The 950382-nt window shown below is 45.4% G+C and overlaps 13 protein-coding genes, 2 long non-coding RNA genes and 17 pseudogenes across 15 annotated transcripts; 27 read left to right on the top strand and 5 right to left on the bottom strand.

Moving 5' to 3' along the window:
- Positions 1-143218: 143218 nt before the first annotated feature.
- On the bottom strand, positions 143219-356467 carry LOC135320962 (IQ domain-containing protein M-like). The gene is given in 8 exon segments (XM_064484195.1): positions 143219-143362; positions 162849-162955; positions 228420-228581; positions 300258-300392; positions 309598-309742; positions 317512-317707; positions 337052-337110; positions 356259-356467. Coding segments are annotated over 7 exon segments (939 nt in total). The 5' UTR covers positions 337102-337110; positions 356259-356467.
- Positions 356468-414891: 58424 nt separating this feature from the next.
- On the top strand, positions 414892-424694 carry LOC135320963 (mitogen-activated protein kinase kinase kinase kinase 1-like; the record flags this gene model as incomplete). The annotated part of the gene is made up of 12 exons (XM_064484196.1): positions 414892-414905; positions 419823-419957; positions 420219-420261; positions 420702-420864; positions 420959-421053; positions 421422-421506; positions 422392-422468; positions 422566-422631; positions 423438-423541; positions 423637-423695; positions 423882-423996; positions 424535-424694. Coding segments are annotated over exons 1-12 (1116 nt in total), but the record flags the coding sequence as incomplete, so codon positions are not given.
- A 281-nt stretch (positions 424695-424975) lies between these two features.
- On the top strand, positions 424976-436873 carry LOC116152157 (mitogen-activated protein kinase kinase kinase kinase 1-like; annotated as a pseudogene).
- Positions 436874-437169: 296 nt separating this feature from the next.
- Positions 437170-448313, top strand: LOC135320964 (mitogen-activated protein kinase kinase kinase kinase 1-like; annotated as a pseudogene).
- Positions 448314-448397: 84 nt separating this feature from the next.
- Positions 448398-461765, top strand: LOC135320965 (mitogen-activated protein kinase kinase kinase kinase 1-like; annotated as a pseudogene).
- Positions 461766-463538: 1773 nt separating this feature from the next.
- On the top strand, positions 463539-478768 carry LOC135320966 (mitogen-activated protein kinase kinase kinase kinase 1-like; annotated as a pseudogene).
- A 524-nt stretch (positions 478769-479292) lies between these two features.
- On the top strand, positions 479293-501136 carry LOC135320967 (uncharacterized; annotated as a pseudogene).
- A 607-nt stretch (positions 501137-501743) lies between these two features.
- Positions 501744-511276, top strand: LOC135320968 (mitogen-activated protein kinase kinase kinase kinase 1-like). The gene is given in 17 exon segments (XM_064484197.1): positions 501744-501750; positions 502160-502215; positions 502337-502384; positions 502549-502591; positions 502685-502757; positions 503295-503426; positions 503833-503895; positions 504128-504209; positions 504712-504828; positions 505056-505138; positions 505892-505946; positions 508697-508781; positions 509669-509745; positions 509821-509902; positions 510709-510817; positions 510913-511030; positions 511160-511276. Coding segments are annotated over 17 exon segments (1347 nt in total).
- A 1967-nt stretch (positions 511277-513243) lies between these two features.
- On the top strand, positions 513244-522469 carry LOC135320969 (mitogen-activated protein kinase kinase kinase kinase 1-like). The gene is given in 17 exon segments (XM_064484198.1): positions 513244-513271; positions 513350-513405; positions 513527-513574; positions 513740-513782; positions 513876-513948; positions 514486-514617; positions 515026-515088; positions 515321-515402; positions 515905-516021; positions 516249-516331; positions 517085-517139; positions 519890-519974; positions 520862-520938; positions 521014-521095; positions 521902-522010; positions 522106-522223; positions 522353-522469. Coding segments are annotated over 17 exon segments (1368 nt in total).
- A 1967-nt stretch (positions 522470-524436) lies between these two features.
- LOC135320970 (mitogen-activated protein kinase kinase kinase kinase 1-like) lies at positions 524437-538176 on the top strand (annotated as a pseudogene).
- Positions 538177-539587: 1411 nt separating this feature from the next.
- LOC135320971 (mitogen-activated protein kinase kinase kinase kinase 1-like) lies at positions 539588-557874 on the top strand (annotated as a pseudogene).
- A 142-nt stretch (positions 557875-558016) lies between these two features.
- Positions 558017-568513, bottom strand: LOC116151488 (ryanodine receptor 1). The gene is made up of 12 exons (XM_064484191.1): positions 568333-568513; positions 567402-567500; positions 563600-563642; positions 562199-562329; positions 562037-562097; positions 561483-561629; positions 561092-561226; positions 559305-559461; positions 558840-558904; positions 558643-558749; positions 558402-558453; positions 558017-558255 (listed from the first exon to the last, which is right to left on the bottom strand). The coding sequence occupies exons 1-12, from the start codon at positions 568383-568385 to the stop codon at positions 558160-558162; spliced, it is 1146 nt and encodes a 381-aa protein (XP_064340261.1). The 5' UTR covers positions 568386-568513; the 3' UTR covers positions 558017-558159.
- Positions 568514-569575: 1062 nt separating this feature from the next.
- Positions 569576-582620, top strand: LOC105106679 (mitogen-activated protein kinase kinase kinase kinase 1-like; the record flags this gene model as incomplete). Its single annotated transcript, XM_064484192.1, is given in 27 exon segments — positions 569576-569793; positions 569962-570019; positions 570132-570222; positions 570954-571018; positions 572457-572512; positions 572634-572681; positions 572846-572888; positions 572982-573054; positions 573593-573724; positions 574132-574194; positions 574423-574504; positions 575007-575123; positions 575351-575429; positions 575934-575992; positions 576066-576109; positions 576187-576231; positions 578234-578372; positions 578375-578435; positions 578531-578613; positions 578994-579078; positions 579964-580040; positions 580138-580198; positions 581005-581113; positions 581209-581267; positions 581455-581569; positions 582092-582276; positions 582574-582620. Coding segments are annotated over 27 exon segments (2175 nt in total), but the record flags the coding sequence as incomplete, so codon positions are not given.
- A 524-nt stretch (positions 582621-583144) lies between these two features.
- On the top strand, positions 583145-597131 carry LOC116152161 (mitogen-activated protein kinase kinase kinase kinase 1-like; annotated as a pseudogene).
- Positions 597132-597640: 509 nt separating this feature from the next.
- LOC135320972 (mitogen-activated protein kinase kinase kinase kinase 1-like) lies at positions 597641-601300 on the top strand (annotated as a pseudogene).
- A 1097-nt stretch (positions 601301-602397) lies between these two features.
- Positions 602398-625921, top strand: LOC105104487 (mitogen-activated protein kinase kinase kinase kinase 1-like; annotated as a pseudogene).
- On the top strand, positions 614045-617012 carry LOC135320960 (uncharacterized). The gene is made up of 3 exons (XR_010380326.1): positions 614045-614207; positions 615024-615079; positions 616870-617012. It is a non-coding gene; the product is annotated as an uncharacterized LOC135320960 (long non-coding RNA).
- Positions 625922-626063: 142 nt separating the features above from the next.
- Positions 626064-637590, bottom strand: LOC135318494 (ryanodine receptor 1-like). The gene is made up of 12 exons (XM_064484193.1): positions 637410-637590; positions 636479-636577; positions 631647-631689; positions 630246-630376; positions 630084-630144; positions 629530-629676; positions 629139-629273; positions 627352-627508; positions 626887-626951; positions 626690-626796; positions 626449-626500; positions 626064-626302 (listed from the first exon to the last, which is right to left on the bottom strand). The coding sequence occupies exons 1-12, from the start codon at positions 637460-637462 to the stop codon at positions 626207-626209; spliced, it is 1146 nt and encodes a 381-aa protein (XP_064340263.1). The 5' UTR covers positions 637463-637590; the 3' UTR covers positions 626064-626206.
- Positions 637591-638652: 1062 nt separating this feature from the next.
- LOC135320982 (mitogen-activated protein kinase kinase kinase kinase 1-like) lies at positions 638653-664334 on the top strand. Its single transcript, XM_064484204.1, is given in 31 exon segments — positions 638653-638870; positions 639039-639096; positions 639209-639299; positions 640031-640095; positions 641533-641588; positions 641710-641757; positions 641922-641964; positions 642058-642130; positions 642669-642800; positions 643208-643270; positions 643499-643580; positions 644083-644199; positions 644427-644505; positions 645010-645068; positions 645142-645185; positions 645263-645305; positions 646868-646924; positions 647354-647450; positions 647453-647512; positions 647608-647690; positions 648071-648155; positions 649041-649117; positions 649215-649275; positions 650082-650190; positions 650286-650344; positions 661692-661795; positions 662355-662529; positions 662827-662888; positions 663087-663177; positions 663262-663328; positions 663990-664334. Coding segments are annotated over 31 exon segments (2454 nt in total). The 5' UTR covers positions 638653-638771; the 3' UTR covers positions 664105-664334.
- On the top strand, positions 652222-661592 carry LOC135320959 (mitogen-activated protein kinase kinase kinase kinase 1-like; annotated as a pseudogene).
- A 2343-nt stretch (positions 664335-666677) lies between the features above and the next one.
- On the top strand, positions 666678-671429 carry LOC135320973 (mitogen-activated protein kinase kinase kinase kinase 1-like; the record flags this gene model as incomplete). The annotated part of the gene is given in 11 exon segments (XM_064484199.1): positions 666678-666691; positions 666902-666995; positions 667437-667599; positions 667694-667788; positions 668157-668241; positions 669127-669203; positions 669301-669366; positions 670173-670276; positions 670372-670430; positions 670617-670731; positions 671273-671429. Coding segments are annotated over 11 exon segments (1029 nt in total), but the record flags the coding sequence as incomplete, so codon positions are not given.
- A 281-nt stretch (positions 671430-671710) lies between these two features.
- Positions 671711-697478, top strand: LOC135320974 (mitogen-activated protein kinase kinase kinase kinase 1-like; annotated as a pseudogene).
- Positions 697479-699041: 1563 nt separating this feature from the next.
- LOC135320975 (mitogen-activated protein kinase kinase kinase kinase 1-like) lies at positions 699042-714231 on the top strand (annotated as a pseudogene).
- A 607-nt stretch (positions 714232-714838) lies between these two features.
- LOC135320976 (mitogen-activated protein kinase kinase kinase kinase 1-like) lies at positions 714839-719071 on the top strand (annotated as a pseudogene).
- A 1236-nt stretch (positions 719072-720307) lies between these two features.
- On the top strand, positions 720308-750865 carry LOC135320977 (uncharacterized; annotated as a pseudogene).
- A 142-nt stretch (positions 750866-751007) lies between these two features.
- On the bottom strand, positions 751008-761504 carry LOC135320961 (ryanodine receptor 1-like). The gene is made up of 12 exons (XM_064484194.1): positions 761324-761504; positions 760393-760491; positions 756591-756633; positions 755190-755320; positions 755028-755088; positions 754474-754620; positions 754083-754217; positions 752296-752452; positions 751831-751895; positions 751634-751740; positions 751393-751444; positions 751008-751246 (listed from the first exon to the last, which is right to left on the bottom strand). Exons 1-12 carry the CDS (start codon positions 761374-761376, stop codon positions 751151-751153), a joined length of 1146 nt encoding a protein of 381 aa, XP_064340264.1. The 5' UTR covers positions 761377-761504; the 3' UTR covers positions 751008-751150.
- Positions 761505-762566: 1062 nt separating this feature from the next.
- On the top strand, positions 762567-775620 carry LOC135320981 (mitogen-activated protein kinase kinase kinase kinase 1-like; the record flags this gene model as incomplete). The annotated part of the gene is given in 27 exon segments (XM_064484203.1): positions 762567-762784; positions 762953-763010; positions 763123-763213; positions 763945-764009; positions 765448-765503; positions 765625-765672; positions 765837-765879; positions 765973-766045; positions 766584-766715; positions 767123-767185; positions 767414-767495; positions 767998-768114; positions 768342-768420; positions 768925-768983; positions 769057-769100; positions 769178-769222; positions 771234-771372; positions 771375-771435; positions 771531-771613; positions 771994-772078; positions 772964-773040; positions 773138-773198; positions 774005-774113; positions 774209-774267; positions 774455-774569; positions 775092-775276; positions 775574-775620. Coding segments are annotated over 27 exon segments (2175 nt in total), but the record flags the coding sequence as incomplete, so codon positions are not given.
- Positions 775621-776554: 934 nt separating this feature from the next.
- Positions 776555-801442, top strand: LOC135320978 (mitogen-activated protein kinase kinase kinase kinase 1-like; annotated as a pseudogene).
- A 1411-nt stretch (positions 801443-802853) lies between these two features.
- Positions 802854-822880, top strand: LOC135320979 (mitogen-activated protein kinase kinase kinase kinase 1-like). Its single transcript, XM_064484201.1, is given in 36 exon segments — positions 802854-802877; positions 803280-803343; positions 804405-804464; positions 805272-805380; positions 805476-805534; positions 807912-807967; positions 808059-808106; positions 808271-808313; positions 808407-808479; positions 809017-809148; positions 809555-809617; positions 809846-809927; positions 810431-810547; positions 810775-810853; positions 811358-811416; positions 811490-811533; positions 811611-811655; positions 813212-813254; positions 813695-813791; positions 813794-813856; positions 813951-814033; positions 814414-814498; positions 815384-815460; positions 815558-815618; positions 816424-816532; positions 816629-816687; positions 816875-816989; positions 817512-817696; positions 817994-818040; positions 819453-819495; positions 819589-819661; positions 820199-820330; positions 820737-820799; positions 821570-821729; positions 822672-822715; positions 822793-822880. Coding segments are annotated over 36 exon segments (2784 nt in total).
- A 5993-nt stretch (positions 822881-828873) lies between these two features.
- LOC135320980 (uncharacterized) lies at positions 828874-888194 on the top strand (annotated as a pseudogene).
- A 199-nt stretch (positions 888195-888393) lies between these two features.
- LOC135320983 (uncharacterized) lies at positions 888394-888830 on the bottom strand. The gene is made up of 2 exons (XR_010380327.1): positions 888776-888830; positions 888394-888629 (listed from the first exon to the last, which is right to left on the bottom strand). It is a non-coding gene; the product is annotated as an uncharacterized LOC135320983 (long non-coding RNA).
- Positions 888831-897526: 8696 nt separating this feature from the next.
- Positions 897527-949780, top strand: LOC116147464 (probable ATP-dependent RNA helicase DDX60). Its single transcript, XM_064484202.1, is given in 31 exon segments — positions 897527-897730; positions 897961-898119; positions 902103-902244; positions 903268-903423; positions 906876-906902; positions 906905-906980; positions 907438-907553; positions 908840-909000; positions 912593-912845; positions 913838-913840; positions 914398-914564; positions 915410-915568; positions 916918-917067; positions 919261-919380; positions 920437-920532; positions 923452-923567; positions 924382-924524; positions 924621-924730; positions 929019-929123; positions 929626-929754; positions 930758-930882; positions 932770-932897; positions 932900-932927; positions 938249-938396; positions 939734-939886; positions 941934-942038; positions 943553-943753; positions 945575-945679; positions 945947-946088; positions 947636-947757; positions 949509-949780. Coding segments are annotated over 31 exon segments (4074 nt in total). The 3' UTR covers positions 949734-949780.
- Positions 949781-950382: the final 602 nt, after the last annotated feature.

The raw sequence follows: 950382 nt of genomic DNA on the forward strand, positions 1-950382 counted from the left end.
CAGGACATGTCCTAAGATAGATTGTACTTTCCAAAGATGAACCCCACAGAAGAATCTGTTCCCCATGCTCCATTTGCAATGACAATGACAACCCTTCGATCAACGGGTAGGATCCCTGTCTCCTCCCCATGGACCCAGGCAGAGCATCGTGAGTGCCTTGCTCAGCAGAACACAGCAGAAGTAAGGCTGTGTGGCTTACCAGGCTAGGGGCCACAACTCCCTTGTTCTTCTGCCGTATTCTCTCGGGACACTTGCTCTGTAAACCCAGACATCTTGACATGAGGAGGCCAAAAAGAAGCCTCTGGAAAGGCCCACAGAGAGGATGCAAACAGAGAGGAGCCGAAGCCTTCGGCCACCAGCCCCCATTGAGCTCCGGTTAACGGCCAGTGTCAAGTCGCCAGCCGTGTGAGTGTCATTCTGATTGAACCATCCCATGTCCAGTTGAGCTAATGCCACATGGAACGGAGATGAGCCTTTTCCCACCAAATTCTGCCCAGATTGCAGACTCTGTGCTAAATAAGTGGTGGTTGTTTTAAGCCACTAAGTTTTGGGGTCTGGGGGCAGGAGTTATACAGCAATGGATAATCAGAGTAGAATCAGAAAAGTACTATTTACCTAACCAGAGCCAGCTGAATTTCTGTAGTTCCTTTGGGAAGAGGAATTGAGAGGTTTTTTTTTATCAGTACTCAATTTTGTATTATTTATGGTTTTCTGTATTTTATTACCTCTTTAATGAAGCATGTGTAGAGAATTCTCACTTCATTGTATAGGTTTAGGTGTTCCCAGTAATTCTCTTGGCAGCCCTTACTCAATTTTGAATTAAAAGATACTTCAAGTATGAGCATAGTTCTTGTTCACTCTATGGTATGTTCAACTTTAAATAACAAACATATTTAAGAATCTGTTGCCCCAAAAGGGGTACAGCCCATATAGACAACAATTTCCTTACAAAACTCTGATTCGCCTGGGCTTCCTGCTATAGTTACAAGGATCAGCATGTGGGAAAAAGACTTCTGCCTGAAACTTTGTCCCCAGAGCAGAGTGGTATGTTTGCAAGAAAAAATCCAGGGACTTTATGTAACAATACAGTTGACCCTTGAATAGCACGGGCTTGAACTGTGCATATTCACGAACTTTTTCCAATAAACACGCTCTCCAGCACTGCACGTTTGGGGCTTGGTTGACTGCACAGATGTGCAGCAGCAAGATACGGAGGTGGACTCAAAAGTTACAGGGGATTTTCGACTGCTCAGGTAGTCAGCGCCCCTGCCTCCTGCACGGTTCGACGGTCAACTGCTGTTAGTGGAATATACATAGTACATAGTTTATTCATTTAACAGTACTTCAGCCATGATTTCCTGAGTGCCACTATGTGCCAGTATCAGACTAGACGGGATGTGGAGGTGGACAAACACATCGGTCTCTGATGAGACAGTAAGGAAATATATCTTTCTCAGATTTTGAGCAGAATAGGAAAAAAGTGAAGTAGATTGGGGGATACCATGCCAAAGTAGGGTGAGGGTGGGCAGGCAAGCTTGCTGTTTGTTCCACAAGGAGGCTCAGGGAGACCTCTCTGATCTGGTAACATTTGAGCAGAGGTTTTCAAGAAGTGGAGGTGAATCAGGCAACTTCCTGGGAGACGAGTTCAAGTTGGGAGAAGAGCCAAGTGTAAGCACCGTGAGATGAAAACAATCTAAGTGTGTTCAGAGGCTCCCAGACATCGTTGTGGCTGAGACAGAGCAGGCCAGGTGTTGAATGGAAGGACAAGAAGTATCGGGAATAGAAGCAGGTAGTGGAGAAATGTAGGGCATTATAGAACCATTGAAAGAGCTTTTGCTTTTATTGGGTGATTTTACATATGCATATACATTATGGACCGAACATCTGCATCCCCCCAAAGTTAATATGTTAAACACCTGACCGCCAATGTGATGTTTGGTGACGGAGGCTCTGAGAGGTAATTAGGGTTAGAGTCGGTCATGGGGTAGGATCTTCACAATGGAATTTCTGTTCTTAGAAGAAAAGGAAGAAAGAGGATCTTTCTCCCTCTGCACTCACACACCAAGGAAAGGCCACGTCAGGACACAGGAAGAAAGCAGCTGTCTATAAGTCAAAAGGAGAGCCCTCAGCAAAACCCGACCATATCCCAGCGCCCTGAGCATGAACGTTTAGCCTGCAGAGCTGTGATAAAGCAGATCTCTGTCGTTTAAGCAGCTCGGGATGTGGTAGGGTGTTCTGGCAATCTGGGCGAAAACAGTATCACCACAGTCACGGTGATATACAATGTCAATCAGTTTTAATTCAGCATTGAAATACATTTCTTTCTAAGTATCCTATTTTTATTCTCCTTAGTCCACTCCTACTAGCTTTCTGGTAACAAAGGTGCTGATTGCACAGTTCATTGCCTGACATTGTTTAATGATCGGTTTCAGCTATGACTTATCCATTTGTATTTTTAACGTTCTATTTTTTGTGAGATATGAGCAAACACAGGAGCTTTGGGAAATGTCTCTTCCCTAATTGGAATGTCTTCTCTTAATGTCTTTTGCAAACCACGTCGCAAGAATTAAAACAAAAAGTCTTCTGTAATACGCATATTATAATTTTATCAGTAGAGACTATAGATTGCTCTGGCTTTAAGAGGAAAAGATTATTTTCTTGATTGAATAAGAGATTCCTGCCCATTATGTAGTGCTCCTTCCATCAATAGTTAATTATTTGTTTCCTTCTTGATTAATTATTTCTCTTATATCACGTTTCCTTTGGTTAAAACAAATGCGGTTTCTGACTGTTCTCTTTTCAGGGTTTAGTGATTTAATTTCAACATAAATGATTATAAGGCAGACTTAAATTTTGCCTGTCAAATCAGGCACACAGGAGCGGATGACTGTGTATAGCCTCTCCTGGCTACAGTTCGTGTTCAGCTAGTTTCTCCTGAGCTCCTCAGGAGTCCCCTGCCACCTTTGTGACACCTGTGGCGCTCACTTCCCTCTATGTTTCTGTCTTTGTTTTTTGCAGGAGTGCTCAGGCATCACGCAACAGCAGATCTTTTAAGGCTACCAAGACTCACTTCCCTTCCCGAAGCACCTCGTAGTCTCATTTTCTTCATCCTTTCCCCTTTGTCTTGTGCCACTTCTTCCTCTCTGAGGGCTCCCTCCTCCTGACCCTCCCCCTCCTCCTTCCTCTGCTTTTTTTCATGTTCAGCATTTGCATTTAGATTCCTCAGCTCAAGGTTTTTTTCTAAATCCCTACAGGATTTTTACCATCTTTCTGCACAATGGAAGAGGCTATTTATCCTGTCCTCATCAAGACTGTTTTTGGGAAGGGAAATAATTGACTTCTTGGCATTTAGTCTCCAGTAAACAAACACACAGGAAGCGAGCACACCAACAAGCCAGAGGTCTGGGGCCTTCCCTCTTCCAGTCTGTAAGACTCATCTTAACGTGGTGATGGGCAGGATCTCACCAGCGTGAAGTCAGGGCAGACTCGGTGCTTTGGAACTCTGCTCTTTAAATCTTAACTAACAACATAAGCTCTGCAAGAAATATGTAATGTCTTCAAACTCAAAGAGCAATGAGATTATGACTTATCATCTGGGCCCTCCTCAGAATTCTAAGAATGAGATAATTTGTCATTTTGGGGGAAAAATGAACTTCTTTTATAAAGAACATGACTCACCTTCTGCAATACCACCCACACAGACATAAATGGGATGTTTATGTTTTAGGGAAATCAAGGTCACAAGAAAAAAGTGAATTGATAGTTCTGTTGAGACTCAAAAAAAGTAATTTTTTTCCTAACTTGTTTAGATTCCCCATCTTTCATGGCAGCTTTGGTTTTTGTGCTTATAAGTCACAGAAAGAAAATTTCAAAACAGAGCTGACAAGATTTATGGAAATTTCATTCCATTATTTTTAAAAGAAACACTTTTATTGGAAGAAGGTAGGCATTCATCTCTCTCAGATGTCATTGTCTCAATTGCTTTGGGCACCATAACAAAAATGTTCATCTGGTTGTTTACAGAGAAGCAAATAATCTTGTCCAGTTTATACAAGACAGTTTTAAAGAGCCACAGAATTCTGAGCTTTGGAGTCAGAGAGATCTGGTTTTATCACTTGTTTCCTGTGCGGCCTCACACTACTGAGTTAACCTCAGTTTTCTCTGTCTGAAAAACCAAAATAACATTAGTGCCTACCTCTTAGGTTTACTGTAAGAATTAAATAAGGAGGTTATACAGAAGGCATATTTAGCAGCACAACTGGCCCAGACTAAACGCTCAGTAAATATTAATGCTAATCCTTGTGCATTTCCATGTTTTGTGACGGCCGAGTATCATAAGTAGATCAACATGCTTTCCTCAGTTACTAACTGGAAATCCGAGTCAAGTGACTTAGCCTTCCTTACCCTCCATCTGTGTCCTTACATATGAGATTTCTTACATACAGTGGTTTATAATACATAACCGTCAATAAGCGATGGTCAGGTAAGTATTTTGTTGCACAAGTGGTAATATTCAATAACAGGTTGTACAGTCAGGAGTCTGAATTCGTAAAGGAACTCCAGAGTGCCATGTTCTTGCTCCTTTTCTCTTCTCCTCACGTAACCACATTCTCCGTTATTACTGTGGATGATATCTGGCATCTATTGTAAATTAAAACGTAATGACGGTGACTAGTTAGAATGTATGCCCTATCCTGGAGTCACATAGTTTTGATCTTAGTAATTATCAAGTAAAAATAACCTCCTTTCCATTCCTGTCCTTTCTATCAAATAATTAAGACCTTCATACATGTTAAGTAATCATGGAATCCGGTTATCAGTGCTCTGCCAACTGAAAATTAATTACGGTAAATAGGTATCACTTTCCTTATTCTTCAGATAATAAAACTGAGACTTAGTTTAACTGAGATTAAAATGCCTTCACCAAAATTTTAAAAAGCAGTAAATAGTAGAAGGTGATACTAGCATTAATCTCTCGATCTGTCAAGCACAAAGGAAGTGACCTTAACCATCACACATGACCACACAGCGTGCAGACCACTGCTAAGGAAGAATTTTCAGGCGGCCATTATAGGAAAAGTTATTTCCCAGAAGGAACAATACCAAACTGGTTTCTATGGCATTGCTTTCCTGTCCCCATGCATAATTCAGCTGGTTGTTGACCCACAGGGGCTACACCTGTTACTTTACAGACAGACTACAAATCTTACAGTATAAATAATAGAGGAGCTTGATGGAGTCTTGTGAATTTACATCCCATGCCAAGTTTCCAGCAACCCAGCTCTACCAGTTTCTGTGTTAGTTGACACAGGGTGGAATATTTACACTGCTGATTTCTAGGAGAGGTGATAAGAGCTGGGTGGCAATAAAGGGTCATTTAGCTCCTCTACTGGTTAAACCTTATATCTAAAAAAAGTGGGCTAGATGCATTCTTAACAAATAGTCCTTCAATCACCTGAGCTGCACTGGATCTATGGAGAAGCCATGGGAGGTGGTATATATTCAAGCGACTGCAGACATTCTGGTCATGTTTTTCGCATGAGTGTACAAAGGTCTAGAGCAAATTCAGTTTGTCTTCCAAAATTGACCTTATACAGCTTTATAAAAGTTGGTCCTTAGCAAGAAAAGACATATTTTGTGCTTCATATTTAGTACTTAGTTAGAGAAATTAATCATGGAGAATACAATGCATTTATTTATAAATGACTGTTTCACTAAAATAGTTTTGGCTGCACCCAGGAAACACTGTCTTTTCTAAATTGTGTCCGGTTTTCACTGTCTTCAGATTATACTTGCAGAGTATGGTTTCAGTGACTTATCCACACACACACACACACACACACCCTTCGGAGTCCTTGACTAAGAAGTAGAGGCTGGTGGCTTGGCTCTTCTGCAGTAGAGCTTCTCTGCTGAACATCTCAGATCCTAGTCCTTGGGTGTGCCGTTCTTGGAATTCCTTCCCAGAGCAGTTCAACCTTCTTGACCTGGTGCTAACTGGCATGACTTGCAGGGGAATATGCCTCACTTGGTGAGATGACTAAAATGAGACAGTCCAAATCTGCTATTGCTGGTTACTGATAGCACCATCAAGGCTAGTCTTTGCCTTGAACTTTGGAACTGTTATTTGATGAATCAAGATGACTTCACAGAATTGTGATAAACTTTTCTCGACTACTTAATTAAATAATAGTCATGTGCTATCTTCGTATTTTGATGATTTGTTCCTGAACTTTAAATGAATGTATTTATTTACATCAGAAAAGCGTGTCACATGGTATTTCCCACTTAATTTGTCAATGAAAAGCTCTATCCAAAATCATTCCTTTCCATTACTTTCTAATTCGTTTCCTTTTTTGGTTTCTTCATAGAACTGACTCACCATAATTTGTAATTACTTTGTTTCATATCAACTGCATGGGACTCAGACCTTGTCTATTTTATTCACCATTGGATCAAGCACTCTTATATGTGCGTGTTTTTAAGGGGGAGCTACTTAGGTTTCCTTACTTATTTATTTATTTTTGGAGGAGGTTATGGGGATTCAACCCAGGACCTTGCGTATGCTAAGCATGCACTCTACCACTTGAGCTATGCCCTCCCCTCCAGATCAAGCACACTTAATGACAAAGTGAACGTCCTTAATAAATACTTGTTGAATGAATGAGTGAAGGAATGAACTAAAAGACAGATATTAACAAACGAAGTAAATAAGCTTTAGCTCTACAAACACTGTTCAAGAAGGCAAACAAGGGGGGAGGGTGTAGCTCAAGTGGCAGAGCGAATGCTTAGCATGCATGAGGTCCTGGGTTCAATCTCCAGTACCTGCATTAAAAACAAATAAATATATAAACCTAATTACCTCCCTCCACAAAAAAAAAAAAAAAAAAAAAAAAGAATTAAAAAAAAGAAGAAGACAAACAAGAGGAAGTCTCTAGAACATTTAAAGACATTTTTTCCAGACAAGCCAGCTGAAAATGGTTGACTCTGGGCAGGAATATTGGAGAAAGAGAGGAAAGGAGTTTGAATAAATACAGGAATTACAATTGCTTCAATATAACGCTGCTGTTTGAAGTTCGGGTTTTATACACTGAGTTGGGAACAGAATAGTCTTGGTATTTGTTTTAAAGCAATTTTACCATCTTTAGGCCCGACTCTAGAGCAAGTGTGGGCAATAGCAAAACCACTGATCTGGAGACTGACCTCAGGGGGGTTTCTCCTCTGTGAGTCTGGTCCTCTCATGACAAAACTTTTGAGATTCCAAGCAGGTCTCAGTTGTTTATGTAAAGGCTGATATTTGAATCAAAATGGCACCTGCTAATTGTCAAGTCAACACTACTGACTTCAGAGGCAACATTAATGAAAAGTGGGCAAATTGAACCACACTCATCTTCCTGAGGGCAAATGTAAGCTTGCTTATTGAGCGAGTAAATATCCATCTTACAGATATTTCGGTGAAATGATGTTTAGTTTTGTTTTTATTTTGTTTTTTGTATTTTTGTAAGCAAAATAGATCTGTAGATAATAGATAGATAGATATATAGATACATAGATAGATAATAGAGAAACAGGTATCAAATGCTTTAATTTTACCAATATACCACAGTATTATTTATGCTAAAAACTAGGCACACATTGATTTTCCAAGAATCTGAATGTGGCTTAATGACTTATGATACATCCTTATTATTGAATATTATCGTAGAGAGGAGCCCGTTTCCCCCAGTCGCCTTGCTCCCACTCTCACCTCTACAGAAGACAACTGTCCATCATTTCCACCCTTTGGCTTACAAGGGAACCTCTGCCCTCCTCTCTGTGCATTATTCCTCAAGGATGGAAGCGTTGCTAAACTTACTGTCAAGAGGCTGATCTTCATCCGTTCACATTTTCGCTGGTATGGAATTACTTTACCTTACAACTGTGGTCACAGTTTGGGGCCTTTATTTTATTCTTTTCTTTTCCTTGGGCTGTCTTTGTTAGGGGCCTGGAAGAAGGTTTGTGGAATCCTTACTCAGGTCTTTTTTTTTCATGTGAAGCACACCTAGCTCGGGACCCAGGGCCTGCCTTTTAGAACATGTCTTAAACTCTGGTAGGGAAAGTTATCCTTGTTTATTCTTCATGGTGAAGGTGGTTGTTATTTGTAGACCTCTATTTTCCAAATAACTTCTTAAGTAACTATCTTGAGTTCCTCAAATATCTAAATAGATCTTGAGTTTGCATTAAATTTGTAGAAGAATATATGCAATATATCGTCTGTGTAATATAAAGAACTTCTGTCTATGACTATGGGATGTTTCTCATTTGTCTTTTATTAAAGAATTAACGTTTTCCCCAAGAAGTATAGTAAACTGGTAGAAATGTAGCAAGACCTGTTTGTTAGCAGTCTTCTTGGAATCCCTTTGTCTTTGGAGCTAAGGATGCTCCTTTAGTTTGGGTAGAGGGAGGACATCTCTCACATGAGGATTTTATGACCTGTTTCAAAGGAGAAGGGTGGGGTAAAGGTCAGGGTGACCCTCCTACTTCTGCCATTTTCTCAAACCCCTTCAGCTTAAAATATTCAATATGTTAAGGTGCCATGTTTTGGGTTAGTGTGTCCTCAACCCCATCAGATACAAAGGGAAATTCTCAAATATTAACTAAACATAAGTTTCAAGAATGCTACAGGTCACTTTTTTTCATTAAGGTATAGTCAGTTTACAATGTTGTGTTAGTTTCTGATGTACACCATAGGGATTCAGTTTATACACACACACACACACACACACACACATATTCCTTTTCATATTCTTTTTTATTATAGACCACTACAAGGTATTAAATATAATTCTCTGTGCTATACAGTAGGACCTTGTTGTTTATCTGTTTTATATATGATAGTGTGTATCTTCAAATCCAAAACTCCCAATTTATCCCTCCACCAACTCCCTTTTCCCCTCTGGTAACCATAAGCTTGTTTTCTGTCTGTGAGTCTGTCTCTGTTTGGTAAATTTCATTTGTGTCTTTTTTTTTTTTTTTTTAGATTCTGCCCATAAATGATATTATATGGTATTTTTCTTTCTCTTTCTGGCTTACTTCACTTAATATGGCAATTTCCAGGTCCATTGATGTTGCTGCAAATGGCATTATTTCATTCTTCTTTATGGCTGAGTAGTATTCCATGCTAGAAGTCACTTTTGAAAGCTTTTTGAAATGAAGAGAAATACAATAATCTCTGCAAATAATTTCTATTTTCTGATTCATATCTAATGATTCTTTAAAGTAAATCTTGTACTTAGAGTTGCAGCAGTAGAAAATTGAATAAAGCATTGGTAATGACAAAAATTTATTAATATAATTTAATTTACCTGGAAAGTGACTATTTCTAAGGAAAAGAAAGCAATCTACTTCAGACTGATAGCAAAGAGTAAATCTCTGTATGTTTCACATTTCAAGCTTAATTCTTTAGGACCTAAATTTTATTATGGAAGAAACTTACTGAAGTGTTATTTGATTAGAGAGAGAGAGACTTTCTGTTTTACCATCTTCCCAAACACTACGTGATAGCTGAGTCTTTCCAAAATAATTCTACTTAATCATTTTTATGAGAATTAAGCTGCCAAACTTTTCATCAAATAGCAACTAAAAATTGGAAAAATGCAGACTTTGTGGTCACATTTAATTTAGTGTTCTACAAAAAAAAAAAAGAAGAAGAAGAATATTATGTAAAGGCTACATTTACACATGCAAAGCAAACAAAGGAAATGGGGCTATTTTCCTGGTAGTCTGTACTGACATCAAATTTAACCTTGAGATACCTGGAATGAAATGTATTATGGTGGAAAGTAGTTGAGAAATTAGCCCCAATTCCTTGCTTTATTCAAAGGAAATAATACCTGTTTCACTTACACTTCAACCAGAATTACTTGTTTTGGTCTTATGCTAAGGGAAAAGAAAAGAAAAGAAAAGAAAAAAAACTACAGAAGGAATAGCTAAACACCTCAGGAATTAAGAAACCTATTAATTGCTGTTTTTAGAGAGAGTTTGTTGGAAATCACAAATTTGAGTCACAGTCAACGTTGAGAAACATTTCTGCAGAAAGATTACATTTCTCTATGAATCTAATCTGGAATAACCTGACGGTTTAACTGTGGCTAAGAGCTCTCTTCTGTTGAATGGCGTTTTGCTAACCAGCTGCCTTTTTTGAGGTAGAAAACTGAAACTTTGAATAACACACTGGGAAGATATAAACAGTCAAAACATCTTAAAAGGCCTCAATCTAATTTTTATTTTCCTGTCATCCTGGGTGGGTTCCCTGAGAGACAAGAGTGAAGACTGCAGAGGGAAAACTCTCACAGGATGTTTTACTCTTACCTTTTACACTAAATTGTTTTCTGACAGCTAGCATAGGGCTTTGTCCCTCCTCTTCTGAGGAATCATGTTCTTAAAGAATGTGTGAGCCTAGAAGTATAAGGCAGGATTTTTCTTTAAGCAGATAATGAACACAGAGCCACACGGAAGCCCACGGTCACAGATAATGGAAAATACACCATAGGCATTTTCATTGCCTTTATGTTTTTAATGACATCTTCATTGCCTCTCATTGGGTTTTTGTTTTGTTTTCTTTGTACAGTTGCTTGTGTTTCCTGTTCTTTGCCATTTGCTTTCAGGCTGGCAGGAGAATGTCCATAAAATATCTTAATGGCCCCCTGCAGGGCTTCTGTCATGAAGGATCTGCTAATGTTTCTATTATGACCCTGGTCTCAAAGATCTTTATATCACAGTCATCTTAATTTGCATTAGACCATGGGGAACATGTCACATAGGTCAGTCCTGGGAGCAATATTTTTTGGTACATTTGAAAAAAATTACAGTTTGAATTCCTTGGCAGCTCTGTAGATGTAGAGTGCTGAATCTACTTACGGTAGCATTTGCTGGGGTTTTAGTTGAGTAACTGCCATAAAGCTTAATTGAAATTACCTGAATGGAGCCTCAGGTGATGCTTTGGAAACAGAGACTAACATTGCAATTGTCTCGTTCTCTTTTCACCTCTTCTTTCATCTTCAACTCTTGTGCTGCCACCGATTAGCTGGAACGGCATCTTATAGATGAGGTGGGATGACATAATAATTAAAAACAAGTTTTACCTTGGTTTGATAAAGAATCCCAATATAAACACAAGGCAAAGCAGCTGTTTTGAAATGGCAGGGTGACGGAGGGCAGTGACGATAACAGACGCAAGCGTCCATGAAGACAGACACTGTCGCAGCATGGCGGGCTCACAATGGACTCGGAGCCGAAGGAAGGGCAAGCACCACACGGGAACTACTTGCAGCCCATCTCCTTGCTGTAAAGCTCCATCTCAGGATGTCGGGATCAAAGGGGCAAGAGGGGACTAGAGAAACGGGAGGGAAAGATTCCAGCAATGTCAAAATATACAGTTTGCTTAAAATTCTAAAAATATTTAGCATTCAATTATTTTTTCAGCCTTCCCAACCATCTTCTGAATCATGGAAAAGATTATTATATATAAAGTGGATTTAAACAACCAAATTTCGTCTGTACAGCACAGGGAACTATATTCAGTATCTTATAGTAACCTATAATGAAAGAGAATATGAAAATGAATGTATGTATGCATATGGATGACTGAAACACTATGCTGTACACTAGAAACTGACACATTGTAACTGACTATACTTCAATTTAAAAAAAAGAAAAGATTTCTATATTCAAGATAAGTAAATGAATGATTGCCTGGCGGCAGGGACTTTGCAGATAGACCTGGACTTGAATCTAGTTGTACTTTTCTCTAGAGGAGGGTTTGGGGCAAGTTACTCAATTTTGTGGAGCCTCGGTTATGACCCTGCATAAAGGGAATACAGCGAGATCTTTACAGGACCATTGTACAGGCTCAATGAGGTTTTTATACAGCTTCACTCAATCCTAGCACAAAGAAGACATGTAGGATGGTCCTTCCTCTATTTTATTTCTCTGAGAATATGGGACTTAATAGCAAAGATAAAATTAAAATATAAGTGTTTTGACCTTTGACCTGAATTTGTGACACTCCAGACCTTGCTCCTTACAATTAAATGCACCAAGTATTCTCACATAATTTTACTTTAACTTATTTACTCTCTAATCCAGTTAGAAAGGATTCTAGTTGAAGAAACATGATCTAATTAGGTTAGTGATCTCGCACAGAGATCATCCTAGATTATCCAGGTGGGCCTTAAATCCAATGGCAGGAGTCCTTATCCAAGACAGAAGAGTTGACACAGACACAGAGAAGAAGCCCAGGTGAAGACTCAAGACAGAGGTTGGAGTTATGCAGCCACGAACCAAGGAATGTCTGGAATGAGCACAAACTGGAGGAGGCAAGGAACGATTCTTCCCTAGAGCTTCAGAAGGGGCACAACCCTCCCAACATCTGGATTTCAGACTTCCAGTCTAAAGAAATGTAACAGAATAAATTTCTATCATTTTAAACTAAAAAAGATAGAAAGAAAGAAACATGATCTAGAACAAAGTATTACCTGGATAACACAACAATATATGATGTCAGGAAAGGAAACTTCTTTCCTTCCAAATGAACTTGGAAAATACTAGGAGAATTAGAAACATTAGTACTGTCTGCCAGAAGTCATGGAACAAAACGTGTAGAATCTATTTGCAAAGTCTCACAGAAAGCAGAGGTCTAGACTGTGATAATTGAAGGAGACTGAGTTAACCTACATGGTTAATAACACACTATGACCTTTCCTTCTTGATATGGAACTCCTGTTCTTGTGAGTTAGTTATTTGACCTTATTAGCCTTTTTATACTCAGAACATCTAACAGATGTGTTCTTAGGACACGCTCAAATTATAGTGTAACTATATGTCTCTGTTTGCCTGAGACAGTCTCTGTTTAGGTTTGTTATCCTAGCGTAATTATTAATAGTTCACCTTTTCACTCTCAAAAGGTCCATATTCAGGAGATAAATTATATTGTTATTGGAGAACAGGTTCTTGTCTCGTTGCAGAAAGAATTCAGAAATAAAACATGGAGGTCAAGAAAGCAAAGCAAGGATTTATTCAAAACTACCAGTCATACCAGTCAGAATGGCCATCAATAAAAAGTCCACAAATGATAAATGCTGGAGAGGGTGTGCAGAAAAGGGAACCCTCCTACACTGCTGGTGGGAATGCAGTTTGGTGCAGCCACTGTGGAAAACAGTACAGAGATTCCTCAAAAGACTAAAAATAGACTTAGCCTATGATCCAGCAATCCCACTCCTGGGCATATATCCAGAGGGAACTCTAATTCAAAAAGACACCTGCACCCCAGTGTTCACAGCAACACTATTTACAATAGCCAAGACATGACGCAACCTAAATGTCCATCAACAGATGACTGGATAAAGAAGTTATGGTGTATACAATGGAATACTATTCACTGATAAAAAATAATGCAATAATGTCATTTGCAGCAACATGGATGGATCTGAAGACTGTCATTTTAAGTGAAGTAAGCCAGAAAGAGAAAGAAAAGCACCATATGACATCACTCATATGTAGAATCTTTAAAAAAAAAAAAAAAGCAAAGATTTATTAAGGGATAGATAGTACACTCTCAAGGGGATAGTGGGGCAGACCCAGGTGGGTAGTCCGAATTTCTTTGGTAAGCTGGTTATATGAGCTATAAAAATGAATGGGCAGAATATTCATTGGTGGGGAGGGGGTTGGGAGTCATCTTTCCCAATCTTCATCCCAGCTCCACCTTCCCAAGTAGAGGAGGGATTTTTTTCATCCTGATTTAGTCTTGATCAGGAAGTTTGATGATGGCATAATGACCAAAAGACCAAAAGGTTATGTTCCAATGGTGGAGATTCCTGCCTTGTCCCACCTTTCTTTATCTGCCCTCCAGGACACTTGTGAACCCAAAATGTGTGGTTTCTTTTCAGTCCAGAGGCTCCTGCTTTTCTTTCTTTCATTTTTTTTTTAATTGAAGTATAGTCAGTTTGCAATGTGTTAATTTATGGTGTACAGCATAGTGATTCAGTTTTACATATATATATATATATATATATATATATATATATATATATATATATATTACCCTTTCATATTCTTTTTCATTATAAGCCCTTACAAGGTATTGAGTATATAGTTCCCTGTTCTCTACAGTATGACCTTGATGTTTATCTAGTTCCTGCTTTTCTTGGTCTGCCCAGGGACCCCTGTTGTTCACAAGATGTATGGTTTCCTCCCATTTGGCCCGTGTTCCCCTTTCTCTGCTTAAATCCAGCTACCTGCCTGCCCTAACAATATGGTCACTCTACTTGTTAAGGACAGGATCTCCTGTCATGAGACTAGGTCGGGTTCTGCCATAACCCTTAACCCCACAGCAGGCTCTCTAAGTTCATTACTCCTGGTTGCAATTCAACTCCCAGAGAAACTAGGGCTCTTTGTGAAATGGAGTGTGAAACTGAGAATGACTACCAATTGGTACCCAAAAAAGAGTGGTGTGTAGGAGCAGAAGGAGGAGAACCACAGTGGGATACATACACTAAACCAAAACTAAAGCATTTACATTTTTAAGCTATTTCCACTCCTCAGTGGAACGATAATAAACAGTGGGAAGCAGAGCATCCAGACTTAGCATCCAGATGCTGGAAGTCCATTTCTGGTGTTGGACCCAGCTCCATACTCAAAGCCCCAGCTCTGCAGTGTATTTGCAATTGTTGACAAAGTTGTCACTGCTGTTACCTTCACAGCTACATCACTTAGTATTTTGGGCCATTTAAATTAAAGTTCTGGGAAGACTTTCTTTAGACTGATCCTGAGATAATTTATCATATGTTGCATTATTTCAGTGTAATTGGTTGTTTGTCTTAACTTCTTGGAGCAAATAGTTTAACTCCTGTACACCAGTCGAAGGGTTAGGTTGACCTGTATGGAATTGTTGCTCAAAGCACTTTGACTTCAAAGCTTAATTCCATCTAGTTGAGCCTAATGTAATTGTAATAACTTAGGAAAAGGGGGAGAGAGTGCTTAATTTAGCATGGGAACAACCTTGAAGCATGACAGAGAGAGAGAGGAGGAAACAGGTGAAAGTCACTCAGCAAACATTTTCTCTCTCTTTCTCTCTTTTTCTTTCTCTCTTTCTTTCTCCCTTTCTTTCTTTCCTTTCTTTTCTTTCTATCTTTCTTCCATGTACAGTTGATTTACAATGTTCCAACAAACATTTTTTGAGCACCTACTTTCACATGCCAAGGAACTGTCCCAGGTGCTTGAGATCAAACTGGGACTAAAAATCGACATTTCTCCCTCCCCTTGTCTATGGCACGGTCTATGGAGAACATAAGTTAAGAGCTCATTATCTAGGTATCAGTCTTGTTTTTAAAGGTAAATTCTGATCAAGCAGCTTATCTTCTTCCTTTTGTTTTGTATTTTCCACCTTGTTTCCTTTCTAGCTTATGTTTACTTCTCATTCCAGAACATTTTCATGTTGATTTGTGACCATCTTCCTTCCCCCATCTGAAAGCCTGACTTCCTATTGCTCTAAAGCACCTGTTTTACTATCTCATGTCTGATTCCTGTTTGAGGTCTGTGCCTTTTTCTCCCCAAAGCACCAATATGTAAGCTTCTTAAGGACACAGCATGTGAATTATTCATCTTAATTAATCTGTCCGGGACTTAGTATATTCCTGCCCTTATACATTGCTCTGTAAATTCTCTTTAAAGGGACTCACGTGCATTGCATACTGGTCATGATCCCTGGACGGTGTCAAAGCCTCCCAATGTGGTCCCACTGCTAACAGAGGTCTGGCCATTGCTACTCACTTCCAGAAACTCAATACCGTCACTGGACATCCCATTTTGTGATCAACTAAAATGCTTTGCTTTTCTCATGTATGTGTGGCCTCAGTCTTTTTTTTTTTTTAATGGTAATATTAGTGTGGATGATTTTTTATGGTTTAGAAGAGGGAGAAGGAAAACAGTTTTGCAATTTGACTCAGTGTTTGCCCCTTTTTTATACAATCATCCAAGAGATAGAAAATTATACCAAATGATATTAAACGTGATGAAATCTTTCTGTAAAAAGCTCCTGGGACCCTAAACTATTTTTCTCCTTCCTCTTTTCCTGAGAGGAGACCTTGAATCTGGAGCCTGAAGGTCACTCTTGGTTGCCCTAAGATGTCAGGGGAAGATGAGGATAGCCAAGCTGGAAGGTCACCAAGATACTTGCTAATGTACAATTTGTCTTGTTTCCTGCATTTCACAATTTCTAAAACATCACACCCACTTAAATAACATAATAAAATACACAGCAATTCACTCCTTAATACAAATGGGAATCCACCTATACATATATATATATATGGAGGGGGAACTCTGTACACACAAAATACAAATTTCATTGCATTTTGCTTTGAATTTGAGAAAACATATAAATATTGATATATTCAATTACAGCTGTGTTCCATATTTATGCATGTACATTACTTAATATAGATTATATATGTATATAATATATATGGCCAGTGTATTCAAACAGCTTATTGCTTGAACTAATTCTATTAATAAATGTACATATTGTCCTCTAAAGACACTATTCCTAATGAAGCTTTTAAAACACACATAAGTAGTGGTTTTTGAAGGGGCTTAATGTGTTTCATGTAGAATCTTCCCAAAAGAATCATCACAGAGCTACTCCAAAATGGAAGGAAACCAAAATCTACAGTTCTGGGTTGAGGAATGGAAGACTTTTCACAAAATTAGTGTCTGTCCTCAGCACAGAACCGTCCCTAGTTCCCCTGGTAGAATCGAAGGCTAGTGGGTGCCATCAAGCAAAGGCACCGTATCCTGGGGTTTTGCTCTGTTCTTGGCTGGCATTTGGGTGAAAGGCATTAACGTGACTCACAAAGCCATCACTCAGTGGTCTAAGAATAACCAGCTGAGGTCTAGTAGTAAATTCTATTGTGGTGCCTGGAGAATGTATTTTAAATGGTTCTATACTCAGAGCACCAATAGTGTGGGGGTTTTCTTGGCAAATACATTTTTTTTCACATTTTTTATTGAGTTATAGTCATTTTACAATGTTGTGTCAAATTCCAGTGTACAGCACAATTTTTCAGTTATACGTGAACATCCATATATCCATTGTCACATTTTTTTTCACTGTGAGCTGCCACAAGATCTTGTGTATATTTCCCTGTGCTATACAGTATAATCTTGTTAATCTGTTCTACATTTTGAAATCCCAGTCTGTCCCTTCCCACCCCCCGCCCCCTTGGCAACCACAAGTTTGTATTCTATGTCTATGAGTCTGTCTCTGTTTTGTATTTCTGTTCTTTTTTTTTTAAGATTCCTCATATAAGCGATCTCATATGAAATTTTTCTTTCTGTTTCTGGCTTACTTCACTTAGAATGACATTCTCCAGGAACATTCATGTTGCTGCAAATGGTGTTATGTTGTTGTTTTTTATGGCTGAATAGTATTCCATTGTATAAATATACCACATCTTCTTTATCCAGTCATACCAATAGTGTGATTTGAAAGGTGTTTCTCTCCTCCTATACCGTGAGCTCAGAGAGGTCCCAGAACCTGTGCACATCCTGACTGCTTGGTGTCTCTTGGCACCAGGACAGTACTCAGCCCAGAGTATGTTACTAATCAATGTTTGTAAGCTTCATTTAACTCCATGTGGAAAACGAGTCTATCTTAATTTTCATTATAATCTTAAATTAGCTTTCCCTCTCCCTGAAGGAGAGAAAGATTATACATGGAGGGAAATGAGAGTAACATGGGAGGAAATAAGATAATCAGATTTATAATTATTTCAGTCTGAGCTGGTAACTACTAAGTGCTTATTAATAGTCCAGGCAATTTCCTAGATAGGTAGGCACTCATTTATCCCATCTGACAGATGAGAAAACTGAGGCATGGGAAGTGGTAGAGCCAGGATTTGACCCAGGTAATCTAATTACAGAGCCTGAACTTGTAAGAGTCAGTTTCATCCAGAATATTATGATATCAAGCTAAGTTATAAAAGACACTAAGTGAAAGGGAAAAGGTTTAAAAGAATATTTGCAAATTTTGCAAATGAGTGTAATACTGAAAATAAAAAAGCGAAGTCTAGGATTTGATGATAGTAACTGGGTTTAAATGTTTTTACTGGGGTTAATCAAGTATAACCAACTCAGCACTGCAGGTGGACTATGTACCCGTTAGCACTTGACGTGAGCACACGTGTCTACTCATTCGACAGATATCGGAGTCACCGTGCGCAAGGCAACCTGCTGGTGGTGTGGGGGGGACGTACTACGGCAATCAAGCCACTCTCAGACCTGTTGGGCAGGGAGAGGTGATGCCAAAGACCAGTGCAGACAGCAGGATGTGTTTTGGGAAAAGGACAGAGTTGTTCCTTGGTGGGACCTGGATGTGTGGAGATTGAGGGACAACTTGCAGCAAGAAAGCAAGGACATTTGAGGGAAACAGAGAATAATATGCTTCAACTGGTACGCTCAGTGCATGAAGCAGATGACGGATTTGTGAGATACTATCCCTATTGGTGAAAGCCTTGAATGACAAGACAGGGCAAAGAAGTGATGTGTGTGTGTGTGTGTGTGCGTGCGTGTGTGTGTGTGTGTATGTGTGTGTGTGTTAGACACCACCATATCTTCTACGCATTATCCTTCCATCATCCAGCCTCCTATCAACCTTCTATTTATTGTGATATGTGTGTAAAGACAAATGCATCCAGTTGTGATGAAAAGAGCAAACGATTTGGCTTGAGATGGCTCTCTCTTTAGCTCTGAGAGCTCAGAAAAATCATTTGATATCTCTGGATCCTGATTTCTTTAGCTGTGAAATTAGGATGATACTAACCTGCAGAATTATGATGAGGACTACATAAGGTCAAGCAGCAGTGCCTTGATTCATAAATATTACTCAATCTATATTATTTCTCTAAGAGTATCAATATCATCCTTCAAGCAATGCAAAGCTACTCCAGATTTCTAGGCAAGGCAGGAGCACAGTTGATACTGTATCTTGGTTTTGATTTCTTTATAGAGCAGAATAGAGACGATTTTTTTTTTTACTTAACTAAAAAATTCATCAGTAGCTAGTGATATATATTATTCAGTGCTCTCTTTCTATGCTGTTGTTCAGATTTGAGGAACACGGGTCACTATGCAGTCACAGCCTAAGCATTGAGGCTTTAAGATCTGGTTTGGTGCCCTCGCCCTAGACACAGGGACAGCTAGCCTTCTGAGAGTCTCAGAGGAATGAGTCCGGACTAGGAAACATTGCCCTGTTATTCAAATACTCTCCTCTACTTTTTTTTTTAACTGCTTCTTATTAACAAAAATGCCCATGGAAACTATGAAAAATAATAAGAGCAAAATACCCTTGGCCCACTTTGGTGGAGCCTTTTTTGGTTAACTGTTCCAGGCACATGTCTCTAGTCAGGATGCATGGATGGTGACCGTCTATCCTGACTAAGAGTCCCCAGAATATCTAAGGGGAAAAAAAGGAGCAAGAGTCTCAGCATTATAAACCGATTGCATGTTTGGGGGTCAAAGGAGAAAAAATCATGGCAGGGATGAAAAATTAGGACACATGAATATTACGGGAGAGGTAGACCTTTCTGTGACACTGATAAAATTTCCATATTCTGAATGCCTACTTTTCGATTTCCTCCCTGTATTTTGACTTCTAAGCATGCCTCAAAAGATTTGCCTCAATGTACTTCTTTTAGAGCCCAGTCCTCTGGGAATTTTAGGAGTTTATATTTCTCTTTCTTTCTTTTTCTTTTCTTTTTTTTTTTTTTTTTTATGATTATGGCTTTAAGTTTTTAAGTTCCTGGAATTTTTTCTTCAGAATTGAATCAAGTAAGCCACTTGCCAGTCCATGCTTTTAGCCTGTCCAAGTCAGTCCAAGCACTCTTTTGTGACTGTCCCTTCCGCACCTAACTATCCCTATGTCAGCAGATTTCATCCTCTTAATGCAGGTGCCCTCTTCCAGGTCACTGATGAAGAAAGTGAACAAAACGGTCTCCTAATATTTATCTCTGCAGCTCTCCATTAGTTAGCCCTGACCAGTCACCACTCCCAATTACCTTCAGTCTTAGTTATTCAAGCCATTTCTTCCCCTCATTCAAATATCTCATTACCTCACACCATAATTACTGACCTTGTGAATCAGTTTGTCTGTACTCACTTATACTAAGAAATGTCTTAAATTCTAGGGAAGGTATATGTTCATGGCTCCTAGTTCTTCTAAAGAAAGGCTTTATGCCCCTTGTTCACGATAATTATAGCAGTTTTATAATGCATGGTCTCTTTTACTCAATCCACATAATCTCTCCATTTTAATTCACTAATTTTTGTATATACACTTAGTCTCTCCTGTTTCCCTTTTAGAAAAAAATTCTGATTTGGAGATTTGACTGTATCTGATTTTCTGTACATAAGCTTTATAATTTAAAACCTAAGCATATATTTACAATATTTTCAATATATATTGATTTCATATTTCAAATGAAAATGTATTTTATAAATTAATTATATTTGCCTGAATTGGCTACCAGGTTATGAAAAAAAAAACACTGCTTTCTGAGAATCAAAATGCATGGACCATGTGAAAGCTGTTGTCAGTGAGAGGTTTCCAAAGGTCAGGTTATAACTGAACAGCTACAAATTGCTTGAGTAGCTAAAAAACAATTTCTAAATTCTTAGTGACAAGTTCAGAATGTTAACTTCTTTTTAAGAGATTACACTTTACCAGGTGACTAATCCAAGCCTAGGAATTGATAGTAAAAAAATTTGATTTGAAAACCCTTTTTGTCTTTTTATGTCTGAATAGAGCAGACTGCCATCTGTTGGTGGTTCTCTTGAATTGCAGGATCCACTCTAAGGGTTTCCTGACTTCTTGAGTATCAAAATAACAAATCTATGTCATGACACTGATTTTTGGCCATCTTAATTTCTATTAATAAAAACTCTGCAAAGATTGCTTGGTTGCATTATTTAAGCTACGATGCCATTATTATATACAGTTACCACAGATGACTTAAGTTGAGTTTAATCACACTGATTCTAATTGTAAAGGAATATAAATTGCAGCCATTGCTAGAAAAAAATTACTTTTAAATTTTAGGTCACATTCAGCGAATATCTACAGCTGGAAACACATAATAATATTGAGAGTGGAGAATTTTTTAATTCTGATTGGATTTTAAAAAATAACTAGAATAAGTTAATCCATTTTCAGTGTGCAGTTGTCACTTTATAACTTTAGGATTAGACCTAAAGCCTGAAACTTAGGGCTGCTTGGGATAGTGTGTTTGGGGAATGGCCTTTGAGTCATTGAGTCACTCGTCACACAGTACATAGTTGGCAACATGCCATTGCTGTCAGTTGCTTATTTCTCATGGAAAGACAGGCCCACAAGTGAGATTTCCCAGCATGGGTGAAAGGGCCTAGCAATGTATAAATAAAAAATCCAAGAAGCATCTTGAAGGACTGAATGGGGTCCTCACCCTGATCAGGGAGGGTTTTTAGTCTGAAGAATTAGATGCCAGAGAATCATGAACCTTTGTCAAAAGCACTGCTGGGTTCCTTGCATTGTGGGGTAACTTCAATGCAGTTGAGTTTCTGTATCTTTATGGACAGTAAAGTAAATGAGACACATCGATTTCCCTTGGCTTCTTTCTGTCAATCACATTGCTATCTCCCTTGAGAGAAACCTGCAAGTAGCTTTCATCCTTTTAAGCAAAAAAGTCCTGGATGCATGGATATCTTTGGCATCATATTGAAACCCAAATCATCTATGGCCAGTGATGACAGGTAGCCATTCTCCCTGCCATGTCTAGGGGAATATCTTAACCTAAATCTTCCTATACAGTACGCTTGATCTAGAACCTTACCCCTACCAAATCCTGGAAGTAAGTACATACTACATGGCTAAATCTGGCTCCAATACTAGAGCAGTATCCAATCTCTTTCCCTTCAATAGCTCCATATCCTATTCATTTACCACCCATGCCTTTCCCTCCTGTTAGTCACCATCCCTAATGTAGAAACTCAAAAATGTCACAACAATGGATGCTTAACAGTGGCTAATTCTCCTTTTGCTATAATGTTAAATTGTTATGATATGAATTTGTATATCTTTGATGCTAAAGAATTCAATCTTTTCACATGTAATCTTTGTGACGCAGCGCTCGACTGTATTGGTCCAGATTATATTTTTTATAAGTTTCCATTTTGTTTTTATATGGTACCCTTGGGAATACCCACTACACCAAATTAAGTAATTTTCTTTCTTCTTTCCTAATGTACCACATACTGTAATTTCTCCTATTACTGACTTATAATGAGAATTTAATTAGCAAAGAAGAGAATTTAATTAACAAAGAAAAGAATTTAACATGTTCTACCTCACTAATAATAAATAAATTAAAATTAAAACTACATATTTTTAAACTATCAAACTGACAAGGATTAAAAAAAATATTAGTATCTGATGTTGGAAAGTTTGTAAAGAGAAACTCTCATTTGCTGAAGGTAGTTTTTTTAAGTTGCTGCACATTTTGTGGAGTGATTCCTAACAATGTTTATCAATACTTTTAAAATGTTTATACCACATATATCCAGAAAAGATGAAAGCTCTAATTCAAAAAGATACATACACCCCAATGTTTATAACAGCACTATTTACAAGAGCCAAAACATGGAAGCAATGTCCATTCACAGATGAATGGATAAAGAAGATGTTGAGGTGTTGGAATATTACTCAGCCATAAAAAAGAATGAAATAATGTCATTTGCAGCAACTTGAATTGTCCTAGAGATTACCATACTAAGTGAAGTAAGTCAGACAGAGAAAGATATATATCACTTATACATAGAATCTAAAAAATAATACAAATGAACTTATTTTCAAGACAGAAATAGACTCACAGACAGAAAAAATAAATTAATGGTTACCAAAGGAGAAAGTGGAAGCAGAGAGAAAGATAAATTAGGAGTCTGGGATTTTTCAGATACATACTGCTATATATAAGATAGATAAACAACAAGGTCCTACCCTATAGCACAGGGAACTATATTAATAAAATTAAAAATACTTCAATAAAAATTAAAAAATAAAAAAGATATAAAAATGGATACAAAAAATAAAAATAAGTAAAAATAAACGTTTATCTCATAAACTTATTGATAAATGTTCTAGGAAATTATGTTTTCAATTATGGAGAGCTATATAGAGATTTACATATACTTTCATTATAATGAAATTTTATACTATTTCATATACTTTGTACATGTAGTATGCAATTATAATTATATTAGTAACAGAAACAATCAAGGTTTCTCAAGAATGGGTGGTGAATAACTAAACCACGCCACATCGTTAAGATGGAATGTTATATAGATACATCATTCAGATATATGTAAATAGCTGTTGATAGAGATATATAAGTAGAAACTAATAGAATAAAAATATGAAACACCAAAATGTTACCAGGGACTATTTCTACATAATAGGATTTTGGGTCATTCTCATTTTTTTAAATATTTTATTTCCTGCATTAAAAAAAAAAAAACTTACAATGACTATCAACTATTTAATAGTTTAAGAAAATGTTATAATGATCTGAAAGAAAAATATGGAAAATTATAAAAGTGAGCCAAATATTAAGTCAAATATTTTCTCATTTGATGTGATGTCAATTCACAATGTTCTTGAGTCTTTCAGTTTGCTTGCCATGGTTGAAAAGATGGGAAGGTTTTTTGTTTGGGCCCTTTGGCCTCAGTACTGAGTCCCAGCTTCTCACACTTCTGTTGTTCCCATCTTCAAGGCACTATTTGGGGAATTCCGTAGAGCTCAGTACCTAGCATTGTCTCTGCTGGCCACCTCCATTTATTGTGAGACAGGAGGGTTACCTGTTGCCCTCTTCTCCTTCAGGACTTCTTTCTTCCTGTCTCTGGCTTTGTGCTGAGAAAAGAGTTAATCTGTGCCTCACTAGGAAATTCCCTTGCTTGCAAATCTTCATCCTCCATCACTATAATACTTCCTGTGTTGGTTCCTAGTCCTGACTGGACCCTAGTCACAATTCTTATGGATAAACTCCCAGATTTCTGTGCCACGGTTACTCAGGGGACCATTGCACAAGTTTGTTGCAACTCTACTACTGATATTTTGATACTAGTTCTTTTGCTATGACAGATAGTAAACCCTTACCAGTTTCAGTACAAAGATCTCCAACACCTGTTTTCTTTTTATGTTAATTTTATTTTTATTGCATAAGAATTTTTAACAGATAAGAGTTTTTCAGTTTCCTTCTATGATTTATCTTGTGTCAATTATAAAAATTGTCTTTCATCTGTAGATTTTTAAAGAAAATTCTGTACTAGTTTCAGGTAGAGATTTATATTTTGGTTGGTATGAGGGAGAAAGCCATGTTCTCTAGGGTTGGCTCTAGAAGAAGATGCATATTTCTGGGGTTGAGATTTTTCATATTAAATGATTTGGGGCATTCACTGGTAGGGTCTCTACAACTGGTGCTAGTGTTGGAATTTATGGGGGGGCTCTTAACTTGGGGACAAGTCAGGGAAGGGAATGCTCACCTGAGGGAGATAAGCTGTCCCAGAAATATGGCCGCTGACTGCACACTATGGAGAAGGGCCGCCTGTAAGAGAATCCTATGCGAATTGGCACATATGACCAACGGATACTGGGAGCTAAAATGTTTTATATTTAGTTTTAATTTAAAAAATATTCCAAGGTGTCATTTCATTATTTTAGCCCCAAGTCTAAGTATTATCTAGACAACTACAATCTGAGGAATAAAGAAATTGTTCCTGTTTTGGAGGTGAAATTGCTGAAATAGTAGACTATTTGACTCCTAAAATCTGTGCAAGGAAGCCCTAAAAGATACTCAGAAATACTTGGACAGGAGGTTGGTTTTCCTGAAGCCATACAGGATGAGGTTCAGTTTATTGTCACTTAAATTAAAGGAGAAGGTAATTCCAGAAGGATAGGTATAAATTCAGTGTAACTCCACATGGGCTATATTTATTTTATTGTTAATTGCTATGCAGTTCTAGCCACACAATTTTTTTTAAATAGACATCCCTTCTGCTTTATTTATACATTTTACTTTGCATTAAAAATCCTTACATAGCTGAGTTTAATTTCTTTCTTTCTTTTCTATGACCCTAGTTTCTTAACACTAGTACCACACTACTTTAAGTAATGCTTTTTGAATTTTTCTTTTCCTTTTTTTTTTTTAAGTATTAGTTCCCCATGGCTGTTGCAACAAAGTACCACAAATTTGGTGGCTAAGAACAACAGAAATGTATTCTCTCACCGTTCTGAAGGCTAAAAGTCTGCAATCAATTTGCGAGAAGGGCCACATTCTCTCTGAAGTCTTCAGGGGCTGACCCTTCCCCACTTCTTCCTAGCTTGTCCTGCTCACGGGCACCTTTTGCATTCTTTGGCTTCTGGACACGTGACTCCCATGTTCGCCTCTGTCCTGGCATGGTGGTTTCCTCGTGTGTGTCTGTCTCTGTCCAAGTTCCCTCTTTTTCATGGGGATACCAGTCATATTGGATTTAGCGTTATTCTCATCCAGAATAAACTCATGCTAACTTGATCCCATCTGCAAAGACTTTATTTCCAGATAAGATCACAGTCACAGGTTCTAGGTGGACATAACATTTTGGAGAACAGTATTCAACACAGTACAAGTATATTCTAATATCTCCCATTGTCATATTGGTCTTTTTATCACACAGACCTATGGAATCATAGAACTTACATAATATTGTCACTGGGACTAAAGATCTGGTTTTTTAAAAAAATCTTAATTTTTTTCATCAATTAAGCAAATATTGACTAATGAATATGGATTATGTGTCTGGTACTGTTTTTGATACAAGGATTCAATAAATGAGGTGCCTGACCTCATGGGGCTTAGACTCCAGTGTGAGAGAGTAAGGATACAGACAACAAATGAGTAAATAATTGTATGCTGTCATTTCATATTCAAGAGAAAATAATACAGGCTGAAGGGGGAGAGATTCACTGGTGGTAGGATCACTGCAGAGATGACATTTGAGCAGAGACTTAAAGGATTAGAAACAGCCAGACCTGTGAATTTTCAGAAAAGAAATTTGAGGGTGAAGCCACAGCCAATGCAAAGACCTTGAGTGATGACACTTGTGCAGCGTATTCAAGGGGTTTCAGATAGATGAATTGATGGGGCAAGTAGTGAGCAAAGGGGAGATACAGACCATGAAGCAGACAGGGGACAGGGGTCAGGCTTTGTAAGGTCTTCTAGGCTACGCCAGGAGTTCTAATTATAAGAGGAAGCCACTGGATGGTTGTAAGTATGAAAGGGTTATGATCTGATGTATGCTTTCAAAAATGTCATTCCACAAGTAATGTTTGCAGCCATTTTCCACGACTCTTGGAGAGTTAACCCTCTCCCTAAATAAGTCCGGGTCTGGTCTGGGCTATGTTGAAATAACAGATATAAACTCTGAAATTTCAGTGGTGGAAGACCGGATTAATTTCTCCCTCAAATAAAGTCACATACGTCAGGACTCTTTTCTTCTTGTAGCTACTTGGCTTAGAACATATACCCCTGAGGATGCTGTGGCAAAAGAAGGAAGAAGACTGCAGGACCCTGTCAGATGTTTCTAAGAGCCAGACCTAAGAGTGGCTTATGTGGCATCTGCCCACATACTGTGGACCTGAACGCAATCATATGGCACAAAGAGATCAGCAAGGGAGATTAGGAATTTCATCTTCTTTTATGTCTGAGAAAAGAAGACAAATGTTACTGCCAAACTTCTTGAGTCATGATGACTCTGACTCATTGTTTTTTAGAACCATAAGGAGGTTCTAGACATTCTCTCTTCTTCTTTAGGAAGAGTAAAGCCTGACCTCCAGGGTTTTGGCATCAACTAGCAACAAGGAACTTCATCAGTCTGATATAGTTCCCAAACCCCCACAGACCCCCAGACCTCCTAACAGATCTGGGCTCTTGATACAGTGATGACTGTTTCCTGGCCATTCTGGATTACCTTTGGCTTACTGCCCCAAACTGGAGTCGCCTAGGTCAAAGAACCTTCTCCAGGACTAGAACTCAGAATGATATGCATTTCACACAACTCTGAACCCAAAGGATGGAATGGACCATGAGCGGCTGAATCTTTACCTTTTTTAAGGGAGAGGACTGGTAGAGTGAGTTAAATTTTGGTCACCTCCCTGACTTTGCTTTATGGTCAACAAAATTGATTTCTCTGCCAAATTTTCTTTACACCACTTCTTTTTCTCCATGAGAAAGGAAAACTTATTTCAGGACCACAAAGGAAAAATTTTACAGTTGTTTGACTTGTGAAAGACTTGTCTCTAAGCCAGTAATAATACCAATACTGGTGATACTGGGAGTATTTACCAGTTATTCTTTTTTGGTCAGGCACTGTGATAAATTCTTTCAAATAATCTTTTTTTCTTTTAACTGTTACCGCAAATGTATGCAGTTGGAACTACCAAAAAGTTGTTGAAACTGAGTGGTAGAAAGATTACATCCTCTTTCTGGTCACATGGCTAATACACTGTGAGCCAGGATTCAAACTCATGGGTTTCTAACTCCTAATTCCATGCTCTTAATCACAAAAGAACAATACAATAGATCCTCTGCTTATTTTGATTCATCAAAATGCAAATATTTGGGTTAAAAATTTCGGGGCCAAGTACTAATTTCCCTAATACTTAGAATTCTGTAGAGTCTATAGTTTGCCTTTTTATGACAAGCAAATCAAACACATATTAACCTTTTTTCACCACGAAGATAATTAAACCAAAATGTTCGCAAACGTTGTAAGTGCTGTAGACGCGAAAGGATATTCACGCCTTCTTCCATGGCATCCACCCCCCAGCCCAGCCCAGACGGCCACCGCCTGGTGATCAGCCCCCCGGGTCATGCTTATTTGTGTTAAAATCTCTCATATTGCTTTGCAAATAGTGTGCTTTCAACAAATGTCTGTTAAATTAATTAATTCATATTTCCCTAAGTGCCTACCTGGTTGAAAATATATGGAGGAACACCAAGTATTAATATCTTTTGAAATTATAATGTGATGTGTGCTTTTTGTTTATGTTAAGAGCACTTTTTTTTTTGTTATCTATAAAATGGAAGATCACTGTGTTACCGAATTAGTCGACTGGACTTGCAGGGGGCCCTCGTCCTGGGCTTGAGACCTTTTGTCTCTGCCAGGGAGATTCTTTTGCCAACTGGATTCAAGAAACAGATAACGAAACTAATGCTGAGACTGAAATAGCACAGCTTTACTCGATGGCCAAAGAATGGAGAAGGGGAAACTTAGTTCGCAAATCAACTTCTCAACCCAGTGTGGGTGAAGACACAAAATATATAGGAGAGTGGGGGTAAAAGGGAGGTTATTGAAAAGGGTAGGAGGAATATCCATCCATGACTGACCCAAGAATAGGGGTGTGGTTTGGACCCAGAACCTATGCAAATCTCCTTTTCAGTCTTTGTATGGGCTTTTCTAGTTGTCATGGCAACGGTCAACTTTCAGAGTGCCTGTGATGTGTTGTCTAGCATGTTAAATGACAATGAGCACGTAACGAGGCTCAAGGTCTACTGGAAGTCAAATCTTCCACCATCTTGGGCCTGGCTGGTTCTACCCAGTTCTTTTTTTTTTTTTTTTTTTTTATCTTTTTACAGCTTCTTTCTGAAACTTAGGTAAGACTAATTGGTTTCTGCTCCAGGGAGGGGCAGGCATATGATTCTGGGGCAACAGCCTTGGTAACAATTACAGAAAACATTAATATGTTTCATATAGAATACATATGCATATACACATAAAATGGGATTATGCTGGTGCACTGTTCTTAATTTTTTAATTTTTCATTTGATTACATATCAGCTACTATTCAACTGAAAAAAAAACACCTTTCTAACAAATGATGAATAATATATGGCTAATCTGTAAACTTTTCATAGTCCATTTCTGCTGCAGTTTTCTGGAAAGCAACATGTGAAACTAGATCTAAACCTCCCTGAGAAATAGCTTCATAAGTTTTACTGTTGAGCCAGTAAAATATTCTTGCCTCAAATTCAACAAGGCAGCTCAAATGTGAGATTGTTTTTCACATATAATATGTACATAGTAGATTTATGCAAAAATGTTACTGGTAAGTAGCCAAACAAAACAAGGTCCCTTCATTACAAATACAGGCAAAACCAAGAAAAATAATTAAACAATCATTTAAAAACCCATAAACACAGTGCTGGTGCATGCGCGCGCACGCACACACACACAGAACGGTCTCATTAACTTCAAACCATAAGAAATTAATTACAGATTCATTGCTAATGAACATATGGGATAACTGCTGACACTCAACTGGTTTCAGTTCAGTGATCACAGAAACAAAGCAGTGCTCACAGACAGATGGTGGGGGAAGCGTCAGTGAGTGGGGCCAGGAAGCAAGACTCCTTCATAACTATGGAAAACAGTTCCAACATATTCAGAACGAGAGAAAAAGGGCTCCAAAATCCATCCCATTCTGAATCTGAACAGACCTTCTCCACCATTACCACCTGCTCTCTACCTCCAGAGAAGCTGAAAGGTCTGAGGAGGGAGAAGATTGAGCACAGGGGAGACGCAAGGCAGGGAGGCATTGGCAAAGAAAGAGATACCTACCCCCTAAAAATAAATAAAATGGAAAAAAGAGAAAAGAAGAGATGACTGTGTCTGAAAAAAAGAGTCACAAGCCAGAATCAGACAGCTATCTATTCCAAGAGGTCATGAACTAAAGCAGAGGCTAAGTCACGAAGTGATGGCAGAGAAGATGGTGATCTTTTTCCACTTAAATATGCAGACAGTTTGAAACAACCCCCCTCGAAGATACAGATCACGGAGACACTTGCCTTTAATATGCTGAATTACAATATCAAACTCAAAAGAATTCACTGCAGCAGGACCATCACTTTACCTTCAGGATTCTTACCTCCCTGGGCTTCATGTCCATCAGCAGGATGTAAAAGCAAGCAGTACCACCTGGAGCTGTAAGACAGCGAAAGCCACCTCCTGGGTTACTTGGGATGAACAAATTCCCTCTCCTGTTTCTGTTCATGTCCAGACTCATCAATTCATTATTCATCACCTGAGATGTACGCATTATTCACTAAATATTTTTCAGTTCATATTGTTGGTTCTTCCTCTTGAATCACTCTCCTATTCTTACTCATCTGTGTTTAGATCCATTGTAAATGTCTTAATCTGTCTATGAGGTGCAGCACTCCTAAACACTTTGTGTCTTCATACATTACCTATCTTCTTGAAGTATTTTAAGAAATTATTCCCCAGATGTTTTAACTTCTTTGGGAATCTGTTCCCTTTAATATTCGTCTTCTTAGTTCTAGAATCAATTCCCATCAGTTTATATGATCTCTAACTCTATACTGATGAAAGTTTTCAGCGTAATGTGGGTCCTAATGAATTCATTTAGCTTCTGGTTATGATTTTGATCTTCCCATCTGTCAGAGATGTACCAATCTTGAAAAACAAATCAAACACTATCAATTATAAATAAATTTAGGCAATGATAATAATTAGAGAATATGATTCATTATACAAATCTATCATTTTTGCCAGATTTTACATAAGAGCCTGCCTAGCAAAGCATAATTTAAATAATGTAAAAGGATGCTAAATAAGAAAGCATGAGGATTTCCATACTACTCTTTAATTGGCAGTTGGAACCTTTTGTTTGTTCTTCTGGCTGTAGAAAAGAAATAGGGCTCTAGCTAATGCACTTTCCAAGTAAATCTTCCAGTCCATGAAAGAGTATAATTCTATATAGATCATTTTGTACTAAACAGATACATCTTTTACAAATTTCAGTGACTAGTTCTGGTTGGAGGGGTGTTTAATCATTACTTTGGTTATATTGAGAAAGTACAGTGTGATGGTTAAGGGTATGGCCTTTATTATTTTTTTAAGTGGAGATATGGGACTTGAACCCAGGACCTTGTGCATCCTAAGCATGGGCTCCACCCCTGAGCTAGACACCCTGTTCCAGGGTAAGACCTTTAAACTTGAACTGCTTACATTCAAATCCCAGCTTCGCCACTTGTGGACTAAGTAATTGTGCTTTGGTTTCCTTTTATGTAAAATGGGGGAAAAAACTAGTTATTTGGGGAAAATATTTTCAAGACGAAGAGATGTAATGACATGTATAAGGGTTTCAGAGACTGTAATGTGGCAAGGACTGAAGGAATGCTGGTATCATTATTTTGATAAATGACTTTTTTTACATATATATCTATTCTTTTTCATATTCTTTTCCATTATAGGTTATTATAAGATATTGAGTATTGTATCCTGTGATATACAGTAGGTCCTTGTTAGTTATCTATTTTATATATAGCAGTGTGTATTTGTTAATCCCAAACTCCAAATTTATGCCCCTCTCCCACTTTGGTAACCATAAGTTTGCTTATTATCTGTGAGTCTGTTTCTGTTTTGTAAATAAGTTCATTTGTCTCATTTTTTTAGAATCCACATATAAGCAATATCATTTCATATCTTTCTCTGTCTGACTTATTTCACTTAATATGTCATCTCTAGGTCCATCCATGTTGCTGCAAATGGCGTTATTTCATTATTTTTATGACCGAGTAATATTCATATATATATAAACCACATATTCTTTATCCATTCATATGTCAATGGACACTTAGGTTGCTTCCATGTCTTGGCTATTGTAAATAGTGCTGCTATGAACATTGGGATGCATATGTCATTGTGAATTAGAGTATGCCCAGGAATGGGATTGCTGGTCATTCTATTTTTGCTTTTAAGGGACCTCCACATTGCTCTCCATAGTGACTGCAACAATTTACATTCCCACCAACAGTATAGGAGGGTTCCCTTTTCTCCACACCCTCTCCAGCATTTATTGTTTGTAGACTTTTTGATGATAGACATTCTGACTAATGTGAGGTGATACCTCTTTGTAGTTTTGATTTGTTTTTTTCTAATAATTATCTATGTTGAGCATCTTTTCATGTGCCTGTTGGCCATCTGTATGTCTTCTTTGGAGAAATGCTTATTTAGATCTTCTGCCCATTTTTGATTTTTTTTAATATTGAGCTATATGAGCTATTTATATATTTTGGAAATTAATCCCTTGTCAGTTGTATAGTTTGCAAATATTTCCTCTCATTCTCTAGGTTATCTTTTTGCTTTGTTTATGGTTTTCTTTTCTGTGTAAAAGCTTTTAAGTTTAATTAGGTCCCATTTGTTTATTTTTGCTTTTATTTCCATTACTCTAGGAGCTGGTTCCAAAAAATAGTCCTGCATTTTATGTCAGAGAGTGTTATGCCTATGTTTTACTCCAGAGTTTTATATTATCTGCCCTTACATTTAGGTCTTTAATCCACTTGAGTTTATTTTTGTATAGGGTGTTAGAGAATGCTTTAGTTTCATTCTTTTACATGTAGCTGTCCAGTTTTCCCAGCACCACTTGTCGAAGAGACTATCTTTTCTCCATTGTATGTTCTTGCTTCCTTTGTCATAGATTAATTGACCAAAAGTGTGTGGGTTTATTTCTGGACTTTCTATCCTATTTCATTGATCTATGTGTCTGTTTTTGTGGGAGTACCATACTGTTTTGATGACTGTAGCTTTGTAGTATAGTCTGAAGTCAAGGAGTGTGATTCCTCCAGCTCTGTTCTTCTTTCTCAAGATTACTTTGGCTAATCAGGGTCTTCTGTGTTTCCATACAAATTTCAAAATTTTTATTCTAGTTCTGTGAAAAATGAGATTGGTCATTTGATAGGGATTTCATTGATTTTAAAGCAAGAGAAACAACCTGTTCTTCAAAAGGAAGTGTGTGCATGTGGGAAGGGGGCAGGGTCTAGGTAGGAGAATTGGATCTTATAGCCCGTAAGATAGGGATGCTGTTGTCTCCCTGTTACACACAGTTCATGGATTTTGTCATCATTCTCTTTGTGCATATTAGAGGGACTTGGAACTAAAAAGAACTCTTGAATTAAAGATAAGAGAATATCCATGTTGGATTACTTTTTCATTGTCTGTTTAGATACGTCATCTAATCTAGGACCCTTTAAGTCACCAAAGAAAGGAGGGTCCCAATTATTTATTTGATTTTTTTGCTTTATTCGTCTTCATGTCTTTATGCTGTATTTTATACATTTTTTCAACTTGTTGTGGATAGTAGAAATTGACCTGCTTTCTTCTTCAGCTCCAGTGTCCCTACACTCTCCTGGTTCTCCTCCCACTACCCGGAGGGTTTCTTCTGTCTACTACATGAAGTCCTCTTCCTCTCACTTCAGGTTCTGTGTTTAATCATTTTTTTTTAAAAAATCATTCTTTACTCAGAAATATTTATCTGAGCTTCATCTACCACCTAAAATTCAGATTTCCCAATATTACATATTAAGCTGCTTTCTTAACATCCTCTGGGTGGCTCACCAAGAGTCCAAAATCAACATGGCTGGGGTAAAATTGTATTTTCACAGCCTCCAACTCTTTCTCCTCCTAAATTTCCTCTCCGAGGGATAGCCTGCCACTGGTTCATTAGCCCAAGCTGGAAACCTGGGAGTTGTCCTGATTTCCTGTCACTCCCAAACCCCAGTCACCTCATTGTCAGTCAAATTCTAAGAGTAATATCTTAAGTCTCCCAACCTTTCAGTCCTCAGATTTCATAATTCAACTTTTTATCATTCTGTCTCCAAATCACTACATTAACTTGCTGATCATCTCCAACATGTTTCTAGTCAGTAGTCCGAGAGATGGCTTCCTTATTGCTTAAAATCTATTTATTCAACCATTCAATCAACAACTGTTTATTGAACATCCACTGTGTGCCAGGTTCTGCTCTAGGGATCAGGACACCACGATGACCATGCCCTTTAAATGTATGTACACTTCCATGCACACACACATATCCGTACATACGTGTCTGTGTTCATCCTTAGGCAGAGATAAACTTCGGCTACATCTATCAATGATAGCATATCTACACCTATGGTGAAATGTCTGCAGCTGTGATGCACAAGGACCCCTGACTCCCCAGGTTCACTTCACACCACTTGACTCTTATGAGAGACTTATCATACTTCGTGCCTGGTTTTGCAGCACAAAAGGAACCCCAATCGGAGTTTTGCTCTTACAAAAAAAGGTGAAAATCGAAAATAGCATTTTGTGTATTTTCACAAGGAGTCATGATAGAGGCAACTTACACCTTAAGCAGTGAGAGCGACCCCGCCAAGCTTCCTTTCCAGGAGCTACACTCGGCATTTCAGCTTCAAAGCTTCGAACTGTCTGTGACCATCTTCACTGTATCTCAGTTGATAATGTTCATCTGTCAGCAAGACAGTCCTAAGGTAATTACCTCATAGCTTTATAGTAGTTCACCTTAGGAAATGTGTCAGAGGAAGCATTTACTTTTGGATACTGGGGGAAACCTGTATCTACAGATATATCTGTCTTATGATAAAGATATTTATCTATGTATACGCTGCATATACAGGGACAAATATGTACATATACAGATATATTATAGACACGCAATCGAATCAAAGATGCTAAAGATTTCAATTCCAACTTGGGAAAGTATTAGAAGTATTCCTGTCTCATTTGCATATTCATTTGCTCATCCATTCAGCACCTTTTCTTTGGTGTCTTTTCAATGCCTTCATGATAAAGTTCACACTCATTAGTATTACATACAAGTGCCTTCCTGATCTTATCTCTGCCTCTCTCTATAGCTCTATTTCTGCTTTTCGTTCATACATCTTCTGTATTCCAATCACAAGTTTCACGTACATTATAATCCTGTCTCTTGCCTGAAACTTGGCATTTCTATCCCTTCTACCAGGAATATCCTTTTCTGCCTTACCCATGGAAACTGAAACCCACTTATTCAGAGTAACTTGTCTTGACCTACCTGACTTTTCAGACTGTTAGAGACCGCCCATCGTACATAAATCTATTCCGCCAGATGTCCAGTTGTATAATTGTTTATTTTCTGATCTCCACTGTGAACTCCTTGACACGTTGCCATCATGGTCACTTTCTTACACAATGGCTGGTACAGAGTAACAATTCATCAATGTCTTTTGAGTGAATAAATGGCAGAATGAATGAGTAAATTACCCTACAAGCACTTGGGTCATATGCTGCAGAAATATTCAGGGCTTTGTTGAACAAAATTCTTTTATTTCTTCTTTCTTCTGGGGAGTTCTGGAGTGATGGCATAAAGATACTATGAAATTTTACCTAAGTTGAGATTCAATTTAGCAGCAAAGCCAACTAAATTCCAACCAAATTCCTACCTTTAGAGGTATCTAAAGATGTATTCAACAAAAAAACACAACAGGAGATAATCAAACTTTTTTTTCTTAGACCTGATGTGCACAACTTTTTCTTGTAAATGCTGAGGTCCACACCTTTTGAAGTCTCTTCAGTTTACTCAAAGGGCGGCATGCCTCGAGATATTCATTGCTGAAATTCATCTTCACTTCATCTGCCTGCATAAAAGCTGGCAGTTCTGAGAGACAATAAAATTTCCATATGCCTACTTTCCTTCGTTTCTTTCTCAAAAATAAGAGCTTGCTGAAAGCACCAAATGTTGAAAACAAGTATAGCTGATGAGACTAATCTCTGTCCATACAATGTGAAAACAGTGAGTGATACAATCAGTTTACAAGCGATGGAACAGTAGCCCTGACTGCTTTGTGTGTTGGAGTCACAGGTTACACCAGCGTCAGAGTCGAAACCTTCCCAAAGTTCTTTCTACAAAGAGAATGCACCTCACTTGCTTTCTTTGACCATTTCCCCCAAATTCTGACTTAAAATTGAGATTCTTCAAATAGAGTCATTTAGCCTCACTAGCTTCCAGAAGGCTGAGTCTATTGCAAGTTACACATAATGTCTAGCAGAGTGAGCGTGCTTGAAAAATGCTTTGTTGTGAGTCAATAAATATACAAATCCTAGAATAAAAATGATTACCTCATGCAGGAAATGGATGATTTTATATACACATTCATATATAATTTTATGTATAAGACATTATATGTGTATCTATTTAAAGCCAGACAACCAAATAGCATAAATAATGTATGGATTAAAATTCAATTTGACTTTAAACAATTATGTAATGTTCTGAAATCTTCTAAAGCTATAGGGAAGTTAAATTTCCATTAGTAAGGCTATTCTACAGCACTGCATTGTTCATTAATTGTTGCTTGAAGATTGAGTATGAAGTAATGGATTCTATGGCACTTACATAATATTTTATATTTGCAAAGTGCTTTGCAATTGTGTGCCAGTTAAATGTTAACTGGCCTTCTATCCATTATGAATAAGAATAAGAAATTCCTATATGCAAAAGGACAGATGACTGGAACTTTTTTAAAATGAGACCAGCAACATTTTCATTAACTACATATGTCCTGTAAATTATTGACCTGTCTACATCTTCCATTTTATGAAGAGTCTTTGAAGTTAAAAGTTTAAAATACAACCAGTCATTCCTCAATATTCATTCAGATCTTGAAACAGAAACTACACCAATTCCAACAATCACATTTTTCTCTCTAATCAATATTCATCCCAGGTTGTCAATCTGTCCTGTATTTTAGTGCATTTTAGCACGAATATCTCTTTTCTTCAATTCTCTGTACTGTTGAAAACTTTTGTCGGTCAGTAGAAACTTAACAATTCCTCCTGTTCTATTGATCTTTGTATTTTTTATGTCAAAGTCTTTCAGACTCTGCTTATTATTTAAATGTGTTCATCCTTCAATAGGACTAATCAATATTTTAAAACATATATATTATCTCTTCTCAGTTCCTATCATATCAGACTTAGAAACATGGAGTCTTTTTCCTAAATAATATTATTTATTCTTATTAGAGGTAATTTTCATTAAAATCTTACATCAGAAAGATGAGAGGTTTTTTTGTTTGGTTTAGTTTTGTTTAAAATAAAATTGGGTAACCTGCATTAGGGCCTGCAAAACCTACCAAAAAGAAGACTCTCTCAGAACCCACACAAAGCACACCTTGCAAATTCCTAGCTCAGAGTAGGTATTTGTTGAGAAATAATTGTAAATAGTGTTTATGCTGATATCTGCTTTAAAGGTAGTGACTATAAAATGCCCATACAGTTTAATTACATAGTAATGTGCCTGATTTTTTAATCAAACAATCCAGAACGTTCACATCCCTGGCTGGAGTCAGGAGGATGGAGTAGAAGGCACAGGGCTAGTTCAAGGGACAGACACCCCATAAGGATACACGGTGGAGCGAGGAGGGTGGTGGAGATGTGAAGGGGAGGGTGGGTAGGGGAGAGGTTGCTGCAGAACCATCACCGTGAGACAATGCACAGAAGGGAAGTAGCAGGTGGAGGGGGAAAGCTGTGCCGGAAAATCAGGCAACAGAGCAAAGACATGAGTTTAATTTGAGACATTTCAGGATTAGGGGAGAGATGTCTGACAGGTATATGGAAGAACAGAACTGGACCCTGGGAGAGGGAGGGAGGCAGGGATGGGGTGGGGAGTGATAGATTTACCGGTCATCTGCACTATTATTTCTGTGGGTCAATTTTAAACAGAGATTTGGGTTTGCAAATTCAAGATGTAAATTCTGCATATTTCTTTTAGGATGCTTTGCTGAGCTTAAGTAAAGGTATCATATCAACTATATTATATAAAATCATATAAAAGTAGAGAAAGATGTAAAGAAATAAAATCATTCAAGTACAACAGGACTGTTTTCATTCATCCTAAGCTGTCATCACCTACTCCTTATCTAACTTTGGCTTTTTCACACAACACTCCTCAAATATAATGTTTTAGATGTTCCAAAAATTAGGGGAAAATTAAGGTTGAGTTTAGCCGCAGAGTCTAGAATGTCCTGGCTCTGGAACAGTGAGTTTTTAAAATTCTTTTTTTCTCATTAACCCCTGCCGGTAAGGTTCTCCTAACTACCCACTTACACTCACTGTGGAAGAAGCATTGTTTTGGTTTTTATCAGCATTTTCTCTGCTCTAAGAGTTGTGTCCTGGGCCCACTTCCGATCTTAGAGCTTCTTGCTTTCTTTAGACTTGGGGTGAAGAAGAACTATAAAAACAAAAGTGAAAAAGTTAAAACTCAATACATGAGCTACATTTTTGTGACCCTGAAACCATAAAATTCTTCCTAATCAGACAAAATTGTCTCTTTCCTGCCTCAGCTCTTTACCCTCTGTGCCCCTATCTGACCGTTGCTCCTGCGCGTTAGACAGTGCCCCCTCAGTCAGCTCTGACACATAACTCATTTCAGATATAAAATAGCTTTCTGAAATATTCATATTTATCGATTTTACTAAAGCATTTCACAATTTTTAAGTATATTTGAACAGAGCCTTAAATTTAAATTTTCAATTATAAAAACCAAGATGAACAAAGAAATTTAACACAGGCAATAGATAGCCTATGCTCAATGTACATTTGTAGCATAAATATTTTCTAAGTAAAATACTTAGAAATGGGACATTTCAAAGTGAAAAACTTGGTCCTTTTCTGTTAGCAGTCAAGTGAAAGCGGTTTGAATTTAAGTTGTAGGGAAAACCTCTAAAGAGAAATGACAGTCTTAGGTTAAAGATCTGGGGGGGAAAAGTAATTGCTAACGTATTTGGGATAGCCTGAGAAATAAGAAAAGCATCAATTCACATCAAATCAAAAGATTACTTAAAATTAGGTAGAATTGAATTTGAATATTAAAGGGATCCATGAAGGCTGTATTCCAAGCCTCAATAAACAGGCAAATATATAAGCATTACTCAATATGAGGTAATTAGTCTCCCTTTGCATATTTAGAAAGTTTATTGGCAGATTTATTAGTGTATTTATGGTATATTTGTCTCACTGCTTGGAAGGCAGTGCTTCCAGCCTACAAAGGAATGCTTCTCATTTTTCAGGGATGTGCGTTCTTGGTGCCTTCCACGTTCCATATATGGAGTCAAGAAGAATCTGTGTCGTAACACTTGATGTCTGAGCAAGAAATTTTGTACATCATGCAAGTTATTTATATAATTTACAGAGACTACAGCAGATATAATACGTTGCCAATTTAAATCTTTACATAAGAAAGAAAATATGTGCAGTGTGTAAGATAGTGCTTGAAAGCTGTTCAATTTGACTCATTTCCATGATTTGCATCAATCAATCATGGATTCTTTGGTGCAAGAGTTTTCATTTTTACACTCCCTCAATGAGTACACAGCAATACATAAGGCTTAATATCCTTTTTCTTCTTATAGTTCTCTCATTAAACTAGTCTAAGGCAATGCATATTTGAAAACATTTTTTTTCCACAGTGACTATGTGAGAGTGGCAACGCAGCAATGTTTTCATCTTTCTCTTGAGATTCTACTTAATATCCCAAGCATAGCTGTGCAAAACTTAGTGAGCCAAATCTAGTGGGTGATTTAACAGGGGTGTTTATCAAAGATTCTGCTGAAGAACAATAATGAAGCACAAACACCTGGAGGCTGAACCTAGCCACCTTTCCCACCAAGGATGTGTGCCCCCCAAAGATGGAGTAGGGTGATACGCCTGGGTCAGTTCTCCCGGGGACAGGTTTCCCACTTTGTCTAGTACTTTACCCAGAACATTAACTTGAGGGGAGAGCGGGAGGCCAGGGTAGGAATGTGAGGACTGAGCAGAAAGGCCCGTGGCAAACAACAATTTCATCAGTGGAACAGAGCCTATAAATAGCCAGACGTATCAAGGCCAACCGGTTCCATTTGCCTATGTTTTCCTTGGCCCTGCTGTTAATTACAATCCTTTTCTGTCTGCTGTGCAGCTCCCATGGGATGGAATGGGTGAGATATAGGTAGGGTTGCCAGATTTAGCAAGTAAAACACAGGGTGCTCACCCCTAAATTTGAATTTCAGACAATGTATATATTTTTCAACAAGCGATGAATAAAATTATTTCTCATGTATCCAAAATACAAATTTAATTGGCCATGCTGTACTTTATCAGGGAACCTTAGATATGAGGAGAAAACATGGAAGAAGATGAGCTTGTGAAAAAGAAGGGAAAAGGGGATGCAGGGTAGCTGCGGTCATATGGGAACAGCCTCTCAGCATCCCTGTCCTCCGTGGTCCTTCCTCTCCATCTCTATTATTGGCGCATGCTGAGTGTTCCTCTTGATCTTCTGCTTTGTTAGAAATTTGAAAGTCTACTTGGACATAAGAGCCACAAATATATTTTACTACATTTGTTTTCCAAACTATTTCTTTGTTGACCAAACTACCTCCTGGTGTTGACCACACACTGAATTCTTCCTTTGACGCTTGTAGGCATACAATCTGTCTCCTCAAAAACTAGAAATAATTGGGACTAATGAGAAAGGAAGCTTCCTAAGCACCTTTAGCTCAATGCTCTTACATTTGCCAAATGCTTATTTTTTTTTAAAAAAAAAAGCATTTTAAGAGAATTCTAACTCTCCTCCTAAACCAACACTTTCATTTAACTTCTCATCTAAAAATTTCCTGTCACCATCACATACATCAAACATTTTTTGGACAACTCACTAAAGATGGATGCTACGGATAAAGCAGAATCTTGTGATTCTAAGACATTCTTCAACTCATGAAGGGCAGCCAAACTTTATGAACCTGGAGAGCTTCAGCCATCATGGCTGATAAAGTAGGTGATGGTGCTATAAAGAAAAAAACATTGCCTACTGCTCCAGTTCCACAAGGATCAAGCCATGAGCTACTGCACTGCACCCTGAGGGGAACTTAGGGTGGGGAAAAACAGGAGGCATTCTGTGCTTTGGGTATACTGACTCGACAGATAGTTAAGATATATATCTAAAGAAAATTTTTAATGACCCTAGATTCTTGCATCTTTCCATTCATAGAAAGGCACTAAAATCATTAACTTGAGATATCTATTCTTTGTGATTAGTATTAATCTTTTAATGTTCAACTTACATGGGTTTTTCCCCCTAGAAAAAATATATATCCTGACTCCTCCCGTACTGCTTCAAAGCAGTTCCTCAGAGCTATCCGAAGGCTGTTTCCCATTATATAGTCCTTAGTAAGTTCCCCAAATAAAACTTAATGCACAACTTTTACATTGTGCATTTCTCTTTCATTCCACGGGGTACTTGGGAATTTCAATCCATTCAATAATCTAAAGTTGATTTGCACTTTGTTTTCTATGCATCTGGTTTACTGTTTTTTGTTTCTGTGTGGAGTGCAGTGCTATGCCCATGGGTATCTGATGTGGGATCTAGCGCCATGTTGGATATGATTGAACTCTTGGAAGTTAAGGGTTAAGGAGAAGCACTTCACCATTCCTTCAATGAACTCATGCTTTGGCTCTCCCCCATGCATATAGAATGCGACTTGCACAGAGAATGAGCGCATGATGTTGTGATCTCATCCCGTAGTGGGACATTACTTTGTTGGCTCCCACACTTGAAGCAATTTGAATTTCTCAGCAGCCATACATCACCCACTTTGACAGAATTTGCAGGTTTGCTCTTTATGCCAGGCCTAATGGATGAAATGAAACTTGGTGAGCTCCCAGAGTTGGACAGCCTTCAGAATGCTGAGACAGGCCAAGGAAGGAAGAAAAGTCCTTGCGTGTGTTCTCCCAAACTCAGCCCTCCCCATGCGTGTGGCAGGGTCCTGTTGATTCAGTGAGAAGCCATTGAACTTTGTGTCAGCAAGTGGTCTCTAGAATGACAAAAGCTTCTGAGATTCCGGAATCTTTGGTTCAAACCTCCGGTCCCTCCAGCCAAAGAAGATGGCACTCAGAATGTGAACAATACCTGATCCTCACCATCTAGCAAAATGACTTGCACAAGCAAAGCATAAACATCTGCCCATGCCCAATTATCTCCAAGAGAAAAAAACACATTATAAAGCCAGTTCAAATTGCTAGAGTTAAGTTTCTTTGTTTGGGGTTTTGCCTTTTATTTGTTTGTTTATTTTAGAAGTCAGCTCAATTTTTTTTGATTAAGATTGATCTTAAGATTAATAGCCCTAAATCAATTCCTGTTGTACTTGTTTGTTTAGAATGACATCAAATTAACACAGTTTTCAATGAATGAATCTTCAGATGCATTTGCTGATGTACTATTTCAGGTGCATTTTTTTTCTAAATCTGTCTGAAATATATAAATTTCTTCTGTACAAATCATTAGTATAGTTTATTTCTTAGCAAGCTATACATAGGATGAAAGTATCTCTTACATTTATCTTTTTCTTATATACTACAATTTTGGCATTGCTTCCAATAATGATTGATATGCAAAAATAGGTAAAAGTCATCGACTCACATAAACAACTTTTTTAAATGCTGAAAGTATAGTTGGATTTAAAATCAGATCCTATCTTTTGTTTTCTCAAATAAAAATCTTATTCAATAGGAAATCTGATAAACATCTGAACGGGGTGAAAACATTGTTTCTCATAACTGAACTTTGCTTAATTTACTTGTTAGTTAAGCTCAGCATGGATGGAGGGCAGGACTGGTGTGGAGTTGATGTGTCTTGATGTATTATGAAATGTTACAGCCCCTGGGCTGAGGTCAAGTGAAAGTGGAAGAGATGACTTCATGCAGGTTCCTGCCAGAACCTTGATATCCGATGTCGACCGCTGACAACAAGCCAAGTGAATTCACTAACATTTGGACACTGTACAGTAAGTTTGGTGCCCCATGTGACTGCATAATAGGTCTCTAAACCCCAGATTAAACTACTTACAGAAGCTGAAGAGTTGTCAGGGCAACTCAAACTTTACGACAAAGGAAAAAAGGTACTTGGTTATATTCACAGACAACCCCATTGACCTGACTCTGAGGTGTACTTGTGAATACTAATGAATGTAACTGACTGTGCACCTTGTGTGAGGATGAATTTTAGAGCTAAATCTCTTTGAGACAAAATTATCGGTTCTGTCCATATAATTTGCTTGTTTATTTTCATGTTACCCATCCCCTCCCACATTAGAATATTGGGTCTATGAGAATGAGAATGGTTGGTTTGTTCACTGCTGCATGTATTCCCCACATGTAGAAGAGTCCCAGGCCCATAAGGGGCACTTGATAAATATTTATTAAATGAATGATAAATGATGAAAGGAAGAAACATTACACTTAGGTTATTGGGTACCATTGGGTAGAAGGATAGGAATAAACTGTGAAGGGTCACAGAGCAGTATCACCTGTATCTGGAATATCACCTTCACAAAAGACCTGATATATTTATGGTTACCGGGGAAAGGTGATGGAAGGGATAAATCTGGGAATTTGAAATTTACTTATTTTAAAAATAAAAATAGATTTTTAAAAAGCTTCTTCTGTGTAGCACAGGGAACCATGTTCAATATCTTATAATAACCTCTAATGGAAAAATATGTAAATGAATATACAAACGTATATGCATTGCTGGGACATTGTACTGTACACCAGAGATTAACACATTGTAACTGACTGTACTTCAATAAATAAATAAATAAATGATTTAAAGGGGAAAAAAAAAAAAGACCTGATACAAATATGTCAAAGTGTTGCGTTCTTAAAAAAAAAAAAACCTTCAGCCACAGTTAAACAGTTGAGGGGTATGACATTATAAACAGTTTCCACAATTGGTTAGAACACATATCATGTGATGAAAAATTATAAATGGTTTTGATTCACAAAGAGAAAAATATAAAGCTGTTTTTCTTCTGTTTTCACTTTTAAGGTTGGTTCTCGTAAGATTAACTCTTTGCTTTCTTATCAACTTTGTCTATGTCTCAGTGTAGTCAGAAATGGTCTTAAGACCCACTTTTGTTGTTGTTGTTGAATTTATATCATGTCTTTCAGACAGAAAACTATAATTGACAGTTTCAGATTATACAATACAGTTAGCCAGAGGTTTCATATTTAGCAGAATGTTTAACTAATTTAAATTATTCAAGCCCATCATGATTTTAGAAAGAGTCCAAACTATTTAGATGAAAACACTTTATTGATTAAACTGAACAAATTATCTTAATTCTCTATTTTTTATTTAGCTTCTTTCATAGGCAATGTCCTTTGAAGACTCCATAGAAAGCTTCCTGACACATAGTGTATTCTAAAGCTTATTCATTTACAAAAATATATTTTCTGTCTCTTGGACTATAAATCAGAGTTTCAAAAGTTGAACAAATTTCCATTGATTTTCTGAATAAATAAATGGCAATGCCAAACAAATGACAAGCAGAGAAAATATTAGTCCTTAATCTCACACATTGACACTGTCACATTTTAAGCTAAATTATTTCATCAGCAACTGTTTGGCAGGTGGAGATGTTTCTTTGCTCTCTGTTTGGACTCTCCATAGTTCAAGTGAAACCATGGCTTCTACAGGAAGTAGTGTAACAGATTTGTGAGTCCCCAAAAGCATCTTTGAAGAGATTTCACAGTATAAGAATCTGGAACATTTTATAACCCATTTCTTAAAATGTTCCCCTCAGCATCCCCACTAGACCATAAACAAGGGTCTGCTGGTCTCCCCTCCATTCACTCATTCATTCATTCATACATGGATCATTACGTGGGCATAGTCTTTGGGCAGAAACGTTCTTCTCTCTATGTAAAGTCATATGGCAATTCCAATAATACCTTTTTGGAGCTTTGGGTGCTCTGTTTCCCTCCAGTGGGATGAAAAGTGAGGAGGAAGGGATCCCCCAAAAATCATGCAGGAAAAGAACATCAAGATTCTTAGAAGACTGTCCAACTCAGGTGTTATTTGAAACCTCTAGGGAATTTGTAGAAGATCCTATCTTAGGCTTTTCTTGAAAGTTTGTGGATAAAGCCATTCTTTCCCAAACAGACTTGGTGTGCTTTCTCGTTCCGTGCTTTGTTCCTTGTGCACCCTTTGTCTAGAAGGCCTTTGCATCGTCTGCCATATGGAATGTGGTCTCTCATCCTCCAGGGCTCAGTGTGAATGGAGCCCAATCCCCCCTTCCAAACCTTCTCTAATCCTTCTGGCAAGAGTCATTTCTTCTCCCTCTGAATTTCCTCAGCATCTTTATTTAGAGATCTAATGACCTTTAAACATTTTCAACATATTTAACAGCTATCTGTGTACCTTAGATAAACTTTTGGAAAGTTGTGAGTGTTACTTACCTTTGCATCCTCCACCTCAACCAGATGAGTGATTCGCATGCAATAGGCTGTCAACACATGCAGGGTGAATACTAACTGAATGGTATCTCTCTTTTCCGTAGGAGGAATAGCTCAAAAATTACACAGTTTGACAGCATAGCTTTTTCCATTTCTAGCCAATTTGTCTTCTTTATAAAATAAAAGGCTGAAGATTAACCTACTTAAACTTAAAAAAGAAAAAAAAGTGAAAAAAAAAAAAAAACCCTCCTGATAATGGCGGCTATAAACCAGCTGCTATACATTTTAAGCTCCAGGAATTCAGCATAATCTGACTTCCCAGGAATCTCAGAGCTGTCGAATGTTTGATTCCACACTAAAATTCCAAACATCAACATTAAGAGGCTGGTTAATTAACTGATCATTCAGGTTTCTACTTCTCTCAGTATTCTGCTTGGCTCTTAGATAAAAGAAGGCAATGGAAAAAAAATTAAACTAAAACTCTGGCCAAATAATATACAGGGAAGGGAGGTTGAGTATCCAAAATTGAGATTCTCACTTTGAATTCTTTGTGTATTTTGATTATAAATTTAAATAAAATGACAAATATCCCAATCAGACCTTTCCCTTAAATCACCTGAATTTATCTAAGCTTTGTTATTTTGTCAGTTTTTCTGGTCACCCTTGGACTTCACTAGTGGGTACACACTGTATTAGATAATTTTTCTTAAAAGAAAGTTCCTTTTTTCTTAAAAGTTAATAGTCATGTCCAGGTCACATAGTGAGTTAATGTTAAAGGTCAGCTTTAGAATCCAGGTTTTCTGTTCCCTAATTCAAAGCTTTTACGTAAGTGTTAAAAATCCAGATGCCATTAAATATCAAGCTCCCTTTGAGCACATAAAACATGATCCCATTAATAAATAATTCAACCTGAATGAAATTTTTCCAAGAAACCTCTTTTACCCAAAGCAAGACACAGAAGCCATAAGACAAATGTAATAAAATTTAAAATAAAGGTAAGGGAAATAGTTTGGCTGTTCATTAAAGATTAAAAATAGAGTTACCATGTGACAATTCTAGATATATACTTAAGAGAGAAGAAAACAAAGAAACATATCCACACAAAATTCTGAACAGATATTCATAGCGGTATTATTCACAACAGCCAAACAAGTCAGTGGAAATAACCCAAATGTTCATCATTGATGTATGGATACGTAAAATGTGGTATATCCATTCAATTGAATACTACTTAGCTATAAAAAGAAATAAAGTCCTGATACCTGCTACCTCATGGGTGAACATTGAAAACATTATACTAGGAAAGAAGTCAGTCACAAAAGAACAATATTGTGTGACTCCAGTTATATAAGGTGTCAAAAAATAGGCAAATCTATATATTCAGAAAACAATTACTGCTTGCCTGGTGGAGGTTGAAGAGACAAGTTATAGGGAAACGTGTGTGACTGCTAATGGGTATGCATTTATTTTGGGGGTGTTGAAAGTGTTCCAGATTTGATTGTAATAATGCTTGTCCAACGCTAAGATTATACTGAAAGCCATTAAATTGTGCACTTTAAGTAGGTGAGTTGTATGGTATGCAAATTATATATCAGTAAAGCCATTACATATTTGTTTCAAAAAGGTAAGCCTTAAGGGCTTAAGGTCCAATTTATTCATTTATCATTTACTCTTTTTTCATTCACGTATATATTTGCTTCCCCAGATTAACCTTCCATGAACTTACTACCTCTCTACCTCCATCTCCATCTCTAGACTGACATTATCTTCATAGCACCCCTCAATTTTCCTTCAGAGCACAATTCACATTTGTAATCACACTGCAGTCTTCATGACAAAGTCATCACGCCTGTTCTGGTCACGATTTACCTGTACTACATAGTGCACTGTGCATGGCACATAATCATTGCTTTAATGACTGAAATATGAAATTTTGCACATTAAATAAGAACTTGAAACCTGCTAACACAGCATATAAATATATACATATAATTGTATGAAGATATACATGGAAATAATACAAATGAAGAATAGATAAGTTTGACTTTCAGTTGAAGTTTTGATCCCAAATCTTCATAATTTAAACCATGCTTCAAACCAAAAGAGATCATAGACTGATTTCAGGAAGACCATGATGTTCCTAATATATGCCAACTTTCTTTGTGTCCTATACTTTTTCTAGGAAACTATGTATAGTTGTCATCATATTTTAATGCAGTCCATGAGCCTCTGCATGACCATTACTAGACTTTGATCAAAAAGCCCCCAAATGCTAGTAGTATTCAACATAAGAATTATCCACTTGTTCACTCTCCCCGTCTAATCTGACATCAGCTTGTGTTGATAATAACACTTATAGATGAACTGAATGTGCCCTCGTGTCTCTATTTCAATTTCTACTGCTTTGGTGCAGGCACTTGTAATTTCCTGCCTGGACCAACGTCATAGCAGCCAAACTACTCTCCCCACCACCAGCAGAGAGGTGCTTACGTTCCTCCTCAGTGAATTAGTCATTCGCAGATGCTTTGCAAACAAACAACCCTGGGGTGAAGATAGAGTGCACATCTGCAATTATTATTGTTTTACTTTCTTCCTTTTCAGTTAGTACACATAAAAGGAATAATCAGATTCCTCTGAGCAAAATCCGTGATTAATCATATCTATACCCAGGTCTAGAACATTTTAGATGTTGAATAGTTATTTGTTTAATTGAGTGAAGCTGTACCCTTCAAATGCTGAGTATGTGCTTTGCAAGTGGAAGAGGTTTAATAATGTTAAACAAACAAATAATATTTCTATATGCTATGCATTCATGTGTATGCATATTCTATGTGTTCATTATTTAGGCTTTCCTCAAAGCTCTCCTAAGGGGTAAAAAGGCAAAAACCTTGAAAACAGCAGGAATTTAGGTCTACAATATGTTGCTTTAAGAAACTGATGTGTCTTAAAACCAAAGCCAATCCCCTTAGCAGAATAAAACTCCCACATACATACAAACAGTGCAGAGTGGATGAATTTTAGCATAGTCCTGGAAGTTGCTACCCCGAAATTGCCATCTTGTTCCAAGGAGATTTCTAGATTATTTTAGTATTTTATGTAAATTTATAATAACTTGAATTCTGAAAGCTGTTTTATCAAGGATTCTTCAATTGTGTAGAATTAGTCCACAGGGCTTATTCCATTTTGCTGTTTCTTGAAAACCTTAATACATATTTAGTTATGACCTAACGGAGACCTTGTTCCATAAAACCACAGAAGCTCAAGTAGCTGCTCTACTGTGATGCCACAAGCAGCATGAAGGGCTTATCTTGTTCTTGCTTCTGGCTTCTTGTTGGGCAATTCTCAGAGGTGTTTAGCTCAGACAGCTGGATTTATTATGTATCTTTTGGGAGACAATACATTTTCAAACAAGAAGGTCCATGCTTGGATTTGAAAAAGTCCAATACATAATTATAACTAAAGTATGGGAATAAAAGGCACTTAACCTCTTTAAAGAGCAAACCAGGGTTAGATGATCAGTGTCCACTCCCCTTACATTATGTGATACACAATAAACCATTGTTCAGCTCCAACTTCCTAAACTACATTTTGCAAAATGAATCCCAAGCCATCCATCATCCCTGGAAATGTGTTCACCGTGTTTTCCAGGTGGCACTCTCCTTCCTGACACCCTGTACTTCCCATTCAGCCATTAACTAGCTATTGGTTTTGGGCAAGTCTTTGAGGTTTGATTATATCATCTGTAAAGAGTCTAATTAATGTCTCAACTTGCATTAAGTCATGGGGGCCAAAGTAGATGTAGTATTGAGGCTGTTTCCAGTTCCAAGGTCTGTTCATCCAGAATTTACTCAGTGCTCTCAGGCTGAGTACAATCAAGCTAATTTTACTAAGATGAAAATAAAATGGGAAAACCAATGGAGGGCACTGGTGATCATTTGGAAACACTGAACATCTTCAAAACTCTTAAAGTTCTAAACTCTGTCCCCTTCCTTCCAATTCAGCTGCCATTGCTTTAGTTATCCTAATGTTGCTAGGGGAAAAAAGTCATTAAACTTCTGATTGATATCTGCCCAAAAGATTAGCTAGATTCTCAGCTTGTCCCTGGTAATCATTTCAATATATTTCACTCACCTGCCATTTCTCACCTTCAGTACATCCCAAGACCTCTAAATAACTCCTAAATTTCCCAGAAATAATTATTCCCTCTTACAGATCATTGCGGGGAACTCCCTCCACTCCCCACCTGCCATGATCATCAACACACATTTTCTGAAAATTCAACCACTTTCACGGTGTTTCCTCAAAGCTTGGAGGAAGAGAGCTTTTTGTCTCATTTCAAGTCTTGTAAACACCACTTGGTTGTGAACCCACCTTGACCTTCCTCCTTTAAAAATATGCTTCTCTATCTTTCTCTTTCTCTTATCTATTTCTGTATTATTCCTTGTGTTCTATAAATATGGTCAAATCTCTTATACCTTAAACCTAACCAAAACAAAACAAAAGCCCCCTCCAATTTACCTTCCTTTTTGGCTGCTACGCTAGTGCACCCATCTGTCTTAGTGAGGTCTTGGGAAGAAGAGCCCGCGTGTGCTCGCTCCACTCTCTTATTTTGCCCTCGTGCTCAAGACTGACCACTACAATTTCACCATAGCAGTTTGGGGGAAGGTCACCAGTAGTCTCATTTCTCAGTCTAGTAGAAATTACCCATATTTAACAGACACCACTTATTTTTGAATTTCTGAATATAGGAGTTTGTTTTACATTTCTTCCTTCTCAAGTTTGTGGGATATTTCCCACCCCTGGTTTTCTTCCTTTATTTCAGCCTTTCATTCTTAGCCTTGAAGAGTCTCCTCTCCCTCCCTCGGCTACCTGCACAGTAATACCCTTTCCATCCCCAACCAGGACTTTTCCCAGGCCTTTCTCTCTCCTCATTTCAGATATTATGATATTCCTTCCATAGATGGCTTGAACTATCCCAAATCGACATTACATAGGCATTTCCAAGTCAACATGTTTAAAATCAGATGAGCCCCTTCCCCCAAACATGGACCTATTAAGAGGAAAAATACTTCAAATAAGTTAAGAGAAAAGGTCTTTTGTGTATGCCGTACTTAAAAAGTAGCATAGCCAAATAATTTTGAAAAAAAAATTGGGAGGAATTTACAAATGAAGGGGCTAAAAATGGCTACATTCAGAAATTTGAGTGTACCTAAGCTGACACTGAGGGAAATTGCATCCCTGTTCGCCAGTGGAACATTGCTTAAAACTTCTGTTCCCAGAACACTGGATGGATGGATCTTCAGTCTGACTTAAAAAGATGGATATTCCTGGACTCACAAAAATGTGAAGAAAGACATTTTATATAGTATGGAGCAGTGAATTTTCAACCCAGAATCCTGGGGATGATACCATTTTGAGGGACTATATAAAAGAATCATGTAGCTGGGATAGAAGTAAGAGGGAGACACTAGAAGGTCTAGCTCTAGTTTGGAAAAAATGCTTCAAATATTACGATTATCTATTATCGGTGAAAAACAAATGTATTTATTGAGAGATTTCAAGTAACATTAAATGAAGGCTTGGATTTTGATGTTTAACAAGGTGGGCATGGATTTCAAAGACTTGAATAATATCTATGTTTTCTAACAAGTAGACCCTTAAAAAAAAAACCTCATTGTTAAACCAATTGCTAAATAAATATGGGATTTTTGAAAACAGTGTTAATCCCAAGAATTTGAGATTAAAAACAGTTTCATATAGAACTGACTTTCATAAACTCATTTGTGAAAACAAAATTCCCCATGCAAAGGATGCTTTCCAGAGGCAAAAATTAGTCAAAGAGAGTTCCAGCCACCCCGAACATGGACCCTGAAGAATCTGTTATAATCCCCAAACTAGGATACTTGTGGTGCTGTCGTGATGTGACGTCATTTCCCAGGAAGCTCTGCAATTGGATCTAATCTTATGTTTTCATACCCTCTGTCCACAGGTTATGACACATTTTAGTTCTGATTACAGGATTATTGTAATTAAAAGTGTTATACTTTTTAGCAGCTCTAATGTGACCTTAATTCAGATAACTTTTTAAAGCAATTATGACAAAAGCATTCCAACAAAATATTCTGGTGAGAAGATAAAGGAGGTTAACGTAGAGGACACAAGCAGTAGGAAAATGTAGGCATATATGGAAGTTATTTATGATGTGCTTTTTAATTGGGTCAAGAATTGATAATGGCTAACAATGTAACTCAGACCCCATATGTTACAATATTATCCCAAGATGACTCAGAATTAAAATCTTTATGCATCAAAGTACACGATCAAGAAGGTGAAAAGACAACCCATGAAATGAGAGAAAATCTTTGCAAATCACTCATATGACAAAAGAAAAAAAAAAAAGAACCAGTATTTGGAGTATATAAATAATTCTTACAACTCAACAATAAAAAGACAAACAACCCAATTTAAAAATGGGCAAAATATTTGAATAGACATTTCTCCAAAGAGGATATACAAATGGCCAATAAGGACATAAAATATGCTCAACATTTTTAGTCATTAGGGAGATTCAAATTGAAGCCACAATGAGATAGCATTTAACATGTGCTAAGATGCCTACATATTTTTTTTTTATAGGAAAATAGCAAGTGTTGGTGAGGATGTGGAGAAATTGGAACCCTCCCACATTGCTGGTGGGGATGTATAATGGTGCAACTGGTGTGGAAAACAATTTGACAGTTCCCTTGAAGAGTGAAGTGTAAATTTACCATATGACCCCATAATTTCACTCCTAGATCTAAACCCAAGAGAACTAAAAACATATGTACACGCAAAAGCTTGTACACAAATATTCACAGCACTATTATTCATAGTAGCCAAAATGTGGAAACAATCCAAATGTCCATCAAATGCTACATGGATAAACAAAATGTGTTATAGCCACAGGGTGGAATATGATTCAGCCATAAAAGGAACAAAGCATTGATACATGCTCCAATATGGATGAATCTTGAAAACATTATGCTAAGGGAAAGAAGCCAGTCACAAAAGGCCACATATGGTATGATTCCATTTATATGAACTGTCCAGAATAGGCAAATCCATAGAGACACAGATGAGATTAGTGACTGCCAAGAGATAATGGGGAGTGGGATATATGTGGTTTCTTTGGGGGATGATGAAAATATTCTGGAATTGGATAGTGATGATGCTTGTACAATATTGTGAATGTACTGAGAATCACTGAATCGTATGCTTTAAAAGGGTTAGATTGGTGAATTTATGTTCTGTGAGCTTTGTATCTATAAGATTTTTTTTAAGTAATTAGAATGTTGTCTTGATTCAGCTTCAGAAGGCACAAATGAGCATACATCTAAATAATCATTTCTTTGTGATTAGTCCTCTGATATTTCTAGTTGGGCCTCTGGTAAAATGATTCATCAAAAGAAGTCATTGTTGATAAAACAGTGTACATAAGTACCCTTTTCTAGACAAGCATTCCATCAGGAAACTAGACACAGTATAGATATTAGAAGTAGAGAAGGAATTGATGCAAGGAGTTTCATGTGTTAAAAATAATTGAGCATTGAAAAGTTGAGTGAAAATACAGGAAAACCAATATTCTCTCTCTAGAATACCACCGATTTCCACTGAATCAGGAAGTTACTCTGGACACCCCGGTTGGGAACTGTGGCAAACTTCTACCAAATGCCCCAGTTGTCTGAAGTACTCAGACCAGTGATGCCTGAGGGCTGCTGCAAAATCTCCTGCTTCCCAAGGGCCCATGCTTCTGCCCAGCCTTGAGCAACTTTCTTTGGCAGAATGTAAATTGCAACTAGAATCTTGGAGGTAAGAGGATCTGGGAGCTGTAGTTGATAACTTTCAGGTCTGATAAAGAGGGGAAAGCATAGAAAGGAGTAGAGTTCTATTGTAATTGCCAAAAGATATATCTAGTACGTTTTCCAAGAGTTAACTGTAGATAAAATAGTTTAAATCCTCACAAAGATTGTCAGATGTTAACCCCAATGTGCATGGATGTTAATTCTCATAAGAGCTATGGAAATTAATATAATTATTTAGGTTTATTTGGGACAGGTTTTTCCTTTCACCAGTTCTCATTCTTTCACAGGAAATTCCACTTTCTCCAAAACAATGGACCACCGAGTCACCTGGCAGGTAGGTCTTTCTAGAAGACAAAAGTTGAAATGAAATCTATATGTCCTTAGTTAATTTCAAGCTTACTATGCAAAGTTTTTGTCTTGTTTTATTTTGTTTTTGTTTGTTTGTCTTGATGATGATTGTTTTCAGTCTAAATTTCTGGGACAACCTAACTAACCTGGATTATGTTGAAACCTGGTATCTGAAAGTAAAACAAATGTGTGTGGGAGAGATAGGGTTTGAATCACTATTCAGAAGTAGTAATTTTTAGCTGAATTCCCGAAGATGAATTTAGGTTTGGGAAGATTGTCAGTTTTGCTAAAGAGTTTATATTTGCATGATTTTCTTGAAGTATATTTCACATGAAGTCAATTTACAATATATGAAATTAAAAACTAACAAAATCATCTCTTTGCAACAGATATTGGAAGGCAGGAACATTTCATTTGTAGATTTTAGACAAAACGGGGCATGATCTTTTTAAGTTACAAACTGTAAAGCTAGTATAATTTCTGCATGGGTACTTTTGACATTATAACCTAATTATATTTATACTAGACCCCTTATGTTTGGAACAGAATGTTTCCAGATTAATTTTGGACAAATTTTTGAAAGAAGAGTAGGTTTCAGTTTACTTAGACCATAAATAATAGAATCAAGAGAACGTAATCTGCTTTGAACTACAGATCTCTAAATCAGCATGAGTGCTAGCTAATACTTAGAATTTTACTGAAGTCTCTTTGAAGAATCTAGGATAATATTTTGGCCTTTTTCCTCTGCAGAATGACCTCATCATTGGCTCGTGAAGTAGGTGAAATAATGCTAATAATTTATGGAAGCTATTTTAATACAAATTTATTTGAGTTGGAAAACATTGCAGGTAGGTATATTTCTTGTCTCTAAACATGTAAGAGAAACCTTGTGACATAGCAGTAGTAGTAATGATGTAATATTTGCTTTTATTTTATACCCTCTTGATTTCCAACCTCAGACTAAAATTTTCAAAAGCAAAAAGTAAAAGAACAATTTTTTAAAAGGTAAAATGAGAGAGATACCTCAGAATGGATTATAAATTAATTAGGACACTTCACAAGTAATTATCCACCTCTAAAATAAAATAAAAATTTGAAAACATTAGTGTCAAATTTCAAAACAGAGAGAGCTATTTATTTCTATAACTGAAGAATGTCAGATGACTATCATAGGGGCTAAGATCGTAAATATTTGTTCATTGTATTGTTACGGAAATGACAGGCCAGTCAAGAAACAAGCACCACTCGGAGGGTTGGAGTACTCAGATATATTATGCCGGCGGGCTCAGAGGGGCTTCTGCTCCGAAGGTCTGAGCACCTCCAAGATGTGCACATGAGGTTTTATAGGGTAAAGTACAAACTTGGGGTATTCGGCCAATAGGCATGGAACAGCTTTAGCAGCATTATCATCACAAAAGTGGAGGTGGGGAGGCAGCAAACCAACATTCCAAAGCCAGATATGTATCTTTGAAAATCCAGCTGGCTAGCAAAAAAACATAAACAGCAAACCAACACTGATTAACTTAGATTTACAAGTTGGTCCAGCAGAACTCAGATCAGTATTCCAATACTTAGATTTGTGAGTTATCTTGTTAGCCCAGCCCAGCCTCTCCTTCACATTCCTAGACCTGTGAGTTATCTTGTTAGACCAGCCCAGCTTTCCCTTCACAGTATCCCAGCACTAGGCTGGAATGCTCAATTTAAAAATGTGTTGAATGATTGTAAGACATAAATATTGTTAATAGGTTACAGTGTCAATGAAGATTTATCACTCAAGATCAAAACAATGTTTCTTATTAAGTATAGTAGATTAGCACACGTTGGCCTTGCAGCAAACGATAATCTAGCGTACTTTTACTTTACATTGAACATAACATTTCTTTCTAAAACAAAGACTCTGTCTTAATAAAGATTATGGGTTATTACCTCTTTGGATAATATGCAATATTTTCTCCTCCACCACATTTCTTATTATTTCTGTATGTAGTCTTTATTATGGGGAAAAACAGGTTTGATACACAAGCAAACAAGAAACATTTAATAAATGTGAAACAGAAGGGAAAATTCTGTATCCTTTTGCAGTATGAATGAGTCACTAAGGTCCATCCTTTCTACCAATTCCTTTCAAAGTTCTTGCTCAATAGCTGAGTGATTAGCTCCTGAGGCCTCTGTGAGCCTCTCCCCTGCTAGTGAGGAATCTGGTCCAGGAAAATTCCTATCTTCTGTCAACCCCTACTGTTAGAAGAGTATCATTTTTAAAGCAAAAGACCTTAGAATTCAATCAAAAGCATCCATGAGAATTTAGAAACTATCATTAAATTTGACTACCTAGCTAGCACACAAACAAAAATAATTTGACAGATGAGAATAGACAATGGATTTGTTAAATATCAGCCTGTCTTTTAAAAGATGACTTGAAAATAATGTTTTGTCAGGTTTTAGAGTTAAATAAAATAAAACTGTTTTTTTAACTTGGATTTCTCATTGATGTCCCTAGACTTTAACTAGCCTCACTCATGAACGAGGCTCAAAATTGAGAAGAAGATCATGACCCTTTATCCAGAAACGAATAGAGAGAAAATCAAGAGAGCCTGAGAGTCACAGAAATGGTGGGGAGAGGTTTTTTCCTAAGAAAAAGCAAATTCAACGATGTCTGTGGCTGCTGAGATGCCAAAGAATGAAAGAACTGAAAAATGCCCTTTTGATTTGGTGACATGGGGATTGCTGATGACCAAGGTAAAGTGAATTTTCAGTGTGGCTGAGGATTAAGGGAAGCCAATGACTGACTTAAAGAGTAAGGGAGGGAGAAATGAACAAGTGGAGAAAGCAAAGATCAAAACTGTTTGTGAATGTCTATCAATGAAAAGAAGACAAATGGGAAAGTAATTATGGCCCCAATTTCCTTTGACTCTTCTCCACTGAGGGCTGGGGTCTATGTCCCACCCCAAGAATTCTTCACTCTGTCAGTGTTTGACAATAGTACATGCTGTGCCAGTTTCCAGAACTGGGTCTTAAGAAAATGGCAGCTTCTACTTCTTGTTTCTTGGAAAAATAGGCACCATTCTGTGGAAAAAACCCAAAGTCATACTGCAGAGAGATGGAAATGGAAAAGAACCAACCGAGAGCACCAAGCTTTCGGCCATTCAGGGAGCCATCTTGGAAGTGCATCTTCCAGCTTTGGTTGAGCTGCTCCGATTGATACGATGAGAGGTGATCTGCCCTCACCCAGCCCTGCCCAAACTGTAGACCTGTGAACAAGAGAAAAGATTATTGTTTGAGCCATTAAGTTTTGAGATGGTTTGAGCACTGATGCAGATGTTTGTGCTGGAAGTGATATGCTGCTGTTACAAAAACCTAAACATCATTGACTTTAGAATTGGACAGTTATCAGAAGCTGGAAGGACATTGAGAAGTCTGCTTGTGGAAGCCTGGAAAATTCAAGCAGAGTGTTATTTAAAGCCTCCAGGGATGAGGAGAGTGTTAGTCTAAAGGGCTTCATAATGCTGTTGGTGAGGTCTGAAAATAAGAAAAATACCATTGAAAGCTGGTAGAAGAGGGACTCCTTATATATGGAAGAAATTTGGTAACACTGTCACCTGCAGAAATGTGGAAATAGGAACCCACTTACTGAATTCAATTACATCTCGAGCTAAGGAGATTTTCCAGGCAAAATGTTGGAGGTCCTGCTGACTTCCTCTAGCTATTTATTATCAAATTAAAGAGGAGAAGGATGAGCTAAAAAGGGAACTATTGAGTTTTTGAGCAAAATTTAGAGGAAATATAAATTATTCAGGATCTGTGAGGCTCAAAAATAAAAGTGTCTTACTCCCAGGCTCACTAGATGACAAAATATTCTCAAATTAAAATATGGCTTACACAAAAAGGTCAAATCCGCGGTGGGCCTTTAAGCCCCTTCATTAAGACATGATGAAAATTTAAGACAATGTCTCACAGAGCCTTTCAAAAGAACAAAAGACTTTCTAAAAATGTTAAAGGCATGCCTCATAGACCCTCCCTGTTAACTAATAGGGCTTCTAAGAAAATTAAGGGTATGGCCCCTCAGTGGTCCACCATAGAGCAGGGTTTATCTCTGACAAATTTTTGGTTGTAGCTTTTCTTCTGGTGGTGTGAACCCCAATAAGGTTTATAGAAAATCTGCACAGGTTTAAGGATCATGGTTCTGGAAGACATACTACAAGCTTGAACTAAAAGAAACAGAGACATTACAAAATGAAAAGAAGCGTTTAGACCCTCAACCTATGCCTTCTAATGGGCAAGAAGCAGCTGAGGAGGAAACTCAGGGGCAAAATCTGTTTACTTTGTAAAAGGAAGAATGATTCAGTGGTCAGGACCAAACGCTCAGAGGGTAGAGCTAAGTGCAACAGAGAATCGTTCACAGGACTAGGAGCAAGACTGGACTCTAACCAAGGAACTTAAGGAACCATTATGGACCAGTCAAAGTTGCATCCATTTTCTCCTATTTTGAATGCATGCTCACTTTTAATGGGCATATTGACTGCGACTATCCTATGCCCACTCCAGCACTGCACACTGATTGTATGGGCGGCAGGGGAAAATCACCTGTTTCTTTAGTTCACAGGCTTCAATTCAGGAGCAGCTGCGCCCCCGAAGCTTATTTATACCTGGACCTGACATCCATGACCTGATCCGGAAACTCTGACTTGAGCCCGATCCCTTAATGAAATGAGATGTTTTGGTATGAAGGGGTGCTGGGAGGACGTGAGTGCATTTTGCACCTGGGTTGAATACAAATTAACTTGTGGCCATGGATGGACTACAGAAGTTTTAAATAATGGCTCCAACATACTTTGACATATAGAGGTAGAGTCTATTGTATCTTTTTGCCTTCATCGGGGTTATTACTGTTTGATCAATATATGATGCCACTGTCTCAGCTTCTGGGCTTAGCCCTTAAGAAACTAGCAGCTTCACTCCCCTAAAACTCGATCTTGGAACCCTGCACCATGCTGAGAGGAAACTCAGACAGCAGGTGGAGAAGCCCAAGAGGAAAACGCTGAAGCCCCAGGCCCACAGAAGCCAGAAAACTTGAAAGTCAATGCACACTTCTCCCTTACCACACACAACCAGCCACATATCATTAGTGTACTTTCATAAAAATTACTAATTTTATCTCACACATAAGAATGAATGTAATACACATGTACCATAAAGAATATGTGTAAGTACCCACACCCGAATTTAGAAAAAGATCAGAAGCATAGAGTGCCTTGTTTGCTCCCCACAATACACTCTTACTCCCTCACTCCAAAGGTCACTAAGAATCCTGAAGTATGTGTTAGATAATTACCTTCTTTTCATCCAAGTTTTGATTTTCTTTTATATATCCCTCTAGAATATATATTTATTATTCTCTGATTTCTCTTTATATAAGTATAATAGTATATTATTCATCCTCTGTAACATATTTTGTTCAAAGTATTCGAGATCTCTCAATGTTACTCTGTGCAGCTGTATTTTATTTGCATTACAGTTTTGTAATAGAAATTTTTTTAGACTCTGTTAACATTTGTTGATAGCCTTTAGTTCTGGACTTGGGTCCCTAAGAGAACAGATTGGTGGTTGCCAGAGACAGGGAGTGGGGATGTGAGAATTGGGTGACAGTGGTCAAAAGGTCCAAATTTCCAATTATAAGATAAATAAGTTTGAGGGATGTAATGTACAGTATGATGACTACATTTTTACAATACCGTATTGTATTATAAGTTGATAAGAGAATAGATCTTGAAAATTCTTGTCACAAGGAAAAATTGTAATTATGTGAGGTGATGAATGTTAAGTAAAAGTACTCTGGTAATCATTTAACAATATATACATACATCAGGTCATTATTTTGTATACCTTAAACTTACATGATATTATATGCCAGTTATATCTCAATAAAACTTGAAAAAAGAGAAAAAAGGAAAAAAAATCTCCTGCTAGTGTTTAGATTTTTGAGTTTCTTTTTGTATTATTGTCATTGTTTGTTTTACATTTTAAGATAAGTGATTATGGTTTTCATTTTATTTTTAGTAAATAATATTAATATTACATATGTATGCATATTAATTTGTTTAGCATATGTAAAATATATCTTTAACTCTTCTCATTGTTTCATATGTGCCTCCTTTAAAAACATTATGGATGAATTTTTTATAAATTTAATATTCCCTGGATTATAATTGATTTATTTCTGTATAGTTATTGAAAATATTAATATATTTATCATCATTTCTTCAAAAAGTAGTTCATATGATGTTACACTATATAACTATGTCAAAATTTATTTATTCTATTATTTATGGATTTTTGAGTTATTTCCTGTTTTTACAATTGCAAAATATTATCATGTTCTTATACATGTTTTCTTGTTGATATGTGCCTGTGGGAGTACAAACACCAGGTGATAGGATTTGTGCATGTTTAATTTTACAGAGTAATTCTCATCTCTTTGCAAAATGGTATCAAATTATGCTTTCATTTAATAGTATATTAGAGTGTTTGTTTCTCCTCCTTACTAATGCATGTAATGTCAGACTTTTTAACTTTTGATAATCCAAAAGAGTGAAATAACATTTTAAGAAATATTTTGTGGTTTTAATGTACATTTCTTTATAACTAAGGAGCCTGGGCAGCTTCTGGACCATGGTGGGCTCTCCTTAAGGGAAATGGCTTCTCACATCTTCATTTCTTTTTCTATTTGCTTATTGGTCTTTTTTTAATTCATGGGAATTCTTTATATATTTTTGCTAATTTGTTTTTAGTTATATATGTTTTTCTATTTTCTCTCTGTTGTTGTCTTGTACTTTTATGCACGTATATTGTCTTATAATGATCTAAAATACTTACATTAATGTATTTGGATATAGTGTTATTTTTATGTTTTAATACCTTTCATATCAGCTTATGAAATCTTACACCACTCTAAAAGTACAAATAAATTCTTCTCTATCTTCTTTTAACACTTTTACAGATTAACTTTCTATATAACAGCATTAATTCTTTTGGAATTTATTTTTGTATAGCATGATATAGGAATCAAAATTCACATTTTCCAATGGGCATAATCAATTTTCCATCACCATTTACTTAGTACTCCAAACTTTCTACATAGATACTCAATTCATCCCTTCACTCAAAAATATTTATGCCAATTTATCACAAATTAAATTTTCACAAATGCATGAATATGGTCCTGGATTTTCAGTTTTGTTCCATTGTTCAGTTGACTGTGCACTAATATTAAATTGCCTTAATTAATAAAACTTTATGATATCTTGCTATTTCATAGGAAAAGCCTCACCCCCTCCTTTATCTTGTTCAGAAATGCTTGGTTATTATTGGCCCATTGTTCATCCATTCATTTTGGAAATATACAGAATATGTAAAATAATCTTATTGAAATTTTTATTGAAAGTTTAATTAATACATAGAAAATTTTGGTAGAATTTATATATTCCTATGTATATAAATGCCATATCTCTTCATCTGTTTAGATAATCTCTCTCATCTTTTAATAATGCGTTATAATATTCTCTACAAAGAGCTTGCCCTTTTGTATATGAAAGTATTGTATGTATTGATTGATAATGTAAACATTAACTTTCTTATGTTAAAATTTCAACTGCAGAATAACATAAATACATAAAAGTTCACATTCATATGTGTAGAACTCAATGAATTACAACATTGCTAAAACATCCATGTAACTAAAAAACAGACACGAAAGTTGAACATTATCAGAGACCCAGAAAACTCCTGCAGGATGCTTCTGGTTCAACACTTTCCTTCCCTAGCAAGTTCCACTAGCCTGTCTAATTCATACATTTATTTGTTTTTTAACATTATTTCAATAAAATCATACAATATATAGTGGCTTTTTTTAGCTCAGCATTTTATTTGTGAGATCCACCCCTGTATAATGTAGTATTGGTTTATTCATCTTCTTTGCCATGTAACATTATATTCTGGTAATGTTCCACAGTTTAATTTTCTATTCTATTGTTGATGTGTAGTTTTGAGTTTTGGGCTATTGGTATCAGCATGGTTATGACCAGTTTTGTATACCTTTTGGTGCACATATGTTTACATTTCTAATTGGTATATACTTGTTAGACCTAGAATTTTATTTTACCCTATTTAAAAGCTAGTAACTAGTCTATGACTCTTTAATGGATGCTGGCAGAAGACACAAGACTCCTGGGTCAGAGACAAATAATTTATTTCTCATGGCACAGCAAGCAGCATGAGTATTAATATCTTTGTGTCACTTTCCCTTTCTCTCCCATAACACCTCCCCAAATTTCACGGGAATGAAGAAGACGCAGATGCATGCCAGTGCACATGAGTACAACGTTAAAGAGAACTGGTAGCAGCAAGTATCTTTTTCTTTATCTAAATTAGAGAGCAAGCTTTCAAAATCTTATCATTAAATACAATGCTTACTCTATATCATTACTGTTTCTATTATTGTTACTGTTATGATTGAACTATGTTTTAAACATAATATAGATAAGTTTTAATAAATGTATACAGACCCCAGTAAGTCCCTGTGGTAGAGAACAATTCTCAGACAGACCCCAAGTTTTCCAGTCTCTAAGACACACGCCCTCTATAATCCCCTCCCCCTGAGAGAGGGCAAGACCTGTGAATATGATAGGATAGCATTCCCTTGATTACACTATGTTCTACAGCAAAGGAGATTTTGCAGACTTAATTAATGTGCCTTAATGGTTTACTTCCATCACAAGGGAGGTTACCCTGGGAAGGATTAACCTAGTCAAATAGCTGTAAAAGAAAGAAGCAGCAACTGCAGACACCCTTGTTTTGGTCCATAAGTTGAGCACACTGTGAACTGCCTATGGGAGGGGGCCACAAGGCTAGAACCTGAGACTGACCTTCGGGTATTAATGATGACTCCTGGATGAAAGTCAGTGAGACACAGGAACTCTAGTTCTACAGGTGCGAGGAACTGAGCTCTTCCAACATCCCAGGAACTTAGAAAGGGGCTCAGGACCTCAGATAAGATCTCAGCTCCAGCAGACATCCTGACCCAGGGCAGAGGATCCAATTATGTGATGTCCAGACCTCTGACCTACAGAAACTGCGAGATAACAAACGGATGTTAAGTCACTAAGTGTATGGTAACTTGTTACGCAGTGATAAAAAAATATTACATTCCCACCTGCTTTTTTCCAGTTAATTTTCATACACTAGAGGGTGTTCTGGTTCAATCACTATAGCTTAGTTTTGCCTTTCCTAGAATTTGACAAAAATTGTAACATATATATAAATTAAATAAATAAAATATTTTGTATCTGGCATTTTGCTTTATGTTTTTCTGTATATCAGTAGTTTGTTCTCTTTATTGCTAAGTATATTATTATGTGAATATACTGCAATTTGATTATTTATTTACCTGATTTTGATATTAGGGTTGTTTTCAGCTTGGGGATAATATGAATAAAGTGGTTATTTTGAACATTCTTGCCCACAATATTTTGGGGACGTATGTTTCATTTCTTTGGAGTAAGTACCTAGAATATAATTGTTGAGTCATAGGGCAGGTGGATGTGTATAAGATGTTGCCAAATTGTTTTCCAAGGGATTATATTATTTTTCACTCCCACCAGCAACGTGTGATCATGCCAATCTCTCTATATCTTGCCAACACTTATTATTGCCAGTCTTTTTAATAGACTCTGGAGTAACGCTGCCAGAATTTGATTCCTGGCATTGACACTTTGTGTATGACCTTGAATGAGCTATTTTCTGTCCCTCAGTCTTCTTATTTGTAAATTGAGAGAAATATTAGTACCTGACCCATAGGGTTGTTTTAATGACTGAGTTTATGTATGGAACATCCTAAAAAATGTGCTTGACATCTAATATCATATAAATTTAAATTGTTATTTATAATTTTGCATTCGTATGCATGATAAAGATTGCTCTATAATTTTCCTTTCTTGTACTCATCTTTTAAGAACTTTGTTGACCTACAGGGAAATATATACAAGATCTTATGGTAGCTCACAGAGAAAAAAATGTGACAATGAATATATATATGTTCATGTATAACTGAAAAATTGTGCTCTACACTGGAATTTGACACATTGTAAAATGATTATAAATCATTAAAATTGTTAAAAAAAAAAAAAGAAAGTTGCTGGCTTAATATATTAGCACTATTGTATGTTCTTAGTTTTTCTATTCTCTGGTAAATTTTATAGAATATTAGAGCTATCTAAACCTTAAATATTTGGTAAAATTAAGTCATAAAGCTGTGTGGGACTGGTGTTTTCTTTGGGGAAGATTTTTAACTCCTGATTCTATTTCTTTAACTATTGTGTGAAAATTCTAATTTTTGTTTCTTTTGGTGTAAGATTGGTAAATTATTTTCTCCCATAAATTTATCAATTTTATTTATTCATATGCATTGGCTAGTTTTTCCAAGGGTCCTTTAAATTTTTGTTGCATCTGTAAGTATGAACTCAATTATTTTCTAATATTATTTGTTTCCTTTTTTAAAAATAATTAGTTTTGCCATCATTTTGTCTGTTGTTATGTTTTCAAAGACTCAGCTCTTAACTTTGCTGATCTGCCACATTGGGTATTTATTTTCCTTGTCATTTATTTATACTTTTATCGCTTGCTTTTTTTCTATTTTTGACAGGGTCATTATTCTCTTAACTTCATAATTTGGATGATTTATTCTTTAATTCTCAGGCTTTCTTTTAAAAATTTCAACACTTAAGTCTAAGTTCACATTCCCTCTATGCACACTACTAGCTGCATACCAAAAGTTTTGATATGAATTGTTTTCATTAAAACTTAGTTCCAAATATTTACCAACTTTCATTATTATTTATTCCTTAATATGTACTATAGCCACATGTGTTTTTCTAAACTCCAATATAGGCATCTTTTCTGGTCATCTTTGTGTTATTGAATGTTATCATATAATTTTTTGAGAAAATAGTATTACTTATCTCTTTACTCTGATAATATGGTGAATTTCATTGTTGGTTGTCACATTCTGGTATATTTATTGAGACTGATTTACTACCTAGGTTATGGCCAATTTTCCTAAATATAACATATGTGTTTGGGGAAAAAAAGTGCATTATTTATTTGCTGAGTACCATATTTTATATGTTCATTGGTTGAGTTTGCTAGTCAAACTCTTCAAAGTCATGTTCTTACTTTATTTTTCTTGTCTGTTTGATCTATCAGTTATGGAACATTAACTCTTTTATTCACCTGTGATCAATTATAATTTGGATTTGGTGATAAAACAATTATTATGGATGTTGATATCCTTGTCAAATTCAGCTTCTTATTTGGGAATTTTTGGTATATTTTGAGACTACATCACTAGTTTCACACAATTATATCTCTCTGGCATTGAACCCATCATCAATATATATATTCTTTTTGTCATTGGTAAAATTTTTATATTTGTTTCTTTTTTCTGTTATTTATATAACTACATCATGTTTTTTGGTTAGTATTTGTCTCTTGTAACTTCTTTATATTTTGCCTTCAACAATTGTATATTTTTATATTTCAAGAGCACTTAACTCAGCTGAAACAACTTCTAATCTGACAATCTTCATCCTTAAAAATGGAGAGCTTAGTCCATTTGTGTTACTGCTATCACTTTTTTAATTTAAGTTTAGTTCTACCCTTTTATTTTGTGCTCTTCGTTTTGTCTTTCCATAACTGAGGAAGATTCTCTTTGAATTGTATCATTTTCCTATTCTTTCTATTGTCTCTTTGTAGACAATGAATACATCTTTTTTTAATTTTATTTTTTAACTGAAGTATAGTTGATTTATAATACTGTGTTAGTTTCCATTTTGTCTTTCCTTTTGTTAATGTCATGCATTATATTGATTGATTTGTGCATATCGAACCCTCTTTGGGACCCTGGAATTAATCTAACTTTGTCATGTTGTGTGGTCCTTTTTATGTGTTGTTGGATTCAGTTTGCTGTTATTTTGTTGAGGATTTCTGCATCTATATTCATCAAAGATGTTGGCCTATAATTTTCTTTTTTGGTGTAAGACAATGAATACATATTTTTATGCTACCTTTTAAATAATTTCTTTTAACTTCTCATCCAACTCTTTAATTCCCTCTGTAATTGAGCTGAATATGTAACTTAACTTACCTATTAAGTTTAAAATTGTGATTTTTTTTTAATGCATAGGAGCTCTTTCTGATTACTGTTTTTCAAATTTCCTTGGTAAGTTTCATATGCTGTTTTTCTTTGTTCATATACTTAATCTTCTCTTTTATTCATTCAAATCTATTAATGATATTTCATTTTTACTCTGTCTTACAGTTTAAATATCATGGATTTGATGTTGCCTCCTGTTGCTTTTGCTGACCCTTATATGGAGTCATGTTTCTTTTTTTTTATGGATTTTAACTCTAAACTTTTGTTCCTTGGAATATTTTGTATATAGAATTCTTTGAGGTCTGGTCTGAGGTGCACTCTCTAGAGGGGAATTGACTGTGACTAATCTGGATTCACTTTACATGAGTTGATGTGAATTTGTGCTACAGCCTTACATGATGGGAGAATTGTGTTGGGACATGTCAAGGGAGAATTTTTCATATTCTTCCAGTAACATGATCAAGAGAGGCAAGATCCCTTCCTAGGAGCTTCTGCTGAACAACCTGACACTGTCCATATAAACTTTGGGGCCCAGCTTTCTGTAGGAGAGCTATATTAGACTCCATATTTGTGTCTGGCTGTAGGCTGTATGTTGAGTCTTCACACATGCTGTAGCCATCAAATCTAAAACTCAAGGTCACTAGGGTTTGGCAGATATCATCAGAGTGTCTTAGGCACTGGCTTACCTCCCAGAGTTCCAGCTTTCACTTCATTTTTTGGCCTCTGCTGATTCTAACCCTTTTTTTTTTTTTTTTTTTTTGCCACCTCAGTTCTATACTAAAATTTGATCTTAAGTTTTTTTTTTTTTTTTTTAATTTTGCTCATCTTCTGCAGTATGGTTTTTCAGAGTATCCAGTCTACCATTTTGGTAGAAATAGAAAGCAGTTATATTTTTTAATATTTATGGAATCTTTCTCTTTTCTCTGTTCCACCTTCAGCACCCTAAGTTTCGTTCTCAACTGGGTTCTCACCTGGATCCTAGTTTCACTCTCTTCCACACTGGGGCTGCTTTTGGGCTGCTTTTGAGCTTGGCATATAATCCATATTCCTTGGAGGAAACAGAGAAGGAATGGACCTTAAGATATGACTAAAACTGAAGAATGTGCTAAAAGAATGTAGAGTCAATGAATAAATGGATTAATCAATAGTGTATCTCGCAGGATATAAGGTCCCAAAGTTATTTCATTGTTCTTTTTAGTCTAAAAGCATAAATTTCTACTTTGCATCTGATTAAATAGAGTTCCCAAGTTCATTACTTGTATTTCAAAGAACATCAAATTATTTGCTTAAGCTAAAAAGATCTTTGACAGCAAGTTTCAAGTACTTAAGAATGCATAGGGCTTCTCTTCCATGAATAGTATGTACAGAGAGATGCATATATGCCACATTATGGAAGTCTCTCTGAATGATAATTCTACTGCAGATGGATAATGATATACTGTCTCTCCTTGCCATTATTGAGCATTATATTGTTATTAACACTTTGTTTCATTTTCTATTACCTACAAAGTAGAGATGGAGAGAGAAGTAGGTTCTTTTCACAATGAATTTTCAAAGCTTATTTTTATCAGTGTCTAACATACTGTGATTTTAAAAGCATGTGATCAGTTCCTTCACTCAATTAATTTAATAGTAATTTTAAAACATACAATCTTTAATAATAAGTAGGAGTTCAAGGAAATAATGAATCAGATAATGTACTACTTCATTTTTCATTCTCCTGTACCATATGCAAGACACAGTCTCACACTGACACACATCTTTATCAGTAATCCAATTGAAAGACTTCTTGGCACTTCAAGTTCTTGGACAGAAGGGGGAAGTTTTGTTGATAATATATCAATACATCTAATATATTGGCAAAATTTCATTTAGCAAAAATCTTTAGATAGTGAAGAGCAAATTTCATGAAGAATATTACCATGGTTATAAACAGATTAAGAAACACAGCTGTTAAAGTAATAGTGTTGATGTAGATGTTTCAGAGAAACGATATGCAATCAATACTTCCTTGCCAAGGGCCTGGAATGGATAGCACACACGTAGCTACGTAGGCACTAAACTTAGGATGAAAACTATTTTCGAGATATGGAGTCCGCTAAGATTAGATGTCTGACTTCATAAAACCTGCCTCTGTAGTTCGTTGCCTTCGTATCTTTGCCTCTACTCTCCTATAATTAGTGCACAGTTAAAACTGGGCCACTCTGACTCAAAACGCTGGGGTTTTGCTGACTTCATTGTCTTCCTAATAATTGTTGCCTGTGTCACAATCATCAGATGCAGCAGAAATCTTACAGGGCTGTCTCCTTCTCACCCAGCACTGTCTGACAGACAACATGCAAGCCACATATGTAATTGAAAATTTTTTAGGAGCGTATTTTTTAAAAAGGAGAAGAAACAGAGGAAACAAATTTTAATAATGTATTTGATTTAATCCAATATCCAAAATATTAGCATTTAAAATATAACCAATGTTTAAATTATTAATCCAATATTTCACATTCCTTTTTCATACTAAGCCACCAAAATCCTTTGTGTCTGTTACACTTCCAGCATATTTCCATTTAACTGGGCGCATTTCGAGTATCCAATAACTACATGTGGCTAGTGATGACTACCTTAGCAACACAGTTCCAGACAAAATTTTTAAGAAGCACAAAAAACAGGCTCTATAAACTTGAGCTCAGCGGCCTTTATGCCATCTCCGTGATCATGGAAGGTGGAGAATACATTTCACTTTCACTTTTAATTCCCCAAAGATGAAATACTCACCTGTTTATTTAGTAAATACTTGTTCTTTGCTGACTCTGTGCTTCATGATGCGCTTGGCATTGGGTTAGTGTCACAAATAGTCCCCATTCCCACGGAGCTTGTAATATCATTGCAAGGACTCACAAACATTTATTGAATATGCATTTTGTGCTAGTAACTCCCCTCAGTGGTCTTTGTACATTGTCTCCGGCAGGTACCAGTCAGATGTTCGTCTTCTCACCAATTTACAGGTGAGAAAACCATAGTCATTTAGTTCCCTGTCATAATGCCGTCTTCATAACCCTAACCTTCCCCAAACTGAACTTACTGATTCTCACCTAGAGAGTCCTAAGACAGTAGTTTTCAACCCTGGCAGAACATTAGAACCACTCGGCGAGCTTCTTAAAGTTGCCAAAGCCTGGGACCCTCCCTCAGAAATTCTAATGTAGTTGGCTTGGGTTTCTTAAAAAAAAAATGACCCAAGTGATTCTAATATGCTGCCAAGATTGTTTAGGGGAGATTCAAGGAGGTTTAATCCCATGGTCATGGGAAATGCCTGCAAGTAGTCCCTTCCTAACCTTTGTTCATCACAGAAGAATTAAGTGTTGGCTTTGTCACTGATACCAAGTCTCAAAACTTTTACCCAAGTTCTTTTTTACCATCTTCTGCTCACCTCAAGACCACAAATCACTTAGCTCTTGCTGAACTTTCTGCTGAGCCTAGAGTCCTTCTCAAAACCCCTACCCTAAGGCTGAACTAAGTTTGCGTTTCAGACAATATCTGAGAGCCGCTGATGTTGTTTGTCCAGGAGCCAAACTTTGACAACTACTGCTCTATGGAATGCTGGACTGGATTCCTCAAATCACTTTTAACTGAATCTGCTTCTTTCTGCACACGATGTGGTACTTGCCCCCACTCTAGTGAATATGCCCACTGATTTCCAGCATCTGCTGGTCTACCTTGTCTTACATACTTTGTATTTCTATATCTAGCTCTAGGACAAGATAGCCGTACACCTTTGCAAACAGAATGCAGTCTCAGCGTTTCAGTAGCTGGATCAATGATGCTGTTGTAGATTTCTAGACAAACCTCACTTGTCAATGAGCACTCTATGCAAAGCATGTCCAAATAAAAATGCAAAACTACACGAGAAGGAGACTTTCCCCCTTTGTCTGTTGCCCTTTGTCTAGCCTCCTTCTTCCTACTGGAACGAACACATGATGTCTTCTAAGTTCAATAACCACCTTGCAACCAAAAAGATACAAGGAAGTTAGAAGGAGCCCAGGTTTTGACAGGATCTTGGAACAATCAAACCAGCCCTGAAATGCCTACCACTGAACTTCCTGTTACATGAGATGGATAATCTCCAATTTTATTCATCTCATTGTTCATCAAGTTTTTATAACAGCCAAATTCAGTCCAACTTGACACGTATGCTGAATTCTTAAACTACCCTTTGAACTATTAAACCACTGCTTCTTTGAACATCAACTTGTCAATAATGACTTAGGGCTCTCGCTTGATGATATTACCAACTATCTCTGCTCACCAGGCTACAGGAATATTTGCATGTAGAAGCTGAGGGAAAATATTTTTCCCTACTCTCCATTGTCCCAACCATCGACATCTGCCACTTGAAGAAGCAGTCCTGGAAGCTCGGCAAACCTGGGAGTTGTTACCTGAAAATAGGTTCTTGTCTCGCACAGGAAAGAATTCAACAGCGAGACATAGTAAAGTGAAAGCAAATTTATGTAAGGAGATGCACACTCCGTACACAGAGTGCAGTCTTTCTCACTCAGAAGGGAAAACGGCTTAGGAGATACATATTCTATAGGCAGAACGCGGGCCATCTCAAAAGGAGACGGGTGGGGAGCGAAGGAGCGAGAGAGTCCATGAGGAGTGAGGAAGTTTAGTTTAAAGTAAAAGCAGGGACACACTCCATGGACAGAGTGGAAGTCATCTCAGAAAGCAAAAGAGAGCAGCCATGAGGTGAGAGGTTGTCGGTTTTAATGGGCTCGGTAAATTCATATGCTAATGAGGAGGAGGGTTATTTCAATTACTTTGAGGAGGAGATGGGATTTCCAGGAATTGGACCCCACCCACTTTTTGACCTTTTACGGTCAGCCTGGGAACTGTCGTGGCGCCTGTGGGTGCACCATGAGGCTCAAGGTCTACTGGAGGTCGAATCTTCTGCCGTCATGGTTCTAACCAGTTTGTCCTCCATTGCTGTGTTATTCCTTCAGTGATTATGCCCTGCCCCCTTCCCTCCTTTCTCAGTAGTTTAGAGTTTGCTTGCTCATGATAGACGACATTCTTTTAGCCAATTCTGCCTTCTCTCTCTCTCCTCACCTATATGCAGCCCCGTTTTGGATGTGTGGGACAGGATTCTGCTGCATTTCTAGCGGGTAGCTAGAGGTGGGTGTTTCATCCCATCGGTCACCCGTGTACATGGGTGGAAGCTGCTCCTTGACTTCTGTGGTAAAAAAGATATACTTCCGACTCTCCCCTTGGTTCAGGAGCTAGTATGGTCTCGTTCAGATTTTTTGAGCCTGAGCGCTGCCCAGTACTCTACTCTGGTCCTTCCAGAGGGCTCTGGGAAAAGAGACAGTCACTTCGGAGAGGTCGCCAGGATGAAAGGAAGGTAACACCCCCTCTGGCCCAGGGCTCTCTGATTGTCCTTTTAAAGCCTTCTTTGAGTCACAAAGGAACAAATATCGCCCACGGCCACTGAATATGCAGCAACTAGATCTATCCAAACCAACTAGCATAACAAAAGACAAGGATGGAAGCACATAGCCTTGCTGGTTAGGCTACTAACCAAGAAGGGCTTAGTGTAGCAAGGGCGGGAAGTACTAGTGCTTTAGTTTGAGAGGAGTTGCTCATAAACTTGCCAAGATAAAGATCCTTCGTCCAAGGCCTGTTTGCTTCCTAGCTGCTTTCTGATTCATAATACAACATGCATGGAACCGCGTCTTGTGCTCTCCTACCTGCTAAGCCCAGAAATTTACATTAAATGAAAATGTCTGTTAAAATGCATTTTAGTTTATGGTGGCTGAGCTTTTGCAGTCTCCTGCACCAAGTAATTCTGAAATACTGGATGACTTTACTCTTTTCATAATTTTGTGGCTGCATTTAGCATTCTGAGCTTTAAAAAACACAGGTTAATTCTAGTGTTTGTATCACCCATTTCTTAACAAAAAGCAGCACATTTCTTCCAAAAAAAAAAAAAAGTATTACACAATTCCCTAAATCCAAACTTATTTCTAGTGCTTGTCCAGGCCAGATACAAAAACATTCCAATGGAAGCCAATCACTTTTGGTGGCATTCTCTACATTTTGAATTCCTTGCTTTATCCCTGTAACTTCAATAGTTTCATTATTAAGTCAAAATGAAGGCCTTGGCAGCAAAGTCCTTTGAATGATGAACAAAGCAGGTTAATTGGACCCGTGCTAGCTTTTCTTAAGTCACAAATTATCATGAGTAAAAGAAATGGAAGTCTCATAATGCAAGAAGGAGAATGACATTGTTTTTATGTTCCCAGATGAATAAGCTAGGCTAAGAAAAAGTATCGTTCACGGAAAATCTCTAACAATAGCGAGACTTTTTTCCAAGAAGATTGGCTCCATTTCTGAGCGTCTACCCCCGATGGCCACCACAGCGTCATCGGCATTTTTATGCAACATTCTGTCCTCCCCTCTTTTCCCCTGTAGTGGTGGACTCTTGTCCTCTGGTCCTTCTTGCCCTGCTTTTGGAAAGGAAGAGGATTTTTCCGTGATCCCAGTGAGCTAAGGCTGTCTTTCAATGATCATCACAGACATTTTCCTTCCACTTCCCAGATTACCTCTGGCACTTCCTGAGCCAGCTTCTCCCACTGTGCAGCCTGCTCGCAGGATAAATTTCCTGCCATCAGTTGCTGTGTGGGCAGGAAATGCAAACTAATTTTAACCTTAGCTTAGCCAAACCATTATTAGAATCCTTCAACCCCAGAAAATAAATCATGCAGTAGAGGCAAAAAGGCAAGTAGGAAAGACGCTCGGGGGAAGCATGGGGCTCTCTGGTGTTGGGGCTTATTCTAATCTCTGACTCTCTCCATGAACACCAGTCACTGAGAGCAGTCGATAGCGTTGCATATGTATTATTCTAAAGCACATGTCAGACAGACAATATTTATCTGGGTCAGTGAGCTCAATTGGTGTGGAGCTAATAAGGCCAAAAGCATGGGTTCTTTCCCCATAGAAACCAGGAAAAGGAACTCAGAGAGAAAAACTAACCTATTCTACATTCACAAGTTGCACCCCCAAACCTGGCCAGACATCTCACAAGCGCATGCTGTGGGTAACAAGTGGGGTGGGGGTGGGTGAGGGAAAACTGTGCTAACTGGAAACAAGTCCTATGCAAGTGTTTTAGAGTTGATTCAAAGCTGAGGTCCTTCAGGAAGCAGATCAGGATTGTGATTAATTAGAAGGGTTGGAATTCATATGCCAGACAATACAGGCGTATAGATGCGTGTCACTGCCACTTACTACAGAAAACTGTAAAATACTGTTACAAATGTACACATTGTTCTAAAGAATTGATCATGAGTTTTTGATGGTTTTCACTATTCTCAGGGTTTATCTGTTACATGTGAATCTGCTTCTTGGCCGTGTAGGAAGACACTGTGCAGAAAAATCATCTACTTTGGAGTCAGAGACCTGACAGCAAGTCCTGCCTGCATAATTTACTTCTTGCATAGCCTTGGACAAGATAGACTCTCTGAACCGTTTCCTTATAGTGCCTCTCTCGGTCCCTCATCACGGGAGACAGCCCGCACTCTGTCTATGGAGTGTGTATCCACTTTTACTTGAAGCTGAGTGCCCAACCCCCACACCTCGTGGCCTTTCTCTCACCTTCTGAAACAGCCTACATTCTATGCAGTATTTATCTCTCTAAATAAATCTACCTTTACTCAAAAAAAAAAAAAAAAAACTTCCTTATTTGCAAGAGAGCTGTTGGGAGGATTCAGAGTGATGAAGTCTGTAAAACTATGAACTTTGTGCCTGGGACATCATGAACTCCGCACCAACGGGGATGTGTGCTTCTCATACATTACAGGATAGCATTTGAAAGATGAGCTGAGTGGTGTCGGGTTCATGATAGGAAATCACTAAAGGTTAGTCCACGTCCTTCTTCCCTTGTTTGCCCAGTGTCTGCTGGTTTTCTGCAGGTGTCTCCCTTTCTTCGTTGTGCTGTGTTTCTTTCTCTTTGTGGGTCAGTTTCTGTCCCTGTCCAGGGCCTTCCTACTCCATGATTTCACAGAACAGGTGCTTACATGTCCCACTGTCACCTTCTCCTCTGCTCTGCACCCCACATGCCTTCATTCCTGCAGTGATTGTATCTCAAGGTCCTCTTTTCAGAGCAGCCCCCTTGCTATTTAACATTCTCCGGGGCTCACTCATTCGAAGATTTATTTATCCATCCAAACAATATATATTAGTGGTCTTGTTCAGGTCTTGCCAGGTGTGAAGCATTTATTTGGAAAGTATAGGCTGCTTCATTTCCAGAAGGTTAAAAACTTGCCTCTCAGTAGACCTTTTATTTGTCCAAGAGCTGGATTCTATATTGGCACCACATTCAACTTAGGTGAGTTAATTTTTCCTCCCTTTTCTCCCCTCTAAATGACATTGACAGTGAGCTTAATGAAAATAAATTGGTGGGCATGGAAGAAATTTATAATGAGCCTTAACTCTAGTCTCACATGTCCTGTTTCTCAAAGTTCAGTGTTGGTGCAGGGCGCTGATGCTGCTACGGATGTGACAGAAGCAGCCGAAATACCCGGACTGAATTCTCCCGTGTGCTTCTAAGGCAGTGCTTTGGTTCACCTTCCAAGGTACTAAGGAAGAAAAATCTCATCTGCCTTCATTTGATATTTGAAATAGAAGGTGTCAGAGATCATGTCAACTCTGCTGTGGGAAACAGGTTCCTTTTTAATATTCAAGAAAATGCATCTGTGCGTAGAGTCAAAGGCCTTCCAAAACAATCCCACAAGAGCAGCCCACAATTCAAGTAACTTTGCCTGATTTCTCCTTGTTCACTCCCAGCTGGCTCTGAGGACAGAGCCATTATCACTCTTTTTTTTCTTCCCCCTTTTTGCATGATGCACCGTAGTCAGATTTGCCATCTTCCGCTTTTGATTCGAGTATTGATCTGTTTGTCCCCAACTGTGATTTTTCTGTACATTGTGAACTTTGATGACCCACTCACACCCTTGTAGATATATCTGACCTGCATTTGTATTTCGTGTTAGTTTTGAAACCTATTGGTGAGAGTCACAAAGAGACAAGATGTTGGCTGCAAGGATCTCTGTATGGAAGGCCCAGTCACAAGAACAGAGATCAATAACCTTCATTCTTCTACAGCGAAATCCCTGCAGAAGTATATATTTCTTTGAAGTCACTCTTGAATATGTTCTCCATTAGGGTCTAAGACAGATTACTCCTCACCCATTTCTTCATAATGTCCTCCAATGCAAGCATCACTCTCAAGGAATTTTTTCTCAGTTGTCTTCCAAAGAATTCTTCTGAAAACTGAGAGCTGAAACATGGGGAGGAGGCTGTCTTTAGTATGGGCTGTGAGGCCAGGGGGTGGTTTACAGCTGAGGAGGGCATGTTGCACTGTTTTCTCACCGCTCTGCACTAAGGGTGGAAGACAAATGGTCAAGTTTATTCATTCCTTAAACTAACATATTGAGCACTTGTAGATATAACTAAACACTCAAGACACAGAGATGAAGAAGACATTGTCCCTGCCCATCATCTATCACAGAGACACAGACAGATACATAAACATGTCATAAGACAGAAAGGTTAATTTACAGATAATTGACATTTTTAACACTTCATTTCCTTATTATGTGCTTTTCAATACTATTGAAATATTATACCTTTTGGGGTAGAGTTAGCATCACAAGTCTCCTACTTCTCATTATATCTTCTACCCACACTAGCTTCCCCTACCCACTTTCTGTTTTTAATTTCCTGTCTCTCCCCTAAGCCTCGGGCCCTCAATCAATCAGTTTCATCTAGTGTCCCTTTGATAAGCTGCAGGGGCAGCTTTATAATTTTCAGTTTGCCGCTGGCCCCCAGGTCTCTGACTAAATATACTAAGATGTAAAGATCACTTGCAATGCTGTTGGTTGAATCTCCAATAAAATGATGCACTGGGATATACTTGAATTGATGGCAAACATGGAAGTTTTTTATTGATACAGTCCCTTGAGTCAAGGACTCAAATTTTAAAACCAAATACACTTACAAGGAGGGTTATTAATAGTATATTTATTCATTAATTCAAGCTGCCTTTGCAATTTCTTTCAAAAACCCATAAGAGCCAGAATACCAAGTATATTCCTTAAAAGGATTGTTTTTTATTTTTTTAACCACTACAGAATGTAAAGGATCTCAATGAGTCAAACTAAACCCATGAATTTTCATAAAGTTGGATATGTGTTTTCTCCCATAGAATATCAAGACCTGGCAAGTCATTTTTCTCTTCCCTTTCTCTGTACAAAATGAACTTATTAACAGTGATTACAATGATCAGAAGTGAGGTGTTTAACAGAGCTGACATTTAGACACTCGTAATTAGGCTTGAAAGTTACCATATCATTGAGATGGATAGAAGTGACTGTCATTTTCCTCTTGTTCCAGTGGGCGCAGATCTGTGGGCAATCGTGTATTACCAGAGGGAAGCTAAGAAGTCCATAAAGTTTAAAATAGGACCTGGTAGGAATTGCACAAAGGGCCAACCATTTTCAAAATCAAAGAGCCCCCTCTGGAGCCCTCTCTGATCTGTGCTGTCTCTGTGCAAGGTGGAAATTATTCTTTGCCTGTAAACCAACTACATGTGTTTGTGTGTCTGTATTTTTCCCTTTACTCCCTTTAGTTATATCAGTATCTATATTTGCATCTATTTTTGTCTTTCCTTCAGCCTCTAGAAGAGACTGATTCTTGCTAAGGTGCTACTATGTAAGGAGTATTTCTGTGTGTTCCTTCTGTGTACCAAAATCCTAAGAGTAATTTTCAGCTGTAGCCCATGGTTTAAGCACCTATCTGTAAAAATAATAGAATGAGTCTTTACTAAATCTTCAACCACAGAGAGATAGCTGTGGAATGAGAACTCCATACACCTTACTTAGGTTTAATTACAAATGAAGCCTGGTTCTAATTTCAACAGCCAATCCAACCCTTCCTTCAGTTGGTGACATTCTTAGGTAAATTTGTCTAAAGAGATTGACTTTATTCTCTTTAAGGTTGAATCCTCTTCTTTGATTTTTCTGGCATTGCTTTGCCCCTGCATTAAAACATAAGTTCTATAAGGCAGGACTTCTATTTTGTTTACTTTGGAACTTCCTGTTCCTGGATGGTGCTAAATCTTGCTACTATTATGTGAACTGTCCCTCTGTGTCTACAATGGTAGTAACTCTGGACTATTCTGTGTAATTGTTGCTTGTGTCTTTTTATGTAGCCAACAAAGGAATTTATAAATATGAATTAAAAATATATATATAGGCACATATGTGCCTAGCATATCACTCTTTCCTTTTTACTAACATTCCAACACTGTGTTTATTCTAACTTTAAGAAGGAATTCAGAGGGGTGGAGGGTATAGCTCAGTGGTAGAGTATATGCTTAGCACACACAAGGTCCTGGGTTCAATCCCCAATACCTACAAAAAAGAAGGAATTTATTTAGCATAGTAGGGAAATTTTTGACCTAAAAATAATTCCTACAATTTAGCAGCTGATAGTATGGGGCAAGATAATTTACTTTTCCGAGGTTACATTTTCTCACTTGTTAAAATATAATGCCTATCCCACAAGTTGTGTAAGTTAAACATGATAATATACATGAAATGTATAGCACAGCGTTCGGCATCTAGTATACGCTCAATAAACGTTATCAGAATGATGAAGTTCATCTCATTCTGTCTTTGAGATTGAGTTGCATGGCCCATGACAATTACAAGGTTATGGAATTGCTTGGAGACAAATAGAGAAAGCCTGGCCAGGGTGACTGACTGTGAGATCTTGTGTGAATGACAAAGCCTAATCAGCCAGAGCATAATTGAATTGCTTATTTTGGCTTTATTTAACAATCAGTTCTGCACAATTAGTCACTATCAATCTATTCAAAATTAATGGAGCGCCTGCTGGTGAAAGAGTATTATGCAAGCTACGCCTTTATTATTTAAAATGCTACAGTGTGGTTTAAGGTAAATTCTAAATCAAGATGCCTTCTCCAAAACCCAACTTAAAATATTGGTTAAAAAAAATTGATCGCATCAAAGCAAGAAAAGTGGCTTTGCAGACAATACCTTGGTCCCTGAGTTCTAGGATTTATTTAAATGCCACTTACTCCTAAGTCATTTTCTCAGGAATATAGGACTACGTGGGCGTATGGAAAACAGGACTGGAATTATCTTTGCATATTTATTCATTGTATTTATTTATTTATTTTTTATTGAGGTATAGTCAGTTTACAAGGTTGTGTCAATTTCTGATGTATGGCATAATGTTTCAGTCATATATGTACACCCATATATTTGTTTTCATATTCTTTTTCATTATAGGTTACTACAAGATATTGAATATAGTTCCCTGTGCTATCCAGTATGAACTCGTTTATCTATTATATATATAGTGGTTAGTATCTGCAAATCTCCAACTCCTAATTTATCCTTTTCCACCCCCTTTTCCCCCTGGTAACCGTAAGTTTGTTTTCTCTGTCTGTCAGTCTTTTTTTGGTTTTGTAAATAAGTTCATTTGTCTTTTTTTAAGATTCCACATAAAAGTGATATCATATGGTATTTTTCTTTCTCTTTCTGGCTTACTTTGCTTAGAATGACAACTTCCAGGTCCAGCCATGTTGCTGCAAATGGCATTATTACTTTTGATGGCTGGGTAGTGTTCCATTGTATAAATATCCCAGAGCTTCTTTATCCAGTCATCTGTCAATGGACATTTAGGTTACTTCCATGTATTGGCTATTGTAAACAGTGCTGCTATGAACAGTGGGGTGTGTATAGCTTTTTGAGTTAAGGCTCCCGCCAGATATATGCCCAGGAGTGTGATTGCAGGATCATATGGTAAGTCTATTTTTAGTCTTTTGAGGAATCTCCATACTGTCTTTCATAATGGCTGCAATTTCTCCAGCATTTATCGTTAGTGGACTTTTTAATGATGATGATGTGAAGTCTACAAACCTCTGAAAATTAAATGAAAAAAAAATGCTGGAAAGTTGCAGCTCCTCACATGATGCACTACTGAGTCATGTCCTACAACTTTGTGAGGTTCTAGGGAGACTACTTGGATTTGGCAGAAAGGGGTCCACATTTCCAAAGCTACCAGGCTGCTGGAGCTCACTGATGGTCCTTTCCGACGAGCATGCCTTTTCAGTTCACTGTGGTCCACCCTGGACCTATGTCTGCCTTTCTGGTGATATTCTTTGCCTCAAAGGCACTAGATTTGGGGATTCTATATCTACTCCCTGAGAGTGGAACAAAGTGACTCTACCCATAATTCTTCTGAATTGCTTCTAAATAAATCATGTCTCTATGATTTGTTAAGGATTGAATGCATGAACTGGGGAAGACCAACACCTTATTTTGTTCTACCTGTTGCTTGTATCTGGCCCTTTTAGTTGCCTTATTTCTATCACTTACTTTTGCAATGTTGCTATCAGTTTATTAGCAGTTTTACTTGACAAATATTTGTATGGCACTGACTGTATGCTGAGCACTACCCTGAGAGTTTTACAACTGGTAACTCAGTGGTTCTCAATCAAGGGCAACATCTGCAAATAATTTTGGTTGTCACGATTTGAGAGGGGGTGTTGCTACTCCATCTAGTGGGTGAAAGAGAGGATGCTAAATATTCTGTAATGCACAGGACGGCCCCTCTCCCCAAACCAAAAAGTATCTGGCCAGAAATATCAATAGCATCAGGGTTGAAAAACCCTCTAGTAATTTCTTACCTCTGTCACAGTCCTATAGAGCAGCTCCCATTCTTATCCTCACTTTACAGATGAGGAAAGTGAGACACAGGTTTACTAAGTGGCTCAAGCCCACACGGTTGATGAATGGCAAGCTGGTATGTAAGACCAAGTAGTCTGTGTATAAAATCCATGCTCTACCACCATCCCAGGTGACCTCTCTCTATAGTTTTTATACAAATTATTTTTACTATTTTGAAATCTCACCAGGAAAGACCACATTTCATTTCATCTCATTTCTTGACCTCCAGACCACAGAGCTTGGGTGATAACTGGCTTCGTTCGTGCTGTGCATCCTATCAATGGATGTCCTGTTATCCTACTGGAGTGGGTGTGTCAGATGCAAGGAAGTCACTCCTCCCCTAAACTGGCCTCAGTCACAGAGCATCCTTAACACTACCCTGAAATCATTCAACCTTGTGGTCTCTTTGTCCTACTTTTCATGACTCGTAGCCTTTTGACTACTTTAGAGTTAATTTATGTATGTTTCAGAAGGTAGCTAATGGATAATGAAATTCAAGTGAATCTCTTCTATGACAAGCTGGCATCCCTGAAGAAGGTGTGACTACACAGGTTGCAAACATAGGAATAAAAGTAAAATCAGCCCACTATCTGCCCATTCTTTATAATAAGATTTCTTAGGTCTTCGTGTTTCTTTTGATACTCTAAGTTAAATATGAGTGTATCCTTCGATCATTGCAAAAAACTGAATTGAAATTGCACAATAAATCCACCCTTATCTGAAAAAGTAAAGCAGAACTGGGTGTTCATGTCATCTCCTTGAGGTACTGTGTGGACACTCACTGAGAAAACACAGGATTTCCAAGCATGCATGAATCCTGCCAGAAAAGATCTGAAGGAAAATATATCTAAGTGTATGTTTCATAAAAGCTACTCCTCAGTTTGCAAAACACTTGCTGTCCATCAAACAAAATGTGGGTGGACAGCCTTGATCTCAGTAAATAAAAAACAGGAGTGACACTTAGGGTTCCTTCTAACTTTCCTCCACAGTGTTGGTTCCATATGATACTTTATATCTGCCTGGGTCTTCTGATACCATGTCGTGGATGGCCTGTGCTGTAGAATTTCCCAATGTGACAGCTGGACCTGAATACAAGTCTCTTTTCTTTACAGCTCCCATTTCCACGCAAATGTCATTACCAACCTGGGCTTTGTGCATGGATGCTGAAGGACTATGTACACAGAGGAACAGAAAAGAGGAAAGGAAGGAAACCACTGAGAGGAAATGGGCCAAGGCTTGAGTCCTCCAGCACTCAGAAGGCAAAAGGAACCAGTAAAGAAGTAACAGAAGTCAATAGGATAAAAGAAAAACTAAGAGAATTCTATCTTCCAAAGGCCACCGGGAGAAGTATGCCAAAGTAGAGAGAGTAAACAATTGTCAAATATTGTGGGAGAGACTGAGTAAGATAGACTGGGGGTTGACAATTGGATTTGGCCATGTGGAAACCACCAAGAACACTGACAAAAGAACCTGAGGGCCTTCTCTGTTGTAGGAAAGATATTTCAGAACGAAATAGAGACTCAGGAGCTGAGTTTAGGCATCCTGGCCAGGAAGGACCATCCTGTATCTGAGATCAGCCCCTGCTCCTGGTGTCAGAGGTGATGCCAAGATAAGTGGGTCACAGGACTGGGCAGGACCAGGAGAGTTGTTTACCTGAGGTGGCCAGAAGCAAAGTAATTCATGAGGAGAACTAACTCCATGACTGGGAAACCAGACCTGAGCACCAGTTAGAAGTGCATCTGTGTGTAGATCTTCTCACCTCTGGTTCAAAGTGGTAAACTGCTTCTTGTCTTTGATTGCATCTGACATCACCTGCTCCAAGCTGTGCTGGATGCCATTCCTTCTTATCTTCTCAAGACTTCTGCTCCTTCCTGTACTCATCACCCATCTCTCTTTAATCTCTCTTTCTAATCTCTCTCATCTCTTCCAAGCTAATTTTATCAGCATACAAACAAGCTTCGTTATCTCCAATCACATGACAAAATAAAACAAGCAAACTTTACTCCACTCCAGGGATCCTTCAGCTCTTGCCCATTCATTCGTGCAAAAAATTTCAGCAAATTTTTCAGCAAGCAAAACCCTCTAGTAATTTCTTATCTCTGTCACAGTCCTATAGAGTAGCTCCTAGTCTTACCCTCACTTTACAGATAAGGAAAAAATTTTCAGCAAAAAATTCTCCAAAGAGCTGTTTATACTCACTGTCTCCTCTTCCTCATCTCCTCACATCTGCTTGGGATGTGGAAAGAGTTTGTTCACAAGACTCCACAGAATAACTTTTGTTAAGTATTTTTTTTTTGGTCAATAATTTTGTATTCAAGTATAGCTGATTTACAATATTATATTAGCAAGCTGAATTCAGCAATGCATAAAAAGGATCATACACCATGATCAAGTGGGATTTATTCCAGGGATGCAAGGATAGTTGAATAGCCACAAATCAATCAGTGTGATACACCACATTAACAAAAGGGAAGATAAACATCATATGATCATCTCAATAGATGCAGAAAAAGCATTTAACAAAATTCAACATCCATTCATGATAAAAACGCTCATCAAAGTTGGTATAGAGGAAACATATCTCAACATAATAAAGGCCTTATATGACAAGCCCACAGCTAACATCATACTTTTTTAATGACCTCTGGCCAGAGGAGCAGGAGCTGACGTTAGATTCAGGATGTCAAAGAGTGTGGGAACCAGAGAGCACCTCCCACCCAGGATACTCAGACTCTGTTCCTGAATCTTGTTTTGCCCCATTGCACAAAATATGCCCATGCTATTTCAGTGTTTTCTTGTTAGTCTAAGCTGATAATTTGGGAAAATAAATTTCATCTTTACTTCCCTTTGAGAATTAGTACCTTGGAACCAGTCACTGCTGGTCTCTGTTCACATTTGCTGCAGAAGATAAAACAGAAAACATTGAATGTGGTCTTTGCCCTTTAACCACTGAAACTTGCTACCTACAGACCATCATTCTTCAGTTAAGCCAGACTGGTGACAAATAGCAAACTTACTAAGTCTTTATCAACCATGATTCTGAGGCCAAAATTCTAATTCTTTTTTGTGCTGTGTATCTTTGCTAACAGACATGCCTGTGCAGAAGCACCATGACCCTCATGTGGGTAAAGAAGATTCCAGAAAGCCAGGACACTGGCCTGCTTCTCAGTTGGCTGGAGGAAATTTGTCTATCACAATTTTCCTCCAAATATAGTTATCATGTACCTTACATCATTTTGAGTTGACAGTCTCCATACATTAATTAGAAGTAGTCTAAAAAAATCCACTGCAAATGTAATTTGGTGCAGTCACTATGGAAAACAGTATGGCGATTCCTTAAAAAACTAAAAATAGACTTAACATATGATCTAACAACCCTACTCCTGGGCATATATCTGGAGAAAACTCTAATTCAAAAAGATACATGCACCCCAGTGTTCATAGCAACACTAACTATAGCTAAGACATGGAAGCAACACAAGTGTTCATCAACAGATGACTGGATAAAGACGATGCGGTACACACACACGTATATACACACACACACACAAACTGGATAAAGAAGCTGTGTGCACACACACAATGGAATATTACTCAGCCATATAAAAGAATGAAATAATGCTATTTGCAACAACATAGATGGACCCTGAGATTATTATACCAAGTGAAGTAAGTCAGACAAAGAAAGACAAAAATCATATAATATCACTTGTATGTAGAATCTAGAAAATGACACAAACGAATTTATTTACAAAGCAGAAATAGACTCACAGACATAGAAATAAACTTATGGTTACCAAAAAAGGAGGGGTGGGAAGGAAAAATTAGGAGTTTAGGATTTGCAGATACTAACTACTATATATAAAATAGATAAACAACAAGGTCCTACTGTATAGCACAGGGAAATATATTCAATATCTCATAGTGACCTATAATGAAAAGAATATGGGAAAGAATATATGTATATATGCATAACTGTATCATATGCTGTACATCAGAAACTAACATACAGACATACACAAATTCTATTGTATAACTGAGAAATGTGCAGAGAAGGAAAGAGCTTCCAACCTCCCTTCAAACCAAACTCAAACTGTCTTAGAAAACAGCCTTTTGAATCTCAGTGGGGAATCCTATGCAGTAGATGTTCCCATTGCTGCATTTATTTGGAAATTTTTTAAAAAATCGCTTTTGAATGGAAATATTAATGAACAGTTTGCTGGGCATTTTTTTTTTTAATTTTTGATTTATTTTTAGGAAGTGATAATCATTTCTGGTTCCCAGGCAACATCAAATTGAGCTGAAGATATGGATAGTGCCAAATGAGACAGGCTTTGCGATCCTAGCATTGGACTTATTCTAATGTCATTGAAAAGATCTAGGAATGCTGTTCTGCAGGAGTCTGAGAACAGCTCTGGCATCTGAGAAAATCAGCATTAGCCACACAGAATCCCAATCCAATGTATTGGACTTGAGCTTAATGGGAATCCCAAGTTAAAGCACCCAAAACAAAACAAAACAAAACAAAATAAAAAAATAGGTGACTCATAGATGAACAAAGAGAGAAAAGCAGAAATAATACAGTGGAAAGAATACAAAGCTAGAATCAGGTGACCTGGTTGAGTTCCAGCTGGCCAGCTTCCAGCTGCATGACTGAGAAAATCTAAACTGGGGGTAATCATGTTGTGCCAGCTCACCATCTTCCTGCGTTTCTTCACAAGTGCAACAAAGTTTCTTGTTCCACCACAGGGACCACGTCTAGCATGGTGACGTGTAGTGGCAAAGAGCTGAAGCTGTAGAACTGCACTACATCACACTGCATGACTCTGGAAAATGACTGAGCCCCGTTTCACCTTGCTTTCCTTAAACAATAGGATCTACCTCTTAGGATGGCTTTGAGGATTAAATGAGCTGATTCTTACAAATGGTTGTGGCAGTACCTGGCACACAGTGTTGGGTGTTTTCTGCAGCACCATTCCTGCCCTCCACTAGATGTGGTGAGGAAGACAGAATTGCCCTTGCACTTGCAGAATCTGCCGTGCAGTTGTCATCTGCACAGGCGACTTCATATACTTGTTTTAAGGATCAAACGACAGAAGAAAGGGGGAAAGCTTTATAAGTTAAGTTCATTTCAAATAAAAGACATTATTTATAATTTGAATTCACCACACCCCCAAGGAAGAAAAACGACTTTAATGATGTGCCTTAAACTAAATAATGCAGAATTTAATTAGTTTAAACTGTGGGATTCTGTATGAAAGACTTTTTCAGTGGGCTGTAGCATTGCTTTTAGAAAATAATGAGTCCATCTGAGGCTATTAAATGAGCTCCTGTGCCTTAGAGAATGAACACACCCCCTAAAGAGCCGTCCTCAGGACAGGCTTGGCACAAAGGCAGAGACAACTCCTTGTTATTCAGACAACTATTCGTCCTTCCAATAAATTACCTTGGGCTGTGTAGGAACAGCTGGGCATTGGGTGAACTCTTCTTGTTATATTAGTTTCCATTTTATTTTTTAATAGGTTTAGCCTTTTCAACACTTTATTTATGTAAAACCTTTGAGTGCTGTCCAGTGTACTTTTTCTATAAGGTTTAAGCTATCTAGACTGGCACAAGAAATTGTTTCTTAAAAATGTAAATTGATTCAAACATTGATGCACTCAGTGTCAATTATTGGCCTGACAGCTGGACTCTTAGATCTCTTGACAATTTAAATATTAATGTAGACTTTCAATAGCATCTCATGTGTTACATCCAATACAATGGAAAGGTAAACAGATGCCCTTCAAATAGCTGCATTCGATAATGTGCACTTTCTGAAAGGCCCCACTGAGATGTTCCCGAGGGAAAGGGACATCTGAAATGTTTGCCGTCACTTTTTGTCAGCCACGTGACTTCTCCATTCCTAGAAAAGGTGAGTCTAATTTCATGGAAGTTCCTTGCCATCTATCCAGCGGCTCCAAGAAGCAGACAGTTTGTGGATTCACGGGTGGAGCTTGAATTAAGCAGTATTTTCTTTGAAATAAAATCTCTAATATTCAAGAATGATCCACTTTCAGAAAATAATGGGCTCCAAGTTTCATCCTGTTATCATGAAAGGTAATCTTTCGAGGGGAGTTGTTAAATCAATATTACGTTTTTTGAGAGACTTTAAACTCCCAGATAAAAATGAAATCTATCAGAAAATACAAACACAAGCTAAGCATTGTCCATGTTTAAAATAACAAGCATTGGGTAATGATCATTCAATTTTATATTATACATTCTTCAATGAAGGAGAAGTACTAATAGGATAAGCCCCAAGAATTTGCAAATACGATGAATTGATACAACGTGAAACTGGGATAGCTATGAAGAATCAATTCAGACTAGAAAACTCAGAAATTATTTAGTAATATCGAGTCTGTCATAGCTTCTCTGTGTACAAAATAGCAGATCAAGAAAGTTTTTCCAAGAGAAAATTTCAGGACTAAATTAGCAATGTCATGGTTTGGAGTTAGTTGGACCCGGGATTGAATCCTGTGTCTACTACTTGTTAAAGTCAACCAGGGACAAATGACTTAAACAAAGCTCTGTGTTTTCTCTGGAAATGGTGTATACGAATGCCTACCTTTTAGAACTGAGAAGAAAGAGTGTGATAGTGTAATTTATGAGAAGTACCTGGTTCATAGAAAATACATATAGCGTATACTTACATATGCGTTTGCATTTTGTATGTATGAGTGTTTGCGTGCATGTGTATATGTACTTTTCCCCATTACATATATAGAAATTGAGACCTTGACTCATGAATTCACTTTCCTAGAACCACACATCTCTTCAATAGCATAATTAGGTTTGAATCTAAGACAAATCCTTTCAGTTTAAGTCCGTTCTAGTTAATGTGATCTTCATAAACATCAGTAAGTCAGCAGAGCCCTCTAATTCTCAATTCTCAGAACAATCCAGTTGTTCTAATTGATTACTTCTATATCTGATTAAGTACTCTAATGAAGACAAAAAATATATATGTATTTGTGTTAGCATTCAAGTGAAGAAAACCACAAATGAGCGTGCTAGAAATCTGAGGAAGTATTCAAGACACTAAAACTGGAAGAAAACCAATTAACTTGGGGAACAGGTTAAATGTAAACACAGCAGACAACCTGCTGAGTCTTCATTTAGTTTTGGTGAGTGGGAGAGAACTGTCTATTCCATTCACAATGTAATACACATCAACACATTAGCATATCGAAAACTTGGATTCATCACCCTAGATTCTACTTTCCTGTCACCCATCTTTTGCTAGGCTTACATGTTTTGCTAGGCAGGTATAGTGATAGTTAATAATGCCGCTTCCAGAAATTCTCCCGAGGTTTATTTGAAATCAGCCATCTCTGCTATACACCAATTCCCTTATGGATTGGTAGAAATGCAAATATAGTGCCACTAAGAATAACACAAGCTCACAGTGCATGTGTGCTTTCTCCTCTAGTCCATATGAGCCATGCAAATAATTAGAAGATGCAATATTTGATTTCAAGATGTTCAGAATGCAGTTTGGGAAAATGTTTAGGATTAGGTTACTTTAGGAATGACAGAAAACTCAAAATACAGCAGCTTAAACAAGTGTATGTGTTTCCCAAGACTGCTGTACAGAATTATCACAAACTTCATGACTCTAAACCACAGAATTGTATTCTCTCAGAGTTCTGAGGGACAGAAGTCCAAAACCAAGGTGTCGTTAGAGCCCTACTCCCCCTAGAGTCCCCCACAGACATTCCTTTCCTACCTCATCTGCCTTCTGGTGGCCTCCTGTTCCTTGCAGCTGGGTCACTGCAGTTTCTGCCTCTGTCTTCATATCCCCTCTCTTCCGTGCTCCTGAGATGTCTCTTCTTCTGTCTGTGTTTCTCCTCATGTGTCTGCAATGAGAACACTTATAATTGAATTTAGGGCCCACCTGGATCATTCAAGATGATCGCATCATGAGATCTTTATCTTAATTAAACTTGCAAAAACTTTTTCTCCAAATAAGTTCACATTTGTGGGTTCCAGGGATTAGGATGTGGACATATCTTTGGGGAGGCCGTAATTCAACCCCCTACAAGATAGAAGTTTATTTCTCTCTTATAAAATCTAGGCAAAGAGCCAGAGGCTGATGTGATTCTCTGCAGTGTGTCAGCAATCCAGGCTCCTGCTGTTTGGTTTGGTTTCCCTGCTAGAAGCAGCTTCCTTTCTGAAGGCCACCTTAGAATCCAAGATGGTGGCCCAAGCCACCACATCTGATTTTGAGCCAGTAGAAGGAGAATAGGGTTTATGCATTTCCAAATGAATTGCTGAGCTGCTGCCCCTGATAACCTTATTGTATAAGAAATATAAATTCTGCATTGTAGTACTTGATAAATTAAACTAGCCTTTCTGTTATTTGCAGCCAACAAGTGCTTATGAGAAACCAGACCAGAAGAAGCATGGGCATATTAAAGGATTTTGAGCCATGTAAAGCCACATGTCACAAGGGACTGTGGTCGAGTCCAGAACAGGCAAGATCTCTGCTGTGTAGGTGGTCCAGGAAGAGCTGGTTCCTGATCACTGTAAGGGCTGATGAGATTTGGCAGTGTGGACTTCCAGATGACTTCAAGACAATTGATTTTTTTTTTAATTGAAGTATAGTCAATTTTCTATGTTGTTATGTTGTGTTAGTCTCTGGTATACACATAGTGATTTAGTTACACATACATATATATATATATTCATATATATATTGTTCATATTCTTTTTCATTATGGGTCACTGCAAGATACTGATTACAGTTCCCTGTGCTATAAAGTAGGACCTTGTTGTTTATCTATTTTATATATAGTAGTCAGTATCTGCAAATCCCAAACTATCAATTTATCCAAACCCCCCATTTCTCCCCTGGTAACCAAAAGTTTGTTTTCTATGTCTGTGAGTCTGTTTTTGTTTTGTAAATAAGTTCATTTGTGTCATTTTTTTAGATTCCACCTATAAGTGGTATCATATGGATAAAGAAGTTATGATACACACACACACACACACACACACATACACACAATGGAATACTACTCAACTATAAAAAAGAATGAAATAATGCCATTTGCAGCAACATGGTTGGACCTAGAGATTATCATACTAAGTGAAGTCAAAAGGAGAAAGACAAACACAATATTAATTGATCTTTCTTGATCATAAAATTCAACATATTGGATTTTTGTAATTACTTGTTAACTGTAACTACTTAGACTGTTCATTAGGGACAAAAAAGAAAAACCATTCTAAGAAGAAGCTAATATTGCACCACTCACTTCTTAAGTTCTGCAGGGCTGATGGAATTCAGCTAGGAAAGAAGAACCAGAACTAATCTAATAATTACCTAAGAAATAAGGCATAATCCGAGGAACAACAACAACAAAAAATAAAAATGGATGTGGAAGGTAAGAAAGAGGTAAGAGGGTCAAAATTTTGAAGGGGACAGAAAAGAGTTTAAGGCCGCTGTTGCTAAAAAAAGAAATGCTCTCCACCTTTTGTTGGTACTGCATTTGCTGCCACTTCAAGAGAATTCAAAACAGACATAATATTAATGAAGGCTTTGCAGTCGCACTGCAAACAGAGAGGCTTACAGCGGGACAAGAAGACACAGGGCGGAATATTTGCACCTCCAAGATGAAAACAACGGCAAAACTCAACGAACTCTACATAGGACAGATCGTTTTGATTATGATCACTCCAGATTAATCATGAACACTCAAGATGAGCAGAAATAACTACTTTTACTCATGGCAGAGATGCTTGAGAAGCTGGCCACTGAGCTAACCACAGAAATACTTGCTCCCTCAAAATTACAGAAAAATGGATAAGACACAGAAGACGCATATGGCATTAGTTATTGGGTCTTTAAATGTTAGTTTCAGTAGCGTTCTACCTTTATGGTTCTTTAAAAAATATTGTGTACAGTAGGCAAATAACCATCAGGAGTATTTTTCCATGAATGATTTTTCCCTGTGTTGAAAGGAGCACCGGCAAGTCCCTACCAGAGACGCAGGCATTAGGTGTTTACTTGCAACACAGCGCCATCTGGTGGCAAATGCTGCAAATTTCAGACACAGGGTCCCTGGGTTCCATAGAGACGCCCAAACTTACATACCTTGAGGTGTCGACCCAATGGAAAATAAGTAAATACTATCTTTAGGAACATTTGCCAAAGTTGAAGGTCAAGTTGTTTGTTAATTATTCTCATTAAGATTACTAATATCTATACTTAGTATATTTCCAATAAAAATGAACTGCTTTATGTAAAAATGAATTCTTAATAGTAACAATTCTCAGTCTGCATAACACTGTAGTTTTCAAAGTCCTGTTCTTACTCAATACACAAGATAAGTGCGGATATTATGCATTTCTCACAAATATTAACTGAAGGTCATGTAAGTTAAAGACGTTGCTCAAGCTCAAAAAGTCAAAAAAAAAAAAAAGTTGTTGAAACACGAAGACCCTCTCTGTTACTAATCTGTGTGTTGTCTTCACAATGATGCTGTTTCCCTCTGCTTAGAATGAAATGAATCAGTTTCAGTTGAAGCTAGATTGAAACTTTAGCTTTAGCAGGAAATGGTCTTTTGAACTTGGTGGCATTTGATAAAGTAGTAGTCTCAAGCCTCTTCTGGTGGAATCTGGAGGAGGGCCTGGGCAACCTTGGTGGAAATGGCTGTGCATTCCAAAAGCTTGGTACATGATTTCTTTTTCTTGCTTATGCCCCAGACCTTGTGTTTATATATATACAAGACCGTGTCTTAGCCTGCTGCCCTGTTTGGGAATTGCCTCTTAATCACTTGCTTTTCACCAAAAGCAACACCTACTTGTCAATGGAACTTCAGGTGGCCCTTCACTGCCTCCTAGTAGAGGTAATTCTTTCTGAGTTAATCAAGGGACGATATTTAAGGTGGCATCTCTTATTGGGCATCTAGATGACTTATGCCATTCATATCAATGAGACCTTTTCAACCCTAATACCCGTTGCAGTGATCTATGGAGTACAGCCTTGAAATTTAATTACAGTGACGTTTCAGAGGCTGATGGACAGCTTTAAAGCATCTTGCTTTAATGTCATTAGACAGTCCCAAGTTTCAGTGCTATAAAAGATTGAAGACCAGTCTACTGTGTGTCTTACCTTCATTATGATCTGTAGGTATAAGCCTACGTCTCTCAGACCCTGTCAGGAGGTATTTTATCTTGTGGCTGTGATATTTCACCTTGTGAGAAACTATTGAAATTTAAGGCTATTTTTTAAGAAGCCTATTGAAGCCTATTGAAGCCTATGGATAGGACTTTGGTCATAGCTGTACAGTTGCTTACATTCTTAGACTTGGGCAATGAATCCTGAAACCATTCCAGGAGCAAAACTGAAACTTACCAATGTTGTGTTCATCTAAAATAACCTCCTGGGGAAAATGGTAAAAATGCATTTTTATAATGCCTAATCTTTATTGGTTCATCAAAACCGTTTTGAAATATGTTTCAAAATATGTTTCAAAATGCAGAAACTTTTCTTTCCTACAGTTACCGGATCACTGGAAACCTCAAATCTCCTTCTTCTTTTCAGCCATCTATCATCAGCAGCAGTAAAGATTTTGGAATTACAACTTAGGTAGCAATTCGGGGATGATTTATTGGCCAGTCTTCAACTATGTTTGCTCTAGAGAGCTGATTAATATAAATGTCAGTTTACTTGTAAACTAGGAATATGTAGCACAGAAAATAACCAATACTGTCATTTCCAGAGCCTCCATTTAGACCCTCAGTGAACTTTAGTGGGGTAATGGCCACAGCCAAGAAACACTAGAAGCAATATTGCCTGAAATGACAGAGAATACAGCGGCATGCATCTCTTTTCAAGGTTAAGGAGTTGCTGATTCTGTTTCAAGAGCTCAGCATATAAATACAGTTTACAAGGAATTTTAAACTGATCACCAAAACCCGTGTATATTCAACTGTTTAATCAAAAGGAAGCCTGCGGTGCTGATGGAGCCCAGTAATCACTCTTTAATGTCACTGGGGAGATAGCAGTGATGGAGAGGATAAGGACGGGATAAATCAACTGAAGAAATTCTGAGCCAAAGACCTTCATTTTTAAAAGGCAGAGATTAAAATCACCCAGCTAATAAGATCTGTTCAGGGACCTAGAAATGTCAGCCAAAAATATGGAAAATGTATCCCCCAAGAGTAAGCTTTACTCAGGTCAGTTTGTAAATGATAGTTATCTGCTGAAAATAGACCATTAGGCTTGCTGTTTAGCTTAAAGGTAGTATTTAGTTAGAATTCTATACAAGGGATATCTTATTCGTATATTAACGTTCACATCCGATGGATAGGAAAAGAAATGAACATTGCAAATAGATTTTGCATGAGTTTCCTAGCTCCTTCCTAACATTTGGCAATCGCTTCTCAGCTCTCAATAATACCACTTTGCAAACATCTCCCCAGACCCAAGACCCTGAAAGGGTCTTCTCTGTCAGTGGGGGTAGCCCCCTCTTACTGCTTCGACTACCTAAGATCTTAATCTTATTTATTGATTTGGCAGTCATTCCCAACAAATTGGAAGTTAAGGAACAGAATAGTATACTGGTAATTTTTAAATATCCAGGCCCTTGCACTGTTCTTGAAAAAAAAACACCAAGTGCCCGATACACATTGTTGATTTTTATTTAATTATCTCATTATGTCTCAGCATAAACCTATCTTCAACCCAGCTGATAGAATGACTGGTCCCCACACACTGGAAATGCCCTCCTTTGTGCTTTGGCTTGTATTCTGTCTCTTTCCAGAAGGTTCTGATTCTTCTTTCCTTTTTCATTCTTTCCTTTTTGTTTTTAAATGAGATAAAGTTTCTGAGACCTTGTTTCTCAGGAAACACGAGCTTTTCTTCCCCTTCCTGGGCATTTGCTGTTTCCCCAGCTCTCCTACTTCTTATTGGTACATGCGATCTGAAGGCATCACTTAAGTTTTTAATTCACAGTCACGATTTCTAAATAAGGTTGAGTCTCTTCTACACCAGAAATCGACACATTGTGATTGACTGTACTTCAATTAAAGAAAAAAAAAAAAAAGAACAGGAGTCATAGCTCGGATTTGGTCACACAGCAGCTACCCAGAGCACTGCATTAGCACACTCAGGTGCTCTGTGAACCTCAGATGAAGGCTTGCTGGCTCAGTGCTGGTCTGATGACGAGACAGCGTGATAAAAATGAAGCTTAGTGCCGACAACACAAGTGTAAACTATGAACGGTGTCAGGGAGAAGCTGTGTGGAAGTTCAGGCTGAAACATGTCCCGCACCATGATTTGATAAAATTAATTTTTGAAGATGATTTGGATCATTAGAGTGAAAAATTTGGGTAAAAATCCTACTCATCATTCAAGATGCCACTTTCTCTGGAAATATTTCCCTTATCGCATCCGCTCTCCTCCCCAGCCAAACTAGAAGCAATGGCTTCTGGAGATAAATACCCAAATCAGAGTACTCATTTTTCAAGTGTTTTTTGTCTTTTTTTTCCTCTCAACCACACTTGGGGTACTTACCATCTCTACTTTGGAACTGAACATAATATATTTTGTTCTTTTCAAAGCTATAAGGTATTTGAAAGAAGGGGATCAAGTTTAATTTATTTTTTAAACACTGCCAACATTTACAACATGGTTTACGTGTAGAAAGTAGTCAGCGTGTGCCCGCAGGCCTACATGAGTGAGTAAGTGTCCCTGTTATTAAGACAGGGGCATTCAAGTTAAAATTCTGTATCTGGAGACCAAAGACTGATTCTTGATTCTTAGAAGCACACTTTTTAATGGTAGCATTTCTGAAATCAGAACACGTCTTACATTTGATGCACACATTCGGTATTGTCACTGTTGATTGTGTTGAGGGGAAATGGTAATTCATCAATGGCACATCTTAAAATGAATAGCTGGTTTGAATTGAGAAACTGGAATGTAGGTCAAAAGATCTGACTCAAAATCAGCTACTGGGTTTACGTGTGTCCGTGAGAGAGCGCGTGGTTCGATGTGAGGGAAAGGACCTTCCAACCTCTCAGAGAGGCGTGCAGTTCTTTGCTCGATGCTTGCATTCCCGGAGTGAAAGTAACATTTGTCATGACTAGGCAGCACACTGATCTCCGAGAAACTCCAAGTAAGTGTTTAAAAGAGAGTTGGCCGCTTGCCCACCTTCCTTCCTGCACTGCTGGGTTCTCAGAGGCCAGCTGCTTAAACTCCCAGGCCCCTCCATCCCTGAGATTCATGCCCATCTGTAAATACAGTTGCATCACTTCGTACGCCCTACCATTCCCTTCTGACTCCTTTTGTGGTTTGCCTGAACCTTCTCATTCATGATGAAGATTAGTTACTCTGGATGTGTCAAATCTTGGGTCCAGAGCCAAACAGCAGTTGGCCGGTTTGCAAATTAAATCCTTGGTTATGAAGAGACCCAGGAAAGGAGAGAAAACTTGCATCCCATAGTGTACCTAGAAGTCTACTTCTAGAAGCACGTTCCCTGGCTCTAGATGTGATGACCACATGATGTGAGCGTGACTTTAATCACAAGGATGGGGGCTAAGCTGCCCACCTTGCAGGACAGGAAACCATCAAGACTGGAGAACCCTCTCCTACTCCCTGCCACCTCCTTTGGGATTATCCATAAGGTTTATAAAAGTGAATAAAAGAGAGCCATCCCACACTGCATTACTTGTGAATAATGGCCAGGACAGCCACTTAAGTCTATATATTCAGGAAGTCGCTGGTAGAACAAGAAGGCATTCTTATTTCATATACGTGGAATATGCTGTTCATTTTTTTTTTTTTATAGCAGAGCCGTCTAACTGCTACATCTGCACGTTTGTGCCTCTGGGCAGGGATGAGTGGGCAAATGATAAAGAATATGTATTCAGTCAAATTACATTTGAAATGTGATCATCGCTACAAAAGACTGTAATTGTCCTTGTGAGTCTGAAGAGTTAATTTTTTTCCTAGCATGATTTCATTTTACAGCCCAAAGAACCAGATTTCTCCCAGAAAAATGCCACTTATACGGGAAAAAAATAAAAGGAGGCAAGAAAGGGGATTGACAAAAAAGCAGGCTTGAATGCATAATGAATGCTCTGAGACTCATTGATGGACAACCCTTAAAACAAAGCATTGTTGTGGGAAATGTTCTTGAGAAGAGACCTCAAGAGTTAATCAAATGAGTTATTGGAAAAGAATTTTTTTTTTCAAATCTGCCAGAAATGTACCAGGCCATTATTGCATCTTATAAATTATGTATTATTCTTAGATATGTCATAAAGTCCAACACAAATAAAGGGGAAATGCTGACAAGACAGAAACCTCATTGCAAATATAGAGATAGCCTCCGGAAGTCGTGGAAAATATCTTCCAAGAATCCCCATGCCCTGCCCGCCACATTGCACCGCTTGGCATATTTCGCTTCTTTGTATTTGAGGATGTCAGCATTTTCGTTCCCCAGCAAGATCATCCAATCCCATTTTTCTTCACATGACTCGGCTAACAGACCACTAACCCCTTTTGCTGTGTGTATGTGTGTGTGTGTGTGTGTGTGTGTGACAGAGAGAATTAACTATGAAGGAGTTCAGGTTTTGGGGGCATGAGCCACACATTCTCCTTGTTAGACCTTGTGATAAATCTTTCTCTGTTCAAAAAAAAAAAAAAAAAAAAACAGAAAAGTAAAATGTGATACTGAAAAGAAATCCAATTTTAAAACATCTATTAATACGGTCACCTCATTTATAGTCATCTCTGCAAGACAGCTCAGGACTGCCTTAGCTACTCCAGAGTGTCACTTCATGAAACAGCCAGGTGTCCCCAGGCTCTCAGCCTTACGAAGCAGGCCAATGAAATAGGATGGAAATACTTTTGTTTTAACGCTGGGAAGACATTGAGTATCTGACCGTAAAATATTTTTCTCCTTAGTCACCTGTCAGGGTCTTACGAGAATGAGTAAGGTTTTAGGAAAAAGCAGAAATGCCAAAGTTGCCTGGTCCCATGAAGACACACCATTGTCTGCCTCTTGTTTTATTCTTTGCCCATTACTTATTTCAGATTCTGGAAGCACATTTTGCTCCACTGTGGACTTTCCAATGAGTTGCTGAAACTATCTCCCAGATTCCTTCAGGACAGGCAGACCCTCTGTCTTGTATATCTTAGTGTCCACAGAACTGCACCAAACGTTTCCCAGGTCACAAGGGTTCCATAAACACTCACTGATTTTAATGAGTATGTGTGGGGAGTGGGGTGCATGGACTCCTCCACATCCTGCTGCTGTGTGCTTGGAGAACTCACTCTAGGACACCAAGTGTCACACTCCATCTGACCTTTTCTCTGTCGCTGGTGTATGGGAGGTCACAGCTTTATTCTTTATGTCTGAGAATCAAACTATATAACGTGAGTGTTTGCTACACAACACACCTAAGAAGACAACTTAAGCCTACTGCTAACTCCCAGCCAAGTGGCTCAAAATTTTCATGCTTTCATTTTCTTAATCTTACATCTCAATTAAATGCATATTTAATCTCTTTTTTTTCCAGGAACATTCCAATGTACTTTGTAAAGGATTGCACTGGCAATATTCAGATGGTATAAACTAGACTGTTGAATATTTAGGAAAAAGCTGAAAATGTGAGGCACTGTAGTAAAGACTACTGAGTGAATTAAGGTACAGTGAGAAGAGTGGAAAAAAGGTCGAGTTGTCTGTGAAAGATGTGGGAAAAAACAGAATTATTTCAATTTTATACTCTTCTTTTCACCATATTCAAGATCTTAGAAAAACTAGGATTTGGGGTCATTGATTGGGCCAATGATCATACAGTTCATAGACCCATAGACTTTAACTTAAATGTGATGCTGACACAAATGTGGGAAGAGTCATGGGCTGGTGGGGAGGAGGCCTTCCTACTAACAGGCTGGGAGACTCCAGGTATCTGCCTTCTCAACTACAGCTTTTGCTAATGTAAGTGAGGGCATTGGACAGGAGTATTTAGTTTCTCTATCATTCCTTGTATTCTATGGAGTCAATCTTGGATTCTTCTGCCCTCCAGGGCCCCCATAATCAATCACTCCTCAAGGACTCCTGATAATGTCTCCCCATATCTTCTGACCACTTCTCATGGTTCAGACGTTCAGACCCTTTTCAATGCAAAGGCTCCTAGTATGTTTTCCTTCCTTTCATCTTTCATGACTAATTCATCCTGTACAATTAGTCTCCTCTAACCATGACTTAAATTGCATCAGCTCCAGCTCCAGGACCTTCCAAGAGTCCCCATGAGCAGAGAACGCGATTCACCTACCTGAGCCCAGGTCCCTCCTCAGCCTGAGTTGCATCTGGTTTTCATTTGTTCTTTTTTGAGAAGTTAGCTCTTAGCTGACTTCCTATCCCTCCTTTCTAATTAATAGGTCCAAACACGTCTCACTTCTTGATTCCAAACATAACCTTTTTTGATGCACTTTTAGGCCCACTTTCTTTCCTTACATCACTACTACACCACAAGCTCCTTCCCTATGAGGTCTCTATGGCACTGCCATTCCCATTCAATGGTTTCTTGCCATTTATTGCTTCAATTACTTGCATCTTCCTGTTAGCATCTCTGTGGCTTTGGGCTAATGACATCATCTCCTAAATCATCAGCTGTTGTCTGTTAAATATGAACAACAGATATATGCACTCATAGTGAGTTTGGGTTCCCCCAGATAACGTGCACGAAACACTTTGCACTGTTCCTAATAGTGACAGCCATTACTACATAGAAAATATATATATTGCCCTTTTTCTGTTATAATTACAATAAGGTACAAGATGAGGAAAAATAAAAGTAACTTAGATGTCTGGATAGAATGCCTGTGTACACAAATATATTGTCCAGTAATGAAGGAATTGACCAAGAGTTTGCGAAATCAGGGAGTGTGAAGAATCTGTGGGCACAGAAAAAGAAAAACAAAACTTGTGAATGCTATCATCCTCATTATGGAATTGTGAATACTTTTTAGATAGGAATAACGACAATAAAACCATATTGAGAAGAGATGCTCCAAGACATATGGCAACACATTTCCCCATGAGGTAAGGGCGGCTGATGGGATCCAAGAGCTCAGGGACCCCACCAACACCACCGACTTTGGAGAGAGGAGGACTGGAAGTGAAGGTGAGCTCTAGGGGAAAGGGGGGTTCCTTTGGCAGCTGTGGGTTGGGTGTATCTGAGGGACACAACAGGGGTATGCCCAGGGTCATGGGCATTTACACATATGAGGAAGCACATGGTGGGCTTTTCCTCCAAGCAGCAGGTGTGCTCTTGAAGAGGTGGTGGACGAGCAATGAGAGTCCACTCCCAGGCCCTGCTGGTGCCATTAGCTGAGACCATGCTTCTCTTTAGGAGATTGCCTCTTACTCATACAGGAAAACACAGAAAGTAAACGACCATCGGGCCAAGATTTAAACTCAGCCCTGGTTGGCTAAAAAATGCTAAACAACAGATTGAAAGAACAGAAAAGTCATACGGGATTGAGTCAAGTTGTGCATCGAATCCATTTTTTAAAGTTTGAATAATTGCTATACCTGTGGTTGCAAAAGTGGCAATTTTAATTTTGAAAATAAAATGTTTGACATTGTGAGAATTTAAGAATAGAAACTAAAAACTGATTATATGAAAAATAATAAAACCAGGAAGTGGATGGGAAGGTAAGGTGTGGTAATGTTTTTATCTTGCATCCCAGGAAGTCAGTGAATACTGTTTTGTTCTTAATATTGATGAAACATTTGGAAATTAAATATGCTTCCAGATAAACTGTGGGTTATTAAATACACAGAAACTGAATTTATCAAATGCATGAGGAATAATAATGACAACAATGCATAATAAAAACCATGGAACCTGGCCAAGGCCGAAATTAAAAGCAAATTTACATTGTGAAATACTATGATTAAAACAAGGGGTAATGAAGATGTGCAATAAAGAAAATAAAATCTTTCAAAAGAAAGGAGAAATAGAAGGGATCACTAGAATTATATACAGAAGTGAGTAAGTAAAAGCAAAAAATGGTAAGAATCTATAAATAGTAGAAAATACTTCTGTCATGTGTCTCAGAACTCTCTTACAGATCTTAATAATATATGGAATTATGTTTGAGATTGCCTGGTTTAAAATATTGGCTCTGTGGACATCTCAAAATTAATTTAAGAGATCCTGTGGGGCAACTAAAAGCAGTAAGTTTCCATATTTCAATATAGTGAAAACTGAAGACGAAATTTCATCTAAGCTTGAGAAGAGATTAAGATGGTCTGCTGTCAAATACAGGCGATGAGGAATACATGAACTTCACTTCGGGAGCCCACGGGAGTAACTAAAAGAGAAGGTCATAATCCTACAAATGTCTGGAGCGGCGGCATGGTGAGTAACTCACAGCCTACAAAATAGGAGAGATGATGTGTGTCTTAACATATAAGAGAAAGAAACTGGCATTTCAGTATAAATATGCAATCAACAATCAGCATCAAGGACTACGAAGGATGTGAGACTTTATCCTGCTTTCAAACTAACAATTTTGCCTACTGCAAATACACTGATGCTGGCAGAAGACACAAAGCCCACGAGTCAGAGACAAAAGACTCTATGACCGTCATGTTTGTATCAGTTCTTTCACCCCAAGTCATGGAGGGTGCCGTGGGGTAGCCCAGGTAGACACTGTGTACACAGTGGATTTGCATCACAGCTGAGGAACCTGTGGAACCCTAAGCAAGAACCCAAATCTTTATAATGCACAGCATGCAAATCTGTCCGACCTTCGTGCCAGAGCGAGATACTATCTTCATTATGCTAGGCAGTAAACACATCTGACCTCTGCTCCAGAGAAGGACGTTATCTCTATCTTTTAAGGCTATTTGCTCTCCAACATCCTTGAAATGATAGTCCAAGACAAAGACCATCCATGCCTCTAGTCCCAACATGTACAGAAACGAGGGAGACCCAAGGGCAATTGTCTCTGAACACACACGCATGCTCTAAATTGCAGGTGTTGACTTATAACTGCTCTGCTTCTTAGACTTACACTGTGTGTAGCAGGCGACAAAGTAAATAGGAGCCAGGATTTATCTAACAACGTTGAATGGTTCTTCCAAGCAACTCAGGAGAGTCCAGCCAAAAAATCCAAGGGTCAATTATTTGAAATCATTTTTAAGGAAAAAACAATAGCTGGACAACCTGTATGAAAAATTCTGAAATACAGAAAATTAGAAATTAGGAAAGGTAGAAAACAGATAAAATGTTCACAAAAGACGAAAAGAAAAACGATGTTGATGCAATAGATGATTTTCTAAGAAAACACAAGTGATCTAATTTTTTGGCACTTAACTCCTTAATCATTCTGGAATAACCTTTTATATAAAATATGATAGAGATATTGATGTTTTAAAAACTATTGCTTTATCAAATGTCTGTAATAGCTGATATCTCAAATATCACCTATTATATAATTCATCTTTAATTTATTGATTTAAATAGAGAAAACCCTAAAGTAAGAAAATAGTGTATCATTAGAGATGGTAAAAAAAAATGGTCAGTAGATTTGATTTGCTATTTTATTACCATTCACTCTGTGGTAGGAGGTAGTGTGGGGCGCCTATTAAAAGTCCAGACCTCGCTGCTGGGTAAGAAATCTGGTCACCAGGATTTGAATGACTTGGATCATGTTACTTTACTTCTGAACATTTTTGTACCCGAGTTTCACCCACTATAAAATGAAGATAATAACTGTATGCACTTCTTACTAGCATTAAATGAGTTAATAATTAGATTTAAATGAGTTAATAAAAGGATTTAAAGGATTAAAATAGTGTCTGGGACAAAGCAAACACTCAATAGTGTTAACTATTACTTTTTTTTTTTTTACCTTTTTTTATTTAGCACACCAAAACATAGCAAATAAATATAGATGACGAAAAGGGTAACATATCCAAGAGGCAGAGTATATGGCTTTAATTTATGAGAAGCTTACAAATCTTTAAGAAAAAACAAAGACCCTAATGGAAAAATTGCTTACAGACATAAGCAGATAATACACATATACAACTATTCAGCAGAAGATAAAGTATTAAAATATTTAATATGACTAATGCTAAAAAATGAAAATAGAAACAACCAGGTTTTTTTCCCTATCATATTGCCAAGATTAAAATAGGTACCAAAAACGTGTATGAAAACCCTCAAATACACCTTACCAAAAGAATAAGCATAGAGCATGTTAACTTCCTGGAGGAAATATGTCAATATGGATCAAATCCTAAACCTTTAAAGAAGGAATCCAACCACTCTGAATTTATTCCCATGATAAAATCAAATATGTCTGTGTTACATGTACGTGTTTATCAGAGTGTTATTTATAACAGGAAAACATTAAAAATGACCTGAATGTCCAACAGTAGAGCACTGAGTATTATAGCACATCTACAGGGTACCAGGTGCTGGGCGGGGACTGGGGGGAGGTGAAAATGTGCTCAGGGTACATGATTTAAGGAACCACTGACTGTCAGGGTTGTGCCAGTGCCGACAGTGCTCTCGCAGGTCTCCAAGAGTGAGAACCTCCTTAAATTCTGCTACCAAGGCATATCTTCTGCCTTGACCTAAGCCGGAGTCTAAAAATGGGGGTCATTTAAAGTTATGCTATTAAAAATCATCTAATAATTTAAGTTCATATTTTTATATAGTCCTAATTCAAAATCCAGGCTAGATAATACTTGCAGAAATATCATACTAGGATAACCATAGTCTAACCCTCATCCTATTAGTTATTTTACATTTAATTTCTTAATTTTTTTTTTTTTTTGCTATTTTGAATAGTGTTTGGATGATCCTTCTCCTTATAGCTAACTTTCTGTATGTTGGAGGTTATTTATTTTTGTTTGTTATTTAGGATTGGGATTATTGGACAAAGAATGTGAATATTTTTAAGGCCTTTGAAAAAGTTGATTACTTTCCAGAAAGACTCCCACATCCTTACACCCTCAAGTGGGCAAAGCAATTCTCTAAGACATCCAGACATGTCATATCTTCTACTGAAGCTCAAAGACATGATAAATTTGAATTATTTCCCCAACTCACCAATTACAGAACCTTTCACGAAGGCGAAGACTTGGCCGTACACATTTTTGGTTTTCCTTATGTACTTTGCATGTGTACCCCAGTTCTGAAGCCTGCTAGGCATTCACTGGTTGAGAATTCCTCAGATATATTTTTTCCACCACAATTTTATAGACTTCTCAAACCTATGAGTTCTTTTTTCTTTCTTTCTTTTTGACTCTCCTGCTAGCAGCAGTATAAATGGAGGCTGGCCAGAAGTTAAGGGAAGACTAAGGATCCAGCTGGTTCCAGCAGCTCCTGTGATTCCACACAAGTCACAGTGAGGGGGTTGCTGAGAAACAGCAAGTTAACATAGAAGGGCTCCTGGAAGAACTCCTCCTCCCTCCACAGAATGCTGTTCTTTTTTTTTTTTTTTTTTCTCTATTTTATTTCTCATTTTTTTTTAATTGAAATACCATCAGTTACAATGTGTCAATTTCTGGTGTAGAGCACAGTGTCCCAATCATGTACATAAATGCATATATTCGTTTTCATATTCTTTTTCATTAAAGGTTATTTCAAGATATTGAACATGGTTCCCTGTGCTATACAGCAGGAATTTTTTTAAATCTATTTTTATACATAGTGGCTAACATTTGTCAATCTCAAACTCCCAAATGTATCCTTTCCCTCCCCTTTCCCCTAGTAACCACAAGATTGTTTACTGTGTCTGAGGGTCTGTTTCTGTTTTGTAGATGAGTTCATAGTGTCCTTTTTTTTTCTTGCCATGATGGTGGGACTGCATGCAAAGTTGACTGCACAGGTGGCTGTTGAGAATTTACTAAATTACAATTAGAGCAACAGGATATTAAAACCCACTTGCAGAATGACAGAAAAGAAATAGTTCCAACTCATGTCAATTGTCAAGGTGTATTAGAAAAGGGGGCATCTCTCTGAAATGTTTTCATGAGATCGACCTCTGTGTCCAAGCCACCATGTTTGCACCCTCAAGTCACACCTAAATGGACCAGGAGATCCTCTCTTACTCATTTTATTTTCTTGCCTAGTTTACTGGGAATTTCCGCCTAGCTGGTCACATCAGTGATTCAAGTCTGCTGTTTCGGGCAAGTGAGAACACAGAATCCATAGTGTCACAGCCAAAGTTTCCTTAGTCACAAGGACACGGCTGAGAACCCACATGAAGTACCTTGGAGGTTTCTGTGGGTGATGACTTGGCAGCAGATGGCAATAAGCCCTGCAAGAATGTGCAGTCAGGGGCAAAATGACACCCAAAAGAAATGGGATCGTATTGTCTTCTCAAATTCCTAGAGAGGAGAATTTGGTTTTGGGTTTTTATTTTCTTTATTGAAGTATAGTTCATTTATAATGTTCTTGGTGTACAGCAAAGTGATTCAGTTTTTATATATATATATAATATTATACATAATATTTTACATGTATAAATTATATATATCTATATATTCTTTTTCTTACTTTTTTCCATTATGGCTTTTTACAGGATATTGAATATAACTTCCCTATGCTATTTGGTAGGACCTCGTTGCTCATCTAGAGAATTTGTTACTGAGGTTTTGACATTTGTTTTATTTCTCTTTTCCTTTCTCTACCTTTTTTTCTATCTCACTCTTACATGTATGTGTTCAGAAGGGAACTTGCAATTAATCCAAGAAATCTGCTTGTGCTTTAAAAAACAGGAGGGCACCAACCTTATTCTATAAGGAATGCTAATTATTGGGCATATTTGTAATGAGACTAAGGTTTTATTGGTGAACACTATGAAATTAAAAAAAAAAAAAAACCCCGAACTCTCTTTGAGCAATTGACCCCAAGATAGTTCTCCCTGTCAAGTAACATGAAATTATATTTATGGTTATCAGTTTTGAAATTTAAGCTACCAGCTATGAACATTTTAGAAGGTTCATTCCTTCTGTCAGCAAATATGATAATGAAATTAATGATACAGACTTTTTTAATTAAAAAAAATCTTTATTTCAAACACAATTATGATACAGACTTTAAAAATCTAAAAACGATTACTGACAACAGAAAGAAAAGGAAGCAATCTTAAGCATTTGGGTTCCTGAACATCTGAGAGGTCAGGCTTTCGCGGCACCTGCTGTCCCAGCCGTGGTGACCACAGTCTGACTATGTGATGACAGACTCATCGGAACTGTACACCGCCAGCCATTCTGTGCTTTGGTCTCCTGTCCTCAGGGGCCCGTCCCGGGTACAGTTGACCCTCGTGGCTGTAGTGTGGGCTCTGAGCCTGTGTTATGAACGGCACGCCTGGCCCATCTATCGGCTGGATGCTGGAGGCCACCTCTACTTGTCAGAAGTCAGCAGGTAGCTACGTGTAGAAAATGACTGAACCCATCCATGAAAAGGTGGGTATTCTCCGCATTTACTTTGTTCAGCGCAGTTCTGAGCCTCCCATTTCCTGCATTGTGTCAACTGCAGCTTTCCCTTCCTTCCAGCCAGGGAGAAAGTCTGGTAGTCAGAGATCTCCTGACAAACAAAAAATGCAATGAGAGGAAACAGTCCGAAGTCTTGATTCTGAGTTCTCCTTGAGGATGTGAGCACATTTATGCAATCTGGACCTGCATATTCATCTAATGAATTCAGTTTGGAAATTTGGCTTCCATCGCTACTACCTAAAAGAGACGGAGTGCCAAGAGGGTGGCAGCTGAGAGGGGAGGGACAGAAGGCTAGGGAGTGGGCGAGACTAATTGGTCTTGTCACATAACACAGATTAGATTAAGTCTGCCGAAAACGGGGAGGGGGCAGGAGGCCCTGAATCACTGTTTATACCAGGAAGACAGAAAACCAAGCAACCTCGTGGAACCAGATGCAAAGATAGAAGCACAAGCCTCTTGACAAGAAAACAGGAAAAACTAAATGTAAGACAATTTAAAAAAGAAAGAGACAACATTTTGCTCTGCAGCCAGATAAGGGAATTGAGCACCAGAACAGCAAAGTACAATCTGATCAGAGTTACGATCATTTCTGAGCATTCACTAAGGCCAGAGCAGGATCTTACCTTGCTAAGCAAGTCCATAGATTTCTTTTTAAATGGGCAAAGGATGGGTGGCATTGTGGGGAGTGTTCTAACTACAAAGAAAAAGTCAACTTTTCAAGAAATCAGGAGTAAAATGTTTATTACAAACAAGTAACATGATTAACTGTTAATAATTCTTATCTGTCAAAGAGGAGAGCATCTTAGAATTGCTGAGATAGAATTACTATTACAAGTTACCACATGCTCTACACTGTAAAACTGCGTTTTAAAACAATACTCTGCAAACCAAACTTCCGGAGCCCAGGCTGATCGTCCTCTCATTTATTCGTATTACTGAGCTGGCTACTGCGTGTTGGCTTAGTGAACAAGACTCTGAAAAGAAGAAAACCAATGTATTCCTCCTCTTCCCTTTCTTCCTACCTAATTGTCCTCCTGCTCCATTCCTTCCCCTGGGTCCTTCTGTCTGTCTTCTTTTCCTGAGGTACTTGGTCCCCTTCTAGCAAATTCCAATAATTTTCCTAAGAAAACACAAGGAAGGCATAGAAAGCGCTGATGTGTGACTCAGATTCCTGTAGAGCGGGGTCGGTTCTCTAACATTACCTTTTCCCTAGACTCTGGAATGCGAATGAAACAGAAATTTCCCACAGGTCTTTCTCTGTTGCCTCTGGCTGTGGAACAGCGTTAAATCAGCCTCCTTGGGTTTGTCTTCCACACGACATCGGATATCACAAACACCCTCCTTATGAAACCCAGCTGTGAGCTAACTAATGGTACCAAAATAGATTTTTCTCTCCTTTATACTGTTATAACTTCCTGTAAATAACGGAGCCCGCTCGGCCCATTAAGCAAATAATCTGAGGATTTTTGCAGCAGGAACTTTTTATTTAATGGTGGACCTGGTGTGGCATTTGCATTGTGTCAAATAACTTAAGGCTTTTCCTTTATTTTTTTTTTTTAAGACTTCTAAGGGTTTTCTCTACTTAGTAATTCTTTTCAATCTTTTCTTTTTCTTTTTTTCCATTCTCGGTTGGTAGATACTCATTTGCTGTGAAATTGTAATTAGTGATATTCATAGAAAGAATAACATTGAGTTTGGGACTGTAGTTGTCACACTTAAGTTCTCCACAGATGTTTCTAGAAGGATGAACGCCAAGGTTGCACAACTCCTGTGAAAGGAAAGTAGCACCAACTATTGAATAGCACCAACTATTATTTTTAACAACAACAACAACAAAAAAAATTTATTTTCAGAAATGGCCTACCTGTGAGCCCAAACTAGAACATTTCTTTCTGAAGGGATGTTGGCCAGGGATCCCTAGCAAGGAAGATTATTACGCTTGGTTTTAGAAATGTTAGAAGGTGACTCAAGCCCCTAACTTTCCATTTGCAGGATCAGAGATGCCGAAAGGAAGGAACAGGAGAGAGCGTGCAGAGGAAGAGACCTGGAGGGTGACAGAGAAAGGTCTTTGGGTGGCTATAAAATCATGATGAAGGGAGTCAGTTACAAGAACCAGATCATTTTGAAATAAAAAACGTGTTTCTGGGCTTCCAGTTACAGAAAAGTCCTGGGTGTGTTAATTCAAAAATAGTCCTCTTGATTTTTTTTTTTTTTTTTTTTTGGTGGTAAATTATTGGAATTATTTTTTTGCAGACACTGTTGTGGGACATTGTTTGATTTTAAAGGCATCAGAGTTTTCTCAGAGATCTGAGCTCAGGAGATGTTAATCTTCCCTTCCTTGTGGCCTGTTTGGTATCTACTAAATTGGGGGCAGTATTGTAATCCATTGCTCTGATAGTCCCAGCTGACTGCAGCATGAACAAAACTGCCCGCCTATGATCTGTGTGGCCCCTTGGTCTACAGAACTAACCAGAAGTCATCCTGGCCAGGAATCACGTGGCATTGTTTGTTTTATTTTCCCTTCTATTTCATACTCTAAAATGACATCTTTAGATTCCATTAAAACAAAAAAAAACAGGCTGCGTCTTTGGGATTTACCTACAGTGATGATTGCTACTGATATTATTGATCACTTATAGTTATGATAGTGAGGTTATCTATCCATCTATCTGTCTATCAATTCATTTAATTCTCATAACAACTTTTATGAAGGCAGGAAATATTATCATCTCTATATCACAGTGAGAAAACTTACATTCAAGGGTTGAAAAATTCCCAGGGTCATAAAACAAGTAAGAGACAGAACCAAGATTTGAGCCCTTGTCATTTTGACTGTAAAGTCATACAACTCCCTTGGCCATCCTGCTATTTTAATTGATTTCATGCTATTACATTGTCATCACTTATGTCTAACAAGGAAAAGAGGCAGAAATTATAAAAAATGTTGGGATGGAATGAGTTATTCTTCATTTTACTAGCATTCAATGGCCATGTTCCCATTTCTGGTCACTTGTTGATGAATGGATTCTGATCCAGGTAATGAAATCAGATGAGGTACCAATGGGGTCATAGGATTTTGCTTCGGTGCTTTTGTGCTAGCATTTACGTGATTCTCAGAGAAAATGTTATCAGTGCTCTGAGGTCATACTTCACAGCTGCATTTTGGACCACTCAGTTCCTGTTGTTATTTGTCTGAAGAGAGAGAACTTTAGTCTTGGTAAAACTCAAAGCTACGAATGTTTCTCAAAGCAACAACCTAAATGTTAAATCTCACAGTTTCCAAATCATCCTGTGGTGAGGCTACGTTGTATATATTTTTTCACACTGAATTTGTCTGTCTCATTCCTTACCAGATGAGTTAAGGCAACTTATAGAAAAGACAGAATAGCAAGCATTATACTATGAAGGAAAAAGAGCAAATAAGATATAAGGAAAAGAGGAAAAAGGAAAAGAGAAGTTGCCTAGATGACAGGATTAACTCAAAATTTTCTAATATTTTTTGGGGGGTAGGAAAAATGTTAGATATGGCTCCTGCTTTTATAATCCCTTATACCACTGGAATTCACATTAACAGGGGACTTTTTATAAAATAAATATTCATTGTAAGAATAAAAATAAGTCAATTTAAAATATGAAGGTACATATTTTTGATTAATTCTCTTGGAGTATCAATAATAAAACCCACTAGATAAATGGCTGAACATTATGAAAGGAGAAATATAGTCGTCTGTATAATAGTGCCAATGAGATGATGAGTATAATTTGACAAACTAAAAAATAGAAGCAATTTATATCATTCTCATGTCTCAAAATCTGCCAATGTTTAGCTCTGTCTCTGGAAACATAGGGTACAAACAGAACGTATAATGATGCTGGGAATTCTTGAGGAAGTCATGGGATGAAAACATTGAAGAAATGTCATATCACTTGTTTTCTTTACAATATTGACCAAAGTTTTGTTTCCTCTTGGAGCAATAGACCACACAATCAAACTGCACAGTTATCCAGAAAAGGACTGAAGTCTGAAAATGTCTTTGTCTAGAACCAGAGACCTCAGCTGGCCATAACAGACAACACCAAATTCATTTAGAGAGAGCGTCCTTCAGCTCTCTGTGTTTCCTACAGCTTTTTTTCTTTTTAACAGAATATTACTCAACATTGAATTTTCATCAGTCCGGATTCTAGTTGGCATTTTTGTAAACTTTGAACCATTAAATAAATCATAGTCCCACCACATCTAGACCCCAACAGTACAACAAAATGGTTTCTAGACTTCCTATGCATTATTTTTTACATTTAACCACAAAAAAACAAAATTCAAGACAATTTTCTGTTTATATTACTTTGTAACATTTCTGAAACTAAAATGTGCATTAACTTGTTTCTGATTTGGACTATGGATATTTTCTACAAGGAAATGCTATTATCTTATGGTTGAGAAGATACGACAGTCCAGGAAAAATCCAGGACACATAGATTTACTAGAGTCTGTGGGATTAGATAAATCAATTAGTTGAAAAAATTTAACTCAGTGATTTTGCTGCTTGATGGATCTGATAAACCCATCTCCTGATTTTGAAAAGACTGATTTCAAATTGTGTGTAATTTTACTTCATGTCCACTTCTCTTTAAGAACTGTCATATTTGTTCCCTATAAAGTAAGTGGAAATGCAACATGTCTATTGGGAAATATCCTTCAAGTTCTGAAACAAAGAGTTTTTTATTCATGATGTGGGCTAATGCTATGTCTGTTCTAGGCAAATATATCAGCGAACTAGATGTCCTTTCTGGACAGCATCTGCAGATAATGCAAAAATGCTAGAGCAGGCATACATATCTGTGACCTGACTTGCATTTATAGCATCATTTCTTGGTCACAAATAAATAAAGGGAATGTTTAACTGGAATAAAGACTCTAAGAAAGCATTAAAAATGTTTTCTGATGAGGTAGGCTTTCATGCAGAAGAAATGCTAGATTTGATCTGTTTCCCAATAAATAAATTCAGGATCAACAAGAGGCTCTTAGGGAGAGACTTCATCAACTTTCCACAAAACCTGCTGTACATTCACAGCTTCATGAGGGTCGGACCAACACCTGTTCTTTTTTAGCACGTACCCAAGCATCTAGCAGGAAGCCTGGAAAAGTAATATTTATCCTATCAGTAATAGTTCCACGAATGGAATGAGGAGTTTGGAAGGAGAAGGGAAGGACTTCCCATTTCTCTGGAGGATTTCTCTCAGAAAGTATGCTCCATTCAGAGATGGGAGGTCCGGCAGAAAGCTGCCTCGTGGGGAATCTCAAGATGACCATAAAGATCTATACCTCGAAGTTTAGCTCATCTAGTTCAAAGGCTGTCAAACTTTTTCTGCACGGGTCAGATAATAAATATTTTCGGTACTGAAGGCCAGTCTTCCTCACAACTATTCCACTTGCCTATTATAATATAAAAGCAACCACAGATAATAAAAGACCAAATTGGTACGGCTGGATTTGGCTTATGGGCAGACTGTAGTTTGCTAACTCATGATTTGGTTACATATTACTTTCTCCCTACTTTCTTTATTTACCAGTGCACTTTTTTAAAATTAATTTATTTTGCATCTAATTTTGTGGCAAAGTATATATAACAAAAATTTGCTCTTTAAAACCATTTTTAAGGGTACAGTTCAGCAACATTAAATATATTATTATTTTTGTGTAACCATCATCACCATTCATCTCCAGAACTTTTTCATCATCCCATACGGAAGCACTATACAAATTCAACAATAACTCCCCATTCTCTCCTCCCTCCAGCCCCTGGTAACCACTGTTTTACTTTCTGTCTTTATGGATTTGACCACTAAGTGTACTTCCTATAAGTGGAATCATATAATATGTGTCTTTTTGTGTCTAGCTTATTTCACTAAGTATGTCTTCAAATTTCATTCATGTTGTAGCCTACATGAGCATTTCGTCTTCTTCATAGGATTAATTTTTTAGAGTTTTAGCTTCACAGCAAAACTGAGAGGAAATACAAAGATTTCCCATATCCCCCCACCCCCATTATCAACATCCCCAAAGTGGTCCATTTGCTCCAATCGATGTACCTAGATTTATGCATCCAAATTCCACAGTTACATTAGGCTTCCTCTTCATGTTATACGTCCTATGATGATTTAGGGACATGCAATGAGGAATTAGAAGCTTCCTTACAAACTGGAAGAGATGAGGCCCCAAGAGAGTGGCGCAAGCACCTGTTGCCTTTTCCCTCTTTCTCTTTTCCTACTGCATCTAGGCTCAGGAAGTGATCACAAGTGCAAGTAGTGCACGACGAACCGGTAAAATAAAGCCCCAGCTTTCTGGCTCTACTGAAAAAAGGAGCCTCAGGGAAACCAAAAGAGCTCTAGGGATGTCACAAAGAGGAAAAAGTTGGGAGAATAACTGGAAAAAATAGTTTATTAACTGCTGGGAACTCTCTCAATGTGCACATGCATAGCTTTGACACAAAATAGCATATGATAGACTTTGGGAACTGAACTATAAGATCACCACCCAGAACTAAGAATGGCCACAGTGTGGAACACATGCATGAAACAGATCTGAATAATATTGCAAAGGTATTGACAAAGGAAGTGACATTGAGACCATAACTCCCATAAGGCTTGTTAGAACTTGCAACCTGAAACAAACAAGGTCAATTGTCTGCTAAAACTAAAATATCACCATTCTTCAGAAGAGTTAAGTAAGACTCAGAGGAATCTAGCATAATGTTCAAAGTGCCCAAGATACAATCCAAAATAGCATGACCTACGGTAAACAAGGAAGATGTCAATTTGTGAGAAAAGGCAACAAAGAGTTACTAAGACTGAGATGACGTAGATGTTGGGATTGCCTAGCAAAGACTTTAAAGCAACTATTAAAAAAATTCTCTAACAAGTAAGGTCAAACATTATTAAAATGAATGGAAGGGGATAAGCCTCACCAAAGACATAAAAGAAGCAAATAACAACCAGAGAATTTTAGAACTGGAAAATAAATAATCAAGTTTGAAGCATACTATAGGACTCAGTAACAGAATGGAAATGACAAAACAAGGAGTGAATTTGAAGATAGAGTAATAAAAGTTACCTGATCTGAATGATAAAGAAGAAAAATATTTTAAAAATTAATGACCAGAATCTCAGGTATTTGTGGTACAATACCAAAAGCTTTAAAATCCATATCATTGGAGACACAAAAGGAGAGGGAAAAGAACATTATTCTGGGAAATAGTTGAAGAAATAATACCTGAAAAATCCCCAAATTTGGAAAAAGACATATACCTACAGATTTAAGAAGTGTGGCAAACCCTAAACAAAATAAACTCAAAGAAATCCACACACAGACATATCATAATTAAGCTCTTCAAAACTAAATGCAAAGAAAAAAATCTTGAAAGAAACCAGAAAAAAAACTGCAGTATTTATAAGGCAAATAAGATTTGAATGACCATATTTCTGATAAGAAAAAAATGGAGACTGAAAGGAAGTAGAACAAGAATTTTAAAGTGCTGGCAGAAAAAAAAAAAAAAAAACAGAATTCTATACCAAGCAAAAATAGCATCCATAAATGAAAGAAATACAGACATTAACAGATGAAGGAAAACTAAAATAATTCACTGTCAACAGGCCAGGACTAAAGGAATTGTTAAAGGAAGTTCATCAGAGAGAAGAAAGGAAATGAGAGGGAAACTTGGATGGTAAGGAGTGAAGGAATCACAATAAAATGTAAATAATTGGGTAGGTAGATTGTTCTTCTCTTGAGTTCTTTAAACTATGCTTGAGAGCAGAAAGCAAAAATTACAACATTATCTGATATGTCTTTCAGTGTATGCAGATATAATACATAAGACTTTTATATCTTAAGGTGGGGGGGTAGAGTAAAGGGCCCTAAGGGTGGTAAGTTTCTACACTCTACCTGAAGTGGTAAACTACTGATTTTAAGTTGACAGAGAAAACTTAAGTGTGTACATTATAATCTCTAGAGCAACCACTAAAATCCCATACCAAAAAAAAAAATAAAAGATTAAAAAATGCAATAGATAAAGTAAAATAGAATACTAAAAATATTGGTTAAAGAACTCAAAAGAAGGCAGAAATGGAGACAAAGAAGAACAAATAATAGAGGAAACAAATATAAATCAGATAATAAAATGGTAGACCCAATTCCAAACATATCAAGAATTACATCCAATAAAAATGGCCTTAAAAAGCCAACTAAAAGAGATTAGAATTTATTTTAAAAAAAAAAGAAAAGAAAAAAGTGGTCCAACTTTATTCTTTATATCCTTATCCAAGTTTATAAAACTTATACAAATTGGCTAAAAGTAAAAGGATAGGAAAAGATATCCCACACGTGTATTAATGTAAAGAGAGTTGGAATGGCTTCAGTGATACCACACAAAATAGTCTTCAGAGCAAATCAAATTATCAAGAACAAAAAGAAAAATTACACAATGGTGAAGTAAATTTACCGAGACCACGTAACAATTCTTAATATTTATGCATCAAAACAGAGCTTCAAAACTCATGAAACAAGTGACAGAACTGAAAGGAGGACCAGATAAAGTAAAAATTATAGTTTGAGATTTTTAACACTCTTGTCTCAGTAACTGTTAGAACCAGGTGACAGACAATCAGCCAAGATGCAGAAAAACTGAAAAGTACAATCAACCAACTGGATCTATTTGATTTTTACTAAACCTACAGACAACATCAGAATACACATTTTTTTCAAGTGAACTTGGAACACTGACCAAGACAGACCATATGTCCTGGGTGATAAAACAAATATTAACAAATAGAAAATAATTAAAACCATTTAGAGTTTGTTCTCTGACCAAAATGGAATTAGATTGGAAATAGGTAACAGAAAGCTAATAGAAAAACCTAAAAAACTTGGATATTCAATATTTTCCTAAATAATTCATGAGTCAAAGGGGAATTCTCAAGGGAAAAAAAGAAAATATTTGAAGATATAAAAATTTGTGAGAGACAGCCTAAATAGTGCTTAGCTGTACGATTTTAGCATTCAGTGCTTACACTTAAAAAGAAGAAAGATGTAAAGTTAATAACAGACTTCTACCTTAAGGAAAAGAGCAAAAGAAACTCATATCAAGCAAAAAGAATAAAATAAAAAGGAGGAAAAAAAATCAATAAAATTGAAAACAAAAAGCAGGGAGAAAAATCAATGAACTATCAAGAAGTTTCTTGGGAAAAAAATCAGCAAAGTTGATACACCTCTAGCAAGACTAGCAAAGAAAGTGCGAAAACCCAAGTTACTAATAAAGTAGTAAAAGATGTTATGCCACCAAAGACTGTGAAGACATTAAGAGAAGACTGTAACAAGCGCATGCACTTAACTTTGAGAACTTAGATGAAATGATACAAATCCTTGAAAACTACTAACTCCTAAAACTTACCCAAGTGCAAACTGATAGGCTGAATCACACTGTAACTACTGAAGGAATTAAATTCATATTTTAAAACCCTTCAGAAAGGAAATCTCTGGGCCAAGCTGACTTCTCTGGAGAATTCTACCAAACATCTAAAGAAAAAGTAGAACCAATTCTGCACAATTTCTAAAAGAAACTAGAGGAGGATAGAACAGTCCACAACTCATCTGGGGAAGCCAGCACCTCCCTGATGAAATTAGATGAAGAACAGCAAGAAAAAGCAAATTACAGACCAATACCCCTCATTAAAATAGATTTTAAAATCCTCAACAAGATCTAAGCAAGTTGAAACCAGCAATAGATAAAAGGAATAAGCACCACAATCTAGTGGAATTTATCCTAGGAGATCAGGACTGTTTTCTATAGTCAAAAAGGGATTGGTGTGATCCATAGATTTAACATGATTCCAGTCAAAACCCAAGCAAGAGTTTCGGTAGATAAAGATGAGCTAATTCTAATGTGTACGTGGAAAGGCAAAGGAACTAGAGTAACCAAGTGGTTTTGAAAAAGAAGAAAGTTGTGGGAAATCATGATACTCAATTTTAAGACTTACTATAAAGGGACAGTAGTCAAGATAATATGTTATTAATGAAAGGATAAGCATATGGATCAATTGGACAGAGTACAGAAATAGACTAAAGGAGAATAAAATAAAATAAAAAGTATTGTATAAAATTTATGTTCAACTAGATGTTATAATATAATGATTTTATATTCAACACTGAGAATTTTTTCCATGTAACAAGATTTAATGGTTTTTTCCCCTAGAAAATATAAAATGTTTTATTTTTCTTTAAAAAAAATAGACTAACCCAAGCAAAGTCAATTACCAAGGCAATTTGTGAGGAAATAATAGTATTTTAAACAAAAGGTGTTAGAATAATTGTATATCAAATAAAGATAAATCAATACCCTTCAATCTAAAGTTTATACAAAAATTAACACATAGTAGATCATGGATCTAAATGTCAAACATAAAACTATAAGTTGGAGGGGGGTGAAATATAGGAGAAGATCGTGTGAGGCAAAATCATGTTAGGCTGAGTTCTTAGACCTGACACCCAAAGCATGAACCATCAAAGAAAAAATTAATAAGTAGGACTTTATCAAAATTTAAAATTTTCATATGATGAGAGACACTGTTGAGAGAAGCAGGTATAGACCGGGAGAAAATACCTGTAAATCAAATATCTGGAATATGATTTGAGTTCAGAATATGTAAAGAACACTCAAAGCTCAACAGTTAGAAGAAAGTCCAGGGGACCAAGGACTTGAAGCAACACTTCCCCAAAGAAAACATACAGATGAAATATAAGCACATTAAAATATGTTCACCATCCTCAACATCCTCAGTTACAGCTATGTTGAGATGTCACCACACACCTAATAGAATGGCTAAAGTATAAAATCCCAGTAACTCCAAAGCTAGTGAGAATGCAGAGCAACTGGAAGTTCATCAATTGCTAGAGAGGATGCGAAACATTACAGTCACTCTTCTTATAAGTTTGACAGCTTCTTACAAGGTTAAACACACACTTCAGAAACCTCACTCCTGAGCATTTGTCCTAGAGAACTAAAAACTTGCATTTACGCAGAAACTTATACACAGATGTTTACAGTTCTTCTATTCATAATGGGTCCAAACAGGAAACAACCAAGATGTCCTTCAACAAGTGAGTAGATTAAAAAATGATGGAACATTGAGAATTTACTATTCCCAATAAAGAGGAATGAACTCTCAGTACACACAATTTAGATGTGTTTTTGAGGCATTATACAGAGGAAAAGGAGCAGGAAATTTTTATATAGTATAATTCCATTTATATGACATTCTCAAGAAAACGAACTACAGTCCTGGGAGGGCTTTGACTACAGACAGACAGCGTGATAAGACGTTTTGAAGGTATAGAAATGTTTAGTATCCTAATAATGGTATAGAGAGGAAAAAAATCTTTTCCTCTACCCATCTGAGGGTCTCCAGACAGGCCCATAAGTTAGACTGGCCAAAGACAGATTAACAAGAGAAAAACAAACAGACGTTTATTAACATGTACATAGTGCGTGTACACATGGGACCATCCAGTGATGAGTAACACAAAGAGGTGGTTAGAACTTGGGCTAACACACCGTCATAGGCTAAATAATGGAACAGGGGTTTTGTGATCCGGGTGGGGTGGGGAAGACAAGCTCTGAAAAGGTGGTCAGGAAAAGTATGGGAAACAGTGGTTATTCAGTACAGCTTATTACACAGATTCAAGTCAGTGCCTTTTCCACTGGTAAGAGTTGTTGAGTCCTCCTCTCCCTGCTGTGGGAGGAGGCACATTTTGTAAAGGAGAATTTCCTTTGAGAAAGGAAAACCTCTGCTCTGCTTTTAGAGTTTTTCCTGCATCTGCTGCTTCTCAATGACCTTTAGCTCAAAATAATTCATATGTCAAAGAAGTATATTATGGGACGGCATGTTCTGATAGCCTTCAGTAATGATGATTTATATCAATGCGTACCTGTTCTAACATTGAGAGAATGATACACTTTAAAACGTGTATTTTTATTGTATTTTAATTTGAGCAATAAAACTTTTATAAATATGAAAACTCATTGGGGAAAAAGTAAACTTAAAATGTGAAAAGAAGTTTGAGTTAGAAGTTGTTCATACTGGGTTATCTAATAAATCACTTTATCAAGAGAATTCATTAACTCTTCTCTATCTGTTAAATTGGTATAATAATATCTGATTCAACTTTCTGAACAGCAGTGGTTCTCAATGCTTTTTGTCTCCATTTCCATTTAAGTTCTTAAAAATTATTAAAATGTAAAAGAATTTTCATTTATGTGGGTTATACATATCACCATTTACAATATTAGAAATTGAATCAGAAGAAATATATTTACTAACTCATTTTAAAATAACAATACCAAACTCATTACATTAACACAAATAGCATTTTTAATTAAAACTATTTTCCAAATTAAATAAAATAGAATAGCAAAATTGTTTAAAATATTTTCAAATGTTTTCATGTCTAGCTTAATGGAAGTCAGCTGGATTTTTTATAGTTGTTCTGGTCTTTTGGGCCCCTGGGATCTCAGATCAGGCTTTAAGAATAGGAGAATGCCTATAGAATTTTTATAGAGTAAGAGAGTGAGAGAAAGAAATACTCAATATGAAATTGTCTCTATCAATGAATCTTCATATATCATTAATATGTATTAAAATGGTGTGTGTTATAGATTTAAAAACAGAACTGAAATATTGTTTGTTTCTGTATGTAGGAGAATACAAGAAAATTCTTGTCTTAGCCAAAACTAGAATCTACTTCTCTCAATCCCAGAACCTGTATTCTTCCACTATGTAATTTTCCCTCCCAAATGCCTTGCTAGGGACATTCCAATCCTGCTTTCCCTGTCTCACCAATTCCCAGCTATAGTGGAAAGTATATTAAACAATTCCAGAATCATTAGATATTTTTAAAGTCTAAAAATGCTATTCTGATTTAGTTTGCTTTTTTCCCAATTTTTCCCTGTAATTTTTTTCCCTGAATTATGTCTTCCCAAATATTGTCTGAATTTTTCTGAATAAGAACAGCTGTTCATTCCCAGGTTGGCTATGACCCCAAAGCAGCAGTGGCACCAAGCCAACGTCCTCTCCTTGACAGCATCAAGACAATTAACACTTTTTGGATTCTGTCCACTACAAGATCCTCTTCATATTTGAATTCACAGGAGATGTTAGGAAGAACGTAGTGAAATAAAAATAGTACACTTTCCTGATTTTTTACTTTGTCATATTTAAGAATATTGGGATGTTCCATGTCACTGATAAAGAGGAAACTGACACATTGTAACTGACTATACTTCAATAAAAAAAGAATATATCTGAATGTTACACTATTATGAAATTAAAGTTTGATATGTCCTGGAGAGACTTTTATTTCCCAACCTTTATTCAGTAATACACTGTTGTACAAATTGCATCAAACTGCTACAAATATTTCCCATAGTCACCCATTTTAATAGTTAGCTTTTGCTGTGTAAGAAACCACTTCAAAATGTATTTATTTAGCTTGTGATTCTGCAGGCCAGCAATTTGGCCAAGCTCAACTGGCTGGGTCTTCTGGGCTTAGCTGCCTTATGTGCCTACAGTCTGCTGGGAGGACTCATTTCTGCAACACAAAGTCTTATCCTCTAGCAAGCCAGCCCACACATTGGCTGGTCAGAATTTTGCAACAGAGCAGAGAATCAAGACTCTCTTGAGGCCTGGACTTGGAATTTGCAGACTGTCACTTCTGCCACATTCTATTGGCCAAAGCAAGTCACATGGCCAACCCAGACTGAAAGTTTAGGAGAGTAGAGCCCATCTCTCTTTTTTCTTAACAAGATTAAAAAAAAAAAACAAAAACTGAAGTGTAGTCAGTTTACAATGTTGTGTCAATTTCTGGCATATGGCATAATGTTTCAGTCATACATGAACATACACATATTCATTTTCATAGTCTTTTTCATTATAGAGTCCATCTCTTGATAGAAGAACTGCCAAGTAACCTGGGGACAGTACGTTTATAGAAAGGAGAATAATATAGCCAATTTGATAATCGATTTCCACTTTATGAGATCCAGAAATCTACTCCATGTCAGTTTTCAGTTCAAGAAAGAGATGATAAAGGTATGGAAGAAGAAAAAAGAAGATGTTTGGAAAATACCTAAATATACAAGAAAGGAGACTTCTGTGGGTGGTGACAGGGAGAAATGGAAAAAGCTGAGTGCTAAAACTTATAAAGAGCACTTCGATCTCCATTGTGTGGTTATATAGGATATAACTAGGAGAAATGGAGAGTGAAATTGAGAAAAAGAAAACTTGGGCAGAATTCCATGAAAGTTCTAAGAGTAAAGATTATTATTCTATAGAACAATCTTGCAGACAAAGTGATTTATTATGCATTGCATAAGCATTTGAAAAAACAAGCTTGTAAAAACACACTTTTTAATTCTGTTAGGAAGAAACTTGCCTTCGACACTGCAAGACTGGCCAGTTTGTTTAACTTTCTTCCTTTCTGTACTTATCTGCTGATGTCACCGATTTTCAGAATATGTCATCATTTCCCCCTCCGTGCTCACAATATTTGGACTGGCGCTATTTGGAGCACGTTTTCACTTCTCCTTCCTATAGAACACTGAAAACTGAATTCCAAAAGTATCATCTTGGAATTGCATTCTCCTTAAAAATTTAGTGTTTTGTTTAGACTAACATTTTCAGTTAACAGACAATTTATTCAGCTCCTATTGTATGCATGATGTTAGATTAAAAACTAGTATGTTACAGAATATTACTTTCCAACTGGATGGTTTCTTTTTAACTATTTCAAAGAACTTTCTCTGTTATTTCATTGGCTCTCTATGAATCATCTAAGCAGATGTTTTCGCCCTTCTATGCATGTGAAAACTTAGCACAGTGAACTGTGTGGGAGGGACTAGGCCATGGAGCAGCTACTTCATTATCCAGTTTTCCAAAGTAACAAAAACAAAAAACAAAAAAAATTAAGACTGCAAGGTCTGAGGAAGAGATAGTGTACCTTTCACTCTGTGCTCTGAGCTGTCCAATCCAAATAACCAGGTCTCCTAACTGTCCCTGACTCAGAAAACATTTGCCTTCTATACATGGACCACCCTTCCAGGGAAAATGTGTTCTTTCTTCTGCTATCTTTCTCCTCTCTTCAAAATGCTCATCAACACTCACCTCCACCAACGAATTTCTTCAGAGACACCCTGGTTAGAAAAAAGCTTTACATTTATAGATTTCATCAAAAACAAACCAACCAAAAACACCCCTATAGATTTTATTTCATCCTTGCATGATGGCTCAGTGGCCAATTTTATCCTGCTTCACAGAGAAGGGTCTGGTCTGACTCCAAGCAGATTCCCAGGATCATAGTTAGCAGAAGAGCCAATATTAAGATGGAAAAAACCAAGGAGTTTCCTTGTACGAGTCACCAGCTCTAATCAGTCATTAGTGTCTCTTTAGTGCCTGTGAGCATTGCTGTACCTCACCGTGAATTCCTTCTATTTATGTATATACATATAATTTTGTGGAACACATCCTCTCCCCCAGTGATGGGCTGAATTGTTCCCTTCCCCTCAATTCATATGTTGAAGTCTCAATGCTCAGCACCTCAACGTAACCATATTTGGAGATACGGTCTCTAAAGGGTTGATTAAGTTAAAATAACTTTCCTCTCGGGTGAAGCCCTAATCCAATATGACAGCTGTCCTTATAAGAAAAGGAGGCAACTCCAGGGAAGTCCTTGAACAGAGGGAAGAGTATGTGAAGATGCAGCAAGAAGACAGCCGTCTAGAAGCCAAGGAGAGCAGCCTCGACACAAACCAAACCTCCTGACGCCTTGTCCTTGGACTCTGGCCTCCAGAACTGTGAGATAATAAATTTCATTGTTTAAGCAATTTTGTACTGGCAGCCCAAGCAGACAAATACATCCCTTTGGAAACCTTGTGGTCATGCTTCTTAATCTTTTACTACTATTTCTCTCCTCTTAGAACAGGACTGTTGCTTCCTGGTAGTTTTTGTCTCAGCATAAACATTCCCCAGTTTGAGGGTTTTCCAGGATCTTCAGAAATCAGAAAGAAAACTTACAAGCCTTTGCCACGTGATTCTTTCTTCAAGAGAAATCCATCGAATGATCTCTGCACTAAAACAAACTGTTAAGGGTTTCGGGTAAGAAAATGGAGGAAAAAAGGGAAATTTGATCAGGAAGATGTTTCCTGCTAGCTCCCTACAGCTTCCAGCTCTCAGGAACCAAATGACAAAATCTCAAGCATCCTTGCAATATTTAAAAGCTTATCAGGAGCTAGAAAAGTGTTGATGTAGAGCCGGGCATCCGTTGTGCGACCACAATAACAAAGTGTGGGGCTAAAATAGAATTTGTTCCTTCGTGCCTGTGTGTCTTTCCTCTTTCATCCTGGAAGCACACAATTCCACCAGTGGGTTAGTTTCCAAAACTAAAAACAGGCAGAATATGCGAGGCAAAATGCTAAGCCGTGCTTGGTAAAGTCTCTTCAGTTCTCCTGCTTTCTGCCAGTGTCTTTATTGTTTCCTGATCATGTTCAAAGTACAGTCTTGACTGTTTTTTTTTCCCCAGCCTTGGAAGGACTTGGTCACTCTAGAAGAATGATTTTTTGAAATACAGGGAACATGTGAGATATAGTGTAATGATTCTTACAGGATCCAAGCTCCAGCAAAGGATTAGAGGGGAAATAAATCAAACCAATGCCATTCACACCTGCCAGATTTTCGGTCAACTCGTGTGCCAAACATTTGACAGGATCGTGATGAATGAACAATGAGAATCTTTAGAAAACATTAAAAACTGCTTTATTCTGAGAGTCTCTCAGCACACAGACAAAACAAGCCTGGGACATTAGAGCCACATTTCTATTTCTGGAAAATAGTGAATCACAGAGCTACCGGTCCTCAGGCTGGTACGGTTAAGCACAGTGGATACAAGTAGAGGGACCCTCGTTTGCAGGGCGCTCAGAGACTCTGGGCCTGGCCTGGCTGCACTGCTGGTCTGGGGTGCTGCTTGAGAGTCAGGGGAGCAGCAGGGAAGCTAGAATCACTTTATGCGACTGGATTCGTACGAACCCATGGGCGTGAACTCCGTGGGAACCGGCCAGAATCAATCCTGTATTCCTTTCTTGCAACAAACCCGTTTCTTGGTTTACACTAGACACGAAATGGACTTCAAGACCTAGTAGGAACCAGGACCAGACACGTTCCTCTTAAGGACTTAGAATCAAATCCCTGATTTCCCCAAGGACCAAACCAACTTACCAGGTGGGTGGGGAGAGATGGGTTGGAGGTGAAGTGTATCCTTGGACCCAGGCCAAATTTGTAATCGCGAATCCATCCTACCAATATCTGTAAATGTGCTTTTCTAGGCTCCGTCGCTGTGAAGTCTTGGAGTGGCTAAACGGTTGTCAGCGGAATTCAGTTCCGCTGCTCTTCGTGATGACCATGTGGAAGGTGACAGATAAGAGGGCAGGGCACACCCTCCACCTGAAATCAAACATTCTTTTTGCTCTCTGCACCTCATCAATATGGAGAAGGCCGTGGTGGCAGAGCAAGGATTATGATCTAAAGGGGAGGAAAATACGGAGCTGCCCTCTCTGCCTTAGAGCTTCAAAGTGCATATAAATAATTCAAAACTTAGATTATTAACTTGCTCCTAAAGTTAACTTTGGCTAGAAATCCAGCATGCCAGTATAAATAAAAGAACTTTTTCTCAAAGAGAATCAGAAAACATGGAAAACACAGAGAGCTATTTTCAGATTTATTTTGAGCAAAGAACTCTAAATTCTTATAGATTATAAAAGTAATGCATGCTCCCCAGGTAAAAGAAATTTAAGGCAATACATGAGGATGTAATATGCCGCCCTCCTTTTCCCACTCTGCTCTCTTCTTCTGAATCCAATTCTCTAGAGATAAGAACTGTTAACAATCTGATGGACAGCCTTTTGTAAATGTCTCTGTGAATTTACAAATAAACATCCCCTATCAAACTGAATTACAGTAGCTAGATTATACAATAGAGGATATCCTAAGGACTTTTCATTTAGCAATTTACCATGGACCTTTTCCAAAATGGAATATGTAAATCTACTTCACTATTTTTAACCACTGCATAATATTCTAGTATGTGTGTTGTAGCAAAATTTATTTAACCAATCCCTAAAGATGAAAATTTAGGTTGCTCCAAATTTCTGCATTTCTTCTTAAAAAAAGAACACAAACACTGTGCCTACACGCCCAATGTGCATTATATACTGTTTTCCCTTACACACTTATTCTTAAAATTGTAATTTATATTTAAAGGGGCGCTGGCAATTAAAATATTAACATACGTTGACAAATCGCTCCCAAAAAGGTTATACTGAACTCATTTATAATCCAATCCAAGCAGTACTCTGAGTGTCCAGTTCCTTTACTCTTCCAGACTACAGAGTGCCAACCATTCTGTCTTTTACCAACCAGACAGATACACAGTCACGTCTCCTTGTTGTTTTAACTCTTATTTGTTCAGTGAAATTGAACATATTGGATGTTGGGTATTTGTATCTCTTGCTCCATGAGTTGCCTGTACATACAGCCTTTCCTCACTTAAGAAAAGTTTTCTTTATCGTATCGATACGCAACAGCTCCTTTTATTTGAAGGATATTATGCTCACTTCATGTGCTATATGCTGTGAGTACCTTTTGTTATTAATATTTCTGGAGTTTCTTGATTCATGCAGAAGTTTTAAATTGGGATGTAGTAAAAATAAATCTGTTCTCTTCTTTATGATTTCTAGATTTTTTTTTCTCAGGCTTGGGAGATTCTTCCCTAATTCAAGAGTATCATAATAATCAGTTGCATCTCATCTCAATATTTCTACTAATTTTTAAAGAACCCTTAAACCTTTAACTCATCCAGAATTCATCCTGATGTTAATTTTGAAGTAGGGCTCCAATTGTATTATTATTTTTTTTAAATGGCTTTGTCACTGTACAAAACATCAGCAACTGAATAATTATTTTCCTGGGGATTTGCAATGTCACCTTTATCACACAGCGAATGCCAGTAAAGGTTTTAATCAGTTTGTTGATTACTCTGCAACATGGGATTATCTGTTCTCTTTCTGTTACTACACGATTTTAAATGTGGTAGCTTTATGAAAACAATTTAAAATCCAGCATGGATATTTCTTCCCGATTATTCTTCCTCTCCAGCATTTTCCATCCACGTCTCAGATACTTATACTTTTAGATGAAATTCATGAAGTTTAAAAAAAGCTGAGTTGTGATTCACATTGGGATTTTATTTACTTTATAGATTAATTTAAGAAGAATTTGTATCATTACAGTATTGAATCTTCCTATACGAAAACAAGAGTTGTCTCTGCTTTTAAAAAACATTATTTCTCACACTTGTGGCTTATCATGTGCTTACAAGAGGTGCTATGCAGTTTTTTCTATATCCGTAGATAATTTTGTTGTATCTTAACTGGAATAAACAACTGGAATATTTTTATTTAATCCTCTTTGCTGACTGCTTGTAGGCATTTGTGTGGTAATTTTTAACTAGTATCCAACTAAATTTTAAAAATGCACAGTATTTTTGCCTGATAGTATTTTTAATCCCTTCCATGCATGCAGTCATAATACAATCTGCAAATAATCTGCCCTACTTGAATATAAGCTTCAAGGGTACAACCAGCCCATAGTTGCTCAGTATCCACAGATGACTGATTGATCCCAGGATGCCCACAGATACCAAAACCCACAGATGCTCAAGTTCTTTATGTAAAACGACATAGTGTTTGCATATAATTGATGCACATCCTCCCAGATACTTAAAATCACCTCCAGGTTACTTATAATACCGAATACAATGTAAATGCTATATAAGTAGTTGTAAATACAATGTAAATGCTATATGAATAGTTGCTGGCATGCTACAAATTCAAGTTTTGCTTTGGGGAACTTCCAGAAACTGTTCTCCCTAATATTTTCCCTTGGAGCTTGGTTGAATCTGTGGTGCGGATCTCGTGGACACGGAGGGCTGACTGTGAATTCTAACATTATTCTATGGCTGACAGTGGGCTCTCAATCAATACTTGTGGAATAAATGGAAGAAATCTGCACCATTTCACATGTTTCTTCACTAGTTTTAAACACTCACAATAATAGTGGGCACCCCTGTTACACTTCTGACTTCAACTGTAATACTTCAAGTGCTTCCCTCTTCTTGACTCTCTAGTTGGCATACACATTTTCTCACGTGAGGGAAATTTCTATTCCTATTTCTCTAAGACCTTTTCTTCTTGAATCAGGAGTGGGTAATGAAATTTTTCAAATGTCATATCAGCATATGTTGAAACCCTCATTTGTTTTTTCCTCCTTTAACTCATTAATATGTTGAATATTATTAATGCCTCTTAAAACGTTGAATCAGTTTGGATTTCTGGGTTGAATCCCAATTGGCCATGGTGAATTATTCTTTTAATGAGCTGCTGAATTCTATTTGCTGATATTTTATTTAGAATTTGCATCAATATTTCTGAGTGAGATTGGTCCTTAGTTTTCTTTTTGGTATTTTTTGGACATCAGCAGTATGGGCCTCAGACAGGGACGTGGGAAATTTACTTTCTTTCTTTGTGTTTCAGAACAGTTTAAATAGCAGCCAACCATTTCTGACTTGGAGCACTCCTCCCAACTCTGCTAGTCTGAAGAAAAGTTAATCTCGATCCTTTTAGGGCAAATCCTCTTTTTTCCCAGATTTGAGCTATTGTCCTGGTATCTGACCCTTTCAGCTTTGGCAGGGTTTTGTGGCTTGTCAAAAAATCTTTTAAAATTGCTATGTGTGTGTCCTAGATACACATGTTCTTGCATGCTTGAGAACCTTTTCCTTTCTTGTGCATATTAAATTTGAGTTTCATCCTGTGATTCTCTTTTCTGTGTGCCACATGTTTATTTTTACAGCTCTAGTTGGTATAAACATGTGGCCTTTTATTAAAGATCTTGATTAAACAAGATCTCTTTTTTTTTGCTATAATTAAACATTTCAAGAGATATCCACGAAGAAGGTCGTGTGTCATTCAACTTCAATACATTTATTGCAATAATCTTGAAACACTACTGTTTATCCTTTGAGAGCTATAAGGTAAAATCAGAGTGGGGTGACCAAAAACACACTGGTAAATGATGTTTCATATTCTGACATTGTGACAGTACGTACAGACATTGTTAAACAGACCAGACTATTTAAATCTGTTTGGGGATAAATTCTCCTCTACTGTCCAGGTATGGGACAGTAACAAGTGAGGTGATGCTCTCTTCTGGCATTCCATTACACTAGAATACTGAGGTCTTATTGAATATCAAAATAACAGCATTTTGTTATTGTAATATTGTTATTCTGGTATTTTTAAAAACCTGAAATCTGGATCTTTTCTTCCTTAAAATCTCTCCATAGTATTATACACCACATTAAGTTTTCAACTGGAATTAAAGTATTTTCCTTCCAAAGCATCCCTCATTGTTTAAAACCCACCCAAAGCATCTTACTTTTTTATTCCAAGGACTTATGTTACCAATGAGGTTGAGCAAATTATATTTATTGTCTATTTCTATTTTTTATGGAGTCAGTTTGGATTTCTTCTGCATCTGAAGGATCCCAAAGGGATTTAAGGAAGATGGGGGAAGCCCATGGGAAGAACTGGGAAGGACAGTGTAGACAGGAGTGGATAGAAGGTCCCCAGGCCCCAATTTAAGCCCTTGCCCTGTTGCTTGACTGCACCTTGCCTCCAAGACTGGATTCCTGCTGCTCTCATGTCTTCCCACACAACCAGGACTAATGTCTAAGTCTTTCCCTTGATTTGATAATTGATTTTAACCAAGGACTTCTTTCTAATTACCTGACTAAGACTCAGGCATGAAGGACAGAAGGAATTCATCCCTGGATCTCAAGCTTTTCTTAGAGGGAATAACTTATGGGAACAAAGTAAAGAAGACTGTGGCAATGGGATCTCACTTTTAAAAGTAAGTATCAAAAGCATACATCACAGTATACATTTTGTTCTCATATTGAAATCACTAAGTACTTTGATGGACAAGATCAAATACTAAGTTTTTGGGCTTCTCTTTCCTGTATCTTCCAAGTAGTCTGTATCAATGGGTAAAATCCTATAGTGTTGACAGTGAGTTTGAGAGTAACTCAGGAGGGTCTAAGATATTGTGGGCAAATGTAAGCACGCAGACACACACACACACACACAAAATCAAAAGCCAAAGTATTAACATCAGACAAATGTCTTTGGCAAAAGGAACCTATAGCTCTCCTGCAACTGTTGCATACATGATGTGATCGAAAAGGGAGATGTAACCGTTACCTGACTTCAATAAATTCTCAAACGTAAGAAAACTAAGTAAGAAGAACAGGGCATTAAAGTTATAAGGAAATGTTATCAGACCCAGGGACCATAGCAGGAAGAGAGAGAAGGGAAGAAGGACAGATGACATGACTGAATGAAGGTCAGTGGACTGGAAGTTTCAGTAGGTTGACAACCAGTCTTGGTGGACGTTGGAACCTCACAGGAATTTTATTTGGAGAAGAGAGCAACTGGTTGCCCCCGTGCACAATGAATGAGGATGAGTTGATCTGAGTAAGAAAGGCAACAGCTAGAAGAGAAAAGCATCTTATACAAATGTTAAATAGAGTGGAAGGTTAGTGGTTTGAAAGAGGCCCACCACCTGTGACCAAAGTGTATGAGAAGCGAGGGGATAAACTGCTGCTACTTGAGATTCCACCCACAGATGCTGGTCCTCGGGGCTGAGGTGGGTTTTATTGAAGCAGACAGAGAAGAAAGCAGGTGGAGAAATATTTGAGGTACGAAGAAAAGCTGATAACTATGGAAAGATAGTTCCAGGGGACACGGAAGAGGCCTTTGGGAGTTGGAGAAAATTGAAGACGTGAACATAAAGCCTTGTGGCAAAAAAGAGGGTGGTAGCTAATATCAGAGGTGTCAACTGACCAAATGACACATAGGCAATGTGTTCATTTAGTCTCATTTTGAGGGGGTAGAAAACGTGTCTGATGCGCAGAGGCCTTGGCATTAAAGATGCTCTGTTGTCTGCCATATATAAAATCAGTATTCAATATTAGTGATGTAAAACCAGCAATCATACAGAAAACAACGTAATTTCAATGAACTCTCTTTTATCTATGACTTATCCATTCTAAGTGGGTATCTATGACATCATAGAAATTTATGTGGTTTATATCTCTGGTTCCTTTGTTCCCAGCTGCTAAAACCCTTGGGATTTCCTGAGTGATAAGGGTGATAGGATTGTCTGATGTTCTAATGAGGTTACCCTTGTTGGGTCCCCAAACAGCTTCAAGATGAGGGCTAGTTATCAGAAAGACCAATCCTTGATTAGAAACTTGGAACTGGAAATCCAGCTCCCCAACCTCTGGGTAGGGGAGAGGCTGGAGATGGACTTAATCATCAATGGCTAATGATGGAATCAATCATGTCCACTTAATGACAGCTCCATGAAACTCACCCCACCCCCTCACGGCAGGGTTTGGAGGGCTCTGTGTGCTGGGAGGGTGGCACACCTGAGTTCCAGAAGATCCTATGCTGGGAACCCTTCTGAATGTCATCCTATGTACTTCTTCCCCTGGCTCATTTATATTCTTTATAACAAATTGCTAAATATAAGGACCATCTTCCTGAGTTCTGTAGTCACTTTGGCAGATTATTGAACCTGAATAAGGGGTCATGGGAGCCCCTCATTTATAGCCAGCTGGTCAGAAGCACAAGTGGCCCAAGACTTCCAACTGACGTCTGAAGTGGGGACAGACTTATAGGACTGAGCCCTTCAGCCATGGAGTCTGCACCAATTCCAGGGAGTTAGTGTCTGAATTGAACTGAATTGTTGGACACCTAGTTAATGTCAGAAGTTGAGAGAAGTCGTATCAGGAAAACACCATATATGTGGCATCAGGAGGAAAACAATCCTCTCTCAGGTACTACATTAGTCTTAGCCTGAACAATATAGAATGAAGTAAAATGGAATAAATTACCAGTTATACTGAGAGAGCTCTCTGGTTCCCCCTACATGGAAATTCAGCGATGGACTAATTCCAAAGTCAAATAGCAGCAGTTGTGAGCACAACGTAAACCAGACTGTGTGCCTAGTATTCTCTAAGAAACTGTAGTCTTCGTTCCTCTGTCTCATCCCTATAGTTTTGGTACTATTTCCAGGATTAGAGTATAATAATTTTATTTAGCTTGTAAATTTCAGGATCATTCTGAGGTCAAGCTTGTTAGCAGGCTTCTACTGAAATGGGTACCATTCTTAGACTGCGCTGTAATATTCCAGAATACGGCCTGAGGGGAGGGGCTCAGGGTGCTGTCCAGCCGTATAAGCCCCACGTGAAATGCATGTATCATTGGTTTCTATTGCAGTTATGGTGTGAATTTCAACTGATCAACAAAGATAGCTGCCTGAGCCCTTGAACGTCTTTCTGAGATGAAATGTAAAGGAATGAATCACCTCCTCAGAGTCAAAAAGTGTGACAATGCAGAAACTGAGGGACTTCCTCCTACAGAAGTCGTCTTTGTAGATGATGCTGTAGGTTTTCATTGAAACATACATGCGCTGTAGCAGTCAGTAAGCACTGACCACAACTTTGTCCTTTCTCAATTCAAATAAATATCCTGAAGCAAATCTTATTCTCAGATATTTTATAAGTAAAAAGTTCCTGGAATATTCCTGGGTTTGTCTATGTCTTTTGAAAGAAAAAGGAGCATGACAGTTTCAGTCTACAGTGCTGTGAGAGCGCATTTTCCTCAATAATTTTCCTATGCAGCAAATTTGAAATAAAGAGGAAAATTTTAACCTGAGTATTTTCTACTTGACAGTGAATTATTAAACAGAACACATAAATGCCAATGTGAATCTCCTATGTTCATTAGAAGATTTTGGAGGACATTTTAAAAAGTTAAAATTAAATCTATTGCAATTCTACCCAGTCAACATGCTGACAAAAATTTTCCATATGGCAGGTTAATTATATATTTAAAGATAGAAATCCTTAGCACATAGACCTTGAAATTATCAAGAATATTTCTACTCATGTTATTAGCCAATAATATACTGAATTGTCTAAGCATTGTTCAGAATTAGTAGGTATACCTTAGGAAAAAAAATATGATCATTAGCCATGGTTTTACATTGAAAAAAGAAAGCTGAGGTGCTGGTATAACTTTCTTAATAAATGATAAGATACCTCTCCAATTTCTGTCACTTAACTATTTCTCCTCTATTCTATACTGAATTTCAATCTGTAACATATGCACTTTAAATGGGATGCCAGAGATCTGTGAATATGTGAACAGGTGTTGCTGTTAAAATTAGAACAAGAAAATGAAAAAAGAAAGAAGGGTTTATCACATTTCAGTCCACGTTAGCATAAAATCACAATGGAATTTATTTTTTGTTTGAGGTGGGTCATAGGGCAATCTGACTGATGACTACATTGCTCACACCTACGTAAATCAGTAGACTTTAACACTTCAGTGTGCGTCAGTGGGCAAGTATCAACTTCACTATGAAAAAAGAAAAGGGACTGGTGTTTTGAAAGGCACTAAACACACACACACAAAACAAAACCAACAACACAACAAAAAAGAACAAGAAAGCTAATACCAAAACACTGCTTAAAACAGTGATTATCTCTCATTAGCACTTTGTATTGTATTATACTAAGAGGTGAATTAGAATCTCTGAAACACTCTGAAAATATTCACTTACCAGGTATAAGGTAATCCACAAGCCATGGGATACACATGCCCAGGTGCTTTTGGAGGGCTAAATATAAGAAATAACAGTGATCAAGGTAATATAAAACTCTGCAGGATATAAGAACTTAAATTCAAATACAAATTTAAAATCAAACTAAAACATTCCTAAAAAACACATAATATAAAGCCTTTTTTTTTTTTGCCCGCATATTAACACTCTTTTTTTTTTCATGTAAAATCGTTATCTCTGTGTAGTATGCATGCTACCCTAAGCCGCTGTAAATAAGGGGTATCTCACTTTTAAGTGCCCTACGAGGACCCTAGAGAAATTCCACACTCTCATTGGTTTTCAGGAAGAAAACTAATACAATAATTTCAATATACAAAAGGATGTTGTTTTGTTTTTCTCAGAGCATCTGATGCAACTGGACCAAATAAAAAAATCAAAGTATTAGGGACGGTCCCACCTCAATGGAAGAGAGTTGGTTGTGTTTTCCTTTAATACACAGTACTTCCATTGATACCAGACCTGGCAGCTTCTCAGAAATGCATGGAAAACGCAACAAATGTGAATCAGGTTTTCTTGTATATCTCCATCAAGCTTGGACCACTTCCAGAATTCCATCTACTGTTAATGAAAGGACTCTACTGTCTCTCACAGCAGATACTCTTGCTCAGCCAAGCTTGCTGAAGTTTTGCCTTATGCAAGATGGCAGAAACATATTTTTCCAATATGTGCCCACCTCAATAAGGGACTAGCTTAGCAGCATAGACTCTAACTTTTCCAATCATCCAATAATTCGAGTCTTAAGGCTTTGCCAGTCATGTTGAAATGTGTTTGCTTATTACTATTTTAGAACATTTCCAAAGAGACATTTGTTTTTCTCTTTTGGAGGAGAGAGAGATTGGGGTGACTGCAGCATGGTGAAGAATAGAAAACCACATCTGCATTACCATTTTCTCTTTCTCTTATCAAGTGTTATGAGTATCTCCATGACAAGATAGTGAATAATAGATATTGGCAAAAAGTGGCATTTCCCACCAGATAACCCCAATTTAAAACAGGATATCCTGGTCTCTCAATTGCCTGATGAAAACTCCCTTTGGATGAAATAGACCATATGTTTTCCAGGATGAAAAACAAAGATGTGAAGGATTTGGTGGGAAGTTATTAGACATTTCTTCTAGGGATGAAGGAAAACAGCAGAAGCATCTTTGAACTGTCCTCTGAAGGAGTGTGTCATAACAGATTTAGGGAATGATAATCCAAGCCACAGAGAAATATTTAGCTAATGGAAGAGAGAATACATTTTCTAACCATGAAGCTATTTAACATTTAGTTCCGTGGAGCGAAAATTTATAGGGGAAATTCTTTAGCTTCCCTGCTAGGCTAATTCCCTGAGGGTGGCTCTTCAGTGCTTATCTTAAAACACACCACTGAATCTTGGAATGGTAATGATTTTCATTGCTTTTATGGGGATTTGTCAATTTTTTTTTTCAAGTTTGAGTATGTGAATTATTTATTTCCTTAAAATAACTAGGGAAATAGTCACAGATACTCTTCAACAAGTATTCTCTCGTTCTGAATTCATTTAGAAATAATATTTGCCTAGTACCATGGCATATACAATTATAAAAGGAAAAGTCATTAATAAACTGAAAATGACTTGTATACCCTGAGCACAAACATGATCATACCAGTAATTCTCATTAGGAATTGTCATCTAATATTGGAAATGTGCAGTGTGCCTGCTGTCACTACTAATCGATATTATAAGATGTTTATTTCTTAAGTTAACTAACATGTATCAGGTGTTTTCTACACACTCAGCACTGTACTAGGCACTGAAGAACCAGAGATGATCAAGAAAAAATAATCTACAAAGTACAGTATATTGTAATGACTAATTTTGTTAAAGAGCTAAAGGTAATAAATCATCTTCTGATAAGCAGACATTTATTAAGTACCTAATATGTTCCAGAAACTGTGACTAGTTCCTGCAGATTTTACAGTGACTAAAAAAGACATGATTGCTACCCCCACAGATCACACAGTGTAGCATAAGAGGAAGTCAGTTTAAAATAATTGTGATGAAATGTGACAAATGCCGACAAGGAAGTGAAGATTACTAATAGGCGTGCACAACTGCCCACCAAATCATTTGAGGTAATCAAGCAGTGAAGACTTCTGGGAGGTAATGTCTATGTTGGGACCTAGAGAATTATTAGCAGTTACAAGGTCAAGGCAGGGTGCAGAGTGGAAAGGGAGCATTACAGGCAGAGAAAAATGTGAAGATGCTGGAGACCAGTCTTGAAGAGTGGGAGTAAGGAGAGCTGAGGATCAGGAGAAGCAGGGGCTGGATTGTAAAGGACCTTGATCACTACCTTAATTGGATTGGTCTTTATTTTAAGATCAATGAGCACTTGTTTCAGGTTGTAAGTATAGGAACAATTTATCAAACTTACCCTTGGGAATATTACAGTGGCTGCTCTGGGGAAAATGGATTGAGCAGAAAGCAGGGAGATCAATTAGGCTTTTGTAACAGAAATTCAGGTAAGAATAATGACGGTCCACACTAGGGCAGTGTGGGTGCAAAAAAAAATGATGCATTTTAAAAATATTTAGAAAACACAATGGTGGATCTAAGAAACTGGTAAATGTGGAAAGAAAGTGAAAGAGACAAAGCTAGAATAACTCTGGTTTTCTGATTTAAGCAACTAGTATGAAGGTGCCAATCGTATATCCAGGCAATCCAGAAGGAGGAATGATTTTAGAAGGTGGGAAGGTGGGAGTTGAGTTTGGGATAGGCTGGATTTCAGAGGCAGGTGAGCTCACTCTCTAAGTCCTAATATCTAATAGGCAAATGGTCTAAGGAGGATGAAAGAGGATTGAATTAGAAGAATAAGTACGGGAGTCGGTACTCTTACACCAGTAGGATGTGCTATCATGGGAGCCAAGGGAAGAGAGTGCTCAGTAACAGTCATTATTAGAGACCCTCAACTCTCCACCTGCGAGCTTTCTCCCCCGCTGGCTATGAGTGTGCACTGGACCTAAAGGCAGAGCAGTTCTAAAAGTATCAAGGAAGTAACAGCCACAAAAATAAAAAATCCATTACCCAGTGATATGTAGGAAACTAGTGGATAAATTCCAGAGCTTGCTTGTGCTTTTTAATTTCCTTTTCTTCTCTTTTTCTTTTTTTTTGCACTCTGAGATGTGTTCTACACAGTGTTCAAGAGTTTCCCAGCAGAATTAAGGCCGGGGTGTCTATGGTGAAGATATACTTGCTGTTCACCCTTTATTGCTTCTTTCTCTGCCTCATTTCACCACTCCTCCCCTTGTGTGTTCTGAAATCACCTGTGAAATTAGCTACTTCACTCAAGCCCTTTTCTCAGGCTCTGCTTCTGAAAAAACTAAACCTAGGAAAGCTGGGATGAGCATTTGTCTCAGGAAGCAACCTCTTGACATGATATTCTAGAATGCAGTCATTCCATCCATCAGAAGGCAATTAAGGACACCACTGCTGGCTGTGAGACAGTTGTAACTCCTGATCTTGCTGTGGCACTGCAGTTACTCAGGCTCTCCTGTATGGTGAAGTGGGATGGATGCGGAGAGAAGGAGATGTGCTGGCTCATGCAAAAACCTCTGACTTTAAAGGATATGCAGCCTATGGCAATTATTAGAATTTTAAGGTAGGTTGACTGTTTCTAACTGGAATATATTGAGACTCCAGCCCCTACAAGTTTCCCAGGCTAGAGTGGAGTTCTTGATAGAATTCTTAACATCAGAATATTTGCATGAATATGTTTGAGAAGCATGAACCTGCAGATTCCCCTGAAATCACCAAGCTAGCAGAAAAGAGCTCCCTCCCTTTGACTACAGTCTCCTTTTATTAGAGGCCATATAAATGTCTCATCTGATGGACAGGCCTCCTAAGACAATGGCTGCCCCCTGAAAATCCACCCACTTCCCCTCTGTGCTCCTGGACCACTAGAGTTAAGGCTCAGCATAACCACATGGGGGAAAATATTCCTGCTACTGAAGGAAAAGGATTATCACCAAAATAGCTTTGGGTTCTAGCCAGAATGCACTGGAAAGAACCAGAAGAACATGCCTAAGACATTGTGAGTGCTGGCCCAGTCGGTACAGAATAAAAGGCTGAATAAGGGAGAGCTCACCTAGGTGGGATATTCTCATGACTTAAGATTTAATGTCCAAGCAAGGTCACATATAGCCAGTTCTAACAGACAAATGGGTTGATTGTTTCAAGCACAGAACAAGTGATGGTCATTGAGGTGAAGTTATGAGAACTTTCCTGCCAGAATATTGAGAGAGGAGTCAAAAGGCTCAGGGAGGAGGGAATGCTAGAGTGGATTTAGCCCATAAGACAGTGATGACTGTCTTCTGTAGGAGGCCGAGGGATATTCCCTTTATGTAAATGATAAGGATTGGGCTAGCGAGGGGTACTGATGTCACTGAGAAATTCAGTGGTGGCTGTCCTTTGTAGGCAGTGTTAGTGACAGTTAAGTAACTGGTCCCCATGGTGTCAATGAGGATGATAGGATTCTGTTCTGGGACAGTGGAGGCCAAGTGATAGCATTTAATCATTGGAGGCAAAGTGGACATCATTACCGTAATGGGCAGGCGATATCTGTAGTTACCGCAAACAGACCCCGGTGTTTTGAGAGGTGAGATAGGTCTCTAACAAAGGTGTGGCTGAACCTAGGTACCCAAAAATATTAAGAGCAGGTGAGCAAAGGCTGTTGCCAACCAACAGAATAGAAAACTGTGATTCTTTGCCATGTTACCAGACATGAATCAACCATTGGCTGAAGGGGAGGCCAGGTCTCCTAGAGGAGTGGTCCTGCAATGCCAGAATAAATATACACAGTATCTATTCCCCAGTCCTCCGCCAAAGAGACATTCAACCATTTACCAGAGGAACTGTGGTATGTGTTTCAAGGGTTGTTGGAGAAAGGGTATGAATTGACACTGATAGCTAGAGGGCCCCAAAGCCCCTCGTGATTCTATGTCGGAAGCCTGGTGGTAAGCAGACCCCACGAGCGCTCACTGGTTGTTTGCCTGGTCTGCGAGTGCGCAACCAGGGTGGACGTGATCTGCAGCTTGTGGAATCCTCACATTGTTGCCTAATCTCAAAACTAAGAGCCATAGTGTGAAGTAGAAAAAGCCAAGTAAAAGCCCTGAAACAGCCCCAGGCCCAGCCAAAATCGTAAATCAGAAGTAAAAACCTATCCTCAGTGGAATGTCAGAGATCAGTGCCTCCATAAAATATTTTAAATAATGCAGAAGTAGTGGTCCTGTCATATCGCCATTGAATTCACTGGTGTGGTGCCTTGAAAAACCCGATGGGTCATGGCAGATAGTTGACTACTGCAAATTTAACTAGATAGTAGTAATAACTGTAGTTGCCATGCAAGATGTGATATATATTTACTGGAACATCTCAACACAGCCTCTGGAAATATGTGACTACTGATCTGGTAAATGCATTTTTTAAATACCCATCATGAAGGAGATTCTGAAGCAATCTGCATTCAGCCCAGATGGACAGCAGTATACATTCCTGGTTTTGCCTGAGGGTTGAGATAAAGAACAAAGTGTTGCATCTTGTATCTCCTACAACTCAGAAAGAGGCCTAGTACTTACTAACTTGCTATGGATCTTGGAGACAGTACATGCAACACTTGGGAATGTTCCCCTGATCCATTTATCAAGTGATTTGGAAGCCTGATAATCTATGTCAAGCTCAGAGCAAAAGAAGGTTCTGCAGCAGATACAGACTGAAATACAAATGATCTTTCTGCTTAGCCAATGACATGGAAAAGTCCATGTTAGTAGAGGAAGCATCCATGGTGGATAAGGATGTTACATGGATTTTCTAGTAAGTTCGGCTAGCAAAACCACAATGCACTTCCCCAGATTTCTGGAGCAAAGCCATATTGTCTATACAGAAGAGCTATTCAATCTTCAAAAAGTGACCTCACTATGCTATTATGCTTCAGGAGAGCCCTATGTAATTAGAGTTTCCATCATGAGGTGGGTATTACCAGACCTACCAAGTCATCATAAGGTTGATGAGCACAGCAGTAATCCATCATGCAACAGAAATGGAACATTTGGAGTTGGATTTAAGCAAGACGGAAGGCAAAATCAGTTATGTGAACAGGCAGTCCATACTATTAAGTCGCCTACCCTTGGTGCACCTAACTCTCAGCTCACATCTATGGCTCTGTTGAAGAGTCTCTATGACTAGTTGATGGAAGGGAAGAGGGAAAAATCCCCTTCGTTTCACAGATGCATTGGCTTGATATACCTGTGGGAATCGAAGTTGGACAACAAATGCATCATGGCCGTCTAGCCCTGCTCCATGGTGGTCCCGAGTAACAGCGGTGAGAGGCAGTACTCCAGTCAGGATGGATGCACTTACACAGAATTGAATGATTTGAGTGTTTCATGGTCAGAGGGACTGTCAGGAGAAAGATTGGAAAATCAGAGACAACAAAGTCTAAGGAAGAAAAATGTGGAGGGACCAATGGGAACGCACTCAGAGGCTGCACTTCTCTGTGGGTTTTTTTTTTTTCTTCCTTCTCTAAATTGTAGGGGTTCTGAGGCAGCAAGGATTGGACATGGCTAGAGCTCGCCTGTGGCCCTGACTCATAAAGACTGGAAGCTGGCCTGGAGGCATTCAGTAAAGGGAATCAGGGACAATGTGGGCCACTGCACTCTGACCACAGCGACATCCAGTAACGACATGGAATAATACGCTAAAATTATACTTATTCTTTTTACTCTAAATCTGAGTGAATGGCTTACATATTATGGTCTCATTTAATTTCCCTGTGGGATTTAAGTAAAGATCATGGACCACCTGTGCAATGAATGGAAGGAGAGAGGTGAGGCAAGTGTCCATCACAGCCCAATCCATCAGGCCAGAGTGTGGGTGGGGTGAACCACTGGGCTGGCCCCTGCAGAGGACCCGTGGTCACACTGGGGCAGCAGGGCAAGGGGTGGAGGTCTATGCAGGGGGCCAGAGAAGTGGAAAAATGGGGGTTCTTTTTGGAGCACATGTGGGACAACACACTAAGAAATTGTGTGAGACAAAGGCTGGGCAACTTGAGAAGGCAAAATTCTGCCACAGGTAAAGGGAGGCTTAAGAGCATCATTTTTTTGATATTTGTAGAAATCTAACTACTTTGTAGTCACTGGCCACTGAGGTCAGGGCCATTTGCATTTTTAAATTAAAAGGAAGTATACAAAATGTGGGAGTTACAATGAAGAGAATAAAAGTATTCAACTTGCATCAGAAAAAAGTTAATTTTAGATATTTTGAGAAAATTATTGACTATAACTCACGATTTATCAAAGACTTAGAATAGTTCACTATAAAGATTTTTTGGAGGCAATAGAGAATTAGGGTTATATCTATAGTCAAAAATAGGCTAATTGGTATTTTCATTGGTGTTACAGCTGCCTTATTTAAATATGTGAGCACAGATTTCAATACATTACTCACACATATAAACTCTGCTCACATACATGTAAATTTTTACAGAATGTGTTTAATGATAATATATAATAAACATATTCATTTCCACACTGATGAAAAATCATATTAGATTTTCAGCTTAGACAAAATAAGAACCTATCATTGATATAAATCACATACTTTAAAATTTTTAATATGCCAGTTGAAAGATTAACTTGGCATATAGATACAAATCAGCTTTCACAGATAGATGAAAGATGACATGAGATGTTTTTATATTTTAGTACAGAGACACATACAAGAAATAAAAAAGTTATCCACTATTGTGAATACTCTTTTTGAAAAATTGAAATCACTTATTGAAATAAAATATCAAAAAACTGAATTACATTTTACTTTACTGGTAAGTTTAAACATTTGAAATATCAGAAAGATTTTCCTCAGCAAAATGGTATATATGTTGTGCTACATATACACATATGCATACACATGTACATACACACAAGAGTGCATATACAATATTGACACATATGCTATTCAAGGTAATAACTAATTCTTGTACGTTTTTCTTGGACAGACTTTATTGAAGTGATGCTGATGAAAATGGCTATAACATACTATTAAATTACTGGTTAGGCTAAACACCTTTTCTTTGGTGTGTGCCCAATTATAGGATCTCTAGAACTTGAGAGTCTACAAATTCTAATTTCACACATTAGAAAATTTCTAATACACACATTAGGAAATTTATCAGTTGCATCAATTATCTCACAAAAGATGTTAATATTATCCATATTAATTAGGAACAATTTTGCACACACAAATAAAGCATTTATGGTTTTTTTGAGCACCAACTCTGAAGAGTATCAGGAAATCACAAAAATTCGGGAGTTTTCTACAAGCAGTTACAATTGACAAGAAGTGTGGTAAATCTAATTTTGGAAATAGAAAGAATAAAGAAATTCTGACTATCTCATGAAGTTGTAAGCATACAAATGTCTTGAGTTCTTACGTAAAAGAGCCTCAGGAGGTCTGTTTGTGAGAGGAGAACCAGGAATTGTTAACGATGTTATTATTACATATTATAACATCATACTTTAACAGAAATGGACCTGAAAATTTGGATATGCTCACATGTGAAACAGGTAAACATCCTCCATTATTATTATTAAATATTTTTCCACTTGATACATATTTTATTTAGCATATTTGGAAAAATAATACTATGTGGTATTTAGTTTCAAAATAATGCAAAACACTTTACCACATGTTACATGTTAAATCTGGAGGCAATAGGTAATGAATACATACTTTTCACAAAGGTAAGTTGGGAAAACAACTTTAAATTTAAAAATTTCCATGCAGTTTCCATGGGTTAGTGCATAGTATGCATATCTTCATGAAAGAATCAAGTTAGTAATATATTTTGAGATCAACATACAACCTAATTTCAACAAAAGTTTCATGATTTTCATATGTCTACAAAACCAAATGTGAAATCTGTGCATGCAGGACTCTTTGGAACCATACCAAAGTTAATTACACTGACATCATATATGATATTGGAAAAATACCAAAACTCTATACAACTCTAAGATGTTATTTTTATGTAACCATATAATTATAATAATCTGAAGAGTTGCTGGAAGTCCTTAGCTCACTTCTGCATGAAAATGTCCTTTTTAGTGTTCTTGTTTTTGAAATTTCCATTATACATTTATAGATTTTTAATAAAAATCATAATCTCTGTATTCTACTCAGAGATCATGATCAACAAGTATCCATTAAGTTCTTCTCCCTATTTCTTAATCAGGTTATTTGGGGTTTATTTTTGTTATTGAGTTGCCTGTATCCTGTACATATTTTGAATATTAAGCCCTTATCTAATAATAAGCCATAGAGATCTAATGTACAATAGAATGAATATAGACAATAAAATTGTACTATAATTATGTAAGGCAACAAATATCACTACCTTGGCAATCATATCAAAATATACAAATATATCAAAGTAACGTGCTGTACCTTAAACTTACACAATGTTACATGCCAAAGTTATTCATTAGTAACTACTATATGAATTCATTTGGGATGTATTATAAAACATTTAAAGTAGTAGGCATTTTAGAGACCAACTGATTTAAACCTAATATTTTACAAATCAACTGATCTAAACTCAAATTTTACATTAAGAGAAACTGAAGCCCAGAAAGGTTAAACAATTTGCCCCCAAACACTCCATTAATTAATGACAGACCTGAGACTGGAACCCAGTGGACATTACATGTCTGTTCATCTACCTCCCAACCCATCACCCGTACATATCCCCCCAAAACTAGTGCTATTTTGTATTTTATTGTTATTTATATGGTATTTTAAAAAGTTATTTCGTATGTATCTCTCTTATTTTCACAAAATCCCAAACCTCCTGTTATATTGTCCCTCACAGGGCAGCACAATGCTCATTAATACGTCTGTTAGAATCTGATGCCTTGGACCACTCCATGTCACTGTTGGGGCCTCTCACCCGAGTGCCATGGTGGCCTCCTGACTTGTCTTGCTGCCTCTGCCCTTGGATCCCCGTGGTCCGTGTCTGCTCTGTACCCACAGTGATGCTCTTGAACTGTGAGTCAGGTTATGCCACTCTTCTGCTCAGTATCCTTTAATGGCTCCCATTTCCCTAGGGGTAAAGGGTCAGATTCTCCCAACACACACTTCTCCAGCCCCCTCACTTACTGTCTCTTCCACTCCAGCCCTGTAGGCTTCCTCACCGTACCCACCTGTGCCAGCATGCTTCTGCCTTCGGGTCTTGGAACTACCTGTTCCCTCCACCCAGAATGCTCTCACTCAGCTGTCTGCAGAAATATCTCACCTTTTAAAAGCATGCTGAATGTCACCTTCCAAATGAGGTGTCTCTGATCACACAGGTGAGTACTGTCCTCCCACCAAAATTCACTTCAAGTTTGTCTATAGCATGTATTATTTTTTGAGTCCTCTAAAGTTCACTTTTTTGCGTGTATTTTTTTTAATTGACTGTCTCCTTCTACCGTAATGTAAGCTCCACAACAATAGCAACATTGTCTTTTGCTCTCTTGCAAATTCCAGGTGCCTAGAACTGTGGACAACATGTAGCAGATTCTTAATAAACATATGTCAAACTGAAGTTAATTGACCACTCTTTTCAATAAAAGATTACTCAGTTCATTACAACATCTTAAGTTTTCAAAACATCTCAAATCTTTGTATTTATATTAATTACTATGGCAAAGCTAAAGTAGTAATTTCAGATTGGGCAAAGTAGCTATAGAAAAATAAGAAATCAGGTAGTCTATGCAGATTTTATATTTTATGTAATTCTGAAGTTTACATTTTCAGTGTGTAGACTTTTCCTGAATGCAAGTTAATCATCATTGAAAGATACAGCAATACTTTCAGATGACTAAGGAGCTATTTAAAATCCAACAAAAAATGGTAGTTTACAAAATATTCAGCAATCTGCCTTAATCTATCATGTTTGTACCTTAAAAATCAGATAAGCCCCTTTTTGTTTTATCAGTAATTCTTACTGTGTCCTTATCTAAAAACCTCATTCATAAGATTTGATTTCTTCTTGCCACTTAAAGTCAAATGGAAACAGATTTAACCAAATACAAACTGAAACATATATATGGTGATGATAATGTCATTTCATTCTAGTTGAATTTTCTTTAGTCCAACTATAAATGCATTTTTTTCTTTTATATTTCACTATGATGCCTTCTGGTAATTTAGCTCTTTCCGTGGGGAAAAAATTACATTAGAAAATATTTACTGAGTAAAAAGCATTGCTTAGAGAATTCTCCCAATGGCTTTATGTCCTCTCAGCAAGAGTTAATTGTAAGATGAAATTTTTCAAACATTTTCTTTTTTATAAAAATAAAATTTGCTAATTGAAGCAGAGAATCTGTTGAGCTTTTGTTTTCCCCAGTAGAGAAGCTGAAAATGCATGAGTTAATATACTGTGACTATGGAGCTTAGATACTATTAACAAGGGGAAAAATGAATATGATTCTAGGCCACCATCCATTTTTAGCAACTGTATTTCTAGCTATTATTTTCCCTATTGAAAAGGTACATTAGGATTCGATGTGCTTGGCATGGTGTACAGAATGCTAATACTTTCTAATTATAGACTGTCTTCTAAAGATCAGGTAGATGCTACAAACAATGTCCAAGTCACTGCACCTGCAGGGAAGCACTGTGAACTCAATATTGCTGAGAAGGTAAGTGGCCAGTGGAAGATACCATGCAACATGGCAGTTTTTTCTTAGCTTTGATTCTCTTTTCTGTATATTCCTCTGACTGAACTTTTTCAGCTATCTTTCTCTCAAATTTCTTCAGATTGAGGTTTAAAGACTATTTGAAAATTTGAAGTATTAGAATAGTAGACTATATCTCCTTGAATGTAAAAATCTTCATGGATATTCACAAGAAGCAAGAGTAAGGAATTGGAGGGGGTATAGCTCAAGTGGTAGAGCGCATGCTCAGCATACAGGAGGTCTTGGGTTCAATCCCCAGCATCTCCTCCAAAAAATAAAGAAACAAATAAACCTAATTACCCCCCCAAAAGATTATTCTCAAAAAAAAAAAAAAAGAGTAAAGAAGTAAAATCAGATTAGATGAAGCTGTGGATGGGCAAATGACTATGGTAGGAAGGCAATGTGCATAGTGGAATAAGCAAAGGCTTTGGGGGCTAGCCCAACCTCAATTCAAATCCTGCCCTGGGTACTTTAAGCTACAGTTGCCTTATTTCTTATAATATGATAATAATGTCCTGACCCATAGGATTTTTGTGAGGAATAATGAGATATCATAAAGCTTCCAGTGCAATCTTTGCACTTGGTAAATTCTCAATGAATAGTAGCAATTATGTGAATTATTTTGTTGTGCTTACATAGGTTTTTCTTTTAGATGCCTAGATCATCCTAAAATCAATAATCTGGTAAGACAAGAACATTTAATTGCATGAAGTAAACTTACGATGGTACTGATAGAGGTTTTTCTTGGTTAATAAAATAGGGAGGTCTATGTTTAAATTTTTGCTACAAAAAGATTCAAGTAAGGTTTTGCAAGATGTTGCAAGTGCTTTATGGCTATGGTGCCTCATAACTTTTAGCCTAAAGGTAAATCTAGACTGGCACTGCCAAAGGAAACGAAGCAGATTGGCTTACAAGAGACTTCACGAGGAGACATTCATTACCCCTGATTCTTCATGGTGCAAGGATGACCATCTAATTTTCATGCTCATATGTACGTTTCTTATGGCTAAAATGTTTGAGAGGCACAATTATTGAAATGTATTATGGTACGTAGTAGCTTTTTTTTTTTTCCTTGAAAATTTGTTTTTACAAGATTGCAGAAAAAGTAGACTGACTCTAATGTTATATAATGTATGTAACTGATTGTCCTTTGACAGTTCAACACAGTTCTGGGTGAACTCTGAAAGATTGGACATAGCCCCTCCTCATCGCCAAACTGTGTGTGGCAGAAGCATTTCATCCATCTCTCAAGAACAGAATCATATCAACCAGTTCATGTATAAAATTGAAATACCAATTCATTAATTTACAGTGAATAATCTCTGCAATGAAACAGAAGTGTTCAAATCCTTGAAAGGAGATCTACATGCAAGCCAAATGCAAATTAGACATTTTCTTGGAAAGCAGAAGTTGGACTAAGAGTAGTTTAGTGGAAATAGAAAAGTGGAAATACACTGTTTCGATCCAGTCTTTAACAATACGCTTCCTTGACTACGTATCTCCCTCGTATTGCCCCTTGGCTCTGCTCTCTATCCACAACAAACTTTTCAGAGGAGTCTTCTGCAATCTCTGTCTCTGCTCTCTCTCTCCCCATCCTTCCACTCTTCCTTGAACTGATTCCATCTAGGCCTCCATGTTGCCAAATCCAGTGGTCAGTTCTCAGTCCACACTAACGTGACCTTTCAGCAGCGTGAAGCTGTGTAAAACATCGGTGATGACTTCCTCCTCCTTGAAGCGTTCCTTCACTTGTTCTCTAGCTATAATGCATCCGGTACCATATTCCCTTAGTTTTCCACACTGGCTCTTAAGGATTTTTAAAACTTTTATTTTGAAATAACTTTATCCTTAAAGAAAAGTTGCAGTAACAGTACAAGGAACCTCCATATACCCTTCACCAAGATTCACCAACTGCTAGCATTTTGCCACAATTTATCATTTTTTGTCTTAGCCATTAATTTTTCCCCCTGAATTTGCAGTAGATTAGAGTCCTTCTTTACTTCTCTGTGTGTTTCTTCAGAAGTAGGACATCACGTAACATAACTATAGTACAATAATCAAAATCAGAAAATGTAACATCAATACAATACTATCATGTTTTTTACATTATAAGAATTAATAAAATTTGGCCAATTGTTCCAATAATATCCTTTACAGTAAATTTCTTTTTTCTAGTCTGGTATCCAATCCAGGATCATGACTGTATTTACCAACTATGTCACTTTTTTTTTAATTGAGTTATAGTCAGTTTACAATGCTGTGTCAATTTCTGGTGTACAGTACAATTTTTCAGTCATACATGAATAAACCAACTACGTCACTTTTAATTGGAGTTTCTCAATGTCTTCCATGACATTGACTTTTGGAAGAATACTGTACAGTTATTTTGTAGACTGAATCTTCCTTGTGAATAGGTTTAGGTTTGCATGTTTGGTTGGAACACCACATAAAATTGACTCTGTGTCCTCTTCAGTGTATCCCATCAGGAGGAACACAGTGTTGGATTGTCCTCTTATTGGTAACATTATCTCTGATCATTTGGTTAGAGTGATGTCCTCCAAGTTTCTCGTAAAGTTATTACCTTTCTATTTACAATTAATATGTAGCTAATGAGGAGACTTTGAGGCTCTGAACATATTTTGCTTCTCATTAACTTTCAACCTCTAATCTAATCATCTGCTGATGATTCTTGCCTTAATCAGTTCTTATGATCATGGTTGCAAAATAGTGACTTTGTAGCTTCAGCTATATTTGTTAGCATTCTACTTACTGTAAGGCAAAGTTTCCTCTTATCCCCACTTATTTGGGGAATCATTTTTTCATGTTAGTATGAAGTCATGGATTCATATTGTATTCAATACTTTGATTCAATGGGTTTATTCAATCCATTGCTTTCATAATTTATTTGATGCTCAGATTGTTTCATTTTTTTAGTCTTTTCACCCAGGTCTTTTTCTACTTTTTCTAATTTCTTGGTCTGTGAACACTGGAATAATCTAGGGCTTGTCTGCAATTCTGGTTTCTTTTCTATGCACTCATTCTGGGTAATCTCATCCAATCCAATAGTTTAACTATCATTTTTATACTGCAGACTGTAAATTTATCTTTATCTCAACTTTTCCCCATGAACTCTAGGTTTGCATTTCCAACAGCTGGTTTTACCCTCTAAAGTCTACGAGGCATCTTGCATTTAAACTACTGTCTATACTTGTGTACCCCTTCAGAATATCCTATCTCAATTAAATAATTCTTTTGGCTGGTGATCAAGCAAAAATTCTTGAGTCCTCTCTTTTTCTCACACCCCACACCTAATCTGTCAGTGAGTCCTGTAGCCTCCAACTTCATAAATTATCCAGTGTCCCGCTGCTTCCCATCACTTTTACTGTGACTCTCCATCCACCTTAGTGAATACTTTTGGTGCTAAGTAGCAAGTGCCGATGGACCTTCACTAGGAATAACTGAAGCATTTTACATTCTAAGCCAAGCAATGTGTATAATATATGTATGTATATATATATATATATATATATATATATATATATATATATATATATATATATGCCTCAAACCTACCCATAATTCTAGGCAGGTGTAATTTTTACTTACTTCTGCTCTTGCTTGTGATGAATTGATTCTCATCTCCCATATACTGAGGTTGAGAAACCTTGATCTGGGGCAACCATGATTAACTCAGAAAGCCCAGATGTTAATGATAGACAGGATTTGAAGTCCAAACTCTTTTATTTACTAGCTTCCCTAAATATCAATTATAGATCCACAAAATGGGCGTAATAATATGTAGCTCACACAGAGTATTGTGAGGTTTAAATGAGATGTTACAGAAATAGCACCCACCCTCCGGGTAGATGGTGGAGTTCACTGCTGTTCCAATGGGCTCTAAATGAGGCTTAGGATTAAAGGATTAAAGGACATTGAGCCTTTGGGTCTCACCATTCCTTCTGGATTTTCTTTTTGTTTGCTTTTCATGAAACTCTCAATATCCTTAGAACACTGCTTGACACATGACAAACGCTTCATACATACTGGCCGTTGCTATTATTGGCATTGTTGTATTTCTCTTACCTCTAATCCAGACAAGTGAGCATTTCTCAGTTTTTCCTTGAGGGAAACACCCTAAGCTTGCCTCCCCAAGAGAACTGTTTCCTCAGTCCAGGGGAATACTGAATTTTGGTGGTTAGTTTGAGTACTTCTTCCTTTTACACCACACTCTGTCTGTTCTGAAAACTGAGCATCTGTGATCACTTTACACTTTTTCTGATCCTTTCTGTGAACTAGCAGATTGATTTTTAAGCTTATCCTGTTGACATTTTCAGTTCCTAGGAAGTAAGACGTTTGTTTTGCTTGAAGCTTTGTCCCCGTGGATAACTCTACCCTGATGGCACCCATCTTTTAGGGATTTCAACAACCCTCCAAATAAACCTAAGCCCATCTGCTAAAAAACCTAAAAAGAGTCAGAAGTGTGATGAAAGGAAATTGAGCCTTTTGGGCTCACCATCCCCTCAGGATTTTCCTTTTTGTTTGGTTTTCATGAAACTTTAAATTTGCTGGGGAACAAATACTGCTTCCTGCAGATTAATGCATGTGTTCTCAGTAATATGAGAAATAAGGGGGGAAGGGTGTTGGATAGAGAAAGTTATGACCGGAGAATGTGGGAGGATTAGCTACAGTGAAGGAGAAAAGCTATTTTAGCTTAATGGATTTTAAAAACATTTTTTCCACTATTATGCTTTAATGTGTGGGGAATCACATTTTCCATGCAGGAAGGCCATTTGGTAGAAATTTAAGCACAAGTTAGGTTCAGATTCAGGCACTCCTAAATTTCTCCACTGGTTCAGCCTGACTAACTGCATGGTCTGAGCCTCGCTAGTTTCTTCATCCATATCCTGAAAATAATAATATATTCATAGCATAATGCTAAGAATTAAGACCATCTGTCTGCAAGGACCTGATGCATAGTAAGCACTCAACATTATTAGTATTTTACTTTTCCAAACCCTTTCTTTATGTTTCAGACTCTCTAACCCTCTTTGGGAAAAAGGAATACCTGACCTGCTCCATTACAGAGATTTTATCAAAACTTCTAATCACCTAAAATCTAATTTCACGTCTTTCTTTTTTTTTTCACTTGCTGGTTTTCCTTCCTTCTTTTCTCACAGTTCTCTGATAAAGAGCAAGATAAAAGATTTCACTTGTTACTTTTTAAACTAACTCTTCTTATATGTAAATATTTTTAAATAGAAACTTGTCATCCTATGGTCTACTCGAGAAACAAATCTTAAGCATCCATGTGTGTGTTGGAGTCCAGATAAGACTGCATGTTCGTACTGTAAACTACCCTGTCTAGTCGAAGCACACAGAAACGATAGACTCTGTGTGTCTGTTTGTATGGTTTGTATATACATGCATTTCTTAGTCATGCTTCAAAAAACATGTCTCTGTGCACCACAAACTGAACAGAAACTCAGAAAAGTCAAGGGCTGAAGCTACTGGCCTGCTGGTTTCCAAGCCAGGAAATATTCAGAGGTGGCTAAGAGATGACTTTCAAAGGGTAACAGGAGCTAGAGTAGGGTCATCTATAATAAGAGGTTGAAAACTTCAGGAGACTCCTGAGGATACAGGTTACAAACCTGCACAGCCTGTGCAGACTGGAGCTAAGCTCCATTTAGGTAAGTGACCGGATCTGTAATGTCTCCAAGACCACTTACGTTCTGCTGCCGTGATCAGTTCAGATTCTGCACTGGATGAATTTGCGGTGGAGGTAGGCAACCACAAAGCCAACCAATAAGTAGGGATGGGTAAAAAAGAGGGAGAAAAGGAGACAGGAAAAATAAGCAATTTGAAACAATCCCTACTAAGAAGGGCCTACAGTCAACAGGAATGTGCAGAAAATTAAAACTTCAGAACAAATCAACAAGAGCAGTAATTAAGACATGGATTTATTAATAAAATTTTTCAAATGATTGTAAATGAGATAAAGGGAAGAAAAGCAAACATATTTTTAAAAACATACAATGAAGCAAAATTAAGCAGGTATGAATCAAGAATAAATGAATACATAAAAGAACCAATTGGAGAAATTTTGCAAAGAAAAGATGTTAATTAACTTTTTAAACTACCATGAACAAAATAATGCTCTAGAATAAAAAGACAATCAAAAAGAGAATTACTGAATTAGAAAATAGCCCTGAGGAATTCTTTCAGAACACAACTTTGAGAGATGAAGAGAGGAAAAGCACAACAGGAAATTAAGAAACCTGAAGGGTAGAATGAGGCACCAATAAACTTGGGTCTAATAAGTTTCCCCCGATTGAGAACAGAGGTAATGAAAGACGATATTTATTCAACATGGCTGAGAATTTTCCACATTTCAAGAAAATTGAAAGTGTATATATAAAGCCAAGCTAGATAAATGAAAACAAGTTGCTCCATGGACACATTCTAGTGAAATTTCAGAATACAAAGAAGAAATAAAGACTTTGAGAAGAATGTTTTTAAAGTACCTGTAAAGAAATGACAGTTATACTTACAGCATTGAGATCATCAGCAAAAATGGCAGATGATGATGGAATAAAATCTTCTAAGTACTGGAGCTAAATGACATGCAACTTCAAATTCCTGATTCAGCTAAACAAAGTATCATTCTAAAGACAGAGGAGCAAAGATATTTTCAGATATTTAACAAGTAAGAGAATTTACTACCCACAGAACCTCATTGGATGAACTACAAAAGCATGCAACTTAACGAGAATAAGAGTTAACTCAGAAATTAAAATACCACAAACATTAATAAAACATTTACCATGAGAGTTACTATTCTGTGGTCAAAATATGTGCAAATCTAAAATTCTAAAAGTAAATTCTGTACAATGAAGAGTTAACTTGCTAAATTTCGTTTTTTATTCAAGAGAATAGAAAAAATGAAAATTTTAGACTGATAGAAAAACACATTTGAGTATGTATGTTAATATTTGTAAAGGTAATAAACCAGTAGAGGGGGAAAGTGAACAAAACAAATTTATCAATCCAACAGAAGGCAGATAAAAAGGAAAATAAGCAATGGAAAAGCATAGTAAATAGAAAACACACAGTGTTAAAGATAATTCCAAATTTAACAGTCTAATAGGTGATGAAGTGAGAAATTTAAAAAATTTTTTTAATTAAATTGTACATTCGAAAACTAAAAGAATCCAAATAACATAAGTTAAAGATTAAATAAAATTAAGATTACAAAATATTTACAATGAAAAATATAAAAGTATTACATAAAAACCTAATAGAATGCAGCTAAAGCATTGTTTAGATAGAAATTTTAAACCAATGCAACTATTTTAGAGATATTAAAAACAGATTAGCTATGGAAGCTATTAAAAGAAAAAGATTATATGTAAAAAAGGCAGAAATGAGGAAATAAAAACAAGAGCAGACAATAGTGAAATAGAAAAATATATATAATCACAAAAGCAATAGAATGTTTCTTAAAAAGACTAATAAAACAAGCAAACCTCTAGCAAGGTGCTGATGTGGGTGCTTTATATTACATTACAGTAATTTGTTTAATCCTCACAGGAACCCAAATGGTAGATATTATTAAGAGTTGGTACAAATGAGCATTAATAAGGAAAGAAAAAGGAGAACATGGCTATAAACAGAGATTTTACAAATAGTAGCGAATCCTGAAGACAATTTTTGCCACTACACTGAAAATGTGTCTTTGTCAATTACCAAAAGTAACTTAAGAAAAGAGCTAAATAGCCACATACCTGTTTTTAAAAATGGAAATGGCAGTCTAAAGTCTCTCCCTCTAAAAAGCTATTAGTAAACAGGGTGTTTTATAGAATCATTTTATTAATTTCAAATCCTATCTTACATAAAAAGTTTTATATAATTCAATTAGGAAGTAGGTTAACAAATTAATATTAGGAAGCTAATATAACTTTGCAAATAAGACCTGACAGAGAATTCAAGAAAATCCAAAATTATAGGTAATCTCATGTGGTAACATAGATGAAAAAGTCCTAAACGTAATTTTTGTAAATCAACTCCAGCAGTGTTAACTCATACCTTGTAACCAGGGAAGATTTATCACAGGAACTTAAGAATGATTCAATATCAGAAAATATTGCAATGTAATTTGCTCATTGGTAAATGAAAACTATCTAAGACAAAAATATATATACAGCAAAACTTTAAAAATATTTCCATTCCACATGAATAAGGCAGTGTTGCCAATTATCACTCCTCATTCATCATTATTCATTGTTGTACCAAAGTTTCTAACCACGGCAGGTCTACCAGAAAAATAAATAAAGCATAAGGATTGGTAAAGAGTAAATAAAGCAATAATTATTTATAAAGCCCATTTATCAATAAGCAGGATATATGATAATTTCCAAATAAACAATTAGAACACATAATAAAGTTTAGCAAGATGATTAGGTATAAGATTAATATATAGAAAATCAAAAGGAATGTTTATATTTTAATATATTAAGTATATAAAACAAAAATAACCAATTAAATTAAAATAGAAAAGGATACTTATTTTAATAGCAACAAAAATTATAATGTACCTAGGAAAATACCCACAAAAATATGGAAGCCCTGTATTCATTTCCTAGGATGGCCTTAACAAAGTAGCATAAACTGAATGGCTTAAACAAACAGAAATGTATCGTCTCACAGAGCTGGAGACTAGAGGTCTGAAATTAAAGTGTTAGCAGGGCCATATTGTCTTTAAACCTTCTAAGGAAAGACCTTCCTTGCCTCTTCTAGCTTCTGATAGCCCCAGGGGCTCCTTGGTTAGTAGACGAATAAATCCAATCTCTGCCTCCATCTTCATGGGGTGCTTTCCCTGTGTGTCTGTGTCTTCACGTGGTTGTCTTCTTATAAGGGCAACAGTCAGATTAGATTAGGGCCCCACTCAATTCCAGTATGACCTCACCTTATCTAATTACATCTGTAATGACCCAATTTCCAAGTAAGATCACATTCTGGGTACTGGGGTGAGGGGATGAAGACTTCAATGTATTTTGGGGGTCACAATTCAACTCATAACAATCCAAAAATTCAACCTGGTATCTAAGGACATAGAAGACCTGTATCACTGCCCAAAAGACAAAGACCATCAGGAACACCTGTCTTCAAATTGACCTGTGGTCAATTCTACAGACTACTGGGCTCAGCAGGGAGGACTGCATGAGATGGGGAACAATGGGGCATCTCAGTAAGAAGAACTTGTGCAGGGAGGGTTCTGATAGGATTTAGGCATGTGTGGAGGATTTGGGGAGGGCTTAAGGAAGTGAGGGATTATTCTGGACTGGATGATGTGAGAAAACAAAGGTAACTGCTTAAGGGTTGCAGGTTATTGGAGATCTTAACATCACTAAGAGGTGTGAGGAAGCAAGTGGAGCTAATTCTGTAACTGGCAAAGAAGCAACACTCACTCTCATTAGCTGGGAAGGGCAGGGTGTAGTTTGCGTGGTGCACTGGTCTTTGTCTGTGCCTTTAGGTAATGACTTTGTTTTAGTCTTACTCCATCACAGTCTCAATGACCTTATCTTATGGGTTCTGTGACATTGTACACTGTTACAGACTCATGAGGTTTCTGTTTTTATTTTCGTTTGGGGGCTAAAATCCAGCAGTATTATTAGAGTTGATTCTAGCACTCAGGATATTTTATTCTAAAAAATTACACTTTGATGATCTGTAACTTCTCAGAAAGTGAGAATCTTAGGTCTCATTATCTGAAACATTTTTACTTCTTTGTCCAAGCCTAGTACATGTGTAAAATAGTTTCAGAATTGTTAACTCATATCTTGTATGGTAATATTTCATTTTTGCAACAAACACCTTTTAGTAGCCATGAACTGAAGAAAATGTCTACATTCAATTAAAAAATAATAACTAAATTTATTTCTTGAAAAAAATAATAAAAATTTCCAATAGTTATCTTAAGAAGATTATGCCCAAAGATACTGACCTAAAATGTATAGACTCAGAAGATGCCTTTAAGTATAACTTTGTGACAACTTAGCAAGTATGACATTGGTTTAATTACTACATGGAATTTTGTTTATTTTCAATTCCAAGTTTTCTTTTAACAATCTCCAAGTTAAGTGATAGCTGTTACTGTATTAACTCTATTAGCAGAAGAAGATAATTACACAAAGCATATTATATGAATATCATCAGATCCTGCAAAAAGAAATATCAGTTAAGTCTGATAATGATATGGTTTTTTCATATACTTCATGGCACTGATGTAAGTTTATAGAATTTCATTCTTTGAAAGATGAGAAATCCTACATTTTTTATAAATGCTTTTGTAAATTCAGTTAGAAAGTTCAACATAGAAGATACAATTTTTGTTTTTGCAATGGTCATATCAATACAAATTTTGTGAGGAGTAGGATTATTCTTCAGGGTGTGAGAGCTCCCCCTCTGATCTCCTGATTCTGCTTAATTGAGATTTCTGTTTATTAATTTTTAACACTGTGAAAATACTTTGGTTGAAATATTCGTATGTATCAATACAAAAATTTACATTTGAGAATATTCTCCATTTAGCAGAATTTGCCCTGAGCTTATGTCAGCACATACAAAAAGAATGTTTTGTTAATTCCAAATAATGTAATCCATGGAGAACATTCAATGGAATACGTCAATTTTAAATTTGTTAATCATAAAGTGCAATTTAGAAGATATTGTGGGCAATTTTATGAAAAAAATAAAAATGAGATCTGATTTGAGAAAAATACCAGTGGCATTGTATTAAAGAATTACAGCTATGTAATTCATTAACATGTGTGATTTTAAAATGTAAATTAATAACAAGAACAAATATTCTGCTTATCTTATTTTTAATGTTCAAATAATCAATAAAAAAGATTTTGGTATTTTACATTAAGGCATATAGATGTATGCTATTTTTTTAAAGAATTTTGTGTTTAAAAATAGTTTTCAATAGAATTATTTTATAGAACCACCAATCTAATAAAATTAGTTAATTGAAAAATAACGAATTTTAGCCATTTTGGGTACTGCCTTTACTCTCACAATTGTTTAGTTTAGATGATTTGTTTTTTTCATTAGCTTTTTTTGTGACCTGCTACTGTCTTTATATTTTCCAGTACTTGTAGAATCCAAGACTGATGCCTTTCATTTTTGGTAAAACCCTTGCTAGCCTCTTCTGCCTGGTTGAGCAGTCTAGTTTAAAAGCCTCTGAATAAAAAGAGCATTTCTCAAAAATGTGTGGTAGGTTTAGGCACATAGCATAATCTTTGCTCTCAGGAATCTTTTTTGTTGTTGTTGTTTTTCTCATCAGTTAAAGTTATGCACATGAAACAACTGATTGGGGTCAATGTAAACTGGTGCCAAATAGCATCATCAAACACACGAATAAATGATGTACATTCACTCTGGCAGAAGAAAAAAGCACTAAGGATGGTTTTTCTGGGAAAGGTTATAAGGTAACCCTATGACTGGTTGCTGAGAAAACTAGCTAAACTTTGAGTGGACAAGGAGAAAATGGGAGGGGTGCCATGAATTAGGGCAGAAGGATGGCTTTCTTTGGTGGTCAGTAGATAGGATGGTAAGGTAGAGGTATTTTGCAAGCAGCGTAGAATGCAAGGGTAAAGATTTGAACTTCAGCTGAGGGTCTAGAAATTCACGGATGAGGGACTTGGGTGGGAGGGTTATACGTTGCTAGATGGATTAGAGAATAGGACATTCATATTTAAGAAAATTCTGAGACATAGTAAGAAGTCTAGATTAGAACTGATGAGGTTCTGGACTAGCAGAATGAATAGACAGTGAAAAGAAAAGAAAGGGAAATACAAGAAGCATTTTGAAAAAAAGGAGAATTGGTAAACAACCTTACATAAGACACTTTAAAAAATGGAATTCTTTGGTTTTTTACTTCAAAGACTTCGCATTGGCTAGCCTGGGAGTCAGGATCCAATAAGAACTTTTTCTATATGTTGTACAGCACAGGAATATAGCCAATATTTTATAATAACTTCAAATGGAGTATAAACTATAAAAATTTGAATCACTATGTTGTACATCTGAAACTAATATGATATTGTAAATCAACTAGACCTCAATAACAAGGAACACATTTGATAATTCAACATATGTAACTATGAACACTACTGATTTTTCTTTTTTTATGAGAAATACATGAGATTGTATTGATCAGAATTTGTAGGTCACAATCCACTAGAAGTACCACAAACAATCAAGATGACAGTGTACATGTATGTATCTCAGTTATCAATGATAAAATACAAATTCTGATCAATCATGCTAGGAGAAAAAAATGACTTAACTTTCTATATTCTCTACAAAAATGATATTGCAAAATCATTAATAAATAAAGAGGCAATTAAAGTATGGGAGCCAAAATGGAGAAAAAAAACACAGAAATACCTCAAATAGTTACTTAATAAAAACATTATGCTTTTTCTGGGGAACAAAACCCTGAAATTATATACGTGTTGATATGATCATCTAGTTATAACATGTATCCTAGGAGGCTCACTTAATAATTAAGTCGTAACAAACACACAAAATAAAATTTCTAGGAAAGGATGTTTTTGTGGTTCAGTAAAATGAGTCGTCAGTGGTGATGGAAATGTTGCCAGGATGCCACTCAACTGACTTGCGCAGATCTAATGCTCCGAGGATTAGTCACTCACAAAAAGTTGATAGGCATTGTTAAAATGTAAACTAGGTAACACACGAAGCCATTAGGATCCATTAACACCTTGAACCAATTCAACTGACCAAATTAGCTAACCTATTCTAAAAGGTGAGGAAAAGGGGGAGGGAGCAAGAACAGCAGGGGAATTTTTTTGTATGGGAAGAGAGGTCATTAGAGAAGTCCAAGCCGGTAAGTGTAGTTTCCTTGATGTTGCCTCGTTTGGGCCTCCATTGTGAATCCTTCTTCTTTTTAGATTTTTAACATCCACCCATTTTGTCTTCCAGGGAGGTAATACGGAGTACGATAAAGAAGAAGGGACTGAGAATCAGAAGATCCTATGACAAATTTTTGTAAAATGAAGGCCTTAGACTACAAATGTAATGCCTCATCCAGCTGCTCAATTCTATAAAACAGCCACCCACATTTTAATTTTCATAGGGTTGTGGATTTTTTTTCTTTTTTGGTGGGTGGTATTTTTCTTTTAGCACAAGGGATTTTATAAATAAACTACATTTTTATCAAGAAAATCACCTATATGAAATTCTGACACATTGATGATTCTTCAAAGACATATATCTTCCGACTCTGAAGATTAGCCAGGTATCTTGGTTTATGATGAAGATCTATAGGACCTACATTTGCAAAGGCCATATCAGTTTTTTTTTATAACCATATTTCACTTATTACACTGTCCCAATATATATGTTCCATTAGTCATCTAACTATGTGAGAGATTATACTTCCAGACTAACCATTACATCATCATTGAAACAACCAAATTTACAAAGAGTTTAGTCTTTATTATATATGTTGTCAAAATGCAGAAAGATTACATTGATATATCTCTTCCTGTTACATCCTTTTCATTTTTGTGGATTATAAGCAACTGTCAAGCCTCTGGAGTTTCATAAAATTATCATCCTGCTATCAAAAATAAAGTTACTTTTCTGACACCCTTGGCTTTTCTTCTGTACAGACTTACTTCTAGGAATACTGTTTAAGATACCTAATATGCCTTCAACTAAGATGAAACCGCAGTTATATGCAAGGGAAAGTGAAACTGGGATTATCTGCGACAATATGACATGCCAGGAGATCTGTTATCTGGGATTTATGCTTATGAAGAAAATCAAAATCTTCGTTTTGGAAAATGCATCTTAAATTTGAATACCTTTATATTGGTAGAGTCTTTATTGAGGAGAATTATTTAGTCAAGATGGAGGGAAGAAGAGAAGGAAGTGTGGAGTCCACAGACACCTGGCAGATTCCCACTCCAAGGCCCCGCAAGCTTCCAGTTGCTGCCCTTCAAAGACAACAAAGAACAATCTTTTCTTAATACCTACACCTTGGCTGAACTAACTACTCTAGACAATGATCAACCTCACAATGCCTGGAAGCCTAGCCACCAGGACCGGTCACAATCCTCTATCAAAATCCCCAGCCCTACTCTTTCTGGACCTCCTCCCTTCCCTGTCACCTCAACATCAATCAACCAGAGAAGTGTGCATGAGCTGATTAGGCACCTCGCAACCCCTTTTGTGCCCACTGTCACCAAGCACAAGAAGTGAAAGGTTACCCTCCCTTATAAAAGACCTCAGCAACCGACCCTCGGGGCACACAGACCCCTCTCGTCTGTGGCCCGCTGTTGCCTATAGCAGCATATCTAACAAACTCCTTTCCTATCTTCCTCCTTTGTCTTTGATAAATTATTTTACCAGCTGTGCACCAACCCTCTGGATCCTACAGCAGGAAGGCCTGAAAGAGGAGGAGGAAGGAAGGAAAACGTATGGGTCAGTTTTCTCAATTGAAGAAGATAGGGCAACACCAATTACATTAATCAGAAAGTGTTTTATTAAGAAATATACACTAAAAAAACCATTGGGATGGCAGAAAAAAACAGGGTGCAGGAGGAATTTCATGAATCACTCCTTGTATCACCCCAGGAACTGGATTGCCAAAACTGGAAAACTATGAATCAGAAAGCTACCCCATAGCCACTGGCCTCAGAACCACGAGGCCAGGTCACTGTACTCCAGTAGTGCAAATGCTTTGTGCTCTCCCCTTATCCCTACAGAACATTTCCAAAGCAAAATTTTGTATGGAAGGGATAGAAAGTATAGTTTGTATTATTATTATTTATTATTATATTGTAAATGTATGTTTTACAATGTGGAAAACTAGCAAAATGTGTAGAGACTTCTAAAAATAATTGGAGGAAACACAAATAGGAGAAGTCCAAAGTGGAATTTGTTTAATAACCCCCAAACTTGAAAGTTGTAAGCATTTATTCCAGAAAGAGATAGTAGTCTTGAAGGGAATGTACCTAAGCTAGCACATTTGTTCAAAACTTTCGGCAAACCTATTTAGAATTTTGTTTAAGTTTTTTCTTTTTCTTTCCCCCTTAGTTGCTTAAAAATACTTTAAAAATGAGAATTTTTGATCCCTCAATATTCCTGCCATTGGAATAACAGGAATTACTTCTGAGGAGGTCAGTCAGTCTGAGTATCATTTTATTATCCTTTCTTTTCTTGATTATTTATATAGAAAAGTCTCCGTCCATTGATCTACAAGTATTAATTTTTAACAGCCTGCTTCTTAAATTGTAAATAGGTTTTTTTAATATAAAAAGAATGAGTCTTATCAACATATTACTGATATTTATTTGAATAAGAAAGCTAAAACAAAAATAAAACCCAAAGTTCTTCAATTTCTAGAAACAAAAGTACATATATAAGGGATAAAAAAGAAAAATGGCTTCCCTTTCGGTTGATGCTACATGGTTCAAGAGTCTTGGTAACTAGTTCAAGAGAGTTAGCAGCAAAATGCTAAAAAAAAACCAAAAAAGACTGGATTATTTGACTTTTTATAATAAATTATTTTTGCTGGTATTTTTAGTTGAAGTATAGCTGACCTACAATATTTTATTTGTTTCAGGTATACCACACAGTGGTTTGACATTTGTATACATTACAAAATGATCAACACGGTAAGTCTAGTAACTACCTGCGACCATACAAAGTTACTGCAAAATTGTTGACTCTGTTCCCTGTGCTGTACATTGCATCCCCACGACCTTAGCTACTTATTACAGATAGAGATTTTGTAGACATACAATTTTATTACTTTGGTTATTTAACATTTCTACTAGTTTTATAAGTGGTTGACCCATTACTTTGACTATTCATTTGCCTTTACCAGTGAGATTGTTTTTTTCTTTTGTAATTTTCTCATTTCTAGTTGGGGCCTTTTCTTTTCCACTTCGAGAAGTCCCTTGAACACTTCTTGCAGGGCCAGTTTAGGGCTGATGAGCTCTTAATTTTTGCTTGTCTGGGAAACTCCATCTCTCCTTCAATTCTGAATGATAACCTTGCTAGGTAGGGCATTCTTGGTTGTAGGTTTTTCCCCTTTCAGCTCTTGCAATATATCATGGCACTCCCTTCTGGCCTGAAAAGTTTCTGCTGAAAAGTCAGCTGATAGTCTTAATGAGAGTTCCCTTGTGTGTAACTAGCTGGGTTTTTTCTTTCTTAATGCTTAAAAAAAAAATCCTTTTTTTTTTTTCCTTTTTAATTATAATGTTTCTTGGTGTGAACCTCTTTTGTGTTCATCTTGTTTGGGGCTCTCTGTAATTCCAAGACCTAGATGTCTGTTTCTTTACCCAGGTTAGGACAGTTTTCAGCCATTATCTTTTCAAATAAGTTCTCTCCCCCTTTCTTTCTCTTTTCCTTCCGGGGGGCCTATTATGCAAATGTTATTCTGCTTGATGTTGTCCCAGAGGTCTCTTATTCAACTATCCTCACATTAAAAAAATCTTTTTTTACTGTTCAGCTTGGGTGACTTCTACTGCTCTCAGTTAGCTGACCCATTCCTCTGTATCATCTAATTTACTATTGACTCTTCCTAGCGTATTTGTTATCTCAGTTATTGTATTCTTTAGCTCTGATTGGTTCTTTTGTATATTTTCTAACTCTTTGTTAAAGTTCTCATTGTGTTTATCTATTCCTCTCCCAAGTTCAGTGAGCATCTTTATGATCAATATCTTAAGCTCTTTATTGGGTAGACTGCTTGTCTCTGTTTTATTTAGTTGTTTTTCTGAGGTTTTGTCTTGTTCTTTTGTTTGGAACATCTTTCTCTGTCTCATCATTTTGCCTATTTCTGTGAGTTTATTTTTAAATATTAGGTAGGTGTGTTACATCTCCTGAGTGGAGAAGTATTCTTATATAGGAGATATTGTATGGGGCCCAGAAGCTCATTCTCCTCTGGCCACCAGAACCATATGCTCCAGGAGTGTTCCTAGGTGGGCTGCATGCACCTTTTAGTTGCGGTGGGGCCAACTGCTGTAGGTGTACTCATAGAGAGGCTGGCCCCTGGCCCAACTAGTTGCAAGACTCTGCCTCATGTGGTTGTTGTTGGTGCCCTCGTGGGTGGGGCAGACCCCCAGAATGCCTGGTTCAGTGTAACTGTCTGGTGGTATGGAATTGCCACAGACATGACAGTGGGCAAGGCAGGCCCCTAATATTAATAGGGAAGGTTTCAAAATGGCACCCACCAGCCCTGGTGTCAACATGGTAAAATAAGATCACAAAAATGGGTGCCACCAGCTTCTCAGCCCCTAGGGGGAGTCCTAGCTGCCTCGTGCTTCTCCAGGAGACTCTCCAAGATCAGTAAGTGGGTCTGATCCAGATGCCTTTCAAACTGCTTCCTCTGCACTGGGACTTGGAGCAAGTGAGGTTTTGTGTGTACCCCTTAAGACTGGAGTCTCAGTTTCCTAAAGTCCTCTGGCTCTCCTGACCCTAAACTGTCCTGGTTTTCAAAGCCAGACTTTTGAAGGCTTATCTTCCCAGTGCAGGACCCTGGGATGGGGAGACTGATGTGCGCTTTGGGTCCTTTGCTCTTTGGGAGGACCTCCGTGTGTTAACCCTTCAACAGTGAGTCACCATGCTGAGGGTCTGGCCCTAGGTAGACCATGTCTACACCCCTCCCACCCATTTCAGTGTAGCCCCTTCTTTATATCTTTAGTGGTGGAAAATAGTTTCTGCTAGTCTTCTGATCATTCTCAGAGATAGTTGCTCTGTAACTGGAAGTAATTTTGGTGGACTGTGGGAGGAGGTAAGTTCAAGACCTACTTACGCTTCCCTCTTGATCCAGACTCCTTACAATAATATTTTAAGCCAGAATTATGCCATTCAAGTGAAGTCATTTGAAATTTTTCCTGTTCCCTAAAATAATGAGGAATGCAATTTACTCCCTATGCCTGAAAGTGGCATACTCTCTTTTTTGATGTAAAACTAGACTATACTTCCTAGTCCCCTTGCATTTAGGTGGAACCACGTGACAAATTCACTCCAGCAAAATGTGAGTAGAAGTGATATGTTCCAAGTTCAGACTGAAGGAGTCAAGAAGTGGGGATGCTTTCTCCACACTCTCTTTTTTTGTCCACTGCTTGGATGTGAAGACTGCAGTAGAGGCCCTAAAGAATGTCAAAGCTATTAAGATGGGAAAAGCCTGAATGTCTGGAAGAGTATGTGGAGCAGTATCTGCTGGCTCACACTGGACTGTGAAATGAGCAAAAATGAAGTTATTTTTTTAAACTAATGATGTTTTTGGGGATTGTTTTTCAAAGCTATTAACCTACCCAGAATGATATATTTCTTTGAACATAATATTCGTTGGAAGAAAGCAGTTACTATAAAAGGTTGGTCTACCTATTGTTGAAATAAACTTCCAGGCCCAAGGTAGAACAGCTCCTCCCCAGGGTGCCCTGTCAGCAAACCAACATTTAGATACATTCATTGCTCCTGCAGATGTTCCATGTGACCAGAAACATCGTATATCCCATCAGTCAATCCCCAAATGCCAAGCCAGCTCTGGGCTCTATACTTACTTCCTTGTTCCTTCTCACCCAAATAAAGTTGACTATGTGGCCCCAGCCAATCAGATATCATCTATTTTCTCTACTTTGTTCTTTATTTTTTATCCTGTGAATGTTTCCTGCCTTCTGTACCATTTTGGAGTTCTCTGAAACAAGACCGTCCACTTCATGAAGTGTTAAAGTTTGTTTGTGTCACCTGGATTGTCTTCTTTAGTCAATTTTTAGCACAATTAAAGTTTTCATAATTCAGATTTGTATAAAAGTATACTGCATATTCTTAAGCACTATGCAAATCTACTATCTTTTTGTTATCAACAATATCAATAGAAATATTAATAATTACACAGAATTCAGTATTTCAATTGTGTGTTTTAGACTGGAAGTTAGGAAAAGGAGTGTGGAAAAATTTCCTTAAATCTGAATTTTCTGAAAAGTAGTCGATGTTGCAGGATCATGGAAGTTTGGCTTTCAACTACTCTAATAGCTGCATTTATTTAGAAAAATATAGATTTATGTTTTTAAACATAAGACATAGATAATTTAAAAGATGTAACAAACCTGAATCTTTTGTTATTTCCATTTTTTTTCTTAATGCACTTTTATTTAATTTGGCTTAGCTGTTTTAAAGATTGGATAACTCTAGTCAGGAGTGTTTAAGAACTCAGCTGGGTCACAGGAACTTTCTGACCACTCCACTCTAATTTGCAGTTTTGCTATAATAAAAGCCCTAAATATATTGCTACTGTCTAGACGTTTTATCTGAAACAAGTGTCCTTTGTAGTCTCAGAGGACTTTTCCATTTTATTTCCAGTAAATCAAAGTCTGTGAAGAGCTTCGGTTCTTATTAAGACATACCCTTCACAGTCCAGTGATTGCCAACAGTGGCAAGCCATTGACAGTTCATTTACATATAAGTGATGACTTCCATCAGGTAGTTGGCTCAAAAATACAATGGACATTTAGAGCATATCCAATATTTCTTGTTCTTTGATGAGCACCAAGTGCCAATTTTTATATAGAAACTGACTATTGAGAACCGAAGGCTTCTTTTCACTGACCTTACCCTGTCTTCTAAAGCTCCAGAGTGACATGTTGCCACTGCTTAATGTAGGCTTACACTTCGAAAAGACATTCAATAGCCCTAGTTCAGTCTAAAAATCAAGAATAGTCAAATGTAGAAAATATGAAATAAGAAAAGACATACATTTTTAAAGGAGGAATAAATGTCTTCTGTGTCTTGGCCCCAACTGTCATAACCATAATTTAATTTTTATATTTTATTTTTATAAGGTTATTTGATATTATTTTAATACTAATTGTTTTTCCCTTATTAATATTTTTACCATTTGAAATAGTGACACTCAATACACAATACTCATTAAAAAATCTTATATTTTGGTTTGTAAGTGCTTTTCATCATATCCTATGTTTTGCTCCCAATTTTCTGGAACAGTGATGGCAGAAATCTAGCCAAATTTTTATCCTAATAATGCTATAAAAAGCAGCAGGCTGATGATCTGTTACCATGCTGGGACTCAACTTACATGTGATTTTTTTTTCCCTTTTAATTTTGTGTTTTCTAGCTTTTTTTCAATATTGAAATAAAGACAAATTTTTCTCTTTAAAATGAGACGTCCTCAACTAGCAACAGGGACAATATGGATCATTAAATTTCACAGATAAGCCAACCTCTACATTTTAGCTATTAATCACTTTTTCCCCTTATCAAATATTTCACTGCTAATGTTTTGTGATTAGAGTGTCAGCATGTTTTTTAGTTCAGCGAGGTTCTGGTTTTGGTGAGGCCCTGACTTAACATGATTCTTGTAATTGGCTTTTTAAAATATTTCATTCTGATAATTTCCACATTTATAGTGAAATCATTGCATGAAGTACACCGAGAGATTTCCTTTTAAACCAAAGTGTCTATTTCAGAAGTAATAGATCAGGGTAAGAATTGAAAAAAAAAATGGGACACCTGTCAGGTAATTCCTGCTTCTCTATTCATATCTAGTCACTATGCTGTTCCCTCAACTATACTGCTCCTTAACTTATTTCTCCAATCCCATTCACAGGTGGAGGCAGGCAGGGATGAATAATGAATAGATGGATGGATGGATGGATGGATGGATGGACTGATAGATCAAATTAAATTTAAGATTCTTACAGGACTGGTGTTAGTCACTGTGCTTCAGATCTTTCCTAAACTAAGACAGGTAACTCAGGAATACTGTATATTGACTCTCAGTTTTTCACTTAAGAGTGAACAATAAGAATAAGAAAAATATAATATGATGACTAAACTAATAAAAAAAATATTTTAAAACATATTTTGAGAAACCATTTCCAAAAAAATGTGAGTTTTTACAAATAGGAATCTTGAAGTTTCTTTATGGCATTTATTGGCACTGGAACAAACCAAATTTAAATCCAATAAAAGGGATACTTGATACTATGTGATTTCAACTTCACTATGATAAAACAGGTTGTCTCTTATAAAAAAACAAATCCAATGAATGGTTCATCCGAAGATATTTAGTAATTATAGACTGACTTGTTGAAATTCTTCTTTGGATATGTAAAAAGATGACTGTCCTTTTCCCTTTTGATACAGAATTATTCCATGGCCAATATTAATCTATGTTTTTGGGTAGACAGGTTCAACTTTTAAGGTAATGACATTGTATTGAAAACATTACTTCTCACGATAAATAATGTTGTCTCATTTTCCTTTCTCTCATAGATCTGGCCACTAACTTTCTGACAATCTGGATGTTAGCTCTTTTGAGTACTGGATGTCCACTCACTGTAAGACAAAATATATAATTACATTAATAAATTTTCAATTATATGAGAGAATGTATCATGCTTCTGAAATCATAAAATACTGTAGGAAATCAGTTATGGTTATGCTAGAACAAAGATTTGACTTGGACACATTTCCTTCAGTTGTTTTGTGTTACAGTATGTATTATGCCAAGAGATTCAGCAAGAATTAATGTTGGACCAAAGAGTTGAATGAAAGGATAGCAGAATCTAGATTCCACCAATATACGGCATTCATAAAATAAATTAGATGCAACCATAAGAACCATGTTGAGCAACAGTATTTACCATAGGAACAACAGTACTGAAAATTTTTGCATTACAACAGAATCAGTTCTGATACTGATATTCAAATCAATACAAAGCACTATTTGTATAGATGGCTTGTACTTCATTCATCTTTATGTATAAAATGACTTCAAATAAGAAACAGAGCTGTAGATTTACTGCAGATATCATTTTACACAGCACTAATTTATAGATACAGTAGTATATTTTGCCCTTTAAGACCTATCATTGTTATTAAACAAAAACACAGCCAACTACCAAAAATCAATTAAAGTTATGAGAAGAACACTCCTCATAACCAAAAGAAAATGACTTGATGTGTTGTAAAAGAAGAAGTTGGGCATTGTTGTTTTTACATTTATCTATATTGTCATTAGATAAAGAACAAGGCTTATAATAACAAACCAAAATTAGACTATATTCAGAATATTTATAAAATAATTAGCATTAGTAATTATCATTGAAGGTTTGACTATAGGGAAAGGCAATCACCAATTGGTGTTTTAATACAGTAGTTATACAAGATAAATGTGTTAGTTCTAAAGATGAGATCTTAGAATAACATTATTTCCTTTTGCAGCTTTTTCTGGTAATATGCAATATCAACCAAACATTTCATCAGACAGAAGATAGCTGAAATATAGGATTACTCAATGCGGTAAAATAGAAGAAAAAGTGCATATAATGGTCCAAGCTCTTGTTCTTATACATTTGTGAATAAATCCAAATTTAAAACTCAATCTTAATTTCCTTATTTTTGAAATGGGGATAATATCTATCTTGTCCTGTAGTTGAAATGATCCAAAGACATATATTAAGAGAAATATGTGTAATAATAATGTATTAATATTGACTCATCAATTATAACAAATAGTGATAGGGAACAGGAGGAGGGGGTTGCAGGTAGGAGTGTATATGACAACACTCTGTACTTTCCACCAATATTTCTGTAAACCTAAAGCTCCTCAAAACCATAAATAAATAAATAAAGTCTATTAGCTAAAAATAAAGATATTGGGGGTATAGCTCAGTGGTAGAGTGTGTGCCTAGCAAGCACAAGGTCCTGGATTCAATCCCCAGTACCTCTGTTAAATAAACAAACAAACAAATAAATAAATCCTAATTACCCCCACCATACCCCCCCAAAACACACAGTGTTATATGTCAACTATGTCTCAATAAAACTGGAAGGAAAAAACAAGAATGATTAAAACATCTACAAATAGATAAAGTAAAAGATTGTGTGAGATACCAGAAAATGTATATATTTTGGTCTGTGCCCCCAGTTCCTGACACAGGGCTCCTAAAATGCTTGTAAAAATGCTAGTGAGAAAAGCACTAGGAGCATCCTTTGTTTTAATGACGTGACTCTGGGTGGGCTCCCGGATAGCTACTGGATAGGGGCTGATCACCAGGAAGACCAAGCCATGATTAGAAGCTTGGAACTTTTAGCCCTCTCCCCTCCACACTCCTCTAGGGAAGGTCAGGGGCTAGAAATGGACTTAATGGTCCATCATGCCTATGGGATAAAGCCTCTATAAAAATCCCAGTAGTATGGAGTTCAGAAAGCTTCCAGGTAAATGAAAACATCCTGTACTAGGAGGGTGATGCCAGAGGCACAGAAGTCCAGGACTCTCCATGATCTCACACTACATATCTCTTCAACTGGCTGTTCATCTTACCCTTTATCGTATCCTTTAATAAACTGGTAAATGTAAGTAAGTGTTTCACTGAGTTCTGTGAGCTGCTCTAGCAAATTAATAAAACCTGGGGAGGGGTCATGAGAACCTCTGATTTGTAGCCAAGTTGGACAGTTGTGGGTAACTTGATGACCTGCTACTTTCAATTTGCACCTGAAGTGGGGGATAGTCTCCTGGGATGGAACACTTAACCTGTGGGATCTGATGCTATCTCCACGTAGATTGTGTCAGAATTGAATTAAATTGTAGGACACCCAGCTTGAGTCAGAGAATTGCTTGTTGGTGTGGAAAAAAAATCCCACATATTGGAACTGGTGACCAGAATCTTAGCTGGTGATCAGAAGTGAGACTGATAGGGTCAGGGGGAGGGATAAATTAGGAGTTTGGGATTCACAGATACACACCACTACATATAAAATAGATAAACAACAAGGATCTATTGTATAACACAGGAAAATATATTCAATATCCTATAATAACCTATAAAGGAAAAGAATCTGAAAAAGAATATATATCTGTATCTATATATGTATATATAGATATGTATAATTGAATCACTTTGCTATATACCTGAAACTAATACAACATTGTAAATCAACTATACTTCAATTAAATTAAAAAAAAAAAAAGAAATGAGACTGGGAGCAGAATCCAAAATTGTATAATTTGTTATTTCATAAATATTTCAATTAAATAAAGGATAATTTAATTTCAGGAAGGATAAAAATACAAGTATACATGATATATTTTTAATCTTTCAAAGTAAACATTCTTGACCTTCATTTCTGTCATATGGTGGAACAGATTCAGAGAACAATCTTTTTGATTAAAACAAGTCAAATCCTGAATAAAATATTAAATGTGTTTTAATTGTATTGCTAAACTGGCAGAGAAGGAAGAAAATGCAGGGGCTGATTTTTTTTTTTTAAAGTGAGGAGCCCAGCATGAGACCACAATGCAGGGCTGAGGCCCCAGAGGGCTACACTAGGACAGTAGGTGGGATAATACTGAAAAATACAAAAAGAGCGAGAGGAGAAAAGGGAAAGGAAGGGAAGGGAAGGAGAATCAAAGAGAAAACCTCAAAGAAGGGTACAGCAAGGAAACTTTCCCATTTCTATGAGGCTGCGTGGATGAACCAGAGGCTCAAAGCTGCCATTGGCTTGTTCTTCCAGTTCATACCACCTGTGTGTTCCAAAATACCTTAAATAAATTTATAATTTGTTGAGCACCAATAATCAATGAAAAACCTCTCTAGAAGAAAGCAACTTCAACCAAGGTCTTTAGTATATATTATAGAAACGTATTTTATTAAATCCCTATATGTTACAATTAGTTTTAAATGGAAAAGCAGGTTACAAAGCAGTATCTACAATATGATCCCAGTTTTATAAAAATTACATGCATAGGAAAACATGTATAGTATTAAATACCAAGATATTAACAAGGATGAAATTATAATTTAGCTTTAGTTCTTTTCACTTATCCATATTTTCAACAGATGTTATTTATGTAAAATAACATTAAATATTTTCAAGTATCTAGATTAGAATAATAGCAAAAAGGTTTTTTGTAGATAATGTATAAATTTTTATATTTTTATTGTAGACAATGAATAAATAATCAGAAGTTAGATCTTTGTTTATACTTCAGGAAATTTGAAGAAATGATTTCAAATTGGGAAAATGTTCAAATAAAAATAGATAGTATGCTTAATATTCATGTAAGAGTCTGTATTTTCAGAAAAAGGACGCTAAATTTTTCTCAAAGGCTCAAAGTATGCTTCGGCCCTCTGTTTTCTTTTAAATCATCTCCATGGTTTTATGTTCACAATTCTATTTTATGATTTTTCATGCCATTTCCCTGACCTACTCACGGTTATTCTACACTATTGGTTGCTTCCTGTGGGTGTTTCAAAATGAGTCTTTGTAGAGCAAGTTGGAAAGAAAACAAACGCAGATTATGTTAGAAAATAAAATACACATTTATGTCATTGAGTGTATACTGGATCCTATTTGTTCAGGTTCGTGCAAAGTGCTATGAGGTGATGTAAAGAGCACTAGCAGAGAACCTTCTGGGTCTCTATTTCTTAATCCAGCAATAAACCTCAAAAAAGCAAAAAAAAAAAAATGCAATTTTATGCTACTCATAGAGATTTATTAGTTTTTAAAAAATGAAAGTATCTACTTAACAGGGCCCTGCCCACCAGAAAATTAGCACAGACAATACAGAGCAAAAATATGTCCTGGATGATGCACTTCATATTTAAGTGGTTACATCTGATGGTCATATATGGCAAGGGTACAAGTTTGAACCTAAGTTTTGTGCACCTTAGGATTTCAAACAGAGGTATGTCTAAGAAAACTGGGAGAGTAAATCCTCTAGTGATCTCTCTGCAAAGAAAGACCAAGAAAACTTCTCGGGGAAAAATTCTTAATATGGGAAGAATGAGTTGAATATTTTCACCTTGGTTCAACAGGACACTGGCAGTTGGCAGGAATGAGTGGGTTGAGGTTCTCTGGGGTGCTCTTGCTAAGATGATTTTGCCTAGACTCTCCACTCCATTCTCCCCACCCTCCCACCTCTCCTTCCCTCAAGGAGATTCTGGCCTGTAATCTCATGAGAGGAAGACCCAAGTGAGAAGATGACAGAGTTGAAAGAGCTATTTTCCTACACCATGATATTTGAATACTGAGAGCACAGGGCATCAGTGCTCTAAGACTGAGGGAACTGGGGTACAAAGGCTTCTCCCTTTAGCAGGTTGGCTTAGGCCCATGTGGAATTAGCTCAGCGTGGTCTGGACAGATGCTTGTGGCAATAGCAACAGCAATACTTTCACCAGGCTTCCTGAGCTTCAGAGTGACAGCAACAAACAGCACCGGAACGGGCTGGGGGGCAATTTTATGTTGCAGCCTAGAGTGGTGTATTTATGAGCACATGTGCAATATCCTAGTAGAATTACTAGAAGTAACTACAGTTACGGGGGTTGCTTTCAAAGTGACAAGAGGTTGCAAAAAGCAGGTAGAAAACTCTGTGTGCCATTATTTTTTGTGAGTATGTATGTATCCACATATATATATGTGTGTATGTATATAGTTTTGAAATATTAAAGGTTTTCTCCCCATTCCTCACTATTCCTAGCTCCTGACTCTGCCATTTAGGCACCAGTAATGACTTCCTTGAGGGTGACTGAAAATAATCACCTCTAAAGGGAAGAAGATGTAACAATTGTAAAATTATATGCAACCAACACAGGAGCACCTCAATATATAAGGCAACTGTTGACAGACATAAAAGGAGAAATTGACAGTAACACAATAATAACGGGGGACATTAACACCCACTTACATCAATGGACAGATCATCCAAACAGAAAATCAATAAGGAAACACAGGTCTTAAATGACACATGAAGCCAGATGGACTTAATTGATATTTAAAGAGCATTCCATCTGAAAGCAGCAGAATACACATTCTTCTCAAGTGCACATGGAACATTCTCCAGAATAGATCACATGCTGGCCCACAAAGCAAGCCTTGGTAAATTTAAAAAAAGTGAAATCATAAGAAGCATCTTTTCTGACCACAACGCTATGAGATTAGAAATCAACTACATGAAAATAATCACCTAATTTCTGATGCGTATCAATTTTGAAACAAGGGGAAATTATAAATAGCTAGTAAATATTCTATTCTAGAGTTTTTTTAAATGATCAGCTCTCTCTTTTGCAATCTGTAAAAAAAAAAGGAAAATATATAGTTACTTAATAAACATAGCTATTTAAAAAGAAGCAAAGAATTTTGTGACATTCCATATATGCACTGCCCTCAAGCAGAAAAATCTTAGAACAAAGAGACAACTGTATTTCAAGAAAGAGGTTTTAAAATGCAAAACTATAGCAATATTTTCTAAAGGAAAACTTCTACTTGAAAGAGTATGGTTTTGCTTAGAATGTGCAACATTTGGGGGATTCAAGAAACCAGAATCTGAAGAACTTAGCACATGGAGCCATATGGCAAGGAAAATTGTGTGATGACGGGAGAACCCTTTCCAACTTACAGAATTTGACTAACAGACTGATGGAGGAATGAAAGAGGAAATAGTGATGAACTCTTGAAAAAGGGCCAGTCACTCTATGCCCTGGTATTTTGCCCTGGGGGAGCAGAAAATGGGAAGCCTCAACGATAAAAAGCACATATAGTTTGCAGAACAATCTGGGAGTTTGTTGAAGGGAGCTGTAAACTGCTTAGAAATCACCTTGTGACCAAAATGGTGCTTTAGCAATAGCTGTGGGTGGTCCTCAGTGGTGGCTCTGCAGCCTTTCAGAACAAACTGCAGCCCAGTGTGATGCGAAGAGCGCAACTGAGATTCAGAGTATCCCAGGGGAGCATGAGAATTCTGAGAAGGCTCTCTCACCTAACAACGCCTAAGGTCAGGATAGGGAGCAAACTAAGTTTATGACCTTCACGACTAGGGCTACAGCAGACATTAAGACTAGAGGCTAGTGAATGGCTCCCAAGGCCCAGGTGGCATGATTTACACCACAGGTGGTCAGCAAGGAGAAGAGATCACATTGAGGATGACTCTCATGAGATGAAAGAAAATTAGAGAGCAGGCCTGTTATAAATGGGCTCCTGGCACAAAGTAAGTAACAATAAAGGACAAAATTAGGTGGCATATATAAACAATAGAGTAGCATAAAAACACAAAGATAGAAAAGTAGCTTATAGAATACTGATATGAAAGAAGTCCATCTAGTTACTAATAGGTAAATATTTTTTTCCATGTGAAAGACTTGACTAAATACTGTACAATCAGGAAATACAAGTTTCGTCAAAAATCAGTGAAAGGGATCGAGGGAAAAAAGGAGCTTATCTAAGTAACTTTGGAAAACAGTGTTTTGACTGAAAACTGGAGGCTAAAGACAAAATGCAAGTAGATAGAAACAGAAGGATAGATATGGTAGTAATTATAACTATGTGTACAAACAGGAGTTTGTATTCATATATATATTTCCTAGATATGTCCACTGAGAGAAACTGGAAACACTGATACCTCAGGAGCAAAGAGCACATCTAGTGTCCAGATTTTTGTTTCTAAAGACTATTCTCCAACAAAAGGAACCAAGACTCCTCAGAGAAATGGACTAGGACCAACAGTTTTAGGACTAGGGCAGATAATACAAGACGAGTCTGCAGAATACTGTAGTGACAAAAGAAGCATTCAAAAAACAAAAGGATAGAGAAACATCAGTTAAAGAGACAGGAGCCACCATGAAAAAGCTCCCAACGTCTACTGCTGGAACAATCTGAGTAACAACAACAACAAAATAATGTAGTATTAGATTATAACACATAGTATGAAAGAAATAGACATGAGTACATACTGATATAAACAAATGACTGATAAACAAAAAGGGGGGAAATATCTAAGAGTTCTTAATAATTTATGTCACTGCTTCCACCTCCAGGAAAAAAAGTCTAATTCTTCCATTCCTCCCAACCCTCTTTCCCATACAGGATTTAGTTATGTGCTTTCAAAAAAGTAGACTGCAGAAGGCGGGTGGGAGGAAAGTTACTTTACGGCGAGTGGAGAAACCTGACAAACACTACCTTGGTCAGGTAATTAATGTTACTGTCACAGAGGATAAATCATATTGATAGCATGTTCCTGCTGATATGATGTGACAAGAAGGGCACTTCACCTTTGTGACATTCTTTCAAAAGTGTATACCTTCAGCATTATAATATAATATAACCTCAGCAATAATAGCAACAATGTGAGTAACAGCTGCCACTTAACCCACACTTGCTCTGTGTTGGGCACTGTGCTGAGTGCTTTATTTATCTCACTTTCTCTTTCTACCAATACCTGATGCTACCATTATTATTATTATAAGAAATTAAGGCTCATTTCAGTGACATGTTTCATTGGGCTGTAAGTACTTGTTGATCCACAGATGGATTACAGAACCTTTTATAATAACTCATTGGAAACCACAGCACTATTTATATCACTGATTTTTAAAGCAGGTCTAAATTACATTATATTATTGTTTGTCTTTTTGTATGTTTGTCCTATATCTTCAAAATATCAGTTAATTCACTTCTTTGTCTCACTGCACTGTCTCTATGAGAGTGTCTTACAGATAAATGAGAATTCAATAAATAATTTTGATGATGCTTATTTTTGTTTTATAAAAATTATATCATATTATGCATATTTTTCTTTCCTCACTCAAGAATTATTCATGGAAATTACTTCAAGCTAACTAGCATAACTCTAATTCATTATTTTAAGTGGTACATAGTATTTTGTGGCATGAATAGACCATAATATTCCACTACTGATTAACATTTACTTTGTTCCTCAGCTTTTCCAAATAAGAATAATGCTAAAATAAGCGTTTTGTGTTTATTAGGTAGTGCTTTTATTTCCATGTGACAGATTCCCAAGATGGAGTACAGAGTCAAATGTATAGACATCTTAATGTTAATTGATATTATCAAGGTGTTTTCTAAAACACTATACAATTCATATTTTTACCAACAATGTGTAACAGTACTTCTTTGTTCATATTCCAGCCAGCAACTGAAGTTATTGTTTTGGTTTGGTTTGGTTTGAGCCAATCTAAAAGCTGTTAGTCCATTGAGTTTTCTCACCTGTTAGTGACTTTGAGCATCACTGCATGTATTCAACTGCTGCTGGATTTTTGTTTTGCCAGTGGTTACTCACATCTCTTGTCTATTTTGCTATGATTGTCCCCTTGTTCTCAATTTTAAATAGCTCATTGTCTTAAACCTCTGTCTTCTAAAATACAATTCCACACCAAATCAAATTTTTAAATAAATTTTCTTATGGTCTTTTTCCATAGAAAAGTTTTGAAATTTTTATATAAAGCCAGGGTCATTTTTCTCTTTTTTTTGTATTCTTTATTGAATACTATCTTTCCTGCTCCTACCTTAAATATGTTGTTTTCTAGATTTCCTCTCAGATTTATGTATTTATTTACTTACTTATATATTTATTTACTGAGATGTTGTTCAAGTTTTTTCATTGCCTCTTTTAGTATCTATTGATATTATATTTTTTTCTCCTTAAAAGTGTTGATGTAATAAACTTGGGAATAGAATTCTTAATCGTTAATACAGTATCATCCTTTGTTGGGAACAGAATGTGTCTTGACCTTAGTGTAGTGTCCTTTAATACATGGCTGGGACAACTTACTTGTCACCAAGTACTCCATACTCATGACTACTAAGACAAAGAATGGCAACCACTTCCACCTTGTCAGAAACCTTTCTGGATCTTTCAGACCCAATCACAAGAAACTGACTCTCAGTAAGAGCCTTTCAGCCAGGTTTATATAAAAGTGGCTGGGACTGCTTCCATGACCTGGCTCTCATTCTCTGCCCAGTGTTTAAACAATGAGGCTTTGAAGCAAAGACATTAGAGATGAAAATAAAAGAGCAATTTTAGAGTTCTCAAATGGAGATTCTTCATCATATTTCTTTAAGGAGGTGATAGAAAATGACAAAGTAATACAAGCAGAAGACTTTGGAATCTGTAAAACGCACAAATAAGAAATTTTTCTGAGCTGATGTACATCCTAATATTCCAAACAAATATATGAGATTAACATAAGGAGGAGGACCATTTAGGTTAGGAAACACATTTCAATTTTGAGAAAAAATGTGTACGAATGCTTTTTACCCCAGATGTTCTCGATAACTTAGCACATCCCTTGGCCTCCCTTGGCTTCTGTCTTCTTGCGTAAAGTGAAAGCAGTACAGTATTACTGCAATAATCCACTAGGAAATGCTCAAGCAAGTGCTGCATTATTCGTTTTCGTCTGTGTTAGGACAACAGCAGGGTGAAGATTCAGATGGCCAAACTGCCTTTGAGAAGAAACAGTCACAAGAAAAAGTGTTCCGATGTATGTGCACAACAGAAAAGAGCAAAGACGTGTCAAACCATCTGTGCTATAACCTATTGAGCTCTAACTGAAATCTGATTGATCTTAATAGGATTTAGATAAGGACACTTAACAGACAAAATTTTCAAAGCAGGATGGTCAATATCTCACCAGGAAGCGATAAAAATTCTTGTGACAAGTTTGGCACAAAGCTAACTTTGGAATCAGAAATACCAGCACTTCTAACGTAGCATCTCTGTGATTTTAGGAAAGATGAGCTTGCATTTCTTCAACTGTAAAATGAAGATAATAACAGTACATACCTAAAAGGATTAGTATAGAAATTTAATGAGAAAAAACAGATAAACCACTTGCCTTAGATTTGAATGCATCATAATTTCTTAATAAATTTTAGCTGTTATTATTGCCCCCCTCTTCTTTTATGTCATCCTCCACTGAGATGGGGATTAGTTTATGACCATCTGCCCCATTACATACTTATTTATTTATTAGGTATATTGAATTTTTTAAAAAATACTGTCCTTGTTACATAAGTGCAACTTCCAGATAAGCAAACCACCTCTTCCATAGACTGCCAGATGGTTCCCTCTAACCTTTTCATATGTAGAGATTCTCTAGGTACCACTGACATGCCTACATTCTGATGTGAAGAACACTGGAATGTATAATTCTTCCTCCATCCTGATTGATTTTCAACACATAATACTAGCTCCTCTGCCCATACCCCCAGTTAAACTCTGAGGAATATAAATTCTTCATTCTGTTCAATCTTCTTAGATAAAACTATCTGATATATCCCAGAGATCTACCAACACACAGCCCAGTCTTCCTGCCCTTCTACCTTTTCCTTCTTTTATGACCATGACTCTAGAAATATTGTAAGACTCAGGCTGGTAAAATCCTACTAGTTTCCTTCTCCCAGACCTTGAATCAAGGCAATGATAAATTCTGAGTAAGCATATTTATTAAGGTATTTAATGCCTTTCCATACAGGATCCACAACTGTGGAAAGGCTTAGAACAGGATATGGCCATAGTGTAAATATTCTCAGTTATACTTTACGACTAGTTGTCACTCTTTGTCATATCAAAGCAAATTCGGGGCAACTTCCTACTACCAAAACGCAATGCAGTAGGCACTTGTCCTGTGTCTGAGAGGCATCTAACAATAACATCGACTTTGTCACACTAGAAGCAAATAACAAAGATTAATCTCTAATGTAAGACTGAGTCTGGCTCTGACAGGGACAGGAAAACCTGTTTATCTCCACCAAAAGGACTTCATTTAATAGGTACCCACCTCCAATGGGCTGAAGCATACCTGCAGTGTTTTTGTCTCCAAGAGTATCCAGCTTTCCAAGCTCCATCATTCTAGAGTCTGATGGAATCACGTTTTACCCCCTCAGACTGTGTTGGCACTATGGTGGCAGACTGTGGTGTCACTAGCAAGAACTCAGAAGGGTTTCCGATTTTGTGATGAAAACCAGGGTTAGTCAGTACATCTTTACCATGTAAAGCTCCTATGCAAACATGATCCAGTTTTTCCTGATTCTCCAAGATTCTTTCTACTATTGCTGACAGGTCACGGAAGTTAATTTTCAGCCTGAAAATCCAGCATTTTTCTTCTTGTCAGAGATGCCCAGGAACTGCACAGATAAACTCCAGCAACCATTTCTCAGTAAGTCCACCCCAGAAACATTTTTGTGGAGCTGAGTCCATGGAAAAACCCCTGTTCTTAAGCATTCTAGAGCACACTTAGCATTTCCTGCTTACAAAGAAGCCAATCCCTCAGAGATTTAGTGGCATGTTCTTAACATGACCAAGTCCTTTTTCTCCATTTGATGCTTCTTATGAATTTCTCAAGTGTTAAAAAAATTATTGTAATTAGTCTGAACCAAGGAAAAATTTTACTCAGTTTCAAGTTCCACAGCAGTGGACACAGTCTCACATTCTCAAAGGTCCAAGTTTACCTTACATGAACATCCTCTGAACAGAATTTCAAACTCTTCAGAACGTTAGTCTCCATTAAGACTTGATTAAAACTCATGTCCAACTGGAAATTTAATAAAGTACTTCTTTAGACTTCCTTAATTTAGTAAATTTATATGGTACTGCATAGGTCTGCATCTCCTTCTGGCATATCTTGCTTTAAGCAGGGCATTCTAAACACAACTGTCATTATTTAGCACAAGTTCAGTTTTGTTGATGCCTCTCTCCTTCACAGCATCCTTTGACCAGAAAAAAAAAAATGGTGAAATGTACTCCTGGCTCCAGTACAGAATAAATTTAATGCTGAATACAGTAAATTGGGTTTAAAATTCTTGGTTGTAGATCCCATAATGCTACCCAAATGTAATTCAGGGGTTTATGTGACCCCATTTATGGTATAATCTAAGGTAAGGATAAAGAATTCTAACTTTTACTCACTATAAGAAAATGCCTAAAATGTAGCTTCCCAAAAATTCTTTTAAAGTAATCCTTAGACAGCTTTTCAATAGTCAATATTTTTACATATCCATCCAAGCTCCCTTTAAAACTATTAGCTGTTTCTCTACTCATCATTGTTCTTCAACATCAATCCTATGAATTGTTTTGGTCACTATCCTCAAAATTTAACCACTCATGGCAGCTGTCAAAAAAAATTCTATTTTTTTACTCTCTCTTTCATCCAAATATCAAGAAGTAGCCCCAGCCTTCCCTAATCCCTTCGTCTGTTCCTACACTGTTAATACGCATAGTCTCCTGAAATGCTGCCCTCACCTTGCATGTCTACCTCTATAAGGCATCTCTGGAAAGACGTTTTTCTTCTACTGTGACTGGTTTTTAGGTGAGACTCAGTCTATTCCCACACCCACCCACCTACCCCCCTGCCTCCTTGAATTCTGGAGCATGAAATTCTCTAACATTCTAACTACTAATGTTGTAACGGTTGTATAGGTAAGGAAACTCAGTATTGGAGGGGCTAAGTAACTTGTCTAAGGAAGTGGGGGACTATGAATGAAAACCCAAGTCAGCATTACCCCAGAGTTTGAGTCAGGCAGGCAGCATGGCATGGTGGTTACAAAGACCAACTCCAGGCCATACTGTCTGGGTTTAAATCACCACAGTGCTGCTTACCATCTGTGTGCCTTAAACAATTCCTCTATGCTTCAGTTTCTACATTTGTAAAATAGGGGATTATGACTGCATTGCTCCCTATTCCTGTGAGGATTAAATGAGTTAATACATTAGCAAAATACACACAGTAAAACTGCTTAATCAATCATTAATTGTTACACTGTATTATCTTTCAAATTCAAAAAATATTTTTTAAAAATAAATTTAAATTTATCAAAGTAATATAGATTACTAATCTCCAACTCAAGTTATAAATATGGAAATAACTTGGCTTATTTAACAAAGGAATAATTCACTGACCTATCTATGTCAGATGCTTTATTAGTCGAACCCTCAATCAGAGTTTAAAATATGTAGCAGGAACTTGATGAGGAAGAGGAGGATAATGACAATAATTGCTCAAATTTATTGAGACCTATGTGTACGAGGTACTTATTTGATGCAGTGATAAGTACTTTAGTCACCCCTGTTTACAAATGGGTAAACTGAAGCTAACAGGTTAAGTAACTTGCTCAAGATTAAGGAGGCATTAAATGCCAAAGCTTAGGTTTCAACACACTGGGGTGCTTACAAAGCCTACAGAGCCTACAGCTGACAAGACATAACTGGACATATTTTCAGATAAATATGTTTCAATTATTTATGAGTCTAGTTGTTACTTCTTCAGTTTATTTTTCATTGCATTTACATTTGACTGTGTAATCTAAAGTTGTGCTTTGGTCATAGACTCATAGTAGCTGCTACTGATAATAAGTTTTAGGTACAAAAAATAATCATTTAATATAAAATGTTCACTGAATCTTAGAATAAAAAGAACTCCAGGGCTGTGCTATGGACATGCAGACAAATAAACTAAAATATAATTTTCCCAAGAACCCTGTAAGATAGCCTCATATTGAAATGGAGAAGCCTATAGCCCAAAAAGGTTAGGAGCAAGTCTAGAGTCAGTAAGTAAGTGGCAGAATGAGGATTTGTAGCAGGTTACTTTTCCTGATCTCAAAGCAATTCCCACAAAACTGATCAGTCTTCAAAAGTGAGCATTATTCCTTAAGTTTGCCAGTTATAACTTTAAATTTTTTTCTTATTAAAACCTAATTTAATAAAATAGATATGTAATCATACTCTCAAATGCATCTTTTAATTCTAGTGGCATTATTTCCTGGTTTTGAAAGACGAAATTAGTGGTGTTCCTAGAATTTGTATCATTTGGCATCTACTGTATTAGTAGTAAAGATTTTACATATAATATCCATCATATCATATCTAGATAGCACAAGAGCATTGTGTACCAGTCTAGACATTTTCATGCCTGAGAATTTATAATGCAATCTGTGTGTCTGTAAGATATAATACACTATAATCTCAATTTTACACATGAGGAAACTGAGGCACAGGTATTTTGAACAAATTTCCTATAGTCACAACATTAGTAAATTCGTAACTGGACTTCAAACCCAAGTGGAGTTGGTGAAGTGCCTGACTCCAGTATAAAACACCAATAGCAGCAGCAGTAACAGCGATGAATCAGACTCAAGGCAAGCACTTTCATGCAATATTGTTGATACCAATGCTATGGGATGTTACTATTGTAACTCTCGTTTTATAGATGACAAAACCATGGTTCACAGAAGTTAAATAACTTGTACAATGTCACATACTTAATGAATGGCAAGATCAGGATTAGAATATAGTCAACAGACTTCTTTCTTTTGCCTTTTGCCTTTTGCCTGAATATTAATTACCTGCATGCACATTTAATTGAGATTTTATATATATATGTATATATATATTTATGCACATGGTGATCTTAGTTCCAGGAATTTAAATTTAAAATAATTATATGAGCAATTTATAAACATTTCTAGTCTCACATATTGACTCTGCAGTGGATATTGTGGATTGACTCCTCCCTTCAACCTGACTTCTAGATCTGGAGCCACTGGAAATACAAAACCTGTATTTGTGAGATGACCTTGAAGCTGACTCTGGATGTTAATTAGCTTCTACCAATTAGCTGCACTTTCTTGAGATTTGGAAGGCAAAAATGATGTGGAGATCATTTTTCTACTCATTTTTTTTTCCTTTCTGCTAGCAAATAAGGTCAAGGAAAGGCAAGTGTGTCCTGCTCCAGTGTTCCAAGGAGTCTCACCTGGACTCCTGGGTGATAGAAGTTTTTGCAGCAGTAGCAACAATAACATCTTCCTGACTTCACATTCTGATTTCTGGATCAGTTACTGGAGTGTATTCTTGCATTCATAGCTGCAGTGGCAGCCACCAAGTTGGCAGCTTCCCTGGGGGGTCAGGCCTTCATTGCTCTGAGAGTCATTCCTGGAAGCCCAAACTAGAAACCACCCCTTCACCATCCAACTTTTTTTTTTACAGTATTAATGTAATGTATCAAATCCATTTCTTCATAACATTTCTAGTGCTCTTTTTCATTTCCAGTGCTGAGCCTTGACTGATAAAGTATCCATTGTTTGAATTGTATTACTGCTGTCTGGTAGTTCTTGGAGCTGCTGCATTTAGAGACTGTGCTCCTGCTGCATCCTCCAGCTTCATCTCTTCAGGCATCCCAGCCCATCTTCTTTGCCTCGTCCCCCTTTCCTTAGTAACCTTGTCCATTCACTACTTCAAAACCATTTATGAAAACCATTTTGTCAATCAAGCCTGATTTATCCTTTGGTTCTGGTTTAGGAATGTTAGTATCATTTTGAAAGGAAAAGAAAATTCAGGAAATAGAACGTTCAGATTTTGATTTGTTTTAAGGCTTAATGACAGTGTTCCTAAAGAAGGGAAGTCTTGTTTGTTCGTTTCCCTTTTCTCTGACGTATCTGAACTAGGAAATATGTCCTGATACCTAGCCCCCAAGTCCTGCCACTTCACCACTGATGCTGCATCCTTCGATGCTGCTACTGGTAGTGCTTCCCCCTTGCCCTGAAAATTCTGTTTCAAAAGGAGTGTAAGTACTGTACTTGGTACTTTGCATTTGCCACAAAATATAAATGTTTTCATGACATGTGTGTAAAAGTTAGAAGTCAAGATCATGCCAAGTCCCTTGCCTTTAGCAGTTTTGCACCAAAATCTTTGTGCAGAAAACCTAAGTTTTGAGAATCGCGCCTTTTTCTTTTTTTAGAATATTCTTTATTAGCAAAGTTTAGCCTCTGCATAGCCATTAAGGAAGTTCCAAATCCATTCAGTTAAAAAGCTCAATAACTTCATATCAAACAATAAATATTGGTCCCAGAGCACCTTGCTGAATTTGTACTCAGCTGCACACTAAAATAAATACCACACATATTTATATGTGATGGTTGTTGGGAAGAATATCAGAAGGGTAAACAACATTTGGGGAAACCAGCCGCCATTTGTTTCTTTTGTACCTGACCAAAAATACGTTCAGCTGGTATTTGTGCTGCTACATAGATGGGCGCCTACAGCCCATCTGATACTTCTGCTTTCATCCTCTTTCTCTGCAGAAGGGAAGGAAGAGACAGAGAGATCAAAAACTGTGCCCAAGTCCCAAAATACCACAGCCAAACCAGAGAAGTACCCTAACAAAGGAGAAACTCCATGTTGTCAGGAGCTGAGTTATCTCCTAATTTTTGGTTTCTGGATGGTAACTGGAAAGGATTTTGTAGAAAAAAATTTAAGTAAAATACAATTTCCACTCTCAAACTTTTTCAAGCATTAGTTTGAAAGTTCATCAGGTTACTGCACTTCTGTGGAAAGAACTGGAACTTTTTGCACTCTGGTTTCTCTCCAGATCTTTAACAAAAACAAAAACATAAATATAATTCCCATTTCTATTTTAGTTGCTATTCCATTGTGTTGTCCCTAAATATTGTAATTCATTGATTCTTCCTCCCAGTTTACGTTTCTTTATATTCAGATTGGATGTATGGAATTTCCTTTGCAAACAGTATTAGATGCTGCAAGATTATTTTACTTTAAATGTACTATAAATAGTCATTTGATGAAACAAAGAAATGTCTACTCTGTTTTCACTGACAGGGTCTGAGGGGTATATTTGAGTATTTTGTTTCCAACAATTTATTAGGAACACTTTCAAACGTACTAAAACTGTGAATGACTTATACAATGAAAATTTCCATTTCTTAGATTTCTCCAATCAGTATTTTACTGTATTTTCTTTATCACATGTCTCTCCATCTATCTGTTCTATTTAAGGATTTTGTAATCAAACATCAGGAAGAATCAGCTGAAAAACATTAAAAAGGGCATGACTGAATAGAAATATCCTGACTTTAATAATGTGTTCAACAGTTTGACTTTGCTTTTTCCTATCTAAACATTACTATAAAAATATGGAAGATGTTTGAAATGAACACTGGGGTTCAATTCCCACTACCTCCATTTAAATAAATAAATAGATTAAATAAATAAATAAATAACAAATAAATGAAATGAACACTGGGATTATGACTCTTATCGATGTTTTCACCAGGTTTTCCCGTTTTTCAATAAAGTAGTGTTTGTTGAGCAGTAGAGGAGAAAGGGTTATCACTGAATATCAGACTAATATATAAAGCTCCTTACATGCTATCACTCTGCCCTCGATTTTTAAATAATGGAGTTTTATAAAAAAGATTGAGTGAAGGACTCTAAAGCGATAAACTACAGAGAGATACAAGATGCTATTGCCAAAAACAGATAGCACTCAATTAGTTTTTTTAAAGGCATTCTTATCACATCTCCCCCTAATATTAGCTTTCTCAATAAACAATAGCCTGCTGCAATATTGCCAGGGTTGCCCAGCTGAGATGACAATGTGCAATGACAGATGATCGGGACCATCCGAAATTGTTGATGTTATTCACAAATGGTACTCACTGGCCCTTCAGTTTTTAAGATTATCTTATGACTCTAACAAGAAACCAGATTAATATTTATGTGGTAAGGGAGATAAGAAGTGCATTTTTCTGCAATAGAAAAGGAACTAAAAATATGTTGTGGGTCTGTTTTCACGTACTAACTTTAATCTAATTGAGTCTAATGTGTACATAAAAAGCAAAAAAAAGCAATAAGCACACATCTTTCTGCTTTTTAAAAATGTTTTAAATATTGTATGTCTATTCAAGACCTTAGTTAAGATTTTCAGATTGCATTTGCTATAAATGAAGGCAAAAGAGGTAGGGAAAAATATCTCTACAATTTAATGTAATAATGCCACCATTCACACTCATTTATGTCAGTCTCTGTTTTTGAAACATATGAATTAGTATATTAAACTACAAGGTCAAATTAAAGTTTAGGATAATATTTTATAATCTGTTCTTTTTCTCCAGAACATAGAAAATGTCTAGTTTTAAAACAAACAAACAAAATCATTATTTTAAATCATCTAGCTAAAATGTTATATTTTCAAGGTATTTTTGCACACTGCCCAGTTTGATAGGATTGAAACATCTGACATTTTGAAAGGAAATGAAATATTATTTACATGCTAGAACTAAAGTAAGATACATTGAAATCTTTGTAATATTATAATATTTCTAAATAAGACATAAAGCAATTGCTAGCTTATGATAAACAAAAAATTTCTTAATATTATCTGTGAGGCTCTGAAAGGTCTGGCTCCTTCCTGTCTTTCCAGTATCATCTAGAATTATGCTCACAGGGTTTCCAAGTAAGTCAACTCCTTAGTTTTCTCCTCCCTTAATGAGATGCTGTTTCTGTCTTTTAAGGATTCTTCCTCCTTCTCTCTGACTTGGTATCAAATTCTATGCCTTGAATACTTCTCTGTCTCCACTCTCTTCTGTCCTTATCCAATCCCATGCCCTTAAATATCATAAATTTGTTAACGATGATCAAATTTAAATCTTCAGCTTCAAGAGTCTCTAAGCTTCAGATCTGATGTGAAAGGGGTGCTAAGATCCCCTGCATATCAAGGGTGAAAGATGAACCCTTTCAGTGATGTGCTGGAATGGCCAGAGCAAGAGTGACAGATCTCTTCCTAATTCTGTGTTCAGTGACATCGTATCGGCAGCTTGAAATGGGCTATATTGGGAATATTTAGTCCATGAGAATCAGCAAGTTCTACAAATCCCCACCCACCTCAGAGCTAGTCTAGCAGCATGTAACTGCCTATAACATCTTGAAGTGGCCCAAGAAAACCAGGGACAGGAAGATCCTGAGTAATTAAAATGCTCTTTTTGCCTGTGGGAAATGATTATTGTTTGCGTTATTCCTTGAAGATCATTTTCAAAATCTATTGTTTCAGTTTATTTAAAGTATCTCTGTAGAAACAAAGTTCCAAATCCTGATCAGCAGCTAGATTTGGTGGCCTTGGGATATTTAACCTCTGCATTCAGATGAAATAACAAGGTTAGGGTAATACGTGAGGTCAGAGGAAGCAAATTTAATGACTTGAAGAAATTTTTGCTAATAATTATTATCTAGATCAGGATCCTATGATATTGACATCTCTAACCCCTTCCCACTCCAAATATCCGGGAGGAGATACTTAACACAAACTGGCCAATCAGAATTTTTCTTCTGGAAGTTGTAGATCAGTTAGCTGTTGACGGCCAAGTTGGAGAGTCATGGGTGTATATTCTGCCTGGCTTTGCTGCTATGAAAAGCAACGTGTTACAGAGCAGAGGAAATGAAAGAACAAATATGCAAAGAGAAACAGTGCTAAGAGGTCCTGTGGTTCAGGAAAGAGCGGGAGAGAGGGCCAGTTGGCATTCCATAACCCATGATCCCATGTAGCGTGGCTCTACTGCCTGCAGCTGGCTTTCACGGGCTTCCATTCTGTTCTTTAAATAAAGAACTCTTTTTGCTTAAAAGCTCTTCTCATTAAAAACTGCCTTTAAAGATTTTGTTGAGAAAAAAATTCCATTAACATCAGATATGATACCAAACTGACTGTTTGCAATCACCACCTAGATGTTCACATCTCAAAATTCACATCTAAAACTGAACTGAATTTCACCCAAAGCTGCTTCCTTCACGTTTCATCGTCTTCTTCAGCTCAGAAAATCCATTTTTTTTCAGTTGTTCAGGCTAAAACCACTAGACTTTGACCACTTTTCTCTCACGTAACGGCATCCATTCCCATAGCATGTCCTGCTGGCTCTACCTTGTGAATATATTCAGAATCTCAATACTTCTCATCATCGCCATTGTCCCCAGCCTCCTCCAAGTCATTATTCTCTGCTGCCTGGATTATTGCAATAGCTCTTAACAGTCCCTGCTTCTGCCTCTCTCCACCTCCCCATGCCCCCACGTCTATTTTTACACAGCAGCCGAAGTAAATCATGTCACTCTTCTGACCAACACTCCATTAAGCTTCCCATTTCTCTCAGGCTAAAAGCCAAAAACCTTATAATGACCCCTCCTCTTTAGCTCTGTAACCTCACCTCCAACTATTCACCTCCTCATTTATTTCCTTCCAGCTACACAGGCTCCCCTGCTGTCCTGAAACACTCCAGACACTCTCCTTTCAGGCTTTCTGCCTTTGCTGTTCCTTTTACATCTTAGAATTTCTCCTCAGTTATCCCTTAGGCTCAATTCCCCACCACTTTCAGGTGTTTGCTCAGATGGCACCTTCTAAATGCAGATTTTTCCTGGGCATTCCATTCAAATTGAAAAACCACCTACCCCCAAGACATCCTACCTACTTCTAGACCCTTTCTGCCATAGAGTTTACAAGCATATAACATAGTGTGTATTTCATTCATTTTGTTTATCTTGTTTCTCTCCGCTAGAATGTAAACTCTTTGCTGGCAGAAATGTTTGACTGTTTAGATCACAGCTGCAACCCCGTGTGCCTAGAATGGTGTCTACTATATAGAAGATATTCAATAAACTCCTGAATAAATGGATTAGTGAATTCAGATAATAAATAAAAATACTTGTCAGGGTGAAGTTGGGAAAATGGCTGAATTACACAAACTATTTGCCTCTACTGCCCTAATTCAATGGAATATTGCCAACTCTTTGTTTTGTTCTATTTTGATTCTACATCTGTGTAGAGTTTGTTTCCAAAATTTGGGGATGTACAGTAATTTAGTCAGGGAAAAAGTTGTTTCCATGGGTGCCTGGTAAACTGATTACAATGAAATTGGCAGTGGGTCCTAGTTTTAATATGACACTGTGGCATATTATAATTCTAATTTCCACTATGAAGTTTTTCTAGTGGCAGGATGGGTACTTCCCTAGGTCCATTTTTTTTTTTTAACAGAACTTAGATAAAAAAGCTCATGTTGTATTTGGCATCTGATCATTCATAGCAATCTTCTCAGATAAAAACACAATGTCAGTGAGAAGAAAGGAAAAATCTCCTGCAGTCTAGAAGGGAATAATCTCTTGCAAAACTGTCTCTGGATGCTAATGAACCAACAATAAGGGACCTATTATAGGATTGTTTTGAATGATATCGTTCACATTAAGTTCCAGTGATGCCAAAGGCAGAATCACCCTGAGGCTTGGACTCATCAGTTAGGACTATGACACATACTTAAGCTCATCAATATTAATAATGGTTGGTGCATCTAGTTTAGATCAGAATGTAAAAATGGAAATTTGAGTTTTATTTTTAGTCTTATTTTGACATTATTGACCATAAAAAAGGGGGAAATTACCTTGAGGCATCACTACCCTGAAATACACACAAACGTGTATATTAAAGGGACGACATCAGCATTAAAACATATGTGGAGTCCTCTCCTCCCCATCCCCAGGCTGAAACAGTAACACTAATTGTGCTTATTTGAATGTCTTGTGTCCTCATATTCAAAGTTAAGTCTGGTTAGATTAGTAATTACCTCCATTGCCATACGTTGACACTTTAAATAATGATGGAGGTGATACGAACTGGAGACAAAATGCATTGTCAATATTTCTTGACTTTCTCATAGATTTAGGAAATTTAGAGTATCTCTAGTCATTAAGTTATGTTTGAAATCACTATGTGGATAACGGATACCTCTGTGGTCCCTCCAAGGATAATACAGATTCCAGATTAGACACTTTAATTTTTTATGAGATGAATGTGATACTGAGATCAGATGGTCAGCATTTTGGCATATTCAGTAAAACGCTTTTGACACAATTCTGTTTAAGTATACAATTAAACTTATGTCACAAACTGAGTAGCTGACTTCAGAAATTTTTAAACCTTCACCTATAAAATTGCTTAATTTGAAGAGCTAGATCTTTTTGGCCAACTGTCTACCAAAGAGATGGGCTAAACTCCTCCATCGTTAGCCCTCACATTCTCTACAGAATATTCTGGAGTAAGTCATATATTAGAATTTCTTATGACGTTACAGTTTCTATGAATGTGAAAATCACGTATGTCAGATGATGGGAAGTATGCAGTCTAATGAAATTTGAGAACTGAGAACACTGCAGGTCACCTTAACTCATTTTTTTTTTTCATTTTACAAATGAGCAGCTTTGATCCAGTAAAACAAAGCAATATGGAGTCATATTAATAGTTTTAATTCCATTATGTTACTGAAGGGGATCCTAAAATATGTCACTTTAGCAAAAGAATTATATTGAGTTGAAGGCAATTGAGAAGCAGCAGATGCAGGAAGAACTCTCTGCTCTTCCACTTTCTGCCTGGGCATAAATTTTCCTTCGTGAAAGTGTTCCCTTCCCCTCTCCTGTAACAGGAAGAAGAGAATGACTTTTAATCTCACTGCAGAGTCACTGACCTGAGCCTGCAAAACAAACCTTACTAAACAACCCACAAGCTTTACCAGTTTCCCATATATTTATTTTCCCACAATTTACTACACCTAGAAGGCCAACCTCCTTTTCTTTTGTACAGTTACTTCTCCACAATCTATTGCCTTTTGTTAAAATGGTACATGAGCCCCCAGGTTTAACTGCCTCTTTGGGGTTTTCACTTCTTTTCTGTGAACCCCCTCACACACTGCATAAAAATGTTAAAATCAATAAAATATGCATGTCTTTTCTTTGGTTAGTCTGTCTTTTGCCAGCTTAATTTGCAAGTCCCATTCATAAACCTAAAGAGGGTAGAGGAAGAGTTTTTCCTCCTCTACGTGACAAATTTGATTATTTGCCACTCGGTTAAACAGCTAGCATTAAGAATTTCCTCAGAAACATATTTCTATAGTGTGTTTGTAATTCAGCTGTTGGTTATTTAGGCTTATTACTTAAAAATTTATACATCTCACATTATCCACTTCAGAACACCATCCCTTTACGTTCTATATGTGTTGCAGGGCTGGGGGAGATGAGGGGTGTTTGCTATTGCCATTCATCCTTTTAGTATGTTTTAGAAAGATAGAGGGAGAAGGATCCTACTGTTTTAAAGTTGTGAATCTAGCTATATTCCAGGATTTAATTTTTAAATGGTCTTAATTTGCCTTGAACACAATTAAGCGTCTACCAAATGTCAGACATTTGTTAACAAAGGGTAGGCCATGATGCCTATCCTTAAAAGTCTTAAAATCAAACATGAGGAGACAGTTAAAAAACAAGGAGCAGAAGGAAGAGACTATGGACACCGTGATAGTAGCCCATGCGAGATACAGAAGGACAAAGACAAGAGCAGATCATTATAACGCAGTGTGGACTGACAAAATGAGCAGAGAAGTTGCTTGTTAAGAGGAAGGTGATAAGATATGCCGCATTCCTACTGAAGAGTCAATCACAAATGCATCTCAAAGATTCCTAGAAGCCAAGACATTTCCCCCAAAATACAGACCCAAATATCCAAATGACCTGACAAATCCATCAAGTTCAACATGTTTAACTCAGAACTTATCTTTCCTCACAAACTTGGTCTCCTTCACTATAGATATTCCATCTGTTTCTCAAGTGAGAAATCTAAGACTTGACTCCTTCCATTATCAAACCATTGTCAAGTTCTTTCCTGTTGATTTTGCCTCCAGGATATTTTTCATTAGTAAGTCCAAGTTTTTTCCATTTTCTCCATTAATACTGTAATCCAAACTATGATCATCAACTACTTCTACTATTATATTATTTGAGGACTTAGAAGCATACCTAGTACATACTAAATGCTCAATAAATATATCTGAATGAATAAATGATTGACTGGACTGGCTTTCTTGCACCCCCTTTGCTTACTTACCCTTTAATTCATTTTCCAAGGGGCAGAGTAATCTTTTCAGTTCTCTAATATTATCATGCCATTTTCCTATTTTAAAACTCACACTGGCTTTCCATTGCTTTAAAAAAAAAATAAGCCTTAAAAGGTCCTGCATGAATGGGTTGGTTAATGCTCTCTTTTGTACAAAACAAGATGAGAAATGTGAGTCTGTGCACTTGTAATTTATCACCACTGTATAGGATTTGTACTGTGATGTCAACCTCCACATTGAATAACTGGGAACTCTAAGGTGCCATACTTCAATGGATGCAAGAGGAGAGAAAAGATTGGGGGAAAGGTGGTGACCCTACATGGCACATATTTTTTAAAAACAAAATCTTTGATTATAAATATTTTCAAGCACAAAGTAGAGAGGATATATAACAAACTCCATACACTCATCACATACATTTAACAATTATCAATATTTTTAATTCTATCTTTTTGTAGATGAAGTATTTTAGAAGTGCTAAACCTCATATCACTTCAGTTCAGCATGTTTTAATGAGCATCTTTAATAATGTGCACACTTTCTTGCAAACTACAATGTCATTATCATACCTAACAAAAACAGAATTCCTAGGTATTACCTGATTCAAAGCTGTATTTTAAAATTTTCCATTTTCTCAAAAATGTCTTTTTCACATATGAGTTATTAGAATCAGGATCCAAAAAAGGACCATACATTATGTTTGGTGATCTCCTAAATCTTAATCTGAAGTAGTCCTCTTTCCCATCTTTTCAAATTTTTATCCCAATGACTTGAAGAAATTGAGTTAGTTGTCTTACAGGATGTCCTATATTCTAGATGTCTCAGTGTGATTCCTTTGTGGTCTCATTTAACTTTTTTTTTAATCAGGAAACTTTCTGTAAATTGAAAGTTAGCTCAAAAGATTTAAATAAATTCAGATTTAATGTCTTCCCATATCTCCTGCCACCAAGAACACTTAAGTGATGCTGTGTGTTTCACATAGAATCACAGAGGAGGCACATAATATCTAATTGTATCCTCCTTAGTGAAACTAACATAGCTGTGGGTTCAGCTGGTGACAGACTGAACTCTCCATTATAAAATTACCAATAGTTTCATTGACATGTTTTATGTGCCAGTGGTTTTTTTTAATTGAAGCATAGTTGATTTACAATTTTGTGTTAGCTTTAAGTGTACAGCAAAGTGATTCAGTTATATATATATAACTTTTTTCAGATTATTTTTCATTATAATTGATTATAAGATATTGAATATAGTTCCCTGTGCTATACAGTAGGTCCTTCTTATTTATCTATTTAATATATAGTAGTGTGTATATGTTAACCACAAACTTGTAATTTATCCTTCCTCCACCTTTCCCCTTTGATAACCATAAGTTTGTTTTCTATATCTGTGAGTCTATTTATGGTTTGTAAATAAGTGAATATGTATCACTTTTTAGATTCCACATGTAAGTGATATATGATATTCGTCTTTCTTTGTCTGGCTTACTTCACTTAGTATGATCATCTCTAGGCCCATCCATGTTGCTGCAAATGGCATTATTTCATTCTTTTTCATGGCTGAGTAGTATCCTATATATATATATATATATATATACACACACACACACACATATATTTATATATAATATATATACACCACATCTTCTTTATCCTTTCATCTGTGGATGGACATTTAGATTGCTTCCATGTCCTAATTATTATAAATAGTGCTGCTATGAACACTGCGGTTCATGTATCTTTTTGAATTAGAGTTTTCTCCCAATATATGCCCAGGGGTGGAAATACTGACATATGGTAACTCTATTTTTAGTTTTTTAAGAAACCTCCATACTTTTCTTCATAGTTGCTGCACCAATTTACATTCCCACCAACAGTATAGGAGGGTTCCTTTTTCTCCACACCCTCTCCAGCATTTACTATTTGTAGACTTTATAATGATGGCCATACTGACTGGTGTGAGGTGTGATATCTCACTGTAGTTTTGATTTGCATTCTGTAATAATTAGTGATATTGAGAATCTTTTCAAGTGCCTGTTGGCCATCTGTATGTCTTCTTTGGAGAAATGTCTACTTAAGTCTTTTTCCCATTTTTTTGATTGGATTTTTTTTTTTTTACATTAAGCTGTATGAGCTGTTTATATATTTTTGAAATTAATACCTTATAGGTCACATTTTTGCAAATATTTTCTCCCATTCCATAGATTCTCTTTTCATTTTTTGTATGGTTTCCTTTGCTTTGCAAAAGCCTTTAAGTTTAGTTAGGTCCCATTTATTTATTTTTGTTTTTATTCCCACTGCTCTAGGAGGTGAATCCAAAAAAAATATTGCTCCGATTTAAGTCAAAGAGTGTTCTGCCTATGTTTTCCCCTAGGAGTTTCAGTCTTATATTTAGGTCTTTAATCCACTCTGAGTTTATTTTTTATACAGTGTTAGACAATGTTCTAATTTCAGTCTTTAATGTGCAGCTGTCCAGTTTTCCCAGCACTGCTTATTGAAGAGACTGTCTTTTCTTCATTGCATATTCTTGCCTCCTTTGTCAAAGACTAATTGACAATAGGTGCACGGATTTTTCAGGGGAGGCTCTCTAGTCTGTTTCATTTAACTATGTGTTTGTTTTTTTCTTCCAGTCCAAGAACACGGTATATCTTTCCACTTGTTTGTGTCATCTTCAATTCCTTTCATCAGCATCTTAAACTCTTTAGAGTATAGGTTTTTTGCTTCCTTAGGTAGGTTTATTCCTAGCTATTTTATTCTTTTTGATGTCATGGTAAATGGGATTATTTCCTTAATTTCTCTTTCTGATATTTCATTGTTAGTGTACAGAAATGCAACAGGTTTCTGTATATTAATTTTATATCCTGCAACTTTACCAAATTCATTAATGAGCTCTAGTAGTTTTCTGGTAATGTCTTAAGAATTTTCTATGTATAGTATCATGCCATCTGCAACCAGTGGCAGTTTTACTTCTTTTCCAATTTAGATTCCTTTTATTTTTTATTTCTTCTCTGATTGCTGTGGCTAGGACTTTGAAAATTATGTTGAATAGAAGTGGCAATAGTGGGCATCCTTGTCTTGTTCCTGGTCTTAGAGGAAATGCTTTCAGCTTTTCACCATTGAGTATGATGTTAGCTGTTGTGCTTGTCAGATACGGCCTTTATTAAGTTGAGGTAACTCCCCTCCATGCCCACTTTTTGGAGAGTTTTTTTTTTTTTAATCATAAATGGATGTTGCATTTTATCAAAAGCTTTTTCTGCATCTATTGAGATGATCACGTGATTTTTATTCTTCAGTGTGTTAATGTAGTGTATCACATTGATTGATTTGCAAATATTGAAAAATCCTTGCATCCCTGGGATAAATCCCACTTGATCATGGTGTATTATCCTTCTAATGTATTGGTGGATTTGGTTTGCTAATATTTTATTGAGGATTTTTGCATCAATGTTCATCAGTGATATTGGCCTGTAATTTTCTTTCTTTGTGGTATCTTTGTGGGTGATGGTGGACTCACAGAATGAGTTCAGAAGTACTCCATCTTATGCAGTTTTTTGAAATAGTTTTAGAAGGATAGGTGTTAACTTTTCTCTAAATGTTTGGTAGAATACATCAGATCCCATCTGGTTCTAAACTTTTGTTTGTTGGGATTCAATTTGAATACTGATAATTAGTCTGTTCATATGATCTACTTCTTACTGGTTCAGTCTTGGGACATTGTTTGTGTCTTCTTTTGAGAAAGTTTATTCCAACTTTTTGCCTATCTTTTATTTTGCCATAGTCCTGTGGGATTGTGGCCCACTGTTACGACCTTACAACCTTAATTACTATTAAAGAGCTTATTTCCAGATATAGTCACATTGGGGGTTAGGGCTTTGACATATGAATTTGGGAGGAATACAGTTCAATCCATAGAAATCATACTGTTTTGATTACTATTGCTTTGTAGTTAAATTTTTAAATCATGAATCCTCCAAATCAAGTGAGTACTCTATTCTTTTTCTATTCTTATTTCATAATTTCTTCTCTACACTTTATTTTATTTATTTACTTTGCCTTTCTTTTCTAGATTCTTGGGGTGGAAAGTTTAGTTGCTGATTAGACATCTTTCTTCTTTTTTTAATATAGGCATTTAGAAGTATACATTTCCCTCTAAACACTACTTTAGTTGTATCCCATAAGTTCCAGTATGCTGCATTTTTTATTTGCACTGATCTCAAAGTACTTTCTTAAATTTCAATCGAGATTTCTTCTTTGGTCTATTGGCTACTGAGGCAGTGTTGTTTATTTTACACATATTGAGAATTTCCCAAATGTTATTGATGTTGATTTCTAACTTGATTATATTGTGGTCAAAGAACATATTTTGTATAAATTTAATACTTGTAAAATGTGTTGAGGCTTATTTTACAATGTAGGATACTCTTTATCCTGGAGAATGTTCTAAAGGTGCTTGAGAAGAATGTGTATTTTGCTGCTGTTGACTAGTGTACTCTGCAGATATCCATAAGTGTAGCTGATTTTCAGTCTTGTTTAAATTTCTCTTTCCTTGTTGATCTTCTGCCTATTTGTTCTCTATCCATTATCAAAAGTAGGAAATTGAAGGCTACAACGATTATTATTGAATTTTCTATTTTTCCTTTCAATTCTGTCAATTTTTGTCTTGGGTAGCTTGGGGCTCTGTTAGTAGGTGAATATGTCTTATTGATGTTTGGTAGGCATTCTTGGCAATATTTTATTATCTAGTAATTTGTTTAACTAACTTAAAAGCAATGCCCCTGAAGTTCCTAAAAAATTTTATTAATATGTCTTGTTGACACTAACCATTTTCTTCTCAATTAATAAAAATTAGTGAGGTTTTGTTATACATCTAAAATTTCTATACCTAGATGAAATAAACTTCATTAGAAAATGTGTGAAATAAACTAATTCTGACAAAAATTATAGCATAGTTTAATTCTACCTTTCTTTTTCAAAATAGATTCTTTGAAATAATCAAACTAACATGTAAATACAAAATGCCACCCTGATATAAGTTTTTAAGGATAAAGAAGTGGAATGAGTAGTTAAAATTTATCAAATAAAACATAAATCTGGAAGAAATCATGAAAAATTAAGTGCAGTCAACAAGTGATCACAAAATAAAGGATGAACCACCTTAAAAAAAGTTCATGCCTGATAATTGATGCAAGCATGGCTCTAAGAACACTTTCCAAGTGTGCTATATTAAAACACTGGAATGACAGAGAATGGGAGAGGGGAGGTAGAAAGCTCAGGTCCCTTACAACCTGTAGATTCTATGATCCCCTATTAAATAAGTGAAAATGCAAAATTAATACGAAATTAAAAGGCTGAAGATAAAGCTTAGCTTCTCATGGGTCCTTTGTTAATCTCTGTCATCTATAACTAATATCCACAGCTGGGGACAGAAGGCAGGAATTAAGCCTCGAGCCTACATAAAGTGAAGAGCTGGAGTTATTATCTCCGTACATTGTTCTATATATTATCTCCACATATAGTTTAAGCTCAGTGAAAGAAGGGACTAGACAAAAATCTGTCCCTGGAGAAAAGAAACATGTCTGGAGTAACCTGAATACTAAGCAGGAAAAAAAGAAAGAAAAAATGAAAAAACAAAAAACAAAAAAAAACCTACCTCTATTGAGAATTTATAACTACAATTAACCTCTCCTGGGTTTAGGATTTAAATTTACAATAACTATATTGTTCCCAAAGCTCCAAACTCAGAAATTAATTTATAGTTGTTCCATGATAGGGGTGTCCCAGAAACCTGGAGAGAAGCCACAACAAACCTTTTCTAAGAGATTTATAGACTCATAATCCAAAATACACACAATGCCCCAGGAAACAGGCAGCCATTAGTGAAAGCAGGACAACATACTGCAGATTTTGACTCCTGAGAAGTTCAAATTTTAAAAATATAATGAAAATTAATGAGTTTAAAGTAATAAGACTGGATCAAAAACATGAGCAATTAATAAAATTGTTTTAAAATATCTAGTGATGTAGAAAAGAACTAAATAGGTGAGAAATATAATTATTAAAATTATAAACTTCTTTATCAGTTAAAAAGTGAAATAGTGTGAAGAAGAATGAGTAATCCAAAAGAAGTATTTGCTAAGTAAAAAACTTAGCAAAAATGCACAGTAGATAGAAAACATGAAAGATACATCATGAGATACGAAGAAAAGAATGACAGATTCCGTTATAAACCCAATGGGAGTTTTAAGAGAACAAAGTATAATGAAAAGGTGACATGTTCTAAAGAATAGTGGGTGAGAATTTACAGAACATAATGAAATGTAGAAATTTAAGATTCTGGAATCCCAAAGAAGAAAAAACTTAAATTTAAAAAATTTGTTTTTTTAATTTTACATGTCTAAACACCTCTCAGTGAAGCTGTATGGAATCAAAGACCAAGAGGTGGACAACATAGCTACATAAAAATGAGTGACAATAAAAGTGGCAACCACAATAGATCTAAATTAATATCACTAAAGTATTGGAGAAAATGACTGCAGATCAAGAATTAAATGCCCAACTTACCTATGATTCATGACCAAAATGGAAATAAAGATAATTTCAGAGAAATAAAAATGAGAATGTGATAAACATGATGATAAATCAACTAAAATTTTTCTAAAGGGCATATATCTAGAAAAAGATGGATCCCAGAAAGAAGCTGGAAATGTAAGAAAAATTGATAAGCTAAGAAACTGGTAAAAACACAAAAAATTCTAAACAAATGTTGAATGTATAAAACAGTGAGTAGGTGGACCTAAAAATACTAAATAATAATTCCAAGTCAGGAGGCTCGATTTCAGATGCATTTCTCCATTGTCTTCTCATAGTCAGTGTTGTTCTTAGCATGCTCTATGCCATTTTTGTTCAAACTGATTTGAAGATAACCTCTTTTTATTTATTTCATTTTCTCTTTGTAAGCTTTTGAATAATGTAATGTAACAAATTGGTGGGTGTCTTATTGCATTTATTTTGATGGTTACATTGAGGGCTTTTATCTTAAATGTTTGGAAAGTTTTCTTCCATTATTTCTGTGATAATCTCCCTTCATTTTCTTTCTATCTTTACTTTTGGAAATTCTTATAATTCAGAGTTGTACTTTACAGATTAATGTTCTCATTTCTTACATTTTGTTCCTGTTTTTTTCATTTGTTTTGTATTTATTACTTACTTCATCTTTTTCTTTGGGGATATTGCTTTATCTTGCAACAGTTCTTTTTTTAATGTTGATTCTATTATTGGTTTCTAAGCAATATTTTGGTCCTGTTTGTTGTTCTGGGCTTAATTCACGTACCTCTTTAAGTTTGCTCAGCCACATCTCCCTCTAGGGCGCTGACTACTTACTTGACCTGATGGGTCATCTCACTTTCTTTCTAGCACAACCAGTTGTCTTGGCCTCCCATGGAGTGCAGTCAGATTCTGTGGCCTCCAGAGTGCATGCCACCCTACAAGTTAGACACCTAGGTCTTGCTCAACTAAATTTAATCCCACTACTTGCAAAGTAACCTGAAGCTCATAGGATCTGGCTTCTGCAGCAGCAATCATGTTACACACTTGGAAGACTTAATCTGAAAGACCACTCTAAATACTTTTGTACATCTAATCTCTTTATCTTGAGAAAGGGCTAATTTGAATATTTTTACCTAGTTGCTCATTAAAAAACTTAAATCAGAGGAAGGGACTTAAACCAAATGCTTCTAGAGAATTTGCTTGATTAAGCCATTACACTGCCTTGAGGTCCACATCACTGCCTCCGAACAAGCTTATTTTGTTTTTTATTGGCCTATAATTTATCTGACATAGAAAACATCTTAGAAGAAAACCCCACCAAATAAAAATAAGGTAAGGAATAGGAAGAGCACAGGTCCACAAATAGGTATCTAAAACTGCCCCAGCGAAATCTAAGAATTTAAAAGAGGCCAATTCAAATGGGAAAGATGTCGCAAAGCAAAACATATAAACGTATCTATAGCTAACATTTGTTTTGATCACACATTCCTCTGGGAAACACATGGCAACTAGGAAGAAAATCCTATTTTCATTGCCAGCAGTTAAAGGGCTAACCTGCCATGGAATCCAAAGTATTAGGGGTGTTGTATGTGTTTTAAAACTCAGCAATTACCACTTTACACAAATGGTAGATTCACTTTTGCAGTAATGATAACTGTTTCTATTATAGAAATATCATTTGCTGAATATAGCTTTCAGGCAAAAAAAAAAGCATGTGAATAATAGACCCCAGGTCTAATTAAATGCTGCTCTTGGGACACTGGTTTACATAGATTACCTTGGATTTAATGTTTTATTTGAGCATAGTTTGTTTTGTATAACAAAGGATGGGAAATGTAAAAGCATAAACTGAAAGGGATCCCAAGGGGTTACACATTGCTTCTCTTTAACCACTGGAGAATTGTACAACCCACCTGTCATGGGCTTGTCTGTTCTCTGCTAAAGAATGAGGGTGAATCATAAATTATTCTTAGTAGCTTACTTAGGTTTCCTACAACCATATCTGTCAGGAGACAGAAAAGCATTTTGGGAACTAAAGTGCTATGCAAATGAAAGTTTTTATAATTTCTATTAAGACCTGTTCTTCATTCCCAGAAGGGGAAAATGACTAGACGTTTTGCATCTTAGAAAAACTCTTATAACCCTGAAAACACTGTTATTCTTCAGATTTCTTTATACAAATAAAACTCACATTTTACTTTTTTCTCATTTGCCTTCTCAGTCTAATTTCATTCTCTTTATTGGACAGTTGCCAAACTTACAATGCCATGAATTTAAAACAAGTTGTAAATTAGCAAAAACTGGTGTGGCTTTTGTTAAATTTTTGATATTTTTGAATAAAGGTCAACATATAGTTCAAGTCAACTATGTATAATATTTATATTTTACTTTTTACATCTTTTAATTATAAATATTTCTAACATGAAAATTCAAAGAATACTACAAGGTATTACCACGTGATCAACTTGACTTCACATTATCAGCTTTCTCTCATAGTTGATTATTTATCACACACCCACATGCACACATACATCATTTACCAAGCTGACCGAAAGTTGCAGATGCTACATAACAATACCATTATCCCACAAGGAATAATAATATCTTAATGTCATGCAATGTCCAGTCCATGATCAAATTGCCATAGTTGTTCCCCAAATGTCTTGCACTATCTGTAGGTAATTATTTTAATTAATTTCTGATTTAGCTCTCCAATTCTTTAACTGAAAAAAAAATTTATGTGAAAGGAAGCATGCTGTACGCAGTCATGCTCACTTAAGTTGTACCGTTGTGAGCTCTGTATATCAGTATTCACTGGTCATCTCCATTTCTCTTCATGGCTTACTCTGAGTATGAGTGAATATAAGCAAAGTGCTTATAAGTGCAATTGCCTATAAAACAGAAAGCTCTCCATAAATGCTAATTGCTGCCCTTTTAGAGAGATTATATAAAAAGCCTGGGATTAATGGAGAAAAACACACTTGTTTTTAGGGAAAGGTATATATAAATAAACACACATATGTGTACATTTCTCCAAGATATTTACTAATTTGATGAAATATGATTGCAGACTCTGGACTGGCTACCAAAACATAGTAGCGACACTTTTATTGCTTATCTCTTTAACTTTACAGTCTGAATACCTCTGCTACTCAACTCTCTGGCCTCCAATGTAGCTCATGATGCTATGAAATGTTATTATGATCCGTGAGAGTTGGTGAGAGTCCCAGAGCTTCTCATCCCATAAAGAGGCAAAGTGTCACTGGGACACAAGGGATAGGGTTTTGTTTGTTTGTTTTTAGGGTTTTTTTTTTTTTCTTTACTCCTTCCTCCCTCTTTCTGCCTAGAACTCAGATCTGTGGTCTAATGATACATGAGCTATTAAGGCCTAAGGGAAGAAGCTTGAAGACAGTCTTAGAGTTTAAAGACAGAAGAATGGGAAATAGAGAAAAATCCCCAAATCTCTTATGGTACCACGGAGCTGCTGTACTCTCTAGATTGTTACATGTGAAAAAGAATTTTTTGAAAGCTACTTCTTGTCTGTTTTCTGCTCTTTTCAACCACATGCATTCCTGATGGAGCTAGAAATCAAAATCTTACAAGAATTTTTCTGAAAACATGATGCTTTCATTTTAAATTCCATTTTTGATAATTTGTTGTGGAGAATGTCGAAGAATATTTAAAAAAAAAATGAGGAGGAATACATGCTACCAGCCCTTCTCTATACTAAAATACATTTGAAGCAAAAATAGCTAAATTAGTATATCATTGGGTGACAAATAAATGGTAGATCAAGGGAGAAATATTGAAGTCTAATAAATATCTAAAAGTACAATATTTAATAAATCAGGCATGACCAAATGATGGAGAAGGAAAAAGAACTCAATAATTTTTAAAAAATTCATCAGTTTGGAAACAATGAGACTTGTCCACATATTTTCCCAGGTAAAGCCTTAAGACGAATCATGCGGTGGACCAAGTCCGCTGAGGGGAACACACACATCCTGTTCTGTGCTGTTTGCTGCACACTTTGCTCTGGCACTTTTCACATACATTAGAAGTGTTGACTTGCTTGGCTTATAACACCAACTCCTAAAATAGTAGCTGTGGGCTCAATAAATGTACAATAAATAATGAATATCTCTTTAGATGATTCTAGATGTCCAAAATTTATGTGAATACCCCCTCAGAAACCTCATAACCAGTACTGAGCATACGAGGATGTAACTTCTGAAAAAGATAATACGAGGAGAGTGTTGTGAATATCTTAAGGTGGATGAAAATAAAATATTCGGTGAATTCACAGTATTCAGATAAAATCAAGGAAGACAGAGGGAAACTTTTATGTTTTCGTCAAATACGTGAATGAATACAATTTTAAAATTTGTATATATTACTTAGAATAGTGTTTTTATCTTTCAGTGGGTGATGGCCCACTTTGGGTATCCAAACCCTATCAATAAATACTCCTATATCGATAGATAACAATTTTGTACACAATTTCAGGAGATTAAAGGATTCCCCTGAAGTTTGGCCATGAATATATAGTTAAGGACCTTTGATCCAGATATTTGTAGCTAAGCTTCTATCAATGTTTATGTAATAAATAATCTGACTGTGTCTACATATAGGCTAGCAAACATCTTATAGAAATATTTTTTAAATAGGACAGGAACAATGTTGCAGATCATGATATAGTGAATTTATGTTTTAAAATTCAGATGTTAAATATGACATTTCAATGGTAACTTGAGAGGAATGAAACTATTTCTAAATGATTACTTTACAACACTGTTAAAATGACAACTTTCCAACGATTATGTCATAAAAACTTAGCATAATTTAGAGGTTTCTTCTGTAAGAGTTGATAGTTTCCAGGATATTGAAAGCATTTTGTTCACACAATTTTGATTGAACATTAATTATGCTTTAATGTAAAACTATAAATGTTCAATTAGATTTTGTAGAAATGGACTTAACAAAACACTTCTAAGGAAGGGGAGGTTGATGTATTGAAAAAATTTTTAATTTTTCGTGAGGACTGTATAGACAGCTTGGGCTGAATGATAATCTGTTCTTTTGTTGCTACTGTTATTATTATTGACAAACACACATATCCAGGTGCAGAAAGTATTTTAAAAATCTTTGAAATTCAGGACTCACTTGGGGAATGTTATTATGGCACAAACCAATATTCAGGTCCTTGGGTTCTTCTCCCGAGAGCTTTCACTTTTCTGTATTCCCTAGCTGAAAAACACTAGCTCCTATTGTGGGGTTCTAGGAAAACAATTATTCCTCATGATCTTCTACCCACACTTGTAGAAATTCAAGGCAGAAGAAGCAGAGGAGGGCAAAAAATATATGAGGGAGTTTATGGCCAGGTGTTCAACTGAAAATAAGTGTGTCTCCAAAATTAGGATGTATAGGTTACAGATAATTTTGGTGGATATGTTAGTTCTGAAAATGCTTTTAAAAATATATAACCAGTATTAAACTCTAGGCCATCATTGATTCCTTTTTCCATGAAGGCAAAGAGAAGAGAAGCTTGGCTTACAGAAGATTGAGGCAGAATGAGGAAGGAAAAAACCACGGACTCAATGACACTTCTTCATGTTCAATAAGCAAAGGTCCTCTTTTTCATGAAATAACTGTATGGCGATCAGCACACCATAAATAAAATTTAGAAATTGTCTAATAATGCTTTAATCAACATGTAGAACTATGTGGTTATGGCATATTTCTTAGGTACTTATTAGGAACTTTGTATACTTGGAGTATCCCAGGTCATGCAGTTCTTTTAAATAATCATGTCTTCATTTGCATGTTGCTTCACAATGTACGACACATTTTAGCAAACATGGTTCTATTAAAAGGTTTTAACTTTTGAGTAGTTCACTCCATTTATAAATGAGGAAACCTAGCCTTTTCAATGACCTATACCTAAAATGGCCAAGCCACGATGCTAATCAAGGTCTTTCAGCCTTATCTCATGTTATTTCCATTTTGACACACTTACTTGCATTTCATTATACATAAAATGCATTGGTTTTTACATTTTTCATTATGAAATAATTTAGCATGATCCTCTGATGCCATTCTTATTTGAAACTTCATCCAAAAATGTATCCTGTATAAGCATTTTTAAGTGAATGGAATATTTTGATTATCTTTTGATTTTTGAGACTGAATTTAGTTGGTGTTCAATTCTCCTAAAGAGAGATATTTATAGATCAAAACTACCTTTCCAGACTGCTGGTTTCTTTCCAAACAAAATTTCTTTTTACGTTTTTTCCCTCTGGCACCAGTTTCTGCATGTAACAGCAGGAATACAAATTATGTCCACAGTACTTACATAGTTGGCAGAAGCATTTTCTCTTCTGCTATAAATTTATCAAACACTTTTCAAAACAGTAAATCCCTAAAAACAAGGGCTGAATTCCAAATAGGATCATCACAGTTATGCCATTTACAATGTTTTAGTTAAGAGGATCTTATCATCTATTGTAAAGATCCTAAGTTTGAGAGCAGTAACAATTTGCTATGGGTCTGAACTGGCAGACTAATTTTCAGCTTCAGCAACTCTATTTTTCCTCCTGGAACTTTAGGCCAGTTTTGCACTATGGGAAATGCACTGCTAATTAGTGATGAGTTCCTGCTTGAGTCTTTTCATTCAACCTACAAATGTGCATGCCACCGCAGACAGTAGCATCATCCTCAAATCGGGAGCATAATGGGGCAGATGGAGGAGAAAGGAAGAGCTTCCTGGAGTCAGAGACAAAATTGAGCACGTACGACATCATTTATAATGTCCTTCATGTGCACATTCAATTAGAGGTAAAATATTGATTAGGTAGTTGATGTCACAGATAATAGATTATGGAAAAGTAATTAAACACTTTCAATTTTTCATTTTTTAAATATTCACAACACTAGAGCAGAATTAAAGATGAGTTAGTTAGGAAGCAAATGGTGCTGATGAAGAAGAGAAAGGAGTTGAGTATGGACAAACAACCAAATGAGTATTTGTTTAATCATCAAGGATTCAGCAATCATTTTATTAAGTTTTAAGCAAAACAGATATAAAGGTGAACACAGAGAGTGAGATAAAGTTCCTTCCCCCAAAGGGCTCTCATCCCTTAAGAGCAGTCAACAGACGTGCATCCTGTGAATCAACTTGCATCACTGCTTAAATTAACTCATGTATTTATCTGGAGTTATGGAGATATAACTGAGTATGCTGGGGCAACACCAGCTGCCAAATCTCTATTGATCAATCTACACAAAAAACTTATTAGTACAGTAGTGCAAATGACCACCATCAAAGCATGGATTTATTAAGGTCTTTCCAGATTCTGAGTAGTTGACATTTGTCCTCTGTTTCTAAACTGTGCTTGGAAATATCAACCAGATGGAAACTCAGAGAAGACTTTCTGAGCTCTTGACTGTTTAGCAAATGAAAAGATACCCTGAAAGCTCAAACACAAGTTTGAATAACCATTTCTAAAAACACTGAAATACACAAGAGGTGGAGATGTGATGAAAAGTTCCAATTTCTGAATACAGAGGTAGACGAGAATATAAGAATGCACAGAGAGAAGGTGGTGTTTATTTCTTAGGGTACAAAATCAAGTCTGGCAGCTGGTGAAAGCTCAAGGAAAAAAAAATCAAATCAGATTTGGAAAAAAACCAGTACAGCTAGCAACAATACATAGGAAAGTGTTTGAAACACATAAGAGAAATAAAAGAATATAGTCGCCAAGGGTGAGGAGAAAGAACAGTACAGAAAATATGTACACAAATATAGAGCTTTTCAGATTTTTATGGGAAAACATGAATTAACCAGGAAACAGCAGCATGTGCGTCTGTAGGGAAAGTGGAGAAGTGTATTTAACAGAGAGATACAGATATCACTCTGTATTTTAGTAGCAGAATAATCGGAATAATCTAACAAATTCAAATTCTTTGCTAATGTTCCCATTATGTAGAAGAAATCATTCGGGTTACATAAATATAATCCACCCTGAGACAGAAAAGTATGTTTGGGAATAAAATGATACTTCATTCATTTAGGGATCTCTGTCTGACAAATCTGCATGTTCAGAAGAGAAAGAACACTGGGCTGTAACAGAAAAGGAGGAGGAGGCGTGGGAGGAGAAGGTGGCTTCTATGCAGCCAAGATATACCGCAAGATTGCGTGAAGTCATTGCATACGCAACAGGTTCCAGCACAGTGCCTGACCTATTCATAGATTAGTGAATTAGTCAGAAAGGAACTTCCAGGGCCCTCAGTTCTACAGCCACTTAGCTTTATGTTAAATACTCTTCTAGCTTTGCCATCTGACTTCTCAGCCCATGAGAGATTAGAGATGCAGATAAATAACCTGAGAAGAAGAATAGCTGACCTTCAGACACTGAAGGAGGGGATAGGAAATAAAACTCGAAAAAGCCTCAGGAAAACTCAAAATCAGCCACTTAATGGTGGAATATGCCCCTGAAACAACTGGAGAAAATGGCGAGCAAGACAGAAATCATCACCTTACAACCACAGACTTATTTTTAGTCATCCATTCTTTCAATAGAATATTCATTTTGAATAAAGAAAATATTTGCTTACTCACTTTCAGTGTTTCTCAACCCTTCCTTTTTTTTTGTTCCTTAAAAAAATCTTTTTAGACATTTATTTTTTCTGAACCACCACCGCCAACCTTTGCCATGGAAATGTAATATCACCGATATATTATTTATATTTTTACGTACTGTGGACTTTAGGAGGATCTCAAATCACTGTAATATCTAAAATTTTTTCACCCCTCAAGAACCAAGCTTTGCCCACTTGAAGGCGATATCAGACCCACCGAAAATGTATGCTCTACCCTAAGCCATGCACTGTACAATCACTGAAGTGTTTAATGGTGAGCAAAACAGACTAGGTCTCTGCCCCTGTGGAACTTCCTATCTAGAGAAGGAGACAATTAATACAAGCTTAGTGTAGTGACACATGCTAGTGGACAATTCTCAGCCTGTATTAGTGGTCAAGGAAGTAAGAAAGGGCTTCTTTGAGAAAGTGATACTTAAATTGAGATCTGAAGGATGGGTAGGATGATTTAGGAAAGAAGAGAAGGGGAAACAGTCAAAGTAGCAATAAAAGCATGTACAAAGGTCCTGTGGCAGAAGAAGACCAACATGGGTAGAGCAATGAGAACATCAGAGAGCGCAATGTACAACGAGTCTCCATTCTGAGACCAAGGTGAAAAAAATGAATGGCTTTATTTAAGCAGAAGCAGAGTCTGTGACATGATCAGATTCACAATAAACACACACACATACACATACAAACTGAATTATGTTCAAAGTATCCTGTTTACGAATGCTTGGAATTATGGAAGCTGTAAAATTTTTCCATATTTTCCATTAAGATGACTAGGTTTTAAAAATGGATGCTTCTGTGGTAGATTTCAGTTATTTAAAAAATTAGATTCCGTGAAACAGTTAATTTTCAACTATGCCAGAAAAAGCAGGTATTTTTCTGTTTAGAATTGGACCAACTCATTGTGACATACGGAGTAATAAAGAAAATGAATAATGAATGTATGCAACAGATGATTATTATCTTCAAAGTATGACAAGTAGATGGGTTACAAAATAATTGATGAAGAAAAAATGCTTATAAGACATGCCATCCTAAAACTCTAAGAGCCTCTCGAGAACGGACACACTATGCTGTCCGTACTCAAATAAACAACAGAACTGCTTCTTTTGCCTTTGAATGAAATTGTTTCCTATCATTTAAGAAATACCCGTTAGAAACCAGCGATTTTAACAAATGACCTCAGCAGTCACTCAGCTCCTGTTCATTGGTACTATAACAACAGAAAGTAAGTCTCAAAGAACTTTGTTTAAATTGTTTTAGGTTTAAGGTTCTGTTTAGTTCCAAATACATCTTTGATTACTATCTGGTAAGGCAGTGTGTTTGTGTTTGTGCAATAGTGTGTGCATATAATATTGTTATAAAATAAAAACATAGCCTTTGAGTCTTTTACTATATTTTAATATTATTTTTCATATAAAACCGTAGTTTAAGGGGGGAGGGTATAGCTCAAGTGGTAGAGCGCATGTTTAGCATGCATGAGGTCCTGGGTTCAATCCTCAGTACTTCCTCTATACATACATACACACATACATAAATAAATAAACAAAACTAGTTATCTCCCCCCAAAATAATAAAAATAAATAAATTAAAAAAAAATAGCTTAAAACACAACTGTTGTTCTTTAAGAGCAGCTTGTGATCCAAATTGATGCTCTCAAGCCAACCAGGAGGAACATAACATGAAAGAGAGGCAGGGAGGTGTAGAAATTTAATTTTCATGCCATTCCAGAAAAACCTCACCTTGTTCCAACCTAGCTGCTCAACACTTTGGTAAGATATGTACATACAACATGACCTTTGACAAAATTACTTCCTGCAGCTACTTTTATTTTCCAAATGAGGTAGAGCTGCATAAAGCGATCAACGACTTTTCCCAACCCTCCTGAAGATGGCAGGAATACTGCTCTCTGCCATTCTGGACAACAAGGATGGGCTGTCACACCAACAGAGGCCCTGAGCCCGTTCCAGGGCCCTTGGCCACTATCCAGTGGGTGAGAAGCCAGATCAGAAAATATTTACCGAGAAAATTCACAAAAGGTCAGTCAAGGTAGGGCCTCTGAGGACACTACAAATGACTCTAGGATGGGTCCAAGGAGGCATGTGTGAACTGAAATATTGAAAGACCTGGCAGGGGTCACACTGTCATCCCTGCCAGTCAACCCCAAGCCCAGAAACTCATGGCCCACACCAGAATGGTCTCCACTCAGACATTCTGGCACTCCTGATGGCTGCACACTGAGTCATAGGATGTGGCAAATAGTCCAGCAATTATCATCCTGGCATTGCACAAAGTAAAACTCACGGGGTCGCTTTTGTTCCGCTTTGTGAGGGCCAAACTGACAAACAACAGAACAAGAGATGGCAGGAAACTATTTTCAAGTTTCTTCACCAAATCTCTTTTTGAAGTCAATTAGAAATGTGTGTGGTGGCATAGAGTGTAACTGTTTTTTATAAGAAATAATAATAAAGGGTAGTGTGTTAAAGAGCTTGTGAACAGGTCTAGTGCTGTTTAATGATCTGGGATCCTGAAAATGTCCCTGTTCTTTCCTAGGGAATGGCTCTTTTCTAGGGAAAGACCCTCGGCTCTTTTCCTACAGAAGTAAGCATCTCTTGCAGTGGAGCAGGAACACAAAGAAGGTCCGTGGGAGTAGCAAGAGCCTTTAATTGGGCTGAACTGCTGGCTGACCCGACCCACACTGCATCCTATATCAGGCTCTCCGAAAGAACCAGTTCTACAGGAAAAGGCACCCAAATGCTCACATTTGCAGCCTAGCACCCCTTGAAATCACAATTTTAACTATCACGGTTTATAGCACTCTATTTACATAGCATATTTATATAGCATAAAATGTAGCCCTAAATTATTAAAATAAGCTTTCCCTCCTGTGGGGAAGTTGTTCTACAAATACATAGCTAGCTGCTACATATAATAGTTCCATATTATGTATGATATATGATATACAATATATAAAAATAAAATTTATATATGTAATATTTTCATTTTGTAATTTATAAACAACTGGTTGGTGATGGGAAATTTGCATTTTTGTGGACTGGAATTCAAGACCAAGAATATTGACAGAAGCATTTACTTTGTCTATACTGTTTTTTTTAAGCAAGCAAATTGCTCATGTATCTGCCTTGAAAAGAGCTATTTTCAATTACATTTAGGCTAAGATTAGCAAAAGTGAGATTTCTATCTTAATCTAGTTATATCTGCTGAAGAGGAAATTGTGTGGCTTTAATTGAAGGTCTCAAGGAAGATAATCTTAAAGCTGGCCAGTAATTTCTTGGCCAATGGACCAAGGACATATTCCCATCCCTCAACAGAGTAGACTTTATAAATTTACTTCACTCACTAGATTTTAATTTTTATACTGGAACTATGCATAACATCCTGGCAAACAAATGAGCAAAACTCTCCTTTATTGTTGTTTTAAAATTATGGAGGAAAAAGAAATAAAGAAAACTTAATTAATTATCTTAGAATGCTTTGAAAAGCTAAGAGGCATCCTCCCTGTTACCATGGATATGAGCGTCCTATTTATAATAACAGCCTTTTCAAAGAAACTGAAGCTCATTAAAATCACCAATTACAAAGTAGCACTTCTATTGAAATGTCCCATTAAAATTACACAATTTATGCATCCTCAATAGTTCACTCTTAATAGTCTTTAGCAGCAGTTTTTCCCACAATATATATTTCATGTGTCATTTTTAAACGATTAATATTTTAGTATATTTTTAAACAAAATACAGATTTTGTTCATTACAGTTCTGTTGGAGAAAACATAATTGCTTAACTGTTCAAAATGTGTTTGTATTTTTACACATACTGTGGTCATGGAAAATAGGTGAAAAATCTGTCATTAAAAAGTTACTTGTAGCTAACATTTTTTGAGTGCGCACTAGGTTTCTTTTTGGTGATTTGCATGTATTAACTAATTTGTATTTTGGAATGGAAATTTACTTGGCAGCTTCAACTGAGACTGAAATAAGCCAACCACATTTTGCCTCTATAGAAACATAGAATTTATTGTTTAAATATTCCATCCAGAAAAAGAGAGAAAAAGTAAAGGGAAGTCCTGAGATGGTTTTCACTAGGTTAATATGTTTCTGGTTCACCTTAAGATTCACTTTGTCAGGTTAAAAAAAGTAGTTTACCAGGAAGTAGAATAATGAAGGTGGCTAAAAATTATTAGTTTTTTTTTTTTTTATATCAGGCAGTATGCTATGTTACCTAAATACCTTACATTATTCAACCCACCAAATATCCTTTTCAAAATTTTTATTTTGCTGATATGAAAACTGTAAGATATGCTGAGAAAAGTAAATAACTTGTCCCAACACACGTAACCGATAGTGATGGAGGTGAGATTGAGCCCAGACTGCTCTATTGTTCTACTCCAGAAGCCAAGATTTCAACTGAATTATTTTAATTTTTATTATTTTTATTTATATTTATTATTTTTATTACTGTAAATATGATTAAACTATATACCTTCTTTTATAGATAACCTCGTATATATGTATCTTCATACATATCACATATATCTTAATACATACAAAATTTAGTTAGCACACATATATTTTTGTTTGTTCTTTAGCCTCTCTGTAATGAGTCTTGGGGAATAGCACAGGAACACAATGAAGACATGATAGTCCATGATAGTCTAAAAGTTACGTCTTTAGGCTCCATGGCAAAAAATGTAAGCCCAGATCACTCTAAGACCAAGAAATTCCTCAAGACTTAAAAATGACAAGTCTTCTGAGGTTTCCTCCTCTAGAGTGCATAAATTATGGTTTTATTTTTGACCATTGAAAATACAACAGTGGATACCTAGAGCTTTCCCAAAGAAACCTCCCACACTAGCATTCCAACATCTTCTTTAGGTGGGTGTACACTGACTAAATTTACAGCCATATATTGATCTGCCTTGGTGTTGGTGATAAGCAATAGTATCTCTGTAATACAGGCCCACGTCTCTATACACTTAGAAGTATTTACTGAGCACCTGTGATGTGCCAGACAGTGTGCAAGGGACTATAGATGCAAAGATGAGTAAGAAATGGCTCCCACTTTAGGTATAGTTCAAAGCAGAATTTGGGAGGCAGATAAGCATAGATCTAAATTATATTGTGCTAGGTGTTTTCAACATATCTGAACAAAGAGTCATGGGCACTCAAGGGATAGAGTGATTACAGAAACATTAATGTTTCATGCCATGGTGCCACTGGATTTAGTTAAGGTGTGTGAAGGGGATTTTCTGCATGAGGGAACCTGTGCTGAGGCAGGCCCAGGCAAAGTTAAGAAGTTCAAAGTGCCAGGGAAGTAGGTAAGCAGCGGGTGATGGGGTGGAAAGAAAGGTGTTGGGGCCAGACTATGAAGGAGCTTGAATTTCATTCTCAAAGCCACTGCTTTCTAAAATCTTTTACTGTGCACCTATACTAAGCATGAATCCCCCAGTATACACACATTTATCTATGTACAGGCAAATTTATGTATTTCATAAAACACACATGAAGTACAAATCTCAAAAGTACTGCATGAAAATAACATCAAATAGGGCTCCTGAGATTTTCTTCTCCCACCCCATGGATCCTTCTTTGCCTCTGCACTCCATTTTAGAAGCAACTTCTTTAGGCAATGAAAGTTCAAGAGACTGGAAAAACCCATCAGCTTTGCTTTTTTAAGAGACTAACTTAGGGAGATGTGTGGATAAAGGACTGAAGGAGATCAGATGGAGCCAACAGCAATGGTGCAAGGGAGCTGGTAGGAACCTGGGTTAAACCTGAAGCAGGAACAGAGGCTGTGACTGATCAGATCCCTGCGGGGGTGTGGGAGGGGTGTGGGAGGGGACGTGGCAGTGACAGGACCAGGCTGAGGTTCCAATGATCCACCTGCCAGGGCTACTCAGAACTGTATACACACAGTTTCTAGGGGGATTCTTTTCCTGAATGCTTTATATCAACGCCATGTTAAAGAAAGAAAAAGAAATGAAATAGAATTAAAAAATAAAGAGAAGTACATAAACAATTCTATGAGCTCTATGTGGGTAGTGAATAGGTGGGTGCTTACTGCATTAGTTATTTTATTTTTCTATGTTTGGAAAACATTTTAAAACAAAAATAAAAATTTAGCTTATTTACATGCTTACATTTTTAAGTCAACTTCATTATCTAACAGAGAATTTTGATAACTATCCTATGATTATTAAACATTAAATTCTCCTTACAGAAATGAAGCAGTTTTTTTGAATTCAGTGAAGTGTTGACATGTGAGAATTTCTTACCTTAAAATGACTAAACATTTCATACATCTGCAGATAGGTGCAAAATTGCTATCAACTTCCCTCTTCTGATACAAAATTAATGAGTGTTCAGTGAAGCCATAACAAAGAATTTTCCTCTAGGCATGTTATAAAAACATTTCTAGTCCTGGTATGAGTGCAAAGTCTTGCCTGAAATCCAATGATTTAAAGTATGCACATTTTTTTGAAGCTGATGAATGTCACACAAAGTATTTCTTTTGATGTTTCTCATATTTTAAATCCCTATCCTTCCTTATCAAGTCCTATTTTATAATGAATGTTTTCCTAAGGGAGGTTTGAGGAACAATTAATGATTAAATTCAGAACATTCTCATTTCATCTGACTACTTAAGGATAGGAGCTCCAATAAATCCTGCATATCACTAAAGCATTCAATCAATACTACTGTGTCTTCTTCATAAAGGATGATTTTGTCCAAAAAGAATACCTACAATTATCTCAGGAGTAAGGGAATTGCTTTCACGATGATCGTTTTTCTACGTTATATAATAATGCTGGGGTCTGAGTTGCAGTCTCTGATTCATGGTGTATGCATTTTAGTCTCAATATAAGGGAAAAGCAGTGTTGGAAAGTGAGGTGTGAGCCTATTAAAAGTGCACAGACAGAGTCACAGATTCATGAAATAAATAATCATTGATGCACTTCGAGTTGATTCATTATGCTCCTTATGATAAAAATTTAATATTTTCATGTTATCTTTTGTCTCTTCTGTTTTAAAAGACCCCATGAGAGCTTTCTATATTTGGAGATACTTCTAAATTATGTAATTAACTCTTGTCACTAATCTTTATAAATGAAAAAATAACAATCCAAAAATACCAATAAACTGAGGGCTGCTAACATCAATAGTTCTAAGAATTTTACTTTCACATTTATGGAATAACAATCAGAGGTTCAGATGTAAAATTTAACAAAATAGATAGAAAATGTTAATGGACTCCTATAGGACAACAAGTCACAGGGTAAAACTGCAAATATCAGAAATATTAAAACAGATCTTCTGTTTTGAAAATTCATGGAGGAAATTATTTGCATCAAATCTAATAAAATAAATTTTATAATATGGATTCAACCAAATGTATGTTTTCTTTTATAATTCTTATTTTCCACTTATATTCCATAGTATTTGTATCTGATTGAATATAAATTCATTTGATACAATTTCTAAAAATGTCAGTTATGTTGGAAAAAGAAATGGATACTTTGATTAAAATGCCATATGCCACATTTTCATCTTATTTACAAATGCATGTGGAAAAGGACAGCCTTGAACACTTGAAGTTTTGAGATCACCTAGAAAAATTATATTGCAGGCATTGGTTTGTGAAGGAAGCTCAATCACTGTTTCTTGCTCATCATTCTTTGTAATTGATGATACCACCATATGAAAGGGAGTCTACCATAAACTGTGGAATCTTGGCCAAGACATAATTTCCTTAAATCTCAGTTCTCTACTCTGCAAAGTGAAAAAAAAAAAAAAAGTCTATCTATATCTATCTCTCTGTCTATTACTTGACTCAGTATTATTGGAATGGTCACAGTGCTCAGGCAGTTTTATAATGCTTTGTGTACAACCATGTAACACCTGCAAATATTCACAAGGAAGACGGCAGGGGCTTGAGGTCTGTCCTTGCTAGAACACTACGTGGCTGTTACTCTGCTTTGTGGATCCTCAGTTTTCAGAACAGCCAGAGTACTTTTCTAGCTCTCCCAATCTAACAGCAATGTTCATCCTACACCTATTAGCATACTGTAAATGAGCCAGGGGGAAAAAAGTCAGGAAAGGGACTAATGCTAGCATTTCCATTCTGGGATGTGTAGAATTATAGGTAAAGCAGTGGTAAGTTGTGAAAGGATAGCTTCTCACAGACTCATCTATTCCTGAGTCAGAGAGCTGGGCAGCAAGATTGCTGGACTGGGTAAAAGCCTGCTAGTAGAGTTAGTTTAGAAGCCTACTAATCAGATGGTTTGGTGGGTATGACCCATGAAGCAGCGGTTAACACTAGCACAAGGCAGATTTTTCTTCATTCAGGGACGAAAACACAGGAAATACAATCAGTCTCTTTCTCTCCCCTTAGCCCTCTTCCCTCTCCCTCTTTCACACTTCCTCAACTCCCTCTTTCTCTCTCTCTACCAATATGGACTTAAAAATAAATAGTGCAGAGCCGAAGTGACCCTGAAAACTCAGGAATAACATGTTCCTGACAAATTACTGTGGCATTGTTCAAAATAAAATTGAAGCAGGAGCCAAGCCCTCATCCATTTGTTATTAAATAAGTTTCCTGAGTACCTTGTATGTGCCTGGCATTTTCATAAGGCATTGTTTCTCAATCCCTGGTATGCACTAGACTGACCTGGGGGTCTGAAAAAATTAATGGTGCCTGGGCTCCACCCCAGACTGCATGTGAATGTGCTGCCTGGGTGATTCTAAGGTGCTACTGAAGCTGAGAATCACTCGGCTACAGGTGGGGGAGAAAACTGTGAACATGTGGACAAGATTCCAGCCATCACGGAGCCAGAGTTCTCAAGGTAAGAGCTGGGTCATAAGCAGGGAGAAACATAATTTTAGATAGTGATGAAAACCTTGATGAAAGCAAAACAGCTTGTTGTTCTTGAGAGAGAGACTGGAGGGACTGGGGCAGGACATTTTTGATTGGGTAGTTAGGGAGACAAAAAAAAAAAGGTGACATCCAAACTGAGACAGATCAGAAAGCTCTCCAGGCCATGATAAGTATTCAGGATTTTAAAAATTTATTCAGAAGGTATGACAGATTTAGGCATGGGAGTGGGAAGATCTGATTACAGTTATAGACCGTGTCGACTTTGTGTGGAAAACAGACTGTCAGGTGAGCAAGGGAAGATTATTAAGGGACTTTAACTGGTCCAGACTAGAAATTACGTGACTTGAACCAGAATGGGGAAAATGGAGAGAGATCAAGGAATGTCTCAACACTGCAGAAATGCTGATAACTGGGGAAGGCGGGTAGTGAGGTTCACTGGGCTACTCCCTCTATTTTTGTGTATGTTGAAAATTTCCAGGAATAAAAAGTAGCCTAAATACATAAGATAAATGAAGTATTGCTATACGCTTTTGAGGGACAAGAGTCTGACCCAAGAATTCCATATGCTTTCTAGCTTTATGATGGGAACAGACTTTCACAGGTTTGTGAGGACTTAAATCATTTTCAAAATCTTTTAGACAGACTTTAACAGATGGAGTAATCAAAACCTAAACTTAATCATGGAACGTTGTGCAGATTAGGTTTTTCCTTAACCAGCTTGGAGCCCAAACTCAAGAGTCCTGTTGGATTATGTGTTGTCAGAGCATCTATGTGGCCTGCTTGAACTTTGTCCTTAGCAGTGTTCTTGCTTTTGTTGCTTTCTCTGTCTCAGGAAATGTGTTTCTTGTGCCATATCACTGAACTCACAGTTTAGATGGGATTTCTTGCCAGGGTGATGACTGCTAAGAGCTTCTCAGACTCTCCCTAACACTTGGGTCTCAGTGCTTCTTTCCATGCCCGTAGGTTCTTACCACAGTCAGATTAGAACCGCTGTGGCACACTCACATTCCAGTGGGACTGGGCACACTGCAGCTCCTTGTTCTGGGACATGTTGGTTCCACTGGAATTGATCTAACTTGAAGATATTTCTGGGTGTTGCCTCAATCTGTTAGCTTAAGTCCACTGGAAATTAATTTAGCAATTTTCAAATGTGACTAATAGGAAATGTAATTCACTCTCTCACGGCGAACACCTTTGATGGATGTATCTTTGTTTTTGGTTCATAAAACCTTCTAGACTCAGAGTCCACAATCTAATATTAAAGTTTTACAGTTGAGTCATCCCCTCTCTGCTACAGGAGAGAGACACATTTTACTATCTCCTCTCTAGTGATGCACCCATTAGGCTGTTCCAAGCTGCTGGATGTATATATGTTCAGATGCCAAATGCTACAAAAAGCATTCCCTATTCCCCTTTTCACTTTGTTTTTCATTGAAGACGCTTTGAATTTGCAAAAGTAGAAACTTGAAGACTGTGGGAGTATATGAATGGTAATTTGGGTTTGCGGGATGAGTGAGGGTTGTTACCTACCTACACACTCACACTCGAGTCTAGCAAAAGCAATTGATGGGTTGTTATCTTCTAGAACTTCTTTAAATGGCTGAACTACTTACATAGTTGGATGCTCTATTAGGAGAATTACTAATTTTTTTTTTCCTTGACCATAAGCAGAGGAACACAGAAAAACAGACTGGCTAGTCTTTATAGAGAATTGTGATTGATGCTCTTCTACATCCGTTAGATTCATGTTGAATGACCCAAGTCCCTCAATTGTTCAATCAAGAAAGATTACTAAACTGCCCCAAGCTAACAGTATTTTCCCATCATTTTCTCATTATCATTTTTGATTTAGACATGTGAATATTCCGAAGTTAACCATGACAAAAAATCAGTACATATAGATGTGTTTAATTTTATCTATACAGTAAGTGAAATGTCTTATAATTCACTATACAATTAGTGAAATATATAAAAATATTAACAGAGATTATTTTGGAAAGTGGATATTCTACATACTTTTTAAAAATGTACTTTTTGTTTGTAATTTCTCAATTTTTCCTAATGAGCATGTATTATTTTTATAATCAGAAAAACTTATTTTAAAGTTCATATGTATATGTATAATTTTTATATACCCTGTCATTACAATTATGTATTTTAAGAAGCAAAACATTAGAAAATACAGCAAAAAGTAAGTGGTAGTTATCTCTTGGTGGCCTAATTTATAGATGATCTTAATTAAGCACACTATACATACTTGTTGAGTAAATGAATAATGAATAAAATTTTTCTTTATCCTTTCTAATTGTTAACAGTTTTTGGTAATAAGCAAATGCTGCATTCTTTTTAAGGAAAAAAGCAATAAAAATGCAACATTGGTCATTGGTGTTGGCCCATAAGAACTAATTGTGCATGCTCCTCCCCAAAAAAGATTTTATTGATTACTACCACCTAAAATTGCCAATAAAACATTATATCTATTTACAGTATTCAATAATTACCATCCAAATAATTGTGTCTGAGTGTTGGCCTTGTTTTTGAATTATTATTTGAAGCTTTTATTCTGATCTACTTCTTTTACAGGTTGTATGTTTAATATCCTATATTACTTTAAATATTTTTAAACCATGGCTGAAAAGTCAAAACACTCTAGTTTCATGTCACAACTCTACCACTGTCTAGCTATGCATTTCAGATATGCTGCCTCTCTGTGATTCAGTGTTTTTATGGCACATGGCCCATCGGGTTTCTTATGAGAATTAAATAAGATTACTTAAATAAATTCAGGTAAATCATTTAGAACAATTCTTTGCACATAGCAAGCATTCAATACATGTGAAATGTAATTATTTTGCTTTATGTTTCCAGATAATATAGTAACTGAAGCACAGTGCTGGTTCACTAAATAGATGTTGATTTGCTTTAACTTTAAAGAATTCCGATTAATCTAAAATGTAAAGCCAGAAACCAAAATCACAATACCAGGTTATTCTTAAACAGTGAGCATATATTAAAGAACACACCTGGGTGCATTCTACAGTGTGGAAGAATTATTTTACTACTGACATACATAGGTTGTACATTATGTAAGCAATTCTTTAAAAAGACAGAAATAGTTCTTGACTTCTGCCCATACCTATGACAGTGTGTAGTGATGTTTTGCAAATAATTAGGCACCAGCGTCTACTATAAAATTCCTTTCCCACCCATCTCTTCTATATTTTTTCCTCTTCTGCTTTTAAATTTTACTCTTAAAATCTCTAACAGGAGCCCAGTAGACAGTCAGCTGGAGAGTAATACACATAATCATGAAAAACACAAATGTTTGATGGCACCAAAACACCAAATTTAATTTAGCAATTTTTTAGTTCAGAGGTCCTCAGAGTCCACGTGTATACTGACTAGGAAGAAATCTACTCAATATTCAACCTGCTCTGTGATTCTTTTGTTTCTCTGTGCTGCAGGTTCTTGCTACATAGTACCACAGCATGAACTTCAGAATACTTTTTGAATAAAGGAATATATAAATAAAGTTTTGAACATTTCTTTTAAATAAAATCAGTTAGAATCATTCACTTTTTGCATAGATATCTGTCAGACTTACTCTGAAAAAATGAGAGCAAGCCATATCACCAATAAAATGGACAGTATGAAGGATGATGTGAATGTTTAAAAACATATGTGTGGTAGTCATGGTCACTGAGTCCTTCCCATGTGTGAATAAAGGAATTCCAGTTAAAATTGTTGAAGGACCTCTATTATTTGCAACATGACACAAAGATCATTTTTCAAAACTAAAGTTACATGTTTTGTATGAACAACTGTCAATGTATTTATTAAATAACTCCAGTATCCTGGTGTTTGCACAACAGATGAAATCTGGGAGCCTCTACATTTAAAAAAATTCATCACTCACTATTTTCCCACAATAGGCAAACAATTAAAAGCTAAATAATCTTATTCATTGGTTGACTTTAAGTCTAAAGTATCTCTATTTATATAGAAATATCTATGCTACAAATTGTAAAGGCTTTAAGGAGGAAAGACAGCTATAGTTTTAGCAGTCCACTATTTATATACTTGTTTAAACTAAGGTTAACTTCAAAGGCATTTAAAATGTTCTATGCCCTCCAGGGTAATCTAATTTAACAGGTTATTTTATTCTAATATTATATAATCAAAATAGGATTCGGGCAGACTATATTTGAACCGAGATTAACATAATGACATACCTTTAATAGAAAGTCTTATCAGCTCCCTACAATTATCAAATGTTCTAATTTAACTGACAGTCGAACAATACAGAGGACAATTATAAAAATTCCAAAGTATTGTGAAAACATTTTTACTTCATTATACTGCAAGCTTGGGGAGAAAAGTCATCATTCTCTCCTGGGGATATTAACTGATTTTCAGGTTTAAATAAAATTTACATGTGATAAGGATCAGTTTTTATCTTATATGAAGTTTCATGATGAAGTACTATTTCCTACCATTTAACATACGTAGTTGGAAAAGGAAAGGAATTAAGCTTAAAACAGTCACACAAAGCAGCATTTGAAGGACCAAAAATGCGTGGTCCGAGCTAAAAAGGTTGGAGCCCAGTGTGTCTGCCGGCCATGAGAGCCGGGGCTCTTTTGCAGGGTCCGGCTGCCTCAGCTCCAGGCCTTTGCCTCACCTCCACTCCCAAGATAGAGCAAAAAGGAGAGTGAATAGTATTTCTTTGTTTTTGCTTCGGAAAATATTCAAAGGACAAAATGAGAAGCGAATTTTAAAGACTGAAAAAAACAAAGAGAAAAAAAAAAGACTAGTACAAAGACAGGGATAGTGGTGCTTACTTTGTTCAGAAAAACTAATTTTCACAAAAAGCCAGTATGGCTTAGGAAGCATGTGTGTTTGTGGTGGGCAGGCAGTGGCAGGGGAGGTAATGGGCCTGAGGAGACTCTGAACTTGAATCGTCGTCATCACAATTGATAGCTAAGATTACGACCTTGAGCAAGCTACTTAGCCTCTGTGTCCTGAGATCCTCAATTCAAATGATTCTTTTTTAATACCTCCTGACTCCCCATAATGTAAGGGAATTGCGCAGAATGACACGGTAGCATCCCTTCCAGAGCTTCCATATTCTAGTTACAGGTAGTTTTACAAATTACTGGAAGAAAATGTGGTAAAATAATAAAAAGTGGTTATATGAAAGAAAGTGAACTCTTAGTCATATCTTCCTTTTTTTTACAATTTTACAAAATTTCTAAAAACCATCTTTATATTAAGTTTATACATTAAAAATATCAATGTATAAGTACACTATAGCTGATCACTACCTTAGTAAGCAGGTGTACTGTTTTTAATTATTGTTACTTTAGAAGGGCTGGTTACACATATTATGCATGTTTTAGTTGAGGGGACTTTCTTCCTGTGAGCAGGAAATGACTTTAGAAGCATGTTCACAGTTCTCCAAAGATGTTCAAAGTGTCTGCATCACAGCCCAGGCTCCTGTCTCCTGCAAAGCCCTTTCTCTGCCCTGCCTCTCAGGACTGCTTAGCAGAGCAACTGACAACTCAGTATGAGCTTGTTTTACATCAGTCACCACTTCACATCGTCTATGGTAGTTAATTATGTACGTGTATCATCTCCCTCAGCCTAAATCATAAGCACACAAGAGGGAAGCTGTTTTATTTACTTTTGAATCTTCATCATATTTATCACAGAGCATTGAACACAAGACACTCTATAAAGATTGTGGAGTGACTGAATATGTTCTTATTACCTTGGATTTTTGCCTCCATTATGGTTAAATTATATTTTATTAAATTAAAAATGTTAAATACTAAAGAACCATGTCATACTATATTACTGCCATATCACATTACAATAATCTTTGAAGGAATCTGTAGAATAAACACAAGTAATTTTAATATATAAAAGTTGAAAAAATGGCTTAAATGTTGTAGTAATGCTTCACATATACATTCATAAAACAATAGTGCATAAATGCTTACTATGTGCTAAAGACTTTTGGTGTGGAAATAAGAAATACGTTCTCAAAAGCTTATAGAACTACCAAAGAAAGAGATAGTCCAAATATATATTTTCACATTTCTGAAGGTCTATAGTTTTAAATACAAAATTATTTTAGACGGTTTTGAAAAATAAATTATAAAATGGTTTCATTCGTTTCTACCGTTTTTAGAAATGCTATATTTTATCTTGATGTGACAAATATTCTTTTCACTATAGTTAACACAGCAAAACAAAAATAAATGATATAAAGATAAACATATGAGGAGCAATGTAAAAATAGACAAAACTTTTGATTTTTAAATTAAAGAATATGTCATATACATGGAAGTTTAAGATGACAATTTTCAAGTCCCTAAATCTCTTTTATTACTATTAAACAAGAAACGTATAGTAAAATGTGTAGAATATGTAGAAAAATTAGAAAATTCAGCCACACCAAAATATTTGAAGTCCACTGGATTCACACAATGTAGAGATTAAAATTTATATATTCTTACATTAATTTCATGCAACTATGTGAATATAGTAAATGTCATGCTATTCTGCAACATTTTTTCACTAAAGATATATTGTCAGTATATCTCACCCAACGTTCACAGCAGCACTATTTACAACAGCCAAGACATGGAAGCAACCTAAATGTCCATTGACAGATGACTGGATAAAGATGTGGTATATATATATATACATAGACAATGTAACACTACTCAGCCATAAAAAAGAACAAAATAATGCCATTTGCAGCAACATGGATGGACCTAGAGATTATCATTCTAAGTGAAGTAAGCCAGAAAGAAAAAGAAAAATACCATATGATATCACCTATACGTAGAATCTAAAAAAAAAAATGACACAAGTGAACTTATATACAAAATAGAAACAGATTCACAGATATAGAAAACAAACAATATTACCATGGGGGAAGGGGAAGGTGGAGGGATAAATTGGGAGTTTGGGATTTGCAGATACTAACTACTATACTTAAAATAGATAAACAGCAAGGTCCTACTATATAGCACAGAGAACTATATTCAATACCTTTTAATAGCATATAATAAAAAAGAATATGAAAAGGAATATATATATATATGTATGTATAACTGAATCATTATGCTGTACATCAGAAATTAACACAACATTGTAAACCGACTATATTTCAATTAAAAAATTTTTAAATCTTCATATTTCCCTTAAGTAAATACTTAATAAAATAATTTTAATGTTCATATTGAATTCCATATTATTAATGAATCATAATTTATTTAACCATTTCCCTATTGTGGATTTACATTGTTTAAACATTTGCAGTAATTACAATGCTGTAATTGCTATCATATATAAATCTATAAGTATTACTTCTTTAAGATGAATTATACACATTCCACTGAATTCTAAAAGGATAAACTAATCATAATTTAATATTCTCTTGATGAATCAAAATAAATCATCTTTATAATACATTTATTATATGAAGTTGTAAGTGCTTGCTCTAGGTTCAGAATATTTGAGCTGAAATCCTGGTTGTACCATCTAATAGCTGGATGACCACACAAGTTACTTAGCCTTTCAAGGGCATAATATTTCTTCTAGTAAAATGTGTTCAATAATCGCATCTATCATACAGATTATGAAGATAAAATGAGAAAATCACATAAAATGTATAGCCCTTAGTCTTATGAGTTTGAAATTTATAAATATTAACTTTACATTAACTATGGCATTTTACCATCATAACAATCATGGCAGATACCAGGGGCTGCTATATAGTATTTATAAATCTATGTAAATATAATTTTTATAAAATTAGAGATTTTTAATATATGTATATAATTAGAAATTAGAATAATTCATACATTAGAAAGTTTTATATAAATATGTATATTATATTTTCAAATATATATATTATATATACATATATATATGAATGTGTGTATAATATAATCATAATTTATATTAACAAAATCTGAGTAAAGAAGGATATATATTGCCAAATGATTTTTTTTTATCCTTGTCATTGTATACTATGTTCACCAATAATCAGGCTTTACAAAACCACTGTCTTAAAAAGAGTCTCCCTAAAGGTCTCAAATAGCCAAAGCAATCTTCAGAAAGAACCACAAAGCTGGGGGCATCATGCTTTCTGATTTCAAACTATGTTACAAACATAGTCATCAAAATAGTATGATATTAACATAAAAACAGACACAAAAATCAATGGAACAGAATAGAAAGCCCAGAAATAAGACCACATGTAACTTATAACAAAAGAGACAAGAATATACAATGAAGAAAGGATAGACTCTTGAATAAATGGTGTTGGGAAAACTGGAAAGCCATATGCAAAAGAATGAAACTGGATCACTCTCTTACACCATACACACAAATTAACTCACAACAGATTAGAGACTTGAATGTAAGACCTAAAACCAAAACTCCTAGAAGACAACATAGGTGGTAAGTTACTTGATATGGATCTTGGTGATAATTTTTTGATTTGACATTAAAAGCAAAGGCTACAAAAGCTAAAGTAAACAGGTGGTACTATATCAAACTAAAAAGTTTCTGCACAGCAAAGAAAACCATCAATGAAATAAAGACAAACTACTGAATAGGAAAGAGTATTTATAATTCTTATACCTGATAAGAGGTTAATATCCAAAAAATGTAAAGAATGCATACAACTCAATAACAAAGACAAAAAAAAACTTCATTTAAAAATGGGCAGAAGATCTGAATATTTTTTATAAAGAAGACATACAGATGACCTACAGGTACATGAAAATGTGCTCAATGTCACTAATAAGAGAAATACAAATCAAAACCACAATGAAATATCACCTCACACCCATTAGAATGGCTACTATAGAAAAGATAAGAAATAACAAGTGTTAGTGAGGATGTGGAGAAAAGGGAAGCCTGTACACTCTTGGTGGAAATGTAAATTGGTGCAACCACTATGGAAAACAGTATGAAGTTTCCTTAAAAAGTTAAAAGTAGAACTACCACATGATCCAGCAGTTCCACTTCTGGACTTCTGGGTAGTTATCTGAAGGAAACTAAAACACTAACTCAAAAATACATGTACCCCCATGCTCAATGCAGTGTTGTTATTTACAACAGTCAAGACATGAAAACAACCTAAGTGTCCATCAATGGACATATGGATAAAGAAAATGTGGAGCATATATACACAATGGAATATTATTCAGCCACAAAAAGAAGTAAATCTTACCACTTGCAAAAACATGGATGGACCATGAATTCCTTATGTTGAGTGAGTGACATAAATCAGAGGGGGAAAGACAAATACCATATAATTTCACTTATGTATGGAATCTAAAAACAAAACAGACAAACAAACAAACAAAAAACCAACTGAATTCATAGATACAGAGACAAGATTAATGGCTGTCAGAGGCAGGGGAGTGGGAAAATAGGAAATGGTGGTCAAAAGGTACAAATTTCCAGTTATAAAATAAATGAGTCATGGGGAGGTATAGCTGGATGATTATAGTTAATAATACTATAATGTATTTGAAAGTTACTAAGAGTATATCTTAAAAGTTCTTGTCACAAGAAAAAAATTATAATTATGTATCATGACAGATGTTAACTAGACTTCTTGTGTTGATCATTTCACAATATATACAGATATCATTATGTTGTACATCTGAAATTAACATGATGTTATATTCCAATTATAACACAATAAGAAAAAAAGAGTCCTGTGCTAAGTGGAGCAGGAGAATTTTTTAAAAATTTCTTAAAACAAAGTTAGTTTCCACATCTGGACTCTCCCATGCTCTTCCTTTTGCCTATTCAACTTTCTTCTATTCCCTACTTAGTAATTCTAATCTGTTCTGTAAGAATAAACTCATAAATCATTATCTTTATAAAATCATCTCTCATACTGCCAAATACAGTCATTCTCCTTACCTAGGCTTACAGTTATGCTTAATTGTTTCTATTAAGTCAACTACCATGTAATTTCTATTTTGTTTCTTTCTGCACCTATTTATTGAGAATAACTTTCCCCCTGACAGTCTTAAGAAAAGCCTAACAGTTCTACAGCTATGTAACAAGTTAGTATCAGAACTTGTTTTTATATCTCTTTAACCAATGAATTGTAGTTCTATAGCCACACTGACAAGCAACCCCAAAACCAATATTAAACCTATTTTATCAGCTGGTGAAAACGCACCTCAGTAAATATACCTCTGAAAGCCAACCAATCAATTAGTGAGAAATCCTACTTTTAAAAGTTAACTAATGAACAAAAGTTCCACTCTAGTAACATGTTTTCTGAAGGCCAGTCAACTAGCAACTCATTTCTGAGGGGTCACACTCAATCCTACGTCATTTCACTCCCACTAGTAAAAACCACCAATCACTGACTTGTATGCTGTGTAACAAATTACCCCAAAACTAGAGTTATAAAACAACAAACATTTGTCTCACATAGTTTCTGAGGGTTAGAAATCTGCAGTGGATTTTCTGGGTGGGTCAGTTGTAGTCCAGCTGTCACTGGAGCTGGAGTTATCTTTGCAGGAGTATTATGGTGCTGGCTCCACCACCATGTTGCATTACCCACATAGACCTCAGCTCCTTACTGCCTGTAGGCATATGCCCTCAGCTCCTCAGCACACCAATCTCTCAGCAGGGCTGCTGGAGTGCCTTCATGACATGATCACTAGCTTTCCTGAGTAGTTTATCTAAAGGAGAGCAAGGGAGAAGCCACAAAGTCTTTTATGACCTAGCCTCAGAAATAACATACCATCACTTTTGCTGTATTCTCTTGGTAAGAAAGACCAACCCTGATACAATGTGTGTACCTCCACATGGGCATGAATACCAAGAGGCATAGATCATTGGGGCATCTTGGGAGCTGGCTACCACTCTTCTCAAAAACCCTTATTAGTATCAACAGTCTTCTTTACCTAGGGAGACTATTTAACCAACACGACTCTCCCTTACTTAGAAGGACAATGAACTCAGCTTTGAGTTTTTATTTCAGATATTGAGTGTTACTGTTATCCTTTGTCATTTAGAGGTGTTCTGTCAAGATTTTTTTTGAAGGTCATCATTTGGTATCATTCTATTTGACTCATGGACTAATAAGAGTGCTCAGTAGGACTGACTGAGCCAAAATCTGACAGGGTTTTGGATCTGCTAGAATGTAAACACTTCTAGGGCAGGGATTAAGCATAAGCTTTAGTTATTTCTCAATCTTTGTTGCCAAGCATATAGGAGACACTCAATTAATGCTTGTTAAATAAATAGATGAAGAAATAAAATAATGAAACAATAATCCTACAATTTTTATTTTACAAAGATAAGCAGTAATGTAGTGAGTGGTAGGTTGTTGTATTTGTGCAACTCACATTTCCTTTAAATACAGACCTGATGCCATATCTTAATGTCTTCTTCCTCAGTGCTTCCAACTTGCTTAGTGAAATGGGTTGAGGAAATGAGAACCACATCTCTGATTTTATCACTGACATCCAAGAAAAAAAAAAAGGAATTCACACACTCATCCCATCAAATGAGGAAGACCTAATTCATCATCCTAAAGAATTTTTAATAATTTGACCATAGTTAAAAAATGCTAGCCAGACATAATATAGCATTCCTGTTATCTTTATGTTGGATTATTCTTGTGAATGTACTAATGCTGAAATTTTAATCAACTGAACCATCTAAAATAAAATAACATTTTTTCCACCAGCAATTACATTTATCATGAAAACACATTCACATGATTTGCCCTTAACAACGAAAATCAAAGGAACATTAAAGAACATAAAAGAGGAGGCTGCAAGGTGTTTGTAGTTGGTAAAATGGAGATCAATGGGTATATATCCAAACAATTTTTCAAGTTCAGTTGAACTTAAAATATAATTTTCAGTGACTACATTATTCTCCTCAAGCAAACAGGTACTCTACAGGCAAAGCACAATATTGAACTAGCCATAGTACATTTAAACCTATCCAAATAATAACAGACCACTTCCTATGCTTGAGCAGATATAAGTGATATAAAATATATGGAGCTCCTTTCAAATCAGGATTTATTTGGGTTTTTCATTTTGTAATAATTAATGTTATAGACCACCTCGAAGAATGGGCTCAACACTCAACTTAGTTTTAACAAGAGTAATAAATGTCCATATTTTAAATAAGTTAAGGAAAATCAGTCAAGTCACGGTAGGGACTTTAGAAGGCAAATTAAATTACACATATATCATATAGCTACAAGAAAATATGCTCCCAAAAAGGAGATAAAAATGATGGATAGAAATCCAAGTAAATGCTGAGATGTGTATTTAAGAAGTCTAAAAAAGTGCAAAAGATATAAGCAGAACATGTAGTAGCTAGGATTATATTCACAATAAATCAGACTTATTGGATTATTACATCTTAGTCTGAGTTCCACTACTTTTAAACAAATGAGAAAATGTGGAAATTGTTTATAGAGAGAAGTGCCAAAAGACATTAAGGATTAGACAGAGGGCTTCTGAGGAACTATATTTTAAAAGGAATATTTTTAGCAGAAAGAAAGAGTCTTAAGCATCTATGCAGAGCTTTTATTTTGTGGAGAGTGAAATAGTTACAACTGCAACAAAGAGTGTGTAAGAAAAGAAACTCTTAACGTTGCAAAGTAGAAAATTCTGACAGAGGAGATCATAAAAATCAGACTTGACTGTCAAGGACAATTGAGTAATTTCCATAGTCTTTAAAGATGGGATAGATTCTCATTTGGCTAATGTACATCAGGTCTTGCCCGAAGGCAGTGGTATAAACTGAAGGGCATAAAAAAGATACCTTGTACTCATAATAGGTAACAAAACAGTGATTAGACCAGGAAATCTGCTTCCAGTATTAATTACATAACTTAATTAACCACATATTATAAAGGTAAGTAAAATTTACTATATGAAGGGCTCAAAATGATGTATGACAAAGAAGTAGCAGAACTAGAGCTCATTACTCAGAATCTGAACTAATTAGAAACCTTACTGTAATACAATAATATGATTTCAGTTAAGAATGGACCAATGCTTTGAGAAAGTAATTTAATCATTCATTTGTATTCCCTAAATTATTTCCTTAAAAGATAATGACTAACCTACCCCTTTTAAGGTATTATCATTAGAATTCCAAGAGTTCATTAATAAAATCTACAGCTTCCAGGCTGGAAATCCACCAAAGTCACAAAAGTACATGAAGGAGAAGAACAAGTCCAGCCTATCCGTGACAGGCCAGAGGGGCAGGGGTGCTTAGGGATAGACAGCTCATAGGGAAAGACAACCAAAGACATGTTAAAAGACTAGCCTTCCAGTCAAAACAGGGAGGAGAGCTGCTGCCACGAAGAATCTATATCTTCAAAGAGACAGAGTTTAAAACTCAGAGATGCTAATCAGTTACTCAATATTGTCATCTTTTCTTCTGTGGAGTGAATAAAAGAATGGCTCGTTCATGTGAAAAAAAAAAAAAAAAAAAAGACTAGCCTTCCAAAATAACTTTCCTGAAAATAAGTTTGACAAGACATGTGCTCTTAGGAAAAAAAAAAAATATATACAGATTTTTAAAATTCATATTCTAAGATTATAAAATTATAATTCAGAAGAAATACTTTGTTCATATTCAAGCCCAGGAATTCTGGGATATAAAATATGGATATACTAAATATTTTTAGAGTGTGTATGGTCTTTATAATTTGTTAGCAACCCATGCCATTTGTAGAACATTCAGTAACTCTATTAACTACTTTTCAGCTCTTACTGATGATCTGTCTCTAAATCTACAGAGTGAAATCAATAAACAGGAGTGCCTACATTGTGGAGTATTAATGTTGGACACATAATAAATTCCCAGAGCTATCTTCCTTAAAATGTTTATAGCCAAGGAGTTACTGAGTTTCAGAAAGCACTTCTGTAATAGACTAATCTTTTTCAAGGCAAATACTGCAAACTCTTGTCAATCAATTTAATAACAACTGTAATTTAAAAAGATTCAAGGCCCAGTCACTTACTAAAAAGGGAAAAGAAAGCATAAAACTTCAGGAGATGAGCCCTCAACTTATAACATAAGGCCACTTGTGTATTTCCTTTCGATTTGTTTTATTTGAACCAAATGTTTACAAATGGCTCTAAACAATGAACACAAATCTTTTAAAATGTAATAGGTCACATTCTGTTAATTTTCAGGGGGAAGTTGCAAAGAGTAAATAAATTGCAATCAGGGTCCTGATTCACCTTATAGAACCTAAAACCTTCAGCTTTCTTTTTCATAATTTTCTTTCTCTTTCTTTCCCTCTTCTTCCTCTAGGCTACCTATCAGAACTGAGCAATTAAATATACCTTTACACGTGCAAGTGAAATGAGATTGCATTAAATTTGTGACTCTCTATAGATAAGTTCTAATATGCTAGTTTTAAAATGTAAAGATAAAAGTCATCTTTTAAAAATATTAGCAAATTAAATTTTAATATCTTGGTCCTTTAAATTTATGTTTTCAACTACTTCTATAGCTTTACTGAAGCATAAATGAAAAACTACACATATTTAAAATGTGTAATTTGACGAATTTTGACATACGTTTGCATCCGTGGAACCATCACGCATCACCACAATCGAGTTAATAAACATTTCCATCACCCCCCAAAATTTTGTAACCCATCACATCTCACTTCTATTTCTCATCCCCAGCCCAGGTAACCACAGATCTGCTCCTGTCATAGGCCTAGTTTGTTTGCAACTTCTAGACTTCTATACAGATAGAATCATACTCTTGTACTCTTTTGTTGTCTGACCTCTTTCAGTGTAATTCTTTTGAGATTTAGCCATATTGTTTGTTACATGCATCGTATATATTCAATAGTCTGTTCTTTTATATTGATGAATATTATTCTGCATGGATATATCACAGTTTGTTTATCCTTCCATCTGTATATGGGCAATTGAGTTGTTTCTACTTTGAGTCTTTTACAAAAAAGGGTCTATGAATATTTATGTACAAGTATTTGTATAGACATATACTTTCTTTTCTCTTAGGCAAATAGCTAGGAGTGGTATGGCTGGGTTGTATAGCAAGTGTACATTTAATTTTCTAAGAAAGGGTCAAAGTATTTTGCACAGTGTTTTTACCCTTTTACTTTTGTATCAGCAGAATATTGGTGTTCTAGTTGCAGCACTTGGAGTGTTTAGTCTTTTTAATTTTGGCCCCTACGGTAGATGTGTAGTAGTATCCCACTGTGTTTAGTTTACATTTCCCTAATGCCAAAAATGGTGCACATCATTTTTGGGTTTGTTGGTCATTCTTAAATTCTTCTCTCTTCTTATGTTGTATTTATTTTTAAAATGTATTTACAGTAAAATTCATTCTTTTTGTTATACAGTTAGTTTTAGTAATTTTTAGAGTCATGTAACCACACTATGATCAAAATACAGAACAGTTTCATCACCTTAAGAACTCCCTCACAGGACCTCTTTGTAGTCAAACCCTCCCAGCAGCAGTAAACCCTGGCAATCACAAGACTGATTCTCTCCTATTAGTTTTGTTTTCCAACATGTCATTTAAATGGAATCAAAATATAGCCTTTGAGTTTGGCTTCTTACACTTAACATTGAAATTCATCCATGTTATTGTAGCAATAGTTCTTTCTTTTTTATTGCTGAATAGTACTTCATTGTACAGATGTTAACAGATTTTAATTATTCATTCACCAGTTGACAAACATTTGTGTTGTTCCAGCTTTTGGCATTTATGATTAAAGCTGCTATATACATTCATATACAGGTTCTGTGTAAGCAAACACTTTCATTTCTTTTGGGTAATTTTCAAGGGGTAGGATGGCTGGGTTTCATGGTTAGATTATATTAACTATAAGAAAAAATCAACATTTTTAAGTATTGGTTGTGCAATTTTGCATTTCCACCATCAATATATGAGTGTTCCAGTTACTCTACATTCTTGCTAGACTTGAATTATCAGATTTTTAAATTTTATTTTAGTCATTCTAATAGATGAGTAGTGGTAGGACTCGATGGGTTTTATTTGTATTTTCCTAAGGACTAGTAAATTGGTCATTATTTCATGTGTTTCTTTGTCGTCTATATATTTTCTTTGTCTTATTTGGTTTTTTTTACCAAAATACAAAGTTAATTAATAGAGAGATAATACTATTAAAGATTAGTACTATTTCAACAAATAGTGCTAACACATTTGGATATCAATATGTTAAAAAAGAAAGAACTTCAACCTATACTTTGAGCTATGTAAAAAATATAACTCAAAATAAATCATTCACTGAAATGTAAAACCTAAAACTATAAAATTTCTAGAAGAAAATCTTCAAACCAGAGGTCTAACCAGTGTTTCTTGGATATAACAGTAAAAGCATGAATCATAAAAGAATACAGTGGTAGATCTGACTTCATCAACATTTAAAAACTCCTGCTTTTCAGAAGATATCATTAAAAGAAAGAAAGGACAGCCACAGACTGGGAGAAAATATTTGCAAAGTATATATATGTTAAGAATTTATATTCAGAATATCTAAAGGACTCTCAACACTTAATAACAACAAAAAACAATATAAAAGTGGCCAAAACTTTGAAGAGACACCTCACCAAGGAAGATAAGCAAATGACAAATACATGACAAGTTGCTACATATCATTATCTACTAGATAAATGCAAATTAAAACCACAATGGCACACCAATACATAGCTATCAGAACAGCTGAAGTTAGAAAAATTGATTACACCAAGTACTGATAAAGCTATGGAACAAAAGCAACGCTTATATTTCTGTTGATGGTGGATATGAAATGGTATCACTTTGGAAAACAGTTTAGTCAAGAGAAATGCAAACACGTGTCTATGCACAGTCTTGCACGTGATGTTCACAGCAGCTTTCCTTATAGTATCACTTTTTTAAAAAACAACCCAAATGTCCATTATTAGGTGAACAGATAAACACAGTGTGTCTTCACTATTCTAGTGGGGACACCAAAGTGAAAAACAGCCACATTTTAAATTGCAAGCATAATACTTAAGAACTAAAGGTAATACTCTATAGGGCCAATGTAATACTCCACATCATCTAAGTGATGGATAAGTGTACTTACATAAAGCACAAGGTCATTTCTTCTTTATTATAAAAGAAAATAATACGGTTTAGTATCTTACCTATATACTTATATCCTTCTTCCCCATTTACTATGGGTCTCAGCCAAGTTGACCTAAGCCAATTTTTATTACACACATGGGCACCTTGAGGAGGGTAGAGTGTAAATAACATTTCAATTGCATTGGATTTCTTGGTGATTTCAGAGTATTTTTCACAGTCTTCTGTTAAAAAAAATTATTTAAAAAAAATTTTAGACATTGTTGAAAAATTTCTAAATGTGATTCTTTAAGGGATGCAAATTGAATCCTAATGATTATGTTGATAACATAGTTTTCTTTAGCCAAAGATACTTCACCCAAAATAATTCCTAGCAAAAATTAAGACTTAAGGGCTTTAGTAGTAGAATTGTCAAACTATCAGTTTAAAGCAGTGTTGTTAATAGCTTTAGAGAAAAGTAAGATAACCAATTAACAGCATTCACATTATACACACTATAACATAACCATATTTTATAACATGACCATGTATTTCTTTAATTGCCATTAAACAATGAAATCAGAGTAATCTGACAAAAATGTTGAGTAAATGTAGAGTTCCATAAACAGGAACTACTGAAATAATCAATATTCTTAGGCTTTGGTCTTTAACAAAATACAATAACACAAACATAAATATTTATATAGCACCTACTATATGCAAGGAATTGTTCCAATTGGTCTAAACCATTAACATATTTAACTTTCATAACACTTCTATAAGGCAGACACTGTTATTTTTTCCATTTTATATGAGGAATTTAAGGTCCAAAGAAATTAAATAACTTGCTTAAATCTTGCAATCTGTAAATGATTCAATTAAAATTTGGATTGTGTGAGGAAATTCTTATTTGCAAACAAATGCTTGTCAAGAGAACATGACCTGTGTTAACTAGTAGATAAGAAAGCTGGAATTAAAAAATAATTTGAATTGTAGAGTAAAAAATCTTCAGTAATGGCTCTTGGGCCTCCAGTTTGTGTTTTCAGTTTTTGGTTGACAAGCCAATGTCCTAAAATTTAATAAGGCAGTCTCTTGAGCAGTTCATTCAAAGTGACTTTACCTAGAAATATTTCAAAGAAAAGAGAGATACTGATGTAAATCTTTATTTAGAATCCCATTATATTGTCTTTCTTTCTCTTCCTATTACCTACCTTCCTTTCTTTCTTCCCCTTTATTTTATTAAATATCGTGTTTTGTGGTGCAGTGAGTATAAGGCAGTTTGACATAATGATTAAATGATTAAGAAAGTAGGTTTGTTGGTGGATAGTCAGCCAGGTATCAATCTAGCAATCAGAGTTTCTTTCTTTGAAACTGCAAAGAAAAAAATAAAGTAGGAAAAGCTAGCAATAACAGCAGCCTATTTGGTGTGAAATTTCACTTAAGCTTTCTCTCTTACTCAAGATTTACATCTTTCTAATTCCTTTAGCTTAAACAAGATGTTTAGTAACATTACTTAATAGGGTTATACTTACTTGTTTTTACAAAGCATTTTATTTCCCATAAAGGCAAATGTTTCCATTTTGGGCACAATAAAATGTCTACGCTAAAATCTAAGCAGTGGCGAATACAGAACTGGCACTTTCTCTTACTGGCTTATCCTGACTGAAGACTAAGTAGAAATAAGTGAAGTCTGTGTAATGTTGAACTTGCCACCAGGATAACGGGATACAGTGATAGCTGTAGTTTCAGACACACACTGAAGTTTTCTAGCTCACAGTCTTGCTAATGCCACCATTTGCCATCAGGAAATACAAATGGAGCCTTGCAGATTAAATCAACAAGGCATAATGATTTTTGAATTACTGTACGTTCCTTTGTAATATCAAAGTTGATTACAATAAGCATTTTTTATTTTAGAAAACATACAGCCTGTAAAACATGTCCTCTTCTTTTTGCTTTATTATGCATGTCATCCCAAGATAAAAACAGGAATTTAATTTTCACTGCTGATATTGATAACTTGTTATTTATGGAGCACCTTTCTTTTAATATACTGCTAAGTCAGTATTGCTACGTTGGATTTAGATGTAATAATGCTGTTCTCAGAATGCGAAAGTATAAGAGCTCTTCCTTATCCCTTCTTATCAAGCATTATATGTAGTAAAACTCTGAGGAGCTCAGATTCTTGTGTCTAGGTCTGGTGTGTAGCAAAAGCCCACACAATATTTACATGACTCTCTATTACTCCCAGGTCACCAAGCAGTGACTTATCTTCATTAGAGGTAGCAGCAGCAGTGGCTGAGAGCAGAGGCTCTCAACTGCTTGGTCAACAACCTGGATCTGCCAGTTATGAGCTGTGTGACCCGAAGCAAGTTAGCTAACATCTCTCAGGCTTAGTATCTTAGTAAAAATGTTCACATGATAGTGTTGTAATGAAGACTATAAATGAGTTGACATAAAGTCCTTAGAAGAACACCTGGTCTATGGTCAGCATTACTTAAGTGCTATTGTTGTTATTATCATGCTCTCCATTTAACAGATGATGGTACAGCCTCTATTCTATTTAGACAATGATGGCAGCTTCCTGCTCCTCCCCCATCTTGCTTGTGCTCTGGATGGGTGAGTGGAAAAATGGTCAGTCATCCTGAAGTCACTGCCATTTCCAGTCACTCCTGCACTATTTTGGATGTTCTTGTTGGATACTGATCAGGAATTTTTGGTTAATCAGTACTCGTGGGCTACTAATCAATGTAAGGGTGGTCTTCCTTGTTCTTAGTATCAGCAATAATAATAAGCAACATATTTTGTTGAATCTAAGACATTACAGCTGTTGATGACTCCATTAGTTTACATACTACTAAGAAATATAAATTGGCTGGAAATTTAACTATGGCATACCATTGATTATAATATGTAGCTCAATTTTAGGGACATTAAAATATGAAAATACACATCTTACAGTTAGCAAAATCAAGATATACATTGACTAACTGACAACTCTACTTGACTAGCAAATGGGCATCTTAATGTCTGTCTTGTGCCAGGTTCTGTCTCAGTAAACAGCCCCTACCTAATGACACAACCTAGAAAACAAGACCTCCTTGACACTCACCTCACCACCCACTGCCACCCTCCCAGAAAAACTATCATCTAGTTTTATACAAACACTTTAGCCTCCTAAATAGTTTTCTTGGCCCTTTTGATCTTGTCCCTAAACTGCAGCCAGAATATTTTTAAAGTATTTGTAATACATTTTCTTATTTAATGGTTTCCTATTACATATATTTTCTCATCAATGGTTTCCTGATGCTCTTAAAATAATATTGGGTCCTTACTATGTCCTAAAATATTCTGAACATTCGGGCCCTGCCTCCTCCTCCATCTTTTCTCTGGCAACCTTGGCTTTCTTTTAGTTTCATAAATACAGCTTGCATCCTCCTATTTCAGAACCTTAGCATAAGATGCTCTGTCTACCTGGCACATTCTCCTCCCACACCCTTTCCTCCATTGTCTCATTAACATCTACATCACCTGCATGTCTCTTCTCAGTCTCCTCTGACTCCCACCAAACTAGCTTAAGCCTTCACATTAAATCATCTCAGAGTTATTGTCTGCTATACTTTTCCTCCATTACACTTACTGAAGTTTGTAATTATATTATTTCTATTATTACTTAAGATCTGTCTCCCTCAGAAGATTATCAGTTAAAACAGTAACTAGTCTCAGGCACAGGGCAGGCAAAGTCCATTCAATGTTTGCTGACCATAGAATCTCCTAATACCTAGCCCTGTGCCTGATAGAAAGGGTCAATAAAAGACTTTTTAATTAACAAATACAATAATAATTAATAGTATTCATTGGGAGCTTAGTATATAGCAGGCAGGGTGCTAAGCAGGTTACATACATTCATTAATTTAATCCTAAAACAACATGTTTGCCTTGCTGACAATCCTTTGAGTTCAATATTATCATACTCATATCATAGCTCAAGAGACGGAGGCGTATAGAGGTTACAGAGCATGTCCACGGCCTCAGAGCCAGTAAGTGGTGAAGCCAGGATCTAATCTCAATTCTAACTTCAAAGCCTGTCCTTTGGACCAGGATGCCACATTATTTTAAACACAAAGCTCCTGGTATCTTGGGACTGTTAGCACCTCAGTTGGTTGCTAGTCATCGGGTAGCCTCTCCCTTTGAAGTCTTCTTCCAATCTTTCTAAATCCTTCAGCTGTCCCTGCATAGTCTGCTAGTCAGCACTATGGTTTCTCTCACTATAGCAGCAGCTCATCGCTCTTTCCAGGCAGTTTTCAGATGTTAAGCTTCTCTGCAAGAACTTGTTTTACAGAGGCTACTGATGAGCCCTCAGGTCAAAACCACTGTTCATCAACTGGTCATAACTCTCTTTGTTTGCTAAGGATGGAAGTCAAAATAAAAACCCAGTGGGACCTCCTTAGACACCTCTAGTTTCCCCTTGCCTCTCAGAAAAGTGAGGCTCATTATGCTTAATACTCAGAGTAGATCATGAGTGCTCAGAGAACCCAAAGATGCCCTTGCCTTCATCTCCAACACAGGGAGCTGTATTATTGAGAACTCATTGCTTCCCTCCCGCAGAGCCTGAATTTGAACATTTAAGGCAGTGTTCCCCAAACTTGTACTTCAAGAATCACAGTGATTTAAAAAATATGTTATAAATGGAATCATACTAATGACTTATTTTTGTTTGGCAAATATTATGGTTCATGGTTTTCTTAATATTATTTCATGATTTTAAAAGTATTATGTGTTCATGATAGAAAATTCTGGAAACACAAAAATGTATAAAGAATATATATTACTCTTAATATTTGCCAACTATAATCCCATATGCATGATTTTTATTCTCCCACAACCCCCAAGGAACTATAACAGAGCATAGGTAGCTAATAGGATACTTGGTGGCAGATCACTCTTAGATCAAATAAAATATAAAATCTTTACTATTAAAAATAATACACTGATCAGCTACTTAAAAAAATAAAAATAATTTATTAAAAATTTAGAATTAGGAAACAGATAAAAAATTACCAGCTTTACATTATAAGTAGGGATGATAAAAAGAAAGACTACTATCACAATTGTTCCTTTCTAAAATTATTATTAAAGGATATTTTAACACTAAAAATACATGAGCAGCACAATCTCAGTTGTGTACACAGTACACAAAGGAAATGTACTTTACATTGAGTGAGAAGAACCTTGGGTTCCCAGGATTTTTGAAAGTGTCAATTTCTTGCTAACGGCCTGTCTGCAATACAAATCCCAGTACAGACTCAATACTTAAAAAGGGCTCATACGTAAATTGTTAAGTTCAGGACCAGCCTAAGTGTATCAGGGACAGTTAGATGGCTAACAAAGCTTTACTAATGTCCCTGGGTTATTAAACCAGAATGGAAGACCTAGTTATTGATGTCAATTCTTAAGAAATATTTACAAGTATGGGCAGAAATAGCCTAAGAACTTGCACTATTATGCAACTAAATTTATCACCAGGTAAAAACACACTTTATTGTCATCACATGAACAAACAAAGTTCACAGGCTAAAAACAACAGTGACAGATAATGGAGATTTTCTTCCACTGTGAATATTTTGCATTTATTAAAATGCTGATTTATCTCTCATGGGCCACTGATCAGTCATATGAGGTTTTTAGCATGGGTTATCAAATGGGAGTTCAAACTGGTGGTCAAATAGTCTATAATCCAGTGTAAATGACCAATTTATAAATGTTGTACTTTTAATATCTTATCACTGTTAGAGCACTTTGTTTTCATGTTGCATTCATTTTCTTTGATTTGAATTAGATGAATGTCATAATTTTTGTCATGTGATTTTAATCCAAGCTTTCTCTATTCATTAGTAAATTTAAAAGAAGAATGTCAATGTATCAGTATAAAAAACTGCATATGTCTTGAACAAGGGAACATGAATCTAAAGCGTCTCCATTCCTAAATTAATGAAACTTTCTTACATTTAATTTCTCTGAGCTGAACTATAAGATCTTACACATCATTGGTAAAGGAGCAAAACACTAAGCAGAAAAACCAAGGGGCAAAACAGTTAAGGAGGCCGTTAAACAATATGCCACTGGATGATAAAACCAGGAAAAATAAATACAAGGAACAATGGTCTCTTATATTACACTTAAATATTAACATTGCTTAATTTAAGGAAGAGCAAAAATGTTCATTAACATTTGACTTAGAGTAAAGAATATAAAATAAGGACATGAATTAATTAAAATTTTGTTAAAGTATAGCAGCCTTAATTTTAAAATTGTTAAAATACAGCAAATATTACTAGTTTTAAATTCCCTCAGTTCATGAAAACTGTAAATTTCACCAGAATGTTCTTTACCATATAATTCAACGGTTAAATGTGGAAATATTGTGTCATTAATACATACACACCTCTATAAATCCAATCAGATTTCTACTGTGAAATAGAAAATTAGGAGATTTCAGTCATTTGATTGCTGAATATTCAAAGTACAGATATTTCAAAAGATTCACTTCTTCAGTGGAATAAGTACATAGATTAGTAAAGAATTATGCTAATATGTATTTTCATTCCCATGTTGTTTTTTTTTTTGTCTTTTAGACTCATAAGCAAATTAAATACATTTTCAAGTATCAGATAAAGAAAGCTAAAAGACTTTTCACTTTTTCTCTCTTCATAGAATTTAGACAAAAACACAGAGCACATTACTGTACATAAACAAGTCACATAGCTACATAAAACAAAATAATTTTGGTTAATGATTCTGAAAAAAATTATAAGGATTTCTTATGAGGGGCATTTTCTTTTTTTCTAACATCCTATGTAAAGTATGTTAAAACCTATAATAAACTGCTAAAGAAAAGCTCAATGGTAAATTTATTTTTTAAAATCTTTGTTATTAAACAACAAAGATTAAAATGACTTTACATCTAAAAATCCTAAATAAAATAATAGTATGAAAAATCCAAGAGCATACTTAAATAATTAGCGAGGAACAAAGATTTAAGTTGGGAATGCAATTTGTCAAATAAAATGTGAACAGTCTCAATAGATATCAAAAGATATTTAATAAAATTGAAAAAAAAAACCCACCTCTTCATAAAGACATGTAGTAAACTAGGGAGAGAAGGATACAAACTTAAAATATATATCAATGGTAGATAATAACATTAAAATAGTGAGAAAATAACAATATGCATCATTATTATTATCTAATGTCTTAGAAGTTCTACTAGTTAGTGAAAAAAAATCAAGGAAAAGGTATCTTAAATCACATCTTAAATGACAGATGTATAATTACGAAAAACATCACATCATTTTCAGGTGAAACGATTCCACACATATAAAACTCAAGATAAGCTAAAAATTATTACAATTTGGGAGAGTAAAATATGGCTACTGATTATAAAATAAACATATAAAAATTGACAATCCTTATATATGCAAGAAAAACTAGCTAGAATACATACTAGAAAAAGAATATGATTCAAAAAATTTTTAATTGCTAACAAAACAGCTAGAAAAAAATAAAAGCCTTTGTGTGTGTGTTTTTATGTGAGTAAGTCTGTGTACTGGAAGTAAGGCAAACATTGTCTCATAAATGATTGGAGTATTAAGATGAATTTTAAGTAATCCATTTTAAAAATATGCCCTTCACTTTTCTCTGAAGGTCTGAGTCTCAGGATAGCCAGATTAAATCCATTAGCATGACTTTACTCTGACAGACTGAAGACAAATGTTCCTCTCACCTTAGTTAAAATGTTCTCACTTTGAGAGAAACACAATAGCACAAAAAAATTCTCAAAACTTAAGAGCACAGTGACAGTTTTTTGGTGGCTTATTATACATAATTCAAAATATATTTCTTTTCTCTTGATTTGGAAGAATATTTTAATAAAGTTACCTCCTAGGTTGGAAGTATAGCAATTCCAAATAAAGAGTTATTCTAAATTGTTAAATTAAATTTGAATTACCCAATCTCCTTGTCTTTCTTGCCACATATTTCTATCTGTTTGGTTATTTTCCTTTGTGTATACATATTCTTAAGGGTTGAGTGAAATTCAACTAATCCTTAGGCTATTCCATACTGAAATAAGTTTCAAAAGGTATACTGTGGGGAAATTTGGAGTTAATTACACAATTCAATATTGTAAGTATTATTGTCCCATATTATATCAATCCCTTAGGAAAAATTGCAATAATTGGCAGTTGACTACAACAGCTTACCTCTATACATTTACTCAACAATTATGTCTGCTTGCAGGCAAAAAATATTCTCAAAAAACCCAAAGATTTACCTTCTCCTTTATGTGCTTAGGATTTTCTCCAAATTCTGGAGACAAAATTAACACCATGCTATTTCATATAGCAAAAAATGAACTCCAAATAAATGAGAATCTTTCTTGATGGATTTTCCAAGGGAATACCGAATATCAAGTGGTATTCCCTTGGAAAATTACTTGGTATTAATTTTTTTAAATAGTCTTTTAGAACTAAACCATTCTTTCAGTTTTGGGAGTTCATTTGGTAGTTTAATTTAGATTTCTCAATAACAGTAAAGAGGTCTATAATTCGAGGTCTGTTTACTTATTACAGAAAAGTTAACATTAATCTGAATTCTTACAAAACAGGTTGGGCACAAGCTAATTAATGAATGGAAGAATTTACTTATTTAACAAATGTCCAATTTAGTGGCTTGATTTATTTATAAGTATCAATAGGTAATAATATCCCCAGTTAAAGCTGGTATAGTAAAAGTAATTTTTCTCTCCTTCTCTCCCATGATACTCCAAAGAAACATTTTTTAATCTACCAAAAATACAAATGTATTTACATCTTTAATGAAACATGAGAATTACCATAACTTCCAATGACTGAAGAATATTTGGCAGAAACAATAAAATTCAGACCTAAATGAGAGAGAATGCCTGAAGCTGACACAGACTTCCTCAGCTCTCAAACAAGATATGTCTGAAAGGAAGAATCACTATTCTGAAAGACCCCTCCAGGGACATTTTAAGGGAGTGACAAGACTTATATGTGTGGATGGAACAAAGGAACTCAGTGCACACCACACCTCAGAGTGGCAGTTGAGGTGGCACTGAAGGAAGAAAGAATCACGTCTGTCTCACAAGCTTATTACATCCACCCAGTCCCAATGTCCCCTATAGTCTCTATCACTGATAGCATCAAGTCCAAACATTTCATCAGCTCACAAGTCCCTAAATCATCTAAATGTCATTCGTTATGGGTGAACCGCCCTATATAATCCATTTAGCTCGTTCTTTCATTTGGAGCATATTCCTCTGTTTCCTCATTTTGTCTGACTCTTTGTTTCTGTATATCAGGTAAAACAGATACCTGTCCCAGTCTTGAAGGACTGATCTAGGAAGACTTGAGGGGGTGGCGGGAGGGTGTTTCAGTCAGCTGTCTGCGCAGTGCTCTGAGGTGGTAGCCTGCCAAAAACTGTCTCCAATTTTTTCAGTCCCATGGAGCCCAGAGCTAGGCATTCAAGGGGCATCCCCTGTGTGGACTAGGCACACCCACCAGCTTTGGCAGGGCCATGGGGCAGTGCTAGGCCAGGATAAGCCTGCTCACCTGCTTCAGTGGGGCCATGGGGCAGGGCACACCTGTCCAGGGTTGACCCACCTGCTGGCTTTGGCAGGACTGTAACGGGGCACTGGGAAAGGGTACGCCTGCTGACACTAGCAAAATGAAGGGGGAGTGAAAAATGTCACCCACTAGAGCCCCTGTCCCTGGAGAGAGTTCCAAGAGACCCCTGCCCCTCTGGCAGGTGCTTTAAGATTATCAAATAAATCTCCACATATGTCTAGGCACTTTAAAAACTGCTGCTTTTGCACTGGATCTCAGAGCAAGTGAACCTGAGTGCAAGTCTTTTAACAGCAGAATCTCCATTTCTGACAGCGCTTTTGGCCTTCAGGATGTAAGCCTCACTGGTTTTCAAAGCCAGACATCCTGAGGGCTTGTCTCTCTGATAGAGGTCTGGGGTGTGTGACGTGGGGCTTGAACCCCTCAGTCCTCGGCTGGAAGCTCCGTATTTGTGAGGTCCCTCCCAATTGTGGTTTGCTACGCCAGGGGTAGGGTTTTTAGGGACACTGCATTTCTGCCTCTCCTGCCCATCTTGATGTGGCTGTGGCCTTTTTATCCTTTGTTGTGGAAGGGGATTTTCAGCTAGTTTTCAAGTCTTTTTCAGAGGGAATTGTTTAATATGTAGCTGCAGATTTGGTATGTCCATGGGAGAAAGTGAGTTCAGGATCCTCCTACTATCTTGAACTGTCCCCACTAAATTTCTTAAAGTATTCTTTTAAAAGACACAGAACAATGCAGAATAATTCCTGATGAAGCTAAACTCCCATTTAGTAACATACATAGTATTTTAGCCAGACATACTGCTGCCTCTAACAATTTAGACGTTTGGTTACCAATGAAAAGGGGCAAGACCACACATGTACATATTTACAGTGTCTTTCCTTCATTCATTCTCCAAATGAATTAATGGCATTTGGAAAGAAGCTCTCATGAAATATTTTTTCTATAAATATATCACTATCCTGTTTCCTAGTTCTAAGTAAACATTTATCAATCAGGTTATCTAATAATTGTATTTAGGGAAAAAGTGATGTTTAGTGAAATATTTCTCACATTTGAGATTGGGTAAAGAGCAAAATCCCAGTGTTTTGTGGATGTTGCTTCTTGGAAATACAAGACAAGTTGGGTTATTTCCCCTTGGGTTTTTTGCAAAAGAGCAAGATTAATTGCTGGAATAAAGATAGGCTTACATAATTTATAACTGTGTATAACTGTCCACTGTGATGTATTTAATTTCTTTCATGAGATAACAAGCTTAAAGGATAAAGTAAATTAGAGACCTGCTATCTCTCTATTTTAATGGGGCTTTAAAGAAGATTGTGTAAAAAAAAATTAAATGGAAATTAAAGAAAAACAGATTAGCAAGGACTAAGATCAAATGGATTGGCAGAAATAATAAACAGATTGTTTTTAGTGTTCCATGGCAAATTGACAGCAGATATTAGTTAAATTGATAACAAATATGAGCCTAACATATTGTATTATCTTGAGGAAAAGGAGGAAACGTTAACATAATGTAGCTCAGAAAATGCACTGAGATTATCTTCAGAAATAGTACAAAGCAGAAGAAAAAACAGATAAATTTGACTACATTAAAATTAAGAGCTACTGTTTATTAAAAGACCACTTCCCCCCTAACCTCCACTTCCTTTTAGGTTGAAATACCCTTTATAAGCACAACCTGATAACAGGATAAGTAATACACTGTGATTTTATCAGAGTCACAACGTTTTTTACCTTTAACCCTGAAGCACAGTCGAGATTTTGTTGACAACCAGCTCTTCCTAGTGAACAATATAACCTGTAGATAGGCCCTCGGGGGCAATTCTTTTCTGCAATTCAGTGCAGCCTTCTTCTTGGCTCAAAAATTAACTAGATACAAGTGACTGAGAGAATGGTGGCTAAATGGTCAACATGGCTGTCAAGGTAAGGTCAATCTGTATTCCTGCAAAAGCTCATGTAATTGTGTGTATGTCTGTGTTTAGATATGTGTATCTATAATAAATACCTGAGTTTTAACTATTTAACAGAAGACACAGACTATGTATATAGTTATTTCTAACATATATTATCAAGTTTTTAAGTTTTACACATTTGATACTCCAGGTATCTAATTTCAAAATTAGAACTGAAATCAATAAATTAAACCAGCCAACTGATGGTTTAAAATATGATTGTAAAAAAGGAAAATGAGATAAGTTATACAGCCTAACTTTTGAGTGAAAATGGTGAGTAAAGGGACTTGATTTAATAGTTCTGTTAAATGTTGCCAGTGCTTAAGGTAACTGTTATCATCAATGGACGGTAACATAAAGTTTCATGAGTTCAGAATTTGTATCTGTACTGTTGTTACTCTCTGTATTCCTTCATAAGAGGCTAACAGCTGCTTTCCTGATGATTTACCCCCAAATCTGGGATCTTGATTCAAATTTTTAAGGGAAGGTTTATGTTTCAAGCAGCATGTTTTACCTAGGATATCACTTGGAAATAAAAAGGGAATATCTTTTTTTTTTTTTTTTCCTGAGAAATACAGCTGCCTATTCATTTGAGTTGTCATATTACCCACTACTGCTCTGGTTTAATCTCCCATGAGATTTACATTATTGTTCCAAACCAAAGATTATTTCCTATTTATTCCTCCACAGTGTTAGCATCAGGTGCATTTCCCATCTTCACCCCTCCAAAAAAAATTTGACATTATTTTATCTAACTTTCAGAGGAATCACTAAGGACTAAAAAAAAAAAAGTGAGAATTATTATATTCTGACATACAATATTTTGGATAAAATTATTATGTTACTGAATTAAATACTAAAAATACAGTTTAGAGATCTTTTTTTCTTTTCATTAGTTGTCATGAGAAATTTCAGATGAGCCATTCATGCTCTCTTACTTGGTGACTCTTATGATCCCTGAGATGCATTTATAAGAATGCTGCCTTTAAAGAGGACTTCATTCTTGTGCAGTAGAACACAATGGATTCTTTATGTCAAGACAATTGGCCCATGAAATAATTGAATCCATATTGTTAGGTCTTTCTAATATGCTCCACTCAAAGAAGATAGTTTTGGCTCAAATATAAATAATACTATAAATAATACTTAAACTTTTGAACAATAATAAAAATATGTTTCAAGATTTATTTGCTTTTTAAAAAAGTGTTTATGATGCTAGGTGTCATTTTAGTGGACAGTAAATTACATAGTCATGGGGGAAAACTTGAGATATTATTATAGCAAACTGAAACACAGGATTTTTTACATGGCACTAAGACCTTAATTTTAATAATCTCTGGAAGTAGTTGAAGAAAATCATGGGTTGTACACTTACTTATTAACTTTATAGTTACGGCTTTCATGTTAAAAATACAAATTAAAGACATTATGTATTCTTCTAAATTGCACATATAAATGTATTTCCATGAAGCATTAATTTCAGTAGAACATTTCATTTGAGAAATTCAGGGCAAAATATACTATTTTAAATTCTCTAAAAGTCAAGTCAGGATAATCAGTAACAATAATTTCTTAGAAACAGAATTATGAAGCCTGAGGATGGTTTATACTTTACATTCAGTAAATGAAATTCAAATGTTGTCAAAATGTTAAGTCCCCAACCAAAATGTTATTCCATGGCATTAACATAGCAGAAATCTAAAATCACTCATTTATTTATTGAGCAATTATGTGCTATATGCTGTTAAATATCACAGATAAAAAGTGAGCAAAGTGGTACTTGCCTTCATGAACCTAATGGTTTATTTGGAAATGAGATAGATAATAAGAAAATGAACAAATATATACAAATTATTAGCCATGTAAAAAAGGAAAATGGCATAGTTATACAAAAGTAAGTAATATGGTGAGTGGTAGAAGTAGAATGAATCACTTTAGCTAAGTTTTAAAGAAATTGCTTTTACAGAAATTGAAAGTACATTAATATTTATAGAAATTGAATTATCAGATACCAATAAGATAAAATTCAAAATGTCTGGCATCCAATGAAAATTACCAGGCATACAAAGAAGCAACCCATACTGAGGAGAAAAATCAATCAATCTAAACAGACTCACAAATAACACAGATGACAGAATTAATAGACAGTGATGTGAACATGATTATAACCATATTCCATATGTTCAAGAAGTTAGAGGAAAGATTAAACATGTTAAACAGGAACATGAATGATATAATCAAAACTAAAATCAAACGTCTAGAGATGAAAAATATAATGTCTGAGGTGAAAAGTATATTTGATGTAATTAATGGCAGATTATGCACTACATATAAATAGTGATTGAAATTAAAGACATTGCAATAAAAGCTATGCAAAATGAAACAGGGAAAGAAGATTTAAAAAATATAAAGCATGTCATTGAACTGTAGGATCAACTTCAAGCAGCCTAGCATGTATGTAACTCAAAGCTCCTAAGCTGAAGAGCATAATAGGGAGAAAACAGAATATTTGAAGAAATAGGGTCAATTTTCTAAATTTAACAAAAACTGTAAACTCACAGGTCCAAGAAACTCAAAGAACCCAAGCAGAAGAAATATGAAGGAAACTACAGCAATATACATCACAGTCAAATATAATAAAATTGGTAATAAATAAATAATCTTTAAAGCATCCAGAGAAAAAAGACACATTATCTGCAGAGGAACAAATATAAGTTCTAGAAACAATGAGATTTCAACACTCCTCTCTAAATAATTGATACAACACATAGAAAACCATTAAGGAAAAAGAGAAGTTGAATAATAATAACTTAATTGATATTGAAAAAACACTTCAACCAACAGCATCATAATACACATTCTCTTCAAATACACACAGAACATATTCCACAATAGATTAAATCCTGGGTCAAAAAAAGTCTCAGTAAATTTCAAAAGATTCAAGTCATACACAATACGTTCTAAGACTACAATGGAATAATGTGAAAAGTAAGTAACAGATCTCTGGAAAATCCTCAAATCTTTGGAAACTCCATAACATACATCTAAATAACTCCATAGTTAAAGGGCAAATTTTAAAACACTTTGAACTGAATGAGAATGAAAATATAAAATACTAAAATTTGTGGGCTTTCACTAAGGTAGTACTTTAAAATTTATAGTACTAAATGCCTATATTAGAAAAGAAATACTTCAGATACTAACCCCTTGTGGGTTTTGTCATTTTCAAATATTTTCTCCCATTCCATAGGCTGTCTTTTCAATTTGTCAATGGTTTCCTTTGCTGTGAAAAGCTTTTAAGTTTAATTAGGTCCTATTTGTTTATTTTTGCTTTTTTTTTTTTTTAACTTAGGATACAGATCCAGGAAAATATTGCTATGATTTATGTCAAAGAGTGTTCTGCTTACTATGTATAAAATTGATAAGCAACAAGGATATATTGTACAGCATAGGGAATTATAGCCATTAATTTACAGTAACTTTTAATGTACTGTAATCTGTAATAATACCAAATCATTATACTGTATACTTAAAGCTAATATAATATTATACATCAACTTCAATGAAAAATATTACAAAATTTGAAAAAAAATACTTCTCACACCAAAGAATCAATTTTCTGCTTTAACACTCTAGAAAAAAGAAACTTAAAATGAAACCCTAAAAATAGAGCAGAAAGGAAAAATTACAGGACAGAGCAGAAAACAGTGAAATACAAAACAGAAACTCAATAGAGAAAAGTCAGTGAAACAAATTTGATTCTTTGAGATCAGTAGAACTGATAAAAATTTTAGCCAAAAAAATGAGAAGATAAAAAAATTTCCAGTATCAAGAATGAGAAAAGTGACACCACTACATCATCTACAGATGTTAAAATAGGGAAATGTTATGAATAACATTATGTCAATAAATTTAACAACGTTGATGAAATCAATGAATTCCTTGAAAGACACAAATTAGTAAAGCTCACTCAAGAAGAAATAGTCTGTACCTATGAAAGAAACTGAATTTGTGATTAAACACCATCACAAAATAAAACAAAAAACTCCACAGCCAGATGGTTTCACTGGAGAATTCTACAAAATATTTAAAGGAGAAATGATAGCAGTTCTATGAAACATCCTCCAGATATTTGAATAAGAAAGATGCTTTCCAATTCATTCTATGAGTCAAAACTATTCCAATATAAAAATAAGGAAAAACTTTACAAGAAAACTACAGAACAATATTTCTCAGGAACATAGATTCAAAAGTTCTTAACAAAATTTCAGCAAACTGAATTCCATAATATACAAAAAAGATAATATACCATGAATTTATTTTAGAGATTTTGGCTTGAGAATGGATCAATCATATTCACCACATTATATAACCACATGTCATCTCAATAGATGCAGAAAAAGTATTTAACAAAATCTAGTATTTTTTCCTGGTAAAACTTCTGAACAAGGTAGGAACAGAAAGGAACTTCCTCAACCTGATAAGGTCATCTATGAAAAGCAAACAGCTAACATCATATTTAATGGTGAAAAACTGCATACAATAGGCCCTCTGTATCCACAGGTTCCACATCTGTGGAATCAACTAACCATAGATCGAAAATATACCCCCAACCAAATTCCATAAAGTTACAAAAAGCAAAACTTGAGTTTGTCATGCACTAGCAACTATTTATATAGCATTTACATTGTACTTACAACTATTTACACAGCATTTACATTATAGTAGGTATTATAAGCAGTCTAGAGACAATTTCAAGTATACAGGAGGATATGTGTAGGTCATTTGCAAACACTATGCCATTTTATATAAGGGACTTGAGCATCCCTGGATTTTGGTATCTGCAGAGGGTTCTGGAATCAATTTCCCACAGATATCAAGGAACAACTTTACTTTCCCCTTAAGGTCAGGAAGAATGCACAGATAAACATTCTCATCACTTTTTTTTAATACGGTTGTGGCTCTAGTTAGTGTCATAAGACCAGAAAAATAAATAAATAAAAAGCATGTATCTTTGTTTTTTTGTTTTTGTTTTTGTTTTAAACATTTTTATTGATTTATAATCATTTTACAATGTTGTGTCAAATTCCAGTGTAGAGCACAATTTTTCAGTTATACATGAACATATATATATTCATTGTCACATTTTTTTCTCTGTGAGCTACCATAAGATCTTGTGTATATTTCCCTGTGCTATACAGTATAATCTTGTTTATCTATTCTACAATTTTGAAATCCTGTCTATCCCTTCCCTTCCTCCACCCCTTGGCAACCACAAGTTTGTATTCTATGTCTATGAGTCTATTTCTGTTCTGTATTTATGTAAACAGCATGTATCTTTGGAAGGAAGCAGTAAAACCATCTTTATTCACAGACTACATGTTTGTCTATGTAAAAAATTCTATGGAATCTATGAAAAGCTACTAGAACTAATAAATGAGGTTAGCAAGCTTGCTGATTAGAAGACCAATATAAAAAATCAGTTGTGTTTTCATATGCATACAACAAAAAATCTGATTTGCTATTAAAAATTATCATAAAATAAGAAATACATAAAGACAAATTAGATAAAATACACGTAAAACTCAAACATTGAAAGCTACAAACACTGCTGAGGGAAATCAAAGAAATCCTAAATAAATGGAGAGCTGTATCATACCTATGGATCAGAAGATTCAATATTGTTAACATATCAGTTCTGCCCAAACTGATCTATTGGTCAATGCAATCCCAATCAATGTCCTAATAGGTATTTTTATAGAAATTAATGAGATGATTTTAAAATTCATATGGAAATGCAAAGTACCTAGAATAGCCAGAACAATTTTTTAAAAAGAATATAGTTGGAAGTTTTATACTACCAAAGTTTAAGGCTTATTACAAAATTACAGTAATCAATACAGTATGGTATTCACATAAAAATACACAAGTAGATCAACAGAACAGAATAGAAAGTCCAGAAATAGATCCAGACATATACGGTTGAATTGATGTTTGATAAAGATACAAAGGCAGTTTAGGAAAGACGGTCTTCTTAACAAATGTCAAAACATCTTTAAGTAAGTACACTTAAATATGTGCAGTTAACTGTATGTCAATTAGGTTTCAATAAAACTGTTAAACAGCTTAAATGAAATAGGTTATTTTCTAGAAAAGTTTGATTTGAAGGAAAACATTAGAAACTAAGTTTTAAAAGAGAAAGGGTGGGTAGAAAAGCTTTAAACAAACAGGAAATGGGATGTGATGAACTGGAAGTAAAAGAGCCAGGTGGCTGCATCATAGAGATTGTGAAAGGAGACTAGCGATGAGAAAAACATCAGGCCTTGCAGACAATAGTTAATAATTGTTATATATATAATGGAAGGCCATAATAGAGTTTTAAGATTCTGGGTAATCTATGATTGATGTTACATATTTAATAGACCCCTCTGATTCCTCTATGCTGAAAAGCAATATTGGAAGGATAGAGATTGGCTAAGAGGTTATTTGCAGTAGTCCAGGCACAAAGCAATGGGCTTTGTAAAAAGGGAGAATAGAGGGACAATCCAAAAATGACATTTAAGAAAACAATTCCATTTACAATAGTATAAAAAAGAAGAAAATAATTAAAAATAAAGTTAATGAAGAAATGCAAGACTTACATACTAAGCACCACAAAAGAATGAATTTGGATGCCTACCTCACACCATATATAAAAATTAACTCAAAATGGATCACAGACATAAATATAAGCATTAAACTGTGAAACTCCTAGAGGGAAACACTGGAATTTATAAATTTGGAGCAGGCAATGGTTTCTGAGAAACAATATTAGAAACACAGGACCAAAAAAAAAAAAAAAAAAGATAAATTGGACTTCAAAAAATTAAAAATTTTAGCTTCCAAGGACACTATCAAGGAAATGAAAAGACAACCCACTGACTGGGAGGAAATATCTGCAAATCTTATTTGAGATAATGCACTTGTATACAGAACACATAAGGAACAACTCAATGGAAAAAGAAAAATTACTCAATCTTAAAGTGGGCAAATTACTTGAATAGACTTTTCTCTGAAGAAGATATACAAAGGGCCAACAGCGCATGAATAGATGTTCAACATCATTAGTCATCAGGGAAATGTAAATCAAAATTATAGTGAGATACCACCTCACACCTACTAGAATGACAATAACAAAAAAGACAGACAGTAACAGGTGTCACCAAGGATTATAGAGAAGTTAGAACCCTCATGTATTATTGATGAAATTGTAAAATGATGCAACCACCTTGGAAAAGAGTTTATCAGTTCCTCAGAATGCTAAAGTAGAACTATCATATGACTCAGCAATTTTACTCTTAGGTATCCATCCATGAAAAATAAAAACATGTCTATACAAAAACTTGTACATATATGTTTGTCACAGCATTATTAAGAATAGCCCCAAAGTGGAAACTACTAAAATGTCCATCAACTGATTAAGAATAAGCAAAATGTTGCTTATCCATACGGTGGAATACTATTTGGTAATAAAAAAGAGTAAAGTACTGATACATGCTACAACATGGATGAACTCCTAAATCCTTAAGGAAAGGAAGTCAGTTATGAAAGACCACATACTGTATGATTCCATTTATGTAAAATATCTAATATAGGTAAATCCATAAAGGCAGACAGTAGATCAGTGGTTGCCTATGGCTGGGGATTGGAGATGGACAGCAGCCAGGTAGGGTATGGGGAGGGAAAGCTATTGGTACAAGTTATAATTCTGAATACATAAACAAAATAAGTTCAGGAAAAAATAATGGTGAAACCTCTGATCTAAAATTTATAAGAATATATATATTCAGTAAGTAAATTTAAGGGTCAAGATTAATGAAAAGCAATAACAAAATGAATGAAAATAAAATACTGAGAACATTTAAATTCTAAAGCATAAGATTAGTCTATAATTCCTCTTAGTGTTTTGGGGGTTTTCTGTTTGTTTACTTTTCTTAATTTCCAGTTTTGGTAATCCTGCTGTGTGGTGGGTTTTAATTTGTTAATATCTAGTTTGACAGAAAAGACAGAAAAACAACTTAGGAGTTAATTTTCTTATAGAAAAGATTAGAAAAGAGAGATAAGCTATTTTAGCCAAATGTTCTTATAGACAAATTAGTTTGGAGTCAAATATTTTGAAAGTTAATTCAGAATTTAATATTTTAGGTGCAAAAGCTTTTCTCTCAGTGGCAAGAAACACAGAAATTTAGTAACTGAGTTATAGATTGCAAACAAACCAATCCAACCTATAAACACTTTTTAACTTCCATGATCCTCTGCAAAGTACTAGGTTTGGGGATTATGCTCTACCACAGATTAGTTTATCATTTGGGTGCTGTAGGCAGCCATCCAGTCTAGTAAATGGCTAACATAAGTCATAACAATAAAGCTAGATGGAGGGTTTCTGTTACTGTTATTTTACTTTCAGCACCACTAGATTATAGTGCAGTGGGACTGTGAATCCCTGAACGATGCCTTGAAAATGTTCCCATATGTTTCATAGAGTGGCTTTCACTACACTGAAACCAAAAAAAAAAAAAAAGTTTAAATAGCTCAAGAAACACACCTCTTATTCTAATAGGCTGCGACATGATAATATACACAAGATGAATGTTAAACAATTGTTGCATCTCTGCTTTCAGCGGGATAAAACAGACTATAGGATGAAAGCAAAGGATGCTCTGCGTTAAGGTATTTATTTATCACATTTTCTCTCCTTATGGTCAGATACAGCCTTCTCAGCCATTCACCTCTGTCTTGCCAATGCATGGTACTTAGTAGGTACTTAATAAACATTGTTGGATTAACTAAAAAGAACAATGAAGATGTAACTGCAAAAACAAAGCAAGAAATAGTTTACCTTTTTTTTTTCTTCACTTGGTTTCAAAGTTTTAGAAATGGATGGGTACATGTATAATATTATTTTTTTAGCTGTATAAAAAATCCACTCTAGAGTTACCAAAATAACTGAATTACTGTTTGAGTAACATAATTATATTGCCACAGGTTAAAAAAACTCTCTGGGATCAAGGATGGAATTTTTTTGGTACTAGACAGAGTGTCTAAGTACCAACTGATACTAAGAGGATCAATATTAACATACTGAAAAGAGGGAAAAAAGGGAGAAAAAGGAAGGCAGGGAAGAAGAAAGGATCAAATGACAGTATAAACTAACCAATGGACCCAGAAAGCTGTAATGCTTTTTAATACTCACCACTGCTATTTAGGACAAAAGGTGCTGAAAATCATTGGAAAATCTTTATTTCTAATGGACTAAACATGTCTACTTCAAAAAATAATCAAGTATTGATTTTCAAAATTCCTTCTGGACCCCTTAACATACTACTATAATACTACTTAACATTTTCTCTGTTAAAAAAAAAAAAAACAATGCCAATATATGTCATTAAAGCAAGGTGAAGGGTCATGTGGAATGCTATTGTTTATGGTAAGGTACATTAATAACCATTTTTACCATAACATCAAGAATCCTTGAAAAAAATACCCATTTTGCTTATGAACATCTATTTTTATATCAGACTAGATTATAAAACAGCAAAGGAAAGAAACATAAGGAAAACGTATCATCTTTGGTTTTACTTTCAATTTTAAAATTGACTGTAAAAAAAGGAAGAAAAATTCTAATGAGGCAAGTTTCTTGTTAATGGTAACAGGAAGCCAATAAAACTGAAGGAATGACTTACATATATCCATCCTGAGGCTGTATGTGACACTGCAGATAATTTTCAAGAGAAGAAATTTCCATAAAAAAGACTGAATTTTAACAAAATTTGGATTAGTCCCAATAGAAATGTCTTGTGTCATCCTATGAAGTTGCTTATTACACTGTCTAGGAAAAGAAGTGATAAATGACTAAAGATTGAAGAGATTTGGGGGAAACCATATGCCCAGAATATAAATGGTCAAAATGGCTGTGGCTTGGGTAGAAGATAAATATGAGTTCCCTATACGTGAAGAAACCCAAATCTGTTAGAAGGAAGATACAGCAGCCTGAGAACTGACGCAAACTTCCATTCCAAAAGAGCTTTCTTTTTAAATAAAATATTAGAAAATGAGAAAGTAGAGATCCTTCCTACAAAAATCAGTTGCTTTTACAGACTTTATTGCATGTATCTTATGCATATATATATTGCATATGTATTATATACCTCTCTGTATACATTGACCTATACCTCTCTGTATACATTGTACCTAAAAGACATTATTTGTAATATCTATTAAGTCACCTATGAATTCTTTGGAGATTTTATCACTATACTGTTCTATATCAGCACTGCTCAAATGCACACTATGATTTGGCAGGTCTGAGGCGGAGCATGAAATTGTGCATTTAATGGGCATTTCTACCCTGAGTGCAAATGACATCAGTGTTGCTGATATCAACGAACATTGAATGCAAAGATTCTTACGGGCTGACTAGCCAATGCAGGCGAAGGGTCTTTTTCAGAGTTAGATCAAAATTAGAATGACACTTCTTCAGAAAATGACTCGATCAGAATAATGACAAATACCAGTAGAGAATGGCAGGCCGGACCGGCTCTCTCAGTGTTCATGTGTTTCCTTGAGTATTTTAAGGACAAGGAGGGAGAAGAAGGAGTGTTAGAGGAATGGATGTAAAGGAAAAATTACTCATCTTTCCGCATCTCCACAACAGCACCTACCACCTACATACAGTACACTGAAGTTAATTTTCCATAAAGCAGTAAGACTGTTTCCTACAGTTTGAATTTCTGTCTTTGCTTGTTTATCTTGCATGTGTCTTTTTCTCCATTTTCCACTCAGAGCCCATTAGTTATCATGGAAACAACAACTCGGGTGTGCATGAGGAATAGAGGCATAAGTATTTTCAACTGAGGCAAAGTGCCACAAATTACATTCAATTCTCAGAGCTGGGTTTATACCACAGTTGGACAGCAGCAAAATTAAATCAGAAATTAGACTGCTGAATTATTCTGGATTCAACTTTAGAAGGCAGACTGCTAGTCTCTGCAGGAGAACATATGAATCTGAGCTACAGAGAATGATTAGGCAATGAACAACACACTGGGAGAAAATGGATTTGTAGGAGGAAGGGATAAATAAAAGTTCTCCATTTCTTTTCTACAAATTTCAAAATATCCCTTTGGTGTGAGGTGTTGGAATTACTGCATCAAAAAAAAAAAAACTGTTAGAAAGAACTTAGGAAAAATAGCATGATTTCCATGATTTGGGGAACAGCCTCTGGTTAGGAAATATAAAAGACAATCCCATTATATAAAAATTCAGTTTATATACACAGGCAAGGTGAAGATTACTAAGCTGGAGGTGTCCAATGAAAATCTGAACCTGATTCATTAAGTCATGAAGACAAATGATGATCAAACAGAGCACTTTAAAATGAACTGCCATAAACAACAGGAGCACAGCTTACCGCTGCTATTAGCCATAATTGGGTTTTGGAAGGAAACAGAAGCCGAATGCAATATAGGTAATTAAAGAACAAGCTTTTGTTAACACTGGCAATCAAGGGGTTATGATTTTACAGACTTGGAACCTATTATGGTACACTGAAACTAGTCTATTTTTAAACAGGGAGTGTATTTCTCCTTCTTACAACACTAAAGTATAATCCTGGCTAACAGACAGGTCGTTTTCTACTCAAACTATTTACTATCCATATAGGGGAAAGATGAGCATTTTTAGAATCCAGAATTACCATGGAAACCATATTCTTAATCCCTGAGGAATGGGGAACAATTGGTTGTGAAATCACAATGGCTAAATTACGAGTCCCTAAATAGTGCATTATTGTAACTACTACCTCAATACTAAGCATATGGGGTTTTATTTTGTTTCCCTTTAAAATGAACTTGTTTTTTTTTATAAGATACCTATAACATTTTGATTAGGTAACTTAAAGTAAATACGGTACTTCAAAACATGATGTCTGAGAATCAAAATTAAAATCATAATGAATATAAAGGAATGATTACAATAGTCATATCAGATGTTCAGCATTTCTGGAGAAGTAACACAGACTTAGCTTTAAAAAAAAGCTCAAAAGTAAAACATAAAAATAACACCAGTAGACTTGATAAATAGGAATCTTTTTAGAAAGTTTCCAATCATACTACTTGGAAAAAAACCCTGAATCTCAAAGTAGCTCATCAGAAAGAAAATTAGAGTAAACTGCATATTTCTTTCCAGGTTGGGTACAAAGGTAAAATTATAACGCTTTGTGGCATTCATTTTTTTCCTCTTTTATTGTGTTTGTAATATTGCCACTCAGATAATTTAAATGAACTGCTGATCTCAGACTGTCCATACCTACCATCCCTCATTTGTACATTTATCCAGCTCCCTCCCACTAGGCTGGAAGCCCCTCCAGTGAAGGAAGTCTGCTGCATGTATCATAGAGATCGAGAGCCTTTCTTCATGGTTGGCGCATAACTGAAGTATGATAATGATAACATTCAATTAAGGAGTGCTTGCTTAGTTTGCACTAAGACAAATGCAATAATCTGATCAAGGGAGATGCCTATTCTGCCTTTTCTGTACAAGTCAGGCCTGCATCCGAAACAATTATTCAATTCTATGCATAACATAGAATTTCTTTCTGTGGACTTTTATCAAGAGGAACATGACTGAAAGATGGTTCCAAGGATTACTGTGGACTGTTTACCATAAAAGAGTTGGGCTGCTTACCTTCATGAAGACTGAAAGTGCAGAGCGCCACAGCAGCTGTGTACTAATGTTAGGAAGAATGCCAGAGGGAAGACAAGTAAGATGTGTCCCTATAACTCCAGAAGGTAGAATTAGGAGAAAAGAATGTGCAGTTCAGAGACAGAAGTGAATCATTTTAATGACATATTATTAAATAATTAGTGGTTTGAAAATGAAAATATTCTGTTGTAGGCAACAGTGTTCTGTCACTGACTATGTGGCCAGATTACTTTTCAGGAATGTTGATTAGGAGAATAGATGTCCACGAAAAAACCCTTTCCAACGCTGATATACAATGATCTTAAATTTGGTAGAATATCTGAATAAGGATATTGAGAACCACATTATTAGAGGAGAGAGAAAAGATACGATGAGAATCCTTAATTCATTTTCTTATTCATACTGACAACAAATATGTATTGAGTGAATACCACATGCCAGGAACTGTTCTAAGTTTTGGGGATGCATCAGTGAACAAAACAGACAAAGGTCACTGTTAGGGAATACAGACAATAATTAAGTACATTTCAATTAGGATCTCAGTGGGAAAGAGATGACATACTTAATAAAAACATTACTTCAAAAAGGTAAGGGTGAGGTTTAGGGAAACCAACAAGGGCTGGTGCAAAATTCCAAGGCTACCAATTTCAGGGAACTGTTATATGGTAGGCTTGATGGAACAAGAAAAGAGTATAGTTATTAAAACTCAGAAAGGGTCATGTGGCTTTCAGTAGAGCAAAACAGCCAAGTGGCAGAGACACAGCAGGGAAGGAGCTGAGGAAATAAATACCCCAGCCTCACTGCCCTTCTGCCCTCTGATCTAGCGCTGCTGCCCACTAGGCTACACTCAGCTGGAACCCGAAGGACCACAGACTGTTGATGCTGAGGGCACAGAGCAGGGTGGAAGAATGGCTCTGAAGGGGTAAATGAAAAATAGCCAGTATGGTATGTTAGAAGGTAATAAGTAAATAATAAAAACAATGATGGAGTAGGGAAAGGAGATAGGTAGTTTGGGAATCAGGAGAAGGTGTTACAAAATAAGAGTGGTCAGAGTAGACATAACTGAGAAGGTATCAAATGAACTAAGACTTGAAGGAGACAGGGAGTTTAGCCAGTTGAAAATTTGGGTAAGGAATATTCCAAGAAGAAGGAATGGTCTGTGTGTGGCTGTTGTCTTTAAGAAAAAATAAGGCAGCCAGTATGATATGAGCAGAGTGGATAAAGAGGAAAATAGTAAGAGATGAAGACAGAATGTTTCAGGGGGCCAGATAATACAAGATTTTAAAGGCTATTGAAATGAATTTGGTCCTAGCAAGCTGAGTGGGATACTGATGAAGGGTTTTGATCCGAGTAAAGACACAACCTTACATATGTTTGAATGATCATTCTGGCTGCTGTTCTGGAAATAGGTGGTGGCAGGGAGAGGCAAGGATAGCATCAGGGCAGCATGCTAGGATGCTACTGCCATAACCCAAGCAAGAGGATGCTCAGACTAGGGTGGCAGCAGAGATGATTAGTAGTCAAATATAACTGAAGGTACAGCCAGTAGGATTTCATGACGGATTAGATGTAGAAGTAAGAGAAAGAAAGGAGTCAAAGATGCTCCTAGATCGCCTTGGAGAGTGGGAAGAATGGAATTGGTATTTACTAAGATGGTAAGAATGTAAGTGGGGTCAATTTGAACCAGAAAATCAGGAATTTTGGATATATTGAATATGGAGTATCTGTTGAATCTAAAGTGGATATATTGGCTAAGCAGGTATATAAATGAACCTGGACTTGGGAGCAAGGTCTGGGCTGGAAATGGAAGATTGCGAGTGATCAGCATATATATGATATTTAAAGCCGTGAGATAGAGGAGATCACAAAGAGAGTGAATATGAACAGAGAAGGGAGGAGGGCCAAGGACTGGGGCTTGGGGAACTGCAATATTAAGGTGGTAGGGAGGTGAGAATCAATAGAGGAGATTGATAGAGAAAAAAGTCAGAGAGTGAGGAGGAAAACCAGAAGATGTCTCTGAACAACAACAACAATAACAAAAATAAGTCTATCAAGAAGGGAATAACCAACCATGGGAAATGCTTCTAGACCAAGTAAGATAACAGTTGGATTTAGCAAAATGAAGGTTATTGGTAAATTTGACAAGAGCAGTATTGGTGGAGTGATGGGGAGGGAGGGATGTGACAATAGTGGATTTGAGATACAGTAAGAGGAGAGGAATCAAAGACAATGAATGCAGACAACTCTTTCAAGACAGTTTACTGCAAAAAAAAAGTTGTAATTGATAGGAAGAAATTTTTCTGTTTTTTTTTTTAATGTGGCATAAATAGCATGTTTGTATACTGATAGAAAACATTCAGTAAAAAAGGAAAATTGATGATTTGGAGAGAAAGGTGAGAGCTGCTGGAGCAATGGTCTTAAGAAGGTAAGTGCTGGAGCTCAGGCACAACTAAATGGACCAACTTAAGACTGGACATGAATCAGATGGAGCATCTATGGTATCACGAGAAGACAGGATAACTGACAGTAGTACCAAAGAATGCACATTTTTTGTAAGGAACGATGCATTAGCCTGTGCTTGATAGTAGGAAAAAATATTCAAAATAAATCTGAGTTTCCTTACTGAAGTTCCCCCAGAGTGGCAGGTAGAGCACTGGTTCTCTACTATGAATGAGGACTTATATTACAATATGAAATTAAATTAATTTATAAATAAATTGACTTTATCCTAAAGGCAGAAAGTGATCAAAACACCACTAAGTCTTAAGTCTTTTTTTTTTTTTTTTTTTGCTTTTAACCAGTTATAGGAAATATTATGAGCCAGATACAGAAAAAAGCAAACTGAGAGGGTGTGCCTTCCTGCCCATCAGATCCAGGAACTCATCTCAGATCAGAGGCATTGAGTTCTCTTGATCTTTCATTCTATTTCTATTAGTACAATAACAGCAATCTTTTATTTGAATAGCATTTTACAACTTACAAAGCTTTGTACTACATTAAATGGAAATTAAATTGAAAGTAGTCTCACAGAAGACAGACAGAAATCTGGTCTCTGGGAAGACAGCTGGCTTCTTAAAAGTTTATATGCCACCAGCACTGCCCCCAATTCACTTCATTTTTATTTAATCACATATCAAAGATAAGATTTCAGGGGAAAATAAGCAGCAATAGGTCATAAACCTATCAAAAGACATCATTTTGTGAAATATGGCTGTGTTCATAAAGTTAAAACTAAGGGTCTGAGAGCCCTCCCAGTCATCTTCAAAAAATCAGCTGATGATGTTCATCGGGGCTTATCTTAGACTACTTTCTATTAAAGCTATTTTTTTTTCCTGTCTCAGCTAAACCTAAACCAGGACTGACCTTTAGCCATTTTCTGATGAACTAGCAGGCTGTGATCTCCCAGGGGCCTGTTAACAAGAGCTGATAAGCACAAGGGTCAAGGAGCCTGTAAAGAAGAAATTCCTCTCTGCTGAGAAGAGGAAGAAACAGGAATAACCAGGAGGTAGATATTTATTGAGCATTTACTTTGTACCATACACTGTGCTGGGAAACTGGGATATAGAAGGAAGCAAAAATAGACATGGCTCTTGCCTTCAAAGGGCTTCTTTTCAGTGGGGGCTGGAAGGAGACACACATCAAATCAAACAGTCTCACAGATAAATGCAAACAGAAATGGAACAGTTATGATAGAAGGTAAAAGTTGAGACTGGGGGGATATAATGGCAAAAAAAAAAAGTTCTGTGTGTTGGGGAGTTCTGGATGGTGTGGGTAGTATGGTCAAATGGCACAGACCTTTTAAAATCTTTCACAAGAAGGATATATGGTCTGTAAGCAAAAGTGGGATATCAGAAACATCTCAATCCTAGATCTTGCTCTGGGGTTTCTGGATCTTAAGAAATCAAAAGGCCAATACTTGAAAGGGCTACAAGAGAACTGGCATCTTCAGGAGACAGCCACATTTATATTAAGGCCAGGAGCTGAAGAAACCACATACGAGAGTGAGGACATTGCAGAGCTGGATGACTGGGGACCAGCAGTTCTAGGGGCACAGTGGAATAACAGGCTATCAAAAGTGAGGGGAGACAAAATCAAGGAAAGAAAAGTAAAATGTTATTGGGATGAGGGCTTATGCTTTGGGTGTTGACTGATGAAAAGATGGATTAATTCATTTACTTAACAGTTTAACAAATATTAAGCACCTCCATGGGTTCCAGGGCCAATGACCCAGGTGAGACCTCAAAGCAGCAGGTCCCTCCCTTCACTGGGAAGCAGGAGGAGCTGAGCGGTTAGTGGCACTGACTCTGGAGCCAGGCTGCATGGGTTCAAATTCCGGCTAAACTAGTAATTAGCTGTGTGACCTTGGGCAAGTTACTTTACATTTCTAAGCTTTGACTGTCTCATCTCTAAAGTATAATACACCTTCCTAATTAGCTCGAGGATTATATGAATTAGCCTGTGTAAAGCATTTAGAACATTCTCTGGCACACAGTTAGTTATTAGGTGGCCATAAAAGAAATGACAAAAATGATTAATAAGATCATTCCAGACAGCAGTGTTGCTTTGCAGGAAGTAGAGAGTCAGTCATGCAGAAAGCCATGGGCAGCTTAGTGTATCAAAGAGTATGAGGCTCTGGCATCTCATGCCTGGGTTCAGATCCTGACTCAGTGCACCTTCAAATGTGTGGCCTTGGGCAAATTTCTTAAGCTATGTGTTTCTGTGTGTTCACCTCTAAATGATTAGTAACACTTATCTCATAAAGTTGTTTTAGGGAATTAGACAAGTAAACACATGTAAGTTACTTAGAGTAGTGCCAGGAATAGAGTTCATGTACAATAACTGCTGGCTGAAACTGATTGTTTTAGAGTGGAGACGCACGTGCAAAGCCTCCAAGGCTCATTCAAATAACAAGAAGAAGGGCACTATGACTGGAAGCTAGTGAACAAGAGTTTCAGCAGTCTTTGACAGGAGGTGGGCAGTGGTCCTAGTGGTGTAGGACTTGTCTTTCTTGCCTGGGTAACGGCAGGTGCAAGACGGAACTCACCTGAGATGATGCAGATGTCGCAGACACCTATGTTCTGAGAGTCTGGATCTGTCCCCTGTCCTGGAGCAAGAGTTGGTGGACCTCTATATAGCAAAGAGCTGCAGGGCATTCTGATACATGGGGTAGAGACTGCAGCCTAGGTACCAAGTCACAAGACTGTCATGATATAGATTTATCCCAGAGGGACAGTCTTCCCATTAAGTCACCAAACAGAGGTCTGGCTCAATAAGGCTTAGAAGAAACATGGCATGGTTTGCCCCTTCTAGGGTTCTGCAGCTTTGGACCACCAGCAGACACGCTCACGAGCAGTTTCATGGACAGCACAGCAGCAGGGAATAGCACAATGGCCTGAGCCTTCCTCAAGGGATCTGAGGACAAAAGGAATGCACAAGTGCTCTTGTGTATTAGAATCCATCAGAGTCCTTCAAGGATCTTCCAGGAATGCATGGGGTGAGATTTCCTAATAGGTATAGAATTCCTTGCAATTAGCTCAGGTTATCATTAGGTGAAATTTGGGTGTTAGCATTAATGTGATTTCATTTGTACCTACAGGTTGAGGATATCTGGAATATATACACTTGTTATTTTTCCAAGTAAAATGCAATCTTGTAGACTGCACACTCTGTCTCCTAAAATCCTAATAAAACCACCATTTAATAAATATCAATCAATGATGGGAAAGGTGAGTCTTAGTTTAAACAGATTCAAAGGAAGCAAGAGTTACAGCTCTTAGAGGTAAAGAATCATTTCATTTCTCTCTGCTTCAAAATATGGACAAATGTTGCTGGAGAGAAAATATCAAAGCAGGAATAGAAAACTTTTTAGAGTTTAATAGGAGTACTTCATATTTGAGTCACTTAATGCCAATGACTGATCATATTGACAATATTAGCTTAAGTATTAAATATAAATTCAATAAGATACACTATGTATTTTTCAAAAGTATTCATCCCAAAAAGCATGGTGTACAGAGGGAAAAACACTGTTTCAGGAGTAGGTGTCATAGGTCCCAATTCTGCCATGCGACCTAGGTTATGATATTTTGGTTATGTCACTTAAATTTTAAAATAATGATGATCATATTTATAAACCTCTATCATTTAGAGGTATTTACTGTTCTAAGAGCTTGACATCTATCCATGCATTTGATCTAAGAGCAACTCTAAGAGAAAGGCACTCATTATTTCCATTAAGAGGAACATAGAGTAACGTTCACAGGTCACACCAATTTTAAGTAGCAGAGCCAGGTTAAGAATCCAGGGAGTCCCCTCTTCTTTTTCTTCCTTCCCTTTCCTGAACAAGGCAGTCCTAAAGTCACTAGAGGAGACTCAGCAAGGTGGGCACCCACACCGGGCAGGGGGGTGCATATTCCTCTGGCCTCACACAGGGTGATGGAGTGAAGATCTGGGCAGAAGAAGGAGGGTATTCCTGCAGAGGGACAGCCTGGCACAATGAACCAGACCCCCAAGTGAGGTGAGGAAGACAGCCATGTGCAAAGAGCCCAAGATGAGGTCCAAGAGAGTGCGCCAAAGCTTGACAACGAATAGTGTGTTGCATGCCTAGACCTTTTGGAATGACGATTGCCACAGAGGAAACAAGATGATACCCAGAAAAATAAAGTATTCAGAAACATTAGGTAATGTACAAAGGACAAAGAGCAACAAACAGATCTTCAATTAAAGGCCACTGTCAGATATTAAAGGATGGTCTTTATGTGACTACTGACATGTAAAAGTCTTCTTTTCAAAGAGCATAGCATTGTTAATATGCCATTAGTAGACCCGCTCCTAATCACTGTGGTTTAAAAACAGTGTTTTTAAAAGATAATTAGATATATAGATAGGTAGATAGATAGACAGGTATAAATATATTTTTATAGTTTTTTTTTTCTTGATAGTTAATTCTTTTAACATATAAAACTCTTTGTATAAGTTTATTGGTATTGCTATACTATTAGGTATTTCAATGCCTGTACCAGCATGTAAAAAAAAATATATGGTTACCATGCACTATTTATTTACTCAAAAAAGGCACTCACAAATAAATGTATTAATGTGCCTTACAATTGTTTACCAGTAATCCAGCACCATGAAGCATATCCTGGTTGTAAAACAGGCATAAAAACCAGTTATGCTAAAATGAGCAAACTAATTCCAAGATGATAAAAATGCTCCCTAAGAAAATACCATTCACTTTTCAAAAATATATTTGGGATGTCCTAGGAATTGGAAACAATCAAATTTTGAAAACTTCTAAATTCATTTTCATATCACTTTCATTTCAAGTCCAGAACATAAATACATTATGAAAAGTTGTTAATAGAATCTTTCCAGATACATCATTGCCATGATTACAGACTTCACGCTGCTGTTTTTGAGGTTGTCCCTCAACACACAGATTCCAGATTGCATTAAGAATTGTAAAGAGAAAAGCGATAATTCTCTTCTTTGTTACTGAAAAGAAGCAAATATGACCCCAAAGGACTCCATTTTATACTTTAATTTGCAGTGTTTTATGAACTAAGCAAACTCTAGGAAAAAAAAAATTGAGGAGGCAGAGTAGGTAGACTAATTCCCAAGAAGAAAAAAGGTAATAGTGACACTTATCTCAGAAGGTAACACCATCTGATCATGAATCTGAAAACACGGGTAGTCTTTTCTATTGTACAGTAAGAAGGTGGATCTTTTGATGGCATGAATGGCTATGTAAAAAGCAGAGCCTTGATTTAAAATATTTTTACTAAAACTGTAGATCAAACAAAGTCTAGTGATTTATAATGAATGGCTCAGGATCTCATCCAGCTAAAAGACTTCAATGATCTAGCCCTTTCCAAATACTTTTGGAATGGAGATCTAATTGGATGTTCTATTTAGAGTCTGTGCTATTGAAAAAGGCTTTTATCAACATCAAATGGGCATAGTAACATAATTCAACAAGCAAGCAAGCAAGTAATGGAATGGAATTAAACAAAGGAAAACATACACCCACAAAGGTGAACTTAGCATTGGAGGGCTTCAACTGCATTATTTTTAAAATTCTGAATAAAACACAAAATGTCCAACATAGTCTTCCCAGCAAGTACATTATTTGTTGGAAGCCAGAATGCTGCTTCAGTGCATTCTGATTCCTTATTTTGTTACATAATAATATGCTTAAAAAGCAACACATTGTGAGCTTGGGAGCTGTTAGGCATTTATTTACCATGGTGGGTTAATCTCATTCAGTGAGGTATAGAAACTCAATAATGAGTGCTACAGTATATAAGCTAATTGCTAGGATAAAACCAAATGAATAATTACTTAACTCCAGAATGAGGCCTGCGGGAATTTTTCTTTAATAAAGGTTTAATTCACCAGTGATAATGAATGCAATCTCATATACTACTGAATAACACCATTAGCATAATGGCTGTGATACAAAAACTATAATTAGAACTAAACAGAAACGTTACTTACAACCACCAAGGTACTCAATGAAATACTGTTGTTTAAGAAATTGACCTGCTTTGCTGTCATGCTTTATGGGCTCAAGGATATCTCTGTAATTAAATATACATGCATATAAATATATATGCATATATATAAACAGAATAGGATTTCTTAATCAATCTACTGGAATCCTCTTAAGTATAATAAATCTGTTAATGAGAAATTGTCTAGAATTTGAAATACAAGATAAACATAACAATGATTAAAACTTCTTTTTTTTATCTTAGTTAAATGCAAACATCAATATTTGCGTTAAAAAACTACAATATTAGAGTGTTTCCAATTTTGCATCTTACTGGTGTTAGCTCTATGAACACTAGAAAAGAAGTTACTAAAAATGAACAGATTAATAAAGTGTGAAATATTACTATAATAAGTTGGAAAAATAAGTTGCACAATCAATTAAAAAAAGTCAAAGTACTAAATTAATGGTTCTAAAAAGACTCAGCTATGATTCTTAAAATTCTTTTGAGTTTTGCTTCCCAGATACATAAATACGCATACAATATTTAACTGCACACTTAACAGATTTATATATCCAGATAGATATATGTAGATGAGCATTTTGAAGCCAAGTGTCACAGTCTGTTAAATATCAAAAATAATAACAATAACCATAACAACCTTCTATTATACAGATGCTTTCAACTTAGAAATATAATCAGAAAGATATGAGATGCACTTCAAATATGTTTTATTGCCAACTCTAATGCTATTGAGTTTTCATAATAAAAGAATCTTTATTTTTAAGATAGAACTCAATAAAAAATAAAAACATCCTATGAACCAAATCAGTAAGACTGGCTTACTAATCAGTATATCCCTGGTTACTCTTTATCATTTACTTCAATATTCAGTTTTAATGGAATAAATATATTTCCAATCATTTTCTATCAATCCCTTCCCTCTATTATAATGCATTTTCAATAGTCCAACACAATTTTTGAGGTCTTATATTTGTAGCTTCTCCAGTAATACACCTGGAAAGTGCCTCTCTTCCCACTAGCAGTCCTCCCATGAAAACTCCATTCTTTAATGAAAGATTACCTGGTAATAATGCATCCAACAGCTGTATTTATCCTTCATAGTACAATTTTCTGTGACCTGGATGATTGCTCACCACAAGCAGATTGCTCACCATAGCATTCACCCTGACAATAGCCCATGAGGGAACAGGAGGGAGGAAGCATTAGCTTAGATGCATCCACCTCCATGTTGCTCTCATGTCCTCTTCCGCTAATAAACTGTGTGGGTAGAACTTGATTGCTTGCAAGTTTCTCTTTTGCCATCCACTACCTGGTGGAATGTGCCCAAACAATTAAACCTAAATGGCCAGCTTTGATTTCTGAATTTCAGACTCATGTTGGAGGCTCTAATAGGTGACTGACTATAACTCCCAAATAGGTCTTTGACCAAAATGAACTTCTCTTATTTTAGGAAATGTCATCCTCTTACACAACTCTGGATAGATTATAGAATGTACGATGGCAAGGAAGGAAAAGACTGTGTACAACCTAGTAAATTAGATGAGTAAAACCAATTCTGGTACCAATGGGATAAGTGGCCACTCTCATTACACAGACACTTACGTAACTGCCTGGTGGGCATCTACAACTCAATGATCTACAAACTAGCCCCTGCTTAGAATTACTCTGTGCAAGTCGTCTTTCTTTTATATTCCCTACCTCATTTAATGGTAACACTGTCAGCTCAACCACCCCAGCAGGAAATCAGAAAATGTTGTCTACATCCTTGTACTAACAAGGTTATCTACAACCTTGTACTAACAACCCTTAAAATACCTTAAAATTTTTTATTTTTCTTGTCATTCTCAGTAATTCTCTTTTTTTTTTTCAGTGAGAAAGAGGGGGCATAGAAAATAATTTTCCTACAACAAAACTTGAATGATCTTTAATATACTTTGAATCAAAAAAAAAAAAAAAAAACAACTCTTTTTAGACCCATTAAAAGCCAATACTAGAATTTAACCTGGACAGCATAATGTTACCATTTTTAGAAAAGGTATTGCCAACTGATGATCATAAATGTGGACTGAATATTATTAGTCTATCCAAACAGGTTTAGAATTGCCTGTTATCACCTATTAACTCCCTAAAACATACATGTTGAAATTGCCTCTAACTAGATGGTTAGAGAAAGATCTTATGTTTCAGGCCTTAAGCAACTCTTTTTCTACAGGAAGAAAAGGAGGGGGTTCCTAATGGTTCCCAGCAATCAGTACTTTTACCCTTGGGTGAGCTCTGCAGTTAAAGAGTGTGTGCATAGCCTGAGAAAAATTCACCTTGCTATGGACCTTGAACCATTCTGCAAACACACAGAAAAATAAATTAAGTTAATTCAAGTGCTGTTGCTGCTGCTAACACTGTCCTTCACTAAGGAGAAAAAAAAAAATAGGTGGGTGCAGGTAGTGGGGAGAACTAAGGAGAAAGAAATTTGGAAATGGCACAAAAATCTACATTCTGCCTAGTGCTGGCCGGAATATAAATTTCTGAAAAGGAGAATCATAATCAAACACAAACTATCTATTCTGTTGTATAAAAATTAGCAACTGTGGTTCAGGCATGTGGGTCTACCCAGATACAATGCTTTTCTTCTTTTTTTATTTTTTGCATTTTCTACTTCATAATATCTAAAAACTCCTGTCCAAACAGAGCCATATACTACACCCACAAAAAGACTCAGCCTCCTTTGTTTAATTAACTCAGGCCCAGCAGTCATTTTTAATAGCTTACATTTTGGTTGAGTTACAGTATGCACACTGCTGAGACATAAATGCAAAGTAATCACTCTAATAAGTAGATATAAACATTTACAACAATTGCAACAAGTCTCTGCAACAAATAAGGGGATATAAAGAAAAATAACCAGCAGCAAGCCAGGAAAAAAGTCTCAATACAATCGCATGACTGTGAATGTCATTCAAAGCTCTGATCTTTTGTTGCCTTTAGTAATTTCAATACCCTAAAGTCACTAATGAGCTTGTATTTTCAATGCCAAAAAAATGAGAACCATGATTAAGAAACAAAAACAAAAACTAAGACTTCAATTTTCATGTTTGTGTCAAAGACACCAGCAGAGAACTCAAGGCACTTGGGTGACTGCATCATTTCTAAACAGAAAGAAATGATAATGCCTCAGTCCAGAACCAAACAGGGCAAGCCTTCAGCACTCCACCCACAAAGAACAATATGCCTCAAGGTTGGGAAAAAGCCGGACAGGTATGGAGAGCAGAGAGAATGCCATACGACCAAGATGAGGTTGGAAAAGCAGGCTGTGATCAGGCTGTGGCAAGCTTGGCAGGTCAGGGTAAGGGGAATAGACATTATTCTAAGTACAGTGAAGACTTGAAAGGGTTTTTAAGCAAGGTGGCACCATGATTTGACTTACGTGTCTTAAAGGTCATTGGTTGGTCTTTAGAAAATAGATTGTATAGGGCCAAGAATAAAACCAAAGAAACCATCTATAGGCTATTGTAGTGGCTGTTCGTTATTCAGGGGTCAGACTACAGATGGAGGCAGAAGGACCAGACAGATCAAGGACAGGTATTAGAGGAGAAAGGAGAAGGAAGAGATAAAGAATGAGTCCCCAGGATGGGACTTCAGCACAGGGGAGAAAGATGATGCCCATCACAGAGACAGAGAACACAGGGAAAGGGGAAAACTTCTACAGGATTTAAGTCCACAGCTTTTATGTTTCTGATCTGCATCAAGCAGTGTCTACAATACACCATGAATACTGTCATTGCCATTGCCTTTTAATAGCTTATAACCTACTATGACACAGAGAGACAAATGTATAAGTAATCACTAGAAAGGAATAGCTAACACATAAAATGTGAGCTCAGCACTAGTCTAAGAGCTTTCCTTGTTTAAATCTCCCACAAACTCATGTTACTGGTGGGAAGACTGGGGTTCAGAGCAGTAAGGTGACAACCCAGCTGATATACATTAGAGCTAGGATTTAAAACTGAATCGATCTGCCTCCAAAGTGTATGCCTTTAACTTTTATGCCAACAACTTTTTTGAACTCTATCAAACATTAAAAGAAGAATTAATAGCAATCATTCTCAAGCTCTTCCAAAAGTCTGAAGAGGAAGAAACACTTTCAAGTTCATTTTATGGGGCCAGCATTACCCTGATACAAAAGCCAGGCAAGGACACTACAAGAAAAAGAAATTACAGGGCAATATCCCTGGTGATCATTCACTCCTTTATTCATCAAATGTTTATCAAGCTTCAAAGCCTACTAAGGCCTCCTAAAGTGCCCAAAATATAATGGCAAATAAGATATTTGCTCCCAAAATGCTCACTGTCTAGTAGAAGAAATGGAAACAAACATTGCAATAAAAATCCTTTAAGTAATACTGGGGAGCCAAAGAAAGGAAACAAGTTCTGCAAGTTCTGAAGGGGTGGAGTGAGAAGTGTTCAGAAAGCCTTGGTAGAGTCTTTCCCCTTTGTCTCCTTTTTTTTTTTTTTTTTTTGGTTAGAATAACTAAAAATTTTAAGTTAGAAAGAACTATGACATTATCCTAGTAAGTTGTAAAAAGAGGGGCAAGAAAGTATATCCCATTCTCCAGTCAGTCTTTCAGAGAATGAAATGCCAAGTGATAAAACTGTAAGTGATGGCAGCTTCTACCTTCTAAACTGGGTCCTGAGCTTCCTGGGAGGAGGAACTGGAGGAACTCAGAGGGGGCCTGGGCTTGAAAGGCTTCTCAGGATGGACAAGAGAAAAGCCATAAGGCTTTTTGGCACAGGTTATCTTTGGCAAAATGAATCCTCCATTTCCACCCCAGAAGGCCAGATATTATGAGAGACATGTCATATTTTCCTGAAACGTTACTAGAGGGAAAAATAATGTTGAAGTTTTATTTCCCTTTTGAAAAGAATACAACTACCAAAAAGTCCTATATATCACTATCAATTGCAAGTTTGTTTGTATACTCTGATTTGCAATTTCTCTCAATTTTTTTTTTCTTTTTGGTTCACAAATCTACTTGTTATTCCCACATGGTATTGAATGGTTTTTTTATTCTACTATTACCAAATTGTGATTAATGATCTAAAGTTGAATATCATAGGTGCAATAAAATACCACATTTTTAAACACAATCCCTGACATACCCTTGAGTTACTTCCTAAAAGAAGTTAGAACTGGCCCATATCCCATCTTCCCTCAAGGCCCACCCTGTTTAAACAGAACACTATTGGAGCAGAAGACTAGGAATGTAAAGTAGAGTATGTGGAGCAAAGAACCAGCGCTCTAGAGGAATTGGTTTGTCCTCTCCTCCCTCCATAAGGGAAGAAATAGGCTCTTACCTGCCAAAGCCAAGTGATGACCCATAAAAAGACAGGTTGCAAGAAAGACAGACCAACATTCTGTCTCTGTTCATGCAGCACATTTTCTCTGTGACTACTGGACCAAAGGGAAAGGAATTGGGGAACTAGCAGAAGAAGCAGGGGTCAGAGTTGGGAGCTGCCACCACTTCCATTATTTGGTGTGGCAAGGGTTTCATGTTCTGGCAGATCACCTTTACCACGGAAGGTAGCCAGGCAATGGGCTGCTTGCAATTATTTTAACCTAGAGGGCAGCCTCCTGAGCAAGGTGGTCCCAGCAACCAGGGGCTCTGAACTGTACAGTGGAGCAGGGCAGAAACTAAGAGGAGGCCATGCTGGAATCATCTCCTCTATCAGGAAACTCGACTAGGGATGGTCTCACAGGGTGCTGTGAAGGGTACACACAACTCATGAGAGAACAAGCGACTAGAAGACAGTTAAGTAACAAAAAAAATCTTCATGCCTTTTCTTTAGTCCTCCCACCACCAGTTCTCTCCCTCTCTGCTCCCTGCTCCAACTCTGATGGCTTTAGAAGAGAAAGAGAAAGAGAAGAGGGCCCAGCTGAGAGGATGAAGGAAGGCACAGGTCATGCTCCCTTCCCACCCATGTTTCCAGCCAACACCTGTCCAGCTGGGTTGGAAAGGGGTGGGATACATGGAAGAAACAAAACTGAATTTTTGCACTGGGATAGATGGTATTGAATTTTTTTTTTTTTTATGTGAAAGAACAAGAAAACTATGGCTCTGCCTGAGAAATTGTTAAAGACAGAAAAGGAGCATGTTTGAAGGTGGTGAATGAAGAAAGAAACAAAAATAAATGTTCCCCACAAAGTGCAATCTGTTCAATAGCTGGGATTTACCAGCAGAGTTAGGTATTTAGAGAACAGCTTTTACAAGTGGTATCTAGCCAGAAATAGCTTGACACTTTATTTATCCCTTTCAAATGAGTGGAGAAAAACATATATTCAACTCTCTCAAAGTCCCTAAAAGTCAAACACAATTCTGGCTCCTGAGAAATAGAACAGGGGAAGGGAGGATGCTATACAGAGAATGGGAAATGTTAGGTGAAAGTACTCATCTATCATATATTACTCTGTAAATTAAAATATACATGTGCATATACCTGTGACTTTTTCTAGAAATAACATAGTACAATCTCCAGTGTTGTTTGATTTTTCTCAAGGAAACAGTATTTTTTCATCAAAATATTAGGAAAAAATAATTTGCCTTAGTAAAGAAGAATGCAAACACAGTAACTCTAATTTGGAAAGATACTAAACCTATATTTATTGGCTAATCAAATATATTGTAAAACCAGAAAGACACAGCAATACTTAAAATCTAGCTGATTACTCTTTGGAGGCAGATGACTAACAGCTTACCTCAGCAAAGCAAAAATTGCTACCTGAGTTTTTGGTTTTTTTTTTTTTGTTTTATAGAAATAGTCCTTATTTATTATCTAAGTAACAGCTGTATACCCTGCAGGCAAGAAATAAAAGCTCTTAAAGGCATGATTTTTAAAAATCCAACTTCATGTCACAGTAATGTGATACTAATTAAAGTGGTAGCTTGGAAATAAATTCAAGATGTCTACTCCATCATCCACGATACTGAAGAAAGGAAATGTAGGTTGACCAAAACATTGGATAGAGAGTCAATAGAATTTACTTCAGAATGTAATTTTTGTTTGCATATTTGAACCAGGGGAATAAAAAAGTGTTTCAGAAATCACCCTAAGACTATGTAAGTTCTTCTGTCTAAAACTTCCTTGCTCAACAACTTCCTGAAACTCACTCCATCCTGAGAACATGGTGCTCTCTTTTCAGCTGACCTAAGGTAACAGCCTCAATGCAGCAGACCTTCCAAACCCTCTCTGGGAAAAAGCAGTTTAAATGAACAACCAATTAATAAACTCCTATTTTGTCCAAATCCAATTGTACAAATATAAGCCGGTTAAGAAATTTTGTTTCAATGACCTTTGTTTCAGTTTGAAAGGTAAAGAATCCTAGATAACAATAAAGAATGATTAAATGAGAACAGTCTCAACTATCAATAAAGGGAGATATCCCTCCAGAGGAAACACTTTTCATTTTGCCCTTGTAGAGGTCTGCATGATTATTTATGACTTAAGCCAGCAAAGTGCCACATGCAGGTTTAAGTTAGTATCTTTTAGATAATATAAACCCTCTCTCTATATTCATCTAGGAAGGAATGAAAATAATCTTCTGTTAGATGTAGTGAATTGAAGCTTAGGATAACTGAGAAGGCATTAAAAGAACATTTAAGTATATAAAAAGAGTTAAAATATTCAGATCCAATGACGAATCAGAAATGGCTAAAAGCATCATCAGATATGAACACATACTCTCTTGAATTAACTTTCAGAAGCCATACAAACTTGAAAAGGCACCAAAAGACTAAGATAGGCAAAAGGTGTCTTCTCTCTTTTATTTTAAGGATAGATTCCAGAAACCATAGAAACATTGACATTAATCTCAAGATAAAATTATGAGACAGGTTTTTGAGCAGATGGCTTGTATATATTTAGGGGGAAAAGGTTGGAAATCAAAGAAGTCTAACTAGGGTCAGTAAGAAAATTCAAATCAAATCAATTTTGTTTGATACTATTTCTCTATTAGAAGAGTAGAAGAATGTCTCAGACATTCATGGACCTGATTTCATTAAAATATTCAACAAAATCACATGATAGGATGGAACATGATGTAGAAAGGTACAGAACAATGAAATAACAACCCATATGGCCACTCTGTTCTATGCCACTGGGTTCGTTCCATTAGCAGTTTTGTTTCTCAGTGACTTGAAAGAAGACATGGAGTCATGGTTATCCACTTTTAGAAGACAAAAATCTACTTAGATTTATTTAGCATAAGATACTTGAAGTTCATTACTTTCATACTTTGGGCTTCTGCACTGGTTATTACTTGTGTTGGCAATGACTTTCCCCTGCCCTCCCTGGATTGGCCAACAGAAAAGCCTCTACATTTCCATCAAATCTCAGTTTTACTTAACAATGATATCCTCTAGCATGCCTTCCACAAGGAGCTGCTGAAATATTTTTCCCATTACCTGAGTGATTGAACTAATCACACAGCATTATAAACTAGTTGTTTACTTGCTGTTCAGACATCCAGACTGCGACTATCTTGAAGAAAGGATATTTGTATTTAAATTCATGTCAATATCCTGGGCATTGGAAACACAAAAAATATTCAGTGTTTGATGAATAAAACCAATCTGCATGATTCTAGAAGTTAATCAGAATGGTAAGAAACTCTTATCAGAAATTGCAAAAGAAACTGCAACTATCTAGATATTAAAAAAGAAAATTCCTGGTAAAATGAAAGGCATTTACCCATTCATTACTCCAGATTCCTACTGAAATGACCCAAAGACTGCAAAAAAAACTAAAGATAGCAGGAAATTTGATCAACAATGTGAAAGTCCACCAACAAGATAACATATTTTAGCAAACTACATAAACTATAGTACAGATGGATCATACTGAAGATGGGACTGAGAGATGATTTCCAAATTCTCCTTTTGGGAAAGCTCAGAATCAGCCAGGAGGAAGAAAATGCATGCAGAAACCCACCAACACCAGTTAACTTTGAAGAGGAGATACCGGACTCACAGTTGGTGCATGGCCAATATGGAGCACCCGTTTAGAGTCCAGTCTGCTGCTAGGAGATCAATGGCCCAGGTAGGCTGCACTTGGGCTGCAGTCATCAGCAGATGAGTGGAGCAGCAGCAGGACCAGGAAGGCTGATCTGCGTATAAGGCTGAGAGCCCCAAGAAAACACATCATCCTGAAGCCAATTCCCAATACAGCAGATTCATTAATAAAGAAGAAACTGCTCTATAAGGAAGTTCCCTTGTTAGCTATAGGGGAAGGTTCTTATAATAAATTTATAGAACTTCCTGTAACTTTAGTTCCCTCAATTCACCTTAGGCTGTTAGATCACTGGTTAAGTAAATGTTGTCCACTGATCAAAAATCTCAAGATATTATAAAGGATTTTAATGGTACAGTTTAGACAATAAGAACCTATCAAGCTATTTATGGGCAATTACTATCCCTGAATAGTCTTCTGTTAAATGAACAATTTTTAAAAGTATATACATGCTTAAAGAAATAGATATACAGAATAAGACAGAGAGAGACTTTTGTCAAAATAACTTATTATTAAAAAAACAAAAGTCAAGTTTGTAAATATACCAACTTTGTGACCACAATAAAATTCAAGGAAAAAATGGATTCTGAGCCCAGAGATAAAAAATAAAATAACAAAACAACAGGCTGAGAAATAGAAGAAAAAAGATCACAATGAAGTAAGAGAAACTGAAGAAATGCAATTGCAGAATTGAAATATGCATCAGGAGCAACGAATAGTAAAATCGGCACTACAGAAAATTTGAATTCATCATGTAGGGGACAGAAGTGAGAAAATTTCCAAGCAAGCAAAAAGGCTCTAAAATCAGTGTCCAATAGACATCTATATGTTCCTAAAGATACCAGGAAAAATCTGAATACAAATAAAAATAAATAATTGAATTAAAAATAACTTTCCTAATCTATAGGAATGCCTGCATGTGCATATCTAAAGGGGTTACTAAAAACAAAACAAGAAAACTAATGCAGAAAAAAAAAAATACATGGCTATTAGGCAACAATATTTTTAAATTTCAGAGACAAAAACTCCCTAATAACCCAGATTGAGGTAGTTTGAGGAGAGAGGGGAATTAAGGTGGCTTCAGAATTTCTCTACCAATTATTAAGTGCTAGAAGAAAATGAAATGACACCTGCAGAGTTTTTAGAGAAAACAACTGTAACCCAAGATTTTGATGTGCAGCCAAATTACAGGTCGTATGTAAATACAAAGGAGAGATTCTCTCAGCACTAGAGCTCAAAATCTTGACTATTAGATATTTTCTCTATAAATATTACTTGAAGGCTTACACCAGCCAACCAAGAGGTGAGCCACAGGAAAAAATAAATAAAAAACTGAAATGACCAACAAAATACCAAAAAAAAAAAAAAAAAAATTCTGTAGCAGGCCAGAAACACTGAGGAACTACAAAATATTATAGACTGGAAAGAACTGAGAGAGCTTATTTCAAAACACCTACACCATCTAAATTAAAAAATAAACATCTAGTTGGGGGGAAAAAAGCATCTGGACTTGTGACAGAAAAAGAGCTGTCTTAATATATAAAAACATATCCAAATTATTAAGAAAAAGATTACCACACCAATTAAACAAATTAGCAAATGACTCAAATGGATCATTAAAAAGGGAGAATTTCAGATAGTATGAAGCTTATGAGAAAAGATGCACTAGCAACTGAATAAGACAACTTAACTCAATTTTGTGAAATCATTTTTCATCTATCAAATGAGAAATAATGAGAAAGCATGATACTACCCCCAAGATGGCCGGGATAAGAAGAAATAGATATTCTCATACATAGCTGGTGGTAACATATGAATTGTTAGTCTTTCTGGAGAGGTATCTGACAGCAAGAATCAAAAGCCTAAAAATGGTTCACTCAGCAATTCAATAATTCCAAATAAGCACAAAACAACCTAAGAATGATATAGAAAAATCATCAATTTGTTCATCAAACAGACATTTACTGATTACCTATTGTGCATCAGGTACGATTCTAAATGAGGACCTATAGTAATAAACATGGCCGCTCAGATTCCTAATCTCATGGAGTTTATATTGTAATGGGGGAAAGGGAATAACAGGCACATCACTGATATTTCTGAAAATATTACTAACAAAAATTCCCAAAGTCACAGAACACCAATGACTTATATATAATTTTAAAATAATCTTTCTTTGAAACATCTAATGAAGCAGCATTTCTTAAAGATGTGCCCCACTAAAGAAGGGGAATTCTATAGTCACATCATCTTGAAAAATACTCTTGGACATTCCCAATTAATATAGTATCAGGCTTTGAAAAGTTCTGAAAGTAAGATATCTGTTTCATTTTAAGTTTTCTAAAGTTTGTATTTTTTAAAAATACAGCTCTGTAATTTTTACTAGATCATATAAAAACATATTTGAAATACTATTATAAAGAACAGTATAAAGAAGCAAATATAAGTCATCTGAAATCACACCATCCAAGATCACCACCATAAAGTCTGCTACTGACCTTCCTCTCTTTCATCTCTCCACAACTATATGGGCTCTTGTTCTAAAATACTGTCCTTATTGTGTATGTACTTGTTCTCTCTCACATCTCCATTTTCCATCCTGAAAATCAATATTAAGGATCTGGTTGTTACTTTTTTCCATGTTCATACTATCATGTACAATTTTTTGTATAAGAGGATGCTTAATGGGATTGTCCCTGTACTCAGAGTGGACTGAAACCCTGAACAGAAGGTGGGTAAGTGATAAGTACCGAAGCTTTCAAAAGATTTTTAAAGAGATGTCCTGGACACGTTTTCGCATGACTTATTAAAAGGGGAACAAAATTGGGCCTGTGAATCTTAGTCATCCCCCAACTTGAGCCTACGTGTGAATATTTATTTATATGAAGAATGTTGGCCTGAGAGTGAACCAGCATTTCCTCTTCCTAATCGAGGAGGGGATGCTATCTTCCCACTTACCAAGTGCAAGAGTAGGGAGTGAGGAATAAAAACAATAAAATCCTTAGGAAGATTAAAGGAGGCTTGCAAAAGAAGATTCAGCCTTGTCATTTTCTGACTGGATGCTTGTTGACCTAAGGAAACTCATCAGCCCAACCAATATTATGTCTACTTCTATTACAAAAATTTCTGAGAATACAAGATAGTCCTACAAGAGTTTAGGGGGGAATACACCATAAAAACAGAGGCTGCTAAAGTTCTCCTGACAGAATAAGGAAAGAAGACTGCAACAGGAGTAAAGTATATTTCCATGGAGGTGGGGCCAGAGGGTAAGTTTTCTGTAAGTCAAGTGGTGCCATAAAGGGTGTCTGGCAGAAGGAGAGGATCCAAAGTGTAAATCCTTTTGGAAAGGAACTAAGAGAAAATAATAAAAGGATAGACCAAAAGTGAATCACTCAAATTAGGAAAAGGTGGAGTATAAAAGGCCACAATAGCACCAGGGTGCCTGGGGCAGGGGGCCACTAAAGAATCTACAAATGCATTCTCAAGAGGAGCGAGCAGCAGCTGGACATCTGTCACAACAGACAGCAGGCAAAAAGGAGCCAAAAAAGAACTCCAGAGAGCATCAGCTTTTGCCGGGTTGCTTCTCATCTCTCCTGCCTGCTCTGGCACTGGAAGAATCAGAAGCAGCAAGGGAACAAGATAGAACAGGGAAAGAATATATAACATTGCATCACTTCTCATCTCCCTACCACTGCTTTGCAGAAGCAAGGGTCCAGCTTGAGCTGGGGCAAGGGAGAAGATTTGAATTGGTTGAGAGATTGAAGTTTTGATATTAGGTTAGACTGGGTTTTTTAAATTATCTAAACAAAAAAAAAAAAAAAATGCTGGAACAGCCAAGAGATCTGAATCAAGATGTAATCCAGAGAGAAGGAACATCCAAGAAAGTCTATTTGGTCATCGTTGAAGAAAAGTAAAACTTATTTCCTTATTGCATTCCCTTGACACTATCACATTTAATAAATAATATATATATATAGGTAGATCGATATAGAAATGTATATATATCTTATGTATATCACTACTAAATTTACAAAATGCAATCATTTTACAAATTTTGTATATTTCTTCATATATGCCTCTTGTTATTTAATAATGCACTCTGGAAAACCTCCTATGCTTAGTTCTAATTCATTGATAATGGTCATTTTTGAGATCTTGGTATTAATGTACCTCAGTTTTTTTCATCATTCCTGTCTTATAGATTTTGATTTCATTTCAGTATTTTTTTTGCTACAAAAACCCCTGCAATATGCATTCTTATTTTACGCTGACTTCTATTATTATGGAATAATTTTACAAGAGTCTGCTTGCTAGGATAATGTATGCATATTATATTCTAACATATTGCCAAAATGAATTCCACAAAGAATAGAACAAAATTGCCACCAGCAATATATAAGAATGCCATGTTCTTGGAATCCCCAGTTGCACCAGATATTACCACTTTTTAATTTTTAACAACCTAATAGGTGAAAGAGATATCTCATCATCATATTAATTTGCATGGCCCTGACTACCAGTAAGGTTGAGCATGTTTAATTGGTCATGTGAACTTGCTCCTCTAGGAAATTCCTTATACATAATATCATTTGCCTATGTTTCTACTCAGTTATTTGTCTTTTTCCTATCAATTTAAAAGATTTTTTGTATAGTATAGAATTTAAATTTATTTCCCAGGTTTTACAAGTATTATTTCCAAATCAATCATATCTTAGCATATATTATTTTTTCATTCTTTTAAAACAAATTTTTAATAACTTTTTTATTTTGGAATAATTTTAGATTTATAGAAGAGTTACAAAGAAAGTACAGAGAGTTCCTGAATGCCCCTCACTTAGTTTCAGTTTCCCCTGCTGTTATCATCTTCCATTATCAGGATGTATTTGTCAGCTCTGAGAGACCAATATTGGTATATTACCAAAAACAAAATTTTAGACTTCATTTAAATTTCACCAGTTCTTTTCATTAATATTATCTTTCTGCTCCTGGATCCAATTCAGGATAACATATTGCATTTATTTGTTATCTCTTTAGTATCATCTGGTTTGTTTGTGATTGTTTCTTAACCTTTTAATTTTCATGATCTTGAGAGCTTTGAGTAGCACTGGTCAAGTATTTTACAGCAGGTCCCTCAGTTTGGATCTGTCTGATGTTTTTCTCATGATTAGACTGGGGTGATGGTGAGACAAGAAGTGGGCAAGGCACAGCCATTCAAAGAATGAAGCAGCAATTAACACCAAAATGGTGGAAGATTCAACTCCCAGTAAGCCTTGAGGCTCAAGATGGTGGGAGATTTGACTTCTGGAAGACCTTGAGCTTCATTATATGCCCATTGTATTATATTAACATGGTTCATAACACGCATGCAGGCACCATGACAGTCCCAGGGCTAGCCACAAAAGGTCAAAGAGTGAGAAATGGCCAACTTCCTGGGAATCCCAGCCCTTTCCCCAGGCTAGTTAGACTGGTCCTTCCACTTATTAGCATATGAAGCCACCAAGCCCAGAAAAACTGGCAACAAGGTACCTAGCGGCCACTGCCCTCTCTCTCTTCCTCTTGGGAGACAGCCACACTAGAGTGTGTACGTACTTTTAATCTGAGCACCCAATCCCCACATCTCTTGGCCTCTCTCTTGCCTTTCAATGTATCTCTCTGAATAAATCTAGCTTTACAAAACTATGGCTCGCTCTTGAATTCTTTCCTGTGCAAAGCCAAGGACCCACATTTGGCGGGGCACGTCCCTGGGGCTCAACTGAAGCCTGAGACATGGCCCTCCTCACGCCCCACATACATTTTTCCTGCATCAGTTTCACTGAGTTAAATCCCATTCTTTCTTCAGATAGCAGCTTATATATCACTTTTTCCACAAATATATCTCGTGAGACTTCCAGTTTGGGTCTGGTGACACATCTCTGTGCTCCCATGGCACGCTGTCATCCCCTGTTATTATGTGCTATAATCCTCTGTATCTTGCACTGGATTATGCATTACAATAGGGTAGTGATGGTGTCTTTCCTCTTCCCTTTGTGTCCCCAGGAGCTAACATAGTGCCTGACACCTAGTGAGTACTCAATATTTGATGAAATAAATAAATACTAGTTCTGAATACTATGGTCTTGACTTCAGTAGCCCTCTTAATAATTGTTTACTGCTTTTTACTTTCATTCATTCATCCATGCATGCATTCATTCACTTACTCGACCAGTAATTAGTACACACCTCCTTTGTGCCAGATACATGCTAGGTGCTGGATGCCTAGTGCACAAGACAGACGTCACCTCTGCTCTTATGACTTTATAATCATACACCACAAGAAGTCATAAAACTATTTAAAAAGCTAAGACCATTCCAAAAATGTCACTTACACATACTGTGGTTGTCAACACTGACTGATCAACCTTTTAGTTTCATGGGAATCTGAGCTCTACTTAACAGAAAATATAAATCAAGTCCTCTTATTCTAATTGATCAACTTCCCTTAGAAATCACAAGTAAATAGTTTATAGTGGTTGGGAGGGTGGGGTGGGCTGGTGCATAGAAATGTGAAAGAAAGGAGAGGAAATGGTTTAGAAATAGGAGGTTTCCACAGTGTTTTGCAGTGATTATCATGCAAAACCCAGACCTGCAAATTTTGTTTCAAATGCTAGGCTAAGAAATTTGGCAATAGAAACAGCAGTGGCATTTTCAAACCCTTTATTATAGGTATTTATTTAGCTTAACTTGAGAGATTTCACAAATATGAATTTTAATGGAGAGCTTTTGACCTTTCCTATTAGGTTTAAATTATTTCTCTTTTAAATTGTTTGAGTATTTTCATTTGATTCTGTGTTGTCAGTTGAATTTTTCTACTAAGTCAGAGGTAAAGCTTACAATTATGAAATCCAAGCATACTTGTGACTTATGACCCAACCACTTCATTATTACTGCTGACTGGCTGAACCCCAGACCTCCTAAAATATTAATTGTGTAATTTCTGCTGAGGCCTTTGCTACTTCTTATAAATATGATTTTTTAGAAAAATGAATTCACTACATTCATCCAGTTTTCTGAGTAACTTTTATCTCATAAAGCTGAACTAAAGTGTTTTTAATAAAGATACCCTTAGCTTCCTACAGTAAGATTGCTTGGATTGTTATATGAATATAATAAGAGAGATTTAATCTGTTTAAAATACCCTGTTTAAGTATTTATTTCCTCATCTATAAAATATGTCCAATTTTTGTACTACATAAATAACCCAGCCATGTCCTAGGTGCCATGCTCAACTACAGAGCCAATGCAGACCAATGAACTACAAGTATGCCAAACCCACTTGAGCTGACCAGTTGACCATATGTCTAAAGTTAGTAGAGAAAATAAATATAGTCTCTTTATTCCAAAGAGAATCTTTGAAAGATCTACAAGGTTCCATCTTATACTTTGCTTCTAAAGGGTATAGAATAATTTAAAATGTGGACAACATACTCAGTCAGGAGAGGGAGTTGGGTATTTATTAGCACAAGGAGCCAATTTCTGAAGGTGAGTAAGACTTCTGTAGTTAGTGCACTCACCTTATTTATAGTGCCCAAGTCATCCTTATGTTCTTGTCAACAATGCTTTAAGAGCTATTACCCATTCTCTTAAAATAATAGAAATATAGAAAACAAATATTCTCTCCTAAAGAATACATGTAAAATGAAAAGAAAGAAAAGAGGGGCCACGTTTATCTATTTAGTTGTAATAAATAATGCAAGCTTTCCAAATGGAAGTATTGGAATAATGAAACTAATTTTCCAAAATTATTCTAGTGTATTCAATTATGGATTTTAATTATTTTAGAGAAGAAACTCACAGTGTTAATGAAAGAGACAGTAGTAAAAATCATGATGGGGTTAGGTTTCATGTTTCTGCATTCTATAAGCTTTATTAGATGATGTAAATCAAATATTTGATGAATACTAAGAGCCTTTTGGGATAGTAAAATGCATATTACCATCATGACTCTGAGAGCTAGGTTGAAGTATAACCACAGCCAGTTAAGGTAAGTGGGTTTCACAGCCAAAGGGAACACTGCTTGTTGAAAAGAGGCCTCCAGAGAGCTGTTTGGTATCAATTATAAATAATAGTAAGATAAAAATTAAAGCATACTGAACTTATGGTGTAAACTACAGGAGGCCAAAAATATCAGGATAATGCTGCTCTTCAGCCTTCAACTCATAATGGATAAAAAAACTCAGTAGGTTATAAGAGAGTAGAATAGACCCCTTATCATTTTATTTTCTATCTTCCATTTGTTTCATGTGTCACCAAGTACAGCTTATACTTTTCCCTCTAGGGAATCTTAAGAAAGGAAAAGAAGAAAAGAATGAAAGAAAACAAAAATGAAATCAATGTTTCCTGGACTACTCAGGAGTGGTAAAGATACAGAATCCTGGTAGCCACCCCAAACTAATGACTTAACTGCTAGTCTTAGAGCCAGGGATTTATTCTTTAAATAATCTGTCCAAGTGATTCTTCATCACATTAAGGTTTAAAATCCACTGAATTAGAATGTTTAGTGAAAGGACATGCTGAATATCTGATTATAAGGATTCCTCTCTTTTCCTCTAATATTATTGCTAGGCAGTTAGATAGAAATGAGCACCGGGCAAGGGGAGAGGATGGGGGAGGGAGCAACCCAGAAAATAACAGTATCCCTGCACTCAGGACAAGGAGCTCCAAAAACTTTTACTTTCTCTAAATGACGGCCAGCAAAGAGGCCAGCTAGAATCGAACCCTGCAGCTGCACAGCAGAGAGAAGGACCTAGCTTCACTTGGCCCAATGCTCATTATAATGTAATTAACATTGCAGTTTGAGCCCCACCCTCCCCCCCCCCCGCGTAGGTTTCTCTGTGTGCATCATGGGTAACAACACGCATATAAGAGATAGGCGTGCCTGAGCACAAGGAGAATGAGCTGTCAATCAGCCTGAGCATAATGAACGTGAATCATCAATCAAATCAATCAGCCACAAAAACGCCCCCTAAGCCGCAATATAAGAACAGGAAAAACAGAGGAGCAGCACCATTTCTCCTCTCTTGGGTTGGCCCGCCCCCAATTCTCGGGGGTGTACTATACTTTACTACCTTTTTACTTTACTAATAAAATCTTCTGTTTATATCACACTTTCTGTCTCTCATTAAAAATTCATTTTTTTCATTAAGAACTGAGGTGACTTTTCCCCTCCTCCCAGTAACATTATCATGACAACTTTTATAAAGTACATGAATTTATTTTCTCTCTCTTAATGAGTATTACACACTGAAATACTTTGCTTATTTGAAGCTAAAAAAAACTTTCCTGGAAACTTGTGTCAGGGAACTATTGCTGTGAAACAAACAGCATAGAATATGAGGGGCATACAAGGGCAAGTGTTTATTTAGCTCATTATCAGTGATAAACATTTAGTTAGCTCATGTGAGTCAGCTGGGATTCAGTGGAACTGAGCGAGGCTTATCTAGGCAGCTATAAGCTACAAGTGGTTTATTCAGTCTGCTCCATGTCTCTTATCCTCCCTAGACCAGAGGGCTAGTTGGGAAATGTCATTCTCATGCAATGACACAGGCACAAGAAGACTAGCCCAACCACACAAGCACATGTCAAGCCTCTGCTGGTGTCACATTCACTGATAGCCAACTGGCCAAATCATATGGCTAAAGCTGGTTACGTGGCCAAGTCCAACACCAGGAGTACAGGAAAGTATGTACACTCCTACCATGGGGGTGGTGGGCAGGAAATGACTATTTAAAAAACCTAAAAGTCATGATTTACCTCAACAAAATTAGAGTAGATCACTGCTAACCTAGTACTAACTGGGTAGATGAGGAAGACCTGGGAAGGGGTTTTATCCTACTCAACATCACCTACCTAAAATGCCACTCTTAATTTTATTCCTTTGAGTAAAGTCTCTGTAAGACTCCTTTAGTATATCTCAAACTTTCCATAAAGGAGGCAATACATTCTAAACAAAGCAGTACATTTTTATGTCTTTCTTCCAAATAAGAGAACACTTATGGGACAGTAGCATATTCATAATTTACGAGCGTCAGATATAAAGTAGCAGCCAAGAAAATAGAAAGGAAGGGGAAAGTCAGTCAGAGCTACCAGGAAAAGAGAATCAAGAAAAGTTGATTAGATGGTATGAAACAAGTGGAAAGAAGCACAATGGATTTTAGCTTCCAGTGGATACTGAGTTGGAAATGACCCACAATTCTGTATTGAAAGTGTGAGAAGAGAATTCAGTCAAGAAGCCAGGCATGCGCATGTGAGAGAAAGAATGCGAAAGAGAGACATAGGAGGAGAGAGAGAGAAAGAGATGTGGAAGTCTTGGACATAGAAATGACAATGGAGGTTGAGAAAGGTGATGAGGTCACCTAAGGAAAGCTCTGAGGAAAAGTACAGAAAGCAATTAAAGAGACATTCTTGGGGAGTTCCTGCATTTAGGGAGAAGCTAGGAAAGGAAACGAAAGGAAAGAACACCTGAATTAAGCTTCCTGGTCCAGGACAAGTCAACCATACCATAAATACAGATAACAGATCCCATCATTTGATCTAGACAAGACAGCAGAGAGATAGGTCTAAATCCCTATGTTGTGATTTCTTGTCAAACAGCGAAAGAGACCATTTATCAGACAATACTGCTGTTTTGCTAGATAGAAATCATCTACCAGAATCCAGTAAAAATAAATAAGAGCAACTTTATACTATTTATAACACAGAGAAAGTATTATGCAAGCTTGTGATTAGTTTTCTACTAGTATTTAATGACTATTTGATTCTGTCCCATTTTGGAAAATTGAAAAATAAATTCTAATTATTTTGTAGGCAAAGAGAGTGATATTTACTCTTCCTTGAAACAGACCATACCCTTGATTTGCTTTCTTAAATATGTGCTATTGAATATATGTGTCTTGCTCTTAAAATGCTGTCATGTTTGATATCTGTTAAACAACGTGTGATAGACTTGGTTAAGACACTCCCATGAAATGGCAGTGTCATGGTAATAATGGTTAACCTTTCTAAAGCACACATCTATCCTCCAGGCACTGCTCAGAATTCCTTCTGTATATTACCTTATATTTATTCCACACAACAACATAATAAGGTGGGTATCATTATCTCTTTTTTTGCAAGTGAGAAAATCAGAGCAAAAAGAGTTAGAGTAATGTACGCAGGCTCTCACAAACAGCAGATGCAGAACTCAAACCCACACAGTTGAGTTCCAAAGCTCAGCTGACAATGTGTCCCTCTTTACTCAAAAGATTCATGATTTTTCCTATTGTCCCAGTGTAATTATTAATGGCATGTCCTTTAATTCTCAAAGTGTCCCATTTGGGATGATAAATTATATGGTTAGCCCACCCAGATCCCAAACCCTTATCAACTACACAATGCTGCCTCTCTGGCAGAAAGCTAGCAATGCTGAGGAATTAAAAAAGGAAAATAAAGAAAGGGCTTCTAAGAGCAGTAGGCAGATTAGTTAAAATGAACCATCACAAAGGGCTACAGAATATATGAAGTATTCTTTTCCTTGTTATAGAAATGTAATCTGAATGCCCCAGGTATCGCCAACCTGTCAGCATAAATGTAGTTCCATCAGCTTTAGTGCACAAATTTTAACTGCTCTTAATCCCACCTGAATGATCCTAAGACATCATGCTTTCCTCAAAGTCTTCCTCAGTTATATTAGAGTCTCCAAAATACATACCACATACCTGTGGACACAACTCATTCATGCTCTGCCACTTTGTCTCCTCAGTGGAAGTCTGCCCCACTTATATTTAGCCTGGACATCATTCCTACCCCATGTGCCCCAAGAGAACACCACTCTCTCAAGTGCCCCAAACTCACTTGTTGCTCTACTGCGCACAGCAACTCTCTGTCACTATGATGCTGTGGGGTCCCAGGCTGCCCTGAGCTCTGTGATGAAGCAGGGCTAAGGATGGAATGGCTCACTAACCCACTCCAGGCTGGTGCTTTTTCACCTGGGCCCAGAACAGTCAGCTTTGATCCAAATCTTCCACATTATTCATGAACAGTTATTTCTGTTCTTGGGCATAAACCTTCTATACTCAACATCTCAAATCCATCTATTAGTTGGACAATAAGAGGTGAGAGAGGATAGTCTGTTACCTTCATTTTGCTCTCTGTCATCTTTCTTAGTATCTATGCATTAAAAAGAAGAAGAGAAGGAAAAGCAGGAGAACCAGAAAAAGAAGGAAAGAAGGAAGGACGAGGGAAAGAGGGTAGCTGGGTAGATGGAGGGATGGAGGGATGGTGGGAGGGAGGGAAGAAGAATTTTTAAAAAATCTCCCCTCATTTTTCTCACCATGAAAATAATTACTGTACAATGCTCACAATTCCAATAATGAGTAACTCAGTTTCAATTCTGGAGACAAAAAGAAAAATTATCCTACTTTTTGTAATTGTTTAATTCTATTAAAATATAAGGTTTTAGTTTAAAATGCATTCACATATCTGAATTGTAGAGTCTCTAAGTCAGTTGACACTTTAAACCATTACTTGACTAAGTTTGTTCCAAAAATAAGCTATTACTTAAATATCTTTAACAACAACAACATAAGTGGCTTCACTGGATTACCTGGGTGCGGCTGAGACAAACACCCAATTTAACTGCCTCCATTTTCCAATTAGGAGACAAAAATAACAGTTCCCAAACACATCAGTCAGGTTACACTGCTGCCCTCCTCTGCCACTACAGAGTCCTCACTTTGTTCTCCAGACTGATGGGCCTGGAGAGTCTGAGAGACTGGGGTACTGCCAGGAATCAGTACACATGAACTCTCTAGGCTGTAAAAAATGTTGGAGGCTGAGGTGGAGGGTCACTGGGCAAGGATCAGACCACCACCCCTTATTCTGAGAGAGTTGAGACCAAGAGTGATAAGAACCTTGGAAACAAAGAGCTGACTATTTCAAAGAACGAATGTTGATATTGATATTGTTTTTGTCAATTGAACATATTTGTAAAGCACTGGAAATAGGAAATTCCATGACAAACTATCTTATGGCAGTATTATAAATATATAAACTGAATATGAAGGATTAATGACCAGAACCATTAAAGGATCATCCTGGCATACATTTTATTTTCATTATTTCCTACACATTTTGCTTATTGCTAAATGTTATATTCTATTTTAAAGAAATCATGTATTATAAAGATTTATAAGTAATCAATTCTACTATTTTTTATTTACTTACTTTTTGTGGGGGGAGGTAATTAGGTTTACATATTCATTAATTTAGAGAAGGTACTGAGGATTGAACCCAGGACCTTACGGATGCTAAGCAACCACTCTACCACTTGAGCTATACTCTCCCCTAATTCTACTATTTTTTATAACCTCCCATAAAAGTAATGACACATATGTTAAGCTATGGGACATTTACAGATCAGCACAGCAAGGGGAATTCTAGTTACATGCCAAAGTACTTTCCTATCTGACTCCTGGAATTACGATCTCAGCAAGAACTAGATTATAGCAGTGATACCAGACTGAGAAAGGAATCACTAGATCAGCTTACTATAAACAGACCATGATTATCACTCCCATCAAGTAGGCACTAAACTAAGCATGATTTGGCCACACCAATCAAAGCAGATATAATAGTTCAGTCCTTCCCCCCAGAATAAGAAGAAAAAAGGACATGAAGTGACTAAAATTTAAGATGTGTTGCTTTGTATAAAACATGCATTCTTCTGTTGTTATGGACCGAATGTTTCTGTCTCCCCTCAAGCTCGTATGTTGAAGCCCTAATCCCCAGTGTTATGGTTTTAGGAGGTGGGGCCTTTGGGAGGCAACTGGATTGAGATGATGTCATGGAGGTGAAGCTCCCATGATGGAATTAGTCTTCTTATTAGAAGCTGAGATGAGAGCATCCTCTCACACCAAGTGAGGATACAGTAAGAAGGTGGCTGTCACTAGGAACCAAATCTACTGTACTTTGATCTTTGGCTCCCCAGCCTCTAGAATTGTGAGGAATAAATGTCTGTTTTTTAAACGTCCAGTATATGGTATTTTATTATGGCAGCCCAAGCTGACAAAGAAACTAGATTTATTGGTGAAATAAATCTGTATTTTTAATTTCAATGCATTTGTCTTCAGAAACGATTACAAACAATAATTTCTTGGATGTAAGCTGGCAGCTACCAGTTTTTAAAATTCATTACATGCAGCACTAACAGAATGAGGCCCCACAGAGGATTCTGCACACTATTCTGTTTTATTTTTATTTTAACAATAAGAATAATGCTTCTTTTTAATATTAAACATTTGTTCTGATTAAACAGTCCATTTCTGCTGACTCATAACAGACCCTGGCCTGGTACTGTTTATTAACTTTCCTATGAACATATTGTTTACAGCAGGAGTCTGATTAACATAACTGGTCACTGAAGGTTCATTGTTGGCCACGGAGGAGAGTAGCTTTCCCTGGCAGCAGGGCCAGCTCCTTTATCACCTCATGTATTTGTATCCTGATCAGATTTAACCCTCTCCTAACTTTCCCTTTTGTTGGGCGACTCATACTTGGCTGGCTATGCAAGTGTGTCCTAAGTTCACCGGGTCAGAGCAGAAAGCCACTTGAATATGCCAAACAGATGTGGCCTCAGGATACGTTACAGCTGTTTTCACCTTGAAAATCTGAGAAAAACACCATACAAACTAAATAAATGTAAGAACAACAAAATGTCCTTTTCGAGTCTGGTAAACAAAGGTGATGTTGGTATGAGGCCAGGGCCAGACCATCTTCAATATCTATGAAGCGACACATTCACAGTAAATCTACAAGAGATGTCCATGTTTAGAATTATATCTCCAAACAAATCAAACAGAATACTCATGAATAAGAAAGTATAACCTGGGTATTACTCGAGGATCTCCACAGGCTTGCCTGGAAAAGGGTTTTGGAAAGTTCTGAGAAAAGCAGACTTTTTCTGAAGGATAGCTTCCCTTCTCGGCCCCAAGACAAGACATAAGGCAACTGAATTGTCAACTTTTTATCACCTCTAGGACTAAAAAGGTGTATGTTATCTTTTGCAATTTTTCCTACTCCACCAATTTTAGAGGAAAGTAGGAAAGATTTTCATTTCATGTCTCTCACCTTAGTACTGTCATCTGTCCTTCACTCTGCTGTGGCTGGTGACACCATCTCTTCTCTCCTTTCTGTATACAAGGTTCTAGTCTATGACCTGGATCACCGCAGGGAATAGGGAAGAAAAGAACCCTGCCATATTGGCATCAACGGCCATGGGAAGAGATGAACGATAAACAAACCAGTATTTGTGTAATATAACATCACATAATGATAAATGAAGGAAAATAAATATTAAAGAGATGGAGGAGGATAGAGAGCAGAGGACGTTTCAGGGAGGAAAGTCAGGAAAAGCTTTTCTGAGCAAATGATATTTCAGCAGAGATGTGAGTCAAACTCTTGCAAAGTGACCCATGAGGAAAGAAAATTCTACATAGAAGAAACAGCAAGTGTGAAGAATTTAGTGTCTTCAAAAGAGTAAAAGTCATCAGCCTGATTGGAGTAGAGTAAGCAGGAGGCAGGTGGTAGGACCTGAGGTCAGAAAGGTAGAAAATGTATTTCTTGGGTGTTTGAAGTTTATTCTACATGTGATAGGAAGGAACTGGAGAACTTTTAAATTTTACTTTAAAGTATTTCAGACATACACGAAAGAAATAAAGGAGAAAATGAGCACTGCATACGCAGCATCTAATTTAAGAAACATTACAGAAATTGAACCTCCTTCATACCCCCACAGCAACAACAAAAAAATAAATAAAAAATAAGAAATAAGTCTATCAAGCAAGATGAATAGAAATAGAAATGTCTATTAAGCAAGATGAGTAAGTTCTAGAATCTGCTGAGACATGCTGTGCCTATATTCAACAATACTGTATTGTACATTTAAAATTTTGTTAACAGGACAGATTTCTTGGGAAGTGTTCCTACTACAATATAAAATGAAATAAAAAGGAAATAATTCTAATAAGAATTTACATGATCTTTATGAAGAAAAATTAAGAAAGTCACTAAAAAACAAAGTATGTAAATATAAAATATATGATGTAAAAATACATCTTCTAATTTTTATGAAATATAAAAATATAAAGATTAAATAGATAACCTATTGACAGACAGAAAGATTTAACATCAAAAAGAAGTCAATTCTCTATAAACTATTTCAATATTAACTGCATTTTTAATGGAGCTAAAAAAAAATTAATTCTCAGATTTATATGAAAGTGAAAATATTCAAGAAGATCCAAAGGGAAAAAAAAGTAGTGGAACTTTCCCTGCCAGACATGGGTCTTATAAAGCTATACCAACTGGGGTATTGGTGTGGGGAAACACTAAGAGATAAAAGAAATAGAAATGAATATCCAGAAACAGACCCAGAGGTAGGTGGAAATTTGATATATGGTGGAAACAGCATATCATCCCCCTTATCTTTTCCTCTTTTTCTTCCACTCCAGACCCATAACTTTATATGGAGCTCAGATTTAACTGTGCTGGAGAGCTCTCTCTTTATGCAAATATCTCATTATTTCATCAGGAGCTTCCAGAAGTTTCATTTGGGATAAATTCAGCAGCATTTCTGACCGTTGGATTATTAAGATGGAAGTTTTAGTCTCATACTCATTTTTTTGAATGCTAGATTCTTACCTGTATCAATAGCTCCTCTTCTCTGTAACTGACTGGGGTTCCCTTACATGCCTAAACAAGCAGTTTCTTCCTTAGTGGAAAAAAAGGAAGTAATCATTATTCTGAACTTAGCTGTTTTCCTTTACCACTCATGTCTTTATATGTATTCTTAAATAATTAAAATACCATTTTGAATACCCAGAATTTTTACATAAAGTATGTGTCCTTTTGAAACTTTTCCTCATAATTTCTTCAAAAAATATTTACCCATGTTGATACAAATAGCATTAGTTCACTTCCTGAGTGTTTTTTTATCATATATTTACTGATTCTTTTTATAGGTCTGAAGTATTTCATAATAGGTCTTAAAAAGAAAAAAAGTATAGAAAGTAAAGAAGCAGACATGCTAAGAAGATTTAATATTTTGAGGAGTTGTTTATAAAGGAGAGCAAAGAAATGGAACGGCAATTGAAGAAGTAAGAAACAAAAGATTACATGGCATCTATGGAGGGTGTTTATAAGATGGGAAATTTCTCAGTATATTGTATGCTCTTGAGATACAGTCCAGAAGAGAAGAAATAAATAATGGAGGTGAGATAGGAAATAATCTGGAGTAAAGAAAGTGAACAGAGGAGTAAAATCCTTGAGTAAGTCCCAGACAATGTGATACTGTCAACAAGAAGGGATGAACAGGGAGATGTTCATCCATTGCAAGAGGAAGAGAAGCAGGCTCTGAAGCTGAAGATGCTGGAAGGTTGACAGATTGAGAGGTAGGAAGATAAGATCATCTTTTCTAATATTGTCTGCTATACCCATTTCATTAGAAATAAAAGTCATCAGCAGAAAGGAGGAAGACGAGATGTTTAAAGTCTGAGGAAGGCCAAGATCATGTGTAATGTTAATCAGAGAGAGAAGACTGAATTAACTTGAAATGTGGACTAAAACTGCTTGTCAATTCTGAGGGTCCACTTGACATCTGTGATCAGAAAGTGAAAGTGAAATAAATCAGCCTAGTTACGTTTTTCTCCAGCCATGCCATGTTTATCTGCACGAATTAGGCAGAAAGTTGGTTTTACTGTTGTTTTTATTAGATTCAGCCTGTTGGAAAATAAATCAGAAGAGGGTAAGGAAGTAAAAATGTATGCAGGGATACCATGGAATGAATCTAAGTTCAGTAAGGAGAATGGTAAAAAAAAAAATCTCAGGGGTTACTAATATCATAAATATATGAAGTTAATGGGTTGAATGTCCCCAGGGGGGTGCAAGTTTATTGAAGGGGGAGAAGAGCTAGAAAAATATGAGGAGGTGACCAGAAAGTAAGAGGCTTAAAAGAAAAATGAAAGATGTTACTGCTAATGACAAAATCTAGTTACAACCAAGGAAGTAATGAAGCAGCTATTGGAATACAATTGTTAGAAATGAATACTCTAAAAATGAGAGCTCGAGAAGCACTGAAAACAAGCATCTCCAGAAGACTGAGAACACAAGACAGCTGGAAGTAAACAGAAAAATAGTTTCTCAAGGTACTTTAAATGCTGTGTCCTGCAAATGCTGTGTTAGGGAGCTAGTTATCCCCTGCAGACTAACTGTTCAAAATACAGTAATGGGTAATAGCCCTCCTTGTCTTTCACTGTAACCAAAACACAATGGAGAACATGGTATTAGAAGTCTTTCAAACAATGATTTGCTTTCGGTACCTACAGAAAATACTAAAGTTTGGCATTAGCAAGAGCTATGTAGTAGTTACACTAGTAATCATCTTATCCCTGAAAAGGAGAACTACTCCTTATTCTATGCAATAATCAGATTTTTTTCCAAGGGCAGAGTAAGAGTTATTGCTAGAAATTAGTTAGCTGACATGGGGCATTAATGCAAAATGGGTTTCTCATTCTGTTCCTGGCTACAGCCACCCAGAACTGAGGTTTACCTGCATGGCACATGCACAAAGGCTGTACTTGGATGGAGTTTCCAACACTCAAGCCACAGTTCCCTCCTCTCTCTCCTTAACAAATACTATGGAATTCCAGCAAATGAAAGTTACGTTAGAGGGATTGTCTTGTAATCCATTCAAATTCATTTCTTACTTTAAAAATCCGGGGACATTAACTTTCTTAGAATCAAAAGATTTGGAACTCACTTTATAACTTATTTAGATACATGAATATGTTATGAGATCTTGGGTAAGAGCCACTAATTTAAGTGATTGTTTATATTAAATGTGAATCTCAATGCTAGAAAATATGCATAATAGGTGTACAGTCGATTTTGTGTCTTCTCTGATTGGTACTATGAATTAAACTCCACAGAATAATAAAGAAAAAGAGAATGTTATGGTATCTGCCTTTCTTCTAGGCAGTTATTAGTGCTGATGAGAGCTACTAACTATAATATACATGCTATACAAATACGTTTATGGGGCAAGGGTATATAGCTCAAGTGGTAGAGTGCATGCTTAACATGCACAAGGTCCTGGGTTCAATCCCCAATACCTCTATTAAAAAACTAATTAAATAGAACTAATTACCTCCCCCCTCAAAAAACTAAAAAAAAAAAAAAAAGTGCTTATATGTGTGTTCTTGTGTCTGCCTCAAAGCATTATAAGTACATACAAGGATGTATATGTAAATCAAGTCCTCTATATTTAAATTGCTAAACAAATCAGTTAAAAGGATGTTTGGCGCCTCATCATGCTAAAAATATATATATATATATATATATATATATATATATATATATATAGGCATTGGTAGATAAAGAATCATTGGCAGGAATACTTCTAAAGAATAGAAATTCAAGAATTTTATGGTAGGATCATGAGATATTTACCTTAAAATTCCTCAAAAACTATGCCTTAAAAGAAGCTTACTCTGTAAACACTTTGCATAACAGGCCAATATGGCTCTGATTAAAACAAACAAACAAACAAACAAAAAAACCCCTGCATCTACATAACAGTATTGCCATGCTGATTTCAATGTGGTAACAGTCACAGAATTTTAAATTCTGGAAACAGAAATGCCCAAATGAAGCTCTCGTGGGCTTGTGACAGCAGAGGAAAACTTTTAGTAAACAATTCGTTAGCATTAACTTTTGGCATCTAATTTGGCAGCATCCCTAAAGAGGCTTGGTTTCAGGAATCTGAACCATAAGCTTTCATTTCAACACCACTTATAACATATCAGCACAATAGACTTCACAGCACTGGAGCATCATGGTGCCTTACCAAGCAGAGCATAATTCCTTTTAAAAGCTTGATTCAGAAATGCTAGAAGATGTTCATTCCTAAAGGTGACTTAAGAAGTGAACTGAGTAAGAACTGCAAGACTTATTTGACTGTAAATGGATGAAAACTACTTTAAGTCCTTTGTAAGTTTTTACTTCACTATGGGAATTAACAGGACTCTGGATAAAATGAAATGCCAGAAAAAAATAGAGCTCTTTAATTCTGTTTACAATGTTGGAATAGCTATACTATATCATAAAGTTTTGCATTTCATAAGCACTTCTGATGAAATATTTTATATCAATAATTCTTTCATTTATCAGAGACTTGCATAGCAAAGTTGTTCTCACCAGGGAGTTTATATTCCTGATATTATAGTAATTCAATCATATAAAACAAAGACCTGCTGGTGGATCTCTGCATGTTAGGAGTGCTGGGTGTGTAATCTTAATAAACAGTGATCTAACAAAAGAAGCCAAAAGCCTTGCTCTCTAACAGACTTATGAAAGTAATTATACCTTTATTGAACTTAACACCACTCTCAGGCCCCTGCTGTTCCTGCTGTTTCTTAAAGATGGTTATTTTCTACTTAAAGAAAACAGACAGGCTTTAGAAGAATGGCTGGTGTTAAGTAATATTACACAATTTAATCAGATTCTCTGTGCAGCTTATATAACAATGATACAACTATTTCAACCCAAGTAATAAAGACCCAAAGATTTAAAAAAACCCAGTATGGCTAATTAGAGGAACTTAATAACTGCAGTAACAACTCATGTGACTGCAGGATAGGAAAGAGGAGAAAGGGGAACGTCTTCCACTGGCAACAACCATTCCCAGGGCGTATCATTAACATAGGCTTTCACAGGCTTTGCACAACCATGGCTAGAGTGAAAGAGGGCATTAACGGTGTTAAATAATGTAAGATGAGACAAAATGTCAAGAACTATCTTTAAAAAGTGTTAGGGAGAAAGCAGGTGGAATTTTAGGAGCAGCTGCTTGTATTAGGTAGCTGAAGCAAGGTGATGATAGACAGATCTTTTGGGGTCGCTCTTTGTCCCTAGGGTTTGGTATCTAGTTTATTCAGGGGTATTCAAGCTCTAGGGAGAAGTGTTTAAATAGCTCCTACTGTTACAAAACTGATTTATATCCAAAATCTAATTTGCATTGTACATTTGGGAGCATCCATTTCCGGTAGGCAGATGACAGGTGAACAAGAAACCCAAAATAAGAAGAATCCTATATGGAAAGGCAACCACAGTCAACTAGATCTCAATGAATGATCTGGTATCTTTTAGTCAGCAGTTTTAGTAACATCATGCCCCTCCCCAGTTACCCACCCAGCAGACACATACTCTCCTCTTTTCAGTGTTACCAGCATCCCTGAAAATTCTAATTTGCTTTGCACACAATCCTTTATGCATTAAACTCTTGTCTTTTTTGTTATTAATCTAGTTAGCACAATGACTGATTCAAGTCTTAAATACTCTCTGTAACTTTCCCTGATTTCCAAACTTAAGACATAATTAGTATCTGTATCATCTCTGTACTTGATACATATTTGAATGTATAAGCATTTACAACATTGTATTTATCTAGTTATACATGTGCCTGTCCCCGCAGTTATTGTGGGGACTCTAAGACTTTTGAACCACATTAAATTTCACAGAGCATACTAAATGCTCGAAAGATGTTTGTTGAATATATTTGCAAGAACACTTTTATAAAAAATATTCTGGATTGTCTCAGTCAGGGAAGGCATCCATACAATATGCTCTAATGTATTTCCTTTCACTTCATGACATACCAGAAATTATCAACCAGAGAAAAGAATGCTCTTTTACTTCTCACATGGATGAAAGTAGTAGACAATATCTATCAAAACACCAGAAAAAAGGTGGCATACTGCTACACAAGGGTTATAGACATCACTAACAAACCTTTATATCTTTGCAATGCATAGTAAGAGTCTATAGATTCATAAGACCTGAATAGTAAACCCATCAGAGTAGGTGGGACAAACATCAAACTCTCTCAAGTTACCCAGCGTTGCATAACCCAAAAACTTTAAATGCTGCTTTAAAAAAAAAAAAAAAAAAAACTTCATGACAGTACAATTTAGGGGACTCCTTTCATTAATGAAGTGGAGGTGATACTAGAAGGACTATTATCATTATTCAGTCATCAGCAGAAGTATCAGATATTCCTAATACTGGCCACCTGCCTAAATCATCTTTATTGCTTCATTTCTGATAATCTGATTTTGTTCCAAGAGTTATACTCATATAACTACATTTTTGAGCATTTCGTCTTCCTCTAGTGAACGAATGTATACCTATAGGTCATAGGCTCTACTGAACTGGATCCTGACAAGGGTCAGAAGACTTGACCAATGTCAATATGCCTAAAATGAGAATTATTTTCTCCACATATAAAGCCATCAAAGGAAGCTAAACTGATTTGAAGAGGTGAGAAAAAATCAAAACCAACTGGCATTAACAGTATAAATAACACACTTGATAAGAAATAAATGGACAGAAGCTGCAGCTCTGCAAGCCTGAGTTTCAGTCTCAGTTGGGGGCAACCACAGGACAACTGCAAATTTAATAGGTTCTGAAAATAAGAAGGCAATAGAAAGATTTGATAATCTCTACACACATCCCAAGCTAACCAGGAAACAATGGTAATGAACAGAAAAAACCCAAGAGTGCCAGCGGAAAGTAAAATATGAGGCAGACATAAAATTGAACATTGAATGTGCTCCCAAATCCACACACAGATGGTGGAGACCTCAGGGGCTCAAGGTGCTTTGAGTAAAACATCTGGCCAATCATTGGCTGAGAACTAAGTTATACAGATACAAAGATGATCTGTTTGAACCCCCCCCCCCAAAGAATTAAAACAATAACTGAGCAGAAAAATGAATAGCCAAACATCATGGAGAGGAGATCAGATTCCACATATTAAGTCCAGACAATTACTAATAAATAAACCCTTGGAGTGGGGAAGGTCAGAATCCATAGTTGCAAAGACATATTAACTAAAATGTCCAGTATTCAACAATTATAAAAAAAAAAAAAAGAAAAGAAAGAAACACTCAAAAAACAGGAAAGTGTGACCTATCCTCAGGGAAGAAAAAGTCAATGAAAATTGAATGGACTCAAATTCTAGATTTAGCAGACAAAAAGACCTCAAAATTCTATTATAAATATGCTTAAATATTTAAAATAAATTATACTTAAAGAATTAAAGGAAAATATGACAATTACTCAAAAATAAGAATTATCAAGAGAAATAAAATCTATAAAAAGTAACTAAAAGATTCCAGAGATGAAAAATACAATAATGGAATGAAAAATCCACAAAATAGTCTAGGTAATGTACTTGAGAAGAGAGAAGGGAGAAATAGTGAGGTTGAAAGTAGATCAATAACTATTATCTACTCCTAAGAATGGAACAAATGAATTAAAAAAAAATTAAACATAGCCTCAGAAACCTCTGGGATAATATTAAACAGACTAATATAAATATAATGAGGGTCCTAGACGAAAAGAAGAGAGAGAAAAAAACACAAAACAATTTGGCTGAAAAATTGCCAAATTTGATTTAAAAAACACATTTAAAGATCCAAGAGGTTCAATGAGCCCCAAGTATAATAAAAATTGATTCACACCTAGACACACCATACCCAAAGTGCTGAAAGACAAAGACAAAGAGTTAACCTTGAAACCATAAAATGACAAACACCTTATCATATATAGGAGAACAAAAATAAGATTTATGACTGATGTTCCATCAGAACCAATGGTGACCAGGAGCCAGTGGAAGAATATATTCAAAGTATTGAAAAATAAAATTGTCAATCAAGAAATCTCTATCCAGAAAAACTATCCTTCAAAAAAAATTAAAGTGGTAAAGACATTTCCAGATTTAAAAAGATTATGAGAAATTACTGTTAGAAGACCTGCTCAAAGGAAAAGACACCAGATGTTAATTCCTATCCAAAGATGTAATGAAAAGCAAAGGAGGTGGTAAATGTATTCAAATATACACACACACACACACACACACACATATATATATATATATATATACACAAGTGTATATATATAATATAAAAAAACTATAAAATATTTTTCACATTCCTTTTTAACCCCCTTAAAACCACCTGATTATATAAAATCATAATTTTAAAACTGCATTGCTAGGTTTATAAACTTTATATATGCAATACATATGATGATAAGAGCACAGAGGAGGAGAGATGACATGGAACTATACTGAAACAAAGTTGGTGTACTTAACTGGAAATTATTTAGTATTAATCTGAACAATACTGTGATAAGTTAGGAAGTATACTGCAATCCATAGAGCAGCCACTAAGAAAATAATTTTTAAAATACAGTTTAAAAATTCACAGTGTATTTACAATAGTACAGTAAAAATATTTGTAAAAAATACAAAAGAAGGCAGTAAAGGAGGAACAAAGGAACAACAGAGACACATAAACCATACAATAAACAAATAGCAAAATGGCAAACGTAACTCCAACCACATCAATCATAGCATCAAATGTGAATGGACTACAGACTCCAATCAAATGATAGGCTTGTCAAACTATATTATAAAAAAGCAAGATCAAACTCCATGCTGCCTATAGAAGAAACACTGTATATTAAAACATGCAAACAGATTAAACTAAAATTGACTATAGACCTAAAAGAGCTAAATCATAAAACTTCTAGGGAAAAAATAGAAGAAAATATTTATCTTTTAAGAGGCAAAAATTTCTAAACTATGACAGCAAGAGCCTACTCTAGAAAAGAAAAAAATTGATGAATTAAACTTTATAAACATTTGAAACTATTGTGCTTCAGATATCATTTTAAAAATGAAAATATATTCCATTGACAGGGAGAAAATATTTGCAAATTGCATATCTGATAAAGAGTTTGAATCCAGAATATATAAAGAACTCCAATAATTCAGTAATAAGAAAACAAAGCTTTGAAGTAAAACAATACACAAAAGTTTTGAATAGACAGTTTTCAAAAGATAGTATATGAATATCTAATAAGAACATGAAAAAATGCTCAATATTATTAGTTTTGTAGGGAAGTGAAAATTAAAACAACAAAGAGATGTTTATGGCAGCATTATTCATAACCAAATGGTAGAAACAACCCAAATATCTACCAACTGATGAATAAACAAAATGTGATATATGCATAATGGAATATTATTCAGCAATATAAGAAGGAATGAAGTACTGATACATGCCACATCACTAATGAACCTGAAAAACATGTTATGTGAAAGAAGTCAGCCACAATATACACATATTGTATCATCCTATTTATGTGAAATTTCTAGAAATGGCAATTCTATAGACATATATAGCAGATCAGTAGTTATCTGGGACTGGGGGTAACAGTAGGGGCTGACTGAAAATGGACTTAACAGAACTTTTCAGGTTATAGAAATCTTTAAAACCTGTTGTGCTTATGGTTTCACAAAAATATAAATTTGCCAAAAGTCATTTAACTGTACACACAATGAGTGAATTTTTTAATATGTAGACTAACCTAAAAGAGACCTTTAAAAAATCTCCATAGCAACCCGCTGGGACTGACTAAATGTGAGTAGTAAGTTATCCAACAAGTCAAATGGATCTCTCAGGTGTTACGGATTTAAGTGTGTCCCCTCCAAATTCATATGTTGAGGTCTTAAACTCAAATATGACTCTTTTTAGATGTAGGACCTTTAAACGTTAAATGAGGTGATAAGGATGGGGCCCTAATCCAGTAAGATTAGTGGCCTTATAAGAAGAGGGAGAGACATCTGAGACAGGCACACAGAAAAAAGACCATGTAAGGACATAGCAAGAAGGCCAGTGGTCTGCAAGTCAAGGACAGAGGCTTCAAGAGAAGCCAGCTCTGTCAGCACCATGATGTTGAACTTCCATCCTCCAAAGCTGTGAGAAAATAAATTTCTATTGTTCAACCACCCAGCCTGTGGTAGTTGTCATGGCAGAACTGGCAGACCAATACACCAGGAAATGCCTGTGTCCACATACGATACTGCAGATCAGGTGGACAGGACACTCCACATGCTGTGTCACTACACAGCCTTCCCTCCTTATTTAGCCACGACCTCATAAAAAGAAAATGAAAAGCCAAATTCACTGAGATTAAAGTTTGATGGAGGTTTGAAATAAAAATTAACTCTTTGTAGAGAAACAGTAAGTTCATGGACTGAGATCTGTACCAGCAACATAAATGCACAGTGTGATCACATTTTTATTATATAAAAAAGAAGACAAATTGCCAGACACCTTCCCCTCATGTTTATGATGGCCCTAGGAGATCTTTACAAGACCTGGCTACCTATTCTAGTTGACCTCTAGTCAGTAGCCTCATGTCACTCTGAAACAAAATGGCCAGTATTTTTATCTTCATCTCTTGGTTTTAGTATATATTTTCAAAATGTTTATAATAAGAATGTGCTAAATTTCTCTTTTAGAAGTTATTTAAAATAAAGCTTTTTAACATGTTATCTCCTATACTTCTGCATTCTTTTACCATCAGAATTTCTTATGCCCTAGTATCCTCTATTATCTACTACCTTTTATTAATCCTCCTTAATCTCTTTTCTGCATAATCAAAATCTTATTGTTAGAGTGCTTGTTCATATGAAAAAAAATTTTAGGAGAAAATCGTTATATGCTTCCCATTTAATAACACAAAGCTGTATCTTGAGAAAATAGCAGAAAATCCAGTGTTGTCTGCTTGTGGGGGACAAAGCTGTGCCTTGAGGAGGAGGCGGCCCAGGATATAGTTACAGTTTGCCACCAATTAGTCAGGGAGCCTGAAATAATTCATATCCTATCTCAGACCATAGTTTCTTCAGATGCATAGACTATTTCAGGTTTTAAGGTTTTTATCTAGGGCTCCACAGTGAAAATGGACTTGTCTTCATTGTTGAGTTTTCTATTATTTTAGTTGCAAAAAATAAACTAAAAAGTTCTATTTACATGTTGAGAAAACACTGGAAAACCTTCAAAGTTCAAAAATCTAAGAAGATTTGGGAATAGATAACATAGAACCAAATGTATTATCTTTCTTGAGATATGCCACTCCATTGCTATTAGTTAGCTTCCTTTTGAGATTTAAATAAATATCAAGTAAAGGTTTTCATGTTTACATGGTCCTCAGCCTTTAAGATCAGTCTATACAGGCAGTCTGAAGTTGCTTCATTCTCCCAAAGGAAGATTTTCAGACAAAAAATCATGTCCTCAGTCACAATTTCTTTGTTACCATAGTGATAAGAAGAAAAAAATGAAAAAAAAAAAAAAGCTAAAAATACCTGAACACATACAGTTTTAGAAATTTGACCTACCTGGTATCATACACTGAAAAAGTTAATCAATTGTATTAAGTATATATGCGTTAGATGAAATATTCTACTGGATGAAAAAATGTGTAGGTTGCACATCTGGAGCTATTATCCACAATCAAGGAAGTCAGTATGAATGAAGATGACTGACAATCAAAAATGTGTAAAATCAGAGTCTCTTAAAAAATGGTATATACCAACAGCAAGCAGAAAACATTAATTTAGCTCCATTTCCCATAAATTTTCTGGTTTCTTTCAACTACTTTAGAATATTTCCATTTTAAATGAAAGCTTCTTATGAACCACTAGAATTTTTTAACTGGATTGAGCAACATAATTGGATATATATTTTAAATTATGTTAGAGTGACTTCTTTCTATAAAGGAAAGCTTCTCAATTTTAGGCATTATAATAAAAATAGTATGTTTTTAAACTAGGTTTTCTTTTGAAAATTCTAGTTTTAATAAGAAATTCAATAGAGTGAATTATTTACATAAAAACCTACTATATTGCACGGCATTATCTAGTATGTGAAAGATCAATAAATGGCAGTACTTGCTGTCAAGAATATTTTAATCATCCACCTAATTATGTTTTTGTAGCACTGAACTTTTAAAGTGTCTCCACATAGTAAAATGGAAACAGCACTGAACTTGAAGAGACCAAGGATAAAGTTCCAGCTCTCGTAATGAGCTTAAAAAAGTCTCTTTCTAAGTCTCAGTTCTCTCAGCTGTAAAATGAACATAAATAAGCATATCATCTCCTCTAGCACACAGGTTATTATTATGATAATCAAAAGAGATGATATGGGTGGAAACCAATGGATAACATTCAATACAAAAATCTCTATAAAAATAAATCATTCTATAATTAGGTTCAACATTTAAACATTTTCAAAATAAAAATTATGAAAATCAACTTTCATAATTACTTAAGTATACTTAAGAATTTAAAGAATAATAATAGCAAACACTTACTGAGCACTAACTATGGGCCACATATTTTACACAAGTTATTTCATTTAAATCTCATAACAGTGCAATGACTTAGACAGTATTACCTTCCTTTTATAGATGAGTGAAATAAGGCATAGCAGAGATAAATATCTTGTCCAAAGACACAGCTAATTAAGTGAAGGAGCCAGGAATTAAACCCAGGCAAGCTAATTCTAGAGCCATGCTCTAAACCTAAGCCTTTATGATATATTCCAGAATAATCAGTGGAGGAAAATATTACTATGAACTATTAATTTGAACAAAAAATTATATTTTAAATTAATAACACTAATCAGTATAAGTTTCTGAAATCTCAGGTGATTTCTATTTTGTCACATTCAATTTTTAAAATTTTATTATTAATTATAAAGAAAAATAAAGAATTTAAATGTACAACAGTAAACACTTTGTAGAACACCCTTATGATAGATTATTACTAAGTCATAAATAATGTTGTAAAAGATATTTATGCCTTGGAAATTTATGAGTACTGTTAAGCAAAAAAAAAAAAGTAGATTTTCAAACTACAGAAAACCTCAATTTTCATAAAATTGTTACATGCACAGAAAAAAACTGGGAACAATAAACATTAAATATTAATAATTGCTATTTATTAGTAATTTTATATATTTCTATATTCCCAAATTTTATATAATAAATATTAAATGTTTTTTCATCAAAAAAAGTTGCTTAAACAAACAACCTAGTCATGACCACTGAAGCACAAAGTGATTTGAATGCTTCTCTAGTCTGTGAACAAATATTTATCGAGAGTCTGGAAAACCTGTCTAAGTACTAGTGATTTGGCAGTGGCAAAGCAAAGTCCATATACAGGCAAAGAATTAGGTCAGTTTACATTAAGAACTAACAAAGGATGAGAATGTCAACCTATAATGAAGCCTCAACCTTGTCACCCTGACATTAATCATACCTTCCTATCGGCATGTGGGCCATTTTCCTCTATTAAAAAAAAGTCCTGAAATCTTTTGTTTTGTTTGTTTACCTTTTCTTCTCAATTAAATTGTGGATACATCATCCACCATCTCTAAACACAGCAGCAAGCCACAGCACCAGTGTGGACATAAAAAGAAATGCTGAGAAGAATCTTAACGGGTTAAGGAAAATTCATTGAGATTTCCCATAACTTTGGTGACAATTTCCACCCACTTAGTAGTTTTTAGAGAAGAGAGAAACGTTGCTCCATTTAATTTATTACATATTCCCATACACTACAATATTATCCTTTCACTTATTGTTCAGAAAATAATCAATTTTCAAACTGAATATCTATTGTATTGAAATAATTTATGTTTACACATTTAAACTTAACTATGTTCTTCAGTACCAAATCTAACCATTCAGGAGAAATCATTTTAGTACCAGTATTTCAAATATGATGATTTAAAATATATTCAGGCTAAACTTAGTGTATGAAAAATACATCAAGAATTTAAAACTTAAAAATCATCTCTGCCACCCCTCTTAAAATAACTTTATTGTATTCACTTCTTTTAACCTGTTCTTTAAGTCTCTTCTTTCATATATATTAAAATCGGGTTTTAAAAATTTGAAAAAAGGGATTTATAAGACAAGCTTACTGAAAGTAAAAGGAAGGAAGGAAAGAACAAGGGAGGAAAACAGGGAGGAAATAAAGAAGGAAGGCAAAAGCAAAAGAAGAAAAGAAATGAGAAAACACTCGCCTCTGTGGACCAGGTCCCAAACCTCATCAATTTGCTGCTGGGTTGGGAAATGACCACAGTCATTGAAGAATTTAAGGAGCTCACTTCTTCCTAATCCTCGCCAGTCTTCCCTTTTAGCAAACATTGTTTCAGAGACTACAAGGAGAAAAAAGATAAAATAAAATATTTTCTTTGTAAGTAATACATCAAGTACACACCCCACCTGAAATTGTCATCTCAATTTGGAGAAGATTTAACTCTAGTTTTATTTTGATGTCTGGTGGTAAGCCTCACGATGAAAGCAGCACTATCTCAGCCTCCTGGGGAAGGTTAGAAGGAAGTGGGCATGCTCCTCCCTCCCACATTCCACAGGAGTGAAATTTGGACTTGCTTCCCTAAAGAGAACACTGGCATCCTCTGGCCTGGTTTACATGACAGTTGTCCATAGACTCTGCACCCATCAATGCTCCAACCACATCATAAGCCATGGCTTCAGTGTCAGGGTTTCTGGGGGCCTGAGTTCTGTTGACCCATTTCAGCATTCATTTTTTTAGTTTCCCTAATTTTTCCATCTCTTTTTGACTTCTACTCACATTCTAACTAATTGAATTGGTGATTCCATTTTGGATCACTTATTCTTCTCCTGATTTCGCCCTTACTATATCTGCATTTTGCTCATTGACTTCATGTATTCCTAGTTCAAGGTCCTTTGCCACTCCTGGCTCAAGGTTTCCCCAGAAAACCATTCAGGTGGGCCTTCCCTCACCTATCTCCCATACTTGGCATTAAACAGTGGTTAGATAATGACCAAAAGAATTGACATATATGTTTTGAGTGTAGCTATCCATAAACATTTTTTTTCCCAAAAGATGGTATTTACTCGCCATTCTGAAGTATATGGATAAGCCCCATGAAGCTGATTGTTAATCAGCATTGGCAAAAGGGCAGGGTCTGCCTCAGTACAGGGTTAGTTCTGAAATATGGGCTCCCAATGACAAAGGGCATCAGAGTGGTTTCGAACAGAAGTTAAAGTATCATCCCGGCAATCAACCAATGGACTTCAATTTTCTATCCATTCATTCACTCATTCAGTGGAAGTGGACAGTCATGAGACATCAACAAGTTCAAGAAATATTTAGTGATGGCCTGAATATGAGTAGCTATTCAAGATTCTGAAGCACAGTAGAAAATAAACATAAATTTTTATTTAGCATACCTATGACTTTTTCTCTTTTCAAATAAGCAAATTAGAGCAGTTGCTATTGATGTCCCCTTCCATATTGCCTTACATTTCTGTGCATGCTGACCTGACTTTCAAGTGCCCGCACCTGCATTTCATTGCCTAAAGGCTCCCTCTGGCTGCAGGACTCCACTCTGTCCACCAGCACAGCCAGAAGTGCCAGGAATTTAAGGCTCCCAGTGGAGCAGCCCTTAACAACTGACTGGGGAAGCTGGTGGCTAAAGACCCAGCACTTGAGGCAAGATGGCCACACTACTCCCTACAGGGATAAAGCTCAGGTTGCCCACGTGGTAATCTGCTTTTCCCCCCCATCCCTTCCCTGTCTCACTTCTCCATTCTACTAACAGTATTTCCTGGGACTAACTCCTAAATAAGATAGTTGTACTCTCCCTCACTTTTCAATGGATTTTTAAGTAAAAGGAGTCCCAGCAGCTTCCTAATGAAAGAAGGGTTTTCTCTTTCTCTGCCTCTCTCATTTGTTTTCTCTTTCTCCCTTCTTCTTCCAGTCTTTTCATCTCCCAAACACTTTGCTCCTTCTTCTTTTTCCTCTGGAAATCAGGCTATTGGATGGGGTGAACTGATTGAGTTCCATGACTTATATAGAATCTCTCTCTCTCTGACTTCTTCCTTCCTCAAGCACTAGCTACAGAAAAAGAGGCATTCTAACTCAAAGAATTCTGGTTATTTGTTGTATATACTCTGCAACATATTTTAGAATAACTAATAAACTTAATAAAAACTGTCCTTTCAAAAAATACTTTTGAGCCCTTCTGATAGACCAGGCATTTGCTAATAGCAGGTGCATATTAATGATCATAACAGACACAGTTCTTGACTTCATGGAACCTACAGTCCACTGCAAAGTAAACATTTTATAGCTAGCTGAAACTACCAAAAAATGTAGCACTTTGGTATTACAAGGCAATAAATGACTGATTTCAATCAAATTAATTTATTTGCATCATTTTGTTGTTGTTGCTTTAAAGAAAATTTATGAATAGTTTTAAATTTAAAATGAAATTGAGAAGGAGGTACCAGAAATTTCCCATATATCTCCTCACCACACTCAAGCATAGCCACCCCACAACCCCATTATCAGTATCACTCTCCAGGGTAATGCATTTGCTACCAAGGATAAACCTATATTGACACATCATAATCACTAAAGGCAATAGTTCACCTTACAGTTCACTCTTGGTGTTGTACATTCTATGAGTCTAGACAAATACATAATAACATTTATCCATCATTGCAGTATTGTATGAAATAGTTTTGCTGTCCTAAAACTCCTCTCTGTGCATGCCAATTCATCCTTCCCACCCACCTCATCCCACCCCTGGCAATCACTGAATTTTTATTTTCTCCACAGTTTTGCCTTTTCCAGAATGTTAGATAGATGGAATCATAAAGTATAAAGCCTTTTCAGATTGGCTTTTTCCACTTAATAATATGCATTTAAGTTTCCTCCATGTCTTTTTATGGCTTCAAATCTCATTTATTCTTAGAGTTAAATAATATTTCATTGTCTGGATTTACCACAGTTTATTTATCAATTCATCTATTAAAGGATATTTTGATTGCATTCAAGCCTTGGTAATTAACTAAAAGCTGCTATAGATATCATATGCAGGTTTTGTTTGGGTATAAATCTCATGTGGGTAAATACCAACAAGCATGATTGGTGGATTGTATAGTAAGAGTATGTTTAGTTTTGTAAGAATCCACCAAACTGTGTTTCAAAATGGCCATCATTTGGCATTCCCTCAACAATGAATGATAGTTCGTATGGCTCCACATTGTCTTCAGTGTTTGGTGTTGTTGGTGCTCTGGATTTTGGCCATCCAAATAGGTGTGTAGCAGTATCTCTTTGTTGTTTTAATTTGCATTTCCCTGACAACAAATGACATGGAGCATCATTCCCTACACTTACTTGTGATCTATCATCTTTGGTGAGTGTCGAGATCTTTGGCCCATATTTTAATCAAGTTGTTTGTTTTCTTACTGTTGAGTGTTAAGAATTCCTTGTATATTTTGGATAATAGTCCTTTATCGGATATGTCTTCTGAAAATATTTTCTCTCATTATGTGGCTTGTCTTCTTATTCTCTTGATATTGTCTTTCACAGATTAAAAGCTTTAAAATTTTACTGTAGTCTAGGTTATTAATTATTTCTTTAATGAATCCTGTCTTTGGTGTTGTATCTAAAAAGGCATCATCTAGGTTTTCTCCTACGTTACCTTCTAGGAGTTTGATAGTTTTGCGTTTACACTTATTCTGTGATTCATGTTGAGTTAATTTTTGTGAAATGTATAAAGTCTGTGTTTAAGTTAATTGTTTTACATGTGAATGCCCAACTGTTCTAGCACCATTTGTTAAAAAGACTATCTTTGCTCTATTGCATTGCCTTGGCTCCTTTGTCAAAGACCGGTTGACTATATCTACAGGGGTCTGTTTCTGAACTCCCTATTTTGTTCCACGACATATTTGTATATTCTTTTGCCAATACTACACTGTCTTAATAATTGTAGCTTTATAGTAAGTCTTGAAGTCAGGTAGCATCAGTACTCCAACTCTGTTGTTCTTTTTCAGTATTGTGTTGGCTATTCTGGTCTTTTGCCTCTTCATATAAACTTTAGAATCATTTTGTTGATATCCACAAAATAACTTGCTAAATTTTGAAGGGATTGCATTAAATCTATACATCAAGTAGGAAGAACTGACATCTTTACAATAATGAGTCTTCCTGTCCATCAACACATAATATCTATCCATTTATTTAGTTCTTTGATTTTGCTAATCAAGGTCTCATAATTTTTCACATAGAGATCATGTACATATTCTGATACCTTCATACATGAGTATTTTATATTGGGGGGGCTAATGTAAATGTTAGTGTGTTTTTAATTTCAAAGTCCACTTGTTCATCCTTGGTATATAGGAAATCAATTAACATTTATATATTATCTTTGTATCCTGCAACCTTGATATAAATAGCTTATTATGTCCCAACAGTTTTTTGTCCATTCTTTCAGATTTTCTACATGGACAATCATGTAATCTGCAAACAAAGATAATTTTATTTCTTCCTTCCCAATCTGTATGCCTTTATTTCCTCTTCTTCCTTTACTGTGTTAGCAAGAATTTCCAGCATGATGTTGAAAAGGAGTGGTGACAGGATATCCTTGCCTTGTATCTGATCTTAGAGGAAAAGCTTCAGGTTACTCACAATTAAGTATGATGCTAGCGGCAGGTTTTTTAAGATAATCTTCCTCGAGTTGTGGAAGTACCTCTCTATTTCTTGTTTACTGAGAGTTTTATTATGAATGGGTGTTGGAGTTTGTCAATTGCTTTTTCTGCACTTAGTGATATGAACATGTGATTTTTCATTTTTAGCCTATTGATGTGATAGCTTATATTAATTGATTTTTGAAAACTGAAACAGCCTTGCAAACCTGGGATAAATCCCACTTGGTTATGGCATACAACTCTTTTTATGTTTTTTAGGATTCAATTTGCTACTATTTTATAGAGTATTTTTGTTTTGATATTCATGAGAGATACTGGTTTGTAGTTTTCCTATATTGTCTTCACTTAATTTTGGTATTAAGGTAATGATAGCCACATAGAATGAGTTAAGAAGTATTCCCTCTGTATCTATACATTGGAAAAAGATGGTAGAAAATTTGTATAATTTCTTCCTTAATGTTTGATAGAATTCACCAGTGAACCCATCTGGGCCCGGTGCTTTCTATTTTGGAAGGTTATTAATTTTGGATTCAATTTTATTAATAGATATAGACCGATTCACATTGTCTATTTCTTCTTGAGAGAGTTTTAGAAGATTCTGTCTTTCAAGGAATTGGTCCATTGTATCTAAGTTAACAAATATGTGAGCATAAAAAGTTGTGCATAGATGTGTTTATCATCATTTTAATATCCATAGGATCTTTAGCAATGTCCCCTTTTTCATTTCTGATATTAATAATTTGTGCCCTCTCTCTTTTCTTCTTAGTCAGTTTGGCTAAGGCTTATCAATTTTATTGATCTTTTCAAAAGACCACATGTTGGACTCATTGATTTTTCTCTATTGATTTCCTGTTTTCAATTTCATCGATTTCTGCTCTAATTCTTATTCTTTCTTTTCACTTATTTTGGATTAACTTTTTCTTCTTTATCAAGTTTCTTCAAGTGAAAACTTAGATTATTGATTTTAGATCTATCTTTCTTCCTTTCTAATATATACATTCAGTGCTATAAATTTCCCTCTAAACACTGCTTTTTCTGCATCCCACAAATTTTGATAAGTTGTATATTCATTTTCATTTAGTTCAAAATGTTTTCAGTTTCTTTTTAGATGTCTTCTGTGACTCACGTGTTATTTAGAAATCTGTTGTTTAACCCCTATGTATTTTGGGATTTTCCAGTTATCTTTCTGTTACTGATTTCCTGTTTAACTTCACTGTGGTTTTAGAGTAGACATTGTATGGTGTCCAATATTTTAAATTTGTTAAGGTGTATTTATGGCTCAGAGTATGGCCTATCTTGGTAAATGTTGCTTGTGACATTAAGAAAAATATGTATTCTACTGCTGTTGGATAAAGAAATTTAGAGAGGTCAGTTATATCCAGTTGACTGATGATACTGTTGAGGTCAACTGTGTGTACTACTCTGCTTCCTTGACCTGTCTATTTCTTATAATGGAGCATTGAAGTCTCCAACTGTGATAGTGGATTCATCTGTTTCTCCTTGCAGGTCCATCAGTTTTTGCTTCACATAGTTTGATGCTATGTTAGGCACATACACAACTAGAACTGCTAATGTCTTCTTGGAGAACTGACCCCTTTATCATTATGTAATGCACTTCTTCATCCTTGATAATTTTCCTTAATTTGAAGTCTGCTCTGTCTGAAATTAATACAGATACTCTTGCTTTCATTTGATTAGTATTAACATGATGCATTTTTCTCCATCCATTTAATTTTAATCTACGTATGTCTTTATATTTAAAATGGTTTTCATGTAGACAACATATAATTGGATTGTGTCTTTTGATCTACTCTGACAATGTCTATCTTTTAATTGGTGCCTTTATATCATTTAACATTCAAACTGATTACTGATACAGCTGGATTCATATCTACTATATCCAATAGTGTTTTTGGTTGTTACCCTTGTTCTTTGTTTTTGTTTTTATCTTCTATTTATTTTCTGCTTTTTGTAGTTTTACTTGAGCATTTTATATGATTTAATTTTCACTTATTTCATAGCATATCTATTATAATTTTTTTTTAAATACTTGCCTTAGAGTTCACAGTACATGTTTACAGCTAATCTAAATCCACTTTCAAATAACACTATCTTACTTCATGGGTAATGCAAATACTTTACAATAACAAAATAATCCTAATTTCTGCCTCTCATCCCTTGTGTAATTGTTGTCATTACTTCACTTATTTATAAGCATACATATATTAGCATATATAATTATACATAAGCTATATATGTATATTATAATTGAGCATATTGTTGGTATTATTTTGAATAAATTGTTATCTGTAAATCACTTAGCAATAAGAAAAATAAATATTTTATTTATTCTTATTTCTTCTCTTATATTTTATGTCTTCTGTGCTTTTCTTTACTTCATATAGTCTGAGTTTCTGACCTATATTATTTACTCTAAAATACTCTCTCTAAAAAACTTCCTTTAGCAGTTTTTTGCAAGGCAGATCTACCGGCAACAAATTGCTTCAATTTCTATTTGTCTGAGAAAGCCTTCACTTTTGAAGGATAATTTTTGCAAGGTACAGAATTACAGGTTGGTGGTCTGTTTCTCAATACTTTAACTATTTCATGCCATTCTTCATTCCTGTACAGCTTTGGATAAGTCAAATGTAATTCTTATTTTTTTTTCTCTACGAGCAAGGTGTTTTTTTCAGAATTTTTTTATCTTTAATTTTCTGTAATTTGATGATATGCCTAGGTGTAGTTTTTTGGAATTTATTCTGCTTGGTGTTCTCTGGACTTCCTAGATCTTTGGTTTGGTGTCTGACGTTAATTTGGGGGAAATTCTCAGTCATTATTGTTATAAATATTTCTTCTGCTCCTTTCTTTCTTCTCCCTCTGGTATTCCCATTATACATAAGTTACTCTTTCTGTAATTGCCCTACCATCCTTGGACGTTTTGTTCTTTTTTTTCTTTTTTTTTTTTTTAGTCTTTGATCTCTTTGATTTTCAGTGTTCAAGGATTCCATTGATATATTTTCTAACTCAGAGAATCTTTCCTCAGCCATGTCCAATCTACTAATAAGCCCATCAAAGGCATTCTTCATTTCTGTTACAGTGTTTTTATATCATTAGCATTTCTTTTTGGTTCTTTCTTAGGGTTTCCATCTCTCTGCCTACATTATTTGTTCTTGTATGCTGTCTATTTTATCCACAATTAGCATAGCAATCATAGTTGTTTTAAATCCTCAGTCTGATAATTCCAACATCACTGCCATGTCTGTTCTGATGTTTGCTTTGTCTTTATAAACTGTGTTTTTGAATACATTGTAATTTTTCCTTGACAGCCAGACATGATATACTAGGTAAAAGGAACTGGTATAAAAAAGCCTTTAGTAATATGGTGATAAGGTGTTGGGGGAGAGAGTGTTCTAAAGCCTTATGATTAAGTCTTAGTCTCTAAGTGAGCTTATGTCTCTGAACTGTGAACTTCACAAGCATTTTTGGTTTTTTCTCTCCTCAGGTGGGAGAAGTTGGTCAGAGTGGACTGGAGTTGAGTTTTTCTCTTTCCCAGGTTCATTAGGCTCTGATAATACCTAGCAGGTTAAGCTCTGGTTAATCATTTTCTCCTGAAGGCAAGCCTTGTTAAGAATGGAGTGCTCTGGCATATTTCAAAATGGTTCATTTTCTCATATTTATTGTGGGAATCTGGTTGAGCTCCTGGTTGTCAATATCACAGTATTATGGAGGCCCCACTATGACCTGGTCCCCTTTGAATGTTTAACTCTCAGAGTTGTCCACATTGAGCCTCCAGCAATTCATCATTTACAGTTCATTTTTCCTACCCCAGGACCGTTCTCCCATCAGTTCCTGCTCCTGAGTCTCTGCTCTGGTAACCTGTATTTCCCTGTATTTGCATGCCTATGTCTCCAATCTTGACAGCAGCATTTTGTCCTGTGTTCTTCCCTCTCTTATAGAGTCAAGAAGAGCTGCTGATTTTTTAGTCTGTTTAGCTTTTCTACTGTTAAGATGGAGTAGTGACTTCCAAGCTCCTTACATGTGGAAGCAGAAACCAGAATCCTTTACTTATTTTTTCATAAAATAACTGGCTGTAATAGCCATCCTAATCTTAAGCAATACTAAATTCATTGAATATAATAAAAATCAAGATCTCTGAAAGTTAAGATACAAATTAGGAAACTTGTTCTGTGCATAGAATTTCAACACTAATAAGCAACATGTAATGGATATCTGTTGTTTAGTTGGTTGAGTGTCCATTAATATTCTTTTATTATCAATATGCAGTTTTCCTTCAGGAAGCTACCCATCCCCTTAATGGATATAGCTTCTCTGCAACTCTCAAGCAAATTCTGTCCTCCCATGGCAAAGTGCTGGACACATATCTCAACCTAAACCAATCAGGTGCTCTCTCAGAATTTGAATTTAAAGCTTAATAACAAAGTGATATATATAGTGATATCAGTTTATCTAGCACTCAGAAGTAAACAGAGATTGCCCCTTTTTTTTTTGCTCTCTAGATCTCTGGAGCAGCTCTGGTTCATGTTCTAATGGAAATCTGATTCTTTAGCTATCTTTCTTCTATCTTTCCTTTAAATTTCTTTCTTTTTTTTTTTTTTTTTTTTTTTTTTTTTTTTTTTTTTTTTTTTTTTTGCTTTGGTCAGCCAGAATGATTTTTCTGTTGCTTATAAGCACAAGATCTTTTATAAATTAATCAAAATAAAAAATATGTCAGCTTAAGATGCAACGAGATTCAGCAAGAAAAATCTGGTCTACTTTTGGTGTCCATAGGTAATTATTTGTAAATTATATATAAATTTCCAGCGGTTAAATTAATTCCAAACCTAAAATCAAACCAGAAATGACAGCATCACTTACATTTTTTTCTGTCCATCCATTCCTCTAGCTCTGCAAGGTTTATAATTTGTCTTGTCCTCCAAAGACCAAGTCGATATTTAACACAGTAGATTAGTCTGCAATACTTGTTTATAACTGCTCTCAAATCTGGTCCATGATACAAAGCCTATAAAACAGTAGTATGGTCAGCTGAACTCCATATATAATTCTCCTATGTAAATTTAATCTAATTTTGCACCTTTCATTTCATCAATCTCACCCAGTTTCTTAGATTACGGATGTATTTATTTATGTTTCTAAGCTAGGCTGGTTAAATACATGCATTATAGAGTGGGATAATCTCCCTAAAGTTCAGAGAGTTTCAATGTTGAGTTGCTCTGTCATCACATACTCATACTTCCTGTAGAGTAGAGGTTTCAATAATAAACTTTTATAGAAGCTTCCTAAGTTGGTATCCAGATTTCTATAATATGTAGCCCACTTAGCCAGAAAAAAAAAAATCTGGTAAGGCATTATTCTGTAATGGATGATTCTTGCCTAAGCTATCCACTCTGAGAGCTCAAATACTTGTGTTTTCTTTTGAAAATAGTATATGTATGTCTTTTACCTATTTTCAACTGAATTTTTTTCACATTTTACTTCCTGATTTCTAGAACCTGAATATTAAAGAAATTAACCCTTTTCAGCATATGCGCAAATTTTATCAGTTTACTTTTCATCTGTGACTATATTTTTTCTGTGTATGCATTTTCTACATTCTACTACAGTAGACTTTTAAAAATTAAAGTATAAAAAATTCATCTATTGCAGGCTTGTTTTCTTTTCTAAATAGCCAGTTCCATTTTATTTATCAATTTAATTATTTTTACATTTTACATTTTCTAGCTCATTAATTTCTCTACTCATCTTTTTTAATTCCTTTAGATTTATTTTCCCTCCTTGACTTCTTAAAGATTTAAATTATCTACTTTCATTTTGCTAGGAATGTAGTTAAGTTTATGAATTTTCCTCTGAGTCAGCTTTCCTTTCATGTGTTTTACATACCATTATACAAGTAAGAAAAAAAAAAAAACTGAAGCATAAAATCTTTAAATAACTTTCCCAAGGTCCTATAGTTAGTAAGTTGCAGAATTGGTTGTGAAATCAAAACAAGGACACTCCAGAACCCACACTTTTAACTACACACTATATTCCTCTTAATTTACTTGCATTTTATATTTTTCACACATTCTGTAAATTTTTGTTTTGGTTTATTCCCTAGTATATTTATTTTTTATAACACTTACGAGTGTTCTTGCTCTTGACATTTATTTTCTGTTTTGTATGATTCTTTAAAGGTTGTTTCTGTCATTTTATTTTTCTTTGTCTTTGCTTAATTTCATGGTTCTTCTCTGAAATTTTAAAATGTAATGTTTCAGTCTATATTTCTTAATTTATTGATATTATCAATGAAATAATATTTCTTATTTTGCCTGAATGAAAAAATAAATTAGCACAATTTCACTACTTCCCTCTTCTCCTTTATCCCTCCATCTGAATTCCATCAGAATCAGGCAGATTCTGAATGTTTGCTAATGTCTTTCAATATTCAATAAAAGTTTATAATGTGTATTTTTAATCTGCCTTTTGTCCAGTAGACTCTTGTTATTTTGTTTTTTTTTTAAATAATGGATTGTTCACACTTTTGGAGCATTCCCCACTGTATGAAACTTAGTAGGAGGCAGAACTCACCTCCTACAATTTGAAGCCACAAATCAGATGCTTATGACCCAAGCCTCCTCTGTTGCTAGGATGCAGACATGTGACAAAGCTTCATCCATTATCCACACCAGCATCAGGCTTTGACTTGAAACTAATAATGCTTTTAAAAGTGAAACAGTGGGAAATCTATTTGTGTGGCAGAGTAACCATGGAGCAAGAATCCACTTTTCAAGGGTAGCATTTGTGAAGGCAGTAATATCCAGGATTCAGCATCTGCATCAGACTCTGTGCAGGATTTGGTTAGAGTCCTGGGCACTATCTAGGCTAGCCTTCATCATTCCCTTCATGCTTCTGAGCTTAGTTCTTCAGACCTCTGCCCAATATTCTACTCAGTGCCTTTCTGCTTAAATCTGTCAGTAGGTTTCTTTTGCTTATAACTAAGAATCAAACACTGTTTTAATTGTATCCTTAGAATATGAGCCAAAAGATTCCACCTTAGAATGCTGCTTAGTGGAATGATGACATTTGCTAAGAGAGCAAGGACACTAGGCAGCGACCAAACCCAATTTGAGTGTTTTCCCAACAAATTTACTAAATCCTTTTTTGTGGACACACCTTATGAAGAACACTTCTCAGATCCGAGGCATTCGGAAAGTGACCTAGGAGTTTTCCATGGTTAAGAAGTTGGGTGAGAGAAAATTGCAATGGTCCCTCTTTGTGGTTACTACAGCATGCCTCTCCACCAGTCTTCCATATGGAAATATGCCTCAGTTGTGATGGTATGTACATCTCTGTATGTAAGTTTTCCCCCATATTTCTAAATGTTTCTCAAGATAGAATTAAATCCAAAAAAAATGTACAGATTGATATTTACAACAGCAATATTAGAATAAAAGACTCATAAATTACTGATTATAATTTTCCAATTCATGTTGACTTAAAGGAAAAATGTATCATACTTACACATCAGGATTTAAACTTTTTTTTCCAATATGCATTTCAAGTTTGCTTTTTATTTGGTATGGTCATATCTTTCTTTTTTAAATAATGAATGATTGCTTGTTTGGAGAAGTCCACTACTATATGATACTTAGTGGGACTTAATTTCTTTGATTACTAGCAAGAGTAGCCTCTTTTCATGTTTACTAGCCATTTATGTTTCTCCTACTGTGAAGTACTGGTTCATATCTTTTACCTATTTTTGCTTAGGACTTCATTCCTATCAGCACTGGAAATCATGGACCCAACTCTCTTCTTGTACTGTGTCTGAACTTCCTTGATCTAGCGTATTCTGGTTTTCTTCATATCTCTCTAGCTTTTGCTTCATTGTTTGTGGAATCCTCACCTCTGCCTGCCCTCTGAGATTGGTCTTTCCCACTCTTACCTTTCCATGCTTCTCTCCTTACTCTATAGACTCTATCTGGACAATGACATCAATTCCAGTGGCTCCAGACAGTATCACTAATAATGATTCTCAAATCTATGGATGAGGGTAGAGTACAGGAGGGCATCTTTGGTCAGGGAGCCGAATCATAATGTCCAGAAGAAGATTTCCCAAATTTCACATCCTCTCTTCCCAATATGTTATTTATTACACATCCTCCATCATGTTGAAAATAATTTATTCAAAAACATGTGCCAGAAATGTTCTAGTCTTTGTGGACAGATTAGTGAAGAGGAGAGACAAAATCCCTGTCTCAGTGTGTTGCATTCTGATGGAAGGAATAACACAGCCAACAAACAGGTGAGCACTTGGCAGTAAGAGGTGTGAAGAGCAGCAAAGTGTTTTGAATGGAATAGGGAGTGACTGGGGTAGGTATTGTTTTTTATAGGGTAGCACGGGGCCGGCTCTTTCATAGTGGGACAACGAACAGACACGTGAATGAAGTAAGGAGCCATTCAGTCACCTGGGGAAAGAGATAGCTCAGAGATAAAATAAGGACTATTGCCAAATAGAACTATTTTTATGAGTGAGAGAGTTTTACATTCTTTTTCAGGTGTGTTAAGGTGAAAAGAGTTTAAGAACTATTACTGGATCCCAAATGTTTCCTTTTGGCCCCATCTTCCTTCTAAACGTTAGACTCACATGTTCAATTGCATCCCAGACATTTCAAGGATGTTCCACAGGCGCATTAAACTCAGGTTTAAAACCTAAACTCTATCTCCTTTTCTTTCCTCCCCCCTTCTCTTATGCACTCTTCCTCTGAAGTTCTGTATTTCACAACCATCCATCAGGTTGCCCAAGGCAAAAATCTAGGAACCATTCTTGATTCCTCCCTCTCCTTTATCTCCAAATCCAATTAAATCCAATGTCCTATCTACTGTCCATTTCTCCAATCCTACCCCAAGCCAATACTATTATGCACTGAACTACTGAAAAAGCATACTAGTTGTTCTTTCTCTAATTTTGTCACACTCTTCCCCCAATTCACTGTCCTGAGTCAGTAATTTTTAGAAGCATAACATTGAGGTAAACACTGTTTTTGTGTCTATGTTTTTTTCTGGATCATATTAACTTAAAGCAGAACATATGCAAACAAACAACATAAAAACTTTAAAAGGAAAAGAATATTTCGAATGGTGGAAATAAATAATGCTGATAGTTAAATGGAGCAATCTCTGCAGTCTCCTTATGACTGATATAACTCAATGTTACTTAATTATTTCTAAATAAACCCAAACTGGAGCATTCCACAGGAAATGGTGGAAACTGTATAGTCTCTTGAGTTTTCTTAGAGTGACTGACATTCTAGCAGATGCCATCTACAGCCACAAGCCCTCAAGTGCCAACCAAACAGTAGGACTATGAAAGTGTCCCAGTGGAGGGATGGCTACAGTGCTGACAACTACCCAGTGGTTTGTTGTGCAGCCTCTAGAGCAGAAAGTCTATCAAGAATTCCTCCAACAGCAACTCTGCACACAGGCTCAGTCTGAAACCGGACCACACGTGCATCACAGGCCTGCCCCACCAGCATTTTGACAACAAGCACAACATTAACTGTATCAACAGAGCAGCTGTCCAACATACAAAGCAGCATGCTGATGGCGGAATAAAAATGAAAATCCATGATCATAACACGTTTTTTAACCAAATCAAAGGCAACAATCCACATTTGCTCTGACTCTTTAATAATGCTTCTTATTCTTTTCATCTCAAATTCTACTCTGCCTAGAAAGTCAACATTTTCCTTGTTGAGCTCACCTTTTCACTGTCATCTTGGACCCACTCTTACTTTCCAAGTTTTCTAGACCCGTTTTTGTCCCAGAAGTTATGGATGATGTTACAATTCTCTCCAATATCAGAAAATACTATAATTAAGTTAAATTATATTATATATACGGTATGTATATATGACATATATTATATGTCTCTACATATTTATATATATGATATGTGTGAATCATTAGAGTGATCTGATAAAATTCTATAACTATATTTTGCTGAATTAATTCAAAAGACATTTGTTGAATTAACTATCACATGCCAAGCTCTATTCTAGGCATTTGAACACAGTAGCAAACAAGACAGAAAACAATATAAACATACATAGGCAAGTAAATAAACAAGAAAAACAGCAGATAATGAGTGAATATAGTTAAAATGAGAGAGAGTGTATGTGACAAAACAGTATGTGGTACTATAAATATAAAAATAAAGAGCAGGTACTCCCAAATAGGTCACATAAATTGTATTGCTCATGACAAACATGTAAACAAAAGGTCAAAATGCAAAGGACTGGGCAAATTATTGACCAAAAATGGAGAGATCAACTCTGCTTGATGGACCAGAGATCATATCTGGGTGTGTATACTTAAGGAAGAGCTTAAAGAATGAGTTGGAGTTTGTCAGAAAATTAGGGAGGAAGAGTATACCAGACTAAGAGAACAGCATAAAGATTCATAAAGTAATAGGAAACAGTCAGGGAATATAAGGATTTGGGCTTTGCTAGAGCCCAGGGTATTAGTGAAGAAGTGCCATGTGACGAAGCTGGACAGTGGGCAAGAGCCAGGCCAAGGAGGCCACATGTACTATGTTAGAGAATTCATATTTTATCCAATTAGCAACACGGGACCATCAAAAGGTTATAAGGCATGAAATAAGGAAGTCAGAGTGGAGCTTCCTCTGCATATGACAGATCAGATGGGAGGAGGCCTACACGCAGGTAGACAACTAGGAGACCACCGCAGTTCTCCATGTGAGGGGTGATGGATAGAAGCTCTGGCAAGAAGAACAGAGGGGAAGAGTGGCACAAGAAATGTTATGGAAGTGGTAACCAATTGAACAGGGGGGTGAGAAAGCTGAAGGGGTCTAAGAAAATTCCAGGTGCACAGCTTGGACGATGGGTGGTGGCACAGTTCAACAATATAAGTAGTGCAGGAAAGGAAGAGCTCTGTAGAATAAGAAAATGGTTCACGTAAGGCTATGTGGAGTTTGATTTAACTATGGACCTTTCCAATGGGCAACTTAATGCTTGGATCTAGAACTAGAGAGACAGGTCTGGGACATGGCTTTAGATTAGATTAGGGAGCAATTAGTCATCAAATAGTTTAAGTCAATGATATAATATGTAGACTAAGCATGGGCTTTGAAGTCAGAGAGACATGGGTTTGAATTCTATCTCAGTCCCTTACCAGCAGTGCAGCCCTGGGCAAATGACCTAGTTTCTCTGAGCTTTAGTTTCTTCATCTATAAAATGAACACAGCAGCTCCACACAGAATTCCTGATCTATTCTTCAATTTCTAGTTTTTTTTTCCAAATTCCTATATTAGTAGTACAACTTTAGCCCTCAAGGTGAGGAAATTTTTTTAATTTCCTCAAAGGTTTGCCAAAATCCATCCCCTCAGGTTCTTCTGTATTTGCCCAACCAGAACAGGTCCTTGTGATTTATTCTGAAAGTCAGGATTGCTATATATAAAAGTTGCTCAGGTGGATGTGTGGAAATGTGTGTAATTTCTTTTTAAGGTGAACATTTAAACTGCGAGAATACCCAGGAGTGTGGGAAGTGGAGGAAAGTTGCTTTAAACAGAGGATAAGCCAATAGCACAGAAGAAACAAAATCAGTGCAAAGATAGGTGGCCCCAGCCTTAGAGTAAAAGTAGACCCAAAACTGTTGGGTTAAGGATAAGCCAGGCATTTGTTCAGTCTCTAATCTGACACAATCTGAAATTGTCACAAGAATAGATTATTCATAATGTTTTCTTAAACCAAAAAGTGGAGACAGAACTTTATTGAGAAAAATTATAGATATATTGACCAGGTGACTATCCAAATTCAGCTTAACTGAATTAAAGTCCATTGATGGATGAATGGGTAAGAAGGTGTGATATATATACACACAACAAGATATTACTCAACCACTAAAAAAAAAAAAAAAGAATGAAATCTTGCCATTTTTGACAACTTTGGATGGACTTGAAGGGTATCATGCTAAGTGAAATCAGACAGACAGAGAAAGACAAATGCTGTATGATTTCACCTACATGTGGAATATACAAAGCAAAACAAATGAACAGACATAATGAAACAGAAACAGAGCCATGAATGCAAACAGGTTTTTGCCAGAGGAGTGGGTGGGAAAGACAGAAACAGGTGACAAAGATTAAGAAGAACAAACTTCCAGTTGTAAAATATGAGAGTCATGGGTATGAAATGTACAGTGTGTGGAATATAGTCAATGATTAGGCATGTATCATTGTATGGTGACAAATGCTAACTAGATTTGTTGTGATCATTTTGAAATGTACATAAAATCAGACCCCAATGTTGTGTAACAGAAACTATACTTGTGGATCAAGTATACTTCAAAAACAAACAGACTCAATAAGATCAGATTTGCAGCTACCAAAGACAAGTAGGAGAAGGGGAAATTGGATGAAAGCAGTCAAAAAGTACAAACTTCCAGTTACAAGATAAGTAAGTACTAGGGATCTAATGTACAACATGATAAATATAGTTAACACTGCTGTACATTATACATGCAAGTTGTAAGGAGAGTAAAACCTAAGAGTTTGCATCACAAGGAAATTTTTTTTTCCATTTCTTACTTTTCTATGTATAGGAGATGATGGATATTCACTAAACTTACTGTGGTCATCATTCCATGACGTATGTAAGTCAAATCATTACGCTGTACACTTTAAACTTATACAGTGCTGCACGTCAATTACACTTCAATAAAACTGGAAGGAAAAACAAGTTTTAAACACATTATAACATTCCAGATATGCTTTACCTTGGTCATTATTCTTTGGAATCTTCTGCGTTCAAGCCACCCTCTGATAAGCGCCTGTATGACGGTGATCATTTTAACTATGTTTTTGGTTATTAATTTTTTCCTTCCCCAGAACACTTGGAAGATTTCTATGTGTGGTCCAATTCTTTTAACTTTATTGCCAAATTTATCACTTTTACTTGGAATCGGTTTTACACTAAAAATAAAACATAAAACTTCATTGTTAATAAGGAAAATAAACATTCCTGAAGTCTTAAATTCGTTTTGATAATGAATATATTGAAGTAGGAAATACACTGTAATTAGCACATATAATTCATATACATATATAACCTGAACATGTCAGTAGGATTCTCCAAAGAAGGTTGAATATGCCAGAATCTGTATAATATGTATCAAATTAACCTTCTGAAGAAAGGAAATCCAAAAGTAGGTAAAGTTGTCAAAATTCACCCACAGCTATACAAATGAGAGATACAGTATCTAAGGAACAAAATAATTTTCATATGACAGGGCACATTAGTAAACATAACTTTCTCGTCCCAGAAGCTATTTTAAACTAAAGACTGCTTCAGAATTATTTGGCACTGATACTCTGCTTACCAAATATCATCTGAAAAGTAATTTTATTTTCCAAATGCTCTCAGTTGCGAGGCATGGTGGTGTATTGATAGGGTCGTGGACTACTAGACAGCAGGAAGGAGGCATCATACCGGAAATCATGACTAGTCCTACAATACTGATATGGATGCCCTCGCAGTGATGAGAACCACGTGAGAAAACTGCAGACTTCCTAATGTGAACAGACTGTCTGTAACCTTGGTACTCTTGTGCCTGCTTTTTTCCTTTATATATCTGTTGTATATTTTATATGGTAGTCAAAGTTTTCCAGTCTTCCAAAGTTCAAAGTGTAGTTTTCTTACAATTAGCATCCAAACATGCTTTTTTCTTCTTAATTGCTTTTGTTTCTGCATCTTTCACATCTAAAGTTCCACTGAGATGCTTAGGTCATTTCACACACTGGAGCTGAGTCTTACCCTAAAAAGACCTCTGAATCCCAGACCCAACTTTCTTGATTTCAAGTGAATATCACTGACGCTGCTTCTGCATTTTTTTCTCCTCTGAGTCTGTTTTGATATTTGCACTAAACTGGTTCTTGTCGAGTCCTATTCTGTTTTGTACGTAGCCGTTATTTTTCTTCCATGTCGGAAGCCTGATTTTGACTACTGGACCCAGCCATCTAGTCTCTGTTGGCTGGTAGATGGTAGATGACAGGGGACCTTTTTCATTTGTCTTTTCTGTTAGTTTGTCTTGAAGCTTGTGATACTTCTGATATGCTCTGTATCATATGTCATTTGAATACCAGTAATAGCTAAAATCATTTAAGAGATAATTTTGTACCCACTACAATGAAGATCAGCTTCAGATCAACAGACTTTCATAACAAGTATTCCTTGGAGATCCTTTTTGACTTCCAGACCCTCCTACTCCCAAGAAGCCACTACTGGCTAGTGAGATTTACTCAGACACAGAAAACTGTCCTCCATATTTACCTTTGCCCTCTAGCTGAAGAGGTAGAATTGAGGCTATTATTTTTCTTTGTGTTTGTGTATATAAATGAAAAATGTCCTTTCCATGCTTGTGAAATAAAGGAAGTTAGCTTTGTATGATGTTCTTGTAACTATAGTTCTTTTGCATCTTTGGTTGGTTCTTTCCCTCATTCTCTCTCTTGAGAAAACTTTTGTAGATTAATGAGTCAAAAATATAACATTTTGTTCTGTGAAGAAATATTTAGATAGACAAAGCTACCAGAAGAGGCAAAGAAAACAAAGCAAAGTTTTCTTTTCGTTTGTTTAAATTAAGATTTATTTTGAATAGCTTAGAAAAGAAGGAGCTGTGCCTTCTAAAAGTATTTTTTGCTCAGTTAATATAACAATTTTATAAACAGGTCTTCATGTATGAGATTAACTGGGAATGCGGATGAAATAGAAATGATTCATTCTGGCCTGTCCTGAGTTTCAAGACCTACTGTGAAATAGAAAGGATTCTGAGTTCATGACTTTTCCTCCTTTCTCTCAGAAAAGTAAGAGAAGTCTTCTAGAAATACCTAAATGAGCCAACTTTATAGGTAAAGTGCCATGTTCTAAAAATAAGGAGTGAGTAAGTTTTAAAGGAATACGTGTGACTGACTGTAAGGTGATGTGTGATGTACACTGTAGAAGCACCAGCAGTGGTCAGTGGAGCTCTGCTGGTCTCCTAAGTTGCCTTGAATGGCACAGAGTTCTTATTCATGTACTCAAAAGTGCACATGACCCCTTACCAGTTCTTAGCATGTACCCCAAGAGGCCTCATACAGTTCCATGCTCATGGAATCCTCCATCTCTGAGAACAATCCAGCAAGCCTCTACAGGATGAGAGACCACATGAGAAGAGACAAGACGAATCCACCTGAGTGAGCCCAGGTTGTTATCAGCTGAGTCTGGACTAGATCATCAAAACTGGCTCATGAAAAATAAAGGTTGTTGTTTTCAACCTCTAAACTTTGTGATGTTACTGTAGCAATAAATTACTGATATACATATTTATGTTTATACCCAAAGGGTAACACAGTAATTGTCTAATTGATTTTTAAAAGATTTTATTTCAGAGGTAAATTATTGCTGTCAAGTAGTGACACTCGTGACAAATGCTTTATGGGGTAAAGGTTTTAAAAACCTGAGGTTTGCCTCAAGTTTTGCCAGTTTTGCTAACCATGCAACATAGACATCTTCTTGTTTTAACCAACACCTCTTAGGTCATCTATGTTATTGAAATTGGCCCCAATAAAGCACCAAGTTAATGATATTAAACCAAAAGTTGCTAAACAAACTTATTTGGACACAACCATGCCTTATGAGTGCAACTTGACCACGAGGTAAGGCTGAGAAAGCAAACTGGCAACTTGTCTTTTCTCCATCATGAGCAAGTATGCACATTAACATCTCAGTCAGGGGAAGAAAGGCATCTTTTATTCCATGATAAACAAACACAAGTAATTTCTCTCTGGAACTTATCTCCAAAAGAACTGAAATCTTTAAAAAAAAAACTGTATGTGTAAGGATATCCATCAAAGTTTCATTTTATGATGGGAGAAATTCAGAAACAAGTATCTAAGGAAATTGTACTATATCCAATCAATAAATTATTATGAGGTCATAAAAGTGATGTTTATGAAGATTATACAATAACCTGAGAAAATATGATTTCAAAAACTTGTATCAAGAGAATAAGAGAAATTATATCAAGAGATATTAAATTATATGCATTATAGGATTGCAACATTATTTTCTTAATGATGTATGTAAATAGGAACAGAAAGATAGAAATCAAAACTTTATTGGTGACTATCACTACAGTGGCTGTGAATCAAGGGTGGCATGAGAACCCTCTGAGAAATATTTTCAAAGAACTCTTATTCAGGAACTGCCCTATAGATTCTGATTCATTAAGTCCTCCAATAAAACCCATGCAAATCCCTGATTAAATATTAGGTTGTAAAGAAACAACACTAGTTATAAAGCAAAATGTTTACTTCTTGGTTTCCATTTTGTTTAAATTTGAAATAGACAAATATACATTGCATAATATAAATGAAAATTATAATAACTAAACCCATTAATACCAGTAATAGTGGCAATCTTTTATTAAGCATTTACTCCCAACACACTTTCTGCTTTAATCTGCAAAATAATTTTATTGGATAAATGTTTCTAGTCTGATTTAATAAATTAATGCTGAGAGAAATTAGGTGATGTCCCAAGATCACGAAGTTGTGATTAACACAGAATTCAAAGCCCATCTTGAACTATGTATGATAAAATCAAGACAGGACAAAATTATGTCATGACTTTAGAGAGGTTGGCACTGGCAAACCCCAATCCTCAATGGTTAGATTGATTTGAGTGAATGGCTTCAGGTTTTCTTTTTCTTTTGTTTGTTTCAGAGATATTAAAGACAGTCATACCACATATACTGACTCTATTACATAAATGGTCAACTTCATGCAGGGTACAAGAATCAGCAGCATGTAGGTGTGATGCAGGAAATATATTGTGACTGTCTGATACATGGAGGCAGAGTAACCTCCTCTGAATTAAAGAATCAGTAGAAACTATCTTTTGCTTACTTCTCCAAATGTAATTTTTACATTTACCTTCCTTCATAATGTCTTAATACCATTCTGATATGGAGATAATTATCATTTTTTATAGATTTTACAGTTCTGATATGGAGATAATTATTAATTTTATGGATTCTCAGCCACTAAAGAGTCTCTGTAAAACTCTTTTAGGCTAAAAGTTACATATTACAGATATAAAATAAATAAGTCCTGGGGATGCAGTGTACAGCATGGTGACTATAGTTAATAACACTGTATTGCATATTTAAAAGTTGCTAAGAAAGTAGATCTTAAAAGTTCTCATCACAAGAAAAAAAATTTGTAGCTGTGTAGTGATGGATGTTAATAGGACTTTCTGTGATCATTTCACAATATATACAAATATCTAATCATTATGTTGTACACTTGAAATAAATGTGATGTTATATGTCAATTATATCTCAATTTTAAAAAAACTCATTTAGAAAGTCTTTATAAAGATAAAAATGTCAGTCATTAAAGGCTAGATATGAAACCAGTTTTCACCATAAAGAGACCACCCTCTTTTTCCCCAAACCACCTTTTACTAAAGTCACTCTAAAAAGTTTAAGAGAAAGACCAGAACTGAAGAGCTGAATTTGCCTCTTTCACTTGAGATCTGACAAATCTATGATCAAGGTATCAGACCAAATAGTTTTCAGTGAGAGGAGAAATCATTAAGCAAGATTACATGTGAGAAAAGAGACAATAAGTTAATTAGTAAGTTCATCATGTCTGAACATTAGACACTGAGCTTGGCAAACATTTGAAGAGGGAATTTCCTTTCAACTGCTAATGCTTATATGATAATATGTATTAAACACTAAGTCAGTTTTAGAGTTTGGTTCAGATATTGCTACTAATTAGCTTTGGCTGATATTGAAGTATTTTGTATGCTCCATTTATAAAAGCACTCTTTGCCCATCTGTTCACAGGTTGAAAGTGATTAAGGGATACTTATTTTGGCTGTTGTAAAAGCCAAATACTTTTTAAGCTGCAAATATGTGGCAAAACCAGTTCAGGCTGCCAAGTTCAGAAATACATTAGAAGAGATTTGTGATGCTGCCTCCCTTCCCTTATTCCTCTTCCAACCTGCACTATCGAAAAGTAAATACTGTCGCTTGCCTGATTAGACTAGCATGCCTGCTTTGTCCAAATGCTTTGCAGTTTGGTTATAATTTACACAATTTACTCTGATTTGGATCCTCTGCTACCAAACTGTGTCGAGGGCTTTCGTTTCCTGTACGGGCAGCCTTGAAGTGGAGACATGTGATGCCCTTCTGCTTTGAATGCTGGATCTGAAAGCAGCTTGGCTAACGAGTGAAACAAGTTTGTGGCCTACTTTAATGCCCTATATGAGGTCTGTTCAGTTTAAAAACAATGCATTAAATTCAGCATGGGTGGTAGAGGTTTTTTATGAACAGGGATATAATACATTTCCATGATTAATACTGTCTCAATGTTATTTATTTGCAAATCTTGCCAAGGGTTTAGTACTTCATGCTAGCAAAACCTGTTCACTTAAAAAATCAGAGCAGGGTTCTTGAAACTTTAAAAAATCAAATGCAATCCTCCTGAAATGTAAGATAGAATCACTTTAATTTAGACAAAATTTTAAATAGTTTAAATATCTGAATGTGTTTTCTTCTGGGCTTTCTCTATGCTTCTTTTGTGTTCTGATCATTCCTCACAATGCTAGCCTGCCTTGACCCAAAACAGCCAAGAGACCTCTTATTTTTGGAGGCCTCCAGTTCCACAGCAATCTCTTTAACCAGATCATATTAAAGGGCGGAGGCTAATATTCTATTTGAAGCCTCTGAGGGTACTTGCCTTAAACAATCACCTAAAGTGCTCTAACTAGTACCCATCCAGAAATGCAAATGCTACACTGGGCTGGGAGTATGTCTGCTCCCTGCCCCACCTGATTTTCCTAGGAAGACATCTCTCAGCCCATTATGTCAGATTTCTGGAAAGATGGATTTTGTTTTTGCTGCTGCTGCTTGGTTTGAATTTTCCAACAGCTCTTCTTCAAAATAAGAAAGAAATTTTTAAATTCCAAATTCAGTTTAAAAAAACACAATTATTCTTTCTCTTATGTATAAACATTCTGGAGGAGAACTATTTATTATGAATTAAACTGAAATTATCGTTTCACACAAGAGAAAAGCAAAAGCAGAAAGGAAATACACGTTTTGTTCAAACTTAATGGACTCTGACTTTATGGGCAAGGTAATTATGGTGCACTTCCAGGGAATTCTCTTTAATACAAACAGTTAAAACTCCTTTTTATTGTGCCTACGTGTTTCATCTGTAGGACATTGAAGAAAACTACTCCTGAAGATGTCTGTAATGACCTGGGCATTTATGCCACAGGTGTAATGGGAGCTGATTTTACTGTGGCACAGTGACCACAGTTCTCCATTTTCACAAGCTTGTCTATGGAATAGGGAACACAGTGAGTTGTCTGCTCTTTCTCCCAAAACATCAATTTATGTCTCTTGGGATAGCCCTTTGCTCCCAGCCCAAACTTGAGGCAGTTATGGAGGAAAGCTGGCTCTACCCACTGCCATCCATCTCTCTCATGTCTACTCAAAAAGAGCAGACAATGAAGACCGGTGCACAGGTTCCTTCTCCCTAGAAGAGGGCTTTAGGTTAGGAGAGAAACCCCCACAAAAGTTCAGGTGACTGTAAAAACAATTCCTGATATTATACTCAGTATTTCATCCCCAACCACACATGTGTTTTAGGGACTGTCATTCCCTGGAGTCCAGGAGACCCTCAAGCAAGCACACACACAGAGTGATGGTCAGGAAGCAAGCTGAACTCTATTAGAAAAGCAGGAAATGTGGACAGTCTTCACAGCAACCTAGAGAGGAATGGTACTTTGTATCCCTACCTCCCCTGGGTTCTGCCTCTCTACTTTCCCTCTGTATGAGTACTTCCATGAAAAAGTGATAGAAAATCTGATTTTCCCTGCCTGAGACATTCATGCATCCTCATTTTACTTCTGTGTGCAGGGTTACTGTGTGTTCTCCCTCCTGTTATTCTGCTTGCTGCTCCTCAGACATTTTCCTTCTGCTTCCACACAGGAATTGGTACCAATACGTTAGCTGCCTTCCCTCCTCAGTTATTGTTCATATCAATAAGGTGAAATTACTTTTTGCAGCAGCAGACAGAAATTTTATTCATTGGCCAACAAATGGAGGAGGAGGAGCTCTTGCTCTAAAAGCACCTTCTCCCCGAGTGTAGGCGAGGACAAGCTTCTTATAGGAAAAGGGGCTAAAAGGGTGGAGACCAGTGTCACTTAGGCTCATGGAAGTGGGAGATGATTTCCTGGAATGGGATCCAGGACTCTTTTCTGCCCCTTTATGGTCCTTTAGGGTTTGGGTCACAAGTGGATGGAACCAAGATGGTGCCCTCTGGTGGGGATTTTAGTGTTAAAATGAGATGACAATGAGCTGTAGATAGATCTTTGTCCCAGTTTTCAAGTTCAGCCAGCTTATACCAGTTTCTTGTGGATAAGTCCTCTGGTTCTTGTCATGTAAACACAGCTAGAAGATATAGTCAGTTTGGTTTTCTGCAAGCTTTCCCAGAGCTTGTTATTAGAAACAGGATAGAGGGCTTCCTTGCTCCTTTGCCTAAGACAGGGGTGCCTGTGTTTACTAGAGACAGTTTATGTACAGATTAGGGACCCTCAGGTGCTCCCCTGGGTGACAGAATCACAGCTACACAGGACCTTCCCCTTGAATCAGGCCAAGCCATTCTTTTTCCCAGTTGCTGATTCCACGTGGTCAGTTTTTTCCCTGCTGCTGCATCCTTCGGCAGACATGGGTGGAGTTAGATACATCCCAGGCACAGAGAGGAAGTAACTCTCTCCAAGTCACCGCTATTCCAGGGAAGGGAGTGCAAGTCCCCAGTTCTGCCAGGAACCTAAGCCAATATGCACTAACTCAGTTTTACCAGAGAGCCTGTCTCTGGGTGCTTGGCTACTCTTGTGTCCTCTTTGCTGCTGCAGTGCTTTGTCCCACCCAGTCAGGTAAGATTAGGACAACCCGAGGGTGCTGACATGCTGGGCTCTGGACACATTCAGAGCTCCAGGCTGCTAGCCGTCTATTGTGCAACCTGCTCCTGCTTGAGTACAAAGCCCTCTTGAGAAGGTCCCCGGCATGAGAGGATAAGTAATGGAAGGAAGACACCAAAATTCCACAATTAACAACTAAGAGGAAGTTTCAAAGTTCTTGGCGGTGGTCAAGCAAGAGACCAGTAGTTTCTGAAGATTCAGAGTAAAGTAGACATTTTAAGGGCCAGGGAAATAGTCATGAGCGAGGAAAGTTGGGGAAGATGGAGGATCAGCACAAAGGACACACCAAGCAACATAAAATGATATTAGGAAAAAAGTTGATGACTGAGGCACTCACTTATTTGACCTAGACTTAGCTATCTTTATTCTCTACTGACAGCACTGAGAAACAATCCTGAGGATGGTGGGATGGGAAGACTGAAGGTGCAGCTAAATAATAACACCTGACTTGGAGGTAACCGTGTGTTTTGAAATGGTAGCATTTCCCAGGAAATGCAGTTCTCTGGTAGCTATTTTCCCAGATAGTTTGCTATCACAAGATTATAGTGCTAGGATATCATTAAGGTGATTTACCACAGCTTTCTCTATTAGCTAGACAACCCTAGGAAAAAGCAACTACGTCATCCTAGAAATTGACAGAGCTGAGAATAGAGGGAAATACTGGACATAGTCCAGTGTATCCTCCAGCATGAAACTCAAAGTGTGGTCTGGAGACCAGCAGCATCAGCACCACCTGGACTTTAATGGAAATACAATACCTCAAGCTCAACTGTTTCTATTTTGCTCAAGAGGCAAAAAAAAAAAAAATCAGACTAAAAAGGACAGAACAAGTACTAATAAGAAAGAACTGAAGCTCAAACCAAGGAAAAATGTCATAAACAAAATTAAAGCTGCTCTTAGTTAAATTTTCTAGGCTCAGGCAAATAATTTTCCAGATTCATCTGTTGATCTGCTGTCTTGGAGAAACTGGAGGATGAATGTCATGTAAGAATTCTGGAGAATAGCAAATGTCTTCATTTTCTTAAAAGGAAAGAGTAAAAAAATTGCAAAGTATGAGCCAGTAAATTTAACTTCAGATTGTATCAGTTTATCAGTTGGATGGTATGTGAGGAACTAAAGAAAAGTAGCAGTGGTGCCAAGAGCCAGAATGTATACAAAAAGAACGTCGTGCCATCCTGAATTCATTTCCTTTATTTTAATTTAGTTTTATTATTGTTTTTGTTTTGTTTTCACTAGATTGCTATACCAGGGAATGATTTATGATGTTTCTGAATTTCAGGAAGGCAAATTTCAAGGTTCTTATAAAATCTTTGTAAACAAGGTAGAGAATAAAGGCTGACTGAGTAGTTTTGGGTGATAGAGTGGATAGTATCATTACTGGTAAGAGAGGGAATACAGGAGAAAAGACACAGGAGAGAGAACACATAATTATTTCAATTTTGAGACATGGTTATGGGATATTCCAGTGAAGAGACATAGGAAGCAGTAGAAAGTCTGAAATAGAAACTATAGATGCCTGGAAAGGGAAAAAGAAGTTCATTAGAAGGCAGAGAAAAGATCCAAACATTTAATTCATGCATTAAATGTATATTCATTTATTCATTCATTCATTCATTCACCTAGTATATGATTCTCTTCTAGGACTGAGGAGTCACTGGTAAATAAAACATAGAAAACTCCCTGTCCTCATTAAGCTTATATTCTATTGGGAGAAACACAATAATCAAACAAGCTAATTATAGAGTATCTTAGAAGACAATGTGTGCTATGATAAAAAAATAAAGCGGGGTAATGCAGTTGGGGTATGCTAGCAGGTATGGAAGATACAATTTTAAATAGTGTCAGGGCAAGTGCAGGATTATTGAAAAGGTAACATGTTAGCTAATTATTTGAGGCAAATATGGTAAGGAGCTAACTTTAATGCTGAAATGTGATAGTTTCACTGGTAGCTCTGCAATTGGTTAATACACATGTTATACAATTAGTTCCTCTCAGACCCATGAGGATGGTTAGGTACCTTTCTTCCAGCATTGCAGTTACTACATAACTTAATTCTCTGGGTCTACCACCCTTCAACACTGTGAATTCCATGAGAGCAACTAATTTTCTTTGTGTGCTTGGCAATATATAATAGATGAAGGGAAGAAAAAGGAGGGAGAGAAATAAAGAGAAAGGAGGGACCGAAAAAGAACAGAATGGGGATGCATTAGAATATCTGAGAAAGCCTCAAGGTTTGCGTGTTTGACGTTTTATTTGTTTTCCACAATTTAAAGCAACATGAGTATTGCCCTTAAGGAACTGACCCCCAAAGGCTTCCTGTTAATCTAGAGTGTCTACAGTTTGGTCTCATTGTAAACTGTATTCATATAATTATATCTGAAATACTGTGTTCTTTCTAAAGCATCATACTTTAAGAAAGATACTTTTGAGTATGGTGGGCACTGGGTCTTTTCCTCTGTTTTCACCTCCTTTTTCCTTGTGGAATTGCACTTCTCCCTCTCCACTCATGTGACTTCTCCACGATGGGGCTGCTCATGCTATCCAAGCTGGAAGGTTAGCCAGAATATCTGTGTGTGTGTGTGTGTGTGTGTGTGTGTGTGTGTGTGTGAAGAGACTCCTTTTGGTAACAGCAGGAAGTAAGTCAATTACAGATAGCTGGAAGGCAGCCATTTTCCTTACCACATGGAGAAAAAAGTCTATAGTAAGAGGTTTTAAAGCCAAGCAGGGGCAAGCAGAGATTTAAAATGAATGAAAGGAGCACACATCCTGAAGACATTACTTGAGTCTGTTCAATCAGTTGAGCCTGAGGTGTTAATAGATACCAAGAAAGACGCCCACCAATACTCCAGACTCTTGGAATCTCCACTTACGTGAGCAAACAGATTTAAGCACAATTTTGCTTGAGCTGATTTGAATTAGCATTCTAACAAAAATGTTGCAAACACACACACACACACACACACACACACACACACAAACACACACACACACACACACACACACACACGGGGTGGGAGGAGCATCTAAAAAAAAGAAAATTGGTAAAGAGTGGCTTCAAGAAGACAGAATTAGGACCAATGTGGATCAGTTCAAGGGGATAGAGAACTGTCTAAAAATCTGAGCATTCTCTAGAATGAAGTGGGATTCCACTTCAACAGACGCATTACTAATCTCTGGAGTTTTCAAATAGAGGTTATGTGGAGATTCATCCTTTGGATAGAGGGTTTCAGTAGAAAATTTCCAAGGTTCCTTCAACTCTGAGATTCTATAATTCCCCAAAGACAAAAGACACAAGGGGAAGTATCACTGGAAAAATATTATCTACTATAACTCTATTTTCAGAAAATGCTTAGGCTGGGTACTGACTCAGAAAAAACTGTTCACAGAAGGTATCTAACCATAAACAAGCTAATATTACACTAGAAGGTAACAAATTTTAGAAAAGGTTAAAAGAAAGGTATTAGGTAGCAAACTATAAAATTGTTTTGAGATTAAAATAAGAGTACTTAATCCATGACAGGAAAAAAATGATAGACAAATGCAGTAATTCTAGAGAGATAAAGGAAACATTAGAGTACCTAGATAAACCTCCAGACTCTGAAATGTGAATTTCATACTTAGATATACCAGGAAATGCACTATATTCCATTATATCAAAAAAGAGAAAATTTAAAATTGATAGTACAATTTTGCCTTTTAGTAACATGTTAGTGAGTCATTTCCAGTTACTACTACCCTTTTAGCTCTAGTATGCTACAAACTAGGAAGGAGGAAGTATACAATGATTCCTCATCTATATATTTCCATGAACTATCTGGATGCTTGGAATTCTAAAGAATGAAAAAAAGAGGAACTTAAGGTTTCCAAAATGGTACACTTCGTAGAAGCTATATTTAAATAATGTTTTTAACATCCAGAATTGAAACAAATTAAATACTAAAAAGGTGAAAGGCTGATGACCAGCCTCCGAACTTCTTACAAGTACAAATTTAATATTATGAATCAAAAATAGAATGTTTTTCCTCTATGAATTCTATGAATTAAAGACCCATCGATTGTTCTTATCGGAAATCAATTAGTCATTTTTAAAAACAATTACGTACTTTAGAAATTCAACAAAAGGTAAATTTATCACTAAAGTCATGTGACTCTGCAAGGGATGAACAGCTCTCTGCAGAAAGACATCAAAGGAGGATAAGTGTTTTATTCATGGAATACAATAGATTACCTGAAGGGAAAAGGAGATACTATTTGCAATACAGTTAGAGACACCAAACAAATTGAAGTGGTCCTCAAGGAAGACATAAAGAAAATCTTTCTCACAGAAAATAAAAGCACAATGTCATCCTAATAGTATAACAGACTACAATCAATATAGCTTCTGGCTCACAAGTTTTGCTTAGATACTGAGAAAGAACTCTGCATGCTGATGCATTATTTCCTTTTAGTTAATAATATAAACTGCTCTTGATAGTTTTATACTAATGATACTAGACAAATAAGAGAAAATGTGTTAAGCATGAAGAAGTTAATGAAGAGATTAAAAAGATGATGCTAGGAAAAGACAAAATCCCACTTCACTGCAAAGTATCATCCACTTTTACCTTTATCAGGGTAAAAAATATACATACATACTATAACTCCTGTATGTATTACTTTTTTTAAAAAAAACTAAAAATTAAGAGTTACATCTAACTGGCTTTAATTCTTTCTGGTTTAGAAATCTTAAATAAAGCACTTTACTTTAAAAAAAAAACAGTAAAACTCATAAAAATGTCCCTTTGGCAATTCTAATGGAAATGAAATTGCTTGGCACTCTTTGAAAAGTTTAACATAACCTTCCTTTCCCTTAAAAAATGGTTTTAGGCTTTGTCAACCTTATTTTCACCTGAAAGATTTCTAACAGTCCTCTGACACAAGAGTTCTAACAATTTCAAAATTTATCATTTAAGTTGAAATATTGAGGAAGGAGAAACTTTCATTCAGATATCAAATAATTTAGTTTTATAATGTTCATCTATGAAAATTAGATTCTCTAAATGTTGGGCAAGGTTGTACATGAAATGAATATCTATAGCAGAATTGAAAAATCAAGACAATAAGATTATCTCTCTCATAAAAATACACAAATTTATATTTAAGAACCCCAAAATAAAACCAATTGTGTGGAATCTGCAATCCTGTAAATTTATCCTAAATGTGCTGGATTTGAGCATTATAGCTCTCTGGTTAATAATGTTGCTAACAAAAAATCTTAGGTACTTCGGTATACATATTTGCACAGCAAATAGACCTAAGCAATACTATCTCATCTGTTTTTCTCCTTCTAAATTTTGAGAACTTCACAGTTGGAAAACAAAACAAAACAAAACAACAACAACAACAAAAAAAAAACAGGAAGATGGACCAAAAAAACATAGAAATGTGAAAATTTGCCTTTTAGGCTCATAATCATTGAAGATTAGGACAACAATAATTCTCTCTCCCTTATCTACCACTTTTTCTCCATATAAGGCAACAGGTTCCATTCCCTCCCAAGAATAGGAGTAGGTGCTCAGATTTGCAGTAATTCCAAATCAAGTGCAGCAACAGCATTTTTAGTTTGCTTAATTTCCCATCCCCACCTTCTAACAGCCAAGTGACTGCCTCCTTAAAAAATACTGCTGAGTGGGTGCATAAACCAGTTCTATTTGCCAACTGTAGAGGGTTCCCACAAAGCTTGTGGGTTTGTGTAAATGAATTACTTCATTTTTTTCTATAACTAAGAAGGGTAAAAATAAAACAAACTTTCTTCTATTTACTGTACCCAGGCAATGGTAATATATACGTGACACATTTTCACCTTTTAAATGCAAAAATACTTCAGAAATTAGCCAGTACCTTACAGAAGTTGACTGATGACTGATAGAAGGTTATAATATACTTTGTCTCATGCAGACTCTAAGGGAACTTCTAGTTGAAAATACATGGGAAATTTCTAACAAAAAAAAATGCTTTAAGACAAGATTTGAAGGGTCCCACATTTGGATTCTAAAGTTCATGGAATTTTTATGATAGAAATGGTACCAGATTTCAAATAAACAAGAAAATCTTAATATTGTTTCACTTCAATATTTTCAATGAAACGTGTCTGTATGTGAAATATTTATAGTTTTATATAGCTCACTGCATCACTTTACTTTCACTTTGTTTCACTTTCTCTCTTTCTTCAGAATTCTATCTAGTAACATGTTTTAATCATTAGAGCCACTCCTGAATTTACTAAATGATTAGTTTCAGTCTACTTCTCTTAAGTAATCATCAGAAAGGTTGTAAATTTTTAGATAGAAATGGCATAAAAGCAGCATGATTGAGTAAGAATACTGTAATTGAGGGTTGTATTCTAGTAACAGTTATTTTTTGTGTGATGTTGAAACCTTGAAGAAGTCACTTACTCTTTTTAAATCTTTCATTTTCTCAACTGGAAATTAAAAGAATTAAATCAAGTGCTCTCTGAACTTCCCTTCAGCCATCATCCTCTAAAATGCTTAAGATAATCCCTGCAGAAGTTAGCTAGATATCCCTGCAAAACTTTGCTACAGCTCTTTATGCCTGCAACAGATCGTAGACTGTACAGGAAAATATTTAGCATTCAGATTAGCTGGTTGGCTCCAGGAAAATAACTATAATAAACACTCATCTTTCAGACTGTACAATTTTTTTTTATCATTGAAAGGGCTGGAATAAATTTTAATTTTAGTAACACCTATTAGGAAAAAAAAAAAACTTCCTAATCAAATTAACCCGGTAAAGAATGTTTACAGGAAAAGGACCTACTCAAAAAGATAAGCTAACACTATCAAATAGTGTGTGTGTGTATATATATATATATATATACACACACACACATACACACACACACACACACACACGTATTTTTTTCTTTAAAGCAAGTATTTTTGTGGGAAGGTCTTTGATGACAAGTTCAATTTCTTTAATAGACATAGGTTATTCAGCTTTTCTATTTGTTCTGTGTCAGTTTTGGTATACTGTCTTTTTTCAAGAATTTGTCCACCAATGCAGTAGGCATTAAGTTATTCATATATTCTCATCCTTTTAATGTCTATAGAATATATAGTGATTCCACTTCTTTCAATTTAAACATTAATAATTTTCACTTTATCTCTTCTTTTTCTTAGTTTTGATAGGAGCTTACAAATTCTTTTAATCTTTTCAAAGAACCAGCTTTTGTCTTTGTTAATTTGCTTAATTGTCTCTGTTTTCTATTTCATTGCTTTCTGTTCTTATCTCTATAATGAGTGTTACATGTGCACTTAAAAGGAATGTATATTCTACAGTTCTTAGATGTAGTCTTCTATAAATGTTAATTAGGTCAAATTAGTTGATAGTTTGTTCAAATCTGCTATATTGTTATTTATTCTTTTTACTACTTTGCTTATTAATTACTAAAAAAAGCATGTAAAAAGTTTCCACTCATAATTATGGAGTTGTCCATTTTATTCTTTAATCCTGTCAATTTGTTTTATTTATATTAAAGCTCTATTATTAAGGCATACATATTTAGGATTATTATCTAGTTCTGATTAATTCACCCTTTTACAATTATGAAGTGTCCTTTTGATCTCTGGCAATAGTCTGTCAAGTCTACTTTGATGTTAACATAGCCACTCTAGCATTCTTAGGCTACCTTTTTTAATTGTTTATCTTTTCCTAACCTTTTATTTCTAATTAATGTCTTTTTATATCCATCTCTTATAAACAGTATAGAGTTGGTTCTTGCTTTCTTATCCAGCCTGACAAGCTCTTACTTTATCTGTATGTTTATTCTGAATATGTAACACAAATATTTGTACAGTTGGGTTTAAGTCTACAGTTTCCCTATTTATTTTTATTCACTCTACATGTTCCCCTTTTCTTTTGAGTTAACCATATAGTTTTTGATATTCCATTTTACTTTTTGTATTATCTTTTAGGGTTATCTTTTTGTAGTAGTGGCTGCTCTAGGAATTACACTTTGCATTCTTAACTTCTCACACTACTTAGAATTAATGCCACTACTCATGACATGAAAGAAACTTGCAAAAGTAGAAGTCCATTACTTTTGCTATTATTGTCATATATATTTTTGCATATACCTAACTTATAAATACCATAATAATGCTGTGATTTTGCCTTAAATGTTTAATTTTAAAATAATTAGAAAAATATTCATTTTCATATTTTTTTTTATTTTCAAACTTCTTTATTTCGTCTCATAGATTCAAATATCTAGCAGATGCCACTTCTTTCAGCATGAAGAGCTTCTTATAACATTTGTGAAGTGCTGATCAGCTGGCAATATATTCTCATTTCTTTAATTTAGCTGAAAAATTATTTTTTCAACCCCAATATTATGAGATATTTTCACTAGATATAGAATTATCAGTTGATAATTTTTTTAGCACTTTAAAAATATAATTTCATTGCTTCCTGGTATGCATCACTTCCAATAAGAAGACATCCATAATTCTTAGAATTGTAACCCTCTGTACAATGTATATTTTTCCCCCGTGGCTATTTTGAAAGTTTTTCTTTGCCTTTGATTCTCAGCTCTTTGACTATGATATTTCTACATGCAGGTTTTCTTGTATTTATCTTGCTTAGATGTGATGATCTTTTTAGATACATAAAGCTGTTTTTCATTAAATTAGGAAATTTTCAGCCATTATTTCTTCAACTACTTTTTCTGCCTTTTTCTATTTCTCTTCTGCTGAGACTCCAATTCACATATGGTAAGCCACTTGATATTAATTTATAAGTCAATCAGTCTTTGCTCATTTTTCTCTCAATCATTGTTTTCTCTCCTTCAGATTAGTCTCTACAGATCTATGCATTTACTGACCTTCTATATTGCCTTCTCCAATATGCTGTTCAACTATCCAATGAAATTTTCATAACAGATACTGTATTTCTCAGTTCCATAATTTTCATTTGATTATTTTCTTTATAGTTTCCATTTATGCACTGGGATCCTCTGTTATTATAAACACATTTTTCCTTAAGTTCTTGAAAATTTATAATAACTGCTTTAGAGCCCTTGTCAGCTAATTCCAACATTTGGGATGTCTTTTTCTTTGCTGTAACCCAAATTTTCCTGTTTCTTAACCTGTTTAATATTTTATTTGTTGTGTACTAGCTAAGCATTGTACACTGTAGAGACTGGATTGTGTTACTGTCCTTGAAAGAATGTTGATTTTTTTTTTCTAAGTGGTAGCAAGGTTACTGGTTTATCATCTTAAACTGGTCAAGGCTTAGCTTACGCCTTTGTTAGGGTGAATCTGTTTGTTTTGTCCTTTGTACTAAGGTAAATCTCTTAGTCCTGGGATATAATCTCCACTCCTTAGGTGTTGGCCTTCTAAGATTTCCAGGGAGAGACTGAGGTATTTACTAAATCCCTATTAATTTGGCAGGACTTAAACTCCAGTTTCTGTCTCACTCCATGGTGAACAGCAACTAACGACTCTGCCTAGGCTTTAAATTCCATAAATTTAAGGAGTCTATCTTGGCACCTAAAATAGGAGGTGCTTAATGTTTGTTGTTAAATGCATAAACTACGAAAGACCAAAGGAAATTTTTCTCAACTAGACAATACAAATTTGTTTTTCCTTTTCCTCTAGAAATTGTTGATTTATTCAATTATATTTTCTGAGTATCTACCACATGCCAGGGATGGTGCCAAGAGCTCTAAATAGAAGTATTCACAGAATCAACACTCCTTGCTCTCATAGAACTTGACATTTTAGCCAGAGATCCTTCCGGTACAATTTAGTTTATAAAGTATAGCAATGACTTTGCAATTAAATGACCTACATTTGAATCCAGCTCTGACATCAACTAGCTGAATGACCCTAAGTGAGATATTCAACCTGAGTTCTTCCATCAGTAAAATGGTGATAATAAAAATATATCATTGTGTTGTTGCAGGAGTTAAATGAAAGTACCTGGTACAAGATAAGCACAGAATGAATGCTATTATGCTATTACTAAATTTATTATGAGATTAGCTCTCAGAAAATACTTAATCTTAAGTTGGATATTTATTTATTGGATATTTAAGTAATTGCATTGCATTATTTCATAGTCATATTGGTCTAGATTCATCATATAGTGAAATTCCACAGTACTTGAACCTTATAGTCAGATGTATTTTGGAATTCAGATTTTCTTTTTTGAAGTCTAGGAAATTAATATAGCATGTATACTATATAGTATGTAATACTCAAGCAGAGTCTGGGCAGTGTCCTGTCATTAAACATATTGATATTAATTAGCTAATATAATTAATGTTAGTATGCGTGCAAACATGAATAGTCATATGAAGTGGAAAAAGTAAAGACTATGAGTAATCATAATCACCTGTCATTTTAAGTCAGGTTTGACACTTAGAGTTTTGGTGCCACCTTAGGTAACATTAACTTACAGTTTCTGGAGCTTTCCAGATTTTGGAAGTGTGAATGAGGGATTATAGTACTTTTATCACCAGAATTTTTGAGTAATTGAGAGAAGAAATGAAGAGGATGTCAGGTAAGAAAAGGTACCCTATAATATATTTAAATAAATCTGTATTTACTAGAGGATTAGATTTCCAAACTGATTGCTTCTGATCAGATTCAGTCTCCAAGGCTTTTTGCTATTTGCATCTATATAACTTGGCACGGTGTATTGCACTGAGTGAGTACTAAAACAATATCTGGTGAAGTCATAAATGAATGTATCACCAGTGAATTAGAAATTACAGGTTTGAAATCTCTCCTTTCCAGAAACGTCACTGTTAACTTTCTACAATCCCTTCTTTCCATCTCATTCTCTAATTTATCTCACAAAATCAGTTGTTTTTCCACAAAAGTTTGTCAATAAATTTGCTACACAAAGAAGCAAAGTAATCTTAAGAATCCCTCATAGAGTCACTGAAAGGCATGCTGTACCATAGTGAATTGTAGTTCACAGTTTCTAATAAATAAAATTGCTGAAACATCTTGCAGTACTGTTTACATTGCTTTTACTAGCTGTTGCAAAGTAAACTTACAGCCTGGCCTACTGAATGAGCATTAATACACTCAAAAAATAAGAATTTTTTTCCCCTTGCCCTAGTAGAATGGAATGGGAAACTTTGAAAAAGATATGTTAAAAACATGAGCTTTCAAAAAACTACACTTCTTTAAACCAGATACTTAAGAAGTCACGATAAAACCGAAAGCAAGCACATTAGTTTAAACTTTTGTGCTATTATATAAAAGATATACCTGGGTTGTGGCTTTGATTCGGGCTTGACAGACTGTTGTTCTTTTTTCATGAAGGTTTTCTAGAAAAAGAGAAAGAAGAGTTGACATAGTAGGAAAACAGCTTCATCATCTGTAAAATTTTAATTCCATTGATGTTCTGTTACATTATCAAAGGGAGAACTGTTCCATTATAATATATATTATAAGCCTAAACATTTAATAAGTAAGTATATTCAAAGTTTGATAACGGACACTCCTCCACCATCTTTTGGCCCCCAGGAATATAATTCCTACTGATCATTTCAGTGAGCAAATATCCATACAAATCTATTATAGATAAGAACTTATTTATTTACTTACTTTTTTGTCCTTTGTCTTACAAAAAGATTTAAGGTAGCTTACAAAAAGTAGAGTATGTATAAAAAAGGAAGAAAAAGAATATCAGGTTAAAGGGAAAATGTGGACAGAAAAATAATGTCAAGTGTTTTCTGATGTTGCTTAATGTGTTACACAGATTTGGCTCTCAAACTCCTTTGTATCAAAGTGTTATAGACTGAACTGTATTCCTATAAAATTCATGTGCTAAAGCCTTCATCCCCAAATGTGACTACATTTGGAGATAAGGCCTTTCAGGAGGTAATTAATGTTAAATGAGGTCAGAAGTGGGTCATAAGGGTGAGGCCCTAATCCAAGAGGACTGGTGGCCTTATAAGAAGATGAAGAGATGCCAGGGGCCCATGTTTACAGAAAAGGCCAAGTGAGGACACAGCAAGAAGCAGCCATCTATAAAACAAGGAGAGAAGCCTCAAGAAAACCAACTCTGCCCCAGAGCTGTAAAAAAATTAATTTCCATCGTGTAAGCCACCCAGTCTACAGTATTTTATTGTGGCAGGCCTGGCAAACTAAAACATAAAGTAACAGAGAAAACACAGTCCTAACATTCACAATATCTATAAGGGAAGCAAACTTATTTTCTGTGAAACATTTCTTCCATGAGTCCTTGAAAAGAAGCCTGGTATAATGTCACAGTCACCTTCAAAAGCATTTCTTAAACAATTACATGAGAATGTTTAATATGAACTTTTTACATGATCCTTCAATATCAGTCAACAGTAGAAAGAACAACACATGAAGATAATGCTACAAGACTTCAGAATAAGTGGGCCATTGCCCTTCTCGTCATTTGGCGAGATCCAAAGGTTAAACTGATACCTAGAGGCACTGATGGATTGCATATTCAGTTTATAATCTGCTATGACAATTATTTTGCACAAAATAGCTGTTGAAAAAATGGTCTCAGATAGGAGGAATTTGAGGTAATCTTGATAATGAGTAAAGGTTAGCAGATTTTGGATTGTTGGTGTTGTCTTCACCTTCAGACTCTAAGTCAGTATCAGAAAGTGACTTAGCTATTGATGTGCTCCTGATACCACAAGGAAAATGCTTACTTCAGTTTTGCTTTTTAAATTTTAAATATGTATTTAGCCTATTTGACAAATGAAACTAAGGATGTCTCTTCTATACAATCTCAGGATATATAAAGGGTCAGTGTAAAGACGAAAGGTAGAAGAAATTTGTATTTGTATTGCCAAAATACTGTTTTAAGACACAGAGACAATGTTTTTAAATGTTTTAAACAAATCATATATCTCTCCTTTAGAGTTAAGCTTCATTCTGTCTTATAGTGCTGTCTTACATGAAGCCTGACTTGTATATGTAAATTTGTATTTCATGCCATTTATTTTTTAAGATCAAAGATTAACTTTTTTCTACAATTCTGCTAGAATGCAATAATAACCTCGAGAATTGGTTTGCTTCATCTCTCAAGTGTTTTTTTACTTTGAGAACTCCCTGATCATGTTTTCTTTTTAAAAACAATCATCCTTACGAATAATACTGTACTTACTAAAACTTACATGCAGCATGTAGGTGATAATAAAACAGGAAGCAGTAGCAATATTTTAAACAATTCCTTCAATGCTGTGTTCCTTGACACACACTTGTGGCTACAAAATTACTCGTGGCTACAAAAATTATTTTTAACCTATATACTCCATACTTTTGCACAAAACAAAGTGCTTGGCTTGGAACAAATTGTCTTTATGTGATACTAATATTTACACTTACCAACTTAATTTTTTTTAACTGCTTCCTTCTCGGCCAGACTAACTGAGACTGGCATGTTCTCCAGGATGAAGGGTATCAAATGTGAAGGCCACTAAGTAAAAGAGTCTCAAAGAAACATTCTTGAGGATTTGTTTTTACTTAATGTTCTCTGATTTTTTTCCAGTTATTCTCTTGTGACCTCATGCCTTCACAACCTCCACTGTGTCTTTTTCTTCTTATCTAACATAATTAGAAATTGGGAGTTTTGAGGTCATCTTTTTGCAAAGTGAACGGCAGTCATTTTTAAGGGGTCCTGAGTTTTTTGGTTTTTTTTTCCCTCAGTCTCAGTTTTCTCCATACTTTCATATTAAAATCTCAAGTCCATTCTGCCTTAATGTTTCAATGCCTTTCTCTCTTAAAATTTTTCTTCTTTCCATAGCTGCTACCTACTCCTTTAGACTTCTTCAAGCTCCCAGTCTCTCCATGACAATGCATTTGAAGTGACACATTCAAAATACTTGGCTGAAGATGTAAGTCATCTATTAAATCCTCACATCAAAATTTTCAAAAATTTTTAACAACCTGTGTGGATTTATTTCAAACCTCTTCTCAGACTCCTTTACCCCATATATTTTCTCAAATCCCACAATTTAACTGGTACCAAGCTTACTTCTGATAATCTGCACAATATTATTACACCTCAAGGTTCTCTTTAGAAGCAGTTGTCTAATATATCAATTCCCTTCTACTTAACAAATCTCATCTGGAATTTTCTTTTTCCTTTGGACAATGCTGCTAATTCGTCTTATAGTTTAATGATTAAATTCTTGCATTGATTAACCATAGATGAAATATGGAAGAAAGTCTTTGATTTTGCATCGTAATGCTAGACATATTTCTATATTACTATTATTAGTGTGAAATTTTGCAATATGTTTGCAATAAATATGTAGTCTATAGTTGGCATATTACACCTCCAATACTTAACCCAAAAGGTGTTTAAAGGTATTTTCTAAGTAGCAAGAAATTTTCATAGCTATAAATAGCTTCATGACCCTACCAGAAGCATATATAAACACATTATTCACAGTAAATGAAAGGTTTGTTTAAAAGTAGGTAACTGTGAAGAGAAAAATCACTAACAGCATACACATATACAATTACAAATTACACATCAAAACATGTGAAATAAACTGGAAAGATTTTTCTGCCAGGCTTGAGTATTAACACTTGTGTTTCCCCAGCAAAGATCAGTCACGTCACTAGCACATTCTGTGAAATAGCAGTGAGCGTCCTCCTTGTATTGCTCCTGCTTCTTGTCTAAGAAATGGTTTAAAAAGAAAAATATCAATAACTTGCACGCATGCAGAACCAGAAGACACCCAACACATCATTTTGGAATTTTTCACAAGTAAGTATCTTTACATTGTTGCTTTTGAGAGCTTCTAAGAACACACACAGACCAAAGGAGGGTTTTCAAGCCATAGAACCGCCCCCAGGAAGCTGCAGTAAGCCCAGGAAACCTGTAGTTTTTCAAAACCTTTCCATGGAGCCACAGAAACACCCATTTTGGAGGTGTTCTCAAGTGCTGTGTTTCTTCTACATTTCTTAGGAGGAGTGGAGGGGATCCCACAGGTAACGCTGGTCACTTTATAATGGCCATGGCCTCAAAAAGCCATTCAACTTTCAGATTGGGAGAGACCAAAGATGGTGGCCCAACAAAACATGGGTTATTCACTTAACAGCCCCTAGACAAAATTTCTTTAACCTCCAAGGGAAATCAAAACTCTTTGATATGTAGGGATTTAAGGATAACATAGGAGATAATACAAAGACTGAGAGAAGGGGCTGGATAGAGAAGTTTACATCTCAAGGTAAGTCCCTCTGAGGGTTGAAACCTATTTGTAAAAGACATAATAGGGCTGTTATTTCCAGGAGCACGTTCATAGCAACAAATCACAGCATAATACTATAATAAATTCTAAAGACAAAAATAAAAGATATTTTGAATGCATAGCTGAGTTGAAGAGAAAGTAATGGCATTCCTTTCTGATCAAAAACAAGAAATGTTGAATTTACTGTTGTATGATTTCTGGAGCTTGTCTTTGCTTTGGGAATTGCATGGAAATTTCTGACAACCTGGAGCCTCAGTTTTAATGAGCTCTGTGCCCTGCATCTGGGAGACTAATACTGGAACCCAGAGCATGAAGGAATGTTAGAGTTGAGACCATGCCTCATAAAACCTGGGTACTGGAAGTGCAATATCTTTAGAGTATAAATCAGGATTTTGAAATTTCCCTGGAGGAAGAAAGAAATAGAAACAGGAAGAGAAAGAGATACCATGAGACTACTTATCTGTCATGACTTTGGCTCTGGGTAGAAAGAGAAAAAAAAGACCTTCTGAGGAATTTTTCATGACAAGACCTCATTCATATGGATTTGCGGCCTCAGTTAGCACTACCTGCAATATCCCAGACCTCCTCTGCAAAATAAAGGCAAAACACTCAGAATAAAGTGGCCCCAGATTGGTGGTGCTCTAAAGCACCTGGAAAAAGCAAACATCAATCATTTTTAGAAGAATGCAGTTTAAGTTCTGGTTTTCAAGAATTCTCACAATAAAATACCAAGAAAAATGAGCTCACAATCAGAAAAGTCATTAAACATAAGAAAATAAACAATCAAGGTACCACAAGAAACAACAAACTACGTTTTCAGAAACTCAAAGACTGTAATACTGTAATTAAGATATACAGAATATAAAATAAGAATGAGCTTCCATTATTTGTTTAGAGGAATATATTAAAAGAACCAAAAAATTATCAAATTGACCAAGCTGATTTGGAAAATAACAACTAGATGTTGTAAAAACTGAAAAATATAATAAGTGAAATAACTAGAAACTCCATTGATAGTAAAAGAAAAGAACAGACACACAAAAAGAGAACCAATAAACTAAAGGAGAAATCAGGAGAAAAAAAAGACCCAGGATGCAGCAATGAGACACAAAGAGATAGCAAATATGAAAAAGAATAAAAGAGTAACAGAAAGATAATTGAATGTGTGAACAAAAAATACTGCAAACCATATCAGTAAACAAAGAATGCTGAAGCCATCAAGTCATCAGTAGCTGCCGCCACCCCCCAGTGAGGACAGGCCTGCAGCCCAGCCTCTGCAGCCATTCACAATGGTGCACTCTGAGGGGACTCAGAATAAGAAAGGACAGGATACTGGCTTTAGATAGCTAGGTGCTTGTCAAAGGAATGAATTCAGTGAGTCCAAACGTTTGCTTCCTCCCATACATAGAAAAGCGCCGAATGTTTTAACTCGAGATACCTGGTTTTTCTTTAGTTAACTAGTAATCTTTTATTCTTCCAACTCTGGTCTTTGTTTTAAAGCTCCTATATATCCTGGCTCCTCCCCTACCTCTCTAGAGCAGTCCCTCAGAGACATCTGAGAGGCTTCATCAGAGACTCGAAGGGGTTCGAGTCCTCAGAAATGTCCCCCAAACAAAACATAACTCTCAACTTTTAGGCTGTGCATTTATTTCAGTCGACAAATGGAAGACTCAGCATATGTCTAAGTAGAGTTTTATAAAAAGTTTTAATTATAGAGTTGATAAAACATGGAAGAAAGACAGCATTTGAAGAGAGAATTGCAGAAATATTTTTTTCTCAGAATGCTCTTAAGACATTGATTTTCATACGTAGGAAGCCCAACAAAAACAAAGCAGAATGAACAAAAAGAAAACCACACTTGGACATCTCATAATAAAATAGTAGAACAACAATGAAAAGAAGTCCTTAAAAGTAGACATAGAACAGAGACAGATTACTCACAAAGGAAAGACAACTGGACAAACACTTGACTTTTCAACAGCAACAGTTGCAGCCAGATAAACAAGGGAGTGAAAACGTCAAGATTCTGAGAAGGTATTACCAAGGAGGAAAACATAAACACACTATAAATTGAAGTTTTCAGCCAACTGACCCTTACTGAAGATACTTCTAAAGATGTAGTTCAAGAAGGAATATCATCCTATAGATCTGTGGTGCTGCATATAAGAGCAGGTAAAAAAAAAAATTAGTAAGCATGTAGATAAAACTAAACAAACAAGGAAGTATAAACAAAATAATTATTTCAATTTGGGAAGTTAAAAATGGTAAAAATAATAAAAGAGAACTAAACTCCAGTAGTTAAGGCAATTTAAGATTTCTATATATGGCAGGGAAAAGATAAAGATAGTTTAAGTTAAAGGTATATATTAAAATCAATAGGTTAGCCACTTATAAAGACTATACATAAATGCCAAACAAGAACATTAATGCCAAATGAGTACAAGGAAAACTAGTACAACGCCAAACTATCACAAGGAAAAATGGAACAAGAGGGGAAAATGTATCAAACAATTTCCAAAAAAGACAAAGAAGCAAAAGAAAACAAGGACAAAATGGAAAGAACAAATAGCACAAAATAGAAGGGGTATGTGAACCAAAATACTGCAATGTGAATGAAAATACTGCAACCGTATCAGTAAACAAAGAATGCTGAAGCCATCAAGTCATCAGCAGCTGCCGCCACCCCCTAGTGAGGACAGGCCTGCAGCCTGGCCTCTGCAGCCACTCACAAAGGTGCCCTTTGAGGGGACTCAGAATAAGAAAGGACAGGATACTGGCCCTAGATTGCTGGGTGCTTGTCAAAGGAATGAATTCAGTGAGCCCAAATGTTTGTTTCCTCCCATACAAAGAAAAGTGCTAAATTCTTTAACTTGAGATGCCTGTTTTTCTTTAGATAACAAGCAATCTTTTATTGTTCCAACTACCTGGTCTTTGTTGTAAAGCTCCTATATATTCTAGCTCCTCCCCTGCCTCTCTGAAGCAGTCCCTCAGAGCAATCTGAGAGGCTGTCATCCCGGCTCAAGTCCTCCCGCCAAATAAAATATAACTCTTAACTTTTAGGCTGTGCATTTTTTCAGTCGACAGGTATAAAGGCATCCAAACACATTTTTAAAAACACAACAATATGGTGTTCACAAAGAAGAAATAATAGTGGCTTAGAAATATGTTAAAAAAAATTATCACCCTTATTTGTTACTAGGAAAATGTAAATTTAAAGCACAAAGAACTATTTCATACCTTACAAATTGGCAAATGTTAAAATTTTGACATAATAAGTGTTGCCAAGCACATGAAGCAATGGGGACTTGTAAACAGCTGTGGGGAGTGGAAAACTGTGAACATACACTCAACTGCCCAGCACAGCTATTCTACTCCAGGCCACTTGTGGTTCGAGGCAATCAATTATTCAGATAGTTAATAATCAGTTACTGAGTTCCTCCTGCCCAGGCAGGTCCTGCCCACCTGCCTTCCAGGCTGAAGGGATCGATATTCTGCCATCTATATAACCCATTCTCGACGCAATAGGATGCAGGTTCATATTGACGTTGAGAGTTCTTACCCTAGAGAAACTCTTGCACCTAAAACTTGCAAAGGAATGTAGCAGAATTGTTCATGATAGGAAATAACTTTTTAAAAGGCCAAGTATCTCTCAGCAATAGACAGGATAATTAAACTATAGTGTAATTATTCAACGAGATGTTATGCATCCATGAAAATGAATGAACCATGGGGCATACATCAACATTTTGAAGACTGATGGATCTCCCAAAAATACATCATTGGGCAAAAAGAGAGAAAAGACATTATAATTCTATACACATAAAGTTAAAAACAAGTAAAAGTAAGCAAAATACTAATTAGAGATATATGTAGTACTAAAGTGGTAAAGAAAAGTAAAGGAACAATTAACATAAAATTAAGGAGACTGGTTTCTTCAGGATATGAAGGGAAGGAAAAGACACAGAGTTCTGCTCCCTAAGTTTTGTATTTGTTTCAGTATTATTCTTTAAGATATACAGAGATATAAATAGATATGTATGTGAATAATTATACTGTTTTGTATAATTGATGTATAAAACAACAGAAATTTTAAAAATAATATGGTAGAAAAATTTCTTAAGCTTAGGATGAATGTCTGTCTCTCAAGAAAGAAAAGAATGAAAAGATCTTGGGAATCATAGGTTTCCCAGGTGTATCTAAACTTCCTAGGAGGTTACATGGCTCCAAATCTCTCCTATGGCTTGTGTGTGTTCCTGGAAACTAAAATTCAAGAATGCCAAGCAGTGGAACAGCTGCTGCCAGGAGTGAGTTGTTTCATTCTCAAGTTTTAAACTGTATGAATCTATAAATACATATGATTGATTTTTTTATCAGCTGGAGTTAAAAGGAAATGAGTTTCTGTTTTATAATTTGGGGGCATTTTAATGTGCTTGTGTTCTTATTGATGTTGAAATTGATGCTTAAATAAATAAAGATGCTTATTTGATTTTGAATATGTTTCCCCCTTTGGATTTAAAGTACTCTGCCAAATAGTTAATTTATTACTAAACAATTCAGTTGTAAACTGAGTAGTATTTTAAAATTTTGAATTCAACCCTTTTGTGTATTTGAGAATTATTTAACTGTAAAACACTGTGAATGGTGAGTTTGGTTATCATGATGAGATTTATGTACTGTGTGGTAGATCTGGAACTGCATCACAGAACGAATAAATTGTTATAACTAATAATTAGAACCTACTATGTGCTTTATGTACATTTTCTTCAATCTTCACCAAGACTTTGCAAAATAGATACTTTAATTACCACTTTTCCTTAGGAAGTTGAGAAGTTTAATATCTTTACCTTGATTACACAATAGGAGGTGACTGGGATTCAGACTCACTACACTATTCAGAAGGTGAAATTAGTGATACAGGGAAAAGAAATTTATGAAATTTATGAAAATAGTCAGAATACAATAAACAAAGACAGCATTAGAGTATACATGAGATTTTTAGTGCTTGGCACTCAGCAATTGTGTTTTCCACTTTTAGAAAACAGCCAGTGATTTTGTAGGGAGTCACTAGGACTTAATCATAATGGGATATAGAACTGCCAATCAAATGCATGTGGTCAAAGGCTGCCCCAGCCCCCTAGCTGCAACTTCATTGACTACCTCCTCTTATTTGGAGGACTTTTATGGGGAATTACATAAACCAGTGCTTCTCAAACTACATGTGCTTATAAATCACTAAAATCAGATTTCTAGAGATTCATGATATACTTGGATGATATATCAGCTTATTGAAATTGTCTGGATTAATTTATCTGGCTGAAAGCTCTATTATAAAAATATCTGGCATATTTTCCCAGGCCAATTTTGACATTCACTGTAGTTCTGTTTCATTATTTGAGAATGTGTTTCTGGTATCTTTGATTGGTTATAATCTCACTCTTCAACTTTTACAAGAAAATGCATTCCTATCCCACCACATTACTCTAAATTCAACATAAAATATCTGCATTTTAGGTACTTGTCAAGAAAAAGATTACTTCATATAGTCAATACTTATCAAAAGCTCACCTAAAAGGCAAAATACTATGGGGAATTATCTAAAACAGTGTTTCTCAAACTTTAATATGATTATAAATCACTGCTGCCCTTATTCAAATACAGATTCAGGTTCCATAGGTTTGTGGTGGGGTCCTGAGATCCTACATTTTTAACAAGTTCCTGGAATGATAACAATGCTGGTGATCTGAGGAGTAGGAAGGGCCTAAGGCACATTCCCCCACTCCACAAGATACCCTAAAATCTACCTCTGATTTAAATTAAACCTGCAGATAATTATCTAACTTTAGCTAGTTGTTGATTTGTTTTTACTATGTGTACTTTTGTTTATGAGGTAGGAGAAGTAGTGAAAATCTATGTGAAAATTCCAAACCAACACTTCGTTGACAGACAATTTAACAATATATATTAAAATACAAAGCAAAAGGAGGAGGAGTGCACACCAACAATTCCATTACCAGGAATATGTCACAAGGAAATTAAAATTATGCACAAACATTCGAACATAAATATAGTGCACTGCATCCCATTAAAGCATTATTCAATGCCAAAATAACCAAAAATGCATTATACCCATATACTGCTAACATTGATTTAATATTAAAGAAAATAAATGAATGAATAAGAAAAGATGTTCAGAATGTACTTTTGAATGAAAAAATAAGGTAATCAAGCATTGTTGTTATAATAAGTATGGTTAATTTTCTTATTTTGGGCTTTTTATATAAAGCATAATTTATAAAAATTATTTTAACACATGGTAAAAGACAACTGTTAAAAGGCTTTACAGGATGCTCATAAATATGTAGTAACAGCATAGAGAGAATAGAGAAAGAAGAATACAAAGATCTAAAATAATTTGAGGTTAAAGGCTGTCCTATGTGTTTGGTTCAAGAATAAACCTAGAATCAGATTAGGAATCAATCACTGAAGACAGCATCCTAAAATAGCCTTTTGTGACTGACAGTATCTTCACCATCTGTTAATTTCCTAATGCAACAACTGAATGGGGGTGTGTGGCCTCCTGATTACTACCAACCAGGTGTCACCATCTGTGACCTAGTCTTCAATACCAGGATCTCCTACAAGTCAGAGTTTTGCATTTGTGCCCCTGGGATGGATTTAGTCCCTTCCAACTAGCCAATGAAGCCAGCCCTGCCTGTAGTCTCAAAGGAGTCTTCTAATGAGGGATGTTGGAGGAGGTTAGAAAAAAGAAAAGGAGAACCCACAGGAAAATGACTTGATAAAATGAGAATGGCCCAGGTTCCAGAGAAGAGGAATGGGCCAAGTCCATTTCAAGACAAAGAATTAAGGCCTGTACAACAATTTTGATCAATATAGGAAAAAAAAACACTTACAGCATGACTTTTCTTTTTTTCTTTTGCTTCTTTCTAGTAATATTATCATGGTGGTATTTTTCACTGCTTTGGGACCTTGGGCCTCTCATGTGTTCCATTTAGAGGAAATGTCTTGCAGCCCATTATAAATGTATTCAGCAAATATTTTCTAAACTTCTAGTTTATCATAGAAACCATTCTAGGGACTGGGGTCGCATTGGTGGTCTAAAATGTCTTCAGCCTTGTGGAGTCTACGTTTTAGTGAGGAAGACCAGGAATAAACCAATAAAGAGATTCATGATGTACTGTCAGGTTGGAATACATTGTGAGTTGAAAAACAAAAGAAGTGGTGCTCTTCTAGAGGTGTGGTTCAGGGAAGAACTCTCACAGGAGTTAGCATCTGTCAGAGATATACAATTACATCTGCCTGATTCTGCCACTGGGAATCATATAAACGTGGACATTCTGCAATTAATTCCAGGAAATCTTGCACCAAGTATCAAGAAATATGAATATATGATCAAGATATTTTCCTTATGGAACTAGTAATATTCATTGTTGTCAACCTTAAAAATAAAGCAGCCAGTTATTTTTACCAGCAAAATGGGTTTATTCAGGAATAGCAGAGAATTGCCAAGACAGATAAGCTATGGTGAATCACAGGCAAGTCTGGAGAACAAAGGAAAGCGCTTGTGCTTTGAGTAGGTTTTAGAAGGAAATTGGCAAGGGTTGTTTTGAACAAAAGCTCACTGGAGCAGAGCAAGAGTTGGAGGTTTTAGAGTTTCTCACCTAAAGGGGTGATTAGAGCTTTGTTGCTGGGGTAGGGAGAGATCTTCCTTCTTTTCCTGAAAAGCAGGTGATATAATTCCCATATGACTAATGTCCTCCTTCATCAAAATAATTCTTATCTTCCGTCTTCCTGCTGGTTATGCAAGTGCAAAGAGTGGTATGTATGTGAGAGCTCTCCCCTTGGGCTTCCCGGTTCCATTTTAAATAAGGTTTCCTTTATTAGCACACAATGTGTCTGTACTGTGTGTGTTTGTGTCTGTTTCTGTCCTTATCTCTTTATCTTCTCCATCGCCTTTACCTCTACAGCGACCACTACTATTATTATTGCTATTACTATCACTACTACAGGTCTTTGAGTCCTTACTTGTAACTCAGAAATCCAAAAATCTTTACCAAAAAAAACAACAAACCTTTCATAACACATACGGAGGCAAATTTAACTCATCTGACCTTTGGTTGCAAAACCTGACCAGATCCAACCAACAAAAGGCCTATATAACGGCCTTGATCTCCCACTTAATGAGAATATCCTTATGCTTTACTGTAAAATGTTTCAATGGTTTGATTATAGGCTTGACTGTAGATCCACTTATCTTCTTACCTTTCTAAAGTTTGAAATATTCTGATTCCCAAATAAGCCTGGTCCCAAGAGTTTCTAATAAAGATCATGCTTCTGCACAACTAGCACAAGATACAACCATCACCATGGCTGTCACTTATACTAAAATCTTTTGTCTTCAAGTATCTATATTTGTTATGCCAATTCCTTCTAACATCTCATTAGCCTAACGGTGTACAGCTGAAGAGAAAATTTTGCACCTAATCCATCTATTATTTAATGAACACACTTGACTTTTCAGAAATTTTTTCTGATCATTTAAAAACACAATATAGCAAGACTGAAGTCAATGCAATATTAACAGCCATAGCAATATCCAGAGCCTGTGGACATAACCCCGGATACCAGCGCTTTCTGCATCTACTGGTACTCTCTTTGTCTACTTATCATTACTGCTGAAGTCTTCATTCATATTCAACACCCATGTCTGGTGCATGTTGTTTGATGAAAACAAGCTAATTAGTGCTGAACCTTTCCTAGTTCATAAATTTATTCCTAGGAACATTAAAAGGAAGTCAAGTGAGACATGTTCAGTAACAGATGTTTGCCTTTTTTGGCTGCCTTTTTACAGTTTGTTCCCTTTCATTACTTTTTAAGAAATTTAGTTAATGTTCCCTTTCATAGAGAACAAGTGTACCTAGCTTCCCAGGAGGGTGGGGGTGGGGGGGTTCCCCAAGGCAGGCACAGTCTGTTCACTCCCTTAACCTAATATCTGCTCCAATGTTCTCTCCATCCAGCTTTTCATTCTTTCATCCAGGTTTCGGTAACAATCACACTCCAGCTCATCTCAGAAAGAATGCACATGTTGACTGGAGACTGTAAAACTACAACTATGGTGGGCACTATTAGTAAAGCACGTGGGCCTAATGCCCCTCAAACACCTTTCCCACACAACTATATCTCAGAATAAAGGGTCAATATGATTTAGAGAATTTGACTGAATCGTTTGGCTTCTGCAGTAAAGAAAGATTTTGAAGTGGCTTCCCAAACTAAAAATCCAATGGCCTTTTATAATAAAAGAAATGAGAAGTGTAGATCATGATTTTTCTCTATATAATCAAATTGATTCAAAAATACACATTTAAAATTATCCTATTTACTTATCTAACTTTTCATTTTGAATACTACTTAGTGTGAGGGCTATTATGATGTGGTTTAAATGGTGGTACACTGGTAAATCTAAGTAACATTACAATCCAAATCTTGCATTCACCAAGAGTGCTTCCTTTTAAAACTTTGTAAGAATATATATATATATATATATATACACACACATACAGAAGTCTTGAGCAGTTTATTGTGACCATAGATCTTAGCCTATTTATTGCTAAAGGAATTTTGCATGGAGTAAAAAGTACTTAACTAGGACAACACTAGAAATTTCTATCTAGAAGGAAAAATTCAATAAAATGAAATAAGTAATTATTATGAAAATACTAGGGACCATATAAAATATATGATATAAAACTATCAGGCCCAGATAATACTGTTGCAAGGTAATAAATCACTGAAATGTGGCATTTTGACTACAACTATATACATTAAAAATAATTACTAAATATATCAAAATAAATATCTATGTCATTCAAAATTTTATATTTCATAGGAAAACAAATATGCATTTCACAATTAAAATGTGAAAGCTGAAGATAATGTGCAGTATTAGACATCACATTTCTTGTAATAGGATCAAAACAATAAATAAAAAAACTAGATAAGAGTAACTTCTGGAATGCTGCTCAAAATGTCAAAAAATCATAGTCACTTAGTTAACTCAAGGCTTAAACTAATTCCCAGACTACTATAGGATTTTCAAAATGTAATTTCATTGGTATCCAAAATGATCTTTAAAAATTTAGGAAATCATTTGAATAAACAGAAATTTTCTAATTGATAGCCACAATGATTTGTGTTAATGCTTAGAAATATCAGAAAATCAAATCAGATAACATTTTTTTTTATCAAATGCAGCCCACAAGAGGAGAAAATCGTGAGTATGAAAACAATTACAACACCTTCTCAAATATTGTGCAGGAGGGAAGGAAAAGAGCAGAGAGAAGAAATTGTGATGTGGGAGAAAAATGAGCAAAGATGCTCTATGAATTAAAAGTTAATTTACTATTTTTTATTATGTAATAAAATATTTCAAGTGAATGCTCACAGTCTTCTGACAGTACAATAAAGCATTACAAAAAAGTGTCTAAATTTCCAAGTTAAAAGAAGAATATCCCCTTAGACTCATACAGCTTTCTTTTACCAAAATGGCTCAAGAAAATTCTCCAGAAAAAAGTGATAAGAAGTTTCATTAAAATCTAGTCAACCCATTCTATGGTCAAAATTAAGCTTCTATAAAGAATGTTATATACAAAATTTCTTTTTCATCTCTAAAAAATATGTTTCTACAAAACTAATTTTTTTTTTGTTTTGTTTATCAGATGAATCTGTAAGTATGTTAAAAAAAAAATGACCACTGACTCTTGGTTTCTCCTCTCATATGGGACTTGTTCTCCTTGGGAGGAGGGAGGTCTAAATGCCCAGAGGACTCACAGTGTGTTCTTTGAAACATAAAACAATTTATAATGCAATCAGTTATTACACCAAATTCTGCTTGCTTGTAATCCCTTACTTCCTAGTGTCAAGGTTAGGCAAATTCTTTTCATCCAGAATTAAGAAAATAAAGTGATCAATGTCTTCCTACAAGGCACTTCGTGATGATGGGGCTTTGTTAAAATCTTGTTTCTGCTCTTGCCACTTTCCTCTTGAATGCCACACTTCTGCCACACTGAACTTCCCTCACTTCCTTGAAATGCGCCTGCCCTCCCACGGGGACAAACCCAGCTAGGTTCTTTCTCCTCTGCTCCTCTCTCCCTGAATTCTGTCACCACCTTGATGAGTATGGGAGCACACATGCTTGGGCATTCCCTTGCTTGTCATCTCACCCTCAACCTAGGGTGTCACCAGATGGCAGAGGTCCTGTCAAGGAACTTCCTGACCCCCAGAGCCACTGCAACATAGCCATGAATGAGCCACTAGCTTAGAAGAGTTTTGCCTTACTGATAACTAATGTGTAAAAGTTACTTCACCCTCTCCTGTGTTTCCAAATATTAGCTAGAAATTAACTTCTTACACACATTTCTGTTAATATTTGTTTTTATCCTAGCTTTTTAAAGAGCACTATTGATAAATACATTTATTTTTGCATCTCACAATTTTGATAAATACCAGAGTTGTTTTCCACACCTACAGTCCATCAGGTTGAGGATTTCAAGATTGCTTCATACATTGTCATAAAGTTAGTGAACCTTGTAAAGAGGAGTTACGAAGTGAAATTGCAGCAACAAATTTGGAGATGGTGGTCTTTCCTATATATGCCATTGCAATGCAATATCACATTTTTATGTTACACAAGAGATTACATTCACAGGTGCTCACTTACTTTGGATAAATAATATCTTTCAAGATAATTAAGGCTATAAATATCTCAGTACTTCAGAGACCACAAAAAGTAGCATTAGTAACTTATTCTTCAGGATGCGGTTTCTTTAACTTCATGTAAAGAAGTTTTAAGGGGCCATATGCCATTGTTTACAATAACTGGGAATTCTAATACAATAAGTCTGCAGTTGCAGAAATGAAACATTAAAATTAAAGACATACAGCATTATTGTATTGTCATTTAATTAGAACTAAAAACATATAAGGATACAAAATACTTTAAAAAGAAAACAAACACTTCAGGCTTAAAAGGGATAGTGTTCTTTTAGCTTAAAGAAAGCAATCCACAATGACTTTCTTATTTGAGTGAATTAAAATTTTGATGTGTAGCTAAGCTATACAGAGTGTTTTGAAAGTAGAATGTGTTATAGTTTTCTCTCCTCCTACAAAATCAAAGACAAGGTTATCTGTGCCCTGTCTTCTCTTCTTTCAACAATGCAAGCTTCTTTCTACATCCTCAGTTTTCCTAGTCCCTTTTAGTCTTTTGGACCTGATTGAACAAACTCACATCAAGATTACTTAACACTTCACACCCACTAGGATGGCTATTATCAAGAAAACAGAAAATGTAGTAAGTGTTGATGAAAATGTGGAGAAACTGGAACACTTGTGCATTGCTAGTGGGAATGTAAAATGGTGCAGCCACTGTGCAAAATAATACAGCGATTCCTCAAAATATTAAACGTAGGAATCAATATAGATCAGCAATTCCACTTCTGGGTATATACCCAAAAGAAGTGACAGAATGGACTCAAACAATACTTGCACACTCATGTTTACAGTGGCATTATTCACAATAATCCAAATGGTGAAAGCAGTCTAAACGTTCCCCAACAGATGAATAGATAAATAAAGTATGATATATATATGTATGTATATATATACAAGAGGATATTATCCAGCCGTTTTTAAAAAAGGAAATTCTGACACATGCTACAACATGGATGAACCTTGAAGACATTATGCAAAATGAGATGAGCCAGTCACAAAAGAGAAAGCAGAATACCTGTTGCCAAGGGATAAGGGGAGGCAAGAACAGGGAACTAGTATTTAATGGGCACAGAGTTTTAGTTTGGAAAGATGAAAAGATTCTGGAGATGGATGGTGGTAATGGTTACACAGCAATGTGGGTGTACTTAATGCCACCAAACAGTACACTTAAAAATGTTAAAATGTGTGGTAAGTGTATTTTTAGTCTTTTAAGGAATTTCCATACACCAGAAATTGACACAACACTGCAAACTAACTATACTTCAATAAATATATATATATATAGGAAAAAAGTTAAAATGGTAAATTTTGTTATGTATATTTTACCACGATTAAAAAATGGGAAAAAAAAAAGATTACTTAAAACTTTGTGATCCTTTTTAGGACTGTTATTATTTTAAAGAATAAACAAAAGCAGAATCCTTACTAAAAAAAAAAAAAAAATCAGACTTTCAATGGTAAAAATTAAAGGTGCAGTGAGCTGCAGGAAAGGAATTTGAAGGTCTGACCTTACCCCCTCTTATCCATTTACCTCCCCCAACATAGTTGGCTTGCAAGAATAAGATAAAAGCCTTAACTGGACTGATGCAAAAGGCCTATTAATGCTTAACTAGTCTCCACTCTAGTCCACCCCAAGTTCTTTAGACAAGTACACATACCCAAAATACCATCTACTATGTCAACCACGTTTAGAAATCTTTTGTACTAATTCCCCAGTCGGCAATGAATAAACACTCCTAGTCTTGTATTTAGAGCTATCCACAGTCATGTCTACTCTTGCCAGATTAATCCCAAAAGAACTATGTTTAAATGTACTTCACATAGCTAGAAGCAACGTCTACATTATTAGTGTAAAACAGGGTAGAGCTGGAAGGCTTAGAAGCAGTAGTTCATTTATTCACTTTTACTGGAAGATAATGAAAACAGCCTTCTATGGGTATCACTTGTTATAGACATGTATGAATTAGAAATATACATCCCATTAGCTGGAAGTAACTATCTATTCTGTGATTAACTAATATGTTCTGAAAATAACAGATTACAAAGACTGTTCAAATTTCAAAAAACATTAACATAATTTCCTAGTCTAAATCCATCTAAATTTCCTTAATAATATTCACATAATGTCCTTATCTAAACAGGGTGGTAATGATTTAGTAGGTTCATTCAGAAAGAATTAAGCAGCATAAGTCAAATAAGACATAATTCAGAAGTTTTCATTTACAGGAAAAATATAAAAACTCAGTGTTTTTTAAAATAGTAGATAACAAACTATTCAATAGGAAAAATTATTATCAGCTGTCTAATAGTGCTATGGACTGAACTGTGTCTCCCCATAATTCATATGTTGAATCTTTAAGCCTCAATGTGACTATATTTGGAGATATGACCTTTAAAGAGGTAATCAGGTTAAATGAGGCCATAAGGGTAGGGCACTAATCCAGTATGATTAGTGTCCTTGTAAGAAGAGAGAGACACTAGAAACACATACACAGGAAAGGCCATGTGAGGGCAGAGCAAGAAGGCAGCCATCTGACAGTAAGGAAAGAGAGGTTCCAGGAGAAACCAGTCCTGCAGGCACTGTGGTCTTGGACTTCCAGCCTTCATGACTTTGAGAAAGAAATTTCTGTTGTTTAAGCCACTCAGTCTGTGGTATTTTGTTATGGCAGCCAAAGCACACTAATACAAATGACAAGTCAAAAAGAAAAATAATCAACAATAGGAAAAGAGGAAAAAAGACACAGGATGAGACGGACACATTCACACACAGAGCATAACATATGGGAGGTGTAAGAAACCCAGACATATATAAAGACACTGTGAGACCTAATGTTGTAAAACAGCATTTTGAAGCCTTTTAAAAATCGCTGCTAAAGATTTCAGAATCACATGGGTTTCTTCTACTATTCACATAGTGACATCTTAGGACTTGCCCTGATGAGTTGGTGAACTTAAAGTGAAGTTCCAATTCTATTTTCAAGTCACAGATTCCCATGTCCAAGATTACTCTCACTCAAAAAACCATTAGTATGTGGTTATAAAATTGTGCTTGGAGTTTTAAGTCCTCCAAGTGCCACACCCTAACGAACCTCTTGGTTCTCCCTTGGTCTCCACTATCTTTTCTTGATAGTCTATAGGTACCATTACAAAAATAGGTGCGATCACATTTGGCACAAACCATTGGGATGATCACTTTGACTATTACTGCTCTTCAAACAAAAATCAATACGTGTATTTAGGAGTTAAGGTGATTAGCAAAATTTACACAAAATAAGATAACAGAACTAAAGCACTGCTTCAGAAAAAAGGTGAATTTCAACGGGGAGTCATTTTAGGAATGAAATATGTCCAGAGCAGAATCTTACATGTTATATCAAAATTAACTCAATAATATGACAGAAAAATGGTAATGCAAGTCTATGTTCAGTTTTACAAATACTTACAGTATAATAATCCTGAAACACTGATGATTCAGAGAAAGTAGGCCAACTGGAGTCACGAGCCAAACAGGAAAACCTTTTTGACACAACTCCTCTCCAATCATACAATGCTCTGTCTGTTAGAAATATCAATGTAGGTTAAAAGAATATTTATCCAGGAAAAGTACACACTGATCACACTGCTTAGTGTTACAAAGAGGAAAGTAAGTCATCTTTATGGCCCCACTATTCCGTATTAAAATTGCATCTTGTCATCTAATCAGAGAGATGAAGAAGTGATAGCACTGCATTGAGAGGCTTCAATTAACGGGCTTCCTCTTACAGTAAAGCTCTCGTGTTTTTATTGCATACAGTGTGCCCATCAGAAAACTAATAGGTTCATTCTTTTGACTCTTCTCTTCAAGAACACTGACTTTGTTTTAAAGGAAAGCTTAAAGCAAAATCATATTTGCGAATAGCACTTACAAAAACAAAAGAAACCTCCTTTCCCAGTCACATAAACAGCTTAACAGAAAATTCAGAATCATTATGAAGGCACAAGTTTTGACATTGCAAAGTAAATTAAATTATTGAAAGTACTTAAGGTAAATAGGTTGAAAGAGCAAAAGGTTAGCCAGCATATGCCCACGTATTTCTTCTGTCTCACGGTAGTTGTTAAGTGGGATTTCTGCACAATTTTTTTTTAATGAAGAAAAGATTTTATATTGATTTGTCCACTTATTTCTCAGAAATATTAAGCATTTTAAATTACAAAAATTCAGTTTAATCCTACCATCCAAATGAATCAAACTATTTTTACATTTCCAATTTTCTTTCTAACCCTTATTCATATACATATATTCTTTCCTGAAACCTTCAATTTAATAGAGCCCTCCATGGGCCAGTTAATTTCATACAAATTTAGAGAAAAGAATATATTCTCTCATTTCATTGCTTCAATTTACTTACAGGACCATAAGTTAAATGTCTTCTATATAGGGAGGTAGAGTAGTCACATGAAATAACAAAAAAGTGATATTATCTCAGGGACATCCTAATCAATACACGCACACACGCCCTGCCCCATTTTAATTTTATGTATATTTCTTCAATTTCAGTCAAAGAGTCTCTGCCCTCTATCAAAAAGGAAGTCTCTAGAAGAGGCAACATTATAAGTCACACATTTCAATCACAATGCATTGTGAATAAGTGAATGTATTTAATGGAACAAATGCCACTAAGGGGAGATCACAGAGAATCTGAAAATATTAGTATCTGAGAAGAGGACAGCAAAGGAGAGGACACACACATCATACTTTATTTGCAGACTTTTATAAACCTAGGGGGATATAAAAGGATAGCATAAGAGTTATTAAAGATGTGGAAGCCCCCACAAATTTATTAGGAAGCTTTTTTGACTAATTTGAAGCATTTCCCAACTCATCGGCACCATCCCTGTCCCACCCACTTCCCTGAATGAACTTCTACAATAAGCATTCTCACTATTTTAGATAACTGAGCATCTCTTTCCAATCTCCTTTTTTAAATTTATAAATTTTTCAGGGACAAGGAAAATATTTTACTTGGAATTTCTCTGTGATTCTGGCTTATTAGCAATATGATTAAAGCTGCTATGTAAACACTAATGAACAAGAATTAGCCTCACAAGGTTAAATCTCACAGGCGAAAGGGAATCTTTGTGATCACTGAAGAGCCCAACCCAAAATGAAACTAAATACAATATGACTTATTTTTCCAAGAGATTCCAGAGCATTCCAAATATTTTATCTTGTTTACTCACAAAACAGACTCATGTAATTGAGAAGGACATACATTGTTTTCTCTAGTATATAGGTATCATACTAGAAAATACAGCTATAACTTTTCCACATCAGGAAGCAGTAAAGCCTCCACTAAAATTCTCAAGGTAATCATTCACACCCTGATCTATGCTAACGACTCCTCCTCGGAAGCCACGCACAGAAGGTGACATGCAACAAATTTCGGTTTATCCCACAAAGTCAGTAGAAAGTTATAAGCTGATAGTTTGAAGAAGACCAAAGTCATATATCAGACTAAATCATCACAAACCCTTCCTGGAGCCAACATCCTCACAGATAATGCCAGAGAGAAATGAAAATTCTGAATACTAGGGTATGTGTGTGTGTGAGAGACAGAGAGAGACAGAGAGAGACAGAGCACAAGAGAAGGCTGTACATTGATAGGTGAAAAAGTAAGAAATCTTGTCAGTACTCCCAGTTTATTAGCCAACAGAACAGAACAAAATACTCAGAGATTAAACAAATCTGGGGAAAATGAAACATCAAAATTTGGAAAGAAACCAAAATATTCCCATCACATTAACAAGGAGGGACTGGCTAACTTTGAACATAGAAAAATTGGAAACCTGTTAAAATCTACACTAATGTCTTCCTGCACTGGAATTTCCTGAGTACTTACTTAGACTCTTTTTGAAAAACTTTATTATGCCACTAGTTCATGTTATGTTGTTGTCTTCTTCATACCTCATCTCCCTACCTAGGCTTGAAAGTTTTTCTCTTGCTTTGTATTCTCCATAATATTCAATACAATGCTGTACCCCAAGCACAAGTTCAATATATGCTCCTGGATTGATTTAGCATCAAGTAAAAGGCCAGTCAGCATGCTGTTAAGAGTAAAAGGCCCCATACAATGCAGCTGACATAAACACCTGAAAAACTGGGAGAATCTTTAGAAAGGTATTGTTTTAATTTTAAGATTTTTCAAGACCGAATATTTTTCACCAAACCATCTTCCCTCTCTTGATGTTTATCTTGATGTATAAAATGATAATTGTTTTTAAATACATATCAGTTTTTATTTCATTTTCCATTTTCATTCAGATTTCTGTAGTTAACAGTGACCCTACTATTTACACAGGTGAGAGATATTTCTAAAATCAAATAAGCGTAGTTATTTTAGAAAGTTAAATGACTTAGATGACTCACAGAAAACTGGTAAGATTGTATCTGGTGATACTGCCAGGAGAATGAGGAAAGAAAGAAGGGAAAGAAGGAGGAAGGAAGGAAAAATCTCTAGCTAGTTAAAACATTCACCACTTTTCTATAGTCTTTGTAGCGACACATTTCCCCCATATTGCAAACCGATAGATTTGTCCAAGTTGTCTGAATATCAGCAAAAAGCCCAAAGACGATAGGAATTCAAACTCTTCAGACATACTGTTTTAGTCTACCAAGAAATCAAATGTTCATAAGAAATAATGTATGCAACTGTCTCCAACAGAGCCAAAGAAGTCCAGATGCAAGCACAGTGTCTTTATGAGGACGTGACAGAGCCCAGGACATCACTGGGCCCCGTGGTCCTGTGTCCCTAAGCCTCTTTTATGCCAAGTTCATTCTGTTTCCTTTTTATCAATTCCCTTGTATCAATTAATTCTTTGAGTTAATTGCACATGCAGTTTTAATCTGTAGGTAATTACAATCAACTAATAGTTAGGAGACAGAATTAGCAGTTCTTAGTTTGATTATCTATATAATTAAAAGGGGTGGTAAACAAGAGTTGACAAAGAGCATCTTAATCACTTGAATAATCAAACCCCAAAAGCTTGCTTGGGCAGCTGAATTCCACCTCTTACATTAGTTTAAATTTTAGAATCAATGACTGAAATGTCCATTTAAATCAATTTATATTGTTAATTTATAGTCAAAAATGAACAATGTGTATTCTAAAATTACTTAAACTATTTACCTTCTTTCGTTTGTTTATAACAAACCACTTCCAAAAGGAGTCAATAAAAATAGATTCAACAAACTAACTTATGTATATCAACTAAATATCAGCAATAGAGATGACTCCCAAATCTTATGTTATAAAACATCTAAGAAATACGAAGTCCTTTTGTACTAGGTTCTATTTAACACTTTTATTGAAGTGTGTACTGAGAGACAGCAAAAAAGCCACAGTTTTAATCTTTCATTTTTGGCTGTCTAATGGAAACAGTTGTTTGAAGATACAGAGCAAATACCAAGAAGCAGGATAAGTTTAACGTGAGTTAGAAAAATTTATGAGGACTTCATTATGGTTAGGATACAATATAATAGAACAGTGGCATCACTGTTGCATAATATCCTTGTGAATTGCCAAGTATTTGAACAAAGTTTGGCAGATACTTCCAAGCTTATAGTAAATAAAAAATGTCCAAAAAGAATCATGATTTCTGGCTCAATATGGCTTGTTACCTTCAGCTGTAGGAAGCCTTTTATAGCCCCACTGAAATACTCTCATGATTTTAAAAAACAGTTGAAAATCTCAAGGTCACAAAAAATTAAATTTAACCATTTATCAATCTGCAGATGAGAAAACATTTTTCATTGATTAGGATGATGAAAGTGAACAGAGGAAAGCAATCAGTGATCTTTACATGACAATTCACCCCTAGCCCATCTGAAAGCTGTTAGAAAGAGATTTAATAAATACTAAGAAAAAATAAACAAAGAAAACAGAACAAAAACCATTTCTCTAAAATGTGGGTGCTGCTTTTGAAGGATCATTTGCCTCTCCATGACCCCCCTCCATCGATCACAATCCATTTGGACACCACAACTCCACAAAAACAACTAGAAAGGAAGTAATCCTGATGGTAATTACCAGGATTTGATACAGTCCTATTTTAAGGGAAGAGTACAGTGCAGAGCAGGGGACAGGCAGGTCTTGATAACAATGTATAATGGGGATTGTAATTTTCTTGTGCTGAAATAGCTAAAAATAGTAACGAATGAAGGAGTGGAATAGAAAAGGCTCCACCTTGGCAGAGCCAAACTGTTTCAGATGGATGTCTGCAATTACCGGGGAATTAGAGAGAAGTGGTCATTGACACCTTCTCATCAACTACAGAACTAGAAAAGACCACAGACACACCCAAGTGAATATGGAGCAGAGACGAGAAAAATCTACCATGTTCTCCATCTGTAATCATTCACTTTGCATAGACCTATTTCTCATTCAAGGAAGAGCAAACACACTAGGGCCTACTTTAGCATGACAATGCTAGTTAACATTCAGTTAGGACCTAGATTGCTAAATACTTAAAATACATTACCTGATCTATTCTGCAAAATAACCCTGTGAGGTGGGTGCTGAGTTTATCCCAGTTTAACAGAGGAGAAGACAAATTAAGTCACTTTTCTAAGTTTGGACAACTGGTCAGTAGTCATTCTGAATTTGAAGCCCACATGACTGTGACACAAAGAGGAAAGGTCCCTGCAGTAGACTTAACAATGGCCCCAAAGATAGCATGTCCTAATCTCCAGAACCTGTACATGTTAGTTCATATGACAAGAGGGACTTTGCAGGTGTGATTAAATTAAGAATCCCCAGAGGGGAAGATTATCCTGGATTATCTCAGTGGACCCCACATGCAAGTGCCCTTACAAGAGGGAAACAGAGGGAGATTTGACTGAAAGAAGAGAAAGAAATGTGATGAGAGAAGCAAGAGACTAGAATGATTGGAGGAAGAGGTCATGAGCCAAGAAATGCAAGCAGACTTTGGAAGCCAGAAAAGGCAAAGAAACAGGTACTTCCCTAGAATCCCAAGAAGGAATTAGTTCTGTGAACATCCTGACTTAGTCTAGTGGAATTAATTTTGGATTTCTTGTCTCTATAACCATAAGATAATAAATTTGTATTGGTTTAAGGGAGTAAATTTTGGCAAATTGTAAGAGGAGCCATGGGAAACTCATGCAGTCTACAATTCTGAAAATCTAGTAAAATATTCTACTTGAAGCAGAAGAAAATTTTAGAAAAGTGTTGGCATTCTCAATATATTGTAAAAAGCCAACTCTTCAAAATACAGGCCAAAACATGGGAGTGCAAGTATTTTCTCAAATTAGGTTTTCAATGAATATATGTATGTATATACATGACTGGGACATTGTGCTATATCCTAGAAATAGACACATTGTAATTGACTGTACTTCAATTAAAAAAAATAGCATTTTCATTTTCTTGGGATATAACACCAAGGAGTGGAACTGCTGGGTCACATGGTAGTTATATGTTTAGTTTTCTGAAGAACTTTCGTACTGTTCCCATAGTGGCTGCCCCAATTTACACTCTCATCAACAGTATACAGAGTTCCCTTTTCTCAACATCCTCACCAACACTCTTTATTTGTAGACTTTCTGATGGCAGCTGTTCCAACAGGTGTGAGGTGATATCTCATTGATTTCATCGTGATTTTGATTTGCATGTGTCTCTGTTGATTGGCAATGTTGAATATCTATTCACAGGTCTGCTAGCCATCTGTATATCTTCTTTGGAAAAATGTTTATGAAGATCCTCTGCCCATTTTTTAATCTGGTTGTTCAGTTTTTTTGGTATTGAGTTGTATGAGTTGTTTATATATTTTGTATATTAACCAGTTATCAGTCATATAATTTGCAAAATGTTTTCTCCCTCTTGGTTGGCTTTTCCATTTGTCCATGGTTTCCTTTGCTGTGCAAAAGTTTTTTTAAGTTTAATTAGGTCCCATTTGTTTATTTTGCTTTAGTTTCCTTTACCTTAAAAGACAGGTCCAAAAAAGTGTTTTGAAAATTTATATCAAAGAGTGGTCTGCCTATGTTTTCTTCTAGGAGTTTTATGGTTTCTAGTCTTATATTTAGATCTTTAGTACATTTTGAGTTTATTTTTGTATATTGTGAGAAAATATATCTGAAGAAAAAGAAAACACTAATTTGGAAAAATACATGCACTTCAGGGTTCATAGTAGCATTATTTACAATAGCCAAGATATAGAACCAACCTAAGTGTCCAACAATAGATGAATGGATATATATATTCCACATATATACAGAATACTACTCAGCCATATTGAAGAATGAAATGCTGCCATTTGCAACAATGTGGATGGACCTAGAGGGTATTATGCTTAATGAAATACGTCAGATCAAGAAATACAAATACTGTACATTATTTCTTATATGTGGAAACTAACTTTTTTTTAAATGAATGAATATATCAAAACAGAAACAGATTCACAGACATAGAGATCAAACTTGTGGTTACCAGTGGGAAGAGGGAAAAGGAGGGCAGGATAGGGGTAGGGGATTAAGAGACACAACTATTATATATATATATATAATAAATAGGCTACAAGGATATATTGTACAGCACAGAGAATACAGCCAATATTTTACAGTAACTTTAAATGTAGTATAATCTATAAAAATATTGAACCACTATGTTGTATACCTGAAACTACTATAATATTGCAAATCAACTATACCTCAATTAAACAAGAGGTCAAAAGCAATAACAAAAAATAAACTTAAGACCTTAAAAAAAATAGCAATAGTTGTAAGGTAAATGAAAATGGAATAAGTGTTTTTACAAACACAAGTAATATAAAAAAATCAAACAAGTAATGGCAGAATTAAAATGCACTTCAGAGTTAGTGGGGGTGTAAAAGACAGCACAGAATATCAAATGACTAGGTTTGGCAAGGATTCCTAGAATAGGAAGAAAAGTATCCAAAGATGACAATTATGAGACAGAAGATTATAGATTAAAGAGGACAAAAAATAAATAGCCATAGAAGGAATCATACACTTTACTGAAGATGAAAACAGAACAATCAGAAATGATAAAAAAAAAAAAACACACTACTGAATAATAATTTCCTGAGCTGAAAAAAAGATTTGACTCTTCTGAGTATTGGGGCTCATTGCATTTCAGAGAAAGTTAGTTAAAAGGGATCTGTATGCAAGTACATCCTGCAAAATTAAAGGAATAAAGAAAATTTAAATTGTAAGAATAGAGAAAAGTTGATATATATTTAGAAAGAAAAAAATCAAATGTGCAAAACATAGGTTGTTTGCCAAATTTCTTCTGTGAAACAGCAAAAGAACCTATACATCATAGAATACTACCAACAGAGTTTCCAGGAAGAAAGAAAAGTTGTGAAACAGAAATTTTATAACCAAATTTTCTCAATGTATAAAGGACAGGAAAAAAAAAGTCATTCTCAAATATACCAATGTCCTAAAAATCTGCATAGAAACATATGCATTTTTGTTTAAGTAAAGAAACAAACACACACTTATCTGAAGACCAAGACATGAATCCAAGTCAAGGATAAAAGAATTTAGAAATCATGGTATAAGAGTACCAGTAGTTCTTCCCATAGCCAGTAGGTTCAGTTCCAGTAGATCACTTGGAGTACCTGGATGTTGTAGCTCTGACGTAAAGCTTGATCCTGCCAGGCTTTGCCTCATAGATTCTTTTCTGTTTATTCTACTTTCCCAGGAACCAAACAATTTGTTTCCTAGGATATAAAGTTGAACTCACAGTTCAAATGAAATGTTCTTTCTTTCAAATGGAATCTTGCTCTCTAACCAATAACCAATGTTGTTCTCTTACGCACTTACAATGGCTAAACGTTTGGAACATGTACCCAGAGCCCTAGTTAACAAGAAATAACAAAGAACAATACAATGGCTATTTTCAGCTTTACAGAACTTAATGATTTCTCTCCTTTTAAAAGTTCAAGTTGAATCACCTGAGTCATGACATTGCCCCTCACAAAGTTCCTCTTTATATCACAGGAAAACACTCAGTGTTCTTACAGTGCTCCATTGTTTAACTATGGGGGAAAATATACCTGGAAAACAGATTATAGGAAATATACCAGTATTTAACAGTAGTATCTCTGGGTGGTGGAATACTAAAGGATTGTTGTTTTTTGTGATAATGTTCTGTATTTTTCAAATTTTCTACAATTTGTTATAACTAATGGCAATTTTACGGAAAAAAAAAGCATTCAAAATAAGGCCTAAAATTTGAGGTAAAAATAAGCAAAAATTATGTAAAAAACTATGAAAAAAAGCAAAGTCCAGAGAGAGCGTCATAGAATTTTAGAGATGGTTTACCTTTCGGTAGGCATTAGATTGAGACTAAATTTTACTTCTTTTTTCCTAGCAAGGACATTTTGTACTTATAAAAGAGAAAATACAACTTGTTTTAAAACTTCTTTTAATGAACATACAACAAAAATAAATCTTTCCTTCAAATTTGCCCTCAACGATCACAATATATTTTGGGAGCAGCATGACATGAGGTGGGGGAACGATGACATCTTTATAGTCAAAACTCTTATTCTCCTCCCACAAGTAAGAGACAATCCGCTGTGTCCTAGTAGCTTTGGAAAACTTTGGTCTCAGGCTTAGGAATGAAAGACTCTTGATTTACTAAAGCAGGGGCCCAGGTACCAGGTATGTCAGATTTACTTCTACAAAGCAGGGGCAGCTATCTGAATAGGTGATCTGAAAGCACCTGTTGATGGCAGCTCACCTTTCATCTTTGCCAAAAAGCACTCTGACATGTACAGCTCATGCTGGCATCACACTGCAAATGCCAGGAGGGCAGGAACTGTGCCCAGTGCACTGTTTTATCTTCCATACAACCATAATGCCTGGTACAGAATATGTGCTAATAGTTTAAAAGGAATTAATGTTAAAATGAACTAGATGATGTGTGTTTTACAGACGACAGTGATGTCATAGGTTTCTAGGCAAAAAAAAAAAAAAAAAAAAAGACAGAGGTGCAGGATAAAAGTGCATATTGGATGATAATGTAATGGGAGTGTTCTTAGTGTCCCCGCTCCTCTGCAAATGGAAGCAATGGTTAACTAGTCTTTTGTTCGACTCACATAACTCAAAAATTTTTTAAATTAATTTTTCCAGATTTCTTATGTATTGATGTTTGGACCATATGGTTACTTATTTCAGTCAAGATTTTGGCGGCCACACTCATACATGCTTGGTGAAAATGAAAATTTGAAAAGACTTCTGGGAAAGTAGTTTATCAGTAAGAGAATTCTTTTAAAGCTAGTATTTTTGATGTAATATCAATTTCTAGAAATCTTTCATAAGGAAATAATCTGAAATATGCCAAAAGATTTATTAATAAACGTGTGTATTATAGCATTATTTATAATAATTGTGCAGAAGAGTTAGCATAGCAAACTTGAGAGTGCTATTCTTAGAAAAACATGCTTGCAAGGTTGACCCTCAGTTGGCATCTGAGTACTTGGAAGGTAAACAGTTCCCTACCTTGACGTAAAACTTTGCCTAAAAGATAAGGATATCTCACTGTGTCTAAACTGTGCAAACAATATGGTTTATGCAGAATGTCTGCTTTCCTTTTGGAAATCTGGAATGTTGGTACATGCTGGGCAGAGGGTGCCTATGTAACCATGTTCCAGCAAGAACCCTGCGTGCTGAGTCTCTAATGGGTTTCCCTGGTGGCCAACCCTTCACACCTGTCATGTCTCATTGCCGGTGGAATTAAGTGCATTCATGTGAGTCCACAGGAATAGGACTCTTGGAAGCTTGCTTGCTCCTGGTTTCCTCTGGACTTCACTCACTACAATGAAACTTAGCTGTGGATATGACTATATGCTGAGTCCCATGAGTCCTCCTAGAAGATCATTTTAATTGGGGGTGATTTTGGGACCCCCAACACAATAATAAAATTGGAAATAACATAAACATCCAGTGATGGGAGATTAGTTAAGTAAATTATAGAATATACAAACTTGGATTGTTTTTGATAACAAAAATTTTGCCTGTGAAGTTGTTTACATTATACAGAAAACTGAAAATATTACATATATATATACCTTATTGCTTTTCATTATGAACAGAAAATCCGTAAACAAAAGGACTAAGCAAAAATGTGCCAAAATGCTGAAAGTGATAGCTTCTGGCTTGATTTGACCAGATTTTTGTCTGTATTCTCCTCTTTTCTTTTGTTATTGAGTGTGGGGTTCATAAATTCCTAGTATTTGACTCACATCCAGCCACCCTTTGAGGAAAACTATCCTAATTGTATTTTCCTCATACAGGCTGCCCCAGGACCTAACCCATAGTTTATTAATGAAACCACCAGACTTGCTGCCTGAGCTCTAGAAGGACTGCATTAGAAAGTAGTCCTTGAGCCTGAGACAAACACGTAAGTTGGACAAAAGAGGGTAAGTACACTGAACATGTTTGTCTCTAACTCTGCCTACTTTGGTCTCTATAATGTTACATGGAAACAATCTTACACAATCAAGTCTTTAACAGTTTAATGTTAAGTGAATGAACAGAAGCAGGTTATTAGCTGAGAGATTAAGCAACTTCTCTACTTCTCTTTGAAACAGGTTGATAGTCCCAGTGTCTGGAAATATGGAACCTAGAATAACCATGGGGCTAAGGGGATGATTTTCCACAATGCCTTCAGATATATGTTCCATCACTAAAGGAAATATGCACATGCCTCTTCCTTCCAGTTATAAGGAATGTGACCTGAATATCTGACTTTCCAGAAGTTCTATAATGAAAACATATTTTTCTGTAATATGAAAGGATGATTAAGCTTTAGAAAACAAAAACTATCTACAAAGTATTTCATCACAAATCTTCAGTATTTTATTTATTCACAGGTTATGCATGAGCTAGAATTATTTTTCAAATTCTGGAATGCGCTAGTCTTTTTAGAAAATAAAAACAAGAATCTAATCCCCTAAGAAAGATTGTAATTTTTAGTTTTTTCCATCTGTCTCTGATGATTGGCTTGTCAGAAGACTGAAGTTCATCAATATATCATCTTTACTAAAAACTGATTAAAGCAACACATTCAATAGAAGAAAAAAGATTCTGGTGACAGAAAACAAGACAATCAGAACAGCATTTTAGCCTTGCTTATGTTGTATGTTTATTTCAAATGTTTCACTCTACTCTTTCCTACTCTCCTAGTCATAGCTAGTATCGAGCTTGTGTGTCACCTCACAAGGTCCATACCATATATAATTAGTGAAAACTTAAAACTAAATTGCAGGCAGAGTATTGTAGAAAATTAAATTAAAAATTTATGTAAATACAGAGTGATTCACAAAGCCCAACTCTATAAAGCTACAGCAAATATCATACATAAATATAACAAACAAGACTAGTGAAATAAGCTAATGACAAGGACTTTCTATTTCTTATGATCAACATTTACAATTATTAGTTTTAAGGATTAGTCAGTTTCTACCTGTCCTTTTCAGTATCACCAGAAAGGAAGCAAAGATAAAACATAAACCAATGTTTCTGCTTGTTATAACCACAAGTGAAAGTCTTAAGTTCTGAGTGGATGATGAAAATTCTGAATATCAACGTGTTAAATATCTATGAAGCTCAGTAGCCATGTGGACTCCATTTCCTTTATTACTAATAAATGAAAATTGATTGTACTAATAAAATATTTCACAGATGCTCTGTCTTCTTACTCCTACACATCAAAAGATCAAATTCAACAAAATTTGGTTCTTTTGAGAAACATAATATGCATCACTTCAGCAGAAACTTTAAGAATAAGTGAGGACAAAATTAGGTTCATTTCTTAATTTATCTTAGAGGTTTTACTAACTAGTATGTCCATGTATGAATTTTGCTCCTAGTTAAAGTGCTGTACTTGCCTTAAGCTAGAAGTGTTGAAGTCCATCTCCCCTCATTTGCCTATGCCATGGTGCCCACCTGTTGATTTTAATGTGTTGACTTGTCTAGGACACACTGCCCATATATTTAGTCAAACATACCTGGATGTTACTGAAAAAGGTATTTTTAGAAGATATTAACATTTAAATCTACTTTGAGTAAAGCAGACTGCCCTCTATAATGTGGGTAAGCCTCATCCAATCAGTTGAAGTTCTTAAGAAAAAGACTAATCTCCCCTGAAGAAGAGAGAATTCTGCCAGCAAACTGTCTTCAGACTTGAAATGTAACACCAACTCTTCCCTGGGTCTCCAACCTGCCAGCCTACACTACAGATTTTGGACTTGCTAGCCTCTACAATTGCATAAACTAATTCCTTAAAATAAATCTCTTCATGTATGAGGCATAGGAGTGGGAGAGAGACTCATTTTTTTAAAAATTACATACAGAGAAAGAGAGAGAAATATATCTATCTCTCAGCTTTATTTATAACAATTAAAACTGGAAACAATTCAGATTAGCAGGAGAACAGATAGATACCCTGTGGTACTGTCAAACAATTGACTACTACTCAGCAGTAAAAAGAGTACACTACTGATATATGCAACAACATGGATAAATCTCAAAAACATTTTGCTAAATGAAACAAGTAAGACAAGAACACATACATAATATATGATTTCACTTATATGAAATTCCTAAATTGCCAAAACTAAACTATGATGATAGAAATCAGATCAGTGTTTACTTCTAGAGGTGGAGAGCAGGGAAGAGGTAGATTGACTGGGAAGTGGTAGACAGGAAATTCCTGAACTGATAGTAATGCTGTGTCTTGATATCTGTTTCTCAAAACTGGATGAATGGTACATTTGAGATATGAGCATTTCACTACTGTAAATTATATTTCAATAAAAAATAATTTAAATATTTTATGTATCTTCTATTATTATCTCCACACAAGTGACATATTATTGTTATGGTGTCAAATCAAATTTAAATTATAGTCCTAAAAGGTTAAAAATCTCCTCATACTAAGTGAAGTAAGCCAGAAAGAGAAAGAAAAATACCATCTATTATTCATTGTGTAACCTAAAAAAAAAGAAAGAAAAAGGACACTAATGAATTCATCTACAAAACAGAAATAGACTTGCAGACATAGTAAACAATCTTATGGTTACCAGGGGAAAGAGGGTGGGAAGGGATAAATTTGGGAGTTTGAGATTTGCAAATGTTGGCCACTATATATAAAAATAGATGTAAAAAAAACCCCCAAGTTTCTTCTGTATAGCACAGGGAACTATATTCAGTATCTTGTAATAACCTTTAATGAAAAAGAATATAAAAATGAATATATGTATGTATATGTATGACTGGGACATTGTGCTGTACACCAGAAGTTGATACATTGTAACTGACTATACTTTAATTAAAAAAAAAAAACTCCTCACAAATATCTTAAAGGTACTTTCTATTTGAAGATGAGAACAAATAATTCACAAAACAATTGAGAGCATTTCAAAATCTAAATTGCCAAGTAGTTTTCCTGGGACCAAGCTCCTGTTCTCTCATGCAAAATGAACTAAATTTAAAAATAATTTTCCAAATGTTGCATTCAGGTGGTTTTCTGTTGAGGACGATCAGAATTCTTGTAGATATTTCAAATTTATTAGTATGAGACTTTTTTAACTTTAGAACTTATGCAGTATTTACTGATTTGAGCATTAATTCTCCATTCTAAAATTAGTAATCAAAGTTTAATACTTCACAATTTACAGTTAACTTTTACATAAACAAGCCTCATCTGATTCTCATATCCAACATGAAAAATAGAGGGATTCCCTCCCTCATTAAAAATAAGACAAAATTATGGTTTTCTCTTCTTATACTCTTCTTCTTTATCATGCTTGAAATTCCTGTTTAACTATTTTCCTCTTTGATTCCTTAAATTCTAACCACATTTTCCACCTCTATACATCTCCATTTAAGTTTTTTCTTTGGTTGAGATCCTCACTGTTTCTGAATAAATTATCCTTTTTATCCAACTTTGTTTTTTCATTTTGAGGCCAATCTTGAGATACAAAAACAATTTTAATGGAGCCAAGAATACAGTAAAAGTTTTTTAACAACCAGATTAACATCTTTGATGGAACCTTCAGAAAATATTTGTTCTCATTTTCACTGATGCTTAAAATCCCAACTCTGACAAAACAAAATAATACCAAAATAAGAATTATAACTAAAAAGAATAACATAAAAAACTAATTTTATTTAGCCATTTTACTTATTCTCCTCTGCATCAATTTATTAACTCTAACAAAATTATTTTGAGACTCATGTTACTATAATCACACACAAAATTCCATCTATTTTTAATTATTCATTATTTCAGAAACACTAAAAATTATAAAATTATAAACGCCATTTTAAAAATTCATGTTCTACAGATTAATTGTGGAAAAACAATTTCACTCACATACAATTAGATGAAAATGATTGGGGGCAATTAAGATCATGAAAAGCTTAAGAATCCTTTTAAAAGTCTGTTTTCTTTTTTTGTAAAGTGGTAAATAAATGGTATCTTTTTTAAACACAACAACAGAAAATGCATCAGTCAATTAAATATTTTTTCACTACATTTCCAAAACAATTTTGTCCCACAGAGGAATTTAAGCCAAAAATTAGAAACCCAGAAAAAGAAAACTTTCTAACATTCAATTGTCCTTATTTCCATGCATTAGCCTTCTATTCCAAGTCAGATAAGCTTGCAAAATATACTATGACATACATGTAATTTACTATGGTCATGAATTATTAATTTCAATTTTTAAAACTTATGCCAGAGAAACTACCTTAGGCATAAAATGGGGGATATAAATCTAGTTGGAAAATTGCCTTTTAAAAAAGGCAAGTTAAAAGAATAAAATCTAGCTTTTTGTATTCTAAAATTAGTTCCAAAGTCACTGTAAGTAAATGAATCAACATCATGATTTTGGTTGTCTGTGGACAAAGTTAAATGTTCAGTGTGTATATTCAACAAGAAATATCCCAAACAGATAATGAAGGGGGTGGGGGAAACAACTTTCAGAAAATGCTCTGACAGAGATTTGCTTTATGGAACTGATGATACAAGTAATTATTATGACATTTAATAAGTAGCACTTTGAAGAACTGCTAAGCCCCAGTAAACCTTCAGGTCAAACCACCTTGGCTTTTATTTGTTTTTAAGAATAGTATATTTTAAGCATATTTTGCCAGCATAGTTTCACTACCTCATGTTTAAAAGATTCATATGCATGAAATGCTTGAAAGAAACATCCCTTATATACACTGTATTTCCCAGTGGACATATCTTAGCACAAACTGATAAAAATAAAGGGCCATAAAATATGAAAGCCATTTTCATATCCATTGGTGTGTAATCGAATAGATTCTTTGAATACTTGCTATAAATTAGTTTCAAGTTAAAAACACTGAAATATTTTACCTTTTGCAAAGCAGTCAGGAATGACAAAAAGCATTCTTTTACCCCTTTAGCAAAGAAGGGATACTCTGTGACCTCAACAGTTACTGCCTTCATCTATCTAAACTATAAACCCATCTCAAGGACTGCACAAGAAAATTTGGGGCTCCTTCAAAGTGCAATCATCCAAATACAACAGAGATCTCATTGGTTTAAAGTACATTTTAGAACACTAGAATATTGTTCCAGGATATTAAATTTAAAGAATGACTGACTTTGGCTTCCCTGTGAGTTAGGACACAATAATGAATAGCTCTCCTCAGACTTAGAGATTCAAAACTATATTGAGGGACCCAAACATGTCTTCTGGTCCATAAAATTTTTATCACCCTTTGCCATATGTATTAGAGAAAACATAGCAAGTATTTTTTAATTAGGAATAATAAATATGCTAGTTATATAGCAGAATTCATACATAATACAGTACCTGCTCGAGAGGGGTGTATGTCCTAAGACAGATATATTCAATATGAATCGGTAGCCTATAGAATAATGCTTACCTTTTTTTCAAACTTTTTTTTTCTTTTTTAAAACTTTTTTTCCAAATCAAAAGTGTTATTTAGCACAGCTACACTCTATCAGGCCAGCAATACTCACTACTCGTAGGATGATAACATAGCATGATTTTCATCAGAGCCAAACTAATTGTTACACCTAATATTTCAGTTCAATACATTGCTTTGTCGCCTTCAACCTCAGCAGGTATTTCTTTCATAGTTACTAGATGCAGCTAAACAATGGATGCTTACTGTGTGCCAGGCATGTGCTAAGAACAAGATGAACAAGATAGCCTCAGGCTTTGAGAAATACATAGTCTAGTAGGGAAAAGTAAACAAAGACAAGTCACCATCACTTTGTGTTAAGTATTTACTAGATTTATCTATAAAGGCTCAGTCAGAGGCAAAGCAACTCTACCAGAGGAAGTCCAGGGTCATTTTCACAGGTGACAGGACACTCAAGGATGCAAGAGTGGGTCTAGCATGGGCTGGAAGAGTTTCTGTCCCTCAGAGGAGTGAGGGCTCTGAGTCCCACATTATCAGGACACTCAAATCGTCTTTGGAGATCCCTGAGACTAAACTCCAGAGCACTGTTTTGCCAGACAGTAAAGTGTAGGTGAGAAAACCCAGTCAAAATCCAGAAGTTGCCCATGATACCCACAGAGGCTGGTCAGGCAGAGCAAGACTGGGCAGTCAGGAACCTCTCAAGAAACCTAACAAATTGTTTAAACTGTGGCGTTTTCCTAGCTGCTGTAACTAGGAAATCCAAATAAACCTCTCCATTGGATCAGCCCATCAATTATTGCTTTAAACAGCAGTTTAAAGATTCTGCCTTCTTACTGCTATTTCACAGCATAATTTTACAATAAGTGATGAGGTGTTCAGAACTTATCCTCTGTACCTAATGGCTTCTGCAGTGGTAAAGTGGTCCAGGTGTACAGTGAGCAACCATCCCAGTTTGCCCAAGACGGCTTCTACTTTAGCACTGAAAATCTCAAATCCTTGCAACATCCACAGTCCAGGGCAAACTGAGCCAATTGGTTACCCTAAGATGTCCCTCTCCTGAGCTTCTAACAGAATAGGTGCTCAGCCTTGCTTTCCCTGGTGAATTTGTTCTTTTAAAAATCTATTATCATAAAATGTAACGTAAAGTACATAAAATTCTATGTGCACAGATATTAACAAATAGTGGGTTACTTAGTACCAGAAACAATATATTTGCCACCTCTTGAGAGGACTTCGTTCCCAAAGTACTTTCCCTCTCCCAAGAGCTAGCTACTTCCCTGACTTCCCTTTATAAACATTTGTCTTTTTTAAAATAAATTTACCAATAAAATTAAACTATTAACCTTAGTTTTACCTTCTTATTTGAACTTGATCTACCAAAATATGCCTGTGTTTTGCTTTCAGTACTTAATATCATGTTTATAAAATTCCACGTTGCTGCATGTAGATACAAGTTGTCCACTTTCTTGAAATACACTGTTTCCTTGGATGCATTTACCACTATTTGTTCCAATAATGAACAAATAATTGCTATTGATGATATCTGAATTGTTCCCAGTTTGGGGTTATTACACAGTACACTGCTATGAACATTCTTGTAGACGAATCCTATGGACACATGCTAGATGTTTTCTAGCGCAAGTCTGTGGATTAACAGAATCCTCAACATCTGGGAGCTTGACAGAAATGCAGATGCTCAGGTCCCAACTCAGACCTACTAAATCAGAATATTCATTTTTAACAAGATTCCTCTGCACATTAGAGTCTGTGCAAATACTATGCAGTCCAGGGTGAGAAGCACTGCTCTAGATTGAGAGCTAAGGAGTGGAATCACTACAATTAAGCTTTACTTGACACCAGTGAGAGTCCCCAGCCTTCCACATCCTCACCAACACTTCGTACTGTCGGTCTTTTAGATCTGTAACTATCTGGTGGGTGTGGCCTGGACTCTCCTAGATTTCCTTTGTATAGATGTTATCTTGCAGCCAAGGAAATGTGGCCACAGCTCCTCAGGGAATTTCTTTTTTCACAGTTTCATAAAGTCCTGCACTGGCTGCAGAAGGAATGGGATACATTCTAGATTGCTCTTACCTTGGGTTAACATGGGGAAGCTCTTTTACAAAAATCTTCAATATTGCCAGGCCTTAAGCCTTGACTCTGTCCTCCTTCCCCACATGCTTGCTTTTCCCAGGTGTGCAGTATAACAATGCCTTCATGACATAAACAGGTTAACTACTCCAATATTCTGCTTCTCACTCTGGCTATAGGTAGTTGATCAAAAATTGACATGTGGAGGACCCCACTGTCTTTTTAGTTCTTCAGTGATTTTTAAGATTTTTTTTTTGAAAAACATTACTTATTTTTAATTTTTTTATTATTTCAAAAGTGATGATTCACCCAAATAACACTTCTCTCCATTAACTAAATAAATACCTCATTAGAATTATCAAATTATTTAAGCCAGAGTTGGATAGATTTTGTTACTCACAAACTAAAACAAGAGACTATTCCAATGTTTACATTTCCTTGGCTAAAAGATAACAATTTTTATAGTCTTACATAAGTATTTACCTGTCCATAAGTAAATAACTAAGCAATGCTGGACTATATTTCTATATCCTGAGATAATAATCACTGGCAGGTCTCCAAACACCTTTTTCCCAATTTAAAAAAAGATACAAATTTAAACATAGTATTAAAATAAGGAAATCAGTATGTCTCAATGGTTCAATACAGCTGTTATAAAAAGCACAATGTGTTTCTAAAAAACTTTAGAGATGTTTCACAAAAATATTATTTATCTGTTAAAAAATGAATTGTGAGTTAGAATAATCAGCTAATCCAGTCTCTACCAAAAGATACTACACTATATGTTATGGGTTAAATTATTTCCTCCTAAAAAGAGATGTTGAAGTCAACCTCCAGTACCTCAGAATATCATCTCTTTGGAAACACAGTCATTGCAGATATAATTAGTTAAATGAAGATGATGTCATACTATAGTAGGGTGAGCCCTTAATCCAATGATGCATGTCCCTGTAAGAGGAGAGACAGATAAACAAGAGGGCTATGTAAAGTCAGAAGCACAGATTGGAGGTACACTGCCATAAGCCAAGTAATGCCTGGCACTATTAGAAGCTGGAACAGACAAGAAAGGATCCCCCGAAGGGGCTTCAGAGGGACCATGGCCCTGACAATGCTTGGGTTTTGGACTTTTAGCCTCCAGAACTGTAAGAGAATACATTTCTGTTGTTTTAAACCACTCAGTTTGTGGCAATTTGTTACAGTAGCTGTAACAAACTAATGCACCCTATTAAAATGTTATTTTTCACTTTACATCTTAGCAACTTTTGAAGAAACTACACGATTATCATTTAACATAAAAGTACAGATAGGTAAGAATAAGCTTTGTGTTAAACATTGATGTATGAACTGTAAATCTTTCAAGGAAGCTTTCTTCTCAGTATTTGCTTCAGTTACTCAAAATATTATCATGCCTCCTCATTGGTAAATTTTGGAGGGAAAATATAGTCTTTGCCCCTTCTTCTCTTGTAAATAGTCCAAAAATAATGGTAAAAATGAAAAGATCAGAAAAGCAAATTCCTTGGATGAAATGAGAAGACTGCCATAACTCTGAAGCATAGTATATGAGAAAGAGCTTACAAATATAAATGAAAGTTAAATGCGAGTTAAAAAAAGAGAAGGTAGAGATGCCTACAGTTGTCAATCTGGGACAATGCGGAGAACAACTCTCTAAAATAAGTAGCTACAACCTGAGGAGCAAATCCTTTTGGAAAAATGGAACTTATCCTGACAGCAGAAGCACCGTGGACCAGATTTTCACAAGGTCTCAAGAAGTCCTTGACAAGCAGGGCTGAATGAGGAATCACACAGACGAGGCATATTTTCAGAACTCAACCACCTTTTGTGAGGCAGGAGAGAGAGTCAGCAATGTGAGTTATGCTTCAGAGGGAAGACACACGGCTGGAGGGAAGACAAGTCTAAAGGAACTCATGCACAAACAAGGACCTGTGTCATTAAAGGTGTCTCCCATTAACCCAAAACACTATTCTGGCCACTGAGATACACCAACCTCCAAGCCTCCTACAAGTGGCTGGTCGAGGAAGAGCTCACCACAAAGTGAGTAATGAAAAAAGAAAAAAAAAAACTAGCATAAAAGGTATACAAAAATACTGTAGAAACAAATAAAATGGAAAAGGTGCTTTAAAAAATACAACAGATGAATGCCATGAGAAAAAGTATTTCCAGAATAAGAAACTATGAAAAATATTGCCACAAACAGTGTAAACATTTTGACAAAACATATTGCCTAAGGTTTTTGGAGGAAAAAAAGGTAACTGTTTCTATTAAAATACTCCCCCCCTAAAAAAAAAAGGAATATAAAAGCTGAAGAAAGATACAATGAGATAATAGAAATAACCACTTGAGCTGGTGCAAAAAAGTAAAATCATTTGCAGAAATGAAGACATATGTCCTCCAGGGCATTACGCTAAGTGAAATAAGTCAGACAGAGAAAGAGAAATACCATATGATCTCTCATCTGTGGAACATATGAATACACACATGCACACACACAGTTCATAGATACAGAGAACAGACTGGTGGTTACCAGAGGCAGGTGGTGGGGAATGGGAGAAATGGGTGAACTGTTTTTGTTTTTTGCTTGTTTAAGTAAATTGAATTTTTTTAAAAAAAGAAATGAAGACTGACTATGGGACATTGAAAATAGGACTGAGAGAAGTGGACAACATGAAAAATAATAAGGAAAGAGTTTAAAAGGAATACAAGAAAAAAGACAGACATAGGAAACAGGCAAAAGAAGAATAAAAACAAAATAACTGAATAAAAATTTATTAAAATAGTTTCAGGAGCAATTACCAAAATAAAACAAACTTAGGATCTTCAAATTGAATGACATACTTTATATCAAGAAAAAAACTATCTGTTTGATGCTCATCAAAACATATCTCAGAAATATTATTAGAATTCAGAAATAAAGAATCCTTTGAATAGTTAGGCAAAAAGAACAATATGCCTATAAGAAGCAAAGCCCCAAACTAGAACATAGTAGGGAAATGTCTACAACATACTCAGTAAAAATCAGTGACATAATAAGGCTTTTATCCTAGCCTAGATGACACAACCAATAAATAACAAAACTATCTGAAATTTTGAGAGGGAAAAGAAGTTGGTAAATGATGTAAGTAGCTGATTTCAACATCATTTATAGTCAAGGGGAAAAAATTATCATTTGGAATTAGTAATAATTGCATGATCAAAACTAGGTGCATTTAAAGTATGAAGGTGTACAGTAAGAGAAAAAACATATCTAACAAAATATGGTGGTAGATGAAGGAGAGGGGAGGGAAGAATAAATAGATACATATAAATTCCATTTCTGTTCATGGGAGTGGTCATAGTTATGTATAAAGAAAATATGTCTCCTGCTTATGAAATATTAACTGCTATAGCAATTGGACTCCTGTCACAAACAACTAGAAAACTGGATAAAAGATTTATTATAAACATATGGTAATTAAGAGAGTGCAGTATTCTTCTATGAATGAATTGATGGAACAGAAAAAGAACTCACAAAAAACCCTACCTATGCATAAGTGGACACTTAGTATATGACAGAGGTGACCCTGAAGACTACTAGGTAAAAAGGGACTTTTCAGAAAATATTTCTAGGACACCTGAATGTCTCTATGACACAGGAGTGGCGGAGAAGCGGGAGGGAATAAAACTGGACCCTTCTCTCACACCTTGAACAAAAATCAATTCCTTTATGCTTAAAAACCTAAATACATAAATTAAAACTATAACTAGTTAGAAGATAATAATGGACATTAATTTAATGACCTTTAGGTAGCAAAGAATTTCATGTTTTAAAACCAAGATACAAAAAGAAATAGTCATAAAGGAAACTGATACATTCAATTTCTATTTATCAAAAGACATCGTAAAATAGTATATAAAGACAAGTCATGGAGTTGGAGACATTTTTTCAACTTATACAGTCAGCAAAGGTGCAGTTTATGAAATTTTATAAAGAATTTTTACAACTTAGTAAGAAAAAGAAAACAACTCAAAAGAAAATTGGGAAAAAAGCAAGTGAATAAGATTTTTAAAAAGAAGAAATCCAAAATGGCCAAGAAGCATATTATAAGAATACTCAATCTCATCAAAAATTTGCAAAATGCAAATTAAAATAAACAACTTTTAAAATACTGAATCCCAGTTCATTGGCAGAAATGCATGCATTTAATAATTCCAAGCACCGAAGAGGATGTAAACAATGGGAATGCTCGTTCTCTGCAAGTGTAAATGTGAATTAGAGCTAATCTTGTAATACAGTTTGGCATTATTGAGAAGTTGGAGGTATACATAACCCATAAACCAGAAAATTATCTCCTTGGTATAAACCCTAGAGAAATTCTTATTCATGAGCACTAAGGGATATACACAGTATGGTTCGTAATAGTTCTAAAGTGAAAACAATATAATGTGCATCAAGAATATACTAGGGAGGAGGCAGAGCGTATGCTTTGCACATGCAATGTGCTGGGTTCAATCCCCAGTACTGCTTCCAAAAATAAATAAATAAACCTAATTACTTCCCCCCCACAAAAAAAAAGCTAAAAAAATAAGTAAATAAAGTCACCTAGATTATGTAAAGAAAACCAAATTAAAAAAAAAAAAAGAATGCATAAAAACTTAGTGATATATTCCTAAAATGGTATATTGTACAGCTGTGGGGATTACAACCTACAGCAGTATGCAGCAGCATGGACAAATTTTACAAGCAATGTTGAGGAAAACAGGTAATGCACAGGAAATACATGCAGCACAATTTAATTTATATAAAAATTTTAAATATGTACAAATAATTCACCATCACTCCTGATGGCAGAACTAGAGAGATAAGCACAGTGTTAACCCCAAGGGAACCCTCCTACACTGTTGGTGGAAATATAGTTTGGTGCAGCCATTATGCTTAACAATATGGAGATTCCTCAAAAAACTAAAAATAGATAACATATGATCCAGCAATCCCACTTCAAGGCATATATCCAAAGGCAACCTTAATTCAAAGAGATACATGAACCCCAATGTTCACAGCAGCACTATTTACAATAGCCAAGACATGAAAATAACCTAAACGTCCATCGACAGATGACTAGATAAAGAAGTTGTGGTATATTTATACAATGGAATACTACTCAGCCATAAAAAAGAATAAAATAATGCCATCTGCAACAACATGGATGGACCTGGAGATTGTCATTCTAAGTGAAGTAGGCAAGAAAGAGAAAAAAAATACCATATGATACCACTCATATGTGGAATATAAGAAGAAAAAAAAAGACAAATGAACTTATTTATAAAACAGAAACAGACTCACAGACATAGAAAACAAACTTATAGTTACTGGGAGGGAAGAGGCTGGGAAGGGATAAATTGGGTGTTAGAGATTTGCAGATACTAACTGCTATATATAAAATAGATAAACAAGTTTATACAGTATAGCACAGGGAACTACCTTCAATATCTTGTAGTAATCTATAGTGAAAAAAGAATATGAAAATGAATATAAGTATGTTCATATATGACTAAAGCATTGTGCTGTATACCAGAAATTGACACAATATTATAAACTTACTGTACTTCAACAACAACAACAACAAAAAACTAAAGCTAGTGGTTAACTATGATGGGTGAATAAGGTTGTCCTAAGTGGGAAGAGAAAAGGTGGGGTGGGGGTAACTACTGGGTATTGACAGTGTCCTATTATAGTACTTACACAGGTTAACTTTATAGTTCTTCATCACATCATACCAGGTTTTCAGTCTGTGTTTTACTTGCTGTTTAACGTCGTGCTCCCTTGAGCATGAGGACACTGGCTGGTCAAGTGCAGACCCATGTAGGTATGTGGACTGTGTGCACCCACCCAATCTTCCTTGCTCCTGCATCGGGACCCACACCCAGGGCAGAGAGTGATTGCAGTCACTGGGCTGTGGGTGGTCAAGATCCCATCCTGACGGACAGAGAAAGGGACAGGAGGTGGAACCAATTGGAAAACCAAGGCTCCAAGCCTCCAGTGCATGTTCCATTATCTGATCAGATTCATTTACAAACCACAAATTTAAAGATAAAATTATCAAGAATTCAAGATGGCAAACACAGAGCACTAAACCCCAAGCACTGATCCCCTTCTGAGGGTCGAGTCCTATGTAACCCATGAAGTCAACCCCACAACAAACACATTTTCTGCTTATTTCTGCATGTATGTTATATTGTGTATGCATATACGTGAGTGTAGGAAAAAAGAGATCATGCTTCTAACTCCTTCTGCAAGCGTCTAAGCCCTGAGTCAGGCTTGTGCTGAAGAGAAGTGAGAAGATCTGAACTGATTGTACTATTAACGTTTTACATTGGCTATCAGTCTGAATGTATTTACCGAAATTGTAATATATCTAAATATAGACCTGTGTGTTTAAAGATTGTTTTATAAATTAAGTATTTATAATTAAGATCATAGGCAGTTAATTCCACAGCATGCTAAGCAATTTAATGTAATTGTCCTTGGCTACTCTTCTGATGCCAAAAACCTACTTTCTGATGCTAGCTCCTTCCTTTCCACTCACACGTAACTGAAAAAACGTACTATGTTTGATGGGGTAATTTAAAAGATCTAATAAAATTGGATACAAATAGATAAGATCATTTAATATATGACTGAATTCAGATTTCAGAAAGGAAATGGGATGGAAGGAAACCTGGCAGGTGCTCTGGTTGTGTTACCCTCACTTAATTCTTTCACAGTAATTCTGAAAGGTAGGTACAAATATCTCAATCTTACAAAAGGACACTGAGGTTAAGAAAAGTAAATATCCCAAACAAGGGCATCCATCTAGTAAGCGGTTATATACATAGTTCTATCTGACTACAAACTTCTCCTATTACCTTTCTTTGCTTCCTTTTTTTCTTCCTTTCTTTAAACATCTACTGTCCATTTACTGTGTGCCAAGCATTATCACAGAAACGAGTGGCCAAGTTCCGGTGCAGTCCCAAATCTAAGACTGTGCCGTAGGTATGGTAATATGTGGCCATGAGCAGGTGGAATGTGGCTAGTAGGAACAGTATGAATTGAGATGTGCTGTACATTAAATTACACATCAGATTTCAAAGAAAAAAAGGATGTAAAATATGTCAATATTTCATATTGATTATATACTGAAATGTAAATTTTGTATATATGTTTTAGGTTCAATAAAAAGTTGTTTAAAATTTATTTTATCTGCTTCTCTTGTTTAATGTGGCTGCTAGAAAATTTTAAATTATAAGTGTTTCATAGTTTATTTCTACTGTGCATCACTGGCCTAAAGATGTCCTCTCAATCTTAGACTTCGGGATATATAAATGAATTACCTATCTGTAATTTTTAAATTACAGGTTATATTTCAAGAGTATTTTGAATAAGAAATTTCACATTTGAATAAGTTATATGTCAAGATCAAGTTTGAATAAGAAATAGCTATAATTCACTGTGGAATTAATCTTCCTCCCACCATCAATATTTATTGACTATATATTCAATCTCCCTTGAAATTTTAAAATTTTGTTTAACTAAAATTAGCTAAAGCTTGTTGGTTTCCTTTTCCTGACAGAATGTACAGTGAACAGATAAATACCTGGATTAATGACACAGGTAATTCTTATAATGTATTGAAACAGTTTTTTTAACATCCCACAAATATCTCTTGGAGATTTGTTGAACATTTTTAATATCATGGCACACATTTCTCTCAGCTTGAAACAATTTGATTCTTTAGAATTTGGTACATTAAAAATATTTTTCACGTTTTCCTAAAGAAGATGAGGCAAGATGGGTTTGTAGACAATAAAACACTGTGTTTTCATGAAATGTCTATTGACGTGAGCAGTGGGGAATCATACAAGAAAGCTATCTTTCCTATTATATTGTTACATACTGAAAAAGCAATACAAACTAATTTATAATTCAACATAAATGCTAACACTCTAAAATTGTATCGTATGCAATAATATCACTGATAAACTTATGACTCGCTGAAAATGTAATTTTAAAAAAAGTACAGCAGTAAGAAATACCAAATTTAGACTGCATAGGATAAGCTGGACCAAAACTTTCAAAAATCATACAAATTTACATAAGCTTGTAGTTCATAACATTATACATAGCACAAAATACTCATTTTATATGCCCATCCTATATTGAGTCACTCTTTTGCCTTGAAATATAGCCTTAAAATATCCCAAATTTATACTTACAGAGCAAAATACTCATTGATACATATAAGACAGTATGAACATAAAGCAAAACAATAAAATGGAACAAGAACTGAGAATCAGAAGTCTTATACTTCTGAGACTTGAGCTAGCTGCAAGTGTCTTGATAGATGGGAAAAGTTAGACTGGCCATTCCTGAAAATCCCATTAGAATTAAGGAGACAACATATAAAAAGAAACTTATTACTAGTATATTATTATATTAAAAATAAATTTATTCTATTATTTTAGTATAAACATCTACCCTTCAATTAATGTTTTGAGTAAGCTATTGTGACAAAAAGTAATAAAAATATTTTAAGTATCCTAATTTAGCTTTTTCAAGTCATTTTTTAATCACCTTGATATAAAATAATAACTGAAATTACACCAATAAATGAAAGTATTTATGAGGAGGTATTTAATGATTACAGTAGACTATTAAGAAATAAGTAACCACAGAGTTAAAAGGGTAAATATTATCAGTCTAAATGTACAACTACCTCCCACTCCACCTGCTGTGATATAGTAGAATTCCACATAAAATAATATATTTAGAGATTTTAATATTTTAGATTTTGTTATTCTGAAAAATCTATTTTCCTCTTCTACAATAAGTTGAGACTTCCTCCCTCCCTCCCTCCCACCCTGTCTTCCTTCAGCTGCCTTCATACAGTGTCGGAAGGCAAGAACAAAGAACATGTTTTTCCTCCTCCTCCTCCTCTGATACAGAGTGCTATGACCTGAACTGTGCCCATCCCTCCAAATACAAATGATGAAGCCCTGCCCACCAATGTGATGGTATTTAGAGATGGTGCCTTCTGGAGATAATTAAGTTTAGATGAGATCATGAGGGTGGAGACCTCATGATGGGATTAACATACTTACAGAAAGAGACCAGAGACCTCTCTCTCTCTTTGAATGTATGGTCTGAGAATAGGGCATGTGAGAAAACAGCTAGAAGGCTGCTGTCTATAAGCCAGAAAGAGACCTTCCCTCATATCCCACTCATGCTGTCACCCTGATTTTAGACTTCCAGCCTCCAGAACTGTGAGAAAATATGTCTGTTGTTTAAGTCACCCAGTCCATAGTAATTCATTATGACAACCCAAGCAGATCAATACATTGAATAAGCCCTGGTGGGGCAGGCAAATGAAGAAACTAGAGAGTCTACCCCATGATACATGGGGGAGAGTTTTCTTACAGTCACTGGGGAAAAACTGAAGTAGACATTTATGTCCAATTGATGAAAGGAAACTATTACATTAGACTTAACTAGAAAAAATGTTAAAATTTGTATAGCCACTAGGTTTTAAAAAAGAAGCAGAGGGAACAAAATTTGGAAGGAAATAAACCAAGCTGTTAATCACGGAGTGGATGGTGGCATTAATGGACAAGCTTTTTCTTTTCTCCATATGTTCTTTAATATGATATGTTCTTTAACATGATTACATATATTTAATATGTATTATATGCATATGAAAGAAATGAAAACTAAAACTTTGCTATTGATTTTAATATAGTATGAGTCTAGTGGTAAGGGTTTTATTTATTTTAAGCTATCTTCACAGGGAACAAAAACAATTTATTAAGTATTTTTTGAAATCCCATATGTCTACCACTTGAATGGCTAGTTTTAAAGGAGGACTGATGTCCTCAAAAAACTCATCCATTTTATTGAAAGAAGATTACATCACACTAATTAGATAATAATACCATATATAACAGAATTTAGAAAATGCTCATTGTTTTGAGTAAATACTGAATCAATAACAAATATTAGAGTCCCAAATAAGGTGCTCAGTCAGAGCTGACCAAAATGAAGATCAGGAAAATATAGCAATTCATGGAGTAGAAAGCAATATGCTATAGAGAAAATTGATAAAGCTAAAAGCTGGTTTAAAAAAAAAGAAAACAATAAAGTTGACTGGCTTTTAGCAAAACTGACCAAATAGAAAGAAGGAGAAAGGGAAGGAAAGAGAGAGAGAGACCTAAATAATTAATATCAAATATTAAAAAGAAGACATCAGTACAAGTGTTACTATAGGCATCTTCATGGCAGTACTTTTGACAATCTAGATGTATCCCTATAAACATAACTTACTAAAACTGAAAGATGATAAAAATAGTTTCATCACTCTTACTTTAAAGACATTTAATCTATGATTTTAAAATTCCATATAAAGAAATGTCCAGGCCAGGTGGCTTCGCTAGTGATTTACCACAACATTTTAGAAAAATATAGCACAACCTTACACAAATTCTTCCAGACAACACAAACGAGGAAACAGTTTCCAACTTACTGTATAATGTCATCCATCACCTCAATACCAAATCCTGACAAGAGCATTATAAACAGGGAAAATCACAGACCATCCCTCATCAATATAAATGGGAAAACCCTCAACAGAATATTAATAAGTTGAATCCATGTTAGGTTTATTTCATAGTTTAAGATTAGTATAACATCTGAAAATCAGTAAGTACAATTCACTACATTAAAAGAACAAATGAAAATATAAACTCAAAATGGATCAAAGACTTAAACATAAGACAAGATATAATAAACCCCCTAGAAGAAAATATAGGCAAAACATTATCTAACATACATCTCAAAAATGTTCTCCTAGGGCAGTCTACCTAAGTAATAGAAATAAAAGCAATAATAAACAAGTGGGACCTAATTAAACTTACAAGCTTCTGCACAGCAAAGGAAACCATAAGTAAAACAAAACGACAATCTATGGAATGGGAGAAAATTTTTGCAAATGATGAAACCGACAAACGCTTGATCTCCAGAATATATAAACGCTTGATCTCCAGAACTTACAAGCTTCTGCACAGCAAAGGAAACCATAAGTAAAACAAAACGACAATCTATGGAATGGGAGAAAATTTTTGCAAATGATGAAACCGACAAACGCTTGATCTCCAGCAGCTCATATGACTTAAGAAGAAAAAAAACAAACAACCCAGTCCAAAAATGGGCAGAAGACCTAAACAAGCAATTCTCCAAGGAAGACATACAAATGACCAAAAGGCACATGAAAAAGTGCTCAATATCACTAATTATCAGAGAAATGCAAACCAAAAGTACAATGAGGTATCACCTCACACCAGTCAGAATGCCCATCATTCAAAAGTCCACAAATACCAAATGCTGGAGAGGCTGTAGAGAAAAGGGAACCCTCCTACACTGCTGGTGGGAATGCAGTTTGATGCAGCCACTGTGGAAAACAGTATGGAGATTCCTCAAAAGACTAGGAATAAACTTACCATATGACCCAGGAATCCCTCTCCTGGGCATATATCCAGAAGGAACCCTACTTCAAAATGACACCTGCACCCCAATGTTCATCGCAGTACTATTTACAATAGCCAAGACATGGAAACAGCCTAAATGTCCATCAACAGCTGACTGGATAAAGAAGGTGTGGTATATTTATACAATGGAATACTATTCAGCCATTAAAACCAACAACATAATGCCATTTGCAGCAACACAGTTGTCCCTAGAGAATGTCATTCTGAGTGAAGTAAGCCAGAAAGAGAAAGAAAAATACCATATGAGATCGCTCATATGTGAAATCTTAGAAAAAAAAAAAAGAACATAAACACAAAACAGAAACAGACTTACAGACATAGAATACAAACTTGTGGTTGCCTAGGGGGAGGGAGGTGGGAAGGGATAGGCTGGAAGTTCAAAATTTGTAGATACTGACAGGCATATGTAGAATAGGTAAACAAGATTATATTGTATAGCACAGGAAAATATATACAAGATCTTGTGGTAGCTCACAGAGAAGAAAAAATGTGACAATGAAAACATATATGTTCATGTATAACTGAAAAATTGTGCACTACACTGGAATTTGGCACAACATTGTAAAATGACTATGACTCAATAAAAAATGTTTTAAAAAAAAACCAAGCAAACAAAAAAAGGAACAAATGAGATTGCTTTGGGTAGTACGGCCATTTGATAATGTTGATTCTTCCAATCCAAGAGCACAAGATATCTTTCCATTTCTTTGTATCATCTTCAATTTCCTTCATCAATGTTTTACAGTTTTCACAGCATAGGTAACCTTGGTTAAGCTTATTCCTAGGTATTTTGTTGTTTTTGATGCAGTGGAAATGTTTATGCCAGTTATAAAATTCTGGTTTCTGAAGTGGAAAAAAAAGTGAATGAAGGGCCACAAATGGCAAAATATCCTTCTTTCTTATGAGTGAGTTGTATTCCATTACATATATATGCTGTATCTTCTTTATCCATTCATCTATTATGTGCACTTAAGATGCTTCCATATCTTGGCACTTATAAATAATGTTGCTGTTAATAGTGGGGTATATGTATCTTTTAGAATTAATTCTTATTTTGTGGTTAGCTTTACTCCTTTGATAACTATGTAAGTTTAAAAAGCTAAAGCTCTATCTGTTCTTAGAAACAATGAACAGTACATATATGTAAATTTAAAAAATATGTGCAGTATATTGTGTATATGTATTTACGTGAATATATTGTATATGTGCAGTCAAACTGTAACAATTCTACCTAATAAAACTGAAAAATGAAAAAAAAAGAACACATGCGAAAAATCATATAAACACCTTAAGATGTAAAAAGACAACCATTTAATAAAATTCAACACTGATTCATGATTAAAAAAACTTAGCAATCTAGGAACTTTTTAGTATAATGAGGAAATTTTATAACAAATACTAAAATATGTAACAATTTCTTCTGAGATAAGAAATGAGACAATAAAGCTCCCCAACACTTCTATTTTACATTGTGTTAGGTAGTTTTAACTTATACAATAAGGTAAGAAAAAAATAAATAAAAAATTTATAATCAGAAGGAAAAAACAAAAAATGTCATCACTCATGGAGAACAAGATCGTGTATGCAGAAGGTCTAAAATGATCAACAGATAAACCAGATAAACTACTAGAATTAATAAGTTAATTTATAAAGGCCATAAAGATATAAGGTCCATGCAAAAATTTCAACTGTATTTTTATATTCCAGAAAAGGGAGTGGGGGGGGTGAAATAAAATTTTAAATACCATTTAAAATAGTATCAAAAACATTAAATGCATAGAAAGAAATCTTTTAAAAAATGCAGAAAACTAAAGTATTATTGAGACAACTCTAAAAAGGCCTAAATAAAAGGAAGGATATTTCATGTCCACCTATATTTCATTTTAAAAAATTTCTAAGTTTTTCTCAACTCTTAACCTACCAGGAGGTAGGTAAATCCAAGTAAATACTATCTTTATAAAATAATGATAATTATAGCATGGCTTGTGAGATTAAAGTTTAAAAAAAAGACAAAATTGAAATAATGGACAATGATAGTATGAAAGTCAAAACAGAGGAAGAGAAAACCTAAAGTTCTTCATAGTCTTTTATTTATCCCAGAGAGGGTAACATTTTTAATACAATTTACTGTATTTAAATCAATACTATTTGTTTACCAAAGACACTTTAAAGAAAGTGAAATGACTAGCCACAACAGAAGTAACAAAGGATTAGTAGTGAAAATTTACTACAACTCTTCCAAATCTGGGGTGGAAGCAAAGGGATAGGATTTGTAAGAGGCACAGTAGAAGATGATAGTTGCTGTCAATATTACAGTCTTTTGTCTGGGGGATGATTTTCTTTGTGTTCATTATAACACAGAAAGGAAGAAAGGAAGAAAGGGAGGGAAGGAAGGAAGGAAAGAAGGAAGGAAGGAAGGAAGGAAGGAAGGAAGGAAGGAAGGAAGGAAGGAAGGAAGGAAGGAAGGAAGGAAGGAAGGAAGGAAGGAAGGAAAAGAAAAAAGAAAAAAGAAAAGAAAGAAAGAAAGAAAAAGAGAAAGAAAAAGAAAAAGAAAGAAAGAAAGAAAGAAAGAAAGAAAGAAAGAAAGAAAGAAAGAAAGAAAGAAAGAAAGAAAGAAAGAAAGAAAGAAAGAAAGAAAGAAAGAAACAATTCAGGCAAAAATGAAGATAATGCATCATGAAACAAGGATTTCTATCAATCTAATTCTAGATACCTGAGGCTGGACAACAAATAATGCATATATTAAAAAATGCAGATAGACAGACAAACAGATAGCTAGGAATGAAGGGGGAGAGAAGTGATGCTAGTTTTTTGTGGGGTTTTTTTTTTAAGCTAGGAACGTCTAGGCCACCAGGAATAAACAACCCTAAAAACAAACTGCTATAAAGAGTATTAAACCTCTTTGGGATCAGGCTTGCTTATATTTTCTGGTTTTATTATTTTTCTGCTTTCCTGGCAGATCAGCTGGGTTTTTTAAGTTACCTTTTTAATATTTAACTAGTATTTTTAGGTGTTTTGCACCCAGAAATCTTTCCTTACATAATTGTTCACCATATCCTCAGAAATACACACACAGAGCTATATTTTTCCCAGCTGTAAATTTTTATTCAAAATGAAGACAGTATATTTGAATTCCACTGATAAAAGTATTTATTCTAATAAACCAGATAACTTTCCTCATAGTATAGAAAAAAATAAATATGAAAATTGGTAGCACTCTTTCTGCAAATAAAATAGCAGTATCTTCATTCATCCAACAAAATACAATGAGCACATCCAGGAATGATTCTGTGTCTAAGGGATTTAGTAATGAATTAATCACTATCTGCATTCATGAAGATTACATTCTAGCAGAAGGTGCAGACAAAACCAGAGAACTCAAATAGGCAATATGTCCTCAGGTCCTAAGTGTTAGAGATCAAAATAAAGCAGGATTGGTAAGTGGGACTGGGAGATATACTTGTTACTATAACAGGCTGGTCAGTGATGCCCTCACTGATTAGAAGGCATTCGGACAAAGCCTAGAACTGGTAAAGAAGTGATGCTGTGATGTCTAAGATAAAGAGCTTTCCTTACAGTGTACAGGGTTCCTGAGCTGGACATGCTAAGTTTGAAATGCCTATTAAAAACCCAGGCAGAAATGCTGATTAAGCATTTGAATGTTACCTGGACTTGAGGAGAACGATCAGGCTGGACATAAATTTGGAGTCATCTGCATATAAATGGCAGTTAAAGCTATGGATTGGATAAAATTATCAAGAGAATTAGTATAGCTAGAGAAAAATTCAAAAATTGATCACCAGGCCCATGAACACTAAGGACCCCCAGACTCCCAGTGGGAGTTTGAAAAAATGTTAAGAGTTTAGAAGGTAGCCTGGTTGAGTTGTGGTACCCTTCAAAGTGAGATTTTGGAAATATTTCAAAGGTTCCTAGGCTATAACTATCAGAGTATATATATATATATATATATATATATATATATATATATATATAAAGTATTACAGATGACAAAATCATTGGAGGAAAAGAGCTCAAGGAATCAAGAAGCCAGTGAGTTAGAGAGCTTATTTATCTGGACACCAAAATCAGAGTTATTACAAGACTAGTGCTAGAGAAAGTTGCAAGAACTCAGGGGCTAAATTCTTTAAGATATGAAAGAATGGATACAAATCAACAGGTTACTGTAGGCAGGAGAGGTAATAAAGGATATCATTTGATAACATGAGAAGGGGGAGGGTATAGCTCAAGTAGCAGAGTGCATGCTTAGCATGCACAAAGTCCTGGGTTCAATCCCCAGCATCTCCTCTAAAAGTAAATAAATAAGTAAATAAACCTAATTACACCCCCCTCCCAAAAAAAAAATAATTAAATTCGATGACATGAGATTCAAAGCTTGGAATTTTAGGAAAGAGGAAGGTGAATGATCTGGAAACAGCCTGAGAAATAAGGAAGTCAACCCCCACCTCCACTCCCAGAGATACAAGGCAAGAGAAAGAGAAGACCATCACCACTTGAGAGAGGAGCAGAGGACGAAATGTCCTCAGGGTTGGAGACAGAGCACAGATTTCAACTAGACGAAGAAAGTGAAGGTGACACTTAGATGACGTTAAGGATTCAGGGTTTTTGCTAGTTACTGGCTAGCAGTTCAAGGAGAACAGTAAATGGGTTTCAGGGGTGGGAAGGGTTAGGGATTAAAGTCAGAAAAAAAGGCAAACAGAATTATGCAGAAAGTGGGGTTTTGATGATAAGAGGTGACTGGGAAGTCCTAGGTGTCTTGTGGAGACTGATGTAGACAGAATTAAAGGACATACTTAGTTTATTCATTCCAAGAGTCTCAAGTCTGTGAACTTGGCAAGCAGAGAAAGCTTTAAAATCACCAGTGAAAGGGGTGCTTGAAGAATATCAGTTTAAGAATGACTTTCCAAAGTTATTGAAATAGGAGGGTAAACAGGCAGATTCAAGGTGTAGAACAGGATGCTAACAATGACAATGGTAAAAATAGGTGAATCCAGGAAAGGCCACCATGATTGTGTTTGCACAATAACAATAAAACTCATTTCTGCTTGGTGCATTGATATGGTAAGTCAGTGTTATAATGAGATGTGTCTTGTGTTTCAAGTGACAAATCTTTTAGGACAGGGTCAAAGTTGGACAAAAACATCAGACTCTCAAGTATATTATGCTTTACTACCTATACCTAGGGAATTATAGCTAATAATTACAGTTCAATTTTAGTAAGCACTAGGATGTATGTTATACAATTTACAAGCATTATCTAAAAATTCTTGGATAAGTATTGTTATTATCCCCCATTTAACCAATGAAGAAACTGAGTCAAGAGTGATGAAGTAACTTGGATGAGGTCTCCCAGCTAGAAACTGACAGAGCCAGAATTCTAACCTCATTAGAGTAGGTATAATAACTGCAGTGTCTTCACTCTTAATCACTGTGCTATACTGCTTTTAAAGGCAAGGCTTCAAGCAGTATAAGATACATGCATTTATATATAATATTGTATATTATATTATTATTATATATTGTAATATATGTCAAATGGATAGAAATCATGACTCTTCTTAATTCTTATGTTCTAATTTCCTTTCCTTTTTCCTTTAATAATAATTTATTTACCCTAAAACAAAATCAGAAACTTTTAGAGCCCAGTAAATTACAATATACCCCAGAGAATACCATAAGATCTATGTTCTCTCACAATTTAAGCAACATTCTGTTATTAAAGAGATCTCAGTGACTGTTTCAGATATTCAGTGAAGCTGTAACTTTAAACTAGAGTTACAACAATACGTGGAGAAAAATCTTTTTTGTGCAAATCTTTATAGACTATAGTCCTAAACTAAAAAAAATGACAAGCTTAAAAAAATATTATTTTTCACCCAAGACACAAAGCAAGGACCACATCTAGGTTTTTCAAAGAGAAAATCAACATTTTTCACATTTTACTAATAGTTTACATAAAATAAGTTTCTGGACACAAGCCTTCAGATATTTTTGCCCTTATGAAAAAATATATTGCAATTATAAAAGAGCAGTTTAGCTTAAACTAAAAAAATAAAACCACAACAGAACAGTGATGGAATCTCATTCTTATTTGATTAAATATACTTTCATTTTAAGGAAAAAAAGAATAGCTGCTCTAGAGCATTTGGAAATAATTATTTTTGTTGCAATTTTTTACACTTTTAGCATGTTCAGCCTTTCAACTCCCCATGTTTATGAATACTGAAAGACATATCATAAAATGAATAATCTGCCCAATAATTTGGTTTTAAAACATATAAGGTAAACTGCATAAAATTTTACTTATTTTTGTGGTATCTGTGCAGTCTACATATAATCAGTATAAACAAGAACTGTAAAAGTGTCCAGTGATATTTTTTACATGTTTGTATTCATTGCTGTTATTGTATTGGATTGTACTTTCCCAAATTCTTTTTTTCTTTTAGCAGTTATCAAGTTTTAGCCTACTATGCAGAAGCAGACACACATATATATACAGAAATACATTCCATTTGAGTGGCTTCTCCTTTTAATTCATCTTCATTTATGCATTTCATTCATTTAACAATTTTTTATTAATGCCCAATACATGCCAGTAACTGTGATAAGTATAGGGATTCTTTAGCTTCCGTGAAGTTATGGTTCCTAGTAAATATTCCAGATTTTTTTGGCACAGATAGAACCTTTAGAAAATCTCAAAACACATCACATAGGTGATTGCTCATTCTGCCAGCCTTTCACTCACAATTTCACAATAATCTATAGCTAGTAATGGGGATTCTCTCGACAAACATTTTAGAAGAAAGGTCCTCCATCTTTTCTTTAGCACTAAACAAACAGCGGTCAAACCCCTGTAGAGTAGACTCTATGTATATAGGAAAAGAAGAGTTACATTTCTATTTTCAGACTAAAGCCTTGAGAATGACTGACCCCTTCAAAGGGCTGATATGTTCCTCCATAAGGGGAAGACACGTGATTTATCTCAGGTGGATGGCATTCAAAATAGAGGCTTTTATCAGCCCTTACGATGATCTTGAAACTCTAAATATCACACAATTAGCAGAATTTTCACTATGTGGCAGTTAAGGGCTGTAAATCTCAGCTTTCAGTGTTATCAGATTTCAAGATTGTTATCTATTAAAACTATTTTACCCACTGGACCCTATACATTATGAGGAATTTTAGACAGCATTTACCTCTTCACATAAATATTTAATTCTAGAGTCAGTTGAGGCCCATACATCATTCCACTACCCTGGGGCCTCAAATTATCTGATTAAGCATCAAAAGAATTTAAGGGATGGATCAATACAATAACCAAAGACTTTAAACAGACCTATTGCACATGTATGAGATTTTGACATTATATTCACAAATATTAATACCTTGAGTGAATACTGGTTAGATAAATATGTGTTTGATGATCCTCCAGTTGATGCTTGAATTCCTTCTATAATAATCCACACAAATAAAGGCTGGTAAAATTGTAGTTGGATACAGAAAATTTTTAAGCAAGAGTGCCCTGAGAACCCAAGGAGGTGTTTATTCTGCAAATTTTCAAAAATTTATTTCAAAATCAACTGAAGCCTCACTCTGCAAGTAGAGTTTTCTCTTAATGACAGCCTGAAGCTCAAGAACATGAGTAACAAGTTGAAAAGAAGGAAAACTACAAAAATAGTTTCTTTGAATCAATAGCCCCCTAAGTCTTCAAGTAGCTCACCAAGTTCCAGAGAGTTCCTCAATCTCACTTAAGGCATTTTAAAGGGTCATCTATATTTTCTTTTGAAGAATTACATATTTTTTAAAAAATAACTCAACTGTAGAGAAACTTTTAAAATTGTAAGAATGTATCCTTATAATTTCCTAAAACCATCAATATTTACACACATTAAAAAAATCCAATCCCTCAAGTTCAAATAAAGGAGCTGAAAATCAGTTAGTAGTAGTTGTTTCTGAAATCTCTAGCTTATGACACAGTATTTGAAATGAAATATAAAGGAAATGACTGTTCAATACTAGCTGTTTGACTTTGCATTCGAAATGAATACAAAACAATGAAAATCACAGTGTTGCTACCTACCACACCTGAGCAGTGAGACTCACCATGTTCTTTCAGAAGCCCCACGGGAGAGGTCATGGGGCTTAAGTGCAAACCATGGTTGACAACGGGGAAGGGGCAAAATGAGTCCAACGTCCTGTTTCCAAAACACAAAGTCAGAGCTTTGAGTGACTTAATAGTACCTCTTTTGTAATTCAAACTTTCAAGACTAATGTTATAGGGTTACACAATAATCATGGAGAGAAAACCACCTGTCTCCTCTCCACAGAGGCTGCAACCATTGTATCTCAGTCCTTTCACTGCAGAGTAACAGGCACATGGTGGGCCCTTTATAAATACTTATTATTGAATGAAGACAAAAATAATACCAAATTTTGCTGGCCCTGAGCATGGATAACATAGGAACATTTGCTTTCTGAAAGGAAAACTCTAACAAAAATCAGAGAAATGAACACGCATCACATCTATTTCTGTTTTGCAAGAGCTTTTAAGTAATTTGTTTTCCTATCACAGCTTGGAAAGCTTTAATCAAGTCAGCTGAATCAAAAAACAAGTACCATGTAGAAACTTTAGCAAATGTAAGTAAGCAAAAGTGAGAAGGTAAAAATTACCCCTAATTCACTACCCTAGTATTTGAGTGATAATTGCACAGTCTTGATTCTTCCTATGAGCTGAGCACTATTCATTATGTGTCTTACCACATTTAACCCTCACAACAAGTGCCTGGGTATTTACCATTATTAAACCCATTTTATAAATGAAGAAACTAAGCAGTTTAGGGGTTAAGAGTATATAGTTCACATTACTCCAGCTAGAAATGGGTAGAGCCAGGATTTAAATCCAGGCAGGGGGACTTCAGGAACTAAGTAAGCCCCTTTTTACTACTTTATACTGACTCTCTTTGTCATGATTAACAGATGTAATATACTCCATACTTTCTCTATGTTTAGATGTGCATAAACATCCATGAACTTTTTAGCTTATTTCTTATACTTAATAATACATCATGAATACATTTCTGTGTAAATGGTACAAAGATGCACATTGTTATTTTGGCCTAGAAATGAAATTGCTAGTTCAAATGTTATAGAAATGTTATATAAATTTTTAGGATTTTAAAAAATTCTGCCCATCAAAAAACTAAAGTCTGTAAGAGAAATCTGACTCTCCTGTTTAGAGTTTTGTATTTAACATATAATAGGCACTCAATAAATAGTAAACAAATTAGTGACTTATAAGATCCATTAATCTAGCTGTCACTCATGTGGTCACACTTACACAGTTGGCCAAAGAACTGGCATATGCCTTATATGACAAAATAATACTGTCAAGAGAAAATATGAGAGGCTTGAGTATGCAGGCAGCTTTGCAAAATTCCACTTGAAATTTTAGAATTTTATTTACAGGCCACTAAGAATGGTGCCAAGATACACAGTTGTAGTTTGCTTTGCTTCCTTATAACTAGTTCCTGGTTAAATATTACTTAAATCCCCAATCCTTATTAATGAAAGATTCTAAAAGAAGTAGACCACAGTCCATCCACTTAAGCAAAATATTTTACAAACATTAAGGTGAAATGCCATGAGGGATTGTATCATTATTTTATAATATCCTCATTCTGTGATTAAATTGATTAGAATAACCTAAATACAAATTGTCACATAACACATAAGAAATGCCCACTGATCACAAAACTAGGGGAAGAAGTTCAGGCTCACTTGCCTAAATTACACAGTGCATATAGAAATACAGTTGTCATAGACCAAATATTATCAAGTAAAAAATTAGCTCTAATAAATAAGTGCATAAAAAATGGATTTCCTTGATGGAAAATTAACATTTAGAATGCACTTACATTAATCATTATTGTCGTAAAAAGAGCATTTAATATAATAATTAATCTCTGAAGTCAGAATTCGAAGGCATATTGAAGAACTTCACTTCCTTAAATTTGAAAATGCAAAAGTATTCAATTTTATTTTCCTCTGCAAGTCAAACAGAGAAATTTGGAAAAAGGAAGGAAGAAATCATACGTTTATATTTTTAAGGTCCACCTAAAAATATTATGTCACCTTAAAACTTAGTGTTTTCCAAGGCATCTTTAGGAGAAATTTAAGTAGTTAATGTACAACTCCTTTCACAGAGGTCTGTTTGTCTTGAACAGAAACCTTTCCAGAGTCCCACAATAAGTAGGGCAATTCATGTTGTTTAGTCCTAGAGCCTTCCCTTCACTGTTAACAATTCCCTACCCAATTTCCTGACTGATTCTGTTTTCCTTTCTGTCGCTTGTATCCTCATGGCTAAGTTTCCCTATCTTCATTATGGTGTGAACCAGACTTCAATAAAAATTTCAGTCTAATGACATTTTCTTTGTCTAGTTAAGCACAGGTTTTCTAAAACTCTAAGTCACCACGTCCAAAAACATATTTGTCTTTCCTTCTCCATTCCTATCACACTTCTAACAATAATGAAACGAAGCTAACTGCTAGGGTAGGTAACCAGTTAATGCCATAAGCTACCTATAAATAAAAACAAGGCAGCCTTGGTGGCTTGAAGTTCAGGCTTTATGTGCTCCAGGCTGTCACTGGAATTACAAGTAGTTGCTCTTAATTTCAAAGGGTGTTGATCTCCCTCAATAAGCAGGACGTGTTTTCATTAAAAGCAGAATGTTAGGGTGTCAAGAGACCTTAATCTTTTATCAGTTGCAGAAGAAACAGTTCTTTGGGAAATACTCAACTCTCTTGAGAAAGACATACTGAAAGATACCTGGTCAGATTTCACGTTTTCTTTTTTCCTTCTTAAATTTTTTTATTGATATATAGTTGATTTACAATGCTATGTTAATGTCTGGTGTGTAGCATAGTTATTCAGTTATATATAGATACATATATATTCATTTTTATATTCTTTTTCAAAATAGGCTATTAAAGATATTGAAAATAGTTCCCTGTGCCATACAATAGGACCTTGTTGGTTATCTATTTTATATAATAGTAGTTAATATCTGAAAATGTCAAACTCTCAATTTATCCCTCCATCACCCTCCTTTTCTCCCTGGTAACCATAAGTTTGTTTTCTATGCCTGGGAGTCTGTTTCTGTTTTATAAATAAGTTCACTTGTGTCATTTTTTCAGATTCCACATACAAGTGATATCATATGATATTTTTCTTTCTCTTTCTGGCTTACTTCACTTAGTATGACGTTCTCCAGATCCATTCATGTTGCTGCAAATGGCATTATTTTATTTGTTTTTATGGCTAAGTAACATTCCATTGTATATATACACACTACATCTTCTTTATCCAATTATCTGTTGATGGATATTTAGGTTACTTCCATGTCTTGGCTATTGTAAACAGTGCTTTCATGAACATTTGGGTGCATGTATCTTTTCGAATTAGAGTTTCCTACGAATATATGCCCAGGAATGGGATTGCTGGATCATAGGGTATGTCTATTTTTAGTTTTTTAAGGAATCTCCATACTGTTTTCCATAATGGCTGCACCAAACTACATTCCCACCAACAGTTAGAGGGGGTTCTCTTTTCTCCAAACCTCTCCAGAATTTGTTTGTGGACTTTTTAATGGTGGCCATTCTGACTCGTATGAGGTTACACCTCATTGTAGCTTTGATTTGCATTTCTCTGATAATTAGTGATATTGAGCCTTTTTCATGCACCTAGCAGCCATTTGCATATCTTCACTAGATAAATGTTTCTTTAGGTCTTCTGCCCATTTTTTGACTGGGTTTTTTTTCTTTTGTTATTGAGTTGTATGAGCTGTTTGTATATTCTGGAAATTAAGCCCTCATCACTTGCAAATATTTTCTTTCATTCCATAAGTTGTCTTTTCATTTTGTTTATAGTTTCCTTTGTTGTGCAAAAGCTTATGAGTTTAATTGGATCCCACTTGTTTATTTTTGCTTTTATTTCTATTGCCTTGGTAGACTGCCCTAGGAGAACATTGCTAAGATTTATATCAGAAAATGTTTTACCTATGTTTTCTTTTAGGAGGTTTATATAAGTGTCTTGTCTCACATTTAAGTCTTTAAGCCATTTTGAGTTTATTTTTGTGTATGGTGAGGGAGTGTTCTAACTGTCTGGCTGGCTGTCCAGCTTTCCCAACACCAATCACAAAGAGGCTCTCTTTTCTTCATTGTATATTCCTGTCTCCTTTGTCAAAGATTAATTGACTGTAGGTGTCTGGGTTTATTTCTAGGCTCTCTATTCTGTTCCATTGATTCATAAATGTCTGGTTTTGTGCCAATATCACACTGTTTTGATTACTATAGATCTGGAGGATTGTCTGAAGTCTGGGAGGGTTATTCCTCCATCTTTGTTCTTTTCCTTCAGTATTGCTTTGGCAATTCTGGGTTTTTTGTGATTCTATATAAATTTTATAATTATTTATTCTAGTTCTGTGAAAATGTCCTGGGTAATTTGACAGGGATTGCATTAAATCTGTAGATTGCTTTGGGTAGTATGGCCATTTTACCAATATTAATTCTTCCAATCCAAGAGTATGGGATATCTTTCCATTTCTTTAAATCATCTTTAATTTCCTTAATCAACATTTTATAGCTCTCTGCATATAAGTCTTTCACTTCCTTGATCAGCTTTATTCCTAAGTATTTTTTGACGCAATTTTAAAAGGGATTTTATTTTTTTAATTTCCTTTTCTGATTATTTCATTGTTATTGTAAAGAAATGCAACAGATTTCTGTGTGTTAATCTTGTATCCTGCCACCTTACTGAATTCATTTATCAGCTCTGGTAGTTTCTACGTGGAGTTTTTAGGATTTTCTATATATAGTATATGTTATCTGCATACAGTGACAATTTTACCTCTTCTCTTCCAATTTAGATCCCTTTTATTTCCTTTTCTTGTCTGACTTGCTATGGATGGGACTTCCAATACTACACTGAATAGAAGTGGTGAGAGTGGCATGATTGTCTTGATCCAGATTTTAACGGGAAGGCTTTCGACTTTTCACCACTGAGTATTATGTTGGCTGTGGGTCTGTCATAAATAGCTTTTATTATGCTGAGGTATATCCCCTCTATACCCATTTTGGTCAGAATTTTTATCATGAATGGATGTTGAGTTTTATCAAATGCTTTTTCTGCATCTATTGAGATGATCATGTGATTTTGTTGATGTGGTGTATCATGTTGACTGATCTGCATATGTTGAACCATTCTTGTGTCCCTGGGATGAATCCAACTTGATCGTAGTGTATGATCTTTTTTATGTGTTGTTGGATTCAATTTGCTAACATTGTGTTGAGAACTTCTGCACCTATGTTCATCAAAGATATTGGCCTGTAATTTTCTTTTTGGGTAGTGTCTTTGTCTGGTTTTGCTATCAGGGTAATGGTGGCTTCGTACAATGAGTTTGGGAGTCTTCTCTCCTCTTCAATCTTTTGAAAGCATTTGAGGACTGGTTTAAGTTCTTTGTATGTTTGGTAGAACTCCCCAGTGAAGCCATCTGATCTTGGACTTTTGTTTGCAAGGAGGTTTTTAAATTACTGATTCTTTTCCACTTCTAGTGATCGGTCTGTTCAAATTATCTATTTCTTCTTGATTCACTTTTGGTGGGCTGTATGTTTCTAGAAACTTGTCCATTTCTTCTAGGTTGATCAATTTTTAGGCATATAATTGGTCATAGCATTCGCATGGTTTTTTGTATTTCTGTGGTGTTTGGTTGTAATTTCTCCATTTTCATTTCTTATTTTGATTGTTTTCAAGTTTTGTTTGTTCTTTTCCTAATTCTTTTAAGTGGTAGGTTAGGTTGTTTTTTTGAGGTTGTTCCTGTTTTTTGAGAAAGGCCTGTTTCACTATGAACTTCCCTCTTAGTACTGCTTTTGCTGCATCCCATAGATTTTGTGTGGTTGTGTTTTCATTGTCATTTATCTCAAGTTATTATTTAATTTCTTCTTTGATTTCATCATTGATCCTTTTTTTTTTAGTAGCATGTTGTTTAGTCTCCATGCAGCTGTTTTTTTTTTCTCCTCATTTCTCTTTCTGTTGTTGATTTCTAGTTTCATAGCATTGTAGTCAGAATAGATGCTTAAAATAATTTCTATGCTCTTAAATTTGTTGAGGCTTCTTTTGTGTCCAAGTATGTGGTCCATCCTAGAGAATGTCCCATGTGTACTTGAAAAGAATGTATATTCGGCTTTTTTTTGGATATAATATCCTGAAAATATAAATTAAGCCTAATTGTCCTATTGTGTCATTTAGTATCTCCATTGCCTTATTGATTTTCTGTCTAGACTATTGTCCAGATGTTAGTAGGATGTTAAAGTCTCCTACTATTATTGTATTCACATCAATTTCTCCCTTTATGTCTGTTAAGTATTTGTTTTACATAATTAAGTGCTCCTACATTGGGTGCATATGAGTGCTTCAATTGTCCCAATTTAGAGACCTAAGACTAAATTATTCTTCTTCCTTGGATTACCACCCCACCGAAATATACCAAAAGTGATAGTTTTTCAAATTAGTTCAGTAAACTATCTAGTACCTGTAAAATTCTAAACTAAATTTACTTAAAATTCTAAACTGTTCCTAAAATGCTAAACTGTTCAGTTAAATTACTGTATTAACTATTCTTTTTAACAGCTAACACTCTGCTAGACTAACCTGGGTCTTTGGTAAACTTAATAAAGGCAAAAAGAATATTTCTTTAAACTGGTAAATTTCCAATAAATCATTTCTTTTCCCTCACAATTAAATGACCCAGATTTCTGACCATGTTAAATAATGAATTAATGTAAAACAAGTCACTGAAAAATACATTTTAACAGAGCAGTATTCACATTCTAGAAGTATTAATATCCCTAGACAATAAAAGGCTTCTAGAGATTCTATCTGTAGCTTTCAGGCCAACAGTAACATAGTCCATTGTAAATTTACCTCAAATATGATGTTGCTATTTAGTGCAATAATTCAGAAAAGTAACTGACCCATCTCCAGACACCTTTGAAAAGCAGAAGCAATGCTCAAAATTCATGCCTTCAAACTATGCTCTGTAGGATCAGCTTTACCTTCTGCTAGAAAAGACTAACTATAAATTATTACATTAAAAAACAAAAATTATAACTCTACTCTGTTCCATAATTGCTGCAGATGAGCTATTAAAATTCTAAACTTATGTAATATTATCATAAAATATGGCATTTTTCTCAAGAAAGCCACAAATTGGATTTGAGCTTATGCACTGTAAAACCCAGATGGTTTGCTTAACTACTCAGACATCCTCAAGTTCAAAAGTTAATTGAACTGAAAACTAAAATTCTGATAATTGATATGCTTTGAGGTACTTAAGCAGAAGGCTAAATTAGCCTCATACATGGGTTGTTAACAGAATTGAGAAACCATAACAATTGGTCAGGAAATACTGGCAAAGTATAAGAAAAGTTTATCTTTTCTATAGGTTAGCTGATTACATGTTACCTGGGCTTTCCATGGTGCTGCTGCTTTTCTTTCTCCATTTTTTAACTTACTGATTCAATATTAGTCACTATTTTACCCAGTTTAACTTGCTCTGGAATTTGAAGAAAAAAAAAAAAAGCTTTAATTGTATACTATTTGTTTTCAAGTTCTTAGTGCATTTTTTGAATTAAATTGCAAATCACAGATTTTTTAATAACAAGAGGTACAACATTGTTCAAAAAAATTACTAACACACAGATACTCCATAAACACATTTGAGTGCTTTTTTCCAACCCATGCTCCTCAGATGTTTTGCAATTACTAAAATTTAGGAGTAGAAGTATAGAGTAAATGAATATCAGATATCAGAAAGAAGACAGCTTCCAGAGAAATGTCTGCAAGAGTATATAGCACATACTAGTGAATGCAAGCACCCTCGTTTATACATATCAGCATTATTATCATCTTTATCTTCATAAGACTTAGTTTTTATAGGAGAGCTTGCTATTTTAAAATAATGTAGAAATCATTAATTAATATAAATAGGGGCACTGAGCTCTCCAGAAGTCTCTTCCATTTGATAGAAAGACTAACTCCAGAAAAGGCAAAGCTTTGTTTTTAAAAAAAATTGAGTTTGAGTCTAAAACAAACTTAGATAAATATTTTTTAAGTATCTGTTACTTTCTATTTTGTACAGATAATGGGGCCAACACATAGTTTGAAACACTGCAATAATATATTGTCATATATCTATTAAGGACCTGCTAGCTACCAGCTCAAGTATAATAAAAAGATAGTAAAGATACAGACAACATATGAGATAAAACACTCTGTTTCAGAAATATTTACAAACTTGTTGGTGTGTCAGTGCTAACAAAAGAGCACAGTCGACAGAATTATGTAATTTAGACTTAAAATGAATAACAAAGAATATAAAAAATTTGTAGACATGGAAAGCAGAATGCTTTACTGACTTTTTTTTATTGAAGTATAGTCAGTTTACAATGTTGTGTCAATTTCTGGTGTACAGCATAATGTTTCAGTCATACATGTACATTCATAAATTTTCATATTCTTTTTCATTATAGATTACTACAAGATATTGAATGTAGTTCCCTGTGCTATACAGTAGAAACCTGTTGTTTATTTTGTTTTTTTAATGGGAGAGGTAATTAGATTTCTTTCTTTGTTTATTTAATGGAAGTACTGGGAATTGAACCCAAGACCTCATGCATGCTAGGCATGCACTCTACCACTAAGCTATGCCTTCACCCCTATCTATTTATGTATAGTTATATAGTAGTTAGTATCTGCAAATCTGCAATTTATCCCTTCCTACCACCTTTCTCCTCTGGTAACCATAAATTTGTTTTCTATGTCTGGGAATCTGTTTCTGTTTTATAAATAAGTTCATTTGTGTCATTTTTTTAGATTCCACATATAAGTGATATATGCTATTTTTCTTTCACTTTCTGGCTTACTTCACTTAGTATAATCATCTCCCAGTCCATCCATGTTGCTTCACATGGCATTATTTTATTCCTTTTTATGGCTGAGTAGTATTCCATTATATACATACCACAACTTCTTTATCTAGTCATCTGTCAATGGCAATAGGATCTAATTGAATTTATAAGCTTTTGCACAACAAAAGAAACTGTAAACAAAATGAAAAAACAACCTACAGAATGAGAGAAAATATCTACAAATGATGTGACTGACAAGGGCTTAATTTCCATAATTTATAAACAGTTCATACAACTTAGTAACAAAAAAACAAATAACCCAATCCAAAAAATGACAGAAGACCTAAACAAGATTTTCCCCAATGAAGATAGACACATGGTTAATAGGCACATGAAAAAATGCTCAATATCACTAATTATCAGAGAAATGAAAATCAAAGCTACAATGAGGTATCACCTCATACCAGTCAGAATGGCCACCATTAAAAAGTCCACAAACAATAAATGTTGGAGAGGGTGTGGAGAAAAGGGAACCCTCCTACACTATTGGTGGGAAGGTAGTTTGGTGCAGCCAGTATGCAAAACAGTATGGAGATTCCTTAAAAAACTAAAAATAGTGTTACTCTATGATCCAACATTATCACTCCTGGGCATATATTCAGAGGAAATTCCAATTTGAAAAGATGCATGCACCCCAATGTTCATAGCAGCACTCTTTACAATGGCCAAGACATGGAAGCAACCTAAGTGTACATCAACAGATGACTGGATAAAGAAGTTGTGGTATATTGACTATAATATACCAGGGTACTAGTTAGCATTCCCTATGAATAATCTCACACTTAAGCCTCAAAACCTTTTTTCTTTTTTTTTGTGTATTTTTTGAAGTACTGTGATTATTCCCTTTTATACATTGGGGAAGCAGTTTACCCAAGATCTTGTCAGTTAAATGGTACAGAGCCAAGGCTCAAACCTGTATCCTTCTAACTGTAAGTTCACCCTTTTTCATTCTGCTCTACCATCCCCTGCAGACCTCATGGGGCCTCAGGTGCCTAATTATGGAAAGAGGATAATTTCTGCCTTGCTTATTTTGGAGGGTGATTATAGAGCTCAAAAGACACACTTTATATAAAAGTTGAGAAATATCATACTAAGGTGAAGAAGTAGAGAAAGAATTTATAAGTTTGGGTCTTAAAAATATCAACATTTAAAAATATTTGCCATATGCTAAGTGTGCTAATTGCTATATATGGATTATCATATTTCATTCTCCCAACCACCCCATAAATTAGGTACCATTATTATCCCCATTTTACAGATGAGGAAACTGAAGTGAAGTAGAGATTAATTTTCCCAAGGTTATACAGCTAACAGTAAGTGGAGGCAATATTCAAAGCCAGGCAGGTAGTCCCTATAGCCTGCATTCTTAATCACTATGATACCCAATATGCTTATTTGTTTATTTTACTTATTTAAGGACTATCCACTTAGTGAAAATTGTTATGCTAACTCCTAGGTAGGGGAGATATACGATATAGTGATTAATAAAACAGGATTGCCACTCTCCATGGACAGTATGGCTAATAGTGAAAATCACTGCAGAAAAGGGAAGAAAAAGGATGAGGGGAAAGGTCATGAGATGTGCAACTAAGAGATCTAGAGAGCAAATTTTACACTGATGCTAAAGGAACTAAGCTTGTGTTACTATAATAATTAATAAAGCAAAAGATATGCCCATTTTGAGGCAAAAATGTTTGTTAAAAACTTTAGGCATAATCCATTTAAATGATAAACTGAAATCTCTCTACAGTACCATTTAATTAAATCATCTTAGTACTTCATCTGAAACAGAAAATAAGCGCAGTTATACCCTTTAAAAAATAGGATAGAGTTAAAGGAGATTTCTAGAAAGGCAATTAAAGCGTATGGAAACCCTATATTACTTCTAATTAGTGTAGATAAGCCTTTGGATGGGGAACAAGACTCACTGTATGATTTTAGGCAAACTGTAACATATCTGAGTTCATAATTATTCCCTTTATGTAAAATCTAGTCTTTAAACTAATACACCAAACTCTAGAATTTCAGTTCTGGGACATAAATTATAAATCACTTCTGGTTAAAATAATTAGTAAGTCGTAGACAAGGAGACTAGGAAAAGAAAATACAGGTAAAGCAGTGAGTATCTGGCAGCTTTTGTAATGAAATCAAACAAATGGAACATAAGGCATTAGAACTTTCAACCAAAGGACTCTAGTCCTGAATACAATTTTCCATGCTTTCCCAAGAGTTCAGCTAGAATCAGTTATTCTTTCACCTGGAATCAATTATCCATTCAAATTCCTCCACTTCCAACTATTACCCTGTTTCCTTCATGGGTTCATTTTGCTTTGACCACTTCCCACTGTTGTGTATGACCCCAAGCTCTTTCGTTGGCTGCTTTCTAACCCTCTACTTGAATGATTTGGTCCACTCCCACAGCTATATTTGTCACTTAAATGTGGATGCCTCACAAAATGTATATATCTTGCTCAGAGCACCCTCAAGTGCTAAATTTGAATAACCAACAATCTCTATATGTACATCCCAAAGACATCCCAATCAACATGTCCCTCTCACAATTAATGACACTATCATCCATCCATAAACTCAGAAATCCTTTCTACTATTCACTCTCCCTCAGCCTCCTCATACAATCAGTCATCTAATCCCTTCCACCCTTTCCCACTCAGAATACCTCAACACAGACCTTGATTATCTCTCCTCTGGAATACTAATGGCTTCCTCACTTGGATTCCTGCCTCCAACCGTGAGACTCTTCAATCCATCATCCTCCATACTTTCCATAAATAATCTTTGATTTCCAAATTATGGGATTTTAAATTATCATTGTTATTATTTTTAATTTAATTTATCTGTCATCAGAGAACATGAGTTATATATATTCAAATTCTTTGAAATTAATTGACTCCTACTATACAGATCAATGTATAGTTAATTTTCATAATGTTCCATACTTGTCTGAAAATGTATATCCTCTAACATTGTTGTTCTGTATTCAGCTAATAAATTAAGCTTCTTAATTTAGTTGTTTAAATCAAATACTTTGTAGCCTTACTGATATATGTATATGCATACACCTTTAAAAATATATGTGTATACACAATTTTTTTGGCTGGACAATTTGAAAGTAAGTTGCAAACAGTATGACATTTCACCCCTAAATAACACATCTAAAGCTCCTAAAAACAAGCACATCTCCTATATATTCATAATACCTACTGAAGAAATTAACATTGACACAGTAAGATTATCTAAGGCATATCTGTATACAAGTTCCCCTAATTGTCCCCAAAACATCCTTTGTAGTTGTTTGATTTTTTTTTTCATTCCAGGCTCTAATCAAAGATCATATATATCTCTCTTAGATCTATTTTAACCTAGAAATGCCATGTCGAATACAGTGACCACCAGCATATGAATACTGAGTGCTTAAAATATGACTACTCTGAATTAAGATGTAAGTATAGGATACAGTCTAATTTTCTAAGATTTACTACATGTAAATGTAGTACATGTAAATAATTTTATAGTAATTAAATGTTTAAATAATATTTTCATATATTAAATTAAATAAGATATATCATTGAAATTAATTTCATGTTTCTCTTTACCTTTTTAATAAGACCACAAGAAAATTTTAAATTGTATTTGTAGCTTGCATTGTCTTTCAACTAGGTAACAGTGACCTCCTACCCTTTTTCATCTTTTTTGACATAGATATTCTTGAAAGCAATCTGAACTCTTCTCACTGTTTCTTTATGACTAGATTGAAATTAAATACTTTTGACAGGAATAGTACATATGTGATATGGTATCCTTCCTATTACATCTCACCAAAAGATGTTGCTAAATTTTAGCATTTTATTCAGGTGGTAACTGCCAATTATTTCTATTATAAAGATGTATTTCTCCCTTAGTCATTAAGAAATAATTTCTGGTTGATACTTTAGCTGTTCCCCAATCACCTTTTCTAAAAAAAGATTTCAACATCCAGTAATTACTCTCGCCTAAGTCAGTCATTACACTGGAAATTACAAAATGCTGTTTTTTGTAATTCTATCATGACTTCTACATTTATAAACTGGCATTAATCTGTAAAGGATTTTCTTCTTTTCCCTTTTTCCTCCTTTTGGGGACACATTAATTCATTTTTTAACTCAGTGTGTTATAATCTACTTCCACCATTATTCTGTTTGGTGCTCATAATGCCAAAATTGGCCAGTCAGTTCCTCTACCATTTTCACCTATCTCCATTAGTCTTTAGCCATTTCTTCCTTTTTGCCACAGTGAGAGTTTTAGGCTCACTTTGTCCTTTCTCTGTCCCAGACCTGGAATCAGATCTCCAAGAAGCAACTGTCATTATATCTTCTAAAATTACTTTTTCCTCATTCTCTAGTGTTTCCTAATTGAAAAATCCTGGTTAGATTTATGTTAAAAAGTTTTCCATATACTCTCCAGAGCTCTTAGTCTTTCATATTTTCCCTTTCTTTGTGCTTCATTTTGTAAATTTCTCAAGATACCTTTTCTACTTTACTGATTCTATGTTCAGGTCTACTAAATCTGTACTTAAGAACTTACATTTCTTATTTAAATTATTATATATTTATTTCTAGAAGTTCTTTTAGTTTTTATCGAATCTTCCTGAACATTTTAATAGTCTCTAGCTCATTCGTACTTTTATACTTTTAATTTTTAAACATATTAAGCATACTTATTTTCTATTTTATACCAGACAATTCTAGTATCTACGGTCTTTGAAAGTCTAATTTCATTTTGGGGGAGCTGAAGGGCTAAGTTTCTCACTCACAGCAACTAATTTCTTCATGCAGTTTGTGATATTTTTAAATTGTAAACTTATATTATGTAGGAATGAGAATTGTTTCCAAACTGAGGTTAAGATCCATTCCTTAAGAAATAATTTGTTTTTCCTTCAGGCAGTTGAAGGAACTTTCAACTCATACTAACATTAAACTAATTTCTCACTTAAGATTTTTGAAATACTGCTAATATGGATTCTGATTCAATCCGAGGTAAGCTTATGTGTGGTTATGAATTACAAAATTTCTTTTTTTCTCTTCTTTCAGTACCAAAGCTGAGACAGTCAGGTTTGTTTCATTTTTCCTTCTTACAAAGCAAGGCTTTTTTATTTTCCTGGTTTAGTCTTTCATTGATGGCCCCACCTTTTGGGGAAGTCTTAGATTTGGCGGAGTCTCTGACCTGTCTTCCCATCTTGCATGTGTCACAAGTATTTTCTCTGAGACTTGCACGTGGAAGGTGCAATGAAAACGAAAGCTCAGGGCCACCAGAGACATGCAGGAACTACCAGGAAAAGAAGCTAGGCTCTGCCCTAAATACCTCTTTAGATTTGTTCTTCTGTTTTTTTTTTTTTTTTTTTTTTTCCATTCTGGATTCTCAGATGCTCTATAAAAATGTGTTGAATGAAGGAATGCCTGTTCTGCTAGTCATTTAGGATTCAAGATGCAACTTGGGGAACACTATTTGGCCTACCTCCCCCTTATTAATTTGTAAACTCTGTGATGATGTCCCTGGGACTTATTCCCCTTGAATCTTCAGCCTCTCATTGTAATATCTAACACATTCATCATATATTTGTTATACAAATCAATCAATAAAATATTTAATGATTCTTATTCAGTTACATAGAATTTTTAATATTATTGCTTTTTGTTTGCCAGTGACATGGATTAATTTCTTTCAATTTTTTTCAGATATGATTGATACTATATATATATTCCTCTTTCAACTGATTCCCATTTCTAACCCAACTTTTATAAACCTTCTCTCACTTTCACAAAAAAAAAAAAAAAAAAAAAAGGAGCTCTAGTTCAGGTAGCTAGAAGTAGCCTATCTTAAATCTTAAATAATAAACTGCAACAATGTAAGTTACTAGAAACTAGTTTTCTAGAATTTAGTTTTAATAATTCAGAAATTGAATATCATAAAAAGAAGTGTGTTCCCCATCACAGGTGTCTCCTGCAGAGATTGGACAGGAACTTTCCAGAAAATATTATAAAAGGGATTTTATATCATGAAAATAGTTGAGCTAGAATAGTGTTAAGGTCTCTTCTATGCAGAGACGTAATGATACTACGAAAGTGATTCACACAGGTTAGTTAAAATCAGATCCTTTTCATTCAAAAAAATGAGATTTTAGATTTTTTTTATTGAGTGATTATAAAATACTTATCTTACCTTTCTTTTTAAGAGCTACTATTTAAATCCTATTCAATTTTATATGAAGTAATTATAATAAAATTTAAAACATTAAGTTTTAAATTTATAGACAGATTCATTAGTCAAGATTAACAGATTGCAATTTACTGAAATTTCACATTCTAGTGTGTGGGCTGGGTGGATGTCATATAACTTTCTACTGTTGGAATTTCCAGCACATGTGTGTTATATAGAATGCCAATTCCTCAGTAAATTGTAAACTCTTTCATGGTCTCTTGAGGACAAGGACTTTATTTTTATCCATCATCCACTTATTCAATCATTCATTCAACAAATATTCACCAAATTCCTATAATGAGACAGGCAGTCTGCTGGGCATCAGGGATGCAAAAAATAATCAGGGGATTATGAAGGCTACATTCTAGGGAATTATATTAACTAAATAATTAAACAGTTATACAAATAATTGAGTAATTCCAATTGCAGTGCTATGACTATTTCTATTATCTCATAAATTTAAGACAAAGAATAAAACATATCCCTTAGCTTTTGTAACTGGGAGGTTATTGCTGGACAGTTTAATGGAAAGATGGGAGTGGAAGCAAGATTTCACTGCTTTGAAGGAATAGTTATTGGAGATTACAAAGTAGACTCTCTTCAAGACATGTGGTTTGAAGAGAAGAAGAGTGATGAAATCATCACCATAGGGAAATAAGTTTGAGAACAGAATGTTTTCATGTCATTATATTCTTAAGATAAGAGAGACTTTAAGATGCTTATATATTATAGGAAAGGAGAAAGTGGAGATATAGAAGAAAGTAAATAATGTGTAACAGATGAGGTAGGTTCCACAGAGAAGAGAAAGGATGGGATAGAATTTAGCTAGAGAAAATAGGCATCTTCTGAAAGAAAAAGGTAGATAAGATTTTAGGTGGCTATTAATAAATTCTCAGCAAGTTCATCAAGATATTTATTTCCTCCATGAAGTAGGAGGCAAGGCTATTTACTGAGAGGAGAGGACAGAAATTTAATAAGGGTCTCCAGGACAGTGTAAAGACTTGAAATAAATAGTAAACGGGGTGGGTAAAAGAACTAACCAAGGTCAAATAAAAGGTTTTAACTGTGATTACCACTTAATGCAGTCACCATCACAGCTCACACTCCAAAACAAAACATAACAAAAACCTCTCTAGCTACTGTTCAATTTTTCTTTGCTTTACAGCAAACTTTAAACTGGCTGTCTACACACAAACTGTGTGCCCTTCCTCACCCTGTTCAGTCTTCAGTCCACCGGGAATCCAGCTCGCACAGTCGTCACTTACCAAGGATGCAGTAACACCACGGTAGCACACACACTGGACATATCTCTGCATTTTACTGGGCCTTCAGCAGTACACAATGGCAACAGTGGTTCTCTTGTGCAGGGATTATATGACAACAATTTCTCCTGGTTTTGGTCTTGTGAAAACCCAGCTGCTCATTTTCAGTCTCCTCTGCTGACCCTCCTTCTATCAGACCTCTAAAAGATGGAGAGCCGTGGGCCTCTACCAGAAGCCCTTTTGTTTGTATTAACCTCACTTGTTCCCTAGGAGATTTCAAACAGTTCCTTGGGTAAATGTGTCCACACACCAGTGACTCTAAAACTTTATCCTCCAGGCCATACTGTGTTCAAAACTTCAGACTCATGTATACAATCGTCTTACATGTGAAGCTGAATGTTAATAAGTATTTCAAATATAACATATTTAATAAAACTCTTGATTTTCCCCTTCAAAAACTGTTCTTTCTTGTCTTTCTTGTGTCAGTAAATGACACCACCATACGCCCACCAACTCAAACAAGAAATCCGTAACTAAAATATATCTCAAATTTTCCCATTTCTCTCCAATTTCACCACCACCACAATAATTGCCACAATCATGCTGCATAACAAACCAAACCAAAACTCGGTGGATTACAAGTTTAGATTTTTTTGCTCAGAGTTCTCTGACTTGGCCAGAGCTGCTCTGCTTCAGGCTGTGAGGCAGCTGGCATAGAGGGGCCACGCTGGAGGGGTGCAGCTACTTGGGACATGGTCTTTTTGTGACAGACCAAGAAGTATAAGAGACAAGTTAAACCACTAACATATTTAAAACTACTGCTTGCAACACATCTTCTCACCTCCTGTTGGCCGAAGCAAGCACATGGCCCATCTCAAAGTCAGCGGGGCAGGAGAGCATATTCCAACCCAGGGTGGAGGAGGAAGAGAGTGGATATGTGTTGAACAATAACCCAATCTAAGCCAACATTATCTTTTGCCAGAACTGAAAACTAGCTTCCTAATTAGTCTCCTGTTTTCTCTCTGGCCTCCATTTACCCCATTCTATACATACAGGTCAACTTATCTTTTTTAAAATGGAAATCTGATCACATTTGCCTCAAAACTATTCAATGACTTTCCACTGCTCTTAAAATAAAAAGCAGTTCCTTGCCATTACCTCAGGGCCATACATCGTTTGATTCTTACCCATCTCTCTCACATGGTTTCACATGGCTTATTTTCTCAGCCACTATATGACAGCCACAATGGTTTATTTTCAAGACCCTGAATAAGTCAATTCCTGCCCCTTCTTGGGGCTTCTTCACTGCCTGGATTTCTCTTCATACTGCTGCCAGTGATGTGCTGCAGCTGACTTGTACCAGCTTTCAAGAGTCAACTGTTAAATTTTTTTAAATTTTGCCATCCAGAGGTTAAGCCCTGGGTAGCCCGAAATCACTCACAGTGGAAATATTTACACCATGAAAGTTAAGATGTGTTATATCAGGCTTCCTCCCACCCCTAGACAGCTAGTTTACCAGCACACTACTGGTCTTCCTTTCCTTCAGATCTCAGATCAAATATAAGTTTCTCAGAGACACTTCTATGACATCTGCATCTAAAGTATGTCCCCACAGTCTATTGTATCACTCTGTTTTCTTCACTGTGATCTTTACATTTTGTGATTATCTTGCTTTATCTGTTTGTTTGCTTTTTGCCTATCCTCTCCCAGCAGAATATAAGCTCCATTTTCACAATGATAACATTACTGTCAGGAAGAGTGACTGGCATATAATAGATGCTTAGTAAATACTTATTAAATAAATGAATGAATTTTTTCACTGGTATGTTATAAGCTGGTTAAGAATGGAAAATTTTTGATCCCTAACTCACACATAGCATTATAAATCAGCAGCCAAATAAATATTAATTGAATAAATAAAATAACGTGTTTATTAGGTACAGATGTAATGAATTTCAGATGTCATGTCAGAGAGGGAAGAAAAGATATTTGCGCTAGACAGGTTGTCTGAATACTTCAGATTTCTCTTAAGTTCCTCTTCTCCATCCTGATGTAGTTATTATTGTCTAATATAATATCCTTCAATTAACAAATTGTTATCGACTACCTTCCTCAATCATGTGTCAGAGACCATGGAGGTTAGAAGACAAGGGGAAAACACCATCACCACTTTCTGAAAGCTTATATCCTATTAATCCCACAGTAATTGTACTCATTCATTTATCTATTGAACAAATATCTCAGTACCTAGCCTAGTACATATTAGGTACTCAATAAATGCTGAATGAACAAACAGATCTCAGCCAGGAACTAAAAGTAGAGTTGAATTAAATCCAGAGAATATGTAGTTCTCTGTGATGTCAGCAGAACTGGAAGTTAATCCGTGTTTTTTCAGTACAATTTAACTCCACTATTTTAGGCCTCAATAAAACAACAGTGTGAAATGTTTTTAAAACCATTTTTAAATGTTTTAAAAAACAATGAACAAATAACTATTTTCAGGAATACAAAATATAATGTAATAGCAATGAAAAGGAAGACAAAAATTATACAATTCCAATAAGCTTTAAGACATTTTACTCAAGTATAATCAATCAATTCAATATCTACCAGGTACAAATTATTACATTAATTAATATATTTCAGGTATGGGAATCTCATCCTCCAGGTGGGTAAATTATATTATTTACAAGGGGTAACACAGAAGAAGTGGTTGAGAAAGCAGATAGACTTGAGGGGGCATAAATTTGAACTTTTTCACCAGTATGACACTCAGCAAGTTACGTTATGTCTGTGTTGAGCTGCTTCATTTGTAAATGTGTATGATGATAATAGGTTGCCGTGAAGACTGGGTGAATAATACATGCAAAATACTTAGCACAATGCCTGGTACATAGTAAGTGCTCAGTAAAATTAGTGAAGGTAATGGTCATAATGATGAGAATTATAACATGACATTGATTATATCTATACAGGAAATGAAGCAGACATAACATGTTACAAAGTGGAGTATGGAAGTGCCATAAGATAAAGTGCTACCAAAATATTGTACCAAGTATGTAAACTTTTAGTAACAGCACAACAGATTAAAAACAAAACAGAAAGTCGTATCATGCTAAATAAATATTCCTATGCCTAAAATTTCTCCATCAAGCATTCACTTCTCTTATCCAGTCATAAAATACAACAGTACTCATCAAGCCTTTGGCAAATTAAGCAGCATACATTATTCCCCAAAAGGAAGAAAATGCCAGTCACCACCCTCTAGTGAAATAGCTGAATCTCTACCAAGTAAATATAGCCAAAGGCTTAACAAAATTGCCCAAAAGACATGTATGTATATTCACCTTTTGGGGTCATGCTCTCCAACAAAAAAAACTAAAAACAAAGAAGCAACAACAAAAACCCAAAGATGTGGCTGTAATTCAATGACTCTCACAAATCGACCTGATGAAGAAATACCAGTGTATATCCCTAGTCAGTATATCCCTTGATTTCACTAACACAAAATGAAACAGGTGTCAAGAAATAATTCTCCATGAATATTTTCACATTTCTGCACTGCCATGGCTTTCTGAGCAACGAATTCTGGTACCTGGGTTAAAAGATGCTTGAATAGCAAACAAACCAGGGAAGGTAAAGACCCTGGAGAGATTTTGAGGCACCTGCTCTGGAGCCACTTATTTATATTCAAAAGCATGAAAGACGCAGGGACTGTCACTTCACCTCCTCTTCCCAGAATGGATTTGCTTACATTTATGAAGCACTTGCTCTCCCTCCTTCCCCCCTCTCTCTTTCTCTGTCTCTACAGGGGAGGAGATGCAAATGTGCCAAATGCCCTACATAAGCACTTAAAATCAGAATTTCAGAGTTCCTCTTCTGTAGTGCTCACTCCAGTCTACATGAGGCATGAGGAACCTGAGGTAGGATGCCCTCTGAGCAATTAAGTCTGTCTGTGACCCAGAAAACTCATGCTTCTTATCAGGATAGACAGATGTGGATGGATGAATAGATGGAAGGAAGAAAAGTAGGAAGCTAGGTAGGCAGACAGACAGATAGGTGCAACTTAACATAAACAGGGCTGACACATTCCTAGGGACACATGTTTCCTTCCCATTATGTCTGATCTAGGAAATATAGAAGACTTGGTAATAACTCCAAACCCCTTTGAACATGCTTCCCAAAAGTGAGACACACAAATGAACAAACTGAGTCTCAGAAGCAAGTAAAACCTAAGGACACTCTAACATAGGCCCTGAATGAGGTTTTGAGAACTCAAAGAACTCATTTGACCCTAGCTGAAAGACTGTCCGAAGAAACTTGGGAAGAGAACAATCATTACGGCAGTGACAGCTGCAAGGCAAACCAGTATAAAACTAATGATCTTCACACGTCAGGTGGGAAAAATACAAGCACTCATGGAGAAGCATAAAATACCACAGTCCTTTATCGTAACTATTTAGTAACCTTGACATAGCAAGGAGGATATTCATTTATAAATTGTACTCCTCTCCACAGATATTCATGGGGTGAGAGGGGTGTCATCACTAGGGCAGGGCTGCTAAACATAGAAGGTGGTAACTTGAAAGTATTAGGGACTGTTTGCAAATGGAAACTGTTTTTATGTATTAATTTTTGGTAGCATTAATCATGTTGTATCCTACAGTGGTGTTGGCATTTCTCTTGCATGCACACACTGAATTACTGAGCAGCACTATGCAATGTGTCTCACACGCTCTGGCACTTCCATTTCATACTTCACAGTTTTAGTGTCACTTTGAGGTTTGAAATGTTTCACAGTTATTTGCTATATGTGGGTGCCAAAAAAAAAAAAAAGTCAGCCTATATCACTGCAAAAGATACTGCAAGAATAGAAAATGGTTAGAGTCAGATGAGAATTTCTGTCCCATTAGCATTCAGAACTCTATCAAGAATCAATTTACTTTTTATCAAAATCTAATTTATGTTCTACAGATGCATGAGTGCATGCAATTATTTTGCTCACTGCATACAGTTATTATAAAGTTAAATATAAACTTTTATTGCTGTAGATAAGATTCTATAATTAAAAGGAAACTGAAAATACCATACATCTTTTCTAGGCTACAACTTGCCCATATGCTCTCACATAACAAAGCTGAAAGCTCAATTCAGTCACCTGATCTAATCCAGTATAAATATTGAGTGAATTTCTATGTATATATCTTGATGGGTGTCTCAATGTGTTAAAGCAAATCTATTTAAACAAGGATAGAATAACATATCTGTCACAAATATAAATGCATTAAGACTCATCGGACACTGAACAATATACTGATCGACATCTACAAATAACGACAGGCATTTTACCTTCAATTTTTCTAAATAGACACTTGATGACCTATTTCTGCCTGTAGATTATTACTTGGCATGACTCCCCCACTTCACATGCCACCCACACGCAGTTTGGCATTTCACCACCCAAATACTGCATGTATTTTTTATTAGCATAATCTGTCCAGTAGTGAAATAAAAATAAATAAATAAATGAATAAATATAATGATAAGCACAGTAGGACACAAGAAAGGATGCTTCTCATACAAGAGAAGCACTTGTCAAAAATCAAGCACTAAGTCAAGGTTTATCCTCCCCCTCCTCTTGTCTTTCCAACTGCACAAGATGCCTCCTCAAGTTTAAATGTCTGGTTTGTTTCATTACAAATGGAAACTGAGAGCCATTAGTAAGCATGAAAAAGCAAAAAGAGAAGTAAGCAAATACAGACAGACACTCAAGTAGTGACATGCTTAAGCATGCTCTGAATAAGTTTTAATATCTGAAATTATTTCTTTCTGACACTTTAAAAGAATATTTCCTTTGTAGGAAGAGGAAATTTATGCTTAAAATGTGGCTATCTGAGATTACAAAAGTTACCCTAAAAGAGGGTAACTTTTCCATCTAGTGCTTAACGAAGAAACAAATAATGAGTAATACTGCTGAACATATTAAGAAAACTACTAAAAGTTCAAAGGGGCTACTCTAGTTTCAAATATTCCAACAGGAATCCAGGTAATCCTGAAAGTGGGTGTGTGGAGACAGGGCCAACCTCCACAGAATGGACCATGGGCATACAGAAAGCTGATTGAGATAGAATGCTAGCATGGTCTCGATTGAGTTTCCAACTTAACCTAAACTCTAACTTGACAAGATCACACTAAAGATGCAAAACTATTGGTGTATTTTACATTTGCAAATTTCTCTTTAAATGATACACAATTAAACACTTAGCAGCTACATCACTTAAAACATACAACTTCTTTGTTGGGAGGATAAATGTAGGCTACTTAAAAAGCAATAATGTTACACTATTAAAAAGGTTTTGATTTAATGTGGTTACTTATATTAGCCACTTGTATTGGACATTCTGACTCTAGATTTACGGTAGCCCCAAAGTACTGAAATTGCATAACAGACTCATGAAATTGACAAAAAGTTCTCAAAATCAATTAATTGTAATTCATATTAAAATTAAAAATTAACACTTCCCAGTGGCAGGTTTAGAACTAGGTAGGGGGAGGAAGTGGAAGAAATCGATCACAAAACACACGCAAAACTTCAGAACTATCACTACTTCCTCTTAAAGGGTAGGCAAGCATTGGTTTAGACAGCACACCAAGGCCTCTAACTGTGGTCTCTAGAGAGACTAAAGGGCCTTCATTTATTTAGGAACATGCTGCTCTTTGTGTATCAATCGTTCTGTCAGACGCCAGGGGGTTAACAAATGCTAGAAAATGTATGATCTGCACCATCCATAGAATTAGAGAATAACACTTTACGTAGAAAAAGAAGTCGAATATAGGTACGTATATGCATTACTGGGACATTGTGCTGTACACCAGAAATTGACATATTGAAACTGACTTTACTTCAATTAAAAAAGGCAAAAGAATCATATTTAAAAGTAACAATTCAGAATATTCTTGATACTACCAAAGGGAAAATGACTACTATTAAAGGGAAAGTTAGACTAATGGTCAATTGTTGACTACCTGAGATGGTTCCAATAAAAATGAGAGAGAATGCATAAGATTCTAAGTCTCTAGGACCCTTTCCCTATTTTACAACTCCACAGTCACAACTCCTTACACTAACAGTGCCTTTCTTGTGTATAAGCATAAGATGTCAGTTTGTCCCTTTACAGGCAACGTTACCTTGGTTATTTGGACAAGGTGGAGTCAGCCAAGTTCCCCATTAGAAATTTACACTTTTTTCCTTTGTATTAATACGTATCTTTTCTGATGATTTGTTGAGATCTTTATAAATTTGCTATTCCTCATCAGACTTCCACGCACTAGTTTTACCATTGATGATTCTTGCCTGAATCTACTATTAGGAAGGTTACTAAATGGTGATTTTCTATTTTTATCACTCCTACTACATGTATTAGTTAGCATTCTACTGCAAGGAAGAGCTGTCCCTTCTCTACCATGTATGTTTGCATACATGTGCTGGTGTATTCTTCCAGCATAGTCTCAATAGTTTCCATTTTATTCTATGGGTTGTAATGTATTAGTATCATTATTTAGAGGCACAAATTCTCCCAGTTATAGCCATCGAGAGCCCCTTCAAGGACTTCTTTGAACTTTTGACATGGCACAGGGGTCTTTTGAAATCCAGATCTGACTGTGTCACCCTCCACCTGTTCAACACCCAATCCTGGCCACAGCCCACACAACCATGACTTCTGCTGTCAAGCCCCCTCCCACCTCAAGGCCTTTGTGCAGGCTGTTCTCTCTGCTCAGAACACTCTTCCCTGCCCTTTCACCAAGTTCCCTCCTGAACGTCTTTCAGGCTCCAGCATCCATTCTTGGGGGTGCACGTTGGCCGACCCGTTGGGCTAGGGTTCCTGGGTGTGTGCCTCACGCTGCTTTGCACTCACGTCATTCACTGATTCATGTTGGGCTGCTGCTCCAGACTGAGCTCCCCGAGAGCAGGAGCCGTGCCTGCTCACGCACTGCTGAAGCCCAGCATTGTGCTGGCACACCCTCTGTAGACTCCTTAGTGAATGAATGAATGAATGAATGAATGAATGAATGAACAAATGAATGAGTAAACTGATTTTTCTCTTCCTTCCCGAGGCCTGTGGTAGTGGAGACACGCCCAGCAGATGATCCTACTGCCCCCAGCAACCTATATATCCAGGAATGAGTCCCTGGGGTTGGGGGTGTGTGTTAGGAATCAGTCTCTGCACCCCCTCCCCTCCCCAGTGGACACAGTATAGTGGTCATGACATGCCTGTGTCTACAAATAAACGTGATTTTACCCTCTGCTGTCATCTTGGATTTCTGGGGGAAGGGGAGGAGTGCCGAATTCCTGGATGCCTACTGACGCCCCCCAAATTTCAACGATCCAGTACAACATCAGGGAAGTAGCACAGACTTTATTTCTACAGCACATGGCCACCTCTCCCCCAGCAGCCTTGGGAGGAGGGATTTGGGGACTAAGGGGCTTGCTGTAAGAATAAGGCACTTGAAGTGGGAGTGAAGGGCCAGCTGTGGGTGTCTCAGCTAAGCTGGTCCTCATACAGCTTGTGGAAACAATCACCAGCAGGGAAGAAATCCCAACATCTCTCTTGGTAGAGACCAGCCACCACGTTCCTCCCCACCAACCCTTGACCCCTAACCTCACCGCAAATCAACCCTGGACCCCCTGCCACATCCAAGTCCCCAGCTCCTCCTAGATGTTGCTCCAACACCCAGACCTCAACTGCAGCCATAACCCCCAACCCCTAAACTCATCTTTATTTATCTTCTCACCCAAACTCAGACTGAATCTCAGCCCCTGGGAATTCTTCCCCCTCCAGACCCTCAGGCCCAGAACTCAACCTCAACCCCAGGAATCAACCTAGGTCCCCATCTCCCTCAGCCACAGGCCTGCGGGAGATCCATTCCACACATCTCGTCTGTAGTAGGCTCCCATGCGGCGTGCCCGGCACCAAGTGAGAACCCGACCCCCAGGAGCTCATAGGACCTGTGTTACTAAGTGGCTGTGATGATGCAGAGACCTAATGCACTGTCAACACTGATATCCAAGTGTTGCTGTTACTATGATCGTCATGGTTATTAGTCCTTTCACCCTCAGCTCCAGCCCAGACAGAGTAAAATCCTGGCCCTCATGAGCTCAGACTTCCAGCCCTAACCCACCCCAGTTCTTGCTCCCAAAACCCTCTTCCCCCACTTAACCCATCTGTGTGGTTCAGCCCCACCCTCGCAGAAGACAGACCTCCTCCTCCACCCCCAAAAGTTAGGTCCTGGGCCACAGCTGCGGGGCTGGGGTCAGGAGGCAAGGGTCCACAGATGCTGGGATACCGAGCTCTCCAGGGCTGGAGTCTAGGACACTAGGTCTCTTGAAGTCCTAGACGACCGTCATGATGATCCCACTGGGATCTGGAACTGGCATCCCTGAACCTAGGTGTGGGACTCAAAATATTTAGCCTGATGAACACTCATCAGTAGCTTTTCCTTGGAAACTCCTGCTGTACCCAGGATTCACCCTTTAGTTGCCAGAATATGTTGATGTTGTTGGGGGGGCGGTTAGATGGGAAGGCTGGAGTGGTGGTCGGATATTGTGGGGAGGGTCAGACCCAGGATGCAGCATCAGTTCTGGCAGGGGCAGACTGCAGGGTACCCTCTCTCGAAGATCATCTCAAGTATTTCCCCACTCTCCCTCTCTGTTTCCAAAGCCCGAGTTCCGTTCTCCATCTGTCGAGGGTCCTTGGGGGACTGTGGATGAGGGGCAGCTGAGACCAACGGTACTGGTCCGCTGTGCCAGTGGGCCTCCCCCCCGCAGACCCCAACTTGAGCCTCCCGCAGCCACCCGAAGCCCCCACCTAACCGCTCACGCAGGTAACACGGCAGGCTGGGATAGGAGGTGGGCAGAGGTGGGGGTTGGGCAGGGCAGGGGGTGCTTTGGGGGCTGATTTTCCCCACCCCATCTCAGAAACTTCCCTCTGGAACCCAGCCCTCCGGGAGCATGACCAGCCCCCGCTGTTGCCCCCCAAAGAGGAATACATGAAGAGAAAGGTGAGGCCAGCTGTGCTGAGGACTCACACCTCTGATCGGGGCTGGGGATGCCTGGTTGGGGTTGCGGGGCTGAAGACTAATAATGATGACAGGTGACATTTGTTGAGCAACTCCTCTGTGCCAGACACTGACCTCATGTCTTTACATGATATATGCCTTCACAGATGGAGATAGATAGCACAGAGTTAGACATTGTCCCCCATTTCAAAATGGGGAAACTGAGGCACAGCGGGGTAAGTAGCTTTCAAAGGTCATAAACCTTTGAGGAGGCAGAGGCAGGATATGAACCTTGGCTCTCCAGAGTCTTAACCAGGGCACCTTCCTGTCCCCTCCTCTCTTCTGCTGGATGGGCTGCTGCTCTGCCCCTATGGCCCCCCCAGGGTTGTGCCCTTCTTGTAAAGTTGTTCAATGGCTGCCCTCTCCGGATCCACAGCACGGCGGCTTCGACACACCCCTCCAACAAATGTGAGCATTCAGGAGTGTCTCAGAGTATGTGATGGGGATGGGGAGGGTCCTTAATGGAGGTGCAGATGCAGGGACAAGGGGAGGGTCATAATGGGGTTGGAGTGGCCGAGCTGTGTTGGGGGCAGAGCCAGGGGTGACAGTTGGGGTTTAAGGATCAAAGATGGGTAGAGTGAATATGAGTTTGAGAGTGAAAACCAGAAAAATTAGAGTTTGGAGGCCAGGAGTGTCAGATAAGGAAGAAAGGCCAGCGTTTGGAGTACAAGCCTAGGGACAGATGGACCCCATTTACCTCAGTTGGAGGTTAGTGTTAGAGAGGCTAAGATCAGCATATTGGGGTCAGGAGACTTAGGGATTAGAATGTAGCCGAAAGGGAAAGTATTTGGGGATCAAAGATGTGGAGACAAGGTCAGTGAAGGGTAAATGTTAAGGAAACAGTATTAGAATTTAATTTCTGTCACACTGGACAGAAAAAGCTATACGTCAGGGCATCTGAATTTGAGGATCAGTGTTGAGATAGGAGTAGCATTTAGGGATCAGACTGGTGAGAAGGGGGGATAGAATTTAGAGGGCTATTATGGGAGGCATGTTTAGTGTTGAGGTCAGAATTGAGGAGACAGAGGGTCAGGATTTGTGGGTCAGAGATGGAAGAACCAGCAGAACGGGGGAGGTCAGAGGCTGGGGAGAATGAGACCGGCTCCAGGGAACAGGTCAGGGTTTGAGTTCAGATTTGGGAAAACAGGGACTGGAAATGTCAGTGTTGGAGGCAAGAAGAGAATTGAGGGTCAGGGCTGGGAACAGAGTACCCGTGTTTGGGGTCAGATGAGGGGGCCTGGGAGGTCCTCGATGATGAGGCAGGTCCCAGCATCTTCATAGCTGTTCCCCAAGACCAGCACTTACTCCTGGGAGCTGAGGAAGGCATTTTCATTCGGAACCGAAATGATCTGGAGGCCACGCTGGAGATGGTGACGGCCAGGCGGCACCGCGGGTGAGCCAAGGGTGGGAGGCTGGAATTGGGAGGTGCTGGAGTCTTACAGGAGCTGTTTCCTCCATCGTCTGCAGCTCTCTTCTAGCCCGACTACCTGGGTGTTCTCCATCAACCATGTCCTCATGTCTCTCTCAGGTCTGGCTGTGGGTTGGTAGGGATGGGTTGGGTTGGGGGGGTCAGAACTTAAGGAGTCAATGGTCAGGGTGTGGGAGCTAGCTGGGCACAGCTGAAAAAAACACTTAGGATCCCCTTCCACAGAGCCCACAATTCAAATCCCAGCCACGTTTTCAATGTAGGACTTGGGGCAAGAGACTTTGGCTTCCCAAGCCTCTGTTTCCCCATCTGTACAATGGGGCTCACAATACTGCCACGTCTCAAGTCAGCTTTGAGGTCATTCCTACAGTGAGTTAGTCTTTACATTTCTTTGATGGTCATATGACAGACCTTATCCCACATTTTATTAACTAGAGTGAGTGAGCTGTACGTTAAAATTTTGTGTCATTGTTTTAGAAACGCTTTGTGTAAAGAATTTCTCATTTGTGAGGAAACACCAAGCCAGATAGGATTTGTGAGCTCATTAATATCACATGTGGGATGAGAAACTTTTACAGAATCTCTAGGTATGTTTCTTCTTAAACTTTTGTAATATGTGTAACTTCAGCTGACTGGTTAAGTGTCCATAGTTTCTCATCTGACTACAGGCAACACTAGGGTTAGGAACATACTTATTTTAGGCACCATTGTTCACCAGAGCCAAGCACACTGCCTGGCCTCCCGTGGGCATTTAAAATATGTTAAGTGAGAAGCGAAGAAATACAGGTGCTTGAGATTTATAGCGTTGGGCATTTCAAAGGGATGGGGCCCAGGGAAGGGATGGGGAAAGCTGGGAGTGTGCATTGCCCTATAAATTCCTGCTTCCCCTAAATACACACACCCTGCACGAAAGTCCCCCCACCTGTCTTCTCATAGCATCCTGGGCCTGCTGGAATGGAAAGAGGCCACAGCAGGAGGCCCCACTCCTCACATCAGTCCCCACCGGCTCCTAGCAAGGTAGGAGACCCAGTGGAACCACAGAACCCTCTAATATCTGATTCCTGCCCCCAACCCCCACCCCCACCCCGACTCACGCCTACCTTGTTCTGCAGGAAGAACATGGTCTCCACTAAGTTCCAGGATACCAAAGGTTGCCAGGCGTGCTGGGTGGGTGAGAGAGAATCTCCTGGATATGCAGAGGGGAGTGGGGCCAGGGGCATGACTTGGACTTTAGCCACTGAAGAGGGTTGCGATTTAAGGCAGGGTGTCCAGAGCCCGGGGAAAGATGTGTGGCCTTTGGGGGCGCGGGGCAGGGGAGACAGGATTGACCCTAACCCATCCTTCCCCACCTCCACAGCGGAGGGCGCTAGCTCCGGGGGCCCGTTCCTGTGTGGGGCATTGGAGACATCCGTGGTCCTGCTTCAGTGGAAGCAGCCCGTGAACAAGTTCCTGCTGGTCCGGATAGGGGGCCTGTAAGCACTGGGGACTTTGTCAGGTTCTGTGGCGGGGGCCTTCCACTCTTCTGCTGAGAGCTCTTTGAAGTCGGGCTTCCACCCGAGGTCTCTTCCCAATCTCCCCAAGAGCCTGCTCACCTGGAGGCTCCTCCTTCTGAGGCCCTCCGGTTCTTTAAGCCCCGCCCTTCGCCCCGGGCCTAATTCTTCTTCAGGCCCTGTGCCCCGCCAGGTCTCTTAGGAGACCCTATTCAGGTTCTTGGAGCCTCTAAGACTTTGGTGCCTCGGAGGCCACGCCCCCTGGGGGGCCCGGCCTTGCTGTCACCAAGGCGGCACGCCCCCTAGTGGAAGCCACGCCCACTCTGAGACCACACCCCTCAACTTCTAAGCCCTCTGAAGCCTCAGCCCCTCAAGTTTCTAGGTGGCACCTCCCAAGACTGAGGGCCCCGGAACTCGTTCGGGAGCCCCAGGCCGACTCTCTTCCAAGGCCCCGCCCCTCCCAGGCCCCGCCCCTCACAGGCCCCGCCCCAAACCTCCTCTGAGTCCGCCCCTTCCCGAGCGGCCCGCAGCAGGTGCTCTTCCCGCTACCCACGCCTCTGCCCGTGTTCTCACTGCTGACCGGGCCAGGCTCCGAGCTGCCCGCCGTGTGCATCGGCGTGAGCCCCGGGCAGCCGGCGAAGTCGGTGTTCTTCCACGCCGTGCGCTTCGGCGCGCTCTCCTGCTGGCGGGGCGAGATGAGCGCAGGTGAGTGGGACAGGTCCTGGGAAGGGTGCGGCTTATCAGGTTAGCGGCGTTGGGTCTGGGTAGCTGGGCGGTGCTTAACCAGAAGCGTAACTGGGAAGCGGGCTGAACTAAGAGGGGACTGGAGAACGTTGGGTATATATAACTGGTGAGATGGATGACGGGGAGGGGGAGAAGGAGGGTGTGAGGAACTCTGTGATGGGTGGGGTTTAGCCTGCTTGCCTGGGGATACAGAGGATGCCTAGCAGAGTATAGGGGAATGAGGTGGAATTGGACCTTGCACTTCCGCCTCTCCACCAGAGCCCAAGGGACCAGTACAAGTGACTCAGGTCGAGGTAGACAAGGTGACAGTCACTTCTGGATTTCTGATGTGCACCTCTGTCTCTGACCATCTCCCTGTCTCCACAAAGCTCAGGAAAGGAAGGACTTCATTAGGAAGTCCTAGGCGGGGAATCTGAGGCCCACAGAGGGGAAGTGACTCACATCACCAGCTGTCAGACCTGCTCTGTGCCCTCTCTGTCTGTGTCTATATTGTCCCCTCTGAATCTCTGTTTCTCAATGTGTCTGTTTTCCCACTTCTTGGTCTCTGCCCAGCTCGCTCTTTGTCTGCCTCAGTTTGGATCTGTTTCTGATTTTCTGTCCCTGTCTCTGTCTCCCTCTGACTTTCCTCATTTTAACAAAGTCACATCACCTCCTGCTCAGAGCCCTCCCAAGCCTTCCATTTCCCTCCAACAATAAGCCCAAATTTCACATCACAGCACTCGAGTCTACGCCCACAACCACCCCAGGCTGACCCACCTTCTCTCCACTCCACCCACTTTGCCACTTTCCAGGCCCACCAGGCACTTTCCTACCTCCGGGCCTTTGCACTTGCTCATCTTGTTCACGTTGAGTGAGAATGCTCCCATCCTCAACCCCCTCACCTTCTCAGAGTTGCCTTCGCTGATCACCCAGTATGAAACGTCATACCCCTTGCTACACGTATTTCCTGTTGTCTTTTCTTGCTTTTGTTTTTTCTATTTATTCGCATCTCACATACTGTTTCTTCTCCTATTTCTCTTGTCTACTGTCCGTATCCCCCACTGGAATATTCTCTCCACGAGGGTGGGGATCTCTGTCTCTATGTCCACAGCTGTGTCCCCATTGCCTACCACGGCACCTGGCACACAGTAAATGTGTAGTCAGTTGAATGAATCTATCTCCCTCTGGCCTCTGGTTCCCTGTATCGCTGCCTCTCTTTTGCTGACCATTCCTTGTCACCTCATGTTACCCCCTCCCCATGTGGTACGTGGTGTGGGTGGCAGCCAGGGGCTCCTGGGGCCAGGTTTCCTGGTCCCCATCTGACACCATGCCGGGGTGACCTTTGCAGTCACAGGCCCCCTGTCAGAGCTCCAGATCAGCTATGTCTGCCGGGAGGTGCTCCAGGTGAGGCGATGCTTGGTGGGTTTGGGTGGGGGAGGCGATGCTTGGTGGGTTTGTGTGGGGGCAGGGCCCTGCTCACACCCCCAGAACACTCACTGCCCCCCTCTCCACCCTCCTCCCCAGGGACTGGCCTATCTAAACTCACAGAAGAAGATACACCGGGACATCAAAGTGATCTGGGGGCAGAAAATTAGCCTTGGTGGGTGGGGGCCTCTGGGAGATGGCAGTGGTATTTGGAGGGCTCAGGCGTTGTATTACCAGGGAGCAGAGGCAGAGTTGGGCTGGCAGTAGGGAGGGGTGTCTCTGACAGCCTCTGATCCCCCCTCTCTTCCCCAGGGAGCCAACATCCCCATCAACGACCCTGGGGAGGTCAGACTGGGTGAGTGTGGCTGGTGGGGGTGGGGAGGGGGACTGGCTGAGAGCCAGAGGGGACAGGGACCCTAGGTCAGTATGTCTCTCGCTCTGCCTCCAGCCGACTTTGGTATATCGGCCCAGATCGGGGCCACACTGTCTCGACGAATCTGATTCATTGGGACACCCTACTGGCGAGGGGTGCCTGGCTGGCAGCCAGGGGTGGTGCGGGGTTGGTGGTGGTGGACAGCGGCTTTCCCCACCATGGATCTCTGGCAATCTCCATCCTGCATTTTTGTCCTGCCTCTGCCTTTCTCTGTTGAGCGATCTGTGTACTCTGTGGCTCTCCCTTGAGTTTTCCATTTCCCTAGGTCTTTCTGTGCATGTCTCCCCTCCACGTGCTTTTCCCAGTGTTTCTGTTGATTTTGATCCTGATCTCTGTCTCTCCATATCTGTCCATGGCTGTCTTTTCTGTCTGTTTCAGTCTGTGGCTCTCCCTGTCTCTTTGCCTCTCTCTGTCTATGTTTTCTAGTCTATCTCTGACTCTCTGTCTTTACCTCTCTCCGTATTTATTTCTGTCTCTCTGCCTCTTTATGTGTCTGCATCCAACTCTCTCTGTGTCCCATTCTCCGGCTCGCTCCCTGTCTCTCTCCTGTCCCCCCACCCCCAACCTAGGAGTCTCCCCTCCCCTTCATCATGTCACCCCTGGCTCTCTGAGGGTCTCTGCCCCTAGGATGGCTCCGGAAGTGGTGGCCGTGACCCTGAAGGGGGGATACAACGAGCTGTGTGACATCTGGTCACTGGGCATCACAGCCATTGAATTAACCGAGCTACAGCCAACCCTCTTTGACGTTCACCCTCTCTGGTAGGCAGATGTGGCAGGTCCACCTGGTCCCAGAGATCCCACTCGACTCTGACCCTGAACACCACCCCCCGCCTGCTTCCCCACATCAAGACCCCCCTACAGGGGATCCATCTCCCTTCGAGCCCAACCCGAGAACCTCAACCCAGAAAGCATTTTCTCCAGTCCACACCAGGAGCCCCCAATGCAGGGAGTCCTGTCTTGAGGCTCCCATGAGACTTCTGGAACTCTGTAACATGATGAGCAGCATCCCCTGGAAGTGGCGTCCTATGCATCGTAAAACCTACCCCTCATTCTCCTCCTGTCCCTCACTGCACTCTGCTGACCTCAGTGCCTTCGGGGGTCCCTCACATCGTGAGATCTGACCTCCACTGGGAAGTCTGAATCCCTTGTTCTGTCCTTCCTTTCTAGAGTTCTCTTCCTCATGACCAAGAGAGGCTATCAGCCTCCTCGGCTAAAGGAAAAAGGCAAATGGTAGGAGAGAGTCATGGGAAGGCGGGAGAGAGAGGGCAGAGTCAGGGCTGATGGTCTGATGGGAGGTTCTCTGGTCCCCTCATCCCAGATCTTGCCTTTTGGGGGGGTTATTTATTTATTTATTTATTTACTTTTAGAGGAGGGGGTTGAACCTAGGGCCTCCTGCACGCTAAGCATGCGCTCTAACACTTGAACTGTACCCTCCCCCAGTACTTGCCTTTTTCTTCCCAAGGTCGGCTGCCTTCCAAATCTTCGTCAAAGTCACCCTCACCAAGAGCACCAAGAAACGACCTGGCGCCACCAAGATGCTCAGTGTGAACCTCCCCTCCCTGAGCAGCCTTCCCAAACTCACCCCCTGTGAGAACCCCCCAGGGCCTCCCTCGGCTCCCTAGAAAACTGATGATTTTATTCCACAGAACGCTTATGGCCCTTTCAAAGTCCCTGCTCCCTCTGAAATCCCCAGGGCTCCGCCTTCCAAGACCCTCCAAATTGTACCCCAGAACTTTCCCCCAAGATATGCTGAGTTCTAAAACCTCACAAGTTGCCAACGGCTTCAGGACCCATTCCTGGGGCTTCTCTGGAATTCCAGGGGACACCTGAGACACCTCTGGAATTCTCCAACTTCTCTAAATTCGTCTGATCCCTTCAGACACCTCAGAATCCCCCAGGTGGCAGCTGCCCAGACTTCCCCGCCTTCTTCCTCTATTGGCACCTTCACCGCCAGATTCCCTTAGATGGGTTCTCAAGCCCCTGTGCCAGCCCTCTCCCTGCAGCCCAGCCCTCTGTCTGCTGACCGCCTCCTCCTCCCACCCCCAGCACCGACTGTTGTCCCAGCCCGGGCTAAACAGAGGCCTGATCCTAGAGCTTCTTGACAAACTGCGGAACCCAGGGAAGGGGGCAGCTGTTGGCGAGATTGAAGATGAGGAGCCTGAGGTGAGTGGGCCTTGCTTGGATGACAAAAGCACTGGACGGTCCCCACCTTTGCTCAGGCTGCTCCCCTGCCTGGGGTGTCCCCTTGTTGCCTCTCTTAGAAGGAGAACAGCCAGGGAGCATGGGGGGCTTGGCACAGAGCTGGGGGCACAGAGTTTACGGGAGAGCCGAGGGCTCCAGACTGGGCTGCTGGAGGCCGGTGGGCCTGATGCGGCTGCCGCTCTGCCCAGCTACCCCCCGCCATCCCTCGGCGGATCCGATCCACCCATCGATCCAGCTCTGTGGGGATCCCAGATGCGGACTGCTGTCGTCAGTAGAGCATCCTTAAGCTTTGGAGACCCTTGTAACCCCCTCATCAGATTGCCAGAGACCCCAGAGACCCTCCTCGCTTCTAAACAGACCCTCAGAGGCCCCCCATTACCATCTGATCCCACAAGAGGCCCCAGAGAACCTCATCTACAAAATGATTCTAGAGACCCCTACCTCTCCGCTCTGCACACGGACCCCATAAGATTTCCTATAACCACCAGGACTCCCAGAGACCTCAGAAAACTTGTTCTGATCCCAGATACCCAAGTGGAATCTAAAAACAAACACTCTATAACCATGTTGAGCCGCCATCTCCCTGCTCACAAATCTTGACCCCAAAATGAGACCCCTGTAAACCAAGATCCCTCCCCTGAAGGGACAGCTCCAGTCCTAAGATCCTGGCTGCAGACCACACCCACACCCCAGTTCTATTCTTTCTATTCCCGAATCCATGTCCCCAGCTAACTGTGTGTCACCTGCATACCACCCCACCCCGACACCCATGGCGGCACATGGAGTTCAGGAAGCTCAGAGGCATGTAGTCCAGACCCACAGCTGACACGGTGAGACGCCTCCCCACTGCCCCGCCGCCCTCCTCTCCCCCGGGGCCACTGCTGACTCTTTCCTATCCCACAGGCTCGCTTACAACCCCCTGGAGGCTTCAAGAGCAGCAGTCCTAGGTCAGGGACCCTCAGCGTGGGAGGGGGGCTGGGATATGTGTGGGGACCGCCCGAGGCTCATGCCTGTCCCTCCTCAGGAGGAACCTGTCAGAGTCCGAAGATGACTACGACAACGTGGACATGTGAGAGAGCGCCTCAGACCCCACGCAGCCCCACCATCCATGACCCCAACCTCAGCCCCTGCTTTCCTTCCACCACTCAGCCGTGACCCCTGGCTGGACACTCAGTACCCACACCTACCTTCACCCTAACCCTGACCCTCCCACACCAGCCCCCACTCTCCTCCCCACCAACCCTTCACCCCTAACCTCACCCCAACTCAACCCTGGAGCCCCTGCCACATCCTAGTACCCAGCATTCACGTCATTCACTGATTCATGTCGGGCTGCTGCTCGAGACTGAGCTCCTCGACAGCAGGAGCCCTGCCTGCTCTCGCACTGCTGAAGCCCAGCATTGTGCTGGCACACCCTCTGTAGACTCTTTGTGAATGTATGTATGAATGAAGGAATGAATGAATGAACAAATGAATGAGTAAACAGATTTTTCTCTTCCTTCTCCAGGCCTGTGGTAGTGGAGACACGCCCAGCAGATGATCTACTGCCCCCAGCAACCTCTATATCCAGGAATGAGTCCCCTGGTGTTAGGAGTGGGTGTTAGGAATCAGTCTTGCACCCTCTCCCCTCCCCAGTGAACACAATATAGTGGTCATCACATGCCTGTGTCTCCCAATAAACGTGATTTTAGCCTCTGTGGTCATCTTGGATTTCTGTGGTGAGGGGAGGAGGGCCGAATTCCTGGATGCCTACTGACCCCCTCCAAATTCAACGATCCAGTACAACGTCAGGGATGCAGCACAGACATTATTTCTACAGCACATGGTCACCTCTCCCCCAGCGGCCTTGGGAGGAGGGATTTGGGGACTAAGGGGCTTGCTCTAAGCATAAGGCATTTGAAGTGGGAGTGAAGGGCCAGCTGTGGGTGTCTCAGCTAAGCTGGTCCTCATACTGCGTGCGGAAACAATCACCAGCAGGGAAGAAATCCCAACATCTCTCTTGGTAGAGACCACCCACCACGTTCCTCCCCACCAACCCTTGACCCCTAACCTCACCGCAACTCAACCCTGGAGCCCCTGCCACATCCCAGTCCCCAGCTCCTCCTAGATGTTGCTCCAACACCCAGACCTCAACTGCAGCCATAAACCTCAACCACTGGCCCTCATCTTTCTTCATCTTCTCACCCAAACTCACACTGAACCTCAGCCCCTGGGAATTCTGCCCCCTCCAGACCCTCAGGCCCAGAACTCAACCTCAACCCCAGGAGTCAACCCAGGCCCCCATCTCCCTCAGACTCAGGCCTGGGGGAGATCCATTCCACACATCTCATCTGTAATAGGCTCCCATGCAGCATGCCCGACACCAAGTGAGAACCCGACCCCCAGGAGCTCATAGGACCTGTGTTACTAGGTGGCTGTGATGATGCAGAGACCTAATGCACTGTCAACACTGATACCCAAGTGTGTCTGTTACTAAGATCTTCATGGTTATTAGTCCTTTAACCCTCAGCTCCAGCCCAGACAGAGTCACATCCTGGCCCTCCTGAGCTGACATCCAGCCCTAACCCACCCGATTCCTTGCTCCCAACACCCTCCTCCCCCACTTAACCCATCTGTGTGTTTCAGCCCCACCCTCGCAGAAGACATACCTCCTCCTCTACTCCCCAAGGTAAGGTTCTGGGCAAAAGCTGGTGGGCTGGGGGCCAGGAGGCCAGGGTCCACAGATGGTGGGATACCAAGCTCTCCAGGGCTGGAGTCTAGGACACTAGTTCCCTTGAAGTGTGGGATGACCAGGATGATGATCCCACTGGGATGTGGAAGGGGCATCCCTGAACCTAGGGGTGGGACTCAAAATATTTAGCCTGATGAACACTCATCAGTAGCTGGTCCTCGGAAACTCCTTCTGTACCCAGCATTCACCCTTTAGTTGCCGGAGTTTGTTGATGTTGTTGGGGGGTCGGTTAGAGGGGAAGTCTGGAGTGGTGGTCGGATATTGTGGGGAGGGTCAGACCCAAGATGCAGCATCAGATCTGGCAGAGGCAGACTGCAGGGTGCCCTCTCTCAGAGATCATCTCATGTATTTCACCACCCTCCCTCTCTGTTTCCAAAAACCAAGATCAGTTCACCATCTGACTAGGGTCCTCGGGGGACTGCGGATGAGGGGCAGCTGAGCCCAGGGGTATTGGTCCTCTGTGCCAGTGGGCCTCCCCCCTGCACCCCCCAACTTTGGCCTCCCCCAGCCTCCCGAAGCCCCTACCTAACCGCTCACTCAGGTAACAAAGCAGGCTGGGGTAAGAGGTGGTCAGAGGTGGAGGTTGGGCAGGGTGGGGGGTGTTTTGGGGGCTGATTTTCCCCACCCCATCTCAGAAACTTCACAGTGGAACCCAGCCCTCGGGAACATGACCAGCCCGGGCTGTTGTCCCCCAAGGAGGAATAGATGAAGAGAAAGGTGAGGCCAGCTGTGCTGAGGACTCACACCTCTGATCGGGGCTGGGGATGCCTGGTTGGGGTTGTGGGGCCGAAGACTAATAATGATGACAGGTGACATTTGTTGAGCAACTCCTCTGTGCCAGACACTGACCTCATGTCTTTACATGATATATGCCTTCACAGATGGAGATAGATAGCACAGAGTTAGACATTGTCCCCCATTTCAAAATGGGGAAACTGAGGCACAGTGGGGTAAGTAGCTTTCGAAGGTCATAAACCTTTGAGGAGGCAGAGGCAGGATATGAACCTTGGCTCTCCAGAGTCTTAACCAGGGCACCTTCCTGTCCCCTCCTCTCTTCTGTTGGATGGGCTGCTGCTCTGCCCCTATGGCCCCCCCAGGGTTGTGCCCTTCTTGTAAAGTTGTTCAATGGCTGCCCTCTCCGGATCCACAGCACGGCGGCTTCGACACACCCCTCCAACAAATGTGAGCATTCAGGAGAGTCTCAGAGTATGTGATGGGGATGGGGAGGGTCCTTAATGGAGGTGCAGATGCAGGGACAAGGGGAGGGTCTTAATGGGGTTGCAGTGGACGAGCTGTGTTGTGGGCAGAGCCAGGGGTGACAGTTGGGGTTTAAGGATCAAAGATGGGTAGAGTGAAGATGAGTTTGAGGGTGAAAACAAGAAAAATTAGAGTTTGGAGGCCAGGAGTGTCAGATAAGGAAGAAAGGCCAGCGTTTGGAGTACAAGCCTAGGGACAGATGGACCCCATTTACCTCAGTTGGAGGTTAGTGGCAGAGAGGCGAAGATCAGCATTATGGGGTCAGGAGTTTTAGGGATTAGAATGTAGCCGAAAGGGAAAGTATTTGGGGATCAAAGATGTGGAGACAAGGTCAGTGAAGGGTAAACGTTAAGGAAACAGTATTAGAATTTACTTTCTGTCACACTGGACAGAAAAAGCTATACGTCAGGGCATCTGAATTTGAGGATCAGTGTTGAGATAGGAGTAGCATTTAGGGAGCAGACTGGTGAGAAGGGGGGATAGAATTTAGAGGGCTATTACAGGAGGCATGTTTAGTGTTGAGGTCAGAATTGAGGAGACAGAGGGTCAGGATTTGTGGGTCAGAGATGGAAGAACCAGCAGAACGGGGGAGGTCAGAGGCTGGGGAGAATGAGACCGGCTCCAGGGAACAGGTCAGGGTTTGAGTTCAGATTTGGGAAAACAGGGACTGGAAATGTCAGTGTTGGAGGCAAGTAGAGAATTGAGGGTCAGGGCTGGGAACAGAGTACCCGTGTTTGGGGTCAGATGAGGGGGCCTGGGAGGTCCTCGATGATGAGGCAGGTCCCAGTATCTTCATATCTGTTCCCCAAGACCAGCACTTACTCCTGGGAGCTGAGGAAGGCATTTTCATTCTGAACCGAAATGATAAGGAGGCCACAATGGAGATGGTGGGGGCCAGGCAGCACCGCGGGTGAGCCAAGGGTGGGAGGCTGGAATTGGGAGGTGCTGGAGTCTTACAGGAGCTGTCTCCTCCATCGTCTGCAGCTCTCTTCTAGCCCGACTACCTGGGTGTTCTCCATCAACCATGTCCTCATGTCTCTCTCAGGTCTGGCTCTGGATTGGTAGGGATGGGTTGGGGTGGGGGGGTCAGAACTTAAGGAGTCAATGGTCAGGGTGTGGGAGCTAGCTGGGCACAGCTGAAAAAAACACTTAGGATCCCCTTCCACAGAGCCCACAATTCAAATCCCAGCCACGTTTTCAATGTAGGACTTGGGGCAAGAGACTTTGGCTTCCCAAGCCTCTGTTTCCCCATCTGTACAATGGGGCTCACAATACTGCCACGTCTCAAGTCAGTTTTGAGGTCATTCCTACAGTGAGTTAGTCTTTACATTTCTTTGATGGTCATATGACAGACCTTATCCCACATTTTATTAACTAGAGTGAGTGAGCTGTACGTTAAAATTTTGTGTCATTGTTTTAGAAATGCTTTGTGTAAAGAATTTCTCATTTGTGAGGAAACACCAAGCCAGATAGGATTTGTGAGCTCATTAATATCACATGTGGGATGAGAAACTTTTACAGAATCTCTAGGTATGTTTCTTCTTAAACTTTTGTAATATGTGTAACTTCAGCTGACTGGTTAAGTGTCCATAGTTTCTCATGTGACTACAGGCACCACTAGGGTTAGGAACATACTTATTTTAGGCACCATTGTTCACCAGAGCCAAGCACACTGCCTGGCCTCCCGTGGGCATTTAAAATATGTTAAGTGAGAAGCGAAGAAATACAGGTGCTTGAGATTTAAAGCGTTGGGCATTTCAAAGGGATGTGGCCCAGGGAAGGGATGGGGAAAGCTGGGAGTGTGCATTGCCCTATAAATTACTGCTTCCCCTAAATACACACACCCTGCAGGAAAGACCCCCCTCCTATATTCTCATAGCATCCTGGGCTTGCTGGAACGGAAAGAGGCCAGAGCAGGAAGCCCCAGTGCTCACATCAGTCCCCACCGGCTCCTAGCAAGATACGAGACTCCAGTGGAACCACAGACCCCGCTAATATCTGATTCCTGCCCCCAACACCCACCCCCACCCCGAATCACGCCTACCTTGTTCTGCAGGAAGAACATGGTCTCCACTAAGATCCAGGATACCAAAGGTTGCCAGGCGTGCTGTGTGAGTGAGAGAGAATCTCGTGGATATTCAGAGGGGAGCGGAGCCAGGGGCATGACTTGGACTTTAGCCACTGAATAGGGTTGCGATTTAAGGCAGGGTGTCCAGAGCCCGGGGAAAGATGTGTGGCCTTTGGGGGCGCGGGGCAGGGGAGACAGGATTGACCCTAACCCATCCTTCCCCACCTCCACAGCGGAGGGCGCTAGCTCCGGGGGCCCGTTCCTGTGTGGGGCATTGGAGACATCCGTGGTCCTGCTTCAGTGGTAGCAGCCCGTGAACAAGTTCCTGCTGGTCCGGATAGGGGGCCTGTAAGCACTGGGGACTTTGTCAGGTTCTGTGGCGGGGGCCTTCCACTCTTCTGCTGAGAGCTCTTTGAAGTCGGGCTTCCACCCGAGGTCTCTTCCCAATCTCCCCAAGAGCCTGCTCTCCTGGAGGCTCCTCCTTCTGAGGCCCTCCGGTTCTTTAAGCCCCGCCCTTCGCCCGGGGCCTAATTCTTCTTCAGGCCCTGTGCCCTGCCAGGTCTCTTAGGAGACCCTGTTCAGGTTTTGGAGCCTCTAAGACCTTAGTGCGTTGGAGGCCACGCCCCCTGGGAGCCCGGCCTTTCCGTCACTAAGGCGGCACGCCCCCTAGTGGAAGCCACGCCCACTCTGAGACCACACCCCTCAACTTCTAAGCCCTCTGAAGCCTCAGCCCCTCAAGTTTCTAGGTGGCACCTCCCAAGACTGAGGGCTCCGGAAATCCTTCGGGAGCCCCAGGCCGACTCTCTTCCAAGGCCCCGCCCCTCACAGGCCCCGCCCCAAACCTCCTCTGAGTCCGCCCCTTCCCGAGCGGCCCGCAGCAGGTGCTCTTCCCGCTACCCACGCCTCTGCCGGTGTTCTCACTGCTGACCGGGCCAGGCTCCGAGCTGCCCGCCGTGTGCATCGGCGTGAGCCCCGGGCAGCCGGCGAAGTCGGTGTTCTTCCACGCCGTGCGCTTCGGCGCGCTCTCCTGCTGGCGGGGCGAGATGAGCTCAGGTGAGTGGGACAGGTCCTGGGAGGGGTGCGGCTTATCAGGTTAGCGGCGTTGGGTCTGGGTAGCTGGGCGGTGCTTAGCCTGAAGCATAACTGGGAAGCGGGCTGAACTAAGAGGGGACTGGAGAACGTTGGGTATATATAACTGGTGAGATGGATGACGGGGAGGGGGAGAAGGAGGGTGTGAGGAACTCTGTGATGGGTGGGGTTTAGCCTGCTTGCCTGGGGATACAGAGGATGCCTAGCAGAGTTTAGGAGAATGAGGTGGAATTGGTCCTTGCACTTCCGCCTCTCAAGCACAGCACAAGGGACCAGTACAAGTGACTCAGGTCTAGGAAGACAAGGTGATGGTCACTTCTGGATTTCTGATGTGCACCTCTGTCTCTGACCATCTCCCTGTCTCCACGAAGCTCAGGAAAGGAAGGACTTCATTAGGAAGTCCTAGGCGGGGAATCTGAGGCCCACAGAGGGGAAGTGACTCACATCACCAGCTGTCAGACCTGCTCTGTGCCCTCTCTGTCTGTGTCTATATTGTCCCCTCTGAATCTCTGTTTCTCAATGTGTCTGTTTTCCCACTTCTTGGTCTCTGCCCAGCTCGCTCTTTGTCTGCCTCAGTTTGGATCTGTTTCTGATTTTCTGTCCCTGTCTCTGTCTCCCTCTGACTTTCCTCATTTTAACAAAGTCACATCACCTCCTGCTCAGAGCCCTCCCAAGCCTTCCATTTCCCTCCAACAATAAGCCCAAATTTCACATCACAGCACTGGAGTCTGACGCCCACAACCACCCCAGGATGACCCACCTTCTCTCCACTCCAACCACTTTGCCACTTTCCAGGCCCACCAGGCACTTTCCTACCTCCGGGCCTTTGCACTTGCTCATCTTGTTCACGTTGAGTGGGAATGCTCCCATCCTCAACCCCGTCACCTTCTCAGAGTTGCCTTCGCTGATCACCCAGTATGAAACCTCATAGCCCTTCCCACACATATTTCCTGTTGTCTTTTTTTGCTTTTGTTTTTTCTATTTATTCGCATCTCACATACTGTTTCTTCTCCTATTTCTCTTGTCTACTGTCCGTATCCCCCACTGGAATATTCTCTCCACGAGGGTGGGGATCTCTGTCTCTATGTCCACAGCTGTGTCCCCATTGCCTACCACGGCACCTGGCACACAGTAAATGTGTAGTCGGTTGAATGAATCTATCTCCCTCTGGCCTCTGGTTCCCTGTATCGCTGCCTCTCTCTTTTGCTGACCATTCCTTGTCACCTCATGTTACCCCCTCCCCATGTGGTACGTGGTGTGGGTGGCAGCCAGGGGCTCCTGGGGCCAGGTTTCCTGGTCCCCATCTGACACCCTGCCGGTGTGAACCTTGCAGTCACAGGCCGCCTGTCAGAGCTCCAGATCAGCTATGTCTGCCGGGAAGTGCTCCAGGTGAGGCGATGCTTGGTGGGTTTGGGTGGGGGGAGGAGATGGTTGGTGGGTTTGTGTGGGGGCAGGGCCCTGCTCACACCCCCAGAACACTCACAGCCCCCTCTCCACCCTCCTCCCCAGGGACTGGCATATCTACACTCACAGAAGAAGATACACCAGGACATCAAGGTGATCTGGGGGCAGAAAAGTAGCCTTGGTGGTTGGGGGCCTCTGGGAGATGGTAGTGGTATTTGGAGGGCTCAGGCGGTGTGTGACCAGGGAGCAGAGGCAGAGTTGGGCTGGCAGTAGGGAGGGGTGTCTCTGACAGCCTCTGATCCCCCCTCTCTTCCCCAGGGAGCCAACATCCCCATCAACGACCCTGGGGAGGTCAGACTGGGTGAGTGTGGCTGGTGGGGGTGGGGAGGGGGACTGGCTGGGAGCCAGAGGTGACAGGGACCGTAGGTCAGTATGTCTCTCCCTCTGCCTCCAGCTGACTTTGGTATATCGGCCCAGATCGGGGCCACACTGGCTCGACTCCTCTCTTTCATTCGGACACCCTACTGGTGAGGGGTGCCTGGCTGGCAGCCAGGGGTGGTGCGGGGTTGGTGGTGGTGGGCAGCGGCTTTCCCCACCATGGATCTCTGGCAATCTCCATCCTGCATTTTTGTCCTGCCTCTGCAATTCTCTGTTGAGCGATCTGTGTACTCTGTGGCTCTCCCTTGAGTTTTCCATTTCCCTAGGTCTATCTGTGCATGTCTCCCCTCCATGTTCTTTTCCCAGTGTTTTTGTTGATTTTGATCCTGATCTCTGTCTCTTCATATCTGTCCATGGCTGTCTTTTCTGTCTGTTTCAGTCTGTGGCTCTCCCTGTCTCTTCGCCTCTCTCTGTCTATGTTTTCTAGTCTATCTCTGACACTCTGTCTTTACCTATCTCCGTCGTTATTTCTGTCTCTCTGCCTCTTTATGTGTCCGCATCCAACTCTCTCTGTGTCCCATTCTCCGGCTCGCTCCCTGTCTCTCTCCTGTCCCCCCACCCCCAACCTAGGAGTCTCCCCTCCCCTTCATCATGTCACCCCTGGCTCTCTGAGGGTCTCTGCCCCTAGGATGGCTCCGGAAGTGGCGGCCATGGCCCTGAAGGGGGGATACAACGAGCTGTGACATCTGGGCACTGGGCATCACAGCCATTGAATTAGCCGAGCTATAGACACCCCTCTTGGTCGTTCACCCTCTCTGGTAGGCAGATGTGGCAGGTCCACCTGGTCCCAGAGATCCCACTCGACTCTGACCCTGAACACCACCCCCCGCCTGCTTCCCCACATCAAGACCCACCTACAGGGGATCCCTCTCCCTTCGAGCCCAACCCGAGGACCTCAACCCAGAAAGCATTTTCTCCAGTCCACACCAGGAGCCCCCAGTGCAGGGAGTCCTGTCTTGAGGCTCCCCCGAGCCCTCTGGAACTCTGTAACATGATGAGCAGCATCCCCTGGAAGTGGCGTCCTGTGCATCGTAAAACCTACCCCTCATTCTCCTCCTGTCCCTCACTGCTCTCTGCTGACCTCAGTGCCATCGGGGGTCCCTCACATCGTGAGATCTGACCTCCACAGAGAAGTCTGAATCCCATGTTCTGTCCTTGCTTTCTACAGTTCTCTTCCTCATGACCAAGAGTGGCTATCAGCCTCCTCGGCTAAAGGAAAAAGGCAAATGATAGGAGAGAGTCATGGGAAGGCGGGAGAGAGAGGGCAGAGTCAGGGCTGATGGTCTGATGGGAGGGTCTCTGGTCCCCTCAGCCCAGAACTTGCCTTTTGGGGGGGTTATTTATTTATTTATTTACTTTTAGAGGAGGGGGTTGAACCTAGGGCTTCCTGCATGCTAAGCATGCGCTCTAACACTTGAACTGTACCCTCCCCCAGTACTTGCCTTTTTCTTCCCAAGGTCGGCTGCCTTCCACATCTTCGTCAAAGTCACCCTCACCAAGAGTGCCAAGAAACGACCTGGCGCCACCAAGATGCTCAGTGTAAACCTCCCCTCCCTGAGCAGCCTTCCCAAACTCACCCCCTGTGAGAACCCCCCAGGGCCTCCCTCGGCTCCCTAGAACACTGATGATTTTATTCCACAGAACGACTATGGCCCTTTCAAAGTCCCTGCTCCCTCTGAAATCCCCAGGGCTCCGCCTTCCAAGACCCTCCAAATTGTACCCCAGAACTTTCCCCCAAGATATGCTGAGTTCTAAAACCTCACAAGTTGCCAACGGCTTCAGGACCCATTCCTGGGGGTTCTCTGGAATTCCAGGGGACACCCGAGACACCTCTGGAATTCTCCAACTTCTCTAAATTCGTCTGATCCCTACAGACACCTCAGAATCCCCCAGGTGGCAGCTGCCCAGACTTCCCTGCCTTCTTCCTCTATTGGCACCTTCACCGCCAGATTCCCTTAGATGGGTTCTCAAGCCCCTGTGCCAGCCCTCTCCCTGCAGCCCAGCCCTCTGTCTGCTGACCGCCTCCTCCTCCCACCCGCAGCACTGACTGGTGTCCCAGCCCGGGCTAAACAGAGCCCTGATCCTAGAGCTTCTTGACAAACTGAGGAACCCAGGGAAGAGGGCAGCTGTTGGCGAGATTGAAGATGAGGAGCCTGAGGTGAGTGGGCCTTGTTTGGATGACAAAAGTACTGGATGGTCCCCACCTTTGCTCAGGCTGCTCCCCTGCCTGGCTTGTCCTTTGTTGCCTCTCTTAGAAGGAGAAAAGCCAGGGACCATGGGGGGCTTTTCACAGAGCTGGGGGCACAGAGGTTACGGGAGAGCCCAGGGCTCCAGACTGGGCTGCTTGAGGACGGTGGGCCAGACGCGGCTGCTGCTCTGCCCAGCTACTCCCGCCATCGCTCGGCGGATACGATCCACCCAACGATCCAGCTCTGTGGGGATCCCAGTTGCAGACTGCTGTCATCAGTAGAGAATCCTTAAGATTTGGAGACCCTTGTAACCCCCTCATCAGATTGCCAGAGGCCCCAGAGACACTCCTCGCTTCTAAACAGACCCTCAGAGGCCCCCCATTACCATCTGATCACACAAGAGGCCCCAGAGAACCTCATCTACAAAATGATTCTAGAGACCCCTACCTCTCCGCTCTGCACACGGACCCCATAAGATTTCCTATAACCACCAGGACTCCCAGAGACCTCAGAAACCTTGTTCTGATCCCAGATACCCAAGTGGAATCTAAAAACAAACACTCTATAACCATGTTGAGCCCCCATCGCCTGATCACAAATCTTGACCCCAAAATGAGACCCCTGTAAAACAAGATCCCTCCCCTGACGGGAAAGCTTCAGTCCTAATATCCTGGCTGCAGACCACACCCCACCCCATTCTATTCTTTCTATTTACGAATCCATGTTCCCAGCTCACTGTGTGTCACCTGCATACCACCCCACCCCAACCCCCATGGCGGGACATAGAGTTCATGATGCTCAGAGGCATGTAGTCCAGACACACAGCTGACAAGATGAGATGCCTAACCACTGCCCCGCCGCCCTCCCCTCCCCCTGGGCTACTGCTGACTCTTTCCTATCCCACAGGCTCGCTTACAACCCCCTGGAGGCTTCAAGAGCAGCAGTCCTAGGTCAGGGACCCTCAGCGTGGGAGGGGGGATGGGATATGTGTGGGGACCGCCCGAGGCTCATGCCTGTCCCTCCTCAGGAGGAACCTGTCAGAGTCCGAAGATGACTACGACAACGTGGACATGTGAGAGAGCGCCTCAGACCCCACCCAGCCCCACCATCCATGACCCCAACCTCAGCCCCTGCTTTCCTTCCACCACTCAGCCGTGACCCCTGGCTGGACACTCAGTACCCACTCCTAAGTTCACCCTAACCCTGACCCTCCCACACCAGCCCCCACTCTCCTCCCCACCAACCCTTCACCCCTAACCTCACCCCAACTCAACCCTGGAGCCCCTGCCACATCCTAGTACCCAGCACTCACGTCATTCACTGATTCATGTCGTGCTGCTGCTCCAGACTGAGCTCCTCGACAGCAGGAGCCCTGCTGCTGCTCCAGACTGACCTCCTCGACAGCAGGAGCCCTGCCTGCTCTCGCACTGCTGAAGCCCAGCATTGTGCTGGCACACCCTCTGTAGACTCTTTGTGAATGTATGTATGAATGAATGAATGAATGAATGAACAAATGAATGAGTAAACAGATTTTTCTCTTCCTTCCCCAGGCCTGTGGTAGTGGAGACACGCCCAGCAGATGATCTACTGCCCCCAGCAACCTCTCTATCCAGGAATGGGTCCCTGGGTTTCGGAGTGGGTGTTAGGAATCAGTCTCTGCACCCCCTCCCCTCCCCAGTGGACACAATATAGTGGTCATCACATGCCTGTGTCTCCCAATAAACGTGATTTTAGCCTCTGTGGTCATCTTGGATTTCTGTGGTGAGGGGAGGAGGGCCGAATTCCTGGATGCCTACTGACCCCCTCCAAATTCAACGATCCAGTACAACGTCAGGGATGCAGCACAGACATTATTTCTACAGCACATGGTCACCTCTCCCCCAGCGGCCTTGGGAGGAGGGATTTGGGGACTAAGGGGCTTGCTCTAAGCATAAGGCATTTGAAGTGGGAGTGAAGGGCCAGCTGTGGGTGTCTCAGCTAAGCTGGTCCTCATACTGCGTGCGGGAAAAAGTCACCAGCAGGGAAGAAATCCCAACATCTCTCTTGGTAGAGACCAGCCACCACGTTCCTCCCCACCAACCCTTGACCCCTAACCTCACCGCAACTCAACCCTGGAGCCCCTGCCACATCCCAGTCCCCAGCTCCTCCTAGATGTTGCTCCAACACCCAGACCTCAACTGCAGCCATAACCCCCAACCCCTGACCTCATCTTTCTTTATCTTCTCACCCAAACTCACACTGAACCTCAGCCCCTGGGAATTCTGCCCCCTCCAGACCCTCAGTCCCAGAACTCAACCTCAAACCTAGGAGTCAACCCAGGCCCCCATCTCCCTCAGACCCAGGCCTGGGGGAGATCCATTCCACACATCTCATCTGTAATAGGCTCCCATGCGGCGTGCCCAGCACCAAGTGAGAATCCGACCCCCAGGAGCTCATAGGACCTGTGTTACTAGGTGGCTGTGATGATGCAGAGACCTAATGCACTGTCAACACTGATACCCAAGTGTTTCTGTTACTAACTTCGTCATGGTTATTAGTCCTTTAACCCTCAGCTCCAGCCCAGAAAGAGTCACATCCTGGCCCTCCTGAGCTGACTTCCAGCCCTAACCCACCCGAGTCCTTGCTCCCAACACCCTCCTCCCCCACTTAACCCATCTGTGTGTTTCAGCCCCACCCTCGCAGAAGACATACCTCCTCCTCTACTCCCCAAGGTAAGGTTCTGGGCAAAAGCTGGTGGGCTGGGGGCCAGGAGGCCAGGGTCCACAGATGGTGGGATACCAAGCTCTCCAGGGCTGGAGTCTAGGACACTAGTTCCCTTGAAGTGTGGGATGACCAGGATGATGATCCCACTGGGATGTGGAAGGGGCATCCCTGAACCTAGGGGTGGGACTCAAAATATTTAGCCTGATGAACACTCATCAGTAGCTGGTCCTCGGAAACTCCTTCTGTACCCAGCATTCACCCTTTAGTTGCCGGAGTTTGTTGATGTTCTTGGGGGGGGCGGTTAGAGGGGAAGTCTGGAGTGGTGGTCGGATATTGTGGGGAGGGTCAGACCCAAGATGCAGCATCAGATCTGGCAGAGGCAGACAGCAGGGTTCCCTCTCTCAGAGATCATCTCATGTATTTCCCCACCCTCCCTCTCTGTTTCCAAAACCAAGATCCGTTCTCCATCTGACGAGGGTCCTGGGGGGACTGCGGATGAGGGGCAGCTGAGCCCAGGGGTAGTGGTCCGCTGTGCCAGTGGGCCTCACCCTCGCACCCCCCTAATTTGGCCACTCCCAGCCACCTGAAGCCCCTACCTAACCGCTCACTCAGGTACCAAGGCAGGCTGGGGTAAGAGGTGGGCATAGGTGGGGGTAGGGCAGGTCGGGAGGGTGATTTCGGGGCTGATTTTCCCCACCCCATCTCAGAAACTTCACTGTGGAACCCAGCCCTCGGGAACATGACCAGCCCCCTCTGTTGCCCCCCAAAGAGGAATACATGAAGAGAAAGGTGAGGCCAGCTGTGCTGAGGACTCACACCTCTGATCGGGGCTGGGGATGCCTGGTTGGGGTTGCGGGGCCGAAGACTAATAATGATGACAGGTGACATTTCTTGAGCAACTCCTCTGTGCCAGACACTGACCTCATGTCTTTACATGGTGTATACCTTCACAGATGGAGATAGATAGCACAGAGATAGATATTGTCCCCCATTTAAAATGGGGGAAACTGAGGCACAGTGGGGTAAGTAGATTTCAAAGGTCATAAACCTTTGAAGAGGCAGAGGCAGGATTTGAACCTTGCACTCCAGAGTCTTAACCACGGCAACTTCCTATCCCCTCCTCTCTTCTGCTGGATGGGCTGCTGCCCTGCCCCTATGGCCCACCCAGGGATGTGCCCTTCTCGTAAAGTTGTTCAATGGCTGCCCTCTCTGGATCCACAGCACGGCGGCCTCGACACACCCCTCCACCCAAGGTGAGCATTCAGGAGATTCTCAGAGAATGTGATGGGGATGGGGAGGGTCCTTAATGGAGGTGGAGATGCAGGGACAAGGGGAGGGTCTTAATGGGGTTGGAGTGGCCGAGCTGTGTTGGGGGCAGAGCCAGGGGTGACAGTTGGGGTTTAAGGATCAAAGATGGGTAGAGTGAAGGTGAGTTTGAGAGTGAAAACCAGAAAAATTAGAGTTTGGAGGCCAGGAGTGTCAGATAAGGCAGAAAGGCCAGCGTTTGGAGTACAAGCCTAGGAACAGATGGACCCCATTTACCTCAGTTGGACGTTAGTGGCAGAGAGGCGAAGATCAGCATTTTGGGGTCAGGAGTTTTAGGGATTAGAATGTAGCCGAAAGGGAAAGTATTTGGGGATCAAAGATGTGGAGACAAGGTCAGTGAAAGGTAAACGTTAAGGAAACAGTATAAGAATTTACTTTCTGTCACACTGGAAAGAAAAAGCTATACGTCAGGGCATCTGAATTTGAGGATCAGTGTTGAGATAGGAGTAGCATTTAGGGAGCAAACTGGTGAGAAGGGGGGATAGAATTTAGAGGGCTATTACGGGAGGCATGTTTAGTGTTGAGGTCAGAATTGAGGAGACAGAGGGTCAGGATTTGTGGGTCAGAGATGGAAGAACCAGCAGAACGTGGGAGGTCAGAGGCTGGGGAGAATGAGACCGGCTCCAGGGAACAGGTCAGGGTTTGAGGTCAGAATTGGGAAAACAGGGACTGGAAATGTCAGTGTTGGAGGCAAGTAGAGAATTGAGGGTCAGGGCTGGGAACAGAGTACCCGTGTTTGGGGTCAGATGAGGGGGCCTGGGAGGTCCTCGATGATGAGGCAGGTCCCAGCATCTTCATATCTGTTCCCCAAGACCAGCACTTACTCCTGGGAGCTGAGGAAGGCATTTTCATTCGGAACCGAAATGATCTGGAGGCCACGCTGGAGATGGTGACGGCCAGGCGGCACCGCGGGTGAGCCTAGGGTGGGAGGCTGGAATTGGGAGGTGCTGGAGTCTTACAGGAGCTGTCTCCTCCATCGTCTGCAGCTCTCTTCTAGCTCGACTACCTGGGTGTTCTCCATCAACCATGTCCTCATGTCTCTCTCAGGTCTGGCTGTGGGTTGGTAGGGATGGGTTGGGTTGGGGGGGTCAGAACTTAAGGAGTCAATGGTCAGGGTGTGGGAGCTAGCTGGGCACAGCTGAAAAAAACACTTAGGATCCCCTTCCACAGAGCCCACAATTCAAATCCCAGCCACGTTTTCAATGTAGGACTTGGGGCAAGAGACTTTGGCTTCCCAAGCCTCTGTTTCCCCATCTGTAAAATGGGGCTCACAATACTGCCACGTCTCAAGTCAGTTTTGAGGTCATTCCTACAGTGAGTTAGTCTTTACATTTCTTTGATGGTCATATGACAAACCTTATCCCACATTTTATTAACTAGAGTGAGTGAGCTGTAGGTTAAAATATTGTGTCATTGTTTTAGAAACGCTTTGTGTAAAGAATTTCTCATTTGTGAGGAAACACCAAGCCAGATAGGATTTGTGAGCTCATTAATATCACATGTGGGATGAGAAACTTTTACAGAATCTCTAGGTATGTTTCTTCTTAAACTTTTGTAATATGTGTAACTTCAGCTGACTGGTTAAGTGTCCATAGTTTCTCATGTGACTACAGGCACCACTAGGGTTAGGAACATACTTATTTTAGGCACCATTGTTCACCAGAGCCAAGCACAATGCCTGGCCTCCCGTGGGCATTTAAAATATGATAAGTGAGAAGCGAAGAAATACAGGTGCTTGAGATTTAAGGCGTTGGGCATTTCAAAGGGATGGGGCCCAGGGAAGGGATGGGGAAAGCTGGGAGTGTGCATTGCCCTATAAATTCCTGCTTCCCCTAAATACACACACCCTGCACGAAAGTCCCTCCACCTGTCTTCTCATAGCATCCTGGGCCTGCTGGAACGGAAAGAGGCCAGAGCAGGAAGCCCCACTCCTCACATCAGTCCCCACCGGCTCCTAGGAAGGTACGAGACCCCAGTGGAACCACAGAACCCTCTAATACCTGATTCCTGCCCCCAACCCCAACCCCCACCCCCACCCCGACTCACGCCTACCTTGCTCTGCAGGAAGAACATGGTCTCCACTAAGTTCCAGGATACCAAATGTTGCCAGGCGTGCTGGGTGGGTGAGAGAGAATCTCCTGGATATGCAGAGGGGAGCGGGGCCAGGGGAATGACTTGGACTTTAGCCACTAAAGAGGGTTGCGATTTAAGGCAGGGTGTCCAGAGCCCAGGAAAAGATGTGTGGCCTTTGGGGGCGCGGGGCAGGGGAGACAGGATTGACCCTAACCCATCCTTCCCCACCTCCACAGCGGAGGGCGCTAGCTCCCGGGGCCCGTTCCTGTGTGGGGCATTGGAGACATCCGTGGTCCTGCTTCAGTGGTAGCAGCCCGTGAACAAGTTCCTGCTGGTCCGGGTGGGGGGCCTGTAAGCACTGGGGACTTTGTCAGGTTCTGTGGCGGGGGCCTTCCACTCTTCTGCTGAGAGCTCTTTGAAGTCGGGCTTCCACCCGAGGTCTCTTCCCAATCTCCCCAAGAGCCTGCTCTCCTGGAGGCTCCTCCTTCTGAGGCCCTCCGGTTCTTTAAGCCCCGCCCTTCGCCCCGGGCCTAATTCTTCTTCAGGCCCTGTGCCCCGCCAGGTCTCTTAGGAGACCCTATTCAGGTTCTTGGAGCCTCTAAGACTTTGGTGCCTCGGAGGCCACGCCCCCTGGGGGGCCCGGCCTTGCTGTCACCAAGGCGGCACGCCCCCTAGTGGAAGCCACGCCCACTCTGAGACCACACCCCTCAACTTCTAAGCCCTCTGAAGCCTCAGCCCCTCAAGTTTCTAGGTGGCACCTCCCAAGACTGAGGGCTCCGGAAATCCTTCGGGAGCCCCAGGCCGACTCTCTTCCAAGGCCCCGCCCCTCACAGGCCCCGCCCCAAACCTCCTCTGAGTCCGCCCCTTCCCGAGCGGCCCGCAGCAGGTGCTCTTCCCGCTACCCACGCCTCTGCCGGTGTTCTCACTGCTGACCGGGCCAGGCTCCGAGCTGCCCGCCGTGTGCATCGGCGTGAGCCCCGGGCAGCCGGCGAAGTCGGTGTTCTTCCACGCCGTGCGCTTCGGCGCGCTCTCCTGCTGGCGGGGCGAGATGAGCGCAGGTGAGTGGGACAGGTCCTGGGAGGGGTGCGGCTTATCAGGTTAGCGGCGTTGGGTCTGGGTAGCTGGGCGGTGCTTAGCCTGAAGCGTAACTGGGAAGCGGGCTGAACTAAGAGGGGACTGGAGAACGTTGGGTATATATAACTGGTGAGATGGATGACGGGGAGGGGGAGAAGGAGGGTGTGAGGAACTCTGTGATGGGTGGGGTTTAGCCTGCTTGCCTGGGGATACAGAGGATGCCTAGCAGAGTATAGGGGAATGAGGTGGAATTGGACCTTGCACTTCCGCCTCTCCACCAGAGCCCAAGGGACCAGTACAAGTGACTCAGGTCGAGGAAGACAAGGTGATGGTCACTTCTGGATTTCTGATGTGCACCTCTGTCTCTGACCATCTCCCTGTCTCCACAAAGCTCAGGAAAGGAAGGAATTCATTAGGAAGTCCTAGGCGGGGAATCTGAGGCCCACAGAGGGGAACTGACTCTCATCACCAGCTGTTAGACCTGCTCTGTGCCCTCTCTTTCTGTGTCTATATTGTCCCCTCTGAATCTCTGTTTCTCAATGTGTCTGTTTTGCCACTTCTTGGTCTCTGCCCAGCTCGCTCTTTGTCTGCTTCAGTTTGGATCTGTTTCTGATTATCTCTCCCTGTCTCTGTCTCCCTCTGACTTTCCTCATTTTAACAAAGTCACATCACCTCCTGCTCAGAGCCCTCCCAAGCCTTCCATTTCCCTCCAACAATAAGCCCAAATTTCACATCACAGCACTCGAGTCTGACGCACACAACCACCCCAGGCTGACCCACCTTCTCTCCACTCCACCCACTTTGCCACTTTCCAGGCCCACCAGGCACTTTCCTACCTCCGGGCCTTTGCACTTGCTCATCTTGTTCACGTTGAGTGGGAATGCTCCCATCCTCAACCCCGTCACCTTCTCAGAGTTGCCTTCGCTGATCACCCAGTATGAAACGTCATACCACTTCCTACACGTAATTCCTGTTGTCTTTTCTTGCTTTTGTTTTTTCTATTTATTCGCATCTCACATACTGTTTCTTTGTCCTATTTCTCTTGTCTACTGTCCGTATCCCCCACTGGAATATTCTCTCCACGAGGGTGGGGATCTCTGTCTCTATGTCCACAGCTGTGTCCCCATTGCCTACCACGGCACCTGGCACAAAGTAAATGTGTAGTCGGTTGAATGAATCTATCTCCCTCTGGCTTCTGGTTCCCTGTATCGCTGCCTCTCTCTTTTGCTGACCATTCCTTGTCCCCTCATGTTACCCCCTCCCCATGTGGTACGTGGTGTGAGTGGCAGCCAGGGGCTCCTGGGGCCAGGTTTCCTGGTCCCCATCTGACACCATGCCGGGGTGACCTTTGCAGTCACAGGCCCCCTGTCAGAGCTCCAGATCAGCTATGTCTGCCGGGAGGTGCTCCAGGTGAGGCGATGCTTGGTGGGTTTGGGTGGGGGAGGCGATGCTTGGTGGCTTTGGGTGGGGGCAGGGCCCTGCTCACACTCCCAGAACACTCACAGCCCCCCTCTCCAGCCTCCTCCCCATGGACTGGCCTATCTACACTCACAGAAGAAGATACACTGGGACATCAAGGTGATCTGGGGGCAGAAAAGTAGCCTTGGTGGGTTGGGGCCTCTGGTAGATGGCAGTGGTATTTGGAGGGCTCAGGCGGTGTGTGACCAGGGAGCAGAGGCAGAGTTGGGCTGGCAGTAGGGAGGGGTGTCTCTGACAGCCTCTGATCCCCCCTCTCTTCCCCAGGGAGCCAACATCCCCATCAACGACCCTGGGGAGGTCAGACTGGGTGAGTGTGGCTGGTGGGGGTGGGGAGGGGGACTGGCTGGGAGCCAGAGGGGACAGGGACCCTAGGTCAGTATGTCTCTCCCTCTGCCTCCAGCTGACTTTTGTATATCGGCCCAGATCTGGGCCACACTGGCTCGACGCCTCTGATCCATTGGGACACCCTACTGGTGAGGGGTGCCTGGCTGGCAGCCAGGGGTGGTGCGGGGTTGGTGGTGGTGGGCAGCGGCTTTCCCCACCATGGATCTCTGGCAATCTCCATCCTGCCTTTTGCCCTGCCTCTGCCTTTCTCTGTTGAGCGTTCTGTGTACTCTGTGGCTCTCCCTTGAGTTTTCCATTTCCCTAGGTCTTTCTGTGCATGTCTCCCCTCCACGTGTTTTTCTCAGTGTTTGTGTTGATTTTGATCCTGATCTCTGTCTCTCCATACCTATCCGTGGCTGTCTTTTCTGTCTGTTTCAGTCTGTGGCTCTCCCTGTCTCTTTGCCTCTCTCTGTCTATGTTTTCTAGTCTATCTCTGACTCTCTGTCTTTACCTCTCTCCGTATTTATTTCTGTCTCTCTGCCTCTTTGTGTCTGCATCCAACTCTCTCTGTGTCCCATTCTCCGGCTCGCTCCCTGTCTCTCTCCTGTCCCCCCACCCCCTACCTAGGAGTCTCCCCTCCCCTTCATCATGTCACCCCTGGCTCTCTGAGGGTCTCTGCCCCTAGGATGGCTCCGGAAGTGGCGGCCATGGCCCTGAAGGGGGGATACAACGAGCTGTGACATCTGGTCACTGGGCATCACAGCCATTGAATTAGCCGAGCTACAGACACCCCTCTTGGACGTTCACCCTCTCTGGTAGGCACATGTGGCAGGTCCACCTGGTCCCAGAGATCCCACTCGACTCTGACCCTGAACACCACCCCCCGCCTGCTTCCCCACATCAAGACCCCCCTACAGGGGATCCCTCTCCCTTCGAGGCCAACACGAGGACCTCAACCCAGAAAGCATTTTCTCCAGTCCACACCAGGAGCCCCCAGTGCAGGGAGTCCTGTCTTGAGGCTCCCCCGAGCCTTCTGGAACTCTGTAACATGATGAGCAGCATCCCCTGGAAGTGGCGTCCTGTGCATCTTAAAACCTACCCCTCATTCTCCTCCTGTCCCTCACTGCTCTCTGCTGACCTCAGTGCCATCAGGGGTCCCTCACATCGTGAGATCTGACCTCCACTGGGAAGTCTGAATCCCATGTTCTGTCCTTGCTTTCTAGAGTTCTCTTCCTCATGACCAAGAGTGGCTATCAGCCTCCTCGGCTAAAGGAAAAAGGCAAATATTAGGAGAGAGTCATGGGAAGGCGGGAGAGAGAGGGCAGAGTCAGGGCTGATGGTCTGATGGGAGGTTCTCTGGTCCCCTCATCCCAGATCTTGCCTTTTGGGGGGGTTATTTATTTATTTATTTATTTACTTTTAGAGGAGGGGGTTGAACCTAGGGCCTCCTGCATGCTAAGCATGCGCTCTAACACTTGAACTGTACCCTCCCCCAGTACTTGCCTTTTTCTTCCCAAGGTCGGCTGCCTTCCACATCTTCGTCAAAGTCACCCTCACCAAGAGCACCAAGAAACGACCTGGCGCCACCTAGATGCTCAGTGTAAACCTCCCCTCCCTGAGCAGCCTTCCCAAACTCACCCCCTGTGAGAACCCCCCAGGGACACCCTCGGCTCCCTAGAACACTGATGATTTTATTCCACAGAACGCCTATGGCCCTTTCAAAGTCCCTGCTCCCTCTGAAATCCCCAGGGCTCCGCCTTCCAAGACCCTCCAAATTGTACCCCAGAACTTTCCCCCAAGATATGCTGAGTTCTAAAACCTCACAAGTTGCCAACGGCTTCAGGACCCATTCCTGGGGGTTCTCTGGAATTCCAGGGGACACCCGAGACACCTCTGGAATTCTCCAACTTCTCTAAATTCGTCTGATCCCTTCAGACACCTCAGAATCCCCCAGGTGGCAGCTGCCCAGACTTCCCCGCCTTCTTCCTCTATTGGCACCTTCACCGCCAGATTCCCTTAGATGGGTTCTCAAGCCCCTGTGCCAGCCCTCTTCCTGCAGCCCAGCCCTCTGTCTGCTGACCGCCTCCTCCTCCCACCCCCAGCACTGACTGGTGTCCCAGCCCGGGCTAAACAGAGGCCTGATCCTAGAGCTTCTTGACAAACTGAGGAACCCAGGGAAGGGGGCAGCTGTTGGCGAGATTGAAGATGAGGAGCCTGAGGTGAGTGGGCCTTGCTTGGATGACAAAAGTACTGGACGGTCCCCACCTTTGCTCAGGCTGCTCCCCTGCCTGGGGTGTCCCCTTGTTGCCTCTCTTAGAAGGAGAAAATCCAGGGAGCATGGGGGGCTTGGCACAGAGCTGGGGGCACAGAGGTTACGGGAGAGCCGAGGGCTCCAGACTGGGCTGCTGGAGGACGGTGGGCCAGACGCGGCTGCTGCTCTGCCCAGCTACCCCCCGCCATCGCTCGGCGGATACGATCCACCCAACGATCCAGCTCTGTGGGGATCCCAGTTGCAGACTGCTGTCTTCAGTAGAGAATCCTTAAGATTTGGAGACCCTTGTAACCCCCTCATCAGATTGCCAGAGGCCCCAGAGACCCTCCTCGCTTCTAAACAGACTCTCAGAGGCCCCCCATTACCATCTGATCCCACAAGAGGCCCCAGAGAACCTCATCTACAAAATGATTCTAGAGACCCCTACCTCTCCGCTCTGCACACGGACCCCATAAGACTTCCTATAACCACCAGGACTCCCAGAGACCTCAGAAACCTTGTTCTGATCCCAGATACCCAAGTGGAATCTAAAAACAAACACTGTATAACCATGTTGAGCCCCCATCGCCTGATAACAAATCTTGACCCCAAAATGAGACCCCTGTAAACCAAGATCCCTCCCCTGACGGGAAAGCTCCAGTCCTAAGATCCTGGCTGCAGACCACACCCCACCCCATTCTATTTTTTCTATTCCCGAATCCATGATCCCAGCTCACTGTGTGTCACCTGCATACCACCCCACCCCAACCCCCATGGCGGCACATAGAGTTCATGATGCTCAGAGGCATGTAGTCCAGACACACAGCTGACAAGGTGAGATGCCTCCCCACTGCCCCGCCGCCCTCCCCTACCCCTGGGCCACTGCTGACCCTTTCCTATCCCACAGGCTCGCTTACAACCCCCTGGAGGCTTCAAGAGCAGCAGTCCTAGGTCAGGGACCCTCAGCGTGGGAGGGGGGCTGGGATAGGTGTGGGGACCGCCCGAGGCTCATGCCTGTCCCTCCTCAGGAGGAACCTGTCAGAGTCCGAAGATGACTACGACAACGTGGACATGTGAGAGAGCGCCTCAGACCCCACCCAGCCCCACCATCCATGACCCCAACCTCAGCCCCTGCTTTCCTTCCACCACTCAGCCGTGACCCCTGGCTGGACACTCAGTACCCACACCTACCTTCACCCTAACCCTGACCCTCCCAGACCAGCCCCCACTCTCCTCCCCACCAGCCCTTAACCCCTAACCTCACCCCAACTCAACCCTGGAGCCCCTGCCACATCCTAGTACCCAGCACTCATGTCATTCACTGATTCATGTCGGGCTGCTGCTCCAGACTGAGCTCCTCGACAGCAGGAGCCCTGCCTGCTCTCGCACTGCTGAAGCCCAGCATTGTGCTGGCACACCATCTGAAGACTCTTTGTGAATGTATGTATGAATGAATGAATGAATGAATTAACAAATGAATGAGTAAACAGATTTTTCTCTTCCTTCCCCAGGCCTGTGGTAGTGGAGACACGCCCAGCAGATGATCTACTGCCCCCAGCAGCCTCTATATCCAGGAATGAGTCACTGGGTTTCGGAGTGGGTGTTAGGAATCAGTCTCTGCACCCCCTCCCCTCCCCAGTGGACACAATATAGTGGTCATGACATGCCTGTGTCTCCCAATAAACGTGATTTTAGCCTCTGCTGTCATCTTGGTTTTCTGTGGTGAGGGGAGGAGTGCCGAATTCCTGGATGCCTACTGACCCCGCCTCCAAATTCAATGATCCAGTACAACATCAGGGATGCAGCACAGACATTATTTCTACAGCACATGGTCACCTCTCCCCCAGCGGCCTTGGGAGGAGGGATTTGGGGACTAAGGGGCTTGCTCTAAGCATAAGGCATTTGAAGTGGGAGTGAAGGGCCAGCTGTGGGTGTCTCAGCTAAGCTGGTCCTCATACTGCGTGCGGAAACAATCACCAGCAGGGAAGAAATCCCAACATCTCTCTTGGTAGAGACCAGCCACCACGTTCCTCCCCACCAACCCTTGACCCCTAACCTCACCGCAACTCAACCCTGGCGCCCCTGCCACATCCCAGTCCCCAGCTCCTCCTAGATGTTGCTCCAACACCCAGACCTCAACTTCAGCCATAACCCCCAACCCCTGACCTCATCTTTCTTTATCTTCTCACCCAAACTCACACTGAACCTCAGCCCCTGGGAATTCTGCCCCCTCCAGACCCTCAGTCCCAGAACTCAACCTCAAACCTAGGAGTCAACCCAGGCCCCCATCTCCCTCAGACCCAGGCCTGGGGGAGATCCATTCCACACATCTCATCTGTAATAGGCTCCCATGCGGCGTGCCCAGCACCAAGTGAGAATCCGACCCCCAGGAGCTCATAGGACCTGTGTTACTAGGTGGCTGTGATGATGCAGAGACCTAATGCACTGTCAACACTGATACCCAAGTGTTTCTGTTACTAACTTCGTCATGGTTATTAGTCCTTTAACCCTCAGCTCCAGCCCAGAAAGAGTCACATCCTGGCCCTCCTGAGCTGACTTCCAGCCCTAACCCACCCGAGTCCTTGCTCCCAACACCCTCCTCCCCCACTTAACCCATCTGTGTGTTTCAGCCCCACCCTCGCAGAAGACATACCTCCTCCTCTACTCCCCAAGGTAAGGTTCTGGGCAAAAGCTGGTGGGCTGGGGGCCAGGAGGCCAGGGTCCACAGATGGTGGGATACCAAGCTCTCCAGGACTGGAGTCTAGGACACTAGTTCCCTTGAAGTGTGGGACGACCAGGATGATGATCCCACTGGGATGTGGAAGGGGCATCCCTGAACCTAGGGGTGGGACTCAAAATATTTAGCCTGATGAACACTCATCAGTAGCTGGTCCTCGGAAACTCCTTCTGTACCCAGCATTCACCCTTTAGTTGCCGGAGTTTGTTGATGTTCTTGGGGGGGGCGGTTAGAGGGGAAGTCTGGAGTGGTGGTCGGATATTGTGGGGAGGGTCAGACCCAAGATGCAGCATCAGATCTGGCAGAGGCAGACTGCAGGGTGCCCTCTCTCAGAGATCATCTCATGTATTTCCCCACCCTCCCTCTCTGTTTCCAAAACCAAGATCCGTTCTCCATCTGACGAGGGTCCTGGGGGGACTGCGGATGAGGGGCAGCTGAGCCCAGGGGTAGTGGTCCGCTGTGCCAGTGGGCCTCACCCACGCACCCCCCTACTTTGGCCACTCCCAGCCACCTGAAGCCCCTACCTAACCGCTCACTCAGGTACCAAGGCAGGCTGGGGTAAGAGGTGGGCATAGGTGGGGGTAGGGCAGGTCGGGAGGGTGATTTCGGGGCTGATTTTCCCCACCCCATCTCAGAAACTTCACTGTGGAACCCAGCCCTCGGGAACATGACCAGCCCGGGCTGTTGTCCCCCAAGGAGGAAAAGATGAAGAGAAAGGTGAGGCCAGCTGTGCTGAGGACTCACACCGCTGATCGGGGCTGGGAATGCCTGGTTGGGGTTGCGGGGCCGAAGACTAATAATGATGACAGGTGACATTTGTTGAGCAACTCCTCTGTGCCAGACACTGACCTCATGTCTTTACATGATATATGCCTTCAGAGATGGAGATAGATAGCACAGAGTTAGACACTGTCCCCCATTTCAAAATGGGGAAACTGAGGCACAGCGGGGTAAGTAGCTTTCGAAGGTCATAAACCTTTGAGGAGGCAGAGGCAGGATATGAACCTTGGCTCTCCAGAGTCTTAACCAGGGCACCTTCCTGTCCCCTCCTCTCTTCTGCTGGATGGGCTGCTGCTCTGCCCCTATGGCCCCCCCAGGGTTGTGCCCTTCTTGTAAAGTTGTTCAATGGCTGCCCTCTCCGGATCCACAACACGGCGGCTTCGACACACCCCTCCAACAAATGTGAGCATTCAGGAGAGTCTCAGAGAATGTGATGGGGATGGGGAGGGTCCTTAATGGAGGTGCAGATGCAGGGACAAGGGGAGGGTCTTAATGGGGTTGGAGTGGCCGAGCTGTGTTGTGGGCAGAGCCAGGGGTGACAGTTGGGGTTTAAGGATCAAAGATGGGTAGAGTGAAGATGAATTTGAGAGTGAAAACCAGAAAAATTAGAGTTTGGAGGCCAGGAGTGTCAGATAAGGAAGAAAGGCCAGCGTTTGGAGTACAAGCCTAGGGACAGATGGACCCCATTTACCTCAGTTGGAGGTTAGTGGCAGAGAGGCGAAGATCAGCATTTTGGGGTCAGGAGTTTTAGGGATTAGAATGTAGCCGAAAGGGAAAGTATTTGGGGATCAAAGATGTGGAGACAAAGTCAGTGAAGGGTAAATGTTAAGGAAACAGTATTAGAATTTACTTTCTGTCACACTGGACAGAAAAAGCTATACGTCAGGGCATCTGAATTTGAGGATCAGTGTTGAGATAGGAGTAGCATTTAGGGAGCAGACTGGTGAGAAGGGGGGATAGAATTTAGAGGGCTATTACAGGAGGCATGTTTAGTGTTGAGGTCAGAATTGAGGAGACAGAGGGTCAGGATTTGTGAGTCAGAGATGGAAGAACCAGCAGAAAGGGGGAGGTCAGAGGCTGGGGAGAATGAGACCGGCTCCAGGGGACAGGTCAGGGTTTGAGTTCAGATTTGGGAAAACAGGGACTGGAAATGTCAGTGTTGGAGGCAAGTAGAGAATTGAGGGTCAGGGCTGGGAACAGAGTACCCGTGTTTGGGGTCAGATGAGGGGGCCTGGGAGGTCCTCGATGATGAGGCAGGTCCCAGCTTCTTCATATCTGTTCCCCAAGACCAGCACTTACTCCTGGGAGCTGAGGAAGGCATTTTCATTCTGAACCGAAATGATCAGGAGGCCACGCTGGAGATGGTGAGGGCCAGGCAGCTCCGCGGGTGAGCCAAGGGTCGGAGGCTGGAATTGGGATTTGCTGGGGTCTTACAGGAGCTGTCTCCTCCTTGCTCTGCAGCTCTTTCTAGCCGGACTACCTGGGTGTACTCCATCAACAATGTCCTCATGTCTCTCTCAGGTCTGGCTGTGGGTTGGTAGGGATGGGTTGGAGTGGGGGGTTCAGAACTTAAGGAGTCAAGTGTCAGGGGGTGGGAGCTAGCTGGGCACAGCTGGAAAAAAACACTTAGGATCCCCTTCCACAGAGCCCACAATTCAAATCCTAGCCACGTTTTAGATTTAGGACTTTGGGCAAGAGACTTTTGATTCCCAAACCTCTGTTTCCCCATCTGTAAAATGGGGCTCACAATACTGCCACCTCTCAAGTCAGTTTTGAGGTATTCCTACAATGAGTTAGTCTTTACATTTCTTTGATGGTCATATGACAGAACTTATCCCAGATTTTATTAACTAGAGTGAGTGAGCTGTAGGTTAAAATTTTGTGTCATTGTTTTACAAACGCTTTGTGTAAAGAATTTCTCATTTGTGAGGAAACACCAAGCCAGATAGGATTTGTGAGCTCATTAATATCACATGTGGGATGAGAAACTTTTACAGAATCTCTAGGTATGTTTCTTCTTAAAATTTTGTAATATGTGTAACTTCAGCTGACTGGTTAAGTGTCCATAGTTTCTCATGTGACGACAGGCACCACTAGGGTTAGGAACATACTTATTTTAGGCACCATTGTTCACCAGAGCCAAGCAAACTGCCTGGCCTCCCGTGGGCATTTAATATATGTTAAGTGGGAAGCGAAGAAATACACGTGCTTGAGATTTAAAGACTTGGGCATTTCAAAGGGATGGGGCCCAGGGAAGGGATGGGGAAAGCTGGGAGTGTGCATTGCCCTATAAATTCCTGCTTCCCCTAAATACACACACCCTGCACGAAAGTCCCCCCACCTGTCTTCTCATAGCATCCTGGTCCTCCTGGAAAGGAAAGAGGCCAGAGCAGGAAGCCCCAGTGCTCACATCAGTCCCGACCGGCTCCTAGCAAGGCAGGAGACCCCAGTGGAACCACAGAACCCTCTACTATCTGATTCCTGCCCCTACCCCCACCCCCACCCCGACTCACGCCTACCTTGTTCTGCAGGAAGAACATGGTCTCCACTAAGATCCAGGATACCAAAGGTTGCCAGGCGTGCTATGTGGGTGAGAGAGAATCTCCTGGATATTCAGAGGGGAGCGGGGCCAGGGGCATGACTTGGACTTTAGCCACTGAAGAGGGTTGCGATTTAAGGCAGGGTGTCCAGAGCCCGGGGAAAGATGTGTGGCCTTTGGGGGCGCGGGGCAGGGGAGACAGGATTGACCCTAACCCATCCTTCCCCACCTCCACAGCGGAGGGCGCTAGCTCCGGGGGCCCGTTCCTGTGTGGGGCATTGGAGACATCCGTGGTCCTGCTTCAGTGGTAGCAGCCCGTGAACAAGTTCCTGCTGGTCCGGATAGGGGGCCTGTAAGCACTGGGGACTTTGTCAGGTTCTGTGGCGGGGGCCTTCCACTCTTCTGCTGAGAGCTCTTTGAAGTCGGGCTTCCACCCGAGGTCTCTTCCCAATCTCCCCAAGAGCCTGCTCTCCTGGAGGCTCCTCCTTCTGAGGCCCTCCGGTTCTTTAAGCCCCGCCCTTCGCCCCGGGCCTAATTCTTCTTCAGGCCCTGTGCCCCGCCAGGTCTCTTAGGAGACCCTGTTCAGGTTTTGGAGCCTCTAAGACCTTAGGGCCTTGGAGGCCACGCCCACTGGGAGCCCGGCCTTGCTGTCACCAAGGCGGCACGCCCCCTAGTGGAAGCCACGCCCACTCTGAGACCACACCCCTCAACTTCTAAGCCCTCTGAAGCCTCAGCCCCTCAAGTTTCTAGGTGGCACCTCCCAAGACTGAGGGCTCCGGAAATCCTTCGGGAGCCCCAGGCCGACTCTCTTCCAAGGCCCCGCCCCTCACAGGCCCCGCCCCAAACCTCCTCTGAGTCCGCCCCTTCCCGAGCGGCCCGCAGCAGGTGCTCTTCCCGCTACCCACGCCTCTGCCGGTGTTCTCACTGCTGACCGGGCCAGGCTCCGAGCTGCCCGCCGTGTGCATCGGCGTGAGCCCCGGGCAGCCGGCGAAGTCGGTGTTCTTCCACGCCGTGCGCTTCGGCGCGCTCTCCTGCTGGCGGGGCGAGATGAGCGCAGGTGAGTGGGACAGGTCCTGGGAGGGGTGCGGCTTATCAGGTTAGCGGCGTTGGGTCTGGGTAGCTGGGCGGTGCTTAACCAGAAGCGTAACTGGGAAGCGGGCTGAACTAAGAGGGGACTGGAGAACGTTGGGTATATATAACTGGTGAGATGGATGACGGGGAGGGGGAGAAGGAGGGTGTGAGGAACTCTGTGATGGGTGGGGTTTAGCCTGCTTGCCTGGGGATACAGAGGATGCCTAGCAGAGTATAGGGGAATGAGGTGGAATTGGACCTTGCACTTCCGCCTCTCCACCAGAGCCCAAGGGACCAGTACAAGTGACTCAGGTCGAGGAAGACAAGGTGATGGTGTTGATGGACGCTAAGGACCCTTCTGGCTCTCCCTCACGATTCCTAGATCTCGGATTTCCGACCCCCACATCATGTAACTCTCAGAAACTCTAACTCCGGTCCTTGCCCGTCTCTCTTTGCTTTTCACACTGAACTTATTGTCTGGTCCCTCGGTAACCTTCTAAGCCTCACTTACTGCTCTTAAAGCTCCCTCTCTATCTCCTTCGAGGGTCTCTGAAGCTGGTGACTCCAGAGGGGGCCCCAGTCCGGGGGCTTCGAACTCCAGAGATCCCCATGACTGAAGCAGTGGAGGCCGCAGGTACGTGCAAGGACGGTAGGGCCCGGGGTCCTGGTTGGAGGGTTAAGTGAAATCCAAGGGTAACAGGCACTGATTTCCTCCCAGCTATGGTCAGGGGTTGGCTCCAACCCTGCTGGAAGCATGGAGTGTAGGTGTGGGCTCTAGGCTCAGACAAGGGAAGCTCCTGCATCCCAGCACCCACAACCCAGTCCCTCCTTCAAACATCTCATTCATCAGAAGGATGGGGAGAACTGAGTCAGGGTGTGAAGTCCTGGAGAAGCTTCCTCCAGTCTCAGTTCAGACAGGTCTCCCTTCTCTACCCCCAGTGTCTCTTAGGTCCAGGGCTCATGCAGGACCAGTGTGTGACCTTGGGTAATGGACTTTGCTTCTCTCTGAGCCTCAGTCTCCCAACTATAAAATGGGATCACTATAGAGATATGTGGGTTAAGAGCATGCACCAGACTGCCTGGGTTGGAATCCAGCTCAATGACCTTAGGCATATGACCTAATCTTCCTGTGCCTCACTTTCCTCCTCTGGAAAATGGAATGAAAAATGGTGCTTGGCTCACAGAACACTATGTGTCAGACATTGCCCTTATGCTTTTGTATTTTACTTAATCCTTTTGGTCGCCTATCAGGTAGGTATTATGTTGTCAAAGGTTGGTATTCTGAGGTGCAGAAAGATTAAGTCACTTGCTTGAGGTCACACAGCGGATACGTGTTGTAAGCAAGACTGATTATTTCTGGACCTGAGGATTTCAGAGACTACCTCCCTGCTCTCTTTGAGGGAGAGGGGAGGAGTCTTCTAGACACTGACACATGCAACTTTTCCCCCAGCTGCTGCAGGAACTCAGAGACCCCACCCTCACCTTCCGTCTGCTTGGCTCCCATAGGTATGAGCTTGGGGTAGGGGAGAGAGGACTGGAAAGGGGGAGGCTTCGGATGTAGAGAAGGCATCCTGACATGTCCCCAGCCGCCTGGATCTTTGGCCTGAACATTCACTCACTTGGTCTCCCTGCTAGCATCTCTGCCCCCTATAGTCCAATCCCCAACACAGCAGCTGAGGGGGAATTTTCATTTTGTATTTTTAATTTAGCTTTTTATTTTGACATGACATTTATTCTCTCAGAGAAGTTACAAAAATAAAACTAAAAATTCTGTATCCCCTTCACCCAGATTCGTCATATTTTATTTTTTAACCACATTTGCTTTTTTTTCTCTTTCATATACGTTTAGTTATTTTTCTACTTGCATATGAATTATAGACATGATGACTGATTCCCATTTATCCCTATATACTTCAATACATGTTACCTATACCAACGCAAGGACATACTCTTACAAACCACCATACAGCTGTCAAAATCAAGAAACTAACACTGAGCTCTCACTGCCTTCTAATTCACACACCCATTCAAGTCTGACCAGTTGTCCCAGTGATGCTCTTTATAACCAAAAATCATACTTTTTTTTTTTTTCTGGTCCAGGACATTACCTAGGACAATGGGTTGCATTTGGGAGTCATGTTTATTTATTCTTTAACACGAATCAATTCTTCACACTTTTCTTTGTATTTCATGACCTTGATACTTGTGAAGCATACAGGAAATTTGTTTCACCAAACGTCCCTCAGTTTTGTTTGAGGTTTCCAGGTTAGGCGTTTTGGGCAAGAACACCACAGAAATGATGGTGTGTCCTCCTCAGTGCATCATATCAGGAAGCAGATGTCAGTTTGTCCCATTACAGGCAACGTTACCTTGGTTATTTGGACAAGGTGGAGTCAACCAAGTTCCCTGTTATAAATTTACTCTTTTTCCCTTTATATTAATAAGTATCTTTTCTGATGATTTGTTGAGATCTTTATAAATTTGCTATTCCTCATCAGACTTCCACCCACTAGTTTTACCATTGATGATTTTTGCCTGAGTCTACTATTAGGATGGTTAATAAATGGTGATTTTCTATTTTTATCACTCCTTCTAAATGTATTAGTTAGCATTCTACTGCAAGGAAGAGCTGTCCCTTCTCCACCATGTATGTTTGCATACATGTGCTGGTGTGTTCTTCCAGCATAGTCTCAATAGTTTCCATTTTATTCTATGGGTTGTAATGTATTAGTATCATTATTTTGAGGCACAAATTCTCCCAGTTATAGCCATCGAGAGCCCCTTCAAAGACTTCTTTGAACTTTTGACATGGCACAGGGGTCTTTTGAAATCCAGATCTGACTGTGTCACCCTCCACCTGTTCAACACCCAATCCTGGCCACAGCCCACACAACCATGATTTCTGCTGTCAAGCCCCCTCCCACCTCAAGGCCTTTGTGCAGGCTGTTCTCTCTGCTCACAACACTCTTCCCTGCCCTTTCACCAAGTTCCCTCCTGAACGTCTTTCAGGCTCCAGCATCCATTCTTCGGGGTGCACGTTGGCCGACCCGTTGGGCTAGGTTTCCTGGGTGTGTGCCTCACGCTGCTTTGCACTCACGTCATTCACTGATTCATGTTGGGCTGCTGCTCCAGACTGAGCTCCCCTAGAGCAGGAGCCGTGCCTGCTCACGCACTGCTGAAGCCCAGCATTGTGCTGGCACACCCTCTGTAGTCTCCTTTGTGAATGTATGAATGAATGAATGAATGAATGAACAAATGAATGAGTAAATTGATTTTTCTCTTCCTTCCCAAGGCCTGTGGTAGTGGAGACACGCCCAGCAGATGATCCTACTGCCCCCAGCAACCTATATATCCAGGAATGAGTCCCTGGGGTTGGGGGTGTGTGTTAGGAATCAGTCTCTGCACCCCCTCCCCTCCCCAGTGGACACAGTATAGTGGTCATGACATGCCTGTGTCTACAAATAAACGTGATTTTACCCTCTGCTGTCATCTTGGATTTCTGGGGGAAGGGGAGGAATGCCGAATTCCTGGATGCCTATTGACGCCCCCCAAATTTCAACGATCCAGTACAACATCAGGGAAGTAGCACAGACTTTATTTCTACAGCACATGGCCACCTCTCCCCCAGCAGCCTTGGGAGGAGGGATTTGGGGACTAAGGGGCTTGCTGTAAGAATAAGGCACTTGAAGTGGGAGTGAAGGGCCAGCTGTGGGTGTCTCAGCTAAGCTGGTCCTCATACAGCTTGTGGAAACAATCACCAGCAGGGAAGAAATCCCAACATCTCTCTTGGTACAGAAGAGCCTCCACTTTCTTCCCCACCAACCCTTGACCCCTAACCTCACCGCAACTCAACCCTGGACCCCCTGCCACATCCAAGTCCCCAGCTCCTCCTAGATGTTGCTCCAACACCCAGACCTCAACTGCAGCCATAACCCCCAACACCTGACCTCATCTTTCTTTATCTTCTCACCCAAACTCAGACTGAATCTCAGCCCCTGGGAATTCTTCCCCCTCCAGACCCTCAGGCCCAGAACTCAACCTCAACCCCAGGAATCAACCCAGGTCCCCATCTCCCTCAGCCACAGGCCTGCGGGAGATCCATTCCACACATCTCATCTGTAATAGGCTCCCATGCGGCGTGCCCTGCACCAAGTGAGAACCCGACCCCCAGGAGCTCATAGGACCTGTGTGACTAGGTGGCTGTGATGATGCAGAGACCTAATGCACTGTCAACACTGATACCCAAGTGTTTCTGTTACTAAGATCGTCATGGTTATTAGTCCTTTAACCCTCAGCTCCAGCCCAGACAGAGTCACATCCTGGCCCTCCTGAGCTCAGACTTCCAGCCCTAACCCACCCCAGTTCTTGCTCCCAAAACCCTCTTTCCCCACTTAACCCATCTGTGTGTTTCAGCCCCACCCTCGCAGAAGACATACCTCCTCCTCTACCCCCCATAGTTAGGTCCTGGGCCACAGCTGGGGGGCTGGGGCCAGGAGGCAAGGGTCCACAGATGCTGGGATACCGAGCTCTCCAGGGCTGGAGTCTAGGACACTAGGTCTCTTGAAGTCCTGGAGGACCATCATGATGATCCCACAGGGATCTGGAAGTGGCATCCCTGAACCTAGGTGTGGGACTCAAAATAATTAGCCTGATGAACTCTCATGAGTAGCTTTTCCTTGGAAACTCCTGCTGTACCCAGGATTCACCCTTTAGTTGCCAGAGTATGTTGATGATGTTGGGGGGGCGGTTAGATGGGAAGGCTGGAGTGGTGGTCGGATATTGTGGGGAGGATCAGACCCAGGATGCAGCATCAGTTCTGGCAGGGGCAGACAGCAGGGTGCCCTCTCTCGGAGATCATCTCATGTATTTCCCCACTCTCCCTCTCTGTTTCCAAAGCCCAAGTTCCGTTCTCCATCTGACGAGGGTCTTTGGGGGACTGCGGATGAGGGGCAGCTGAGCCCAGGGGTACTGGTCCGCTGTGCCAGTGGGCCACCCCTCCCGCACACCCCAGCCTCCCGCAGCCACCCGAAGCCCCCACCTAACCACTCATGCAGGTAACAAGGCAGGCTGGGGAACTTGGTGGGCATAGGTGGGGGTAGGGCAGGTCGGGGGGGTGATTTGGGGGCTGATTTTCCCCACCCCATCTCAGAAATTTCAAATGTGAAACCCAGCCCTCGGGAACATGACCAGCCCCCAATGTTGCCCCCCATGAAGGAAAAGATGAAGAGAAAGGTGAGGCCAGCTGTGCTGAGGACTCACACCGCTGATCGTGGCTGGGGATGCCTGGTCGGGGTTGCAGGGCTGAAGACTAATAATGATGACAGGTGACATTTGTTGAGCAACTCCTCTGTGCCAGACCCTGACCTCATGTCTTTACATGGTGTATACCTTCACAGATGGAGATAGATAGCACAGAAATAGATATTGTCCCCCATTTAAAAATGGGGGAAACTGAGGCACAGCGGGGTAAGTAGATTTCGAAGGTCATAAACCTTTGAGGAGGCAGAGGCAGGATATGAACCTTGGCACTCCAGAGTCTTAACCAGGGCACCTTCCTGTCCCCTCCTCTCTTCTGCTGGATGGGCAGCTGCCCTGCCCCTATGGCCCACCCACGGATGTGCCCTTCTCCTAAAGTTCTTCAATGGCTGCCCTCTCTGGATCCACAGCACGGCGGCCTTGACACACCACTCCACCAAAGGTGAGCATTCAGGAGATTCTGAGAGAATATGATGGGGATGGGGAGGGTCCTTAATGGAGGTGCAGATGCAGGGACAAGGGGAGGGTTTTAATGGGAGGGGGAGTTGAGGAGCACTGGCGGGGGCAGAGCTAGGGGTGACAGTTGGGTTTTAAGGATCAAAGATGGGTAGAGTGAAGATGAGTTTGAGAGTGAAAACCAGAAAAATTAGAGTTTGGAGGCCAGGAGTGTCAGATAAGGCAGAAAGGCCAGCGTTTGGGGTACAAGCCTAGGGACAGATGGACCCCATTTACCTCAGTTGGAGGTTAGTGGTAGAGAGGCTAAGATCAGCATATTGGGGTCAGGAGACTTAGGGATGGGAATGTAGCCAAAAGGGAAAGTATTTGGGGATCAAAGATGTGGAGACAAGGTCAGTGAAGGGTAAATGTTAAGGAAACAGTAATAGAATTTACTTTCTGTCACACTGGACAGAAAAAGCTATACGTCAGGGCATCTGAATTTGAGGATCAGTGTTGAGATAGGAGTATAATTTAGGGAGCAGACTGGTGAGAAGGGGGGATAGAATTTAGAGGGCTATTACGGGAGGCATGTTTAGTGTTGAGGTCAGAATTGAGGAGACAGAGGGTCAGGATTTGTGGGTTCAGAGATGGAAGAATAAGCAGAACGGGGGAGGTCAGAGGCTGGGGAAAATGAGACCGGCTCCAGGGGAAAGGTCAGGGTTTGAGTTCAGATTTGGGAAAACAGGGACTGGAAATGTCAGTGTTGGAGGCAAGTAGAGAATTGAGGGTCAGGGCTGGGAACAGAGTACCCGTGTTTGGGGTCAGATGAGGGGGCCTGGGAGGTCCTCGATGATGAGGCAGGTCCCAGCATCTTCATATCTGTTCCTCAAGGCCAGCACTTACTCCTGGGAGCTGAGGAAGGCATTTTCATTCTGAACCGAAATGATCAGGGGGCCACGCTGGAGATGGTGAGGGCCAGGCAGCTCCGCGGGTGAGCCAAGGGTCGGAGGCTGGAATTGGGATTTTCTGGGGTCTTACAGGAGCTGTCTCCTCCTTGCTCTGCAGTTCTTTCTAGCCGGACTACCTGGGTGTACTCCATCAACAATGTCCTCATGTCTCTCTCAGGTCTGGCTGTGGGTTGGTTGGTATGGGTTGGAGTGGGGAGGTCAGATCTTAAGGAGTCAATGGTCAGGGTGTGGGAGCTATCTGGGCACAGCTGAAAAAACACTTAGGATCCCCTTCCACAGAGCCCACAATTCAAATCCCAGCCACGTTTTCAATGTAGGACTTGGGGCAAGAGACTTTGGCTTCCCAAGCCTCTGTTTCCCCATCTGTAAAATGGGGCTCACAATACTGCCACCTCTCAAGTCAGTTTTGAGGTCATTCCTACAATGAGTTTGTCTTTACATTTCTTTGATGGTCATATGACAGTCCTTATCCCACACTTCACTAAACTAGATTGAGCGAGCTGTAGGTTAAAATTTTGTGTCATTGTTTTACAAAAGCTTTGTGTAAAAGAATTTCTCATTTGTGAGGAAACACCAAGCCAAATAGGATTTTTGAGCTCATTAATATCACATCCAGGATGAGAAACTTTTACAAAATCTCTAGGTATGTTTCTTCTTAAACTTTTGTAATATGTGTAACTTCACCTGACTGGTTAAGTGTCCATAGTTTCTCATGTGACTACAGGCGCCACTAGGTTTAGGAACGTACTTATTTTACTCACCATTGTTCACCAGAGCCAAGCACACTGCCTGGCCTCTCGTGGGCATTTAAAATATGATAAGTGAGAAGCAAAGAAATACAGGTGCTTGAGATTTAAAGGCTTGGGCGTTTCAAAGGGATGGGGCCCAGGGAATGTTTGGGAAAAGCTGGGAGTGTGCAGTTCCCTATAACTTCCTGCTTCCCCTACCTACCCACACCCTGCAGGAAAGACCCTCCACCTGTATTCTCATAGCATCCTGGGCCTGCTGGAACGGAAAGAGGCCAGAGCAGGAATCCCCATTGCTCACATCAGTCCCCACCGGCTACTAGTAAGGTACGAGACCCCAGTGGTTCCACAGACCCCTCTAATATCTGATTCCTGCCCCTATCACCCACCCACCACACACTGATGCCTACCTTCTTCTGCAGGAAGAACATGGTCTCCACTAAGATCCAGGATACCAAAGGCTGCCAGGTGTGCTGTGTTGGTGAGCGAGAATCTCGTGGATATTCAGAGGGGAGCGGGGCCAGGGGCATGACTTGGACTTTAGCCACTGAAGAGGGTTGCAGAATTAAGGCAGGGTGTCCAGAGCCCGGGGAAAGATGTGTGGCCTTTGGGGGCGCGGGGCAGGGGAGACAGGATTGACCCTAACCCATCCTTCCCCACCTCCACAGCGGAGGGCGCTAGCTCCCGGGGCCCGTTCCTGTGTGGGGCATTGGAGACATCCGTGGTCCTGCTTCAGTGGTAGCAGCCCGTGAACAAGTTCCTGCTGGTCCGGATAGGGGGCCTGTAAGCACTGGGGACTTTGTCAGGTTCTGTGGCGGGGGCCTTCCACTCTTCTGCTGAGAGCTCTTTGAAGTCGGGCTTCCACCCGAGGTCTCTTCCCAATCTCCCCAAGAGCCTGCTCTCCTGGAGGCTCCTCCTTCTGAGGCCCTCCGGTTCTTTAAGCCCCGCCCTTCGCCCCGGGCCTAATTCTTCTTCAGGCCCTGTGCCCCGCCAGGTCTCTTAGGAGACCCTATTCAGGTTCTTGGAGCCTCTAAGGCTTTGGTGCCTCGGAGGCCACGCCCCCTGGGGGGCCCGGCATTTCTGTCACCAAGGCGGCACGCCCCCTAGTGGAAGCCACGCCCACTCTGAGACCACACCCCTCAACTTCTAAGCCCTCTGAAGCCTCAGCCCCTCAAGTTTCTAGGTGGCACCTCCCAAGACTGAGGGCTCCGGAAATCCTTCGGGAGCCCCAGGCCGACTCTCTTCCAAGGCCCCGCCCCTCACAGGCCCCGCCCCAAACCTCCTCTGAGTCCGCCCCTTCCCGAGCGGCCCGCAGCAGGTGCTCTTCCCGCTACCCACGCCTCTGCCGGTGTTCTCACTGCTGACCGGGCCAGGCTCCGAGCTGCCCGCCGTGTGCATCGGCGTGAGCCCCGGGCAGCCGGCGAAGTCGGTGTTCTTCCACGCCGTGCGCTTCGGCGCGCTCTCCTGCTGGCGGGGCGAGATGAGCGCAGGTGAGTGGGACAGGTCCTGGGAGGGGTGCGGCTTATCAGGTTAGCGGCTTTGGGTCTGGGTAGCTGGGCGGTGCTTAACCAGAAGCGTAACTGGGAAGCGGGCTGAACTAAGAGGGGACTGGAGAACGTTGGGTATATATAACTGGTGAGATGGATGACGGGGAGGTGGAGAAGGAGGGTGTGAGGAACTCTGTGATGGGTGGGGTTTAGCCTGCTTGCCTGGGGATACAGAGGATGCCTAGCAGAGTATAGGGGAATGAGGTGGAATTGGACCTTGCACTTCCGCCTCTCCACCAGAGCCCAAGGGACCAGTACAAGTGACTCAGGTCGAGGTAGACAAGGTGACAGTCACTTCTGGATTTCTGATGTGCACCTCTGTCTCTGACCATCTCCCAGTCTCCACAAAGCTCAGGAAAGGAAGGAATTCATTAGGAAGTCCTAGGCGGGGAATCTGAGGCCCACAGAGGGGAAGTGACTCACATCACCAGCTGTCAGACCTGCTCTGTGCCCTCTCTGTCTGTGTCTATATTGTCCCCTCTGAATCTCTCTTTCTCAATGTGTCTGTTTTGCCACTTCTTGGTCTCTGCCCAGCTCGCTCTATGTCTGCCTCAGTTTGGATCTGTTTCTGATTTTCTGTCCCTGTCTCTGTCTCCCTCTGACTTTCCTCATTTTAACAAAGTCACATCACCTCCTGCTCAGAGCCCTCCCAAGCCTTCCATTTCCCTCCAACAATAAGCCCAAATTTCGCATCACAGCACTGGAGTCTGACGCCCACAACCACCCCAGGCTGACCCACCTTCTCTCCACTCCACCCACTTTGCCACTTTCCAGGCCCACCAGGCACTTTCCTACCTCCGGGCCTTTGCACTTGCTCATCTTGTTCACGTTGAGTGGGAATGCTCCCATCCTCAACCCCGTCACCTTCTCAGAGTTGCCTTCGCTGATCACGCAGTATGAAACGTCATACCCCTTGCTACACGTATTTCCTGTTGTCTTTTCTTGCTTTTGTTTTTTCTATTTATTCGCATCTCACATACTGTTTCTTTCTCCTATTTCTCTTGTCTACTGTCCGTATCCCCCACTGGAATATTCTCTCCACGAGGGTGGGGATCTCTGTCTCTATGTCCACAGCTGTGTCCCCATTGCCTACCTCGGCACCTGGCACACAGTAAATGTGTAGTCGGTTGAATGAATCTATCTCCCTCTGGCCTCTGGTTCCCTGTATCGCTGCCTCTCTCTTTTGCTGACCATTCCTTGTCCCCTCATGTTACCCCCTCCCCATGTGGTACTTGGTGTGGGTGGCAGCCAGGGGCTCCTGGGGCCAGGCTTCCTGGTCCCCATCTGACACCATGCCGGGGTGACCTTTGCAGTCACAGGCCCCCTGTCAGAGCTCCAGATCAGCTAAGTCTGCCGGGAAGTGCTCCAGGTGAGGCGATGTTTGGTGGGTTTGGGTGGGGGGAGGCGATGCTTGGTGGGTTTGGGTGGGGGCAGGGCCCTGCTCCCACCACCAGAACACTCACAGCCCCCCTCTCCACCCTCCTCCCCAGGGACTGGCCTATCTACACTCACAGAAAAAGATACACCGGGACATCAAGGTGATCTGGGGGCAGAAAAGTAGCCTTGGTGGGTGGGGGCCTCTGGGAGATGGCAGTGGTATTTGGAGGGCTCAGGCAGTGTGTCACCAGGGAGCAGAGGCAGAGTTGGGCTGGCAGTAGGGAGGGGTGTCTCTCACAGCCTCTGATCCCCCCTCTCTTCCCCAGGGAGCCAACATCCCCATCAACGACCCTGGGGAGTTCAGACTGGGTGAGTGTGGCTGGTGGGGGTGGGGTGCGGGACTGGCTGGGAGCCAGAGGGGACAGGGACCTGAGGTCAGTATGTCTCTCCCTCTGCCTCCAGCTGACTTTGGTATATCGGCCCAGATCGGGGCCACACTGGCTCGATGCCTCTCTTTCATTGGGACACACTACTGGCGAGGGGTGCCTGGCTGGCATCCAGGGGTTGTGCGGGGTTGGAGGTGGTGGGCTGCGGCTTTCCCCACCATGGATCTCTGGCAATCTCCATCCTGCCTTTTGCCCTGCCTCTGCCTTTCTCTGTTGAGCGATCTGTGTACTCTGTGGCTCTCCCTTGAGTTTTCCATTTCCCTAGGTCTTTCTGTGCATGTCTCCCCTCCACGTGTTTTTCTCAGTGTTTCTGTTGATTTTGATCCTGATCTCTGTCTCTCCATATTTGTCCATGGCTGTCTTTTCTGTCTGTTTCAGTCTGTGGCTCTCCCTGTCTCTTTGCCTCTCTCTGTCTATGTTTTCTAGTCTATCTCTGACTCTGTCTTTACCTCTCTCCGTCTTTATTTCTGTCTCTCTGCCTCTTTATGTGTCTGCATCCAACTCTCTCTGTGTCCCATTCTCCGGCTCGCTCCCTGTCTCTCTCCTGTCACCCCACCCCCTACCTAGGAGTCTCCAATCCCCTTCATCATGTCACCCCTGGCTCTCTGAGTGTCTCTGCCCTTAGGATGGCTAAGGAAGTGGCGGCCATGGCCCTGAAGGGGGGATACAACGAGCTGTGTGACATCTGGTCACTGGGCATCACAGCCATGGAATTAGCCAAGCTACAGCCTTCCCTCTTTGACGTTCACCCTCTCAGGTAGGCAGATGTGACAGGTCCACCTGGTCCCAGAGATCCCACTCGACTCTGACCCTGAACACCACCCCCTGCCTGCATCCCCACATCTAGACCCCCCTACAGGGGATCCCTCTCCCTTCGAGCCCAACCCGAGAACCTCAACCCAGAAAGCATTTTCTCCACTCCACATCAGGAGCCCCCAATGCAGGGAGTCATGTCTTGAGGCTCCCATGAGACTTCTGGAACTCTGTAACATGATGAGCAGCATCCCCTGGAAGTGGCGTCCTATGCATCGTAAAACCAACCCCTCATTCTCCTCCTGTCCCTCACTGCTCTCTGCTGACCTCAGTGCCTTCGGGGGTCCCTCACATCGTGAGATCTGACCTCCACTGGGAAGTCTGAATCCCATGTTCTGTCCTTGCTTTCTAGAGTTCTCTTCCTCATGACCAAGAGTGGCTATCAGCCTCCTCGGCTAAAGGAAGAAGGCAAATGGTAGGAGAGAGTCATGGGAAGGTGGGAGAGAGAGGGCAGAATCAGGGCTGATGATCTGATGGAATGCTCTCTGGTCTCCTCATCCCAGAACTTGCCTTTTGGGGGGGTTATTTATTTATTTATTTATTTACTTTTAGAGGAGTGGGTTGAACCTAGGGCCTCCTGCATGCTAGGCATGCGCTCTAACACTTGAACTGTACCCTCCCCCAGTACTTGCCTTTTTCTTCCCAAGGTCGGCTGCCTTCCACATCTTCGTCAAAGTCACCCTCACCAAGAGTGCCAAGAAACGACCTGGCGCCACCAAGATGCTCAGTGTAAACCTCCCCTCCCTGAGCAGCCTTCCCAAACTCACCCCCTGTGAGAACCCCCCAGGGCCTCCCTCGGCTCCCTAGAACACTGATGATTTTATTCCACAGAACGCCTATGGCCCTTTCAAAGTCCCTGCTCCCTCTGAAATCCCCAGGGCTCCGCCTTCCAAGACCCTCCAAATTGTACCCCAGACCTTTCCCCCAAGATATGCTGAGTTCTAAAACCTCACAAGTTGCCAACGGCTTCAGGACCCATTCCTGGGGGTTCTCTGGAATTCCAGGGGACACCCGAGACACCTCTGGAATTCTCCAACTTCTCTAAATTCGTCTGATCCCTTCAGACACCTCAGAATCCCCCAGGTGGCAGCTGCCCAGACTTCCCCGCCTTCTTCCTCTATTGGCACCTTCACCGCCAGATTCCCTTAGATGGGTTCTCAAGCCCCTGTGCCAGCCCTCTCCCTGCAGCCCAGCCCTCTGTCTGCTGACCGCCTCCTCCTCCCACCCCCAGCACCGACTGTTGTCCCAGCCCGGGCTAAACAGAGGCCTGATCCTAGAGCTTCTTGACAAACTGAGGAACCCAGGGAAGGGGGCAGCTGTTGGCGAGATTGAAGATGAGGAGCCTGAGGTGAGTGGGCCTTGCTTGGATGACAAAAGCACTGGACGGTCCCCACCTTTGCTCAGGCTGCTCCCCTGCCTGGGGTGTCCCCTTGTTGCCTCTCTTAGAAGGAGAAAAGCCAGGGAGCATGGGGGGCTTGGCACAGAGCTGGGGGCACAGAGGTTACGGGAGAGCCGAGGGCTCCAGACTGGGCTGCTGGAGGCCGGTGGGCCTGACGCGGCTGCCGCTCTGCCCAGCTACCCCCCGCCATCCCTCGGCGGATCTGATCCACCCATCGATCCAGCTCTGTGGGGATCCCAGTTGCGAACTGCTGTCGTCAGTAGAGAATCCTTAAGCTTTGGAGACCCTTGTAATCCCCTCATCAGATTGCCAGAGACCCCAGAGATCCTCCTCACTTCTAAACAGACCCTCAGAGGCCCCCCATTACCATCTGATCCCACAAGAGGCCCCAGAGAACCTCATCTACAAAATGATTCTAGAGACCCCTACCTCTCCGCTCTGCACACGGAACCCATAAAATTTCCTATAACCACCAGGACTCCCAGAGACCTCAGAAACCTTGTTCTGATCCCAGATACCCCAGTGGAATCTAAAAACAAACACTCTAAAACCATGTTGAGCCCCCATCGCCCTGATCACAAATCTTGACCCCAAAATGAGACCCCTGTAAACCAAGATCCCTCCCCTGAAGGGACAGCTCCAGTCCTAAGATCCTGGCTGCAGACAACACCCACACCCCAGTTCTATTCTTTCTATTCCCGAATCCATGTCCCCAGCTCACTGTGTGTCACCTGCATACCACCCCACCCCAAACCCCATGGCGGCACATAGAGTTCATGATGCTCAGAGGCATGTAGTCCAGACCCACAGCTGACAAGGTGAGATGCCTCCCCACTGCCCCGCCGCCCTCCCCTACCCCTGGGCCACTGCTGACCCTTTCCTATCCCACAGGCTCGCTTACAACCCCCTGGAGGCTTCAAGAGCAGCAGTCCTAGGTCAGGGACCCTCAGCGTGGGAGGGGGGCTGGGATAGGTGTGGGGACTGCCCGAGGCTCATGCCTGTCCCTCCTCAGGAGGAACCTGTCAGAGTCCGAAGATGACTACGACAACGTGGACATGTTAGAGAGCGCCACAGACCCCACCAAGCCCCACCATCCATGACCCCAACCTCAGCCCCTGCTTTCCTTCCACCACTCAGCCGTGACCCCTGGCTGGACACTCAGTACCCACACCTACCTTCACCCTAACCCTGACCCTCCCAGACCAGCCCCCACTCTCCTCCCCACCAACCCTTCACCCCTAACCTCACCCCAACTCAACCCTGGAGCCCCTGCCACATCCTAGTACCCAGCACTCACGTCATTCACTGATTCATGTTGGGCTGCTGCTCCAGACTGAGCTCCTCGACAGCAGGAGCCCTGCCTGCTCTCCCACTGCTGAAGCCCAGCATTGTGCTGGCACACCCTCTGTAGACACTTTGTGAATATATGTATGAATGAATGAATGAATGAATTAACAAATGAATGAGTAAACAGATTTTTCTCTTCCTTCCCCAGGCCTGTGGTAGTGGAGACACGCCCAGCAGATGATCTACTGCCCCCAGCAGCCTCTATATCCAGGAATGAGTCACTGGGTTTCGGAGTGGGTGTTAGGAATCAGTCTCTGCACCCCCTCCCCTCCCCAGTGGACACAATATAGTGGTCATGACATGCCTGTGTCTCCCAATAAACGTGATTTTAGCCTCTGCTGTCATCTTGGTTTTCTGTGGTGAGGGGAGGAGGGCCGAATTCCTGGATGCCTACTGACCCCGCCTCCAAATTCAACGATCCATTACAACATCAGGGATGCAGCACAGACATTATTTCTACAGCACATGGTCACCTCTCCCCCAGCGGCCTTGGGAGGAGGGATTTGGGGACTAAGGGGCTTGCTCTAAGCATAAGGCATTTGAAGTGGGAGTGAAGGGCCAGCTGTGGGTGTCTCAGCTAAGCTGGTCCTCATACTGTGTGCGGAAACAATCACCAGCAGGGAAGAAATCCCAACATCTCTCTTGGTAGAGACCAGCCACCACGTTCCTCCCCACCAACCCTTCACCCCTAACCTCACCGCAACTCAACCCTGGAGCCCCTGCCACATCCCAGTCCCCAGCTCCTCCTAGATGTTGCTCCAACACCCAGACCTCAACTGCAGCCATAAACCTCAACCACTGGCCCTCATCTTTCTTCATCTTCTCACCCAAACTCACACTGAACCTCAGCCCCTGGGAATTCTGCCCCCTCCAGACCCTCAGGCCCAGAACTCAACCTCAACCCCAGGAGTCAACCCAGGCCCCCATCTCCCTCAGACCCAGGCCTGGGGGAGATCCATTCCACACATCTCATCTGTAATAGGCTCCCATGCGGCATGCCCGGCACCAAGTGAGAACCCGACCCCCAGGAGCTCATAGGACCTGTGTTACTAGGTGGCTGTGATGATGCAGAGACCTAATGCACTGTCAACACTGATATCCAAGTGTTGCTGTTACTATGATCGTCATGGTTATTAGTCCTTTCACCCTCAGCTCCAGCCCAGAAAGAGTCAAATCCTGGCCCTCGTGAGCTCAGACTTCCAGCCCTAACCCACCCCAGTTCTTGCTCCCAAAACCCTCTTCCCCCACTTAACCCATCTGTGTGTTACAGCCCCACCCTCGCAGAAGACATACATCCTCCTCTACCCCCCAAAGTTAGGTCCTGGGCCACAGCTGGGGGACTGGGGCCAGGAGGCAAGGGTCCACAGATGCTGGGATACCGAGCTCTCCAGGGCTGGAGTCTAGGACACTAGTTCCCTTGAAGTCTGGGACGACCAGGATGATGATCCCACTGGGATGTGGAAGGGGCATCCCTGAACCTAGGGGTGGGACTCAAAATATTTAGCCTGATGAACACTCATCAGTAGCTGGTCATCGGAAACTCCTGCTGTACTCAGCATTCACCCTTTAGTTGCCGGTGTTTGTTGATGTTTTTGGGGGGGGCGGTTAGAGGGGAAGTCTGGAGTGGTGGTCGGATATTGTGGGGAGGGTCAGACCCAAGATGCAGCATCAGATCTGGCAGAGGCAGACAGCAGGGTGCCCTCTCTCGGAGATCATCTCATGTATTTCCCCACCCTCCCTCTCTGTTTCCAAAACCAAGATCCGTTCTCCATCTGACGAGGGTCCTGGGGGGACTGCGGATGAGGGGCAGCTGAGCCCAGTGGTAGTGGTCCGCTGTGCCAGTGGGCCTCACCCCCGCACCCCCAACTTTGGCCACCCCCAGCCTCCCGAAGCCCCTACCTAACCGCTCACTCAGGTACCAAGTCCGGCTGGAGTAAGAGGAGGGCAGAGGTGGGGTTAGGGCAGGTCGGGAGGGTGATTTGGGGGCTGAATTTCCCCACCCCATCTCAGAAACTTCACTGTGGAACCCAGCCCTCGGGAACATGACCAGCCCCCTCTGTTGCCCCCCAAAGAGGAATACATGAAGAGAAAGGTGAGGCCAGCTGTGCTGAGGACTCACACCTCTGATCGGGGCTGGGGATGCCTGGTTGGGGTTGCGGGGCCGAAGACTAATAATGATGACAGGTGACATTTGTTGAGCAACTCCTCTGTGCCAGACACTGACCTCATGTCTTTACATGGTGTATACCTTCACAGATGGAGATAGATAGCACAGAGATAGATATTGTCCCACATTTAAAAATGGGGGAAACGTAGGCACAGCGGGGTAAGTAGATTTCGAAGGTCATAAAACTTTGAGGAGGCAGAGGCAGGATTTGAACCTTGGCACTCCAGAGTCTTAACCAAGGCACCTTCCTGTCCCCTCCTATCTTCTGCTGGATGGGCTGCTGCCGTGCCCCTATGGCCCACCCAGGGATGTGCCCTTCTCGTAAAGTTGTTCAATGGCTGCCATCTCTGGATCCACAGCACGGCGGCCGCGACACACCCCTCCAACAAATTTGAGCATTCAGGAGAGTCTCAGAGAATGTGATGGGGATGGGGAGTTTCCTTAATGGAGGTACAGATGCTGGGACAAGGGGAGGGTCTTAATGGGGGGGGTAGTGGTGGATCTGTGTTGGGGGCAGAGCCAGGGGTGACAGTTGGGGTTGAAGGATCAAAGATGGGTAGAGTGAAGATGAGTTTGAGAGTGAAAACCAGAAAAATTAGAGTTTGGAGGCCAGGAGTGTCAGATAAGGCAGAAAGGCCAGCGTTTGGGGTACAAGCCTAGGGACAGATGGACCCCATTTACCTCAGTTGGAGGTTAGTGTTAGAGAGGCTAAGATCAGCATATTGGGGTCAGGAGACTTAGGGATTAGAATGTAGCCGAAAGGGAAAGTATTTGGGGATCAAAGATGTGGAGACAAGGTCAGTGAAAGGTAAATGTTAAGGAAACAGTAATAGAATTTACTTTCTGTCACACTGGACAGAAAAAGCTATACGTCAGGGCATCTGAATTTGAGGATCAGTGTTGAGATAGGAGTATAATTTAGGGAACAGACTGGTGAGAAGGGGGGATAGAATTTAGAGGGCTATTACGGGAAGCATGTTTAGTGTTGAGGTCAGAATTGAGGAGACAGAGGGTCAGGATTTGTGGGTCAGAGCTGGAAGAACCAGCAGAACGTGGGAGGTCAGAGGCTGGGGAGAATGAGACCGGCTCCAGGGAACAGGTCAGGGTTTGAGTTCAGATTTGGGAAAACAGGGACTGGAAATGTCAGTGTTGGAGGCAAGTAGAGAATTGAGGGTCAGGGCTGGGAACAGAGTACCCGTGTTTGGGGTCAGATGAGGGGGCCTGGGAGGTCCTCGATGATGAGGCAGGTTCCAGCATCTTCTTATCTGTTCCCCAAGACGAGCACTTGCTCCTGGGAGCTGAGGAAGGCATTTTCATTCTGAACCGAAATGATCAGGAGGCCACGCTGGAGATGGTGAGGGCCAGGCAGCACCGCGGGTGAGCCAAGGCTGGGAGGCTGGAATTGGGAGGTGCTGGGGTCTTACAGGAGCTGTCTCCTCCATGCTCTGCATCTCTCTTCTAGCCGGACTACCTGGGTGTTCTCCATCAACAATGTCCTCATGTCTCTCTCAGGTCTGGCTGTCTGTTGGTAGTGATGGGTTGGGGTGGGGGGTCAGAGCTTAAGGAGTCAATGCTCAGGGTGTGGGAGCTAGCTGGGCACAGCTGAAAAAAACACTTAGGATCCCCTTCCACAGAGCCCACAATTCAAATCCCAGCCACCTTTTCAATTTAGGACTTGGGGCAAGATACTTTGGCTTCCCAAGCCTCTGTTTCCCCATCTGTACAATGGGGCTCACAATACTACCACGTCTCAAGTCAGTTTTGAGGTCATACCTACAGTGAGTTAGTCTTTACATTTCTTTGATGGTCATATGACAGTCCTTATCCCACACTGTACTAAACTAGAGTGACCGAGCTGTATGTTAAAATTTTGTGTCATTGTTTTACAAACTCTTTGTGTAAAGAATTTCTCATTTGTGAGGAAACACCAAGCCAGATAGGATTTGTGAGCTCATTAATATCACATGTGTTATGAGAAACTTTTACAGAATCTCTAGGTATGTTTCTTCTTAAACTTTTGTAATATGTGTAACTTCAGCAGACTGGTTAAGTGTCCATAGTTTCTCATGTGACTACAGGCACCACTAGGGTTAGGAACGTACTTATTTTAGGCACCATTGTTCACCAGAAACAAGCACACTGCCTGGCCTCCTGTGGGCATTTAAAATATGTTAAGTGAGAAATGAACATATACAGGTGCTTGAGATTTAAAGGCTTGGACGTTTCAAAGGGATGGGGCCTAGGGAAGGGATGGGGAAAGCTGGGATTGTGCAGTACCCTATAAATTCCTGCTTCCTCTAAATACACACACCCTGCAGGAAAGACCCCACACCTGTATTCTCATAAGATCCTGGGCCTGCTGGAACAGAAAGAGACCAGAGCAGGAAGCCCCATTGCTCACATCAGTCCCCACCGGCTACTAGCAAGGTACGAGACCCCTGTGGAACCACAGACCCCGCTAATATCTGATTCCTGCCCCTACCCCCCACCCACCACACACTCATGCCTACCTTCTTCTGCAGAAAGAACATGGTCTCCACTAAGATCCAGGATACCAAAGGCTGCCAGGCGTGCTGTGTGGGTGAGCGAGAATCTCGTGGATATTCAGAGGGGAGCGGGGCCAGGGGCATGACTTGGACTGTAGCCACTGAAGAGGGTTGCAGAATTAAGGCAGGGTGTCCAGAGCCCGGGGAAAGATGTGTGGCCTTTGGGGGCGCGGGGCAGGGGAGACAGGATTGACCCTAACCCATCCTTCCCCACCTCCACAGCGGAGGGCGCTAGCTCCGGGGGCCCGTTCCTGTGTGGGGCATTGGAGACATCCGTGGTCCTGCTTCAGTGGTAGCAGCCCGTGAAGAAGTTCCTGCTGGTCCGGATAGGGGGCCTGTAAGCACTGGGGACTTTGTCAGGTTCTGTGGCGGGGGCCTTCCACTCTTCTGCTGAGAGCTCTTTGAAGTCCGGCTTCCACCCGAGGTCTCTTCCCAATCTCCCCAAGAGCCTGCTCTCCTGGAGGCTCCTCCTTCTGAGGCCCTCCGGTTCTTTAAGCCCCGCCCTTCGCCCCGGGCCTAATTCTTCTTCAGGCCCTGTGCCCCGCCAGGTCTCTTAGGAGACCCTATTCAGGTTCTTGGAGCCTCTAAGACTTTGGTGCCTCGGAGGCCACGCCCCCTGGGGGGCCCGGCCTTGCTGTCACCAAGGCGGCACGCCCCCTAGTGGAAGCCACGCCCACTCTGAGACCACACCCCTCAACTTCTAAGCCCTCTGAAGCCTCAGCCCCTCAAGTTTCTAGGTGGCACCTCCCAAGACTGAGGGCTCCGGAAATCCTTCGGGAGCCCCAGGCCGACTCTCTTCCAAGGCCCCGCCCCTCACAGGCCCCGCCCCAAACCTCCTCTGAGTCCGCCCCTTCCCGAGCGGCCCGCAGCAGGTGCTCTTCCCGCTACCCACGCCTCTGCCGGTGTTCTCACTGCTGACCGGGCCAGGCTCCGAGCTGCCCGCCGTGTGCATCGGCGTGAGCCCCGGGCAGCCGGCGAAGTCGGTGTTCTTCCACGCCGTGCGCTTCGGCGCGCTCTCCTGCTGGCGGGGCGAGATGAGCGCAGGTGAGTGGGACAGGTCCTGGGAGGGGTGCGGCTTATCAGGTTAGCGGCGTTGGGTCTGGGTAGCTGGGCGGTGCTTAACCAGAAGCGTAACTGGGAAGCGGGCTGAACTAAGAGGGGACTGGAGAACGTTGGGTATATATAACTGGTGAGATGGATGACGGGGAGGGGGAGAAGGAGGGTGTGAGGAACTCTGTGATGGGTGGGGTTTAGCCTGCTTGCCTGGGGATACAGAGGATGCCTAGCAGAGTATAGGGGAATGAGGTGGAATTGGACCTTGCACTTCCGCCTCTCCACCAGAGCCCAAGGGACCAGTACAAGTGACTCAGGTCGAGGAAGACAAGGTGATGGTCACTTCTGGATTTCTGATGTGCACCTCTGTCTCTGACCATCTCCCTGTCTCCACAAAGCTCAGGAAAGGAAGGAATTCATTAGGAAGTCCTAGGCGGGGAATCTGAGGCCCACAGAGGGGAAGTGACTCACATCACCAGCTGTCAGAACTGCTCTGTGCACTCTCTGTCTGTGTCTTTATTGACCCCTCTGAATCTCTGTTTCTCAATGTGTCTGTTTTGCCACTTCTTGGTCTCTGCCCAGCTCGCTCTATGTCTGCCTCAGTTTGGATCTGTTTCTGATTTTCTGTCCCTGTCTCTGTCTCCCTCTGACTTTCCTCATTTTAACAAAGTCACATCACCTCCTGCTCAGAGCCCTCCCAAGCCTTCCATTTCCCTCCAACAATAAGCCCAAATTTCGCATCACAGCACTGGAGTCTGACGCCCACAACCACCCCAGGCTGACACACCTTCTCTCCACTCCACCCACTTTGCCAATTTCCAGGCCCACCAGGCACTTTCCTACCTCCGGGCCTTTGCACATGCTCATCTTGTTCACGTTGAGTGGGAATGCTCCCATCCTCAACCCCGTCACCTTCTCAGAGTTGCTTTGCTGATCACCCAGTATAAAACGTCATACCCCTTCCCACACATATTTCCTGTTGTCTTTTCTTGCTTTTGTTTTTTTCTATTTCTTCGCATCTCACATACTGTTTCTTTCACATAGTTCTCTTGTCTACTGTCCGTTTCGCCCACTGGAACATTCTCTCCACGAGGGTGGGGATCTCTGTCTCTGTGTCCACAGCTGTGTCCGCATTGCCTACCACGGCGCCTGGCACACAGTAAATGTGTAGTCTGTTGAATAAATCTATCTCCCTCTGGCCTCTGGTTCCCTGCATTGCTGCCTCTCTTTTGCTGACCGTTCCTTGTCCCCTCCTGTTACCCCATCCCCATGTGGTACGTGGTGTGGGTGGCAGCCAGGGGCTCCTGGGGCCAGGTTTCCTAGTCCCCATCTGACACCATGCCGGGGTGACCTTTGCAGTCACAAGGCCCCTGTCAGAGCTCCAGATCAGCTATGTCTGCCGGGAAGTGCTCCAGGTAAGGCGATGCTTGGTGGGTTTGGGTGGGGGGAGGCGATGCTTGGTGGGTTTGGGTGGGGGCAGGTCTCTGCTCACACCCCCAGAACACTCACAGCCCCCCTCTCCATCCTCCTTACCAGGGACTGGCCTAACTACACTCACAGAAGAAGATACACCGGGACATCAAGGTGATCTAGGGGCAGAAAAGTAGCCTTGGTGGGTGGGGCCTCTGGGAGATGGTAGTGGTATTTGGAGGGCTCAGGCAGTGTGTGACCAGGGAGCAGAGGCAGAGTTGGGCTGGCAGGAGGGAGGGGTGTCTGTGACAGCCTCTGATCCCCCCTCTCTTCCCCAGGGATCCAACATCCCCATCATCGACCCTGGGGAGTTCAGACTGGGTGAGTGTGGCTGGTGGGGGTGGGGAGGGGGACTGGCTGGGAGCCAGAGGGGACAGGGACCCTAGGTAAGTATGTCTCTCCCTCTGCCTCCAGCTGACTTTGGTATATTGGCCCAGATCAAGGCCACACTGGCTCAACGCCTCTCTTTCATTGGGACACCTTACTGGTGAGGGGTGCCTGGCTGGCAGCCAGGGGTGGTGCGGGGTTGGTGGTGGTGGGCAGCGGCTTTCCCCACCATGGATCTCTGTGTATCTCCATCCTGCCTTTTGCCCTGCCTCTGCCTTTCTCTGTTGAGCGTTCTGTGTACTCTGTGGCTCTCCCTTGAGTTTTCCTTTTCCCTAGGTCTTTCTGTGCATGTCTCCCCTCCACGTGTTCTTCTCAGTGTTTGTGTTGATTTTTATCCAGATCTCTGTCTCTCCATATCTATCCGTGGTTGTCTTTTCTGTCTGTTTCAGTCTGTGGCTCTCCCTGTCTCTTTGCCTCTCTCTGTCTATGTTTTCTAGTCTATCTCTGACTCTCTGTCTTTACCTCTCTCCGTGTTTACTTCTGTCTCTCTGCCTCTTTGTGTCTGCGTCCAAATCTCTCTGTGTCCCATTCTCCGGCTCGCTCCCTGTCTCTCTCCTGTCCCCCCACCCCCTACCTAGGAGTCTCCCCTCCCCTTCATCATGTCACCCCTGGCTCTCTGAGGGTCTCTGCCCCTAGGATGGCACCGGAAGTGGCGGCCGTGGCCCTGAAGGCTGGATAAAACGAGCTGTGTGACATCTGGTCTCTGGGCATCACAGCCATGGAATTAGCCAAGCTACAGCCACCACTCTTTCACGTTCACCCTCTCAGGTAGGCAGATGTGGCAGGTCCCCCTGGTCCCAGAGATCCCACTCGACTCTGACCCTGAACACCACCCCCGCCTGCTTCCCCACATCAAGACCCCCCTACAGGGGATCCCTCTCCCTTCAAGCCCAACCCGAGAACCTCAACCCAGAAAGCATTTTCTCCAGTCCACACCAGGAGCCCCCAGTGCAGGGAGTCCTGCCTTGAGGCTCCCCCGAACCCTCTGCAACTCTGTAACATGATGCGCAGCATCCCCTGGAAGTGGCGTCCTATGCATCGTAAAACTTACCCCTCATTCTCCTCCTGACCCTCACTGCTCTCTGCTGACCTCAGTGCCATCGGGGGTCCCTCACATCGTGAGATCTGACCTCCACAGAGAAGTCTGAATCCCATGTTCTGTCCTTGCTTTCTAGAATTCTCTTCCTCATGACCAAGAGTGGCTATCAGCCTCCTTGGCTAAAGGAAAAAGGCAAATGGTAGGAGAGAATCATGGGAAGGCTGGAGAGAGAGGGCAGAGTCAGGGCTGATGGTCTGATGGGTGGGTCTCTGGTCCCCTCATCCCAGATCTTGCCTTTTGGGGGGGTTATTTATTTATTTATTTATTTACTTTTAGAGGAGGGGGTTGAACCTAGGGCCTCCTGCATGCTAAGCATGCGCTCTAACACTTGAACTGTACCCTCCCCCAGTACTTGACTTTTTCTTCCCAAGGTCGGCTGCCTTCCACATCTTCGTCAAAGTCACCCTCACCAAGAGCGCCAAGAAACGACCTGGCGCCACCAAGATGCTCAGTGTAAACCTCCCCTCCCTGAGCAGCCTTCCCAAACTCACCCCCTGTGAGAACCCCCCAGGGCCTCCCTCGGCTCCCTAGAACACTGATGATTTTATTCCACAGAACGCCTATTGCCCTTTCAAAGTCCCTGCTCCCTCTGAAATCCCCAGGGCTCCGCCTTCCAAGACCCTCCAAATTGTACCCCAGAACTTTCCCCCAAGATATGCTGAGTTCTAAAACCTCACAAGTTGCCAACGGCTTCAGGACCCATTCCTGGGGCTTGTCCGGAATTTCAGGGGACACCCGAGACACCTCTGGAATTCTCCAACTTCTCTAAATTCGTCTGATCCCTTCAGACACCTCAGAATCCCCCAGGTGGCAGCTGCCCAGACTTCCCCGCCTTCTTCCTCTATTGGCACCTTCACCGCCAGATTCCCTTAGATGGGTTCTCAAGCCCCTGTGCCAGCCCTCTCCCTGCAGCCCAGCCCTCTGTCTGCTGACCGCCTCCTCCTCCCACCCCCAGCACCGACTGGTGTCCCAGCCCGGGCTAAACAGAGGCCTGATCCTAGAGCTTCTTGACAAACTGCGGAACCCAGGGAAGGGGGCAGCTGTTGGCGAGATTGAAGATGAGGAGCCTGAGGTGAGTGGGACTTGCTTGGATGACAAAAGCACTGGACGGTCCCCACCTTTGCTCAGGCTGCTCCCCTGCCTGGGGTGTCCCCTTGTTGCCTCTCTTAGAAGGAGAAAAGCCAGGGAGCATGGGGGGCTTGGCACAGAGCTGGGGGCACAGAGGTTACGGGAGAGCTGAGGGCTCCAGACTGGGCTGCTGGAGGCCGGTGGGCCTGACGCGGCTGCCGCTCTGCCCAGCTACCCCCCGCCATCGCTCGGTGGATCCGATCCACCCAAGGATCCAGCTCTGTGGGGATCCCAGTTGCAGACTGCTGTCGTCATTAGAGAATCCTTAAGAATTGGAGACCCTTGTAACCCCCTCATCAGATTGCCAGAGGCCCCAGAGACCCTCCTCGCTTCTAAACAGACCCTCAGAGGCCCCCCATTACCATCTGATCCCACAAGAGGCCCCAGAGAACCTCATCTACAAAATGATTCTAGAGACCCCTACCTCTCCGCTCTGCACACGGACCCCATAAGATTTCCTATAACCACCAGGACTCCCAGAGACCTCAGAAACCTTGTTCTGTTCCCAGATACCCAAGTGGAATCTAAAAACAAACACTCTATAACCATGTTGAGCCCCCATCGCCTGATCACAAATCTTGACCCCAAAATGAGACCCCTGTAAACCAAGATCCCTCCCCTGACGGGAAAGCTCCAGTCCTAAGATCCTGGCTGCAGACCACACCCCACCCCATTCTATTCTTTCTATTCCCGAATCCATGTTCCCAGCTCACTGTGTGTCACCTGCATACCACCCCACCCCAACCCCCATGGCGGGACATAGAGTTCATGATGCTCAGAGGCATGTAGTCCAGACACACAGCTGACAAGGTGAGATGCCTAACCACTGCCCCGCCGCCCTCCCCTCCCCCTGGGCCACTGCTGACTCTTTCCTATCCCACAGGCTCGCTTACAACCCCCTGGAGGCTTCAAGAGCAGCAGTCCTAGGTCAGGGACCCTCAGCGTGGGAGGGGGGCTGGGATATGTGTGGGGACCGCCCGAGGCTCATGCCTGTCCCTCCTCAGGAGGAACCTGTCAGAGTCCGAAGATGACTACGACAACGTGGACATGTGAGAGAGCGCCTCAGACCCCACCCAGCCCCACCATCCATGACCCCAACCTCAGCCCCTGCTTTCCTTCCACCACTCAGCCGTGACCCCTGGCTGGACACTCAGTACCCACACCTACCTTCACCCTAACCCTGACCCTCCCAGACCAGCCCCCACTCTCCTCCCCACCAACCCTTCACCCCTAACCTCACCCCAACTCAACCCTGGAGCCCCTGCCGCATCCTAGTACCCAGCACTCACGTCATTCACTGATTCATGTTGGGCTGCTGCTCCAGACTGACCTCCGCGACAGCAGGAGCCCTGCCTGCTCTCGCACTGCTGAAGCCCAGCATTGTGCAGGCACACCCTCTGTAGACTCTTTGTGAATGTATGTATGAATGAATGAATGAATGAATGAATGAATGAATGAACAAATGAATGAGTAAACAGATTTTTCTCTTCCTTCCCCAGGCCTGTGGTAGTGGAGACACGCCCAGCAGATGATCTACTGCCCCCATCAACCTCTCTATCCAGGAATGGGTCCCTGGGTTTCGGAGTGGGTGTTAGGAATCAGTCTCTGCACCCCCTCCCCTCCCCAGTGGACACAATATAGTGGTCATCACATGCCTGTGTCTCCCAATAAACGTGATTTTAGCCTCTGTGGTCATCTTGGATTTCTGTGGTGAGGGGAGGAGGGCCGAATTCCTGGATGCCTACTGACCCCCTCCAAATTCAACGATCCAGTACAACGTCAGGGATGCAGCACAGACATTATTTCTACAGCACATGGTCACCTCTCCCCCAGCGGCCTTGGGAGGAGGGATTTGGGGACTAAGGGGCTTGCTCTAAGCATAAGGCATTTGAAGTGGGAGTGAAGGGCCAGCTGTGGGTGTCTCAGCTAAGCTGGTCCTCATACTGCGTGCGGGAAAAAGTCACCAGCAGGGAAGAAATCCCAACATCTCTCTTGGTAGAGACCAGCCACCACGTTCCTCCCCACCAACCCTTGACCCCTAACCTCACCGCAACTCAACCCTGGAGCCCCTGCCACATCCCAGTCCCCAGCTCCTCCTAGATGTTGCTCCAACACCCAGACCTCAACTGCAGCCATAACCCCCAAACCCTGACCTCATCTTTCTTTATCTTCTCACCCAAACTCACACTGAACCTCAGCCCCTGGGAATTCTGCCCCCTCCAGACCCTCAGTCCCAGAACTCAACCTCAAACCTAGGAGTCAACCCAGGCCCCCATCTCCCTCAGACCCAGGCCTGGGGGAGATCCATTCCACACATCTCATCTGTAATAGGCTCCCATGCGGCGTGCCCAGCACCAAGTGAGAATCCGACCCCCAGGAGCTCATAGGACCTGTGTTACTAGGTGGCTGTGATGATGCAGAGACCTAATGCACTGTCAACACTGATACCCAAGTGTTTCTGTTACTAACTTCGTCATGGTTATTAGTCCTTTAACCCTCAGCTCCAGCCCAGAAAGAGTCACATCCTGGCCCTCCTGAGCTGACTTCCAGCCCTAACCCACCCGAGTCCTTGCTCCCAACACCCTCCTCCCCCACTTAACCCATCTGTGTGTTTCAGCCCCACCCTCGCAGAAGACATACCTCCTCCTCTACTCCCCAAGGTAAGGTTCTGGGCAAAAGCTGGTGGGCTGGGGGCCAGGAGGCCAGGGTCCACAGATGGTGGGATACCAAGCTCTCCAGGGCTGGAGTCTAGGACACTAGTTCCCTTGAAGTGTGGGACGACCAGGATGATGATCCCACTGGGATGTGGAAGGGGACATCCCTGAAACTAGGGGTGGGACTCAAAATATTTAGCCTGATGAACACTCATCAGTAGCTGGTCCTCGGAAACTCCTTCTGTACCCAGCATTCACCCTTTAGTTGCCGGAGTTTGTTGATGTTCTTGGGGGGGGCGGTTAGAGGGGAAGTCTGGAGTGGTGGTCGGATATTGTGGGGAGGGTCAGACCCAAAATGCAGCATCAGATCTGGCAGAGGCAGACTGCAGGGTGCCCTCTCTCAGAGATCATCTCATGTATTTCCCCACCCTCCCTCTCTGTTTCCAAAACCAAGATCCGTTCTCCATCTGACGAGGGTCCTGGGGGGACTGCGGATGAGGGGCAGCTGAGCCCAGGGATAGTGGTCTGCTGTGCCAGTGGGTCTCACCCTCGCACCCCCCTACTTTGGCCACTCCCAGCCACCTGAAGCCCCTACCTAACCGCTCACTCAGGTACCAAGGCAGGCTGGGATAAGAGGTGGGCATAGGTTGGGGTAGGGCAGGTCGGGAGGGTGATTTGGGGGCTGATTTTCCCCACCCCATCTCAGAAACTTCACTGTGGAACCCAGCCCTCGGGAACATGACCAGCCCCCACTGTTGCCCCCCAAGGAGGAATAGATGAAGAGAAAGGTAAGGCCAGCTGTGCTGAGGACTCACAACGCTGATCAGGGCTGGGGATGCCTGGTTGGGGTTGCGGGGCCGAAGACTAATAATGATGACAGGTGACATTTCTTGAGCAACTCCTCTGTGCCAGACACTGACCTCATGTCTTTACATGGTGTATACCTTCACAGATGGAGATAGATAGCACAGAGATAGATATTGTCCCCCATTTAAAATGGGGGAAACTGAGGCACAGTGGGGTAAGTAGATTTCAAAGGTCATAAACCTTTGAGGAGGCAGAGGCAGGATATGAACCTTGGCTCTCCAGAGTCTTAACCAGGGCACCTTCCTGTCCCCTCCTCTCTTCTGTTGGATGGGCTGCTGCCCTGACCCTATGGCCCACCCAGGGATGTGCCCTTCTCGTAAAGTTGTTCAATGGCTGCCCTCTCTGGATCCACAGCACGGCGGCCTCGACACACCCCTCCACCCAAGGTGAGCATTCAGGAGATTCTCAGAGAATGTGATGGGGATGGGGAGGGTCCTTAATGGAGGTGGAGATCCAGGGACAAAGGGAGGGTCTTAATGGGGTTGGAGTGGCCGAGCTGTGTTGGGGGCAGAGCCAGGGGTGACAGTTGGGGTTTAAGGATCAAAGATGGGTAGAGTGAAGGTGAGTTTGAGAGTGAAAACCAGAAAAATTAGAGTTTGGAGGCCAGGAGTGTCAGATAAGGCAGAAAGGCCAGCGTTTGGAGTACAAGCCTAGGAACAGATGGACCCCATTTACCTCAGTTGGAGGTTAGTGGCAGAGAGGCGAAGATCAGCATTTTGGGGTCAGGAGTTTTAGGGATTAAAATGTAGCCGAAAGGGAAAGTATTTGGGGATCAAAGATGTGGAGACAAGGTCAGTGAAAGGTAAACGTTAAGGAAAGAGTATAAAAATTTACTTTCTGTCACACTGGAAAGAAAAAGCTATACGTCAGGGCATCTGAATTTGAGGATCAGTGTTGAGATAGGAGTAGCATTTAGGGAGCAGACTGGTGAGAAGGGGGGATAGAATTTAGAGGGCTATTACGGGAGGCATGTTTAGTGTTGAGGTCAGAATTGAGGAGACAGAGGGTCAGGATTTGTGGGTCAGAGATGGAAGAACCAGCAGAAAGGGGGAGGTCAGAGGCTGGGGAGAATGAGACCGGCTCCAGGGAACAGGTCAGGGTTTGAGTTCAGATTTGGGAAAACAGGGACTGGAAATGTCAGTGTTGGAGGCAAGTAGAGAATTGAGGGTCAGGGCTGGGAACAGAGTACCCGTGTTTGGGGTCAGATGAGGGGGCCTGGGAGGTCCTCGATGATGAGGCAGGTCCCAGCATCTTCATAGCTGTTCCCCAAGACCAGCACTTACTCCTGGGAGCTGAGGAAGGCATTTTCATTCTGAACCGAAATGATAAGGAGGCCACAATGGAGATGGTGGGGGCCAGGCGGCACCGCGGGTGAGCCAAGGGTGGGAGGCTGGAATTGGGTGGTGCTGGAGTCTTACATGACCTGTCTCCTCCATCGTCTGCAGCTCTCTTCTAGCCAGACTACCTGGGTGTACTCCATCAACAATGTCCTCATGTCTCTCTCAGGTCTGGCTGTGGTTTGGTAGGGATGGGTTGGGGTGGGGGGGTCAGAACTTAAGGAGTCAATGGTCAGGGTGTGGGAGCTAGCTGGGCACAGCTGAAAAAATCACTTAGGATCCCATTCCACAGAGCCCACAATTCAAATCCCAGCCACGTTTTCAATGTAGGACTTGGGGCAAGAGACTTTGGCTTCCCAAGCCTCTGTTTCCCCATCTGTACAATGGGGCTCACAATACTGCCACGTCTCAAGTCAGTTTTGAGGTCATTCCTACAGTGAGTTAGTCTTTACATTTCTTTGATGGTCATATGACAGAACTTATCACAGATTTTATTAACTAGAGTGAGTGAGCTGTAGGTTAAAATTTTGTGTCATTGTTTTACAAACGCTTTGTGTAAAGAATTTCTCATTTGTGAGGAAACACCAAGCCAGATAAGATTTGTGAGCTCATTAATATCACATGTGGGATGAGAAACTTTTACAGAATCTCTATGTATGTTTCTTCTTAAAATTTTGTAATATGTGTAACTTCAGCTGACTGGTTAAGTGTCCATAGTTTCTAATGTGACGACAGGCACCACTAGGGTTAGGAACATACTTATTTTAGGCACCATTGTTCACCAGAGCCAAGCAAACTGCCTGGCCTCCCGTGGGCATTTAATATATGTTAAGTGGGAAGCGAAGAAATACACGTGCTTGAGATTTAAAGACTTGGGCATTTCAAAGGGATGGGGCCCAGGGAAGGGATGGGGTAAGCTGGGAGTGTGCATTGCCCTATAAATTCCTGCTTCCCCTAAATACACACACCCTGCACGAAAGTCCCCCCACATGTCTTCTCATAGCATCCTGGTCCTCCTGGAAAGGAAAGAGGCCAGAGCATGAAGCCCCACTGCTCACATCAGTCCCCACCGGGTCCTAGCAAGGCACGAGACCCCAGTGGAACCACAGAACCCTCTACTATCTGATTCCTGCCCCTACCCCCACCCCCACCCCGACTCACGCCTACCTTGTTATGCAGGAAGAACATGGTCTCCACTAAGATCCAGGATACCAAAGGTTGCCAGGCGTGCTATGTGGGTGAGAGAGAATCTCGTGGATATTCAGAGGGGAGCGGGGCCAGGGGCATGACTTGGACTTTAGCCACTGAAGAGGGTTGCGATTTAAGGCAGGGTGTCCAGAGCCCGGGGAAAGATGTGTGGCCTTTGGGGGCGCGGGGCAGGGGAGACAGGATTGACCCTAACCCATCCTTCCCCACCTCCACAGCGGAGGGCGCTAGCTCCGGGGGCCCGTTCCTGTGTGGGGCATTGGAGACATCCGTGGTCCTGCTTCAGTGGTAGCAGCCCGTGAACAAGTTCCTGCTGGTCCGGATAGGGGGCCTGTAAGCACTGGGGACTTTGTCAGGTTCTGTGGCGGGGGCCTTCCACTCTTCTGCTGAGAGCTCTTTGAAGTCGGGCTTCCACCCGAGGTCTCTTCCCAATCTCCCCAAGAGCCTGCTCACCTGGAGGCTCCTCCTTCTGAGGCCCTCCGGTTCTTTAAGCCCCGCCCTTCGCCCCGGGCCTAATTCTTCTTCAGGCCCTGTGCCCCGCCAGGTCTCTTAGGAGACCCTATTCAGGTTCTTGGAGCCTCTAAGACTTTGGTGCCTCGGAGGCCACGCCCCCTGGGGGGCCCGGCCTTGCTGTCACCAAGGCGGCACGCCCCCTAGTGGAAGCCACGCCCACTCTGAGACCACACCCCTCAACTTCTAAGCCCTCTGAAGCCTCAGCCCCTCAATTTTCTAGGTGGCACCTCCCAAGACTGAGGGCCCCGGAACTCCTTCGGGAGCCCCAGGCCGACTCTCTTCCAAGGCCCCGCCCCTCCCAGGCCCCGCCCCTCCCAGGCCCCGCCCCAAACCTCCTCTGAGTCCGCCCCTTCCCGTGCAGAACGCAGCAGGTGCTCTTCCCGCTACCCACGCCTCTGCCGGTGTTCTCACTGCTGACCGGGCCAGGCTCCGAGCTGCCCGCCGTGTGCATCGGCGTGAGCCCCGGGCAGCCGGCGAAGTCGGTGTTCTTCCACGCCGTGCGCTTCGGCGCGCTCTCCTGCTGGCGGGGCGAGATGAGCGCAGGTGAGTGGGACAGGTCCTGGGAGGGGTGCGGCTTATCAGGTTAGCGGCGTTGGGTCTGGGTAGCTGGGCGGTGCTTAACCAGAAGCGTAACTGGGAAGCGGGCTGAACTAAGAGGGGACTGGAGAACGTTGGGTATATATAACTGGTGAGATGGATGACGGGGAGGGGGAGAAGGAGGGTGTGAGGAACTCTGTGATGGGTGGGGTTTAGCCTGCTTGCCTGGGGATACAGAGGATGCCTAGCAGAGTATAGGGGAATGAGGTGGAATTGGACCTTGCACTTCCGCCTCTCCACCAGAGCCCAAGGGACCAGTACAAGTGACTCAGGTCGAGGTAGACAAGGTGACAGTCACTTCTGGATTTCTGATGTGCACCTCTGTCTCTGACCATCTCCCAGTCTCCACAAAGCTCAGGAAAGGAAGGAATTCATTAGGAAGTCCTAGGCGGGGAATCTGAGGCCCACAGAGGGGAAGTGACTCACATCACCAGCTGTCAGACCTGCTCTGTGCCCTCTCTGTCTGTGTCTATATTGTCCCCTCTGAATCTCTCTTTCTCAATGTGTCTGTTTTGCCACTTCTTGGTCTCTGCCCAGCTCGCTCCATGTCTGCCTCAGTTTGGATCTGTTTCTGATTTTCTGTCCCTGTCTCTGTCTCCCTCTGACTTTCCTCATTTTAACAAAGTCACATCACCTCCTGCTCAGAGCCCTCCCAAGCCTTCCATTTCCCTCCAACAATGAGCCCAAATTTCGCATCACAGCACTCGAGTCTGATGCCCACAACCACCCCAGGCTGACCCACCTTCTCTCCACTCCGCCCACTTTGCCACTTTTCAGGCCCACCAGGCACTTTCCTACCTCCGGGCCTTTGCACTTGCTCATCTTGTTCACGTTGAGTGGGAATGCTCCCATCCTCAACCCCGTCACCTTCTCAGAGTTGCCTTCGCTGATCACCCAGTATGAAACGTCATACCCCTTCCTACACGTATTTCCTGTTGTCTTTTCTTGCTTTTGTTTTTTCTATTTATTCGCATCTCACATACTGTTTCTTTCTCCTTTTCTCTTGTCTACTGTCCGTATCCCCCACTGGAATATTCTCTCCACGAGGGTGGGGATCTCTGTCTCTATGTCCACAGCTGTGTCCCCATTGCCTACCTCGGCACCTGGCACACAGTAAATGTGTAGTCGGTTGAATGAATCTATCTCCCTCTGGCCTCTGGTTCCCTGTATCGCTGCCTCTCTCTTTTGCTGACCATTCCTTGTCCCCTCATGTTACCCCCTCCCCATGTGGTACGTGGTGTGGGTGGCAGCCAGGGGCTCCTGGGGCCAGGTTTCCTGGTCCCCATCTGACACCATGCCGGGGTGACCTTTGCAGTCACAGGCCGCCTGTCAGAGCTCCAGATCAGCTATGTCTGCCGGGAAGTGCTCCATGTGAGGGGATGCTTGGTGGGTCTGGGTGGGGGCAGGGCTCTGCTCACACCCCCAGAACACTCACAGCCCCACTCTCCATCCTCCTCCCCAGGGACTGGCCTATCTACACTCACAGAAGAAGATACACCGGGACATCAAGGTGATCTAGGGGCAGAAAAGTAGCCTTGGTGGGTGGGGCCTCTGGGAGATGGTAGTGGTATTTGGAGGGCTCAGGCAGTGTGTGACCAGGGAGCAGAGGCAGAGTTGGGCTGGCAGGAGGGAGGGGTGTCTGTGACAGCCTCTGATCCCCCAACTCTTCCCCAGGGAACCAACATCCCCATCAACGACCCTGGGGAGGTCAGACTGGGTGAGTGTGGCTGGTGGGGGTGGGGAGGGGGACTGGCTGGGAGCCAGAGGGGACAGGGACCCTAGGTCAGTATGTCTCTCCATCTGCCTCCAGCTGACTTTGGTATATCGGCCCAGATCGGGGCCAAACTGGCTCGACGCCTCTCTTTCATTGGGACACCCTACTGTTGAGGGGTGCCTGGCTGGCAGCCAGGGGTGGTGCGGGGTTGGTGGTGATGGGCAGCGGCTTTCCCCACCATGGATCTCTGGCAATCTCCATCCTGCCTTTTTGCCCTTCCTCTGCCTTTCTCTGTTGAGCGTTCTGTGTACTCTGTGGCTCTCCCTTGAGTTTTCCATTTCCCTAGGTCTTTCTGTGCATGTCTCCCCTCCACGTGTTTTTCTCAGTGTTTGTGTTGATTTTGATCCTGATCTCTGTCTCTCCATACCTATCCGTGGCTGTCTTTTCTGTCTGTTTCAGTCTGTGGCTCTCCCTGTCTCTTTGCCTCTCTCTGTCTATGTTTTCTAGTCTATCTCTGACTCTCTGTCTTTACCTCTCTCCGTGTTTACTTCTGTCTCTCTGCCTCTTTGTGTCTGCATCCAACTCTCTCTGTGTCCCATTCTCCGGCTCGCTCCCTGTCTCTCTCCTGTCCCCCCACCCCCTACCTAGGAGTCTCCCCTCCCCTTCATCATGTCACCCCTGGCTCTCTGAGGGTCTCTGCCCCTAGGATGGCTCCGGAAGTGGCGGCCGTGGCCCTGAAGGGGGGATACAACTAGCTGTGTGACATCTGGTCTCTGGGCATCACAGACATGGAATTAGCCGAGCTACAGCCACCACTCTTTCACGTTCACCCTCTCAGGTAGGCAGATGTGGCAGGTCCCCTGGTCCCAGAGATCCCACTCGACTCTGACCCTGAACACCACCCCCGCCTGCTTCCCCACATCAAGACCCCCCTACAGGGGATCCCTCTCCCTTCGAGCCCAACCCGAGAACCTCAACCCAGAAAGCATTTTCTCCAGTCCACACCAGGAGCCCCCAGTGCAGGGAGTCCTGCCTTGAGGCTCCCCCGAACCCTCTGCAACTCTGTAACATGATGAGCAGCATCCCCTGGAAGTGGCGTCCTATGCATCGTAAAACATACCCCTCATTCTCCTCCTGACCCTCACTGCTCTCTCCTGACCACAGTGCCATCGGGGGTCCCTCACATCGTGAGATCTGACCTCCACAGAGAAGTCTGAATCCCATGTTCTGTCCTTGCTTTCTAGAATTCTCTTCCGCATGACCAAGAGTGGCTATCAGCCTCCTCGGCTAAAGGAAAAAGGCAAATGGTAGGAGAGAGTCATGGGAAGGCGGGGGAGAGAGGGCAGAGTCAGGGCTGATGGTCTGATGGGAGGGTCTCTGGTCCCCTCAGCCAAGAACTTGCCTTTTGGGGGGGTTATTTATTTATTTATTTACTTTTAGAGGAGGGGGTTGAACCTAGGGCTTCCTGCATGCTAAGCATGCGCTCTAACACTTGAACTGTACCCTCCCCCAGTACTTGCCTTTTTCTTCCCAAGGTCGGCTGCCTTCCACATCTTCGTCAAAGTCACCCTCACCAAGAGCGCCAAGAAATGACCTGGCGCCACCAAGATGCTCAGTGTAAACCTCCCCTCCCTGAGCCGCCTTCCCAAACTCACCCCCTGTGAGAACCCCCCCAGGGCCTCCCTCGGCTCCCTAGAACACTGATGATTTTATTCCACAGAACGCCTATGGCCCTTTCAAATTCCCTGCTCCCTCTGAAATCCCCAGGGCTCCGCCTTCCAAGACCCTCCAAATTGTACCCCAGACCTTTCCCCCAAGATATGCTGAGTTCTAAAACCTCACAAGTTGCCAACGGCTTCAGGACCCATTCCTGGGGGTTCTCTGGAATTCCAGGGGACACCCGAGACACCTCTGGAATTCTCCAACTTCTCTAAATTCGTCTGATCCCTTCAGACACCTCAGAATCCCCCAGGTGGCAGCTGCCCAGACTTCCCCGCCTTCTTCCTCTATTGGCACCTTCACCGCCAGATTCCCTTAGATGGGTTCTCAAGCCCCTGTGCCAGCCCTCTCCCTGCAGCCCAGCCCTCTGTCTGCTGACCGCCTCCTCCTCCCACCCCCAGCACCGACTGTTGTCCCAGCCTGGGCTAAACAGAGGCCTGATCCTAGAGCTTCTTGACAAACTGAGGAACCCAGGGAAGGGGGCAGCTGTTGGCGAGATTGAAGATGAGGAGCCTGAGGTGAGTGGGCCTTGCTTGGATGACAAAAGCACTGGACGGTCCCCACCTTTGCTCAGGCTGCTCCCCTGCCTGGGGTGTCCCCTTGTTGCCTCTCTTAGAAGGAGAAAAGCCAGGGAGCATGGGGGGCTTGGCACAGAGCTGGGGGCACAGAGGTTACGGGAGAGCCGAGGGCTCCAGACTGGGCTGCTGGAGGCCGGTGGGCCTGACGCGGCTGCCGCTCTGCCCAGCTACCCCCCGCCATCCCTCGGCGGATCTGATCCACCCATCGATCCAGCTCTGTGGGGATCCCAGTTGCGAACTGCTGTCGTCAGTAGAGAATCCTTAAGCTTTGGAGACCCTTGTAATCCCCTCATCAGATTGCCAGAGACCCCAGAGATCCTCCTCACTTCTAAACAGACCCTCAGAGGCCCCCCATTACCATCTGATCCCACAAGAGGCCCCAGAGAACCTCATCTACAAAATGATTCTAGAGACCCCTACCTCTCCACTCTGCACACGGAACCCATAAAATTTCCTATAACCACCAGGACTCCCAGAGACCTCAGAAACCTTGTTCTGATCCCAGATACCCAAGTGGAATCTAAAAACAAACACTCTATAACCATGTTGAGCCCCCATCGCCCTGATCACAAATCTTGACCCCAAAATGAGACCCCTGTAAACCAAGATCCCTCGCCTGAAGGGACAGCTCCAGTCCTAAGATCCTGGCTGCAGACCACACCCACACCCCAGTTCTATTCTTTCTATTCCCGAATCCATGTCCCCAGCTCACTGTGTGTCACCTGCATACCACCCCACCCCAAACCCCATGGCGGCACATAGAGTTCATGATGCTCAGAGGCATGTAGTCGAGACCCACAGCTGACAAGGTGAGATGCCTCCCCACTGCCCCGCCGCCCTCCCCTACCCCTGGGCCACTGCTGACCCTTTCCTATCCCACAGGCTCGCTTACAACCCCCTGGAGGCTTCAAGAGCAGCAGTCCTAGGTCAGGGACCCTCAGCGTGGGAGGGGGGCTGGGATATGTGTGGGGACCGCCCGAGGCTCATGCCTGTCCCTCCTCAGGAGGAACCTGTCAGAGTCCGAAGATGACTACGACAACGTGGACATGTGAGAGAGTGCCACAGACCCCACCAAGCCCCACCATCCATGACCCCAACCTCAGCCCCTGCTTTCCTTCCACCACTCAGCCGTGACCCCTGGCTGGACACTCAGTACCCACACCTACCTTCACCCTAACCCTGACCCTCCCACACCAGCCCCCACTCTCCTCCCCACCAACCCTTCACCCCTAACCTCACCCCAACTCAACCCTGGAGCCCCTGCCACATCCTAGTACCCAGCACTCACGTCATTCACTGATTCATGTCTGGCTGCTTCTCCAGACTGAGCTCCTCGACAGCAGGAGCCCTGCCTGCTCTCGCACTGTTGAAGCCTAGCATTGTGCTGGCACACACTCTGTAGACTTCTTTGTGAATGTATGAATGAATGAATGAATGAATGAACAAATGAATGGGTAAACTGATTTTTCTCTTCCTTCCCCAGGCCTGTGGTAGTGGAGACACGCCCAGCAGATGATCCTACTGCCCCCAGCAACCTCTATATCCAGGAATGAGTCCCTGGGGTTGGGGGTGTGTGTTAGGAATCAGTCTCTGTACACCCTCCCCTCCACAGTGGACACAATATTGTGGTCATGATATGCCTGTGTCTCCCAATAAACGTGATTTTACCCTCTGCTGTCATCTTGGATTTCTGGGGGAAGGGGAGGAGTGCCGAATTCCTGGATGCCTACTGACGCCCCCCAAATTTCAATGATCCAGTACAACATCAGGGAAGTAGCACAGACTTTATTTCTACAGCACATGGTCACCTCTCCCCAAGCAGACTTGGGAGGAGGGATTTGGGGACTAAGTGGCTTGCTGTAAGAATAAGGCACTTGAAGTGGGTGTGAAGGGCCACCTGTGGGTGTCTCAGCTAAGCTGGTCCTCATACAGCTTGTGGAAACAATCACCAGCAGGGAAGAAATCCCAACATCTCTCTTGGTACAGACCAGCCCCCACTCTCCTCCCCACCAACCCTTGACCCCTAACCTCACCCCAACTCAACCTTGGACCCCCTGCCACATCCAAGTCCCCAGCTCCTCCTAGATGTTGCTCCAACACCCAGACCTCAACTGCAGCCATAACCCCCAACCCCTGACCTCATCTTTCTTTATCTTCTCACCCAAACTCAGACTGAATCTCAGCCCCTGGGAATTCTGCCCCCTCCAGACCCTCAGTCCCAGAACTCAACCTCAACCCCAGGAATCAACCCAGGTCCCCATCTCTCTCAGCCACAGGCCTGCGGGAGATCCATTCCACACATCTCGTCTGTAGTAGGCTCCCATGCGTCATGACCGGCACCAAGGGAGAACCCGACCACCAGGAGCTCATAGGACCTGTGTTACTAGGTGGTTGTGATGATGCAGAGACCTAATGCAATATAAACACTGATATCCAAGTGTTGCTGTTACTATGATTGTCATGGTTATTAGTCCTTTCACCCTCAGCTCCAGCCCAGACACAGTCAAATCCTGGCCATCATGAGCTCAGACTTCCAGCCCTACCCCAACCCAGTTCTTGCTCCCAAAACCCTCTTTCCCCACTTAACCCATCTGTGTGTTTCAGCCCCACCCTCGCAGAAGACATACCTCCTCCTCTACCCCCCATAGTTAGGTCCTGGGCCACAGCTGGGGGGCTAGGTCCAGGAGGCAAGGGTCCACAGATGCTGGGATACCGAGCTCTCCAGGGCTGGAGTCTAGGACACTAGGTCACTTGAAGTCCTGGAGGACCATCATGATGATCCCACAGGGATCTGGAAGTGGGATCCCTGAACCTAGGTGTGGGACTCAAAATAATTAGCCTGATATACACTCATCAGTAGTTTTTCCTTGGAAACTCCTGCTGTACCCAGGTTTCACCCTTTATTTGCCAGAATATGTTGATGTTGTTGGGGGGGCGGTTAGATGGGAAGGCTGGAGTGGTGGTCGGATATTGTGGGGAGGGTCAGACCCAGGATGAAGCATCAGTTCTGGCAGGGGCATACTGCAGGGTGCCCTCTCTCAGAGATCATCTCATGTATTTTCCCACACTCCCTCTCTGTTTCCAAAGCCCAAGTTCCGTTCTCCATCTGTCGAGGGTCCTGGGGAGACTGCGGATGAGGGGCAGCTGAGCCCAGGAGTACTGGTCCACTGTGCCAGTGGGCCTCCCGCCACACACCCCAACTTAAGCCTCCCGCAGTCACCCGAAGCCCCCACCTAACCGCTCATGCAGGTAACAGGGCAGGCGGGGGTAGGAGGTGGGCAGATGTGGGGGTTGCGCAGAGCAGGGTGTGCTTTGGGGGCTGACTTTCCCCACCCCATCTCAGAACCTTCACTCTGGAACCCAGCCCTCCGGGAGCCTGACCAGCCCCCGCTGTTGCCCCCCATGAAGGAAAAGATGAAGAGAAAGGTGAGGCCAGCTGTGCTGAGGACTCACACCTCTGATCGGGGCTGGGGATGCCTGGTTGGGGTTGCGGGGCTGAAGACTAATAATGATGACAGGTGACATTTGTTGAGCAACTCCTCTGTGCCAGACACTGACCTGATGTCTTTACATGATATATGCCTTCACAGATGGAGTTAGATAGCACAGAGTTAGACATTGTCTCCCATTTCAAAATGGGGAAACTGAGGCACAGCGGGGTAAGTAGATTTCGAAGGTCATAAACCTTTGAGGAGGCAGAGGCAGGATATGAACCTTGGCTCTCCAGAGTCTTAACCAGGGCACCTTCCTGTCCCCTCCTCTCTTCTGCTGGATGGGCTGCTGCTCTGCCCCTATGGCCCCCCCAGGGTTGTGCCCTTCTCCTAAAGTTGTTCAATGGCTGCCCTCTCCGGATCCACAGCACGGCGGCTTCGACACACCCCTCCAACAAATGTGAGCATTCAGGAGAGTCTCAGAGTATGTGATGGGGATGGGGAGGGTCCTTAATGGAGGTACAGATGCAGAGACAAGGGGAGGGTCTTAATGGGGTTGGAGTGGACGAGCTGTGTTGGGGGCAGAGCCAGGGGTGACAGTTGGGGTTTAAGGATCAAAGATGGGTAGAGTGAAGATGAGTTTGAGGGTGAAAACAAGAAAAATTAGAGTTTGGAGGCCAGGAGTGTCAGATAAGGCAGAAAGGCCAGCGTTTGGAGTACAAGCCTAGGGACAGATGGACCCCATTTACCTCAGTTGGAGGTTAGTGGCAGAGAGGCGAAGATCAGCATTATGGGGTCAGGAGTTTTAGGGATTAGAATGTAGCCGAAAGGGAAAGTATTTGGGGATCAAAGATGTGGAGACAAGGTCAGTGAAGGGTAAACGTTAAGGAAACAGTATTAGAATTTACTTTCTGTCACACTGGACAGAAAAAGCTATACGTCAGGGCATCTGAATTTGAGGATCAGTGTTGAGATAGGAGTAGCATTTAGGGAGCAAACTGGTGAGAAGGGGGGATAGAATTTAGAGGGCTATTACGGGAGGCATGTTTAGTGTTGAGGTCAGAATTGAGGAGACAGAGGGTCAGGATTTGTGGGTCAGAGATGGAAGAACCAGCAGAACGGGGGAGGTCAGAGGCTGGGGAGAATGAGACCGGCTCCAGGGAACAGGTCAGGGTTTGAGTTCAGATTTGGGAAAACAGGGACTGGAAATGTCAGTGTTGGAGGCAAGTAGAGAATTGAGGGTCAGGGCTGGGAACAGAGTACCCGTGTTTGGGGTCAGATGAGGGGGCCTGGGAGGTCCTCGATGATGAGGCAGGTCCCAGCATCTTCATAGCTGTTCCCCAAGACCAGCACTTACTCCTGGGAGCTGAGGAAGGCATTTTCATTCTGAACCGAAATGATCTGGAGGCCACGCTGGAGATGGTGAGGGCCAGGCGGCACCGCGGGTGAGCCAAGGGTGGGAGGCTGGAACTGGGAGGTGCTGGTGTCTTACAGGAGCTGTCTCCTCCATCGTCTGCAGCTCTCTTCTAGCCCGACTACCTTGGTGTTCTCCATCAACAATGTCCTCATGTCTCTCTCAGGTCTGGCTGTGGATTGGTAGGGATGGGTTGGGGTGGGGGGGTCAGAACTTAAGGAGTCAATGGTCAGGGTGTGGGAGCTAGCTGGGCACAGCTGAAAAAAACACTTAGGATCCCCTACCACAGAGCCCACAATTCAAATCCCAGCCACGTTTTCAATGTAGGACTTGGGGCAAGAGACTTTGGCTTCCCAAGCCTCTGTTTCCCCATCTGTACAATGGGGCTCACAATACTGCCACGTCTCAAGTCAGTTTTGAGGTCATTCCTACAGTGAGTTAGTCTTTACATTTCTTTGATGGTCATATGACAGACCTTATCCCACATTTTATTAACTAGAGTGAGTGAGCTGTACGTTAAAATTTTGTGTCATTGTTTTAGAAACGCTTTGTGTAAAGAATTTCTCATTTGTGAGGAAACACCAAGCCAGATAGGATTTGTGAGCTCATTAATATCACATGTGGGATGAGAAACTTTTACAGAATCTCTAGGTATGTTTCTTCTTAAACTTTTGTAATATGTGTAACTTCAGCTGACTGGTTAAGTGTCCATAGTTTCTCATGTGACTACAGGCACCACTAGGGTTAGGAACATACTTATTTTAGGCACCATTGTTCACCAGAGCCAAGCACACTGCCTGGCCTCCCGTGGGCATTTAAAATATGTTAAGTGAGAAGCGAAGAAATACAGGTGCTTGAGACTTAAAGCGTTGGGCATTTCAAAGGAATGTGGCCCAGGGAAGGGATGGGGAAAGCTGGGAGTGTGCATTGCCCTATAAATTACTGCTTCCCCTAAATACACACACCCTGCAGGAAAGACCCCCCTCCTATATTCTCATAGCATCCTGGGCTTGCTGGAACGGAAAGAGGCCAGAGCAGGAAGCCCCAGTGCTCACATCAGTCCCCACCGGCTCCTAGCAAGGTACGAGACCCCAGTGGAACCACAGAACCCTCTAATATCTGATTCCTGCCCCCAAACCCCACCCCCACCCCGACTCACGCCTACCTTGTTCTGCAGGAAGAACATGGTCTCCACTAAGATCCAGGATACCAAAGGCTGCCAGGCGTGCTGTGTGGGTGAGCGAGAATCTCGTGGATATTCAGAGGGGAGCGGGGCCAGGGGCATGACTTGGACTGTAGCCACTGAAGAGGGTTGCAGAATTAAGGCAGGGTGTCCAGAGCCCGGGGAAAGATGTGTGGCCTTTGGGGGCGCGGGGCAGGGGAGACAGGATTGACCCTAACCCATCCTTCCCCACCTCCACAGCGGAGGGCGCTAGCTCCGGGGGCCCGTTCCTGTGTGGGGCATTGGAGACATCCGTGGTCCTGCTTCAGTGGTAGCAGCCCGTGAACAAGTTCCTGCTGGTCCGGATAGGGGGCCTGTAAGCACTGGGGACTTTGTCAGGTTCTGTGGCGGGGGCCTTCCACTCTTCTGCTGAGAGCTCTTTGAAGTCGGGCTTCCACCCGAGGTCTCTTCCCAATCTCCCCAAGAGCCCGCTCACCTGGAGGCTCCTCCTTCTGAGGCCCTCCGGTTCTTTAAGCCCCGCCTTTCGCCCCGGGCCTTATTCTTCTTCAGGCCCAGTGCCCCGCCAGGTCTCTTAGGAGACCCTATTCAGGTTCTTGGAGCCTCTAAGACTTTGGTGCCTCGGAGGCCACGCCCCCTGGGGGGCCCGGCCTTGCTGTCACCAAGGCGGCACGCCCCCTAGTGGAAGCCACGCCCACTCTGAGACCACACCCCTCAACTTCTAAGCCCTCTGAAGCCTCAGCCCCTCAAGTTTCTAGGTGGCACCTCCCAAGACTGAGGGCTCCGGAAATCCTTCGGGAGCCCCAGGCCGACTCTCTTCCAAGGCCCCGCCCCTCACAGGCCCCGCCCCAAACCTCCTCTGAGTCCGCCCCTTCCCGAGCGGCCCGCAGCAGGTGCTCTTCCCGCTACCCACGCCTCTGCCGGTGTTCTCACTGCTGACCGGGCCAGGCTCCGAGCTGCCCGCCGTGTGCATCGGCGTGAGCCCCGGGCAGCCGGCGAAGTCGGTGTTCTTCCACGCCGTGCGCTTCGGCGCGCTCTCCTGCTGGCGGGGCGAGATGAGCGCAGGTGAGTGGGACAGGTGCTGGGAGGGGTGCGGCTTATCAGGTTAGCGGCGTTGGGTCTGGGTAGCTGGGCGGTGCTTAACCAGAAGCGTAACTGGGAAGCGGGCTGAACTAAGAGGGGACTGGAGAACGTTGGGTATATATAACTGGTGAGATGGATGACGGGGAGGGGGAGAAGGAGGGTGTGAGGAACTCTGTGATGGGTGGGGTTTAGCCTGCTTGCCTGGGGATACAGAGGATGCCTAGCAGAGTATAGGGGAATGAGGTGGAATTGGACCTTGCACTTCCGCCTCTCCACCAGAGCCCAAGGGACCAGTACAAGTGACTCAGGTCGAGGAAGACAAGGTGATGGTCACTTCTGGATTTCTGATGTGCACCTCTGTCTCTGACCATCTCCCAGTCTCCACAAAGCTCAGGAAAGGAAGGAATTCATTAGGAAGTCCTAGGCGGGGAATCTGAGGCCCACAGAGGGGAAGTGACTCACATCACCAGCTGTCAGACCTGCTCTGTGCCCTCTCTGTCTGTGTCTATATTGTCCCCTCTGAATCTCTCTTTCTCAATGTGTCTGTTTTGCCACTTCTTGGTCTCTGCCCAGCTCACTCTTTGTCTGCCTCAGTTTGGATCTGTGTCTTATTTTCTGTCCCTGACTCTGTCTCCCTCTGACTTTCCTCATTTTAACAAAGTCACATCACCTCCTGCTCAGAGCCCTCCAAGCCTTCCATTTCCCTCCAACAATAAGCCCAAATTTCGCATCACAGCACTCGAGTCTGATGCCCACAACCACCCCAGGCTGACCCACCTTCTCTCCACTCCACCCACTTTGCCACTTTCCAGGCCCACCAGGCACTTTCCTACCTCCGGGCCTTTGCACTTGCTCATCTTGTTCACGTTGAGTGGGAATGCTCCCATCCTCAACCCCGTCACCTTCTCAGAGTTGCTTAGCTGTTCACCCAGTATGAAACGTCATACCCCTTCCCACACGTATTTCCTGTTGTCTTTTCTTCCTTTTGTTTTTTTCTATTTATTCGCATCTCACATACTGTTTCTTTCACCTATATCTCTTGTCTACTGTCCGTATCCCCCACTGGAATATTCTCTCCACGAGGGTGGGGATCTCTGTCACTGTGTCCACAGCTGTGTCCGCATTGCCTACCACGGCGCCTGGCACACAGTAAATGTGTAGTCTGTTGAATAAATCTATCTCCTTCTGGCCTCTGGTTCCCTGCATTGCTGCCTCTCTTTTCCTGACCATTCCTTGTCACCTCCTGTTACTCCCTCCCCATGTGGTACGTAGTGTGGGTGGCAGTCAGGGGCTCCTGGGGCCAGGTTTCCTGGTCCCCATCTGACACCCTGCCGGTGTGACCTTTGCAGTCACAAGCCCCCAGTCAGAGATCCAGATCAGCTATATCTGCTGGGAAGTGCTCCAGGTGAAGCGATGCTTGGTGGGTTAGGGAGGGGGGAGGCGATGCTTGGTGGGTTTGTGTGGGGGCAGGTCTCTGCTCAGACCCGCAGAACACTCACAGCCCCCCTCTCCATCCTCCTCCCCAGGGACTGGCCTATCTACACTCACAGAAGAAGATACACTGGGACATCAAGGTGATCTAGGGGCAGAAAAGTAGCCTTGGTGGGTGGGGCCTCTGGGAGATGGCAGTGGTATTTGGAGGGCTCAGACGGTGTGTGACCAGGGAGCAGAGGCAGAGTTGGGCTGGCAGGAGTGAGGGGTGTCTGTGACAGCCTCTGATCCCCCAACTCTTCCCCAGGGAGCCAACATCCCCATCAATGACCCTGGGGAGGTCAGACTGGGTGAGTGTGGCTGGTGGGGGTGGGGAGGGGGACTGGCTGGGAGCCAGAGGGGACAGGGACCGTAGGTCAGTATGTCTCTCCTTCTGCCTCCAGCTGACTTTGGTATATCGGCCCAGATCGGGGCCACACTGGCTCGACGCCTCTCTTTCATTCGGACACCCTACAGGTGAGGGGTGCCTGGCTGGCAGCCAGGGGTGGTGCGGGGTTGGTGGTGGTGGACAGCGGCTTTCCCCACCATGGATCTCTGGCAATCTCCATCCTGCCTTTTTGCCCTTCCTCTGCCTTTCTCTGTTGAGCGTTCTGTGTACTCTGTGGCTCTCCCTTGAGTTTTCCTTTTCCCTAGGTCTTTCTGTGCATGTCTCCCCTCCACGTGTTTTTCTCAGTGTTTGTGTTGATTTTGATCCTGATCTCTGTCTCTCCATACCTATCCGTGGCTGTCTTTTCTGTCTGTTTCAGTCTGTGGCTCTCCCTGTCTCTTTGCCTCTCTCTGTCTATGTTTTCTAGTCTATCTCTGACTCTCTGTCTTTACCTCTCTCTGTATTTATTTCTGTCTCTCTGCCTCTTTGTGTCTGCATCCAACTCTCTCTGTGTCCCATTCTCCGGCTCGCTCCCTGTCTCTCTCCTGTCCCCCCACCCCCTACCTAGGAGTCTCCCCTCCCCTTCATCATGTCACCCCTGGCTCTCTGAGGGTCTCTGCCCCTAGGATGGCTCCGGAAGTGGCGGCCGTGGCCCTGAAGGGGGGATACAACGAGCTGTGTGACATCTGGTCTCTGGGCATCACAGCCATGGAATTAGCCGAGCTACAGCCACCACTCTTTCACGTTCACCCTCTCAGGTAGGCAGATGTGGCAGGTCCCCTGGTCCCAGAGATCCCACTCGACTCTGACCCTGAACACCACCCCCGCCTGCTTCCCCACATCAAGACCCCCCTACAGGGGATCCCTCTCCCTTCGAGCCCAACCCGAGAACCTCAACCCAGAAAGCATTTTCTCCAGTCCACACCAGGAGCCCCCAGTGCAGGGAGTCCTGCCTTGAGGCTCCCCCGAACCCTCTGCAACTCTGTAACATGATGAGCAGCATCCCCTGGAAGTGGCGTCCTGTGCATTGTAAAACCTACCCCTCATTCTCCTCCTGACCCTCACTGCTCTCTGCTGACCTCAGTGCCCTCGGGGGTCCCTCACATCGTGAGATCTGACCTCCACTGGGAAGTCTGAATCCCATGTTCTGTCCTTGCTTTCTAGAATTCTCTTCCTCATGACCAAGAGTGGCTATCAGCCTCCTCGGCTAAAGGAAGAAGGCAAATGGTAGGAGAGAGTCATGGGAAGGTGGGAGAGAGAGGGCAGAATCAGGGCTGATGATCTGATGGAATGGTCTCTGGTCTCCTCATCCCAGAACTTGCCTTTTGGGGGGGTTATTTATTTATTTATTTATTTACTTTTAGAGGAGGGGGTTGAACCTAGGGCCTCCTGCATGCTAGACATGCGCTCTAACACTTGAACTGTACCCTCCCCCAGTACTTGCCTTTTTCTTCCCAAGGTCGGCTGCCTTCCACATCTTCGTCAAAGTCACCCTCACCAAGAGTGCCAAGAAACGACCTGGCGCCACCAAGATGCTCAGTGTAAACCTCCCCTCCCTGAGCAGCCTTCCCAAACTCACCCCCTGTGAGAACCCCCCAGGGCCTCCCTCGGCTCCCTAGAACACTGATGATTTTATTCCACAGAACGCCTATGGCCCTTTCAAAGTCCCTGCTCCCTCTGAAATCCCCAGGGCTCCGCCTTCCAAGACCCTCCAAATTGTACCCCAGACCTTTCCCCCAAGATATGCTGAGTTCTAAAACCTCACAAGTTGCCAACGGCTTCAGGACCCATTCCTGGGGGTTCTCTGGAATTCCAGGGGACACCCGAGACACCTCTGGAATTCTCCAACTTCTCTAAATTCGTCTGATCCCTTCAGACACCTCAGAATCCCCCAGGTGGCAGCTGCCCAGACTTCCCCGCCTTCTTCCTCTATTGGCACCTTCACCGCCAGATTCCCTTAGATGGGTTCTCAAGCCCCTGTGCCAGCCCTCTCCCTGCAGCCCAGCCCTCTGTCTGCTGACCGCCTCCTCCTCCCACCCCCAGCACCGACTGTTGTCCCAGCCCGGGCTAAACAGAGGCCTGATCCTAGAGCTTCTTGACAAACTGAGGAACCCAGGGAAGGGGGCAGCTGTTGGCGAGATTGAAGATGAGGAGCCTGAGGTGAGTGGGCCTTGCTTGGATGACAAAAGCACTGGACGGTCCCCACCTTTGCTCAGGCTGCTCCCCTGCCTGGGGTGTCCCCTTGTTGCCTCTCTTAGAAGGAGAAAAGCCAGGGAGCATGGGGAGCTTGGCACAGAGCTGGGGGCACAGAGGTTACGGGAGAGCCGAGGGCTCCAGACTGGGCTGCTGGAGGCCGGTGGGCCTGACGCGGCTGCCGCTCTGCCCAGCTACCCCCCGCCATCCCTCGGCGGATCTGATCCACCCATCGATCCAGCTCTGTGGGGATCCCAGTTGCGAACTGCTGTCGTCAGTAGAGAATCCTTAAGCTTTGGAGACCCTTGTAATCCCCTCATCAGATTGCCAGAGACCCCAGAGATCCTCCTCACTTCTAAACAGACCCTCAGAGGCCCCCCATTACCATCTGATCCCACAAGAGGCCCCAGAGAACCTCATCTACAAAATGATTCTAGAGACCCCTACCTCTCCGCTCTGCACACGGAACCCATAAAATTTCCTATAACCACCAGGACTCCCAGAGACCTCAGAAACCTTGTTCTGATCCCAGATACCCAAGTGGAATCTAAAAACAAACTCTCTAAAACCATGTTGAGCCCCCATCGCCCTGATCACAAATCTTGACCCCAAAATGAGACCCCTGTAAACCAAGATCCCTCCCCTGAAGGGACAGCTCCAGTCCTAAGATCCTGGCTGCAGACCACACCCACACCCCAGTTCTATTCTTTCTATTCCCGAATCCATGTCCCCAGCTCACTGTGTGTCACCTGCATACCACCCCACCCCAAACCCCATGGCGGCACATAGAGTTCATGATGCTCAGAGGCATGTAGTCCAGACCCACAGCTGACAAGGTGAGATGCCTCCCCACTGCCCCGCCGCCCTCCCCTACCCCTGGGCCACTGCTGACCCTTTCCTATCCCACAGGCTCGCTTACAACCCCCTGGAGGCTTCAAGAGCAGCAGTCCTAGGTCAGGGACCCTCAGCGTGGGAGGGGGGCTGGGATAGGTGTGGGGACCGCCCGAGGCTCATGCCTGTCCCTCCTCAGGAGGAACCTGTCAGAGTCCGAAGATGACTACGACAACGTGGACATGTTAGAGAGCGCCACAGACCCCACCAAGCCCCACCATCCATGACCCCAACCTCAGCCCCTGCTTTCCTTCCACCACTCAGCCGTGACCCCTGGCTGGACACTCAGTACCCACACCTACCTTCACCCTAACCCTGACCCTCCCACACCAGCCCCCACTCTCCTCCCCACCAACCTTTCACCGCTAACCTCACCCCAACTCAACCCTGGAGCCCCTGCCACATCCTAGTACCCAGCACTCACGTCATTCACTGATTCATGTTGGGCTGCTGCTCCAGACTGACCTCCTCGACAGCAGGAGCCCTGCCTGCTCTCGCACTGCTGAAGCCCAGCATTGTGCTGGCACACCCTCTGTAGACTCTTTGTGAATATATGTATGAATGAAGGAATGAATGAATTAACAAATGAATGAGTAAACAGATTTTTCTCTTCCTTCCCCAGGCCTGTGGTAGTGGAGACACGCCCAGCAGATGATCTACTGCCCCCAGCAACCTCTATATCCAGGAATGAGTCACTGGGTTTCGGAGTGGGTGTTAGGAATCAGTCTCTGCACCCCCTCCCCTCCCCAGTGGACACAATATAGTGGTCATGACATGCCTGTGTCTCCCAATAAACGTGATTTTAGCCTCTGCTGTCATCTTGGTTTTCTGTGGTGAGGGGAGGAGGGCCGAATTCCTGGATGCCTACTGACCCCGCCTCCAAATTCAAAGATCCAGTACAACATCAGGGATGCAGCACAGACATTATTTCTACAGCACATGGTCACCTCTCCCCCAGCGGCCTTGGGAGGAGGGATTTGGGGACTAAGGGGCTTGCTCTAAGCATAAGGCATTTGAAGTGGGAGTGAAGGGCCAGCTGTGGGTGTCTCAGCTAAGCTGGTCCTCATACTGCGTGCGGAAACAATCACCAGCAGGGAAGAAATCCCAACATCTCTCTTGGTAGAGACCAGCCACCACGTTCCTCCCCACCAACCCTTCACCCCTAACCTCACCGCAACTCAACCCTGGAGCCCCTGCCACATCCCAGTCCCCAGCTCCTCCTAGATGTTGCTCCAACACCCAGACCTCAACTGCAGCCATAAACCTCAACCACTGGCCCTCATCTTTCTTCATCTTCTCACCCAAACTCACACTGAACCTCAGCCCCTGGGAATTCTGCCCCCTCCAGACCCTCAGGCCCAGAACTCAACCTCAACCCCAGGAGTCAACCCAGGCCCCCATCTCCCTCAGACCCAGGCCTGGGGGAGATCCATTCCACACATCTCATCTGTAATAGGCTCCCATGCGGCATGCCCGGCACCAAGTGAGAACCCGACCCCCAGGAGCTCATAGGACCTGTGTTACTAGGTGGCTGTGATGATGCAGAGACCTAATGCACTGTCAACACTGATATCCAAGTGTTGCTGTTACTATGATCGTCATGGTTATTAGTCCTTTCACCCTCAGCTCCAGCCCAGACAGAGTCAAATCCTGGCCCTCGTGAGCTCAGACTTCCAGCCCTAACCCACCCCAGTTCTTGCTCCCAAAACCCTCTTCCCCCACTTAACCCATCTGTGTGTTACAGCCCCACCCTCGCAGAAGACATACATCCTCCTCTACCCCCCAAAGTTAGGTCCTGGGCCACAGCTGGGGGACTGGGGCCAGGAGGCAAGGGTCCACAGATGCTGGGATACCGAGCTCTCCAGGGCTGGAGTCTAGGACACTAGGTCTCTTGAAGTCCTGGACGACCATCATGATGATCCCACTGGGATCTGGAAGTGGCATCCCTGAACCTAGGTGTGGGACTCAAAATATTGAGCCTGATGAACTCTCATGAGTAGCTTTTCCTTGGAAACTCCTGCTGTACCCAGGATTCACCCTTTAGTTGCCAGAGTATGTTGATGATGATGTGCGGGGGGCGGTTAGATGGGAAGGCTGGAGTGGTGGTCGGATATTGTGGGGAGGATCAGACCCAGGATGCAGCATCAGTTCTGGCAGGGGCAGACAGCAGGGTGCCCTCTCTCGGAGATCATCTCATGTATTTCCCCACTCTCCCTCTCTGTTTCCAAAGCCCAAGTTCCGTTCTCCATCTGACGAGGGTCCTTGGGGGACTGCGGATGAGGGGCAGCTGAGCCCAGGGGTACTGGTCCGCTGTGCCAGTGGGCCAACCCCCCCGCACACCCCAGCCTCCCGCAGCCACCCGAAGCCCCCACCTAACCGCTCACTCAGGTAACAAGGCAGGCTGGGGTAAGAGGTGGACAGAGGTGGGGTTAGGGCAGGTCGGGAGGGTGATTTGGGGGCTGAATTTCCCCACCCCATCTCAGAAACTTCACTGTGGAAACCAGCACTCGGGAACATGACCAGCCCCCAATGTAGCCCCCAATGAATTAAAAGATAAAGAGAAAAGTGAGGCCAGCTGTGCTGAGGACTCACACCGCTGATCGTGGCTGGGGATGCCTGGTTGGGGTTGCAGGGCTGAAGACTAATAATGATGACAGGTGACATTTGTTGAGCAACTCCTCTGTGCCAGACCCTGACCTCATGTCTTTACATGGTGTATACCTTCACAGATGGAGATAGATAGCACAGACATAGATATTGCCCCCATTTAAAAATGGGGGAAACTGAGGCACAGCGGGGTAAGTAGATTTCGAAGGTCATAAACTTTCAGGAGGCAGAGGCAGGATTTTAACCTTGGCACTCCAGAGTCTTAACCAGGGCACCTTCCTATCCCCTCCTCTCTTCTGCTGGATGGGCTGCTGCCCTGCCACTATGGCCCACCCAGGGATGTGCCCTTCTCCTAAAGTTCTTCAATGGCTGCCCTCTCTGGATCCACAGCACGGCGGCCTTGACACACCACTCCACCAAAGGTGAGCATTCAGGAGATTCTGAGAGAATATGATGGGGATGGGGAGGGTCCTTAATGGAGGTGCAGATGCAGGGACAAGGGGAGGGTTTTAATGGGAGGGGGAGTTGAGGAGCACTGGCGGGGGCAGAGCTAGGGGTGACAGTTGGGTTTTAAGGATCAAAGATGGGTAGAGTGAAGATGAGTTTGAGAGTGAAAACCAGAAAAATTAGAGTTTGGAGGCCAGGAGTGTCAGATAAGGCAGAAAGGCCAGCGTTTGGGGTACAAGCCTAGGGACAGATGGACCCCATTTACCTCAGTTGGAGGTTAGTGGTAGAGAGGCTAAGATCAGCATATTGGGGTCAGGAGAATTAGGGATGGGAATGTAGCCAAAAGGGAAAGTATTTGGGGATCAAAGATGTGGAGACAAGGTCAGTGAAGGGTAAATGTTAAGGAAACAGTAATAGAATTTACTTTCTGTCACACTGGACAGAAAAAGCTATACGTCAGGGCATCTGAATTTGAGGATCAGTGTTGAGATAGGAGTAGCATTTAGGGAGCAGACTGGTGAGAAGGGGGGATAGAATTTAGAGGGCTATTACGGGAGGCATGTTTAGTGTTGAGGTCAGAATTGAGGAGACAGAGGGTCAGGATTTGTTGGTTCAGAGATGGAAGAATAAGCAGAACGGGGGAGGTCAGAGGCTGGGGAGAATGAGACCGGCTCCAGGGAACAGGTCAGGGTTTGAGTTCAGATTTGGGAAAACAGGGACTGGAAATGTCAGCGTTGGAGGCAAGTAGAGAATTGAGGGTCAGGGCTGGGAACAGAGTACCCGTGTTTGGGGTCAGATGAGGGGGCCTGGGAGGTCCTCGATGATGAGGCAGGTCCCAGCATCTTCATATCTGTTCCTCAAGACCAGCACTTACACCTGGGAGCTGAGGAAGGCATTTTCTTTCTGAACCGAAATGATCAGGAGGCCACGCTGGAGATGGTGAGGGCCAGGCAGCACCGCGGGTGAGCCAAGGCTGGGAGGCTGGAATTGGGAGGTGCTGGGGTCTTACAGGAGCTGTTTCCTCAATGCTCTGCAGCTCTTTCTAGCCGGACTACCTTGGTGTACTCCATCAACAATGTCCTCATGTCTCTCTCAGGTCTGGCTGTAAGTTGGTTGGTATGGGTTGGAGTGGGTGGGTCAGATCTTAAGGAGTCAATGGTCAGGGTGTGGGAGCTATCTGGGCACAGCTGAAAGAACACTTAGGATCCCATTCCACAGAGCCCACAATTCAAATCCCAGCCACGTTTTCAATGTAGGACTTGGGGCAAGAGACTTTGGCTCCCAAGCCTCTGTTTCCTCATCTGTAAAATGGGGCTCACAATACTGCCACCTCTCAAGTCAGTTTTGAGGTCATTCCTACAATGAGTTTGTCTTTACATTTCTTTGATGGTCATATGACAGTCCTTATCCCACACTTCACTAAACTAGATTGAGCGAGCTGTAGGTTAAAATTTTGTGTCATTGTTTTAAAAACGCTTTGTGTAAAAGAATTTCTCATTTGTGAGGAAACACCAAGCCAAATAGGATTTTTGAGCTCATTAATATCACATCCGGGATGAGAAACTTTTACAGAATCTCTAGGTATGTTTCTTCTTAAACTTTTGTATTATGTGTAACTTCACCTGACTGGTTAAGTGTCCATAGTTTCTCATGTGACTACAGGCGCCACTAGGGTTAGGAACGTACTTATTTTACTCACCATTGTTCACCAGAGCCAAGCACACTGCCTGGCCTCTCGTGGGCATTTAAAATATGATAAGTGAGAAGCAAAGAAATACAGGTGCTTGAGATTTAAAGGCTTGGGCATTTCAAAGGGATGGGGCCCAGGGAAGGTTTGGGAAAAGCTGGGAGTGTGCAGTTCCCTATAACTTCCTGCTTCCCCTACCTACCCACACCCTGCAGGAAAGACCCTCCACCTGTATTCTCATAGCATCCTGGGCCTGCTGGAACGGAAAGAGGCCAGAGCAGGAATCCCCATTGCTCACATCAGTCCCCACCGGCTACTAGTAAGGTACGAGACCCCAGTGGTTCCACAGACCCCTCTAATATCTGATTCCTGCCCCTACCCCCCACCCACCACACACTCATGCCTACCTTCTTCTGCAGGAAGAACATGGTCTCCACTAAGATCCAGGATACCAAAGGCTGCCAGGCGTGCTGTGTGGGTGAGCGAGAATCTCCTGGATATTCAGAGGGGAGCGGGGCCAGGGGCATGACTTGGACTGTAGCCACTGAAGAGGGTTGCAGAATTAAGGCAGGGTGTCCAGAGCCCGGGGAAAGATGTGTGGCCTTTGGGGGCGCGGGGCAGGGGAGACAGGATTGACCCTAACCCATCCTCCCCACCTCCACACAGGAGGGCGCTAGCTCCCGGGGCCCGTTCCTGTGTGGGGCATTGGAGACATCCGTGGTCCTGCTTCAGTGGAAGCAGCCCGTGAACAAGTTCCTGCTGGTCCGGATAGGGGGCCTGTAAGCACTGGGGACTTTGTCAGGTTCTGTGGCGGGGGCCTTCCACTCTTCTGCTGAGAGCTCTTTGAAGTCGGGCTTCCACCCGAGGTCTCTTCCCAATCTCCCCAAGAGCCTGCTCTCCTGGAGGCTCCTCCTTCTGAGGCCCTCCGGTTCTTTAAGCCCCGCCCTTCGCCCCGGGCCTAATTCTTCTTCAGGCCCTGTGCCCCGCCAGGTCTCTTAGGAGACCCTATTCAGGTTCTTGGAGCCTCTAAGACTTTGGTGCCTCGGAGGCCACGCCCCCTGGGGGGCCCGGCCTTGCTGTCACCAAGGCGGCACGCCCCCTAGTGGAAGCCACGCCCACTCTGAGACCACACCCCTCAACTTCTAAGCCCTCTGAAGCCTCAGCCCCTCAAGTTTCTAGGTGGCACCTCCCAAGACTGAGGGCTCCGGAAATCCTTCGGGAGCCCCAGGCCGACTCTCTTCCAAGGCCCCGCCCCTCACAGGCCCCGCCCCAAACCTCCTCTGAGTCCGCCCCTTCCCGAGCGGCCCGCAGCAGGTGCTCTTCCCGCTACCCAAGCCTCTGCCCGTGTTCTCACTGCTGACCGGGCCAGGCTCCGAGCTGCCCGCCGTGTGCATCGGCGTGAGCCCCGGGCAGCCGGCGAAGTCGGTGTTCTTCCACGCCGTGCGCTTCGGCGCGCTCTCCTGCTGGCGGGGCGAGATGAGCGCAGGTGAGTGGGACAGGTCCTGGGAGGGGTGCGGCTTATCAGGTTAGCGGCGTTGGGTCTGGGTAGCTGGGCGGTGCTTAACCAGAAGCGTAACTGGGAAGCGGGCTGAACTAAGAGGGGACTGGAGAACGTTGGGTATATATAACTGGTGAGATGGATGACGGGGAGGGGGAGAAGGAGGGTGTGAGGAACTCTGTGATGGGTGGGGTTTAGCCTGCTTGCCTGGGGATACAGAGGATGCCTAGCAGAGTATAGGGGAATGAGGTGGAATTGGACCTTGCACTTCCGCCTCTCCACCAGAGCCCAAGGGACCAGTACAAGTGACTCAGGTCGAGGAAGACAAGGTGATGGTCACTTCTGGATTTCTGATGTGCACCTCTGTCTCTGACCATCTCCCAGTCTCCACAAAGCTCAGAAAAGGAAGGAATTCATTAGGAAGTCCTAGGCGGGGAATCTGAGGCCCACAGAGGGGAAGTGACTCACATCACCAGCTGTCAGACCTGCTCTGTGCCCTCTCTGTCTGTGTCTATATTGTCCCCTCTGAATCTCTCTTTCTCAATGTGTCTGTTTTGCCACTTCTTGGTCTCTGCCCAGCTCGCTCTATGTCTGCCTCAGTTTGGATCTGTTTCTGATTTTCTGTCCCTGTCTCTGTCTCCCTCTGACTTTCCTCATTTTAACAAAGTCACATCACCTCCTGCTCAGAGCCCTCCCAAGCCTTCCATTTCCCTCCAACAATAAGCCCAAATTTCGCATCACAGCACTGGAGTCTGACGCCCACAACCACCCCAGGCTGACACACCTTCTCTCCACTCCACCCACTTTGCCACTTTTCAGGCCCACCAGGCACTTTCCTACCTCCGGGCCTTTGCACTTGCTCATCTTGTTCACGTTGAGTGGGAATGCTCCCATCCTCAACCCCGTCACCTTCTCAGAGTTGCCTTCGCTGATCACGCAGTATGAAACGTCATACCCCTTGCTACACGTATTTCCTGTTGTCTTTTCTTGCTTTTGTTTTTTCTATTTATTCGCATCTCACATACTGTTTCTTTCTCCTATTTCTCTTGTCTACTGTCCGTATCCCCCACTGGAATATTCTCTCCACGAGGGTGGGGATCTCTGTCTCTATGTCCACAGCTGTGACCCCATTGCCTACCTCGGCACCTGGCACACAGTAAATGTGTAGTCGGTTGAATGAATCTATCTCCCTCTGGCCTCTGGTTCCCTGTATCGCTGCCTCTCTCTTTTGCTGACCATTCCTTGTCCCCTCATGTTACCCCCTCCCCATGTGGTACTTGGTGTGGGTGGCAGCCAGGGGCTCCTGGGGCCAGGCTTCCTGGTCCCCATCTGACACCATGCCGGGGTGACCTTTGCAGTCACAGGCCCCCTGTCAGAGCTCCAGATCAGCTAAGTCTGCCGGGAAGTGCTCCAGGTGAGGCGATGTTTGGTGGGTTTGGGTGGGGGGAGTCGATGCTTGGTGGGTTTGGGTGGGGGCAGGGCCCTGCTCCCACCACCAGAACACTCACAGCCCCCCTCTCCACCCTCCTCCCCAGGGACTGGCCTATCTACACTCACAGAAAAAGATACACCGGGACATCAAGGTGATCTGGGGGCAGAAAAGTAGCCTTGGTGGGTGGGGGCCTCTGGGAGATGGCAGTGGTATTTGGAGGGCTCAGGCAGTGTGTCACCAGGGAGCAGAGGCAGAGTTGGGCTGGCAGTAGGGAGGGGTGTCTCTCACAGCCTCTGATCCCCCCTCTCTTCCCCAGGGAGCCAACATCCCCATCAACGACCCTGGGGAGTTCAGACTGGGTGAGTGTGGCTGGTGGGGGTGGGGTGCGGGACTGGCTGGGAGCCAGAGGGGACAGGGACCTGAGGTCAGTATATCTCTCCCTCTGCCTCCAGCTGACTTTGGTATATCGGCCCAGATCGGGGCCACACTGGCTCGATGCCTCTCTTTCATTGGGACACACTACTGGCGAGGGGTGCCTGGCTGGCAGCCAGGGGTTGTGCGGGGTTGGAGGTGGTGGGCTGCGGCTTTCCCCACCATGGATCTCTGGCAATCTCCATCCTGCCTTTTTGCCCTTCCTCTGCCTTTCTCTGTTGAGCGATCTGTGTACTCTGTGGCTCTCCCTTGAGTTTTCCATTTCCCTAGGTCTTTCTGTGCATGTCTCCCCTCCACGTGTTTTTCTCAGTGTTTCTGTTGATTTTGATCCTGATCTCTGTCTCTCCATATTTGTCCATGGCTGTCTTTTCTGTCTGTTTCAGTCTGTGGCTCTCCCTGTCTCTTTGCCTCTCTCTGTCTATGTTTTCTAGTCTATCTCTGACTCTGTCTTTACCTCTCTCCGTCTTTATTTCTGTCTCTCTGCCTCTTTATGTGTCTGCATCCAACTCTCTCTGTGTCCCATTCTCCGGCTCGCTCCCTGTCTCTCTCCTGTCACCCCACCCCCTACCTAGGAGTCTCCAATCCCCTTCATCATGTCACCCCTGGCTCTCTGAGTGTCTCTGCCCTTAGGATGGCTAAGGAAGTGGCGGCCGTGGCCCTGAAGGGGGGATACAACGAGCTGTGTGACATCTGGTCACTGGGCATCACAGCCATGGAATTAGCCAAGCTACAGCCTTCCCTCTTTGACGTTCACCCTCTCAGGTAGGCAGATGTGACAGGTCCACCTGGTCCCAGAGATCCCACTCGACTCTGACCCTGAACACCACCCCCTGCCTGCATCCCCACATCTAGACCCCCCTACAGGGGATCCCTCTCCCTTCGAGCCCAACCCGAGAACCTCAACCCAGAAAGCATTTTCTCCACTCCACATCAGGAGCCCCCAATGCAGGGAGTCATGTCTTGAGGCTCCCATGAGACTTCTGGAACTCTGTAACATGATGAGCAGCATCCCCTGGAAGTGGCGTCCTATGCATCGTAAAACCAACCCCTCATTCTCCTCCTGTCCCTCACTGCTCTCTGCTGACCTCAGTGCCCTCGGGGGTCCCTCACATCGTGAGATCTGACCTCCACTGGGAAGTCTGAATCCCATGTTCTGTCCTTGCTTTCTAGAGTTCTCTTCCTCATGACCAAGAGTGGCTATCAGCCTCCTCGGCTAAAGGAAGAAGGCAAATGGTAGGAGAGAGTCATGGGAAGGTGGGAGAGAGAGGGCAGAATCAGGGCTGATGATCTGATGGAATGGTCTCTGGTCTCCTCATCCCAGAACTTGCCTTTTGGGGGGGTTATTTATTTATTTATTTATTTACTTTTAGAGGAGGGGGTTGAACCTAGGGCCTCCTGCATGCTAGACATGCGCTCTAACACTTGAACTGTACCCTCCCCCAGTACTTGCCTTTTTCTTCCCAAGGTCGGCTGCCTTCCACATCTTCGTCAAAGTCACCCTCACCAAGAGTGCCAAGAAACGACCTGGCGCCACCAAGATGCTCAGTGTAAACCTCCCCTCCCTGAGCAGCCTTCCCAAACTCACCCCCTGTGAGAACCCCCCAGGGCCTCCCTCGGCTCCCTAGAACACTGATGATTTTATTCCACAGAACGCCTATGGCCCTTTCAAAGTCCCTGCTCCCTCTGAAATCCCCAGGGCTCCGCCTTCCAAGACCCTCCAAATTGTACCCCAGACCTTTCCCCCAAGATATGCTGAGTTCTAAAACCTCACAAGTTGCCAACGGCTTCAGGACCCATTCCTGGGGGTTCTCTGGAATTCCAGGGGACACCCGAGACACCTCTGGAATTCTCCAACTTCTCTAAATTCGTCTGATCCCTTCAGACACCTCAGAATCCCCCAGGTGGCAGCTGCCCAGACTTCCCCGCCTTCTTCCTCTATTGGCACCTTCACCGCCAGATTCCCTTAGATGGGTTCTCAAGCCCCTGTGCCAGCCCTCTCCCTGCAGCCCAGCCCTCTGTCTGCTGACCGCCTCCTCCTCCCACCCCCAGCACCGACTGTTGTCCCAGCCCGGGCTAAACAGAGGCCTGATCCTAGAGCTTCTTGACAAACTGAGGAACCCAGGGAAGGGGGCAGCTGTTGGCGAGATTGAAGATGAGGAGCCTGAGGTGAGTGGGCCTTGCTTGGATGACAAAAGCACTGGACGGTCCCCACCTTTGCTCAGGCTGCTCCCCTGCCTGGGGTGTCCCCTTGTTGCCTCTCTTAGAAGGAGAAAAGCCAGGGAGCATGGGGAGCTTGGCACAGAGCTGGGGGCACAGAGGTTACGGGAGAGCCGAGGGCTCCAGACTGGGCTGCTGGAGGCCGGTGGGCCTGACGCGGCTGCCGCTCTGCCCAGCTACCCCCCGCCATCCCTCGGCGGATCTGATCCACCCATCGATCCAGCTCTGTGGGGATCCCAGTTGCGAACTGCTGTCGTCAGTAGAGAATCCTTAAGCTTTGGAGACCCTTGTAATCCCCTCATCAGATTGCCAGAGACCCCAGAGATCCTCCTCACTTCTAAACAGACCCTCAGAGGCCCCCCATTACCATCTGATCCCACAAGAGGCCCCAGAGAACCTCATCTACAAAATGATTCTAGAGACCCCTACCTCTCCGCTCTGCACACGGAACCCATAAAATTTCCTATAACCACCAGGACTCCCAGAGACCTCAGAAACCTTGTTCTGATCCCAGATACCCAAGTGGAATCTAAAAACAAACTCTCTAAAACCATGTTGAGCCCCCATCGCCCTGATCACAAATCTTGACCCCAAAATGAGACCCCTGTAAACCAAGATCCCTCCCCTGAAGGGACAGCTCCAGTCCTAAGATCCTGGCTGCAGACCACACCCACACCCCAGTTCTATTCTTTCTATTCCCGAATCCATGTCCCCAGCTCACTGTGTGTCACCTGCATACCACCCCACCCCAAACCCCATGGCGGCACATAGAGTTCATGATGCTCAGAGGCATGTAGTCCAGACCCACAGCTGACAAGGTGAGATGCCTCCCCACTGCCCCGCCGCCCTCCCCTACCCCTGGGCCACTGCTGACCCTTTCCTATCCCACAGGCTCGCTTACAACCCCCTGGAGGCTTCAAGAGCAGCAGTCCTAGGTCAGGGACCCTCAGCGTGGGAGGGGGGCTGGGATAGGTGTGGGGACCGCCCGAGGCTCATGCCTGTCCCTCCTCAGGAGGAACCTGTCAGAGTCCGAAGATGACTACGACAACGTGGACATGTTAGAGAGCGCCACAGACCCCACCAAGCCCCACCATCCATGACCCCAACCTCAGCCCCTGCTTTCCTTCCACCACTCAGCCGTGACCCCTGGCTGGACACTCAGTACCCACACCTACCTTCACCCTAACCCTGACCCTCCCACACCAGCCCCCACTCTCCTCCCCACCAACCTTTCACCGCTAACCTCACCCCAACTCAACCCTGGAGCCCCTGCCACATCCTAGTACCCAGCACTCACGTCATTCACTGATTCATGTTGGGCTGCTGCTCCAGACTGACCTCCTCGACAGCAGGAGCCCTGCCTGCTCTCCCACTGCTGAAGCCCAGCATTGTGCTGGCACACCCTCTGTAGACTCTTTGTGAATATATGTATGAATGAAGGAATGAATGAATTAACAAATGAATGAGTAAACAGATTTTTCTCTTCCTTCCCCAGGCCTGTGGTAGTGGAGACACGCCCAGCAGATGATCTACTGCCCCCAGCAACCTCTATATCCAGGAATGAGTCACTGGGTTTCGGAGTGGGTGTTAGGAATCAGTCTCTGCACCCCCTCCCCTCCCCAGTGGACACAATATAGTGGTCATGACATGCCTGTGTCTCCCAATAAACGTGATTTTAGCCTCTGCTGTCATCTTGGTTTTCTGTGGTGAGGGGAGGAGGGCCGAATTCCTGGATGCCTACTGACCCCGCCTCCAAATTCAAAGATCCAGTACAACATCAGGGATGCAGCACAGACATTATTTCTACAGCACATGGTCACCTCTCCCCCAGCGGCCTTGGGAGGAGGGATTTGGGGACTAAGGGGCTTGCTCTAAGCATAAGGCATTTGAAGTGGGAGTGAAGGGCCAGCTGTGGGTGTCTCAGCTAAGCTGGTCCTCATACTGCGTGCGGAAACAATCACCAGCAGGGAAGAAATCCCAACATCTCTCTTGGTAGAGACCAGCCACCACGTTCCTCCCCACCAACCCTTCACCCCTAACCTCACCGCAACTCAACCCTGGAGCCCCTGCCACATCCCAGTCCCCAGCTCCTCCTAGATGTTGCTCCAACACCCAGACCTCAACTGCAGCCATAAACCTCAACCACTGGCCCTCATCTTTCTTCATCTTCTCACCCAAACTCACACTGAACCTCAGCCCCTGGGAATTCTGCCCCCTCCAGACCCTCAGGCCCAGAACTCAACCTCAACCCCAGGAGTCAACCCAGGCCCCCATCTCCCTCAGACCCAGGCCTGGGGGAGATCCATTCCACACATCTCATCTGTAATAGGCTCCCATGCGGCATGCCCGGCACCAAGTGAGAACCCGACCCCCAGGAGCTCATAGGACCTGTGTTACTAGGTGGCTGTGATGATGCAGAGACCTAATGCACTGTCAACACTGATATCCAAGTGTTGCTGTTACTATGATCGTCATGGTTATTAGTCCTTTCACCCTCAGCTCCAGCCCAGACAGAGTCAAATCCTGGCCCTCGTGAGCTCAGACTTCCAGCCCTAACCCACCCCAGTTCTTGCTCCCAAAACCCTCTTCCCCCACTTAACCCATCTGTGTGTTACAGCCCCACCCTCGCAGAAGACATACATCCTCCTCTACCCCCCAAAGTTAGGTCCTGGGCCACAGCTGGGGGACTGGGGCCAGGAGGCAAGGGTCCACAGATGCTGGGATACCGAGCTCTCCAGGGCTGGAGTCTAGGACACTAGGTCTCTTGAAGTCCTGGACGACCATCATGATGATCCCACTGGGATCTGGAAGTGGCATCCCTGAACCTAGGTGTGGGACTCAAAATATTTAGCCTGATGAACTCTCATGAGTAGCTTTTCCTTGGAAACTCCTGCTGTACCCAGGATTCACCCTTTAGTTGCCAGAGTATGTTGATGATGATGTGCGGGGGGCGGTTAGATGGGAAGGCTGGAGTGGTGGTCGGATATTGTGGGGAGGATCAGACCCAGGATGCAGCATCAGTTCTGGCAGGGGCAGACAGCAGGGTGCCCTCTCTCGGAGATCATCTCATGTATTTCCCCACTCTCCCTCTCTGTTTCCAAAGCCCAAGTTCCGTTCTCCATCTGACGAGGGTCCTTGGGGGACTGCGGATGAGGGGCAGCTGAGCCCAGGGGTACTGGTCCGCTGTGCCAGTGGGCCAACCCCCCCGCACACCCCAGCCTCCCGCAGCCACCCGAAGCCCCCACCTAACCGCTCACTCAGGTAACAAGGCAGGCTGGGGTAAGAGGTGGACAGAGGTGGGGTTAGGGCAGGTCGGGAGGGTGATTTGGGGGCTGAATTTCCCCACCCCATCTCAGAAACTTCACTGTGGAAACCAGCACTCGGGAACATGACCAGCCCCCAATGTAGCCCCCAATGAATTAAAAGATAAAGAGAAAAGTGAGGCCAGCTGTGCTGAGGACTCACACCGCTGATCGTGGCTGGGGATGCCTGGTTGGGGTTGCAGGGCTGAAGACTAATAATGATGACAGGTGACATTTGTTGAGCAACTCCTCTGTGCCAGACCCTGACCTCATGTCTTTACATGGTGTATACCTTCACAGATGGAGATAGATAGCACAGACATAGATATTGCCCCCATTTAAAAATGGGGGAAACTGAGGCACAGCGGGGTAAGTAGATTTCGAAGGTCATAAACTTTCAGGAGGCAGAGGCAGGATTTTAACCTTGGCACTCCAGAGTCTTAACCAGGGCACCTTCCTATCCCCTCCTCTCTTCTGCTGGATGGGCTGCTGCCCTGCCACTATGGCCCACCCAGGGATGTGCCCTTCTCCTAAAGTTCTTCAATGGCTGCCCTCTCTGGATCCACAGCACGGCGGCCTTGACACACCACTCCACCAAAGGTGAGCATTCAGGAGATTCTGAGAGAATATGATGGGGATGGGGAGGGTCCTTAATGGAGGTGCAGATGCAGGGACAAGGGGAGGGTTTTAATGGGAGGGGGAGTTGAGGAGCACTGGCGGGGGCAGAGCTAGGGGTGACAGTTGGGTTTTAAGGATCAAAGATGGGTAGAGTGAAGATGAGTTTGAGAGTGAAAACCAGAAAAATTAGAGTTTGGAGGCCAGGAGTGTCAGATAAGGCAGAAAGGCCAGCGTTTGGGGTACAAGCCTAGGGACAGATGGACCCCATTTACCTCAGTTGGAGGTTAGTGGTAGAGAGGCTAAGATCAGCATATTGGGGTCAGGAGAATTAGGGATGGGAATGTAGCCAAAAGGGAAAGTATTTGGGGATCAAAGATGTGGAGACAAGGTCAGTGAAGGGTAAATGTTAAGGAAACAGTAATAGAATTTACTTTCTGTCACACTGGACAGAAAAAGCTATACGTCAGGGCATCTGAATTTGAGGATCAGTGTTGAGATAGGAGTAGCATTTAGGGAGCAGACTGGTGAGAAGGGGGGATAGAATTTAGAGGGCTATTACGGGAGGCATGTTTAGTGTTGAGGTCAGAATTGAGGAGACAGAGGGTCAGGATTTGTTGGTTCAGAGATGGAAGAATAAGCAGAACGGGGGAGGTCAGAGGCTGGGGAGAATGAGACCGGCTCCAGGGAACAGGTCAGGGTTTGAGTTCAGATTTGGGAAAACAGGGACTGGAAATGTCAGCGTTGGAGGCAAGTAGAGAATTGAGGGTCAGGGCTGGGAACAGAGTACCCGTGTTTGGGGTCAGATGAGGGGGCCTGGGAGGTCCTCGATGATGAGGCAGGTCCCAGCATCTTCATATCTGTTCCTCAAGACCAGCACTTACACCTGGGAGCTGAGGAAGGCATTTTCTTTCTGAACCGAAATGATCAGGAGGCCACGCTGGAGATGGTGAGGGCCAGGCAGCACCGCGGGTGAGCCAAGGCTGGGAGGCTGGAATTGGGAGGTGCTGGGGTCTTACAGGAGCTGTTTCCTCAATGCTCTGCAGCTCTTTCTAGCCGGACTACCTTGGTGTACTCCATCAACAATGTCCTCATGTCTCTCTCAGGTCTGGCTGTAAGTTGGTTGGTATGGGTTGGAGTGGGTGGGTCAGATCTTAAGGAGTCAATGGTCAGGGTGTGGGAGCTATCTGGGCACAGCTGAAAGAACACTTAGGATCCCATTCCACAGAGCCCACAATTCAAATCCCAGCCACGTTTTCAATGTAGGACTTGGGGCAAGAGACTTTGGCTCCCAAGCCTCTGTTTCCTCATCTGTAAAATGGGGCTCACAATACTGCCACCTCTCAAGTCAGTTTTGAGGTCATTCCTACAATGAGTTTGTCTTTACATTTCTTTGATGGTCATATGACAGTCCTTATCCCACACTTCACTAAACTAGATTGAGCGAGCTGTAGGTTAAAATTTTGTGTCATTGTTTTAAAAACGCTTTGTGTAAAAGAATTTCTCATTTGTGAGGAAACACCAAGCCAAATAGGATTTTTGAGCTCATTAATATCACATCCGGGATGAGAAACTTTTACAGAATCTCTAGGTATGTTTCTTCTTAAACTTTTGTATTATGTGTAACTTCACCTGACTGGTTAAGTGTCCATAGTTTCTCATGTGACTACAGGCGCCACTAGGGTTAGGAACGTACTTATTTTACTCACCATTGTTCACCAGAGCCAAGCACACTGCCTGGCCTCTCGTGGGCATTTAAAATATGATAAGTGAGAAGCAAAGAAATACAGGTGCTTGAGATTTAAAGGCTTGGGCATTTCAAAGGGATGGGGCCCAGGGAAGGTTTGGGAAAAGCTGGGAGTGTGCAGTTCCCTATAACTTCCTGCTTCCCCTACCTACCCACACCCTGCAGGAAAGACCCTCCACCTGTATTCTCATAGCATCCTGGGCCTGCTGGAACGGAAAGAGGCCAGAGCAGGAATCCCCATTGCTCACATCAGTCCCCACCGGCTACTAGTAAGGTACGAGACCCCAGTGGTTCCACAGACCCCTCTAATATCTGATTCCTGCCCCTACCCCCCACCCACCACACACTCATGCCTACCTTCTTCTGCAGGAAGAACATGGTCTCCACTAAGATCCAGGATACCAAAGGCTGCCAGGCGTGCTGTGTGGGTGAGCGAGAATCTCCTGGATATTCAGAGGGGAGCGGGGCCAGGGGCATGACTTGGACTGTAGCCACTGAAGAGGGTTGCAGAATTAAGGCAGGGTGTCCAGAGCCCGGGGAAAGATGTGTGGCCTTTGGGGGCGCGGGGCAGGGGAGACAGGATTGACCCTAACCCATCCTCCCCACCTCCACACAGGAGGGCGCTAGCTCCCGGGGCCCGTTCCTGTGTGGGGCATTGGAGACATCCGTGGTCCTGCTTCAGTGGAAGCAGCCCGTGAACAAGTTCCTGCTGGTCCGGATAGGGGGCCTGTAAGCACTGGGGACTTTGTCAGGTTCTGTGGCGGGGGCCTTCCACTCTTCTGCTGAGAGCTCTTTGAAGTCGGGCTTCCACCCGAGGTCTCTTCCCAATCTCCCCAAGAGCCTGCTCTCCTGGAGGCTCCTCCTTCTGAGGCCCTCCGGTTCTTTAAGCCCCGCCCTTCGCCCCGGGCCTAATTCTTCTTCAGGCCCTGTGCCCCGCCAGGTCTCTTAGGAGACCCTATTCAGGTTCTTGGAGCCTCTAAGACTTTGGTGCCTCGGAGGCCACGCCCCCTGGGGGGCCCGGCCTTGCTGTCACCAAGGCGGCACGCCCCCTAGTGGAAGCCACGCCCACTCTGAGACCACACCCCTCAACTTCTAAGCCCTCTGAAGCCTCAGCCCCTCAAGTTTCTAGGTGGCACCTCCCAAGACTGAGGGCTCCGGAAATCCTTCGGGAGCCCCAGGCCGACTCTCTTCCAAGGCCCCGCCCCTCACAGGCCCCGCCCCAAACCTCCTCTGAGTCCGCCCCTTCCCGAGCGGCCCGCAGCAGGTGCTCTTCCCGCTACCCAAGCCTCTGCCCGTGTTCTCACTGCTGACCGGGCCAGGCTCCGAGCTGCCCGCCGTGTGCATCGGCGTGAGCCCCGGGCAGCCGGCGAAGTCGGTGTTCTTCCACGCCGTGCGCTTCGGCGCGCTCTCCTGCTGGCGGGGCGAGATGAGCGCAGGTGAGTGGGACAGGTCCTGGGAGGGGTGCGGCTTATCAGGTTAGCGGCGTTGGGTCTGGGTAGCTGGGCGGTGCTTAACCAGAAGCGTAACTGGGAAGCGGGCTGAACTAAGAGGGGACTGGAGAACGTTGGGTATATATAACTGGTGAGATGGATGACGGGGAGGGGGAGAAGGAGGGTGTGAGGAACTCTGTGATGGGTGGGGTTTAGCCTGCTTGCCTGGGGATACAGAGGATGCCTAGCAGAGTATAGGGGAATGAGGTGGAATTGGACCTTGCACTTCCGCCTCTCCACCAGAGCCCAAGGGACCAGTACAAGTGACTCAGGTCGAGGAAGACAAGGTGATGGTCACTTCTGGATTTCTGATGTGCACCTCTGTCTCTGACCATCTCCCAGTCTCCACAAAGCTCAGAAAAGGAAGGAATTCATTAGGAAGTCCTAGGCGGGGAATCTGAGGCCCACAGAGGGGAAGTGACTCACATCACCAGCTGTCAGACCTGCTCTGTGCCCTCTCTGTCTGTGTCTATATTGTCCCCTCTGAATCTCTCTTTCTCAATGTGTCTGTTTTGCCACTTCTTGGTCTCTGCCCAGCTCGCTCTATGTCTGCCTCAGTTTGGATCTGTTTCTGATTTTCTGTCCCTGTCTCTGTCTCCCTCTGACTTTCCTCATTTTAACAAAGTCACATCACCTCCTGCTCAGAGCCCTCCCAAGCCTTCCATTTCCCTCCAACAATAAGCCCAAATTTCGCATCACAGCACTGGAGTCTGACGCCCACAACCACCCCAGGCTGACACACCTTCTCTCCACTCCACCCACTTTGCCACTTTTCAGGCCCACCAGGCACTTTCCTACCTCCGGGCCTTTGCACTTGCTCATCTTGTTCACGTTGAGTGGGAATGCTCCCATCCTCAACCCCGTCACCTTCTCAGAGTTGCCTTCGCTGATCACGCAGTATGAAACGTCATACCCCTTGCTACACGTATTTCCTGTTGTCTTTTCTTGCTTTTGTTTTTTCTATTTATTCGCATCTCACATACTGTTTCTTTCTCCTATTTCTCTTGTCTACTGTCCGTATCCCCCACTGGAATATTCTCTCCACGAGGGTGGGGATCTCTGTCTCTATGTCCACAGCTGTGACCCCATTGCCTACCTCGGCACCTGGCACACAGTAAATGTGTAGTCGGTTGAATGAATCTATCTCCCTCTGGCCTCTGGTTCCCTGTATCGCTGCCTCTCTCTTTTGCTGACCATTCCTTGTCCCCTCATGTTACCCCCTCCCCATGTGGTACTTGGTGTGGGTGGCAGCCAGGGGCTCCTGGGGCCAGGCTTCCTGGTCCCCATCTGACACCATGCCGGGGTGACCTTTGCAGTCACAGGCCCCCTGTCAGAGCTCCAGATCAGCTAAGTCTGCCGGGAAGTGCTCCAGGTGAGGCGATGTTTGGTGGGTTTGGGTGGGGGGAGTCGATGCTTGGTGGGTTTGGGTGGGGGCAGGGCCCTGCTCCCACCACCAGAACACTCACAGCCCCCCTCTCCACCCTCCTCCCCAGGGACTGGCCTATCTACACTCACAGAAAAAGATACACCGGGACATCAAGGTGATCTGGGGGCAGAAAAGTAGCCTTGGTGGGTGGGGGCCTCTGGGAGATGGCAGTGGTATTTGGAGGGCTCAGGCAGTGTGTCACCAGGGAGCAGAGGCAGAGTTGGGCTGGCAGTAGGGAGGGGTGTCTCTCACAGCCTCTGATCCCCCCTCTCTTCCCCAGGGAGCCAACATCCCCATCAACGACCCTGGGGAGTTCAGACTGGGTGAGTGTGGCTGGTGGGGGTGGGGTGCGGGACTGGCTGGGAGCCAGAGGGGACAGGGACCTGAGGTCAGTATATCTCTCCCTCTGCCTCCAGCTGACTTTGGTATATCGGCCCAGATCGGGGCCACACTGGCTCGATGCCTCTCTTTCATTGGGACACACTACTGGCGAGGGGTGCCTGGCTGGCAGCCAGGGGTTGTGCGGGGTTGGAGGTGGTGGGCTGCGGCTTTCCCCACCATGGATCTCTGGCAATCTCCATCCTGCCTTTTGCCCTGCCTCTGCCTTTCTCTGTTGAGCGATCTGTGTACTCTGTGGCTCTCCCTTGAGTTTTCCATTTCCCTAGGTCTTTCTGTGCATGTCTCCCCTCCACGTGTTTTTCTCAGTGTTTCTGTTGATTTTGATCCTGATCTCTGTCTCTCCATATTTGTCCATGGCTGTCTTTTCTGTCTGTTTCAGTCTGTGGCTCTCCCTGTCTCTTTGCCTCTCTCTGTCTATGTTTTCTAGTCTATCTCTGACTCTGTCTTTACCTCTCTCCGTCTTTATTTCTGTCTCTCTGCCTCTTTATGTGTCTGCATCCAACTCTCTCTGTGTCCCATTCTCCGGCTCGCTCCCTGTCTCTCTCCTGTCACCCCACCCCCTACCTAGGAGTCTCCAATCCCCTTCATCATGTCACCCCTGGCTCTCTGAGTGTCTCTGCCCTTAGGATGGCTAAGGAAGTGGCGGCCGTGGCCCTGAAGGGGGGATACAACGAGCTGTGTGACATCTGGTCACTGGGCATCACAGCCATGGAATTAGCCAAGCTACAGCCTTCCCTCTTTGACGTTCACCCTCTCAGGTAGGCAGATGTGACAGGTCCACCTGGTCCCAGAGATCCCACTCGACTCTGACCCTGAACACCACCCCCTGCCTGCATCCCCACATCTAGACCCCCCTACAGGGGATCCCTCTCCCTTCGAGCCCAACCCGAGAACCTCAACCCAGAAAGCATTTTCTCCACTCCACATCAGGAGCCCCCAATGCAGGGAGTCATGTCTTGAGGCTCCCATGAGACTTCTGGAACTCTGTAACATGATGAGCAGCATCCCCTGGAAGTGGCGTCCTATGCATCGTAAAACCAACCCCTCATTCTCCTCCTGTCCCTCACTGCTCTCTGCTGACCTCAGTGCCCTCGGGGGTCCCTCACATCGTGAGATCTGACCTCCACTGGGAAGTCTGAATCCCATGTTCTGTCCTTGCTTTCTAGAGTTCTCTTCCTCATGACCAAGAGTGGCTATCAGCCTCCTCGGCTAAAGGAAGAAGGCAAATGGTAGGAGAGAGTCATGGGAAGGTGGGAGAGAGAGGGCAGAATCAGGGCTGATGATCTGATGGAATGGTCTCTGGTCTCCTCATCCCAGAACTTGCCTTTTGGGGGGGTTATTTATTTATTTATTTATTTACTTTTAGAGGAGGGGGTTGAACCTAGGGCCTCCTGCATGCTAGACATGCGCTCTAACACTTGAACTGTACCCTCCCCCAGTACTTGCCTTTTTCTTCCCAAGGTCGGCTGCCTTCCACATCTTCGTCAAAGTCACCCTCACCAAGAGTGCCAAGAAACGACCTGGCGCCACCAAGATGCTCAGTGTAAACCTCCCCTCCCTGAGCAGCCTTCCCAAACTCACCCCCTGTGAGAACCCCCCAGGGCCTCCCTCGGCTCCCTAGAACACTGATGATTTTATTCCACAGAACGCCTATGGCCCTTTCAAAGTCCCTGCTCCCTCTGAAATCCCCAGGGCTCCGCCTTCCAAGACCCTCCAAATTGTACCCCAGACCTTTCCCCCAAGATATGCTGAGTTCTAAAACCTCACAAGTTGCCAACGGCTTCAGGACCCATTCCTGGGGGTTCTCTGGAATTCCAGGGGACACCCGAGACACCTCTGGAATTCTCCAACTTCTCTAAATTCGTCTGATCCCTTCAGACACCTCAGAATCCCCCAGGTGGCAGCTGCCCAGACTTCCCCGCCTTCTTCCTCTATTGGCACCTTCACCGCCAGATTCCCTTAGATGGGTTCTCAAGCCCCTGTGCCAGCCCTCTCCCTGCAGCCCAGCCCTCTGTCTGCTGACCGCCTCCTCCTCCCACCCCCAGCACCGACTGTTGTCCCAGCCCGGGCTAAACAGAGGCCTGATCCTAGAGCTTCTTGACAAACTGAGGAACCCAGGTAAGGGGGCAGCTGTTGGCGAGATTGAAGATGAGGAGCCTGAGGTGAGTGGGCCTTGCTTGGATGACAAAAGCACTGGATGGTCCCCACCTTTGCTCAGGCTGCTCCCCTGCCTGGGGTGTCCCCTTGTTGCCTCTCTTAGAAGGAGAAAAGCCAGGGAGCATGGGGGGCTTGGCACAGAGCTGGGGGCACAGAGGTTACGGGAGAGCCGAGGGCTCCAGACTGGGCTGCTGGAGGCCGGTGGGCCTGACGCGGCTGCCGCTCTGCCCAGCTACCCCCCGCCATCCCTCGGCGGATCTGATCCACCCATCGATCCAGCTCTGTGGGGATCCCAGTTGCGAACTGCTGTCATCAGTAGAGAATCCTTAAGCTTTGGAGACCCTTGTAATCCCCTCATCAGATTGCCAGAGACCCCAGAGATCCTCCTCACTTCTAAACAGACCCTCAGAGGCCCCCCATTACCATCTGATCCCACAAGAGGCCCCAGAGAACCTCATCTACAAAATGATTCTAGAGACCCCTACCTCTCCGCTCTGCACACGGAACCCATAAAATTTCCTATAACCACCAGGACTCCCAGAGACCTCAGAAACCTTGTTCTGATCCCAGATACCCAAGTGGAATCTAAAAACAAACACTCTAAAACCATGTTGAGCCCCCATCGCCCTGATCACAAATCTTGACCCCAAAATGAGACCCCTGTAAACCAAGATCCCTCCCCTGAAGGGACAGCTCCAGTCCTAAGATCCTGGCTGCAGACAACACCCACACCCCAGTTCTATTCTTTCTATTCCCGAATCCATGTCCCCAGCTCACTGTGTGTCACCTGCATACCACCCCACCCCAAACCCCATGGCGGCACATAGAGTTCATGATGCTCAGAGGCATGTAGTCCAGACCCACAGCTGACAAGGTGAGATGCCTCCCCACTGCCCCGCCGCCCTCCCCTACCCCTGGGCCACTGCTGACCCTTTCCTATCCCACAGGCTCGCTTACAACCCCCTGGAGGCTTCAAGAGCAGCAGTCCTAGGTCAGGGACCCTCAGCGTGGGAGGGGGGCTGGGATAGGTGTGGGGACCGCCCGAGGCTCATGCCTGTCCCTACTCAGGAGGAACCTGTCAGAGTCCGAAGATGACTACGACAACGTGGACATGTTAGAGAGCGCCACAGACCCCACCAAGCCCCACCATCCATGACCCCAACCTCAGCCCCTGCTTTCCTTCCACCACTCAGCCGTGACCCCTGGCTGGACACTCAGTACCCACACCTACCTTCACCCTAACCCTGACCCTCCCAGACCAGCCCCCACTCTCCTCCCCACCAACCCTTCACCCCTAACCTCACCCCAACTCAACCCTGGAGCCCCTGCCACATCCTAGTACCCAGCACTCACGTCATTCACTGATTCATGTTGGGCTGCTGCTCCAGACTGAGCTCCTCGACAGCAGGAGCCCTGCCTGCTCTCCCACTGCTGAAGCCCAGCATTGTGATGGCACACCCTCTGTAGACTCTTTGTGAATATATGTATGAATGAAGGAATGAATGAATTAACAAATGAATGAGTAAACAGATTTTTCTCTTCCTTCCCCAGGCCTGTGGTAGTGGAGACACGCCCAGCAGATGATCTACTGCCCCCAGCAACCTCTATATCCAGGAATGAGTCACTGGGTTTCGGAGTGGGTGTTAGGAATCAGTCTCTGCACCCCCTCCCCTCCCCAGTGGACACAATATAGTGGTCATCACATGCCTGTGTCTCCCAATAAACGTGATTTTAGCCTCTGCTGTCATCTTGGTTTTCTGTGGTGAGGGGAGGAGGGCCGAATTCCTGGATGCCTACTGACCCCGCCTCCAAATTCAACGATCCAGTACAACATCAGGGATGCAGCACAGACATTATTTCTACAGCACATGGTCACCTCTCCCCCAGCGGCCTTGGGAGGAGGGATTTGGGGACTAAGGGGCTTGCTCTAAGCATAAGGCATTTGAAGTGGGAGTGAAGGGCCAGCTGTGGGTGTCTCAGCTAAGCTGGTCCTCATACTGTGTGCGGAAACAATCACCAGCAGGGAAGAAATCCCAACATCTCTCTTGGTAGAGACCAGCCACCACGTTCCTCCCCACCAACCCTTCACCCCTAACCTCACCGCAACTCAACCCTGGAGCCCCTGCCACATCCCAGTCCCCAGCTCCTCCTAGATGTTGCTCCAACACCCAGACCTCAACTGCAGCCATAAACCTCAACCACTGGCCCTCATCTTTCTTCATCTTCTCACCCAAACTCACACTGAACCTCAGCCCCTGGGAATTCTGCCCCCTCCAGACCCTCAGGCCCAGAACTCAACCTCAACCCCAGGAGTCAACCCAGGCCCCCATCTCCCTCAGACCCAGGCCTGGGGGAGATCCATTCCACACATCTCATCTGTAATAGGCTCCCATGCGGCATGCCCGGCACCAAGTGAGAACCCGACCCCCAGGAGCTCATAGGACCTGTGTTACTAGGTGGCTGTGATGATGCAGAGACCTAATGCACTGTCAACACTGATATCCAAGTGTTGCTGTTACTATGATCGTCATGGTTATTAGTCCTTTCACCCTCAGCTCCAGCCCAGACAGAGTCAAATCCTGGCCCTCGTGAGCTCAGACTTCCAGCCCTAACCCACCCCAGTTCTTGCTCCCAAAACCCTCTTCCCCCACTTAACCCATCTGTGTGTTACAGCCCCACCCTCGCAGAAGACATACATCCTCCTCTACCCCCCAAAGTTAGGTCCTGGGCCACAGCTGGGGGACTGGGGCCAGGAGGCAAGGGTCCACAGATGCTGGGATACCGAGCTCTCCAGGGCTGGAGTCTAGGACACTAGTTCCCTTGAAGTCTGGGACGACCAGGATGATGATCCCACTGGGATGTGGAAGGGGCATCCCTGAACCTAGGGGTGGGACTCAAAATATTTAGCCTGATGAACACTCATCAGTAGCTGGTCATCGGAAACTCCTGCTGTACTCAGCATTCACCCTTTAGTTGACGGTGTTTGTTGATGTTTTTGGGGGGGGCGGTTAGAGGGGAAGTCTGGAGTGGTGGTCGGATATTGTGGGGAGGGTCAGACCCAAGATGCAGCATCAGATCTGGCAGAGGCAGACAGCAGGGTGCCCTCTCTCGGAGATCATCTCATGTATTTCCCCACCCTCCCTCTCTGTTTCCAAAACCAAGATCCGTTCTCCATCTGACGAGGGTCCTGGGGGGACTGCGGATGAGGGGCAGCTGAGCCCAGTGGTAGTGGTCCGCTGTGCCAGTGGGCCTCACCCCCGCACCCCCAACTTTGGCCACCCCCAGCCTCCCGAAGCCCCTACCTAACCGCTCACTCAGGTACCAAGTCCGGCTGGAGTAAGAGGAGGGCAGAGGTGGGGTTAGGGCAGGTCGGGAGGGTGATTTGGGGGCTGAATTTCCCCACCCCATCTCAGAAACTTCACTGTGGAACCCAGCCCTCGGGAACATGACCAGCCCCCTCTGTTGCCCCCCAAAGAGGAATACATGAAGAGAAAGGTGAGGCCAGCTGTGCTGAGGACTCACACCTCTGATCGGGGCTGGGGATGCCTGGTTGGGGTTGCGGGGCCGAAGACTAATAATGATGACAGGTGACATTTGTTGAGCAACTCCTCTGTGCCAGACACTGACCTCATGTCTTTACATGGTGTATACCTTCACAGATGGAGATAGATAGCACAGAGATAGATATTGTCCCACATTTAAAAATGGGGGAAACGTAGGCACAGCGGGGTAAGTAGATTTCGAAGGTCATAAAACTTTGAGGAGGCAGAGGCAGGATTTGAACCTTGGCACTCCAGAGTCTTAACCAAGGCACCTTCCTGTCCCCTCCTATCTTCTGCTGGATGGGCTGCTGCCGTGCCCCTATGGCCCACCCAGGGATGTGCCCTTCTCGTAAAGTTGTTCAATGGCTGCCATCTCTGGATCCACAGCACGGCGGCCGCGACACACCCCTCCAACAAATTTGAGCATTCAGGAGAGTCTCAGAGAATGTGATGGGGATGGGGAGTTTCCTTAATGGAGGTACAGATGCTGGGACAAGGGGAGGGTCTTAATGGGGGGGGGGTAGTGGTGGATCTGTGTTGGGGGCAGAGCCAGGGGTGACAGTTGGGGTTGAAGGATCAAAGATGGGTAGAGTGAAGATGAGTTTGAGAGTGAAAACCAGAAAAATTAGAGTTTGGAGGCCAGGAGTGTCAGATAAGGCAGAAAGGCCAGCGTTTGGGGTACAAGCCTAGGGACAGATGGACCCCATTTACCTCAGTTGGAGGTTAGTGTTAGAGAGGCTAAGATCAGCATATTGGGGTCAGGAGACTTAGGGATTAGAATGTAGCCGAAAGGGAAAGTATTTGGGGATCAAAGATGTGGAGACAAGGTCAGTGAAAGGTAAATGTTAAGGAAACAGTAATAGAATTTACTTTCTGTCACACTGGACAGAAAAAGCTATACGTCAGGGCATCTGAATTTGAGGATCAGTGTTGAGATAGGAGTATAATTTAGGGAACAGACTGGTGAGAAGGGGGGATAGAATTTAGAGGGCTATTACGGGAAGCATGTTTAGTGTTGAGGTCAGAATTGAGGAGACAGAGGGTCAGGATTTGTGGGTCAGAGCTGGAAGAACCAGCAGAACGTGGGAGGTCAGAGGCTGGGGAGAATGAGACCGGCTCCAGGGAACAGGTCAGGGTTTGAGTTCAGATTTGGGAAAACAGGGACTGGAAATGTCAGTGTTGGAGGCAAGTAGAGAATTGAGGGTCAGGGCTGGGAACAGAGTACCCGTGTTTGGGGTCAGATGAGGGGGCCTGGGAGGTCCTCGATGATGAGGCAGGTTCCAGCATCTTCTTATCTGTTCCCCAAGACGAGCACTTGCTCCTGGGAGCTGAGGAAGGCATTTTCATTCTGAACCGAAATGATCAGGAGGCCACGCTGGAGATGGTGAGGGCCAGGCAGCACCGCGGGTGAGCCAAGGCTGGGAGGCTGGAATTGGGAGGTGCTGGGGTCTTACAGGAGCTGTCTCCTCCATGCTCTGCATCTCTCTTCTAGCCGGACTACCTGGGTGTTCTCCATCAAAAATGTCCTCATGTCTTTCTCAGGTCTGGCTGTGGGTTTGTTGGGATGGGTTGCGGTGGGGGGGTCAATACTTAAGGAGTCAAGGGTCAGGGGGTGGGAGCTAGCTGGGCACAGCTGAAAAAAACACTTAGGATCCCTTTCCACAGAGCCCACAATTCAAATCCCAGCCACGTTTTCAATGTAGGACTTGCGGCAAGAGACTTTGTCTTCCCAAGCCTCTGTTTCCCCATCTGTAAAATGGGGCTCACAATACTGCCACGTCTCAAGTCAGTTTTGAGGTCATTCCTATAGTGATTTAGTCTTTACATTTCTTTGATGGTCATATGTCACTCCTTATTCCACACTTTAGTAAACTAGTGTGAGTCAGCTGTAGGTTAAAATTTTGTGTCATTGTTTTACAAACTCTTTGTGTAAAGAATTTCTCATTTGTGAGGAAACACCAAGCCAGATAGGTTTTGTGAGCTCATTAATATCACATCCGGGATGAGAAACTTTTACAGAATCTCTAGGTATATTTCTTCTTAAACTTTTTTAATATGTGTAACTTCAGCTAACTGGTTAAGTGTCCATAGTTTCTAATGTGACGACAGGCACCACTAGGGTTAGGAACATACTTATTTTAGGCACCATTGTTCACCAGAGCCAAGCAAACTGCCTGGCCTCCCGTGGGCATTTAATATATGTTAAGTGGGAAGCGAAGAAATACACGTGCTTGAGATTTAAAGACTTGGGCATTTCAAAGGGATGGGGCCCAGGGAAGGGATGGGGAAAGCTGGGAGTGTGCATTGCCCTATAAATTCCTGCTTCCCCTAAATACACACACCCTGCACGAAAGTCCCCCCACCTGTCTTCTCATAGCATCCTGGTCCTCCTGGAAAGGAAAGAGGCCAGAGCAGGAAGCCCCACTGCTCACATCAGTCCCCACCGGCTCCTAGCAAGGCACGAGACCCCAGTGGAACCACAGAACCCTCTACTATCTGATTCCTGCCCCTACCCCCACCCCCACCCCGACTCACGCCTACCTTGTTCTGCAGGAAGAACATGGTCTCCACTAAGATCCAGGATACCAAAGGTTGCCAGGCGTGCTATGTGGGTGAGAGAGAATCTCGTGGATATTCAGAGGGGAGCGGGGCCAGGGGCATGACTTGGACTTTAGCCACTGAAGAGGGTTGCGATTTAAGGCAGGGTGTCCAGAGCCCGGGGAAAGATGTGTGGCCTTTGGGGGCGCGGGGCAGGGGAGACAGGATTGACCCTAACCCATCCTTCCCCACCTCCACAGCGGAGGGCGCTAGCTCCGGGGGCCCGTTCCTGTGTGGGGCATTGGAGACATCCGTGGTCCTGCTTCAGTGGTAGCAGCCCGTGAACAAGTTCCTGCTGGTCCGGATAGGGGGCCTGTAAGCACTGGGGACTTTGTCAGGTTCTGTGGCGGGGGCCTTCCACTCTTCTGCTGAGAGCTCTTTGAAGTCGGGCTTCCACCCGAGGTCTCTTCCCAATCTCCCCAAGAGCCTGCTCTCCTGGAGGCTCCTCCTTCTGAGGCCCTCCGGTTCTTTAAGCCCCGCCCTTCGCCCGGGGCCTAATTCTTCTTCAGGCCCTGTGCCCCGCCAGGTCTCTTAGGAGACCCTGTTCAGGTTTTGGAGCCTCTAAGACCTTAGGGCCTTGGAGGCCACGCCCACTGGGAGCCCGGCCTTGCTGTCACCAAGGCGGCACGCCCCCTAGTGGAAGCCACGCCCACTCTGAGACCACACCCCTCAACTTCTAAGCCCTCTGAAGCCTCAGCCCCTCAAGTTTCTAGGTGGCACCTCCCAAGACTGAGGGCTCCGGAAATCCTTCGGGAGCCCCAGGCCGACTCTCTTCCAAGGCCCCGCCCCTCACAGGCCCCGCCCCAAACCTCCTCTGAGTCCGCCCCTTCCCGAGCGGCCCGCAGCAGGTGCTCTTCCCGCTACCCACGCCTCTGCCGGTGTTCTCACTGCTGACCGGGCCAGGCTCCGAGCTGCCCGCCGTGTGCATCGGCGTGAGCCCCGGGCAGCCGGCGAAGTCGGTGTTCTTCCACGCCGTGCGCTTCGGCGCGCTCTCCTGCTGGCGGGGCGAGATGAGCGCAGGTGAGTGGGACAGGTCCTGGGAGGGGTGCGGCTTATCAGGTTAGCGGCGTTGGGTCTGGGTAGCTGGGCGGTGCTTAACCAGAAGCGTAACTGGGAAGCGGGCTGAACTAAGAGGGGACTGGAGAACGTTGGGTATATATAACTGGTGAGATGGATGACGGGGAGGGGGAGAAGGAGGGTGTGAGGAACTCTGTGATGGGTGGGGTTTAGCCTGCTTGCCTGGGGATACAGAGGATGCCTAGCAGAGTATAGGGGAATGAGGTGGAATTGGACCTTGCACTTCCGCCTCTCCACCAGAGCCCAAGGGACCAGTACAAGTGACTCAGGTCGAGGAAGACAAGGTGATGGTGTTGATGGACGCTAAGGACCCTTCTGGCTCTCCCTCACTATTCCTAGATCTCGGATTTCCGACCCCCACATCATGTAACTCTCAGAAACTCTAACTCCGGTCCTTGCCCGTCTCTCTTTGCTTTTCACACTGAACTTATTGTCTGGTCCCTCAGTAACCTTCTAAGCCTCACTTACTGCTCTTAAAGCTCCCTCTCTATCTCCTTCGAGGGTCTCTGAAGCTGGTGACTCCAGAGGGGGCCCCAGTCCGGGGGCTTCGAACTCCAGAGATCCCCATGACTGAAGCAGTGGAGGCCGCAGGTACGTGCAAGGACGGTAGGGCCCGGGGTCCTGGTTGGAGGGTTAAGTGAAATCCAAGGGTAACAGGCACTGATTTCCTCCCAGCTATGGTCAGGGGTTGGCTCCAACCCTGCTGGAAGCATGGAGTGTAGGTGTGGGCTCTAGGCTCAGACAAGGGAAGCTCCTGCATCCCAGCACCCACAACCCAGTCCCTCCTTCAAACATCTCATTCATCAGAAGGATGGGGAGAACTGAGTCAGGGTGTGAAGTCCTGGAGAAGCTTCCTCCAGTCTCAGTTCAGACAGGTCTCCCTTCTCTACCCCCAGTGTCTCTTAGGTCCAGGGCTCATGCAGGACCAGTGTGTGACCTTGGGTAATGGACTTTGCTTCTCTCTGAGCCTCAGTCTCCCAACTATAAAATGGGATCACTATAGAGATATGTGGGTTAAGAGCATGGACCAGACTGCCTGGGTTGGAATCCAGCTCAATGACCTTAGGCATATGACCTAATCTTCCTGTGCCTCACTTTCCTCCTCTGGAAAATGGAATGAAAAATGGTGCTTGGCTCACAGAACACTATGTGTCAGACATTGCCCTTATGCTTTTGTATTTTACTTAATCCTTTTGGTCGCCTATCAGGTAGGTATTATGTTGTCAAAGGTTGGTATTCTGAGGTGCAGAAAGATTAAGTCACTTGCTTGAGGTCACACAGTGGATACGTGTTGTTAGCAAGACTGATTATTTCTGGACCTGAGGATTTCAGAGTCTACCTCCCTGCTCTCTTTGAGGGAGAGGGGAGGAGTCTTCTAGACACTGACACATGCAACTTTTCCCCCAGCTGCAGCAGGAACTCAGAGACCCCACCCTCACCTTCCGTCTGCTTGGCTCCCATAGGTATGAGCTTGGGGTAGGGGAGAGAGGACTGGAAAGGGGGAGGCTTCGGATGTAGAGAAGGCATCCTGACATGTCCCCAGCCGCCTGGATCTTTGGCCTGAACATTCACTCACTTGGTCTCCCTGCTAGCATCTCTGCCCCCTATAGTCCAATCCCCAACACAGCAGCTGAGGGGGAATTTTCATTTTGTATTTTTAATTTAGCTTTTTATTTTGACATGACATTTATTCTCTCAGAGAAGTTACAAAAATAAAACTAAAAATTCTGTATCCCCTTCACCCAGATTCGTCATATTTTATTTTTTAACCACATTTGCTTTTTTTTCTCTTTCATATACGTTTAGTTATTTTTCTACTTGCATATGAATTATAGACATGATGACTGATTCCCATTTATCCCTATATACTTCAATACATGTTACCTATACCAACGCAAGGACATACTCTTACAAACCACCATACAGCTGTCAAAATCAAGAAACTAACACTGAGCTCTCACTGCCTTCTAATTCACACACCCATTCAAGTCTGACCAGTTGTCCCAGTGATGCTCTTTATAACCAAAAATCATACTTTTTTTTTTTTTTTCTGGTCCAGGACATTACCTAGGACAATGGGTTGCATTTGGGAGTCATGTTTATTTATTCTTTAACACGAATCAATTCTTCACACTTTTCTTTGTATTTCATGACCTTGATACTTGTGAAGCATACAGGAAATTTGTTTCACCAAACGTCCCTCAGTTTTGTTTGAGGTTTCCAGGTTAGGCGTTTTGGGCAAGAACACCACAGAAATGATGGTGTGTCCTCCTCAGTGCATCAGATCAGGAAGCAGATGTCAGTTTGTCCCATTACAGGCAACGTTACCTTGGTTATTTGGACAAGGTGGAGTCAACCAAGTTCCCTGTTATAAATTTACTCTTTTTCCCTTTATATTAATAAGTATCTTTTCTGATGATTTGTTGAGATCTTTATAAATTTGCTATTCCTCATCAGACTTCCACCCACTAGTTTTACCATTGATGATTTTTGCCTGAGTCTACTATTAGGATGGTTAATAAATGGTGATTTTCTATTTTTATCACTCCTTCTAAATGTATTAGTTAGCATTCTACTGCAAGGAAGAGCTGTCCCTTCTCCACCATGTATGTTTGCATACATGTGCTGGTGTGTTCTTCCAGCATAGTCTCAATAGTTTCCATTTTATTCTATGGGTTGTAATGTATTAGTATCATTATTTTGAGGCACAAATTCTCCCAGTTATAGCCATCGAGAGCCCCTTCAAAGACTTCTTTGAACTTTTGACATGGCACAGGGGTCTTTTGAAATCCAGATCTGACTGTGTCACCCTCCACCTGTTCAACACCCAATCCTGGCCACAGCCCACACAACCATGACTTCTGCTGTCAAGCCCCCTCCCACCTCAAGGCCTTGTGCAGGCTGTTCTCTCTGCTCAGAACACTCTTCCCTGCCCTTTCACCAAGTTCCCTCCTGAACGTCTTTCAGGCTCCAGCATCCATTCTTCGGGGTGCACGTTGGCCGACCCGTTGGGCTAGGTTTCCTGGGTGTGTGCCTCACGCTGCTTTGCACTCACGTCATTCACTGATTCATGTTGGGCTGCTGCTCCAGACTGAGCTCCCCTAGAGCAGGAGCCGTGCCTGCTCACGCACTGCTGAAGCCCAGCATTGTGCTGGCACACCCTCTTTAGACTCCTTAGTGAATGAATGAATGAATGAATGAATGAACAAATGAATGAGTAAACTGATTTTTCTCTTCCTTCCCAAGGCCTGTGGTAGTGGAGACACGCCCAGCAGATGATCCTACTGCCCCCAGCAACCTATATATCCAGGAATGAGTCCCTGGGGTTGGGGGTGTGTGTTAGGAATCAGTCTCTGCACCCCCTCCCCTCCCCAGTGGACACAGTATAGTGGTCATGACATGCCTGTGTCTACAAATAAACGTGATTTTACCCTCTGCTGTCATCTTGGATTTCTGGGGGAAGGGGAGGAGTGCCGAATTCCTGGATGCCTACTGACGCCCCCCAAATTTCAACGATCCAGTACAACATCAGGGAAGTAGCACAGACTTTATTTCTACAGCACATGGCCACCTCTCCCCCAGCAGCCTTGGGAGGAGGGATTTGGGGACTAAGGGGCTTGCTGTAAGAATAAGGCACTTGAAGTGGGAGTGAAGGGCCAGCTGTGGGTGTCTCAGCTAAGCTGGTCCTCATACAGCTTGTGGAAACAATCACCAGCAGGGAAGAAATCCCAACATCTCTCTTGGTACAGAAGAGCCCCCACTTTCCTCCCCACCAACCCTTGACCCCTAACCTCACCGCAACTCAACCCTGGACCCCCTGCCACATCCAAGTCCCCAGCTCCTCCTAGATGTTGCTCCAACACCCAGACCTCAACTGCAGCCATAACCCCCAACCCCTGACCTCATCTTTCTTTATCTTCTCACCCAAACTCAGACTGAATCTCAGCCCCTGGGAATTCTTCCCCCTCCAGACCCTCAGGCCCAGAACTCAACCTCAACCCCAGGAATCAACCCAGGTCCCCATCTCCCTCAGCCACAGGCCTGCGGGAGATCCATTCCACACATCTCATCTGTAATAGGCTCCCATGCGGCGTGCCCTGCACCAAGTGAGAACCCGACCACCAGGAGCTCATAGGACCTGTGTTACTAGGTGGCTGTGATGATGCAGAGACCTAATGCACTGTCAACACTGATACCCAAGTGTTTCTGTTACTAAGATCGTCATGGTTATTAGTCCTTTAACCCTCAGCTCCAGCCCAGACAGAGTCACATCCTGGCCCTCCTGAGCTCAGACTTCCAGCCCTAACCCACCCCAGTTCTTGCTCCCAAAACCCTCTTTCCCCACTTAACCCATCTGTGTGTTTCAGCCCCACCCTCGCAGAAGACATACCTCCTCCTCTACCCCCCATAGTTAGGTCCTGGGCCACAGCTGGGGGGCTGGGGCCAGGAGGCAAGGGTCCACAGATGCTGGGATACCGAGCTCTCCAGGGCTGGAGTCTAGGACACTAGGTCTCTTGAAGTCCTGGAGGACCATCATGATGATCCCACAGGGATCTGGAAGTGGCATCCCTGAACCTAGGTGTGGGACTCAAAATAATTAGCCTGATGAACTCTCATGAGTAGCTTTTCCTTGGAAACTCCTGCTGTACCCAGGATTCACCCTTTAGTTGCCAGAGTATGTTGATGATGTTGGGGGGGCGGTTAGATGGGAAGGCTGGAGTGGTGGTCGGATATTGTGGGGAGGATCAGACCCAGGATGCAGCATCAGTTCTGGCAGGGGCAGACAGCAGGGTGCCCTCTCTCGGAGATCATCTCATGTATTTCCCCACTCTCCCTCTCTGTTTCCAAAGCCCAAGTTCCGTTCTCCATCTGACGAGGGTCTTTGGGGGACTGCGGATGAGGGGCAGCTGAGCCCAGGGGTACTGGTCCGCTGTGCCAGTGGGCCACCCCTCCCGCACACCCCAGCCTCCCGCAGCCACCCGAAGCCCCCACCTAACCGCTCATGCAGGTAACAAGGCAGGCTGGGGAACTTGGTGGGCATAGGTGGGGGTAGGGCAGGTCGGGGGGGTGATTTGGGGGCTGATTTTCCCCACCCCATCTCAGAAATTTCAAATGTGGAACCCAGCCCTCGGGAACATGACCAGCCCCCAATGTTGCCCCCCATGAAGGAAAAGATGAAGAGAAAGGTGAGGCCAGCTGTGCTGAGGACTCACACCGCTGATCGTGGCTGGGGATGCCTGGTCGGGGTTGCAGGGCTGAAGACTAATAATGATGACAGGTGACATTTGTTGAGCAACTCCTCTGTGCCAGACCCTGACCTCATGTCTTTACATGGTGTATACCTTCACAGATGGAGATAGATAGCACAGAAATAGATATTGTCCCCCATTTAAAAATGGGGGAAACTAAGGCACAGCGGGGTAAGTAGATTTCGAAGGTCATAAACCTTTGAGGAGGCAGAGGCAGGATATGAACCTTGGCACTCCAGAGTCTTAACCAGGGCACCTTCCTGTCCCCTCCTCTCTTCTGCTGGATGGGCAGCTGCCCTGCCCCTATGGCCCACCCAGGGATGTGCCCTTCTCCTAAAGTTCTTCAATGGCTGCCCTCTCTGGATCCACAGCACGGCGGCCTTGACACACCACTCCACCAAAGGTGAGCATTCAGGAGATTCTGAGAGAATATGATGGGGATGGGGAGGGTCCTTAATGGAGGTGCAGATGCAGGGACAAGGGGAGGGTTTTAATGGGAGGGGGAGTTGAGGAGCACTGGCGGGGGCAGAGCTAGGGGTGACAGTTGGGTTTTAAGGATCAAAGATGGGTAGAGTGAAGATGAGTTTGAGAGTGAAAACCAGAAAAATTAGAGTTTGGAGGCCAGGAGTGTCAGATAAGGCAGAAAGGCCAGCGTTTTGGGTACAAGCCTAGGGACAGATGGACCCCATTTACCTCAGTTGGAGGTTAGTGGTAGAGAGGCTAAGATCAGCATATTGGGGTCAGGAGACTTAGGGATGGGAATGTAGCCAAAAGGGAAAGTATTTGGGGATCAAAGATGTGGAGACAAGGTCAGTGAAAGGTAAATGTTAAGGAAACAGTAATAGAATTTACTTTCTGTCACACTGGACAGAAAAAGCTATACGTCAGGGCATCTGAATTTGAGGATCAGTGTTGAGATAGGAGTATAATTTAGGGAGCAGACTGGTGAGAAGGGGGGATAGAATTTAGAGGGCTATTACGGGAGGCATGTTTAGTGTTGAGGTCAGAATTGAGGAGACAGAGGGTCAGGATTTGTGGGTTCAGAGATGGAAGAATAAGCAGAACGGGGGAGGTCAGAGGCTGGGGAAAATGAGACCGGCTCCAGGGGAAAGGTCAGGGTTTGAGTTCAGATTTGGGAAAACAGGGACTGGAAATGTCAGTGTTGGAGGCAAGTAGAGAATTGAGGGTCAGGGCTGGGAACAGAGTACCCGTGTTTGGGGTCAGATGAGGGGGCCTGGGAGGTCCTCGATGATGAGGCAGGTCCCAGCATCTTCATATCTGTTCCTCAAGACCAGCACTTACTCCTGGGAGCTGAGGAAGGCATTTTCATTCTGAACCGAAATGATCAGGGGGCCACGCTGGAGATGGTGAGGGCCAGGCAGCTCCGCGGGTGAGCCAAGGGTCGGAGGCTGGAATTGGGATTTTCTGGGGTCTTACAGGAGCTGTCTCCTCCTTGCTCTGCAGTTCTTTCTAGCCGGACTACCTGGGTGTACTCCATCAACAATGTCCTCATGTCTCTCTCAGGTCTGGCTGTGGGTTGGTTGGTATGGGTTGGAGTGGGGGGGTCAGATCTTAAGGAGTCAATGGTCAGGGTGTGGGACCTATCTGGGCACAGCTGAAAAAACACTTAGGATCCCCTTCCACAGAGCCCACAATTCAAATCCCAGCCACGTTTTCAATGTAGGACTTGGGGCAAGAGACTTTGGCTTCCCAAGCCTCTGTTTCCCCATCTGTAAAATGGGGCTCACAATACTGCCACCTCTCAAGTCAGTTTTGAGGTCATTCCTACAATGAGTTTGTCTTTACATTTCTTTGATGGTCATATGACAGTCCTTATCCCACACTTCACTAAACTAGATTGAGCGAGCTGTAGGTTAAAATTTTGTGTCATTGTTTTACAAAAGCTTTGTGTAAAAGAATTTCTCATTTGTGAGGAAACACCAAGCCAAATAGGATTTTTGAGCTCATTAATATCACATCCGGGATGAGAAACTTTTACAAAATCTCTAGGTATGTTTCTTCTTAAACTTTTGTAATATGTGTAACTTCAGCTGACTGGTTAAGTGTCCATAGTTTCTCATGTGACGACAGGCACCACTAGGGTTAGGAACATACTTATTTTAGGCACCATTGTTCACCAGAGCCAAGCAAACTGCCTGGCCTCCCGTGGGCATTTAATATATGTTAAGTGGGAAGCGAAGAAATACACGTGCTTGAGATTTAAAGACTTGGGCATTTCAAAGGGATGGGGCCCAGGGAAGGGATGGGGAAAGCTGGGAGTGTGCATTGCCCTATAAATTCCTGCTTCCCCTAAATACACACACCCTGCACGAAAGTCCCCCCACCTGTCTTCTCATAGCATCCTGGTCCTCCTGGAAAGGAAAGAGGCCAGAGCAGGAAGCCCCACTGCTCACATCAGTCCCCACCGGCTCCTAGCAAGGCACGAGACCCCAGTGGAACCACAGAACCCTCTACTATCTGATTCCTGCCCCTACCCCCACCCCCACCCCGACTCACGCCTACCTTGTTCTGCAGGAAGAACATGGTCTCCACTAAGATCCAGGATACCAAAGGTTGCCAGGCGTGCTATGTGGGTGAGAGAGAATCTCGTGGATATTCAGAGGGGAGCGGGGCCAGGGGCATGACTTGGACTTTAGCCACTGAAGAGGGTTGCGATTTAAGGCAGGGTGTCCAGAGCCCGGGGAAAGATGTGTGGCCTTTGGGGGCGCGGGGCAGGGGAGACAGGATTGACCCTAACCCATCCTTCCCCACCTCCACAGCGGAGGGCGCTAGCTCCGGGGGCCCGTTCCTGTGTGGGGCATTGGAGACATCCGTGGTCCTGCTTCAGTGGTAGCAGCCCGTGAACAAGTTCCTGCTGGTCCGGATAGGGGGCCTGTAAGCACTGGGGACTTTGTCAGGTTCTGTGGCGGGGGCCTTCCACTCTTCTGCTGAGAGCTCTTTGAAGTCGGGCTTCCACCCGAGGTCTCTTCCCAATCTCCCCAAGAGCCTGCTCTCCTGGAGGCTCCTCCTTCTGAGGCCCTCCGGTTCTTTAAGCCCCGCCCTTCGCCCGGGGCCTAATTCTTCTTCAGGCCCTGTGCCCCGCCAGGTCTCTTAGGAGACCCTGTTCAGGTTTTGGAGCCTCTAAGACCTTAGGGCCTTGGAGGCCACGCCCACTGGGAGCCCGGCCTTGCTGTCACCAAGGCGGCACGCCCCCTAGTGGAAGCCACGCCCACTCTGAGACCACACCCCTCAACTTCTAAGCCCTCTGAAGCCTCAGCCCCTCAAGTTTCTAGGTGGCACCTCCCAAGACTGAGGGCTCCGGAAATCCTTCGGGAGCCCCAGGCCGACTCTCTTCCAAGGCCCCGCCCCTCACAGGCCCCGCCCCAAACCTCCTCTGAGTCCGCCCCTTCCCGAGCGGCCCGCAGCAGGTGCTCTTCCCGCTACCCACGCCTCTGCCGGTGTTCTCACTGCTGACCGGGCCAGGCTCCGAGCTGCCCGCCGTGTGCATCGGCGTGAGCCCCGGGCAGCCGGCGAAGTCGGTGTTCTTCCACGCCGTGCGCTTCGGCGCGCTCTCCTGCTGGCGGGGCGAGATGAGCGCAGGTGAGTGGGACAGGTCCTGGGAGGGGTGCGGCTTATCAGGTTAGCGGCGTTGGGTCTGGGTAGCTGGGCGGTGCTTAACCAGAAGCGTAACTGGGAAGCGGGCTGAACTAAGAGGGGACTGGAGAACGTTGGGTATATATAACTGGTGAGATGGATGACGGGGAGGGGGAGAAGGAGGGTGTGAGGAACTCTGTGATGGGTGGGGTTTAGCCTGCTTGCCTGGGGATACAGAGGATGCCTAGCAGAGTATAGGGGAATGAGGTGGAATTGGACCTTGCACTTCCGCCTCTCCACCAGAGCCCAAGGGACCAGTACAAGTGACTCAGGTCGAGGTAGACAAGGTGACAGTCACTTCTGGATTTCTGATGTGCACCTCTGTCTCTGACCATCTCCCAGTCTCCACAAAGCTCAGGAAAGGAAGGAATTCATTAGGAAGTCCTAGGCGGGGAATCTGAGGCCCACAGAGGGGAAGTGACTCACATCACCAGCTGTCAGACCTGCTCTGTGCCCTCTCTGTCTGTGTCTATATTGTCCCCTCTGAATCTCTCTTTCTCAATGTGTCTGTTTTGCCACTTCTTGGTCTCTGCCCAGCTCGCTCCATGTCTGCCTCAGTTTGGATCTGTTTCTGATTTTCTGTCCCTGTCTCTGTCTCCCTCTGACTTTCCTCATTTTAACAAAGTCACATCACCTCCTGCTCAGAGCCCTCCCAAGCCTTCCATTTCCCTCCAACAATGAGCCCAAATTTCGCATCACAGCACTCGAGTCTGATGCCCACAACCACCCCAGGCTGACACACCTTCTCTCCACTCCGCCCACTTTGCCACTTTTCAGGCCCACCAGGCACTTTCCTACCTCCGGGCCTTTGCACTTGCTCATCTTGTTCACGTTGAGTGGGAATGCTCCCATCCTCAACCCCGTCACCTTCTCAGAGTTGCCTTCGCTGATCACCCAGTATGAAACGTCATACCCCTTCCTACACGTATTTCCTGTTGTCTTTTCTTGCTTTTGTTTTTTCTATTTATTCGCATCTCACATACTGTTTCTTTCTCCTTTTCTCTTGTCTACTGTCCGTATCCCCCACTGGAATATTCTCTCCACGAGGGTGGGGATCTCTGTCTCTATGTCCACAGCTGTGTCCCCATTGCCTACCTCGGCACCTGGCACACAGTAAATGTGTAGTCGGTTGAATGAATCTATCTCCCTCTGGCCTCTGGTTCCCTGTATCGCTGCCTCTCTCTTTTGCTGACCATTCCTTGTCCCCTCATGTTACCCCCTCCCCATGTGGTACGTGGTGTGGGTGGCAGCCAGGGGCTCCTGGGGCCAGGTTTCCTGGTCCCCATCTGACACCATGCCGGGGTGACCTTTGCAGTCACAGGCCGCCTGTCAGAGCTCCAGATCAGCTATGTCTGCCGGGAAGTGCTCCATGTGAGGGGATGCTTGGTGGGTCTGGGTGGGGGCAGGGCTCTGCTCACACCCCCAGAACACTCACAGCCCCACTCTCCATCCTCCTCCCCAGGGACTGGCCTATCTACACTCACAGAAGAAGATACACCGGGACATCAAGGTGATCTAGGGGCAGAAAAGTAGCCTTGGTGGGTGGGGCCTCTGGGAGATGGTAGTGGTATTTGGAGGGCTCAGGCAGTGTGTGACCAGGGAGCAGAGGCAGAGTTGGGCTGGCAGGAGGGAGGGGTGTCTGTGACAGCCTCTGATCCCCCAACTCTTCCCCAGGGAACCAACATCCCCATCAACGACCCTGGGGAGGTCAGACTGGGTGAGTGTGGCTGGTGGGGGTGGGGAGGGGGACTGGCTGGGAGCCAGAGGGGACAGGGACCCTAGGTCAGTATGTCTCTCCATCTGCCTCCAGCTGACTTTGGTATATCGGCCCAGATCGGGGCCAAACTGGCTCGACGCCTCTCTTTCATTGGGACACCCTACAGGTGAGGGGTGCCTGGCTGGCAGCCAGGGGTGGTGCGGGGTTGGTGGTGATGGGCAGCGTCTTTCCCCACCATGGATCTCTGGCAATCTCCATCCTGCCTTTTTGCCCTTCCTCTGCCTTTCTCTGTTGAGCGTTCTGTGTACTCTGTGGCTCTCCCTTGAGTTTTCCATTTCCCTAGGTCTTTCTGTGCATGTCTCCCCTCCACGTGTTTTTCTCAGTGTTTGTGTTGATTTTGATCCTGATCTCTGTCTCTCCATACCTATCCGTGGCTGTCTTTTCTGTCTGTTTCAGTCTGTGGCTCTCCCTGTCTCTTTGCCTCTCTCTGTCTATGTTTTCTAGTCTATCTCTGACTCTCTGTCTTTACCTCTCTCCGTGTTTACTTCTGTCTCTCTGCCTCTTTGTGTCTGCGTCCAACTCTCTCTGTGTCCCATTCTCCGGCTCGCTCCCTGTCTCTCTCCTGTCCCCCCACCCCCTACCTAGGAGTCTCCCCTCCCCTTCATCATGTCACCCCTGGCTCTCTGAGGGTCTCTGCCCCTAGGATGGCTCCGGAAGTGGCGGCCGTGGCCCTGAAGGGGGGATACAACTAGCTGTGTGACATCTGGTCTCTGGGCATCACAGACATGGAATTAGCCGAGCTACAGCCACCACTCTTTCACGTTCACCCTCTCAGGTAGGCAGATGTGGCAGGTCCCCTGGTCCCAGAGATCCCACTCGACTCTGACCCTGAACACCACCCCCGCCTGCTTCCCCACATCAAGACCCCCCTACAGGGGATCCCTCTCCCTTCGAGCCCAACCCGAGAACCTCAACCCAGAAAGCATTTTCTCCAGTCCACACCAGGAGCCCCCAGTGCAGGGAGTCCTGCCTTGAGGCTCCCCCGAACCCTCTGCAACTCTGTAACATGATGAGCAGCATCCCCTGGAAGTGGCGTCCTATGCATCGTAAAACATACCCCTCATTCTCCTCCTGACCCTCACTGCTCTCTCCTGACCACAGTGCCATCGGGGGTCCCTCACATCGTGAGATCTGACCTCCACAGAGAAGTCTGAATCCCATGTTCTGTCCTTGCTTTCTAGAATTCTCTTCCGCATGACCAAGAGTGGCTATCAGCCTCCTCGGCTAAAGGAAAAAGGCAAATGGTAGGAGAGAGTCATGGGAAGGCGGGGGAGAGAGGGCAGAGTCAGGGCTGATGGTCTGATGGGAGGGTCTCTGGTCCCCTCAGCCCAGAACTTGCCTTTTGGGGGGGTTATTTATTTATTTATTTACTTTTAGAGGAGGGGGTTGAACCTAGGGCTTCCTGCATGCTAAGCATGCGCTCTAACACTTGAACTGTACCCTCCCCCAGTACTTGCCTTTTTCTTCCCAAGGTCGGCTGCCTTCCACATCTTCGTCAAAGTCACCCTCACCAAGAGCGCCAAGAAATGACCTGGCGCCACCAAGATGCTCAGTGTAAACCTCCCCTCCCTGAGCCGCCTTCCCAAACTCACCCCCTGTGAGAACCCCCCCAGGGCCTCCCTCGGCTCCCTAGAACACTGATGATTTTATTCCACAGAACGCCTATGGCCCTTTCAAAGTCCCTGCTCCCTCTGAAATCCCCAGGGCTCCGCCTTCCAAGACCCTCCAAATTGTACCCCAGACCTTTCCCCCAAGATATGCTGAGTTCTAAAACCTCACAAGTTGCCAACGGCTTCAGGACCCATTCCTGGGGGTTCTCTGGAATTCCAGGGGACACCCGAGACACCTCTGGAATTCTCCAACTTCTCTAAATTCGTCTGATCCCTTCAGACACCTCAGAATCCCCCAGGTGGCAGCTGCCCAGACTTCCCCGCCTTCTTCCTCTATTGGCACCTTCACCGCCAGATTCCCTTAGATGGGTTCTCAAGCCCCTGTGCCAGCCCTCTCCCTGCAGCCCAGCCCTCTGTCTGCTGACCGCCTCCTCCTCCCACCCCCAGCACCGACTGTTGTCCCAGCCTGGGCTAAACAGAGGCCTGATCCTAGAGCTTCTTGACAAACTGAGGAACCCAGGGAAGGGGGCAGCTGTTGGCGAGATTGAAGATGAGGAGCCTGAGGTGAGTGGGCCTTGCTTGGATGACAAAAGCACTGGACGGTCCCCACCTTTGCTCAGGCTGCTCCCCTGCCTGGGGTGTCCCCTTGTTGCCTCTCTTAGAAGGAGAAAAGCCAGGGAGCATGGGGGGCTTGGCACAGAGCTGGGGGCACAGAGGTTACGGGAGAGCCGAGGGCTCCAGACTGGGCTGCTGGAGGCCGGTGGGCCTGACGCGGCTGCCGCTCTGCCCAGCTACCCCCCGCCATCCCTCGGCGGATCTGATCCACCCATCGATCCAGCTCTGTGGGGATCCCAGTTGCGAACTGCTGTCGTCAGTAGAGAATCCTTAAGCTTTGGAGACCCTTGTAATCCCCTCATCAGATTGCCAGAGACCCCAGAGATCCTCCTCACTTCTAAACAGACCCTCAGAGGCCCCCCATTACCATCTGATCCCACAAGAGGCCCCAGAGAACCTCATCTACAAAATGATTCTAGAGACCCCTACCTCTCCACTCTGCACACGGAACCCATAAAATTTCCTATAACCACCAGGACTCCCAGAGACCTCAGAAACCTTGTTCTGATCCCAGATACCCAAGTGGAATCTAAAAACAAACACTCTATAACCATGTTGAGCCCCCATCGCCCTGATCACAAATCTTGACCCCAAAATGAGACCCCTGTAAACCAAGATCCCTCCCCTGAAGGGACAGCTCCAGTCCTAAGATCCTGGCTGCAGACCACACCCACACCCCAGTTCTATTCTTTCTATTCCCGAATCCATGTCCCCAGCTCACTGTGTGTCACCTGCATACCACCCCACCCCAAACCCCATGGCGGCACATAGAGTTCATGATGCTCAGAGGCATGTAGTCGAGACCCACAGCTGACAAGGTGAGATGCCTCCCCACTGCCCTGCCGCCCTCCCCTACCCCTGGGCCACTGCTGACCCTTTCCTATCCCACAGGCTCGCTTACAACCCCCTGGAGGCTTCAAGAGCAGCAGTCCTAGGTCAGGGACCCTCAGCGTGGGAGGGGGGCTGGGATATGTGTGGGGACCGCCCGAGGCTCATGCCTGTCCCTCCTCAGGAGGAACCTGTCAGAGTCCGAAGATGACTACGACAACGTGGACATGTGAGAGAGTGCCACAGACCCCACCAAGCCCCACCATCCATGACCCCAACCTCAGCCCCTGCTTTCCTTCCACCACTCAGCCGTGACCCCTGGCTGGACACTCAGTACCCACACCTACCTTCACCCTAACCCTGACCCTCCCACACCAGCCCCCACTCTCCTCCCCACCAACCCTTCACCCCTAACCTCACCCCAACTCAACCCTGGAGCCCCTGCCACATCCTAGTACCCAGCACTCACGTCATTCACTGATTCATGTCTGGCTGCTTCTCCAGACTGAGCTCCTCGACAGCAGGAGCCCTGCCTGCTCTCGCACTGTTGAAGCCTAGCATTGTGCTGGCACACACTCTGTAGACTTCTTTGTGAATGTATGAATGAATGAATGAATGAATGAACAAATAAATGGGTAAACTGATTTTTCTCTTCCTTCCCCAGGCCTGTGGTAGTGGAGACACGCCCAGCAGATGATCCTACTGCCCCCAGCAACCTCTATATCCAGGAATGAGTCCCTGGGGTTGGGGGTGTGTGTTAGGAATCAGTCTCTGTACACCCTCCCCTCCACAGTGGACACAATATTGTGGTCATGATATGCCTGTGTCTCCCAATAAACGTGATTTTACCCTCTGCTGTCATCTTGGATTTCTGGGGGAAGGGGAGGAGTGCCGAATTCCTGGATGCCTACTGACGCCCCCCAAATTTCAATGATCCAGTACAACATCAGGGAAGTAGCACAGACTTTATTTCTACAGCACATGGTCACCTCTCCCCAAGCAGACTTGGGAGGAGGGATTTGGGGACTAAGTGGCTTGCTGTAAGAATAAGGCACTTGAAGTGGGAGTGAAGGGCCACCTGTGGGTGTCTCAGCTAAGCTGGTCCTCATACAGCTTGTGGAAACAATCACCAGCAGGGAAGAAATCCCAACATCTCTCTTGGTACAGACCAGCCCCCACTCTCCTCCCCACCAACCCTTGACCCCTAACCTCACCCCAACTCAACCTTGGACCCCCTGCCACATCCAAGTCCCCAGCTCCTCCTAGATGTTGCTCCAACACCCAGACCTCAACTGCAGCCATAACCCCCAACCCCTGACCTCATCTTTCTTTATCTTCTCACCCAAACTCAGACTGAATCTCAGCCCCTGGGAATTCTGCCCCCTCCAGACCCTCAGTCCCAGAACTCAACCTCAACCCCAGGAATCAACCCAGGTCCCCATCTCTCTCAGCCACAGGCCTGCGGGAGATCCATTCCACACATCTCGTCTGTAGTAGGCTCCCATGCGTCATGACCGGCACCAAGGGAGAACCCGACCACCAGGAGCTCATAGGACCTGTGTTACTAGGTGGTTGTGATGATGCAGAGACCTAATGCAATATAAACACTGATATCCAAGTGTTGCTGTTACTATGATTGTCATGGTTATTAGTCCTTTCACCCTCAGCTCCAGCCCAGACACAGTCAAATCCTGGCCATCATGAGCTCAGACTTCCAGCCCTACCCCAACCCAGTTCTTGCTCCCAAAACCCTCTTTCCCCACTTAACCCATCTGTGTGTTTCAGCCCCACCCTCGCAGAAGACATACCTCCTCCTCTACCCCCCATAGTTAGGTCCTGGGCCACAGCTGGGGGGCTAGGTCCAGGAGGCAAGGGTCCACAGATGCTGGGATACCGAGCTCTCCAGGGCTGGAGTCTAGGACACTAGGTCACTTGAAGTCCTGGAGGACCATCATGATGATCCCACAGGGATCTGGAAGTGGGATCCCTGAACCTAGGTGTGGGACTCAAAATAATTAGCCTGATATACACTCATCAGTAGTTTTTCCTTGGAAACTCCTGCTGTACCCAGGTTTCACCCTTTATTTGCCAGAATATGTTGATGTTGTTGGGGGGGCGGTTAGATGGGAAGGCTGGAGTGGTGGTCGGATATTGTGGGGAGGATCAGACCCAGGATGAAGCATCAGTTCTGGCAGGGGCATACTGCAGGGTGCCCTCTCTCAGAGATCATCTCATGTATTTTCCCACACTCCCTCTCTGTTTCCAAAGCCCAAGTTCCGTTCTCCATCTGTCGAGGGTCCTGGGGAGACTGCGGATGAGGGGCAGCTGAGCCCAGGAGTACTGGTCCACTGTGCCAGTGGGCCTCCCGCCACACACCCCAACTTAAGCCTCCCGCAGTCACCCGAAGCCCCCACCTAACCGCTCATGCAGGTAACAGGGCAGGCGGGGGTAGGAGGTGGGCAGATGTGGGGGTTGCGCAGAGCAGGGTGTGCTTTGGGGGCTGACTTTCCCCACCCCATCTCAGAACCTTCACTCTGGAACCCAGCCCTCCGGGAGCCTGACCAGCCCCCGCTGTTGCCCCCCATGAAGGAAAAGATGAAGAGAAAGGTGAGGCCAGCTGTGCTGAGGACTCACACCTCTGATCGGGGCTGGGGATGCCTGGTTGGGGTTGCGGGGCTGAAGACTAATAATGATGACAGGTGACATTTGTTGAGCAACTCCTCTGTGCCAGACACTGACCTGATGTCTTTACATGATATATGCCTTCACAGATGGAGTTAGATAGCACAGAGTTAGACATTGTCTCCCATTTCAAAATGGGGAAACTGAGGCACAGCGGGGTAAGTAGATTTCGAAGGTCATAAACCTTTGAGGAGGCAGAGGCAGGATATGAACCTTGGCTCTCCAGAGTCTTAACCAGGGCACCTTCCTGTCCCCTCCTCTCTTCTGCTGGATGGGCTGCTGCTCTGCCCCTATGGCCCCCCCAGGGTTGTGCCCTTCTCCTAAAGTTGTTCAATGGCTGCCCTCTCCGGATCCACAGCACGGCGGCTTCGACACACCCCTCCAACAAATGTGAGCATTCAGGAGAGTCTCAGAGTATGTGATGGGGATGGGGAGGGTCCTTAATGGAGGTACAGATGCAGAGACAAGGGGAGGGTCTTAATGGGGTTGGAGTGGACGAGCTGTGTTGGGGGCAGAGCCAGGGGTGACAGTTGGGGTTTAAGGATCAAAGATGGGTAGAGTGAAGATGAGTTTGAGGGTGAAAACAAGAAAAATTAGAGTTTGGAGGCCAGGAGTGTCAGATAAGGCAGAAAGGCCAGCGTTTGGAGTACAAGCCTAGGGACAGATGGACCCCATTTACCTCAGTTGGAGGTTAGTGGCAGAGAGGCGAAGATCAGCATTATGGGGTCAGGAGTTTTAGGGATTAGAATGTAGCCGAAAGGGAAAGTATTTGGGGATCAAAGATGTGGAGACAAGGTCAGTGAAGGGTAAACGTTAAGGAAACAGTATTAGAATTTACTTTCTGTCACACTGGACAGAAAAAGCTATACGTCAGGGCATCTGAATTTGAGGATCAGTGTTGAGATAGGAGTAGCATTTAGGGAGCAAACTGGTGAGAAGGGGGGATAGAATTTAGAGGGCTATTACGGGAGGCATGTTTAGTGTTGAGGTCAGAATTGAGGAGACAGAGGGTCAGGATTTGTGGGTCAGAGATGGAAGAACCAGCAGAACGGGGGAGGTCAGAGGCTGGGGAGAATGAGACCGGCTCCAGGGAACAGGTCAGGGTTTGAGTTCAGATTTGGGAAAACAGGGACTGGAAATGTCAGTGTTGGAGGCAAGTAGAGAATTGAGGGTCAGGGCTGGGAACAGAGTACCCGTGTTTGGGGTCAGATGAGGGGGCCTGGGAGGTCCTCGATGATGAGGCAGGTCCCAGCATCTTCATAGCTGTTCCCCAAGACCAGCACTTACTCCTGGGAGCTGAGGAAGGCATTTTCATTCTGAATCGAAATGATCTGGAGGCCACGCTGGAGATGGTGAGGGCCAGGCGGCACCGCGGGTGAGCCAAGGGTGGGAGGCTGGAACTGGGAGGTGCTGGTGTCTTACAGGAGCTGTCTCCTCCATCGTCTGCAGCTCTCTTCTAGCCCGACTACCTTGGTGTTCTCCATCAACAATGTCCTCATGTCTCTCTCAGGTCTGGCTGTGGATTGGTAGGGATGGGTTGGGGTGGGGGGGTCAGAACTTAAGGAGTCAATGGTCAGGGTGTGGGAGCTAGCTGGGCACAGCTGAAAAAAACACTTAGGATCCCCTACCACAGAGCCCACAATTCAAATCCCAGCCACGTTTTCAATGTAGGACTTGGGGCAAGAGACTTTGGCTTCCCAAGCCTCTGTTTCCCCATCTGTACAATGGGGCTCACAATACTGCCACGTCTCAAGTCAGTTTTGAGGTCATTCCTACAGTGAGTTAGTCTTTACATTTCTTTGATGGTCATATGACAGACCTTATCCCACATTTTATTAACTAGAGTGAGTGAGCTGTACGTTAAAATTTTGTGTCATTGTTTTAGAAACGCTTTGTGTAAAGAATTTCTCATTTGTGAGGAAACACCAAGCCAGATAGGATTTGTGAGCTCATTAATATCACATGTGGGATGAGAAACTTTTACAGAATCTCTAGGTATGTTTCTTCTTAAACTTTTGTAATATGTGTAACTTCAGCTGACTGGTTAAGTGTCCATAGTTTCTCATGTGACTACAGGCACCACTAGGGTTAGGAACATACTTATTTTAGGCACCATTGTTCACCAGAGCCAAGCACACTGCCTGGCCTCCCGTGGGCATTTAAAATATGTTAAGTGAGAAGCGAAGAAATACAGGTGCTTGAGATTTAAAGCGTTGGGCATTTCAAAGGAATGTGGCCCAGGGAAGGGATGGGGAAAGCTGGGAGTGTGCATTGCCCTATAAATTACTGCTTCCCCTAAATACACACACCCTGCAGGAAAGACCCCCCTCCTATATTCTCATAGCATCCTGGGCTTGCTGGAACGGAAAGAGGCCAGAGCAGGAAGCCCCAGTGCTCACATCAGTCCCCACCGGCTCCTAGCAAGGTACGAGACCCCAGTGGAACCACAGAACCCTCTAATATCTGATTCCTGCCCCCAACCCCCACCCCCACCCCGACTCACGCCTACCTTGTTCTGCAGGAAGAACATGGTCTCCACTAAGATCCAGGATACCAAAGGCTGCCAGGCGTGCTGTGTGGGTGAGCGAGAATCTCGTGGATATTCAGAGGGGAGCGGGGCCAGGGGCATGACTTGGACTGTAGCCACTGAAGAGGGTTGCAGAATTAAGGCAGGGTGTCCAGAGCCCGGGGAAAGATGTGTGGCCTTTGGGGGCGCGGGGCAGGGGAGACAGGATTGACCCTAACCCATCCTTCCCCACCTCCACAGCGGAGGGCGCTAGCTCCGGGGGCCCGTTCCTGTGTGGGGCATTGGAGACATCCGTGGTCCTGCTTCAGTGGTAGCAGCCCGTGAACAAGTTCCTGCTGGTCCGGATAGGGGGCCTGTAAGCACTGGGGACTTTGTCAGGTTCTGTGGCGGGGGCCTTCCACTCTTCTGCTGAGAGCTCTTTGAAGTCGGGCTTCCACCCGAGGTCTCTTCCCAATCTCCCCAAGAGCCCGCTCACCTGGAGGCTCCTCCTTCTGAGGCCCTCCGGTTCTTTAAGCCCCGCCTTTCGCCCCGGGCCTTATTCTTCTTCAGGCCCAGTGCCCCGCCAGGTCTCTTAGGAGACCCTATTCAGGTTCTTGGAGCCTCTAAGACTTTGGTGCCTCGGAGGCCACGCCCCCTGGGGGGCCCGGCCTTGCTGTCACCAAGGCGGCACGCCCCCTAGTGGAAGCCACGCCCACTCTGAGACCACACCCGTCAACTTCTAAGCCCTCTGAGGCCTCAGCCCCTCGAGTTTCTAGGTGGCACCTCCCAAGACTGAGGGCTCCGGAACTCCTTCGGGAGCCCCAGGCCGACTCTCTTCCAAGGCCCCGCCCCTCCCAGGCCCCGCCCCAAACCTCCTCTGAGTCCGCCCCTTCCCGAGCGGCCCGCAGCAGGTGCTCTTCCCGCTACCCACGCCTCTGCCCGTGTTCTCACTGCTGACCGGGCCAGGCTCCGAGCTGCCCGCCGTGTGCATCGGCGTGAGCCCCGGGCAGCCGGCGAAGTCGGTGTTCTTCCACGCCGTGCGCTTCGGCGCGCTCTCCTGCTGGCGGGGCGAGATGAGCGCAGGTGAGTGGGACAGGTCCTGGGAGGGGTGCGGCTTATCAGGTTAGCGGCGTTGGGTCTGGGTAGCTGGGCGGTGCTTAACCAGAAGCGTAACTGGGAAGCGGGCTGAACTAAGAGGGGACTGGAGAAAGTTGGGTATATATAACTGGTGAGATTGGTGACAGGGAGTGGGAGAAGGAGGTTGTGAGGATCTCTGTGATGGGTGGGGTTTAGCCTGCTTGCCTGGGGATACAGAGGATGCCTAGCAGAGTTTAGGGCAATGAGGTGGAATTGGTCCTTGCACTTCCGCCTCTCAAGCAGAGCACAAGGGACCTGTACAAGTGACTCAGGTCGAGGAAGACAAGGTGATGGTGTTGATGAACGCTAAGGACCCTTCTGCCTCTCCCTCACTATTCCTAGATCTCGGATTTCCGACCCCCTCTTCATGTAACTGTCAGAAACACTAACTCCGTTCTTTGCCCGTCTTGCTTTGCTTTTCACACTGAACTTATTGTCTGGTCCCTCAGTAAATTTCTAAGCCTCACTTACTGCTCTTAAAGCTCCCTCTCTTTCTCCTTCTAGGGTCTCTGAATCTGGTGACCCCAGAGGGGGCCCCAGTCCGGGGGCTTCAAACTCCAGAGATCAAAATGTCTGAAGCAGTGGAGGCCATAGGTATGTGCAAGGACGGTAGGGCCCGGGGTCCTGGTTGGAGGGTTAAGTGAATTCCAAGGGTAACAGGCACTGGTTTCCTCCCAGCTTTGGTCAGGGGTCGGCTCCAAGCCTTCTGGAAGCATGGAGTGCAGGTGTGGGCTCTAGGCTCAGACAGGGGAAGCTCCTGCATCCCAGCACCCACAACCCAGTCCATCCTTCAAACATCTCATTCATCAGAAGGATGGGGAGAACTGAGTCAGGGTGTGACGTCCTGGAGAAGCTTCCTCCAGTGTCAGTTCAGACAGGTCTCCCTTCTCTACCCCAGTTTCTCTTAGGTCCAGTGCTCATCCAGGGCCACCGTGTGACCTTGGGTAAGGGACTTTGCTTCTCTCTGAGCCTCAGTCTCCCAACTATAAAATGGGATCACTATAGAGATATGTGGGTTAAGAGCATGGACCAGACTGCCTGGGTTGGAATCCAGCTCAATGACCTTAGGCATATGACCTAATCTTCCTGTGCCTCACTTTCCTCCTCTGGAAAATGGAATGAAAAATGGTGCTTGGCTCACAGAAATCTATGTGTCAGACTTTGCCCTTACGCTTTTGTATTTTCCTTAATCCTTTTGGTCGCCTATCAGGTAGGTATTATGATGTCAAAGGTTGTTATTCTGAGGTGCAGAGAGATTAAGTCACTTGCTTGAGGTCACACAGTGGATAAGTGGTGTTAGCAAGACTGATTATTTCTGGACCTGAGGATTTCAGAGACTACCTCCCTGCTCTCTTTGAGGGAGAGGGGAGGAGTCTTCTAGACACTGACACATGCACCTTTTCCCCCAGCTGCTGCAGGAGCTGAGAGACCCCACCCTCACCTTCCATCTGCTTGGCTCCCCCAGGTATGAGCTTGGGGTAGGGGAGAGAGGACTGGGAAGGGGGAGGCTTCTGATGGAGAGAGGGCATCCTGACATGTCCCCAGCCACCTGGATCTTTGGCCTGAACATTCTCTAACTTGGTCTCCCTGCTAGCATCTCTGCCCCCTATAGTCCATTCACCAACACAGCAGCTGAGGGGGAATTTTCATTTTGTATTTTTATTTTAGCTTTTTATTTTGACATGACTTTTAGACTCTCAGAGAAGTTACAAAAATAAAACTAAAAATTCTGTATCCCCTTCACCCAGATTCCTCATATTTTATTTTTTAACCACATTTGCTTTTTTCTTCTCTTTCATATACTTTTAGTATTTTTTCTATTTGCATGTGAATTATAGACATGATGACATGATGCCCATTTATCCCTAAATACTTCAATATATGTGACCTATACCAACGCAAGGACATACTCTTACAAACCACAATACAGCTGTCAAAATCAAGGAACTAACACTGAGCTCTCACTGCCTTCTAATTCACACACCCATTCAAGTCTGACCAGTTGTCCCAGTGATGCTCTTTATAACCAAAAATCATACTTTTTTTTTTTCTGGTCCAGGACATGACCTAGGACAATGGGTTGCATTTGGGAGTCATGTTTATTTTTTCTTGAACTCGAAACAATTCTTCAGACTTTTCTTTGCATTTCATGACCTTGACACTTTTGAAGCATATGGGATATTTGTTTTACCAAACGTCCCTCAAGTTTGATTGAGGTTTCCAGGTTAGGCGTTTTGGGCAGGAACACCACAGTAATGATGGTGTGTCCTCCTCATTGTATCAGATCAGGAAGCAGATGTCAGTTTGTCCCATTACAGGCAACGTTACCTTGGTTATTTGGACAAGGTGGAGTCAGCCAAGTTCCCCATTAGAAATTTACACTTTTTTCCTTTGTATTAATACGTATCTTTTCTGATGATTTGTTGAGATGTTTGTAAATTTGCTATTCCTCATCAGACTTCCACACACTAGTTTTACCTTTGATGATTTTTGCCTGAGTCTACTATTAGGATGGTTACTAAATGGTGGTTTTCTACTTTTATCACTCCTTCTGCATTTATTGGTTAGCATTCTACTGCAAGGAAGAGCTGTCCCTTCTCCACCATGTATGTTTGCATACATGTGCTGGTGTGTTCTTCCAGCATAGTCTCAATAGTTTCCATTTTATTCTACGGGTTGTAATCTATTAGTATCATTATTTGGAAGCACAAATACTCCCAGATTTAGCCATGAGAGCCCCTTCAAGGACTTCTTTGATCTTTTGACATGACACAGGCGGACTTTTCAAATCCAGATCTGACTGTGTCAGCCTCCACCTGTTCAACACCCAATCCTGGCCACAGCCCACACAACCATGACTTCTGCTGTCAAGCCCCCTCCCACCTCAAGGCCTTTGTGCAGGCTGTTCTCTCTGCTCAGAACACTCTTCCCTGCCCTTTCACCAAGTTCCCTCCTGAACGTCTTTCAGGCTCCAGCATCCATTCTTGGAGGTGCACGTTGGCCGACCCGTTGGGCTAGGTTTCCTGGGTGTGTGCCTCACGCTGCTTTGCACTCACGTCATTCACTGATTCATGTTGGGCTGCTGCTCCAGACTGAGCTCCCCTAGAGCAGGAGCCGTGCCTGCTCACGCACTGCTGAAGCCCAGCATTGTGCTGGGCACACGCTCTGTAGAGTCCTTTGTGACTGTATGTATGAATGAATGAATGAATGAACAAATGAATGAGTAAACAGATTTTTCTCTTCCTTCCCCAGGCCTGTGGTAGTGGAGACACGCCCAGCAGATGATCCTACTGCCCCCAGCAACCTCTATATCCAGGAATGAGTCCCTGGGGTTGGGGGTGGGTGTTTGGAATCAGTCTCTGCACCCCCTCCCCTCCCCAGTGGACACAATATAGTGGACATGACATGCCTGTGTCTCCCAATAAACGTGATTTTAACCTCTGCTGTCATCTTGGTTTTCTGTGGTGAGGGGAGGAGGGCCGAATTCCTGGATGCCTACTGACCCCCCCCCCCAAATTGAACAATCCAGTACATCAGGGATATAGCACAGACTTTATTTCTACAGCACATGGTCACCTCTCCCCCAGCAGCCTTGGGAGGAGGGATTTGGGGACTAAGGGGCTTGCTCTAAGCATAAGGCATTTGAAGTGTGAGTGAAGGGCCAGCTGTGGTTGTCTCAGCTAAGCTGGTCCTCATACTGCTTGCGGGAACAATCACCAGCAGGGGAGACATCCCAACATCTCTCTTGGTACATCTTCCAGACATAAGACTCCTAGGGGTTGGGGTTGGGGAAGAGTTGGTTGGTCACATCTTCAAATGCTTGATAAGATCTGAGCTTTTTACTGCCACCTGCTGATTGAACTTTTATTAAAATTCTCCATGTCCTTGCCCATTTTTCTCCCATTAACACCCCCTTACCTGACCCGTGTGTTCTGTCTCATCCTTGTTTATCAGACACTTCAGGAAAAACCTGGGGTTGGAAGGGCTGTGGGAGATAAGTCAGAACCAGCCTTACTTACCTTCTCCTGATTGGCTGGCTGAGAACCCACCCACATGGAAGCCACAGCCCTTTCCTAACTGACCAAAGCCCGGTATCCCCTCCCCGGATGTTGCCGGCCACGGGCCCACCCTCCTGATTAGCCAGCGGGCCCACACTCACATGTAATTGGCCAGGTTGTGCTCCTCTAGCGTGTGGGTCTCGAAACCATGCAATGTCGTATCAAAGTCATCGCTGCCGATGTTGATGCCGCAGATGAAGCACTTGGTCTGTGGGTGGCAGGAAGCATCAGAGTCGAGGCCCACTTGACCCCCCCAGGGTCCTGTAATCCCTCTGGATCGCCCCCTGATATGGCCTACCTCCATATCGTCCCTCACTTGCTGTTGTTGGTCTCGGAGCTCACCAAGAGCGTCAGTGATCAGACCTGGGGAGGCAGGGTGCAAGTCAGTGCCTAATCTCTGACCAAATTCAGACTGCTCCTTCTTCTGGCTACCCCCTTCTGAGCCTTGCCTCCCATTCCCTAATCTCTCATCTCCCTAATCTCACCCTGCTGCTTGAAAATAATACCTAGCATTTATTGAGCACTTAGCACGAGACCCTTACTACCTATGAATTGACTTATTTCTCACCACGACCCTATAAGACTAGTATAATTAATATCCCCATTTTACAGATGGAGAAACTGAGGTTCAGAGAGGTAACTTGCCCAAAGTCTCACAGTAGGGAGAAACAGAGCCAGGTCAACCAGATCCCGGGCCTGCACTCTCAGAGGAGCTAGTCTGCCTCTGGGCATCCCCACTCCCACAACCCCGACCAGCACTGACCCTGGATGATGGCCAGCAGGATGACGATGACAAAGAAGAAGAAGGTGATTTCGAAGACCACCCGGTACAGCTCATATTCATCACCTGCTGGGTCCTCAATCTCGTCCCCAATGCCCCCACCTGCTCGGACACCCACGTACATGTGAAACAGGTAACACTGTGGGGGCAAGGTGAGAAGCATATTAGTCATGCATTCAATCATTCGGTATTCACAAAGTACCTACAGGACCCTGGGCTAGTGGGGCAGGAGACTCACAGTAATGGCTGAGACAGCCCTGGGCTCCGCCCTCACATGGCATCAGACAGTGACAGCCCAGAAATGATCAGGGTTGTGACAGGGACAGCTCAGGCAGAGGGCTGAGGGCTGGGACGGGGAAAGCACAGTGTAATTGGGGGCGAGATGGGGGGAGTATAGGAAGCGCTGAAGCTCTGAAAGCCTCACAAAGCCTGGGTGATCAGGCAAGGCTTCCTAGAAGCAGGGACATGTGTGAACTGGAACTTGAAGGAAATGTTAGGTGGAAGAGAGTGTTCCAGGCAGGGAAAACCACACATGCAACGTCACCACTGGGGAGGAAAGAAGACATCTCGTTCCTGTGAGGAAGTGAAAGAGGGTCAGTGAAGCTGGAAAGTAGAGCTCCCGTGAGCAAGAAGAGCAAGAGGAATGAGGTCCAGCCGATGGTCAAGGAGGGCTTCCTGTAGGAGGCAGCACTTAAGTTGAAAGGTGAGGCATCAAGGGAAGGGGTATTTGTACTCAGGGTCTGAGGTGGAGGTGGGGCAGAGAGACCGTCAGATGCAAAGGGCTTGGGTTGGGAGGAAATACATGATCTTAGGGGAACTGAGGGGCACCAGGCAGCCAGAGAGCAAAAGGCTAGAAGGACTGTGGTTAGACTCAGGCCAGGCTAGCTATTCCCTGGCTATTCATAAGCCATGCTGAAGGCACTGGGGAACCAAGAGGAAGTTCTGAGAAGAGAGAGGAACATGGTCTGCCTGGCATGTGGGAAAGATTTTACACTATCCTTTTTGTGTCCCTGGGAAGTGGGAGAACCTAGTTGTCTTAGGTAAGGGCTAAGACCAGTGACTGGAGGGAACAAGGCTGAGTGGCAAGGCCAGGTCTGGGTGGTGGGGCTCAAACGTCAGGCTGAGGAGCTGGATAGGTCCCAGGAGCACGGTGCCTGATTACAGGCCATCTTCTGAGATAAAGCCCTGGGACAATTCATTTAAATGTGGCCCATGCCTCTAGTAGGAGAAACTCAATTTGGTTATGATCATCTCTAGTAGACTAGAAGAGAAAAAAATGAAACCTGCATGGCATTCTTTGGGTGAAACTTTTAATTACAGATAATGATGACAATAGCTCACCTCTATGGAATCCTTGATCCCTACCAGGCAGTGTTCTACAACTATTTATTCTTAGATGATCAGGGAGCATCACTACGTCCTAAAAGCCACCCTAGGATGTAGGCACTGTTATTATACACTCATTTCACAGGTGAGGACACCAGAGCATAGGGAAGCTGAGTAGCTAAACCCCAAAACATGTAGCTTGTAAGTCAGGCACTGTGCCTGAGCACCTTTCCAATAATAACAGCTTTAAAAGCTCAAATAATACGACAACAGTGGCTAACGTTTATTGAGCACTGTTCGAAGTACCTCACAAGTATCAGCTCACTGAACCCTCACGATAAGCCTACAAGGTAGGCACTGTTCCTAAGCCCCTTGGCAGATGGGAAACCTGAGGGTCAGGGGTGGTCGGAAGTTGCCCAAGAGCGTTGGGGGGAAGGGCTCACCGTCATCATGTCGTCACACTTCATGTCAGGCTCGTCCTCGTCCTCGCTCTTGTTGTAGAGCTTGCGGAAGAAGTCGAAGGCCACCACGGTGTACAGGTAGAGCACCACCGCCAGGAGGCCCACGGTCATCACCAGCTGGGGGCAGGCAGGGGGTGGGTCAGCGCCATGCTCAGCCGGCCCCTCCACCTTGCCCAGCCTTCGGGCTTCTGACCCTGCTGCTACCCAGGTGGCTCTCCCTGCTGGGGCCTCACGACCCACACCCACCCTGGCTCGGCCTGCCCTCCTGGCCCCTCCTCACCCTGGCCGCCCAGCCCTCACCCCTCCACCCTTGCTCAGACTGCCATGCTTGGCCCTGCCCGGCTCACATCCCTCAGGCAGTTCCTCTCCACACCTGTTTCCCATCGTGGGTGACGGAGGAGAGGATGGTGCGCAGTGTCTTGACCCCCATGGCAATGTCCAGGAGGTGAGCAGCGAAAAAGAAGTTGTTGTAGTGCCCCAGGAGGGACATCACCATGTACCAGCCCAGGTTCAGGAAAGACTGTGGGCACACAGAGTCAGGGTCAGAGAGCATTCCTGAGGGTCAAGGAGAGCTCGGGGAGCCCCCGGAACATTCAAGAGGGTCAGGTGCGCTCTGGGGGGTCAGGGTGCCATCGCTGGCTTGGGATTACTTGAGGAATCAGGAACACTCTAGAACAATGGAGCACTCTGGGTGAGAAGCCATCCTGGGTGGGGTTGAGGAGCCCTCTGCAGGACGTAGTCTGGAAATCCAAGAGCATTCTAGGGGACAAGGAGCCTTGGGCGGGTGTTCAGAGGGTGCCCGAGGAACAGAGGTGCACAGAGGCTCAGGACTCAGTCCCTGGTCAGGGCTCCCTGGTGCTGGAGCCCCCAACCCTCCCAGGGCCCTTCTCCTGCAGGTCCCTCCCCCACCTACAAGTCCCTCCTCACATTGTCGGTGAAGATGACCCCGAACTTCCAGATCTGGTACTTGACGCCGATGGACATGAGCCTGTCAGGTGGAGGGAAGAGGGATGGCCAGATGCCGGAGGGTCAGACCCTGGCCACCTCCCCTGCCTGCCCCTGGCCTGGGCAGGATCACCCCTGGCTCACCAGGTAAGCAGCCCCGGCGGTGGCTCAGGCTTGCGTTCACTGTGCGCTGTGATCTCCAGCATGGACAGATCCATGCCCAGCAGCTCGGCGATCCGCTCCCGCCCACAGATGTCCCCGTGCTTGTCCAGGACCTGCGCAGGAGAGCAGAGGGCAAGCAGACACCACTGGAGTGGGGCGAGTCATGGCCTGGGTTGGAGAGGCATCTGGGAACACTCTGAATTTTCTGTGAAAAATTGGGAATGCATTTTTCTGGGAAGAAGGGCCAGAGCTTTTTTCAGATCCTCAGGGGGAGGGTCCAAACGTGATAAAGGTCCAGTTAATTCATTAGCCAAATTATTTGGGATAACATTATTATTAGGCAGGTGGGCAAAGAATCCTATACAACTGGGCCGCCTGTCATCTATGGACTTATCTCCTCCCCCTCACCCCCTTACTCACTCTGCTCCAGCCACACTGGCCCCCCTCACGGCTCCTCAAATACGCCAGGCACGTTCCTCCCCCAGGACCTTTGCACTGGCTGTTCCCCCTGCCCAGGGCGGTCTTCCCCCAGATTTCCACCTGGCTCACTCCCTTACCACCCTGCACAAGAAAGAGCAAACCTCTCTGGGCCAGCACCCACACACTCCCCAACCCTCTTACTGGATTATTTTTTTCCTTCTGCAGTACTTACCACCGCCTGAACACCATAAACGTGTTCCTCATCTGTCTGTCCAACTCGAGCATCAAAATGTGTTTACTGCTTGAAACGTACCTACTGCTTGGACTCCACGCCCTCCAAAATTGTTCTTGGCACGTAGTAGGTGCTCAGCAAACATCTGCTGAGTGAATGAACGTATCAGCCAACATGTATCTTTTTTTTTTTAGGTGCAGGTACTGGGGATTGGACCCAGGACCTCATGCATGGTGGGCATGTGCTCTGCCACTGAGCATACCGCAGCCCGGATGTTTTCCTATGGGCCAGATACTGTGCACCTAGTAGGTCATATAAACTTTACAACAACCCTGTGGGGGCGGCCCTCTTATTACCTCACTTTGAACGTGAGGGAAACTGAGACACCGAAAGGCTCACACAGCTAGGAGGAGAAAAACAAGACAGTCCAGCTCCCCAGTCAATGTGCTTAAAACAGAATGCTTTACTTCCTCCCCTAAAATTAGTATTTATTGAGTACTTACTCTGTGCCAGGCACTGCGTCATGCTTGTTATGCACATCGTCGCTTTCCAGAGAGGGGTGTGTGGTTCTCATGCCTATTTCCAGATGGGCAAACTGAGGTGCTCCCTCAGCAAATCCCCTCGCCCAAGGTCACACACACAGCGAGTGCCTGATGGGGCTTAGATGGCCAGGTGGCAGGAAGGGACCCAGCCCAGGAGGCCCATCTACTGCCCCATTCACATTCTCTCACCTTCCGCTTGACGAACTTGTCCCAGTAGTTGCTGGGGAAAGACCTGCCGAGAGAAAGAGGCCACAAGATGTCAGGGCAGGAGGGAAGAGAAGCCACCAGCCAGGCCAGGGGGCTTTGAAATTCCAGTCCTTCTCTCACAGGGGACTCCACACAGTGGGGTCGCATCTCACTCGGGGTCAGGCTCTAAAGACCCCCGTGCCAGGTGAAGTTTGTCCTTCCCCCCTACTGCCATCTTTTGGGGAGCTTAGGGGAGGTAGGTGGCTTGCATTTGGAGCCGGGATGTGCAAAAACAAAAAACAAAAGACAAACAACATAGACCTGAATTCAGGTGGGGAGGCAGGGCCAGCGGTCTGGCCTTGCTCTGGCTCTGGGGAACGGTGTGCTTCTCACTGTTTCATTTAATTTTGTCTGATGAATCAGGCTCTTTCGTTACCAGTTTTATAAATGACGAGTCGATGCTCTAACATCCTGCCAAGGTGGCCAATGGGTTTTGTTTGCAGGGGGTGGGATGGGGAGTGGAACAGAGATTTACTATGAATCCATGGATTTAGATCTATTTGCTGTTTCAATTCATAGCCCTTCCTGTCCTTCCTGATGCTCAGGTTGTCCCTGATTTGCCCAGTGGGGGCCCCTTCTAGCTGGTGGCTGGGTCCTTTCAGCCTGTCACCATTTTTCATTGAGCACATCCTTGCTTTCTGATAAGGTAATCCACTCTCATCTTGCATTTCCCTGCCCCAGCCCTGAAATCTGCCACTTCTCCAAGCTGCTTGGTTCCTCGTTGAGGAAAATGGTATTTAGAAGTCAAGGTCTTAGGTGGGTAGGTATAGATTAGTGGTAGAGCACATGCTTAGCATGCACGAGGTCCTGGGTTCAATCCCCAGTACCTCCATTAAAAAAAAAGAGAAATAAATAACCTAATACCCCCCCTGTCTTGTTGTCCTAAATGCCCAAGTTAATGTCGCCCCCTTTGAACACTCAAGCCACCTCAGAATTCAGACTCATAAGAGTTAATTAAGCACATCTTCCTCCTTCCCCTCCCTCCCATCCCTCCTTCCTTCTTTTCTCTCTCCCTCCCTCTCTCCTTTGTCATTCATTCACTTAGCTTATAAGGCCACTTCATCTGGCCTCAAGGACCGAGTGATAATTTCTCTCTCCAAATCCAAGTCCATACTGGACACACTGAGTAGGCCACGTCTTGTCCAGCCGGCTGTCCCTGTCTTAGGTTGTCCTCCTCTGAGGATCGTACCTGTCGTTGGCTATCCAGACGTCCATGCTGGACACACTGAGTAGGCCATCTGTGGTCCAGCCACCTGTGCCTGTCTTAGGTTGTCCTCCTCTGAGGATCGTACCCGTCGTTGGCTATCCAGCCGTCCATGCTGGACACAAAGAGTAGGCCATCTGTGGTCCAGCCAGCTGTGCCTGTCTTAGGTTGTCCTCCTCTGAGGATCTTACCCGTCGTTGGCTATCCAGCCATCCATGCTGGACACATTCAGCAGGTCATCTCTTGTCCAGCCGGCTGTGCCTGTCTTAGGTTGTCCTCCTCTGAGGATCTTACCCGTCGTTGGCTATCCAGCCGTCCATGCTGGACACAAAGAGTAGGCCATCTGTGGTCCAAACAGCTGTGCCTGTCTTAGGTTGTCCTCCTCTGAGGATCGTACCCGTCGTTGGCTATCCAGCCATCCATGCTGGACACAAAGAGTAGGCCATCTGTGGTCCAACCAGCTGTGCCTGTCTTAGGTTGTCCTCCTCTGAGGATCTTACCCGTCGTTGGCTAGTCAGCCGTTCATCATGGACACACTGAGTAGGCCATCTGTGGTCCAGCCGCCTGTGCCTGTCTTAGGTTGTCCTCTTCTGAGGATCTTACCCGTCATTGGCTATCCAGACGTCCATGCTGGACACATTCAGCAGGTCATCTCTTGGCCAGCCGGCTGTGCCTGCTGAGTGCCCTTGGACTACTTATCTTAAACACTCTGTGCATCAGTTTCCCCCCTTGCACGATGGGACAGTAACAACCAGACCTACCTCACAAGGGCCATACAGCACCTAAGAGAGTTCATGCACCAAAGCTTACAGCACAGAAGCTACCATGTGGGGAGCACTCTCTCAGCAGTGTCATCACCAGTAACAACCTCACAAACACAAGCACCGTTATCTCCATTTTACAGGTCAAAACCGAGCCCTTGCAACCTGTAAAAATCAACAAAGCACTGAGGCGGAAGACATCAAACGTCCGCCAGCAGGAGAACAGTCCCACGTGGAACACTATACAGCCATGACAACAAACAAATCGCATCCACACAGAGAGGGGATGGATCTCACAAACCCAGGGCTGAGTGGAAGATGCCAGGAGAGCTCCCAGTTCAGAGCAGGCAAACCTCAGCTAAGCTAACCGGGATGCACACGTGTGCGGTAAACCCACATAAAGCTGGGCCGTGAGAGCATAAAGGTGGTGAGCAGGGTGGGGGCGGTTGGCACAAAGCATATGAGACAAAGGACGAGGGGCGCCAGCAACACAAAGCTTTGCAATTTGGATGGTGATCACGCGGGTGTTCATTTACAATTACTTGCTGAACTCTGTATTTATGTACTAGCTTTTATGCTTTATAACCAATTTTGAAAACGCCATCCCTCCTCCTGCCCCAACTTCCTTGGCTTCCTAATCCTGCACATCAAAGGAAGCCACATCTTATCCAAAATATACAAAGAGTTCATACAACTCAATGTCAAAAACCAAAATAAACCAAACCAAACCAAACAAACAAAAACAAACCACCCTGTTAAAAAAAGGGCAGAAGACCTGAACAGACATTTTCCCAAAGATGTACAGATGGCCAACAGACACAAGAAAAGATGTTCGACGCTGCTAATCACCAGGGAAATTCAAATCAAAACCACCATAAGATATTACTTCACAGCTGTCAGAATGGCTATCGTCAAAAAGGCAACAAACAACAAAATGTTGGTGAAGGTGTGGAGAAGAGAGAACTCTTGTTGGTGGAAATGTAAACTGGTGCAGCCACTTTGGAAAACAGGATGGAAGTTCCCCACAAAATTAAAAACAGAACTACCAAGTGACCCAGCAATTCCACTCACGACTATATATCCAAAGAAAACAAAAATACCAATTCCACAAGATACATGCACATTTTCATGGCAGCACTATTTACAACAGCCAAAATATGGAAACAACCTAAGTGTCCATCAACAAATGAATGGATAAAGAAAATGTGACACCTAAACACACACAAAATGGAGTATCACTCAGCCATAAAAGAATGAAATTTTGCCATTTGCAACAACATGAATGGACCTCGAGGCTATTGTGCTTAGTGAAATGAATCAAAAGAAGACAAATACTGTATGTTTTGACTTACATGTGGAATCTAAAAAATAATAAATAAAACAAATGAATGTAACAAAACAGAAAGAGACTCACAGATACAGAGAACAAACTAGTGGTTACCAGAGGGGAGTGGGGTTGAGGAGAGGCAAAGACAGGGGAAGGGGATTAAGAGGTACGAAATACTAGGCATAAAATTAGTAAGATACAAGGATAATGTACAGCACACGAATATAACTGATATTTTATAACTTTACGTAAAATATGGTCTATAAAAATACGTAACCACTATGTTTCACGTCTGAGGCTAATGTAATATTGTAAATCAACCATACTTCAATTAGAAAAAAAAAAAAAGATAGCCACACCCTGCAGGCTACCCCCAACTCCCACCCACCCAGTGTTGTGAGTGGCACCATGCTGGCTACTGGCATGGGGGTGGGAATGGAGGTAGAAACTCACAGCTTTAGGACAGCCAGGTTGGCTTCCAGGTCATAGGCATTCTCCTTGGCCTGTGTCTCCACATAGCGCTCCAGGGTGGCCAGATTCTCAGGATTATACCTAGAGGAGAATAAAGATGGATGAACAGAGAGGGGACAGGAGTTGAGCTCAGTTACTCTATGGGGCCAGGGAGGAGGGTCACTGTAGCCTGCGCCTCTCTCTCTTCCTTTCTTCCCTTTCTTTAGCTCTGTCACTGGCCACTTAGGCTCTACCCAAATACTGAATCAGCTCTATAATTTCTAATAAAACTTATCCACACCCCAGACCTAAGCCAAAGCTCTAAACTGCATCAGAGCCTTGGGTCTTTTCTAGCTTGCCTCCTCAACCTTTCAGACAGCCAGTCATTGCAGACTGTATACCTAGCCTCCTAGACATCTTTGCTACCCACCCTTACCTTCCCTCCCCAGATCTCATTCTGGTCTAGCCCCGTCCTCTCCTGCCTAGCTCCCCTCATCACACCCTGACCACTACTGGTTCTAACTAGCTACTTGGTTTGTTTGGATTCTGAACTGGGAACCCTATGAAAGCATGGCCTGCGGCTGTCTTGGTCAACTCTGGTCTGCAGCATTGCCCAGCACTCACAGACTAGATTTTAGTAAACATGTGTTAAATGAATAATGAGAGGTGAAGGAAGGGAGAGATAAAGAGGCACTAAGAGACACGAAGAGACTGAGGAGCAGACACAGAGAGACATTAAGGCAATTAAAGGGGAGAGTGGCGGTAGGAAACGCTATCTTCTGCCTTTAGGTCTTCGCAGTGCTATTTCCTTAAACATCTCCAGGATGATAGGTGAGAACCCCAGGGCAAGCCCAGGACTGACCACGCCTTACTCCAGAAAATTCTCTCCTCCACCCCGCTTGGCCAGAAGCGCTCCCTACCACTGAACTCAGACCTGTCGATACCCTTGAGCGTCTTGCCCACGTTTGCTCTCACCTGCTCAAACATCGCCAGGACTCCGTCGCCTCCCACACCCGGGGCGAAGCCGCAGACCCGGCCGCCGCAGACCCGGCCGCCGCGGACTCCTCGAGGACCGGAAAAGGAAAGATTGGTGGAAACGGAAACTACGTCATTGTTTTCGCTCCGGCGCAGTTAGCGCATGCGTGTATGCTCCACCCGAGCAGAATCAACGGCGTGAGAAAAAGCCTGGTCTAGCCAAGTGCGCAGGCGCCTTCTCGAGGCACGCTGGCGAGGAGGCGGGGCTGAGGTTTTCCCCGGCCTCGCGTACCCTGTTCTAGTGCCTGCAGTGTGCGCGCGAGCTGCCAGGGAAGGAGACGGATCCCTGACGGCGTGCACGCACGTCGCGTTGCTCGCGACCCTGAACTCAAAAGCTGTGCTGGAATGCACGTATTAGTCTCCCTTTGGGCCATGGCCAAGTCCCGAGGAAGGTGCTTTTTGAGGTCCCCTTTGCCTCACGCCATGATCCCTAAAGCAAGATCCGAGCTCCACAATTTCAAGTCCCGAACCCGGTCCCACGCTGCACCCTGACGCCAGGGCTAGGGGCCTGCAAAGCTGTTGTGCTCTGCCTGTCAGGGACAGGGGTGAGGGGCTCCTGGACCCCGCCAGATCACGCCCAGTCCCCATAGGCTCCTGTCTTGTGGGTGAGAGCGAGCACCGCATGTGTGTACAGGTTCTGCACACTGCAGGCATGAAAGCACATGCATGTGTCGTATATGTGGAGGTATATGCTCTGGGTACATCCACATGTACGCACACGGGTATCCAGACACGTGCACGTTGACTGGTCTTCACACTGCACAGGGGGTTACCACTAAGTGCCTTATGAGCCCCACCCCCCACCACCCCGGAACAGTAATGGACACTGCATGGTCATCCCCGTGCAGACCTGCCATCTACCGGTTGTGGCCAAAGTCTCAAGCACTCAGCAGAGGTTCAGCTACAGTTTTTAGCTGCCACCCAGAACGAGGGAGGGAGTGTTAGGGCACCCCCCCACCCCAGGTCATAATTAAGATAGTTTGCATCTGGTTTACATTCAGCCCACGGCCCTGGAGGTGGAGGGGGGTCCCCTGGGTCCCAAGGCAAGCTGCCTCTCACAGGCTTTCAGGGCCCAGGGGACAGGGGGCGGAGCCGGCCACACAAGCCTGCTGGGGCAGGAAGCCAGAGTGGGGAGGGGGAAGGCCACAGCCAGTGGAGGCAAGACGGGTGCAGGGCCTGTGGGGAGGGAGGGAGGTGCCAGCACTCCGAGCCCTGAGGCCCTGCTGGCCCCTGGGCACAGGCCCAGCTCCGGCCCCCAGGAATGGACCTTGCGGACCCCGACATCTTTAATAGGGATCCCCGGGACCACTATGACCTGCTGCAACGGCTGGGCGGCGGCACCTATGGGGAAGTCTTCAAGGTGAGGAATCCCCTCCTTCTCCATCACCCTCAGACCAGAGATCTTTGGGGTGAGGCCCAAGAAGGGAAGGGGATGCAATAGGGTCCCAGTCCTTGGCTTTGGTTCAAGGATGCTGAGGAGAGCTCAGGCGAATGGAGCCTGCCTGACTGCCAACTTCCCCTTTATAAGGCTCGAGACAAGGTGACGGGGGACCTGGTGGCACTGAAGATGGTGAAGATGCAGCCTGGTGAGGAGAGAACCCAGGAGTGCCTTCCCCACACCCCCACCTCCTGGGACACTGGGATCTCTCCCAGACCCCTTCCCTGCAGCGGCCTTTTCTCTCCGGCCCCTCCTTGCAGATGATGATGTTTCTACACTTCAGAAGGAAATCCTCATCTTGAAAACTTGTCGGCATGCCAACGTCGTGGCCTACCATGGGAGTTATCTCTGGTGATGAGCTTAAGACCTGCCCTGGGACCCAGCCCAGCCCCTACCCCCGAACTCCCATTCCTGACGAGGGTACCCCCTACCCTGACCTCAATCATGGATCCTCATTTTTAACTGGGGCACCCCTAACTTGATCTCCAAGTCAAAGGCCCACTTCTCTGACCAAAGGATCCCCAAATCTAATCTCCAATCCAGAACTCCCATTTCTTACAAGGGGTCCCCAAAATGGATCCCTTGTAGTAACCAAACCTGAACCAAGTCCCCTAAAACCAATCTTTCATACTCCTACTCATCGGGTCCCCCGGTTTCACTATCTGTTCCTTTAATATGAACCCCTAAATTCCCTGACCCTCAAACTAATATCCCAGATACCTCAATAATGACTTCTGTTCCCTATACCTGGCACCCTGGCCTCCTCTGTCGCCTCCGAACTTTCACAGCCTGTGAAGTCTCTACCCTGTCTTCTAGATTAGAGTGGAACAGCAGAGGTGCTCTGGCTTAGGAGCCCAAAGACCTGGGTTTGATTCCAGTTGACCTTGAACATATTATTTCCTCTCTGAGCCTCAACTTCCCCATCGGTAAAATGGAAATGGGACTGTCTCACTCTGGTGGGCGAGAGAGAGATGGCAGCTCTTACACTGAAGTTCTTGTTGAACTAGAACAAGGCAGTGGGCTAGGAGCTGTCCTACAAATGATTTATTACTGCTATTGTGATTGCTCTCGAACTGTTGTAGGCTGCAGAGGCTCTGGATCTGCATGGAATTCTGTGGGGCGGGTTCTCTCCAGGGTATCTACCAAGGTGAGAGGAGCCCCTGCTCCTCCAATCCACCCCTTCTGTCCCTCTGCCATTGTGTCTCCTGGGACTGCCTTTCTGGTCCATATTTCACACAATGAGCCCCTTCTCTGGGACTGACCTGACCTGGATGATGCTGGGGATGTGACAGAGCAGGCCCTGAGCCCTGTCCTCCAGGACCTGAGAGTCCAGCCCTAGTCTTTCTGCAGGCAGTGACCACTTCTCCTTCCCCCGCCCCATCTTCCTCTGTGTCTGCTTTTCCTCGCCAAGGTCTACTCACAAATTTCAGTATTTCTGCATTTCTGGCTAATTGTCATTTCATGCCCACATGTTCATTTAAGCAGTGAATGCATTTCTGATTCTCTCAGCCTGCTTTTCGCTCTCTTGGAGCATTTGAGGGTGGGGGCGGGGTAGGTCTCTGATCACTTCTGGATTACTGATGTGCACCTCTGTCTCTGACCATCTCCCTGTCTCCACAAAGCTCAGGAAAGGAAGGAATTCATTAGGAAGTCCTAGGCGGGGAATCTGAGGCCCACAGAGGGGAAGAGACTCACATCACCAGCTGTCAGACCTGCTCTGTGCCCTCTCTGTCTGTGTCTATATTGTCCCCTCTGAATCTCTGTTTCTCAATGTGTCTGTTTTCCCACTTCTTGGTCTCTGCCCAGCTCGCTCTATGTCTGCCTCAGTTTGGATCTGTTTCTGATTTTCTGTCCCTGTCTCTGTCTCCCTCTGACTTTCCTCATTTTAACAAAGTCACATCACCTCCTGCTCAGAGCCCTCCCAAGCCTTCCATTTCCCTCCAACAATAAGCCCAAATTTCACATCACAGCACTCGAGTCTGATGCCCACAACCACCCCAGGCTGACCCACCTTCTCTCCACTCCGCCCACTTTGCCACTTTTCAGGCCCACCAGGCACTTTCCTACCTCCGGGCCTTTGCACTTGCTCATCTTGTTCACGTTGAGTGGGAATGCTCCCATCCTCAACCCCGTCACCTTCTCAGAGTTGCCTTCGCTGATCACCCAGTATGAAACGTCATACCCCTTCCTACACGTATTTCCTGTTGTCTTTTCTTGCTTTTGTTTTTTCTACTTATTCGCATCTCACATACTGTTTCTTTCTCCTATTTCTCTTGTCTACTGTCCGTATCCCCCACTGGAATATTCTCTCCACGAGGGTGGGGATCTCTGTCTCTATGTCCACAGCTGTGTCCCCATTGCCTACCTCGGCACCTGGCACACAGTAAATGTGTAGTCGGTTGAATGAATCTATCTCCCTCTGGCCTCTGGTTCCCTGTATCGCTGCCTCTCTCTTTTGCTGACCATTCCTTGTCCCCTCATGTTACCCCCTCCCCATGTGGTAAGTGGTGTGGGTGGCAGCCAGGGGCTCCTGGGGCCAGGTTTCCTGGTCCCCATCTGACACCATGCCGGGGTGACCTTTGCAGTCACAGGCCCCCTGTCAGAGCTCCAGATCAGCTATGTCTGCTGGGAAGTGCTCCAGGTGAGGCGATGCTTGGTGGGTTTGGGTGGGGGGAGGCGATGCTTGGTGGGTTTGGGTGGGGGCAGGTCTCAGCTCACACCCCCAGAACACTCACAGCCCCCCTCTCCATCCTCCTTCCCAGGGACTGGCCTATCTACACTCACAGAAGAAGATACACCGGGACATCAAGGTGATCTAGGGGCAGAAAAGTAGCCTTGGAGGGTGGGGCCTATGGGAGATTGTAGTGGTATTTGGAGGGCTCAGGCAGTGTGTGACCAGGGAGCAGAGGCAGAGTTGGGCTGGCAGGAGGGAGGGGTGTCTCTCACAGCCTCTGATCCCCCCTCTCTTCCCCAGGGATCCAACATCCCCATCAACGACCCTGGGGAGGTCAGACTGGGTGAGTGTGGCTGGTGGGGGTGGGGAGGGGGACTGGCTGGGAGCCAGAGTGGACAGGGACCCTAGGTCAGTATGTCTCTCCCTCTGCCTCCAGCTGACTTTGGTATATCGGCCCAGATCGGGGCCACACTGGCTCGACGCCTCTCTTTCATTGGGACACACTACTGGTGAGGGCTGCCTGGCTGGCAGCCAGGGGTGGTGCGGGGTTGGTGGTGGTGGGCAGCGGCTTTCCCCACCATGGATCTCTGGCAATCTGCATCCTGCCTTTTTGCCCTGCCTCTGCCTTTCTCTGTTGAGCGTTCTGTGTACTCTGTGGCTCTCCATTGAGTTTTCCATTTCCCTAGGTCTTTCTGTGCATGTCTCCCCTCCACGTGTTTTTCTCAGTGTTTGTGTTGATTTTGGTCCTGATCTCTGTCTCTCCATACATATCCGTGGCTGTCTTTTCTGTCTGTTTCAGTCTGTGGCTCTCCCTGTCTCCTTGCCTCTCTCTGTCTATGTTTTCTAGTCTATCTCTGACTCTCTGTCTTTACCTCTCTCCGTCTTTATTTCTGTCTCCCTGCCTCTTTATGTGTCTGCATCCAACTCTCTCTGTGTCCCATTCTCCTGTTCAGTACCTGTCTCACTCCTTTCCCCCACCCCCTACCTAGAAGTCTCCTATCCCATTCCTAATGTCACGCCTGGCTCTCTGAGGGTCTCTGCCCCTAGGATGGCTCCGGAAGTGGCAGCCGTGGCCCTGAAGGGGGGATACAACGAGCCCTGTGACATCTGGTCCCTGCACATCACAGCCATGGAATTAGCCGAGCTACGGCCACCCCTCTTTGACGTTCAAACTCTCAGGTAGGCAGATGTGGCAGGTCCACCTGGTCCAAGAGATCCCACGCGACTCTGACACTGAACACCACCCCTCGCCTGCTTCCCCACATCAAGAACCCCTACAGGGGATCCCTCTCCCTTCGAGCCCAACCCGAGAACCTCAGCGAAGAATGCAATTTCTCCACGCCACACCAGGAGCCCCCAGTGCAGGGAGTCCTGTCTTGAGGCTCCCCTGAGACCTCTGCAACTCTGTAACTTGATGAGCAGCATCCCCTGGAAGTGGAGACCTATGCATCGTAAAACCAACCACTCATTCTCCTCCTGTCCCTCACTGCTCTCTGCTGACCTCAGTGCCATCGGGAGTCCGTCACATCGTGAGATCTGACCTCCACTGAGAAGTCTGAATCCCATGTTCTGTCCTTGCTTTCTAGAGTTGTCTTGCTCATGACCAAGAGTGGCTATCAGCCTCCTCGGCTAAAGGAAAAAGACAAATGGTAGGAGAGAGTCATGGGAAGGCGGGGGAGAGAGGGCAGAGTAAGGGCTGATGGTCTGAAGGGAGGGTCTCTGGTCCCCTCATCCCAGAACTTGCCTTTTGGGGGGGTTATTTATTTATTTATTTACTCTTAGAGGAGGGGGTTGAACCTAGGGCCTCCTGCATGCTAAGCATGCGCTCTAACACTTGAACTGTACCCTCCCCCAGTACTTGCCTTTTTCTTCCCAAGGTCGGCTGCCTTCCACATCTTCGTCAAAGTCACCCTCACCAAGAGCGCCAAGAAACGACCTGGTGCCACCAAGATACTCAGTGTAAACCTCCCCTCCCTGAGCAGCCTTCCCAAACTCACCCCCTGTGAGAACCCCCCAGGGCCTCCCTAGGCTCCCTAGAACACTGATGATTTTATTCCACAGAACTCCTATGGCCCTTTCAAAGTCCCTGCTCCCTCTGAAATCCCCAGGGCTCTGCCTTCCAAGACCCTCCAAATTGTACCCCAGACCTTTCCCCCAAGATATGCTGAGTTCTAAAACCTCACAAGTTGCCAACGGCTTCAGGACCCATTCCTGGGGCTTGTCCGGAATTCCAGGGGACACCCGAGACACCTCTGGAATTCTCCAACTTCTCTAAATTCGTCTGATCCCTTCAGACACCTCAGAATCCCCCAGGTGGCAGCTGCCCAGACTTCCCCGCCTTCTTCCTCTATTGGCACCTTCACCGCCAGATTCCCTTAGATGGGTTCTCAAGCCCCTGTGCCAGCCCTCTCCCTGCAGCCCAGCCCTCTGTCTGCTGACCGCCTCCTCCTCCCACCCCCAGCACCGACTGTTGTCCCAGCCTGGGCTAAACAGAGGCCTGATCCTAGAGCTTCTTTACAAACTGAGGAACCCAGGGAAGGGGGCAGCTGTTGGCGAGATTGAAGATGAGGAGCCTGAGGTGAGTGGGCCTTGCTTGGATGACAAAAGCACTGGACGGTCCCCACCTTTGCTCAGGCTGCTCCCCTGCCTGGGGTGTCCCCTTGTTGACTCTCTTAGAAGGAGAAAAGCCAGGGACCATGGGGGGCTTGGTACAGAGCTGGGGGCACAGAGGTTACGGGAGAGCCGAGGGCTCCAGACTGGGCTGCTGGAGGCCGGTGGGCCTGATGCGGCTGCCGCTCTGCCCAGCTACCCCCCGCCATCCCTCGGCGGATCTGATCCACCCATCGATCCAGCTCTGTGGGGATCACACATGCGGACTGCTGTCGTCAGCAGAGAATCCTTAAGCTTTGGAGACACTTGTAACCCCCTCATCAGATTGCCAGAGACCCCAGAGACCCTCCTCGCTTCTAAACAGACCCTCAGAGGCCCCCCATTACCATCTGATCCCACAAGAGGCCCCAGAGAACCTCATCTACAAAATGATTCTAGGGACCCCTACCTCTCCGCTCTGCACACGGACCCCATAAGATTTCCTATAACCACCAGGACTCCCAGAGACCTCAGAAAACTTGTTCTGATCCCAGATACCCAAGTGGAATCTAAAAACAAACACTCTATAACCATGTTGAGCCCCCATCTCCCTGATCACAAATCTTGACCCCAAAATGAGACCCCTGTAAACCAAGATCCCTCCCCTGAAGGGACAGCTCCAGTCCTAAGTTCCTGGCTGCAGACCACTCCCCCACCCCAGTTCTATTCTTTCTATTCCCGAATCCATGTTCCCACCTCACTGTGTGTCACCTGCATACCACCCCACCCCGACCCCCATGGCGGCACATAGAGTTCATGATGCTCAGAGGCATGTAGTCCAGACCCACAGCTGACAGGGTGAGATGCCTCCCCACTGCCCCGCCGCCCTCCCCTACCCCTGGGCCACTGCTGACTCTTTCCTATCCCACAGGCTCGCTTACAACCCCCTGGAGGCTTCAAGAGCAGCAGTCCTAGGTCAGGGACCCTCAGCGTGGGAGGGGGACTGGGATATGTGTGGAGACCGCCCGAGGCTCATGCCTGTCCCTCCTCAGGAGGAACCTGTCAGAGTCCGAAGATGACTACGACAACGTGGACATGTGAGAGAGCGCCTCAGACCCCACCCAGCCCCACCATCCATGACCCCAACCTCAGCCCCTGCTTTCCTTCCACCACTCAGCCGTGACCCCTGGCTGGACACTCAGTACCCACACCTACCTTCACCCTAACCCTGACCCTCCCACACCAGCCCCCACTCTCCTCCCCACCAACCCTTCACACCTAACCTCACCCCAACCCAACCCTGGAGCCCCTGCCACGTCCTAGTACCCAGCACTCACGTCATTCACTGATTCATGTTGGGCTGCTGCTCCAGACTGACCTCCTCGACAGCAGGAGCCCTGCCTGCTCTCGCACTGCTGAAGCCCAGCATTGTGCTGGCACACCCTCTGTAGACTCTTTGTGAATATATGTATGAATGAAGGAATGAATGAATTAACAAATGAATGAGTAAACAGATTTTTCTCTTCCTTCCCCAGGCCTGTGGTAGTGGAGACACGCCCAGCAGATGATCTACTGCCCCAAGCAACCTGTATATCCAGGAATGAGTCACTGGGTTTCGGAGTGGGTGTTAGGAATCAGTCTCTGCACCCCCTCCCCTCCCCAGTGGACACAATATAGTGGTCATGACATGCCTGTGTCTCCCAATAAACGTGATTTTAGCCTCTGCTGTCATCTTGGTTTTCTGTGGTGAGGGGAGGAGGGCCGAATTCCTGGATGCCTACTGACCACCCCCCCCAAATTCAATGATCCAGTACAACGTCAGGGATACAGCACAGACATTATTTCTACAGCACATGGTCACCTCTCCCCCAGCGGCCTTAGGAGGAGGGATTTGGGGACTAAGGGGCTTGTTCTAAGCATAAGGCATTTGAAGTGGGAGTGAAGGGCCAGCTGTGGGTGTCTCAGCTAAGCTGGTCCTCATACTGCGTGAGGAAACAATCACCAGCAGGGAAGAAATCTCAACATCTCTCTTGGTAGAGACCAGCCACCACGTTCCTCCCCACCAACCCTTCACCCCTAACCTCACCGCAACTCAACCCTGGAGCCCCTGCCACATCCCAGTCCCCAGCTCCTCCTAGATGTTGCTCCAACAACCAGACCTCAACTGCAGCCATAAACCTCAACCACTGGCCCTCATCTTTCTTCATCTTCTCACCCAAACTCACACTGAACCTCAGCCCCTGGGAATTCTGCCCCCTCCAGACCCTCAGGCCCAGAACTCAACTTCAACCCCAGGAGTCAACCCAGGCCCCCATCTCCCTCAGACCCAGGCCTGGGGGAGATCCATTCCACACATCTCATCTGTAATAGGCTCCCATGCGGCGTGCCCGGCACCAAGTGAGAACCCGACCCCCAGGAGCTCATAGGACCTGTGTTACTAGGTGGCTGTGATGATGCAGAGACCTAATGCACTGTCAACACTGATATCCAAGTGTTGCTGTTACTATGATCGTCATGGTTATTAGTCCTTTCACCCTCAGCTCCAGCCCAGACAGAGTCAAATCCTGGCCCTCGTGAGCTCAGACTTCCAGCCCTAACCCACCCCAGTTCTTGCTCCCAAAACCCTCTTCCCCCACTTAACCCATCTGTGTGTTACATCCCGACCCTCGCAGAAGACATACCTCCTCCTCTACACCCCAAATTTAAGTCCTGGGCCACAGCTGGTGGACTGGGGCCAGGAGGCCAGGGTCCACAGATGCTGGGATACCGAGCTCTCCAGGGCTGGAGTCTAGGACACTAGGTCTCTTGAAGTCCTGGACGACCATCATGATGATCCCACTGGGATCTGGAAGTGGCATCCCTGAACCTAGGTGTGGGACTCAAAATATTTAGCCTGATGAACTCTCATGAGTAGCTTTTCCTTGGAAACTCCTGCTGTACCCAGGATTCACCCTTTAGTTGCCAGAGTATGTTGATGATGTTGGGGGGGGCGGTTAGATGGGAAGGCTGGAGTGGTGGTCGGATATTTTGGGGAGGGTCAGACCCAGGATGCAGCATCAGTTCTGGCAGGGGCAGTCTGCAGGGTGCCCTCTCTCGGAGATCATCTGATGTATTTCCCCACTCTCCCTCTCTGTTTCCAAAGCCCAAGTTCCGTTCTCCATCTGACGAGGGTCCTTGGGGGACTGCGGATGAGGGGCAGCTGAGCCCAGGGGTACTGGTCCGCTGTGCCAGTGGGCCACCCCTCCCCGCACACCCCAGCCTCCCGCAGCCACCCGAAGCCCCCACCTAACCGCTCATGCAGGTAACAATGCAGGCTGGGGGTAGGAGGTGGGCAGAGGTGGGGGTTGGGCAGGGCACGGGGTGCTTTGGGGGCTGATTTTCCCCACCCCATCTCAGAACCTTCACTCTGGAACCCAACCCTCCGGGAGCCTGACCAGCCCCCGCTCTTGCCCCCCATGAAGGAAAAGATGAAGAGAAAGGTGAGGCCAGCTGTGCTGAGGACTCACACCTCTGATCGGGGCTGGGGATGCCTGGTTGGGGTTGTGGGGCTGAAGACTAATAATGATGACAGGTGACATTTGTTGAGCAACTACTCTGTGCCAGACACTGACCTCATGTCTTTACATGATATATGCCTTCACAGATGGAGATAGATAGCACAGAGATAGATATTGTCCTCCATTTCAAAATGGGGAAACTGAGGCACAGCGGGGTAAGTAGCTTTCGAAGGTCATAAACCTTTGAGGAGGCAGAGGCAGGATATGAACCTTGGCACTCCAGAGTCTTAACCAGGGCACCTTCCTGTCCCCTCCTCTCTTCTGCTGGATGGGCTGCTGCTCTGCCCCTATGGCCCCCCCAGGGTTGTGCCCTTCTCCTAAAGTTGTTCAATGGCTGCCCTCTCCGGATCCACAGCACGGCGGCTTCGACACACCCCTCCAACATATGTGAGCATTCAGGAGTGTCTCAGAGTATGTGATGGGGATGGGGAGGGTCCTTAATGGAGGTGCAGATGCAGGGACAAGGGGAGGGTCTTAATGGGGTTGGAGTGGCCGAGCTGTGTTGGGGGCAGAGCCAGGGGTGACAGTTGGGGTTTAAGGATCAAAGATGGGTAGAGTGAAGGTGAGTTTGAGAGTGAAAACCAGAAAAATTAGAGTTTGGAGGCCAGGAGTGTCAGATAAGGCAGAAAGGCCAGCGTTTGGGGTACAAGCCTAGGGACAGATGGACCCCATTTACCTCAGTTGGAGGTTAGTGGCAGAGAGGCGAAGATCAGCATTTTGGGGTCAGGAGTTTTAGGGATTAGAATGTAGCCGAAAGGGAAAGTATTTGGGGATCAAAGATGTGGAGACAAGGTCAGTGAAGGGTAAACGTTAAGGAAACAGTATAAGAATTTACTTTCTGTCACACTGGACAGAAAAAGCTATACGTCAGGGCATCTGAATTTGAGGATCAGTGTTGAGATAGGAGTAGCATTTAGGGAGCAGACTGGTGAGAAGGGGGGATAGAATTTAGAGGGCTATTATGGGAGGCATGTTTAGTGTTGAGGTCAGAATTGAGGAGACAGAGGGTCAGGATTTGTGGGTCAGAGATGGAAGAACCAGCAGAACGGGGGAGGTCAGAGGCTGGGGAGAATGAGACCGGCTCCAGGGAACAGGTCAGGGTTTGAGTTCAGATTTGGGAAAACAGGGACTGGAAATGTCAGTGTTGGAGGCAAGTAGAGAATTGAGGGTCAGGGCTGGGAACAGAGTACCCGTGTTTGGGGTCAGATGAGGGGGCCTGGGAGGTCCTCGATGATGAGGCAGGTCCCAGCATCTTCTTATCTGTTCCCCAAGACCAGCACTTACACCTGGGAGCTGAGGAAGGCATTTTCATTCTGAACCGAAATGATCAGGGGGCCACGCTGGAGATGGTGAGGGCCAGGCAGCACCGCGGGTGAGCCAAGGGTGGGAGGCTGGAATTGGGAGGTGCTGGAGTCTTACAGGAGCTGTCTCCTCCATCGTCTGCAGCTCTCTTCTAGCCGGACTACCTGGGTGTTCTCCATCAACAATGTCCTCATGTCTCTCTCAGGTCTGGCTGTCTGTTGGTAGGGATGGGTTGGGGTGGGGGGTCAGAGCTTAAGGAGTCAATGCTCAGGGTGTGGGAGCTAGCTGGGCACAGCTGAAAAAAACACTTAGGATCCCCTTCCACAGAGCCCACAATTCAAATCCCAGCCACCTTTTCAATTTAGGACTTGGGGCAAGATACTTTGGCTTCCCAAGCCCCTGTTTCCCCATCTGTACAATGGGGCTCACAATACTGCCACGTCTCAAGTCAGTTTTGAGGTCATACCTACAGTGAGTTAGTCTTTACATTTCTTTGATGGTCATATGACAGACCTTATCCCACACTGTACTAAACTAGAGTGACCGAGCTGTATGTTAAAATTTTGTGTCATTGTTTTACAAACTCTTTGTGTAAAGAATTTCTCATTTGTGAGGAAACACCAAGCCAGATAGGATTTGTGAGCTCATTAATATCACATGTGTTATGAGAAACTTTTACAGAATCTCTAGGTATGTTTCTTCTTAAACTTTTGTAATATGTGTAACTTCAGCAGACTGGTTAAGTGTCCATAGTTTCTCATGTGACTACAGGCACCACTAGGGTTAGGAACGTACTTATTTTAGGCACCATTGTTCACCAGAAACAAGCACACTGCCTGGCCTCCTGTGGGCATTTAAAATATGTTAAGTGAGAAATGAACATATACAGGTGCTTGAGATTTAAAGGCTTGGACGTTTCAAAGGGATGGGGCCTAGGGAAGGGATGGGGAAAGCTGGGATTGTGCAGTACCCTATAAATTCCTGCTTCCTCTAAATACACACACCCTGCAGGAAAGACCCCACACCTGTATTCTCATAAGATCCTGGGCCTGCTGGAACGGAAAGAGACCAGAGCAGGAAGCCCCATTGCTCACATCAGTCCCCACCGGCTACTAGCAAGGTACGAGACCCCTGTGGAACCACAGACCCCGCTAATATCTGATTCCTGCCCCTACCCCCCACCCACCACACACTCATGCCTACCTTCTTCTGCAGAAAGAACATGGTCTCCACTAAGATCCAGGATACCAAAGGCTGCCAGGCGTGCTGTGTGGGTGAGCGAGAATCTCGTGGATATTCAGAGGGGAGCGGGGCCAGGGGCATGACTTGGACTGTAGCCACTGAAGAGGGTTGCAGAATTAAGGCAGGGTGTCCAGAGCCCGGGGAAAGATGTGTGGCCTTTGGGGGCGCGGGGCAGGGGAGACAGGATTGACCCTAACCCATCCTTCCCCACCTCCACAGCGGAGGGCGCTAGCTCCGGGGGCCCGTTCCTGTGTGGGGCATTGGAGACATCCGTGGTCCTGCTTCAGTGGTAGCAGCCCGTGAAGAAGTTCCTGCTGGTCCGGATAGGGGGCCTGTAAGCACTGGGGACTTTGTCAGGTTCTGTGGCGGGGGCCTTCCACTCTTCTGCTGAGAGCTCTTTGAAGTCGGGCTTCCACCCGAGGTCTCTTCCCAATCTCCCCAAGAGCCTGCTCTCCTGGAGGCTCCTCCTTCTGAGGCCCTCCGGTTCTTTAAGCCCCGCCCTTCGCCCCGGGCCTAATTCTTCTTCAGGCCCTGTGCCCCGCCAGGTCTCTTAGGAGACCCTATTCAGGTTCTTGGAGCCTCTAAGACTTTGGTGCCTCGGAGGCCACGCCCCCTGGGGGGCCCGGCCTTGCTGTCACCAAGGCGGCACGCCCCCTAGTGGAAGCCACGCCCACTCTGAGACCACACCCCTCAACTTCTAAGCCCTCTGAAGCCTCAGCCCCTCAAGTTTCTAGGTGGCACCTCCCAAGACTGAGGGCTCCGGAAATCCTTCGGGAGCCCCAGGCCGACTCTCTTCCAAGGCCCCGCCCCTCACAGGCCCCGCCCCAAACCTCCTCTGAGTCCGCCCCTTCCCGAGCGGCCCGCAGCAGGTGCTCTTCCCGCTACCCACGCCTCTGCCGGTGTTCTCACTGCTGACCGGGCCAGGCTCCGAGCTGCCCGCCGTGTGCATCGGCGTGAGCCCCGGGCAGCCGGCGAAGTCGGTGTTCTTCCACGCCGTGCGCTTCGGCGCGCTCTCCTGCTGGCGGGGCGAGATGAGCGCAGGTGAGTGGGACAGGTCCTGGGAGGGGTGCGGCTTATCAGGTTAGCGGCGTTGGGTCTGGGTAGCTGGGCGGTGCTTAACCAGAAGCGTAACTGGGAAGCGGGCTGAACTAAGAGGGGACTGGAGAACGTTGGGTATATATAACTGGTGAGATGGATGACGGGGAGGGGGAGAAGGAGGGTGTGAGGAACTCTGTGATGGGTGGGGTTTAGCCTGCTTGCCTGGGGATACAGAGGATGCCTAGCAGAGTATAGGGGAATGAGGTGGAATTGGACCTTGCACTTCCGCCTCTCCACCAGAGCCCAAGGGACCAGTACAAGTGACTCAGGTCGAGGAAGACAAGGTGATGGTCACTTCTGGATTTCTGATGTGCACCTCTGTCTCTGACCATCTCCCTGTCTCCACAAAGCTCAGGAAAGGAAGGAATTCATTAGGAAGTCCTAGGCGGGGAATCTGAGGCCCACAGAGGGGAAGTGACTCACATCACCAGCTGTCAGAACTGCTCTGTGCACTCTCTGTCTGTGTCTTTATTGACCCCTCTGAATCTCTGTTTCTCAATGTGTCTGTTTTGCCACTTCTTGGTCTCTGCCCAGCTCGCTCTATGTCTGCCTCAGTTTGGATCTGTTTCTGATTTTCTGTCCCTGTCTCTGTCTCCCTCTGACTTTCCTCATTTTAACAAAGTCACATCACCTCCTGCTCAGAGCCCTCCCAAGCCTTCCATTTCCCTCCAACAATAAGCCCAAATTTCGCATCACAGCACTGGAGTCTGACGCCCACAACCACCCCAGGCTGACACACCTTCTCTCCACTCCACCCACTTTGCCAATTTCCAGGCCCACCAGGCACTTTCCTACCTCCGGGCCTTTGCACATGCTCATCTTGTTCACGTTGAGTGGGAATGCTCCCATCCTCAACCCCGTCACCTTCTCAGAGTTGCTTTGCTGATCACCCAGTATAAAACGTCATACCCCTTCCCACACATATTTCCTGTTGTCTTTTCTTGCTTTTGTTTTTTTCTATTTCTTCGCATCTCACATACTGTTTCTTTCACATAGTTCTCTTGTCTACTGTCCGTTTCGCCCACTGGAACATTCTCTCCACGAGGGTGGGGATCTCTGTCTCTGTGTCCACAGCTGTGTCCGCATTGCCTACCACGGCGCCTGGCACACAGTAAATGTGTAGTCTGTTGAATAAATCTATCTCCCTCTGGCCTCTGGTTCCCTGCATTGCTGCCTCTCTTTTGCTGACCGTTCCTTGTCCCCTCCTGTTACCCCATCCCCATGTGGTACGTGGTGTGGGTGGCAGCCAGGGGCTCCTGGGGCCAGGTTTCCTAGTCCCCATCTGACACCATGCCGGGGTGACCTTTGCAGTCACAAGGCCCCTGTCAGAGCTCCAGATCAGCTATGTCTGCCGGGAAGTGCTCCAGGTAAGGCGATGCTTGGTGGGTTTGGGTGGGGGGAGGCGATGCTTGGTGGGTTTGGGTGGGGGCAGGTCTCTGCTCACACCCCCAGAACACTCACAGCCCCCCTCTCCATCCTCCTTACCAGGGACTGGCCTAACTACACTCACAGAAGAAGATACACCGGGACATCAAGGTGATCTAGGGGCAGAAAAGTAGCCTTGGTGGGTGGGGCCTCTGGGAGATGGTAGTGGTATTTGGAGGGCTCAGGCAGTGTGTGACCAGGGAGCAGAGGCAGAGTTGGGCTGGCAGGAGGGAGGGGTGTCTGTGACAGCCTCTGATCCCCCCTCTCTTCCCCAGGGATCCAACATCCCCATCATCGACCCTGGGGAGTTCAGACTGGGTGAGTGTGGCTGGTGGGGGTGGGGAGGGGGACTGGCTGGGAGCCAGAGGGGACAGGGACCCTAGGTAAGTATGTCTCTCCCTCTGACTCCAGCTGACTTTGGTATATTGGCCCAGATCAAGGCCACACTGGCTCAACGCCTCTCTTTCATTGGGACACCTTACTGGTGAGGGGTGCCTGGCTGGCAGCCAGGGGTGGTGCGGGGTTGGTGGTGGTGGGCAGCGGCTTTCCCCACCATGGATCTCTGTGTATCTCCATCCTGCCTTTTGCCCTGCCTCTGCCTTTCTCTGTTGAGCGTTCTGTGTACTCTGTGGCTCTCCCTTGAGTTTTCCTTTTCCCTAGGTCTTTCTGTGCATGTCTCCCCTCCACGTGTTCTTCTCAGTGTTTGTGTTGATTTTTATCCAGATCTCTGTCTCTCCATATCTATCCGTGGTTGTCTTTTCTGTCTGTTTCAGTCTGTGGCTCTCCCTGTCTCTTTGCCTCTCTCTGTCTATGTTTTCTAGTCTATCTCTGACTCTCTGTCTTTACCTCTCTCCGTGTTTACTTCTGTCTCTCTGCCTCTTTGTGTCTGCGTCCAAATCTCTCTGTGTCCCATTCTCCGGCTCGCTCCCTGTCTCTCTCCTGTCCCCCCACCCCCTACCTAGGAGTCTCCCCTCCCCTTCATCATGTCACCCCTGGCTCTCTGAGGGTCTCTGCCCCTAGGATGGCTCCGGAAGTGGCGGCCGTGGCCCTGAAGGCTGGATAAAACGAGCTGTGTGACATCTGGTCTCTGGGCATCACAGCCATGGAATTAGCCAAGCTACAGCCACCACTCTTTCACGTTCACCCTCTCAGGTAGGCAGATGTGGCAGGTCCCCCTGGTCCCAGAGATCCCACTCGACTCTGACCCTGAACACCACCCCCGCCTGCTTCCCCACATCAAGACCCCCCTACAGGGGATCCCTCTCCCTTCAAGCCCAACCCGAGAACCTCAACCCAGAAAGCATTTTCTCCAGTCCACACCAGGAGCCCCCAGTGCAGGGAGTCCTGCCTTGAGGCTCCCCCGAACCCTCTGCAACTCTGTAACATGATGCGCAGCATCCCCTGGAAGTGGCGTCCTATGCATCGTAAAACTTACCCCTCATTCTCCTCCTGACCCTCACTGCTCTCTGCTGACCTCAGTGCCATCGGGGGTCCCTCACATCGTGAGATCTGACCTCCACAGAGAAGTCTGAATCCCATGTTCTGTCCTTGCTTTCTAGAATTCTCTTCCTCATGACCAAGAGTGGCTATCAGCCTCCTTGGCTAAAGGAAAAAGGCAAATGGTAGGAGAGAATCATGGGAAGGCTGGAGAGAGAGGGCAGAGTCAGGGCTGATGGTCTGATGGGTGGGTCTCTGGTCCCCTCATCCCAGATCTTGCCTTTTGGGGGGGTTATTTATTTATTTATTTATTTACTTTTAGAGGAGGGGGTTGAACCTAGGGCCTCCTGCATGCTAAGCATGCGCTCTAACACTTGAACTGTACCCTCCCCCAGTACTTGACTTTTTCTTCCCAAGGTCGGCTGCCTTCCACATCTTCGTCAAAGTCACCCTCACCAAGAGCGCCAAGAAACGACCTGGCGCCACCAAGATGCTCAGTGTAAACCTCCCCTCCCTGAGCAGCCTTCCCAAACTCACCCCCTGTGAGAACCCCCCAGGGCCTCCCTCGGCTCCCTAGAACACTGATGATTTTATTCCACAGAACGCCTATTGCCCTTTCAAAGTCCCTGCTCCCTCTGAAATCCCCAGGGCTCCGCCTTCCAAGACCCTCCAAATTGTACCCCAGAACTTTCCCCCAAGATATGCTGAGTTCTAAAACCTCACAAGTTGCCAACGGCTTCAGGACCCATTCCTGGGGCTTGTCCGGAATTTCAGGGGACACCCGAGACACCTCTGGAATTCTCCAACTTCTCTAAATTCGTCTGATCCCTTCAGACACCTCAGAATCCCCCAGGTGGCAGCTGCCCAGACTTCCCCGCCTTCTTCCTCTATTGGCACCTTCACCGCCAGATTCCCTTAGATGGGTTCTCAAGCCCCTGTGCCAGCCCTCTCCCTGCAGCCCAGCCCTCTGTCTGCTGACCGCCTCCTCCTCCCACCCCCAGCACCGACTGGTGTCCCAGCCCGGGCTAAACAGAGGCCTGATCCTAGAGCTTCTTGACAAACTGCGGAACCCAGGGAAGGGGGCAGCTGTTGGCGAGATTGAAGATGAGGAGCCTGAGGTGAGTGGGACTTGCTTGGATGACAAAAGCACTGGACGGTCCCCACCTTTGCTCAGGCTGCTCCCCTGCCTGGGGTGTCCCCTTGTTGCCTCTCTTAGAAGGAGAAAAGCCAGGGAGCATGGGGGGCTTGGCACAGAGCTGGGGGCACAGAGGTTACGGGAGAGCTGAGGGCTCCAGACTGGGCTGCTGGAGGCCGGTGGGCCTGACGCGGCTGCCGCTCTGCCCAGCTACCCCCCGCCATCGCTCGGTGGATCCGATCCACCCAAGGATCCAGCTCTGTGGGGATCCCAGTTGCAGACTGCTGTCGTCATTAGAGAATCCTTAAGAATTGGAGACCCTTGTAACCCCCTCATCAGATTGCCAGAGGCCCCAGAGACCCTCCTCGCTTCTAAACAGACCCTCAGAGGCCCCCCATTACCATCTGATCCCACAAGAGGCCCCAGAGAACCTCATCTACAAAATGATTCTAGAGACCCCTACCTCTCCGCTCTGCACACGGACCCCATAAGATTTCCTATAACCACCAGGACTCCCAGAGACCTCAGAAACCTTGTTCTGTTCCCAGATACCCAAGTGGAATCTAAAAACAAACACTCTATAACCATGTTGAGCCCCCATCGCCTGATCACAAATCTTGACCCCAAAATGAGACCCCTGTAAACCAAGATCCCTCCCCTGACGGGAAAGCTCCAGTCCTAAGATCCTGGCTGCAGACCACACCCCACCCCATTCTATTCTTTCTATTCCCGAATCCATGTTCCCAGCTCACTGTGTGTCACCTGCATACCACCCCACCCCAACCCCCATGGCGGGACATAGAGTTCATGATGCTCAGAGGCATGTAGTCCAGACACACAGCTGACAAGGTGAGATGCCTAACCACTGCCCCGCCGCCCTCCCCTCCCCCTGGGCCACTGCTGACTCTTTCCTATCCCACAGGCTCGCTTACAACCCCCTGGAGGCTTCAAGAGCAGCAGTCCTAGGTCAGGGACCCTCAGCGTGGGAGGGGGGCTGGGATATGTGTGGGGACCGCCCGAGGCTCATGCCTGTCCCTCCTCAGGAGGAACCTGTCAGAGTCCGAAGATGACTACGACAACGTGGACATGTGAGAGAGCGCCTCAGACCCCACCCAGCCCCACCATCCATGACCCCAACCTCAGCCCCTGCTTTCCTTCCACCACTCAGCCGTGACCCCTGGCTGGACACTCAGTACCCACACCTACCTTCACCCTAACCCTGACCCTCCCAGACCAGCCCCCACTCTCCTCCCCACCAACCCTTCACCCCTAACCTCACCCCAACTCAACCCTGGAGCCCCTGCCGCATCCTAGTACCCAGCACTCACGTCATTCACTGATTCATGTTGGGCTGCTGCTCCAGACTGACCTCCGCGACAGCAGGAGCCCTGCCTGCTCTCGCACTGCTGAAGCCCAGCATTGTGCAGGCACACCCTCTGTAGACTCTTTGTGAATGTATGTATGAATGAATGAATGAATGAATGAATGAATGAATGAACAAATGAATGAGTAAACAGATTTTTCTCTTCCTTCCCCAGGCCTGTGGTAGTGGAGACACGCCCAGCAGATGATCTACTGCCCCCATCAACCTCTCTATCCAGGAATGGGTCCCTGGGTTTCGGAGTGGGTGTTAGGAATCAGTCTCTGCACCCCCTCCCCTCCCCAGTGGACACAATATAGTGGTCATCACATGCCTGTGTCTCCCAATAAACGTGATTTTAGCCTCTGTGGTCATCTTGGATTTCTGTGGTGAGGGGAGGAGGGCCGAATTCCTGGATGCCTACTGACCCCCTCCAAATTCAACGATCCAGTACAACGTCAGGGATGCAGCACAGACATTATTTCTACAGCACATGGTCACCTCTCCCCCAGCGGCCTTGGGAGGAGGGATTTGGGGACTAAGGGGCTTGCTCTAAGCATAAGGCATTTGAAGTGGGAGTGAAGGGCCAGCTGTGGGTGTCTCAGCTAAGCTGGTCCTCATACTGCGTGCGGGAAAAAGTCACCAGCAGGGAAGAAATCCCAACATCTCTCTTGGTAGAGACCAGCCACCACGTTCCTCCCCACCAACCCTTGACCCCTAACCTCACCGCAACTCAACCCTGGAGCCCCTGCCACATCCCAGTCCCCAGCTCCTCCTAGATGTTGCTCCAACACCCAGACCTCAACTGCAGCCATAACCCCCAAACCCTGACCTCATCTTTCTTTATCTTCTCACCCAAACTCACACTGAACCTCAGCCCCTGGGAATTCTGCCCCCTCCAGACCCTCAGTCCCAGAACTCAACCTCAAACCTAGGAGTCAACCCAGGCCCCCATCTCCCTCAGACCCAGGCCTGGGGGAGATCCATTCCACACATCTCATCTGTAATAGGCTCCCATGCGGCGTGCCCAGCACCAAGTGAGAATCCGACCCCCAGGAGCTCATAGGACCTGTGTTACTAGGTGGCTGTGATGATGCAGAGACCTAATGCACTGTCAACACTGATACCCAAGTGTTTCTGTTACTAACTTCGTCATGGTTATTAGTCCTTTAACCCTCAGCTCCAGCCCAGAAAGAGTCACATCCTGGCCCTCCTGAGCTGACTTCCAGCCCTAACCCACCCGAGTCCTTGCTCCCAACACCCTCCTCCCCCACTTAACCCATCTGTGTGTTTCAGCCCCACCCTCGCAGAAGACATACCTCCTCCTCTACTCCCCAAGGTAAGGTTCTGGGCAAAAGCTGGTGGGCTGGGGGCCAGGAGGCCAGGGTCCACAGATGGTGGGATACCAAGCTCTCCAGGGCTGGAGTCTAGGACACTAGTTCCCTTGAAGTGTGGGACGACCAGGATGATGATCCCACTGGGATGTGGAAGGGGACATCCCTGAAACTAGGGGTGGGACTCAAAATATTTAGCCTGATGAACACTCATCAGTAGCTGGTCCTCGGAAACTCCTTCTGTACCCAGCATTCACCCTTTAGTTGCCGGAGTTTGTTGATGTTCTTGGGGGGGGCGGTTAGAGGGGAAGTCTGGAGTGGTGGTCGGATATTGTGGGGAGGGTCAGACCCAAAATGCAGCATCAGATCTGGCAGAGGCAGACTGCAGGGTGCCCTCTCTCAGAGATCATCTCATGTATTTCCCCACCCTCCCTCTCTGTTTCCAAAACCAAGATCCGTTCTCCATCTGACGAGGGTCCTGGGGGGACTGCGGATGAGGGGCAGCTGAGCCCAGGGATAGTGGTCTGCTGTGCCAGTGGGTCTCACCCTCGCACCCCCCTACTTTGGCCACTCCCAGCCACCTGAAGCCCCTACCTAACCGCTCACTCAGGTACCAAGGCAGGCTGGGATAAGAGGTGGGCATAGGTTGGGGTAGGGCAGGTCGGGAGGGTGATTTGGGGGCTGATTTTCCCCACCCCATCTCAGAAACTTCACTGTGGAACCCAGCCCTCGGGAACATGACCAGCCCCCACTGTTGCCCCCCAAGGAGGAATAGATGAAGAGAAAGGTAAGGCCAGCTGTGCTGAGGACTCACAACGCTGATCAGGGCTGGGGATGCCTGGTTGGGGTTGCGGGGCCGAAGACTAATAATGATGACAGGTGACATTTCTTGAGCAACTCCTCTGTGCCAGACCCTGACCTCATGTCTTTACATGGTGTATACCTTCACAGATGGAGATAGATAGCACAGAGATAGATATTGTCCCCCATTTAAAATGGGGGAAACTGAGGCACAGTGGGGTAAGTAGATTTCAAAGGTCATAAACCTTTGAGGAGGCAGAGGCAGGATATGAACCTTGGCTCTCCAGAGTCTTAACCAGGGCACCTTCCTGTCCCCTCCTCTCTTCTGTTGGATGGGCTGCTGCCCTGACCCTATGGCCCACCCAGGGATGTGCCCTTCTCGTAAAGTTGTTCAATGGCTGCCCTCTCTGGATCCACAGCACGGCGGCCTCGACACACCCCTCCACCCAAGGTGAGCATTCAGGAGATTCTCAGAGAATGTGATGGGGATGGGGAGGGTCCTTAATGGAGGTGGAGATCCAGGGACAAAGGGAGGGTCTTAATGGGGTTGGAGTGGCCGAGCTGTGTTGGGGGCAGAGCCAGGGGTGACAGTTGGGGTTTAAGGATCAAAGATGGGTAGAGTGAAGGTGAGTTTGAGAGTGAAAACCAGAAAAATTAGAGTTTGGAGGCCAGGAGTGTCAGATAAGGCAGAAAGGCCAGCGTTTGGAGTACAAGCCTAGGAACAGATGGACCCCATTTACCTCAGTTGGAGGTTAGTGGCAGAGAGGCGAAGATCAGCATTTTGGGGTCAGGAGTTTTAGGGATTAAAATGTAGCCGAAAGGGAAAGTATTTGGGGATCAAAGATGTGGAGACAAGGTCAGTGAAAGGTAAACGTTAAGGAAAGAGTATAAAAATTTACTTTCTGTCACACTGGAAAGAAAAAGCTATACGTCAGGGCATCTGAATTTGAGGATCAGTGTTGAGATAGGAGTAGCATTTAGGGAGCAGACTGGTGAGAAGGGGGGATAGAATTTAGAGGGCTATTACGGGAGGCATGTTTAGTGTTGAGGTCAGAATTGAGGAGACAGAGGGTCAGGATTTGTGGGTCAGAGATGGAAGAACCAGCAGAAAGGGGGAGGTCAGAGGCTGGGGAGAATGAGACCGGCTCCAGGGAACAGGTCAGGGTTTGAGTTCAGATTTGGGAAAACAGGGACTGGAAATGTCAGTGTTGGAGGCAAGTAGAGAATTGAGGGTCAGGGCTGGGAACAGAGTACCCGTGTTTGGGGTCAGATGAGGGGGCCTGGGAGGTCCTCGATGATGAGGCAGGTCCCAGCATCTTCATAGCTGTTCCCCAAGACCAGCACTTACTCCTGGGAGCTGAGGAAGGCATTTTCATTCTGAACCGAAATGATAAGGAGGCCACAATGGAGATGGTGGGGGCCAGGCGGCACCGCGGGTGAGCCAAGGGTGGGAGGCTGGAATTGGGTGGTGCTGGAGTCTTACATGACCTGTCTCCTCCATCGTCTGCAGCTCTCTTCTAGCCAGACTACCTGGGTGTACTCCATCAACAATGTCCTCATGTCTCTCTCAGGTCTGGCTGTGGTTTGGTAGGGATGGGTTGGGGTGGGGGGGTCAGAACTTAAGGAGTCAATGGTCAGGGTGTGGGAGCTAGCTGGGCACAGCTGAAAAAATCACTTAGGATCCCATTCCACAGAGCCCACAATTCAAATCCCAGCCACGTTTTCAATGTAGGACTTGGGGCAAGAGACTTTGGCTTCCCAAGCCTCTGTTTCCCCATCTGTACAATGGGGCTCACAATACTGCCACGTCTCAAGTCAGTTTTGAGGTCATTCCTACAGTGAGTTAGTCTTTACATTTCTTTGATGGTCATATGACAGTCCTTATCCCACACTTAACTAAACTAGAATGAGCGAGCTGTAGGTTAAAATTTTGTTTCATTGTTTTACAAACGCTTTGTGTTAAAGAATTTCTCATTTGTGAGGAAACACCAAGCCAGATAGGATTTGTGAGCTCATTAATATCACATGTGGGATGAGAAACTTTTACAGAATCTCTAGGTATGTTTCTTCTTAAACTTTTGTAATATGTGTAACTTCAGCAGACTGGTTAAGTGTCCATAGTTTCTCATGTGACTACAGGCAACACTAGGGTTAGGAACGTACTTATTTTAGGCACCATTGTTCACCAGAGCCAAGCACACTGCCTGGCCTCCTGTGGGCATTTAAAATATATTAAGTGGAAATGAACATATACAGGTGCTTGAGATTTCAAGGCTTGGGCGTTTCAAAGGGATGGGGCCCAGGGAAGGGATGGGGAAATCTGGGAGTGTGCTGTGCCCTATAACTTCCTGCTTCCCCTACCTACCCACACCCTGCAGGAAAGACCCTCCACCTGTATTCTCATAGCATCGTGGGCCTGCTGGAACGGAAAGATGCCAGAGCAGGAAGCCCCATTGCTCACATCAGTCCCCACCGGCTACTAGTAAGGTACGAGACTCCAGTGGTTCCACAGACCCCTCTAATATCTGATTCCTGCCCCCACCCACCACCCACCACACACTCACGCCTACCTTCTTCTGCAGGAAGAACATGGTCTCCACTAAGTTCCAGGACACAAAAGGCTGCCAGTCGTGCTGTGTGGGTGAGCGAGAATCTCGTGGATATTCAGAGGGGAGCGGGGCCAGGGGCATGACTTGGACTGTAGCCACTGAAGAGGGTTGCAGAATTAAGGCAGGGTGTCCAGAGCCCGGGGAAAGATGTGTGGCCTTTGGGGGCGCGGGGCAGGGGAGACAGGATTGACCCTAACCCATCCTTCCCCACCTCCACAGCGGAGGGCGCTAGCTATGGGGGCCCGTTCCTGTGTGGGGCATTGGAGACATCCGTGGTCCTGCTTCAGTGGTAGCAGCCCGTGGACAAGTTCCTGCTGGTCCGGGTGGGGGGCCTGTAAGCACTGCGGATTTTGTCAGGTTCTGTGGCGGGGGCCTTCCACTCTTCTGCTGAGAGCTCTTTGAAGTCGGGCTTCCACCCAAGGTCTGTTCCCAATCTCCCCAAGTGCCTGCTCTCCTGGAGGCTCCTCCTTCTGAGGCCCTCCGGTTCTCTAAGCCCCGCCCTTCGCCCCGGGCCTAATTCTTCTTCAGGCCCTGTGCCCCGCCAGGTCTCTTAGGAGACCCTATTCAGGTTCTTGGAGCCTCTAAGACTTTGGTGCCTCGGAGGCCACGCCCCCTGGGGGGCCCGGCCTTGCTGTCACCAAGGCGGCACGCCCCCTAGTGGAAGCCACGCCCACTCTGAGACCACACCCCTCAACTTCTAAGCCCTCTGAAGCCTCAGCCCCTCAAGTTTCTAGGTGGCACCTCCCAAGACTGAGGGCTCCGGAACTCCTTCGGGAGCCCCAGGCCGACTCTCTTCCAAGGCCCCGCCCCTCCCAGGCCCCGCCCCTCCCAATCCCCGCCCCAAACCTCCTCTGAGTCCGCCCCTTCCCGAGCGGCCCGCAGCAGGTGCTCTTCCCGCTACCCACGCCTCTGCCGGTGTTCTCACTGCTGACCGGGCCAGGCTCCGAGCTGCCCGCCGTGTGCATCGGCGTGAGCCCCGGGCAGCCGGCGAAGTCGGTGTTCTTCCACGCCGTGCGCTTCGGCGCGCTCTCCTGCTGGCGGGGCGAGATGAGCGCAGGTGAGTGGGACAGGTCCTGGGAGGGGTGCGGCTTATCAGGTTAGCGGCGTTGGGTCTGGGTAGCTGGGCAGTGCTTAGCCTGAAGCGTAACTGGGAAGCGGGCTGAACTAAGAGGGGACTGGAGAACGTTGGGTATATATAACTGGTGAGATGGATGACGGGGAGGGGGAGAAGGAGGGTGTGAGGAACTCTGTGATGGGTGGGGTTTAGCCTGCTTGCCTGGGGATACAGAGGATGCCTAGCAGAGTATAGGGGAATGAGGTGGAATTGGACCTTGCACTTCCGCCTCTCCACCAGAGCCCAAGGGACCAGTACAAGTGACTCAGGTCGAGGAAGACAAGGTGATGGTGTTGATGGACGCTAAGGACCCTTCTGGCTCTCCCTCACTATTCCTAGATCTCGGATTTCCGACCCCCACATCATGTAACTCTCAGAAACTCTAACTCCGGTCCTTGCCCGTCTCTCTTTGCTTTTCACACTGAACTTATTGTCTGGTCCCTCAGTAACCTTCTAAGCCTCACTTACTGCTCTTAAAGCTCCCTCTCTATCTCCTTCGAGGGTCTCTGAAGCTGGTGACTCCAGAGGGGGCCCCAGTCCGGGGGCTTCGAACTCCAGAGATCCCCATGACTGAAGCAGTGGAGGCCGCAGGTACGTGCAAGGACGGTAGGGCCCGGGGTCCTGGTTGGAGGGTTAAGTGAAATCCAAGGGTAACAGGCACTGATTTCCTCCCAGCTATGGTCAGGGGTTGGCTCCAACCCTGCTGGAAGCATGGAGTGTAGGTGTGGGCTCTAGGCTCAGACAAGGGAAGCTCCTGCATCCCAGCACCCACAACCCAGTCCCTCCTTCAAACATCTCATTCATCAGAAGGATGGGGAGAACTGAGTCAGGGTGTGAAGTCCTGGAGAAGCTTCCTCCAGTCTCAGTTCAGACAGGTCTCCCTTCTCTACCCCCAGTGTCTCTTAGGTCCAGGGCTCATGCAGGACCAGTGTGTGACCTTGGGTAATGGACTTTGCTTCTCTCTGAGCCTCAGTCTCCCAACTATAAAATGGGATCACTATAGAGATATGTGGGTTAAGAGCATGGACCAGACTGCCTGGGTTGGAATCCAGCTCAATGACCTTAGGCATATGACCTAATCTTCCTGTGCCTCACTTTCCTCCTCTGGAAAATGGAATGAAAAATGGTGCTTGGCTCACAGAACACTATGTGTCAGACATTGCCCTTATGCTTTTGTATTTTACTTAATCCTTTTGGTCGCCTATCAGGTAGGTATTATGTTGTCAAAGGTTGGTATTCTGAGGTGCAGAAAGATTAAGTCACTTGCTTGAGGTCACACAGTGGATACGTGTTGTTAGCAAGACTGATTATTTCTGGACCTGAGGATTTCAGAGTCTACCTCCCTGCTCTCTTTGAGGGAGAGGGGAGGAGTCTTCTAGACACTGACACATGCAACTTTTCCCCCAGCTGCTGCAGGAACTCAGAGACCCCACCCTCACCTTCCGTCTGCTTGGCTCCCATAGGTATGAGCTTGGGGTAGGGGAGAGAGGACTGGAAAGGGGGAGGCTTCGGATGTAGAGAAGGCATCCTGACATGTCCCCAGCCGCCTGGATCTTTGGCCTGAACATTCACTCACTTGGTCTCCCTGCTAGCATCTCTGCCCCCTATAGTCCAATCCCCAACACAGCAGCTGAGGGGGAATTTTCATTTTGTATTTTTAATTTAGCTTTTTATTTTGACATGACATTTATTCTCTCAGAGAAGTTACAAAAATAAAACTAAAAATTCTGTATCCCCTTCACCCAGATTCGTCATATTTTATTTTTTAACCACATTTGCTTTTTTTTCTCTTTCATATACGTTTAGTTATTTTTCTACTTGCATATGAATTATAGACATGATGACTGATTCCCATTTATCCCTATATACTTCAATACATGTTACCTATACCAACGCAAGGACATACTCTTACAAACCACCATACAGCTGTCAAAATCAAGAAACTAACACTGAGCTCTCACTGCCTTCTAATTCACACACCCATTCAAGTCTGACCAGTTGTCCCAGTGATGCTCTTTATAACCAAAAATCATACTTTTTTTTTTTTTCTGGTCCAGGACATTACCTAGGACAATGGGTTGCATTTGGGAGTCATGTTTATTTATTCTTTAACACGAATCAATTCTTCACACTTTTCTTTGTATTTCATGACCTTGATACTTGTGAAGCATACAGGAAATTTGTTTCACCAAACGTCCCTCAGTTTTGTTTGAGGTTTCCAGGTTAGGCGTTTTGGGCAAGAACACCACAGAAATGATGGTGTGTCCTCCTCAGTGCATCAGATCAGGAAGCAGATGTCAGTTTGTCCCATTACAGGCAACGTTACCTTGGTTATTTGGACAAGGTGGAGTCAACCAAGTTCCCTGTTATAAATTTACTCTTTTTCCCTTTATATTAATAAGTATCTTTTCTGATGATTTGTTGAGATCTTTATAAATTTGCTATTCCTCATCAGACTTCCACCCACTAGTTTTACCATTGATGATTTTTGCCTGAGTCTACTATTAGGATGGTTAATAAATGGTGATTTTCTATTTTTATCACTCCTTCTAAATGTATTAGTTAGCATTCTACTGCAAGGAAGAGCTGTCCCTTCTCCACCATGTATGTTTGCATACATGTGCTGGTGTGTTCTTCCAGCATAGTCTCAATAGTTTCCATTTTATTCTATGGGTTGTAATGTATTAGTATCATTATTTTGAGGCACAAATTCTCCCAGTTATAGCCATCGAGAGCCCCTTCAAAGACTTCTTTGAACTTTTGACATGGCACAGGGGTCTTTTGAAATCCAGATCTGACTGTGTCACCCTCCACCTGTTCAACACCCAATCCTGGCCACAGCCCACACAACCATGACTTCTGCTGTCAAGCCCCCTCCCACCTCAAGGCCTTTGTGCAGGCTGTTCTCTCTGCTCAGAACACTCTTCCCTGCCCTTTCACCAAGTTCCCTCCTGAACGTCTTTCAGGCTCCAGCATCCATTCTTCGGGGTGCACGTTGGCCGACCCGTTGGGCTAGGTTTCCTGGGTGTGTGCCTCACGCTGCTTTGCACTCACGTCATTCACTGATTCATGTTGGGCTGCTGCTCCAGACTGAGCTCCCCTAGAGCAGGAGCCGTGCCTGCTCACGCACTGCTGAAGCCCAGCATTGTGCTGGCACACCTTCTGTAGACTCCTTTGTGAATGTATGAATGAATGAATGAATGAATGAATGAACAAATGAATGAGTAAACTGATTTTTCTCTTCCTTCCCAAGGCCTGTGGTAGTGGAGACACGCCCAGCAGATGATCCTACTGCCCCCAGCAACCTATATATCCAGGAATGAGTCCCTGGGGTTGGGGGTGTGTGTTAGGAATCAGTCTCTGCACCCCCTCCCCTCCCCAGTGGACACAGTATAGTGGTCATGACATGCCTGTGTCTACAAATAAACGTGATTTTACCCTCTGCTGTCATCTTGGATTTCTGGGGGAAGGGGAGGAGTGCCGAATTCCTGGATGCCTACTGACGCCCCCCAAATTTCAACGATCCAGTACAACATCAGGGAAGTAGCACAGACTTTATTTCTACAGCACATGGCCACCTCTCCCCCAGCAGCCTTGGGAGGAGGGATCTGGGGACTAAGGGGCTTGCTGTAAGAATAAGGCACTTGAAGTGGGAGTGAAGGGCCAGCTGTGGGTGTCTCAGCTAAGCTGGTCCTCATACAGCTTGTGGAAACAATCACCAGCAGGGAAGAAATCCCAACATCTCTCTTGGTACAGAAGAGCCCCCACTTTCCTCCCCACCAACCCTTGACCCCTAACCTCACCGCAACTCAACCCTGGACCCCCTGCCACATCCAAGTCCCCAGCTCCTCCTAGATGTTGCTCCAACACCCAGACCTCAACTGCAGCCATAACCCCCAACACCTGACCTCATCTTTCTTTATCTTCTCACCCAAACTCAGACTGAATCTCAGCCCCTGGGAATTCTTCCCCCTCCAGACCCTCAGGCCCAGAACTCAACCTCAACCCCAGGAATCAACCCAGGTCCCCATCTCCCTCAGCCACAGGCCTGCGGGAGATCCATTCCACACATCTCATCTGTAATAGGCTCCCATGCGGCGTGCCCTGCACCAAGTGAGAACCCGACCCCCAGGAGCTCATAGGACCTGTGTTACTAGGTGGCTGTGATGATGCAGAGACCTAATGCACTGTCAACACTGATACCCAAGTGTTTCTGTTACTAAGATCGTCATGGTTATTAGTCCTTTAACCCTCAGCTCCAGCCCAGACAGAGTCACATCCTGGCCCTCCTGAGCTCAGACTTCCAGCCCTAACCCACCCCAGTTCTTGCTCCCAAAACCCTCTTTCCCCACTTAACCCATCTGTGTGTTTCAGCCCCACCCTCGCAGAAGACATACCTCCTCCTCTACCCCCCATAGTTAGGTCCTGGGCCACAGCTGGGGGGCTGGGGCCAGGAGGCAAGGGTCCACAGATGCTGGGATACCGAGCTCTCCAGGGCTGGAGTCTAGGACACTAGGTCTCTTGAAGTCCTGGAGGACCATCATGATGATCCCACAGGGATCTGGAAGTGGCATCCCTGAACCTAGGTGTGGGACTCAAAATAATTAGCCTGATGAACTCTCATGAGTAGCTTTTCCTTGGAAACTCCTGCTGTACCCAGGATTCACCCTTTAGTTGCCAGAGTATGTTGATGATGTTGGGGGGGCGGTTAGATGGGAAGGCTGGAGTGGTGGTCGGATATTGTGGGGAGGATCAGACCCAGGATGCAGCATCAGTTCTGGCAGGGGCAGACAGCAGGGTGCCCTCTCTCGGAGATCATCTCATGTATTTCCCCACTCTCCCTCTCTGTTTCCAAAGCCCAAGTTCCGTTCTCCATCTGACGAGGGTCTTTGGGGTACTGCGGATGAGGGGCATCTGAGCCCAGGGGTACTGGTCCGCTGTGCCAGTGGGCCACCCCTCCCGCACACCCCAGCCTCCCGCAGCCACCCGAAGCCCCCACCTAACCGCTCATGCAGGTAACAAGGCAGGCTGGGGAACTTGGTGGGCATAGGTGGGGGTAGGGCAGGTCGGGGGGGTGATTTGGGGGCTGATTTTCCCCACCCCATCTCAGAAATTTCAAATGTGGAACCCAGCCCTCGGGAACATGACCAGCCCCCAATGTTGCCCCCCATGAAGGAAAAGATGAAGAGAAAGGTGAGGCCAGCTGTGCTGAGGACTCACACCGCTGATCGTGGCTGGGGATGCCTGGTCGGGGTTGCAGGGCTGAAGACTAATAATGATGACAGGTGACATTTGTTGAGCAACTCCTCTGTGCCAGACCCTGACCTCATGTCTTTACATGGTGTATACCTTCACAGATGGAGATAGATAGCACAGAAATAGATATTGTCCCCCATTTAAAAATGGGGGAAACTGAGGCACAGCGGGGTAAGTAGATTTCGAAGGTCATAAACCTTTGAGGAGGCAGAGGCAGGATATGAACCTTGGCACTCCAGAGTCTTAACAAGGGCACCTTCCTGTCCCCTCCTCTCTTCTGCTGGATGGGCAGCTGCCCTGCCCCTATGGCCCACCCAGGGATGTGCCCTTCTCCTAAAGTTCTTCAATGGCTGCCCTCTCTGGATCCACAGCACGGCGGCCTTGACACACCACTCCACCAAAGGTGAGCATTCAGGAGATTCTGAGAGAATATGATGGGGATGGGGAGGGTCCTTAATGGAGGTGCAGATGCAGGGACAAGGGGAGGGTTTTAATGGGAGGGGGAGTTGAGGAGCACTGGCGGGGGCAGAGCTAGGGGTGACAGTTGGGTTTTAAGGATCAAAGATGGGTAGAGTGAAGATGAGTTTGAGAGTGAAAACCAGAAAAATTAGAGTTTGGAGGCCAGGAGTGTCAGATAAGGCAGAAAGGCCAGCGTTTTGGGTACAAGCCTAGGGACAGATGGACCCCATTTACCTCAGTTGGAGGTTAGTGGTAGAGAGGCTAAGATCAGCATATTGGGGTCAGGAGACTTAGGGATGGGAATGTAGCCAAAAGGGAAAGTATTTGGGGATCAAAGATGTGGAGACAAGGTCAGTGAAAGGTAAATGTTAAGGAAACAGTAATAGAATTTACTTTCTGTCACACTGGACAGAAAAAGCTATACATCAGGGCATCTGAATTTGAGGATCAGTGTTGAGATAGGAGTATAATTTAGGGAGCAGACTGGTGAGAAGGGGGGATAGAATTTAGAGGGCTATTACGGGAGGCATGTTTAGTGTTGAGGTCAGAATTGAGGAGACAGAGGGTCAGGATTTGTGGGTTCAGAGATGGAAGAATAAGCAGAACGGGGGAGGTCAGAGGCTGGGGAAAATGAGACCGGCTCCAGGGGAAAGGTCAGGGTTTGAGTTCAGATTTGGGAAAACAGGGACTGGAAATGTCAGTGTTGGAGGCAAGTAGAGAATTGAGGGTCAGGGCTGGGAACAGAGTACCCGTGTTTGGGGTCAGATGAGGGGGCCTGGGAGGTCCTCGATGATGAGGCAGGTCCCAGCATCTTCATATCTGTTCCTCAAGACCAGCACTTACTCCTGGGAGCTGAGGAAGGCATTTTCATTCTGAACCGAAATGATCAGGGGGCCACGCTGGAGATGGTGAGGGCCAGGCAGCTCCGCGGGTGAGCCAAGGGTCGGAGGCTGGAATTGGGATTTTCTGGGGTCTTACAGGAGCTGTCTCCTCCTTGCTCTGCAGTTCTTTCTAGCCGGACTACCTGGGTGTACTCCATCAACAATGTCCTCATGTCTCTCTCAGGTCTGGCTGTGGGTTGGTTGGTATGGGTTGGAGTGGGGGGGTCAGATCTTAAGGAGTCAATTGTCAGGGTGTGGGAGCTATCTGGGCACAGCTGAAAAAACACTTAGGATCCCCTTCCACAGAGCCCACAATTCAAATCCCAGCCACGTTTTCAATGTAGGACTTGGGGCAAGAGACTTTGGCTTCCCAAGCCTCTGTTTCCCCATCTGTAAAATGGGGCTCACAATACTGCCACCTCTCAAGTCAGTTTTGAGGTCATTCCTACAATGAGTTTGTCTTTACATTTCTTTGATGGTCATATGACAGTCCTTATCCCACACTTCACTAAACTAGATTGAGCGAGCTGTAGGTTAAAATTTTGTGTCATTGTTTTACAAAAGCTTTGTGTAAAAGAATTTCTCATTTGTGAGGAAACACCAAGCCAAATAGGATTTTTGAGCTCATTAATATCACATCCGGGATGAGAAACTTTTACAAAATCTCTAGGTATGTTTCTTCTTAAACTTTTGTAATATGTGTAACTTCACCTGACTGGTTAAGTGTCCATAGTTTCTCATGTGACTACAGGCGCCACTAGGTTTAGGAACGTACTTATTTTACTCACCATTGTTCACCAGAGCCAAGCACACTGCCTGGCCTCTCGTGGGCATTTAAAATATGATAAGTGAGAAGCAAAGAAATACAGGTGCTTGAGATTTAAAGGCTTGGGCGTTTGAAAGGGATGGGGCCCAGGGAATGTTTGGGAAAAGCTGGGAGTGTGCAGTTCCCTATAACTTCCTGCTTCCCCTACCTACCCACACCCTGCAGGAAAGACCCTCCACCTGTATTCTCATAGCATCCTGGGCCTGCTGGAACGGAAAGAGGCCAGAGCAGGAATCCCCATTGCTCACATCAGTCCCCACCGGCTACTAGTAAGGTACGAGACCCCAGTGGTTCCACAGACCCCTCTAATATCTGATTCCTGCCCCTATCACCCACCCACCACACACTCATGCCTACCTTCTTCTGCAGGAAGAACATGGTCTCCACTAAGATCCAGGATACCAAAGGCTGCCAGGTGTGCTGTGTTGGTGAGCGAGAATCTCGTGGATATTCAGAGGGGAGCGGGGCCAGGGGCATGACTTGGACTGTAGCCACTGAAGAGGGTTGCAGAATTAAGGCAGGGTGTCCAGAGCCCGGGGAAAGATGTGTGGCCTTTGGGGGCGCGGGGCAGGGGAGACAGGATTGACCCTAACCCATCCTTCCCCACCTCCACAGCGGAGGGCGCTAGCTCCCGGGGCCCGTTCCTGTGTGGGGCATTGGAGACATCCGTGGTCCTGCTTCAGTGGTAGCAGCCCGTGAACAAGTTCCTGCTGGTCCGGATAGGGGGCCTGTAAGCACTGGGGACTTTGTCAGGTTCTGTGGCGGGGGCCTTCCACTCTTCTGCTGAGAGCTCTTTGAAGTCGGGCTTCCACCCGAGGTCTCTTCCCAATCTCCCCAAGAGCCTGCTCTCCTGGAGGCTCCTCCTTCTGAGGCCCTCCGGTTCTTTAAGCCCCGCCCTTCGCCCCGGGCCTAATTCTTCTTCAGGCCCTGTGCCCCGCCAGGTCTCTTAGGAGACCCTGTTCAGGTTCTTGGAGCCTCTAAGGCTTTGGTGCCTCGGAGGCCACGCCCCCTGGGGGGCCCGGCATTTCTGTCACCAAGGCGGCACGCCCCCTAGTGGAAGCCACGCCCACTCTGAGACCACACCCCTCAACTTCTAAGCCCTCTGAAGCCTCAGCCCCTCAAGTTTCTAGGTGGCACCTCCCAAGACTGAGGGCTCCGGAAATCCTTCGGGAGCCCCAGGCCGACTCTCTTCCAAGGCCCCGCCCCTCACAGGCCCCGCCCCAAACCTCCTCTGAGTCCGCCCCTTCCCGAGCGGCCCGCAGCAGGTGCTCTTCCCGCTACCCACGCCTCTGCCGGTGTTCTCACTGCTGACCGGGCCAGGCTCCGAGCTGCCCGCCGTGTGCATCGGCGTGAGCCCCGGGCAGCCGGCGAAGTCGGTGTTCTTCCACGCCGTGCGCTTCGGCGCGCTCTCCTGCTGGCGGGGCGAGATGAGCGCAGGTGAGTGGGACAGGTCCTGGGAGGGGTGCGGCTTATCAGGTTAGCGGCGTTGGGTCTGGGTAGCTGGGCGGTGCTTAGCCTGAAGCGTAACTGGGAAGCGGGCTGAACTAAGAGGGGACTGGAGAACGTTGGGTATATATAACTGGTGAGATGGATGACGGGGAGGGGGAGAAGGAGGGTGTGAGGAACTCTGTGATGGGTGGGGTTTAGCCTGCTTGCCTGGGGATACAGAGGATGCCTAGCAGAGTATAGGGGAATGAGGTGGAATTGGACCTTGCACTTCCGCCTCTCCACCAGAGCCCAAGGGACCAGTACAAGTGACTCAGGTCGAGGTAGACAAGGTGACAGTCACTTCTGGATTTCTGATGTGCACCTCTGTCTCTGACCATCTCCCAGTCTCCACAAAGCTCAGGAAAGGAAGGAATTCATTAGGAAGTCCTAGGCGGGGAATCTGAGGCCCACAGAGGGGAAGTGACTCACATCACCAGCTGTCAGACCTGCTCTGTGCCCTCTCTGTCTGTGTCTATATTGTCCCCTCTGAATCTCTCTTTCTCAATGTGTCTGTTTTGCCACTTCTTGGTCTCTGCCCAGCTCGCTCCATGTCTGCCTCAGTTTGGATCTGTTTCTGATTTTCTGTCCCTGTCTCTGTCTCCCTCTGACTTTCCTCATTTTAACAAAGTCACATCACCTCCTGCTCAGAGCCCTCCCAAGCCTTCCATTTCCCTCCAACAATGAGCCCAAATTTCGCATCACAGCACTCGAGTCTGATGCCCACAACCACCCCAGGCTGACCCACCTTCTCTCCACTCCGCCCACTTTGCCACTTTTCAGGCCCACCAGGCACTTTCCTACCTCCGGGCCTTTGCACTTGCTCATCTTGTTCACGTTGAGTGGGAATGCTCCCATCCTCAACCCCGTCACCTTCTCAGAGTTGCCTTCGCTGATCACCCAGTATGAAACGTCATACCCCTTCCTACACGTATTTCCTGTTGTCTTTTCTTGCTTTTGTTTTTTCTATTTATTCGCATCTCACATACTGTTTCTTTCTCCTTTTCTCTTGTCTACTGTCCGTATCCCCCACTGGAATATTCTCTCCACGAGGGTGGGGATCTCTGTCTCTATGTCCACAGCTGTGTCCCCATTGCCTACCTCGGCACCTGGCACACAGTAAATGTGTAGTCGGTTGAATGAATCTATCTCCCTCTGGCCTCTGGTTCCCTGTATCGCTGCCTCTCTCTTTTGCTGACCATTCCTTGTCCCCTCATGTTACCCCCTCCCCATGTGGTACGTGGTGTGGGTGGCAGCCAGGGGCTCCTGGGGCCAGGTTTCCTGGTCCCCATCTGACACCATGCCGGGGTGACCTTTGCAGTCACAGGCCGCCTGTCAGAGCTCCAGATCAGCTATGTCTGCCGGGAAGTGCTCCATGTGAGGGGATGCTTGGTGGGTCTGGGTGGGGGCAGGGCTCTGCTCACACCCCCAGAACACTCACAGCCCCACTCTCCATCCTCCTCCCCAGGGACTGGCCTATCTACACTCACAGAAGAAGATACACCGGGACATCAAGGTGATCTAGGGGCAGAAAAGTAGCCTTGGTGGGTGGGGCCTCTGGGAGATGGTAGTGGTATTTGGAGGGCTCAGGCAGTGTGTGACCAGGGAGCAGAGGCAGAGTTGGGCTGGCAGGAGGGAGGGGTGTCTGTGACAGCCTCTGATCCCCCAACTCTTCCCCAGGGAACCAACATCCCCATCAACGACCCTGGGGAGGTCAGACTGGGTGAGTGTGGCTGGTGGGGGTGGGGAGGGGGACTGGCTGGGAGCCAGAGGGGACAGGGACCCTAGGTCAGTATGTCTCTCCATCTGCCTCCAGCTGACTTTGGTATATCGGCCCAGATCGGGGCCAAACTGGCTCGACGCCTCTCTTTCATTGGGACACCCTACTGGTGAGGGGTGCCTGGCTGGCAGCCAGGGGTGGTGCGGGGTTGGTGGTGATGGGCAGCGGCTTTCCCCACCATGGATCTCTGGCAATCTCCATCCTGCCTTTTTGCCCTTCCTCTGCCTTTCTCTGTTGAGCGTTCTGTGTACTCTGTGGCTCTCCCTTGAGTTTTCCATTTCCCTAGGTCTTTCTGTGCATGTCTCCCCTCCACGTGTTTTTCTCAGTGTTTGTGTTGATTTTGATCCTGATCTCTGTCTCTCCATACCTATCCGTGGCTGTCTTTTCTGTCTGTTTCAGTCTGTGGCTCTCCCTGTCTCTTTGCCTCTCTCTGTCTATGTTTTCTAGTCTATCTCTGACTCTCTGTCTTTACCTCTCTCCGTGTTTACTTCTGTCTCTCTGCCTCTTTGTGTCTGCATCCAACTCTCTCTGTGTCCCATTCTCCGGCTCGCTCCCTGTCTCTCTCCTGTCCCCCCACCCCCTACCTAGGAGTCTCCCCTCCCCTTCATCATGTCACCCCTGGCTCTCTGAGGGTCTCTGCCCCTAGGATGGCTCCGGAAGTGGCGGCCGTGGCCCTGAAGGGGGGATACAACTAGCTGTGTGACATCTGGTCTCTGGGCATCACAGACATGGAATTAGCCGAGCTACAGCCACCACTCTTTCACGTTCACCCTCTCAGGTAGGCAGATGTGGCAGGTCCCCTGGTCCCAGAGATCCCACTCGACTCTGACCCTGAACACCACCCCCGCCTGCTTCCCCACATCAAGACCCCCCTACAGGGGATCCCTCTCCCTTCGAGCCCAACCCGAGAACCTCAACCCAGAAAGCATTTTCTCCAGTCCACACCAGGAGCCCCCAGTGCAGGGAGTCCTGCCTTGAGGCTCCCCCGAACCCTCTGCAACTCTGTAACATGATGAGCAGCATCCCCTGGAAGTGGCGTCCTATGCATCGTAAAACATACCCCTCATTCTCCTCCTGACCCTCACTGCTCTCTCCTGACCACAGTGCCATCGGGGGTCCCTCACATCGTGAGATCTGACCTCCACAGAGAAGTCTGAATCCCATGTTCTGTCCTTGCTTTCTAGAATTCTCTTCCGCATGACCAAGAGTGGCTATCAGCCTCCTCGGCTAAAGGAAAAAGGCAAATGGTAGGAGAGAGTCATGGGAAGGCGGGGGAGAGAGGGCAGAGTCAGGGCTGATGGTCTGATGGGAGGGTCTCTGGTCCCCTCAGCCCAGAACTTGCCTTTTGGGGGGGTTATTTATTTATTTATTTACTTTTAGAGGAGGGGGTTGAACCTAGGGCTTCCTGCATGCTAAGCATGCGCTCTAACACTTGAACTGTACCCTCCCCCAGTACTTGCCTTTTTCTTCCCAAGGTCGGCTGCCTTCCACATCTTCGTCAAAGTCACCCTCACCAAGAGCGCCAAGAAATGACCTGGCGCCACCAAGATGCTCAGTGTAAACCTCCCCTCCCTGAGCCGCCTTCCCAAACTCACCCCCTGTGAGAACCCCCCCAGGGCCTCCCTCGGCTCCCTAGAACACTGATGATTTTATTCCACAGAACGCCTATGGCCCTTTCAAAGTCCCTGCTCCCTCTGAAATCCCCAGGGCTCCGCCTTCCAAGACCCTCCAAATTGTACCCCAGACCTTTCCCCCAAGATATGCTGAGTTCTAAAACCTCACAAGTTGCCAACGGCTTCAGGACCCATTCCTGGGGGTTCTCTGGAATTCCAGGGGACACCCGAGACACCTCTGGAATTCTCCAACTTCTCTAAATTCGTCTGATCCCTTCAGACACCTCAGAATCCCCCAGGTGGCAGCTGCCCAGACTTCCCCGCCTTCTTCCTCTATTGGCACCTTCACCGCCAGATTCCCTTAGATGGGTTCTCAAGCCCCTGTGCCAGCCCTCTCCCTGCAGCCCAGCCCTCTGTCTGCTGACCGCCTCCTCCTCCCACCCCCAGCACCGACTGTTGTCCCAGCCTGGGCTAAACAGAGGCCTGATCCTAGAGCTTCTTGACAAACTGAGGAACCCAGGGAAGGGGGCAGCTGTTGGCGAGATTGAAGATGAGGAGCCTGAGGTGAGTGGGCCTTGCTTGGATGACAAAAGCACTGGACGGTCCCCACCTTTGCTCAGGCTGCTCCCCTGCCTGGGGTGTCCCCTTGTTGCCTCTCTTAGAAGGAGAAAAGCCAGGGAGCATGGGGGGCTTGGCACAGAGCTGGGGGCACAGAGGTTACGGGAGAGCCGAGGGCTCCAGACTGGGCTGCTGGAGGCCGGTGGGCCTGACGCGGCTGCCGCTCTGCCCAGCTACCCCCCGCCATCCCTCGGCGGATCTGATCCACCCATCGATCCAGCTCTGTGGGGATCCCAGTTGCGAACTGCTGTCGTCAGTAGAGAATCCTTAAGCTTTGGAGACCCTTGTAATCCCCTCATCAGATTGCCAGAGACCCCAGAGATCCTCCTCACTTCTAAACAGACCCTCAGAGGCCCCCCATTACCATCTGATCCCACAAGAGGCCCCAGAGAACCTCATCTACAAAATGATTCTAGAGACCCCTACCTCTCCACTCTGCACACGGAACCCATAAAATTTCCTATAACCACCAGGACTCCCAGAGACCTCAGAAACCTTATTCTGATCCCAGATACCCAAGTGGAATCTAAAAACAAACACTCTATAACCATGTTGAGCCCCCATCGCCCTGATCACAAATCTTGACCCCAAAATGAGACCCCTGTAAACCAAGATCCCTCCCCTGAAGGGACAGCTCCAGTCCTAAGATCCTGGCTGCAGACCACACCCACACCCCAGTTCTATTCTTTCTATTCCCGAATCCATGTCCCCAGCTCACTGTGTGTCACCTGCATACCACCCCACCCCAAACCCCATGGCGGCACATAGAGTTCATGATGCTCAGAGGCATGTAGTCCAGACCCACAGCTGACAAGGTGAGATGCCTCCCCACTGCCCCGCCGCCCTCCCCTACCCCTGGGCCACTGCTGACCCTTTCCTATCCCACAGGCTCGCTTACAACCCCCTGGAAGCTTCAAGAGCAGCAGTCCTAGGTCAGGGACCCTCAGCGTGGGAGGGGGGCTGGGATATGTGTGGGGACCGCCCGAGGCTCATGCCTGTCCCTCCTCAGGAGGAACCTGTCAGAGTCCGAAGATGACTACGACAACGTGGACATGTGAGAGAGTGCCACAGACCCCACCAAGCCCCACCATCCATGACCCCAACCTCAGCCCCTGCTTTCCTTCCACCACTCAGCCGTGACCCCTGGCTGGACACTCAGTACCCACACCTACCTTCACCCTAACCCTGACCCTCCCACACCAGCCCCCACTCTCCTCCCCACCAACCCTTCACCCCTAACCTCACCCCAACTCAACCCTGGAGCCCCTGCCACATCCTAGTACCCAGCACTCACGTCATTCACTGATTCATGTCTGGCTGCTTCTCCAGACTGAGCTCCTCGACAGCAGGAGCCCTGCCTGCTCTCGCACTGTTGAAGCCTAGCATTGTGCTGGCACACACTCTGTAGACTTCTTTGTGAATGTATGAATGAATGAATGAATGAATGAACAAATAAATGGGTAAACTGATTTTTCTCTTCCTTCCCCAGGCCTGTGGTAGTGGAGACACGCCCAGCAGATGATCCTACTGCCCCCAGCAACCTCTATATCCAGGAATGAGTCCCTGGGGTTGGGGGTGTGTGTTAGGAATCAGTCTCTGTACACCCTCCCCTCCACAGTGGACACAATATTGTGGTCATGATATGCCTGTGTCTCCCAATAAACGTGATTTTACCCTCTGCTGTCATCTTGGATTTCTGGGGGAAGGGGAGGAGTGCCGAATTCCTGGATGCCTACTGACGCCCCCCAAATTTCAATGATCCAGTACAACATCAGGGAAGTAGCACAGACTTTATTTCTACAGCACATGGTCACCTCTCCCCAAGCAGACTTGGGAGGAGGGATTTGGGGACTAAGTGGCTTGCTGTAAGAATAAGGCACTTGAAGTGGGAGTGAAGGGCCACCTGTGGGTGTCTCAGCTAAGCTGGTCCTCATACAGCTTGTGGAAACAATCACCAGCAGGGAAGAAATCCCAACATCTCTCTTGGTACAGACCAGCCCCCACTCTCCTCCCCACCAACCCTTGACCCCTAACCTCACCCCAACTCAACCTTGGACCCCCTGCCACATCCAAGTCCCCAGCTCCTCCTAGATGTTGCTCCAACACCCAGACCTCAACTGCAGCCATAACCCCCAACCCCTGACCTCATCTTTCTTTATCTTCTCACCCAAACTCAGACTGAATCTCAGCCCCTGGGAATTCTGCCCCCTCCAGACCCTCAGTCCCAGAACTCAACCTCAACCCCAGGAATCAACCCAGGTCCCCATCTCTCTCAGCCACAGGCCTGCGGGAGATCCATTCCACACATCTCGTCTGTAGTAGGCTCCCATGCGTCATGACCGGCACCAAGGGAGAACCCGACCACCAGGAGCTCATAGGACCTGTGTTACTAGGTGGTTGTGATGATGCAGAGACCTAATGCAATATAAACACTGATATCCAAGTGTTGCTGTTACTATGATTGTCATGGTTATTAGTCCTTTCACCCTCAGCTCCAGCCCAGACACAGTCAAATCCTGGCCATCATGAGCTCAGACTTCCAGCCCTACCCCAACCCAGTTCTTGCTCCCAAAACCCTCTTTCCCCACTTAACCCATCTGTGTGTTTCAGCCCCACCCTCGCAGAAGACATACCTCCTCCTCTACCCCCCATAGTTAGGTCCTGGGCCACAGCTGGGGGGCTAGGTCCAGGAGGCAAGGGTCCACAGATGCTGGGATACCGAGCTCTCCAGGGCTGGAGTCTAGGACACTAGGTCACTTGAAGTCCTGGAGGACCATCATGATGATCCCACAGGGATCTGGAAGTGGGATCCCTGAACCTAGGTGTGGGACTCAAAATAATTAGCCTGATATACACTCATCAGTAGTTTTTCCTTGGAAACTCCTGCTGTACCCAGGTTTCACCCTTTATTTGCCAGAATATGTTGATGTTGTTGGGGGGGCGGTTAGATGGGAAGGCTGGAGTGGTGGTCGGATATTGTGGGGAGGGTCAGACCCAGGATGAAGCATCAGTTCTGGCAGGGGCATACTGCAGGGTGCCCTCTCTCAGAGATCATCTCATGTATTTTCCCACACTCCCTCTCTGTTTCCAAAGCCCAAGTTCCGTTCTCCATCTGTCGAGGGTCCTGGGGAGACTGCGGATGAGGGGCAGCTGAGCCCAGGAGTACTGGTCCACTGTGCCAGTGGGCCTCCCGCCACACACCCCAACTTAAGCCTCCCGCAGTCACCCGAAGCCCCCACCTAACCGCTCATGCAGGTAACAGGGCAGGCGGGGGTAGGAGGTGGGCAGATGTGGGGGTTGCGCAGAGCAGGGTGTGCTTTGGGGGCTGACTTTCCCCACCCCATCTCAGAACCTTCACTCTGGAACCCAGCCCTCCGGGAGCCTGACCAGCCCCCGCTGTTGCCCCCCATGAAGGAAAAGATGAAGAGAAAGGTGAGGCCAGCTGTGCTGAGGACTCACACCTCTGATCGGGGCTGGGGATGCCTGGTTGGGGTTGCGGGGCTGAAGACTAATAATGATGACAGGTGACATTTGTTGAGCAACTCCTCTGTGCCAGACACTGACCTGATGTCTTTACATGATATATGCCTTCACAGATGGAGTTAGATAGCACAGAGTTAGACATTGTCTCCCATTTCAAAATGGGGAAACTGAGGCACAGCGGGGTAAGTAGATTTCGAAGGTCATAAACCTTTGAGGAGGCAGAGGCAGGATATGAACCTTGGCTCTCCAGAGTCTTAACCAGGGCACCTTCCTGTCCCCTCCTCTCTTCTGCTGGATGGGCTGCTGCTCTGCCCCTATGGCCCCCCCAGGGTTGTGCCCTTCTCCTAAAGTTGTTCAATGGCTGCCCTCTCCGGATCCACAGCACGGCGGCTTCGACACACCCCTCCAACAAATGTGAGCATTCAGGAGAGTCTCAGAGTATGTGATGGGGATGGGGAGGGTCCTTAATGGAGGTACAGATGCAGAGACAAGGGGAGGGTCTTAATGGGGTTGGAGTGGACGAGCTGTGTTGGGGGCAGAGCCAGGGGTGACAGTTGGGGTTTAAGGATCAAAGATGGGTAGAGTGAAGATGAGTTTGAGGGTGAAAACCAGAAAAATTAGAGTTTGGAGGCCAGGAGTGTCAGATAAGGCAGAAAGGCCAGCGTTTGGAGTACAAGCCTAGGGACAGATGGACCCCATTTACCTCAGTTGGAGGTTAGTGGCAGAGAGGCGAAGATCAGCATTATGGGGTCAGGAGTTTTAGGGATTAGAATGTAGCCGAAAGGGAAAGTATTTGGGGATCAAAGATGTGGAGACAAGGTCAGTGAAGGGTAAACGTTAAGGAAACAGTATTAGAATTTACTTTCTGTCACACTGGACAGAAAAAGCTATACGTCAGGGCATCTGAATTTGAGGATCAGTGTTGAGATAGGAGTAGCATTTAGGGAGCAAACTGGTGAGAAGGGGGGATAGAATTTAGAGGGCTATTACGGGAGGCATGTTTAGTGTTGAGGTCAGAATTGAGGAGACAGAGGGTCAGGATTTGTGGGTCAGAGATGGAAGAACCAGCAGAACGGGGGAGGTCAGAGGCTGGGGAGAATGAGACCGGCTCCAGGGAACAGGTCAGGGTTTGAGTTCAGATTTGGGAAAACAGGGACTGGAAATGTCAGTGTTGGAGGCAAGTAGAGAATTGAGGGTCAGGGCTGGGAACAGAGTACCCGTGTTTGGGGTCAGATGAGGGGGCCTGGGAGGTCCTCGATGATGAGGCAGGTCCCAGCTTCTTCATATCTGTTCCCCAAGACCAGCACTTACTCCTGGGAGCTGAGGAAGGCATTTTCATTCTGAACCGAAATGATCAGGAGGCCACGCTGGAGATGGTGAGGGCCAGGCAGCTCCGCGGGTGAGCCAAGGGTCGGAGGCTGGAATTGGGATTTGCTGGGGTCTTACAGGAGCTGTCTCCTCCTTGCTCTGCAGCTCTTTCTAGCCGGACTACCTGGGTGTACTCCATCAACAATGTCCTCATGTCTCTCTCAGGTCTGGCTGTGGGTTGGTAGGGATGGGTTGGAGTGGGGGGTTCAGAACTTAAGGAGTCAAGTGTCAGGGGGTGGGAGCTAGCTGGGCACAGCTGGAAAAAATCACTTAGGATCCCCTTCCACAGAGCCCACAATTCAAATCCTAGCCACGTTTTAGATTTAGGACTTTGGGCAAGAGACTTTCGATTCCCAAACCTCTGTTTCCCCATCTGTAAAATGGGGCTCACAATACTGCCACCTCTCAAGTCAGTTTTGAGGTATTCCTACAATGAGTTAGTCTTTACATTTCTTTGATGGTCATATGACAGAACTTATCCCAGATTTTATTAACTAGAGTGAGTGAGCTGTAGGTTAAAATTTTGTGTCATTGTTTTACAAACGCTTTGTGTAAAGAATTTCTCATTTGTGAGGAAACACCAAGCCAGATAGGATTTGTGAGCTCATTAATATCACATGTGGGATGAGAAACTTTTACAGAATCTCTAGGTATGTTTCTTCTTAAAATTTTGTAATATGTGTAACTTCAGCTGACTGGTTAAGTGTCCATAGTTTCTCATGTGACGACAGGCACCACTAGGGTTAGGAACATACTTATTTTAGGCACCATTGTTCACCAGAGCCAAGCAAACTGCCTGGCTTCCCGTGGGCATTTAATATATGTTAAGTGGGAAGCGAAGAAATACACGTGCTTGAGATTTAAAGACTTGGGCATTTCAAAGGGATGGGGCCCAGGGAAGGGATGGGGAAAGCTGGGAGTGTGCATTGCCCTATAAATTCCTGCTTCCCCTAAATACACACACCCTGCACGAAAGTCCCCCCACCTGTCTTCTCATAGCATCCTGGTCCTCCTGGAAAGGAAAGAGGCCAGAGCAGGAAGCCCCACTGCTCACATCAGTCCCGATCGGCTCCTAGCAAGGCAGGAGACCCCAGTGGAACCACAGAACCCTCTACTATCTGATTCCTGCCCCTACCCCCACCCCCACCCCGACTCACGCCTACCTTGTTCTGCAGGAAGAACATGGTCTCCACTAAGATCCAGGATACCAAAGGTTGCCAGGCGTGCTATGTGGGTGAGAGAGAATCTCGTGGATATTCAGAGGGGAGCGGGGCCAGGGGCATGACTTGGACTTTAGCCACTGAAGAGGGTTGCGATTTAAGGCAGGGTGTCCAGAGCCCGGGGAAAGATGTGTGGCCTTTGGGGGCGCGGGGCAGGGGAGACAGGATTGACCCTAACCCATCCTTCCCCACCTCCACAGCGGAGGGCGCTAGCTCCGGGGGCCCGTTCCTGTGTGGGGCATTGGAGACATCCGTGGTCCTGCTTCAGTGGTAGCAGCCCGTGAACAAGTTCCTGCTGGTCCGGATAGGGGGCCTGTAAGCACTGGGGACTTTGTCAGGTTCTGTGGCGGGGGCCTTCCACTCTTCTGCTGAGAGCTCTTTGAAGTCGGGCTTCCACCCGAGGTCTCTTCCCAATCTCCCCAAGAGCCTGCTCTCCTGGAGGCTCCTCCTTCTGAGGCCCTCCGGTTCTCTAAGCCCCGCCCTTCGCCCCGGGCCTAATTCTTCTTCAGGCCCTGTGCCCCGCCAGGTCTCTTAGGAGACCCTATTCAGGTTCTTGGAGCCTCTAAGACTTTGGTGCCTCGGAGGCCACGCCCCCTGGGGGGCCCGGCCTTGCTGTCACCAAGGCGGCACGCCCCCTAGTGGAAGCCACGCCCACTCTGAGACCACACCCCTCAACTTCTAAGCCCTCTGAAGCCTCAGCCCCTCAAGTTTCTAGGTGGCACCTCCCAAGACTGAGGGCTCCGGAAATCCTTCGGGAGCCCCAGGCCGACTCTCTTCCAAGGCCCCGCCCCTCACAGGCCCCGCCCCAAACCTCCTCTGAGTCCGCCCCTTCCCGAGCGGCCCGCAGCAGGTGCTCTTCCCGCTACCCACGCCTCTGCCGGTGTTCTCACTGCTGACCGGGCCAGGCTCCGAGCTGCCCGCCGTGTGCATCGGCGTGAGCCCCGGGCAGCCGGCGAAGTCGGTGTTCTTCCACGCCGTGCGCTTCGGCGCGCTCTCCTGCTGGCGGGGCGAGATGAGCGCAGGTGAGTGGGACAGGTCCTGGGAGGTGTGCGGCTTATCAGGTTAGCGGCGTTGGGTCTGGGTAGCTGGGCGGTGCTTAACCAGAAGCGTAACTGGGAAGCGGGCTGAACTAAGAGGGGACTGGAGAACGTTGGGTATATATAACTGGTGAGATGGATGACGGGGAGGGGGAGAAGGAGGGTGTGAGGAACTCTGTGATGGGTGGGGTTTAGCCTGCTTGCCTGGGGATACAGAGGATGCCTAGCAGAGTATAGGGGAATGAGGTGGAATTGGACCTTGCACTTCCGCCTCTCCACCAGAGCCCAAGGGACCAGTACAAGTGACTCAGGTCGAGGAAGACAAGGTGATGGTGTTGATGGACGCTAAGGACCCTTCTGGCTCTCCCTCACTATTCCTAGATCTCGGATTTCCGACCCCCACATCATGTAACTCTCAGAAACTCTAACTCCGGTCCTTGCCCGTCTCTCTTTGCTTTTCACACTGAACTTATTGTCTGGTCCCTCGGTAACCTTCTAAGCCTCACTTACTGCTCTTAAAGCTCCCTCTCTATCTCCTTCGAGGGTCTCTGAAGCTGGTGACTCCAGAGGGGGCCCCAGTCCGGGGGCTTCGAACTCCAGAGATCCCCATGACTGAAGCAGTGGAGGCCGCAGGTACGTGCAAGGATGGTAGGGCCCGGGGTCCTGGTTGGAGGGTTAAGTGAAATCCAAGGGTAACAGGCACTGATTTCCTCCCAGCTATGGTCAGGGGTTGGCTCCAACCCTGCTGGAAGCATGGAGTGTAGGTGTGGGCTCTAGGCTCAGACAAGGGAAGCTCCTGCATCCCAGCACCCACAACCCAGTCCCTCCTTCAAACATCTCATTCATCAGAAGGATGGGGAGAACTGAGTCAGGGTGTGAAGTCCTGGAGAAGCTTCCTCCAGTCTCAGTTCAGACAGGTCTCCCTTCTCTACCCCCAGTGTCTCTTAGGTCCAGGGCTCATGCAGGACCAGTGTGTGACCTTGGGTAATGGACTTTGCTTCTCTCTGAGCCTCAGTCTCCCAACTATAAAATGGGATCACTATAGAGATATGTGGGTTAAGAGCATGGACCAGACTGCCTGGGTTGGAATCCAGCTCAATGACCTTAGGCATATGACCTAATCTTCCTGTGCCTCACTTTCCTCCTCTGGAAAATGGAATGAAAAATGGTGCTTGGCTCACAGAACACTATGTGTCAGACATTGCCCTTATGCTTTTGTATTTTACTTAATCCTTTTGGTCGCCTATCAGGTAGGTATTATGATGTCAAAGGTTGGTATTCTGAGGTGCAGAAAGATTAAGTCACTTGCTTGAGGTCACACAGTGGATACGTGTTGTTAGCAAGACTGATTATTTCTGGACCTGAGGATTTCAGAGTCTACCTCCCTGCTCTCTTTGAGGGAGAGGGGAGGAGTCTTCTAGACACTGACACATGCAACTTTTCCCCCAGCTGCTGCAGGAACTCAGAGACCCCACCCTCACCTTCCGTCTGCTTGGCTCCCATAGGTATGAGCTTGGGGTAGGGGAGAGAGGACTGGAAAGGGGGAGGCTTCGGATGTAGAGAAGGCATCCTGACATGTCCCCAGCCGCCTGGATCTTTGGCCTGAACATTCACTCACTTGGTCTCCCTGCTAGCATCTCTGCCCCCTATAGTCCAATCCCCAACACAGCAGCTGAGGGGGAATTTTCATTTTGTATTTTTAATTTAGCTTTTTATTTTGACATGACATTTATTCTCTCAGAGAAGTTACAAAAATAAAACTAAAAATTCTGTATCCCCTTCACCCAGATTCCTCATATTTTATTTTTTAACCACATTTGCTTTTTTTTCTCTTTCATATACGTTTAGTTATTTTTCTACTTGCATATGAATTATAGACATGATGACTGATTCCCATTTATCCCTATATACTTCAATACATGTTACCTATACCAACGCAAGGACATACTCTTACAAACCACCATACAGCTGTCAAAATCAAGAAACTAACACTGAGCTCTCACTGCCTTCTAATTCACACACCCATTCAAGTCTGACCAGTTGTCCCAGTGATGCTCTTTATAACCAAAAATCATACTTTTTTTTTTTTTCTGGTCCAGGACATTACCTAGGACAATGGGTTGCATTTGGGAGTCATGTTTATTTATTCTTTAACACGAATCAATTCTTCACACTTTTCTTTGTATTTCATGACCTTGATACTTGTGAAGCATACAGGAAATTTGTTTCACCAAACGTCCCTCAGTTTTGTTTGAGGTTTCCAGGTTAGGCGTTTTGGGCAAGAACACCACAGAAATGATGGTGTGTCCTCCTCAGTGCATCAGATCAGGAAGCAGATGTCAGTTTGTCCCATTACAGGCAACGTTACCTTGGTTATTTGGACAAGGTGGAGTCAACCAAGTTCCCTGTTATAAATTTACTCTTTTTCCCTTTATATTAATAAGTATCTTTTCTGATGATTTGTTGAGATCTTTATAAATTTGCTATTCCTCATCAGACTTCCACCCACTAGTTTTACCATTGATGATTTTTGCCTGAGTCTACTATTAGGATGGTTAATAAATGGTGATTTTCTATTTTTATCACTCCTTCTAAATGTATTAGTTAGCATTCTACTGCAAGGAAGAGCTGTCCCTTCTCCACCATGTATGTTTGCATACATGTGCTGGTGTGTTCTTCCAGCATAGTCTCAATAGTTTCCATTTTATTCTATGGGTTGTAATGTATTAGTATCATTATTTTGAGGCACAAATTCTCCCAGTTATAGCCATCGAGAGCCCCTTCAAAGACTTCTTTGAACTTTTGACATGGCACAGGGGTCTTTTGAAATCCAGATCTGACTGTGTCACCCTCCACCTGTTCAACACCCAATCCTGGCCACAGCCCACACAACCATGATTTCTGCTGTCAAGCCCCCTCCCACCTCAAGGCCTTTGTGCAGGCTGTTCTCTCTGCTCAGAACACTCTTCCCTGCCCTTTCACCAAGTTCCCTCCTGAACGTCTTTCAGGCTCCAGCATCCATTCTTCGGGGTGCACGTTGGCCGACCCGTTGGGCTAGGTTTCCTGGGTGTGTGCCTCACGCTGCTTTGCACTCACGTCATTCACTGATTCATGTTGGGCTGCTGCTCCAGACTGAGCTCCCCTAGAGCAGGAGCCGTGCCTGCTCACGCACTGCTGAAGCCCAGCATTGTGCTGGCACACCCTCTGTAGACTCCTTTGTGAATGTATGAATGAATGAATGAATGAATGAATGAACAAATGAATGAGTAAATTGATTTTTCTCTTCCTTCCCAAGGCCTGTGGTAGTGGAGACACGCCCAGCAGATGATCCTACTGCCCCCAGCAACCTATATATCCAGGAATGAGTCCCTGGGGTTGGGGGTGTGTGTTAGGAATCAGTCTCTGCACCCCCTCCCCTCCCCAGTGGACACAGTATAGTGGTCATGACATGCCTGTGTCTACAAATAAACGTGATTTTACCCTCTGCTGTCATCTTGGATTTCTGGGGGAAGGGGAGGAATGCCGAATTCCTGGATGCCTACTGACGCCCCCCAAATTTCAACGATCCAGTACAACATCAGGGAAGTAGCACAGACTTTATTTCTACAGCACATGGCCACCTCTCCCCCAGCAGCCTTGGGAGGAGGGATTTGGGGACTAAGGGGCTTGCTGTAAGAATAAGGCACTTGAAGTGGGAGTGAAGGGCCAGCTGTGGGTGTCTCAGCTAAGCTGGTCCTCATACAGCTTGTGGAAACAATCACCAGCAGGGAAGAAATCCCAACATCTCTCTTGGTACAGAAGAGCCCCCACTTTCCTCCCCACCAACCCTTGACCCCTAACCTCACCGCAACTCAACCCTGGACCCCCTGCCACATCCAAGTCCCCAGCTCCTCCTAGATGTTGCTCCAACACCCAGACCTCAAATGCAGCCATAACCCCCAACACCTGACCTCATCTTTCTTTATCTTCTCACCCAAACTCAGACTGAATCTCAGCCCCTGGGAATTCTTCCCCCTCCAGACCCTCAGGCCCAGAACTCAACCTCAACCCCAGGAATCAACCCAGGTCCCCATCTCCCTCAGCCACAGGCCTGCGGGAGATCCATTCCACACATCTCATCTGTAATAGGCTCCCATGCGGCGTGCCCTGCACCAAGTGAGAACCCGACCCCCAGGAGCTCATAGGACCTGTGTGACTAGGTGGCTTTGATGATGCAGAGACCTAATGCACTGTCAACACTGATACCCAAGTGTTTCTGTTACTAAGATCGTCATGGTTATTAGTCCTTTAACCCTCAGCTCCAGCCCAGACAGAGTCACATCCTGGCCCTCCTGAGCTCAGACTTCCAGCCCTAACCCACCCCAGTTCTTGCTCCCAAAACCCTCTTTCCCCACTTAACCCATCTGTGTGTTTCAGCCCCACCCTCGCAGAAGACATACCTCCTCCTCTACCCCCCATAGTTAGGTCCTGGGCCACAGCTGGGGGGCTGGGGCCAGGAGGCAAGGGTCCACAGATGCTGGGATACCGAGCTCTCCAGGGCTGGAGTCTAGGACACTAGGTCTCTTGAAGTCCTGGAGGACCATCATGATGATCCCACAGGGATCTGGAAGTGGCATCCCTGAACCTAGGTGTGGGACTCAAAATATTTAGCCTGATGAACTCTCATGAGTAGCTTTTCCTTGGAAACTCCTGCTGTACCCAGGATTCACCCTTTAGTTGCCAGAGTATGTTGATGATGTTGGGGGGGCGGTTAGATGGGAAGGCTGGAGTGGTGGTCGGATATTGTGGGGAGGATCAGACCCAGGATGCAGCATCAGTTCTGGCAGGGGCAGACAGCAGGGTGCCCTCTCTCGGAGATCATCTCATGTATTTCCCCACTCTCCCTCTCTGTTTCCAAAGCCCAAGTTCCGTTCTCCATCTGACGAGGGTCTTTGGGGGACTGCGGATGAGGGGCAGCTGAGCCCAGGGGTACTGGTCCGCTGTGCCAGTGGGCCACCCCTCCCGCACACCCCAGCCTCCCGCAGCCACCCGAAGCCCCCACCTAACCGCTCATGCAGGTAACAAGGCAGGCTGGGGAACTTGGTGGGCATAGGTGGGGGTAGGGCAGGTCGGGGGGGTGATTTGGGGGCTGATTTTCCCCACCCCATCTCAGAAATTTCAAATGTGGAACCCAGCCCTCGGGAACATGACCAGCCCCCAATGTTGCCCCCCATGAAGGAAAAGATGAAGAGAAAGGTGAGGCCAGCTGTGCTGAGGACTCACACCGCTGATCGTGGCTGGGGATGCCTGGTCGGGGTTGCAGGGCTGAAGACTAATAATGATGACAGGTGACATTTGTTGAGCAACTCCTCTGTGCCAGACCCTGACCTCATGTCTTTACATGGTGTATACCTTCACAGATGGAGATAGATAGCACAGAAATAGATATTGTCCCCCATTTAAAAATGGGGGAAACTGAGGCACAGCGGGGTAAGTAGATTTCGAAGGTCATAAACCTTTGAGGAGGCAGAGGCAGGATATGAACCTTGGCACTCCAGAGTCTTAACCAGGGCACCTTCCTGTCCCCTCCTCTCTTCTGCTGGATGGGCAGCTGCCCTGCCCCTATGGCCCACCCAGGGATGTGCCCTTCTCCTAAAGTTCTTCAATGGCTGCCCTCTCTGGATCCACAGCACGGCGGCCTTGACACACCACTCCACCAAAGGTGAGCATTCAGGAGATTCTGAGAGAATATGATGGGGATGGGGAGGGTCCTTAATGGAGGTGCAGATGCAGGGACAAGGGGAGGGTTTTAATGGGAGGGGGAGTTGAGGAGCACTGGCGGGGGCAGAGCTAGGGGTGACAGTTGGGTTTTAAGGATCAAAGATGGGTAGAGTGAAGATGAGTTTGAGAGTGAAAACCAGAAAAATTAGAGTTTGGAGGCCAGGAGTGTCAGATAAGGCAGAAAGGCCAGCGTTTGGGGTACAAGCCTAGGGACAGATGGACCCCATTTACCTCAGTTGGAGGTTAGTGGTAGAGAGGCTAAGATCAGCATATTGGGGTCAGGAGACTTAGGGATGGGAATGTAGCCAAAAGGGAAAGTATTTGGGGATCAAAGATGTGGAGACAAGGTCAGTGAAGGGTAAATGTTAAGGAAACAGTAATAGAATTTACTTTCTGTCACACTGGACAGAAAAAGCTATACGTCAGGGCATCTGAATTTGAGGATCAGTGTTGAGATAGGAGTATAATTTAGGGAGCAGACTGGTGAGAAGGGGGGATAGAATTTAGAGGGCTATTACGGGAGGCATGTTTAGTGTTGAGGTCAGAATTGAGGAGACAGAGGGTCAGGATTTGTGGGTTCAGAGATGGAAGAATAAGCAGAACGGGGGAGGTCAGAGGCTGGGGAAAATGAGACCGGCTCCAGGGGAAAGGTCAGGGTTTGAGTTCAGATTTGGGAAAACAGGGACTGGAAATGTCAGTGTTGGAGGCAAGTAGAGAATTGAGGGTCAGGGCTGGGAACAGAGTACCCGTGTTTGGGGTCAGATGAGGGGGCCTGGGAGGTCCTCGATGATGAGGCAGGTCCCAGCATCTTCATATCTGTTCCTCAAGGCCAGCACTTACTCCTGGGAGCTGAGGAAGGCATTTTCATTCTGAACCGAAATGATCAGGGGGCCACGCTGGAGATGGTGAGGGCCAGGCAGCACCGCGGGTGAGCCAAGGCTGGGAGGCTGGAATTGGGAGGTGCTGGGGTCTTACAGGAGCTGTCTCCTCCATGCTCTGCATCTCTCTTCTAGCCGGACTACCTGGGTGTTCTCCATCAAAAATGTCCTCATGTCTTTCTCAGGTCTGGCTGTGGGTTTGTTGGGATGGGTTGCGGTGGGGGGGTCAATACTTAAGGAGTCAAGGGTCAGGGGGTGGGAGCTAGCTGGGCACAGCTGAAAAAAACACTTAGGATCCCTTTCCACAGAGCCCACAATTCAAATCCCAGCCACGTTTTCAATGTAGGACTTGCGGCAACAGACTTTGTCTTCCCAAGCCTCTGTTTCCCCATCTGTAAAATTGGGCTCACAATACTGCCACCTCTCAAGTCAGTTTTGAGGTCATTCCTATAGTGATTTAGTCTTTACATTTCTTTGATGGTCATATGTCACTCCTTATCCCACACTTTAGTAAACTAGTGTGAGTCAGCTGTAGGTTAAAATTTTGTGTCATTGTTTTACAAACGCTTTGTGTAAAGAATTTCTCATTTGTGAGGAAACACCAAGCCAGATAGGTTTTGTGAGCTCATTAATATCACATCCGGGATGAGAAACTTTTACAGAATCTCTAGGTATATTTCTTCTTAAACTTTTTTAATATGTGTAACTTCAGCTGACTGGTTAAGTGTCCATAGTTTCTCAAGTGACTACAGGCACCACTAGGGTAAGGAACGTACTTATAATCCACACCATTGTTAACCAGAGCCAAGCATACTGCCTGGCCTCTCGTGGGCATTTAAAATATGTTAAGTGAGAAGCAAAAAAATACAGGTGCTTGAGATTTAAAGGCTTGGGCATTTCAAAGGGATGGGGCCCAGGAAAGGGATGGGGAAACCTGGGAGTGTGCAGTGCCCTATAAATTCCTGCTTCCCCTAAATACACACACCCTGCAGGAAAGACCCTCCACCTGTATTCTCATAGCATCCTGGGCCTGCTGGAACGGAAAGAGGCCAGAGCAGGAAGCCCCATTGCTCACATCAGTCCCCACCGGCTACTTGTAAGGTACGAGACCCCAGTGGATCCACAGACCCCTCTAATATCTGATTCCTGCCCCCACCTCCCACCCACCACCCACTCACGTCTACCTTGTTCTGTAGGAAGGACATGGTCTCCACTAAGTTCCGGGATACCAAAGGTTGCCGGGCGTGCTATGTGGGTGAGAGAGAATCTCGTGGATATGCAGAGGGGAGCGGGGCCAGGGGCATGACTTGGACTCTAGCCACTGAAGAAGTTTGCGATTTAAGGCAGGGTGTCCAGAGCCCGGGGAAAGATGTGTGGCCTTTGGGGGCGCGGGGCAGGGGAGACAGGATTGACCCTAACCCATCCTTCCCCACCTCCACAGCGGAGGGCGCCAGCTCCGGGGGCCCGTTCCTGTGTGGGGCATTGGAGACATCCGTGGTCCTGCTTCAGTGGTAGCAGCCCGTGAACAAGTTCCTGCTGGTCCGGGTGGGGGGCCTGTAAGCACTGGGGACTTTGTCAGGTTCTGTGGCGGGGGCCTTCCACTCTTCTGCTGAGAGCTCTTTGAAGTCGGGCTTCCACCCGAGGTCTCTTCCCAATCTCCCCAAGAGCCCGCTCACCTGGAGGCTCCTCCTTCTGAGGCCCTCCGGTTCTTTAAGCCCCGCCTTTCGCCCCGGGCCTTATTCTTCTTCAGGCCCAGTGCCCCGCCAGGTCTCTTAGGAGACCCTATTCAGGTTCTTGGAGCCTCTAAGACTTTGGTGCCTCGGAGGCCACGCACCCTGGGGGGCCGGGCCTTGCTGTCACCAAGGCGGCACGCCCCCTAGTGGAAGCCACGCCCACTCTGAGACCACACCCGTCAACTTCTAAGCCCTCTGAGGCCTCAGCCCCTCGAGTTTCTAGGTGGCACCTCCCAAGACTGAGGGCCCCGGAACTCCTTCGGGAGCCCCAGGCCGACTCTCTTCCAAGGCCCCGCCCCTCACAGGCCCCGCCCCAAACCTCCTCTGAGTCCGCCCCTTCCCGAGCGGCCCGCAGCAGGTGCTCTTCCCGCTACCCACGCCTCTGCCCGTGTTCTCACTGCTGACCGGGCCAGGCTCCGAGCTGCCCGCCGTGTGCATCGGCGTGAGCCCCGGGCAGCCGGCGAAGTCGGTGTTCTTCCACGCCGTGCGCTTCGGCGCGCTCTCCTGCTGGCGGGGCGAGATGAGCGCAGGTGAGTGGGACAGGTCCTGGGAGGGGTGCGGCTTATCAGGTTAGCGGCGTTGGGTCTGGGTAGCTGGGCGGTGCTTAACCAGAAGCGTAACTGGGAAGCGGGCTGAACTAAGAGGGGACTGGAGAAAGTTGGGTATATATAACTGGTGAGATTGGTGACAGGGAGTGGGAGAAGGAGGTTGTGAGGATCTCTGTGATGGGTGGGGTTTAGCCTGCTTGCCTGGGGATACAGAGGATGCCTAGCAGAGTTTAGGGCAATGAGGTGGAATTGGTCCTTGCACTTCCGCCTCTCAAGCAGAGCACAAGGGACCTGTACAAGTGACTCAGGTCGAGGAAGACAAGGTGATGGTGTTGATGAACGCTAAGGACCCTTCTGCCTCTCCCTCACTATTCCTAGATCTCGGATTTCCGACCCCCTCTTCATGTAACTGTCAGAAACACTAACTCCGTTCTTTGCCCGTCTTGCTTTGCTTTTCACACTGAACTTATTGTCTGGTCCCTCAGTAAATTTCTAAGCCTCACTTACTGCTCTTAAAGCTCCCTCTCTTTCTCCTTCGAGGGTCTCTGAATCTGGTGACCCCAGAGGGGGCCCCAGTCCGGGGGCTTCAAACTCCAGAGATCAAAATGTCTGAAGCAGTGGAGGCCATAGGTATGTGCAAGGACGGTAGGGCCCGGGGTCCTGGTTGGAGGGTTAAGTGAATTCCAAGGGTAACAGGCACTGGTTTCCTCCCAGCTTTGGTCAGGGGTCGGCTCCAAGCCTTCTGGAAGCATGGAGTGCAGGTGTGGGCTCTAGGCTCAGACAGGGGAAGCTCCTGCATCCCAGCACCCACAACCCAGTCCATCCTTCAAACATCTCATTCATCAGAAGGATGGGGAGAACTGAGTCAGGGTGTGACGTCCTGGAGAAGCTTCCTCCAGTGTCAGTTCAGACAGGTCTCCCTTCTCTACCCCAGTTTCTCTTAGGTCCAGTGCTCATCCAGGGCCACCGTGTGACCTTGGGTAAGGGACTTTGCTTCTCTCTGAGCCTCAGTCTCCCAACTATAAAATGGGATCACTATAGAGATATGTGGGTTAAGAGCATGGACCAGACTGCCTGGGTTGGAATCCAGCTCAATGACCTTAGGCATATGACCTAATCTTCCTGTGCCTCACTTTCCTCCTCTGGAAAATGGAATGAAAAATGGTGCTTGGCTCACAGAAATCTATGTGTCAGACTTTGCCCTTACGCTTTTGTATTTTCCTTAATCCTTTTGGTCGCCTATCAGGTAGGTATTATGATGTCAAAGGTTGTTATTCTGAGGTGCAGAGAGATTAAGTCACTTGCTTGAGGTCACACAGTGGATAAGTGGTGTTAGCAAGACTGATTATTTCTGGACCTGAGGATTTCAGAGACTACCTCCCTGCTCTCTTTGAGGGAGAGGGGAGGAGTCTTCTAGACACTGACACATGCACCTTTTCCCCCAGCTGCTGCAGGAGCTGAGAGACCCCACCCTCACCTTCCATCTGCTTGGCTCCCCCAGGTATGAGCTTGGGGTAGGGGAGAGAGGACTGGGAAGGGGGAGGCTTCTGATGGAGAGAGGGCATCCTGACATGTCCCCAGCCACCTGGATCTTTGGCCTGAACATTCTCTAACTTGGTCTCCCTGCTAGCATCTCTGCCCCCTATAGTCCATTCACCAACACAGCAGCTGAGGGGGAATTTTCATTTTGTATTTTTATTTTAGCTTTTTATTTTGACATGACTTTTAGACTCTCAGAGAAGTTACAAAAATAAAACTAAAAATTCTGTATCCCCTTCACCCAGATTCCTCATATTTTATTTTTTAACCACATTTGCTTTTTTCTTCTCTTTCATATACTTTTAGTATTTTTTCTATTTGCATGTGAATTATAGACATGATGACATGATGCCCATTTATCCCTAAATACTTCAATATATGTGACCTATACCAACGCAAGGACATACTCTTACAAACCACAATACAGCTGTCAAAATCAAGGAACTAACACTGAGCTCTCACTGCCTTCTAATTCACACACCCATTCAAGTCTGACCAGTTGTCCCAGTGATGCTCTTTATAACCAAAAATCATACTTTTTTTTTTTTCTGGTCCAGGACATGACCTAGGACAATGGGTTGCATTTGGGAGTCATGTTTATTTTTTCTTGAACTCGAAACAATTCTTCAGACTTTTCTTTGCATTTCATGACCTTGACACTTTTGAAGCATATGGGATATTTGTTTTACCAAACGTCCCTCAAGTTTGATTGAGGTTTCCAGGTTAGGCGTTTTGGGCAGGAACACCACAGTAATGATGGTGTGTCCTCCTCATTGTATCAGATCAGGAAGCAGATGTCAGTTTGTCCCATTACAGGCAACGTTACCTTGGTTATTTGGACAAGGTGGAGTCAGCCAAGTTCCCCATTAGAAATTTACACTTTTTTCCTTTGTATTAATACGTATCTTTTCTGATGATTTGTTGAGATGTTTGTAAATTTGCTATTCCTCATCAGACTTCCACACACTAGTTTTACCTTTGATGATTTTTGCCTGAGTCTACTATTAGGATGGTTACTAAATGGTGGTTTTCTACTTTTATCACTCCTTCTGCATTTATTGGTTAGCATTCTACTGCAAGGAAGAGCTGTCCCTTCTCCACCATGTATGTTTGCATACATGTGCTGGTGTGTTCTTCCAGCATAGTCTCAATAGTTTCCATTTTATTCTACGGGTTGTAATCTATTAGTATCATTATTTGGAAGCACAAATACTCCCAGATTTAGCCATGAGAGCCCCTTCAAGGACTTCTTTGATCTTTTGACATGACACAGGCGGACTTTTCAAATCCAGATCTGACTGTGTCAGCCTCCACCTGTTCAACACCCAATCCTGGCCACAGCCCACACAACCATGACTTCTGCTGTCAAGCCCCCTCCCACCTCAAGGCCTTTGTGCAGGCTGTTCTCTCTGCTCAGAACACTCTTCCCTGCCCTTTCACCAAGTTCCCTCCTGAACGTCTTTCAGGCTCCAGCATCCATTCTTGGAGGTGCACGTTGGCCGACCCGTTGGGCTAGGTTTCCTGGGTGTGTGCCTCACGCTGCTTTGCACTCACGTCATTCACTGATTCATGTTGGGCTGCTGCTCCAGACTGAGCTCCCCTAGAGCAGGAGCCGTGCCTGCTCACGCACTGCTGAAGCCCAGCATTGTGCTGGGCACACGCTCTGTAGAGTCCTTTGTGACTGTATGTATGAATGAATGAATGAATGAACAAATGAATGAGTAAACAGATTTTTCTCTTCCTTCCCCAGGCCTGTGGTAGTGGAGACACGCCCAGCAGATGATCCTACTGCCCCCAGCAACCTCTATATCCAGGAATGAGTCCCTGGGGTTGGGGGTGGGTGTTTGGAATCAGTCTCTGCACCCCCTCCCCTCCCCAGTGGACACAATATAGTGGACATGACATGCCTGTGTCTCCCAATAAACGTGATTTTAACCTCTGCTGTCATCTTGGTTTTCTGTGGTGAGGGGAGGAGGGCCGAATTCCTGGATGCCTACTGACCCCCCCCCCCAAATTGAACAATCCAGTACATCAGGGATATAGCACAGACTTTATTTCTACAGCACATGGTCACCTCTCCCCCAGCAGCCTTGGGAGGAGGGATTTGGGGACTAAGGGGCTTGCTCTAAGCATAAGGCATTTGAAGTGTGAGTGAAGGGCCAGCTGTGGTTGTCTCAGCTAAGCTGGTCCTCATACTGCTTGCGGGAACAATCACCAGCAGGGGAGACATCCCAACATCTCTCTTGGTACATCTTCCAGACATAAGACTCCTAGGGGTTGGGGTTGGGGAAGAGTTGGTTGGTCACATCTTCAAATGCTTGATAAGATCTGAGCTTTTTACTGCCACCTGCTGATTGAACTTTTATTAAAATTCTCCATGTCCTTGCCCATTTTTCTCCCATTAACACCCCCTTACCTGACCCGTGTGTTCTGTCTCATCCTTGTTTATCAGACACTTCAGGAAAAACCTGGGGTTGGAAGGGCTGTGGGAGATAAGTCAGAACCAGCCTTACTTACCTTCTCCTGATTGGCTGGCTGAGAACCCACCCACATGGAAGCCACAGCCCTTTCCTAACTGACCAAAGCCCGGTATCCCCTCCCCGGATGTTGCCGGCCACGGGCCCACCCTCCTGATTAGCCAGCGGGCCCACACTCACATGTAATTGGCCAGGTTGTGCTCCTCTAGCGTGTGGGTCTCGAAACCATGCAATGTCGTATCAAAGTCATCGCTGCCGATGTTGATGCCGCAGATGAAGCACTTGGTCTGTGGGTGGCAGGAAGCATCAGAGTCGAGGCCCACTTGACCCCCCCAGGGTCCTGTAATCCCTCTGGATCGCCCCCTGATATGGCCTACCTCCATATCGTCCCTCACTTGCTGTTGTTGGTCTCGGAGCTCACCAAGAGCGTCAGTGATCAGACCTGGGGAGGCAGGGTGCAAGTCAGTGCCTAATCTCTGACCAAATTCAGACTGCTCCTTCTTCTGGCTACCCCCTTCTGAGCCTTGCCTCCCATTCCCTAATCTCTCATCTCCCTAATCTCACCCTGCTGCTTGAAAATAATACCTAGCATTTATTGAGCACTTAGCACGAGACCCTTACTACCTATGAATTGACTTATTTCTCACCACGACCCTATAAGACTAGTATAATTAATATCCCCATTTTACAGATGGAGAAACTGAGGTTCAGAGAGGTAACTTGCCCAAAGTCTCACAGTAGGGAGAAACAGAGCCAGGTCAACCAGATCCCGGGCCTGCACTCTCAGAGGAGCTAGTCTGCCTCTGGGCATCCCCACTCCCACAACCCCGACCAGCACTGACCCTGGATGATGGCCAGCAGGATGACGATGACAAAGAAGAAGAAGGTGATTTCGAAGACCACCCGGTACAGCTCATATTCATCACCTGCTGGGTCCTCAATCTCGTCCCCAATGCCCCCACCTGCTCGGACACCCACGTACATGTGAAACAGGTAACACTGTGGGGGCAAGGTGAGAAGCATATTAGTCATGCATTCAATCATTCGGTATTCACAAAGTACCTACAGGACCCTGGGCTAGTGGGGCAGGAGACTCACAGTAATGGCTGAGACAGCCCTGGGCTCCGCCCTCACATGGCATCAGACAGTGACAGCCCAGAAATGATCAGGGTTGTGACAGGGACAGCTCAGGCAGAGGGCTGAGGGCTGGGACGGGGAAAGCACAGTGTAATTGGGGGCGAGATGGGGGGAGTATAGGAAGCGCTGAAGCTCTGAAAGCCTCACAAAGCCTGGGTGATCAGGCAAGGCTTCCTAGAAGCAGGGACATGTGTGAACTGGAACTTGAAGGAAATGTTAGGTGGAAGAGAGTGTTCCAGGCAGGGAAAACCACACATGCAACGTCACCACTGGGGAGGAAAGAAGACATCTCGTTCCTGTGAGGAAGTGAAAGAGGGTCAGTGAAGCTGGAAAGTAGAGCTCCCGTGAGCAAGAAGAGCAAGAGGAATGAGGTCCAGCCGATGGTCAAGGAGGGCTTCCTGTAGGAGGCAGCACTTAAGTTGAAAGGTGAGGCATCAAGGGAAGGGGTATTTGTACTCAGGGTCTGAGGTGGAGGTGGGGCAGAGAGACCGTCAGATGCAAAGGGCTTGGGTTGGGAGGAAATACATGATCTTAGGGGAACTGAGGGGCACCAGGCAGCCAGAGAGCAAAAGGCTAGAAGGACTGTGGTTAGACTCAGGCCAGGCTAGCTATTCCCTGGCTATTCATAAGCCATGCTGAAGGCACTGGGGAACCAAGAGGAAGTTCTGAGAAGAGAGAGGAACATGGTCTGCCTGGCATGTGGGAAAGATTTTACACTATCCTTTTTGTGTCCCTGGGAAGTGGGAGAACCTAGTTGTCTTAGGTAAGGGCTAAGACCAGTGACTGGAGGGAACAAGGCTGAGTGGCAAGGCCAGGTCTGGGTGGTGGGGCTCAAACGTCAGGCTGAGGAGCTGGATAGGTCCCAGGAGCACGGTGCCTGATTACAGGCCATCTTCTGAGATAAAGCCCTGGGACAATTCATTTAAATGTGGCCCATGCCTCTAGTAGGAGAAACTCAATTTGGTTATGATCATCTCTAGTAGACTAGAAGAGAAAAAAATGAAACCTGCATGGCATTCTTTGGGTGAAACTTTTAATTACAGATAATGATGACAATAGCTCACCTCTATGGAATCCTTGATCCCTACCAGGCAGTGTTCTACAACTATTTATTCTTAGATGATCAGGGAGCATCACTACGTCCTAAAAGCCACCCTAGGATGTAGGCACTGTTATTATACACTCATTTCACAGGTGAGGACACCAGAGCATAGGGAAGCTGAGTAGCTAAACCCCAAAACATGTAGCTTGTAAGTCAGGCACTGTGCCTGAGCACCTTTCCAATAATAACAGCTTTAAAAGCTCAAATAATACGACAACAGTGGCTAACGTTTATTGAGCACTGTTCGAAGTACCTCACAAGTATCAGCTCACTGAACCCTCACGATAAGCCTACAAGGTAGGCACTGTTCCTAAGCCCCTTGGCAGATGGGAAACCTGAGGGTCAGGGGTGGTCGGAAGTTGCCCAAGAGCGTTGGGGGGAAGGGCTCACCGTCATCATGTCGTCACACTTCATGTCAGGCTCGTCCTCGTCCTCGCTCTTGTTGTAGAGCTTGCGGAAGAAGTCGAAGGCCACCACGGTGTACAGGTAGAGCACCACCGCCAGGAGGCCCACGGTCATCACCAGCTGGGGGCAGGCAGGGGGTGGGTCAGCGCCATGCTCAGCCGGCCCCTCCACCTTGCCCAGCCTTCGGGCTTCTGACCCTGCTGCTACCCAGGTGGCTCTCCCTGCTGGGGCCTCACGACCCACACCCACCCTGGCTCGGCCTGCCCTCCTGGCCCCTCCTCACCCTGGCCGCCCAGCCCTCACCCCTCCACCCTTGCTCAGACTGCCATGCTTGGCCCTGCCCGGCTCACATCCCTCAGGCAGTTCCTCTCCACACCTGTTTCCCATCGTGGGTGACGGAGGAGAGGATGGTGCGCAGTGTCTTGACCCCCATGGCAATGTCCAGGAGGTGAGCAGCGAAAAAGAAGTTGTTGTAGTGCCCCAGGAGGGACATCACCATGTACCAGCCCAGGTTCAGGAAAGACTGTGGGCACACAGAGTCAGGGTCAGAGAGCATTCCTGAGGGTCAAGGAGAGCTCGGGGAGCCCCCGGAACATTCAAGAGGGTCAGGTGCGCTCTGGGGGGTCAGGGTGCCATCGCTGGCTTGGGATTACTTGAGGAATCAGGAACACTCTAGAACAATGGAGCACTCTGGGTGAGAAGCCATCCTGGGTGGGGTTGAGGAGCCCTCTGCAGGACGTAGTCTGGAAATCCAAGAGCATTCTAGGGGACAAGGAGCCTTGGGCGGGTGTTCAGAGGGTGCCCGAGGAACAGAGGTGCACAGAGGCTCAGGACTCAGTCCCTGGTCAGGGCTCCCTGGTGCTGGAGCCCCCAACCCTCCCAGGGCCCTTCTCCTGCAGGTCCCTCCCCCACCTACAAGTCCCTCCTCACATTGTCGGTGAAGATGACCCCGAACTTCCAGATCTGGTACTTGACGCCGATGGACATGAGCCTGTCAGGTGGAGGGAAGAGGGATGGCCAGATGCCGGAGGGTCAGACCCTGGCCACCTCCCCTGCCTGCCCCTGGCCTGGGCAGGATCACCCCTGGCTCACCAGGTAAGCAGCCCCGGCGGTGGCTCAGGCTTGCGTTCACTGTGCGCTGTGATCTCCAGCATGGACAGATCCATGCCCAGCAGCTCGGCGATCCGCTCCCGCCCACAGATGTCCCCGTGCTTGTCCAGGACCTGCGCAGGAGAGCAGAGGGCAAGCAGACACCACTGGAGTGGGGCGAGTCATGGCCTGGGTTGGAGAGGCATCTGGGAACACTCTGAATTTTCTGTGAAAAATTGGGAATGCATTTTTCTGGGAAGAAGGGCCAGAGCTTTTTTCAGATCCTCAGGGGGAGGGTCCAAACGTGATAAAGGTCCAGTTAATTCATTAGCCAAATTATTTGGGATAACATTATTATTAGGCAGGTGGGCAAAGAATCCTATACAACTGGGCCGCCTGTCATCTATGGACTTATCTCCTCCCCCTCACCCCCTTACTCACTCTGCTCCAGCCACACTGGCCCCCCTCACGGCTCCTCAAATACGCCAGGCACGTTCCTCCCCCAGGACCTTTGCACTGGCTGTTCCCCCTGCCCAGGGCGGTCTTCCCCCAGATTTCCACCTGGCTCACTCCCTTACCACCCTGCACAAGAAAGAGCAAACCTCTCTGGGCCAGCACCCACACACTCCCCAACCCTCTTACTGGATTATTTTTTTCCTTCTGCAGTACTTACCACCGCCTGAACACCATAAACGTGTTCCTCATCTGTCTGTCCAACTCGAGCATCAAAATGTGTTTACTGCTTGAAACGTACCTACTGCTTGGACTCCACGCCCTCCAAAATTGTTCTTGGCACGTAGTAGGTGCTCAGCAAACATCTGCTGAGTGAATGAACGTATCAGCCAACATGTATCTTTTTTTTTTTAGGTGCAGGTACTGGGGATTGGACCCAGGACCTCATGCATGGTGGGCATGTGCTCTGCCACTGAGCATACCGCAGCCCGGATGTTTTCCTATGGGCCAGATACTGTGCACCTAGTAGGTCATATAAACTTTACAACAACCCTGTGGGGGCGGCCCTCTTATTACCTCACTTTGAACGTGAGGGAAACTGAGACACCGAAAGGCTCACACAGCTAGGAGGAGAAAAACAAGACAGTCCAGCTCCCCAGTCAATGTGCTTAAAACAGAATGCTTTACTTCCTCCCCTAAAATTAGTATTTATTGAGTACTTACTCTGTGCCAGGCACTGCGTCATGCTTGTTATGCACATCGTCGCTTTCCAGAGAGGGGTGTGTGGTTCTCATGCCTATTTCCAGATGGGCAAACTGAGGTGCTCCCTCAGCAAATCCCCTCGCCCAAGGTCACACACACAGCGAGTGCCTGATGGGGCTTAGATGGCCAGGTGGCAGGAAGGGACCCAGCCCAGGAGGCCCATCTACTGCCCCATTCACATTCTCTCACCTTCCGCTTGACGAACTTGTCCCAGTAGTTGCTGGGGAAAGACCTGCCGAGAGAAAGAGGCCACAAGATGTCAGGGCAGGAGGGAAGAGAAGCCACCAGCCAGGCCAGGGGGCTTTGAAATTCCAGTCCTTCTCTCACAGGGGACTCCACACAGTGGGGTCGCATCTCACTCGGGGTCAGGCTCTAAAGACCCCCGTGCCAGGTGAAGTTTGTCCTTCCCCCCTACTGCCATCTTTTGGGGAGCTTAGGGGAGGTAGGTGGCTTGCATTTGGAGCCGGGATGTGCAAAAACAAAAAACAAAAGACAAACAACATAGACCTGAATTCAGGTGGGGAGGCAGGGCCAGCGGTCTGGCCTTGCTCTGGCTCTGGGGAACGGTGTGCTTCTCACTGTTTCATTTAATTTTGTCTGATGAATCAGGCTCTTTCGTTACCAGTTTTATAAATGACGAGTCGATGCTCTAACATCCTGCCAAGGTGGCCAATGGGTTTTGTTTGCAGGGGGTGGGATGGGGAGTGGAACAGAGATTTACTATGAATCCATGGATTTAGATCTATTTGCTGTTTCAATTCATAGCCCTTCCTGTCCTTCCTGATGCTCAGGTTGTCCCTGATTTGCCCAGTGGGGGCCCCTTCTAGCTGGTGGCTGGGTCCTTTCAGCCTGTCACCATTTTTCATTGAGCACATCCTTGCTTTCTGATAAGGTAATCCACTCTCATCTTGCATTTCCCTGCCCCAGCCCTGAAATCTGCCACTTCTCCAAGCTGCTTGGTTCCTCGTTGAGGAAAATGGTATTTAGAAGTCAAGGTCTTAGGTGGGTAGGTATAGATTAGTGGTAGAGCACATGCTTAGCATGCACGAGGTCCTGGGTTCAATCCCCAGTACCTCCATTAAAAAAAAAGAGAAATAAATAACCTAATACCCCCCCTGTCTTGTTGTCCTAAATGCCCAAGTTAATGTCGCCCCCTTTGAACACTCAAGCCACCTCAGAATTCAGACTCATAAGAGTTAATTAAGCACATCTTCCTCCTTCCCCTCCCTCCCATCCCTCCTTCCTTCTTTTCTCTCTCCCTCCCTCTCTCCTTTGTCATTCATTCACTTAGCTTATAAGGCCACTTCATCTGGCCTCAAGGACCGAGTGATAATTTCTCTCTCCAAATCCAAGTCCATACTGGACACACTGAGTAGGCCACGTCTTGTCCAGCCGGCTGTCCCTGTCTTAGGTTGTCCTCCTCTGAGGATCGTACCTGTCGTTGGCTATCCAGACGTCCATGCTGGACACATTCAGCAGGTCATCTCTTGTCCAGCCGGCTGTGCCTGTCTTAGGTTGTCCTCCTCTGAGGATCTTACCCGTCGTTGGCTATCCAGCCGTCCATGCTGGACACAAAGAGTAGGCCATCTGTGGTCCAGCCAGCTGTGCCTGTCTTAGGTTGTCCTCCTCTGAGGATCTTACCCGTCGTTGGCTATCCAGCCATCCATGCTGGACACATTCAGCAGGTCATCTCTTGTCCAGCCGGCTGTGCCTGTCTTAGGTTGTCCTCCTCTGAGGATCTTACCCGTCGTTGGCTATCCAGCCGTCCATGCTGGACACAAAGAGTAGGCCATCTGTGGTCCAACCAGCTGTGCCTGTCTTAGGTTGTCCTCCTCTGAGGATCTTACCCGTCGTTGGCTATCCAGCCGTCCATGCTGGACACAAAGAGTAGGCCATCTGTGGTCCAGCCAGCTGTGCCTGTCTTAGGTTGTCCTCCTCTGAGGATCTTACCCGTCATTGGCTAGTCAGCTGTCCATGCTGGACACAAAGAGTAGGCCATCTGTGGTCCAGCCAGCTGTGCCTGTCTTAGGTTGTCCTCCTCTGAGGATCGTACCCGTCGTTGGCTAGTCAGCCGTCCATGATGGACACATTCAGCAGGTCATCTCTTGTCCAGCTGGCTGTGCCTGTCTTAGGTTGTCCTCCTCTGAGGATCTTACCCGTCGTTGGCTATCCAGCCGTCCATGCTGGACACAAAGAGTAGGCCATCTGTGGTCCAAACAGCTGTGCCTGTCTTAGGTTGTCCTCCTCTGAGGATCGTACCCGTCGTTGGCTATCCAGCCATCCATGCTGGACACAAAGAGTAGGCCATCTGTGGTCCAACCAGCTGTGCCTGTCTTAGGTTGTCCTCCTCTGAGGATCTTACCCGTCGTTGGCTATCCAGCCGTCCATGCTGGACACAAAGAGTAGGCCATCTGTGGTCCAGCCAGCTGTGCCTGTCTTAGGTTGTCCTCCTCTGAGGATCTTACCCGTCATTGGCTAGTCAGCTGTCCATGCTGGACACAAAGAGTAGGCCATCTGTGGTCCAGCCAGCTGTGCCTGTCTTAGGTTGTCCTCCTCTGAGGATCGTACCCGTCGTTGGCTAGTCAGCCGTCCATGATGGACACATTCAGCAGGTCATCTCTTCTCCAGCCGGCTGTGCCTGTCTTAGGTTGTCCTCCTCTGAGGATCTTACCCGTCATTGGCTATCCAGCCATCCATGCTGGACACAGTCAGCAGGTCATCTCTTGTCCAGCCGGCTGTGCCTGTCTTAGGTTGTCCTCCTCTGAGGATCTTACCCGTCGTTGGCTATCCAGACGTCCATGCTGGACACATTCAGCAGGTCATCTCTTGTCCAGCCGGCTGTGCCTGTCTTAGGTTGTCCTCCTCTGAGGATCTTACCCGTCGTTGGCTATCCAGCCGTCCATGCTGGACACAAAGAGTAGGCCATCTGTGGTCCAACCAGCTGTGCCTGTCTTAGGTTGTCCTCCTCTGAGGATCTTACCCGTCGTTGGCTAGTCAGCCGTTCATCATGGACACACTGAGTAGGCCATCTGTGGTCCAGCCGCCTGTGCCTGTCTTAGGTTGTCCTCTTCTGAGGATCTTACCCGTCATTGGCTATCCAGACGTCCATGCTGGACACATTCAGCAGGTCATCTCTTGGCCAGCCGGCTGTGCCTGCTGAGTGCCCTTGGACTACTTATCTTAAACACTCTGTGCATCAGTTTCCCCCCTTGCACGATGGGACAGTAACAACCAGACCTACCTCACAAGGGCCATACAGCACCTAAGAGAGTTCATGCACCAAAGCTTACAGCACAGAAGCTACCATGTGGGGAGCACTCTCTCAGCAGTGTCATCACCAGTAACAACCTCACAAACACAAGCACCGTTATCTCCATTTTACAGGTCAAAACCGAGCCCTTGCAACCTGTAAAAATCAACAAAGCACTGAGGCGGAAGACATCAAACGTCCGCCAGCAGGAGAACAGTCCCACGTGGAACACTATACAGCCATGACAACAAACAAATCGCATCCACACAGAGAGGGGATGGATCTCACAAACCCAGGGCTGAGTGGAAGATGCCAGGAGAGCTCCCAGTTCAGAGCAGGCAAACCTCAGCTAAGCTAACCGGGATGCACACGTGTGCGGTAAACCCACATAAAGCTGGGCCGTGAGAGCATAAAGGTGGTGAGCAGGGTGGGGGCGGTTGGCACAAAGCATATGAGACAAAGGACGAGGGGCGCCAGCAACACAAAGCTTTGCAATTTGGATGGTGATCACGCGGGTGTTCATTTACAATTACTTGCTGAACTCTGTATTTATGTACTAGCTTTTATGCTTTATAACCAATTTTGAAAACGCCATCCCTCCTCCTGCCCCAACTTCCTTGGCTTCCTAATCCTGCACATCAAAGGAAGCCACATCTTATCCAAAATATACAAAGAGTTCATACAACTCAATGTCAAAAACCAAAATAAACCAAACCAAACCAAACAAACAAAAACAAACCACCCTGTTAAAAAAAGGGCAGAAGACCTGAACAGACATTTTCCCAAAGATGTACAGATGGCCAACAGACACAAGAAAAGATGTTCGACGCTGCTAATCACCAGGGAAATTCAAATCAAAACCACCATAAGATATTACTTCACAGCTGTCAGAATGGCTATCGTCAAAAAGGCAACAAACAACAAAATGTTGGTGAAGGTGTGGAGAAGAGAGAACTCTTGTTGGTGGAAATGTAAACTGGTGCAGCCACTTTGGAAAACAGGATGGAAGTTCCCCACAAAATTAAAAACAGAACTACCAAGTGACCCAGCAATTCCACTCACGACTATATATCCAAAGAAAACAAAAATACCAATTCCACAAGATACATGCACATTTTCATGGCAGCACTATTTACAACAGCCAAAATATGGAAACAACCTAAGTGTCCATCAACAAATGAATGGATAAAGAAAATGTGACACCTAAACACACACAAAATGGAGTATCACTCAGCCATAAAAGAATGAAATTTTGCCATTTGCAACAACATGAATGGACCTCGAGGCTATTGTGCTTAGTGAAATGAATCAAAAGAAGACAAATACTGTATGTTTTGACTTACATGTGGAATCTAAAAAATAATAAATAAAACAAATGAATGTAACAAAACAGAAAGAGACTCACAGATACAGAGAACAAACTAGTGGTTACCAGAGGGGAGTGGGGTTGAGGAGAGGCAAAGACAGGGGAAGGGGATTAAGAGGTACGAAATACTAGGCATAAAATTAGTAAGATACAAGGATAATGTACAGCACACGAATATAACTGATATTTTATAACTTTACGTAAAATATGGTCTATAAAAATACGTAACCACTATGTTTCACGTCTGAGGCTAATGTAATATTGTAAATCAACCATACTTCAATTAGAAAAAAAAAAAAAGATAGCCACACCCTGCAGGCTACCCCCAACTCCCACCCACCCAGTGTTGTGAGTGGCACCATGCTGGCTACTGGCATGGGGGTGGGAATGGAGGTAGAAACTCACAGCTTTAGGACAGCCAGGTTGGCTTCCAGGTCATAGGCATTCTCCTTGGCCTGTGTCTCCACATAGCGCTCCAGGGTGGCCAGATTCTCAGGATTATACCTAGAGGAGAATAAAGATGGATGAACAGAGAGGGGACAGGAGTTGAGCTCAGTTACTCTATGGGGCCAGGGAGGAGGGTCACTGTAGCCTGCGCCTCTCTCTCTTCCTTTCTTCCCTTTCTTTAGCTCTGTCACTGGCCACTTAGGCTCTACCCAAATACTGAATCAGCTCTATAATTTCTAATAAAACTTATCCACACCCCAGACCTAAGCCAAAGCTCTAAACTGCATCAGAGCCTTGGGTCTTTTCTAGCTTGCCTCCTCAACCTTTCAGACAGCCAGTCATTGCAGACTGTATACCTAGCCTCCTAGACATCTTTGCTACCCACCCTTACCTTCCCTCCCCAGATCTCATTCTGGTCTAGCCCCGTCCTCTCCTGCCTAGCTCCCCTCATCACACCCTGACCACTACTGGTTCTAACTAGCTACTTGGTTTGTTTGGATTCTGAACTGGGAACCCTATGAAAGCATGGCCTGCGGCTGTCTTGGTCAACTCTGGTCTGCAGCATTGCCCAGCACTCACAGACTAGATTTTAGTAAACATGTGTTAAATGAATAATGAGAGGTGAAGGAAGGGAGAGATAAAGAGGCACTAAGAGACACGAAGAGACTGAGGAGCAGACACAGAGAGACATTAAGGCAATTAAAGGGGAGAGTGGCGGTAGGAAACGCTATCTTCTGCCTTTAGGTCTTCGCAGTGCTATTTCCTTAAACATCTCCAGGATGATAGGTGAGAACCCCAGGGCAAGCCCAGGACTGACCACGCCTTACTCCAGAAAGTTCTCTCCTCCACCCCGCTTGGCCAGAAGCGCTCCCTACCACCGAACTCAGACCTGTCGATACCCTTGAGCGTCTTGCCCACGTTTGCTCTCACCTGCTCAAACATCGCCAGGACTCCGTCGCCTCCCACACCCGGGGCGAAGCCGCAGACCCGGCCGCCGCAGACCCGGCCGCCGCGGACTCCTCGAGGACCGGAAAAGGAAAGATTGGTGGAAACGGAAACTACGTCATTGTTTTCGCTCCGGCGCAGTTAGCGCATGCGTGTATGCTCCACCCGAGCAGAATCAACGGCGTGAGAAAAAGCCTGGTCTAGCCAAGTGCGCAGGCGCCTTCTCGAGGCACGCTGGCGAGGAGGCGGGGCTGAGGTTTTCCCCGGCCTCGCGTACCCTGTTCTAGTGCCTGCAGTGTGCGCGCGAGCTGCCAGGGAAGGAGACGGATCCCTGACGGCGTGCACGCACGTCGCGTTGCTCGCGACCCTGAACTCAAAAGCTGTGCTGGAATGCACGTATTAGTCTCCCTTTGGGCCATGGCCAAGTCCCGAGGAAGGTGCTTTTTGAGGTCCCCTTTGCCTCACGCCATGATCCCTAAAGCAAGATCCGAGCTCCACAATTTCAAGTCCCGAACCCGGTCCCACGCTGCACCCTGACGCCAGGGTTAGGGGCCTGCAAAGCTGTTGTGCTCTGCCTGTCAGGGACAGGGGTGAGGGGCTCCTGGACCCCGCCAGATCACGCCCAGTCCCCATAGGCTCCTGTCTTGTGGGTGAGAGCGAGCACCGCATGTGTGTACAGGTTCTGCACACTGCAGGCATGAAAGCACATGCATGTGTCGTATATGTGGAGGTATATGCTCTGGGTACATCCACATGTACGCACACGGGTATCCAGACACGTGCACGTTGACTGGTCTTCACACTGCACAGGGGGTTACCACTAAGTGCCTTATGAGCCCCACCCCCCACCACCCCGGAACAGTAATGGACACTGCATGGTCATCCCCGTGCAGACCTGCCATCTACCGGTTGTGGCCAAAGTCTCAAGCACTCAGCAGAGGTTCAGCTACAGTTTTTAGCTGCCACCCAGAACGAGGGAGGGAGTGTTAGGGCACCCCCCCACCCCAGGTCATAATTAAGATAGTTTGCATCTGGTTTACATTCAGCCCACGGCCCTGGAGGTGGAGGGGGGTCCCCTGGGTCCCAAGGCAAGCTGCCTCTCACAGGCTTTCAGGGCCCAGGGGACAGGGGGCGGAGCCGGCCACACAAGCCTGCTGGGGCAGGAAGCCAGAGTGGGGAGGGGGAAGGCCACAGCCAGTGGAGGCAAGACGGGTGCAGGGCCTGTGGGGAGGGAGGGAGGTGCCAGCACTCCGAGCCCTGAGGCCCTGCTGGCCCCTGGGCACAGGCCCAGCTCCGGCCCCCAGGAATGGACCTTGCGGACCCCGACATCTTTAATAGGGATCCCCGGGACCACTATGACCTGCTGCAACGGCTGGGCGGCGGCACCTATGGGGAAGTCTTCAAGGTGAGGAATCCCCTCCTTCTCCATCACCCTCAGACCAGAGATCTTTGGGGTGAGGCCCAAGAAGGGAAGGGGATGCAATAGGGTCCCAGTCCTTGGCTTTGGTTCAAGGATGCTGAGGAGAGCTCAGGCGAATGGAGCCTGCCTGACTGCCAACTTCCCCTTTATAAGGCTCGAGACAAGGTGACGGGGGACCTGGTGGCACTGAAGATGGTGAAGATGCAGCCTGGTGAGGAGAGAACCCAGGAGTGCCTTCCCCACACCCCCACCTCCTGGGACACTGGGATCTCTCCCAGACCCCTTCCCTGCAGCGGCCTTTTCTCTCCGGCCCCTCCTTGCAGATGATGATGTTTCTACACTTCAGAAGGAAATCCTCATCTTGAAAACTTGTCGGCATGCCAACGTCGTGGCCTACCATGGGAGTTATCTCTGGTGATGAGCTTAAGACCTGCCCTGGGACCCAGCCCAGCCCCTACCCCCGAACTCCCATTCCTGACGAGGGTACCCCCTACCCTGACCTCAATCATGGATCCTCATTTTTAACTGGGGCACCCCTAACTTGATCTCCAAGTCAAAGGCCCACTTCTCTGACCAAAGGATCCCCAAATCTAATCTCCAATCCAGAACTCCCATTTCTTACAAGGGGTCCCCAAAATGGATCCCTTGTAGTAACCAAACCTGAACCAAGTCCCCTAAAACCAATCTTTCATACTCCTACTCATCGGGTCCCCCGGTTTCACTATCTGTTCCTTTAATATGAACCCCTAAATTCCCTGACCCTCAAACTAATATCCCAGATACCTCAATAATGACTTCTGTTCCCTATACCTGGCACCCTGGCCTCCTCTGTCGCCTCCGAACTTTCACAGCCTGTGAAGTCTCTACCCTGTCTTCTAGATTAGAGTGGAACAGCAGAGGTGCTCTGGCTTAGGAGCCCAAAGACCTGGGTTTGATTCCAGTTGACCTTGAACATATTATTTCCTCTCTGAGCCTCAACTTCCCCATCGGTAAAATGGAAATGGGACTGTCTCACTCTGGTGGGCGAGAGAGAGATGGCAGCTCTTACACTGAAGTTCTTGTTGAACTAGAACAAGGCAGTGGGCTAGGAGCTGTCCTACAAATGATTTATTACTGCTATTGTGATTGCTCTCGAACTGTTGTAGGCTGCAGAGGCTCTGGATCTGCATGGAATTCTGTGGGGCGGGTTCTCTCCAGGGTATCTACCAAGGTGAGAGGAGCCCCTGCTCCTCCAATCCACCCCTTCTGTCCCTCTGCCATTGTGTCTCCTGGGACTGCCTTTCTGGTCCATATTTCACACAATGAGCCCCTTCTCTGGGACTGACCTGACCTGGATGATGCTGGGGATGTGACAGAGCAGGCCCTGAGCCCTGTCCTCCAGGACCTGAGAGTCCAGCCCTAGTCTTTCTGCAGGCAGTGACCACTTCTCCTTCCCCCGCCCCATCTTCCTCTGTGTCTGCTTTTCCTCGCCAAGGTCTACTCACAAATTTCAGTATTTCTGCATTTCTGGCTAATTGTCATTTCATGCCCACATGTTCATTTAAGCAGTGAATGCATTTCTGATTCTCTCAGCCTGCTTTTCGCTCTCTTGGAGCATTTGAGGGTGGGGGCGGGGTAGGTCTCTGATCACTTCTGGATTACTGATGTGCACCTCTGTCTCTGACCATCTCCCTGTCTCCACAAAGCTCAGGAAAGGAAGGACTTCATTAGGAAGTCCTAGGCGGGGAATCTGAGGCCCACAGAGAGGAAGTAACTCACATCACCAGCTGTCAGACCTGCTCTGTGCCCTCTCTGTCTGTGTCTATATTGTCCCCTCTGAATCTCTGTTTCTCAATGTGTCTGTTTTCCCACTTCTTGGTCTCTGCCCAGCTCGCTCTATGTCTGCCTCAGTTTGGATCTGTTTCTGATTTTCTGTCCCTGTCTCTGTCTCCCTCTGACTTTCCTCATTTTAACAAAGTCACATCACCTCCTGCTCAGAGCCCTCCCAAGCCTTCCATTTCCCTCCAACAATAAGCCCAAATTTCACATCACAGCCCACGAGTCTGACGCCCACAACCACCCCAGGCTGACCCACCTTCTCTCCACTCCGCCCACTTTGCCACTTTTCAGGCCCACCAGGCACTTTCCTACCTCCGGGCCTTTGCACTTGCTCATCTTGTTCACGTTGAGTGGGAATGCTCCCATCCTCAACCCCGTCACCTTCTCAGAGTTGCCTTCGCTGATCACCCAGTATGAAACGTCATACCCCTTCCTACACGTATTTCCTGTTGTCTTTTCTTGCTTTTGTTTTTTCTACTTATTCGCATCTCACATACTGTTTCTTTCTCCTTTTCTCTTGTCTACTGTCCGTATCCCCCACTGGAATATTCTCTCCACGAGGGTGGGGATCTCTGTCTCTATGTCCACAGCTGTGTCCCCATTGCCTACCTCGGCACCTGGCACACAGTAAATGTGTAGTCGGTTGAATGAATCTATCTCCCTCTGGCCTCTGGTTCCCTGTATCGCTGCCTCTCTCTTTTGCTGACCGTTCCTTGTCCCCTCATGTTACCCCCTCCCCATGTGGTAAGTGGTGTGGGTGGCAGCCAGGGGCTCCTGGGGCCAGGTTTCCTGGTCCCCATCTGACACCATGCCGGGGTGACCTTTGCAGTCACAGGCCCCCTGTCAGAGCTCCAGATCAGCTATGTCTGCTGGGAAGTGCTCCAGGTGAGGCGATGCTTGGTGGGTTTGGGTGGGGGGAGGCGATGCTTGGTGGGTTTGGGTGGGGGCAGGTCTCAGCTCACACCCCCAGAACACTCACAGCCCCCCTCTCCATCCTCCTTCCCAGGGACTGGCCTATCTACACTCACAGAAGAAGATACACCGGGACATCAAGGTGATCTAGGGGCAGAAAAGTAGCCTTGGAGGGTGGGGCCTATGGGAGATTGTAGTGGTATTTGGAGGGCTCAGGCAGTGTGTGACCAGGGAGCAGAGGCAGAGTTGGGCTGGCAGGAGGGAGGGGTGTCTCTCACAGCCTCTGATCCCCCCTCTCTTCCCCAGGGATCCAACATCCCCATCAACGACCCTGGGGAGGTCAGACTGGGTGAGTGTGGCTGGTGGGGGTGGGGAGGGGGACTGGCTGGGAGCCAGAGTGGACAGGGACCCTAGGTCAGTATGTCTCTCCCTCTGCCTCCAGCTGACTTTGGTATATCGGCCCAGATCGGGGCCACACTGGCTCGACGCCTCTCTTTCATTGGGACACACTACTGGTGAGGGGTGCCTGGCTGGCAGCCAGGGGTGGTGCGGGGTTCGTGGTGGTGGGCAGCGGCTTTCCCCACCATGGATCTCTGGCAATCTGCATCCTGCCTTTTTGCCCTGCCTCTGCCTTTCTCTGTTGAGCGTTCTGTGTACTCTGTGGCTCTCCATTGAGTTTTCCATTTCCCTAGGTCTTTCTGTGCATGTCTCCCCTCCACGTGTTTTTCTCAGTGTTTGTGTTGATTTTGGTCCTGATCTCTGTCTCTCCATACATATCCGTGGCTGTCTTTTCTGTCTGTTTCAGTCTGTGGCTCTCCCTGTCTCCTTGCCTCTCTCTGTCTATGTTTTCTAGTCTATCTCTGACTCTCTGTCTTTACCTCTCTCCGTCTTTATTTCTGTCTCCCTGCCTCTTTATGTGTCTGCATCCAACTCTCTCTGTGTCCCATTCTCCTGTTCAGTACCTGTCTCACTCCTTTCCCCCACCCCCTACCTAGAAGTCTCCTATCCCATTCCTAATGTCACGCCTGGCTCTCTGAGGGTCTCTGCCCCTAGGATGGCTCCGGAAGTGGCAGCCGTGGCCCTGAAGGGGGGATACAACGAGCCCTGTGACATCTGGTCCCTGCACATCACAGCCATGGAATTAGCCGAGCTACGGCCACCCCTCTTTGACGTTCAAACTCTCAGGTAGGCAGATGTGGCAGGTCCACCTGGTCCAAGAGATCCCACGCGACTCTGACACTGAACACCACCCCTCGCCTGCTTCCCCACATCAAGAACCCCTACAGGGGATCCCTCTCCCTTCGAGCCCAACCCGAGAACCTCAGCGAAGAATGCAATTTCTCCACGCCACACCAGGAGCCCCCAGTGCAGGGAGTCCTGTCTTGAGGCTCCCCTGAGACCTCTGCAACTCTGTAACTTGATGAGCAGCATCCCCTGGAAGTGGAGACCTATGCATCGTAAAACCAACCACTCATTCTCCTCCTGTCCCTCACTGCTCTCTGCTGACCTCAGTGCCATCGGGGGTCCGTCACATCGTGAGATCTGACCTCCACTGAGAAGTCTGAATCCCATGTTCTGTCCTTGCTTTCTAGAGTTGTCTTGCTCATGACCAAGAGTGGCTATCAGCCTCCTCGGCTAAAGGAAAAAGACAAATGGTAGGAGAGAGTCATGGGAAGGCGGGGGAGAGAGGGCAGAGTAAGGGCTGATGGTCTGAAGGGAGGGTCTCTGGTCCCCTCATCCCAGAACTTGCCTTTTGGGGGGGTTATTTATTTATTTATTTACTCTTAGAGGAGGGGGTTGAACCTAGGGCCTCCTGCATGCTAAGCATGCGCTCTAACACTTGAACTGTACCCTCCCCCAGTACTTGCCTTTTTCTTCCCAAGGTCGGCTGCCTTCCACATCTTCGTCAAAGTCACCCTCACCAAGAGCGCCAAGAAACGACCTGGTGCCACCAAGATACTCAGTGTAAACCTCCCCTCCCTGAGCAGCCTTCCCAAACTCACCCCCTGTGAGAACCCCCCAGGGCCTCCCTAGGCTCCCTAGAACACTGATGATTTTATTCCACAGAACTCCTATGGCCCTTTCAAAGTCCCTGCTCCCTCTGAAATCCCCAGGGCTCTGCCTTCCAAGACCCTCCAAATTGTACCCCAGACCTTTCCCCCAAGATATGCTGAGTTCTAAAACCTCACAAGTTGCCAACGGCTTCAGGACCCATTCCTGGGGCTTGTCCGGAATTCCAGGGGACACCCGAGACACCTCTGGAATTCTCCAACTTCTCTAAATTCGTCTGATCCCTTCAGACACCTCAGAATCCCCCAGGTGGCAGCTGCCCAGACTTCCCCGCCTTCTTCCTCTATTGGCACCTTCACCGCCAGATTCCCTTAGATGGGTTCTCAAGCCCCTGTGCCAGCCCTCTCCCTGCAGCCCAGCCCTCTGTCTGCTGACCGCCTCCTCCTCCCACCCCCAGCACCGACTGTTGTCCCAGCCTGGGCTAAACAGAGGCCTGATCCTAGAGCTTCTTTACAAACTGAGGAACCCAGGGAAGGGGGCAGCTGCTGGCGAGATTGAAGATGAGGAGCCTGAGGTGAGTGGGCCTTGCTTGGATGACAAAAGCACTGGACGGTCCCCACCTTTGCTCAGGCTGCTCCCCTGCCTGGGGTGTCCCCTTGTTGACTCTCTTAGAAGGAGAAAAGCCAGGGACCATGGGGGGCTTGGTACAGAGCTGGGGGCACAGAGGTTACGGGAGAGCCGAGGGCTCCAGACTGGGCTGCTGGAGGCCGGTGGGCCTGATGCGGCTGCCGCTCTGCCCAGCTACCCCCCGCCATCCCTCGGCGGATCTGATCCACCCATCGATCCAGCTCTGTGGGGATCACACATGCGGACTGCTGTCGTCAGCAGAGAATCCTTAAGCTTTGGAGACACTTGTAACCCCCTCATCAGATTGCCAGAGACCCCAGAGACCCTCCTCGCTTCTAAACAGACCCTCAGAGGCCCCCCATTACCATCTGATCCCACAAGAGGCCCCAGAGAACCTCATCTACAAAATGATTCTAGGGACCCCTACCTCTCCGCTCTGCACACGGACCCCATAAGATTTCCTATAACCACCAGGACTCCCAGAGACCTCAGAAAACTTGTTCTGATCCCAGATACCCAAGTGGAATCTAAAAACAAACACTCTATAACCATGTTGAGCCCCCATCTCCCTGATCACAAATCTTGACCCCAAAATGAGACCCCTGTAAACCAAGATCCCTCCCCTGAAGGGACAGCTCCAGTCCTAAGTTCCTGGCTGCAGACCACTCCCCCACCCCAGTTCTATTCTTTCTATTCCCGAATCCATGTTCCCACCTCACTGTGTGTCACCTGCATACCACCCCACCCCGACCCCCATGGCGGCACATAGAGTTCATGATGCTCAGAGGCATGTAGTCCAGACCCACAGCTGACAGGGTGAGATGCCTCCCCACAGCCCCGCCGCCCTCCCCTACCCCTGGGCCACTGCTGACTCTTTCCTATCCCACAGGCTCGCTTACAACCCCCTGGAGGCTTCAAGAGCAGCAGTCCTAGGTCAGGGACCCTCAGCGTGGGAGGGGGACTGGGATATGTGTGGAGACCGCCAGAGGCTCATGCCTGTCCCTCCTCAGGAGGAACCTGTCAGAGTCCGAAGATGACTACGACAACGTGGACATGTGAGAGAGCGCCTCAGACCCCACCCAGCCCCACCATCCATGACCCCAACCTCAGCCCCTGCTTTCCTTCCACCACTCAGCCGTGACCCCTGGCTGGACACTCAGTACCCACACCTACCTTCACCCTAACCCTGACCCTCCCACACCAGCCCCCACTCTCCTCCCCACCAACCCTTCACACCTAACCTCACCCCAACCCAACCCTGGAGCCCCTGCCACATCCTAGTACCCAGCACTCACGTCATTCACTGATTCATGTTGGGCTGCTGCTCCAGACTGACCTCCTCGACAGCAGGAGCCCTGCCTGCTCTCGCACTGCTGAAGCCCAGCATTGTGCTGGCACACCCTCTGTAGACTCTTTGTGAATATATGTATGAATGAAGGAATGAATGAATGAACAAATGAATGAGTAAACAGATTTTTCTCTTCCTTCCCCAGGCCTGTGGTAGTGGAGACACGCCCAGCAGATGATCTACTGCCCCCAGCAACCTGTATATCCAGGAATGAGTCACTGGGTTTCGGTGTGGGTGTTAGGAATCAGTCTCTGCACCGCCTCCCCTCCCCAGTGGACACAATATAGTGGTCATGACATGCCTGTGTCTCCCAATAAACGTGATTTTAGCCTCTGCTGTCATCTTGGTTTTCTGTGGTGAGGGGAGGAGGGCCGAATTCCTGGATGCCTACTGACCACCCCCCCCCAAATTCAATGATCCAGTACAACGTCAGGGATACAGCACAGACATTATTTCTACAGCACATGGTCACCTCTCCCCCAGCGGCCTTGGGAGGAGGGATTTGGGGACTAAGGGGCTTGCTCTAAGCATAAGGCATTTGAAGTGGGAGTGAAGGGCCAGCTGTGGGTGTCTCAGCTAAGCTGGTCCTCATACTGCGTGCGGAAACAATCACCAGCAGGGAAGAAATCCCAACATCTCTCTAGGTAGAGACCAGCCACCACGTTCCTCCCCACCAACCCTTCACCCCTAACCTCACCGCAACTCAACCCTGGAGCCCCTGCCACATCCCAGTCCCCAGCTCCTCCTAGATGTTGCTCCAACAACCAGACCTCAACTGCAGCCATAAACCTCAACCCCTGGCCCTCATCTTTCTTCATCTTCTCACCCAAACTCACACTGAACCTCAGCCCCTGGGAATTCTGCCCCCTCCAGACCCTCAGGCCCAGAACTCAACTTCAACCCCAGGAGTCAACCCAGGCCCCCATCTCCCTCAGACCCAGGCCTGGGGGAGATCCATTCCACACATCTCATCTGTAATAGGCTCCCATGCGGCGTGCCCGGCACCAAGTGAGAACCCGACCCCCAGGAGCTCATAGGACCTGTGTTACTAGGTGGCTGTGATGATGCAGAGACCTAATGCACTGTCAACACTGATATCCAAGTGTTGCTGTTACTATGATCGTCATGGTTATTAGTCCTTTCACCCTCAGCTCCAGCCCAGACAGAGTCAAATCCTGGCCCTCGTGAGCTCAGACTTCCAGCCCTAACCCACCCCAGTTCTTGCTCCCAAAACCCTCTTCCCCCACTTAACCCATCTGTGTGTTACATCCCGACCCTCGCAGAAGACATACCTCCTCCTCTACACCCCAAATTTAGGTCCTGGGCCACAGCTGGTGGACTGGGGCCAGGAGGCCAGGGTCCACAGATGCTGGGATACCGAGCTCTCCAGGGCTGGAGTCTAGGACACTAGGTCTCTTGAAGTGCTGGACGACCATCATGATGATCCCACTGGGATCTGGAAGTGGCATCCCTGAACCTAGGTGTGGGACTCAAAATATTTAGCCTGATGAACTCTCATGAGTAGCTTTTCCTTGGAAACTCCTGCTGTACCCAGGATTCACCCTTTAGTTGCCAGAGTATGTTGATGATGTTGGGGGGGGCGGTTAGATGGGAAGGCTGGAGTGGTGGTCGGATATTTTGTGGAGGGTCAGACCCAGGATGCAGCATCAGTTCTGGCAGGGGCAGTCTGCAGGGTGCCCTCTCTCGGAGATCATCTGATGTATTTCCCCACTCTCCCTCTCTGTTTCCAAAGCCCAAGTTCCGTTCTCCATCTGACGAGGGTCCTTGGGGGACTGCGGATGAGGGGCAGATGAGCCCAGGGGTACTGGTCCGCTGTGCCAGTGGGCCACCCCTCCCCGCACACCCCAGCCTCCCGCAGCCACCCGAAGCCCCCACCTAACCGCTCATGCAGGTAACAATGCAGGCTGGGGGTAGGAGGTGGGCAGAGGTGGGGGTTGGGCAGGGCACGGGGTGCTTTGGGGGCTGATTTTCCCCACCCCATCTCAGAACCTTCACTCTGGAACCCAACCCTCCGGGAGCCTGACCAGCCCCCGCTCTTGCCCCCCATGAAGGAAAAGATGAAGAGAAAGGTGAGGCCAGCTGTGCTGAGGACTCACACCTCTGATCGGGGCTGGGGATGCCTGGTTGGGGTTGTGGGGCTGAAGACTAATAATGATGACAGGTGACATTTGTTGAGCAACTACTCTGTGCCAGACACTGACCTCATGTCTTTACATGATATATGCCTTCACAGATGGAGATAGATAGCACAGAGATAGATATTGTCCTCCATTTCAAAATGGGGAAACTGAGGCACAGCGGGGTAAGTAGCTTTCGAAGGTCATAAACCTTTGAGGAGGCAGAGGCAGGATATGAACCTTGGCTCTCCAGAGTCTTAACCAGGGCACCTTCCTGTCCCCTCCTCTCTTCTGCTGGATGGGCTGCTGCTCTGCCCCTATGGCCCCCCCAGGGTTGTGCCCTTCTCCTAAAGTTGTTCAATGGCTGCCCTCTCCGGATCCACAGCACGGCGGCTTCGACACACCCCTCCAACATATGTGAGCATTCAGGAGTGTCTCAGAGTATGTGATGGGGATGGGGAGGGTCCTTAATGGAGGTGCAGATGCAGGGACAAGGGGAGGGTCTTAATGGGGTTGGAGTGGCCGAGCTGTGTTGGGGGCAGAGCCAGGGGTGACAGTTGGGGTTTAAGGATCAAAGATGGGTAGAGTGAAGGTGAGTTTGAGAGTGAAAACCAGAAAACTTAGAGTTTGGAGGCCAGGAGTGTCAGATAAGGCAGAAAGGCCAGCGTTTGGGGTACAAGCCTAGGGACAGATGGACCCCATTTACCTCAGTTGGACGTTAGTGGCAGAGAGGCGAAGATCAGCATTTTGGGGTCAGGAGTTTTAGGGATTAGAATGTAGCCGAAAGGGAAAGTATTTGGGGATCAAAGATGTGGAGACAAGGTCAGTGAAGGGTAAACGTTAAGGAAACAGTATAAGAATTTACTTTCTGTCACACTGGACAGAAAAAGCTATACGTCAGGGCATCTGAATTTGAGGATCAGTGTTGAGATAGGAGTAGCATTTAGGGAGCAGACTGGTGAGAAGGGGGGATAGAATTTAGAGGGCTATTATGGGAGGCATGTTTAGTGTTGAGGTCAGAATTGAGGAGACAGAGGGTCAGGATTTGTGGGTCAGAGATGGAAGAACCAGCAGAAAGGGGGAGGTCAGAGGCTGGGGAGAAAGAGACCGGCTCCAGGGAACAGGTCAGGGTTTGAGTTCAGATTTGGGAAAACAGGGACTGGAAATGTCAGTGTTGGAGGCAAGTAGAGAATTGAGGGTCAGGGCTGGGAACAGAGTACCCGTGTTTGGGGTCAGATGAGGGGGCCTGGGAGGTCCTCGATGATGAGGCAGGTCCCAGCATCTTCTTATCTGTTCCCCAAGACCAGCACTTACACCTGGGAGCTGAGGAAGGCATTTTCATTCTGAACCGAAATGATCAGGGGGCCACGCTGGAGATGGTGAGGGCCAGGCAGCACCGCGGGTGAGCCAAGGGTGGGAGGCTGGAATTGGGAGGTGCTGGAGTCTTACAGGAGCTGTCTCCTCCATCGTCTGCAGCTCTCTTCTAGCCGGACTACCTGGGTGTTCTCCATCAACAATGTCCTCATGTCTCTCTCAGGTCTGGCTGTCTGTTGGTAGGGATGGGTTGGGGTGGGGGGTCAGAGCTTAAGGAGTCAATGCTCAGGGTGTGGGAGCTAGCTGGGCACAGCTGAAAAAAACACTTAGGATCCCCTTCCACAGAGCCCACAATTCAAATCCCAGCCACCTTTTCAATTTAGGACTTGGGGCAAGATACTTTGGCTTCCCAAGCCTCTGTTTCCCCATCTGTACAATGGGGCTCACAATACTGCCACGTCTCAAGTCAGTTTTGAGGTCATACCTACAGTGAGTTAGTCTTTACATTTCTTTGATGGTCATATGACAGTCCTTATCCCACACTGTACTAAACTAGAGTGACCGAGCTGTATGTTAAAATTTTGTGTCATTGTTTTACAAACGCTTTGTGTAAAGAATTTCTCATTTGTGAGGAAACACCAAGCCAGATAGGATTTGTGAGCTCATTAATATCACATGTGTTATGAGAAACTTTTACAGAATCTCTAGGTATGTTTCTTCTTAAACTTTTGTAATATGTGTAACTTCAGCAGACTGGTTAAGTGTCCATAGTTTCTCATGTGACTACAGGCACCACTAGGGTTAGGAACGTACTTATTTTAGGCACCATTGTTCACCAGAAACAAGCACACTGCCTGGCCTCCTGTGGGCATTTAAAATATGTTAAGTGAGAAATGAACATATACAGGTGCTTGAGATTTAAAGGCTTGGACGTTTCAAAGGGATGGGGCCTAGGGAAGGGATGGGGAAAGCTGGGATTGTGCAGTACCCTATAAATTCCTGCTTCCTCTAAATACACACACCCTGCAGGAAAGACCCCACACCTGTATTCTCATAAGATCCTGGGCCTGCTGGAACGGAAAGAGACCAGAGCAGGAAGCCCCATTGCTCACATCAGTCCCCACCGGCTACTAGCAAGGTACGAGACCCCTGTGGAACCACAGACCCCGCTAATATCTGATTCCTGCCCCTACCCCCCACCCACCACACACTCATGCCTACCTTCTTCTGCAGAAAGAACATGGTCTCCACTAAGATCCAGGATACCAAAGGCTGCCAGGCGTGCTGTGTGGGTGAGCGAGAATCTCGTGGATATTCAGAGGGGAGCGGGGCCAGGGGCATGACTTGGACTGTAGCCACTGAAGAGGGTTGCAGAATTAAGGCAGGGTGTCCAGAGCCCGGGGAAAGATGTGTGGCCTTTGGGGGCGCGGGGCAGGGGAGACAGGATTGACCCTAACCCATCCTTCCCCACCTCCACAGCGGAGGGCGCTAGCTCCGGGGGCCCGTTCCTGTGTGGGGCATTGGAGACATCCGTGGTCCTGCTTCAGTGGTAGCAGCCCGTGAAGAAGTTCCTGCTGGTCCGGATAGGGGGCCTGTAAGCACTGGGGACTTTGTCAGGTTCTGTGGCGGGGGCCTTCCACTCTTCTGCTGAGAGCTCTTTGAAGTCGGGCTTCCACCCGAGGTCTCTTCCCAATCTCCCCAAGAGCCTGCTCTCCTGGAGGCTCCTCCTTCTGAGGCCCTCCGGTTCTTTAAGCCCCGCCCTTCGCCCCGGGCCTAATTCTTCTTCAGGCCCTGTGCCCCGCCAGGTCTCTTAGGAGACCCTATTCAGGTTCTTGGAGCCTCTAAGACTTTGGTGCCTCGGAGGCCACGCCCCCTGGGGGGCCCGGCCTTGCTGTCACCAAGGCGGCACGCCCCCTAGTGGAAGCCACGCCCACTCTGAGACCACACCCCTCAACTTCTAAGCCCTCTGAAGCCTCAGCCCCTCAAGTTTCTAGGTGGCACCTCCCAAGACTGAGGGCTCCGGAAATCCTTCGGGAGCCCCAGGCCGACTCTCTTCCAAGGCCCCGCCCCTCACAGGCCCCGCCCCAAACCTCCTCTGAGTCCGCCCCTTCCCGAGCGGCCCGCAGCAGGTGCTCTTCCCGCTACCCAAGCCTCTGCCCGTGTTCTCACTGCTGACCGGGCCAGGCTCCGAGCTGCCCGCCGTGTGCATCGGCGTGAGCCCCGGGCAGCCGGCGAAGTCGGTGTTCTTCCACGCCGTGCGCTTCGGCGCGCTCTCCTGCTGGCGGGGCGAGATGAGCGCAGGTGAGTGGGACAGGTGCTGGGAGGGGTGCGGCTTATCAGGTTAGCGGCTTTGGGTCTGGGTAGCTGGGCGGTGCTTAACCAGAAGCGTAACTGGGAAGCGGGCTGAACTAAGAGGGGACTGGAGAACGTTGGGTATATATAACTGGTGAGATGGATGACGGGGAGGGGGAGAAGGAGGGTGTGAGGAACTCTGTGATGGGTGGGGTTTAGCCTGCTTGCCTGGGGATACAGAGGATGCCTAGCAGAGTATAGGGGAATGAGGTGGAATTGGACCTTGCACTTCCGCCTCTCCACCAGAGCCCAAGGGACCAGTACAAGTGACTCAGGTCGAGGAAGACAAGGTGATGGTCACTTCTGGATTTCTGATGTGCACCTCTGTCTCTGACCATCTCCCAGTCTCCACAAAGCTCAGGAAAGGAAGGAATTCATTAGGAAGTCCTAGGCGGGGAATCTGAGGCCCACAGAGGGGAAGTGACTCACATCACCAGCTGTCAGAACTGCTCTGTGCACTCTCTGTCTGTGTCTTTATTGACCCCTCTGAATCTCTGTTTCTCAATGTGTCTGTTTTGCCACTTCTTGGTCTCTGCCCAGCTCGCTCTATGTCTGCCTCAGTTTGGATCTGTTTCTGATTTTCTGTCCCTGTCTCTGTCTCCCTCTGACTTTCCTCATTTTAACAAAGTCACATCACCTCCTGCTCAGAGCCCTCCCAAGCCTTCCATTTCCCTCCAACAATAAGCCCAAATTTCGCATCACAGCACTGGAGTCTGACGCCCACAACCACCCCAGGCTGACACACCTTCTCTCCACTCCACCCACTTTGCCAATTTCCAGGCCCACCAGGCACTTTCCTACCTCCGGGCCTTTGCACATGCTCATCTTGTTCACGTTGAGTGGGAATGCTCCCATCCTCAACCCCGTCACCTTCTCAGAGTTGCTTTGCTGATCACCCAGTATAAAACGTCATACCCCTTCCCACACATATTTCCTGTTGTCTTTTCTTGCTTTTGTTTTTTTCTATTTCTTCGCATCTCACATACTGTTTCTTTCACATAGTTCTCTTGTCTACTGTCCGTTTCGCCCACTGGAACATTCTCTCCACGAGGGTGGGGATCTCTGTCTCTGTGTCCACAGCTGTGTCCGCATTGCCTACCACGGCGCCTGGCACACAGTAAATGTGTAGTCTGTTGAATAAATCTATCTCCCTCTGGCCTCTGGTTCCCTGCATTGCTGCCTCTCTTTTGCTGACCGTTCCTTGTCCCCTCCTGTTACCCCATCCCCATGTGGTACGTGGTGTGGGTGGCAGCCAGGGGCTCCTGGGGCCAGGTTTCCTGGTCCCCATCTGACACCATGCCGGGGTGACCTTTGCAGTCACAGGCCGCCTGTCAGAGCTCCAGATCAGCTATGTCTGCCGGGAAGTGCTCCATGTGAGGGGATGCTTGGTGGGTCTGGGTGGGGGCAGGGCTCTGCTCACACCCCCAGAACACTCACAGCCCCACTCTCCATCCTCCTCCCCAGGGACTGGCCTATCTACACTCACAGAAGAAGATACACCGGGACATCAAGGTGATCTAGGGGCAGAAAAGTAGCCTTGGTGGGTGGGGCCTCTGGGAGATGGTAGTGGTATTTGGAGGGCTCAGGCAGTGTGTGACCAGGGAGCAGAGGCAGAGTTGGGCTGGCAGGAGGGAGGGGTGTCTGTGACAGCCTCTGATCCCCCAACTCTTCCCCAGGGAACCAACATCCCCATCAACGACCCTGGGGAGGTCAGACTGGGTGAGTGTGGCTGGTGGGGGTGGGGAGGGGGACTGGCTGGGAGCCAGAGGGGACAGGGACCCTAGGTCAGTATGTCTCTCCATCTGCCTCCAGCTGACTTTGGTATATCGGCCCAGATCGGGGCCAAACTGGCTCGACGCCTCTCTTTCATTGGGACACCCTACTGGTGAGGGGTGCCTGGCTGGCAGCCAGGGGTGGTGCGGGGTTGGTGGTGATGGGCAGCGGCTTCCCCCACCATGGATCTCTGGCAATCTCCATCCTGCCTTTTTGCCCTTCCTCTGCCTTTCTCTGTTGAGCGTTCTGTGTACTCTGTGGCTCTCCCTTGAGTTTTCCATTTCCCTAGGTCTTTCTGTGCATGTCTCCCCTCCACGTGTTTTTCTCAGTGTTTGTGTTGATTTTGATCCTGATCTCTGTCTCTCCATACCTATCCGTGGCTGTCTTTTCTGTCTGTTTCAGTCTGTGGCTCTCCCTGTCTCTTTGCCTCTCTCTGTCTATGTTTTCTAGTCTATCTCTGACTCTCTGTCTTTACCTCTCTCCGTGTTTACTTCTGTCTCTCTGCCTCTTTGTGTCTGCATCCAACTCTCTCTGTGTCCCATTCTCCGGCTCGCTCCCTGTCTCTCTCCTGTCCCCCCACCCCCTACCTAGGAGTCTCCCCTCCCCTTCATCATGTCACCCCTGGCTCTCTGAGGGTCTCTGCCCCTAGGATGGCTCCGGAAGTGGCGGCCGTGGCCCTGAAGGGGGGATACAACTAGCTGTGTGACATCTGGTCTCTGGGCATCACAGACATGGAATTAGCCGAGCTACAGCCACCACTCTTTCACGTTCACCCTCTCAGGTAGGCAGATGTGGCAGGTCCCCTGGTCCCAGAGATCCCACTCGACTCTGACCCTGAACACCACCCCCGCCTGCTTCCCCACATCAAGACCCCCCTACAGGGGATCCCTCTCCCTTCGAGCCCAACCCGAGAACCTCAACCCAGAAAGCATTTTCTCCAGTCCACACCAGGAGCCCCCAGTGCAGGGAGTCCTGTCTTGAGGCTCCCCCGAGCCTTCTGGAACTCTGTAACATGATGAGCAGCATCCCCTGGAAGTGGCGTCCTGTGCATCTTAAAACCTACCCCTCATTCTCCTCCTGTCCCTCACTGCTCTCTGCTGACCTCAGTGCCAACAGGGGTCCCTCACATCGTGAGATCTGACCTCCACAGAGAATCTGAATCCCATGTTCTGTCCTTGCTTTCTAGAGTTCTCTTCCTCATGACCAAGAGTGGCTATGAGCCTCCTCGGCTAAAGGAAAAAGGCAAATATTAGGAGAGAGTCATGGGAAGGCGGGAGAGAGAGGGCAGAGTCAGGACTGATGGTCTGATGGGAGGTTCTCTGGTCCCCTCATCCCAGATCTTGCCTTTTGGGGGGGTTATTTATTTATTTATTTATTTACTTTTAGAGGAGGGGGTTGAACCTAGGGCCTCCTGCATGCTAAGCATGCGCTCTAACACTTGAACTGTACCCTCCCCCAGTACTTGCCTTTTTCTTCCCAAGGTCGGCTGCCTTCCACATCTTCGTCAAAGTCACCCTCACCAAGAGCGCCAAGAAATGACCTGGCGCCACCAAGATGCTCAGTGTAAACCTCCCCTCCCTGAGCAGCCTTCCCAAACTCACCCCCTGTGAGAACCCCCCAGGGACACCCTCGGCTCCCTAGAACACTGATGATTTTATTCCACAGAACGCCTATGGCCCTTTCAAAGTCCCTGCTCCCTCTGAAATCCCCAGGGCTCCGCCTTCCAAGACCCTCCAAATTGTACCCCAGAACTTTCCCCCAAGATATGCTGAGTTCTAAAACCTCACAAGTTGCCAACGGCTTCAGGACCCATTCCTGGGGGTTCTCTGGAATTCCAGGGGACACCCGAGACACCTCTGGAATTCTCCAACTTCTCTAAATTCGTCTGATCCCTTCAGACACCTCAGAATCCCCCAGGTGGCAGCTGCCCAGACTTCCCCGCCTTCTTCCTCTATTGGCACCTTCACCGCCAGATTCCCTTAGATGGGTTCTCAAGCCCCTGTGCCAGCCCTCTTCCTGCAGCCCAGCCCTCTGTCTGCTGACCGCCTCCTCCTCCCACCCCCAGCACTGACTGGTGTCCCAGCCCGGGCTAAACAGAGGCCTGATCCTAGAGCTTCTTGACAAACTGAGGAACCCAGGGAAGGGGGCAGCTGTTGGCGAGATTGAAGATGAGGAGCCTGAGGTGAGTGGGCCTTGCTTGGATGACAAAAGTACTGGACGGTCCCCACCTTTGCTCAGGCTGCTCCCCTGCCTGGGGTGTCCCCTTTTTGCCTCTCTTAGAAGGAGAAAAGCCAGGGAGCATGGGGGGCTTGGCACAGAGCTGGGGGCACAGAGGTTACGGGAGAGCCGAGGGCTCCAGACTGGGCTGCTGGAGGACGGTGGGCCAGACGCGGCTGCTGCTCTGCCCAGCTACCCCCCGCCATCGCTCGGCGGATACGATCCACCCAACGATCCAGCTCTGTGGGGATCCCAGTTGCAGACTGCTGTCTTCAGTAGAGAATCCTTAAGATTTGGAGACCCTTGTAACCCCCTCATCAGATTGCCAGAGGCCCCAGAGACCCTCCACGCTTCTAAACAGACTCTCAGATTCCCCCCATTACCATCTGATCCCACAAGAGGCCCCAGAGAACCTCATCTACAAAATGATTCTAGAGACCCCTACCTCTCCGCTCTGCACACGGACCCCATAAGACTTCCTATAACCACCAGGACTCCCAGAGACCTCAGAAACCTTGTTCTGATCCCAGATACCCAAGTGGAATCTAAAAACAAACACTGTATAACCATGTTGAGCCCCCATCGCCTGATAACAAATCTTGACCCCAAAATGAGACCCCTGTAAACCAAGATCCCTCCCCTGACGGGAAAGCTCCAGTCCTAAGATCCTGGCTGCAGACCACACCCCACCCCATTCTATTTTTTCTATTCCCGAATCCATGATCCCAGCTCACTGTGTGTCACCTGCATACCACCCCACCCCAACCCCCATGGCGGCACATAGAGTTCATGATGCTCAGAGGCATGTAGTCCAGACACACAGCTGACAAGGTGAGATGCCTAACCACTGCCCCGCCGCCCTCCCCTCCCCCTGGGCCACTGCTGACTCTTTCCTATCCCACAGGCTCGCTTACAACCCCCTGGAGGCTTCAAGAGCAGCAGTCCTAGGTCAGGGACCCTCAGCGTGGGAGGGGGGCTGGGATATGTGTGGGGACCGCCCGAGGCTCATGCCTGTCCCTCCTCAGGAGGAACCTGTCAGAGTCCGAAGATGACTACGACAACGTGGACATGTGAGAGAGCGCCTCAGACCCCACCCAGCCCCACCATCCATGACCCCAACCTCAGCCCCTGCTTTCCTTCCACCACTCAGCCGTGACCCCTGGCTGGACACTCAGTACCCACACCTACCTTCACCCTAACCCTGACCCTCCCAGACCAGCCCCCACTCTCCTCCCCACCAACCCTTCACCCCTAACCTCACCCCAACTCAACCCTGGAGCCCCTGCCGCATCCTAGTACCCAGCACTCACGTCATTCACTGATTCATGTTGGGCTGCTGCTCCAGACTGACCTCCGCGACAGCAGGAGCCCTGCCTGCTCTCGCACTGCTGAAGCCCAGCATTGTGCAGGCACACCCTCTGTAGACTCTTTGTGAATGTATGTATGAATGAATGAATGAATGAATGAATGAACAAATGAATGAGTAAACAGATTTTTCTCTTCCTTCCCCAGGCCTGTGGTAGTGGAGACACGCCCAGCAGATGATCTACTGCCCCCATCAACCTCTCTATCCAGGAATGGGTCCCTGGGTTTCGGAGTGGGTGTTAGGAATCAGTCTCTGCACCCCCTCCCCTCCCCAGTGGACACAATATAGTGGTCATCACATGCCTGTGTCTCCCAATAAACGTGATTTTAGCCTCTGTGGTCATCTTGGATTTCTGTGGTGAGGGGAGGAGGGCCGAATTCCTGGATGCCTACTGACCCCCTCCAAATTCAACGATCCAGTACAACGTCAGGGATGCAGCACAGACATTATTTCTACAGCACATGGTCACCTCTCCCCCAGCGGCCTTGGGAGGAGGGATTTGGGGACTAAGGGGCTTGCTCTAAGCATAAGGCATTTGAAGTGGGAGTGAAGGGCCAGCTGTGGGTGTCTCAGCTAAGCTGGTCCTCATACTGCGTGCGGGAAAAAGTCACCAGCAGGGAAGAAATCCCAACATCTCTCTTGGTAGAGACCAGCCACCACGTTCCTCCCCACCAACCCTTGACCCCTAACCTCACCGCAACTCAACCCTGGAGCCCCTGCCACATCCCAGTCCCCAGCTCCTCCTAGATGTTGCTCCAACACCCAGACCTCAACTGCAGCCATAACCCCCAAACCCTGACCTCATCTTTCTTTATCTTCTCACCCAAACTCACACTGAACCTCAGCCCCTGGGAATTCTGCCCCCTCCAGACCCTCAGTCCCAGAACTCAACCTCAAACCTAGGAGTCAACCCAGGCCCCCATCTCCCTCAGACCCAGGCCTGGGGGAGATCCATTCCACACATCTCATCTGTAATAGGCTCCCATGCGGCGTGCCCAGCACCAAGTGAGAATCCGACCCCCAGGAGCTCATAGGACCTGTGTTACTAGGTGGCTGTGATGATGCAGAGACCTAATGCACTGTCAACACTGATACCCAAGTGTTTCTGTTACTAACTTCGTCATGGTTATTAGTCCTTTAACCCTCAGCTCCAGCCCAGAAAGAGTCACATCCTGGCCCTCCTGAGCTGACTTCCAGCCCTAACCCACCCGAGTCCTTGCTCCCAACACCCTCCTCCCCCACTTAACCCATCTGTGTGTTTCAGCCCCACCCTCGCAGAAGACATACCTCCTCCTCTACTCCCCAAGGTAAGGTTCTGGGCAAAAGCTGGTGGGCTGGGGGCCAGGAGGCCAGGGTCCACAGATGGTGGGATACCAAGCTCTCCAGGGCTGGAGTCTAGGACACTAGTTCCCTTGAAGTGTGGGACGACCAGGATGATGATCCCACTGGGATGTGGAAGGGGACATCCCTGAAACTAGGGGTGGGACTCAAAATATTTAGCCTGATGAACACTCATCAGTAGCTGGTCCTCGGAAACTCCTTCTGTACCCAGCATTCACCCTTTAGTTGCCGGAGTTTGTTGATGTTCTTGGGGGGGGCGGTTAGAGGGGAAGTCTGGAGTGGTGGTCGGATATTGTGGGGAGGGTCAGACCCAAAATGCAGCATCAGATCTGGCAGAGGCAGACTGCAGGGTGCCCTCTCTCAGAGATCATCTCATGTATTTCCCCACCCTCCCTCTCTGTTTCCAAAACCAAGATCCGTTCTCCATCTGACGAGGGTCCTGGGGGGACTGCGGATGAGGGGCAGCTGAGCCCAGGGATAGTGGTCTGCTGTGCCAGTGGGTCTCACCCTCGCACCCCCCTACTTTGGCCACTCCCAGCCACCTGAAGCCCCTACCTAACCGCTCACTCAGGTACCAAGGCAGGCTGGGATAAGAGGTGGGCATAGGTGGGGGTAGGGCAGGTCGGGAGGGTGATTTGGGGGCTGATTTTCCCCACCCCATCTCAGAAACTTCACTGTGGAACCCAGCCCTCGGGAACATGACCAGCCCCCACTGTTGCCCCCCAAGGAGGAATAGATGAAGAGAAAGGTGAGGCCAGCTGTGCTGAGGACTCACAACGCTGATCGGGGCTGGGGATGCCTGGTTGGGGTTGCGGGGCCGAAGACTAATAATGATGACAGGTGACATTTCTTGAGCAACTCCTCTGTGCCAGACACTGACCTCATGTCTTTACATGGTGTATACCTTCACAGATGGAGATAGATAGCACAGAGATAGATATTGTCCCCCATTTAAAATGGGGGAAACTGAGGCACAGTGGGGTAAGTAGATTTCAAAGGTCATAAACCTTTGAGGAGGCAGAGGCAGGATATGAACCTTGGCTCTCCAGAGTCTTAACCAGGGCACCTTCCTGTCCCCTCCTCTCTTCTGTTGGATGGGCTGCTGCCCTGACCCTATGGCCCACCCAGGGATGTGCCCTTCTCGTAAAGTTGTTCAATGGCTGCCCTCTCTGGATCCACAGCACGGCGGCCTCGACACACCCCTCCACCCAAGGTGAGCATTCAGGAGATTCTCAGAGAATGTGATGGGGATGGGGAGGGTCCTTAATGGAGGTGGAGATCCAGGGACAAAGGGAGGGTCTTAATGGGGTTGGAGTGGCCGAGCTGTGTTGGGGGCAGAGCCAGGGGTGACAGTTGGGGTTTAAGGATCAAAGATGGGTAGAGTGAAGGTGAGTTTGAGAGTGAAAACCAGAAAAATTAGAGTTTGGAGGCCAGGAGTGTCAGATAAGGCAGAAAGGCCAGCGTTTGGAGTACAAGCCTAGGAACAGATGGACCCCATTTACCTCAGTTGGAGGTTAGTGGCAGAGAGGCGAAGATCAGCATTTTGGGGTCAGGAGTTTTAGGGATTAAAATGTAGCCGAAAGGGAAAGTATTTGGGGATCAAAGATGTGGAGACAAGGTCAGTGAAAGGTAAACGTTAAGGAAAGAGTATAAAAATTTACTTTCTGTCACACTGGAAAGAAAAAGCTATACGTCAGGGCATCTGAATTTGAGGATCAGTGTTGAGATAGGAGTAGCATTTAGGGAGCAGACTGGTGAGAAGGGGGGATAGAATTTAGAGGGCTATTACGGGAGGCATGTTTAGTGTTGAGGTCAGAATTGAGGAGACAGAGGGTCAGGATTTGTGGGTCAGAGATGGAAGAACCAGCAGAAAGGGGGAGGTCAGAGGCTGGGGAGAATGAGACCGGCTCCAGGGAACAGGTCAGGGTTTGAGTTCAGATTTGGGAAAACAGGGACTGGAAATGTCAGTGTTGGAGGCAAGTAGAGAATTGAGGGTCAGGGCTGGGAACAGAGTACCCGTGTTTGGGGTCAGATGAGGGGGCCTGGGAGGTCCTCGATGATGAGGCAGGTCCCAGCATCTTCATAGCTGTTCCCCAAGACCAGCACTTACTCCTGGGAGCTGAGGAAGGCATTTTCATTCTGAACCGAAATGATAAGGAGGCCACAATGGAGATGGTGGGGGCCAGGCGGCACCGCGGGTGAGCCAAGGGTGGGAGGCTGGAATTGGGTGGTGCTGGAGTCTTACATGACCTGTCTCCTCCATCGTCTGCAGCTCTCTTCTAGCCAGACTACCTGGGTGTACTCCATCAACAATGTCCTCATGTCTCTCTCAGGTCTGGCTGTGGTTTGGTAGGGATGGGTTGGGGTGGGGGGGTCAGAACTTAAGGAGTCAATGGTCAGGGTGTGGGAGCTAGCTGGGCACAGCTGAAAAAATCACTTAGGATCCCATTCCACAGAGCCCACAATTCAAATCCCAGCCACGTTTTCAATGTAGGACTTGGGGCAAGAGACTTTGGCTTCCCAAGCCTCTGTTTCCCCATCTGTACAATGGGGCTCACAATACTGCCACGTCTCAAGTCAGTTTTGAGGTCATTCCTACAGTGAGTTAGTCTTTACATTTCTTTGATGGTCATATGACAGTCCTTATCCCACACTTAACTAAACTAGAATGAGCGAGCTGTAGGTTAAAATTTTGTTTCATTGTTTTACAAACGCTTTGTGTTAAAGAATTTCTCATTTGTGAGGAAACACCAAGCCAGATAGGATTTGTGAGCTCATTAATATCACATGTGGGATGAGAAACTTTTACAGAATCTCTAGGTATGTTTCTTCTTAAACTTTTGTAATATGTGTAACTTCAGCAGACTGGTTAAGTGTCCATAGTTTCTCATGTGACTACAGGCAACACTAGGGTTAGGAACGTACTTATTTTAGGCACCATTGTTCACCAGAGCCAAGCACACTGCCTGGCCTCCTGTGGGCATTTAAAATATATTAAGTGGAAATCAACATATACAGGTGCTTGAGATTTAAAGGCTTGGGCGTTTCAAAGGGATGGGGCCCAGGGAAGGGATGGGGAAAGCTGGGAGTGTGCTGTGCCCTATAACTTCCTGCTTCCCCTACCTACCCATACCCTGCAGGAAAGACCCTCCACCTGTATTCTCATAGCATCGTGGGCCTGCTGGAACGGAAAGATGCCAGAGCAGGAAGCCCCATTGCTCACATCAGTCCCCACCGGCTACTAGTAAGGTACGAGACTCCAGTGGTTCCACAGACCCCTCTAATATCTGATTCCTGCCCCCACCCACCACCCACCACACACTCACGCCTACCTTCTTCTGCAGGAAGAACATGGTCTCCACTAAGTTCCAGGACACAAAAGGCTGCCAGTCGTGCTGTGTGGGTGAGCGAGAATCTCGTGGATATTCAGAGGGGAGCGGGGCCAGGGGCATGACTTGGACTGTAGCCACTGAAGAGGGTTGCAGAATTAAGGCAGGGTGTCCAGAGCCCGGGGAAAGATGTGTGGCCTTTGGGGGCGCGGGGCAGGGGAGACAGGATTGACCCTAACCCATCCTTCCCCACCTCCACAGCGGAGGGCGCTAGCTATGGGGGCCCGTTCCTGTGTGGGGCATTGGAGACATCCGTGGTCCTGCTTCAGTGGTAGCAGCCCGTGGACAAGTTCCTGCTGGTCCGGGTGGGGGGCCTGTAAGCACTGCGGATTTTGTCAGGTTCTGTGGCGGGGGCCTTCCACTCTTCTGCTGAGAGCTCTTTGAAGTCGGGCTTCCACCCAAGGTCTGTTCCCAATCTCCCCAAGTGCCTGCTCTCCTGGAGGCTCCCCCTTCTGAGGCCCTCCGGTTCTCTAAGCCCCGCCCTTCGCCCCGGGCCTAATTCTTCTTCAGGCCCTGTGCCCCGCCAGGTCTCTTAGGAGACCCTGTTCAGGTTCTTGGAGCCTCTAAGACTTTGGTGCCTCGGAGGCCACGCCCCCTGGGGGGCCCGGCCTTGCTGTCACCAAGGCGGCACGCCCCCTAGTGGAAGCCACGCCCACTCTGAGACCACACCCCTCAACTTCTAAGCCCTCTGAAGCCTCAGCCCCTCAAGTTTCTAGGTGGCACCTCCCAAGACTGAGGGCTCCGGAACTCCTTCGGGAGCCCCAGGCCGACTCTCTTCCAAGGCCCCGCCCCTCCCAGGCCCCGCCCCTCCCAATCCCCGCCCCAAACCTCCTCTGAGTCCGCCCCTTCCCGAGCGGCCCGCAGCAGGTGCTCTTCCCGCTACCCACGCCTCTGCCGGTGTTCTCACTGCTGACCGGGCCAGGCTCCGAGCTGCCCGCCGTGTGCATCGGCGTGAGCCCCGGGCAGCCGGCGAAGTCGGTGTTCTTCCACGCCGTGCGCTTCGGCGCGCTCTCCTGCTGGCGGGGCGAGATGAGCGCAGGTGAGTGGGACAGGTCCTGGGAGGGGTGCGGCTTATCAGGTTAGCGGCGTTGGGTCTGGGTAGCTGGGCGGTGCTTAGCCTGAAGCGTAACTGGGAAGCGGGCTGAACTAAGAGGGGACTGGAGAACGTTGGGTATATATAACTGGTGAGATGGATGACGGGGAGGGGGAGAAGGAGGGTGTGAGGAACTCTGTGATGGGTGGGGTTTAGCCCGCTTGCCTGGGGATACAGAGGATGCCTAGCAGAGTATAGGGGAATGAGGTGGAATTGGACCTTGCACTTCCGCCTCTCCACCAGAGCCCAAGGGACCAGTACAAGTGACTCAGGTCGAGGAAGACAAGGTGATGGTGTTGATGGACGCTAAGGACCCTTCTGGCTCTCCCTCACTATTCCTAGATCTCGGATTTCCGACCCCCACATCATGTAACTCTCAGAAACTCTAACTCCGGTCCTTGCCCGTCTCTCTTTGCTTTTCACACTGAACTTATTGTCTGGTCCCTCAGTAACCTTCTAAGCCTTACTTACTGCTCTTAAAGCTCCCTCTCTATCTCCTTCGAGGGTCTCTGAAGCTGGTGACTCCAGAGGGGGCCCCAGTCCGGGGGCTTCGAACTCCAGAGATCCCCATGACTGAAGCAGTGGAGGCCGTAAGTACGTGCAAGGACGGTAGGGCCCGGGGTCCTGGTTGGAGGGTTAAGTGAAATCCAAGGGTAACAGGCACTGATTTCCTCCCAGCTATGGTCAGGGGTTGGCTCCAACCCTGCTGGAAGCATGGAGTGTAGGTGTGGGCTCTAGGCTCAGACAAGGGAAGCTCCTGCATCCCAGCACCCACAACCCAGTCCCTCCTTCAAACATCTCATTCATCAGAAGGATGGGGAGAACTGAGTCAGGGTGTGAAGTCCTGGAGAAGCTTCCTCCAGTCTCAGTTCAGACAGGTCTCCCTTCTCTACCCCCAGTGTCTCTTAGGTCCAGGGCTCATGCAGGACCAGTGTGTGACCTTGGGTAATGGACTTTGCTTCTCTCTGAGCCTCAGTCTCCCAACTATAAAATGGGATCACTATAGAGATATGTGGGTTAAGAGCATGCACCAGACTGCCTGGGTTGGAATCCAGCTCAATAACCTTAGGCATATGACCTAATCTTCCTGTGCCTCACTTTCCTCCTCTGGAAAATGGAATGAAAAATGGTGCTTGGCTCACAGAACACTATGTGTCAGACATTGCCCTTATGCTTTTGTATTTTACTTAATCCTTTTGGTCGCCTATCAGGTAGGTATTATGATGTCAAAGGTTGGTATTCTGAGGTGCAGAAAGATTAAGTCACTTGCTTGAGGTCACACAGCGGATACGTGTTGTAAGCAAGACTGATTATTTCTGGACCTGAGGATTTCAGAGACTACCTCCCTGCTCTCTTTGAGGGAGAGGGGAGGAGTCTTCTAGACACTGACACATGCAACTTTTCCCCCAGCTGCTGCAGGAACTCAGAGACCCCACCCTCACCTTCCGTCTGCTTGGCTCCCATAGTTATGAGCTTGGGGTAGGGGACAGAGGACTGGGAAGGGGGAGGCTTCGGATGTAGAGAAGGCATCCTGACATGTCCCCAGCCGCCTGGATCTTTGGCCTGAACATTCACTCACTTGGTCTCCCTGCTAGCATCTCTGCCCCCTATAGTCCAATCCCCAACACAGCAGCTGAGGGGGAATTTTCATTTTGTATTTTTAATTTAGCTTTTTATTTTGACATGACATTTATTCTCTCAGAGAAGTTACAAAAATAAAACTAAAAATTCTGTATCCCCTTCACCCAGATTCCTCATAATTTATTTTTTAACCATATTTGCTTTTTTTTCTCTTTCATATACGTTTAGTTATTTTTCTACTTGCATATGAATTATAGACATGATGACTGATTCCCATTTATCCCTGTATACTTCAATACATGTTACCTATACCAACGCAAAGACATACTCTTACAAACCACCATACAGCTGTCAAAATCAAGAAACTAACACTGAGCTCTCACTGCCTTCTAATTCACACACCCATTCAAGTCTGACCAGTTGTCCCAGTGATGCTCTTTATAACCAAAAATCATACTTTTTTTTTTTTTCTGGTCCAGGACATGACCTAGGACAATGGGTTGCATTTGGGAGTCATGTTTATTTATTCTTTAACACGAATCAATTCTTCACACTTTTATTTGTATTTCATGACCTTGATACTTGTGAAGCATACAGGAAATTTGTTTCACCAAACGTCCCTCAGTTTTGTTTGAGGTTTCCAGGTTAGGCGTTTTGGGCAAGAACACCACAGAAATGATGGTGTGTCCTCCTCAGTGCATCAGATCAGGAAGCAGATGTCAGTTTGTCCCATTACAGGCAACGTTACCTTGCTTATTTGGACAAGGTGGAGTCAACCAAGTTCCCTGTTATAAATTTACTCTTTTTCCCTTTATATTAATAAGTATCTTTTCTGATGATTTGTTGAGATCTTTATAAATTTGCTATTCCTCATCAGACTTCCACCCACTAGTTTTACCATTGATGATTTTTGCCTGAGTCTACTATTAGGATGATTAATAAATGGTGATTTTCTATTTTTATCACTCCTTCTACATGTATTAGTTAGCATTCTACTGCAAGGAAGAGCTGTCCCTTCTCCACCATGTATGTTTGCATACATGTGCTGGTGTATTCTTCCAGCATAGTCTCAATAGTTTCCATTTTATTCTATGGGTTGTAATGTATTAGTATCATTATTTAGAGGCACAAATTCTCCCAGTTATAGCCATCGAGAGCCCCTTCAAGGACTTCTTTGAACTTTTGACATGGCACAGGGGTCTTTTGAAATCCAGATCTGACTGTGTCACCCTCCACCTGTTCAACACCCAATCCTGGCCATAGCCCACACAACCATGACTTCTGCTGTCAAGCCCCCTCCCACCTCAAGGCCTTTGTGCAGGCTGTTCTCTCTGCTCAGAACACTCTTCCCTGCCCTTTCACCAAGTTCCCTCCTGAACGTCTTTCAGGCTCCAGCATCCATTCTTCGGGGTGCACGTTGGCCGACCCGTTGGGCTAGGTTTCCTGGGTGTGTGCCTCACGCTGCTTTGCACTCACGTCATTCACTGATTCATGTTGGGCTGCTGCTCCAGACTGAGCTCCCCGAGAGCAGGAGCCGTGCCTGCTCACGCACTGCTGAAGCCCAGCATTGTGCTGGCACACCCTCTGTAGACTCCTTAGTGAATGAATGAATGAATGAATGAATGAACAAATGAATGAGTAAACTGATTTTTCTCTTCCTTCCCGAGGCCTGTGGTAGTGGAGACACGCCCAGCAGATGATCCTACTGCCCCCAGCAACCTATATATCCAGGAATGAGTCCCTGGGGTTGGGGGTGTGTGTTAGGAATCAGTCTCTGCACCCCCTCCCCTCCCCAGTGGACACAGTATAGTGGTCATGACATGCCTGTGTCTACAAATAAACGTGATTTTACCCTCTGCTGTCATCTTGGATTTCTGGGGGAAGGGGAGGAGTGCCGAATTCCTGGATGCCTACTGACGCCCCCCAAATTTCAACGATCCAGTACAACATCAGGGAAGTAGCACAGACTTTATTTCTACAGCACATGGCCACCTCTCCCCCAGCAGCCTTGGGAGGAGGGATTTGGGGACTAAGTGGCTTGCTGTAAGAATAAGGCACTTGAAGTGGGAGTGAAGGGCCAGCTGTGGGTGTCTCAGCTAAGCTGGTCCTCATACAGCTTGTGGAAACAATCACCAGCAGGGAAGAAATCCCAACATCTCTCTTGGTAGAGACCAGCCACCAAGTTCCTCCCCACCAACCCTTGACCCCTAACCTCACCGCAAATCAACCCTGGACCCCCTGCCACATCCAAGTCCCCAGCTCCTCCTAGATGTTGCTCCAACACCCAGACCTCAACTGCAGCCATAACCCCCAACCCCTAAACTCATCTTTATTTATCTTCTCACCCAAACTCAGACTGAATCTCAGCCCCTGGGAATTCTTCCCCCTCCAGACCCTCAGGCCCAGAACTCAACCTCAACCCCAGGAATCAACCTAGGTCCCCATCTCCCTCAGCCACAGGCCTGCGGGAGATCCATTCCACACATCTCGTCTGTAGTAGGCTCCCATGCGGCATGCCCGGCACCAAGTGAGAACCCGACCCCCAGGAGCTCATAGGACCTGTGTTACTAAGTGGCTGTGATGATGCAGAGACCTAATGCACTGTCAACACTGATATCCAAGTGTTGCTGTTACTATGATCGTCATGGTTATTAGTCCTTTCACCCTCAGCTCCAGCCCAGACAGAGTCAAATCCTGGCCCTCATGAGCTCAGACTTCCAGCCCTAACCCACCCCAGTTCTTGCTCCCAAAACCCTCTTCCCCCACTTAACCCATCTGTGTGGTTCCGCCCCACCCTCGCAGAAGACAGACCTCCTCCTCCACCCCCAAAAGTTAGGTCCTGGGCCACAGCTGGGGGGCTGGGGTCAGGAGGCAAGGGTCCACAGATGCTGGGATACCGAGCTCTCCAGGGCTGGAGTCTAGGACACTAGGTCTCTTGAAGTTCTAGACGACCGTCATGATGATCCCACTGGGATCTGGAACTGGCATCCCTGAACCTAGGTGTGGGAATCAAAATATTTAGCCTGATGAACACTCATCAGTAGCTTTTCCTTGGAAACTCCTGCTGTACCCAGGATTCACCCTTTAGTTGCCAGAATATGTTGATGTTGTTGGGGGGGGCGGTTAGATGGGAAGGCTGGAGTGGTGGTCGTATATTGTGGGGAGGGTCAGACCCAGGATGCAGCATCAGTTCTGGCAGGGGCAGACTGCAGGGTACCCTCTCTCGAAGATCATCTCAAGTATTTCCCCACTCTCCCTCTCTGTTTCCAAAGCCCGAGTTCCGTTCTCCATCTGTCGAGGGTCCTTGGGGGACTGTGGATGAGGGGCAGCTGAGACCAACGGTACAGGTCCGCTGTGCCAGTGGGCCTCCCCCCCGCAGACCCCAACTTGAGCCTCCCGCAGCCACCCGAAGCCCCCACCTAACCGCTCACGCAGGTAACACGGCAGGCTGGGATAGGAGGTGGGCAGAGGTGGGGGTTGGGCAGGGCAGGGGGTGCTTTGGGGGCTGATTTTCCCCACCCCATCTCAGAAACTTCCCTCTGGAACCCAGCCCTCCGGGAGCATGACCAGCCCCCGCTGTTGCCCCCCAAAGAGGAATACATGAAGAGAAAGGTGAGGCCAGCTGTGCTGAGGACTCACACCTCTGATCGGGGCTGGGGATGTCTGGTTGGGGTTGCGGGGCTGAAGACTAATAGTGATGACAGGTGACATTTGTTGAGCAACTCCTCTGTGCCAGACACTGACCTCATGTCTTTACATGATATATGCCTTCACAGATGGAGATAGATAGCACAGAGTTAGACATTGTCCCCCATTTCAAAATGGGGAAACTGAGGCACAGCGGGGTAAGTAGCTTTCAAAGGTCATAAACCTTTGAGGAGGCAGAGGCAGGATATGAACCTTGGCTCTCCAGAGTCTTAACCAGGGCACCTTCCTGTCCCCTCCTCTCTTCTGCTGGATGGGCTGCTGCTCTGCCCCTATGGCCCCCCCAGGGTTGTGCCCTTCTTGTAAAGTTGTTCAATGGCTGCCCTCTCCGGATCCACAGCACGGCGGCTTCGACACACCCCTCCAACAAATGTGAGCATTCAGGAGTGTCTCAGAGTATGTGATGGGGATGGGGAGGGTCCTTAATGGAGGTGCAGATGCAGGGACAAGGGGAGGGTCTTAATGGGGTTGGAGTGGCCGAGCTGTGTTGGGGGCAGAGCCAGGGGTGACAGTTGGGGTTTAAGGATCAAAGATGGGTAGAGTGAAGATGAGTTTGAGAGTGAAAACCAGAAAAATTAGAGTTTGGAGGCCAGGAGTGTCAGATAAGGAAGAAAGGCCAGCGTTTGGAGTACAAGCCTAGGGACAGATGGACCCCATTTACCTCAGTTGGAGGTTAGTGTTAGAGAGGCTAAGATCAGCATATTGGGGTCAGGAGACTTAGGGATTAGAATGTAGCCGAAAGGGAAAGTATTTGGGGATCAAAGATGTGGAGACAAGGTCAGTGAAGGGTAAATGTTAAGGAAACAGTATTAGAATTTAATTTCTGTCACACTGGACAGAAAAAGCTATACGTCAGGGCATCTGAATTTGAGGATCAGTGTTGAGATAGGAGTAGCATTTAGGGATCAGACTGGTGAGAAGGGGGGATAGAATTTAGAGGGCTATTATGGGAGGCATGTTTAGTGTTGAGGTCAGAATTGAGGAGACAGAGGGTCAGGATTTGTGGGTCAGAGATGGAAGAACCAGCAGAACGGGGGAGGTCAGAGGCTGGGGAGAATGAGACCGGCTCCAGGGAACAGGTCAGGGTTTGAGTTCAGATTTGGGAAAACAGGGACTGGAAATGTCAGTGTTGGAGGCAAGTAGAGAATTGAGGGTCAGGGCTGGGAACAGAGTACCCGTGTTTGGGGTCAGATGAGGGGGCCTGGGAGGTCCTCGATGATGAGGCAGGTCCCAGCATCTTCATAGCTGTTCCCCAAGACCAGCACTTACTCCTGGGAGCTGAGGAAGGCATTTTCATTCGGAACCGAAATGATCTGGAGGCCACGCTGGAGATGGTGACGGCCAGGCGGCACCGCGGGTGAGCCAAGGGTGGGAGGCTGGAATTGGGAGGTGCTGGAGTCTTACAGGAGCTGTTTCCTCCATCGTCTGCAGCTCTCTTCTAGCCCGACTACCTGGGTGTTCTCCATCAACCATGTCCTCATGTCTCTCTCAGGTCTGGCTGTGGGTTGGTAGGGATGGGTTGGGGTGGGGGGGTCAGAACTTAAGGAGTCAATGGTCAGGGTGTGGGAGCTAGCTGGGCACAGCTGAAAATAACACTTAGGATCCCCTTCCACAGAGCCCACAATTCAAATCCCAGCCACGTTTTCAATGTAGGACTTGGGGCAAGAGACTTTGGCTTCCCAAGCCTCTGTTTCCCCATCTGTACAATGGGGCTCACAATACTGCCACGTCTCAAGTCAGCTTTGAGGTCATTCCTACAGTGAGTTAGTCTTTACATTTCTTTGATGGTCATATGACAGACCTTATCCCACATTTTATTAACTAGAGTGAGTGAGCTGTACGTTAAAATTTTGTGTCATTGTTTTAGAAACGCTTTGTGTAAAGAATTTCTCATTTGTGAGGAAACACCAAGCCAGATAGGATTTGTGAGCTCATTAATATCACATGTGGGATGAGAAACTTTTACAGAATCTCTAGGTATGTTTCTTCTTAAACTTTTGTAATATGTGTAACTTCAGCTGACTGGTTAAGTGTCCATAGTTTCTCATGTGACTACAGGCAACACTAGGGTTAGGAACATACTTATTTTAGGCACCATTGTTCACCAGAGCCAAGCACACTGCCTGGCCTCCCGTGGGCATTTAAAATATGTTAAGTGAGAAGCGAAGAAATACAGGTGCTTGAGATTTAAAGCGTTGGGCATTTCAAAGGGATGGGGCCCAGGGAAGGGATGGGGAAAGCTGGGAGTGTGCATTGCCCTATAAATTCCTGCTTCCCCTAAATACACACACCCTGCACAAAAGTCCCCCCACCTGTCTTCTCATAGCATCCTGGGCCTGCTGGAATGGAAAGAGGCCAGAGCAGGAGGCCCCACTCCTCACATCAGTCCCCACCGGCTCCTAGCAAGGTACGAGACCCAGTGGAACCACAGAACCCTCTAATATCGGATTCCTGCCCCCAACCCCCACCCCCACCCCGACTCACGCCTACCTTGTTCTGCAGGAAGAACATGGTCTCCACTAAGTTCCAGGATACCAAAGGTTGCCAGGCGTGCTGGGTGGGTGAGAGAGAATCTCCTGGATATGCAGAGGGGAGTGGGGCCAGGGGCATGACTTGGACTTTAGCCACTGAAGAGGGTTGCGATTTAAGGCAGGGTGTCCAGAGCCCGGGGAAAGATGTGTGGCCTTTGGGGGCGCGGGGCAGGGGAGACAGGATTGACCCTAACCCATCCTTCCCCACCTCCACAGCGGAGGGCGCTAGCTCCGGGGGCCCGTTCCTGTGTGGGGCATTGGAGACATCCGTGGTCCTGCTTCAGTGGTAGCAGCCCGTGAACAAGTTCCTGCTGGTCCGGATAGGGGGCCTGTAAGCACTGGGGACTTTGTCAGGTTCTGTGGCGGGGGCCTTCCACTCTTCTGCTGAGAGCTCTTTGAAGTCGGGCTTCCACCCGAGGTCTCTTCCCAATCTCCCCAAGAGCCTGCTCACCTGGAGGCTCCTCCTTCTGAGGCCCTCCGGTTCTTTAAGCCCCGCCCTTCGCCCCGGGCCTAATTCTTCTTCAGGCCCTGTGCCCCGCCAGGTCTCTTAGGAGACCCTATTCAGGTTCTTGGAGCCTCTAAGACTTTGGTGCCTCGGAGGCCACGCCCCCTGGGGGGCCCGGCCTTGCTGTCACCAAGGCGGCACGCCCCCTAGTGGAAGCCACGCCCACTCTGAGACCACACCCCTCAACTTCTAAGCCCTCTGAAGCCTCAGCCCCTCAAGTTTCTAGGTGGCACCTCCCAAGACTGAGGGCCCCGGAACTCCTTCGGGAGCCCCAGGCCGACTCTCTTCCAAGGCCCCGCCCCTCCCAGGCCCCGCCCCTCCCAGGCCCCGCCCCAAACCTCCTCTGAGTCCGCCCCTTCCCGTGCAGAACGCAGCAGGTGCTCTTCCCGCTACCCACGCCTCTGCCGGTGTTCTCACTGCTGACCGGGCCAGGCTCCGAGCTGCCCGCCGTGTGCATCGGCGTGAGCCCCGGGCAGCCGGCGAAGTCGGTGTTCTTCCACGCCGTGCGCTTCGGCGCGCTCTCCTGCTGGCGGGGCGAGATGAGCGCAGGTGAGTGGGACAGGTCCTGGGAGGGGTGCGGCTTATCAGGTTAGCGGCGTTGGGTCTGGGTAGCTGGGCGGTGCTTAACCAGAAGCGTAACTGGGAAGCGGGCTGAACTAAGAGGGGACTGGAGAACGTTGGGTATATATAACTGGTGAGATGGATGACGGGGAGGGGGAGAAGGAGGGTGTGAGGAACTCTGTGATGGGTGGGGTTTAGCCTGCTTGCCTGGGGATACAGAGGATGCCTAGCAGAGTATAGGGGAATGAGGTGGAATTGGACCTTGCACTTCCGCCTCTCCACCAGAGCCCAAGGGACCAGTACAAGTGACTCAGGTCGAGGTAGACAAGGTGACAGTCACTTCTGGATTTCTGATGTGCACCTCTGTCTCTGACCATCTCCCAGTCTCCACAAAGCTCAGGAAAGGAAGGAATTCATTAGGAAGTCCTAGGCGGGGAATCTGAGGCCCACAGAGGGGAAGTGACTCACATCACCAGCTGTCAGACCTGCTCTGTGCCCTCTCTGTCTGTGTCTATATTGTCCCCTCTGAATCTCTCTTTCTCAATGTGTCTGTTTTGCCACTTCTTGGTCTCTGCCCAGCTCGCTCCATGTCTGCCTCAGTTTGGATCTGTTTCTGATTTTCTGTCCCTGTCTCTGTCTCCCTCTGACTTTCCTCATTTTAACAAAGTCACATCACCTCCTGCTCAGAGCCCTCCCAAGCCTTCCATTTCCCTCCAACAATGAGCCCAAATTTCGCATCACAGCACTCGAGTCTGATGCCCACAACCACCCCAGGCTGACCCACCTTCTCTCCACTCCGCCCACTTTGCCACTTTTCAGGCCCACCAGGCACTTTCCTACCTCCGGGCCTTTGCACTTGCTCATCTTGTTCACGTTGAGTGGGAATGCTCCCATCCTCAACCCCGTCACCTTCTCAGAGTTGCCTTCGCTGATCACCCAGTATGAAACGTCATACCCCTTCCTACACGTATTTCCTGTTGTCTTTTCTTGCTTTTGTTTTTTCTATTTATTCGCATCTCACATACTGTTTCTTTCTCCTTTTCTCTTGTCTACTGTCCGTATCCCCCACTGGAATATTCTCTCCACGAGGGTGGGGATCTCTGTCTCTATGTCCACAGCTGTGTCCCCATTGCCTACCTCGGCACCTGGCACACAGTAAATGTGTAGTCGGTTGAATGAATCTATCTCCCTCTGGCCTCTGGTTCCCTGTATCGCTGCCTCTCTCTTTTGCTGACCATTCCTTGTCCCCTCATGTTACCCCCTCCCCATGTGGTACGTGGTGTGGGTGGCAGCCAGGGGCTCCTGGGGCCAGGTTTCCTGGTCCCCATCTGACACCATGCCGGGGTGACCTTTGCAGTCACAGGCCGCCTGTCAGAGCTCCAGATCAGCTATGTCTGCCGGGAAGTGCTCCATGTGAGGGGATGCTTGGTGGGTCTGGGTGGGGGCAGGGCTCTGCTCACACCCCCAGAACACTCACAGCCCCACTCTCCATCCTCCTCCCCAGGGACTGGCCTATCTACACTCACAGAAGAAGATACACCGGGACATCAAGGTGATCTAGGGGCAGAAAAGTAGCCTTGGTGGGTGGGGCCTCTGGGAGATGGTAGTGGTATTTGGAGGGCTCAGGCAGTGTGTGACCAGGGAGCAGAGGCAGAGTTGGGCTGGCAGGAGGGAGGGGTGTCTGTGACAGCCTCTGATCCCCCAACTCTTCCCCAGGGAACCAACATCCCCATCAACGACCCTGGGGAGGTCAGACTGGGTGAGTGTGGCTGGTGGGGGTGGGGAGGGGGACTGGCTGGGAGCCAGAGGGGACAGGGACCCTAGGTCAGTATGTCTCTCCATCTGCCTCCAGCTGACTTTGGTATATCGGCCCAGATCGGGGCCAAACTGGCTCGACGCCTCTCTTTCATTGGGACACCCTACTGGTGAGGGGTGCCTGGCTGGCAGCCAGGGGTGGTGCGGGGTTGGTGGTGATGGGCAGCGGCTTCCCCCACCATGGATCTCTGGCAATCTCCATCCTGCCTTTTTGCCCTTCCTCTGCCTTTCTCTGTTGAGCGTTCTGTGTACTCTGTGGCTCTCCCTTGAGTTTTCCATTTCCCTAGGTCTTTCTGTGCATGTCTCCCCTCCACGTGTTTTTCTCAGTGTTTGTGTTGATTTTGATCCTGATCTCTGTCTCTCCATACCTATCCGTGGCTGTCTTTTCTGTCTGTTTCAGTCTGTGGCTCTCCCTGTCTCTTTGCCTCTCTCTGTCTATGTTTTCTAGTCTATCTCTGACTCTCTGTCTTTACCTCTCTCCGTGTTTACTTCTGTCTCTCTGCCTCTTTGTGTCTGCATCCAACTCTCTCTGTGTCCCATTCTCCGGCTCGCTCCCTGTCTCTCTCCTGTCCCCCCACCCCCTACCTAGGAGTCTCCCCTCCCCTTCATCATGTCACCCCTGGCTCTCTGAGGGTCTCTGCCCCTAGGATGGCTCCGGAAGTGGCGGCCGTGGCCCTGAAGGCTGGATAAAACGAGCTGTGTGACATCTGGTCTCTGGGCATCACAGCCATGGAATTAGCCAAGCTACAGCCACCACTCTTTCACGTTCACCCTCTCAGGTAGGCAGATGTGGCAGGTCCCCCTGGTCCCAGAGATCCCACTCGACTCTGACCCTGAACACCACCCCCGCCTGCTTCCCCACATCAAGACCCCCCTACAGGGGATCCCTCTCCCTTCAAGCCCAACCCGAGAACCTCAACCCAGAAAGCATTTTCTCCAGTCCACACCAGGAGCCCCCAGTGCAGGGAGTCCTGCCTTGAGGCTCCCCCGAACCCTCTGCAACTCTGTAACATGATGCGCAGCATCCCCTGGAAGTGGCGTCCTATGCATCGTAAAACTTACCCCTCATTCTCCTCCTGACCCTCACTGCTCTCTGCTGACCTCAGTGCCATCGGGGGTCCCTCACATCGTGAGATCTGACCTCCACAGAGAAGTCTGAATCCCATGTTCTGTCCTTGCTTTCTAGAATTCTCTTCCTCATGACCAAGAGTGGCTATCAGCCTCCTTGGCTAAAGGAAAAAGGCAAATGGTAGGAGAGAATCATGGGAAGGCTGGAGAGAGAGGGCAGAGTCAGGGCTGATGGTCTGATGGGAGGGTCTCTGGTCCCCTCATCCCAGATCTTGCCTTTTGGGGGGGTTATTTATTTATTTATTTATTTATTTATTTACTTTTAGAGGAGGGGGTTGAACCTAGGGCCTCCTGCATGCTAAGCATGCGCTCTAACACTTGAACTGTACCCTCCCCCAGTACTTGACTTTTTCTTCCCAAGGTCGGCTGCCTTCCACATCTTCGTCAAAGTCACCCTCACCAAGAGCGCCAAGAAACGACCTGGCGCCACCAAGATGCTCAGTGTAAACCTCCCCTCCCTGAGCAGCCTTCCCAAACTCACCCCCTGTGAGAACCCCCCAGGGCATCCTTCGGCTCCCTAGAACACTGATGATTTTATTCCACAGAACGCCTATTGCCCTTTCAAAGTCCCTGCTCCCTCTGAAATCCCCAGGGCTCCGCCTTCCAAGACCCTCCAAATTGTACCCCAGAACTTTCCCCCAAGATATGCTGAGTTCTAAAACCTCACAAGTTGCCAACGGCTTCAGGACCCATTCCTGGGGCTTGTCCGGAATTCCAGGGGACACCCGAGACACCTCTGGAATTCTCCAACTTCTCTAAATTCGTCTGATCCCTTCAGACACCTCAGAATCCCCCAGGTGGCAGCTGCCCAGACTTCCCCGCCTTCTTCCTCTATTGGCACCTTCACCGCCAGATTCCCTTAGATGGGTTCTCAAGCCCCTGTGCCAGCCCTCTCCCTGCAGCCCAGCCCTCTGTCTGCTGACCGCCTCCTCCTCCCACCCCCAGCACCGACTGGTGTCCCAGCCCGGGCTAAACAGAGGCCTGATCCTAGAGCTTCTTGACAAACTGCGGAACCCAGGGAAGGGGGCAGCTGTTGGCGAGATTGAAGATGAGGAGCCTGAGGTGAGTGGGACTTGCTTGGATGACAAAAGCACTGGACGGTCCCCACCTTTGCTCAGGCTGCTCCCCTGCCTGGGGTGTCCCCTTGTTGCCTCTCTTAGAAGGAGAAAAGCCAGGGAGCATGGGGGGCTTGGCACAGAGCTGGGGGCACAGAGGTTACGGGAGAGCCGAGGGCTCCAGACTGGGCTGCTGGAGGCCGGTGGGCCTGACGCGGCTGCCGCTCTGCCCAGCTACCCCCCGCCATCGCTCGGTGGATCCGATCCACCCAACGATCCAGCTCTGTGGGGATCCCAGTTGCAGACTGCTGTCGTCAGTAGAGAATCCTTAAGATTTGGAGACCCTTGTAACCCCCTCATCAGATTGCCAGAGGCCCCAGAGACCCTCCTCGCTTCTAAACAGACCCTCAGAGGCCCCCCATTACCATCTGATCCCACAAGAGGCCCCAGAGAACCTCATCTACAAAATGATTCTAGAGACCCCTACCTCTCCGCTCTGCACACGGACCCCATAAGATTTCCTATAACCACCAGGACTCCCAGAGACCTCAGAAACCTTGTTCTGATCCCAGATACCCAAGTGGAATCTAAAAACAAACACTCTATAACCATGTTGAGCCCCCATCGCCTGATCACAAATCTTGACCCCAAAATGAGACCCCTGTAAACCAAGATCCCTCCCCTGACGGGAAAGCTCCAGTCCTAAGATCCTGGCTGCAGACCACACCCCACCCCATTCTATTCTTTCTATTCCCAAATCCATGTTCCCAGCTCACTGTGTGTCACCTGCATACCACCCCACCCCAACCCCCATGGCGGGACATAGAGTTCATGATGCTCAGAGGCATGTAGTCCAGACACACAGCTGACAAGGTGAGATGCCTAACCACTGCCCCGCCGCCCTCCCCTCCCCCTGGGCCACTGCTGACTCTTTCCTATCCCACAGGCTCGCTTACAACCCCCTGGAGGCTTCAAGAGCAGCAGTCCTAGGTCAGGGACCCTCAGCGTGGGAGGGGGGCTGGGATATGTGTGGGGACCGCCCGAGGCTCATGCCTGTCCCTCCTCAGGAGGAACCTGTCAGAGTCCGAAGATGACTACGACAACGTGGACATGTGAGAGAGCGCCTCAGACCCCACCCAGCCCCACCATCCATGACCCCAACCTCAGCCCCTGCTTTCCTTCCACCACTCAGCCGTGACCCCTGGCTGGACACTCAGTACCCACACCTACCTTCACCCTAACCCTGACCCTCCCAGACCAGCCCCCACTCTCCTCCCCACCAACCCTTCACCCCTAACCTCACCCCAACTCAACCCTGGAGCCCCTGCCGCATCCTAGTACCCAGCACTCACGTCATTCACTGATTCATGTTGGGCTGCTGCTCCAGACTGACCTCCGCGACAGCAGGAGCCCTGCCTGCTCTCGCACTGCTGAAGCCCAGCATTGTGCAGGCACACCCTCTGTAGACTCTTTGTGAATGTATGTATGAATGAATGAATGAATGAATGAATGAATGAATGAACAAATGAATGAGTAAACAGATTTTTCTCTTCCTTCCCCAGGCCTGTGGTAGTGGAGACACGCCCAGCAGATGATCTACTGCCCCCATCAACCTCTCTATCCAGGAATGGGTCCCTGGGTTTCGGAGTGGGTGTTAGGAATCAGTCTCTGCACCCCCTCCCCTCCCCAGTGGACACAATATAGTGGTCATCACATGCCTGTGTCTCCCAATAAACGTGATTTTAGCCTCTGTGGTCATCTTGGATTTCTGTGGTGAGGGGAGGAGGGCCGAATTCCTGGATGCCTACTGACCCCCTCCAAATTCAACGATCCAGTACAACGTCAGGGATGCAGCACAGACATTATTTCTACAGCACATGGTCACCTCTCCCCCAGCGGCCTTGGGAGGAGGGATTTGGGGACTAAGGGGCTTGCTCTAAGCATAAGGCATTTGAAGTGGGAGTGAAGGGCCAGCTGTGGGTGTCTCAGCTAAGCTGGTCCTCATACTGCGTGCGGGAAAAAGTCACCAGCAGGGAAGAAATCCCAACATCTCTCTTGGTAGAGACCAGCCACCACGTTCCTCCCCACCAACCCTTGACCCCTAACCTCACCGCAACTCAACCCTGGAGCCCCTGCCACATCCCAGTCCCCAGCTCCTCCTAGATGTTGCTCCAACACCCAGACCTCAACTGCAGCCATAACCCCCAAACCCTGACCTCATCTTTCTTTATCTTCTCACCCAAACTCACACTGAACCTCAGCCCCTGGGAATTCTGCCCCCTCCAGACCCTCAGTCCCAGAACTCAACCTCAAACCTAGGAGTCAACCCAGGCCCCCATCTCCCTCAGACCCAGGCCTGGGGGAGATCCATTCCACACATCTCATCTGTAATAGGCTCCCATGCGGCGTGCCCAGCACCAAGTGAGAATCCGACCCCCAGGAGCTCATAGGACCTGTGTTACTAGGTGGCTGTGATGATGCAGAGACCTAATGCACTGTCAACACTGATACCCAAGTGTTTCTGTTACTAACTTCGTCATGGTTATTAGTCCTTTAACCCTCAGCTCCAGCCCAGAAAGAGTCACATCCTGGCCCTCCTGAGCTGACTTCCAGCCCTAACCCACCCGAGTCCTTGCTCCCAACACCCTCCTCCCCCACTTAACCCATCTGTGTGTTTCAGCCCCACCCTCGCAGAAGACATACCTCCTCCTCTACTCCCCAAGGTAAGGTTCTGGGCAAAAGCTGGTGGGCTGGGGGCCAGGAGGCCAGGGTCCACAGATGGTGGGATACCAAGCTCTCCAGGACTGGAGTCTAGGACACTAGTTCCCTTGAAGTGTGGGACGACCAGGATGATGATCCCACTGGGATGTGGAAGGGGCATCCCTGAACCTAGGGGTGGGACTCAAAATATTTAGCCTGATGAACACTCATCAGTAGCTGGTCCTCGGAAACTCCTTCTGTACCCAGCATTCACCCTTTAGTTGCCGGAGTTTGTTGATGTTCTTGGGGGGGGCGGTTAGAGGGGAAGTCTGGAGTGGTGGTCGGATATTGTGGGGAGGGTCAGACCCAAGATGCAGCATCAGATCTGGCAGAGGCAGACAGCAGGGTTCCCTCTCTCAGAGATCATCTCATGTATTTCCCCACCCTCCCTCTCTGTTTCCAAAACCAAGATCCGTTCTCCATCTGACGAGGGTCCTGGGGGGACTGCGGATGAGGGGCAGCTGAGCCCAGGGGTAGTTGTCCGCTGTGCCAGTGGGCCTCACCCACGCACCCCCCTACTTTGGCCACTCCCAGCCACCTGAAGCCCCTACCTAACCGCTCACTCAGGTACCAAGGCAGGCTGGGGTAAGAGGTGGGCATAGGTGGGGGTAGGGCAGGTCGGGAGGGTGATTTCGGGGCTGATTTTCCCCACCCCATCTCAGAAACTTCACTGTGGAACCCAGCCCTCGGGAACATGACCAGCCCGGGCTGTTGTCCCCCAAGGAGGAATAGATGAAGAGAAAGGTGAGGCCAGCTGTGCTGAGGACTCACACCTCTGATCGGGGCTGGGGATGCCTGGTTGGGGTTGCGGGGCCGAAGACTAATAATGATGACAGGTGACATTTGTTGAGCAACTCCTCTGTGCCAGACACTGACCTCATGTCTTTACATGATATATGCCTTCACAGATGGAGATAGATAGCACAGAGTTAGACACTGTCCCCCATTTCAAAATGGGGAAACTGAGGCACAGCGGGGTAAGTAGCTTTCGAAGGTCATAAACCTTTGAGGAGGCAGAGGCAGGATATGAACCTTGGCTCTCCAGAGTCTTAACCAGGGCACCTTCCTGTCCCCTCCTCTCTTCTGCTGGATGGGCTGCTGCTCTGCCCCTATGGCCCCCCCAGGGTTGTGCCCTTCTTGTAAAGTTGTTCAATGGCTGCCCTCTCCGGATCCACAACATGGCGGCTTCGAAACACCCCTCCAACAAATGTGAGCATTCAGGAGAGTCTCAGAGTATGTGATGGGGATGGGGAGGGTCCTTAATGGAGGTGCAGATGCAGGGACAAGGGGAGGGTCTTAATGGGGTTGGAGTGGCCGAGCTGTGTTGTGGGCAGAGCCAGGGGTGACAGTTGGGGTTTAAGGATCAAAGATGGGTAGAGTGAAGATGAGTTTGAGAGTGAAAACCAGAAAAATTAGAGTTTGGAGGCCAGGAGTGTCAGATAAGGAAGAAAGGCCAGCGTTTGGAGTACAAGCCTAGGGACAGATGGACCCCATTTACCTCAGTTGGAGGTTAGTGGCAGAGAGGCGAAGATCAGCATTTTGGGGTCAGGAGTTTTAGGGATTAGAATGTAGCCGAAAGGGAAAGTATTTGGGGATCAAAGATGTGGAGACAAAGTCAGTGAAGGGTAAATGTTAAGGAAACAGTATTAGAATTTACTTTCTGTCACACTGGACAGAAAAAGCTATACGTCAGGGCATCTGAATTTGAGGATCAGTGTTGAGATAGGAGTAGCATTTAGGGAGCAGACTGGTGAGAAGGGGGGATAGAATTTAGAGGGCTATTATGGGAGGCATGTTTAGTGTTGAGGTCAGAATTGAGGAGACAGAGGGTCAGGATTTGTGGGTCAGAGATGGAAGAACCAGCAGAACGGGGGAGGTCAGAGGCTGGGGAGAATGAGACCGGCTCCAGGGAACAGGTCAGGGTTTGAGTTCAGATTTGGGAAAACAGGGACTGGAAATGTCAGTGTTGGAGGCAAGTAGAGAATTGAGGGTCAGGGCTGGGAACAGAGTACCCGTGTTTGGGGTCAGATGAGGGGGCCTGGGAGGTCCTCGATGATGAGGCAGGTCCCAGCATCTTCATAGCTGTTCCCCAAGACCAGCACTTACTCCTGGGAGCTGAGGAAGGCATTTTCATTCGGAACCGAAATGATCTGGAGGCCACGCTGGAGATGGTGACGGCCAGGCGGCACCGCGGGTGAGCCAAGGGTGGGAGGCTGGAATTGGGAGGTGCTGGAGTCTTACAGGAGCTGTTTCCTCCATCGTCTGCAGCTCTCTTCTAGCCCGACTACCTGGGTGTTCTCCATCAACCATGTCCTCATGTCTCTCTCAGGTCTGGCTGTGGGTTGGTAGGGATGGGTTGGGGTGGGGGGGTCAGAACTTAAGGAGTCAATGGTCAGGGTGTGGGAGCTAGCTGGGCACAGCTGAAAATAACACTTAGGATCCCCTTCCACAGAGCCCACAATTCAAATCCCAGCCACGTTTTCAATGTAGGACTTGGGGCAAGAGACTTTGGCTTCCCAAGCCTCTGTTTCCCCATCTGTACAATGGGGCTCACAATACTGCCACGTCTCAAGTCAGCTTTGAGGTCATTCCTACAGTGAGTTAGTCTTTACATTTCTTTGATGGTCATATGACAGACCTTATCCCACATTTTATTAACTAGAGTGAGTGAGCTGTACGTTAAAATTTTGTGTCATTGTTTTAGAAACGCTTTGTGTAAAGAATTTCTCATTTGTGAGGAAACACCAAGCCAGATAGGATTTGTGAGCTCATTAATATCACATGTGGGATGAGAAACTTTTACAGAATCTCTAGGTATGTTTCTTCTTAAACTTTTGTAATATGTGTAACTTCAGCTGACTGGTTAAGTGTCCATAGTTTCTCATGTGACTACAGGCAACACTAGGGTTAGGAACATACTTATTTTAGGCACCATTGTTCACCAGAGCCAAGCACACTGCCTGGCCTCCCGTGGGCATTTAAAATATGTTAAGTGAGAAGCGAAGAAATACAGGTGCTTGAGATTTAAAGCGTTGGGCATTTCAAAGGGATGGGGCCCAGGGAAGGGATGGGGAAAGCTGGGAGTGTGCATTGCCCTATAAATTCCTGCTTCCCCTAAATACACACACCCTGCACAAAAGTCCCCCCACCTGTCTTCTCATAGCATCCTGGGCCTGCTGGAATGGAAAGAGGCCAGAGCAGGAGGCCCCACTCCTCACATCAGTCCCCACCGGCTCCTAGCAAGGTACGAGACCCAGTGGAACCACAGAACCCTCTAATATCGGATTCCTGCCCCCAACCCCCACCCCCACCCCGACTCACGCCTACCTTGTTCTGCAGGAAGAACATGGTCTCCACTAAGATCCAGGATACCAAAGGTTGCCAGGCGTGCTATGTGGGTGAGAGAGAATCTCGTGGATATTCAGAGGGGAGCGGGGCCAGGGGCATGACTTGGACTTTAGCCACTGAAGAGGGTTGCGATTTAAGGCAGGGTGTCCAGAGCCCGGGGAAAGATGTGTGGCCTTTGGGGGCGCGGGGCAGGGGAGACAGGATTGACCCTAACCCATCCTTCCCCACCTCCACAGCGGAGGGCGCTAGCTCCGGGGGCCCGTTCCTGTGTGGGGCATTGGAGACATCCGTGGTCCTGCTTCAGTGGTAGCAGCCCGTGAACAAGTTCCTGCTGGTCCGGATAGGGGGCCTGTAAGCACTGGGGACTTTGTCAGGTTCTGTGGCGGGGGCCTTCCACTCTTCTGCTGAGAGCTCTTTGAAGTCGGGCTTCCACCCGAGGTCTCTTCCCAATCTCCCCAAGAGCCTGCTCTCCTGGAGGCTCCTCCTTCTGAGGCCCTCCGGTTCTTTAAGCCCCGCCCTTCGCCCGGGGCCTAATTCTTCTTCAGGCCCTGTGCCCCGCCAGGTCTCTTAGGAGACCCTATTCAGGTTCTTGGAGCCTCTAAGACTTTGGTGCCTCGGAGGCCACGCCCCCTGGGGGGCCCGGCCTTGCTGTCACCAAGGCGGCACGCCCCCTAGTGGAAGCCACGCCCACTCTGAGACCACACCCCTCAACTTCTAAGCCCTCTGAAGCCTCAGCCCCTCAAGTTTCTAGGTGGCACCTCCCAAGACTGAGGGCCCCGGAACTCCTTCGGGAGCCCCAGGCCGACTCTCTTCCAAGGCCCCGCCCCTCCCAGGCCCCGCCCCTCCCAGGCCCCGCCCCAAACCTCCTCTGAGTCCGCCCCTTCCCGTGCAGAACGCAGCAGGTGCTCTTCCCGCTACCCACGCCTCTGCCGGTGTTCTCACTGCTGACCGGGCCAGGCTCCGAGCTGCCCGCCGTGTGCATCGGCGTGAGCCCCGGGCAGCCGGCGAAGTCGGTGTTCTTCTACGCCGTGCGCTTCGGCGCGCTCTCCTGCTGGCGGGGCGAGATGAGCGCAGGTGAGTGGGACAGGTCCTGGGAGGGGTGCGGCTTATCAGGTTAGCGGCGTTGGGTCTGGGTAGCTGGGCGGTGCTTAACCAGAAGCGTAACTGGGAAGCGGGCTGAACTAAGAGGGGACTGGAGAACGTTGGGTATATATAACTGGTGAGATGGATGACGGGGAGGGGGAGAAGGAGGGTGTGAGGAACTCTGTGATGGGTGGGGTTTAGCCTGCTTGCCTGGGGATACAGAGGATGCCTAGCAGAGTATAGGGGAATGAGGTGGAATTGGACCTTGCACTTCCGCCTCTCCACCAGAGCCCAAGGGACCAGTACAAGTGACTCAGGTCGAGGTAGACAAGGTGACAGTCACTTCTGGATTTCTGATGTGCACCTCTGTCTCTGACCATCTCCCAGTCTCCACAAAGCTCAGGAAAGGAAGGAATTCATTAGGAAGTCCTAGGCGGGGAATCTGAGGCCCACAGAGGGGAAGTGACTCACATCACCAGCTGTCAGACCTGCTCTGTGCCCTCTCTGTCTGTGTCTATATTGTCCCCTCTGAATCTCTCTTTCTCAATGTGTCTGTTTTGCCACTTCTTGGTCTCTGCCCAGCTCGCTCCATGTCTGCCTCAGTTTGGATCTGTTTCTGATTTTCTGTCCCTGTCTCTGTCTCCCTCTGACTTTCCTCATTTTAACAAAGTCACATCACCTCCTGCTCAGAGCCCTCCCAAGCCTTCCATTTCCCTCCAACAATGAGCCCAAATTTCGCATCACAGCACTCGAGTCTGATGCCCACAACCACCCCAGGCTGACCCACCTTCTCTCCACTCCGCCCACTTTGCCACTTTTCAGGCCCACCAGGCACTTTCCTACCTCCGGGCCTTTGCACTTGCTCATCTTGTTCACGTTGAGTGGGAATGCTCCCATCCTCAACCCCGTCACCTTCTCAGAGTTGCCTTCGCTGATCACCCAGTATGAAACGTCATACCCCTTCCTACACGTATTTCCTGTTGTCTTTTCTTGCTTTTGTTTTTTCTATTTATTCGCATCTCACATACTGTTTCTTTCTCCTTTTCTCTTGTCTACTGTCCGTATCCCCCACTGGAATATTCTCTCCACGAGGGTGGGGATCTCTGTCTCTATGTCCACAGCTGTGTCCCCATTGCCTACCTCGGCACCTGGCACACAGTAAATGTGTAGTCGGTTGAATGAATCTATCTCCCTCTGGCCTCTGGTTCCCTGTATCGCTGCCTCTCTCTTTTGCTGACCATTCCTTGTCCCCTCATGTTACCCCCTCCCCATGTGGTACGTGGTGTGGGTGGCAGCCAGGGGCTCCTGGGGCCAGGTTTCCTGGTCCCCATCTGACACCATGCCGGGGTGACCTTTGCAGTCACAGGCCGCCTGTCAGAGCTCCAGATCAGCTATGTCTGCCGGGAAGTGCTCCATGTGAGGGGATGCTTGGTGGGTCTGGGTGGGGGCAGGGCTCTGCTCACACCCCCAGAACACTCACAGCCCCACTCTCCATCCTCCTCCCCAGGGACTGGCCTATCTACACTCACAGAAGAAGATACACCGGGACATCAAGGTGATCTAGGGGCAGAAAAGTAGCCTTGGTGGGTGGGGCCTCTGGGAGATGGTAGTGGTATTTGGAGGGCTCAGGCAGTGTGTGACCAGGGAGCAGAGGCAGAGTTGGGCTGGCAGGAGGGAGGGGTGTCTGTGACAGCCTCTGATCCCCCAACTCTTCCCCAGGGAACCAACATCCCCATCAACGACCCTGGGGAGGTCAGACTGGGTGAGTGTGGCTGGTGGGGGTGGGGAGGGGGACTGGCTGGGAGCCAGAGGGGACAGGGACCCTAGGTCAGTATGTCTCTCCATCTGCCTCCAGCTGACTTTGGTATATCGGCCCAGATCGGGGCCAAACTGGCTCGACGCCTCTCTTTCATTGGGACACCCTACTGGTGAGGGGTGCCTGGCTGGCAGCCAGGGGTGGTGCGGGGTTGGTGGTGATGGGCAGCGGCTTCCCCCACCATGGATCTCTGGCAATCTCCATCCTGCCTTTTTGCCCTTCCTCTGCCTTTCTCTGTTGAGCGTTCTGTGTACTCTGTGGCTCTCCCTTGAGTTTTCCATTTCCCTAGGTCTTTCTGTGCATGTCTCCCCTCCACGTGTTTTTCTCAGTGTTTGTGTTGATTTTGATCCTGATCTCTGTCTCTCCATACCTATCCGTGGCTGTCTTTTCTGTCTGTTTCAGTCTGTGGCTCTCCCTGTCTCTTTGCCTCTCTCTGTCTATGTTTTCTAGTCTATCTCTGACTCTCTGTCTTTACCTCTCTCCGTGTTTACTTCTGTCTCTCTGCCTCTTTGTGTCTGCATCCAACTCTCTCTGTGTCCCATTCTCCGGCTCGCTCCCTGTCTCTCTCCTGTCCCCCCACCCCCTACCTAGGAGTCTCCCCTCCCCTTCATCATGTCACCCCTGGCTCTCTGAGGGTCTCTGCCCCTAGGATGGCTCCGGAAGTGGCGGCCGTGGCCCTGAAGGCTGGATAAAACGAGCTGTGTGACATCTGGTCTCTGGGCATCACAGCCATGGAATTAGCCAAGCTACAGCCACCACTCTTTCACGTTCACCCTCTCAGGTAGGCAGATGTGGCAGGTCCCCCTGGTCCCAGAGATCCCACTCGACTCTGACCCTGAACACCACCCCCGCCTGCTTCCCCACATCAAGACCCCCCTACAGGGGATCCCTCTCCCTTCAAGCCCAACCCGAGAACCTCAACCCAGAAAGCATTTTCTCCAGTCCACACCAGGAGCCCCCAGTGCAGGGAGTCCTGCCTTGAGGCTCCCCCGAACCCTCTGCAACTCTGTAACATGATGCGCAGCATCCCCTGGAAGTGGCGTCCTATGCATCGTAAAACTTACCCCTCATTCTCCTCCTGACCCTCACTGCTCTCTGCTGACCTCAGTGCCATCGGGGGTCCCTCACATCGTGAGATCTGACCTCCACAGAGAAGTCTGAATCCCATGTTCTGTCCTTGCTTTCTAGAATTCTCTTCCTCATGACCAAGAGTGGCTATCAGCCTCCTTGGCTAAAGGAAAAAGGCAAATGGTAGGAGAGAATCATGGGAAGGCTGGAGAGAGAGGGCAGAGTCAGGGCTGATGGTCTGATGGGAGGGTCTCTGGTCCCCTCATCCCAGATCTTGCCTTTTGGGGGGGTTATTTATTTATTTATTTATTTATTTATTTACTTTTAGAGGAGGGGGTTGAACCTAGGGCCTCCTGCATGCTAAGCATGCACTCTAACACTTGAACTGTACCCTCCCCCAGTACTTGACTTTTTCTTCCCAAGGTCGGCTGCCTTCCACATCTTCGTCAAAGTCACCCTCACCAAGAGCGCCAAGAAACGACCTGGCGCCACCAAGATGCTCAGTGTAAACCTCCCCTCCCTGAGCAGCCTTCCCAAACTCACCCCCTGTGAGAACCCCCCAGGGCATCCCTCGGCTCCCTAGAACACTGATGATTTTATTCCACAGAACGCCTATTGCCCTTTCAAAGTCCCTGCTCCCTCTGAAATCCCCAGGGCTCCGCCTTCCAAGACCCTCCAAATTGTACCCCAGAACTTTCCCCCAAGATATGCTGAGTTCTAAAACCTCACAAGTTGCCAACGGCTTCAGGACCCATTCCTGGGGCTTGTCCGGAATTCCAGGGGACACCCGAGACACCTCTGGAATTCTCCAACTTCTCTAAATTCGTCTGATCCCTTCAGACACCTCAGAATCCCCCAGGTGGCAGCTGCCCAGACTTCCCCGCCTTCTTCCTCTATTGGCACCTTCACCGCCAGATTCCCTTAGATGGGTTCTCAAGCCCCTGTGCCAGCCCTCTCCCTGCAGCCCAGCCCTCTGTCTGCTGACCGCCTCCTCCTCCCACCCCCAGCACCGACTGGTGTCCCAGCCCGGGCTAAACAGAGGCCTGATCCTAGAGCTTCTTGACAAACTGCGGAACCCAGGGAAGGGGGCAGCTGTTGGCGAGATTGAAGATGAGGAGCCTGAGGTGAGTGGGACTTGCTTGGATGACAAAAGCACTGGACGGTCCCCACCTTTGCTCAGGCTGCTCCCCTGCCTGGGGTGTCCCCTTGTTGCCTCTCTTAGAAGGAGAAAAGCCAGGGAGCATGGGGGGCTTGGCACAGAGCTGGGGGCACAGAGGTTACGGGAGAGCCGAGGGCTCCAGACTGGGCTGCTGGAGGCCGGTGGGCCTGACGCGGCTGCCGCTCTGCCCAGCTACCCCCCGCCATCGCTCGGTGGATCCGATCCACCCAACGATCCAGCTCTGTGGGGATCCCAGTTGCAGACTGCTGTCGTCAGTAGAGAATCCTTAAGATTTGGAGACCCTTGTAACCCCCTCATCAGATTGCCAGAGGCCCCAGAGACCCTCCTCGCTTCTAAACAGACCCTCAGAGGCCCCCCATTACCATCTGATCCCACAAGAGGCCCCAGAGAACCTCATCTACAAAATGATTCTAGAGACCCCTACCTCTCCGCTCTGCACACGGACCCCATAAGATTTCCTATAACCACCAGGACTCCCAGAGACCTCAGAAACCTTGTTCTGATCCCAGATACCCAAGTGGAATCTAAAAACAAACACTCTATAACCATGTTGAGCCCCCATCGCCTGATCACAAATCTTGACCCCAAAATGAGACCCCTGTAAACCAAGATCCCTCCCCTGACGGGAAAGCTCCAGTCCTAAGATCCTGGCTGCAGACCACACCCCACCCCATTCTATTCTTTCTATTCCCAAATCCATGTTCCCAGCTCACTGTGTGTCACCTGCATACCACCCCACCCCAACCCCCATGGCGGGACATAGAGTTCATGATGCTCAGAGGCATGTAGTCCAGACACACAGCTGACAAGGTGAGATGCCTAACCACTGCCCCGCCGCCCTCCCCTCCCCCTGGGCCACTGCTGACTCTTTCCTATCCCACAGGCTCGCTTACAACCCCCTGGAGGCTTCAAGAGCAGCAGTCCTAGGTCAGGGACCCTCAGCGTGGGAGGGGGGCTGGGATATGTGTGGGGACCGCCCGAGGCTCATGCCTGTCCCTCCTCAGGAGGAACCTGTCAGAGTCCGAAGATGACTACGACAACGTGGACATGTGAGAGAGCGCCTCAGACCCCACCCAGCCCCACCATCCATGACCCCAACCTCAGCCCCTGCTTTCCTTCCACCACTCAGCCGTGACCCCTGGCTGGACACTCAGTACCCACACCTACCTTCACCCTAACCCTGACCCTCCCAGACCAGCCCCCACTCTCCTCCCCACCAACCCTTCACCCCTAACCTCACCCCAACTCAACCCTGGAGCCCCTGCCGCATCCTAGTACCCAGCACTCACGTCATTCACTGATTCATGTTGGGCTGCTGCTCCAGACTGACCTCCGCGACAGCAGGAGCCCTGCCTGCTCTCGCACTGCTGAAGCCCAGCATTGTGCAGGCACACCCTCTGTAGACTCTTTGTGAATGTATGTATGAATGAATGAATGAATGAATGAATGAATGAACAAATGAATGAGTAAACAGATTTTTCTCTTCCTTCCCCAGGCCTGTGGTAGTGGAGACACGCCCAGCAGATGATCTACTGCCCCCAGCAACCTCTCTATCCAGGAATGGGTCCCTGGGTTTCGGAGTGGGTGTTAGGAATCAGTCTCTGCACCCCCTCCCCTCCCCAGTGGACACAATATAGTGGTCATCACATGCCTGTGTCTCCCAATAAACGTGATTTTAGCCTCTGTGGTCATCTTGGATTTCTGTGGTGAGGGGAGGAGGGCCGAATTCCTGGATGCCTACTGACCCCCTCCAAATTCAACGATCCAGTACAACGTCAGGGATGCAGCACAGACATTATTTCTACAGCACATGGTCACCTCTCCCCCAGCGGCCTTGGGAGGAGGGATTTGGGGACTAAGGGGCTTGCTCTAAGCATAAGGCATTTGAAGTGGGAGTGAAGGGCCAGCTGTGGGTGTCTCAGCTAAGCTGGTCCTCATACTGCGTGCGGGAAAAAGTCACCAGCAGGGAAGAAATCCCAACATCTCTCTTGGTAGAGACCAGCCACCACGTTCCTCCCCACCAACCCTTGACCCCTAACCTCACCGCAACTCAACCCTGGAGCCCCTGCCACATCCCAGTCCCCAGCTCCTCCTAGATGTTGCTCCAACACCCAGACCTCAACTGCAGCCATAACCCCCAAACCCTGACCTCATCTTTCTTTATCTTCTCACCCAAACTCACACTGAACCTCAGCCCCTGGGAATTCTGCCCCCTCCAGACCCTCAGTCCCAGAACTCAACCTCAAACCTAGGAGTCAACCCAGGCCCCCATCTCCCTCAGACCCAGGCCTGGGGGAGATCCATTCCACACATCTCATCTGTAATAGGCTCCCATGCGGCGTGCCCAGCACCAAGTGAGAATCCGACCCCCAGGAGCTCATAGGACCTGTGTTACTAGGTGGCTGTGATGATGCAGAGACCTAATGCACTGTCAACACTGATACCCAAGTGTTTCTGTTACTAACTTCGTCATGGTTATTAGTCCTTTAACCCTCAGCTCCAGCCCAGAAAGAGTCACATCCTGGCCCTCCTGAGCTGACTTCCAGCCCTAACCCACCCGAGTCCTTGCTCCCAACACCCTCCTCCCCCACTTAACCCATCTGTGTGTTTCAGCCCCACCCTCGCAGAAGACATACCTCCTCCTCTACTCCCCAAGGTAAGGTTCTGGGCAAAAGCTGGTGGGCTGGGGGCCAGGAGGCCAGGGTCCACAGATGGTGGGATACCAAGCTCTCCAGGACTGGAGTCTAGGACACTAGTTCCCTTGAAGTGTGGGACGACCAGGATGATGATCCCACTGGGATGTGGAAGGGGCATCCCTGAACCTAGGGGTGGGACTCAAAATATTTAGCCTGATGAACACTCATCAGTAGCTGGTCCTCGGAAACTCCTTCTGTACCCAGCATTCACCCTTTAGTTGCCGGAGTTTGTTGATGTTCTTGGGGGGGGCGGTTAGAGGGGAAGTCTGGAGTGGTGGTCGGATATTGTGGGGAGGGTCAGACCCAAGATGCAGCATCAGATCTGGCAGAGGCAGACAGCAGGGTTCCCTCTCTCAGAGATCATCTCATGTATTTCCCCACCCTCCCTCTCTGTTTCCAAAACCAAGATCCGTTCTCCATCTGACGAGGGTCCTGGGGGGACTGCGGATGAGGGGCAGCTGAGCCCAGGGGTAGTTGTCCGCTGTGCCAGTGGGCCTCACCCACGCACCCCCCTACTTTGGCCACTCCCAGCCACCTGAAGCCCCTACCTAACCGCTCACTCAGGTACCAAGGCAGGCTGGGGTAAGAGGTGGGCATAGGTGGGGGTAGGGCAGGTCGGGAGGGTGATTTCGGGGCTGATTTTCCCCACCCCATCTCAGAAACTTCACTGTGGAACCCAGCCCTCGGGAACATGACCAGCCCGGGCTGTTGTCCCCCAAGGAGGAATAGATGAAGAGAAAGGTGAGGCCAGCTGTGCTGAGGACTCACACCTCTGATCGGGGCTGGGGATGCCTGGTTGGGGTTGCGGGGCCGAAGACTAATAATGATGACAGGTGACATTTGTTGAGCAACTCCTCTGTGCCAGACACTGACCTCATGTCTTTACATGATATATGCCTTCACAGATGGAGATAGATAGCACAGAGTTAGACACTGTCCCCCATTTCAAAATGGGGAAACTGAGGCACAGCGGGGTAAGTAGATTTCGAAGGTCATAAACCTTTGAGGAGACAGAGGCAGGATATGAACCTTGGCTCTCCAGAGTCTTAACCAGGGCACCTTCCTGTCCCCTCCTCTCTTCTGCTGGATGGGCTGCTGCTCTGCCCCTATGGCCCCCCCAGGGTTGTGCCCTTCTTGTAAAGTTGTTCAATGGCTGCCCTCTCCGGATCCACAACATGGCGGCTTCGAAACACCCCTCCAACAAATGTGAGCATTCAGGAGAGTCTCAGAGTATGTGATGGGGATGGGGAGGGTCCTTAATGGAGGTGCAGATGCAGGGACAAGGGGAGGGTCTTAATGGGGTTGGAGTGGCCGAGCTGTGTTGTGGGCAGAGCCAGGGGTGACAGTTGGGGTTTAAGGATCAAAGATGGGTAGAGTGAAGATGAGTTTGAGAGTGAAAACCAGAAAAATTAGAGTTTGGAGGCCAGGAGTGTCAGATAAGGAAGAAAGGCCAGCGTTTGGAGTACAAGCCTAGGGACAGATGGACCCCATTTACCTCAGTTGGAGGTTAGTGGCAGAGAGGCGAAGATCAGCATTTTGGGGTCAGGAGTTTTAGGGATTAGAATGTAGCCGAAAGGGAAAGTATTTGGGGATCAAAGATGTGGAGACAAAGTCAGTGAAGGGTAAATGTTAAGGAAACAGTATTAGAATTTACTTTCTGTCACACTGGACAGAAAAAGCTATACGTCAGGGCATCTGAATTTGAGGATCAGTGTTGAGATAGGAGTAGCATTTAGGGAGCAGACTGGTGAGAAGGGGGGATAGAATTTAGAGGGCTATTACGGGAGGCATGTTTAGTGTTGAGGTCAGAATTGAGGAGACAGAGGGTCAGGATTTGTGGGTCAGAGATGGAAGAACCAGCAGAAAGGGGGAGGTCAGAGGCTGGGGAGAATGAGACCGGCTCCAGGGGACAGGTCAGGGTTTGAGTTCAGATTTGGGAAAACAGGGACTGGAAATGTCAGTGTTGGAGGCAAGTAGAGAATTGAGGGTCAGGGCTGGGAACAGAGTACCCGTGTTTGGGGTCAGATGAGGGGGCCTGGGAGGTCCTCGATGATGAGGCAGGTCCCAGCTTCTTCATATCTGTTCCCCAAGACCAGCACTTACTCCTGGGAGCTGAGGAAGGCATTTTCATTCTGAACCGAAATGATCAGGGGGCCACGCTGGAGATGGTGAGGGCCAGGCAGCTCCGCGGGTGAGCCAAGGGTCGGAGGCTGGAATTGGGATTTTCTGGGGTCTTACAGGAGCTGTCTCCTCCTTGCTCTGCAGTTCTTTCTAGCCGGACTACCTGGGTGTACTCCATCAACAATGTCCTCATGTCTCTCTCAGGTCTGGCTGTGTGTTGGTAGGGATGGGTTGGAGTGGGGGGTTCAGAACTTAAGGAGTCAAGTGTCAGGGGGTGGGAGCTAGCTGGGCACAGCTGGAAAAAAACACTTAGGATCCCCTTCCACAGAGCCCACAATTCAAATCCTAGCCACGTTTTAGATTTAGGACTTTGGGCAAGAGACTTTCGCTTCCCAAACCTCTGTTTCCCCATCTGTAAAATGGGGCTCACAATACTGCCACCTCTCAAGTCATTGTTGAGGTATTCCTACAATGAGTTAGTCTTTACATTTCTTTGATGGTCATATGACAGACCTTATCACAGATTTTATTAACTAGAGTGAGTGAGCTGTAGGTTAAAATTTTGTGTCATTGTTTTACAAACGCTTTGTGTAAAGAATTTCTCATTTGTGAGGAAACACCAAGCCAGATAAGATTTGTGAGCTCATTAATATCACATGTGGGATGAGAAACTTTTACAGAATCTCTAGGTATATTTCTTCTTAAACTTTTTTAATATGTGTAACTTCAGCTGACTGGTTAAGTGTCCATAGTTTCTCATGTGACGACAGGCACCACTAGGGTTAGGAACATACTTATTTTAGGCACCATTGTTCACCAGAGCCAAGCAAACTGCCTGGCCTCCCGTGGGCATTTAATATATGTTAAGTGGGAAGCGAAGAAATACACGTGCTTGAGATTTAAAGACTTGGGCATTTCAAAGGGATGGGGCCCAGGGAAGGGATGGGGAAAGCTGGGAGTGTGCATTGCCCTATAAATTCCTGCTTCCCCTAAATACACACACCCTGCACGAAAGTCCCCCCACCTGTCTTCTCATAGCATCCTGGTCCTCCTGGAAAGGAAAGAGGCCAGAGCAGGAAGCCCCACTGCTCACATCAGTCCCCACCGGCTCCTAGCAAGGCACGAGACCCCAGTGGAACCACAGAACCCTCTACTATCTGATTCCTGCCCCTACCCCCACCCCCACCCCGACTCACGCCTACCTTGTTCTGCAGGAAGAACATGGTCTCCACTAAGATCCAGGATACCAAAGGTTGCCAGGCGTGCTATGTGGGTGAGAGAGAATCTCGTGGATATTCAGAGGGGAGCGGGGCCAGGGGCATGACTTGGACTTTAGCCACTGAAGAGGGTTGCGATTTAAGGCAGGGTGTCCAGAGCCCGGGGAAAGATGTGTGGCCTTTGGGGGCGCGGGGCAGGGGAGACAGGATTGACCCTAACCCATCCTTCCCCACCTCCACAGCGGAGGGCGCTAGCTCCGGGGGCCCGTTCCTGTGTGGGGCATTGGAGACATCCGTGGTCCTGCTTCAGTGGTAGCAGCCCGTGAACAAGTTCCTGCTGGTCCGGATAGGGGGCCTGTAAGCACTGGGGACTTTGTCAGGTTCTGTGGCGGGGGCCTTCCACTCTTCTGCTGAGAGCTCTTTGAAGTCGGGCTTCCACCCGAGGTCTCTTCCCAATCTCCCCAAGAGCCTGCTCTCCTGGAGGCTCCTCCTTCTGAGGCCCTCCGGTTCTTTAAGCCCCGCCCTTCGCCCGGGGCCTAATTCTTCTTCAGGCCCTGTGCCCCGCCAGGTCTCTTAGGAGACCCTGTTCAGGTTTTGGAGCCTCTAAGACCTTAGGGCCTTGGAGGCCACGCCCACTGGGAGCCCGGCCTTGCTGTCACCAAGGCGGCACGCCCCCTAGTGGAAGCCACGCCCACTCTGAGACCACACCCCTCAACTTCTAAGCCCTCTGAAGCCTCAGCCCCTCAAGTTTCTAGGTGGCACCTCCCAAGACTGAGGGCTCCGGAAATCCTTCGGGAGCCCCAGGCCGACTCTCTTCCAAGGCCCCGCCCCTCACAGGCCCCGCCCCAAACCTCCTCTGAGTCCGCCCCTTCCCGAGCGGCCCGCAGCAGGTGCTCTTCCCGCTACCCACGCCTCTGCCGGTGTTCTCACTGCTGACCGGGCCAGGCTCCGAGCTGCCCGCCGTGTGCATCGGCGTGAGCCCCGGGCAGCCGGCGAAGTCGGTGTTCTTCCACGCCGTGCGCTTCGGCGCGCTCTCCTGCTGGCGGGGCGAGATGAGCGCAGGTGAGTGGGACAGGTCCTGGGAGGGGTGCGGCTTATCAGGTTAGCGGCGTTGGGTCTGGGTAGCTGGGCGGTGCTTAACCAGAAGCGTAACTGGGAAGCGGGCTGAACTAAGAGGGGACTGGAGAACGTTGGGTATATATAACTGGTGAGATGGATGACGGGGAGGGGGAGAAGGAGGGTGTGAGGAACTCTGTGATGGGTGGGGTTTAGCCTGCTTGCCTGGGGATACAGAGGATGCCTAGCAGAGTATAGGGGAATGAGGTGGAATTGGACCTTGCACTTCCGCCTCTCCACCAGAGCCCAAGGGACCAGTACAAGTGACTCAGGTCGAGGAAGACAAGGTGATGGTGTTGATGGACGCTAAGGACCCTTCTGGCTCTCCCTCACTATTCCTAGATCTCGGATTTCCGACCCCCACATCATGTAACTCTCAGAAACTCTAACTCCGGTCCTTGCCCGTCTCTCTTTGCTTTTCACACTGAACTTATTGTCTGGTCCCTCAGTAACCTTCTAAGCCTCACTTACTGCTCTTAAAGCTCCCTCTCTATCTCCTTCGAGGGTCTCTGAAGCTGGTGACTCCAGAGGGGGCCCCAGTCCGGGGGCTTCGAACTCCAGAGATCCCCATGACTGAAGCAGTGGAGGCCGCAGGTACGTGCAAGGACGGTAGGGCCCGGGGTCCTGGTTGGAGGGTTAAGTGAAATCCAAGGGTAACAGGCACTGATTTCCTCCCAGCTATGGTCAGGGGTTGGCTCCAACCCTGCTGGAAGCATGGAGTGTAGGTGTGGGCTCTAGGCTCAGACAAGGGAAGCTCCTGCATCCCAGCACCCACAACCCAGTCCCTCCTTCAAACATCTCATTCATCAGAAGGATGGGGAGAACTGAGTCAGGGTGTGAAGTCCTGGAGAAGCTTCCTCCAGTCTCAGTTCAGACAGGTCTCCCTTCTCTACCCCCAGTGTCTCTTAGGTCCAGGGCTCATGCAGGACCAGTGTGTGACCTTGGGTAATGGACTTTGCTTCTCTCTGAGCCTCAGTCTCCCAACTATAAAATGGGATCACTATAGAGATATGTGGGTTAAGAGCATGGACCAGACTGCCTGGGTTGGAATCCAGCTCAATGACCTTAGGCATATGACCTAATCTTCCTGTGCCTCACTTTCCTCCTCTGGAAAATGGAATGAAAAATGGTGCTTGGCTCACAGAACACTATGTGTCAGACATTGCCCTTATGCTTTTGTATTTTACTTAATCCTTTTGGTCGCCTATCAGGTAGGTATTATGTTGTCAAAGGTTGGTATTCTGAGGTGCAGAAAGATTAAGTCACTTGCTTGAGGTCACACAGTGGATACGTGTTGTTAGCAAGACTGATTATTTCTGGACCTGAGGATTTCAGAGTCTACCTCCCTGCTCTCTTTGAGGGAGAGGGGAGGAGTCTTCTAGACACTGACACATGCAACTTTTCCCCCAGCTGCTGCAGGAACTCAGAGACCCCACCCTCACCTTCCGTCTGCTTGGCTCCCATAGGTATGAGCTTGGGGTAGGGGAGAGAGGACTGGAAAGGGGGAGGCTTCGGATGTAGAGAAGGCATCCTGACATGTCCCCAGCCGCCTGGATCTTTGGCCTGAACATTCACTCACTTGGTCTCCCTGCTAGCATCTCTGCCCCCTATAGTCCAATCCCCAACACAGCAGCTGAGGGGGAATTTTCATTTTGTATTTTTAATTTAGCTTTTTATTTTGACATGACATTTATTCTCTCAGAGAAGTTACAAAAATAAAACTAAAAATTCTGTATCCCCTTCACCCAGATTCGTCATATTTTATTTTTTAACCACATTTGCTTTTTTTTCTCTTTCATATACGTTTAGTTATTTTTCTACTTGCATATGAATTATAGACATGATGACTGATTCCCATTTATCCCTATATACTTCAATACATGTTACCTATACCAACGCAAGGACATACTCTTACAAACCACCATACAGCTGTCAAAATCAAGAAACTAACACTGAGCTCTCACTGCCTTCTAATTCACACACCCATTCAAGTCTGACCAGTTGTCCCAGTGATGCTCTTTATAACCAAAAATCATACTTTTTTTTTTTTTCTGGTCCAGGACATTACCTAGGACAATGGGTTGCATTTGGGAGTCATGTTTATTTATTCTTTAACACGAATCAATTCTTCACACTTTTCTTTGTATTTCATGACCTTGATACTTGTGAAGCATACAGGAAATTTGTTTCACCAAACGTCCCTCAGTTTTGTTTGAGGTTTCCAGGTTAGGCGTTTTGGGCAAGAACACCACAGAAATGATGGTGTGTCCTCCTCAGTGCATCAGATCAGGAAGCAGATGTCAGTTTGTCCCATTACAGGCAACGTTACCTTGGTTATTTGGACAAGGTGGAGTCAACCAAGTTCCCTGTTATAAATTTACTCTTTTTCCCTTTATATTAATAAGTATCTTTTCTGATGATTTGTTGAGATCTTTATAAATTTGCTATTCCTCATCAGACTTCCACCCACTAGTTTTACCATTGATCATTTTTGCCTGAGTCTACTATTAGGATGGTTAATAAATGGTGATTTTCTATTTTTATCACTCCTTCTAAATGTATTAGTTAGCATTCTACTGCAAGGAAGAGCTGTCCCTTCTCCACCATGTATGTTTGCATACATGTGCTGGTGTGTTCTTCCAGCATAGTCTCAATAGTTTCCATTTTATTCTATGGGTTGTAATGTATTAGTATCATTATTTTGAGGCACAAATTCTCCCAGTTATAGCCATCGAGAGCCCCTTCAAAGACTTCTTTGAACTTTTGACATGGCACAGGGGTCTTTTGAAATCCAGATCTGACTGTGTCACCCTCCACCTGTTCAACACCCAATCCTGGCCACAGCCCACACAACCATGACTTCTGCTGTCAAGCCCCCTCCCACCTCAAGGCCTTTGTGCAGGCTGTTCTCTCTGCTCAGAACACTCTTCCCTGCCCTTTCACCAAGTTCCCTCCTGAACGTCTTTCAGGCTCCAGCATCCATTCTTCGGGGTGCACGTTGGCCGACCCGTTGGGCTAGGTTTCCTGGGTGTGTGCCTCACGCTGCTTTGCACTCACGTCATTCACTGATTCATGTTGGGCTGCTGCTCCAGACTGAGCTCCCCTAGAGCAGGAGCCGTGCCTGCTCACGCACTGCTGAAGCCCAGCATTGTGCTGGCACACCCTCTGTAGACTCCTTTGTGAATGTATGAATGAATGAATGAATGAATGAATGAACAAATGAATGAGTAAACTGATTTTTCTCTTCCTTCCCAAGGCCTGTGGTAGTGGAGACACGCCCAGCAGATGATCCTACTGCCCCCAGCAACCTATATATCCAGGAATGAGTCCCTGGGGTTGGGGGTGTGTGTTAGGAATCAGTCTCTGCACCCCCTCCCCTCCCCAGTGGACACAGTATAGTGGTCATGACATGCCTGTGTCTACAAATAAACGTGATTTTACCCTCTGCTGTCATCTTGGATTTCTGGGGGAAGGGGAGGAGTGCCGAATTCCTGGATGCCTACTGACGCCCCCCAAATTTCAACGATCCAGTACAACATCAGGGAAGTAGCACAGACTTTATTTCTACAGCACATGGCCACCTCTCCCCCAGCAGCCTTGGGAGGAGGGATTTGGGGACTAAGTGGCTTGCTGTAAGAATAAGGCACTTGAAGTGGGAGTGAAGGGCCAGCTGTGGGTGTCTCAGCTAAGCTGGTCCTCATACAGCTTGTGGAAACAATCACCAGCAGGGAAGAAATCCCAACATCTCTCTTGGTACAGAAGAGCCCCCACTTTCCTCCCCACCAACCCTTGACCCCTAACCTCACCGCAACTCAACCCTGGACCCCCTGCCACATCCAAGTCCCCAGCTCCTCCTAGATGTTGCTCCAACACCCAGACCTCAACTGCAGCCATAACCCCCAACACATGACCTCATCTTTCTTTATCTTCTCACCCAAACTCAGACTGAATCTCAGCCCCTGGGAATTCTTCCCCCTCCAGACCCTCAGGCCCAGAACTCAACCTCAACCCCAGGAATCAACCCAGGTCCCCATCTCCCTCAGCCACAGGCCTGCGGGAGATCCATTCCACACATCTCATCTGTAATAGGCTCCCATGCGGCGTGCCCTGCACCAAGTGAGAACCCGACCCCCAGGAGCTCATAGGACCTGTGTTACTAGGTGGCTGTGATGATGCAGAGACCTAATGCACTGTCAACACTGATACCCAAGTGTTTCTGTTACTAAGATCGTCATGGTTATTAGTCCTTTAACCCTCAGCTCCAGCCCAGACAGAGTCACATCCTGGCCCTCCTGAGCTCAGACTTCCAGCCCTAACCCACCCCAGTTCTTGCTCCCAAAACCCTCTTTCCCCACTTAACCCATCTGTGTGTTTCAGCCCCACCCTCGCAGAAGACATACCTCCTCCTCTACCCCCCATAGTTAGGTCCTGGGCCACAGCTGGGGGGCTGGGGCCAGGAGGCAAGGGTCCACAGATGCTGGGATACCGAGCTCTCCAGGGCTGGAGTCTAGGACACTAGGTCTCTTGAAGTCCTGGAGGACCATCATGATGATCCCACAGGGATCTGGAAGTGGCATCCCTGAACCTAGGTGTGGGACTCAAAATAATTAGCCTGATGAACTCTCATGAGTAGCTTTTCCTTGGAAACTCCTGCTGTACCCAGGATTCACCCTTTAGTTGCCAGAGTATGTTGATGATGTTGGGGGGGCGGTTAGATGGGAAGGCTGGAGTGGTGGTCGGATATTGTGGGGAGGATCAGACCCAGGAAGCAGCATCAGTTCTGGCAGGGGCAGACAGCAGGGTGCCCTCTCTCGGAGATCATCTCATGTATTTCCCCACTCTCCCTCTCTGTTTCCAAAGCCCAAGTTCCGTTCTCCATCTGACGAGGGTCTTTGGGGGACTGCGGATGAGGGGCAGCTGAGCCCAGGGGTACTGGTCCGCTGTGCCAGTGGGCCACCCCTCCCGCACACCCCAGCCTCCCGCAGCCACCCGAAGCCCCCACCTAACCGCTCATGCAGGTAACAAGGCAGGCTGGGGAACTTGGTGGGCATAGGTGGGGGTAGGGCAGGTCGGGGGGGTGATTTGGGGGCTGATTTTCCCCACCCCATCTCAGAAATTTCAAATGTGGAACCCAGCCCTCGGGAACATGACCAGCCCCCAATGTTGCCCCCCATGAAGGAAAAGATGAAGAGAAAGGTGAGGCCAGCTGTGCTGAGGACTCACACCGCTGATCGTGGCTGGGGATGCCTGGTCGGGGTTGCAGGGCTGAAGACTAATAATGATGACAGGTGACATTTGTTGAGCAACTCCTCTGTGCCAGACCCTGACCTCATGTCTTTACATGGTGTATACCTTCACAGATGGAGATAGATAGCACAGAAATAGATATTGTCCCCCATTTAAAAATGGGGGAAACTGAGGCACAGCGGGGTAAGTAGATTTCGAAGGTCATAAACCTTTGAGGAGGCAGAGGCAGGATATGAACCTTGGCACTCCAGAGTCTTAACCAGGGCACCTTCCTGTCCCCTCCTCTCTTCTGCTGGATGGGCAGCTGCCCTGCCCCTATGGCCCACCCAGGGATGTGCCCTTCTCCTAAAGTTCTTCAATGGCTGCCCTCTCTGGATCCACAGCACGGCGGCCTTGACACACCACTCCACCAAAGGTGAGCATTCAGGAGATTCTGAGAGAATATGATGGGGATGGGGAGGGTCCTTAATGGAGGTGCAGATGCAGGGACAAGGGGAGGGTTTTAATGGGAGGGGGAGTTGAGGAGCACTGGCGGGGGCAGAGCTGGGGGTGACAGTTGGGTTTTAAGGATCAAAGATGGGTAGAGTGAAGATGAGTTTGAGAGTGAAAACCAGAAAAATTAGAGTTTGGAGGCCAGGAGTGTCAGATAAGGCAGAAAGGCCAGCGTTTGGGGTACAAGCCTAGGGACAGATGGACCCCATTTACCTCAGTTGGAGGTTAGTGGTAGAGAGGCTAAGATCAGCATATTGGGGTCAGGAGACTTAGGGATGGGAATGTAGCCAAAAGGGAAAGTATTTGGGGATCAAAGATGTGGAGACAAGGTCAGTGAAAGGTAAATGTTAAGGAAACAGTAATAGAATTTACTTTCTCTCACACTGGACAGAAAAAGCTATACGTCAGGGCATCTGAATTTGAGGATCAGTGTTGAGATAGGAGTATAATTTAGGGAGCAGACTGGTGAGAAGGGGGGATAGAATTTAGAGGGCTATTACGGGAGGCATGTTTAGTGTTGAGGTCAGAATTGAGGAGACAGAGGGTCAGGATTTGTGGGTTCAGAGATGGAAGAATAAGCAGAACGGGGGAGGTCAGAGGCTGGGGAAAATGAGACCGGCTCCAGGGGAAAGGTCAGGGTTTGAGTTCAGATTTGGGAAAACAGGGACTGGAAATGTCAGTGTTGGAGGCAAGTAGAGAATTGAGGGTCAGGGCTGGGAACAGAGTACCCGTGTTTGGGGTCAGATGAGGGGGCCTGGGAGGTCCTCGATGATGAGGCAGGTCCCAGCATCTTCATATCTGTTCCTCAAGACCAGCACTTACTCCTGGGAGCTGAGGAAGGCATTTTCATTCTGAACCGAAATGATCAGGGGGCCACGCTGGAGATGGTGAGGGCCAGGCAGCTCCGCGGGTGAGCCAAGGGTCAGAGGCTGGAATTGGGATTTTCTGGGGTCTTACAGGAGCTGTCTCCTCCTTGCTCTGCAGTTCTTTCTAGCCGGACTACCTGGGTGTACTCCATCAACAATGTCCTCATGTCTCTCTCAGGTCTGGCTGTGGGTTGGTTGGTATGGGTTGGAGTGGGGGGGTCAGATCTTAAGGAGTCAATGGTCAGGGTGTGGGACCTATCTGGGCACAGCTGAAAAAACACTTAGGATCCCCTTCCACAGAGCCCACAATTCAAATCCCAGCCACGTTTTCAATGTAGGACTTGGGGCAAGAGACTTTGGCTTCCCAAGCCTCTGTTTCCCCATCTGTAAAATGGGGCTCACAATACTGCCACCTCTCAAGTCAGTTTTGAGGTCATTCCTACAATGAGTTTGTCTTTACATTTCTTTGATGGTCATATGACAGTCCTTATCCCACACTTCACTAAACTAGATTGAGCGAGCTGTAGGTTAAAATTTTGTGTCATTGTTTTACAAAAGCTTTGTGTAAAAGAATTTCTCATTTGTGAGGAAACACCAAGCCAAATAGGATTTTTGAGCTCATTAATATCACATCCAGGATGAGAAACTTTTACAAAATCTCTAGGTATGTTTCTTCTTAAACTTTTGTAATATGTGTAACTTCACCTGACTGGTTAAGTGTCCATAGTTTCTCATGTGACTACAGGCGCCACTAGGTTTAGGAACGTACTTATTTTACTCACCATTGTTCACCAGAGCCAAGCACACTGCCTGGCCTCTCGTGGGCATTTAAAATATGATAAGTGAGAAGCAAAGAAATACAGGTGCTTGAGATTTAAAGGCTTGGGCGTTTGAAAGGGATGGGGCCCAGGGAATGTTTGGGAAAAGCTGGGAGTGTGCAGTTCCCTATAACTTCCTGCTTCCCCTACCTACCCACACCCTGCAGGAAAGACCCTCCACCTGTATTCTCATAGCATCCTGGGCCTGCTGGAACGGAAAGAGGCCAGAGCAGGAATCCCCATTGCTCACATCAGTCCCCACCGGCTACTAGTAAGGTACGAGACCCCAGTGGTTCCACAGACCCCTCTAATATCTGATTCCTGCCCCTATCACCCACCCACCACACACTCATGCCTACCTTCTTCTGCAGGAAGAACATGGTCTCCACTAAGATCCAGGATACCAAAGGCTGCCAGGTGTGCTGTGTTGGTGAGCGAGAATCTCGTGGATATTCAGAGGGGAGCGGGGCCAGGGGCATGACTTGGACTGTAGCCACTGAAGAGGGTTGCAGAATTAAGGCAGGGTGTCCAGAGCCCGGGGAAAGATGTGTGGCCTTTGGGGGCGCGGGGCAGGGGAGACAGGATTGACCCTAACCCATCCTTCCCCACCTCCACAGCGGAGGGCGCTAGCTCCCGGGGCCCGTTCCTGTGTGGGGCATTGGAGACATCCGTGGTCCTGCTTCAGTGGTAGCAGCCCGTGAACAAGTTCCTGCTGGTCCGGATAGGGGGCCTGTAAGCACTGGGGACTTTGTCAGGTTCTGTGGCGGGGGCCTTCCACTCTTCTGCTGAGAGCTCTTTGAAGTCGGGCTTCCACCCGAGGTCTCTTCCCAATCTCCCCAAGAGCCTGCTCTCCTGGAGGCTCCTCCTTCTGAGGCCCTCCGGTTCTTTAAGCCCCGCCCTTCGCCCCGGGCCTAATTCTTCTTCAGGCCCTGTGCCCCGCCAGGTCTCTTAGGAGACCCTATTCAGGTTCTTGGAGCCTCTAAGGCTTTGGTGCCTCGGAGGCCACGCCCCCTGGGGGGCCCGGCATTTCTGTCACCAAGGCGGCACGCCCCCTAGTGGAAGCCACGCCCACTCTGAGACCACACCCCTCAACTTCTAAGCCCTCTGAAGCCTCAGCCCCTCAAGTTTCTAGGTGGCACCTCCCAAGACTGAGGGCTCCGGAAATCCTTCGGGAGCCCCAGGCCGACTCTCTTCCAAGGCCCCGCCCCTCACAGGCCCCGCCCCAAACCTCCTCTGAGTCCGCCCCTTCCCGAGCGGCCCGCAGCAGGTGCTCTTCCCGCTACCCACGCCTCTGCCGGTGTTCTCACTGCTGACCGGGCCAGGCTCCGAGCTGCCCGCCGTGTGCATCGGCGTGAGCCCCGGGCAGCCGGCGAAGTCGGTGTTCTTCCACGCCGTGCGCTTCGGCGCGCTCTCCTGCTGGCGGGGCGAGATGAGCGCAGGTGAGTGGGACAGGTCCTGGGAGGGGTGCGGCTTATCAGGTTAGCGGCGTTGGGTCTGGGTAGCTGGGCGGTGCTTAGCCTGAAGCGTAACTGGGAAGCGGGCTGAACTAAGAGGGGACTGGAGAACGTTGGGTATATATAACTGGTGAGATGGATGACGGGGAGGTGGAGAAGGAGGGTGTGAGGAACTCTGTGATGGGTGGGGTTTAGCCTGCTTGCCTGGGGATACAGAGGATGCCTAGCAGAGTATAGGGGAATGAGGTGGAATTGGACCTTGCACTTCCGCCTCTCCACCAGAGCCCAAGGGACCAGTACAAGTGACTCAGGTCGAGGTAGACAAGGTGACAGTCACTTCTGGATTTCTGATGTGCACCTCTGTCTCTGACCATCTCCCAGTCTCCACAAAGCTCAGGAAAGGAAGGAATTCATTAGGAAGTCCTAGGCGGGGAATCTGAGGCCCACAGAGGGGAAGTGACTCACATCACCAGCTGTCAGACCTGCTCTGTGCCCTCTCTGTCTGTGTCTATATTGTCCCCTCTGAATCTCTCTTTCTCAATGTGTCTGTTTTGCCACTTCTTGGTCTCTGCCCAGCTCGCTCCATGTCTGCCTCAGTTTGGATCTGTTTCTGATTTTCTGTCCCTGTCTCTGTCTCCCTCTGACTTTCCTCATTTTAACAAAGTCACATCACCTCCTGCTCAGAGCCCTCCCAAGCCTTCCATTTCCCTCCAACAATGAGCCCAAATTTCGCATCACAGCACTCGAGTCTGATGCCCACAACCACCCCAGGCTGACCCACCTTCTCTCCACTCCGCCCACTTTGCCACTTTTCAGGCCCACCAGGCACTTTCCTACCTCCGGGCCTTTGCACTTGCTCATCTTGTTCACGTTGAGTGGGAATGCTCCCATCCTCAACCCCGTCACCTTCTCAGAGTTGCCTTCGCTGATCACCCAGTATGAAACGTCATACCCCTTCCTACACGTATTTCCTGTTGTCTTTTCTTGCTTTTGTTTTTTCTATTTATTCGCATCTCACATACTGTTTCTTTCTCCTTTTTCTCTTGTCTACTGTCCGTATCCCCCACTGGAATATTCTCTCCACGAGGGTGGGGATCTCTGTCTCTATGTCCACAGCTGTGTCCCCATTGCCTACCTCGGCACCTGGCACACAGTAAATGTGTAGTCGGTTGAATGAATCTATCTCCCTCTGGCCTCTGGTTCCCTGTATCGCTGCCTCTCTCTTTTGCTGACCATTCCTTGTCCCCTCATGTTACCCCCTCCCCATGTGGTACGTGGTGTGGGTGGCAGCCAGGGGCTCCTGGGGCCAGGTTTCCTGGTCCCCATCTGACACCATGCCGGGGTGACCTTTGCAGTCACAGGCCGCCTGTCAGAGCTCCAGATCAGCTATGTCTGCCGGGAAGTGCTCCATGTGAGGGGATGCTTGGTGGGTCTGGGTGGGGGCAGGGCTCTGCTCACACCCCCAGAACACTCACAGCCCCACTCTCCATCCTCCTCCCCAGGGACTGGCCTATCTACACTCACAGAAGAAGATACACCGGGACATCAAGGTGATCTAGGGGCAGAAAAGTAGCCTTGGTGGGTGGGGCCTCTGGGAGATGGTAGTGGTATTTGGAGGGCTCAGGCAGTGTGTGACCAGGGAGCAGAGGCAGAGTTGGGCTGGCAGGAGGGAGGGGTGTCTGTGACAGCCTCTGATCCCCCAACTCTTCCCCAGGGAACCAACATCCCCATCAACGACCCTGGGGAGGTCAGACTGGGTGAGTGTGGCTGGTGGGGGTGGGGAGGGGGACTGGCTGGGAGCCAGAGGGGACAGGGACCCTAGGTCAGTATGTCTCTCCATCTGCCTCCAGCTGACTTTGGTATATCGGCCCAGATCGGGGCCAAACTGGCTCGACGCCTCTCTTTCATTGGGACACCCTACTGGTGAGGGGTGCCTGGCTGGCAGCCAGGGGTGGTGCGGGGTTGGTGGTGATGGGCAGCGGCTTTCCCCACCATGGATCTCTGGCAATCTCCATCCTGCCTTTTTGCCCTTCCTCTGCCTTTCTCTGTTGAGCGTTCTGTGTACTCTGTGGCTCTCCCTTGAGTTTTCCATTTCCCTAGGTCTTTCTGTGCATGTCTCCCCTCCACGTGTTTTTCTCAGTGTTTGTGTTGATTTTGATCCTGATCTCTGTCTCTCCATACCTATCCGTGGCTGTCTTTTCTGTCTGTTTCAGTCTGTGGCTCTCCCTGTCTCTTTGCCTCTCTCTGTCTATGTTTTCTAGTCTATCTCTGACTCTCTGTCTTTACCTCTCTCCGTGTTTACTTCTGTCTCTCTGCCTCTTTGTGTCTGCATCCAACTCTCTCTGTGTCCCATTCTCCGGCTCGCTCCCTGTCTCTCTCCTGTCCCCCCACCCCCTACCTAGGAGTCTCCCCTCCCCTTCATCATGTCACCCCTGGCTCTCTGAGGGTCTCTGCCCCTAGGATGGCTCCGGAAGTGGCGGCCGTGGCCCTGAAGGGGGGATACAACTAGCTGTGTGACATCTGGTCTCTGGGCATCACAGACATGGAATTAGCCGAGCTACAGCCACCACTCTTTCACGTTCACCCTCTCAGGTAGGCAGATGTGGCAGGTCCCCTGGTCCCAGAGATCCCACTCGACTCTGACCCTGAACACCACCCCCGCCTGCTTCCCCACATCAAGACCCCCCTACAGGGGATCCCTCTCCCTTCGAGCCCAACCCGAGAACCTCAACCCAGAAAGCATTTTCTCCAGTCCACACCAGGAGCCCCCAGTGCAGGGAGTCCTGCCTTGAGGCTCCCCCGAACCCTCTGCAACTCTGTAACATGATGAGCAGCATCCCCTGGAAGTGGCGTCCTATGCATCGTAAAACATACCCCTCATTCTCCTCCTGACCCTCACTGCTCTCTCCTGACCACAGTGCCATCGGGGGTCCCTCACATCGTGAGATCTGACCTCCACAGAGAAGTCTGAATCCCATGTTCTGTCCTTGCTTTCTAGAATTCTCTTCCGCATGACCAAGAGTGGCTATCAGCCTCCTCGGCTAAAGGAAAAAGGCAAATGGTAGGAGAGAGTCATGGGAAGGCGGGGGAGAGAGGGCAGAGTCAGGGCTGATGGTCTGATGGGAGGGTCTCTGGTCCCCTCAGCCAAGAACTTGCCTTTTGGGGGGGTTATTTATTTATTTATTTACTTTTAGAGGAGGGGGTTGAACCTAGGGCTTCCTGCATGCTAAGCATGCGCTCTAACACTTGAACTGTACCCTCCCCCAGTACTTGCCTTTTTCTTCCCAAGGTCGGCTGCCTTCCACATCTTCGTCAAAGTCACCCTCACCAAGAGCGCCAAGAAATGACCTGGCGCCACCAAGATGCTCAGTGTAAACCTCCCCTCCCTGAGCCGCCTTCCCAAACTCACCCACTGTGAGAACCCCCCCAGGGCCTCCCTCGGCTCCCTAGAACACTGATGATTTTATTCCACAGAACGCCTATGGCCCTTTCAAAGTCCCTGCTCCCTCTGAAATCCCCAGGGCTCCGCCTTCCAAGACCCTCCAAATTGTACCCCAGACCTTTCCCCCAAGATATGCTGAGTTCTAAAACCTCACAAGTTGCCAACGGCTTCAGGACCCATTCCTGGGGGTTCTCTGGAATTCCAGGGGACACCCGAGACACCTCTGGAATTCTCCAACTTCTCTAAATTCGTCTGATCCCTTCAGACACCTCAGAATCCCCCAGGTGGCAGCTGCCCAGACTTCCCCGCCTTCTTCCTCTATTGGCACCTTCACCGCCAGATTCCCTTAGATGGGTTCTCAAGCCCCTGTGCCAGCCCTCTCCCTGCAGCCCAGCCCTCTGTCTGCTGACCGCCTCCTCCTCCCACCCCCAGCACCGACTGTTGTCCCAGCCTGGGCTAAACAGAGGCCTGATCCTAGAGCTTCTTGACAAACTGAGGAACCCAGGGAAGGGGGCAGCTGTTGGCGAGATTGAAGATGAGGAGCCTGAGGTGAGTGGGCCTTGCTTGGATGACAAAAGCACTGGACGGTCCCCACCTTTGCTCAGGCTGCTCCCCTGCCTGGGGTGTCCCCTTGTTGCCTCTCTTAGAAGGAGAAAAGCCAGGGAGCATGGGGGGCTTGGCACAGAGCTGGGGGCACAGAGGTTACGGGAGAGCCGAGGGCTCCAGACTGGGCTGCTGGAGGCCGGTGGGCCTGACGCGGCTGCCGCTCTGCCCAGCTACCCCCCGCCATCCCTCGGCGGATCTGATCCACCCATCTATCCAGCTCTGTGGGGATCCCAGTTGCGAACTGCTGTCGTCAGTAGAGAATCCTTAAGCTTTGGAGACCCTTGTAATCCCCTCATCAGATTGCCAGAGACCCCAGAGATCCTCCTCACTTCTAAACAGACCCTCAGAGGCCCCCCATTACCATCTGATCCCACAAGAGGCCCCAGAGAACCTCATCTACAAAATGATTCTAGAGACCCCTACCTCTCCACTCTGCACACGGAACCCATAAAATTTCCTATAACCACCAGGACTCCCAGAGACCTCAGAAACCTTGTTCTGATCCCAGATACCCAAGTGGAATCTAAAAACAAACACTCTATAACCATGTTGAGCCCCCATCGCCCTGATCACAAATCTTGACCCCAAAATGAGACCCCTGTAAACCAAGATCCCTCGCCTGAAGGGACAGCTCCAGTCCTAAGATCCTGGCTGCAGACCACACCCACACCCCAGTTCTATTCTTTCTATTCCCGAATCCATGTCCCCAGCTCACTGTGTGTCACCTGCATACCACCCCACCCCAAACCCCATGGCGGCACATAGAGTTCATGATGCTCAGAGGCATGTAGTCGAGACCCACAGCTGACAAGGTGAGATGCCTCCCCACTGCCCTGCCGCCCTCCCCTACCCCTGGGCCACTGCTGACCCTTTCCTATCCCACAGGCTCGCTTACAACCCCCTGGAGGCTTCAAGAGCAGCAGTCCTAGGTCAGGGACCCTCAGCGTGGGAGGGGGGCTGGGATATGTGTGGGGACCGCCCGAGGCTCATGCCTGTCCCTCCTCAGGAGGAACCTGTCAGAGTCCGAAGATGACTACGACAACGTGGACATGTGAGAGAGTGCCACAGACCCCACCAAGCCCCACCATCCATGACCCCAACCTCAGCCCCTGCTTTCCTTCCACCACTCAGCCGTGACCCCTGGCTGGACACTCAGTACCCACACCTACCTTCACCCTAACCCTGACCCTCCCAGACCAGCCCCCACTCTCCTCCCCACCAACCCTTCACCCCTAACCTCACCCCAACTCAACCCTGGAGCCCCTGCCACATCCTAGTACCCAGCACTCACGTCATTCACTGATTCATGTCTGGCTGCTTCTCCAGACTGAGCTCCTCGACAGCAGGAGCCCTGCCTGCTCTCGCACTGTTGAAGCCTAGCATTGTGCTGGCACACACTCTGTAGACTTCTTTGTGAATGTATGAATGAATGAATGAATGAATGAACAAATGAATGGGTAAACTGATTTTTCTCTTCCTTCCCCAGGCCTGTGGTAGTGGAGACACGCCCAGCAGATGATCCTACTGCCCCCAGCAACCTCTATATCCAGGAATGAGTCCCTGGGGTTGGGGGTGTGTGTTAGGAATCAGTCTCTGTACACCTTCCCCTCCACAGTGGACACAATATTGTGGTCATGATATGCCTGTGTCTCCCAATAAACGTGATTTTACCCTCTGCTGTCATCTTGGATTTCTGGGGGAAGGGGAGGAGTGCCGAATTCCTGGATGCCTACTGACGCCCCCCAAATTTCAATGATCCAGTACAACATCAGGGAAGTAGCACAGACATTATTTCTACAGCACATGGTCACCTCTCCCCAAGCAGACTTGGGAGGAGGGATTTGGGGACTAAGTGGCTTGCTGTAAGAATAAGGCACTTGAAGTGGGAGTGAAGGGCCACCTGTGGGTGTCTCAGCTAAGCTGGTCCTCATACAGCTTGTGGAAACAATCACCAGCAGGGAAGAAATCCCAACATCTCTCTTGGTACAGACCAGCCCCCACTCTCCTCCCCACCAACCCTTGACCCCTAACCTCACCCCAACTCAACCTTGGACCCCCTGCCACATCCAAGTCCCCAGCTCCTCCTAGATGTTGCTCCAACACCCAGACCTCAACTGCAGCCATAACCCCCAACCCCTGACCTCATCTTTCTTTATCTTCTCACCCAAACTCAGACTGAATCTCAGCCCCTGGGAATTCTGCCCCCTCCAGACCCTCAGTCCCAGAACTCAACCTCAACCCCAGGAATCAACCCAGGTCCCCATCTCTCTCAGCCACAGGCCTGCGGGAGATCCATTCCACACATCTCGTCTGTAGTAGGCTCCCATGCGTCATGACCGGCACCAAGGGAGAACCCGACCACCAGGAGCTCATAGGACCTGTGTTACTAGGTGGTTGTGATGATGCAGAGACCTAATGCAATATAAACACTGATATCCAAGTGTTGCTGTTACTATGATTGTCATGGTTATTAGTCCTTTCACCCTCAGCTCCAGCCCAGACACAGTCAAATCCTGGCCATCATGAGCTCAGACTTCCAGCCCTACCCCAACCCAGTTCTTGCTCCCAAAACCCTCTTTCCCCACTTAACCCATCTGTGTGTTTCAGCCCCACCCTCGCAGAAGACATACCTCCTCCTCTACCCCCCATAGTTAGGTCCTGGGCCACAGCTGGGGGGCTAGGTCCAGGAGGCAAGGGTCCACAGATGCTGGGATACCGAGCTCTCCAGGGCTGGAGTCTAGGACACTAGGTCACTTGAAGTCCTGGAGGACCATCATGATGATCCCACAGGGATCTGGAAGTGGGATCCCTGAACCTAGGTGTGGGACTCAAAATAATTAGCCTGATATACACTCATCAGTAGTTTTTCCTTGGAAACTCCTGCTGTACCCAGGTTTCACCCTTTATTTGCCAGAATATGTTGATGTTGTTGGGGGGGCGGTTAGATGGGAAGGCTGGAGTGGTGGTCGGATATTGTGGGGAGGGTCAGACCCAGGATGAAGCATCAGTTCTGGCAGGGGCATACTGCAGGGTGCCCTCTCTCAGAGATCATCTCATGTATTTTCCCACACTCCCTCTCTGTTTCCAAAGCCCAAGTTCCGTTCTCCATCTGTCGAGGGTCCTGGGGAGACTGCGGATGAGGGGCAGCTGAGCCCAGGAGTACTGGTCCACTGTGCCAGTGGGCCTCCCGCCACACACCCCAACTTAAGCCTCCCGCAGTCACCCGAAGCCCCCACCTAACCGCTCATGCAGGTAACAGGGCAGGCGGGGGTAGGAGGTGGGCAGATGTGGGGGTTGCGCAGAGCAGGGTGTGCTTTGGGGGCTGACTTTCCCCACCCCATCTCAGAACCTTCACTCTGGAACCCAGCCCTCCGGGAGCCTGACCAGCCCCCGCTGTTGCCCCCCATGAAGGAAAAGATGAAGAGAAAGGTGAGGCCAGCTGTGCTGAGGACTCACACCTCTGATCGGGGCTGGGGATGCCTGGTTGGGGTTGCGGGGCTGAAGACTAATAATGATGACAGGTGACATTTGTTGAGCAACTCCTCTGTGCCAGACACTGACCTCATGTCTTTACATGATATATGCCTTCACAGATGGAGTTAGATAGCACAGAGTTAGACATTGTCTCCCATTTCAAAATGGGGAAACTGAGGCACAGCGGGGTAAGTAGATTTCGAAGGTCATAAACCTTTGAGGAGGCAGAGGCAGGATATGAACCTTGGCTCTCCAGAGTCTTAACCAGGGCACCTTCCTGTCCCCTCCTCTCTTCTGCTGGATGGGCTGCTGCTCTGCCCCTATGGCCCCCCCAGGGTTGTGCCCTTCTCCTAAAGTTGTTCAATGGCTGCCCTCTCCGGATCCACAGCACGGCGGCTTCGACACACCCCTCCAACAAATGTGAGCATTCAGGAGAGTCTCAGAGTATGTGATGGGGATGGGGAGGGTCCTTAATGGAGGTACAGATGCAGAGACAAGGGGAGGGTCTTAATGGGGTTGGAGTGGACGAGCTGTGTTGGGGGCAGAGCCAGGGGTGACAGTTGGGGTTTAAGGATCAAAGATGGGTAGAGTGAAGATGAGTTTCAGGGTGAAAACCAGAAAAATTAGAGTTTGGAGGCCAGGAGTGTCAGATAAGGCAGAAAGGCCAGCGTTTGGAGTACAAGCCTAGGGACAGATGGACCCCATTTACCTCAGTTGGAGGTTAGTGGCAGAGAGGCGAAGATCAGCATTATGGGGTCAGGAGTTTTAGGGATTAGAATGTAGCCGAAAGGGAAAGTATTTGGGGATCAAAGATGTGGAGACAAGGTCAGTGAAGGGTAAACGTTAAGGAAACAGTATTAGAATTTACTTTCTGTCACACTGGACAGAAAAAGCTATACGTCAGGGCATCTGAATTTGAGGATCAGTGTTGAGATAGGAGTAGCATTTAGGGAGCAAACTGGTGAGAAGGGGGGATAGAATTTAGAGGGCTATTACGGGAGGCATGTTTAGTGTTGAGGTCAGAATTGAGGAGACAGAGGGTCAGGATTTGTGGGTCAGAGATGGAAGAACCAGCAGAACGGGGGAGGTCAGAGGCTGGGGAGAATGAGACCGGCTCCAGGGAACAGGTCAGGGTTTGAGTTCAGATTTGGGAAAACAGGGACTGGAAATGTCAGTGTTGGAGGCAAGTAGAGAATTGAGGGTCAGGGCTGGGAACAGAGTACCCGTGTTTGGGGTCAGATGAGGGGGCCTGGGAGGTCCTCGATGATGAGGCAGGTCCCAGCATCTTCATAGCTGTTCCCCAAGACCAGCACTTACTCCTGGGAGCTGAGGAAGGCATTTTCATTCTGAACCGAAATGATCTGGAGGCCACGCTGGAGATGGTGAGGGCCAGGCGGCACCGCGGGTGAGCCAAGGGTGGGAGGCTGGAACTGGGAGGTGCTGGTGTCTTACAGGAGCTGTCTCCTCCATCGTCTGCAGCTCTCTTCTAGCCCGACTACCTTGGTGTTCTCCATCAACAATGTCCTCATGTCTCTCTCAGGTCTGGCTGTGGATTGGTAGGGATGGGTTGGGGTGGGGGGGTCAGAACTTAAGGAGTCAATGGTCAGGGTGTGGGAGCTAGCTGGGCACAGCTGAAAAAAACACTTAGGATCCCCTACCACAGAGCCCACAATTCAAATCCCAGCCACGTTTTCAATGTAGGACTTGGGGCAAGAGACTTTGGCTTCCCAAGCCTCTGTTTCCCCATCTGTACAATGGGGCTCACAATACTGCCACGTCTCAAGTCAGTTTTGAGGTCATTCCTACAGTGAGTTAGTCTTTACATTTCTTTGATGGTCATATGACAGACCTTATCCCACATTTTATTAACTAGAGTGAGTGAGCTGTACGTTAAAATTTTGTGTCATTGTTTTAGAAACGCTTTGTGTAAAGAATTTCTCATTTGTGAGGAAACACCAAGCCAGATAGGATTTGTGAGCTCATTAATATCACATGTGGGATGAGAAACTTTTACAGAATCTCTAGGTATGTTTCTTCTTAAACTTTTGTAATATGTGTAACTTCAGCTGACTGGTTAAGTGTCCATAGTTTCTCATGTGACTACAGGCACCACTAGGGTTAGGAACATACTTATTTTAGGCACCATTGTTCACCAGAGCCAAGCACACTGCCTGGCCTCCCGTGGGCATTTAAAATATGTTAAGTGAGAAGCGAAGAAATACAGGTGCTTGAGACTTAAAGCGTTGGGCATTTCAAAGGAATGTGGCCCAGGGAAGGGATGGGGAAAGCTGGGAGTGTGCATTGCCCTATAAATTACTGCTTCCCCTAAATACACACACCCTGCAGGAAAGACCCCCCTCCTATATTCTCATAGCATCCTGGGCTTGCTGGAACGGAAAGAGGCCAGAGCAGGAAGCCCCAGTGCTCACATCAGTCCCCACCGGCTCCTAGCAAGGTACGAGACCCCAGTGGAACCACAGAACCCTCTAATATCTGATTCCTGCCCCCAAACCCCACCCCCACCCCGACTCACGCCTACCTTGTTCTGCAGGAAGAACATGGTCTCCACTAAGATCCAGGATACCAAAGGCTGCCAGGCGTGCTGTGTGGGTGAGCGAGAATCTCGTGGATATTCAGAGGGGAGCGGGGCCAGGGGCATGACTTGGACTGTAGCCACTGAAGAGGGTTGCAGAATTAAGGCAGGGTGTCCAGAGCCCGGGGAAAGATGTGTGGCCTTTGGGGGCGCGGGGCAGGGGAGACAGGATTGACCCTAACCCATCCTTCCCCACCTCCACAGCGGAGGGCGCTAGCTCCGGGGGCCCGTTCCTGTGTGGGGCATTGGAGACATCCGTGGTCCTGCTTCAGTGGTAGCAGCCCGTGAACAAGTTCCTGCTGGTCCGGATAGGGGGCCTGTAAGCACTGGGGACTTTGTCAGGTTCTGTGGCGGGGGCCTTCCACTCTTCTGCTGAGAGCTCTTTGAAGTCGGGCTTCCACCCGAGGTCTCTTCCCAATCTCCCCAAGAGCCCGCTCACCTGGAGGCTCCTCCTTCTGAGGCCCTCCGGTTCTTTAAGCCCCGCCTTTCGCCCCGGGCCTTATTCTTCTTCAGGCCCAGTGCCCCGCCAGGTCTCTTAGGAGACCCTATTCAGGTTCTTGGAGCCTCTAAGACTTTGGTGCCTCGGAGGCCACGCCCCCTGGGGGGCCCGGCCTTGCTGACACCAAGGCGGCACGCCCCCTAGTGGAAGCCACGCCCACTCTGAGACCACACCCCTCAACTTCTAAGCCCTCTGAAGCCTCAGCCCCTCAAGTTTCTAGGTGGCACCTCCCAAGACTGAGGGCTCCGGAAATCCTTCGGGAGCCCCAGGCCGACTCTCTTCCAAGGCCCCGCCCCTCACAGGCCCCGCCCCAAACCTCCTCTGAGTCCGCCCCTTCCCGAGCGGCCCGCAGCAGGTGCTCTTCCCGCTACCCACGCCTCTGCCGGTGTTCTCACTGCTGACCGGGCCAGGCTCCGAGCTGCCCGCCGTGTGCATCGGCGTGAGCCCCGGGCAGCCGGCGAAGTCGGTGTTCTTCCACGCCGTGCGCTTCGGCGCGCTCTCCTGCTGGCGGGGCGAGATGAGCGCAGGTGAGTGGGACAGGTGCTGGGAGGGGTGCGGCTTATCAGGTTAGCGGCGTTGGGTCTGGGTAGCTGGGCGGTGCTTAACCAGAAGCGTAACTGGGAAGCGGGCTGAACTAAGAGGGGACTGGAGAACGTTGGGTATATATAACTGGTGAGATGGATGACGGGGAGGGGGAGAAGGAGGGTGTGAGGAACTCTGTGATGGGTGGGGTTTAGCCTGCTTGCCTGGGGATACAGAGGATGCCTAGCAGAGTATAGGGGAATGAGGTGGAATTGGACCTTGCACTTCCGCCTCTCCACCAGAGCCCAAGGGACCAGTACAAGTGACTCAGGTCGAGGAAGACAAGGTGATGGTCACTTCTGGATTTCTGATGTGCACCTCTGTCTCTGACCATCTCCCAGTCTCCACAAAGCTCAGGAAAGGAAGGAATTCATTAGGAAGTCCTAGGCGGGGAATCTGAGGCCCACAGAGGGGAAGTGACTCACATCACCAGCTGTCAGACCTGCTCTGTGCCCTCTCTGTCTGTGTCTATATTGTCCCCTCTGAATCTCTCTTTCTCAATGTGTCTGTTTTGCCACTTCTTGGTCTCTGCCCAGCTCACTCTTTGTCTGCCTCAGTTTGGATCTGTGTCTTATTTTCTGTCCCTGACTCTGTCTCCCTCTGACTTTCCTCATTTTAACAAAGTCACATCACCTCCTGCTCAGAGCCCTCCAAGCCTTCCATTTCCCTCCAACAATAAGCCCAAATTTCGCATCACAGCACTCGAGTCTGATGCCCACAACCACCCCAGGCTGACCCACCTTCTCTCCACTCCACCCACTTTGCCACTTTCCAGGCCCACCAGGCACTTTCCTACCTCCGGGCCTTTGCACTTGCTCATCTTGTTCACGTTGAGTGGGAATGCTCCCATCCTCAACCCCGTCACCTTCTCAGAGTTGCTTAGCTGTTCACCCAGTATGAAACGTCATACCCCTTCCCACACGTATTTCCTGTTGTCTTTTCTTCCTTTTGTTTTTTTCTATTTATTCGCATCTCACATACTGTTTCTTTCACCTATATCTCTTGTCTACTGTCCGTATCCCCCACTGGAATATTCTCTCCACGAGGGTGGGGATCTCTGTCACTGTGTCCACAGCTGTGTCCGCATTGCCTACCACGGCGCCTGGCACACAGTAAATGTGTAGTCTGTTGAATAAATCTATCTCCTTTTGGCCTCTGGTTCCCTGCATTGCTGCCTCTCTTTTCCTGACCATTCCTTGTCACCTCCTGTTACTCCCTCCCCATGTGGTACGTAGTTTGGGTGGCAGTCAGGGGCTCCTGGGGCCAGGTTTCCTGGTCCCCATCTGACACCCTGCCGGTGTGACCTTTGCAGTCACAAGCCCCCAGTCAGAGATCCAGATCAGCTATATCTGCTGGGAAGTGCTCCAGGTGAGGCGATGCTTGGTGGGTTAGGGAGGGGGGAGGCGATGCTTGGTGGGTTTGTGTGGGGGCAGATCTCTGCTCAGACCCGCAGAACACTCACAGCCCCCCTCTCCATCCTCCTCCCCAGGGACTGGCCTATCTACACTCACAGAATAAGATACACCGGGACATCAAGGTGATCTAGGGGCAGAAAAGTAGCCTTGGTGGGTGGGGCCTCTGGGAGATGGCAGTGGTATTTGGAGGGCTCAGACGGTGTGTGACCAGGGAGCAGAGGCAGAGTTGGGCTGGCAGGAGGGAGGGGTGTCTGTGACAGCCTCTGATCCCCCAACTCTTCCCCAGGGAACCAACATCCCCATCAACGACCCTGGGGAGGTCAGACTGGGTGAGTGTGGCTGGTGGGGGTGGGGAGGGGGACTGGCTGGGAGCCAGAGGGGACAGGGACCGTAGGTCAGTATGTCTCTCCTTCTGCCTCCAGCTGACTTTGGTATATCGGCCCAGATCGGGGCCACACTGGCTCGACGCCTCTCTTTCATTCGGACACCCTACAGGTGAGGGGTGCCTGGCTGGCAGCCAGGGGTGGTGCGGGGTTGGTGGTGGTGGACAGCGGCTTTCCCCACCATGGATCTCTGGCAATCTCCATCCTGCCTTTTTGCCCTTCCTCTGCCTTTCTCTGTTGAGCGTTCTGTGTACTCTGTGGCTCTCCCTTGAGTTTTCCTTTTCCCTAGGTCTTTCTGTGCATGTCTCCCCTCCACGTGTTTTTCTCAGTGTTTGTGTTGATTTTGATCCTGATCTCTGTCTCTCCATACCTATCCGTGGCTGTCTTTTCTGTCTGTTTCAGTCTGTGGCTCTCCCTGTCTCTTTGCCTCTCTCTGTCTATGTTTTCTAGTCTATCTCTGACTCTCTGTCTTTACCTCTCTCCGTATTTATTTCTGTCTCTCTGCCTCTTTGTGTCTGCATCCAACTCTCTCTGTGTCCCATTCTCCGGCTCGCTCCCTGTCTCTCTCCTGTCCCCCCACCCCCTACCTAGGAGTCTCCCCTCCCCTTCATCATGTCACCCCTGGCTCTCTGAGGGTCTCTGCCCCTAGGATGGCTCCGGAAGTGGCGGCCGTGGCCCTGAAGGGGGGATACAACGAGCTGTGTGACATCTGGTCTCTGGGCATCACAGCCATGGAATTAGCCGAGCTACAGCCACCACTCTTTCACGTTCACCCTCTCAGGTAGGCAGATGTGGCAGGTCCCCTGGTCCCAGAGATCCCACTCGACTCTGACCCTGAACACCACCCCCGCCTGCTTCCCCACATCAAGACCCCCCTACAGGGGATCCCTCTCCCTTCGAGCCCAACCCGAGAACCTCAACCCAGAAAGCATTTTCTCCAGTCCACACCAGGAGCCCCCAGTGCAGGGAGTCCTGCCTTGAGGCTCCCCCGAACCCTCTGCAACTCTGTAACATGATGAGCAGCATCCCCTGGAAGTGGCGTCCTGTGCATCGTAAAACCTACCCCTCATTCTCCTCCTGACCCTCACTGCTCTCTGCTGACCTCAGTGCCATCGGGGGTACCTCACATCGTGAGATCTGACCTCCACTGAGAAGTCTGAATCCCATGTTCTGTCCTTGCTTTCTAGAATTCTCTTCCTCATGACCAAGAGTGGCTATCAGCCTCCTCGGCTAAAGGAAAAAGGCAAATGGTAGGAGAGAGTCATTGGAAGGCGGGGGAGAGAGGGCAGAGTCAGGGCTGATGGTCTGATGGGAGGGTCTCTGGTCCCCTCAGCCAAGAACTTGCCTTTTGGGGGGGTTATTTATTTATTTATTTACTTTTAGAGGAGGGGGTTGAACCTAGGGCTTCCTGCATGCTAAGCATGCGCTCTGATACTTGAACTGTACCCTCCCCCAGTACTTGCCTTTTTCTTCCCAAGGTCGGCTGCCTTCCACATCTTCGTCAAAGTCACCCTCACCAAGAGCGCCAAGAAATGACCTGGCGCCACCAAGATGCTCAGTGTAAACCTCCCCTCCCTGAGCAGCCTTCCCAGACTCACCCCCTGTGAGAACCCCCCCAGGGCCTCCCTCGGCTCCCTAGAACACTGATGATTTTATTCCACAGAACGCCTATTGCCCTTTCAAAGTCCCTGCTCCCTCTGAAATCCCCAGGGCTCCGCCTTCCAAGACCCTCCAAATTGTACCCCAGACCCTTCCCCCAAGATATGCTGAGTTCTAAAACCTCACAAGTTGCCAACGGCTTCAGGACCCATTCCTGGGGGTTCTCTGGAATTCCAGGGGACACCCGAGACACCTCTGGAATTCTCCAACTTCTCTAAATTCGTGTGATCCCTTCAGACACCTCAGAATCCCCCAGGTGGCAGCTGCCCAGACTTCCCCGCCTTCTTCCTCTATTGGCACCTTCACCGCCAGATTCCCTTAGATGGGTTCTCAAGCCCCTGTGCCAGCCCTCTCCCTGCAGCCCAGCCCTCTGTCTGCTGACCGCCTCCTCCTCCCACCCCCAGCACCGACTGTTGTCCCAGCCCGGGCTAAACAGAGGCCTGATCCTAGAGCTTCTTGACAAACTGAGGAACCCAGGGAAGGGGGCAGCTGTTGGCGAGATTGAAGATGAGGAGCCTGAGGTGAGTGGGCCTTGCTTGGATGACAAAAGCACTGGACGGTCCCCACCTTTGCTCAGGCTGCTCCCCTGCCTGGGGTGTCCCCTTGTTGCCTCTCTTAGAAGGAGAAAAGCCAGGGAGCATGGGGAGCTTGGCACAGAGCTGGGGGCACAGAGGTTACGGGAGAGCCGAGGGCTCCAGACTGGGCTGCTGGAGGCCGGTGGGCCTGACGCGGCTGCCGCTCTGCCCAGCTACCCCCCGCCATCCCTCGGCGGATCTGATCCACCCATCGATCCAGCTCTGTGGGGATCCCAGTTGCGAACTGCTGTCGTCAGTAGAGAATCCTTAAGCTTTGGAGACCCTTGTAATCCCCTCATCAGATTGCCAGAGACCCCAGAGATCCTCCTCACTTCTAAACAGACCCTCAGAGGCCCCCCATTACCATCTGATCCCACAAGAGGCCCCAGAGAACCTCATCTACAAAATGATTCTAGAGACCCCTACCTCTCCGCTCTGCACACGGAACCCATAAAATTTCCTATAACCACCAGGACTCCCAGAGACCTCAGAAACCTTGTTCTGATCCCAGATACCCAAGTGGAATCTAAAAACAAACTCTCTAAAACCATGTTGAGCCCCCATCGCCCTGATCACAAATCTTGACCCCAAAATGAGACCCCTGTAAACCAAGATCCCTCCCCTGAAGGGACAGCTCCAGTCCTAAGATCCTGGCTGCAGACCACACCCACACCCCAGTTCTATTCTTTCTATTCCCGAATCCATGTCCCCAGCTCACTGTGTGTCACCTGCATACCACCCCACCCCAAACCCCATGGCGGCACATAGAGTTCATGATGCTCAGAGGCATGTAGTCCAGACCCACAGCTGACAAGGTGAGATGCCTCCCCACTGCCCCGCCGCCCTCCCCTACCCCTGGGCCACTGCTGACCCTTTCCTATCCCACAGGCTCGCTTACAACCCCCTGGAGGCTTCAAGAGCAGCAGTCCTAGGTCAGGGACCCTCAGCGTGGGAGGGGGGCTGGGATAGGTGTGGGGACCGCCCGAGGCTCATGCCTGTCCCTCCTCAGGAGGAACCTGTCAGAGTCCGAAGATGACTACGACAACGTGGACATGTTAGAGAGCGCCACAGACCCCACCAAGCCCCACCATCCATGACCCCAACCTCAGCCCCTGCTTTCCTTCCACCACTCAGCCGTGACCCCTGGCTGGACACTCAGTACCCACACCTACCTTCACCCTAACCCTGACCCTCCCACACCAGCCCCCACTCTCCTCCCCACCAACCTTTCACCGCTAACCTCACCCCAACTCAACCCTGGAGCCCCTGCCACATCCTAGTACCCAGCACTCACGTCATTCACTGATTCATGTTGGGCTGCTGCTCCAGACTGACCTCCTCGACAGCAGGAGCCCTGCCTGCTCTCGCACTGCTGAAGCCCAGCATTGTGCTGGCACACCCTCTGTAGACTCTTTGTGAATATATGTATGAATGAAGGAATGAATGAATTAACAAATGAATGAGTAAACAGATTTTTCTCTTCCTTCCCCAGGCCTGTGGTAGTGGAGACACGCCCAGCAGATGATCTACTGCCCCCAGCAACCTCTATATCCAGGAATGAGTCACTGGGTTTCGGAGTGGGTGTTAGGAATCAGTCTCTGCACCCCCTCCCAATCCCCAGTGGACACAATATAGTGGTCATGACATGCCTGTGTCTCCCAATAAACGTGATTTTAGCCTCTGCTGTCATCTTGGTTTTCTGTGGTGAGGGGAGGAGGGCCGAATTCCTGGATGCCTACTGACCCCGCCTCCAAATTCAACGATCCAGTACAACATCAGGGATGCAGCACAGACATTATTTCTACAGCACATGGTCACCTCTCCCCCAGCGGCCTTGGGAGGAGGGATTTGGGGACTAAGGGGCTTGCTCTAAGCATAAGGCATTTGAAGTGGGAGTGAAGGGCCAGCTGTGGGTGTCTCAGCTAAGCTGGTCCTCATACTGCGTGCGGAAACAATCACCAGCAGGGAAGAAATCCCAACATCTCTCTTGGTAGAGACCAGCCACCACGTTCCTCCCCACCAACCCTTCACCCCTAACCTCACCGCAACTCAACCCTGGAGCCCCTGCCACATCCCAGTCCCCAGCTCCTCCTAGATGTTGCTCCAACACCCAGACCTCAACTGCAGCCATAAACCTCAACCACTGGCCCTCATCTTTCTTCATCTTCTCACCCAAACTCACACTGAACCTCAGCCCCTGGGAATTCTGCCCCCTCCAGACCCTCAGGCCCAGAACTCAACCTCAACCCCAGGAGTCAACCCAGGCCCCCATCTCCCTCAGACCCAGGCCTGGGGGAGATCCATTCCACACATCTCATCTGTAATAGGCTCCCATGCGGCATGCCCGGCACCAAGTGAGAACCCGACCCCCAGGAGCTCATAGGACCTGTGTTACTAGGTGGCTGTGATGATGCAGAGACCTAATGCACTGTCAACACTGATATCCAAGTGTTGCTGTTACTATGATCGTCATGGTTATTAGTCCTTTCACCCTCAGCTCCAGCCCAGACAGAGTCAAATCCTGGCCCTCGTGAGCTCAGACTTCCAGCCCTAACCCACCCCAGTTCTTGCTCCCAAAACCCTCTTCCCCCACTTAACCCATCTGTGTGTTACAGCCCCACCCTCGCAGAAGACATACATCCTCCTCTACCCCCCAAAGTTAGGTCCTGGGCCACAGCTGGGGGACTGGGGCCAGGAGGCAAGGGTCCACAGATGCTGGGATACCGAGCTCTCCAGGGCTGGAGTCTAGGACACTAGGTCTCTTGAAGTCCTGGACGACCATCATGATGATCCCACTGGGATCTGGAAGTGGCATCCCTGAACCTAGGTGTGGGACTCAAAATATTTAGCCTGATGAACTCTCATGAGTAGCTTTTCCTTGGAAACTCCTGCTGTACCCAGGATTCACCCTTTAGTTGCCAGAGTATGTTGATGATGATGTGCGGGGGTCGGTTAGATGGGAAGGCTGGAGTGGTGGTCGGATATTGTGGGGAGGATCAGACCCAGGATGCAGCATCAGTTCTGGCAGGGGCAGACAGCAGGGTGCCCTCTCTCGGAGATCATCTCATGTATTTCCCCACTCTCCCTCTCTGTTTCCAAAGCCCAAGTTCCGTTCTCCATCTGACGAGGGTCCTTGGGGGACTGCGGATGAGGGGCAGCTGAGCCCAGGGGTACTGGTCCGCTGTGCCAGTGGGCCAACCCCCCCGCACACCCCAGCCTCCCGCAGCCACCCGAAGCCCCCACCTAACCGCTCACTCAGGTAACAAGGCAGGCTGGGGTAAGAGGTGGACAGAGGTGGGGTTAGGGCAGGTCGGGAGGGTGATTTGGGGGCTGAATTTCCCCACCCCATCTCAGAAACTTCACTGTGGAAACCAGCACTCGGGAACATGACCAGCCCCCAATGTAGCCCCCAATGAATTAAAAGATAAAGAGAAAAGTGAGGCCAGCTGTGCTGAGGACTCACACCGCTGATCGTGGCTGGGGATGCCTGGTTGGGGTTGCAGGGCTGAAGACTAATAATGATGACAGGTGACATTTGTTGAGCAACTCCTCTGTGCCAGACCCTGACCTCATGTCTTTACATGGTGTATACCTTCACAGATGGAGATAGATAGCACAGACATAGATATTGCCCCCATTTAAAAATGGGGGAAACTGAGGCACAGCGGGGTAAGTAGATTTCGAAGGTCATAAACTTTCAGGAGGCAGAGGCAGGATTTTAACCTTGGCACTCCAGAGTCTTAACCAGGGCACCTTCCTATCCCCTCCTCTCTTCTGCTGGATGGGCTGCTGCCCTGCCACTATGGCCCACCCAGGGATGTGCCCTTCTCCTAAAGTTCTTCAATGGCTGCCCTCTCTGGATCCACAGCACGGCGGCCTTGACACACCACTCCACCAAAGGTGAGCATTCAGGAGATTCTGAGAGAATATGATGGGGATGGGGAGGGTCCTTAATGGAGGTGCAGATGCAGGGACAAGGGGAGGGTTTTAATGGGAGGGGGAGTTGAGGAGCACTGGCGGGGGCAGAGCTAGGGGTGACAGTTGGGTTTTAAGGATCAAAGATGGGTAGAGTGAAGATGAGTTTGAGAGTGAAAACCAGAAAAATTAGAGTTTGGAGGCCAGGAGTGTCAGATAAGGCAGAAAGGCCAGCGTTTGGGGTACAAGCCTAGGGACAGATGGACCCCATTTACCTCAGTTGGAGGTTAGTGGTAGAGAGGCTAAGATCAGCATATTGGGGTCAGGAGAATTAGGGATGGGAATGTAGCCAAAAGGGAAAGTATTTGGGGATCAAAGATGTGGAGACAAGGTCAGTGAAGGGTAAATGTTAAGGAAACAGTAATAGAATTTACTTTCTGTCACACTGGACAGAAAAAGCTATACGTCAGGGCATCTGAATTTGAGGATCAGTGTTGAGATAGGAGTAGCATTTAGGGAGCAGACTGGTGAGAAGGGGGGATAGAATTTAGAGGGCTATTACGGGAGGCATGTTTAGTGTTGAGGTCAGAATTGAGGAGACAGAGGGTCAGGATTTGTTGGTTCAGAGATGGAAGAATAAGCAGAACGGGGGAGGTCAGAGGCTGGGGAGAATGAGACCGGCTCCAGGGAACAGGTCAGGGTTTGAGTTCAGATTTGGGAAAACTGGGACTGGAAATGTCAGCGTTGGAGGCAAGTAGAGAATTGAGGGTCAGGGCTGGGAACAGAGTACCCGTGTTTGGGGTCAGATGAGGGGGCCTGGGAGGTCCTCGATGATGAGGCAGGTCCCAGCATCTTCATATCTGTTCCTCAAGACCAGCACTTACACCTGGGAGCTGAGGAAGGCATTTTCTTTCTGAACCGAAATGATCAGGAGGCCACGCTGGAGATGGTGAGGGCCAGGCAGCACCGCGGGTGAGCCAAGGCTGGGAGGCTGGAATTGGGAGGTGCTGGGGTCTTACAGGAGCTGTTTCCTCAATGCTCTGCAGCTCTTTCTAGCCGGACTACCTTGGTGTACTCCATCAACAATGTCCTCATGTCTCTCTCAGGTCTGGCTGTAGGTTGGTTGGTATGGGTTGGAGTGGGTGGGTCAGATCTTAAGGAGTCAATGGTCAGGGTGTGGGAGCTATCTGGGCACAGCTGAAAGAACACTTAGGATCCCATTCCACAGAGCCCACAATTCAAATCCCAGCCACGTTTTCAATGTAGGACTTGGGGCAAGAGACTTTGGCTCCCAAGCCTCTGTTTCCTCATCTGTAAAATGGGGCTCACAATACTGCCACCTCTCAAGTCAGTTTTGAGGTCATTCCTACAATGAGTTTGTCTTTACATTTCTTTGATGGTCATATGACAGTCCTTATCCCACACTTCACTAAACTAGATTGAGCGAGCTGTAGGTTAAAATTTTGTGTCATTGTTTTAAAAACGCTTTGTGTAAAAGAATTTCTCATTTGTGAGGAAACACCAAGCCAAATAGGATTTTTGAGCTCATTAATATCACATCCGGGATGAGAAACTTTTACAGAATCTCTAGGTATGTTTCTTCTTAAACTTTTGTATTATGTGTAACTTCACCTGACTGGTTAAGTGTCCATAGTTTCTCATGTGACTACAGGCGCCACTAGGGTTAGGAACGTACTTATTTTACTCACCATTGTTCACCAGAGCCAAGCACACTGCCTGGCCTCTCGTGGGCATTTAAAATATGATAAGTGAGAAGCAAAGAAATACAGGTGCTTGAGATTTAAAGGCTTGGGCATTTCAAAGGGATGGGGCCCAGGGAAGGTTTGGGAAAAGCTGGGAGTGTGCAGTTCCCTATAACTTCCTGCTTCCCCTACCTACCCACACCCTGCAGGAAAGACCCTCCACCTGTATTCTCATAGCATCCTGGGCCTGCTGGAACGGAAAGAGGCCAGAGCAGGAATCCCCATTGCTCACATCAGTCCCCACCGGCTACTAGTAAGGTACGAGACCCCAGTGGTTCCACAGACCCCTCTAATATCTGATTCCTGCCCCTACCCCCCACCCACCACACACTCATGCCTACCTTCTTCTGCAGGAAGAACATGGTCTCCACTAAGATCCAGGATACCAAAGGCTGCCAGGCGTGCTGTGTGGGTGAGCGAGAATCTCCTGGATATTCAGAGGGGAGCGGGGCCAGGGGCATGACTTGGACTGTAGCCACTGAAGAGGGTTGCAGAATTAAGGCAGGGTGTCCAGAGCCCGGGGAAAGATGTGTGGCCTTTGGGGGCGCGGGGCAGGGGAGACAGGATTGACCCTAACCCATCCTCCCCACCTCCACACAGGAGGGCGCTAGCTCCCGGGGCCCGTTCCTGTGTGGGGCATTGGAGACATCCGTGGTCCTGCTTCAGTGGAAGCAGCCCGTGAACAAGTTCCTGCTGGTCCGGATAGGGGGCCTGTAAGCACTGGGGACTTTGTCAGGTTCTGTGGCGGGGGCCTTCCACTCTTCTGCTGAGAGCTCTTTGAAGTCGGGCTTCCACCCGAGGTCTCTTCCCAATCTCCCCAAGAGCCTGCTCTCCTGGAGGCTCCTCCTTCTGAGGCCCTCCGGTTCTTTAAGCCCCGCCCTTCGCCCCGGGCCTAATTCTTCTTCAGGCCCTGTGCCCCGCCAGGTCTCTTAGGAGACCCTATTCAGGTTCTTGGAGCCTCTAAGACTTTGGTGCCTCGGAGGCCACGCCCCCTGGGGGGCCCGGCCTTGCTGTCACCAAGGCGGCACGCCCCCTAGTGGAAGCCACGCCCACTCTGAGACCACACCCCTCAACTTCTAAGCCCTCTGAAGCCTCAGCCCCTCAAGTTTCTAGGTGGCACCTCCCAAGACTGAGGGCTCCGGAAATCCTTCGGGAGCCCCAGGCCGACTCTCTTCCAAGGCCCCGCCCCTCACAGGCCCCGCCCCAAACCTCCTCTGAGTCCGCCCCTTCCCGAGCGGCCCGCAGCAGGTGCTCTTCCCGCTACCCAAGCCTCTGCCCGTGTTCTCACTGCTGACCGGGCCAGGCTCCGAGCTGCCCGCCGTGTGCATCGGCGTGAGCCCCGGGCAGCCGGCGAAGTCGGTGTTCTTCCACGCCGTGCGCTTCGGCGCGCTCTCCTGCTGGCGGGGCGAGATGAGCGCAGGTGAGTGGGACAGGTCCTGGGAGGGGTGCGGCTTATCAGGTTAGCGGCGTTGGGTCTGGGTAGCTGGGCGGTGCTTAACCAGAAGCGTAACTGGGAAGCGGGCTGAACTAAGAGGGGACTGGAGAACGTTGGGTATATATAACTGGTGAGATGGATGACGGGGAGGGGGAGAAGGAGGGTGTGAGGAACTCTGTGATGGGTGGGGTTTAGCCTGCTTGCCTGGGGATACAGAGGATGCCTAGCAGAGTATAGGGGAATGAGGTGGAATTGGACCTTGCACTTCCGCCTCTCCACCAGAGCCCAAGGGACCAGTACAAGTGACTCAGGTCGAGGAAGACAAGGTGATGGTCACTTCTGGATTTCTGATGTGCACCTCTGTCTCTGACCATCTCCCAGTCTCCACAAAGCTCAGAAAAGGAAGGAATTCATTAGGAAGTCCTAGGCGGGGAATCTGAGGCCCACAGAGGGGAAGTGACTCACATCACCAGCTGTCAGACCTGCTCTGTGCCCTCTCTGTCTGTGTCTATATTGTCCCCTCTGAATCTCTCTTTCTCAATGTGTCTGTTTTGCCACTTCTTGGTCTCTGCCCAGCTCGCTCTATGTCTGCCTCAGTTTGGATCTGTTTCTGATTTTCTGTCCCTGTCTCTGTCTCCCTCTGACTTTCCTCATTTTAACAAAGTCACATCACCTCCTGCTCAGAGCCCTCCCAAGCCTTCCATTTCCCTCCAACAATAAGCCCAAATTTCGCATCACAGCACTGGAGTCTGACGCCCACAACCACCCCAGGCTGACACACCTTCTCTCCACTCCACCCACTTTGCCACTTTTCAGGCCCACCAGGCACTTTCCTACCTCCGGGCCTTTGCACTTGCTCATCTTGTTCACGTTGAGTGGGAATGCTCCCATCCTCAACCCCGTCACCTTCTCAGAGTTGCCTTCGCTGATCACGCAGTATGAAACGTCATACCCCTTGCTACACGTATTTCCTGTTGTCTTTTCTTGCTTTTGTTTTTTCTATTTATTCGCATCTCACATACTGTTTCTTTCTCCTATTTCTCTTGTCTACTGTCCGTATCCCCCACTGGAATATTCTCTCCACGAGGGTGGGGATCTCTGTCTCTATGTCCACAGCTGTGACCCCATTGCCTACCTCGGCACCTGGCACACAGTAAATGTGTAGTCGGTTGAATGAATCTATCTCCCTCTGGCCTCTGGTTCCCTGTATCGCTGCCTCTCTCTTTTGCTGACCATTCCTTGTCCCCTCATGTTACCCCCTCCCCATGTGGTACTTGGTGTGGGTGGCAGCCAGGGGCTCCTGGGGCCAGGCTTCCTGGTCCCCATCTGACACCATGCCGGGGTGACCTTTGCAGTCACAGGCCCCCTGTCAGAGCTCCAGATCAGCTAAGTCTGCCGGGAAGTGCTCCAGGTGAGGCGATGTTTGGTGGGTTTGGGTGGGGGGAGTCTATGCTTGGTGGGTTTGGGTGGGGGCAGGGCCCTGCTCCCACCACCAGAACACTCACAGCCCCCCTCTCCACCCTCCTCCCCAGGGACTGGCCTATCTACACTCACAGAAAAAGATACACCGGGACATCAAGGTGATCTGGGGGCAGAAAAGTAGCCTTGGTGGGTGGGGGCCTCTGGGAGATGGCAGTGGTATTTGGAGGGCTCAGGCAGTGTGTCACCAGGGAGCAGAGGCAGAGTTGGGCTGGCAGTAGGGAGGGGTGTCTCTCACAGCCTCTGATCCCCCCTCTCTTCCCCAGGGAGCCAACATCCCCATCAACGACCCTGGGGAGTTCAGACTGGGTGAGTGTGGCTGGTGGGGGTGGGGTGCGGGACTGGCTGGGAGCCAGAGGGGACAGGGACCTGAGGTCAGTATATCTCTCCCTCTGCCTCCAGCTGACTTTGGTATATCGGCCCAGATCGGGGCCACACTGGCTCGATGCCTCTCTTTCATTGGGACACACTACTGGCGAGGGGTGCCTGGCTGGCAGCCAGGGGTTGTGCGGGGTTGGAGGTGGTGGGCTGCGGCTTTCCCCACCATGGATCTCTGGCAATCTCCATCCTGCCTTTTGCCCTGCCTCTGCCTTTCTCTGTTGAGCGATCTGTGTACTCTGTGGCTCTCCCTTGAGTTTTCCATTTCCCTAGGTCTTTCTGTGCATGTCTCCCCTCCACGTGTTTTTCTCAGTGTTTCTGTTGATTTTGATCCTGATCTCTGTCTCTCCATATTTGTCCATGGCTGTCTTTTCTGTCTGTTTCAGTCTGTGGCTCTCCCTGTCTCTTTGCCTCTCTCTGTCTATGTTTTCTAGTCTATCTCTGACTCTGTCTTTACCTCTCTCCGTCTTTATTTCTGTCTCTCTGCCTCTTTATGTGTCTGCATCCAACTCTCTCTGTGTCCCATTCTCCGGCTCGCTCCCTGTCTCTCTCCTGTCACCCCACCCCCTACCTAGGAGTCTCCAATCCCCTTCATCATGTCACCCCTGGCTCTCTGAGTGTCTCTGCCCTTAGGATGGCTAAGGAAGTGGCGGCCGTGGCCCTGAAGGGGGGATACAACGAGCTGTGTGACATCTGGTCACTGGGCATCACAGCCATGGAATTAGCCAAGCTACAGCCTTCCCTCTTTGACGTTCACCCTCTCAGGTAGGCAGATGTGACAGGTCCACCTGGTCCCAGAGATCCCACTCGACTCTGACCCTGAACACCACCCCCTGCCTGCATCCCCACATCTAGACCCCCCTACAGGGGATCCCTCTCCCTTCGAGCCCAACCCGAGAACCTCAACCCAGAAAGCATTTTCTCCACTCCACATCAGGAGCCCCCAATGCAGGGAGTCATGTCTTGAGGCTCCCATGAGACTTCTGGAACTCTGTAACATGATGAGCAGCATCCCCTGGAAGTGGCGTCCTATGCATCGTAAAACCAACCCCTCATTCTCCTCCTGTCCCTCACTGCTCTCTGCTGACCTCAGTGCCCTCGGGGGTCCCTCACATCGTGAGATCTGACCTCCACTGGGAAGTCTGAATCCCATGTTCTGTCCTTGCTTTCTAGAGTTCTCTTCCTCATGACCAAGAGTGGCTATCAGCCTCCTCGGCTAAAGGAAGAAGGCAAATGGTAGGAGAGAGTCATGGGAAGGTGGGAGAGAGAGGGCAGAATCAGGGCTGATGATCTGATGGAATGGTCTCTGGTCTCCTCATCCCAGAACTTGCCTTTTGGGGGGGTTATTTATTTATTTATTTATTTACTTTTAGAGGAGTGGGTTGAACCTAGGGCCTCCTGCATGCTAGGCATGCGCTCTAACACTTGAACTGTACCCTCCCCCAGTACTTGCCTTTTTCTTCCCAAGGTCGGCTGCCTTCCACATCTTCGTCAAAGTCACCCTCACCAAGAGTGCCAAGAAACGACCTGGCGCCACCAAGATGCTCAGTGTAAACCTCCCCTCCCTGAGCAGCCTTCCCAAACTCACCCCCTGTGAGAACCCCCCAGGGCCTCCCTCGGCTCCCTAGAACACTGATGATTTTATTCCACAGAACGCCTATGGCCCTTTCAAAGTCCCTGCTCCCTCTGAAATCCCCAGGGCTCCGCCTTCCAAGACCCTCCAAATTTTACCCCAGACCTTTCCCCCAAGATATGCTGAGTTCTAAAACCTCACAAGTTGCCAACGGCTTCAGGACCCATTCCTGGGGGTTCTCTGGAATTCCAGGGGACACCCGAGACACCTCTGGAATTCTCCAACTTCTCTAAATTCGTCTGATCCCTTCAGACACCTCAGAATCCCCCAGGTGGCAGCTGCCCAGACTTCCCCGCCTTCTTCCTCTATTGGCACCTTCACCGCCAGATTCCCTTAGATGGGTTCTCAAGCCCCTGTGCCAGCCCTCTCCCTGCAGCCCAGCCCTCTGTCTGCTGACCGCCTCCTCCTCCCACCCCCAGCACCGACTGTTGTCCCAGCCCGGGCTAAACAGAGGCCTGATCCTAGAGCTTCTTGACAAACTGAGGAACCCAGGGAAGGGGGCAGCTGTTGGCGAGATTGAAGATGAGGAGCCTGAGGTGAGTGGGCCTTGCTTGGATGACAAAAGCACTGGATGGTCCCCACCTTTGCTCAGGCTGCTCCCCTGCCTGGGGTGTCCCCTTGTTGCCTCTCTTAGAAGGAGAAAAGCCAGGGAGCATGGGGGGCTTGGCACAGAGCTGGGGGCACAGAGGTTACGGGAGAGCCGAGGGCTCCAGACTGGGCTGCTGGAGGCCGGTGGGCCTGACGCGGCTGCCGCTCTGCCCAGCTACCCCCCGCCATCCCTCGGCGGATCTGATCCACCCATCGATCCAGCTCTGTGGGGATCCCAGTTGCGAACTGCTGTCGTCAGTAGAGAATCCTTAAGCTTTGGAGACCCTTGTAATCCCCTCATCAGATTGCCAGAGACCCCAGAGATCCTCCTCACTTCTAAACAGACCCTCAGAGGCCCCCCATTACCATCTGATCCCACAAGAGGCCCCAGAGAACCTCATCTACAAAATGATTCTAGAGACCCCTACCTCTCCGCTCTGCACACGGAACCCATAAAATTTCCTATAACCACCAGGACTCCCAGAGACCTCAGAAACCTTGTTCTGATCCCAGATACCCAAGTGGAATCTAAAAACAAACACTCTAAAACCATGTTGAGCCCCCATCGCCCTGATCACAAATCTTGACCCCAAAATGAGACCCCTGTAAACCAAGATCCCTCCCCTGAAGGGACAGCTCCAGTCCTAAGATCCTGGCTGCAGACAACACCCACACCCCAGTTCTATTCTTTCTATTCCCGAATCCATGTCCCCAGCTCACTGTGTGTCACCTGCATACCACCCCACCCCAAACCCCATGGCGGCACATAGAGTTCATGATGCTCAGAGGCATGTAGTCCAGACCCACAGCTGACAAGGTGAGATGCCTCCCCACTGCCCCGCCGCCCTCCCCTACCCCTGGGCCACTGCTGACCCTTTCCTATCCCACAGGCTCGCTTACAACCCCCTGGAGGCTTCAAGAGCAGCAGTCCTAGGTCAGGGACCCTCAGCGTGGGAGGGGGGCTGGGATAGGTGTGGGGACCGCCCGAGGCTCATGCCTGTCCCTCCTCAGGAGGAACCTGTCAGAGTCCGAAGATGACTACGACAACGTGGACATGTTAGAGAGCGCCACAGACCCCACCAAGCCCCACCATCCATGACCCCAACCTCAGCCCCTGCTTTCCTTCCACCACTCAGCCGTGACCCCTGGCTGGACACTCAGTACCCACACCTACCTTCACCCTAACCCTGACCCTCCCAGACCAGCCCCCACTCTCCTCCCCACCAACCCTTCACCCCTAACCTCACCCCAACTCAACCCTGGAGCCCCTGCCACATCCTAGTACCCAGCACTCACGTCATTCACTGATTCATGTTGGGCTGCTGCTCCAGACTGAGCTCCTCGACAGCAGGAGCCCTGCCTGCTCTCCCACTGCTGAAGCCCAGCATTGTGCTGGCACACCCTCTGTAGACTCTTTGTGAATATATGTATGAATGAAGGAATGAATGAATTAACAAATGAATGAGTAAACAGATTTTTCTCTTCCTTCCCCAGGCCTGTGGTAGTGGAGACACGCCCAGCAGATGATCTACTGCCCCCAGCAACCTCTATATCCAGGAATGAGTCACTGGGTTTCGGAGTGGGTGTTAGGAATCAGTCTCTGCACCCCCTCCCCTCCCCAGTGGACACAATATAGTGGTCATGACATGCCTGTGTCTCCCAATAAACGTGATTTTAGCCTCTGCTGTCATCTTGGTTTTCTGTGGTGAGGGGAGGAGGGCCGAATTCCTGGATGCCTACTGACCCCCTCCAAATTCAACGATCCATTACAACATCAGGGATGCAGCACAGACATTATTTCTACAGCACATGGTCACCTCTCCCCCAGCGGCCTTGGGAGGAGGGATTTGGGGACTAAGGGGCTTGCTCTAAGCATAAGGCATTTGAAGTGGGAGTGAAGGGCCAGCTGTGGGTGTCTCAGCTAAGCTGGTCCTCATACTGCGTGCGGAAACAATCACCAGCAGGGAAGAAATCCCAACATCTCTCTTGGTAGAGACCAGCCACCACGTTCCTCCCCACCAACCCTTCACCCCTAACCTCACCGCAACTCAACCCTGGAGCCCCTGCCACATCCCAGTCCCCAGCTCCTCCTAGATGTTGCTCCAACACCCAGACCTCAACTGCAGCCATAAACCTCAACCACTGGCCCTCATCTTTCTTCATCTTCTCACCCAAACTCACACTGAACCTCAGCCCCTGGGAATTCTGCCCCCTCCAGACCCTCAGGCCCAGAACTCAACCTCAACCCCAGGAGTCAACCCAGGCCCCCATCTCCCTCAGACCCAGGCCTGGGGGAGATCCATTCCACACATCTCATCTGTAATAGGCTCCCATGCGGCATGCCCGGCACCAAGTGAGAACCCGACCCCCAGGAGCTCATAGGACCTGTGTTACTAGGTGGCTGTGATGATGCAGAGACCTAATGCACTGTCAACACTGATATCCAAGTGTTGCTGTTACTATGATCGTCATGGTTATTAGTCCTTTCACCCTCAGCTCCAGCCCAGACAGAGTCAAATCCTGGCCCTCGTGAGCTCAGACTTCCAGCCCTAACCCACCCCAGTTCTTGCTCCCAAAACCCTCTTCCCCCACTTAACCCATCTGTGTGTTACAGCCCCACCCTCGCAGAAGACATACATCCTCCTCTACCCCCCAAAGTTAGGTCCTGGGCCACAGCTGGGGGACTGGGGCCAGGAGGCAAGGGTCCACAGATGCTGGGATACCGAGCTCTCCAGGGCTGGAGTCTAGGACACTAGTTCCCTTGAAGTCTGGGACGACCAGGATGATGATCCCACTGGGATGTGGAAGGGGCATCCCTGAACCTAGGGGTGGGACTCAAAATATTTAGCCTGATGAACACTCATCAGTAGCTGGTCATCGGAAACTCCTGCTGTACTCAGCATTCACCCTTTAGTTGCCGGTGTTTGTTGATGTTTTTGGGGGGGGCGGTTAGAGGGGAAGTCTGGAGTGGTGGTCGGATATTGTGGGGAGGGTCAGACCCAAGATGCAGCATCAGATCTGGCAGAGGCAGACAGCAGGGTGCCCTCTCTCGGAGATCATCTCATGTATTTCCCCACCCTCCCTCTCTGTTTCCAAAACCAAGATCCGTTCTCCATCTGACGAGGGTCCTGGGGGGACTGCGGATGAGGGGCAGCTGAGCCCAGTGGTAGTGGTCCGCTGTGCCAGTGGGCCTCACCCCCGCACCCCCAACTTTGGCCACCCCCAGCCTCCCGAAGCCCCTACCTAACCGCTCACTCAGGTACCAAGTCCGGCTGGAGTAAGAGGAGGGCAGAGGTGGGGTTAGGGCAGGTCGGGAGGGTGATTTGGGGGCTGAATTTCCCCACCCCATCTCAGAAACTTCACTGTGGAACCCAGCCCTCGGGAACATGACCAGCCCCCTCTGTTGCCCCCCAAAGAGGAATACATGAAGAGAAAGGTGAGGCCAGCTGTGCTGAGGACTCACACCTCTGATCGGGGCTGGGGATGCCTGGTTGGGGTTGCGGGGCCGAAGACTAATAATGATGACAGGTGACATTTGTTGAGCAACTCCTCTGTGCCAGACACTGACCTCATGTCTTTACATGGTGTATACCTTCACAGATGGAGATAGATAGCACAGAGATAGATATTGTCCCACATTTAAAAATGGGGGAAACGTAGGCACAGCGGGGTAAGTAGATTTCGAAGGTCATAAAACTTTGAGGAGGCAGAGGCAGGATTTGAACCTTGGCACTCCAGAGTCTTAACCAAGGCACCTTCCTGTCCCCTCCTATCTTCTGCTGGATGGGCTGCTGCCGTGCCCCTATGGCCCACCCAGGGATGTGCCCTTCTCGTAAAGTTGTTCAATGGCTGCCATCTCTGGATCCACAGCACGGCGGCCGCGACACACCCCTCCAACAAATTTGAGCATTCAGGAGAGTCTCAGAGAATGTGATGGGGATGGGGAGTTTCCTTAATGGAGGTACAGATGCTGGGACAAGGGGAGGGTCTTAATGGGGGGGGTAGTGTTGGATCTGTGTTGGGGGCAGAGCCAGGGGTGACAGTTGGGGTTGAAGGATCAAAGATGGGTAGAGTGAAGATGAGTTTGAGAGTGAAAACCAGAAAAATTAGAGTTTGGAGGCCAGGAGTGTCAGATAAGGCAGAAAGGCCAGCGTTTGGGGTACAAGCCTAGGGACAGATGGACCCCATTTACCTCAGTTGGAGGTTAGTGTTAGAGAGGCTAAGATCAGCATATTGGGGTCAGGAGACTTAGGGATTAGAATGTAGCCGAAAGGGAAAGTATTTGGGGATCAAAGATGTGGAGACAAGGTCAGTGAAAGGTAAATGTTAAGGAAACAGTAATAGAATTTACTTTCTGTCACACTGGACAGAAAAAGCTATACGTCAGGGCATCTGAATTTGAGGATCAGTGTTGAGATAGGAGTATAATTTAGGGAACAGACTGGTGAGAAGGGGGGATAGAATTTAGAGGGCTATTACGGGAAGCATGTTTAGTGTTGAGGTCAGAATTGAGGAGACAGAGGGTCAGGATTTGTGGGTCAGAGCTGGAAGAACCAGCAGAACGTGGGAGGTCAGAGGCTGGGGAGAATGAGACCGGCTCCAGGGAACAGGTCAGGGTTTGAGTTCAGATTTGGGAAAACAGGGACTGGAAATGTCAGTGTTGGAGGCAAGTAGAGAATTGAGGGTCAGGGCTGGGAACAGAGTACCCGTGTTTGGGGTCAGATGAGGGGGCCTGGGAGGTCCTCGATGATGAGGCAGGTTCCAGCATCTTCTTATCTGTTCCCCAAGACGAGCACTTGCTCCTGGGAGCTGAGGAAGGCATTTTCATTCTGAACCGAAATGATCAGGAGGCCACGCTGGAGATGGTGAGGGCCAGGCAGCACCGCGGGTGAGCCAAGGCTGGGAGGCTGGAATTGGGAGGTGCTGGGGTCTTACAGGAGCTGTCTCCTCCATGCTCTGCATCTCTCTTCTAGCCGGACTACCTGGGTGTTCTCCATCAACAATGTCCTCATGTCTCTCTCAGGTCTGGCTGTGGGTTGGTTGGTATGGGTTGGAGTGGGGGGGTCAGATCTTAAGGAGTCAATGGTCAGGGTGTGGGACCTATCTGGGCACAGCTGAAAAAACACTTAGGATCCCCTTCCACAGAGCCCACAATTCAAATCCCAGCCACGTTTTCAATGTAGGACTTGGGGCAAGAGACTTTGGCTTCCCAAGCCTCTGTTTCCCCATCTGTAAAATGGGGCTCACAATACTGCCACCTCTCAAGTCAGTTTTGAGGTCATTCCTACAATGAGTTTGTCTTTACATTTCTTTGATGGTCATATGACAGTCCTTATCCCACACTTCACTAAACTAGATTGAGCGAGCTGTAGGTTAAAATTTTGTGTCATTGTTTTACAAAAGCTTTGTGTAAAAGAATTTCTCATTTGTGAGGAAACACCAAGCCAAATAGGATTTTTGAGCTCATTAATATCACATCCGGGATGAGAAACTTTTACAAAATCTCTAGGTATGTTTCTTCTTAAACTTTTGTAATATGTGTAACTTCAGCTGACTGGTTAAGTGTCCATAGTTTCTCATGTGACGACAGGCACCACTAGGGTTAGGAACATACTTATTTTAGGCACCATTGTTCACCAGAGCCAAGCAAACTGCCTGGCCTCCCGTGGGCATTTAATATATGTTAAGTGGGAAGCGAAGAAATACACGTGCTTGAGATTTAAAGACTTGGGCATTTCAAAGGGATGGGGCCCAGGGAAGGGATGGGGAAAGCTGGGAGTGTGCATTGCCCTATAAATTCCTGCTTCCCCTAAATACACACACCCTGCACGAAAGTCCCCCCACCTGTCTTCTCATAGCATCCTGGTCCTCCTGGAAAGGAAAGAGGCCAGAGCAGGAAGCCCCACTGCTCACATCAGTCCCCACCGGCTCCTAGCAAGGCACGAGACCCCAGTGGAACCACAGAACCCTCTACTATCTGATTCCTGCCCCTACCCCCACCCCCACCCCGACTCACGCCTACCTTGTTCTGCAGGAAGAACATGGTCTCCACTAAGATCCAGGATACCAAAGGTTGCCAGGCGTGCTATGTGGGTGAGAGAGAATCTCGTGGATATTCAGAGGGGAGCGGGGCCAGGGGCATGACTTGGACTTTAGCCACTGAAGAGGGTTGCGATTTAAGGCAGGGTGTCCAGAGCCCGGGGAAAGATGTGTGGCCTTTGGGGGCGCGGGGCAGGGGAGACAGGATTGACCCTAACCCATCCTTCCCCACCTCCACAGCGGAGGGCGCTAGCTCCGGGGGCCCGTTCCTGTGTGGGGCATTGGAGACATCCGTGGTCCTGCTTCAGTGGTAGCAGCCCGTGAACAAGTTCCTGCTGGTCCGGATAGGGGGCCTGTAAGCACTGGGGACTTTGTCAGGTTCTGTGGCGGGGGCCTTCCACTCTTCTGCTGAGAGCTCTTTGAAGTCGGGCTTCCACCCGAGGTCTCTTCCCAATCTCCCCAAGAGCCTGCTCTCCTGGAGGCTCCTCCTTCTGAGGCCCTCCGGTTCTTTAAGCCCCGCCCTTCGCCCGGGGCCTAATTCTTCTTCAGGCCCTGTGCCCCGCCAGGTCTCTTAGGAGACCCTGTTCAGGTTTTGGAGCCTCTAAGACCTTAGGGCCTTGGAGGCCACGCCCACTGGGAGCCCGGCCTTGCTGTCACCAAGGCGGCACGCCCCCTAGTGGAAGCCACGCCCACTCTGAGACCACACCCCTCAACTTCTAAGCCCTCTGAAGCCTCAGCCCCTCAAGTTTCTAGGTGGCACCTCCCAAGACTGAGGGCTCCGGAAATCCTTCGGGAGCCCCAGGCCGACTCTCTTCCAAGGCCCCGCCCCTCACAGGCCCCGCCCCAAACCTCCTCTGAGTCCGCCCCTTCCCGAGCGGCCCGCAGCAGGTGCTCTTCCCGCTACCCACGCCTCTGCCGGTGTTCTCACTGCTGACCGGGCCAGGCTCCGAGCTGCCCGCCGTGTGCATCGGCGTGAGCCCCGGGCAGCCGGCGAAGTCGGTGTTCTTCCACGCCGTGCGCTTCGGCGCGCTCTCCTGCTGGCGGGGCGAGATGAGCGCAGGTGAGTGGGACAGGTCCTGGGAGGGGTGCGGCTTATCAGGTTAGCGGCGTTGGGTCTGGGTAGCTGGGCGGTGCTTAACCAGAAGCGTAACTGGGAAGCGGGCTGAACTAAGAGGGGACTGGAGAACGTTGGGTATATATAACTGGTGAGATGGATGACGGGGAGGGGGAGAAGGAGGGTGTGAGGAACTCTGTGATGGGTGGGGTTTAGCCTGCTTGCCTGGGGATACAGAGGATGCCTAGCAGAGTATAGGGGAATGAGGTGGAATTGGACCTTGCACTTCCGCCTCTCCACCAGAGCCCAAGGGACCAGTACAAGTGACTCAGGTCGAGGTAGACAAGGTGACAGTCACTTCTGGATTTCTGATGTGCACCTCTGTCTCTGACCATCTCCCAGTCTCCACAAAGCTCAGGAAAGGAAGGAATTCATTAGGAAGTCCTAGGCGGGGAATCTGAGGCCCACAGAGGGGAAGTGACTCACATCACCAGCTGTCAGACCTGCTCTGTGCCCTCTCTGTCTGTGTCTATATTGTCCCCTCTGAATCTCTCTTTCTCAATGTGTCTGTTTTGCCACTTCTTGGTCTCTGCCCAGCTCGCTCCATGTCTGCCTCAGTTTGGATCTGTTTCTGATTTTCTGTCCCTGTCTCTGTCTCCCTCTGACTTTCCTCATTTTAACAAAGTCACATCACCTCCTGCTCAGAGCCCTCCCAAGCCTTCCATTTCCCTCCAACAATGAGCCCAAATTTCGCATCACAGCACTGGAGTCTGATGCCCACAACCACCCCAGGCTGACCCACCTTCTCTCCACTCCGCCCACTTTGCCACTTTTCAGGCCCACCAGGCACTTTCCTACCTCCGGGCCTTTGCACTTGCTCATCTTGTTCACGTTGAGTGGGAATGCTCCCATCCTCAACCCCGTCACCTTCTCAGAGTTGCCTTCGCTGATCACCCAGTATGAAACGTCATACCCCTTCCTACACGTATTTCCTGTTGTCTTTTCTTGCTTTTGTTTTTTCTATTTATTCGCATCTCACATACTGTTTCTTTCTCCTTTTCTCTTGTCTACTGTCCGTATCCCCCACTGGAATATTCTCTCCACGAGGGTGGGGATCTCTGTCTCTATGTCCACAGCTGTGTCCCCATTGCCTACCTCGGCACCTGGCACACAGTAAATGTGTAGTCGGTTGAATGAATCTATCTCCCTCTGGCCTCTGGTTCCCTGTATCGCTGCCTCTCTCTTTTGCTGACCATTCCTTGTCCCCTCATGTTACCCCCTCCCCATGTGGTACGTGGTGTGGGTGGCAGCCAGGGGCTCCTGGGGCCAGGTTTCCTGGTCCCCATCTGACACCATGCCGGGGTGACCTTTGCAGTCACAGGCCGCCTGTCAGAGCTCCAGATCAGCTATGTCTGCCGGGAAGTGCTCCATGTGAGGGGATGCTTGGTGGGTCTGGGTGGGGGCAGGGCTCTGCTCACACCCCCAGAACACTCACAGCCCCACTCTCCATCCTCCTCCCCAGGGACTGGCCTATCTACACTCACAGAAGAAGATACACCGGGACATCAAGGTGATCTAGGGGCAGAAAAGTAGCCTTGGTGGGTGGGGCCTCTGGGAGATGGTAGTGGTATTTGGAGGGCTCAGGCAGTGTGTGACCAGGGAGCAGAGGCAGAGTTGGGCTGGCAGGAGGGAGGGGTGTCTGTGACAGCCTCTGATCCCCCAACTCTTCCCCAGGGAACCAACATCCCCATCAACGACCCTGGGGAGGTCAGACTGGGTGAGTGTGGCTGGTGGGGGTGGGGAGGGGGACTGGCTGGGAGCCAGAGGGGACAGGGACCCTAGGTCAGTATGTCTCTCCATCTGCCTCCAGCTGACTTTGGTATATCGGCCCAGATCGGGGCCAAACTGGCTCGACGCCTCTCTTTCATTGGGACACCCTACAGGTGAGGGGTGCCTGGCTGGCAGCCAGGGGTGGTGCGGGGTTGGTGGTGATGGGCAGCGGCTTTCCCCACCATGGATCTCTGGCAATCTCCATCCTGCCTTTTTGCCCTTCCTCTGCCTTTCTCTGTTGAGCGTTCTGTGTACTCTGTGGCTCTCCCTTGAGTTTTCCATTTCCCTAGGTCTTTCTGTGCATGTCTCCCCTCCACGTGTTTTTCTCAGTGTTTGTGTTGATTTTGATCCTGATCTCTGTCTCTCCATACCTATCCGTGGCTGTCTTTTCTGTCTGTTTCAGTCTGTGGCTCTCCCTGTCTCTTTGCCTCTCTCTGTCTATGTTTTCTAGTCTATCTCTGACTCTCTGTCTTTACCTCTCTCCGTGTTTACTTCAGTCTCTCTGCCTCTTTGTGTCTGCATCCAACTCTCTCTGTGTCCCATTCTCCGGCTCGCTCCCTGTCTCTCTCCTGTCCCCCCACCCCCTACCTAGGAGTCTCCCCTCCCCTTCATCATGTCACCCCTGGCTCTCTGAGGGTCTCTGCCCCTAGGATGGCTCCGGAAGTGGCGGCCGTGGCACTGAAGGGGGGATACAACTAGCTGTGTGACATCTGGTCTCTGGGCATCACAGACATGGAATTAGCCGAGCTACAGCCACCACTCTTTCACGTTCACCCTCTCAGGTAGGCAGATGTGGCAGGTCCCCTGGTCCCAGAGATCCCACTCGACTCTGACCCTGAACACCACCCCCGCCTGCTTCCCCACATCAAGACCCCCCTACAGGGGATCCCTCTCCCTTCGAGCCCAACCCGAGAACCTCAACCCAGAAAGCATTTTCTCCAGTCCACACCAGGAGCCCCCAGTGCAGGGAGTCCTGCCTTGAGGCTCCCCCGAACCCTCTGCAACTCTGTAACATGATGAGCAGCATCCCCTGGAAGTGGAGACCTATGCATCGTAAAACATACCCCTCATTCTCCTCCTGACCCTCACTGCTCTCTCCTGACCACAGTGCCATCGGGGGTCCCTCACATCGTGAGATCTGACCTCCACAGAGAAGTCTGAATCCCATGTTCTGTCCTTGCTTTCTAGAATTCTCTTCCGCATGACCAAGAGTGGCTATCAGCCTCCTCGGCTAAAGGAAAAAGGCAAATGGTAGGAGAGAGTCATGGGAAGGCGGGGGAGAGAGGGCAGAGTCAGGGCTGATGGTCTGATGGGAGGGTCTCTGGTCCCCTCAGCCCAGAACTTGCCTTTTGGGGGGGTTATTTATTTATTTATTTACTTTTAGAGGAGGGGGTTGAACCTAGGGCTTCCTGCATGCTAAGCATGCGCTCTAACACTTGAACTGTACCCTCCCCCAGTACTTGCCTTTTTCTTCCCAAGGTCGGCTGCCTTCCACATCTTCGTCAAAGTCACCCTCACCAAGAGCGCCAAGAAATGACCTGGCGCCACCAAGATGCTCAGTGTAAACCTCCCCTCCCTGAGCCGCCTTCCCAAACTCACCCCCTGTGAGAACCCCCCCAGGGCCTCCCTCGGCTCCCTAGAACACTGATGATTTTATTCCACAGAACGCCTATGGCCCTTTCAAAGTCCCTGCTCCCTCTGAAATCCCCAGGGCTCCGCCTTCCAAGACCCTCCAAATTGTACCCCAGACCTTTCCCCCAAGATATGCTGAGTTCTAAAACCTCACAAGTTGCCAACGGCTTCAGGACCCATTCCTGGGGGTTCTCTGGAATTCCAGGGGACACCCGAGACACCTCTGGAATTCTCCAACTTCTCTAAATTCCTCTGATCCCTTCAGACACCTCAGAATCCCCCAGGTGGCAGCTGCCCAGACTTCCCCGCCTTCTTCCTCTATTGGCACCTTCACCGCCAGATTCCCTTAGATGGGTTCTCAAGCCCCTGTGCCAGCCCTCTCCCTGCAGCCCAGCCCTCTGTCTGCTGACCGCCTCCTCCTCCCACCCCCAGCACCGACTGTTGTCCCAGCCTGGGCTAAAGAGAGGCCTGATCCTAGAGCTTCTTGACAAACTGAGGAACCCAGGGAAGGGGGCAGCTGTTGGCGAGATTGAAGATGAGGAGCCTGAGGTGAGTGGGCCTTGCTTGGATGACAAAAGCAGTGGACGGTCCCCACCTTTGCTCAGGCTGCTCCCCTGCCTGGGGTGTCCCCTTGTTGCCTCTCTTAGAAGGAGAAAAGCCAGGGAGCATGGGGGGCTTGGCACAGAGCTGGGGGCACAGAGGTTACGGGAGAGCCGAGGGCTCCAGACTGGGCTGCTGGAGGACGGTGGGCCTGACGCGGCTGCCGCTCTGCCCAGCTACCCCCCGCCATCCCTCGGCGGATCTGATCCACCCATCGATCCAGCTCTGTGGGGATCCCAGTTGCGAACTGCTGTCGTCAGTAGAGAATCCTTAAGCTTTGGAGACCCTTGTAATCCCCTCATCAGATTGCCAGAGACCCCAGAGATCCTCCTCACTTCTAAACAGACCCTCAGAGGCCCCCCATTACCATCTGATCCCACAAGAGGCCCCAGAGAACCTCATCTACAAAATGATTCTAGAGACACCTACCTCTCCACTCTGCACACGGAACCCATAAAATTTCCTATAACCACCAGGACTCCCAGAGACCTCAGAAACCTTGTTCTGATCCCAGATACCCAAGTGGAATCTAAAAACAAACACTCTATAACCATGTTGAGCCCCCATCGCCCTGATCACAAATCTTGACCCCAAAATGAGACCCCTGTAAACCAAGATCCCTCGCCTGAAGGGACAGCTCCAGTCCTAAGATCCTGGCTGCAGACCACACCCACACCCCAGTTCTATTCTTTCTATTCCCGAATCCATGTCCCCAGCTCACTGTGTGTCACCTGCATACCACCCCACCCCAAACCCCATGGCGGCACATAGAGTTCATGATGCTCAGAGGCATGTAGTCGAGACCCACAGCTGACAAGGTGAGATGCCTCCCCACTGCCCTGCCGCCCTCCCCTACCCCTGGGCCACTGCTGACCCTTTCCTATCCCACAGGCTCGCTTACAACCCCCTGGAGGCTTCAAGAGCAGCAGTCCTAGGTCAGGGACCCTCAGCGTGGGAGGGGGGCTGGGATATGTGTGGGGACCGCCCGAGGCTCATGCCTGTCCCTCCTCAGGAGGAACCTGTCAGAGTCCGAAGATGACTACGACAACGTGGACATGTGAGAGAGTGCCACAGACCCCACCAAGCCCCACCATCCATGACCCCAACCTCAGCCCCTGCTTTCCTTCCACCACTCAGCCGTGACCCCTGGCTGGACACTCAGTACCCACACCTACCTTCACCCTAACCCTGACCCTCCCACACCAGCCCCCACTCTCCTCCCCACCAACCCTTCACCCCTAACCTCACCCCAACTCAACCCTGGAGCCCCTGCCACATCCTAGTACCCAGCACTCACGTCATTCACTGATTCATGTCTGGCTGCTTCTCCAGACTGAGCTCCTCGACAGCAGGAGCCCTGCCTGCTCTCGCACTGTTGAAGCCTAGCATTGTGCTGGCACACACTCTGTAGACTTCTTTGTGAATGTATGAATGAATGAATGAATGAATGAACAAATAAATGGGTAAACTGATTTTTCTCTTCCTTCCCCAGGCCTGTGGTAGTGGAGACACGCCCAGCAGATGATCCTACTGCCCCCAGCAACCTCTATATCCAGGAATGAGTCCCTGGGGTTGGGGGTGTGTGTTAGGAATCAGTCTCTGTACACCCTCCCCTCCACAGTGGACACAATATTGTGGTCATGATATGCCTGTGTCTCCCAATAAACGTGATTTTACCCTCTGCTGTCATCTTGGATTTCTGGGGGAAGGGGAGGAGTGCCGAATTCCTGGATGCCTACTGACGCCCCCCAAATTTCAATGATCCAGTACAACATCAGGGAAGTAGCACAGACTTTATTTCTACAGCACATGGTCACCTCTCCCCAAGCAGACTTGGGAGGAGGGATTTGGGGACTAAGTGGCTTGCTGTAAGAATAAGGCACTTGAAGTGGGAGTGAAGGGCCACCTGTGGGTGTCTCAGCTAAGCTGGTCCTCATACAGCTTGTGGAAACAATCACCAGCAGGGAAGAAATCCCAACATCTCTCTTGGTACAGACCAGCCCCCACTCTCCTCCCCACCAACCCTTGACCCCTAACCTCACCCCAACTCAACCTTGGACCCCCTGCCACATCCAAGTCCCCAGCTCCTCCTAGATGTTGCTCCAACACCCAGACCTCAACTGCAGCCATAACCCCCAACCCCTGACCTCATCTTTCTTTATCTTCTCACCCAAACTCAGACTGAATCTCAGCCCCTGGGAATTCTGCCCCCTCCAGACCCTCAGTCCCAGAACTCAACCTCAACCCCAGGAATCAACCCAGGTCCCCATCTCTCTCAGCCACAGGCCTGCGGGAGATCCATTCCACACATCTCGTCTGTAGTAGGCTCCCATGCGTCATGACCGGCACCAAGGGAGAACCCGACCACCAGGAGCTCATAGGACCTGTGTTACTAGGTGGTTGTGATGATGCAGAGACCTAATGCAATATAAACACTGATATCCAAGTGTTGCTGTTACTATGATTGTCATGGTTATTAGTCCTTTCACCCTCAGCTCCAGCCCAGACACAGTCAAATCCTGGCCATCATGAGCTCAGACTTCCAGCCCTACCCCAACCCAGTTCTTGCTCCCAAAACCCTCTTTCCCCACTTAACCCATCTGTGTGTTTCAGCCCCACCCTCGCAGAAGACATACCTCCTCCTCTACCCCCCATAGTTAGGTCCTGGGCCACAGCTGGGGGGCTAGGTCCAGGAGGCAAGGGTCCACAGATGCTGGGATACCGAGCTCTCCAGGGCTGGAGTCTAGGACACTAGGTCACTTGAAGTCCTGGAGGACCATCATGATGATCCCACAGGGATCTGGAAGTGGGATCCCTGAACCTAGGTGTGGGACTCAAAATAATTAGCCTGATATACACTCATCAGTAGTTTTTCCTTGGAAACTCCTGCTGTACCCAGGTTTCACCCTTTATTTGCCAGAATATGTTGATGTTGTTGGGGGGGCGGTTAGATGGGAAGGCTGGAGTGGTGGTCGGATATTGTGGGGAGGATCAGACCCAGGATGAAGCATCAGTTCTGGCAGGGGCATACTGCAGGGTGCCCTCTCTCAGAGATCATCTCATGTATTTTCCCACACTCCCTCTCTGTTTCCAAAGCCCAAGTTCCGTTCTCCATCTGTCGAGGGTCCTGGGGAGACTGCGGATGAGGGGCAGCTGAGCCCAGGAGTACTGGTCCACTGTGCCAGTGGGCCTCCCGCCACACACCCCAACTTAAGCCTCCCGCAGTCACCCGAAGCCCCCACCTAACCGCTCATGCAGGTAACAGGGCAGGCGGGGGTAGGAGGTGGGCAGATGTGGGGGTTGCGCAGAGCAGGGTGTGCTTTGGGGGCTGACTTTCCCCACCCCATCTCAGAACCTTCACTCTGGAACCCAGCCCTCCGGGAGCCTGACCAGCCCCCGCTGTTGCCCCCCATGAAGGAAAAGATGAAGAGAAAGGTGAGGCCAGCTGTGCTGAGGACTCACACCTCTGATCGGGGCTGGGGATGCCTGGTTGGGGTTGCGGGGCTGAAGACTAATAATGATGACAGGTGACATTTGTTGAGCAACTCCTCTGTGCCAGACACTGACCTCATGTCTTTACATGATATATGCCTTCACAGATGGAGTTAGATAGCACAGAGTTAGACATTGTCTCCCATTTCAAAATGGGGAAACTGAGGCACAGCGGGGTAAGTAGATTTCGAAGGTCATAAACCTTTGAGGAGGCAGAGGCAGGATATGAACCTTGGCTCTCCAGAGTCTTAACCAGGGCACCTTCCTGTCCCCTCCTCTCTTCTGCTGGATGGGCTGCTGCTCTGCCCCTATGGCCCCCCCAGGGTTGTGCCCTTCTCCTAAAGTTGTTCAATGGCTGCCCTCTCCGGATCCACAGCACGGCGGCTTCGACACACCCCTCCAACAAATGTGAGCATTCAGGAGAGTCTCAGAGTATGTGATGGGGATGGGGAGGGTCCTTAATGGAGGTACAGATGCAGAGACAAGGGGAGGGTCTTAATGGGGTTGGAGTGGACGAGCTGTGTTGGGGGCAGAGCCAGGGGTGACAGTTGGGGTTTAAGGATCAAAGATGGGTAGAGTGAAGATGAGTTTGAGGGTGAAAACAAGAAAAATTAGAGTTTGGAGGCCAGGAGTGTCAGATAAGGCAGAAAGGCCAGCGTTTGGAGTACAAGCCTAGGGACAGATGGACCCCATTTACCTCAGTTGGAGGTTAGTGGCAGAGAGGCGAAGATCAGCATTATGGGGTCAGGAGTTTTAGGGATTAGAATGTAGCCGAAAGGGAAAGTATTTGGGGATCAAAGATGTGGAGACAAGGTCAGTGAAGGGTAAACGTTAAGGAAACAGTATTAGAATTTACTTTCTGTCACACTGGACAGAAAAAGCTATACGTCAGGGCATCTGAATTTGAGGATCAGTGTTGAGATAGGAGTAGCATTTAGGGAGCAAACTGGTGAGAAGGGGGGATAGAATTTAGAGGGCTATTACGGGAGGCATGTTTAGTGTTGAGGTCAGAATTGAGGAGACAGAGGGTCAGGATTTGTGGGTCAGAGATGGAAGAACCAGCAGAACGGGGGAGGTCAGAGGCTGGGGAGAATGAGACCGGCTCCAGGGAACAGGTCAGGGTTTGAGTTCAGATTTGGGAAAACAGGGACTGGAAATGTCAGTGTTGGAGGCAAGTAGAGAATTGAGGGTCAGGGCTGGGAACAGAGTACCCGTGTTTGGGGTCAGATGAGGGGGCCTGGGAGGTCCTCGATGATGAGGCAGGTCCCAGCATCTTCATAGCTGTTCCCCAAGACCAGCACTTACTCCTGGGAGCTGAGGAAGGCATTTTCATTCGGAACCGAAATGATCTGGAGGCCACGCTGGAGATGGTGAGGGCCAGGCGGCACCGCGGGTGAGCCAAGGGTGGGAGGCTGGAACTGGGAGGTGCTGGTGTCTTACAGGAGCTGTCTCCTCCATCGTCTGCAGCTCTCTTCTAGCCCGACTACCTTGGTGTTCTCCATCAACAATGTCCTCATGTCTCTCTCAGGTCTGGCTGTGGATTGGTAGGGATGGGTTGGGGTGGGGGGGTCAGAACTTAAGGAGTCAATGGTCAGGGTGTGGGAGCTAGCTGGGCACAGCTGAAAAAAACACTTAGGATCCCCTACCACAGAGCCCACAATTCAAATCCCAGCCACGTTTTCAATGTAGGACTTGGGGCAAGAGACTTTGGCTTCCCAAGCCTCTGTTTCCCCATCTGTACAATGGGGCTCACAATACTGCCACGTCTCAAGTCAGTTTTGAGGTCATTCCTACAGTGAGTTAGTCTTTACATTTCTTTGATGGTCATATGACAGACCTTATCCCACATTTTATTAACTAGAGTGAGTGAGCTGTACGTTAAAATTTTGTGTCATTGTTTTAGAAACGCTTTGTGTAAAGAATTTCTCATTTGTGAGGAAACACCAAGCCAGATAGGATTTGTGAGCTCATTAATATCACATGTGGGATGAGAAACTTTTACAGAATCTCTAGGTATGTTTCTTCTTAAACTTTTGTAATATGTGTAACTTCAGCTGACTGGTTAAGTGTCCATAGTTTCTCATGTGACTACAGGCACCACTAGGGTTAGGAACATACTTATTTTAGGCACCATTGTTCACCAGAGCCAAGCACACTGCCTGGCCTCCCGTGGGCATTTAAAATATGTTAAGTGAGAAGCGAAGAAATACAGGTGCTTGAGATTTAAAGCGTTGGGCATTTCAAAGGAATGTGGCCCAGGGAAGGGATGGGGAAAGCTGGGAGTGTGCATTGCCCTATAAATTACTGCTTCCCCTAAATACACACACCCTGCAGGAAAGACCCCCCTCCTATATTCTCATAGCATCCTGGGCTTGCTGGAACGGAAAGAGGCCAGAGCAGGAAGCCCCAGTGCTCACATCAGTCCCCACCGGCTCCTAGCAAGGTACGAGACCCCAGTGGAACCACAGAACCCTCTAATATCTGATTCCTGCCCCCAACCCCCACCCCCACCCCGACTCACGCCTACCTTGTTCTGCAGGAAGAACATGGTCTCCACTAAGATCCAGGATACCAAAGGCTGCCAGGCGTGCTGTGTGGGTGAGCGAGAATCTCGTGGATATTCAGAGGGGAGCGGGGCCAGGGGCATGACTTGGACTGTAGCCACTGAAGAGGGTTGCAGAATTAAGGCAGGGTGTCCAGAGCCCGGGGAAAGATGTGTGGCCTTTGGGGGCGCGGGGCAGGGGAGACAGGATTGACCCTAACCCATCCTTCCCCACCTCCACAGCGGAGGGCGCTAGCTCCGGGGGCCCGTTCCTGTGTGGGGCATTGGAGACATCCGTGGTCCTGCTTCAGTGGTAGCAGCCCGTGAACAAGTTCCTGCTGGTCCGGATAGGGGGCCTGTAAGCACTGGGGACTTTGTCAGGTTCTGTGGCGGGGGCCTTCCACTCTTCTGCTGAGAGCTCTTTGAAGTCGGGCTTCCACCCGAGGTCTCTTCCCAATCTCCCCAAGAGCCCGCTCACCTGGAGGCTCCTCCTTCTGAGGCCCTCCGGTTCTTTAAGCCCCGCCTTTCGCCCCGGGCCTTATTCTTCTTCAGGCCCAGTGCCCCGCCAGGTCTCTTAGGAGACCCTATTCAGGTTCTTGGAGCCTCTAAGACTTTGGTGCCTCGGAGGCCACGCCCCCTGGGGGGCCCGGCCTTGCTGTCACCAAGGCGGCACGCCCCCTAGTGGAAGCCACGCCCACTCTGAGACCACACCCGTCAACTTCTAAGCCCTCTGAGGCCTCAGCCCCTCGAGTTTCTAGGTGGCACCTCCCAAGACTGAGGGCCCCGGAACTCCTTCGGGAGCCCCAGGCCGACTCTCTTCCAAGGCCCCGCCCCTCCCAGGCCCCGCCCCAAACCTCCTCTGAGTCCGCCCCTTCCCGAGCGGCCCGCAGCAGGTGCTCTTCCCGCTACCCACGCCTCTGCCCGTGTTCTCACTGCTGACCGGGCCAGGCTCCGAGCTGCCCGCCGTGTGCATCGGCGTGAGCCCCGGGCAGCCGGCGAAGTCGGTGTTCTTCCACGCCGTGCGCTTCGGCGCGCTCTCCTGCTGGCGGGGCGAGATGAGCGCAGGTGAGTGGGACAGGTCCTGGGAGGGGTGCGGCTTATCAGGTTAGCGGCGTTGGGTCTGGGTAGCTGGGCGGTGCTTAACCAGAAGCGTAACTGGGAAGCGGGCTGAACTAAGAGGGGACTGGAGAAAGTTGGGTATATATAACTGGTGAGATTGGTGACAGGGAGTGGGAGAAGGAGGTTGTGAGGATCTCTGTGATGGGTGGGGTTTAGCCTGCTTGCCTGGGGATACAGAGGATGCCTAGCAGAGTTGAGGGCAATGAGGTGGAATTGGTCCTTGCACTTCCGCCTCTCAAGCAGAGCACAAGGGACCTGTACAAGTGACTCAGGTCGAGGAAGACAAGGTGATGGTGTTGATGAACGCTAAGGACCCTTCTGCCTCTCCCTCACTATTCCTAGATCTCGGATTTCCGACCCCCTCTTCATGTAACTGTCAGAAACACTAACTCCGTTCTTTGCCCGTCTTGCTTTGCTTTTCACACTGAACTTATTGTCTGGTCCCTCAGTAAATTTCTAAGCCTCACTTACTGCTCTTAAAGCTCCCTCTCTTTCTCCTTCTAGGGTCTCTGAATCTGGTGACCCCAGAGGGGGCCCCAGTCCGGGGGCTTCAAACTCCAGAGATCAAAATGTCTGAAGCAGTGGAGGCCATAGGTATGTGCAAGGACGGTAGGGCCCGGGGTCCTGGTTGGAGGGTTAAGTGAATTCCAAGGGTAACAGGCACTGGTTTCCTCCCAGCTTTGGTCAGGGGTCGGCTCCAAGCCTTCTGGAAGCATGGAGTGCAGGTGTGGGCTCTAGGCTCAGACAGGGGAAGCTCCTGCATCCCAGCACCCACAACCCAGTCCATCCTTCAAACATCTCATTCATCAGAAGGATGGGGAGAACTGAGTCAGGGTGTGACGTCCTGGAGAAGCTTCCTCCAGTGTCAGTTCAGACAGGTCTCCCTTCTCTACCCCAGTTTCTCTTAGGTCCAGTGCTCATCCAGGGCCACCGTGTGACCTTGGGTAAGGGACTTTGCTTCTCTCTGAGCCTCAGTCTCCCAACTATAAAATGGGATCACTATAGAGATATGTGGGTTAAGAGCATGGACCAGACTGCCTGGGTTGGAATCCAGCTCAATGACCTTAGGCATATGACCTAATCTTCCTGTGCCTCACTTTCCTCCTCTGGAAAATGGAATGAAAAATGGTGCTTGGCTCACAGAAATCTATGTGTCAGACTTTGCCCTTACGCTTTTGTATTTTCCTTAATCCTTTTGGTCGCCTATCAGGTAGGTATTATGATGTCAAAGGTTGTTATTCTGAGGTGCAGAGAGATTAAGTCACTTGCTTGAGGTCACACAGTGGATAAGTGGTGTTAGCAAGACTGATTATTTCTGGACCTGAGGATTTCAGAGACTACCTCCCTGCTCTCTTTGAGGGAGAGGGGAGGAGTCTTCTAGACACTGACACATGCACCTTTTCCCCCAGCTGCTGCAGGAGCTGAGAGACCCCACCCTCACCTTCCATCTGCTTGGCTCCCCCAGGTATGAGCTTGGGGTAGGGGAGAGAGGACTGGGAAGGGGGAGGCTTCTGATGGAGAGAGGGCATCCTGACATGTCCCCAGCCACCTGGATCTTTGGCCTGAACATTCTCTAACTTGGTCTCCCTGCTAGCATCTCTGCCCCCTATAGTCCATTCACCAACACAGCAGCTGAGGGGGAATTTTCATTTTGTATTTTTATTTTAGCTTTTTATTTTGACATGACTTTTAGACTCTCAGAGAAGTTACAAAAATAAAACTAAAAATTCTGTATCCCCTTCACCCAGATTCCTCATATTTTATTTTTTAACCACATTTGCTTTTTTCTTCTCTTTCATATACTTTTAGTATTTTTTCTATTTGCATGTGAATTATAGACATGATGACATGATGCCCATTTATCCCTAAATACTTCAATATATGTGACCTATACCAACGCAAGGACATACTCTTACAAACCACAATACAGCTGTCAAAATCAAGGAACTAACACTGAGCTCTCACTGCCTTCTAATTCACACACCCATTCAAGTCTGACCAGTTGTCCCAGTGATGCTCTTTATAACCAAAAATCATACTTTTTTTTTTTTCTGGTCCAGGACATGACCTAGGACAATGGGTTGCATTTGGGAGTCATGTTTATTTTTTCTTGAACTCGAAACAATTCTTCAGACTTTTCTTTGCATTTCATGACCTTGACACTTTTGAAGCATATGGGATATTTGTTTTACCAAACGTCCCTCAAGTTTGATTGAGGTTTCCAGGTTAGGCGTTTTGGGCAGGAACACCACAGTAATGATGGTGTGTCCTCCTCATTGTATCAGATCAGGAAGCAGATGTCAGTTTGTCCCATTACAGGCAACGTTACCTTGGTTATTTGGACAAGGTGGAGTCAGCCAAGTTCCCCATTAGAAATTTACACTTTTTTCCTTTGTATTAATACGTATCTTTTCTGATGATTTGTTGAGATGTTTGTAAATTTGCTATTCCTCATCAGACTTCCACACACTAGTTTTACCTTTGATGATTTTTGCCTGAGTCTACTATTAGGATGGTTACTAAATGGTGGTTTTCTACTTTTATCACTCCTTCTGCATTTATTGGTTAGCATTCTACTGCAAGGAAGAGCTGTCCCTTCTCCACCATGTATGTTTGCATACATGTGCTGGTGTGTTCTTCCAGCATAGTCTCAATAGTTTCCATTTTATTCTACGGGTTGTAATCTATTAGTATCATTATTTGGAAGCACAAATACTCCCAGATTTAGCCATGAGAGCCCCTTCAAGGACTTCTTTGATCTTTTGACATGACACAGGCGGACTTTTCAAATCCAGATCTGACTGTGTCAGCCTCCACCTGTTCAACACCCAATCCTGGCCACAGCCCACACAACCATGACTTCTGCTGTCAAGCCCCCTCCCACCTCAAGGCCTTTGTGCAGGCTGTTCTCTCTGCTCAGAACACTCTTCCCTGCCCTTTCACCAAGTTCCCTCCTGAACGTCTTTCAGGCTCCAGCATCCATTCTTGGAGGTGCACGTTGGCCGACCAGTTGGGCTAGGTTTCCTGGGTGTGTGCCTCACGCTGCTTTGCACTCACGTCATTCACTGATTCATGTTGGGCTGCTGCTCCAGACTGAGCTCCCCTAGAGCAGGAGCCGTGCCTGCTCACGCACTGCTGAAGCCCAGCATTGTGCTGGGCACACGCTCTGTAGAGTCCTTTGTGACTGTATGTATGAATGAATGAATGAATGAACAAATGAATGAGTAAACAGATTTTTCTCTTCCTTCCCCAGGCCTGTGGTAGTGGAGACACGCCCAGCAGATGATCCTACTGCCCCCAGCAACCTCTATATCCAGGAATGAGTCCCTGGGGTTGGGGGTGGGTGTTTGGAATCAGTCTCTGCACCCCCTCCCCTCCCCAGTGGACACAATATAGTGGACATGACATGCCTGTGTCTCCCAATAAACGTGATTTTAACCTCTGCTGTCATCTTGGTTTTCTGTGGTGAGGGGAGGAGGGCCGAATTCCTGGATGCCTACTGACCCCCCCCCCCAAATTGAACAATCCAGTACATCAGGGATATAGCACAGACTTTATTTCTACAGCACATGGTCACCTCTCCCCCAGCAGCCTTGGGAGGAGGGATTTGGGGACTAAGGGGCTTGCTCTAAGCATAAGGCATTTGAAGTGTGAGTGAAGGGCCAGCTGTGGTTGTCTCAGCTAAGCTGGTCCTCATACTGCTTGCGGGAACAATCACCAGCAGGGGAGACATCCCAACATCTCTCTTGGTACATCTTCCAGACATAAGACTCCTAGGGGTTGGGGTTGGGGAAGAGTTGGTTGGTCACATCTTCAAATGCTTGATAAGATCTGAGCTTTTTACTGCCACCTGCTGATTGAACTTTTATTAAAATTCTCCATGTCCTTGCCCATTTTTCTCCCATTAACACCCCCTTACCTGACCCGTGTGTTCTGTCTCATCCTTGTTTATCAGACACTTCAGGAAAAACCTGGGGTTGGAAGGGCTGTGGGAGATAAGTCAGAACCAGCCTTACTTACCTTCTCCTGATTGGCTGGCTGAGAACCCACCCACATGGAAGCCACAGCCCTTTCCTAACTGACCAAAGCCCGGTATCCCCTCCCCGGATGTTGCCGGCCACGGGCCCACCCTCCTGATTAGCCAGCGGGCCCACACTCACATGTAATTGGCCAGGTTGTGCTCCTCTAGCGTGTGGGTCTCGAAACCATGCAATGTCGTATCAAAGTCATCGCTGCCGATGTTGATGCCGCAGATGAAGCACTTGGTCTGTGGGTGGCAGGAAGCATCAGAGTCGAGGCCCACTTGACCCCCCCAGGGTCCTGTAATCCCTCTGGATCGCCCCCTGATATGGCCTACCTCCATATCGTCCCTCACTTGCTGTTGTTGGTCTCGGAGCTCACCAAGAGCGTCAGTGATCAGACCTGGGGAGGCAGGGTGCAAGTCAGTGCCTAATCTCTGACCAAATTCAGACTGCTCCTTCTTCTGGCTACCCCCTTCTGAGCCTTGCCTCCCATTCCCTAATCTCTCATCTCCCTAATCTCACCCTGCTGCTTGAAAATAATACCTAGCATTTATTGAGCACTTAGCACGAGACCCTTACTACCTATGAATTGACTTATTTCTCACCACGACCCTATAAGACTAGTATAATTAATATCCCCATTTTACAGATGGAGAAACTGAGGTTCAGAGAGGTAACTTGCCCAAAGTCTCACAGTAGGGAGAAACAGAGCCAGGTCAACCAGATCCCGGGCCTGCACTCTCAGAGGAGCTAGTCTGCCTCTGGGCATCCCCACTCCCACAACCCCGACCAGCACTGACCCTGGATGATGGCCAGCAGGATGACGATGACAAAGAAGAAGAAGGTGATTTCGAAGACCACCCGGTACAGCTCATATTCATCACCTGCTGGGTCCTCAATCTCGTCCCCAATGCCCCCACCTGCTCGGACACCCACGTACATGTGAAACAGGTAACACTGTGGGGGCAAGGTGAGAAGCATATTAGTCATGCATTCAATCATTCGGTATTCACAAAGTACCTACAGGACCCTGGGCTAGTGGGGCAGGAGACTCACAGTAATGGCTGAGACAGCCCTGGGCTCCGCCCTCACATGGCATCAGACAGTGACAGCCCAGAAATGATCAGGGTTGTGACAGGGACAGCTCAGGCAGAGGGCTGAGGGCTGGGACGGGGAAAGCACAGTGTAATTGGGGGCGAGATGGGGGGAGTATAGGAAGCGCTGAAGCTCTGAAAGCCTCACAAAGCCTGGGTGATCAGGCAAGGCTTCCTAGAAGCAGGGACATGTGTGAACTGGAACTTGAAGGAAATGTTAGGTGGAAGAGAGTGTTCCAGGCAGGGAAAACCACACATGCAACGTCACCACTGGGGAGGAAAGAAGACATCTCGTTCCTGTGAGGAAGTGAAAGAGGGTCAGTGAAGCTGGAAAGTAGAGCTCCCGTGAGCAAGAAGAGCAAGAGGAATGAGGTCCAGCCGATGGTCAAGGAGGGCTTCCTGTAGGAGGCAGCACTTAAGTTGAAAGGTGAGGCATCAAGGGAAGGGGTATTTGTACTCAGGGTCTGAGGTGGAGGTGGGGCAGAGAGACCGTCAGATGCAAAGGGCTTGGGTTGGGAGGAAATACATGATCTTAGGGGAACTGAGGGGCACCAGGCAGCCAGAGAGCAAAAGGCTAGAAGGACTGTGGTTAGACTCAGGCCAGGCTAGCTATTCCCTGGCTATTCATAAGCCATGCTGAAGGCACTGGGGAACCAAGAGGAAGTTCTGAGAAGAGAGAGGAACATGGTCTGCCTGGCATGTGGGAAAGATTTTACACTATCCTTTTTGTGTCCCTGGGAAGTGGGAGAACCTAGTTGTCTTAGGTAAGGGCTAAGACCAGTGACTGGAGGGAACAAGGCTGAGTGGCAAGGCCAGGTCTGGGTGGTGGGGCTCAAACGTCAGGCTGAGGAGCTGGATAGGTCCCAGGAGCACGGTGCCTGATTACAGGCCATCTTCTGAGATAAAGCCCTGGGACAATTCATTTAAATGTGGCCCATGCCTCTAGTAGGAGAAACTCAATTTGGTTATGATCATCTCTAGTAGACTAGAAGAGAAAAAAATGAAACCTGCATGGCATTCTTTGGGTGAAACTTTTAATTACAGATAATGATGACAATAGCTCACCTCTATGGAATCCTTGATCCCTACCAGGCAGTGTTCTACAACTATTTATTCTTAGATGATCAGGGAGCATCACTACGTCCTAAAAGCCACCCTAGGATGTAGGCACTGTTATTATACACTCATTTCACAGGTGAGGACACCAGAGCATAGGGAAGCTGAGTAGCTAAACCCCAAAACATGTAGCTTGTAAGTCAGGCACTGTGCCTGAGCACCTTTCCAATAATAACAGCTTTAAAAGCTCAAATAATACGACAACAGTGGCTAACGTTTATTGAGCACTGTTCGAAGTACCTCACAAGTATCAGCTCACTGAACCCTCACGATAAGCCTACAAGGTAGGCACTGTTCCTAAGCCCCTTGGCAGATGGGAAACCTGAGGGTCAGGGGTGGTCGGAAGTTGCCCAAGAGCGTTGGGGGGAAGGGCTCACCGTCATCATGTCGTCACACTTCATGTCAGGCTCGTCCTCGTCCTCGCTCTTGTTGTAGAGCTTGCGGAAGAAGTCGAAGGCCACCACGGTGTACAGGTAGAGCACCACCGCCAGGAGGCCCACGGTCATCACCAGCTGGGGGCAGGCAGGGGGTGGGTCAGCGCCATGCTCAGCCGGCCCCTCCACCTTGCCCAGCCTTCGGGCTTCTGACCCTGCTGCTACCCAGGTGGCTCTCCCTGCTGGGGCCTCACGACCCACACCCACCCTGGCTCGGCCTGCCCTCCTGGCCCCTCCTCACCCTGGCCGCCCAGCCCTCACCCCTCCACCCTTGCTCAGACTGCCATGCTTGGCCCTGCCCGGCTCACATCCCTCAGGCAGTTCCTCTCCACACCTGTTTCCCATCGTGGGTGACGGAGGAGAGGATGGTGCGCAGTGTCTTGACCCCCATGGCAATGTCCAGGAGGTGAGCAGCGAAAAAGAAGTTGTTGTAGTGCCCCAGGAGGGACATCACCATGTACCAGCCCAGGTTCAGGAAAGACTGTGGGCACACAGAGTCAGGGTCAGAGAGCATTCCTGAGGGTCAAGGAGAGCTCGGGGAGCCCCCGGAACATTCAAGAGGGTCAGGTGCGCTCTGGGGGGTCAGGGTGCCATCGCTGGCTTGGGATTACTTGAGGAATCAGGAACACTCTAGAACAATGGAGCACTCTGGGTGAGAAGCCATCCTGGGTGGGGTTGAGGAGCCCTCTGCAGGACGTAGTCTGGAAATCCAAGAGCATTCTAGGGGACAAGGAGCCTTGGGCGGGTGTTCAGAGGGTGCCCGAGGAACAGAGGTGCACAGAGGCTCAGGACTCAGTCCCTGGTCAGGGCTCCCTGGTGCTGGAGCCCCCAACCCTCCCAGGGCCCTTCTCCTGCAGGTCCCTCCCCCACCTACAAGTCCCTCCTCACATTGTCGGTGAAGATGACCCCGAACTTCCAGATCTGGTACTTGACGCCGATGGACATGAGCCTGTCAGGTGGAGGGAAGAGGGATGGCCAGATGCCGGAGGGTCAGACCCTGGCCACCTCCCCTGCCTGCCCCTGGCCTGGGCAGGATCACCCCTGGCTCACCAGGTAAGCAGCCCCGGCGGTGGCTCAGGCTTGCGTTCACTGTGCGCTGTGATCTCCAGCATGGACAGATCCATGCCCAGCAGCTCGGCGATCCGCTCCCGCCCACAGATGTCCCCGTGCTTGTCCAGGACCTGCGCAGGAGAGCAGAGGGCAAGCAGACACCACTGGAGTGGGGCGAGTCATGGCCTGGGTTGGAGAGGCATCTGGGAACACTCTGAATTTTCTGTGAAAAATTGGGAATGCATTTTTCTGGGAAGAAGGGCCAGAGCTTTTTTCAGATCCTCAGGGGGAGGGTCCAAACGTGATAAAGGTCCAGTTAATTCATTAGCCAAATTATTTGGGATAACATTATTATTAGGCAGGTGGGCAAAGAATCCTATACAACTGGGCCGCCTGTCATCTATGGACTTATCTCCTCCCCCTCACCCCCTTACTCACTCTGCTCCAGCCACACTGGCCCCCCTCACGGCTCCTCAAATACGCCAGGCACGTTCCTCCCCCAGGACCTTTGCACTGGCTGTTCCCCCTGCCCAGGGCGGTCTTCCCCCAGATTTCCACCTGGCTCACTCCCTTACCACCCTGCACAAGAAAGAGCAAACCTCTCTGGGCCAGCACCCACACACTCCCCAACCCTCTTACTGGATTATTTTTTTCCTTCTGCAGTACTTACCACCGCCTGAACACCATAAACGTGTTCCTCATCTGTCTGTCCAACTCGAGCATCAAAATGTGTTTACTGCTTGAAACGTACCTACTGCTTGGACTCCACGCCCTCCAAAATTGTTCTTGGCACGTAGTAGGTGCTCAGCAAACATCTGCTGAGTGAATGAACGTATCAGCCAACATGTATCTTTTTTTTTTTAGGTGCAGGTACTGGGGATTGGACCCAGGACCTCATGCATGGTGGGCATGTGCTCTGCCACTGAGCATACCGCAGCCCGGATGTTTTCCTATGGGCCAGATACTGTGCACCTAGTAGGTCATATAAACTTTACAACAACCCTGTGGGGGCGGCCCTCTTATTACCTCACTTTGAACGTGAGGGAAACTGAGACACCGAAAGGCTCACACAGCTAGGAGGAGAAAAACAAGACAGTCCAGCTCCCCAGTCAATGTGCTTAAAACAGAATGCTTTACTTCCTCCCCTAAAATTAGTATTTATTGAGTACTTACTCTGTGCCAGGCACTGCGTCATGCTTGTTATGCACATCGTCGCTTTCCAGAGAGGGGTGTGTGGTTCTCATGCCTATTTCCAGATGGGCAAACTGAGGTGCTCCCTCAGCAAATCCCCTCGCCCAAGGTCACACACACAGCGAGTGCCTGATGGGGCTTAGATGGCCAGGTGGCAGGAAGGGACCCAGCCCAGGAGGCCCATCTACTGCCCCATTCACATTCTCTCACCTTCCGCTTGACGAACTTGTCCCAGTAGTTGCTGGGGAAAGACCTGCCGAGAGAAAGAGGCCACAAGATGTCAGGGCAGGAGGGAAGAGAAGCCACCAGCCAGGCCAGGGGGCTTTGAAATTCCAGTCCTTCTCTCACAGGGGACTCCACACAGTGGGGTCGCATCTCACTCGGGGTCAGGCTCTAAAGACCCCCGTGCCAGGTGAAGTTTGTCCTTCCCCCCTACTGCCATCTTTTGGGGAGCTTAGGGGAGGTAGGTGGCTTGCATTTGGAGCCGGGATGTGCAAAAACAAAAAACAAAAGACAAACAACATAGACCTGAATTCAGGTGGGGAGGCAGGGCCAGCGGTCTGGCCTTGCTCTGGCTCTGGGGAACGGTGTGCTTCTCACTGTTTCATTTAATTTTGTCTGATGAATCAGGCTCTTTCGTTACCAGTTTTATAAATGACGAGTCGATGCTCTAACATCCTGCCAAGGTGGCCAATGGGTTTTGTTTGCAGGGGGTGGGATGGGGAGTGGAACAGAGATTTACTATGAATCCATGGATTTAGATCTATTTGCTGTTTCAATTCATAGCCCTTCCTGTCCTTCCTGATGCTCAGGTTGTCCCTGATTTGCCCAGTGGGGGCCCCTTCTAGCTGGTGGCTGGGTCCTTTCAGCCTGTCACCATTTTTCATTGAGCACATCCTTGCTTTCTGATAAGGTAATCCACTCTCATCTTGCATTTCCCTGCCCCAGCCCTGAAATCTGCCACTTCTCCAAGCTGCTTGGTTCCTCGTTGAGGAAAATGGTATTTAGAAGTCAAGGTCTTAGGTGGGTAGGTATAGATTAGTGGTAGAGCACATGCTTAGCATGCACGAGGTCCTGGGTTCAATCCCCAGTACCTCCATTAAAAAAAAAGAGAAATAAATAACCTAATACCCCCCCTGTCTTGTTGTCCTAAATGCCCAAGTTAATGTCGCCCCCTTTGAACACTCAAGCCACCTCAGAATTCAGACTCATAAGAGTTAATTAAGCACATCTTCCTCCTTCCCCTCCCTCCCATCCCTCCTTCCTTCTTTTCTCTCTCCCTCCCTCTCTCCTTTGTCATTCATTCACTTAGCTTATAAGGCCACTTCATCTGGCCTCAAGGACCGAGTGATAATTTCTCTCTCCAAATCCAAGTCCATACTGGACACACTGAGTAGGCCACGTCTTGTCCAGCCGGCTGTCCCTGTCTTAGGTTGTCCTCCTCTGAGGATCGTACCTGTCGTTGGCTATCCAGACGTCCATGCTGGACACACTGAGTAGGCCATCTGTGGTCCAGCCACCTGTGCCTGTCTTAGGTTGTCCTCCTCTGAGGATCGTACCCGTCGTTGGCTATCCAGCCGTCCATGCTGGACACAAAGAGTAGGCCATCTGTGGTCCAGCCAGCTGTGCCTGTCTTAGGTTGTCCTCCTCTGAGGATCTTACCCGTCGTTGGCTATCCAGCCATCCATGCTGGACACATTCAGCAGGTCATCTCTTGTCCAGCCGGCTGTGCCTGTCTTAGGTTGTCCTCCTCTGAGGATCTTACCCGTCGTTGGCTATCCAGCCGTCCATGCTGGACACAAAGAGTAGGCCATCTGTGGTCCAAACAGCTGTGCCTGTCTTAGGTTGTCCTCCTCTGAGGATCGTACCCGTCGTTGGCTATCCAGCCATCCATGCTGGACACAAAGAGTAGGCCATCTGTGGTCCAACCAGCTGTGCCTGTCTTAGGTTGTCCTCCTCTGAGGATCTTACCCGTCGTTGGCTAGTCAGCCGTTCATCATGGACACACTGAGTAGGCCATCTGTGGTCCAGCCGCCTGTGCCTGTCTTAGGTTGTCCTCTTCTGAGGATCTTACCCGTCATTGGCTATCCAGACGTCCATGCTGGACACATTCAGCAGGTCATCTCTTGGCCAGCCGGCTGTGCCTGCTGAGTGCCCTTGGACTACTTATCTTAAACACTCTGTGCATCAGTTTCCCCCCTTGCACGATGGGACAGTAACAACCAGACCTACCTCACAAGGGCCATACAGCACCTAAGAGAGTTCATGCACCAAAGCTTACAGCACAGAAGCTACCATGTGGGGAGCACTCTCTCAGCAGTGTCATCACCAGTAACAACCTCACAAACACAAGCACCGTTATCTCCATTTTACAGGTCAAAACCGAGCCCTTGCAACCTGTAAAAATCAACAAAGCACTGAGGCGGAAGACATCAAACGTCCGCCAGCAGGAGAACAGTCCCACGTGGAACACTATACAGCCATGACAACAAACAAATCGCATCCACACAGAGAGGGGATGGATCTCACAAACCCAGGGCTGAGTGGAAGATGCCAGGAGAGCTCCCAGTTCAGAGCAGGCAAACCTCAGCTAAGCTAACCGGGATGCACACGTGTGCGGTAAACCCACATAAAGCTGGGCCGTGAGAGCATAAAGGTGGTGAGCAGGGTGGGGGCGGTTGGCACAAAGCATATGAGACAAAGGACGAGGGGCGCCAGCAACACAAAGCTTTGCAATTTGGATGGTGATCACGCGGGTGTTCATTTACAATTACTTGCTGAACTCTGTATTTATGTACTAGCTTTTATGCTTTATAACCAATTTTGAAAACGCCATCCCTCCTCCTGCCCCAACTTCCTTGGCTTCCTAATCCTGCACATCAAAGGAAGCCACATCTTATCCAAAATATACAAAGAGTTCATACAACTCAATGTCAAAAACCAAAATAAACCAAACCAAACCAAACAAACAAAAACAAACCACCCTGTTAAAAAAAGGGCAGAAGACCTGAACAGACATTTTCCCAAAGATGTACAGATGGCCAACAGACACAAGAAAAGATGTTCGACGCTGCTAATCACCAGGGAAATTCAAATCAAAACCACCATAAGATATTACTTCACAGCTGTCAGAATGGCTATCGTCAAAAAGGCAACAAACAACAAAATGTTGGTGAAGGTGTGGAGAAGAGAGAACTCTTGTTGGTGGAAATGTAAACTGGTGCAGCCACTTTGGAAAACAGGATGGAAGTTCCCCACAAAATTAAAAACAGAACTACCAAGTGACCCAGCAATTCCACTCACGACTATATATCCAAAGAAAACAAAAATACCAATTCCACAAGATACATGCACATTTTCATGGCAGCACTATTTACAACAGCCAAAATATGGAAACAACCTAAGTGTCCATCAACAAATGAATGGATAAAGAAAATGTGACACCTAAACACACACAAAATGGAGTATCACTCAGCCATAAAAGAATGAAATTTTGCCATTTGCAACAACATGAATGGACCTCGAGGCTATTGTGCTTAGTGAAATGAATCAAAAGAAGACAAATACTGTATGTTTTGACTTACATGTGGAATCTAAAAAATAATAAATAAAACAAATGAATGTAACAAAACAGAAAGAGACTCACAGATACAGAGAACAAACTAGTGGTTACCAGAGGGGAGTGGGGTTGAGGAGAGGCAAAGACAGGGGAAGGGGATTAAGAGGTACGAAATACTAGGCATAAAATTAGTAAGATACAAGGATAATGTACAGCACACGAATATAACTGATATTTTATAACTTTACGTAAAATATGGTCTATAAAAATACGTAACCACTATGTTTCACGTCTGAGGCTAATGTAATATTGTAAATCAACCATACTTCAATTAGAAAAAAAAAAAAAGATAGCCACACCCTGCAGGCTACCCCCAACTCCCACCCACCCAGTGTTGTGAGTGGCACCATGCTGGCTACTGGCATGGGGGTGGGAATGGAGGTAGAAACTCACAGCTTTAGGACAGCCAGGTTGGCTTCCAGGTCATAGGCATTCTCCTTGGCCTGTGTCTCCACATAGCGCTCCAGGGTGGCCAGATTCTCAGGATTATACCTAGAGGAGAATAAAGATGGATGAACAGAGAGGGGACAGGAGTTGAGCTCAGTTACTCTATGGGGCCAGGGAGGAGGGTCACTGTAGCCTGCGCCTCTCTCTCTTCCTTTCTTCCCTTTCTTTAGCTCTGTCACTGGCCACTTAGGCTCTACCCAAATACTGAATCAGCTCTATAATTTCTAATAAAACTTATCCACACCCCAGACCTAAGCCAAAGCTCTAAACTGCATCAGAGCCTTGGGTCTTTTCTAGCTTGCCTCCTCAACCTTTCAGACAGCCAGTCATTGCAGACTGTATACCTAGCCTCCTAGACATCTTTGCTACCCACCCTTACCTTCCCTCCCCAGATCTCATTCTGGTCTAGCCCCGTCCTCTCCTGCCTAGCTCCCCTCATCACACCCTGACCACTACTGGTTCTAACTAGCTACTTGGTTTGTTTGGATTCTGAACTGGGAACCCTATGAAAGCATGGCCTGCGGCTGTCTTGGTCAACTCTGGTCTGCAGCATTGCCCAGCACTCACAGACTAGATTTTAGTAAACATGTGTTAAATGAATAATGAGAGGTGAAGGAAGGGAGAGATAAAGAGGCACTAAGAGACACGAAGAGACTGAGGAGCAGACACAGAGAGACATTAAGGCAATTAAAGGGGAGAGTGGCGGTAGGAAACGCTATCTTCTGCCTTTAGGTCTTCGCAGTGCTATTTCCTTAAACATCTCCAGGATGATAGGTGAGAACCCCAGGTCAAGCCCAGGACTGACCACGCCTTACTCCAGAAAATTCTCTCCTCCACCCCGCTTGGCCAGAAGCGCTCCCTACCACTGAACTCAGACCTGTCGATACCCTTGAGCGTCTTGCCCACGTTTGCTCTCACCTGCTCAAACATCGCCAGGACTCCGTCGCCTCCCACACCCGGGGCGAAGCCGCAGACCCGGCCGCCGCAGACCCGGCCGCCGCGGACTCCTCGAGGACCGGAAAAGGAAAGATTGGTGGAAACGGAAACTACGTCATTGTTTTCGCTCCGGCGCAGTTAGCGCATGCGTGTATGCTCCACCCGAGCAGAATCAACGGCGTGAGAAAAAGCCTGGTCTAGCCAAGTGCGCAGGCGCCTTCTCGAGGCACGCTGGCGAGGAGGCGGGGCTGAGGTTTTCCCCGGCCTCGCGTACCCTGTTCTAGTGCCTGCAGTGTGCGCGCGAGCTGCCAGGGAAGGAGACGGATCCCTGACGGCGTGCACGCACGTCGCGTTGCTCGCGACCCTGAACTCAAAAGCTGTGCTGGAATGCACGTATTAGTCTCCCTTTGGGCCATGGCCAAGTCCCGAGGAAGGTGCTTTTTGAGGTCCCCTTTGCCTCACGCCATGATCCCTAAAGCAAGATCCGAGCTCCACAATTTCAAGTCCCGAACCCGGTCCCACGCTGCACCCTGACGCCAGGGTTAGGGGCCTGCAAAGCTGTTGTGCTCTGCCTGTCAGGGACAGGGGTGAGGGGCTCCTGGACCCCGCCAGATCACGCCCAGTCCCCATAGGCTCCTGTCTTGTGGGTGAGAGCGAGCACCGCATGTGTGTACAGGTTCTGCACACTGCAGGCATGAAAGCACATGCATGTGTCGTATATGTGGAGGTATATGCTCTGGGTACATCCACATGTACGCACACGGGTATCCAGACACGTGCACGTTGACTGGTCTTCACACTGCACAGGGGGTTACCACTAAGTGCCTTATGAGCCCCACCCCCCACCACCCCGGAACAGTAATGGACACTGCATGGTCATCCCCGTGCAGACCTGCCATCTACCGGTTGTGGCCAAAGTCTCAAGCACTCAGCAGAGGTTCAGCTACAGTTTTTAGCTGCCACCCAGAACGAGGGAGGGAGTGTTAGGGCACCCCCCCACCCCAGGTCATAATTAAGATAGTTTGCATCTGGTTTACATTCAGCCCACGGCCCTGGAGGTGGAGGGGGGTCCCCTGGGTCCCAAGGCAAGCTGCCTCTCACAGGCTTTCAGGGCCCAGGGGACAGGGGGCGGAGCCGGCCACACAAGCCTGCTGGGGCAGGAAGCCAGAGTGGGGAGGGGGAAGGCCACAGCCAGTGGAGGCAAGACGGGTGCAGGGCCTGTGGGGAGGGAGGGAGGTGCCAGCACTCCGAGCCCTGAGGCCCTGCTGGCCCCTGGGCACAGGCCCAGCTCCGGCCCCCAGGAATGGACCTTGCGGACCCCGACATCTTTAATAGGGATCCCCGGGACCACTATGACCTGCTGCAACGGCTGGGCGGCGGCACCTATGGGGAAGTCTTCAAGGTGAGGAATCCCCTCCTTCTCCATCACCCTCAGACCAGAGATCTTTGGGGTGAGGCCCAAGAAGGGAAGGGGATGCAATAGGGTCCCAGTCCTTGGCTTTGGTTCAAGGATGCTGAGGAGAGCTCAGGCGAATGGAGCCTGCCTGACTGCCAACTTCCCCTTTATAAGGCTCGAGACAAGGTGACGGGGGACCTGGTGGCACTGAAGATGGTGAAGATGCAGCCTGGTGAGGAGAGAACCCAGGAGTGCCTTCCCCACACCCCCACCTCCTGGGACACTGGGATCTCTCCCAGACCCCTTCCCTGCAGCGGCCTTTTCTCTCCGGCCCCTCCTTGCAGATGATGATGTTTCTACACTTCAGAAGGAAATCCTCATCTTGAAAACTTGTCGGCATGCCAACGTCGTGGCCTACCATGGGAGTTATCTCTGGTGATGAGCTTAAGACCTGCCCTGGGACCCAGCCCAGCCCCTACCCCCGAACTCCCATTCCTGACGAGGGTACCCCCTACCCTGACCTCAATCATGGATCCTCATTTTTAACTGGGGCACCCCTAACTTGATCTCCAAGTCAAAGGCCCACTTCTCTGACCAAAGGATCCCCAAATCTAATCTCCAATCCAGAACTCCCATTTCTTACAAGGGGTCCCCAAAATGGATCCCTTGTAGTAACCAAACCTGAACCAAGTCCCCTAAAACCAATCTTTCATACTCCTACTCATCGGGTCCCCCGGTTTCACTATCTGTTCCTTTAATATGAACCCCTAAATTCCCTGACCCTCAAACTAATATCCCAGATACCTCAATAATGACTTCTGTTCCCTATACCTGGCACCCTGGCCTCCTCTGTCGCCTCCGAACTTTCACAGCCTGTGAAGTCTCTACCCTGTCTTCTAGATTAGAGTGGAACAGCAGAGGTGCTCTGGCTTAGGAGCCCAAAGACCTGGGTTTGATTCCAGTTGACCTTGAACATATTATTTCCTCTCTGAGCCTCAACTTCCCCATCGGTAAAATGGAAATGGGACTGTCTCACTCTGGTGGGCGAGAGAGAGATGGCAGCTCTTACACTGAAGTTCTTGTTGAACTAGAACAAGGCAGTGGGCTAGGAGCTGTCCTACAAATGATTTATTACTGCTATTGTGATTGCTCTCGAACTGTTGTAGGCTGCAGAGGCTCTGGATCTGCATGGAATTCTGTGGGGCGGGTTCTCTCCAGGGTATCTACCAAGGTGAGAGGAGCCCCTGCTCCTCCAATCCACCCCTTCTGTCCCTCTGCCATTGTGTCTCCTGGGACTGCCTTTCTGGTCCATATTTCACACAATGAGCCCCTTCTCTGGGACTGACCTGACCTGGATGATGCTGGGGATGTGACAGAGCAGGCCCTGAGCCCTGTCCTCCAGGACCTGAGAGTCCAGCCCTAGTCTTTCTGCAGGCAGTGACCACTTCTCCTTCCCCCGCCCCATCTTCCTCTGTGTCTGCTTTTCCTCGCCAAGGTCTACTCACAAATTTCAGTATTTCTGCATTTCTGGCTAATTGTCATTTCATGCCCACATGTTCATTTAAGCAGTGAATGCATTTCTGATTCTCTCAGCCTGCTTTTCGCTCTCTTGGAGCATTTGAGGGTGGGGGCGGGGTAGGTCTCTGATCACTTCTGGATTACTGATGTGCACCTCTGTCTCTGACCATCTCCCAGTCTCCACAAAGCTCAGGAAAGGAAGGACTTCATTAGGAAGTCCTAGGCGGGGAATCTGAGGCCCACAGAGAGGAAGTAACTCACATCACCAGCTGTCAGACCTGCTCTGTGCCCTCTCTGTCTGTGTCTATATTGTCCCCTCTGAATCTCTGTTTCTCAATGTGTCTGTTTTCCCACTTCTTGGTCTCTGCCCAGCTCGCTCTATGTCTGCCTCAGTTTGGATCTGTTTCTGATTTTCTGTCCCTGTCTCTGTCTCCCTCTGACTTTCCTCATTTTAACAAAGTCACATCACCTCCTGCTCAGAGCCCTCCCAAGCCTTCCATTTCCCTCCAACAATAAGCCCAAATTTCACATCACAGCCCACGAGTCTGACGCCCACAACCACCCCAGGCTGACCCACCTTCTCTCCACTCCACCCACTTTGCCAATTTCCAGGCCCACCAGGCACTTTCCTACCTCCGGGCCTTTGCACTTGCTCATCTTGTTCACGTTGAGTGGGAATGCTCCCATCCTCAACCCCGTCACCTTCTCAGAGTTGCCTTCGCTGATCACCCAGTATGAAACGTCATACCCCTTCCTACACGTATTTCCTGTTGTCTTTTCTTGCTTTTGTTTTTTCTACTTATTCGCATCTCACATACTGTTTCTTTCTCCTATTTCTCTTGTCTACTGTCCGTATCCCCCACTGGAATATTCTCTCCACGAGGGTGGGGATCTCTGTCTCTATGTCCACAGCTGTGTCCCCATTGCCTACCTCGGCACCTGGCACACAGTAAATGTGTAGTCGGTTGAATGAATCTATCTCCCTCTGGCCTCTGGTTCCCTGTATCGCTGCCTCTCTCTTTTGCTGACCATTCCTTGTCCCCTCATGTTACCCCCTCCCCATGTGGTAAGTGGTGTGGGTGGCAGCCAGGGGCTCCTGGGGCCAGGTTTCCTGGTCCCCATCTGACACCATGCCGGGGTGACCTTTGCAGTCACAGGCCCCCTGTCAGAGCTCCAGATCAGCTATGTCTGCTGGGAAGTGCTCCAGGTGAGGCGATGCTTGGTGGGTTTGGGTGGGGGGAGGCGATGCTTGGTGGGTTTGGGTGGGGGCAGGTCTCAGCTCACACCCCCAGAACACTCACAGCCCCCCTCTCCATCCTCCTTCCCAGGGACTGGCCTATCTACACTCACAGAAGAAGATACACCGGGACATCAAGGTGATCTAGGGGCAGAAAAGTAGCCTTGGAGGGTGGGGCCTATGGGAGATTGTAGTGGTATTTGGAGGGCTCAGGCAGTGTGTGACCAGGGAGCAGAGGCAGAGTTGGGCTGGCAGGAGGGAGGGGTGTCTCTCACAGCCTCTGATCCCCCCTCTCTTCCCCAGGGATCCAACATCCCCATCAACGACCCTGGGGAGGTCAGACTGGGTGAGTGTGGCTGGTGGGGGTGGGGAGGGGGACTGGCTGGGAGCCAGAGTGGACAGGGACCCTAGGTCAGTATGTCTCTCCCTCTGCCTCCAGCTGACTTTGGTATATCGGCCCAGATCGGGGCCACACTGGCTCGACGCCTCTCTTTCATTGGGACACACTACTGGTGAGGGGTGCCTGGCTGGCAGCCAGGGGTGGTGCGGGGTTCGTGGTGGTGGGCAGCGGCTTTCCCCACCATGGATCTCTGGCAATCTGCATCCTGCCTTTTTGCCCTGCCTCTGCCTTTCTCTGTTGAGCGTTCTGTGTACTCTGTGGCTCTCCATTGAGTTTTCCATTTCCCTAGGTCTTTCTGTGCATGTCTCCCCTCCACGTGTTTTTCTCAGTGTTTGTGTTGATTTTGGTCCTGATCTCTGTCTCTCCATACATATCCGTGGCTGTCTTTTCTGTCTGTTTCAGTCTGTGGCTCTCCCTGTCTCCTTGCCTCTCTCTGTCTATGTTTTCTAGTCTATCTCTGACTCTCTGTCTTTACCTCTCTCCGTCTTTATTTCTGTCTCCCTGCCTCTTTATGTGTCTGCATCCAAATCTCTCTGTGTCCCATTCTCCTGTTCAGTACCTGTCTCACTCCTTTCCCCCACCCCCTACCTAGAAGTCTCCTATCCCATTCCTAATGTCACGCCTGGCTCTCTGAGGGTCTCTGCCCCTAGGATGGCTCCGGAAGTGGCAGCCGTGGCCCTGAAGGGGGGATACAACGAGCCCTGTGACATCTGGTCCCTGCACATCACAGCCATGGAATTAGCCGAGCTACGGCCACCCCTCTTTGACGTTCAAACTCTCAGGTAGGCAGATGTGGCAGGTCCACCTGGTCCAAGAGATCCCACGCGACTCTGACACTGAACACCACCCCTCGCCTGCTTCCCCACATCAAGAACCCCTACAGGGGATCCCTCTCCCTTCGAGCCCAACCCGAGAACCTCAGCGAAGAATGCAATTTCTCCACGCCACACCAGGAGCCCCCAGTGCAGGGAGTCCTGTCTTGAGGCTCCCCTGAGACCTCTGCAACTCTGTAAGTTGATGAGCAGCATCCCCTGGAAGTGGAGACCTATGCATCGTAAAACCAACCACTCATTCTCCTCCTGTCCCTCACTGCTCTCTGCTGACCTCAGTGCCATCGGGGGTCCGTCACATCGTGAGATCTGACCTCCACTGAGAAGTCTGAATCCCATGTTCTGTCCTTGCTTTCTAGAGTTGTCTTGCTCATGACCAAGAGTGGCTATCAGCCTCCTCGGCTAAAGGAAAAAGACAAATGGTAGGAGAGAGTCATGGGAAGGCGGGGGAGAGAGGGCAGAGTAAGGGCTGATGGTCTGAAGGGAGGGTCTCTGGTCCCCTCATCCCAGAACTTGCCTTTTGGGGGGGTTATTTATTTATTTATTTACTCTTAGAGGAGGGGGTTGAACCTAGGGCCTCCTGCATGCTAAGCATGCGCTCTAACACTTGAACTGTACCCTCCCCCAGTACTTGCCTTTTTCTTCCCAAGGTCGGCTGCCTTCCACATCTTCGTCAAAGTCACCCTCACCAAGAGCGCCAAGAAACGACCTGGTGCCACCAAGATACTCAGTGTAAACCTCCCCTCCCTGAGCAGCCTTCCCAAACTCACCCCCTGTGAGAACCCCCCAGGGCCTCCCTAGGCTCCCTAGAACACTGATGATTTTATTCCACAGAACTCCTATGGCCCTTTCAAAGTCCCTGCTCCCTCTGAAATCCCCAGGGCTCTGCCTTCCAAGACCCTCCAAATTGTACCCCAGACCTTTCCCCCAAGATATGCTGAGTTCTAAAACCTCACAAGTTGCCAACGGCTTCAGGACCCATTCCTGGGGCTTGTCCGGAATTCCAGGGGACACCCGAGACACCTCTGGAATTCTCCAACTTCTCTAAATTCGTCTGATCCCTTCAGACACCTCAGAATCCCCCAGGTGGCAGCTGCCCAGACTTCCCCGCCTTCTTCCTCTATTGGCACCTTCACCGCCAGATTCCCTTAGATGGGTTCTCAAGCCCCTGTGCCAGCCCTCTCCCTGCAGCCCAGCCCTCTGTCTGCTGACCGCCTCCTCCTCCCACCCCCAGCACCGACTGTTGTCCCAGCCTGGGCTAAACAGAGGCCTGATCCTAGAGCTTCTTTACAAACTGAGGAACCCAGGGAAGGGGGCAGCTGTTGGCGAGATTGAAGATGAGGAGCCTGAGGTGAGTGGGCCTTGCTTGGATGACAAAAGCACTGGACGGTCCCCACCTTTGCTCAGGCTGCTCCCCTGCCTGGGGTGTCCCCTTGTTGACTCTCTTAGAAGGAGAAAAGCCAGGGACCATGGGGGGCTTGGTACAGAGCTGGGGTCACAGAGGTTACGGGAGAGCCGAGGGCTCCAGACTGGGCTGCTGGAGGCCGGTGGGCCTGATGCGGCTGCCGCTCTGCCCAGCTACCCCCCGCCATCCCTCGGCGGATCTGATCCACCCATCGATCCAGCTCTGTGGGGATCACACATGCGGACTGCTGTCGTCAGCAGAGAATCCTTAAGCTTTGGAGACACTTGTAACCCCCTCATCAGATTGCCAGAGACCCCAGAGACCCTCCTCACTTCTAAACAGACCCTCAGAGGCCCCCCATTACCATCTGATCCCACAAGAGGCCCCAGAGAACCTCATCTACAAAATGATTCTAGGGACCCCTACCTCTCCGCTCTGCACACGGACCCCATAAGATTTCCTATAACCACCAGGACTCCCAGAGACCTCAGAAAACTTGTTCTGATCCCAGATACCCAAGTGGAATCTAAAAACAAACACTCTATAACCATGTTGAGCCCCCATCTCCCTGATCACAAATCTTGACCCCAAAATGAGACCCCTGTAAACCAAGATCCCTCCCCTGAAGGGACAGCTCCAGTCCTAAGTTCCTGGCTGCAGACCACTCCCCCACCCCAGTTCTATTCTTTCTATTCCCGAATCCATGTTCCCACCTCACTGTGTGTCACCTGCATACCACCCCACCCCGACCCCCATGGCGGCACATAGAGTTCATGATGCTCAGAGGCATGTAGTCCAGACCCACAGCTGACAGGGTGAGATGCCTCCCCACTGCCCCGCCGCCCTCCCCTACCCCTGGGCCACTGCTGACTCTTTCCTATCCCACAGGCTCGCTTACAACCCCCTGGAGGCTTCAAGAGCAGCAGTCCTAGGTCAGGGACCCTCAGCGTGGGAGGGGGACTGGGATATGTGTGGAGACCGCCCGAGGCTCATGCCTGTCCCTCCTCAGGAGGAACCTGTCAGAGTCCGAAGATGACTACGACAACGTGGACATGTGAGAGAGCGCCTCAGACCCCACCCAGCCCCACCATCCATGACCCCAACCTCAGCCCCTGGTTTCCTTCCACCACTCAGCCGTGACCCCTGGCTGGACACTCAGTACCCACACCTACCTTCACCCTAACCCTGACCCTCCCACACCAGCCCCCACTCTCCTCCCCACCAACCCTTCACACCTAACCTCACCCCAACCCAACCCTGGAGCCCCTGCCACATCCTAGTACCCAGCACTCACGTCATTCACTGATTCATGTTGGGCTGCTGCTCCAGACTGACCTCCTCGACAGCAGGAGCCCTGCCTGCTCTCGCACTGCTGAAGCCCAGCATTGTGCTGGCACACCCTCTGTAGACTCTTTGTGAATATATGTATGAATGTATGAATGAAGGAATGAATGAATTAACAAATGAATGAGTAAACAGATTTTTCTCTTCCTTCCCCAGGCCTGTGGTAGTGGAGACACGCCCAGCAGATGATCTACTGCCCCAAGCAACCTGTATATCCAGGAATGAGTCACTGGGTTTCAGAGTGGGTGTTAGGAATCAGTCTCTGCACCCCCTCCCCTCCCCAGTGGACACAATATAGTGGTCATGACATGCCTGTGTCTCCCAATAAACGTGATTTTAGCCTCTGCTGTCATCTTGGTTTTCTGTGGTGAGGGGAGGAGGGCCGAATTCCTGGATGCCTACTGACCACCCCCCCCCAAATTCAATGATCCAGTACAACGTCAGGGATACAGCACAGACATTATTTCTACAGCACATGGTCACCTCTCCCCCAGCGGCCTTAGGAGGAGGGATTTGGGGACTAAGGGGCTTGTTCTAAGCATAAGGCATTTGAAGTGGGAGTGAAGGGCCAGCTGTGGGTGTCTCAGCTAAGCTGGTCCTCATACTGTGTGCGGAAACAATCACCAGCAGGGAAGAAATCCCAACATCTCTCTTGGTAGAGACCAGCCACCACGTTCCTCCCCACCAACCCTTCACCCCTAACCTCACCGCAACTCAACCCTGGAGCCCCTGCCACATCCCAGTCCCCAGCTCCTCCTAGATGTTGCTCCAACAACCAGACCTCAACTGCAGCCATAAACCTCAACCACTGGCCCTCATCTTTCTTCATCTTCTCACCCAAACTCACACTGAACCTCAGCCCCTGGGAATTCTGCCCCCTCCAGACCCTCAGGCCCAGAACTCAACTTCAACCCCAGGAGTCAACCCAGGCCCCCATCTCCCTCAGACCCAGGCCTGGGGGAGATCCATTCCACACATCTCATCTGTAATAGGCTCCCATGCGGCGTGCCCGGCACCAAGTGAGAACCCGACCCCCAGGAGCTCATAGGACCTGTGTTACTAGGTGGCTGTGATGATGCAGAGACCTAATGCACTGTCAACACTGATATCCAAGTGTTGCTGTTACTATGATCGTCATGGTTATTAGTCCTTTCACCCTCAGCTCCAGCCCAGACAGAGTCAAATCCTGGCCCTCGTGAGCTCAGACTTCCAGCCCTAACCCACCCCAGTTCTTGCTCCCAAAACCCTCTTCCCCCACTTAACCCATCTGTGTGTTACATCCCGACCCTCGCAGAAGACATACCTCCTCCTCTACACCCCAAATTTAAGTCCTGGGCCACAGCTGGTGGACTGGGGCCAGGAGGCCAGGGTCCACAGATGCTGGGATACCGAGCTCTCCAGGGCTGGAGTCTAGGACACTAGGTCTCTTGAAGTCCTGGACGACCATCATGATGATCCCACTGGGATCTGGAAGTGGCATCCCTGAACCTAGGTGTGGGACTCAAAATATTTAGCCTGATGAACTCTCATGAGTAGCTTTTCCTTGGAAACTCCTGCTGTACCCAGGATTCACCCTTTAGTTGCCAGAGTATGTTGATGATGTTGGGGGGGGCGGTTAGATGGGAAGGCTGGAGTGGTGGTCGGATATTTTGGGGAGGGTCAGACCCAGGATGCAGCATCAGTTCTGGCAGGGGCAGTCTGCAGGGTGCCCTCTCTCGGAGATCATCTGATGTATTTCCCCACTCTCCCTCTCTGTTTCCAAAGCCCAAGTTCCGTTCTCCATCTGACGAGGGTCCTTGGGGGACTGCGGATGAGGGGCAGCTGAGCCCAGGGGTACTGGTCCGCTGTGCCAGTGGGCCACCCCTCCCCGCACACCCCAGCCTCCCGCAGCCACCCGAAGCCCCCACCTAACCGCTCATGCAGGTAACAATGCAGGCTGGGGGTAGGAGGTGGGCAGAGGTGGGGGTTGGGCAGGGCACAGGGTGCTTTGGGGGCTGATTTTCCCCACCCCATCTCAGAACCTTCACTCTGGAACCCAACCCTCCGGGAGCCTGACCAGCCCCCGCTCTTGCCCCCCATGAAGGAAAAGATGAAGAGAAAGGTGAGGCCAGCTGTGCTGAGGACTCACACCGCTGATCGGGGCTGGGAATGCCTGGTTGGGGTTGCGGGGCCGAAGACTAATAATGATGACAGGTGACATTTGTTGAGCAACTCCTCTGTGCCAGACACTGACCTCATGTCTTTACATGATATATGCCTTCACAGATGGAGATAGATAGCACAGAGTTAGACACTGTCCCCCATTTCAAAATGGGGAAACTGAGGCACAGCGGGGTAAGTAGCTTTCGAAGGTCATAAACCTTTGAGGAGGCAGAGGCAGGATATGAACCTTGGCTCTCCAGAGTCTTAACCAGGGCACCTTCCTGTCCCCTCCTCTCTTCTGCTGGATGGGCTGCTGCTCTGCCCCTATGGCCCCCCCAGTGTTGTGCCCTTCTCCTAAAGTTGTTCAATGGCTGCCCTCTCCGGATCCACAGCACGGCGGCTTCGACACACCCCTCCAACATATGTGAGCATTCAGGAGTGTCTCAGAGTATGTGATGGGGATGGGGAGGGTCCTTAATGGAGGTGCAGATGCAGGGACAAGGGGAGGGTCTTAATGGGGTTGGAGTGGCCGAGCTGTGTTGGGGGCAGAGCCAGGGGTGACAGTTGGGGTTTAAGGATCAAAGATGGGTAGAGTGAAGGTGAGTTTGAGAGTGAAAACCAGAAAAATTAGAGTTTGGAGGCCAGGAGTGTCAGATAAGGCAGAAAGGCCAGCGTTTGGGGTACAAGCCTAGGGACAGATGGACCCCATTTACCTCAGTTGGAGGTTAGTGGCAGAGAGGCGAAGATCAGCATTTTGGGGTCAGGAGTTTTAGGGATTAGAATGTAGCCGAAAGGGAAAGTATTTGGGGATCAAAGATGTGGAGACAAGGTCAGTGAAGGGTAAACGTTAAGGAAACAGTATAAGAATTTACTTTCTGTCACACTGGACAGAAAAAGCTATACGTCAGGGCATCTGAATTTGAGGATCAGTGTTGAGATAGGAGTAGCATTTAGGGAGCAGACTGGTGAGAAGGGGGGATAGAATTTAGAGGGCTATTACGGGAGGCATGTTTAGTGTTGAGGTCAGAATTGAGGAGACAGAGGGTCAGGATTTGTGGGTCAGAGATGGAAGAACCAGCAGAACGGGGGAGGTCAGAGGCTGGGGAGAATGAGACCGGCTCCAGGGAACAGGTCAGGGTTTGAGTTCAGATTTGGGAAAACAGGGACTGGAAATGTCAGTGTTGGAGGCAAGTAGAGAATTGAGGGTCAGGGCTGGGAACAGAGTACCCGTGTTTGGGGTCAGATGAGGGGGCCTGGGAGGTCCTCGATGATGAGGCAGGTCCCAGCATCTTCTTATCTGTTCCCCAAGACCAGCACTTACACCTGGGAGCTGAGGAAGGCATTTTCATTCTGAACCGAAATGATCAGGGGGCCACGCTGGAGATGGTGAGGGCCAGGCAGCACCGCGGGTGAGCCAAGGGTGGGAGGCTGGAATTGGGAGGTGCTGGAGTCTTACAGGAGCTGTCTCCTCCATCGTCTGCAGCTCTCTTCTAGCCGGACTACCTGGGTGTTCTCCATCAACAATGTCCTCATGTCTCTCTCAGGTCTGGCTGTCTGTTGGTAGGGATGGGTTGGGGTGGGGGGTCAGAGCTTAAGGAGTCAATGCTCAGGGTGTGGGAGCTAGCTGGGCACAGCTGAAAAAAACACTTAGGATCCCCTTCCACAGAGCCCACAATTCAAATCCCAGCCACCTTTTCAATTTAGGACTTGGGGCAAGATACTTTGGCTTCCCAAGCCTCTGTTTCCCCATCTGTACAATGGGGCTCACAATACTGCCACGTCTCAAGTCAGTTTTGAGGTCATACCTACAGTGAGTTAGTCTTTACATTTCTTTGATGGTCATATGACAGTCCTTATCCCACACTGTACTAAACTAGAGTGACCGAGCTGTATGTTAAAATTTTGTGTCATTGTTTTACAAACGCTTTGTGTAAAGAATTTCTCATTTGTGAGGAAACACCAAGCCAGATAGGATTTGTGAGCTCATTAATATCACATGTGTTATGAGAAACTTTTACAGAATCTCTAGGTATGTTTCTTCTTAAACTTTTGTAATATGTGTAACTTCAGCAGACTGGTTAAGTGTCCATAGTTTCTCATGTGACTACAGGCACCACTAGGGTTAGGAACGTACTTATTTTAGGCACCATTGTTCACCAGAAACAAGCACACTGCCTGGCCTCCTGTGGGCATTTAAAATATGTTAAGTGAGAAATGAACATATACAGGTGCTTGAGATTTAAAGGCTTGGACGTTTCAAAGGGATGGGGCCTAGGGAAGGGATGGGGAAAGCTGGGATTGTGCAGTACCCTATAAATTCCTGCTTCCTCTAAATACACACACCCTGCAGGAAAGACCCCACACCTGTATTCTCATAAGATCCTGGGCCTGCTGGAACGGAAAGAGACCAGAGCAGGAAGCCCCATTGCTCACATCAGTCCCCACCGGCTACTAGCAAGGTACGAGACCCCTGTGGAACCACAGACCCCGCTAATATCTGATTCCTGCCCCTACCCCCCACCCACCACACACTCATGCCTACCTTCTTCTGCAGAAAGAACATGGTCTCCACTAAGATCCAGGATACCAAAGGCTGCCAGGCGTGCTGTGTGGGTGAGCGAGAATCTCGTGGATATTCAGAGGGGAGCGGGGCCAGGGGCATGACTTGGACTGTAGCCACTGAAGAGGGTTGCAGAATTAAGGCAGGGTGTCCAGAGCCCGGGGAAAGATGTGTGGCCTTTGGGGGCGCGGGGCAGGGGAGACAGGATTGACCCTAACCCATCCTTCCCCACCTCCACAGCGGAGGGCGCTAGCTCCGGGGGCCCGTTCCTGTGTGGGGCATTGGAGACATCCGTGGTCCTGCTTCAGTGGTAGCAGCCCGTGAAGAAGTTCCTGCTGGTCCGGATAGGGGGCCTGTAAGCACTGGGGACTTTGTCAGGTTCTGTGGCGGGGGCCTTCCACTCTTCTGCTGAGAGCTCTTTGAAGTCCGGCTTCCACCCGAGGTCTCTTCCCAATCTCCCCAAGAGCCTGCTCTCCTGGAGGCTCCTCCTTCTGAGGCCCTCCGGTTCTTTAAGCCCCGCCCTTCGCCCCGGGCCTAATTCTTCTTCAGGCCCTGTGCCCCGCCAGGTCTCTTAGGAGACCCTATTCAGGTTCTTGGAGCCTCTAAGACTTTGGTGCCTCGGAGGCCACGCCCCCTGGGGGGCCCGGCCTTGCTGTCACCAAGGCGGCACGCCCCCTAGTGGAAGCCACGCCCACTCTGAGACCACACCCCTCAACTTCTAAGCCCTCTGAAGCCTCAGCCCCTCAAGTTTCTAGGTGGCACCTCCCAAGACTGAGGGCTCCGGAAATCCTTCGGGAGCCCCAGGCCGACTCTCTTCCAAGGCCCCGCCCCTCACAGGCCCCGCCCCAAACCTCCTCTGAGTCCGCCCCTTCCCGAGCGGCCCGCAGCAGGTGCTCTTCCCGCTACCCACGCCTCTGCCGGTGTTCTCACTGCTGACCGGGCCAGGCTCCGAGCTGCCCGCCGTGTGCATCGGCGTGAGCCCCGGGCAGCCGGCGAAGTCGGTGTTCTTCCACGCCGTGCGCTTCGGCGCGCTCTCCTGCTGGCGGGGCGAGATGAGCGCAGGTGAGTGGGACAGGTGCTGGGAGGGGTGCGGCTTATCAGGTTAGCGGCTTTGGGTCTGGGTAGCTGGGCGGTGCTTAACCAGAAGCGTAACTGGGAAGCGGGCTGAACTAAGAGGGGACTGGAGAACGTTGGGTATATATAACTGGTGAGATGGATGACGGGGAGGGGGAGAAGGAGGGTGTGAGGAACTCTGTGATGGGTGGGGTTTAGCCTGCTTGCCTGGGGATACAGAGGATGCCTAGCAGAGTATAGGGGAATGAGGTGGAATTGGACCTTGCACTTCCGCCTCTCCACCAGAGCCCAAGGGACCAGTACAAGTGACTCAGGTCGAGGAAGACAAGGTGATGGTCACTTCTGGATTTCTGATGTGCACCTCTGTCTCTGACCATCTCCCAGTCTCCACAAAGCTCAGGAAAGGAAGGAATTCATTAGGAAGTCCTAGGCGGGGAATCTGAGGCCCACAGAGGGGAAGTGACTCACATCACCAGCTGTCAGACCTGCTCTGTGCACTCTCTGTCTGTGTCTATATTGACCCCTCTGAATCTCTGTTTCTCAATGTGTCTGTTTTGCCACTTCTTGGTCTCTGCCCAGCTCGCTCTATGTCTGCCTCAGTTTGGATCTGTTTCTGATTTTCTGTCCCTGTCTCTGTCTCCCTCTGACTTTCCTCATTTTAACAAAGTCACATCACCTCCTGCTCAGAGCCCTCCCAAGCCTTCCATTTCCCTCCAACAATAAGCCCAAATTTCGCATCACAGCACTGGAGTCTGACGCCCACAACCACCCCAGGCTGACACACCTTCTCTCCACTCCACCCACTTTGCCAATTTCCAGGCCCACCAGGCACTTTCCTACCTCCTGGCCTTTGCACTTGCTCATCTTGTTCACGTTGAGTGGGAATGCTCCCATCCTCAACCCCGTCACCTTCTCAGAGTTGCTTTGCTGATCACCCAGTATAAAACGTCATACCCCTTCCCACACATATTTCCTGTTGTCTTTTCTTGCTTTTGTTTTTTTCTATTTCTTCGCATCTCACATACTGTTTCTTTCACATAGTTCTCTTGTCTACTGTCCGTTTCGCCCACTGGAACATTCTCTCCACGAGGGTGGGGATCTCTGTCTCTGTGTCCACAGCTGTGTCCGCATTGCCTACCACGGCGCCTGGCACACAGTAAATGTGTAGTCTGTTGAATAAATCTATCTCCCTCTGGCCTCTGGTTCCCTGCATTGCTGCCTCTCTTTTGCTGACCGTTCCTTGTCCCCTCCTGTTACCCCCTCCCCATGTGGTACGTGGTGTGGGTGGCAGCCAGGGGCTCCTGGGGCCAGGTTTCCTGGTCCCCATCTGACACCATGCCGGGGTGACCTTTGCAGTCACAAGCCCCCTGTCAGAGCTCCAGATCAGCTATGTCTGCCGGGAAGTGCTCCAGGTAAGGCGATGCTTGGTGGGTTTGGGTGGGGGGAGGCGATGCTTGGTGGGTTTGGGTGGGGGCAGGTCTCTGCTCACACCCCCAGAACACTCACAGCCCCCCTCTCCATCCTCCTTCCCAGGGACTGGCCTATCTACACTCACAGAAGAAGATACACCGGGACATCAAGGTGATCTAGGGGCAGAAAAGTAGCCTTGGTGGGTGGGGCCTCTGGGAGATGGTAGTGGTATTTGGAGGGCTCAGGCAGTGTGTGACCAGGGAGCAGAGGCAGAGTTGGGCTGGCAGGAGGGAGGGGTGTCTGTGACAGCCTCTGATTCCCCCTCTCTTCCCCAGGGATCCAACATCCCCATCATCGACCCTGGGGAGTTCAGACTGGGTGAGTGTGGCTGGTGGGGGTGGGGAGGGGGACTGGCTGGGAGCCAGAGGGGACAGGGACCCTAGGTCAGTATGTCTCTCCCTCTGCCTCCAGCTGACTTTGGTATATCGGCCCAGATCAAGGCCACACTGGCTCAACGCCTCTCTTTCATTGGGACACCTTACTGGTGAGGGGTGCCTGGCTGGCAGCCAGGGGTGGTGCGGGGTTGGTGGTGGTGGGCAGCGGCTTTCCCCACCATGGATCTCTGTGTATCTCCATCCTGCCTTTTGCCCTGCCTCTGCCTTTCTCTGTTGAGCGTTCTGTGTACTCTGTGGCTCTCCCTTGAGTTTTCCTTTTCCCTAGGTCTTTCTGTGCATGTCTCCCCTCCACGTGTTCTTCTCAGTGTTTGTGTTGATTTTTATCCAGATCTCTGTCTCTCCATATCTATCCGTGGTTGTCTTTTCTGTCTGTTTCAGTCTGTGGCTCTCCCTGTCTCTTTGCCTCTCTCTGTCTATGTTTTCTAGTCTATCTCTGACTCTCTTTCTTTACCTCTCTCCGTATTTATTTCTGTCTCTCTGCCTCTTTGTGTCTGCGTCCAAATCTCTCTGTGTCCCATTCTCCGGCTCGCTCCCTGTCTCTCTCCTGTCCCCCCACTCCCTACCTAGGATTCTCCCCTCCCCTTCATCATGTCACCCCTGGCTCTCTGAGGGTCTCTGCCCCTAGGATGGCTCCGGAAGTGGCGGCCGTGGCCCTGAAGGCTGGATAAAACGAGCTGTGTGACATCTGGTCTCTGGGCATCACAGCCATGGAATTAGCCAAGCTACAGCCACCACTCTTTCACGTTCACCCTCTCAGGTAGGCAGATGTGGCAGGTCCCCCTGGTCCCAGAGATCCCACTCGACTCTGACCCTGAACACCACCCCCGCCTGCTTCCCCACATCAAGACCCCCCTACAGGGGATCCCTCTCCCTTCAAGCCCAACCCGAGAACCTCAACCCAGAAAGCATTTTCTCCAGTCCACACCAGGAGCCCCCAGTGCAGGGAGTCCTGCCTTGAGGCTCCCCCGAACCCTCTGCAACTCTGTAACCTGATGCGCAGCATCCCCTGGAAGTGGCGTCCTATGCATCGTAAAACTTACCCCTCATTCTCCTCCTGACCCTCACTGCTCTCTGCTGACCTCAGTGCCATCGGGGGTCCCTCACATCGTGAGATCTGACCTCCACAGAGAAGTCTGAATCCCATGTTCTGTCCTTGCTTTCTAGAATTCTCTTCCTCATGACCAAGAGTGGCTATCAGCCTCCTTGGCTAAAGGAAAAAGACAAATGGTAGGAGAGAGTCATGGGAAGGCGGGGGAGAGAGGGCAGAGTCAGGACTGATGGTCTGATGGGAGGGTCTCTGGTCCCCTCAGCCCAGAACTTGCCTTTTGGGGGGGTTATTTATTTATTTATTTACTTTTAGAGGAGGGGGTTGAACCTAGGGCTTCCTGCATGCTAAGCATGCGCTCTAACACTTGAACTGTACCCTCCCCCAGTACTTGCCTTTTTCTTCCCAATGTCGGCTGCCTTCCACATCTTCGTCAAAGTCACCCTCACCAAGAGCGCCAAGAAATGACCTGGCGCCACCAAGATGCTCAGTGTAAACCTCCCCTCCCTGAGCAGCCTTCCCAAACTCACCCCCTGTGAGAACCCCCCCAGGGCCTCCCTCGGCTCCCTAGAACACTGATGATTTTATTCCACAGAACGCCTATGGCCCTTTCAAAGTCCCTGCTCCCTCTGAAATCCCCAGGGCTCCGCCTTCCAAGACCCTCCAAATTGTACCCCAGACCTTTCCCCCAAGATATGCTGAGTTCTAAAACCTCACAAGTTGCCAACGGCTTCAGGACCCATTCCTGGGGGTTCTCTGGAATTCCAGGGGACACCCGAGACACCTCTGGAATTCTCCAACTTCTCTAAATTCGTCTGATCCCTTCAGACACCTCAGAATCCCCCAGGTGGCAGCTGCCCAGACTTCCCCGCCTTCTTCTTCTATTGGCACCTTCACCGCCAGATTCCCTTAGATGGGTTCTCAAGCCCCTGTGCCAGCCCTCTCCCTGCAGCCCAGCCCTCTGTCTGCTGACCGCCTCCTCCTCCCACCCCCAGCACCGACTGTTGTCCCAGCCAGGGCTAAACAGAGGCCTGATCCTAGAGCTTCTTTACAAACTGAGGAACCCAGGGAAGGGGGCAGCTGTTGGCGAGATTGAAGATGAGGAGCCTGAGGTGAGTGGGCCTTGCTTGGATGACAAAAGCACTGGACGGTCCCCACCTTTGCTCAGGCTGCTCCCCTGCCTGGGGTGTCCCCTTGTTGACTCTCTTAGAAGGAGAAAAGCCAGGGACCATGGGGGGCTTGGTACAGAGCTGGGGGCACAGAGGTTACGGGAGAGCCGAGGGCTCCAGACTGGGCTGCTGGAGGCCGGTGGGCCTGATGCGGCTGCCGCTCTGCCCAGCTACCCCCCGCCATCCCTCGGCGGATCTGATCCACCCATCGATCCAGCTCTGTGGGGATCACACATGCGGACTGCTGTCGTCAGCAGAGAATCCTTAAGCTTTGGAGACACTTGTAACCCCCTCATCAGATTGCCAGAGACCCCAGAGACCCTCCTCGCTTCTAAACAGACCCTCAGAGGCCCCCCATTACCATCTGATCCCACAAGAGGCCCCAGAGAACCTCATCTACAAAATGATTCTAGGGACCCCTACCTCTCCGCTCTGCACACGGACCCCATAAGATTTCCTATAACCACCAGGACTCCCAGAGACCTCAGAAAACTTGTTCTGATCCCAGATACCCAAGTGGAATCTAAAAACAAACACTCTATAACCATGTTGAGCCCCCATCTCCCTGATCACAAATCTTGACCCCAAAATGAGACCCCTGTAAACCAAGATCCCTCCCCTGAAGGGACAGCTCCAGTCCTAAGTTCCTGGCTGCAGACCACTCCCCCACCCCAGTTCTATTCTTTCTATTCCCGAATCCATGTTCCCACCTCACTGTGTGTCACCTGCATACCACCCCACCCCAACCCCCATGGCGGCACATAGAGTTCATGATGCTCAGAGGCATGTAGTCCAGACCCACAGCTGACAGGGTGAGATGCCTCCCCACTGCCCCGCCGCCCTCCCCTACCCCTGGGCCACTGCTGACTCTTTCCTATCCCACAGGCTCGCTTACAACCCCCTGGAGGCTTCAAGAGCAGCAGTCCTAGGTCAGGGACCCTCAGCGTGGGAGGGGGACTGGGATATGTGTGGAGACCGCCCGAGGCTCATGCCTGTCCCTCCTCAGGAGGAACCTGTCAGAGTCCGAAGATGACTACGACAACGTGGACATGTGAGAGAGCGCCTCAGACCCCACCCAGCCCCACCATCCATGACCCCAACCTCAGCCCCTGCTTTCCTTCCACCACTCAGCCGTGACCCCTGGCTGGACACTCAGTACCCACACCTACCTTCACCCTAACCCTGACCCTCCCACACCAGCCCCCACTCTCCTCCCCACCAACCCTTCACACCTAACCTCACCCCAACCCAACCCTGGAGCCCCTGCCACATCCTAGTACCCAGCACTCACGTCATTCACTGATTCATGTTGGGCTGCTGCTCCAGACTGACCTCCTCGACAGCAGGAGCCCTGCCTGCTCTCGCACTGCTGAAGCCCAGCATTGTGCTGGCACACCCTCTGTAGACTCTTTGTGAATATATGTATGAATGAAGGAATGAATGAATGAACAAATGAATGAGTAAACAGATTTTTCTCTTCCTTCCCCAGGCCTGTGGTAGTGGAGACACGCCCAGCAGATGATCTACTGCCCCCAGCAACCTGTATATCCAGGAATGAGTCACTGGGTTTCGGTGTGGGTGTTAGGAATCAGTCTCTGCACCGCCTCCCCTCCCCAGTGGACACAATATAGTGGTCATGACATGCCTGTGTCTCCCAATAAACGTGATTTTAGCCTCTGCTGTCATCTTGGTTTTCTGTGGTGAGGGGAGGAGGGCCGAATTCCTGGATGCCTACTGACCACCTCCCCCCAAATTCAATGATCCAGTACAACGTCAGGGATACAGCACAGACATTATTTCTACAGCACATGGTCACCTCTCCCCCAGCGGCCTTGGGAGGAGGGATTTGGGGACTAAGGGGCTTGCTCTAAGCATAAGGCATTTGAAGTGGGAGTGAAGGGCCAGCTGTGGGTGTCTCAGCTAAGCTGGTCCTCATACTGCGTGCGGAAACAATCACCAGCAGGGAAGAAATCCCAACATCTCTCTAGGTAGAGACCAGCCACCACGTTCCTCCCCACCAACCCTTCACCCCTAACCTCACCGCAACTCAACCCTGGAGCCCCTGCCACATCCCAGTCCCCAGCTCCTCCTAGATGTTGCTCCAACAACCAGACCTCAACTGCAGCCATAAACCTCAACCCCTGGCCCTCATCTTTCTTCATCTTCTCACCCAAACTCACACTGAACCTCAGCCCCTGGGAATTCTGCCCCCTCCAGACCCTCAGGCCCAGAACTCAACTTCAACCCCAGGAGTCAACCCAGGCCCCCATCTCCCTCAGACCCAGGCCTGGGGGAGATCCATTCCACACATCTCATCTGTAATAGGCTCCCATGCGGCGTGCCCGGCACCAAGTGAGAACCCGACCCCCAGGAGCTCATAGGACCTGTGTTACTAGGTGGCTGTGATGATGCAGAGACCTAATGCACTGTCAACACTGATATCCAAGTGTTGCTGTTACTATGATCGTCATGGTTATTAGTCCTTTCACCCTCAGCTCCAGCCCAGACAGAGTCAAATCCTGGCCCTCGTGAGCTCAGACTTCCAGCCCTAACCCACCCCAGTTCTTGCTCCCAAAACCCTCTTCCCCCACTTAACCCATCTGTGTGTTACATCCCGACCCTCGCAGAAGACATACCTCCTCCTCTACACCCCAAATTTAGGTCCTGGGCCACAGCTGGTGGACTGGGGCCAGGAGGCCAGGGTCCACAGATGCTGGGATACCGAGCTCTCCAGGGCTGGAGTCTAGGACACTAGGTCTCTTGAAGTGCTGGACGACCATCATGATGATCCCACTGGGATCTGGAAGTGGCATCCCTGAACCTAGGTGTGGGACTCAAAATATTTAGCCTGATGAACTCTCATGAGTAGCTTTTCCTTGGAAACTCCTGCTGTACCCAGGATTCACCCTTTAGTTGCCAGAGTATGTTGATGATGTTGGGGGGGGCGGTTAGATGGGAAGGCTGGAGTGGTGGTCGGATATTTTGGGGAGGGTCAGACCCAGGATGCAGCATCAGTTCTGGCAGGGGCAGTCTGCAGGGTGCCCTCTCTCGGAGATCATCTGATGTATTTCCCCACTCTCCCTCTCTGTTTCCAAAGCCCAAGTTCCGTTCTCCATCTGACGAGGGTCCTTGGGGGACTGCGGATGAGGGGCAGCTGAGCCCAGGGGTACTGGTCCGCTGTGCCAGTGGGCCACCCCTCCCCGCACACCCCAGCCTCCCGCAGCCACCCGAAGCCCCCACCTAACCGCTCATGCAGGTAACAATGCAGGCTGGGGGTAGGAGGTGGGCAGAGGTGGGGGTTGGGCAGGGCACAGGGTGCTTTGGGGGCTGATTTTCCCCACCCCATCTCAGAACCTTCACTCTGGAACCCAACCCTCCGGGAGCCTGACCAGCCCCCGCTCTTGCCCCCCATGAAGGAAAAGATGAAGAGAAAGGTGAGGCCAGCTGTGCTGAGGACTCACACCTCTGATCGGGGCTGGGGATGCCTGGTTGGGGTTGTGGGGCTGAAGACTAATAATGATGACAGGTGACATTTGTTGAGCAACTACTCTGTGCCAGACACTGACCTCATGTCTTTACATGATATATGCCTTCACAGATGGAGATAGATAGCACAGAGATAGATATTGTCCTCCATTTCAAAATGGGGAAACTGAGGCACAGCGGGGTAAGTAGCTTTCGAAGGTCATAAACCTTTGAGGAGGCAGAGGCAGGATATGAACCTTGGCACTCCAGAGTCTTAACCAGGGCACCTTCCTGTCCCCTCCTCTCTTCTGCTGGATGGGCTGCTGCTCTGCCCCTATGGCCCCCCCAGGGTTGTGCCCTTCTCCTAAAGTTGTTCAATGGCTGCCCTCTCCGGATCCACAGCACGGCGGCTTCGACACACCCCTCCAACATATGTGAGCATTCAGGAGTGTCTCAGAGTATGTGATGGGGATGGGGAGGGTCCTTAATGGAGGTGCAGATGCAGGGACAAGGGGAGGGTCTTAATGGGGTTGGAGTGGCCGAGCTGTGTTGGGGGCAGAGCCAGGGGTGACAGTTGGGGTTTAAGGATCAAAGATGGGTAGAGTGAAGGTGAGTTTGAGAGTGAAAACCAGAAAACTTAGAGTTTGGAGGCCAGGAGTGTCAGATAAGGCAGAAAGGCCAGCGTTTGGGGTACAAGCCTAGGGACAGATGGACCCCATTTACCTCAGTTGGACGTTAGTGGCAGAGAGGCGAAGATCAGCATTTTGGGGTCAGGAGTTTTAGGGATTAGAATGTAGCCGAAAGGGAAAGTATTTGGGGATCAAAGATGTGGAGACAAGGTCAGTGAAGGGTAAACGTTAAGGAAACAGTATAAGAATTTACTTTCTGTCACACTGGACAGAAAAAGCTATACGTCAGGGCATCTGAATTTGAGGATCAGTGTTGAGATAGGAGTAGCATTTAGGGAGCAGACTGGTGAGAAGGGGGGATAGAATTTAGAGGGCTATTATGGGAGGCATGTTTAGTGTTGAGGTCAGAATTGAGGAGACAGAGGGTCAGGATTTGTGGGTCAGAGATGGAAGAACCAGCAGAACGGGGGAGGTCAGAGGCTGGGGAGAAAGAGACCGGCTCCAGGGAACAGGTCAGGGTTTGAGTTCAGATTTGGGAAAACAGGGACTGGAAATGTCAGTGTTGGAGGCAAGTAGAGAATTGAGGGTCAGGGCTGGGAAAAGAGTACCCGTGTTTGGGGTCAGATGAGGGGGCCTGGGAGGTCCTCGATGATGAGGCAGGTCCCAGCATCTTCTTATCTGTTCCCCAAGACCAGCACTTACACCTGGGAGCTGAGGAAGGCATTTTCATTCTGAACCGAAATGATCAGGGGGCCACGCTGGAGATGGTGAGGGCCAGGCAGCACCGCGGGTGAGCCAAGGGTGGGAGGCTGGAATTGGGAGGTGCTGGAGTCTTACAGGAGCTGTCTCCTCCATCGTCTGCAGCTCTCTTCTAGCCGGACTACCTGGGTGTTCTCCATCAACAATGTCCTCATGTCTCTCTCAGGTCTGGCTGTCTGTTGGTAGGGATGGGTTGGGGTGGGGGGTCAGAGCTTAAGGAGTCAATGCTCAGGGTGTGGGAGCTAGCTGGGCACAGCTGAAAAAAACACTTAGGATCCCCTTCCACAGAGCCCACAATTCAAATCCCAGCCACCTTTTCAATTTAGGACTTGGGGCAAGATACTTTGGCTTCCCAAGCCTCTGTTTCCCCATCTGTACAATGGGGCTCACAATACTGCCACGTCTCAAGTCAGTTTTGAGGTCATACCTACAGTGAGTTAGTCTTTACATTTCTTTGATGGTCATATGACAGTCCTTATCCCACACTGTACTAAACTAGAGTGACCGAGCTGTATGTTAAAATTTTGTGTCATTGTTTTACAAACGCTTTGTGTAAAGAATTTCTCATTTGTGAGGAAACACCAAGCCAGATAGGATTTGTGAGCTCATTAATATCACATGTGTTATGAGAAACTTTTACAGAATCTCTAGGTATGTTTCTTCTTAAACTTTTGTAATATGTGTAACTTCAGCTGACTGGTTAAGTGTCCATAGTTTCTCATGTGACTACAGGCACCACTAGGGTTAGGAACGTACTTATTTTAGGCACCATTGTTCACCAGAAACAAGCACACTGCCTGGCCTCCTGTGGGCATTTAAAATATGTTAAGTGAGAAATGAACATATACAGGTGCTTGAGATTTAAAGGCTTGGACGTTTCAAAGGGATGGGGCCTAGGGAAGGGATGGGGAAAGCTGGGATTGTGCAGTACCCTATAAATTCCTGCTTCCTCTAAATACACACACCCTGCAGGAAAGACCCCACACCTGTATTCTCATAAGATCCTGGGCCTGCTGGAACGGAAAGAGACCAGAGCAGGAAGCCCCATTGCTCACATCAGTCCCCACCGGCTACTAGCAAGGTACGAGACCCCTGTGGAACCACAGACCCCGCTAATATCTGATTCCTGCCCCTACCCCCCACCCACCACACACTCATGCCTACCTTCTTCTGCAGAAAGAACATGGTCTCCACTAAGATCCAGGATACCAAAGGCTGCCAGGCGTGCTGTGTGGGTGAGCGAGAATCTCGTGGATATTCAGAGGGGAGCGGGGCCAGGGGCATGACTTGGACTGTAGCCACTGAAGAGGGTTGCAGAATTAAGGCAGGGTGTCCAGAGCCCGGGGAAAGATGTGTGGCCTTTGGGGGCGCGGGGCAGGGGAGACAGGATTGACCCTAACCCATCCTTCCCCACCTCCACAGCGGAGGGCGCTAGCTCCGGGGGCCCGTTCCTGTGTGGGGCATTGGAGACATCCGTGGTCCTGCTTCAGTGGTAGCAGCCCGTGAAGAAGTTCCTGCTGGTCCGGATAGGGGGCCTGTAAGCACTGGGGACTTTGTCAGGTTCTGTGGCGGGGGCCTTCCACTCTTCTGCTGAGAGCTCTTTGAAGTCGGGCTTCCACCCGAGGTCTCTTCCCAATCTCCCCAAGAGCCTGCTCTCCTGGAGGCTCCTCCTTCTGAGGCCCTCCGGTTCTTTAAGCCCCGCCCTTCGCCCCGGGCCTAATTCTTCTTCAGGCCCTGTGCCCCGCCAGGTCTCTTAGGAGACCCTATTCAGGTTCTTGGAGCCTCTAAGACTTTGGTGCCTCGGAGGCCACGCCCCCTGGGGGGCCCGGCCTTGCTGTCACCAAGGCGGCACGCCCCCTAGTGGAAGCCACGCCCACTCTGAGACCACACCCCTCAACTTCTAAGCCCTCTGAAGCCTCAGCCCCTCAAGTTTCTAGGTGGCACCTCCCAAGACTGAGGGCTCCGGAAATCCTTCGGGAGCCCCAGGCCGACTCTCTTCCAAGGCCCCGCCCCTCACAGGCCCCGCCCCAAACCTCCTCTGAGTCCGCCCCTTCCCGAGCGGCCCGCAGCAGGTGCTCTTCCCGCTACCCACGCCTCTGCCGGTGTTCTCACTGCTGACCGGGCCAGGCTCCGAGCTGCCCGCCGTGTGCATCGGCGTGAGCCCCGGGCAGCCGGCGAAGTCGGTGTTCTTCCACGCCGTGCGCTTCGGCGCGCTCTCCTGCTGGCGGGGCGAGATGAGCGCAGGTGAGTGGGACAGGTCCTGGGAGGGGTGCGGCTTATCAGGTTAGCGGCTTTGGGTCTGGGTAGCTGGGCGGTGCTTAACCAGAAGCGTAACTGGGAAGCGGGCTGAACTAAGAGGGGACTGGAGAACGTTGGGTATATATAACTGGTGAGATGGATGACGGGGAGGGGGAGAAGGAGGGTGTGAGGAACTCTGTGATGGGTGGGGTTTAGCCTGCTTGCCTGGGGATACAGAGGATGCCTAGCAGAGTATAGGGGAATGAGGTGGAATTGGACCTTGCACTTCCGCCTCTCCACCAGAGCCCAAGGGACCAGTACAAGTGACTCAGGTCGAGGAAGACAAGGTGATGGTCACTTCTGGATTTCTGATGTGCACCTCTGTCTCTGACCATCTCCCAGTCTCCACAAAGCTCAGGAAAGGAAGGAATTCATTAGGAAGTCCTAGGCGGGGAATCTGAGGCCCACAGAGGGGAAGTGACTCACATCACCAGCTGTCAGAACTGCTCTGTGCACTCTCTGTCTGTGTCTTTATTGACCCCTCTGAATCTCTGTTTCTCAATGTGTCTGTTTTGCCACTTCTTGGTCTCTGCCCAGCTCGCTCTATGTCTGCCTCAGTTTGGATCTGTTTCTGATTTTCTGTCCCTGTCTCTGTCTCCCTCTGACTTTCCTCATTTTAACAAAGTCACATCACCTCCTGCTCAGAGCCCTCCCAAGCCTTCCATTTCCCTCCAACAATAAGCCCAAATTTCGCATCACAGCACTGGAGTCTGACGCCCACAACCACCCCAGGCTGACACACCTTCTCTCCACTCCACCCACTTTGCCAATTTCCAGGCCCACCAGGCACTTTCCTACCTCCGGGCCTTTGCACTTGCTCATCTTGTTCACGTTGAGTGGGAATGCTCCCATCCTCAACCCCGTCACCTTCTCAGAGTTGCTTTGCTGATCACCCAGTATAAAACGTCATACCCCTTCCCACACATATTTCCTGTTGTCTTTTCTTGCTTTTGTTTTTTTCTATTTCTTCGCATCTCACATACTGTTTCTTTCACATAGTTCTCTTGTCTACTGTCCGTTTCGCCCACTGGAACATTCTCTCCACGAGGGTGGGGATCTCTGTCTCTGTGTCCACAGCTGTGTCCGCATTGCCTACCACGGCGCCTGGCACACAGTAAATGTGTAGTCTGTTGAATAAATCTATCTCCCTCTGGCCTCTGGTTCCCTGCATTGCTGCCTCTCTTTTGCTGACCGTTCCTTGTCCCCTCCTGTTACCCCATCCCCATGTGGTACGTGGTGTGGGTGGCAGCCAGGGGCTCCTGGGGCCAGGTTTCCTGGTCCCCATCTGACACCATGCCGGGGTGACCTTTGCAGTCACAGGCCGCCTGTCAGAGCTCCAGATCAGCTATGTCTGCCGGGAAGTGCTCCATGTGAGGGGATGCTTGGTGGGTCTGGGTGGGGGCAGGGCTCTGCTCACACCCCCAGAACACTCACAGCCCCTCTCTCCATCCTCCTCCCCAGGGACTGGCCTATCTACACTCACAGAAGAAGATACACCGGGACATCAAGGTGATCTAGGGGCAGAAAAGTAGCCTTGGTGGGTGGGGCCTCTGGGAGATGGTAGTGGTATTTGGAGGGCTCAGGCAGTGTGTGACCAGGGAGCAGAGGCAGAGTTGGGCTGGCAGGAGGGAGGGGTGTCTGTGACAGCCTCTGATCCCCCAACTCTTCCCCAGGGAACCAACATCCCCATCAACGACCCTGGGGAGGTCAGACTGGGTGAGTGTGGCTGGTGGGGGTGGGGAGGGGGACTGGCTGGGAGCCAGAGGGGACAGGGACCCTAGGTCAGTATGTCTCTCCATCTGCCTCCAGCTGACTTTGGTATATCGGCCCAGATCGGGGCCAAACTGGCTCGACGCCTCTCTTTCATTGGGACACCCTACTGGTGAGGGGTGCCTGGCTGGCAGCCAGGGGTGGTGCGGGGTTGGTGGTGATGGGCAGCGGCTTTCCCCACCATGGATCTCTGGCAATCTCCATCCTGCCTTTTTGCCCTTCCTCTGCCTTTCTCTGTTGAGCGTTCTGTGTACTCTGTGGCTCTCCCTTGAGTTTTCCATTTCCCTAGGTCTTTCTGTGCATGTCTCCCCTCCACGTGTTTTTCTCAGTGTTTGTGTTGATTTTGGTCCTGATCTCTGTCTCTCCATACCTATCCGTGGCTGTCTTTTCTGTCTGTTTCAGTCTGTGGCTCTCCCTGTCTCTTTGCCTCTCTCTGTCTATGTTTTCTAGTCTATCTCTGACTCTCTGTCTTTACCTCTCTCCGTGTTTACTTCTGTCTCTCTGCCTCTTTGTGTCTGCATCCAACTCTCTCTGTGTCCCATTCTCCGGCTCGCTCCCTGTCTCTCTCCTGTCCCCCCACCCCCTACCTAGGAGTCTCCCCTCCCCTTCATCATGTCACCCCTGGCTCTCTGAGGGTCTCTGCCCCTAGGATGGCTCCGGAAGTGGCGGCCGTGGCACTGAAGGGGGGATACAACTAGCTGTGTGACATCTGGTCTCTGGGCATCACAGACATGGAATTAGCCGAGCTACAGCCACCACTCTTTCACGTTCACCCTCTCAGGTAGGCAGATGTGGCAGGTCCCCTGGTCCCAGAGATCCCACTCGACTCTGACCCTGAACACCACCCCCGCCTGCTTCCCCACATCAAGACCCCCCTACAGGGGATCCCTCTCCCTTCGAGCCCAACCCGAGAACCTCAACCCAGAAAGCATTTTCTCCAGTCCACACCAGGAGCCCCCAGTGCAGGGAGTCCTGTCTTGAGGCTCCCCCGAGCCTTCTGGAACTCTGTAACATGATGAGCAGCATCCCCTGGAAGTGGCGTCCTGTGCATCTTAAAACCTACCCCTCATTCTCCTCCTGTCCCTCACTGCTCTCTGCTGACCTCAGTGCCAACAGGGGTCCCTCACATCGTGAGATCTGACCTCCACAGAGAAGTCTGAATCCCATGTTCTGTCCTTGCTTTCTAGAGTTCTCTTCCTCATGACCAAGAGTGGCTATCAGCCTCCTCGGCTAAAGGAAAAAGGCAAATATTAGGAGAGAGTCATGGGAAGGCGGGAGAGAGAGGGCAGAGTCAGGACTGATGGTCTGATGGGAGGTTCTCTGGTCCCCTCATCCCAGATCTTGCCTTTTGGGGGGGTTATTTATTTATTTATTTATTTACTTTTAGAGGAGGGGGTTGAACCTAGGGCCTCCTGCATGCTAAGCATGCGCTCTAACACTTGAACTGTACCCTCCCCCAGTACTTGCCTTTTTCTTCCCAAGGTCGGCTGCCTTCCACATCTTCGTCAAAGTCACCCTCACCAAGAGCGCCAAGAAATGACCTGGCGCCACCAAGATGCTCAGTGTAAACCTCCCCTCCCTGAACAGCCTTCCCAAACCCACCCCCTGTGAGAACCCCCCAGGGACACCCTCGGCTCCCTAGAACACTGATGATTTTATTCCACAGAACGCCTATGGCCCTTTCAAAGTCCCTGCTCCCTCTGAAATCCCCAGGGCTCCGCCTTCCAAGACCCTCCAAATTGTACCCCAGAACTTTCCCCCAAGATATGCTGAGTTCTAAAACCTCACAAGTTGCCAACGGCTTCAGGACCCATTCCTGGGGGTTCTCTGGAATTCCAGGGGACACCCGAGACACCTCTGGAATTCTCCAACTTCTCTAAATTCGTCTGATCCCTTCAGACACCTCAGAATCCCCCAGGTGGCAGCTGCCCAGACTTCCCCGCCTTCTTCCTCTATTGGCACCTTCACCGCCAGATTCCCTTAGATGGGTTCTCAAGCCCCTGTGCCAGCCCTCTTCCTGCAGCCCAGCCCTCTGTCTGCTGACCGCCTCCTCCTCCCACCCCCAGCACTGACTGGTGTCCCAGCCCGGGCTAAACAGAGGCCTGATCCTAGAGCTTCTTGACAAACTGAGGAACCCAGGGAAGGGGGCAGCTGTTGGCGAGATTGAAGATGAGGAGCCTGAGGTGAGTGGGCCTTGCTTGGATGACAAAAGTACTGGACGGTCCCCACCTTTGCTCAGGCTGCTCCCCTGCCTGGGGTGTCCCCTTTTTGCCTCTCTTAGAAGGAGAAAAGCCAGGGAGCATGGGGGGCTTGGCACAGAGCTGGGGGCACAGAGGTTACGGGAGAGCCGAGGGCTCCAGACTGGGCTGCTGGAGGACGGTGGGCCAGACGCGGCTGCTGCTCTGCCCAGCTACCCCCCGCCATCGCTCGGCGGATACGATCCACCCAACGATCCAGCTCTGTGGGGATCCCAGTTGCAGACTGCTGTCTTCAGTAGAGAATCCTTAAGATTTGGAGACCCTTGTAACCCCCTCATCAGATTGCCAGAGGCCCCAGAGACCCTCCACGCTTCTAAACAGACTCTCAGATTCCCCCCATTACCATCTGATCCCACAAGAGGCCCCAGAGAACCTCATCTACAAAATGATTCTAGAGACCCCTACCTCTCCGCTCTGCACACGGACCCCATAAGACTTCCTATAACCACCAGGACTCCCAGAGACCTCAGAAACCTTGTTCTGATCCCAGATACCCAAGTGGAATCTAAAAACAAACACTGTATAACCATGTTGAGCCCCCATCGCCTGATAACAAATCTTGACCCCAAAATGAGACCCCTGTAAACCAAGATCCCTCCCCTGACGGGAAAGCTCCAGTCCTAAGATCCTGGCTGCAGACCACACCCCACCCCATTCTATTTTTTCTATTCCCGAATCCATGATCCCAGCTCACTGTGTGTCACCTGCATACCACCCCACCCCAACCCCCATGGCGGCACATAGAGTTCATGATGCTCAGAGGCATGTAGTCCAGACACACAGCTGACAAGGTGAGATGCCTAACCACTGCCCCGCCGCCCTCCCCTCCCCCTGGGCCACTGCTGACTCTTTCCTATCCCACAGGCTCGCTTACAACCCCCTGGAGGCTTCAAGAGCAGCAGTCCTAGGTCAGGGACCCTCAGCGTGGGAGGGGGGCTGGGATATGTGTGGGGACCGCCCGAGGCTCATGCCTGTCCCTCCTCAGGAGGAACCTGTCAGAGTCCGAAGATGACTACGACAACGTGGACATGTGAGAGAGCGCCTCAGACCCCACCCAGCCCCACCATCCATGACCCCAACCTCAGCCCCTGCTTTCCTTCCACCACTCAGCCGTGACCCCTGGCTGGACACTCAGTACCCACACCTACCTTCACCCTAACCCTGACCCTCCCAGACCAGCCCCCACTCTCCTCCCCACCAACCCTTCACCCCTAACCTCACCCCAACTCAACCCTGGAGCCCCTGCCGCATCCTAGTACCCAGCACTCACGTCATTCACTGATTCATGTTGGGCTGCTGCTCCAGACTGACCTCCGCGACAGCAGGAGCCCTGCCTGCTCTCGCACTGCTGAAGCCCAGCATTGTGCAGGCACACCCTCTGTAGACTCTTTGTGAATGTATGTATGAATGAATGAATGAATGAATGAATGAATGAACAAATGAATGAGTAAACAGATTTTTCTCTTCCTTCCCCAGGCCTGTGGTAGTGGAGACACGCCCAGCAGATGATCTACTGCCCCCATCAACCTCTCTATCCAGGAATGGGTCCCTGGGTTTCGGAGTGGGTGTTAGGAATCAGTCTCTGCACCCCCTCCCCTCCCCAGTGGACACAATATAGTGGTCATCACATGCCTGTGTCTCCCAATAAACGTGATTTTAGCCTCTGTGGTCATCTTGGATTTCTGTGGTGAGGGGAGGAGGGCCGAATTCCTGGATGCCTACTGACCCCCTCCAAATTCAACGATCCAGTACAACGTCAGGGATGCAGCACAGACATTATTTCTACAGCACATGGTCACCTCTCCCCCAGCGGCCTTGGGAGGAGGGATTTGGGGACTAAGGGGCTTGCTCTAAGCATAAGGCATTTGAAGTGGGAGTGAAGGGCCAGCTGTGGGTGTCTCAGCTAAGCTGGTCCTCATACTGCGTGCGGGAAAAAGTCACCAGCAGGGAAGAAATCCCAACATCTCTCTTGGTAGAGACCAGCCACCACGTTCCTCCCCACCAACCCTTGACCCCTAACCTCACCGCAACTCAACCCTGGAGCCCCTGCCACATCCCAGTCCCCAGCTCCTCCTAGATGTTGCTCCAACACCCAGACCTCAACTGCAGCCATAACCCCCAAACCCTGACCTCATCTTTCTTTATCTTCTCACCCAAACTCACACTGAACCTCAGCCCCTGGGAATTCTGCCCCCTCCAGACCCTCAGTCCCAGAACTCAACCTCAAACCTAGGAGTCAACCCAGGCCCCCATCTCCCTCAGACCCAGGCCTGGGGGAGATCCATTCCACACATCTCATCTGTAATAGGCTCCCATGCGGCGTGCCCAGCACCAAGTGAGAATCCGACCCCCAGGAGCTCATAGGACCTGTGTTACTAGGTGGCTGTGATGATGCAGAGACCTAATGCACTGTCAACACTGATACCCAAGTGTTTCTGTTACTAACTTCGTCATGGTTATTAGTCCTTTAACCCTCAGCTCCAGCCCAGAAAGAGTCACATCCTGGCCCTCCTGAGCTGACTTCCAGCCCTAACCCACCCGAGTCCTTGCTCCCAACACCCTCCTCCCCCACTTAACCCATCTGTGTGTTTCAGCCCCACCCTCGCAGAAGACATACCTCCTCCTCTACTCCCCAAGGTAAGGTTCTGGGCAAAAGCTGGTGGGCTGGGGGCCAGGAGGCCAGGGTCCACAGATGGTGGGATACCAAGCTCTCCAGGGCTGGAGTCTAGGACACTAGTTCCCTTGAAGTGTGGGACGACCAGGATGATGATCCCACTGGGATGTGGAAGGGGACATCCCTGAAACTAGGGGTGGGACTCAAAATATTTAGCCTGATGAACACTCATCAGTAGCTGGTCCTCGGAAACTCCTTCTGTACCCAGCATTCACCCTTTAGTTGCCGGAGTTTGTTGATGTTCTTGGGGGGGGCGGTTAGAGGGGAAGTCTGGAGTGGTGGTCGGATATTGTGGGGAGGGTCAGACCCAAAATGCAGCATCAGATCTGGCAGAGGCAGACTGCAGGGTGCCCTCTCTCAGAGATCATCTCATGTATTTCCCCACCCTCCCTCTCTGTTTCCAAAACCAAGATCCGTTCTCCATCTGACGAGGGTCCTGGGGGGACTGCGGATGAGGGGCAGCTGAGCCCAGGGATAGTGGTCTGCTGTGCCAGTGGGTCTCACCCTCGCACCCCCCTACTTTGGCCACTCCCAGCCACCTGAAGCCCCTACCTAACCGCTCACTCAGGTACCAAGGCAGGCTGGGATAAGAGGTGGGCATAGGTGGGGGTAGGGCAGGTCGGGAGGGTGATTTGGGGGCTGATTTTCCCCACCCCATCTCAGAAACTTCACTGTGGAACCCAGCCCTCGGGAACATGACCAGCCCCCACTGTTGCCCCCCAAGGAGGAATAGATGAAGAGAAAGGTAAGGCCAGCTGTGCTGAGGACTCACAACGCTGATCAGGGCTGGGGATGCCTGGTTGGGGTTGCGGGGCCGAAGACTAATAATGATGACAGGTGACATTTCTTGAGCAACTCCTCTGTGCCAGACACTGACCTCATGTCTTTACATGGTGTATACCTTCACAGATGGAGATAGATAGCACAGAGATAGATATTGTCCCCCATTTAAAATGGGGGAAACTGAGGCACAGTGGGGTAAGTAGATTTCAAAGGTCATAAACCTTTGAGGAGGCAGAGGCAGGATATGAACCTTGGCTCTCCAGAGTCTTAACCAGGGCACCTTCCTGTCCCCTCCTCTCTTCTGTTGGATGGGCTGCTGCCCTGACCCTATGGCCCACCCAGGGATCTGCCCTTCTCGTAAAGTTGTTCAATGGCTGCCCTCTCTGGATCCACAGCACGGCGGCCTCGACACACCACTCCACCCAAGGTGAGCATTCAGGAGATTCTCAGAGAATGTGATGGGGATGGGGAGGGTCCTTAATGGAGGTGGAGATCCAGGGACAAAGGGAGGGTCTTAATGGGGTTGGAGTGGCCGAGCTGTGTTGGGGGCAGAGCCAGGGGTGACAGTTGGGGTTTAAGGATCAAAGATGGGTAGAGTGAAGGTGAGTTTGAGAGTGAAAACCAGAAAAATTAGAGTTTGGAGGCCAGGAGTGTCAGATAAGGCAGAAAGGCCAGCGTTTGGAGTACAAGCCTAGGAACAGATGGACCCCATTTACCTCAGTTGGAGGTTAGTGGCAGAGAGGTGAAGATCAGCATTTTGGGGTCAGGAGTTTTAGGGATTAAAATGTAGCCGAAAGGGAAAGTATTTGGGGATCAAAGATGTGGAGACAAGGTCAGTGAAAGGTAAACGTTAAGGAAAGAGTATAAAAATTTACTTTCTGTCACACTGGAAAGAAAAAGCTATACGTCAGGGCATCTGAATTTGAGGATCAGTGTTGAGATAGGAGTAGCATTTAGGGAGCAGACTGGTGAGAAGGGGGGATAGAATTTAGAGGGCTATTACGGGAGGCATGTTTAGTGTTGAGGTCAGAATTGAGGAGACAGAGGGTCAGGATTTGTGGGTCAGAGATGGAAGAACCAGCAGAAAGGGGGAGGTCAGAGGCTGGGGAGAATGAGACCGGCTCCAGGGAACAGGTCAGGGTTTGAGTTCAGATTTGGGAAAACAGGGACTGGAAATGTCAGTGTTGGAGGCAAGTAGAGAATTGAGGGTCAGGGCTGGGAACAGAGTACCCGTGTTTGGGGTCAGATGAGGGGGCCTGGGAGGTCCTCGATGATGAGGCAGGTCCCAGCATCTTCATAGCTGTTCCCCAAGACCAGCACTTACTCCTGGGAGCTGAGGAAGGCATTTTCATTCTGAACCGAAATGATAAGGAGGCCACAATGGAGATGGTGGGGGCCAGGCGGCACCGCGGGTGAGCCAAGGGTGGGAGGCTGGAATTGGGTGGTGCTGGAGTCTTACATGACCTGTCTCCTCCATCGTCTGCAGCTCTCTTCTAGCCAGACTACCTGGGTGTACTCCATCAACAATGTCCTCATGTCTCTCTCAGGTCTGGCTGTGGTTTGGTAGGGATGGGTTGGGGTGGGGGGGTCAGAACTTAAGGAGTCAATGGTCAGGGTGTGGGAGCTAGCTGGGCACAGCTGAAAAAATCACTTAGGATCCCATTCCACAGAGCCCACAATTCAAATCCCAGCCACGTTTTCAATGTAGGACTTGGGGCAAGAGACTTTGGCTTCCCAAGCCTCTGTTTCCCCATCTGTACAATGGGGCTCACAATACTGCCACGTCTCAAGTCAGTTTTGAGGTCATTCCTACAGTGAGTTAGTCTTTACATTTCTTTGATGGTCATATGACAGTCCTTATCCCACACTTAACTAAACTAGAATGAGCGAGCTGTAGGTTAAAATTTTGTTTCATTGTTTTACAAACGCTTTGTGTTAAAGAATTTCTCATTTGTGAGGAAACACCAAGCCAGATAGGATTTGTGAGCTCATTAATATCACATGTGGGATGAGAAACTTTTACAGAATCTCTAGGTATGTTTCTTCTTAAACTTTTGTAATATGTGTAACTTCAGCAGACTGGTTAAGTGTCCATAGTTTCTCATGTGACTACAGGCACCACTAGGGTTAGGAACGTACTTATTTTAGGCACCATTGTTCACCAGAGCCAAGCACACTGCCTGGCCTCCTGTGGGCATTTAAAATATATTAAGTGGAAATCAACATATACAGGTGCTTGAGATTTAAAGGCTTGGGCGTTTCAAAGGGATGGGGCCCAGGGAAGGGATGGGGAAAGCTGGGAGTGTGCATTGCCCTATAAATTCCTGCTTCCCCTAAATACACACACCCTGCACGAAAGTCCCCCCACCTGTCTTCTCATAGCATCCTGGTCCTCCTGGAAAGGAAAGAGGCCAGAGCAGGAAGCCCCACTGCTCACATCAGTCCCCACCGGCTCCTAGCAAGGCACGAGACCCCAGTGGAACCACAGAACCCTCTACTATCTGATTCCTGCCCCTATCACCCACCCCCACCCCGACTCACGCCTACCTTGTTCTGCAGGAAGAACATGGTCTCCACTAAGATCCAGGATACCAAAGGTTGCCAGGCGTGCTATGTGGGTGAGAGAGAATCTCGTGGATATTCAGAGGGGAGCGGGGCCAGGGGCATGACTTGGACTTTAGCCACTGAAGAGGGTTGCGATTTAAGGCAGGGTGTCCAGAGCCCGGGGAAAGATGTGTGGCCTTTGGGGGCGCGGGGCAGGGGAGACAGGATTGACCCTAACCCATCCTTCCCCACCTCCACAGCGGAGGGCGCTAGCTCCGGGGGCCCGTTCCTGTGTGGGGCATTGGAGACATCCGTGGTCCTGCTTCAGTGGTAGCAGCCCGTGAACAAGTTCCTGCTGGTCCGGATAGGGGGCCTGTAAGCACTGGGGACTTTGTCAGGTTCTGTGGCGGGGGCCTTCCACTCTTCTGCTGAGAGCTCTTTGAAGTCGGGCTTCCACCCGAGGTCTCTTCCCAATCTCCCCAAGTGCCTGCTCTCCTGGAGGCTCCTCCTTCTGAGGCCCTCCGGTTCTTTAAGCCCCGCCCTTCGCCCGGGGCCTAATTCTTCTTCAGGCCCTGTGCCCCGCCAGGTCTCTTAGGAGACCCTGTTCAGGTTTTGGAGCCTCTAAGACCTTAGGGCCTTGGAGGCCACGCCCACTGGGAGCCCGGCCTTGCTGTCACCAAGGCGGCACGCCCCCTAGTGGAAGCCACGCCCACTCTGAGACCACACCCCTCAACTTCTAAGCCCTCTGAAGCCTCAGCCCCTCAAGTTTCTAGGTGGCACCTCCCAAGACTGAGGGCTCCGGAAATCCTTCGGGAGCCCCAGGCCGACTCTCTTCCAAGGCCCCGCCCCTCACAGGCCCCGCCCCAAACCTCCTCTGAGTCCGCCCCTTCCCGAGCGGCCCGCAGCAGGTGCTCTTCCCGCTACCCACGCCTCTGCCGGTGTTCTCACTGCTGACCGGGCCAGGCTCCGAGCTGCCCGCCGTGTGCATCGGCGTGAGCCCCGGGCAGCCGGCGAAGTCGGTGTTCTTCCACGCCGTGCGCTTCGGCGCGCTCTCCTGCTGGCGGGGCGAGATGAGCGCAGGTGAGTGGGACAGGTCCTGGGAGGGGTGCGGCTTATCAGGTTAGCGGCGTTGGGTCTGGGTAGCTGGGCGGTGCTTAACCAGAAGCGTAACTGGGAAGCGGGCTGAACTAAGAGGGGACTGGAGAACGTTGGGTATATATAACTGGTGAGATGGATGACGGGGAGGGGGAGAAGGAGGGTGTGAGGAACTCTGTGATGGGTGGGGTTTAGCCTGCTTGCCTGGGGATACAGAGGATGCCTAGCAGAGTATAGGGGAATGAGGTGGAATTGGACCTTGCACTTCCGCCTCTCCACCAGAGCCCAAGGGACCAGTACAAGTGACTCAGGTCGAGGAAGACAAGGTGATGGTGTTGATGGACGCTAAGGACCCTTCTGGCTCTCCCTCACTATTCCTAGATCTCGGATTTCCGACCCCCACATCATGTAACTCTCAGAAACTCTAACTCCGGTCCTTGCCCGTCTCTCTTTGCTTTTCACACTGAACTTATTGTCTGGTCCCTCAGTAACCTTCTAAGCCTCACTTACTGCTCTTAAAGCTCCCTCTCTATCTCCTTCGAGGGTCTCTGAAGCTGGTGACTCCAGAGGGGGCCCCAGTCCGGGGGCTTCGAACTCCAGAGATCCCCATGACTGAAGCAGTGGAGGCCGCAGGTACGTGCAAGGACGGTAGGGCCCGGGGTCCTGGTTGGAGGGTTAAGTGAAATCCAAGGGTAACAGGCACTGATTTCCTCCCAGCTATGGTCAGGGGTTGGCTCCAACCCTGCTGGAAGCATGGAGTGTAGGTGTGGGCTCTAGGCTCAGACAAGGGAAGCTCCTGCATCCCAGCACCCACAACCCAGTCCCTCCTTCAAACATCTCATTCATCAGAAGGATGGGGAGAACTGAGTCAGGGTGTGAAGTCCTGGAGAAGCTTCCTCCAGTCTCAGTTCAGACAGGTCTCCCTTCTCTACCCCCAGTGTCTCTTAGGTCCAGGGCTCATGCAGGACCAGTGTGTGACCTTGGGTAATGGACTTTGCTTCTCTCTGAGCCTCAGTCTCCCAACTATAAAATGGGATCACTATAGAGATATGTGGGTTAAGAGCATGGACCAGACTGCCTGGGTTGGAATCCAGCTCAATGACCTTAGGCATATGACCTAATCTTCCTGTGCCTCACTTTCCTCCTCTGGAAAATGGAATGAAAAATGGTGCTTGGCTCACAGAACACTATGTGTCAGACATTGCCCTTATGCTTTTGTATTTTACTTAATCCTTTTGGTCGCCTATCAGGTAGGTATTATGTTGTCAAAGGTTGGTATTCTGAGGTGCAGAAAGATTAAGTCACTTGCTTGAGGTCACACAGTGGATACGTGTTGTTAGCAAGACTGATTATTTCTGGACCTGAGGATTTCAGAGTCTACCTCCCTGCTCTCTTTGAGGGAGAGGGGAGGAGTCTTCTAGACACTGACACATGCAACTTTTCCCCCAGCTGCTGCAGGAACTCAGAGACCCCACCCTCACCTTCCGTCTGCTTGGCTCCCATAGGTATGAGCTTGGGGTAGGGGAGAGAGGACTGGAAAGGGGGAGGCTTCGGATGTAGAGAAGGCATCCTGACATGTCCCCAGCCGCCTGGATCTTTGGCCTGAACATTCACTCACTTGGTCTCCCTGCTAGCATCTCTGCCCCCTATAGTCCAATCCCCAACACAGCAGCTGAGGGGGAATTTTCATTTTGTATTTTTAATTTAGCTTTTTATTTTGACATGACATTTATTCTCTCAGAGAAGTTACAAAAATAAAACTAAAAATTCTGTATCCCCTTCACCCAGATTCGTCATATTTTATTTTTTAACCACATTTGCTTTTTTTTCTCTTTCATATACGTTTAGTTATTTTTCTACTTGCATATGAATTATAGACATGATGACTGATTCCCATTTATCCCTATATACTTCAATACATGTTACCTATACCAACGCAAGGACATATTCTTACAAACCACCATACAGCTGTCAAAATCAAGAAACTAACACTGAGCTCTCACTGCCTTCTAATTCACACACCCATTCAAGTCTGACCAGTTGTCCCAGTGATGCTCTTTATAACCAAAAATCATACTTTTTTTTTTTTTCTGGTCCAGGACATGACCTAGGACAATGGGTTGCATTTGGGAGTCATGTTTATTTATTCTTTAACACGAATCAATTCTTCACACTTTTCTTTGTATTTCATGACCTTGATACTTGTGAAGCATACAGGAAATTTGTTTCACCAAACGTCCCTCAGTTTTGTTTGAGGTTTCCAGGTTAGGCGTTTTGGGCAAGAACACCACAGAAATGATGGTGTGTCCTCCTCAGTGCATCAGATCAGGAAGCAGATGTCAGTTTGTCCCATTACAGGCAACGTTACCTTGCTTATTTGGACAAGGTGGAGTCAACCAAGTTCCCTGTTATAAATTTACTCTTTTTCCCTTTATATTAATAAGTATCTTTTCTGATGATTTGTTGAGATCTTTATAAATTTGCTATTCCTCATCAGACTTCCACCCACTAGTTTTACCATTGATGATTTTTGCCTGAGTCTACTATTAGGATGGTTAATAAATGGTGATTTTCTATTTTTATCACTCCTTCTAAATGTATTAGTTAGCATTCTACTGCAAGGAAGAGCTGTCCCTTCTCCACCATGTATGTTTGCATACATGTGCTGGTGTGTTCTTCCAGCATAGTCTCAATAGTTTCCATTTTATTCTATGGGTTGTAATGTATTAGTATCATTATTTTGAGGCACAAATTCTCCCAGTTATAGCCATCGAGAGCCCCTTCAAAGACTTCTTTGAACTTTTGACATGGCACAGGGGTCTTTTGAAATCCAGATCTGACTGTGTCACCCTCCACCTGTTCAACACCCAATCCTGGCCACAGCCCACACAACCATGACTTCTGCTGTCAAGCCCCCTCCCACCTCAAGGCCTTTGTGCAGGCTGTTCTCTCTGCTCAGAACACTCTTCCCTGCCCTTTCACCAAGTTCCCTCCTGAACGTCTTTCAGGCTCCAGCATCCATTCTTCGGGGTGCACGTTGGCCGACCCGTTGGGCTAGGTTTCCTGGGTGTGTGCCTCACGCTGCTTTGCACTCACGTCATTCACTGATTCATGTTGGGCTGCTGCTCCAGACTGAGCTCCCCTAGAGCAGGAGCCGTGCCTGCTCACGCACTGCTGAAGCCCAGCATTGTGCTGGCACACCCTCTGTAGACTCCTTTGTGAATGTATGAATGAATGAATGAATGAATGAATGAACAAATGAATGAGTAAACTGATTTTTCTCTTCCTTCCCAAGGCCTGTGGTAGTGGAGACACGCCCAGCAGATGATCCTACTGCCCCCAGCAACCTATATATCCAGGAATGAGTCCCTGGGGTTGGGGGTGTGTGTTAGGAATCAGTCTCTGCACCCCCTCCCCTCCCCAGTGGACACAGTATAGTGGTCATGACATGCCTGTGTCTACAAATAAACGTGATTTTACCCTCTGCTGTCATCTTGGATTTCTGGGGGAAGGGGAGGAGTGCCGAATTCCTGGATGCCTACTGACGCCCCCCAAATTTCAACGATCCAGTACAACATCAGGGAAGTAGCACAGACTTTATTTCTACAGCACATGGCCACCTCTCCCCCAGCAGCCTTGGGAGGAGGGATTTGGGGACTAAGGGGCTTGCTGTAAGAATAAGGCACTTGAAGTGGGAGTGAAGGGCCAGCTGTGGGTGTCTCAGCTAAGCTGGTCCTCATACAGCTTGTGGAAACAATCACCAGCAGGGAAGAAATCCCAACATCTCTCTTGGTACAGAAGAGCCCCCACTTTCCTCCCCACCAACCCTTGACCCCTAACCTCACCGCAACTCAACCCTGGACCCCCTGCCACATCCAAGTCCCCAGCTCCTCCTAGATGTTGCTCCAACACCCAGACCTCAACTGCAGCCATAACCCCCAACCCCTGACCTCATCTTTCTTTATCTTCTCACCCAAACTCAGACTGAATCTCAGCCCCTGGGAATTCTTCCCCCTCCAGACCCTCAGGCCCAGAACTCAACCTCAACCCCAGGAATCAACCCAGGTCCCCATCTCCCTCAGCCACAGGCCTGCGGGAGATCCATTCCACACATCTCATCTGTAATAGGCTCCCATGCGGCGTGCCCTGCACCAAGTGAGAACCCGACCCCCAGGAGCTCATAGGACCTGTGTTACTAGGTGGCTGTGATGATGCAGAGACCTAATGCACTGTCAACACTGATACCCAAGTGTTTCTGTTACTAAGATCGTCATGGTTATTAGTCCTTTAACCCTCAGCTCCAGCCCAGACAGAGTCACATCCTGGCCCTCCTGAGCTCAGACTTCCAGCCCTAACCCACCCCAGTTCTTGCTCCCAAAACCCTCTTTCCCCACTTAACCCATCTGTGTGTTTCAGCCCCACCCTCGCAGAAGACATACCTCCTCCTCTACCCCCCATAGTTAGGTCCTGGGCCACAGCTGGGGGGCTGGGGCCAGGAGGCAAGGGTCCACAGATGCTGGGATACCGAGCTCTCCAGGGCTGGAGTCTAGGACACTAGGTCTCTTGAAGTCCTGGAGGACCATCATGATGATCCCACAGGGATCTGGAAGTGGCATCCCTGAACCTAGGTGTGGGACTCAAAATAATTAGCCTGATGAACTCTCATGAGTAGCTTTTCCTTGGAAACTCCTGCTGTACCCAGGATTCACCCTTTAGTTGCCAGAGTATGTTGATGATGTTGGGGGGGCGGTTAGATGGGAAGGCTGGAGTGGTGGTCGGATATTGTGGGGAGGATCAGACCCAGGATGCAGCATCAGTTCTGGCAGGGGCAGACAGCAGGGTGCCCTCTCTCGGAGATCATCTCATGTATTTCCCCACTCTCCCTCTCTGTTTCCAAAGCCCAAGTTCCGTTCTCCATCTGACGAGGGTCTTTGGGGGACTGCGGATGAGGGGCAGCTGAGCCCAGGGGTACTGGTCCGCTGTGCCAGTGGGCCAACCCTCCCGCACACCCCAGCCTCCCGCAGCCACCCGAAGCCCCCACCTAACCGCTCATGCAGGTAACAAGGCAGGCTGGGGAACTTGGTGGGCATAGGTGGGGGTAGGGCAGGTCGGGGGGGTGATTTGGGGGCTGATTTTCCCCACCCCATCTCAGAAATTTCAAATGTGGAACCCAGCCCTCGGGAACATGACCAGCCCCCAATGTTGCCCCCCATGAAGGAAAAGATGAAGAGAAAGGTGAGGCCAGCTGTGCTGAGGACTCACACCGCTGATCGTGGCTGGGGATGCCTGGTCGGGGTTGCAGGGCTGAAGACTAATAATGATGACAGGTGACATTTGTTGAGCAACTCCTCTGTGCCAGACCCTGACCTCATGTCTTTACATGGTGTATACCTTCACAGATGGAGATAGATAGCACAGAAATAGATATTGTCCCCCATTTAAAAATGGGGGAAACTGAGGCACAGCGGGGTAAGTAGATTTCGAAGGTCATAAACCTTTGAGGAGGCAGAGGCAGGATATGAACCTTGGCAGTCCAGAGTCTTAACCAGGGCACCTTCCTGTCCCCTCCTCTCTTCTGCTGGATGGGCAGCTGCCCTGCCCCTATGGCCCACCCAGGGATGTGCCCTTCTCCTAAAGTTCTTCAATGGCTGCCCTCTCTGGATCCACAGCACGGCGGCCTTGACACACCACTCCACCAAAGGTGAGCATTCAGGAGATTCTGAGAGAATATGATGGGGATGGGGAGGGTCCTTAATGGAGGTGCAGATGCAGGGACAAGGGGAGGGTTTTAATGGGAGGGGGAGTTGAGGAGCACTGGCGGGGGCAGAGCTGGGGGTGACAGTTGGGTTTTAAGGATCAAAGATGGGTAGAGTGAAGATGAGTTTGAGAGTGAAAACCAGAAAAATTAGAGTTTGGAGGCCAGGAGTGTCAGATAAGGCAGAAAGGCCAGCGTTTGGGGTACAAGCCTAGGGACAGATGGACCCCATTTACCTCAGTTGGAGGTTAGTGGTAGAGAGGCTAAGATCAGCATATTGGGGTCAGGAGACTTAGGGATGGGAATGTAGCCAAAAGGGAAAGTATTTGGGGATAAAAGATGTGGAGACAAGGTCAGTGAAAGGTAAATGTTAAGGAAACAGTAATAGAATTTACTTTCTGTCACACTGGACAGAAAAAGCTATACGTCAGGGCATCTGAATTTGAGGATCAGTGTTGAGATAGGAGTATAATTTAGGGAGCAGACTGGTGAGAAGGGGGGATAGAATTTAGAGGGCTATTACGGGAGGCATGTTTAGTGTTGAGGTCAGAATTGAGGAGACAGAGGGTCAGGATTTGTGGGTTCAGAGATGGAAGAATAAGCAAAACGGGGGAGGTCAGAGGCTGGGGAAAATGAGACCGGCTCCAGGGGAAAGGTCAGGGTTTGAGTTCAGATTTGGGAAAACAGGGACTGGAAATGTCAGTGTTGGAGGCAAGTAGAGAATTGAGGGTCAGGGCTGGGAACAGAGTACCCGTGTTTGGGGTCAGATGAGGGGGCCTGGGAGGTCCTCGATGATGAGGCAGGTCCCAGCATCTTCATATCTGTTCCTCAAGACCAGCACTTACTCCTGGGAGCTGAGGAAGGCATTTTCATTCTGAACCGAAATGATCAGGGGGCCACGCTGGAGATGGTGAGGGCCAGGCAGCTCCGCGGGTGAGCCAAGGGTCGGAGGCTGGAATTGGGATTTTCTGGGGTCTTACAGGAGCTGTCTCCTCCTTGCTCTGCAGTTCTTTCTAGCCGGACTACCTGGGTGTACTCCATCAACAATGTCCTCATGTCTCTCTCAGGTCTGGCTGTGGGTTGGTTGGTATGGGTTGGAGTGGGGGGGTCAGATCTTAAGGAGTCAATGGTCAGGGTGTGGGACCTATCTGGGCACAGCTGAAAAAACACTTAGGATCCCCTTCCACAGAGCCCACAATTCAAATCCCAGCCACGTTTTCAATGTAGGACTTGGGGCAAGAGACTTTGGCTTCCCAAGCCTCTGTTTCCCCATCTGTAAAATGGGGCTCACAATACTGCCACCTCTCAAGTCAGTTTTGAGGTCATTCCTACAATGAGTTTGTCTTTACATTTCTTTGATGGTCATATGACAGTCCTTATCCCACACTTCACTAAACTAGATTGAGCGAGCTGTAGGTTAAAATTTTGTGTCATTGTTTTACAAAAGCTTTGTGTAAAAGAATTTCTCATTTGTGAGGAAACACCAAGCCAAATAGGATTTTTGAGCTCATTAATATCACATCCGGGATGAGAAACTTTTACAAAATCTCTAGGTATGTTTCTTCTTAAACTTTTGTAATATGTGTAACTTCACAAGACTGGTTAAGTGTCCATAGTTTCTCATGTGACTACAGGCGCCACTAGGTTTAGGAACGTACTTATTTTACTCACCATTGTTCACCAGAGCCAAGCACACTGCCTGGCATCTCGTGGGCATTTAAAATATGATAAGTGAGAAGCAAAGAAATACAGGTGCTTGAGATTTAAAGGCTTGGGCGTTTGAAAGGGATGGGGCCCAGGGAATGTTTGGGAAAAGCTGGGAGTGTGCAGTTCCCTATAACTTCCTGCTTCCCCTACCTACCCACACCCTGCAGGAAAGACCCTCCACCTGTATTCTCATAGCATCCTGGGCCTGCTGGAACGGAAAGAGGCCAGAGCAGGAATCCCCATTGCTCACATCAGTCCCCACCGGCTACTAGTAAGGTACGAGACCCCAGTGGTTCCACAGACCCCTCTAATATCTGATTCCTGCCCCTATCACCCACCCACCACACACTGATGCCTACCTTCTTCTGCAGGAAGAACATGGTCTCCACTAAGATCCAGGATACCAAAGGCTGCCAGGTGTGCTGTGTTGGTGAGCGAGAATCTCGTGGATATTCAGAGGGGAGCGGGGCCAGGGGCATGACTTGGACTGTAGCCACTGAAGAGGGTTGCAGAATTAAGGCAGGGTGTCCAGAGCCCGGGGAAAGATGTGTGGCCTTTGGGGGCGCGGGGCAGGGGAGACAGGATTGACCCTAACCCATCCTTCCCCACCTCCACAGCGGAGGGCGCTAGCTCCCGGGGCCCGTTCCTGTGTGGGGCATTGGAGACATCCGTGGTCCTGCTTCAGTGGTAGCAGCCCGTGAACAAGTTCCTGCTGGTCCGGATAGGGGGCCTGTAAGCACTGGGGACTTTGTCAGGTTCTGTGGCGGGGGCCTTCCACTCTTCTGCTGAGAGCTCTTTGAAGTCGGGCTTCCACCCGAGGTCTCTTCCCAATCTCCCCAAGAGCCTGCTCTCCTGGAGGCTCCTCCTTCTGAGGCCCTCCGGTTCTTTAAGCCCCGCCCTTCGCCCCGGGCCTAATTCTTCTTCAGGCCCTGTGCCCCGCCAGGTCTCTTAGGAGACCCTATTCAGGTTCTTGGAGCCTCTAAGGCTTTGGTGCCTCGGAGGCCACGCCCCCTGGGGGGCCCGGCATTTCTGTCACCAAGGCGGCACGCCCCCTAGTGGAAGCCACGCCCACTCTGAGACCACACCCCTCAACTTCTAAGCCCTCTGAAGCCTCAGCCCCTCAAGTTTCTAGGTGGCACCTCCCAAGACTGAGGGCTCCGGAAATCCTTCGGGAGCCCCAGGCCGACTCTCTTCCAAGGCCCCGCCCCTCACAGGCCCCGCCCCAAACCTCCTCTGAGTCCGCCCCTTCCCGAGCGGCCCGCAGCAGGTGCTCTTCCCGCTACCCACGCCTCTGCCGGTGTTCTCACTGCTGACCGGGCCAGGCTCCGAGCTGCCCGCCGTGTGCATCGGCGTGAGCCCCGGGCAGCCGGCGAAGTCGGTGTTCTTCCACGCCGTGCGCTTCGGCGCGCTCTCCTGCTGGCGGGGCGAGATGAGCGCAGGTGAGTGGGACAGGTCCTGGGAGGGGTGCGGCTTATCAGGTTAGCGGCGTTGGGTCTGGGTAGCTGGGCGGTGCTTAGCCTGAAGCGTAACTGGGAAGCGGGCTGAACTAAGAGGGGACTGGAGAACGTTGGGTATATATAACTGGTGAGATGGATGACGGGGAGGTGGAGAAGGAGGGTGTGAGGAACTCTGTGATGGGTGGGGTTTAGCCTGCTTGCCTGGGGATACAGAGGATGCCTAGCAGAGTATAGGGGAATGAGGTGGAATTGGACCTTGCACTTCCGCCTCTCCACCAGAGCCCAAGGGACCAGTACAAGTGACTCAGGTCGAGGTAGACAAGGTGACAGTCACTTCTGGATTTCTGATGTGCACCTCTGTCTCTGACCATCTCCCAGTCTCCACAAAGCTCAGGAAAGGAAGGAATTCATTAGGAAGTCCTAGGCGGGGAATCTGAGGCCCACAGAGGGGAAGTGACTCACATCACCAGCTGTCAGACCTGCTCTGTGCCCTCTCTGTCTGTGTCTATATTGTCCCCTCTGAATCTCTCTTTCTCAATGTGTCTGTTTTGCCACTTCTTGGTCTCTGCCCAGCTCGCTCCATGTCTGCCTCAGTTTGGATCTGTTTCTGATTTTCTGTCCCTGTCTCTGTCTCCCTCTGACTTTCCTCATTTTAACAAAGTCACATCACCTCCTGCTCAGAGCCCTCCAAGCCTTCCATTTCCCTCCAACAATGAGCCCAAATTTCGCATCACAGCACTCGAGTCTGATGCCCACAACCACCCCAGGCTGACCCACCTTCTCTCCACTCCGCCCACTTTGCCACTTTTCAGGCCCACCAGGCACTTTCCTACCTCCGGGCCTTTGCACTTGCTCATCTTGTTCACGTTGAGTGGGAATGCTCCCATCCTCAACCCCGTCACCTTCTCAGAGTTGCCTTCGCTGATCACCCAGTATGAAACGTCATACCCCTTCCTACACGTATTTCCTGTTGTCTTTTCTTGCTTTTGTTTTTTCTATTTATTCGCATCTCACATACTGTTTCTTTCTCCTTTTCTCTTGTCTACTGTCCGTATCCCCCACTGGAATATTCTCTCCACGAGGGTGGGGATCTCTGTCTCTATGTCCACAGCTGTGTCCCCATTGCCTACCTCGGCACCTGGCACACAGTAAATGTGTAGTCGGTTGAATGAATCTATCTCCCTCTGGCCTCTGGTTCCCTGTATCGCTGCCTCTCTCTTTTGCTGACCATTCCTTGTCCCCTCATGTTACCCCCTCCCCATGTGGTACGTGGTGTGGGTGGCAGCCAGGGGCTCCTGGGGCCAGGTTTCCTGGTCCCCATCTGACACCATGCCGGGGTGACCTTTGCAGTCACAGGCCGCCTGTCAGAGCTCCAGATCAGCTATGTCTGCCGGGAAGTGCTCCATGTGAGGGGATGCTTGGTGGGTCTGGGTGGGGGCAGGGCTCTGCTCACACCCCCAGAACACTCACAGCCCCACTCTCCATCCTCCTCCCCAGGGACTGGCCTATCTACACTCACAGAAGAAGATACACCGGGACATCAAGGTGATCTAGGGGCAGAAAAGTAGCCTTGGTGGGTGGGGCCTCTGGGAGATGGTAGTGGTATTTGGAGGGCTCAGGCAGTGTGTGACCAGGGAGCAGAGGCAGAGTTGGGCTGGCAGGAGGGAGGGGTGTCTGTGACAGCCTCTGATCCCCCAACTCTTCCCCAGGGAACCAACATCCCCATCAACGACCCTGGGGAGGTCAGACTGGGTGAGTGTGGCTGGTGGGGGTGGGGAGGGGGACTGGCTGGGAGCCAGAGGGGACAGGGACCCTAGGTCAGTATGTCTCTCCATCTGCCTCCAGCTGACTTTGGTATATCGGCCCAGATCGGGGCCAAACTGGCTCGACGCCTCTCTTTCATTGGGACACCCTACTGGTGAGGGGTGCCTGGCTGGCAGCCAGGGGTGGTGCGGGGTTGGTGGTGATGGGCAGCGGCTTCCCCCACCATGGATCTCTGGCAATCTCCATCCTGCCTTTTTGCCCTTCCTCTGCCTTTCTCTGTTGAGCGTTCTGTGTACTCTGTGGCTCTCCCTTGAGTTTTCCATTTCCCTAGGTCTTTCTGTGCATGTCTCCCCTCCACGTGTTTTTCTCAGTGTTTGTGTTGATTTTGATCCTGATCTCTGTCTCTCCATACCTATCCGTGGCTGTCTTTTCTGTCTGTTTCAGTCTGTGGCTCTCCCTGTCTCTTTGCCTCTCTCTGTCTATGTTTTCTAGTCTATCTCTGACTCTCTGTCTTTACCTCTCTCCGTGTTTACTTCTGTCTCTCTGCCTCTTTGTGTCTGCATCCAACTCTCTCTGTGTCCCATTCTCCGGCTCGCTCCCTGTCTCTCTCCTGTCCCCCCACCCCCTACCTAGGAGTCTCCCCTCCCCTTCATCATGTCACCCCTGGCTCTCTGAGGGTCTCTGCCCCTAGGATGGCTCCGGAAGTGGCGGCCGTGGCCCTGAAGGGGGGATACAACTAGCTGTGTGAAATCTGGTCTCTGGGCATCACAGACATGGAATTAGCCGAGCTACAGCCACCACTCTTTCACGTTCACCCTCTCAGGTAGGCAGATGTGGCAGGTCCCCTGGTCCCAGAGATCCCACTCGACTCTGACCCTGAACACCACCCCCGCCTGCTTCCCCACATCAAGACCCCCCTACAGGGGATCCCTCTCCCTTCGAGCCCAACCCGAGAACCTCAACCCAGAAAGCATTTTCTCCAGTCCACACCAGGAGCCCCCAGTGCAGGGAGTCCTGCCTTGAGGCTCCCCCGAACCCTCTGCAACTCTGTAACATGATGAGCAGCATCCCCTGGAAGTGGCGTCCTATGCATCGTAAAACATACCCCTCATTCTCCTCCTAACCCTCACTGCTCTCTCCTGACCACAGTGCCATCGGGGGTCCCTCACATCGTGAGATCTGACCTCCACAGAGAAGTCTGAATCCCATGTTCTGTCCTTGCTTTCTAGAATTCTCTTCCTCATGACCAAGAGTGGCTATCAGCCTCCTCGGCTAAAGGAAAAAGGCAAATGGTAGGAGAGAGTCATGGGAAGGCGGGGGAGAGAGGGCAGAGTCAGGGCTGATGGTCTGATGGGAGGGTCTCTGGTCCCCTCAGCCCAGAACTTGCCTTTTGGGGGGGTTATTTATTTATTTATTTACTTTTAGAGGAGGGGGTTGAACCTAGGGCTTCCTGCATGCTAAGCATGCGCTCTAACACTTGAACTGTACCCTCCCCCAGTACTTGCCTTTTTCTTCCCAAGGTCGGCTGCCTTCCACATCTTCTTCAAAGTCACCCTCACCAAGAGCGCCAAGAAATGACCTGGCGCCACCAAGATGCTCAGTGTAAACCTCCCCTCCCTGAGCAGCCTTCCCAAACTCACCCCCTGTGAGAACCCCCCCAGGGCCTCCCTCGGCTCCCTAGAACACTGATGATTTTATTCCACAGAACGCCTATGGCCCTTTCAAAGTCCCTGCTCCCTCTGAAATCCCCAGGGCTCCGCCTTCCAAGACCCTCCAAATTGTACCCCAGAACTTTCCCCCAAGATATGCTGAGTTCTAAAACCTCACAAGTTGCCAACGGCTTCAGGACCCATTCCTGGGGGTTCTCTGGAATTCCAGGGGACACCCGAGACACCTCTGGAATTCTCCAACTTCTCTAAATTCGTCTGATCCCTTCAGACACCTCAGAATCCCCCAGGTGGCAGCTGCCCAGACTTCCCCGCCTTCTTCCTCTATTGGCACCTTCACCGCCAGATTCCCTTAGATGGGTTCTCAAGCCCCTGTGCCAGCCCTCTCCCTGCAGCCCAGCCCTCTGTCTGCTGACCGCCTCCTCCTCCCACCCCCAGCACCGACTGTTGTCCCAGCCTGGGCTAAACAGAGGCCTGATCCTAGAGCTTCTTGACAAACTGAGGAACCCAGGGAAGGGGGCAGCTGTTGGCGAGATTGAAGATGAGGAGCCTGAGGTGAGTGGGCCTTGCTTGGATGACAAAAGCACTGGACGGTCCCCACCTTTGCTCAGGCTGCTCCCCTGCCTGGGGTGTCCCCTTGTTGCCTCTCTTAGAAGGAGAAAAGCCAGGGAGCATGGGGGGCTTGGCACAGAGCTGGGGGCACAGAGGTTACGGGAGAGCCGAGGGCTCCAGACTGGGCTGCTGGAGGCCGGTGGGCCTGACGCGGCTGCCGCTCTGCCCAGCTACCCCCCGCCATCCCTCGGCGGATCTGATCCACCCATCGATCCAGCTCTGTGGGGATCCCAGTTGCGAACTGCTGTCGTCAGTAGAGAATCCTTAAGCTTTGGAGACCCTTGTAATCCCCTCATCAGATTGCCAGAGACCCCAGAGATCCTCCTCACTTCTAAACAGACCCTCAGAGGCCCCCCATTACCATCTGATCCCACAAGAGGCCCCAGAGAACCTCATCTACAAAATGATTCTAGAGACCCCTACCTCTCCACTCTGCACACGGAACCCATAAAATTTCCTATAACCACCAGGACTCCCAGAGACCTCAGAAACCTTATTCTGATCCCAGATACCCAAGTGGAATCTAAAAACAAACACTCTATAACCATGTTGAGCCCCCATCGCCCTGATCACAAATCTTGACCCCAAAATGAGACCCCTGTAAACCAAGATCCCTCCCCTGAAGGGACAGCTCCAGTCCTAAGATCCTGGCTGCAGACCACACCCACACCCCAGTTCTATTCTTTCTATTCCCGAATCCATGTCCCCAGCTCACTGTGTGTCACCTGCATACCACCCCACCCCAAACCCCATGGCGGCACATAGAGTTCATGATGCTCAGAGGCATGTAGTCCAGACCCACAGCTGACAAGGTGAGATGCCTCCCCACTGCCCCGCCGCCCTCCCCTACCCCTGGGCCACTGCTGACCCTTTCCTATCCCACAGGCTCGCTTACAACCCCCTGGAGGCTTCAAGAGCAGCAGTCCTAGGTCAGGGACCCTCAGCGTGGGAGGGGGGCTGGGATATGTGTGGGGACCGCCCGAGGCTCATGCCTGTCCCTCCTCAGGAGGAACCTGTCAGAGTCCGAAGATGACTACGACAACGTGGACATGTGAGAGAGTGCCACAGACCCCACCAAGCCCCACCATCCATGACCCCAACCTCAGCCCCTGCTTTCCTTCCACCACTCAGCCGTGACCCCTGGCTGGACACTCAGTACCCACACCTACCTTCACCCTAACCCTGACCCTCCCAGACCAGCCCCCACTCTCCTCCCCACCAACCCTTCACCCCTAACCTCACCCCAACTCAACCCTGGAGCCCCTGCCACATCCTAGTACCCAGCACTCACGTCATTCACTGATTCATGTCTGGCTGCTTCTCCAGACTGAGCTCCTCGACAGCAGGAGCCCTGCCTGCTCTCGCACTGTTGAAGCCTAGCATTGTGCTGGCACACACTCTGTAGACTTCTTTGTGAATGTATGAATGAATGAATGAATGAATGAACAAATGAATGGGTAAACTGATTTTTCTCTTCCTTCCCCAGGCCTGTGGTAGTGGAGACACGCCCAGCAGATGATCCTACTGCCCCCAGCAACCTCTATATCCAGGAATGAGTCCCTGGGGTTGAGGGTGTGTGTTAGGAATCAGTCTCTGTACACCCTCCCCTCCACAGTGGACACAATATTGTGGTCATGATATGCCTGTGTCTCCCAATAAACGTGATTTTACCCTCTGCTGTCATCTTGGATTTCTGGGGGAAGGGGAGGAGTGCCGAATTCCTGGATGCCTACTGACGCCCCCCAAATTTCAATGATCCAGTACAACATCAGGGAAGTAGCACAGACTTTATTTCTACAGCACATGGTCACCTCTCCCCAAGCAGACTTGGGAGGAGGGATTTGGGGACTAAGTGGCTTGCTGTAAGAATAAGGCACTTGAAGTGGGAGTGAAGGGCCACCTGTGGGTGTCTCAGCTAAGCTGGTCCTCATACAGCTTGTGGAAACAATCACCAGCAGGGAAGAAATCCCAACATCTCTCTTGGTACAGACCAGCCCCCACTCTCCTCCCCACCAACCCTTGACCCCTAACCTCACCCCAACTCAACCTTGGACCCCCTGCCACATCCAAGTCCCCAGCTCCTCCTAGATGTTGCTCCAACACCCAGACCTCAACTGCAGCCATAACCCCCAACCCCTGACCTCATCTTTCTTTATCTTCTCACCCAAACTCAGACTGAATCTCAGCCCCTGGGAATTCTGCCCCCTCCAGACCCTCAGTCCCAGAACTCAACCTCAACCCCAGGAATCAACCCAGGTCCCCATCTCTCTCAGCCACAGGCCTGCGGGAGATCCATTCCACACATCTCGTCTGTAGTAGGCTCCCATGCGTCATGACCGGCACCAAGGGAGAACCCGACCACCAGGAGCTCATAGGACCTGTGTTACTAGGTGGTTGTGATGATGCAGAGACCTAATGCAATATAAACACTGATATCCAAGTGTTGCTGTTACTATGATTGTCATGGTTATTAGTCCTTTCACCCTCAGCTCCAGCCCAGACACAGTCAAATCCTGGCCATCATGAGCTCAGACTTCCAGCCCTACCCCAACCCAGTTCTTGCTCCCAAAACCCTCTTTCCCCACTTAACCCATCTGTGTGTTTCAGCCCCACCCTCGCAGAAGACATACCTCCTCCTCTACCCCCCATAGTTAGGTCCTGGGCCACAGCTGGGGGGCTAGGTCCAGGAGGCAAGGGTCCACAGATGCTGGGATACCGAGCTCTCCAGGGCTGGAGTCTAGGACACTAGGTCACTTGAAGTCCTGGAGGACCATCATGATGATCCCACAGGGATCTGGAAGTGGGATCCCTGAACCTAGGTGTGGGACTCAAAATAATTAGCCTGATATACACTCATCAGTAGTTTTTCCTTGGAAACTCCTGCTGTACCCAGGTTTCACCCTTTATTTGCCAGAATATGTTGATGTTGTTGGGGGGGCGGTTAGATGGGAAGGCTGGAGTGGTGGTCGGATATTGTGGGGAGGGTCAGACCCAGGATGAAGCATCAGTTCTGGCAGGGGCATACTGCAGGGTGCCCTCTCTCAGAGATCATCTCATGTATTTTCCCACACTCCCTCTCTGTTTCCAAAGCCCAAGTTCCGTTCTCCATCTGTCGAGGGTCCTGGGGAGACTGCGGATGAGGGGCAGCTGAGCCCAGGAGTACTGGTCCACTGTGCCAGTGGGCCTCCCGCCACACACCCCAACTTAAGCCTCCCGCAGTCACCCGAAGCCCCCACCTAACCGCTCATGCAGGTAACAGGGCAGGCGGGGGTAGGAGGTGGGCAGATGTGGGGGTTGCGCAGAGCAGGGTGTGCTTTGGGGGCTGACTTTCCCCACCCCATCTCAGAACCTTCACTCTGGAACCCAGCCCTCCGGGAGCCTGACCAGCCCCCGCTGTTGCCCCCCATGAAGGAAAAGATGAAGAGAAAGGTGAGGCCAGCTGTGCTGAGGACTCACACCTCTGATCGGGGCTGGGGATGCCTGGTTGGGGTTGCGGGGCTGAAGACTAATAATGATGACAGGTGACATTTGTTGAGCAACTCCTCTGTGCCAGACACTGACCTCATGTCTTTACATGATATATGCCTTCACAGATGGAGTTAGATAGCACAGAGTTAGACATTGTCTCCCATTTCAAAATGGGGAAACTGAGGCACAGCGGGGTAAGTAGATTTCGAAGGTCATAAACCTTTGAGGAGGCAGAGGCAGGATATGAACCTTGGCTCTCCAGAGTCTTAACCAGGGCACCTTCCTGTCCCCTCCTCTCTTCTGCTGGATGGGCTGCTGCTCTGCCCCTATGGCCCCCCCAGGGTTGTGCCCTTCTCCTAAAGTTGTTCAATGGCTGCCCTCTCCGGATCCACAGCACGGCGGCTTCGACACACCCCTCCAACAAATGTGAGCATTCAGGAGAGTCTCAGAGTATGTGATGGGGATGGGGAGGGTCCTTAATGGAGGTACAGATGCAGAGACAAGGGGAGGGTCTTAATGGGGTTGGAGTGGACGAGCTGTGTTGGGGGCAGAGCCAGGGGTGACAGTTGGGGTTTAAGGATCAAAGATGGGTAGAGTGAAGATGAGTTTGAGAGTGAAAACCAGAAAAATTAGAGTTTGGAGGCCAGGAGTGTCAGATAAGGCAGAAAGGCCAGCGTTTGGAGTACAAGCCTAGGGACAGATGGACCCCATTTACCTCAGTTGGAGGTTAGTGGCAGAGAGGCGAAGATCAGCATTATGGGGTCAGGAGTTTTAGGGATTAGAATGTAGCCGAAAGGGAAAGTATTTGGGGATCAAAGATGTGGAGACAAGGTCAGTGAAGGGTAAACGTTAAGGAAACAGTATTAGAATTTACTTTCTGTCACACTGGACAGAAAAAGCTATACGTCAGGGCATCTGAATTTGAGGATCAGTGTTGAGATAGGAGTAGCATTTAGGGAGCAAACTGGTGAGAAGGGGGGATAGAATTTAGAGGGCTATTACGGGAGGCATGTTTAGTGTTGAGGTCAGAATTGAGGAGACAGAGGGTCAGGATTTGTGGGTCAGAGATGGAAGAACCAGCAGAACGGGGGAGGTCAGAGGCTGGGGAGAATGAGACCGGCTCCAGGGAACAGGTCAGGGTTTGAGTTCAGATTTGGGAAAACAGGGACTGGAAATGTCAGTGTTGGAGGCAAGTAGAGAATTGAGGGTCAGGGCTGGGAACAGAGTACCCGTGTTTGGGGTCAGATGAGGGGGCCTGGGAGGTCCTCGATGATGAGGCAGGTCCCAGCATCTTCATAGCTGTTCCCCAAGACCAGCACTTACTCCTGGGAGCTGAGGAAGGCATTTTCATTCTGAACCGAAATGATCTGGAGGCCACGCTGGAGATGGTGAGGGCCAGGCGGCACCGCGGGTGAGCCAAGGGTGGGAGGCTGGAACTGGGAGGTGCTGGTGTCTTACAGGAGCTGTCTCCTCCATCGTCTGCAGCTCTCTTCTAGCCCGACTACCTTGGTGTTCTCCATCAACAATGTCCTCATGTCTCTCTCAGGTCTGGCTGTGGATTGGTAGGGATGGGTTGGGGTGGGGGGTCAGAACTTAAGGAGTCAATGGTCAGGGTGTGGGAGCTAGCTGGGCACAGCTGAAAAAAACACTTAGGATCCCCTACCACAGAGCCCACAATTCAAATCCCAGCCACGTTTTCAATGTAGGACTTGGGGCAAGAGACTTTGGCTTCCCAAGCCTCTGTTTCCCCATCTGTACAATGGGGCTCACAATACTGCCACGTCTCAAGTCAGTTTTGAGGTCATTCCTACAGTGAGTTAGTCTTTACATTTCTTTGATGGTCATATGACAGACCTTATCCCACATTTTATTAACTAGAGTGAGTGAGCTGTACGTTAAAATTTTGTGTCATTGTTTTAGAAACGCTTTGTGTAAAGAATTTCTCATTTGTGAGGAAACACCAAGCCAGATAGGATTTGTGAGCTCATTAATATCACATGTGGGATGAGAAACTTTTACAGAATCTCTAGGTATGTTTCTTCTTAAACTTTTGTAATATGTGTAACTTCAGCTGACTGGTTAAGTGTCCATAGTTTCTCATGTGACTACAGGCACCACTAGGGTTAGGAACATACTTATTTTAGGCACCATTGTTCACCAGAGCCAAGCACACTGCCTGGCCTCCCGTGGGCATTTAAAATATGTTAAGTGAGAAGCGAAGAAATACAGGTGCTTGAGATTTAAAGCGTTGGGCATTTCAAAGGAATGTGGCCCAGGGAAGGGATGGGGAAAGCTGGGAGTGTGCATTGCCCTATAAATTACTGCTTCCCCTAAATACACACACCCTGCAGGAAAGACCCCCCTCCTATATTCTCATAGCATCCTGGGCTTGCTGGAACGGAAAGAGGCCAGAGCAGGAAGCCCCAGTGCTCACATCAGTCCCCACCGGCTCCTAGCAAGGTACGAGACCCCAGTGGAACCACAGAACCCTCTAATATCTGATTCCTGCCCCCAACCCCCACCCCCACCCCGACTCACGCCTACCTTGTTCTGCAGGAAGAACATGGTCTCCACTAAGATCCAGGATACCAAAGGCTGCCAGGCGTGCTGTGTGGGTGAGCGAGAATCTCGTGGATATTCAGAGGGGAGCGGGGCCAGGGGCATGACTTGGACTTTAGCCACTGAAGAGGGTTGCAGAATTAAGGCAGGGTGTCCAGAGCCCGGGGAAAGATGTGTGGCCTTTGGGGGCGCGGGGCAGGGGAGACAGGATTGACCCTAACCCATCCTTCCCCACCTCCACAGCGGAGGGCGCTAGCTCCGGGGGCCCGTTCCTGTGTGGGGCATTGGAGACATCCGTGGTCCTGCTTCAGTGGTAGCAGCCCGTGAACAAGTTCCTGCTGGTCCGGATAGGGGGCCTGTAAGCACTGGGGACTTTGTCAGGTTCTGTGGCGGGGGCCTTCCACTCTTCTGCTGAGAGCTCTTTGAAGTCGGGCTTCCACCCGAGGTCTCTTCCCAATCTCCCCAAGAGCCTGCTCTCCTGGAGGCTCCTCCTTCTGAGGCCCTCCGGTTCTCTAAGCCCCGCCCTTCGCCCCGGGCCTAATTCTTCTTCAGGCCCTGTGCCCCGCCAGGTCTCTTAGGAGACCCTATTCAGGTTCTTGGAGCCTCTAAGACTTTGGTGCCTCGGAGGCCACGCCCCCTGGGGGGCCCGGCCTTGCTGTCACCAAGGCGGCACGCCCCCTAGTGGAAGCCACGCCCACTCTGAGACCACACCCCTCAACTTCTAAGCCCTCTGAAGCCTCAGCCCCTCAAGTTTCTAGGTGGCACCTCCCAAGACTGAGGGCTCCGGAAATCCTTCGGGAGCCCCAGGCCGACTCTCTTCCAAGGCCCCGCCCCTCACAGGCCCCGCCCCAAACCTCCTCTGAGTCCGCCCCTTCCCGAGCGGCCCGCAGCAGGTGCTCTTCCCGCTACCCACGCCTCTGCCGGTGTTCTCACTGCTGACCGGGCCAGGCTCCGAGCTGCCCGCCGTGTGCATCGGCGTGAGCCCCGGGCAGCCGGCGAAGTCGGTGTTCTTCCACGCCGTGCGCTTCGGCGCGCTCTCCTGCTGGCGGGGCGAGATGAGCGCAGGTGAGTGGGACAGGTCCTGGGAGGGGTGCGGCTTATCAGGTTAGCGGCGTTGGGTCTGGGTAGCTGGGCGGTGCTTAGCCTGAAGCGTAACTGGGAAGCGGGCTGAACTAAGAGGGGACTGGAGAACGTTGGGTATATATAACTGGTGAGATGGATGACGGGGAGGTGGAGAAGGAGGGTGTGAGGAACTCTGTGATGGGTGGGGTTTAGCCTGCTTGCCTGGGGATACAGAGGATGCCTAGCAGAGTATAGGGGAATGAGGTGGAATTGGACCTTGCACTTCCGCCTCTCCACCAGAGCCCAAGGGACCAGTACAAGTGACTCAGGTCGAGGAAGACAAGGTGATGGTCACTTCTGGATTTCTGATGTGCACCTCTGTCTCTGACCATCTCCCAGTCTCCACAAAGCTCAGGAAAGGAAGGAATTCATTAGGAAGTCCTAGGCGGGGAATCTGAGGCCCACAGAGGGGAAGTGACTCACATCACCAGCTGTCAGACCTGCTCTGTGCCCTCTCTGTCTGTGTCTATATTGTCCCCTCTGAATCTCTCTTTCTCAATGTGTCTGTTTTGCCACTTCTTGGTCTCTGCCCAGCTCACTCTTTGTCTGCCTCAGTTTGGATCTGTGTCTTATTTTCTGTCCCTGACTCTGTCTCCCTCTGACTTTCCTCATTTTAACAAAGTCACATCACCTCCTGCTCAGAGCCCTCCAAGCCTTCCATTTCCCTCCAACAATAAGCCCAAATTTCGCATCACAGCACTCGAGTCTGATGCCCACAACCACCCCAGGCTGACCCACCTTCTCTCCACTCCACCCACTTTGCCACTTTCCAGGCCCACCAGGCACTTTCCTACCTCCGGGCCTTTGCACTTGCTCATCTTGTTCACGTTGAGTGGGAATGCTCCCATCCTCAACCCCGTCACCTTCTCAGAGTTGCTTAGCTGTTCACCCAGTATGAAACGTCATACCCCTTCCCACACGTATTTCCTGTTGTATTTTCTTCCTTTTGTTTTTTTCTATTTATTCGCATCTCACATACTGTTTCTTTCACCTATATCTCTTGTCTACTGTCCGTATCCCCCACTGGAATATTCTCTCCACGAGGGTGGGGATCTCTGTCACTGTGTCCACAGCTGTGTCCGCATTGCCTACCACGGCGCCTGGCACACAGTAAATGTGTAGTCTGTTGAATAAATCTATCTCCTTCTGGCCTCTGGTTCCCTGCATTGCTGCCTCTCTTTTCCTGACCATTCCTTGTCACCTCCTGTTACTCCCTCCCCATGTGGTACGTAGTGTGGGTGGCAGTCAGGGGCTCCTGGGGCCAGGTTTCCTGGTCCCCATCTGACACCCTGCCGGTGTGACCTTTGCAGTCACAAGCCCCCAGTCAGAGATCCAGATCAGCTATATCTGCTGGGAAGTGCTCCAGGTGAGGCGATGTTTGGTGGGTTAGGGAGGGGGGAGGCGATGCTTGGTGGGTTTGTGTGGGGGCAGGTCTCTGCTCAGACCCGCAGAACACTCACAGCCCCCCTCTCCATCCTCCTCCCCAGTGACTGGCCTATCTACACTCACAGAAGAAGATACACCGGGACATCAAGGTGATCTAGGGGCAGAAAAGTAGCCTTGGTGGGTGGGGCCTCTGGGAGATGGCAGTGGTATTTGGAGGGCTCAGACGGTGTGTGACCAGGGAGCAGAGGCAGAGTTGGGCTGGCAGGAGGGAGGGGTGTCTGTGACAGCCTCTGATCCCCCAACTCTTCCCCAGGGAGCCAACATCCCCATCAACGACCCTGGGGAGGTCAGACTGGGTGAGTGTGGCTGGTGGGGGTGGGGAGGGGGACTGGCTGGGAGCCAGAGGGGACAGGGACCGTAGGTCAGTATGTCTCTCCTTCTGCCTCCAGCTGACTTTGGTATATCGGCCCAGATCGGGGCCACACTGGCTCGACGCCTCTCTTTCATTCGGACACCCTACAGGTGAGGGGTGCCTGGCTGGCAGCCAGGGGTGGTGCGGGGTTGGTGGTGGTGGGCAGCGGCTTTCCCCACCATGGATCTCTGGCAATCTCCATCCTGCCTTTTTGCCCTTCCTCTGCCTTTCTCTGTTGAGCGTTCTGTGTACTCTGTGGCTCTCCCTTGAGTTTTCCTTTTCCCTAGGTCTTTCTGTGCATGTCTCCCCTCCACGTGTTTTTCTCAGTGTTTGTGTTGATTTTGATCCTGATCTCTGTCTCTCCATACCTATCCGTGGCTGTCTTTTCTGTCTGTTTCAGTCTGTGGCTCTCCCTGTCTCTTTGCCTCTCTCTGTCTATGTTTTCTAGTCTATCTCTGACTCTCTGTCTTTACCTCTCTCCGTATTTATTTCTGTCTCTCTGCCTCTTTGTGTCTGCATCCAACTCTCTCTGTGTCCCATTCTCCGGCTCGCTCCCTGTCTCTCTCCTGTCCCCCCACCCCCTACCTAGGAGTCTCCCCTCCCCTTCATCATGTCACCCCTGGCTCTCTGAGGGTCTCTGCCCCTAGGATGGCTCCGGAAGTGGCGGCCGTGGCCCTGAAGGGGGGATACAACGAGCTGTGTGACATCTGGTCTCTGGGCATCACAGCCATGGAATTAGCCGAGCTACAGCCACCACTCTTTCACGTTCACCCTCTCAGGTAGGCAGATGTGGCAGGTCCCCTGGTCCCAGAGATCCCACTCGACTCTGACCCTGAACACCACCCCCGCCTGCTTCCCCACATCAAGACCCCCCTACAGGGGATCCCTCTCCCTTCGAGCCCAACCCGAGAACCTCAACCCAGAAAGCATTTTCTCCAGTCCACACCAGGAGCCCCCAGTGCAGGGAGTCCTGCCTTGAGGCTCCCCCGAACCCTCTGCAACTCTGTAACATGATGAGCAGCATCCCCTGGAAGTGGCGTCCTGTGCATCGTAAAACCTACCCCTCATTCTCCTCCTGACCCTCACTGCTCTCTGCTGACCTCAGTGCCATCGGGGGTCCCTCACATCGTGAGATCTGACCTCCACTGAGAAGTCTGAATCCCATGTTCTGTCCTTGCTTTCTAGAATTCTCTTCCTCATGACCAAGAGTGGCTATCAGCCTCCTCGGCTAAAGGAAAAAGGCAAATGGTAGGAGAGAGTCATTGGAAGGCGGGGGAGAGAGGGCAGAGTCAGGGCTGATGGTCTGATGGGAGGGTCTCTGGTCCCCTCAGCCAAGAACTTGCCTTTTGGGGGGGTTATTTATATATTTATTTACTTTTAGAGGAGGGGGTTGAACCTAGGGCTTCCTGCATGCTAAGCATGCGCTCTGATACTTGAACTGTACCCTCCCCCAGTACTTGCCTTTTTCTTCCCAAGGTCGGCTGCCTTCCACATCTTCGTCAAAGTCACCCTCACCAAGAGCGCCAAGAATTGACCTGGCGCCACCAAGATGCTCAGTGTAAACCTCCCCTCCCTGAGCAGCCTTCCCAGACTCACCCCCTGTGAGAACCCCCCCAGGGCCTCCCTCGGCTCCCTAGAACACTGATGATTTTATTCCACAGAACGCCTATGGCCCTTTCAAAGTCCCTGCTCCCTCTGAATTCCCCAGGGCTCCGCCTTCCAAGACCCTCCAAATTGTACCCCAGACCCTTCCCCCAAGATATGCTGAGTTCTAAAACCTCACAAGTTGCCAACGGCTTCAGGACCCATTCCTGGGGGTTCTCTGGAATTCCAGGGGACACCCGAGACACCTCTGGAATTCTCCAACTTCTCTAAATTCGTCTGATCCCTTCAGACACCTCAGAATCCCCCAGGTGGCAGCTGCCCAGACTTCCCCGCCTTCTTCCTCTATTGGCACCTTCACCGCCAGATTCCCTTAGATGGGTTCTCAAGCCCCTGTGCCAGCCCTCTCCCTGCAGCCCAGCCCTCTGTCTGCTGACCGCCTCCTCCTCCCACCCCCAGCACCGACTGTTGTCCCAGCCCGGGCTAAACAGAGGCCTGATCCTAGAGCTTCTTGACAAACTGAGAAACCCAGGGAAGGGGGCAGCTGTTGGCGAGATTGAAGATGAGGAGCCTGAGGTGAGTGGGCCTTGCTTGGATGACAAAAGCACTGGACGGTCCCCACCTTTGCTCAGGCTGCTCCCCTGCCTGGGGTGTCCCCTTGTTGCCTCTCTTAGAAGGAGAAAAGCCAGGGAGCATGGGGGGCTTGGCACAGAGCTGGGGGCACAGAGGTTACGGGAGAGCCGAGGGCTCCAGACTGGGCTGCTGGAGGCCGGTGGGCCTGACGCGGCTGCCGCTCTGCCCAGCTACCCCCCGCCATCCCTCGGCGGATCTGATCCACCCATCGATCCAGCTCTGTGGGGATCCCAGTTGCGAACTGCTGTCGTCAGTAGAGAATCCTTAAGCTTTGGAGACCCTTGTAATCCCCTCATCAGATTGCCAGAGACCCCAGAGATCCTCCTCACTTCTAAACAGACCCTCAGAGGCCCCCCATTACCATCTGATCCCACAAGAGGCCCCAGAGAACCTCATCTACAAAATGATTCTAGAGACCCCTACCTCTCCGCTCTGCACACGGAACCCATAAAATTTCCTATAACCACCAGGACTCCCAGAGACCTCAGAAACCTTGTTCTGATCCCAGATACCCAAGTGGAATCTAAAAACAAACACTCTAAAACCATGTTGAGCCCCCATCGCCCTGATCACAAATCTTGACCCCAAAATGAGACCCCTGTAAACCAAGATCCCTCCCCTGAAGGGACAGCTCCAGTCCTAAGATCCTGGCTGCAGACCACACCCACACCCCAGTTCTATTCTTTCTATTCCCGAATCCATGTCCCCAGCTCACTGTGTGTCACCTGCATACCACCCCACCCCAAACCCCATGGCGGCACATAGAGTTCATGATGCTCAGAGGCATGTAGTCCAGACCCACAGCTGACAAGGTGAGATGCCTCCCCACTGCCCCGCCGCCCTCCCCTACCCCTGGGCCACTGCTGACCCTTTCCTATCCCACAGGCTCGCTTACAACCCCCTGGAGGCTTCAAGAGCAGCAGTCCTAGGTCAGGGACCCTCAGCGTGGGAGGGGGGCTGGGATAGGTGTGGGGACCGCCCGAGGCTCATGCCTGTCCCTCCTCAGGAGGAACCTGTCAGAGTCCGAAGATGACTACGACAACGTGGACATGTTAGAGAGCGCCACAGACCCCACCAAGCCCCACCATCCATGACCCCAACCTCAGCCCCTGCTTTCCTTCCACCACTCAGCCGTGACCCCTGGCTGGACACTCAGTACCCACACCTACCTTCACCCTAACCCTGACCCTCCCACACCAGCCCCCACTCTCCTCCCCACCAACCTTTCACCGCTAACCTCACCCCAACTCAACCCTGGAGCCCCTGCCACATCCTAGTACCCAGCACTCACGTCATTCACTGATTCATGTTGGGCTGCTGCTCCAGACTGACCTCCTCGACAGCAGGAGCCCTGCCTGCTCTCGCACTGCTGAAGCCCAGCATTGTGCTGGCACACGCTCTGTAGACTCTTTGTGAATATATGTATGAATGAAGGAATGAATGAATTAACAAATGAATGAGTAAACAGATTTTTCTCTTCCTTCCCCAGGCCTGTGGTAGTGGAGACACGCCCAGCAGATGATCTACTGCCCCCAGCAACCTCTATATCCAGGAATGAGTCACTGGGTTTCGGAGTGGGTGTTAGGAATCAGTCTCTGCACCCCCTCCCCTCCCCAGTGGACACAATATAGTGGTCATGACATGCCTGTGTCTCCCAATAAACGTGATTTTAGCTTCTGCTGTCATCTTGGTTTTCTGTGGTGAGGGGAGGAGGGCCGAATTCCTGGATGCCTACTGACCCCGCCTCCAAATTCAACGATCCAGTACAACATCAGGGATGCAGCACAGACATTATTTCTACAGCACATGGTCACCTCTCCCCCAGCGGCCTTGGGAGGAGGGATTTGGGGACTAAGGGGCTTGCTCTAAGCATAAGGCATTTGAAGTGGGAGTGAAGGGCCAGCTGTGGGTGTCTCAGCTAAGCTGGTCCTCATACTGCGTGCGGAAACAATCACCAGCAGGGAAGAAATCCCAACATCTCTCTTGGTAGAGACCAGCCACCACGTTCCTCCCCACCAACCCTTCACCCCTAACCTCACCGCAACTCAACCCTGGAGCCCCTGCCACATCCCAGTCCCCAGCTCCTCCTAGATGTTGCTCCAACACCCAGACCTCAACTGCAGCCATAAACCTCAACCACTGGCCCTCATCTTTCTTCATCTTCTCACCCAAACTCACACTGAACCTCAGCCCCTGGGAATTCTGCCCCCTCCAGACCCTCAGGCCCAGAACTCAACCTCAACCCCAGGAGTCAACCCAGGCCCCCATCTCCCTCAGACCCAGGCCTGGGGGAGATCCATTCCACACATCTCATCTGTAATAGGCTCCCATGCGGCATGCCCGGCACCAAGTGAGAACCCGACCCCCAGGAGCTCATAGGACCTGTGTTACTAGGTGGCTGTGATGATGCAGAGACCTAATGCACTGTCAACACTGATATCCAAGTGTTGCTGTTACTATGATCGTCATGGTTATTAGTCCTTTCACCCTCAGCTCCAGCCCAGACAGAGTCAAATCCTGGCCCTAGTGAGCTCAGACTTCCAGCCCTAACCCACCCCAGTTCTTGCTCCCAAAACCCTCTTCCCCCACTTAACCCATCTGTGTGTTACAGCCCCACCCTCGCAGAAGACATACATCCTCCTCTACCCCCCAAAGTTAGGTCCTGGGCCACAGCTGGGGGACTGGGGCCAGGAGGCAAGGGTCCACAGATGCTGGGATACCGAGCTCTCCAGGGCTGGAGTCTAGGACACTAGGTCTCTTGAAGTCCTGGACGACCATCATGATGATCCCACTGGGATCTGGAAGTGGCATCCCTGAACCTAGGTGTGGGACTCAAAATATTTAGCCTGATGAACTCTCATGAGTAGCTTTTCCTTGGAAACTCCTGCTGTACCCAGGATTCACCCTTTAGTTGCCAGAGTATGTTGATGATGATGTGCGGGGGTCGGTTAGATGGGAAGGCTGGAGTGGTGGTCGGATATTGTGGGGAGGATCAGACCCAGGATGCAGCATCAGTTCTGGCAGGGGCAGACAGCAGGGTGCCCTCTCTCGGAGATCATCTCATGTATTTCCCCACTCTCCCTCTCTGTTTCCAAAGCCCAAGTTTCGTTCTCCATCTGACGAGGGTCCTTGGGGGACTGCGGATGAGGGGCAGCTGAGCCCAGGGGTACTGGTCCGCTGTGCCAGTGGGCCACCCCCCCCCCGCACACCCCAGCCTCCCGCAGCCACCCGAAGCCCCCACCTAACCGCTCACTCAGGTAACAAGGCAGGCTGGGGTAAGAGGTGGACAGAGGTGGGGTTAGGGCAGGTCGGGAGGGTGATTTGGGGGCTGAATTTCCCCACCCCATCTCAGAAACTTCACTGTGGAAACCAGCACTCGGGAACATGACCAGCCCCCAATGTAGCCCCCAATGAATTAAAAGATAAAGAGAAAAGTGAGGCCAGCTGTGCTGAGGACTCACACCGCTGATCGTGGCTGGGGATGCCTGGTTGGGGTTGCAGGGCTGAAGACTAATAATGATGACAGGTGACATTTGTTGAGCAACTCCTCTGTGCCAGACCCTGACCTCATGTCTTTACATGGTGTATACCTTCACAGATGGAGATAGATAGCACAGACATAGATATTGTCCCCCATTTAAAAATGGGGGAAACTGAGGCACAGCGGGGTAAGTAGATTTCGAAGGTCATAAACTTTCAGGAGGCAGAGGCAGGATTTTAACCTTGGCACTCCAGAGTCTTAACCAGGGCACCTTCCTATCCCCTCCTCTCTTCTGCTGGATGGGCTGCTGCCCTGCCACTATGGCCCACCCAGGGATGTGCCCTTCTCCTAAAGTTCTTCAATGGCTGCCCTCTCTGGATCCACAGCACGGCGGCCTTGACACACCACTCCACCAAAGGTGAGCATTCAGGAGATTCTGAGAGAATATGATGGGGATGGGGAGGGTCCTTAATGGAGGTGCAGATGCAGGGACAAGGGGAGGGTTTTAATGGGAGGGGGAGTTGAGGAGCACTGGCGGGGGCAGAGCTAGGGGTGACAGTTGGGTTTTAAGGATCAAAGATGGGTAGAGTGAAGATGAGTTTGAGAGTGAAAACCAGAAAAATTAGAGTTTGGAGGCCAGGAGTGTCAGATAAGGCAGAAAGGCCAGCGTTTGGGGTACAAGCCTAGGGACAGATGGACCCCATTTACCTCAGTTGGAGGTTAGTGGTAGAGAGGCTAAGATCAGCATATTGGGGTCAGGAGAATTAGGGATGGGAATGTAGCCAAAAGGGAAAGTATTTGGGGATCAAAGATGTGGAGACAAGGTCAGTGAAGGGTAAATGTTAAGGAAACAGTAATAGAATTTACTTTCTGTCACACTGGACAGAAAAAGCTATACGTCAGGGCATCTGAATTTGAGGATCAGTGTTGAGATAGGAGTAGCATTTAGGGAGCAGACTGGTGAGAAGGGGGGATAGAATTTAGAGGGCTATTACGGGAGGCATGTTTAGTGTTGAGGTCAGAATTGAGGAGACAGAGGGTCAGGATTTGTGGGTTCAGAGATGGAAGAATAAGCAGAACGGGGGAGGTCAGAGGCTGGGGAGAATGAGACCGGCTCCAGGGAACAGGTCAGGGTTTGAGTTCAGATTTGGGAAAACAGGGACTGGAAATGTCAGCGTTGGAGGCAAGTAGAGAATTGAGGGTCAGGGCTGGGAACAGAGTACCCGTGTTTGGGGTCAGATGAGGGGGCCTGGGAGGTCCTCGATGATGAGGCAGGTCCCAGCATCTTCATATCTGTTCCTCAAGACCAGCACTTACACCTGGGAGCTGAGGAAGGCATTTTCTTTCTGAACCGAAATGATCAGGAGGCCACGCTGGAGATGGTGAGGGCCAGGCAGCACCGCGGGTGAGCCAAGGCTGGGAGGCTGGAATTGGGAGGTGCTGGGGTCTTACAGGAGCTGTTTCCTCAATGCTCTGCAGCTCTTTCTAGCCGGACTACCTTGGTGTACTCCATCAACAATGTCCTCATGTCTCTCTCAGGTCTGGCTGTAGGTTGGTTGGTATGGGTTGGAGTGGGTGGGTCAGATCTTAAGGAGTCAATGGTCAGGGTGTGGGAGCTATCTGGGCACAGCTGAAAGAACACTTAGGATCCCATTCCACAGAGCCCACAATTCAAATCCCAGCCACGTTTTCAATGTAGGACTTGGGGCAAGAGACTTTGGCTCCCAAGCCTCTGTTTCCTCATCTGTAAAATGGGGCTCACAATACTGCCACCTCTCAAGTCAGTTTTGAGGTCATTCCTACAATGAGTTTGTCTTTACATTTCTTTGATGGTCATATGACAGTCCTTATCCCACACTTCACTAAACTAGATTGAGCGAGCTGTAGGTTAAAATTTTGTGTCATTGTTTTAAAAACGCTTTGTGTAAAAGAATTTCTCATTTGTGAGGAAACACCAAGCCAAATAGGATTTTTGAGCTCATTAATATCACATCCGGGATGAGAAACTTTTACAGAATCTCTAGGTATGTTTCTTCTTAAACTTTTGTATTATGTGTAACTTCACCTGACTGGTTAAGTGTCCATAGTTTCTCATGTGACTACAGGCGCCACTAGGGTTAGGAACGTACTTATTTTACTCACCATTGTTCACCAGAGCCAAGCACACTGCCTGGCCTCTCGTGGGCATTTAAAATATGATAAGTGAGAAGCAAAGAAATACAGGTGCTTGAGATTTAAAGGCTTGGGCATTTCAAAGGGATGGGGCCCAGGGAAGGTTTGGGAAAAGCTGGGAGTGTGCAGTTCCCTATAACTTCCTGCTTCCCCTACCTACCCACACCCTGCAGGAAAGACCCTCCACCTGTATTCTCATAGCATCCTGGGCCTGCTGGAACGGAAAGAGGCCAGAGCAGGAATCCCCATTGCTCACATCAGTCCCCACCGGCTACTAGTAAGGTACGAGACCCCAGTGGTTCCACAGACCCCTCTAATATCTGATTCCTGCCCCTACCCCCCACCCACCACACACTCATGCCTACCTTCTTCTGCAGGAAGAACATGGTCTCCACTAAGATCCAGGATACCAAAGGCTGCCAGGCGTGCTGTGTGGGTGAGCGAGAATCTCGTGGATATTCAGAGGGGAGCGGGGCCAGGGGCATGACTTGGACTGTAGCCACTGAAGAGGGTTGCAGAATTAAGGCAGGGTGTCCAGAGCCCGGGGAAAGATGTGTGGCCTTTGGGGGCGCGGGGCAGGGGAGACAGGATTGACCCTAACCCATCTTCCCCACCTCCACACAGGAGGGCGCTAGCTCCCGGGGCCCGTTCCTGTGTGGGGCATTGGAGACATCCGTGGTCCTGCTTCAGTGGAAGCAGCCCGTGAACAAGTTCCTGCTGGTCCGGATAGGGGGCCTGTAAGCACTGGGGACTTTGTCAGGTTCTGTGGCGGGGGCCTTCCACTCTTCTGCTGAGAGCTCTTTGAAGTCGGGCTTCCACCCGAGGTCTCTTCCCAATCTCCCCAAGAGCCTGCTCTCCTGGAGGCTCCTCCTTCTGAGGCCCTCCGGTTCTTTAAGCCCCGCCCTTCGCCCCGGGCCTAATTCTTCTTCAGGCCCTGTGCCCCGCCAGGTCTCTTAGGAGACCCTATTCAGGTTCTTGGAGCCTCTAAGACTTTGGTGCCTCGGAGGCCACGCCCCCTGGGGGGCCCGGCCTTGCTGTCACCAAGGCGGCACGCCCCCTAGTGGAAGCCACGCCCACTCTGAGACCACACCCCTCAACTTCTAAGCCCTCTGAAGCCTCAGCCCCTCAAGTTTCTAGGTGGCACCTCCCAAGACTGAGGGCTCCGGAAATCCTTCGGGAGCCCCAGGCCGATTCTCTTCCAAGGCCCCGCCCCTCACAGGCCCCGCCCCAAACCTCCTCTGAGTCCGCCCCTTCCCGAGCGGCCCGCAGCAGGTGCTCTTCCCGCTACCCACGCCTCTGCCGGTGTTCTCACTGCTGACCGGGCCAGGCTCCGAGCTGCCCGCCGTGTGCATCGGCGTGAGCCCCGGGCAGCCGGCGAAGTCGGTGTTCTTCCACGCCGTGCGCTTCGGCGCGCTCTCCTGCTGGCGGGGCGAGATGAGCGCAGGTGAGTGGGACAGGTCCTGGGAGGGGTGCGGCTTATCAGGTTAGCGGCGTTGGGTCTGGGTAGCTGGGCGGTGCTTAGCCTGAAGCGTAACTGGGAAGCGGGCTGAACTAAGAGGGGACTGGAGAACGTTGGGTATATATAACTGGTGAGATGGATGACGGGGAGGGGGAGAAGGAGGGTGTGAGGAACTCTGTGATGGGTGGGGTTTAGCCTGCTTGCCTGGGGATACAGAGGATGCCTAGCAGAGTATAGGGGAATGAGGTGGAATTGGACCTTGCACTTCCGCCTCTCCACCAGAGCCCAAGGGACCAGTACAAGTGACTCAGGTCGAGGAAGACAAGGTGATGGTCACTTCTGGATTTCTGATGTGCACCTCTGTCTCTGACCATCTCCCAGTCTCCACAAAGCTCAGAAAAGGAAGGAATTCATTAGGAAGTCCTAGGCGGGGAATCTGAGGCCCACAGAGGGGAAGTGACTCACATCACCAGCTGTCAGACCTGCTCTGTGCCCTCTCTGTCTGTGTCTATATTGTCCCCTCTGAATCTCTCTTTCTCAATGTGTCTGTTTTGCCACTTCTTGGTCTCTGCCCAGCTCGCTCTATGTCTGCCTCAGTTTGGATCTGTTTCTGATTTTCTGTCCCTGTCTCTGTCTCCCTCTGACTTTCCTCATTTTAACAAAGTCACATCACCTCCTGCTCAGAGCCCTCCCAAGCCTTCCATTTCCCTCCAACAATAAGCCCAAATTTCGCATCACAGCACTGGAGTCTGACGCCCACAACCACCCCAGGCTGACACACCTTCTCTCCACTCCACCCACTTTGCCACTTTTCAGGCCCACCAGGCACTTTCCTACCTCCGGGCCTTTGCACTTGCTCATCTTGTTCACGTTGAGTGGGAATGCTCCCATCCTCAACCCCGTCACCTTCTCAGAGTTGCCTTCGCTGATCACGCAGTATGAAACGTCATACCCCTTGCTACACGTATTTCCTGTTGTCTTTTCTTGCTTTTGTTTTTTCTATTTATTCGCATCTCACATACTGTTTCTTTCTCCTATTTCTCTTGTCTACTGTCCGTATCCCCCACTGGAATATTCTCTCCACGAGGGTGGGGATCTCTGTCTCTATGTCCACAGCTGTGACCCCATTGCCTACCTCGGCACCTGGCACACAGTAAATGTGTAGTCGGTTGAATGAATCTATCTCCCTCTGGCCTCTGGTTCCCTGTATCGCTGCCTCTCTCTTTTGCTGACCATTCCTTGTCCCCTCATGTTACCCCCTCCCCATGTGGTACTTGGTGTGGGTGGCAGCCAGGGGCTCCTGGGGCCAGGCTTCCTGGTCCCCATCTGACACCATGCCGGGGTGACCTTTGCAGTCACAGGCCCCCTGTCAGAGCTCCAGATCAGCTAAGTCTGCCGGGAAGTGCTCCAGGTGAGGCGATGTTTGGTGGGTTTGGGTGGGGGGAGGCGATGCTTGGTGGGTTTGGGTGGGGGCAGGGCCCTGCTCCCACCACCAGAACACTCACAGCCCCCCTCTCCACCCTCCTCCCCAGGGACTGGCCTATCTACACTCACAGAAAAAGATACACCGGGACATCAAGGTGATCTGGGGGCAGAAAAGTAGCCTTGGTGGGTGGGGGCCTCTGGGAGATGGCAGTGGTATTTGGAGGGCTCAGGCAGTGTGTCACCAGGGAGCAGAGGCAGAGTTGGGCTGGCAGTAGGGAGGGGTGTCTCTCACAGCCTCTGATCCCCCCTCTCTTCCCCAGGGAGCCAACATCCCCATCAACGACCCTGGGGAGTTCAGACTGGGTGAGTGTGGCTGGTGGGGGTGGGGTGCGGGACTGGCTGGGAGCCAGAGGGGACAGGGACCTGAGGTCAGTATATCTCTCCCTCTGCCTCCAGCTGACTTTGGTATATCGGCCCAGATCGGGGCCACACTGGCTCGATGCCTCTCTTTCATTGGGACACACTACTGGCGAGGGGTGCCTGGCTGGCAGCCAGGGGTTGTGCGGGGTTGGAGGTGGTGGGCTGCGGCTTTCCCCACCATGGATCTCTGGCAATCTCCATCCTGCCTTTTGCCCTGCCTCTGCCTTTCTCTGTTGAGCGATCTGTGTACTCTGTGGCTCTCCCTTGAGTTTTCCATTTCCCTAGGTCTTTCTGTGCATGTCTCCCCTCCACGTGTTTTTCTCAGTGTTTCTGTTGATTTTGATCCTGATCTCTGTCTCTCCATATTTGTCCATGGCTGTCTTTTCTGTCTGTTTCAGTCTGTGGCTCTCCCTGTCTCTTTGCCTCTCTCTGTCTATGTTTTCTAGTCTATCTCTGACTCTGTCTTTACCTCTCTCCGTCTTTATTTCTGTCTCTCTGCCTCTTTATGTGTCTGCATCCAACTCTCTCTGTGTCCCATTCTCCGGCTCGCTCCCTGTCTCTCTCCTGTCACCCCACCCCCTACCTAGGAGTCTCCAATCCCCTTCATCATGTCACCCCTGGCTCTCTGAGTGTCTCTGCCCTTAGGATGGCTAAGGAAGTGGCGGCCGTGGCCCTGAAGGGGGGATACAACGAGCTGTGTGACATCTGGTCACTGGGCATCACAGCCATGGAATTAGCCAAGCTACAGCCTTCCCTCTTTGACGTTCACCCTCTCAGGTAGGCAGATGTGACAGGTCCACCTGGTCCCAGAGATCCCACTCGACTCTGACCCTGAACACCACCCCCTGCCTGCATCCCCACATCTAGACCCCCCTACAGGGGATCCCTCTCCCTTCGAGCCCAACCCGAGAACCTCAACCCAGAAAGCATTTTCTCCACTCCACATCAGGAGCCCCCAATGCAGGGAGTCATGTCTTGAGGCTCCCATGAGACTTCTGGAACTCTGTAACATGATGAGCAGCATCCCCTGGAAGTGGCGTCCTATGCATCGTAAAACCAACCCCTCATTCTCCTCCTGTCCCTCACTGCTCTCTGCTGACCTCAGTGCCTTCGGGGGTCCCTCACATCGTGAGATCTGACCTCCACTGGGAAGTCTGAATCCCATGTTCTGTCCTTGCTTTCTAGAGTTCTCTTCCTCATGACCAAGAGTGGCTATCAGCCTCCTCGGCTAAAGGAAGAAGGCAAATGGTAGGAGAGAGTCATGGGAAGGTGGGAGAGAGAGGGCAGAATCAGGGCTGATGATCTGATGGAATGGTCTCTGGTCTCCTCATCCCAGAACTTGCCTTTTGGGGGGGTTATTTATTTATTTATTTATTTACTTTTAGAGGAGTGGGTTGAACCTAGGGCCTCCTGCATGCTAGGCATGCGCTCTAACACTTGAACTGTACCCTCCCCCAGTACTTGCCTTTTTCTTCCCAAGGTCGGCTGCCTTCCACATCTTCGTCAAAGTCACCCTCACCAAGAGTGCCAAGAAACGACCTGGCGCCACCAAGATGCTCAGTGTAAACCTCCCCTCCCTGAGCAGCCTTCCCAAACTCACCCCCTGTGAGAACCCCCCAGGGCCTCCCTCGGCTCCCTAGAACACTGATGATTTTATTCCACAGAACGCCTATGGCCCTTTCAAAGTCCCTGCTCCCTCTGAAATCCCCAGGGCTCCGCCTTCCAAGACCCTCCAAATTGTACCCCAGACCTTTCCCCCAAGATATGCTGAGTTCTAAAACCTCACAAGTTGCCAACGGCTTCAGGACCCATTCCTGGGGGTTCTCTGGAATTCCAGGGGACACCCGAGACACCTCTGGAATTCTCCAACTTCTCTAAATTCGTCTGATCCCTTCAGACACCTCAGAATCCCCCAGGTGGCAGCTGCCCAGACTTCCCCGCCTTCTTCCTCTATTGGCACCTTCACCGCCAGATTCCCTTAGATGGGTTCTCAAGCCCCTGTGCCAGCCCTCTCCCTGCAGCCCAGCCCTCTGTCTGCTGACCGCCTCCTCCTCCCACCCCCAGCACCGACTGTTGTCCCAGCCCGGGCTAAACAGAGGCCTGATCCTAGAGCTTCTTGACAAACTGAGGAACCCAGGTAAGGGGGCAGCTGTTGGCGAGATTGAAGATGAGGAGCCTGAGGTGAGTGGGCCTTGCTTGGATGACAAAAGCACTGGATGGTCCCCACCTTTGCTCAGGCTGCTCCCCTGCCTGGGGTGTCCCCTTGTTGCCTCTCTTAGAAGGAGAAAAGCCAGGGAGCATGGGGGGCTTGGCACAGAGCTGGGGGCACAGAGGTTACGGGAGAGCCGAGGGCTCCAGACTGGGCTGCTGGAGGCCGGTGGGCCTGACGCGGCTGCCGCTCTGCCCAGCTACCCCCCGCCATCCCTCGGCGGATCTGATCCACCCATCGATCCAGCTCTGTGGGGATCCCAGTTGCGAACTGCTGTCGTCAGTAGAGAATCCTTAAGCTTTGGAGACCCTTGTAATCCCCTCATCAGATTGCCAGAGACCCCAGAGATCCTCCTCACTTCTAAACAGACCCTCAGAGGCCCCCCATTACCATCTGATCCCACAAGAGGCCCCAGAGAACCTCATCTACAAAATGATTCTAGAGACCCCTACCTCTCCGCTCTGCACACGGAACCCATAAAATTTCCTATAACCACCAGGACTCCCAGAGACCTCAGAAACCTTGTTCTGATCCCAGATACCCAAGTGGAATCTAAAAACAAACACTCTAAAACCATGTTGAGCCCCCATCGCCCTGATCACAAATCTTGACCCCAAAATGAGACCCCTGTAAACCAAGATCCCTCCCCTGAAGGGACAGCTCCAGTCCTAAGATCCTGGCTGCAGACAACACCCACACCCCAGTTCTATTCTTTCTATTCCCGAATCCATGTCCCCAGCTCACTGTGTGTCACCTGCATACCACCCCACCCCAAACCCCATGGCGGCACATAGAGTTCATGATGCTCAGAGGCATGTAGTCCAGACCCACAGCTGACAAGGTGAGATGCCTCCCCACTGCCCCGCCGCCCTCCCCTACCCCTGGGCCACTGCTGACCCTTTCCTATCCCACAGGCTCGCTTACAACCCCCTGGAGGCTTCAAGAGCAGCAGTCCTAGGTCAGGGACCCTCAGCGTGGGAGGGGGGCTGGGATAGGTGTGGGGACCGCCCGAGGCTCATGCCTGTCCCTCCTCAGGAGGAACCTGTCAGAGTCCGAAGATGACTACGACAACGTGGACATGTTAGAGAGCGCCACAGACCCCACCAAGCCCCACCATCCATGACCCCAACCTCAGCCCCTGCTTTCCTTCCACCACTCAGCCGTGACCCCTGGCTGGACACTCAGTACCCACACCTACCTTCACCCTAACCCTGACCCTCCCAGACCAGCCCCCACTCTCCTCCCCACCAACCCTTCACCCCTAACCTCACCCCAACTCAACCCTGGAGCCCCTGCCACATCCTAGTACCCAGCACTCACGTCATTCACTGATTCATGTTGGGCTGCTGCTCCAGACTGAGCTCCTCGACAGCAGGAGCCCTGCCTGCTCTCCCACTGCTGAAGCCCAGCATTGTGCTGGCACACCCTCTGTAGACACTTTGTGAATATATGTATGAATGAAGGAATGAATGAATTAACAAATGAATGAGTAAACAGATTTTTCTCTTCCTTCCCCAGGCCTGTGGTAGTGGAGACACGCCCAGCAGATGATCTACTGCCCCCAGCAGCCTCTATATCCAGGAATGAGTCACTGGGTTTCGGAGTGGGTGTTAGGAATCAGTCTCTGCACCCCCTCCCCTCCCCAGTGGACACAATATAGTGGTCATGACATGCCTGTGTCTCCCAATAAACGTGATTTTAGCCTCTGCTGTCATCTTGGTTTTCTGTGGTGAGGGGAGGAGTGCCGAATTCCTGGATGCCTACTGACCCCGCCTCCAAATTCAACGATCCATTACAACATCAGGGATGCAGCACAGACATTATTTCTACAGCACATGGTCACCTCTCCCCCAGCGGCCTTGGGAGGAGGGATTTGGGGACTAAGGGGCTTGCTCTAAGCATAAGGCATTTGAAGTGGGAGTGAAGGGCCAGCTGTGGGTGTCTCAGCTAAGCTGGTCCTCATACTGTGTGCGGAAACAATCACCAGCAGGGAAGAAATCCCAACATCTCTCTTGGTAGAGACCAGCCACCACGTTCCTCCCCACCAACCCTTCACCCCTAACCTCACCGCAACTCAACCCTGGAGCCCCTGCCACATCCCAGTCCCCAGCTCCTCCTAGATGTTGCTCCAACACCCAGACCTCAACTGCAGCCATAAACCTCAACCACTGGCCCTCATCTTTCTTCATCTTCTCACCCAAACTCACACTGAACCTCAGCCCCTGGGAATTCTGCCCCCTCCAGACCCTCAGGCCCAGAACTCAACCTCAACCCCAGGAGTCAACCCAGGCCCCCATCTCCATCAGACCCAGGCCTGGGGGAGATCCATTCCACACATCTCATCTGTAATAGGCTCCCATGCGGCATGCCCGGCACCAAGTGAGAACCCGACCCCCAGGAGCTCATAGGACCTGTGTTACTAGGTGGCTGTGATGATGCAGAGACCTAATGCACTGTCAACACTGATATCCAAGTGTTGCTGTTACTATGATCGTCATGGTTATTAGTCCTTTCACCCTCAGCTCCAGCCCAGACAGAGTCAAATCCTGGCCCTCGTGAGCTCAGACTTCCAGCCCTAACCCACCCCAGTTCTTGCTCCCAAAACCCTCTTCCCCCACTTAACCCATCTGTGTGTTACAGCCCCACCCTCGCAGAAGACATACATCCTCCTCTACCCCCCAAAGTTAGGTCCTGGGCCACAGCTGGGGGACTGGGGCCAGGAGGCAAGGGTCCACAGATGCTGGGATACCGAGCTCTCCAGGGCTGGAGTCTAGGACACTAGTTCCCTTGAAGTCTGGGACGACCAGGATGATGATCCCACTGGGATGTGGAAGGGGCATCCCTGAACCTAGGGGTGGGACTCAAAATATTTAGCCTGATGAACACTCATCAGTAGCTGGTCATCGGAAACTCCTGCTGTACTCAGCATTCACCCTTTAGTTGCCGGTGTTTGTTGATGTTTTTGGGGGGGGCGGTTAGAGGGGAAGTCTGGAGTGGTGGTCGGATATTGTGGGGAGGGTCAGACCCAAGATGCAGCATCAGATCTGGCAGAGGCAGACAGCAGGGTGCCCTCTCTCGGAGATCATCTCATGTATTTCCCCACCCTCCCTCTCTGTTTCCAAAACCAAGATCCGTTCTCCATCTGACGAGGGTCCTGGGGGGACTGCGGATGAGGGGCAGCTGAGCCCAGTGGTAGTGGTCCGCTGTGCCAGTGGGCCTCACCCCCGCACCCCCAACTTTGGCCACCCCCAGCCTCCCGAAGCCCCTACCTAACCGCTCACTCAGGTACCAAGTCCGGCTGGAGTAAGAGGAGGGCAGAGGTGGGGTTAGGGCAGGTCGGGAGGGTGATTTGGGGGCTGAATTTCCCCACCCCATCTCAGAAACTTCACTGTGGAACCCAGACCTCGGGAACATGACCAGCCCCCTCTGTTGCCCCCCAAAGAGGAATACATGAAGAGAAAGGTGAGGCCAGCTGTGCTGAGGACTCACACCTCTGATCGGGGCTGGGGATGCCTGGTTGGGGCTGCGGGGCCGAAGACTAATAATGATGACAGGTGACATTTGTTGAGCAACTCCTCTGTGCCAGACACTGACCTCATGTCTTTACATGGTGTATACCTTCACAGATGGAGATAGATAGCACAGAGATAGATATTGTCCCACATTTAAAAATGGGGGAAACGTAGGCACAGCGGGGTAAGTAGATTTCGAAGGTCATAAAACTTTGAGGAGGCAGAGGCAGGATTTGAACCTTGGCACTCCAGAGTCTTAACCAAGGCACCTTCCTGTCCCCTCCTATCTTCTGCTGGATGGGCTGCTGCCGTGCCCCTATGGCCCACCCAGGGATGTGCCCTTCTCGTAAAGTTGTTCAATGGCTGCCATCTCTGGATCCACAGCACGGCGGCCGCGACACACCCCTCCAACAAATTTGAGCATTCAGGAGAGTCTCAGAGAATTTGATGGGGATGGGGAGTTTCCTTAATGGAGGTACAGATGCTGGGACAAGGGGAGGGTCTTAATGGGGGGGGTAGTGGTGGATCTGTGTTGGGGGCAGAGCCAGGGGTGACAGTTGGGGTTGAAGGATCAAAGATGGGTAGAGTGAAGATGAGTTTGAGAGTGAAAACCAGAAAAATTAGAGTTTGGAGGCCAGGAGTGTCAGATAAGGCAGAAAGGCCAGCGTTTGGGGTACAAGCCTAGGGACAGATGGACCCCATTTACCTCAGTTGGAGGTTAGTGTTAGAGAGGCTAAGATCAGCATATTGGGGTCAGGAGACTTAGGGATTAGAATGTAGCCGAAAGGGAAAGTATTTGGGGATCAAAGATGTGGAGACAAGGTCAGTGAAAGGTAAATGTTAAGGAAACAGTAATAGAATTTACTTTCTGTCACACTGGACAGAAAAAGCTATACGTCAGGGCATCTGAATTTGAGGATCAGTGTTGAGATAGGAGTATAATTTAGGGAACAGACTGGTGAGAAGGGGGGATAGAATTTAGAGGGCTATTACGGGAAGCATGTTTAGTGTTGAGGTCAGAATTGAGGAGACAGAGGGTCAGGATTTGTGGGTCAGAGCTGGAAGAACCAGCAGAACGTGGGAGGTCAGAGGCTGGGGAGAATGAGACCGGCTCCAGGGGACAGGTCATGGTTTGAGTTCAGATTTGGGAAAACAGGGACTGGAAATGTCAGTGTTGGAGGCAAGTAGAGAATTGAGGGTCAGGGCTGGGAACAGAGTACCCGTGTTTGGGGTCAGATGAGGGGGCCTGGGAGGTCCTCGATGATGAGGCAGGTTCCAGCATCTTCTTATCTGTTCCCCAAGACGAGCACTTGCTCCTGGGAGCTGAGGAAGGCATTTTCATTCTGAACCGAAATGATCAGGAGGCCACGCTGGAGATGGTGAGGGCCAGGCAGCACCGCGGGTGAGCCAAGGCTGGGAGGCTGGAATTGGGAGGTGCTGGGGTCTTACAGGAGCTGTCTCCTCCATGCTCTGCATCTCTCTTCTAGCCGGACTACCTGGGTGTTCTCCATCAAAAATGTCCTCATGTCTTTCTCAGGTCTGGCTGTGGGTTTGTTGGGATGGGTTGCGGTGGGGGGGTCAATACTTAAGGAGTCAAGGGTCAGGGGGTGGGAGCTAGCTGGGCACAGCTGAAAAAAACACTTAGGATCCCTTTCCACAGAGCCCACAATTCAAATCCCAGCCACGTTTTCAATGTAGGACTTGCGGCAAGAGACTTTGTCTTCCCAAGCCTCTGTTTCCCCATCTGTAAAATGGGGCTCACAATACTGCCACGTCTCAATCCAGTTTTAGAGGTCATTCCTATAGAGATTTAGTCTAACATTTCTTGATGGTCATATGTCACCTCCTTACGCAGCGCTCGACTGTACTAGTGTGAGTCAGCTGTAGGTTAAAATTTTGTGTCATTGTTTTACAAACGCTTTGTGTAAAGAATTTCTCATTTGTGAGGAAACACCAAGCCAGATAGGTTTTGTGAGCTCATTAATATCACATCCGGGATGAGAAACTTTTACAGAATCTCTAGGTATATTTCTTCTTAAACTTTTTTAATATGTGTAACTTCAGCTGACTGGTTAAGTGTCCATAGTTTCTCAAGTGACTACAGGCACCACTAGGGTAAGGAACGTACTTATAATCCACACCATTGTTAACCAGAGCCAAGCATACTGCCTGGCCTCTCGTGGGCATTTAAAATATGTTAAGTGAGAAGCAAAAAAATACAGGTGCTTGAGATTTAAAGGCTTGGGCATTTCAAAGGGATGGGGCCCAGGAAAGGGATGGGGAAACCTGGGAGTGTGCAGTGCCCTATAAATTCCTGCTTCCCCTAAATACACACACCCTGCAGGAAAGACCCTCCACCTGTATTCTCATAGCATCCTGGGCCTGCTGGAACGGAAAGAGGCCAGAGCAGGAAGCCCCATTGCTCACATCAGTCCCCACCGGCTACTTGTAAGGTACGAGACCCCAGTGGATCCACAGACCCCTCTAATATCTGATTCCTGCCCCCACCTCCCACCCACCACCCACTCACGTCTACCTTGTTCTGTAGGAAGGACATGGTCTCCACTAAGTTCCGGGATACCAAAGGTTGCCGGGCGTGCTATGTGGGTGAGAGAGAATCTCGTGGATATGCAGAGGGGAGCGGGGCCAGGGGCATGACTTGGACTCTAGCCACTGAAGAAGTTTGCGATTTAAGGCAGGGTGTCCAGAGCCCGGGGAAAGATGTGTGGCCTTTGGGGGCGCGGGGCAGGGGAGACAGGATTGACCCTAACCCATCCTTCCCCACCTCCACAGCGGAGGGCGCCAGCTCCGGGGGCCCGTTCCTGTGTGGGGCATTGGAGACATCCGTGGTCCTGCTTCAGTGGTAGCAGCCCGTGAACAAGTTCCTGCTGGTCCGGGTGGGGGGCCTGTAAGCACTGGGGACTTTGTCAGGTTCTGTGGCGGGGGCCTTCCACTCTTCTGCTGAGAGCTCTTTGAAGTCGGGCTTCCACCCGAGGTCTCTTCCCAATCTCCCCAAGAGCCCGCTCACCTGGAGGCTCCTCCTTCTGAGGCCCTCCGGTTCTTTAAGCCCCGCCTTTCGCCCCGGGCCTTATTCTTCTTCAGGCCCAGTGCCCCGCCAGGTCTCTTAGGAGACCCTATTCAGATTCTTGGAGCCTCTAAGACTTTGGTGCCTCGGAGGCCACGCCCCCTGGGGGGCCGGGCCTTGCTGTCACCAAGGCGGCACGCCCCCTAGTGGAAGCCACGCCCACTCTGAGACCACACCCGTCAACTTCTAAGCCCTCTGAGGCCTCAGCCCCTCGAGTTTCTAGGTAGGCACCTCCCAAGACTGAGGGCTCCGGAACTCCTTCGGGAGCCCCAGGCCGACTCTCTTCCAAGGCCCCGCCCCTCCCAGGCCCCGCCCCAAACCTCCTCTGAGTCCGCCCCTTCCCGAGCGGCCCGCAGCAGGTGCTCTTCCCGCTACCCACGCCTCTGCCCGTGTTCTCACTGCTGACCGGGCCAGGCTCCGAGCTGCCCGCCGTGTGCATCGGCGTGAGCCCCGGGCAGCCGGCGAAGTCGGTGTTCTTCCACGCCGTGCGCTTCGGCGCGCTCTCCTGCTGGCGGGGCGAGATGAGCGCAGGTGAGTGGGACAGGTGCTGGGAGGGGTGCGGCTTATCAGGTTAGCGGCTTTGGGTCTGGGTAGCTGGGCGGTGCTTAACCAGAAGCGTAACTGGGAAGCGGGCTGAACTAAGAAGGGACTGGAGAACGTTGGGTATATATAACTGGTGAGATGGATGACGGGGAGGGGGAGAAGGAGGGTGTGAGGAACTCTGTGATGGGTGGGGTTTAGCCTGCTTGCCTGGGGATACAGAGGATGCCTAGCAGAGTATAGGGGAATGAGGTGGAATTGGACCTTGAACTTCCGCCTCTCCACCAGAGCCCAAGGGACCAGTACAAGTGACTCAGGTCGAGGAAGACAAGGTGATGGTCACTTCTGGATTTCTGATGTGCACCTCTGTCTCTGACCATCTCCCAGTCTCCACAAAGCTCAGGAAAGGAAGGAATTCATTAGGAAGTCCTAGGCGGGGAATCTGAGGCCCACAGAGGGGAAGTGACTCACATCACCAGCTGTCAGACCTGCTCTGTGCACTCTCTGTCTGTGTCTATATTGACCCCTCTGAATCTCTGTTTCTCAATGTGTCTGTTTTGCCACTTCTTGGTCTCTGCCCAGCTCGCTCTATGTCTGCCTCAGTTTGGATCTGTTTCTGATTTTCTGTCCCTGTCTCTGTCTCCCTCTGACTTTCCTCATTTTAACAAAGTCACATCACCTCCTGCTCAGAGCCCTCCCAAGCCTTCCATTTCCCTCCAACAATAAGCCCAAATTTCGCATCACAGCACTGGAGTCTGACGCCCACAACCACCCCAGGCTGACACACCTTCTCTCCACTCCACCCACTTTGCCAATTTCCAGGCCCACCAGGCACTTTCCTACCTCCGGGCCTTTGCACTTGCTCATCTTGTTCACGTTGAGTGGGAATGCTCCCATCCTCAACCCCGTCACCTTCTCAGAGTTGCTTTGCTGATCACCCAGTATAAAACGTCATACCCCTTCCCACACATATTTCCTGTTGTCTTTTCTTGCTTTTGTTTTTTTCTATTTCTTCGCATCTCACATACTGTTTCTTTCACATAGTTCTCTTGTCTACTGTCCGTTTCGCCCACTGGAACATTCTCTCCACGAGGGTGGGGATCTCTGTCTCTGTGTCCACAGCTGTGTCCGCATTGCCTACCACGGCGCCTGGCACACAGTAAATGTGTAGTCTGTTGAATAAATCTATCTCCCTCTGGCCTCTGGTTCCCTGCATTGCTGCCTCTCTTTTGCTGACCGTTCCTTGTCCCCTCCTGTTACCCCCTCCCCATGTGGTACGTGGTGTGGGTGGCAGCCAGGGGCTCCTGGGGCCAGGTTTCCTGGTCCCCATCTGACACCATGCCGGGGTGATCTTTGCAGTCACAAGCCCCCTGTCAGAGCTCCAGATCAGCTATGTCTGCCGGGAAGTGCTCCAGGTAAGGCGATGCTTGGTGGGTTTGGGTGGGGGGAGGCGATGCTTGGTGGGTTTGGGTGAGGGCAGGTCTCTGCTCACACCCCCAGAACACTCACAGCCCCCCTCTCCATCCTCCTTACCAGGGACTGGCCTATCTACACTCACAGAAGAAGATACACCGGGACATCAAGGTGATCTAGGGGCAGAAAAGTAGCCTTGGTGGGTGGGGCCTCTGGGAGATGGTAGTGGTATTTGGAGGGCTCAGGCAGTGTGTGACCAGGGAGCAGAGGCAGAGTTGGGCTGGCAGGAGGGAGGGGTGTCTGTGACAGCCTCTGATCCCCCCTCTCTTCCCCAGGGATCCAACATCCCCATCATCGACCCTGGGGAGTTCAGACTGGGTGAGTGTGGCTGGTGGGGGTGGGGAGGGGGACTGGCTGGGAGCCAGAGGGGACAGGGACCCTAGGTCAGTATGTCTCTCCCTCTGCCTCCAGCTGACTTTGGTATATCGGCCCAGATCAAGGCCACACTGGCTCAACGCCTCTCTTTCATTGGGACACCTTACTGGTGAGGGGTGCCTGGCTGGCAGCCAGGGGTGGTGCGGGGTTGGTGGTGGTGGGCAGCGGCTTTCCCCACCATGGATCTCTGTGTATCTCCATCCTGCCTTTTGCCCTGCCTCTGCCTTTCTCTGTTGAGCGTTCTGTGTACTCTGTGGCTCTCCCTTGAGTTTTCCATTTCCCTAGGTCTTTCTGTGCATGTCTCCCCTCCACGTGTTCTTCTCAGTGTTTGTGTTGATTTTTATCCAGATCTCTGTCTCTCCATATCTATCCGTGGTTGTCTTTTCTGTCTGTTTCAGTCTGTGGCTCTCCCTGTCTCTTTGCCTCTCTCTGTCTATGTTTTCTAGTCTATCTCTGACTCTCTGTCTTTACCTCTCTCCGTATTTATTTCTGTCTCTCTGCCTCTTTGTGTCTGCGTCCAAATCTCTCTGTGTCCCATTCTCCGGATCGCTCCCTGTCTCTCTCCTGTCCCCCCACCCCCTACCTAGGATTCTCCCCTCCCCTTCATCATGTCACCCCTGGCTCTCTGAGGGTCTCTGCCCCTAGGATGGCTCCGGAAGTGGCGGCCGTGGCCCTGAAGGCTGGATAAAACGAGCTGTGTGACATCTGGTCTCTGGGCATCACAGCCATGGAATTAGCCAAGCTACAGCCACCACTCTTTCACGTTCACCCTCTCAGGTAGGCAGATGTGGCAGGTCCCCCTGGTCCCAGAGATCCCACTCGACTCTGACCCTGAACACCACCCCCGCCTGCTTCCCCACATCAAGACCCCCCTACAGGGGATCCCTCTCCCTTCGAGCCCAACCCGAGAACCTCAACCCAGAAAGCATTTTCTCCAGTCCACACCAGGAGCCCCCAGTGCAGGGAGTCCTGCCTTGAGGCTCCCCCAAACCCTCTGCAACTCTGTAACATGATGCGCAGCATCCCCTGGAAGTGGCATCCTATGCATCGTAAAACTTACCCCTCATTCTCCTCCTGACCCTCACTGCTCTCTGCTGACCTCAGTGCCATCGGGGGTCCGTCACATCGTGAGATCTGACCTCCACAGAGAAGTCTGAATCCCATGTTCTGTCCTTGCTTTCTAGAATTCTCTTCCTCATGACCAAGAGTGGCTATCAGCCTCCTCGGCTAAAGGAAAAAGACAAATGGTAGGAGAGAGTCATGGGAAGGCGGGGGAGAGAGGGCAGAGTCAGGACTGATGGTCTGATGGGAGGGTCTCTGGTCCCCTCAGCCCAGAACTTGCCTTTTGGGGGGGTTATTTATTTATTTATTTACTTTTAGAGGAGGGGGTTGAACCTAGGGCTTCCTGCATGCTAAGCATGCGCTCTAACACTTGAACTGTACCCTCCCCCAGTACTTGCCTTTTTCTTCCCAATGTCGGCTGCCTTCCACATCTTCGTCAAAGTCACCCTCACCAAGAGCGCCAAGAAATGACCTGGCGCCACCAAGATGCTCAGTGTAAACCTCCCCTCCCTGAGCAGCCTTCCCAAACTCACCCCCTGTGAGAACCCCCCCAGGGCCTCCCTCGGCTCCCTAGAACACTGATGATTTTATTCCACAGAACGCCTATGGCCCTTTCAAAGTCCCTGCTCCCTCTGAAATCCCCAGGGCTCCGCCTTCCAAGACCCTCCAAATTGTACCCCAGACCTTTCCCCCAAGATATGCTGAGTTCTAAAACCTCACAAGTTGCCAACTGCTTCAGGACCCATTCCTGGGGGTTCTCTGGAATTCCAGGGGACACCCGAGACACCTCTGGAATTCTCCAACTTCTCTAAATTTGTCTGATCCCTTCAGACACCTCAGAATCCCCCAGGTGTCAGCTGCCCAGACTTCCCCGCCTTCTTCCTCTATTGGCACCTTCACCGCCAGATTCCCTTAGATGGGTTCTCAAGCCCCTGTGCCAGCCCTCTCCCTGCAGCCCAGCCCTCTGTCTGCTGACCGCCTCCTCCTCCCACCCCCAGCACCGACTGTTGTCCCAGCCCGGGCTAAACAGAGGCCTGATCCTAGAGCTTCTTGACAAACTGAGGAACCCAGGGAAGGGGGCAGCTGTTGGCGAGATTGAAGATGAGGAGCCTGAGGTGAGTGGGCCTTGCTTGGATGACAAAAGCACTGGACGGTCCCCACCTTTGCTCAGGCTGCTCCCCTGCCTGGGGTGTCCCCTTGTTGCCTCTCTTAGAAGGAGAAAAGCCAGGGACCATGGGGGGCTTGGTACAGAGCTGGGGGCACAGAGGTTATGGGAGAGCCGAGGGCTCCAGACTGGGCTGCTGGAGGCCGGTGGGCCTGATGCGGCTGCCGCTCTGCCCAGCTACCCCCTGCCATCCCTCGGCGGATCTGATCCACCCATCGATCCAGCTCTGTGGGGATCACACATGCGGACTGCTGTCGTCAGCAGAGAATCCTTAAGCTTTGGAGACACTTGTAACCCCCTCATCAGATTGCCAGAGACCCCAGAGACCCTCCTCGCTTCTAAAAAGACCCTCAGAGGCCCCCCATTACCATCTGATCCCACAAGAGGCCCCAGAGAACCTCATCTACAAAATGATTCTAGGGACCCCTACCTCTCCGCTCTGCACACGGACCCCATAAGATTTCCTATAACCACCAGGACTCGCAGAGACCTCAGAAAACTTGTTCTGATCCCAGATACCCAAGTGGAATCTAAAAACAAACACTCTATAACCATGTTGAGCCCCCATCTCCCTGATCACAAATCTTGACCCCAAAATGAGACCCCTGTAAACCAAGATCCCTCCCCTGAAGGGACAGCTCCAGTCCTAAGTTCCTGGCTGCAGACCACTCCCCCACCCCAGTTCTATTCTTTCTATTCCCGAATCCATGTTCCCAGCTCACTGTGTGTCACCTGCATACCACCCCACCCCGACTCCCATGGCGGCACATAGAGTTCATGATGCTCAGAGGCATGTAGTCCAGACCCACAGCTGACAGGGTGAGATACCTCCCCACTGCCCCGCCGCCCTCCCCTACCCCTGGGCCACTGCTGACTCTTTCCTATCCCACAGGCTCGCTTACAACCCCCTGGAGGCTTCAAGAGCAGCAGTCCTAGGTCAGGGACCCTCAGCGTGGGAGGGGGGCTGGGATATGTGTGGAGACCGCCCGAGGCTCATGCCTGTCCCTCCTCAGGAGGAACCTGTCAGAGTCCGAAGATGACTACGACAACGTGGACATGTGAGAGAGCGCCTCAGACCCCACCCAGCCCCACCATCCATGACCCAAACCTCAGCCCCTGCTTTCCTTCCACCACTCAGCCGTGACCCCTGGCTGGACACTCAGTACCCACACCTACCTTCACCCTAACCCTGACCCTCCCACACCAGCCCCCACTCTCCTCCCCACCAACCCTTCACCCCTAACCTCACCCCAACCCAACCCTGGAGCCCCTGCCACATCCTAGTACCCAGCACTCACGTCATTCACTGATTCATGTTGGGCTGCTGCTCCAGACTGACCTCCTCGACAGCAGGAGCCCTGCCTGCTCTCGCACTGCTGAAGCCCAGCATTGTGCTGGCACACCCTCTGTAGACTCTTTGTGAATATATGTATGAATGAAGGAATGAATGAATTAACAAATGAATGAGTAAACAGATTTTTCTCTTCCTTCCCCAGGCCTGTGGTAGTGGAGACACGCCCAGCAGATGATCTACTGCCCCCAGCAACCTGTATATCCAGGAATGAGTCACTGGGTTTCGGAGTGGGTGTTAGGAATCAGTCTCTGCACACCCTCCCCTCCCCAGTGGACACAATATAGTGGTCATGACATGCCTGTGTCTCCCAATAAACGTGATTTTAGCCTCTGCTGTCATCTTGGTTTTCTGTGGTGAGGGGAGGAGGGCCGAATTCCTGGATGCCTACTGACCACCCCCCCCAAATTCAATGATCCAGTACAACGTCAGGGATACAGCACAGACATTATTTCTACAGCACATGGTCACCTCTCCCCCAGCGGCCTTAGGAGGAGGGATTTGGGGACTAAGGGGCTTGTTCTAAGCATAAGGCATTTGAAGTGGGAGTGAAGGGCCAGCTGTGGGTGTCTCAGCTAAGCTGGTCCTCATACTGCGTGCGGAAACAATCACCAGCAGGGAAGAAATCCCAACATCTCTCTTGGTAGAGACCAGCCACCACGTTCCTCCCCACCAACCCTTCACCCCTAACCTCACCGCAACTCAACCCTGGAGCCCCTGCCACATCCCAGTCCCCAGCTCCTCCTAGATGTTGCTCCAACAACCAGACCTCAACTGCAGCCATAAACCTCAACCACTGGCCCTCATCTTTCTTCATCTTCTCACCCAAACTCACACTGAACCTCAGCCCCTGGGAATTCTGCCCCCTCCAGACCCTCAGGCCCAGAACTCAACTTCAACCCCAGGAGTCAACCCAGGCCCCCATCTCCCTCAGACCCAGGCCTGGGGGAGATCCATTCCACACATCTCATCTGTAATAGGCTCCCATGCGGCGTGCCCGGCACCAAGTGAGAACCCGACCCCCAGGAGCTCATAGGACCTGTGTTACTAGGTGGCTGTGATGATGCAGAGACCTAATGCACTGTCAACACTGATATCCAAGTGTTGCTGTTACTATGATCGTCATGGTTATTAGTCCTTTCACCCTCAGCTCCAGCCCAGACAGAGTCAAATCCTGGCCCTCGTGAGCTCAGACTTCCAGCCCTAACCCACCCCAGTTCTTGCTCCCAAAACCCTCTTCCCCCACTTAACCCATCTGTGTGTTACATCCCGACCCTCGCAGAAGACATACCTCCTCCTCTACACCCCAAATTTAAGTCCTGGGCCACAGCTGGTGGACTGGGGCCAGGAGGCCAGGGTCCACAGATGCTGGGATACCGAGCTCTCCAGGGCTGGAGTCTAGGACACTAGGTCTCTTGAAGTCCTGGACGACCATCATGATGATCCCACTGGGATCTGGAAGTGGCATCCCTGAACCTAGGTGTGGGACTCAAAATATTTAGCCTGATGAACTCTCATGAGTAGCTTTTCCTTGGAAACTCCTGCTGTACCCAGGATTCACCCTTTAGTTGCCAGAGTATGTTGATGATGTTGGGGGGGGGCGGTTAGATGGGAAGGCTGGAGTGGTGGTCGGATATTTTGGGGAGGGTCAGACCCAGGATGCAGCATCAGTTCTGGCAGGGGCAGTCTGCAGGGTGCCCTCTCTCGGAGATCATCTGATGTATTTCCCCACTCTCCCTCTCTGTTTCCAAAGCCCAAGTTCCGTTCTCCATCTGACGAGGGTCCTTGGGGGACTGCGGATGAGGGGCAGCTGAGCCCAGGGGTACTGGTCCGCTGTGCCAGTGGGCCACCCCTCCCCGCACACCCCAGCCTCCCGCAGCCACCCGAAGCCCCCACCTAACCGCTCATGCAGGTAACAATGCAGGCTGGGGGTAGGAGGTGGGCAGAGGTGGGGGTTGGGCAGGGCACGGGGTGCTTTGGGGGCTGATTTTCCCCACCCCATCTCAGAACCTTCACTCTGGAACCCAACCCTCCGGGAGCCTGACCAGCCCCCGCTCTTGCCCCCCATGAAGGAAAAGATGAAGAGAAAGGTGAGGCCAGCTGTGCTGAGGACTCACACCTCTGATCGGGGCTGGGGATGCCTGGTTGGGGTTGTGGGGCTGAAGACTAATAATGATGACAGGTGACATTTGTTGAGCAACTACTCTGTGCCAGACACTGACCTCATGTCTTTACATGATATATGCCTTCACAGATGGAGATAGATAGCACAGAGATAGATATTGTCCTCCATTTCAAAATGGGGAAACTGAGGCACAGCGGGGTAAGTAGCTTTCGAAGGTCATAAACCTTTGAGGAGGCAGAGGCAGGATATGAACCTTGGCACTCGAGAGTCTTAACCAGGGCACCTTCCTGTCCCCTCCTCTCTTCTGCTGGATGGGCTGCTGCTCTAGCCCTATGGCCCCCCCAGGGTTGTGCCCTTCTCCTAAAGTTGTTCAATGGCTGCCCTCTCCGGATCCACAGCACGGCGGCTTCGACACACCCCTCCAACATATGTGAGCATTCAGGAGTGTCTCAGAGTATGTGATGGGGATGGGGAGGGTCCTTAATGGAGGTGCAGATGCAGGGACAAGGGGAGGGTCTTAATGGGGTTGGAGTGGCCGAGCTGTGTTGGGGGCAGAGCCAGGGGTGACAGTTGGGGTTTAAGGATCAAAGATGGGTAGAGTGAAGGTGAGTTTGAGAGTGAAAACCAGAAAACTTAGAGTTTGGAGGCCAGGAGTGTCAGATAAGGCAGAAAGGCCAGCGTTTGGGGTACAAGCCTAGGGACAGATGGACCCCATTTACCTCAGTTGGACGTTAGTGGCAGAGAGGCGAAGATCAGCATTTTGGGGTCAGGAGTTTTAGGGATTAGAATGTAGCCGAAAGGGAAAGTATTTGGGGATCAAAGATGTGGAGACAAGGTCAGTGAAGGGTAAACGTTAAGGAAACAGTATAAGAATTTACTTTCTGTCACACTGGACAGAAAAAGCTATACGTCAGGGCATCTGAATTTGAGGATCAGTGTTGAGATAGGAGTAGCATTTAGGGAGCAGACTGGTGAGAACGGGGGATAGAATTTAGAGGGCTATTATGGGAGGCATGTTTAGTGTTGAGGTCAGAATTGAGGAGACAGAGGGTCAGGATTTGTGGGTCAGAGATGGAAGAACCAGCAGAACGGGGGAGGTCAGAGGCTGGGGAGAATGAGACCGGCTCCAGGGAACAGGTCAGGGTTTGAGTTCAGATTTGGGAAAACAGGGACTGGAAATGTCAGTGTTGGAGGCAAGTAGAGAATTGAGGGTCAGGGCTGGGAACAGAGTACCCGTGTTTGGGGTCAGATGAGGGGGCCTGGGAGGTCCTCGATGATGAGGCAGGTCCCAGCATCTTCTTATCTGTTCCCCAAGACCAGCACTTACACCTGGGAGCTGAGGAAGGCATTTTCATTCTGAACCGAAATGATCAGGGGGCCACGCTGGAGATGGTGAGGGCCAGGCAGCACCGCGGGTGAGCCAAGGGTGGGAGGCTGGAATTGGGAGGTGCTGGAGTCTTACAGGAGCTGTCTCCTCCATCGTCTGCAGCTCTCTTCTAGCCGGACTACCTGGGTGTTCTCCATCAACAATGTCCTCATGTCTCTCTCAGGTCTGGCTGTCTGTTGGTAGGGATGGGTTGGGGTGGGGGGGTCAGAGCTTAAGGAGTCAATGCTCAGGGTGTGGGAGCTAGCTGGGCACAGCTGAAAAAAACACTTAGGATCCCCTTCCACAGAGCCCACAATTCAAATCCCAGCCACCTTTTCAATTTAGGACTTGGGGCAAGATACTTTGGCTTCCCAAGCCTCTGTTTCCCCATCTGTACAATGGGGCTCACAATACTGCCACGTCTCAAGTCAGTTTTGAGGTCATACCTACAGTGAGTTAGTCTTTACATTTCTTTGATGGTCATATGACAGTCCTTATCCCACACTGTACTAAACTAGAGTGACCGAGCTGTATGTTAAAATTTTGTGTCATTGTTTTACAAACGCTTTGTGTAAAGAATTTCTCATTTGTGAGGAAACACCAAGCCAGATAGGATTTGTGAGCTCATTAATATCACATGTGTTATGAGAAACTTTTACAGAATCTCTAGGTATGTTTCTTCTTAAACTTTTGTAATATGTGTAACTTCAGCTGACTGGTTAAGTGTCCATAGTTTCTCATGTGACTACAGGCACCACTAGGGTTAGGAACGTACTTATTTTAGGCACCATTGTTCACCAGAAACAAGCACACTGCCTGGCCTCCTGTGGGCATTTAAAATATGTTAAGTGAGAAATGAACATATACAGGTGCTTGAGATTTAAAGGCTTGGACGTTTCAAAGGGATGGGGCCTAGGGAAGGGATGGGGAAAGCTGGGATTGTGCAGTACCCTATAAATTCCTGCTTCCTCTAAATACACACACCCTGCAGGAAAGACCCCACACCTGTATTCTCATAAGATCCTGGGCCTGCTGGAACGGAAAGAGACCAGAGCAGGAAGCCCCATTGCTCACATCAGTCCCCACCGGCTACTAGCAAGGTACGAGACCCCTGTGGAACCACAGACCCCGCTAATATCTGATTCCTGCCCCTACCCCCCACCCACCACACACTCATGCCTACCTTCTTCTGCAGAAAGAACATGGTCTCCACTAAGATCCAGGATACCAAAGGCTGCCAGGCGTGCTGTGTGGGTGAGCGAGAATCTCGTGGATATTCAGAGGGGAGCGGGGCCAGGGGCATGACTTGGACTGTAGCCACTGAAGAGGGTTGCAGAATTAAGGCAGGGTGTCCAGAGCCCGGGGAAAGATGTGTGGCCTTTGGGGGCGCGGGGCAGGGGAGACAGGATTGACCCTAACCCATCCTTCCCCACCTCCACAGCGGAGGGCGCTAGCTCCGGGGGCCCGTTCCTGTGTGGGGCATTGGAGACATCCGTGGTCCTGCTTCAGTGGTAGCAGCCCGTGAAGAAGTTCCTGCTGGTCCGGATAGGGGGCCTGTAAGCACTGGGGACTTTGTCAGGTTCTGTGGCGGGGGCCTTCCACTCTTCTGCTGAGAGCTCTTTGAAGTTGGGCTTCCACCCGAGGTCTCTTCCCAATCTCCCCAAGAGCCTGCTCTCCTGGAGGCTCCTCCTTCTGAGGCCCTCCGGTTCTTTAAGCCCCGCCCTTCGCCCCGGGCCTAATTCTTCTTCAGGCCCTGTGCCCCGCCAGGTCTCTTAGGAGACCCTATTCAGGTTCTTGGAGCCTCTAAGACTTTGGTGCCTCGGAGGCCACGCCCCCTGGGGGGCCCGGCCTTGCTGTCACCAAGGCGGCACGCCCCCTAGTGGAAGCCACGCCCACTCTGAGACCACACCCCTCAACTTCTAAGCCCTCTGAAGCCTCAGCCCCTCAAGTTTCTAGGTGGCACCTCCCAAGACTGAGGGCTCCGGAAATCCTTCGGGAGCCCCAGGCCGACTCTCTTCCAAGGCCCCGCCCCTCACAGGCCCCGCCCCAAACCTCCTCTGAGTCCGCCCCTTCCCGAGCGGCCCGCAGCAGGTGCTCTTCCCGCTACCCACGCCTCTGCCGGTGTTCTCACTGCTGACCGGGCCAGGCTCCGAGCTGCCCGCCGTGTGCATCGGCGTGAGCCCCGGGCAGCCGGCGAAGTCGGTGTTCTTCCACGCCGTGCGCTTCGGCGCGCTCTCCTGCTGGCGGGGCGAGATGAGCGCAGGTGAGTGGGACAGGTCCTGGGAGGGGTGCGGCTTATCAGGTTAGCGGCTTTGGGTCTGGGTAGCTGGGCGGTGCTTAACCAGAAGCGTAACTGGGAAGCGGGCTGAACTAAGAGGGGACTGGAGAACGTTGGGTATATATAACTGGTGAGATGGATGACAGGGAGGGGGAGAAGGAGGGTGTGAGGAACTCTGTGATGGGTGGGGTTTAGCCTGCTTGCCTGGGGATACAGAGGATGCCTAGCAGAGTATAGGGGAATGAGGTGGAATTGGACCTTGAACTTCCGCCTCTCCACCAGAGCCCAAGGGACCAGTACAAGTGACTCAGGTCGAGGAAGACAAGGTGATGGTCACTTCTGGATTTCTGATGTGCACCTCTGTCTCTGACCATCTCCTACTCTCCACAAAGCTCAGGAAAGGAAGGAATTCATTAGGAAGTCCTAGGCGGGGAATCTGAGGCCCACAGAGGGGAAGTGACTCACATCACCAGCTGTCAGACCTGCTCTGTGCACTCTCTGTCTGTGTCTATATTGACCCCTCTGAATCTCTGTTTCTCAATGTGTCTGTTTTGCCACTTCTTGGTCTCTGCCCAGCTCGCTCTATGTCTGCCTCAGTTTGGATCTGTTTCTGATTTTCTGTCCCTGTCTCTGTCTCCCTCTGACTTTCCTCATTTTAACAAAGTCACATCACCTCCTGCTCAGAGCCCTCCCAAGCCTTCCATTTCCCTCCAACAATAAGCCCAAATTTCGCATCACAGCACTGGAGTCTGACGCCCACAACCACCACAGGCTGACACACCTTCTCTCCACTCCACCCACTTTGCCAATTTCCAGGACCACCAGGCACTTTCCTACCTCCGGGCCTTTGCACTTGCTCATCTTGTTCACGTTGAGTGGGAATGCTCCCATCCTCAACCCCGTCACCTTCTCAGAGTTGCTTTGCTGATCACCCAGTATAAAACGTCATACCCCTTCCCACACATATTTCCTGTTGTCTTTTCTTGCTTTTGTTTTTTTCTATTTCTTCGCATCTCACATACTGTTTCTTTCACATAGTTCTCTTGTCTACTGTCCGTTTCGCCCACTGGAACATTCTCTCCACGAGGGTGGGGATCTATGTCTCTGTGTCCACAGCTGTGTCCGCATTGCCTACCACGGCGCCTGGCACACAGTAAATGTGTAGTCTGTTGAATAAATCTATCTCCCTCTGGCCTCTGATTCCCTGCATTGCTGCCTCTCTTTTGCTGACCATTCCTTGTCCCCTCCTGTTACCCCCTCCCCATGTGGTACGTGGTGTGGGTGGCAGCCAGGGGCTCCTGGGGCCAGGTTTCCTGGTCCCCATCTGACACCATGCCGGGGTGACCTTTGCAGTCACAAGCCCCCTGTCAGAGCTCCAGATCAGCTATGTCTGCCGGGAAGTGCTCCAGGTAAGGCGATGCTTGGTGGGTTTGGGTGGGGGGAGGCGATGCTTGGTGGGTTTGGGTGGGGGCAGGTCTCTGCTCACACCCCCAGAACACTCACAGCCCCCCTCTCCATCCTCCTTACCAGGGACTGGCCTATCTACACTCACAGAAGAAGATACACCGGGACATCAAGGTGATCTAGGGGCAGAAAAGTAGCCTTGGTGGGTGGGGCCTCTGGGAGATGGTAGTGGTATTTGGAGGGCTCAGGCAGTGTGTGACCAGGGAGCAGAGGCAGAGTTGGGCTGCCAGGAGGGAGGGGTATCTGTGACAGCCTCTGATCCCCCCTCTCTTCCCCAGGGATCCAACATCCCCATCATCGACCCTGGGGAGTTCAGACTGGGTGAGTGTGGCTGGTGGGGGTGGGGAGGGGGACTGGCTGGGAGCCAGAGGGGACAGGGACCCTAGGTCAGTATGTCTCTCCCTCTGCCTCCAGCTGACTTTGGTATATCGGCCCAGATCAAGGCCACACTGGCTCAACGCCTCTCTTTCATTGGGACACCTTACTGGTGAGGGGTGCCTGGCTGGCAGCCAGGGGTGGTGCGGGGTTGGTGGTGGTGGGCAGCGGCTTTCCCCACCATGGATCTCTGGCAATCTCCATCCTGCCTTTTGCCCTGCCTCTGCCTTTCTCTGTTGAGCGTTCTGTGTACTCTGTGGCTCTCCCTTGAGTTTTCCATTTCCCTAGGTCTTTCTGTGCATGTCTCCCCTCCACGTGTTTTTCTCAGTGTTTGTGTTGATTTTTATCCAGATCTCTGTCTCTCCATATCTATCCGTGGTTGTCTTTTCTGTCTGTTTCAGTCTGTGGCTCTCCCTGTCTCTTTGCCTCTCTCTGTCTATGTTTTCTAGTCTATCTCTGACTCTCTGTCTTTACCTCTCTCCGTATTTATTTCTGTCTCTCTGCCTCTTTGTGTCTGCGTCCAAATCTCTCTGTGTCCCATTCTCCGGCTCGCTCCCTGTCTCTCTCCTGTCCCCCCACCCCCTACCTAGGATTCTCCCCTCCCCTTCATCATGTCACCCCTGGCTCTCTGAGGGTCTCTGCCCCTAGGATGGCTCCGGAAGTGGCGGCCGTGGCCCTGAAGGCTGGATAAAACGAGCTGTGTGACATCTGGTCTCTGGGCATCACAGCCATGGAATTAGCCAAGCTACAGCCACCACTCTTTCACGTTCACCATCTCAGGTAGGCAGATGTGGCAGGTCCCCCTGGTCCCAGAGATCCCACTCGACTCTGACCCTGAACACCACCCCCGCCTGCTTCCCCACATCAAGACCCCCCTACAGGGGATCCCTCTCCCTTCGAGCCCAACCCGAGAACCTCAACCCAGAAAGCATTTTCTCCAGTCCACACCAGGAGCCCCCAGTGCAGGGAGTCCTGCCTTGAGGCTCCCCCGAACCCTCTGCAACTCTGTAACATGATGCGCAGCATCCCCTGGAAGTGGCGTCCTATGCATCGTAAAACTTACCCCTCATTCTCCTCCTGACCCTCACTGTTCTCTGCTGACCTCAGTGCCATCGGGGGTCCCTCACATCGTGAGATCTGACCTCCACAGAGAAGTCTGAATCCCATGTTCTGTCCTTGCTTTCTAGAATTCTCTTCCTCATGACCAAGAGTGGCTATCAGCCTCCTCGGCTAAAGGAAAAAGACAAATGGTAGGAGAGAGTCATGGGAAGGCGGGGGAGAGAGGGCAGAGTCAGGACTGATGGTCTGATGGGAGGGTCTCTGGTCCCCTCAGCCCAGAACTTGCCTTTTGGGGGGGTTATTTATTTATTTATTTACTTTTAGAGGAGGGGGTTGAACCTAGGGCTTCCTGCATGCTAAGCATGCGCTCTAACACTTGAACTGTACCCTCCCCCAGTACTTGCCTTTTTCTTCCCAATGTCGGCTGCCTTCCACATCTTCGTCAAAGTCACCCTCACCAAGAGCGCCAAGAAATGACCTGGCGCCACCAAGATGCTCAGTGTAAACCTCCCCTCCCTGAGCAGCCTTCCCAAACTCACCCCCTGTGAGAACCCCCCCAGGGCCTCCCTCGGCTCCCTAGAACACTGATGATTTTATTCCACAGAACGCCTATGGCCCTTTCAAAGTCCCTGCTCCCTCTGAATTCCCCAGGGCTCCGCCTTCCAAGACCCTCCAAATTGTACCCCAGACCCTTCCCCCAAGATATGCTGAGTTCTAAAACCTCACAAGTTGCCAACAGCTTCAGGACCCATTCCTGGGGGTTCTCTGGAATTCCAGGGGACACCCGAGACACCTCTGGAATTCTCCAACTTCTCTAAATTCGTCTGATCCCTTCAGACACCTCAGAATCCCCCAGGTGGCAGCTGCCCAGACTTCCCCGCCTTCTTCCTCTATTGGCACCTTCACCGCCAGATTCCCTTAGATGGGTTCTCAAGCCCCTGTGCCAGCCCTCTCCCTGCAGCCCAGCCCTCTGTCTGCTGACCGCCTCCTCCTCCCACCCCCAGCACCGACTGGTGTCCCAGCCCGGGCTAAACAGAGGCCTGATCCTAGAGCTTCTTGACAAACTGAGGAACCCAGGGAAGGGGGCAGCTGTTGGCGAGATTGAAGATGAGGAGCCTGAGGTGAGTGGGCCTTGCTTGGATGACAAAAGCACTGGACGGTCCCCACCTTTGCTCAGGCTGCTCCCCTGCCTGGGGTGTCCCCTTGTTGCCTCTCTTAGAAGGAGAAAAGCCAGGGAGCATGGGGGGCTTGGCACAGAGCTGGGGGCACAGAGGTTACGGGAGAGCCGAGGGCTCCAGACTGGGCTGCTGGAGGCCGGTGGGCCTGACGCGGCTGCCGCTCTGCCCAGCTACCCCCCGCCATCCCTCGGCGGATCTGATCCACCCATCGATCCAGCTCTGTGGGGATCCCAGTTGCGAACTGCTGTCGTCAGTAGAGAATCCTTAAGCTTTGGAGACCCTTGTAATCCCCTCATCAGATTGCCAGAGACCCCAGAGATCCTCCTCACTTCTAAACAGACGCTCAGAGGCCCCCATTACCATCTGATCCCACAAGAGGCCCCAGAGAACCTCATCTACAAAATGATTCTAGAGACCCCTACCTCTCCGCTCTGCACACGGACCCCATAAAATTTTCTATAAACACCAGGACTCCCAGAGACCTCAGAAACCTTGTTCTGATCCCAGATACCCAAGTGGAATCTAAAAACAAACACTCTATAACCATGTTGAGCCCCCATCGCCCTGATCACAAATCTTGACCCCAAAATGAGACCCCTGTAAACCAAGATCCCTCCCCTGAAGGGACAGCTCCAGTCCTAAGTTCCTGGCTGCAGACCACTCCCCCACCCCAGTTCTATTCTTTCTATTCCCGAATCCATGTTCCCAGCTCACTGTGTGTCACCTGCATACCACCCCACCCCGACTCCCATGGCGGCACATAGAGTTCATGATGCTCAGAGGCATGTAGTCCAGACCCACAGCTGACAGGGTGAGATACCTCCCCACTGCCCCGCCGCCCTCCCCTACCCCTGGGCCACTGCTGACTCTTTCCTATCCCACAGGCTCGCTTACAACCCCCTGGAGGCTTCAAGAGCAGCAGTCCTAGGTCAGGGACCCTCAGCGTGGGAGGGGGGCTGGGATATGTGTGGAGACCGCCCGAGGCTCATGCCTGTCCCTCCTCAGGAGGAACCTGTCAGAGTCCGAAGATGACTACGACAACGTGGACATGTGAGAGAGCGCCTCAGACCCCACCCAGCCCCACCATCCATGACCCAAACCTCAGCCCCTGCTTTCCTTCCACCACTCAGCCGTGACCCCTGGCTGGACACTCAGTACCCACACCTACCTTCACCCTAACCCTGACCCTCCCACACCAGCCCCCACTCTCCTCCCCACCAACCCTTCACCCCTAACCTCACCCCAACCCAACCCTGGAGCCCCTGCCACATCCTAGTACCCAGCACTCACGTCATTCACTGATTCATGTTGGGCTGCTGCTCCAGACTGACCTCCTCGACAGCAGGAGCCCTGCCTGCTCTCGCACTGCTGAAGCCCAGCATTGTGCTGGCACACCCTCTGTAGACTCTTTGTGAATATATGTATGAATGAAGGAATGAATGAATTAACAAATGAATGAGTAAACAGATTTTTCTCTTCCTTCCCCAGGCCTGTGGTAGTGGAGACACGCCCAGCAGATGATCTACTGCCCCCAGCAACCTGTATATCCAGGAATGAGTCACTGGGTTTCGGAGTGGGTGTTAGGAATCAGTCTCTGCACACCCTCCCCTCCCCAGTGGACACAATATAGTGGTCATGACATGCCTGTGTCTCCCAATAAACGTGATTTTAGCCTCTGCTGTCATCTTGGTTTTCTGTGGTGAGGGGAGGAGGGCCGAATTCCTGGATGCCTACTGACCACCCCCCCCAAATTCAATGATCCAGTACAACGTCAGGGATACAGCACAGACATTATTTCTACAGCACATGGTCACCTCTCCCCCAGCGGCCTTAGGAGGAGGGATTTGGGGACTAAGGGGCTTGTTCTAAGCATAAGGCATTTGAAGTGGGAGTGAAGGGCCAGCTGTGGGTGTCTCAGCTAAGCTGGTCCTCATACTGCGTGCGGAAACAATCACCAGCAGGGAAGAAATCCCAACATCTCTCTTGGTAGAGACCAGCCACCACGTTCCTCCCCACCAACCCTTCACCCCTAACCTCACCGCAACTCAACCCTGGAGCCCCTGCCACATCCCAGTCCCCAGCTCCTCCTAGATGTTGCTCCAACAACCAGACCTCAACTGCAGCCATAAACCTCAACCACTGGCCCTCATCTTTCTTCATCTTCTCACCCAAACTCACACTGAACCTCAGCCCCTGGGAATTCTGCCCCCTCCAGACCCTCAGGCCCAGAACTCAACTTCAACCCCAGGAGTCAACCCAGGCCCCCATCTCCCTCAGACCCAGGCCTGGGGGAGATCCATTCCACACATCTCATCTGTAATAGGCTCCCATGCGGCGTGCCCGGCACCAAGTGAGAACCCGACCCCCAGGAGCTCATAGGACCTGTGTTACTAGGTGGCTGTGATGATGCAGAGACCTAATGCACTGTCAACACTGATATCCAAGTGTTGCTGTTACTATGATCGTCATGGTTATTAGTCCTTTCACCCTCAGCTCCAGCCCAGACAGAGTCAAATCCTGGCCCTCGTGAGCTCAGACTTCCAGCCCTAACCCACCCCAGTTCTTGCTCCCAAAACCCTCTTCCCCCACTTAACCCATCTGTGTGTTACATCCCGACCCTCGCAGAAGACATACCTCCTCCTCTACACCCCAAATTTAAGTCCTGGGCCACAGCTGGTGGACTGGGGCCAGGAGGCCAGGGTCCACAGATGCTGGGATACCGAGCTCTCCAGGGCTGGAGTCTAGGACACTAGGTCTCTTGAAGTCCTGGACGACCATCATGATGATCCCACTGGGATCTGGAAGTGGCATCCCTGAACCTAGGTGTGGGACTCAAAATATTTAGCCTGATGAACTCTCATGAGTAGCTTTTCCTTGGAAACTCCTGCTGTACCCAGGATTCACCCTTTAGTTGCCAGAGTATGTTGATGATGTTGGGGGGGGGCGGTTAGATGGGAAGGCTGGAGTGGTGGTCGGATATTTTGGGGAGGGTCAGACCCAGGATGCAGCATCAGTTCTGGCAGGGGCAGTCTGCAGGGTGCCCTCTCTCGGAGATCATCTGATGTATTTCCCCACTCTCCCTCTCTGTTTCCAAAGCCCAAGTTCCGTTCTCCATCTGACGAGGGTCCTTGGGGGACTGCGGATGAGGGGCAGCTGAGCCCAGGGGTACTGGTCCGCTGTGCCAGTGGGCCACCCCTCCCCGCACACCCCAGCCTCCCGCAGCCACCCGAAGCCCCCACCTAACCGCTCATGCAGGTAACAATGCAGGCTGGGGGTAGGAGGTGGGCAGAGGTGGGGGTTGGGCAGGGCACGGGGTGCTTTGGGGGCTGATTTTCCCCACCCCATCTCAGAACCTTCACTCTGGAACCCAACCCTCCGGGAGCCTGACCAGCCCCCGCTCTTGCCCCCCATGAAGGAAAAGATGAAGAGAAAGGTGAGGCCAGCTGTGCTGAGGACTCACACCTCTGATCGGGGCTGGGGATGCCTGGTTGGGGTTGTGGGGCTGAAGACTAATAATGATGACAGGTGACATTTGTTGAGCAACTACTCTGTGCCAGACACTGACCTCATGTCTTTACATGATATATGCCTTCACAGATGGAGATAGATAGCACAGAGATAGATATTGTCCTCCATTTCAAAATGGGGAAACTGAGGCACAGCGGGGTAAGTAGCTTTCGAAGGTCATAAACCTTTGAGGAGGCAGAGGCAGGATATGAACCTTGGCACTCGAGAGTCTTAACCAGGGCACCTTCCTGTCCCCTCCTCTCTTCTGCTGGATGGGCTGCTGCTCTAGCCCTATGGCCCCCCCAGGGTTGTGCCCTTCTCCTAAAGTTGTTCAATGGCTGCCCTCTCCGGATCCACAGCACGGCGGCTTCGACACACCCCTCCAACATATGTGAGCATTCAGGAGTGTCTCAGAGTATGTGATGGGGATGGGGAGGGTCCTTAATGGAGGTGCAGATGCAGGGACAAGGGGAGGGTCTTAATGGGGTTGGAGTGGCCGAGCTGTGTTGGGGGCAGAGCCAGGGGTGACAGTTGGGGTTTAAGGATCAAAGATGGGTAGAGTGAAGGTGAGTTTGAGAGTGAAAACCAGAAAACTTAGAGTTTGGAGGCCAGGAGTGTCAGATAAGGCAGAAAGGCCAGCGTTTGGGGTACAAGCCTAGGGACAGATGGACCCCATTTACCTCAGTTGGACGTTAGTGGCAGAGAGGCGAAGATCAGCATTTTGGGGTCAGGAGTTTTAGGGATTAGAATGTAGCCGAAAGGGAAAGTATTTGGGGATCAAAGATGTGGAGACAAGGTCAGTGAAGGGTAAACGTTAAGGAAACAGTATAAGAATTTACTTTCTGTCACACTGGACAGAAAAAGCTATACGTCAGGGCATCTGAATTTGAGGATCAGTGTTGAGATAGGAGTAGCATTTAGGGAGCAGACTGGTGAGAACGGGGGATAGAATTTAGAGGGCTATTATGGGAGGCATGTTTAGTGTTGAGGTCAGAATTGAGGAGACAGAGGGTCAGGATTTGTGGGTCAGAGATGGAAGAACCAGCAGAACGGGGGAGGTCAGAGGCTGGGGAGAATGAGACCGGCTCCAGGGAACAGGTCAGGGTTTGAGTTCAGATTTGGGAAAACAGGGACTGGAAATGTCAGTGTTGGAGGCAAGTAGAGAATTGAGGGTCAGGGCTGGGAACAGAGTACCCGTGTTTGGGGTCAGATGAGGGGGCCTGGGAGGTCCTCGATGATGAGGCAGGTCCCAGCATCTTCTTATCTGTTCCCCAAGACCAGCACTTACACCTGGGAGCTGAGGAAGGCATTTTCATTCTGAACCGAAATGATCAGGGGGCCACGCTGGAGATGGTGAGGGCCAGGCAGCACCGCGGGTGAGCCAAGGGTGGGAGGCTGGAATTGGGAGGTGCTGGAGTCTTACAGGAGCTGTCTCCTCCATCGTCTGCAGCTCTCTTCTAGCCGGACTACCTGGGTGTTCTCCATCAACAATGTCCTCATGTCTCTCTCAGGTCTGGCTGTCTGTTGGTAGGGATGGGTTGGGGTGGGGGGGTCAGAGCTTAAGGAGTCAATGCTCAGGGTGTGGGAGCTAGCTGGGCACAGCTGAAAAAAACACTTAGGATCCCCTTCCACAGAGCCCACAATTCAAATCCCAGCCACCTTTTCAATTTAGGACTTGGGGCAAGATACTTTGGCTTCCCAAGCCTCTGTTTCCCCATCTGTACAATGGGGCTCACAATACTGCCACGTCTCAAGTCAGTTTTGAGGTCATACCTACAGTGAGTTAGTCTTTACATTTCTTTGATGGTCATATGACAGTCCTTATCCCACACTGTACTAAACTAGAGTGACCGAGCTGTATGTTAAAATTTTGTGTCATTGTTTTACAAACGCTTTGTGTAAAGAATTTCTCATTTGTGAGGAAACACCAAGCCAGATAGGATTTGTGAGCTCATTAATATCACATGTGTTATGAGAAACTTTTACAGAATCTCTAGGTATGTTTCTTCATAAACTTTTGTAATATGTGTAACTTCAGCTGACTGGTTAAGTGTCCATAGTTTCTCATGTGACTACAGGCACCACTAGGGTTAGGAACGTACTTATTTTAGGCACCATTGTTCACCAGAAACAAGCACACTGCCTGGCCTCCTGTGGGCATTTAAAATATGTTAAGTGAGAAATGAACATATACAGGTGCTTGAGATTTAAAGGCTTGGACGTTTCAAAGGGATGGGGCCTAGGGAAGGGATGGGGAAAGCTGGGATTGTGCAGTACCCTATAAATTCCTGCTTCCTCTAAATACACACACCCTGCAGGAAAGACCCCACACCTGTATTCTCATAAGATCCTGGGCCTGCTGGAACGGAAAGAGACCAGAGCAGGAAGCCCCATTGCTCACATCAGTCCCCACCGGCTACTAGCAAGGTACGAGACCCCTGTGGAACCACAGACCCCGCTAATATCTGATTCCTGCCCCTACCCCCCACCCACCACACACTCATGCCTACCTTCTTCTGCAGAAAGAACATGGTCTCCACTAAGATCCAGGATACCAAAGGCTGCCAGGCGTGCTGTGTGGGTGAGCGAGAATCTCGTGGATATTCAGAGGGGAGCGGGGCCAGGGGCATGACTTGGACTGTAGCCACTGAAGAGGGTTGCAGAATTAAGGCAGGGTGTCCAGAGCCCGGGGAAAGATGTGTGGCCTTTGGGGGCGCGGGGCAGGGGAGACAGGATTGACCCTAACCCATCCTTCCCCACCTCCACAGCGGAGGGCGCTAGCTCCGGGGGCCCGTTCCTGTGTGGGGCATTGGAGACATCCGTGGTCCTGCTTCAGTGGTAGCAGCCCGTGAAGAAGTTCCTGCTGGTCCGGATAGGGGGCCTGTAAGCACTGGGGACTTTGTCAGGTTCTGTGGCGGGGGCCTTCCACTCTTCTGCTGAGAGCTCTTTGAAGTTGGGCTTCCACCCGAGGTCTCTTCCCAATCTCCCCAAGAGCCTGCTCTCCTGGAGGCTCCTCCTTCTGAGGCCCTCCGGTTCTTTAAGCCCCGCCCTTCGCCCCGGGCCTAATTCTTCTTCAGGCCCTGTGCCCCGCCAGGTCTCTTAGGAGACCCTATTCAGGTTCTTGGAGCCTCTAAGACTTTGGTGCCTCGGAGGCCACGCCCCCTGGGGGGCCCGGCCTTGCTGTCACCAAGGCGGCACGCCCCCTAGTGGAAGCCACGCCCACTCTGAGACCACACCCCTCAACTTCTAAGCCCTCTGAAGCCTCAGCCCCTCAAGTTTCTAGGTGGCACCTCCCAAGACTGAGGGCTCCGGAAATCCTTCGGGAGCCCCAGGCCGACTCTCTTCCAAGGCCCCGCCCCTCACAGGCCCCGCCCCAAACCTCCTCTGAGTCCGCCCCTTCCCGAGCGGCCCGCAGCAGGTGCTCTTCCCGCTACCCACGCCTCTGCCGGTGTTCTCACTGCTGACCGGGCCAGGCTCCGAGCTGCCCGCCGTGTGCATCGGCGTGAGCCCCGGGCAGCCGGCGAAGTCGGTGTTCTTCCACGCCGTGCGCTTCGGCGCGCTCTCCTGCTGGCGGGGCGAGATGAGCGCAGGTGAGTGGGACAGGTCCTGGGAGGGGTGCGGCTTATCAGGTTAGCGGCTTTGGGTCTGGGTAGCTGGGCGGTGCTTAACCAGAAGCGTAACTGGGAAGCGGGCTGAACTAAGAGGGGACTGGAGAACGTTGGGTATATATAACTGGTGAGATGGATGACAGGGAGGGGGAGAAGGAGGGTGTGAGGAACTCTGTGATGGGTGGGGTTTAGCCTGCTTGCCTGGGGATACAGAGGATGCCTAGCAGAGTATAGGGGAATGAGGTGGAATTGGACCTTGAACTTCCGCCTCTCCACCAGAGCCCAAGGGACCAGTACAAGTGACTCAGGTCGAGGAAGACAAGGTGATGGTCACTTCTGGATTTCTGATGTGCACCTCTGTCTCTGACCATCTCCTACTCTCCACAAAGCTCAGGAAAGGAAGGAATTCATTAGGAAGTCCTAGGCGGGGAATCTGAGGCCCACAGAGGGGAAGTGACTCACATCACCAGCTGTCAGACCTGCTCTGTGCACTCTCTGTCTGTGTCTATATTGACCCCTCTGAATCTCTGTTTCTCAATGTGTCTGTTTTGCCACTTCTTGGTCTCTGCCCAGCTCGCTCTATGTCTGCCTCAGTTTGGATCTGTTTCTGATTTTCTGTCCCTGTCTCTGTCTCCCTCTGACTTTCCTCATTTTAACAAAGTCACATCACCTCCTGCTCAGAGCCCTCCCAAGCCTTCCATTTCCCTCCAACAATAAGCCCAAATTTCGCATCACAGCACTGGAGTCTGACGCCCACAACCACCACAGGCTGACACACCTTCTCTCCACTCCACCCACTTTGCCAATTTCCAGGACCACCAGGCACTTTCCTACCTCCGGGCCTTTGCACTTGCTCATCTTGTTCACGTTGAGTGGGAATGCTCCCATCCTCAACCCCGTCACCTTCTCAGAGTTGCTTTGCTGATCACCCAGTATAAAACGTCATACCCCTTCCCACACATATTTCCTGTTGTCTTTTCTTGCTTTTGTTTTTTTCTATTTCTTCGCATCTCACATACTGTTTCTTTCACATAGTTCTCTTGTCTACTGTCCGTTTCGCCCACTGGAACATTCTCTCCACGAGGGTGGGGATCTATGTCTCTGTGTCCACAGCTGTGTCCGCATTGCCTACCACGGCGCCTGGCACACAGTAAATGTGTAGTCTGTTGAATAAATCTATCTCCCTCTGGCCTCTGATTCCCTGCATTGCTGCCTCTCTTTTGCTGACCATTCCTTGTCCCCTCCTGTTACCCCCTCCCCATGTGGTACGTGGTGTGGGTGGCAGCCAGGGGCTCCTGGGGCCAGGTTTCCTGGTCCCCATCTGACACCATGCCGGGGTGACCTTTGCAGTCACAAGCCCCCTGTCAGAGCTCCAGATCAGCTATGTCTGCCGGGAAGTGCTCCAGGTAAGGCGATGCTTGGTGGGTTTGGGTGGGGGGAGGCGATGCTTGGTGGGTTTGGGTGGGGGCAGGTCTCTGCTCACACCCCCAGAACACTCACAGCCCCCCTCTCCATCCTCCTTACCAGGGACTGGCCTATCTACACTCACAGAAGAAGATACACCGGGACATCAAGGTGATCTAGGGGCAGAAAAGTAGCCTTGGTGGGTGGGGCCTCTGGGAGATGGTAGTGGTATTTGGAGGGCTCAGGCAGTGTGTGACCAGGGAGCAGAGGCAGAGTTGGGCTGCCAGGAGGGAGGGGTATCTGTGACAGCCTCTGATCCCCCCTCTCTTCCCCAGGGATCCAACATCCCCATCATCGACCCTGGGGAGTTCAGACTGGGTGAGTGTGGCTGGTGGGGGTGGGGAGGGGGACTGGCTGGGAGCCAGAGGGGACAGGGACCCTAGGTCAGTATGTCTCTCCCTCTGCCTCCAGCTGACTTTGGTATATCGGCCCAGATCAAGGCCACACTGGCTCAACGCCTCTCTTTCATTGGGACACCTTACTGGTGAGGGGTGCCTGGCTGGCAGCCAGGGGTGGTGCGGGGTTGGTGGTGGTGGGCAGCGGCTTTCCCCACCATGGATCTCTGTGTATCTCCATCCTGCCTTTTGCCCTGCCTCTGCCTTTCTCTGTTGAGCGTTCTGTGTACTCTGTGGCTCTCCCTTGAGTTTTCCATTTCCCTAGGTCTTTCTGTGCATGTCTCCCCTCCACGTGTTTTTCTCAGTGTTTGTGTTGATTTTTATCCAGATCTCTGTCTCTCCATATCTATCCGTGGTTGTCTTTTCTGTCTGTTTCAGTCTGTGGCTCTCCCTGTCTCTTTGCCTCTCTCTGTCTATGTTTTCTAGTCTATCTCTGACTCTCTGTCTTTACCTCTCTCCGTATTTATTTCTGTCTCTCTGCCTCTTTGTGTCTGCGTCCAAATCTCTCTGTGTCCCATTCTCCGGCTCGCTCCCTGTCTCTCTCCTGTCCCCCCACCCCCTACCTAGGATTCTCCCCTCCCCTTCATCATGTCACCCCTGGCTCTCTGAGGGTCTCTGCCCCTAGGATGGCTCCGGAAGTGGCGGCCGTGGCCCTGAAGGCTGGATAAAACGAGCTGTGTGACATCTGGTCTCTGGGCATCACAGCCATGGAATTAGCCAAGCTACAGCCACCACTCTTTCACGTTCACCATCTCAGGTAGGCAGATGTGGCAGGTCCCCCTGGTCCCAGAGATCCCACTCGACTCTGACCCTGAACACCACCCCCGCCTGCTTCCCCACATCAAGACCCCCCTACAGGGGATCCCTCTCCCTTCGAGCCCAACCCGAGAACCTCAACCCAGAAAGCATTTTCTCCAGTCCACACCAGGAGCCCCCAGTGCAGGGAGTCCTGCCTTGAGGCTCCCCCGAACCCTCTGCAACTCTGTAACATGATGCGCAGCATCCCCTGGAAGTGGCGTCCTATGCATCGTAAAACTTACCCCTCATTCTCCTCCTGACCCTCACTGTTCTCTGCTGACCTCAGTGCCATCGGGGGTCCCTCACATCGTGAGATCTGACCTCCACAGAGAAGTCTGAATCCCATGTTCTGTCCTTGCTTTCTAGAATTCTCTTCCTCATGACCAAGAGTGGCTATCAGCCTCCTCGGCTAAAGGAAAAAGACAAATGGTAGGAGAGAGTCATGGGAAGGCGGGGGAGAGAGGGCAGAGTCAGGACTGATGGTCTGATGGGAGGGTCTCTGGTCCCCTCAGCCCAGAACTTGCCTTTTGGGGGGGTTATTTATTTATTTATTTACTTTTAGAGGAGGGGGTTGAACCTAGGGCTTCCTGCATGCTAAGCATGCGCTCTAACACTTGAACTGTACCCTCCCCCAGTACTTGCCTTTTTCTTCCCAATGTCGGCTGCCTTCCACATCTTCGTCAAAGTCACCCTCACCAAGAGCGCCAAGAAATGACCTGGCGCCACCAAGATGCTCAGTGTAAACCTCCCCTCCCTGAGCAGCCTTCCCAAACTCACCCCCTGTGAGAACCCCCCCAGGGCCTCCCTCGGCTCCCTAGAACACTGATGATTTTATTCCACAGAACGCCTATGGCCCTTTCAAAGTCCCTGCTCCCTCTGAATTCCCCAGGGCTCCGCCTTCCAAGACCCTCCAAATTGTACCCCAGACCCTTCCCCCAAGATATGCTGAGTTCTAAAACCTCACAAGTTGCCAACAGCTTCAGGACCCATTCCTGGGGGTTCTCTGGAATTCCAGGGGACACCCGAGACACCTCTGGAATTCTCCAACTTCTCTAAATTCGTCTGATCCCTTCAGACACCTCAGAATCCCCCAGGTGGCAGCTGCCCAGACTTCCCCGCCTTCTTCCTCTATTGGCACCTTCACCGCCAGATTCCCTTAGATGGGTTCTCAAGCCCCTGTGCCAGCCCTCTCCCTGCAGCCCAGCCCTCTGTCTGCTGACCGCCTCCTCCTCCCACCCCCAGCACCGACTGGTGTCCCAGCCCGGGCTAAACAGAGGCCTGATCCTAGAGCTTCTTGACAAACTGAGGAACCCAGGGAAGGGGGCAGCTGTTGGCGAGATTGAAGATGAGGAGCCTGAGGTGAGTGGGCCTTGCTTGGATGACAAAAGCACTGGACGGTCCCCACCTTTGCTCAGGCTGCTCCCCTGCCTGGGGTGTCCCCTTGTTGCCTCTCTTAGAAGGAGAAAAGCCAGGGAGCATGGGGGGCTTGGCACAGAGCTGGGGGCACAGAGGTTACGGGAGAGCCGAGGGCTCCAGACTGGGCTGCTGGAGGCCGGTGGGCCTGACGCGGCTGCCGCTCTGCCCAGCTACCCCCCGCCATCCCTCGGCGGATCTGATCCACCCATCGATCCAGCTCTGTGGGGATCCCAGTTGCGAACTGCTGTCGTCAGTAGAGAATCCTTAAGCTTTGGAGACCCTTGTAATCCCCTCATCAGATTGCCAGAGACCCCAGAGATCCTCCTCACTTCTAAACAGACGCTCAGAGGCCCCCATTACCATCTGATCCCACAAGAGGCCCCAGAGAACCTCATCTACAAAATGATTCTAGAGACCCCTACCTCTCCGCTCTGCACACGGACCCCATAAAATTTTCTATAAACACCAGGACTCCCAGAGACCTCAGAAACCTTGTTCTGATCCCAGATACCCAAGTGGAATCTAAAAACAAACACTCTATAACCATGTTGAGCCCCCATCGCCCTGATCACAAATCTTGACCCCAAAATGAGACCCCTGTAAACCAAGATCCCTCCCCTGAAGGGACAGCTCCAGTCCTAAGATCCTGGCTGCAGACCACACCCACACCCCAGTTCTATTCTTTCTATTCCCGAATCCATGTCCCCAGCTCACTGTGTGTCACCTGCATACCACCCCACCCCAAACCCCATGGCGGCACATAGAGTTCATGATGCTCAGAGGCATGTAGTCCAGACCCACAGCTGACAAGGTGAGATGCCTCCCCACTGCCCCGCCGCCCTCCCCTACCCCTGGGCCACTGCTGACCCTTTCCTATCCCACAGGCTCGCTTACAACCCCCTGGAGGCTTCAAGAGCAGCAGTCCTAGGTCAGGGACCCTCAGCGTGGGATGGGGGCTGGGATATGTGTGGGGACCGCCCGAGGCTCATGCCTGTCCCTCCTCAGGAGGAACCTGTCAGAGTCCGAAGATGACTACGACAACGTGGACATGTTAGAGAGCGCCACAGACCCCACCAAGCCCCACCATCCATGACCCCAACCTCAGCCCCTGCTTTCCTTCCACCACTCAGCCGTGACCCCTGGCTGGACACTCAGTACCCACACCTACCTTCACCCTAACCCTGACCCTCCCAGACCAGCCCCCACTCTCCTCCCCACCAACCCTTCACCCCTAACCTCACCCCAACTCAACCCTGGAGCCCCTGCCACATCCTAGTACCCAGCACTCACGTCATTCACTGATTCATGTCGGGCTGCTGCTCCAGACTGAGCTCCTCGACAGCAGGAGCCCTGCCTGCTCTCGCACTGCTGAAGCCCAGCATTGTGCTGGCACACCCTCTGTAGACTCTTTGTGAATATATGTATGAATGAAGGAATGAATGAATTAACAAATGAATGAGTAAACAGATTTTTCTCTTCCTTCCCCAGGCCTGTGGTAGTGGAGACACGCCCAGCAGATGATCTACTGCCCCCAGCAGCCTCTATATCCAGGAATGAGTCACTGGGTTTCGGAGTGGGTGTTAGGGATCAGTCTCTGCACCCCCTCCCCTCCCCAGTGGACACAATATAGTGGTCATGACATGCCTGTGTCTCCCAATAAACGTGATTTTAGCCTCTGCTGTCATCTTGGTTTTCTGTGGTGAGGGGAGGAGTGCCGAATTCCTGGATGCCTACTGACCCCGCCTCCAAATTCAATGATCCAGTACAACATCAGGGATGCAGCACAGACATTATTTCTACAGCACATGGTCACCTCTCCCCCAGCGGCCTTGGGAGGAGGGATTTGGGGACTAAGGGGCTTGCTCTAAGCATAAGGCATTTGAAGTGGGAGTGAAGGGCCAGCTGTGGGTGTCTCAGCTAAGCTGGTCCTCATACTGCGTGCGGAAACAATCACCAGCAGGGAAGAAATCCCAACATCTCTCTTGGTAGAGACCAGCCACCACGTTCCACCCCACCAGCCCTTGACCCCTAACCTCACCGCAACTCAACCCTGGAGCCCCTGCCACATCCCAGTCCCCAGCTCCTCCTAGATGTTGCTCCAACACCCAGACTTCAACTGCAGCCATAACCCCCAACCCCTGACCTCATCTTTCTTTATCTTCTCACCCAAACTCAGACTGAATCTCAGACCCTGGGAATTCTGCCCCCTCCAGACCCTCAGGCCCAGAACTCAACCTCAACCCCAGTAATCAACCCAGGTCCCCATCTCCCTCAGACCCACGCCTGGGGGTGATCCATTCCACACATCTCAGCTGTAATAGGCTCCCATGCGGCGTGCCCGGCACCAAGTGAGAACCCGACCCCCAGGAGCTCATAGGACCTGTGTTACTAGGTGGCTGTGATGATGCAGAGACCTAATGCACTGTCAACACTGATATCCAAGTGTTGCTGTTACTATGATCGTCATGGTTATTAGTCCTTTCACCCTCAGCTCCAGCCCAGACAGAGTCAAATCCTGGCCCTCGTGAGCTCAGACTTCCAGCCCTAACCCACCCCAGTTCTTGCTCCCAAAACCCTCTTCCCCCACTTAACCCATCTGTGTGTTACAGCCCCACCCTCGCAGAAGACATACATCCTCCTCTACCCCCCAAAGTTAGGTCCTGGGCCACAGCTGGGGGACTGGAGCCAGGAGGCAAGGGTCCACAGATGCTGGGATACCGAGCTCTCCAGGGCTGGAGTCTAGGACACTAGGTCTCTTGAAGTCCTGGACGACCATCATGATGATCCCACTGGGATCTGGAAGTGGCATCCCTGAACCTAGGTGTGGGACTCAAAATAATTAGCCTGATGAACTCTCATGAGTAGCTTTTCCTTGGAAACTCCTGCTGTACCCAGGATTCACCCTTTAGTTGCCAGAGTATGTTGATGATGTTGGGGGGGGCGGTTAGATGGGAAGGCTGGAGTGGTGGTCGGATATTTTGGGGAGGGTCAGACCCAGGATGCAGCATCAGTTCTGGCAGGGGCAGTCTGCAGGGTGCCCTCTCTCGGAGATCATCTGATGTATTTCCCCACTCTCCCTCTCCGTTTCCAAAGCCCAAGTTCCGTTCTCCATCTGACGAGGGTCCTTGGGGGACTGCGGATGAGGGGCAGCTGAGCCCAGGGGTACTGGTCCGCTGTGCCAGTGGGCCACCCCTCCCCGCACACCCCAGCCTCCCGCAGCCACCCGAAGCCCCCACCTAACCGCTCATGCAGGTAACAATGCAGGCTGGGGGTAGGAGGTGGGCAGAGGTGGGGGTTGGGCAGGGCACGGGGTGCTTTGGGGGCTGATTTTCCCCACCCATCTCAGAACCTTCACTCTGGAACCCAACCCTCCGGGAGCCTGACCAGCCCCCGCTCTTGCCCCCCATGAAGGAAAAGATGAAGAGAAAGGTGAGGCCAGCTGTGCTGAGGACTCACACCTCTGATCGGGGCTGGGGATGCCTGGTTGGGGTTGTGGGGCTGAAGACTAATAATGATGACAGGTGACATTTGTTGAGCAACTACTCTGTGCCAGACACTGACCTCATGTCTTTACATGATATATGCCTTCACAGATGGAGATAGATAGCACAGAGATAGATATTGTCCTCCATTTCAAAATGGGGAAACTGAGGCACAGCGGGGTAAGTAGCTTTCGAAGGTCATAAACCTTTGAGGAGGCAGAGGCAGGATATGAACCTTGGCACTCCAGAGTCTTAACCAGGGCACCTTCCTGTCCCCTCCTCTCTTCTGCTGGATGGGCTGCTGCTCTGCCCCTATGGCCCCCCCAGGGTTGTGCCCTTCTCCTAAAGTTGTTCAATGGCTGCCCTCTCCGGATCCACAGCACGGCGGCTTCGACACACCCCTCCAACATATGTGAGCATTCAGGAGTGTCTCAGAGTATGTGATGGGGATGGGGAGGGTCCTTAATGGAGGTGCAGATGCAGGGACAAGGGGAGGGTCTTAATGGGGTTGGAGTGGCCGAGCTGTGTTGGGGGCAGAGCCAGGGGTGACAGTTGGGGTTTAAGGATCAAAGATGGGTAGAGTGAAGGTGAGTTTGAGAGTGAAAACCAGAAAACTTAGAGTTTGGAGGCCAGGAGTGTCAGATAAGGCAGAAAGGCCAGCGTTTGGGGTACAAGCCTAGGGACAGATGGACCCCATTTACCTCAGTTGGACGTTAGTGGCAGAGAGGCGAAGATCAGCATTTTGGGGTCAGGAGTTTTAGGGATTAGAATGTAGCCGAAAGGGAAAGTATTTGGGGATCAAAGATGTGGAGACAAGGTCAGTGAAGGGTAAACGTTAAGGAAACAGTATAAGAATTTACTTTCTGTCACACTGGACAGAAAAAGCTATACGTCAGGGCATCTGAATTTGAGGATCAGTGTTGAGATAGGAGTAGCATTTAGGGAGCAGACTGGTGAGAAGGGGGGATAGAATTTAGAGGGCTATTAAGGGAGGCATGTTTAGTGTTGAGGTCAGAATTGAGGAGACAGAGGGTCAGGATTTGTGGGTTCAGAGATGGAAGAATAAGCAGAACGGGGGAGGTCAGAGGCTGGGGAGAATGAGACCGGCTCCAGGGGACAGGTCAGGGTTTGAGTTCAGATTTGGGAAAACAGGGACTGGAAATGTCAGTGTTGGAGGCAAGTAGAGAATTGAGGGTCAGGGCTGGGAACAGAGTACCCGTGTTTGGGGTCAGATGAGGGGGCCTGGGAGGTCCTCGATGATGAGGCAGGTCCCAGCATCTTCATATCTGTTCCTCAAGAGCAGCACTTACTCCTGGGAGCTAAGGAAGGCATTTTCATTCTGAACCGAAATGATCAGGAGGCCACGCTGGAGATGGTGAGGGCCAGGCAGCACCGCGTGTGAGCCAAGGGTCGGAGGCTGGATTTGGGAGGTGCTGGGGTCTTACAGGAGCTGTTTCCTCAATGCTCTGCAGCTCTTTCTAGCCGGACTACCTGGGTGTACTCCATCAACAATGTCCTCATGTCTCTCTCAGGTCTGGCTGTGGGTTGGTTGGTATGGGTTGGAGTGGGGGGGTCAGATCTTAAGGAGTCAATGGTCAGGGTGTGGGAGCTATCTGGGCACAGCTGAAAAAACACTTAGGATCCCCTTCCACAGAGCCCACAATTCAAATCCCAGCCACGTTTTCAATGTAGGACTTGGGGCAAGAGACTTTGGCTTCCCAAGCCTCTGTTTCCCCATCTGTAAAATGGGGCTCACAATACTGCCACCTCTCAAGTCAGTTTTGAGGTCATTCCTACAATGAGTTTGTCTTTACATTTCTTTGATGGTCATATGACAGTCCTTATCCCACACTTCACTAAACTAGATTGAGCGAGCTGTAGGTTAAAATTTTCTGTCATTGTTTTACAAACGCTTTGTGTAAAAGAATTTCTCATTTGTGAGGAAACACCAAGCCAAATAGGATTTTTGAGCTCATTAATATCACATACGGGATGAGAAACTTTTACAAAATCTCTAGGTATGTTTCTTCTTAAACTTTTGTAATATTTGTAACTTCACCTGACTGGTTAAGTGTCCATAGTTTCTCATGTGACTACAGGCGCCACTAGGGTTAGGAACGTACTTATTTTACTCACCATTGTTCACCAGAGCCAAGCACACTGCCTGGCCTCTCGTGGGCATTTAAAATATGATAAGTGAGAAGAAAAGAAATACAGGTGCTTGAGATTTAAATGCTTGGGCGTTTCAAAGGGATGGGGCCCAGGGAATGTTTGGGAAAAGCTGGGAGTGTGCAGTTCCCTATAACTTCCTGCTTCCCCTACCTACCCACACCCTGCAGGAAAGACCCTCCACCTGTATTCTCATAGCATCCTGGGCCTGCTGGAACTGAAAGAGGCCAGAGCAGGAATCCCCATTGCTCACATCAGTCCCCACCGGCTACTAGTAAGGTACGAGACCCCAGTGGTTCCACAGACCCCTCTAATATCTTATTCCTGCCCCTACTCCCCACCCACCACACACTGATGCCTACCTTCTTCTGCAGGAAGAACATGGTCTCCACTAAGGTCCAGGATACCAAAGGCTGCCAGGCGTGCTGTGTGGGTGAGCGAGAATCTCGTGGATATTCAGAGGGGAGCGGGGCCAGGGGCATGACTTGGACTGTAGCCACTGAAGAGGGTTGCAGAATTAAGGCAGGGTGTCCAGAGCCCGGGGAAAGATGTGTGGCCTTTGGGGGCACGGGGCAGGGGAGACAGGATTGACCCTAACCCATCCTTCCCCACCTCCACAGCGGAGGGCGCTAGCTCCGGGGGCCCGTTCCTGTGTGGGGCATTGGAGACATCCGTGGTCCTGCTTCAGTGGTAGCAGCCCGTGAAGAAGTTCCTGCTGGTCCGGATAGGGGGCCTGTAAGCACTGGGGACTTTGTCAGGTTCTGTGGCGGGGGCCTTCCACTCTTCTGCTGAGAGCTCTTTGAAGTCGGGCTTCCACCCGAGGTCTCTTCCCAATCTCCCCAAGAGCCTGCTCTCCTGGAGGCTCCTCCTTCTGAGGCCCTCCGGTTCTTTAAGCCCCGCCCTTCGCCCCGGGCCTAATTCTTCTTCAGGCCCTGTGCCCCGCCAGGTCTCTTAGGAGACCCTATTCAGGTTCTTGGAGCCTCTAAGACTTTGGTGCCTCGGAGGCCACGCCCCCTGGGGGGCCCGGCCTTGCTGTCACCAAGGCGGCACGCCCCCTAGTGGAAGCCACGCCCACTCTGAGACCACACCCCTCAACTTCTAAGCCCTCTGAAGCCTCAGCCCCTCAAGTTTCTAGGTGGCACCTCCCAAGACTGAGGGCTCCGGAAATCCTTCGGGAGCCCCAGGCCTACTCTTTTCCAAGGCCCCGCCCCTCACAGGCCCCGCCCCAAACCTCCTCTGAGTCCGCCCCTTCCCGAGCGGCCCGCAGCAGGTGCTCTTCCCGCTACCCACGCCTCTGCCGGTGTTCTCACTGCTGACCGGGCCAGGCTCCGAGCTGCCCGCCGTGTGCATCGGCGTGAGCCCCGGGCAGCCGGCGAAGTCGGTGTTCTTCCACGCCGTGCGCTTCGGCGCGCTCTCCTGCTGGCGGGGCGAGATGAGCGCAGGTGAGTGGGACAGGTCCTGGGAGGGGTGCGGCTTATCAGGTTAGCGGCGTTGGGTCTGGGTAGCTGGGCGGTGCTTAACCAGAAGCGTAACTGGGAAGCGGGCTGAACTAAGAGGGGACTGGAGAACGTTGGGTATATATAACTGGTGAGATGGATGACAGGGAGGGGGAGAAGGAGGGTGTGAGGAACTCTGTGATGGGTGGGGTTTAGCCTGCTTGCCTGGGGATACAGAGGATGCCTAGCAGAGTATAGGGGAATGAGGTGGAATTGGACCTTGAACTTCCGCCTCTCCACCAGAGCCCAAGGGACCAGTACAAGTGAATCAGGTCGAGGAAGACAAGGTGATGGTCACTTCTGGATTTCTGATGTGCACCTCTGTCTCTGACCATCTCCCAGTCTCCACAAAGCTCAGGAAAGGAAGGAATTCATTAGGAAGTCCTAGGCGGGGAATCTGAGGCCCACAGAGGGGAAGTGACTCACATCACCAGCTGTCAGACCTGCTCTGTGCACTCTCTGTCTGTGTCTATATTGACCCCTCTGAATCTCTGTTTCTCAATGTGTCTGTTTTGCCACTTCTTGGTCTCTGCCCAGCTCGCTCTATGTCTGCCTCAGTTTGGATCTGTTTCTGATTTTCTGTCCCTGTCTCTGTCTCCCTCTGACTTTCCTCATTTTAACAAAGTCACATCACCTCCTGCTCAGAGCCCTCCCAAGCCTTCCATTTCCCTCCAACAATAAGCCCAAATTTCGCATCACAGCACTGGAGTCTGACGCCCACAACCACCCCAGGCTGACCCACCTTCTCTCCACTCCACCCAATTTGCCAATTTCTAGGCCCACCAGGCACTTTCCTACCTCCGGGCCTTTGCACTTGCTCATCTTGTTCACGTTGAGTGGGAATGCTCCCATCCTCAACCCCGTCACCTTCTCAGAGTTGCCTTCGCTGATCACCCAGTATGAAACATCATACACCTTCCTACACGTATTTCCTGTTGTCTTTTCTTGCTTTTGTTTTTTCTATTTATTCGCATCTCACATACTGTTTCTTTCTCCTATTTCTCTTGTCTACTGTCCGTATCCCCCACTGGAACATTCTCTCCACGAGGGTGGGGATCTCTGTCTCTGTGTCCACAGCTGTGTCCCCATTGCCTACCTAGGCACCTGGCACACAGTAAATGTGTAGTCGGTTGAATGAATCTATCTCCCTCTAGCCTCTGGTTCCCTGTATCGCTGCCTCTCTCTTTTGCTGACCATTCCTTGTCCCCTCATGTTACCCCCTCCCCATGTGGTACGTGGTGTGGGTGGCAGCCAGGGGCTCCTGGGGCCAGGTTTCCTGGTCCCCATCTGACACCATGCCGGGGTGACCTTTGCAGTCACAGGCCGCCTGTCAGAGCTCCAGATCAGCTATGTCTGCCGGGAAGTGCTCCATGTGAGGGGATGCTTGGTGGGTCTGGGTGGGGGCAGGGCTCTGCTCACACCCCCAGAACACTCACAGCCCCTCTCTCCATCCTCCTCCCCAGGGACTGGCCTATCTACACTCACAGAAGAAGATACACCGGGACATCAAGGTGATCTAGGGGCAGAAAAGTAGCCTTGGTGGGTGGGGCCTCTGGGAGATGGTAGTGGTATTTGGAGGGCTCAGGCAGTGTGTGACCAGGGAGCAGAGGCAGAGTTGGGCTGGCAGGAGGGAGGGGTGTCTGTGACAGCCTCTGATCCCCCAACTCTTCCCCAGGGAGCCAACATCCCCATCAACGACCCTGGGGAGTTCAGACTGGGTGAGTGTGGCTGGTGGGGGTGGGGAGGGGGACTGGCTGGGAGCCAGAGGGGACAGGGACCCTAGGTCAGTATGTCTCTCCCTCTGCCTCCAGCTGACTTTGGTATATCGGCCCAGATCGGGGCCAAACTGGCTCGACGCCTCTCTTTCATTGGGACACCCTACTGGTGAGGGGTGCCTGGCTGGCAGCCAGGGGTGGTGCGGGGTTGGTGGTGGTGGGCAGCGGCTTTCCCCACCATGGATCTCTGTGTATCTCCATCCTGCCTTTTTGCCCTTCCTCTGCCTTTCTCTGTTGAGCGTTCTGTGTACTCTGTGGCTCTCCCTTGAGTTTTCCATTTCCCTAGGTCTTTCTGTGCATGTCTCCCCTCCACGTGCTTTTCTCAGTGTTTGTGTTGATTTTGATCCTGATCTCTGTCTCTCCATATCTATCCGTGGCTGTCTTTTCTGTCTGTTTCAGTCTGTGGCTCTCCCTGTCTCTTTGCCTCTCTCTGTCTATGTTTTCTAGTCTATCTCTGACTCTCTGTCTTTACCTCTCTCCGTATTTATTTCTGTCTCTCTGCCTCTTTGTGTCTGCATCCAACTCTCTCTTGGTCCCATTCTCCGGCTCGCTCCCTGTCTCTCTCCTGTCCCCCCACCCCCTACCTAGGAGTCTCCCCTCCCCTTCATCATGTCACCCCTGGCTCTCTGAGGGTCTCTGCCCCTAGGATGGCTCCGGAAGTGGCGGCCGTGGCCCTGAAGGGGGGATACAACGAGCTGTGTGACATCTGGTCTCTGGGCATCCCAGCCATGGAATTAGCCGAGCTACAGCCACCACTCTTTCACGTTCAACCTCTCAGGTAGGCAGATGTGGCAGGTCCCCTGGTCCCAGAGATCCCACTCGACTCTGACCCTGAACACCACCCCCGCCTGCTTCCCCACATCAAGACCCCCCTACAGGGGATCCCTCTCCCTTCGAGCCCAACCCGAGAACCTCAACCCAGAAAGCATTTTCTCCAGTCCACACCAGGAGCCCCCAGTGCAGGGAGTCCTGCCTTGAGGCTCCCCTGAACCCTCTGCAACTCTGTAACATGATGAGCAGCATCCCCTGGAAGTGGCGTCCTATGCATCGTAAAACCTACCCCTCATTCTCCTCCTGACCCTCACTGCTCTCTGCTGACCACAGTGCCATCGGGGGTCCCTCACATCGTGAGATCTGACCTCCACTGAGAAGTCTGAATCCCATGTTCTGTCCTTGCTTTCTAGAATTCTCTTCCTCATGACCAAGAGTGGCTATCAGCCTCCTCGGCTAAAGGAAAAAGACAAATGGTAGGAGAGAGTCATGGGAAGGCGGTGGAGAGAGGGCAGAGTCAGGACTGATGGTCTGATGGGAGGGTCTCTGGTCCCCTCAGCCCAGAACTTGCCTTTTGGGGGGTTATTTATTTATTTATTTACTTTTAGAGGAGGGGGTTGAACCTAGGGCTTCCTGCATGCTAAGCATGCGCTCTAACACTTGAACTGTACCCTCCCCCAGTACTTGCCTTTTTCTTCCCAATGTCGGCTGCCTTCCACATCTTCGTCAAAGTCACCCTCACCAAGAGCGCCAAGAAATGACCTGGCGCCACCAAGATGCTCAGTGTAAACCTCCCCTCCCTGAGCAGCCTTCCCAAACTCACCCCCTGTGAGAACCCCCCCCAGGGCCTCCCTTGGCTCCCTAGAACACTGATGATTTTATTCCACAGAACGCCTATGGCCCTTTCAAAGTCCCTGCTCCCTCTGAAATCCCCAGGGCTCCGCCTTCCAAGACCCTCCAAATTGTACCCCAGACCTTTCCCCCTAGATATGCTGAGTTCTAAAACCTCACAAGTTGCCAACGTCTTCAGGACCCATTCCTGGGGGTTCTCTGGAATTCCAGGGGACACCCGAGACACCTCTGGAATTCTCCAACTTCTCTAAATTCGTCTGATCCCTTCAGACACCTCAGAATCCCCCAGGTGGCAGCTGCCCAGACTTCCCTGCCTTCTTCCTCTATTGGCACCTTCACCGCCAGATTCCCTTAGATGGTTTCTCAAGCCCCTGTGCCAGCCCTCTCCCTGCAGCCCAGCCCTCTGTCTGCTGACCGCCTCCTCCTCCCACCCCCAGCACCGACTGTTGTCCCAGCCCGGGCTAAACAGAGGCCTGATCCTAGAGCTTCTTGACAAACTGAGGAAACCAGGGAAGGGGGCAGCTGTTGGCGAGATTGAAGATGAGGAGCCTGAGGTGAGTGGGCCTTGCTTGGATGACAAAAGCACTGGACGGTCCCCACCTTTGCTCAGGCTGCTCCCCTGCCTGGGGTGTCCCCTTGTTGCCTCTCTTAGAAGGAGAAAAGCCAGGGAGCATGGGGGGCTTGGCACAGAGCTGGGGGCACAGAGGTTACGGGAGAGCCGAGGGCTCCAGACTGGGCTGCTGGAGGCCGGTGGGCCTGACGCGGCTGCCGCTCTGCCCAGCTACCCCCCGCCATCCCTCGGCGGATCTGATCCACCCATCGATCCAGCTCTGTGGGGATCCCAGTTGCGAACTGCTGTCGTCAGTAGAGAATCCTTAAGCTTTGGAGACCCTTGTAATCCCCTCATCAGATTGCCAGAGACCCCAGAGATCCTCCTCACTTCTAAACAGACCCTCAGAGGCCCCCCATTACCATCTGATCCCACAAGAGGCCCCAGAGAACCTCATCTACAAAATGATTCTAGAGACCCCTACCTCTCCGCTCTGCACACGGAACCCATAAAATTTTCTATAACCACCAGGACTCCCAGAGACCTCAGAAACCTTGTTCTGATCCCAGATACCCAAGTGGAATCTAAAAACAAACACTCTATAACCATGTTGAGCCCCCATCGCCCTGATCACAAATCTTGACCCCAAAATGAGACCCCTGTAAACCAAGATCCCTCCCCTGAAGGGACAGCTCCAGTCCTAAGATCCTGGCTGCAGACCACACCCACACCCCAGTTCTATTCTTTCTATTCCCGAATCCATGTCCCCAGCTCACTGTGTGTCACCTGCATACCACCCCACCCCAAACCCCATGGCGGCACATAGAGTTCATGATGCTCAGAGGCATGTAGTCCAGACCCACAGCTGACAAGGTGAGATGCCTCCCCACTGCCCCGCCGCCCTCCCCTACCCCTGGGCCACTGCTGACCCTTTCCTATCCCACAGGCTCGCTTACAACCCCCTGGAGGCTTCAAGAGCAGCAGTCCTAGGTCAGGGACCCTCAGCGTGGGAGGGGGGCTGGGATAGGTGTGGGGACCGCCCGAGGCTCATGCCTGTCCCTCCTCAGGAGGAACCTGTCAGAGTCCGAAGATGACTACGACAACGTGGACATGTTAGAGAGCGCCACAGACCCCACCAAGCCCCACCATCCATGACCCCAACCTCAGCCCCTGCTTTCCTTCCACCACTCAGCCGTGACCCCTGGCTGGACACTCAGTACCCACACCTACCTTCACCCTAACCCTGACCCTCCCAGACCAGCCCCCACTCTCCTCCCCACCAACCCTTCACCCCTAACCTCACCCCAACCCAACCCTGGAGCCCCTGCCACATCCTAGTACCCAGCACTCACGTCATTCACTGATTCATGTCGGGCTGCTGCTCCAGACTGAGCTCCTCGACAGCAGGAGCCCTGCCTGCTCTCGCACTGCTGAAGCCCAGCATTGTGCTGGCACACCCTCTGTAGACTCTTGGTGAATATATGTATGAATGAAGGAATGAATGAATTAACAAATGAATGAGTAAACAGATTTTTCTCTTCCTTCCCCAGGCCTGTGGTAGTGGAGACACGCCCAGCAGATGATCTACTGCCCCCAGCAGCCTCTATATCCAGGAATGAGTCACTGGGTTTCGGAGTGGGTGTTAGGGATCAGTCTCTGCACCCCCTCCCCTCCCCAGTGGACACAATATAGTGGTCATGACATGCCTGTGTCTCCCAATAAACGTGATTTTAGCCTCTGCTGTCATCTTGGTTTTCTGTGGTGAGGGGAGGAGGGCCGAATTCCTGGATGCCTACTGACCCCGCCTCCAAATTCAACGATCCAGTACAACATCAGGGATGCAGCACAGACATTATTTCTACAGCACATGGTCACCTCTCCCCCAGCGGCCTTGGGAGGAGGGATTTGGGGACTAAGGGGCTTGCTCTAAGCATAAGGCATTTGAAGTGGGAGTGAAGGGCCAGCTGTGGGTGTCTCAGCTAAGCTGGTCCTCATACTGCGTGTGGAAACAATCACCAGCAGGGAAGAAATCCCAACATCTCTCTTGGTAGAGACCAGCCACCACGTTCCTCCCCACCAACCCTTCACCCCTAACCTCACCGCAACTCAACCCTGGAGCCCCTGCCACATCCCAGTCCCCAGCTCCTCCTAGATGTTGCTCCAACACCCAGACCTCAACTGCAGCCATAAACCTCAACCACTGGCCCTCATCTTTCTTCATCTTCTCACCCAAACTCACACTGAACCTCAGCCCCTGGGAATTCTGCCCCCTCCAGACCCTCAGGCCCAGAACTCAACCTCAACCCCAGGAGTCAACCCAGGCCCCCATCTCCCTCAGACCCAGGCCTGGGGGAGATCCATTCCACACATCTCATCTGTAATAGGCTCCCATGCGGCATGCCCGGCACCAAGTGAGAACCCGACCCCCAGGAGCTCATAGGACCTGTGTTACTAGGTGGCTGTGATGATGCAGAGACCTAATGCACTGTCAACACTGATATCCAAGTGTTGCTGTTACTATGATCGTCATGGTTATTAGTCCTTTCACCCTCAGCTCCAGCCCAGACAGAGTCAAATCCTGGCCCTCGTGAGCTCAGACTTCCAGCCCTAACCCACCCCAGTTCTTGCTCCCAAAACCCTCTTCCCCCACTTAACCCATCTGTGTGTTACAGCCCCACCCTCGCAGAAGACATACATCCTCCACTACCCCCCAAAGTTAGGTCCTGGGCCACAGCTGGGGGACTGGAGCCAGGAGGCAAGGGTCCACAGATGCTGGGATACCGAGCTCTCCAGGGCTGGAGTCTAGGACACTAGGTCTCTTGAAGTCCTGGAGGACCATCATGATGATCCCACTGGGATCTGGAAGTGGCATCCCTGAACCTAGGTGTGGGACTCAAAATATTTAGCCTGATGAACTATCATGAGTAGCTTTTCCTTGGAAACTCCTGCTGTACCCAGGATTCACCCTTTAGTTGCCAGAGTATGTTGATGATGTTGGGGGGGGCGGTTAGATGGGAAGGCTGGAGTGGTGGTCGGATATTGTGGGGAGGATCAGACCCAGGATGCAGCATCAGTTCTGGCAGGGGCAGACAGCAGGGTGCCCTCTCTCAGAGATCATCTCATGTATTTCCCCACTCTCCCTCTCTGTTTCCAAAGCCCAAGTTCCGTTCTCCATCTGACGAGGGTCTTTGGGGGACTGCGGATGAGGTGCAGCTGAGCCCAGGGGTACTGGTCCGCTGTGCCAGTGGGCCACCCCTCCCGCACACCCCAGCCTCCCGCAGCCACCCGAAGCCCCCACCTAACCGCTCACTCAGGTAACAAGGCAGGCTGGGGAACTAGGTGGGCATAGGTGGGGGTAAGGCAGGTCGGGGGAGTGATTTGGGGGCTGATTTTCCCCACCCCATCTCAGAAATTTCAAATGTGGAACCCAGCCCTCGGGAACATGACCAGCCCCCAATGTTGCCCCCCATGAAGGAAAAGATGAAGAGAAAGGTGAGGCCAGCTGTGCTGAGGACTCACACCGCTGATCGGGGCTGGGGATGCCTGGTCGGGGTTGCAGGGCTGAAGACTAATAATGATGACAGGTGACATTTGTTGAGCAACTCCTCTGTGCCAGACCCTGACCTCATGTCTTTACATGGTGTATACCTTCACAGATGGAGATAGATAGCACAGAAATAGATATTGTCCCCCATTTAAAAATGGGGGAAACTGAGGCACAGCGGGGTAAGTAGATTTCGAAGGTCATAAACCTTTGAGGAGGCAGAGGCAGGATATGAACCTTGGCACTCCAGAGTCTTAACCAGGGCACCTTCCTGTCCCCTCCTCTCTTCTGCTGGATGGGCAGCTGCCCTGCCCCTATGGCCCACCCAGGGATGTGCCCTTCTCCTAAAGTTCTTCAATGGCTGCCCTCTCTGGATCCACAGCACGGCGGCCTTGACACACCACTCCACCAAAGGTGAACATTCAGGAGATTCTGAGAGAATATGATGGGGATGGGGAGGGTCCTTAATGGAGGTGCAGATGCAGGGACAAGGGGAGGGTTTTAATGGGAGGGGGAGTTGAGGAGCACTGGCGGGGGCAGAGCTAGGGGTGACAGTTGGGTTTTAAGGATCAAAGATGGGTAGAGTGAAGATGAGTTTGAGAGTGAAAACCAGAAAAATTAGAGTTTGGAGGCCAGGAGTGTCAGATAAGGCAGAAAGGCCAGCGTTTGGGGTACAAGCCTAGGGACAGATGGACCCCATTTACCTCAGTTGGAGGTTAGTGGTAGAGAGGCTAAGATCAGCATATTGGGGTCAGGAGACTTAGGGATGGGAATGTAGCCAAAAGGGAAAGTATTTGGGGATCAAAGATGTGGAGACAAGGTCAGTGAAGGGTAAATGTTAAGGAAACAGTAATAGAATTTACTTTCTGTCACACTGGACAGAAAAAGCTATACGTCAGGGCATCTGAATTTGAGGATCAGTGTTGAGATAGGAGTAGCATTTAGGGAGCAGACTGGTGAGAAGGGGGGATAGAATTTAGAGGGCTATTACGGGAGGCATGTTTAGTGTTGAGGTCAGAATTGAGGAGACAGAGGGTCAGGATTTGTGGGTTCAGAGATGGAAGAATAAGCAGAACGGGGGAGGTCAGAGGCTGGGGACAATGAGACAGGCTCCAGGGGACAGGTCAGGGTTTGAGTTCAGATTTGGGAAAACAGGGACTGGAAATGTCAGTGTTGGAGGCAAGTAGAGAATTGAGGGTCAGGGCTGGGAACAGAGTACCCGTGTTTGGGGTCAGATGAGGGGGCCTGGGAGGTCCTCGATGATGAGGCAGGTCCCAGCTTCTTCATATCTGTTCCTCAAGACCAGCACTTACTCCTGGGAGCTGAGGAAGGCATTTTCATTCTGAACCGAAATGATCAGGAGGCCACGCTGGAGATGGTGAGGGCCAGGCAGCACCGCGGGTGAGCCAAGGGTCGGAGGCTGGAATTGGGTGGTGCTGGGGTCTTACAGGAGTTGTTTCCTCAGTGCTCTGCAGCTCTTTCTAGCCGGACTACCTGGGTATACTCTATCAACAATGTCCTCATGTCTCTCTCAGGTCTGGCTGTGGGTTGGTTGGTATGGGTTGGAGTGGGGGGGTCAGATCTTAAGGAGTCAATGGTCAGGGTGTGGGAGCTATCTGGGCACAGCTGAAAAAACACTTAGGATCCCCTTCCACAGAGCCCACAATTCAAATCCCAGCCACGTTTTCAATGTAGGACTTGGGGCAAGAGACTTTGGCTTCCCAAGCCTCTGTTTCCCCATCTGTAACATGGGGCTCACAATACTGCCACCTCTCAAGTCAGTTTTGAGGTCATTCCTACAATGAGTTTGTCTTTACATTTCTTTGATGGTCATATGACAGTCCTTATCCCACACTTCACTAAACTAGATTGAGCGAGCTGTAGGTTAAAATTTTGTGTCATTGTTTTACAAACGCTTTGTGTAAAAGAATTTCTCATTTGTGAGGAAACACCAAGCCAGATAGGATTTTTGAGCTCATTAATATCACATCCGGGATGAGAAACTTTTACAGAATCTCTAGGTATGTTTCTTCTTAAACTTTTGTAATATGTGTAACTTCACCTGACTGGTTAAGTGTCCATAGTTTCTCATGTGACTACAGGCGCCACTAGGGTTAGGAACGTACTTATTTTACTCACCATTGTTCACCAGAGCCAAGCACACTGCCTGGCCTCTCGTGGGCATTTAAAATATGATAAGTGAGAAGAAAAGAAATACAGGTGCTTGAGATTTAAATGCTTGGGCTTTTCAAAGGGATGGGGCCCAGGGAATGTTTGGGTAAAGCTGGGAGTGTGCAGTTCCCTATAACTTCCTGGTTCCCCTACCTACACACACCCTGCAGGAAAGACCCTCCACCTGTATTCTCATAGCATCCTGGGCCTGCTGGAACGGAAAGAGGCCAGAGCAGGAATCCCCATTGCTCACATCAGTCCCCACTGGCTACTAGTAAGGTCCGAGACCCCAGTGGTTCCACAGACCCCTCTAATATCTGATTCCTGCCCCTACCCCCCACCCACCACACACTCATGCCTACCTTCTTCTGCAGGAAGAACATGGTCTCCACTAAGATCCAGGATACCAAAGGCTGCCAGGCGTGCTGTGTGGGTGAGCGAGAATCTCGTGGATATTCAGAGGGGAGCGGGGCCAGGGGCATGACTTGGACTGTAGCCACTGAAGAGGGTTGCAGAATTAAGGCAGGGTGTCCAGAGCCCGGGGAAAGATGTGTGGCCTTTGGGGGCGCGGGGCAGGGGAGACAGGATTGACCCTAACCCATCCTTCCCCACCTCCACAGCGGAGGGCGCTAGCTCCGGGGGCCCGTTCCTGTGTGGGGCATTGGAGACATCCGTGGTCCTGCTTCAGTGGTAGCAGCCCGTGAAGAAGTTCCTGCTGGTCCGGATAGGGCGCCTGTAAGCACTGGGGACTTTGTCAGGTTCTGTGGCGGGGGCCTTCCACTCTTCTGCTGAGAGCTCTTTGAAGTCGGGCTTCCACCCGAGGTCTCTTCCCAATCTCCCCAAGAGCCTGCTCTCCTGGAGGCTCCTCCTTCTGAGGCCCTCCGGTTCTTTAAGCCCCGCCCTTCGCCCCGGGCCTAATTCTTCTTCAGGCCCTGTGCCCCGCCAGGTCTCTTAGGAGACCCTATTCAGGTTCTTGGAGCCTCTAAGACTTTGGTGCCTCGGAGGCCACGCCCCCTGGGGGGCCCGGCCTTGCTGTCACCAAGGCGGCACGCCCCCTAGTGGAAGCCACGCCCACTCTGAGACCACACCCCTCAACTTCTAAGCCCTCTGAAGCCTCAGCCCCTCAAGTTTCTAGGTGGCACCTCCCAAGACTGAGGGCTCCGGAAATCCTTCGGGAGCCCCAGGCCGATTCTCTTCCAAGGCCCCGCCCCTCACAGGCCCCGCCCCAAACCTCCTCTGAGTCCGCCCCTTCCCGAGCGTCCCGCAGCAGGTGCTCTTCCCGCTACCCACGCCTCTGCCGGTGTTCTCACTGCTGACCGGGCCAGGCTCCGAGCTGCCCGCCGTGTGCATCGGCGTGAGCCCCGGGCAGCCGGCGAACTCGGTGTTCTTCCACGCCGTGCGCTTCGGCGCGCTCTCCTGCTGGCGGGGCGAGATGAGCGCAGGTGAGTGGGACAGGTCCTGGGAGGGGTGAGGCTTATCAGGTTAGCGGCTTTGGGTCTGGGTAGCTGGGCGGTGCTTAACCAGAAGCGTAACTGGGAAGCGGGCTGAACTAAGAGGGGACTGGAGAACGTTGGGTATATATAACTGGTGAGATGGATGACGGGGAGGGGGAGAAGGAGGGTGTGAGGAACTCTGTGATGGGTGGGGTTTAGCCTGCTTGCCTGGGGATACAGAGGATGCCTAGCAGAGTATAGGGGAATGAGGTGGAATTGGACCTTGAACTTCCGCCTCTCCACCGGAGCCCAAGGGACCAGTACAAGTGACTCAGGTCGAGGAAGACAAGCTGATGTTGTTGATGGACGCTACGGACCCTTCTGGCTCTCCCTCACTATTCCTAGATCTCGGATTTCCGACCCCCACTTCATGTAACTCTCAGAAACTCTAACTCCGGTCCTTGCCAGTCTTTCTTTGCTTTTCACACTGAACTTATTGTCTGGTCCCTCAGTAACCTTCTAAGCCTCACTTACTGCTCTTAAAGCTCCCTCTCTATCTCCTTCGAGGGTCTCTGAAGCTGGAGACCCCAGAGGGGGCCCCAGTCCGGGCGCTTCGAACTCCAGAGATCCCTATGACTGAAGCAGTGGAGGCAGTAGGTATGTGCAAGGACGGTAGGGACCAGGGTCCTGGTTGGAGAGTTAAGTGAATTAGAAGGTTGACAGGCACTGATTTCCTCCAAGCTATGGTCGAGGTTCGGCTATAAGCCTTCTGGAAGCATGGAGTGCATGTGTGGGCTCTAGGCTCAGACAAGGGGAGCTCCTGCATCCCAGCACCCACAACCCAGTCCCTCCTTCAAACATCTCATTCTTCAGACGGTTGGGGAGAACTGAGTCAGGGTGTGAAGTCCTGGAGAAGCTTCCTCCAGTCTCAGTTCTGACAGGTCTCCCTTCTCTACCCCAGTGTCTCTTAGGTCCAGAGCTCATGCAGGGCCACTGTGAGACCTTGGGTAAGGGATTTTGCTTCTCTCTGAGCCTCAGTCTCCCAACTATAAAATGGGATCACTACAGAGATATGTGGGTTAAGAGCATGGACCAGACTGCCTGGGTTGGAATCCAGCTCAATGACTTTAGGCATATGACCTAATCTTCCTGTGCCTCACTTTCCTCCTCTGGAAAATGGAATGAAAAATGGTGCTTGGCTCACAGAAAACTATGTGTCAGATTTTGCCCTTAAGCATTTGTATTTTACTTAATCCTTTTGGTCGCCTATCAGGTAGGTATTATGATGTCAAAAGTTGGTAATCTGAGGTGCAGAGAGATTAAATCACTTGCTTGAGGTCACACAGTGGATAAGTGGTGTTAGCAAGACTGATTATTTCTGGACCTGAGGTTTTCGGAGACTACCTCCCTGCTCCCTTTTAGGGAGAGTGGAGGAGTCTTCTAGACACTGACACATGCAACTTTTCCCCCAGCTGCTGCAGGAGCTGAGAGACCCCACCCTCACCTTCCATCTGCTTGGCTCCCCCAGGTATGAGCTTGGGGTAGGGGACAGAGGACTGGGAAGGGGTAGGCTTCTGATGTAGAGAGGGCATCCTGACATGTCCCCAGCCACCTGTATCTTTGGCCTGAACATTCTCTCACTTGGTCTCCCTGCTAGCATCTCTGCCCCCTATAGTCCAATCCCCAACACAGCAGCAGAGGGGGAATTTTTATTTTTTATTTTTATTTTAGCTTTTTATTTTGACATGACTTTTAGACTCTCAGAGAATTTACAAAAATAAAACTAAAAATTCTGTATCCCCTTCACCCAGATTCCTCATATTTTATTTTTAACCACATTTGCTTTTTTCTTCTCTTTCATATACGTTTAGATTTTTTTCTATTTGCATGTGAATTATAGACATGATGACATGATGCCCATTTATCCCTACATACTTCAATATATGTTACCTATACCAAAGCAAGGACATACTCTTACAAACCACAATACAGCTGTCAAAATCAAGGAACTAACACTGAGCTCTCACTGCCTTCTAATTCACACACCCATTCAAGTCTCACCAGTTGTCCCAGTGATGCTCTTCATAACCAAAAATCATACTTTTTTTTTTCTGGTCCAGGACATGACCTAGGACAATGGGTTGCATTTGGGAGTCATGTTTATTAATTCTTGAACCCGAAAAAATTCTTCAGACTTTTCTTTGCATGTCATGACCTTGACAGTTTTGAAGCATATGGGATATTTGTTTTACCAAACGTCCCTCAATTTTGATTGAGGTTTCCAGGTTAGGCGTTTTGGGCAAGAACACCACAGAAATGATGGTGTGTCCTCCTCAGTGCATCAGATCAGGAAGCAGATGTCAGTTTGTCCCATTACAGGCAACGTTACCTTGGTTATTTGGACAAGGTGGAGTCAGCCAAGTTCCCCATTAGAAATTTACACTTTTTTCCTTTGTATTAATAAGTATGTTTTCTGATGATTTGTTGAGATGTTTGTAAATTTGCTATTCCTCATCAGACTTCCACCCACTAGTTTTACCTTTGATGAATCTTGCCTGAGTCTACTATTAGGATGGTTATTAAATGGTGGTTTTCTATTTTTATCACTCCTTCTACATGTATTAGTTAGCATTCTACTGCAAGGAAGAGCTGTCCCTTCTCCACCATGTATGTTTGCATACATGTGTTGGTGTGTTCTTCCAGCATAGTCTCAATAGTTTCCATTTTATTCTATGGGTTGTAATGTATTAGTATCATTATTTAGAGGCACAAATTCTCCCAGTTATAGCCATCGAGAGCCCCTTCAAGGACCTCTTTGAACTTTTGACATGGCACAGGGGTCTTTTAAAATCCAGATCTGACTGTGTCACCCTCCACCTGTTCAACACCCAATCCTGGCCACAGCCCACACAACCATGACTTCTGCTGTCAAGCCCCCTCCCACCTCAAGTCCTTTGCGAAGGCTGTTATCTCTGCTCAGAACACTCTTCCCTCCCCTTTCACCTAGTTCCCTCTTGAACCTCTTTCAGGGCTCCACCATCCACTCTTGGGGGTCTCCTTGGCCGACCAGTTGGTGTGGGATTCATGGCTGTGTGCCTCAAGCTGCTTTGCACTCACGTCATTCAGTGATTCATGTTGGGCTGCTGCTCCAGAATGAGCTCCCCGAGAGCAGGAGCCGTGCCTGCTCACGCACTGCTGAAGCCCAGCATTGTGCTGGCACACACTCTGTAGACTCCATTGTGAATGTATGAATGAATGAATGAATGAATGAACAAATGAATGAGTAAACTGATTTTTCTCTTCCTTCCCCAGGCCTGTGGTAGTGGAGACACGCCCAGCAGATGATCCTACTTCTCCCAGCAACCTCTATATCCAGAAATGAGTCCCTGGGATTGGGGGTGGAGGTGTTAGGAATCAGTCACTACCCCCCCTCCCCTCCCCAGTGGACACAGTATAGTGGTCATGACATGCCTGTGTCTCCCAATAAACGTGATTTTAACCTCTGCTGTCATCTTGGATTTCTGTGGTGAGGGGAGGAGGGCCGAATTCCTGGATGCCTACTGACCCCCCCCCCCAAATTCAACGATCCAGTACAACATCAGGGATGTAGCACAGACTTTATTTCTACAGCACATGGTCACCTCTCCCCCAGCGGCCTTGGGTGGAGGGATTTGGGGACTAAGGGGCTTGCTGTAAGAATACGGCACTTGAAGTGTGAGTGAAGGGCCAGCTGTGGGTGTCTCAGCTAAGCTGGTCCTCATACTGCTTGCGGAAACAATCACCAGCAGGGAAGAAATCCCAACATCTCTCTTGGTACATCTTCCAGACATAAGACTCCTAGGTGTTGGGGTTTGGGAAGAGTTGGTTGGTCACATGTTCAAATGCTTTATATGATCTGACCTTTTTACTGCCACCTGCTGATTGAACTTTTATTAAAATTCTCCATGTCCTTGCCCATTTTTCTCCCATTAACACACCCTTACCTGACCCGTGTGTTCTGTCTCATCCTTGTTTATCAGACACATCAGGGAATACCTGGGGTTGGAATGGCAGTGGGAGACAGGTCATAACCAGCCTTACTTACCTTCTCCTGATTGGCTGGCTGAGAACCCACCCACATGGATTCCACACCCCTTTTCCTAACTGACCAAAGCCCGGTATCCCCTCCCCGGATGTTGCCGGCCATTTCCACACCCTCCTGATTGGCCAGCGGGCCCACGCTGACATGTAATTGGCCAGGTTGTGCTCCTCTAGCATGTGGGTCTCGAAACCATGCGGTGTCGTATCAAAGTAGTCGCTGCCGATGCCGATGCCACAGATGAAGCCCTTGGTCTGCGGGTGGCACGAACATCAGAGTCGAGGCCCATTTGACCCCCCCAGGGTCCTGTAATCCCTCTGGATCGCCCCCTGATATGACCTACCTCCATATCTTCCCTCACTTGCTCTTTTTGGTCTCGGAGCTCACCAAAAGCGTCAATGATCAGACCTGGGGAGGCAGGGTGCAAGTCAGTGCCTAATCTCTGACCAAATTCAGACTGCTCCTTCTTCTGGCTACCCCCTTCTGAGCCTTGCCTCCCATTCCCTAATCTCTCATCTCCCTAATCTCACCCTGATGCTTAAAAATAATACCTAGCATTTATTGAGCACTTACCATGAGACCCTTACTACCTATGAATTTACTTAATTCTCACAATGACCCTATAAGACTAGTATAATTAATATCCCCATTTTACAGATGGAGAAACTGAGGTTTCTCCTCTTCTGAGGTCTCCTCTTCCTCTCCAAGTTCACTTCAGAAAGAAAAATGGGAGGAAAATACTTAAGGGCTAATCGTGTATGTAAATTAAGGAGGACCACGGGGGTGCGGGGGGGGGCGGGAGATTGTGAAACAGCACAAGTTTTTTTTGTTGTTAAATTTGTTGTTGAAGTCTACTCAATTTACAATGCTAGTTTCAGGTGTACAGCAAAGCAATTCAGTTACACATACATAGATATTTTCTTTCCCATTATAGGTTATTAGAAGAAGTTGACTATAGTTCCCTGTGCTGTGCAGTGGGTCCTTGTTGTTTATCTATTTTAAATACAGTGATACATACCTGCTAGCCCCCAGCCATGCTCTGTTAAAAAGGCAGTTTGATACAGTGGAGCCATCACCAGCATTCAGGCAGCCCTCTCGGCAGAATCTGGGTGACTCCAGTTACGTTACCACTGTCTCAGAGTCTCCATGGCCAAAGTAGAGAACTCTGTAATAAAAGGTGTTGGCATTGTAATTTTAAGAAAGCATGCATCTATCTTGGCTTTTAAAAAAAATCTGAAAAATAAGAAGCCTTGAAATTCCTTACAATGGCACACATTAGGCAAGCTCCCGAACCAACCATCACATCCTAATCAGAGGAAAAGTAACAAAACATGAAGCAGTATCATATTAAATTGTTACACTCTTTTCTTTTTTTTTTTTTTAAACAGAAGTCATGAGGATGGTACACAGGACCTCCTTCATGCTAAGCATACACTACCACTGAGCTATACCCTCCCCCTAAATTGTTACATTTTTGACAAATAATTTTCAGGAATTTAACCATAAGGCCTAATGAATGAAGGTCTCGTTATCCTCACTTCTTCCCTAGGTACTAACCCACTTTGGTGTGTTCTCAACTGGAGGAGCGTGAACAGCCCCCACAGTGGATCCCAGCCCCTCCACACCATGGTACCCACCGCTCTGCCAGCAGCCCGTTTGGAAGTCACTGTTACAGAAATGGCACATCTGTTCTGTGTGGCCTCGGTATGCCTTTGTCTCTGGAGGGACTCCACGTGCCTCTGCCGGGCTCCCTGGGGGTGGCAGCCTCACAGCTGCACACACTCTGCAGGGGAGGTCTCAACCCCCCCTCCCCACCTTCCTCCAGAGCCCAGGGGTGATGTTGCACAGGTAATATCATCCTCTGAGCAGCTCCAGGTGTTCATGCAAGTGCTTGTTCTGGACACACGGATGCTGGCAACGTGCCTGGTCCAGAGGAAGCCCCTAACCACCACCCGGGTGAAATCCCCTAGGATTGTTGGGTGAACTGAGGACCGCTCCACTGCTGGCAACGTCAAGACCTGGCTGTTGTCCCTCCAGCGTCCAAACTATCAATGTAAGTCTGCCAACTTTTAGTTCTGCATGGTTCTGGAGACAACACGTTCTGCATTTACTGATTTTATTTAATCTGACTGATGCTGTGACCTGCTAGTCAGTCCACCTGAGGTGGGGCCCTGCACCAAATGCTGTCAGGTCCGTCCCCATTGGAATCCACACCCTCTGGGGTAAAGAGCTCTGGGGGGCCTTTCCTTTGCAGAGACCACGTATAAAGCTAGGTGACAGACACCTCCACGAGCACTCAGCCCCAGGACAACCTCCCCCGCCCCCGGCACATGCTGCGTCCCCGTGGAGCTCCAGGCATTACCACCGTGACGTTCAAGTCCCTTCTCAGAAAACCGTGCTGCGCTCTCGAAGGAAGATTTCAGTGGGACTTTGAGGGTCCATATGCCCCTGGTGGCCAGATGAATTGGTTTAATTAAGAGGACCTGCGGGCTCTTCCCAGAGCTCTTATATAAGTTACAGAGCAGCACATGGGCCTGGAGGTGTCACCATAGCCACAGGCATCGGGGAAGCTAAAATCCCGCCTCACCCTTGCCACTCAGACCCCCAACTGCCTTTAGTGGCCACAAGGGCGGGCACCTCTGAGTTCACGTTTCCTGGTTCTCTCCCTCCTCCTCAAGGATCTACTTTGCTTCCTGGGGAGGCGTTTGTCCTGCTCCCTAAGAGTCTGAGTCACCACTAAGTTCATGCCGATGTTAGGGTCTCGTCTTGTGAGGCCTGGCTTTGCACGGCTGCCGCAGCAGAGGACAAGCCCTCCTCCCCCTCCTGGGGTCTCCGGCTAAGAAGTAAACGCACAGAAGACAGATGAGCAAGGAGAAAAGCGTGGCAGGTGTGCTGAGGCTTTCCACGTACACAGGGCCCTTCACAGGAGGATGAATTCCTAACGGAGCGGCCAGAGCAGGAAGACTTTATACCTTTTAGATAAAGAAACAGTAAACATGTGAAGGCTTGGAGGCTGGAGGGGCTCAGGCGGGGGCAGTGAATGGTGGAGAGCTGTGTCCTGTTGTCCTCTGTCCCCAGGTCTGGGAGTCGGCAGGGCAGGGCTGGCTCCTCCTTTCAGGGAGGAGGTGGGGGACAGGTCCCAGTGGCTGCCCTCCTGCTGTTGCTCACCTGGCTCCTCCAGCTAGGATGTTTGACGTGTCAAGGTGCCGTGCTTGGGGGAACCTCCCAGGGCCCCCCGAGCTCCTGCAGGGGCACCTCTGCTCCCTGGGGGACTGTCAGGTGAGAGCGGGTGTGTTCCCTGCCATGCAGCAGAGGCTCCCCACCTGGCCAGTTCCTCTCCCGACTGAGCACTCTGGGGCAAGAGCCGTCAGCCAGTCAAGAGACCACCTGTAAGTGAGGGTAGCAGAGGAAGGGAGACAAAGACCATTGCTGTCTGCCCTGGACCCACCCACTCCCGGTTATCGGAGGAGTGCTTTTCCTTTTCCTGAGTAAATCCTGTGAAATCTTTTGCTGCACAACGCTGTCTCCTGTCTGTTATCTTATCTTTCAGGTGTGACAAGAGCTGGGGTCTTTTCCCTTTCCCTTTTGGGGTAACAGTTCCATGAGTCCCAAGAGAGAAGGCAGGAAGAGGAACAGATTTAACTGGAACCGAGGGGGCAGAGGCTCCTTGGAAAGAGGCAGTGGCTAAAGCCTTCCCAGTGTTGGAGAGTGGTGAGTGGACCATGGACTGAAAGAGTATTGCCCGGATTTCCAGTCACTGGGGCATCCCCGGTGACCTCAGAGCAGGTTCAGGGTAGCTCCAGAGGAAAGGGGCCTGAGGACTTGGAGGAGTGAGGAGGTGTAGACATACAGTGTAGACAAGAGGGAATCGGGCCAAAAAGAGGAGGCGTGAGATGGAGTGGGAGACCGTTTAGTTTTAAATGGAAGTGACCTGAGACTGTTAGAGGGTGAACAGCAGTCCCTGTGCTGATGGAACAGAGGCGAAGACACAAGACTGAGGAGCAAGGAACTGAGAAGTTGGAGCAGAAACCCAGCCCCGTCATGGGGTTACTTGGTTTGGGTCTGGGTGGTGCCTGGTGTACCCTTCTCAGACTCTGAGAATTGCAGATGGAGTCACCCTAAAGTTGAGAGGGGGCTGAGAACAGAGGCATCCTGTCATCAGAAAGGACTTGAGGAGACTAGAAAGTTCTGGAAGGCTGGAGCCATCATTGTAGGATTAGGGCGGGAAGGGAAAGTGTGATACCCACTCCGCCGAATTAAAGAGGACACGTGGATCTAGACCCCAGTCGCGATGCGTGGTGCCTGCAACCTGACTGTCGAGGTTCAAGGGTCTGTTTCTTGTGACTATAAAACAACAGAACTGGTGGAACCTAGTCCTTTACTGACTTTGATGGTGCGTGCTAACCTACAAAACTGGTGGACTTCTAAGTGCTAATTTCACAATTATGTCCTTCCCACCCCTCCCCCCGCCCCCACAGGATGCTGAGTATGCATATTTCAACTTCCCTGAACTTCTCCCTCTGAAGAGGGCTTTAATTCTCCACCTAGAGCACAATACCACCGTCGACGTTCGAACAACCTTTTCTGGGTGCTTGTCGCAGGAGTGGCAGACTTTCCTGGAGGACAGTTACCCGTATTTCCTGATAGTGGAGGATGAAGGCCTGAACCACCTCCAGACACACCTCTTCAACTTCTTAATCATTCAGTCTTGGGCGATGAAGGTCAATGCTGTGCTCTCCTCGGGCCAGGTGTCCGACTTCCTACGACTTTATGGTATTTCATGCCAAGCAAGCACAAGAACCAGATGTTTTTCCAGAAGGTAATTTGCATCTCAAAGACAGGCTTCTGGAATGTCACAGAATTTTCCAAATTACTTGACTCAGTTTTATTTCTGCCTCTCCTATGGGAATTATCACCAGTCTCACAGAGAGGTATAGAGAAGTAGTAATAATGATGATTGTAACCCTAAATGCAGCCCTTTACTGGGCACGTGCGGCCATGACAGGAGTTAGTGTGTGGTCCTTCCAGAGAGCCATTTTATTTACCGTTTGCAGCAGCCCCGTGAGGGAGGGTCAGGGTCACAGGTAAGTAGTCTGCTCACTGTCAACACACAGTGGGTCTGAGGAGAGGCCTCTGACCTCCCTGCCTGCATATGCTCCCCTGTGGTGTGGGGTGCTGGAGCCACAGATGAGTGAAATGATGGTTAACTCAGCAGCTTTTCATGAGACAACCATGGAGAGAGTTGAGGAGGAAGGAAAAGAAGTGAAATATGTTTATTTAATAATAAATCATTAATAGAGCTTTCAAAGTATTGAGAATTTTAATTCCGTGATCTTACTATTTTGCTGTATCAGTATAATTAGTAATTACTGTACTGAACTTTTGGGAGTCAAAAATGCTCACCAGTTTTATAAATAAATCTGGTTTCTGTTTAATTTTCGCTGCTTAGAACAAATTTAGAATGTGAGGATGACTCTTATTTCATCAAAATGATTTTTGAGTTAGTTAACACTTTTCACTTTTTGAGTTTGGGGTCACACCCCTCATGATATTGGGGACATCTGGATGGTTGTAATGAAGTATAAGATAGAACTCCAATCATTAAACCATTTCCAACTCGAGGTGCCCTCTGTGAGCAGAAACAGACCTGGGACTTGTTTCTGTATTGAGAGGAGGTCCTGTAATCCACTCACCCTTTTTTACTCTGTGAGAGCGTTTTTTGAATTTGAGTTTGAAATGTCCCTACAAGTTTCCTTCCCAATCTATCCTTCAGGAAAACTTTTTTTTAATGGAGGGTTTTATTTCTGGTAAAATAATTTATTTCCTAATTTACTGAACTCTCACCCTAGAGAGGATCTTTCACTTTCATTCTGAGGACCATGTAAAATGCTGAAGAAGATGCAGTGTATGTTGATAATGGTAGTTACTGGGGAGGGGGGAGTGTTACGCTTTTCTCTGTGTGTATGTTTGAAATTTTTCCTAATAAGACACAGTGCATTACATGAGTACAGTGTTTCTTTTTCAGATGTTGAAAGCGTTCTAAAATTACATTATGGTGATGATTGCACAACTCTGTAAATTTACCAAAAGTCATTGATTTGTACCCTTAAAGTGAGTAAATTTTGTGTCATGTTAATTATACCTTCATAAAGCTGTTAAAAAAATAAAATGGACCAAATTCCCAGACAAAAATTGATTTGACAAAGACAAAATAGTGCTGTTTGGCAGACTTGAAAAGCACTGTTGATGATATATAATTACTTTAGTGTATTTTTTAATTTAGAAATATATTGTAACAATTATATCTTTAATATATGATTGTCTATAGTTGGAAAGTAATGTGACACTTTATTTATGACAATTTATGTGACTTGCCTATCTTTTACAGAATAAGAATAACATTGAAAATGCTTATAAAACCCTGATGAAGAAATTGGAAGAATGTCGACTTTTAGCATTGGGACATCTTTTTGGAAATTTTAAATGGGAAAATATGATGGAAGAGGTACTGAAACTTTAAAAAAAACCTCTTGACTTGAACTGTTTAATGACAAAAAAAAGATGCAAAAGTAGTACAGGGTCCCCACTTGCCCCTCCCCCAGCTTCCCTGCATGTTAGCACCTGGTGTGACCACGTGCACCTGTCCAGCCAGGGTGTTAGTGTCAGTGTAACAATATTAACTAAGCTCAGACATTATTTGTATTTCACTTACATTTGCACTGATGTCCTTTTTACAGACAAAAGGAACTAAACTGAGAAACATATTAGCAACAGAATTTAATAGACCACTTTTTCTGATTATCAAAAAATTCCTCACAAATTTTATTTTTTAGTGGGTGCTAGTATTTCTCTAATGTCTGGCATTTAAATTGTTTGAAAATTGGCTCTAACAAAGAACTCCACAATTACGAATATATGTACGTATATGCGTAACTGGGACATTGTGCTGTACGCCAGAAATTGACACATTGTAACTGACTGTACTTCAATAAGAAAAAAAAAGAACTCTGTGATGAACATCTTGATGCCTAAATCTTGGTACATATTTTGTGGTATTTACCTAACCTAGATACCTAGAACTTGAGTAGTCAATTAAAAGTATCAACATATTTAATGATAATCTTATGTTTTACTAAATAGCTTTGCAGTAACTCTGTACCTATTTATATTGTTATCAATAAAGTAAAAGAGAAATGACATGTCATATGATTTCCAGTGCTATTATCATTAAGATATACTTTGCAAACTTGGAAGTAAAAAATATGCTAATTGTTCATTTTGTTACTTAAGAGGTTAACACTTTTATTTTTATTTGTATTTCTTTGGTGAATTATCTGCTCATCTCTTACTAAAGGCTTAGTTGTTTTCTTATTGATTTATAGGAGCTTCCTATGTATTGAAGTTTTTAATAATTTCACTGAAATACTTTTTATTTTCTCATGGTAAATTTTATTGCTTTAGATAGGAATGGTTATAGTTTCATGTCATCACATGTGTTCTTTGTATTTCTTCCAGTGAGATCACTTATGATTGAAACTGTTTTCCTGAACATCCTGGTATTTTACAATTTCCTTCTGTGACTGGCACGTGAAATGATTTCTCCGCTTAAGGAGCTGTGGCCGGAAGGGTCTGACATTCGACGAGTTCTTTGTGTCACTTCATGCTCGTTGTTCTTGAGTTTGTACCACAGCGTCTTAGAGAATAGGTCGCAGACCCCCGCTGCTCAGAAAACTAACACCCAACAGGTGCGATCATTATTTTACTGTGAAATACAACACCATGGTTCTCCATGTTTGAAATTTTATTGATTTTCATTTCCCCAATTCATTTGATTGACTTTATTCCTCTAATTTATATGAACTTCCAAAAAAGGGGTGGGGGAGGCGATAGAATTTGTTTCTAAGACTCATCGATGGTGCCGTTACACGATTTGGTGTTTTACTTTGCACGTTTCCCTTAGTCCACGTCTAGTCAAATCTGTCCAGTCCTCCCCGGAAGAAAGGAGCTGGCACTGGTGAGAGCTGGCCATCGTCCAAGGTTCGGGTCTCCTCACACCCCTTCTGCCCTTAAATCCTCACAGTAGCATTTTTAGGGGGCGCTGTCATTCTTATTTCCCGGATGGGCACGCTGAGGTTCAGCGGGTCCGGGGAGCAGTCCTCAAACCGAACTGTTAAATGCGGTGTGGCGTGAACCCAGGGCTGTCTCGTCCCGGTTCCGCTGGTCCTGGAAGCGGCAATCCTGCCTCCCGTCCTCGCCGGGGAGACACGGAAGGGCCGAGCCTTCCCTGGCTGAGAGGCCGCCGCGGCTTCGCTGTCCTGCTGAGCAGCCGTCCCTGCGCTGCGCACACGCGCTCACACACGGGTCCCCCTGCTGCCGTGGAAGATTCTCACTAAGGAAAAACGAAGTTTTGTCTCTTTCTTCCGCAGTTTCAGAAATGAGCGGGACTCACCGTGCTTCTCTTGCGTCCTTTGTGTGAGTCGTGTCCTGGTGGCGCGTCCCCACGGGGCTAGGCGGGTCATCTTAGGTACCACCCAAGTGACCTACACCCAGTGTCTCTGGAGCGGCTCATCCTTAGGCCCGTCTCGCTCCAGGGAGGCGCTGCACCCTCTGCGTCTGGGGCCCCGAAACCCGCGGGCACGGGAGGTGGCCAGGTTACATGCGCCCCCGCCTTTCCTTCTTCGGCCGGGGACGCATTCCCAGCCGCGCCGCGTTCAGCGCCAGCTGTACACATGAGGGAGGCCGGGGGAGAGGACAGCCTCGGGGAGGGCTCCTGAGCCCGGGCCGCTCGGCAGCCGCGCTTCACCAGGACAGCCCGCACCCGGGACGTGGGGAGACCGGCCTGCTCAGAACCGGGGCGTCAGTGCGTGACGGCCGCCCGCGGGGAGCAGCTCGTGGGCTGCCCAGGCGTCGCGCAGCATCACGCAGGGTCCTTCAGTCTCACGCAGGGTCACGCAGCGTCCTGCCGCGTCCTTCAGCCTCACGCAGGGTCACGCAGGGTCACGCAGCCTCTCACAGCCCCACGCAGCCCCACGCAGCGTCGCGCGGCGTTGCTCGGCCGCGGGTCCCTGACGCGCTCTGTGGTTCGTGCAGGGGGAACGCCGCGGCCCGCCCCTGAGGGAGGCGGAGGACCTGTGCAGGCTGCGCTGTCTCGCTGCGGTTTTCCTGCTCCGCGTGCCTCTTCCCCAGAGAGCCCGCACCAGAGTCGTGGCTTCCTGCTGGACCGAGGAAATTCAGACCGCCTTACAGATGGTGAGTGGACGCTCGGCCAGGGGGCCTTGTCTCTGGTGTGTGGGAGCCACGTCAGCGCGGGCGCCTGAAAGGGTCAGTGGCCTGGTCAGTCCCTTCCGAACTCCAGCAGCTGTGTTTACGGTAGGACCGGCCGCGCGCCGTCTCCAGCCTGAGGGGACCATCTCTCCCACTCCGCCTGCGTCAGGGCCGGGGTCGGGTCAGGCCCAGGGTCAGGGTTGGAGCCGGGGCCGGGGCCGGGGTCAGGGCCAGGGCTGGGGCGAGGGCCAGGGTCAGGGTCAGGGTCAGGGTTGGGGCGGGGGCCGGGTCAGGACTGGGGGCCAGGGCCAGGGCTCCTGGCCCTGTCCCCTGCGCTGCGCAGCCGGCCTGTCTGCGGGGGCGTCTGCTTCTTGCTCCTTCTTCAGCCCGAGCCCCATCCGTGGCCTTTCCCTCATCTCCTGTCCCTGGAGTGTGCGTCCCTGAATAAATCTTCACTCAAAAAAAAAAAAAAAAAAAGAAAGAAAGAAAAAGAAGAAAAATTAGGGTTTTGTGATGTCAACTGGGAGAGAACAATGACCGTCGTGTTCTGCTCTTGAGAGCCGTTGAGGAAAGCAGTCTGATTGTTTATTATTTTCGTCCAGTATTGAGGATATTTAGGGAAAATATGTTGACTTGAAAAAAATAGCGAAAGAAAACCTTACCCAGGAGCCCACGCAAATCAGTGCTGGTCACCATTGATGTTTCAGTTTATTCTTTTTGGTGTAAATGCGTAGGTTTTTCTCTGTTATGTGTAATTGTTTCTAACATTGGGACTATACATAGTTATAGGTAAAGATATATATATATAATGTATAGTCTATACTTTTTTTCTTTCCACGTGTTTTCCCAGTTTCTCCCTCACTCCACTCATTCTGTGGTGGCTATTGGCTGTTTTCGATGGACACAGCGCGGTCTGGGAAGTGAAGAGGGCGTTTGCTGTGTTATAGGTGCTGCTGCTCCCGGGTTCTTCGTGTGTGAGTCTTTCCCTTTGATCTGGGGACTCCATGCCCAGAAATGGGATTAGCAGACCTTTTTTACGGATCTTGACACTTAGAATCCAAGTGCTCAGGGAGAGTACTTTAGAACCAGTCAGTTAGGAAGCCAGTCCACAGGTGTCGACCCACCGCACACGCTTTGCATGAGTCCTAGGGAGGAAACTGAGAACCTAGTCCCCCCACCCCCAGCACTGTCATAGAGCCCTGTTTTGCGGGGGAGACAGATACTGAATTTTTAAAATTTACATTAAGGAGGAACTGCAGGATGCTTTAGTACCTGATAATGAGAAGACTCCACTCAGTCTGAGAAGGATGGCTTCTCCTAAGAAATAAAGAAGTCAGGTAACCCAAGTCTGTTGGTTTGGGCTGGTTTCACTGGTGGTGCCTCAGTGATGTCTGCTGTGGCAGCTCATGGCGTGTGTGGGCAGCACTTCCAGTCCAGTTGTGGAGGGGTGGGCCTGGGTCTGCAGTCATGAGCACTTCCAGGGGACACAGGATCATGTGCTTCTACTGGTGTCCAGTGAAAGTACGTTCCTGTGTCCCAGAGCCCACTGGGGAACCCTTTCCTTGGCATTTTCCATCAGGAAGAGGCAGACTGTGGTTCACTAAAGGGATAGAGATCCTGTCTTTAGCACCTGTTTAATTCACTTCAGGCATCTTAGTGTAAGTCATGCCAGGGCAGTACGCTGAGCCTAGGGATACTCTACGTCAGACACTGAAATAATATGATACAGCGTCAACAATGTTGTGCTATGAGTTTTGCTGTAAATTTACTTTCGAGAAATACTTAATTTTTTTGCCAACTTTGTGTCGGTTGAATTACATGTACTCAACTACTGAATGGTATGTATATATTAATTGTGGTATTGATTTACAGATGTAAAGGAGTGCTCTGTATGTGTAATTTTCACTTACCTGAGTTTCATAAACAGTTTTTTAATGCACAGTGGGTATTAAATGAAAAGAATAGTACAGAGTCTTTCTAAATGATGGGATGTTCTTGGGGGACCCTGCAGGACATGCTCAGTGGTCTTGGCTGGTAGAAAACATCGTTCTTTAACTAGAGTGGTGTGGATGGCCAGATATGTGGGAAGAGCACTGTATATTCCGTGCCTGTGTTAAGTGTGTCCTTGACCTCTGTTACCTCATTCAGACAACACTCCTCATATGTCCTCATTTTATGAATGAAAACCTGGGCTCAGGAAGGCTGAGTGGCCCCTTAGTGGGCAGCTAACAAATGACCAGGTTGAGGTCCTGTTTCATCTTAAGCCTATGCCCTCCCACGCCCTCTGCTCTCCCCACATGTTGGGAGCAGCTGATGATCCCTCACCCCTCCTCTGGTCTCCCCCTTCTCTGAGCTTCACTTGGGGGGCACTGGCACCAGGAAGCATAACTTCAGGGAGCCTCAGACATTTTGGCAGTAAAAGGCATATTCTGAGGTCTCTGGAGAAACTGAGCAGCTCAGCAAACTGCAGGGAGGGTTTCATGTTTGCTCCAGTCTTGATACTTGAAGGCCACTTGTGGTACCTGTCAGATGGAGTGAGTAAAGTCGGGGACTTCTGGTGTTCTGTTCTCACACATTACTGCTGACTCAGTGGTGGGATGGGGAAGGACCTGTGGCCTGGGGGTGGGGACAGACCTCACGTGCGTGGTTCCCAAAGTAGGGTCCCCTGACCAACAGTATCAGCATCACCTGGGACCTTGTTAAAAGTACAGATTCCTGGGTCCACCCAGACCCATGGGATCAATCTCTCTGGATGGTGCCCAGCAATCTGTCATATTTAATAACCTTTCCAGGTGAGGCTTATGCTGCATTTTGAGAATCACTGCTCCGTGGCTCTAAGGAAATCTCCTCAGTTTTTATTTGTAGATAAAACTACAGTTGAGGTGGGAGGTCCCTGCCTTTTTGGTATGTATGATTTAATCAGGAACCACAGGTAGCCGTTCTGAGTTACCTGGTTGGAGCAGAGCTGCCCAGCGCAGTAGCCAGCAGCCATAAGTGGACAGTGGGCACTTGAGATGTGGATAAGTCTAAAAGAGACACCATATTTCAAAAACTTAGTGTGAAAAACACATAAGCTGTTCTGTTAATATTTTTATATTTATTACACATTGAAATGATAATATTTTGGATATGTTGGGTTGAATGAAATAAGTTAAAATGAATTTCAGCTTGTTTCTTTTATAATGTGACATCCAGAAGATTTGAAATAACATTTACAACTTGCCTGTTTGCCTGTGTTACACTTCTGTTGGGTTACTCTGGATGCGGTGCCACATTGATCGAGATGACAGGAGAGCCTGAGTGTTTTATCAGTAAAGGAGTTTAGTGCAGAGAGCTGGCTTTTTTTCCCCTCTGAACCGAACTCTAACACTGACGAAAGGATGACTCCACTCACTCAGAGAAGTTACTGAACTCTTGTCTGCCTTGCTCTGTGCTAAGCATGCTCGGGGAGACATCCTGCCTGTGACTGGTGGGGGGACAGATGCACTTCTGTTAACTCTGTGGCTGCACAATGATGTAGGCTAATGGGAATCTTTGAGTTTGAAGGTTTCAGCATCTTCTAGATCCCTGAATGATCAAATGCTCCTTATTTTTTTTAATGCTCTTTTGACCTGGAAATAAAATGGAAAACATTAAATCCTAAGTAAATATTGTACATTTGAAAGCAATGTTTCTGTAGTCTTGGATTTGTGGGTTACAGTAGGAGAAAAAAATGTATTAGGCATGAAATACAGATTTCTATGATTCAGAATACAGAACTATGATGAATTCATTTTTTGGTTAGTTTGATTTTATTTTAGCTTTAACCTTGCAAGGTATAAAGCACTCATCATTAACCAGCCCAGAAGGGCTCACATCAGTAAGAAAAGGAGGAGCCTGGCTACCTTAGCCTGCGTGTTCAAGACCATGTTAGAGTTTACTGCTAATGTAAAAATTGTCAATAACTTGGTTTTATTTCCAATTTTCAGAAAAACTGGTGTGACTATTTCATCCTAAGTAATATAAATGTTTTTGAATTTTGGAATCTGAATTTAACTCACCTTTCTGACTTAAGTGATGAGCTTTTGTTGAAAAATATAGCATTTTACAATGAAGAAGAAAATGTTCAAGGTACCACCTTAGTATATTATAATAAGTATACTTTTATCCAGAGGTAGACCTTATAAAGGATTTAAAACTTCAAAATCATTTTTCTATACTTCCAACATATAACATAGCAGTCATCGTCTTTCCACTGTTTGTTTATACATGTATATAAGTTTTACTTAGTTGCAATCAGAGTGAATGTATTTTAAAACATTTTTAACTTAATATTACTCCACAAGTATTGTTACAAACAATATGTGTTTGGGAAATTGGCATTTCTAGGTAACAGTTGAATTTTCTGTTTAAATACATGCATAACATTTTTTCATAACATTAATGGAATCATTCTACTACTATTAGATATTTAGGGAATTTAAAATTTTTTCCAAAGATAAAGCTGATATATATATATATATATATATATATACACATGTATTATATGTTATATGTAATTAATTTTCTTTTCTTTGCATCATTTTATGAGAATAAATGTTGTTTATTAATAGTAAAAGAAAAATAAGACACATTTTAAGAGAAGTATAACTAATTGAGCATTACTAATTGAGTACTGTGAATCAACAGTACTGTGAAGCAGCATTACTAATTGAGCAAAACCACTAAGTTTTGGTTCCTACATATTGCAAACACTGGAATGAGTTAGCTACAAATATATTTAGCAATTCTTTACAAACATTCTAACTTTTGAAAACTCATAGTTTTTATTCTGTTTTATTGATTGTAAAGCTATGTGTGACATAACATTTCTTACTACCTTGAAGAATATTTAGGTGTTCACCATCTGTTATTGTTAGTTAAGATAGTTATAATTTTAATACTTAGTTATCAAATAGGGGAACAAGATAAATTTTAAGGTGTGCAGTCTCACAGGCAACACTAGGGATCATTTTCCTTTAGGTTCAGTTTGGAACTCACTGAAAATGTCACTGTTTGACAAGTATTTTAGAGTTCTATGACTTTAGTCAAAGTAAGTGCATCCGTGTATGTGTGAATGACTTTTAGTACTTACCACTTTTAACTCTTATATAGGTCTACATTTGAATTTGGGAAATGTCATTACGAAGGATTATGAACACCTCTGGGATACTGTATCAAAGTTGGCCTGAAAGTTTGATGTTGGAAAGCCATTTCCTCTGAGAACAACAAAACTTCCTTTTCTTAAAAAGGCTCCATCACCGATCAAAGGTAAGAGATCGCTGAATTAATTTGAAAGAAAAGCCTCATCCCTCTGAAAATGTTTTGAAACATTTGAACGTTGTTAACTAAATGTTGCAGGTACAAGTATTTTCCTGGTGCTGTGCATTTTCACAATAAATTACCTATATTGTCATATCCTTGGGGCAATAATACTTTGAGTGTAATTTTGAAGTTTTATGTTTTGCTTGTAACTAATATTGCTGTCAATTTTTAAAAAAGCAAGATACATGTGATTTCCATTTCTGTCAGTATGAAAGTGTTAGTAAGTGAAATGCTGGATAAAAGACACCAAACATCTTTGTATAAAATCGTAACTGAGCTCAAAACAATAGGAGGGAAATCTCAGGAGCCAACAAATGAAGGAAGAGATAGATCTGCAGATCACTCTGAGAATTTCTAATTATAGGTCTGCTCTCCCAGGAATCTGGGTTTTGGTTTACTCTGTTATCAGGGTCAGGACCACGCTAAGCCAGAAAATAACCTTAAAGTGATCAAAGGAATCTGGCACATTCTCCATAGAAGAGCAACACGATAAACCCTGGTTTTACAGGATTATCTGTGAAATGTGAGTGTAAACACAAATTTATAAAACAGCAGAAGAAATAAGTCCCAAGAGAAACAAGAAGTTACAGAAATGGAACTCTTAAGTCCTTCAGGTTTTGTAATTATCCAAAGTAGAATGTACTATATGTGTGTTTAAAAATGTTTAAAGAAATAAAATAGGAAATTTGAAATGTGAGAAAATAACAACACGATGCAAAACATTTCATTCACTTTGTAAAGTAGCCAAAGTTGTAGAAATGAAAATACTGTCAGTGGATAGGTTCGAAGCTGACGGGATTTTGCCAAAGAGAGAATTTGTGAACTAGAAGTAGGTCACAAAAATTACATGTACAAATAGAGATGACACAGTGTATGCCTTAAATTTACACAATGTTGTATGTCAGTTATATCCCAATAAAGCTGGAAAACATTTGAAAATAACCAAAACAAGCAAAAAAAATAGATACAAAAAATTATAAAATACAAGTTATATCTTCCATGTCTTCATGGAATGAAGCACACTAATATTCGCATTACAGGGGTCCCAGAAAGAGAAGAGAGAGAGAAAGGACCTGAGGAAATTTTTGAAGAAATAATAACCGAAAACTTACCCAACTTTGTAGAGGAAACAGTCACCCAAGTCCAAGAATTGCAGAGTTGCACACAGGATCAATCCAAAGAGGAACACACCAAGGCACGTAGTAATCAAATTGACAAAAGGAGAAAATATTAAAATTAAAATGACTAAAATTAAAAGACTGACCATAGCAAGTGTTGGCAAGCTGTGAAGCAGCACTACTGGTGGAATGCAGAATAACACAATACTAGGCTTCTACCTAATAGAAATGAAAACATTTTGTCCAAAGACTTGTACATAACTGTTCATGGTGGCTTTCTTTGTGATAGACATTATCAACTAGAAAACACGTTTATATAACCATGCAATGGAATATAACAACAATGAAAAGGACTGAATACAGACCTAATAACTACATGAGTGAATTTCTAAATAATAATGCTGAGTGGAAGAAGCCAGAGAATAGATTATTCCATTTATATAAAGTTCTTGAAAATGCAAACTAATCTATAGTTACAGAAATCATATCAGTGGTTTATTTCTGGACAGGGTCTAGATGTGGAGGGAAGAGAGAGATTATAAAGACACACAAGAAACCCTTTGAAGATGGTGTTTATATTTATTTTCTTGTTTGTGGTAAAGGTTTTGTGAATATATACATATGTCAAAACATCAAATTGTACACTTTAGATATGTGACTCTTGTCAGTTTAACCTCAATGAAGCTGTAATTTCAAATAAAAAAGATATAACAAGAAAAAATAAGAGACATGGAAGATAGAATGAAGATGTGTAACTTTTCATTCATTTGGAGATTCAGAAGCAGAGAATGAGCCAAGGTGGGTCAGGCAGTATTTGAAGAGATGATGGCTGGGCAGTTGCCTGGATGATGAAACACAAGAATTTGCACATCGAGGGCATACGATGGGTCCCAAGTGGGTCAGTTAACAACTGCACATGCACACTGAAAAATACCCATGCTAGACACAATGCAACAGAATCATAGAATGTGAAAAATAAGTATTTTAAAAGAATCAAGAGTTACTTACAAAGGAAAAAATTAGTCTGATAATAGACTTTCCCAGTAATGGTGATAGAAATCAGAACATAATGAAATTATATATAATTTTTAACATGTAATTTAAGAATGAAGGAGTAAAGTGGACATTTTCAAAAGTACAAACATGGATTTATCCATCATCCTGTCACGGCAGAAGATATTTCTGCATCATGAATTTCAGGAAGAATAAAATGACCACAGAAGGAATGTGAAGGAAAGTTAAGGGGAAGTCAGGATGTAGTTACAAGTATGGTTTTCAGAGGACAGGGGAGGAATATATATCCTCTGCCCTTAGTCAGGATAAGTCCCCTAGACAAAGACTCTTGAGTTCAAGGAGATGGTTGGCACCGGGAAGGTCAAATAAGGGAGTGTTAGGTAACACCAGGGAGAAAACATAGTCCATGCAGGGCATTAATGAGTAGGTTTCCATGTGGGCAACTGCAGGTAAGTTATACTAGGAATTTTCAAACGGTGTGCAAACCACTTGGGAGATGTCTTACCCAAAGAGCAAGATAGCCAGGGTATTTACCCTGCAACTTCCATCCAGTCTTTGGGGCATGAAATCCTTAGGACGCTGGCTGCACCTACAGCTGTAAGAGGAAGGTGCCCAGGTACAGTTGTAGGGCTCATAGGAAGGTATCAGGCAGACACTGGAACAGTGAGCATCAGGGGAGTAATAGGCAGCCTACCTGGAATTAGGAGCCAGATATTAGATAAAAAGGCATTCGTTAGCCAGCTGTCATATATACAGTGTGCATGTGACATGTATGAACACTGTTGTGTGTGTGTATCCATGTTTGTAATATCCAGAAGGGTGTAAGGGAAGACACCAGTGATACCCAGTAACTTCACTGACATCGGTATCTTCCTCTACTGTTTTTTCATCTTATTTTTATGAAAGTATAATGTAAGAGATTTATGAGTGAGACTTCCACGTTCAAATTCCTTGTCCCATAATAAGATATGAGAAAAGGAATAAACATTTGGAAATAGGAAACAGGCATTTTTCTGTCTATCCATCCATCCACCTACCTACCTACCTACCTACCTACCTACCTAAGTGCTGCCTTTCTTATACACTGCAGTGTTCCAGAATGTTTTAATGTGGGAAGTAGCTTTATGGTATGGGCTGGAATTGATCACTGTAAATTTAGATCGATCAAAAATGTTTCTTTAATGTGAAGTTTTGGAAAATGATGTATAATATGTCTGCATGAAAGTTTCACATTTGACCTTGTCTTAATTTTTTACTTGTTTACAGATACCTTCAAGGAAAAGATGCCTAATTATGTTTTATTCCAATGTCATGTCAGGTGGTGGATAAGTTTGTTGGAGACATTTTGAAAGATTTGCCCTTCCTGGTGAGGTATGGGGCTCAAAGTGCCTCAGTAAATACCTGGGTGGAATAAATGAATTACTCATTAAAGATTCTATGAAATGTGACATTATTTATAAATAGGGTATGTTAGATGTAATGTGTTTGTAACACATGAGTTTAATATCAAAGCCTTTTGGATCATAACTAGGTTAAAATCAACATGATATTAATCTTAGAGTAAAATCATTCTACCTGCATGTTTTTAATTAATGAATTAATCTATGAATATTTGTTGATGTTGACCTCACTGTTAGAGATACACAGTGGAGTCTGGGTTCTTAAGTCTCTAATAAACTGCTCTTTGGAGCCTACTATCCACGTTCTATGACAGAAAGAGGAAAGGTGGCTGTGATTTTTAAAAACAAAAATTTTTTTTAAATGAAATCTGTGCTGTGTTTGGAGGCATGTGGTTTAAAATAAGCATGTACTTCCTGTCATCTCATAGTGACGACCCTGCTGTAACTTCGCTGGTCAGACAGAAGGAATTTGATGAACTCGTGCACTGGCATTCCCACAGACCCCTCAGTGACGACTACGACAGGACAAAGTGTCAGTTCAATGGTCAGTGCTGCGACTCTGGTGAAATAAATTAAGATCGGTTTCACTCTCTTCCTGTTATTTTATAATGAAAAGTTGTCGTGTTATGAGCCAAGAGTTATACTTCTTGAATAATAACAGTGTTCTAGGTGTTTAGAGGTGTGTCAGTGAGGCAGGTGATGGAAGAGCCCCCCTTGGTTGCTGACGGCCACCTGTCCATGGCACGCGGCTCTCTCGGGAGGAAGTGCATGGATAATGGCATTTGTCCCCACAGAAGTTAGAAGCTTTTTTAAGCAAAGACAGCTTGCAGTTTGACACCTGTGTGTTCCTTGACCTCAGAAATATTGAGGCCAAAGGCTTCTGAGCAGTTTCAGCAGCTTTCACAGCACTCAGTTGCCTGCTCGTCACAAGTATAGTGATTTACTGCCATGGTGCTCAGGTTGGAGGGGCTGCCACAGGAGGCCGGTGTCACTGCTGACAGTATGTCAGTGAGAGTGAGTTAGGGACCCTTCTCCCCGGCTCATCCCGTGTCTTCCTCTCACCCTGGTCTACCCCCTGCTCAGCCCCTCCTTCACATGGACAAAACTTAGCATCAGAAAAATCTAGATGTGTACATGATAAGCATGCTCACACACACCACTCACCAGCCCGCTGATGGACACAGCAACCAAGATCCAAAAAAATACGAGGGACTTTTTAGATTAATCCCTAACATCCTTCCAAGTGGTTTGATTTGATATTGGCAGATAAGGATAGAAAAATCAACCCACTGAATTATCCCATTTAAGTGAGGACTGTAGGTTTCTTTGGGGCTGGGAGCAAGTCATACCTTTGTTGTTGGGGTTTCCTATGTCAATGGATTTTTCCACAGTGACAGGTTTTCTGAGCTGACAAGTTCTTGGCTCTGTGGCTGTGGTCTGGAGTAAGGGTTTTTCTATCAAGTGATGCAAGAAGGCCTAGATGGGTGTCTTCCTGATTCTTCCACCTTCCCCTCATTAACTTCCTTCACAGCACATGACAGAAGCAGTGCTCAGAAGCTGTCATTCTCTGCAGCATCTTGATGTGTACTTTGAGAGGTAGATGATGAAAGAGTGTTCTATCCCTTCCATCCTTTAAGGAATGAGGCTACAGACGAGAGAGCTTGACTGAAGATTCCCTCTTCAATGGAAGTAATCAGCCTAAATGACTGCTCCAAACTAAAAGGAAAAGTGTGTGTGTATGTGGGGGTGGGGTGGGGTGGTGTGAAGCATCAGTGAGAATGCTGTTGCAAAAATATAGTTGTGTTGCATTTTAAGTCTTTTCTTTTTCAGAAAAATCTAGAGATCCTCATTATCTCAGATCTGTGCAAAAGTATCATGTTTTTCAGTGATTTTATGGGAAGTCACTAGAATCAGTCTCTTCAAAACTTCTTGTAACTCAAGCCGCCAAGCCCAGGAGGAATTTCTGTGAACCCAAGGGCAAAAAGGCACAGGTAGTTTCTGTTAAGTCTATCCTTTTTTTTTTAACTTTTCTTTATCTTGTATTGTTATTTGTTCCATCTGTTTGGTAGTTGCTTTCCATAGTGTGTTTTTAGAAAGTAAAGAGTTAGAAAAGATACTTCATGCAAGTGGAAACCAAAAGAAAGTAGGGGTAGCTATACTTATACCATACAAAATAGACTTTCATGCAAAGACTGTAATAAGAGAGAAAAAAGGTCGTTATATAATGATAAAGCTGAAAACCTGAAAGCTTTTCCTCTAAGGTCAGGAACAAGACAAGGATGCCCAGACCACCACTTCTTTTCAACTTCGTACTGGAAGTTTTAGCCAGAGAAGTTAGGGAAGGAAAAGCAATAAAAGGCATCCACATTGGAAAGGAATAAGTCACACAGTCACTATTTGCAGATGACATTATGGTACATAAGAACCCTTTAAGACTTCACCAGAAACCTGTTAGAACTAATGAATTTTATTCTTCAGTAAAATGAAGAATAAAAAATGAACATACAAAGATCTGTTGTGTTTCTATACACTAATAACAAACTATCAGAAAAAGAAATTAAGAAAATAACCCCATTTACAATTGCATCAAAAAAAAAATACCAAGGAATGAATTTAACCAAGGAGGTGAAAGACCTGTACTCTGAAAACTGTAAGTCATTGATGAAAGAAATTGAAGAGGATACAAATAAATGGAAAGGTTTTCTGTATTCATGGATTGGAAGAATTCTTCTTGTTAAAATGTCCTTACTACCCAATGCAATCTACAGATTGAATGCAATCCCTATCAAAATACCAATGGCATTTTCCACAGAAATAGAACAAACAATCCTAAAATTTGTATGGTGCCATAAAACACTCTGAATAGCCAAAACAATCTTGAAGAAGAAGAACAAATCTGGAGGCATCACACTCCCTGTCTCCAGCTATGTTACTAAGCTATAGTAATCAAAACAGCATAGTATTGGCATAAAAGTCCTAGAAGAAAGTATAAGTGATAAGCTCCTTAGTATTGGTCTTGGCGGTGAGTTTTTGGCTCTGACACCAAAAGCAAAGGTAACAAAAGCAGAAATAAACAAGTGGGACTACTAAAAAGATTCTGCACAGCAAAGGAGACCATCAAAAAAAAAAAAAAAGGCAGCCTACAAAATGGGAGAAAATATTTGCAAATCGTATATCTGATAAAGGGTTAACATCTAAAATGTGTGATGAACTCATAAAACTCAATAGCGAAAAAACTGAACAGTTGGGTTAAAAAATGTCAGAGTGACTGAATAGATATTTAACCAAAGATAACATGCAGATGGCCAACAGGTTCATGGAAATGTGCTCAACATGACTAATCATCAAGAAAATGCAAATCAAAACCAGTGAGATACCACCTCACACATGTCAGAATGGCCATCATCAAAAGACCAGAGATGGTAAGTGTTGGTGAGGACGTGGAGAAAAGGGAGCCCTCGTGCACTGTTAGGAATGTAAATTGGTGCAGCCCCTGTGAAAAACAGTATGGAGTTTCCTCAAAAAAATTAAAAATAGAACTGCCATATGATCCAGCAACCCCACTTCTGGGTATTCCAGAAAGGAAAACAGGATATGGAAGCTCTCTCTGCACACCCGTGCCCATTGCAGCATTACTCACAGCAGCCCAAATACGGAACCAGTGGAAGTGTCCACCAAGGCATGAGTGGATGAAGAAGATGTGGTAGATACATGTACATATTGGAATAGTATTGAGTCATAGGGAGGAAATTCTGCCATTTGTGACCACACGGATGAACCTAGAGGTCAGAGGGAGGCAGATACTGCATGGTAGAACTTACATGTGGAATGTGAAAGAAAAACACGCCAAGCTCATAGGAACAGAGAGTAGAAAGATGGCTCCAGGCTCAGGGGTGGAGAACTAGGGTGGGTCTGGTGAAAGGGGACTGGCTCTCGGCTCCGAGAAGAGCAGGGTCTCAGGAGCTAATGTAACACGTGGCGACTGGAGCTGGCAGCGTTACATCACACCACTGAGATTTGCAAAGAGAGTAGATTTTAAATGTTCTCACCTTCCCCTCTCTGAAAGATAAATATATGAGGTGATGGATGGGTTAATTAACTCAATGGGGAGGACCCTTCCACAATGTATATCGAGTCACCATGATGCACACTTTCAATATCTTACGACTTTATTTTTCAGCTATATCTAAAATTTAAAAAAAAATGTATCAGAGCAGAAGCGGGGACTTTTGCTTTAATGTCAAAAAGTAGCCTCCCCAGGCCCAGCCAGGTGGTCTTGTTTTTCTCCTTGTGGTGACCCCCTTCTTTTTATTTTCATAGCCAATTTTATTGTTAGTGAGACCACCCAATGACAGCTGTGCCTTTTTTTATTTAGGGCTACAAAAAAAGCTTCTTCTGGGTTTTTTTTTTTTTTGAGAGATGTTATAAAATAGAAAGTTTGCACAAATTCCCATTATATAGTGTAAGGTATAAAGACTGAAAAAAGTCTCATGCTTTTCTTTATTTTACACTGTCAGAAATTAAATTATCTCATGGGGATTAAACAACCTTCACACTGTATAAATGTTCTCTTCCAGCAACAGTTTAGTAAGTCTGCATGTTCTAGCTAAAACAAGCACTGTGTGGCAAAGAGCCAAGGGTCACCTTGTCCCCTTGAGACAGAGCCATGCTGGCTCCACCTGGGACAGTACCTCTGGGAGACCAGAGCACTGAAGATGACCCATTGATGAGAACTGAACTCTAAGAAAGTGATGAAACTAAAATGACTTCATTACAGGCAAGGCTTAGATACTGGTATCATGGCTGACCAGTGCAGTGGGAGGTTTGTCAGAATTCTCTATGGATGCAACGGTTCTCTGATTTTCTCTGCAGATGAGTAAGTCGGGTTGGTAACAACATATCAGAAGTGGGTCCCTGTTGTGTTTAAGTAGGTCAGAAGTGCTTGTCCAGATGGAGCAGACCTGCTCATTTAACTTGTTCCTTCTCCTCCCTCCTTCCCTTCATGCTCTTGCCCGTCTTCACTCACTCATCAGACAGTCTGAGCTACATCTTCTGTGCTTGGGACCCAACAACAACTGTCTCAGGGAAAGTAATCTGAAGATACAGCATGGCGCATAGGGTCATGGTGGCCCTGTGCGTGACGAGGCTTCTGTAGAGATGCCGGGCAGAGGGGGCACAGGACTTGGGCTCATAGAGTTGGGTGAGGTTCTGTGGAAGAAGCATCTTGATGGACACGTAAGGGTCGGGGGTGACCCTGGTGGGTAGGAGAGGAAAGCCAGTCCCTGAGAGAGTGGGAGACAGGAGGCCCAGGGGCCTGATTGTTTTCCATTTGCTCTTCAGCTGATAACCTACAGCACTCAAATCTAGGAGATGCTCTTCAGGGGCTTTACCATCATCCAGGTGGGTTTCCACGGTATTCAGTTCACAGAGGCTTCAATTTTAAGAAACAGACAGTGAACCAAAAAGTGTGCTTTTTCAAGAATAAGAGGGTGGTCAAAATAATTAGTATACACTTACTTAAAAATACCATCTCATTCATATTGCCAACTTGTTTTATGAGATGATTCTTTCTTTTTTGAGCAGGAGACCAAGGCTGAAATAATCACTAGAGAGGATAAGAAGAGGTTATTTGCCAAGGAGGAGCAAAAAGAAGAGAAAAAATGGGATGTCCTGTTATTTTCTATTGAGGAGGAGATGCAAGAGAATTTGAGCTCTGGAATAAAGAACCTAGAAGACTTTCTGAAATCATGTACAAGTAGCTCGGTGAAATTTCGGGTAGAAATGGTAGGCTTAAAGGCCTGCTTGAAAGCGTGGAAAGAGCATTGCCGAGGGAAAGGTGTGTGAGTGGATGCTCATTTGTTTGCTTTAATAAATTGGAGAAGAAATAAAAATGTAATGATGACAGCTGTCCCTTATTAAGTGGAAATTTGTGGGAGAAGCCTTAGATGCATTATGTCATTTTCTCCTTGCAGAGTTCCTCTAAGGCTGATTTTCTCTGTTTTGTCAATGAGTGCTGACCTTTCAGAGAGGGCCCCAGTAGCAGTTAAATATACAGCACATTCATAAGCGAATTCAAATCAAATTACAGGCAAAGTTAGGTCTACAGATAACTGCATACAGAACTGTGGGCATGGTTCAGGGGACCAGCCGAGATGGTGAGTTGCCCGAGGAGGGTCTGTCCTTCATCTCTGAGATCTCAGCTGCAGACTTTTTCTTTCTGAGTGGAGCGTGGATCGTGTTTGCCTGGCTTGCTGAGTCCTTCCAAAAGTGGCTGTGGTTTCCACATGCTTTGCTTTACCACTGCTACAGTAGATGGCAGAAAGGAATGGGAGAGGCAGGAAGAGGCAGGTGTTGGAGAAATCAGGCAGGGTGGAGATGTGCAAGTTGACAGGAGGTACGACAACCAGGTGCCTGATGCCTCTAGATGGACAGCTCTCTCCTGCACCTCACTGGTTGACTCTCCATTCTCTCCATGCTGGAGTCCGCTGCACACGTGGCTGCCAGGTTCTTTTTTCCTTCTCATTCTACCAACTTCAGTCTGTTGAGCAAAGTCAGCATTTCACTGTGGCCTTCATCACCGTGAGAAGCACACGACTTGGCCTGTGTAGCGCTCACTCAGACACTGCATCAGGATTTGCAGTTGGCTGCTAGTAAGGGGTTGAGGATTAGCAGTGGCTCACCTTCCTGGGCAGTGAGAATTCTGGATTAAGTGTGTTTTGTAGCCTTTATAGCATCTGTAAGTGTCTGGTAGTATTTGTTAAATAGATAAAATGTAGGGTGATGGAAAGAAAGGTGGAATCAAAACAGCTCTGACAGGTAGCGCAGGAGAAGGTCAGCAGTGAGGAGGAGCAGGAGGGATGTGTGGGACTGTGAGGAAGTGGTGGGGTCACAAATTGGGGGCTGGAAGTTGTAGACTGAGGGAATGAAAAGGCTGCAATGATCATGCCACATACTTACCCATTAGGCCACCATTAGGATTCAAAAAATGTTGCCAAGGTTTTAACCAGATATTTAAAGTCAGCTGAATATTTTTCTTTGAACACAGTAGAGAAGGAATGAAAATAATAGGTGGAGAAAAGATTTGTTCCCCAGAATGTATACAAACTCGGGCTTTGACGATCTTGTTTCTACCATGAACTACAAGATGTTTCTTTTCCTCCAGCACTCAGGCAGCTATATTGCAATTATCCGTGGAGATGATGAAGTGTGTGTAGTTGCTCTTACAACATTTAATTTTATTCAGTTGTCTGTACTCCCAAACCTCCATTAATGCTTAGACAGTGAATTAATTGGGTCAGATTGGTAGCCTGATGACTAACCTTGGATAATCAAATATTTATTGCTTTTGATGGGCTTTAAAACAGTTTTGCTGTTTGTTCTTTGACCAGGTGAAACCGCAAAAGATATAAGTATAGCTGTTCAAATGATGAAAAGGATCCACTCTGTGATGGAAAAGTACCCAGAACTTTTGCAAGAGGCAGACCAACAACTCATAGCCAGATGCCTTAGGTATTTAGGATTTGAGGAGTTGGCAAGTTCTGTGCATCCATCCCAGGTAATGCTTTCAGAATAGCTCCACTTTAGTTATTAGGTATACATAAAGTGTCTTGTAGACACCATGACCTCTTTTAGATTTTTTTTTTTACTGAGAATATTTACTCTTAAATTTTTAATCATTGTTAGTAATCTAGCTGCCCCAACTTGAAGTAATCCAGAGTTAGAAAATTGTGCAGATGCTTGTCTGGACAGACAAATTAAATGCCAGATAATCTCTGCAGACCTTTAAAATCAGTCCTGTGTTTGATTCTAGCAAAACATTTAAAAGCTGTACTGTGATTGCTCAGTTGTCTTTATATCAGACTAGCTCAAATATCGTGGTGGGCATGTGAAAATCTTGATGTCTGCTAATTATTTACTCTTAGTTAAGGTGACGATTTAGGTGGGAAAATATTTCTTCAATAAACATACAAATCTAAAAGGTGGTGGGTGCTTTTCTCATAAAATTATTTAATTATTTTATTAAAAATAATATTTTAATCATTTAAATGATGTAATTTTTTGTGTTGTAAAGTTGTACATTTTAGCAAACGTGGTTTAAAAAACAATGCCAAGAATCCAAGTGACAGATGGTAGGTCTTTTCTTTTTTGTTGTTGGAGTATAGTTGATTTACAGTGTCAGTTTCAGGTGTACAGCAAAATGATTCAGTTATACATACACATACATATATACATATTTTTTTCAGATTCTTTTCCATTGTATGTTATTTCAAGAAATTGAATGTAGTTCCCTGTGTTATACAGTAGGACATTGTTGTCTGTCTATTTTATATATAGCAGGGTGTATCTGTTAAATGGTATAATTTAAAATCAGCTTCAAAATGGACTTTTAAAATATCGCAGGTCACAGGAAATGACATAAAAGAGAAGAAAAAGAATAAATACTCAGTTGGCATTGGGCCAGTTCGGTTTCAGCTGCAGCACATGGGCCAGTATTTGATACGAGAGGAGAGGAAAGACCCAGACCCCAGGGTTCAGGACTTTATTCCTGACACTTGGCAGGTAATGACTGAATGAAATGGACATTTTTGTGTTTTATCATTAAATTTGATCTGAGGAACTTCTCATTATTGTGGCTCTGCACACCATTTTGGCATCAACTTCTTCATTTTGAGTCATGCCATTGAAAATGATTCTGTCACTGGAAATGTCAAATGTAGACTTTTTTCAAATGTAGAGAAAGTGAATTTTTCATTTCATTCATTTTTCATAAACAGGCTATTTTCCTGGAGGTGCTGTGATGGATTCTTGTGTGTATATTTGAAGTTCTATGTCATCCAGCTGTATCGTTACAGAGTTGCCCCCAGGGTTTTCCAGTGTCAGTAGGATTTCCTGTATGAATACAGATGTGTGCACAGAGACATTTGGGAGTCCAAGCAGTATAGACAAGTGTTTGGATGTTTACACGTGGCACCTGTGCCAGGGTAGCTCTTCTACAAGTAATGTAAAATTAATATTGATGGGTATAAAATTTGGGGTAAAAGTGTGTGTTTCTGCATTGATTGAACCTTATAAGATTGCCTTGAACCTTATAAATTAAATGTTTCCCTACAAGAGTGGAGTTTGACAGGTGCAGTCTAATAGACTGTTTTCTGCAGATCCGGGCTATGTCTTCCTTGTGTTGATGGTGGCAGGTGCCTCAAAGTCCCTGCTTGCTGTTCAGGAGAGGGAGGACCAGAGCCTGCCTTCTTCAAGTGCAGGCTCAGTGGGGGGCTCCCCTTGCATCCCCCACGCCCTGCAGTTATGTGCCTGCTTCACTCTGGGGTGTGGACCTGGCTCAGGGAGTGAATGGGATGGGGCTTGGGGGTGTTCTTCCACCTTCTGCCCATCACACAGGCTTATGGTTCTGTGACTGGGCATCATTTCAAGGAATAAAAACATGGGCTGAATGGCTGTGAGCCTGTTTTAATGAAGGTCCCACACACCTCCAGTGTAAGGACCTGGTGTTCTCATTAGAAGGTAGAAGATAGGTAGTGAAATTATTAGTCATTGATGTTTCTTCTCCTTCACTACTTTCTCCCTGTCACAAAGATGCACTTTGGCTCCTTCTTAGATCCTCATTTTTCAGAGCCGTTGTGCACTTAGTGATGAGTAACCATAAGGAAGATCTCCACATGGACGAGGTACTTGGTTCAGACTCACTCTCGGTACTTCACACACAAGCCCGCCCCCAGGTGCTGGAAAGCATTATGGTTGTCTGCTGGGGGAGAGCCCCGTGAGTCCTTCAGATGCTCTCCGGTACAGCTCACCCTGTGGTCTCAGCTCCCAGCCACTCATCTGAGTGGATTACGTATTGGTTTTCATAATGTCCTGTTCATGGTATTGACACAACGGTGCTCTGAACCCTGCAGAGGGAGCTCCTGGATGTCGTGGACAATAATGAGTCAGCAGCCATCGTAGCCCCCACATCCTCAGGGAAGACCCACGCCTCCTACTACTGCATGGAGAAGGTGCTGCGAGAGAGCGATGAGGGGGTGGTTGTGTACGTGGCCCCCACCAAGGTAGGGCCCTGGGGATGGGGGGATTGCCCAGGGTGACCAGGGGGTGGTCATGGATGTGGCCCCCACCAGGGTACATCCACGGGGATGGGGAGTCTTCCAGGGTGATAAAGGGGTGGTCTACGTGGTCCCCACGAAGGTAGCAATCAGGTGACTTGAATTTTCTGTTCCACTCCTCTGGTCACATGGTGGATTGAGCTTACTTTGTTTTCCAATTTATTTTTTTCCAGTTTTACTGAGATATAATTGACATGGAACATACAAGTTTCAGGTGTACAATATACGGCCACTATTTGTATATATTGTGAAATGATCACCACAATCAGTTAACAAGTTTTTTCTTGTAATGAGAACTTTTAAATCTACTCTTGCCAACTTTGAAATACATAACATACAGTTGCTAACTATTGTCACCATTATGTCCCAGGGCTTTTTTATCTTATAACTGGGAGTATGTACCTTTAGACCCCCTTCCCCCACTTCCCCAACCCCCCACCTCACCAACCCCCAATTTGTTTTGTGTCTGTGAGTTTCACTTTCTTTTTTAGGCTGCGTTTTCTCCTTCCAGTTTGAGAGGCCAAAATAACACCTTAGAGCCTGGTGAGGGTGAGCTCTGGTCGTGGGACCCTGTAACTCAGCACTTGTTTATACAGAGGGAAGCACCATTCTTTGCTGGGCGGTGTTGAGTGGATAAGAATTCGTTATTGCCTCTACCACTGGCAGGCAGGATGTGTCCACTCTGCTCTTGGGCACTGGTGTCTGGCTTGTTTCTCAAGCCACGTTGTTTTGCCATGTTTCTTTTATGGCCGGTACCACCTAATATACAGCAGAAAGTCTGATCTTTGTCATTTAGGAGAAAGTTTTGTTTACAGAAGGTATAGATATCCTCATTTACGACCCTTTGTTTTTAATGTGATTACTCTTAAGAAAGGCTGATTTGGTTGGGATAACTAATTCTATAGATTAAAATGAATTCAGTCTCCATTTTAGTTTCTAGGAAAAGGTGGCCTTGAGGGACATGTGCTCAGGCTCAGAACTGGATTGAACAACATGATTAGTTGAAATTAGTACTTTATTTTTTTGTTTTTAGCTTTTTCATTTTTCATAGTTGTGAAAGCAGGGAAATTAGTAAAATATATGAAGAGAAACTGAGCTTCCTGGAAGTGGAATTGATGAAGTCAGCTTCACGCATGTTGCCAAGTTACTCTTCTAAAAGTTACATCCATTGTTGTTCCCACTGACAGATACCGTCCCTTATTTTTCCCAGCGTTCCTGTGATCATTCAAAGTTTTTCCATTAGGATCGATGAAAACTTCTGCCTCATACTTCAGCGTGTGCCTCTGGACCCCTGGTGGTTTGGGGCTCTTTACACGTGCTTTCTGGGCAGTGGGACTTCTTTATTCACCAGTTCACTTGTGGGTGTATCTGCCTGCTTTCCTTTTCGCCTAGTGGAGAGGGATTGTCTTCTTGCTGATTTGTCAGAATTTTGTGTGATAAGTGTATTACTTTTTCTCTATAAATTATAACATATGCTTTTTCATTTTGTCTTTTTGCTGTATTGTGGTCATATTAATGATAATATGTTTATGTCTTTGTACAGTCAGATCTACCAGTGTCTTTAGCATTTCCATGTGTGCTCAAATAGATGAAAACCTTCACTTTCTAGTATCTTCATGCTTATGTCTTAAAGTTTACACTTTAGTCACAGTGAAATTTATTTTTTGGTATGAAGTGTGAAATGTTTGTGGGTATGCACACTCTCCGATTCCACTGGTCAGGCTGCCTGCCTGGTCAGTGTTCTGCTTCTTGCAATGTAGATGTCTGGGGAGACATCCCCAAGGTACGAGGACCACAGGCCACCCTGGCTGCCCCCTCCCTCTGCCATCCCCCTCCAGTAGACTCACTGCTTCTCTCTGTGCTGTCTTTGTCTGATATGTGGGCTTCTTTTCCCATTTCTCCCCCTGATTAAGCTGTTTTTCCCATTTTCTTTGGGTTGAGACTCATCGGTGAGGTTCCCAGGCGAGTCGAGCAGCAGGAAGGCAGCGTGTGGGTTAGTGGATGCAGAGCAGAGGCTGTGAGGCGTGTGGACCTCTCTGTGCTCCCTGCAGTGCTTGTTTGTAGACAATCCCTGTGGTTTTCTGAGGTTTCACCCGGACTTTATTATGTGATTAATGGAAGGCTTTCCTTGTCAATCAGGCCCTTGTGAACCAAGTGGCAGCCATGGTTCAGAACTGTTTTAACAAAAATCTGCCCAGTGGAGAAGCTCTGTGTGGGGTGTTCACAAGGGACTATCGACATGACGCCCTCAACTCTCAGGTAGGATGTGTATTAATTAGTGCATCTGTTACCAAATTATATGATGGTACTTAGAAGTCTCTCTCACTAGAAATTCAGTATCTTGGCAAGCCTGTAGAAATAATTTTCTTGAATTTACAAAAGATGTCACAGCTTCAGAGAAAATTTAACATTGTTTCATTCCAGAGAGTGAGAAACAGCTCACCTTTCTCAGGGACACTTATATTTTGATTGTAGATTTCAGTTATAGTTCATTGGCATCATCTTGGCTTATAAGTAGATTTAGAATGGTCTGAAAAACCCAGTGTTACACAAATTAATAAACACCACTTTCCAAGCACAGTAGCTGTTTCTTGACCTGCCTTGTTAAGTAGGATACTTATGGTAATTTCAGAAACGCTGTGTCGTGGATAGACTGCGGGGCGTGAAATAGGCTGCAGATAGTGGTCCTCCTCATTGAACTCATAGACAAGCAGTTAAGACCAAACAAAGGGAAACTGTGACCACGGAATGCTGCGTGGGAGACTGGGCTGTGCTGCCAAGGGTAGGGAGTGTGGTATTGGTGTCAGTCCCCCCAGTCCTACCTCCACAGCCTGCACCTGGGGCTGAGCAGGGCAGGGGGTAAACACCAGCTGTCTTGGCTGAACGTGGAGTGTCCCTGGCAACCACTGTTTATGCCAGGATCTGAGCTGGGGGCCAGAGCATCACCAGGTGTGTCCTGCAGCTCATCTCCTCCCTCTGCTTGGCCCTCTCCCAGCTGCCATAGCTGCTAGTCTTCAATAAACATTTTTCAATTTAAACTGTACCTCAGGGTCAGATTTTGAGGAAATAAACCTGCGACAATGAACTCTTATTGTTATCACCTTGAATGCTCATAAGTAAGAATTCAAGCTGCATAAGCCATTTGACCTATAAAAACAGCAGTTTCACAAGGCTTAAAGTAATCTGTCACAGCTTTCCTGCAACATTCTCAGAAGCAGCAGGTGCCTTCAGGAGCTACAGCACTTTTGTGTTCTTGGAACCATGTCTTCCAGCCCTGAGAGCTCACCACATCTGTCTGCACATGGTTTATTTCAGGTACTTGTCACTGTGCCTGCCTGCTTTGAAATCCTGCTGCTGGCTCCTCATCGCCAGGTGTGGGTGAAGAGGATCAGATACGTGATATTTGATGAGGTGGGTGGGGTATGATTTCTCTAGGTTGAGTTCCTCGTTTGGCCACCTGAGGGTGTTTGTCATTGGTAGGAGTTGGCGTTGGGGGTCCCCGACTTCCCGGGTGAGTCACATTCAGCCTTTTGTGTCCGTTTTCCTGTTCGGGTTCAGGGAGGGACGTTTGGGTCTGCAGACCCCTGTCTTTGGTGACTTGGAGCAGTATTAGCCACCAGGGCATAGATCTTTCTGGACAGAGATTTCCAAATCCAATCTTGGACCCCTGCAGCAAAGATCTGGGGCTCTGACAGTGATGTCAGTTATGTGAGTTATTTCATCAGTCCTGGTCCTGACAGAAAACAAATGACACTCAAAATAGAATGACTTGAGAACAGCATTTTCCCCAGGTGTGCAGGGGACGCTGTCATCCAGAGAGAGCAGCTCTGCCCGGGACTTAGAAGGACAAGCAGAGGGGCGACCATGGAGTCCTGCAAGGAGACTGGGGCTGTGCTGGTCACTTGGTGAGGGTGGCGGTCTGAGCCCGGGTCCTGCCAGGCTCATAGTAGCCTGTTAGGAGGACAGCGTGGCCCAAAGACCCATCCTCTCTTCTGGTCTCCTGCCAAAGTCGCCTTTGGCCAAATCTGATGGAACCAGAGGACAGAGGAGCCCTTTGAAGGAGCTCTGTGCATCAGTTTCCCTGGGCAGAAAGGGCAGGATGGAAAATAATGGATGTACAATAGGGCAAATGAAGGGTATTTAGAAAACTTCTACAGCAGCGTTAAGAATATTTATTCAGAGACTTAAAACATTGTAAAGTGATCCTTTTGCTTCAAGGAATTTTCAGTTTCAAGTGGAGAACGGTGATAAGCCTGTGTCTAACTTAGCTTTTCTCGTGCTGTAAACTCAGAGTGACCAAGCACGGTGATGCTTTTCTTTTGTTTGAGTCTGATTTATTGTGTTTATTTTTGCTCAGTCTGTGTAAACTGCATCTTGAAGCCTTGAATGTTCATATTCAAAAAAAAAAGAACCCCAACAACTTTGTCTTTGCGATCTAATTCCTTGAGTTTCTTATCTCAACTCTGAAATGATGTGACACTGGGTACCTGCTTCCCCAGTTTTAGGTCAGGGCAGAGCTGATGGGCTTTGAAGGCTCATGTCTGTTCTGGCAGTTGGGGAAAAGTGTCACCTGTGTGAAGCATAAGGTCACTGCTCAGTGGAGGGGCATGTTTTCTGATTCAGGCAAAGCCAGATGGGCAGCAGGATGCCTTTTTAAATGATCTGGCTCTGATGAGAAGTCCTTATCAGTTGACTGCAGGCGTCATAACTTGATCTGTGTAAAGAAGATCATGTGAGAATTTTCCCTAAACCTGGTTCATTTTGCTTTATTTGGTCTGAGGATATTGATTCATCAGCTGGCATTAAAGGAGTGTGTCTGCAGTGCCGGGCACGGTGGGTGCTGGGGGGCCCAGGATTGAGTCAGAGTCTCGGGGGAGGGAGTTGGGCCATTAAGTGTACATGGGACTGTGCAGCCCTCGTAGGTGCATCCTGGGGAGAAGGGGTAGCTGGTCTTGACAGTGACAATGGCAGAGCAGCATGAGGATCGCTCTGCAGGGGTCAGAGACGTCTTCTAGGGCAGTGATGTTGAGCCCAGCTCTACAAGTGGAGAAGAAAAGGGGGAAAGAACATTTTAATCCAAGGGAGCAATAGATATGGGCATTCTGGGTAGAAAGTTGTGCTCCAGGAGCACAGCCTAGTCCGGTGTGTCTGGAGAGTGGTGAGGCAGGTGGGACCGGGAGCTGCCCCGACAGCATTGCCTGGTTCAGGGGTCTATATTTTGTCCCACGTGCAGTGGGAGGATGGTGGAGACATTTGACTGGAAACATGGCCTGATCTAGTCCATCCTTGAGACTCATCTGGTGAGGTGAATGACGCAGGGGTGGCAGGGAGTGGGGAGGGTACTGAGGTAGTGCAGCTGTGGTATGATGCCGGCGTGGTGGGCAGCAGACTTGGAGTAAATGCAGAGATTTGAAAGACACTTTTGAAAGAAAGACCAGAAGGAATTATTGATGGAGGTTAAAGAAAATTTGTGTCAATATTTCCTATTGCCAGAATTTGCCAATATTTATGTAAAGTTGGACTGATGGATTAGAGGTAATAGGAAACTATGTGTGACCTTCCAGGCTTCTGTGTCTCATTGTCATCTGATATTTTTAAATTAACTTAAACTTTAAACTAAAACAAACCAACAAAAACAGTTCACCCATTTCTCCCACCCCACCTCCACCTTTTGCAACTACTTACCTGTTCTCTGTATCTTTGAGCTTGTTTCTGTTTAGGTTCACACATAGGTGAGATCATTATTTGTGTTTCTCTGATTTATCTCATGTAGCGTAATACCCTCAAGATCCATTCATATTGTCACAAATGGAAAGGTTTCATTCTTTTCTGTGGCTTTTTTTGAGGAATAATATTACATTCCGTATATACACACCCCTCACCCATCAGTGGACACTCAGGTTGCTTCATTTATGGCTGTTGTACATAATGTGGCAGGAAGCGTGGGGGTGCAGGTATCTTTTCATGTTCTGTGGATAAACACCCAGGAGTGGGACTTAGGGATTATATGGTAGTTCTCATTTTAATTGTTTGAGGGCCCTCCATACTGTTTTCCACTGTGGCTGCACTGATTTGCATTCCCACCAACAGGGATTGTGGGTTCCCTTCTCTCCACATCCTCACCACCATTTGTTATTTGTGGTCTTCTTTATGATGGCTGTTCTGACAGGTGTGAGTGGTACCTCACTGTGGTCCTGATGTGCATTTCTCAACAGTGAGTGATAGTGAGCATCTTTCCATGTGCCTGTTGGCCGTCTGTATGTCTTCTTTGGAAAAAAAGTCTATTCAGACCTTCTGTCCATTTTTAATGGAGATCTTTGTCTTTCACAGGTCCACTGTCTTGGTGGAGAAATCGGAGCAGAAGTCTGGGAGCATCTTCTGGTCATGGTCCGCTGTCCCTTCCTGGCTCTATCAGCCACCATAAGCAACCCCCAGCATCTCACTGAGTAGGCATTGGCTTCCAGTCTGGAGAGAAGGCTGATCTAGTTTGAATGTTTGTAAGTCACGCTCTCTGTATGGGTCCTGGAGAGTTTCATAACTTCCTGGTGGATTTATTAGCTTATCTCTGGGTTCAGGGATCAGAGTCTCTGGGCCACCTTGCTGGTGCTGAACAGGGACACACTCTTGAAGGGAAACCAAGGACGCCCCCAGTCAGGTCTGCAACTGAGCAGGAATTACCCCCATTTTTCACAAAAGGTTGGCCAGAACTGGTTGATTTGTGTCTGTTTCTTTCTCCTTTACCTTTAAAGTGGTGTAAAGGGCCACACTCTGCTGTGGCCCTCGAGGCTTCTTACACTGTCCCACGTTGGAGATGTTCGGAAAGGCAGTGGAGCCTAATTAGCTGGAAGACCCACATCATTTTTTCATTGGGCTGGATTTTTGCCCACTAGCAGTCACAGTTACAGGAAAGACTCCTCTTCATCAGGTACTGTTCTAACTGCTTTGTGTACATTAATTTATTTTAAATGGCCAACAGCACTTACGATTGACAGTTTTCATTACTGCTCTTAGATAGGGTTTCTAATGCTACTGTTATTTACATTTTAAAATGTGGAAAATGAGGCACAGAGAGATTACGTGATTCATGCAAGAGCCCCAGCCGTGTGAGGAGGCCGAGATTTGATTTGAGGCAGCCTAGCTGCCTGGGCCTGTTCCCTTCAGTACAGACTTTAAGACACATGATTTTCTTTGTTTAAAATATTTGATGTCACAGAAAATAGTTCCATGTTCTGCTGAAATAATGCAATCTTAATTTTTGAGGTGGCTGCAATCAGTAAAATGGTACTGGAAACAAGCAGACAGTATGATGGCAAAGAACGCTGCCTCTCGGAGAAGCGCTGGTACCCGCACCGGTGTGCACAGAGACTACGCACTACCGAAGCAGTCTTACAAAGTGAGACTTGGTAGGTTTGGCACATTCGTAGGAGTTTTACCTTTTCCTTTGACGTTCTCCCAGCCCTTGTACGTCCACCCACTGGAACCCTTGCTCTCCTTCCCAGTGCTCTACGGGGAGAGGTACAATGATTTGGAGAAGCACGTATGTTCGATGAGAGATGGTGGGATTCAGTTCGACCATTTTCACCCATGTGCTGCACTGACCATGGACCACGTGAGTGAGGCTCCCGCCAAGCTTGTTCTGAAAGGTGTAAATTATTTGTGTCCTGTTGCAAAGCTGCCTGGTTGACACTTAGCAGAATTACATAATAGACACGGTATGAGTTATGTCACCTTAGTTTTAAGAGTAACAGGAACAACTTCATAGCTGCACTGGTGCTTCTTGGGTGTCTGGATCCCCAGAGCTTCAGAATGACTGAACATTTTAACCTGAAGTTTTCTGGATTGATTTTCTTGATTCTTGGATGTTATCTTTGCCCATTTTCCTTCTTCTCAGCCCCTGTGTCCATCTGTCTGCTTCCCTGAGACTCTTCTCAGTGTAGCCGTGACCACATGTGGACAGTACTGAGGACACGTGAGAATCTGACTGCTGTGGATTAGGTCACAGAACAGTCATGGCAGGCTTGTCGGGAGTGAGTCAGTAAAGTGGAGGTTTGATGGGGACCTCCTTGGGGGCACTGGGGTTAGAGTGGGGGAAGGTTTCTTAATTTTTCTTGCATATTTTTTCCCCTTTTTCATTCTTTTCTCAGGAATAGCCCATTCAAGCTCTGGTTGCCTCTCAGTGATAATTAGGCAACAGTTGGCCTTCCTTCCAAGACCTGGCAACTTAAATATATTCTAAATTCTGTTGTCAGATTAAGCCTTCTAATCTGACAGTTTTTAAGGTATATGCAAGTTTCTCTATTTAAAGTGTTTGCTGTCACAGGGAGTTCCAGGTTCTGCCTAAATAATGCATATGAATCAGAAAGCTAATTTAGAGAAACAGGATGGTCCTGACCCTGCCATGCCTGTGATGACTTTCCTTTGGGAACAGCCAAAGGCATGTTTGGCTCCTCAGCTTGGCTCCCCAGGTCCTCTCTGACCTGCCCCTGTTCCTTCCTGTTCCTCCCCGTGGTGGATCTCACCTGGAGGCCCTCATGACTTTTACATAAACTGGAGTATTTCACCACAGATGCAAAGTGCCAGTTGTCCAGACCCTGTTCATCTTTTATGACTTGTCTCATGGGAAGCCTTATCAGACTCCTGTATGACTTCCTCAGCCGATGTCACCTCCTCTCCACAGCACCTGGTTTGTATTTCTCTCATGATGCAGCCATGGCCAGCTTGCTGCAAGTTCTGTGCATGCTTGTCCTCTTACAAGAATAATAATGCCTTGAAGACAGGTTTTGTTTCCTCATAGTTTGAGACTAACTGCTATGCATATAAAATAAAAATGTATGTCAGATAAATTACAAACAACCCAAATGGAGCACTTACGTTGTGTTCCAAGAGTTTTACATATCTGGTCTCTCTTAACTGGCACAATAATTTGGGATGGATGCCTTGTTAACACTCTCATTTGGCAGGTGAGGAGGTGGGGCAGAGGGAAGCCCACTGACTCCCTGTCCTGTGATGGAGGATGTGGCAGGGCTGGGTAGTGGCCTCCGAGGGGCTGAGTTAGAGCCCACCCTCTCATCCCTGAGTTCGGAACGCCTGGAGGAGGGACTGGATGAGAATCGCTGTAGAGCATCTGGGCTGAGACACACGAGCTTCTAGAAGCAACTGAACAAATTCTAGTGATGATAATTTTCCAACAGAATTTTATCATTGGAAGCTTCTTTTTTCTGTGGCAATGGCTCAATCTCAGCTCTAAATAAAACTAAACTATGGATGAGATTCCTGTGACCTAAGTCACACCCCCAAACTAGAGTATCAATGATAACGCAAACATAAATAATGAAAGACTCCTTCCTCTGTCCCTCTCCCCTTTTCTCATTCTCTTTTCTTTCCCCATCGTCACCTGGCATTTTTAAGCAGTGTATTATCTTCCCAGTTACTTATTCTGTGTGGATGGCTCAGTGAAGGTTGTCTTTCAGTCACAGTGAGCACAGATGTTGGGAGTACTTGGCAAGGCTGGTGTTTTGGTCCATGAGCCTCCGCTCTGCAAATGGGAGCTATGACTGGAGTCATAGGTGTCATGGGAGCAGTACAGGTGCCCCCTCATGCTCTGACCCCATGCAACCTCTGCAGAGGTCACCTTGCTGTTCGAATCTCCTTAAGACTCTGGACTTTTCCAATAGGCATACAGGATGAACACAAAGGCTTGGCTGTTTTTACATCTGGCTTTTGACAGTTGTGTGTGCAGTGTGTTTCCGTAGGAAGCAGCAGTGGTAAGAAGCAAGGAGGCCTTCCTGGATGAGGAGACGCTTCCTGAGCTTGCACAGTGGCCTGCAGAGTGACAGGGAAGAGCTGGGTGGTCAGAAAAAGCCTGAGGAATGTTGACAGTAGGGAGAGAAGAGCCGTCTGCCTGGGTGTCTACTCTCTGGCCCCTTCCCAGAGAAGTTTTCAGGAAGAGGGGAGGAGGAGTGAGCTGGCCTTAACCCGGCCGAGGGGAGGGGTATCTTCCTCCACAGAGGCTCTCTGATGAAGGGCTGAGTCTGGCCTTTGCCCCCATTATCCCACTGCACAGCGCTGCCAGGGGTGAGGGTTGTCAGTCCCAGCAGGTGTTGGGGAGCTGCCACCGGCCTGTTCCTGCTGCACCCGGATCAGTGCCCTCATCACTATGGAGCTAGGGGCACCGTGATCGTGGGACAGTGCTGTTGTGCTCATAAGGGAAGGCTGGTGCCAGTCTGTGGGCTTTTATTTCTCTTCCTTTTTCACCTAGTCTGTTTCAGTTTTTCCAGCTCATCAGTTATCTTATAGTGAAGAACAATGGAGCTGAATTCCCAGCTTTTAGCCTTAGAATTGTTAAATTGATTTAAAAAATTAAGACCTGTCAGTTTATCATTAGTCCATCACGCTGACAGTTTAGGCATCGCCCGTGTCCCTGGTAATTTACCAGACCTGCTCCATGCGTTGTCTGTCTTAATTCCTACAGCAGATGTACAGCTCAGCTAAAGTGCCCTTCATTGTGGAAACAAGGGCACTGAGGCTTTTGTAAGAGGCCAAGGGCCTTAGGAAATCATAAGCATTCTAGTGACCAAAAAGAAGATTGACATCTTAAAAATTATGATAGTTCCCAGACTTATTTTATTCAGACAAAATAAGTTACCACTTTCAAGCAGTATTAATAAGAGAGCAAAATGCTGCTATTCTAAAATAATATATTCACGTGCTATTTGGCAAAACGTTTTTTTTTTCTCTGTCCAGCTGGTTTGATGCTCAGACTATGATGCTAAACCATGATTCCAGGCTGGCACCTGCCCCCTATAGGTTCTTACAAGCCTCATTCAAAGACTGATTGATTATTTTAATTAAAATATGTTTGACATGAAATGGTGTGTGGGTTTAAGGGGTTCAGCATGTTGACTGTGTACATTTATTTTGCAGTATGACTGCCACTGTGGCTTAGTGAGCACCTATGACGTCGTCATTCCGATTTTGTGGGGGAAGATTAAGTTCCACCTCTTCACATGTTTGGTGTCTGTAATACAAGCCTTGTTGTCTGTGTCTGTCATCACTGCATTCGCTCTTTGGATCTCACTTATCTCCTAGTTTTTAAAGTTTAAAAAAACATACACTGATATATATGTATCTTGTTTGCTTTTACCACAGTCAGTAATCTATATTGTAGGTTTTTATTTTAACCCTATATTGTGGAGGAGGAACTAGCATTTAGAGGTAGAATTAGAACTCAATCCTCTCATTCAAGCTGAAACACCCTTTCCATCCTACCGAGTTTTTTCAACTGTATTGTGATTGGAGTGACTTGTTTAGCCCAGAATTTACAAACCTGAGTTTCATAACTGAATAGCTGTTTACTAAGAAATGTGCTCTATTGCCAGATAATTTGTGAGAAATCTGTGTACTGTAGCCCCTTCTTTGAGATTTAACATTTCTGATGTAAAACCTTGAGGAAACCTGTTTAATAGAACACCCTGTCTTTTCTTTTGAAGAATTCCTGCCCACATCTTGGGGATTGTGGTTTCATAGGCAGATGATTCACAATAAGAGTGGTTGAAACCGGTAGAATCTACTGCAACACAAGCTTTTTGAGGACAAGAATATTTACTTTATATTTTAAAATACTTGTGGGAAAATGAACGATGTGGATATCCAGAAGGCTTAAAGCAGAACCAATTCAGTGACCTGGGGAGAGGTTTCCTGGAGTGTCTTGAAGGTCATGTGAGAGCCTGAGCCTTGAACTTGACCTCAAGTGATCTTAGGACTTAAGGAAGTTTACTAAGCATGTTACTTGAGGGCTGTTTTCAGTGTCTTCAGGTCCATGAGAGTGTGAGGCAAAGGATAGAACATAAGGTAAAATAAAAGGAATGTTAAACTTTTCCATTTTATTTTAAACGTAGATTGAAAAGTATGGATTCCCTTCTGATCTTAGCCTGTCACCTCGAGAAATGATCCAGCTTTATGACACCATGTCTCAGTTCTGGGAAGGCTGGCCCAGGGCTCAGGTAAATAGTCTCAACTCAATTATTCTGAACCTGTCATAGTGGGTGGTAACTTTGCTGTTCAGAGAGACAAGCTCTCACTCTTTCTGATCCCTTGCCTCTGAGCTTTTAAAATTACTGGTGAATTCTTTCCAAAATAAGATTGCCCCTTCTCTGACATCCTTCCTCCTAATGTTCTGTGTTTTACTGCCATGGAGTGGAATGCTCCTGTATTCCTGAAAACATTTCCTGTTTACTTCTTGGGACGGGGCAGCCCTTCAGCCTCCTCCTCCGCCCATCCTGGGTCTCATTCCTGGCCTCTCTCTGCCCTGACTGCCCTGTGCTTTCACTCCTGTCTGGTTTTTCCATCCTGTTAGGTTTATGCTCCAGAAGTGATGGGGAGATAGAATGAAGTTTACTATGTCCCCTCAAGAGGCTTGTCCTTCTGTTAATGACACATGTAGTTGAGAAACATCTGTGGATTTTCTTACATGATTGTATTAATTTGGTGGCATTTCTCTTCAAGGAGTTGTGTCCAGAGGAATTCATTCATTTTAAGAATAAAATAGTCATCACAAAGATGGACACTAGGAAATACGAAGAGAGCCTCAAGGCAGAACTGACTGGCTGGGTGAAGAGCGGCCACGCCTGAGAGGTGATTGTCATGCGGTGTAGCTGCAGCTGCTCCGGGCTCCCTGTGGCCTCCTTGGGCTGCGCTGTGCTGTCAGCACTCTTTTCTGGGCTTTTCTAGTCTTCCATTTAAGGATTTTCAGTCGAAGGTAAAGTCTGAGATGGGGTAGGGAGAGAGAAAGGAGCCTGGCCTCTGTCTTGTCCTCCAGTCCCCTCCACATGGGCTCCATCTCCTACTAGACAAGGTCAGAGGGGCCCCCGAGGTCTTGATGTCGGGGCTGCGTGGAGCCTGGAATCACAGGGACAGTAGCTGTGAGGAGCTTTTTACTCCTTTATCTTCTTCTTATCTTGAAGTTTTTCTCTTTTATGATTTTTATTTTAACTTGTTGGAACTATTTTTGTATTAAAACCTTAACTGGGGGACATGTGAGTTATGCGTGTTTATTTTCAGTAAGTTGATCGTCTTTTCATTTTGGAGTTTGTTTTATTGTCACACACTGAGGTTTCTGGCCCTTGGGGAGTGACGTGTATCAGGCTTTTCTCAGGTGGGTTTCTCCCATTACAGTGCAGCTTAGATTGTCTCCTCCCACTCTGAAACATAATATAATTGATGTGTATTTTCTTCCATTTATTTTGTCACTAAAAACCTCTGAAATGTATTTATAATTATAAGTGACTTTTTACATGATACAGAGAGAAACTGACTCACCCCACCTCCTGTTGTGGTGGAATCAGCATCATTTTCTGAACAGTCCTCTTCCTGATTTCTGTTGCCTTAAAATTCTTGTTAAACTGTGTGTGTGTGTGTTTGTATGTATTACCATCTTTTTGTTCTGGTGTGTTGATTTGTATATTTCTTTTTTTTGCAAAATTTTAGCTTATACTTTATTTATTGTTACATTTGTTATATATTATGTCAAAGAACCACAGAAGCATAGATTAGACAATTATGAACACGTTTCAGCTGGCAGTAGTAATGTGTTTCTTCATTGTGCATAACTTAGATAATTTTCTGTTTGTTGTTACAGGCCAGAACAGTCCTGCGGAATCTTTGTCCAGTTTTGGTTGTTAGTTCAGAAAACATGGCAGATCTGTTTCCACTTCTCGTTGAAAAGCTCAGCCAGATGAAAAAGTTACCTGCACTATTTTTTTTGTGAGTCATTTTATTTGTTTTTAGTCATAATTTGTATTAGAGTTATTCCTTTAAGTTAAGGAAAGTTGTACAGACTTTTCTGTAAAGTAATGTTTATTACTACTTTTGGTGCCCTTTTGTTATCAGAGTGCAGAGTTTCTAGTTCAGTTCTTAAAAAAATAATTTTACTCGTGCTGTTGAAAGATACCGTCTTTATTTAGTTTCCTTCTCCATTTCTTGTTTTCCTTTGACTATAAACTACTATATTTTTATTCAGGTCTTGTTAATTTTCAGTAAAGACCTAGATTGTTTGCAAAACAAATTGAACATTTATGCACCCAGTTACCCCACATAAAATTAGAATATGCTAGGTTAAGTTCCAAGTTGCCAGAAAGTCCAGACCATGTGTCCCTAAGTATTTCTTCAAAAGGCATAAATCCCAGACTATGGAGACATTTCTGGATTGTAGAGGCCAGAGGCACCTGGGTTGATCTGGTCTCTAGAAAGAAATAGTCACAATCCAAGAGTTTAGGGCGAGAACCCCAGATTCTCTTCATCCCGCCTAAAGGAGCAGAATTTTGCTGTATGATCTCAGTTACGTGTGGAATCTGGAAAAGCCTAGTTCAGAGAAACAGTAGATTAGTGGTTGCCAGGGACATGGGGCTGAGAGAGAGGGGCAAGTGGGCCAAGGTGCAGATCTCCAGTTGTGAGTGGAGTTAAGTCCTGGGGGTCTACTCTGATGTCCGCACAGTGACTACAGTCAACAGTACAGCATCACGCTCTTGAAAGTGGCCAAGACAGTAGATTTTCAGTGTTCTCACCATAGAAGAAAAAAGGGTGACTATGTGAGGGGCTGGTTCTGTTCACTAACCTTGTTGTGACCATTGTGCTGCACATGCTTATGTCAAGTCACCACGTTGTGCACCCCAAACACACACAGCATTACACATCAGTCGTGTCTCAGACTGACAACAAAAGACACGTGGAGAAAAACAAAGGAGGCACTAAAATTCACAAGATTCGGCCACCAAGAAATCTGACTTATTTCACTAAACATAATATTCTCTAGTGAAGTAAACTAGAGGGAGAGAGACAGATACTGAGGGTATCACTTGTATGTGGAATCTCAAAAATGACACACATCTATATGTGAAGCAGAAACAGGCACACAGACAAAACAAACTTCCGGTCAGCAAAGGGAAGAGGGCAGGGGGAGGACACATGGTGGGCTGCCATTAAGAGTACAGACCACTGTGTGTGAGGTATGAGCGGCGAGGATGTCTGTGCAGCACAAGGAGGGATAGTTGTTACTTCTGATAACCTGTGACGGAGCTTAATCTGCAGAAAGCCTCAATCACTGTGCTGTACACCTGGAACTAACATCAAATTATAAATCAACTGTACTTCAATTTTTAAAAAATAGAATCTGGGCTTACATATATTTACGTAATACTAAAGGTCTTTGATTCTTTTATGAAGCACAATTAAAGACCAGTGGAATTCAACACAAGAGCAGCTATGAAAACAATACAAATAAATTAAAGAGCAAAAATTTTTTTTGGTTTTAAAACATTTTTTTCATCTCTTAAGAGGGGAAGCATCCCTCTCCTGTGTGTGAAGAACATCTCTTGTCCCTGTCCCTTGCCTGGGGGGTGCCTGACCACTCCTACAGGGACAGCCTCCGGGGTGCTCATTGCCATAACCCCAGGGGCAAGGTCTGGGGCCGGGAGGGGAACTTACAACTCACAGACCCAGAACTCCTGGTGTGCCTATTCAGGACAAAACTCCTAAAGATGGGTGTTAAAAACCCCACAGGTAGATGTCAGGATGGCAACCGTGGATGGACAGTGATTGAATTTTCTTTATTGCATTATTTTCAAGCCAAGCATTCTTTTTGTTTGTTCCCAGATTTAATTTAGGGGATGTTGAGCAAAGGGCAGGAAGTGTGAAAACTTTCCTGGAGCAAAAGCAGCAGATAAAAAGGCCCCCCAAGGCTGACAAGGAGGCCTATGATGTGGCCAATAAACTTCGAAAAGTTAAAAATCCGTGGAGAAACAGAAGACAGTGTAAGTATGTGGCTAAGCAGATTGATGGTTAGCAGGTGGTTGAAATACTTCACCAGGTCCCAGGAGGAAACACACTGAACGTGCTGCAGTGCCGTTCTAGTTGTTGTGTGGACTTACTTGCAAATTGAGTAAACAGGGCGGGAGGACAGGGTAAATGGAAGTGGCCCAATATTTACATGTTCCTTAGTCGCAGAGGTGAGTCTCCTGGGGCCCTGGGAGAGGCCGGAGCACAGCTACAAGCACAGGTAGATAATGCACCTGACAGGAAGCACACCTGTGACACAGGTGACCGTGACCCTGTTGGTCCCCAGAGGCGTGGACACAGTCTGCCACAGTGTCTCAGGTCACTGAGGCACCACTGCAGTCACATGAGTGACCACACAGTGGACAGAACAGCCAGATTTTTGCTTCCTTGTTCTCAGTGTCTGATTTGACCACTCTGGGGCCCAAATGAGCAGTCCCCTGTTACCCTCTCCGTCCTCAGTCATGGCCAGTTTAAATGCCCCCATATCTTCCGTGGATCACCACAGAAGTCTCCTCCTCGGACTCCAGAGCGCCACGGCCCACCACCCTGTGGTCAAGGTAGCAATCAGATGAACTGTTACCCCCACTCAGGGTTCTTTCTTCTTTCTTGCTTCAGGGGTGAGGTCTGAACTCCTTGGCTGTTGTTGGTGGGCAGACACATTTGGGTTTTGCCCTCACTTGGCAGGTTCACTGCCTCCTGCTCCCATCTGACAAGGCTCAGCACAAACCATTCTCCCCACATGGTGCGTTCTGCTGCCCGTCTCTGCATTCCGGCCCTTCTGCCTGGATGGCCTTCCTGCTGCCCCCAGGCTGCTGCTCTAGTTTTGCTGTGCTCTGAACCTGTGCTCACCCCTGGGAGGGGCAGCACCCTCCTCCCTGCTCTCACCTCACATCAAGTTTATAGGTCAAGTGGGATGCCCGGCTATTGTCTTTGCACGTCTGGCTTTCGCCAAGTCCTCGCTCTAGCCTGGCAGGAACCATGCCTGTTCCTCGTTGCTTGGTAGGTCAGCCTTGTGCCGCTTTGAAGCAAATGGGAGTTACTTCCCTCAGTGTTGAAACAGCTTTTAGAGTTTCTCTGACTCAGATTTCTCAAATTCCGGATTGAGTCAGAAATTGCTGCTGACACATGTACTCATGTCCTTAATAGCGGTGGGAGATCTCAGCCTTGGCAGTAACTGGTCTGCTTTAGACAGCTTCCCCAGGGTGCTTGGGGCGCGATTTCAAGTTGGATTAGTGATCAATTCCAGCTATTAGAAGGAAAAGGATGTTTGGTACCTTGTTCAGTGCCATGAGCACACAGAGGGTGGGGGCTCCCGCGCTGAGACCTCCATTTGCATCCGGTGCCGTAGGTGAGGAGTTGGTGCTCCTCACCTGGCAGACACAGCCCCTGGACTCATTCTCCCCTTCCACAGTCCAATCCTAACGGGGCTGAACATGCCAGGGTGGCGGGAGAATGTGTTTTACTTGGAAAGTTTGTTACCTCGATTTAAAACTTATAAATAGCTGGACAACAGTCTGTGAGCCCCAGTATCTCTGATCCCCACAAAGAGTGGGGCCACGCTTTCCCGGTGGCAGCGTCCTCCCTAAAGGTGAGGGAGTGTTAGTTGAAGGTGAGGATATATATGGTGCGACACTGGTGTGCTCATCGCCTCCTGTTGGAGCTGTCTTGTGTGCACAGTCCAGAGACAGTCCCAGGGAGGACCAGGGCTCTGGGGTCTGTAGATGGCAGTACCGGTGAGGAGTGACAGGAAATGCCATCTGATGGCTGAGTCAAATCCAGTGTTTAAGGCACGGTGTCCTAGGTCAGGCTCCCCACACCTCAGGGATCTGAGATGGGGCCCCGTGTAAGTCATCTGTTGAAGGGATGCGCTCATGAGGGGCCAGTGACAAAGTGATGAAGAGACCTTAGGGTGTGGTTGTTGCTGAAACTTGGCCTCAGCCTGGCCAGCGGCAGGGCAGGGTGGGGGGCGGGCCTGGGGGCATTGCAGAACCATCCTAGCTGGGGTTTAGGTGGCTGACTCCTTTTCTTTTTAACTTTCTTTTATTGAGTCATAGTCATTTTACAATGTTGTGTCAAATTCCAGTGTAGAGCACAATTTTTCAGTTATACATGAACATCCATATATTCATTGTCACATTTTTTTTCACTGTGAGCTACCACAAGATCTTGTATCTATTTTCCTGTGCTACACAGTATAATTTTGTTTATCTATTCTACATTTTGAAATCCCAGTTTGTCCCTTCCCACCCACAGCCCCCTTGGCAACCACAAGTTTGTATTCTATGTCTATGAGTCTGTTTCTGTTTTGTATTTATTTATTTATTTTTTTAGACTCCACATATGAGTGATCTCATATGGTATTTTTCTTTCTCTTTCTTGCTGACTTCACTTAGAAATGGCATTCTCCAGGATCATCCATGTTGCTGCAAATGGCATTATGTTGTTGGTTTTTATGGCTGAGTAGTACTCCATTGTATAAATACACCACCTCTTCTTTATCCAGTCATCTGGTGATGGACATTTAGGCTGTTTCCATGTCCTGGCTATTGTAAATAGTGCTGCTATGAACATTGGGGTGCAGGTGTCATTTTTGAAGTAGGGTTCCTTCTGGATATATGCCCAGGAGCGGGATTTCTGGGTCATATGGTAAGTCTATTCCTATTCTTTTGAGGAATCTCCATACTGTTTTCCACAGTGGCTTTCCTTACTTCCCTCTCCCACTCTTAATGATTTAGATGTCTTCTTTTACAATTATGTGTTTATTCTATTTGTAATTCATGGTAGTTATCACCTTTCCAGTTAAGAGTTTCTCATTTTTGTAGCATCCTGCTGCTTTTCTGTTTATAGTAGACCTGTCAATATTTCTTTTAGCATGGGTTTAATGTTGCTAAACTCTTAGTTTTTGCTTGTCTGTGAAGTTCTTTGTCTCTCCTTCTATTCTAAAGGATAGCCTTGCTGGATAGAGTATCCTAGGCTGCATCTTTTTTTCATTCAGGACTTTGAATATATCTTGCCACTCCCTTCTGGCCTGTGGTGTTTGTGCCTTTAGGATCATTTCTTTATCCTTGACTCTGGCCATCTTGATTATGTTATGTCTTGGTGTGGGTCTGTTTGGGTTCTTCCTGTTTGGGACCCTCTGAGCTTCCTGTGCTTGGATATCTGATTCTTTCTTTAGGTTTGGGAAGTTTTCAGTCATGATTTCTTCAAATACCTTTTCAATCCGCTTTGTTTTTTCTTACCCTTCTGGAACCCCTATTATGCGTAGGTTGGCATGCTTTATATTATCCCATAGGTCCCTTATATTGTTTTCATTGTTTTTTATTTGTTTTTCTCTCACCTGTTCTGATTGGGTGCTTTCTGTTGTCCTGTCTTCTAGGTCACTTATTCGTTCCTCTGCGTTATCTAGACTGCTTTGTACAGCCTTTAGGTCAGCTCTCATCTTAGCAAATGAGTTTACTAATTCTACTTGGTTCTTCTTTATAGCTTCTATTTCATTTTTGACATATTTTATATCTCTAAACACTATTTCTTTTAGTTCCTTAAGTACTTTGATCACTCCTTTTTCTTTTGAAATCTTGATCTAGTAGGCCATCAGTGCCTATTTCCTTGATCGTGCTTTCATGGGATTTCTCTTGCTCTTTTAATTGGGAGTGGTTCCTCTGCTTCTTCATATTGCTCATATCTCTCTGGCACCAGTGGACTGGCGGGTCACTCCCCCTCCCGATGTTGCAGTCAGATACTGCTCAGGGCGAGACAGGTGGGCGGATTGTGCCCCTGCCCAGCGCTGTGATCAGGTGCTGTGTTCCTGCCAGGAAGGCAGGTGGCTCCCTCACCTCTCCTGGTGCAGGTCGCTCAGCTGCTCTGTGCAGCTGCCTATTCCATCTCTGGTCGGCACTCCATGGATGGGCTTGGGGAAGACTGCGGAACATCCCCACCCCTGCTCCATGCCAAACCTCAGCTCCATGTTTGTCTTGGCAGTGTAAGTTCTCTGAGATGCCAGGGCAGAAAGATCCTATCTGCCTTGGGCTGTAAACAAGTCTCAGTCCTGCCTAGGAGGTTGTGGAGCCCTAGGTGCGGATTCAGGTCTCGGCCCCGCCCCCGCCTGGGTGCTGCACACAGGAGGATATAGCAGCTGTGGCTGCGCCCCACCTCTCTTCTTGCGAGAAGCTCCAGTAATGGCACCGCGGGTCTGAGGAGACAAAGGCTACAGTGCCCCTCCCCGCAGGGTACACCAGCCGTGTTGCTTTGCTTTTTTCACAATTTATGGGGGAGTGAGGTTGTTCTGCTCTGTATCCCATCCCAGTCGTGGTGCACAGCACCCTGCAGTCCCCTGGGGCTGCCTCAGTGCAGCTGCCCCAGTCCTCCACCCAGCTCAGGCGGCTTGTCCTGGCCCCCAGCTGCCGGCGTCTTGGGCTGGGTGTCGCAGGGACCCTTTGTGCCCATTTAACTTAGTTTTGTTGGTCAAGGGGTGCTTGGGGCAGATCTGAGCCTTGGAGGCTCCCCCTCCGTCCCATTGGCCTCTCCGTTGGAGGGGGGAGACCCAGCGAACAAGCGCTATTCCTCCTTTGCCGCTCCCTCCCCGCGGGACTGGTCCCGCACTGTTGTGCTTTTTCTTCTTTCTTTTTTCCTTTTCTCCTAATAGATTTTTGGCATCTTTGTCTTTCAAAGAGGGCGATGTTCTGTCGGAGTTCAGCAGGTGCTCTGATTGGCTCAGTGGGTCCATAGATGTGAGTTTTGGTGTATCTGTGGGAGAGGGTGAGCTACAAGTGTCCTGCTCCACCATCTTGCTTCTCAGGTGGCTGACTCCTGTGCCTCCCATTAGTCAGTTACTGGTGGGGGTCACCCTCTTGGCCCCAGGACAGGTTGTAACCTCCCAGGCTTTTCCCGGGGTCTCCTGTCACTGGAGGGCAGTTCTCCAGGGAGGGGTGTCACTGAGAGCACTTAGCAGCCAAGCTAAGAGCAGCTGTAGCAGCGTCCACTGGAGGAGAGAAGGAGCACCCCCACCACTTCCTCCCAGCCCTGTGTCACAAAGGCTGAGAAGGCGAATGGCCACAGGAACAAGGATCAAGGATCATATTGGAAAACGGGATTTGGCAGAAGGGAGGGAATGTGCAGAGATGGTTCAGGCTTTTCTGATGCAGCCCTGCAAGTTGAAGAGGCTGGGGAGGAGGAGGACTGGTGCAGGACCTGGCAGGTGTGTGCAAGTGAGCGTCCACCTGATGAGGGGTCCAGGAAGTCTTGGGCTTCTCCTGGTGACCAGATCTCACACCTCACTCCTTAAAATTTGTTTTTATAGAGATGAAAAAAGCCAGAAAAAGCCCAGAAAAATGGATCAGAGCCTAATCCATGATGCTGAATATGATCATCTGCTCAGGGTTCTTGAGAAGAACTTGGAGATTCCTCAGGACTGTACCTATGCTGACCAGAAGGCAATAGACACTGAGGTCAGCCTGTGGGATGGAGGGAAATCATTTCACACCCCTGCCCTTGCATCCCTGCTGCGGGTGGAGTGGAGTGCTCTAGCTCAGGGCGTCCTTTCCAGAGCAGAGACTTCTGTGCGCGACCTGCTGGCTGCGCCTGACCCCTCGGGTCGCTGAGTGGGTCTGAAGGAAGGGGTAGGATGGGGGTTACAGATGATTTTCTGCTTATTAACAGTGAAACTGGAAGTGGCTGCCCTTCTGTTATTTCTTTCTGTGATGCTGTTCTTCTCAGCCTCAAGTCCAGACTCCTTCCTGTGTCACCTGCCTCACCTGAGAATTTCAGCACATGTGGTCCAGTACATTTCAAATACCACACACAGAATTTCTCATGAACAGACTTTATGTAAAAGACACTGAAACCTCTGAAAGTGGGGTGCCATTTCTTCCTTCGCACATGTTTTAACTCACACGACGTGTGCCTTTGGTAATACAAATTAGTGACAATAAAAGCAAGCCCAGCAATCAGAATAAATCATGGCCCTTCTGGGTGAGCCTTTCTCACCTAATTTTTTTTTAATTAAATTTTTTTTTTTTATATTTTCTAGGGGGGTAGGTAACTAGGTTATTTATTTATTTATTTAGAGGAGGTACTGGAGGTTGAACCCAGGGCCTCATGCCTGCTGGGCATGTGCTGCACCACGGAGCTGTGCTCTCCCCCGCTGTCTTGCCTTTTACCTGTGACCACACTCCCACCCCTGCGTGTGCAATTTCGTGTCGTTCTTTGGACACTTACGGTCTCCTCCTGTTTAACAGCAGTGCTTTAGTCACTGTTTTCATAGATCATTGGCATCACGTTGTGTGGGTAATAGTACCATGGAAGTGTCTTGCTTTTGGATTTAAGATTTAGGGTTTTTTTTTTTCCCCTTTTCTCTCTCATAAGTGATGTTTGTCTTGGTACATAAAAGTCTGCACACAAGTGGATTTCCCTCTTCGGGCATGGCTATTTTTAAGGCTCTCTGTGACCATGAAAGGTTAGCTGCTCTGCCTTCTTGGAGAAACAAACCTCTCTTCCCCCTGGGAAGCTCGGCAGGCAGAGCCAACCTCCCCAGGCAGGAGCAGCACTCTTCACCCCTGAGCTGGGGTGAGGCAGCGCCAGTTCTGCTCAAAGAGTCTGGATCACTTCCTGTAGTTCCTGTCATTCTTTAAAATTTTCTTTACATGGAGAGTCAGCTTCAGTCACCACAGTTAGCCAAATTATTGTATAGAATGCCCGTTACTTTTATTTCAACACTTTTTATTCTGATTTAAATTAAAATTAGATACAAAATTATCAAAATCCCTAAAACTCTTGCTTCTTTTAGTCTTTGCAGACGGTGTTTGAACGAGTGAAATTCACAAGAAAAGGTGCAGAATTGAAGGCTTTGGCAGGAAGGGGGATTGGACATCACCACAGCTCTCTGAATGCCAAGGAAAAACAGTTAGTGGAGATTCTTTTTAGGAAAGGATTTATTAGGGTAGGTAAAGTTCTTCATTCTAAAAATTGAAACTGTGTCTGTATGAAGCTGAACCCCCATAAAAAGTGAAAATAACCATTTTTTCTCATCTTTTTTTTCTTAACGACCCCCTAGTACCACTGCATAGTCCATCCCATTTCATTGAGGGAGGGGACTTGAAATTTACCATTCAGATTCTCTCTTTTCATGAGGTTAAAATATCCCCTAAACAGGTACTTTTCCAAGTGTTTTCTACCATGAAATATACCTGCAGTGATCTTGGAGCAGTCCCTGCTTTTCGTTGATAACATTTGGGGATTTTCTCGGCTGTTCACATGATCTTGGCTGCAGATATCTGCTCATGGGCATGAAGGACATTCATGGTAGCTGTGGTCAGACCTTTGATCTGGTCTTTTCTTTGGGTAGCAGCTGAAGTAAGAAGAAGAATGTGCTGCACCCTCAGGGCCCACTGCGTGTCTCGACCGACTTTGGGCACAGGGTCATCCTGCATGCCCTCTGTCCATCCCTGATGTGGGTGGGAGGAAGGGTACCTCTCCCCACCCAGTGCTCACTACATTGTAGGGGGCATGTTACATGCCCTGTGTCTGTCCCTGATGTGGACAGGAGGAAGGGTACCACTTACCACCCAGTGCTACCTGTGTTGTAGGGGGCATGTCCTGTAAGGATGTGCGGGGATCATCTGGATAAAGTCACAGAAATGGTTTATATAATTTCCTGGTTAATTCAAACCTTGAGTAGTATTTTAAAATAGACCCTAAGTTTTTCTAATAACCCATATTAATTTTTTATATTATGTACATTGTGTGTGTGTGTGTGTGTGCGTGCGCATGCATGCGCGTGCAGAGAGAGATTGATTCTGCTACTCTAGGTGGTATCCTTTAATCTTAATAAGTAAATCTTGAGGAAAATCTGACACCCTAATTTAAGGGTAATTCTGTAATCTGGGAAAAAAACAAACTATATTGTTAACAACTTTGCTTGGTTTTTTCCTTAACTAATAACAAGTTACATACTTATTTTAAAAGTCAGTAACCAGAAAGAAAACTTTTCACATGATTATGAATTGAGTTAAAGCGGTGCACCTGTTTTGATCAGCACAAATAGTACCTGTTAACTGGTGGTTGCCCAGTTACCCTTAGTTTAATACATGGAAAACTGGATCATTCTGGAAAAGTGATAGTTTTGCTATTGAGAACACATTTTTAAAAAGATGTTTATGCTGGTTATAGTCTAAACGCAATGTTATTACTTTTCCCATTTGTGTTCTTACTGAAGTTTATAAAAACAGTTCATAAGTGGTGTTTCATTTTGACAGACTATAGAGTTAAGGTTGAGAATAATTAGAGAAACATGAACCTTAGCCATGACTTCACGACAGTCAATATAAAGAGAAAGAGAGGACAATGAGATGTACCCAGTATTATATGAAAAAATCCACCTGAAAGTGAATTATTTAAGAAACATTAAATTTTGCTTTAGAATTTTTGTGTCAGTTATGGCAATTCAGGAGGAAAACTGAAACATTGTTTTGCTCATATTACTTAGATGTGTGATTTTCATAGAGATAAGCTTCACTAATGTCACAGTGGGTGAAGCAGGCAGCTGCCCCCACGTGGATCTGTCAGAGGGTGGCCGCCAGGTGAAGGGTTCCTTTCTGGTCATTCCCCTCTGCGTGTTCGCCAGTCACTGGCCGGGGCAGGCCCTCTGCTCTGGGGGACACACTGTGCTGGGCAGGGCTTAACCAGACTCACCTGTGGTCATGTCATTGACGCCATGGGGTGTCATGCTCCAGAACTTTCTCTCTGGCATGGAGTGGAGGCCTGGAGGAGCAGGGTGAACAGATACTTGGGAGAAGGGTGTTCTGGGCAGAGCTGAGTGGTGGGAGTGGCCTGGGCGGGTGCCCCAGAGGTGCTGTGACACCACAAGAATGCCCATGCACTTGTGTCTCTGTCCCTCTGGGGCGTCACTGAGTTGCAGGAGTTTCAGTTACTCTGTGGCCTCCACTGAAATGCTGTTTTATGAAATAATTATTCTATTCTCTTTCTAGGTGGTGACAGCTACGGGGACACTTGCCTTAGGAATCAACATGCCTTGTAAATCAGTGGTTTTTGCTCAAAACTCAGTCTATCTGGATGCTTTAAACTACAGACAGGTACTGCAGTGTGCATAAACTCAAATATGACTGCACTACTCAGACATGGCCAGAAAATAGTAAGAAACATGAGCCTTTAGTCTGTACTCATGCTGCATTGGTGGGCACAGTCATTCGAGCCCAACAGGCACTTTCAGCTGTGCTGTAGCTGGCAGCTCCTGAGCCTGGCATTCGGTGGCCGTTACCACCGGGTACGTGACCTTGGGTGAGGTGTCTGCACGGCCTGGCCCCTCTGTCCTGTCTCCAGGGCTGATAAATACTGTCCCACAGCATTTGCAGGAGTTGAATGAAGCGCTTTGTAGGGAAGACATGGGTGGGAGCTGCTGGAGAAACACTCCCTCCCACTTCCCAATGTCCTTGCCTTTGTCTTTGCCCCACTTCGTTACTCTCCTCTAGAGGTCTGGACTTTTGCCTTGTAATCCCTGTTTCCACTGTCTTCCATCGTACAGGCATGGCCTGTGGGATTAAAGCACTGGTCCTGATTTTCAGTTCTCCTGAGTCCAGCACGCATGTGGTTTGTCCTCGCATGGTTTCCCGGCTCAGGGGTATCTGGTGACTGTTTCTGCTCCACATATCAGCCAGCACTAAAGATTGTATCCAGGCTCCCTTCCCTTCCTCTGTAAATGCGTTTCATTCCCCGATGGGGGCTGTTCGTACCTCATGTAACATCCATATTTTTACTGCGTTTTACCAGCCCCAGTCCTTTTGATTTCTCCTCCTGCTTCTGATCTGGGCATGAAGCCCCTCCGGTGTCATCTTTGGGGTCTCGCCTCTGGGCTCTGTGGCTGGGCATTCTGATGTTTCAGAGGATGAACTTGGGAGTCTGAGTGCCAGGCTTTGAGTCACGGTTGTACTACGTCCTGGTGTTTGACTTCGGCGAGTTTCTGATTTCCCCAATCCCCAGTCACTGTGTTGTAACTAGGGTAACGACTGTTCACCTCCTGTGGTGGTCGCTGGGGGTCCGTATAAAAAGTGTAGAGGACTTAGCATGTGCCAAGCACGTCTTAAATGAGAACTCATATCACTTCTGCAGAGAGTTTGTTCTTAACTTGCTTTTCACAAGTGGTGTTTCTGAATTTCATCTCGCTGCTGTGTCTCCTTTGTGCAGTTTTGTGGTGATTTGTCACTCAGCCCATGTGTGTGTGAGGGAGAGTGTGAGAGGGGTGTGTAGAGGGAGGCAGGAAGTCTTGTACGTTCAGCTATAAGTGGACATGAAACCAGGGTCCAGTCTTTTTCTTCTTCTTGCTGTTGTTTCTTCTGTGTGTCATTATGCAAGGATGGAGCACAATGTTGGGTGTGCAGTTGGAGCATGACAATGAGCAGTGCCCCATTTTCTGCTCTGTCTCAGCCCTGGTGAGTTTCCTGAGCGCCTTCCACTGGGATTCTCATTTCCATGTGGCGTGGCCAGACATCGCACAGTTGACTTGCTCTAGCCTGATGGAGAAGGCTCAGTTCTCACCCTGTGGTGAAGATGTTTAGGAAAGGTTTAATATGTGATTCTGCTCTGCTTCTAGATGTCTGGATGTGCTGGGAGACGAGGTCAGGACCTGATGGGGGATGTATACTTCTTTGATATTCCATTGCCCAAAATAGAGAAACTCATCAAGTCCAGTGTTCCTGAACTGCGGGGCCAGTTCCCACTCAGCATGTCCCTGGTCCTGAGACTCATGCTCCTGGCTTCCAAGGGTGATGATCCAGAGGATGCAGAGGCCAAGGTGGGGGTGACGTTCTCTGATGCGGACACTCTGCTGCCTGCCCAGCTGCAGGGGGAGCCACCTCTTCTCCCGCGTCTGTGGAAGTAGCTTCCTGGGGTCAGCAGTCCTGACTGCTGGAGTGTTGTGAGTGGTGGAGGGTGGGCTGGTGGGGAGAGTGCAGTTGGTTCTGTTGTCTCCTGTGTCAGTCACAGAATTCACGGCCGGTGGGTGTTTGGAGCTGACCCCGACCACTGTTTTCATGTGTGATGAGCTGCGTCCTGTAGGGGTTAGAAGCGCTGCCCCTGGATTTAGAAAGATCTGGGCCACCTTCCTGTCACCACTGTTAGGGACAGCAAGATCCACTTTGATGATTTCATATTAAAGGAGTTTATTTTTCTTTAGAAAAGTAACCCAAGTTCATCAAGGAATATTTGGATCATGTACAAAGTTGAAGGAAGAAAAAAAGCTATACCTAGTTCTGCTATCCAAAAAGTGACATTATCCCTTTGGTATTTTTTGCAGTCAAAGTTCTAGGCAGATGTGAATATTTGGTTTTAAACAAAGATACATTTATATTTAGTTGGACTTTAGAATATGGTTATAAACGCTTCCTGAAATTTTCTGCTCAGATAAATATTTTGAGCCCAGTCCCACAGTAAGAGATTTAAAATCCCCAGTTCAGCATTTGGTTTCACCCTTGTGAGGCTGCATCATGCTGGGACCCACTCCTCCCTGTTTGTGTACTGATTACCACACCCTCTAAATCGGGCTCTCTTTGCTGAGGTGAGGACACTCCAGGACTTCTGTGACCATAGGCTCTTGTGTTACTGATGGTCCTACAGGGCAGGTACACATCATTTTTGATCAAAACTTCCCCATTTTTGAGTTCTTATTTTTTACCTCTATATAGAAGAGAAACCTATATCTTCTTGCAAGCTTTTTAATTTTTTTTCAAGAAGGTTATCAGAGTGGTTTATTTTCTTTGCCTTGGCATCTTTGGGAATATCTCTCTGCAACCCTCACACACAGAGACTCAAGTGTAGGCATAAAATTCTTGGAATATTCTCTTTATTTATTACATCAAACTAAGATTGTTTCTCTATCTCCTGCCATTTACTGTTACAGAGGAACAGACTCTCTTGGAATCTCCTCTAGAGGAATCATGCTAATTCCTGTTTTCTTGTCGTTAATTTGTTTTTTTTTTCCTGCCTGTGTAATTACATGAATTTTTAAGTCTTTAAATTCTTTTCCCCAGGATTTTCTATTTTGTGGGTCCTTCTTGTTAATTTTGATTGATGTCTTCCTTATTATATGATGAGGACTTTCCGTCTTCATGCTCAGGTGTTTTTATTGGGGTTACACTCACCTAGCATCAAGTTTGTTGTCCTAACCATCTTTCAGTGCGCAATCCAGTGATGTTAGTAAGTACACATGCACTGCAGTGCTCAGGTCATTTTGGAACTAGGAAAAGGTTTCTTAAGTTAGATCTTCGATACTTCCCTCTGCTTTAATTTGTTGTTTCTTTTTCAGAGAAGTTATTTTAAGTAGAAAACCCTCGTCCTGTTCTCCACTGCTGTTTTTCTTCATTATGAGAGAACACGTGAAATTGCCTCCCACATCTTTGACTCTCTCAGAGTTTGAGTTCTGCTCCGTAGTGATGCCATGTGAATGTCAGTTCTGCTGCTGGACTTTTTGATTCCCTGAAATTCTTCACCACTCTGTGCATCTCTCTCTCATTTCATAGTGATGCATTATTGTAAATCTCAGTGTAAATTGTGCACCTGCCTTTCGTGATTGTGCCGCACACAAACGTGGTGCGAATGAACGCGCTCACCTCCGCAGGTGCTGTCGGTGCTGAAGCACTCACTGCTCGCCTTCAAACAGCCGCGAGCCCTGGAGATGCTGAAACTCTACTTCCTGTTTTCACTGCAGTTCCTGGTGAAAGAGGTACGACTGTGCTTGTCTGTTCCTGAAGCAGGACTGGTGCTGGCTCTGATCCTCAGCAGGCTGGGCTGGCTCCAGTCCCGACAGGTACTGTTCAGTGACTCACATTCCTTATGACTGATACAATTCTCAAGGCTGGGCCAGGTAGTAATTGTTAATCTCTCTCATATGGGTATTAAGTACTATTTTAAAGTGGCATTTAGTAAGTTATCTATTAATTCATGTATGTGGTGAATGCAGTCAAACTGATAAATGATTCTTGTTCTTTAGGGCTATGTAGACCGAGAAGGAAACCCCACGGGGTTTGCTGGACTGGTGTCACACTTGCACTATCACGAGCCTTCCAATCTTGTTTTCGTCAGTTTTCTGGTAAAGGGCCTTTTCCATAACCTGTGTCAGCCAACCAGGAGAGGTAAGCTTGGTGTTCCACGTGTGGTCTGAAAGCAGCACCGGGCGCTGTGGAGAAGCTAGCACGTTGGGAATACTGTTTCTACAAGGAAAATACAAGTGAACAGATAATGCAGATGCCAAATTAGATAAAATAAAGTGGTATATGCCTACTAATATAGATTATATAGGAGACAGCTGCATTTTGTGGCAGCTGTCGAAAAATGTCGAGTTACTAATTTTGGAGATTCCTTGACTCCAGGATTCAGAACATTTTAATATATGATTTTTTTGATAAATATCTTTTCCGACTAAATCTAATATATGCTCATGTTAGAAAAAGGACAGGGAAAACCCTTATGTTAAAAATAATACTCACTGTTGATATTTGTGAATATTTTCTTTGAATAATTGTACAGTGTATTTAGACAGCTGATATCATGTCAGTTGCACAATCTGGCATCTTGTTTTCCCCCAAATATTCTTTTGGCAATATCACGTGCAAATTTTTGAATTCCACTTGCAATTTCTACCTGAAATTTCATTTAACATAGTTTTTATGAAAGCCTTTGATTTTTATAACTAAACCATAGATCTTTAAACAACGTCTCCCAGAGAAATGTTTCCCTGTTTGTCCTTAAATCTGTTATAGTTTCTGACGCTGGTGATTTCAGTGCCTTCCACAGCATTACTTGACTTTATCTTCTGTTCTTAACTGGCAGGAATGATGTCCCTTGCACAGTGTCACTAGGCTCTGAATGTGCAGTGTTCTGTGAGTCAAGGATGCTCAGGAAATTCTGTCTCCCACAGGCTCTGTAGGAGGAGAAATAATTTCAGGCAGTAAGAAGTGTGGTTGTGTTTATTGCTGTGTGTGGTGGAGGCAGGGCGTGTGCAGTTACAGACGTGGAGGTTGAACATTGGGTTGCTCTGTGAGGCAGGTAACATGGAATTTCATAAATAATGAAACTGAAACACAGAGAAGTTAAATCAGTTGCCTTGGTCCCCAAATCTTGAGCCAAGATTCGAAGATGAGCAGACTGACTCCAGAGCCCAAGCTTTTAAAGGTAGCATTTCTTAACACTGCGTGTGATGCTCATGTGATGTGAAGGGTAGGGAATGACTCAGGCTGATGGTATTGACATGAGTGGCTGGCAGGTGAGGCAGGGAGGGGCCAGGAGGTCTTTGGTGGATGATTTTTGGAAAGCCTTAAGTGCTGGACTCAGGAGACTGGATTTTGTTTATGAGGCACTGAGATGCAATCAGACTTTCGAGGAGGGGAGATGTGGTCATTACATGCTTTAGGAAAACTGATGACAGACTGAAGAAGGAGGAGTTCAGGTAAGGAGACACGGCAGCTTGTGGTTGGAGGACAGGGTCTGATGCAGAGGTGAAGGAGCAGCTGGAAGGACAAAGAAGGAGTAAGACTGTCCTTAGAGATTCCTTAGTTGCTGTATTTGTTACACATTTCTAGTTTCTATTAAATAAAGTGCAATATAACATTCAATTTAAGCATTAAAAATGGGATTAATCCACTTTTTATGTTTATATAACAAGTCACTTTGTTCTGTATAGGCTCAAAATGTTTTTCTCAAGATGTTATGGAAAGGCTAGTGTTAGTCTTGGCACATCTGTTTGGAAGAAGATATATTCCAGCAAAGTTCCAAGAGGCAAATCTCAAGTTTTATCAATCAAAGGTAAAATTTATGATCCTGTTAATGTTAAATAATTAAGATAATTAAATAGATCCTACCATAAATGATGCAGCAGCAGAATTTTATTAATATAGGATTCATTTGTTTTGTAGGGTAACAGTTTGTTCGTTCTGTAATCAGTGTAATCAATTTAATCTGTAATTCACGTCTCTATAAATCTATCCAAAGATTAAATGCTTTGAGGAGAATGGGATAAAAAATTTGATCTTGTTTTCCATATGATTGTATAGAAGCATAGCAGTCAGTGGCTAAAGAAAAAATGTAGGTAATTATACATGAAATGAACTAATAGTTCTCATTGACTATGTGGTTCTTTTAGGATCTTTTTACCTTGAGGTAGGGCTTCAGACAGGAAGTGTATGTTGTGAACCGTGATGTCCTCACTGAAAAAAATACTAGAATAGGCACCTAGGAATTTACCACTTGACACACACAGAGCAACTCATCCAATTGTATTTGCGACAGTTTCTGCGATCATGATTCCCTGTCACTGAATCAGCATCAAACACGATGACTTACGTGTTTCACTGGAATCTGAGAGAGTGGGGCGGGCTGGTTGTACCAGTTGATCTTCATAAAAGGTGGCTAAGAAGAACAAAAAGAAGGCAGAGAAAGACAAATCCTCTGTTACCCGAGTTTTCTTCCGCCCTTGTAACCTCTGGTCTTTTGGTGACGGCCCTTCTGGCAGGTGTGAGGTGGCGCCTCACTCTGGTTCTGAGCTGCGTCTCCCTGAGGGTGAGGGATGATTAGTGTGGAGCACCTTCTAACATACGTGACAGGGACTGGGGTGCCTTCTTTGAGGAGATGTCTGTTCAAGTCCTTTGCCCCCTTTTTTGGCTGTTGGGCTGTACTAGATTCTTCTGTGTCTTATCTCCTTAGCAGGTAGATGGTTTAGAAGTATTTTCTCCCATTCCAGCAGTGCCTTTTCACCTTGTTGATTATTCCCTGTGCTGTGCAGAAGGTTTCAGTTTGTCGCCCCCCTTGTGTTTTCACTTGCGTTGTCTGTGCTTTTGGTGTCATGTTAACAGAATTACGGCCAAAATCAATGTTGCTGTATTTTCTCTTAGGAATTTTACAGTTTCAGGTCTTACATTTAAGTCTTGAATCCATTTTGAGTTTATTTTTATGTACAGTGTATGATAATAACACCAGGTTTTCACAGACTCTTCTAGGGAATACCAAAAGAGAAAGCAAAGCCTAAAGTTAACATCAGAACGTGACAAGGACATCATGAAAAAATTAGAGATGTGCCTCTTCCATGACTGTAGATGGAAGAATAATCAGAAAATATTAGCAAGACAAATCCAGTGTGAGTTTAAAACCCTCACAATCAGGTGAGGTGCATTCCAGGCTCAGAGGGGCTTTCTGTGGTTGCTGCTCCGCAGACATGCCACTAGATTCTGTGAAATATTCACAAGTCCACTGTCATTTGAGGGCATCCTTCTATTTAAAAGATTGTTTTCACTAAGTAGCACAAAAGCAAATATTTACAAGTAGAGGTATTGGTTTTTATAACATACACAGAAACAGAAGAATGAGTTTCAAGTTAGTTTCACAGATGAAAGAATGAAATAGTTACATTACTGAATAGATGGATAACTGTAGGATTATATTGCGCTGTTGTTTGCCCTTCTTCCAAACTTCCAGTTTTCAAGGAAGGTTTGTAGAGCTCTCTGAAAAAAATACTGGGCCTTCAGTTTTGTTTCGTCTTGATGATCTCCTTGCCGATGCAGGTGTTCCTGGAGGATCTCCCCGAGGACTTTAAGGCTGCCCTGGATGAGTATAACATGAACGTCACCAAGGGCTTTGCCTCCTTCCTGCTGGTTGTTTCCAAATTGGCGGACATGAAACAGGAACATCAGCTCCCATTGTCAAAAATAGGTAAGTGGGTCTTAGCTCTGCTGTGGAACAATTTAGAGACTGAATCATCTTGCCTTAGACTGTTCAATCCCAGATGAAGAGCAGAGCCCTGGAAAGCTCAGTCCACCTGAGAACAAGGGGATCCATCCCTTCTGCTTTCTCAAGAAAAAACAGGTATGATTATTAGAAGTTAAATAAAGGACAATGGAGAATGAAATTGAATAGAGTCATTTATAAGCCGTCTTAATTAAAGGTTGCCTTTGGTTCAAGCCTGGAAAATGGAGTAAGTGCCCGTGGGAGGAGGAGACACTGGAGACTCTCCTGCCACTTCTTTCTTGGGAGGCACTCTGCTTGGTGGTCTTGGACGTCAACTCTGCAGATTACTTGGTCCAAACTCTGGCTTAGCTACAAGTTAGCAGTGAGGCCTCAGGCCAGTGACCCCATATTCACACCTCAGTTTTCTCCGCAGATAGTAAGAGAGAGTAACGTCATCCCCCTGGCTCAGGTGAGCTTTAAGTCACAGAGTTAACGCATGTGACTGTCGGAGCAGCACCCAGCCCATGGTAACATCATCCACCTGGCGCAGGTGAGCTTTAAGTCACTGAGTTAACGCATGTGACTGTCTGGGAGCAGCACCCAGCCCATGGTAACATCATCCACCTGGCGCAGGTGAGCTTTAAGTCACTGAGTTAATGCATGTGACTGTCTGGGAGCAGCGCCCAGCCCATGGTAACATCATCCACCTGG

The sequence above is a fragment of the Camelus dromedarius genome, unplaced genomic scaffold (assembly GCF_036321535.1).
Source record: "Camelus dromedarius isolate mCamDro1 unplaced genomic scaffold, mCamDro1.pat HAP1_SCAFFOLD_45, whole genome shotgun sequence".
NCBI lineage: Eukaryota > Metazoa > Chordata > Mammalia > Artiodactyla > Camelidae > Camelus > Camelus dromedarius.

Excerpts from the sequence above, each read along its gene's own strand:
- LOC116151488 (XM_064484191.1), bottom strand. The coding sequence starts at position 568,385 with ATGTTTGAGCAGGTGAGAGCAAACGTGGGCAAGACGCTCAAGGGTATC. Across the intron at positions 562,098-562,198 it reads CCGCCGGGGCTGCTTACCTG|GCTCATGTCCATCGGCGTCA; the intron begins GTGAGCCAGGGG and ends TCCACCTGACAG. Across the intron at positions 559,462-561,091 it reads AGTGTGACGACATGATGACG|TGTTACCTGTTTCACATGTA; the intron begins GTGAGCCCTTCC and ends TTGCCCCCACAG.
- LOC135320961 (XM_064484194.1), bottom strand. The coding sequence starts at position 761,376 with ATGTTTGAGCAGGTGAGAGCAAACGTGGGCAAGACGCTCAAGGGTATC. Across the intron at positions 754,621-755,027 it reads GGGTCATCTTCACCGACAAT|TCTTTCCTGAACCTGGGCTG; the intron begins GTGAGGAGGGAC and ends GTGTGCCCACAG. Across the intron at positions 751,247-751,392 it reads AGACAGAACACACGGGTCAG|GAGTCTTATGTCTGGAAGAT; the intron begins GTAAGGGGGTGT and ends CCCAACCCCTAG.
- LOC135318494 (XM_064484193.1), bottom strand. The coding sequence starts at position 637,462 with ATGTTTGAGCAGGTGAGAGCAAACGTGGGCAAGACGCTCAAGGGTATC. Across the intron at positions 631,690-636,478 it reads AACCTGGCTGTCCTAAAGCT|GTCTTTCCCCAGCAACTACT; the intron begins GTGAGTTTCTAC and ends TTCTCTCGGCAG. Across the intron at positions 626,303-626,448 it reads AGACAGAACACACGGGTCAG|GAGTCTTATGTCTGGAAGAT; the intron begins GTAAGGGGGTGT and ends CCCAACCCCTAG.